At 42.5% G+C, this 1088834-nt stretch overlaps 15 protein-coding genes and 2 long non-coding RNA genes across 21 annotated transcripts; 10 read left to right on the top strand and 7 right to left on the bottom strand.

The window, feature by feature from the left end:
* Positions 1–5197: 5197 nt before the first annotated feature.
* fastkd2 (FAST kinase domains 2) lies at positions 5198–39916 on the top strand. The gene is made up of 12 exons (XM_052018301.1): positions 5198–5292; positions 8956–9751; positions 13349–13452; positions 15610–15718; positions 20561–20684; positions 22831–22970; positions 24077–24252; positions 26206–26369; positions 28280–28501; positions 32329–32416; positions 33859–33973; positions 38021–39916. The coding sequence occupies exons 2-12, from the start codon at positions 9026–9028 to the stop codon at positions 38096–38098; spliced, it is 2046 nt and encodes a 681-aa protein (XP_051874261.1). The 5' UTR covers positions 5198–5292; positions 8956–9025; the 3' UTR covers positions 38099–39916.
* A 2916-nt stretch (positions 39917–42832) lies between these two features.
* Positions 42833–62629, bottom strand: LOC127567753 (carboxypeptidase O-like). The gene is given in 10 exon segments (XM_052010789.1): positions 42833–42966; positions 43712–43933; positions 45737–45760; positions 45763–45820; positions 46889–47091; positions 50945–51035; positions 51130–51240; positions 55133–55237; positions 59157–59176; positions 62608–62629. Coding segments are annotated over 10 exon segments (990 nt in total).
* An 11132-nt stretch (positions 62630–73761) lies between these two features.
* On the bottom strand, positions 73762–93931 carry LOC127567682 (carboxypeptidase O-like). The gene is made up of 10 exons (XM_052010664.1): positions 93852–93931; positions 91538–91608; positions 90293–90327; positions 90101–90202; positions 88876–88980; positions 86271–86381; positions 86004–86094; positions 81767–81969; positions 81112–81196; positions 73762–74027 (listed from the first exon to the last, which is right to left on the bottom strand). Exons 1-10 carry the CDS (start codon positions 93929–93931, stop codon positions 73762–73764), a joined length of 1149 nt encoding a protein of 382 aa, XP_051866624.1.
* A 4954-nt stretch (positions 93932–98885) lies between these two features.
* LOC127567552 (carboxypeptidase O-like) lies at positions 98886–182296 on the top strand. Its single transcript, XM_052010612.1, has 15 exons — positions 98886–98901; positions 100135–100396; positions 114837–114907; positions 116107–116141; positions 116232–116333; positions 118942–119046; positions 120181–120291; positions 120386–120476; positions 124753–124955; positions 126024–126108; positions 127763–127979; positions 155041–155152; positions 156469–156573; positions 161766–161943; positions 182226–182296. The coding sequence occupies exons 1-15, from the start codon at positions 98886–98888 to the stop codon at positions 182294–182296; spliced, it is 1764 nt and encodes a 587-aa protein (XP_051866572.1).
* A 33-nt stretch (positions 182297–182329) lies between these two features.
* On the top strand, positions 182330–211797 carry LOC127567494 (ankyrin repeat and SOCS box protein 18-like). Its single transcript, XM_052010495.1, has 7 exons — positions 182330–182364; positions 183869–184100; positions 191902–192046; positions 199596–199863; positions 205039–205543; positions 208853–208966; positions 211612–211797. Exons 1-7 carry the CDS (start codon positions 182330–182332, stop codon positions 211795–211797), a joined length of 1485 nt encoding a protein of 494 aa, XP_051866455.1.
* Positions 211798–221309: 9512 nt separating this feature from the next.
* gbx2 (gastrulation brain homeobox 2) lies at positions 221310–223186 on the top strand. Its single transcript, XM_052023809.1, has 2 exons — positions 221310–221957; positions 222660–223186. Exons 1-2 carry the CDS (start codon positions 221435–221437, stop codon positions 223184–223186), a joined length of 1050 nt encoding a protein of 349 aa, XP_051879769.1. The 5' UTR covers positions 221310–221434.
* A 23882-nt stretch (positions 223187–247068) lies between these two features.
* On the bottom strand, positions 247069–788011 carry LOC127568304 (arf-GAP with GTPase, ANK repeat and PH domain-containing protein 1-like). Its single transcript, XM_052011908.1, is given in 21 exon segments — positions 247069–249193; positions 253329–253584; positions 320953–321175; positions 322104–322194; positions 324578–324732; positions 328077–328160; positions 368976–369137; positions 396986–397147; positions 415856–415958; positions 415960–416004; positions 416006–416026; positions 430160–430264; positions 462303–462395; positions 465714–465869; positions 466091–466218; positions 500852–500986; positions 504185–504326; positions 506260–506345; positions 535624–535711; positions 569767–569825; positions 787004–788011. Coding segments are annotated over 21 exon segments (2757 nt in total). The 5' UTR covers positions 787230–788011; the 3' UTR covers positions 247069–248956.
* On the bottom strand, positions 611189–612991 carry LOC127568309 (uncharacterized). Its single transcript, XM_052011921.1, has one exon. The coding sequence runs from the start codon at positions 612585–612587 to the stop codon at positions 611331–611333; it is 1257 nt and encodes a 418-aa protein (XP_051867881.1). The 5' UTR covers positions 612588–612991; the 3' UTR covers positions 611189–611330.
* On the top strand, positions 787040–797701 carry LOC127568322 (uncharacterized). Its single transcript, XR_007955994.1, has 3 exons — positions 787040–787157; positions 792169–792257; positions 797639–797701. It is a non-coding gene; the product is annotated as an uncharacterized LOC127568322 (long non-coding RNA).
* A 95065-nt stretch (positions 797702–892766) lies between these two features.
* Positions 892767–916377, top strand: si:ch211-93g23.2 (uncharacterized protein LOC100005086 homolog). Its single transcript, XM_052026504.1, has 6 exons — positions 892767–893108; positions 894992–895152; positions 896581–896794; positions 899024–899124; positions 905399–905536; positions 907785–916377. Exons 1-6 carry the CDS (start codon positions 892998–893000, stop codon positions 907873–907875), a joined length of 816 nt encoding a protein of 271 aa, XP_051882464.1. The 5' UTR covers positions 892767–892997; the 3' UTR covers positions 907876–916377.
* A 4787-nt stretch (positions 916378–921164) lies between these two features.
* On the top strand, positions 921165–927264 carry LOC127585029 (uncharacterized). Its single transcript, XR_007958458.1, has 3 exons — positions 921165–921176; positions 923494–923614; positions 927248–927264. It is a non-coding gene; the product is annotated as an uncharacterized LOC127585029 (long non-coding RNA).
* Positions 927265–937825: 10561 nt separating this feature from the next.
* On the top strand, positions 937826–940407 carry ndufb3 (NADH:ubiquinone oxidoreductase subunit B3). The gene is made up of 2 exons (XM_052016818.1): positions 937826–937982; positions 940115–940407. Exons 1-2 carry the CDS (start codon positions 937870–937872, stop codon positions 940269–940271), a joined length of 270 nt encoding a protein of 89 aa, XP_051872778.1. The 5' UTR covers positions 937826–937869; the 3' UTR covers positions 940272–940407.
* A 2079-nt stretch (positions 940408–942486) lies between these two features.
* On the top strand, positions 942487–963869 carry LOC127570894 (CASP8 and FADD-like apoptosis regulator). Its single transcript, XM_052016804.1, has 10 exons — positions 942487–942819; positions 946204–946640; positions 948418–948523; positions 953154–953289; positions 957023–957132; positions 957613–957700; positions 958432–958520; positions 960505–960583; positions 962039–962546; positions 962990–963869. Exons 2-10 carry the CDS (start codon positions 946339–946341, stop codon positions 963117–963119), a joined length of 1548 nt encoding a protein of 515 aa, XP_051872764.1. The 5' UTR covers positions 942487–942819; positions 946204–946338; the 3' UTR covers positions 963120–963869.
* An 8329-nt stretch (positions 963870–972198) lies between these two features.
* On the top strand, positions 972199–992272 carry LOC127573120 (caspase-8-like). Of its 4 annotated transcripts, none has more exons than XM_052021048.1 (11): positions 972199–972310; positions 972836–973164; positions 973743–973848; positions 979309–979441; positions 980402–980523; positions 982317–982374; positions 987782–987850; positions 989043–989101; positions 990631–990742; positions 990843–991341; positions 991781–992272. In XM_052021048.1, exons 2-11 carry the CDS (start codon positions 972848–972850, stop codon positions 991953–991955), a joined length of 1650 nt encoding a protein of 549 aa, XP_051877008.1. In that variant the 5' UTR covers positions 972199–972310; positions 972836–972847; the 3' UTR covers positions 991956–992272. The 4 variants fall into 4 exon arrangements, with proteins under 4 accessions (XP_051877008.1, XP_051877024.1, XP_051876999.1 ...); XM_052021064.1 differs by having other exon boundaries at positions 972278–972310; positions 973001–973164; XM_052021039.1 differs by lacking the exon at positions 972199–972310 and adding an exon at positions 972336–972730.
* Positions 992273–992277: 5 nt separating this feature from the next.
* On the bottom strand, positions 992278–1015667 carry LOC127567431 (trichohyalin-like). The gene is made up of 15 exons (XM_052010372.1): positions 1015391–1015667; positions 1013761–1013889; positions 1008761–1008829; positions 1006723–1006791; positions 1006538–1006626; positions 1005711–1005762; positions 999961–1000377; positions 998770–998884; positions 997461–997608; positions 996828–997104; positions 996379–996662; positions 995796–996010; positions 995221–995393; positions 994171–994390; positions 992278–993648 (listed from the first exon to the last, which is right to left on the bottom strand). The coding sequence occupies exons 1-15, from the start codon at positions 1015473–1015475 to the stop codon at positions 993489–993491; spliced, it is 2502 nt and encodes an 833-aa protein (XP_051866332.1). The 5' UTR covers positions 1015476–1015667; the 3' UTR covers positions 992278–993488.
* Positions 1015668–1023106: 7439 nt separating this feature from the next.
* LOC127567366 (uncharacterized protein KIAA2012 homolog) lies at positions 1023107–1031358 on the bottom strand. The gene is made up of 5 exons (XM_052010244.1): positions 1031088–1031358; positions 1029667–1029933; positions 1026818–1026983; positions 1024350–1024550; positions 1023107–1023117 (listed from the first exon to the last, which is right to left on the bottom strand). The coding sequence occupies exons 1-5, from the start codon at positions 1031172–1031174 to the stop codon at positions 1023107–1023109; spliced, it is 732 nt and encodes a 243-aa protein (XP_051866204.1). The 5' UTR covers positions 1031175–1031358.
* A 7913-nt stretch (positions 1031359–1039271) lies between these two features.
* Positions 1039272–1082452, bottom strand: cdk15 (cyclin-dependent kinase 15). 2 transcript variants are annotated; one of them, XM_052019824.1, is made up of 15 exons: positions 1082174–1082452; positions 1079097–1079128; positions 1073889–1074038; positions 1073038–1073132; positions 1069235–1069314; positions 1066765–1066859; positions 1063897–1063959; positions 1062596–1062719; positions 1061209–1061329; positions 1060100–1060193; positions 1058774–1058837; positions 1057532–1057580; positions 1049425–1049564; positions 1040704–1040825; positions 1039272–1040132 (listed from the first exon to the last, which is right to left on the bottom strand). In XM_052019824.1, the coding sequence occupies exons 1-14, from the start codon at positions 1082217–1082219 to the stop codon at positions 1040725–1040727; spliced, it is 1254 nt and encodes a 417-aa protein (XP_051875784.1). In that variant the 5' UTR covers positions 1082220–1082452; the 3' UTR covers positions 1039272–1040132; positions 1040704–1040724. The 2 variants fall into 2 exon arrangements, with proteins under 2 accessions (XP_051875784.1, XP_051875794.1); XM_052019834.1 differs by lacking the exons at positions 1039272–1040132; positions 1040704–1040825 and adding an exon at positions 1048744–1048870 and having other exon boundaries at positions 1082174–1082378.
* Positions 1082453–1088834: the final 6382 nt, after the last annotated feature.

Here is a 1088834-nt window from a genome sequence, read left to right as displayed (position 1 = left end):
TCAGTCCTGATGCAGGGTTTCGACCCAAAACATTGACAATCCATTCCCCTCTTCCCCACCCACAGATGCTGCTCAACCCACTGAGTCACTGAGTTCCTCCAGCAGATTGTCTATTGTTCCAGCATCTGCAGTCTCTTGTCTCTCCTGAAATGGGTGGGTTGTCTTACTGGGAAAGGCTGGACAGGCCAGGCTTGTACCTGTTGGAGTTTAGAAGAAAGAGAAGTTACTTAACTGAAACATGTGAAATCTTGAGGGCTTGTGACAAGATAGATGGGAGGGAATGTCCCTTCTTTTGGGGAATCTAGAACTAGGGGATGATACTACTTTTTCCCTCAGAGGATCATGAGCCTTTTGAATTCTCTTCCTTACATAGCAGCAAAACTAAAGTCTTTAAATATTTTTACGGCAGAGGTAGGTAGATTCTTAATAAGCAAGGGGACGAGATGCTATTTCTGGTTGATGGGAACAGAGAGTTGAAGTTACAATTAGATTAGCTAACGATCTGGCAAATGTCAGACCAGCCTTGAGGGTTGAATGGATATTTCTATGACCAACAAATATATTCCTATGTTCTCCATCCTACTCCCATTCTGACTCTTCACCTTTTCCAATGAACCCCAAAGGAACCATAGAACAATACAGCACAATACAGGCCCTTCGGCCCACCATGTTGTGCCGACCTTTAAACCACGCTTAAGATTATCTAACCTCTTCCTCCCACATATCCCCCTATTTTAAATTCCTCCATATGCTTATCTAACAATCTCTTCAACTTGACCAACGTATCTGCCTCCACCACCACCCCGGGCAGCGCATTCCATGCACCAACCACTCTCTGGGTGAAAAACCTCCCTCTGATATCTCCCTTGTACTTCCCACCCATTAGCTTAAAGCCATGCCCTCTTGTACTCAGCGTTGGTGCCCTGGGAAAAAGGCGCTCGCTGTCTACTCTATCTATTCCTCTTACTATTTTGTATACCTCTATCATGTCTCCCCTCATCCTCCTCTCCAAAGAGTAAAGCCCCAGCTCCCTTAGTCTCTCCTCATAATCCATACTCTCTAATCCAGGCAGCATCCTGGTAAATCTCCTCTGCACCCTTTCCAACGCTTCCACATCCTTCCTATAATGAGGCGACCAGAACTGGACACAGTACTCCAAGTGTGGTCTAACCAGAGTTTTGTAGAGCTGAATCATTACCTCGTGGCTCTTAAACTCGATCCCACGACTTATGAAAGCTAGCATCCCATAAGCTTTCTTAACTACCCTATCCACCTGTAAGGCAACTTTCAGGGATCTGTGGATATGAACCCCCAGATCCCTCTGCTCCTCCACGCTACCAAGAATCCTGCCATTAACCTTGTACTCTGCCCTGGAGTTTGTCCTTCCAAAGTGTACCACCTCACACTTCTCCGGATTGAATTCCATCTGCCACTTGTCAGCCCAGCTCTGCATCCTATCAATATCCTTCTGCAAGCTTCGACAGCCCTCCACACTATCCACAACACCACCGACCTTTGTGTCTCCTGCAAACTTGCTAACCCACCCTCCTACCCCCTCATCCAAGTCATTAATAAATATCACGAAAAGTAGAGGTCCCAGAACCAATCCTTGTGGGGCACCACTAGTCACAGCCCTCCAAACTGAATTCTCTCCCTCCACCACAACCCTCTGCTTTCTAAAGGCAAGCCAATTCTGAATCCACACGGCCAAGCCTCCCTGGATCCCTTGCCCTCTGACCTTCTGAAGAAGCCTACCATGTGGAACCTTGTCAAACGCCTTACTAAAATCCATGTAGACCACATCTACTGCACTATCCTCATCAATCTGCCTGGTCACCTCCTCAAAGAACACTATCAGGTTTGTGAGACAGGATCTGCCCTTCACAAAGCCATGCTGGCTGTCCCTAATCAGACCATGATTCTCTAAATGCTCGTAGATCCTATGTCTAAGAATCCTTTCCAACAGCTTGCCCAACACAGACGTAAGGTTCACTGGTCTGTAATTCCCTGGACTATCCCTACTACCTTTTTTGAATAAGGGGACAACATTTGCCACCCTCCAATCCTCTGGTACCATTCCCGTGGACAACGAGGACTCAAAGATCCGAGCCAACAGTTCAGCAATCTCCTCCCTCGCCTCGCGGAGCAGACTGGGGAATATTCCATCAGGCACCTGGGACTTATCTGTCCTAATATTTTCTAACAGCTTCAACACATCCCCTCTCTTGATATCTGCATGCTCTAGAACATTAACCCTACCAACACTGTCCTCAGCGTCATCAAGGCCCCTCTCTTTGGTGAATACTGAAGAGACGTATTCATTGAGGACCTCACCTACTTCCACAGCTTCCAGGCACATCCTCCCACCTTTGTCTCTAATCGGTTCTACCTTTACTCTCGTCATCCTTCTGCTCTTCACGTACGTGAAAAAAGCCTTGGGATTCTCCTTAACCCTACTCGCCAAGGCCTTTTCATGTCCCCTTCTTGCTCTCCTCAGCCCCTTCTTAAGTTCCTTGCTTGCTACTCTATATTCCTCATGAGCCCTATATGATCCTTGCTGCTTACACCTTATGTATGCTGCCTTCTTCTTCCTAACTAGTTGTTCCACCTCTCTTGTCACCCATGGTTCCTTCACCCTGCTATTCTTTCTCTGCCTCACCAGGACAAGTTTATCCCTAACATCCTGCAAGAGATCCCTGAACAACAACCACATCTCCATAGTATATTTTCCTTCAAAAATGTCATCCCAATTTACACTCTCAAGTTCTAGTCTTATAGCCTCATAATTTTCCCTTCCCCAATTAAATATCTTCCCGTCCTCTCTGCTCCTATCCTTATCCATGACAATGCTAAAGGTTAGGGAGCAGTGGTCACTGTCCCCCAAATGCTCACCCACCAAGAGATCTGTCACCTGACCCAGTTCATTACCTAATACTAGATGTAATATGGTATTCCCTCTAGTCGGCCTGTCAACATTCTGTGACAGGAATCCGTCCTGGACACACTTAACAAACTCTGCCCCATCTACACCTTTGGCACTAAGCAGGTGCCAATCAATATTTGGGAAGTTGAAGTCTCCCATGATAACAACCCTGTTATTCTTGCACCTTTCCAAAATCTGCCTCCAAATCTGCTCCTCAGTATCCCTGCTGCTACCGGGGGGCCTATAGAATACTCCCAGTAGAGTAACAGCTCCTTTCTTGTTCATAACTTCCACCCATACTGACTCTAGAGAGGATCCTTCTACATTATCCACCCTTTCTGCAGCTGTAATAGTATCCCTGACCAGTAATGCCACCCCTCCTCCTTTCCCCCCCCCCATCCCTTTTAAAACACTGAAATCCAGGAATATTCAATATCCATTCCTGCCATGGTGACAGCCAAGTCTCTGCAAGAGCCACAATATCATAGTCCCATGTACTTATCCAAGCTCTCAGTTCATCACCCTTATTCCTGATACTTCTTGCATTTAAGTAAATGCACTTTAGCCCATCCACCTTTCTACTTTTATACCCTGTACTCTGCTTCTCCTTCCTCAAAGCCTCTCTACATTTTAGGTCTGACTTTTCCACATTCACTTCTTCTTCTGACCTATCCCTCTGGTTCCCATCCCCCTCGCAAACTAGTTTAAACAGCACCTCATCTTCCCACAAGGAATATTACTACCCTCAGGACTTAACCCTGAATTCAACAATTTCAGAAAATCAGGCTTTCCAGTTTGTATCAGGATTGGTCAGTTATGATGAAAGTTCATTAACCTTTAATGTAATCTCAATTTTTCTCTCTTCATGAATGCTATCTGACCCGCTGAGTATTTATGGTATTCTCTTTTATTTCAGCTTTCCAGCAACTGCTGTTTCGTATGTCACTGTTCTCACGTTGGTTTTTCTCCCCCCATCTTCATTCATCTTTTTGTATTTACATCTCCTTAAAGATCAGCTGTGGTTAGCAAGTCTTGACCACCTTTGCTCAGCCGGCACCACCACCACTTTGTATCATTCAGCCTCTTTTATCTCAGTCCTGTAACAGACATTCCCTTTGTTCTCTCCACCCCTGCCTTTTGTTTTGCACCTCAAAGCATGTTTAATTTTTAACTTCCTCTACTGCTGTTAAAACTGTTTCTCTTTCCACAGTTGCTACCTAATCCACTGAGTATTTCCAGCATTTTCTTCTTTTTTAATTTATAGGCAGCTACTCGGTCTCCCAAACATCCTTCACTATACAACTGGCTATTTCTACCTCAGTCTCTTTCATAAGCCGCCTTTAGTTCAGCATCTTTTTGTATCTCTAGTTAACAAAAATCTATCGATCTCTAATACATAAGCAACAAATGTTCTTGACTGTTTATATGAAACAGTACTTTTCTGATTTCACTCCTGGATGGATTAATTCTAATTTTAAAATTATATGTTTAAAATTATATTACGTTGCAGTTGTACAAGATGTTGGTGAGACTGCACTAGGAAGGTTGTGTGCAGTTTTGGTTGCCCTGTTATAGGAAGTGCATCACTAAACTGGAAAGAGTCCAGAGAAGATTTACGAGGATGCTGTCAAGATTTGAGGGCCTGAGCTATAGGGGAAGGTTGGGCAGGCTAGGACTTTATTCCTCGGAACATAGGAGAGTGAAGGGTGACCTTATAGAGGTGTATAAAATCATTATGGGGTATAAATAGGGTGAATACACACAGTCTTTTTCCCAGGGAAGGGGAATTAAAAACTGGAGGACATACGTTTAAGGTGAGAGGTGAAAGATTTAAAAGGGACCCGAGAATTAACTTCTTCATGTGGAGGGTAGATGGTATATGGAATGAGCTGCCTGAGAAAGTGGTTGAGGCAGGTACAATAACAACATTTAAAAGACATTTGGATAAGTAAATGGATAGGAGGAGTTCAGAGAGATATGAGACAAACGCGGGCAAATGTGACTTAACTTGGTGGGCACCATGGACGAGTTGGGCCGAAGGGACTGTTTCCATGCCGTATTACTCTATGACTCTAATTATAGCAGGGAAAAACACTAACGGAAAAAAGGCAGAAACGAGTCAAGCAAACGCGATGTAAAATAAAACACTACAGTTCGGTTTGGCAACCAGAGCGAGAAGCACTGATACAGAATTGGTGTTTGTTTCACAAGCTCAATAGACGCAACGACGTTCAAAACCTGCGCCAGATCAAACTAATCGTCACTTCCGCCTGTGACGCAATGTGAAACCGTTCCGCGCTTTTAGTGGGTCTTGCGTCATTTTTACGTTCCAGGATGGCGGTGCCCAGAGGACGGCTGGGGCGATGGAGGTGAGGGGTGAGGCGGGTTAGAAGGGGAGGTGATGGGGTGAGGGTGAGGCGGGAGGGAGGCGAGGGGGTGCGAGGGGGGTGGGGGGAAGGGTGAGGGCGAGGTGGGAGGTGGGGTGAGGATGAGAGGGGAGGGGGAGTTTTGAACCCGAGGCCGGGAGGCAGCCGGACCGGTCAACCGGGGTGGAGCGTGAGTGGGTCCTGAGAGGAGCAGGGCCGAGGCGGTGGGCAGAGACCAGTGGAGGAGTCTGCTGAGTGGGTCAGGGTTTGGCCCGAGGTGTCGCCTCCCGCCCAGGGAAGATCTTCGCCCCCGATCGGTGGCCGCAGTCTGCCTCCGTTTCCAAAATGTCACCGTCACCGCGGGTTGGTGGGTTAGGTCAGCCCATCCACTGCCATAAACACGTGTGCACGCCACCACCAGCGGCCTCGCCTCCTCTTAGCCACTCTCTCGGCATCGAGGATGACTTTCCTCCACTTCAGTTCTGAAGGTGGAAGATGCGATTTCATTCAACGTGGGATGGCCGTTGCACCACAGCCACCGTATGGCCTTGGTGGGTGAAGTCGTGATCCAATGGCAGGGACCAAGGTGATTCGAAAATTAGGCCGCGCTACACACGTGGATGCAGACGCACTCTACAGCACAGCGACATGGACCCAACCTTGGGTTTAAGAGGCCCTGCTTTGTTACAAAATTACAACTCCACCCAACTAGTATTAATCCCAACCCAATTTGAGTTGGAGGATTTGTTTTTGATACCCTTCACTCAACCCAAACTCCGATACATAATTCAACGTTTCAGGAACAGCTTCGTCCCCTCCACCATCAGATTTGCGAACGGTCCATGAACCGATGAACACTACCTCATTATTCCTCTTTTGCACTATTTATTTATTTTTGTAATTTATAGTAATTTTTATGTCTTACACTGTACTGCTGCTGCAAAACAACTAATTTTGTGACATATGTCAGTGATAATAAACCTGATTCTGGGAAATGTTTGGAAATATGAATTAGGAACAAAATGCTGGAAATACCAGCCAGGTCAGGCAGCACACAGCAAGCTCTCTCAAACACCAGTGTGCTATGACCAGATGTTGATTTTTTTTTAATTGATGATGTTGATTGAAGGATAACATTGTCCTGGACCCCAGAGAGTATTCTTATGCTGCTCCTTTAAAGGGCTTCAGTGGATTTCTTGCGTCCAGGAGAGTGAATAGACCAGACCCAAGCTGAATGTTCTATCCAAAAGATGGTTTGTCCAATAGCATAACACTCCCTTAATAGAGCATCAGTCTGGACCTTTGTGCCCAAGAATCTCAAGTGGTGATTGCTGGGAACATCTGACTCAAAGTGTTGCCCACTGAGCTACAGCTGACATACCTAAAATAGTAGCTGTTGTCCAGATTTTTTTCTTTTTTTCAGATTATGGGTATGTTTCTAGCAATAACAGCAGTTATCTCCCCCCATCCCCTCCATTCCTACTTACCAGGCCATCCATAACAGGAACTTGATGCCCACAAGGGTAATTTTGAACAGGAATTCTATTGGCATCTGAGGGAAATGAACTTGCAGGGCAGAGGGGATAGAGCAGGGGAATGGGACTGACTCTCAACAGTTGGTACCTCAGAGTGGCTTTCCGGGCCATCTCCATGGTGGGGTATGGGGGCAAGGAGAAGAGAACACAAGCAGACAAAGAATTCATCATCCTCTCCCGCTCGCCCCAGCTCACTTCCCTCTTTGAGTGAGTGTTATGTCTTTGACTTTGTATTGCAGTGTCAGGCCAGTCACTTGGTCTGAACAGTTCCTACAGTACAACCTAAAGGAGCTCACTAACCATGCAACATACCCATCCACTTCCAGCGCACTAGTTTCCAACCTCATTGCCAATAGTTTGAAAATAGATATACATAAATGTAATGAGTACTTACTGGAATGTATAATCTGGAGCTGGCTCAGTCCCTGCAAGTTAACAGGATCTCCATACCATTAGATCATCAGGACAGTGGAAGCAAAATTAACCCCACCTATAATATTGGTTAGACGTGGCCTCTTCTGTTTTTGAATGTCAAGTATTGCAATTCAACATTTATCAAGGTAGTCCCCCTATCTACAACATTTGCTGCAACAGTTCACCAAGACTCTTCTGACAGCGCCTTTCAAATATCTAAGCTGTATCACCTGGAAGGGCAGAGACAGCAGACCCATCAATGATGAGAGTACAGAACATTGAACAGTACAGCACAGGAACAGGCCCTTCAGCCCACGCTGTTGTGTTGAACTAATTAAACAAGTAGTTAAAAGCCTAACTAAACTAGTCCCTTCTGCCTACACAAGTCCATATCCCTCCATTCTCTGCATTATTCATGTGCTTATCTAATATCCTCTTAAATGCCTCTATCGTATTTGCCTCCACCCCTGGCAGCCCATTTCCAGGCACCCACCATTCTCTGTGTAAAAAAAACATGCCCTGTACATCTCCTTGAACTTACCCCCCTCTCACCTTAAATGCATGCCTACTAGTATTAGACAATTCGACTTTGGGGAAAATATACCAGCTGTCTATTTATGTCCCTCATAATTGTATGAACTTCTATCAGGTCTCTCCTCAGCCTCCACCACTCCAGAGAAAACAACCCAAGTTTGTCCAACCTCTCCTCATAGCACATGCCCTCTAATCCAGGCGGCATCCTGGTAAACCTCTTCTGCACTCTCTCCAAAGCCTTCACATCCTTCCTATACTGGGGCAACCAGAATTGAATGCAATACTCCAGATGCAGCCTAACCAGTTTTATAAAGATGCAACATAACTTCCTAACTCAAAGCCTCAGCTAATAAAGGCAAGCATGCCATACGCTGCCTTTACTACCCGCCTCCCCTCCTCGGACTCTGTCTTTACCTCTCGTTGTCTTAGTGAAGCAGCCAGCATAATCAAAGACCCCACCCACCTGGGACATTCTCTCTTCTCTCCTCTTCCGTCGAGTAGAAGATACAGGAGCCTGAGGGCACGTACCACCAGACTTAAGGACAGCTTCTACCCCACTGTGATAAGACTATTGAACAGTTCCCCTATACAATGAGATGGACTATGACCTCACGATCTACCTTGTTGTGACCTTGCACCTTATTGCACTGCACTTTCTCTGTAGCTGTGACACTTTACTCTGTACTGTTATTGTTTTTACCTGTACTACATCAATGCACTCTGTACTGACTCAATGTAACTGCTCTGTGTAATGAATTGACCTGTACGATCGGTTTGTAAGACAAGCTTTTCACTGTACCTCAGTACAAGTGACAATAATAAACCAATACCAATACCTATCAACTTGAGCAGCCACTTTCAGGGAGCTATGGACTTGGACCCCAAGTTTCCTCTGTACATCAACACTGTTAAGGGTCTTGCCATTAACAGTGTACTGTCCCTTTATATTTGATCTCCCAAAGTGCAACACATCACACTTAGCCAGATTAAACTGCATCTGCCATTTCTCCGCCCATATCGGCAACTGATCTATATCCCACTGTATCCTTTGGCGATCCACTACACTATCCACAATGCCACCAGTCTTCATATCATGTGAGAAATTGTGAGGTGATCACTTATAATGCCTTTGAAGTTTCATAACAACTGCGGCATTAACCATGTCTTTTTTTTCTTATAACAGCTTGTAAGGAAGCAGTGTTGCATAGTGCCAGTTGATGTGAGTTGGTTTCAGGCTGTTTGAGTGCCTCAACATGAATGCCCATCCAGCTGGAAGTCAGCTTGTTAGGATTTTGAGACTGTGCAGCTCTTTCTCTCGAGGATATACTGTAACTGGTTATGGAGATTGCAGCACTTTGATCCAAAAAAATGGATTTGTGTCATCGAGGACACAGAATGGCTTCCTTTACCATTTGAAAAATTGTCTGGGTTTAACTTTGTTCCGCTTCCAGTCTTCTGAAAGGATGCCCCACATTCCCAGTGAAGCAGAAGATGTAAATAACCATACCGGAGAAACCAAAGACTCTAGTGTTGTACCCACTCCTTCCATCAGCAGTTCAACAAACACGGCATCCTCCCAATACAGAGGACCGACCACTGAGGGTTCTTCCACAGATTGGAAAAGCATGTCACTAATGGAGAGGAGGCGATCTTGGGAACAATTCTGCGATGAGCTTCAGCAGTGCACCTCTCCCAGCGATGTGTTGGACTTGTACAGGCAGTCCCACGTGACCTGGAAACATATCAGCAACTCCCTGATGACACTGTGGGCAACGACAAAGAGAATGTCAGATGATCAGAAACGTTATGAGCGGAAGCTGATGTTTGAGCACCCAGTCTTTGAGGAGATTTGCCAGCAGGCCTTGAAGGAAGCTCAACTAATGAGCTGTAATGACTTGGTGTACAGCCTCTTCGCTTTGGTAAAAATAGGAGTATCCCAGCATAGCCGTCTTATTCATACACTGCTGAGAGTCTCCCAGGTAAATATGACGGCAGCTTATAATTGACCACTGAACAGAACTGTCGGCCGACTTGTTACAATATCACTTGTGATACAATATCACTTTATTTAAAAAAAATTCTTTCATAACATTTGTAATTTGGTTCCTCTGGTTGACGGAAGTGCAACAGGGGGTGTAAAGGTGGATATTAATTGACTGTAAGTTTCTGAAAATAACATTCCCAAATTTGTAGAGCCTTCCACCCAATTGCCATGCAACAGTAATATTCCAAAACTTGTGAATGATTATAATTAAGGAGAACTTTTAATTTAACTTAACTAATTTGATCAAGTTTCAGTACTAAACAGGGGTGTGCCTTTTATGACTAACAGGTGCCTTTGCTCTTGTACTGGCATTCTTAATCATGTATACATCTTAGAACTGGCTGTGGGTCAGTTGAATTTTTTTCAGGTTGTGATTGATAGATCTTTATTAGGTAGAGGTATTAAAGGATATAGAATAAAGGCAGGTAGGTGGGAATTGAGTAGCCGTGATTCATTTGAATGGTGGAACAGGATTGAATGTTCTCTTCCTAAGTTTTCTGCCTCAGTAAGAAACAGTGTCACAATCTGGGGGGAAATCTGACAGAATCAGAAGCAAAGTAATAGCTCATTTTGCAGAAGGAAGAAGCCTGACAAAGTACCTTGCCTCTGCTCATTTGTCAGATGTCTGATACCAGGTGGCTACTCTGTGAAGCCACAGTGATGATGTGCAGCCCAGATGCTGCAACGTCTTTGCACCCTGGGTAATTCCTGGACAGGGCAGTCTGATGGTGTCCATTTCCTTTCCATGTAACAGCCTACCACACCCGGTGTTACTAGGTGGTCTCCCATCCAAATACTAGCCTGACCTAAGTTTGGCTCTGAGATCAGGTGGGGATCTAGCATTAGCAGACTAGTAGCAGTCAGTCTTTGCAATTCAGATAAGCTGTAATAGTGGTTGATTCAAAGCCAAAGTCAAGTTTATTGTCATATTCACAAGTACGTGTATGCACTGGTGTAATGAAGAACTTACTTGCAGCAGCATCACAGGCACATTGCATCATATAAGCAGCACTCACAAAAAAAACATAAATTAAACATAAATTATGCACAATTTTTTACAAGAAGACACTATTGGAACAAAAAACACAAAGTCCATCGTAGTGCAAGGTGGTCATAGTGTTGCCAAATTGCAGTGATTTGGCATTTTGTCGGTTGGTTCAAGAACCGAATGATTGAAGGGAAGTCACTGTTCTTGAAGCTGGAGGCGTGGGACTTCAGGCTTCTGTACCTCCTGCCCGATGGTGATGGCATGATGTGGCAGGATATGAAATGATAGCATGGCCCGGATGGTGGGGCAGTTGAATTATTTATTAATACCTGTCACAGCTTGTTTCTTTGAGAACTTTAGTGCTATATAGCTCCTTCAGCTCATCTAGAAAGTGATTTTAACATTGACTATTCCAGCTATCATCTTTTACGCAAAGTGTGACTCCAACCAGTGGAAAGTTTTCTCAAGGATTTACAATTACTTCATTTTACTGGGGCTTCTTAATGCCACACTTGGTCAAGTGCTACCTTGATGTAGAGGGCAGCTGCTCTTATCTCACCCCTGGAGGTTGGCCCTTTGGTCCATGTTTGATAGCTGAAGAACACAAGCTGACTATCAATGAGCGAGTTATTGGTGACCAAGTGCTATTTGATATTATTCCCATCACTTTGATGATCGAAAGCAGATGGATCAGGTGGTAATTTGCCTGATTTGGATATTTTCCCTGCTTTTTGCAGAGAAGGCTAATGGCCAACATTCTGTTTCGTTGAACAGATGCCAGTGTTTCAGGCGAACTGAAATCAGAGAGTGGGTGCACTCTGTAGCCCAGGTGCTCCTCAGCACTGCTCCATGTGTGATCTGTTGCCATGAAAGTCTTGGGAACCCAGGAGTCAAAGTTCCCTCCTGACAGCATACCACCTCTGCTGGCTCCATTAGACAGGAAATACTCACCGATGCTGATTGGACATTGAATAAGAGGGTATGAACCTGTGACTTTGACCGCAGCTGGTCATTGCTTTCCATGTCTCTGTATGTGATTCTTGGTCTTGGCAAGGTGTTAGTGAGGAGGGCATGCAAGTGTCCTACCTGCCCCCCAACAATCAATCCTCTGAACACTGAATATAATTCAGACAAATAGGGACAGACTTTAAAATAAATTAGAGCATCAATCTGAGCTTCAAGATAAAGGCCACCACTACCTTGGGAGTACGAGGATTGGCTCACAAATGCCATGTTGTCTGTACTTTAACGAATTAAAAACAAACTAGTGAGAGTGTGACAATGTTTCTGTGTATGGTTTTAGACCGCAAATTGTTTTTCACGGAACAGTGGTCTTCAAAATTGGTAAATTGGCTTATTATTGTCAGATGTACCAAGGTACAGTGAAAAACTTTGTTTTGCATGCCATCCGTACATATCATTTCATTACAACAATGCATTGAGGTAGTACAAGGGAAAACAATAACAGAATGCAGAACAAAGTGTTGCAGCTACAGAGAAAGTGCAGTGCAGGCTGACAATAAGGTACAAGGCTATAACGAGGTAGATCATGAGGTCAAGAGACCATTTTATTGTACTAGGGGACCATTCAATATTCTTATAACAGCAGGATAGAAACTGTCCTTGAGCCTGGTGGTACGTGCTTTCAGGCTTTTGATCTTCTGCCCAATGGGAAGAGGAAGGAGAGAATGTCCGGGGTGGATGGGGTCTTTGATTATGTTAGCTGCTTTACTGAGGCAGTGAGAAGTGTAGACTGGAGGGGAAGCTGGTTTCCATGACGTGCTGAGCTGTATCCACAACCCTCTGCAGTTTCTTGTGGTCATGGATAGGATGCTTTCTATGGCGCATTGATAAAACTTGGTGAGGGTCAAAGGGGACATGCCAAATTTCTTTAGCCTCCTGAGGAAGTAGAAACACTGGTGAGCTTTTTTGACCGTGGGGTCAACTTGGTTGGACCAGGACAGGCTATTGGTGATGTTAACTCCTAGGAACTTGAAGCTTTCAACCCTCTCGACCTCAGCACTGTTGATGTAGTCAGGAGCGTGTGCACCACCCCCCCCTTCTTGAAGTCAATGACCAGCTCTTTTGCTGACATTGATGGAAAGGTTGTTGTCATGACACCATGTCACTAGGCTCTCTATCTCCTTCCTGTATTCCGACTCATCGTTATTTGAGATACGGCCCACTACGGTGGTGTCATCTGCAAACTCATAAATGGAGTTAGAGCAGAATCTGGCCACACAGTTGTGAGTATATAGGGAGTAGAGTAGGGGGCTGAGGACGCAGCCTTCGTGTTGAAATAGAAATTTGACAAATTGGTGTTTGTGATTGAACTATATTTTATTTCCTCTCCCATGCCATGTTAACTAATTGGCCTGTGTGTAATAGTTAAAAAAAATACAATTTTCTGAAACATACCAGTTAAACTCAGGGCTTTTTTATCTGCCACCATTAGTGTTACTACTAGACAGCAAGATGAATTTTAGGCATGTGTGTGACTGCAGAAAACATGCCATGTATTCAATGTGTCTGTGCTGCTTGTAGGAGCGTCTGAATGAGTTTGATGAGCGGGCTCTCTCAGTGCTGTCCAGCTGCTTGAGAACCATGGAGGAGAGTAAGAACGTCATTGCACTGCGGGCAGGTCTGAGGTAAGCTGGTGAAGTGCAAATCTACTCGCTGTAAAAGCATAATAGATTCCTGAGAATCTCCACAACTCAATGCAAATACTAGAATCCAAACACAGCCATGCTGGTATTCCTTTTATTCCTTGGAGTTTTACCGCACTCTTTAGGCCATTCAACCAGTTACACTGGTGTTTACACTCTATATGAGTCCCCTCTCGCCATATCTGTGTATACCTTCCCTTATGTGGTGTTTTTACCAAACTTCCCCTTGAAGGCATCTCTACTGCTTCCCAACTGTTGCAGAGACAGACAGCACAAAAACAGGTCCTTCAGCCCAACTCGTCCATGCTGACCCAGGTGCCGACCTGAGCTAGGCCCATTTGCCTGTGATAGGCCCATATCCCTCGAAACATTTTCTATCTATGTACCTGTCCAAATGTCTTTTAAAAGTTGTAATTGTACTCACCTCTGCCACTTCCTCAGGCAGCTCCTTCCATATACTCACCAACCTCTTTTTTTTAAAAATGCTGCCCTCATGTCCCTTTTAAATCTTTCCCCCTCACCTTAAACCTCTATACTCTCGTTTTAGACGTTTTGGGAAACAGACAGTGACCATCCACCTTATCTATGCTCTTCATGATTTTATAAACGTCCGTAAGGTCACCCCTCAGCTTCCTTGTAAACAGTCCCAGCCTATCCAATTTCTCCTTCTAACTCAAGCCCTCCAGTCTCAGCAACATCCTTGTGAACCTGTCCTGCACCATCGCTAGCTTAATCACATCCTTCCTATAGTATGACAACCAGAACTGCACACAATATTCCAGAGTGTATTCTCACCGGCGTCTTGTACAGATGTAACATGACGTCCCAACTCTTAGTGGGATTCATGTTTCCGCCACTCTCTGGGTAAAGAGGTTTTTCCTAATTTCCTGATTGGATTTAGCAACTTATTTATATTTGTGTCCCCAAGTTTTGAATTTCCCATCGTGAGTTGTACAGCACAGAAACAGACCTTTTGACCCACTGAGTCCAAGCTGACCATCAACCATCCACTTACACTAATCCTACACTAATCTTATTCTCTGCACATTCCCATCAACTTCCCCCAGATTCTACCACTCACCTACACACTAGGGGCAATTTACAGTGGCCACCTAACGTACAAACCCCCATGTCATTGGGATGTGGGAGGGAACTGGAGCACCCGGGGGAGACCCAGGAGGTCCAGGCAGAACCTGCAAACTCCACAGAGATAACACTTGAAGTTAGGATTGAACCCAGTCGTTGGAGCTATGAGGCAGTGGTCCTACTACCTGCTGCACCACTGTGCTGCCCTGGAACATCTTCTCTCTGCCTGTTTGTCAATCATTTTCATAATGTTAAAAATCCATTACCATCACCTCACTGTCACTTTCTTTCACGACATAAGAGCCCCAGGCTCTTCAATTTTTTCCCCCCTAATGGTAATAACATCTCGGTTCTGGTCTCATCCTTCTAATCTGTAATGCCCTTTATCCAGAGTCTGTTTACCTTAATGTATAAATTGGGTGTAATTTAATAATTTAGTGCAATAACGGTTTTAAATGTTGCCTTCTTTTACTGATTCTGAACAAAGTCCATGTTACTCTTTCCTTTGATAATCCTGGATTAAAAATTCTGCTCTGCCACTCCTGTCACACAGTGAGATTGGGAAACTGCACGTTTCTTGCACTCGATTCTGCATCTTCCCCAGGGTAATGGATGGAAAATTCTTGGTACAGGAGTCCAGATCAACCTGACATATAATATGTAGTATAAAAATAGAAAATGCTGGAAACACTCAGCAGATTGGGCAGCATCTGTGGAGAGAGGAACAGAGTTATTGTTTCAAGTCTGACGGAAACTCTGAGACCCATAATGTTAACTGTTTCTCTTTCCACAGATGCTGCCTGCCATGCTGAGTTTTTCTAGCATTTATTGTTTTAATTTCAGATTTCCAGCATTTGCAGTTTTTTTGTTTATCATAACTTCATACAAAGGCCCAGCATGCAGCAGGGAAGTGGCCTGGTAGAATTTATACACCAGTATTTACTTTGCTTGCCTAGATATGTATGCTTCCAAATTGAACCAGCTTCTGAAATGTTAAACTTTCACAACTGTAGAAAGAGAATTGGACATGGTGTTTGTTGTTGTTCCCGGCAGGCTACTTGTAGAACTGCGTATTCCAAACATTAAGACGGTGATGGCCTTGCAGACTATGATGAGATGTATTGGTAAAGAATCCCCACTGCCTCTAAAGAAGAAACTAGAGGTAGGACACTTTTTAATTCTCAGAATGGAGGTGTCACCACTTAAGTCAAGCCTTGTTATCCATCCCTTCCGACTCTTTGAGAAGGTGGTGGTGGAGTCAACCACATCCATATGGCAAATGGATGGGGTGGTAAAGAAAGGGTATGGCATGTTTTTGCCTTCATCAGTCAGGGCATTAAGTATAAAGGTTGGCTAGTCATGTTGCAGCTGTATAAAACTTTGGTGCAGCCGCATTTGGAGTATTGTGTGCAGACCTGATCGCCGCATTACAGGAAGGATGTGGAGGCTTTGGAGAGGGTGCGGAAGAGGATCACCAGGATGTTGCCTGGATTAGAGAGTATTGGCTACAAGGAGCGGTTGGACAAACTTTGGTTGTTTTCTCAGGAGAGTCAGAGGCTGAGGGGCGGCTTGATAGAAGTTTATAAAATTACGAGAGGCATAGATAGGGTAGATAGAGTCTTTTTCCCAGGGTGGAAATGTCAAATACTAGAGGGCATAGGTTTAAGATGAGAGGGGGAAAGTTTAAGAGAGCTTTACAAGGCAAGTTTTTTTTTACACAGAGGGTGATAGATGCCTGGAATGCACTGTCAGAGGAAGTGGTAGAAGCAGATGTGTCAGCAATGTTTAAGAGGCATTTAGACAGGCACATGAACAGGCAGGCGATGGAGAGACGTTGACCATGTGCAGGCAGATGGAATTAGTTAAGATTGGCATCATGGTTGGCACAGACATCATGGGCCGACGGGCCTTTTCCGTGCTGTACTGTTCTGTTCTAAGTCTAAGCCCAAAGTAAACAACAACCGTTCCACAAACAGTATAAATTAACAGTCTGAGAGCACAATGGTCACTTTTACGGAGACGCACTCTTTACTTCGTTACCATCTGTGGGAAAGAGCAGGAGCAAGTCTTTGAAAACCACTTTCCCCCCTGGCCTTCCTCTTCAGTGCATCCAAAAGTCCACTGCCAAGGCACTGACTGGGGTTGGTGACCGTGGCTGTCTATTTCTGTTCCCTTATGGGAGAAGGAAAAGAATGATCAATTTTCAAAAATCTAACAGAGAAAGTAGGTTGTGTTGGGCTAAAGGAGAATCCTTTACGACTCTGCGTAGGGGTGGACGGGAGTTGTGCATCACTTTGTATTTGGTGCCTTCTACAGTGAGCCTTTGGAAGGCACCGTGGAAGGAAATCATGGATGGAATGCTGAAACATTCCTCCAGACTTGCAGCATCTGAATTCTACAAATGGCATTGAAATGCGGAAGGGTTCAGTAAAAGTAGCACTGGTGGTAGCATCCCATTTCACTGGTTCATGTGCTGGGATAACTGATACTGTTATCTTAGTTCAACACATGGCTTGGTAATAGGAGGCAGAAAGTGATGAAAGAGTGTTGCTTTTGTGATTGGAAGCCTGCGACTGACTGTACCACAAGGATTAGTGCTGGGATCCTTGTGGGATATGAATGTAGGAGGTACGATTGGTAGGTTTGCAGATGATGGGAAAATTGGTGGTGTTGGTGATAGTGAGGAAGGTAGGCTTCAGCTACAGGACAATATTGATCAGCTAATAAATTGGATAGAGCAATGGCAGATGGAATTTAATCCTGATAAGTGTGAGGTGCTACATTTGGGGGGTGGGTGGGGGGGTTGCAGAGGGGAGTCTAATAAGGGTAGGAGAAATACCATGAGTGGTGGGTCCTAGAGACTGATGAGGAACAAAGGGACCTTAATGTACAAGTCCAGAGAAATCTAAAGGTGGAAACACAGATAGATAGGGTGGCGAAGAAGGCATGTGGGATGTTTGCTTTTGCTAGCCAGGACGTAGAGTATAAGAGCAGGGAGGTCTTGGTACAATTTTATAATACAGTGGTTAAGCTGGTATATTGTGTGCAATTCTGGTCATCACGCTATAGAATTGCACTGGAAGGGTGCAGAGGAGATTGTTGGCTGGGATGGAGCAGGTCAGTTATGAGGAAAGATTGGATAGGCTGGGTTTGTATTATAGATTCATAGAGTTATATATCATAGAAACAGGCCCTTCGGCCCAACTCGTCCATGCCGACCAAGATGCCTATCTAAGCCAATCCCATTTGGTTCCATTTGGCCCATGTCCCTCTGAACCTTTCCTATCTGTGTACCTGTCCAAATGTCTTTTAAATGTTGTAATTGTACCCTCCTCTACCACCTCCTCTGGCAGCTCGTTCCTTGAACCCACCACACTCTGTGGAAAAGCTTGCCCCTCAGATCCCCTTTAAATCTTTCCCCTCTCACCTTAAACCTATGCCCTATAGTTTTAGACTCCCCTATCCTAGGAAAATGACTGTGACTACTTACCCTATCTATGCCCCTCATTATTTTATAAACCTCTGTAAAGTCATCCCTCAGCCTCCTTCACTCCAGGAAAAAGAGTCCTTGGAGTGGAGGAGACTGAGGGAGGGGACCCGATAACAGTACACAAATTATGAGAGACATAGATAGGATAGGCAGTAAGAAACAATTCCCTGTGGCAGAGCTGTCTAAGACCAGAGGGCATAGGTTTAGGGTGAGCGGTTGAAGGTTTAGAGGGGATCTGGGGAAGAATCTTTTCACTCAGAAGGTGTTTGGGATCTGGAGTGCACACTCTGAGTGGGTGATGGAGGCACAGACTCTCACAACATTTAAGAAGCATCTGGACAAATAGCCATGGCATAGCAGGCTATGAATGAAGTGCTGGTAAATGGGATAAGTTCTTGATAAGTTCACGGACATGGTGGGGCAAAGGGTCTGTTTCTGTGCTGTATGATTGTATGATCTTCCATGCTGATAGGGAGCAGAAGAGGAGGGAAGTGAAGTAACAGTTACAGTTGTCAAACCCCATGTAGTAGGACTCGGCCCTGCCCCTTTGCCTCATTGCATCTTGGATGGTTTGAATTGCACAGTCACCCGAATGACAGCAGGGCAACAAGTCTTAGATCATATCACAGGGGATAGGTGAGATTTATACCCTCATGTTACAGAAAATTTGACTAATAAGTTCAAATGATTTAATTATTTGAAGTGACAATATTTCTCCTGATGGGAAAATAAGCCTAATTGAGGGAAAGTATCAGGAAGCACGGCCTTCACACAGGGTCACAGAAATCTGGAATCTTTCACTGTCATATCCTTCGCTCTCCAAAATATTTGGGGTGTTGGTGGGTTGGGGGGCGGGGAGGGGGGAGGCAGATCAACTGAGAACTTCAAACTGGGATTGGTAGATTTTTGTTGTGTAAAGAACACAAGAAAACAGGAGCAGGAGCAGGCCACTCGGCCCCTCAAGCCTGCCCTGCAACTCAATAAGATCATGGCTGATCTACCCCAGGCCTCAACTCCTCTTCTGTGCCAGTTCTCCATAGCTCTCAATTGCTCTATCTTTCAAATATTTATCTATCTCCACTTTAAATTTATCCAATGACCTGACCTCCACCACCCTCTGGGGCAGAAGATGCCAGAGATGCACTACCCTCTGAGAGAAGAAATTTCTACCCACCTCAGTTTTAAATGACCTGGCGATGAGGAGGTGTACAGGAGTGAGATAGGTCTGCTGGTTGAGTGGTGTTGCAACAACAACCTCGCACTCAATGTCAGTAAGACCAAGGAATTGATTGTGGACTTCAGGAAGGGGAAGTCGGGAGAACATACACCAGTCTTCATTGAGGGATCAGCGGTGGAAAGGGTGAGCAGCTTCAAGTTCCTGGGCATCAGCATCTCAGAGGATCTGTCCTGGGCCCAACACATTTATGCAATCACGAAGAACACCAGTGGCTCTACTTCATTAGGAGTTTGAGGAGATTTGGTATGTCACCAAAGAATCTTGCAAATTTCTATAGATGTGCAGTGGAGAGCATTCTGACTGGCTGCATCACAGCCTGGTATGGAGGCTCCAATGCACAGGATCGAAAGAGGCTGCAGAGGGTTGTAGACTCAGCCAGCTCCATCACAGGCACAACCCTCCCAGCCATAGAGGACATCTTCAAGAGGTGGCGCCTCAAGAAGGCGGCATCCATCATTAAGGACCCTCACCATCCCGGTCGTGCCCTCTTCACGTTACTACCATCGGAGAGGAGGTACAGGAGCCTGAAGACCCACACTCACAATGTTTTAGAAGCAGCTTCTTCCCCTCCTCCATCAGATTTCTGAACAGTCCATGAACCCACGAGAACACTACCTTGTTATTCCTCTTTTGCACTATTTATTTATTTTGTAACTTATAGTAATTTTTATGTCTTGCACTGTACTGCTGCCACAAAACAACAAATTTCCTGACTCTGACTCTGACTCTGATTCCTATCTTGTAGCTACGTCCCCTTGTTTGTGACTCTCCTACTAGTGAAAATATGTCGACATCTATTCTGTCAGGCCCCCTTAGGACCTTCTATGTTTCAATAAGGTCACCCTCATTCTTCTAAACTCCAAGGAATACAGCCCAAACGTCCTAGCCTCCAAGGTATTAAGGAATGTGAAACCAAGATAAGTAAATTGAATTCAGGTCCAGATCAGCTGCAGTCTAACTGAACGGTGATATAGGCTGAAGGAGGTGAGTGTGCTACTACTGTTTTCTGATGTAAACAGATAATTGGACAGTGTTTCAGTGACTGTGATGCAGAGCTTATCAACTGCTTTGTGTGGAGGATGCTACCAATTACAAGATGAATGTTACACTACTCCCACTTGATAGCTCTAAGTGGTGCTTCATCTATCATTGGCAATGACACTACCATTTTAAGGCTTTAGTCAAGTTACAAGGGGACATGTTGATTTATAGTATTAACCAACTTTGATTTAGACTGCTGTGAGATGATTTAAAGACTCTCACTTCCTGTTTCACAGAACAAAGCGCTGTCATTGCTGAATCAATTCACCCTTCCAAACTCTCAGTACATGTTCATCACGTTGGCAGTTATGGGCTACCGCTCGTACCCACTCTTAGAGGCTTGCAGTAACAGGGTTATCGGTAAGTCCACTCACTTTAACAATTCTCAACCTTCTCTTCAAACCCTTTCCAGTCCTGTTCCTCTCCATCTTTGCACTCGCCTACAATCTACAACCTTCCAAGATCTCCGAGTGCCTCCAACCCTGGCCCCTTGATCATCCCCAACTCTCTTTAAATGCCATTCCTGGGCATGGCTTCCGTTGCCTGAGTCCTAAGCCCTGGAATTCCCTCACCACTTCCCTCTTCTCCTGCAAGACTTTTTGTAAAATCTATTCTTTGAACTGAGGTTTTGGTTCCTTGTCCTAAAATCTCCTTGTGTTGCTAGATGACACAGTTTGTGTAATATCTTGGGGCAATTCAATACAATAAGGGCACTTTGCTGCAGTTATTGAATTGCATTTTTCAATAGCCCTCAATCATTCAACAAGAATACTTGTCAATGCCCAAGTTTGGGCATGCTGTAATATCGCAGACCATTCTTTTACTTTTATTTGTACAGCACAGTAACAGGCCCTTACGGTCCATTGAGCTCGCGCCGCCCAATTACACCCATGTTAACCTACTAACCTGTACGTCATTGGAATGTGGGTGGAAACCGGAGCACTGGAGGAAACCCACGCGGACTTGGGGAGAACATACAAACTCCATACAGACAGTGGCGGGAATTGAACCCCAATCGCTGGCGCTGTAATAGCATTACGCTAACCACTATGCTACCGTTCCGCCTTGTTCTGCAATTCCTCCTGTGTACTATCAGCTAACTTTCAGTGATGTTGAGAGATAATTATTAACTAGGACACTAGCCAACCCAACCCTTCTTCAAAATAGTGTTTTCAGGTATACACAGTGAACATGCTTATAGTATTTTCTGGGTATATACCAGTGATTGGGAAGTGGTTGTCTGCATAGTGATTTGGAGCCAACTATGTTGCATTGTCCATGTCTCTTTGTTTCCTGATTATTGAATTGGTGAGTGGATGGGACACCTTTGGCCCTGGATGGAGTATAGGATGGATTTCTCTTCCTCATGCTCAAATCCCTGCCAATACAGCCCTACAATCCTGTGACACCCCTGCAATCCTACACGTCTCTCTATTCATTTGCCCACCATTGTTGGTTGTGCCTTCAGGTGGCCAAGTCCTTAACTCTGCTCCTAAATCTCTCTGTCGCTCCTTAAAAGCTGTTTTTTTTCTTGTCCTAATCTCACTTTATGTGCCACATTGTCAAATCTTGTTTGATAATATTCCCGTGAAGCTTGCCTGGACATACTGTTGTTTTGAAGGCAGTTGTTGCTGAAGTTCACACTGCAGGTTCAGGTTAGGATTTCTGATGTGGTAAGGTGTTTGACACGGGCTGATCATTGAGGTGGGATACAAGGTAAATAAAACGCCAAATGCTGAAAGCGAAAGCACTCATGGGTCAGTAGCATCTTCAGAGGCAAAAAGAAGCAGATTAATGTTTCAGGCCGATGACCATTCATCAGAACTGGACGTTAAGGGATTAACAGCTTTTAAGTAAAATTATAAGTGAGACATAGCACGGAAACAGGTAGTTCAACCCACCAAGTCTATAGCAACGATCAAGCACCTATTTTGTTTTTACACCAGTCCTACTTTTATCCATTTTATTTTCCCTACATTCCTATCAACTCCCCCAGATTTTACCACTCACCTACACACTAGGGGCAATTTACAGCAGCCAGTTAACCTACCAACCCTTGTGTCTTTGGGATATTGGAGGAAACCGGAGCACCCAGAGGAAACCCAAGCAGTGACAGGGAGAACGTGCAAACTCCAAACAGGCAGCGCCAGAGGTCAGAACCGAACCTGGGTCACATTTGGAAAAGTAGAGTTGAGGAGAAGAACAAAAGGGAAGGTCTGTGATAGGATGGAGGGAGGAGAGATAGGCCAAGGAGTGTGTTAGTAAAGTGAGCAGAGGAACCAAAGGTGGGACCAGAGGAAGTGTAGATGGTTCTAACAGAGGGGAGGCAAGCATGAAGGAGCAGAGGAAGTGAGCCAAGCTCTCGTGACATGAGAATATGTCGGAGCAAAGTGGTAGGCATCACGGGTACCGGATTGCTTGACTGTGTAGATCTACTTTAAGAAAAAGAATTTAAGGAACTGTTCAATGTACGTAATACACGTATACAACCATTTAATTCCTGCAGAGAATATTCACGGCGTCCCATTTTGGCGACTTGTGCACCTTTTACAGTCGTGCAAGGACCTCAGTTATCGGAATGCTGCTCTCCTCACTGCTGCAGGCAACCACGTGGCTTCCATGCTGGCTATCTGGGAGGTTAAGCAGGTAAAGCACTTCCTAGAAATGTCTGAAGGGCCTGCCTTTCATAATTGGCTGACGTATTTCTGGGGCTGAGGGGAAAGGAACTAATTGGAAAGTGCTGTCAAAGAGCTGGCATAGGTGTGATGGGCCAAATGGTCTCTTCCTCCGTGATATGATTATTTGCTTGGGCTAGGCTGCAGTGACCATGAATAGGAGGACATCCAGCAGCTGAAAAAGCCAAATTATAAGTAGAGTTGGTGTACACCAGGAGACTGACGGTTCAAGTTGCTTAAAATGTTCGAAGGATTGGCTAGGATAGGTACGGATATCCTTGAGCTGTGCTGTATTAATCTTACAGCCAGGTCATTCAGGGCAAAATTAAGAAGCAAAACACAGGGTAATTGGAATCTGAGACTCTGCTCCAGTGGGTTATGGGCACTGGGATATGTGCGATTTCAAGACTGTCATCCACTGCTCTTTGCTAGCTTTGAGTATGAAGAGATTTGGATCAAATGCTTAAAAAAAAAGGTGGAGGTTAAAAACGGCAGAGTAGATTTGAGGGGTTGAATGACCTGCTGCCATTATGTAACATCTTTTGAAGAATGAACGAGGCCGTAATGTAAAACCTCCCTAGTTTTTTTACGTGGTTTTTACTGAATTGGCAGGTTGTATGGGGGCTCCTTGTGTGGTGTAAACAAATTGGATCAGAATAGGGCCTCCTGTCATTGACAAGTTGCTATGTACTCTTCATCTTGAATTTATACCATGCCTATAACAACTTCGACAAGTGCACAGCCTGTGAAATGCTTCTCTGTTTTGTAGTGGTATATTTTAATATAGAGGAAACGAGCAGTCATTTTCTGCACAGGAAGCTCCCACTTGCAGCAATGTGGTAGTGCCATGTAATCTGTTGTTGGGTGTTTAATGAGAGATGAGTATCCTGAGGGAGTGCAGAAGTCGGCAACAACATGTTGTTAAATCTCAGGTGGACAGAGAGGGTCCTTTGGCTAATCTGTAGAAGAGTCAGTTTGTTCAAAAAGTAGGCAAGCATGTCACTGAAACGTCATTCACAGTGTGATAAGTATGAGAAAGCAAGACCCTTTATTTTACTGTTCTGTTCTCTGTTCCAGCTGATTCTCTTCCTAAAGCTGTTCGCCGATCTCGGTTTCCGTCACATCGAGCTGATGGATGGCTTCGCACAGATGGTGCCGGCAAGATCTGAATCCCTGACTTTTAAGGATATGCTGTCAACTCTTCGTGTTTACTCCCTGTTGAACCATTGCCCAGAAGAGGGGCGAATCGAGCAGTAGGTCTCAGATCCACTGGTGTTTTCTCTGATGTACTCTGGTGCTCTCTGCCCTCTCACAACAACAGCTTGCATATACATGTAGTCCACCTAGTGTTGTCACAAGCCTGACAAAAAGTCACTTAAAAATTTATTACAACAGATGACCAAAGAAGTAATTTAAAGGGTGGACAAGGAGCTTCAGGGAAGCTGCTGGGGCTTTCCTCTTGTCAAATCTGGGTTTCTTATGACCAGTTGGTGGAGATCAATTGTTTTGATTAGGAAACGATTCATAATTACGCTGTCATCTGCCCACCAGGATGTCAAAGGATAAATCTGAAGGCTCTTAATTGATTTAATAAATAGTAGGTATCTGTCCTCTACAGCTGAAGGATGCTGTTAGCTTGAAGAGCTCCTCGTCTTTAGAACCATGCAGAGGTTTAGTAGTTCACAGCACACTTGTTCACACCTCTGAAGTGCGCTTTGAAGATTCGCTTCAGGATTTAAGAATACAATCCAGTGTGACACTCCAGGGCAGTTCAGAAGGATGCAGCAGTGTCGGGCATACTCTCCTTCATGTGAAACTTGAACTGAGGTCCTGTTTACGCTCTTAGGTGAATCTCGAGGATCTCTTGGCGCTATTGTAACAAAAAGAAGAGAGAGTTCCCTGAGAAAAATTGTCCCGTGGACAACAAAGTTTAAAAAAATAGTTACTTAAGACTGACGGGTACAATCCAATTGCCGAGTTGTAAAATCCCTTTCAACAAAGCAAGTAGAGTGATTAAAAGGCGTAGTTAAAATATTTGCAAATTCCCTTATCCCAGTCTCGTGCCGTGGACATCTTGGTTAATGTTGTCTGATTGTACCCTTAATTGCTTCAGTTCCTCAATGCAGTTGAGGTCTTCCCTAAGATGTGGCACATGGAGTAACCTGTCTGTTCCAGCTGGCTTACTAATGTCCTTATAAAGATTCTGCATAACTTCCTTGCTTTTGTGATGTCAGTTTCTGTTTATAAAGCCAACCTTCCCTTATGCCTATGTAGTTGCCTTAGTTTACCCTGCCAACTTTGGAAATGTGTACATGGATGGGATGGTGTTGCAGTGATTAGTGCTGCTGCCTCACTGTTATAACGACCAAGTTCAATCCTTACCTCTGGCACTGTCTGTGCATGTTCTCTCTGTGACCGTGTGGGGTTCCTCCAGATGCTCCCGTTTACTCCTAGATGTACACATTGGTTGGTTAATTGGCTGCTGTAGATTGGCTGTGGTGTAGGTAGGTGGCAGGAGAATCAGAGGAGGTTGATAGGTATGTGAGTGAGGACAGGATAATGATAAGTACTTGAGTGAGTGGGATTGATGGGAGAGCCACATAGACTCGGTGGGCTGAATAGTCTCCTATGCAGTAAGAAATATGCATATGGACATATAACCGCAGGTTTTGCTGGTCCTGCACAAACTTAATAACTGAACATTTTAGTTTAGCTCCTTATTTTTCATGCTTCTCCCCATAAAATTACATCTGCCATATGTCAGCCCATTTCACCAGTCTGCAGATTCTGTCATTGTCCTCACCACTGGGAATTTCCTGTGGTCTCCCAACTTTGAAATGGTATTCTGTTTATCTAAGGAGTTATTGACATATACCTAGAAGGTCTGAGGTTATAAAACCAAATACAGGTATACACCAATGCACTGCTCATCTCTACTCTTTGCTTTCTGACTCTTGGTCATCTATGCATGCAAGCAGTTTCTGCCCTTTTAATGCCATTGACATCAACCTGTTGGGCTATAAATTCAATGTAATGCATAGAAAGTATTTAATAAAGTAAAACACATTTGCTTTGTAAACTTTTAATCAGTCTTTGAGGGAAGCAATTCTGATTCACGGGCTTCTGGTCACTGTGAGCATTGACCCTGGAAATTTGACTGGTTTTGGAAGATTTGGCTTTTTTTGTGACTCTTCCACACCCTGTAGGTTTCTTCAGACTCTCATTGACCTGTTTCAGTCACACTTGTCAAAGTGTTCATCACTGGAGCTGCTCCAAGGAGTTTACTACCTTTGTCTGCTGAGACACTATCCCTCAGCTGCTCTAAACCAACTCTTCCAGGATGATGTCCTGAGCGAGCTCCAGTCTTCAGGTAAGTGGCTGTCACTTATATATTCCCGTAACTCTACTCTGTCCTATCCCTTTGACGGTGTGTTAATTAGGAGCAAGAGTAAACCATTCAGCCCTGTTGGATAATGGCTCATCTATGCATTAAGTCCATCCATCTCTCATAAAGTGCTATTTTAATACAATTTGGTTTGGATCCAATCAATATGTTTGGGAAGTTATCTTATTACTTAGATATAAATGGTTAATGACAGGAGTAAGAAAACTGTTTACACTACTTAAGAAGTAAACACAGTTCTTGCATCCTTTCTGCTGTTGAAGAGCTCTAGTGACAGCAAATAGAAGAGTCTTCAATAGCCATGGACACCACTTGTGACCACAGCTTGAAGGGGAAGTCCGCTAAGTCAATCCAGAGAACAGTTCTTGAGAGAGAACAAACAGTTGTGAACCCTGGCGATAGCAAATGTGAGCGTATCCTTTTTATGACCTTTGGCACAGTTCACAACTCCAGTCTGAAGGAAAAGTCCACTCTGTCAGTGGAAAATCCCGTTGTCTTGAGCAAACAACTATGTCACATGACATATACTTGTCACATGACAAATCACTATGGAAATCAGCTTTAATTAAGCTGTTTACCATATTCCTAGCACATTACTCATTACCACACCAGTGAATTTTACAATGTTAGTTGTAAATATCCCTGAAGATTCATAGAAGTTTTGTACAATATCACTCTTCTGAACCAATTACAAAGTTCTTGCCGCCTTCCACATCTCACTACATCATGTGCCTTGGTTATTTCTATCAAATCTTTTAATTATATTGCACTCCTCAACTAAATCACTGACTAATCTTCTGCATTCAAGAGGATCCAAGCCTGATCCAAGCAGCTGTGCTCGGAGTTTAATCCTCTGAGGTTAGACATTGTTGTAGTGAATCTGTATTGCACCCCAAGAAATAATACTTTACTGAGCTGTGTGTCCAGAATGGAACACAGTACTGTAAACATCGTCCATCCAGACTTCCATACAATTCTAACTCAGCCTGATTTTCTAGGCTCATGTAACAATAGGCTAACATCCCATTAATCTTCGATTTTTTTTGTATTTGCCCACTAGGTTTTAGTGATTTCTCTGTTGGAACCTGTAAATCACTCCTCTCCTCTGCTGATTGTGACTTCTTATGTAAAATCTAGGCCAAAATGGATGACCCCACCTTAAACTCCATCTGCTGCAGTTTTGCCCATTCACTAAGTCCATTAAAGTCCATTTCTAGCTATGTGGTCCTATATACAAAACTTATTGGGCTACATTGCCCATGAAATATCGATCCAGAATGTAATATGCTCCACCATAGAATTTTTTTTTTAAAACTTGCTGCCTATCAAGTTCTTTGTGCACTGATAATTCAATTCCTGGACTTCTGGGCATTTCCATAACGTTGAACAGTATGCATTATTCCTTCAGCTGATCTTAATTAGAGCTTAGTTAATTGAGGGCTGGCTTCTTGTTAAAGGGTGAGGCCGTACATGGCCACTGCTGGAGGAATTTCAGGTATCCGTCATCTTCCTTGAAGATTCATCTTTAAATTTTTGTGGTTACAGAGAACCTGCCCCACTCCCTCTTGACGATCTCCTTTAGTCTGTGCCTCACCACTTCCAGTTGTTTCAGTCCGGTCTCTTCCCTTTCCTCACAACTTCCACCTGATACCCAACCCAGTCCAGCTCCCGACCAACTTCCTTTCCATTCTCCACTGTCTACAGTTGTGGAGCGTGGTCATTTAAGTGCTATTCTATCACGTATGGTACCTTATTCCTGGAGTGTATTAAACTATCCAAGTCAGTGACTTTACAGGTGGAGGTCATTTTTTAGTCCTATTATGATTCTTGCCTTTATTTTGTTATCATTCCTAATTATATCTTCTCTCTCTTTCTAGCCAACCTCAACCGAGAGGCAAACAAGCGAACTCTTCAGTGCATCAAACTGTGTATGGAGTTAGAGAATCCTTCTTTTGCTGTGCCAGAGATTGCCAGGATCGCTGAGCCCTTGCCAGCCAGTTTTGTAGTAAACTCAGCCATGAAGGAGGTGGTGGAAGCCATCTTGGGTGACGGCAGTCCGTACCGCTGGGGGTCGGTGTTGAGAAACGTTCATTTCATAGGTATTTGAAACACAATTGGTTACTCGCTGAGAATTTGATGCCCCTCTCTTGCTAGTCACATTCCCCGTTGCCTAGATTTACTGGGTCCAGATCCCACAGCCAACTTTATTGGCTGGCACCATCTTGGAGATGAGCGATGAGGCCTTGACTGAATGTTGGGGAATTCCATCAAGGAGTTGGGACGCCACCAGGAGATCTCTGGGAGAGCTCAGTTTGGGGCTCCCAGCTTCATGTGAGAGCACTTGCATGCATATATCTTGGGTAAATGCCTCCAATTAGTTGTACAGTATTCAAACAGGCCCTTCAGCCCACCGTCCATGCCGACCATCAGCCACCCATTTATACTAGTCTTACATTAATCCCATTTTATTCTCTCAACATTCCCATCTACTCCCCAGAGTTTCTACCACTCAACAACACACTAGGGGGCAATTCACAGCGGCCAATTAACCAACCGACCCACACGTCTTTGGGATGTGGGAGGAAACTGGAGCACACACGGGAAACTGTTTGGAACTGCGAGCAAAATGACAAAACCCAGGCCAATGCTGAAGAAAGTCACAGAGTAATACAGCACAGAAACAGACCCTTCAGCCCACTGAGTCTCTGCTGACCACCAAGCACCCATTTGCAGTAATCCAGTTTTATTCTCCCCACATTTCCATCAACTAGAATAGATTCTACCACTCACCTACACACCAGGGACAACTTACAGCAGACAATTAACTTACCAACCTGCACAGTTGTGCAACGTGGGAGAAAACCAGAGCACCCAGGGGGAAACCCAAGCAGTGTCAATGAGGACGTGCAAACTCCACACAGACAGAACCTGAGGTCAGGATCAAATCTCGGTCTCTGATGCTGTGAGGGAGCAGCTCTACCAGCTGAGCCACTGTGCTGCCCCTGCACTGGTAATATCAGAGGACATCAGTTTAAGGTCAGAGGAAGAAAGTTTAGGGGAGATGTCAGAGGTAGGTTTTTTACACAGAGAGTGGTGGGTGCCTGGAAAGCACTGCTGGGGGTGATGGTAGAAGCTGATATAGTTGGGATGTTTAAAAGCACATGGATGCAAGAAAAATGGAGTGTTATGGGCTGTGTGGGAGGGAAGGGTTAGATGGATCATAGAGCAGGTTTATATAGGTCAGCACAACGTCCTGGGCCAAAGGGCCTGTACTGTGCTGTATTGTTCAATGTTCTATGTATTTTGCTGAGATGTCAAGATTTTGGAGAGTAGACAGGGGAGATCTATCAGAATGGTACCAGGGTTGTGAGCAGAGAAGTTGGCACATCTCTTTTGCTCAGAAGAGACTGAGGAGAGATTGGACAGTCCTCTTCAAAGCGCTGCTAGAGTTTAAAGGAGCAAATAAGGAGACATTGTCTCCACTGATACGAGCCATAATTAAGGCAACTGGCAATAGAACTGAAAGGGAGGTAAAGAGACTTTTTGTTCCAGTAGCATGATGCTAGAGTCTGCTGCCTGGAGGGTTCAGTGGTAGCCTTCAAAAGGTAGTTGGTTACGTTTGAAAAGGTGGAATTTTCAGGGCGGTGTGGAACGAGGAGGAGCATGGGCCCCAGGGGACTGCCACTGCAGAGAGCCGGCACAGGCACACACTGGGACTGTGGAACACGGGTGTAAAGGCAGGTTTCAGGGGCAGCACAGAGATACCAGGGGATCGGGGGAGGGAGGCACCAATGCAGGCTTTCTTCATGTTGGCTATAGGTCTTGGCGTTGGTGGAAGGGGTTAGAATTCCTCTGACTACCTTCCCTTGTATAGAAGCACAGATATGCAGGACAGAAGTGAGACATTTCGGCTTGTTCTGTCTGAGTGATTCAAAGCTAATCCAGACCCAAGAGACTCCGGATGCTGGAATCTGGAGCAAAAAAGAGCTGCTGGGGGAACTCCACAAGCCTCACCAAATGCAGACGAGGGGAACAGCGCCTCACACTCCGCCTGGGTAGTCTGCAGTCCTACAGCATGAACATTGAATTCTCCAGTTTCAGTGACCCATACCCCATCTGTTCCGATTTCTCTCCTTTGGATTCACCCAGGTCCTTTCACACACGTCCTCCTTTCTATCCCCTCCCAACCCCTTGTAGCCCAGTTTCTTGCCCCTCCTCCACCTTGTTCTGTCTGCCTATCGGCCACACATTCAACCCTCTGGGTCCCCCATCCCCTCCCCTCCTCCTACTGCCCATCTGCCCACCGTCCCTCCCTGATCTGCTTCCCCTCATCACCTTCCTTCCTCATCAGACCCCATCATCTGCAGCCCCTTGTCTCCACCAATCACCTCCCAGCCTCTCTGCCACTTTCTCCATCCTTCCCTCCCCCACCTGGCTCCATCTGCCCATCAGCCCCGCCTCATCTGGATCCACCAATCACTTGCCAGCTCTGCCTCATCCCTCCCCCTCACCTCTTTGTACTTTGTACCTCCCTTTTACACTCTCAGTCCTAATGCAGGGTCTCGACCCGAAATGGCGACCACCCCTTTGCCTCCACAGACGTTGCCTCATCCGCTGAGTTCCTGCAGCAGCTCATTTTTTGCTCCAAAGTTAATCCATTAGCTTGGTGCCTCCTCACAGCCCCACTCCACCAGCATGGTGCTAACCATCTGGTTTCTATTCTGTGCAGGGACCCAGCGTCAGAGTGGACCACACAGTGAGTCTCGAGCCAGAACTACCACAACAGTGAATTTTAGTCAGGTTCACAAATACCTGTGTTTGACCTTAACCGCTGTAAACATGATCCAGGATCGGACATCAACACAGAAGGGAGTGTTGCCAGGCTTAGTACACTTCTGTGTCTGGTTGTAGGTTTTCCAGCCAGACGCAGGCCAAATTGTCCTCGGCTCAGAGTTGATTTGCGTTTGAACAGCATTATTCTGCCACTGTATTAGTGACATTGGTGTTGCTGATCAGATTCACCCCCCGCCCCCCCCCCCCCACATCTCCCTCCATGCTGCCCTTTTACGACTCTCCAACGATGAAACAGCTGACATTTATATAGCACTATAAAATTTCCAAGACAAGTTTGACTCAGTGCCAAGAAAGGAGATATTACAATGGGTGACCCAGAGTTTGTTCTAGGAGGTAGGTTGTAAGCAACATCCTAAAGCAGGAGATGGGCAGAAGGTTAAGGAGGGCAATCCAAAGTTTAGTGTCCACACAGCTGAAGGTACAGACACCTGTGGTGGGCCAGGGAAGATAAGGATGCACAAGAGGCGAGAGCTGGAGGAGTACCTGTTGAATGGCTGGATGGGGATATGGGCACAGTGAGGGAAGAAACACAAGGTTGAAAAAGTTTATAATCCAGATGTTGCCATTCTGGGCGCCATTGTACGTAAGCAAACTTACAGGTGATGGGTGAGCAAAGACAAGTGCAGATAGCCTTATGGGAAGCAGAGTTGTGGAACAGCTCAGTGTTTAGGAGAGTGGAAGGTGAGAGGCCAGCCTGAAGAGCACTGAAGTAGTTCATTGTTGGACGTTATGAAGGCACGTACTGAGACAGCTTTTAACAAGTGTCTAGACGAGCATTTGGATTGCCAGGTGCAGAAGGCTATGGGCTGGAAGATGGGCTAAAAATGGATGGGTGCCAAGTGGTTGGCATGGGTGTTGTGGACCGAATGGCCTCTTTCCATGCTATATGACTGACAGATGAAAGTAGCAGATAATACTACCAGCCTCTGCGCTGGCGCAGGTGATGGAGATGGAGGTGGCACATCACTGGATTATTCAAACCTCATACACATCGGTGGAAGTGAGTTTTTAAAAATATAGAACACATGAGATGATGCAAAATGTAATTTCTATTTTCCATATTCCCTTCAAGATTTTGAAATTGCTTTGGACCAGGAGAGAAAATGTGTGGTACCTCTTCCTCAGGATGATGAGATTATCCAAAGTACCAACATACAGAGGTGAGGGTTATTGTCTTGCAAATGATCCAGCTCATGTTTAGGTTTAAAAGCTTTTCTACTTGAGATAAATCATGCATCAATTATTACAGAAATATTACTTTTGTCATTAATTAGAAGTTTCTAGTTAATTCCTTAAAATTTCCTCAAACAGTTATGTTTTTGCAGATTACCTCCGTAGTTGGTACTTTTGTAGACACTATGTGCAATTGATAAGCACAATAGTTTTCATATTTCTTAATTCCTCTTTCTGGATAACTGCTAATATTAATATATACAAATATTTCTGCAACAGCCAATGAATGAAGGACCTCTGCAGGAAATATTATAAATGCTATAAATGTACAATGAATCTATGATCCTGTACAATATCAGGCGATCTCTCAAGGTAACCTTGAAGAATATTTTATCTCTACTTTCAAACAACGTTACCTTGGAATCAGGTGAGGATGAGTCATGGGCCTTGCCAGGGTCAAGAATCAGTTGGGCCTGACCTTGTTCTGACCCTGAGCAGTGAAGTGGTCTGAGAGTCTGACTTGGTAACTGGTCAATGTTGAGCAACAAACAAGATCCTGGAGGAACTCAGTGGGTCAGGCAGCATCTATGGAGGGAAATCGACAGTCGATGTTTCAGGTCGAGTCTATTCATCTGGACTGAAAGATAGAGGGGAGGTAGCTAGTTTAAAGAAGTGAAGGGAAGGGGTGGTACAAGAGCTGGCAAGCAGTAAGTGAATCCAGGTGAGGAGGGGTGATAGGCAGATGGAGGAGGGAAGAGCGGAAGTAGCGACAGAGGCTGGGAGGTGATAGGTGGGGGCAACAAACGGCTGCAGATGTTGGAAGCTGACAGGAAGGGGATCGTGCACTCAAATAAGAGAGGTGGGGTGAGCTGATGGGAAGAGCTGGGGGAGGGACCCAGTGGAAGGAGTGTATGGGTGCTGGGCAGATGGAGTGGGTGGAGGAGGGGAAAGAAACAGGGAGATGGGGCGGGTTTATGGAGGAACTGGGTAGATCAGGAGGAGAGAGAAAAGGGACAGGGGGGCAGCAGTTATCTGAAAATGGAGAACTCAGTGCCCATGCCATCGGGTTTTAGACGACCCAGACGGAATATGAGGTGCTATTCCTCTAGTTCCTCTCCAGCTTGGGTTTTGCCCAAGAACAGGTAGACCTAACCTTGCACAGGGACTCAGTATGACACATGACCCCCACATCCACAGTAAGCTTGAAACATTACAACATTGGTTACAGTTGTGTTGATATCTATGCCCCTGAAATATCCTGAAAGAAGAAGGAAGATGGATGGGTCTTTATCTTTGTTTAAGAGCAAATGTGAAATAATAGTGGTTTTGAAGTAAGTTTTGTTGCAATGGTGTGGATCTTTCATTTTCTTCTTGTACATAACACAAAAGGAAGATTTCTTGCAATGTAACTGTTACTTGTGTCTTCTAGAGTGGCTGTGCTTTGTGCACCAGTCTCTGCCTTTTGTCTTGGGACAGAGCATCCCAAAGACAAGCTGGCACTGAAGGTTCGGCATCTCAAGGCGCTGGGCTACCATGTAGTATTGGTGAGTGTTTACAATGGCTTCCTTGGTTTGAGAATCCAACCCAGTTGAAATGGTGGTGTTTGGAAAAGAAAACAGTCGGTAGAAATTCAACCTTCTGGTGCTTTGACAGGGAGCAAAATTTCTATTATTGTGCTATTTTATTCTGGATAGGTTTTAGTTTGTTCACTTGTTTCACTTTTATCTAATTAAGTCATCATTGTTTGTGGTCTTTTTCCAATTTCACATCAGTGGTAGAGTCAGAAGAACAAGTAGAGGCCACTTAGCCTTGTCGTTGCTCATTACTGATCTTCATCTTCGCTCCTTCCATCTGCCTCAGTTCCTAAATAAAAATAACAGAAAATGCTGGAACTACTCAGCAGATCTGGCCGCATCTGTGGGAAGAGAAACAGTGTTAATGTTTCCGGTCAAAGACCCTTCGTCAGAACTGTTCTGTTGAGTATTTTCAGCATTTTCTGTTTTTATTTTAGATTTCCACCATCTGTTTTTTATCGGTTTTATGGCCATGGTTCCGTATTCTGTAATGTCTTCACAAGAAAAAGCTATCATAGAATCTGGCAGAGTTCCAGCAGTTTGGAGGGTAGGTAATGTAACCCTACTAACTGATAAAAGGAGGGAGAGAGGAAGCAGAGAATTATACAGTGGTTAGCTTGTCGTCAGTAGTGGGGAAAATGTGTCTATTGTAAGAGATGTAATAGCAGAGCATTTGGAAAACAAAGATTTGACAGGGTCAACCTCAATTTATGAAAGGGAAATCGTGCTTGACAAATCTACTGAACTGTTTGAGGATGTAACCAGCAGAATAGATCAGGGAGAATGAATTAACTGTGGTGTATTTGGACTTTCAGAAGGTCTCCGTTAAGATCCCACAAAAGAGATTAGCATGCAAAAATTAAAGCACATGTGATTGCATAGAGAACTGGTTGGCAGACAAAGAATTAAGGATAAGAGCAAAGGGATCTTTTTCCAAGTGGCAGGCTGAGAGTGGTGGGGGAATCGCAGGGAGCAGTGCTAGGTCCCAAGCTATTCACAAAAATTATTAATGATGTAGATGAAGGAATTAAATGCAATGTCTTTACGTGTGCAGATGACGTGAAGCTGAATGGGAGTGGGAGCTGTGAGGAGGATGCAGAGAGGTTCCAGTGTGAGTTGGGCAGGTTGAATGAGAGGGCAGGTGCAGAATATTGTGGAAATATGTGAGGTCATCCACTTTGATGGCAAAACCTGGAAAGCAGATTACTACCTGAATGGCAATAGATTGGGAAAGGAGGAGACACAGGGAGACCTGGGTATCCTTGTGAATCAGTCACTGAAAGTAGGCATGCAGCGACAGAAGGCGGTTAAGAAAGCAAATGGTATGTTGGCCTTCATAGCCAGAGGATTCGAGTGCAGGATCAGGATTTCTTGCTGCACTTACACAGAGCCTTGGTGAGACCATACCTTGAATACTGTGTGCAGTTTTGGTTTCCCCAAGTCCCTGTATTAACGCTATTGAAGGAGTGCCGCAAAGGTTCACTCAACTGCTCGCTGGGATGTCAGGGCTGATGTATCAAGACAGTTTGAGCTGATTAGGCCCGTGTTTGCTCTGGTTTAGAAGAATGAGAGGAAATCTTCTAGAAACCTACAAAATTCAAAGAGGATGGGACCAACAAGTGAAGAAAGGATGTTCGTGATGGCGGGGGAGTCAATGACTGTCTCAGTCACAGACTAAGGATAAGGGATAAGCCGTGCAGGACTGAAACCTGGAGAAATTTCTTCAGCTGTAGAGTGGGGAACCTGTGGAGTTCTCCCCCACAACAAGTAGTTGAAGCCAATCATTAAATATATTCAAGAAGGAGTTGATATGGTTCTTAGGCCTAAAGCGATCAAATGGAAAGGGGTAGGCCACAGGAACAGGGTTCTGAATTTGGATGATCAGCCATGATTATATGGAATAGCGGAACAGCCTCCAAGGGCCAAATGGCCGACTCCTGCTCTGAACTTCTATGTTTCTGTACCCTTTGTGTCAAGAAGTGCTTCCAACAGTCACAGCGGAATGCCTGTCACTAACTTTAAGTATCAGGTGTAACCATCAGGTGTCAATGGACACGAGGCGGATTCCCTTTTGAATTAATAGCTGTTCGAGGAGTTTCTTTTTGACAATCTCCAGTGGGCCATGATTTCAAGTTACCATAATTCACTCATATGATGTGTGTGATGCTGCTAAGGCCAGCATCTGCTTTGCTGCATTTCCATGAGAAGGTGAAAGGGAGCCTTTTTCTGGTGGTTTGATTCAGCCAAATGACAGAACCCTTTGTGAGGGCAGTTGGGTGTCGACCACATTGGGCATGGGCCTGGAGTTGTGCCAAAGCAAGGATGGCAGGTCTCTTTCCATGAGGTACAGCAGTAAATCTGTTGAGGTTTGTTTTTACAATAGTCAAACAGCTTGATGTCCCCTTTTACATCTACCAGTTTTGTATTTTCAGTTATGTTTGAATTGAATTTTAATCCTGTGTGAAATCGTTCTCGCTGTCCTAAGGATCAAGGACTCTGGACACAACTTTGTAGACCAAAACTAGTTTAATCACAAAGGCAAATGCGGGACAGAATGGATGGGAACAGACACACGCTCACTCACATGCAGGATACCACGAACATGAGAGGGGATCGCAACTGGGGTAAAATACACTCATATACACACACACACACACACACACACACACACACACACACTGATACACACAAGCACACAATAACAATGTACAACTTCAGGATATAACACTTCAATGCCTGTCCCACACTAGCATTGGCCCTTAACGCTCTCTGAGTCTGAGTGAAGCACTCCTGGGGTCGTCAAAGAGGAAGGGTTAGGGGATGCAGCCCTTTTTATGGTGCTAGGAGGCTGGGTGGAGCCTCACTGTTGTGATTTAAACGAACCAGTGGTGTGGGAGTCAAAGACAAAGGTTCCTGCCACAGCCAATGGTCAGGCAGGTTCAGAGACAAAGGGTACTGGTCAGGCAAGTTCAGAGTCAAAAGGTACTCTCACACCTGAGGGGTGGGTGGAGCCACACCTTAATTGACAGTAGTATCACTTCCGATCAGAGGAGCAATGCTGTCCTCCAGTCAGCGGGGGTCATTGTCGTTACTGTCACATGACAGCCATGTGGATTTCTCACAACAATCCTCAAATCATTACTTCAGTGGCTTCCCAATGAAATACTGAGGGAGTGCTGCAGTGTCAAAGGTCCTGTCTTTTGGATGATATTAAACTGACAGCCATCTCCCTTCTCATGTGGCTATAACATATTTTGGGGCATTATCTTCAAGAGCACCAATGGTACTAAACCCCTTGTCTCAACTAATACTTAACCAACGTACATCACTAGATGGTCATCTCATTGCTGTCTCTGGGTATGAATTGGATGCTGTGTTTCCGAATTGAATCAGTGACTACAGTTCAGAAGCATTTACTTGGTGGTAAAGCAGTTTAGTATGTCCTGAAGTTGTGAAAGATGCAACCTAAATCTATATCTTTTTCTCATTTTACTTGTCCAGCCCTCTGATTTACTGTCCTGTAATATGACCACCACATTTGTACATGTGAGAAGGGAGAGGGGGGTGTGTGCACGCAATGCTCACAGTGAACATCTGCACAACTGTTTAAACACACCAAGGCATATTGAAGGAAAATTGCTGGAAACACTCAGCAGGACAAGTAGCATCTGCAGAAGGAGATTAAGAATTAATGTTTCTTGTTTTCTGTTTATATTTCAGATCTTCAGCATCTGCAGTTTTTGATTTTCATTAAAAGGAAAATGTTCTATGATAAATTATTTTTAAGCATCCACTTGCTGATCACTGCCTGAGTTTGGGGCTCAGTATATGTGCGACAGAAGAGGCAAACACGTGTTCTGCCAGAACCTGAGACCCTTTATTGCTGGCAGAACAGATCTTATTTTGCCTTATTCTATTTGTTGGGTGGGGGGGAGGCAGCAGGTGGAGTTGGTTTGACAGCAATTATCTTCCTTTGATATTTTAACTCCTCAGTTTTCCTGTCCTTGCTAATTCCAGGTCTCGGAACATGAGTTTGGAAAGATGTCAGAAGATGAAAGAGTTGAGTTCTTAAAGAGTGCGATCTTTGGAGAATAAAGTCGCCTTTGAGGAGTCACTGAACAATGCACTGGATGCCCATTGTAGGCAAGATGTGGTCAACTGTGTCAGTCAGCCTCTGATGACATTGCACTCTCCAATGAATGAAATTTCGAACTTGAATCAGTGCTGTGTTTATCCTGAGCCCACTGACAATCAGATCAGAATGAAGCAGCATCAGATGAACCCAGACATCTGCTGTAGTGATGATGCTCCAGGTATCATGGCAAGGGATAAGCGTGATGGGCCACCTTCTGCATTACCTTCTTCCCTTATACACAGGAAGGATCTCTCCAATAACCTCTGGTTGGGTAGGACAACTGTGATCACGCATTGTGTCTTCCAGTTGATGGTTTGAGCTCAATTTTATTTTCCCTTGGGTGGCAACCAAAACGTACGTCTTTATTTAGCAACAGTGATGCCAAGAGGAACTACTTCCCTACAGATCCAAAACCCCATGCATATTGAAAATAAGAAGGATAAACAGAAACCTTTGGAAGTACTCAGCAGTTCAGGCGACACTTATGTAGAGAGCAAGGTTTACTCTGTTTCTGTCTCCACAGATACTGCATGACCAGCTGAATATTTCCTGGTTTACTGTTTCCACCCTTCCACCTGTTGGAATGCTACCGTTGGGCTTCACAGGACAGCTACATCTTTGTGTGAATAATGTGGATCAGATCCATATTGACTTGTTTAAAATAAAATGAATGATAAAAGGTAACAAATACACATGTTAACAAGCCAATTGTTACTAAAAAGAAAGATGTTTTCTTCCTCAATAAAATTCCTTTGGTTGCTGTATAATTATTTACCATCAGTTATACATCTCACCTCACCGGCAGCTCTTTGCCAATGAAAGATTTGTCAGTAAATGCCTGTTTTTTTAACTAGTGCCCTTCATGACTTCAAGCTGTTCAAGAGTGCTTTACCACTAAATAACTGTATTTGAAGTCTAGACACTGGTGTGATGTAGTAAAGGCAGCATTCAATGTGATAATGATTAGATAAAGTAGTTTTCAGTGATTGTGTTTGAGGGACAAGTATTGGTTGGGATTGAAGAAAACTCCCTTACTTTTTTGCCATGAGTTCTCTTATATCCATTTGGCAGCAGTTCTGGGTTCACAACTAATCTGGAGATATAGCTCAGGAAATTCAATTCAGGAGAAGGCTGAGAAGTTGACCCAGTAGAGACCTTTAACATTAGCAAGTGTTTGACTAAGTAGACAAAGAGATGATGGCTTATATATATATAAGAGAATCACCAATAGATCCAACAAACTTGGGCAAAAATTCTTTCCCTGTGAGCAGTAAGATTGTAAGACAGATGAATGGTGAGGTTGAGATGAACGTGCAGAAAGCAGCTGGTGGTGATGCTCCCACTGAGGCTGTTCAACCCAATGTGTCCATCAAGCTTTTTCTGTTTTTGTTTGAGGTGATAATGTTAATTAGTTATAGAGTGGGACACCAGCATAAACGAATGTGCTGAAGAACCTGTTCTCTGGCCAACAAGTTCTCTGTGTTAGTGAATCTGCAGTTTCTTTGCTTTTCAAGTTCTTTGTATTGCACCGTGACCTCCTGATGGTGGTGAATTAAGGAGTGTGGTCCTTGCCAAGACTTATACCCAGCTGCTACCATCCAATAGAAAATTGTCCCAACTAGTTGTTCCTCACTTGGGGACAGGCACCAAGATCCAGTTCACTTTTACTGCTTCCCTGCCTTTCCCTGGTGTGCATAGAACCAAAAGCATGGAGTGGGTGGAGGTCTGTTGGACAAGAGCAGCTGGTCGAGGGCAAAAGGGGAGCCAAGAGAGAAACTAGTATCAGGTTAAGTGCTGGGACAAGGGGTCTCTAAGGAGGTTGGTCTGGTGGGCTGGGGAAAGGGAGGGAAGCAGGAGAAGGAGCTGAACACATGATTTCATTCTTGGTGCCAGTTCCAGCTGCTTATGATTAAAGACACAATTAAAAGAAGGGAAGATTAATATTTCCCTACAGTAACGTCTTCCACAATGTCCCAATGCACATAGCAGGAAACAAAATACATTTTGTAATGTTATTATGTAGAAAGCACCCACACAGAGTAGGGATAATGGGTGAGATAATCCATTCTTGGTGATGGTGTTTGAGGAATAACCATGGGCTGGACACTAAGGAGAATTCCTCTAATTTTTATGGTCTTGGTTTAATCTAATTTTTATGGTCTTGGTTTAATGCACCCTCTGAAAGATAGTTCAGTGCTCTCTCTGTTTGGCACTGAGATTATCAACCGAGATTGTGTGCTCAAGTCTCAGGAAGGGGTCATGAACCCATGACCTCCTGATTTAGGGTAGAATGTGTTACCACTGAGCTACAGATGGCCAACATCTTGTACACTTTTCCCACACCATGATAACATTCAGTAACAGGATATAACTTAAAGTCCTGTTTTAGATTGTGCTTCGAAGCTAAGTTTTGTTTGCAGGATTTAATGAGCACCACTGCAAAGTTCCACAACTTTGTGCAGCTGAGGGCTAAATGCTTGTTTAGGCGAGCTTTCTGTCTGAGAACATAAGACAAAATCTAACTTTTGGAAGACCTATGATCCTTAAAGCCTTTGATATTTATCTTGAAACAAAAGAAGTCTTGTCATGCTGGCCTTCACTTAAAATATACCCTGCATTATTCTGTCAGGCGTACACAGCTGACATTGTGTACTATGGAAATATGGTATCCTTCTGTGCATTAAGCAGTGCCAAACATTCAACCCATCAAAGAGTTTGAGTGCATTTTTTCAATGTTTCTCTAATTAATAGTACCTGGAGAAATGTGTAATTCATTCCCATCTGGTTTTGTGTGTCAATTTACGAACATGTGCAGTATCCAGCAGGTAAAGCAAAATACTGATTCAAAGCTGAGTTTAGGAGAGCTGAGACACTCAGATGTAGCTGCTGCTGCTGGTCTGTATGGTTAGTGTGGTCGCTATTACTTTACATAAGGAGGAACTCTTAGCATTTCCTCACAGGGCTTCAGTCAACATTGACTCTTGCCAAACGCAACAAGCCAAAATGGTGATTTAAGTCTTTTAAGGACCTGGAGTTAACAATATTGTACTTCCATTACTTGTGTGAAGACATGATTTAGTTCAACACTTGTATTAGAGGGAACTGTTTCTGTTTGCCTCTATTTCCATGGGAGTCACGGTAAAGGATTTAAATCACCAAAGATTCAAGTGCAGAATGATTTAGTGTTTTGGTCTTCATATGCAAATTTACATGTAATTCAGGATTCTTCCTGTAATGCAGAATATTACAGGAATCTAGTTAATAGAGATGTATGACCCACAGTCTGCAGAATCCAAATGGCTTTTGGTTATTGGCACTGCAGGAATATTATGCCTGCAACGAATGGGCTGAATAATAGAGATAATGTTGGACTAAGATCCTGCTGTCTTTATCTTGTGAAATAAAAATAAGTTGCAGCTGTCCTGGCCTTCCTGTATAGAATGTAATCAGGGACAGGCAGCAGAGATTGCCGTGACCTCCAGTGGGCATTTTGTTCAGGAGATTTATTAATAAACACTGCAAGAGTAAAGTTTTGACCTGTTATAGTTGTGGACCATTAGCCAGGCAGAGAGTCACTTCACCCCTGCAACAAGTGTAAGCTCCTGCATTGTAAAAGAAAATAAGTTGCTTTAACATACAGCCATTTATGACCTCAAGAAATCTTAAAATGCTTCCTGGCCAGTGAAGTATTTTTAAAATACAGTGACTGTTGTTATCTAGGAAATGTGGCAGCCAAACTCCAGATATCAAGGTGTGCAAACAACAATAGGTGATCAGCTAATCTGCTTCAATATTGATTGAGGGATAAATAGGGGCCACTTCAGAGAGGAGAACTTCCCTGCTCTTCATTGGATCTTTAATGCCTGCCCAAGGGAGCAGTCTCTTAATGAAAACTGCACCTGTGACAATGCAGAGCTCTTTCAGTAATGCACTAACAGTGTCAGTAAAGGTCTTGTACTCCAGGCTCTGAAGTGAGACACAAAACCTCTGCCTCAGGAGACAAAATGCTGCTGACCACAGCTAATGGGACATTGAGTTCTCCCTCAGGCTCTAATAGTTGACCCAGCACACACGATGCTGCTATCCTAGATGAAAACATTTTGAGCTCAATGTCAGTCTTCCTTGGCTGATGCTGATCTGAAGAGTATCAAACAGGCAAGAGCAGGAAAGTTGTCAAATTTACTACAAGTTTTACTTGAAATACTTTTTCAAAGAGTGAAGCAATTTGATGAAAAAGTTTTATTATGTTCATAGAGCATCAAGCAGAAACATCAGATCAGGGGCCAAGAAATGGTTCCACATTTATAAAACTAAGAGAGAAAAGAACTCTCATGGTGAGAATTATGAAAGGTTAGTATACGTCAAAGTTGCCTCATTATTTCATTAATTATCTTAATTCTTTAAAAAACACAAGCAAGTTTACAGTAGGCCAAATATTCCGACTGTTTTAGGCCAGACATGCGCTGCTCAAACCAATCTCCATGTAATTCCTTCCACTTACACTGATATTTCTCTTTCTCCCTCATTTGCATACTTAGCTTCCCCTTCAATGCACTCACGTCTCTCACTGACTGGATGTGAAAGCACGTTCCACATTCTCACAACTGTGGCAGTAAGTTTCTCCTGAATTCTCCATCGGATTTATGAGTAACCCACTGATATTTTTGATGTCCTCCAAGAATGGGAACTTTTTCTTACACAGCAATTGTGCTGGGGAAGGTGCAGAGATTTCCGAGGATGTTACCAGGAACGGGAACTTGCAGCTGAGAGGAAAGGTTGGAGAAGCTGGGCTTGCTTCTTTGCAACAGGAGATCAAGGCGAGCATTATCTGAGCCGTGTAAAATCATGAGATGGAATAAAGAAGAACAACCTATTTCTGTTATCAGAGGGATCAAAAACCAGAAGATATGGATTTAAAAGTAATTGGTAGAAGGATCAGAGGGGAGATAAGGAAACCTTTTCCATCCAGAAGGTGGAGGGGGTCTGGAACTCACTACCTGAAAAGGTATCAGAGGCTGCCACTCTCTTTACATTTACACAATACTTGGATATGAGAATGGAGAGCTGTGGCCCGTGGGACGGTGGGATTAGGAAACAGAGCTCTTCTTCATCCAGCACAAACACAAGGGGCCAAATGGCAACCATTGTTGCAAATGGACAGGTTGGACAGCACCTTCCAAATCCACGACCTCGACCAGCTGGAAGGACACGGGACCAAAAGCTTGGGAATACCACCGCCTGGAAGTAGCCCTCATCCTGACTTGGAGATCTATCTCTGTTCCTTCACTGTCGCTGGGTCAAAATCCTGGAACTCCCTCCCTAACAGCTCCAAGATTGCAGTGGTTCAAGGCAGCTCACCACCACCTTCTCAATGGCAGTTAGGGATGGTAATTAAATGCTGCCTCAGCCTGAGAAGCCCACATCCTTTAAATGAATAAAAAAAGTTTATGATTCTACAATTCTATGCCTAGCCTATAATGCCCCTTCACAGCTTCTATAAAGTTATGTCTCATTTTCTCTTTGTTATAATGAATTAACAAAGTACATATTTAATAAACAAGAAGACAGCACACCTGACCACAGCGCCGCAATCCCTGGAGAGGAATTCTGGAAGTGTTTATCATTGATGTACTTGATGATGGTTGTCACGGCTACCATGGTTTCCTCACAGCAGGGCTGGATCTGATCCTCTGGGAGAACAAATTGATACGTCCCATTGTCTCGAAGCTCAAATGTGTAGGAAAAGTTGATCCCAAGATCAGCTGCCCAGTCGCGTGATGTACCAGCTGTGTAATCTAAAAGAGGGAATGTTTAGGCTGTTAGAGCGGTATTTTTCTTAGCTCCCAATCAAAGATGTCACAAGGGCATTTCCTCCCATCCCAGCCCCAGGACATCAATGCAGGAATTCCTCAAAGCACCCAGTGCCCTACCCTGTGTCCAGCTGCTTCATCCTTCAAATTCAAGTTTATTATTGCCGTAGGCATGCATACACAGGGTATAGATGCCATGAAAATTAGCTTTTTGCAGCAGCAGCACAGTACATTACAACACAAGGACAAACATAAATTAACATGAACTTAAATTAGCATAAATTATACATAATTTATGTGTACAAAATAAACATAACGACACTAGTGCACGATCGAGAGAGAGAAGATAAAATATATTCGGAGGTAGTGTTAAGGTCATTCAGGTTGGTTCAAGAATCTGATGGCAGTGGGGAAGAAGCTGTTGTTGAACCTTGAGGTGTGAGTCTTCAGGCTCCTGTAACTCCTGCCTGGAGACTCACACTTCTCCTGAAAAAAAAAACGGAAAATGCTGGAAACACTCATCAGGCCAGCAATGTCTGTGGAGAGAGGAACAGAATCATTTGACCTGCAGGCAATTTGAAAGAGATGTCCAGGAGGCCTCATTACCCTGCTCATTCCCCTTAGGCCCATCGTTGTGTCTGTTTCAGGTCTGCAATTCAAGCAGTTTATGCCCTCATTAGTGTTTTATTTATTTTCGCATCTTTGACTTTCTCTGGCCAAGAGATTATTGGACATTTAGCTGTTATGTTCCAGTAATTCCATGCAGGGGGAATGTCTCAATCTTTTTTTAAAATTTTATTTACAGTGTGGTAACAGGCCCTTCTGGCCCAACGAGTCCACGCCGCCCATTTTAAACCCAAATTAACCTACCTGTACGTCTTTGCAATGTGGGAGGAAACCGGAGCACCCGGAGGAAACCCACGCAGACACAGGAGAACGTACAAACTCCTTACAGACAGCGACAGGAATCGAACCCCGATCACTGGCGCTGTAATAGCGTCGTGCTAACTGCTACACTACCGTGCCGCCCATCTTTTCCTCCATTATTTTATTATTTCCTAATGCCTAATATTATTGTTATGGGTCAAACATCACATCAGGCTAAAACTCACTCTGCTTTGGTGGCCCCACACTGTACTGTTGGGGTTACAACATCTTACTTTATAATATTTGTTATAGTACAACAGTCATAAAGTCCGACAGCATGGAAACAAGTCCTTAGCTCACCGAGTCCACACCAGCTATCAAACGCTCATCTACTTTCATCCTATATTAATCCCATTTTATTCTTCCCACATTTCCATCAGCTCTCCCCAGATTCTACCATTCACCTACACAAAACGATCAATTTCCAGTAGCCAATTAACCAAACTTACCAACTGATAGAATATTTTATCAATACCAGCAATAGTATCCAATTTCCACTAGAGTTTCCTATATGGAATCACTTCAATTCAATCTGAAGTTTTTCTGCAAAGCAAAATGTTAATGCACCCACTCTTAATTGTAGCAACCATATTATTGGAAAACATTTACAACTGAAATTTACAATTCACAATGCTTGACTTGTTCACATTTTCCCAAACCTAATGAAAGGTCATCAATCTGTAACATTAACTCTGTATCTCGCTCCACATCTGCTGCGTGTCCCCAGTATTTTCTGTTTTTATTTCAGATTTCAGTTTTTTATTCAAGTTTTTACCTTCCATTAGGAGAGACTACACAGGAACTATTGGGATATATTTGAGTAAGTGGAAGGGGTAATACAGATGTAATAGTGCAACCCACAAAGAATCCACGAGGTAGGTCCCATTTGTACTTGGTCCCATGCTTCTGCTCCAAAGCAGTGACTGCTTTTTCTGCAACTCGCACCTGGAAAATAACAGAGCAGTGATTCTCACTCTGGAGGACATTGCAGGAAAGAACTTCAGACATCAAAACACTCAATGCATGTCATTTTACCATCTTAATGGAGTTCAAATTAACGGCAGTAATTACGGAATAAATCTCATCCTTTTACTGTCCTTTTGAGCATTAGAGACTTGTCCTCTTTAAATGGAGGTCTCGCTCTCTCTTGCCTTTGGATGTAATCTGCAGTACCCATGACAACCGTCTCCCAAAATCCCACCTCCTTACACTGGGGGCTGCTTGTGCTGAGACTGTTGAGGGAAACTCAGTAACATTATAATAGTGGCCAAGGCTTGTGCACTTGGTGGACGAGCAGAGAATTACAATCTCTTGAGCAGGGCTGTGAAAATTTGGGGACCAGTTAGGAACAGTCTCTGGTCATCGGGGAAGATGTGGGCAGGGGGGAGAGTGATTATGATCAGGAGAGGGAGGGGAAGGCAAGAGCAGTCAGCTGGTTAAGAGACTTCCAGCCAGCAATGCATCATAGGGATTGAGAGTTGATTGACTGAGTGGTGTTGCTGTGAGCTTTGCGCCAGCACAGGGAATGTTGGGAAAGTGATTTTGAAGTAGAACACGTTACATTTCTGCACCGTCTTTCGTGACTGCAGGATGTCCCAAAGTACTTTGCAGCCAATTATATGCAGTTAACCTTGCATTCATTGTAGCAGCCCTTCTGCAGACAGTAAGGTCTCACAAGCACTGATTAGATGTTGTCCATGGGACTCTATTTCAATAGCGCTGGCAGAGACGGTGTCCATGCCAGATGACAGTGGTCCTATAGAGGATACTGTGGGATCTTCCTGAGAGCCAGTGAGGTGGTGAAGCTGCAGCAATGATGAGTTTCCTCCAGTTTCTGTCTGTTGAAGTGAAACAGGCCCTGATTTTGACCTGCGCTGGTGTGGTGTTTAATTATGGAGACAGGTGGGTGTTGTCTGTTCCTGGAAGGCCCCCAGTTTCATCCAATCCCTGGCCTTGTTTATGGAGCTACAGGAATCATTGCTTTGGACCCCAGCACAGGTGATGATGTCTCACCAGTTCCCTGTGGTTGCTGCTTGTTGAGTTGTTGTATCCATTCGGGGTCAGGATCAGCTGACCATAGGAGTGAATGGTCAGGTAGCACAGAATGTCAGGCGCATGGCGACAGAGAAAATCAGCAACCGCCTTGGTCTCAGGTTCAGACTCAGAGGCTGAACCACAGTAAATGTTCGAGCAGCAGTTTCTTGAAGCCCCAATACCTGCAATGATAGAGAAAGATCACAGAATTAAAAGAAGGTGATGGCAAGGAGGTGTACAGAGGGAGCACTCTCTGAGCCCTCCGCGCCATTAACTTCTGCCTGTGCAGTGAGTCTCGGCTCGATACGTATGTAGGACAGGAGAGCCGGGGGAGGGTGCACAATATTTTTCTTTCAGCCCACCCAGGCACGGTGAGGAGTGCGGACTATAAGGACATCGTCAAGTTTATTGTCATGTGCACAAGTTTGGTGAGGTAGAGGTACAATGAAAAACTTGCTTGCAGCAGCATCGCAGGCATGTGGATACAGACAACACACAGAGTATAAATTGTACATACAATTATACCACACAGTGAAAAAAAGACTGTGGAAAAGCAAGACTTTAGTACAAAAAAAAGAAAGACACAATCGAAGAATAGCCAATGGTAGAGCAAGAGGTAGTCTGCTGCTCCATTGCTGAGGTAGGGTTAGGGTCGTGCATCAGAAATAAAAGCAGGAGTCAGCCATTCAGTAAGATCACAGCTCAGCTCTTACCTTAGTGCCACTTTCCTGCACTAACTCCACGTCCTTTGATATTTTTCAGAAGTCTATCAGTCTCTAACTTGAATATACTCAGTGACTGAACTTCCACAACGCTCTTGTATAGAGAATCCCTGAGATTCACTAACCTCTGGGTGAAGAAATTCCTACTCACCTCTGTCCTGAACCCTTTATTTTGAGGCCATGACCCATGGTTCCAGACACCCAGCCAGGAAAACCATCTTCCTTCCATCTCCCCTCAGCTCCATGAGAACTATGTATATTTCAATGTGGTTCTTTCACAATCTAAACTCCAGAGAGCATAAACCCAGTCTCTTAATCTCTCCATATAAAACAATCTACTCATCTGCTGAGCCTTTGCTGCACTCTCTCTGTCACAAGTACATCCTTTATTTGCTAGGGAGATGGATCTGTGCACAATAATCTGGCTGTAGTCTCACCAGAGCTGATACAATTCCAATAAGGCATCTTTACTCTGATACTCAAATCCTCTTAAGTAAAGACCAGCATTAAATTTGCCTTCCTAAATACTTGCTGTATCAGCCTGCTAATTTATAGGGATTACTGTATGTGCAACTGGAATAAGGTGGCACTATTCCTACCCTGAGAACTGAACCAATGCGAACTCTTCATTTTTCTGCCAGTATGGACCTTCAGAATGAGATTTAAGAACTTTGTGCTAACTCCTATTTCAACCCACCATTTATGTCCAAAGGAGGTTCCCTTACATTACATAATGTGAGACCCTTGTGACCCTGCAGATGCTTGCTTAGCACCCACCAGCCTACTTACACACTGTTGACATAAGGTGGAGCAAATGTTCTCTGCCCCAACGTAAGTTAAATGTTTTGCAACCACCGGTTGTCCCAAAGCACCTTACAGCCAAAGAGGTAGTTACTTCCGTAATGTAGAAAATACAGCGACTATGTGCACAGCCAGCCCCCACAATCACTATGACAACAACTGGAGTGAGTAATCTTCATCTTTAGCGATAAAGAATGACAGGTAAATATTGGCTAAAACTGTGGGAAGAACTCGTTGGATTCTCTTCACAGTGATGTAATGGGAGCATTTACATCCACTTTAAATTCGGGCTTGGCAGCTCAACCAAAGATGACACCCCCTAGTATACATCACTCCCTCTTTACTGTACTGGAAACTTGATCCCAAGATAAGGCTAAGTTTAAGCGCTCAAATAGCTGGAATAGGACTTCAACGCAAACCTCAAAGGAAGACTATTCCCAACTGAGACAAGGTTGACTCTGTTAGGGATTATTCTGGAGTTATGAAGTGATGGATAGAATAATTATGGATTAATTAAAATGAGAACCAGTCTTCAGGAAATAAAATCTGTTCACAATTGAAGTCATTGAAACCAATCATTGAGTGTGGGATATTCTGATACTGTACTATTGAAACAATGCAGGGAAGACCATAGATGAATGTTCATGTTAGTTGGTGGTCATTGAAAGCTTCAGGACGAGATCAGGGAAGCCATTAAGTGGCCATCTCCTGTATTTGCACATTGTTAAAGGCATAACCCTGCCACTTAATGCACAGTTCAGGACAGGTCTGTTTTGTTACTTAATATTCTGTCTAGTTGTGTATTCAGGGAGCCACCCTTAACATTTTGACAAAAGGTGTATATTTTGGGTGTCTGGAGTCTGTGCTCAGAAGCTTTCGGAACAGACACCAGTATTGAAAAACATGATGATGCTGGAGGAACTCAGCAGGCCAGACAGCATCCGTGGAGAAAAGCAGGCAGTCAATGCTTCAGGAGGGGGAGTTGAAGTGACTGGCAACAGGGAGAAGTGTGGGAGGGGGAGTTGCTCAGCCTCCTCCACTGCCAGGAGAATTCCAAGCACAAACTGGAGGAACAGCACTTCATTTTCCATCTTGAAACCTTGCAGCCTAACGGCATGAACATTAAGTTCTCCCACTTTAAATAATCATTCCCCCCCCCCCACACCTCCCCTAACCATGCCTCTTTCTTTCTTCCCTTTCCTCGCCTATCTCTCTTTTATCTACACCCCTTTTTTTCTCTCCTTACCTTTGACCCATGCCTCTGTGGATCTGCTCTCCCCTTCTACCCAGCACCTGCCTATCACTATCTCTCACCTGCATCTGCCTATCACCACCCTGTGCCCACCCCGCCTCCCCCCTTTTGTCCACCTATCACTGCTCTGCTTTTCCCTCCTATATATTGGGCTTCCCCTTTTCCCATCTTCAGTCCTGAAGAAGGGTCCTGACCCGAAATGTTGACCGTATGCTTTTCTCCACAGATGCTGCCTGGCCTGCTGAGTTCCTCCAGCATCATTGTGTTTTTCATCTAGATTCCAGCATCTGCAGTCCTTTATTTCTCTAGACACCAGTATTGAATATTCAAAGAGGTTCTGCTAGTTGGGATGTCTCCCAATGTAAATATGTAATTCTGCAAATTTACCTGACTATATTAAAAATGTTAAAGTTAAGTAGGTGATTATAGCCATTGAAACTGTAGTCAATTGTTTATTGTTATCTTTGTGTTTAAACAGTATAAAACATTATGTCAGGAGACTGAGATTCTCTTGGACTCTCTCAATATGATCTGCTGTGCAAATCAAGACTTCTATATCTCCCAGTTACAGCTTCCATGTGGCTCAGTATAGTCCGTCACAACAGCCTCACTACAGGTGTGTAAGTGACTCACTAGGCTCATAAAGAGTAAACTTAGTGGTCAGAGTCCTTTGAAATCTGTCATTACAACTGAACCACCTTGATGTGTTACCATGTCCATTTTAACGCTACGGTACCTGCTGGATACCATCAAGTCTGTTGATTATAAAGTGAGGCGGCTGCTCAGTGAACAACAGGAAAGTAATCAGAGACGCAACAAAACCAATTCACCATGGTGAACAGTGAATGGCGGTGCAAGGGTAAACTTCTGCCCATTCCTTCACTGCCCTTCTAACCCCTTGTGCCATCTCACCCCAAGCCTGCTGCACTGCCCCACACTGGGCCCTGTGCTTCCACTGTCACCACTGACCTCTGTAGAACTGGATGAGCAGACAAACTAGTGGACAGAGCGAAGGTCACTACAGGAAGACGGCTCTGGATAACACTGTGCACACACTGGCAGAAATATTGATGCAGACAGCTGCAGTGGGTGTACAAGAGACGATATGTTTGATCAGTTCAGGAATCTTTGATTGGTAGGAATACAATTGATAGGCAGCCGTCAATTATTTCTATCTTGTATTCCTACCAATCAATGTGACCTTGTAAGTGCTAACTTGTAAATCAGGAGCGATGGGGAGGGTGAGGCAGTTCCTCTTACTGCTCCACTTTGCATCAAAGTTCCTGTTGAGATCGGTTCCAAAGCAGGTGCTGTTGCCGCACGGAGACATGGATTTTCTCCACAGACGGTCCTGGAGACGGAGACAGACATTGAACAGTTCCACAGGCACAGAAATGGTGACTTACACCTGCAGCATGTGACACAGAGTCTGGGATCGTACTTACTGTTGTCCAAGTGTAAATGTAGCCATCGATGTTCAAAACCGGTAGGACGTAGAAGTCAATGTTTTGGAGGAAGCGATCTGTTTTAGGGTCTGCAGTGTAGGTCTCTAATACCTGACACACACAACACAATAACGGGTTAGAGAGAGTGACTGGAGATATTTGTTCAGTAGTTATTTAGGGAACTCACCCTGACCGTAACCACGTTGGACTTACCTTGTGGATACTTAACACTCACACTGAGTTTCACAAGTCATTGCTGAGTACTGACACCATGATAAGCAAACTATTCTCTCAAGACAGATTACGCAGGTTGGAGAACCGTGAAACCCCTCTTTGACCCCTCTGTGCACTGGTGGGAAGCAACAAAGGAGAACGTCAAGAGGTTCTTCATCCACAAAGGTGTTCAGAAAGCAAGACCAACTCCAGACAGACTTGCAGCAACTTCTCCTTCTGCAGTCAGGGTGGGGGGGATAGATGTGAAGGAGGAACTCCGAGAGGTAAAGAACCGGCAAGCCCAGCTCCATGCCTCTGATTCCTCCAAGATCATCTTCCGATCCAGAGTCCACTCCGTGGAGCAGTATGAGACATGCTCATGTTTCTTCTTCCAATAGGTTCACAGGGGGAGCTCTGTGATCCACAACCTTAAGGAAGAGGACAGCTCAGTACCATCCTCGCAGATGGACATATCAAGGATCTGCAGATCCTTCTATGCCGGTCTGTACAATGAAAAGGCGACAGACAGCACAGCCTCCCAGAACTTCCTGTCCTCCGTCACAGAGGTCTTAGATGACAGCAAGTGGGAGAGTCTGAACCAACCACTGACCCTGGAGGGGCTGATTGGCTCCATCCATTCCTTTGATTTGAATAAAACTCCCAGAAGCGACGGCTTACCGGCTGAGTTGTACTTGGCTCGGTGGGACTGGATGGGCCCTGACCTGCTGGAAGTGTACAACGCTATGCTTCTGTCTGGCAGCAGGTCAGAACCAGGAGGAAGGGCATCGTTACCTTCATCTACAAGCAGAAGGGGGAGAGGGAGGACATCAGAAATTGGAAACCCATCTCATTGTTGAATGTGGATTATAAGATCTTGTCCAAGACAATCACCAACAGGGTCAAGTCTCCAGACTCAAGTCTGCTCTGGGACAGGTGAGCCACCCAGACCAAACCTGGCAGGAAGATCTTTGACAGCCTTGTGCTGCTCAGCGACACCATCGGCTATGTGCAGGACAGAGTGGTGGGTGCCTGCCTGGTCAGCTTGGACCAGAAGAAGGCCCTGGCCAGCATATCATACACGTACATGTTGGACATGCTCTCCAAAATTGGCTTTGGGGAGGAAATCAGAAATTGGATCCAGCTGCTCTGCACAGATATCCATAGTGCAGTCCAATTCAATGGGTGGGAGACAGATAGTTTCCCCATCAAGTCTGGAGTCAGGCAGGGTTGTCCACTCTCCCCTGTCCTGTTTGTGTGCTGCATAGAACCCTTTGCTGAGTTCATCAGGAAGGACGAGAGCATAAGAGGGATGACGTTGCCAGGCAGTGGGGGCACACAAGTCAAAACCTCCCTGTACATTTCTGCTCGGATCCATGATCAGTTCGCAGATCGATCAGCATCTGCCACCAGTTCAAGTTGCCATCGGGGGCCAGAGTTAACCACAGGAAGAGCGAGGCCGTGCTCTTCGGAAACTGGCCCGACCGATCCAACATCCCCTTCACCGACAGGTCTGATTACCTGAAGGTGTCGGGGATCTGGTTCAGAGGGGCTGAGGAGTGCAACAAGAATTATTTGGAGCAGATTGGGAAGGTCTAACAGAAGTTTGGACTGTGGGAACAGCGCTCCCTCTCAATAACTGGGAAGAACTTGGTCTTCAGGTGTGAGGTGCTCTTAGGGCTGCTGTACTTGGCGCAGGTTGGCCTGTTCCTCACTCCTCCGGCTTGGAAATCACCTGTGCCGTCTTCCGGTTCATCTGGGGATCCAAGATGGAGCAAATCTGACAAGCCATGATGCACAAGTCCCTGGACAATGGGGGTAAAAGTGTCCCAATGTCGCCCTCATCCTGATGACCACCTTCGTCTGTGGCTGCATCAGGCTGTGTGTGGAACCAAAGTACATGGACACCAAGTGTCACTACGTACCGAGGTTCTACCTGTCCCTGGTGTTGCTAAGGATGGGCCTGGCCCCATTGCCGCACTCACCTGTTCTTCGTGGCAAAGTTCTTCCAAACCAACACCTCTGACCACAAGTCCATCAGGCAGTGGTCAGCATGGAACATCCTGCAGACACTGCAGGAGAAGGACTCAATAGATGCTGTGGGGTGGTTCCCTGAGCAGACTGTCCAGACCATCTGGCAGAATGCCTCATCGCCAGAACTCACCAACAAGCACCAAGACCTCGCTTGGCTGGCGGTGAGAGGGGCCCTCCCAGTCTGATCCTTCATACACGGTCAGAACATCTCTCCCAATGCGCCCTGCCCCCAGGATGACTGCGCTGGTGACGAGGCGGTCGCCCACCTCCTTGTGAGCTGTGGGTTTGCGAAGAGGGTGTGGAGAAAGATGTCAGGGTCCTTGTCACAGTTCATCCCGAGCAGCTGTGTGACAGAGGACTCTCTGATCTACGGGCTGTTCCCAGGGACACACACAGATACAGACATCAACTGCCGTTGGAAGATCATCAACTCGGTGAAGGACGCCCTTTGATCTGCCCAAAACTTGTTGGTCTCCCAGCACTGAGACATCTGTAGGGAAATGCTGCCGACTGGTACATTCCAGTGCTGAGGGATGCACTGAAGCTGGGTCCGGCCAATGCAAGGGCTTGGTGGGGAAGGACCACAGTCCAGTATTATTCCACTTCAGGACATGGAGGGGCTGGGTCGGGTGGGGAAGAACACCCCAGGGATCCACATGAGTGGCTACGGTGTGATGGGTTTTAAAAAAAATAAGTTAACGCTTCTGAATAAATTATCCACGAATGTAAAGGTTTAGCACTGTTTATTCTTGTATATATTTTTTTCTTATTATGAATAGATTTTATTTTGTAATTTAAAATACAAATGGACTGGTCCCCTCCATGGACTCTGTCTACACTTCCCACTGCCTCGGTAAAGCAGCCAGCATAATCAAAGACCCCACCCACCCCGGACATTCTCTCTTCTCCCCGCGCCCACTGAGCAGGATACAAAAGCCTAAAAGCACATACCACCAGGCACAAGGACAGCTTCTATCCTGGTGTTACAGACTATTGAATGGACCTCTTGTACGATAAGATGGACTCTTCACATCACAATCTACTTCATTATGGCCTTTCACCTTACTGTCTGCCTGCACTGCACTTTCTCTGTAACTGTAACATTATACTCTACATTCTGTTAGTGCTCTTCCCTTGTACGACCTCAATGTACTGATGTGATGAAATGATCTGTATGGATGTCATGCAAAACAAAGTTTTCACTCTACCTCAGCAAATGAGACAATAATAAACCAATTTACCAGTCAAGTCTTGTTAATCCATCGGTCCCATCCCTATACACTGACTGGATACTGATCTCCAAGGGTGAAGAATTCACTCCTAGCATTACACTTAGCTCCAGGTTTTTTGAACTTCTTTCATTTACCTTTGTACTGGGTTTCCTCATTATGAAGAGCAGATAATTTACTGAACATAATTTGCACTGGTTTTGCTAATAATGATTTACCTTCTATTTCACAGGTGAATCTAGTGCACTGATTATTTCTCACTCTCTGTACAGAGGAGCGTCCTGATTACCCAACACAGTTTGGTCCAGTTTGAAACCTTAAGCACTCTACTTTCACAACCCTCATCAAGTTTCCAACCACCCCATAAAAAAACTACTTCAATTAGTTGCCCCTACGTTCATCATTATTTTTTCTCTGGCCAGCACCATCTCGACTGACCTCAGAGCCTGGGGGATTTCAATACCGAAATCCTTTGAGAAGTTTGTGACTGGAATGGTTCAAATATGCAGCCCCAGAGAAGAAATATTCACCTCCTTCACAAACCACTGGCAGAAAGCAGGAGAGATCCATTCCCTGGCATGAATTCCGCAATCCATCCAGATAATCTTCTTGGGCTTGTTGGACTTTCTGCTGATCTAGGAAAAAAGTAGAAAGGAAATGAAGAAGGTACCATTAGAGGGTGAAAGTTGTGTGTGTGTGTGTGTGTGTGTGTGTGTGTGTGTGTGTGTGTGTGTGTATTCCTTAAGACTTGGAAGGCATTAAGACATGCAGCTTCTTTTGAGTACACATGTGTACAGGGATCTTTAAGAACTGAGTATGATACATTGTGTGATACATGACCTTGATACATTGTTGTACCAGACACTGCAGTTTAGTTGGGAATTGCTGTCTACAATAAATGATGTTGGTTTTATGCCCACCACCCCCCCCCCCCCCCACCCCTTCTGTCTAATCGCCTATGCTTTCAGTAACACAAAGAAAGCCACAGACACCACACTGGCCTCAAGTTTGGCATATTGTTGCTTGAGGAAGTTGCAGGAACTAATGTGAGGGGAAGGAGAATGGGGTTCTCTAAGCATTAACAGCAGGAGATGAACATGTCAAATACACTGGGGAGCTGAAGAACCACGAGCAGGCTCAGCCATTTGACCTGCAGATAGAACAGGCTAGAATACTCCAGAAGTGGAAAGACACCATCAATGTCCTGGGGAGGACAGGGGACGGAGCAAAACAGTGATACACAAGGAAAGGAAGGCAATATTATAAAAGATGACTTTAGGGCCACAAACTGCACAGATGGTCTCAACAGGGAAATCCTGAAGGGACATTTTAACCTGAGATTTTCAAGACCCACTTGAACAAGCGACCAGAAAAATTGATTAGCAAACAAGTGATCGCTGGCAAAAAGATACGTTTTTAAACATTTCCAGGTTTCCTCTTGGGTGTACACAACACGATTTCCAAATCTGCAGGTGACTCAAAATTTGGAGTGAACTGTGAGGAGGATGGTGATATGTGCAAATGGATGAAATCTAACACTGAGAAATGTGAAGTGTTACATCTTGGTAAGAGGAATAAGACGAGCCAATATAAAGCAGAGAGCACAGTTCCCAAAAGGGAGGCGTGACAGAGATATCCGGTGGTATTTGTGCACAGATCAGCAGAAGGACATGCAGGAATGTGAATTGGAGGATGGTTTCTTTGATTCACCTGTCACTGGACAGGGGCATCAGAGCCCCAGCACTGAGTGGACAGGGAGGGATCCACTGCTAGTGAGGACACATGATGTTCACATTTCTGGAAGAACAAATGTACCTTTGAAGGAGAGTGTATCTCAGAAAATGGTCTGAACCAAGAATTGGTTGAATTTCTAACTGTGGGGGAATATGTAAATTTTTAACCTATTGCATCTTCATATCTATAAATAGTTGATGGTTTGCATGGGTTTATTTACCTTTTAAAGAGGAAGCAGTATGTGTTTTTTGGTGACAGTATACCTTTAAGAATTGAATGTGTCAGATGAAATGACCTTGATATGTTGTACCAGACACTACAGTTTAGTTAGGAGTTACTGTTTTCAGTGAAGTATTTGGGTGTGTATTTCCCCATGTCCAATGGCCTGTGCTTGCAGCAACATGAAGACACCCACAGACACTAACGACATGGAACGTCACCTTCATTTCCCTGCACAGGCAGAGACGACTGTTTGTGGTGAAGGTGTGCATGTCCCAGCTGAAGCTTTCAGGTTTAATGCAGTCGATTTATACTGTCTCAGTGACATCTCAGGGGCCATCAGCATTTGTATCCCATGATTTCACAAGGTCAAATAGCTTCACATGTGACTTAATAGTTTTGGTTGAAGCATTTCTCACTGCACATCACTCTTCTTCTCAGGCAGTCTCTGAGATGGTTTGTTTCCATTCTGTTTTTTTTATTTCTGGTGAAGCCAATGGTCGTACCTTCCAAAACCCAAGTATTCTCCAGTGGTATATAATGGACCTTCTATCCATACTTTACTGTGGTCTGTGTTAACATGAATCATAGGACCAAAACATGAAGATTTCCTTTTGCTTATTGGTGGGGAGGTGGGCAGTCTAGGGCCTAATATTTTTAATCTTTTGGAATCTCAGTCTGAACAACTTATTATCATGTAAAAGAGACCTTAATTGTAAAATGTTTAAAAACAGATAGGGCTATTTTAAATGTTCCAATATGTCCTAATATAATTGCTGCAATGGAACAGTGTTGTAAAGATTGTGAACATTAGGATAAAGGCTGTAAAGCAAATAAGGTTAAGAAGCAAAACTAAGTCAAAAATAATATTAACTGCAAAGAATGTGGTGAAACAGAAATATGTTTAAGCTTGGAGTATGTGAACATCAGGGCAGTAATTTAGACTGTGGTGTTGAAAGCAGGTGAATTGCCTCACACAGAACAAGGACATTAAATCTGGCAGGAACATGCCACCGAAGTATGGTGGCAGCACATGGATTAAGGGATCGAGAAAACAAAGGAGGGACTGAAACATCCAAAGGGCCGTGTCACTGAAGTAAGCATTGTTTGTGACAGAATTCAACAACCGTCGTGTGAGGGTCCCATTCAAGGAGCAGCTGAGTCCACGAGAGAGTAAGCAAGGATGAGAAGGAATGGTCCATCTGCAAGAGAGACTGGTTAGGTAATAAATGAAACATAACATGAAATTTAGCAAGACAGCTCTGCAAACTGGTAGTTAGCGGGTAACCAAAGAGAAAAAGTATGTAAAATATGGGGTCAGAGAGAGAGGTAGAGAGAGTGTGCAGGCAACAGAAGACAGCAGGAGGCAATGGGAACTGCTCCATGATCACTGAGGACAGGTTCCCTTTCAAGGGGGAGATTGTGACCATTGTCTTTATTAAGTATTGCTTCTTCATAATTCATGCAATATACATAATAAATCTGTTGTACTTATAACCAGTATAACTATACCCATGCATATCTCTTGAGCTGATTTATATTAAAATTTTGAAAGTAAAACAAACTACAGAATGGTAAATTGGCAGAGAATAATCCGCATTTTCAGTAATACAAACTGCAGAAGATTCTTATTCCTTCAGTTTGAGTGTCTGATTGGTGGAGGACCTCAGTAGGACTTGTTGGGGCGAAGCTGACAGTGGGAGCTAACGACAGAACAAGTAATGAGGAGTCAGACCAACAGAGACTAGGTACGTTCAGGTAGTACATGGGCCAATTCTGGTAGGTTACACCCAGCAGATGCTGCGTTACCAAGTCCTTGTGGTTTTCCTTTATTTGCTCCATCCAGGAATAGATCTAGTAGTTTGAGAGAAAAACTGTGAAGTGTGTTTTTGAAAACTAAATGTGAAGACACCAAGTTCTTTCTGTTTCTTGTCTGAGTCTCACCTCTGCCATTGGGTGATACTTGGTGTAGCTGTGTGCTCCAATGCTACGAGGCCGTTTACAGACTCTCTGAAACTGATGGTCCAGGTGGTGTTGAATGTTTTCTGTTAAAACCCTGTTTGACCAGAGGAGGACATGTTGGTGCAGTGTGGAACATGAAAGAAAGGATTTAGACCAGACCAGGACCAAGTATGGAAAGAGTGAGGCTAGATCTGGAGAGGTTTGGATGGAACAGAGCTGACAGTTGACACTGAAGTGAAGGATGTATAGATGTCCTGTAGGAACATCCAGTGGTATCCATGATGTCGATGCTGTTCTCCAGCTCCGGAAACTGATTCAGGGGACGGTGAAAGGAGATGGACACTTCCTGTCTCCTGCCCTGCAGGACACATTGTACCCGGGCCACCTCTGTCCGATAGTGCAGGATGGGGTTTGACCCAACGCCCATCCTAGAAACAACATCAAACATCGGAGAGACTCCAGTGATTTGCTCTTGAGAAATGGACACTGGAAAGTGGGGAATGAACAGTACTGGGTGGGGATTCTGCAATCTGGGCAAGTTACAGTGAGAACTTGCCCAGATTGCAGAAGTGTTAGTGTCTGCCCAGGCACAGTGCCACAGGGCCAACATCTGACAAACATTCGACCACTTGCACCTACTTGTATTGAAGGGCCCGTTCCTCCAGTTCACCTCGAACTGTGCCAACTGATGATGCTGGGATTCGAGCGTCAACCTCAACCCAAGGGTGAATTCCCTCTGGTGACTGAGGCCTCCATAAATCAACCTGAACAAAGTAACAGAACATCAGCAAAGTTGATAACAAATCAAATCAAACTCTTCAGTTATCTTCAATCATAAAGAATTAGTTTTTAATCTGAACGTAATCTTCTTGAAGCCTTTCCAAATATTTTCCAAGAACCTTGAGCTATAAGACACTTTTCAAAGTGCAAGAAAGTACCACAAGCAGAAACAAAAACACTAACACCCTTACCTTTTCTCCATTATACGTGACTAATGCAAAAGGTTAGGCATTTGGAGCTCCATCACTACAATGGGCTAAAGCGTCTCTGTCTGTGCTTCACTCTTCACTTCTAATGACCTCGTCCTTTCTTTTATTTGTTTTTCATTGTATCTTCCTCCAACCAAGATCACCGATGATAGCAGTTTCCATTTGCCAATTGTGCCTCTGTGTCTGGGCCAATTGTAAACACGTCACTGGCCAGGGGAAGCACTGGAGGCTCAGCTTTGTATGGTGCTGAGTGGAGACGAGAGCACTTTATCCGGGCTGGCACTTCAGTGCAGGACAGAGGGAGTGCTGCATCGTCACAGGTGTCATCTCTTGGGTGAGAAGTTAAACCAGCTCCCATCTGCCCTCCAAAGAGGGAAACAAAGAACCTTTGTCAGTATTTGATGGTGCACATGGTCGCTCTCCTCAGAGTCCTGGTCAAAGTTTATCCCACCATCACTGACGTGGACGGCCAGATGGTAGTAAATAAATCTGTGACACAAGCAATGGCAGGGCCCAGTACCAGACCACGAGGGTGAGATGAGAACTGTAATTGACCAATGACAAAGGATAAGGCTGCATCAACTGGACTGCACCAGTTACTACACCAAGTTTACTGGAGTGGGCAATGAGTCTTCTGATCCCTGAGCAGATCCCGTGTGCCCAACCCATGAACCCTCAGCAAAGATGTAGCCCCTCTACACCCATCAGTTTCCTTTGATTATTGTCAATCAGGACCCCCTCCTCATTTCAGAACCCACCTTCTCTTGCTCCACCAGTTGTTTCAGAAACTCCACTTGCTTGGAATCCACAGGGAAGATCCGGAGAACCTGGTCCCTGAAATGAGAGAGGCTTCGTTTCACAATTCCAATTTCTCCTTGTATCCTACAGCATTACAACAATTTGTAATAACATCTGAAACACTGGAAATACTCAATGGAACAGACAGCACCTGCAGAGAAAAAAGTGGAGTTAACATTTGTTGGCCAGAAAGAATTAAAATCTGGAAAACATCTATGTAGAATGAGCCATGGAAGCAGACAAACCAAATGCCTTTGTTCTTGCCTTGTGGTCAAAGGAATGGAGGCTGCCATTTTGTGAGACTGTTCTTGTGGCCACCATTTTGTGAACTGTTTTGTGAACTGGTTCTTGCTCAGTGATGGTTTGATCAGAGCAATTGAAAGTGGAAACAATGAGGTCCCTGCTGATGATCAGCTAAACCTGAGATCATTTCCAAATAAGAAGCTGTTTATCTGTTTAGGTAGAAATGGCAGGCTTGTAGAAAGAACAGCCGTCTCCTGAACTAGCCTGAGCTCAGTGTTTGGCTGACCTGGCTGAAGTGGTTTGAACTGGTCTACCTCAGGAAGGACAAAGAAAGTGACATGAGACACAAATCTGGAGAAAGAGCAGTAAAGTAATACTGCTTGTATCCTTTGGCCATATCCAATGAGAAGCTGACACAGGCTAGTCAGATGAGCCTGAGCCAACGAGATTGAAACACAACAATTTGATCTTATAAGAAAGGGGATGGGAATGAAGGGTTTCAGGTTAGAAGCAGCGAAAACTCTGGAGACCAACCATCGCAGAAGTGGGTAACCCCATGTCAGAAACATGGAGATTACATCAGGATCAAGAGGAACGCCCGGCCAGCATAAACTAAAATTCTCGGGTATTACCTTTTCTATTCTTTGACTCTTCAGGGAGGGTCAGGGAAGTCTAGTGGGTGTGCGTAAAGAATTTTAGTTTTTTATGACTTGCATGTTTGTTGTTAACCGAACCAATAAAGATATTTGTCAGTTAATACAGATTCTGTCTGTGCCTAATCAATTATTGTTGTTGCGGATGAATACCTGCGACACATTTTAGACTGATGACTTGTTGTCTAATGCACAAACGCATGTATGCACAGGTGCAGTGAAAAACTTGCAGCAGCATCACAGGCACATAGCATCAGATAAGCAGCAGTCACAAGAATAAATCATAAATTAAACATAAATTATACACAATGTTTACAAGAAAGAACACAATTAGAACAAAGCTCATCAAGTTCAATAAGGTTGTTGATAAGATTCACTTTGACACCAAATATTTTTCCCAAGAATAACTCAGGCACCAACTTATTCCACATTAATTCTGACTGAAACTCCACCCTTCCCAGCTCAGGTCCGCGATTACGAACTGATGAAAGGTCATCAACGTGAAATGTTAACTTTGTTCTTCTCTCTCCACAGCTGCTGCCTAACCTGCTAAAAAAATTCCCTGCATTTACTAGTTTTATTTCAGATTTCCAGCATTTTCACATTTATTGCTTTTCCATTTACATTCAATCTTTGGGGTAGTAAAATGTCTCCTGCTATTTCATGTCCCCTGGTATTTCACAAGAAAGATATCAAACTAAATTTGACACTGGGTCACATTAGAAGATATTGAGGCCAATGAGCAAGGGCTTGGCTGGAGATTTCAAGGATTACTTTAATGAATGGAGAAGGACAGCAAAGTGCGGAGGCTAAGGGAACTAATTGCAAAGCCTAATGACCAGACAGCTGAAATACAGTCTCCAATGTTGGAGCAATTAATTGGGACTCACAGCTGAGCAGAACTGAAGGAACTCAAGGGGTCATAGGACCAGAAGGTATTACAGGCAATGGAGAGAGTTGAAACAAAGGAGCCAATACGGACCCTCTCTGTGTTACAAACACCCTACTTATAGACATCCTGTACATATGAACAAGTTCCCATAAATATTATTAAATTCAAACAAGAACCAGTCTTGAAACAAAAACCTGTTTACCTGTAACCACCCTGCAGTAATCAGAAGATGTTTTCTCTCAAGAACATAAGCTGCCAGTTTCACTGTGGAAGGCCACAAGAGAGTTGCTCTGGAAATTGGCAAGCAATCGTTTTTATTGATACTAGTACAATGATACTCTATTAAACAATGTAGCAGCCACTGGTACTTAAAGCCCATCAAAACCACTCATTGAGGGTGGCACATCCTGATTCTGTACCATTGGAACTGGGCAGGAAGACACAATAAATAAATGTTCATGTTAATTGACCCTCATCAACACCATTCATTCCAATACTTGTGCAGGTATGATTACCGTACTGAGTGATGTTGTGCATTTCCCGACTTCAGGACAAATTGACTTACAGGTATCTGTAAAGTGGAACCTGGTCATAACCAGGGAATGGCAAGTGGTATAGGCGAGTGAACACAACTGTGATGGGATCCAGTAGGAGTTCGGACGCTGCAGGTGAGTGTGAGGCTTACTCAAGTCTACAAATGGTGGAAAATAGAAGAACCGGAGTATTGAAATTTCTCATCCTATATTTACTTGAAAACCTGTCCAGTGTGTGTGTCCCTGCTACCTCCTTCCTCTGCCAGTTCATGTCGAGAGAGAAGATGTTTCACGGCCTCTTTTGATTCAGCCAACCGGAAGTGTGTGATGGGAGCCAGTTGTGAATGTTCCTCACACTTCAACACTCTTCCCTTTGTTAGGGCTTTTGCTTCTGCATCATGTCTTCCCAAAGTGACAGAGCCATTTGATCAGGAGTTGAGTGTTGGAGATCAAACGATCTTACAATAGTCAGTATTATTATTCTGACTAAATCCCCTGATTCCTGCTCCATAACACACAAAACCATTGACTTTATGCTGGAAGGGTTATGACACCAAGGAAATTTTCACTTGTGATGCACCTCTGCTGATTGGTGTCCAATAGCCCAAACTACTGGGCAGAGCTGACACTTGTTAATGGGTTTGTGCATGTCAGTGGATTACTAAAACGATAAATCAGTGTTTGAAATGCAGCTGTTGCTGTTATGTAGAGAACCCACTGTGGACGAGAATCAATTTGAAAGAGGCTGAAGTTCAGCTGCATAGCAGGAGACAGGGAAATTGGTTGGCTTTATCATTGATCCACCAAATTTCCTACCTGTGCCTTCAACTAATGGTGTCTGTGGAAGAATCCCTCCACTGGCAAAACAAACAAACAAGCAATACATTGTATTTTTGGTGATAGTGAGGAAATCTGACTGTATCTGTTCTAACCACCTGAAGGGCAGACAAGACTTTGGTGAAACATCCAGATTTACAAGAATGTTGCTAAGACTCAAGGGGCTGGGTTATAGGGAAAGGCTGGGCAGGCTAAGACTTTATTCCTTGGTAAGTTGGAGACTGAGAGGTGACCTTATGGGGGTGTATAAAATCATGAGGGACATAGATAGGGTGAATGCACCTTTTCCCAGGGAAAGGGAACCAAAAACTAAGGGCATAGGATTAAGTTAATGGGGGAACGATTTAAAAAGAATCTGAGGGCCAACTTCTTCGTGCAGAGTGTTGTGTGTGTATGGAACGAGCTGCCAGAGAAAGCGGTTGAGGCAAGTACAATCAACATTTAAAAGACATTTGGATATGTACATGGATAGAAAGGGTTTGGAGGGATATGGGTCAAATGCGAGCAAATGGAATTTGCTTAAGTGGGCACCTTGGACAGGTTGCGCCAAAGACAAGGAACTCTATGATGTTTTTTAAAGTTATCTCCACCCTTTACTAGTCATCAAATTCTTTGCTAAAATAACAAGAACATTTTATTTACTTACCCACTGTATTGAGTCTTGAAGCTGTTCGTGAACAAGGGAAATATTCCCAAAATTGAGACACATCTCAGCCACCACTTCATGTCATCAGTGAACATATTCCACTGGCAGCTTGTGAAACAGCCACGAAGAGCATTGGCAACTATGAGCTGAGCAGAGCATGTGCAGATAAGTCTAGCTTTAGGTGTGGCCACGTTCCTATCTCTGAGCTCTCAGTTATAAATAACAATAATGAAAGACTACAGTATGGAGTGGAGGAAACACCCTCATTCTCTTGTCGGGAGGGAGCAAAGGAGGTTAATATGGATTGTGAAAGTGTTTGAAGAATGTATTGAAGAAACTGTTTCCACTTGATGAGATGCCAGAGGGCACAGCTTTAAGATAATTAACAACTAGAGAATGGGATGATCAACACCTACTGGGCACATGTCAGGAGTGTGCTGGAATGTTCTCTGTAGCTCCAACAACTCTCACAAAGCTCAACACCATCAAGGACAAAGCAATCTGCTTGTCTGACACCCTATCCACAATCCTAAACATTCATCCTGTCCCCCATTGGTGCACCATGGCTACAGTGTCTGCCAGCTACAAAATGCACACAACATCCTGACTTGGAAATACATCTACAGCACTTCATCTTTGCTGGGTCTAAATCCCAAAACTCTCTGCCCAACAGCACTTCACTGGAAGGACTACAGCGGTTCAAGAAGGCAGATCACCACTAACCTCTCAAAGGCCAGATCACTAAAAATTAATGAATATGAAAAGACTGTGGAATAAACTCCTCGATAGAGTGGCAGTGGGATAACTATGGAAACCCAAGGGAAACAGTTGGATGTGAAAATTGATCTTTGTGAATGGAATGTGGCCACTGGTGTTGCCTGTTTTTACAGCTTAAGAATACATGGGGAAGCATAGAGTGCTGATCTCTGGAGTCAATGTTGGAATCCTTGATGTTTATTAATGGGTAAACTCATCAAAAGTGAAGTCTGCAGATGACAACTTGGAAATGTGAACTGACGCTACGGCAGCCTTGGTGATGCTTTTCAAACTCTTTCCAGCTGCTTTTACACATGTTCTCATTATCATTTCCTGTCCAATTGAAATTCCCCAATTGCCGATTGACTGGAAGAATATCCAGAGCTGATTTCCAAGACAGTCATACCACTGGTATTGGCGGCCAGTGCATGTCCACCTCATTACCTGAGCAACAGTGTTCCCTGGCCTTAAATGAAACAAACCAATGTCAGGAGACAATTCTTTCCTCGAAAAAGTGGACCTTAGGGATGGAACGCCCACTGGAGTCGGAGTTGCTGAACTTCTTCAAGCAAGAGATGGTGCTGTTGCAATTCCTCAGGTGCATAGTCTATGGGGTTAATTTGAACTGCAATTATCCCTTTGTAAGTTGATCTCATCTCTTGTTTAATTGTTTTTTGTGCTTTTCTCTTTTTTTGGCCTCTCCCAGGATCTCAGGCGGCTCCAGCTGGAAAACAGGTTTAGTTCACATTATGGGGCATAAACCAGTCTGTCCCCGTCTGACGTTGGTTGCACGTTTTTGTGAGTGGGTAGAAAAACACGCACTTAAACGTTTAACCATTAACTTTGAAATGAAAGAACATTTTTCCACCACACAGCATTGAAGGATATCAGAAACTTTATTGTAAAGGTATAAGTGCAACCTGATGAAAGAGCATTTAATTGCATCGTAATTTAGCAGCCACGTGAATATATTTATTTCTGTCAATGTGGGCACCTTACTGAAGTTTCCAACCATTTGCATGAAGTAAATCCCACTTGTATCTCTTCCAGTGATATGGATGGAAGACATCAGTTCTTGTGATTTGAAAAAAAGACAGCAAATGCTGGAAACACTCAGTGGGTCAGGCAGCGTCTGTGGAGAGAGAAACACTTGATGCTTCAGGACTGAGACCCTCTGTCAGACTGAGAAAGAGCGAAAATAGGTTAGTGTTCAGTAGCAGAGAAGGTAGGAAAGGGATGGGTCGGACAAGGGGAGCATCTCTGATAGGGTGAGACTAAATGAGTTAATGTAACACTTAGAGCAGCAGTTAGAACTAGATGAAGCTTCTTTGGCTGTGTAATGTGTTGTTAATAGTGAGGCTGTGGGACATGCCCCACAGGCTAGACTATACAAAACTGAGCCAAAATGATGATGGGCAGAAATGGCCAGTTCTGAAACAGACAGAAAGAAAAGGTGAATTCCTAGGATTTGATACCAAGTCTGGAGGCTGCAATGTGCCCCAACCGAGATGAGGTGTTGTCCCTCCAGCTTGTGTTTGGCCGTGTAACAGTGCAGGAGGCCGCAGACAGGGAGGTTAGAGTGGGAGTGGGACTGGGAATTAAAGTGGCAGTGTCTAGAAGCTCAGGGTCCGTCCTGCAGACTAAGGACAGGTGCCCCACAAAGCGACCACCCAGTCCGCATTCGGTTTCTCACTGTAGAGGAAACCACAAAGTGAACACCAAATGCAGTCACCAGATTGGAAGGAGTGAAGGTGAACCACTGCTTCAGCTGGAAAGACCGTTTTGTGTCCCGGGATGGTGAGAAGGGAAGAGGTGAAGAGACATCTCCTGAGTAAGGCAGGGAGTGATTGATTGAAATGGGAGAGTGACCAGAGAGCTACGAAGGGGTCATTCCTTTGAAATGCTGAAAGGGGAGAGGAATATGTATCGGGTGGGGTGGAATCTCATCACTGATGTTCAAGGTAATATATCTCTGAAGACTGTGTCTAGTGAGAGGAGGGATGTTGGGCCAAATCATGCCTTCCTGTAGTCAGTAGATCAGTCGGGAACTGACCACCAACCGTTCCATGCCCAAGATGTCTCGGAAACACCCGAAAGGGCCTTGAGATCAGGTTCTGGGACATTTGACTTTGGAGCCCATCCACCAAAATCATCACCGGGTCCAGCAGTGGGGCACTAGTGCAGGGAGAGAGTCCAGCAGTGGGACACTAGTGCAGGGAGAAAGCCCAGAGTTTGACACCAGGAAGGGCTGATATAAGAATGGTGATCCGTCCATTTGAACAGGTTCTCCAAACTCACGGAACAAGTTCTTGTGTAATTGTTTCTGGATTTGCATGCTGCATTCTGTTAATGCTTTTCCCTTGTACTACCTCGATGTACTGATGTGATGAAATCATCTGTGTGGATGGCATGGAAAACAACATTTTCACTGTACTTCAGTACATGTGACAGCAATAAACCAATTTACCAATTTAATTACCAATTTACTTTAAAATAATAAGAAATAATTACAACTTAATGTTTTAATTACACTTCTCGTTACTTTAAGTTTTTCTTTAAAATTATGTTTATCTACAGTATTCGAATAGTTTTTAAATTCCTCCTGCCCGGCGAAGGGTCAGTGCGTCCGGGCCCCACATCCAGAAGGGGGTCCAGGTGGGACTGCGGGGGGAGTGCTCACACCTTGCGTGGTAAGTGCTGCCTGCTTTGTGGTGATTGACCAATCCTTGTGCCAATCAGTGAGGGCAGTGACTTGCCACAGGCCATTCTCATTGGTTCATGCAATAGAGGGGGCGGCTTGACAGCCCATAATGTGGCAGAGCAGCTCTTCTGTTCCACCCAACTCGCCCTTTCTCCGGAGCTTTGCAAATGTTTCCTCACCACTTCCCTCTTAAACTCTTCTTTATTCCAAAATAAACTTTATTCATCATAAAAAACAAACTATATACAACAATAAAACAGTGCAAACCTTTACATTTGTGTACAGATCAATCATTAGCGTTACCTTTTTATACAAATAACACAGCACCAATGCCACTCGTGTGCCTCCCTGGGGTGATACCCCAATCCTGTATTTACAATATTTAAAGGGCTTTCTTGCCTGACCCTGCCCCTCCCTCTCCAGTGGCAGAAGAATCCTAAACTGTAGTCCTTCCCCACCGAGCCCTTGCGTTGGCTGCACCCAGCTTCAGTGCGTCCCTCAGCACGTATTCCTGCAGCCTGGAATGTGCCAGTCGGCAGCATTCCCCTACGGACATCTCGCAGTGCTGGAAGGCCAATAAGTTTCGGGCAGACCAAAGGGCGTCTTTCACCGAGTTGATGACCTTCCAGCAGCAGTTGATGTCCGTCTCTGTGTGTGTCCCCGGGAACAGGCCATAGATCAGAAAATCCCGTTACACAGCTGCTGGGGATGAACCGTGACAAGGGCCCTTGCATCTTTCACCACACCCTCCTCGCAAACCCACAGCTCACAAAGAGGTGGCCGACCGTCTCGTCCCCAGCGCAGTCCTCCCGGGGGCAACACACACTGGGGCTGATGTTTCGACCATGCAGGAAGGATCTGACTGGGAGGGCTACTCTCACGGCCAGCAGTGTCTGCAGGATGTTCCATGCTGACCACTGCCTGATGGACTTGTGGTCAAAGGTTCTGGTCTGGAAGAACTTTTTTACAAAAGACAGGTAGTGCGGCAACGTTCAGCTGACTGGGGCATTGCACAGCAACGGGGCCAGGCCCATCCTTCGCAACACCAGGGACAGGTAAAACCTCGGTACGTAGTGACACTTGGTGCCCACGTACTTGGGTTCCACACACAGCCTGATGCAGCCACAGACGAAGGTGGTCATCAGGATGAGGGCGACATTGGGGATACTTTTGCCCCCATTGATCAGGGACTTGTGCATCATGGCCTGTCAGATTTGCTCCATCTTGGATCCCCAGATGAACTGGAAGATGGCACGGGTGATTCCCAAGTCAGAGGAGCGAGGAACAGGCCACACCTGTGCCAAGTACAGCAGCCCTGAGAGCGCCTCACACCTGATGACCAAGTTCTTCCCAGTTATTGAGAGGGACTGCTTTTCCCACTGTCTCAGTCTCTGCTTCACCTTCCCAATCCACTCCTGCCAATTTTCGTTGCACGCCCCAGCCCCTCCGAACCAGATCCCCAGCACCTTCAGGTAGTCAGGCCTGACGGTGAAGGGGATGTTGGATCGGTCGGGCCAGTTGCCGAAGACCATGGCCTCGCACTTTGTGCGGTTAACTCTGGCCCCTGATGCCAACTCAAACTGGTCGCAGATGCTGATCGATCTGCGAACTGACCTTGGGTCCGAGCAGAAGATGACGACGTCGTCCATGTACAGGGAGGTTTTCACCTGGGTGACCTCACTGCTTGGCAACGTCACCCCTCTGATGCTCTCGTCCTTCCTGATGGATTCGGCAAGGGTTCTATACAGCACAAGAATAAGACAGGAGAGAGAGGGCAGCCCTGCCTGACTCCAGACTTGATGGGAAAACGATCTGTCTCCCACCTATTGAAATTGGACTGCACTACGGATATCTGTGCAGAGCAGCTGGATCCAATTCCTGATTCCCTCTTCAAAACCCATTTTGGAGAGCACGTCCAACATGTACGTGTGTGATATCCTGTCGAAGGCCTTCTCCTGGTCCAAGCTGACCAAGCAGGTGTTCACCCCTCTGTCCTGCACGTAGGTGATGGTGTCCCTGAGCAGCACGAGGCTGTCAAAAATCTTCCTGCCAGGTACAGCACAGGTTTGGTCTGGGTGGATCACCTGTCCCAGAGCAGATTTGACCCTGTTGGCGATGGCCTAGGACAGGATCTTATAATCCACATTCAACAGTGAGATAGGTCTGCAATTTCTGATGTCCGCCATCTCCCCCTTCTGCTTGTAGATGAGGGTAATGGTGCCCTTCCTCATGGATTCTGACCTGCTGTCAGACAGGAGCATAGCGTTGTACACCTTCCGCATGTCCGGGCCCGTCCAGTCCCACAGAGCCGAGTACAACTCCGCCGGTAAGCCGTCGCTTCCAGGAGTTTTATTTGAATCAAAGGAACAGACGGAGCCAGTCAGCTCCTCCAGGGTCAGTGCTGGTCCAGACTCTCACACTTGCTGTCATCTAAGACCTCCGGGATAGAGGACAGGAAGTTCTGGGAGGCTGTGCTGTCTGTGGCCTTTTTCTCATACAGACTGGCATAGAAGGATCTGCAGATCCTTAATATGTCTGTCTGCGAGGATGTTACTGACCCATCCTCTTCCTTAAGGCTGTGGATGACAGAGCTCCCCCTGTGCACCTTTTGGAAGAAGAAACGTGAGCACGTCTCATCCTGCTCCATGGAGCGGACCCTGGATCAGAAGATGATCTTGGAGAATTCAGAGGCATGGAGCTGGGCTTGCCAGCTCTTTGCCTTTCTGAGTTCCTCCCTCACATCCACCCCCCCGACTGCAGAAGGAGAAGTTGCTGCAGGTCTGTCTGGAGTTGGCACAGTTCCCTCTGACTCTGTCTTGCTTCCTGGACCCTCCTGCGGGTGAAGAACCTCTTGATGTTCTCCTTTGTCACTTCCGACCAGTGCACAGAGGAGTCAAAGAGGGGTTTCACGGTTCTCCAACCTGCATAATCCCTCTTTAGTTCCTCAATGCTCTCTGGGGTCAGCAGCTTGACGTTCAACTTCCACGTCCCCTTGCCTGCCTTCTGGACCCCTGTAGGTGACAGGAGGCCTGAAGGAGACGGTGGTCAGAGAAGAACACCGGCATGACGTCAGTGGATCTTGCCGTGATTGGCTCTGATACGAAGAGGAAGTCGATCCGGGACCAGGTGTGTTGCGGCTGTGCTCCACCTGCAGGGGTGCTGAAGGCGTCGCGCAACTTGGCATCCTTTACCGTTTCCATCAGGAATCTAGATGTGCTGTCCAGTCTGCTGTCGGCACTGCCGGATCGTCCAGCCGCAATATGATGCAGTTGAAGTCCCTGGCCAGAACGCTGCCTCCAGGTGATGCCTTCCAGATTCCACCACACTCTGCCTAAAAATGTTTCTCCTCCTATCATTACTAATTCCCTCCTCCTTTAATTTATACCTGTCACCTCTGGTCCTCTACCCTTCCATCAGGGACAGTCTTCTACTAACCCCTCATTAGTTACATCGTTCTATCAGATCTCTATCTGTGTCCAGTCCTGGTCAAGCATTACATGAAGGTTTTGGAGGCTTTGGAGAGGATGCAGAGGTTCATCAGGATTCTGCCTGGATTGGAGAGTACTAGCAATAATGAGCCCGCTTTCGCTGGAGTGTAGGAGGCGGAGGTGCGACCTGATAGAAGTATATAAAATCATGAGAGGCATAGATATGGTTCACAGTCAGTGTTTTTTCCCAGGGTGAAAATGTCAAGTGGTGGAGGGCATAGGTTTAAGGTGAGAGGGAGAAAGTTTAAAGGAGATTTCTGGTGATAGCTGCCTGGAATGTGCAGCCAGGGGAAGTGATAGAAGGAGATACAAGTGCAACGTTAAAGAAGATTGTAGACAGCCATTGAGCCAGGTGTCTCGTAGCAAAGCGGGTGGATGTTGGCCAGAAAACTGAAAACAGCTGGAGTTCCAGTTAGTCCCACTGATCAAAATTACATTGAGGTGTTACAATGGCATCAGCGCTGGGACAACTATAGGGACTCAGATTCAAAGATCGGAAATACAGCTTTAAAATGTACCTGCAGCTTAAAGTAGGAAAGTGAAGTTACAGCAGAGGAGGATTGTGACACAGCACAAGAAGGCAACAATGAACATGCAGAATCAGTGTGTTATTGGAAAATGTTTTTTCTATATAAATGTGTGGCTTGTGGTTGGAAAAATAGGAAGATCATCTCATTGGGAAAGGGGAAGGAGGTTTCCAGGGATACAAATGTACAGGTCAACAAACATGGATGGCACCGTGACACAGCTGGTAGGACTGCCCCTCCCAGCTCCAGAGACCCAGGTTCAATCCCGACCTCGGGTGCTGTCTGTGTGGAGTTTGCACGTTTTCCCTGTGACTGTGTGGGTTTCCCCCAAGAACTCAGCTTTAGTCCCACATCTCAAATGTGTGCCAGTTGGTAGGTTAATTTGCCAATTAAATCACCCGTCGTGTGTAACTGAGTGGGAAGATCTGGGTGATGTTGATGGGAACGTGGAGAGAGTAAAAAGTAAGATTGGGGTAGGATTGGTGCAAAAAAATGGGTGCTTGTTGGTCAGTGCAGTCGTGGTGGGCCGAAGGGTCTTTTCCACACTGTATCTCCATGACTCTATCTAAATTGGTAAATTGGTTTATTACTGTCACATGTACCGAGGTACAGTGGAAAACCTGTCTTGCGTACCGTCCACACATATCAATTCATTACACAGTGCATTGAAGTAGTATGAGGTATAAAACAATAAAAGGGTGTTATGGTACAGAGAAAGCGCAGTGCAGGTTGACAGTAAGGTGCAAGGTCACAACGAGGTAGATTGTGAGATCAAGAACCCATCTTATCGTATTAGGGAATCAATTAATAGTCTTATATCAGTGGGCTAGAAGCTCTCCTTGAGCTCGGTGGTACGTGCTTTCAGTGGTTCATATGGGAAGTCACAAGGCAAACCCAGGTTGATTTCTAGAGGGATACCTTTGAAAGGGAGGGAAAGCATGGTAAATTTGTACAGAATCATCCTTAAATTATGGACACTAGGTGACCTATTACAGAAAGTCATACAGAGACTAAAGAGAGTGCAAAATTGATTTATTTCATCAGAAAAGATTGAACAGGCTGGGACTCTGTAGTGAAAAACAGACTTGGGGGTGACTTCATGTCTTCATGGTTTTGAATGGATTTGATCAAGAAGATTTCCACATGTCAGCAAGACCGGAATTGGGGGCCGTAGAATAGTCACCAATAATTCCAAAAGGGAATTCTGAAGGAGCGGCTTTAGGGGGAGTGGTTTCAGTGTGGGCACATCATCTTCGAGGGGAGTAGAGAGTCCCACAAGAGGAAAGGAACAGAGTGACGTGTACAGCGGAGGCTCTACTGTACGCCTCCATGAACCAAATGGACTGAATGGCCTGTTTCTGTGCTGCAGATACTTTGTAATTCTTTGCATTTGCCTGTTTTGGGTCCACCGAGCTGTCTTCACTGTCAGTTTTCCCAGGATTCAAGGTTCTTGCCTCAGTTCACCCACAGTGTGAGCGCTGATGTGTCCTCCCAGAATGCATCACCAGCTTCAAAAGGGATGGGAACGGGGAGAAATCAATGGAGAGGGCGCAATTCTATTTGCAAGTTTGCATTCCCAGAACCGCAAATCTTAATCTTCTTAATTTTACAGGAATTTCTAACCAGTCCCTTGTGTTTTTGATACTGTAGATGCTGGAATCTGGAGCAAAAGGCAAGCTGCTGGGTCAACTCAGTGGGTCAAGCAGCAATGTTTTTTATTATTCATTCAAGGGATGTAAGCTTCAAAGGCTGAGCCAGCATTTAATTGCCCATCCCTAATTGCCCTTGAGAAGGTGGTGGTGAGCTGCCTTCTTGAACCGCTGGATTCTTTGATGTGTGGGTAGATGAACAATGTTGTTAGGGAGTCAGTTCCTTGATTTTGACCCAGTGACGATAAGGGAACGGCGATATATTTCCAAGTCAAAATGGTGAGTGGCTTGGAGGGAATCTTTAAATCTATGAACAGTGTCTTGTGTTCTCCTCCCACTCCATTGTCTTGTTTTGCCTCTAATTGCAGTGGACACAGCTTGGTTTTGACCCTCACAAAGTCCAAGCATCCATGGGATGGAACTATCCAGAATTTAACTATCGATGATTCATAGTGCCTTCCCTGGAATTGATTCAAAGTTCTTACGTCATCCCTCTCCTCCCCCAACCTGTCCTTACCCCTGGTTCTAGCAATCACCTTGTGAAGTGTATGTTTAAGAAGCCGCAGACTAGCACACTCGACCACAGGGCTGCAATCCCTGGAGAGGAGTTCTGGAAGTGTTTATCATTGATGTGCTTGATGATGGTTGTCACAGCTACCATGGTTTCCTCACAGCAGGGCTGGATCTGCTCCTCTGGGAGTAGGAAATGATACGTCCCATTGTCTCGAAGCTCAAACAAGTAGGAAAAGTTGATCCCGAGATCAGCTGCCCAGTCGCAAGAGGTGCCAGCAGCATAATCTGTGAAACAGGACAACATTCCAACAGAGTCAAGTGTATCCACATTGTCCTTACCCCCGTGCTAGTCCTTCCAGAGGGACCAGTGCAAGGTTTTCCATTGTTCTTATTTGTCCTCTTTTCTGCTCTTCATCCACTAAAGGTGATAACTCTGAATGTGCCCAATGCTGCCGCACCCAGTCATAGCATGGAAACAGGCCATTTGGCCCATCATGTCCACACTGACCAGTGGGCTCCGATCTGTATTAACAGCAACAAACAATCTGCTGGAGGAATTTGGAATTGGAATTGGAATATTATTGTCACATGTACTGAGGTACAGTGAAAATCTTGACTTGCATACTGTTCATACAGATCAATTCATTACACAGGGATGCTTCTGTACTTCCCTCTGCAACTGGATCCTCGACTTCCTTAGCGGGAGACCACAGTCAGTGCGGATCAGTAACAACATTGCCTCCTCGTTGACTATCAACACGGGTGCATCTCAAGGATGCGTGCTTAGCCCACTGCTCTACTCTCTCTACACTCATGACTGTGTTGCTAGGCACAGCTGAAACACCATCTATAAATTCGCCAATGACACCACTGTTGTTGGCAGAATCTCAGATGGCGATGAGGAGGCGTACAGGAATGAGATAGATCAGCTGGTTAAGTGGTGTTGCAACAACAACTTTGCAATCAACGTCAGCGAGACCAAGGAATTGATTGTGAAATTCAGGAAGGGCAAGTCAGGAGAACACACTATAGTCTTCATTGAGGGGTCAGCGGTGGAAAAAGTGAGCAGCTTCAAGTTCATAGCATCAACATCTCAGAGGACCTATCTTGGGCACAACACATTGATGCAATCACGAAGAAGGCACGTCAGTGGCTCTACTTCATTAGGAGTTTGAGGAGATTTGGTATGTCACCAAAGACTCTTGCAAATTTCGACAGATGTACGGTGGGAAGCATCCTGACTGGTTGCATCACTGCCTGGTATGGAGGCTCCAATGTGCAAGATCAAAAGAGGCTGCAGAGGGTTGTAGACTCAGCCAGCTCCATCACGGGCACAGCCATCCCCACCATCGAGGACATCGTCAAGAGATGCCTCAAGAAGGCACCATCCATCATTAAGGACCCTCACCACCCGGGATATGCCCTCTTAATGTTACTACCATCGGGGAGGAGGTACAGGAGCCTGAAGACCAACACTCAACGTTTCGGGAACAGCTTCTTCCCCTCCGCCATCAAATTTCTGAACGGTCCATGAACCCATGAACACCACCTCGTTATTCCTCTTTTGTACTATTTATTTATTTTAGTAACTTATAGTAATTTTTATGTCTTTATGTCTTGCACTGTACTGCTGCTGCAAAACAACAAATTTCATGACATCTGTCAGTGATAATAAACCTGATTCTGATTCTGGATTCTGATTCAGTGCATTGAGGTAGTACAAGGTAAAACAATAACAGAATGCAGAATAAAGAGTAACAGCTACAGAGAACGTGCAGTGCAGGTACACAACATAGTGCAAGGTCGTAACGAGGTAGATTGGGAGGACAAGAGTTCATCTTGTGGTAACTCAGCAGGTTGAGCACCATCCGGTGGAAAGGGTGAGGAGCTTCAAGTTGCTGAGCGTCAACATCTCAGTGGATCCATCCTGGGCCAACACATTGATGCAACCACAAAAGCACGCCAGTGGCCGTACTTCGTTAGGAGTTTGAGGAGATTCGGTATGTCACCAAAGACTCTCACAAATTTCTATGGATGTACATAGAACATAGAACATACAACAGTACAGCACAATACAGGCCTTTTGGCCCACAATGTTGTGCCGACCTTTAAACCTCGCCTAAGACTACCTAACCCCTTCCTTCCACATATCCCTCTATTTTAAATTCCTCCATATGCCTATCTATATGATCTCTTGAATTTGACCAATGTACCTGCCTCCACCATCGCCCCAGGCAGTGCATTCCATGCCCCGACCACCCTCTGGGTAAAAAACCTTCCTCTGATATCTCCCTTGAACTTCCCACCCATTAGCTTAAAGCCATGCCCTCTTGTATTGAGCATTGGTGCCCTGGGAAAGTGGCACTGGCTGTCCACTCTATCTATTCCTCTTAATATCTTGTACACCTCTATCATGTCTTTTCTCATCCTCCTTCTCTCCAAAGAGTAAAGCCCTAGCTCCCTTAGTCTCTCTAAACCAGGCAGCATCCTGGTAAAACAGTGGGGAGCATTCTGACTGGTTGCATCACAGCCTGGTGTGGAGGCTCCAATGCACAAGATCAGAAGAGGCTGCAGAGGGTCGTAAGCTCAACCAGCTCCATCATGGGCACAACCCTCCCCACCTTCTTAAAAGATGGTGCCAGAACGTGGCCACTCATTGCAAGCTGCTCTCTGCAGATCCACTCGTTACTTATATTATAGTTGTTCTGCTCATTTAAATCTAAATTCTATGTCTCAAAGAATTATTAACAATGTTCTTTTAAACCTTCTTACAGGTCTGGCAATCTTCCGACCTCCAGGAGCAACTGATCTACCGGCCCAACTCCTGGTCCCACATGGGGATGACCAGTGAGACCCAGGACAGGCCTGTCCACATGGAAGCCTGTGCAGGGTGAAGAGCCAACCCCCTACCATCGAGACCCGAATCCCAGACCCCACTGGAGCAACGACGCAGAGACCCAGCGCTGAGCACCTATCGGAGTGAAGACCCGACCAGCAGGAGCTCCCGACGCCGACGGCTGAAGCCCAACCGACCCGGAGGCCTGACCATCAAGAGGCAGCAGGGGCCAAGTCCCGAGGCCCGATCTGACGCAGGGCCTGACCCATGGAGGGAAAGGAGGCCAAGGCCCAAGGCTCGACTCGACATGAGGCCCAACCCACAGAGGCAGCAGGGCCGAGTCCCGAGGCCCAGCCCAATATGGGCCCGACCTGCAGGGACGCCCGATGCCAGGGCCCCTCCAGATCAGAAGCCCGACACTACGGAGCACCCTGGGCCAGGTTCCAATGCTGAGGCTCCCCTAGTCGCCCCCACTTATCTGCTGGGGCAGCCTACTCCTCTTCAGGACCTTCAGATCTGTATGGGAACAACAACTTACCTCACAGGCCAGCTGAATCCACTCCAGGTCTTCCAGGTCTGTCCTTAAGCGGTCACTTGCCTTCCAGTCCAGGTGGTTCCACTCCAGGATTTCCAAGACCGACAAAATGTGGTAAGAGGGCTGGGCTACAGGTGAGGCCAAAACAGCGTGGGTTCAAGATCCCCATCCCCAGCATACTACTGGCTGACGTCCAGGCCACTGAGAACAAATTTAATGAACTAAAGGCGAGACTGACCTACCAAAGAGAACTGAGGGACTGCTGTGTGCTATGTCTCACCGAAACGTGGCTTACACCTGCTTCACCTGACTGCACCATACAACCTGAGGGCTTCTCAATTCACCGGATAGATCATACAATGTCGTCGGGCAAAGTTAGATGTGCAGGGGTCTGCTTCTTAGTCAACACCTTGCGGTGCTCGGATGTGACAGTCCTGGCAAGTTCCTGGTCACCCAGCTTGGAATATCTAACGGTGAAGTGTCGCCCATACTACCTGCCACGGGAGCTCACTTCAACTATCCTGACGGCAGTCTACATCCTACCCCAGACAGACGTGAAGCCTGCACTCAATGTACTCTACTCTGTGGTCAACAGCCTTGTAATGGGATACCCTGAGGCCTCTTCATCATTGCCAGTGAATTCAACCAGGCCAACTCCAGGAGTGTGTTACCAAAATACTACCAGCACGTCTCCTGTCCCACCAGGGGACCAAACACCCTTGACTATTGCTATACAACCACCAAAAACGCCTACCGAGTAACCCCCCCCCTCCCTGCCCACGCATGTTTTGGTAAATCAGACCACCAGGCTGTGCTCCTTCTCCCTACGTACAAACAGAAGCTGAAAAATGAGGATCCAGTACAGAAAGTCATACAGTGCTGGTCAGAGGAAATAGATGAGCTTCTCCGTGACTGCTTTGAGTCAGTGGACTAGTCCATGTCCAAAGACTCAGCTGCCAGCCTAGATGAGGTCGCCACCATCACGGACTTTATCAGCAAGTGTGTTGAGGAATGTGTTTTCAAAGAGGAGAATCCGGGTTCAAAGAGGAGAATCCGGGTGATCCCAAACTGGAAACCATGGATGAACCAGGAGATCCATTCCTTACTGAAGTTGAGGACTGCAGCATTCAAATCAGGTGACCCTGACCTTTACAAGAAATTGAGATACAACCTCCGTAAAGCTATCAGAGATGCCAAGAGACAATACCAGTCCAAAATCGAGTCCCAGACCAGCTGTCAGTTGTGGCAGGGCTTACATGCTATAACGGGCTACAAAACGAAGTCCAGCAGCATAGTCAACAAAAGCGCATCCCTTCCTTATGGGCTTAACTCATTCTATGCACATTTTGAACAGAAGGGGATTGTAATGTCACCATTCACCCCAACAGTCTCCAATGCACCTAAACCTGTGGTCACCATCGAGGATGTAAGATCAGTCTTTTGGAGAGTGAATCTTTGGAAAGCATCTGGCCAGGTGGTGTCCCTGGCTGTGTCCTTAGATCCTTCCTGTACTCCTACTCATCGCTATTTGAGACACGGCCCATTATGGTGATATCATCTGCAAACTTGTGGATGGAGTTAGAGCAGGATCTGGCCACACAGTCATGAGTGTATAGGGAGTAGAGTAGAGGGCTGAGGACGCAGCCTAGTGGCGCACCAGTGTTGAGAATAATCGTGACAGAGGTGTTGCTGCCTATCCTCACTGATTGCGGTCTGTTGGTCAGCTGGGGGGTATTTGCAGACAGTTTTAACCTCTTCGTGCTTCAGTCTGAGGTTCCCACCTGCTTTAAGAAGACTGTTACTATCCTAGTACCTAGGAAAAACAAGGTAACATGCGTTAATGACTACCGCCCGGTGCCTCTGACATCCACCATCAAGAAGTGCTTTGAGAGGCTGGTCATGGCACACATCAACTCCAGCCACCTAGACAACCTCAACCCACTGCAATTCACCTACCACTGAAACAGGTCTATGGCGGATGCCATCTCCCTGGCCCCACATTCATCTCTGGAGCATCTGGACAGTAAAGACACCTATGTTAGACTATTGTTTATTGACTACAGCTCCGTCTTCAATACTATAATTCCAAGCAAACTCATCTCCAAACTCCGAGATCTGGAACTCAACACCTCCCTTTGCAAATGGATCCTTGACTTTCTAACAAACAAACCGCAATCAGTGAGGATAGGCAGCAATACCTCCGGCCCGATTATTCTCAACACTGGTGCCCCACAAGGCTGCGTCCTCAGCCCCCTACTCTACTCCCTGTACACTCATGACTGCGTGGCCAGATTCTGCTCTCACTCCATCTACAAGTTTGCAGATGATGCCACCGTAGTGGGCCGAATCTCAAATAACGATGAGTCGGAGTACAGGTAGGGGATAGAGAGCTTAGTGACATGGTAACATGACAACAATCTTTCCCTCAACGTCAGCAAAACAAAAGAGCTGGTCATTGACTTCAGGAAAGGGGGTGGTGTACATGCTCCTGTCTATATCAATGGTGCTGAGGTCAAGAGGATTGAGAACTTCAAATTCCCAGGAGTGAACATCACCAATAGCCTGTCCTGGTCCAACCACGTTGGTTCCACAGCCAAGAAAGCTCACCAGCACCTCTACTTGCTCATGAGGCTAAAGAAATTTGGCATGTCCTCATCGACCTTCACCAATTTTTATTGATGCACCATAGAAAGCATCCTATCTGGATGCATCGCAGCTTGGTATGGCAACTGCTCTGCCTGGGACCACAAAAAACTGCAGAGAGTCGTGGACGCAGCTCAGCACATCACGGAAACCAGCCTCCCCTCTATGGACTCTGTCTATACCTCACTGCCTCGGTAAAGCAGCCAGCATAATCAAAGGTCCAACCCACCCCAGACATTCTCTCTTTTCCCCTCTCCCATCGGGCAGAAGATACAAAAGCCTGAAAGCATGTACCACCAGGCTCAAGGGCAGCTTCTATCCCACTGTGATAAGACTATTGAATGGTTCCCTTATACGATGAGATGGACTCTTGACCTCACGATCTACCTTGTTATGATCTTGCACCTTATTGTCTACCTGCAATGCTGTAGCTGTGACACTTTACTCTCTACTCTGTTATTGTTTTTACCCTGTACTACCTCAATGCACTCTGTACTAACTCAATGTATCTGCACTGTGTAATGAATTGATCTGTATGAACGGTATGCAAGACAAGTTTTTCCACTGTACCTCGGTACAAGTGACAATAATAAACCAATACCAATATCAATACCAAATTGATGTTGAGGCCGTCAGGTTGGAGACTCCCAAAGCGGAATATGAGGTGTTGTTCCTCCAACCTGCGTCTGGCCTTATGAGGTGTTTTACTCTGATATGAGGAAAAATTTCCTGCAGTCTACCCTATCTATACATCTCTTACCTCAGTCATGTCCCATCTTAACCTTATCCACTGCAGGGAAAACATTCCCAGCCTCTCCATTCACTCTTCACGTCCGTTCTTCACAAGAGCCCAGTCTTTGCCGCTATACTGGGTGTTTGACAATTCGAAGTTGAACAACATAGTTTTGCATCTCTGAGTTCTAATGAAAAGTTCGTTCCTCCACAACGATCTGCCCTGCTGCCGTTACCAACATGTTCTGCCTTTACGTCTCAGTTCACAACAGCAGCAGCAGTTCAAATGTCACCTAAAGGGAGTTCTGCAAATAACGTTCAGAAAGCAAAAAAAAAAAAAAAAAAATCTGCAGCTGAAGATCTGAAGTGAAAGCAGAAAGTGCTGGAGATACTCAGCAGGTCAAGCAGCATCTGTGGAGGGAGAAACAGTTAATGTTTCAGGTTGAAGACCTGATGAATGGTCACCAACCTGAAACGTTAACTCTGTCACTCTCTCTGCCAAGTGTTTCCAGCACTTTCTGTTTTTACTGCAAAGAATGTTACTCATTTCATTTGGGGGAAGCTGTTCAGCAGAAGAATTAAGATCAGGAATATAACCCAAACGTGATAAGAACTAAACTTACAGAGAGTTTGGAATGTGGGACCCACTTTAATCTTTGTCCCGTGCACCTGGTACAAGGCGTCAGCTGCTTTTAATCCAACATTCATCTGGAAAATAGTAAACAGGATAATTACAAAATGTAACGAAATCCTCTGCTAGTATCTTCTTCCTTCTCTATATCACCCATCAGGCTGCCTTTCAATCAAAGGCAAAGGAGGAATGGTTGAACAAGACCCAATCACTCCATGGTTCTTGCAAGCTGAATCCATGAGGACTATTGTGCTATACTTTCACCAAGAGGGTAGTGACTTGTCCCATTTCTAGTGTGAATGATGATGATTGAATAACCATGAGCTAATAGCAGTAACCAGAGCTACGATATGATTAAACATCCCTAATTTTAGATGTATATTGAAGCGAGCCTGATTAGTCTTACTGTATAGTTTCTATTAGTTGTAGTAATTATTCCAACATGATATATGGTGGAGAGGGACTGACATCTGCCTCCAACCTGTAAGTGACCCATTAGGAATTTGGAGTTTATTCACGCTGAATTAAATTCTCATTATTCTTATGGGGGGGTGGATTCTTTTTTTGGAAGATGTTTATTCCAGGCCTTATCTATGGAGCTATAGGAATCTTTGCTTCGGACCCCAGCGCAGGTGACGATGTCTCACCAGTTCCTCATGGTTGCTGCTTGTTGAGTTGGTGTACCCATACGGGGTCAGGATCAGCTGACCGTAGGAGTGAATGGTCAGGTAGCACAGAACGTCAGGCGCATGGCGACGGAGAAAATCAGCAACTGCCTGGGTCTCAGGTTCAGACTCAGAGGCTGAACCGCAGTAAATGTCCAAGCAGCAGTTTCTTGAAGCCCCAACGCCTGTAAGGTAGGTGAAATGAAGAGTTTTAAAGGTAATTGGTAAATTCGTTTATTATTGTCACATGTATCGAGGTACAGTGAAAAACTTTGTTTTGCATATCATCCATCAGATCATTTCAACTCATCAGTGCATTGAGATAGTACAAGGGAAAAAGAATAACGGAATGCAGAATAAAGTGTTACAGCTGCAGAGAAAGGGCAGTGCAGGCAGACAATAAGGTGCAAGGCCATAACGAGGTAGATTGTGAGGTCAAGAGTCCACCTTAACGTACTAGGGGACTGTTCAATAGTCTTTTAACAGCGTGTTAGAAACTGTCCTTGAACCTGGTGAAGCAAGGGAAGCAAGGACAAGATGTGCTCAGAGATATCATCCTTCAAGACTTATTTGATTCTCCATTTCTGACCTCTTATATGTATCCAATTTTCACCAGTGGCGCCCATTGATTCAGCTGCCTATGCTTTGTATTTGGCATCAAAAGAGGATTTGACAGAATCTGATGCTTAGAAGTCCTTGTAAAATCCTAGTAATAGTGTCTCATTGACTGGAGTCAACTCTAGCACAATGAAACTAATGGTGTCAGGAGTTCCTCAGGGTGGCAGTTGCTTCATCAGAGACCTCCACCAACCAACCACCCACCCCGCCCTTTCACAGGGTCAGGAGTGGGAACCTGTGCTGTTGGTTCCATCATCTTCTACCCCATTTGACACTCATCAGATGGGGAAGCACTCTGTGCCTCCCTGCATCTCTCAGGCAACATTCACATTTAGGCTGATAACTGACGAGCAATACCTGTACCTCAGAAATACCAGACAACAACAAGCTCTACTAAGAAAGGCAGCCTGCATGACTCAATATTGAGTTCTCCAACTTTAGATCACTTGCTTTTTCTTCCTGTTTATATCGGGACTGGCCATCTTTCACCAGCCATCCCTTCATGGCCTGTTGGACATACCTCAGTAGGTCAGACTATACATTACCTGGACATGACCACATTAGCAACACATTACACAGACAAGGGAGCTTAATCGCCCCGTAACAACTGCCGATCACAAAAATGATCTTTGTTCCACCCACTGCCCTCTCCCACCTTCTCTGATGTCGAGACTAACCTGTTTCCTTTCTTTCTCAGTTCTGATGAAGGGTCTCTGACCTGAACTGTTAACTGTTACTTTTTCCAAAGATGCTGCCTGACCAGTTTTTCCAGCATTTTTTTGTCTTTATTCCAATGAGAGAAAATTTCCTTTGCCATCGGCTCCTTGTGGTCACCTTTGACCCAACAATTAACCAGATGAAATTTATAAAAACAACTTTAGACACAAGAGACTGCTGATACTGGAACCTCATGCAAAAAACCAAACTACTGGAGAAACTCATTGGGTCAATCATCGTCTGTGGGGGGAGAAGGAATTGTGGACGTTTCGGGTCGAGACCCTGCATCAGTACTGAGGGGGGAGAGGGTAAGTAGCCGGTATAGAGAGGAGAGGGGCCGGGAGGTGATTGGTGGACTGAGGAGGGGTGAGGGATGGTGGGCAGATGGAGCCAGGTGTGGCGGGGGAGGAGTGGGGCTGGGAAGCAGAGGCAGGTGGAAACAACAAGGGAAGAAAAGGCAGACGGAGCAGGGTGGGGGAGGGGAGGGTGAAGGAGGAGACAGAGGCTGGAGGGTGATAAGTGGGGACACGGTGGCTGCAGGTGCTGGGACCTGATAAGCAAGGAAGGTGATAATGGGAACCATTGGGGGAGAGATGAAGGGCAGACAGAACCAGATGGGAGAGGGGATCCGGTGGGTGAAGTGTGTGGGGAGTAGGTGCATGGAACCAGGAGAGGAAGGGGATGAAAATGGGTGGTGGGGAGCTGAAGCGGGAGAATGGGACAGGGAACAAAATAAAGAAAAAAACTGTGGTTGTAAGAGCAGCTCAAAAGCCGGGCATCCTGCAGAGGAAAAATGTACTTCCATTTTTTCACCGCCTGAGGTTAGCCCAAGGTCCTAACAGCTGGTGATATGTCCTTGCACACTGCTACGATGTGACAGGCAAGCTCTGATCGACAGCAACGTGTGAACGACCAGGTATGCTCCTTCTGTGGTCTTCAAGAAGAAAATCTGGCCCAACACAATCTCACCTGCTCAGGCTGGTGCAGTGCGATCTATGGTCCACCTGAGAAATCAGGAAGAACCTCAGTTTAACATCTCGACTAAAAGAATCTACATCAGTGTGCAACGCTCACCTACTGGGGTTAAAGTGGAATTAATATAGATAGTACTGGATGGTCAGTATGGACGTGGTGGGCCGAGGGGCCTGTTTCTGCACTTTATAATTCTACTGCTGTTCTGAGGTGTACGCAGGGGTGGGTGACTTTCCTTCCTACACCTCAAATTCTTTCCATCCTATTACAGATCAGAAGTGTCACTGAGCACTTTCCATTTGTCTGCATGAGTGCAGCTCCGACAAGAATTAAAGTAATTAACAAACAGGAGACAGAGTGATCAACATCTACAAGGTGAGGGTCAGGAGTGTGATTGAATACTCACTACTTGCCTGAATGAGTGCAGCTGCAACAACTCCCAAGAAGCTCCTGGACACCATCCAGGATGAAGTGACCTGTTCAATTCGCACACCTTTGGATAATTGACACTCACCGGCTCCAGTGTTAGTACAATGTGGCTGCAGTGTGCGCTGCCTATAGGTGTAACACCTTGTTCAGGATGTGCAAGCACCTCGTGGGTGGGAGTGCAGAGGAACAGGGGGTTCATGGGGATTCAACAATATCAAGGTAGTTTAGGATGAGAGTTCACAAAAAAAAACTTGGCACGCTGAGCTTGGGGCTGGCAACAATCCCTGCAACAACATCAATTCCTTAAAATGAGTGGCCAGTGAGCTCATCAGGTATTTATGGGGCAATACACAAAAAATGCTGGAGGAACTCAGCAGGTCAGGCAGCATCTATGGAGGGAAATAAACAGTCGACGTTTCAGGCCGAGACCCTTCATCTGGACTGGAAAGGAAGTGGGTTTATGGTGAGTGTTTCACTGAGTATGATCCGCTGAAACATTCAACAGAAAGGTTTGGATCTACAAACTTCAGGATAAAGGTAGTAGGCATCTAGGAAGGGCGATGCTTCCAGGTTCCTCTCCAGTAACACCTCATTCAGACTTGGTTGTTTCTACACTGTTGCTGGGCCATTCCCCCTCAATGCCTACCTGGAGACATTCACCACAGGGACTGCAGCAACTCAGATGTCTTTCTCTGCAACAACTAGGGAGGAACAATGGGTCATGGAGTCATTCAGCACAGAAACAGCCCCTTCGGCCCACCAGGTCTGTGCTGACCTTCAAGCACCCATCCATACTAATTCTATTCGCCTGCACTTGGTCCATAGCCCAGTATGCCTTGATGATTCAAAAGCTCGTTCAGATGCTTCTCAAATGTTGTGAGAGTTCCCTGCCTCCGCCAACCCCTCAGGCAGTGCGTCCCAGATGGCAACCACAATGTGGGTGAAAAAAATCTTCCTCAGATCCCCTTGAAACCTTTTACTCCTCACCTTAAACCTGTGCCCTCCAGTCTTAGAGACATCTGCCTTGGAGAGAGGTTTCTTACTACCTACCCTATCTGTGCCTCGAGGTGTCAGCCGTGCCAACATTGCCCGTACACCATGAATGAACAAGTCTCAACAGTAGACAGACTCTGGATCAATAAATTCACTGACAGCTGCAGTGGGCACAGAAGGGAGAGAGTACAGTTTCCTTGATTCAGGAGTTTATTGGATAGGCACATAGGACAGAGAAAAATAAAGAGAGAGGGAGAGAGAGAGAGAAATAAATAGAGAGAATGAAAGAGAGAGAGAGAAAGAGAGAATGAAAGAGAGAGAGAAAGAGAGAATGAAAGAGAGAGAGAAAGAGAGAATGAAAGAGAGAGAGAGAAAGAGAGAGAGAAAGACAGACAAAGTCAGATGAAGGGATGGTGTGGATAGATCCATAAATCAAAACTGACAATTGAACACCCACAGGGGATGGGGAGGGTGAGGCAGTTCCACTTACTGCACCACTTTGCGTCAAAGTTCCTGTTGAGATCGGTTCCAAAGCAGGTGCTGTTGCCGCACGGAGACATGGATTTTCTCCACAGACGGTCCTGGAGACGGAGAAAGACGTTGAACAGTTCCACAGGCACAGAAATGGTGACTTGCAGCTGCAGCTCGACTGCTGCAATACTTTGGGTCCGCGGTGTTAGAACTGCGAGCAGGAGTTGGCAGTGGAGCCCCCTTTATAACGACGCCGTGTAACAACCGTGTCTGGGATCGTACTTACTGTCGTCCAGGTGTAAACGTAGCCATCGATGTTCAGAACCGGTAGGACGTAGAAGTCAATGTTTTGGAGGAAGCGATCTGTTTTAGGGTCTGCGGTGTAGGTCTCTAATACCTGACACACACAACACAATAACGGGTTAGAGAGAGTGACTGGAGATATTTGATAGCAGGCTATCTTGGTTGTGTTGTGGCTGTATGGTATATGCCTTGCTTAAGCTGGGTTTCAAAAATCAATTTCTCAGGAGTGACATCCTCATAAGGCAAACAAATAATTCACTCAATTTATAATTGCCGAGTCCAGCATGAATTATCTTGCTTTCTTCAATCTGAATCCCACTGTGATTTATCTCCAAGTCTTTGGCTATCACATTTCCACAGGGAGCACCGTGACTTCCCAGCATTTTGGTTATATCTGAACATCGAACATTCTACTTCCAAAGGATTCACCACTGGCGGAAGCTGCAGAGAGTATTGAACTCAGCCCAATACATCACAGGATATCCCTCCCCACCATCGCTAGTATCTGCACAAGGTGCTGCCTCTCAAGAAGGCAACATCTATCATCAAAGATCCCCAGCATCCAGGTCATGCCACCTTCTCACAGCTACCATCAGGCAGGAGGTACAGAAGCCTGAAACTTCTCTGTAACTGTGACATAGAACATAGAACAGTACAACACGGTATGGACCTTCGGCCCACGATATTGCGCAGAACTATATGAACGCCTCCTCCATGATTAATCTAACCCTTCCCTCCTACACAGCTCATAACCCTCCACTTTTCTTACAACCATGTGCCTATCTAAGAGCCTTTTAAATGTCCCTATTGTATCAGCCTCTACCACCACCCCCAACAATGCGTTCCAGGCACCCACCACTCTCTGTGTAAAGAACTTACCTCTGACATCTCCCCTGAACATTTCTCCTCTGCCCTTAAATAGATGTCCTCTGGTACTTGCTATTATCGCCCTGGGGAAAAGGTGCTGGCTGTCCACTCTACCTATGCCCCTTATAATCTTATACACCTCTATCAAGTCGCCTCTCATCCTGCGTCGCTCCAAAGAGAAAAGCCCTAGCTCGCTCAACCTTTCCTCATTAGACATGTTCTCTAATCCAGGCAGCATCCTGGTAAATCTCCTCTGCACCCTCTCTAAAGCTTCCACATCCTTCCTATAATGAGGTGACCAGAACCGAACGCAATACTCCAAGTGTGGTCTAACCAGAGTTATATGGAGCTGCAAAATTACCTCGTGGCTCTTGAACTCAATCCCCCAACTAATGAAGGCCAACACACCAAACGCCTTCTTAATTAACCTATCAACTTGCGTGGCAACTTTCAGGGATCTATGGACTTGGACCTCAAGATCTCTCTGTTCCTCCACACTGCGAAGAATCCTGCCATTAACCTTGTACTCCACCTTCAAGTTCGATCTTCCGAAATGTATCACTTCACACTTTTCCGGATTGAACTCCATTTGCCACTTCTCCGCCCAACTCTGCATCCTGCCTATAATTCTGTTGTACCCTATGACAACCTTCTACACTACCACACCTCCAATCTTCATGTCATCCACAAACTTACCATCCCTCCACTTCCTCATCCAAGTCACTTATAAAAATCACAAAGAGTAGGGGTCCCAGAGCAGATCCCTGCGGAACACTACTGGTCACCGACCTCCTGAACCTCACCTTGGCCTCTGCTCACTTACTCTGCCTCTTCATGCCGAACCCTCTTCAGCCAAAGCCTCAAGGTCCCACTCTTACACTGATCCACTCACACAATGGCCGCTCCATTTTACTCTGCATTCTGTTCTTTTTTACATTGTACTACCTCAATGTACTGTGTAATGAATTGATCTGTATGAACAATATGCAAGACAGGTTTTTCACTGTACCTTGGTACATGTGACAATAATAAACCAATTTACCAATTTATCTGAAGCTCCACACCACCAGGTTCAAGAACAGCTAATTTCCTTCAACCATTTGGTTCTTGAAACAGCTTGCACAACCCTAATCACTACCTCAGTATATCAATACTATGACCACTTTGCACTACGATGGACTTTGTTTTTTTAGTTCTAATTGTGTTTTTGTGTATAATTTTATCTAATTTATGTTGTTAATTTATGTTTTTCTTGTGAATGTTGTGTCTCAGATGCTGTGTGCCTGTGAAGCTGCTGCAAGTAAGTTTTCATTGCACCTCTGCATACATGCACTTGTACACATGACAATAAACTCAACTTTGGCTTTGACTTTTTTGTCATTCTGAGGCTGACTCGTTACTTGTCGTTCAAACTGGTCCAGCCTGTCACCATTTGTTCCTGGAGACTCGATCTCTCCAACATTGAATGCAGCTTCAGGAATGATCCAGGTACCAGAGTAGGGAAGGAATGTGCTCACCTACAACACACACAAATGCTGGAGGAGCACAGCAGGTCAGGAAGCATCTATGGAGAGAAATAAACAGTCGACGTTTCGGGTCAAGACCCTTCACCAGGACTCCCTCCATAGATGCCGCCTGACCTACTGAGTTCCTCCAGTATTTTGTGTGTTGCTCCAGGTTCCAGCATCTGCAGAATCTCTTGTTTCTCTGAATGTGCTCACCTCCTTCACAAACCACTGGCAGAAAGCAGGAGCGATCCACTCCCGGGCATGAATTCCGCAATCCATCCAGATAATCTTCTTGGGCTTGTCGGACGTCCGACCGATCTGTGAAACGAACAATCAGAAATGAAGCCATTTTGGCTCAGTTGTGCCTTGTTGAGGGCGTGACTGGAATCCGAGCAGTCCACAGAAGATTTGAAGAGTGGCAATGGCTCCAATAGTCAGCAGCAAAGAATGTTGCGAGTTTGGTAGCACAACAGAAGTTTATAAATTATGAGAGGCAAAGGTAGGGGAGACAGTCAGAAACTTCTCACAGGGTCAAATATCAAATACTAGAGGGCATCACTCTAAACTGAGAGGGGAAAGTTTAAAGGAGATTTATGAGGCAGATTTTTTTACAAGGAATGGTTGGTGGCTGGAATGTGCTGCCGGGGAGTTGATGGAAACAGATATGATAGAAATGTTTAAGAAGCATTTAGACAGACACATGAACAGGCAGGGAATGAAGGGATATGGACCAAGTGCAGGCAGATGGGATTAGTTTAATTTGAAATCATGGTTAGCACAGACATGGTGGGCTGAAGGGCCGTTCCTGTGCTGCACTGTTGTATGTTCTTCATTCTGAAACTTGTCCTGTCTACAGAGACAAATATCCAGAGAGAAGGGACACAATGGCTGCCTTGTAGACCTTGATTGCTTGGTATCTCGTTGAAGCAGATCTCTCCCTATCTCTAGTCCCTGGGTTAGACACCAGCTTCTCTGCCAATGGTGCTGAAAAGATCAACCTGACAGACTTGTGACTCAATGAACTCCACCACACCAAATTCAAAGTGCATTCCTTCAAACGCAATCATTCTCCATAATGCTGGTGTCAGTTCATCTCCTACCGCCCCCTGAGAGCTGTGTCAAAGTGAAGCAAAGACCAAGAAACAAGCATTTCCTTTCTGTGAAGTGGGGCGCTAGCAGGTGGGAGAGGCAAGATTGGAGAGTGTCTGGAACCTCGTGCCAACGTAGATTGAGTTGAGTCACAACAGAGGTGGGTGGACATCCGTTCTCTGTGAATGCCCCCTTGCTACAATTTCCTCAAAGTCACACCCTTTTAATTCTGATCGGAGGAAGGGGGAGGTAAGGATGCTGCGTGTGACTGAAACTTCTTGTTGCTGATGGAGGGAGGAGATGAGAGAAAAAGGATTCAAAGGAACAGAGTACAACAGAGACTGGGTACGTTCAGGTAGTACATGGGCCGGTTCTGGTAGGTTACACCCAGCAGATGTTGCGTCACCAAGTCCTTGTGGTTTTCCTTTATTTGCTCCATCCAGGAATAGATCTGGCAGTTTGAGAGAAAGACCATGAAGTGTGTTTTTGAAAACTAAATGTGAAGACATCGAGTTCTTTCTGTTTCTTGTCTGAGTCTCACCTCTGCCATTGGGTGATACTTGGTGTAGCTGTGTGCTCCATTGCTACGAGGCAGTTCATGGTCACTCTGAAACTGATGGTCCAGGAGGTCTTGAACATTTTCAGTTAAAACCCTGTTGGACCATTGGAGGACATGTTGGTACAGTGTGGAACATGAGAGAGAGGATTTAGAGCAGACCAGGAGCAGGTATGGAAAGAGTGAGGCTGGATCCGGAGAGGTTTGGATGGAACAGAACTGACAGTTGACACTGAAGTGAAGGACGTATAGACTCAGTCCTGTAGGAACATCCAGTGGTATCCATGATGTCGATGCTGTTCTCCAGCTCCGGAAACTGATTCAGGGGACGGTGAAAGGAGATGGACACTTCCTGTCTCCTGCCCTGCAGGACACATTGTACCCGGGCCACCTCTGTCCGATAGTGCAGGATGGGGTTTGACCCAACGCCCATCCTAGAAACAACATCAAACATCGGAGAGACTCCAGTGATTTGCTCTTGAGAAATGGACACTGGAAAGTGGGGAATGAACAGTACTGGGTGGGGATTCTGCAATCTGGGCAAGTTACAGTGAGAACTTGCCCAGATTGCAGAAGTGTTAGTGTTTGCCCAGGCACAGTGCCACAGGGCCAACATCTGACAAACATTCGACCACTTGCACCTACTTGTATTGAAGGGCCCGTTCCTCCAGTTCACCTCGAACTGTGCCAACTGATGATGCTGGGATTCGAGCGTCAACCTCAACCCAAGGGTGAATTCCCTCTGGTGACTGAGGCCTCCATAAATCAACCTGAACAAAGTAACAGAACATCAGCAAAGTTGATAACAAATCAATTCAAACTCTTCAGTTATCTTCAATCATAAAGAATTAGTTTTTAATCTGAACGTAATCTTCTTGAAGCCTTTCCAAATATTTTCCAAGAACCTTGAGCTATAAGACACTTTTCAAAGTGCAAGAAAGTACCACAAGCAGAAACAAAAACACTAACACCCTTACCTTTTCTCCATTATACGTGACTAATGCAAAAGGTTAGGCATTTGGAGCTCCATCACTACAATGGGCTAAAGCGTCTCTGTCTGTGCTTCACTCTTCACTTCTAATGATCTCGTCCTTTCTTTTATTTGTTTTTCATTGTACCTTCCTCCAACCAAGATCACCGATGATAGCAGTTTCCATTTGCCAATTGTGCCTCTGTGTCTGGGCCAATTGTAAACATGTCACTGGCCAGGGGAAGCACTGGAGGCTCAGCTTTGTATGGTGCTGAGCGGAGACGAGAGCACTTTATCCGGGCTGGCACTTCGGTGCAGGACAGAGGGAGTGCTGCATCGTCACAGGTGTCATCTCTCGGGTGAGAAGTTAAACAAGCCCCAGTCTGCCCCTCCGAAGGCAGTATTTGATGGTGCACAGGGTCACTCTCCTCAGGGTCCTGGTCAATGTTTATCCCACCATCACTGACGTGGACAGCCAGATGGTAGTAAATAAACCTGTGACACAAGTAATGGCAGGGCCCAGTACCAGACCACAAGGGTGAGATGACAACTATGATTGACCAATGACAAAGGATAAGGCTGCATCAACTGGACTGCACCAGTTACTACACCAAGTTTACTAGAGTGGGCAATGAGTCTTCTGATCCCTGAGCAGACCCCATGTGCCCAACCCATGAACCCTCAGCAAAGACGTAGCCCCTCTACGCACATCAGTTTCCTTTGATTATTGTTGATCAGGACCCCCTCCTCATTTCAGAACCCACCTTCTCTTCCTCCACCTGTTGTTTCAGAAACTCCACTTGCTTGGAATCCACAGGGAAGATCCGGAGAACCTGGTCCCTGAAATGAGAGAGGCTTCGTTTCGCTATTCCAAATTGTCCTTGTGCATAATATATGACATAACAACAACTTGCACGTACAAATTTTAAGCAGTAAGATGTCCCTTGGTGGTTCAGTTTTGTTCAACAAGGTTTATGGAAATTTATAAGGTTATGAGAGGCATAGATAGAGTAGAGGGTCAGTGTCTTTTTCCCAGGGTCAAAATGTCTAACACTAGAGGGCATGCATTTAAGGTAAGAGGTGGTGGGTTCAAAGGAGATGTGCCGGGCAAATTCTTTACACAGAGAGTGGTGGGTGCCTGGAATGCACTGTCAGGGTGGTGGTTGAGGTGTTTCAGGGGTTCTCGGACAGGCACATGAATGTGCAGAGAATGGAGGGATATGGACATTGTGTAGGCAGAAGGGATTAGTTTAGTTCAGTGTTTAACTACTAATTTAATTAATTTTGGCAAAACATCATGGGCTGAAGTGCCTTTTCCTGTGCCGTACTGATCTATGACTAAAATTTGACACCGAGGTGGGAGGGAATAATTAATGCGGATAGACAAAATCTCAGTCACAGAGGGAGACTTATAGAACTTCTTAAAGATCTAGTCAGACGGAAAAATTTAGTGAGGAAAGTCCAGAACTTATTCCCCATACTGTCGAGGATGTACAAGTGGCCAGAATTAAAGGAGTGCAGAAATGTTAGAGGAGGTTACAGGAAGAGGCATTTCGTGGATTATGGAGAGATTTGGAAATATGGATGAGCACTTTACAATGGTTATGGTGAAGGAAGAAGGTTAGGAGGCAGGCAGCAGGGTTTGAAATGAGTATTATTTCTCATTGCTGTGAAGGGTACAAGTGAAGGGCCAGCTAGGAGAATATTGGATCCAGCACTGGGGGCTCTCTGGTGGCAGGGAGAATGCTTGGTGTTGAAATGGTTGGAAACCATGGTAATGTGGAATGAGAAGGTTCATCCAATCAAAGTTTGGCCTGGTCAGCAAAGTTGCATCTGTTCTATGCACCCACATGTGTGAACATTACTTTGTTCCGGCACTGAGCTGAAAGACGACACCTCAGCAAGTGGCGCACTGCCTCAGTACTGCAGTGTTAGCTGTGGTTCTGGGATCAACAAACTCAAACGGGAATCTGAACATTATCATTGCCTGGGAAACTTCGCATTGGATATGGATTTATTCTTATACTTTGTTACAATCTTGCTAACTGTGGTGTTATTCTTACTTTTGAGCCAGAAGGTCACGTGTTCAAGGCTCCCTCCAGAGCCATCAAAAGACACCTGGACCCAACAGAGAGGGTGCTGCACTGTCTGCAATGCCTGCTTGTAAGTGAGAAACTATTTCAAAGCCCTGTCTGCTCTCTCAGATTGACATGGAGGATTCTGTGGCAGTATATCAAATAAGAGCAGCGGAGATATCACCTGATGATATTGCTGACTTATCTGGTCTGTCCTGGCCAATATTTACTCTTGATATTATGAACGACATGGTCTGCTCTGGGCAATATTTACCTCTCAATCAATATTACTGATAAACTATTTATCTGGTCATTATCACATTATCAGTCTGTGGAGTTTGCTGTTATCTTGTACTTTAGCGATATTACAGAGAGAATTCATTTTCTGTATAATGCTTCATGATATTCCAAAAAACATTAGATAGATGCAAATCTTTCTTTCTATTAAGAAGTTACTGATAGGTATTATCACTGTAGGAGTAATATTTGAATCACTTACCCATTGTATTGAGTCCGGAAGCTGTGAATGAGCAAGGGAAAGATGTGCAGAATAGAGATGTATGTTGTCCACCACATCATGGTATCAATAAACTGGCACTTTCGCGAAGTGCAGCAAAAGAAGTTGTGAACTATGAGCTGAGTGGAATACTCATCAGGTAAAACTGTTTTCAGCTACATCTGCCCCACGCCCACATTCCTCACCCTCAAATAACCATACTGTAACTTCATTGAGTTATAAACAAAGATAATGACAGGTTAGAAAAAACGCTGACAGTGGTGATTGGAGAAGGTGAACTTGTTCTTCCTAAAGCGGAGATCAGAGGGGAGATGGAATCGGAATTGGAATCAGAATCAGGTTTATTCTCACTGACATATGTCGTGAAATTTGTTGTTTTGCGGTAGCAGTACAGTGCAAGGCATAAAAATTACTATAAGTTACCAAAATATAAATAAATAAAATAGTGCAAAAGAGGAATAATGAGGTAGAGTTCATGGGTTCATGGACTGTTCAGAAATCTGATGGTGGGGGTGGGGGGGAAAGAAGCTGTTCCTGAAACATTGAGTGTGGGTCTTCAGGCTCCTGTACCTCCTCCCCGATGGTAGTAATGAGAAGAGGGCATGTCCCAGATGGTGAAGGTCCTCAATGATGGATGCTGCCTTCTTGAGGCACCACCTCTTGAAGATGTCCTCGATGGTGGGGAGGGTTGTGCCCGTGATGGAGCTGGCTTAGTCTAAAACCCTCTGCAGCCTCTTTTGATCCTGTAAATTAGAGCCTCCAGACCAGGCGATGATGCAACCAGTCAGAATGGACCCACCGTATTTCTATAGAAATTTGCAAGAGATGTTTTCAAAGTTTTGAAGAACTTTCATAGAGCAGATCATTGGCTGAAGGGTCAGTTTCCAGAGGGGACCGATCAAAAATAATTGGCTGAAAGACTTTGGACAAGACAAGGAGAAGTCTTTTACGTTTGGGTGCGCTTTGACTTGGATTGCACTGCCCGAAAGAACAGTGACTTTCAGAGGGGAATTGGAAAGCATCTTGTTGAATTTTTCAAGCTTTGGGAGTCCTGAGGTTGTGGAAAATGGTTTATTATTGCAATTGTTTATTCTTTCTCAACAATTCCCTACGATTGATAACCAGGACAGCTTTGGGAGTCCTGAGGTTGTGGTAAATCATTTATAAATGCAATTGATTATTCCCTTTAATTTACAATTAATAACCAAGACAGTTTTCTGATCTTTGTTATGTTTTGGTCTTATTTTTAAGCTTCTCGGAATACTTCAGACACTGCATTTTAGGTTGATGCTCACTGGAAGTGCTACAGTGACATCTTTCAGATGGGATGTTATAGTCTGCCCTCTAAAGTTTGTTTATAACATCTTGTGGCACCAATCAGAAGGTTGGGGGAGTTACTCTAGTCATTACATCCCAGTCATTATTCATCCTCAGTTAATATCAGCAGCTGATTGATTCATTGTTGCTTATGGGAGGTTGCTGTACACAAACTGGGAATTCATTTCATATATTACAACAGAGGCTACAATTCAAAAGTACTCAGTGGCTGTAAAGAACTTGGGAAATTCTTAAGAAGGTGTTGAAAACTACAACATAAATAAAAGTTTTTCATTCTAATGGAAAAGTACCAAGTTCCCAAATGTCCATTATCCCAACTTTGCTTTGGGATCCAGCGAACATTTTGGGAGTGTGTTGGGGAACAGTGAACCCTGTTGGGTTGTCACTATTTGATGTTGAACTGGCTTTGATGTTGCCATCAAATTTCCCTCCAACCTTCAGACCATGGCAAGTGCCAGGAAACTTGGTTCAAAATATCAACTTGATTTATTGCTTGTGATTATCCAAACAATAAAGTTTTATTTATACGTCTGCCATAAAATACTCTACATAAATAAAGTCATAAAAGTTTGAAAATTGTCCTCTGATGTAACTTTATGTTGTTAGGAAAAGTGCAGAGTGTCTATTTCATGTATCACTTACGGCTCCCTGAAAGAGCAGATAGGGCTTCAGAACAACATCTCACTTAAAAGCAGGCATCTTAGATACAGTGCTCAAGCTGGGGCCCAGCTGATGATCTGGAGACTTGGTGGGCCTTCCTTGTACATATAGCTATTTGTAAAGCCAAGTATTCCACACACTTTCGAAATTGCCTTATTCACTCACCCAGCCACCTCCAAAGGTTTATGATTCTACACCTCGACGACCTTCTCTCCTCCACCTCCTCAATACTGGCACTTGCAGTGCCATCCCACCATCTCCTCATGGGTGCTGGATGTTGCTTGAGTGTCAGAATATACTGACTATGGAGTGAGTGGTCAAACTGGCATAAAATAACAGGCAGGTGGCCATGGGAGGAGATCATCAATAGCCCTGAGCCCTGGAGTTGACCCTGATGCTGAACAACAATGAATATTTAGAGTCATGGAGTCATACAGCATGGAAACAGGCCCTTCAGCCCAACTGGTCCATGCTGACCAAGATATCCATCTGAGCTAGTTCCATTTGCCTGCGTTTGGCCAATATCCCTCTAAACCTTTCCTAGCCATATACCTGTCCAAGTACCTTTTAAATGTTGTTAATGTACCTGCCTCAAACACTTCTTCTGTCAGCTCATTCCATATACTGACCACCTCTGGGTGAAGAAGTTGCCCCTCGTGTTCCCTTTAAATCTTTCCCCTCTCACCTTAAACCTATGCCCTCTAGTTCTTGATTCCCCAACCCTGAGAACAAGACTATGTGCATTGACCCTATCTATGCCCCTCATGATTTTGTTCTCCTCTGTAAGATCACCCCTCATTCTCCTACCATCCAATAAAAAAGTCCAGCCTGCTCAACCTTCCTTCATAACTCAGTCACTTTTGAGTCCTGGCAACACCCTCGTAAATCTCCTCTGCACTCTTTTCAGCTTAATGTCATTTTTCCCATAGCAGGGCGAACAAAACTGAACACAATATTCCAAATGCAGCATCACCAACATCTTGTACGAGCAGCATTTTCTCCAAGCCACAACATCTAGAATAAAAGGCAGGGAGGAAAGGGTTAGCGGAAGGTTGTGCAATCAGCCAAGAAGCAACAAGATGTGTGGAACCTCCAACATACGCAGAACCAAAGTTTTATTCAATAGATTTCATCACAAGGAGACAAACTATGTTGATATCCATTACTGGGAGGGACAAGGCTAGAAGAACCAAGGCTGAGGTGTCTAAGACCAGAGGCCATAGGTTTAAGGTGAAGTGTAAGAGGTCCAGCGGGATCTGGGGAAGAACTCCCTCACCCAGAGGGTGGTTGGAATCTGAACGCACTGCCTGAGAAGATGGTGGACGTAGAGACTGTCACAGCATTTCGGAAGTGTCTGGATGAGCACTTATATCATCAAGGCTTAATAGGCCGCAGACCAAATGCTGGTCAATGGGACTTGATGGTCAGCATGGACATAGTGGGCCGAAGGTCCTGTTTGTGTGCTTTATGACTCTATAAAGGAAGACAGTGAGAAGAAGGCTGGGATATTTAGGTCAGGAATTCCGGAGCCTGGCTGTGGATGTGAAGGCTCAGCCACCGACAGTGAAATGAGGACAGGTCGTGGAACGCTGGAGCAAGAAGACGAGGGTGATCTCAGCTGGTGGTGGGGCAGGTCCCACAGATAGGGAGGGCAGAGACAACGCACTGGTTTCAGATCGACGATAAGCACAGCACACATCGTCTTCCGAGCAGATTGCTGCTGCAACTGTGTCCTGTTGTCCCAGTCTGATTCACTGCTGAGCCGGAGTCAACTGCTGCACTGGCTCCCAGCAAGGTGAGTGAGTCAGGAAGCTCAAGAGGAGCCTGATACAGGTTCACAAAGTCATGAGGGGTATGGATAGGGTAGATAGCAGGAAACTCTTCTCCATAACGGATACCTGGCTGAGTGCAGCTTCAACGACACTCAAGAATCTCGCCACCATAAAGGATGTGGCTGGCGGCTTCCTAGGCACGCTATCCACAACCATTCACTCACTCCACCACCAATGCACAGCAGCAGTTTGTCCCATCTACAGGCTGCACTGCAGCAACTCACCAAGACTCCTTGGACAGCACCTTGCAAACCCATGACCTCTACCAGCTAGAAGGACAAGGACAGCAAAAGCGTGGGAAGTTGCCCTCCAGGCCACACACCATCCTGACTTGGAGATATATCGCCGTTCCTTCACCGTCGCTGGGTCAAAATCCTGGAACTCCCTCCCTCACAGTTCAAAGACTGCAGTGGTTCAAGAAGGCAGCTCACCAACACTTCTCAGATGCAACTAGGCAATTAAATGCTGACTCAGCCTGTTGAGCCCATGTCCCTTGAATGAATATAACAGAGATGTCTGTAATCAGAGGGCATAGGCTTAGGGCAAAGGGTAAGAGAATTATCTTGGTCGAGATGGATTAGTTGGGCTGAAGGGCCTATTTCTGTGCCATATTACTATATGACTCTGAGTATGGAATGGTAATTGATGGTCAGTATGCACATGATGGGCCAAAGGTCCTGTTTCTATGCTGTATGGCTCTAAGACTTTCACTGTGATTCAATCCATGTGTAATTTTTCACAAGTTTACTCTCCATGCCTGTCTGTACATCATGAGCTGCCTCATGAACTTCACTCACAAACTGCCAGGGCAAATGCTGATTGCTGAGTAAAACATTCCCCTCTAGATGGGGCTAGCGCACTGAATTTAAACTGTACTTTTGGCCTCAGCTGTGAAGACAAAAGAGATTCAGGTGCCGAAATCTGGAACAAAAAACAGAACGCAACAAGAACTCAGTGGGTTAGGCAGCATCTGTGGAAGCAAAAGGTGTAAGTCGATGTTTCAGATTGAGACCCTGCATCAGGACTGAAAGGGAAGAGGAAAGGTCGCCCATGTATCGTAGTACTGGGGTGGGGGGGACTGAGGGTGGGATAGAGGCTGGTGCGAGGACAGGTGAAATTGGTACCTCTAAGGCAGCAGGAGCCTCGCATCGGACCAGGCCTCGGGACTCAGCCCCTGCTGCCTCCGATGGTCGGGCCTCCGGGTAGGTCGGGACTTGGGGGTCAGTGTCGGGCACTCCTGCTGGTCAGTACTCCAGTAGGTGCTCAGTGCCGGGTCTCTGCGTCAGCTGCCCCAGTTGGGTCCTGGATTTGGGTCTCGACGGTAGGGGATCGGCTCTTCACCCTGTGCAGGCTTCCACATGGACAGACCTGTCCTGGCCATGGTCTGTCCTCGCTGGCCGTCCCCACGTGGGACCGGGAGTCAGGCCTGTAGATCAGTCACTCCTGGAAGTTGGAAGACTGCTAAGCCTGTAAGAAGGTTTAAAAGAACATTGTTAATAATTCTTAGAGACATAGAATTTAGATTTAAAAGAGCAGAACAATTATAATAGAAGTAACCTTCAGGATTACAGAGAGCAGCTTGCAATAACTGGCCATGGTCTGGCACCATCTTTTAAGAAGGTGGGGAGGGTTGTGCCCGTGATGGAGCTGGCTGAGTCTGCAGTCCTCTGCAGCCTCTTGTGATCTTGTGCATTGGAGGCTCTGTACCAGGCTGTGATGCAACCAGTCAGAATGCTCCCCACCGTACATCTATAGAAATCTGTGAGAGTCTTTGGTGACATACCGAATCTCCTCAAAATCCTAACGAAGTACAGCCACTGGTGTGCCTTCTTCATGATTGCATCAATACTTTGGGCCCAGGATAGATTTTCTGAGATGTTGACACCCAACTACTTGAAGATCCTCACCCTTTCCACCAGATGCTGCTTGACCCGCTGAGTTACGATAAGACGCTCTTGACCTCACAATCTTCCTCGTTATGACTTTGCACTTTATTGTCTACCTGCACTGCACATTCTCTGTAGCTGTTACACTTTATTCTGCATTCTGTTATTGTTTTACCCTGTACTTCCTCAATGCACTGTATAATGAACAGTATGCAAGACAAAATTTTTAAGTATGCCTCGGTACATGTGACAATAATATTCCAATTCCAATTCCAAATTCCTCCAGCAGATTGTTTGTTGCTGTTAATACAGATCGGAGCCCACTGGTCAGTGTGGACATGATGGGCCAAATGGCCTGTTTCCATGCTATGACTGGGTGCGGCAGCATTGGGCACATTCAGAGTTATCACCTTTAGTGGATGAAGAGCAGAAAAGAGGACAAATAAGAACAATGGAAAACCTTGCACTGGTCCCTCTGGAAGGACTAGCACGGGGGTAAGGACAATGTGGATACACTTGACTCTGTTGGAATGTTGTCCTGTTTCACAGATTATGCTGCTGGCACCTCTTGCGACTGGGCAGCTGATCTCGGGATCAACTTTTCCTACTTGTTTGAGCTTCGAGACAATGGGACGTATCATTTCCTACTCCCAGAGGAGCAGATCCAGCCCTGCTGTGAGGAAACCATGGTAGCTGTGACAACCATCATCAAGCACATCAATGATAAACACTTCCAGAACTCCTCTCCAGGGATTGCAGCCCTGTGGTCGAGTGTGCTAGTCTGCGGCTTCTTAAACATACACTTCACAAGGTGATTGCTAGAACCAGGGGTAAGGACAGGTTGGGGGAGGAGAGGGATGACGTAAGAACTTTGAATCAATTCCAGGGAAGGCACTATGAATCATCGATAGTTAAATTCTGGATAGTTCCATCCCATGGATGCTTGGACTTTGTGAGGGTCAAAACCAAGCTGTGTCCACTGCAATTAGAGGCAAAACAAGACAATGGAGTGGGAGGAGAACACAAGACACTGTTCATAGATTTAAAGATTCCCTCCAAGCCACTCACCATTTTGACTTGGAAATATATCGCCGTTCCCTTATCGTCACTGGGTCAAAATCAAGGAACTGACTCCCTAACAACATTGTTCATCTACCCACACATCAAAGAATCCAGCGGTTCAAGAAGGCAGCTCACCACCACCTTCTCAAGGGCAATTAGGGATGGGCAATTAAATGCTGGCTCAGCCTTTGAAGCTTACATCCCTTGAATGAATAATAAAAAACATTGCTGCTTGACCCACTGAGTTGACCCAGCAGCTTGCCTTTTGCTCCAGATTCCAGCATCTACAGTATCAAAAACACAAGGGACTGGTTAGAAATTCCTGTAAAATTAAGAAGATTAAGATTTGCGGTTCTGGGAATGCAAACTTGCAAATAGAATTGCGCCCTCTCCATTGATTTCTCCCCGTTCCCATCCCTTTTGAAGCTGGTGATGCATTCTGGGAGGACACATCAGCGCTCACACTGTGGGTGAACTGAGGCAAGAACCTTGAATCCTGGGAAAACTGACAGTGAAGACAGCTCGGTGGACCCAAAACAGGCAAATGCAAAGAATTACAAAGTATCTGCAGCACAGAAACAGGCCATTCAGTCCATTTGGTTCATGGAGGCGTACAGTAGAGCCTCCGCTGTACACGTCACTCTGTTCCTTTCCTCTTGTGGGACTCTCTACTCCCCTCGAAGATGATGTGCCCACACTGAAACCACTCCCCCTAAAGCCGCTCCTTCAGAATTCCCTTTTGGAATTATTGGTGACTATTCTACGGCCCCCAATTCCGGTCTTGCTGACATGTGGAAATCTTCTTGATCAAATCCATTCAAAACCATGAAGACATGAAGTCACCCCCAAGTCTGTTTTTCACTACAGAGTCCCAGCCTGTTCAATCTTTTCTGATGAAATAAATCAATTTTGCACTCTCTTTAGTCTCTGTATGACTTTCTGTAATAGGTCACCTAGTGTCCATAATTTAAGGATGATTCTGTACAAATTTACCATGCTTTCCCTCCCTTTCAAAGGTATCCCTCTAGAAATCAACCTGGGTTTGCCTTGTGACTTCCCATATGAACCACTGAAAGCACGTACCACCGAGCTCAAGGAGAGCTTCTAGCCCACTGATATAAGACTATTAATTGATTCCCTAATACGATAAGATGGGTTCTTGATCTCACAATCTACCTCGTTGTGACCTTGCACCTTACTGTCAACCTGCACTGCGCTTTCTCTGTACCATAACACCCTTTATTGTTTTATACCTCATACTACTTCAATGCACTGTGTAATGAATTGATATGTGTGGACGGTACGCAAGACAGGTTTTCCACTGTACCTCGGTACATGTGACAGTAATAAACCAATTTACCAATTTAGATAGAGTCATGGAGATACAGTGTGGAAAAGACCCTTCGGCCCACCACGACTGCACTGACCAACAAGCACCCATTTTTTTGCAACCAATCCTACCCCAATCTTACTTTTTACTCTCTCCACGTTCCCATCAACATCACCCAGATCTTCCCACTCAGTTACACACGACGGGTGATTTAATTGGCAAATTAACCTACCAACTGGCACACATTTGAGATGTGGGACTAAAGCTGAGTTCTTGGGGGAAACCCACACAGTCACAGGGAAAACGTGCAAACTCCACACAGACAGCACCCGAGGTCGGGATTGAACCTGGGTCTCTGGAGCTGGGAGGGGCAGTCCTACCAGCTGTGTCACGGTGCCATCCATGTTTGTTGACCTGTACATTTGTATCCCTGGAAACCTCCTTCCCCTTTCCCAATGAGATGATCTTCCTATTTTTCCAACCACAAGCCACACATTTATATAGAAAAAACATTTTCCAATAACACACTGATTCTGCATGTTCATTGTTGCCTTCTTGTGCTGTGTCACAATCCTCCTCTGCTGTAACTTCACTTTCCTACTTTAAGCTGCAGGTACATTTTAAAGCTGTATTTCCGATCTTTGAATCTGAGTCCCTATAGTTGTCCCAGCGCTGATGCCATTGTAACACCTCAATGTAATTTTGATCAGTGGGACTAACTGGAACTCCAGCTGTTTTCAGTTTTCTGGCCAACATCCACCCGCTTTGCTACGAGACACCTGGCTCAATGGCTGTCTACAATCTTCTTTAACGTTGCACTTGTATCTCCTTCTATCACTTCCCCTGGCTGCACATTCCAGGCAGCTATCACCAGAAATCTCCTTTAAACTTTCTCCCTCTCACCTTAAACCTATGCCCTCCACCACTTGACATTTTCACCCTGGGAAAAAACACTGACTGTGAACCATATCTATGCCTCTCATGATTTTATATACTTCTATCAGGTCGCACCTCCGCCTCCTACACTCCAGCGAAAGCGGGCTCATTATTGCTAGTACTCTCCAATCCAGGCAGAATCCTGATGAACCTCTGCATCCTCTCCAAAGCCTCCAAAACCTTCATGTAATGCTTGACCAGGACTGGACACAGATAGAGATCTGATAGAACGATGTAACTAATGAGGGGTTAGTAGAAGACTGTCCCTGATGGAAGGGTAGAGGACCAGAGGTGACAGGTATAAATTAAAGGAGGAGGGAATTAGTAATGATAGGAGGAGAAACATTTTTAGGCAGAGTGTGGTGGAATCTGGAAGGCATCACCTGGAGGCAGCGTTCTGGCCAGGGACTTCAACTGCATCATATTGCGGCTGGACGATCCGGCAGTGCCGACAGCAGACTGGACAGCACATCTAGATTCCTGATGGAAACGGTAAAGGATGCCAAGTTGCGCGACGCCTTCAGCACCCCTGCAGGTGGAGCACAGCCGCAACACACCTGGTCCCGGATCGACTTCCTCTTCGTATCAGAGCCAATCACGGCAAGATCCACTGACGTCATGCCGGTGTTCTTCTCTGACCACCGTCTCCTTCAGGCCTCCTGTCACCTACAGGGGTCCAGAAGGCAGGCAAGGGGACGTGGAAGTTGAACGTCAAGCTGCTGACCCCAGAGAGCATTGAGGAACTAAAGAGGGATTATGCAGGTTGGAGAACCGTGAAACCCTCTTTGACTCCTCTGTGCACTGGTCGGAAGTGACAAAGGAGAACATCAAGAGGTTCTTCACCCGCAGGAGGGTCCAGGAAGCAAGACAGAGTCAGAGGGAACTGTGCCAACTCCAGACAGACCTGCAGCAACTTCTCCTTCTGCAGTCGGGGGGGTGGATGTGAGGGAGGAACTCAGAAAGGCAAAGAGCTGGCAAGCCCAGCTCCATGCCTCTGAATTCTCCAAGATCATCTTCTGATCCAGGGTCCGCTCCATGGAGCAGGATGAGACGTGCTCACGTTTCTTCTTCCAAAAGGTGCACAGGGGGAGCTCTGTCATCCACAGCCTTAAGGAAGAGGATGGGTCAGTAACATCCTCGCAGACAGACATATTAAGGATCTGCAGATCCTTCTATGCCAGTCTGTATGAGAAAAAGGCCACAGACAGCACAGCCTCCCAGAACTTCCTGTCCTCTATCCCGGAGGTCTTAGATGACAGCAAGTGTGGGAGTCTGGACCAGCACTGACCCTGGAGGAGCTGACTGGCTCCGTCTGTTCCTTTGATTCAAATAAAACTCCTGGAAGCGACGGCTTACCGGCGGAGTTGTACTCGGCTCTGTGGGACTGGACGGGCCCGGACATGCGGAAGGTGTACAACGCTATGCTCCTGTCTGACAGCAGGTCAGAATCCATGAGGAAGGGCACCATTACCCTCATCTACAAGCAGAAGGGGGAGATGGCGGACATCAGAAATTGCAGACCTGTCTCACTGTTGAATGTGGATTATAAGATCCTGTCCTAGGCCATCGCCAACAGGGTCAAATCTGCTCTGGGACAGGTGATCCACCCAGACCAAACCTGTGCTGTACCTGGCAGGAAGATTTTTGAACTTAGCCAGGTAAGTCACCATCCCTAAGAAATGTCTCACCTCCTCTTTGTTTTGAGGCCTCTCCATGTTTTTAGTGGCTGACGTCTTTCTTGGGTCAGGCTTCACTCCCTCGTCAGATATGACATCTCCTATGAAGGTCAGTGTCTTCACCCCAAACTCACATTTCTCTTTATTTAATTTCAAATTGACATCCCTTGTCACATCAAGCACTTGTCTCAGTCGAGTATCGTGTTCCTCCTTGGTGGACCCCCAGACGATGATGTCATCCATCATGGTCTCAACACCAGGTATGCCCTCAAAAATCTTGTGGATGGTTTTATGGTAGACTTCTGGTGCGGACAGGATCCCATATGGCAGCTGTAGATAGCAATATCTTCCCTATGGTGTGTTAAAAGTACACAGTCTCGAACTTGCCTCATCAAGCTTCATCTGCCAAAATCCAGACGATGCATCGAGCTTGCTAAACCACTTGGCACCTGAAAACCGGGACATGATCTCCTCCTGTGTTGGCAATTTAAAATGCTCTCTCTTGATAGCTTTATTGAGATCTCTTGGGTCTAGACATATCCGCAATGCTCCATTTTTCTTTTGCACAATGACCAGTAAACTCACCCAATCTGTTGGTTCTTCAATTTTCTGTATGACATTCATTCGTTCCATGCGTTCTAGTTCTTGTTTAAGTTTATCTCTAAGTTGAAACGGAACTTTCCTGCATGCATGGACAACAGGAGCCACTGCCTCATCTATGTGAATTTTGTGTACACCAGGTAAGCATCCGAGCCCCTCAAAGACATCTGCATACTCTTCCATGAGTGTTGTGTGGTCATCTTTGGTATGTGAAGCTACTATGAAAACTCTTTTCACTAGGTTGAGCTTTTCACATGCACTCAGACCTAATATTGGCTGCACTCTCTTTTCTACAGTCAGTAGCTGTGATCTTAAGTGCTGCCTTTTGTGCTTAAAGGTCACCATACAGCCCTCTTTTACTGGAACTTTCTCTCCAGTGTAGCCTGTCACTTTTAACTTCACAGGGTAAATCTTACTCTTTACTGTGAGAGTCTTATAATCATCCATGGATAACAGATTCACCTGAGCTCCGGTGTCAAGCTTGAATGGAATTACTGTCTCATTCACAGTTACTGGAACAATCCATTCTGTTTTACCAGCAGCCACAGTCTGTACAGAATCCACAAAGAATTCCTCCATTTTCTCATCAACTGTGTGCACCTTTCTCTTGTTAGCCCCAGCTTTGCAGCACCTTGCAAAGTGATTCTTCTTCCCACAGCTGTTGCAGGACTTCCCATAAGCAGGGCACATCTTTGGAATGTGTTTACCTCCACACCTGCTGCACTTGCTGTTTGAGCCTTCCTCTTTGATTTGCTGTTGCTTTCGGAAATAGCTTGGGAGCTGCTTCTCTGTTTTCACAGCATGTACTGTTGTGTCTGCTCTGTACAGCTCCTCAGCTAGTGCTCGTGTGGTTTCTGCTGACCTACACATATTCACCGCCTTTTCCAGGGTCAAATCTTTTTCACGCAACAGTCTTTCTCTGAGTCCATTATCTGGAATTCCACAAACTATTCTGTCTTTAACTAGTGAGCTTCTCAAATCTCCAAATTCACAAGACTTACTCAGTGTGTGAAGCTCAGCTACGTATTGGTTGAAGCTAGCACCTTGTTTCTGGTCACAGGAAAAGAATTTATATCTCTCAAATGTGATGTTTTTACTTGGGATAAAATACTCCTCAATTTTTTCTATTAAGGTGCCCAACTCAAAAGCTGCCTCTTCAATTTGAAAGCTGTTATAGATGTCCAAAGCATCTTCGCCAATCATGTGCAGAAAAATAGATACTTTTAATTTTTCATCATTCCTTCCCACTCCGCTAGCATCTAAATATATGTTGAATCGCTGTTTGAAGCGTTTCCAATTATCGGTTAGATTTCCAATTATCGGTTAGATTGGACTTAGCTTATCCATAACGGGAACTCTCGGCCTCTCACCTGAATCTCTCTTGGCAAATCTGGTGACTGCTGAACTGCAGGAACAATGTGCTCCTTCGCCACACTGGCCGGCTTTTTCTCCGTCTTTTTACAGCTTTTCTTTTCTACTCACTGAGTCTCTTTCTCAATTGCACATTTACTTTCCTTGTTCAGACCTCACACCAACTTCTGACTCCATGTTATGTTTGTTCTTCATCACAAGACAAACTTGGCGTGGGTTTAACATCTGAACATTTATTAAAACTACAACAACAGACCGCACAGACTTACAACAGACAGGCTGGCTGGCTTTCCCCCCCCCCCCCCCCCTTTGCAGCCACTTCCTGTTCCCCCATGTGACCCCTTGCTTTACCTGCTGGAAACTGTAGTTCTTTATTATAACTACATAATAACACAGCAAGAACCTTGAATCCCTAGAAAACTGACAGCAAAGATAGCTCGGTGGACCAAAAGCAGACAAATGCAAAGAATTACAAAGTATCTGCAGCACAGAAATAGGCCATTCAGTCTACTTGGTTCATGGAGGCGTACAGTACAGCCTCGGCTGCACACGTCACTCTGTTCCCTTCCTCTTGTGGGACTGTCCTACTCCCCTCGAAGATGATGTGCCCACACTGAAACCACTCCCACTAAAGCTGCTCCTTCAGAATTCCCTTTTGGAATTATCGGTGACTACTCTACGGCCCCCAATTCCAGTCTTGCTGATGTGGAAATCTTCTTGATGATTATCCCATCAAATCCATGACCAGTACATCTGTATTCCTGGAAACCTCCTTTCCCTTTCCCAGTAAGATGATCTCCTTATTTTTCCAACCACAAGCCACACATCTATATAAGAAAAATATTTTCCAGTAACACACTGATTCTGCATGTTCATTGTTGCCTCCTTGTGTTGCGTCACAATCCTCCTCCGCTGTAACTTCACTTTCCTACTTTAAACTGTAGGTAAATTTTAAAGCTGTATTTCCGATCTTTGAATCTGAGTCTCTATAGTTGTCCCAGCACTGATGCCGTTGTAACACCTCTATGTAATTTTGATCAGTGGGACTAACTGGAACTCCAGCTGTTTTCAGTTTTCTGGCCAACGTCCACCCGCTTTGCTACGAGACACCTGGCTCAATGGCTGTCTAAAATCTTCTTTAACGTTGCTCTTGTATCTCCTTCTATCATTTCCCCTGGCTGCACATTCCAGGCACCTACCACCATCCTTGCAATAGAAATCTCCTTCAAACATTCCCCCTCTCACCTTAAACCTATGCCCTCTACTACTTGACATTTCCGCCGTGGGAAAAACACTGACCGTGAACCGTATCTATGCTTCTCATGATTTTATATACTTCCATCAGGTCGCACCTCCGCTTCCTACATTACAGCGAAAACAAGCTCATTATTGCTAATACTCTCCAATCCAGGCAGAATCCTGATGAACCTCTTCTGCATCCTCTCCAAAGCCTCCAAAACCTTCAGGTAATGCTTGACCAGGACTGGACACAGATGGAGATCTGATAGAACGATGTAAATAATGAAGGGTTAGTGAAAGATTGTCCCTGATGGAAGGGTGGAGGACCAGAGGTGGCAGGTATAAATTAAAGGAGGAGAGAATTGGTAATGATAGGAGGAGATGCATTTTTATGCAGAGTGTGGTGGAATCTGGAAGGCATCACCTGGAGGCAGTGTTTAAGAGGGAACTGGTGAGGAAACATTTGAATGGCTCCCGAGAAAGGGAAAGTTGGGTGGAAAAGAAGAGATGCTCTGCCACATGATGGGCTGTCAAACCGTCCCCTCTATTGCATGAACCAATGAGAAGGGCCTGTGGCAAGTCACTGCCCTCAATGATTGGCACAAGGATTGGTTGATTACCACAAAGCAGCCAGCATTCCCCATGCAAAGTGTGAGCATACCCTCGCAGTCCCCCCGGACCCCCTTGTGGACGTGGGCCCGGACGCACTGACCCTTTGCTGGGCAGGAGGAATTTAAAAAGTATTCAAATAGATAAACATAATTTTAAAGAAAAACTTAAAGTAACGAGAAGTGTAATTAAAACATTAACTTGTAATGATTTTTTATTATTTTAAAATAAATGGTCAATTAAATTGGTAAATTGGTTTATTACTGTCACATGTACTGAAGTACAGTGAAAATGTTGTTTTCCATGCCATCCACACAGATCATTTCATCACATCAGTACATCGAGGTAGTACAAGGGAAAAGCAATAACAGAGTGCAGAATGCAAATCCAGAAGCAATTACGCAAGAACTTGTTCTGTGAGTTTGGAGAACCTGTTCAAATGGATGGATCACCATTCTTATACCAACCCTTCCTGGTGTCAAACTCTGGGCTCTCTCCCTGCACCAGTGCCCCACGGCTGGAGCTGGTGATGATTCCGGTTGGTGGGCTTCAAAGTGAAATGTCCCAGAACCTTTCGGGCAGCTGTGTTTCTGAGACATCCTGGGCATGGAACGTTTGGTGGTCACTTCCTGACTGATCTACTGACTACATGAAGGCATGATTTGGCCCAACATCCCCTGTCTCTCTAGACTCAGTCTTTGGAGATATATTACCTTAAACATCAGTGAAGCTCAAAATAAATCACAGGAATGACCATCCCAGGGGTTGAACCAACAGCTCTAATGAGATTCCACCCCACCCGATACATATTCCCCTCCCCTTTCAGCATTTCAAAGGATTGACCCCTTCGTAGCTCCCTGGTCACTCTCCCATTTCAATCAATCACTCCCTGTCTTACTGCACCTTCCGAGCAATCTCAGGAGATGTCTCTTCACCTCTTCCCTTCTCACCATCCCGGGACACAAAACACCTTTCCAGCTGAAGCTGTGGTTCACCTTCACTCCTCCCAATCTGGTGACTGCATTTGGTGTTCACTTTGTGGTTTCCTCTACAGTGAGAAACCGAATGCGGACTGGGTGGTCGCTTTGTGGGGCACCTGTCCTTAGTCTGCAGGACGGACTCTGAGCTTCTGGACACTGCCACTTTAATTCCCAGTCCCACTCCCACTGTAACTTCCCTGTCTGCAGCCTCCTGCACTGTTACACGGCCATACAGAAGCTGGAGAGACAACACCTCATCTCAGTTGGGGCACTTTGCAGCCTCTGGACTTGGTACCAAATCCTAGGACTTCACCTTTTCTTTCCCTCGGTTTCAGAACTGGCCATTTCTGCCCGTCATTGTTTTGGCTCAGTTTTTCTTTTTCTCTCAGTATAGTCCAGCCTGTGGGGCATGTCCCACAGACTCACTATTAACAACACATTACTCAGCCAAAGAAGCTTCATCTAGTTCTAACTGCTGCTCTAAGTGTTACATTAACTCATTTAGTCTCACCCTATCAGAGATGCTCCCCTTGTCCGACCCATCCCTTTCCCACCTTCTCGGCTACTGAACGCTAACCTATTTTCACTCTTTCTCAGTCTGACAGAGGGTCTCAGACCTGAAGCATCAAGTGTTTCTCTCTCCACAGACGCTGCCTGACCCACTGAGTGTTTCCAGCATTTGCTGTTTTTGTTTCAAATCACAAGAACTGATGTCTTCCATCCATATCACTGGAAGAGATACAAGTGGGATTTACTTCATGCAAATGGTTGGAAACTTCAGTAAAGTGCCCACATTGACAGAAATAAATACATTCACGTGGCTGTTAAATTACGATGCAATTAAATGCTCTTTCATCAGGTTGCACTTATACCTTTACAATAAAGTTTCTGATATCCTTCAATGCTGTGTGGTGGAAAAATGTTCTTTCATTTCAAAGTTAATGGTTAAACGTTTAAGTGCGTGTTTTTCTACCCACTCACAAAAACGTGCAACCAACGTCAGACGGGGACAGACTGGTTTATGCCCCATAATGTGAACATAACCTGTTTCCCAGCTGGAGCCGCCTGAGATCCTGGGAGAGGCAAAAAAAAAGAAAAGCACAAAAACCAATTAAAAATTAATCTGTGTGAATCCTCAGGTGGGTAGTCTATGGGGTTAATTTGAACTGATTAACATAACATAGCAATTATCTCAATCTTACCAGCAACAGCACCATCTCTTGTTTGAAGAAGTTCAGCAACTCCGACTCCAGTGGGCGTTCCATCCCTATTTCCATCATTTTTTGGTGATCTGCCTTCTTGAACCACTGTAGTCCTTCCAGTGAAGTGCTGTTGGGCAGAGAGTTTTGGGATTTAGACCCAGCAAAGATGAAGTGCTGTAAATGTATTTCCGAGTCAGGAAGGTGTGTGTATTTTGTAGCTGGCGGACACTGTAGCCGTGGTGCACCAATGGGGGACAGGATGAATGTTTAGGATTGTGGATAGGGTGTCAGACAAGCAGATTGCTTTGTCCTTGATGGTGTTGAGCTTTGTGAGAGTTGTTGGAGCTACAGAGAACATTCCAGCACACTCCTGACATGTGCCCAGTAGGTGTTGATCATCCCATTCTCTATTTGTTAATTATTTTAAAGCTGTGCCCTTTGGCATCGGATGAAGTAGAAGCAGTTTCTCCAATACATTCTTCAAACACTTTCACAATCCGTATCAACCTCCTTTGCTCCCTCCTGTCAAGAGAATAAGGGTGCTTACCCCACTCCATACATCCAAACACATTGTATTCTTTCATTATCGTTATTTATAACTGAGAGCTCAGAGATAGGAACGTGGCCACGCCTAGAGCTAGAATTATCTGCACATGCTCTGCTCAGCTCACAGTTGCCAATGCTCTTTGTGACTGTTTCACAAGCTGCCAGTGGAATATGTTCACTGATGACATGAAGTGGTGGCTGAGATGTGTCTCAATTTTGGGAATATTTCCCTTGTTCACGAACAGCTTCAAGACTCAATACAGTGGGTAAGTAAATAAAATGTTCTTGTTATTTTAGCAAAGAATTTGATGACTAGTAAAGGGTGGAGATAACTTTAAAAAACATCATAGAGTTCCTTGTCTTTGGCGCAACCTGTCCAAGGTGCCCACTTAAGCAAATTCCATTTGCTCGCATTTGACCCATATCCCTCCAAACCCTTTCTATCCATGTACATATCCAAATGTCTTTTAAATGTTGATTGTACTTGCCTCAACCGCTTTCTCTGGCAGCTCGTTCCATACACACACAACACTCTGCACGAAGAAGTTGGCCCTCAGATTCTTTTTAAATCGTTCCCCCATTAACTTAATCCTATGCCCTTAGTTTTTGGTTCCCTTTCCCTGGGAAAAGGTGCATTCACCCTATCTATGTCCCTCATGATTTTATACACCCCCATAAGGTCACCTCTCAGTCTCCAACTTACCAAGGAATAAAGTCTTAGCCTGCCCAGCCTCTCCCTATAACCCAGCCCCTTGAGTCTTAGCAACATTCTCGTAAATCTGGATGTTTCACCAAAGTCTTGTCTGCCCTTCAGGTGGTTAGAACAGATACAGTCAGATTTCCTCACTATCACCAAAAATACAATGTATTGCTTGTTTGTTTGTTTTGCCAGTGGAGGGATTCTTCCACAGACACCATTAGTTGAAGGCACAGGTAGGAAATTTGGTGGATCAATGATAAAGCCAACCAATTTCCCTGTCTCCTGCTATGCAGCTGAACTTCAGCCTCTTTCGAATTGATTCTCGTCCACAGTGGGTTCTCTACATAACAGCAACAGCTGCATTTCAAACACTGATTTATCGTTTTAGTAATCCACTGACATGCACAAACCCATTAACAAGTGTCAGCTCTGCCCAGTAGTTTGGGCTATTGGACACCAATCAGCAGAGGTGCATCACAAGTGAAAATTTCCTTGGTGTCATAACTCTTCTGGCGTAAAGTCGATGGTTTTGTGTGTTATGGAGCAGGAATCAGGGGATTTAGTCAGAATAATAATACTGACTATTGTAAGATCGTTTGATCTCCAACACTCAACTCCTGATCAAATGGCTCTGTCACTTTGGGAAGACATGATGCAGAAGCAAAAGCCCTAACAAAGGGAAGAGTGTTGAAGTGTGAGGAACATTCACAACTGGCTCCCATCACACACTTCCGGTTGGCTGAATCAAAAGAGGCCGTGAAACATCTTCTCTCTCGACATGAACTGGCAGAGGAAGGAGGTAGCAGGGACACACACACTGGACAGGTTTTCAAGTAAATATAGGATGAGAAATTTCAATACTCCGGTTCTTCTATTTTCCACCATTTGTAGACTTGAGTAAGCCTCACACTCACCTGCAGCGTCCGAACTCCTACTGGATCCCATCACAGTTGTGTTCACTCGCCTATACCACTTGCCATTCCCTGGTTATGACCAGGTTCCACTTTACAGATACCTGTAAGTCAATTTGTCCTGAAGTCGGGAAATGCACAACATCACTCAGTACGGTAATCATACCTGCACAAGTATTGGAATGAATGGTGTTGATGAGGGTCAATTAACATGAACATTTATTTATTGTGTCTTCCTGCCCAGTTCCAATGGTACAGAATCAGGATGTGCCACCCTCAGTGAGTGGTTTTGATGGGCTTTAAGTACCAGTGGCTGCTACATTGTTTAATAGAGTATCATTGTACTAGTATCAATAAAAACGATTGCTTGCCAATTTCCAGAGCAACTCTCTTGTGGCCTTCCACAGTGAAACTGGCAGCTTATGTTCTTGAGAGAAAACATCTTCTGATTACTGCAGGGTGGTTACAGGTAAACAGGTTTTTGTTTCAAGACTGGTTCTTGTTTGAACTTAATAATATTTATGGGAACTTGTTCATATGTACAGGATGTCTATAAGTAGGGTGTTTGTAACACAGAGAGGGTCCATATTGGCTCCTTTGTTTCAACTCCCTCCTTTGCCATGTCCCTGTAATACCTTCTGGTCCTATGACCCCTTGAGTTCCTTCAGTTCTGCTCAGCTGTGAGTCCCAATTAATTGCTCCAACATTGGAGACTGTATTTCAGCTGTCTGGTCATTAGGCTTTGCAATTAGTTCCCTTAGCCTCCGCACTTTGCTGTCCTTCTCCATTCATTAAAGTAATCCTTGAAATCTCCAGCCAAGCCCTTGCTCATTGGCCTCAATATCTTCTAATGTGACCCAGTGTCAAATTTAGTTTGATATCTTTCTTGTGAAATACCAGGGGACATGAAATAGCAGGAGACATTTTACTACCTCAAAGATTGAATGTAAATGGAAAAGCAATAAATGTGAAAATGCTGGAAATCTGAAATAAAACTAGTAAATGCAGGGAATTTTTTTAGCAGGTTAGGCAGCAGCTGTGGAGAGAGAAGAACAAAGTTAACATTTCACGTTGATGACCTTTCATCAGTTCGTAATCGCGGACCTGAGCTGGGAAGGGTGGAGTTTCAGTCAGAATTAATGTGGAATAAGTTGGTGCCTGGGTTATTCTCGGGAAAAATATTTGGTGTCAAAGTGAACTTTGGTAAATATCTTATCAAAAACCTTATCGAGCTTGATGAGCTTTGTTCTAATTGTGTTCTTTCTTGTAAACATTATGTATAATTTATGCTTAATTTATGGTTTATTCTTGTGACTGCTGCTTATCCGATGCTATGTGCCTGTGATGCTGCTGCAAGTTTTTCATTTTACATGTATATGACAATAAGCTCGAATTCGACTTTAAAAAGCCATCAGTCTGAAATGTTAACACCACTTTTTTCTGCAGGTGCTGTCTGATCCGTTGAGTATTTCCAGTGTTTCAGATATTATTACAAATTGCTGTAATGCTGTCGGATACAAGGAGAAATTGGAATTGTGAAACGAAGCCTCTCTCGTTTCAGGGACCAGGTTCTCCGGATCTTCCCTGTGGATTCCAAGCAAGTGAAGTTTCTGAAAATACTGGTGGAGCAAGAGAAGGTGGGTTCTGAAATGAGGAGGGGGTCCTGATTGACAATAATCAAAGGAAACTGATGGGTGTAGAGCGGCTACATCTTTGCTGAGGGTCCATGGGTTGGGCACACGGGACCTGCTCAGGGATCAGAAGACTCATTACCTACTCCAGTACATTTGGTGTAGTAACTGGTGCAGTCCAGTTGATGCAGCCTTATCCTTTGTCATTGGTCAATTACAGTTGTCATCTCACCCTCGTGGTCTGGTACTGGGCCCTGCCATTGCTTGTGTCACAGATTTATTTACAGCCATGTGGCTGTCCACGTCAGTGATGGTGGGATAAACGTTGACCAGGACCCTGAGGAGAGCGACCATGTGCACCATCAAATACTGACAAAGGTTCTTTGTTTCCCTCTTCGGAGGGCAGACTGGGGCTGGTTTAACTTCTCACCCAAGAGATGACACCTGTGATGATGCAGCACTCCCTCTGTCCTGCACCGAAGTGCCAGCCCGGATAAAGTGCTCTCGTCTCCGCTCAGCACCATACAAAGCTGAGCCTCCGGTGCTTCCCCTGGCCAGTGACATGTTTACAATTGGCCCAGACACAGAGGCACAATTGGCAAATGGAAACTGCTATCATCGGTGATCTTGGTTGGAGGAAGGTACAATGAAAAACAAATAAAATTAAAGAAAGGACGAAGTCGTTAAAAGTGAAGAGTGAAGCACAGACAGAGACGCTTCAGCCCATTGTAGTGATGGAGCTCCAAATGCCTAACCTTTTCCAATAGTCACGTATAATGGAGAAAAGGTAAGGGTGTTAGTGTTTTTGTTTCTGCTTGTGGCACTTTCTTGCACTTTGAAATGTGTCTTATAGCTCAAGGTTCTTGGAAGATATTTGGAATGACTTCAAGAAAATTATGTTCAGATTAAAAAGTTAATTCTTTATGATTAAAGATAACTGAAGAGTTTGAATTGATTTGTTATCGAGTTTGCTGATGTTCTGTTACTTTGTTCAGGTTGATTTATGGAGGCCTCAGTCACCAGAGGGAATTCACCCTTGGGTTGAGGTTGACGCTCGAATCCCAGCATCATCAGTTGGCACAGTTCGAGGTGAACTGGAGGAACGGGCCCTTCAATACAAGTAGGTGCAAGTGGTCAAATGTTTGTCAGATGTTGGCCCTGTGGCACTGTGCCTGGGCAGACACTAACACTTCTGCAATCGGGGCAAGTTCTCACTGCAACTCCCCAACCAGTACCGTTCACTCCCCAGTTCCCAGTGCCCATTTCTCAAGAGCAAATCACTGGAGTCCCTCTGATGTTTGATATTGTTTCCAGGATGGGCGTTGGGTCAAACACCATCCTGCACTATCGGACAGAGGTGGCCCGGGTACAATGTGTCCTGCAGGGCAGGAGACAGGAAGTGTCCATCTCCTTTCACTGTCCCCTGAATCAGGTTCTGGAGATGGAGAACAGCATCGACATCATGGATACCACTGGATGTTCCTACAGGACTGAATCTATACGTCCTTCACTTCAGTGTCAACTGTCAGCTCTGTTCCATCCAAACCTCTCCAGATCTAGCCTCACTCTTTCCATACTTGATCCTGGTCTGGACTAAATCCTTTCTTTCATGTTCCACACTGCACCAACACGTCCTCCTCTGGTTCAACAGGGTTTTAACAGAAAACGTTCAAGACCACCTGGACCATCAGTTTCAGAGAGTCCGTAAACTGCCTCGTAGCAATGGAGCACACAGCTACACCAAGTATCACCCAATGGCAGAGGTGAGACTCAGACAAGAAACAGAAAGAACTCGATGTCTTCACATTTAGTTTTCAAAAACACACTTCACAGTTTTTCTCTCAAACTACTAGATCTATTCCTGGATGGAGCAAATAAAGGAAAACCACAAGGACTTGGTGACGCAGCATCTGCTGGGTGTAACCTACCAGAATCGGCCCATGTACTACCTGAAGGTACCCAGTGTCTGTTGGTCTGACTCCTCATTACTTGTTCTGTCATTAGCTCCCACTGTCAGCTTCACCCCAACAAGTCCTACTGAGGTCCTCCACCAATCGGACACTCAAACCGAAGGAATAAGAATCTTCTGCAGTTTGTATTACTGAAAATGTGGATTATTCTCTGCCAATTTACCATTCTGTAGTTTGTTTTACTTTCAAAATGTTAATATAAATTAGCTCAAGAGATATGCATGGGTATAGTTATACTGGTTATAAGTACAACAGATTTATTATGTATATTGCATGAATTATGAAGAAGCAATACTTAATAAAGACAATGGTCACAGTCTCCCCCTTGAAAGGGAACCTGTCCTCAGTGATCATGGAGCAGTTCCCATTGCCTCCTGCTGTCTTCTGTTGCCTGCACACTCTCTCTTCCTCTCTCTCTGACCCCATATTTTACATACTTTTTCTCTTTGGTTACCCGCTAACTACCAGTTTGCAGAGCTGTCTTGCTAAATTTCATGTTATGTTTCATTTATTACCCAACCAGTCTCTCTTGCAGATGGACCATTCCTTCTCATCCTTGCTTACTCTCTCGTGGACTCAGCTGCTCCTTGAATGGGACCCTCACACAACGGTTGTTGAATTCTGTCACAAACAATGCTTACTTCAGTGACATGGCCCTTTGGATGTTTCAGTCCCTCCTTTGTTTTCTCGATCCCTTAATCCATGTGCTGCCACCATACTTCGGTGGCATGTTCCTGCCAGATTTAATGTCCTTGTTCTGTGTGAGGCAATTCACCTGCTTTCAACACCACAGTCTAAATTACTGCCCTGATGTTCACATACTCCAAGCTTAAACATATTTCTGTTTCACCACATTCTTTGCAGTTAATATTATTTTTGACTTAGTTTTGCTTCTTAACCTTATTTGCTTTACAGCCTTTATCCTAATGTTCACAATCTTTACAACACTGTTCTATTGCAGCAATTATATTAGGACATATTGGAACATTTAAAATAGCCCTATCTGTTTTTAAACATTTTACAATTAAGGTCTCTTTTACATGATAATAAGTTGTTCAGACTGAGATTCCAAAAGATTAAAAATATTAGGTCCTAGACTGCCCACCTCCCCACCAATAAGCAAAAGGAAATCTTCATGTTTTGGTCCTATGATTCATGTTAACACAGGCCACAGTAAAGTATGGATAGAAGGTCCATTATATACCACTGGAGAATACTTGGGTTTTGGAAGGTACGACCATTGGCTTCACCAGAAATAAAAAAAACAGAATGGAAACAAACCATCTCAGAGACTGCCTGAGAAGAAGAGTGATGTGCAGTGAGAAATGCTTCAACCAAAACTATTAAGTCACTACTTGTCCTTGCGAAATCATGTGATACAAATGCTGATGGCCCCTGAGATGCCACTGAGACAGTACAAATCGACTGCATTAAACCTGAAAGCTTCAGCTGGAACATGCACACCTTCACCACAAACAGTCGTCTCTGCCTGTGCAGGGAAATGAAGGTGACATTCCATGTCGTTAGTGTCTGTGGGTGTCTTCATGTTGCTGCAAGCGTGGGCCATTGGACATGGGGCTCTGATGCCTGTCCAGTGACAGCTGCATCAAAGAAACCATCCTCCAATTCATGTTCCTGCATGTCCTTCTGCTGATTGGTGCACAAGTACTACCGATGCCTCTGTCACGCCTCCCTTTGGGAACTGTGCTCTCTATATCGGTTCTTCTTATTCTCCCTAGCAAAATGTAACATTTCACATTTCACAGCGTTAGATTTCATTCATCTGCGCATATCACCATCCTCCTCACAGTTCACTACATCTCCAAATTTTGTATATCTTTTTGCCAGTGATCACTTGTTTGACAATCAATTTTTCTGGTTGCTTGTTCAAGTGGCTTTTTAACATCTCAGGTTAAAATATCCTTTCAGGATTTCCCTGTTGAGACCTTCTGTGCAGTTTGTGGCCCTAAAGTCATCTTTTATAATATTGCCTTCCTTTCCTTGTGTATTACTGTTTTGCTCTGTCCCCTGTCCTCCCCAGGACATTGATGGTGTCTTTCCACTTCTGGAGTATTCTAACCCATTCTTTCTGCAGGTCTAATGGCTGAGTCTGCTCATGGTTCTTCAGCTCCCCAGTGTATTTGACATGTTCATCTCCTGCTGTTAATGCTTAGAGAACCCCATTCTCCTTCACCTCACATTGGTTCCTGCAACTTCCTCAAGCAACAATATGTCTGTGGTTTTCCTTGTGTTACTGAAAGCACAGGCGATTAGACAGAAGGGGTGGGGGGGGGCGTAAAACCAACATCATTTATTGTAGACAGCAATTCCCAACTAAACTGCAGTGTCTGGTACAAAAATGTATCAAGGTCATGCCACATGGCACACTCAGTTCTTAAACATATGCACACAAAAAAGGCTGCATGTCTTCATGCCTTCCAAGTCTTAAGGAATGTACACACACGCACACACACACACACACACACACACTCGTGTGCGCACACACACACACACGCACGCTCACACACACGCACACACACAACTTTCACCCTCTAATGGTACCTTCTTCATTTCCTTTCTACTTCTTTCCTAGATCAGCAGAAAGTCCAACAAGCCCAAGAAGATTATCTGGATGGATTGCGGAATTCATGCCAGGGAATGGATCTCTCCTGCTTTCTGCCAGTGGTTTGTGAAGGAGGTGAATATTTCTTCTCTGGGGCTGCATATTTGAACCATTCCAGTCACAAACTTCTCAAAGGATTTCAGTATTGAAATCCCCCAGGCTCTGAGGTCAGTCGAGATGGTGCTGGCCAGAGAAAAAAATAATGATGAACGTAGGGGCAACTAATTGAAGTAGTTTTTTATGGGGTGGTTGGAAACTTGATGAGGGTTGTGAAAGTAGAGTGCTTAAGGTTTCAAACTGGACCAAACTGTGTTGGGTAATCAGGATGCTCCTCTGAGAGAAATAATCAGTGCACTAGATTCACCTGTGAAATAGAAGGTAAATCATTATTAGCAAAACCAGTGCAAATTATGTTCAGTAAATTATCTGCTCTTCATAATGAGGAAACCCAGTACAAAGGTAAATGAAAGAAGTTCAAAAAACCTAGAGCTAAGTGTAATGCTAGGAGTGAATTCTTCACCCTTGGAGATCAGTATCCAGTCAGTGTATAGGGATGGGACTGATGGATTAACAAGACTTGACTGGTAAATTGGTTTATTATTGTCTCATTTGCTGAGGTAGGGTGAAAACTTTGTTTTGCATGACATCCATACAGATCATTTCATCACATCAGTACATTGAGGTCGTACAAGGTAAGAGCACTAACAGAATGTAGAGTATAATGTTACAGTTACAGAGAAAGTGCAGTGCAGGCAGACAGTAAGGTGAAAGGCCATAATGGAGTAGATTGTGATGTGAAGAGTCCATCTTGTCGTACAAGAGGTCCATTCAATAGTCTGTAACACCAGGATAGAAGCTGTCCTTGTGCCTGGTGGTATGTGCTTTTAGGCTTTTGTATCCTGCTCAGTGGGCGCGGGGAGAAGAGAGAATGTCCGGGGTGGGTGGGGTCTTTGATTATATTGGCTGCTTTACCGAGGTAGTGGGAAGTGTAGACAGAGTCCATGGAGGTGATCAATAATCTACACCTGAGAGGGTAGTTTGCTTATCATGGTGTCAGTACTCAGCAATGACTTTTGAAACTGAGTGTGAGTGTTAAGTATCCACAAGGTAAGTACAACGTGGTTACGGTCGGGGTGAGTTCCCTAAATAACTACTGAACAAATATCTCCAGTCACTGTCTCTAACCCGTTATTGTGTTGTGTGTGTCAGGTATTAGAGACCTACACTGCAGACCCTAAAACAGATCGCTTCCTCCAAAACATTGACTTCTACGTCCTACCGGTTTTGAACATCGATGGCTACATTTACACTTGGACAACAGTAAGTACGATCCCAGACTCTGTGTCACATGCTGCAGGTATAAGTCACCATTTCTGTGCCTGTGGAACTGTTCAATGTCTGTCTCCGTCTCCAGGACCGTCTGTGGAGAAAATCCATGTCTCCGTGCACCAACAGCACCTGCTTTGGAACCGATCTCAACAGGAACTTTGATGCAAAGTGGAGCAGTAAGAGGAACTGCCTCACCCTCCCCATCGCTCCTGATTTACAAGTTAGCACTTACAAGGTCACATTGACTGGTAGGAATACAAGATAGAAATAATTGACGGCTGCCTATCAATTGTATTCCTACCAATCAAAGATTCCTGAACTGATCAAACATATCGTCTCTTGTACACCCACTGCAGCTGTCTGCATCAATATTTCTGCCAGTGTGTGCACAGTGTTATCCAGAGCCGTCTTCCTGTAGTGACCTTCGCTCTGTCCACTAGTTTGTCTGCTCATCCAGTTCTACAGAGGTCAGTGGTGACAGTGGAAGCACAGGGCCCAGTGTGGGGCAGTGCAGCAGGCTTGGGGTGAGATGGCACAAGGGGTTAGAAGGGCAGTGAAGGAATGGGCAGAGGTTTACCCTTGCACCGCCATTCACTGTTCACCATGGTGAATTGGTTTTGTTGCGTCTCTGATTACTTTCCTGTTGTTCACTGAGCAGCCGCCTCACTTTATAATCAACAGACTTGATGGTATCCAGCAGGTACCGTAGCGTTAAAATGGACATGGTAACACATCAACGTTGTTCAGCTGTAATATCAGATTTCAAAGGACTCTGACCACTAAGTTTACTTTTCATGAGCCTCGTGAGCCAAACTTATCTCAGTTGGCAATATTCTTCCTCTGAGGCTATGCCTTGAAGTCAGAATCAGGTTTATTATCACTGACATATGACGTGAAATTTGTTGGTTTGTGGCAGCAGTACAGTGCGAGACATAAAATCGATAAATCACAAAAATAAATAAATGTGAAAAAAAAGGAATAATGAGGTAGTGTTACACACACAAAATGCTGGAGGAACTCAGCGGGTCAGGCAGCATCTATGGAGGGAAATGAACAGTTGACGTTTCGGGCCAAGATCCTTCATTAGGATTGGAAAGGAAGAGGGCAGAAGCCAGAATAAAAGGATGGAGGGAGGGGGAGGAGCATCAGCTGGTGGGTGATAGGTGAGTCCAGGTGAGAGGGGGGAATATAGGTAGATGGAGGAGGGGGGGAATTGGGAATGATGTGGGAAGCTGGGAGGTGATGGGTGGAAGACGCAAAGGGCTGAACAAGATGGAATCTGACAGGAGAGGACAGTGGACCATGGAATAAAGGGAAGGAGGTGGGGAACCAGAGGGAGGAAGGGGTGGGTGATGGGCAGGTCATGAGGGAGGGGGAGGGGAAAGAGCAGGGGTAAAGGGGCCAGAGGGATAAGGGAAAACAAAAGGGAGGGGATACAGTAGGGAGTGGTTACCGGAAGTTAGAGAAATCGATGCTGATGCCATCAGGTTGGAGACTACCAGGGCAGAATACGAGGTGATGTTCCTCTAATCTGTGTCAAACCTCAACTTGGCAGGAGAGGACGCTGCAGACAGACATGTCATTGTGGGAATGGGAAGTGGAATTAAAATGGCTAACCACCGGGAGATCCTGGCTATGACGATGGAGGGGAAGAAGCTGTTCCTAAATCGTTGAGTATGGGTCTTCAGGCTCCTGTACCTCCTTCCTGATGATAGTAACGAGAAGAAGGCATGTCCTGGATGGTGAGGATCCCATGATGGATGCCACCTTCTTGAAGATGTCCTTGATGGTGGGGAGGGTTGTGCCTGTGATGGAGCTGGCTGAGTCTACAACCCTCTGCAGCCTCTTGCGATCCTGTGCATTGGAGCCTCCATACCAGGCTGTGATGCAGCCAGTCAGAATGCTCTCCACCGTACATTTATAGAAATCTGTAAGAGTCTTTGATGACAAACCGAATCTCCTCAAACCCCAAATGAAGTAGAGCCGCTGGCATGCCTTCTTCGTGATTGCATCAATGTGTTGGGCCCAGGATAGATCCTCCGAGATATTGATGCTCAGGAACTTAAAGCTGCTCACCCCTTCCACCGCTGACCCTTCAATGAGGACTGGTGGGTGTTCACCCAACTTCCCCTTCCTGGAGTCCACAATCAGTTCCTTATTCTTGCTGACGCTGAGTGTGAGGTTGTTGTTGCGACACCACTCAACCAGACATTCCAAATATTTGAGCGCTTAAACTTAGCCTGATCTCTGGATCAACTTTCCAGTACAGAATAGAGGGAGTGCTGTATACTAGGGGGTGTCACCTTCAGTTGAGCTGCCAAGCCAAATTTTAAAATGAATATAAATACTCCCATTATACCACTGTGAAGAGAATCCAATGAGTTTTTCCCACTGTTTCAGCCAACATTTACCTGTCATTCTTTATCGCTAAAGATGAAGATTACTCCAGTCGTTGTCATAGTGATGGTGGGGGCTGGCTGTGCACATGGTCGCTGTATTTCCTACATTACAGAAGTAACTACCTCTTTGGCTGTAAGGTGCTTTGGGACAACCGGTGGTTGCAAAGCACTGAAAGTACTTTAGGACAGAGAACTTTCACTCCACCTTATGTCAACGGTGTGTAAGTAGGCTGGTGGGTGCTAAGCAAGCATCTGTAGGGTCACAAGGGTCTCACGTTATATAATGTAAGGGAGCCTCCTTTGGACATAAACTGTGGGTTGGAATAGGAGTTAGCACAAAGTTCTTAAATCTCATTCTGAAGGTCCATACTGGCAGAAAAATGAAGAGTTCACATCGGTTCAGTTCTCAGGGTAGGAATAGTGCCACCTTATTCCATTTGTATTTACAATGGATTGAGTCAAACTTCATCTGAGCTTCCAGCCAGCAGAACAGGAAAGGGGTAACTAGTGGATGGACATCGAAAAACCAATCAATGAGGTACCACACAAGAGGTGATTCAACAAAATGAGAGCACATGCCATTGGTGTGGATTCAGGATTGGTTAAGGTCAGGAAACAGAGGGGAGCTATGGGTTGAGAGGCAGTGAGATGATACAGGGGTTGGTGCCGGGTCCCCAGCTCTTCACACTGTATATACATGAGTTGGATGAAGGGACCAAGCGTAACGTATCCAAGTTTGCTGAGGATATGAAGCTGGATCGCAGTGTGGGATGTGGGGAGGGTGCAGAAGGGCTTCAGGGGAGAAAGACGGATTAAGTGAAAGGGCAAGGAAGGTGGAATATAATGTGGAAAAATGTAAGATGGTGAAATTCAATGGAAAAAAATAGAAAAGCAGAATATTTTTAAATAGTGAGAAATTGAAAGACATTGGTGTTCACAGGGACCTTGCACAAAATCCCTATAAGTTAGCAGGCTGATACAGCAAGGATTTAGGAAGGCAAATTTAATGCTGGTCCTTACTTAAGAGGATTTGAGTATCGGAGTGAAGATGCCTTATTGGAATTGTATCGGCTCTGGTGAGACTACAGCCGGATTGTTGTGCACAGATCCATCTCCCTAGCGAATAAAGGATGTACTTGTGACAGAGGCAGTGCAGCAAAGGCTCGGCAGATGAGCAGATTGTTTTATATGGAGAGATTAAGAGACTGGGTTTATGCTCTCTGGAGTTTAGATTGTGAAAGAACTGCACTGAAATATACATAGTTCTCATGGAGCTGAGGGGAGATGGGAGGAAGATGTTTTCCCTGGCTGGGTGCCTGGAACCATGGGTCATGGCCTCAAAGTAAAGGGTTCAGGACAGAAGTGAGTAGAAATTTCTTCACCCAGAGGTTAGTGAATCAGAGGGATTCTCTATACAAGAGGGTTGTGGAACTTCAGTCACTGAGTATATTCAAGTTAGACATTGATAGACTTCTGAAAAATATCAAAGGACGTGGAGTTATTGCAGGAAAGTGGCACTAAGGTAAGAGCTGAGCTGTGATCTTACTGAATGGCCGACTCCTGCTTTTATTTCTGATGCATGACCCTAACCCTACCTCAGCAATGGAGCAGCAGACTACCACTTGCTCTACCATTGGCTATTCTTCGATTGTGTCTTTCTTTTTTTTGTACTAAAGTCTTGCTTTTGCACAGTCTTTTTTTCACTGTGTGGTATAGTTGTATGTATAATTTATACTCTGTGTGTTGTCTGTACCCACACGCCTGCGATGCTGCTGAAAGCAAGTTTTTCATTGTACCTCTACCTCACCGAATTTGTGCACAGGACAATGAACTTGATGATGTCCTTATAGTCTGCGCTCCTCACCTTGCCTGGGCAGGCTGAAAGAAAAATATTGTGCACCTCCGGCTGGCTGTCCTGTCCTACATACGTATCGAGCCGAGACTCACTGCACAGGCAGAATTTAATGGTGCGGAGAGCTCAGAGAGTGCTCCCTCTGCACACCTCTTTGCCATCACCTTCTTTTAATTCTGTGATCCTTCTCTATCATTGCAGGTATTGGGGCTTCAAGAAACTGCTGCTCAATCATTTACTGTGGTTCAGCCTCTGAGTCTGAACCTGAGACCAAGGCGGTTGCTGATTTTCTCCGTCGCCATGCGCCTGACATTCTGTGCTACCTGACCATTCACTCCTACGGTCAGCTGATCCTGACCCCGTACGGGTACACCAACTCAACAAGCAGCAACCATGAGGAACTGGTGAGACATCATCACCTGTGCTGGGGTCCAAAGCAATGATTCCTGTAGCTCCATAAAGAAGGCCAGGGATTGGATGAAACTGGGGGCCTTCCAGGAACAGACAACACCCACCTGTCTCCATAATTAAACGCCACACCAGCACAGGTCAAAATCAGGGCCTGTTTCACTTCAACAGACAGAAAGTGGGGGAAACTCATTATTGCTGCAGCTTCACCACCTCACTGGCTCTCAGGAAGATCCCATGGTATCCTCTATAGGACCACTGTAGTCTGGCATGGACTCCATCTCCGCCAGCGCTATTGAAATAGTGTCCCATGAACAACATCTAATCAGTGCTTGTGAGACCTTACTGTCCGCAAAATGGCTGCTATAATGAATGCAATGTTAAAACTGCATAAATTTGGTTGCAAAGTACTTTGGGACATCCTGCAGTCACGAAAGACGTTGCAGAAATGCAACATGTTCTATTTCCAATTACTTTTCCAACATTCCCTGTGCTGGCGCAAAGCTCACACAACACCACTCTGTCAATCAACTCTCAATCCCTGTGATGCATTGCTGGCTGGAAGTCTCTTAACCAGCTGACTGCTGTCTCCTTCCCCTCCCTCTCCTGATCATAATCACTCTCCCCCCTGCCCACCTCTTCCCCGATGACCAAAGACTGTTCTTAACTGGTCCCCAGATTTTCACAGCCCTGCTCAAGGGATTGTAATTCTCTGCTCGTCCACCAAGTGCACAACCCTTGGCCACCATTATAATGTTACTGAGTTTCCCTCAACAGTCTCAGCACTAGCAGCCCCCAGTGTAATGAGGTGGGATTTTGGGAGAAGGATGGCATGTGTACTGCAGATTGCATCTAAAGGCGAGAGAGAGCGAGACCTCCATTTAAAGAGGACAAGTCTCTAATGCTCAAAAGGACAGTAAAAGGATGAAGTTTATTCCATAATTACTGCCGTTAATTTGAACTCCATTAAGATGGTAAAATGACATGCACTGAGTGTTTTGATGTCTGAAGTTCTTTTCTGCAATGTCCTCCAGAGTGAGAATCACTGCTCTGTTATTTTCCAGGTGCAAGTTGCAGAAAAGGCAGCCACTGCATTGGAGCAGAAACATGGGACCAAGTACAAAGTGGGACCTTCCTCGTGGATTCTTTGTAGGTTGCACTATTTACAGAAGATACTGGGGACACGCAACAGATGTGGAGTGAGATACAGAGTTAATGTTTCAGATTGATGACCTTTCATTAAGTTTGGGAAAATGTGAACAAGTCGACCATTGTGAATTGTAAATTTCAATTGTAAATGTTTTCCAATAATATGGTTGCTACAATTAAGAGTGGATGCCTTAACATTTTGCTTTGCAGAAAAACTTCAGATTGAATTGAAGTGATTCTATAAAGGAAACTCTTGTGGAAATTGGATACTATTGCTGGTATTGATAAAATATTCTATCAGTTGGTAGGTTTGGTTAATTGGCTACTGGAAATTGATCGTTTTGTGTAGGTGAATGGTAGAATCTGGGGAGAGCTGATGGGAATGTGGGAAGAATAAAATGGGATTAATATAGGATGAAAGTAGATGAGCGTTTGATAGCTGGTGTGGACTCGGTGAGCTAAGGACTTGTCTCCATGCTGTCGGACTTTATGACTGTTGTACTATAAAAATATTATAAAGTAAGATGTTGTAACTCCAACAGTACAGTGTGGGGCCACCAAAGCAGAGTGAGTTTTAGCCTGATGTGATGTTCGACCCATAACAATAATATTAAGCATTAGGAAAAAATAAAATAATGGAGGAAAAGATTGAGACATTCCCCCTGCATGGAATTACTGGACCATAACAGCTAAATGTCCAATAACCCTGGCCAGAGAAAGTCAAAGATGTGAAAATAAATAAAACACTAATGAGCACATAAGCTGCTTGAATTGCAGACCTGAAACAGATACAACGATGGGCCTAAGGGGAATGAGCAGGGTAATGAGGCCTCCTGGACATCTCTTTCAAATTGCCTGCAGGTCAGTCAGCATCCACAAGTAAATGTTTTGTAAGTAAACCTTGACAGAATGGAAATGATGGACTACAGTAGCTTCATGTCCCAGAAAAAAGGGAAGAAAGGAAGATGGGAAGAAGTCAAGACTCACACCTGGAAACTACATTCACAATGGAAAGAGAAACAGAGTTAAGGTTTTAGGTCTAAATCAGACGAAGGGTCTTCAGCCTGAAACGTTGATTCTGTTCCTCTCTCCACAGACACTGCTGGCCTGATGAGTGTTTCCAGCATTTTCTGTTTTTTTTTCAGGAGAGCAGAAGTGTGAGTCTCCAGGCAGGAGTTACAGGAGCCTGAAGACTCACACCTCAAGGTTCAACAACAGCTTCTTCCCCACTGCCATCAGATTCTTGAACCGACCTGAAAGACCTTAACCCTAGCTCCGAATATATTTTATCTTCTCTTTCTTGATCTTGCACTAGTGTCCTTATGTTTATTTTGTGCACATACAGTAAGTGATGTATAATTTATGCTAAGTTAAGTTTGTTAACTTATGTTTGACCTCATGTTGCAATGTACTGTGCTGCTGCTGCAAAAAGCTAATTTTCATGGCATCTATACCCTGTGTATGCATGCCTATGGCAATAATAAACTTGAATTTGAAGGATGAAGCAGCTGGACACAGAGTAGGGCACTGGGTGCTTTGAGGAACTCCTGCATCAATGTCCTGGGGCTGGGATGGGAGGAAATGCCTTTGTGACATCTTTGATTGGGAGCTAAGAAAAATACCGCTCTAACAGCCTAAACATTCCCTCTTTTAGATTACACAGCTGGTACATCACGCGACTGGGCAGCTGATCTTGGGATCAACTTTTCCTACACATTTGAGCTTCGAGACAATGGGACGTATCAATTCGTTCTCCCAGAGGATCAGATCCAGCCCTGCTGTGAGGAAACCATGGTAGCTGTGACAACCATCATCAAGTACATCAATGATAAACACTTCCAGAATTCCTCTCCAGGGATTGCGGCCCTGTGGTCGGGTGTGCTGTCTTCTTGTTTATTAAATATGTACTTTGTTAATTCATTATAACAAAGAGAAAATTAGATATAACTTTATAGAAGCTGTGAAGGGGCATTATAGGCTAGGCATAGAATTGTAGGATCATAAACTTTTTTTATGAATTTAAAGGATGTGGGCTTCTCAGGCTGAGGCAGCATTTAATTACCATCCCTAACTGCCATTGAGAAGGTGGTGGTGAGCTGCTTTGAATCACTGCAGTCTTTGAGCTGTTAGGGAGGGAGTTCCAGGATTTTGACCCAGCGACAGTGAAGGAACGGAGATATATCTTCAAGTCAGGATGAGGGCTGCTTCCAGGCAGTGGTATTCCCAAGCTTTAGGTCCCGTGTCCTTCCAGCTGGTCGAGGTCGTGGATTTGGAAGGTGCTGTCCAACCTGTCCATTTGCAATAATGGATGCCATTTGGCCCATTGTGTCTGTGCTGGATGAAGAAGAGCTCTGCTTCCTAATCCCACCTTCCAACGGGCCACAGCTCTCCATGCTCATGTCCAAGTACTGTTTAAATGTGAAGAGAGTGGCAGCCTCTGATACCTTTTCAGGTAGTGAGTTCCAGACCCCCTCCACCTTCTGGGTGGAAAAGGTTTCCTTATCTCCCCTCTGATCCTTCTACTTCTACTTTTAAATCCATGTCTTACGGTTTTTGATCCCTCCGCTAACAGAAATAGGTTGTTCTTATTTATTCCGTCTCATGATTTTACACAGCTCAGATTATACTCCCCTTGATCTCCTGTTGCAAAGAAGCAAGGCCAGCTTCTCCAACCTTTCCTCTCAGCTGCAAGTTCCCATTCCTGGTAACATCCTCGGAAATCTCTGCACCTTCCCCAGCACAATTGCTGTGTAAAGAAAATGTTCCTGTTCTTGGAGGACATCAAAATATCAGTGGGTTACTCATAAATCCGATGGAGAATTCGAGAGAAACTTACTGCCACAGAATTGTGAGAACGTGGAACGTGCTTTCACATCCAGTCAGTGAGAGACGTGAGTGCATTGAAGGGGAAGCTAAGTATGCAAATGAGGGAGAAAGAGAAATATCAGTGTAAGTGGAAGGAATTATACAGAGATTGGTTTGAGCAGCACATAAGTCTGGCCTAAAGCAGTTGGAATATTTGGCCTACTGTAAACTTGCGTGTGTTTTTTAAAGAATTAAGATGTTTAATGAAATAATGAGACAACTTTTATATGTACTAACCTTTCATAATTCTCACCATGAGAGTTCTTTTCTCTCTTAATTTTATAAATGTGGAACCATTTCTTGGCCCCTGATCTGATGTTTCTGCTTGATGCTCTATGAACATAATAAAACTCCTTCATCAAATTGCTTCACTCATTGAAAAAATATTTCAAGTAAAACGTAGTAAATTTGACAACCTTCCTGCTCTTGCCTGTTTGATACTCTTCAGATCAACGTCAGCCATGGAGGATTGACATTGAGATCAGAATGTTTTCATCTAGGATAGCAGCATCGTGTGTGCTGGGTCAAATATTAGAGCCTGAGGGAGAACTCAATGTCCCGTTGGCAGCATTTTGTCTCCTGAGGCAGAGGTTTTGAGTCTCACTTCAGAGGGTGGAGTATAAGACCTTTACTGACACTGTTAGTGCATTACTGAAAGAGCTCTGCATTGTCACAGGTGCAGTTTTCATTAAGAGACTGCTCCCTTGGGCAGGCATTAAAGATCCAATGAAGAGCAGGGAAGTTCTCCTCTCTGAAGTGGCCCCTATTTATCCCTCAATCAATATTGAAGCAGACTATCTGATCACATATTGTTGTTTGCACACCTTGATATCTAGAGTTTGGCTGCCACATTTCCTAGATAACAACAGTCATTGTATTTTAAAAATATTTCACTGCCAGGAAGCATTTTAAGATTTCTTGAGGTCATAAATGGCTGTATGTTAAAGCAACTTATTTTCTTTTACAATGCAGGAACTTACACTTGTTTCAGAAGTGAAGTGACTCTCTGCCTGGCTAATGGTCCACAACTATAACAGGTCAAAGCTTTACTCTTGCAGTGTTTATTAATAAATCTCCTGAACAAAATGCCCATTGGAAATCACAGCAATCTCTGCTGCATGTCCCTGTCCCTGATTACATTCTATACAGGAAGGTCAGGACAGCTGTAACTTATTTTTATTTCACAAGATAAAGACAGCAGGATCTTAGTCCAACTTTATCTCTATTATTCAGCCCATCCATTGCAGGCATAATATTCCTGCAGTGCCAATAACCAAAAGCCATTTGGATTCTGCAGACTGTGGGTCATACATCTCTATTAACTAGATTCCTGTAATATTCTGCATTACAGGAAGAATCCTGAATTACATGTAAATTTGCATATGAAGACCAAAACACTAAATCATTCTGCACTTGAATCTTTGGTGATTTAAATCCTTTACCGTGACTCCCATGGAAATAGAGGCAAACAGAAACAGTTCCCTCTAATACAAGTGTTGAACTAAATCATGTCTTCACACAAGTTATGGAAGTACAATATTGTTAACTCCAGGTCCTTAAAAGACTTAAATCACCATTTTGGCTTGTTGCGTTTGGCAAGAGTCAATGTTGACTGAAGCCCTGTGAGGAAATGCTAAGAGTTCCTCCTTATGTAAAGTAATAGCGACCACACTAACCATACAGACCAGCAGCAGCAGCTACATCTGAGTGTCTCAGCTCTCTTAAACTCAGCTTTGAATCAGTATTTTGCTTTACCTGCTGGATACTGCACATGTTCGTAAATTGACGCACAAAACCAGATGGGAATGAATTACACATTTCTCCAGGTACTATTAATTAGAGAAACATTGAAAAAATGCACTCAAACTCTTTGATGGGTTGAATGTTTGGCACTGCTTAATGCACAGAAGGATACCATATTTCCATAGTACACAATGTCAGCTGTGTACGCCTGACAGAATAATGCAGGGTATAGTTTAAGTGAAGGCCAGCATGACAAAACTTCTTTTGTTTCAAGATAAATATCAAAGGCTTTAAGGATCATAGGTCTTCCAAAAGTTAGATTTTGTCTTATGTTCTCAGACAGAAAGCTCGCCTAAACAAGCATTTAGCCCTCAGCTGCACAAAGTTGTGGAACTTTGCAGTGGTGCTCATTAAATCCTGCAAACAAAACTTAGCTTCGAAGCACAATCTAAAACAGGACTTTAAGTTATATCCTGTTACTGAATGTTATCATGGTGTGGGAAAAGTGTACAAGATGTTGGCCATCTGTAGCTCAGTGGTAACACATTCTACCCTCAATCAGGAGATCATAGGTTCATGACTCCTTCCTGAGACTTGACCACGTAATCTCAGCTGATAATCTCAGTGCCAAACAGAGAGAGCACTGAACTATCTTTCAGAGGGTGCATTAAACCAAGACCATAAAAATTAAAGTAGAGGAATTCTCCTTAGTGTCCAGCCCATGGTTATTCCTCAAACACCATCACCAAGAATGGATTATCTCACCCATTATCCCTACTCTGTGTGGGTGCTTTCTACATAATAACATTACAAAATGTATTTTGTTTCCTGCTATGTGCATTGGGACATTGTGGAAGACGTTACTGTAGGGAAATATTAATCTTCCCTTCTTTTAATTGTGTCTTTAATCATAAGCAGCTGGAACTGGCACCAAGAATGAAATCATGTGTTCAGCTCCTTCTCCTGCTTGTCTCCCTTTCCCCAGCCCACCAGACCAACCTCCTTAGAGACCCCTTGTCCCAACACTTAACCTGATACTAGTTTCTCTCTTGGCTACCCTTTTGCCCTCGACCAGCTGCTCTTGTCCACCAGACCTCCACCCACTCCATGTTTTTGGTTCTATGCACACCAGGGAAAGGCAGGGAAGCAGTAAAAGTGAACTGGATCTTGGTGCCTGTCCCCATGTGAGGAACAACTAGTTGGGACAATTTCCTATTGGATGGTAGCAGCTGGGTATAAGTCTTGGCAAGGACCACACTCCTTAATTCACCACCATCAGGAGGTCACGGTGCAATACAAAGAACTTGAAAAGCAAAGAAACTGCAGATTCAATAACACAGAGAACTTGTTGGCCAGAGAACAGGTTCTTCAGCACATTCGTTTATGCTGGTGTCCCACTCTATAACTAATTAACATTATCACCTCAAACAAAAACAGAAAAAGCTTGATGGACACATTGGGTTGAACAGCCTCAGTGGGAGCATCACCACCAGCTGCTTTCTGCATGTTCATCTCAACCTCACCATTCATCTGTCTTACAATCTCACTGCTCACAGGGAAAGAATTTTTGCCCAAGTTTGTTGGATCTATTGGCGATTCTCTTAAATATATGAGCCATCATCTCTTTGTCTACTTAGTCAAACACTTGCTAATGTTAAAGGTCTCTATTGGGTCAACTTCTCAGCCTTCTCCTGAATTGAATTTCCTGAGCTATATCTCCAGATTAATTGTGAACCCAGAACTGCTGCGAAATGGATATAAGAGAAGTCATGGCAAAAGAAAAGTAAGGGAGTTTTCTTCAATCCCAACCAATACTTGTCCCTCAAACACAATCACTGAAAACTACTTTATCTAATCATTATCACATTGAATGCTGCCTTTACTACATCACACCAGTGTCTAGACTTCAAATACAGTTATTTAGTGGTAAAGCACTCTTGAACAGCTTGAAGTCATGAAGGGCACTAGTTAAAAAAAAGGCATTTACTGACAAATCTTTCATTGGCAAAGAGCTGCCGGTGAGGTGAGATGTATAACTGATGGTAAATAATTATACAGCAACCAAAGGAATTTTATTGAGGAAGAAAACATCTTTCTTTTTAGTAACAATTGGCTTGTTAACATGTGTATTTGTTACCTTTTATCATTCATTTTATCTTTAACAAGTCAATATGGATCTGATCCACATTATTCACACAAAGATGTAGCTGTCCTGTGAAGCCCAACGGTAGCATTCCAACAGGTGGAAGGGTGGAAACAGTAAATCAGGAAATATTCAGCTGGTCATGCAGTATCTGTGGAGACAGAAACAGAGTAAACCTTGCTCTCTACATAAGTGTCGCCTGAACTGCTGAGTACTTCCAAAGGTTTCTGTTTATCCTTCTTATTTTCAATATGCATGGGGTTTTGGATCTGTAGGGAAGTAGTTCCTCTTGGCATCACTGTTGCTAAATAAAGACGTACGTTTTGGTTGCCACCCAAGGGAAAATAAAATTGAGCTCAAACCATCAACTGGAAGACACAATGCGTGATCACAGTTGTCCTACCCAACCAGAGGTTATTGGAGAGATCCTTCCTGTGTATAAGGGAAGAAGGTAATGCAGAAGGTGGCCCATCACGCTTATCCCTTGCCATGATACCTGGAGCATCATCACTACAGCAGATGTCTGGGTTCATCTGATGCTGCTTCATTCTGATCTGATTGTCAGTGGGCTCATGATAAACACAACACTGATTCAAGTTAGAGATACCATTCGTTGAAGAGTGCAATGTCATCAGAGGCTGACTGACACAGTTGACCACATCTTGCCTACAATGGGCATCCAGTGCATTGTTCAGTGACTTCTCAAAGGCTACTTCATTCTCCAAAGATCGCACTCTTTAAGAACTCAACTCTTTCATCTTCTGACAGCTTTCCAAACTCATGTTCCGAGACCTGGAATTAGCAAGGACAGGAAAACTAGGAGTTAAAATATCAAAGGAAGATGATTGCTATCAAACCAACACCCCCCCCCCCCACCCCCCAACAAATAGAATAAGGCAAAACAAGATCTGATCTGCCAGCAATAAAGGGTCTCAGGTTGTGGCGGAACATGTGTTTGCCTCTTCTGTCACACATATACTGAGCCCCAAACTCAGGCGGTGATCAGCAAGTGGATGCTTAAAAATAATTTATCATGGAACATTTTCCTTTTCATGAAAATCAAAAACTGCAGATGCTGAAGATCTGAAATATAAACAGAAAACAAGAAACATTAATTCTTAATCTCCTTCTGCAGATGCTACTTGTCCTGCTGAGTGTTTCCAGCAATTTTCCTTCAATATGCCTTGGTGTGCTTAAACAGTTGTGCAGATGTTCACTGTGAGCATTGCGTGCACACACCCCCCACTCCCTTCTCACATGTACAAGTGTAATGGTCATATTACAGGACAGTAAATCAGAGGGCTGGACAAGTAAAATGAGAAAAAGATATAAATTTAAGTTGCATCTTTCACAACTTCAGGACGTACTAAACTGCTTTACCACCAAGTAAATGCTTCTGAACTGTAGTCACTGATTCAATTTCGGAAACACAGCATCCAATTCATACCCAGAGACAGCAATGAGATGACCATCTAGTGATGTACGTTGGTTAAGTATTAGTTGAGACAAGGGGTTTAGTGCCATTGGTGCTCTTGAAGATAGTGCCCCAAAATATGTTATAGCTGCATGAGAAGGGAGATGGATGTCAATTTAATATCATCCAAAAGACAGGACCTTTGACACTGCAGCACTCCCTCAGTATTTCATTGGGAAGCCACCGAAGTAATGATTTGAGGATTAAAATTCAATTCAAACAAATCTGGAAATACAAAGCTGGTCGATGTAAAAGGGGACATCAAGCTGTTTGACCATCATAAAAACAAACTTCAACAGATTTACTGCTGTACCTCATGGAAAGAGACCTGCCATCCTTGCCTTGGCTTTGGCACAACTCCAGGCCCATGCCCAATGTGGTCGACACCCAACTGCCCTCACAAAGGGTTCTGTCATTTGGCTGAATCAAACCTCCAGAAAAAGGCTCCCTTTCACCTTCTCAGGGAAATGCAGCAAAGCAGACGCTGGCCTTAGCAGCATCACACACATGATATGAGTGAGTTATGGTAACTTGAAATCATGGCCCACTGGAGATTGTCAAAAAGAAACTCCTCAAACAACTATTAAACCAAAAGGGTATCCACCTCGTGTCCATTGACACCTGATGGTTACACCTGATACTTAAAGTTAGTGACAGGCATTCTGCTGTGACTGTTGGAAGCACTTCTTGACACAAAGGGTACAGAAACATAGAAGTTCGGAGCAGGAGTCGGCCATTTGGCCCTTGGAGGCTGTTCAGCTATTCCATATAATCGTGCCTGATCATCCAAATTCAGAACCCTGTTCCTGTGGCCTCCCCCTTTCCATTTGATTGCTTTAGGCCTAAGAACCATATCAACTCCTTCTTGAATATATTTAATGATTGGCTTCAACTACTTGTTGTGGGGGAGAACTCCACAGGTTCCCCACTCTACAGCTGAAGAAATTTCTCCAGGTCTCAGTCCTGCACGGCTTATCCCTTATCCTTAGTCTGTGACTGAGACAGTCATTGACTTCCCCGCCATCACGAACATCCTTTCTTCACTTGTTGGTCCCATCCTCTTTGAATTTTGTAGGTTTCTAGAAGATTTCCTCTCATTCTTCTAAACCAGAGCAAACACGGGCCTAATCAACTCAAACTGTCTTGATACATCGGCCCTGACATCCCAGCGAGCAGTTGAGTGAGCCTTTGCGGCACTCCTTCAATAGCATTAATACAGGGACTTGGGGAAACCAAAACTGCACACAGTATTCAAGGTATGGTCTCACCAAGGCTCTGTGTAAGTGCAGCAAGAAATCCTGATCCTGCACTCGAATCCTCTGGCTATGAAGGCCAACATACCATTTGCTTTCTTAACCGCCTTCTGTCGCTGCATGCCTACTTTCAGTGACTGATTCACAAGGATACCCAGGTCTCCCTGTGTCTCCTCCTTTCCCAATCTATTGCCATTCAGGTAGTAATCTGCTTTCCTGGTTTTGCCATCAAAGTGGATGACCTCACATATTTCCACAATATTCTGCACCTGCCCTCTCATTCAACCTGCCCAACTCACGTTGGAACCTCTCTGCATCCTCCTCACAGCTCCCACTCCCATTCAGCTTCACGTCATCTGCACACGTAAAGACATTGCATTTAATTCCTTCATCTACATCATTAATAATTTTTGTGAATAGCTTGGGACCTAGCACTGCTCCCTGCGATTCCCCCACCACTCTCAGCCTGCCACTTGGAAAAAGATCCCTTTGCTCTTATCCTTAATTCTTTGTCTGCCAACCAGTTCTCTATGCAATCACATGTGCTTTAATTTTTGCATGCTAATCTCTTATGTGGGATCTTAACGGAGACCTTCCTAAAATCCAAATACACCACAGTTATTCGTTCTCCCTGATCTATTCTGCTGGTTACATCCTCAAACAGTTCCAGTAGATTTGTCAAGCACGATTTCCCTTTCATAAATCAAGGTTGACCCTGTCAGATCTTTCATTGTTTTCCAAATGCTCTGCTATTACGTCTTTTACAATAGACACATTTTCCCCACTACTGGCGACAAGCTAACCACTGTATAATTCTCTGCTTCCTCTCTCCCTCCTTTTATCAGTTAGTAGGGTTACATTACCTACCCTCCAAACTGCTGGAACTCTTCCAGATTCTATAGAATTTTGGAAAAAGACCAGCGGTGCATCTATCATTTCTATGGCAAGTTGATAGAATCTGGAAGAAGACTGGAAGAAGCAAACATTTAAACACTGAGACTGATAGCTTTTTCTTGTGAAGACATTACAGAATATGGAACCATGGCCGTGAAAGTTAAAAAAAACAGACGGTGAAAATCAAAAATAAAAACAGAAAATGCTGAACATACTCATCAGAACAGTTCTGACGAAGGGTCTTTGACCTGAAACATTAACACTGTTTCTCCTCCCACAGATGCGGCCAGATCTGCTGAGTATTTCCAGCATTTTCTGTTTTTATTTTTATTTTGGAACTGAGGCGCATGGAAGGAGCGAAGATGCAGATCAGTAATGAGCAACGTCAAGACTAAGTGGCCTCTACTTGTTCTTCTGACTCTGCCACTGATGTGAAATTGGAAAAGGACCACAAGCAATGATGACTTAATTAGATAAAAGTGAAACAAGTGAACAAACCAAAACCTATCCAGAAAAAAATAGCACAATAATGGAAATTTTGCTCCCTGTCAAAGCACCAGAAGGTTGAATTTTTACCAATTGTTTTTTTTTCAAACCCGTTTCAACTGGGTTGGATTCTCAAACCAAGGAAGCCATTGTAAACACTCACCAATACTACATGGTAGCTCAGCGCCTTGAAATGCCAAACCTTCAGTGCCAGCTTGTCTTTGGGATGCTCTGTCCCAAGATAAAAGGCAGAGACTGGTGCACAAAGCACAGCCACTCTAGAAGACACAAATAACAGTTACCTTGCAAGAAATCTTCCTTTTGTGTTATGTACAAGAAGAAAATGAAAGATCCACACCATTGCAACAAAACTTACTTCAAAACCACTATTATTTCTCATTTGCTCTTAAACAAAGATAAAGACCCATCCATCTTCTTTCAGGATATTTCAGGGGCATAGATATCAACACAACTGTAACCAATGTTGTAATGTTTCAAGCTTACTGTGGATGTGGGGGTCATGTGTCATACTGGGTCCCTGTGCAAGGATAGGTCTACCTGTTCTTGGTGTTACGGACTCAGTGAAAGTCCCTTTAAGATAGAGAGTGTGTGTGTGTGTGTGTGTGGAGCGTGTTTACGTCAATAGAAGATAAAGGACGTAATGACGTTGTTGAAGAATTCAGAAGAAGAAGAAGAAGAGAGAGAGAGAGACGGGAGAGAGACACCAGCCTGCTTGTTTTCTCTATCGATGGATGAGAAACAATAACTGTGTTTGCTACTGAAATCCATGTATGGAAGTTGGAAGTAATCCGGTGGAGTTCACTTTGTTGCTGACCTGTAGAAGGAAACAGGTATTTATGTGTGGACGACCACGATTCGGATGCTTTTCGGGGTGAGGAAGTCACTACCGAGTAAACACTGGAGTGTCGTTTGGGTTCCATCGTGGAACATTTGGATTTCGTATTTACTCTCCCTATGTTTCTCTACGTCTACGTCTTATCTTCAGACAATGGTGGTTGTTGAAGAAGCCCTTGCTCATGTTTCACCTTATGGCTTGCGGAACTGAACTTTAAGAACCATTCCAGAACTGGGAGTTTTGGACTTTGTCACACACACACACGACGAGTTTAGTTTTGGGGTTAACGTTCGAGGTTTAACATTTTTGAATTCTAACATACTAACATTTTTACTTTTATTTTACGTATTATCATAAGTAGTGATTAATAAAATAGTTTTTAACACTGCATTTTGTTGCTGGTTCGTGACATTGGGCAAAACCCAAGATGGAGAGGAACTAGAGGAATAGCACCTCATATTCCATCTGGGTCGTCTAAAACCCGATGGCATGGGCACCGAGTTCTCCATTTTCAGATAACTGCTGCCCCCCTGTCCCTTTTCTCTCTCCTCCTGATCTACCCAGTTCCTCCATAAACCCGCCCCATCTCCCTGTTTCTTTCCCCTCCTCCACCCACTCCATCTGCCCAGCACCCATACACTCCTTCCACTGGGTCCCTCCCCCAGCTCTTCCCATCAGCTCACCCCACCTCTCTTATTTGAGTGCACGATCCCCTTCCTGTCAGCTTCCAACATCTGCAGCCGTTTGTTGCCCCCACCTATCACCTCCCAGCCTCTGTCGCTACTTCCACTCTTCCCTCTTCCATCTGCCTATCACCCCTCCTCACTTGGATTCACTTACTGCTTGCCAGCTCTTGTACCACCCCTTCCCTTCACTTCTTTAAACTAGCTACCTCCCCTCTATCTTTCAGTCCAGATGAATAGACTCGACCTGAAACATCGACTGTCGATTTCCCTCCATAGATGCTGCCTGACCCACTGAGTTCCTCCAGGATCTTTTTTGTTGCTCAACATTGACCAGTTACCAAGTCAGACTCTCAGACCACTTCACTGCTCAGGGTCAGAACAAGGTCAGGCCCAACTGATTCTTGACCCTGGCAAGGCCCATGACTCATCCTCACCTGATTCCAAGGTAACGTTGTTTGAAAGTAGAGATAAAATATTCTTCAAGGTTACCTTGAGAGATCGCCTGATATTGTACAGGATCATAGATTCATTGTACATTTATAGCATTTATAATATTTCCTGCAGAGGTCCTTCATTCATTGGCTGTTGCAGAATTATTTGTATATATTAATATTAGCAGTTATCCAGAAAGAGGAATTAAGAAATATGAAAACAATTGTGTTTATCAATTGCACATAGTGTCTACAAAAGTACCAACTACCGAGGTAATCTGCAAAAACATGAGTGTTTGAGGAAATTTTAAGGAATTGACTACTAATTAATGACAAACATATTATTTCTGTAATAATTGATGCATGATTAATCTCAAGTAGAAAAGCTTTTAAACCTAAACATGAGCTGGATCAATTAAAGGGTTTGCAAGACAATAACCCTTACCTCTGTATGTTGGTACTGTGGACGATCTCATCATCCTGAGGAAGAGGTACCACACGTTTTCTCTCCTGGTCCAAAGCAATTTCAAAATCTTGAAGGGAATATGGAAAATAGAAATTACATCTTGCATCATCTCATGTGTTCTATATTTTTAAAAACTCACTTCCACCGATGTGTATGAGGTTTGAATAATCCAGTGATGTGCCACCTCCATCTCCATCACCTGCGCCAGCGCAGAGGCTGGCAGTATTATCTGCTACTTTCATCTGTCAGTCATACAGCATGGAAACAGTCCATTCAACCCACAATGCCCATGCCAACCATTTGGCACCCATCCATTTTTAGCCCATCTTCCAGCCCATAGCCTTCTGTGCCTAGCAATCCAAATGCTCGTCTAGACACTTCTTAAACGCTGTCTCAGTACATGCCTTCATAACGTCCAACAATGAACTACTTCAGTGCTCTTCAGGCTGGCCTCTCACCTTCCACTCTCCTAAACACTGAGCTGTTCCACAACTCTGCTTCCCATAAGGCTATCTGCACTTGTCTTTGCTCACCCATCACCTGTAAGTTTGCTTACGTACAATGGCGCCCAGAATGGCAACATCTGGATTATAAACTTTTTCAACCTTGTGTTTCTTCCCTCACTGTGCCCATATCCCCATCTAGCCATACAACAAGTATTCCTCCAGCTCTCGCCTCTTGTGCATCCTTATCTTCCCTGGCCCACCACAGGTGTCTGTACCTTCAGCTGTGTGGACACTAAACTTTGGATTGCCCTCCTTAACCTTCTGCCCATCTCCTGCTTTAGGAAGTTGCTTACAACCTACCTCCTAGAACAAACTCTGGGTCACCCATTGTAATATCTTCTTACTTGGCGCTGAGTCAAATTTGTCTTGGAAATTTTATAGTGCTCTATAAATGTCAGCTGTTTTATTGTTGGAGAGTCGTAAAAGGGCAGCATGGAGGGAGATGTGGGGGTGGGGGGTGAATCTGATCAGCAACACCAATGTCACTAATGTAGTGGCAGAATAATGCTCTTCAAACGCAAATCACCTCTGAGCCGAGGACAATTCGGCCTGCGTCTGGCTGGAAAACCTACAGCCAGACACAGAAGTGTACTAAGCCTGGCAACACTTCCTTCTGTGTTGATGTCCGATCCTGGATCATGTTTACAGCGGTTAAGGTCAAACACAGGTATTTGTGAACCTGACTAAAATTCAATGTTGTGGTAGTTCTGGCTCGAGACTCACTGTGTGGTCCACTCTGACGCTGGCTCCCTGCACAGAATAGAAACCAGATGGTTAGCACCATGCTGGTGGAGTGGGGCTGTGAGGAGGCACCAAGCTAATGGATTAACTTTGGAGCAAAAAATGAGCTGCTGCAGGAACTCAGCGGATGAGGCAACGTCTGTGGAGGCAAAGGGGTGGTCGCCATTTCGGGTCGAGACCCTGCATTAGGACTGAGAGTGTAAAAGGGAGGTACAAAGTACAAAGAGGTGAGGGGGAGGGATGAGGCAGAGCTGGCAAGTGATTGGTGGATCCAGATGAGGCGGGGCTGATGGGCAGATGGAGCCAGGTGGGGGAGGGAAGGATGGAGAAAGCGGCAGAGAGGCTGGGAGGTGATTGGTGGAGACAAGGGGCTGCAGATGATGGGGTCTGATGAGGAAGGAAGGTGATGAGGGGAAGCAGATCAGGGAGGGACGGTGAGCAGATGGGCAGTAGGAGGAGGGGAGGGGATGGGGGACCCAGAGGGTTGAATGTGTGGCTGATAGGCAGACAGAACAAGGTGGAGGAGGGGCAAGAAACTGGGCTACAAGGGGTTGGGAGGGGTTAGAAAGGAGGACGTGTGTGAAAGGACCTGGGTGAATCCAAAGGAGAGAAATCGGAACAGATGGGGTATGGGTCACTGAAACTGGAGAATTCAATGTTCATGCTGTAGGACTGCAGACTACCCAGGCGGAGTGTGAGGCTCTGTTCCCCTCGTCTGCATTTAGTGAGGCCTGTGGAGTTCCCTCAGCAGCTCTTTTTTGCTCCAGATTCCAGCATCCGCAGTCTCTTAGGTCTGGATTAGCTTTGAATCACTCAGACAGAACAAGCCGAAATGTCTCATTTCTGTCCTGCAAATCTGTGCTTCTATACAAGGGAAGGTAGTCAGAGGAATTCTAACCCCTTCCACCAACGCCAAGACCTATAGCCAACATGAAGAAAGCCTGCATTGGTGTCCCACCGATCCCCTGGTATCTCTGTGCTGCCCCTGAAACCTGCCTTTACACCCATGTTCCACAGTCCCAGTGTGTGCCTGTGCTGGCTCTCTGCAGTGGCAGTCCCCTGGGGCCCATGCTCCTCCTCGTTCCACACTGCCCTGAAAATTCCACCTTTTCAAACGTAACCAACTACCTTTTGAAGGCTACCACTGAACCCTCCAGGCAGCAGACTCCAGCATCATGCTACTGGGACAAAAAGTCTCTTTACCTCCCTTTCAGTTCTATTGCCAGTCGCCTTAATTAGGGCTCGTATCAGTGGAGACAATGTCTCCTTATTTGCTCCTTTAAACTCTAGCAGCGCTTTGAAGAGGACTGTCCAATCTCTCCTCAGTCTCTTCTGAGCAAAGGAGATGTGCCAACTTCTCTGCTTACAACCCTGGTACCATTCTGATCGATATCCCCATCTACTCTCCAAAATCTTGACATCTCAGCAAAATACATAGAACATTGAACAATACAGCACAGTACAGGCCCTTTGGCCCACGACGTTGTGCTGACCTATATAAACCTGCTCTATGATCAATCTAACCCTTTCCACCCACACAGCCCATAACCCTCCATTTTTCTTGTATCCATGTGCTTTTAAACATCCCAACTGTATCAGCCTCTACCATCACCCCCGGCAGTGCTTTCCAGGCACCCAACACTCTCTGTGTAAAAAACCTACCTCTGACATCTCCCCTCAACTTTCTTCCTCTAACCCTAAACTGACGTCCTCTGATATTACTAGTGCAGGGGCAGCACAGTGGCTCAGCTGGTAGAGCTGCTCCCTCACAGTACCAGAGACCAAGATTTGACCCTGACCTCAGGTTCTGTCTGCGTGGAGTTTGCACATCCGCACTGACACTGCTTGGGTTTCTCCTCCGGTGCCCCGGTTTTCTCCCACATTGCACAACTGTGCAGGTTGGTAGGTTAATTGTCTGCTGTAAATTGTCCCTGGTGTGTAGGTGAGTGGTAGAATCTATTCTAGTTGATGGAAATGTGGGGAGAATAAAACTGGATTAGTGCAAATGGGTGCTTGGCGGTCAGCAGAGACTCAGTGGGCTGAAGGATCTGTTTCTGTGCTGTATTACTCTGTGACTTTCTTCAGCATTAGCCTGGGTTTTGTCATTTTGCTCGCAGTTCCATACAGTTTCCCGTGGGTGCTCTGGTTAAGAGGCCTACCATTAACTGTATATTTTCTCCTTTCCTTTGACTTCCCACAGTGCAACACCTCACACTTGCCCAGATTAAACAACATCTGCCACTTCTCTGCCCATATCTGTAACTGATCTATAACCTGCTGTATCCTTTCATAGTCCTTCACACCGTCCACAACTCCACCAATCTTGGTGTCATCCACAGACTTGCTAATCCACCCATCTACGTTTTCATCCAAATCATTGATATTTATCACAGACAACAGAGGTCCCAGCACTGATCCTTGTGGAACACCACTGGTCACGGACCTCCAGCCGGAATAACAGCTTCCCACCTCTACTCTCTGTATTCTATGGGCAAACCAGTTCTGAATCCAAACTTGTAATTTACCCTGGATCCCCTGCATCTTTATCTTCTGAATCAACCTACCATGAAGGACCTTGTCAAATGCCTTAGTAAAGTCCATGTACATAACATCCGCTGCCTTATCCTCATCAAGCACCTTTGTCACGTCCTCAAAAAACTCAATCAAATTTGTAAGACATGACCTGCCCCTCACAAAGCTATGCTGACTGTCCCTAAGCAGGCCATGCCTTTCCAAATGCTCATAAATCCTATCCCTCAGTATCCTCTGCAATAGCTTCCCTACCACTGACGTGAGGCTCACTGGCCTATAATTACCTGGATTTCCCTTCTTGAACAAAGGCACAACATTTGCTACTCTCCAGTCCTCTGGGACCTTGCCTGTTGCTAGTGAGGACACAAAGATCTTTGTCAAAGCCCCAGCAATCTCCTCACTTGTTTCTTTCAATATTCTGGGATATATGCCATCAGGGCCTCAGTCAATACTGACACAAAGTTCTCATTTAGTACCTCAGCCACGTGGTCTGACTCCACGCACAAACTCCCTCCCTTATCCTTGAGTGGACCTACCGTCTCCTTACTTATTCTCTTTTTCTTAATATAAGTATAAATTGCCTTGGGATTATCCTTGATCCTGCTCACCAAGGACATTTCATGGCCTCTTTTGGCCTTCCTAATTGTCTGCTTGAGCATTTTCCTGTTACTTTTATATTCCACAAGGGCCCAGTCTGATTTTAGCTTCCTAAACCTTATGTATGCTTCCTTTTTCTTCCTGATGAAGTTTCGGACCTTTCTGGTCATCCAAGGTTCCCTTACCTTACCATCCTTGTCCTTACTGGAGCATGCCGATCCTGAACTCTGATCAGCTGGACTTTAAACAACTCCCACATGTCAAACGTAGACATGTCCAACGTATTCTCAAAATGTTCACCCACTATCAGGTTGGTCACCTGGCCTGGCTCATTTCCCAAGACCAGGTCCAGCTGGCTCCCAGGGCAACAATCCCATCAGTCCCGGTCCCCCTCTCCTTACTTGCTGGCACCACTGCAACATATTCACTCTCACACACGCCCGTTAACTCCCCCTTCATTCTTTTTACCATTAACCTACACTGAGGGGTAACTTACAGCAGCCAGTTAACCTGCCAGTTAACCTGAGTCCTGATGTAGGATCACGAACCCAAAACGTCGACCATCCCTTTGCCTCCACAGTTGCTGCCTGACCCGCTGATTTCCTCCAGCATCTGCCATGTTCTGTGTCTCCAATGAACCTGTTCAGGTGTAAAAACAGGAAATGCTGGAAACGTTCAGCGGGTCAGGCAGCATCTGTGGAGGGAAAAACAGAGTTAATGTTTCAGGTCAATGATATTTCTCCACCTTCCAGGTCAATCATCTTTCTTGACCTTTCTGATGAAATCTCATCGACCTGAAACATTGACTCTGTTTCTCACTCCACAGATGCTGCCTGACTTGCTGAGTACTTCCAACAATGTCTTGTTTTTAATTTGCATTTCCAGCAGCTGAAATATCTTGTTTTTCAAAATGTTCAGGGGCTTTGGTGGTGGGTGAAAATTTGCATGGACAAATGAGCCAGGTGACTTTTGGAGGAGGGGCATTGATAGGGATCAACATCTGCAAACAGAAATCATCAGGTCCTAAAGGACTCAGGCATAATGGGGAAATTCTGAAGGAACTGGTGTCCTGGGCAGAGAAATGGCAGATGCAGTTAAATGTGGTTACGTGTGAAGTGATGTAACAAGGAAAAGAGTGGTGCGACAGTGTTAAAGCGGTAGAAGAGAGGGGTAGCAAGGGTGCGTATCTATCAGTCTATGGAGCTGGCTGGTCAGGTTAATAAGGCAGTTTATAAAGTGTGTGGAATACTTGGCTTCAGAAATCAGTACACATACAAGGAAGTCGTACCGAGTCTCCAGATCATAGGCTAGGCCTCAGCTGTCTATTTCTGAGCACCTCTCTTTAGGAAGGATGTCAAGAGCTTACAGAAGAGACTTACTGGGGACTTCAGTTGTGTGGAGTGGTTGGGCTTGTTCTCCTTAGAGCAGAGAAGCTGAGGGGAGGTGGGAAGGGACTTAAAATTATTGGGGTTTTGACAGAGTAAATTGGGAGAAATTATTTTCAATATGAGTGTCGAGAAGGTAATGTTTTAAAATAATTGATTGATGATTTTCACTGTACATGTGACAATAATAAACCAATTTACTAATTTCACCTGTCCTCCACCTATCCCACGTCCCCTCTCCCCGCCCTAGTACTGCGATATAAGGGCAATCTTTCCTCTTCCCTTTCAGTCCTGATGCAGGGTCTCAACCTGAAACATTAACTTACACCTTTGTTCCCATGATGGGGGTGTTCCCATGTTTTTGTTACCAATGTCCTTTTAGCTGGTAGAGGTGGTGGGTTTGGAAGTTGCTGTCGAAGGAGTGTTGGAGAGTTGCTACAGTGCAGCCTGTAGATGGTACAAACTGCAGCTACTGTGCATCAATGGTGGAGTGAGTGAATGGTTGTGGATGGGGTGCCTAGCAAGCCGCCAGCCACGTCCTGTATGGTGGCGAGGTTCTTGAGTGTTGTTGAAGCTGCACTCATCCAGGCATCTGTTACGGAGTAGAGTTTCCTACTATCTACCCTCTCCATACGCCTCATGACTTTGTGTACCTGTATCAGGCTCCTCTTGAGCTTCCTGACTCACTCACCTTGCTGGGAGCCAGTGCAGCAGTTGACTCCGGCTCAGCAGTGAATCAGACTGGGACAACAGGACACAGTTGCAGCAGCAATCTGCTCGGAAGACGATGTGTGCTGTGCTTATCGTCAATCTGAAACCAGTGTGTTGTCTCTGCCCTCCCTACCTGTGGGACCTGCCCCACCACCAGCTGAGATCACCCTCGTCTTCTTGCTCCAGCGTTCCACGACCTGTCCTCATTTCACTGTCGGTGGCTGAGCCTTCACATCCACAGCCAGGCTCCGGAATTCCTGACCTAAATATCCCAGCCTTCTTCTCACTGTCTTCCTTTATAGAGTCATAAAGCACACAAACAGGACCTTCGGCCCACTATGTCCATGCCGACCATCAAGTCCCATTGACCAGCATTTGGTCTGCGGCCTATTAAGCCTTGATGATATAAGTGCTCATCCAGACACTTCCGAAATGCTGTGACAGTCTCTACGTCCACCATCTTCTCAGGCAGTGCGTTCAGATTCCAACCACCCTCTGGGTGAGGGAGTTCTTCCTCAGATCCCCTCTGGACCTCTTACACTTCACCTTAAACCTATGGCCTCTGGTCTTAGACACCTCAGCCTTGGTTCTTCTAGCCTTGTCCCTCCCAGTAATGGATATCAACATAGTTTGTCTCCTTGTGATGAAATCTATTGAATAAAACTTTGGTTCTGCGTATGTTGGAGGTTCCACACATCTTGTTGCTTCTTGGCTGATTGCACAACCTTCCGCTAACCCTTTCCTCCCTGCCTTTTATTCTAGATGTTGTGGCTTGGAGAAAATGCTGCTCGTACAAGACATTGGTGATGCTGCATTTGGAATATTGTGTTCAGTTTTGTTCGCCCTGCTATGGGAGAAATGACATTAAGCTGGAAAGAGTGCAGAGGAGATTTACAAGGGTGTTGCCAGGACTCAAAAGGGACTGAGTTATGAAGAAAGGTTGAGCAGGTTGGACTTTTTTATTGGATGGTAGGAGAATGAGGGGTGATCTTACAGAGGAGAACAAAATCATGAGGGGCATAGATAGGGTCAATGCACATAGTCTTTTTCCCAGGATTGGGGAATCAAGAACTAGAGGGCATAGGTTTAAAGTGAGAGGGGAAAGATTTAATGGGAACATGAGGGGCAACATTTTCACCCAAAGGGTGGCCATATAGGGACTGAGCTGCTAAAGGAAGTGGTTGAGGCAGGTAGATTAACAACATTTAAAAGGTACTTGTACAGGTATATGGCTAGGAAACATTTAGAAGGATATGGGCCAAACCCAGGCAAATGGGACTGGCTTAGATGGGACTCTTAGTCAGCATGGACCAGTTGGGCTAAAGGGCCTGTTTCCATGTTGTATGACTCTATGGCTCTCAGTATTTATTGTTGTTCAGAGTCAGGTGGAGGAGAGAAGGTTGTCGAGGTGTAGAATCACAAACCTTTGGAGGTGGCTGGGTGGGTGAATAAGGCAATTTCGAAAGTGTGTGGAATACTTGGCTTTACAAATAGCTATATGTACAACGAAGGCCCACCAAGTCTCCAGATCATCAGCTGGGCCCCAGCTTGAGCACTGTATCTAAGATGCCTGCTTTTAAGTGAGATGTTGTTCTGAAGCCCTATCTGCTCTTTCAGGGAGCCGTAAGTGATACATGAAATAGACACTCTGCACTTTTCCTAACAACATAAAGTTACATCAGAGGACAATTTTCAAACTTTTATGACTTTATTTATGTATAGTATTTTATGGCAGATGTGTAAATAAAACTTTATTGTTTGGATAATCACAAGCAATAAATCAAGTTGATATTTTGAACCAAGTTTCCTGGCACTTGAAATGGTCTGAAGGTTGGAGGGAAATTTGATGGCAACATTAAAACCGGTTCAACATCAAATAGTGACGACCCAACGGGGTTCACTGTTCCCCAACACACTCCCAAAATGTTCGCTGGATCCCAAAGCAAAGTTGGGATAATGGACATTTGGGATCTTGGTACTTTTCCATTAGAATGAAAAACTTTTATTTACGTTGTGGTTTTCAACATCTTCTTAAGAACATCCCAAGTTCTTTACAGCCACTGATTACCTTTGAAGTGTAGCCTCTGTTGTAATATATGAAATGAATTCCCAGTCTGTGTACAGCAACCTCCCATAAGCAACAATGAATCAATCAGCTGCTGATATTAACTGAGGGATGAATAATGACTGGGATGTCTAGAGTAACTCCCCCAACCTTCTGATTGGTGCCACAAGATGTTATAAACAAACCTTAGAGGGCAGACTATAACGTCCCATCTGAAAGATGTCACTGTAGCACTTCCAGTGAACATCAACCTAAAATGCAGTGTCTGAAGTATTCCGAGAAGCTTAAAAATAAGACCAAAACATAACAAAGATCAGAAAACTGTCTTGGTTATTAATTGTAAATTAAAGGGAATAATCAATTGCATTTATAAATGATTTACCACAACCTCAGGACTCCCAAAGCTGTCCTGGTTATCAATCGTAGGGAATTGTTAAAAAGGAATAAACAGTTGCAATAATAAACCATTTTCCACAACCTCAGGACTCCCAGAGCTTAAAAAAATTCAACAGGATGTTTTCCAATTCCCCTCTGAAAGTCACTGTTCTTTCAGGCAGTGCAATCCAAGTTAAAGCGCCCCTGAATGTTAAAGACTTCTCCTTGTCCCGTCCACGGTATTTTAACCAATTAGTTTCAATCAGTCCCCTCTGGGGACTGACTCTTCAGCCAACTTAAACAGTTTCTTCTGATCTGCTCTATCAAAGTCCTTCAAAATTTTGAACATATCTGTTCCATCTCCCCCTGACCTTCCCTACTTTTGGAAGAACAAGTTCACCTTCTCCAATCACCACGGTCAGCTTTTTTTTCTAACCTGTCATTATCTTTGTTTACAACTCAATTAAGTTACAATATGATTATTGAGGGTGAGGAATGTGGGTGTGGGGCAGATGTACTGAAAACAGTTTTACCTGATGAGTACTCCACCCGGCTCATAGTTCACAACTTCTTTTGCTGCACTTTGAGGAAGTGCCAGTTTATTGATACCATGACGTGGTGGATAACATACATCTCTATTCTGCACATCTTCCCCTTGCTCATCCACAGCTTCCAGACTCAATACAATGGGTAAGTGATTCAAATATCCATCAGTAACTTCTTAATATAAAGAAAGATTTGCATCTATCTAATGCTTTTTGGAATATCATGAAGCATTGTACAGAAAATGAATTCTCTCTGTAGTACCACTAAAGTACAAGATAACAGCAAGCTCCACAGACTGATAATGTGATAATAACCAGATAAATAGTTTATCAGTAATGTTGATTGAGAGGTAAATATTGCCAAGAGCAGACCATGTTGTTCATTATATCAAGAGTAAATATTGGCCAGGACAGACCACATAAGTCAGCAATATCATCAGGTGATATCTCCGCCGCTCTTCTTTGATATACTACCACAGAATCCTCCATGTCAATCTGAGAGAGCAGACAGGGCTTTGAAATAGCTTCTCACTTACAAGCAGGCATCGCAGACAGTGCAGCACCCTCTCTATTGGGTCCAGGTTTCTTTTGTTGGCTCTGGAGGGAGCCTTGAACACGTGACCTTCTGGCTCAAAAGTAAGAATGACACCACAGTTAGCAAGATTGTAACAAGGTAAGAGAATAAATCCATATCCAATGCAAAGTTTCCCAGGCAATGATAATGTTCAGATTTGGGTAGCATAGCGGTTAGCGCAACACTATTACAGCGCCAGCGATCGGGGTTCGATTCCCGTCGCTGTCTGTAAGGAGTTTGTGCGATCTCCCGTGTCTGCTGGGTTTCCTCCGGGTGTTCCGGTTTCCTCCCACATTCTAAAGACATACAGGTAAGTTAATTTGGGGGTTTAAAATGGGCGGCGTGGACTCGTTGGACCAGAAGGGCCTGTTACCATGCTGTAAATAAAATTTAGAAAAATTTTTTTAAAAATTCCCGTTTGAGCTTGTTGATCACAGAACCATAGCTTTTTTTTAATTTCAAAAATAAACTTTATTCATAATAAAAAGTATATACAAAGGAAGAAACAGTGCAAAAACCTTAGCATTCATGGTCGTTGCATTCAGTAGTGTAAAACTTTAAAGAGGGAAAAAACACACACAAACAAACATAGCACCATTGCCACTTATGTGGCTCCTTGAGGTGATATCCCTTTCATTGTTCGTGGGGACTCCCCACCCAACTCAGCCCCTCCATGTGCGGTAGCAGAAGAAGCTACACTGTGGTCCTTCCCCACAGAGCCTTAGCATTGGCTGCACCGAGCTTCAGTGTGTCTGTCCACATGTACTCCTGCAGCCTGGACTGTGCCAGTCTGCAGCATTCCCTTACAGACATCTCACTCTGCTGGAAGACCAACAAGCTTTGGGTGTCCTTCACTGAATTGATGACCTTCCAGCAGCACATGACGTCTGTCTCAGAGTGTGTCCCCAGGAACAGCCCGTAAATCAGAGGGTCCTCTGTCATGCAGCTGCTCGAGATGAACCGGGACACAGACCTTGCATCCCTCTCCACACCCTGTTAGCAAATCCACAGTCTGCAAAGAGGTGGATGACTGTTCCCTCCGCACCGCAGCCGTCCCAAGGGCAGCGTACATTGGGGGTGATATGTCGTCTGTAGAGGAAAGCTCTGACTGGGAGGGCACCTCTCACCGCCAGCCAAGTGAGGTCTTTGTGCTTGTTGGTCAGATCTGACGATGAGCTGTTCTGCCAGATGGTTTGGACCACTTGCTCTGGGGACAAACCCACAGAATCTATAGTGTCCCTGTACTGCAGTGTCTGAAGTACATCCCGCGCTGACCACTGTCTGATGGACTTGTCGTTAAAGGTGTTTACTTGGAAGAACTCTTCCACAAAGGACAGCTGTTTGGACCATTGCACAGTAAAGGGGTCAGGCCTATCTTCCGCAGCACCAGGGACAGGTAGAACTTCGGCACGTAGTGACACTTGGTACCCACGTAGTTGGGGTCCACACACCGACTGAACCACAGCTAACACTGCAGTACTGAGGCAGTGCGAGACCTGCTGAGGTGTTGTCTTTCAGCTCAATGCTGGAACAAAGTAATGTTCACACATTTGGGTGCATAGAACAGATGCAGCAGGATAATCCCAGTATCCGGCCTTTTTTTTATTTTTTTATTCTTTCCTCAACAAATATCAGCAATAAATATTCCTTCATCTTTGCCACCGAGTGATTTTGCCATGGAGGGAATAGTTTCTCTTGATAATTTGGTACATCAGACACAGAACCAATCATTGGCCCCATCTCCTGGTGTGAGTGACTCCAGAACGGACCGCTACACTTCCCCCATTCGATCCCTGTCCGTGATCCAAGAGGCCGTAGGTTCAAGGTGAGAGGAAAGACTTGAAAGGGATCTGACGGGTAAGTTCTTTTTACACAGATATCTGGAACTCGCTGCCAGAGGTGGTGGTGGAATCAGATACAATGAGAGACATTTAGACAGACACTGAAATAGGTAAGGCATGGAATGATTCCTAACATGGCCTAATGAGATCAGTGCAGATGAGCAACGACAAGGGATCCAATGGCAAGAGCACCGGTTTGGCTACCCACAAAAACTCATCTCCATCTTACACTTGAACCTGGCAACATGTCCTGATATTAACCAATGGATCTACAACAGAACCAATCCCGGTGCAGACCAGTGTCAGACAAGGCTGTGTCCAGTCTTTGCCCGCCTCCATCCCTTCTCAGCGAGGTCTCAGAGCCTTACTACTCTCATCTGCCTAACAGAACTTGTCCTCACCCACAACAAACAGAAAATAATCCTCCTCCCCCATCTGGCTCCGTCTGCTCATCATCCCCCACCTCACCTGGTTCCACCCATCATCTGCCAGCCCCTTCCTCAGCCCTCCCTCTCACGACTTGGCTACCTTCCCTTCACACCCTCAGTCCTGAGGCAGCGTTTCGACTGACCATCCTTTTGCCTCCACAGATGATGCCTGACCCACTGAGTTCCTCCAGCAGTTTGCTTTCTTGCTCCAGGTTCCAGGATCTGCAACCTTTTGTATCTCCAAGGCTGTGTCAATGCCCCAATACTTTCCTCAGTCGTTCACACCACAATGTTACATCCCACCTCCAACAAACCTCTTGCAGGAGTGGAGCTAATCTCTAGAAGTAAATGGGAAATGGTTCATCTTGCATCAACCATGCACCAGAACCAATCTCGCCTGAACCTCAGCAGTAGTGTTGTGTTATACAGACGGGGTTTACATTTGTGCAAGCGAGGAGTCTGAGCACAAAGTAGTCATTGATGCTTTCATTCATTGGTGTCATAATTCATTCTGCATCAAATTGATTGTTTTGTATCTTTTCCATTGCATGGTGCTGACATAAGGTGCAATATCCAATGCTCAGCACTTGACTTACTGGCTCTGCCACTTTGGGAAGATGCAAAGCAGAAACAAAAGATGTCCCAAGGGGAGAGACAAATCAACTCCTCCCTTCCAGTTGGATGAATCAGAAGGGGCCTTGAGTCACCTTTTCTCTGTACGTGAGGGAGGGAGGAGGACACAGGGAAAGGCATAACACAGTTAGTGTGGAGTAAATAAGAATCTGGCCATGGGAGTGCAAAGTGTTTCAGCAGCAGGAGGCAGTGTTGGTCATTGGTTCGATCCTCACCGATGCATTTCTCCAACTAAATTGCTCAGGTGTGTGCCCGAGGCTGAGGCTGTACAATCCCCCGGTGAAGGGAGGACCAATAACCTGACTGCGATGGAGGGCTGCCAAATCCAGCTCCATGTTTTCCTACAGATGTATAAGTTCTGGAATTTACTCACTAAACTTTCCAGTCTGACTAGATCTTTAAGAACTTCCGTAAGTCTCCCTCCTTGATTAAGATTTTATCAACCTACATTAATTACACCCTCTCACCTTGGTGTCAAATTTTAGAACATAGATCAGTGCGGCCCTTTACCCCACGATAAGATAAGATATTTATTTACTGGTCACATGTACATCGAAACACACAGTGAAATGCATCTTGTTGCGTTACTGAGAATGGGCCTGGGTCAGCCCGCAAGTGTCACCACACTTCCGGCAGCAACATAGCATGTCCACAGCTCCTAACCTGTACGTCTTTGAAACGTGGGAGGAAACCGGAGCACCCAGAGGAAACCCACACAGACGTGGGGAGAACGTACAAACTCCTTACAGACAGCAGCTGGAATTGAACCCTGGTCACTGGCGCTGTAATAGTGTTACGGTAACTGCTACACCACTACTGATGTTTTGTCAAAAGTAATTAAACTAGTAATTAAACACTGAACTAAACTAATCCCTTCTGCCTACACAATGTCCATATCCTTCCATTCTCTGCACATTCATGTGCCTGACTGAGAACCTCTGAAACGCCTCAACCACCACCCTGGCAGTGCATTCCAGGCACCCACCACTATCTATGTAAAAAATTTGCCCAGCACATCTCCTTTCAACCCACCCCTCCCCCCTTACCTTAAAATGCCTGCCCGCTAATGTTGGACATTTTCTCCCTGAAAAAAACGATACAAGCTCTCCATCGATGCAGAATCTGCTCGGGGATCAGAAAACTCACTGCCCACTCCAGTGCACTTAGTGTAGTAACTGGTGCAGTCCAGTTGATGCAGCCTTATCCTTTGTCATTGGTCAATCACAGTTCTCATCTCACCTTCGTGGTCTGGTACCAGGCCCTGCCATTGCTTGTGTCACAGATTTATTTACAACCATCTGGCTGTCCATGTCAGTGATGATGGGATAAACGTTGACCAGGACCCTGAGGAGAGTGACCTTGTGCACCATCAAGTACAAACAAAGGTTCTTTGTTTCCATCTTCGGAGGGCAGACTGGGGCTGGTTTAACTTCTCACCCAAGAGATGACCCCTGTGATGATGCAGCACTCCCTCTGTCCTGCACTGAAGTGCCAGCCCAGATAAAGTGCTCTCGTCTCCACTCAGCACCATACAAAGCTGAGCCTCCGGTGCTTCCCCTGGCCAGTGACATGTTTACAATTGGCCAGACACAGAGGCACAATTGGCAAATGGAAACTGCTATCATCGGTGATCTTGGCTGGAGGAAGGTACAATGAAAAACAAATAAAATTAAACAAAAGAGGAAGTAGTTAAAAGTGAAGAGTGAAGCACAGATGGAAACCCTTCTGCCCATTGTAGTTATGGAGGCTCTTTGAAAAAGCTCCAATTGCCTAATCTTTTCCAGTAGTCACGTATAATGGAGAAAAGGTAAGGGTGTTAGCGTTTTTGTTTCTGCTTGTGGCACTTACTTGCACTTTGAAATGTGTCTTATAGCTCAAGGTTCTTGGAAAGTATCTGTAATGGCTTCAAAAAGATTATGTTCAGATTAAGAAGATAACCTTTTATTATTAAAGATAACTGAAGAGCTTGAACTGATTTGATATCGAGTTTGCTGATATTCTGTTACTTTGTTCGGGTTGATTTATGGAGGCCTCAGTCACCAGAGGGAATTCACCCTTGGGTTGAGGTTGACACTCGAATCCCAGCATCAGTAGTTAGCACAGTTCGAGGTGAACTGGAGGAATGGGCCCTTCAATACAAGTAGGTGCAAGTGGTTGAATGTTTGTCAGATGTTGGCCCTGTGGTACTGTGCCTGGGCAGACACTAACACTTCTGCAAACTGGAAAGTTATCACTGCACCTCCCCACCCAGTACTGTTCACTCCCCAGTTCCCAGCGCAAAACACTTGTACAAAACTTGGAGAGAATCCAGTGTTTCTCAAGAGTAGAACACTGGAGTCTCTCCAATGTTTGATATTGTTTCCAGGATGGGCGTTGGGTCAAACCCCATCCTGCACTATCAGACATAGGTGGCCCAGGTACAATGTGTCCTTCAGGGCAGGAGACAGGAAGTGTCCATCTCCTTTCACCGTCCCCTGAATCAGTTTCCGGAGCTGGAGAACAGCATCGACGTCATGGATACCACTGGATGTTCCTACAGGACTGAGTCTATACGTCCTTCACTTCAGTGTCAACTGTCAGTTCTGTTCCATCCAAACCTCTCCAGATCCAGCCTCACTCTTTCCATACCTGCTCCTGGTCTGCTCTAAATCCTCTCTTTCACGTTCCACACTGCACCAACGTGTCCTCCTCTGGTTCAACAGGGTTTTAACAGAAAACATTCAAGACCTCCTGGACCATCAGATTCAGAGAGACCATGAACTGCCTCGTAGCATTGGAGCACACAGCTACACCAAGTATCACCCAATAGCAGAGGTGAGACTCGGACAAGAAACAGAAAGAACTCGATGTCTTCACATTTAGTTTTCAAAAACACACTTCATGGTCTTTCTCTCAAACTGCCAGATCTATTCCTGGATGGAGCAAATAAAGGAAAACCACAAGGACTTGGTGATGCAGCATCTGCTGGGTGTAACCTACCAGAACCGGCCCATGTACTACCTGAACGTACCCAGTCTCTGTTGTACTCTGTTCCTTTGACTCCTTGTTCTCTCATCTCCTCCCTCCATCAGCAACAAGAAGTTTCAGTCACACACAGCATCCTTACCTTCCCCTTCCTCTGATCAGAATTAAAAAGGTGTGACTTTGAGGAAATTGTGGCAAAGGGGTATTCACAGAGAACGGATGTCCACCCACCTCTGTTGCGACTCAACTCAATCTACATTGGCACGAGGTTCCAGACACTCTCCAATCCTGCCTCTCCCACCTGCTAGCGCCCCACTTCACAGAAAGGAAATGCTTGTTTCTTGGTCTTTGCTTCACTTTGACACAGCTCTCAGGGGGCGGTAGGAGATGAACTGACACCAGCATTATGGAGAATGATTGCGTTTGAAGGAATGCACTTTCAATTTGGTGTGGTGGAGTTCATTGAGTCACAAGTCTGTCAGGTTGTTTTTTTTCAGCACCATTGGCAGAGAAGCTGGTGTCTAACCCAGGGGCTAGAGAGAAGAAGAGGTCTGCTTCAACTTGAGATGCCAAACAATCAAGGTCTACAAGGCAGCCATTGTGTCCCTTCTCTCTGGATATTTGTCTCTGTAGACAGAACAAGTTTCAGAATGAAGAACATACAACAGTGCAGCACAGGAACGGCCCTTCAGCCCACCATGTCTGTGCTAACCATGATTTCAAATTAAACTAATCCCATCTGCCTGCACTTGATCCATATCCCTTCATTCCCTGCCTGTTCATGTGTCTGTCTAAATGCTTCTTAAACATTTCTATCATATCTGTTTCCATCAACTCCCCGGCAGCACATTCCAGCCACCAACCATTCCTTGTAAAAAAATCTGCCTCATAAATCTCCTTTAAACTTTCCCCTCTCAGTTTAGAGTGATGCCCTCTAGTATTTGATATTTGACCCCGTGAGAAAGTTTCTGACTGTCTCCCCTACCTTTGCCTCTCATAATTTATAAACTTCTGTTGAGCTACCAAACTTCTAACATTCTTTGCTGCTGACTATCGGAGCCATTGCCACTCTTCAAATCTTCTGTGGACTGCTCAGATTCCAGTCACACCCTTAACAAGCAACAACTGAGCCAAAACGGCTTCACTTCCAATTGTTCACTTCACAGATCGGTTGGACGTCCGACAAGCCCAAGAAGATTATCTGGATGGATTGCGGAATTCATGCCCAGCAGTGGATGGCTCCTGCTTTCTGCCAGTGGTTTGTGAAGAAGGTGAGCACATTCAGAGACATAAGAGATTCTGCAGATGCTGGAACCTGGAGCAACACACAAAATGCTGGAGGAACTCAGCAGGTCAGGCAGCATCTATGGAGGGAGACCCGGTGAAGGGTCTCAACCCGAAACGTCGACTGTTTATTTCTCTCTATAGATGCTGCCTGACCTGCTGTGCTCCTCCAGCATTTGTGTGTGTTGTAGGTGAGCACATTCCTTCCCTACTCTGGTACCTGGATCATTCCTGGAGCTGCATTCAATGTTGGAGAGATCGAGTCTCCAGGAACAGATGGTGACAGGCTGGACCAGGTTGAACGACAAGTAACGAGTCAGCCTCAGAATGACAAAAAAGTCAAAGCCAAAGTCGAGTTTATTATCATGTGTACAAGTGCATGTATGCAGAGGTGCACAGGTGGGACCTGTACAGAGAGGACGGGTTACACCCGAACCAGAAGGGGGCCAATATCCTTGCAGCGAGATTTGCTAGGGTGGTACAAGAGGGTTTAAACTAGTTTGTGAGGGGGAAGGGGACCGGAGGAGTAGGTCAGAGGAAGAAGGGAATGGGGAAAAGTTAGATCAAACAGGTAGAGAGGCTTTGGGGAAGGAGAAGCAGAATACAGGCTGTAAAAGTAGTAAGGTAGGTGGACTGAAGTGTGTTTATTTAAATGCAAGAAGTGTCAGGAATAAGGGGGATGAACTGAGGGCTTGGATAAGTATGGGGGACTATGATATCGTGGCTATTACTGAGACATGGCTGACGTCAGGAGAGGAGTGGATATTGAATATTCCTGGTTTTCGGTGTTTTAAGAGGGATAGGGAAGGGGGGAGAAGAGGTGGAGGGGTGGCGATACTGGTCAGGGACACTGTTACGGCTGTGGAAAAGATGGATGTTGTAGAAGGATCATCTCTAGAGTCCGTATGGGTGGAGTTAAGGAACAAGAAAGGAGCAGTTACTCTACTAGGAGTATTCTATAGGCCCCCCGGTAGCAGTAGAGATATAGAGGAGCAGATTGGCAGGCAGTGTTTGGAGAGAAGCAGAAATAACAGGGTTGTTATAATGGGAGACTTCAACTTCCCAAATATAGACTGGAACCTGTTTAGTGCCAAAGGTTTAGATGGGACAGAATTTGTTAAATGTGTCCAGGAGGGATTCCTGACGCAGTATGTTGACAGGCCGACTAGAGGGAATGCCATGTTAGATCTAGTTTTAGGAAATGGACCGGGACAGGTGAAGGATCTATTGGTGGGTGAGCATTTGGGGGACAGTGACCATTGCTCCATAACCTTTAAAATTGTCATGGACAGGGACAGGTGTAGAGAGGACAAGAGGTTTTTCAATTGGGGAAGGGCTAATTACGAGGCTATAAGGAGAGAACTTGGGAGTGTAAATTGGGATGTCCTTTTTGAAGGAAAATGTACCATGGGGATGTGGTCGATATTCAAGGATCTTATGCAGGATGTTAGGGATAAATATGTCCCGGTGAGGCAGAGAAGGAATGGCAGGGTGAAGGAACCGTGGGTGACGAGAGAGGTGGAACGACTTGTTAGGGAGAAGAAGGTAACATACGTGAGGTATAAGCAGCAAGGTTCAGACAGGGCCCGTGAGGAATATAGGGTAGCGAGAAAGGAACTTAAGAAAGGGCTGAGGAGAGCTAGAAGGGGACATGAAAAGGCTTTGGCTAGTAGGGTTCAGGAAAATCCCAAGGCCTTTTTCAAGTACGTGAAGGGTAGGAGGATGGCTAGGGTGAAGGTAGGTCCGATTAAGGACAAAGGTGGGAGAATTTGCCTGGAGGCGGCGGAAGTGGGAGAAGTTCTCAATGAGTACTTCTCTTCGGTATTCACGAGGGAGAGGGGTCTTGATGATGCAGAAGGGAGTGCTGGTAGGGGTAATGTTCTTGAGGTTGTTGATATCAAGAGAGAGGATGTGTTGAAGTTGTTAAATAATATTAAGACAGATAAATCTCCGGGGCCTGACGGGATTTTCCCCAGGCTGCTTCGAGAGGCTAGGGAGGAGATTGCTGAACCGCTGGTAAGGATCTTTGAGTCCTCGTTGTCTACGGGGGTGGTGCTGGAGGATTGGAGGATTGCGAATGTGGTCCCCTTGTTCAAAAAAGGTAACAGGGATAGGCCAGGGAATTATAGACCGGTGAGTCTCACGTCTGTGGTGGGTAAGCTGTTAGAAAGGATTCTAAGGGATAGGATTTATGAACACCTAGAGAATCATGGACTGATTAGGGACAGCCAGCATGGCTTTGTGAAGGGAAGATCTTGCCTCACAAGCCTGATAGACTTCTTTGAGGAGGTGACCAGGAAGATTGATGAGGGCAGTGTGGTGGATGTGGTTCACATGGATTTTAGTAAGGCATTTGATAAGGTTCCTCATCATAGGCTTCTTCAGAAGGTCAGAGGCCGAGGGATCCAAGGAAGCTTGGCTGTGTGGATTAGGAATTGGCTTGCATGTAGAAAGCAGAGGGTTGTGGTGGAGAGAGTGCCCTCGGATTGGAAGGCAGTGACTAGTGGTGGCCCGCAGGGATCGGTTCTGGGACCTCTACTTTTTGTGATATTTATAGATGACTTAGATGAGGGGGTGGAGAGCTGGGTTAGTAACTTTGCAGATGACACTAAGATAGGCGGTGTTGTGGATAGTGTGGAGGGCTGTCGGAGCTTACAGAGGGATATTGATAGGATGCAGAGCTGGGCTGACAAGTGGCAGATGGAGTTCAATCCGGAGAAGTGTGAGGTGGTACACTTTGGAAGGACAAACTCCAGGGCAGAGTACAGGGTAAACGGCAAGGTACTTGGCAGTGTGGAGGAGCAGAGGGATCTGGGGGTTCATATTCACAGTTCGTTGAAAGTTGCCTCACAGGTGGAAAGAGCAGTTAAGAAGGCCAATGGGAAGTTGGCTTTCATAAGTCGTGGGATTGAGTTTAAGAGCCGCGAGGTTATGATGCAGCTTTACAAAACTCTAGTTAGGCCACATTTAGAGTACTGTGTTCAGTTCTGGTGGCCTCATTATAGGAAGGATGTGGAGGCATTGGAGAGGGTGCAGAGGAGATTTACCAGGATGCTGCCTGGATTGGAGGGTATTGAATATGAGGAGAGGCTTAAGGTGCTAGGGCTTTATTCACTGGAAAGGAGGAGGATGAGAGGAGACATGATAGAGGTATATAAAATATTGAGAGGAATAGATAGAGTAGACAGTCAGCGCCTCCTTCCCAGGGCACCAATGCTCAAGACGAGAGGTCATGGCTTTAAGGTTATGGGTGGGAGGTTCAGGGGAGATGTCAGAGGGAGGTTCTTCACCCAAAGAGTGGTTGGTGCATGGAATGCACTGCCTGGGGTGGTGGTGGAGGCAGATACATTGAACAGGTTCAAGAGCTTGTTGGATAGACATATGGAGGAACGTGAGATAGAGGGATATGCGGGAGGAAGGGGTTAGGTAGTGTGAGGGTGGTCTGATGGACGGCACGACACGGTGGGCCGAAGGGCCTGTTTTGTGCTGTATGGTTCTATGGTTCTATGGTTCTAATGAAAACTTACTTGCAGCAGCTTCACAGGCACAAAGCATCTGAGACACAACATTCACAAGAAAAACATAAATTAACAACATAAATTAGATAAAATTATACAAGAAAACACAATCAGAGCAAAATAAATGTCTATCGTAGCGCAAAGTGGTCATAGTATTGATATGTTGAGGTACTGATTAGGGTTGTGCAAGTTGGTTCAAGAACCGAGTGGTTGCAGTGAAGTAATTGTTCTTGAACCTGGTAGTGTGGAGCTTCAGATAAATTGGTAAATTGGTTGATTATTGTCACATGTACCAAGGTAGAGTGAAAAACTTGTCTTGCATATTGTTCATACAGATCAATTCCTTACACAGTGCACTGAGGTAGTACAAGGTAAAACAAGAACAGAATGCAGAATTAAGTGTTGCAGTTACAGAGAAGCTTCAGGCTTCTGTACCTCCTGCCCGATGGTAGCTGTGAGAAGGTGGCATGAGCTGGATGGTGAGGATCTTTGATGATAGATGTTGCTTTCTTGGGGCAGCACCTAGTGCAGATACTAGTGATGGTGGGGAAGGATGTCCCATGATGTATTGGCTGAGTCCAGTACTCTCTGCAGCTTCCGCCGGTGGTGAATCCTTTTGCAAACAGAATATTCAAGGATTCAGATATAACCAAAATGCTGGGAAGTCACAGTGCTCCCTGTGGAAATGTGGTGGTCAAGGACTTGGAGATAAATCGCAGTGGGATTCAGATTGAAGAAAGCAAGATAAATCGCAGTGGGATTCAGATTGAAGAAAGCAAGATAATTCATGCTGGACTCGGCAATTATAAATTGAGTGAATTATTTGTTTACCTTATGAGGATGTCACTCCTGAGAAATTGATTTTTGAAACCCAGCTTAAGCAAGGTAATTCATGCTGGACTTGGCTATCATAAATTGAGTGAATTTATAATTTACCTATCACCTATCACCAAATTGTGCCCACCCCGCCTCCCCTCTTTTGTCCACCTATCACTGCTCTGCTTTTCCCTCCTATTTATTGGGCTTCCCCTTTTCCTATCTTCAGTCTAAGGGAGCTAGGGCTTTACTCTTTGGAGAGAAGGAGGATGAGAGGAGACATGATAGAGGTATACAAAATATTAAGAGGAATAGATAGAGTAGACAGCCAGCGCCTCTTTGCCAAGGGACCAATGATCAATACAAGAGGCCATTGGCTTTAAAGTAATGGGTGGGAAGTTCAAGGGAGATATCAGAGAGAGGTTTTTTACCCAGGGAGTGGTTGGTGCATGGAATGCACTGCCTGGGGTGGTGGTGGAGGCAGGTACATTGGTCAAATTCAAGAGATTGCTAGATAAGCATATGGAGGAATTTAAAATAGAGAGATATGTGGGAAGAAGGGGGTTAGATAGTCTTAGGCGAGGTTTAAAGGTTGGCACAACATTGTGGGCCGAAGGGCTTGTATTGTGTTGTACTGTTCTATGGTTCTATGATTGAGTCCTGAAGAAGGGTCCTGACTGCTTGCTTTTCTTCACAGATGCTGCCTGACCTGCTGAGCTCCTCCGGTATCTTGTTCTTTTTTTCATCTAGATTCCAGCATCTGCAATCCTTTGTTTCTCTGTTACACGGCGTTGTTATAAAGGGGGCTCCACTGCCAACTCCTGCTCGCAGTTCTAACACCACAGACCCAAAGTATTGCAGCAGCCGAGCTGCAGCTGCAAGTCACCATTTCTGTGCCTGTAGAACTGTTCAACGTCCGCCTCCATCTCCAGGACCGTCTGTGGAGAAAATCCATGTCTCCGTGCGGCAACAGCACCTGCTTTGGAACCGATCTCAACAGGAACTTTGATGCAAAGTGGTGCAGTAAGTGGAACTGCCTCACCCTCCCCATCCCCTGTGGGTGTTCAATTGTCAGTTTTGATTTATGGATCTATCCACACCATCCCTTCGTCTGACTTTGTCTGTCTTTCTCTCTCTCTTTCTCTCTCTTTCTCCCTGTCCTATGTTCCCTTTAAATCATTAACTCCTGAATCGATGAAACTTGCACTGTCTCTTCTGTGCCCACTGCAGCTGTCAGTGAATTTATTGATCCAGAGTCTGTCTACTGTTGAAATTTGTTCATTCATGGTGTACGGGCAATGTTGGCACGGCTGACACCTCGAGGCACAGATAGGGTAGATAGTAAGAAACCTCTCTCCAAGGCAGATGTCTCTAAGACTGGAGGGCACAGGTTTAAGGTGAGGAGTAAAAGGTTTCAAGGGGATCTGAGGAAGATTTTTTTCACCCACATTGTGGTTGCCATCTGGGACGCACTGCCTGAGGGGTTGGCGGAGGCAGGGAACTCTCACAACATTTGAGAAGCATCTGAACGAGCTTTTGAATCATCAAGGCATACTGGGCTATGGTCCAAGTGCTGGTGAATAGAATTAGTATGGATGGGTGCTTGAAGGTCAGCACAGACCTGTGGGCCGAAGGGGCTGTTTTTGTGCTGAATGACTCCATGACCCATTGTTCCTCCCTAGTTGTTGCAGAGAAAGACATCTGAGTTGCTGCAGTCCCTGTGGTGAATGTCTCCAGGTAGGCATTGAGGGGGAATGGCCCAGCAACAGTGTAGAAACAACCAAGTCTGAATGAGGTGTTACTGGAGAGGAACCTGGAAGCATCGCCCTTCCTAGATGCCTACTACCTTTATCCTGAAGTTTGTAGATCCAAACCTTTCTGTTGAATGTTTCAGCGGATCATACTCAGTGAAACACTCACCATAAACCCACTTCCTTTCCAGTCCAGATGAAGGGTCTTGGCCTGAAACGTCGACTGTTTATTTCCCTCCATAGATGCTGCTTGACCTGCTGAGTTCCTCCAGCATTTTTTGTGTATTGCCCCATAAATACCTGATGAGCTCACTGGCCACTCATTTTAAGGAATTGCTGTTGTTGCAGGGATTGTTGCCAGCCCCAAGCTCAGCGTGCCAAGTTTTTTTTTGTGAACTCTAATCCTAAACTACCTTGATATTGTTGAATCCCCATGAACCCCCTGTTCCTCTGCACTCCCACCCACGAGGTGCTTGCACATCCTGAACAAGGTGTTACACCTATAGGCAGCGCACACTGCAGCCACATTGTACTAACACTGGAGCCGGTGAGTGTCAATTATCCAAAGGTGTGCGGATTGAACAGGTCACTTCATCCTTGATGGTGTCCAGGAGCTTCTTGGGAGTTGTTGCAGCTGCACTCATTCAGGCAAGTGGTGAGTATTCAATCACACTCCTGACCCTCGCCTTGTAGATGTTGATCACTCTGTCTCCTGTTTGTTAATTACTTTAATTCTTGTCGGAACTGCACTCATGCAGACAAATGGAAAGTGCTCAGTGACACTTCTGATCTGTAATAGGATGGAAAGAATTTGAGGTGTAGGAAGGAAAGTCACCCACCCCTGCTTACACCTCAGAACAGCAGTAGAATTATAAAGTGCAGAAACAGGCCCCTCGGCCCACCACGTCCATACTGACCATCCAGTACTATCTATATTAATTCCACTTTAACCCCAGTAGGTGAGCGTTGCACACTGATGTAGATTCTTTTAGTCGAGATGTTAAACTGAGGTTCTTCCTGATTTCTCAGGTGGACCATAGATCGCACTGCACCAGCCTAAGCAGGTGAGATTGTGTTGGGCCAGATTTTCTTCTTGAAGACCACAGAAGGAGCATACCTGGTCGTTCACACGTTGCTGTCGATCAGAGCTTGCCTGTCACATCGTAGCAGTGTGCAAGGACATATCACCAGCTGTTAGGACCTTGGGCTAACCTCAGGTGGTGAAAAAATGGAAGTACATTTTTTCTCTGCAGGATGCCCGGCTTTTGAGCTGCTCTTACAACCACAGTTTTTTTTCTTTATTTTGTTCCCTGTCCCATTCTCCCGCTTCAGCTCCCCACCACCCAGTTTCATCCCCTTCCTCTCCTGGTTCCATGCACCTACTCCCCACACACTTCACCCACCGGATCCCCTCCCCCATCTGGTTCTGTCTGCCCTTCATCTCTCCCCCAATGGTTCCCATTATCACCTTCCTTGCTTATCAGGTCCCAGCACCTGCAGCCACCGTGTCCCCACTTATCACCCTCCAGCCTCTGTCTCCTCCTTCACCCTCCCCTCCCCCACCCTGCTCCGTCTGCCTTTTCTTCCCTTGTTGTTTCCACCTGCCTCCGCTTCCCAGCCCCACTCCTCCCCCGCCACACCTGGCTCCATCTGCCCACCATCCCTCACCCCTCCTCAGTCCACCAATCACCTCCCGGCCCCTCTCCTCTCTATACCGGCTACTTACCCTCTCCCCCCTCAGTACTGATGCAGGGTCTCGACCCGAAACGTCCACAATTCCTTCTCCCCCCACAGACGCTGATTGACCCAATGAGTTTCTCCAGTAGTTTGGTTTTTTGCATGAGGTTCCAGTATCAGCAGTCTCTTGTGTCTAAAGTTGTTTTTATAAATTTCATCTGGTTAATTGTTGGGTCAAAGGTGACCACAAGGAGCCGATGGCAAAGGAAATTTTCTCTCATTGGAATAAAGACAAAAAAATGCTGGAAAAACTGGTCAGGCAGCATCTTTGGAAAAAGTAACAGTTAACATTTCAGGTCAGAGACCCTTCATCAGAACTGAGAAAGAAAGGAAACAGGTTAGTCTCGACATCAGAGAAGGTGGGAGAGGGCAGTGGGTGGAACAAAGATCATTTTTGTGATCGGCAGTTGTTACGGGGCGATTAAGCTCCCTTGTCTGTGTAATGTGTTGCTAATGTGGTCATGTCCAGGTAATGTATAGTCTGACCTACTGAGGTATGTCCAACAGGCCATGAAGGGATGGCTGGTGAAAAATGGCCAGTCCCGATATAAACAGAAAGAAAGAGCGAGTGATCTAAAGTTGGAGAACTCAATATTGAGTCACGCAGGCTGCCTTTCTTAGTAGAGCTTGTTGTTGTCTGGTATTTCTGAGGTACAGGTATTGCTCGTCAGTTATCAGCCTAAATGTGAATGTTGCCTGAGAGATGCAGGGAGGCACAGAGTGCTTCCTCATCTGATGAGTGTCAAATGGGGCAGAAGATGATGTAGGAACCAATCAGCCACCTGGAAAAATTCCTTCTACAGTTAATAGCATCAATCAATTATTTTAAAACCTTACCTTCTGGATACCGATATTGAAAATAATTTCTCCCAATTTACTCTGTCAAAACCCCAATAATTTTAAGTCCCTTCCCACCTCTCCTCAGCTTCTCTGCTCTAAGAACAAGCCCAACCACTCCACACAACTGAAGTCCCCAGTAAACCTCTTCTGTAAGCTCTTGACATCCTTCCTAAAGAGAGGCGCTCAGAAATGGACAGCTGAAGCCTCGCCTATGATCTGGAGACTCAGTATGACTTCCTTGTATGTGTACCGATTTCTAAAGCCAAGTATTCCACACACTTTATAAACTGCCTTATTAACCTGAGCAGCCAGCTCCATAGACTGATAGATACGCACCCTTGCTACCCCTCTCTTCTACCGCTTTAATGCCGCAGCACCACTTTTTTCCTTGTTACATCACTTCACACGTAACCACATTTAACTGCATTTGCCATTTCTCTGCCCAGGTCACCAGTTCCTTCAGAAGTTCCCCATTACTCAGCTTGTCATTTGCGTGAGGACCTGGTCCTCTTCTGTTAAATTGCTTACAATTTCAATCCTAACTCTCAGTTTCCTTTCTCCTCCACAAGGCATCTTCCCTCTTCCTTGCCGACTCCACCCACACTTCCAAAAAGTGCAGGGTTTACAGGAAAATCTTTGTCACTGTGCTTGAAACAATTTGATCAGTTGCTTCTGATTATGGACATCTTTTCCCCTTTGCCCAATTTATTCAGACAAAGTTTCTTGAAGGTTTCACCCTAAACTCACATTAGTTTGCCTCCTATCTCCCCTACAAACTCAGCTTCTGCAGCCTCCACACCACCCCCCCCCCCCACACCACCACTCTATTCCCAGAAACTGCCACCCACACCTTCTTGGGTCTGCTGGGACCCAGTGATTTCTGTCTGCAGATATTGACCCCTATTCAATCTGTTATCTATGACCCTCCTCCAAATGTCACCTGGCTCATTTGTCCATACAAACCTTCACCCACCACCAAAGCCCTGAACATTTTGAAAAAACAAGATATTTCAGCTGCTGGAAACGTGAATTAAAAACAAGACATTGCTGGAAGTAGTCAGCAAGTCAGGCAGCATCTGTGGAGTGAGAAACAGAGTCAATGTTTCAGGTCGATGAGATTTCACCAGAAAGGTCAAGAAAGATGACTGACTTGGAAGGTGGCGAAAGATCATTGACCTGAAACATTAACTCTGTTTTTCCCTCCACAGATGCTGCCTGACCTGCTGAGCGTTTCCAGCATTTCCTGTTTGTACACCTGAACAGGTTCATTGGAGACACAAAACACAGCAGATGCTGGAGGAACGCAGCAGGTCAGGCAGCAACTGTGGAGGCAAAGGGATGGTCGACGTCTTGGGTTCGTGATCCTACATCAGGACTCAGGTTAACTGGCAGGTTAACTGGCTGCTGTAAGTTACCCCTCAGTGTAGGCTAATGGTAAAAAGAATGAAGGGGGAGTTAACGGGCGTGTGTGAGAGTGAATATGTTGCAGTGGTGCCAGCAAGTAAGGAGAGGGGGAATGGGACTGACGGGATTGTTGCCCCGGGAGCCAGCTAGACCTGATGGGCCAAATGGCCTTGTGTAAGATATAAGATAATGTGGTACTGAGACTGCAGTTATCACAGGCACCCTGTGTGAATGTGACTGTCACAACCTCTCTCGCCTCATCCTTCCTGACTTGTCAGAGCCTTTGACGTGATTAAGTAGACCAGGCAGGTGGAACTACGCTGGCTCACGTCTGTTCATATAGCCATTGAGTCATAAGAGACGCAGCTCATAAACAGGCCCTTCAGCCCACCGAGTCCACACTGACCATCACCCACCCATTTACACTCATCCTACCCTAACCCATTTTATTCTCCCCACATTCCCATCAGCTGCCCCCAGATTCTACCACTGTCCTACACATCAGCCGCAGTTTACAGTGGCTGATTAACCCACCAATCCACACGTCTTTAGGACGTGGGAGGAAACCAGAGCACGCAAGGGGAACGCATGCAGTCATGGGGAGAACGTGCAAACTCCACACAGACAGCAGCAGGGTTCAGGATCATACCTGGGCCTCTGAAGCTGTGAAGCAGTGGCTCTATCCACTGAGCCACCACCTCTCACTCCTGCGCTCCTCGAGGCCTGAATGGCCTATTCCCGGCCCCCTCCTGTTTCACTGCCACTATCTGAAATTGTGCCATTTTCCACCTGCCTTGGAGAATACAGTGAAGCAGAACAAAGAGGCACAAGACCTGGGTCAACAGGCTGAATGTAGGAAGCTCAGAGGGGAAGCAAGAAAGGAAGCAGGATGGACAAAGAGGGAAAACGGTAACATCAAAGGGAACCCAAATGCCTTCTATCAGCATATAACTAGTGGCTGGAGAGCAAGAGGAAGGAGTTGGAATGATGAGCAATCAATGAAAAGAAAGGGAGAGAAAAGCCAGGAATCTTCATGCCTATTTTGTGCCCAAATTTACTAAGGAAAACATGCCGCCAAAATATCAGTAAAAGGAGGAATGGCAGATATGATGGTTGGGCAAATTGAAAGGCTATCTGTGCTTATAACAGATGTCCCCTGGATTGGGTGGGGAGCTTTCTAGGTTGTCAGGTGCAGCTGAAATTCCTGAGTTTACCGTATTCTTGCAACCCCCCCAGGCCCGGCGTGGAGAACGGCAGATCTTGTGCTCCTGTCCTCACCTCATCCCTCAGTGGTTGACCCTTTATTCTGAGACAGTGACTGCCTGGTTCTGGGTCACTCAGCTGGTGGAATCCTCCCCCCACCTTGTCGAGACCTGTAAGAATTTTAAAAGTTATTTTCGCCCTTCCCTGAACTCTGCCAGGAGATTAGCTGCCCTATTTAGCCGCCTAAATACCCATCAACATAACAGCTCCCTTTCTGGACCTTAGCTGAACTTCGTCCCTCTGTAGAACCATAGTTTTATCTTCAATGGGCTCTACCTTCTTCTTTCATTTTCCTTCCCTCTATCTTCTGCAGCCAGGAATTCGAAGTTCCCATTCCTGTTCATATTCAAGGCCAACCTCCACGGAAGCAACATGTGTTCCCTTAATTGGCAACTTCTGCCTGCAGCTCATCAGATTTATTTGTAACATACCTCAAATTAACATACCTGGATTCTAGCATCCGGCTAGTCACTTTGCTTTAGTCATCCAGCTCTTGCTCTTTCAACAATATCCTTTATTCTCGTTCTTCTTTGAGAGATACAACGTGGTCCACTAGGTCCTTGCCAACTCATCCCTCATTTTTCTTCTCCACACCTTCCCATCAACTTCCCCCCAGATTCTACCCCTCACCTACACACTGGCGGCAATTCACAGCAGCCAATTAAATAATCAACCCACATTACTGGAGCACCCAGAGGAAGTCCACACAGTCACAGGGAGAACGTGCAAACTCCACACAGACAGCACCCGAGGTCAGGATCAAACAAGGGTCTCTGGCGCCATGAGGCAGCAGCTCATCCCGCTGCACCACTGTACCGCCCACTTTATCGATGCAGCTTTTCTTTACTCTCTGTTACTCTGTTCAGTGACCCTGGCCCCAGTTAATTTAAACCCTCCCCAACAACTTTAGTTAACCTCCCTGTGAACACAGCCCCAGCACTGTTCAGGTGGGACCCAAGTAGCTCACCTGCCCCAGAAACAGTCCCAACACCCTTGGAATCTGAAGCTTTCCCTCCAGCAGCACTTCAGCAGCCACTTCTGCTCAACTCGGCTGTCTTGTTGTGTGCTCACTGGCACATGGTACTGGTAATAATCCAGAGGTTATCACACTGCAGTCCTGAGATATAATCGTTTCCTTAATTCCTGCAAGTCTGTCAGCTGGATATCAACCAACATCTTTTTAATATCATTACTTCCATCATGGGTCATGGCTTCTGGCTGTTCCATTCCTCCTCATGGACTACCTCACACCCTCTCACTGAAATCCTTTATCTTTCACTGAAGTCAATGGAAATAAAAATGGGAAGAAACACTAAATGGATTGGACACAGCCCTCATCGAACCCATTGCGTCAAACTCTTGGGCTTTCAGTGCAGTTTCCAAATATAATATAAATTTGCTCATTGGAACTACTTTTATAAAAAGTCATTCCTTTTGAATTATTTCCACTGTCTCTGTCTTTTTTATAAGTGGCCATACTTTTTATAAGTGACTATAACTGAACTATAACCTCGGTGTGTTCTCTTCAATCCCTCTTGGGTGCCATTCTCTGCTGGTCTCTGGTGTGTTCCATTGGCCTTGCTAATTATCGGTAGAAGATGGAATAGCCTTTTCCTGTCCCATTTAACGACACACCCCACACTCTGTATATTATTTTTTTCATTGAGAATTGCCTTGTATTTCCCCCCCCCCCCCCCAACCCCTATAATTTCCCCCAGTGATTTTTCTGACCAATGTCTTCCTCTGGAGAACTTCCTGCTCACATTATCTACAAACCTTCTGGCTGCAGCGCATGCTCATCAGAATCCAATGGAAGTGTAGTGGCCAGTCCCCAAGGAACATTTCATTTTTGACCAGCGGGGTATCTGACATGCACTGAAGATCATCGCTGTGCCTAAGAATCTCTGACGGAACAGTCTGAAAATTCTCAATGTGTTGATTGTAAAGAGTTTGCTTGGCACAGAGTTCACAGTCCTTCTCACTGAGTCGAGCCCCACTTAACCTAAGCGCTGAAAGCTTGGGCCCAAGTCGACAGAAGTAAAGGTTAGGAAACCCCACTACACCCGTTGACCAATACTGCCCGTTCTTCAGTCAGAGGTTAAACAACTGAAGGTTCATAGTACAGGACTCTAATTAGATTCCTGTTGCTTTGTTGCAGGCATGGCCTTTTGTACATGGGGATTGCTGCTTCATTGAGTTGGACTTTGCTGTCTTTAGATCCACTGCTACCTACAGACTTGACGCAACACTTTATGGCCATGTTATTTTCAACAGAAGACTTATGGAGTGGCACAGTGGCACAGCTGGTAGAGCCGCCACCTCACAGCTCCAGAGACTCGGGTTCAATCCTGACCTCGGGTGCTGTATGTGTCCGCACTGACCATCAACCACCCATTTACACCAATCCTACATTGATCCCTCTTTTTATTCTCCCCCACATTCTTGTCAACTCCCCCCAGACGCTGCTACTCACTTAAAAACTAGGGGCAATTTACAGGGGTCAATTAATCTCCCAACTCACACGGCTTTGGGATGTGGGAGGAAACAGGAGTGACCGGAGGAAAACGAGACGCCCACAGGGAGAACATGCAAACTCCACACAGACAGCACCCAATCCAGGTCAGGATTTAACCCAGGTCTCTGGAGCTATGAGGCAGCGGCTCTACCAGCTGTGCCGCCCCGACATGGAAATTAAAAATAATTGCTGGGAATATTCAGCTTGTCGGGCAACATCTGGACAGCAAAAGCAAAGTTAACCACACATGATGCAAACTCCCTCCACAGATGCTGCCTGACCTGCTGGGCATTTGCAGCATTTTCTGTTTTTTTTTTAATTTCAGTTTCCCAATGCCCACAGAATTTTGCTTGACAGTCAGTTATACAGAAATAATTATTCTTCCCTGTGTTGCGCCCGGAACAATTAAAATATCGGACCACTTCAGGGCCTTTTGTATGCAGAAGAACTGAAGAGTGCGAAGCTCAGCCTAAAATTAGCATAAAAGGATTGGGACCAAGTGTGGGCAAATGGGATTAGCAGAGATGGGCAAAAAGGTCGGTATGGACATAGTGGCTAAAGGGCCTGTTTCTGCGTTGTGCAACTGTATGATTCTTTGAAGTGATGTTGGTTTCCCAAGGCATCAAGGAGGTACTCCCTGTTCTTCTTCAAAATAATATGAGGGGTCTTCTACAGAGAGGGTATTGGAGCCTTGATTTAACACCCCAGCTGAAAGATTTCATCTCCAACAGAGCAAGACTCTTCCAGTACTAAGCTGGGAGGCTCGTGAACAAGATCTGAGGTCTTACTTGGAGTTGATAGTGCCACCAGAGAACCACTCAAAGTGGGGTGTCGCTGAGGTTACAACTCTGAGAAGGGGGTCTGGTATCGAAACTGCTTCACTTTAGTCTAACAGGCATGGTAGTTTAGCAGTTAGCATGACACTATTACAGTGCCAGCGACCTGGGTTCAATCCCACTGCTCTCTGTAAGGCATTTGTATGTTCGACCCATGTCTGCATGGGTTTCCTCCAGGTGCTCCGGTTTCCTCCCACATTCCAAAGATGTACGGGTTAGGAAGTTGTGGGCATGCTACGTTGGCGCCAGAAGCATGGCAACACTTGCTGGCTGCGCTCTTGATATTCTTCGCAAAGATACATTTCAGTGTCTTTCGATGTGCATGTGATTAATAAAGAAATCTTATCTTATATGTGCCTTTGTGAGGTTGGAAGGTATTTGGATTACCACCAACCTTAACTGACAAATAATGTAATTAAACTCTAAAAGCAAGACACAGAGGGAGAGTCATGGAGAGATGACGTCTGACCTTCAATGCACTGAGTCCACACTGACCTCAACCACCCATTTACTCTAATCCTACTTTAACCCACTTTATTCTCCCCACATTCCCATCAACTCTCCCCCAGATTCTACCACCCACCTACACACTAGAGGCACTTTATGGTGGCCAATTAACCTACCAACCTGCACGTGTCTGGGAAGCGAGAGGAAACGGGAGCACCCAGGGGAAATTCACGTGGTCACAGGTGGAAGGTGCAAGCTCCGTACAGACAACAGTGGAGGTCAGGATTGAACCTGGGTCGCTGGAGCTGTGAGGTGGCAGTGAAGTCATGCAAAATTAACAGCTGTTATCAAGCTGAACCAGCGGAAAATTGCAAATGGTATGGCATCCAAGTAGTATTCATTCTACACTCACTGTCTGTGAGTGTAATCTAGACTGATTATTAGTCTCCAAAAGCTTAAGACAGACCCTCTACGTTAACCTGTCAGTTTACATCACACAGAAACATCCCAACTAATTCACTTATGCTCCTGATAGTTTTCTTCCCAACCTCATAATCACCCTATCGTAATCACCTCTTATCCTTTTCTCCCTTGTGGCTCTTACCTATCGTTCTCATAAATGCAATTATGTATAATTATACTTATAAATATTTTCCAGCAATTAATCAGGACTAAATACTGTAAGTTTAATTACCTGTTGAAAAACTGCCAATCAAATGCAGACTACAACACTGGATGTCTGTTAAACAGTGAGACAAAATTACTGAAGCCTATAGTGTGGCCACAGTTTTCTGTGAGTAAACTTAGATTTTAACCCATAATGTGTGTCCAATAAACCACAAAGTCAGTACCATGTTGAATGTTACTTTAGAAGCTTGACTGCATTCTGTTAAACAAGTACAGGTTAAGGAAATAAATTTCTCTGCTCCCTGACTTTCAAGGAGCTACTGACTGCCTCTCCACGATGTTATAAGACATTATAAAACTGCCCCGGTATTTGGCGCTCCTTGGTATGAGGCAATGTGTAGAGATGGAAAGGTCGTGGGGTGTCCTTGAGGTTACAGCTCTGAGAGAAGCTCAGGGTTGGGGAGGTTCTGACAGAAAGAGAAATAAGAGAAGGTGGAGAAGGAAGACTACAGCACGGTCTTGAACTAACAGGAAATATCAAACAGGTACAACAGGGTTAGGAGCCCTGCCATCTGACTGAAGTTTGTTGGGTGGGGGTGGGGGGGCAATGTGATAGAGGGAGATTATGATAGAACAAGTAATGAAAGGGAAAGGAGTCAGAAGGACAGAGTGTGACATGCACTGGGTACCTACCTTGAGATGGCCAGTGCTGGGAGGTTACACCCAGTACACGCCGTGGAACAGTATCCTTGTGGTTTCCTTCATTTGTGCCAACCGGGAATAGATTTGGGTCCAGAGAGAGAAACCATGAAATAAATACTTGGAAACTAACTGTGGAAGTAGCTCATTCATTCTGCTTCTTGCTTGAGTCTTACCTCCACCATCGGTTGGTACCTGGTGTAGCTGTGTGCTGCAGGTACTGAGAGGCAGCTCATTGTTGCTCTGCTTCTGGTTGTCCGGGGGATCTTGACTATTTCACAAATCTGCTAGTTTTTTTTCAAGAGGTAACCAAGAGGATTGATGAGGGCAGGGCAGTGGATGTTGTCTAGGGTTCTGTGTGTGCATCTAATAAGAAGGAGTACAGCAGGCAGGTGAGAGGTGAGTCTCAGTGACAGGTGAGTCCAGGTGAGAGGGGAAGGTAGGTGGGTGGGGAAGGGGGGAGATGTAAGAAGCTGAGAGACGATAGGTAGAAGAGGCAAAGGGCTGAAGAAGAAGGAATCCAGCAGGAGAGGACATGGACCATGGAATAAAGAGAAGGAGGTGGGAAATCGATGGACAGGTCATGAGGGCAGGGAAGGAGGAAGAGAAGGGGGGAAGGTTGCCACAGGAATGGACTCACCTATCACCTGCCTGCATGTGCTCCTCCCCCTCCCCCAACCTTCTTATTCTGGCTTTTGCCCTCTTCCTTTCCTGTCCTGATGAAGGATCTTGACCTGAAACTGAAACGTCAACTATTTATTTCCCTCCATAGATGCTGCCTGACCTGCTGAGTTCCTCCAGCACTCTGTGTGTGTGTGTGTGTGTGTGTGTGTGTGTGTGTGTGTGTGTGTGGTGTGTGTGTGTGTGTGTGTGTGTGTGTGTGTATGTGTGTGTGTGTGTGTGTGTGTGTGTGTGTGTTGCTCCAGATTCCAGCATCTGCAGAATCTCTTGTTTCCCTTTTCTTCTCTAATTGCTAATCACTTTCCACAGCACTCAGTGGCAGTTCAACAGCTGTAATTTTTGGAAGCTGCATTTTTGTTTTCTTGCTATTTTGCAACCCCTGAACTCTGTACTGATTTCCAGTTTAGTCAAGACTCTTGAAGCATTTTAATCAACCTCATGGTCTCCCAGATGATATTACTTCGCATAGGTGGCTTGGATAAATCTTTCCAGAGCTGCAGTGTTTGGGATCTGCATCCAAGCTTCAGGTGGATAATCCTTCTCTCCCAGCAGGCAACCCCTTTGACTGCAAGCATGCATTTGTGTGCACGTGCATCTAACATGCCCTCATCCCCAAAGTTTCCTACAGAGAAGTGTGAGACAGTGCATTTAGGATGGGCAAGCAAGGCGAGGGATTGCAACATAAAGAAAAGGTGAGAGAAGTGTAGAGGAGCAGAGGGAGTGCAGATCCACAGATCGTTGAAGGTTGTAAGACAGGTAGATAAGGGGTTAAGGAGTCATGAGATGATTTCCTTTATTATGGCACATGAGGTCGAATGTGCTTATAAATGTGCTTTCTGCTATTATACCCTCAGTGCCGATAATGACACGTATTCTGAATGCCTTCTATACCACATTAGCTACCTTCCACAATACCTGACCCGAAACGTTGACCACCTGCTTTTCTCCACAGATGCTACCTGGCCTGCTGAGTTCCTCCAGCATCATCATGTTTTTCATGCTACCTACTGGTGTCTATGGACACCCACTCCAATTTCTCTCTGTACTGTAACACCTTTTCATACTCCATCATTTATCATGTATCCCTTTGCATAGCAGAGGTTACTGTCTCTTACTTTCTTACTTTTCTTACTTTCTTGGTCTCCCTTCCTTTCTTCTCGCAGAGGCTGGTGAACCTCTGGAAAGCTCTGCCCTGGTGGATGGTGGAAGATGGATCATAAGAAGTATTTAAAGAGGAGATGGATAAATAAAAGGTAGATCGAGGAATAGAAGGTTATGGTGAACTGGCTCAGAAGAGTTGAGGCCAACATAGATCAGCAGTGATCATATTGAATGGCAGAGCAGGCTTGAGAAGCCTGACAACCTACTCCTGCTGCTGTTTCCTTGTGTTTTCTTTTGTACATGCATTATCTATAGGATGTATCAAGTGAAAACAGAAGATCAGATGAGTCTTTACAGCAATTCAGTAATTTCATGGTGAATGTTGCGAACACCAGCCTTTTGTGCCAGATTTTATTTGACTTCCTTAACTGAATTTAAATTCCACAGCCAGCACGGTGGGATCACAGCAGGAGTTCACAAGAAACATTGTGAAAGAACAGTTATTTTGGTCCATGCTGACTGTAAGTAGATCTGTAACCGACAAAAACCAAGAATTCAGGAATACTCAACATGCCAGGCAGCATCTGTGGAGAGAGGGGGAGAGTTAATGCTTCAGGTGGATAAAATGTTTCAGGTTGATTACCTAAAGAGTAAAAAAAAACTGCAGGTGTTGGAAATCTGAAATAAAAACAGACAATGCAGGAAATACTCAGCAGGTCTGACAGCATCTATGGGGAGAGAAACAGAGTTAATGTTTCAGGTTTTCTGTGCAGAAACAACGTTAACTTTTATTGTCCTGCCTTTGGTGCCCATGATATGGTCTCTTGTACATCAGAGCCATCAGACACAGATCGGGGACTGCTTTGTAGAACACCATGCAGTGTGTAAGGCTGGCACTGTGCTCCTCGAGCTTCCTTGAAGAAGTTCTGACCCTGAGTTTATCAGTTTAATTCTCCATCCCACTACCACTCTGACCTCTCCATCGTTAACTGATTGTTTCTTCTGCACTGTTCAACAAGGTGGAAAGTAAGCTAAGGCAACAGCATCTCAGCTTCCAACTCAGCACATTATAGCCCCTGAACTTAACATTGAACTCGACAATTTTGGATATCAGCCTTTCCAATTTGTTTCAGAACAGGCCAGTTTCAATGAAAGTTTAACATTAGCTGCTCCTCCCTCCACAGATGCTGCCCGACCTGTTGAACATTTCCCTGATTTTATGTCAGATTTCCAGTCTTTACTTTTCATTTCCTATCTCACAGCTTCAGCACTTCCTTTTCCCTTGTTTTTTTCTCGCTGTAACCTCCAATGGCCCTGTAGCATGGCAAAATCCTTCCTAATGGAATACTTCCAAATCCTATCAAAAGGGAGCACTTTGTAAACCTTGAGGGGAAATATTTTATTATTTCTACAACACAATTATTACAGAACAATTTAATCACTCTGTAGAATATACCCCCGGATATCGTCATAGTAAAAATTCTGTTAGCATTCGACAATAGTTACTTAGCATTTCAGTTACCTTTATAGCGACATTTTGGGTGGATAGTGAGAAGTAGACTGCATCATACAGAGAGTGAGAGAGAGAAATGAAAACTGGGTAAGGAGGGAGAGATGATAAACATGGGAGAGAGATGGCCTAATTAACCCTACCAACCTGCACGTTATTGGAATTTGGGAGGAAACCGGAGCACCCAGGGGAAACCCACACAGTCACAGGGAGAACGTGCAAACTCCACACAGACAGAACCCGAGGTCAGGATCGAACCTGGGTGCCCAGCGCTGGGCTGTAGTGGCTCTACTAGCTGTGCCACTGTGCCACAGGTAGAAGTATTTCAAAGAAACAGCTGAATCCTAGTCAATGAGCTGGTTGCTGGTTTGTGGGGTTTTGCTGTGTGCACATTGGCTGCTGAGTTGAATAGTAATGCAACAGTCACCATGCTTCAAAACTACATCATCGTTTTGAAGACCACACCCATCCTAATTCAGAAGCAATGCAACAAACACAATACAGGTCTGAGTTGGCTTGCATATCATTCACAGTGCCCTGCCTCTCCCTCCTTCACAACAGATAAATCCCAAGAACCCAGTTAATGGTTCATGAAATTTAGAAAGCATAGCCTATAATTTAAGAAACAACACAGCACAGGCTCATGGTTCCACCTCACTCCACTGCCAAGACAGATACAAAGCCTACTCCAAGGTACATCCATCCCACCAGTGAAAATAAAGGGTGCTGGATTTGTAACAGACAAACGTCAAAAGAACCAGGTGACTGGGTCATTTCAGCACAGCTGTGAGGGAATGCAAGCAAATAGTAGTTATTACTGACACAAAAGCCAAGTTCCAAACTTCCACATCATAAATCACAAGCACTTTCAACTCACTGGCAAGCTCCTGATTTATTTGGTCTGTGCTTCTCCTCAAAGCAGACCCTATCATAAAGACTTATCTTGTCCCCTCCCTCCTGAGTTCCCTCTCGGGATCAAATTCCACAGTTGCTGGGGGTTCTCTTGTAACTCATCCCAGAGGCTATCTTTCATAGCTTAAGGTAGACAGCATGGCATTAATTGTTCAACACGGAGGGCATCCCAGTCTAATTCAAGCCTCTTTGCAGCCAGGCTTCATGTACAAAGGCACTTCCAGATGATACTTTTCACTGTCAGTCCTGGTTAACCCCCTTCCTCCACCTTCCGCTTAAAACAGAGGTCTGTTGTCACATCATAACCACTAACCGTGGCCAAAACCAGCTCAGGCTGGGGATCAAAGGAAGGATGTCTGCCCTATTTTGTTCATGCTGCAGTGCATGATGTCTATTTACCAGTCCGCTTTAGTCAATCCAAAGAGAAATAGGGATGATTTATGCTGCATTAAATTTAAAAGCACAACTTATATCGAAAGGAATCATTAAATGACTCAATAAGAGATAGATCTTTATTAGTCACATGTACATCGAAACACACAGTGAGATACACCTTTGCATAGTGATTTTGGGGGCAGCCCGCAAGTGTCACCATGCTTCCGGCGCCAACATAGCATGCCCATAACTTCCTAACCTGTACGTCTTTGGAATGTGGGAGGAAACTGGAGCACCCGGAGGAAACCCATGCAGACATGGGGAGAACGCACAAACTCCTTACAAAACAGTGGCCGGATTTGAACCCGGGTCCTCTGGCGCTGTAAAGCATTATGGCTAACCACTATGCTACCGTGTCTGCCTATGCTACGTGTGCTCAATATGAGATAAACCAGTTTTTTTTTCCATATATCTAATTTGCAGGATGTAGGCATCAGTGGCAAGACCAGCATTTATTGTTCATCTCTAATTGCCCCTGAGAAGGTGTTGGTGAGCCGTCACCTTGAACGACTCCAGCGACAATATATTTCAAAGTCAGAACAGCGTGTGATCCTCGCCAGGGTGTTATGTACAACAGAATAGTGGAGTATTTGTTAAATGGTGAGATATTGGGAGTATTGATGTTCAAAGGGAGCTCGGTGTGCTCGTACACAAGTCGCTGAAGGACAACATGCAGCTACAGCAAGCGATTCGGAGGGGAAAAAATGTGCAGCCTTTATTATGAAAGGGTTTGATTATAGGACTGAGGAAGTCTTGTATAGGGTCTTGATGAAACTGCACATGAAGTACTGTGCACACTTGTGGTCTCCTTACCTAAGGAAGGATATGTTTGCCATAGAGGGAGTGCAGGGAAGACTCCAGAGATGATGGGGTTGCCGTCTGAGGGAGAAATTGAGCAGACTGGAGTGTATTCTGTAGAGTTTAGGAGGATGAGAGGAGGTCTCATTGAATCTTACATCTGTAAACGGCTTGGCAGGCTGGATGCAGGGAGCTGAGGAACCCAGAACCATGGCCAGAGTTTCATAATAAAGGGCAAGGTGTTCAGGAACGAGACAAGGAGAAAAACTTTTGGCTCAGAGGGTGGTGAATCTTTGGAATTCATTAAGGGATATGGGTATCGTACTGGAAGTACATGATCAGCCATGATCCCGATGAAGGATGGATGAGGTTTGGGGAGGGCCAAGTAGCCAACTCTTGTTCTTATTTCTCATATTCTTTTTGACTTGAAGGGGAACCTGCAGGTGGCAGGTTTTAGTTAAGCCAAATCACTGCGGATAGATAGGAATAAAGGGCCTTCGGCAGGGCAGGGCAGGGCAGATCCTGTACAGCACTGGGGCTTCAGAGCCACACCCATCGATTGCTTTCCAAGCTTTGGAAACAGTTTTTAAATCTCTCTCGGAATCAAAAGCTGTGCAAATCGATTTGACTCAATTTAAAATATACACGATTAAAGAATTTTTAAAAACAGTTAAAAAGACATAAAAACACTTTAAGATGCCAGCAAATTATTTGCTTTATCTTAGTGTTTTTAATGAAGTTAAATAAGTCAACATTTATCTTTGCTGATCTTTTTTCAGTGTCGGTGTCCTCATTCAAATAAATGGGCTCATGGTTGCTACCCCATCTCACCCTAGCATGACGTTTAGGTGCTGGATGCAAAGTATTTGCCACCCCTCTCTTCAGCCCTTAGTGCTTCCACCTCTGGACTCCCATGGTGATCCAAGGGCTACAGAAAGCCAGTGGCTCTCCTTGGAGTTGATGGCTAAAGGTTAGTGTAATGCAGGCCATGATTCTTCCAGTATGTTTATTGTATTCTCTCACACACCATTCCTTTTGCTGCAGTTTTGCATCACTGTGTGGCATATCTCCCTTGGCTAAATTTGAATTGATTCACACACTATGGGGTGCATCACTTCATGAGCAACCAGCACATAACAGCTGGAAGCCACGACAGTACCTGTGCATCCAGTGCAGAGGAGAGAACTTCATGCAGGCTCATCTCTTTGACTTTAAGAATTCCTGACTGCTGCTGCTTAATCAAACATTGAACTAAAAATTCTGAAGGGAAAGCATATCTACAGGTGACAAGATATGTTTCCCATCAAACAGTGTTTTCTCTTAAATCCAGAATTTTTCCTTTGCTATTTTTAACAAAAAGCACTAGGCAGATTAAAAGGCACGATTACAAATCACAAGTTACTTCCTCAACACTCTCTCTCATCTAAAAATCAATTCAAGTATAAAGGTAATATTGGAAAACTGAAACAAATCAGACATCCTAGCAATAAGGTACTGTCATGTGAACTCACAATTAAAGATACTGGTGCACAAGATGTGAATCACGGTGATTTTGCTCATGTGTACATCATGTCAGGACAACTTTTGAGTCAGCAATCACTATCGCTTGGATTTATTTCACTGGTGACAAGCACCCTATGATTACTTCTGTCCTGTATTCTTCAGGGTGATTTCAATTTAGTAGATTACCAAACAGGTCATGTGCTCTTTACCAACAAGCACTTCAATAAGCAAGCCATTGAAAAGCTGATGCTTGTCCTGAGTACCTGTCACCACTGAAATATGCTTTGCTGCCAGCCAATGTGTAAATATAGTCACTGTGAAAGTACCACCACTCGACGTTAGGATTTAAATGCATGCCGCTCATAGTGTTAGCACCAAGATAACTTCTCTTGAAACTTTACAGGAGCTATATTTTGAGAGCTTTTTCCAGGTAGGTGGGGGGAAACAGAAACTGTTTTATGATCTGTATATTTACAGAACGTTCAGGGTTTTTTTTATTGAGCTGTTCTAAAACAATGAATTCAAATCCTTTTCCCAGCTCCTCAACTTAGTGTAATTTAACCAACATTCAAAACCATTCAAACCTGGGTTTCCTTCATTCACGTTACATGAGACTTGTGACAATCCCAAACATGGGACTGCCAATGGAACTGAAAAATGGAAACCTCTTCCTCCACCTTTTCATACTGGCTGTCTCCCCTCTTTCTTTCAGTCCAGAAGAAAGGTCTCGACCCAAAACATCAGCTGTCCATTTCTCTCCACAGATGCTGCCTGACCCCGCTGAGTTCCTCCAGCTCTTTGTGTGTTGCTGACAGTGGAGTGGTTATACTGCACAGGCTGAGGCCAGGTTTGTTGGATGGAGTTTCCGAACAGCATCAACTCTGGACTGACTCCAACACAGTAAAGCTTTTGAGTAAGTGGCTCAGGAATGAAAAATTCCTTTCTTTCTAAGGTAGGAAGCATCCATTATGTAAATGTAATGGATGTGTTTGGGCATGGGTGTAATCAAAGCAGCAAAGTCAATGACAGCATCGACATCTTTACTCTGATGTAAAGTCCAAAGGTATTTCACAGGAACATTATCACACCAAGTTCAACTCTGTGCTACCTGAAGAGATCTTAGGACTGAACACCCATAGGCTGGGCAAGGAAATGTTTTAAGGAGCATCATGAAAGGGAAGAGCTGGGAAAACAGGAATGTTTAGGGAGCTACTTCCCTAAACAGCTGATACTGGAGGTGCCAGTAATGGAGCGATTAAAAACTGGGATTGATGAAGAGACTGCAGTTGAAGGAGTGCAGGACCCTAGAGCAGGAAGATGTTACAGATGTAGGTAGGGCAAGGACACGGAGAGGTTTAATAACGTTTGTTGACAAGTAAGTGACAATGTTAAACACCTGCGCAGCCACTGGAGGGAAGTCTTTGCATTAAATGATCCACCAGCTGGTCCTAGCTTGCTCTGACATTGCTGAGATTTCCATTGCTGATGTATGATATTGGTAGAGATGGGAACGAATGGTAGGCATGAACACCAATGGGCTGAAGGGCCTGTTTCTGTGCTGTGTGGTTCTATGACCTAATTGTGCTCGAACAGTAAAACATTTGAAAGGTTTCGGTCCAGGAAGAAGGTTAAAATCTTTGATGAACTTTACTTTCAGAAGGATGAGAATTTTAAATTGAAGACATTATCAAAGTCAAGCTATATGCTCAAGGGCGGAAGGTCTACAAATATTAATAAGATGTTTCTGTTAGGAACAGGGAAAGAGAACTCTCTACGCAAAAGATGCATTCACTGTGTGTTTCAATGTACATGTGACTAATAGAGATCTTATCTTATTTGAAATATTGCTCAAAGATCGCAGCACATTATGGAAAGAGAACAAGTCTGGGATCCGGAGAGCTGCAGTTAGAGAAGTCACAGAGAGATTCCAGAAGCAGAAGGAGCTGCCGGAGAAGGTGGCAGGGGATTGGGGGGAATAGACTTCCTTCAGAGTTTTTTGTTGGCAGAGCAACAAAGAGCAAAAGGAAGATTTAAATTCTGAAAGCTCTCAGTCGAATGCCGTCGAAGAAAACCAAGAAGGACTGGCAGGGGGGGTCTCACTTTTGTCTTTTACATCCACCAGCCAGGAATAGGCTTCATACAAGTGCTGCTTGTTCTCCTTGAGCAACCGGAAGCCATCAGGGCAAGTTTCTTCTGCGTGCGGAAACATTTTGTGAACAGGTGTTGAGTACTGACTGTCGTTTCAGCTTTCGGACTGCGCTCGGGTCATCAAGCAACATCTGCGGGGAAGACGTGGCTTTACTGGTTCTTGGCTTGACGACTCAAGTTGATGCAAAGCTGGAGTTGGGCGATGGTGGCAGGGGCCAAAGTTGGTCTGGGTAGCAGGTACAGCCTCCAGGCAAGGATGCCTTGCTCTCAGTAATATATCGATATGTCGAGTAATACATATGGCGGCACAGTGGTGCAGCTAGTAAGCTGCTGCCTCACAGCTCTAGAGACACAGATTCAATCCTGACCTCAGGTGCTGTCTGCGTGGGGTTTGCAAGTTGACTACATTTGTGATCCCTTGACCATGTGGGTTTCTCCAGCTTCCTCCAACATCCCAAAAGTGTGTGGGTGGATAGGTTAATTGGCCACTGTTAATTGCCCCTAGAGTGTAGGCGAGTGGTAGAACCTGGAGGGACTTGATGGGAACGTAGGGAGAATAAAATTGGGATCAGTATGCATGGTCAGCATAGATTCAATGCTGTATGACTATGAATCCTGGAATATAAATAGCCACAATGCAAATGTAACCACATTATAATATTTACTGTTCAATCCACATACCATCATACTTTATCCAGCAGCAGACATATTCCTTTCATCAGTAAGCCAGGTTATCCTCTTCCTCACCCAATCCTCTTCTCTCCAACCCAGTTCCAACATCCCTGTTCCAGAGTTTACGTCACCTGACATCCTACCATCTCTCTGCAAACCCAGTTCAAAAGCCTTGTTTTCTCACCTTGAATATTACCGTCACTACTTGGAAGTGTTCAATGAAAATGAATGGAAATTTTTTGTTTAAATTAACCAATGATTTTTCTCTTTGGTTTGTTCTTAACTGCATCTTAGGGATTTCTGTTAAAGATATAGTGTGAATAACAAGAACAATAATTGCATTTCCTTAGCACATCTAACATAGTAATTTGTCCTAGAGCGCTTGACAGGGGAGTTTTACAGCCAATCACAAAGGCAGCATGAGAATAGGTGACTGGAAGCTTGGTCAAGAGGTAGATTTTAAAAGAGTGTCTTCAAGGACAGCAACATGGGGGTGGGGGGGGGGAGGGGAGAGAGAGACCGAGAGGGGGGGGAGAGAGAGAGAGAGAGAGAGAAATTTAGGAAGACAACTTTTGATCTTAGGGACAGTGTGGGTGAATCCCAGGCCACCTGTGAGAGGGAGGGAAGGGCAGAGGAAATTGGGGATGGACATGAGATCAGGATTTAGGAAGCAAAGATATCTTGGAGGGTTGGAGGACTGGAGAATGTTGTAGGGATTTGGAATAAAAAAGGATGAGAATTTTAACATTTTAGGGTTGGGTAAACAAGGTGAAGTGTGAGTTTGGAAGTGAGTTTTGGGTGATTTTAATTGGATGGAATGAAAGTATAATCAATTCAATGTCTTCTCACTTTGGATAAAAATTAATCAAGGATTTTAACCCTGAGCCACAATGGGAGTAACTATAAGTTCAGTGATTCAGTTTCAAACAGAAAGAGCATTACCTCTGGGAATAGGAAGGTCCTGCACAGATTGCTGTTGCCACGTGATACTGTAACCTGAGCTACATGTTCCAAGCCTTCAGCAGCCTCCAAGCTAATCTGAGCAACTCGCTGCCCCCTCTTCTCCCAGCCTCCAACGTCTGATGAACAAGGCTATGCAGAAGATTAAAGCAAAGTGTGACCTGGTTCCTGATCACCCTGTCGCTTCGAAGTTTGTCCGGGACCTGAAGTATGCCCTGGATCAGAAGGACTCAGAAGGGGTGAACTTCCTCCTCCAGCAGCGGGCTCACTGTGCCAATGCCATCATCGAGCTTTCCAATGATGACTGGATGAAAGATCCATCTGCTCAGCTGGACCCTCTCGTCTTGCTCGGTCAGCCTACCACATTTCATTCAAGTTAGACTTTACTTTTGTTAATGGGGCTCTTTTATCAACATCCATTATTTATTAATGTATAGAGCTTGAATTTTTCAGTTTTAACCAAACCCCACCGCCTCACAAAAATTATACAAGGAAAAATCGTTTTTTTTAACATTGATAAAATTCCACGTCAGCAATAGCTACCAACCATGGGGAAATTACACTTTAATTCATTTTGTTGTAATAATATGTGGCTTTCTCAAGCAAACATAGGCCATTGACCAATCCCGTTTGTGTTGCTCAGTCGTGTGACATCAATGATGTCACTTTGAATGTAATGTGATTTGGAATGCGCACATGTTGTCTGAAAGTTTGTACATTGATTGACAATTTTGTTAAACCAAAAAAATACTGGATTTGTGCTGAACTGAGAGAAACAAAAACATCCCTGAATTGAAAAAAAAAACCTCAAGTCCTATTGTTGTCAATCAATCACAAAAATCTCTGGTCATGATGACGTTGCTGTTTGTGGAGCTTGCTGTGGCACAAATTGGCCAAAGTGTTTCTTACAGTATAACAAGGTCTATATTTCAGCAGTACTTCATTGGCTGTAGAATGGCTCCAGGCTGCCGGAGGCTGTGGAAGAAATTATCTCAATGTAAATCTTCTCTTTTTGGCTCTTTTCCATACAGTTCAATTGAAAGAAAGAACCTTGGGACATCAGAAGGAGCTCCAGTAATCATTACCACCAGTTAATCTGTATCACCACTCTTGGTTGAGGAAGGAATATTGGCCAGGAGCCCATGGGGAACTCCTCTGCTCAAGGACACAAGAAAATAGAAGGAGTAAGCCACTCAGCCCCTCACCCTGCCCCACCATTCAATATAATCTCAGCTGATCTACCCCAGGCCTCAACTCCTCCTCTATGCCAGATCCCCATAGCCCTCAATCCACCAATCTTTCAAATATTTATGTACCTCTACCTTAAATACCTCCAGTGATTTGGCCTCCATCACCTACCGAGGCAGAGAATTCCAGAGATTCACCACCCTCTGCAAAAAGAAATTTTTATGCACCACAGTTTTAAATGACCGGCCCCTTATTTCCCCTTGTTTGAGACTTTTCCACTGGTGAAAACACCTTGATACATCTATCCTGTCAGGACCTTTTATGTCAAAATAAAGTCCCCCCTCATTCTTCCAAACTCCAAGAGACAACCTGTTTAGCCTCGCTTGATAAGTCCACCCTGTCATCCCAGGAATTAGCCCAGTGAATCGCCTTTGGACTGCCTCCAATGCTGCTATTGCCTTTTGTTTTAGGTATAGGGGCCAAAACTGTGTGAGATACCCCAGGTGTGGCCTCGCCAACACTCTGCTCTTCCCAAAAATTGTATTGTGGACTACTTAAAGTCCACCTGAGAGGCCAGATGGGGTCTCAGTATAACAGCTCAAGCAGAAGGTGGCATTTCTGAAAATGCACAGTACTCCCTCAAGTATGTAATGAAACGTCAGCCCAGATCTTTGTGTTCAAGGGCTCAGAGCTGGGAATGTCAATCCACAACCTCAGATTGTGAGGCAGAAGTTCTCCCAGTCAACCATGACTTCTAAACCCTCTTTAACCACTATGATGATTTTCTTAAGGGTGGTAATCAGTCTATCTCCATTGCTGATGAATTTGTCAGACATGAAAACAGTTGGACCAGTAAAATGTTTCAGATAATGAAAATGAAGAAATGAATCTGCAACAATGCATCCTCTACAAGCACCCTTGATGTTCTGTCGGGCGATGTCACTGACCATGAGTGCATTTTGCTTCTGTGGATGGTTTGTTGCTATGGCAACACTCGACCTTCTTATCTTCCTTTGGTCTTCCCACAGGATATGCCTGCAAATCATCTTAATCTGCAGAAATTTCCAAAGGTACTACGTAAGAACATAAATAGAAAAAAAAATTGTTTCAACTGCACCCGTAGGGGAATATTAAGAGAGAAGATTAAAAGCTTGGTATTAAGGAGTGTCTTAAAGGAGTATAGAGGCAAGGAGTCTGAGGGAGTGAATCCTAGGGATTGGGACCCAAGCCACTGGAGTAATGAAAGTCAGGGGTGGACAAGATATCACAGTTAGAGGAAGGGAAGAGATCTTGATGGGAAGTTAGAGAGAGAGGGAGAGGTGAGAGGGACCAAGAATGAGAATTATCGAGACACTTCTGGATTGGGAGCCAGGATAGGTCAGTGAGCAGGGGTCTGAGGGTGGAATGGAATGATGCAAGTTGAGATATGGGCAGCAGAGTCTGAGATACTCTCACGTTCATTGGAATCATCAAGGCTTTCTCAATAGCTAGAGGAGTTATTCATCAGCAGTCTCCCAGGGGGTGGGGAAGGAGTGAGAGGGTTTGTTGACTGTGAGGCAGCCCCCAGACAAGAAGCAGGTTACTTTTGTAAAGATTTGCATTGAGCACCCATATCATGAGTGTGTTGCTTGTAAAGAAAAATCCACGTTAAGGATTCCTCTCAGGGAATTTTACCCTGGTCCTCTGCCTCTCCTAGTTCTCCTTAGACCTGTGTCCTGAACAGGCTGGAGTCCTGATGCAAACATGTTGAAAACACACGTAGTCCAGCCTGCTATTTTAAGCCTCTTACAACACTGAAGTCACAGGCTGGAAATATATAGTGCCCTGTTGCCAGGTGCTGGTCAGAACGTTGGAATAGTTTGCATAGAAAAAAACCACACAAACATTCGAATGTGCCAAATCACAGTGAAGTTCAAAGAGCTTGTGACCCCAGCATCTTGTTCCAAGTTTGATTGCACACAAATAAGGTCATAAAGAGATGGAGGTGTCCCACATTTAACCTAGCCCTCTGAGCACCGAGGCCACACATTACTAGGAGTACTCATTTGCAGTCTTTGAGCATTTTGATCCACAGTCCTTCTCCATCGCCCCACCAGCTGCACTGGTACATGTGAGTCCAGCCTCCCTAGGTTGAGGATTAAGAGGGAGGGGAGGGGCTGATGTCTTATTGTAAAGGACAAAAGATGAGCTTCGTTCTGCCACATGCCCTAAAATGTTGCTCAGGAAGGTGCCCTGAGTGGAGATGGTGCCAGAGTTAGCCTGCTGCATCAATCAGATGGAGTTGTGCTTCTGATGACAAGTTTATTTACGGAGCAAACCCAACGGTATCAAGGCAGAGCTGAGCGTTTCAGTTGATAACATTTCATGCTTCAGGAGAAATATAACTTGGTATTGGTATCGGTATTGGTATTGGTTTATTATTGTCACTTGTACAGAGGTACAATGAAAAACTTGTCTTGCATACTGATTGTACAGGTCAATTCATTACACAGTGCAGTTACATTGAGTTAGTACAGAGTGCACTGAGGTACTACAGGTAAAAACAATAACAGTACATGTTTATGGCGCCTATCAGAATGTCCTCCAATGGAGTACTTCTTAAGTGTAGTCACTCTTGCAAATGCAGCAACTTATCTGTACACAGCAAGATCCCACTTTGAGGTAAATGGCCAAGTAATTTGATTTTAGTTACTAGTTGAGAGAGAAGTATTAATTGGAATTCCAGCGATAGCTCCATCGTCTTCTTCAAATAATGCCATTGGATCTTTTACGTTTACAGAGCAAATACAGCAATCAATTGATAGTTCTTCTAAAGATAGCATTCCAACAATGCAACACTCCCAAAGTGCTACCTTAACATTAGATAGACAAGATCTTTATTAGTCACATGTACATCGAAACACATAGTGAAATACATCTTTTTGCGTGGAGTGTTCTGGGGGCAGCCCACAAGCGTCGCCATGCTTCCGGTGCCAATATAGCATGCCCATAACTTCCTAACCCGTATGTCTTTGGAATGTGGAAGGAAACCGGAGCACCCGGAGGAAACCCACACAGACACGTGGAGAACGTACAAACTCCTTGCAGACATGGCTGGATTTGAACCCGGGTCACTGGCACTGTGAAGCATTACGCTAACCGCTACACTACCGTGCCTGCCCACTACACTACCGTGCCTGTTCTGGTACTCAGTTCTGTGGAGTGACATTTATACCTGCCCTCTAAGACAAATATAAAAGAACATAAATGTTCTCCCAGCATCCAAACTGATGATTGATTTTCCTTCAACCAGGGATCTGATTATCAACCTCATCCACGTTGATGGGACCAGGCGGTGTGTGAAATGGAGCTGCCTCAGTTTGCTCTTCGCGTGACTGAAGATTACAGTGTCCCTGGTTGGAGTGAGGAAATCTGGCCATCTGACAGCAACAAGGGTTTGGGTAGAGCAGCTGGTCAAGCAGCAAACACGCTTAGAATGCTTAGGACCGTACAGCACAGCTGTGAACCTTCAAAGGGCATTGGCTTCCAAAGACAATGTGGCAGCTCTCAAGAGTTACCCTGGGCTGGGGAAGCTGTTAGAGCTGTCGGCTACAGTACGTTGAGCTCCCTTAGTGTTTTGGATGGAGCTGACTGTTCAGTCGACATTACTCCTTCCTTTGCATGGAGCGTCAGGACAAACTGGAAATGAACTCCCTTGTTGTGGTGCACAAGCTCACTGACAGGCTTCCCAGTGCCTTTAGCAGTAGGGAAGAAGGCCCAGCAGCCTCCTTTAGCAGCATGAGCCGTTAAGGTGCAGCGCTTCCCCTGCAATAAAACAACAGTAGCCTTCCAGCCTATTGAGACTTGTGGCATCCTCGACTGTGCCCTAATTCCCGCACAGATGCACACAGGTAGATACAACTGCTGGCCCAGGCTCCAAAGTCTGGCTGCTTCCAGTCACTTGCAAGGGTGAGATCAGGTGATGATGCTTCAGGGAGCCTGGTCTCCTCTTCCTCTCGTGGCACAGAATCAGCGAGAGATACCGAGTCTGTGCTGACAATCAACCACCCCTTTACACTAATCCTCCGTTAGCCCCTTTTTTGTTACTCTCATCAACTCCCCCAGATCCTACCACTCACTTACACACCAGGGGTAATTTACAGTGGCCAACTATCCCATCAACCCACAGGGCTTTGGGGTGTGGGAGGAAACCCACTCGGTCACAGGGAGAACGTGCAAACTCCACACACAGACAGCATGCGAGGTCAGGATCGAACCCAAGTCTCTGGCACTGTGAGGCAGGTGCTCTACCGGCTGCGCCACAGTCCTGCCGAGACCTGAAGTGAAAGAAGAAGAGGGTTTGCTTGTGCTGTGGAAGGGAAGGGCAGCGAAAGAGAGAGACAGTGAGTGACAGAGAGAGACAGAGAGAGAAGTGGCTAATGCAAGCTTCTGCATTTGGTTATTAAGAATGTGTAGTGAAGGGGAAAGCAGAATAGAGGAAGAGCATAAGATTTGACACAATGAAGTACTGTGGAATGTCTCACAAGGGGTTGCTAGTTGACTTTGACATGACCAATACTTGCCCACTCTGTCAAATGTACAGGCATACTCCTCCTCCACTATCAGCCTGTGGAATTCAGTTTCACATATCTTCTGCAAGAAAACGTGATGTCAGTGAGAGCCTTGTGAGGTGATTGGTGCCTGGTGCTGGTGGTCAGTGCGTGAGTTGTGGTGAGGATGTGGTATAGTGGTGAGCATGTGAGTATGAAAGAGAGGTGTGGTGCAGTGATAGCTGGCTGTAAGTTTGGTCTCTGTGAGCATAAGGTTCAATTCATACCTTAACAACTTTGGTTCGATCATTGACTTTCTTTCAGTATTGCAACCAATTACCTGGATGCAGTCACACACCCTGTCACTTCTTCCCGTTGTCTCCTAAGCTGATGCTTGTAGAGCTTGCTGGGGGTGAAGGATGTCTGGGAGAACCTTGCCACTCTCTCACCACATCCTTCAGACATCCTTCAATTAAAAACGTTTCTCTGAGGTCTGCTGTGTTCAGTGGTTCCGTTAATGCATTGGTAACCCAGCAGCCTGGATGAGTTCAAATCTCACCATGACAATGGTGGAGTTTAAAAGTAAAACCAGTCATTAGTAATGCTGACTGCAAAACAATCAGCTGTGTGATCATTATTCCTGATTGAATCCCAATTGAAACTGCAAGCTCGTTAAAATACATCAGCCTGAAATGTCTGCTGGTGCTGCATTCCTGTACTGGATGCTGGACTATGTCCCAGGACTGTATCTCAGTGCTATTTATATCCTGGTATTATAGCCAGTACTATATCTAGTCCCTATTTCTGGGTGTTATATCCTAGTATTGTATCTGGGTACTTCATCCAGAGAACATATTGAGTTACTGTCTCTGGGTACAATATCCTGGCAGTAAACCCTTGTACCATATCAAGGTTTCAAATCCATTACTGCATCTGTTACTGCCTCTGAGCACTATACACTGGTAGTATATCCAGCAACCATATCCTGATACTATATCCAGATATTATACCCTTTTACAGTTTCTGGGCATTTTACACTGGTACTATGTCAGGTACTGTATTATGTTATGGTCTCTTAGTACTATGTCCTGGTAATATTTACTGATACTGTATCCAGGTTCTGTATGCAGGTTCTATGTCCTATAACATATATGGGTTCCATTTCCTGATATTACAGCCAAGTAATATCTCCAGTTGTTCTTTCTGGGGACCATACCCTCCTACAATTTCCAGACTACTGATCTGTAGTCCAACATCCCATACTATATCTGGGAATGGTATCCAAAGGTTGTTAAGGCCACTTATCATCTCACCACATCCTTCAGACATCCTTCAATTTCTCTGAGGTCTGCTGTATTCAGTGGTTCCGTTAATGCATTGGTAACCCAGCAGCCTGGATGAGTTCAAATGCCACAATGACAATGATGGAGTTTAAAAGTATCTCACGGGTGCCACCCTGGCTACAGTTTCTTAGCTCTGGAGCTTGATTCTTCTCTCACCCAGTTGCCCCAGAACCAAGTTCAGTGGTTCGGTCAGGCACTATTTTTAGAGCTCTCGAAATCTCTTCCTTTGAAAAATCTAAGCTCTTAACCTGGATAGTTGTTGAATGAGCATTCTGATCTCAGGTCCTCAGACAACACTGACTCTGTCTTTAACCAGCAAGATGCAGACACAAGAGAACTGCAGATGCTGGAATCTGGATCAACAAACAAAGAGCTGGAGGGACTCACTGGGTCAGGCAACATCTGTGGAGGGAAGTGGACGGTTTATGTTTCAGGTCGAGGGCCTTCATCTGGACTGAGTCTCTGAGTCTGAATTCTATCAGCAGAACTTGAGTCCAGATGAGGGGCCTCGACCCAAAATGTTGACTGTCCATTTCCCTCCATCGACGCTGCCTGACCTGCTGAGCTCCTCCAGCGCTCTGTGTGTTTAACCAACAAGGAGCCGCCAGACCACAACCAGGGTTCTGAATACTAATATCACTGGACAGCCCGTCCACAATGGACTGAACTCAAACCACCCAACAGCCCAGTCCACATACTTGAACAGAGGGACTGCCAACAGCAGACCGAACACTTAAAAAGCTTTCAGTAAAATCCACTTGACTGTTGCATGTAAGTGAATGAAACAAGTCATGCACCCATTCCCAGCTCTGCCAATATTGAGATTGTTGCATGACTGTCAAGTATTAATAGCGGCACAATGGATGGTGAGCTCAGTGACACCAGGATATTTATAGCATAACAATAGCCAGTGTCCTTGAGTATATAATAGTGGGGAGCCAGTCAAGGCTAAAATAAACTCCAGACACACTGCTCTTCAGACAATGGACAGAGACCCTGTGCACCGGTCACAGATATTCCTCCACTTTGAACAGAAGCAACACATCATGCCTTCTCACGCCATGAAGCGCCACGGCCCGGAGACATTCTACCGCGCGCTGGTGCTGGGAGACCTGTCGCTGCTCAAGGCTATGGTCAGCGAGTACCACGAAGATGTCAACCTGCTCTTTGACATCTGCCATGACGAAATGGAGTGGCAGACGAAACCCTTGGCGATGGGCGTCTCAGGTATCTGCTGCGCACGGCTCCCTTGGGTTTGGAGTGCTGGACGTAAATGGACAACACTGTGAGGGGAAGGGGAAACTGTTGCCAACCCTGCCACTCGGGCATGACATTGGCATTGTTGATCAGCCACCCATTGTGGAGTCCGCCCAGAATTGAATGGGCAATTGGGGAGGCCAGCTTCACTCTCGTGTGGGAAGTCCCCATGCATTACATTGGCTACACTGCAGTTGGAGTATTGTGGATGTGGTAGCAATGGAGAGAGTACAGAAGCGATTCATCAGGATGTCACCTGAAATGAAGGACTGTGGTTATAAGGAGGGATTGCATAGGCTGAGTTTATTCTCACTGGAACATAGGAGACTGAAGGGTGAACTTACAGAGGTTTATAAAGTTATGAGGGGCTTAGACAGGGTAGCTAGAGTCTTCTTCCCAGGGCAGGGGAGTCTAGAACTAGAAGGCACAGGCTTAAGGTGAGGGGGGAAAATTTAAAGAAGATCTGAGGGGTAAGTTTTTCCCACAGAGCATAGTGGTTATCTGGGCTGCGCTGCCAGAGGAGGTGGTGGGGGCAGGTACAATTACAACATTTAAAAGGAGTTTGGACAGGGACTTGGATAGGAAAAGTGTAGAGGGATATGGGCCTAATGCAAGCAAATACAATTAGCGTCACAGTCTATATGCACGAGGACAGCCGAAAGGACCTACTTGTGTGCTGTATGCTTCTATGATTCTCTGATTGTTTCAATCAGATGTTGAATCTGTGAACTGCAGTCCTTCCTCTCCACAGCCAGAAGGTGCCTAGACTAGTTTTCACTTGAAGAAAAACATGATGATGCTGGAGGAACTCAGCAGGTCAGGCAGCATCCGTGGAGAAAAGCAGGCGGTCAACGTTTCGGGTCAGGACCCTTCTTGAAGAAAGTTGACCGCCTGCTTTCCTCCACGGATGCTGCCTGGCCTGCCGAGTTCCTCCAGCTTCATAGTCTTTTTCATCTAGATTCCAGCATCTGCAGTCCTTTGTTTCTCTAGTTTTCACTTTACTGATGCCACCCCGACTGTGGTTCATCAACTCTGCACCCAGGCACCTTCCTCACTGCGTTCCCCAGCAAAAACTGCAGGGATCAGCTCAGTCCTGTGGTGAGAGATCTTGAAACATTTCAGTAAAAAGTCTGGGGTAGAAAACTCATCCTCAGTTACCTGGTAAACATGCAGCAAAGATTTGTATTCAGCTTCTGATGTTCATTTCCTTGGAAACCAATGTTTGAACGCACCTGGCGATGAGAAAGGCAAGATGTTTCAGTGGAGGCTGGTGGGGAGCAGAGTCACACCTGTATCCTTGCTGATGATTAGTAACAGGAGAACTTGTCTGTGCATGATGGGCTGGACTGTGTTTACCCGTGGCCAGTAGTTTCTGAGCAAAAACCTACTGGGACTGATCAACTTCTGACTGGTCTCAGCACTGAGCACCGTATCCCAGTGATGCATCCAGACACAGCAGACAAGGTTGGTCCTGAGCATAAATCTGCAGCCGTGTGTACTTTCACAGGTAAGTTATGAATCAGGCTTACCTGAGTCCAACAGTGAAGCATAAACACACACAGCTGAGAGCCAGCTGTACTTTGCATCCAACTCTTCTCTTTAAACCAAGGTTGGTTGGTGCATGGATATAGACACCATTAATTTGAATGGGGTCAGTAACCCTGAACTAAAAGGTCAATGCAAGTAAGTGACTTGTATATTTTTTTCTTAATTTTACTTTATCTTCATATTTTTAAATAATTTCTCAAACTTCAAGAGGCTTCAGTACTTCTGATCACTTTTTATTGTATTATTTAAATAGATTTGAACTGTTTCTTTTAAAGTCTTTGATAGAAGCATGAGAAATACTGAATTTAGAAACATTTAGAAATATTGAAAAGGCCTTTGACAGCAGGGAGCTGTCAAAAAGCCATCAAGACAGAGGGGGAGGTGTAGCTTAAGGACCTGCTGCCTAAGGTCTGGGTACTGAAGTAGCCAGACTTGGAGGTCAATCGGTGTGCATGGCTGCAAATGGGCTTGTGTTGCCATGGAATAGTATTTCTAAACATAGTTGGTTGATGGTGAATATAGAAATAGGGATGGCATTTCCATATGTGAGGCAGCCCAGGCACAGGGGCAATAAATATAAGATAATTACTAAGAAATCCAATATGAATTTTAGGAGAATCAGCTGTACCCAGGCAGTGGGAGAACATGGAATTTTATTCTATTGATTGTGGTGGAGCCAAAATACCATTAAGTGAATTTAAGGGAAGTCAGATAATACAGGAGCTAGAAGGGAACAGAATGATAGAACGAGTGATGTGTGGAGCTTTAGTTGACTAGTCTCTGTGCTATACACAGTGGGCTGCTCTTCTCCTCAGGATATCCCAATGTGCTTCACTGCCCGTGAACTACTTCTGAAGTGCAGAAGGAATCTTGAGAGTATTGCAGCTATGTTTGTTCACACCAAACTCCCACAAACAGACATGGGATAAAGACCAGATGCCCTTTCTCACTAATGGTTGAGGGACAGATTCTGTGCAAAACCTTTTTTTATTTCAAAAATGTACTTTATTCATAAAAGTATACACAGGAAATACAATACGATCGGTGCCTATCTCTCCTTATATTCACTGTGGCGTCAAACCAATACAATCTGTTTACAATGCATTAACACCACTATTGTTTCCTCTTTACGTGCCATCACTATTTTAGTACACACCATCAAACACACGTGAAGTGTCTGGTCACATATGCCAATGGGACAGACTGCAGCCCCAAAACAAAACCCAGACATTTCATTATGAAGTGTTAGATTTTAGTAAATGGACTATGCACAGCCCAACAGTACTGTCCAACTTCACTCAAAAAAAAGAATATAATAGAGTATCCCCAGGTTCTAACTTCAATCTTAGACTTTCTTTAAATAGTGTATTTAGGTAAGGGTTAGGTGCTTCTCTGACAATCAGGAAAGTAAGGGGGAAGGTCTTACCTCCTGTTGAATGAGCACTCTGAAACTTTCTGTCTTGTCTGGGATTTTCCCACGTCCTTAATCCTTTCAACTATCCTATCAACTATGCAAAGTTAAAACTGGAGATGATATTATCCAGAAGGTTCTTCAGAAGTCAAGAATGAAGCACCAACCTCATGGTTACTGCCGTTACTTGCTGTTCCCTGCCATTACTTGCTGCTCCCTGCTGTTACATGCTGACACTGCCTGACCTGAACATCTAATGAACATCTAATATACGTAACAGCAGTAACCATAAGATTGGTGTCTCATTCTTGACTTCTGAAGAACCTTCTGGATAACATCAGATCTAACAGAGGGTACAATGAAACAGTTATAACAACAACCTCAAGTACTAGTTAAGAACAATAACACGCAGCTGTATTTTTCACACATAAAAGCTAACATTTATCTGATGTTGAGCCATCATATTCAGTCCTCACGATGGCTTCTGTTCTGTTGTGCAGATAACTCAGAGTTAGTCTGCCCCTTTAAGCAACACTGACATTGCTAACTGTCAAGAAATTATTTCCAAGCAATTACTTTCTGAGCATTTCACTTTTACTAAATGAGTCTGAGCGAACTTCCACTTCATCATAGGACAGTTTAGAAAGGGTTAAATTTGCCTCTCTAATGTTTCCTTTTTATTCGTGTGACAGGACCTTAAGGTGCTGGGTGCATTTCATTGGGGCTTTGTGTGTTCTGTGGCAGGTTCTCAACCTGATACCTGCCCCCTTTCCCACCCACCTGCATCACTGATGGTTCACGATGACCACATGAAGTGTTTAAAGCTATAACCCATACCAACAACAGAAAAAAAACTTTCAAAGCAAAGTACACCATACATGACTCAATGCTAGAACTAGCTGATGATGTCAATGCAGAAATCAAAATATAATCAGCAGGATACTCTGCACCTGAAAAGACAGATTAAAATTAGTCACAGGCCCAACATGATGCCATTTATTCTTTTCTGAAGCCTGTTGTATTTTCAAGTATTGCCTACTTTTATTTCAAGTTTCCAACATTTATTTCTGCAGATATGAAGTGCCAAAGGTAATTTCAGTTACTGCCCTCATGCTTTTGAAGTTCAGTCTGAATACTGTAGAGGGAGCACACAGCACATTGATTCAGCAAAAGTGGAATGGAGCAAATATATGAGCTGTAAATGGGATATGAAGTCACACAGCACAGAAACAGGCCCTTCGGCCCTTTGAGAGTACACCAATCATCAGGCACCCATTTACACTTATCTCATTTTATTCTCCTCACATTCCCATCAACTCCCCCCAGATTCCATCACTCACCTACGCACTGGAGGCAATTTACAACAGCCAATTAACCAACTAACCTGCATGTTTTTTGGGATGTGGAAAGAAACCAGAGCTCCCAGAGGAAACCCACGCTGTCACAGGGAGAACGTGCAAACTCCACACAGACAGCACTGGAGGTCAGGACTGAACCTAGGTCACTGGAGCTGTGAGGAAGCGGCTCTACCAGCTGCACCAAGTGGTGACATCTAATCCTTAATCTGTCAAAGCTACGTTCACTGTCAATAATGCCCAGAGCTGTGTTACAATACTCTTAGATACACCACTGAGCTCAGGCTCCAATACACATCCACTTTGTGATTATCCTATTTCATCGGGTGTGTTGGTTTCCGTGTTTTCTACAGCACATGGTGCCTGCACTTTGGAAGTACTTCACTGGCTGCAAAGCACATTTTAAAATCATAGTCATACAGCTCAGAAACAGGCCCTTCGGCCCACCATGCCAGTGCCAACCTATCTGTACTAATCCCATTAACCAGCACCTGATCCATAGCCTTCCATGCCTTGTTGATTCAAGTGCTTGCCCAGGTGCTTCTTAAATGTTGTGAGAGACTCTGCTTCCAGTATCTTCTCAGCCAGTGCGTTCCAGATTCCAACCACCCTCTGGCTGAAAAAAAGTCTTCCTCAGATCCCTTCTAAACCTTTACCCCTCACTTTAATCTTATGCCCTCTGATCTTAGACAACACTGTCGTGGGGAACAGTGTCTTACTATCTACCTCACCTATGCACCTCATAATTTTGCATACCTCCATCACCAGCACCCCCCCCTCCCGACCCTACTCACTACCACTTCAGTCTCCTCCCCTCCAAGGAAAGTAAACCTAGTCGTTCTTGTCTCTCTTCATAACTGAAGATCTCTCTCCATTCCCAGGCACCATTTTGATCCAAATGGGATCCTATTCCAGGGACAGTCCCTGCCCAGATCCAACCAGAGTGGAAAATACATTAAGCTAGAACTTCTCTTTGGCTCTCACAATATTCTTTCCAATACTATGTTTTTCACGGGCATTTATCTTTTAGTTTGAAAAGCTCTCTTAAACTAGTGCCACCCAGGCTGATTGTGGTTCTTGCATCAACTTTATCAAACAGAGTACTGGCTTTAATCAATCAGCAAAATCTCATTTCCAACAGGCTCCCTGTTCATGTTTAAAGTCTCTGCATATTTGCTAGGTCTCTTATGTTCTCAACAAGAACAAGAATTTTCCTGTATAGTACAACCTAGTGAAACATCCAAGACATGTTTGACTCTGAGCCCCATTAGGATGGCTGACCAATCTTTTGGTTAAAGAGGGAGGTTTTAAGGATGATTCAGGAGAAGAGAGAAGACAAGAGGTGGAATGGTTTAGGAAGGACGGTCCAGGATTTAGGTCCAGGGCAGCTGAAGACTGCCTCCAGTGGTGACGTCATTGAAATCCCCGTCAATGAATAGGCCACAATTGCAGAGATTGTGGAAGGCTGGATGGGGAAAAGTGCTTAAATGTGGAGAAGTTGTCAGAAGATGAAAACCAGTGCCTTCCCCATATCACCGTGACTTGCTGATACACCAGATAATACAAATTGTTTCCATTACCCAATGCAAAAATACATCTTCCTTCCACAATCCACACCATAATAAACTTTACAGCAAGCAGCCTATTGTAGTGTTAAATTACACCATAATTAATTTACTTAAAATTGGCGAGTGCCCTAGGGCTCTACATCATAATAATTAAAAAGTGTTCTTGATAATGAGCTGGAGGATTATTCCAGACAGACATTTACACTAATCCTGGTGTGTTTAATTACCATTAGTGCTCACGATCCCATTTTTATCAGTGAAGCAGCAGATTCTTCCATTCACAAACCTTGCTGTTGAGCCTGATGTTACACAGGAATGGCATAAATGTAACCGTAGAACATGATGTGAACTTCAACATCCAACAGTTGTGGGAACAGTTACTGTTTCACACACAATAGGTGGTGACTGCCCCCTACCACCACGGACCCAGCCCCTCTTCAAGAGGAAAGCAATTGAGGCTGGGGTAGGCATGAGTGGAGGAACCAACGGAAGATTTTGAAACCAAGATTGGAAGATTTTGTCACTAAGGGCACTAAGCACCAAACGTGGCAGATGGAGCTATGGTGCAAGTTAATGGTGGTAGAGGGATTGCATTCCCAACTCAAAGTCAAATTTATTGTCATATGCACAAGTACAAGTGCAATGGAAACCTTACTTGCAGCAGCATCACAGGCAGATAGCATCATATAAGCAGCATTCACAAGAAAAACATGAATTAAACATAAATTATACACAATTTTTCAAGAAAGCACAATTAGAACAAAAAAAAACAAAATCCATTTTAGTGCAATGTGGCCAAGGTGGTCATAGTGTTGCTAAACTGTAGCGATTAGGGTTGGCTCCTGTTGCTCTATACACATTGAATTTGGCAGCTAACGGCCAGTACAGTTGTACAGGTCCGAGGTCGTTCCCCGATCTTTGCAGAGCAGCCCAGAGCCAATCTGGTAGCAAGAGAATGGTGTCATTCGACCTTACAGTAGCGCTGAGATCTTGGAGAGTTGCAAGGCTCAGAGGACGTTATATAATCAAAGAGCCATACAGCACAGAAGCAGGCCTTTCGTCCCACCAAAACCATGCTAACCATGAAGTACCCATCTAAACTAATCCCATTTACCAGCTCTTGGTCCATGTGACCAAGAGGCCAAACAGGGAAAGGAGTTTAACAGTCTGGAGAATGACCTGAACCAGTCACGATAACCTGAATGAATTAATCAGCCAGCTCACATGGAAACATTGCTTTTAATTATGAGATGTGAGCATTGCTTGCAATACCAGCATTTATTGCCTGACCCTAACTGCCCTTGAGAAGATGGGTGGTGAGCTGCCTCCTCGAACTGCTGCAGTCCTTCTGGTGAAGGTACTGCTGTAGGGGAGGGTATTCCAAGATTTAGATCCTGTGATGATGAAGGAACAATGATATTCCTGCACCTCCGGATAGTGTGTGACTTGGTGGGAATTTGAATAAGTCAGTCGAGAGTGCCTGAGAGCCACAACGTACACTTTGGTGAGTGGAACTGGAGAGATCTTAGGACATGGGATAGGAAATGGCAGGGCAGGGACGGTGCATCAGTGTGACAGAGAGTTGGTGGTCCCACATGCAGTGATGTTGACACTCCCACTCTTTCATTTCGCTGCAGGACTCTGGTCTCTGGAGTACAAACGCGAGCTGACCAGCCCCCTGTGCATCGCGGCGAGCCACGGCTACACCGACTGCCTACGGTACCTGCTCCAACACGGAGCCAGGCCCAACCTGATTCCGGGAACCAGGAGCCCCCTGCACATGGCCTGCGCCAATGCCCACACCAACTGCGCAGAACTGCTGCTCGAGTACGGGGCCAACCCCAGGCTGCAGACTGAGGAGGGAATGGCCCCCCTGCACCTCTGCAACACCCCACAGTCCTTCCGGTGAGTGACCACAAGCAGTGCTCAGTAGCCTGTCACCTTACAACATGGAGACACAAAATGGCTCAAAAGGACGTATTCACATGCTTTCACAACCTCTGGACACCCAGAGCTCCCTGTAGTCTTGGGATACTCTTGAGACATGACTCCTGTTGTAAAATAGGAAAGGCAGCAGCCAAAGAGTGCACACCAGATCCCACCAGCAGAAATGAGACAATATAAGCAAAGAAACATAAAAAAATAGTAGGAATAGGCCATTTGGCCCTTCAAACCTGCTGCACCATTAAGCATCCATCCTCACTGACCCTCAGTCTCAATACTCTCTCCCCTTGATGCCTTCTGCATCGAGAAATGTATCTACTGTATCTTCTTCTTAAATATATTCAGTGACTCTACGGCCCTCTGAGGTGGAGAATTCCACTGGTTCACCACCCGCTGAGGAAAGACATTTCTCCTCATCTCAGTCATACATAGACATAGAACACTACAGCACAGTACAGGCTCTTCGGCCCACAATGTTGTGCCAAAATTTTATCCTGCTCTAAGGTCTATCTAACCCTTCCCTCCCACATAGCCCCCCATTTCTCTATCATTCATGTGTCTATCTAAGAGTTTCTTAAATGTCCCTAATGTATCTGCCTCCACAACCTCTGCAGGCAGTGCGTTCCACGCACCCACTACTCTCTGTGTAAAAAACTTACCCCTGACATCCCCCTTATATATTCCTCCAATCACCTTAAAATTATGTCCCCTTGTGTTAGCCATTGTCGCACTGGGAAAAGTCTCTGACTGTCCACTCAGTCGAGGCCTCATCATCTTGTACACCTCTATCAAGTCACCTCTCATCCTCCTTCTCTCCAAAGAGAAAAGCCCGAGCTCACTCAACCTATCCTCATAAGACATGCTCTCCAATCCAGACAACATCCTGGTAAATCTCCTCTGCACCATCTCTAAAGCTTCCACATCCTTTCTATAATGAGGCAAACAGAACTGAACACAGTCCTGAAGCCTTGCCCTGTAACCGGAGACGCTGACGCTTGATTCCAGATACCCCAGCCAGGGGAAAAGTCCTCCCTGTATCCAGCCTGTTGAGCAGTGCCAGAATTATGTCAGTTTCAAAGACAGCCCATCTTGTTCCTCCAAACTCCTGTGAATAGAAGCCTAGTCAACCCACCTCTCCTCATACGATGGTCCTGCCATTCCAGGAATCTGTTTGGTGAACCTCTGTTGCACTCCCTTCATGCAAGTATTTTAGGTAAGGAGAAAGTGTTGCCCCCTGTATAAATGTAGCAAGACCACCTTGCTCCTGTGCTCAAATCCTCTTGCGATGATGACTAACATAGTATTTGCCTTCACTGCCTGATACCTCGGCCTGTATGCTTTCAATGACAGGTGTACAAGAATACTCCGTCTCTTTGTAAATCAACACCTCCTAATTTAACACCATTTAAATAATATGCTGCCTTCCTGTTTTTTCCAACAAAAGTAGATAACTTCACATGTAGCCATGTTATACACACCCACCTTCTACAGCCATGTTTTTGTCCAATCACTCAATCCATCCAAGTCACCTTGCAGCCTCTTTTCATCCTCTTCACCAGCCAGTTTTGAGTCATCGCCAAACTTCATTGTATTACATTCTGTTCCCTCATCCAAATCATTGCTATTGTGTATATCTGAGGCACAAGCACTGATCTCCGCTATACCTTACTAATTACTCCTACTACCCTGAAAATGACCCATTCACTCCATTTCCTGTCTGTCAATCAATCCAATTTTCCATCCATTGCAATACATTACCCCCCTTACCATGCAATTTAGTCTTGGACATTAAAGTTTGGGCCTTCATTAAAGGCTTTTTGAAGATCCAAGTACATTTCTGGTTTTCTACCAATTACAACCTAAAAAACTTCAGTAAGTTTGTCAAATGTGATTTCCCTTCCAGAAATCCGTGTTGACTTCATTAAATCTCATTGACATCTTCTAATGTCCTGTCATCTCATCCTTTACAATAGCCTCCAGCATTTTCCCCACTCCTGGTGTTAAGTTGACCAGTCTATAGTTTCCTGTTTTCTCTCTCCTGGTGTTACATTTCACTCTCCAATCTGCAGAAACTATTCCATAATCCATGAAGTTCTGGAAAGTGATATCCAATGCATCCACGATTTGGTTTAAAAGAATGTGGAGTGATCTTATTGTGAGGAGTTACCTTATTGAAACATGTAATATCCCTGGGGGGGGCTTGAAAGAGTTGACTTTGAGACATCTCCAGGAGTGGGGAAATGTCAAGCGAGGGGCCATAGTTACAAGATTATGGAACAGTCATTTAATACTGAGGGTCTGTAGGAATTTCTTGCACAGGGTGCCAAATCGTTGGAATTCTCTTGCTTGGAAGGTTATGGGGGCTGGATTAGTGGGGGTAATTAAAGAGGGAATAGACAAATGTTTGAAGGATCAGGCAATCAAGGACTATGGGGAACTGGCAGAGAAGAGGAGCTGAGGCCTGGCTTGGATCGGCCACGATCACATTGAATGGTAGCACAGGCTTGAGGGGCTAAGTGGCCTACTCTTACATTTGTATGTTTTTGTCTTCTCCTTTGGCGTTCTGGATGCAGGGCCTGGGGATTTATCGACACTCAACACCAGATAATATTTTGGATGAATCAACACTGGTCAGGAAACTAGGGTAATGTTCCAGCTCCTCTTTCAGAATGTGCCGAGGGAACTTCTCCATGCAGCTGAGAGGCTGACAGTGTCAAGCCCACTTCATCTGTGCTCCAGCCACCACCTTAAACATTCTTTCTTCACGCCACTGTGGTGCAGTGGCTGCGGTGTGTACCGTCTGCAAAGTGCACAGCAATTACCCTCCTGGGTGACCATGGCAGAAGCTCCCAAACCCATGACCTCTACCACCAAGGACCCAGAGCAGCAGGCAGATAGGAGCACCTCCACCTGCAGGTTTCCCTTCAAGTGGTACAGCATCCTGACTAGGAAATCTATCACCGGTCCCTCAGTGTTACTGGGTCCTTCTCATGGAACTCCTTTCAGAGCAGCCCTATGCCAGTACCTTCACCAGCAGGACCGCAGCAGTTCAAGAAAGCCGCTCACTGCCACCTTCTCAAGGGCAATTAAGGATGGGCAATAAAGGCTGGTCTTGCTGGTAATGCTCACACCTTATAATTAAAACCAGTGTCTCCATCAGGCAGGAGATAAAGGGGCCTGAGGGCACGTACCACCAGGCTCAAGGACAGCTTCTATCCCACGGTGATAAGACTATTGAACAGTCCCCTTACACGATGAGATGGACTCTTGACCTCAAAATCTACCTTGTTATGACCTTGCACTTTATTGTCTACCTGCAATGCACTTTCCTGTAGCTGTGACACTTTACTCTGTATTCTGTTATTGTTTTACTCTACGCTACCTCAATGTACTGTGTAATGAATTGATCTGTACGAACAGTATGCAAGACAAGTTTTTCACTGTACCTTGGTACAAGTGACAATAATAAGCCAATGCCAATACCAACGTGAGCTGGCTGATTAATTCATTAGGGTCAATGTGGCAGATTCAGGTCATACTCTGGATTTTAAAGTCCTCGTTGTTGTGCTCCTTTCCCTGTCTGGTCTCCCCCCCCCCCCCCCACCCCCCGCCTCACCGTGTAACATTTTTGCCAGCAGTGATCCCAGCAAATGAATAAATGGAAAAAAAACACAATATTTACTGAGATTTCTTTGTAATGTTATGCATCTATCTACACTGTTTATAATGCACCAGTTATTGGCAAATTGGATAGGCCTCCCTATCCAATCACCTTAGTCATTAATAAATAACGTTAACAGTTGAAGCCCAACACAGCATCGCAGACAGCACTGGTAATATCCTCCCAATTTAAATACCTGCCCACAATCCCTCTACTCTGTTTCTTGCTACTGAACCAGCCCCTAACCATGTCAATAATCTGTGTTCAGTTCCATCAGGTTCAACTTCAGTTAAAAGTTTTTGTGAGAGACTTCATCAAAAATATGCTGAATATTCAGAACTAACATCCACTACTTTGGACACCAGTAGCACACTCTTCCTTTCAATAAAATACTGTCAGATTCTGTGGATTCTAGGTGAGTCATTTTATAAGACGTCTTTCAACTACTTACCAGCCTACAGTGTGGTCATCCTCTGTCTTGGCAATGAACTCTGATCTCTACTGTCAAAATTCTTGTATTACCATGTACTGGCACTAGATGACACCATGTCTCTTACAATCACCAACACACTCCTTGATCATTCATAATCCCAGGCTCAATAAATCACCTTGATTATCGAATCCAACATCTATTGATAATTCAGCCATCTCTGACCCCTTCCCCACATCCGCTCACCTAACCCCAGCTGCCTTCTAGACCTCCCATCCCCACCTCAGCCTTCAATCTGCAACCCTCCCACCTTTCCATCTCTCCTAACCGCAATGGTCCTGACTTCCAACACTTTTTGCTCCAACCCACATACTCCTGTGATCAGCTCAGACTCTCCCCACCTCCAGCATCTCCTACCTCGATCTAGACTGAATGTACCTGCTTCTTCACGGCCTTTCCTGGAGACTTCCTGCCTGATGGACAACCAAGTTGACCAATCAGGTGACTCCTGGTGCAGAACCCAATCCAAATTAATCACTCCTGCCTTGGATGATTGGTCCAATGAGAATAAACCAGCCTGAGTGGAGCAGAAACTAACACAGTGCCTCACCGTAGATGCAGAGAAGGGCTCTTTCGAGGGAATATAGGGAGCCTAAGACTAGATTTCAATCAGCATTGAATGCCAAGACAGCAGGGGAGGAGATTTTGGTTGCACCAAAGCAGACAGGTCCCATGGTGAAAACAGAATGCTTACTCTGCAAAGCAACAGGAGTGAATAACTAATAGTCACACTTAGGATGTATCATTACCAAAAACTTATATTTATGTAGTGATTTTAATAAAATGCCTGATGGTACTTTACAGAGTGACAAATGCACAAGATTTGATACTGAGCCACAAAAGGAGATACAAGAAAAGGTAGATAAAGAGTTAAATTTTTTAGGAGTACCTCAAAGTGGAGTCAGAGTTTTGCTGAGGAAATTTCAGGGTTTAGTTATAATTGAATAGGAGAGTAATGCTTTCCCGGTTTTCTTCCCTTGTCTAGGTGTGCTAAATTACTCCTGAAGTACCGTGCAGATGTCAACCAGTTGACCGAAGAGGATCAGGAGACCCCTTTACATGTGGCGGCCAAACAGGGTCTTCACAGTCATGCCCACCTCTATCTAAGGTACGGGGCCACTGTGGATGCCATGAATGTCCACTGGGTGTCACCACTGAGCAGTGCCTGTGCCAGTGCAGTGGAACTGGAGAAGCAGAAGGATTACCTCCAAGTGTGTAAGCTCCTGATTGCCTACAGCGCCAATGTGAACTCTGTGGACAATGAGAAACGGAGCCCACTGCACAAGGCCTCCAGGAATGCCAGTCTCCAGCTAGTCCAACTGCTGCTGAAGCATGGAGCAGACGTCAACGCCATTGACTACAACGGCGCCTCTCCCTTGGCCAATGCCATACAGACCGCACCCTTTAAGGAAGGGCTTGAGCCCCATCGCACAGTACAAACTTTACTCAATCATGGATCCCACAGGGTGTGGCCAGCGGCCTTTCTGAAGGTAATATTGGTGCTCAGTGTACCAGAGGAAGATGTAACGACATCTACCCAAAAGATGGGTGGCAATCGTGTAGAGTCATAGAGAGATACAGCACAGAAACAGACCCTTTAGCCCACCATGCCGACAATGCACAATCGGAGCTTAAAGTTTTGGAATTATTTTTTTAAAATGCAGATAGAAATATGAAATAAAGACAGAAAGTTTTGCCCATTAAATGCACCTAAAGGGCTGAAGGGTCCATGCCACCATGAGTCTATGCCAACCATCATAATCCTACATTAATCCCATTCTCATCTACGCCCCCCTAGATTCTACCACGCACCTACACACTAATGATAATATAGAGCAACCAATTAACCTACCAACCTGCACATCTTTGGGCTGTGGGAGGAAACTAGAGCACCCAGGGGGAAACCCACGTGGTCACAGAGAGAACGTGCAAACTCCACACAGACAGCGCCGGAGGTCAGGATTGAACCTTGGTCTCTGGCGCTGTGAGGCAGCGGCTCTACCAGCTGCGCCACCGTGCCACCCACGGACGAGTTAAGAAAGTTTTGCCCATTAAATGCACCTTCCCTTAACAGTCAACTTCTCAACAGCAACTTACATTGAAACAGCAGCATTAATGTAATAAAACATCTTAAGGTGATCACTGCAGAATTGTCAAACAGTTGATACAGTCAGAGAGGTGACAAAAAAATTAGAGGGAAGTTTTTAAGAAGAGGGAAAGGTGGAAAAGTGAAGGAGGTTCAGGGGCAGGATCGTACAGTGTATAGAGACAAACCTGGGTTGTATAAGAGAGGTACAAGGATCTGTGGAGCTGAAAGAGATGGGAGGTGATGGAATGAACCAAAAATCAGGATTCAAACCTTAAAGCAATAAATTGGGATCCAATGTAGGGTATGATATAATTGGGACTTGCTGCAAGGATCCAAGCAATAGTGCATTTGTTTCAATTATTTTTCTTTATCAATTATAGGTGTTCTATCTCCATTTTCCCTTACACAAAAGGGCCTGAAACACTGGCCTGGTTATCTGCAATGTAATTAACAAAGTTTGCGAAAGACTCTGTGTTTGGACCTTGATATTCTTTACAGTCACTTTCTGCTTTTTCCAAGTATAGCCCACGCCTGATCATGAATGACCCTCTTGAAAGACGTTCATAGGAGACCTGGTCCAAACAAAAGTAGTGGAGAGACTAGAACCTTGCAGCAGCTCCAGAACACGACTAATGCTGAGGAGCATGCTGCGCAGAGACTGCTGTGGGCCAGTCAATCTTTCATTTAATCATCTAACTTAGCAACAACACTCCCAACCACCCATTCCCTGTCCTGCCCCTGACACTCAACCCTACCAGTGCTACATCCTCAAATAACCCATCAGTAAATCAATGATTATATATTAGAACAAAGTCAGTGGCTGTTAGATGCCTTCAGCATGCCTGATATCAACAGCAGAGAAAGGAAGAATTAACATTTCAATTTCATTATCTTTTAGTGAAACATTACTAACGTTCCACCATTGTCTTGGTTTGCTTTTGTATCTTGCATTTGTATAGCACCTTCTACAATGTATGAATAAGGAGCATGAATGGCCAGCTGGCCCCTGAGGACTGCTCTGCCAGCCATTAAGGTCATGTCTGATCCAAACTTAACCTCAACCCTGCCTTCCCACTATCACTGATAACCTTTCACCCCCTTGTTCACAGAGGATCTATCTAGCTCCTCTTTAAAAATATTCAAAGACTCTCCTTCTACCACACTTTGAGGTAAAGAGTTCTAAAGACTCCCAACCTTCTGAGCGAAAAATATTCACATCATCTCTGCCTTAATTGTCAGCCCTTATTTTCAAACAGTGACCCCAGTTCTAGATTCTCCTACAAGGGGAATCATTGTCTCCACAGCCACCCTGTCGAGACCCCTCTGAATCACATGTTTCAGTCCAGTTCCCTCTCACTCTTCTAAACTCCAGCTAATACAAGCCTAGCCTATCCAATCTTCCCTCCTGGGACAACCCTCCCATTCCGGGTACGGGCAGTCTCCAGGTTATGACAGGGTTCCGTTCCTGAGAACTGTTTGCAATCCGAATTTTTCAGTAAGTGAGAAGTGAACAACAACGGTGAGTGGGAGAGGGTCACAGAAACAGCCATGACAGGAGACCGAGCAGACGCAGGAAGAGCGGCCGCCAGCCAGCCTCACTGACTCGCTGAGTCTGCTCAGCGCTCCCAGCTCTGCTCAGCTCGACCCAGCCTCTGATTGTCGTAGCTCTGGAGTGTGGAGGGAAGGCAGGCAGAACTGCCCCGTTCCCACCCAGCAGAAGATGCCTGCAGCCCCGCAGCAGCCAGCAAATCCATCCCACTGGTCTCCCAGACACTTGCTTGTATGTACGGGCTGTCCATAAGTCAGGCATTCATATCCTGAGGAGGGCCTGTATCACTGTAGTAAATCTTCCCCGAACATTGTAAGGTGTGAGTGGAGGTGTTTGAAATGTATCGATGTGGGGACTGAACAGCAAAGGATACCTGTCTAAGTGATGGACACAATGGGCCGAATTCAAGGTGATAATAGGTAAAAAGTAGTCAATGACCTCCATAGACAGGGCCTGAATACTTGCACACTTCTAGTGCAGTAAAACTCTGATAATCCGGCACACTCAGGGCTTTGGTGGCAGTTTTTCTGCACTATTGCATGTTATTTCCAATTAATACTCCAACACAGTTTTATTTCACATTTATTGTAGATGTTACACAGTGAACCCAGTAAGTTTAAAGGGACCACAGAAAAAGGGGTTCTGGTCAGTTTAAAGGGAGTGTGGGGGATCCAGTGAGCTAAAAGGGAGTGTGGGGAACGGGGTCCCGGTGAGTTGGAAGGGTACGTGGAGACGTCACCTAACGAGCCAGATGCAAAACCATCTGGATTTCTGAATAGTTGGATGGCAGATTATCGGAGTTTTATTGTGTCTGTCATTTGTAAGGCATATGACCAAATAGGGGATTTGAACCATCTGGCTCAGAGACTGCAACACTAGCACTAAGCCAGAGCTCAGCAAAGACAGCATCGGACACAGTAGTATAATATACCATAGTCAAATAGTTGCTCACTCCTCTCCCTCCATCCACAAGGAAATGAATTGTGTATGGTCCCCATGGAAACAGTCTCCAAGAGAAGGGAAGGAAAAGAAACTTCCCTGGTAAAGTCCAATCCCCATAATCTCGCAGATCAACAAAAGTGTGAAGGACAACATATGGATTTGGATCAAAGGGTGGGTTAATTATTTTACAAATCACTCAGGAACTTGTTTCCTTTCCAGGTACTAAAATGTTGTGCTGCTTCTCCCAAAACTGTCGAAGTCTTGTTTAATTCCTATCAACAAATTCAAGTCACGGAGGAGTGGAAGGAAGCCATCCCTGCGGAAATACTTCAGGTATACCATCCTGGTGAAAAGCACAGGAATCTACAGCACAGAATGAGGGAATGCATCCCTTTGTGTCTAAACCAATGGTCTACAAGAATTGTATGCATGCTTTTTAACAAAACAATATTAATCCATAGCATTACCTAGAATTTACAACACTCAAATAGGTCTTCCAACTTTAGCTAAGGCAGTTTAAGGCTCCACATGAGCCTCCCGCACCTTGCTTTATATCAATCATCTACCTTTATTCCTTCTATATTTATCTAAGTTCCCCTTCAATCTTTCCACACGATGTGCTTCAGTAACAGTTCTCCATCTCAGCACTGTTGGAGTAGAGAGGCTTCTGAATACAGCAATGAAATCAATCATCTACCTTTATTCCTTCTATATTTATCTAAGTTCCCCTTCAATCTTTCCACACGATGTGCTTCAGTAACAGTTCTCCATCTCAGCACTGTTGGAGTAGAGAGGCTTCTCCTGAATACAGCAATGAATTCATTGGGGAGTATTTTGTACTTAGAATCATTAGTTTCTGACTACTTATCAAGTCAAAATTCCTCAATGTCTAAGCTCTATCAAGCCCTTTGTAATGTTAAAGACCTCTATCAGGTCCCCTTCTGTTTCCTGGAGAAAGTTGTCCAATGTTTTTTTAGCTGAGCATTATTTGTGTCCCATACTACAACCTCCAGATATATTCCTGGTGATGTCTTGCCTGGTCTCCGACTAACTCCTCTGGTTTAACTTCCCTTACTGCTGTAGAACATATTGACATTGAAATTAGTTATCTGATGTCCACTTGTTATATGTTTGTTGTCCCCATGTAGAGGAGGCAAGCCCAGCTTGCTCCATGCAGCAGCGGAAAGTGATAGACCTGGTTGCTTACCCTTCCCACTCTCCTTCTCTATGTCCCCTCATTGTTTCCCCAAGTAATGTGCAGAATCGTAACTGTTGCAATCAGACTTCTCATTTCACTGTGGTATCAGTTTGAAATTTTTCATTCTCTCTGGCAAGCATCTTTCTCGAGTCATTAAAACAGGTTACCTTGCCCTAGTTGGATGCAAACAGGGAGTATTACAGGTTGCTCTAATGAATAATGATTTGTCTTTGGAATAATGTGATGTTATGGCAATTGTGCTAAAAGTGACCACATTGAATTCACATGGGAGCCTATTCCTGCCACGAAGGGGTGAATTTCATCCACTTGTCTGGACTTGAAGCCTCTTTAAGTGCTGGAGGTCCAAGGATAGTGAGCTAACCACCCCCCTGCCAATGCCCAGAATCCCACACTGAACAATAAAGTGTTACCCCTGTGACATAAATAATTGGGGTTTGATAGTTGCTGAACATCAAACCTGCTGGAATAAAGAAGGATCTCTAGAAGTTGCTCTTACCTGATCCAGGAAGCAGGACAGCCCAAAGGAGTCATAGAGTCATATAACACAGCAACAGGCCCTTCTGCCCACAATGCCCAGGCCAACCATTCTACTTATCTATACTAGTCCCATTTCCCCGTATTTGGTCCATAGGCTTCGATGCCTTGACGATTCAAGATGCTTCTTAAATGTTCTGAGAGCCTCTGCCTCCACCACCTCTCTTGCAGTGCATGTCTGATCCAACTACTCTCTGTGTGAAACATTTCCACCTCAGATCCCCTCCAAACCTTCTGCCTCTCACCTTATACCTGTGCCCTCTTGCCTTAGACACCCCCACCAAGGGAAAAAGATCCTTACTACCTACCCTATCTACTACCCCTCAGCCTCCTCCATTCTAAGGATTCTCCACATAATGGATACATTATATCCCAGGCACCATCCTGGTGAATCTCCTCAGCACCCTCTCCAGCACCATCATTTCCTTCCTATTGTGGTGACAAGAACTGAACACAATACTCCAGGTGTGGTCTATCCAAACTTTTACAAAGTTGTAACATGACATCCCTGCTCTTATACTCTATACCGTAGCCGATGAAGGCAAGCATCACCATATGCTTTCTTCACCATGCTATTTACCTGTGCTGCCACTTTCAGGGATCCGTGAACTTGCCAGGAACTCAGTTGCAGTAATGATTCAAAGTCAAGTTTATTGTCATATGCACAAGTACATATATGCACAGGTGCAATGGAAAACAGCAGCATCACAGGTACATATAAGCAGCATTCACAAGAAAAAAACATAAATTAAACATAAATTATACACAATTTTTACAAGAGAAAAAACACAATTAGAACAAAAGAGAAACAAAGTCCATTTTAGTGCAAAGTGATCAGAATAAATAAATTGGTTTATTATTGTACAGTGAAAAACTTGTCTTGCATGCTGTTCATACAGATCAATTCATTACACAGTGCATTGAGGTAGTACCAGGTAAAACAATGACAGAATACAGAATAAAGTGCTACAGTTACAGAGAGTGGTCATGGTGTGCTAAACTGTAGTGGTGATTAGGGTTTTGCCAGTAATTGGTATTGGTATTGGTATCGGTATTGGTAATTGCCTTTTGATGAGTCTTTTGCTGCCTTTTTTTGGTTATTGAATTCTAATATTACATCTGCAGTAGAGCTAAGCATGGTTTGCCAAGGAACTGAACGACACAAGGCATTGTCACACTGAGTGATGATCTTCAAGGTGAGCACTAACTGTTCTCTACTCTCTAGACGCACCAGCCATTCTACGAGTCCCTCTTTGCCTCAGCCTCTGGTCCCCGCTCCTTGCAACACCTGTGCCGTTTCGCTGCCAGGAAGCTGTTTGGAAACCAGTGCTCTGCCCTCGTTCCCCGGTTACCAATCCCAAAAGGCTTACATGGATACCTACTCCTGGAGCCAGAGGACCTGGTGTATTAATCCCTTGCTCTCATTCTCTCATCTTCTCATTCACTGCAAAGCAAACACTGCAAGAAGCTTGAAGACCATCCGGAGTCTGCATCACTGGAAGAGTTACTTTATCAGAACAGGCTGCTTAGGCTGGGGCCTGTACTCTCTGGACTTTTGAAGATTGTGGGCTGATCACACTTATAATGATTAAAGGAGTAGAAGTGTTGATAGAAAGAAACCATTTCCTCCAGTAGTTGAGTCCAGAATGTTAAAACTAAGCTTCAGGACAAATGTGTGTGGCTAAGGAATCTCCCATACTGATGACAGAACTTAGGTTCTGCTCTGTATCTGGCATGTGGTGATTCGCTGGTCACCTGTTGGTAAAGGGAAACTTTGTGTCACTTTAACAAACGTGAACGCACGGTGTTAAACAACAGTGATATAGTGACATAGGTGGAAATATAAGTCACGTATGTGCACATATGTGAATTGCAGATGTGTGTTTATGAGCAGTCAAAGCATCAACATTGGAAATAATTTCCAAGCATCTTTTTCAAGATGGACTTCCAATTATGGATTTACACATCTAAAGAAACATTGTAATGCCTGATTACAAACACCATAAGATTTCCAATGTATGCTTTGGCTTAGAAAATTTAAAGAAGAATCATATTTTGTTTCCTTGTTTCTGAGCTCCGTTGATCGTTTCGTCGTTGCCCTGAATCTGAAGGATTGTTCTCGCTTCCCAATGGTAATCTTGTCCCAGCTCCTCCGGTTGCTCAGGAGGCCTCAGTGCCGAGTTCTGTGCATCCTGAGGGGGGCGATAGTGCCACAGGATTGGCAATCAAAGCCTGCTGACCATTGGTCAGGTCTCCTGAGGGAGAGCACCTTTGTGAGTGTGGATAACCCCACCAGCGCCATAGTAATCCACAACATTAAAAAGGATATTTGCTACCTTATTTCAGGAACTGGAGAGTACTTTCATTCTTGTCACATTGCAATGACCTGTCCGGATCCCTTGGAACAAGGCAGCATTTCACTACACGTGCAACCTACGCACCACATCGGCAGTGTCTGTCGAGCACTACTTGGTAACAGATAAAAACGGAAAGTGGTTCCAGTTAGATGTAGATATTGAAGGAATTAGAGGATGATGTGTCACATCCACAGATTTCCAATGCAATGTCCCTTCTGTGGAATTCAGACATTATTGACAGCACGTCACGATACAGAAAAGGCCGCGGTTACAATTCCAAACTGCTGCTTCGATCCCCGGTATGTTTAATTCAAGTAAACTTGACTCGCATGATACACAGGGGATGAGGCCAGTCGAGAAACCATGGTCACACTTCCTGACAATAAGAATCTATTCTGCTTTAAGACCCGTGGCAAGTATCCGACCCCCTGCCAAACTGCCACCGGCTCCCCTCTCACGTTTGAAATGACATTCACATCCCCTGTTCGCTGAGTGCATGGCTCAAGAGATCCTCCTTGCCCCTCTTCGCATTTGCTTTGCCATCAATTTTACGTTTTGCCCTTCATGTTCCCCCCCCCCCACCCCGATTTCACGCAGACTCTTCTGGTAAAAGAGCTTATGCACATTCCCCCAAACAAAAGATACACTTTCAAAACATGAAACATTAACAAGACAAAGTGTTTAATTGGTACAGGAACTTGCTAATGATACGAATCGACGGACAGTTTTATATATTTTTTTTAAAATCTATTTTGTCATCACAATCTCGTCTTTCTAATAACATTTAACATATCAAACAAGAGGCAAAACACTTTGTCAATTTAAAATGCATTAGCATTAATGTAACATTCTCGTATTACACAGAATGCAGCAAATTACAAATATTTTGAGAGAGAAATTTTGATGAGAAAAAAGCATATTCTCCTTGAACATTTTATAATGTTATCATAAATCATTAAGACTCCAGTTCATATATTGATGCGTTTGGGGTAATGATTTACAATTTCAAAAGTGTCTGGTATACTATTTGTCTAATGACTGTGCGATTAAATTCACTTTTTAAATGACCCATGACTCATTTCATGGTAATATATCGAGTCTATGTGTTTCAATCCGTCAAATGTAATTGAATAACACTGCATTTAAAATGTCTCAGCCTGATTGTGCCACAGCTTTTAAAAAGGTAATGCTCAACTTGGGAGTTTGTACTATATTCTGCTGAAAACTTGAATTAATTCGCATGTGATATAAATCGACTACCTAGAGTGTGGCGGCGGCGGGGGTGAACCAGTATCGGGAACCAGTAGGGCAATGGCCTTCAGTGCTTGGAGATGGAGGCAGTGGGGAGATGGGGGCAGGGGTGAGGGGAATGATTATGAGCTTGGACCAGCGCTCCCCGCAGGAACGGGACAGCAGGTAATAAGCAATCAATGAACCCATCCTGCACAATGTACTGATTCCTAAACAATGTGTCACTTGGGTCCTCAAACAAAGGCCAGGAGCCCATGATGTATTGCCCTTGGTCTGAAAGTGAAGTCCTTTCCTGATCTCCCCACATTCAACCCCGAATATCACAAGGACAGAACTCTGTCAGACACAATCCTCTGCCCGCCAAAGCCACAACCTCTGCGGAATGGGCATTGTAACGCCCGCATTCGCCCACTTGCCCCGTATAAAAACCACTCTCTTATTTCCAATCTGTCCCTCCAGTTGCATTTTCTTCCTATTGTGGCATCCTTCTCCAACACTCCCACGCCCAGGAGGGGTTGTGGGATTAGCACAGCCCTAGTGCGTGGGCTCAGAGGGAAACTCCGCCGTTTTCCGTTGATGAAAGGTATTTTTTTTAAAGAATTATAAGTAATTTCTGTAAAGGGAAGGAGCCGTCCTAATGAGACCGGAATGCCCACACCTATTGGGGTTCGCGCTCTAATGCATCGGGGGGGGGGGGGGGTGGACATTAGACACTTGCAAGAGGCTGCAGTGTTGGGGGCTTAATGTCTCTGGACGATTATGTGAGTAACGATTCTTCCCCTAAGTAGATCCCTCGGGGTGGAAGGGGACTTGTTTCTACTCCATTTCCGTGGGTTCTGGGGTGACAGATGAGACCAGGGTGGGGACCTTTCCACAGGAGGGTGGGCAGGTAGATTGTTAGCAGTGCACTTCTGTACAACTCACCCCCCCCCCACCCCCAACCCCCCCCCCCCACACACACACACACACACCCCACTCCCCCATTGCAATCCTGAGCAGAAGTCTCTCCGAGCAGTAACAGGTAGGTGGCCGGGGTGGGGTGGGGGTGGGGCGGGGGGTGGGTGGTGGGGGGGAACGACCTGTGATATTAGCCGGCCCCGAAAAGTTTAATCCTGTGGAAATGGAACTCATTTCCCCAGAATCGACCAAGGCCATTCAAAGTGAGAATTAGCAGAAGCGATCTGCAGCTTGTGACAACAATTTTAGAGGGGGCATTTGCGTTTGAGGTTCGTGGTAACTTTTTTCCAGCAATGTCGCCGTGTGTTTTTAACCACATTAGCGCCTCCCAAATTCACTCGATCGAATTATGTGAAAAGCTAAGCCGGAAATATTTACGGTGAAAGTGAAATACATTTGCTGAATAGCGCGCATCATTTAACATCGCCCATCAATTGCAGGATTTCAGCGAGCTGGGAGAAGTTCTTCTGCTCTGTGGCAAAATGGACAATTAGTGGAAGTACTAATGTTTTCAAACTGCTTGTATTTTATGGGATGTTTGATTGATTGGCGTGGATTTTATTCCTCGTTTCATTCCCCCCTCTTTAAAGTTGAATGCAGGACATGTTTTCGCGGGATCCTTTTAGACTATAACAAACGTAATTGTTTTGCAATTCGCTGATTACAGGGGGTCGGCTTTGGAATTTGTTTGATCAAAGCTCAACCTGGTTCTTGCAGATGTTTTGCAGATGTTTAAGTGTGTTGAATTCACAGCAGCGGCACTGTCCTGGGCAACTTTGTTACATTTTAATGACCACTCTAATAGCTTTAGGATTTTTTTTTACAAGTATTATTTTTAAACCTAATAGATCTTTTTTCTTTATAATGCTAGTGTGGACAACTTTATCGCTTATTGCCATGTATTACTAAAGACTTTTAAATGGATGGGTGCACCCATATCATGTATTAAAGTGGAAAACGCTCCTCACTCGGAAGAAAACATCTGCAAACTTGGTGTATGCAGACAGCACATCTGTTCGCAACATCTGTCCCCAGATACACACAGGCACAGCACTCACTTAAGCACCGGTAAAGTATCGGAGTTGTGATTTAAACAGGAATAAATCTAAAAGTAACATCTTGTCCTTCTGTTAAGAAGTCTCTGTACTTTGATCCAATGTAATGCCACTCGATATCATTGAGGGAGAATCATTTTACAATAGTCGACACCCTTCAAACATCGATAAGTGTTATTAAGGACATTTTATTTATTATTTCAAAATCAGAATCAGATTTATTATCACTGACATATGACGTGAAATTTGTTGTTTTGCGGCAGCGGTACAGATTGAGGGATATATTGCCGACAAAAATATACTTTATTCCTAAAAATGCATACCGATAATACAATACAATCAGTTTATGTCTTTGCTTAGAGTCACTATGCCATTAAATCACTTAAGGGAAGGGTCTCGGGTGCTCTGAATTGCGGACTTGATTATAAAAAGATCAGATTGTGGACCAAAGCCGATTACCCCTGGAACCGGAGGCCGAATTGCTGGAAAAGAGATAAGTAAATTGTTTCAACAAGTGTGCGACGCACCATTTTCTTCATTGCATTATAAATGTTTTTTTTGAGGGTGGATCCTGATACCCCATCGTCTCCGGATCCTCGGCATTCCCCAAGATTTCACCTGGCAATTGTCCCTTTTACAGCTATTTGTAGGATTAGCATTGCTCTGATCTTCGAAAACAATGAACTGTAGAAATTAGATAAAGGCAACCCACAATTTCAACACCAGATTAAAGGTTTCAATGGACACATGAAACGCCAGGCTGCCGGCCAACTGTGAGATAAACTGACCTGTCCCACTCTGTGATAATCCACAACTTTTACCGCGGCTGCGTTTGTCAACTCGCTGACGCTCAAAGTTGGACGATTGTTCTAAATAGAGGGTAAAACGCACGGAAACAATTTACTTCTCTTTCCATCTCTTCTCGCTCCCCCACCCCTTATTTTATGGTTTGTTGGTTATGTAATCGCGCCAATTTCTCCCTTAAATCTGAGTCTGCTTGATTTGCAATAATCGATTTAATGACTTCTTCCTCCCAATCGGCAGAGATCGCTAATTAGTTCGACTGTTGAGTTTTCTAATTGACCTGAAACAGGCGAATGGGTCAGTTCGCAATGAAATCTCCAAGGAACGCACCGAAGTCTCCTTAATAATTTTATTTCATAAAAAGAACCTTAAAGCCACAATCTTAATAATAAGACGAGTTTGGGATGTCCTTCAGAGGTCACGGAGGGAGATTGGAACATCGCATCCCTCGCCCTGAAATAAGGACAAGTGGCAGATTCAAGGCGTCCTTTAGAGCAGAGAACGGCTCGATATCTGATCTCGCCGGGGCTCACCCTCCCTTCGGGCTCATCTCTTGTTTTGATTTTTTTCCCCAGTCGTTCTCGCCTTTGAGACATCATCCGCCTGGCCCCAAACCCCCTCCTCTTCCCTATATAGTGTTACAAGCACTCCATCTCCCAAACTACAATTGTCCGTTTGTATCAATCATTAAAGGCGCCTAATTACCCATCCACCACACTCCGTCTTTCCATGGATTCGCTGACGGCCGTCAACAACTTTCGCCGACAGTCGGTTCGTTTACTTCTGGTGAACACGATACATTTTGGAGGAGAGATTCGACTGTATTCATTGGATCAGACAACGTCACTGGCAAGAGGCGTCAGATTAAGGGCTTCTACTCTCTGATTCATTAATAACTTGCAGAAGGGCAATTCGGGTACATAGTGGGAGAGGAAAGTTCTGCTGGGCGAGGAGGAAGGGATAGTTTCAAAGAGCCGGCACAGGCCCGATGGCCCGATTGGCCTTCCGAGTTGGGGGGGGGGGAAAAAAGTCTGTGACTTCTGGGTATATGTGATTGAAAATACACGGTTGCCAATTCCTTCTCACTGTTCAGAAGAGATATTCGGATAAATTACTGAAAATAAGAACAAGCTGCAGAGGTCTACACTGGGTCCGCGCTGGAGTTCTGGCTGATGCGCCCCAACGAAGAAAGACTCGAAACTTTCCTCCAAAGGGACTGAATAAATGAAAGGCCTGATTGTAGATGAAACAATTCCCAGAGTTGGGGAGAGGGCGTTGTCCGAATCGGGGGTGGGATGGCAGCGAGGAAAAAAGAAGCTGAGTTTGCGGTTTTTTTCAAGCTAGCAATTGTTAGAATGGTTAGTGACAAAATAATGAGACGCCATAAGTATACTGTCAAACCCCTGAATCCCACACTTTGACAGACTCGTTCTCCCATTCTGCCTGATCACTCCGTGATCTGAATTACCGAGAGACTCCACCCCTATCATTAGTGGCCTGGTGCCTCGATCACACCCGCTGGATCACCGGCCGGGAGAGAGCGAGCTCTCCCAAGAGAGAGGAGTGAGAGACATTTAGTTTGTGTTCATCTTGAGACTCCGATTCATTATCCGATCGCCCTTCCTGGCTATAAACGCACTGTATTTTGTTTTGAGATAATCCTCCTTCTGCAATTTTCCTGATGTACTTTTCCTACATTTTGACTTTTGGTATTTCAGCCCGGGCTTCAGTTGGCCGCAATGTTTACTTTGTTAATCATAGTTCAATGGGTTCCTGGCTCTGTGAAATTTCTTAAAGTGCAGGACCGAAATCAATAAAACAAGTGACGGAACAGATGGAATTTTTGAAACGTGCTAATTTTGTCCGGCATTTGAAGGAATGTAATCAAATCGAATTTCACGCTGAAAGGGTTTTGATAGCCTGAACTCATTGACGACTTTCTCCCAAGTACATCAGAGTCTGAAGGGTGTCAGTGTGCCGGGGCCGGGGGTGGGGGGTGGGGGGGGGGGGTAAAATTAACTTGCTCTCTTACATCAGAGCCTGCCTTCCCTCCCTCCCTGTCCTTGATAGTCCGACCGTTCTCTGTCTTTCATAATCTTCCTCCCTGCCCGCATTCTCAGCCAAATCCCTCCCATGCCAATCTTGTCTTTTCCAAACTCAGCGAACTTCTATCCATATCTTTTTTAATCCTCACTCTTAACCGTTCCTTTTCTTCTCCAACCTTTTCGATTTTTATTTTTACCATTGGCCGAAAGAGCAGGCCGTGTTTTATTAACACGGCCCTTTTTCATCTTTCACATATTCTCATTTCTTCTGTCTATCTGCGGTCATTTCTCTTCTCGGCAGAACTCGGAACACACGCATTCTTCTCTCTGTCACGTTTATTTTTTTAACAATTCTTAAATCGGGATTAGATTGTGTAAAACTAAATGAGAGCGGGCCTTCATTTGTTTTTTTTACCATTTCTGTGGGATTGTCTGTTTTGCTTTTTAATCCAGGAGTAAATATCTACTTACTCCGGGAGCCCCGGGAGATTCGTATTGTAAAAGAGCAGCCCGTATCGATTTAACGCTATCATGTTAGTGAATAACTCGTTTACATAATTGCCGGGCACTGATTTCAAAGTTGGCCAGCGGCTGATTTAGAACCACATGGAGCCCTTTCTATCTTTCAGTTAAAAACGCAATGAATAAAAGTTTAACTCAGACCTTCAGTGGGCCGCGTCTCGCAAATTACTGTGTCTGATGCCTGTACTTCACACACAACAAGCTCTTTGTAATCCCGATATTCCCGGACACTGGGCCAATTCTTCTCTCCGAGCTCTGCCGACTGACAATTGCTTTCCTCTCCCCTAAATAAAATCATCCCAACACGTTTATTTTTTTCCCAAACGGCCGCCAACAGAGCCGCTATAATGCTATAATGATCGCGACCGGCAGGTTGTAAATAACCGCAATAATAAGGCAGGGCGCTCTCTCCCCATCATCAGAACTGGGGTTAACCTGGGATAAATGCACAACCGGGCGCCAGCAGCTGATTGCCCCTGTGTCCCACTCTGTGTCGTTTTAGGGTCGGAATGAAATGTATCTATCTGAAGCCAAACACAGAGGACTCGGATTTCCATCCTTCACGTATCCTGGACCAGGAGGTGATGGGGTGGTACGGCCATGTCCAAAGGACTCAAAACCGTTCAACACATAGACTGAACTCCTAAGGATCGATGTCATCAGTTCCCAGTAATTTATGGTTATTGTTCACTTAACTCAAACCTGCTGCAAATCCTCTGTGTGTGTGTGTGTGTGTGTGTGTGTGTGTGTGTGTGTGTGTGTGTGTGTGTGTGTGTGTGTGTGTGTGTGTGTGTGTGTGTTTAAACGAGTTTTATGCTTTCGACTTGTTTCTCTGGGACATATGTTATACCACACAAGTATTTAATGAATTAAATATTTGTGTTGTTGTTTTTGAAGCAATTAGATGAGAACAGAAAGGGGATGTGTATGTATCAATCCCCGTCTGGAACCAATCACCCAGCGAGGTTACGTGAGCCGCATGCGCCTCCATCAGGGGGCATGGCGGGAGCTGTAGTTGCATGGCCCTCTGAAGGCCGAAGCGCTACCCGGCCATGGAACTACAATTCCCGAGATGCTGTTCGGCTCCCCCCCCCCCCTCAGCCTTTAATGCCTTCAAGAACTTGTGTACATTTTCATGGAAAGGATGTCGGGATCCAACACATTTGTCACAAAGACTGTGCAGAAGTTTGCTCTGAGACTGTGAATAAATCTCCCCGTCACTTTTGTTTTGGCGTAGATACACTCTGAAATGACTCCAATCAATTGTTGGGAAGAGTGCAAGATCCAATAAGAATAACAAGTCATGGATCTGCTGAAGATAATCAGGGACATGCGAGCATCGTGCATGTACACTTGCCAATGCAGCATCCCCTGGCATATGGGGCAAAGGAGGTTTCAGCGGAAACATGTTTCAAAGAGCTGCCACAGAGAGATGGGACGAGTGGTCTTCCTCGGCGCTCTAACAGTGCATTTAAAAGACATTTGGTCTGCTGTAGCATAGCATTAAATTAAAGTTTACAGTACAATTAAGTGCTTGCATTTTCTGACTAAAGGCGCCGGTTTTCGTTAACGGTACAGAGGCATTAAAAAAAAAGTGTTGGGGTGGGGGGGAGGCGGTTTGCTTGCCGAAGGGGGAGGGAATGAGGCGAATGTCACACAATAAATGCAGCAGCACTGGGGATGCTGCGGTGGGCGGGGCCGCGCAGAGACCCCGCCCCTTCTCCTCCAGCTCCGCCAATCGACGAGGGCGCGGCCGCCCCACGTGACGGAGGGAAGGTTGCAAGTTTCAGGAAAATGTGAATGAGAAAAAGCGGAGCGTAATTTGAAGCTTTGATGGATGTGAGCCCTGGCTGAGAAACCCCCCCCCCCCCCAACCAGAGCCTATTTCACACTCGGATCTGGAAGGAGCCCCCGGATCCCGGAGAGCGATGATATCCAGGGGAAATCGGAGCCTCGGACCATCGGGCAACTGACTTGAGCCTTTGCACCTTGGACTTGCTCAGCTCTTGCCCGTCCTTCTTGTCCAGCCTTACCGTATCTGGCCACCCTTCGCTTGTATGTGCGCCGACTTCAGCCCATTGACTGTGATGCAGCGACCATTGGGAACCGGCACCGCCTTCAGCATTGACTCCCTGATAGGCACTAGTCCTCAGCCCAGTCCCGGCCACTTCGTCTACACCGGCTACCCAATGTTCATGCCCTACAGACCGGTTGTCCTGCCCCCGCCAACCCTTCCACAGCCGTCTCTGCAGCACAACCTCCACGCCGTGCCAAGCCCTCACCACCACCACCAAGTGAGTAACCTGGCCGGCTCTCTCTCCAACGGTTTCTGCACTAGCCTCGGCCAGGGGATGGCCGTCACCACCCTCATGGCCACGTTACCGGGCACCGGCGAAGGCAGCCGCAGTTTCCCGTCTTCGCCCAACCAGGAGCCGGCCAGGAAGTTCATGCAGACTCTGGTGACTCTAGACAAGGCTGAGGGCGGGGTGCAACAGGAGGGAGAAGAAACCAAGGCGTTTCTGTGCAAAGACACCCCGGCTCTGTCTTTTCCGGTGTCTGAAGCCGTGCACGCAGTTATAGGTAAGATAATCGTTGCGTCAAAAAAAATACTGTCACTGGCAATGATCAGGTTAAAATGCACAAAATTGTTAACAGCCGACATTTATTAACAACAACAGCCGCGATGGAAAAGTCTCTGCGCATTCGGAGAGTTCCACTTATTTTAAGTTCAATCCGGTGCATTACAAAACATGCCGACAGCATTCTCCTGTCCTGGGTTCCATCAGTGAAACAGAGGGGCCTTTGAAAAAAAAGTTATACATTGTTATGCGCCACTAACACAAGTTACAGTTGAAAGAGAGCGGACACGCTGTCTCAGAGGTATTTGCAAAATTAAATGGAGATAAGGGATAACTAGCCTTTGGAAACCTTGCATCTTGCCTCACTGTGGTTAAGGCCGTGTTTATTAACATATGAACTAGGATGTGCGCGTTTGAATTGACCCGAACTCTGAAAATTCAGGCAATTATTTTGAACCATTTTATCAGTTTGTCTTTAATTAATTCCAATACATTTTTTAAAAAGTGGTCGCAAATAGCTCTTCATTTAAAAAAGGCAAATGGATAAATGAAAGTGATGAATAACAAAAGAGAGTGTTCTGAACTTTAGAAAAAATTAAGTTTAAATAATTAGTTGTAATCTAATTAGGCGCATGGATTATTGATTAGTTTGAAATTTCAAATTCTGTTGTATTTTTCTCCCTCCCTCTCGCTCTCTCTCCAGGTGCTGTCACGACTAACAGAGCACAAGAAAAAGTAGACTCAAAGGCAGACGAAGACCCCAAAAGCAAAGATGAGAGTTTTTCCATGGACAGTGACCTCGATTACAGTTCTGATGAGAACATCACATCCCAGGCGGCTCACAAGGGAGAGGAGTCCGGCGCGGGCCTGGAGGAACATAACCACCACAACACCACCCCAACGAATACAGCGACCGGCAAAAACCGAAGGAGGAGAACAGCCTTCACCAGCGAACAACTGCTGGAACTGGAGAAGGAATTTCACTGCAAGAAGTATCTGTCGCTGACCGAGAGATCCCAGATCGCTCACGCCCTCAAACTGAGCGAAGTGCAAGTCAAAATCTGGTTTCAGAACAGAAGGGCCAAGTGGAAACGGGTGAAGGCGGGCAACGCCAACTCCAAATCTGGGGAGCCGTCCAGGAATCCCAAAATCGTGGTGCCAATCCCGGTGCACGTCAGTAGGTTTGCGATCAGAAGCCAGCACCAACAATTGGAGCAACCGAGACCTTGAGACAAAACTTTCCAACGAGGCAAGATTAGGGGCAGAGCACACACACACACACACACACACACACACACACACACACACACACACACACACACACACACACACACACACACACAGAGTACACACACACACACACACACACACACACACACACACACAGAAACAAACTAACTTCCTGAGTGAAAACCCGAGACTTACAACAGACAGACCCCTATTTATTATAAATAAATAATTATACTTTGTTTGTATATAAAGAACTGAGAAAATGCATCAGCTCTATACGGTATTTCACTGTTTTGTGGACCAAAACGTGTGCACTGGGAATATCGCGAACTTCTACATTCCTGGAGTGAAAGGGACCGTGATACTAAGACTCACATTTAACCCATCTTTCATTGGTGTTTTGACCACTTTGCATTGTTTCATCATATGCCAAAAGGTAAATTCCGTAAAGTATTGCTATTTAATGTCTTTTTTTATGTTCATGCGGACACTGTCATTGTGATAGATCTTTTTTTTAATATATATTTTTTCGGCGTATTTCGCTTTTCAAATTGCGGTTCATTTTTAAAGGAGGAAAAAAAGACGAGTATGGCTATATAAAAATAATGGTGTTAATTTATTTTACATTTTCTTTTTGGAAAATAATTGTAGCATATTTCTTATAAATGATGAGAATTCTCCAAAAAACATACAAAAAATGCCTTGTGAATAAAACCGAGCGTCGGTTCCATAAAGAATGCAGTCACCGCTTGCAGTTCCTGCTAAGTTTTGCATTACTAAAGGTTAAACATTCGAGGTATATTTTGTGGGGCGGTGACGCTGTGCGGTGGGTGGATTGGTTAACTGGGCATTGTTGTGAGATACTGATTTAATCTGAAATTTTGAAGCTTTAAAAGAAATGTGAACGCCCCGACTCGCGAGAGATAACTTTGCTGATCTCTCGACATCAGAAAGTTTCACCGGAATCACGGGTTGTTAATGTGCCGGCGATGAAATCGATCTGATACGGGTGTGAATTAGCTGCCCAATAACAACGAGCCTCTCCAGTTTAAGTTTGTTAAAAACAAGTTTTTATTTGCCTGCAAGATCACTACGAACTTAAATCACAAAGATTTAACTTTACAGTGCAAACTTTGCAAAGATGCAAATAATTGACAATACTTGAGAACATACTGGCTATCTGAACTATTTTGAAGGGAGGATATTGATTAATACATAATCCATAATTAAGAAACAAATAAATCCAAAGCCCATTCTCTTGGCACCTTTAACTCCTTCCCCGAAAACGTCTCGCTTTCTGAGATAGAGTAAATAAGATAAGAACTAACATACTTTTAAAAGACCAAAGGATATATCAATGGGCCCGATCTGTGTGGAAGGGCAATCGATTTAATCCCCAAACTAAAACCGGAGAGATTTATCAGATGAACATTTCGTACGGCATTGAAATAAAACTCAACGCGAGTGAGAGCCAGTTATAATAATTCCTTCAATTTAAAACTTCATCTGTTTTGTATAACTAATGGGAATTTCATAATAACCTGGGCGAATTATCACAGAGTTTAGCCTGCCGGCGATTTGGTTGAAGGAATTATAACGAGAGTTCAATAATAAACTGCGTCCGAGCCAGTTGTGTGCAGGAAGCCACGTTATGCTGATTTCCAATGCAGTTTAAGGTTCGCACCTTACAGGGAGTTCAGTTCACAAGAGCTGGTGAACGAGGGGGAACGCGTTAACCAAGTGTTGGAACTGGGCCGATATAAATATTCCCTTGGGAAGTTGATTCTTTTCACGTTTTTTTTCAGAGATAAAATATTATCTACAAATCGATCTTATAAAGGACACACAAAAAACTCTGGCGATCACTTGGCAAGGATCCGCCGGTGTTCCTGATGCCCCCTGTAACTAAATCAACCCTTACAGAAGGTCAAAACGATTGATGGCAGATAATTTACCCTGGCTACATATCATCTAATTCCCTCCTACCACAAAAAAACAAAGTCGTCTCTACACCCCTCCCCCAACTCCACCTCCCTCCAAAATGTTAGTGGCGACTGTGACAGTGTTGTATTGTTGCTGACCCTGACCTCAAATAAACGATACACGACAGGATGTAGCGAGTACAAGATAAACAACTGGGCATTTGATCGCTGTCACCATCGCCATCATCAGCGCTTTAATTTGGCTGCCTAATGAGTCAGATCGCAGGGAGAGATAAAAATTGTCAATCGCCATGGCTTTTAATGAATTTTTTTGCAAATTGTAATCAACCCCGAACGTCGCAGCCCAGTGATTAATGGGCCCCAGGAGAGATGGCTAGCACCTCGCTTTTCATTACATCTCATACACGCTGCACTAAATTAACAGCAACTTGTCTGCGCTTAAAATTAAGTCCCAATGATTAATTTTGATGGGGAGTCTAAAGAATAGCTCGTCCTAATAGTTACTGGCCTGCGATGCTTTCTCAAATGAATAGAGCTCCGAGCTGGATATTTCACCTCCCCCTTGAACAACTCGCACATTCACATCCAACAAATCGGGGAGGGGGCGGCGAGAGTCTTTTTTTTGTGTTCAAGTCAGAATTCTGCACAAAAATGCCAACACTTGAGAATGCACCGGATAACTGAACTATTTTGATGGGGGTATAGATTAATATATGATACATAAGTAATAGGCGAGTAAATTCAACACCTATTCCGTTCGCACAGTTAACAGAATATCCTCAGCTCCCCTGATTTTTTTGGGTAATCAATACTTATTTTCTGTGATGGGGGTTAGCATCCGATCACAGAATCATTGGTCAGTTTAAAGGGATTATTAATCTCCATTTATATCACAATTACCTCGTTAACTGGGACTTGGGGGGGGGGACAATAATTAGAGATTGAATATGATATAGAACATTTACCTGCAACCGTGACTTGGGAACTGGAAATGCAAATTCATTCTTCATTCAAATCATATAAGGCTACAGTTTGTGAAATCGTTTTCAGTTCTTGCAATGATCAAAAGCGAGTTCCCAAAACTCCCCTTGTTATTTAATATTTGAAAGTGCTCCTGTTTGTATTGAGAGGGATACTAACGACGATTTAAAATATAGAAGTTAAACAATTTGCATAATCTTAAAGAGGAAAATGCGCTCCATCCTCTGAATATGGAGAAGAAATAGAGTATAGTTAAACCGACATGACAATGCCCAAGAATGCTTGATGTCAGTGGAGAACTTAAAGCTGCGAGCCAATGGCAGACCCTTCAAAGGAAAGCAAGGGCTGGTGTATTTACAGCAGAATTGCCGAGAAGTATATTATCCAAATTTTGGAAGGTGTATCATTTTATCAAGCATGTCGTGCTGTTTGTGTTGACGTTCCCTGGTTTAATAACGCTAGGGATATGATGACTGGAAGCACTGTGTAGTGTCTCTCGTCTTTCTGTCTCTCCCCCCTCCCCCAACAGGAAAGTTGACCCTGCATTTCCCAAATTGTCAAATGGCACAAGGAGCGGAAACTAACTTCAGGGATATTCCTTCTCCAATTAACCAGAACACGACGCTCTTCTCCGGCAACGCACGCATTTCAAAACACCGCCTGCAAAATCGCCGCAGTGTTAGAGCAGCAAAAATGCTTAAATAACACGGCGAAGGTGGTTACAGGATTAATCATTGCAAAGGAATGTCCAAATGCTCCAGGTGATAATATTACACAGTGGACACAACACAGGGAAGAGTTGTTTGATTTTTTAAAAATTATAACTTTCTCAACACGGTCTTAATAATTGGATATCATGTGCAGTCTGATCTTCATTCATTAACAAAACTCTAGAGTTAATTGAAAATGCCCACGCAGTGTGGCCAGGGGTTAATAGAAGATGTCTAGCTCTGACTTGGCATCAGCCGGGTGCGTTGCAAGGGAGTTTTAATATATGTGCGGGTGATATTCACTGTTAAAATGAAGAGAGATAGAACCTAATAAAAACCCATTAGATGGATAATAATGGAGATCTGCTCTTCACCTCACATTGCTTCGCGTCTGCACTGTGCACTAAATGACTGCACTACCCTCGAATGATCATAAAACTGAAGCTGTCTTTCTACATCGAGAGGCTTATCCGAGAGGGACTTGAAAACCACGCGGAACAATGTGATCCTTTGACAAGCTAACTTTACAACTCTTTAAGATGTTGAACTACAAAACCCGCTCACTGTTTAAAGCCCTCGTAGCAAAACGAACTAGTGCTAATTTAAGTGCGGATTCTCTCACCAATTTTTTAAAAAAGATTTGCTTAGCCAGAAGACAGTCGATTTGTAAACCTGGCGTCTGTTAAACCGTAACGTTCAAGGTTTGCAAGGAACAATTCGGAGATAACAGAACGCTCTCCATTTACGCTCGATATCAAGCCGTATTATTTCAATATAGACAAACATGGGCAACACCAGAGCAGATAAGGTCACAGAGAAAGAGGGGAGACAAACAGAACCATTTGTAAAACTCTCCCGGTACCAGGGCGGTTTATTAGGTAGGCTGACGAGCTCATTGTCTGAAGTTATAATCCCTCTTATACCCGAAGTGTAAACACATCAGTTAACTGCTAGTTACTATCTTGGTGTCTGCAGCAAAGGGCACCGCGCCTGAACGGAATATCACCCGCCCAATATTAACAGCTACACGGAATGAGGCGCAAATTAATGTTAAGTTTTTGTTCTATTCAAAAAAAGGTGCAATAATTTCAATTTATTTAATCTGAAATTATTGCATGTTCATAAAGTTGAAGAGCACCGTATGGAGCATTCATGCGGTGCTCTTCAACCTTAGGATGTAAATTGTTGCAGATTCATTTTAGTGGCGCATTACAGCCTAACTTTGGTCTTCATCTCGGTGGAGACGTCATTAATTTCATTCATCCTGAAACACTTCATTTTGGTAGTAAAATACAGAGCCACGTGCAGCTTTAATGCTAATTATTTAGAGAAGGCGGTAAGAAATACAACTTAAGATACAGATACGCAAGTCACGAAATATAACGATGTACATTAACAAAGTAGGAAAGCAAGCTGCACACTGTGGCTTGTTTCTGAAGGGAGGACATTGACAAGCAGAGAGGTTATGTTCAGACCGCACTTAAAGTGTGGCGCACAGTTCCAGCATCCTTATTATCAAAAGGGATAAAGGACACGGAGCTACTGTAAGTGCACTTTAAAGATGATTTAGTTTGTTCGTTCCCGGACGCGCTCGACATTCACTGCCCACCTCCATTTGCCGCCGAACTGGGGAGAAATAGAGAGTCAACAATATCGGTGGGTCTGGAGTCACATCGGCCTAGTAAGGATGGGACATCTCCTTCCCTGGAGGAGATTTTGAACTAGATGGAGGTTTACAACAATCTGGTCTTTTCATGGCTGGAATTGTTGATGTTCGCATTTTGTATCTTAAAAAAAAGGATTTATTTTATCACTTGGATCTAAATTCTTCAGCTGCAGTGGTGGGATTTGAACTCGAGTCTCTGGATCAATAATCCAGAACTCCAGTTACGAGTGCAGTGAGGTAATCAGCACGACTCAGAGGGTGAGCGCTGATCAGGGACCAGCCGAGACCCTCTTCCTCAGAACAGAGGACTTTGTGTGGTGAGGTCTTTAACATAGAGATGTCTCCACCGTGGTGAAGATTAAAGTTAGGCTGTAATGCGCCAACAACTGGCACAAGAAGCAATTGAGATGAGAAGGATAGGCCCATTTAAGGGGAATCTGGATATAAGGGAGAAATGGGTGGTAATGCTGGCTGGGTGAAATGGAACACCAACACTGGCTTGGATCCGAGATCAAGGATCGAAGCCGAGTTTATTGTCAGACGCACAAGCACACGTATGCACGGGTGCAATGGAAAACTTACTTGCAACAGCATCACATGCACGTAGCATCATATAAGCAGCATTTCTCAAGAAAAAACATAAACGTAAATTATACACAATTTTTACAAGAAAACACAATTAGAACAAAAAAAGATCCGTGCGGCCGAGTGGCCTGTTTACATGCTTTACGTAACCAATGGAAATGTCAGGTTGTGCTGAAGCATACGGAGGAGCTAGAGGAGGGGTATGGCGGTCACTGGTGACGCAGGATACCAGTGACTGTTCCTGGATACTACAGCACACACTTTGCCTGTTGCAGATGCCCTCTGTTACAGACAACCAGTGACTGTTTCACTCGCCGTCATTAATGCTCACAGACGCCTTGTGCCTACCCTAATTGTTAAAGATTGAGATTACCTGTGCAGATGACACTGCCTCACTGTGATCCTAATCACCACAGATGTATCTTAACTGTAACACATATTGATTGTTACAGATGCACAGAGTTATAGAGATTGACATTCACAGATGTACACTGCTACGAATATACTGAAGTTATTATTGAATTACACCCAGTGTTTCACTGACTACTACTGATCCGCACAGTTAATGATCACTCTGAATCTGACTCATTCTGAGTGTAACGAATGTACTTTGACACTCATTAGACGCTGAGTGTTACCGATGTACAGTTGTGAATGAACAATGTTATGAAAGGTTACTGACGTGCACACCAACTATTACCGATGTGCAAAAATTGTTACAAATGCAACTTATTTTTACGAGACACTATTCAGGTATACACCGGCTGTTGCGACGGACGCTGACACTCAAATACGCATTCAGCCTGATGTGTACAGATCACACTGTTACAGATGTAAATTATTTTAAATGTGCAGTAGTACAGATAGACATCGACTGGAATAAGTGTACGCTGACTGGTAGAGGCTGACCCTGTCTTGAACAGGTGGGCCCTGATTGGAACAGGTGTACTCTGATTGGAACAGGTGGACCCTGATTGGAACAGGTGTACTCTTGACTGTACAGGTGGGTCCTGATTGGAACAGGTGTACTCTGACTGTGCAGGTGGACCCTGTCTGGAACAGGTGTGCCCTGACTGGTACAGGTGGACCATGACTGTACAGGTGGACACAGGTGTACTCTGACTGGTACAGGTGCGCCCTGACTGGTACAGGTGGACCCTGTCTGGAACAGGTGTACTCTGAATAGAACAGGTGTACTCTGACTGGAACAGGTGTGCCTTGACTGCTACAGGTGTACACCGATTGGAATAGGTGGATTCTGACTGTTCCAAATTGTTTGTTACATGCGGACAATAATTAGTGCAGTGATCGTTCCATGCATACACGGATAGTTATAGGTGCACTATGTTACTGATGTAGGCTGATTGTTAGAAGTGTACAGTGGCTGTAACCGGACACACCGTCGCCCATGGAAACTATTGCATGTGAACACTGATTTTTTAACAGGTGTGCAACGTTACTGATGTGCGCTGACCACAACCCGTTACACTGCCCGCTAATTACCTACACGGCCAGCTACACTAAAGTCACTGTAGCACACTGACAGAAGTAGATGGTGGCCGGTGAAAGATGTGTCCGGACAAGCCTGCGACTTGTGTAACGAAGGTGGAGTGATGGTCTGCAGCCGGCGTTGAGCTGATCGGTCCCGGCTCCCACGGCAGGGGATGGATCACACGCATCGGCCCCTTCACCACCTTCTCAGGGGACTGTGCCCACCGGCCTCAACACGGGGACGTCCCAGCAACAGAATGAGCTGTAACTGTGAAGCACCCACTCCGAAAAGCCCCCTCATGCGGCCAGCTTCTCGTCCGTGGGACTCAGAAGCTGGGCTATGAGGCACACTTTGAATGTGGCCGGCTTCTACAGGAATGCAAAACCTGCAGCACGCACAGGGCTACCGGGTGGTGTCAGAGCTGATCTCTCTCTCCTTTGCTCCCTCGCACCCGATCCCCCCCCCCCCCCCCTCCCGGTAGTACATTGGCCATGGATCACCCTAATCGGTTTTAGGGCACTTGATGCAATCCCGCCGCCTTTGTCTCGTTGACAACACGGCCCTTTGTGATGTGACCGCCACTTGTTTAAGAACCTCCCCCCCCGCCACACCCCCCCCCCCCCCGCTTCTTCTCTAGTTTGTGGCTGCGAGAATGCGAGCCGCTGCCTGAATTACAATGGATAAAGCGAGATTACACTAAACTGATCCCTATTAATAGCTGAGATCAATTTGCATGATGTTCCACGCCCGATCTGCAAACTCACTTTTTGTTTAAAAAAAACCCCTCTGCTTTATTGTTGATTCACTCATTGAGCTTCAGTGAATCGGATCAGGGGCCCCCGGCGTGACGCTTATAAGGGAATGAAGTTCAGGAAGTCTGCAACAGAGTTGCCCCAGTAAATGTTTCCAGCCGCATTGGTAACCGTCGGTACTGACTGCAGAATCTCTGCATGCCCTTTCTGAACACGTTGCAGAGCACAGATGACCGCTACAGCTCTTCAAACATGAACACTTGTTGCAAGTGCCGGGATCTACGGCTGGAGTTACAAAATTAGCACAGCAAGCCCATTAATATACCCTCCGATCCCCGAAGCTCCAAATCCTTTGATACCTCAACCCCGCCCTTAAAGACTCGAACTTCTCAGCATTGGGGGAGAGAGAAATCCCACTGTCTACTGAGCATGGAATCAAAAGGTATTTTCTCGATCTTTCCCAATGCCCGTGTGCTAACTTTAAGACGAGATCCCCTTGTTTTGGGTCGCCTGCTTGGGGCAATAGAACAGGGAACAGCACAGGCCCTTCGGCCCACCATGTCTGTACCGATCATGATGCCACATTAAACTGATCCCACCTGCCCACACCTGATCTGTATCCCCCCATTCACGTCGTGTTCATGTGCCTGCTAAATGCCTCTTAAATGCCACGATTGTTTCTGCTTCCACACTGTTCCTGGCAGCGCATTCCAGGCACCCACCACTCTCTGTGTAAAATACTTACACCGTACATCTCCTTTAAACTTCCCCACCTCACTTTAAAGCTATGCCCTCAAGTATTTGACATTCCCACCCTGGGAAAAAAGACTGTCCACCCTACTTATGCCTCTCATAATTTCATAAACTTCTATTAGGTCGTCCCCTCAGCCTCCAGTGTTCCAGAGAAAACAATCCAAGTTTGTCCAACCTCTCCTTACAGCTCATACCCTCTAATTCAGGCAACATCCTGGTGAACCTCTTCTGCACCCTCTCCAGAGCCTCCACATCCTTCCTATAATGGGGCGACCAGAACTGGACACAATACTCCAAATGTGGTCTAAATGAAGTTTTATACAGCTGCAGCATGATTTCCTGACCCTTATACACAATGCCCCAACCGATGAAGGCAAGCATGCCATATGCCTTCTTACCACCTTATCCACTTGTGTCGCCACTTTCAGGGAGAACGTGTTCCCTGTATAGTTTCTCTGTATCTACCTAATCAAATCACTTTAAACTTTGGATCAGTTTTTCATTATTAAACTGGCTAATTAACCCTTCAAGCTCTGGTGCCCTCACATCAGAAGCTTCCCCCACACTATTCTGAACCTGTGTTGCTGCTAACTCCATGGCGAACCTGATTGACTCCTTGAGGCTAGGTTCATGTATGATGGAATGGAGTCTTTGAGACTGGTTGGAATATGTTGCCTCCCCATTTCTTACCTACAAAGAGCAGTTGCTGTCTCAAGATAGGCAGAGAACTTCAGTGAAAGGTCTCTATGCTTATGGAGCGAGACACTTCCACCCCGTCCCCATTGCAGAAGTGAAAACAGCTGCCACTGCCTTAGAGTTAGAGATAGGTAAGGCAGAGCCTTCAAGGTAGAGATCTGAGTAAGTTCTGGCCTAAAGTTGCACTCCAGATTGTCAAAATTACACCACCCAATCAGATCAACAGAAAGCAAAATTTACCATGGCACTGTTTTGAAGAACAAGGGAGATTCTCCCACAGTGCCCTAGTCCCAAATTTAGACCTTGATATTCAATAACATGAGTTATCTGGACTTACTGGTTTTACTGTTTGTGGGGACTTGCTGTGTGCAGATCAGTTGTCATGTTTTCCACACCACAGTAATGACTTCACTTTAAAAGTCCTTAATTGGGTGTAAAGTAGGCATCCAGCAGTTGTGGAAGGTGTTTTATACATAGTATATATTTCATTTTTCCTCCTGGTCCTCAAATCCAAGAATTGTTCTTTGTGAAGAAAACGCAGCCCTTAATGTTCAGGTGGAGTCAGCCAGAATTAACTTTGAGGTTTCCAAAGCTGTCACCAGGCAACAGCTGAAGCAGGAAGATGGGAACTGGGCCCTATTGAGCAGCACCAGCAGTGGAAGGACCACAGAGCATCAGTCCGTTTATCTTTTCCTGTGGTTGACAAAAGACATGAGGCTTAATGTGAATATACCAATGTCCCTACAGCCTTGAACTCACTCGCCACTAACCCACCACAGGAAACCAAACAGCACTAAACTACAGATAAAAATAAAAACTAATATATAATTAAACTACCCATTAAAACCAATTCTACGTCAACATAAAATCTCCAATAAACCCAATACCATCCCACCACTAATCTGCTAATAAATCAGATACTAACTGAATATTAAAACTACCCCAAAACTTGGAAACAACAGAAACAAATACAAAAAAAGGACTGTAATTAATTATACCAGCATATTACAAATAAAAATACTATACAAACTCACCACTAAATCTGTTAAAACCAGCAACAATTCACAACTCAAAGAAAATTGAAATAACTTCAACATTAATTAACTCATTGTTAAATCACTAATAAAACCCAATACTAACTCTTGATTAAATCACCAGTAAAATCTAGTAGCAATTGACCACCAAGCCTGCAATGAAAACTAATAACAAAGTGAAAAAAAACTAGTATCAACTCAACATTAAATCACCAATAAAAATATATTTTTACATTTTAATAATTACAGCTTAACCAGCAATAAAGAACCAAGAACAACTTAAAAACGTTGGGCCAGATTGTCCTGACAAGTGGAATTTTCAGCATTTCTCTTTGCAATTTACAGAAAACTCAGGACAGAGCCACTGTCTGAACTTTCTTTGGCATTTCTGTGGACAGAACTTGACCCGGCCCCACCATCTGATGCCACTTACACCTGGATGGGCTTGTGCCGGGTAGTGACTAGGTTGGAACCGGTTTTGTTGAGGAAGTTATGTTAGAAGATCAGCTATAGGTTAGTGTGGATTTAGAGGGTCAGTGAGCAGGCACTATTGGTGGAACCATTCAGGACAATTTTTTTCAGGCCTTAGTATTGGGGACATATGCGTAAGTGTATCAGGTAGCAAAGCTGCAGGAAACTTTTAAGCTTCAATGGAACAGAATTTAAAAGTGAAATACAACACAGACATGTTACTGTGCTGCACATTTAGACTTACTAATCTCTGGGTAGGATATTCTCAAACTGCTTCATGAGACTTCAGATACCAAATGAGCACTCATGTACAGTATATCTGATGCACTAAGTGAACTCAGACATGAAAGGCCTGTACACCATTAGCTAACATCACCAGTGAATGAGGTTAGATGTCAAGACTATGCACAGTGAACATGTTGGTACCTTTGTTTATCTTACAAAGTGCAATACATTAGAGCTCTGGAGATCTTCAATCTAGAACTAACATGAGTTCTGAAGACAAGTCTGCTGTGTTTCCCGAGTTATTGCATTCCCAAATAAATATAACAATACAATCATACAATTAAAGTCAAAGTCGAGTTTATTGTCATAGGCATAAGTTTATTATCATATGTCAGGTGCAATGAAGAACTTAGGTGCAGCAACATCACAGGCACATAGCATCAGATAAGTAACATTCACAAGAAAAATATAAATTAAACATAAATTATACACAATGTTTACAAGAAAGGACTCAATTAGAATAAAAATAAACAAAGTCCATTGTAGTGCAAAGTGGTCAAAGTGGTCATAGTGTTGTTACGCCAAGGCAGTGATTAGAGTTGTTCAGGTTGGTTCAAGAACCGAATGGTTGAAGGAAAGTGTCTGTTCTTGAACCTGGTGGTGTGGGACTTCAGGCTCCTTTACCTCTTGCCCAATGGTAGCTGTGAAATGATGGCATGGCCTGGATGGGGAGGATCTTTGGTGATGGATGTTGCTCTTTTGAGGCAGTGCCTCCTGTAGATACTACTGATGGTGGGGAATGAAGTATTGGGCAGAGTCCACTGCTCTCTACAGCTTCTAAAGTTCCTGTGCATTCAAATTGCCGTACCAGACCATGATGCAACCAGTCAGGATACTTTTAACAGTACATCTGTAGAAGTTTGTTAAAGTGTTCAGCGACATGCCGAACTTCCTTAACCTTCCAAGGAAGTAAAGACACTGGCGCGCCTTCCTTGTGATCTATGTGCTGGGCCCAGGACAGGTCATCTGATATGTTAACACCCAGGAATTTAAAGCTGCTGACCCTCTCCACCACCAAACCACCAATGTAGTACCTTTTTGAAATGCATAATGGTTTAGATTCATGGCTTCTTTTTATCTTTTGCTTCTTCTTTTAATAATGTACAATACTATTTGCCTGGTAGATGTCAAGACTCAATTCCAAGTATCATATGTTCCTTTTATTATTAGCCTTTTACCCAATCAGCACAGACCAATGATTGCAACAGTTCCCTCAACTCCAGCCTTATTTCTTTTTGGCTCTCATGCCCATTTATGAATGACTTCTGATTTTTATAATTAATCTGATGAATTGCCACAGTTTTCACCATTAGCTTAACAACAATTTTAATGTTGGCATCCCAAGCCACTCCACAGGACTGTGATCAAAAGAATATTAATGTACATTAACGAGAGGTGACCAAAAGCTTGGTCATAGGGATGAGGAAGAGGGGGAGAGGGGGAAAGATTTAGAGAAGGAATTCCAGAACTTGGGGCTTGGACGACGAAGGTATGGTCACTGGTTGTGAAGCATCAAAATTCCAGGAATACCTCACATACAGTTCAATCGGATGACAAGCATGCAACCAGGGAAGTGCAGTTCCACCCAAGTTGACCTCGGAGGAGAGAAATATGTTTTGGTCAACTGTGTCAAAGCCAGCAGCTAGCTCAAGAAAGACAAGAAAGAAAGACACAGGCATCTGTCAAATCAAGTCAGTAAGATAATAAAACCCAAGCCCTGATGTGTAGTGTGGATGACATGTAGATGTGAGTTAAACTTATGTTTCTGTTGGATGAGGAAGAGGCCAGACTTGCAGTGAAGCCTCTGAATGGAATGAAGAAGCTCATTTAAGAGTTTGTTGAGGCCTTCCCTTCCAACAGAGTGTTGATGGAGGTGAATAACACAACTAGGGAATGCAAGAATGCTCTTAAATATCTCTCTGACTCTCATCTACGTATCAAAATGTTGCTGTTTCAAGTTCCCATTCAGAGACTTGAGCACATAATCAAGACTGATACTGTGGTACTGAGGGAGTGCTGCACTGTCAGAGGAACAGTGCCGTAGATGAGATGTTAAACTGAACCTAAGTCTCAGAAGGACATAGAAAATAGAATCATAGAAACACACAGCACAGAAACAGGCCCCATGGTCTATCGAATCTGTACTTACCATCATGCACCTATTTACACTCATCCTATACTAATCCTATTTGATTCTCCCCACATTCCCATCAATTCCGCCCACTCCAGGTTCTACCCCTCACCGACACACCAGGGGCATTTTACAGCGACCAATTAACCTACCAACTCACATGCCTTTGGCATGTGGGAGGAAACCGGAGCACCTGGAGGAAACCCACAATGTCATAGGGAGAACGTGCAAACTCCACACAGAAGCCACCCAAGGTTAGGATCAAATCCACTCACCGGACCTGTGAGATAGCAGCTCTACTCGTGCCACCTCCATATCCCACAGGTAGGTCTTCCTGGTGCCCTGACCAATATCTACCTCTCGAGCAATGTCAGTAAGAAGCAAACGATCTGGTCATTATCATATAGTTGTTTATGTGATCCTGCAACCCAGACCTCAACAGCAAGTACACTTCAAAAATTAGTTACTAGCTGTAAGGTGCTGAAAGTGCTTTGGGACATCTGGAGCCTGTGAGAAGTAGGATAGAATTAGAAGTTCCTTCCTTTATTCAAATGAGGGACCACTGCAATCAGCAGGGTTGGCCAAGGAAAAAGGAGAGATTGGATAGGTTGGGTTAATTCTCACTGGAACGCAGGAGGCTGAGGGGTGACCTGATGGAGGTTTATAAAATTATGAGGGGCATAGATAGGATGGGCAGTCAGTCTTTTTGCCATGGCAGGAGAGTCACAAACTAGAGGTTTAAGGTGAGAGCGAAGATACTCAATGGAGATCAGAGGGATAAGTTTTTCATACAGAGTATGGTGGTTATCTGGAATGAGCTGTCAGGGGAGGTGGTAGCAGCAGATACAATTACAACTAAAGTTACAAATAAAAAGCGTTTGGACAGGTACTTGGATGGCAAAGAAATAGAGGGATATGGCCTAATGCAGCCAAACAGGATGATCGGAGAGAGGCATCACAGTCGGCACTGTTTCTGTGCTAGGGTTTCTCTGGTGAAATGACCTGTGGACCACACACAGCCCCTGCAATAGGGCAAATGAGCCTACTAAGCTCAACCTTATTTCTTGTTGGTCGTTACTTGGTGTTGTCAGTGTGGAGGCTTGGAAGTAACTGTGGTCAGGACAGTTTTCCCAAATGTGGGACTGGCGTATTACCTGACAGATTATAATGATCAAGAAAGATTAAATGGCCCTAACAGAATTCTTTAAAATGATGAAGGAGTTTGGTAGGGAGGACATGGAGAAGGCGTTTCCGTGTGGGAGGGTCCAGAAATCCAGAGCAAAATATATCTGATAAGGAATTCAGGAATGACTTTGCTCAGAGATTGGTGAGAATGTAGAGGTTGCTATCATAGAGACGTCGAGCATGGAAACAGGCCCTTCAGCCCACCGAGTCCACGCCAACCATCAACCACCCATTTACACTAATCCTACATTCATCCCAGTATTTTTTCTTCTCATATTTTCGTCACTGTCTCATATGACGTATAATTTGTTGTCAACCTGATTCCGATTCTGAACTCCCCCCAGCTTCTACCACTCACCCACATACCACGGGCAATTTATATTGGCTGATTAACCTACTAATCCACATGTCTTTGGGATGCAGAGGGAAACCCATGCAGTCACAGGGAGAACATGAAAACTCCACGCAGACAGCACCCGAGGTCGGGATTGAACCCAGGTGGCTGGAGCTGTGAGGCAGCGGCTCTACCAGGTGCACCACCATGTCGGCCATTTGAGTCCTATTGAGATGAGGTGAACAACATAGATACATTCAAGTGGAGGTCGTATAAGCACATGGGGGAGGAAACAACAGCAGCAAAGTAGGGTAGGAAGAGTTTCATTGCAACCTAAATTCTTTCTGTGCTATAAATTCAGATAATATGATGAAAATCCTAATCCTTGTGTCCCTTGGTGACTTAATGGGAAAGTGCATCTAAAGTTAATATGTAGCCTTTGACAGTCGGTGGTTTGTGAGGCACCTTGTGAAGACAAACAGCATGGGTGCCTCTATTCTGCAACGTTTCCTCTTGTTAATCATATGATCCTTGGAGGATTCCCTCTTTCTTTACTGGGCTGAGAATTCTGTTGGTCTTGTCTGAGGAACACTATGGCTCAGTGATTGATGCTGAGCCGTCAGGATTTCCAAATGGTCAGATAGTGGAAAGCAGATTATCAGACTTTTATGGCAGTGGGGCAGGTTGGTGGGGGCCCAGGAAAAAAAACTTGTAAGGGTGGGGGCTGGGATGGATGACAGAATCTGGTTAGAGAACTTTTTTTAAAATGTAACTAAAAATGTCATTTGAAGAATAATCATCTAATTATACCATCATACAGCACGGACCCCTTATGTCCGCACTGCCTCCGTGACGGCTGTCCAATTAGAGTCATACAGCACAGGAAAAGGCCCTTCAGCCCACCAAGTTGGTGCTGACGATTAAGCACCCATTTAGACTAACCCTATTTTATTCTCCCCGTATTCCTATCAACTTATCTAACTGATTATAACTAAAGCCGGAATTCTTCAGGCTTATCCGCAGAATATACCCTGAAGACCTACTTAAAAATATGTATAATTTAATTTTTTTAACACCTCTGCATTGAAAATATATTGACATCAACCATAAATTTTTGTTTAAGAATGCAGCCATCAAAGCACAGTATTGCACATGGGCGTGCACATGATCAGCTGCATTTGTTCGTGGACAGGTGGTAGAACAGGTTAGCTAAGGTGCAGCAACAGACAGGTATACTGGATTGGTGAAAGTGTGGGCAGCAAGGTGCAGTTTGGAGCATCCAGGTATTATTTATTGACATCTGCAATTTAGTTGCAATTTGCTGTTGAAACTGAAAACTGATGCAATTGCTTATTTTAATGTACTACAAGTACCCAGTTCTGCCAGATAATCACCAAAGAAGCTCACAAAATGAATCAAAGATAAAAAAGGATAATCTTATGTATAAGATCATGCCTTAATAACTAAAAATACACTGGTCCTTTTCCTACTGCTTGTTTTGCCAGTGACCTTAAATCAGAATCCTTTGCTTATCCGGCCTCCTGCAGAGGCAACAGTTTCTGCCGATCTACTTTATCGAAACCCCTGCTATGGAATTATGTTTAATTTTAATTACAAAGGATGGCTCTGACTGCTCAAAATGTCTGAAACGTTACAGGGAGGTTGAGATACGTAAAACCCAATGGTACGTGATTTAGAAGCCTTGCATAGTGGATATTGTCTCTTTCAGTCAACTGAGGGGATGTTAACAGCTCCTGGAGTGTGTCTGCTTGTAATTGATGTAATCCTGTCATTACACTGCTGTCACCTCATGAAATGAACTGATAGTGAGTAGCACCATGGCTCAAAATACACACAAGGGCTTGAGCAACTTGTTGACAAAGACACACAGTACGAGAGTGTGTCTCTGACCCTTTTGAGATACTGTGGCTCCTACTTTCTTCATTATTAGATCAACTTACATCAAATTATAATATAGATGCCTCTAACGTCTTATGATATGTAAATATCTCCAAGTGTTTTACTGATTAAATATGGACCGATTTCACGAGTGTTGCTGAGTTTGCAACTGCCCAGGCACTCAGGTAATTGCCCCATCACAACCATGGCCTGAGTCTCATAGGTGGGGAAGAAGCCTCAAGGGCTCAGGGGATGAGACAATGACAGAGGTGATGGGTCTGGTTCAACCGAAGCTTCCGCTTCAAAGAGCAAAGATTATGGAACCTGGATGTTATGTCATTGAAAGTCAGTAAGAGGTGGGCAGGCTGTTGCTTTCTATAAATTTCACCAGCTCCACCATTGGTGACCATGCCGTTACCTGCCAAGGTCCTAGGCTCTGAAATTCCTCCCTGGCTTTCCACTGCTCTCCTCCTTTGCAATGCTGTTTACAAACCTACCCAGCCTTACGTGGCTTGCTGTCAACTTTTGTCTGATTTAAACACTTTGGGATATTTTACCCTTTTAACTCTTGCTGCAAAGTTCCCAGATTTTTGCTGATGACTGAACTGTCTGCTTAAGCATTGAATACTGATCTCCATCAGATAATCTCCTGCAGCACATCACTGTGACAGTGAGAGAGGCTGCATCAGAACACAAGCCGAGGAGATCGCTGCAGGATCTGTTCAATTATCTTGAGGACTACTCGAACCCCACTCTCCTCCCTCCCTCGAAGACACTAATTTTAAACTGGTTATAGTTCGATACGTTTAATTGGCCTGTTTCTCAAATCTGGCAGGAGTCAATGGCAGACAATTGGGAGAGGAAACTTTAGCCCTAGGGACTGAATCCAACTGTAAAGTGTCCATCCTTTGAGGTCAGATCAGGAATCTCATCCAAAGTTTCTGATATATCTCAACAGTACGTGGACATGTTTTTTTTATTCTGATGGCTTTTCTAACAAAACAGAATTTAAAATGCATTTCTGTAGAGCACTGAAGAATCCAAATAGATGCAAAACACACTCTGCAACTGGAGAGATGCAGGGCAAAACACTTCCAGTGTGCAGTGCAGAGGGAATGCCACAGCACAAGAGGTGCCGTTGTGGGCGAGGTCTTTAAGTGAGGATTCTGTCTGCTCTCTGAGGTGGATGCAAATTAAAAATGTTCTTCTTTATCTCAAGAAGTGCAGCAGAGTTATCCCTGCTGCATGGCCAGTTTTATTCCTTAGTCACCAGAAGATAAAATAATCATGTCATCATCACATTTCTATTGGTGGGAGCTTGCTGTGTACCATTTGACGACAGGGAGTACACAGAAAGTAATTCATTAGTTGTAAATGTGTTGTGACAGCCTCAGGTTGTCAGAAGTGCTGTTCAAATGCAAGTCTTTATTTCTGCTTTCTTGAGGTGAATGGGCCCTACTTTGTTCTAGCAAAAGTTAAATCCAGTATTGGATGTTGTAAAGCAAGGAGTTCAATTGCCCTGGTCATATGTAACTGCATGCATGGTCTGGTCAGGGAAGAAAGGATTAGATAGGAAACTCTTAATTTACAGGCAATCAGATTATCGGCGAGTCTGTGCTGCCCACTGAACAAAAGTCTCAGGAAAGATATTCTGCTATCCCTTTGTGTATCCCAGTGGGACGTGTTATAATAAGGATTCCGGGGAGGTTTCAATGTCTGCTATTGGCATCCTTAGGGTAATCTGATTAACAATAAAATTACCCAATGAGTTATAATTAGAGCCCCGTGGATTTCATGGAAATTTTTGCTAAATTTCACAGACACATCATTCTTCATATATTTCATTTAGTGTCACGGACCGGAGATATGAAGTAAACAATAGCACTTTCTTTGATATCTAATGAGGACAGTAATTATTCTAAACATATATCATTACACTCTTTGTAAACATTAAATACACAGCATCATCATCCACCAAATTGATAATTAAAAACAACAATTTTATCTGTATGTGGAATATATCATGTTTCTTGTTTACGTATTTCTTGGTCACCTATTCAGATCTTTTTTGATGGTATTACTTTTTAATATTTTTGACGATAATGTTATAGTACATAGATTTATATGGAACATACAGCATGGAAACAAGCCAATCTTTTGATAGAGGTTCTACTGTGACAGGATGGATAGTTCATATAAATCTAATTCCTCAGATTTACTGAGGAGCCCACTGACAAAAGAATCACACCGCTAGGTTTGTTACCTGATCTGTGCTGAGTTGCTCGCACTTACTTAAATGGGGAATGGATTTTACTTGGGTTCTTGTAGCCCAGAATTCAAGTGGGATATGGGGAATTCCACAGGAAGGGAGTTCCAGGATTGGGACTTGGAACGATGAAGGGACAGTGATTTAGGTCAATGCCTTGCATTAAATCAATGAAGAACAATAGCAAGAAAACTTTAAAAACCTTGGGCTTCTCTATGTGTTTCAAACTAGACTTAGACAAATTCAAGGACCAGTTCCCTAAATGAAAACCAGAGCATCCAGAGGAATCCCTCACGGTCACAGGGAGAACATGCAAACTCCACGCGGACAGCCCCCAAGGTCAGGAACGATCCCCAGCGGCTCTGCTGGCTGCACCACTGTGCTGCCCTGGGTCAAGTCTTGAACCAAATGCCACCTGATGAACTTTTTGACCTGTGCTCAGAACGAGGTCTGGAGTCACTCACCAAGTTGCTCAGTTTGTAGGAGTGTGTGGCGGGTGGAATAAGTCCAGAAGCATGGAGGACCAGCAGTCACTCATACAACCAACTCCGGGATCTACCCAGGGGACTAAATACCTTCCAAAAGAACCAGGGACAATAAAATATACCTCAGTGTAACTCTCAGTCAATAATAAAAAAAGTTTTGGACAGTGATATATTGCCACCAGGATGCTTATGTGACTTGGAGGTCTGTTTGGAAGTGATGGTGTTGCCATGTGCCTGCTGCCTGTACTCTTCTGAAGGATGGATGCCACCCATGGCTTTGCAAGTGCTATCAAAGAAGACAGCGTGAGCTGCTGCAGTACATTTGGTCCTACTTTTACCTCCAAGTTTTGAATTGCAGCTCAAGTACTTCCCCAAAATGGGTGGATCTGTTGCATTGTAGATGCAGTATTCATGGCATAACAGCTGTACCATAAATACTCAACCAAATTTCCTCCTCATTAGCCTTGACTAACAGTAGCACATACTCACTCCTGTTTCATCTGAACCAGTCAGAGGTGGGACCTGGGACTACTCTGGTCTGCCTGGTTGAACGTATAACATGTAGCCCCGGTCCAAGTACAATGACAGAGCTCCAAGGAGAACAGACCCAATTCCAAACTCTGTGACCCATTCAGGATTCCACTTCTTTATTTAGTTCTTTCTCTCCTCATCCAGCCCTCCTGATATCAGTTCCTGCTCTTGGAAGGGAAGATCAGAGCAAAGGCTATTCTAGATGCAACACTTGCACTGTCCAGGCTCTTGCTGTGCCTACAGTCACTGAACTGTGACCACATTACTGCTGCACTTCTGTTTAGTTGGGCCAGGAAGGCAACCTATGGTAATCACTTGAGTCCATGTTCCTGGACTTTACAGTTTTTTCCACACACCACAGGACCCTATAAACTGGGCGACTTGGCGAGTGACTCTAGAACTTGTTCTGGGCGCAGGCCATTTAATTTCAAGACTTGGCAAAGGGCGTCATGGTGGGGCAGCTGACAGAGCCGCTTCCTCACAGGTTCAGTTCTGACCTCGGGTGCTGACTGCGTGGTGCTTGCACGTTCTCCGTGTGATGTGGGTTTCCACAAGTTTCCACCCACATCCCACAGACATGCGGGTTGGTAGGTTAATTGGCCGCTGTCAATTGCCCTTGGTGTGTAGGTGAGGGGTGGAATCTGGAGGGAGGGAGAGTTGATGGGAATGTGGGGAGAATAAAATGGGATCAGTGTAAATGGGAGGCTGATGGTCAGTGAGGCCTAGGTAGGCCGAAGGGCCTGTTTCCTTGCTGTGTGACACTATGACCCTAAAGGCAAGGTAACAATGGGTGTTCAAATATACTCATTCTGTACCATTATTTAGTTACTTTCAGTAACATTACTCCATTACATTTTTGCAAAACTAAATCCTAATCAAGAGAACTTTCTGTGCTAGCTCTTTCTAATCAGATTATTGGCCTTGCATCTTGGCAGAACGAACTTTAAAGCTTTGTATGTTATCAACACACATGGGGTTACCAGTCATTATTTCCTGATGTCTTAAGTTTTTGGCCACACTTACCATTAGATAGAAAGACATGGGTTTATATCACAGTTCTCACTTCACTAAGCTATAGTTCACTAAGTACTGTACCTCCTGAGCTTTGCAACTGCCAACTTAAGCACAGGAAGCTTCTGCAAACATCAACGAAGAGATGTTGGCTGAGGTGTTAGAACCCAGCCAAGCAATATTTATGCTCTAACACAAAGTAACTACAGGTCCTCCCTGGGTTATTAACGCCCAATTTATGGACACTCCATACATCTGAACAAATCACTGAGGAGACTGACAGGATGGATGGGGATGAATTTGCTGGCTGCTGTGAAGCTGCAGGCATCTTCTGCCGGTGGGGACGAGACATTTCCGCCTGCCTTCTCTCCACACCCCCACCCTGAGCAGCAACAATCAGAAGCTGGGTCGAGCCGAGTAGAGCTGGGAGCGCTGAGCAGACTCACTCGCTGAGTCAGTGAGGCCGGCTGGTGGCTGCTGTTCCTGCGTCTGCTCGCTCTCCTGTCATGGCTGTTTCTGTGACCCTCTCCCACACACTCGTTGTTCCTTTCCCACTTACGAACAGTTCAGGTTATGGACAGAGACACAAGAGATTCTGCAGATGCCGGAATCTGGAGCAATACACAAAAAGTGCTGGAGGAACTCAGCAGGTCAGGCAGCATCCATGGAGGGAAATACACAGTTGACGTTTCAGGGCGAGACCCTTCATCAGGACTGGAAAGGAAGAGGGCAGAAGCCAGAATAAGACGGTGGGGGGAGGGGGAGGAGCACACGCAGGCAGGGGATAGGCATACCTGGAAGAGACTTTGCAGTGGAGCAGTAAAACGGAGACACATGAAATTCTGCAGATGCTGGAATTTGGAGCAATGCACAAAAAGTGCTGGAGGAACTCAGCAGGTCAGGCAGGTTACAAACAGTTCTCAGGAACTAAACCCTGTCGTAACCTGGGGATTGTTTGTATGCATACCATCATGTTTTATGGAACCAATCATTCTGGAAGCAATGTATCAAGAAGTTTTTTTTATTGAAAAGAGACATTTTACAATTACAGAGTTTCGTCTCCTTGCATTACTTTACAGTCTTTAACAGAGTACTGTACAGTTGACCTACAAAATCATAATACATACTGGTATGGTCAATCATAACTCAGCCTAATAAACTCCACTGGTAAAATACAGGCAACATCACACAGCTTTTATTATTACAAACATATAAATAAAGCATCTAGTCATTGCAAAACATGAACTGCCAAAATGAGGTAATATTAAACAAAATCATTCATTCTGATAGTGTCCATGTTGTACTTATTTACACTGAGAAATAACCAACAGCTAACAGCTCCTTACAGATACGTACATTCCAGGTTAGTGTAACAGCAGATAAACTGATTCCAGGTACAGTAAACCCTGGCACAGTTTATAAAGCACGATTAGGAATACGTTTATATTTAGGCTTGGCACTCTTTAGGGCTGGAATCCCTAAACAAACCAGAAACTCAGGGATTACAAAACAGCAATGCTGAGAATATACACCCCAGTACTCCAAAACTTGTAATCCAAATAAGGTGCTTGGATGTTGTTAAAGTGTAAAAATGATTCAATGACCAATAGCCACTGGGAAATATGTTGCTTTGACACACCGTTTCCCTTTTGAGATGTTTTATGGTGGAGTTCTTGGAGTGCTGGACCGATGACTTGGTTTACGTGGCCATGTCACATTTATGAATTGTCGGAACAATGATTGAAGGGGTCAGACTGTTTTGGAAAAAAGAAATGGAAGGGGTTGGGCCAATGGCTCAAAGGACTGGGACAGTTTTTGGACAATGAGTCTGGAGAAGCGTTAGAGCAAGTACTTGGAATTTGGAGTTGCAGAGGAGCAAGGACTCAGAACTCACCTAATGCTTTGGATTTGACACAGAACCTAAAGGGTTGTTCTATCTGTGATGCTTATCCCAGAATATTAACCATTTGGGGGAAAAAAGTGAATTATAGGAAAACTAATTCCCTTGTTTGTTTTATTATACTCAATAAACTTTGGCTGTCAACTTTAATGCAGACGTGGCACCGAGGAGAACTGGATTTAACTCTACACTGAGGCGCTGCTGTACCGAAACCCACACACACTGTTAGCTAATTACATCTAACAAATGTCAATTTTGTGTCCACAAGCGTGCACGGTTGCACTTTGCTGCTGTGCCACGGTAAAGCTTTTGATTGGGACGTTCTGGCTGACTCCAGCCTTCCAGATAATATGGTGTGCACTTCAGGCCAATTTGGATTTGAGTGAACTGTGATCCTCGGGATGTCTGGAGGGTGAACAATTTACAGCCAAAAATCTTGTAGGAGTTTCCCACTGTCTTTCGTTTCAGTTAGAATCCACCAGCAACACTCTATAACACAGTATGATTCGGAACCAACCAACACACACACAATAGCCCCTGCCAGTCCAGTACAGAGTAGGTTGGAAGGACGTGATGTGACATTGTGAGCAGATTTCAGATAGTACTTACTGTGCCAGCAGCTCTTGCCACACCCCTCTTCAGAGTGGGAATTGGAAACAGTGGACCACACCCTTGCACTGCCTCCCACAGCTTCTCTCTCACCATCCCTCTGTGATAAGAAGTGAGGTGAGGGGAGCACAGTGTGCACAAACCAAGATGCTCCAACATTAGAGGTTTGAGTGTCAGGACAAGAAAGCCCTCAGTCAGTGGAAATCTATCCCGCCTAGATGAGAGGAATCACCTAGGGTGGAGGTGGTGGGGTGGGGGAAGAGATGGGGGGAGGAGTGGGTTAGAAGAATTGAAGATGGGAATAAAAGCACAGTATTGTTTTGGCTTGTCAGCAGTTGGGGACCATGGAGCATGTCCTGGAATGTCGGAATGGGGAATTATCCTTGTGTCGAAGCCTGGAATTCCACACAGATCCCAAATGTGGCTCACACCACTGGCAAGGAACCATGCACTGGGAAATCAATGCCAGCCTTCACAAAACAGTGAACTACCAAGCCCGAGTACGTCAGGGGAAAGTATGCCAGTAACTTGCTATTTTCTCTCAGTATTGATTAAAAAGAAACCTCGATCTGTTGGACTTCTGCTGACTAAACACAATAATCCCATAGGCAGAGAACTAATGCAATGAATTGGTACAATACCTCCTATTTGGACAACGCTGGAGTGTAAACATGACTGGAGTTTAAACTGTACATCACTGGCCAAAATCACTCTCACAGTTTGCTCCCATTCACGGACCCCCCAGAAATAGCCAGAACGACACACAGCCAGTAGTGTGACTCGCGGATGCAGCCGGTGTACGGAAATCCGATCCGAGTTTCAAGTAATCCCCTCCCCCCTTCCCACTCCCGAAAAAAGGCTAAGATCTCAATGGAATGAACAATATTATGTACAACATATAAATACTATAGCATCAGAGTTTACATTATATTTACAAACAGGACAGAGAACCATGTTGAAAATACCTCACAGAACAAGGTGGCCAATCTATCCATTTTGGAAAAAGCTACCAATGACAGCACAGGTCAGAAGGGCAGTGATTGTGAGATGAGGCTAACACTGATCAATTCCCTTTCTTTTCTTTTCCAAACGAGCACACTGTACAATGCCTCCAGCCTTCTAATCACACAGGGTTCAGCTCTGCTTCCAGCACAGCGCCTGGCCCTTCGCAACTAGCAATCTCCGTTTACTAAACAGATTGCGTCGTGAAGAGAGGCAAGGCAGGACCCCATCGCCTTTCTTTGAATAGGAAGAGGACTAAAAATTAAATAGACACTAAATTATGACAGTGAATTTAGGAAGGAGGGCTCAGAGGACTAGAAAGAGCATGACTGAGATAATGTGCTGCTTCTGCGAACATTGCAATCACATCCAAGCAGTCATTGAACCGTGCCATGTAACTACCTCCTCAGCTAATATGCTTTCCTCTATGATGACTAATCATGTTCTATTAAACAGTGGTAATGCTGGAAGAACTCAACTATACAAGTGTAATGAAGCCAGTATTCTCCCTGGACAGATTAGCCACAACTGATTTGACACATACCATCATAGGAGCTTCAAACCTGACAAACTCTGTGCTCTCACCTGATTTATGTCAGTGAGGGCCCTTCGTAGAAGAGCTGAATCAACCTGTTTTGGTAGAGGTGAAATGTACTGACAATTAATTGTCAATGCCTGGAGTTCCAATTTTTCCCTTGTCCTCTTCCACAAGTCTGCCCTGTTGACCCAGTTGGGGCACAAGCTTTTAATACAGGTCGTGGCTCCACTGGTTATCTTTTAACTGGGCAATTCCTGATGCTGCTGGATCTTGTTTTTAGTCCACTGCACAGGACCTCATGTCATTTATGTAATGAGCTGATTCACGGCTGCTTGTCTCTTCTCCGTGACCCCCACCCCCTCCTTCAACCCCCATTTTCGTCAGCCCTTCATGGTTTTGCGTTCCTTCAAGAACTAAATCAGGAGTGGAATGAGGTTTCACAGATATGAGGCTGTAAAGGGAGAGGTTCAGTGCTGCTCTCTAAACACTTAAGAGTCCAACGAGCTCTTGCTCAAATGACAGTGGGCAGTTTCGACTCCATTTGCCTGCCCTTGTTGTTGTTGTTGTTGTTGTTGTTGTTTCGGTTGCTGGTCTTGCGGGATAGGTTGGGAGTTGCCAGCAGAATAAAGTGTTCATCGGGGCAGCCGTATTGGAGGAGGGTGTCACTGCACTCCTGACTCATTGCTTGCTTGGCATAGGCCAGTGGAGTGTTTCCGTGAGCGTCGCGCGCCATGACGTCTACTCCATACTGCAGGGTCAAGAAGGAAAGTTAGCACGTAGACTGTAACACCAGAGCAGCCGCTCTAGCCTGGTCCATTCAATTAGATCCTGAGGTTAACTCCACTGCCCTGCCATGGCTCGTCCCCTCCTTCAACGTTCTTACTCAACAAAACCCAACAAAACCCAACCTCAGATTTTCTGTTTTCACCTGACTCTCTCACTCACCGTTCTGTCGCTCCCAGCTTGTTTTGGGCAGCATATTTCAGATTTTTACGGGATGGAGTAGTTCGAACTTTAAGGTACTGTCCCTAAATTAGATCTGGATTGCATTTGCTGCAAAGAGGTTCTTTATTTGGAGCTAGAAATCCCACGTGTCAACGTTGCCTGTTGGGACCTATTGTTCTTTGGGATAATTTTCTTTCCAAGCCTGGGAAGAGTTACAACTTCCCTAGTCTCCCGCACGAAACACTCAGGCCCTCAGGATCTGTCCAGCTCAGGTCTTGCTAATAAATTTTGCAAAATTCCTAATTCTCCACCCAAATCTGGTGATTCAAGTTTCAAACTTCATCTTCCCTTTGATCAATGAAACAAAGTACTGATTTTAGCCACTTACTTGGCCTCCAGTTTAATCATAGCTGCTCTATCACATACTCATTCTCCCATAATCATCCTCTTACTGTTAGTGCAGCAAGCTCATTTAGTGTCGTTTAACTCTTTCTATCACAGGTCCTCCCCAGCTTGTAAATGCCCGACTTATATACAGCCTGGACACACGAGCAAGTGTTTGGGAGAGCAGTGCTATGGATTTGTCAGCTGCTGCAGGGCAGCAGGCACCTTCTGCCGTGTGGTCAACTCTGTTCGTGGCTGCATTTCCAATTTGAGAACTGTCCAGTTTACGAACAGTGCTGAGGAACAGAACTCTGTCGTAACCTGGGGACAACCTGCATTCTCTTCGAGACTCAGAGAATCAAATGGCACAGAAGTTGGCTTTACATCCTGTTATGCCTCTTTGAATAAACTTGTAATTATTCCCATTCTCCCACATCCTACATTCTCCTACCTTCACCATTTTGCAATTCTCTTGAGAATTATCGTTAGATTTGCTTCCAGCATCCAGTCATATCTTAATAACTTGCTGGGGGAAAAGAATGCCTTGTGTACCTGTCTGCTTCTTTCAATCTCCCTCATTGGACTTCCCTCAATTCCTTACCATGGATTTCCACTTTATCAGCTGCTCTATAAATACTCAACGTTTTTCTTTGAAGTATTACATTTGGTCCAGTCTTTCAATGGAAACCAACCTTCAATTTATACTCCCTTTTATTCTTCCGATTTTACTTATATACACATCCCCATCTTTTTAAAAATGAAAGGACAGATTTGAATTTATATGGTGCATTTCACAACTTCAGCATTGGAGTACTTTGGAAGTGCTGTCACTCCTGTTATTGTTCAGGAGTTGTATCTCTTCCATTTAATCTGGGCACGATTCATTTTGTACCTCTTGATTTTTGTGTTTCCAGTGAATACTGTTATTCCTGATACTTCCTTATTCTGAACCAGATTCTATTGCAGTTGCTGCTTCCCAAATGTTCCCTTCATTCTAAAGCAACAGTTTCCACCACATCATGACCTACGAATCAGGTCAGATAGTAACCTGGAGACACAAGAGAGGCTGCTGATGCTCGAATCTAGAGTAAAAAAACAAACTGCTGGAGAAACTCAGCGGGTCAGGAACCATCTGTGATCTTGGCCCGAAACATCGACCATCCCTTTGCCTCCAGGGATACTGCTTGACCCGCAAATAGTACCTTGTTGGAGTAAAGCACTATACTGACCGAGAGGACAGGATGGAACACATTGGAAAAACAGCTCCTGTTGTTAGTGTGACCCGGGTATCTGCACTAACTTAAAATCTCAAGATTACATCCAATGGTGGGAATCCTGCCTCTGCCTAGAAATTTTAAGGCCCAAACTGAACGGCTCTAAGTTAAATGTGTCAAGGAATAGTGTGAGGGAACAGGGTTTTGATTCATAGGACACTGTCAACAGTGCAGAGTGGGGTTCAATTAAACTGATGTCCCAGTGAATACGTAAGCAGAGTTGTACATAGGGTCTTAAGTTAATGCGGGGCGGGGGGAAGTGTTGGGAGTGTTCATGAAGGACAGGTCAAGGTCATCTAGCATAGCAGGAATCTGATGCAACTATGAGTGAAATAAGGTGAGTGGGGGTGAGGAACTGGTTATGGTGGGTAACAGACTGCTGTGTCTCCAAAAGCATCAATCAAGAAATAAACTGGTGGCGATAGGCAACACTATAATCATGGGGGATTGTAATCTTCATAGGGACCAGCAAATCAAATTGACAAAAAGAGCTTGGAGGACAAGTTCATGGAATGACTTCAGGTCAGCTTTCTCCAGCAATCTATGAGGAAACGGGCTACTTTTCACCTTTGTGTAATGAGACAGGGTTAATTGCTAATCCCACAGTATCAAATCCTCCAGGGAGAGTGGTCACAATCTGATAGAACTGTGTGCACAGTTGTAGAGACACTGAACATTGAGATATTAAGGGTTTTAACTTAAATAAGGCCAATTATGCAGGTATGAGGAGTATAATGGATAAGGTAGATTGGGACATTAGATCAAAAGGCTTGTCAGTAGTTAAATAATGGTAAGCATTTAAAGAAATATTTCAAATTCTCAACAAATGTCCATTTTATTGAGTAATATAAAGCCCACAAGAGAAGTGATCCATCTGTGGCTAATTAAGGTTGGTAATGGCATTAGATTAAAAGAAGTTTATAATGCTGTCAAGAAAATTAGTACACCTGAGGCTTGGCTATGTTTTAGGATGCAGCAACAAATGACCAAAATAAAGTGGGGGGGGGGGGGGGGGGGTGGGGAAGATAAATTGGCAGGAAGTATTCAAAAAAGATAGAAATAACAAAATGTAGGTCCCACAGAGGCAGCAGGAAATGGCTGAAGCACTAAACAAATATTTTGTTTCTGCCTTCAGTGCAGAAGGTGCAATAAATGTAGTGAAAATGAGTCAAATGACGAGGAAGTTAAAATAAATTAATATCACAGAGAAAGTACAGGAGAACTATAGCCTGCATTTCAGTGTTCCAAAGGACATGCCCATAGAAACAGCAGATGCAACGGTGATGATCTTCCATCATTTCCACAATGTTTCCAGCAGATCAAACAACAGCAAATGTAACAGCTTTGGTTGAGGAAAGATGGAAAGAATAAAAAGCAGAACCATTGACCAGTTACCCTTACATTTGTTGTTGTCAAAATTCACCTTAAGGACATGGCAACAAGGCATTTGCAACATCATTAGGGAAATTCAGCATAGTTTATGAAAGGGAAATCATGTTTGACAGCCTTACAGAGTTTTTGAGAATGCAACCGGCAGGGTGGATATGAGAGAACCAGTAAATGTGGTGTAGCTGGATTTCCAAAAGGCACTTGCTAAGCTGCTACATTAAAGATTGTTACATAAAATGAGAGTTGGGGGTAAAATATTAGCCTGCATCTTCTTCTTCTTAGGCTACCCCTTAAGATCTCATTTAGAAAAGTGAGCGCAGTTTTGGTCTCTGTATCCAAGGGTTAGTGCACTTTATGAGAATGATTCCCGAGATGAGGAGGTGCTCTTAAGAGAAAATGAGTAAGGCTGACTGATACTCACTGCAGACAACAATAATCACAGAGCAAAACACTGCCATTGCAATCTGAAATAAATACACAAAATGCTGGGAACACTCAGTGAGTCAGGCGGTATCTGTGCGTGGAGAATTAAAGATCATCGATCTGAAAGGCTGTCTCTCTTGGTTGCCTGACCAACCGAGTATCCCCAACATTTTCTGTTTTTAACTCACTGGAAAGGGTAAAGGATTTTGAGAAGAACTGAGAGGTCATATGCTGAAAGGCCGTTTCTTTATCTGGAAGGTCCAGGTCTCGGAAGCATAAGGATGAAGGGCTCACCATTTGGGACTGAGTTGGGAAGGAATTCCTTTACTATGAGAGGAGACAGAGTTAACACCTGAGATCTGAGGCCCTTGGTCAGAAGAGGCTGTAAGGTACTTTGGGACTTTCTGAGCTTGCAAGGTGTGATATAAACATGCCTTTCTTCTCCTATGATGTTTTCCGTAGACTTACCCAGATCAGGAGCTGTGTCAGGACCACATTCCCCTTCCTGCAGGCTAGGTGTAAGGCCGTGCGTCCGTCTCCATCTCCGTAAGTCTCATTTACTTCGTCCTTGGAGCCATGGGCCAGGAGCAGGATGACTGTCCGCAGGTTTTCCTCGACTGTGGCGCGCAGCAGCTGCTGTCCCAGGGGAACATTGGAGCACGGGAGTGGGGCCAGGAAGAGTTTCTGTTCATACTTGGCGCGGATCCAGCGCTCCTTCTCCTCCCTAGGAGATACAGAAAAAAAACGACACATCCTTGTAAAAGTTTCTCCTGGTTATTTACATTAAATTCCAATGATTCAGCATCCCATTGTTCACAAATCCTGACGGTCCAGCCCCTGGCTCACTCATTAATATGGAACATAGAACACTACAGCACAGTTCAGGCCCTTCAGCCCACAATGTTGTGCTGACATTTTATCCTGCTCTAAGATCTATCTAACCCTTCCCTCCCAAATAGCCCCCTATTTTTCTATCATTCATGTGTCTATCTAAGAGTCTCTTAAATGTCCCAGGGGTACAGAGTGCAAGGGATCTGGAGTGTGTGATCAGAGCAAGAGATCCGGAGTGCGCCCAGGCCCAGGTTACAGACCATGGGCCGGAGCTGGAGTTGGGTGCGGAATACCAGAGTTCAGGAACATGGGTTGGGTTGCGGCCGGAGCTGGGTTCCGGAGTGCCTGTGTATTTCCTGCTGCCTTTCAACTCACCAGGCTCACTGGGAAATTTATATTACTGTGTGTAAAAAAAAAAGGAGAAATAAAGATGTGTTTGGGTATTAATAGGAATAAATCTGCTTGTCCTGTACCACTGAAGTCCTGAGGGTGCCGGATTGTGGGGGGTTTACTGTATATGTTTCTCATTAACTCTGCGCTATCTACAAAATGGACCGTGGAACCTACCAAACTTACAGTCTCTGCTACTTGACAGGACAGTAGGTGCATGGGTCACTGCTACATCAAGTAACTTGGAATATTTTCCTGATCTGTCCACATTTTGAACTCCTTATGGCCTGGTGAGAGCATATGCACAAGAAGCATGGTGACAGTTGAAGGAAAAGCCTACTGTCACCTTGACCGGAGCAAATAGAGATGGACTATAAATGTAACACCACATCCCAAGAATAAATTATTTAAAAGAAACACAGAAGAGTGCTTGGATTTGGACAAAGTTAATACTTAACGTTCAATTGCTATTATTTCAAGTTTTACAACGAACAGATTCATTAATATATTTATGGAAAGGACACGTGATTCTTTTCTATGCAACGTTCACTCAATTTGTGTTGTGTCTGTGTAAGTATGTGATTCCGGATTGCCTTCCTCGCAGCTTGCATCAGCCACCACATCCACAGTTCTGCGTCAAACCCACGGCACATCAGTGGGCTGCTGCAGCTGTGTACAGATGACACAAAGCTCAGTGAGGAGAAGTGAACAAGCTTCAGGAGGATACCAGTGGATGGTTGGACTTGTGGCAGTTTAAAGTATGGGGGGAAGAACAAAGAAAGAAAACAGAAGCTAAATTGCTGTCAGGACAGGCAGATCTAGGGTGAATATAAATAAGTTTTTGAAGGTGAAAGGACAAGTAGAAAGTCTGCAAGTAAAAAGATGCATTTGATTTTTGGGTCAATAAGTAGAGGCATGGGTTGTGATGGTAGCAAACTTGTATTTATAAGGCGTCTTTAACTTAACAAAATATTGCATGGTGTTTCTTATGAGAATTATCAAAAGAAATCTGACCCCAAGGAGATTCAAGGGCTGATGATACATTAGCCTTCATTGCAAGAGAATTTGAGTACAAGAGCATGGATGTCTTGCTACATCGGCACAGGGCCTTGGGGAGACCACATCTGGAGTTTTGTGTGCAGTTTTGGTCTCCCTATCTGATTGTTGGTTTGGCCTAATTGGAGAAGAATGGGTTTCACAGAAATAGGACTTGACTGGTGAGAAATGGAGGATGTTCCCGATGGCAGGGGAGTCCAGAACCAGGGATCACGGCCTCAGAATATGGGGTATGCCATTTAGAACCAAGATCAGGATAAACTCCTTCATACAGAGGGTAGCGAACCTGTGGATTTCTCTGCTGCTGAACGCTGTGTCATTAAATATATTCAAGGTGGAGGCAGATATATTTCTTATTGTCAATGGGATCAAGAGAAATGAGGAGAAGGTGGGAACGGGATAGAACAGTGCAGCACAGGAACAGGCCATTCAGCCCACCATGTCTGTGCCAACCACGATGTCAATTTGAACTAATCTCATCTGCCTGCATGTGGTCTATATCCCTCAGTTCCCTGTCTGTTCATGTGCCTGTTTAAATGCCCCTTAAATGTGCTTCCACAACCTCCACCGGCAGCATGTGCCAGGCACCTACCACTCTCTGTGTAAAAAAAACTTGCCTCTTAAATCTCCTTTAAACTTTCCCCCTCTCAGCTTAAATCTATACCCTCGAGTACTTGACATTTCTACCCTGGGAAAAAGGTTCCGAGTGTCTACCCTAGCTATACCTCTCATAATTTTATAAACTTCAGGTCACCCTTCAGCCTCCAACACTTCAGAGAAAACAATCCAGCTTTGAACAAACTCTCCTTATAGCTAATACACTCTAATCCAGGCAGCATCCTGGTGAACCTCTCTGCACCCTCTCCAAATTCTCTACTTCCTTCCTGTAATGGGGCGGCCAGAACTGCACACAACGTGTTCCACTTAAGAAAGGATTGCAAGGATTAATAGATATTGTAGAGGAGATCAGGGGTGACAGACTTAGTATATCAAGAGTCTTGAGAACATTTCTCTTACAGCAGAAAAGGTTGAGAGGAGATTTGTTCAAAATCATGAAGGGTCTTGATAGGGTAAATAAGGAGAGATTGCTTTCTATGCCAGTAGGTTTGGGAAGTAAAGGACACAGATTTAAGGTAACTTGTAACAAGTAGAGCTGACACAAGGGAAGTTCATTATGCAACACGTTATTATGATCTGGAAGGCACTGCCTGAAAGAGAAGCAGTAGCAGTTTTAACAATGAATTACAAAAGGGAATTAGATTAAGAGTTTGAATCATAAAAATGTGCAGGCCTATGGAGGAAAGGAGCAGCAAAATGGACTAACTGGAGCTGGGACAGGCTGATTCGGGGGAGAAGTTTGACTGCGCCCTGAGAGCAGGTCACAAGCCAAAGTCAACACAAGATGCTTCTCACAGAGATATCCTGGTGTCCAATGACTTGACAACAGAAGCTTGCGATTAGGTGATCTGTTTGTACTCTTTGTGCCTGGGAGGGATGTAATGAGAGAAAGAAAATTAAAGAGGATGTTCCAGTTTTTTATCCCTGAGGATCTAGGAAGATTTGCTTTGGGTTTGGAAGGGGTGGAAACTGACTTTGCGGTGACCTTAACAGTTGCATTCCATTTGTCTTCTTGAGCAGAAAGGTTAAAGGGGATTTGTACTCTGAGGATCTGAGGCTGTGTTTACACTCTTATCTGTAATCCAGTCTTGTGTCCACTCTAATCCGAATTAAAATGCAAATGTAAATAGATTAACTGGATTAGCTGTGCACCATTTCCTGGTGGGTTGGAATGACACCCCAGTGACCTTCGATTCACCTGGATTGCCGGCAGCTCTTAAACTTTACAACTCCTTTAGCACCGCCCTGCCCAACACTGTGGCATCATCCTGAACAAAACAGGCCAATCCTTCGTCCTCGGAATGGAATCAGGACCATAAACTGCTTTCATGTCAATGCCTCTGCATTGTGTATATGTGAAAGCGGTGCTGAACCCTCACATTTAGATAATTACATAGAATTTGCAGCTCAAGAACAGGCCATTCAGCCCAGCTAATCTATGCCAGTGTTTTTGCTCCACTGTTCTGCTCCTGTCCCAATTCCTCACCCTATCAATATGTTCTCTTTTACTTTCTTCCTCAACTATTCCTCTTTCCCTTAAATGTATCCACACCAATTACCTCAACTTCCACATTCACATCTCTCTCTGGGCCCAGGATAGTAGATATATTGGTTACCACCCTTCATTCGAAGAAGCCTAGGACTGCATGCAAATAGATGTGTCATCTCCACATGTACCCCACTGAACAGCTTCATCATTGTGTGGCTCTTAACTGGGTTAAGTACTCAGGGTTGTCTTTTCCACAGCTCTTTCAATTTTTCCAGTCGTTACCATGACCAGACAAACTGTTTTACAACTCCTTTAGCACTGTTTTCACACTATGCACAATGCAGAAGCATTGATATGAAAGCAGTTTATGGTCCTGATTCCATTGCCGAGGACGAAGGATTGGCCCTTTGTGTTCAGGATGAGGCCACAGTGTTGGGCAGGGCAGTGCCAAAGGAGTTGTAAAGTTTGAGAGCTGCCGGCAATCCAGGTGAATCTAAGGTCACTGGGGTATCATTCCAACCCACCAGGAAATAGTGCGCAGCTAATCCAGTTTTAGTTTGTTACAAATTGTTAGTCAAGGTACAAATCTGAGCCAGAATATCAGACAGGATTCCCATTCATTTGAGATCACAGGCAGGACCCTGTTTAGGATATCATCTGAAAGGCACACTGTGCAGGTCACCTTCAGTATCACCCCAGAAGGACTGGCCAAGATTTCATGCTTAAGTCTCTTGAGTGGGAATTAACAGAGGGGAGCATACCAAATGACCCAAGGTCCATTGCTAATTTTCTCCATTACGTTTCATTGACTTTGAGAATCTTTTGGAAAATCTTGTGTCATGAGAGGTGCTGTACAAATGCACTCCTTTTCCCTATACTGCTAAAACAGATTTGTCTATCCCAAAGCGCAGGTCTTTTGCATCTCCTGCTCCTTCAGTGGAAAAAGAGTGATGATGCTTCTCAGTGTAAATGCTGAGAGCCAGCAATTCACACCATAGAAGCACCAAAGGTAAAATTTCCCACAGTGACGGTATTGCTCTCCCACTAGATACAAGTATAGAAATGGCTGGTTCTGATTAATTTAAATCTGCTCTCCCTGGGGCCTGCAAAACATTTTTACTGGATTAGGTTTCCTGTTCTTTTTGGTCAATTCCTGTGTTTTCTGAAACAGCTTTGGAGATAACATTAGAAAGGGAAGTCCAGGTACCAATGGTGACCAGGCCTATGGTCTTCTGTCTGTTCCAGCAATGCAGTCACTGACCTCTCATCTTAAATGGAATAAACGACTACCAATATACGACTTTTTGTCTTGGCCTTTGAAATAAAGGGGTGCAGCTTGTGGGCATAAACACTAGTCATAGACTTATACAGCAAAGAAACAGGTCCTTCGGCCCACCATGTCCACGCCGACCTTCTTGCCTATCTACGCTAATCCCATTTGCCTGCAGTAGGTCTGTGTCCTTCTGTACCTTGCCTATTCAAGTGTCTGTCTAAATGTCCCTTAAAAGTAGTAATTGTATCCAATTCCACCAATACCTCTGGCAGCACGTTCCAGATATCAACCACTCTGTATCAAAAAGGTACCCCTCAGATCCCCTTTAAAACTCCTTCCTCTCACCTTAAACCTATGCCCTCTTATTACTAAGCAGTTCATTAAGGTCTCACTGATGCTTCACAATTATAGGAAAGACGTGGCAGTGCAAGGGGGCGGTGGGGTGCAACAATATAACGTGATGCCCACTAGCAGTGCAGGTCTCTTGTACCAGCTATTGCACAGTCAACTGGCCATCGTGCAATCTCGGCAACGTACATTACCCTGCCGATCAAAAGGGAAGCTCACCTTCCCTTCTGGCACATCCCTCAGTAATCAGGGAACGTTGCCTGCTAGAAGATTATTTATCTTAAGAATGGAACGCAGGAGGAAAAACCCAAAGGATGAAAAGCAAATTAAACAATCAAGTTTCGTGGAGAATGAAGGGGTGGGATGTAACACCAGAGCCAACCTGGATCAGACGCCATTACCCAAATACCTTTAGCCATAACTGCTATCAACCTCAGATTTGAACATGGCCTATTGCCCTTCCCTGGCCTTAACAATGTTTTAGGGGATTGAGTTCGATTTCCACCATGCAAAGACATCCTTCCAGCTATCATCGGTCAGTCCAGCTTTAGTTTTAAGGTTAAGTCCCCTTGTCTGCTGCCTCCCACAGAGGAAATTCTTTCTCTCCAGCCACCTTTAATGATCCTAAGCACCTGATTTAGATCGCCCCATAGCCTTCCTCACTTTTGAAATGTGATGAGATTAAAATCACCATTTTAGTGAAGGTGGAAGGTTTGCTAACAAAAGCGCTTCATGACATAGCTTGGAGGCATCTTTGGGGCTGAAGAATGTGAGGCAGTTATCTCAATGTGCAAGGTAAGTTGCATTGGGAATTACTTACTGCTCTTCCCACATTCAACTGGAAAACTACAAGAATATTGAAAATAATACCAATATTTTTCCTCCTAGGGAACGCACATTTTGGGGACAACTTCCTCTGTGAATTTGGATAGAGTTTCAGAGCCTGCATTTACTGCTGGTCCCCAAACTTCTGGCCAGCACAACATTGAAAACTCCCTTTGTTCAAAGCAAACGCATCCATGAGTCTTTTCCCAATTCAAGCCTGTGGCTGTTACAGTTTTACATTTTTTGTTGCTTTAAAATAGAAACTTGAAGCTAAAATATCCCATTTTTCTGTTTTGAAAAGCAGAGTTCTCCCCGTCTCCTGGTTCATATTCATCTCCCAAGCCAGATGACTACAAGACATGATCTTGTCATTTATCATTTTTGCTTCTAGTAGGATCTTACTGTACAAAGATTGCTTTCTGCTTTTCTATATTTCCATATTTTCTTACGACACAGGAGGAGGCTATTTTGGCCCATTGAGTTAATGCTGGCTCACAGAGCAACCCTATTCCTACTTTAATTTTCCCCTGTAATCTATTCTCACAACATTTGCAGCAACTCCCCCCACATTCTACCACTCACTTACATACTAGGAACAATTTACAGCAGCAAATTAACCTGATGACCTAACCTAACCAACTAACCTAAACATCTTTGGGACATGGGAGGAAGCAAGAGCATCCGGAGAAAATCCACGTGGTCACAGAGAGAACGTGCAAACTCCACACAAACAGCCCCTGAGGTCAGGCCTGAACCCAGGTCACTGGACTGATGAGGCAGCAGCTCTACTAGCTGCACTACTGTGTTGCCCTGATTTTCAAACAATGATTAATCTCTGTTTCACAACGTCATTGCAGTTAGATGACAGCTTGTCACTCTGGCATCATCAGGGAGCTGAAAAGGGGAGCTGATGTTACGCATGCAGTTAGCCTCTTGTTTGGTTCTTACTCGGCAATCATCGCACTCCTCATCCTCAGTTGTGTATGAGATTACAGATGTGGCATATAAACTTTGGCTATCACTGCAGACCTTAGAAATGGATTTAGCAAGGAGAAATCTCGGCATTAACTTCCTACAGACTGATTCTACACACTAAAACTATCCCAACATCTCAACCTGGTCTGGTCTTAATGAACAACTATAAGATCAGTCATTGAAACAGATAGGGAAAAGTGCTGGACATACTTAGCAGGTCTGCAGCATGAAATAAAAACACAATAGACTGAGAAGAGAGCTGGCTATTTTGAAATCTGCATACAATGTTACATTCAGCTGGTAAAAACAGAAAATGCTAAGTATAATCCCCAAGAGTTATGGAAAAACTTGTAGTTGATTCTTTTAGTTAACAGAATTTTTACATTTCAAAAATATATTTTATTCATATAAAGTATATAAACAGGAAATGCAATAAAATCAGTACAAGTCTTCCTTTACATTCATTGTGCTATAAAATCAGTACATATTATTTACAAGGCTTCATGCCACTCATGTAATGCAAAGTGCTCTTCTATAGGAATACAGTCAATCTGGCACCAAGGAGGAGAATGGACTGCAGGCTAAATAAATGTTCACTGTTGATGCCTTATCAAACCCCCATTGTGACCTGTTACCAAACACTGTTGATTTACACTCTGGCATTCAATGGACAGGGTGGATTAAGTTTCTGTTATCCAAATATTACAGAGCCCTAATTCTGTCACTAAGATGGGGAGAGGTATCCCTTCCAAAGTGAAATCCAAAATGCATCAATCAGCACTGCAACTCTCTAAATGGCTCAACGAGCTAGCAACAGAGAGTAGGAACAATTCCAGTTCAGTCTCTGCTTGCCTTGGCCTCCTGTAGTTACCAAAAAAACAGTTTTATTGAGTGAGATGTATTCTACACGGAAATAGGTCATTTACAGAATCATGGATTGATGCAGTTCAAATGAGACAGTTAGACAGCATGAAACAGAGTCAAACCCATTGCCACAGCTGTGTAGTTGTATATAGATCAGGTTTGGTAAGGATAGTTGATTTCCTCCTCTGGAGGAGATACGATGGGTATTACAATAATCTAGGTTTCACAGTTATCATTACTGATACTCCTTATTTTTGTGTAATGATAGAATATAGCACAGGAACAGGCCCTTCAGCCCACCATGCCTGGGCTGACCATGATGCCGACCTAACTAGTCCCATCTGCTTGTACATGGTCTGTATCCCTCTACTCCCTGCCTGTTCATGTGTCTGTCTAAATGCCTCTTAAACTTTACTACTGAATCTGCTTCCACTGGCAGTGTGTTCCAGGCGTCCACCACTCTCTGTGTTAAGAAAAAACTTGCATCACAAATCTCCTTTAAACTTTGCTCCTCTCACTTTAAACCTATGCCTTCAGGGTATTTGACATTTCCAACCTGGGAAAAAGGTTCTGACTATCTACTCCATCTAAGCCTCTTGTGATTTTATAAAGCCACTCAGCTTCCGGCGTTCCAGAGAAAACAATCCAAGTTTGTCCAACCTCTCCTTATAGCTAATACTCTCTAATCCAGGTTCACCATCTTGGTGAACCTCTTCTGCATCCTCTCCAAAGCCTCCACCTACCTTCCTAGAGTACAGCAACCAGAACTCCACACAATACTCCAAATGTGACCTAACTAAAGTTTTCTACAGCTGCAACATGACTTCTCGACTTCCACGCTCAAAGCCCCGACCAATGAAGGCAAATGTGCCATATGCTTTCTTTACCACCCTATCCACTTGCATTGCCACTTTCAGGGAGTGCCTCAAGACCTGATCTGGTGGGATCAAGATTCATATCTCTTAATCAATGCCTAAAATCCCTGGATAATTGCCCAGTAATTTAACCTCTCCGCTGCTGATCTAGAATGCATTACTTGAAAGAGCAGTGACAACAGATTCAACAATTGTCAAGATCAAACAGGATGCATATTTTCATTTCTAGGGCTACAGGGAAAGAGCAGAAAAATGGAAATAAGAGCTGGAACAGGCCAAATAGCAGCATCCTGCAACAACAATGCACTTCACTTTGTTCCTTGCCAATTATTTTGGTCTGGAGGATAGAGAAAGAACTTGTTGTAATTTGGGAACAGAAGGGTTAATTCCTTCTGCTTCTCATGAGAAAGACACTCTAGGCTGAGGATAATTCCAGAGCGCTAAATCCTGGAATTTGTTTCCAGGTGTTATTTTCTCTGTGTGGGTTAATCTGATCGCTCTGCTGTGGATGGTGCCTCCTTGCGGAGAGTCTCCTAACCAGAGGTTAACCTGCTTTCACTTGCCTTCTTCCAATCTCTAACCTGACATAGCTGGTTGTGGCAGTGGTTTAATTAAAAGTGTGTCTGCTGGATATCAGCACCACTGCCTTGGCTCATCACACTAACTGTTGTGTGTGACCCAAGAGACCAGACCATTATTTTAGCCCTTTCTTATCTCTATAATAATCAAGAAGAATAAAATCCGCCCCACTCCCTCTGCTCTCAAACCCCCAAAAGAGCCTGTGGTAACCTCTGACACTAACACAGCGTTCGGGAGAAAAGAAAGAAAACAACCCCAACAAAAGTTCACTCACCTTCAGAGTGTTACCATGGCCTGGGTGATTGGCAGGACCACGGTGACACAATGAATGGGCTGGAGAGCCACGTACAACTGGGAGATTTTTCTCTCACTCATTCTGCTTCTCAGGAATGCTGACAGTTCACTGATAGCTTGGTTGGCTCACAATGGTAGTGCGTGGGGTGTAAAATACACATTGAGTTTGCCCTGTTCTTCCTGGCTGTGAGATGACACCTGATACTTTCTACAGCTGCAGATCTTCCTTCCACTGACCATCTCAGGCAGGGGATGAATCAGCATCACCTCTCTCATACTCGGGAAAGAGGCTTGCAAGTTCACCCCCTTGTTTTTACACTCGTCTGCTCTTAATAATAACCTGCCTATGTCAACCGTAAGTCCCATTCACCTCTCCCAACTATACAGCAAAGACCCTAGGTCACTATCATTGGCAAGCTTCATGTTCCCTCTTAGTTCAAATCATGCTTACACCTCTAGGGCAAGCCCTCCCTAAACCTTTAAACATCTTTCTCCTCCCATTAGATGCTCCTTAAAACCTATCATTTTGAATAAACTTAAGATCATTGGTCTTACATGGTTGGGTGTTACATTGTCGGACTCTTTTTAAAAGTGTTACTTAATTGTAGGTTTTTGTTGTGCAATACCTTACTCAACCCCTCCTTGGAACCCATTTTCTACATATTATTGACATAAACCTGCTGTTTTTCAGTCAAAGTAAACAAATTTGGGAAACATGAGGTAGCCAGACCTTGACTAGATTGTGTCATTCCAAATTCTCCCTCGTTGCCTTGAAGTATAGATTCTGATTGCACAGAACCTACAAACTAACGTTGTTCTTCTCTTTTTGAAGACTGATGTTGCACTGTTCAAAATAATGAAATAGTTTGTGTTTCAAAGGGGCACTATTAATTAATTTGCATATAACTTGCTGTGGGGAGTTGCTGCATACTCTTAATTGTTTTCTTTCTGTCTGTCTCCCTCTTTGCCTTTGCTCTTTTACTCTTTGTTTTGCATACTGTCCACTATATCTCAACTCTTTGCACTGATTTTTTCTATCTATCTTCTTTATAACATCCCCTACCCACTTAATGTCCCTCACAGTCGGTCTGTCATTTATTTAATCATAGAGAGATACAAAACAGAAACAGGTCCTTCAGTCCACCGAGTCTGTCACTCCGACTATCAACCTCCCACTTACAATAAACTTACATTAATCCTATATTCTATTTACTCTCCCCACATTATCATCAACTCTCCCCAGGCTCTACCACTCACTTGCACACAAGGGTCAACTGACAGTGGCCAATTAACCTACCAACTTTGGAATGTGGGTAGAAACTGGAGCACCAGCAGGAAACCCATGTGGTGACAGGGAGAACGTGCTAACTCCACACAAAGAGCACCGGAGGTCACGATTGAACCTTGGTCTCTGGCACTGTGAGGCAGTGGCTCTAGCAGCTGCGCCACTGGGCCACCACTGTATTCCTTTGACATTCTTTGCCTTATTTAAAAGACCAAATCACACTCTACCACTTACAGCCAATATTTACTTCAAGGTGGTAAGCACTGGCATTTGATTTACAACCAGAGGGGGTTGAGGGCGTGTGAAAATGGGTGGGCATTGGGGGGAGGCCACCAGGTAACTGCTGCAATGTCCAGAAGGAACGTGATGTTTGGGAGGAAGTGGCTAGGCCATAGCCTGGAGGTACCAAGAAAAAGTGCAATCTGTATGGAGTGACTTACTGATCATTATCAAAGTGAAACAAAGAGAGGGAAGCCACTGTGGATAATTAAATGGGAAGGTATGGGAACTGGCTGACGTCGGTCTTTGTGGATGGTAGAACCATATTTGGGGAGTGGGCTAGAAAATAAAAGTGGAATCAAAAAGTAAATACACTTGTTTTAATAAAGGAGTTGGGACATCATTGCACTGGCACAAGAGTATTATTATATCATACAGGCTGCAGAGCAACCCACACAATCTATTAACAGGTCATGGCTGTGTCTATAAAATGCCTGAACTTTGACCCGACATTGTGCCAATTCTTTCAGCACAATGCACCGAGCGGGCCTGGTGAATCAGAGCAGTGCCCTCCCGCCTCTCCGCTTGCATTCAAACTCAGCGACAGGCTCCTCTCTTTAAAGGAACAGCACAACAGTGCCAGAGTCTTTTAAAGGCAGAGAAAATATAGCGGACCCCCCAACCCGGCCCTTTTATCAGTCTGTACATTGTTTACGGTTTCCTCAGTAACAAGGAACCCCAGTAAAAAATATTCCCCCATAACACGCAGCTTCCACAGAAACATTGCCAGTGAAGCATTCAAATAAATAAATAATAAAGTCAGAATCTCTATCTCCACTGTGGCATTCACAGAGTTGATGATTTTATGCCATAACCTATTCAGCAACTTCCAATTTCAAAATCTGCTTGTAAACTGCGAGTTCTTTGATAGGGAAAAGACTTTACTTGGGAAAAGATGAATGCTTTGGATGGGGTACTCTGCAGGTTGAAGTGCAGTTTTCACCAGGCACTGGTTATCTTGTTAAAGTCAAAAGCGACAGGGCATTCTTTGTTTCAACCCAGAGTGCTGATGACATCACTGAATGATGGGGCAGAGGGTTGACTGACCCTGACGGTGGGAAGAAGGTGTGTTAACTTTGAACTATGTTGCCCCCAATATTAATCTCGCACTTTCACAAACAATTCCAATGCAGCTCATTCTCCTGTTTCCTCCAAGAAATTGCACAGTTCAAACTAAATTATTTCTCCAGAAGAACATGGAGAAAAATAAGAGGATTGTTGATAAGACTCCTTCACTGTCAGACTCCCACCAATAGCATCGCCCTATTGATCCACAACCATGTTCAGCTAATTGTGAGATACAACTTTACTTTTTGAACAGTTAACATCGAAACTTTTTTTTCCCAAGCTCTTCTGTTTAAGGATTACACAGAACATTTCCCATACATAAATTAAACATGGAAAACACGCAGTAATTTCATTCAGGTGTTGTAGTATTTAATAGGGTCTTCTATTTTTTAAATGCCTGAATGAATTAGTGCCTCAGGCCATATAAACGCTACACTGCTTTTCAACAATGATATTATTGCCATAATAATCCTAAATTAGCTCTATACTGTATTTCATTCTAACCTTTACACAGGCTCTTAGCTCATTATAAAGCTGGGCGCAAAGCAATAGCAAATCAATAGCTTTCTGATCAATGATGCTGTAACATCCTTCACAATAACACTAGGCTTGTTTCATTGGTTCAAACCCCATCCTTTAAAGGGGCCACATTTCAGCGTTGCAGTCACCTTGACTCAATGTATCTATCGTGTAAATAGTTGTCATCCTTGTGCTGCTAAGGCCCAGCTCAGAGACCTGCATCTAATTCTTCAAAATAGAGGCTTTAATTTTCCCAGAGGAAGCCTTGTCCCAGGGCCCAGTCATCAGCTGCAGATTGCTTAACTGCTTCCCAACCCTCTAGAGTATCGAGGTTTATATCCCTGTCAGCTAATGAGCTAAAGATCAAATTACTGAAGCATCGAGAATTGGGAAAGTAGGAGGGGGGTGGGGGGGGGGGGGGGGTTGGAGGAAGGCAGGAAGAAAATAAAGCCCAAAGATTAAGCTCGTTTTCTTCTGTCATACACCATTATTCTCTCCTGCAATCTGTTTGCAACAGAGGCCAGAGGAGACAATGGGACAAAGAGATTAAAAAAAACATGTGTGTAGATGAGAGGTGTTACAAAAACGTAAGGGCAAAAAAAACTTGAATTGGCTTCACATCAGAAGGAGAAGGTTGTTTTTTTTGAGCGGCACTATTTATATGGGGTAAGATTAAGACAACGTCAATTCCAATGTGCTTTACTGTCAGGAGTGGCAAGTACAGAATTCCACCCTTGGCTGGTGAACCCCAATCCTGTTTATGCCCAAACCCAACTGGGATACCAGTGTGGGAGCAGTTGAAACCCAGCTACTCAAGTGTTTTAAAATGGCATCAGATAAATTAAATTTTCAGGAAATGGTCAATTCCCTTAACCATGGCTGTCATCACGAGTGTGAAAATTTTCTTCCAGCTCTCCAATTATACCTGGCTGTTCATCCAGTAGACTAATAAATAGTGAGCTTGTATACAAATGATTGCTTACATAGCTGTATATGTATAGCCAGGCTATGACTGTACCACACTCTCAGTTATAAGGTAACAACACATTACACAACCTTAGGATTGAGGGTCTTGCCTGCCTGCATACTCTGAATGTTCAGAGGCTCCCAGGGTTGATTATCCCCAGTGCACTTGCCTACAGCCTTTGCAGAATGGGTGCTTCCAGGGTATTAATTATTCAGTGAGAGAGGTGGTGGAGATGAGGTTGTGCGTGCCAGAGAACTCAAAGCTATGAATGCTACGAATGAGTTGGAGAGCGTGTGATGTGTCACGAATGTAGGTGGGAAGGGATTGGTCCGGGAGGACAGGATAGTGTCCAGGTACGAGGATACGAGCTCTGTGGGGCAAGAGCATGCGGAGACAATAGGTCTGCCAGGACAGTCCTTCTTGTGGATTTTGGGGAGGAGATAGAAGTGGGCAGTCCTAGGTTGCAGGACTATCACATTGGTAGCTGTGGGGGGTGGTGGGGGGGGGGGGGTAGATCTCCTGAGGTGATGAGGTCAGTGATGGTGCGGGAGATAATTTCCTGGTGGTGCTCGGTGGGGTCATGGTTCAGGGGTAGGTAGGAGGAAGTGTCCGAGAGTTGGCGCCTGGTTGGTGAAGATGAGGTTGTGTGTGCCGGAGAACTTAAAGCTATGGAAGAGTTGGAGAGTGTTAATTATTCAGATAGGGACTTGTATCCGAGGTGCACATTATACCAGAGGGTTTTCTAGAGTATGCACTTGTTACTGTGGTTCTAAATGTGCTGAGATGGGAGTAAGTGAAACCTCAGGATGATAAAACCCAAAACTCAAACCCAAATTGTTGCTGTGAGTTCTAAAACCTCTGTTTTCACCCTTCTTCTCAGGAACATAAGTCTGTGACCTTAGTTCACAGTTTCACACCACCACAGTGGCAGACTTGGGCTGCATGCAAGCCCAAGTCTCCTCTCTGGCAGCGGTTACCATTCCCGAATAGGAAACAACTGATTCCTGAAATAGGGAAAATGGTAATATTGCCAGTGTGTTTCAGAGGTAGCAGTTAGCACCTCAGTTAGAAGGTCTGGATTCAAGCCCCCTGTAGAATGCTCAGCACAATGATTGAGATTGGCCAGTGTAGTATTGCAGTGTAGTTTTGGCAGAGACATTGCCTTTCAGATTAGGTACTTTGAAACATCACATTTGCTTGGAAAAATGTCCTGAAATCTTACTTTGAAGATGGCCACTGAAGTTGTTCTTGGTGACCTGGTCAATTTTGTAGTGAATAAACCACCCCTAAATAAAGTTGGTTATTGGCACATGGCACAGCATGACACCACTGATTGTGGGAGTTTGCCCATGTTAGCTTTACTCTAACTCCGACCACACTGCAGAAGCATTAATTGGTTGTAAAATGCCCTGCGGTGTCCTGGGACTGTGAGAAATGCTGCCTAAAGCCCAAAGTTGAGAAAGGGTAATAAATGGGGCATAGTGTTATCACCTATCCTGACTCGGTTGGGAACGTCCCAATCTGCAATTGTCCCAGTCCCAATCTCACCTTGCAGGTCTGCCCCCAGTTCCTTCCAGTGACTCACCTGATGAGGCAGCAGCGAGAAGAGCCGGACCCCCACAGGAGTGAGTGGGTGCAGGATCCCAGAGAATACACTGGGTTAAGCTGGGCAACTGTGCAGGAAGCAGAGTCTTGAAGGGCAGCAAGAGTTTAAAGTGTGCAGGGAGGGATTAGATTGGGTGGGAAAACAATTAAACTCAGAAGCTATTGAGGGAAATGAGGAGCCAACATACGAAGGGCCTTGGAGGATGTTCCCATTATCTGCACTGAGACTCTGGGATGAAGGGGCTGAAAGGGAGCAGGGTGACCACCCATCCCTATTTGGTCAGGACAGCCCCAGTCCCAAGGATCCAGTCCTGAGCAGGTGGGGAACAGCACTTCAGGGAGTGGGAGCAGTGGGCTGGTGTTGTGTGAAAAGGTTCTTTTGGAATCTTAAAGATGGAGGGTTCTGGACACAGGCTTTGGATTTTAAAAATAGTTTAATCACAAAGGCAAGTGCAGGGACAGAATGAATGGGAACAGATGCACACTCACACAAGCACAGGGGACCACGAACGTGAGGGGGGAATCGCAACGAGGATGAGATAAACACACACACACACACACACACACACACACACACACACACAATAAACAAGGTACAGCTTATCAAGGGATAAACACTGCAATGCCTGAATACCTTGACCCAAACAAGCATTGGCTCTAACACTCCCTGGAATCTGAACAAGATGCTCCCAAACCACATGGTGGTGCACACTCTTACCAGTGGTCTCTGCAGTGTTGTCTCACTATTCCTGGGGCAGTCAAGAGAGAGAGAGGGCCAGGGGATTGCAACACTCTTTATAGTGCTGGGAGGCTTGGTGGAGCCTGGCCAGGTGATTTAGACAGGCCAATGGTTTGGAGGTCAAGGACAAGGGTGTCTGCCAAGGTCAATGGTCAGACAGGTTCAGGAACAAAGGTGCTCTCCAAGTCCAGTCTCTATGCCTACACCTGATGGGTGGGGTGGAGCCACACCTTGATTGACAATGGTGTCACTTCCGATCCGAGGAGCAATGTTGTCCTCCGACCAGAGGGGTCAGTGTTGTTACTGTCACATGACAGCCATGTGCTCTCCTACTACAGCTGGGCAAAGAGGTGAGTTGGGGGGGTGGATGTGAGCTGATGTAGAAGGCTGGAGGGGGCACTGTGGGGAGAGAGGGCACAGGATCCATGGTGCACCCTGTCTCAGCAGGAGCTCACCTTCCTCCTGACCGAGCGGCCTGTCTGCCTCACCACCAGGCCAGGCACTGGTGTCACCACTGGTGGAACTTCCCCGCTGTCTGACTCAGAGAGACCACCCACCACCAGGAACCCGGGCGCTGTGTCACACAAGGACCTGCTCCCTGCTCGCCAGCTTCAAACCTCAAGAAAAAAAACCTTTAGTCTGCAAAAAATATATTAGTACTTAAAGCTTAGTGGGTTAGGGTTAGGGTTAAGCTCATGGTGAAGCCTTCGACAAGACCTCTGATGTCTTAAAGCTGTCACATGACCCAGGGCTGGTTAGACCATAGCCCCGTACCACCAGGCTCAAGGACAGCTTCTATCCCACTGTTATAAGACTATTGAACAGTTCCCTAGTACGATAAGATGGACTCTTGACCTCACAATGTACCTCATTATGGCCTTGCACCTTAATGTCTGCACTTTCTCTGTAACTGTAACATTTTATTCTGCACTCTGTTATTGTTTTTCCCTTGTACTTTCTCAATGCACTGATGTGATGAAATGATCTGCATGGATGGCACGCAAGACAAAGTTTTTCACTGTACCTCAGTATATGTGACACTAATTAACCAATTTTTTAAAAATTGGCATATGTCCCACTTTCTCCTTTTGAGCTGGCCCTCCAAATGCTGTGTGATTGGGTGTGAGGTTGTTGTGACTAAATGTCCACTGCCTTCCCTACACATTCCGATTGGAAGGATGGGGTGGAATAAGTGAGATGAACTGGGCAATCAGAGACATCACCAACCATGTACTTTGCCGACTCCTTCTCTCTGCTGGATGGGTGCCTTTATTAGGCATCCTTTAGCTATTAGCTGTTACAAAGTGAGCTTTCCAGTGTAACTGGATTCCCACATACACATTTCCTAAATAAATACTCTTTTGTTAAATTAGAAAATGAATAAAGCAAGATATGCATGAACAGAAATTGACTGATGTGACAGAGAAGTATTTAATGGAGGGACCTCATGTAAGTCCCAAAAGATTACAGGAGATGATTATCCATTAATCTTTCCGTATTCCTATATCGTTGGAGCTTATAATGAGGACAGTGACTCTTCAAAGCGCATTTCTTAATTCTTTCCTTGCATTTTTGCAAGAAAACTCACTAAATCATCAAAGTTTACATAAAATGCTTTGGCCAGAACTGGCTAGACTAACATTCAGAGAACTTTTGGTCAAAGCACAGGGCTTATAGAAAGTAACTAATTAGAAGGATCTTAATGATAGGAATTAATTTATGACAAATTAGTTCAGTTCTGTATTAGCTTTTTTGTAGTTACCCTTTCCGATATTAGTTTATATTCAAAATGTTCAGTTGCTTCCTGCCAGAACTAATTATATGATCTCTTTAATTCTCAACCTGTTTTCCTTAATTGTACTGATACAGCAATGAGCGTAATAGAGTAATATAATAAGCACCTCACAGAATGGCATATACACCAATCATTCATGCCAACTCCTGAAAATAACTGGGCTATATTAAGAGATTACCATAAGCAGCGTTGGGTCAAAAATACTCCCAAATGGGATTTGAACTGCAAATGAAAATAATTTGATATTGAAAGAAAAATTATGATGATGCATCTCCAAAAATCAAGGTACAATATAGATACTGTAGCAAACGTATCTGTGGGTGACAGCAGTGTTAGTTTACCACTAATTGTCTTAAGACTTGCATTGAAAACATTAGGAGCAAAAGCTATGAGTGTTGAAGAAGCATTTGATAAATGGTGAATACACTACCTAACAGTGTTGCCTTAGTCCTTCTTGGACCCAACTGAAGTTGCATATTTTGCAGAGGCATTCAAAATGCATCTTATAATTCCCACTGTCCCTCAGCATTGCTACGAGTAGACAACAGAGGTGTAGAACGTAAAATATAAGGAAATACAGAACCACAGAACAATACAGCACAATACAGGGCCTTTGGCCCACCATGTTGTCTTTAAACCACGCCTAAGACTATCTAACCCCTTCCTCCCACATATCCCCCTATTTTAAATTCCTCCATATGCTTATCTAACTATCTCTTGAACTTGCCCAACGTACCTGCCTTCACCACCACCCCAGGCAGCGCATTCCATGCACCAACCACTCTCTGGGTAAAAAAACCTCCCTCTGATATCTCCCTTGAACTTCCCACCCATTACTTTAAAGCCATGCCCTCTTGTACTGAGCATTGGTGCCCTGGGAAAGAGGCGCTGGCTGTCTACTCTATCTATTCCTCTTAATATTTTGTATACCTCTATCATGTCTCCCCTCATCCTCCTTCTCTCCAAAGAGTAAAGCGCCAGCTCGCTTAGTCTCTCCTCATAATCCATACTCTCCAAACCAGACAGCATCCTGGTAAATCTCCTCTGCACCCTTTCCAACGCTTCCACATCCTTCCTATAATGAGGTGACCAGAACTGGACATAGTACTCCAAGTGTGGTCTAACCAGAGTTTTGTAGAGCTGCATCATTACCTCGCAGCTCTTAAACTCGATCCCATGACCTATGAAAGCTAACATCCCATAAGCTTTCTTAACTACCCTATCCACCTGTGAGGCAACTTTCAGGGATCTGTGGATATGAACCCCCAGATCCCTCTACTCCTCCACACTACCCAGAATCCTGTCATTAACCTTGTACTCCGCCTTGGAGTTTGTCCTTCCAAAGTGTACCACCTCACACTTCTCCGGATTGAACTCCATCTGCCACTTCTCAGCCCAGCTCTGCATTCTACCAATATCCCTCTGCAATCTTTGACAGTCCTCCACACTACCCACAACACCACCGACCTTTGTGTCATCTGCAAACTTGCTAACCCACCCTTCTACCCCCTCATCCAAGTCATTAATAAATATCAAGTTCAGCACCAATGATAAGACTATAATGAAATGTATTAAGATTATAGCTGGGTCTCCTTGAACAGTAGTGGGATCCAAGATATAGGAGCAATATTGAGGTTTTAAACAGGGTGCATCACAGCTTCACTCGAATGATGTAGGGTATTAGAAAATATTATGAGTAATGACTTGAAAATTATGGGCAGTTTTTTTCCACTGGGATAATGCAGATAATTATGTGATATAATTATGTGAGAGTGGGATATGGTCAATAGAACCAGATTGTTTCCAGTGGTTGAAAGTTAGAATGAGGTGCCATAAACACAGATGAAATGCAAGAGATTTAGATCAGTGAGCAAGAGGAAGTTCTTTATATGACAAGTTGTGAGATTGTATAATTGATTTCCATAGTCAACAACGGAGACAAAAAAAGCAGGCCCGGCACTTCTTGAAAGTTAGACGAACTGCATTGCAAGGGTAGAGGTAGATTCTTTATGCAAATGTGAGGGAAAGAACGAGCAAAATAAAATAAACCTTCTTTCGTTTCTGTCTTTCTTTACTGATGAATGATACTAGTATGTACAAAGCAACTTGAATAACTAACAAAATCTGATCAACTGCTTCCTAAAAGCTAACACACAGCAATAATACAATGATGAAAGTTATTCCACCATGCTTTGCACATCCTCGCAAAAGATCATGCACTCACTTGGTTTCTGTAACCAATTATTCTTTTGTTAACTGTTCTACAGTTTGTCCTGCATTATTGTCTATTAAGCACTGGCACCAGTAGTATGACAGGAAGAGATTAACAATGCAGTAGGCACCACTTGGGACCACAATACTAGTGGAAAGGATAAATAGGTCTGCAGATAAGGCTGTAACCTGTGATTATGTTTTGAACACTTTTGCCTAAAGCAAAACTTCTAACACCAGCCTTACATTTACCTACAATTAATTTGAACTCCTGAGTCTTCGTCACTCTCACTGCATAACATATTGTGTCAGATTTTCCAGTCTTGTGACCATTTGAGAAGGTTAGATCTTGCATGTCTCCTCACCAGGCTGAGTAAACCCTTCCCCGTATTTCAAACTCATGGAATGTTAAGAAAAAATACCATTTAACAAACCAGGCAAAATGATATCAAAACCAAGGAATCGGATCAAAGCTCTGCGGTCCCATAACAGTCCCACTGAAGGTGGCTCCAAGGACAACCCTGTCCTCAACAACGGTGGGACCCAGCAGGGCCAAGATCAAGGCTGAAGCTTTTATAACCATGTTCAGCCAGAAGTGCCCAACTGATGATCCATCTTGTCCTCCTGCTGAGATGCTGACCACTACAGAAGCCAGTGTCTGGTCAACTTGATTCACCACATGTTATCAAGCAATGTCTGAGAACACTGGATATAGCAAATACCATGGGACCAAAGAACACCCTAGCTCTAGTCCTGAAGACTTGCTCACAAGAAGTTACTTCTTCAGCTTGTTACAGCTCTAGCATCTACCTAATAATGTGGAAAACTGGCCAGGTGTATCCTGTTCACAAAAAAAAGGGCAAATCCAATTAGGTTAATTACCACCCAATCAGTGTCCTCTCAATCATCAGCAAAGTGGTATCAAGTGGCAATTCCTCACCAATAACCTGCTCATCAATGTCTGTGGTTTGAATTTGACCAGGAGCTCTTGTTTCTAGACCTTATCACAGCCTTGGTCCAAACTTGGAGCAAATAGCTAAATTCCAGAACTGGTGAGAGTGACTGCCCTTGACGTCAAGGTAGCATTTGATCAAATGTGGCATCAAGGCACCCAGGTAAAACTGAAGATAATGAGCATTGAGGGGAAAATGCTCCAGTGACTGGAGTCATAACTTGCACAAAGGAAGATAGGTGGTTGTTGTTGGCGGTCAGTCATTCCAGGCCCAGGAGCTTCTCAGAGTAGAATCCTAGGCCCAATTATCTTCAGCTGCTTCAGCAATGACCTTCCCACCTGCATAAGGTTAGAAGTAGGGATGTTCGCTGATGATTGCAATGCTCAGTTCCATTCACCATACTCAGTGAATGAAACAGCAGCAAGACCTGAACAACATTCAGGCACGGGCTCAAAGTCCTCAAAAGGAATTACTGACCAAGGATGAGATGTAACATAATATTCCAAAATAATAGTTACAAGAGTTAAATTATGAGGGTGGGTTGTATGAATGCCAGTCTAAATGAAGTGTTTAAGATAATTAATGGAATAGCTAGCGTACTCAGAGAGAAGCTATTTCCTCTGTAAGAAAGGTCATAACAATATTATAATGACCATTCAGGGACAGAAGAAGATGTGTTTACAAAATATCTTTCTTCTTCCTCAGTTGAAGATACTCCTCCAATATTGTTGGCAGGCCCTTGGCTTATTTCCCATACTTCTGCTCTCAATCCATCCCCTCCTCGCCCCTAACCATGGCAGCCTTATCCTGTTCTCGCCTTCCCCCTCGCCAGCCGTTCAAATGAGCATTCTCCATCAGTTCTGAATCAAATCTTTCCCTTCCTTTTCAGTATTCTGAAGGGAATGCTCCCTCTGTAGTGTTCTGGTTTACCTCCATCACCAAGAGCAAACTCTCTCCTACCCATGCACCCACAGGAAATGCAACGCTCCTCCTTTTATTTCCACATTGTCCAGAGTCCCAAAGACTGTTTCCAAGTGAAGCAACATTTTTCTTATACTTCTTTCCATTTACTAAACTAATTTTGTTGCTCACAATGGCCTCTCCTCCATGCTGGGGAGACGAAGAGATTCATTGCCCTCTTCTCTCTTAGATATATTTAAGGCGTTGATACATAAACATTTGAAAAATTAAGGAATTGAGGGTTATGGGGAACTGGTACAGAAGAGGAGTTGGGGGCCTGGGGTTGATCATATTGATTGGTGGGGCAGGCTTGAGGAGCCTTGTGGCCTATTCATAGAACATCGAACAGGACAGCGCAGTAACAGGCCCTTCGGCCCAAGATGTTGTGCTGAATTTGTTAATCCCTTCTGTCTGCACACGATCCATATCCCTCCAATTTCTGCATTTTCACGCACCTATCTGAGAGCCTCCTATCTGTCTGCTCCTATTTTCTTGTGTCTAAATGGGGATGGATTACCTTTATGCAGAAATCCTCCATTCAGTTTGGTAGCATGACCCTGAGTTTCCAGTCACTTTGGTTCTCCATTCCACTCTCTCTCCTCAGCTTCCACTCTGCTCCAACGTGTGAGGAACAGCACCTCATTTTTCGAGCAGATACACTACAGCTTGCCAGAATCAACTCATGATTCTGCTTCCCCTACGTACACCTGCTCCAGACCAATCTTTTGTTTCTTTACTTGTCTGATTACCATTTTCTTTTGACTTGCTCCACATTTTTCATAGAATAAGACAGCATGGAAGCAGGCCCTTCAGCCCAATGAGACCATGGCAACCACCAAGCACCTGTTTACACTAATCTTACACTTGTCCCATTTTATTCTCCCCACATTCCCACTCACCTACACACAGGTCAATTTACAGTATACAATTAACCTACCAACCTGTACGTTTGGTAAGTGTAAAATCTGAGTTGTACAAATGGATTTGTGCGTGATTCGTGGTTACTTAGATATTTGCCGTGCTTGAATGAAACTTGCTCTATGCTCCTTGGTTGGTTTTCACCATCTGCACCTCAATAACTGGCGACGCAGAGATATGAAGCGTGGAAACAGGCCCTTTAACCCAGAGTCCCTGCTGACCTATTTACACTAATCCTACATTAATCCCATTTTAATCTTCCCACATTCTTATCCATTCCCTCCCAGATTCTACCACTCACCTACACACCAGGAGGTAATTTATGGCAGCCAATTAACTTATTGCCCTGCAGGTCTTTGGGATGTGGGAGGAAACCGGAGAACCTGGAGGAAACCCACAGGGAAAGTCACAGGGAGAACGTGCAAACTCCACACAGACAGGTCCTGAGGCTAGGATTGAACCCACATCTCTCGCCCTAGGAGTCGGCAGCTCTACTAATTGCACCGCTGTGTCTTTAATCTCTCCTCCATTATCCCCTCCCCCCATACCATTTCCTGCATGTTAAAACTTGTTTTTCCCCAATTCTGATGAGAAAACACTGATGTGAACGTTTAACTCTCTCCACAGATGCTGCCTGACCCACTGAGCATTTCCAAGTTAGAAGATACCCCAAAATATCTCCTCCAAGAAGTTGTTGATCCTGAACGTCAACTTAAAAGTTCTCAAAATGGAAATGGATAGATTATTGTTAAGTGAGGACTTCAGGAACATGGACCCAAGATGGCTGGATGGAGTTAGGAAACAGATCAGTCAGGTATGAGGGGATGAGTAGTCTCCCACTCCCGTGCTCCCTTCTCTTTTGGGTTCAGGAATCAGTCCAGTGGCTCTTTGGTGTTCAGCCGCCAGACCCCCAAGGATCAATGACCAGGATCGGGTGGTAGAAGCTGACAAGTCAAAAGAGGGTCCTGGGGGCTGGAAGGAGTTCTGGCAGCTGAATCACTCTTTGGGGAAAAGAAACTGCAACACTAACCCACCAGCACTTTCAAGAACTATCAGCACCATGTTCTAGAAACCTCTGTCCAAACGAGCAGCCCACATTAAGAACCCTAACCAACCCACAAATATAAATCTGAAATGTCTGCACTATCTTAATTCAGCAGAGATATAGCCAGCTGAAAGTATGTTTTTTCACTTTTAAGGCTGAATATCTGGCATTAAATTTATCCATTAGTTCCCAGGGCAAAGGCTTGATTTATAACTGTTGACCAGACAGGCATGCATTCTAATGTTCCTATCCGTACTCCACCACCTTCTCCAACTATAAGCTACAGAATATCAGTAAAACACATTGTACAACACTTCTCATGTTCAAGCACTTTTTGTAGAGCACCAGAGCACAGAATGAATTACCTGGTGACCCAGGGAGCAGGATGGCACATAGCCGTGCAATTCCCACTGGAAGGAAGAAAAAGCTAGCAGCAAGGAATTTCCCAAGAGCCTTTGTGCCTTGGGCAAAGTGAGAACTGTTCTGGAAGCATAGAAGAGGAGCTGGAAACAATGTGAAGAAAACAGAGAATCCTTCCTCTCTGCAGGGGCAGGGTTCTGAATAAGGCGCAGGAAGTCCTTAGCAGTTGACTGACTTCTCACATGCATGCCTTCCCACCCGAGCTAGGTTGCTAGGAGGAAGCAAAGGCAGCTGGAGATATAGCCCTGTGAACAATCGGCAAGAGATAGTGCACAATGTTACATGGATATTTATTCCTTAATTACTGAAATCGTCCAGATAGCTCACTGCTGTAAATCTCATCTTCACGGGAGCCTCAGGGAAAAAAAACGAAACAAGATTTATGAACAATTGGTTACAACAGAAATAAATATCCCAGCTGCTTCCAATCGATATTGAGAATATTTTCTTCAAACTAGTCAGGTGTTTTATGAGGTATAAAGAATAAGAACTTTAATAGCTGTGCAAAACCAAACCAATGGAGCTAATTGTCCAATTAACCTTCCCACCAAAAATCCAATGCTCAGACTTAAACTATTTCAAATATACTCCCCACCTCCCCCCCAACCCCCCACCTCCCAAAACAATTGTCACCAACATGGTCTTGTAGTAAACAACTGCAATTCATTAAGAAAGCCTGGATTTGTTTAAATTAATTAGCAACCAAAGGCCCTCATGGTACGTCTGTAGAATATTTCATCAAATAGGATTTCCACACACAGTTTCACCACAGCAATCTCTGCATGAATGATCCAATCGAAAGTCCCATCCCACACCTGGTGGCAGTTGTCTGGTTAAAAGTTGAGACGTAGGGCTGGATCATGCTGATGCCTAGCCGGTGGTTCCATGCAGAAGTGTTGGCCAGTTCCAATGCACTTCAGACCAACGGGCATTGGAAGAAAGAGGTTCAGAGGGGATCCGAGAAAGAATTTTTTCACCCAGACAGTGAGTGCAATCTCTTATGCACTGCCTAAGAAGCTGGTGGTGGCAATTACTCTCATAACATTTCAGAAGCATCCAGACGAGCACTTGAACCACCAAGGCATAGAAGGCTATAGATCAAATGGTGTCAAATGGGATTAGTATAGATAGGTACTTGATGGTTAGCATAGACATGTTGGGCCAAGGGGCCTGTTTCTCTGCTGTATGACTCTCTGACTCAGTGCATCTGTGCATGGTAGCACAGAAATCGGAACACACTGGAGGTCAGGTATGGGACCACTTGGCCTCTCCCTGAGCCTCTGAACACATAACCAAGTCTGGGGCAGTTCCACAAGGTACTGACCCAAGGAGCTTGATGTACTTCATATCAGGGCCTTCAGCCAGCAATAGCAACCCCATTAACAAGTTCAGCACAATCTGGCTCAATGAAACAGTCACTCCTTCAGTAACCTCTGTCTGCATTTTCTTCTCATCATGACCCCTCGTCATCTCCTCATGCTTTGAAACAAAAGCAATCCCTTTGTGCCTGAAGTAACAGGAATATTCCTTGCCGGAGAGGCTGGAGCAGGTCATACGTGTGTTTTGCACTGATACACAGAGCCAGATAGACCTGGGACCCAATGAATAAACAAAGCATGGTTAAAAACACTGCTGTCCTAACACCAATTTTCAACTGTACTACCAGATGTCAGTCCGATTTCAAATCTCATTCACGTTCCAGCAGGCAGGGGATAAGTGCCCGAAAGTGGGATGGACTGTCATAGAATTGTACATCACAAGAACAGACCCCATGGCCCACCTCGTCCGTGGCAACCATTTTGCCCATCTACAATAATCCCATTACTCCTCATTCGGAATGTATCCTTCTATACCTTGCCTATTTAAGCATCTGTCTAAATGGCTCTTAAACGTAGTAATTGTATCTGATTCCACCATTTCCTCTGGTGCACATTCCAGATATCACGTTCTGTGTAAAAAAAAACTCACTCTTCAGATCCCCTTTGACACTCCTTTCTCTCACCTTAAGCCTATGCCCTCTTGTTTTTGACATCATGGGCTGAAGGGCCTGTTCCTGTGCTGTACTGTTCTATGCTCTATGTTTTAATACCATCAGGTCAGCCCTCAGCCTCCTTCGCTCCAGGGAAAACAAGCCCAGCCTATCCAATCTCTCCCCATAACTAAAGTCCTCCAATCCAGGCAACGTCCTGGTGAATCTCCTCTGCACCCTCTCTAGCACAACCACATTCTTCTTAGAGTGTGGTGACCGGAACTGGTGTGTGATTGGACATTCAGTTCGATCATTCAGTGCAAAATGGATTTTGCTGTGGTGAAACTGTGCAAAGTTTCTCTTTGTGATGAAACATTCTTCAAAAATAACATGAGGATATGGAATGTTCCTGCAAAGAGCTGGGTCTCCTTGGGTGGTGCAAGGTCCCACCATATTAAGTGCTGGCAATGGGGTTATGGAGAGCATCGCAGGTACTGCACTGGATTTACACATTTAGACTGTAAGAATGCAAGAAACATAAGGGATATAATATCTCACCCCACACAACATATTCTGCTCATGGATTACAGTTATTGTTGATTTCCTGACAGTAAATACAGTGTGTAAATAGATTTGGAAAGGACAACTTGATAATGCTTGTCCTTCTCCCTACCAGTTCTGGTCCCCTGTTCCTCTCCCCCCCGCCCTCCCGCTCCATAGCAGACTCCCAGCTCTCCCCACCGAGCTTTTGCTCATTTCAGTTTATAATTTTCTGTCCTCTATCCAAAGGGCAGAGAAAAGCAGAAGAACGATGGTGTTTTCTGGGTAGATATACAGCCCGAGACAGTGGCACTGTGTTCACCAAGGCCTTCCCTCCAGACGAATACACAGGATTGTGCACAATACAGTGAGAAACAGAATATAAATGTCTAAACCCAGACATTATAATGCATTTCTGACCTCCTTTCCTCGCCCTTGCATGCAAGCTTGATACAGGCATTAATCAAAATAAGTGGACGTGCAGTCGTTTATAGGAAATTAACATTTGCACATGTACACATGGTAATAGGCCAGATGCCGCCCCATTAGGGCCTCATTGCCGTGGCTCACTCATACATTCCATTTTCAGCTGCTTGCATGTATGACAACCCGTAGGCTGCAGCCTTTTCCAGCTGTCACTTTACCCACCTAATCTGGCCAGCAGCTTAAACTCAGGGACTAAGTTACTCAGTTCCACTCGCTTCTTTCCCTGCATCCCTCCATTCCCTATTGAATCATAATTCTGCCAGTTACTTTTTTGAATAATAAGGACACACTTGCCATACGAGGATCATGGACTATTTTGCAACAAAAGCCAATCAATACGAGGTTTCCTTCATTTCTCCTCATTTATTCCTTGTATCTCTCAACTGCACCACCTTCAAAGGATTATGGAGCCTTGCAGCACTGGAGGGACAATTTGGCTGAAGATGCCTATGTTAGCCCTTTGATAAAGCATTACATTTAAATTTAAAGAGAAAAAGACCTACATTTATACAGCGCCTTTCACAAAGTCTGGATAGCCTAAAGCAATTACAACCAATTAAGTACTTTTGATGTGTAATCACCATTGTAACAGCCCCACTTCTCTGATCTTTCCCCACAGCCGTTCAAGTTTGCCCCATTTCAAGTTTTATGTCAGGGTTCGAACATTCACACTCTGTTGAAAACCAAAAAGAAAAAAACTACAGATGTTGGAAATCTAAAATAAAAAAAATAAAAACAGTAAATGCTGGTAATAGTCAGCAGGTCAGGCCACATCGGTGGGAAGAGACAGAGCTAATGTTTCAGGGTGAAGACCCTTCGTCAGAACTGTTACACTCTGTTTGCTATTGCATCTCATATAGCTCTCCCATATGAAAGTTCCTTTCCTTTTTCATAAGCCTCCTTAAAATCTATTCCTTGACCAAACCTTTAGTGGTTTGATACTTCTCCAGCGAGTGCCCGAGGACATTTTACTATGTTAATGACACTCTAAATGCACACTGTTGTGTCTGCACAAAAACATTCCAACCTTCATCCATTCTTATTCCCATTGAGCTCTTTCTATATTTGTTTGAATCATAGAGAGATACAGCACGGAAACAGGTCCTTCAGTCCATGCCAACCATCTAGCACTCAAATTGACATCAATCCTACCCTAACCTGTCTTATTCACCCCCATTCCTATCAACTTACCCACCCACCTGTACATGAGAGGAAATTTACAGTGGCCAATATACCTGCCAACTCGCACATCTTTGGGATGAGGGAGGAAACATGTGGAGGAAACCCACACTATCACAGGGAGAACATGAAAACTCCACACAGACAGCACCAGAGGTTGGGATTGAACCTAGATCCCCTGGAGCTGTGAGGCAGCGGCTCTACCAGCTGTGCCACTGTTTGTGAACTAGTTTAACATTCTTTTCAGGTTTTCATAATCCACTAATTGGAAAGATCCCTGGTAAAATTTCAATCATTCCTTCTTATTTCTAGTGCTAATGGTTAACTTTGTTTTAGTAACTAAAATAGAATAAATACTACTTCATCGATGCCTTATATAGTCACAAACTTCTCAATGGACCTATTTGCACAGTGTAAATGTCCATTATTAATTATTTCTACAGGGACCAGCAATATTTCTGGCACTTGTTCAATAATCTGATCCAAACAACTTGCCTAGTGCATCTTATTTAATTATGTGTTCTTTGCTGTTTAATCATATTTGCTATCACACAATATTAAAAACCTTTCATAAGTTTAATTTCAATGTAAAAGAATGATATCACATTTTTTATTGGCATTTGCACACCTCAAAACATCACAAAAGCTCTGCACCTTTGTTGAAGCAGCAATAGCTAGACCCCACAAATAATAGTGACATGATGACCAAATGAATGAGCGTAACCAGGGTCACACTGGTGGGGATATTGGCCTAGGAGAGGACACTGACATCGTTTGCTTATCCTTTGCAGAGATGCCATTGATGGTATTTTTCCAGTACCTTGAGGTACTTATTGTAGATGGTCCAGGTCTCAGCAGGACAGGGATCACAGCTGCTCGGAAAATCATGAGTTTGCGCCCGGTCTGAGGTCTTAAAAGACCATGGGTTCAAATACCGTTCTCTTTAATTGACCAAAGGGTGCGCTGGTACACTGAAGGTGGCATTCCCTACCCAACATAAAACTCCCAAAGTAGAAACTTTAACCTGAGCTCTGTCACAGGACGAGATTGCCAAGTGGACAGAGGAAAAGGTGAAGAGATGCAACATCTCCATCGACTCTGGCCTTTGGCCCACGGCTGCTCAAAGTGGAGAGGCAGCATTCTGGATGGTATTGAGAAGCTCAAGGCCATGCATCAGGAACATATGGAAGTCCTGTGGAAGCAATGGAAGGAGTCAAGAACTATCTGCCTGCCACCCAATCAACCACCTCCTACCCTGTCTGTGAAGAATCTGTGGTTCCAACATTTGCCCTATCAGCTACCCCAGAACTCACAAAACCGTATGGAAGTCATTCTCAATCCCAAGTTACAGCCTCAGATGAAGAAGGTGATGATCTGCTGTAGTGATGCCTGGTGAGAGACAAATATTGGGCAGGGGAGAACTTGCCACTCCTTCAATGAAATTCTGCCATTGGACCTTCCACACCCAAAGAGCCTGGTTTGACATCTCATCACAAAGATGGCCTGTCCTGACAGTGCAGCCCTCACTCAACTTTGCAATGTAATGCTTGCTTGAATTATGTGCAGAAGTATCTATAGTGGCACTTAGACCCTGGCCTTCGAACTCTGAAGTACGAGTGGTATTTTGGGCACGATGACTGACACACACCAGTTGGGATTCCTCAATGACCCTGAGCCAAGGCGAGAAGGAGAACAAAGTGCCAGCAACAGTCTCAGTCTTGCCTGTGATCCCTTGTTTCCATCACAACCACCTCCTACCCTTGCCTCAAATGTGAAAGAGCACCAGAGCTAATTCCTTATTACATTAGAGTCGGAGTGTTTCTTGTGCACCAGGAGCTACATTCCTTCAAAAGAGGAGGGAAGTATAAGGAGTCTAGGAGTGGACAGAAAGGAGGTACTGGTTAATAGATAAGGGCAGAAGGACATTTTGCAGCTTTGTCCCTACAGAGAGATATGCAGAATGCAGTCAGATGATCAACAACGTGAAAAACATACAAGTGGTAAGAAATGAAAGGAAGTCAGAAGTGGTCTTAAATCAATGAATCTGAGTGCAACACTGTCATTGATATTCTAACTGAAAATCAGAATGGAGCAAAGATATACATATTGGACAACCTGTCACCATAACAAAAATAAAATTTGGTGTTATATTGATAGTCTGCTGAGATGCTACGAACTACTATGGATGTTATGGAGTAGATTTTTCAAGACTGAACTCTCTTGTGGAGTCAATGAGACCAACAAGTTGAAACTGAAGGCTAGCGATCTGATTTACATCAGAAAGGAAGTATACTTATACGGCTCTGGTCACAACCTCAGCAGGGAACAACCAATGAAGTACTGTCATTACTGCAGTGTTAGGAATACCACAGCGAATTTGTACACTGCAAGCTTCCACAGACAATGACAGGATAATGATCAGATAGTTTCTTTAAACAATGGAGACACAAGAGAGACTGCAGATGTTGGAAATCTGGAGCAACACACAAAATGCTGGAGTAACTCAGTGGGTCAGGCAGCACCTATGGAGGGAAATGGACAGTCGACGTTTCTGGCCGAGACCCTCCATCGGGATCAGGACAGTGTGTTGCTCTTTAAACAATGCAGGCTGAGGTATAGAAATTGGCCAGGAAACCAGGAACTTGTTTTCAAAATTGTAACATGGGATCTTTTATGCTCAACTGTAGGGGTGAGGGGGTTTAGTTTAATGCTTCATGGGAAAGGTGGCACAATTTTTCACAATTACACCAGAGCATCAGCTTCGATTCTGGAGTGCAGCATGGACCAAAGGTTTTGTGACTAGTAAGCAAGCGCATTACCTATGCAGCCATGACTGACATTCAGGGGAAGACCAAAGAATTATGAGTGACTGGCCTCCCAGAACGGTGCACTCTTGTATCGGATAGTGAGTCTATTGCATCCTTCCCCACTTCTTGACTGCTCAGCCATACTTACCTAATCATGCTCACTTGAGTGCCTGAGTGCCTTGCTTCACACTGAAAAACACTCTAGGTTTCACAAGCCAGCCATTATTGAGACAACTTCTTCTGTAACACTGCAGCATTGTATTGACCCTTCCTCCATTGGCCTTTCTCATCTCCAAACTTCTTCTAACATCATTGGTTGCCCCATCTCCACCCTCCATTACCCTGGCTAACTCCCACTTCCAAACAGCTGAACTTAAATACTTAATCTATGGACCTTGTCGATGCCTTGCCCCTTTCTCTCCATGTATTACATTCCAAGATTTTCCAATCTTAACACTGCATCCTCTCTATACTGTTAGGAGTCATAAAGTCATACAGCATGGAAACAGAGCCTTTGGCCCAACGAGACCAGGCTGACCATCAAGCACCCACTTACACTATCTCATTTTATTCCCATCAGATCCCCCCCAGATTCTACCAATAACTTGCACATTGGGTCAATTTGCAGTAGCCACTTAACCTACCAACATGCATGACTTTGGGATGTGGGAGGAAACCGGTGCGCCAAGGGGAAATCCACACGGTCATGTGGGAGAACATGCAAACTCCATGCAGACAGCACCAGAAGTTGGGATAGAATCTGGGTCTCTGGCGCTGGGAGGCAGCAGCTCTACCAGCTGTGCCACCATGCTGCCCTGCTTGCTGCACCTTTCAGAGCAGAACATTGATCTCTTACCCTGTGTCGATAACCTTCAGCCCTCCAATTCTGTGCTCTTGTGCACCTACAGTTTACTTTTGTTCTTCTTTACAAAGCTCATTTTTGTCTGGTTAACCTGCTCTAAAATGCCTTTGCATGTCTAACAATCTTAATAGTGCAATATAAATGCAAGCTGTTGTAGTCCCAGCACTAACCTTTTCCTTCTTTCTACCATTCACCCCCTTTAGAACCTTCCTCAAAACCCACCACTTTCGGTAACATTTTTCACAAACCCTCAAGCTCTTCTATACGATGAAAAGGAGAACAAGAAAAATGTATCTTTCAAAAGAGAATTGGACAATTGTTTGAAAGGGAAACTTTTGCAAGGCAATTGGGAGATCATGGGGGCAGTGAGACTAATTGGAAAACTCTTTCAAAGAACCACAAGAGCACAATAGGCTGAATGACCTCCTCCTGTGCTGTATTATATACAAGAAAGATTCCACAATTTTTCTTCCCTTTTCACTTAGGTATTAAATGCATCTGGCCCAATGTTTATTTGGTTTGCACCAAAGTTAACAAAATATCAGACTCAATGCATTAAAAAAATTAAGTGTTGATGTGTGCTCAGTCAAATCAAATTCTTGCTTTTGGTGGGAAGTGGAGCTGAGGAAGAATAAAGAATAAAAGTTTGCTCACACTGAGGGAGAATGCTAGGATGGTCATGCTATTGGTACCTCCACTGACTGAGAAGTAGATTTGTCAGCTTACCACCAGTACAAAAGGTTGAGTTCAAGAAGAAATTTATTTCTCCATGTGTGACATTATTTCACCTGCTCCCGTCCCTTAGAAGAAAGAATCTTTAGAGGGAGCAGTAAGGTTCCAGACATGGACTCGGTGGGCTGAAGGGCCTGCGCTGTATGATTCTACAGCACTAACTCTCCATACTTTAGAGTCATTTGGCATAAAAGGAGGCAGTTCTGCCCATCGGCCTATGCTGGCTTAGAAGTGTCATCTGATTAGTTCCATTTCCTCAAGAAAATACAATTTTCTCCTTTTCACATTTATAGCCCCTTCCCTCTTACAAGTTGCTGCTGAATGTGCCCCCACCAGCCTTTCAGGCAGTGCAGTGTACATTGTATCTCACTGCATGAAAAAATATTGTCATCTATTCCAATTATTTTGAATCGCTGTGCTCTGATTATGGATGCTCCTCTGAGTGGAAATACATTCTTCTTGTTCACTCTACCAAAAACTGTCATAATTCTGAACAATGTAGTGAAGTCTACCCTTAACCTTCTCTGCTTCTCCTGTCTTCCCAGGATTAGCTGTTCCACAGTGTGAAATGAGCAAAATGGTGGCTTTGCTCCCAAGATGAAAATTTTTCTTCTGGTAATAAAACTATGTCTGGCATAGTGACTAATCAACTCCAAGCTGTTACATACATTCTTGGGCCAGACAAATGCCATCATTAAGAATTTATTTTAGTTGTTAGTGTTCAACATGCAGACTGCTGTAATGATAAGAAAAGTGACAACTTCTACCTGCTGAATTTTTTCTTGTACTGTGGACACCTCCTTCCATGTGAACGGAAGGACAGTTTACAGAAAGTGTGGTGGGCACAGGCTGTTTCTGAAAAATGGAAATTGGCAAGTGGAATAGGGAGGTGTAATTTAATGTGGATGTGATTCGGTAATACATTCAGGGAAAAGCGATGGAGATAGAAGGCACACTCAATGGGAGGGCCACAGTGACCAGGAGTTCAAATTCTTGAGGGGCAAGTTTTGACAGATGTAACTGTAAAAGGTGCTAACAGCATTTTGCATTTTACAAACGGGGCATAGGTTATAAAAGTCATAGAGTCACACAGCATACTTGTACACCATGTCCATGTCAACCTTTTTGCCCATCGACTCCAATCGCATTTACCTGCATTAGGTCCATATCCTTCTATGCCTTGCGTATTTACGTGCCTGTATAAATGTCTCTTAAATGTCGTGATTATATCTGCCTCCACCACCTGCTCAGGCAGTGCGTTCCAGATATCAACCACTCTTTTGTGTAAAAAAAACTTTCCCCTCAGAACCTCTTAGAAATCCTTCCTCTCACCTGAAACCTATGCCCTGCTGTTTTGAAGTAAAAGGAGAATATTTATTGGTAAGGCTTTTGTTCAGAGTTCTGTGGGAAATTCTGATTAACCCGTGTGGTAATGGTGACCAAAAACCATCCAGTACTTACAGGAGGATTCAGGGATGAGAAACCATTGTCATGAAAAAAGAGATGAGATATTTGGACTGTTTTATTGGAGTAAAAGACTAAAGACTACAAGTTTTAGGTAGAATGAATAGAAATAAATGAGAGATTTTGAGGGAGTGAATAGGAAAAAAATGTTTTGTCTGATTGATAGGACTGGTGTCATTAATTTAGGATAGTCACGAGGTGAGGAAGGTTAAGGGAAATTTACACAGAAATGGTGCACGGAGTGCTTTGTCGAGGGGACTGGCTGAGGCAGTGACCATTACATCTCTTAAGGGAAATTGGATAAAGATATGAAACAGGAGGAAGCCACAAGACTCTGATGGCCAGGAAATAGGGCTGTGGAATTAGTTCTGGTTCTCACCAGCTAACAGCCAGCACTGAAACAGTGGGCTGCATTCTCTCCTGTGTCTTCCTTAGGTCTTAGCTTTTGCTCACAGCTGTTTTTCCAGCTCTGTGAGTGTATTTTTAATTGAGATCATTTTGGGAGCTTTGCTGGTTTTGTCCAGAAGCTGTTTGCCAGCCTCTCTGTGTTTTGCACATTGCCATTCATGTTGACTGTGAGCACATGCGCTTCTGTGGCCCTCTATGGGAGAAGCAAAGACCAGTTCGTGGCAGAGTGGCGCAGTTAGTGGAGCTGCTGCCTCACTGCACCAGAGACCCAGGTTCAATCCTGACCTGTCTGTGTGGAGTTTGCACGTTTTCCCTGTGACCGCGTGGGTTTCCTCCTGGTGCTCCAGTTTCCTCCCACATCCCAAAGACATGTGGGCTAGTAGGTTGAATGACTGCTGTAAATTGTCCCTAGCGTGTAGGTGAGTGGTAGAATCCAGAGGGAGTTGATGAGAAAGTGAGGAGAATATAAAATGCAATTAATGTAGAATGAGTGCAAATGGGCCATTGATAGTCAGTGCAGGTTCAAGGGCTGAATAGCCTGAGTTGTATTTCTCTATTACTCTATAAATTAATCCTCAACCGAGTTAGAGATCTGCTACTTCTAGCAAAATAAAACACCAATTAGTGCCTAAACCAAACATTCAGTATTAGTAGCAGTTGTCAGAAAGTTGTGGTTTCAACTATCGCTCCCTGCTTGAGCATGAAATCAAGGCTAATAATCTAGTAACAGTGCTGAAAGAGTGCTTCAATGTCAGAGGTACAGTCTTTCAGATGAGAAACTAAACCAAGACCTCATATGCCTTCTCTGATGAAAAAGGGCAGGCATGGTAGTGTAGCGGATAGCGTAACGCTATTACAGCGCCAGCGACCCGGGTTCAATTCCAGCTACTGTCTGTAAGGAGTTTGTACGTTCTCCCTGTGACTGTGTGGGTTTCCTCCGGGTGCCCCAGTTTCCTCCCACATTCCAAAGACATACGGGGTTAGGAAGTTGTGGGCATGCTATGTTGGCGCCGGAAGCATGGTGACACTTGCGGGCTGTCCCCAGAAGACTGCGCAAAAAGATGCATTTCACTGTGTGTTTTATGTACATATGACTAATAAAGATATCTTATCTTATATCCCATGGCACAACTTCAAACAAGGGAAGGGGAATTTCCCCAGGTCCAGGTTAATACTTACCTCCCAAGCAACATCAGTAAAGGCTGATTATTTAGTAATTCATCTCAGAGCTGTTTGAGTGACATTACTGTGCACCCACTGGCTGCCACACTTCCTACAATAGCACAGTGGTTACTCTTTAAAAGCACTTTATTGGCTAGGAAGCTCTTTGTGAAACTGGGAGACTGTGAAAACTACTATAGGAATGCAAATCCTTCTAAATATGAATCAAGTTGTAGTGCCCCATCCACCACATTCCCAGCTGAAATGATCAAACTCAGCAGAGACCAGGGGTTAAACCCGGGACTGATCTGTTTTAGGAGCACACCGACTGGTAAATCAAAACAACCTCTCTTTCAAAGCTTTGCATCTTTGTTGTACTTCGTGGTTACGTTCAGCATTCAAAAATTTAAACAAGTCTCTGTCCAAAGAGCACTTCCTGACCCAGAGGCATCATCTGCGTCTTATTCCTATCGGAACTCCCTAATAACATCAGAGTGCACCTTTTTCCGATGAAACTGTAATGAGAAGCAACTGTCAATCACTGCCCTATTAGCCTGGATGGACTCACTTCCTGAAACAATTTATTGGATTCCCAGCTGCAAGCAAGGCCTGGTCTTTTCAGTCTTTTCTTGGGGCTATTCAAGGGGAGTGTGTGGCATTCTGTTGCTGCTGTGCTCCCTTTGTGTGGACTGTTTGCTCAGAATTCAGCTTCCTGAGTTTGCTGACCTCCCCTTTTCCCGAAACCTGCCAAGTGTTTACCAACCTTTTGCTGTTTGGTTTGTGGGCTGTATGGTAATCACCAGCTGTTCCCATGCACCGAGGAAAAGGAAAAACTCCCTCACCCCACCCTCCACTCCCCACTGCTCTCTGCCCCTCCACCCCCCCAACACCATTTCTTTGAAGGCAACCCAAACAAGCAAGCTTTTAAGGAAATGATCAAGGAAGCCTGAAAGCCTGTATATCATTAAAAGTCACTTGCCAATCACTGTCAAGACAGAATTGGACATAAATTCCTTAAATAGGTTTCAATAATGTCAAAAAAAGGTATTAAAATGAATCTGAAGATACATTCAGATATTGATAGGTCATCTCTTTCTTCCCCGCACCTTCCAGAAAAAGCACCTGTGTTATCGCTGAACAAACTGCTCGGCAGAGGGAACTGTGCTGCAAATCCAAATTCACTGGGAATTTAATTCAATCTTGGACCCCCCTCCCCCCCACCCCCCCCACCGTCCCCCAATCCCCCCCCACCTTGACAGAAGAGTGAATTTAAGGCTTATACAGGGCCAGGAAGGCAGAAAGTTTGATAGGTAGCTATGCTGGAATGTCACTAGGGGACCATAATTCAGTGTTCACACACTAGAGAGGGTTTAAATTTAATAAAAAAAAATCTGATGCCACTCTTATTTAGCAGATAAAATGACAGCCTTGCATTCACAATCACAGCACATCTCAAGGCCCTTCACAGCCAATGAAATATTTTTTGAGAATATAGTTACAAGTTAATGCAGGAACTGCAGCAGCCAATTGGTGCATTACTAATACCTACAAACACCATGAGTAATGACTGTTTTTTTCAGTGATATTAATTAAAGGATATTTATTGTCCAGGATATTGGGCGTATGGGAGAACTTTGTTGCTCTGTATGAAGATGGTGCCATTTACCTCTACCTGAGAAAGCAGATAGGGATTCAGACTAACATCTCCAAAAAACAACTCACTACTTGCTCTGCATTGGGAACGTCAACTGTGCTGGAGCTCAAGTGTCTACACACACTTAGCCAGAAGTGACATTCACAAAATTTGCTAACAAAAAAGGAAGAATGCAAGGACATTGGGCTCTGTTGTGATGCCTTATGCAGTGGAAAATCATGTTGATATGACTGAAATTTCCACCTGAGAATGAACATTGTGGTGATTCAGGGGCAAGTATCCCCACTCCAATCTGCACTTCTTGGGGAGGACTGGGAAAAATGATAAAGAATGGATAATTTAGATTCTTTATAATACAGATCTTAATTGCAAACAATATTCACATCTAATTAATAGCATGCTGTGCAACATTAGTAAATTAAATGTTTCTTTAGTCCTTACCACAGATAAAAGAAACAGGACTTGCAGAAAATTGTATTGTTTAGGATACATTTGTTTTGCATAGCACAACACAATTTCAGCACAGATGTGTTGAAACAAGCAAAGTATATTTTTGACATCAGTCAACTTGTAAAGATCCCACTCTATATGAAGTATGGGACGCCTTATACACACAGTTCGATGACATTCAAAATGGCTGAGGAAATAGGGGCCCCATCACTTGTGCACACAAAGGGCCACATAGAGAAAGTAGGAACCTTTTTTTTAAACAGAGCACAGGATAAACTGCATTTTATCAGACTTTTAAGAATCTCTAATATTTAATCTAGTGTCCAGGCTTGATGATGAACTAGAAAATACTGGTAACAAGCTTTTGACTGCACCTTATACAATAAAATATAGCAAATCTGTAGAGTTACAAGATTTTACTGACAAACCCATTGCAATAAAAAGGCTTCCAACTTACATGTGTTCTCCGATCCATTAAACCCTGGCAAAATGTCATAAGCAGCAATTACAGTGAATTGAGGATGCGAGCAGGATTTTTTAAAAAACTAATATGCCAGATAGTTATCCCCTCCCCCAGCAACATTTAACTCATTACTTTGAACTTTCAGCAAATGTTTTCCTTTGCCTTATATATTTTGACATTTTTATTTCATCAACGTAGTTATTAAAAATAACAACGTCAACAGAATTCTCTATTTGCCAAAAGAATTATTTAGATTTTCTGCTTCCAGGATGAAACATGGAGACTAAATTTGGTCGCTCATTAGAGGCGAATGAGCCAATCATAAGGATATTATTCAGCCATGTAAAAAAAATTATCTGGCTAATTCTATCAGTGAATATTTTACAGATGAATTAGGCCATGGAATCTAATTATTTTTAATGTTCTAACTGTGCTGTCTGTCAAGCCGTGTTTAAGCTACTTAAGATGCGGTGAAGAGGTTTGTTCTTATCAATGGCAGGGCTGATAATAGCAGTGGAATGACAAGTACAATCAGCTAGTTACATTGATCAAACTGATCTCACCCACACTTCATATTCCCCTAACCAGGTTGAATGACTTATCACTGGAATATATTGGGTTAGACAGAATGATTTGCTATCCATGCAGGTGACTGACAACTATTGGGGATTTTGTGACTCCTATTAAACCTCCCCTTGTCACTGGACGGATGTGAGCAGCTTGTGGGACACAGGAGATCAGAGAGCAATGGTCCTCAACAGGAGCTGGGCTGAAAAATAGCAACATGTGACTAATTAATGACCTCTCGATCTCTGCCAGAAGAGTGGAGTCAAGGGTGATTAATTAAATTTGCCAAAGGAGGAAATTACAGTGTTAAGAGCCAAAGTTTGATTGCTCCATAATTAACCAGAGTGCAAATAATATCTGCATCTATAACAAATCAAAATGGAATTAATGGCCTCAATGTTTGGAGCTGTTTTAAATAAGACAGTTTTTACTCAATTCTCTGCAGATGAAAACTAAAATGCTTACATAAATAGATGGGACCACTGGGTCTGTTTCTCACATAGTGGCAGAATAAAGAGTTGGAAATTTAGGGGGATAATAAATTACATTTTTAAAATAAACAAAGAATCAATTGATTTAACTCTTCACCAGATGCAGAGGTTTGCGAGAAATATCAAATGGCATTAACAAGTCCTTTCTCTTATTCTAAAGACAAAAGAGAGTCTAATAATTAAACCCATACAACAAGAAAATTAGAAGTTAGCTGAAGCATTATTTAACTGATTTCCATTGATCATGCCACCCAAAAGTACAAGTCATGGCATGGTAATTAGAGCTAATCATCAGAATGAATGCAGCACAACAGTCACAAAATCACACAACACTGAGATCAAAAGCCAGGGATAATCAGCACAAGTAGAACACCTCAGTTTACTTTGAAACACAGTACATATCTCTACATATAGCTGGTGTAGTTAAATTGAGGGTTGCACTTTATTGTTATTTATCATCACTCAGTGGAGCAAAGCTCCGCTTTAAAAAATGCAGCAACCTGCAAACTCCAGTTATATGTTGGAAGTGTTGAGATTTACCTCAAATCTTTTGCAGAAGTTAGATTAACTATATTTCCATTCAATTTTTAAAAGCAGCCATGACTTCTTATTTTTATATATTGCATGATTCCTGGAAAAGTAAAAAAAAAACTTTCTGGAGAAAACTGTTCAAAAGTCAGAACTCCTTGCCACAATAAAACCTGTATTTATTTATAAACAGTACTCAAACAGTAGGTGAAATGCCAGTATCCTGTGGTTGATGCCAGGGTTCTGCTCCTCTACTGTAAGCTTCACACAAAAGGCATCTTGGTATCTGCCTCATTCCCGACATATATCAAATTAGCTATGATCTTATTAAATGGTGGAATGGGTTGGAAGGGCCAAGTGGCCTGTTCCTGCTGCTAGTTCCCATCTTCGTATAAAAGATTTGAGGTTGCTGTTCTTTGATAATAGTTGTGAACTAAACTCGCCACAGAAATTAAGCCATATCACTCTTAATGATACAACATATGTTAATTATTGCCAGTCTCTCTGATGCTGAAAATTAATCATTGTTCAGTGTGGAACCTCATTCTTTCACCTTTTTATATTTTTGGACTGCTTTAAAAATTACAAAAGTGAAATGTTTCATTTTATTTCTTACCTTATTTTCATGCTTATTTTTACCTCTTCACTCTAACCCTTCCACTTTCTTCATTTTTGTTTCTGTATATGATTTGATATTGAGTTTATCCCAATTAACTCCCCCTCCTTTTTCAGTCTTGCTGCTGTTTATTTCCTTAAATTTCAGCGCCATAAGTCCAATGATGGAATTTAATCCCGACAAGTGTGAGGTGATGCATTTTAGGAAGTCAAGTACGGGTAGGACAGAGACAGTAAATGGTACGGCACTAAGGAATGTTGATGAACAGAGATACCTTGGGGTTCAAGTCCATAGTTCCCTGAAAGTGGCAACTCAGTTGGATAGATAGAGTGGTGAAGAAGGTAAATGGCACGCTTGCCTTCATAAATCAGGACATTTAATATAAAGGGATTGATATTACCTCTGACAGTTGCTTCTGTGCAGGTTATAATCATAGCTTGTGGGATCATTTACAGTGTTCTCCGAAGAGGATAAAGAATCCTTAAGAAAGATGTGCAGTTATGTGGCAACTTTACAACACACTGGTTAGACAAACAATCTGCTGGAAGAACTCAGTGGGCCGACCGCTGAGTTCTTCCAGCAGATTGTGTGTTGCTCTACATTCCAGCATCTGCAGTCTCTTGTATCTCCAGTTAGACTGTACTTTTTATAAGGTATCTTTATTAGTCACATGTACATAGAACACACAGTGAAATGCATCTTTTTGCGTAGTGTTCTGGGGGCAGCCCGCAAGTGTCGCCACGCTTCCGGCGCCAACATAGCATGCCCACAACTTCCTAACCTGTACGTCTTTGGAATGTGGGAGGAAACCAGAGCACCCGGAGGAAACCCATGCAGGCACGGGGAGAACGTACAAACTCCTTACAGACAGTGGCCGGATTTGAACCCGGGTCGCTGGTGCTGTAAAGCATTATGCTAACCACTACACTACCGTGCCTGCCTTGGAGTATTGTGTTCAATTCTGGTCGCCACATTAGAGGAAAGATGCGGATGTGCTGGAGAAAGTGCAGAGGAGATTCATCAAGATGTTGCCTGGATTGGAGAACTTTAGTTATGGGGAGAGATTGATAGGCTGGTTTTCCCTGGAGTGAAGGAGGCTGAGGGGTGAGTTGATAGAAGTATATAAGATTAGAGAGGCATAGAAAAGGTAGATAGCCAAAATCTGTTTACCCCATTGTAGAGGTATCAAAAACAAGAGGGCATAGGACTTACGGTGAGAGAAAGGAGTTTTAAAGGGGATTTGAGGCGAAAGTTCTTTTTTTTACACAGAGAATGGTTGATCTCTGAAACTCACTACCAGGGAGGTGGTGGAATCAGATACAATTACTACGTTTAAGAGGCATTTAAATAGCAAATGGGATCCGTGTAGATGGGCAAAAAGGTTAACATGCACATGGTGGACTGAAGGGCCTGTTTTTGTGCTGTACAGCTCTGAATGGCAGAGACTGTTTGATATCCTGCTGGGGGAAAATCTACTTCTGTGTGCCAAATGGTATAATTGATTATAAATGCCATGATACAATGAATAACTTAACATTTCTCAGGTAGCACAGATAAGGCTGGAATTTTTCTATATCCTTCCATATCCCCTAGTGGTCCCTATGAATCTGCCTTTTTAAACCACTGCAGTCCTGGTGATGAAGGCAGCTTTGTAATGGAGTCCAGAAGGTAGTTCAACAATTTTGACCCACAAAGGTAAAAGAACAGCAATTTATGTCCGAGCCAGGATGATGAGCAATTTGGATAAGATACATTAGTCACATGTACATCAAAACACACAGTGAAATGCATCTTTTGCGTAGTGTCACCACTCTTCCAGCGCCAACACAGCATGCCCACAACTTCCTAAACCGTATGTCTTTGGAATGTGGGAGGAAACCGGAGCACCCGGAGGAAACCCACGCAGACATGGGGAGAACGTACAAACTCCTTACAGACAGTGGCCAGAATCGAACCCAGGTCGCTGACGTTACAATAGCATTACGCTAACCTCTACACTACCATGCCTGCCCATTAGTTATGGAGTCCTAGAGACATACTGCACAGAAATGGGCCCATCAGCCCACCCATCATGCTGACCATCAGTTAGTCCAGAGCTTGGAGGGGAGGGCGTCCCCATGCAACTTTTCTCCTTGTGCTTCTAGAACAGAGGCATCAACTTTTTAGATTTGGATCCCCTCTGCTATAGTCCTTATAATACAATCATTTGAATCAAACGGCACAAAAACAGGGTGACCACTGAGTCCGTGGGCACCAATTTACACTAATCCTATCCTAATCTCATTTTATCCTCCCAGATGATACCACTCACTACACACTAATGGCAATTTACAGTGGCCACTTAACTGACCACCCCCCATGGAGGAAACCCACACGGTCAAGGGGAGAACGTGCAAACTCCACACAGACTGCATCTGAGACCAGGATTGAATCTGGGTCGCAGGAGCTGTGAGGCAGCAGCTCCTGCATCCCTCTCCACAATCTGTGAGGTGCCCCAACTCTCACTCCACACACCACATTCTCCCTGGGAAACCACTCCCTCACATCACCTATGCAATCCAATCAACACCAACTTCACACAATCATGCCCTTCTCTTGCAACCATCTAGCTTTATTTACAAAAATTAAGACGATATAAAATATGGTAAACCTGAAAATACCGCAACATGAAATCTAAAACATGCAAAATTAAATATCTCTGTATAAAAAAAGATCAATTGTTCCCAAAATAGCTGTTCGGAAAACAGAAATGGAAAATCCCTGGAAGCATTCAATCCTCAAACAGCTCATAAATGAGTGACTGTTGGGGAACTACTTCTGACTTGTGTCAATAACAAATCTGAAAAATTTAACACTGGTTACCTCAAATTGGTCTTGGAACCACCTCATGGTCACCTCTGACAACTATGCACCACCAACAGTCCTCTCTATTGCTCCACCCCATCCTCTCTTGGGGAGTTTCCTTCTAGCCTGCAGTCCTCTCTGACCCTCCAATTCTCTTTTCAACTCTTCTTGTGAACTCCCTTCCCCTATAATCCTCTTTCTGAAACTTCCCCCCCCCCCCATGACCCTCTCTCCAATAATCCTGCCCCAATACTTTCTCTGATCCCTTTGCAACTCTCTCTCTGACTTCCAGTTTTCTTGGAGATGGTCACTGTCTGGCATTTAAGTGGGTCTTATTAGACGATATGTTGGGGAAATAGCATTTGTTTTGCTACCACTCCAAAATAGCAACCAGAGGAACAGGAAGCCATTGGTATTCAATGTAAACACAAACCTCTATCGACTAATAGTTAGCATAAGCACAAAATACCTTGGACAACAAGGCACAAGGCAAATAATAAAATGCCCTGGGGTAAATGTCTCAAACAGATCAGAATGTCACCATGTATTCTGAATCTCTCCAAGACAGCAGAGGGATATCGCTCACACAAACCATACGTAAAAGCTAATACACTTACCAGGCTGGATGACTAACTTGATTTTGTTTATAACAGAAGTTACACAGAAGCAGCATTTGTAAAGAGCAAACACAGTGCCTAATTTATGCCAGTAGATCAAGCAACTTATCAAATTATTTCAAGAATCCTAATCCTTTTTATGTCTTAACTAAGGAAAATATAGCTCAACAAGCCCACCTGGACACTTGACTGAAATTTCCTGAGAATAACACATTCATTGTTCTATCTATAATTCAATTAATCTTATGTCAAATGGTATGTGATCTTCAAAACAGAGGGCTGAAGAAATAATAGTTTTGCTGCAGGATTACTACCCGAAGTTAATTTTAAAACCCCTGACAGTGCCTTATTAAAATATAATACAAAAAGATATTATTCAAATATTTCAATGTATAATGAAACCCCAGACCTTTATGTCTTCTTTTTGGAATATGAACTTGTTTTCAGTAAACAGGTGCCAATGTGCTCAGCAATGGAAAGATCTGTGCCTTTGGTGGATGGATGCAAGACAGACCGACTCCACATGGTAATGTCTGCAAGTTATAAATTTTGCCTCTGCCTCTCTTAATGCTGTGGGATAGATACCAACGGTGGTCTGCACTGCTTCTCATATACTGTATGACGTTAAATTTGACTTCTTCTATCCTCTCGTCTTCTTAAATTTGACTTCTTCTATCCAATGTCACTATTCTGTAGAAGATCAGAAGAGTGCTCCCTTTTGACCAACAATTATCCTTCAACCAAGACTACCAAACCAGTTTACTTGGTCATAATCAAATTAGCCTTTGTTGGGATATTGCTGCATACTCTTAGGCAACACAGTGGTGCCGCTAGTAGAGTTGCTTCCTCACAGTGCTGGAGACCTGGGTTCGACCCTGATTTTGGGTGCTGTCTGTGAGGAGTTTGCATATTCTCCTTGTGACTGCGGGTTCCTCCCACCACCCAAAGATGTGGGGTTGATAGGTTACTTGGCCCCTTGTGTGTCAGTGAGTGGTAGAATCTGAGGTGAGTTGATGGGAATGTGGGGAGAATAAAAAAATGGTATTAACGTAGGATTAGTGTGGTTAGTTGTGATTAATGGTGGTTAATGGTCAGTGCGGACTCAGTGGGCTGAAGGGCCTGTTTCTGTGCTGTATCTATGACAGCGACAAATTGGCTGCTGAGTACCATAGTGTACATAGATAATGTGATAGAGGTGTTTAAAATCATAAAGGATTTAGTTGGGGTCAGTATCAAGAAACTATTCCCATAGCTGAAGATTTTGGTTTTCAGTTGGCATAGATTTAAGGTGTTAGGCAACAGAATCAGTCATCTAAAGCAATGAGGAGTTAGAATTTGGACTGCACATCCAATTAGAGTGTTGGATAGAGATGCAATATTAGCTTTCAAAAGGGAATTGGATAAATACCCAAAGGAGAAAGTATTGCAAGAATATGGGAGAAGAAGGGGGTGGGGGAAACAAGGGAGAAGGACTAACTAAACTTTCCTTTGAAAGATCTAACTCAAACTCTACAGGCTTCCTCTGTGTCACATTATTCTGTGGTTCCTTTACAATAATGACTACACCTCAAAATTGGTTACAAGATGCTTTGGGAAGCCCTTGAGTCACGAAGGGCATGAAATAAATACAGGTTTGTTCTTTAAAGTAAATCCTCTAACTTGATTTACTGAAAATATAAGGAAAAATATGCTGGCGTAAAAGTAACAAAGCTTAAAAGTTTTTATATCCCTGAACAGCTATCTTTAGTTTTAATGCCAAACACACATTACTGTAATAATTTCTGTGAGTTAATCTAACAATAATGTCTCGGTTTCAATGTTGCTCTTTTCTTTACTGTTCAACACCATCAAACCATCCAGTTGAAGAAGTGACTCACAAAGAAATCACCACAACTCTCACAATATCATTTAAAGTGTAGTTCCAAGATTCTTGATTTTTATTACTTTGGGACAGATTAGATGTCAGAAACTGCTGCAGACATTGTCACATTGGTTTCCAATCTAATTCAGACCAAGTAGAACAATTCTGTTCACTGAATCCCAAGTCTATCTATATTACACAGAACCAGAACAATAACTCAGATAGCTTTAACCTCAACTATGCTTAGTACTCACACTGATAACCACAAACTCTCACTTAGCTTCAGTTTAGATTCTGGACCATTTACTGCCATGTTTTACCATCATATTCATTTAGTTTCAAAAGCTGGTTTCCACTCACCACACCTTAAGGAAGGCAGAGTTTCATGGATTGGTCCTGGATCAATTAGAGTTAAGAAGCCCAGCATCCTCAACCAACTACAATATTGCAATTGGATGATTAAGGAAACTCCTCACACCGTGTTGCTTGCCTGACAGTCTGCTGAGAGTCTATCTGTTTGCAAACATCAATGTGAAACCCTTCACTGACGCCTTGGTCATATTTAGCTCTGCTTATATATCTGTTAAGCACAATGCTTTACATTATAGAACTGGCCCACTGGTTCTCACAGGGGCTGTCCAACAATTAAAAATAGAATTGCTAGTTAATTACAGTTTTCATTGCATCAAGTAACAATATACTAATAAATTTGTTTTGAATTTAGTTTAATGATTTTAATTCTTAAGTGTTGTTTTCTTACTTGTTTATTTTTTAAAAACATATAACTTTTTTAACGGTTTCACAGACTTTTTATAGTTTTTGAACATTTCAATGTCAGAGACATTCAGAAACATACATGGATTTTTTTAGATATTTGACTTAACCAGTTAACTAAGTTAGGAGATGTGACTTAGGCATCTGACAGAGATTTTTCCCAGTGGTGCCTGTTCCTATAACTTCCCAATGGCATTAGTCGGGCCTTGCCATTGAGGATCTGGGATGGCTTTGGAAAGGGAGTGTTGCCCAGAGAATCCCTACACACGACGTACAGATGAAGGATAGGTCAGCTACCTAAGCTCACAGCTGACTACAAAATCCATTCTTCTTTTGTTTGTTAATACATTGGAATAAAAATATTAAAAATTAATGCATCAATTTGCCTTCTCTTAATCGTACATGTTAACTGTCACTAGCAGACATCCTTAGCCTTTTGACAGAAGTGTAGGAACATGGACCTTTAACACCAGAAGCACATTGTTCTACTGAGTTTTCTGTGAAGCAATCTGGAGAACACTGGCTTGGTTTCAACCTCTCCTATGCTCCTTTCCATTATCTGTTTAAGACCATCAAAAAGTCTGCAGAACTGTGGAGAAAAACCAGAGGTGTGGGACAAACTTGATAGAGGCTGTCCCCAGGTAACTAACAGGTCCTATTTTTACAGACGTCCATGAGTTGATTTTGTCTGTAATTTGGAAAATACACAAAAATCCCCCAATATGGTAACCACACCTCTGCAGTATTTTAATGAATGGCATCCAAAGCACATGAGACTGACTATTGAAGAACAATTACTAAAATTAGAGAGAGAGAGAGGAAACTAGTTCTGCTGTTCATAGGAATGAACGCATGTACGCACATCGGCCTTTTGAATTTAATAATATTATGGGAGCTTATTCGCATGTAGACGTGTCCGTAAGTCGGGCGTTCGTGACCTGGGGACTGCCTGCACTGCTTTCAAAGAGTCAGTGCTGGTCTGGATGGGCTGAATGGCTCCATTCTATGCTGTACAATTTGGTGAATGAGGGGCTTTAGTGAGGGTGATTGCTGAGTAACAACAGGTGGGTATTTTCTACCTGTCTTTAATTCTTTTAGCGAGTTTAGATTGCAGTAGCTAGTGGTTAAAGTAGAAGAAGGTCCTTAATGTAACCAGCACTCCAAAGAGGCATAACCAAGTGCGGGGCCCAAGGGTATGACCCGTCCAATGCTCTTCCTGTAGTTTGTGGGAAATTGGGGAGATTTCCAGTGTCCCTGGTGACCATGTGTGCATGAAGTGTGTCCAGCTGCAGCTCCTCACTGACCACACTGCATAGCACAGCTAGAGCTGTGGATGGACGTAATGTGGAGCATCCGGCATGTTAGAGATGCCAGAGGTGCTGTCTTTTGGATAAGAATGCGAGAGATTTTGTTCTTATCTCTAGTTTAGAACTTGAATCTACTTATCCAGAAATGGTAACGCCTCCACAGAGCTGTGGCTTCCTTCTGCAAAAGATCACATGGCACTGTACAAAGAGCAGGGAAGATCCTTGCAGCACTAAGACCAATACAACTAATGTTGTGACAAACAGATTATCTGGTCATTATCACATTACCATTTATGGGACCTTGCTGTGCACAAATTGGTTGTTATGCTTCCAACATTCCAACAGTGATTACATTTTAAACAAAAACTTAATTGACTGTAAAGTGTGTTGGCATGTCCAGAGGTCGAGAAAGGCACTGCTTAAATGCAATTCTCTGTTTTATTCCAAAATGATTTCACTCCTGAAAAGATTCCATGCAGAGGATAGTGCACAATCCCACAGAGAGAACGTAAAAATTCAAAATGGAAAACACCAACAAATTACGAAGACTGAACCATGCCCACTGACAAGAGATGACGGTAATTTATGGTGAGTTACAATTAGAGGCCCTGTCATTTTTGTGTGCTCATGCCAATTAATTAAATCTGTCAAATGAAAAAACAGTAATGTTCATGTGATAATTAATACAGAGAGAGACAAGTGATCGCAGAGCAGGATAGCAAGCTGCGATGGTCAGGATAATTCCCCCTCCAAGCATTAGCATAGAAAAAAAAGGCAAAATTGCCCCATAATAATTGTCGTTACTCTGATCACTCAAGTAGAAGAGGGTTGATTAAAAAATAAAGTCAAGCCTTACTAGCTTAAATATCCAAGTGCAGAAATGATAAAATTGGAGGAGTTTATTCATACCATTAAGCCTGGGAGAACTTAATTGAAAGAAGAGCCGATGCTGGACCTTGACAAGCAGGAGGTCACTGTAATTGCTGCCGGACATATTTAACATTAAGATAATCAGGCCATTAATTACCCTTTGGATCATTAAATCAGCCAGTTGCAAAATGAAATTTCTGCCTCTATTACTCACTTGAGAGACCACGAGGGGGCTTTTAATTTATCAGCGAGCTCGGCATACAAAAGGGCTTCGGCAATCACAAGCAGTATGCTTGTGCAGTGTACCAATTGGCCATGCTCTCTGCTCAAAGAAAATTAAATAGGTAAAATAACCTCTGTTTTCCACATAAACCTGGGGCTAGGTAAATACAAGGAGAAGGGAAAAAAAACAAAGCCTACATAGGAGCTTAACAGAAGAATAAACATCTGAAGCTGCTCACTACTTAAAATCGTAATAAGGAAATCGTCCCTGATTATCAGTGCTAATTTGGACCCTGCCAGTAGCTTGTTATGCGGGTTTCTGAGTGACATTTAATTAATTCAATTGCCTGTTAATGAGGGAAGTGACATGTGGGGAGCAGATGCCATCCAAATACAGATGAGGTCCTGGTCAGCCAACTGCAGAGGGTCAGTACCTTCCTTCTCTCACCAAAGCACCCATTTAAATCCTGAAATTATGTTCTGACTTATTGTTGAGATGCAAATGGTTCAAATGCTTTTGAAGGAAGCCTTCATTTTAATCTTATTAGCAACTGCCCCCCCCCCCCCCCCGTCCCACCTGAAATTTACTGAAAACATCTTGGTATTTAAATTCTGAACCTTGTGTTCCTATCTCTCTGTGACTTCAGCGCGCCCTACACTGCAGCCTCATGCAGCCCCACAATCTCTGGCTGATTGTCGAATCCTGATTTTCATTGGTCCACCACTTGCGGCCGTCCATTTTCCAAGGCCTGAGCCTCTGAAATTATCAACTTTTCCACCTCTCTCCCCTCCTTTAAGATGTTCGTTGAAACCACCTCTTTGTGGCAGGTTGCTGCAGTTAGTAAGCCGCTGCCTTACAGCACCAGAGACCCAGGTTCGATCCTGACCTCGAGGGCTGTGTGGAGTTTGCACGTTCTCCCTGTGACCATGTAGGTATCCCACGGGTGCTCCAGTTTCATTCCCATGTCCCAAAGATGTATAGGTTGGTAAGTTAATTGGCCGCTGTAAATTGTGTGTAGGTGAGGGGTAGAATCTGGGGGAAGTTGATGGGAATGTGGGGCGAATAAAATGGGATTATGATATATAACTGGTTACTAGATGCTCAGCAGAGACTCAGTGGGCTGAAGGGCCTGTTTCAGAGCTGTATGAATCTATGACCGTAGTAACACTGGGTCGCCCTTCCTGGTAGCTGCTTATGAGCATCGTCCAACATTTTGTTGGACAATGCTCTCATGGAGAGCTATGGGGCAATATACTTCCCTATCTATGCCTCTTATAATAAGTTAGGAGAGGCATAGAGTAGACAGTCAGAATCTTTTTCCCAGTGTAAAAATGTCAAGCATTTAAGGCGAGAGGGGGAAAGTTTAAAGGAGATGTGCGTGGCAAGTTATTTTACACAAAGAGTGGTAGGTACCTGGAATAAGCTTCCAGGGTAAGTGGTAGAAACAGATACAATAGTGATGTTTAAGAAGCTGTTAGATAGACACATGAATATGCAGGAATGGATGGATATGGATCAAGTACAGGCAGAATAGATTTAGTTTAATGCAGTGACACAAAAAATTCTGCAGATGCTGGAATCTGGAGCAATACACAAAAAGTGCTGGAGGAACTCAGCAGGTCAGGCAGCATCCCTGGATGGAAATGAACAGTCGACATTTCGGGCCGAGACCCTTCATTAGGACCGGAAAGGAAGAGGGCAGAAGCCAGAATAAGGTGGTGGGGGGAGGGGGAGGAGCAAACGGGGGGAGGGGGAGGAGCACATGCGGGCAGGGGATAGGTGAGTTCAGGTGATAGGCGAGTCCAGGTGAGGGGGGAAAGTAGATGGGGGAGGGGGAGAAGGTGTAATAAGCTGAGAAGTGATAGGTAGAAGAGGCAGAAGAAGAAGAAATCCGGTAGGAGAGGGGGCAAAGGGCTGAAGAAGAAGGAATCCGGTGCATTGTGTTTGGTGCCGACATGGTGGGCCGTCGGGCCTGCTCCTGTGCTCTACTGTTCTATGTACTATGTTTCAATAAGAAGGCATTATATTCCAAGCTGTTGCTGTAATTGGGTGTGAAAGTACCCCAAGGAGTGGTGGGAACATCCAAGTCCTGACTTCCTCTCCTTGGGTTGTTGCCATGCCTTCTGCAGCCCCCTCTCCTACCGTCTACACCAGGATGCCTGTGCAGCAGACGAACTGTAAATCCAGATGTCTCTCTCTGTGACGGAGGGCATCTGCCTGGCCATCAGTCTACCTGCTCAGTACAAAACTAGCAGCGCAAGAAAAGCTTGGCCAAACACGCTGGGATTTAAAAAGATAACCTTTGCATTTATATTAGCAACTCTCACATCTTCAAGACATCCCAAAGTACTTAACAACCAATTAACCTGTACTGCCCAATGGTAGTTACTGTTTCAATGTAGGACACGTGGCAGTCTACTTGTGCACAGCAAGCTCCCACAAATATGACAAAACACAGGTAATCTGCTTTCTTTGTCTGAGGGAAAAGCACTGGCCAAAACACATGTACATTTGGTACAATGCCAGTGAATCTGTATGGTCCAATGCATACGGGACCTTAAACGATTCATCTGAAAGGCGGCATCTGCAACAGTGCAGTGCTCCGACAGTGTTGCACTGAAACACCAAAGCAGATTTTTGTGTTCAGGTGTCTGGAGATAGGCTTGAACCCATGTGTTCATCACTCTGAGGTGACATTACTAACTTACACTGAGCTACGGTTAGGTTTTGCCGACACATTTAGAAACTTTCTTTAAACAATCTGATAACTCAGAGAGAATATAAAAGAATATCTTCCTGTGTTTATCATTCCCACACTATCCAGCATATTGGCACCACTATAATTAAAATCAGCAATTCCCTCCAGGATGAAACTCAGTTTCCAAAATCATGCTCTCCTATATTTCCTTATGATGTGAAAGGAGGACATTCAGCCCATTAAGTCTATGCCAGCCCTCAGAGCACACCCATCAATCCCATTCCCCCATTTATTTCCCTGTAACATATTCTCTCCCACATGTCCTACAACTCCCTTGAACCTCCCACTATTCACATGCACTGAGGGCAACTCCCAGTGGGCAATTAACCTGACAACCAGCATGTGTTTGCGATTTGGGAAGAAACTAGAACATCCGGGAAAAACCCATGTGGTTTCAGGGAGAACATGCAAGCCCCACAGACACAGCAGTGGAAGCCAGCATTTTTTTTACACAGAGAGTGGTGGGTGCGTGGAACGCCCTGCTGACAGAAGTTGTGGGGGCAGATACATTAGGGATATTTAAGAGACTCTTCGATAGCCACATGAATGATAGAGAAATGGGGGCTACATGGGAGGGAAGGGTTAGATAGATCTTAGAGCAGGATAAAATGTCGGCACAACATCGTGGACTGAAGGGCCTGTACTGTGCTGTAATGTTCTATGTTCTAAACCCGGGTCTTGGGAGCTGAGACAACCTGCTGTGCCCTCTGCTAACCTCTAACACATGGAGGAGCAATAAGACCAACTTCACCTCCTTGCTCCACTTCATATTCCTCATGATCCTGTTTTGGACATCTGTCCCAGAGAGTTGTGGAGGCAGCATCATTGTAAGTATTTAAAAGGAAGGCAGATAAAGGTTTGAAAGATCGGGGTGGGGGGGGGGGGTGGGGGGGAATTGAGGGCTGTGGGGATCTGGCACAGAAGAGGAATTGAGGACTGGGGTAGATCAGCCATGATCATATTTAATGGCAGGGCAGGCTTGAGGGGCCGAGTGGCCTACTTCTGCTCCTACTGTCTTGTGTTCTCAGGATAAAAATCCTGGAATCACTCAATTCATAACGATTTGGGAGGACTTTCACTACACAAATTGTAAAGGTTCAAGGAGGCAGCTCACCGCCAAATTCTCAAGGGCAATTAGGAGCGTGCATTAAATGGTGGCCTGCTACACCTCCCTGAATCTGAGAATTAATAAATGCAAATTGTGTACATTGTCTGTAAGGAGCACCTCAGCATCAGTACAATCTCCTCAGACAGTGCACGGTAGGTAGTGCAGCTGGTAGAGCACTTCAAAGCCTCAAGTTCAATAGTGACTGGTGGTGTTGTCTGTATGGAGTTTGCACCTTCTCCCCGTGACTGAGTGAGTCTTCTCTGGGTGCTCCAGTTTCCTTTCACACCCTAAAGACGTGCGTGGTGGTAGGTTAATTGGCCACTCTAAATTGTCCCCAGTGTGTAGATGAGTGGTAGAATCTGGGGGTGAGCTGATGGGAATGTTGGGAGAATAAAATGTGTTAGGGTAGGATTAGTGTAAAAATTTGTGGTTGATGGTCGGCGCGGACTCGGTGGGTGAAAAGGCCTGTCTCTGTGCATATCTCCCTATGACTCTATGACAGAGAGTGTTCCTGGAAGGTGTACAACTTCCTTTTGGCCTTTTGCTCAAATCAGCTTGAACTTCTGAATGTTAACCTGGATATCTCCCCATGGAAGCAAACAAAATCAAAACAAACAGGAACATAGCACATCTGGGAGCATGTGTCGGAGAAATGAGTTTTGACTACTTGTCAAGCATTCTTTTACCAGAAACAGTGAAGGGATCTTGGCCAGAAAGATACAATGAGAACATTAAACTGTCTCTTTTTCCAGATGCTGACCTGCTGTGTACTTCTGTTTTAATATCAGATTCCCAGATTTTGTTTTATCGCTGGTGTGGTAATTGAACTCACTCACACTGTTTGGACAATTAATTCCTGTGTGCAGACTCCCAATGTCACCAGCACTCAGTAATTAAATGCATTTCAATTTGAAGATGAAAACCATGGCTGTTGACAAATCTTGTAATATTGGAATTTTTCAAATGATTTTACTGAAATATTGTTCTCTACAATATTTTCACATGAGGATGCCCCTTCGATGATTCTCTTTTACTCTGTGAGTGTTAGGAGTGCGCTTGTGTATCACTGTGGAGTACATCAGGCATGTTGGTTCCACCACTTCCACACACCTTAAGCCATGAATCTCACTCCTGTGTCGACTAGTAACATGGAACAGTCAATGATACATTCAGGTGCACCTTTTAAAGGGAGTGATTTGCCCAGACGCTACTAACCTTTGAGTAAATCCAAGCATTTGCTCCATAAACCCTCCACTTTGACTCAATCCTCTCATTTTGGGACATGGATTCGCATCAATTCTTTGACTCCTCCAAACGTTTTTACAAGCACCAATATCATCAAACTCCAAACTCTGGTCTCCCAGGTCCTTTACCAATGCAAGTTACCCTCACCTTTATCTCTCACAAAGACCTCCAAATTACTATCGCTTTTAACAGATTAACCATGAAACTTGCTCACTCGTTTAACATAGCGACACCTAGAGTTTCTGAGCTCTTTGAAGTCAGACACTAACCCTTAGAGTTAGTGTCTCCATTAACTCTGAAACTGAGCCCAGGGATGGTGTTTCCTGTAACTCACTGAACAGAGAGTTCTTTTCACTTTCCCACTTAAAATTCTGTGTTCCTCTCTCCTTTAACATGACCACCAATCCCAAGCAGTACTGTCTCCTTCAACGCTCAAACCTCATTTGTGTAACAACTTGAAAGTCAGTGTTCCCTTTAATTTCATAGGCTGCCCTATAGAATTCAAATCCTTAAACACGGATGTCCAGAGCCCACAATGTTCTTTGCCATCACTAATAATTCCTAGAGTTAATATTGCTAACACAGAAACCCCAAGAGGTAATATCTCAAATACTGCCCCCTGTAGTTACGGTCTTTAACATAACACATTTACCCCTGGAGTTACTGCTCCCTTAAACACACTGACCCCTAGAGGTACTGTCTCCTTTAACATCAGGCAGAGCACTGGAGTTACAGCTGTCTGAAATAATCAGTCACTGGCACAAAGAATAAATTCTTCCTTCAATGTACTGATATGCAAGATTTAATGTCTCCTGTAAGACTTGGGACAGTAACCCCTTGAGTTCTTGCCTTATTTAACATTGACCTCCAGAGCTCTTGCCTTTTAATATCACTGCTACCTAAAGTTGCTGCCTCCTTTAACAGTCCCACTAACCCTTGGAGTTACTGCCTTATTTAGCATCCACATCCTCAGCTGTGATGGAGTGCAGCCCTGTGGTGAAAAAGACAAAGGCTTCCCATTCACAACCACCATCAGACAGAAGGGCCTAGTGCGTGGTCCATCTCAGCATCTTCCTGAGGTCTTCGCCATCACAGAAGCCAGCCTTCAGCCTCTTCGATTCAATCTACATAATAACACAACTTGGCTTGAATACTGATCTCTAAGTTAGTATCACATCCAGGCAGTAATCTGAGAGATCAATATCTCAGTGTTACATGAGACGAACTCTAGAGGCTCTTGCCTCATATAACATTGTCCAAGTTTACAGGAGATAGTAAGTTTTGTGAGTCAGCGCACTGAAGGAGCCTCTTATTCTTTTTGTCAATGAGTGATGGCAGAGAGCTGCCTGCAGCTGCCCATAACAAAGCTTTAGGCCCTGGCAACGTTCCAGCTGTGGTGGCAAAGACCTGTACTCCAGAACTAGCTGCACCTCCAGCCAAGCTGTGCCAGTCCATTTACAACAGCAGTGACCCGACAATGTGGGAAATAGCAGAGGTAGGTTCTGCCTGTAATAAAGCAAGACAAAACCCAACTGACTAATTAGCCAGTCAGAGGCATAGATTCAGTGGACTATCAGAGACTTTTTCTCAGGGCGACAATGGCTAACATGAGGGGACATAATTTTAAGGTGATTGGAGAAAGGTATAAGGGGGATGTCAGGGGTAAGTTTTTTTACACAAAGGGTGGTGGGTGCATGGAACACACTACCCGCAAAGGTTGTGGAGCCAGATACATTAAGGACATTTAAGAAACTCTTAGATAGATACATGAATGATAGGGAAATGGGGGGCTATGTGGGAGGGAAGGGTTAGATAGATCTTAGAGCAGGATAAAATGTTGGCACAACATTGTAGGCCGAAGGGCCTGTACTGTGCTGTAATGTTCTATGTTCTAACTACTGTGGCAGTTTCCTCAAGGAAAATGTTTCGGGCAGGGCAATGCCATCAAGTGCTACTTCCTCACCTGCTCACTGATGGTCAGGTTGGGTTCGGCCGGATCCCAACATTGTTCATCCAAATATTGATAAAATTCCAGAATTCCAAAGACAAGATGTGGGTGACTTTCCTCAATGTAAAGGCACAATTTGATATAGACTGTCATCAAGAAACCCAAGTGAAACTGAGGGCTATGGGAATCAAGGGAAAAATTCTTGCACTGACTGGGGTTATAGCTAGCAGAAAGGAAGATGGTGGGGTTAGAGGAGGCTGCTCACTTGATATTATTCCAGAGAGTTCTGGACCTCTTCAATTGATTTGTCAAGGGCCTTTCCCTCCATCATAAGGTCAAGGACTGGAACTTCCATATGAAAGAAAAAGAGGCTCTTCATTCTTTTGAGTCCATGCCAGCTCACACAACAATCACTTACCTCCACTAATTTTCTCTGTGATCTATTCTCCCCACATTCCTAACAATTCTACCCCCACCAACAACGTGGTAAGTTACAATGGCGAATTAACTTACAAGTCCTTTGCAATGTGGGAGGAAACTGGACCACGTGGTCATGGGGAGAATGTGCAACCGCCAGTACCGGAGGTCAGGATTGAACCCCAGGTCACTGGAGGTGTGAGGCAGCAGCTCCAATGGGTGTGCCGCTGTGCTGCCCAGAACATTGGCTGATGGATCGGGATGTGTTCGATTGCCGTCAATAATCCTCGGGTGATGAAGAGATCCATGCTCACAAGCAGCAAGACTTGTCCAACAAGTAGGCTTGGACTGCGCATTACTCAGTCAAATGTCCTCACCGTCTGTCAAAGGCTATACAGACAAAGAAGTGCGAGGCTTCCCAAGGTGTCAGCAGGTGTTGGCCGACAATCAGCCCACACGATTCAGCCCAACGTTTGCGCCACACATGCAACGATTAGCTCCAAGAACAGAGTGTAAGCACCTGCCCTTGACATTCATCAGATTCTCCCACCATTAATGCCCCAGGATCATCGCTGACCTGGAACTTCACTGGGCCATCCACACGAATCCTGAGGTTGGGTGCTGGGTACACTGCACTGGCTGACGCAGCATCTGATTCCTTGAAGTCTGTCCACCAAGTCAAGATGATGATGGACCACTCTATACTTGCTTGACTAAGTACAGATCTGACATGAGTTGGACATCATTAAGGGTAATTGGCCTGATTGTGACCCATCCACTTCCTGAACATTTACTCCTTCCTTACAGAGGGGTGCCAGTGCAAACCATACACGGAAGACATGGCAGCAGTCATCCAGGCTTCTTTGATATTTCTTCAAAAAGCAAAACCTTTTCCAACTGAAAAAGCTTTGAGGACAGCTCCATTTGCAAGTTCTTCTCCGAGGAGCATGCTGTCCTGACATGGGAATAATCCATTCCTTCACTGTTGCTGGGGCATAATCACAGAGCTCCCTACCCAACAGCAGTGTGGGAAGAACTTCAGCACATGCAGGAAAAACTTCCGCACATGCACTGCAGTCAGCAGTGGCTCAAGAGGATCAAAACTATCTTCACAGCACTGAAGACGTAATTATTGCTAATGCCAGCATTTAATGATGGAATAAATAAAACACTGGCCTCTGGATTTATTGTCATCATTAACATCACAACAAGTCTTACAGTTAGTGCCTGCATTAAATCCCACATATTAATCCCTAGTGTTATCCTCTTCATTTAACGTCACATCCAAAATAACAGGTTTATTTAACATCCCACTGATTTATCTCCTTTAACATCCCACACTGGCTGCTGGGATCACTGTCGCATTTCACATCCCACACTGGCTGCTGGGATCACTGTCGCATTTCACATCCCACACTGGCTGCTGGGATCACTGTCGCATTTCACATCCCACCCCAGCTGCTGGGATCACTGTCGCATTTCACATCTCCTGCTGTCAGAGGATTGGTTGTTCTTAACCACAAATACTGTCCCCTTGGGTTGCCATGTCTTTAATCTTTCACACATTCCTGGAGGTCCTCTCTCTTTTAACAGGACCTGGGCCTGCTTGAGTTACTGGAGTCTTTAACACACTGACCCACAGAGCTGGTCTCCTTTGATATGTCGACACTGACTCCTTATAACTATTTTTTCTATTGTTCCTGCAGTTACTACCCCCTATAATGCTACAAACCCCTATGGTTACCAACACTCCCTACCAATTCTGAGAGCACTGTCCCCTAAAATTCACTCTGGATAACATATTGATGCACAAAGGTAATGTTCCTTTAACATTACCCCTCATATCAATGCTATTGGTGTCCTTTAACATCATACACTGACCTGTATAATAATCTCCATGAAATAGGCAGATACAGAGTGTCTATTTGAACACACCGATCCCTGATTTTACTCTCTCCTGACTCCTGGAATCACTGGAACATCACAAGCTGACCGACGGAGTTCCTAGCTCAGAGTGACCCCTGTGTTACTTGGCAACAAGTTCTGCCACGTGTAGGAAGGTCACGAGGAAGAATGGCGGGGAGAAGACTGTAGGAATGGGGTGGGGGTGAAAATGATATTTGGGGAGAGCACCACAGAGGAGAAGTTTGCAGGGCAATGGGGATAAGGGCAGAAATCTGCAGCGTGGAATGGGCCAGGGAGAAGGCTCAGGTGGAGAGAATGCTTTGTGAGTATTGGAGGGGAGATGAGCAGGGGTTCAGAGAGCAGGTAGGAGCCCAGAAAGATGATGGAGGGAACCGAGGAGGCAAGTATGAGTAAGAAGAATCAGAGGGTGGGGTAGGCAGAGATCCAGCGATGGAAGATATTGGAATGCAGTGCGGAGTATGGTTGATGGAGGTGTGGTGGTTTGAGTGCTATCACTAACTTACAGGTGTTACTTTGAGGACTATCCAGGATAAACCTTTCCCCAGGACCTGCCTGCAAAGGCCCAAGTATGAGCAACAGGGGAACAGCCTTCTCTTCCAGCGTACGGGACCCACGACATTCACAAACCCCAAATAACACGAGACATAACAATCCTGCATAAACACACACATCACATGTACACAGCATCGCTCTACAGATTACAGAAAAGCACAATGCTCCCACAAATTAGTCCAATAAAATTCCGTTGCTTAAAATCGTTTCACTCATCAATAGAATTTCTGAGCAGAAACCTTCTCGACCTTATTGGAACATCTATGATCCAAAGAGGGATTGACAGGGAGACATTGAGATGTTTCCACTACCGGGAGGGTCATGAACAAGGGGACAGAGCTACAAAATAAGGAGCAGGTCTTTTAAAACTGAGGTCCATAGTAAACTTCTTCTTGCAAAGAGTAGCAAACCTCTGGAATTCTCCACCTCACAGGGTTATAGAGGCTGGTTCGCCAGAAATATTTAAATTGGACATAGGTAAATTTTTGAAAGATTGAAGAATTGAGGTTTATGGAGACCTGGCACAGAAGAGGAGCTGAGTTCTGGAGTAGGTCAGCAATGATTATATTGAATTGCGGGGCAGGCTCGAGGGGCTGAGTGGCCTACTCCTGCTCCTGTTTTCTTGTGTTCAAACACAGTGAGCACAAGGCAGGATGCAATGATACCCTGAACTATTGCCGAGCTGCCAGTCCACATGCTGTTACTGCCTGCTGCTCTGTTGGGAGGCTGGGAGGGCAGGAAGAATTCTGCAGAGGGTGTTTGTGACCTTCCTGACGCAGTGGCCTGCTGCCAACCATGAGTTGCTGCCTGAAACCACCATGGAAAAAGCCAGCAGCGCAGAACGTGATGGCTACTGTGACCATCACAGCCACAGAGCATTGGACCTGTTCTGTGGCTGGAGCCCTGACACAAGGCAAACCTCCATGAGCCCCTCTTTACAGAAGCACAACAACTTAAAGCACTGCGCGGCGCCGAGGCGCTGCCCCCTCCTTGTTTGTCCCATCCTGCAGAGCGGACCCTGTAACCACCCTCCCCAGCATGCTGCACACACAGTCACCAGGCACACATCTTCATCGCTTCCTTCTTACAAAACCACACACTAGGCTGGCCCTCCAACCTGACAGCAGGGGTAACTATGATTGACACGGTGCATTGACCTTACCAATGTTTAGGTGCAATGGTTGGGGCCTTGTGATTGTTTGGTTACCTCGGGATATGGTTATCTTGCTTGTCCTGAGTGAGTTCTTCCCCACAGCTGTCCCCGCTGGGCAACAAGATCGATTGATGTTACTCAATACCAGCTGAGAATTAGCAGGAGGTCATACACACATAGAGTGAATCAGCACTCAAACTGGCCTTTCAGCCCTCCAAGTCCATACCAACCATTAAGCACCCATTTTTACACTAATGCTCCCCTAATGCCTTTCCCATAAACTCCACCCAGATTCTACACTCACCTACACACTAGGGGCGATTTACAGCAGCCAGTTAACCTACTGACCCGCATGTCTTTGGGATGTGGGAGAAAACCAGAGCACCCGGGGGAAATCCACATGGTCACAGGGAGAACGTGCGAACTTCACAAAGATGGTGCCGGAAGTCTGGATTGAATCACTTTATGCAAGAGCATGTCACCAGCAGGAGGGATTTTCAAGAAGTAAAAAAATATATTGGTCCAACCCTTCTGGTGGGGACATTTCTTTGGGTCACTATGTCTCTGGCTACTTTCACTGACCATGCTATGTCTCCTTTCAAGGACATTCCAGCCAGGTTTCCTTGGAGAGATCCAGAATGCTGGCCAGAATGAGCAGCATGCCGTTTGTTCTTTGAGGAGAGATTAAGCAGACTAAGGTTGAATTTAGAAGACTGAGAAGTGATCTCATTGAAATGTACAAAATTCTGAAAGGGCTTGACAGGATAGATATGGAGTTAATGCTTCTGCTGGCTGGGTTGTCTAGAACTGGAGGTCACAGAATCAAAATAAGAGGTCAGCCTTTATATACTCATGAAATCAAATCAAATAATCGCCTTAAATACCTTGAGCCTTAATCTTCTGTACTGGAGTTTTTACACTGGGTGGTTGAGAAAGTTTTTCAGATATTTCAAATTTGGATTCAGGTCTGCATCAGTGTTTGTTAGAGGAAGGTTGAGTGTCCAAGATGATGAGAAGGGTATTAACTCCTCAAACATCCAAAGCACTGATCCCTAATGTTACTGACACTCTCACACCTTACCATCCAAACTCGTTAGCTTTTGCTTTAAGTATTCACATTACTTATCCATTATTATGGTTCCCCCAACATTTACAGCACTGGATCTTGGCGTTAGTGTCTCCTGTAAAGAACAGTGAATTACTTTGTTATTGGCATTTCTTCCCCTACCTAATTGCTGGATTAGCCAATGTAATACATATTCAATGCTCTAAAAACAGGAGCCGAACTGTCAGGGAAAATTACTAGAGCTTTAAATAAATAAATTCTGGAACAAGCTCATGTTAATTTTGGCTATATTGATCAAATTTGATCCCTGCTCTCATCAACCCTAGACAAGCAAAGCACAGTATTGAATAGAGGTAGATAAAGGAGAAAAAATGAAAATTTCGCACAATTTGTGCTGAAAGATTTTTGCTCACAAGTAATTAAAAAAAGGTGCTGCGGAGAAGTAATGGCCCTGTATAAAAAGTGGGAAGTCGATAGTCTTTCAGCAGATGCCAGCTTCAATTTGTTACTTTGAGGAAGTTTCAGCCACACTCCGAAGCTTGCTGACAATTGCAGGGAACTATTTAAGCCATTTGCAGGTGACATTAACTGATTAATGGCAGGGAGGGGTTGAGGTGGAGGTGGAAAGGAAGGTCATGGGATCATATTGTAATCGAGACTGTGATACTGAAACTACAGCACAAAGACACTTACCCCATGTTCCATCACATTTCCCAAACTCACCGTCTCCACCATCTAGAAAGGCAAGAATAACAGTTGCAATGGAAACACCATTGCCTTCAAGTCCTCCACCATCACCCCTGCTTGGAAATGTATTGCATTCCTTTATCGCTGCTCAATCAAAATACTGCATTAAAATCCTGGAACTTCCTACCTAACTGCATTATGGGAGCACCTTCACTACACTGTCTGTAGCTACCACCTTTCCAAGGGTCATAGTTGCTGGAATGTCTGCGTTCTAAGAGAAACTAAAATATATCAATAAGTTCTTCCTGGCACCACAGTTGGATGGCTTGACTCCAATGTTAAACTTCTATTTCTTTTTCTCCACTGGGTTTGATCAATATGTAAGCCTGCTGACAAACATCCAGCTGTGGCAAGTAGCCGTGAAGGTCTATGACATGTTTCCTAAATTGCATGAAGCAGGAAGTAAAGTGAAAATCAACAACTCCAAGCATGAACATTAGAAGAGGGGAGTGTTCAGGATTATCTGCGGTGTCCTTCTTCCTGCTCCTCTTTCTCGCCCCACCCGCAGTCACACGGACACCGGGAGAATTGTAGATGAATGAGACATGGACAAAAAAAAAGTTGTGGAAGGAAAGAATCCTATCCGGCAGCAGCTCGTTCCAATGCACATTACAATCATTACAGCACAGCTGAAGTGTAATGAATACCCATAGGAAATGGAGCAGCCACACAGCAAGGTGATATTGCCAGATAATCTGCTGTTTTAATGTTGATTCTGGCAAAAAGACAGGGGCAAATTTCTTGGCTTATCTTCAAGACAATGCCATGGCATCTTTGAGGTCCACTGCGAGGGCAGGCAGGACTTTGGGCTAATGCCACAGTTAAGGGATAGCTGCTTCTCAGTGTGCCACTTCAAGCACTGGATGAAATCTCCAGGGTGTAGTATGAACAGAGAGCATTTGAATGAGAGCTGAGCATGCATTCACCTGAGCAACAGTGGGCATCTCCCTCACTAGAATTGATGAGAGGCTGGACAGTTGGGCCTGGACACCTTGTGGTTTAGAAGAATGAGGGGTGATCTTATCAAACATGCAAGATCCTAATGGGGCTTGACAGGGTAGGCGTTGAGATCATTTCACCAGTGGGAGAGTCACAAACAAGGGAACAGATTACAAAGTTAAGGAGCTGGTTCTTTAAAAGTGAGGTGGGTTGAAATTTCTTCCCTTGGAAGGCACTGAATCTCTGGAATTCTCTTGCCCCGAGGGTGGTGGAGGTCAGATCATTGGATATATTTAAGGTGGAGATCGATAAATATTTGAAAGATCAAGGAACTGAGGATCTGGTACAGAAGAGGAGTTAAGGCCAGCATAAAACAGGCATGATCATATTGAATGGCGGAGCAGGTTTGAGGGGCCTGCTGGCCTACTCCTGCTCCTGTTTTCTTGCGTCCTTTGTCTTGTGTGACTGTTCTTGCATGATTTTCATGCCATAAATGCAAACAACTTGCAAGTGGGAGTCAGATTAGCCAAAATGTCATGAAGTACCAGCAAGGTATAGTACCAGCTGTAAAACTCATTGGCATGGCCACAAAGCCAAATTTCAGGGTGGATTTTTCTCTGTGGATAGAAGACAGACCTGAGAGCAAACTTTCCCAGGGTAGGTAGATATGGGAGACTGATATTCCGAGCAAGGTTTTTACACCCATCTTCCCACACTTTACTGCAAACCAGCCTGTCACCTGCGCACGTCTTCTCAATCTGACCACAATGACTAAAACTTGCTTGCTGTTCGAGACTGCTTATGAATCTCACTTGAAGTGGGATTTACGTAAGTTTGATCGCTGCTGTTTTCTATCACCACTGGGTTGAGTGTAATAAACGCATACATCCATTCTTTTCCTTAAAAATGATTCAAATTCCAGGCCAGTGGTAACCAATCACAGGAAGTGTTGCAGTAACTATATGTGTAATTTCTGCCCATGCTTTTGCAGTTCACAGTATTAAACATTACTACAAAATACTGTTTATAACCATAAAGACAAGGATGTTAAACATGGCTAGGGTAACCCAAACATACCACCTCTTTCATATTGAGATGCACTGGACAAGGCCATGAAGACTGGGCAAGTCTAAGATAGCTCACTTGCTAAATCTCTTCCAAATCTTACACAGGTTACACAGCTGAAAATGGCATTGAATTAAAATTCCATTTTAGCTGTCAGTGAGAAGACATAATTCCCAGCTTCAACTCATTGCAGAGGCTGCACACCTGTGGAACAGTGATGTTTTTCACCATGGGCAACTCCCCACACAGCGCGATAGAGACCCTCGAACAGAGAAGTAATAAGGGGGTTCTCTGCCTGAGATGGTTTGAAGACTTGATGAGTAGAGAGAACCTGCTTCCTTTGGTGAGGAAGTTCAGAACAAGTGGGCATAATTTAAAATTACAAATCTGGAACTCACTCCCTAAAAGCTGGGGGCTGAATTAAAAGTTCAAGATCAGCCATGATCTCATTGAATGTCAGATGAAGCTCAAGGGATCGGAAGGCTTACATTCAGCCATTCAATCCTAGAGTGCCAAGTCCATGTAATTGCAGAAGGTGACAATGAGTGAGATTACATCAAGGGAGGAGGTAGACTGCAGAGGGAATAAGGACACTCTGGAAGTGAAGAGGAAAAGTGCAGGCATGGCGTAATACTTCCAGCTATGCTCTAAATTGCCCAGTATCATGTCAGTTTGATCTGAAACTTTAGGCAGAATCAAATACTGTGGAATTTGTTACCTGGCTCCTAAAAATATTTTTTTCTATAATTGTGAAGGGAAGTGAATTAAACAAAGACACAAGTACTCTCGGGGTAGATTTGGGTGGGGGTCTAAGTGAGTTCCATGAAAACTACATCAAGAATTATTGCCTGCCTTTGAAATGCTGTTTTTTATATGTTAATTTAGAGAAGACCAATAGCCATTAACAGTTGTTCTCAAAACTCAAAAATTAATATAAATATTAGGCATTAAAAATAAACCCATCCAAATGGTAGAAACTGGCTGTTCAAAAGCCGTTTGCCATAAAATGAAAATTGACTGTGACAACATTCATATGCTAAGTGTAAAAGGGCAAAAGGGCAACATGGTGCCTGTTCTCCCTGTAATCATTTGGCGCCCTGGTTTCCTCCCACCGACGTGCGGGTTGGTAGGTTAATTGGCTGCTGTAAAATTGCCTCCAATGTATAAATGAGTGGTAGAATCTGGGGTGAGTTAGTGAGAATATGGGAACAAAAAATGGGATTAAGATAGGATTAGTGTAAATAGGTTGGTGGGAACTCAATGGGTTGAAGGGCCTGTTTCCATGCTGTATCTCTTTATGATTCTAAAAGGGTTGTCTTGACCTGGGATGACAAAAAACATGTGCAAAACTATGCAAGGATACCAAACCTGCCCTGTAGTTTCACTGATTCGAGCTTTCGCTTCTACTTTACACACAGAGTAAGAACTTTGGAGGGAGTGGGAACTGAAGGCTTTAACATGATGACTGTCAGGGCCAGACAATGTATTCAGAAACGGGCTCAGAATTTTACATAACACCATTTTGAGAACAGTGGAAAATATTAAATCAAACAAGGCACTGCTAAAAACTGCATCTTCTTGATTTTGTGTCATTATACAAATAGCAAATAAATTCAGGTACGAGGCTGACCCTGAATGTAATAATTCGACACCACAGCAACTTCCACATTTTGAAGAAAAACAGTGCATGATGCCAGTCTTGTAACTGCATGTATCCAGAAGCTTGATAAACATGGAGACACAAGAGACTGCAGATGCTGGAATCTGCTTGAGAAACATGACTTTAAAACCTTTTTCCAATCTGCAGCACATATTGACACATAGAAAAGCTACATGGTGCTGAGGACCCAAAGAAAGGGAACTGGGAAAATGCCTAAGCCCTAAATAGTGGGAAGCAAGGAGGATAAAGTCATGGAAAGAAATCAGACAGGTAATGGAAATAGGAGGAAGAAGCACACAAAGTGAGGAAAAATTCACAAGTAGAACTAAAGGAAACATATGAATGTAAACATAGGAAATAGGCATGGCAAAGCTCCAAACATTCTTTGTTAAGGCCAAGAGAATAGAAATTTTACTAGTATAACGCATGGCATGTACATTTTTGTTACAATAGTTATACTGTATATTAACAGAAAATGAATACTCTCATCACAAAAGACTTTTGATTTGAAGTAGCTGTCAATGTAAGTGCCTGCATTTGTGTCCATGTGCTTGTGTGCGGATTATTGAGGTAGGATCGTAGTCATGGTTTGGTGTTCGTACCCTCATCCCTGAGATAGAAGATTGTGGGTTGATGCCCCATCCTAGGGATTTAGCACAAGATTATACTGCCATTTCAATACTGAGGGAAAGCTGCATGGGCAGATACATTGACTTTTGGAAGACTTTAAACCAAGGCCCTTCACCCTCAGTTGGACACATGAAATATCCCACAGTGTTACTTGAAGGAGAGTTACCTCCAATTCGATAAAACTTTAATGCAAGTTATGTGTGATATCTTATCAAACACATTTTGAAAATCCAGATATACTACATTCATTGATTCCTCCTTATCTACACTGCTAGATTTGTGAAACATAATTTTCCCTTCATGAAACCCAACACAGAATGGAAACCAAACTTGGTCCCACCAGGTACAATATCACACTCAGTTCTGCTTTTCACATTATTTATTGGAAATAGATTTTACTCAAATCACTTTTACATATTCCAGTTTGAAATACTTAGAAATATTTTTGTATTCAGTGAGTCTGACCAAAATCCTGCTGCAGAAAAGCACTAACCATTCCTCTCTCCCCTGGCCAGCAGACCAGTAGTCTGCACTGTAACAGCCCTCTTGGCACCCTTCACATAGTGAAGTATCCCAAGGCATTTCACACATTTTAAACAAATAAACATTGGCATCAAGCCACTAAATGGGACAATGAGAAGAGGTGACAAAACCTACAGCTTTAACCAAGTGTTTGAAGTAACAATGTACTTGTGGAGGGAGAGGCAGCGAGGTTAAAGGAAGGCAGGTGGTACTACACATGGTGGGACCAGCCAACTGCACACAACAATGGCCTGGAAGAAGATTTCAGCAACTATTTCAATGAATAGGAACATATGCTTTACCTTGTGGAATCTGGCGAGGGCTTGGTGCGTCCCTGAGCACTTCCTTCCCAGATGCCATTAGCCATTTCATTCCCAATGGATGACATCACTCGGATGAGTTCCACAGGCCAATCATCAAGATCGAGAGAGCGGACACGTGACAGGTGGGTGCCGAGATTGCGGTGAATACCTGAACATTCAATGCAGATGAGGGCTCCAAGGTTCAGACTGGCCCAGTCCGGATCTGAAATAAATCAGTTAATTAAATCTTTCTTATTGGAAGTCCCTCTTCATTTGATATACTCGTCCCTTCAGTCAATCTATCCACTCTTGGCATTCCTCTGTTATAATGCTTTTTGTTTGAACATTGGGCTCTGATGACTTCTGCGAGAGTTGTTGCATTAATGTGACAGTACCACATGTATCAGCCAAGGCCCAATCAGTTGTACTCCTTAACCTCTGATTGGTAAGGTTTGAGTTCAAGTCAGCTTTTGTGACTGGATCACCATCATATGATGGGCCTTCTGCCTGGAAAAAAACCCCAGAAAACTGACAGAATCACCTATGGTCCATCACCATAGGTTGCTGTGAAGATTGACTCTGCTGGCTTGAGGCACAGGGGGATGTATCTTGGGATCAACAACAACCTGAAAATTTACCGGAATGCTGCCACGGATGTGGAGAGACAAGAAAAGCTGGGGTTCCTCTCCTTAATTCGGAAAAGGTTAAGGGAGATTTAATAGAGGGATCTACGAAGGAGAAACCATCTCAACAGCCAGAAGGGTCAGCAACATGAGGACACAGATTTAAGGTAATTGGTGAAAAAGTCAGGCGGGGAGATGAGGAGAATTTTGTTTCAAGTCAGTGGTTTGTAACAATGCGCAGCTTGAAAGGGTGGTAGAAGCAGATTCAATAATAACTTTCTATAGGGAACTGAATCTGAAGTTGAGAAAAGGAAACGTTTGTAGGTCTTTGGGGAAAGATCGGGGGGAGTGAGACTAATTGAATTGTTGTTTCAAAGACGTCGCACAGACATGATGAGATGATGGCTGCCTCCTGTGCCTTTTGATTTCATGGTTCTATCCTAGAAATTCTTGCTTGTCTGTTGAAAACTGGCACAGGGATTTAGAAGAGACAGAGTGTTAGAGAGAAAATGCCATTTCATCACTTACTTAGTGCTTCACAGTCCACGCACTGAGAGTTGCCCCGAATATTTCTGATTGACTGAAGGGCAATGGCTTCATTCTGGCTTGTTAATCGTGACTATAAAAGCAAAATAATAAGACAGTGAATAACCCATGAATAAATGTAAACAGGCAGACTCATTATTGATGCTCCTGTGGAGAATTATTAAATATTTAGGCTACCACTTTCCGATGGATAGTTTACCCAATATCATTGCCCTCTGCTTTTCTCAAGGACAACCCTTGTCAAGTGACATTCATTGCTGAAACCAAAGATAGTTCCACCTGTTAAGAATGGGTGAGTTGGGGAGGGGAGGGTTAATGGGTAGATAAGTGGAACCATCAATGGGGCAACTTACACTCTGATTCTTCCCCATCTGTTTGCCCTTTAGGAAGCACTTGGCTTCAAATCAGCGGTTCCCTTGAAGAAAGGACTGACTTCAGAACCTTTAGTAATTATTCACAAAGAAAAACACAAGCACTGAGTCTGGTGCACTGCACCCTGAAACTGAGCCATTAATGAAGCAGCCCACTCAAAATGTAGAATATATTCAGGAGAATGAGACACCCGTAGAATAAATGAAAATAACACATCAACCTTTGCCATTTGGTTCCCTTATAATCCTGATCATCAAACTGTTAAACATTCTCCCATTGAGAACAGACTAAGAAGAAAAGCAGTTGTTGATTCACAACAGAATACATGCTTATCATAATCAAAAAGTTGGGAGAAATATACAACAGCATTTTATAGGTTTTTGTAAGTGGATGAAGTATCTTAGCACAACTTTAGGCAATGATGTCAGGAAGCATTTATTCACACAGAGGGCAGTAGAAATCTGCAGCAATTTCTCCTGAAAGGCTGTGAAGCCTGTGATCTACTGAAGATTTCAAAATTGGGATCAGCAGATTTTTCTTAGATCAGGGTATTAAGGGTCAAGGCAGGTAGGTGGAGCTAAGGTACAGATCAACCAAGATCAAGATGAAGAGCAGAACAGGCCGAAGGGGTTGAATGGCCTTGACCTACTGCTGTGAGCCTATCTAGAAATAACACTGGAGTTTCACGTTCGTGTCCACTATTAACACCGCAATTAATTTTGAGGCTATCAGGTAGCACCTTAGTACCCTAACTGAGTTCTCTACTTCTGAACAACCCACATGAATTATAGACTTCTAAGGTCCATAATTTTGAAATTCACTTCAAACTTACTCAAGAAACTAAGTTTTGCTGGAAATATGAACAAACGGCACAGTAGAATACGGCTGTTAAGAAGACGTATGGTGTGTTGGCCTTCATTAGTTGCAGTATTGAGTTCAAGAGCCGCAAAGTAATGTTGCAGCTCTATAGAACTATGGTTAGACCACACTTGGAGTATTGTGTTCAATTCGGGTTGCCTCATTATGGGAAGGATGTGGAAGCTTTAGAGAAGGTGCAGAGATTTACCAGGATGCTGCCTAGATTGGAGAGCATGTCTCATGAGGATAGGCTGAGCAAGCTAGGGCTTTTCTCTTTGAAGCGATGGAGGATGAGAAGTGACTTGATAGAGGTGTACAAGATGATAAGAGGCATAGATCGAGTGGACTATCAGAGACTTTTTCCCAGGGCGAAAATGGCTAACATGAAGGGGCATAATTTTAAGGTGATTGGAGGGAGGCATCATGGGGATGTCAGAGGTAAGTTTTTTTTACACAGAGAGTAGTGGGTGCGTGGAACACACTGCTGGCAGAGGTGATGGAGGCAGATACATTAGGGACATTTAAGAGACTCTTAGAAAGGCACATGAATGATAGAAAAATGAAGGGCTATGTGGGAGGGAAGGGTTAGATAGAGCTTAGAGCAGGATAAAATGTGAGAACAACATCGTGGGTTGAAGGACCTGTACTATGCTGTAATGTTCTTTGTTCTATGTTCTAAAGCGGGTCGGTGCTGTGGAAAGGCGAGGCTGTTGTAATCCTGACTGGTGTCCTTAATTCACCTTGTAAGCCAATTCAAACTCCTTGTATCATTTTCCACGGAAGCCGCTCTGACTAGATTGTTATATGCAAAACCAAGTTAAGGCTCCAAAAGTCAAGCAACAAAGCAGAGCTTTTCTTTTCCTGCAGTCTCAGTGCCAAGTTTTACACCAGCTTTCACTGTACATTCTGATCTTTTACAGTTTTCCCATTAAGCATTAAGAAGAGACTTTCCTCTCTCCACCCCACCACCCTCCCCCCAATTATAGCTGCACTCCACATTGGAGGTAGCCACACCAAATTCCGTGGTGTTAGAGTTAAAACATAAATGTTTAAATTTAACCAGCCACAAGAAGACTATCTCTTCAATAGAGTGGAATTCCATTTACCTATAATGACCGCAAGTTGTCATTACCACAGAGAAGACATGGAAAGGATTAAAAAAGGAAGCTCTTAAGGTGTATGTTCCATCTGAGCACCAAAGCAGAGAGAGGAGCTTGGGAAAGTACCTTGTTCTTGCTGCTCTCGCATGACTGTAAACTGGCCAAAATCTGACTTTCAATCGCTTGGACCCACGCGTCCCTCTCCTCGTAAGAAGCGGCTTCGAAGTGCCAAGTCTGGCCCGTGAGAGAGACAATTATAAATTCAAAATTCTCTTCTTGCTCTGCAAAGGAAAAAAAAGGAAAGTCTTAACAAGTAGGAAATTAGTGTGGGGGCTGGGTACACCTGCTTGAACCCAAGGTCCCTTTTCATAACTTATTTTGATCTGCTTACTTTTGAGTCACTTCAGACTAGTCAAAGGGGAAATGCAGAGAACTATAGCCAAGTGATGAACTGATCATTAGCAAGGGAGGTTTCAGAGTCAAGCACCCAAAGAGTTAAAGATATCTGCCAACAAGACAGGACTCCACAAATGAAATTTAACCACTGAAATTTTACTGGCTAATGGGTCTAACATGCGTGTATTGGATTATATTGGGATCAGAAGTTAAACGGTTAAAGGGTTCACATTTGGAAACAATTACTGGTAGGAGAAAACTGACCACTGTTTTTTCATCAGCTGTAACAGAGACAACAGATGCATAATTAGGAATTACTGGTATCATTCAGAAAACAGCTTTGAAAAGTTGCCTGGTTTCAAAGGAAGTTCTTTGCAACCTGATAGCTAGCATTAAAGGGCATCAAAAGATTACTCACTCCTGTTTATAATTTTAGAAAAAGTCACACAGCATCTGGACAATCATCTACTGCAAAGAGAGGTAACAAAATTGAGTAAAATTTTGGTAATCAAATGAAGTGCAGTGAGTTTCCCTATTCTATTTCAGGCTTTGTGGGAATTTCTAACTTTTTGTCACAAATATTTAAGACAGAGGCATTGGCAAAGGTGCAAAACGATTACAAGGTTGATACCAGAACTGAGGGAGTATAATTAAGAAAGACCAGACATGCTATACTCTTTTTACTACTGAGTGGTGGCCCAATGAGATTCCATAATGTGGAGAATGTTTCTACTGGAAACAATTTCCACACGGATTAAACTTTAATCCAATAAATGTGAAGTGATGTATTTTGGGAGGTCAAATGCAAAAGGGAATGCAAGAAATAAGAAAATGGGTGGAGTATTGATATACAGAGGGATCTTGGGTTGCAAGTCCATAGCTCCCTGAAAGTGGCAACACAAGTGGAAAGGGTGGTAAAGAAGGCATACAGCATGCTTGCCGTCATCAGTTGGGACATAGAGTATAAAAGTCAAGAGGTCATGTTGCAGCTGTATAAAACTTTAGTTAAGCTACATTTGGAGTATTGTGCGCAGTTCTGGTCACCACACTACAGAATGTATGTGGAGACTTTGGAGGGTGCGGAAGAGGTTCACCAGGATATTGCCTGGATTAGACAATATTAACTATAAGGAGACATTGGATTAACTTGGATTGTTTACTCTGGAGCGTCAGAGGCTGAGGTGCGACATGATAAAAGTATGTTAAATTATGACAGGCATAGATAGGGAGTCAGTCAGTTTTTTCCCCTAGAGTGAAAATGTCAAATACTAGAGGGCATAGGTTTAAGTGTGAGGGGGAATGTTTAAAGGGGATTTACGAGGCAAGTTTTTTTTTACACAGGGAGTGGAAGGTGCCTGGGACATGTTGCCAAGGGAGGTGGTAGAAGCAGATAAGATAGCAACATTTCAAAAGCATTCAGACAAACGCAGTGAACAGGAAGAGAATAGGGTGATACAGACCATGTGCGGGCAGATAGGATTAGTTTAGATTGGCATCATATCTGGTGCGAACTTGTTTGGTCGAAGGGCCTGTTCCTGTGCTGTACTGTTCTATGTTCTGGTCAGGTGGTAGTCCATAATCAGGGGCCATAGTTACTAATAAATCTACCAAGAACCCCAGGAGAAACTACTCTACTTGGTGAGTGGTGAGAATGTGCTATTCTAGTGAGTGGTTGAAGTGAACCTTGAGGAGATGCTATCTAGGCAGGATGAAGTAAAGTACAGCAAGCGATGTTGGTAGTGATGGATTAAACAGTGCGTAAGGAGGTTTACTGGGAAAACACAAACGTTGGCCAAATGCCTATCTCAGTGCTGTTAAATTCTATGTATTCCCATAAAGATGTGGACACATACCACAGGGCAGTGCTTTGGTTAATTACAGGAGGCAACAGGTCTACTTTCAAAATATAAGAGGACCCCATGTGACAGCACTTAAATGTCAGAGCTGTGAAATGTTTCTGCTCAAATGTTATGGAAATTATTAATGCAGGAATTATCAAACCATTTGTAATAAGTAACACTTTTTTTGAACAAAGGACTCTGAGCAAATGCTGGCCTTTGAAATCTTGCTGGGAGCACACAGTTACAATGGGACCTCAAGCACTTGCTGCCAACTCCACAGTTTACGAAACACATTCAATCATTTATTCATACGCCAATTGATAAAATACTTTACAGTGAAATATTTCTAAAGCCAACCTGAATCAATTATTTATAAAGCAACAAAATCCTCAATTTGAAACGCAAGTTTACACACAAAACTACACACTGAGGCCCTCAGGCTCCTTTCAACGTGCTGGAATCTTGCATCTGCAAACCAGAAATTCCAAGGAAAAACAATGACAATCAGGAAATTATTAAACTAAATCTACCGCAGAAGAAGTCTAATAGGAGGGCAAGGTCTTATGATTATCTGATCTAGTTGCTTTCCATTTAAAGTGACAACATTACCCATTACAGCTGACTTACTGGAATGTGACCAGATATACATTCTGTATACCATATACGATTCCAGGACTATGTGTATTAAAGAGCTTTGAAATGGATTTCGGGCAGTTGAATAAATTGACCTCCTGACATTTTGTATAAGGAGAAAACAACCTAATTTATAATTTTCGTGTACAAATGAAAAATTCAATCTTCTATTAAACAAACGTGTGATTGCTGCCTTCGCTGAAAGCATTTCAAGTCAATTTATGAACTTTGACTCAGGTGACCTTCAGCAGTACGGAATAACAGGCATAGACTATAAAGCATTCGCACATGCAAATGACCTAGCATGCACCAGCTCTGGATTGGAGCTCAGCTACAAAGAGCATTACAGGCAATGTTTCGCAAAACAAATTAAATACTGTACTTAAATGTCACAGCACACGATTGTATTTTGCCACAGATCATTACACCTGCTACTTGCACCTTAAACTGCAATAACTTGGAAAATATTACATCGAATGCCAACATGTGCAGAAGTCGGGGTTGGGGGTGGGGTGGGGAGAATGGAAATGGGTTTCTTGAAGTAATTTAAACATCACTATTCTACAGCTAGAGGGAAAGGTCAAAATTTAAGTAAAGAAAGAAGGAACATGTATGACATAAATGAAGCAGTTAAATAAAGCTTAAAAAGAAATACAAACAATATCAAAGCCCACACAAGTAGGCAAGTTATACTCCCAACCAAGCTTTCTGCTGGCTGGTCGGTATTAAGTTTGCGTTCCTCCTTAATTCATTACCTTCTGTGTTGGTGCTTGTGCTGCTGCTGCTGTATATATTTCGCAAGCTACCTACACGGTTTAGTTTCCATGCTTTACGCTTGGCTGCGTCCAGGGAGCAGAGGGAGAGAGACAAAATGGAGAGAGAGAGAGAGAGAGAGAGAGAGGTGTCAAAGTACAGTGAGAAAGTAGGCTACTAGCAGGGGGAGGGAGTGGGGTCTTGCTAAACCTCACACAGCGAGCAGGAGAGAGGGCACTCAATTGCTCTGCTTCTGCTTTCCAAACTCAGGACCCTTGGTTTTCAGAAGTCAGGACTGAAAAAGAGGCTATGCTCAAGCAGTAAATTTTAGTTTGTTGGAACTTTTCAGCCAGTCTCTCCATGTGTTACCAGAAAGTCTGAGCTGAATCATGCAGTCATACCTATAACATGATTTGGATGTTTGAAATAGATCAAAAATAGCAACATTTTTTGTACAGAAAACATTCACAAATTATTTTGCATAAAGTAACAATATCCAACAACTGACAGGTAAATTAAAATAGGACAATTTCAAGTGGATACCAGAAGTCTGAATGATAAATGTTAGAAATACTTAGCAAATCAGACAGCAACTACAGAGAGAGAAACAATGGTAAGGTTTCAGTTTGATGACATTATATCAGAACCAACTTGAAATGTAACCTCTTTTTCTCTCCAAAGATGCCACCTGTTCTGTTGCATATTTCCAACATTTTTTGCTTAAATTCCAATTTTTATTCAATGCATTTGAACGAATGACTAAAAAAATTAAACAAGACATTACGAAATATCACTTTTTCCCTCTTTTTGACTTCAGAGCCAAAGCCTGGTGCAGTGAAGACCCAATGACCATCCATTCACAGCCAAGGCTGGGTCCTATCCCTGACTCCTCACAATTTCTTCTTTTCAAGCATTTAACAGGTTATCTTGAAGGTTACAACAGATTGAAACTCTCTAGTCCAACATTCTGAGGTCTGGCAACTCCCATGGTCCAGCATGTTTTGAACGTGTGGTTCAGATCTGTACTGATTAACTAATTCTAAGATCTAAAATTAACTAAGATCTGTACTAATTTGTAGCTAATTAACAATTAACTTTTGCAATCTCAACCGACGTTTCCGATTTATGGACTTTTTGGGTTACGGACTGTTTTCGGAACCCTTACATTACCCGGTGAGTGTCTGAACTTAAAAGGAACAGTTCTCCTGCTCAGAGGTGATGATGGGGGTGGGGGGGGGGGGTGTTGGGGGGCAACATTTCTGGTCTGGATTCTTTGTGGTCTGGCACCAGTCAGGTCTCAATGGTGTCGGACTGGAGAGTTTCTACCTGTTTTAAATCAGCTTCCACCACTGTTTTAGGAAGTAAATTCCAAACTACTCACTGTGTTAAAAAAGTCCTTTTATCTTTGACTTTTTTGCCAATTATCTTAAATTTGTGCTCTTTGATAACTGACCTACTGCCAGTAAATCAGCTATTGCCTATTCCTCTTTTAAAACAGTTCATAATTCCCCAAAACCTCCTTTCAAGAGAATGACCTAGTTTCTCTAATTTTAGAAAACTAAAGTCCATCATCCCAAGTACCAGGGTGAGTAAATCTAATTGAAGCATAAAAGAGGCCCAACGAAGAAATGAAATGGAAGAAAAGACATACAAATAAATGTAGGGGCAACAGGGTATAATCTTCTATCTTAATTCATTTATAGGCCTTAGCAGTGTTGGAAAGCCCAGTGTTTATTGCCCATCCCTAAAATGTACCTGAGAAGGCGGCGGTGAGCTGCCTTTTTGGGCTGTTGCAGTTCCTCTGGTGAAGGTGATCCCACAATGCTGTTGAAAAGGGATTCAGGCCCAGAGATGATGAAGGACCAGTGATGCATTTTCAAGTCATTGAGCCATAAAGAGAAGGAGCACAGAAATGGGCCCTTCAGTCCACTGAGTCTGCGCTGACCTTCAATGATTTACACTAATCCTACATTTAATCCCACTTTTTATTCTCCCCACATTCACAAGGAAGTTACCCCAGCGTCTTTACTTTCTCGGGAAGTTAAAGTTTTTGCTGGTCACTGAACACTCTAACAAACTTCTACAGATGTACTGTTGAAAGTATCCTGACTGGTTGCATTATGGTCTGGCATGGCAATTCGAATGCGTAGGAACATAAGAAGCTGCAGAGAGTAGTGGACTCAGCCCAATATATCACGGGCACATCCATGGGAGGGATGTGCCCGTGATGTACAACAGGTGTTGATCTACAATAGGCGCTGCCTCAAGAAGGCAACATTAATCATCAAAAAACCCCACCATCCAGGCCACGTCACCTTCTTGCAGCTACCATTGGGCAAGAGGTACAGAAACCTTAAGTCCCACACCACCAGGCACAAGAAGAGCATTCCTGAAGTTCAGTTGGGTCGAATACAGAACCAAAACGTAAAGACTGAACAACAAGGACCATCTCAAAGAGATTACGCTGTGTCGGTGAATACATTAAGTTACAAAGATTGAGCTAATGGAACAAGACTTTGCCAACTACACTTCACTGCAGGGATATGTGGTCATCCACTATGTATCTAAAAGGATAGAACATTTCCTAAATAGTGGCAAATTAGAAGAAGTGAAGGTCCAAACAAACACAGGAGGGTCCATGCATTAGGTCAGTGAAATGTCATGGACGGGCAAAGAACATAATCAAAATTCTGATGGAATTCTGGCCTCTATATCCAGAGGCGTGGAGAACATGGACACAGAAACTCTTGTTGGATCACACTGGGATGCTGCAAACTGTCTGGGCACCGTACCTTAGGAAGGGTGTGTAGAAACAGGAAAATGGGAGCAGTGGTAGGTGATTTGACCTCTGTCATTTAATAGGATCATGGCTGATCCTCCATCTCACTGCCATATCTCCACTCTTCCTAAACCTCATGATGATTTTTGTGCCTTTTTATCTTCTTCTTAAATACATTCAGCAACTTGGCCTCTACAGCCCTCTGTGGTAGAGAATTCTACAGGTTCACATGCATGAATAAGTTTCTCCTCATCCCAGTCTAAATGGCTAACGCCGTGTCACGAAACTGTGACCCCTGGTTCTAGACTGCCCCTGTCAGAGGATTCATCTTCCTCACATCCTGCCTGTTGAGCCCTGTTGAATTTTGGATGTTTCAGATGAGATCTCCTCACATCTTCCAAACTTTAGTGAACATAGGCCTAGTCGACCCAATCTCTCCTTGTATGACTGTTCCGCCATCCAGAAATCAGGCTGCTGAACGTTCGCTGCACTCCCTCGACAGCATATATATCCTTTAGAATCATGAAGTTATACAGCATGGAAACAGGCCATTCAGCCCATCATGTCCATGCTGACCAGTGGGCACCAATCTGAACTAATCCCATCCTCCAGCACTTGGCCCTATGCCTAGGCACTTTAAGTGCTCGTCTAGACACCTTTTATGTAGAGACCAAAACTGCACACAATTCTCCACGTGGTCTCCACGTGCTTCTGTATCCATATCCTCTTGCAGTGAAGATCAAAATACTGTTTGCCTCTGAACTATTCGCTGCGGTCAGCATGTTTGCTTTCAGTAACTGATGTACAAGGACACCCAGATCCCTATGTGTGTCCACATTTTCCAATTTGTCACCATTTAAAAAATATTCTGCCATTTTGTTTTAGAACATAGAACATTATAGCACTGTACAGGCCTTTCGGCCCATGATGTTGTGCCGACATTTTACCTTGCTCTATTATCTATCTAACCCTTCCCTCCCACATAGCCCTCCATTTTTCTATCATTCATGTGGCTTGTTTTCTCCCACCAAAGTGGATAACTCCACATTTATCTGTAAATACTGTATCTGGCATTTTTTGCACATTTACTCAATCTGTTTAAATCACTTTGAATTCTCTCTGCCTTTTCCTCACCACTCACAATCCCACTTAGTTTTGTGTCATCAGCAATCTTGCATTTGGTTCCCTCATCCAAATCATTCAGAGAGTTCCCTGGAAGTGGCAACACAGGTAGACAAGGCAGTGAAGACGGCATTTGGCACGCTTGCCCTCATCTGTCTGGGCAGTGAGTACAAGAATTGGGATGCCATGTTACAATTATACAAGATGTTGGTGAGACTACACCTGGAGTACTGTGTGCAGTTCTGGTTGCCTATGTATAGGAAAGATGTCATTAAGCTGGAAAGGGTACAGAAAAGATTCACAAGGATGTTACTGGGACTGGAGGGCTTGAGTGATAAGCAGAGACTGGATAGGCTGGGGCTTTTTTCCCTGCAGTGTAGGAGGTTGAGTGGTGACCTTATAGAGGTTTACAAAATCATGAGGGGCATAGAAGACTCTAAAACTAGAGGGCATAGGTGGTGGGCATATGGAGTAAGCTGCCAGAGAAAGTGGTAGAAGCGAGTACAACAATAACATTTAAAAGACATTTACACAGGTTCATGGATAGGAAAGGTTTAGAGTGATATGGGCTAAATGTGGGCAAGTGGGACTGGCTCAGGTAGGCACCTTGGGTGGCATGGATGAGTTGGGCCAAGGGGCCTGTTTCTGTGCTGTATAACTCTGTCACTGTAACATACCTTGTGAATGGCTAGCTCCCAAGCTTTGATCCCATACTCACTATTTGCCACCCTCATAAAGACCCATTCATTCCCACTCTCTGTTTCCTTTCTGTCAATTAATTTTCAATCCATGCACATATATGACCCCAAATCCATATCCTTTAACTTTGTGCACTAACTTCTTAGTGCTTTATCAAAGGGACTTTGAAAATCCAAATTCACCAGTAAAGCTGCTACCTCATATCTCCAGTAACCCAGGTTTGATCCTGACATCTAGTGTTGTCTGTGTGGAGTTTGCATGTTCTCCCTGTGACCATGTAGGTTTCCTGAGTCCTCCAGTTTCCTCCCACATCCCAAAGGTGTGCAAGTTAGTAGGTTAATTGGCCACCGCTGTGCCTAATGTGTCGTGAGTGGCAGAATCTGGGAGAAGTGGGTGAGAATGTAGGGAGAATAAAATGCGATTAATGTGGGATTAGTGTAAATGGGTTGGCATGGACTTGGTGGGCTGAAGGGCCTGTTTCTGTGCTATGTTCTCTCCATAAGTAGTTACTCTCCTTGTGTACTTGTTCTCTCCATAAGTAGTTACTCAAAAAACTCCAAGGGAGTATAGTGTAGATTTACCAGAACGACATCTAGACTCAATGGAGAGGGTTGTAAACCCTACACAATAGAATTGCTAGTCCGGCTGCCTTATTGTTTTAGACAGAGGCACTGAAGAGCAGCCAACTACAGCATCTCATACCTCTAAATTTTCCAAGTCTCTGTGTTAACCCATAAATAAACAAGTCAGGAACATGATGGAATACTTGTCTGGATGAATGCAGCCCCAACAACATTCAACAAGCTTGACACCATCCGGGCAAAGAAACCATCTGCAAAATCCTCTGCAGTTATTTGCCTGGGCTACTGTGTCAACACCTCCCAAACCCACAGCCACCAAGGATAAGGGCTTCTGGCACAAGGGAGCACCTCCACTTGCAGGCTTCCCCACAAGTAGCACACCACCCTGACTTGGAAACATATTGCTCTTCCTTCATTGTCACTGGATCCAAATGTTGGAACTCCCTGCCTAGCTCTGTGGGATTTGCCTCACTAGACGTACTGCAGAGGATCAAGAAGGCAGCTCACCAACACCTCTTGAGAGCAATTAGGGATGGGCAATAAATCCTGACCTTATCACTGATGCCCAGATCGTTAAAAAAATGAAATAATTAAAATCACCCAATAACACAGTAGTGTAGCAGTTAGCGTAACACTTTACAGCACCAGCGACCGGGGTTCAATTCCGGCCGTTGTCTGTGAGGAGTTTGTACGTTCTCCCCGTGTCTGCATGGGTTTCCTCCAGGTGCTCCGGTTTCCTCCCACATTCCAAAGACATACGGGTTAGAAAGTTGTGGGCATGCTAGGTTGGCACCGGCAGCATGGTGACACTTGCGGGCTGCCCCCAGAACACTACTGAAAAAGATGTATTTCACTGTGTGTTTCGACGTACATGTGACTAATAAAGATATCTCATCTAAACACAACTGTATTTGTGCCCCCCAATAAATCCATGTTAAACTGGATTAATTTACATTGGCTTCCCAGAGAAAGCTGGCTTAGTTTGTTTTTGCAGGCTGAAGCTGCTTAGATGACACTGAATGATTTGGCCGCTGCTACCAGGGAACATTTGCAGAGCATGTATGACCACATTCTGAGACAAACAAAGCTGGTGCTACTTCCAAACTCCTGTTATAATGGGAATCCAGTAACAATTCCAGCCTGGCAGAGGGAAACGAGGTGGCCTTTCGGTATCAATTTGAAGGTGTTCTTTTAAATAAAAACAAAAAGTATAAAAAATGCTTATTCTGATTGACTGTCAGAATATAATGTCACTCCTATGACATAATGCGTTTTCTTATACTTGGAAATATGTCTTAAATTTTAATCTTTGCATCTGACATGCAACTTTCCTTCTCCACCAGTGTTTTTAGTTCCCCTGCCTATGCAAGTTAATGTGCATTCTAATAAACCTTCCAGAGGATTTGTAAGCACAACAAAAATGGAAGTTCAAGAGTAGAGATTTGCTAATGTACATGAGAGAAATTTATTACATCATTAGAGTCATTGAGAGATACAGCGTGATCCAGCCCTCTAATTCCATGCACCCATTCACACTGATCCAACCTAGCCCATTTTATCCTTGCCACATTCCCATCAACTCTCCCCAGATTCTACCACTCACCTCCACACTGTGGGCAATTTACAACGGCCAATTAACCTACCAACCTGCACATCTTGGGCTGTGGAGGAAACCGTAACAGCCAGAGGAAACCCACATAGTCACAGGGAGAATGTGCAAACTCCACACAGACAGCATCAAAGGTCAGGATCGAACCTGGGTCTCTGGTGCTTTGAGGCAGTGGTTCTACTCGATGCACAACTGTGCCGCCTCATTCTAAAAAGATGTAACAGAGGGTTCTCTACATAGTTGTCACCTCCGAGTCAGAAGGGTGGGATCAAGTACCACTCCAGAGACTTGAGCAAGTAATTCAGTTGCAATAGTGGGGCAGGAGCTACATCAGAATGATACTTGTTCTCAATGGAATTTCTGGACCAGGTTGTCTTATTGTTTGGCAGCCAAGTGAAGGCACTGTAGTGTAGACAAATCAAGCATCCCTCCCCACTGATTTTTCACAGGTACCATCTTTTGGATGAGAGCTTAAACTGAGTTGTCCTCTCAGGTCAATGTAAAAGACCCAAGGGCAAAATAGGGTAGTTATCTCCAATGTCCTGGCTAATAATATCCCAACATCACAAAAATTGATTATCCAGTCATTATCCCATAATGTGTTGTTTGTGGAAACTGTGAATGGAGTTGTTGCTGGGCTTCCTACATTATTACTAGTACAGGTGACCTCAGCAATCCTGAAACAAGGAAGAGCATGGAAACACACAATCCGAGGCTCCCTCTTCTTCAATTTGTCATGTTCCTTCTTGGAGATTATGGCCTTTGGATGGCGGGTAAGGACAGGACAGGACTGGCGATGAAGAAAACTGCCCTTGGCACTGAAAGGACAGGGAAATGGCAGATAGAAAATTGCCCAATGGACAGAGAGCAGAGAGGAGTGCTGAACTATTGTTTTTCAGGCGAGTTGGGAGCATACAAAGGTGGTCCCCAGGTATCGGTATTGGGATCTATCTTTTATATGTATATTAGTGACCTGTTCTTGGGCACATAAGGCATCAGTTCAGTCTTTGCAGGTGGCCCAAATGTAGATGAATGGAAAACAATGAGGTGAGTCAGTAACAGGTTTATGAGGATAGAGACAGCTGAAATGGGCAGAAGCATAGCAGGTGAAATTTAAGGCAGAGATGTCTGAAGCACTTTGTTCTGAAGGATGAAATGAAGAAAGGTAAATGATATGTTGCAATCCTGAAGGGTTACAAGAAGAGAGAGACCTTGGGGCTTTATGTACAGAAATCTTTAAAGGTGGCTGGCTTTGTAAATAGAGTCTGAGAGCCCCAAAGGAAAGAAGGAATCAAAGCATGATATAAATGAAAAGTTCTTGCTGTACCTACAAGAATGCCAGTAATAGTGAGGAAGGCCTAATAAAAATTTGGCTTTCATTGCGTGTAGTTGCCACCAGTAGGAGGTTCATGTTATGGGAACTGACAGCCTATAAGCTCACCCAGAGTGAGTGGCAAGTACAGGAAGCAGTCATGAACAAGGGCATAGAACGGTGGTAGAGGAAATGGTTGCAATGTGGTGCAGGGTGTTTCTAAGGAGGCTTTGGAAATCAGGTATGCAATTGGTAATGGGGAGGTTTAAACAAGCACTATGCTGCAGTGATTAGACACCAATGCCCTCCCTGTCCACCACATCACCTTCCTTCTCACTCCTGCCTCTCCTCCATTAGTATCGTTCCTTTTAAGAAGACATGGATCGTGAAATCAATATAGTGGGGCCAGAACGACCCTGCAATCGAGTCACAAATCAGCATTCAGTGGTGGAAGGAAGCAGTCTGTCCAGGATCGACAGCAAAGAACAGATTTCCCAGAATCTGGCAGGATACTAAGGGTTAAATTATGAGATTACTCAACCACTGGTGCAGCAGTGAAGCATATCTCATTGGCATGGGTAACCCGAGGGTAAGTAATCCAGCCTGGATTCCTGCTAGATAACAGATATACATAATGTGGGTGACTCCAAGACCAGGTTCCTCCCTCCCACCACTGTCATGTTTCAGTGGCATTCATGGTCTCAACTGTATGTGATGAATTTTGACAAAGTGCCAGAGTCTGTGGATTTTCAGCAGAAATTGAAAGCAGAGACTTCCCTTGAACTTGTTGCTTCCCTCAGAAGATAGTTGTCATGGTGGGACAGCAATGAGGCCACATTTTGGAGACTGCAATTGTCCCATAAATGGTCACATATAGAGAAAATAATTTGTAAAAAAAAATGTCCAGAAAGCAACAAGAAATGCGCACTATATTATTTTCTCTTTTATTTTCTGCCTGCCTTTGCAGAGAATGGTTACCACCATTTCATTGGTACTGGCCACCCTGGAGCATCTTGCTGAACTGGCTAATCTTTCAAGCAGGTCTAATCAGCATGCATTGGCAGGTTATTTGATTGTTGGAATATCACAGTCAAGGCTCTTAATAAAACATCCATTTGGAGGAAAAATGGTGACGCAACAGAAATCAACTGATAAGGAATTCTACTTCAGTGCATTGATTCTCTATCTTTCACAGGCCCACAATCTGCTGTATAAACAGGACAACAGCAGCTTTACATGTAGATTCTGAACGCCTCTCATCACCTTTATTATATATGAAAAGTAAATCACTTGCCTCAATTGATGTTTCTGAGAGATGTTGGCCTCCATGTGAGAAACATCCCTTTTATATCTAGTTTTTGCTTTTTCCCTCCATATATCTTTCTACCAATGTATACCATTCTACCTTACTCCATCACTACCTTTGCCATTATGCCTTACTGTAATAATTTATCAAACATTAGAAGCATTACGCAGAGCTTAACCAGAGGTTAAATTATGACACTTTAGGGGTTGAATTGGGATTTAGTTACTTCCTACTATGGCACAGAAGGAGGCTATTTGGCCCATTATGCCTATGCTGGCTCCCAGCAGAGCAAATCCCATCAATCGCATTCCCACTCTGCTTATTTCCCTGTATCCCTGCAACTTATTGCTCACATGCCCATCAACTCCACTTTGAATCTTTTTGCTGCTTATTTACTTTGGGACAACTTATAGTGGCCAATTAACCTACCAGCACCTCTTTGGGATGTGGGAGACAACAGGAGCACCCGAAGGAAACCCATGAGGTCACAGGGAGAACGAGCAAACTCCAAGCCAACAGATCACTAAAAAACCAGCAGGTTGTATTCCTTAGAATTTTGTCGTCTAATGGTGACAAGACCAAAGTTTTTAAAACATAGAGCATAGAACAGTACAGCACAGGAACAGGCCCTTCAGCCCATGATGTCTGTGCCGAACATGATGCCAAGTTACACAAATCCCTTCTGCCTGCACATGATCCATATCCCTCCATTCCCTGCATATTCATGTGTCTATCTAAAAGCTTCCTAAACACCACCACCATATCTGCTTCCATCACTACCCCTGGCAGCCCGTTCCAGGCACCTACCACTCTCTGTGTAAAATAACTTGCCCCGCAGATCTTTAAACTTTCCCCCTTCACCTTAAAGCTATGATCTCTAGCATTTGACATTTCTACCCCGGGAAAAAGATTCTGACTGTCTCCCCTCTCTATGCTTCTCATAATTTAATAATCTTCGATCAGGTCTCCCCTCAATCTCCAATGCTCCAGAGAAAACAATTCAAGTTTGTCCAACCTCTCAGTAACGCTTTACAGCGCCAGCGACCCGGGTTCAAATCCGGTCACTGTCTGTAAGGAGTCTGTACGTTCTCCCCGTCTCTGCGTGGGTTTCCTCTGGGTGCTCCGGTTTCCTCCCACATTCCAAAAGACATACGGGTTAGGAAGTTGTGGGCATGCTATGTTGGCGCTGGAAACGTGGCGACACTTGCGGGCTGCCCCCAGAACACTACGCAAAAAGATGTATTTCACTGTGTGTTTCGATGTACATGTGACTAATAAAGATATCTTACCTTACCGTGTAATCCTGGTAAACCTCTTCTGCACCCTTTCCAAAGCCTCTACGTCCTTCCCGTAATGGGGCAACAGAACTGCACACAATACTCCAAGTGCGGCCTAACCGAAGTTTTATACAGCTGCAACATGACTTCTTGATTCTTATACTCAATGCCCCAAATGATGAAGACAAGCATGCCACGTGCCTTCGTTACCACTGTCTACTTGTGTTGCCGCTTTCAGGGAGCTATAGATAAGGACCCCAAGATCCCTCTGTACATTAATGCTGTTAAAAGGGTCCTGCCATTAAATGTATACTTTCCCCTTACATTTGACTTTCCAAAGTGCAACACCTCACAACTGCCCAGATTAAACTCCATCTGCCATTTCTTCACCCATATCTACAACTGATCTATATCCTACTGTATCTTTTGACAACCTTCTCCACTATCTGTAACAACAAATGAGGTCCCAGCACTGATTCCTGCAAAACACCACCTGTCATGGACCCCCAGCTGGAATATTACCCTTCCACTGCTATCCTCTGTCTACCCAAGCCAATTCTGAATCTAAACTACCAAGTCACCATGGATCCCATGCATCTTAATCTTCTGGATCAAAGGGGAACTAATAAGGGAAACTTTAGTTGATAGAGAAAAATAATTTCATATTCATGTTATATTTTTCATCAATACAAAGGAGTCTACTTCTACTCTCAGAACGATCTCATCAGTCCCTTTCCCCCACTTATTTCCCTGTAATATATTCTCCCTCAATTCCCATTAACACACCAATGATTCTCCCACCTACACTAGGGGTAACTTACAGTAACCAATTAACCTACCAATTATCATGTTTTTGAGATGTGGGAGGAAACTCATGCAGTCACAGGGAGAATGTGTAAACTCCCCACAGGAGGCAAATTAATAAAAGTTTCAGAAGTTTGGACTCTTTTCCGCAAATGACAATCAATCCCAGGTCACTGGTTCATTTCAGATTTGAAGTTGATAGATATCTAGTCAACCAAAGGTAATTAGGATACACAGGCTAGAGAAAAAAAACATGAAGGGGAGAAAATGTGCAGAGTTATGGGGATAAAACTTCCTAATGTGCGTAAGATTATTTGATTTTATGTACAACATGCCCTTTCAAAATCCATGCTGACTGGTCATGATTAGCTCATGTTTCTCCAAGTGCTTAGTAATTTCATCCCATACGACAGAGTCCAGTAGCTTGCCATCACCTTTAGTCAGACTAACTGCCCAAGCCTTTTTTTGAAAAGAGCCTTCACATCTCGCAACGTTCAGGATTAGTTCTCTGGTATGCTTTCCAAAGAGTTCAAACAGTGGAAAAACTCCCTTTATCCAAAACAATACTCTCCATAAACAGTCATGTCGTCATGACCTTTCTGTGTTCCTAATATCCATCTGTCCTCTTCAAAAGGAATGGCACAGTGGCATAGCAGGTAGAGCTGCTGCCTCCCAGCTCCAGTGATCCAGGTTCGATCCTGACCTTGGGCACAGCCTGCTTGTTCTCCCTGTAACCATTTGGCACTCTGGATTCCCCCCAAACTCCAAGACATGCTGGTTGATAGATTAACTGGCCACTGTAAATCATCCTTAGTCAAGGAGGGTGGTGAGAGAATGAAGGCGAAGTTAATGGATAGAAGAGGGAATTAAGTGGGAGAATGGGATTGCTCTGGGATCTAGCATAGACTCAATGGGGTGAATGAAAACAATATAACTGGGCAAAGTACTGATTTAGTATCTCTGCAAATGCTTCAGCTCCATGTCAGTTCCATTCAGTTTTTAAGGGCTACATTTTTACATTAACTATTCTTTCATTACTCTGTTATTTCTCTGCCCTTTGTTCCGAACATATTCCTTATAATCTTTTCTGTCTCTTCTTTATATTTGTCCTGACTCATTTTTATTATCTACTGCACTTGCATTAAATGATGCTATCTCTCATCTCAAATTTGATCTAGTCTTTCCATTTTCCACTGTATTTAAAACCAAATCTTGTCATCATGGAATATTCTCTCTGCTGGTCTATCTTTCAATCATTCATCTCTGTAATGCGTGCTTCTTCAATTTGTCTGCAAGTATCATTGTTAATTTCTTCATTGCCATCTAATGCTCTCCCTGAAATGCAGCCGCTCCCTTTCTATGCAAAGGCGTTGCCTTTGGACATTTTGATCATCTCTTTCCCATGGCTCTCTTTTACAAAATTGGCGTGGTAACATTAAACTGTAGACAACATAGAATGAAAATCAGAAAAAAACTGCAGACACAAAAACACAAGAAGACAGGAGCAGGAGTAGGCCACCAGGCCCCTCAAGCCTGGCCCACGATTCAATATGGTCACGTCTGATCTAATGCGGACCTCAACTCCTCTTCTGTGCCAGTTCCCATATCCCTCAGTTCCCTGATCTTTCAAATATTTATCTGTCTCCGCCTTAAATATATCTAATGATCTGGCCTCCACCACCCTCTGAGGCAGAGAATTCCAGAGATTCATCACCCTTTTAGAGAAGAAATTTCTATCCACCTCAGTTTTAAAAGTCCAGCCCCTGATCTTGTAATTATGTCACCTTGTTCATGACTCTCCCAATAGTGAAAACATGTCAGCATTTACCTTATCAAGCCCCCTTAGGAGCTTATATTTTTGAATAAGGTCACCAGTCATTCTTCTCAACTGTGAGGAATACAGAACCAACCTGTCTAGCCTCTTTCAATAGGATATCCCTGTCATCCCAGGAATTAGCCTGGTGAATCTCCTTTGGATGCTAGAAATATGAAAACAGAAAATGCTGGAAAAACTCAGCAGGTCTAGCAGCATCTATGAAAAGAGAAACTGTAGGTCTAGTCCAGAACAGACTTGTCCTATAATAATATCAAATTGAACACTTGTACTTGACCAAACAATGGTCTCACTTTTTCCTGTGACCTCACTTGCTCTGTATTCACAGTTAGATCTAGACCAGGGCCAATACCTGCATAAAATCTGATGAATGTTGAACAAAATGTTTTCCTCTATTTGCTGGTTTGTATGTATCGGGCCCTAACATTATCTGGTCACTGTCAATCGAATTCTCATCTATGCCTCAACCCTGCACTTAATCAATGAACAGGAAGCACAGCACAAGCAAGAGTTTGCCTGGCAATATCTTCCCCTTCTCCCCACCACACCCTTCCCTTAACCCTCCTCCTAGTTGGACAACTGAGATCGGATGCAGTAAAGCAGGCAAGTCTGGAGTGCGCACCTGGGCCTCTACCCTCTGCACCTCCCTCATCCCCTATGCTGGGCCCAGTGCCACCCATGGGTGCTCTGATAGAAACCCGAATCTACCCGATTCTTGAACACGTACACTTCACCACTGGCATGTGAAGATGATGCAGCACCTCCCTAGACCATGGACCTGTGTGATCGTCATGGTGAAAGCAAGCAAACCAAGCATGTTTTGGAGAATGAGAAATGATGAGAAGAAAGCAGGGAATGAAATAAGGAGATACAAGGTTTCCACATAAGGTGACTGGAACAGCCAATAATGAAAGATTTTTTTCCTGCCAAGCTACCCAGTGATGAGACGCAGCAAAGGGTCTCAGACTCCTGTGTGCGTCGGCCTGCCCTTTGGGTGCTAATTAGCAATGGATTTTCCCTTTTTATACTTCCAGCACACTTCCACTGGTTTCAGACTTCAGCCCCAGCATCTGTTTTGGGGGTGTGTGAAAATAACTTGGCATCTGTGAGCTGCCACATCTGTGGTTCTATGCCATTGCTGGGCCTCAGCACAACACCAGGAAGATATGCTGGGTATTACAATCCAAGGGCAAGAGTTTCAAAGCCTTGCAGCAAATTACCTAATGTTGGTGGAGGTTAAAACCAATGGTAGCTGCTTTACATCTCTTCCAATTGACTTCATTGGAAACAAAAATTAAGAAAGAAGGAAAGAAGTGAAATGGAATGCCGATATGGTACTGCTTGTTTTCACTACTCCACAAAGTTAAGATACACCGTGTTAAGACAAATTATCATTAATGTTCCCATAAATGAAACATACAGTATTATGTGATGTAAAAAGGAAAGGCATCCTGCAGCAAAGAACTGAATCTTTGCTGAATTGCTGTACAGACACATTACAATCAATGGTTCCTTTATCAGCAAAGGGACAGGGTTTAAAATTCCCAGCAGTCCAGATGTCAGACTTCCCAATATTCCCTTTGGACCTTGCATTGATCAGCCTCCATCAGTTTTAAGAGCACTGTGATAACATGCACGGTGGCAGAGACCTGGGCTGACCTAATGAACAATTATCGACGTGTGGGAGAGACCGTATGGAAACCAAAGCATGAGGCTCATTGTAGGACAATTTAAGCACACAGTGAATTAAAGCATTCATTTGCCACTTTTCAGTCCAATTTAAAGCAAGGTGTAATTTGAATCCTTGAATCAACCAATGCAGCATCAAAGCAGGAATCAACAATAACTTCATGTGGCACTTTATAGCAGTGATATGTCTCCTGAAGCTTCACAGGAGCATTCACTGTGAAAAGTTTGATGCTGAGCCAAATAAAGAAATAGCAAGAAAAGTTAGATCAAAAGGGTAGCTTTTAAAAGGAGAATGATAGACAGGTCAGGAAGTTTCAGAGTTCATGAGCCTATCACTTGCTTGTGATTGCCCCCATAAAGAGATAAAGGGGTAAGATAAACTTTGATGGAAAAAATAATCAAATTAAAAAAATGTCAGTCTGAGCTGATGCTGCACTAACAAGTGCAAATCTGAGTTATATCACCATGCTGGGCAGAAACCATATACACATTTAATCACTGGTGGGCAGGTATAAGCACAGCTTACCCTATACATATAGCATATTGCAGCTGTACTCCTCCAGTCTGGGTGAATTAGTGAGAGATTCTTTACAGCATACAGCAACTCAGCAAGAGAACACTGAAGAAACAAGTCTCCAAAATAAAATGCCTACTGAGAATTCCCTCCTCCAATACAGGATACCCAGGGAGAGTGTATTTGTACAATACTGGGTACCCATTTTACATCTTCCGATGCAGAATGCCCATTGAGAGATCAATCCAATTTTAATTCTTTCATTCACAGGACGTGCATCTTGCTGCCAATGCCACCCTTTAGTGCCTATCTCTAATTGCCCCTGAAATAAGGAGGCAGATAAGAGGCTAGTAGGTTGGCAGATCGGGAGTCAAAGATAGGCCAGACTGATCATGGATTTCCTTCCCTGAATGACATTAGTGAAGTAGGTGGGTTTTTACAACCCCCAGTTTAATATATAATGTTACTGTTACCAGCTTTTCTTTTAATTCCAGATTTATTTAATAACTTGAATTTAAATTCCTGAGTTGGCATGGATAGTTTCAAACACATGTCCCTGATTCAATGGTTCAGAACTTGTTCTGGTTAGTGCAATAGTTTAACTACCTTGCCACAGTGGCAGCTGAATACACCTCCAACAGTGGAATCCACCAACATTGCATGTCTGGTGAAACAGATCACAAAATAATCACTAAAAAAGGAGATATTTTCAATATACAACATTATACATCTCTCCACGTGACTTATGTCTTTCTTCCTTGACACCATTTGAGTAAATGCTCAATACCCTCCCAAAAAACCTGACATCCTGTGTTAAGTACAGTGCCCACAATGTTCACCTGGAGGTTAGCCAGTGATTCACAAAGGTTTGCCCTAACTTCCTTGCTTTTTCACTCTGTGTCATAAAGCCAAGGATCTTGTATGTCTTCTGAACAGCGGAGAATTCAGGAGGAACTTCTTTACCCAAACAGCAGTGGGAATGTGGAACTCAAGGACTGGACGAGGTGAATAATAGAGATGTATTTTAGAGGAAGGCTATGTCGATAGGGTTGGAGGAAGTAGAGGGGAAGGAGACACAATGCCAGCAGAGAGAAATAGGGCCAAATGGCCCATTTCTGCACTGCAAATTCTATGTGCAGATCATCCCCAGGTTACGAACGCTTGACTTATGTACAGCCTGTACATATGAGCAAGTGACTGGGATGCCAGCGGGATGGATTTGCCGGCTGCTGCAGACATCTGCTGCCGTGCGGAAACTCTGTTCATGGCAATATCATTGCATCCTGCAGAGAAATCTGAATGGTTGCATTAAACACCCTGGTTTAACAACATGTTTCCCTTGGTTGGCCAATGTTTTTATTTAAATATATTGGTAGGTGGCCACATTTCCGGCTTATGAACTGTTCGGGTTATGAACAGTTCTGAGGAACAGAACCCTGTTGTAATGAGGGGAGTACCTGTAATCTATGCTCTTTACAGTACCCCACTATTGTCTTAATCTAGTATAACATAGTAAAACCATTGGATTAAAGCAGGGACCTTGCAGGTTTCTGCAACTTCATGCCACATCAAGCCGTGCCATTAATGATTTAAGCTCCCAAATGTGACTAGAATATGTCATCTAAAAGCCTCACTGAAAGCAATGTGACTTTAAGATAAATTTGCACAATAGGTCTTCTATAGATTAATAATTGAGTTTGTGATCATTAGAAAATAGGCAATTGCCTAATTTGGGTCAAATAAAAGACAAGCTTTCATTTACAATTTATGTAACTACATAGCTGATATGAACTTCCTGAAATACAGACAAGAGAGTCTTACAGGCAAGAGTTTTAAAGATAAATTTAATGTGCCATGACTTAATCATGCTATTTTTAACCCTTAACAATAATAAATTCAATCTTACATTAGGGAAAAACTATAGAGAACAATATGCAGCCAATTATAAACTTTAAGCTTCCCAGTTTGCACTGATGGATTCTGACTAATGAATATGCATGGTTCATTTGGAACACAGATGACGTTTGAACATCAACAAATGCACTTTAATCGCCTATATATAGGCAATGCTTTGGAGCCATTTTGAAAAGCAACAGGAATGTTCCAGGGCATAGTTTAGCTTACATACGCCAATAAGTGAACTTGTAAAAGGTGTGCTGCTGTTAGGGGATAAAGTTTGTGATCTATGTACAAAGACTGGAAGTATAGCTGGAATAATAAATTAACACTTCATTGTCAAAGAAGAGGATACTGCCCAAATTATAGAAGGGAAGGTAGCGGAGGTAACAGATGGAGTAAAAATTGATGAGGAGAAGAAACTGGAAAGACTGGCTATACTTAAAATAAATGTCATATGGGAAGCATCTGATGTCGGTGGGACACAGGAATGAAGATGGTCACAATTTCAAATCTGCCTTGATACAGGGAGGTACCAGAGAACTGGAGGAACAACAGCCTTGTTCAATAAGGAATGTAAGAACACGCCAGGCAACCTCAGGGTAGTCAGGATATCTTCTGTCAGAAACTATTACCAGTGAAAATGTTAAGAGACACTCGGAGAGGATTTGTTGTTAAAGGGGAGCCAGCACAGATTTGTTAAAGACAAATAGTGTTTGACTAACCTGTCTGAATATTTTGATGAGGTCACGGAGAAAACTGACGAAGGGAATGCAGGGAATGTTGTCCATCTAGCTTTTCAGAAGGCATTTGAAAAAGTCTGTCATGAAAAGCTGTTTGTAAAATTGAAGTCGATGGAAGCTAAGGGTCACCAATAGCATGGATGGGAAAAGTATAAAGCAGAGAGCAGTGGGACACACTTATTTTTCACACCAGAGTTGTTCTCCAGGAGACAAGTGCTGGACCATGTTTTTTTTGTAATATGTACTGAAGTCTTAGAGATGGGTGTGCAGGGTAAAATTTCCAAACTTATGGGTGACACAAAGCCCGGAAGTATGGCAAGCAGTAAGCAGCTTAACAGTGGGGATTCAAGCTGACACTGGTTGGCAGAATGAGCAGACAAATGGTAGATAAAAATTAATACAGAGAACTGTGATGTGGTACATTTTGGCAAAAAGAACAACAAAGTCAATAGAGACCAAATGACACAGTTCTAAAGGGTGTATAGGAACTGGGTGACCTGGATGCACATGTGCAGAAAGCTTTTAAAGAGGCAGGACATTTTGAGTGAGTGGTTAATAAAGGATATGGAATCTTGGGGTTCTTAATTAAAGGCATTCAGTACAGCAACAGAGAAGTTACGATGAATCCGTGTCAAACACCAGTCAGGCCATAAATAGCGTAATACATCCTATTTACCTAACTAGAGAAGAGATGTGAAGGTGTTGGAGAGATTGGACAAATGATTTACTGAAACGGTTTCAGGCAGGAGTGATTTCAATTATTGGGTTAGATCTGGAGAAACCCGGGTTGTTATATTTGGAGCAAAGAAAGCTTAAAGAAGATCTGATAATTGATGTAGAAGATCATGGCTGGTTTAGACAGGGCACACAGACAGTAATGGTTCCCATTTGTGGACAGTACAGGAACTACATACTTTAACGTTTGGGGGAAAGTTAGGAGGTGAGGAAAATCTCTCATGCAGAAAGCAGTTATGACCTGGAGAGTGGTGAAACAGAGTCAATCAATTTCAAAAGGGAATTATATAGGCACTTGAGAAAGAACAATTTACAGATGTATGGGGAAAGAGCAGGAGGGGTGGAACTGACATTGCTCTCCTAGGACTGGGGCAGACTTAATGTAACAACACTAGGATTCGATGTGGACAAGAATATTATCAGAAGTGAAAGGATATAACAATCTGGAAGGACTGAATAGGTCAAGGGTCCTTTCTCCAGAAAAGAGAAGACTGAGGAATCTTCCAATGAATAGCTTTAAGATTATGGACGTTTCACAGGGTTGATGCAGGGAAGATGTTTTTGTCTATGGGAGAGTCTTAAACTAGGGATCATAAACATAAGATAATGACTAATAAATACAATAAAAATTTCAGGACAAGAAGTGGTTAGAATGGGGAACTAGCAACTACAGGGAGCTGTTGAAGTAACAGGAAGGGAAACCAGATGGATTCTTGAGGAAGAACAGCATGAAAGGTCACATCTACAGGGTGGGACGAAGTAGGGTGCTAGGAGGATCATGTGGAGCACAAACCCGTTGTACCGAATGTCCGTTTCCATGCTGTAAATTGTATGTAATTCTAAGCTGGACTTTTGACTTCAAAACATGGTCCAGGACTTTTCTTCTGGCCTTATTTCTCAAATGACAGGAAAACGACCAGGAACTGGCGTAACAACTTTGAAGAGTTTACCGTATAAACCACTACAATGACAGGGGCAATTACAATATTAGGTTTCAAAGAAGCTGTGGATTGAAATTACAAGCCACACTTATCAAAGGTATAATTGTTTAACCTACCAGCAGTGAAGATATCCACAGCAACCTAATTGTTTAAATGCGACTGTCGGGGCCTGGTGCTTTAAATAAAATAAACCCTCCTAAACAATGCTATTGGAAAGTTACTGTAGCAGCTTTCATTACAAACAAATTTCAAAGAATTGCCAAATTGTCAGAAAACATAATTTATTTAGCTGTCGGGTGAAGAGAGGGAAGAGGAAATGGGACGTTGCTAAGTCGGAAAAGCTGTTCCCTTGGATACTCTCCTTTTTCCCCACTGCTTTCCCACACTTGTCAAGCTACAGAGAGGATGATCAATGTTGGGGCCCTAATTAAAGACAAAAGACTTTCTGGTAGCTTGATGCTCTAACTGTTCCTTGATCAGCCTACCATGCTCAGCAAAAGACATTCCCTCTCTGAATAGCTTCTGTTCCCTCCCAAAGTCCATCTGCTCCAGATCTTAAGAACCAACAGTTCATTTTATGGTGTTTGTGGCTGAAGCAATTTTGTATTTTTTAGACTTTTTTTTGTTTCAATTGTTATGTTCCAATTTTATTCCCTCTCGCTTGTACATTTGTTACAGAACAGTCCACAGGCAGCCCCTAAAAAGACTGAAAATGCTGAAAAAACTCAGCAGGTCAGGTGGCATCTGTGGAAAGGGAAACAGTCAACATTTCAGGTTGAGAACCGTACATCAGAACTGGTGAAGGATCTTTGACCTGAAATGTTAACTGTTTCTCTTTCCACAGATGCTGCCAGATGTGCTCAGTTTTCCAGCATTTCTGTTTATTACAGGCAATCTCTGGGTTATGAATGCTCGATACCTGTACATGTGAAAAAGCTCCTATACCATCATTACTTCAAAAGTCCAATGTACATACATACAGTTGTTCCTACGAATGACGGAATTAGTTTCCTCTTTCTCTCCATTATTAGTAATTGTTCTTTCTTATCAGTCTTATGTGCTTTTGATGCCATTCATTACAACACTGTGGAGGTATGGTTATCGCATTGAGTAATTTTTTTCAGACTTAGGAGCAAAATTGGCTTATGGACGTGTAAAAACAGACTCATTCCGTTATCCAGGGATGGCCTCTATTTCAGATTTCCAGCATCTGCAGTTTTATTTTCATTTTCACAGTTACCCCATGGTAACTTGCCAACTCTCCATTCGTCTTGTATGAATGTTGGCAGATTGGTTTACCACATAAGGCATCACCAGCAAGTGCAAAGTTCCTTGCTCTCGGCGCCTTCACTTGCTAATTTATCAGGAGTGGTTGACTGGGCACTGATCTGCAATTGACAGCTGGCCAACTTACCCTCCCTACTCCCTGGCACAAGGGTGCTGACAAGCACCTCGTCTGCCTTTGGGATCAGGAAACAATCGGCTTTCTGGTTTCTATGACTTTGTACCATGTATCCTTTCACCAGTGAAGGATAGGAGCAACAGCGGAGTGTTCAGCCTCACAACCTTGTGCACCCATTCAGTTAGAACATGGCTGATTTGTAACTCTATTTATTGGCCTTGATCCATATAACCTAATACACTTAACCAACAAAAAAAAACTACACATCTTGCATTTGAAAGCTCCTTTGGTTCTAGTACCCGCAGAGTTTTGGGGTTTATAAAACTCTGTGTGAAGAGGTGTGACAATGATTACCCTCTTAAATGGCCAGGCTCAAATGTTAAGGTTACACCCACACTGCTGATTAAAACATGGAGGATATAGTTTAAATCTAACCCTACCAAATCCCTTATAACATTTTAACATGTGTTTCATTAGCCCTCAGTCTCTGAACTCCATGAATACAAGCTAAGATCAAGCACCAATCCTTTATAATTTAATCCTTTGAGCCCCTGCATCATCCTGGTGAACCAGGCCCACGTCATGCTGAGGTGGATTTATCCAGTACCAGGAATGTACACAGGACTAGAGCTCATTTTCTTAAAGGTATACAAGGCTGAGAAGAAAAGTGAACTCGAAACCATTTTGATTATTTGCACCTGCTCGCCGTGCCTTGACCTGTTCTCCTTACCTGGTCTTAAGTCACTCACCGTTCCCTAGATGTGAGGATTGGGAGTCTGCCAATACCAAACTAAGACAAGCTAGCAAGGGATACCTGGGAGAACTCAACACATCCATTTTCATTCTCCCTAACTGCACCTAAGTATGGCAGCACATCCCTTCCTTATGCCTCAATGGTTTGAAGGAATACCCTAAAAACTCTCTCCCAAATGCTAATGGAATCCACTTTAAATGGACTCCTTGTGTGCTAGAGTAGAAACAGAAAGTGCTCAAAACACTCAGGCAAATCAGGCAGTATCTCATAGAGTTATACAGCATGGAAACAGGCCCTTCGGCCCAACTAGTCTATGCCGACCAAGATGCCCATCTAAGCTAGTCCCATCCATTCACGTTTGGCCCATATTCCTCTAAACCCTTCCCATCCATGTACCTGTCCAACTGCCTTTTAGCAGGTCAGGCAGCATCTACGGAAAGAGAAGCTGAGTTAACATTTCAGGCTGGATATTAACTCTGTTTCTCTGTCCACAGATGCTGCCTGACTTGCTGAATGTTTACAGCACTATCTGTTATTATTTCAGATTTCCAGCATCTGCAGTTTTTGGTTTGATTCTCTGTATGCTGCTGATTAGTAAAGTTGTATTCCAAGTCCACTCCCATACAGACCCAGAATAGAATGCAGGGAAATCAATCACACAGATTGGAGAAGATCTAAAATTTGATCCTGGGGTTGTAATTTAACTTTGAAAGCCCTGTTAAAATCTTAGACTAAGTTTGTATTTCTCAAATGTGGAAGATTAAGTGATGCTCTAACAGAGATATTTAAGATGATGAAACAATTTAGCAGAATAGATAGAAATAAACTGGCAGAGTTCAGACCAAGCGACATAACTTTAACATTAGAACAAAGCTCTGATGCTATGTGCCTGTGATGCTGCTGCAAGTAAGTTTTCCATTGCACCTGTGCATACATGTACTTGCACACATGACAATAATCTCGGCTTTGGCTGCTCAGGGAGACACAGTGGTGCTGCTAGTAGAGCAGCTGCCTCACAGCACCAGAGACATGGAGTTCAATCCTGACCCCTGGCACTGGCTATGTGGGGTCTGCATGTTCTTCCTGTGACTACGTGGGTTTGCTCTTTTCCTCTGGGTGCTCTGGTTTCCTCCCACATCCCAAAGATGTGCAGGCTGATAGGTTAATTGACTGCTGTAAATTGCCCCTGGTGTGCAGGTGAGGGGTAGAATCGGGAGGGGGGGGGGCTGATGGGAATGTGGGGAAATAAAGTGGGATTTCTTTCCATCAGATTTCAGAACTGTCCATGAACTCATGAACACTACCTTGTTATCCCTCTTTTGCACTATTTATTTATTTTTGTAATTTATAGTAATTTTTATGTCTTGCACTGTACTGCTGCCACAAAACAACAAATTTCACGACATATATCAATGATAATAAACCTGATTCCGATGTAGGATTGGTGTAAAGGGTGGTTTGTTGATGGTTGGTGCGACTTGGTGGGCTGAAGGGACTGCTTCTTTGCTGTACAACTGTATTGACTCTACGTTCAGGGATGACGTCAATTAGTGCTTCTTCAATACAAATGCTAGCAGGAATCCATGACATTCTCCATAGTTAACTGGTTGGAATGTTGACAACTCCAAAACTGAGATCAATAGATTGCTGTTAGACAAGGGTATTAAGGATTAGGGAACAACAGTAATTAAATGAAAACAAGATACAGGTCAGTTGTAATTGAATTGCATGGTAGAATAAAGGGTTTAAGAGTCTCCTAGTCTCCCATGGTAATAATCTCAATTGGGGCAGCTCCCTCTACAAAGCTGACGGCCCCTTGTTGGAAAGTGAAATATCGGCATCAGTTGAGGATGGATGTACATTGGTCTGTGGGGATTTTCCCCATCTCTAGTCTACAGCCATCTATTGAGACCCACCATCTACTCACCCAAACTAGAAATAGCAGCAGAAGTGCGCTAACATGGTTGTGTGGCACCAGTTAGCAATGTGTAAGTAAATTCAATGAATGGTCTAGAGGGAGGGAGGAAGGTAGGGAGAGAAAACTGGAAGTCTTCACTGTAAGGTTCGTCTAACTCTGCACACTTCAACGCCAAACCCAAATAACATTCCAGCACATCAACTCCAATTTAGATGGTTCTTAATGAGCTGGGTAAGTGGGCTGAGGATTGGCAAATGGAGTTTAATTTGGATAAGTGCAAGGTGTTGCATTTTGGGAAGTCAAATGAGGGTAGGACTTGCACAGTGAATGGTAGGGTCTGGGAAGTGTTATAGAACAGAAAGATCTAGGAGTACAAGTACATGGTTCCCTGGATATGGTGTCACAGGTAGACAGAGTGGCGAAAAAGACTTTGGGAACGCTGGCCTTCATAAGTCAGGAAACTGAGTATAAAAGTTGGGAGGTCATGGTGCAGTTGTACAGGACGCTGGTGAGGCTGCACTTGGAGTATTGTGTTCAGTTTTGGTCCCCCTGCTACAGGAAAGACATTATTAAACTGGAAAGAGTGCAGAAAAAATTTACAAGGATGCTGCCAGGACTTGAGGGACTGAATTTTAGGGAGATGTTGGACAGGCTAGGACTTTTTTCCTTAGAGCATAGGAGACTGAGAGGTGATCTTGTAGAGGTGTATAAAATCATGAAGGGTATAGATAGGGTGAATGCACTCAGTCTTTTTCCCAGAGCTGGGGTATCAAGAACTAGAGGCATAGGTTTAAGGTGAGAGGGGAGAGATTTAAGAGGAACACGAGGGACAACTATTTTACACAAAGGGTGGTATCCATGTGGAATGAGCTGCCAGAGGAAGTGGTTATGGGAGGTACAATAACAACTTTTAAAAGACAATCGGACAGGTACATAGATTGGAAAGGTTTAGATGGCTATGGGCCAAATGCTGGTAAATGGGACTAGCTTGGATGGGACATCTTGGTCGGTATGGATCAGTTGGGCTGAAGGGCCTGTTTCTGTGCTGAATGGCTCTATGACAGGATTGAACCCAGGCTCCTGGAGTTGGGGGTGGGGAGGAGTGGCTCTACTAGCTTCACCACTGCAGCCGGGAAATAAGGCTCACATCTGCATCTCACGTCACATCCACCCTTGTCACAGTGATCTGAGTACAGGGTGGCTGCAGCTTGGAAATAGGCCCATTTACACCAGAAAACTTCAAATGGCAGCTGCAGACAATCTTGAAGATGGCCATTATTGACAACATTTAAGTTACACACATCTTTGACTGAACACGAAGGGGATATGGTCCTTTTAAAAGAGATTTCTCATTATAAAATCTGATTTATGACCAATTAATAAAAAGGACAGAGTTATTTGTGTGACAGATGGACACACAGACACCAAATAATCACAGTAACCTCCTTCTTTATGTTTTATAGCTGCTAACGGGGCCAATAATTGAGTATTGCTGAAAGCGACGGTACTATCTCACGCTAAAGCCTGAAGATCGTGCGGTATTTCATTGGTCTCGCCCCCCAATCAATTCACAAACCACTGAGGGTGAAATGAAAACCATTAGCAAGGCCTTTATATCAGGCAGCTAAGGCATGCTCCTCTGTGCCAGAAATAGATTATGTCAATACACCAGGGGCGTTAGCAGTTCCTGCAAACTCCCTGCACTTTATATTCCATGTCACTGACTCCCTGACAACAGGGAATTTTGAACTTCAGAGTTTTATAATCAACCGAGAGAAAGAAAAAAAAGATCTCTTCTTTCGAAGCCCAAGGCGACCTATTGACTGTTGAGAACAAAATAAAATCAAACTTTACTTGTACATTACACAGCCATTAATGTCAGGATTAAACCAATACTGTTTGTCCTTTTTATAACTCTCTACTGGTTTACTAATGTTCGCAAGTGGCACAATAAATTCAAATTAAAAGGTTAACTCACAAAATTACCAAGATGTCTAAAATATCAAGCACACAAAGGGAAAAATGACTAATTTGCAGTAGTGAACACAAATAAAAAATATAGGATTTGGATAGATATAGGATTTGGATTTATGGAAAAGACAGGTCAGTGCACGTATTTAGTGCTCTGGCCAAAATGCCAGGGAGTGAGATGTAAGGGCACACACAGGAAGATTCTAGCCAAGCCCCCTCCAGTAAATAACCAGGGCCCTCCACATGCTTCAGCCTCATCTGACCGTTGATACGTGTCCACTTTCGATAGTCCTCTTAATGATGTGAGAAATTATGAGGAAAGGACAGATGATCCCTCCACAGTGATAAAGGTACTGGGAGTGGGGAGAAATATTAAGTCTTCAATGGCTCTAATGTTCTTGGAAGTCTGAGAATTTATGAGCCTTGAGGAAAAGCCATAGAATCAGACAAACATATGGCTCAGGAGGAGGCCATTTGGCCCATCTTGTCCATGATGGCCTCGAAAGAGCTATTAACATAAACCCCCTTTTCAACTTTTGACCTGTATCAGAGTCATAGAAACATACATACAGCTCAGCCCACCGTGTCTGCACTGACCCTCACTCATCCACTTAATCCTATTATGTTATTATTCTCCCCAAGATCCCCCCAGACTCTACATTCACTAAGCACCACAGGCAATCTACAAGGGCCAATTAACCTACCAACCTGCATGTCTTTGGGACCCTGCATCACAACTGATGCAGGCTCTCGACCTGAAGCATTGACCATCCCTTTGCCTCCACAGACGCTGCTTGACCCGCTGAGTTCTTCCATCAGTTTATTTTTCGCTCCAGACACCAGCTCAGTTGCTTGTGTCTCCTGTGTGTCTTTGGAATGTGGAAGGAAACCGGGGCACCCGGAGAAAACCCACGCAGTCACAGGGAGAATGTGCAAACTCCACACAGACGGCACCTCAGGTCAGAATTGAACCTGGGTCTCTGGAGCTGTGAGGCGGCGGCTCTACCTGCTGCACATGGTGCTGCCTGTCTTGTATCCTTGTAGATTACAACACATCAATCTCGCTATTTTTAAATGTGGTGAGGTCCTCTGAAATAGCAGGTGAAGGCTAGTTGGCCCCCCATGTCCCCTCTGCTGCTCAATAAGATCATGGCTGATCTTCTGCTTCTGAGCTATTTTACTGTTTAAAACCCCTTATTTTGAGACTGTGGCTGCTGATTCCAAACACCCCAGCCAGGGAAAACATCATCCCAGTAAGAATTTTATGTTTCAATGAGATCACCTCACATTCTTCTAAACTGTCTGCTTAATATCTCTACATGGGCAATTCTCCATCCAGGAATCAACCTGATGAATCATCACTGTATTCCCTCCATCAGAAGTATATCCTTCTCTAAATTAGGAGACATTAACTGTCCACAATATTCCAGGTGTAGTCTCACCAGGAATCCACATAACTGCAATATGACGGCTATACTCTTGTACTTAAATCACTTCTTAATCAAGAACAAAAGAAATAAGAAGAGTAGGCTTTGGTTTCTGCCATTCAATAAGATTGTTTGATTTTCTACCTCAAAACCACTTTCCTCATGCATTCATTTAGCCTGCACGGATTCCCCTTTGCATCCTCCTCACAACTCACACTGGTACCGAGCTTCATATCATCAACAATGGATAAATTATTCTTCATCCCTTCATCCAAATCACACACATGGATTGGGTGCAGTTAGGGCTGCAGCACTGATCCCTGAGCCATTCCACTAGTCAATCCTCCAAACTTACAAACGACTCATTTGATCCTATGCCCTGTTGCTGATCATTAACCAATCCTCTATCCATATTACTTCCAATCCCATGTGGTCTAATTTTGTTTGATAACCTTCTCTGTGGCATCTTACCAAAGGCTGTCTAAAAGTCTGTAGACCACATCCACTGGTTTCGCCGTCTTTATTCTGCTAGTTACAACCTCACAATAATTCTAACTGCTTTATCAAACATGATTTGCTTTTCATATATCCATGGGTGCTCTGTCCAATCATATTACTATTTTCTAACTGGCATGTTATCACTTCCTTAGAAAAGGCTTCTGACATTTTTGACACAGTAGTGCAGCTGGCAGAGCTGCTGCCTCACAGCTCCAGTGACCCAGATTCAATTATGACTCCCTGGTGCTGCCTAGGTGGAGTCTGCATGTTCTCTCTGTGACTGTGTGGATTTCCTCCAGGTGCTCCAGTTTCCTCTCACACTTAGTGGTTGGCATGGACAGGGTGGGCCGAAGGGCCTGTTTCTATGCCGTATGACTCCATGACTCCAATATAATTTCTCCTGTCTCATTCTGTAGGCAATCCACGTTAACCTTTGCTCATCTTTTTACGTATATACAGATGTTTTTACTTTGTCTTAGTATGTATGGAAGCCTTATAGTGCTTCAGGAGCCCTCCATCATTCTTCATCTTAAGAAGTCCCTTGGGGTCAAGGATGACATTTCCTGTGGATTCTGAGGTGGCTGATGAGACAAGTGTGGGACCTACAGCATGGTGGGACAGAAGGTACTTGGCCGCGCAGGTAGATGGGAGGTTGTGCACACCTTATGCCTGCATGTGCTCCTGATAAATGGACTCAAGGATCTCAATACCTTCCCCGATGTTCATTCCCTACTTTGAGCTGTTACATGCCAAGAATTCCTTCAAGTTGGTGGGGATGGAAGGAGGCTTTGAGAACATCTTTGAGTTTCTCTCCCTGTCCACCTGGTAATGTCCTCCTATGACAGGGGTTTGGTGAACAACCTGGCCCTCCCAAAGTAGCAGACTGAGTGCAACTGGAACCTCAGTGCTGCACATGTTGGCCTGTTAGAAGGTGCTAATGCTGGTTTGCTTATACTGTCAGTAGAATTGATGGATTTTGTGGAGATGATTCTGGTAACATCTTCTCGTGCTTTAAGGTGCTTGCTCTAGGTGGCCCTTGCCTCCAAAACATACAGCTAGGTAGATAGAACAGTTGCCACAGACGTCATCATTTGCCAGGTTTGAAGCCTTGTTCGTCAGACACAGTTTTCCTCAGTTGGCCATCAGTTTCGCTGGTGCGTTGAAAGAGACGGTGAACATCACTATCACTTCATAGAGAGGTGGCTCCTGACATATGGGAAGTGGTCCAAGTTTTCCAGGGTCTTGTTGTGGACCTTTATTGTGATGGGGTTGTACAATGGATGTTAAGTGTAAGGCACGTGCTTTCACGTGTTCCAGTGAATGAGTCAGTGATCACTGGGAGCTAAGACTCCGAGCGTGTGCAAGTGCAAGGGTTGTTCGGCCACTGCAGGTCAACAACTAAAGTTGGAATGACCATAGTAGAGACGCCATAGGTTGGACTGTTTCCCCTCTGTCTTGTGGAAACTTGTTGGAGAAGAGGTGCAGCAATACAGTGAGAAAGACTGAGAGATGTGTTTGGGCGATGGCATAGCCTTTCTCAAAGTAGAAACTGTGTCAACAGTTACTTAAGCAAAAGCATAACAAGAATATTAATACTTGTACAAGTACATTTGTCTGGACAGAGCTAAAATGTGTTGTGTTCCTCTACTTTTTATAAATAAAGGTTTCTTGTCAAACTGTGAACAATACAAAAATTGTGTGTGCGTGTGTGTGTGTCTACATTGAATCACTGTAGACCCCTACCCACACTCCTGAAGACTCAAACACACCTCAGATTGCTCTTATAGTAAATATTTTCAATTTAGTCCCTCCACTTTCATTAATTTTCAGGCTACCCTGAAAATTTCAATCAATTAAAAATTATAACCATCCATTTGCAGAATGACTTTGTGCTGCCTACTGCCATCCTGGCTATGTGCCAGTGCGCAGACAAATGCTATCAGTGTTTCTGACTATCACGAGTACAGAAAGGCCATGCATAATTGACTAAAAGATGGGCTAAAACTGTGGCCAATCAGTGTGTGATCAAAACCCGTGGATTATTGAGTGCTACTTGATTACAGAATACATATCCTTTACTCTCCTCCCTTGAACACATCATGAAATCTCTTCAAGGTCCAGAGTGCCATAATACGATCATTACTGTCAAGCAGTATAAAGTGCATACTATGGGTTTCAGGTTAGAGACTCATACTTCACAAGAGTAATTTTCTTTTATTTTACTGTGTTTGAGATTGCAGTCCATTAAAGCAAAGAGGCAAAAGGGCTGTTTAAAGATCATAACAGAGCACAAAAAGCAGAATGTGTGTTCTGGAACAGAGAGCGGATGTAGTTTGATGAGAAATAAAACAATTTTTTTATTTCATTGAGGCTGCGTTAAAACCCTTCAGCAGGAGATGTTGAAACACCTCCACCTAGGTATGAGATGGTGTCCGTCAGCCGAACCAAAAGCAGCTGATACACTTTGGAAAACTCAGCTGCACTTCCTTCTTGAAAGCAAGCAGATTCGTGCCTGAGCTCTTCCCATTCTGGTGCCCTTCTGGCTCCCTGAACCTGGCTCCACACAAGTACAGGGTGAATTGTTTGCTCCACTCTTCTCTACAGTGAGACATTCTACTGATGTTATGCCTGATAATTTCCCCTATGGGTTTGGAACCTGGCCCAATCAAACCAAACATCACATGCAATGCAGAACATAATTTCCTACTCCCTAGAATAGAGAAAAGAAGATTCACTCCCACTAAAACTGCAGCAGTTCCCTGAGCTCTCCTCAGAACTGGCCGATGGGAAGGGAGATGAGAGAGTCATTCTGAGGACTGAAGTAACTGTTTGTTCACACCTTCACTGGAGAATACTGGAGAAAACTGAGAGACCTAAAACTTTTTTTTTGGTTCTCTTGTCACTCTTCTTAAAAAGGCTGGCAACAAATACTTGTAGTATGATGGAATAATTGAATTGTGAAATCATAGAGGTCACCTAACCTCATGGCTCATAGAATCAAGGTGAAAGGGTGCAGAAACAGGCACTTTGGCCCAGCATGTCTAAGCTGACCATTTAGTACTCATTTACATCAATCCAACACGAGCCCACATTCCCATCAACTTCTCTCAGATTCTACCACTGACAATTTACAGTGGCCAATTAATCTACCAACCCGCAGACAGATGTGGGAGGGAACCCATGTCGTCAGGCAAATTCCACACTGGACTGAGAGGCGGCGGCTCTACTAGCTGTGCCACTGTGCTGCCTCCAGCAGAGCAACCCCATTAGTCCTATTCCCCCACTCTTTCCTGACAGCCCTGTGTATTATTTTCTTTCAAGTGCCTGTCCAATTCCCTTTGAAGCTAATTACTAATTCTGTTTCCACAAACCCGACAGGGAGTGAACTCAAAATTATAATCAGTCTTTGCGTAGGGAGGTTTTTCCTCATGTTCTCCTTGCACCTTTTGCCCAAAATTTTAAGTCTGAGCTGCAGGTCCTTGAAGTATCCACTGAAGGGAACAACTTCTCTCTAAATATCCTACTGACACTGTCATGATCTGGAAGTAAAAGAGGCATACCTGCTGCCAGCCCACCTCAAAATTCAATTGCAGTCAGAAGCCCCACCCCGGTTGGGATTCAGGAAACCACATATCTGAATTAATAATCTGGCTATTTGAACAAGATACTAGCATTAGCATTTAAAAGAGCAGATTTGGTAGAGGTATTTACAGCTATGGTGGGTCTGTAGAAGGTGGGTGAAACTACAACACAGAACTACATGAATGTTGAACAAGTCAAGGTAACACGCTCTATCAATAGAGCAAAGCAATCCCGTAACTGGTGCTCTGCACTTCTGGCAGCGGATCATTGAACATTATATGAGCTTCCATGAGTATGCCCAACCTCAATGAGACAGACCACAGCATGTGTGGGCAGAATCCCAGAGTTGAAGTGTTTGCAAACATCCTTAGCTACAAGCTGGCAACCACTACCAACTAGAAGGCTAAGAGCAGCAAGTGCATGAGAACATCAACACTGCAAACCCTCCTCCAAATCATCCTGATGAGGAAATATGTCACAATTCCTGGGTCAAACTCATGGAAATCCCTACCTAACAGTTGTGGGAGTTCCTTCACAGCAGTTTAAAATAGTTGAGAAACAAAGGACTGCAGATGCTGGAATCTAGATGAGCAAAACAACAAGATGCTGGAGGAACTCAGCAGGTCAGGCAGCATCTGTGAGAAAAACAGACGGTCAACGTTCTTTGCTTAGGCTAGAAATCTATGTGAGAGTGACAATGTGGCTATCACATATCAGCGCTAGCCACATTGTCACTCTCAAATTCTATCAAATCGCTGCTATCAAACGATACTCTGCACTCTGGAGAACTTAGTAAGATCTCTATAAAATTATCATGTCTGATGTTGAGAAAGTGCCTCACTTGTGAACTGAACAAATTTAGGGCTGGTAGTTATAAGGTAGTCATCAATAAATTCATACAGTCACAGAGACATACAGCATGGAAACAGGCCCTTGGCCCACTGAGTCCATGTGGATCATCAAGCCTATTTACATTAATTCTACATTAATTCCATTTTTTAAAAATTTTCATCACCTCTCCTTAGATTCAACCACTCGCCTACACACTTGGGACAACTTACAGTGGCCAATTACTCTACCAAAATTGGGATGTGGGAGGAAACTGAAGCACCTGGAGGAAACACGAGTGGTCACAGGGAGAACATGCAGATCCCACCCAGACCTGGTCAGGATTGAACCCGGGTCTCTGGCGATCTGAGGCACCTGCTTTATCAGCTGCACCACTGTGTCACCCCAGTGTACAGTGTATCCCAGTTCAATAAGGAAGTCATAGAAATTTTAGACTGTGGTTAGAATTTGAAAGTTGCTGCCACAAAGTGCAAATGTTTCAGGGGAAACCTTACAAATACACAAGGGAAGAAGAATCATGAAGACTTGCCGATAGGCCTGATGGAACAAAGTGGGAGGAGGCTTACGTGGACCATAAACTCCTGGCAGAAACCTGGTGGGACAGATGGGCTGATTCTCTGCTAGCATTCAACAGCCACATCCCAGAGCTGCTCAAAATTTGGTGACAGGTGGTGATTTCCCTCAGGATCTGAAGTGAAAGGGTTTGTCTTTACGTTGCACCTCCAAAACCTGGGGACCCCTCAACATGCTTTCCAGCCAATTAATTATAATATAGGAGATGCACCAGGTTTGAATTTTCCAGTTTTTATTTTTGGCTGAGTGCAAGAACTTTTTTTTTCAGCTTTTATTAATGTTCAGCAAGTTGGGTACTTCTGATAATTAAAAAAAAGATTTAATCAAGACGCATCAATTTTCAACTCTACAAAGCGCAACTAAATCAAAATGGGTAATAATAACAATTACAATCTAGCTCAAACTTCACCTTAGTTATTTCTTCAATACAATTTTCATTTTCACAATAACATTTTGCTTTTCTGCCCCATTTTGTTCTGTGCTTTTTCTCTTCTGGTCTTTCTTCCCACTGTCACCCAACTGATCAGCAGAGTGGACATCTACTTAGGTACAATTTTTAATTGTACCTAAGCAAATTGAAAAAAAAACAATTTTCCTGGTAGGGAAATTTTCCTTATAGAGATTTGGGAGTGTTTTTAAAAAAAATTTTATTGGGTAAAACCAAAAGAAAATTGAAAGCATGTGACAGACTTGTTGCAAAAGCAAGATCCCACAATCAGCCATATGACAATGACAAGGTGATTTTTTTTCAGTGAAATGAAAATCAAAAAAAATGTAGATGCTGGAAATCTGATATAAAAAGCAGAAAATGTTGGAAACACTCAGCAAGTCAGGAAGTATCTGTGGAAAGAGAAATGATTAATATATGAAGTTAGGAACCCTTTCTCAGAACTGAGAAAGACAGAAGTAGTGAAGGTGTGAGAAAAAGCAGTGAAGGTGGGGAGGGCAATGACAATTTTTCTGATGGGGTGAAATAACGTAGCAGTTAAGGAGTCGCCAAGCTCCGTTGACCTGAAATGTTAATTGTTCCTCTTTCCATAGATGCTGCCTGACCTGCTGAGTGTTTCCAGCATTTTCTTGTTTTATCTTTTACAGTTATGTTAATTGCAAGATAAATACTGAGCAGGATACCTGGCACCAATCACCTGCTCCTCCAAAGAGATCTCTTATATCCACTGGAATGGGCAAGTGGGACGTCAGTTTACAATCTCATTAAACAATGGCACCCCCATCAATCAAGCACTCCCTGAGGAGAATGCTGTGAGTGTCAAGTCTAGATTTCATGCTCAAATCTCTGGAGTAGTACTTGAATCCTGATTCAACGAGTGCTACTAACTGAGCTGAGGCTAATAAGTACACAGGCAAGTGGTATTGGGCATGATGCAAATTTTCAGGGGAGATTTGTTGAAGTGTGAGTTAATAGATGTGGCTGGATCATAGAAATGGAAATGCCCTGTGCATCTAGCCATGCTCTATCAATATAAGAGACAAAGACATGAAGGTGATCCAGTCTCACCTTCATTTTGATGAACACAAAACAAAAAGAGATGTATTCATCAGTTCTCATTAATGTTATTTTATCAGTGATAAGATCCACACATTTAAGGTCTTTGCCAACAAATCTGAATTGACTGACTGAAGGAAGATTTTAAGACTACATGTCATTCCTCCTTGTTAACATAACAGTAGTGCCTATACAATTTAATCAATGCAACTTATGTGGAGTCAAAGAAAGATGCAGCATGGACACAGGCCCTTTGGCCCACCGAGTCCATTCCGACCACCAATCCTCCTAATCCTATATTAATCCTGTTTTTTATTCTCCCCTCAGATTCCACTATTTACCCACACACTAAGGGCAATTTACAACAGCAAATTAACCTCCCAACCCGCACATCTTTGTGACGTAGGAGGAAACCGCAGCACATGGAGGAAACCCACATGGTCACAGGAAGAACGTGCAAACTCCACACAGACAGCACCCAAGGTCAGGATCAAACTCAGGTTGCTGGCGTAGTGAGGCAGCATCTCCATGACTTTTATTAAATCTAACTGTGCGAGAGAATTGGATTACAGGACTGAAGACTTGGTCATAATTCAGAGGTTCTACCAAACTTTTAGGATTATGGAGCAAACTTTTGAGTAATACAGCACGGAACCAGGCCTTTCATCTCTCCAAGTCTGCCCCGAAGATCAACCATTCAGTTTACACCAATGACCCATTTTTATTCTCCCCACAATTCCATCATCTCCCTCCCCAACACCCCCCCCCCAGATTCTACCACTCATCTACATACTAGGGACAATTTACAATAGGCAATTAACCTACTAGCCTCTACCTCCTTTTAATCAGTAGATATGTAGTCCAAGGCACAAGAAGGTGGAATAACTTAGTTCACCATGACAAGAGTCCTGTATTAATCAAAGTTATTATTCCAGGTGTTTCAGTAATTTTATGATTTCAGCCATACAAATCAATGCTGCTTCCTTGCACTATCATTACATAACCATCATTTAATTGCTTCCCTCACTAGTACCACTAAGTATTTAGCAGAAATGTTCAAATCAAAATTGAAAGATTGTGAGTGCTTTTATTTGAGGATAGAAGTCAAATTTTATGAAAATCCTTTGCAAACTGTTCTCAAAGAGGTCAGGTTTTGATACCTGGTTATAACTGATGGATTAGAATGAATCCTATATAAATGGTTTCTTAATGCAAGGCTGTTTAAAATTGCATCAACCATTATGCCAATGAAAAATACTGCACGTTCATTTTTATGAAAAATCCACTTTATTTTCTAAGCAAAGTTTGCAAGGAATCAAGCAAACAGGAATCATACCATTAGTAAGTTCATCCTCCCTTCCTGTAGTTTGGTGTCAAGCTAAGAATGATGTCCCCCTCGCTCGTGAAGGTTCAATAAAGTCTCTTGACCTTCAGTGATTTATGGATTTTAAATATACTAGCTAGACAGTTTATTGAATTTGGATACTCACATGCTCTTAAGGAGGCACGTTGGTTGTGTATTTAGCCTCACGCAGTTGGCAAATTATGAGCTAACAAACAGTCAATTCATTTTGTGGAAGTTATTCCTTTGGTCAACAATTGTCAATGACAAATGTTAACACTGGTGCCACTGAAACAATATTTGCTGCTACGGCTAATACAGTCGTCTACCGGTTGTCACTACAGACTTTGGGATTGAACCTGATGGGCCCTTGGGAATCTGTAACCCTGTCACCAACCATTTACATAAATCAGTGGTTATATATTGCAGAGCCCGGTGAATCAACATTTAATCTGTAATTTATAATGAACCCTACAGCATCGTCTCTGAAAGTGGTTTATTAGTCACTAAAAACAGGGGTTAAAATCAAGAATAGAAACCAGGAAGTCAGTGAGATCCCATGAGAGAGAGAACATGAGACACCGAAATTCCGTACCACTCGTAGAGGGAACACACACTGAATTTGCATACAAGGTAATGGGTAGGAGATGGAATGGGGATATTTGCATCACCACCATGGGTGTACTTTCAGTGCTCATGAAAGCAGAGGAAACAAATCATTCAGGACACTGATTAAACATCATTTCGCAGTGTCTCTGTGTGGTGGTCATCTAAGCAGGTCCTGTTAGGAATCCCTGGTCTGAACCCAGATTATCCAATTCCAGCCAGGGTGCCAATGGAATTAAGTTCAGCTCCCCTTGCTTGATCACAACTTTTGGAAAAGCAACTGTGTGGACTGGCATGGCTGAAAAGTCTGCCTCGATACATAGTCAAAGCATGTGAAAGCTGACCATTCAGACAAGATGCAGAAGGGTAATGAACAGGTCCTAATAGGCACCACCTGCAAGGAAGAGGAAACATCAGGGAAAGATATTTCAAATATTGAATTAAAACAAGCATGCCTAAGAGGCATCTAGGTTACGCATTTTCTACCATTCTTCTTTTGACTGACAAGTCAATTTGTTTTGGTGAAAATCAGGCTACCAAACAGGGTCTGGGTCAAAATAGTTGGTTAGGAAGGAAGGCTATTGATGATGGACAAGGGATGGAATTTGAACTTCTGAGGGCACAGTATGCAGCCATTTTATTCATTGTGCTGATAATCTTTAGGCTAAATCTCACATTAACACAAGCAGAAGAAATCCAGGAGGCTGTGAGAACTAAAAAAAGCCATAAAAGGCCCAAACAAAAATAATAGCTGCAGTAAGAGAATAGGGGAAACAACCCCACGAGGAATAAGATGGCTAAGAGTAAGAAATATCAGAAATATATTAATAGAAAGGAAGGGGTAAATGTGAACGTATGCTCATTAAATGCACTCAAGATTATAATGGTCAATGAGGAAGTGGCAAACTTGCTCATAAATGAGTCCTTGCAACTGCGTTCATAATGATGAAGGAGGAATCAAAAACATTATTTGGGTTTAATATGCTAGAAGGAAAGCACTGGAGAAAATAACGAGACTTAAGATAACCAAATCTTAGCACCTGATAGCTTTCATCCCAAGTCATAACTTTTGAAAAAGGGTCAGATTCATGAATTATCTACTTTGATTGGAAAAAGTCAAATGTCTTATAAGCAAGGAAGGGAAAAAACCCAAGGAACTGCTGTGGGGAAATTATTGAAGTCTATCATCTGGGACAGAGAGATCACTTGGAAAATAATAAATTGATCAAAGAGTGTTATTAATTGCAGGTCATGCCTGACTAATTTCATTACACTCCTAGAGAAGGTCATAGAGTCATACAGCACAGAAACAGGCCTGAGTAAAGAGAACACAATACTGTCAATACAAACTTCCAGATTGCACCTGATAGGTCTCTGCACAGAAGGTTATTAGCAAAAATGAAAGAGTATGGAATCGGAGGTTACTTTGCAACATAGGTTGGTGGTCAGTTGGTCATCTGATAGCTCAATGGAAATTAATAGATTGGCAATGTTAGCAGGATACAGAGAGGAGGAGTAAAATGATGTCCCCAGGGTCTGCACTGGAAAATCTGATTTCACAATTTACATTAATGACTTAAATGAAGGAATAAGGAGCAATATATTCGGGTTTACAAATGGTACTAAATTTTGTAATTGGGAGATGAAGATTACATTGGCAGAATATCAGACTACGAATGTAAAAAATACATAGCACATTTTTCATGATATATCAATAATTAGTGTGGGGAAGTGTGTAGTTATCCCATTTAGATCTGACAAAGATGATGCATAGTATTTTGTCCAAGGGTTTATCTTTTTGAAGTATGTTTCATTCTCAGGATATTCACATTAATTTCTGAGATGTGGTAACTATAGTAACATTTGCAGCAGCCCCCCAAATATAGCAATGAAATTGGTACTTTTGATGTAACAAGCAAAGAGATAAATGCAGGTAAGAACTCCTCAACCAGGGCTGTGGGATATTCAAATGCAGAACCACACTGGAGGATCAATTTAGATTTTGTGCTCAAGTCTACAAAATGGTACCTTGACCCACTATTCTGTGACTTGGAAGCAACAGTGTCACCATATCACACTGCACTGAATGAAAATAATAACTACATATTTCATCTTGCAGCAGCTGGCCAGGATTTTTAGTTCAGTTGGACTTTGGGCACCTTAGTTTTTAACTTTTAAATAATGATTGAATAACTACTCTCAATGAAACCTCTCCACTGAAAGAAATGCTAATGGAGGTTTCAGATATCTGGAACCAATAACGAACTTTAAAAGCCTGTGAGTTAACGATTGATTAGCTGATCTGAGCATGTGTGAAATGGAAATGCAAAAAAAACATGATTTCTTATCAATTTAATATTTTGGGTTATGCCTGCTGATTTAATCTCCTATACTGGTAATTGCAATTTTTATGGTTTAAAGAAAGAGACGATAATTTTTCATTTGTGACTCTTCTAAAGCCTGGACTCTTCAGATTACTTACTTGCAGGTCACGTCCATTTCATCTGCTCCACGGAACAAATGTGGATAGTTAGTCAGCATCTACCAATTTAGGAACCGTCTTGTTGCTGTGTCACTGAGCCCCAAAAAGAAGGTGGCACAGGAAGAACCATTTACTCCTTTTAAAAGCACCAGAGAGCCAGCATTTAAAAAGAGCTGGAGGACTTACAATATCTCTGTTTGCCCATCTCCGCTCAACTGGGAAACGGGTTGTAGAATGTAGACATCATAAATCTCTGATCACAAACAATAACTTTTCCATTTTCTAAAACGTTGGTACATTGATGTGGTATGATGACAGATATATGCCACAAAACTAAAATAGGAAGGTATCACACTTGAAATACATTGCTTTTATTTCCAGAACAGTAAAAGCCTTATTGAGTGAGCCTTTTATGCATGCAGTACTCATAAAGAAAGAAAAATAATTTTGGCCCAATATACTTACATTATGTGGCAACTTCCAATTATATTCTTAAGGCTTTTAGATCCATTGTTCCGTATTGTTGAAAATCAACAATATTTAAAAGTACCAAAATAATGCTTAGATATGCTCCAGAACTGCTCAGTTATCTCATCAGCTATGACACATAACACTAAATTATCTCATCATATAGATGAAATTAACAACATTTTGTCAATCAATGTATCAGATACTTTAGGAATATATCAGGCCCAATGGGCTATGTGAACCTTGTCAGTTTTCATTTGCACCTTTGTCAGTGTTGGGGACTCAGCATTGGGATGTAGCCATGTGGATCACCCAGAGCCAAGAGGCAACAGTTAACTTGTGCCCTCTGCCATCATGTGTAAATTAAGAGCCTTTTTAGAGACAGCTATTTTGTGGTTCTTTCTAAGAACCTCATCTCAAATCCACCTGCTCCTCAGCTGCTGCAAATTTGTGGTGAAGCAAGGTTGAGGAAAGATGGAGCAATGAGCATTTTGAATAAGTCTGTTCAGTTATTTTCACTTTTTTTTATTCCCATCAGGGGATGTATGCATCATTGCTAAGCTCAGCATTTAATGCTACATCCTTAATGTCTCGAGAAGGTGGTGGTGAACAGTTTTCCTTGATCTACTATTGTCCTTGAGGTGAAGGTACTGATATAGTGCTACTGGTAGGGAATTCCTTACTATGATGAAAAGTGTGGTGACCTATTTCCACATCAGAGTGGTGTGTGATTTTGATTTGCAGAGGCAGTGCTGAATAAGTAGACAGGTTTGCCCTGGATGGCATTGAGCATGGCAAAGTAAATGGCAGCAATTTGGAGTATGGGGATTTTCCCAGAAGAAATTATGCCACCCAGCTTGAGGCTATGTGGATTAAGAAGGGTTAATTTTTCAGGATCATGGAATGTGACTATGTTAAAAGTCTTATACTGATGGAAATGCCTGTTGCTAATTATACCATATGTGATCTCTGACAAAACAGAAGTGGAGGTCTCACAACTGTCCAGAAAAGGAACATCGTTATTCAGAGTGGAAAAAAAGTCAATTGGGCTTTTAGCTTATGATCTCTCTGTAGCGTTCTTGTGATGGAAGTTCTAGCATGTAGATAGGGGAAGTGATGGGTTCGAACTCCAAATTATTGACGCACAGTCTCACAAGAACAACAAACACAATGGTAACGTTGAAGTCAGAGCTGACACAAGGAAGGGAGAAAGTCCAGTTTCCCTGCACAAATGCTATGCAGTCAAGACGATTGACAACTGACCTACTATCTGGCGTCTGCCAAGGGGGAAAGTGCAAGAAAAATGTCAACCGATTCACCTGCTCTCCCAAGGGATAAACAGATACCTTCACTCAGACAAAAAAAAAAGACATCTTCAGGAACATACCATGGGATGAGTATTTGAAACAGTAACCTACCAACCTTCCCCAGCAGACAACACTGTCAGTGCCAGTGACCATTAAATTGAACCAATTCTATATAACAGTACCCAAGCAAGCTCACAAACTGCTGCATTGCACTGCAACGGATTTGGGAAGCATTTCAAAATTAAGCACAGGCACATACAAGCAATAAACTAAATGCTCGGGAACCTTGGACTCTTTGCCTTCTTTAAATCAGTGATCTCTGGACAATCTAATTTAATGCCAGTACAGAACAACAACATGTAAACATAGTGAGCTACCTTCTGCTGTGCCCGTGATGCCATCAGCTTTGAAGTTACTGGTGCTCTTCTTCCTGCGATGTTTTTTCCTGTTGGCATGGGGTGAAGGTGGGGGCTCCAGCTTGGGACTGGTGGTGCTTGATATACTGGGGCTTGAACATACAGAGTCTCCCAGGCCAGTATCTTCAACAGAAAAACATGAGAAATGAGATTTTCTTTCAACATTTCCAGTACTTGAATAATACATCCAAACTCCAACATTTAAAATTGGCATGTAAAATATCGGCACCACAAGGAGATGCAGCTTGCGTTCTCTCAACTCTTATACAAATGGGAAAATAAAGAATTGGTTTCTCTGAAAGTCTCTGGGATCAATAAAGATTGGGATTCGCTGTGACCAACTCAGCTGAGACGTATTCCAAAATGTCATATCAAGTGCCTCCGATTGGTCGCTCCCATGCTCCAGCTGTTGCTCACTCTTCACTCCTGTGCAACCCAGCTTCCCCACCCACTGGAGAACAAACTGGGTGCTAAGTGCGTGGCTGGACAAAAAGTCTGTTTGATTGGCATCCAGGCTTAACAGTTTTTTATGTAACTAAGAAGTGCTCAATAAAAATGAAAAGTTTTTTTTATTCATTTCCTGTAGTTTTCTCCCTGGGTTGCTCATTGTAACACCATAACAATTTATTTTCAAGTCCCAAAGCTCAAAGACATTCTTGGAGGCCAGACAAACTGAGAAACATTTGAAAGTTTGGAGCTGATTTATGAGAGCTCCATTTAGACTACAGAACCACTTGAATCTGGTATAATTTTAAGCTTAAAAGATCTTTGCTTTCCACTGTAACCTGCCTGAAGAACAGGGTTATATATGAGTGGGGATATCTTGTATTTGCCTCATTCTGGTATGCAGCTACCACTTTGGGTAGCAACAGAAGTGCTCCCTCTGGTCTAATTACTGCAGTGTGTGGTATTTCACTGTGTGTTTCGATGTACGTGTGACTAATAAAGATATCTTATCTATAAACTTGTGAACTTCACATTAGTTCTTATAATTTGCAAATCTAGAACTCGGAGTTAACAAGAATCTTTCAATAGTTGCTGCATCCAGGTTCTCTGTACTGGCCGAGATCAATGCAGCACACATCATGATAACTTGAAACTAAGACATCGTCTGGTACTAAGTCATGCAGATTCAGAAAAACCCTGGTTTAATCTTTGGTTTCTGTGGTGCCAGTTAAGGTGATATTGTAGGTATCATAGTCCGCCTCAATATTACTTGGTCACTGTTTATCTCTGGTTTGTTATAAAATCGCACCATTATTGATAAATAAAATGTGCTGAAAATATCAATCCCACAAAAAGGAATTCACTATCAATTGCAAAGTGCTGTGTATAAGATAGCACACAGTAATCAGTCTCTAAACTCAGTACTGCTTTGAAACAATTAGAAATCTATGTATTCTTACACACAAAATATGCTATGTTACAAACAAAAGCAAGATATATCAAATCCTTGCAAAAGGCAAGGATTTTACATGTATTTCTGCATTAAAACCTTGAAAATTGCCTTGACAAAAAAAAACACAGACCCACTATTGTGAATTCAGTTTGAAGCTTGCTCATTGGTTAAACTAGCAAAGTTAATTCCAGATAAAGTTTTCATTAGTACACAAGGAAATGCACAACTTATCAGTTAAATTGAAAGGATTACCATATTTTTGCAAAGTAACCCCATCTTCTCCCCCACCATCACAACCTCGACATTCCAAGATTTCCTTTCCGATCTCTACTTTTCCCTTCCTCTTGCTTTTTCACAAGTGGGATACAGTGGGAGAAACTTATTAATCTGGACAATACTTAAGGCAGTATTGTAAAGTAAGTGTTCATCATATGATGTTCTGCATAATTCCCATGGTCTGGAACCATTTTTTTCCCCAACAGCTTTAATGTCACAGTAATCCTTTGGACTACAGTTTGACTCAAGATCACATGAATCATTAGTCAATACAAATCCAACGAATTAAACTCAATGCATGTCAGTAGAAAAGAGTTTTATGCCTGAAGCATCCACGTAATGTACAAATATCTTAAGAAACAGGTTGTAACAATGTTTCTGCAGGAGAATAGGGAGGAGGCTTGTTCAGAATCTTGACATTGAACATATTACTTGGACCCGCAAACCCCTTGCAGGGCATGTCCCCAAATTGTATTATCAAAGAAGGGAGATAGCAAAAAGCTCAAGGTGGCACAGAGACTTGGAAACTCTTGTCAGGAACATGTTTCTGGGTAGAGAGCTGGTTGGTTTCATAGGAGATGGAAAGGAGGAAACTAAAACAAGAGAAAACAACAGGATTCACATTATTTTACATCATAATAACACTTGAAGTTGCTGAAGATAAAATAGCTCCAAGTTGCTATGCATTAATGTGCTCTGGAACAGATTCAATCGTTCATTACTTTCAATTGGGAGCCATGTTCACAGAGAGCAGATAGAAATGGAGATGAAATGTCATTGAAAATCTAATGCAATATTATAGTTCTAGTTCTAATGTTATAGCTCTATTGCCAACTATGTTCCCTTAGAGCAAGCTTCCTGTTAGGATGGAGAGATTGGTGAGTTTAGATTCATAGAACACTTCTGATGTGCCCTCACAGACATTTAGACGCTATTATCTTTATACTGCTACTGATAAAGGAACCTATTTGAATCACAATGCTCTTACATTACACACATTTTTCTTCTTTTACTTGTAACACAGGTCACTCAGCACATCCGATCCATGTTCATTATTAGAGGAGCAATCTCATGATCTCCTCTCTCTACAACAGACAATTAACCTATCAGCATGTTTTTTTGGGATTTGAGAGGAAACCAGTGCAACCGGCAGAAACCCACATGGTCACAAGAGAGAATGTGCAAACTCTGCATAGACAGCACCAAAGATCAGGACTGAATCTGGGTCCCTGGAGCCACAAGCTGACAGCACTGACTGCAACATCACTGTGATGTCCCTAAGACAATCGAGCAACGGCCACTCACCAGGTTTCCGATCCCATGTTAGGGACAGGAATGTGCAATATTCTGTTACACATTTTCTGAAGACAAGTCAACAACTTAAAAATATTAACACCCTTTGCACCCCTTTGCTTCTATTTTTGTTGTCTAACCTGTACTCACTCCTGTGTACTGGTTATTCCATTCATGAACTATTGAAGTCCCTTGATTACGTTAGAGTCACTCCCTTTTCTCTCTATCATTATGTTTCCTCAGGATCAACCCTGACAATTCACACAGAAAATGCATCCTTGTTCACTGGACTCCCAAGCTGCACACTGCTGGGAACTAAAGTGAAAGATTATTTTAAAAAAATTATGACAAGATGATGGTGACTTGGCTATTACTTAGGATGATGTCTCCTCAAAGTATTTTGTTACATTTCTCAGTGAAAGATTACAGTTTTAAAAGAGTCATACAGCACAGACACAGGATCTTCCAAGCCTGAGCTGACCATCAACTGCTCATTTATTTTAATTCCATTTTATTCTCCCCACTAATGATGATTCACAAGGGAATTGTTTTTGGAATCCACTAATCTATAAACTTACGTTCAAAATCTTTACATTTAATTGAAAGTAAAAATTTGTTTTTGTTGGTTTCCTAATATATGTACTGTGAATGGAATAAACCATCAGGAAGGTGTGGTCACCAAGCACAGTCAGTGTCCTGTTGTTCACTGTTTGTAGAGATCGCATAGAAAAGCTGTTTCCATCTGGAAACAGTTGAACAATTGTGTCCCTGATTGTTTTGTTGATCATTATAGTACATTTAAGCTCCAATGGCAATGCAGTCAAATTGCTCCCACTAGAACCCACAAAAAAAATCCACACATGTTGTATTTTGATGCCTCCCCTCCAATTGAAAACATACATTTACTATAGCCCTGAATGACTATCACTCTGTGTAGTATTTGAATGGAGAAATTCCACCCCGAGGGGCTATGTTATAGTCCTCATAGACACTGCTAAGCTCAGGGCTTGGTTTTACAGCTGGAAGCAAGTAATGTGTTGGCACGGAGGCTTGAAGTACATCCCAGGAGTTGCCATGTATGAGCTCCAAGATGTTATCTTTCCATGCAAGATTACTTTTATTACACATTACAGTGATGTACAGCAGGAAAGATTCATGCTTCTTCTAATGGACTGCATTGGTAGGGCTACACAGAACAGATTCATTCATTTTTTTAAAATAACCTGCTACTATTTTGTTAGGGGTATGTTGCCCTTACTGCACTCCCTCGTGGCTCAGTGGCTATGCATTTTCCTCAGAGTCAGAAGTCTTTGGGATCAAATCCTTATTCAGAGACATTATCAAGGAAGCACAGTCCCTTGGATGAACCTGAATTCAATTGGAACTATGCCCATCTTCTGAGGAGGTGACTACAGGACCACCTTGAAAAATTGCAAGGAAGTTCTCAGTATCTTGCCCAACATTTATCCCTCAATAACAAAACAACCACATAATGTGTTGTAGTCACTGTTGCAATATATGAAACAAAGCAGCTTATTTGTTGTTTGTGGAATATTGTTATGTACATATTATCTGCCTCATTTTCCATATTATAACAGTGTCTAACATTCCTAGTTCTTATGGTTCAGTATCGTACCACACTGTATGCAGATGGACTGAAGTCACATCCAGTGCTGGTTTCTCTCCCTTCTCCTCTCCTATCTCCTGCTCCCTTAGCCATATCCAGAACTCCCATGTAGTGGGAATCCAATGACCTTGGCTAGGTACTGCCTTCCTATTGGGTGAAAGTGGGCTGGGGTTGAGCAGTGATTTTTCTCCTCATTTTGAGAAGCCTGCGTCCTCTTACACATGGGAAATGACCACTTTGGTGACATGTGAAGCAGACCCCACCAGAGGAAAATTGGAAAGAGGAAGAAATTGTTAAGAGAATAAAAATCTGAAGTTGCAGTCAACGATTTTAATTTAGGAAGATAGAATGTCTTCTCACTACCCTACCTTCCATTATACTATGCTTGTCTGCATGAAAGACAAACTTGTGGTGTAACTGAAGATAAAAGCACACCAGTGGCATTGCTCTGCCCACAGAGAGGCAGGAATAAGGCAAGTGTAGGTCATTAGGCTCTGCATACCTGCTTCTCATTGTGACCAATCTGATCTTTGGCCTCAGCTCTGCCCTTTCCCCATAACTCTCAATTCCCTTGTAGTGGGAAAGCCTGCCCATCTCAGCCCTGGATCAGCTAAATTGGAAGGATCAGCAATTTCAGCTCTTTGGGGTAGAGAATACCAATGAATAAATTCCCCCTTAACTCAGTCTTATGTGGTTGAACTTATCCCAATACCATGATCTCCTGTTCTAGATTCTCCCCTGAAGGAGAAACATGCTCACAGCACCCACCCTGTCCAATGCCCTCAGAACCTGGTGAGGTCTCCTCTCTTTTCTCCAAACTACGAGTGTGGACCCATTTGGCTTCTCTATCATCATAAGGCAACCCAATCACCCAAGGAACTAATCTATGGCGGAGCTCAGTGTAAAGACAATAACAAAGCTTGCCTATTGGGTCAACTGAGACATCCTTTAACGTGAGCTCTTAAAGTATGGACCCCAAAATCACTCACATGTGGTTCCCAGCCTTACAGGAGAACAAATTTGTTTCAGACCCACGGATACGATCAGAGTAAGAAAGATTTACGCAGCAACCTGCAGTACTCCAGTTACTTGTTCGACTGACCATCCTTTGCTTTCTAACAGGTGGAGCTCCATCAATTTAACTTAGTAACATTGGAAAAGGCAGTAAAGACAGCCTCATTCTGAGACTGTAAATTAGTGTCTCCTCCGTCTCCCTCTAAAGCAACGATCTAACTTGGATTGAATTTAAAATAGGCATCTGCCTTGTATCAATCAAAGTGTGAAAAGGTTGATTGCTACAAGTTATCTAAAAAAAGGGGCAGAAATTAGATGACTACGCCATCATTTTTGCTGCTAAACCAGCTTTGACAGAAGCATTAAAACTCACAGCTTTCATTTCAGAGAGGAGGTCCATTTGCGACCCTTTCAAATATTCAGCATTACATATTAGTTCTTCCCAATCGGGCATCGCTGTTCAGAAAAATATAATAATCTGCAATAGCTGCATTTCGACACTTGAAGTACGAGTTGGGAAAGTGGTTTCACTTTTCACTCTGAAAGCTGACAAGCATGACTAGAGGGTGAATAAAATAACATTCAGTTCACATAAATATCAAGCAGCCTGCCCAAGACTGATGGGACCAGAATGTGTTCTCAGCCATCATTCCCCAGACAGGCCCAAGGACACCCATAACTTATTTTACAATCATTTAGTTTCAGCTGAACTGGAAAAGTGACAACTTATCTCTGCTGACAAGATGCCATCTCAAACCTTACAATTAACTGTACACGATTAACGGTCCGCTCTGTCATTATCTTCTATCATGATCAACTGTGTGTGCAGCCCTCCATGCCAGGAGGCCATTAGGACAATGCAAGTACCCAAATATGTAGTTAGAAACCTGGCTGAAGCAGTAGGCGCCACTCCTGAGCACCTTAGCACAAAATAGACTGTAACAATAAAAACTATTGAATGGGAAGCAGGTGGCGCAGTGAAGTAGCAAACTAGCTCTGCTACCTTTAAGGTGCTGTGGGGATTGAAGCCTCAGCTGGCTTTGAAGACCCTGTGTAAAATCTGCTCGAGCAGCTTCAACCCAATTCCTATTGGCTCTAGGCCAAAGCACAAATCTATTCTCAACTCAGCTGTAATGACACAAAGGCCTCGAGTTTTCACCACTGGCGATCACACTCAGAGAGAGAAATAAGAATTCAGGAAAAAAAATCACACTGGCTGTTCTTTTGAAAGTTGGGACAGATGAGAGGGAGGTTTGATTTGCACTGATTTTGAACTAGCAGGAAACCTTTAACAAACAAAACTACAGCAAACAAGTCGGCAATAACATCAGCAAAAAATAAAAGTAAATTGATCCAAAACATGGAATGAAGAGTTCAACACACCCAACAAGTTCTAGCATGAGGTACTTCATACTGTCATTCAAAGCACTCATTTGTTTAACCCTTGCTTTGGTCACAAAGGTGAAATCATATTAATGATCATAAGATATAGTGGAAAATTTTGGTGCTCTAGGCACTGAACTCTACATTAACCATAGTGATTTACCAGAAGTGAAGTTAGACTAGGACAAGTTCATCTTTGGTAAACTGTACTCTGAAGACAATTCGACAGATAGCAATCCTCGGATCTAATCCTCAGAGTTATCTGTGCAAAATTATTCATAGCATCGCCCAACACTATCATCAGACTTGAAGCTTTTGACTGCTTTAATCTTAACAGTCTGACTGGGATGTGGTAGAACCATCATAATATGTCAACCCACTAGCATTCAACCATTAAAAATGCCTCATTAATGAAAGGTTTTGGAAATGCAACAGACTGCTTTAGGAAATTATGGAGTTCTTGTCGCCTAGATTGCTTCTTTTCATTATAGGCACAAGAGCTACTGTGGAGGGAAATGGACAGTCAATGTTTTGGGTTGAGACCTTTCATTCCAGTCACTGTGTGTTTCGATGTACATGTGACTAATAAAGAAATTTATTTATCTAGGAAGGGTCTCGACTCAAAACGTTGACTACCCATTTTCCTCCACAGATTCTGCCTGACCCGCTGAGTTCCTTTAGCATCTTGTTTTTTGCTCTAGGTTTGAGCATCTGCAGTCTCTTGGGTTTCCACAAGAGCCACTGTGTTTTCTAAGTGTGACATGTGCTGTAAGTCTCAAAGAACCATGTTAAGGCACTAAGCAGGCAGTGGCACAGGTAGCAGAGCTGCAGCTCCAGTGACTCAGGTTTGATTCTGACATCTGGAGCTGTCTTTGTGGAGTTTGCAAATTCTCCCCATGACCGTGTGTATTTCCTCTGGGTGCACTTGTTTCCTCCCACATCTCAAAAATGTGCAGGTTGTTAGGTTAGTTGCCAAGTGTGCAGATGGGTGGCTGAATCTGGGTGGAGTTGATGAGAAGGTACGGAGAATAAAATGGGCGAGGGTAGGATTAATGCAAATGGGTACTTCAGGGTCAGCACAGACTCAGTGGGCTGAAGGGCCCATTTCCATGCTGTATCTCTCTATGATAGACAGATTTCTACTTGAAGGTCTGACCACAATGCCACTCTGTAAAAGTTACAGAAAGTTCCGTACAAAGTCTGACATTCAATGTTCAAAGGTATGATAAAATTTGTGTCAGCATCTGAGGACAGAAGAAGAAACAGTTCAACTTATTTGCCATTTTCTCTCACATTTGTCTTTTGAAGGAACTCTGTGACTGACCCTGTCAACACAAGGTGGTGGGAAAATTATTGATGGTATCTCTTAATTTAGACAACTATCTGTCAAAACAAATAAATGTTATGTATGGGATGCCTTTAAAAGAAGTCAAGGTTGTATTCATGCTATAGCAGTGCTCAATAGTAAATCTGGAACCTTGGCTCTTTGCATTCATTTTATTTTGTACAGTATCAATATATCAACATTGTGCAATTTGCAAAATATACCATTTCATTTTATGGTGCTAAACCTGTGGACAGTGTGGTCTGAGAGTGGATATTTCCTTTGAAGTCTTTACTTCAACAAAAAGATTAAACCTCTCCTAATACAGCTGTGTCATCTACTTGCTGTTCCATCACCACTCCTGATGTAGAGGGTCCATACTGGGAATGTGCTGTTACCGGCAAGGTAATGTTTCATTTTGTCCCAATAATCTCTGTGTGTTGCTCTCCTGGTTGGGACAGAATGGGGAACACAGCATAAGGGAAAAAACTCATGCATCTACATCATTTGGACTACTGGCCTAACTCCAAAGGCAGAATCTACATCTTCCATCTTAGCACATCACGTTACCATTAATTTCTGGTACTTTATTTACAAAGCTGACATGCCACGTGTGTGCACACAACAACAGCACCTTTCATTTAAATAGCATCTTTAATGTAGCAGAAATATTTGGTTTAAAAGAATTTTCAAACCAAAACAAATTGAAACAAAGTCACAGAAGGAATATTAGGTCAGAGGATCAAAGGTTTGGTTGTAGAGATAGGTGTTGAGGAGGAAAAGTGGATTAGGGAGGCACAAAGGTCTTGGGAGGGAATTCTGGATCACGGGGCCTTAGTAGCTGAAGGCCCAGTCATCAATGGCGAAGACATTAAATTCATGGAATTTCATACATTCCGAATTGAAGGAACACAGACACCTTGGAAGGTTACACAGCTGCAGGCAGTTACAGAGACAGGCAGAGTTGAGACCACGGAGAGATGTGAAAATAAGGACAACACTTTCAATATCATGACATTGCATAATGAGGAGCTAGTGTGGGTCAGCATTGGGTAATGGGACTTTGGTAGAAAAAGACCTCAAGGTTACAGAGCACAACAGAGCATATCAATCAGGCGGGCATTAGAGTAAAAGATAATAAAGGCATGTTGTCAGGAGGATATGAGCCAAGTAGTGGCCTGAATCTACCAATACTATTGAAGTGGCAGCCTTAGAAATATCATGAATAGCATAAAGTCAAACTTATCGCACCAAACCTGTGAAAGTCTGGTGCAGTTTCAGACAGCCACCAGGGAGAGAGATGGAGTTCCTAGTACAAAAGGTCTTTGGTCTTCCTAATATTTAATTGGTGGAAATTAATGCGCATTTAATCCTGGCCAAAGAATCTGACATTAAAAAGGACAGTACAGAGGCCAAATTCATTGCCCTCACTGTAAAGGTGGAAACTGACACTGTTGGTTCAGGTGATGCCATCAAGCATAGATAAAAAAACAGGAGAGAACCAAGGATGGATAATTGTGGAATATCTGAGGTAATGAAGCAGCCATCCAAGGGGAAGCCATTACTGATGACTCACTGGCTATGATCTGTGATTGCAGTCCTGTCCAATGCCAACAAGTGGGATACTGTAGGAGATTGGTTTGTAAAAAGGCTGCACGTGCATTGAGAACAAGGAGTGATGAATACCTCTGTCATAATCACCTAGGGAGTCACCAGTGATTTTGATCAAAGACAGAAAAAGGGCAAAAACCTCTTAGGAAGATCCAGATATAGAGTTCCATGTGAGGTGGGCATGAATTTGGGAGGATATAAAACCTTCAAGGGCTTTGGAGACAAAAGGGAGACTGAAGGTGGGATGGTGGCTTGCAAGGACAGAGATAATCAGGATAATGAAGGCAGATTCAAAGAAGATGGAGACAGTAACTGAGGAGAGAGAAACATTAATTTTATCAGCTAACATACAGGCCAGAAAGGAACATTGGATAGAGAGAATAGGAAGTGAATCACTTAGACAAGAGGGCATTAATGGAAAGATGGGAGAGAAACTGCAGAAGAATAAAGGTTTGGGATAGACAAGAGATGAGGAAGAACATTGGAAGTTTAGCCCAGGGGTAAGGCAATCGAAGGAAGTGGTAGAGGCAACAGATTAATCTTGGCAGGAAGAAGTCCATGATTTCCTCGTAATTATTATTAAAGGTGAGGGTGGTAGAGAAAGGAAAGTGTACTTTAACAAAGGGAAAAAAGGTTAGCTTTGCTACAAGGATCCTCAGTTTTGGCCCAGAATTGCTTTATAAAGTATGATCAAATGTTGCAGTGAATAATTAAATCAGTTGTCTCCTAAATCCATCAAAGCCCATGTAATATCGAAATGAGGAGGAAATTCAGTAATTTAAGGAACAGTCCTGGTGAGAAAGAGTGATGGGGATAAGAGTGTCAAAGCTGGAGGCAAGAAGGGGTGTGTGTGTGGTGTGTAGGGTCAAAGGTGAGGCAGTTGAGATAAGATCTTGAAAGTGCAATGAAGGTGCTACGATGATGCCTCTAAATCAGTCTCTGATCAGTGATTATGAGTGATATTGGAAACAAGGGAATGAGAAGCACACACTTAAGCCTCTGGATCATGTGACAATTAAAATCAATATGCCTCCCCGTCAATGAAAAGATTCAAATACTTCACAATGAAAAATGGGGAACTTTTGATCCAATCAAAATCAGGCCATTTCAAGTAACTTGACCTCTCAAGGCTGAAACCTGTAATTTTCAAGCCTTAAAGTTCTTCCTTGCTTCAAATCAAAGACGTCTTCACTGGCACATCGCAGTCAGGTCTGGCTTCAGGCTCTTCCACAATCAGTTCCTTTATCCATATGTTGCAGCTGCACTGATCACTTGTTGAAATACTGCGTCTGTCTATATATAACCATTTCACATTCTGGGACACTATTGGCAGTCGGCAACCATAAATGAGTGAAGGTCACTGTTAACTGACATTAAAAATCTGTAGCAAAAGAATATCTGGAACTCCGGCAATACTTTGTTCATGTCTGCTTTCAAACACTATTCTTTAAAGTAAATCTTGATGAGATGGTTAAAAAAAAACAAACTTGCCAGAGTTATTGAGTCCCCATGATGTCAAAGAGATCAATCGACCTCATTAAATAGACATGGTCATCAATACTACTCACTGGCGGGATGGAGTTACTGAGCTGGACAGATTAAGGGAACTAAATCAACTTCAATAGAGATAGTGACAGAGGCTGCTAGACTGGGGGAAGCTACTGGGCCTGACAGCTCGGGTGGGCTGGATGAGCTTGGCTGGGGATACAGTCAGTAACAGAATACTGCACTGGGAGAAAACTGCTGTCCTGAAGAACTCTAAAATGGGCAGCAGAGAATTTTATGATGTTTTGCACTGAGATGCTCAAGAGAGGTTATAGTAAAACTGAAAAAAGTGAATCTCGAGATAAAACAGGGGTATATGTGAAGAACTTGGTGAAGGAAGTAGCAGATATTTGTAGGGTAATATTGAAAAGTATAGCCTAGGATCAATTCTGGATCTCCATGATTTCTGAATCTACAGGAATGCTTTGGATTCAGAAAACTGTGGCCAATAATAAACAAGGGAGTCTGTCAATTCAGTTATAACCATGGCTTTGCAAAGAAAAGATAAATCTATCCATGGGAACACATCACTGAAATTCAATATAACCCAGTGCCAACCATTTAACACCAGTAAAAGTATCTCAGAGCTATACAATAAATGTTAAGAAAATAATAAAACCTGACAGAAATCGAGGGTTTCAATAATTAGATAAAACCACAAGCTAATTAACCAACTTAAGGGAGGTATTATCTCTTTACGATGTCATTGGTGTTACCTATTTCAGAGGCTTTGATTAGCAAATCAGAAATAAAGGCATTGAGTGGAAACTGGTAACTCTCATGGTAAGCTTTCAATTTTTAAGTGACAGATGCTTTTAATGCTGTTTCAGAAGTGAATTATCTTCCTTTTTCATTTTCACATGTGTGAAATATTGCTTCGTATTGGCAGTGAAATCCGCGATCATCCTGTCCACTGATATCATGTTATTTCTGCATCCTTTTCAAGATGAATTCTTGTTGTTCTAACCTTTATGTCAAGTTACTTACTCTCTTCACAGAATAAGACAGAGCCTTCAAAGCTGCTTGACTTTAAACAAGTGAAATGTAGATGAGACAGTCTGTAGTATTTTGCAATAACCCCAAATTTTTGAAAACTGAGCATAACTTGTGATGCCAATTCATAAGTGTACTGAATAAACAATGAAGAATATTAATGTACAGAAAGGGTACTTTCAAGGGGTGGTTCCTGCCTTCACCACAGCTCCATTTTTAACTTCCTTTTAAACAGCTCAAAGACGTTTCCTACTTGAAGAAAGAAATACATTTACTTTACAGCACAAAACAGGCCATTTGGCTCATCCACTCTAGGCCACTGCTTACTCTCCACATAATCACCCTTCACAGCATATCCTTCAATTCCTTTCTCCCTTGCACGTATCCTGCTTTCCTTAAACGCATCAGCGCTATATATCTCAACTATTCCATTTGCTATCAACTTCCACATTTCAGTCACTCACCTGACTACCATACTGGAATTTATTAGTGATTATCATAGCCTTATGACCTTTAGTTTTGGTTAATCAAAGGTGGAAACACTTTTTTCCATTTTTCCTGACAAATCCATCTGTCAAAATCTAGATTTTAATGAGCAGATTTTCCAGACTATTAGATGTTATTTAATTAATTACCGTAAGACATAAGAGCAGAATTAGGCCATTTGGCCCATTGAGTCTGCTCTGCCAGTAGAAATGTTTGGGTAATGCTCCAATCCACACTTAATTCCCTTTTCCCTACAATGTCACTCAATAGAATAATAATTTTTCTAGTGAGCCCGGTGAGTGGACAGGGAGCACAGGAACCGCAGCCCCAGCGAGTGGGAACACAGAGTAGGAACTGGAGCCCTGGGAAGTGGATAGGGAGCATGGGAAGCAGGGCCCCAGCAGGTGGGAATGTAGAAACACACAAAAAGCTGGAGGTCAGCAGGTCAGGCAGCATCTATGAAGTTACGTACAAAAGGCTGGAGTTGGAATGTAGCCTGTTTACCACATATTGGGTTTTAATTTCAGATTTCCAGAGGATGCAGTTTTTTGATATTCATAAATGGTTCACGATCCTTCACCATGTTCACCTGAATGGAGATTTATAGTTGCAAGAAAGGAAGGTGAGAATGAGGTAAGACTTCTATAATTATTTGTGTTTTTAATGTTTTTAATTGCTTAAGTGCTTTAATAATGTTAAAACATTTTAATTGTTTCTTTTTTTTTGTCACTTTTGAAAACTTCTAAATGTCATGAAGATTCAGATACATTGGAATAAAAACAGCCTTGATAGATTACAATGCTGGGTGAGGATTTTCTCAGCATACATGAGACTTGTTCTACTCTGCCCATGTTATTGATTACATCACTGAATGCCCTTCTGCCATTGAGGCTTGGCATGGCCAGCCACATGTAACCCTTCAGTTTTCCTTTTTCTGGATGTGCCCAAGGTGAGTGCTTGGCCGTTGGGTACCTGGCAGTGAACACGGGCACTGGTCCCAGTCAGTAAAATTCCAGCCCATTTCTGCTTTCAGTAATTCACAGACTCCTAATGGGCTTGGCATTCTAAAGTAAAGCCTAATTTATTGGTGCTAGCATAGTAGTAACATAACTGCTTCAATAACATAAGCAGTACGAACCTATGTCACTTAGAATTTCAATTTATTTAGAAACATCTGAAAATTAAAAACTCTCTGAAGGTGACCATAAAGTGACTGGATTGTCTTTTAGGGAACTTGTACTAACCTAGTCTAACCTTTACTTAATTTAAGTTTAATAACAAGACACTCATATGGCCCACAACAAAATTCACTGACTGGAAAATACTTTGGGATATCCTAAGATTGTGAAAGACACCATTTTGATGCTCAGCTTTTTCTCTTGAACTTGTGATGGGCAATAAATATTTGGCCTTTGGGATACACATGCTCGAAATGAATTTTAAAAAAATAAACGCCAATAAAAGAAGTTGAACAAAATAAAAGGCAGCAGATGAGCTGTCTATACAGTTTAAGACTAATGTAAATTATTGACAGGACTTCTAATTACTGCTGGTGTGCGTTTAAATCAATACTAGACAGGGTTCAGCTGTAAGAGATGTAGTACTTGGGAAACAAGCATAGTTCAATAATAAAAAACATTATTTGTCTATAATGTTCAAAACTAGATGGCAATCATGTGGGACCATACAACTTTAGATATATCAGAATCCTAACTTACATTGCCCTGACAGTACACACAATGTAATAATAGTAAGGACTTCCACTTTGAACAACAAAATCTATACAATCCAACAAATAACAAATGTACAACATTAAGTTTCAGGCAGTAATTGATTTCCAAAGTTTTTCCTGAAGTTTATGACTATGCTAAAGGTATTTTTTTTGTGCTGTCTTGCAGCACCCCACCAGACAACAGTTGGCTGTTACAATGCACTGTATTTGAAGCACTGCTGCTACAGCCATTAGTCATAGAATCACAGAGTTAAACAGCTCAGAAACAGGTCCTTCAGCCAACTCTTCCAAGCTCATTCCACATACCCACCACCCTTGTGCGAAAAACTTGCCCCTTAGATCCCCTTTAAATCTTTCCCCTCTCACCTTAAACCTATGTCCTCTAGTTTTAGACTCCACTACCCTGGGAAAAAAACCGTGACCATCACCTCATCTCTGCCCCTCATGGTTTTATAAACCTCTATAGGTCACCCCCTCAGCCTCCTTCGCTCCAGGAAAAACAACCCCAGCCTATCCAGTTTCTCCTTATAACTCAAGCCCTCCAGTCCAGGCAACATCCTTGTGAATCTTTTCTGCGCCCTTCCGAGCTTAATCACATCCTTCCTACAGCATGGCGATCAGAACTGCACACAATATTCCAAGTGTGGTCTCAGCAACATCTTGTTCAGCTGTAACATGAGATCCTAACCCCTGTACTCATTGCCTCGACCAATGAAGGCAAATGTGCCATAAGCCTTCTTCACCATCCTGTCTAACTGTGCTGCCACTCTCAGGGAGCAATGTAGCAAGGAAGAACCAAACAGACTACAAGGTTTTCTCCTTAGCACAGGGAGGTTATATAACTCTGCTTAATCTCTCCTCTCATGACAAAGCCAGCATCTCAGCAATCAATCTAGTGAACATTTTCTGCACTCCCTCATTTGCTGTTATATCCCTCCTTTGGTAGGGAGACCGGATGTGTACACGATATTTCAGATACAGTGTCACCAGCAGGATGTGTCTGGTCTTGTTCTCAAATCCTGTTGCAAAAAAGGCCAGTTGCTTGCCATCACACAAAACAGGCCATATTGAGTTTTTATGAAAAGACTTACATTTTTAATAGAGACACAAGAGACTGCAGATGCTGAAATCTAGAGCAATGAACAATCTGCTGCAGGAACCCAACAGATCGAGCAGCATCTGTGGGAGGAAAGGAAGGTTCCACCAACCTACTATCCACACATTACACCCACTGGCTCTTCCCCCACCCCACCCCACCCCATCTGGTTCTGCCATCAGCCTCTGCCATCAATCACCTCTGGTCCCTGTCTCACCTCTCCCCTAATGGTTCCCATTATCACCTTTCTTACTTATCACATTCCTGTTGCCTTTGTGTTCCTGCTCATCTTCCTCCAGCCACCGTCTCCACCTTCACCCTCCCCCCTCCTTACTCCACCTGGCTTTTTTATTTTGCCTTACTCCCTTTATCATCCACCTGCTTTTGTCTCCCAACTCCAACCCTCCCCTCTCCTACCTGGCTCGATCTGCCCATCATCCAACTCCACCCCCGCCACCTCTCCCATCCACCAATCACCTACCGGCCCCTGTCTCACCACTCCCCCTCTTCTCTTTATACCAGCTCTCTCCCCTCTTAGTCCTGATGCAGGGTCTCAACCCAAAATGTCCACAATTCCTCCACCCCCCCCACCCCCCCCCCCCAAATGCTACACGACCCACAGAGTTCCTCCAGTAGTTTGTTTGTTAAATTTATAATACACCCTTTCCAGAACTTAGGCCAAACCTAAATAGTTTATAACCTGCATGTCATATGGTTGCTGCTGTAAAGCAGAACACAGGGCAGCTAATTAGCATGCATCAAAATCCTAGTAACAAATTTACAATTAAACTAGTGGTGCTGGTTATAGATTGGTATTGGCCAGGGCCCTAGGCACGATTCACTTCTCTTTTCCTTTTTACAAATATTGCTATGGGGTCTTTAATAAACTTGAGGCAGAAGGAGCTTCAGTTTAAGGTCTCACCTGACAGGTGGCACCTCCAACAGTGCAGCACTCGCTCAATCATTCATTGATTTGTCAGCTTGATTACAGGGTTGGCTCTCCATAGTGGGACTTGAATCCCCGTCCATATGGGTCAGGGGGGAGAGTGCTGTGCAGGGACCCTGGATACTACCTAACATGCACACTGGGGGTGTAATTTTCATTGCCAATAAACTGCTTTGGGATATCCTGAGGGTCTGAAAGGATTACTGGGATATAATTTGAAGTAAAATTGCTTTTTGTGGCAGGTATGGGGAACTGAGGGAACAGATAGATCACCAATTGCACCCAGTGAGGACTACACATCAAGGATGGCCAATGAGGAGTGTGCAAGAGGCTACCGAGATAAGTGGGGAAATGAGATTGATGGGATTGCTTTGAGAACTAGCCTAGACTTGAAGGGCTGATTGGTCTTCTTTATGCCATAAGAAAATATGAAATCAGTGGCTATTACTGTTGAATGAAATATTGCAAGATTTCACATAAATTTGGTTAGAGTGCTTATTTGACAATGAGGTTTTTGCATTGTAGTTTCTATGATTCACAATGACAAAGGAATGGGTATGGAAGATGTGGGACCTTGCACCAGACACATCTCAGGAAGCAATCCATCAGTTCTGGAGATGCTAGCACTGGGCCTGTGGTGAATAACAGACTGAGGAAATTAAATGACAATTTGATCTAATGTAGGAGGAATGATTAGTAAGTTTGCAAATGACACAAAAGTTGGTGGTGTAATGGAGAGTAAGGAAGGTTATCTAAGGCTACAGCAGGATATAGATCAGATGGAACGTTGGCTGGTGGAATTTAATCCCAACAAGTGTGGGGTGATGCACTTTGGAAAGTCAGTAGGACAGATACAGTAAACGATAAGGCCCCAAGAAATGAAGACCAGAGGAATCTTGGGGATCAAGTCCACAGTTCGCTGAAAGCGGCAATACAGGTAGATAGGGTGGCAAAGAAGGCATACGGCATATTTGCCTTTATAGTTCGGGGCACAGAATATAAACATTGGGATGTTACGTTGCAACTTTACAAAATACTGGTTAGATCGCACTTGGAATACTTTATGCACTTCTGGTCACCACACTATATGAAGAATGTGGTTGCACTGGAGAGAGTACAGAGGAGATTCACCAGGATGATGCCTGGATTGGAGGGCTTTAGTTATGGGGAGAGATCAGATAGGCTGGGCGCGTTTTCCCTGGATGACCTGATAGAGGTATATAAAACTATGAGAGGCATAGATAGGGTAGAGAGCCAGAATCATTTTTCCATGGCAGGAGTATCAAGAATAAGAGGGCTTAGGTTTAAGGTGAGAAGGAGTTTTAAAGGGAATCTGAAGGGAAAGTATTTTTTACATAGAGAATGGTTGATAAATGGAACTTACTGCCAAGGGAAGTGGTGGAGTCAGATACAATCACTATGTTTAAGAGACAGGCACTTAAATAGATAAGACATAGAAGGATACGGACCCAATGGAATTAGAGCAAATGGGCATAAAGGTCAGCATTTTCATGGTGGGCCAAAGGGCCCATATGTGTGCTGTGCAACTCTATGACTCTACAACTCTGTAATTGTTTTTGAAATGATACCAGGGACAAGTTATTTCACCAGACTAGAGAAGCTGGGAGTTTTGCCCCAAGGGGAGATGTCTCAATTTGCAAAGAAGTTGTGCTGGAGTAAATAGGAAGAAAATATCTCTACTGGCAGGGGAAGAAAATATCTTTAACCAGAGGAGATACATTTGAGAGAATTGGCAGATGAATCAGAAAGGATATGGGAGTTAACTTTTCTTTTTAAACAGAGAATAGTTATGATCTGGAATGTGCTCCTCGAAAGAGTGGTAAAAGCAATAATATCTTAAAAGGAGCGAAACTTGCAGGGCCAAGGGACAAGAGTGGGCCAGTGGACAAATTGGAAACTTTTTCAATTATGATTGGTCAAAAGGTCAACGTCAGTCCTGTAAGATTCCATGAGTCTGGAGAGCACAGTTGGCTGGCAGTGTTAAGCAGGTTTTCAGAGCAGACCATTGATACACGTTCCTCACCATTGTGTACGGAAAAAAATGATTAAGCAGCCCACTAGTTTGGCATTGCAACACAGCAATGGACACAAGGAGAATCAAGTTAAACTTGCTTCATTAAATCCACATAGACTATCCAATCTAAAATAATGTCAGGTAAATGTGATTGCCAAATGGCACGTTAAATAAGGAGCTCCTGTTGGCAATTCTGTTGGCTCTGAGGTAAGTCTCTAATAGAGGAGGAGGGATTCCAAAGTCAACAGTTGCTTCTCAATGTCCACCAACCTTTATTGTGACTTAGGCCCAGATCAAGTTTTGGAACCAGCATCAGTTCCATCAGCTGCAACATCCACCTAATCAGAATAAAAAGAAAATATTACCACTTATTTCTGGGCACAACACTGGGGATGGCTGCAGGCAAGAGTAAAATCGTCACCTTCATCCATAATCTGCCTCAGAAAGATTTACAGTGAATTCAAAGCTCTGAAGAACAACATTCAGTCCAACAGGTCTATTCCAGTTATTATGTTCTGCACAAATCTTCTACCAAACCATTTCGTTAAATCCTGCCTTTAAAACTCATTTCAACTAATCCTTGCATTCTTTCCTCCCATGTATTTTTTTTTTAACTAGCTTCCTCTTTAAATACATATAGCAATGAGTAAAGGCAACTGAACTTCACCAGTGACTACAGTGCTATGAGCACAATTTACTGCATATGGTGCTATCAGAGACTGGAAATAATAACTAAAGATTAAACTCAATCTCTCTCAGCCTTGCCACACAAGAACAATCCATCATTACTGCTTCATCCAGATCATTAAAGACTAAATGTGACTATAACCATAATGGTTGCAGGAAAATCAACAGACAACTATCACTGGCTATAGTTGTTAAACATTGTACGATGAAATCAAACTGCTTGTTCACTTAGGGACGAAGCAAAATCTCTTTCGGAAATTGTTATAAGTTGATGCGCTCAGTCTGTGTGACACCATTAGCATGATAAACAGTTGAGCGTGTAACAGAGCCCGAGCCTTGGATCGAAGCGACCTGTGATAAATCTACACAAGCAGTTACTGCAGGCAGGCGCCCTGCTCTTGGCCCCATTTTCTCAGTTTAACTAGCACCTCTTACTCCCTTGCTCTGCCTCCTACAGTGCAATTTATCTAATGACACAAGGCACCTCTTTAAATGGCCAACACTCAGGGGACCCCAGTAGCTGGTTAATAAGGACAGTAAAGAGCCCTGGCATACAAAACATATACTAAATTTGGGAGTCTCTCAAAGGCTCCCAGACACTAATGAAGACACAGTACTCCTTTTTTTTAAACTGTGTCAGACTGCCATGAGATCTGAGAAACATTTTCCCTGCTGGTAACTGTTAGTGCTGCTAAATGCTCAAGTTCCTGCCTTAAATTCAACCCACCAATTACTGGGGACACCAACGGCCTGTACACGAACAAGATGCAAAGTACCAACAAAAGAATCAAGCAAAACGATTAACAAATGACCTTAAAAAAAACTGTGTAAATATCCCCTTATCCTTCCCCTTGTCTTCTTTCACCTGTGTTCAATCTAATTCTACACATGAATATCTTTAGGTACATTATTTACATATTATGGAAGCCACTATGTCTGACAATCCCATTTCTGAATGGCATCGGTCATGAGTTGATTTTAAGCAGACATACTGACCCAACAGGAGCACTTTATAGGTCTATTGGAATGGGCAACATTACTCACTGAAATATTAAGGGACTCCTTTTGATCTTGCCTTAGCACTTAGTCCAGACTTCCATTCAAGTTGTACTAAATTGTACAAAATGGAAGTTCTGCGAACAATTTTGTTTACCTTGTGCTTAGAAACCAAGTTGTACACCTACATATATTGGCACTGCTGCTGGTTAATTGTGGTTTGGAAGGTAACAGTATAACTCAGTTCCCACACTGCACTCTATTTGCATTATGCAAGCAGTATGAACGCCCCTTTCTTTTACAGACAGCCTGTTATATCCATGGTTCCCTGAATCATGAACAAATTAAATTGGTTACGGTTGGAGGTTGCAGTGGTGTTGTAACGACCAGAATGTAAATTCATCTGCAGTCAATGAGCTTGATCCACGTTCAATAATTCAGTAACACAAATGTATATTTGTTAAGCAGCTGACACTTTCAATGACTGATAAATGCATTTCCTTTAGAAACATATCACTGGCTTCCCTTCACATTCTTTCCAATTAAACCAAAATGAAAGTATATGCAACATCAATATCTAATTTCTCTTTCAGTTTGATATAAAGCCAGGAAAGTCTTTCCTGTATCAGTAATACATATTTGCCATTCCTTATTTATTGGAATCAATATGGGATCAAGGCACCACAATCATTTCCTCCTCTCCATTGCCCCAGTGCCCATTTCAGGAACAGATTCTCAGCTCAGGTTTCCTTCCCTTGATTGCTAGTCACAAAAAATGTTGTAGAAATTCTTGGAAATTCAAAGAAAATATCAAGAACAATTGGTTCACCACAACTAATCCCTCTGCTTGGGACACAAACCATGATTGCCATGAACAAAATAGCTGAATTCAAGAGGTGTGATATGGGTGACTCGCCTTGACAACCCTTGACCGAGGATGGCGTCATGGAACCCCAGTGAAAGTGGAGTCAGTGAGAATTGAAGGGAAAGCCCTCCACACTGTTCTGGGTTCTGGAGGTTGTTCTCCTCTGAAATGATCTTTGCTGCAGATGTTTCTTAGGGTGGTGTCCTTGGCCCCATCATTTTCAGCTGTTTCATCAACGGCTTTCACTCACTCACAGGTTAGAAGTGGGGATTGTACAATATTCAGTTTGCAACTCAGTGAAAAAATGTGGATTCTCAGTTTCCATTGGGAAAAAACAGAAACGCTGAATACTTTTTGTTAAACAGTGAGAGACTGAGCAATGATTTCGTTCAAAGAGACGTGAATGTCCTTCGACAAAAGTCACTGAAAGCTAACATGCAAGTTCAGCAGGCAACCAGGAAAGCAAATGGTATGTTGGACTTTACTGCAAGAGGATATGAGTACAAGAGCAAAAATTTCTTACTACAATTATATTGGTCCTTGGTGATATCACGTGGAGTACTGAACACAATTTAGGTCACCCCACCAAAAAAAGTATATGCTTGATATAAAAGGTGGGCAAAGAAGATTCACGTCTGGTTCAAGGGATGGGTGTTTTTCATATGAGCAGAGTTCAGTAGGGAAGACCTCGATTCTCTAGATTTTAGAAGAATGTGAGGCAACCTTATTGAAATGTTTCACAGGGCAGGCAGGAGGGGGGGCCTCTAGAACTAAGGGTCACAGTCTGAAGATCTGGGGTAGTTATTTAGGACTGAGGAGGAGAAAATTACTTATTCAGAGAGTGGAGATTCTTTGAAATTCTCAACCCGAGAGGAAGGGTGAAAGTTCAGTCACTGGTGGCATTCAGAAGAGAGATCAGTAGTTTTACTGGATAACAGAGGAACCAAGGGGATCGGGGAGGTGGGGTGGGGTGGGGGAGAAAGACAGGCTAGGAAAAGAATGTTGAGGTAGATCAGCCATGGTCTTGGTGAATGAGGGGATGAATGGCCTACTGCTTACAGTTTTTAATGTCCTAACGTAGTGCACTTTACTGAATGCAGTAAGACCCTAGACAACTCTCAAGCACAATGCTCACTACAGACACAAAAATACCGAGACTACAAAAGTGGGTCAGAGGCTGGGTATACTGCAGTGAAGTCTCTTAGGATCAAGCATGATGGAACATATCCCACGTGCCTAGATTAGTGCAGCTCCCAATCACACTTCAGAGACTCAAACCCCACCTAGGACAAAGTAGCCGGCTTCACTGGCACCAAATCCACCACGCCATTCGTACCCACCAGCAGAGCTGCTCTGTGGCGGCAGTGTGTCCACCTCCACAAAATACTCTGCAATACCTCGGCAATATCTCTGACCTTTGCAATCTGGAAGAAAGGCAGTAAGACCCCTGGGATCACAACTCCCATAGGCTTTCCCTCAACTTGGAAATATATCACTGCTCCTTCATCATGGATGGGTCTAAATGCTGAAACTCCCTCTTCAACAGCACTGCAGGGTACCTTCACTAGAAGGACTGCGATGTTTTGAGGTGGTGGCTAACACCACATTCTCATGAGCAATCAGGAAAGGGTAATATAATTGATGATTATATGCTGCAAATGAGTGCAAAATTGAGCGCTCCAATTACAGCAATGATTCTAAGAGCACAGCACTGATGTTTAGTAGTGATTTTGATCAGCTCTGATATGATGCGGTATTTCTAGTTGCAGGAACTTTGAAACTGGCATAGGTTATTCAGTCACTCATGCTTGCTGTGTTGTTCAGTAAGATCAAAGCTATCACATATCTTTATTCTGTCCCAGTGTCATTTTGATTTTTTCCCCCTACATTGTTCCAAGGGTACCCAACATACGCTGGACAACAGCACCTCATCTTCCAACCGGTCACGTCGTTGCCTTGGGACTCAATACTGAACTCAACAATTTCAGGTAACCATTTTTCTTTACCCTCTCTCCAATGCAGATTGCTGGAGGTTTCAGTTTCAAATGTTCCTTTCATTTCTTCACCAACTATCAGAATTTAAAGTCGTTGCTACCGTGACAACCTTGGTTTGAACCCCATCGCATTCCCTTTGTTTTCTCCACTTCCCCCCTCTCTCTGCTTGTCTTCTCACACCTCCAGTCCTGATGATGGGTTTGTGACCTGAAACATCACCTCCTTTTCTCTCCCCAAGGATGCTACCTGACCTGCTGAGTGTTTCTAGCATTTTAGTTTTGTTATAGATTTCTACCATCTACAGTTTTTTGCTTCTATAATAAATCTTATTATGTTCATACATTTCTCTACATTTCCAGATCTCATCTCCCTTTAAGATACTTGTTAAAACTTTACTCTCTACCTGGACATTTGGTCCTCTGCCATAATATAACTTAGGGCTCTCGGTGTCAAAATTTTGTTTGATAACATTCCTGTCAAGTGCCTTGTGATTAACTATATTAAAGGTACTATATAAATGTTGCTGGTGCTGTCCAAGTACATACAACTTGCAGTTGAGAATCTTTGAGCACTTGGACAAATCAATCCTTGGGAGATTACTACTGTCTACAATAACAATGCACATTGAACTGGGTGAAAATTCACTCACCATTTTTTGATGGTTATGTCCTCCAAGTTTGAGGTAAAATCTTTGTAGCAGGAGAACTGGTATATATAAGTGCATAATGTTCACCAACAAATATCAACCTTGACATAAAACTGGGCTGTTAGTGGAACTGAAACGAAAGACAATGCACTGGAATGTACTCGTAAAGTCATGGCAAGATACAGCACGGAAAGCTGACCCTTTGACCCATCAAGTCAGCATCAATCACCCGTTTACACTAATCCTAAATTAATTCTGTTTTTTACTCACCCACATTCTATTCAGCTTCCCCAGGATTCTACCACTCACTCACACACTAGGGGCAATTTACAGTGGCCAATTAACCTTCCAATCTACCAAATATTTGGGATGTGGGAGGAAACCGGGGTACCCAGAGGAAACCTATACAGTCACAGGAAGAACATGCAGACTTCACACAGACAGCACCCGAGGTCAGGACCGAACCTTGGTCTCTGGCGCTGAGAGACAATAGCCCTACAAGCCACTCCACTTTGCTGCCTGATTCTTCTGAGACTCAGGTTCAGAAATCAGATCCAGCTGTCCCACAGAGGAAACTTTAATCAGTATCAACCTTGTGTAGTACCTGGGTATTGCAGAGGGAGCTTTGCTGTTGTGTTATAATTGAAGTAGCAGAGTGTAAATTGAAAAATCTGACATTTATCTAGATGAGACAGCATAAACAAATGTCTAAAAGGAAAGAAAGTGTTACATGAAAACTGTAACATCCATGATCTTTGAGCATCCCAGAAGAAGCTGATGAAGTACTCGTGACCTGTCACTACTGTGGTGAGGGAAACGTGGCAGCCAATTTACACAGAAGCTCCCACAAACAGATACATGACGATGACCATATGATCTTTTTTTCAGTTATGTTGACTGTGGGATACAATTTGGCTAGGACACGAAGGGAAACGTTTCTAATATCGTTAGAAATAGTGTGCTGGGGTCCTTGGTGTCCACCTGCGAGAAGATATGGGAAAATGAAGCAGACTTAAGTACAGGCTCTGAAATATCTGAGTAAGCAGCTACTTCATGAGAAAGATGTAGTAATTATATCAAAATTAATTATTCATGGTTGCAAAGTCACCAATAGTGTAAATGACATTGGCAGTTGGTAGATATGATGATAGATGATGCTGACCCATCAATAATTCCCCAGCTAAGTTTGAAACAGCATCATCCAGTACAACCTCATCCAGGTAGCTGTCAGACTATAATGAGAGGCATAGACAGGGTAGTCAGTAAAAAATGTTTTCCCATGGCAGAGGTGTCTGTGACCAGGGGGGCCTCGGTTTCCAGTAAGGAGTAGGAGGTTTGGAGAGGATCCAAGGAAGAATTTTTTTAACCCAGAGGGTGGTTGCAATCTGGAATGCAGTGCCTGATGGGGTGGTGGAGGCAGAGACTCTCACAACATTTAAGCAGCAAAAGAACAAGCACTTGAACCAGCAAGGATTGGTGGTCGACAGACCAAGTGCTAGTAAATGGGATTAGTATAGATGGCTGCTTGATGGTCAAAGGGCCTGTTTTTGTGTTGTATGACTATGAAAATTATCTCAGTGGGCCTGGTTGGAGGAAATCCACTGCAAATCACTGATCCTTGATGGAAAATGTACAAGTGTTAACTAATGATGGTATAGGGTCAGGTGATGTCCTCTACAAATACAGGGACCAGACTGGCCTAACACTGACTTCATCTAAATTCATAAAGCTCCAACACAGGTTGTTAACCAGAATAAGCAACATACGATGGGCAAAGCCAAGCAATTCTACAACCAATGACTCAGATCAAAACTCTGCCGTCTTGCCTCATGCAGTGGTGAAGAACGGTGGGCAATGATAGTAGGAGTAAGTGGCACTTATCCACCTATGACCTTCTCAGTACTCGGTTTAGGCTCCACTAGTTTTTCAGCTCTGGATCTCATTACAACCTCTGTCCAGTTGTGAACAAGTGCAGAATCCTGGTGTGAGGTGAGTGTGGTTGCTCCTGAAATCAGGGTCGCATCTAACTATGGCATCAAGCAGCCCTGGAAAAATTAATGTCAATGGAAAAATGCAGAGGAAACTTCCAATGCGGTTACCACACCCAGCACAAAGGAAGATGGCTGTGGTTTTTGGAAGATGATCAGCAGCCTAGGTTATCACTTCGGGGGTTCCTCAGGGCAGCACCCTTAGTCTATTCACCTCCAGCTGCCTCATTAATTCCCATCATAAGTAAGGAATTAAAGCATAGGAGGAAGTCATTCGGCCCACTATGCTGGCTCCTAGTACAATCCCATCAGTCCCATTCCCTCTCTCTTCCCTATCATCCCTGCATATTATTCTCTCTCAAGTATCTATTCCTCTTGAAAGCTTGGATTGAACTGGTGTCTATTACCTGTACAGTGAATTCCAGTTCACAACTAATCTGCATGAAAATGCTGCCTTTCAGCTCCAGTGACCCAAATTCAAACCTGACTTCCAGTACTATCTGTGAGGAGTTTGCATGTCCTCCTTGTGACCACATGGGTTTCCTCCGAGTGCTCCTGTGGTCATCTCAGACGTGTGGGTTAGTAGGTTTATTAGCCCTTGTAAATTGCTCTTAATGTGTTGGTGAGCGGTAGAATCTTCTAGACATTCTCCTTTAGAAAGTTATGTCTTAGTAGATTTACACTCCCAAATACTTGTTTCTGAAATATTAGGAACAATTTCTATTTATTAAAATTGATTGCAGTACTGTGAATTCTGTTACCTCAACTGAGGTCCAATTTATTTGAAATGAGTGTCCCATTGAGAAGGCCATACCCACAGTGATTAAATTACTCTTTGTGTTCATGTTCCATCTGGATACAGGAACCCAGCAAATGTGCATTGATAGTGAAAACCCCAGTTCTGAACCAAGACTGCCAAAATGCTGAGAAATTCAGCGTTTTCTTGGACTCTGATCTCCTGGAAAGTTGTTTAAAAATTCCCAAAGTTTGGAAAAAAAAAGTTTTTTTTCCAAACCTGGGATCTTCATAAATACTCTCATCCCACATTATTACCGGTATTTCTGAGATAGTTAGAAGAACTTTTGAAGCAGATACAATTGTAACATTCACAAAAGGGAGACATACAAAGTGAAAAGTATTTGCAGGGCTGTGAAAATGACCTATTAATTGGATTTATCAAAAAGCCAGCTCAGACTTGACCGGCTGAAAGCTCTCTTTCTCAATTAAGATCCTAATACCGTCCTGTGCTTTACTATTAATTAAACATCGCGGACTGTCAAAAGGCCCTGGCATTTGATCACTTAAAACACTCAATTCTGAAAAAAACAAACCTAGGATACAAAATCATGGGAGGCCTGAACTGATGACTCACAGAAATTCCAAAGCGGCTATAAAATTTGAAGTCAATTAATTAATTAAATCGAGAATAAGGAACTAGTATCAGCAACGGTAAGCACATGTTTACCAAATTATCGTTCAAACACATCTGGTTCATTATTGTCCTATCAGGTGAAGAGCAGAAACAAATAAGGGAGGGATGCTGGGCAGATGGGATCAGTGGGAGGGAGGAGAAGGGGAACAGTGGGGGGGGGGAGGGGATGGGTGAAGGGCACGGATGGAAGAGGTGGGGGATGGGAAAGAAACTGGGTGATGGGGACAGTGGGAGAGGGGATGGAAAGAAGGAGGTGTGTGAGAAGACCCGAGTAGATCGGAAGATGAGAGAAACGGACAGAAGGAGAGCAGGTTACCAGAAACTGGAGAATTCAATGTTCATGCCATTGGGAAATAGGCTACACAGGTGGAATATGAGGTATGAAAGATCTATATTTGGATACTCATATTCACCTGTTTCAGATGTTCTCATAGTAAGATTTAAATTCAGTTTGTGTAATAACTTGTACATACCACATACACAGTTTAAGTAATGCATTCTAGAGCCAAACTCAATAAACCCTAACAGCTGGACTTTGTAACCAACTCTTTTGCTCCCTCTCAGCCAATCACAAACAAGGTGAAGCCGACGGTCTCACTTACCACTGCTGATGCCAGAGTTGGCGATGACTGTGGCTTCGCTCCACTGATCAGCACTGGACACAGAGTAAGAGCGCTGGTGCATGCCCTCAGGGCGGCTGTTGAAGGACACCAGACTGATCCCACTTGCCATCTGTGATGCAGATCCTGTGGGTGTCACATTACCTAAAGGCAGAAAGAAAATGCGACGGGTCATCAAACCATAGAAACGTCACCTGGTGCAGTGGATGACTTCTCACAGATTCCCCACGCTGGAACAAGTACTCCTGTTACCAGTTCATCATCACCCAACGCAAGCTCCTCAGTGTGGGAGTGGATGCAACAACAGAGGTTCTTCACTTATGTAAACTTCAGCTCATCCAAACTTGTCAATTGTCAATTTTTTTTTATACTTCTTCAATTCCGATCTATGGTGCATAACCAGTCTTCAATGCAGGTGTGCCTTCAGCTGCCTTGGGTTCAAGATCTGGGATTGCCTCTTTAAACCTCCCTACCCCTCTCTGCTATTCCAGCACAGTAATTAAACTCTGTCCTAAGTTTTTTGCTACTTGCCCCCAGTTTCCTTTTTATTTGTATAGTCTTGACCACCTCCTTAGCTTTAGCAACGCATTACACAGAGAAAGAAGCTTAAGGTGATATCAACTGCTCCTTAATTGCCACATTGAGTCATCTGGTCTCACCCTATCAGAGATACTCTCTGTGTTCTATCCATCCCTCGAACACATTCTTTGCTACCTAAAACTAACTTGTTTTCTCTCTTTCACCATTCTGACGAAAGTCCCGGACTTAAAACGTTAACTGTTTCTCTCTCCACAGATGTTCCCTGACCTGCTGAGTGTTTCCAGTGTTTTCTGGTTTTTTATGTATAATGAAATGACAGAACAGGGGCTCAGAAACTGGAAACCTAAAGTGACGGAGTGAGTCAGATGTGTCCCAGATGTAGCAAGAAAGAAAGAAAGAGAGTGAACGAGGAGAGAAAGAATGATTCTGGGGAATAAAAACAGGCTGAAACAATTGGTCTGGGATAGTCCTGTTTTTTTTAAGGGAGAGGTAGAAGTGGACTGTTTATGAATTTGGAGGGAAGAGACCCAGGTAAATGAAGTCAGTGAATATCTGGGAAACAATGGGCTGATATTGGTGGCAAGGTCCAGAGTGAAGGATGAGGATGAATCAGACAAGGCAGAGGTCAGTTTGCTGTCTGCAGGTTAAGAACAATGTTGGGGTTGGTGCTGAGTAAATGGAGTGATACAGGTTGGATAGCTGAACTTGAAAACCAAATTGTTAAACTCCTGTGGTAAGCTCTTAGCTTTGTTACATCCATGAAGGTCTTTCAGCTCACTATTAAATCACAGGTTGACTCTTGCCTTTACTCTGTTCTCTTGCTCTTTTTATGTCTCTGGTTCAATCAGGAATAATTACCCTCTTACTCCTCTCCGTTCGCCCATTGTGCGTTTTGGAGGGTATTTTACAACAGCGTGGGCACAACAGACATTCAAACTGTTGCTCTCACAATGCTCACATACATAATATTCCACAGCATGTCTGGAAAGAGCTAAGACTCCGAAAAACATTGCCAATTCTCCTGCCCCATAATCCAGCAGCAAAGTTACTAATCCCAATGCCTCAGTGACAACTCCCGGCTCTCAAGCAAGTTCACTGATCTCAATTTGTTCCTCAGACTCTGTAGCCCTCTGTCCTTATGTTAAAAGTGGTTTAAAAATGCCTCATTAGAAAAAAATTACAAAATAAATAATTTTCAATGCAATCACATACATTTATACACAGAATGTCTACAATGGATGAATCTCCACTTCCCAGACTACTTAATCTAAACTTGTAAATGGCACCTTAATATTTACCAATCCCTAACGGCTGAGCTAAAGGATGGAATAGTTTAAATGACGGCAGGTGTGCCAAACCCTTCACATCCTCTACAAATGGCACCTACACAAGGGAGCACTCTGCTGGTTGGAAATGGATTTTAATTTTGAGTAAACCAGGCAAAGCCAGAAAACCAGCCCCCATCCCTCTTTCAGGGGTCACAAAACTAAAGTAGATGAGTCACGACCACAAACACAGAGAACCAGATTTATCATGCATTCTCCCTCACACGCTGAGTTGGCTTACTGCCCTCTTGTTTTTGGTCAATAGAGTCACAAAATTCACAAGGGTGCTCGGGATTAGCTTGTGGCCTGCTGTCCGAACAATGAACTGATCAAGATCAAACATCACAATCTTATTAAGTTACTCCACTGATTTCCCTCTCTTGGTTACTGAATCAGAGAATTTTTACAGTACAGAAGGAGACCACTCGGCCCATTGAGCCTACACCAGCTCCAAGAATTCCATGCAGTCCCATTCCCCCACTCTTTCCCTATAGTCATGCAAATTATATTCCCTCAAATGATTTTTCAATTCCCTCCTCAAAGTCCTGACATTCTATCTGCACTATCCTCACAGGAAGCTTCACATCGTAACCACTGTCTGCATACTGAGATCTTTGCTCATGTCATCATTGTAAGCTCTTGCCCAAACGTATCACATCTTTCCCCCTCGGACCTTGAACCATCCACTGATGGAAATAGTTCGGTATTGGGTCCAGAAGAATGTAACGCACCCAGGTAAATTTTACAACATCCGATAACTTGTTTTTGCCTTATCAGAACTGGCAATTTTTGTTGCAAGTCATCAATCTGATTTTAGATCATTTTTCTTTTTCATTTTGCTGTTTTCCCCCTCTCCTCCCCATGAGCATACCCTGACCTGCTATCTGCAATACATTACACTTCTTAGTCACCATCTAACTACCCCATTAACAACTCATCCCCACAGTGACCTCAGCTTCATTCTATCACAGATATTCCCTTTGTCCATTCATTCCTCCCCAGCTTCTCTCCAACTTCAAAATAAATTTCTTCTCTCTTTTCTAGTTTTGACAAAGGGTTTTAACAACCTGAAACATTTTCTCTATTTCTCTACCCACAGATGCTGCCTGACCTGCTGAGTGTTTCCAGCATTTAACTGTTTTATGTCAGATTTCCAACATCTGCTTTTTTTAAATTTTCATTGCTCCCAAGAAATTCATTCACAGCTCTCACTGGTGCACAATCTCCTACTTTTAACTATGATCATGAATTCAACATTTTCTACAGCTGCCCAGCATCTACCTTGTCAAGCCCCGTAAGATTCTTATATGTTAAATGCATCAGCTTCTAACCTTCAATGAATAAAGGCCAAAATGGGGTTACGGTCAACAAAGCACATAGATAATTCTACGAAAAGGCAAAGGCGGCTTTAGAAAAACCTGATAAAACTCTTCAAATTTTGTCTCCCTCACCAATGTCTTCTGTACTTCTAAGAAGTACAAAAGACATTGGTGAGGGAGACAAAGCAAGAAACTGTAACATTACACAAAGACAAAAAAAAACGTGTGGAATTTAGGAAAAATTTGAACTTGAAAGCACAGAGACGAGCGGAGAGAAGCAGTATAGGTTAGGTGGATAAGGGTGGGTGGTGTAAGGAGAGGAAATTCACATGAAGCCAAAGCACTGACATCAACACATTGTTTGAATTACCGTGTATTTGTGCTGGGAGTAATTAATGCAGAGACTTGAGCACAATGGTCCAAGCTGACACTCCTGTGCAGTACTGAACGATGTCACTAAGCTGGAAAGGGTGTAGAAAAGATTCACAAGGATGTTGCCGAGACTGCAGGGCTTGAGTTATAAGGAGAGACTGAATAGTCTGGGCCATTTTTCCCTGGAGCTTAGCAGGCTGATGGGTAACCTCATAGAGATTTATAAAATCATGAGAGGCATAGGATTAAGATGAGAGGGGAAAGATTTAAAGGAGATCTGAGGGGCAACTTTTTCCATACAGAAGGTGGTGGGTATACGGAACCACCTGCCAGAGGAAGTGGTAGAGGTGGGTACAATGTCAACGTTTAAGACATTTCGACAGGTACATGGATAGGATATGGGCCAAATGCAGGTAGCTCAGGCGGGCATGGACGAATTAGGCCAAAGGGCCATTTCCTGTGCTATATAACCTTTTGACTCTATGACTGTCAGAAATGTTGTCTTTCAGACAAACATTAGAATCCTCTCATGTTTGGAAATAACTATTTCAAAGGAGCTGTGGAGTTATCCTCAATGCTCGAAACAATATTCATTCCTCAATCGACAAAAGATAATCTTGTCATTGATACTTCTGGGAGCTTACTGTGCACGAATTATCAGTGATGTTTTCTAATTACAACAGCGACAACGCTGTAAAAGTACTTCATTGGGTGAGGAATATCTGAAGATTTTGAAAGGTTCTGGAAATGCAAGTCTGACTTTCTTTATTATGAATAGTTAAGAGGTAAATGGTGGCAGATTCCTGCTGAGCAGATGACAGAGATTTAAAAGAATTAAAGGGAAGATGGAACAAAACGCCTTTACAGTATGGCTAAAATTGGATTGCTGTCAGGCAAACTGCTTCTGAAGCAGAATCTATCACAGCTATTAAAAGGATATTAGAGAGAAAAAAGTTTTTGAAATAGGATCTATAGAAATACTAACCCTGTTCCTCTCTTCACAGATGCTGCCTGACCTGCTGAGTGTTTCCAGCATTTTCTGTTTCTAACTCAAAGCTTTTTAAGTATGAAGCAGAAGAGCAGGATTCAGGAGAGTGGCTCGTGAAGAAAATACTGACAGATTTTGAAGGGCCTGTATACTGTATGTACGTGCTGTAGAATTCTACAAACATCATGACCCTAATTTTAGTGACCTTTTGTGCTTGCATTTTGCAATGTGGGACCCTGTGACATTTGGCAGGAGTCCAATGTTACTCAATTTCTGCTGTTACCAGACCCACCTTCAATGGAACCTGGGTATATTTTGAAGTGCCTTGAAGAAGGTGAGAACTTTGCTACTGTAACCTAACAGTCCTGGCTGATTCTCCACTGCTCAACATGCTCAGTGACAAGAACATCAAACACTCTTTGAATCGAGCTGATTGTCTGCTCCTGGTGAAGAAAAGAAGTAATAAATGGATGATATTTTTTCACACTGCTGTATAAAAGCTGCACTTGCAATTTAAATAATTTTGCTTCAGTCCATGATTCTTAAAAGAAAAAAAAATGATTACAATTATGTAGCACTTTTTAATAACTTCAAGACATTCCAAAACACCTTACAGCCAATATGAAGTATATTTTGATATGTATTATAGATCCATTGTAAAATACGAAACACAGCAACTAGGAAAATGCAAAGCAGCAATATCAATATACACAAATAAGACTGGTTTCAGGAAAATGATCAAAACTAAGAAAAATCCTGTGTTCTATTGTTAAATAATGCCACAGCATCTTTCTTGTCCATCTTAGAGGGCAGATTGGGCCTGAATTTGCCTCATCTGTCTACACAGCACTCCTTCAGTGCTCCACTGAGAATGACAACCTCAATTATGCACTCACTGTTGGAATGGAACTTGAACCCAAATGCTCATGGGTGAGTGTGCTGATAACTTGGCCATTAATGGCAACTTACAGAGAGTAGTTCAGTTGGAATTTAATTGGGTTAAGATATCAAGTTAATGAGAACTTATTTGCAATAAGAGTGACATACTGGAATGATCTGCAGAAATGCAAGTGATTCAGGACCCTCCCAGTTTGCTGTAGATATTACCCCAACTACAAGAGGAGCCTTCTGCTTCCACTGTGCACATGTGCTGGTCCTTCCCCCAACCCTCCACTATAATGAGGGATATATTCTTATTATGACTTGCCAAAGACAGAACTTGTTGGGCTGGAATTTATTCCTCATTTCTCAGCACAAACACACCAGGTTTTGGGTTTGGAGGATCCCAAACTTGGTAGCAGCTCTTTGCTGTTGTTTTGCTGACTGCAGAATCTAGTGAGAGACTGACTGCAAGCTTGTTGCAATTCTCCAGCACAGTTATATATTAGATGCTGCAGGAACAGGGAATCCATTTAGTTCAATGGATAGGGACAGGAAGAAAGCCAAGTATTAGTTAACAAACAGTGAGTTGGAAAAACTCAGCAGGTCACACAGCACATGTGGAGGGAAATGGACAGGCAAAGCTTCGGATCGAGCAAAAGGGTACATTTCCCTCCATAGATGTTGCCTGATCCACCGAGTTCCTCCAGCTTTTTGTTTGTTGGTCCAGATTTCAGCATTTGCAGTCTCTTGCATCTCCAAAAATTAGTTAATTTACATTCTGTGAATTAGTGAGTTAATCTAATGTTTTAAACTATTTTTAACCGTTTTAATTTAAACAAAAGTAATTTATAAAAATGTTTCATTCTTAATATTTTTGCAATGTTTCCGAATGTCAGGAACATTAAATATTCTTGACAGGTTTGACAGCCAGCTAAGCTTGAGGCACAATTTAGGAGGCCACCGGTTCTCAGCCGTTTTGTGGGTGGAGCTTGTTTTGGCTCATATCATCCTATGACTGCATTGCATAATTGCCATTTAGTACTGGATGGCTTTGGGCAGCATGTTGACATTCTGCCAATTCTGACTAGGAAAGTTTGTACTTATCATGCAGTCAGCAGCAAAAGCAGGCTTTAGGTTCTGCCTGATGAGCGACAGACATTGGCTCATTGGGATTAGATCCAACAACCTTGAGCAAAACTATTAGCCAAAGGTGCAAGACAGAGATTTTCATTCACAGTGAAAGAATACCATTCTGTGACACTGTTAGTGGTTCCAATGACGGAAGGACCACACTTTCTAGGAGGCTTCTTAGTTGTGAAGTAAAGTTGCTATGTTTATGAAACTCCAGTTCCAAACTTCATCATTACAACAATGTCAGCGTTTCCTCCTCTCAGCCACCACTTGTGCTATTCAATCTCCACCCAGACACTCTCCCTCCCTATCTTTCTCTACAACTTACTTGTTTCACTTCTAAGTTCTCTCAGTTCCAATGCGAGATCACTGACCTGAAATATTTCTCTCCTCACAGATGCTGCCTCATCTGCTGTGTATTTCCAGAATTTGTATTTTTTATGCCACATGTACCTTCAAATACTATAATACATTATATAGTGTAAATTGCTATCTTGTATCCGGAGGCTACTTAGATACAGGACAGGCTCAAAATTCTACCAACCACTCCCCTTCTTATGGCACTTTCCCATGTAACCTCTTTTACCACTTCCCAACCCACCACCCAGGGACCCAAGCAGCGATTCACTTGCATTTCTTCCAATGTAGTGCATTGCATTCAGTGAAAAGACCAAATGCAGACAGGGTGACGTACTTTGCGAGTACTTCCATTCAGTCTTCATGGTGACCTCGAGCTTCCAGTTGCCTGCAATTTCCAATTCTCCACCCCATTCCCATTCTGATCTATCCGTGTCCTCCTTCACTTTTCCAATGAGGCTCAACGTAAGCTTGAGGAAACAGCACGTCACCTTCACTCTGGGTACGTTGCAGCCTTTGGGACTCAACATCAATTTCAAACAATTCGCAGTACTTCGCTCTTTCTGCACATGCCAGAACTGGCCAGTTCTGCAGTAAGATTATCTGTAACATTAACTCAGGTTTTCTCTCTCCACAGACACTGCGCGATCTGCTGGGTATTTCCAGCATTCTCCTTTTGGCTTCAGGTTTCAGCAAAGCTCAGACCTGCATTTCACAGCTTTAATCTATTCCACTGTTTTGTTCTCTCTCTCTCACCTCTCTCTCACCTCTCTCTCCCTTCTTCTCCAGTAAACAATCGACCAGACGGTTTTATAAACAGCAGAATCACCTGGTCAACCTGGCCTCAGAGTGATATTTCCTTTCCGCACCGTCTGCAATTTTGAACTAACTTGTTTTCCCACTTTCCCAGTTCAACCCTTTCCACGGATGCTGCCCGACCTGATGACTATTCCTAGCAAATTTTGTTTTTATTTCAACGCCTGTGAATTTTTAACAAGCCTAAGTACCCTTCAAAAACATACAATCACTGCCACAAACTGCCACTTGCAATTTGCCTAGATAACATTTGTGTCACATGCAGGATATTTTTGTAAGGAAATGATGTCTGTCATTGGCTGATTCCCTGGGGGTTAAAGGGCAGTTCAGAATACACAAAATATCGCCCTTCCAGCAATAGGAGCACATAAATCCATTCACAGAAAACACTGAGCAAAGTGGAGAGGGTGGGTACTGACAGAGTGAAGCAATAATAGAGAGAAAGGATCAAAACACTGGTGTAATAAGAAAGAGGAATGTAATAAATGGTATGGATCACTACTTTTCCTGTGTTGGGCAAACTAGTAGTGAAAACAACTACTGTTTCCAAGCTCTCCCTTTTATCTGCTCCTATTTCTGTGCATAAAGGCAAACAGTACTAAACTCCACAGGAGGAATGGGGAAAACAGTTGTAATAAGAGGAAAAGCTTGGTCATGTTATGAAAGCACTGTCGGGATTAAAAGACAGTTATTTACTCAGCACCACCTCTACAGCTACTTAAATAAAAGAGACTTTTTTTGGAATAATGCTTTCAGATGTCCAGCCAGTGTTTCCGTAAAACTGTCTTGAGCGAGAACTGAGCAAGAGACAGCCCGTGAGTCAAATCACATGTGTCTTGTTGAGGCACAACCCTCAAACTAGCGGGATCCTTTCCCTTTCTAGCCCGGCAGTTTCAGTCAGATGTTGGAACCAGGCTTCATCTGCTAGCAGCTGTTTACAGTGCCGATCTGTCCGTTATAATGAAATGGCCATTAAACTCACTCTAAAGGTCAGAGAGCAGTGTGTACATGACTGACACTGCACTCAAACACCACTAAGGAACGTGGGACCCTTCTCTCCCTTGAGACCATTTGTTATGACATTTGTGCCTGCTTTATTCACTGTAATGAAAAGCTAGTCTGACCTCTTGATCAAAGAATGCCAAAATACTTGCAGCCAGTTTCTGCAGTAAATTATCTTGAGGTGGAACATACCCCTTTTCACAAGTATATAAACCTGTATTTGCGTCAAATAAAATTAATTTGGGGCAGTGAAGTCTCCAATGTATATTTATAATATCTCCTGAACAGTGACTAGCCGAGTAAAAATAACACTCATTTTTGCCTGTTCCAGGTACAGTGCTGATTTACTCATTTTATTTCTTGTAAAACCTCTTTTCTTTCTTTTCTGGTCAAGCAGTATGAAAGCAGACAGTGAAATCTAAGCAGCTTAACACAAGATCTATGACTGCAAGTCTACAAGACTAAAAATCAGGAAACAGGACACATAACACCAAAGAGAACGCAATCAAAGAAAAATCTAATGCAGTATATATATATTTAACCAGCTTGCATCACCAATGCTAACACACCTCCAGCTAGCTTTTTATTCCTGGTGCAATATTTATATTCACAGCTGAGGGATGAATGAGCAATGATTTAGTTTCATGGCATTGCACTGTAATGAATGTGCAAACATTCTGAAACTACTGGCCCAGAATTTGCTGGGGTAATAATGACAGGGTTAGCACACACAACATGATTAGCGTGAAAGTAACTCGACAATCTGTCGCAAACGGGAGATGACTGCAAGTATTCACAGGCCTGATTTGTGTATATCTGTCATGGCAGCCTGTCCTCAGCTTCCCTTGAAGAACAGGACCAAAAGTCTATTTCCTTTACTGAAGTCACGTAAGGATTGGGAAAGAAATGAGGTAGCGACAGAGAAGAAACGTAGATGAATTAGTGTCTAATAAAATATTTTTGCAAAACTTGAATGAATCTTTCTGCAGAATGTTAGGACCAGTACATTAACAGTATGATGACACTTTCAATGAGATTTTAGTTGCTGCAATCTACTCAACACCTCCAGCCCTGAAAGGGAAGAACTGAAACTGTGTCCTATTCCTGAATACTGTAAATTGTTGAGTTTAAACTGTTTAAAATTTTAATTAGTTTTCTTTTCTTTTCCTCTCTTAATCCAACCCTAGACAATTTTTCTTTTTCTTCTGTACCTCACCACACCAATTCATCTGTGCTCTGCCGCCACTGTTACCCTATTTCTAATCCTTGGCATCACATTGAAGAAGAGCAGGAGAGCTATTGGAGAAGGATGCAAAAGTCATTTGGGTTCTGTGGTTCCCAAGGACCTCAGCAGTCACATTTTCTTGGTGCACTGTTATTCACTCACACTTCCTGCAAGAAGTAATCTTGTGAGTCAGAAGGGAAGGGGAATGCAGCAAGACTCTGTATTCGAACATAATCTGGGCCTCAATGCCTGCATTCATCCTTGCAACAATCTGAAACATGAATCTTAACAGTGTTCACCTTCACTGATGGTATTTAATGGCATCACTGGATGATCACTATCCTCTCCCTCATCCCATTTTATAAAAAGAATACATGATGTATTCAAAGATTCACATACACCTCTTCCAACCTCTCGATGTGGTCTTCTCCACATTAGCAAGACCAAGAGTAGACAAGGTGCCTGTTTTGCAGAACACCTGCGCTCTGTCCACAATGGCCATTCTGAGCTCCCGGTTGTATGTCATTTCAACTCCCCTCCCTGTTCCCACAATGACCTGTCCATCCTCGGCCTCCTCTACTGCCAGGGTGAGGCCAAACACAAATTGGAGGAACAAGCACCTCATATTCCGCCTAAGTAGTCTACAACTCAATGGTATGAATTTTCCAGTTTCAAGTAACCCACAGCCTCTGTGCTCCTTCTGATCCACCCAGCTTCTCTCATCCCCCTTTTCCAACCCCTTCAACAGGCACCCCATCACCCAGTTTTCTTCCCCTCCCTTGCCTGGTTCCACATGCCCATCACCTGCACACTTTACCTGCTGGGTCTCCTATCTCATTCCTCAGCTGGTCCCATCTGCCCCTCATTCCTCCCTTAATCTGGTTCCATTTATCACCTTCCTTACTTATCAGATTCCAGCATCTGCAGCCTCTTGTGTCTCTACTTATCACCTTCCAGCCTCTGTCTCTACCTCCTCCCTCTCTGTGCTCAACCTGGATCCATCTACTCATCACCTCACTCCTCACCTGGATCCAATTATCACCTTCCAGCCCCAGCCTCGCCCCTCCCTCTCTACACTGGCTGCCTTCCCTCTACACTCTCGGTTCTAATGCAGGGTCTCGACCCAAAATGTTGATCATCCCACTGCCTCCACAGATGTTGCCTGACCCGCTAAGTTCTTCCAGCAGTTTGTTTTTTGCTCCAGGTTCCACATCTGCGTTCTCGTATGTGACCTGTATACACCATGTAAGTAAGGAAAAGAATTGGGCAATAATCCATGATTATTAATCCTCTATCACTGCCTTACAACCCCCTCAGTCGACCTTCTGGGATTGGATACAACTGTTAAAACCAATGAATAAATTATTCAGGATTATGCAGAAATCCAAGGTAGAAAAAATATGATCAAATATGAGGTGCTCAATGCAAGCATGATCTACAAGAAGAAATAAGCTCCTCACAATTGGGCACAGATTGATAAGAAGATATCGATTTACTCTACCCATCTGATGGACTGGTTGAACAGGTTAGGTCTGTATTCTAACCTGTAGTATAGAAGAATGAAGGGTGATATTATTAAAACATATAAGATCCTGAGAGGGCTTGATAGGGTAGATGTTTTCACCAGTGGGAGAATCTTGAAACAAAGGGATTTAGTTTAAAGGTAAAGGACTGGTCATTTAAAACAGAGGTACATAGAAATATCTTCCCTCAGGGGGTAGTGAATCTCTGGAATTCTCTATCCCAGAGAGTTGTGGGGGTTGGATCAATAGAAGTAATTTAAGTGGAGGTAGACAAATTTTTGAAAGATTGAGGGATTGTAGGATCTGACGGAGAGAAGTTGTTGAGGCCTTGGGCTGATGGTGAGGGAGGCTTGAGAGTCCTGCTTCTATGTTCTTGTGTTAGAAAGTAATACAGGCTTGCATATATACAGTCATTCACAACTTCAAGATTCATCAAACACTTTACTGCCAATAAAATACATTTAAAGTGCATTCTTTGCTGTTTTGCAAGAAGCGTTGCAGATAATTTATGCATTGCATTATCTCACAAACAACAATCTGATAATGCTAGTACATCTGTTTTTAGGTGGTGTTAACTGAAGGCTTAACATTGGCCAAGCATTGGACCATTATGATTGGTGACAGAAAGTGACTCACAAGTGTTTAATTCTGATGATGATTTAAGGCTTCACCTGTGGAACTCATGACATTATTCCTCCTTTTCGAATAACTCCCCTGCCTTTCTTCAAAGTGATGCTATGGATCTTCTTGAAAAAAGCAAATGAGGGCTTCACTTCATTGATCTATATGAAAAGTGAGACTTCCGCTGGTGCAGTACTCCTTCAGTACTGCACTTGCAATGTCAGCCTGGAGTTCTGTGCTCAAGTCTCTGGAGTAGGACTTAGCACCACAACATTGTGACACACAGGTGAGAGCAATGTGACTGAACCAATGCCGACATGCTTAGCACTCAGATGTGGATCTGTGCATTATTGTAGGAATAAATAGCACTAAGAGGAAAATGGTTGAGAAGCAGGAGCATGGATGACCCTGGCTGGAGAAGCTGAGAAGAGGGTTTACTGATCGGTAACAAGATAGATTTGAAGAACAAGAATTCTGCTGGTCTCATAATTAATGAACATCTCAACAGGATTCATTGGCATTCTGGGACATGAATCACATGCGTTCAGTTACATCGGGGAGAAGGTAGAGTCTGACTGGCAATGTCAGGCAGTGTGAGATGGTAATGTTATTTGAAGATCTGAAAATATACTATGTCAATATTAAAACAAAACTTGTTCCTTCTTTTAGAATGTTGTGGTAGATAATTTCTTCATTCCTTCAACCTACGTTATTATCTCTTGATGTTGTCAGTGAGGCTTCACGTCCCCCTTCCCAACATGACTGAGTATCTGTGGAACTTAGTTGTAGTTGGTTTCCTGTATAGTAATATATGTCAATAACTGGTAATATGCATGAAGCAAAACTCGTTGAAGAACTAAAAAGATTACATATGATGGAAATCTGAAATAAACTCAGAAAATGCAGGAAACATTTAGTTCGTCAAGCAGCATTTGTGGAAAGAAAAACAGAGTTAACAGTTCAGGTCGAAGACCCTTCATTAGAACTGGGAAGATAAAAAAACAAGTTAGTCTTAAATTGCTGGAACATTAGAGGAGAGGTGGAGAGGACAAAGAAAAAGGTGAGGCCAAGAATGCTGTGGGGATAAGCTTCAATCTGAAATGACTTGATCCAGTTTTGCTTGTTGCTTATTACTGGATATTGGATATATGTTACCATATTGGAAAACCAGGAATAACTTAGTAAATTCCACAGAGATACAACTCTTCCTTTAAATTCTGATCAGTTTAACTCTTGTAAATCATTCTTAATTGCAAATCATAATGACTCTTCCTTCAGCTCTTTTTCTGCCAGAGATCAGCTCGGCAATCCACTTAAACTTTGCTAGGGAGGTGGCCTTCCAGTGAACTTGTCTAAAATATCTCCTCCAATTTCAAGCAAATAATTATTTCTGAGCGGTATTGTTCGGAAACCAGTGTTAACAGGTGAAATGTTCAATGAAGAACATTTGGAAATTCTTAAATAAATAATCTATTAAAAATGGATAGCAGAGAGTTGCAGCTGGTAGAGTTGCTCCTCATAGCTCCAGTGACTCAGGCTCAATCTTGATCCTGAGTGATGTCTGTGAGGAGCTTGCACTTTCTCCCTGTAACCATGTGGGTTTCCTCCCACATTCCAATGACATGCGGGTTGGTAGGTTAATTAGCCGCTGTAAATTCCCCCTGTTGTGTCAGTGGAAGGAAAACTTTGGAGGGTGAGGAGGGTAAAGTTGATGGGAGTACGGGGAGAATAAAATGGGTTAGGATAGGATTAGTGTAAAGATGGGAGGGCGATGATTGGCACAGAATGAAGGGGCTATTCCGTGCTGCAGCTCTCTATGACTCTCAAAAGGTGGCACCAAAGGAGATTTCAGCAAGAACAAGCATCTGTGCTACCAGGAGACCACTGGCATCAAACTTTTCCAGGAGGCAGAGGCTAGCACTAAGTGGATCTGCAAAATCGAGTTTGTTATCTGTGCACATAAGCCAGTGATTAGAGGAGTCATGCATGGCTCCAGTCAGTAGCACTCTGGCCCCAGTTAGAAGTTATTACCTTAATATATAGTATTAAGGTAATTGAGAATACTATCAAAGGGAACAATGTATAGGCCAACATGAAGAGCTCAGAGTACGAACTCTAATTTTGGATTTCTTTTACTAAAGTGCTGGAACACGTAGAATGAGCTGAAAAACCTCACTAATGGGTGCCCACTGGTCAGTGTAGCTGTGGTGGGCCAAATGGCCTGTTTCCATGTCATGACTCTTTGCTGCAAACTCGCATGCCACAGCAGAATTCACAGGCAGCCACTGAGCTGTGTCACCCTGGTCAAATGGGGTTAAACTTCACAAGGCCCCTGATGGGAGAGACAAGGAGCACAAGGTGGGGAACCAGAGGTTGGGGAACATCCAGGGGCTGAGTGACTGAAACTGATTTCTGTTTTTTTTACTTTTCATTTCTACACAGAAGAGGTTATGAGCCTTGTTAATGGAATAAGATTTTTTTTTGGTCATTTCATCCAAACATGAACAGTGCATTATTAAAAAATTATGAGAGATGAATTTATGAAAATACATTTTAATATTTTCTTTTGCATCTAAATACTACAGCTTTGACACCATGAACCACAGCAGAAGTAATACAACAATAAAGGGAAAGGATCTCTTTATTGACTGCCAATGAACTGCTCTCCTATACAGGCAATTACTTCCTCATGTCTGTCAGTCAAGGAAAAATGACTGAATCCATTAGATCAAACCTTTGCCACTGCTCATAATGCACCTCTTAGGCCTCATTAATCTGAGTCAGCGGCACACAGCCAGCGGTGCTCAACAAGGCAACGAGTGCCTCCCCCACACCCCACGTGAGTTCTTTCATCTCCGAAAACAGTGCTAATCAAGCTATCCTTATTACCCGACTCACTGTCATGTGAACAGCATTCACTCCTAACTGCTCTCATTACAGTCCCATCTTCAGAGACGTCTGACTGGAAAGAAAGTCTGATCGCATTAATATTCATGACAATAATTAGTATTCTAGGTCACTGAATATTCATGCTATTATTTTGGTTTTATGGGTTGGACAAAGTCCTTACAGTCAGTGCAGAGGGGACTTGTATTTTCTAGCTTTACCAGACCAAAATTCTACAGCAGGAGCACGATCCTTGCTGAGTGGGACCTTTGCGATATGTTACCTAATAACTGGCTGAAAGTTTACATGTTTGAAGTTTACACCTGCTATAAATAAATTTTATCAAATGAAACAAAAAATTAACAAGAAAATTACAATTCTAGTTAAGCTACACTGAACTGAGGTCTGTGTTTTACACTTTTTATTTGCAGGACTGCTATATAGAGATTTAAAGGTTTACCAGCTGTCATAAATACATATAAATAAGTTAATGATGTCCTGGAGGGTTCTGACAGAAATTTATAAGAGGTTAAGAATTAACATAAGTAAGGTAGTTAATAGTCAAAAACACGTCAGCAAATGGCTTTTCTATGCCTACATTTGAGTTGTTTAAAATGATCAAATCCACCGTCTTAAATTGTTTGAGCACAATCAGAATTAAGATATGTTGCAAAGCAAAATATCAGAAACTCGAAGTCAAAAGATGAGAAGAATGGGCTTCAAATCTACAGAACTGTGTATTTCTTTTCCAATATGTCAGATAACTACAGATGACAAGACAGGGAAGAATATTATATTGAGCTACTTTATGATATATCAATTCCAGTCTTCTCCCTTCCTCCTCCGAAGGTGCTCACTCACACTGAGTGATGTATCCATTTCCACAGGCACTGGCTCCAAGCCACTGCCTAGCCCTGAGTGACAATCCTTAATGTGTGAGCCTACCAGTTGTCGGTATCCGACTGGGTTGGTTTATCTGCTTGAACAAAAAATGTAGCTTCCTGAAAAGCAAATATATAGTGAAACTCTAATAATCCAGCATGCATGGGACTCTGATGGTGCCAGATTGGCAGATTTTCTGAACCACTGGATGCTATTTCTATTAATACCTCAACACACTTCTCATTCATTTTTGAAATGTTACATAGAGTGATAAATTTTCCAGTGAACCAAGTGAGATGAAAAGCAGCACAGGAACCAGGGCCCCAGTTGGTTGAAAGGGAGCAGAATAAACATTACCTGGTGAGCCAGATGCTACATCGTTGGGGTTTCCAAATAGTTGGATAGCGGATTATTGGAGTTTTTACTGTAAATATTCAGGTTTCTCATGAAGGGTCTTTGATCTGAAACATTAACTCTGTTTCTCTTCCCACAGATGCGGCCAGACCTGCTGAATATTTCCAGCAGTTTCTATTTTTATTTATGATATCCAAATTGGCTGATTTTTGAAGCACTTCAATTTCCATAAGAGGAATGCTGGCTGATCCACTCATTAGATTCAAGCGTGATGCCTTGTAATTTTAACTCATATGCCTGGCTTTTCTGGCATGAGTTGTACTCCAATTCAATCCTCGCAACACTGCCCAGCAATGCTCAAATTCCATGAATTTATTCTTTTAAATTATTCCCATGGCATATAATATAGGAATTCACCAGTTCTGCTTCAGCAACACCTCTACAACCTGTAACCTCAACCACCTTGGATAAGCGCAGAAGGTACATGGGATCTCATCACTTCAAAGTTGCATATCATTCTGAACTTGTTTGGGTTAAAATCTCAAAGATCTGATTCTGACATGCCTTTTTCACAAATAAAGCAGGATTTCATGGTGTCTCACCTCCACCTTCTCCAGAATAACTTGGGATGACAATAAATACCGACCTTTCCAACAACAACCATATTCTGATACTAACTCCAATAATCTGGCATCCAATTGTTCAGCAATCCTGATGGTCTGGCATCTGGGTCAGAATGCAAGGTGGGGTCCAAAGCACAAGTGGAGTGTGCGATCAGAGCCAGGATCCGGAGCGCAGCTGGGGTCGGGGTTGGGAATACTGGGTTCAGGAATGTGGGTTAGGTTTTCTGTCAGAGTTGGGGTCAAGAGTGCTTGAATATTTCCTGCTTCATTTAACCTCACTGGGTTCACTGGAAAATTTATTATACCACTGTGCAACATGTAAAAATGCAAAATAAAAGTGCGTTTGGGTATTGGGAGTATGATCCGAAAGTCTGGAAAGTCTGCTGGTCTGGCACTACGAACATTCCAAGGGTGCCGAATTACTGGAGTTTTGTATTTCTTTAAAATCCAGTTTGTATCCATTTCTAGAATTCAAATGTTTAAACCTTTTAAGTGGAAGGTTGCATTTAAAAACTATTTCATGTGGTTGTTGGCAGATTCCAGAACAAAACTTGTTCAGTAAATCATATATTTTTGACTCTTAAATCAAAGTCCTCTCTTTGTTTGAGAAAAGTTGAATCCTCCAACAGTTAATAATAAATCAGTGAAGATTATTTTGCATGGATTAAGAGATCCTTCAAATGAAAAGGGGAGTAGATCATATCAGCTGCTCTCTAACTTGCTCTGGGAGAGTGAGTTTCCCCTGTGTATGTTAATCAATCCACGGCAAAGCTACTCAAATTGAGGAAACAAGCTCCATCAATACACCTGTGTCAAGTACAAGTTAAACATGATGGCTGTCAATTTATGGGAGATTATGGGCAACTTTCCTAGCTGCATCCTGACAAATTTGGGTTTTCACCTCTCTCCTCATATCTGGATTATACATACACATTGATGTCTGCTCAGTGCAGGTCAGAGTCCAATTCACTGATCCTACACCACCAAATCCATCTATTCTGATGCATTATAAAAAAAGAATTGTTTGATTCCATTCTTGGGATAAGTGAGGCCACAGTGCAGAGACTCTCACTGAAATGCATTAAATGGTGTAGATAGGAAGTTTATATAAATGCATCAACTATTGTAGCGCTGGGGGAAATTAAAGGCTCAAAGTCAGTGATTAAATCCTCTAATCTGCATTGACAGCTTTGTTAAAGCCCCTTTAAGGGAGTAAATTAAAGTCTATTTGAACTATAAGGATAGGAGGGGGTTGAGTCCCATTTCATTGTCTTAACTTCCATGGAAGAAAACTGATATGGTAAGTACTTTCCTCCTCATTTAATTTTCTAATGTTCATCTAATTGATATAGAAATATGGCAAATGGTATTCTCATAACAGGACAGATACTATAGCTGCTTGAATAGTCATACAGCCTAACAAGGAATGGCAAAATGTTGTAAAGTCATGTAGCACATATACAGACCCTTCAGCCCATCAAGTCTATGCCAACCATCAAACACCCATTGACACCTGCCCTACACTAATCTATCCTCCCCACCTTCCTGTCAACTCCCCCTAGATTCTACCACTCACCCACACACAATGGACAATTTACAGTGGCCAGTTAACCTACCAACTTGCACATCTTTGAGATGTGTGAGGAAACCCACTCAGTCAGAAAGAGAAGGTGCAAGCTCCATACACTCCGGGGAGGTCAGGACTGAACCTGGGTCACTGAAACTGAGAGGCAGCTGCTCTACTAGCTGCACCACTGTGCAGTTCGTGAAGAAACTCAAGGTTGGTTTTGCATGTTAAATGCATCTGCTTGCATCAGGCTGCGAAGGAGCATTTAAAAGATGGTCTTGTTACTACGACTCAAGCAAAAAAAAAACCTCTTTCCTGATTACCCTGTACTGTTACTATCCGATGCTACAATCCAGGATCATTACACAGATACTTGTAAGCTAAATTCTGCTCCCAGTTCAGGAGGTAATTTTCACCGACAGTGCAACGTGTCACTCACCTGCATTCTGTGAAATATGCAAACTGCTCAGGTCTTTGGGCAAACCATTTGCCTTTGGACTGGAAATGGGGGCACAAGCTGAGGTGGCGCGAGGCGGTCGCTTTTCCAGGGACTTTGACGGTAGTCCGAAGAAGGTCGATTTCCTTCCCCGTGGACATTTTGCATGTAATCCTTGACATGAGAAAAGTTAATGTGAAAACGTTAGCATTCAAATGCTCCATTTTTAGAATTACATTTGCAAGTGGATAAAATAGAATGGATAAATGTAAAGTTAATGTGCAATAAACCATTTAGCATTTCAACGAACGGTGACTAAATACAGCAAATGCAAACACCACAGCAACAAAATTCCAATGTCCACATATTTTGTCCGAATCAAGACAATTTTTTTCTAAAATATCATATAAATTTATGAGCTACATATGGATACCTGCAGCTTAAAATAAATCACCTTTTTTGTGTGAATAATTTTATCCTGCTCAAACAGCCTAGGTACTGGCAGAGTTATTTGTCAACATCAAGCCCCAATTACTATAAACAAGGCAGAATCTCAAATTCAAACCATCTCCCCTGGTTTTCATGTGCAAATGCTGTCTCCACAATCAGTTGTGTCATTTGTGTCTCAATACTGATCAGAACAGAAAGATCTTAACAAGACACAAGGGCAATTCAAACCAAAGTACTCAAACAACTCTTAACAAGTCACTGGAGACTACTTGATGCAAGCCTCCACAAGTGTGGTCCTTGCAAACCTCTGCCCCTTAACAGCTTGAAAATAGTAATTGCAAACCTATTTGCATTTATTGGTGTTCATCATACCCAAAAACATAACTGTGAGAGCCTCTGGGCCATTGTTCTGCTTGGAGAGCATCAATAAACGAGGTGACCGGGCGCACAAATCCACCCTCTTTGCTCCTCCGCTGTCGCTTGTTTTTACATTTGACTCCTAATTATGTTTGCATCTATTGCCATCCACTTAATTAGCTGCATTAATGTGATTTCTTTTCACATAGTCAAGCAATTAAGAACTATGATTAAGTTTCATTCAATTAGCCTCAACAAACATGCTAATTGATGCCCCAGATGGAAATGAGGTGCGATGAGGGAAACCTGCTCACGATCCGCGGTTCTGTCACAAAACCACGGCTCTCTGAGCACTGACAGGGAGACAGTTGCTGCACCAACACAGATATCTCCAGAATAACCTCCTGCCACTTTACAGCAGTAAGGAATGTGTCTCTTGTTAATCAACACTGCCATTTTATGGAAAGTTTTTGAGAAGAAAGAATGCAGTGCATTATTAGCTTGAAAACAGAGCACTCCCACATAATTAATATGGGTTAAAGTAGGCAATGATAAACATAAAGAAGAGATGGGAAAAGCAAGTTTCAGACAAATGCAGATTAGCCAAGAGAATCCTTTCCAAAAACTCCACACATCCCATAAGGGAAAGTTTGATTTTAATCAAACTTGTGATTATAAAACATTTGAAGTATTAGAAGCAACTGGAAACAGTGACATGCCTTGATTTTACATCAACATACAAGGATGCTTACTTAGAGGTATCAACCATGCTAACGCAACCTCCTCTAAACTAGGAACTAAAGCTGCAGGCCAACACTGTTCATCAGTTACGGATCTGCAGCAGCAGACCAACACCAATCGCAATATGCTGCAAAGTCAACGAATACCAAGGGAGCAAAAAAACTAACTGCTGGAGGAACTCAGCGGGTCAAGCAGTATCTGTGGAGGCAAAGGGACGGTTGGTGTTTTGGGATTGAGATCCTGCATCAGGAGCTGATGCGGAATCCGATTCGAAATGTCGACCATCCCTTTGTCTCCATAAATGCTGCCCGACCTGCTGAGTTCCTCTAGCAGTTTGATTTTTGCTCTGGATTCCAACATCAGCAGTCTCTTGTGTCTCCAGAATACCAAGGGAGGCTGCTTCAGCTGCATCCTTTGAGTAAATCAGAAACTCGGAGCTTTGTTGTGCTTAAATACAGATGTAAGTCTTGTCTCAGCAGTCCAGTGTTAAGTGGAATAATAGATTTGTACATGCTTTTTTGAGTGTATAAGCACACAAACACCAAATAACACATTTGTTTATATATTGCAACAGAAATTTCGGAATGGGCATCATAATTAATTTAGAAAAGTTTGCAGGTTTTTCTTTTGGAAAGCTTCTCACAAAGGTAACCATCAATTTTGCTGATTTATAGATCAAGATACTTCACAGGTTCATATGATGCTTCACAAAGTTTTCACAGACTTTGTGGGAGTCAGAATTGTAAGCTTTTTCACGTTGCCCTTTACCTCTCAATCCCTGACACAGGGACCCTAAACTGAATTTACACAACACGCTGCCATCAGTACAAACTTTGGCATGCTATCTGATTATCCAGGAATCTAAGCGCTACTAACCCACAGTTTGAACAAAAGATTAACAAAGATTAGTCCATGACAATTTTATATATTGAACAGAATATCAAGCATGTTAGAGGGACATAGAAGGCCTTTCCCTTGGCACAGGAACTGTTGGTGCACATCAGTTTTGAAAGATATGTAATTTTATGATTACAGTCACTAAAATAGATTGAAAAGGTCTCCTACTGCAGACCCCAATACAACATTAGAGGTAACATTCCTGGTACAAAAGCAGATGGGCTTCAGTGGAAATATTTCCTGGTCTGAGCCTTTTACCCACCTGAGAAGGACCCAATGTTCACATCAAAGTAGATTTGAAGGCACTCCTGTTGTACTTATGAAAAACAGACAATCAAAATCAGAATCAGGTCTATTATCACTGACATATGTTGTGAAATTTGTTGTTTTGTGGCAGCAGTTAAGTGCAAGACATAAAAACATAAAAATTACTGTGTTACAAAAATATATAAATAGTGCAAAGAGGAATAACGAGGTAGTGTACATGGATCATTCAGAAATCTGATGATGGAGGATAAGAAGCTGTTTCTGAATCATTGAGTGTGGGTCTTCAGGCTCCTGTACCTCCTCCCCGATGGTAGTAACGTGAAGAGGGCATGTCCCGGGATGGTGAAGATCCTTAATGATGGATGGTGAAGATCCTTAATGATCCTTGAGGCACCGCCTCTTAAAAATGTTCTCAGTGGTGGAGAGGGTTGTGCCCGTGATGATGAAGCTGGCTGAGTCTACAATTCTCTGCAGCCTCCTTCAATCCAACAGCAAAATAAGTGACACAATAATGTTTCTCAGTGATACCGATGATGGTAAACACTGGCTCGGAGACACTGGGAAAACTGCCGAGCTTTTCTTCAGATTTACTGTTGGATCTTCCAGATCCACCTGAGTGTGCAGGCAGGTGCCGGAGTATCTCAGCAGGTGATGTTTGCACATATCCTTTGTGTGGACATGGTGGACCAAACAGCCTGTTCCTGTGCTGAAAGACTTTACGACTAGGATAATTTACAGTCCTGCGGCTTGAGTGCTTCATAACCCCAGTGCACAGAAAAAGTTATTTTCTTTTCCCTTCCTAAATGCTTTTCAGCAAAAAATGTTATTTTTCTCTACTGCAGATAGTGCTGTAATTAAGACGTTTTTACTGTGTTTAACCATCATGCCCATTCATCCCTCAACTGTCATCGCGTAAAACAATTAATTTGGTCATTATCAGGTTGTTGTCTATAGGACCTTGCTGTTCATAAGTTGGTCACTGCTTTTTCTACATTATATCAGTGACAATATTTCAAAAGTCTGCTCCAGGACATTCTGAATGATACTATCTTTTTCCTTAGACTATCCTTCAGGATTGAGGTTGACTTGTTTCCAATCCAGTGCCACGAGCTCTGAGGCAGATGACGATGCCAGTGTGGGACCAGCTGACTGTGCTGCAGGAGACTGTGTAGTTTGGGAGGTAGTGAACTTTATGCTGGGCTTGTGTGTTCACAGTTCTCCAGAATGCTCCATTTTCATATAGAATAGTCAGAGGTGAGAGATTCTGTGTTAGTGGGAACGTCACATCTTTTCAGAAACATCGTCAAAACAGAGAAACTGCAGATGCTGGAATCTGGAGCAACACACAGGATGCTGGAGGAACTCAGCAGGTTAGGCAGCATCTATGGAGGGAAATGGACAGTCGGTGTTTCGGGTTGATGAAGGTGTCTCGACCCAAACCGTCGACTGTCCATTTCCCTCCATAGATGCTACTGGACCCATTGAATTCCTCCAGCATCTTGTGTGTTGTTAAACATCCTCAAAAATTGCCTCTGCCCACCCTTGATTTCTTGCCCTAGTGGAGCTCAGACCAAGAGTCTGTCTCAGAGATCCAGTATTGGGCATGCTCTCCAGAGCCGAACAGTTGTAATCGGAGCTTTGATGCTGGAGATGTTTGGCTTGGGAGAAGACGCTGATGCTGCTTTGCTTATCCTGCCAGCATCATTGAAACCTTCAACATTGACTTTCTTGAGGCAGCAGTTTTGTGTTTGCTGTTGTTTTGGGCCCGGCTGATGAAGAACAAGAGAGTGGATCAGGCGGTGGTCAGTCCAACAGTTATTGGCATTTGCCAAGGCGTGGACATTGCAAACGTCCTTTCACTCTTGCTTAGACAATGACATACGCTAACAGGTACTAGTTCCTGGACCACAGTGTTGCCAAGGCCTGTACTAACGCTAAACTTTCCAGAATAAAAACAGAAAATGTTGGAAATACTCAGCAAGCCAGGCTGCATATGTGGGAAGAGAGAGTTAACGTTTCAGGTCGAAGATCCTTTGTCCCTCTTTTCCCAGTTCTGACGAAGGGTCTTCAACCTGAAACATTTAACTCTGTTTCTCTTCCCACAGATGCGGCCAGACCTGCTGAGTATTTCCAGCATCTGTTTTTATTTTAGATTTCCAGCATCTACAGTTCCTTTGATTTTCTGGCACTCTCTGAGTTTAAAAGAGAAGTGATCTCATTGAAACGTACAAAATTCTTAAGGGCCCTGGACTGGGTAGGTGTTAGAATTGATGTTTCCTCTAGCTGGGGCAACTTGCAGCTGAAAGCACGTGATCTCCCGTGTACTGCGGCCAAGTTTGTTGAGTCCTGGTACATCCCTTACTGCTCGATGAGGGGTTGATGTGTCCACACTCTGGAGAAACGCCATGACTGAATATTATATAAATACATCAGCAAAGTAACCGCCCTCTCATCCTTCCTCGGCTCTGGTGTCGTTACCATCCTCTTTGTCCTACTTTTGATAAAACAGAAATGGCCACATCCCTGCCAGGACCTGATTAGGCTGGTTTCAGTGACATTAGTCTTGGGTTAAATATTTTCCTAAAGACTGGGAAGAATGCTCCTGTTCAGTGTTTAGATGTTTCCTCTGCAGGGGACTCCCTTGGAGTCTACTCTGAAAGATGGACACCTCCGTCAGTGTAACTGCATCAAGTGTCAGGCTAGATTACAGGGTTCGAATCTCTGGAGATGGGCTTGAACTCGTAACTCACTTACACATAGGCCAGAGGATGCTATAAACCAAGCCAAGCTTGCACACTTTAATTCTTATTTAACAACGGTTCCATATCAGGAAACAAGCAAGGGGCGATAGAATCATACAGCATGGGAACTCACGCCAACCAACAAACACCCCTTTTATATTAACCCCATTTATTCTCCCCACATTCCTATCAACTCCCCCCACATTCTACCACCCACTGCACACTGGGGGCAATTTACAGCAGGCAATTAACCTGCCAACCGCACGTCTTTGGGATATGGGAGGAAACCAGAGCACCGGAGGAAACCCACACAGTCACAGGGAGAACATGCAAACTCCCACACAGACATTACCCGAAGTCATGATTGAACCTGGGTCACTGGAGCTGCGAGGGCAACGACTCTACTACCTGCACCACTGTGCCTGCACAAGACAGCTGTGGAAAACCTTCTGAGTCCTGTTTGCAGCTTTAGAAAATCCTGACAACTCATTCTAAAACCTGCCTATCTGGTCCAAAACCAAAACAGCTGGGAGTCCTATTCCTAAATGTATTTTCAAACAATGTATTTTCACCCATCATCTCAGTTTTGTGATTTCCCTAATGTAAGGGAAAATATTCATCAATAATATTTTTATCTCCCGCTCCAGCTTCCTTAATTGTCTGGTAACTGGAATTATGCTTAATATCTAATTGTGTGTAGACCTTGGGGTGTCATTAAACAATTAAACACTCAAATTAGGGAAAGCACTAATTGGGAGGCTAGAACAGTTGATTTGTTCACTCTCATATATGCAGCATATACAAAAGGCTGCTTAGCATTTCTGAGAATTACCTTGTTTTACCTTGAGATATTACCTTGGCTGTACAACACATTGGCCTGGATCTGCAAGGGAACACCAACAAAACTGGCAGAGTTCACCCCATATAACGAACAGCAACTTCAGCATTTGACATGAGATGGGAACCCAAGTCCTGAAGTTGCCGTCACCTGCTGGCGGTGGGCAAGCTGACAATGGTTCGGCATTGGAGCCGAAGAGTTCAGTTGGAGTGGTCCTCGTGATCAACCTATACCTATGTTGCAGACCACTGAGGTCTCCTGTACCTGTTAAGAGGGGCAGCAACCGATCCCTTTCCCTCGGTTTAAATAGAAGGGGGTCAGCTGCAAGACCCTCAGGTAAGTGTTTCTTTTAATGTACACTGACCTTTAGACAGGACTGCAGTTTAAAATTACTCAAATTTTTAGAAACCCTTAATGGATTATTCATTTACATTTTTTAAAAGATGTTTTAATGTGTTTGGAGACCTTCTAAACTGTTTTACAATATTTTAACTTAATGCTTTGTTAAGTGTTTTAACTGATTGCAACTGTTTTTGAAAGTTTTTGTGATTTAAAGCTCTCAGTTTCTGCTGAATCAAGGGCTGTGAGTTCTCAATGGGAAGGCTGCGAAAGGTAAGTTTGGAGTTTTGTTTTCAGAAGTTAAGAGCAAGCTCACTGTTGGCCACAACACCCGGCCATGATATCCTCCACAAAGGAAAGGTTTTAAAGGTCAATGGGAAACAAAAGAGGAATAATTCTAACTGGCTTGCTCTTCCAATGACCTGTACTGAATCGCCTCCTTTGCTCCCTTGATTATTTCTATTTCTCAATAAAATTTCAACTAAAAACCACTGGAATGTCTGTGGCAAATTGAAATGTCTGGAATTACAGAAAGGTAGGTTACATTTAAGATAAACCATTAAAGAGGTTATGACACTTGTTGAAAGATTAGGGCCTACTTTATTTCTGTGACGATGTCAAATGCAATTGATGGTGAGGATCCTGGATTTCTGCAGTGCATACCAGAATCTGCAAATGGAAATTGATGTGCTTGAGGCTGCAAGTATGATTCTGCATTAGAGGCATTTAGACAGACACTTAATAGGCAAGGCATAGAATGCAGTCTGAATGTGGGCAAATGCGACTAGTGTAGATTGGCAAAAAGGTTTGCCATGGACATGGTGGGCTGAAGGGCCTGTTTCTGCACCATACAACCCTGTGCACACTCATGAGCGTGTATGGAATGAAGGCATGAGTGCATCAGAGAGCAGACGGCGGCAACTGAAAATGGGAAAGGATGGAGCTTTTATCAGCCTGCCAGTGATCATGGGGACACATGTGCGTGTGACAATGGCTACAGCTGTAGACAGATGTGTGGCAGTGATTGCAGCTGTGTACAGGTGCTTACATGCCTATGGGGTGCCTTGGGAACAGAATGGGTGTCACTGGATGGTCCCCCTTGTTGGATTCAACTGTTTTAAGTAGTTTTTTTAAACATGTATGGTGTTTAACACACCTCAAGTGGCTGTACAAGGTATGGCCTCTTCTTAGCTTATTGGTTTGCCCATCGGGTGAATATGTGTTTTCTCATTGGTTGATTTTGCCACAGGTATCTAATAGGTTTTCTGATTGGACCACTGTTAGCTAAGGAGTACCTCTTATCTCAGGTATAAAAGGTGTCGTTTTTTGTTAATCACTCTCTTGCTCATTTGCCTCCATCTCTCCCTTGCTTATCTTGTTCTCGTCTCTCTCTCTCTCTTGCTTTTCTTTCTCTCTTGCTTTTCTTTCTCTCTTGCTTGTCTCTCTCTCTCTTACTTATCTTGCTCTCTTGCCTCCATCTCTCTCTTGCTCTCTTCCCCCCGGCCCTAGCTCATTTTTAGTTCCTTTATCCCAGCTCATCTCCTAGTAGTAAAGCTAGTGACATGTGCTCTTTGACTGTTTCTTTGTTTTCAACTTTTCCAATAAAACTTTGTGAAGCACAAAGGTGTTTTCAACTCGTTCCTGGACTCCTGAAAGAACCTGCGGATTCGACAATAACCGGATCCGACACCGTGTTACACACCCTGCTCTATTTTCCTTTCTGTTGATCTTCGCAGTGGAAGTGCCAGGAGGGATAGTCGATCAGCTGACACCCATTCTATGTTCAAAGTCACCTTGAATTTATCTCTGATTGGCTTGAACTGGAGTTCAGGATGAGTTAGTAAGCAGATGTGATGTGGCTGCTCTTGGTTGAAGTGGATGTGGTGTGTGTGTGACTGGAGGTGCAACTCTTTGTATTACAAGGTATTGGGCAACCAATAATTAGAGAAAGATACGAGTCAGCTGTGAAGGTGTTCAAACTCCACTCTGCAGACTTGATAACATGACACTGGGAATCCTGCAGCACTGGAGCTGCTGCTCTACAATGGAGGGGCAGGTGGGGCAAAACTTCTGAATTCACCTGCCCTCTCAAGTGGATGGAAAAAATCCCAGGATTCTATTTTGGAGGAGGTCAGAGGTGGGGGGGGGGGTTCCCAATCCTGACCAATATTTAAACCTCAGAGCCTGAAAAAGTTAATTACTTCACTATTTTGGGGATGTTGTTAGGTAAAACATGCCCATAAGATTTCCCCATTAGAGAAGCGATTATGCTTCAGAAAGTGCCTCATGGTAGTGTAGCGGTTAGCATAACGCTATTACAGCGCCAGCGACCTGGGTTCAATTCCGGCTGCTGTCTGTAAGGAGTTTGTGCGTTCTCCCCGTGCCTGTGTGGGTTTCCTCCGGGTGCTCCAGTTTCCTCCCACATTCCAAAGACGTACAGGTTAGGAAGTTGTGGGCATGCTATGTTGGTGCCGGAAGCATGGTGACACTTGCGGGCTGCCCCCAGAACACTCTACACAAAAGATGCATTTCACTGTATGTTTCGATGTACATGTGACTAATAAAGATATCTTATCGCTTGTAAGGCTCTTGGCCATGAAAGGACCCTCATCTACAGGAGTCGTTCAAAGCAATTGTTTCTCAGCCTAATCCAGTTTACAAGCAAGCAGCACTCTTCTTGGTTTGAACAGGGTTCCCTTTCAACAGGAGTTGTTCAAAGTCTTGTTATTAGTTTGTTATAAGAAGCAAGAAGTTAATTCCAGGTAAGGCACGGTGTGTAGTTGCTCGATCAAGAAGAAAAACAAATGGGCCGTCAGCCGCTTCAGAGCAGCAGCGTACGGAAACGTGCATGGAGGTGTTTCAAGTCTGGCGTTTCCTTCCACAAGCTCGGTTAGCTTCCTGTAGACCGAGAAAACTGCAAAGTAACTCTCACTGGTGGAACATGAAGGCTCTAAATCAGGAGAGATTAGATAGGCTGGGTCTGCTTTGCCTGGAGCAAAGGAGGCAGAGAGGTGACATGATATATAAAATTATGAGGGGTATAGATAGGATAGATAGCCAGAGTCTGTTTCCTGTAATAGGGGTGTCAAAAACGAGAGGGCTCAGGTTCAAGGTGAGTGGAAGGTTTAAAGGGGATCTGATGAGTAAATTTTTTCACACAAAGAGTGGTTGGTATCTGGAATGAGCTGCCAGAGGAGGTGCTGGAGGCAGGAACAGTAACAACAAGCACCTGGACAGGTACTTGAATGAGTTGGGCATAGAGGGATATGGAATTAATGCAGGCAATGGGATCAGACAGGCATGATGGTTGGTATAGATGCGGTAGGCCAAAGGGCCTGTTTCTCTGCTGTACAACTCTATGATGACACAATAAGAGGTATAAAAATACGGCCATGAATTATTGTAGCCAGAAGGCAAGGAACATCGATAGAAAAGGGGCTGCAAAAATGTAAAGACTGCTAGTAAAACAACAGCTGTTTCGGATAGTGAATGGGACCAATTTGCATCCACCTCTGGTGCCCTTCCCCCCCGCCTCACCCAAACTTTTTTTTGTTATTGTCAAGGCAAACAGTTGAATAGATGCAAAACAAGCTACCATGCTGCCAAAAATGTCCAGGATCTCATTGCTTCTGGAGTTCAAAGGCACAACACACAGAGCTCGCAGCCAATGTGAAGCAGCACTAATTTTAAAGGCATAAAATGCTATAAACAGGCCTGGGGGGGCAGACAGTTTTGAAGCTGGTTGCACCTAAATAAGACATGGTTCATTTAATTCGCAGCTTAGCCTAATGTAACAATCAGCTGTGTCTTGCCCAATTTACAGCAGCTACAGAAGCTCAAAAGCAGAGCCTCCAGATTAGTTTTTGATAGACTATATTTCACATTTGACGTGTACATAATCGAAAGAGCAAAACATCCAAGACAAATAAAAATCTGAGCAAAACACAAAATTTCACAGCGTGCTCTGTTTTAGTCACAGGTGCTTCTCCGAGCTGTGTCCCTTGAACACACTACCAGCTGATCCCAACCATCACCAGAAAGAAGCATCATCACAAACTCTGCAAGCACCACCAGCCTAAATTTGGGATTAGGCTGCAAAATTTGAAACAAAAACTATGCTGAAAATCACGCCCTTTCTAAAGGATCAGGTCAAATTATAATTGCTCAACTTTTCTAAGTCTCCCTCTTTGTTCTGGCAGGGATAGCACGATCTCCTTATGGACTTCTGACTAAAAGCAACAACACCATTCCTTGCCGTAACACACCAGAACACTGACCGTCCCAGCTGGACTGAAGAGCACAAAGGCTTCAAGACTAGACATTGCCTCCGTGTTAGGAATTTTAATTCTACATAAAGCCACTTGTTTTCTTTTGAGAGAAAGTTTAAATTCCAGAAATAAAGAGGCATGCAAAAATACAAAGTAGCTACTAGTTTCTATTCATATTTGGAAATTTTCAAAATGATGACACATGCTTCTTACCAGAAACAAAAATAAAGTCTGCATATTCCGGGCATGGAGGTAAAGCCACAGTGAGCATCTTAGTCTGTTTCTGGTCGTCATAAACACCAGCAGTGCAGAAGGACACAGGCAATGCTTTAAATCGTTTACACGAGGAATTCATTGTACATTTTTAAATTTAGAAATTGCTCCAGATGGAGACATCACTTTGACAATCGCCCCCCAGGTTTACTTTAATCATGCTTCATTTCCGTAAAACAAAAATTTAAACATTAGAGAGAGCCGCCAGTAGCATAAATAGCTGCTAAAGAATTAGCTCATTGGTGTCACTGGTTATTGCAATTTTTAAATATAATGATTAAAAGTGCAATGAGAGCACAACAGGGAAAATACTAAACTTCACCAAAAAGAGTCTTTTCTGCAGATCTTATATAAAATCCAACCATCAGTCTAGGCACATGTAGTGCCATGTGCGTACATGCAACCTCTCACATATACACCCAGATGCACCATCTTTCATATTGCTTCAAGTCATGAATTGTGGTTTAACGTATTAATTCAAACAACGCTTTAACTCCTGACTGTTTCATGAATACATGGAATGGTTTTAATGCTCATCATGAGTCCCACCTGATGTAATACTCAGTCATACAGACAAATTGGTTCCAGATTTGAGCACAAAGTGGAATGAGATAAGGGAGAGCTTGAGCTTGGCTTGCTCATTCCAAGTACAAAAGCCTCAAATTCAATTATCAGTTTGCTTGAAGGGCTTCATCTCCACACCCTTGGCCAGAAGAATATCCATTGTTTGAAGTTCTTTCTATCATATGTCCAAATCTTTCCCCTTTAGCCTTTGCTTCTTTGGTCAAGCTTCCTAAAAAACCTTAGTGAAGACTGCAACCATCCTGTTTAATGTCCTGTAAACTTCCATGAGATCCCTTCTCTAATGCATTTCTTCAGAGGAGAGGACCTTGCCTAGTTCCTTGAATCTTTTTTAATGCTGTGAATCAGCTGGAATATGCTAAATTAATTGACAGGGGTGGGGCAATATGATGGATAAAACTATTTAGATTTCTAACTGATATCAAGGGACATCTCAGCTGGGAAATGCAAGCATGTAGAACGAACAAATAGCTAAAGCAAAACTGTAGCGGATTTAGTGATATATCCCATATGAGGTGCACTGACAGTAACATACCCAGGAATCAAAGATAACTGACTAGATATTTGCCTGTTCAAGAGTAAACATCAATCCCAAGCTTTCAAAATGTGCTGAAGACATATTTGGTAGATTGCCAAGCCATACAATGGTGCAATATGCAAGGTCTGACTGCTGGTATATGCTATTTATCTAGCCTTCCAGCAGTGGACTTGGAAATGGGGACAAAAACTACTGGTGGAGTTCTTTCCCCTGGCCCTAATCCAGTGACCTCTGCTGAAAAACAAAAATTAATGAGGTTTAAAAAGGGACCACTTCCTATTGCTTGTTCTGGTTCACTCTCCCATTTCCACCAATCCCTACTCTCCTCAGCTTCTTCCCCTGCACATCACCTGTCTTTTACTTCTTCCTTCCACAACAAGCCTCCATTGTCTGTGGATGACAAACCACACTTTGCCTGCAACATATTGATGGTATGGCTTTGCACAATTTCTCTTTAGTGGGGGCCCTTTTGGGAAGTGGGTTGGTTTAAAACTGAGATGAGGAACATTTGCTTTGGTCAACTCTTGTAGAAGAGAGATTTTCCATTCATATGGTGTCTTCCTGCCCTCGGGAGATCTCCAAGAGTTTTACATGCAATTGAGCTGCTTTTGGAAGCATAATTACTTGTACTTATTTGTACATCCTTCAATTTTGTGTGCTGCATTTGCTCCTCTTCATTAGTTACTGAAAGGCAGATTGGCCGACCCCTTTGTGGAACACCTCTGTTCAGTCCAGAAGCATCCTCTGCAGGTTACGGAAGGGTTCCAATCCTGTGAACTGTTTGTAACCCGAACAGTCTGCAAGTCGGACGTGTGGTCACGAACCGAGTTCCCAAACAGCAGAAGATGCCTGCAACCCTGCAGCAGCCGGCAAATCCATCCCGCCAGTCTCTCAAATGCTCGCTCGTATGAATGGGCTGTACATAAGTCAGGCGTTTGTAAGCCAGGGAGGACCTGTACCTATCAGGCACATGTCACTTTAATTCTCCATCTCACTCCCACTCTGACCTCTCTGTCCTTGGCCTCTCTTCCAACGAAGCTCAACAAAGGCTTGAGGAACAGCTCCTCTTCTTCCAACTAAGCACACTGCATGCCCCCAGAGTCAACAATTTTAGGTCATCAGCACCTCCAGCATTTTTAATTCACACTTCCAGCATTCACTCCACATTCCTTGGTTGATTTCAAACTATTATTCTACATTTTCACCACCTCCAGACAGACCTTTTGCTCCTATCTACCACCATGTACTATCGCCCCTTTATCATTTCATCTCTCCTGCTTTCCACCCTGTCACAGATTTTCTTTCTGCTCCTTTCTCCCTTCATTGTATCTAATAATCTTTTAATCTCTAACAGTTCCCAGATCTGTTGAAAGGACATCAAACTGAAACAGTAACTCTGGATTTTCTGGAAAAGGAGACTGATTTTTTAAATTCAGTTCAGGGTTGTTTTGATTTGAGATTTTCATTTGTTGTTTGGCCAAATCAGGTATTTTCAACTATTAAAAATGCAAAACATGCATCAATTTTCAGTTCTCTCTTCTGTACCTAATTAAATCAAAATTGGTAATAACAACAACCAGAAGCTAATTCAGGTTTTGTCTCAATTATTTTTTTGACAAAATTTCCTTTCATCCAACAGCAAAAATCCTTCCCATTTCTGCCTGCTCTTTTAATCCTGGGGGTTTATTCCCCACTGACCGACAGTACATCCCATAAACAAATAGGAATGAACAGCGTCCTATAGAGTATTCTTAAGGCAAAATGAATGGAAATGTAATCTATCACCCAAATCCTAGGGAATTCATGCAAGTGTTCTTGGGCCATGACCCAACCATCTTCCCCTGACCCTCCCTCCAACATAAATGGAGATAGTCACTGATGACCTCACTATCGAGTTTAATTCACAATTGTTCAGATAATGGAACAGGCCACACTATCAGGCAGCAACATCTGGACATGAGCTGCAAAGTGGAAATACCTATGCCTGTAAAGAACCAGATGAGGTTATGTACTTACATGCAAACTAGGATGATACGTCAAGATACCATTATCACACAGCGTTACATACTTCTTCTTCCACTCTTTGTTTAGCGATTTCCCACTTCTCTTAAGTAGCATTCCCTAAAACAAAGGAAAGAGTAGATTTAAGAAAGTGATTGCATGCGTTTCCCAGGATTGTCCATTTCAACACAAAACAATCTCATCTTCCTCAGTATTACGGCTCTACAATGCATGATACTCTGCAATCAAAAACTTTTTTTTGAACTCTGGAAGTTGAAAGCCTGAATACACCCATTGGACATCATCTGCCCTAGAAATAGCAATGGCATCCAGAATGGCCTGAGCCATTCTCAATGGCTGAACCACTGCACCCCCACTCGATCAACCACTGCTTGTTTCAAATTTATCAGTACATGTTTTCCGACAGCACGGGGAACCCCTACCACACTGCACCAGAGACCCGGGTTCAATCCTGACCTCGGGTGCAGTCTGGGTGGAATTTGCACGTTCTGTGACTACACGGGCTTCCTCCGGGCGCGCTGGTTTCCTCCCACATCACTAAGACATGTGGCTTGGTAGGTTAATTGGCCGCTGTAAATTGCCCCAAGTGTGTGGGTGGGTGGTAGAATCTGGGAGGTGTTGATGAGAATACGAATTGGGATTAACGTAGGATTTGTGTAAATGGGTGGTTGATGTTCAGTGTGGACTTGGTGGGCTGCGGGGCCTGTTTCCATGCTGTATCGTTCTATGACTCTAAAACTTAAATATAAAATGACTTAAGCTCTGGCTCCACAATATATAGGAATATAAAGTACCAGTTACTCTATTTATAGGTTTCCTGGTTTTAACTCTTTGTTTCTTGTATTACGACATAACTTTAAATATTCTAAAATTTATCATATTTAAGACCATGAGGGATTGATTATTCGGTATATTAAAGGACTGGAAACATGAATGCAAATATCAAATGACACTTTCTCATTATAAAATGTGGCAGCAGATACAGACTTTCAAACATTCTCAGCATGTATCCCTAGGATTTCTTTCTGAATAATTTGTAAAGTTATTATTAGTCTATGGAATTTCCTGCTCCTCCATGTAATCTGTTAGTACAAAAGATCTTGGCCCCTTATTTGGTGGAGCCAACACAGTATATTGTGTGCAGAAGGCAAACCCACATTCCTCAACATTCTATTTCGAGAGTGATCCTGTCCAATCGCTGTCCTTCCATAGAATTCTCTATATTTTCCTCAAATCCACACAGGGTGTATGGCTGAATTCCAATGGCCTTTCACCTTTGGGCCCAGAATTCACATCCAGCCCAGCCATTCTGCCCAGGGGTCCTGCAGAGCACATGTAATAACAGTCTCATCCAGATGATAGGTCATCAGCCTGAAACATTAACTTTGCAGCCAAAGATGCAGCCTCACTTCTAACATTTTTGCAAGGTTCTGGTCCACAGTGGAGTCACAGCGTCATAGACAGACACACCCAGCACAGAAACACTCCCTTCAGCCCACCGAGTCCACACTGACCGTCAACCACCCATTAACACTTATTCTAACTGATCTCATTTAGTTCACCCCACATTCCCGTCAACTCCCCCCAGATTCTACCACTCACCTACACACTGGGGATAATATACAGTGACCAATTAATCGACTGACCCACACATCTTTGGGATGTAGGAGGAAACCAGAGCACCCAGAGGAAACCCACACGGTCACAGTGAAAAGGTGCAAACTCCACACAGACAGCACTGGTCACCAGGATCGAACCCGGGTCTCCAGTGCCATGGGGTAGTGGTCCTACCAGCTGTGTCACTGTAATACCCCCAATGGAGTATTCTGTTCCACAGCATTTAAATCCCTTACCTTAATTAACAACAAAATCCACATATACGCCTGTTAACAGAGCACTTTTCTCTCGTTTTTAAAATGTTGACTGTCACCGCAGGAAGTTCCACACACATCACCCTTGTACTTTATCCGTGACGTTCAAAGGTGGAGACTGGTGGGGACAGTGTTAGAAGAATCAGACCTAAAAGAAGGGCATAGAAGGCTGGGATCCAGGATGCACCAAGCGGTCCTCCTGACAGGATGTAGGTTAGATCTGAGGTGCACAAACTAATCCACTGCCAATATAGTGCTTCAAAACCATCACAGATAAGATATCTTTATCAATCACATGTACATGGAAACACAGTGAAATACATCTTTTGCATAGAGTGTTCTGGGGGCAGCCCGCAAGTGTCGCCATGCTTCCTGCGCCAAAATAGCATGCCTACAACTTCCTAACCCGTATGTCTTTGGAATGTGGGAGGAAACCGGAGCACCCAGAGGAAACCCACACAGACACAGGGAGAATGTACAAACTCCTTAAAAACAATGGCCGGAATCAAACCTGGGTCGCTGGCGCTGTAATAGTGTTACGCTAACTGCTGCACTTCCGAGCTATTGAGAAGCACAGGCTATGCTTTAACAAAGGAGACTATGGCTCCCACCATGCACCTGGAGCAGCACTGGAGGAGTGTGACCTGCCTGTCAACACTCCAATATGACCGATGAGTTATTCCAGATCCTAATTGAAGAAAAGCTAAGTTTATGTCGATGTCGGACCTTACATCACCTCACAGTGACCAAAGTGGTTTACAGTCAAAACATCCTCATTTATTTACTGTTATCACATGGTGTGCCTTGCTGTTCAAGTACCACAGTGCTGGAAAAAAAGACTGAATGAGTTGCAAATTTCTCTTTTCAGAATCTCGGGGCCATAGAGAGATACAGTACATCTGGGAAACAGGCCCTTCAACTCACAGAACCTGTGCCCAGCATCAAGCACCCATTTTTACACGAATCCAAGGCAAAACCCATTTTACTTTCCTCACATTCCCATCGACTCCCAGATTCTACCACTCATCCACACACAAGGGGCAATTTATCATAGCCAACCAACCTACCAACCTGCACAGTTTTGGGATGTGGGAGGAAACTGGAGCACCCAGCTGAAACCCGTGCAATCACAGGGAGAACATGCATACTCCACACAAACAGTGCCAGAGGTCAGGACTGAACCCAGGCCACTGGAGCTGAGAGGCAGCGGCCCTACCAGCTGCGCCACTGTGCCACTCATTGCAAAACTTTCCAAAGCACTTTACAGTCAGACCAGCCTAAGCTTTTGCATCTTTTTTCAACCAGAAGTGTTGAGTGTACGGGCTTCTTCTCGAGGTCCTGCTAGCACAGAAACTAGCCTTAACCAGTTCACTCCATATGATGTGAAGAAATGGCAGGAGCACAGGATACAGGAAAGACTGTGGGACCAAACAACACCCCAGCTACTGTACTAAAAATTGTGCTCTGGAACTAGCAGAGCTTTTACGTAAACTATTCATGAATTGGAAACATTTTTTTAGATAGATATTTATTTATTAGTCACATGCACATCAAAACACACAGTGAAATGCGTCTTTTTGCATTACTGAGAATGTGCCGGGGGCAGCCCGCAAGTGTCGCCACTCTTCTGGCGCCAACATAGCATGTCCACAGCTCCTAACCTGTGCGTCTTTGGAATGTGAGAGGAAACCGGAGCACCCGGAGGAAACCCATGCAGACATGGGGAGAACATACAAACTCCTTAAAGACAGCAGCAGGAACTGAACCCGGGTCGCTGGCGCTGTAATAGCGTTAGGTTAACCGCTATTTATAAGGTTGTGAGCCAAATAGGACTGGATCAGGAAGGCACTTTGGTCAGCATGGACGAGTTGGGCTGAAGGGCCTGTCTCCGTGTTGTATAACTCTATGCTCCAAAGCAGTTCCTGGCAGCCACTGACAATGTGGAAGACTGCCAAGGGATGTTACATGCACAAAAAGTAGGACAATCCAATCCAACTAATTATTGCCTAATCAGTATGTTTTCAATCATCTACAAGGCGATTAAGCACAATTACTCATCAATAATCTGTTCACTGATATTTAGCATGCGTTTCATCAGGAACATGTGGCTCAAAGATTGGAATTTCAGAGGTGGGTGGAAGTGAATGTGCTCAAGATCAAGGCCCCATTAGAGCGTGGTATCAAGCTGCCCTGGTAAAGTGGGATTCTCGTGAGGGTAAAGAAACAAACACTCCCTAGGCTGGAATCGTATCTTGCACAAAGGAAGGTGGTTGTTGGAGCCAAGTATCTCTGCCCCAGGACATGACTGCAGGAATTCCTCAGGGCAGCATGCTGCACAAGCTACACATAACAAATTACAAAAATCTGTCTTTGCCAACCAATATTTTATATTTATTCAAGAGATGTGGACTTTGCAGACTGAGCCAGCTTTTAATTGCCCACCCCTAACTGCCCTTGAGAAGGTGGTGGTGAGATGCCTTCTTGAATCACTGCAGTCCTTCAGGTGTGGGTGTATCCACAATGGGAGTTCCAGGATTTTGACCCAGTGACGGTGAAGGAACAGCAATATATCTCCAAGTCAGGATGGTGTGTGGCCTGGAGGGCAACTTCCCATGCTTTTGCTGTCTTTGTCCTTCTAGCTGATAGAGGTTGTGGGTTTGGAAGGTGTTGTATGAGGAGTCTTGGTGAGTTGTTGCAGTGCATCCTGCTGCCAGAAAAAACCATTATTGTAAATGGGTTGGAAAGTAGTACTTTCTTTCCAGTTCTGTGTGCCTATCCATTGACTGCCAACTGCGGCACAGTGATACCACTCTGAATCAAGTTCCCCTCCTGAGTCTTGAGCACACAATATAGACTGACACTTGAGTGCAGCATTGGATTCAAAAGTCTGCAGCAGCAAATTAAATCTGACTACATCTAAAAGGGTCTTTAGAAGCAGCAGCATATTCAGCGAGCAATGACAAAATGAACATGTAACTGCTTCAAGAAGATGGGTGCTGTCTGCAGAAAACTCCGCACCAGTGTAAGCACAAGCAAGCTTGTATTCAGTGACCATTGGTTCCTTTGAATGACCCAATATCCCATCTCATCCAGGCAGATAGAAACGGGTTCTCCAAACATACCTACAGGTGAGCTGATTCTTGTCAGTAAGATGCATGCAACTTCAAGGAATCGCTTACAGATCTCCCACAGGCTTTGTCAGAGGATGATTATCATTACATCATGTTTTGGGCCATATGATGACTACCTTGCTTACCTGAACTGAAGGAACAAGTTTCTGAGCAGTTTTCAAATAAGTGACATTCAGCCCAAAGGCTGCAGGGATCAATCTTGTGTCACAGTGGGATTATTCCTGCTCTAGCCTAATCAAATGTAATTTAGTACACTAGCAGGGGATGTTGGTTATTGTAAGAACGTTGAACCAGGTCAGAATTAATGTGAGCTCCTCGGTGGTTCAGCTGGTAGTTAGATGCAAGTTTAGGAGTTACATATCTGAAATCTCCCAGGTCTGTGACCTGTTCTACCCACTGCTGAACTTCAAATCCTCTATCCACTGACCTGGGGCAGAAACGATGGAAAGGAAAACAAGTAATGAAAGAAGTAAAAAAAAGGCAAGGAAGTGCCAAAAACCGGCCACCTGTAATTTCTTCTTTCACCTAACTAAAAGGGGTCACAGATAAACCAGGCAGGATATTGCTTGGAAAGAAAGACAACCCATAAAACTTGTAAAGTAAGAAGGCAAAGGAAGACTTGCATAACCTTGGGATATTCCCAAAATGGTTTTCATTCAGTGGAGCACTTGGAAAAATTTCTAAAATTTCAGAAACGTAGTAACCAATTTCTTCAGTAAATCCCCACAAGAAGTGCTAGATGAAAACAACCGAGTAATTTGTTTAGTGATGTTGGGTAATGGATAAATGTCAACTATTATTAAAGGAGTGACAGAATCACAGAAAGATAAAAGCCTAGGAGGCCATTTGGCCCAAATAATCCATGTTGGCTCCATGCAAGAGCAGTCCATCTCTGTTCCCATACCTCTGCCAATTTCCTTTCCTTATGAGTATATACTCTGTTCATCTTTGAACACTGTATACAACTCTCAACATCTTTCAATAGTTTCTTCATTGACTGAATGAGTGAGGTCCCTGCTTTAACTCCTTATCCAAAAGTCAGGCCCTTCAACAGTGCAGCGCTCCCTCAGTCCTCCACTGCAGGGTCAACTTCGATTTTTGTGCTCAAGCCTCTGGAGTGGGAAGAAGTTCCAAATTCTGAGACAGGAGCACTGCCCAATGAATCATATTTGACACTGGGAAGTTGAAACAGAACGGCAAGTCTGAATTTTACTTCCCCCTTTTTTTTCCCTCCCCCAGTTTAATCTGCACTGGGAAGGTTAATGGCTAATTCTGCTGTGAGTGGGCACAGGGTGGAAAGTACATCCCACAGTCAGTTTCTAGATTGGTTGTGAATCATCAATTCCCATTATTGTACCCATGGGGAAAAGGCAGAGGCTGAGCCTTAAGTCTACAATACTTAAATAAGCAGAAAACACTTTGTATTAAAACCTTGTATATATAACAAATGTAACTAATATCTGAAATCTATCACTCAGCAATGCACCGTACCCACCAGCAATGATAAAACACTGCTCATAAATTTATATTAAAACTCTGCTCAATAGCAATTATTTACCAACAAAGATTTATTGATTGTGCTTGCCACCAGAGATCTGTGCTAACTGAGCCAATCAGTCAGGGAGGCTGAAGCATGCGGGTGCCAAAGGGCAGTAACTCACACTATCAGGTTAAATCCCTCTGATCATTACTGCAACAGCACAAACAACTGATGATGAGTGGTGTGAACTCTCCCCGGGGACCATCCTTTGCACATGAGGTGGTGTTCAGGCTGCTCCCAGGGAGCTGTGCCCGCCAATTAAAACTCCATCACTTGCCCTTCAGCACCCGAGTTAGTCAACAGTAGGTCTGTGTGCAATGTAATATATTACATATTTATCTAGGAGGAAATAACAAAGACAACACCACCAATAAGGATTCAGATGAAAGGCATGCTGAGGTGGTTTATCATCTGCAACATGGGGGCTGTTATAATTTCTGCTCCAATTCAGCTAATGTTTGGCTGTATTTTATTAACCTACTTTATGATCGATTTCCTCCCTCGTTGCTGTCCTTTCAGGTCTCTCCCATTCCTCTCTCAGGAATGTCTGCTGCCAGGCCACGTGTTTGGTAAACACGATAAGCCTGCCTGTGCTCCCGTTGACCTGATGAAAGTATCACTCCCCCATTCTCCTGACGTCCCCGCCAAAGTGGCTGCATAAGAATTGCATGAGAGCTCCTGAGTTACCCGGGCACAGGGGTCTGCCTCATTCGGGCACAGGCTCCCGGTAGAACTGCTGGAAGCGGCTGCAAGGAATAGTTTCACTTCAGCAACCTAGCGGCACTTGTGCAAGGCAGTGCCAACATGTTGCAATAAAAAATCTATTGGAGGAGCTCAGCAGGTCGAGCAGCATCTGAGGGAGGAGAGGAACTGTCAATGTTTCGGGTCGAAACCCTGCATCAGGACTGAGAGTGGAGAGGCGAGATGGCCGGTATAAAGAGGAGAAGGGGGAGTGGTGAGACAGGAGTCCGAGGTGATTGGTGGACTGAGGAGGGGTTAAGATGGTGGGTCAGGCTTGAGGGGCCGAGTGGCCTACTGCTCCTATTTTTCATGTGCCCCATTCCCCCTCTCCTGGTTTCCTTGTAACTCTTGCCACTTTATTCCCTCTCACAGGCCCATCAACTCCCCTTTTCTTTTGCTACTTACCTACACTAAGGGATAACTTATGGCGGCCAATTAACCCACAACAGAACTTTGGGATGTGGGAGAAAACCAAAGCACCTGGATGCACTCATGTGGTCACAGGAAGAACGTGCAAACTCCGCAGAGACAGCGCTGGAGGTCAGGATTGAACCCGGGCCGTTGGAGCTGAGGCAGCAGTCTGCTCTGTCACCATGCTACTGAAAGGTTCCCTCTTCTCTATTTCAAACTGCAGGTAAGTCTGCCTCACGTCGTGGCTAATATTTATCCCTCTTCGTACATCACCAATTCTGCTGCTGTTTATGGGAACTTGCCATTCACAAATTGACTGCTGTGTCTTGTACATTGACAAACAGTGACAATGCTAAAGACACATGAGCAAAACGCTGGAGATACTGAAATCTGAAAACAAAACTGGAAATACTTAGCAGGTCAGACAAGATTTGTGCTGAGAGAAACAGAGTTAAAGTGTCAGGTCATTAATGCTTTGGTACAATTCTGTTCAAAGCAGCATCGTTAAATGGGTTTCTCTCACCCAGGCACTGTCTGGCCTGCTGAGTAGTTCCAACATGTTCTGCTTTCATTGTATGAATACGAGTCTTAAGTTCTTTATATGTTTTCCCTTATAAATCATGAATATTGTATGCAGTTAGTGAGTGGCCTTGGATTCCTGCTGTGGCAGGGTTTTTGCTGGCCATATTTAAGCTTGTGAAGGCAAATAATGTGCTCACTGGATGACTGAAAACCAGGCTACAAGATTGCTTTTGATTACGTGAGACCGTATGAATGGTATTAAGATTATAATCTACTCTCTAGGTACATCGACTGTGAGAGGAAGGGATGAAAACCTAATTAAAAGCACCGGGCATATACTGAGCACCTTAATTACTTTTAGGGGTCAGAACAAGTTCGATCACTTGTTCTGACATTGCTCACAGTTCTTTTTGCTTTTCTAAAACATTGCAGCCCATTAAGGCCCACCCACTAAGTGAATTGCATTTCTAATATATCACTGAGAATATATTAATTTAAAAACTGAACAAAATTAAATATAGAAGTTTGAAGCACAGCCCTCAAACACCTTGGGTACACATAAAAAGCAACCAAATACTTGGACAGAATGCAGCACTAATCTGATCTGTATTTATGTAAAATAATGAGTTTTCCTTTCTGGTCTGTAATATTAATTGATCTTTAATACTTGAAATGATCTTGAGCACCCATTATAGTTCCACTTTAACTCAGCTTCTTTATATCTATAGTTTCTTTATCAAACTTCATACTCAGTGCTATTAAAGAAACACACAGGCAAAGCAATTTGCTTTCAGCTAGTTGGCCAATGCAGGAAAATAAGCTTTTAATGCACTTGGTGAAGCAAGATTGCAGATGCATTTGTTAACAACAGATTGCTTCACACCTGTGCAAAAGGAAATCTTCATCCATAAAGGCTGTTATGAAGAGAGGCAACCAAGACCTCTTGTAAAATGCGTTTGAAGCACTCAGTGCTGGTATAGAGGTGTAGCAGATTAGAAAGTTCATTCTTTATGCCACGAGCACCTGGAGTGTCAGGTGCAGTTGTACCATAAGCTGTGCCCTCTCTCAGAAGATTGGAGAATGAGGGCTGACCTCCTCATTATTATCCTGTTCATTTCCTCTCTCAGTGCGATGTCCATCTTACAACCTGCTCATCAAAGCAGATACAGCCAGAGCAAGATCCAAGTCCTAATGGGGGGAAGCAATCTTGTTTAAATAAAAACCGAGTTAAAACACTCTACTCTCCACTGGTTAAAAAGGGAACCACTGGTAAGTGTTGCGCCACTCATTGTGATTGACATACTTCAGTCCTAACGACGGTGGTTTGTATGGTTTATTACATTAAAACATGTCTCCCCCGCCTTGTCTCCGCACAACTGGAACTGTCATACTGGGAGATCGTGAAGAATACAAATGTAATGTACCCACAGTTCAGCTAATGGGATTTGACACAGGCTTTAAGTTTAATGAAGAAAGTTGCCAGTAGCAACAAAACTGTCACTGCTTGCGAAGTGCAATTAATAAAGGCTCCGACAACATTACTCCAGACTGCAGCCAGCTATAGGTACCCTTAGTTCAAGCTGTGCTAAATTAGCTGACCAATTTTTCTTAAGTATCTGCACCATTTACAGAGCAATTTATTAATTCTTAGTCTGCCACTGGCACTCAAAAGGATGTAGTTTTGCATCTGAGATGGACATCAGGTGCGACTCATTTCAATGTGTCGTGGTATTTCTGTCAGATAACGAACAGGTTGTCACTCCATCTCCGATTTATAAACATTCAAGAAAAAAACAGTGACTGAAACACAGCCTCATGGCTCCTCATTGACACAAGATGATTAAATCTCACAATTGATCATGGCATATACAGTATTCTAATTGCTCCATAGATTAGGGGACTTGGATGATATAATGGGTCAACAAAATTCTGCTTTCTGGTCTGGAACCTGGAGGCAGATGCAGCCCAGAGGTACAGCCATACCGTCAACACACCCTTGAGTTTAAGATGTTAACCATTCTCAACTGAGCTCCACTGCATAAATGGTCTACAATTTAAACACATGTTTAGGCAAGATCTACACGGTGATCAGCAAGAGCCATGGAAATGACACTCCTTTTCTGGAAATGAGGTTTATGAACACTGTTCGACAGTGAATACTGAAGCCCAGCCTGCATCACACCTGGGTAACAACATCTGGTTTGATAACGTTCCTGTAAATGTCTTTGGGTGTGATATTACATTTAAAGGTGCAATGCAAATGCAACCTGTTGTTGCAAATACAGTGAGGAGTGTGGCTGGAATCCGGAAAATGCTCCCTGAAGAGTTGGTAGAGGCAGAAACTCTCACAACGTTTAAGAAGCATCTTGGCAAGTACTTGAATTGCCAAGGCACAGAAGGATAATGGACCAAAGCCGGGTAAATAGGATTAATGTAGGTAGGTGCATTGGGTGGCATGGACATGGTGGGCCAAAGGGCCTGTTTCTATGACGTACAACTCTGCTGTAAGCCACTCAGTGAAAAAGAATTAAAGGAAAATTCTCCATGAATAGTAAATTAAAAATCCACATTAAGAACTGTAAATAATTGTTATTTCATACACCAGAACACAATCACATCAATCAAATCATCACCTTAAAAGGATATCTCTACAACTTTTATGTTCAATAACACATTTCTACACCTGTGTTTTAACCTGAGGTCCAGTGAGTTTGAGCACCAGTTTGTGAATGATGTACAAGCATGACCAGATCTCTTGGAACACAAACACCCCACAGCTTCTCAAGTTTTTTTTAAAATCTGACTTTCTATTTTTCTACCAAAATACACTTCATATTTCCCTCATTCACCTTTGGCTTGCCCTCTCACCCAGCATTTCCATATTGTGTCATCCCCTGAACTTACCCTACCACCCAACTTTGTATTGTCAGGTTATGTTGGAATATGTTCTCCCTTTTCTGGGCCACTGATATAAACTTTAATTAGCTGAAGCCCACTGTTGTGGTACTTCACTAGTTACAGACTATCAGCCTAGGCAGACACTCCATCGTGGCTCTGAGGGTGCCTTAGGTAGTCAATCTCGCCAAGGTAAACTATCCAAGGTACTGCTTTGGATAAAGCAGTAAAGTTGTGCCCATTTGTCCGAGGACAATATTTATCATTCACTCTTCATTGAAAATCAATCAGTTTCACATTTCTGCTTTTGGGATCTTGCCGTGTACAAATTAGCTGCTGAGCTTCCAAAACTAAATAAATAACTCCACTTGAAAAGAACTTCTTTAGCAGTAAAGTGCTTTGGGATATCCCAAGTCTGTGAAAGGAACTGCATCAGTGCAAATTTCTTTACTTCTAGTAAATCTATTGGCTGGATGGTAAATCACACTAAGTGTGGAACTTGAAGGATTTGCTGCAGAATGTCTCAATGTGTCAGGTCACCTTGCCCTCGGAAGAGAGGCAAGAGGGAACATTCTCTGATGATTGCACAAATTCACAAAACACCAAATAAAATAAACGGGGAAACAGTTGGGAAAGGGCACTGAGGGAAAGAGAATTACTCAAAAATCTGTCACAAGAAGCAGTACTTTTACAAAAAAAAAATTACAGTGTTATTAAGGGAAGCCATTTCCTGCAAATTATCCATTGGATTGCACAGGGACCAACTTCAAAGTACTTCAAAAACACTTTGAAACAAGAGACTTTTAGGTCGTTTTTCTGGCTAATCTTAAAATACAATTTAACCCTTGCATACGTGGCCACCAGCTTGAGGTCTGGTTCAGAATGCTCTGAGGAAGGTCATACTGCACACTGACCCACAAAACAAATCTCATCATTTATGTAATAAAATCAAAGAAAGGCTACTCTACATTGCACGGACTTTTGTGAGTAACTAACCTCTCCTAATTTGTGGATGAAGTTTGTATAGATTTGGCTTGAACTTCTTCCAATATAAGTTAAGGGTAATCCAGGTTGATATATGATTTGATTGGTTAAAGAGAAATCAATTTCTGCATGGGGAAAATATGGAACAACCAGGCTTAACCTTAAAATACTCGCCAGACCGTTCAGAAATGACATCAGGAAACACTCCTTCACACAAATCAAATTGGAAACGCTTTCCCCAAAGCAGCTTCTGAGTTCATCTGACAATTTCAAAATTGAGATTGAAGGATTATTGTTAGATAAGGGTACTAGACAAGGAATTGAGTAGTAAGATGGAGATAAGATACAGATGGGCATGATCTAATTGAATAGAGGCACAGGTAGAACAGGCTGAATGGCATGTTGTGGAGTTCTGGAGCTCTCTGTCATAGCACCTGGTGTATTTGCACCTCCAGTCACTACTAAGATTACCAGTCTGATTTTGATCCACAGTCTAAGGCTGCGCATGTCCAAAGAATTTTAGGAACCACACTTTTCTTTTGGTTTCTTACCTTTTGGTATACTGCAGAACTAACAAGAGTAAGGCTCGGAATACAAAACAGTCAGAAGCATGAGAGGAATGTACAGATAAAATGAGTTATTAATGGATCAATGTAATGTACAAAGAGGAACTGCACAACCAAGAGCTCATATTCCACAAAAGCAAAACAAAAACTGAAGATGCTGGAAATCTGAATTAATAATAGAAACTACTGGAAAAACTCAGCTGGTCAGTCAGCATCTGTGGAAAGAGAAATAGGAATCAACACTTGTATGCCAATGTCCTTACATCAAAACAAATCTCAAGATGCACAGTGGCATGCAAAAGTTTGGGCACCTCTGGTCAAAATTTCTGTTACTGTGAATAGCTAAGCGAGTAAAAGATGACCTGACTTCCAAAAGGCATAAAGTTAAAGATGACACATTTCTTTAATATTTTAAGCAAGTTGGAGAGGTGTCCTTTACATGAAATTCTGCATCCTTTTCTGTCCAAACATACCTTTGCTCATTGCAGCCAAAAAGTTCTATTTTAACTTCATCAGTCCACAGGACTTGTTTCCAAAATGCATCAGGCTTGTTTAGATTTTCCTTTGCAAACTTCTGACGCTGAATTTTGTGGTGAGGACGCAGGAAAGTTTGGAGAAAAAAGGGTGCAGAATTTCATGAAAAGAACACCTCTTCAACAGTTAAGCAAGGGGATGGATTGCTCATGCTTTGGGTTTGTGTTGCAGCCAGTGGCACGGGGAACATTTCACTGGTAGAGGGAAGAATGAATTCAATTAAATACCAGCAAATTCTGGAAGCAAACATCACACCGTCTGTAAAAAAAGCTGAAGATGAAAAGAGGATGGCTTCTACAACAGGATAAAGATCCTAAACACACCTCAAAATCCACAATGGACTACCTCAAGAGGCACAAGCTGAAGGTTTTGCCATGGCCCTCACAGTCCCCCGACCTAAACATCATTGAAAATCTGTGGATAGACCTCGAAAGAGCAGTGCATGCAAGACAGCCCAAGAATCTCACAGAACTAGAAGCCTTTTGCAAGGAAGAATGGGCGAAAATCCCCCAAACAAGAATTGAAAAACTCTTAGCTGGCTGCAGAAAGCGTTTACAAGCTGTGATACTTGCCAAAGGGGGCTGTTACTAAGTACTGACCATGCAGGGTGCCCAAACTTTTGCTTCGGGCCCTTTTTCCTTTTTGTTATTTTGAAACTGTAAAAGCTGGAAGTAAAAAAAGTAATCTTGCTTAAAATATTAAAGAAATGTGTCATCTTTAACTTTATGCCTTTTGGAAATCAGGTCATCTTTTACTCGCTTAGCTATTCACAGTTACAGAAATTTTGACCGGGGTGCCCAAACTTTTGCATGCCACTGTAGAGAAAGGTAGAACTGGAGGAGAAACTGATCTTCCTTTCATCCCTCGTTCTTTTCTCTGCATCTTAGAACTGTTCCATCTAGTATTTCCCAGTTCTGATGAAACATTAACTCTGTTTCTCCCTCCACAGGTGCTGTCTGTCCTGGTGAGTATTTCCATCGTTTTCTGTTTATATTCCAAACTCCTATTCTATTGAATTTAACATTAATTTATCCTTTATTTGCTTGAATTCAGCTTTAGAGATTTAGAAAGAATTCAAAGATATTTTCCAATCATTGAGTATAAAAATCAGGAAGCCATACTGCAGCTGCATAAATGTTTAGGTCGGCCACATTTGGAGTACTGTGTGCAGTTCAGGTAACCGCATTACGGGAAGGATGTGAAGCCTTTGGAGAGGGTGCAGAAAAGGTTCACCTGAATGTTGCCTGGGTTAGACAGTAATAGCTATAAAAAGAGATTGGACAAACTTGGATTGTTTTCTCTGGAACACTGGAGGCTGAGGGGCAACCTGATGGAAGTACAGAAAATTATGAGAGGCATAGGTAGGGTAGATAGAGTCTTTTTCCCAGGGTGGAAGTGTCAAATACTAGACAGCATACCTTTAAAGTGAGAGGGGGAAAGTTTAAAGATGTGCAGAGGCAAGGATTTTTTTACACAGAGAGTGGTAGGTGTCTGGAATGTGCTGCCAGGGGAGGTGGTGGAAGCAGGTACGATAGCAATGTTTAAGAGGCATTGAGACAGGCACATGAACAGGCAGGGAATGGAGGGATATGGACCATGTGCAGGTAGGTGGGAATACTTTAAATTGGCATCATGGTCGGACCAGATATAATGGGCCAAAGGGCCTGTTCCAGTGCTGTACTGTTCTATGTTCACAGGGATTTTATATGCATAAGAGGCCTACACTGGCTACATGTGAGTTAACTGATGAACTATAAGGAAATTGGAGTGAGTGTGAATACAGGTAGCAAAGAAATCAGGTAGGGGCCTTTAAATCCCAACAATCTAAGAAGAAAATGACTGTTTTTGTGGAATGAATACTTTCTCACTTGCTTTCTTTAAAATCTCAGGCAGTAGCCCCTTTTGTCTTGAGCTGTCAGTAGCCAGTCAGTGCCAATGCAGAAAGATGGACAAATAGTGACAGTTCTGCCCTATCACCCAGCTGATCTGTAATAAAGCTTAACGTTACCTCCTATGGCTAATTCATCATCTGACCCCCAGACAGTCACTGTGATTGTAAAGCTCACTCACAACAAGGGAGAACTGACCACAGAATACAGAGAGAAGGTAGAGGCCTTAAGAAGAACAGTGATAAGTGCAACCTGTCAACGCAAGGACAAAGAAGGGCAGGCCCCAGGGAGTGTGGAAAAAGAGGGAAAAAAAATCACTGCAACCAGTTTATCTGATGAGGGTTATGGGTAATTAATTATAAACTCAATTACCCAAACCTTACTTCAGCAGTCTCTATTCATTAAGAGATAAAATGTGAGCAGCAAGTACTTTCTCACAAACAATCAAGAACGCAATCACTTTCGATTTGGTTCTGCCATTTAACCCTCTCAGATTCAAAGCCTGGCATTCAGGTTTGAGGTACAGTTACTGGAACACTACAGGGTAATGTACTCACTACAGCTTTCGCTGCCTTGGCATACAATCCACTGAAGGTTGCCCAGAAGGTCATGGGTTCCACCCCTACTACAGGGACTTCAGTGCACAATCTGGGCAGCTTTCATAAGTGCTTTTTTTTTAGATGAGGGATTCATTCCCTGGCTTCCCAATTGGGTAGGCAGAAAAGGTCCCAAAGCACTTTTCAAAATGTAGAGGTCATGTTTCCAATCCCTAGACCAATCTTTGTCCCTCCACAAAATCATTGAAACTACCTGGTCTTTATCTCATTGCAGTTTATGGGACCTCTGTGTACAAATTGGCTGTAATGCATTTTGGTTTTGAAAGACACTGTGTAAGTGGAAGTTCTTCTTTCTTTACAAAGGGTATGGGTGGCACAGTGGAGCAGCTGATATGGGTGGCACAGCGGAACAGCCAGTAGAGCCACTGTCTCACGATGCCAGAGACTCAGGTTCAATCCTGATCTGCAGTGCTGTCTACGTGGAGTATGAATGTTCTCCCTGTGACCACAGGGGTTTCCCCTGGGTGCTCTGGTTACCTCGCACATTCCAAAGATGTGCAGGTTGGTAGATTAATTGGCCACTGTAAATTGTCCCTGGTGTGTAGGTGGGTGGTAGAATCTGGTGAACAGTAAAATGGATTAGGGTAGGATTCATGCAAAAATGGCACCTGTTGGTTGGCATGGTCTAGGTGGGCTGAATGGCCTGTTTCAGTGCTATATTTCTCTGTACTTTAAAAACTCATCGTCTGCTAACAACCTTTGGGGGAAAGAAACTTGCTCTCTTCACCTCATATGTAACTTCAGACCCATCAATGTAGTTGACTCTGAATTCCTTCTTCAATTAGGCATGGAAATGAATGCTAGTGTTTCCAGTGTCCACATCCCATGGATGAACAAAAATGCATTTTACAAAAACACCATGAAAAAAATGCATGTGCAGGATTTTCATAATTTTTCAAAGTTTATGAATCGCTGTACAAAAATCCAACTTGAAGCAAAATCTATCCAAGGCTGTATAACCTTCGATTCCTTTGTTCATACTGTAAATGGAAAAGATTCCCGCAGTGTACTGAATTAAACACTGGATTTTAAACCTGTTTTTATTTGGTATTTAGTGTAATAAAAATACACCAAAGAAATTTACAGAACAACAAACTAAATCTGACATCATGCCACATAAATTGTCAAGATTGGAAAAATCAAAGACATTGGGTCTTAAGGAGGGTGCAGAAAGAGCAAAAGGTAGAAAGGTTTATCAAAAGAATTCCAGGGCACTTGGGCCTTGGCAGCTGAAGACAAGGCTGTTGATAATGGACACAAGATCCAGAGTTAGAAAGATCCCATGCCAAAGGACTTGTCAGGTTAGAGGAGTTTACAGATTTGGGGTGGGGCAAAGATTTGAAATCAACCATGAGAAATTGAAATTTCAGGTCCTGCTAGGTCAGAAACCACGGTGGATTGCTGAACTCGAGTTGAAGTGAAGGGTAAAAGTCAGGATGCAGACAGCAGGGTTTTGAAGATTTGATTCTTCCTCATCTCGCTTGCCCATTTCAAAAGATCAAAATTAAGTTTGCCAAATATTACTCCTACCCAAACCAGGAGGAGAAGTGAAATAGCAGCCAAGGCATCAGAATAAATAATAACTCCAACTCATGCAAGAGGCTGGTGCAGTTACCTAATCCAGTAAAGAGGTTCATTTGACCATGATGAGTGTGCTTTGAAAGCAGATATCAATGCCAAGATTCATACCACAGTAAAACTCCATTAATCCAGCACCCTTGGGACAACTGTGGTGCCGGATTAGCAGATCTTCTGGATTATTGGATTAATATGCAAAGACACTTTTCCCACTTTTTGTACGGCAGTATAATAAATTTTCCAGTGCACTCGGTGGATTTAAAGGGAGCAGGAAATATACAAGTACTCTGGACCCTGGCTCCCACCACAAACCCACCCAGGTTCAATTTCCAGGATAATTCTGGCAAATTGGGGCTCCAGGCTTCAGATGTTTAGGGTTTAAGGTGGAACAGTTAAACTACACTAAAACAACTACATAAATTAAGAGATTTAAATAAAAAAGGACTTATCAATTGATACTAAAATAATTCAGAGCTTAATCAGCAGCATAAATTTGCACTGTATAATTTACAGTGTGATTAAACTCTAAATTATTTCAGATCAATTTGTTTTTTGGGTCCCCACTCCCTATGTCAAAAGATGAGGCGATGGCTTTGATGTAAGAGCTTAGCTGCAGAATCAACAAAACCTCATATCAACTTGGACATTTTTGAAGGGTTTCCAAATAGCCAAAAAATGAAAGATACTCCGACCTGCCTATCAGCTGAGGAGAGATCGGGTCAGCTGGACCTGTGTTTACGTAGTTGAGAAGAACAAAACGAAATGTACAAAGTTCCTGCAGGGAGCATATTTCCCCTGGATGAGGAGGCTTCTAGACCCAGTCTCAGGAGTTGGGGTAAGTCATTTAGGACTGAGGCGAGGCGACATTTCTTCAGTCAGCTTGGCGAACTGTGCCACAGAAAACAGTGGTGGTCAAAGTTGCTGAATTTAACTTAAGGAGGAGATTGATGGATTTCTCAACATGAAAGGCATCAAGTGATGGGGAGGGACCAGGAGCTTGAGATGGAAGATCAGCCATGGTCCAAATGGCAGAGCAGGCTTGAAGGACCAAGTGGTCTATGTCAACTCCTATTTTTCACTGATTCTATGTCTTATATTTTAAGTACAGTTTGACATTCAATGGGAATACTGGAGCAGTTTGGAGGTTGGGTACCCTGCAACAAGTCATGACTTCCCACTCTCTCCCCATCCTTACAATTCAGCAGTGTCAGCTGCACTCAGGAGACTCGATACCATCCTCGAGAAATTCTTCCAGCTGACAAGCAGCCCCTGCTCTCCATCCACTTCTCCCACCACTGCTGCAGTGTGTACAATTTGCAAGATACACTGCAGCAATGCACCAAAGCTTTATTAGATGTAGCCCTCAAACTTACAATCTCAAATCACCACTCAAGCACATAGGGGCAGCAACGTCTCCAACTTGCCCTGCCATTCACGCCCCATACTAACTTAGATATGCAATGCCTTTCAGCGTTGGATTAAATCCTGGTAGTCCCCATTTGGAAGTATCTAAACCGCACAAACAGCAGCTGTTCAAAGGTCAGCTCACCACTACTTTCTCAAGGGCTACTGTGCAGGGCCAATCAATAAACACCAGCCTCACCAACCAGGTCTACGTCTCAAGAATGAATTCATGAAAGCTCAAAAATAATGTTCAATCTAGCCAAAAAAGGAATAGGTAATAATATTTGTCCCAGTTGCAATAGGGAATGAAGTATCTCAGAGGCAGGCAGCAATGACATCACTCTTCTAATTGCATGTGCCAACACTCAAAAGCTTCATGCAATATTTTCCCTTTGTAATGTTAAAAGGAACTGAAAAAGTTTTAAAATCCCACAAGGCAAATTTTGCCTTCTTTAAATTTCAAACTGGATAGGAAGTATTAAGTAGACACTGGCAACATTAAGATAGTGTTTATGTAATTAAAATCTGACCTGGTGAACGAGCAGACTTCAGGACATCCTTCGTGGCAAGGCATGAAATTACAGCCTGTCAGCTTCTAATGGTAAGATAGTGGAATGAGCTACAGAGTAAATACAGTTGAGAAACTAACATATTTAATACTTACTGTGGGCCAGCCCTATGTGTGACAGTTACAGAAAACCCGTCACAATATTTTAGAGTCTTTAATTCAAGCAATAGAGAAATCAACACAGTATTGTGCTTTCAACTGCCTGCCGTAAAGCTCTGGAATTCCCTCCTTAAATCTCTCTAGGCACACTACCTATCTCCCCTCTTAAAACACAGTGCACATGCCAAATGTACTTTGGTTGGGCTTTAAGTTACTTGTTCCAGTATCTGCACCTGCAAAGGATTCTGTAAAGCGCCAGGGATGTTTTCCAGTGCTGAAGGACTATATAAATGAAAGCTGATGTTGCTGTTGCATGGTCCTGTAATTTACAGGATAGAACCACTATTATATCACCTCCTTGTAGGAAAGTTCCTGTCCTACATTCAACACCAGGATGACACCATATGGAGAATGTTGGACAAAGCGCTGAGTAACATGCTGCAGCATTCCTGAAATGAATACCCCTCAAGCAATTGACTGCTTGAACTGCAGTTCAGCCAGGGTTCAGTAATATCGAGCCCATCTGAGTGAGAAGCCATGACTTTATGTCCTGATGCAGTGACTTGAACATCAATTCTAGCTTGTGCTGCAGTACAACGCGTCAGTCAGAGGTGCCTTCCGCCACCTTTTAGAAGAGAAAAGGAGTTGAGGCTGTAAAAGGTGCTAGGTAAATGCAAACTGCTTCTCACCCACATTCTTCCAATAAATGGCAATTTAGGGTGACACCGTGGCATAACTGGCAGAGCCGCTGCCTTGTGGTGGTGGAGACCCAGATTCAATCCTGACCCCTGGTGACGTCTGTGGAGGTTGCACGTTCTCTCATTGGCTGCATGGGTTTCCCCAAGTGCTCCAGTTTCCTCCCACATCTCAAAGGTGAGTGGATTGGTAGGTTAATTGGTTGCTGTAAATTGTCCCTAGTGTGAAGGGAGTGGTAGAATCTGGGGAGAGTTGATGAGAATGTGGGGAGAATAAAAAATGATACTGATGTAGGATTAATGTAAATGGTTGCTTAATGGTCAGCATGGACTCGATGGGCTTGTTTCTGTGCTGTATCTCTCTATGACTAAATTAGAGTAAAACAGATGCCCAGCAGGAGCACTTCACTTTGTTGAGTAGAAGAATACATACTCATTTCACAAACGCAGAAGACCGTTTTTGAGGCTTGCAGCAACAATCTAAGTACAACATAAGCAAGCTGAATCAATAAACCAATGTGAACAAAGTTCTGCCAGACTTAGCATTGAACCATTTAGGCTCAGATAGTCACAGATCTGTTTGTGCTTTGTTAGTAAATTCAAGAGAGACAGAGAGAAAACTCAACAAGAATATGACCATTAAACTGAATTCTAAATTTTAAACTCGGTCTGGTTTAGGCAGAGATGAAACTAAGGTGGCACAGGCTGGTTGGGTGTATCAGTAAGGTATGTCGCAGATGCAATCAGTGCAAATGGGTTAATTCCACAATGTTAGTGATACGACTGTACCAGCAAGAATTTAAGTTACTTTAACATCTGGATCTAGGTCCAATCTATATGGCATTCATTTCAGGTTTTTAAACTTTGATTGATACTCAATGACAAGTCTATTTTTGTTGAAGGACCAATGGGGAAAGATAACAACTTCACAAATTAGGATTATTGTAATTTTGTCATTGGTAAGAGCAAGCTCCAGACCTACCTACTGCAGTCAACAGTAATCTTCAAAATACTCAGAGATTCATTGCTTTTTTTTTCTCTTTCCCTGTTCTGACAAAGGATCTCGGACCCGAAATGTTAATTCTGTTTAACTGTCCACAGATGCTGAGTGCTTCCAGCATTTTCTGCTTTTATTTCATTGCCTGCAAAGTTTCACTTAAGCCAGGGACATGCCACCAATTTGGTGCCTATGCTGGGAAAGAGCAAATAGGGAAGGGTAAAAAATATTGGTCTTGCCAGCAACACCCAGGATGACGGATGAATTTAAAAAAAATCCTCCATACTTTTGAGATACACATGTTTTGCATTTCTTCTAAGTTTGTGTGCCTCTGGCCACTGACAATCCCAGCTTGCTTAACCCCAGTTTGCGAGGTTGCAGGCCAATCAAATGGGGAGCATCCATCCACCGGGAAAGTGACAAGAATGCATCTTTCCCTCTGACAGCACCAACACCCTTCCCAGCTTCCAAGTTCATTCACTCAACTGGCCTCAGACCATGCAAATTAATTTACAAACATTCTCTGCAAAATGTATGAGTCAGTTTATTGGCAAACACACAAACTGTTTTTTTGATAATTAGCTGTTAATTAGACACACAAAACATCTGCTGGTACAATTTCACCGTGCAAACACAGTCAGTAAACAATGCTCATAAATCTCTGCAAATTTATTAATGACAATACAACTGTAATTGTTTCTGGCTCAGAGGAATTGTAGTACAGCTCTGTTTGTTGTATACAACATATATGCACATGTGTTTTATCTAAATAGCTACGGCAAACAGGAAGAGCTGTCCTGGCTTTGAAGCGGTCCTGTGAAATTTATGGTACGTGTAGAGGTGCTCATCAGTCAGACCCACACACCCAGGCTGTGGGCAAGTGGAACTCCAGCTCCTAAATCTTGTGAGTCCCGACAATAATATAAATGGTTCTAAATGGTTAAGATAATGAATACACATCGTTCAAATTCCCTTCTAATCTCGGGAAGGGTCTATCGGGATTTTGAATACAACAATAACCGTTCCAATCACTCGCCCAAATAACGTGAAGCAAACCCACCATGGGGTAAAGACAAAAAATATTTGGCAGATCAGGCAGCACTTGTGGAAAGAGAATCAGAATGAATGTTTCAGGTTGATGACCCTCAGCTGAAATACTGAATTTGTTTCTTTATCCACAGGTGCTGTCTGCCTCGCTGAGTACTTCTTTCATTTTCATTTTCCAGCATCTGTAGTTTCTTATTGCTTTTAGACACTCCCCCCCACCCCCCCACAATGTGGCATTCATGGGAGACAGGTCAGCCTGCATGCATTCAGAGCTAAATGCCAAGGAAAACACGAGAGCAACCTGTACCATGGGGGATTCTGCTGAAATTTCCTTTCAGTCACCTCTTGTGTTTCACCACTGCGGTAAGTAAATTAGGTTACTGAAGGCACCTTAATTCAATTCCTGCATGATCTAGATGGAGTCCTTTAATACACATTCCTGTCTCAACCAAGCATGAGAGAGCAGCAAGATGTGCTGCCAGGCATGGTCACAGATCTGCTTTAGTAAATTCAAGCAGACTCTCCTCCAAGTTTGTGGCTTCATGTGCTACTCTGGAGACTTCAGGACAAAAAGCTAGGTTGACAGGTTAGTTCAATGCCTGCAGAATTGTTGGAATGCTGCCCTGTTGGAGGACTCAAGCGAATGAAAAAAATCCCAGGCACTATGTGAAGGAGAGCAGGAGAGGTTTGGGCCAATATAATTAAAACAGGTCATCAGGTAATTGCTGTTTGTTATGTTCCTGTTAGCTGCTATGCTTTTCCAGTGACCATACATCAAAAAGTACTTCATCGACTACAAGATGCTTTGTGGTGCCCTGAATCTGTGGGAAGTACTTGTAAATGGAAGTTCTGCATTGGGGAAAGGATAGCTGACCGGGGTGCATGTGCATGTGTGCGTGAATGCTGGGTGGGGTTAAACTGCATTTGTTTCTGATCAAAGTGAACTCCCAGGCTAGTGCAGCAGAGGAAGGCACAGGAATAAATGTGAGTGCAAAATTACTGAGAGAAAACAGTAAACACTCTGGTTACTTTTTGTGATTTGCTCTGCTGCTAAACTAAAACTTATGAAGAACCATGTTGGGGATTTGTGTGATGAGGACTGAGATGGTGGTGAATGAGAGGGTAGTGATTGGTACTGGGCTACTGATTCAGAGATACAAGTTCAAATCCCACTAAGACACCTGGGCATTAAAATTCGAGGAATAAATCTGCAATCTTTAAAAAAAGCTAATCTCAGAAACCATGAGACGACTGGATTGTTGTACAATCCCATTCAGGGAAGGGAATTTGCCCTTTTTGCCCAGTCTGACCTATTTGCGACTCCAGAACCAGCACTGTGGTTGACTCTTCACTGCTTCTCAGTTCACAGACAATTATGGATGGACAATAAATGCTGGCATTGTCTGCTAAGTCTGCGAATAGAGTCCTGTGGAGCTTACTGACAGGTTCTTATGTTTTTTTAAATACTGAAAAATCAAATGATCGATTTAAAATAAATTGCAATCTTTGACTTCGAGCCCCTTGGATTGTTTTCTACACTCAGAGTCTTGTTAAAGCCATTGTTTTACAATTATTTTCTGTCTATAATTATTAAGGAAAGTTAGGAATAAGATAAAGTAATATTTTTCTACACACCCTGATCAGGTAAAGATGTACAATAAAGATCCCTACACTCTGTTCCATGAAATGCTCTCAGGATGGTACCTATGCCGAATTAGGACTGGAAATTCAATCCGGGAAGTCATGCCAAGTCAGAAAGTAATTTACCCCTAACTGCAGAAAATTATTTTCTATTAAAAGAATCACTTCCATTCACTGCACCGACTCGAAGAACCACGCAAATTCAGACAGCAACCTACGAACCCAACGTGCTTAACGTGGCTAGGGAGAGGAGTGTTCCATCCTCATCAGTCTGGGGCAGATTGAACACCAAACTCCTGACTCACTGCAATAACTAGTCCGAAAAGATTTGTTAACTTTAACACAGGGCAAATATAGTCACAGTATGAAATGCATTTTTGTTGATTTCTCCTGCAGCCCCACTGCCCCCACAGAATGCAGGGAAGCAAGAAAGGAAAAGAAATCAGTTTCTATTTCCAAGGATGAGATGAGGGATCCAAGTACATTCAGATATTCTACCCCTATAGTCCTTCTCATGTTCTGAAATTCTAAGCAAGCATACATTGCACATTTCTGGTGTAAAGACACAGTTATCTAATTACTTGGAAAAAAATATTTTGACTGTTATGGGAATATTGAGTACATCACATAAACGACAGCAGAGGGAAAAACAAGTAAGTCAGCCTGAGGGAACTTTCAAATCAATTAATGCTCCAGTTGAGACCCAATTTTATCACTGGCTGCTTGCAGGAGACTGTATCTTTTACATCTGAGTAATGTGCAGGCTTTTAACAGTTCCACGAGCAGTTTTTTTTTTTAAAAAAGGGTTTATTATTCAGTCCTATGGTCGTAAAAGCTTAAGGAGGAGTTTACAGGGGTCACACTTCATCTCTATGTCCGACAAATACCTCAACAATTGCTAATAACCTTGTTACAAGATTTCTCTTAAAGGAAAGCTTTATTCAGAGCAAGAAAAATCCTATTAAAGACACTATTATCGCAACTCCAGTAAAACACACACAATAAGCACTTTAAAAGGCTTGAATTTTTAACACCGACTCCTGACTGCCTTCAGCGACTCTCAGTCTCCTCAAAGCAATGCCATTGAAATAGATTCATGTTCAAATATAGAATCTTGCTCCTGCTGCTTTTGTCTTCCCATCAGTGTCCTAATATTCCCTGTGAAGATACATTAACAATGTAGAGAGACTAATGGGAATTTTAATCGGGGTCCATTTCTTCATACATTTACTTTTTCATTATCAACCGTATAATTTAATTTGATTCACTGCGACTTTTAACAGGGGGAGCCGGTGCAACTTGTAAAACGGAATGGGTTCAAATGCAGCACAAAACCATTCTTTTTTCGAAACCAACTTCTGATAAGTGGCTAACCTCTTTTCAATGCATTTTATTCTCGCAGAACTGTGATTAATATCTGCACTTGTCTAATTTCTGGTACGTTCTTAAACTATAATGAAAAAAGAATTTAATATGCAAAAACGTGAACACACTGCACAATGTGGGTCCCTGCCAGACAGATTAGCAATGAGTCGGGTTCATTCCCCACCAGAGCTGGCACCCAAAGTCTGAGCCTAAAGGGGACGCAGGCAAGCAAAGAGAAGGAAAATTCTGACCACTATTCTGAGCTGAGGACATCAAGCTTAGCTGAGGAATTCTAAACAGCTATACATCTCCATGATACTCCAAACACAAAGTGCTGCAGATGCTGGAAACCTGAAATGAAACCAAAAGGCTCAGCAGGTTGGGCAGCATCTGGTGAGAGGTCATTGGCCCGAAACATTACCTATGTGTCCTTCTCTGCTCATGCTGCCTGACCCACCGAGAAGTTCCATCATTGTTCTGCTGTGCCTAAATGACACTGTGCAGGCATATTGATGTAAATGGCTTGGGAATGTACCCAAGGCATATGGGTACACGTGGAACTATACTCTGAACAGAGTCAGGGCTTTCAGAAAGGAACATAAGAATTTAAAGTGGGTGGAGTCCATTCAGCCCTGCGTGCCTGCCTGCTCTACTATTCAAGAAGATCATGGCTGATCTTCTACCTCGGTGCTGCTTTCCTGAACCAATTCCATCTTCCATGATATGCTCAAGGTGGCACAGTGGTGCAGGAGGCAGGGCCTCTGCTGCATCACTCCTGTGACCCGGGTTCGATCCTGACCTCGGGTGCTGTCTGTGTGGAGCTTGAACGTTCAACCTGTGACTGCGTGGGTTTTCTCTGGGTGCTCCAGTTGCTTCAAAGATGTGCAGGTTGGTTAGTTGATTGGCCACTGTAAATGGCCCCCAACGTGTACTTGAACACACAGAGCAACTGAGCATTCAAAGTTCTCTTGGGTTGAGAATTCTTAAGATTCACCACCCCAAAATTTCTGTCCTTAATGGCCAACGAAGCTAGTAGAAACATCAATTCTGCATCTATCTCATCCAGCTCTGTAAGAACTTTGTATGGTCACTTCTCATTCTTCTAGGTTTAAGAGATTGTGGGCCCAGTCTGCTTAACTCACCCTTTATGGGAATCCCCCATCTCAGAAATTAACCTGGTGAACCTTCGCTGCCTTGCCTTAACCACAAGTATACACATCCTTTGGTAGGGTGACCAGGCCTGTATACATTATTCCAGATGTGGCCTTAACAAGATGTCACTACTCTCATACTCAAATCCACTTGCAATAAAGGGCAACTATTTGCCTTCCTAATTGGTTGTTAACTTTCAGTGATTCATATACAAGGTCACCCAGGTCCCTCTGAGCACCAACACCTTTTGATCTCTCACCATTAAAAAAATACATACCCTTCTGTATTTGAAATGTAAAATAACATATTCTGCATACCACTTATTATATTAAATTTACCTACTGCTTATTTCTTTTATAAGAATTTAAACAGCATGAGTTTAAACAACCCTTGATTCATATGTATTTTTCAATATCTTGCTGGATCTTCCATTGCATTCACTTTCCCTTATCTTCCAAGAATCTGTCAATCTCACTTGTTGAATATATTTAATTATTTCCATTTATAAACTTCTTTAACACATTCCAAGGTACTTCACAGGAGCTTTATCAAACAAAAGATGAATGCCCAGCAACATCAGGAGATAGATATTAAGGCAAATAACCAAAACCTTGAGAGATAAGTTTTTCAACTATGTCTTAGAGGTCAAACGATATGGAAGCAAAGAGGTTTTGGAAGGGAGCTGCAGAGCTGGAAGCGGCCGGCTCATGGTATGACTCCCAAGAGTGGAGTGATTAAATTCAGGGGTGTTTAAGAGGTCAGTACTGGAGGATTTTAAGGTTGTAGGAAATCAGAAAGGTGGAAAGGTGAAGCCATGGGAAGCAGGTAGGTACGAAAACAAGGATGAGAAGTTTAAAATGAAAATGCTCCTTAATCAGAAGACAACATAAACAAATCAGCACGGAAGTCGTAGGAGACAATAACTTGGCAGCTGCAGTCTTCGGGAAAGAGAATCCAAAAAAATTCCTAAAATGACCAATCATGGGAAAACTATTCCATGTAAATTGCAAATCAGTCAGCTATACCTTTACTAACCTCTGTCCTATTTGCTAAGAGATGTAATCTCACCTGAAATTCTTCTGTTTAAATCCACATAGTTAAAACTGTGTGTAGGACTTAGAAAACATTGTCCATTTCAGTTATTCCAGGAAATTGAGGATATCAATGATCTAAACCCTCTTGACAACACATCATATAATAAGCTTAAGGTTTTAAACACTTCAAAAACAATTCCACAATACATGGTAACTTTAATTTCAGATATTAAAATTGTACCTCCCGCAGTCATTGCAGATGCTAATTCCTCTAGCTTGCATAACTGGGAATCTAATGCCAACACTGTTGTTATGGTTGCCACCGTTAAAAAGAACTGTTATCTTGTAACATTAAAAAAAAATGCTTTTCATAAGGACGAAGAAACCTGGAGGAAAAGCCAAGTCCAGCAGTGTAGGCAGCCTGGATTAATCAGTATTAATATTAACACAGCATCCTAGCTACGACAAAACCTGAGAGTGAGAGATTCCCATCAGCGGAGACGCATTCAGCAGTACAATGCAATGAATCCTACATCAAGACAGAGCTGGATTCGCATTGGCACAGAGGCAACTTACAACATCAATCCCTCTGGAAGTGACAACTTTTTGCTTTTTTCTCTGATTTATTCAGATATTTCTCCAGACTCTATCTTTGTAATCCATACTGACAACTAACCCCAACACATCAGCTTCACAACATTCGATTAAAATAACCAACATAAGGTAGTATGATAAAATTAATGCTATCTTTAATTTTCAAAGGGTATTCATTTGGAGACAACAGTTCACCTATATCTACTTCCAATTTAACCTTTGTGTTAAATTATGTCTTGAGGAACGGATTCAGGAACAATTGTTTATGAAAATTTGTAGACACGCATCACTGAAAAGTTGTGTTTATAGTTAGAGTGCAGACAATTTCCTCGATCCAAGAGGAAGTCTCAGAAGGCAATCAGTTACCTGTGTGAGTGGACTGGGAACTCAGGATAAAATAGTGAGACTAACTTCACACGTTGCTACTGTCCATTGGAAGAAGACAACTAAACCGATTCCTGATCGCCCGTAGAGAGAGTGTACGCTCCCTGTTTTATATTGAAGCACTGCTTCCGATGGCAGAAATTTAACACAAAGGGGCATTAGTTGCAGATTAATGCACCAAGCTTCAATAGGTCAATTCAATACGTCATTGTTCAGCCTTTATTGGTATCAGATGGCACATTACAGGGGCATAATCAGACTCTGCTTTGTTTGAAGGGAAGAGGTGAGTGGGAGAAGAGGAAAAAAAGGAACATTCTTAATTCTGTGATGAGTTTTATTTTACAGCTGGGATATTGCTGGGAAAAGGTGCATAATTTTTAAAATGTGTAAATCAGTGAACAGACTTGCAAAAAATTCATTTTATGAATACAATAGGTCCTTGCATTGTACTGAACATTAGCTTTGGACACAGGCAATGACTTGAAAGCAAATATCAGATCCTCTGTGGAATACCAACCTCTAAAAGGCACTGCATCAGTTTGAACACCACCAATTCCCATCCTCACCCTACAATCTGAAACAGTATCATTCAGTGATTTTTTTTTAAAACAGACTTGTGTCCTCCAGGGTGTTTTCTCATAGACTGCATCTACATGCTCTTAAGCAACACGTGGGCCATGACTGCATTAGATAGAAACAATCTTGCTTGCAAGAGAACATTTTAAAAAATTGCATGCTACTAAATGAGTGCTGCTCTTTTTTTTCTGTCATTCACTTCTTCAGTCACTTAATTCGCTGCTCCCATAAACTTGCTGCTAGTCTCTGACGACACTTTCTGTTGGTCTCCTATTCTGCTCCATGCAGCTTTATTCCTGGGATCCTATGCACACTTTCCCACATGTATGACTAGCTCTCTTTACTGCACTAATGAAGTCCTGATGAAGGGTCTTGAACCGAAACGTCAACTGTTTATTTCTCTCCATAGATGCTGCCTGACCCACTGAGCTCCTCCAGTATTTTGTGTGTGTTGCTCCAGATTCCAGCATCAGTAGAATCTCTTGAGTATGCACTAACTCACTCCATTATCTTGTACAAGCTAATGCTGTCTCTCTTCTGTGCAACTCACTTGTGATTCCCCTCCAAGTAACTTGCACCTTTCCATTCCGTGTTTCACTGCTGGTCTTCTTTTCCCTCAACATAGCTCTCACTGGCCTGTCCTACCTTTATGAAGGGTCTTGACCCGAATCGGCAACCGTCCATTTCCTTCTACAGATGCTGCCTGACCTGCTGAGTTCCTCCAGGAGCTTGTTTTATTTTCAGTGGAATTGTACCTGGTAGCTCAGTGGACTGATGTGAAAAGTGAGGACGTTTCTGCAATTGAGGGAGCCCCGGCATTTGTAACTGGGCTGTGAAGCTGTGAAAGCCAATCGCACTGGTAGCCAGACACACACAAACACACACACACATACACACAGCTGTGATCACATAAACAGACTTCCCATCTGCCATCAGCCATTTCCATGTCACCTTCTTTGAGCTCATTTGTACTTCATTAACTGCCATTGACTTAACAAGATTTATGCAAATGAGACCACAGGAACTTGCCAACTCCCACTGCAATCAAGTGATTATGTATGTACAATTCTCCTGCTATGAAAAATTAATAAATGACAAGCCCAGTCAAGACAAAGCGGACACACTTGTGATTCTCCCCCCTCTCCTTTGCTTTTAAAGCATTTTCACACTTTTTCAGAAAACATTAAATTTACGTTACATTGAAATTAATCAAAGTCTTGCACTAATTTATTTGAATGCGGCTGTCAGTTCAGTGAATAAATACTCTAATTAATCAATCTATTGCATTAAACCACAGAAATTTACAATTGAAATAATTAGATAAATAACTGTACAGAGGCTGTGTGACATGTTTCACATCTCAGCTCCATCTATTCATACATTGGAAATGACGCACTACGCTAATTAGTTAGCCCAAAAATCAAAGCTAGCCAATGTGTGGCGCTGGCCCATTAATCTAATATAGATTGTCAAAGAATTTCCTGATAATTAACTGTAAGTGACACTTTCGAAAGGCTGGGGTAATATTTGGCTCACTCTCACAGCTCATATGTGGAAGTCAACATGGGGGATAGGACCAGCATTAACATTGCAACAGAAGTGTAGGACCACAGGAAATTAACATCACATACAGCAATGGGCAGTTGGAGAAGACTGTAAACTAATGTACTGTTATGATGATGATTCTAAACAGTTCAATGTTCCCTGTCGTGGTTAATTGATGTCCTGCACTCCTTAATTAGTTTCACAGGTATCCATTATTCTTTTCCACTATATCTCTCTTGATTACATTCCAGTCTTTTGCCTACTTCCAGGTACAGTAAAATTTGGATAACCCAGTATCCGATTGTTCAAAAATGCTGACATTTTGGCATCTGGCTCAGTCATTCGTCCACAATATGATCCAGAGGTCCAACGTGCGAGAGGGGTGTGCGGACAGAGCTGGACTGCTGCCTTTAAACGAGTTCAATGGGAAATTTATTATTCTACTGTGTAACATGAAAGACAGGTAAAACTGCATGTGGGTATTAATGGGGATAACATAATAGTCCAGAAAATCTGCTATTCCGACATCACCAAAGTCCCAATGGTTCCGGATTATTGGAATGTAACATGAGTAACCCAGTGTTCTCTTTGCTAAAGTGATTGACTTCTGAAATAAATTAAAGCCTTTAACTCATCCTAATTATCCATTATTCTTTGTTCCTCTCAGTTAGAATTCAGCCAAATTCAGTTTGGGATCCGTTATCCTCTGTTCAAACATCTGGAGAAGAGCATGATGCAGAACACAATTTGGTTTATTTTTTATGTAAATTATCCAGCTGTCTGGTGTGCAGGATATAGTTAGGACATTGAGTTAACTACAAAAGTAAGCAATATTGAGAGATGTATAAACTTTAACAGCAATGAATTACCACTGAAAAAAAATCTAAAATTTTAATTTTTAAAAAATCTATCAATTTCATTGTAAAAAAAACAAAACTCTCACTGTGCTTTGTACTTTAGTCAGAGAATAAACTCAGCAAGACTCCACATGCAAAGCCAATATAAACCCAGAATGTCAAACACAACATTCTATTTCATTTTAAAAAAGATTTAAAAAAAGAGGAAATGAATCTTTCCATATAACCAGCATACAATCATAAAAGTACCTCCTTTGCTCAATTGTATGAACAACATTGAGAGAAAGAATGCACATGCAATTGTCGAAAGCAAGTCTCCTCAATCCCAAAAAAGCAAACAATTTACACATTATAAGAATGATGTTCTGCTAAATCCTCTCCAATGGAGATTTGTAAATAAGAGCAAATAGTCAGTGTCCAGGCCATCATTATCTCTGCTAATTGCCTTTGCTTTGGGAATGGAGAAAATTGTGTTCAGATGTCCTCCTGCATCAGCAAACTGGGGCCAAGTCAAACAACATACAAGATCACAAGAATTCTGTATAGTGGTTGGATTCAGGCTCTTGCCTGTTCAGTGCTAATCATGGCACTCTACAAAGCCGGCCTTTGAAACAGCCAAAGCTGGAAGCACTCCATATGCATATAGGGCCTACAGATTTCAGTTAATTAGGCCCAGTTCTTAAAACTTCCCACAGCGTCGTGACCATCTTACTCTAATGATTTTACTTTAGCGCATTTAGGGCCTGGCTAATTGATGTCAAGTGTGTGACTTCTGTGCTAACAAAATGGAAAGCATCAAACAAACAGAGAAATAAGAGGTGAGTTACAGTGTCAAAACTCTGGTGTTCAAAGCTTCTAATTAAAAGGAGCAGTGGGGAGAAGGGAGAAACAGCGCCTTACCTGTTTAATTGGGATGGCTCGGCCACTTCCAATGCTGTCTGCTCTGGTGTCCAGATTTTTCTTCTCTTTGTCTAGATCACTTCCTTTTCGAGACTAGGAGACAGAAAATGCCCCTTGTAATACAGTATGGGTTCAAATACCAAGGAACGTTGTGATTTGAAAGCTCTAGGCTATGAATTTTATCTTTGATTAACACAATTTCAACAGCTTTATTATTCCATCATGAAAACCTTGAACCGCATAAGAGAGAGGGACAGGAATTAAGTCCTTAAATTATTAGCTTAACAAATACTTCTATTTTTAGCTTTCAGAAATTGAAAGGGGGTATTAAACTGAGGCAGTGAGTGAGTAAGCTTTCAATCTCTGCAAAATGTTAAAGCCAAGGAACCAAGTATTATTAAAAGGTGCAACTAACAAAGTGGTGTACGGGTACAGGCAGTATGTTCCTTCAATACATGGTGAGCGCTGTTACTAAGATGATGTTTAAAAGCTTCATAACTTCTTGCAAAGGTTAACACCAATCCAAAAATCCATTTTTCCTGATCAGCTTTACCCACTGCTTGCTTCTGTTTAATAAACTTGGCAAACACTTCCCTGAACGCCCAATGGCTGAAATCTGAATGGTGCAGGGTCCATGCAGTTTGGAACAACTCACACGTTTTCTCGTGCAATTGTCACACCCCGGAACAGGGCAAATCATCACAGGTTGGGGCAGGGCAAACGTGACCAGGGATGGAGGTCCAATCTGAGGAACAAGGCTCTAACTTGGTAACCAAGTTGACAAGAAGGATATGCAACTGTTGCAGGAGGGTGCAGGGACTAGGAAAGGCAGGGCCGGGAGAGGCAAACTGTTCCAAGTTACAGAAATCAATAAAAACTTGGGCTCATGATATTGGGCACATCAATTGTGTATTTGCACTTTAATAAGGCATGAACAGCTGATTGCAGCTTTCTGAAATAGACCACGTTTTTATTACGTTGTCTTTGAGACTTGAAGGATTGGTGGACCGTTGCCATTTATCTATAATGGCAGCCATGCGCACACAGTAAGGGAGTCAGTGTGAGTGACAGTGTCTGTACTAATATACCATTGGAGTAATTGTTCAAACAATAGGTTCTCTTGTTCAACAAACTTTATTCATGAAATTCTTAATTAATCACCTCAACTTCACAACTATGACCCTCAGCAGACCTGCAGCACATCATTTTAGAGTCATTCAGACACAGATGTTCTTTACAGATACACTGGAAGCTCTAAAGGACACAACCTGCCCATTTCCAGAGGCTCAGGTAGAGGCAGGATAAAACTGCATACTTCATGATAATGAGCATAAAATCCTCACCATGAAAAGCCACTTCCTCTGTTTCTTTACTCCACCTGATGCTTTGTTGTGCCTTTCAATTCTATTGTACCACAGTTGATGTTACTTTGCAATGAATTAAATGAGTTTGCCATTCCTTCACCATATCCTGGAGCTCACATAATGGTCAACCCTTTAGGTGCAGTTGACTCCACGGAGGAACAAGCGAAAATAAATTGATCATTCCAGTGTCTGCTTCAAGTTTGAATCTTGTCTTTTTAAATTTTACTTCAATTAGTGAGGGGGATGGGAGGGGGTAATAGATTATTAGTTGAATTCTCCTCCAATCTCAGTACATAACAGAGTAATTCAAGCTACATCAGTGTAAATTAACTACATCGGTTTGTACAATGAATTACGACTTGTGTTAAAGACGGTGAGAGTTTAGGCATGCTGTAATGTGTTAGAACTAAAACATTAACTTTGCTTTTTAAACTACCCAAATTGGATTTGTCAAACTTTCAGTAGATGTTAAATGTTCATTTATATTTTTTCTACAATCTACAATTCTACTATTAAGGACACAGGCTATTTTCAAGATTCACGCTCAAGATCTGAGATTAAGATGTGCAGCAAATATTAATAAAATGGGTCTGTGGGGAAGTGCTGACCGTGTTCTGCTGTTGGAGGCAATGCTAACTGTTCTGCAGCTGAGTGAGGGCACCTGCTGGCAGAAATCCTGTACAGCAACAGTAGCACAAAGCACAGTTTTGTTTGAAGCAAATCTTAAATAAGAACAAAAAATGCTGGGAATACTTATTCAAACTCCTGCGAAAAAAAGACAAAGGTTAAGTTAACATTTTGGATCTATGACCTGCAGCTTCTACTACTTTTAGTTGAACACTTAAGGTAAGCAAACCAGAATGCAACTTCTGGCAATGTTAGCCATGTGTAGTTGGACCAGGAAATCTCTGCAGCCAGGACTGGGCAAATTACTGCTGCACTGATTCACAGGCAAACTTACACAGGCACAAGCAGATTGCTAGAGCAGTGGCAGGTCATTTCACTGTGACGGTATTGTAACCAAGCCATGTGCCCAAACCTAAATAATGAATAGAAACAAGTTTTCACGTGAGGGTTTCTGGTCAGATATTTCAGCTAGTCTGAAAGTAGTCACTTCAATCAAGTGTAGAGTCAGAGAAATTCAGTACAGGACATCCCTGGGTTACAAATGCCCAGCTTATGGATAACTGTATACATGAACTTTAAATTCAAAAGTCTGGCGTATGTACATACATTCGTTCCTATGAATGGCAGAACTCATTTCCTTTCTCTCCACTCTTAGTCATTGTTCTTTCTTATCACTTACATACTTTTGATGCCATTCATTAAATACTGTAAGGCGTGGTTACCATATCCAGTGATGTTTGTGTATTTTCTAACTGACGGATAAAATCAACTTAAAATAGTCTGTAAAAATGGAACCCATTTGTTACTGGGGATGGCCTGTATTTTTCTCATTGTATTCCAGCATCACCAGAACTGTACACGTGTGAACAAACAAATCAGGAGTAGGAGTATGCCAGGTGGCTCCTTGTGTCTGCTGCTCCAACTAATAGGATTGAAGATGATCCAATTGCTGGTTTCACCTATGCATTCCCGTCGACAGATGGTAACCACTGATCCCCTTGCTTATCAGGAATATATCTACCTCTGCCTTAAAACTACTTGAAGACTCTTCCTCTGCCACCCTTTGAGAAAGAGAGTCCCAAAGAGCCCCGAACCTTGAGAGGGAAGAAACTTCCCCTGATCTCTCTTAGATTGGTGACCCATTATTTTTAAAGAGTGAACCTTGTTCCAGATTCTCGCCAAGGTGAAACATCTGCTCCATGTACCCCAAGCCAAGGCCCCTAAGGAGCCCTTCAACTATCAGTTTCCCTGGAAATAATAACTAACTACCAGGAAACAAACCAAGAATGCAATTCACACCCTCTGTGTTATCTGTTCCTACAATAAATAAGAAAGCATTTTGTTTGGTTATCTGGGCACCATTTCACAGCCATTCCATTAATTATTCAAAGCACAGCCATGTATTGAGGCGAATACTCACAGCAAATATATTAGACCGACGCTTGGACTGTTTTCGAACAGGAGTTGGTGTGTTAGCTGTTTGAGGGATGTCGATTCGAAGCTCCTTTTGACTTGTGCTAGGTGTGGAAGGGACAGAAGAGGAGTAATCGCTTAAACTCCCTCCACCGTTACTTGTCTACAATACAGAGAAGAAAGCAATTAAGTAAGTTGTCCAGTATGGTTTAAGTAAGTCCAAGAATTAAGTATGTCCAAGAATTTTGGTGTGATCCCAATTGGATTTAGACCTCAGAGAGGATGCTGATCCCAGCGGAATGGGAATATATGGCTCATCCTGGATTGTTAGTTTCTCTAGATACATTTCCCACCCCTCTCCTGAACCCACACTCAATCACTCACCTGACTGACGTGAACCGCAGAGACTTGTGCAGAGCACACAGAAGAGTGGCTTGGAGAATTGGGCAGAGACTTGCATGGTCCGATGGAGAGTTGCTGCTTCTTCCGTGTAGCTACTATCTTTTGGGCAACTGTTACAAGGAAGGAGGAGAAAAAGACAATAAATATGCTGTGAACATTTCAGATCACTGTCTATGATCAGAGATTAGAACACTATATCCAGGTTGGCTTGCAGGGCAACACTTCGAGAGCAACGAATAGTTGGAGGTGGTGTTGCTTGCACAAGACATGAAACCATTGCATCTCTCTCTCCTTCTCCCCCAAATGCATGCAAAAAGATCCCATGATACAATACAAAGAAAAAGAGGGGTGTACCACACAGACTCTGATCAACAGTTATTCTTCAATTAATGTCAATAAAAATAGATCTTTTGGTCACATCGTTCTTTAGAACACAGAACAGTACAGGAGAGAAACAGGCCCTTCAGCCCACCATGTCTGTGCTGACCATGATGCCAATCTAACTAATCCCATCTGCCTGCACATGGTCTGTATCCCTTCATCCCCTGCCTGTTCATGTGTCTGTCTAAATGCCTCTTAAACATTACTATTGTATCTGCTTCTACCACCTCCCCTGGCAATGTGTTCCAGGCATCTACCACTCTCTGTGTAAAAAAAAACTTACCTCACAAATCTTGAAATATTCCTTCTATCACCTTAAACCTATGCCTTCTAGTATTTAACACTTCCACACTGGGAAAAAGACTCTATCTTCCCTGTCTATTACTCTCATAATTTTATATACTTCTATCAGGTTGCCCCTCAGCCTCCGATGCTCCAGAGAAAAGATTCCAAATTTGTCCAATCTCTCCTTATAACCAACATTCTCCAATCCAGGCAGCATCCTGGTGAACCACTCCTGCACCCTCTCCAAAGCCTCCACTTCCTATAGCATGGCGACCAGAACTTTGTGGGCGCTCTGTGAAAACTGGCCGCTGTGTATCCCACACTGAAGAGTCGAAACATATCAACAAGACCTCTTTGGTTGCAGAGTGCTTTGGCAAATCCTGAGGTTGTGACATGCTATAGAAATAGTGTTCCAAAGATATACTGGTTAGGAAGTTGTGGGCAAGCTATGTTGGCGCCGGAAGCATGGCGACACTTGCGGGCTGCCCCCAGAACACTCCATGCAAAAGATGCATTTCACTTTGTGTGACTAATAAAGAAATCTTATCTCATTGCTCATCAAATACAGTTCTACCTGCTCAGAATGTTTCAAGATTCACTAGAACAAAAGAAAATGAAAGCAAATACGTCTTTGATTGCAACTAACTCTGTAAATATAAGTCATTGCTCTACCCTGGAAGGGACAATTAGTTTACTTGGTAGAATAGCAAAATAGGATAGCATCCGTCGACCCTGTGATTTCTGTCTCGGAGGCCAATGTCAGAACATCTTTCAAGAGGGTGAAACCTCGCAAGGCGTCAGGCCCCGATGGTGTACCTGGCTGGGTACTGAAAACCTGTCTGACCAACTAGCTGGAGTGTTCAAGGGCATATTCGACCTCTCACTGCTGTGGTCTGACGTTCCCACCTGCTTCAAAAGGACAGCAATCATTCTGGTGCCCAAGAAGAGCAGGGTGAGCTGCCTCAACAACTATCACCCAGTAGCACTCAGATCTACTGTGACAAAGTGCTTTGAGAGGTTGGTCATGGCTAGAATTAACTCCTGCCTGAGCAAGGACCTGGTGCTGCTGCAATCTGCCTACCGCTACAACAGGTCTACAGTGGACACAATCTCACTGGCTCTCCTCTCGGCTTTGGAGCACCTAGACAACAGTGTCAGGCTGCTGCTTATTGAATACAGCTCAGTATTCAACACCATCATCCCCCCAGTATTAATCAACAAGCTTCAAAGCCTGGGCTTCCGTACATCCCTCTGCAATTGGATCCTCAACTTCCTTATTGGAAAACCACAGTCAGTACAGATCAGTAACAATATCTCCTCCTCGCTGACAATCAACACAGGTGCACCTCAAGGATGTGTGCATAGCCCACTGCTCTAATCTCTCTATATTCATGACTGTGTGGCTAGGCACAGCTCAAACACCATCTATAAATTCACCGATGACACTACTGTTGTTGGCAGAATCTCAGATGGCAGTGAGGAGGCTGGTTGAGTGGTGTCGCAACACAACCTTACACTCAAGACCAAGGAATTGATTGTGGACTTCAGGAGGGGAAGTCAGGAGAACACACACCAGACCTCATTGAGGGGTCAATGGTGGAAAGGGTGAGCAGCTTCAAGTTCCTAGGTGTCAACATCTCAGAGGATCTATCCTGGGCCCAACACATTGATGCAATCACGAAGAAGGCACGCCAGCGGCTCTACTTTGTTAAGAGTTTGAGGAGATTTGGTATGTCACCAAAGACTCTTGCAAATTTCCATAGATGTACGGTGGAGAGCATTCTGACTGGTTGCATCACAGCCTGGTATGGAGGCTCCACTGCACAGGATCACAAGAGGCTGCAGAGGGTTGTAGACTCAGCCAGCTCCATCATGGGTACAACGGGCACAACCCTCCCCACCATTGAGGACGTCTTCAAGAGCCGGTGCCTCAAGAAGGTGGCATCCTTCACTAAGGATCCTCACATCTGGGACATGCCCCCTTCTCATTACTACCATCAGGGAGGAGGTACAGGAGCCTGAAGACCCACAATCAATGATTCAGGAACAGTTTCTTCCCCTCCACCACCAGATTTCTGAATGGTCCATGAACCCATGAACACTGCTTTGTTATTCCTTTTTTTGCACAATTTATTTTGTAATTTATAGTCATTTCATGTCTTTGCCCTGTACTGCTGCCGCAAAACATTAAATTTCATGACATACAAGTCAGTGATAATAAACCTGATTTTAATTCTGAAGTAAACTGGAAGACAGCTGGATTTTGAATTTAACTGACTCTTGGGTTGGACCTGAAGAACGTTCATGTATCATTGAAGGATACTGAATCACACAGACATCGATTCCCAGAAATGCTTCCACACAGCCGTACACTAACAAGGATGAAGTGCTGTCGGTAGTTAGCCGCTGGTTGGCGAAGTCTGCGCGGATGCTGGACTTCGGGGTTCAGTGCAGGAGCAGGAAGCCATGGAGATATTTTACCACTTCTGATGAGGATCAGATCCTGCACCAGACTGCAGGTGGGATAGACAGAGCTTCACCATTCATTTCGAGGGCTGAGATACTGAGGAATTTGTAAATATAGATCTTTTAAATTGTTTGAGCACTTTTAAGGAGCTTTAAATTGTCAAAGGTTTTAAATGGTTTGTAGTTTAAGAAGCTTGGATGGCATAGTGGCGCAGCTAGTGGAGCCTCTTCTTTATAACGCCAGTGATCTGGATTCCATCCTGACCTCGGGTGCTGTCTGTGTGGAGTTTGCATGTTCTCCCCGTGACTGTGTGGGTTTCTTCTGGTTGCCCCAGTTTCCTTCCACATCCAAAAGATGTGTGGGTTGATAGGTTAACTGGTTCTGTAAATTTCCCCTACCGTGTAGGTGAGTAGTAGAATCAGTGGGCGGGGTGAGGAGAATAAAAAAATGGGATTAATGTGGGACTGGTATAAATAGGTGGTTCATGGCTGTCATGGACTCAGTGGGCCGAAGGGTCTGCTTCTGTGTTATATCCTTCTATGACTCTTAATAATTTTTGATTGACTTGTAATTGTTATAAGTGCCTGAAACATTCTGATCCATTGCCAGTCAGCCACTGACACACTTTGTGGGCGGAGCTCATGTTGTGCAGCCCTCCCCCCCCACCCGCTCGCCTCACCACCCAACCTGATGAGACACAGAAGACCCTTCCACTGTCAGGGCCTTGTGTGAAGCATTGGCTGACTTTGCCTTGCAACTTCCTGCTGAAAGGATTGCCTGAGGGAAGCTTGGATTCACTTTGGATTTAAGCATTAACACATTCCTTAACTCCTGCCTCGTGATAATCGCTTTGGTCCTGTTCTAATATCTGTTTATGTGGCTCGATGTAACAATAGATCCTGTTAAATTTGACATTAAATGCAAATTGTCATTTCCAGAGATTGAATTTGCCCTTCAGAAGGATAGAGTATCCATATTCCAATTATATAGGTTATCCATTCATAGCCCTTAGATTCTTTTTTCACATTTTCTACATTAGAATCAATGGCTTTTTCTGTGCCACACAACCTACAGTTATGGGATACAAAAACAGAAATTGCTGGAAACACTCAGCAGGTCAGGCAGCATCCGTGGAGAAAGAAACGGTTAATATTTCAGGTCATAGACCCTTCATCAGAACTGGGAAAGAGAAAAAGTAATTTTAGGTAGTAAAGAAGGTGGGGGAGGGAGGTTGATGTACAGAATAAAGGGAATTGCTGATAGGGTGACACTGTAATGTGAAGGAGCAGTTAAGGTCAGATTAAGCTTCTTTATGACAAACTTGCTTTAAAACTACCTCGTTTATCTCTCTTTCCCAGTTCTAACGAAGGATCCCAGTCTGAAATGTTCATTGTTTCTTTTTTCACAGATGCTATCTGACCTGCTGAGAACTTCCAGCAATTTCAGTTTCCATTTCAGATTTCCAGCATCTGCAGTTTTTTTTTGATTTTCACTTACAGTTAATGGATTCCCATTCTTAGTTTCACCCAACCTCAACCTAAAGGGTGCACTAAAACCGTCCAACTTTTTTTGATTTCTCAGTTTGTGGAAAAGGCCGAGTCCACACTGCAGCCACACCACTGAAGCTCAGTCCAAAAATCTGATGAATGCAGAAAATTGCAGAACTAAACCATGCTGTCAACTATCAAGGCAGCCTTTGTGTCGACTCTGGGGCTTTTAATACGTGGCAGTTCATCATGTTCATAATAATAGCTATGACTTTTCTCCATTCCAATGATTTCATGCTGAATTAATGGAATCAAAAAGCCAATTTTGACTTCCTTTGAAACAAACTATAAAATATATACTGTATAAGGTCTTTCTATGGGGTGTGGGGAGAATGGAGTGGGCTGGGCAACAGAGGAGAATTGGGAGCAACAAGAGAGTGGAGAGGAACAGTCATTTGGAAGTTTGTATGCAAGTTGTTAGGCATACCCTGCCAAGCTGGGAGTTCTGTTGGGTAACCTTAAATCAAGCAACAAACTGAGCTACAAACTGGCACCACAGTTGCCCATCTTATTTTAGGACAGATTTACATTCCTGTTTTCATGAAAACGTTCAGATTAAACTGCCAGCTAAAAATCTGCTCGCACTCTTTCAAGTTTACCGAGGCAAATCAATTAGTCTCACCATTGATTACAGCTCAGGTCACAGGCAACAAATATTTCAACAGACAACCTCAATACTGTTGTCACTGCAGAATCACTTATTTATTGATCAAACAAAGTTCTCAAGAGAATGTTAAATCCCATTACAAAAGGAACTGAGGAATGACAGGAAGGAGTTTGCTGCTTATTGTTTTCCTAGAGTTGTTGCTGTGATACCTAACTATCTATCATGCCAGAGTTTATTTAACTTTAATAAGCAAAATCCTTCCAGCTCACATTATGTTACAGTCACACCCACTATAACTGGATAGATGCAGCCACGTTCCTGGCATTTATTGCTGAGTGCACACATTATATAATTGAAGCCAGATTTCCTTTATTTTCATTTAACTGGGCAGTCTTCCCGTATCACTGCAATCTTCCCAGGCTGCCACTGGGATCCAGAATCTGTTGGTTGCAGTATGACCCCAGGAATGCTGCTGTTTCAGGAAGCCTGCTGCCTGGTGGCCACTCCCCAACACTACATTTGTTCCTTCCCACCACTGGGAAGCATTTTAGTGCAGTGGCTCTGCAGTCAGCAGGCTGTTTGATGAGGACTTTGCCTGCTGTTTGGGACAGGTTACTGGCCTGCCTGAACTTTAAACGACATAGACTTTTGGCTGGCAAAAGAGTGGGATAGAGAGGTTTAAACTATGCCAGAAATGTTTCTGGAGAGGTTTGGCTGGATTAAACATTTGCTTTCTTCCCACTTTCAACATCAGGAGGATAGAATATATTTCAAGGGAGAGAAAAAGAGATTATTTCTGATCACAGTCAGATGAACAGGCTGATAATGACATCAGATGACGACAGAACATAATCAACAATCCTTTCCAGACCCTTGCTCTTTTGATCAGACACAATTACCACTACCTATTCAGACTTACTTCTATATTATCCATGTTAAAAATCCATCTGAGCCATACCTTTTTAAATGAATGAACTCCTTCAATGCAGCCAACCTAATGGGTCTTCACTGTGACTAACAACCTCACCAATGCAGACACGGGGGCGAGCAGTTCAAAGCAATGTAATGTGTATTTGCCAGCACTGACCGGCTTTTCTACCTGAAAACCTGGTACTGCAGCCGAAGACCAAAGACTGGAGGCCTGAACCGACCTCTCCATGAAACTTAGCATTCCAGTGCCAACTTCCCTTCCCCGTGGCATTTAAAGCTGTCCTGTGAGCCTCACTTCTCTCTTCAAATCTCATCTCTTGCAAGGCACAGTGGGTGATACTCTATTCACTTTATGAGGTGTAGTGTTTTCAAAGTAATAGAGACACAGCATGCAAGGTCCTTCTGCCCACTGACTCTGCACCGACCATCTACCACCCATTTACATTAATCTTACACTAATCTCATTTTATTCTCTCCAAATTCTCATTAACTCCTTGCACATTCTACACTCACCTACACACTAGGGGCAACTTACAATGGCCAATTGACCTACCAACCTGCATGTCTTTGAGAGGTGAGAGGTGAGAGGAAATCAGAGCACCCGGAGGAAACCCACGTGGTCACAGGGAGAACGTGCAAACCCCACTCAGACAGCACCCAAAGTCAGGATTAAACCTGGGTCACTGAAGCTGCAAGGCAGCAGTTTGACTAACTGCACCACTGTGCTGCCCTTACAGCCTGACTCCAACAGCTAACTGCATTGATGTATTTCTCCCATCCTGTTCCCCTTCCCAGTCCTTGGTCATGAATTTCCACTGAGCCACTCCTGCAGAAGTGTAGTGAGAAGCAACGAAAGGCAAGAGGGAAGTGGGTTAGTACTGTACTGCCGAGCTCCATGGGGAGTTCAGTGTCACAGGGAAGGCACCCTGTGAATGGAGCACTGCAATTCAGAGGGCTGGCTCTCCAACTTAAGTTCAGGCCAAACTTTCGAGGAGAAAAGCCTGCTACTACTGCTGTTGAAGATCTGCCCCATTAAAAATAACTTTGATCTCAAAAGAAATACCAATCATTATTCAAGTAAGTCCTCTTCCATTTACTACTTCCCTCAGTCAGTGAACCATTTCTCAATCCACCTAATCAATTCAGAGCCTTGAACTTCTTAACTGTCAAAAGGCTTTACACAATCCAATTATGCTACGAGAGAATCAGGCTCACGTGTATCACAGTTCCAGCAGGTGTGGAAGATGCTGCTCACTGACCGCGCTAATGCTCCCAAGAACACCCAAGTCTTTAAATGCTCACTTGGAATAATCTGTAGAATGCCTCCAACCATCCTTCCCCACGATGGATGTTGCATCAATTCATCCATAACTAAAGTGTTTATGACTTGCTTCTATTTTGAATGTCACATGCAATTTACAGAACAGAAATAGGCTGCTTGGTTCAGCAAGTTTTTGCTTTATACAAGGCCTCCTTTCATCAATCCCATCACCATATCTTTCTTTTTCTTTCTCCACGTACATTGCTTCCTCTTAAATGGGATTACGCCATCTTCCTCAACTACTTGATTTAATTGAGAGTTCCATATTCTCAGGACTCCAAGGTAAACGGATCTCTCCAGAATTTCCCACTGGATTTAGCGATGATTATCTTTCATGATTCCTGGTGTTGAACACTCTCACTTGGCAACATTTTGGAACAACATCAGCTTTCCGTCAATCCTCACAACTTCTATAGGAATACTAGCAGTCAAGGCAACGTCAATTCCCTCTTTAAAACTGAGCTCTAAAAATAACAGGATGCGTGACTCTAGAATGGGGACAAAGATCAGATATCCTGCAGCAATGACCAACAACACCCTCCGACCTCACTACCCCTGAAGACCTTGCTGCCTTGTCACCACCCCCCTGCCTGTGCACTGTGCCACAGGCAGGTTACCCAGTATATATCATTAACATCAATGACATATACTGGAGAGACAACCCACTATTGAAAATTCTAATTGCTCGAGGCAGTTTGTGGAATGGGTGGTGGGTGAGCTGCAATCATGTAGCGGTCAGTGGGTGGGTAGGTGGGCTGTGACAGTGTGGGTGGGTGGTGACAGTGTGGCAGGTGGGGGGTGGGCTGTGACAGTGTGGGGGGTGGTGAGTGGGTGGGTGGGGAGGCCGTGACAGTTTGGGGGGTGGTGAGTGGGTAGGTGGGCTGTGACAGTGTGGCGGGTGGTGAGTGGGTGGTGGGTGGGCTGTGACAGTGTGGGGGGGGGGGGTGGTGGGTGGGCTGTGACAGTGTGGCAGGTGGTGGGTGGGCGAACCACTGCTCAGGAGTTGGCAGTGGGCAGGCTGTGGTCAGGAAAGGGCAGTAGGTGCTCAGGTATGTATTAGGAAAGGAGCATCCATCAAAACAGGGAATGCTGGAAACTTTCACACAGTTTCCATGACAGATTACTACTTAGGCAGAGTCTGGCATATCCATGTTTAGAATTTGCATGCAGTATGAGCTGTTAACATCTGAAGCCTAATTGTACATTGTTTTCTCAAATGGATTGTCACAATTCTTCACATTAGACGATGATCATTTCAAATGGTGTGTTTTTGTTTTGAATTCAGCCCTTTTAAAACTGCGGTTCCCACTTTGGCCTCATCGGCCATCTCAGAATCCGGAGAACTTGCATGGAACTGAGTTATGCCCAGTCCCGAGGGACAACCTGAGGAGGAAGAGCTGGGATTTGGTTACAGAGGCTGCAGGCACAAGACAGAATTAGGGCCACTTCAATGTTTCACACAAGAGGCGCTTCACATACATGCTCAGGCATCAGAAGAGGAGCTTGGTTTAACGTGCTGAATTCTCCTGCTGCAGCCATTCAAGATGATGTAGATTCTATGCTTCCTTACTGGATACCATTAGGTCATTAAGGATCACAAATAACATTCATCATATCAAGCCCTGCTGGAGAGGTGAGGGAATCACAGCTGGAAAAACAAATTCAAATCAATAATATTAATATTGCAGTAATTAATGCTGGACTAATGGACTCTCCCTGATTCCTTCCAGATCTGAGCTGAGCTGGGTTCATACAGGGACACCAATCGGTGGAACCTCATTGAGTTCGGCTCTCCTCCAAACCTCCATTCTGAAAATAGCCCAGCTCTTTTTCTGCCCCACAAGCCAATTTCCATTTTCCAAAAAAAAGTCCGTGAAGGGAGGGCTGAATCATGAAACTGACAACAAAGGGAGAGGCAACTCTCAATACATTATCAAACTGGGGCCAAGTCAACTTCATTAAAGTATGAAGGAAATATGTCAAAACCCACTCTTGAGCAAGGGAATTTCAGCCAGTACTGAGGAAAAGCTACATAGCGCATTGTCAGAAGTGCAGTCTTTTGAACAAGACGTTAAACTAAGGCCCTTTCTGCCTTCTCAGATGAAGATAAAAGATCCTATGGAGTGAGTTGAAGAGCAGGTGCCATCACATTGATCCTGACCAATATTCATTCCTCACCTGCCAAGGAGTATGGTCAGAGAGCAGTTAAAGTTACTCAAATAATAATTCCAAGGCTTAGACTAATATGTTGGACACCACTCAGAACAGCTGGGAAACTTAAATTCAGTTAATTAAATAAATCTGTAATAAAAAAGGCAGCACCATAAAACCACCAGATTGCAGAAAAAAACTCTTCTGGTTTACTTATGTGAGAAGAAAATTTATCGTCCTCATTTGGTCAATAACTGTCACCTGAAGTGAGCTGGAAGCCACTCGGTTGTACCAGCCCACTTAAACAACGTAGAGGAAAAATAAAACCAGCATGGACCTGGGCACGGCGTTCGACACACGCACACAGCCTGGTCAAAGCTGCCATGTACTCTTCACAATATCCATGAATAGAGTAGCTAACCCCCAGATTAGTCAAGGAATAACCTGATTTGGTCAAACTCCGAATCAGGTACCATCACAGACCTCTCCGTCACCATCCCTGCAACATCAGAAACATAGTTCACTAGACCTGGAACCATGGTAACATTACGATGTCTGGAGTTCTGAACAATGACTTCATTCCCCATAAAATCCTGGTACATCAGGTCAAACACGAGACCTCCTGACTACTGCCAAAGTTTCTCCACGTTGAGTATGGTTTGGAAGAAACACAAAGCAGTGGGAGCACAGAATATACACTGGTTAAGGGATTCAATGCCCCATCCCCAACATTATCTGTGGCACCATTACTTACTGAGCAGACACTGTCCTGAAGGACAAAGCTGTGTGACCAGGCAAGTGTCAGGGGCAAAACTAACTTGTACCAGAACACCCTATTGTCCATTACCTCATCGATCATGGCTGCAATGGTGGGGGTGACTCCGTGCCCAGCCCCTTCTCCAATGAGATGCTCTGGTGCAGGGCTGGCACAGATCTGATGGGGCAATTGGCTTTTCTATGATTCTATAATTCTTGGGTGACCAGATCCACACTGAGGACACTCTTCATTAAGTTATACGGCACCGCAACTATGCTAAATATTTTGGAGTCAGAACAAATCTAGTAATGTGGGTAGCAGCAGAACTCTATTCCACCAAAATCTTAATGCACAACATCTCTCTCACTCCACCAATAAGGGAACCGAAAATCAAAAAAACCTGTGGATGCTGGCAACCTAAAATGAAAGCAGAAAATACCGCAAACACGCAGCAGGTCAGGCAGCAGTTGGAGAAAGGAAACAGAGCTAACATTTCAAGTTGGTTTTAAGCTGCAGTGAAGGCGAGGGAGGGATGGATAGGACAAAGGGAATATCACTGGTAGGGTGAGGCCAAGTGATTCCACTCTTTTGGGAGTTGTCTGGTTGATAGATTAATGAGGGCAGTTGGAAAGAAGAAGAGAGCAAAGGAAGGGAGGTGTAAGAGCTGTGGACTGCTGGTGAGAGGTGTTGCTGAGTTCTGAAACAAAAGGAGAATGCTGGAAATGGAATCAAGGGGGCTGTCCCAGATTCACTGCGTGATGGAGTGTGCCAGGCACATTGCAACAGGTACAAAATGGGCTGCAAATAGCAGAGGATAATGTGCAGGTTAGACAGTGGAAGAAAAATACTCTTCCAAACAATCACACAAGTATTGGATTATGTCAAATTTCTGCAGACATGCCACAACCAGTTATAAGAGGGAACTAACGAACTAAAAAGACATCTCTGATGGTTTGGAGACATGGACCATCTCAGGTAGGTATCTTGAAGCACTGGACAAGCACCACCAAAGCCATCTCCGTAAAATCCACTTGTAGGAGACCAACGTCCTCTCTCAAGTCAATATCCCTGCACTGAAGTTCTACTTATAGTCAGCCAGCTCCAATGAGCATGCCGCATTATTCACATGAGCAGACTCCTGAAACTGGCCCTCTACTCCAAGCTTCGTCATGACCAGAGATTGCCAGAAGGACAGAAGAAATGATTGAAGGATGTTTTCAAAGCCGCCTTGAAAAAAATGTAACATCCTTACTAATTCATTGAATATCTGGTCCGTGACTGCTCAAACTGGAGAAAGAGCAAATGGGATGAGTAATTGTGTGGTAGACAATACAAAACGGCAGGTCATTCACCAAGTGGTTGCATCGGAAAACTCGGCGGTGTTGTACATCGGCAGATGGGAATGTTTTCACAGGCCAATAGCATTGCAGAGGAGGGCAAGTTATCCCAACCTGCCCCCTCAGCCACATTCTGCCGGTCTGTGGAAGAGTCCACAGTTCCCACGCTGGCCTCATCAGTCACCTCAGAACCTGAGCAGAAGAAAGCCATCACGGTCCTGGGGGATTGCCTGTGAAGTAGTGACACTTAAAAAAATCATTGATTACTGTATAAAGTATTTTGGAACGTGAGACCATGAAAGGTGGAATGTAAATGCAATTTTTTGCTCCTTTTTTCTTTTCCACAACTACCATCTGTGATCATGAGTGGAATGAAATTCACATGCCATTACCTCCTGGTCAAATGTCATTGGACAACAGCCGCTGCCTCACAGCTCCAGCGACCCGGGTTCAATCCTAACCTCCAGTGCTGTCAGCGCATGGAGCTTGCACGTTGGCCCTGCATGGGGTTCCTCCTTAATTTCAAAGACGTGCAGGTTTATAGGTTAATTGGTCGCTGTAAATTGCCCCTAGTGTGGGGGTGATTGTGGAATCTAGGGAAGTTGATGGGAGTGTGGGGAGAATAAAATGGGATTAGTGGAGGATAAGTGTAAATAGGTGCTTGATGGTCAGCATGGACTTAATGGGCTGAAGGGCTTATTTCCGTGCTGGATAGCCTCTATAACTCTGAAACAGCAAACACGTTTCCCATTATTGTTTACAACACAGAAATCATTCATCAGCCTAATGTCTAAAGTGCCAATGGAGACACGGTCAAGCCCAACAATCCTACTGATATATCTGACTGCCACGCATTCTGCTTACACGAACACAATTACTTGCAGCTCTACTGAATGTGATCACATTCCTTGTAATATTCTGGCCATGGCTGTTGAACAAGCATTGTTTGGGTGGATAAAGAGAAAGACTGGCATCCAGTGAATTGTCCATTCTGCTACCACATCCCAGAAAACAGACTAGCATTGTTCCAATCAAAGAACTGGGATGGTCTGTGCACAACTGTCTGCCAGAGTTTATCCCCACTGAGGCTTCTTTTGGTTAAGGCTGGGAATGTTTGACACATCACCATTAGAATTTGTTTACAAAAATATCTTGCAGAGACTGGCTCAGGGAAAGACATTCCAAGTTTCCATCCCTGTTCTCAAACACTCCACAGTGCTGCTGCCTTCATTGTTTTGCAATGACTTTTCCCATCATTCTGGGAATTATAACAAACAAGATTAGTGGCATCTGCATTTTATTAACTTATTAATTATGAACGGTTACACATACCTCCCCAAAGACTGTTCAACATCTTTCATTTATCCAGACTGTCGCTTCTAATATACCACAGCCAAAGGATTCTACACATAAGCATCGGCTCGGAAATCAATAGCACAGGTCCCAACCACCATAGAGAAACAGGCAGTACTTTAACTTCACCAGGTGTGATATCACAATGCAATCAATTGACCAACTGGAAAATTTAATATATCTGCATTATTGCATATATGTTGAATGATTTTACTGGTTAGAATATTTTGGGATGATGTACTTATTATGTTTTCATAGTCATACAGCATAGAAACAGGCCCTTTGGCCCACCATGTCCATGTGGATCACTGTACTTATCTACACTAGTCCCTATCACCCGTATTTGGTCTGTAGCCTTCTCTACCTTGGACATCAAGTGCTTGTCTAGATGATTCCTAAATACCTGCCTTCACCACCTCTTCAGGCTGTGCATTCCTGATTCCACCCACACTCTGTGTGGAAAATTTCCCCCTCAGATTCCCTCTAAACCTCCTATTCTCACCTTACACCTATGCCCTCTTGTTGTAAACATCCCTATCAAGGGAAAAGATTCTTACGATCAATTCCATCCATGTCCCTAATAATTTTGTATACCCCTATCAGGTCACCCCTCACCATCCTCCTCCACTCCAGGGAAAAGAAAACCAGCCTAGCCAGTTGCCCCATACAACTGAAATGCTCCAATCCAGGCAACGTCCTGGAGAATTATTGCTGCACCCTCTCCAGCACAATCACATCCTTCCTATAGCATGGCTACCAGAATTGCACACAATACTCAAGTATGGCCTAACTGGCATTTTATAAAGTTGTAATATGATGTCCCTGCTCTTATATTTGTTTGCAAACAGAGTATGAAAGAAGGCAGTTTCACAGCATCTTTCTACAGTTTTGGAATGTTGCAAAATACTTTACAAGGATCTTCCTGGTGTATTGTGGGGAATGGCACAGTCTACACACATGAAGGCCCCACAAACTCAACAAGATAATGATGATCAGTTTTAGTGACAGAGAGTTAAGAAATAAATATTGGCCAGGTGATGGTTCCTGACCTCTTCCTCAGAATAATGTTGTGGGATTTTTACAATGCTTTTGAGGGCAAACAGGGACTTCGATCTAAAGCCTTATCTGAAAGATGGAGCTCAAGTTTACCACTGGATTTAAGTGTCAACCTGGATTAACGTGCCCACAGAGGTCTTACTCACAGGACATGGTAAGCCACAGCTGACACCTTAATGTGGCTTAGTGTTGCTTGTACTTCACACCTAAATATTTATTGATGATACCAATCCAGCCTTGAACCTATTATTCTGATTGAATAGTATTGCGCTAAAATATAATGGGATTTACATGTGGTATTTTCCTTTAATTTCAAATGAATTTAATTATAATTGTTTTCATACCTGACCAGTGCAGTAAATGTAACAATCTCATCCATGCTATTGTTCAATATTGAAACACCAAATATTGACCAAGAACAAATGGCACATGTGATCAATACTAAGCAAATCAGTCTGACCTGGGTAAAGTACGGGTATATCATCCCTGACCCTGAATATGCATCTGTTGTGACTCAAACCCAACACCTGTAGTCACGTTCTATTGGGTGGCCAGGTTTGAATCTCATCTGACTTACTGGGAATTCTCAGTACACAACCCCTGTCCTCCAAGCTGAACCTCTTCTTGCAACTTGTAATGTAGTTCTTTCCCTGTTTTAATTGCCTCTCCTCCACTTTCCCTTCCAAATTGGGTTCAACTAGACTGAATAGTATTCTGAGTCTCCTATTCATTAACAATTCAGCAGAAATAATCTTGTTGAGATATTGATCTGGAGCTTTGGAGAAACACTGTGAGTCAATATTTCACGGTGAAGTTCGACTGACCTTCCATAACCTGTTTTTTCAATGCCTGCTTGCTTCACCGAGCAAACTTCTCCATTAAGCTGGGTGGGAAGAGAAGGTAAAGCAGTGGCATATACCATTGCTCTCCATGAATCAATCAAACTGGAACTACCTAAACTGTGGACCATTACCCAAAAGACTTCTGGAAATCTGTGTTGGACAAAGATAGATCTCAACTCCTCTAACCCTGTGGTCTCTGGTAGTACACATGACCCCATGCTCTGCATCTCACCACTGTATGTGGTTGTCAATTTATATGAGAAAGATGCCCACTTCTTCTTCACAATAATTAATGGACTCAGTGGAATGGTCTTCCAGGCCACTTCCACGAAGGTGGTGCTTTGGGAGATCATGTTCTTCACTTTGGGCATACGTACATCTACTGGCTAGGAATTCTATACCTTTGTCAATGCCAGGCCAAAGGGCAAATCCACTAGCCAGTTCCTTTCCAAGAGTTCTGCATGGAGTTTTTCCGTAACTTTTCTTTGCAGTTCTACGGTTTCACTATCCTGCATTCCCACATATCAGCCAGGAAGGGAACATGTCATGTTGTCTTCAATGAAACAATACCACGTTTTCATCTTGCTCATATGACCCAACTCAATGTCAGAGTTCACGCCACCTCTCCTACCTTTGGTCTCTACACCACATTTGCACTAATGCTCTGTGCTGGCCTAAATTCCACCACAACTTTAGAGGCCATCTCTGTAGCTGCAGCTAACTTGCGTAACTGGTCAGATGCTGAATTTTGAGCATTATATAACTCCAAAACATACACTAAAGTTGCAGTGCCGTAACAGATTGGTCAGAGCAATGATAAGAGTTGTTAATCATCTTCCTGACCTCTGATTAGGGACTCCAAACCTACAATTATTAAGATGGTGTTGCGTTGAAATAACTTTGCAGCTTCTACATTCATCTCTTAAGTGGGACAATGATTGTCCTGTAAGGAAGTTTGCAAACATCTGCCCCAATTTCTACTAACAAGATCACCTTGTATTTGCCTATGCTTCCATTGCAAGCATCTTTGCTCTCACCCTCTGTTTCAACAATTTTATTGGCCTGAAGAAACATTCCCATCTTCTGAAGAGCAGCACAGTGGTGCAGTAAGTGGAGCTGCTGCCTCACAGTGCCAGAACCCCGAGTTCAATCCTGACCTTGGGTGCTGTCTGTTTGGAGTTTGCACATTTTCTATGTGACCCCATTAGTGTAGGGTCAATGTGGGTAGGTGCTTGGTGGGGATCGTGGATTCGGTGGGCCAAAGGGCTTATTTCCATGTTGTATGACCCTATCATGTATGACTCTACTTTGTTTTCCAATGTAACCACTCAGTGACTGGCCTGCCATTTGCACTGTCTACCAGTTCAACAGTTACCAGACTTAACCTTTTTCTGCGCTCAATTTTGCACGCCCTGCCGTTTATTCTTTCCTCACGTTAGAGTTGCCACTTCAGGCTTGCTGTGATTAATCGTGAGCCTCACACACTCACCCTGACAATGCAGCCACTCAATGACTTTGTCAGTTTAAATTGCTATCTTCACAACCGTCAAAAGTGCTTGCGCTCAGTGGCTCTTTAATGTCGATAGAAGATCATCACAGAATGTGCAGACGTACACGTTATGTGCAGTTCTCAAAGTATGTTTCTTCAAGGGCTCTTCACAGAGTGCCTCTCTATAAACCATTGTTTCAACCCAAAGCGCAGATAGTCACATGACCTAATCCTTCAACAGGGTGACAAGCCTTAAAATAATGATCATTGTTCACACCCAATGGCTACATAACTGGCTTTCCGGAGTGCAGCCAGAAGCATTTCGCAATGCAACATTAGGAGACAGCTACAAGGAGCCTAACAACCGTCACAAGGAAGGGTGCTGGATTTTTGTGCCCCTTTGACTGACTGGTTCAATGAACACACGTTATTATCCACACGATTGGAGGTTAGGGGTTCTGTATTGCACAAAACATACAGGCACGTTGACATCCTACTTCTAGACCTGTATGTTTGTTGAGAGAAATCCTGCACCTCATATCGAATCTGTAGTTTAAAAAATTCTGTTGCCTACTCTGCTTTGAAACTGCAGGACTGAGCTGTTCACAGACCCTCTCACATTGCACACTCCCTCAGTCCTGCATTTGAGTGTCAGCCAAAATTTTTGTGATTATTAAGCCCCATGAAAAGATTTTAAATGACAGCAATGAAGGTGTCACAGAATAGCATTCAAACCTTGGTGGTTTACTGCATTTCAGAGTCCTTTGACTTTTTCCTCTTACTTGTGAAAATGGGGAACTACCGATCTGTTAGCCTAACGTCAGTGGTAGGGAAATGTTAGCCTAATGTCAGTGGTAGGGAAGTGTTAGCCTAATAGTGAGCTAGGGCTTTTCTCTTTGGAGAGGAGGAGGATGAGAGGTGTCTTGATAGAGGTGTACAAGATGATAAGAGGCATAAATGGAGTGGACAGTCAGAGACTTCTTCCCGGGGTGACAATGGCTAACACGAGGGGGCATAATTTTAAGGTGACTGGAGGAAGCTACAAGAGGGATGTTAGGCTTTTTTTTATATATACACAGAGTGGTGGATGCGTGGAATGCACTGCCAGTAGAGTTGTGGGGGCAGATACATTAGGGACATTTAAGAGACATGAATGATAGAGAAATGGAGGGCTATGTGGGAGGGAAGGGTTCGATAGATATTAGAGCAGGATAAAATGTCAGCACAACATTGTGGGCTGAAGGGTCTGCACTGTGCTGTTATGTTCTACGTTCATGATACGCTCTTGATGCTATTTATCTTGATCATTAAACCAACTATAAAATTAGAATTGCCCCTATTTTAAGCACAATAGCAGCTTCAAGCCCACTGACAATATTGTTAAGGTTTCTAGAAACCAGAATGAATGAGAAGCTCAATAACAAATGCCTTTCAAGCAATTGCTCAACATGCAACTCTCACAGTACAGTGTTATAGAGTGGGTTGAGTGAGACAGATATTTAACACTGTGCATCAATTGTAATAAAATAAAATTATAATTGAGTTTAAAACTGTTAAAATTTGTGACTCAATAACTGGACTCAATGCCCTGAAACTAATGAACAGAAATATCTTCTACTGTCCTACTTGTCATTGTATGTAATAGAATGAGGGGATTGAGCAAGGGATTCTGAACACAGGTGGAATCAGAAGACAGCCTTTCACCTACTCTGATAAAAATCTGTCCTGTTTCATCCCATCCCAGCTTCTGCTTCATAACCTTACAGGTTACTGTATTTCAAGTGCATAATCCAGGTATTCTTTAAATACGATGAGCATTTCTGACTGGACTAATCTTTCAGGCAATGTTCCAATGCTCCACCACTTTCTATGCAAAACTTTTTTCCGATACATCTCTAATCCTTCCATCAGTTGCTTTGAATTTGTGCCCTGTTCAGTCAGGCAGGAGGTACAGAAGTCTAAAGTCCCACACCACCAGGTTCAAGAACAGCTACTTACCTTCAACCATTCGGTTCTTGAACAAACCTGCACTCTAATCACTATGTCAGTATAGCAACACTATGACCACTTTGATCATTTTGCACTACAATGGAATTTGTCATTTTTTTTGTTCTAATTGTGTCTTTTTTTATAAAAATTGTATATAATTTATGTTTTTCTTATGAATGCTGCTTATCTGATGCTATGTGCCTGTGATGCTGTTGCAACTGTGCATACATGTACTTGTGCACACGGTAATAAACTCAACTTTGACTTTTGTTTACTGACCACTGTGCTAAAAGGATTCTGTTGAGTGGAATGGTGGAAAAATCAGTAGGAACTTTTGGTCAATGGTGTTGATTTTTAAACATGGCATTTCGGTTGCTTTTCTCTTTAAGCTTCATTCTAGTGAGCTCAGATCCGGCTGAGATATTCTGCAGACTCCCCAGGCTTACATACAGAGAATGAGCACTTGGTGAACACAAGAAAATAGGAGCAAGAGTAGGCTACCAGGCCCCTCAAACCTGCCCCACTATTCAACATGATCATAGCTGATCCATGCTGGCCTCTTTTGTGCCAGTTCCCCATAACGCTCAATCGTACAAATATTTATCCACCTCCACCTTAAATATATCTAATGACCTGGCCTCCGCCACCCTAGGGGGCAGACAATTCCAGAGACTCACCACCCTCTGAAAGAGATTTCTTTGCACCTCAGTTTTAAATGACCAGCCCCTTATTTTGCAGCTATGTCCCCTTGTGCGAGACTTGCCCAATAGTGAAAACATCCCAACATTCACCCTGTCAAACCCCTTTTGGATCTTATATGTTTGGATGACATCCTTCAGGGTGTGGACCTTGGTGAATTACGTGAGGGAGTTCATGCTAGTGGAGCATTCCCTTGGAACGACACCATCTTCTGGAAACAGAAGGTCAAGCCAGAAAGCTTGAGGAAGAACAAAAATATCCCTGATATTAATTAGTGAAGAACATTGAAAGATATGAATTCACCAGCACATGGTCCACATGCACACTCTTTGGGTGTTTCACAATGCTACTTGACATTAGGGACTGGACAAACATAATGCCCCAGGCCTCTGCAGGTGCCACATATCATTTACTAAATCAGGATTCTGTGCATAAGCTGTAGAGCATGAGATCATGGGATACGAGTACTTAAAAATCTAATAACTACATTCATAGCTTTGTTTGCTTCTTTAAAATAAAAGAAAAAATGCCCACAGGGTGTTATGCAATTAACTGCAAGATTGAGTGATCTAAACATGCCCGTTTTATTTTTCTCATCGTTCATTTTTAAAGTCACAACAATCACTGACGTTTATGCTAATTTAAACATTGCATTGGCTTTTTAGTTCAAAATAGTAAGATGATGTTTGCAAAATTGGCTTTCCATGCTGGGATCGTAGATCTTCCCAGTAAAATATCTTCAGGAAAACCCCGAGAAATGCACACTGCTATGAGTGAACTTTAAATAAATCTGGAACACAGATAGTATCAGGTGCAAAGTCAACTTTCACCTATAACTTAAAACAAGAATGAAGATTCACTGTTGGTAATGCCCTGTTTTAACAGGGAGACCAGAACCACATACACAGCTCCACTCTGAGAAGGACACTGCAAATAGAGAATCCAGAGAGGGAAGCAGTGAAATTCCAGAAGATGTTATCATTTAAAAGGATGTATTAGATATCTAAGCAGGCTTAAAGATGGATTAATCCCCAGGGCCTGATGAGATACATCCCAGGCTGCTATGGGAAGGAAGGAGATTGTTGGGGCCCCAACAGAGATTTTTAAATCTGCGCTGGCCACAGGTGAGGTGCAAGATGACAGTAGGACAGCAAAGTTGGTACCTTTATTCAAGAAGGGCAGCAGGGATAAGCCAGATAATTACAGGCCTGTGAGTATAATGTCAGTGGGAGGGAAGTTATTGGCAAAAATTGAGGGACAGGATTAATTTAAGTTTGGAAAGACAGGGATTAATCAAAGACAGTCAGCATGGCTTTGTTAGGGGAGATCCTGTCCGACCAAATTGACTGAATTTTTCAAAGGTATTGATGAGGACACTGCTGCTAATGCAGTCTACATGGACCTCAGTAGGACCTTTGACAAGGTCCCAGATGAGAAGTTGGTCCAAAAGGTTAGAGCCCATGGGAGCCAAAGCAAGTTGGCAAATCTGATCCAAAATGAGCTTGTAATAGGAGGCAAAGGATGATGGCAGAGGTTTATTTTTATGATTGGAAGACTGTGACCAGCAGTGTGTCACACGAATGGGTGCTGGGACCCTTCCTGTTTGTTATATACATTAGTGATTTGGATATGAATGGAGGCGTTATGATTATTAAATTTGTAGATGACATGAAAATTGGTGGTTTTGCTGATAGTCTTTGGCTACAGGCAACATTGATCAGCTGATGAGTTGATCAGAGGAACGGCAGATGGAATTTAATCCTGAAAAATACAAGGTGACGTATTTTGGGAGGAGATTCACTATGAATGGCAAGTCCTACAAGAAGTCAGGAACAGAGGAACCTATTTTTGTATCATCAGTAATGGTATCCTGCCAATTATCATTACTGATGAAACAAAAATAGGTGGAAGAGCATATTGTGATCAGGATACTGTGATTCTGCAATGAGATATAGATAGATTGAGCGAGTGGGCAAAAGACTGGCAAATGGAATTTAGTGCGGGGAAGTGTAATGTAATGCACCGGTAAGAGAAACCAAAAGACTGATTATCTAAATGGACAAAGACTGTAAGTAAATGAAGTACAGAAGGATCTAGGTACTCTAGTGCACGTATCACAAAGCACCAGCAGGCAGGTTCAACAAATAGTTAAGAAGACAAACAGCGTTTTGGCCTTCATTGTAAAGGGGTTGTAATTTAAAAATCGGGAGGTTTTGTGGAGTTGTACAGGGTGTTGGTCAGGCCTCAACTCCTCGTCTGTGCCATTTCTTCATACCTCCCTATTCCTCAATCTAGCAAATATTTATTGACCTCCACTTCATATACTTCTAATTCCATCACCCGCCGGGACAGAGAATTCCAGAGGTTCACCACTCTCTGCGAGAAGAACTTACTACGTATCTCAGTTTTAAATGACTGGCCCCTTATCTTGTAACTACGTCCCCTTGTTTGAGACTCTCCCACAAGGGAAAACATCTCAACATCCACCCTTTCAAGCTCCCTTAGGGTGTTATATGCTTGAATACGGTTGCCGCTCATTCTTCTAACTCCAAGGAATACAGACACAAACTACTTGGTAGGACAACCCTCTCATCCCAAGAATTAGCCCAGTGAACCTCCCTTTGACTGCCTCCAATGTTACTATATTATTTTAGATAAGGGAACCAAGATCATATTACATAGTGGTGCAGGCCTGATGCCACCTACTGCTCCCATTTTCTTGTGTTCTTGTGTGTTCTGAATTTGGTAGCACCGATAGACAGAGTGGTGCGGAAAGCAAACAGGATACTTGTCTTCATTACTTCATTAGCCAGGGCATAGAATGTATGAGCAGGGAATTTATGACATAACCTTATAAAAACATTAGTCAGGCCACAGTTGTTGTCTGGTGTAAAGTTCCAGTACCACAGTACGAGAAGAACATGATTGCACCTGAAAGGGTACTGAGTCGATTCACCAGGATGCTGCCTGGGATGGGGCGTTTCAGTTATGAGGAGAGAGTGGATTAGTTGTGTTTGTTTTCCTCGGAGTGAAGGAGGCTGAGGGGAGACCTGACTGAAGTATATGCAAGTATGAGGGGCATGGATAGGATAGATGGTAGGAAACTTTCCCCCAAAGCGATGGTATCTAAAACTGGAGGGCATAGGGTTAGGGTAAGTTTTAGGGGAAATCGGAGGAAGAAATTTTCACTCAGAGGGTGGTTGGAATCTGAACACACTGCCTGAGGAGATGGTGGAGGCAGAGACTCCCACTACATTTAAGAAGCATCTGGACAAGCACATGAATCGCCAAGGCACAGAACTCCCGAGTGCTGCAAGTAGGATTAGTAGATCTTACTTACAGCACTCGGTGTGGAGTGGATGGGCCGAAGGGCCTGTTTCTGTGCTGTGTGGCTCTTTGACTTGGTTTAGTTGTTTACTAGCCTCCTTATTCAGGCTACCAAAATGACCAACTTCACATTTCAGGAAGGCAAATTCAGTTTGTCAACTTGTCGGTGCATTCTGCGAGTATGGTTTTATTTATCCCTTCAGCCGTGCTGCCCTCCACTTTAACTATCCCGCCCAATTTGGCAGTATATATAAATTTCAATACAAGATTGTAATCCAACACCGTGGGAATTAGATCTCTCTACACAACAGTGAGGATCATCTTGAGCACTTTATCCATATCATATATCTTGTGCAGTCTGCTGACATGCACTAAATGAGGGATAATTTGAAATTGTTGGTCATCTGTTGTAACCTCTGTGCCACGAATAAAGCATCCTGGACAACACTAATTCAGATGAAGGAAGAAGCAGTTTATCCTGGCGGACAGCGTCATTTTAAATTTTGCATTTATACATTAACAATCAATCATGTTTCAATTATCCATCATAATGTAATTTAGACGTGAGCAAAAATTATTAGTGTAATATTTTCTGACATGTACTTTTTATTCCCAAAACAGAATTGCGCCTCAAGGACTCGGAGAGCAGGGCTTCCTTGCATCAGCCTTATTGGTCATCAGCCCCCATATGGAATCCACTGCTAATGTTGATTATGCTGCTGTCACAAAACATTCATGGGCACATCTGAATAATTACTGAGAACATGAGATAAGAATTGCACCATGCATCTCTCGCCAGTAAGAGTAAGGGAAAGGATAGTTCTAAACACCAGTTAGCTTCAGGATATATTGCCATACTGATGCAGCAAGCCCTGATCAGCACCACTTCTTCACTTTTTGTGGGGAAATGAGGCCACCCCATTGTCTCTGGACAGCTTTCAAAAGGGAAGTAAAAAAACAATCTGCTGGAGGAACTCAGCAGGTTAGGTAGCATCTGTGGAGGGAAATGGACAGTCAATGTTTCGGGTCAAGACTCTTCATCTGGATTGAGTCCCTCTGCAGATGCTGCCTGATCTGCTGAGTTCCTCCAGCAGTTTGTTTTTTGCTCCAGATTCCAGCAGCTACTGTCTCTGCTGCCTTTGTGTTTTCAAAAGGGAAGTTTTGCTTATGAAGGTCCAGTTTATAATGGAGTTAACAGTATTCAGAGCACTCTGTTAAATAGGGAAGGAGTATGATTCAGAAGGCTGCTGTTTAATGGAGAGTGTTGATAATCAGAAGACCCTTGTCATATGGGGAGTTTTACATCTCAAACGGCCACAACTAAATGAGGAGTGCTGTTATTAAACAGGCCCCTTTTAAATGGGGAGAACAATTCATTGGAAGGCTCCTGTTAAATGAGTTCAGAGAACACCTGTTAAGGGATAAGTACCGTCACTGGGCATTGTTAAATGGGAAGTATCTTTGGAAAAGGCCTTCATAAAATGGGTAATATGATTATTGAGACAATCCCTGTTAAGTGAAGAGCATTACTCTCGGAGTCCTTTCTTGCTTCCTTTTACACAATATGACTGCTCTGAAGAAGTTTAATAAACGGATTTCTTGCTTAAAAAAATGTTTTGCTTCTTGTTGCTTACTTTGTTCAAACAATGAATATCCATGACTTCATTGGAGGAATTATTGGGAAAACTCACCCCAGCTCTGACATACTGACATAGAAGGATTAACTGAACAGTAGTATTTTGTATTCATATCGGGCCTTTAAAATAGCAGGTGCTTCAAGAGCAGGATATCAAACAAAATTCAGCACAACACAGGGAGAAAGTGAGAAAATGCTTGCTCAGAAAGACAGATTTTTAGGAGCATCACAAACAGAGAGTCAGGAGAACAAGGAGATACATGGAAGGAATTCCACAGTTTCCAACTGAGGGAGATAAAGGCATAGTAGCACTGTCTGAAGTGTCTTTTTTTTGTTTCTGTCTTTTGTTGGCCCATATCCTTCTAAACCTTTCCTTTCCACGTACGTGTCCAAGTGCCTTTTAAATGTTATTAATAAACCTGCCTCAACCACTTCCTCTGGCAGCTCATTCCATATACTTACCACCTTCTGTGTAAAAAAGGTTGCCCCTCAGGTTCCTAATAAATTTTTCCCCTCTGACCTCTGACCTGTTCTGGATTCTCCAAGCCTGGGAAAAAGACTGAGTGCATTCACCCTATCTATGACCCCCATGATTTTATACACCTCTTGTAACATCACCCCTCATTCTCCTATGCTCAAAGAACCCTTAACCCCTTCCTATAACTCAGTTCCTCAAGACCTGGCAACATCCTTGTAAACCTTTACTGCACTCTTTCCAGTTTAATATCATTTTTTCTATAGCAGGGCGACCAAAACTGAACACAATACTCCAAATGCAGTCTCACCAATATCGTGTACAACTGCAACATAACCTAACTTCTATACTCAATGCCCTGACTGATGAAGGCCAGCGTGCTAAAAGCCTTTTTCACCACCCTGTCTACCTGCGACTCCACTTTCAGGGAACCACATATATGAACTCCAAGGTCCCTCTGTTCTGCTACGCTCCCCAGCGCCCCAGCATTCACTGTGTAAGTCCTACCTTGATTTTACTTTCCAAAATGCAACACTTTATACTTATCTGAATTAAACTCCATTTGCCATTCCTTGGCCCACTTACCCATTTGATCAATATCCTGCAGTAATTCTTGATAACCTTCTTCATTGTCTATAACACCACCTATTTTAATGTCACCCGCAAACTTACTGACCATGCCTTGTACATTCTCATCCAAATTGTTGATATAGATGACAAACAACAATGGGCCCAGCACCGACCCCTGAGGCACACCACTAATCACGGGCCTCCAGTCCGAGAAACAACCTTCCACCATCACCCTCTGCTCCCTACCATGAAGCCCATTGTGAATCCAATTAGCCAGCTCTCCCTGGATCCCATGCAATCTAACCTTCCAGAGCAGCCTACCATGTGGAACCTTATCAAAAGCCTTACTGAAGTCCATATAGACTACGTCTACCTCCCTCCCCTCATCAACCTTCTTGGCTACTTCATCAAAAAAACTCAGTCAAATTTGTAAGACATGATTTCCCATCATAAAGCCATGCTTACCACCCCTAATCAACTCCTGTCTTTTCAAATGCGTGTATACCTTATCCTTCAGAATCTTCTCCAGTAACTTACCTACCACAGTTGTTAGGCTTACTGGTCTATATCTCCCAGGTTTTTCTTTGCAACTCTTCTTAAATAAAGGCACAACATTAGCCACCCTCCAGTCTTCCGGGACCTCACTCATGGCTAACGATGATGCAAGTATCTCAGCCAGGGCTGCCGCAATTTCTTCTCTAGCCTCCCACAGTGTTCTTGGAGAAACCTGGTCAGGCCCCATAGATTTGTCCACCTTCATGAATTTTAAGACATCCAGCACCTCCTCTATTGTAATGCAGACTACCCCCAAGACATCCCAATTAATTTTTCCAGGTTCCCAATTATTCACAAACATCTCCACTTTAGTCCTTGAGGTGCCCTATTCTCTCACTAGTTACTCTTTTCCCCTCAATATATTTAAAAAATCTCTTTGGATTGTCCTTAATCTTTTCTGCCAAAGCTATCTCATGCCCCCCTTTTTCCCTCCTTTGAATATATCTTTGCATCCCCTATACTGGTCCAGAGATTCACTTGATCCCAGCTGCCTGTACCTGTTCCATGCCCCCTTCTTTCTCCTGACCAGGGCCTTAATATCTCGTCATCCAGGTTTCCCTACTCCTGCCAGCCTTGCCCTTCATGTCAACAGGAACATGTAGACCTTGAGCTCTCGTTATCTCACTTTTAAAAGCTTCCCCCTTGCTGGAGGTTCTTTTGCCCACAAACAACCTACTCCAATCAACCTTTGCAAGCTCCTGTCCAATACCGTCAAAATTCACCTTGCCCCAATTCAGAACTTGAATCCGAGGACCAGTTCTGTCCTTTTCCATAATTACTTAAAAACTAATAGAAGAGTAGTCACTGATCTCTAAGTGCTCCCTCACTGTTACCTCAGTCACTTGCCCCACCCTATTACCCAACAGTAGCTTGAGTTTTGCCCTCTCCCGAGTAGGGCCCTCTATATATTGCACAAGGAAACTTTCCTGAACACACTTAACACATTCCACGGCATCTAAGTATGGCAGTCCCAGTCTATGTTAGGAAAGTTAAAATCCCCTACTATGACAACCCTATTATTCTTGCAACTCTCCGCAATCTCCCTGCATATTTGTTCCTCTAAATCTCGTGACTATTTGGGGGCCTTTAGTACAATCCCAACAAGGTGATCATCCCCTTCTTATTTCTCAGCTCCACCCATAATGCCTCACTGGATGATCCCTCAGTAATTTCATCTCTGGCTACTGCTGTGATGTTCCTCTTAGTCAAAAATGCAACTCCCCTTCCTCTCTTTCCTTCACCTCTGTCCTAAAGCACTTGTACCCTGGAATATTTAGCTGCCAGTTCTGTCCCTCCCTTAATTATGTTTCTGTAATGGTTATAATATCCCAATCCCATGTACCTATCCATGCCCTGAGTTCATCTGCCCTACCTGTCAGACCTCTTGCATTGAAAATAAAGCAATTCAAGAGGCACTTCAGAACTCCGAGACACAGAGGGATCTGCATGTTGTGATACATGATTTGCAAAGGTCTAATTTGCACATACAGCAAGTAATTATGAAACCTCTCAAAATGTTATTGATTTTTTACAAAGGGAACTGAACACAAAAGTATGGAAGTTAAGCTTTAGGTTCATGGGATATTGGTGAGCCCACATCTGAAGAACAGTACTGATGGTCTTATTTAAGAAAGGATGTTAAAGTGTTGGAAACTGTTCAGAGAAGTTTGCTAGACCTACAGCTGGAACGGGTGGATAGTTTTATGAGGAAAGATTAAACAGATTCTTGTATCTACTGGAGTGAGAGGTACATAGAAAAGGTAAATGCTATAAACTTGAAAATACACGTACAAGATCCTGAAGGGTCTTCACAGAATGTTTTCTCTATTGGGAGAATCTAGACTGAAGGTACAATGTTTAAAACTGAGAAATCACTCATTTCAGATTGAGGTCTGGTGAAATATTTCCACTCAAACGGTCACATTTGAGAACCTTCTTCCTCAGAGGGCAGCAGAAGATGACTCTGATATTTTTTAAGATGAGTTAGGTAGATTCTTGATAAGCCACACAGGTGGACTGGATCTTTTTGAATGGCAAGCCAGGCTTGGCAGGCTGAGTTGTCTACTCCTTCTCCTAATTTGTATGTCTGCATATTTTAATTGTCTGCAGCATAGACGTCCATTCTATGGGCTCTGGACTCGGCCGGTGACCAATTCCCAGGGAGGATATTCTACTGCATGCGCGGCTCACAGTAGATGTTACACCACCATCTCCTGCCATTGTGGATAGTGCAAATCATGGAGGAAACATGTTGGGGAGCAAATAGAGTCATAGAGCAATACAGCACGGATACAGGTCCTTCGTCCCAACAAGTTCGTGCCGACCACTTCGTCCACCTACCTAGTCCCAATTTCCCGAGCTCTGCCCATATCCCTCCAGGCCCTGCCCCTCCATGTACCCATCCAAGTGCTTCTTAAATAATACTATTGTACCTGCCTCAACCACTTCCTCTGGCAGCTCATTCCATACACTCACCACCGTCTGCATGAAAAAGTTGACCCTCAGGTCCCTTTTAAATCTTTCCTGTCTCACATTAAATCTATGCCCCCTAGCTTTAGACTCCACTACCCTGGGGAAAAGACGATTACCGTCCACCTTATCTAGCCTCTCATAGTTTTAAACACTGCTATAAGGTCGCCCTCATTCTCCTACGTTCCAAGGAATAAAGACCTAGCCTGGCCAACCTCTCCCTATAACTCAGGTCCTCTAGTCCTGGCAACATCCTTGTAAATCTTTTCTGCACTCTTTCCAGTTTAACCACGTCTGTCCTATAACAGGATGACCAAAACCGTGCACAGTACTCCAAGTGCGGCCTCACTGACGACTTATACAGCCAAGGTCAGAAGATAGCAAAGAGGGACAAGGGGCTTGGGGGAAAAAATGAGGGGAGGAGGGGAAAGGGGGAAGAGAGGATGATATCTGGTTTTCGAGGCTCAAATCTTCACCAGCTTTGGAGGGGATTGGGGGTGTGAACCAATCTCCATTGGAAGCCTTACCTGGAGACAGATGGACAACTTGGACTTATTGGCAGCAGCCCAGGTAAGTTGAACTAACATTAAAACCTCCACTTTAGGCCTCCTAAGTATTTCTCCACGTTAATGTCATTTGCCTGCCCTGAATGAACATTATTACATGTATGCAGTGCCAAGCAGAGGCTGTACACTGTACCTGCCCAGCAGCTTCTGTGTCAGTGCATCATGCACATAATCGACAAGTTTGGTCTGTGGCTTTGTGCCCCAACCTGAAAATGTCAAGTATAGAAGTTTGGTAAAGCTCTCTCTCTGGTTCATCAACAGAGGACAGCACACTCCAGATACAAAGTCCTGTTGGGGAATATAGTCAAGGTGAATGCTATAAACCTGAAAGTATATCTTCTGTGAAGGTGGAAAACTATGTAGATAGTTTGCCACCCTCATGGGTTTATTTGGCAGGAATTTACCCTTTCAGATGCTGGAGAATGTATGAAGCATTTCAAATTGCCACAGTAGGTTTCTATGTCTAAAATGTTGGAATAATTCTTATCAATAGATATAAATTGAAATGAGTATATCAGCCACAGATTTCCTCTAGTTCTAGCATTCCACTGAAATAACCATGTTAGACAGTGTGCAGAAACATTTGGACTGACCAGCTTTGACTGCTGATCCACATGCCACTTCCAACATAACTTTACGTACCTTTCCCCTGCACATACTTCAGTTTTCCCTTGAAAATACCTATGGCAACATGCAGTCCCAGATTCCACAGAGAGCATTCTCCTCAGACACTGGATTTGTAACTGATGCTAGCCATTGGACTCCCACACTTTGGAGTCAGAGAGTCATACAGCACCAGAATAGGCCCTTCAGCCCACCTCATCGATGGCGACCATCAAGTACCTATCTATATAATCCCACTTACAGCACTTGTTCTGTAGCCTTCTCGTCCTTGACTTCCAATTGCTTGTCTAGATACTTCTTAGAATTCAATATATCCACCCAGTCGAACCCCTTCATAAATTTTAAAGGTTACTTTAAGATTATTTTCATTTTAATGGTATCTCTTTGAAAAATCCCCAGCCTGTTTAATCTTCCCTGAAAGGAATAACCTTGCTCTTCTGTAACCGTCCCAGTAAATCAACTTGGCACCTTTTGTACATCCTTTTTAAGTCATGAAGATCAGTCAACGACATGAGCAACTAGATGACTGAATCCCTCTACTCCTCCAGCCTATTTGAACTCCTACTTTCAAAGACCAAATTTCAAGTTTATCTAATTCCACCTATCCAGACCTCCATATCGAGATTCATTTGCCGTTTGTACACTGGTTACGCAGGTTTATCCCTTCCCCTGGGCCATCCCACCACGTCAAGGTTGACTCTGGTTCTGTGGGCTCTGAGGGGGAAGATGAGACCAAGGTGAGGCCTGCAGACTCGATGGGTGGTGGGGGGAGAGAGGGGGGGTGGTCCACTGTCTTCAAATGGGCTTCTGCATTCTCCCAAAGGGGCACTGCCTATTCAGTGCCTTCCTAGGTGTTCCTTCTCCATTTTGGTAGGTAACAGGCTATGAATACTTGTGTGTCAGTGGGATGTTACCCATTTTAAAAGAGGCTTCGAGAACATCCTTGAATCGTTTGCACTGTCCTGGACATCTCCTGCCACAACAAGGATCAGAGCAATGTGCCTGGTGCTGGTCTAGTGTTGGGCACATGAACAACATGGTTCTGCCCAACGCTGCCAAATGAGTGTTATTAGGTCTCAACGCTGAGGATGTTGGCCTGGGCGAGCATGTTGATATTGGTTTGTCTATCCTCCCAGTACGTTTGGAGGATTTGGAGACTGCACTGGTGATCTCTCTCCAGTGCTTTGTGGTGTCTGCTGAACATAGTTCATTACTCCGAAGCATTTAGTAGGACAGGGGGGTCACTGCTACACAGCAAACCTTGAGCTTTGAGCTGGGTTCGAGTTCTTCACCTCAGATGGTCAAAGGCTGTGCTGGTGCATTGAAGGTGATGGTAAGTTTCACCATCAACATCTACCCTTGGTGAGAAATGACTCCCAAGATATGGAAAAACAGTGAAGATGTTGTCAGAGGGCGATGTTGTTCAGAGTGGACAGGTCGTAAAGGAGTTTAGCTTTGTGGGAGTTAAGTTGTGAGGGCAGCACAGTGGCACAACTAGTAGAGCTGCTGCCTCACGGCACTAGAGACCCAGGTTCAATTCTGACTTCGGGTGTTGTCTGTATGAAGTTTGCACGTTCTCCCTGTGACAATGTGGGTTTCCTCTGGGTACTCCGGTTTCCTCCCACATCCCAAACACATGCGGGGGAGGTGGGGAGGTGGTTAGTATGTTAATTGGCCACTGCAAATTGCCCCTAGTATGTCGGTGACTGGTACAATCTGGGGGGAGTTTATGAGAATGTGGGATTAATGTAGGATTAGTGTAAATGAGTGGTTGATAGTTGTTTGATAGACATTGTGGACTCAATAGGCCTAAGGACCTGTTCCTGCGCTGTATCTTTCTATGACTCAGTTTTGTCTACATTCTTTCAAACAGGCTTTGGTGAACAAGTCTCCAAATGCAGGTTTAAAAAACATGCTCTACATACTGCAGCTCCATGGATGAGATTAGAGTGACCACAGTTCTATAGACATCAAACAGTCTTTCATCTGTCCCAGAGACTAGCTTCACTCCAGAGGGAAGCTTGCCAGAATACAAGTGTGATGAGGAAGCCTTGCTTGATACCAGTCTATGGAAACGTTGGTTAAGTTTATTATTAGCTACATAACATACATGAGGTGCATTTTCAGATGCATTTCAAAGATCAAGTCTGCTCTTAAAGCTGCCTTGTGTAGCTGGAGTTACTCATTCTGGATTTCCATCTGCCCCCTGCTGTTCCATTGAAGTAATTACAGTTGCATGACCAGCACAAACACCCTGTCCCTCTGCATCACTTGCCACCTTTACATAAAATTCTACCAAGTTATGACTATTGTTTCCTTATGTCTAATGTTCTCTTAATTACCAAATCATCAATTAACTTCTTGTTGCATAATATATGATCTAAAATAGTCTGTCACTCTTTGGTACTTTTTCCATACATCCCATTAATTCATCCTCCACACTATTACTGCTAATGTGGTTTGCCCCGTCTACATTCAGAATGAAACCCCTGTGACTATTGCATTACCCTTGTTACACGCACATTCCCCTTCCTGATTTATACCCTGCCCTGCATCACCACCACTGGTTGGGGGCAGGTGTCCGACTCCCACCGATGGTTTCTGCCCCTTGCTGTTTCTTTGCTCCATACAACCTGATTCAACTTGATTTTCCAAGTTCCTCTCCTGCAGAGGAAATTCACCAGGATGTAGCCTGGATTGAAGGACTTCAATTATATGGAAAGATTGGACAGGCTGGGCTTGTTTTCCCTGGAGTGAAAGAGGCTGAGGGGTGACCTAGAAGTATATAAGATTATGAGAGGCATAGATAGGGCATATAGTCAGAACCTTCTTCCCATGGTAGGGTTGTCAAAAACAAGAGGGCACAAGTTTAAGGAAGGAGTATATGGAATCTGTGTGGCAATATTTTTTTTACACAGAGAGTGGATGATATCTGGAACTCGCTGCCAGAGGAGGTGATGGAATCGGATACAGTTACGACATTAAGAAGAGTCTAGACGACAGGTGAATAGGTAAGGCAGAGCAGGATATGGATCAAATGCAAAAACATGGGATTAGTGTAGATAGGCAAAAAGGTCAGCATCGATGTGGTGGGCTGAACGAAGGACCTGTTTCTGAGCTGCAAAACTCTATAATTCTCGATTGCCTTTATCACACACCTCGCTTTCCACCTTGTCTATCTCACTAAAAGTATCCTGGAATAATAACTTTGCAACTGCATTATGTTTGTTAGACTGTACCCATTATTTCTATTTACATAATTTATTTACCTCGGAACACAGAACAGTACAGCACAGGAACAGGTCCTTCGGCCCACTATGTCTGTGCTGAACACAATGCCAATTTAAATTGCACATCTGCCTGCACATGGTCTGTATCTCTCAGTTGCCAGCCTATTCATGCGCCTGTCTAAGTGCCTCTTAAACATCGCTATCATGTCTGCTTTCACCACCTCCCCTGGCAGCACATTCCAGAAAAATTTGCCTTGTAAATCTCCTTTAAATTTTCTCCCTTTCACCTCAAAGCTATGCTTTCTGGTGTTTGACATTTCCACCCTAGGGAAAAGACTCTGACTGTCTTCCCTATGTATGTCTCTCATCATTTTGTATACCTCTATCAGGTCTCCCGTCAGCCTCTGACGCTCCAGAGAAAACAATCCATGTTTGTCCAACCTCTCCCTATAGCTAACACTGTCTATTCCAGGGAACATCCTGATGAACCTCTTCTGCATCTTCTCCAAAGCCCCCACATCCTTCCTGAAACACAGCAATACTGCAAATGTGGCCGCACCAAAGTTTTGTAAACCTGCAACATGACTTCCAACTTTTATACTCATTGCCCCGACCGATGAAGGCAAGCATGCCGTACGCCTTCTTTACCATCCTATCTATTTGTGTTGCCACCTTCAGGGAACTGTGGACTTGCACCCAAAGAACCCTCTGTGTCTTGCCAACTGAACATGTGCAACATTTTGTTTCTGCACTATTTGCTCTACCCGGACTCTGACTGGAGACATTCCTTTACATTTGTGTGCAGGGATCCTTCCTGTCAGTCTACTCATTTTCCCACTCTGCACTATTGCTTTGTCCTTTCCCTTCAACTCAGAAGTTCACGAGTTCAAGCCCCACTCCCGAGACTTGAGCACATCATCTCAAGTGCAGTAGTAGCTGTGCTGCACTGTTAGATGTACTGCCTTTGGAATACAATGATATTCCCTCAGAATAACGTAAAAGATCCCATGCATTGCTGGGAGTTATTTTTCAACATTCACCTCTTGAACAGTATCACTAAATCTTATACTCTGACTCACTAACATCCCTCAGTGAAGGAAATGTCCATCTGGCCTTCCTGTGACACCAGCTTCATCAACATGGGGGATTCTTAACTACTTGGTTGGAAACGGGTGAATAAATGAGTGGGTGAAATTTCAATGGGCCTGTGGATCCTGGACGGATCTGGCAGTTTGTGAGGTCTCAGGTCTCAAGTCTCAAAGGGAGCCCTGTCGCTGGATGGAAGGCAACTGGGAGGGCAATGCTTCGCCTTGATAGGAAAAGTGCATCACTAAAACACATATCACTTCACATTGTTAAATTAATAGGTGGGGAAAGAGGGCGAGGCGGGGCAGAAGGGGGTAGAGGGAGAGGCAGGTGAGGGGACGGTGGGAGGAGGGGGAGGAGTGGGGGAGGGAGGGGGAGTGGTGGGGGGGAGAGGGGGAGTGATGGAGGGAGGGCGAGTGGGGGAGGGAGAGAGGGAGTGGCAGAGGGGTTGCAGGGAGAAGGGGAAGTGCAGGGAGAAGTGGGAGAGGGGGTGTGGGGAGAAGGGGAGAGGAGGGGGAATATAGAAGGATTTTGATAGGCCCACAGAGAACGAGGATCTGGAAACAAAGCTAGTAAGGAGAGTACGGAGAAATGAGCTGCAGATACGACAACAACAATGCCCAACTACAGGGGAGAGAAACTAAAAGAGTTGAATGAATCCCAAGAGTTATAAGAAAGTGCAGTTTAAAAATAGTGGCAGTGAGCAAAATCATAAAGAATTCAATGGTGTGATGTTATTTTGCAAAGGATATCTGTTTATAATATAATGAATTGTGATTAAAAATAAAGTGGTTTAACTCAGGAGCGTGGAGGTAAAGTCTCCGCTCTGTTGTGGGATTAAAAGTGCCGAGCTTGGGACACAAGGTGAGCACCCTGGACGGGGGTCCCCCTCCACAGCCAAACACACCAGCGATGTGAGCTAACGGGTACTTCCTGATGACCCGGCAGCTATTCTGAAGCCCGTCAGAATTCAGCAAGAGAACAAATGCCTCACCGTCCTGAAAAACACGCTCCACATTCAGGCCATAGGTCGCACACGTCTCGTAGTAAGTGCACCGCTTCAGTTCGTTGGAGAGTTTACGAGCCCTGGAATCATCGATCACCCTTGGATTGGCTGTACTGATGGCATCTGTAGAAGAACAAAATATTGATGGGATATTATACTGAACACTCTCTCGCTGATTAACGTCCCAATCACAGCAGAAAATCACAGGGACATAGATCAGATGGAATGTTGGCAGATGGAACTTAATCCCAACAAAGGTGCGGTGTTGCATTTAGTTAAGTCAAATAGGGGCAAGACCTGTACAGTAAATAATGGGGGACTAAGGAATGTTGATGAACAGAGAGGTTTTGGGGTTCAAATCCATAGTTCCCTGTAAGTGGCAACACAGGTAGAAGGCATACGACCTGTCTGCCTTCGAAAGCCAGGGCATTGAATATAAAAGTTGGGACATCATGTTACAACTTTACAAAACACCGGTAAGACCACTCTTGGAGCACTATGTGCAGTTCTGGTTGCCACTCTGTAGGAAGGATGTGGTTGCCCTGGAGAGAGTGCAGAGGAGATTCACCAGGATGTTGCCTGAATTGGAGGACTTTAGTTATGGGAAGAGATCGGATAGGCTGGGCTCGTTTTCCCTGGAGCGGAGGCGGCTGCAGAGTGACCTGATATATAAAGAAGCATAGATGGGGTAGATGATCAGACACCTCATAGGGGTGTCAAAATCAAGAGGACACGGCTTTAAGGTGAGAGAAGGAGCTTCAAAGGAGATCCGAGGGAAAGTTTTGTTTTTATACAGAGTTCATTGTCGGAGGAGGTGGTGGAATCAAATACAATCACTGCACTTAGGCAGACACTTGAATAGTACAGAAATGTATAGTATTTTATAGGTATTCTAATAGTATAGTATTCTATAGGTATAGGAAGACATGGAACTAATGCAGGAAAATGTGATGAATGTAGATGGGCAAAAAGGTCAGCATGGACGTGGTGGGCAGAAGGGTCTGTTTCTGCGCTGTACAACTTGATGACTATGGATCATCAGAACCTTCTGGCATCGAGGTGATTGACCACGAAACGGACGAGGCTTTAGGCCTCTCAGGGGTTATGGGGGCGGGGGGGGGGGGGGGGGGGTGGTTTAGACAAGCAAAGCAAAGCTGTTATGAGGCAACTGATTTCAACTGAATGGCGTTCTCAGAACAACAACCGGGCAGTTCCATGAGGTGAGAGACAGAAAATGGAGAAAACTGTTAAAAAAAATAGGATCCTTGATGTTAAAAGAGGTGGTGCACAAAAGCAAAAGTTTAGTCACAGAATCATACAGATCAAAAACAGGCCTTTTGGCCCACCGCGTCCATGCTGACCAATACACTCATTCACACTAATCCCATTTACCCACCTTAAATCTGTAGCCTTCAATGCCTTGGTGATTCAAGTGGCTGTTAAATGTGGAAGTATCTGTCTCCACCACCCACTCAAACGGCACATTCCAGCTTCCAACCTCTAAGTGGAAAATTACCCCTCAGATCCTCGCTAAACCTCCTACCTTCATCTTAAACTGATGGCCACTTGTCTTAAAGACCCCACCATGGGAAAAAAGAATTCTTACTATCTCCAGCTACCTGATAATTTTGCATATCTCTTTCAGGTCAACCCCAGCCTCCTCTGGTCCAGGGAACACAATCTCTCCCCATAACTAAAACACTCCAATCCGGGCAACATCCTGGTGAAACGTTTGTGGTAAAACTCAATCAATCACTGGTTAGGTCTCAGCTGAAATATTTATTCTTTTCTCATCACTACACTTCAGGAAGTGCGTCAAATGCTTGAGGGATCAAGACTGTCGATGAAAGACCAGCTTTGTGTAGCTCTCATTAGAACAGAGAAGGCGATGGGAGATACAAAGAGTCACATGAAATTCTGAGTAACCTGATGAGCAAATTGGAGGAAACCTCTTCCATGGCACATTGATAACCGAGTGACCCAGATCTCATGCGACTGGGATGAGAATGATATACGAGATGAGGAAAATGCATTTTACACAGAGGAGTGATCTGGTTCACACAGCCTGAAACAGCAATCAAAACACTTTCAATATATTGTGACACGAGAAACTGCAGATGCTGGAAATCTACAGCAGCACACAAAGGCGTTGGAGGAACTCAGCGGGTCAGGCAGCATCTATGGAGGAAAATGGTCCAGATGAATGGTCTCGACCCGAAACATTGACTGTCGGCTATATTGTTAAATGTATTTGAATGTGTTCACAAATGTAAATATTGGCTGATTCTGAGGAAAGAGCAGAGGAGCGAGACTATAGAACATAGTACAGTACAGCACGGGAACAGGCTCTCTGACCTACAAAATCTGTGCTGACCATTATGCCAATTTAAACTAATCCCATCTGCCTGCACATGGTCTGTATCCTTCCATTCCTGCCTGTTCAGCTAAATGCCTCTTAAATGTTGCTTAAATGTTAAACTTTGATAGCTCTTTCAAAAGAGTAGGCACAACAGCGAAGGGTCTGACAGCCCCGTGCTGTGAGATTCCACAGTTTGATGAAATCATCCTTAAGTCGCAAACCCTGAGAGAACTGTCTTCATGTGAATGAACATTATCAGCCAGCAGAGGGCAGTGGTGTCCATAAAAATGCAGGAACTCAGGCTCATGTAACACTAACTACGAAGTTTAACTAATTAACAAAACAGAAAGGGGCACATATCTACAGTTAGCCAAGTGGACTTTCAAATACATCACAAAGTTCAAGGTTCAAATTCTCCTTTGTCATGACATGCAAAAGACTGCTGCAAACAAGAGAAGGTCAGAGGAAATAAAGAGCCTTGCGGCATGGTGTCAAGATAATAACCTCTCCCTCAATGTCAGCTAAATGAGGAAGCTGGTCACCAACTTCAAGAAGCGGGGTGGAATACACGCCCCTGTCTGTATCAATGGTGCTGAGATGGAGATGGTTGAGAGCTTCAAGTTCCTAGGTGTAAATAACACCAACAGCTTGCCCAGCTTGCCCTGATCCAGCCACATTGACCTATGGTCAAGAAAGCACACCAATGCCTCTACCTCCTCAGAAGGCTAATGAAATTCGGCAGTTCCCCGATGACTCTTACCAATTTTTACAGAAGCACCATAGAAAGAATCCTATCCGGATCCGAACTTACTTTTGCACGTGGCACCAACAAGCTCCAGGGCAACACCTTTACTGGATCCCTGGGTTGGCTATTCAAGTCAAGCAACACAAACAATTCAATATTTCAGTTCTTGTCCATGCAACTTTGCTCAGTGCCATGGAACTCTGCATTATCCTCTCACCTTGCGTTCCAACCAGAACCATGGGGATCTCTGTGGTGCTCCGATAATTAGCCATCCTGGTGTAGTAGTAGTAGACTGCATTGAAGCTGTTCTCATCCTCCAAACTGAAGACAAATATAACAGCATCCACCCACATTGCGAACTGCATGTAAGTCAGATCAATCAATAAGAAATTAGCTGAAACAGATCCAACAATCAATAATTTCCATTCCACTCATTTCACCACTTACCTGCTAACGACTCAGAAGAAAAGGTTTGAAATAAACCCCCCAACTTCATGATTGTATCTTTTAAGATGACCATAATTGAAAATGGCAAAGTTTTCCTCACGAGGCAAAAAAGGTGCGCTTTCCTTTTCTTGCTCTGTGAAGGAATGGCTTTTAAGCCATTAGCGTCTATCTGACAAGTGCAAACTGGCAGTGTTTTAAAACTGACACACAAGGAGGGATAAATCTCAGGTTTCCTCGTACTCTTCAGTCTTCTAGTCTTTCTTTTTAATTGCAGATAAACCACTGTAATATTGATAATGCAGATCAAAAATGGGCTCGGTTTATTTCTCACTGCTTGACCACAACAAATCCCATGAACTTCAAGATGTATTTGGAAATTTGTCATTTAGTTTCAAAATCCTGTATTTAAAGAAATGTCAGAAGTGACATTACCAAGTAAGGGGCACTTCTAACTATGAGCAAAAAACAAACTGCTGGCGTAACTCAGCAGGTCAAGCAGCCTCTGGGAACTGGGGCCTGAAACTGTTGATGTTTCGGGTTGATACCCTACATCGGAACTGAGAGTGAATATAGCCAGTATAAAGAGGTGGAGGTGGGGGGAGGAGTTAGACGGGCCATTATGAGTCTGAATAACTTAGTTGAATATCAATCCTCAGATACCACGGGACCAACTACCTTTTATAGTCCTTTCATTTAATCCACCCAAGTTTGCTGCAAAACAGTTGTTTTAATTAATGCCTAACAGCTGACCATGAATTGGAGTCAGCAGCTCCGGTACTAAGCTGGGAATCCACTGAGGTATTGGTGACCTAAACCACAACCAACCTTTTCTCATGGACTTGCTCATTCATTCACTGTCAGACAAGGTGGTGGTCCTGGTAACAGGAACTCAACTGACACTCACTTATCTTAGTGGCTGCAGGAAATGATGAGCAGTTTCACTTGAACTTCCAAACTAATTCATAACCTTCAGTGTTGACTTGCTGCAACCCGATTTTGAGCTGGCCCAAAGTACCCAGTGTTTTATTGAAAGCTCCTTTACTGACTTAAATGGAAATTGCGCAACAAATGTTTATTAAAAGAAGTCTTCCTATTTCTCTATTTTGGTGCACTCTACATTTATTTGAACCTGCTCAATGGGCCAATCAGTCACCGTGAAGCTCGTGGGCCCTAAAGATAAACGTAATGTGGGGAGAATAAAAAATAGGATCAGCACAAGTGGGTGCTTTATGGTCAGCATGGACTGATTGGCCAAGGGACCTGTTTCCATGCTGTGTGACACTACGAGCTTCCTGTTCTGTGCTGCCCACACCATCTCCAAGAGGTTTAAACAGAAATTGCAGTATGAGGTTATTAAATATGGACTTGGATAGCCAGTCTCGCTACCAAACAGCAAATCGTAAACCTTGGAAGAAAAAAAATCAATAGAAAGTAATCATAAAACAATTAATGTAAATTAACTATGGGAGTGATCAGAGTGTACCAAATGGGTTGTGTTTCAGTGACTGCTAATCTCTGCACCAGAAACATCCTGATCCTCAAAGACAATTAAAGATTAGTAAATCATTAATCATTTCACATAGCGCAGTCGTACAAACTCAAAGTGGATTTAATCTTCATTACAATGTAATTCTTGAATAAACCAATTTAATCCCCTTTAATGGAAAATCCTACATGACCCATCTTCTCACAGAAAAGAACTTCATTAGTTTAAAAATAAAATGGCCTCTGCATTATTTTTAATATAATGCAGTAACACCAGTTCTCATATTAAAAAGCATGCAGAGATACAGATGGTAATTTGCATGATTTTACTGAGAGCTGGTTGCCCATAGCAATACCTACCTGTGCCTCTGGAGGGCCCCCTTCATCCCTGATCAGCAGGAGGTAACTCTGACCATCCACCACAATCTCTTTCTTAAAGCGGCCACCTGTCACAGAAACAATTTACAGTGAAAGGCAGGGCAAGACTAGCAGCAGGCACAGCCAACTGCACACATTAAGGTAGAGGTGAAACCAGCTACAAGACATATTCATACCATGGCTTTGGAGGATGGATTACTGATAACACAGGACAGACAGTTGATAACGACCAGAAACGAGAGACAAGTTGCAGTGAAAAAAGTTTATTTTTTAATATTCAAAAAAAGTAATTGAACATGTTTATGCAGGAGCTCATTCAATATAATGTCTGCATGGCTTCCTACTGTGTGGCCCCTAGATTAGGTCAATGGTTTGGTAAGACTGGCAAAAATAACACCTTAATATTTTTACAAAGCTAGCCAACAAAAGTAGTTAAATTTAATTTACTTATACTGTTCCATATCGCCTCACACTATAATTTAATTATTCCTTCCATCAGTAGAATGCAATCATTTTCAAAACTCATCTTAAAAGGGAGAAAGATTTATTTCTGATCACGGGTGAGCTTGGTATTTGAATTTGCACTGGTTAGAGTCAAAGTAGCAATTATCCTAAGATTACTTAACACCTCCCTAGACTCCTCCATGCAGCCACCCACAGAAAGCATGGCCAAGCACGTGTCCATGTGATGCCACTATCCTGCTTGGCTGAGTCAGAGCAACAAATGGCACACTGGGGAAAACTTTAAGGCATCCCAGAAAGACTTGGTCTGTGGCCCTGTATAAACTACTTAATGCGGGGCTCTACCTCAGGTTTTCTTCCCTGTGCAACCTTCATGGAAAATAAGATATACCCTGTTCAACTTTAAAAACATTCCATTGCTCCAAACCTCTCCATTAACAATGTAATGTCTCTCATGAACCCTAGAGCACATGGCTTAAATTCTTTAACTGAATTGTGACAGTTACAATCTGTGATTGAGATGATGAGCTGTTGCAGAACAAGACTGAAAGCTGGCAATGTCTTCTTTGGCACTGACCTAACTGCCATTAATATCCCCTAACTGTGTTACTAATAGGGAGTTCTGGTGAAATGGTGAATAGCTCCCTATTCAAATCCTAGAGTCATACAGCACAGAAACAGGCCCTTCTGCCCACCAAGACTATGCTGACCATCAAGCACCCATTTACACTAATCCCATTTTACTCTCCCCACACTCATCAACTCCCCCCAGATTCTCCCAATCACCTACACACTGGAGGCAATTTACAGCGGCCAATTAACCTATCATCCTGCACACCTTTGGGAAGGGGCAGGGAACCGGAGCACCTGGAGGAATCCCATGCAATTACAGGGAGAACACGCAAACTCCACACACACACGGCACCTGAGGTCAGGATCAAACCCGGGTCCCTGGTGCTGTGAAGCTGTGACTCTACCAGCTGTGCCACTTGGGCCGCCCTCGAGTAGCTCACCATCACCATCTTCTCAAGAACAACCATGAACTTTCCAGGAACAATGGAACGTCTGCTCCATGCACCCAGTGAACAAAATAAATCCAACAATTTAAGAGTGAATATTAGTAGGGGTAAAACATTTGCACAAGCCTCAACAATAACCTTTCTTTCCCATTTGAATAGAGAACTATTTCTGGATGCACCAGACTGACACAATCACAGTTTCTCAAGCAGGCATGGATCTCCTCCCTCTCAATTACAAACACTTTCCTCCAATGCTTCCATGCTGTTTCTGGGCACGTGAAGCATATGGAATAGCTCTCCAGATTACACACATCCAGTTAGGAAACCACCAAGCCTTTGCAGTCAGGCTGCAATATGGAACTGATAGGCTGAAACAAACAACACTGGGATGAATAGCAACATGGCACGCTACCACCTTGCTTCATCCTTTGCAGAGATGTGGTACTGGAGATTGGAAAAGAAACTCCTGAGGTTAACAACTTCTCTTTATAAAGCTCGTTTAATGCACCAAAATATTGTGAGGTACTAACAGGAAAATTAAACAAAAATTGTCTTTCAGCCACAGGAGCAGATAATGGGACAGACCTTTGGTCAACGAGGCAGATTTTAAAGAATGTGTAAAAGAAGGAAGCAAAGGTTTAGAGAGGGAAGTTAAGAACTCAGGGTTCAGGCAGTTCAAGATAAAGAGACCAATGACAGAACAAATAAATTCAGGGATAATCATGCACAGATATCTCAAAGGGTCATAGGGACACAAGAGATCGAAGATATGTGAAGGGGCAAGACCATGAGGAATTTGGAAAAGAGGACAGTAATTCTAAAATCAAGGCTGTGTTTAACAAAGAATCAGTCAGCGAGATGGTTCAGGTTAGGATACAGGAAGCAGAATTTTGGATGACCCTAAATCTATAGTCAGAAACCTACTGAAATGAACAAGGGTCTCAACAGTGGATGCATTGAGGCAGAGTTGGTATTAGAGATGCTCTGAAACAGGTAGCATTTGGTCAGGTGTACATTGGAGTCAAATATGATAACAAAAGCTGCTCCGTTTCACACAGAGTTGCAGGGTAAAGGATAGAGGTAGTGGTTAAAGCTTTGCAATTGTGAAGGGGACCAAAGGCTGAGGGTTTGGTCTTATGTTCTTAGGGGTTAATGGAAGTTCTGTGAATCCAGTGCTAGATGTCAGCCAAGCAGAGGCCATAGAGAGCGAAGAGGCAGTAGAGAGAGAGAAAAAGAGCTGGGTATTCAAACAATGCCCCTTTCCACTCATCAGAGCCCCAGTTCCCTTGCTCCCTTTAAACTTACCAGGTTCACTGGAAGACTTATCATGCTGCGTAACATCTAAATTAAGTGAATTAAAAGAGTGTTTGGGTATTAATAAAATTAGCAGCCAATAATCCGCTAAGAACAGTCCACCAAGGTCCCGAGCCTACTGGATTTTGGGAGTTCTACTGGATGAGCTATAGAATAAGAAGATGCTAGAAACTTTCAGCAGATCAGGCAGCATCAATGTTTGATTTTCATGATCCATGTAAGATGGGTAAGGACGTGAGAGGCTACAACATATTAGAGGAGTGTGGATAGGCTACAAGGTTGGAGATGGGGCAGTTGTTTGCAAGGATGGAGGAGGCGAGGATTGGATTTTTGAGCAGACGGGTGCTGAAGACAGATCTGAAGGGTGGAGGTGAGCCGCCCTGAAGTGAGAGGATCGTTAACAAGGAAACCAAGATGGGAAGATGCCCAGTCAATAGATTGGTGGAAATAAGATTGAGGGGTGGGTCGAATGGACAAGGTGAGAACAGCAGGGGCAAGAGGAGGCATGACAAAGGAAGCACAGAAGGATGCCAAGCAAACTAATCAGACGGTCTCCGTGTTATGACAAAGGAGCCATGGCCTTTTCACAAGCATTGGAGGTGAGGGTAGAATGGACTTGAGAAACAGCCAGAGCGAGAGAGAAAAATGGTTTTAATGGGGACTATGCTGTCAAAGATGGAGCTGTGGGTGTGACAGAGCACAATGGCAACTGCAGAAATGTTTGATGAATGGAGAAAAGTGCTGGCGCAAAATGAAATGGGAAAGAGCAGTTACCAGGAGCATACAGAGAAACCAGGATTGTTCGAAGAGGAAGGGGATGTGAGTGGAGAGCAGTACAAAGAAATTATCAGAGGAAGATGATGAAAGAACAGTGCTCAAAAAGAACCAGTTCATGAAAGTACTGCACATGAGATGTTAAACCTTAAATTCTTGCTCCGTGCAAATCCTCATTCTGAAAATTCTGATACGTTGTCTTCTGTGGCAGTCGCTTCTTAACTGCCACACATGAAGAAAGCAAGTAGACAATTGCATAAAATTTAGGTGTGCAATTTCTTTTTGCAGAGTATCTGCTGCTTGGAGTGCAAATAGCTAAAATCACTGGCAAGCTTTACTTACATCCATCCCTGGATGCTTGTTTCTGCAGGACTTATGTAACATCAAGAACTTTAACAAGAAAATCACATCTTTCTCTCACCCTCTTCAGAACTCTTCATGCCCTTTCAATACATCTCTTGCTCCATTGATCCTCAGAGTCACACAGCACAGAGAAAGGCCTTTCGGCCGACCATGTCCATGCTGACCATTGAATACCCATCTACACTCATCCCATTTGTCAGCACTTAGCCCCCGTAGCCACCTATGCATTGGCAATTCAAGCGCTCATCGAGATGGTTCTTAAATGTCAGGAGAGTTCCTGCCTCTACACCACCCTCAACCATCTTTTCGATTAAAAACAAACTGTATTTCTATTAAGTACCAATCACACCCTTTAGCCACCAATGAAATACACAGCAACATCCAAAAACTAAACAACGTAAATAATTACTTAATTTGCTTAAAAAAGCAGTTCAATGCTCATTTTTGGAACTGGTTTGGTTAACCTGCCAGTCCTTTTCAAATGGAGTGTGAATGGGGCAAAAACCTCAGCTTAATGTCTTATCCAGCCTTCTGACAATTTAACATTACTTCAATGATGCACTGAAATGTCAGCGAACAAGATATGCTCAGGCCCAAGAATGATCTATTCCCACCAAACTTGAGAGATGCTGTTACAATGCAGCACTACTTTTAAAGGAAAAGCAAATGTAAAATGAAACCATTTCAGTAATCCAATATCTACCAAGCCAGTCTTCAGCAGGCAACAGTACAGCAACATGTAGACTACTGATATCAGTTGGCTTGTTATGACTGAAGCGGTAACAAAGCACTCCCATGACATCTCACCTATTATCCAATAGTGTATCTATAGGGCCTTTAGGAAAATAAAGCTCATCGCACAAATAGATTCTGGCAATGATGGGCCCTGAGCCAGAAAATATGTTATTTTAGGTGACCAAGTTCAGAGATGAGGATGAAGCAAGAGAAATAGGGAGGGGCGAGGAGATAGAGGGAGAGAAAGCAGAAACCTCAGTAGGGTGAAGGGAAAGGGAATGTACAAGTGCCAGACTGCAGGGATCTTGGCTGCTTTCAAGGTTGCAAGAGGTTACAGAGAAGGGCAAGGCCTTACAATGATGCCTGGTGTTCATATCACAAACTATATACTGTCCCAACGTAGCTCAGCCACCTGCAGTTTACACTGATCAAAATTACAGGCTTTAATTTATCCTTGTAATTGACACCAGTTGCACCTGCAAACCCAGTGTTCATCTGCAGAAATGAATCATCTCACACTGTCCATACAAAAATAGGGGCTTTCCTCTCATAGTTCTACTGGTCAGAAAGTAATTCAACAATAAAGGTGACTTCTTGCAATGAGAATGTTTTGTATTTTCTCAGCGGGAAGCAATATTTTTACAGCAGTAAATTGTTCCAAGGTGCCTCGTGTTTGGTGCTTCATCCATGATGAAGTGATGGAAATTTGTGATGCAAGGCCAGAGCTGGAGAGGCAGAGGTCTGAGTGTTTTAGGGATAGAGGAGAAAGAAAGAGGATCGAGATCACTACAGGATTTGGAATTGAAGAATCAGAAGTGCACAATGGGAGCAAATGTAAACACCAAGTATGCACCTTGGAGCGAGCTGGGAAACAGGGTGCAGAGCTTTGGATGGGTTCAGGTTTATGTGAAAGGAGAAGATTAGAATAGCAATTCTTGGAAATAACAAATGGAGGGTTTCAGCATTTGTCAGGCTGAGGCAGGAGTGAAGATGGGCAAGTACAGCAGACAGCCTTTGAGATGGAGAGGATGTAGGAAAGTAATGATCAGTAATGTGCAACCAGGGGAATAGAGCCTACCAATCGCTCAGGTTTTCAGCCTAGTGAGAGAGATGCATTAGACCAACCTGGGGATGGGTTGGCAGGGAAGGGAAAGATCAGCCAGGATCCCCACTCCTGATCAGTTAAGTAATCACTTGGCTGTCAGCATCCCTCGGAACATCAACTCCTCTTTGATTAATGCCTTCGAGGAGAGAGGAAGAAGGTACCAAAATAATCACCTCATGTTCTAGGTTTCAAAGGTGTAAAAGTGTGATGAGGCTTGCACCAGGTAGCATTTGTGGAAAGGAACCAGTTAACATTTTGGCTCTAGGACCCGTTACCATTAGCTGAAGGGTTCCGGCCTGAAATGTCAACTCTGTTCCTCTTTCCACAGATGCTGCCTGACCTCCCGAGTATTTCCAGCATTTGTTGTTTTTTTTTTGAATTCAGATCAACTAATAGCTGGGTCTTAAGTACTTCACCTCTAAACTGTTGTCGAGACTCTTGTCAAATGGACCATTGACCCAAGAGAGCAAAGAGCCCTGGGAGCAAATCCCAGACCCCATCCAGTCAAAGGTTAATGGTAGTTCCAGCAAGATGCAAGTACTGGGTGAATTCTTTAATGACCTTTAATTTATATCTGCTTGTAAAAATAAAATGAGGAAGATGCCATATTGCAGTGAGAAAGGACAATGCATTGTAACAGGAGACAGTGGTGCTTTATAGCAGCTTTGGCAATTCATTGAAATTAAGCATAGAATGACACCTTTGCAACAGAAAACAGGAGAATAGCAAAACACCACTAACGAATCTCTTGCACACATGCCAGAAACAGGGCCAGTGCCCCTGGAGGGGGAGGTGATGCAGATTACGCCTAGCACCATATGTTAGCACCCTCCACACAGGAACAGTGAGTCAGTCGATCAATCTGCCAGAGTGAAATTAGTGCTGACTGCATATCACAACATTGGGCATGAATGCCGAGAGTGAGAAAGGAGAAAGTGAGTTGTGAACACGACCTCCGACTTCAGTAACAGGATTTTAAAAAGCAGAGAATTTGTTTATTCTCAGGGAAAAAAAAGGCTATTTCCAATTAAAAGCACGATTCCTTTAATTCCCAGTGACCTTTGTATTGACTAATTGTTCATTCTCTGGGTGGATTGGCTTCTAATCACTATCCAGTGACCCCCGTGGAAAGCCAGCGTGAGGACATCTGGTGAATTCGTGATCCTTCTTAGCTGTGATGCACTCCATTGCTGGATAATCTGCCAAGATTCAATGCAAAGGCTCACATGAAGTAACTGCGTGGCCTGGAACACAAAGGAATACTGGTGCTTTCAAAAATGTTTGGCAAGAGACACTGGCATATCAGAGTGGGAGAAAAGTGGGGCAGAAGCACTTACCAGACAAACCCTGCATCGAACCTCAGCTCTAAGTAGGCCTGACAGTACATTTAACATCTGTAGATGTAAGATTACACAGAGAAGCTAGGCAAACTGGAGTCTGTCACTTCACAGCAGCAAAGGTTAAGTGGAGAATTAACAGAAGTGCTTAAAGTCAAGAATGATTCCGAGAGATTAAATAGGGAGAATCTACTTCCACCAGAAGTTGAGTTAGCAACCAGAGGGCTGAGGTTTAAGATTAATGGTTGAGTTAGGCAGGAGATTTTATTTTGGTTTGCTGTTTTAATCTGAAAGTGCACTGCCTACTTCTGTGCTGTAAGATTCTATGATATTATTGGGGGACTGCTGCTGTACGTGATCTGAGCTTATTGCGTGATGTCATTATCAGTGGCAGAAGTGTACACTAGAACGGCAGGGTACTTCTGCACTCCTTACTTCATTAGTAACATCATTATCTGCAAGGAGAAAACAGATATTGAAGAAGCTGGAGAAATATCATCACAGAGTCACAGAGTGATACAGCAAGGAAGCAGATCTGCAGCCCACCAAGTCCATGCTGACCTTCAACCACTCATTTACACTAATCCTACATTAACACCATTTTATTCTCCCCACATTCTCATCAATGTCACCCCCTAATTCTACCACTCACTCACACAGTAGGGGTAATTTACAGCAGCCAATTAACCTCCCAACCCACGTCTTTGGGGTGTGGGAGGAAACTGGAGAACCCGGTGAAAACCCACACAGTCACAGGGAGAATGTGCAAACCACACAGACAGCACACGAGGTCAGGATTGAACCCAGGTCTCTGCCGCTGTGAGGCAGTGGCTCTACCTGTTGTGCCACTGGCCTTTATGGGGCCTGGAGCTTTCTCTGATGGCCTTCCCCATGGCTCTGAGTTGGTGAGTTCCATTGGCTTCCAGCCCGACAAGGTCATGATTGCAAAAATCTCATCCTTACTTCAAAACCACTCCCTGCCTCACCATCTGCTTTCACTGCAGCCACCTCCTGTCCTCTTAAACATCTTCACGTTCCTTCGCGCCTCCATCAGATGCTGTCCCTTCATTGTCCCAGATGCCAAATTCTGGAATTTCCTCCCTAAACCTCTCCTCTATTCTTTGTTGCTCCATAAAACCTATTACATCACGGCTTGGCTACCTGTTCTGATCACTGGCTCGGTGGCTCAGTGTCAAAAATGCTCTGGTGAAGCACCCTGGAAAACTGTTACAATACAAGACATTATAGATGTAGGTTCCTGTTGTTCTTTCAAAGACTCGGGTGCTAGCAAAATAGACTCAATTAAAACATGCATTTTAAAACAAATTCATAGAACAATACAGCACAGGAAAAGGCCCTTCGGCCCATGATGTCTGTGCCAACCACGATGCCAATTTTAACTAATCCCATCTGCCTGTACATGATCTACGCACCTCCATTCCCTGTTTGTTCATGTGCCTGGTTAAATGCCTCATAAGCTCTTGCAGAGCCTTATGGTTCCAAGTGAATGAAGCCTCAACTGACAATTTTCACAATTTTTCTCCCAGTTAACACAAAATTTAGGTCTCAACTCAAATGATATCCCACGGGAGGGCTTTATAGTCAGAGGTACCATCTTCTCAATGGGATGTTAAACAAGTCCCCATTTGCTCTCTCCACTGGACATAAACAAAATCTCTCAATGATATTTCCAGGAAGAGTTGGGGAATTCTCTCTGGTATCCTGCCCAAGGTTTATCCCTTAACCAACATACTTAAAACAGATCCTTTGGCCATTATTTAATTGTTTGTACAAAATACCTGCTTATTTTTCTATATTACAAATGATTACATCTCAATGACTAAAAAGTGCCTTGTTATGTCGTGACAGGCAGCAAATGGCAGCCCTTTTTATCTCCTGATTTTCTCTGTTCATTTTCTGCAGGATTTTTAGACACTAGCAGTTTCTCATCACCTCACAAATAGTGAATGTCAGCCAGTTATTTAACAACACATCATCATGACTAACTCTGATCCCATACAAGTGCAAGTTGCAGTGATCAATACTTTCTTGTAAAGATCAATACAAATCAAGAGAAAGAACTTGGGACAAATTTACCACTCCACTGAGATTGATGTAACTACAGTTCAAGCATAACTTGCGCTGATCTTGAATAGGTCAAGGAATGAACAGAGAACCTCAAGGTTGAGAAACATCAGGAACAGAAGACAAACAAGTAAAAGATGGTTTAGTCTCCTCCCTTTTCTATAAAAAAGAGAAAAATCAAATCCAGACCCTGCTGCAGCAATGAAAGTTGGAGGGGGAAGCAAAACAGAGAAAGCTTTCACAATCATTGTGTTGGCAGTACATCCTGTGCCAAGATCAGACACGGTTGTGGAAGTCATTTTTAAGTGAGCATCTAAGGAAAGCCATCATAGGGAAATGAGGAGGAGAGGAAAAGCTTGACATTACACAAGATATCAGCTTGGGAAATAAATTCAGCCCAGTGTTTAAGTGGGTCATGCAGTGGGGGAGACAAAGCTGGACAAGAGTGAAAAGGGATGAGGATCAGATGCTATTTAATAGCTGAACATTTCCGATCAAGATTTTCAGCTAAATTCTACATATTCCTTTTTGCTTTGAATCACTATATCCCTCTATTTTATGCATGTGAAACAAATAGGAAGACTGAATTTTTTTTGTATACAGAAAGGTGTATTTTCCATTTGCTTCAGTGCCTTTATTCTTCATAAAATCTGGACAGTAAATGCCATGAGTTGGTTGGCATAGCAACATTTGAACATTATGCTTCTGAGTGTGTTATAAAAAGCTCAGCACCAACAATCCCATTAAGTAATGATGGATTTTGTTATGGAACAATTAATATGCATGATCTTTTTTGAACAGTTGAAAGTTGCATGGATTTCTCATGGCTTGGTGCCACTCTGTATTCCATCTTATCCAACTTCACAATTCTCCAAGGTATTGGCATGCCTCCAATTGTCTCATTGCACATTCCCAGTTTTCATCACGACTACCGGAGGCCCTGCCTTTGGTTGCTGAAATCCAAAAAATAGAATTCCTCCCTACACCTCTCTCTCTCTCTGTACAATACCCCTTAAACATACCCCTTCAACCAAGCTTTTGATAATCCACCCAAATACCTTAGAGTCATAGAAACATACAGTGCAGAAACAGCCCTTTCAGTCCACCTCATCCTTGCTGACCGTGATGCCCATTTATGCTAATCCCGCAGGACCCCTATCCCTTTATGCCTTCCCTGGTCAAGTTTCTGTCCAAATGTCTTTTAAACATTGTAATTGTATCCACCCATCTGGCAGCCCATTCCAGATAACCACTACCATTGGTGTGGAAAAACTTGCCCCTCAGATCCCTTTTAAATTTCTCCCCTTTCAGCTTGAACCTATGCCCTCTAGCTCTAGACTCACTGGGAAGACTATTATTGCCCTGGGAAAATTATTTTGACTATATTATCTATGCCCCTCATAATTTTTATAAACCTCTATAAGGTCAGCCCTCAGCCTCCTATGATCCAGTGAGAATAAACCTAGCCTATCCAATCTCCCCTTAAGACTACAGCCCTCCATTCCAGGCAACATTCTGGTGAATCTCTTCTGCACTATCCTGGTGAACCCCTTCTTTCACACTTCAGAGTCACATTTTGTTTGCTAACTCTAATGCAATGCTACTTCACTACATGGTGGGTGCTTCAGGAACACAAGTTGTTATTGTCAACTCAGAGATGCTGCAGGCTCTTCTTACTGACTTGGAATCAATAAGTCAGACAAGAAAGACTTTTGTTTCTGATTTTGCTCTGGGTAACAGCGGCCCAAAATGAACCTTTCTACTTCAGAAACGAGCACAAGAAATAAAAAAAAATGAACAAGGGTCAATTTACAAAAAGGTCTGTTATTTTCCCTGACTCAATTAATATACAGACTACCTATTGCAGGGCAAAACTAGATAAGGCAGAAGGGATCTGGGTTTATTACAAAGTCTATTTTGAACAGTTTGGATATGTCGCTAAAAATTCAATTTTTAGTGATTCATCTGCCAAAAACTTTGAGCAATTTCTGAAGTTAAAAATCATTTGGCCTAATTCCTGGATCTCCAGTGTGCACCATTGGGCATTGATTAAGCTGTTTCTACCCAGGATGGTGGAAGCACAACGGTTAGATTTGGGTCAAGTAGGAGAAACCTCCCCCTGGTCTCATGCTCCATTTTTTTAAAAAACATTTCTAATGTTTCCAAACGACTCTTCATGGGCTATGAATCAAGCACTATTATTAATACCGCTAGGTAATGATGCAGATCTACAAAACTCTGGTTAGACCACACTTGGAGTGCTGTGTCCAGTTCTGGTTACCTCATTATAGGAAGGATGTGGAAGCGTTGGAAAGGGTGCAGAGGAGATTTACCAGGATGCTGTCTGGATTGGGGAGTATGGATTATGAGGAGAGACTAAGGGAGCTAGGGCTTTACGCTTTGGAGAGGAGGAGGATGAGGGGAGACATGATAGAGCCGTACAAAATATTAAGAGGAATAGATAGAATAGACAGCCAGTGCCTCTTTCCCAGGGCACCAATGCTCAGTACAAGAGGGCATGGCTTTAAAGTAATGGGTGGGAAGTTCAAGGGAGATATCAGAGGGAGGTTTTTGACCCAGAGAGTGGTTGGTGCATGGAATGCACTGCCTGGGGTAATAACGGAGGCAGATACATTGGTCAAGTTCAAGAGATTGTTAGATAAGCATATGGAGGAATTTAAAATAGGGGGATATGTGGGAGGAAGGGGTTAGATAGTATTAGGCGTGGTTTAAAGGTCGGCACAACATGGTGGGCCAAAGGCCCTGTATTGTGCTGTATTGTTCAATAATGAAGCAAAATAACTGCCCTCTGATGCCACCTGCTGGACTCACAAAGAATGCCTGGCCACTTGCTAATGAACCAGAGCCCTGCTGGCTCCTGGGTACCCCTGCTGTGTCTTTAATTGGTCCCTTCAGGAGCCAGTGGAAATCACTGGAAACAGGGTGGAAACCTGGCTTCTTCGAAGTACCATTGCACCAGCTTGCGATTTGCTATTCAAAAGAAACAGACAAGTATGGACCCTTGACTAGTTACTGATACTATATTTTAGATGATGGGTTTATGATGATTAAATATCATTTTCAGAAGCAGAAGGTGAAACAATTTGTGCATTCATCTAGAAATAAAACAACTTTTGAAGAAAGGTCATGAGCTTCACATCTCCCACTATACATCCTGAGTGCACAACTACGGATCAAATGGTATGAGAGTGGAAAGATGAAAAAAAAGGCAATTCATCTTTGCTCAGAGTTTTAGGCCCGTGTGCACAATGTGCAAGCCTGTTTAATATCTTCTGGCTCACAAGTCCTAGTTAGCATCTCTCCAATCATTGCCAAGGAAATATGCAGAAAGAGCCAGAGGTTCCTTCACTGAGTTGAAGCCAGCATGGTGGGCTGAATGAACTCCAGTGCTGCTGACTGTATACATTTATGACTGGACAAAGCCTGGTGTTCTCCACAGGAATGCTGTCAGCCGAGTAAACCAATCAAGCAGCAAGCTCTCGGTCTAGCAATTATAAACACAAAGAGAAGGATCAAACATCCATACACACTGCTGTAGGACATGTGTCATTGCACATACCACACGTACTGTAACAGAATACCACAAACAGTCTCCACATGGGGAAGAACGTATACTCTGTTTATTTAGCATAACAAAGTAATTTCTGTATACGCTTAGGTAGCAAAGCATACTCTGCAAAATACTTGGTTCCATACAAGGATGAAAATGTAATCCCAAACTTGCATTTTAAAAAATGACAAAATGAACATAAATATTCCTCAATTCACAAGTGCATTTTGAAAAATTTTGAATTAAACAATGGCAGAAATTTTGCTGGGCTTTGCCAGCAGTTCCGTGTAGTTTTGCCAGCACTTATGCTTGAAGGTGTTGGCAAGTTCAGCTACATTCAGCCAGAAATGCTAAGTGGACAATTCATTTTGGCTTGTTCTTGAGATCCCTACCATCACAAAGGCCAGTCTTCAGCCAATTCTATTCACATCCCATCATTTTGAGAAGCGGCTGAGAGCCAGATCATGAACCAGCTGTAGAACAGAAAACCAAACTAGCCAACAGTTACATCACTGGAATTTACCTGACAATGCTGAAAATTGCCCAGGTATGGTCAATTCACAAAATACAGGCCAAGCAATGCAGCTAATTATCACCCAATTAGTCTACTCTCAATCATCACTCTTGGAAGGTGTCAGCAATGGTGCTATCGAACCTGCTCACTGATGCCCAATTTGGGTTCCTCTAGGACCGTTCTGTTCCAGACCTGTCACAGCTATCTCCAACAGTGGGGAGTCTAACCACCTTACTTTGACATTCAATGGTACTACCATCACCAGGTCAACTGTCAACATATTGGTGTGTCACCACCAACCTTAAACTTAATTGGACCAGCTACATCAAAAACATGACTACAACAGCACATCAGAGGATGGACATCCTGTGGTGAGTAACTCACCTCCTGGCACCCCAAGGTCTTTCCACTATAGCAAGGCACGAGACAGGAACATGATGGAATACTCTGTACTTGCCTAGGTAAGTACAGCTCCAACAAGAAGATTGACACCATCCAGGACAAAACAGTTCAACTGGTAACACATCCAGCACCCTAAACATTCATTCCCTACACCACTGCCAAGCACATGGTGGCTGTAGTTTGTGCCAGATGCAAAATATCTTGCACTTACTTGTTGAGGCTGTTCCTCATACCTGTGACCTTCACTACTAAAAGATGAGGGCAGTATGCTGTGGGAACACCATCATTTGTAAGTCCCACACCATCCTGACATGGAAATATATTGCTTTCCTTCCATGTTGTTCAGTTTAAATGCTGGAGCTCCCTCCACTCCGGCACAGTGGGAGTACCCTCACCAGAAGGACTGCAGCAGTTCAAGAAGGTAGATCGTCGCAATCTCCTCCAAGGCAATTAGCGATGGTCAATCAGTGCTGCCTTGCCAGCCACACACAGATCCCAAGAAATGGATAAATAGTATGGGGAGTGATCTGCAAAATCCAAGCAGTTGAGTGCTGGTATCTTCCAGGAGCATGTGACCAGAAAACTCAGTTTCAGATCATTAAGCTCAGTAAAGCCACCCACAACACAACGCAACTCATTTCCAACTTCAGGGAATTCAATGCAAAGGAATTAGTAATGCTTGCTTCTTTGTCATTTCTCAGCATTTGCAACAAAACAGAATAATGCTCCAAAGCACTTTGCAGACACATGACACCAAAACACAAAATGAGATAAGAGAACAAAAGTTTGATCAATATAGTACAAGCTAAGGAAGAGAGAGAGTATGGGTCAGGTTTAAGGAGAGTATTTCAGAGCACAGGGCCTGGACGAGGTAGACTTAGCCAGCAGTGGTGGGATAAAGGATAGAAGAATTCATCAAAAAGTGGAACTGGAGCACAGAGGTCTCAGTAGGTTATAGAGCTGGACTAAGTTAAAGATGTAGGGAGCAGTGAGTCAGTGATTACTGTGATTCTACCATTAGGCAGAATGGGAGAATTAATAGTTTACTGTTATGGTTTGAGGTAAGTTAGAATTTTTTTTACACTTTTACGTCACTGGCAGATTTTGCCCATTTTATTTCAACACTTTACTTCACAACAATGAAGATGAATGGTATTTCACTCTTAGCCCCTCTTTTATTTAATATGAACTTGCTGGATTTGGGAATTAATTGCCAACGAATGCCACTCAAAAGTAGGTCTGGAATTTAAGATGTGGGTCCCTTCTAACAATTGATTAATGAAATTGAATTGTTAAAAGGAAACAATTTGAACTGTTCAATCTCACTTCAAACCGTAATTACTATTAAATATGCCAAATATGTGTTTAAATTTACTCTTTTTTTCTCATTCTCTCTCTCTTTGTAATCCAACTTGATATCTCTGTTTTTACTTCTCTTCTGCTGGCTTTATCTCAGTCCTTTCACATCGTCTTTCTTAAATCTCAGTAGCTAAAGCTGCAGATTGTTGCTACATCTGTTCATTAAGGTTCCATCTGCCCTACTTTTCACTTCAAACTTTTAGCAAGTTACAGTGCAGAAAACCAAATTCTGTTCAACAGCATCCTAACCCAGTCAGTCATAGAACCTGGGAGAATGGCTAAGACACAGAGTTCAGGAAAAATTACAAACAGGGAATGGCATGAGATGCTCCACAGCAATCAAGATCCAGCCAAATAAAGCGATGCCATGAATGACCCTGTCAGGTGATTGAGTTTGATAATACACAGAGAGCACTAATTCCTCCTCAGACTACGACAAGGTTCCATCCCTGTTTGTAACCCAAACAGTTCGTAAATTGGGAACGCGGCCGCCCAACAATATAGTTAAGTAAAAACATCAGCCAACCAAGGGCAACATGTAGTTGAACCAGGGCGTTTAGCTCAACCATTCAGATTTTTCTGCAAGATGCATTGATATTCCACAAACCGCAGCAGCCAGCAAATCCATCCTGCCGGTCTCCCAAATGCTCATTCGGATGTATGGGCTGTTCATGTCAGGTGTTCGTAACCTGGGGAGGACTTAATCTGTATTAATCTTGGGAAATACTCTAACTGCAACATTGCAATCTGTTACTATCTAGCTCCACTTACCATCCAGCCTTAATAGGTTCCAAGACTATGTGGAATAATTAACAATTGTGTTTAATCCAAAAGTTCAGTAAATGTTACTCCTACAGGGAATATCATTGTTACATTGCAGCTGCAAGTGCCGATGGAAACAGTATTTAATAAGGATCATTGGTAGCTCACTGCTGCTCAAAATGGATGATAGTCACCAATATCTGGATTTGTGTTAATGTTGTTACTATAGTAATGGAAATACAGGGCTCTCCAGGTTAAAGATGACCTGATTTATTTAAGGAAATCCAACTTTACACAAATTCTCCCATACATTTTTGAAGCACTTTTCAAGCTAGTAATAATATGTTTGTGGTATTCATTGGATACCGTATATATTTCATTTGTTTAATTATCAGTAGTGTTAGGGTGAATATTCAATGAAATGAAAGAATTATAGCAAGTATATGTAGAGCAACATGATATAGGTTACTATAGGAAACGGACTTAGACAAATCAGCTTATGGACACTTCTCTGAAACTGGACCCTTACATAACCCAGGGACTGTAGGCCCAGACAGACCGATCAGGCTAACCTGAAATGATGACAGCAGGTGTGAGAATACAAAACCCTCCATGTGGTGACCGAGCCAAATACAAAGTGACATAGCAATGCAACTAATGGAGCCGCTGCCTCACAGCTCCAGAGACCTGGGTTCAATCCTGACCTCAGGCACTGACTATAAGGAGTTTGCCCACTCCCCCTATGACTGCATGGGTTTCCTCCGGGTGCTGCACTTTCCTCCCACATCCCAAAGACGTGTAGGTTGATGTGGTGGCTCAGTCAGCGAGTATGTTCAAGAGAGAGATTTTTGATATGATGGGAATCAAACGATATGGGGTTAGTACAGGAAAGTGGTGCTGAGGTAGGAGATAGGCCATGAATTGCTGAACAAATGCGAAAGGTTGAATGACCTGCTCCTGCATCTCTCTCTCAGATTCTTATGTTCATTTCTCCTTCATCAGCACAAGTCCCTCCTTTAAAGGCCAGGGAAGCAAAAGAAAACTCAACATTTAAGGACTTGGATGTAATGCTGTTTTCATTGAGGGTTTGGTAAGAACAAGGAACTATAAACACAAAATAATGACCAATGAAGTGTAATAGCAAATTAAGAAGAAAGTCACCCACACCCACGGAATGGTTGGAATATGCAACCTGGCACAAGGAACTATTGAGGCAAATACATAAAGATGCATTTAAGGAAAAAAAAAGGCAAGCATGCGAAAAAGAAAGAAATAGAATTATAAATTGAAATTATGGAACAAGTATGGTTGGAAGTGGCACATGTAAAGTCTGAACACCACCATAAACCAAGTGGTTCTGTGATGTAACTACTGTCATTCCAAGAAAAGATGCAATGTAATTGATTAAACACATTAGTTAGATCCGTGCAGCTGAGAATTAAGTATCTCTTGATGTTGTGTGAAAGTACTTGAGTTCGGTTACATTTGTTCCAGACAAATATGTTGTTGGCTGCCCAGGCTGCTCTAATCACATTATAAAAGTATCACAGTGCTGTCAGCACCCATTGTCTTTCAGTCTGAACCTCTGGGTGTAAAAAGTAGGAGACTGTGGAATGCTCATGTAAGAATAAAATTTGACAATGCTCTTCATAAGCCTGAATATTGCACTAGAACATCATTGTAAGCAAATGTTCCAGTTAAAGTACAAAGAAGTACAGTTTTTCCTAAAGGTAAAGCTCCAATCAATTCAGATATAATAAGCAACATTCATTGGGGGTGCAAGCATTTGTCTTTTATGGATGATTGTAAACAACGGACTTACATTTATATCACATATTTCAATGCCCCAAGGAACAATGGACCAATCTGATGCAAGTTTTGCAGGGTTACAGAGTGGTCTGACACATGGTGCATGGGTACTAGACTAGATGGATACATGATACACTTTGCCTAGCATACTCTGACACATGGTGCACAGAGTACTGGAATTGTCCAATACTCAGTGGGCAAGGAAGCAGAGTTGTCTGATACACGGTGTACAGGTTACAAGGGGGGTCTGATGCAATGCATGGGTAACTGGATCACTGTGATGCACAACACAACAGGTATTCGGTGTGAAACACGGTAAGTGGGTTTAAAGTCCTTAAGTCACTTCACATGAGGTTATCAAACAAAATTTGGCACCAAGATGTATTGAGACATTTTCAAGTTTGAGTGCCTCAAACTTGGTCACAAAGATTTCTACAAGCTCCTTGCGGGTGGTCAAGTTGGAGGTGACTAAGGAGAGGTTTCTCACTATTTGTGGGAGAGATGCCAGGGAGTTACCCTTGCAATCAAAAATAATCTTGAAGTAGCAGCCACGGGAATTTATATTGCCAAGCCAGATAAGACCGTGGATAGGAAAACCTGTTTTCCACTATACAACAGCTCTTGTACTAGGAGAGGAGACAATGTCACATCCATATTCAGCATGAAAGGGTAATAATTTTAGGAGACCAGTGTATCAAAGGTGGATGTGAAAATATATTTCATGTGGAATGTTGTGGCAAACAGAGGGTTGAATATTTGTCTCTCGTTGACGATGGGTCTGAAAGATTTATCAGTCCCGTACAGAATCGATTTTCACCCTTCCTTGTTTATAAATCAACCATCTCCATCCATCTCTCTCCAGAGTCAAAAGTTAGATGGGTGAGATTTTGAAGGGTTAGTTGCACAGGAAATGGGATCAATTTTTCCAGGGCATACATCAGAAAAATAGTAAGATGGGAAGGAAAAAGACTGTAAGAGCAACCTGTGATTACATGATGTGAATAGGAAGGCAGCAGGAGATGATGACAAGTTCTCCTCAGGGAAGATAATGAATTAGTAACAGGATTAAACTGAAATAAAATGTGCATTTAAGGTGAAATTCAGTCTTGTAGAAGACTGATAAATCCAAAGGATCCATCATCAGTAAGGGACAAATAATCAATCCTCCTACCTATAGTTAAAAGAGGACAAAGCTAAATCATTCCCAAAGTACTTGTAGTGATAGTTACAACAAAATACAAGGTATTCACTTAGTGCCTTAGTCAAAATCTTTGTACCAACTGCAATAAAATCAGAATTGAAGATTATGTTTAACAGGTTAACAATGTGTTGTTGACTACATTTAGTGTTCAGGACGGATTGCTCCAACTTGCATAACATAAAATACTACAGAAACCAAGCTGTAAGAAATATTAATAGTCGTAGAATAATTAATAGTAGAATGACATCAGGTAGCCCTTCTGGTCCAATTCATTTGGGTTGACATAGTAGATTTAATTATCAAAAAAGTGGTACAATGCATAAAAGCTTTTTGAATGGAGAATAGTGCCTTGGAGAGCAACCTCAGTGCTGTCTCCTGTAATCACAGATGACAGCACTGATTGCCAAGGGGCAATTAATTTTTCATAAAGACTTTAATAGACCAGGCTGAAATGGAATGATAGTTTACAGATACCCAATGCCCTCTTTATACTTGGGTTACAGATAATAAATTAACAATGCTAATGTCCAACAATTTTCACTTCTCAAAATCAAATGCTCCCTGGAATGGGTGATTCACTGTTTATAAAGAGAGTAGTACTCTTGATATTTTGTCAACTATGCTGATGTGTTGGATCTTCCTAATGAATATTTTTTGATTGACTCATTTAGTAAACCAGTAGTGTGGAACAATGTGAAACTAAGAAAAAAAATCCCAACACCAGTCCATGCCTCCAGAGAATTACATGATCTGCTTAGGAGTTGTATGACTCATCTCATCATTTGGGTAGGGTGGTGGTGGACAGAATTCAGCAAAAGGTCATAGGCAATGAGTGTATTGTAATTGTAAGACTGGATATAGGTTAAATTAGGACGTTTTAGGGGAGGGTAGAGGGGGGGAGTGGAAGGGAGGGGAGAGGAGAGATCACATGGGAAGTGACTGTTTTGGAAATTCTGGAATTTTACATTTTGTAGACTCTTATGATGGCAGAAGGAATTAATTTGCAGGGAAAATAAAAGACAAAATTGTTGAGGCGGACTTTTACACAAAATGAGAGCAACAGCACATATGTTAAAGATCACAGACAACAACTGGCCTTTGATAAGGTTCTGCATGGTAGGCTGCTGTGGAAAGTTAGATAGCGTGGGATCCAAGAAGAGCTGGCTAATTGGATACACGGTTGGCTTGGTGGTAGGAAGCAGAGGGTGATGGTGGAAGGTTGTTTCTCTGACTGAAGGTCCATGACTAGTGGTGTTCCCTAGGGGCTGGCACTAGGTCCATTGCTATTTGTCATCTACATCAATGATTTGGATGAGAATGTACAAGGTACGGTTAGTAAATTTGCAGATGACACTAAAATAGGTTGTGTCATTGACAGTGAAGATGGTTATTGGATTTCCAGAGGGAACTTGATTAATTGGATAAATGGAATTTAACCCCTCCGCCATCAGATTTCTGTACGGCCCATGAACTCCACCCATTATTCCTCTGTTGCACTATTTATTTTTGTAACATGTAGTAATTTTCATGTCTTGCACTGTACTGCTGCTGCAAAACAACAAATTTCACCGCACATATCAGTGATAATAAACCTGATTCTGATTTTGAGTCAGTGTGAGGTGTTGCATTTTGGGAAGACAAATGAGGGTAGGACTTTCACAGTGAACGGTAGGCCCCTAGGACAGAGGGTCCAAGGAGTACAAGTACATTATTCCATGAAAGTGACATCACAGGTAGACAAGGTGGTAAAGAAGGCATTTGGCACCCTAGCCAAAAGTGAGAGATTGAGCAGGTTGGGACTTTATGCATTGGAGTGTACGTGAATGAGAGGTATCTTATAGGGGTGTACAAAATCATGAGGGGCGTACAAAATCATGAGGGGCATAGATAGAGTGAATGCACACAATCTTTTTCCCAGGGTTGGGGAGTCAATAACTAGAGGACATGGGTTTAGGGTGAGAGGGGAGAATGAACAGGAACCTGAAGAGCAACTTTTTCCACTCAAAGGGCAGTCAGTATATGGAATGAGTTGCCAAAGGAAGTGGTTGAGGCAGGTACATTAACAACATTTAAAAGGCACTTGGACGAGTACACGGATAGGAAAGGTTTAGAGGGATATGAACCAAATGTGAGCAAATGGGACTAGCTTAGATGGGAATCTTGGTTGGTATGGACCAGTTGGACCAAAGGGCTTGCTTCCATGCTGTATGACTCTGACTGCTGCTGGGAAAATAACACTGATGAATGAAAAATCATTCAGTAACGACAGTTTTGTAATCACTCTAACGCATGATTGTCCCATTATAAAAAAAACATGTGGGAAATAAATTTATTTTGTTTCATTGTACAGAAAAAGATGACTTGCATTTTACTTCCCTTTCAGAACATAACTAAGTCCAACACAACCAACAAAATACTTTTGAAATGTAGTCAATAAATGTGGGAGCTAATTGAATACAGCAAACGGCAATGTGAAAATGCCTAAATGAAGTTTGATGCCAGTACTGGGTGAATTATATATATATATTTTGGCAGAAAGTACATCTCTTGCTCTCCTTCAAAGAACATTTTAGACCATTTGAGAGAGTAGTCAATTCACTGGTTTAATATCTTATCTACAAGATAACACCTCTCAATGTGCAGCACTCCCTCAGCTTCGACTTTTGTGCTCAAGATTCTTGTACGGAATGTCTGAAAATTGGGTGAACTATGGCTGAAGACGACTTTGCCTTCCTGTTTATTGTGCATGCCCTCTTTTCTTCAAACTACCCTGGCATGCATCAAAATGCAACCCTACTTTTGAATTTCTGCCCATACAGTTGCCCACCGGTCATAAGGAAACAATTAAGATTTAGAGTTTAGCTTCCATTCACACTTCTTTGTCAAGTATCTTATTTCTGCCAGAACCTGCCTTCCAGGTTGAGAGAAAGGCTGACAATGATAAACAGAGTGAGAATTTGCTATGTTATTGTAGTTGTCTCCTAGTCCCCTGCCATTCAAGAGATTAGGGAGTGTGGGCAAGAATGGGGGATGTGGTGGGGGGTGGGGGTGGGGGTGGGGTGGGGTCAGGCATGGTGTGGAAACCTTGGGCCTTGAACTAAAGCTTCCCCAGAGTCAGACTCCTTCAACCCAAAGAAAAAGCTAATCAGATCAAACAGCTAATTAGTGAATTGGTTCTCTGCAAGTACACTCCAGGTGGTACGATGTTACCATGGCAACTTTATTTGCTGAGTTCATTAGTAAAAAGTACAGATAATTAGTCAAAGAACAGTGGATTGTGGATTGGTAGAGCTGGACTAGCCACACTGAGAACACAAATGCAGACAGTATTTGCCTTCAGAATCAGTATTCTGACAAAAAAAAACATGGATTCTATTATATGAGATGTCTGATGGACAAACAGACTACATGTTCAACACTACATGGATGGGCACACTGAACAATCAGAACTCTACTGTAGAGTGCGGGGACATCTTCCTTCCTGAAGTATAGCTGCTGCCACGATTAAACAGAGCACAATTACCTGCATCCATGTCTGCAAAGAACGGAACAGCCAGTCATGAGTAACAGCACAACAGAAGGCACAAATTTCCATAAGCATTTCCTGCTCTTAAATTGCCTAGTGTATGCCAGTAAGCCAAACACAAATGTTAAGGCAGTGATTTTTACTTTCTCCTGTTGGCACATTTGTGCATAACCTAGTTTGTGTATAACCTAGTGTGTGCAAGCATGCACCTCTAACTGCCTTAAACCTAATACATCAATAAAAAGTTGTAGTTGCTTCCTATTCAGTCATTTAGTTGGCAAACTGCAATTTTGTTTTAAATTAACCATTAGTTTGAAAATCACAAATGTGGCATCATTGTAACTGAGCACGATGCTGAATTAATCTAGCATGGTTTCAAAACAAGAGCTTAGATCCATGTGATTTGAAAACTCCAGACATACAGGAAATATTGGCAGTATTTCACTGATACAAATAGAAATATATAAATGGCATATTATTTAAAATTTTAGCTGCTGTGGATATTTTTTCATTGTTTATATTAAATAAAAAGCTTGGCCTTTATCTGTATTTATAGCTGGTTTAAATAACGAATGGCAATCCATAAAGCCCAAGGGTTCCAAGCATTCATTTCTGCTCTATGCCAAGTCAGCTGTGATAGGGAACTGACCAGGGTGCCTTTGACGTGATCACTTATCCTGTGAGATTTACTGTAAATACAGGGGGGCAGGAGAGGCCAGTGTTCTGAAGTTGACCTGTCAAATCCTAGAATACAACACTGAGACTTCATTCCCAGGACAAGAGCAGAGAAGTGAGCAGCCAGTGCTACTCATTGACCAAACTCACAAACAAGGAGTGGCCATCACAGTACCACACCATTACAACACCTTCAGCAGAATAAAAGAGTAAGGAAGAAAGCTGGCATAAAAAAGTGAATCCTTTCCTCACTTCCCTACTCCCCCAAAGCCAACCAAGGGCAAGTTTTTCTGCAAACTAAAACATGCTAGATTAACTCAGCATCATGCTCTGTTGCAATGATGCCATGTGTCTGAAATGCAGTTCAGTAGCCAAATTAATTTTAACTCCACATCTTACGATTCATTATTACTTGTCCATTACCAGACTAATTAAACATTATTCTCTGGCATAAATAAAATTAGTGTATAAAACTGTAAACATCGGATTGTTATTGTTTGCACAGGAAAATGTTAAAAAATTATGAGGAAAGCTTTCAAAGATGATTGTTAATGGAATGTCTGCCTGGGAAGTACACTGACACTGGAAATAGTCTGCTGACTTAGTTTTTGAAAAAAAGGTGGGTTGAGTGTTCAAACACCAACAGACTGCAATTCAAAAGAACAAGTGGCACGTGTATTCACAACGCTGGATTTTAGCAAGAAGAAGAAATTCAAGAATAACTATGTTACAGTAATGTAGTTCATTTTGGCAGCACACACTAACCAACAAAGAGCAACAATTGTACAATTAAAAGGCAGTTTCAAAGCAGATAGACAAGAGGAGAATAACAGATTATAGAGAATAACAGCACTGTGATTAAGGGTTGGGAGAAAAGAAATAAATAGAACTTCATATTAAAAACAGTAAATGTTATGTTCATACAAAACAAATTAATCAAAAAAGTCTCATTCATTACTCTGAAGATAAAGTCAGAATATAAATTCCTCTATAATTAACAGTTTTTAAAAGGGAAGGAGAGCCAATGCAAGGCAAATACAGAAGTAGGTGTCATTAAACCTCTGTCATTAATGTTTTACTTCTTTTAAAATCTTATTGATGGTGCTGGAAGTTGCATTCTTTTTAATGAACCATGTGTTCTGGGATTATGTAACGAAGTAGTTCTGAGAACACAAAGAACAATCTGCAGAAGGTTGCAGGAACTCAATATGAAAGCCATCATAGATAATTTCAAAATAAACACCTCTCGAATAAGACGTATAAATGAATTGCATGAATCTGAATGGCATCAGTCAAGGTGAGCCCTATTCCAGGCAAATAAGTTAGTTGACTTAAAATTAAGCTCAGTACCATATAAAGTCTCCATGAATACTTAATAATTAATCGTTCCTACATCTCAGTAACCAATGCTAGATACATTGTCACAGGTATCAAGCTCCCACTTTCCTCATTCAATGGGCCATTCTTCATATGTTAGGCTAGCGAGAAAGGGAGAGTAGGCATAAATTGGTCTTTTTCTGTTAGAAAGATGTACAAGCAGTGTGCTTCAGGGATTGGTGCTGGGACCTCAACTTTTCACAATTAATTTAAACTTGGGATAGTTAATGGGGAAGTCTTGGGTATAGTCTACATTACAATAGAGGTGGTGCTGGATATCTTAAAATGTATGAAGGTAGATAAATCTCCAGAGCCTGATCGGGTATATCCAAGAACATTGTGGGAAGCTAGGGAAGAAATTACAGAAGCCCTGGCTGAGGTATATGCATCATCATTAGTGATGGATGAAGTGCTGGAAGACTGGAGGGTGGCTAATGATGTGCCTTTATATAAGAAGGGGTACAGAGAAAACTGAGGAACTGCAGCAACACACACAAAATGCTGGAGAAACTCAGCAGGTCAAGCAGCATCTATGGAGGGAAATAAACAGTCGACGTTTTGGGCCGAGACCCTTCATTGGAACTGGAAAGGAAGAGGGCAGAAGCCAGAATGAGGAAGTCAGGGGAGGGGGATGAGCACAGGCTGACAGGTGACAGGTGAGTCCAGGTGAGATGGGGAAGGCAGGTGTGTGGGGGAGGGGGAAATGAAAGGAAGGAAGTGATGCAAGAAGCTAAGAGGTTCTAAGATGGATAGAAGAGGCAAAGGCTGAAGAAGGAGGAATCCAGTAGGAGAGTACAGTAGTCCATGGAATAAAAGGAAGGAGATGGGGAATAGATGGGCAGGACATGGGGGCAGGGGAGGGGAAGCAGAAGGGGTGGGGGGGCCACAGGAATGAGGGAAGACAAAGGGGAAGGGGGGGGCGGAAGGGGAGGGGTTACCAGAAGTTAGAGAAATCGATGTTCAGGCCATCGACCAGTAGACCAGTAAGCCTAACAGCTTTGGAAGATAAGTTACTAGAGGGGATTCTGAGATAAGATATACATGCATTTGGAAAGACAGAGGTTGATTAGGGATAGTCAGCACGGCTTTGTGCATGGGAGATATGCCTCACAAATTTGATTGTTTATTGAAGAAGTAATCAAGAAGAAGGTCGATGAGGGAAAGGCAGTAGACATAGTCCATATGGACTTCAGTAAGGCCTTTGATAAGGTTCTGCATGGTCGGCTGCTTTGGAAATTTATATTGCATGGGATCCAGAGAGAGTCAACTAATTGGATACACAGTTGGCTTGATGGTAGGAAGCAGAGGGTGATGGTGGAAGGTGGTTTTTCAGACTGGAGGCCCGTGACTAGTGGTGTTCCCCAGGAGTCAATGCTGGGTCCATTGCTATTTGTCATCTATATCAATGATTTAGGTGAGAATGTACAAGGCATGGTTAGTAAGTCTGCAGATGACACTAAAATATATGGTGTTGTAGACAGTGAAGATGGTTATCGGAAATTACAGAGGGATCTTGATCAGTTGGGTAAGTGGGCTGAGGATTGGCAGATGGAGCTTAATTCAGATAAGTGCGAGGTGTTGCATTTTTGGAAGACAAATGAGGGTAGGGCTTGCACAGTGAACAGTAGGGCCCTGAGGAGTGTTGTAGAGCAGAGGGACCTAGGAGTACAAGTACATGGTTCCTTGAAAGTGGCGTCTCAGGTAGACAGGGTGGTGAAGGCAGCTTATGGCAGGCTGGCCTTCGTCAGTCAGTGCATTGCGTGTAGGAGTTGGGATATTATGTTGCAGTTGTACAAGACATAGGTGAGGCTGTATTTGGGATATAGTGTTCAGTTTTGGTCACCCTACTGAAGGAAAGATGCCATTAAGTTGGAAAGAGTGCAGAGGAGGTTTATGAGGATGTTGCCAGGACTTGAAGGACTGAGTTAAGGAGAGAGGTTGAGCAGGCTGGGACTTTATTCATTGGAGTGTAGGAGAATGAGGGGTGATATTACAGAGGGGTATATAAAATCATGAGGGACATAAATAGGGTCAATGCACATAGTCTTTTTCCCAGGGTTGGGGAATCAAGAACTAGAGGACATGGGCTTAGGATTGAGAGGGGAGAGATTTTATAGGAACCTGACAGGCAACTTCTTCACCCAGAAGGTGGTCTGTATATGGAACAAACTGCTAGAGGAAGTGGTTGAAGCAGTTACATTAATGACATTTAAAAGGCACTTGGACAGGTAGATGGATAGGAAAGGCTTAGAGGAATATAGGCCATCACAGGGAAATAGGACTAGCTTAGATGGGAATCTTGGTCGGCATGGACCAGTTGGGCCGAAGGGCCTGTTTCTTATCACTGTGACTAAATGAAATCACCAAAGGCAAGGTTGCTAAATTTATTGAATGTACAAAAGGTGGGTAGCAAAGAAAATCATGAAGAGGACACAAGGAGGCTGAAGAGGGATACAGATAGGTTAGGTAATTGGGCAAAGATCTGGCAAATGGAATATAGTGTGGAAAAATGGTCAACTGTCCATTTTGGAAGGAAAAAATAGAAAGCATATTATCTAAATGGTGAGTGATTTCAGAGCTCTGAGATGCAGAGGGATCTGCATGTTGTAATATACAATTTGCACAAGTCTAATGTACATAATCAGGAAGTACTTACGAAAGCTCTTAAAATGTTACTGTTCGTTGCAAAGGGAAATGAACACAAAAGCAGGGAGGTTATGCTTTAGTTACATGGGATATTGGTGAGACCACATCTGGAGTGCAGTACTGCTGGTCTGATTTAAGAAAGGATGTTAATGTGTTGGAAGCTGTTCAGATAAGTTTACTAGACCTATAACTGGTGGATTATTTTAAATGAGGAAAGACTAAGCTTATATCGGCTGGAGTTTAGAAGAATGAGAGAGGGATTTGATTGAAACGAACAAAATCCTGAGGTGGAATATGAAGAAAATGTTTCATCTTGTGGGAGAATCTACAGCTAAGGCTTAATGTTTAAAAATAAGAGATCACCCATTTCATATGGGGATGAGGCAAAATATTGTGTCTCAAATGGTCTTGAGTCTTCGGAACTTGGAATGGAGTAAATTTTTTTTGAGGCAAGTTAGATAGATTCCTGATAAGCACGGTGGGGTGGGGGAGGGGTGAAATGTTACCAGGGTGGTGTTGAGGTTACACCAGATCAGCCATAGGGTGGCCTATTTCTATTCTCAATTTATTTGTTTGTAGGCGTAGCTTTTTCAGAGTATTGAAGCTTTCAGCAGAGGTTTTCTCCAGTAAATAGTAATTGGAGTGGGAACTTTAATTAGCTATTCCACCGCCAATTTTAGGCTAAAAGACCATAAGTGTTAACTATTCCATGAGAATAGGTTGGGGAATTTGCAACTTTCTTGGCTTACTCATATTTTACAGTGAATATTCATAGAACATAACCACACAGAAGGCTTCTTTATTTAAAAAATAAATAACAGTTACTAATATCACCTTGGCTGATGTCATACATGAAAATTAGTTCCTCCTATCCAAATGCAATGCATTCTGGAGACAACAAGCGCAAAGATAACATATCTAAAATGAGTTAATGATCTCTATTTTAAAACCACATCAATAAGTCATGAGCTAACTATAAATTCCAGCAGCATCAAATTTGAAGTTGATAATAATAAAATAACCACAGCTTAGAAGTGATATAACATCCACAACGTAAGTTATAAAAACTGCCCAGACAATTGTCATTCATAGAAAGAGTGCTACAAATTTCAGTGTGAGCATTTTGTTCATTGGTGCAGCCAATGCTAAGGCTCTGTGGGAAGGACCACAGTGGCAGCTCCTTCCGTTATCACACATGGAGGGGCAGAATTGGGTGAGGAAGCCCCTCGAACAATGAAAGGGGTATCACCTCAGGGAGCCACATGAGGAGCAATGGCGCTATGTTTGCTTGTGTTTTTTCTTTAAAGTTTACATTACTGAATGTAACAATCATGAATGTTAAGGTTTTGTTTTTGCACTGTTTCTTCCTTTGTATATATTTTTATTATGAATAAAGCTTAATTTTTGATATATTAAAAAATGTTTCATTGGATGCGTTGGGCAATGTCCCCGATGAAATGGCTGGTCATACTTTAGTGTAGTGGGAGCTCAGCTAATGTTTGATTGAGTTATGGTCACAAGCTGCCTCCAGCAGTCACATCCAAATGCTGTACAGTGACATTTACAGCACCCTGCATGCAAACTGGTGTAGAGAAAGACAGCCTGCTTTCCTGAAGGGTAAACCTGGCAGAAACATGGATCATAGATTTAAATATTCACCACCAGTTCCATCACCTCCAGGAACTGGGCCGTAAATTTAATACTTCAACTCAAGCTGCAGAAATTGCCCAGATGGTAGCCAACTCCAGGTGGTGATGCAGAGCCAAATACTCCTAGCTTAAATGGGTATTCGTCATGTGCAAGCTTTGATAGGGATTTCTTACAAATGATCGGACCTCAGATGGCATCATGTAGCGCCTTTTCCCTGCTGTTCATTCACATCAGCACAGTGATCAAGAGGGGAAATCCTTGGTTAATTTTCAGCTCTCTATCACACATCATTTCCAGGAACTAATGGTGATTTGTGCAGACTGGTGTAAAGAAGCCAGATCCACAGTGTGAGCTGCTTTCACTCATGAAGTCAGTGCAGAGCATCTTATTGGTGTCCTACACAGAGTAATCCCTGTCCTCTCATCTGTACATTACACCAGCAATAGCTGCTGTGTGATTGTTGCAATACATTCATCAATGTCTAGACTGAAGAGTAGGTGGCTCTGGAAAGTACATCTGAACTCTGGTTTGTCAGGGTCCTTCACTTTTGGTTTGGGTATACTAGATAATAGATCCAATACTAGATACACAACTCAGACGCATCTCCACCCCTGAGTATTTCAGCAGAAATGTCAGTAAAATGTAACCGCTCTTGCTTACCTTCAGGTGACTCCTCCTGCACGTAGGTTCCTGTCAAGTAACGATGCACCAAGGCTGACTTGCCACTGGCTAAATTACCCACAATCCCCTGAAAGGCAAAAGCAACATCAATGAGATCCCATCCCACAGTGGAGGTACCCAACAAAAAGCATCACACCCCTCTGAACACCAAACCTGGGTCACAAATGCCCAACTTATGGACACCCATAGATACAAACAAGTCCCTAAGATACTATTAAATTCAAAAGTCCGACACAGATACATATGTTCCTATGAATGGCAGAACTAGTTTCTCCTGTCCCTCCACTTTTAGTAATTGTTCTTTCTTATCAGTCTTATGTGCTTTTGATGCTATTCATTATAGTACTGTAGAAGTCTGGTTACCGTATCGAGTGATTTTTTTTTGTGCGTTTTCCATCTTATGGACAAAATTGACTTAAGGACTTCTGTAAAAACAGAACCCATTCATTACCTAGAGATGGGCTGTGCATGCAATTATAAACCAGGGCTACTTTCACTTGAAATGCCCCATTTGCACACACAAACTGAAGTAAGATGTCCACTCTGATTAAAGACTTCACTTTGTGGTGTAGTTCTATAGCTTCCAGCAATCTCAATCATACAGCATAGCAAAATTCAGGAACTTATTTGAATCAGCTTTCTTGGCTACTGATATGGTCAAATACTTCGATGCAATTCTACATTACTAACAAAAGAGTACTCAGATTGAGATGGGGGATAACTTGAATAACATCAAGTTATTCAACCACCAGAAAGCAGAAAGAAAGCAATTTAAATGCTGTGTGATAAGCATTTTGGTCAGCACGCATTTAAGGTTACCCAAAATTTTAGTGTCTTTGTAAAGTGTTGCACTGTCAAAAGTCACCTTTCATCTCGAGACGTTATCTGCCTTTTCAGATGAATGTAAACCATTCCACGGCACTATTCTGAAGAACTAGGGAGTTTTCTACAGTGTCCTGGCCAGTAGTTTTCTTTCAACAATAGCCCACAATAAATTACCACAGCATTATCTCAATTTGGATGGCTCAGAGTAAATTGGCTGAGCATTCCTCACATTGTACCACAGACTCCACTTCCACACATTTCATCGACTGAAAAGTACTTCAAGATGTCCTGAGATGATAAAGGGTACTACATAAATGCAAGTTCTTTCCTTTTAAGTGCTCTTTAGAGACACAATCCTGCTGTTGAAAATATTCTGATTTATTTTAAGCCTGCATATATTCCTGTGGCTCCAACATTGTTCAGTACCTGAGGTTCATAGGTCTCAAGGATTAATGACAAAAGGCAAGGGAAGTGGAGGAGATAGACCAAAAAGGCCCACTGTCAGCTCTACAACTGGGGTAACCTACAAATTCAAGAGGAGTTCAGATGGCTTTTCCAGCATTGCCCTCTTAACACCCAAGGTTATGAAAGTGCCTAGTATGAAAATTTCCAGTGGCTATGCAGTTCTGTGCTAAACAGCAGGGAGGTTCAATGTACTGTCCCCCTGCAGAATTTCTTTCCCCCTCCTGCTTTAAATCACCTCTATCCTCTGGCCAAAGAGCGAAAGAAGTCTCCAACACTCATAATCTGTCCCACTGTATTATGGCCAGCAGTGATTTAGCACAATAAAAGGATACAGCTATGCTCCTCCTCTCTATGTAATCATTTAGAGCTTTTCAACCCTGCTGCACCGATATATCCACTGTAAAGTATGAACAATCAGCAGGAATGCACTACCTTCACCTCCCCCCGAGCACACCCCGTCTCCCCAAACAAATACACAGAGAGCAAGAATTTTGGCTGTGGAACAATATAAGGCATCCTGTTAAAGCAAATTTGGCACAAAACATTTCATCAGCAGGATTTACATTTAGTTTTCCTATGCAGCTGAACAAACACCAAACTTCACAATAATACCATTTACAAACTGTATTAGCACATCAGTTGATACAACAGGAACTCTGTTCAGTTGCCGAGGTTCCAAAGCAGGATATTGACATGGCATCTGCCTTTTCTATATTACATATTGCATTGCTAAGCTAAGGATGTCAGGAGGTTGGGTGATGGCCTGCTCCATCAGCCATAAAGCAAGGGCCATGGACTCACGCCAGGACGGTAAACCTTTGTTGATTTTTACTCTGCACTTTCGCAGTCCTCGCCATTGCAATACTGTTGATGGATGCAATGCCTTCCCTCTATTCTGGCAGCCTTTTAACTGCACTGTTTTGTATTTCACCTTTCACTCATAGCAATCATGTGTGCACCCTGCACCCACCCAAATCTGTAATCAATGAACCCATCTCAAAAAGTTGGACCATTTTTTTCTACATCAATTTCTGACAGCTGATTTTGCTGCAATCCCTGTTATTCCACATTTTAATATTTAAAAGACTTTTAAAAAATTCCTTTGTATGTGTCTGCGTGAACTGAAATAAAAAGACTTCTTCCTCTTAATACTGGAATTACACTTTTCAATTTTTTTGATTAATTTTCTAAGTATCCTAATCCTCCCAAATTTCAATCTAATTGAAATGTGATGCTAACTTTTACCACAAACCAAAGCAGTCAATATGAATCTTCACGTTTCAAAGATGAACGCGGTAATTTTAGTAAGGATTCTGTACAACAAGCCTGTGAACTTTCTCCTATGCTCATATCCAATCATCTGATTCCCTCCAAAAACACAAAGATGAGAAGCAGACATCACAAGGAGAAAACAATCAGTTACGAGCCCACAGCAATCACTTCATTTCAATTCCAAGCACTGGTAACACCTCTGCCTTCAGTTTGCAGTAGTGATCAGTGCCAAATTTACAAATTATCATTTATAAAAGAAAACATTTCTCAAGTAATTTGATGCCATAGTTCATGAGTCAGATTAAATGAAGAGAATGCACACAAGGTACCAGCTTATGAAATGTTATAAATGATTGAGTCAAAGAATCTTGGAAACAGGCCCTTCGGCCCATCGGATCTGCATTGACCATCAACCACCCATTTTACACCAATCTGACACTCATCCCATTTTTTTCTCCTCATCAACTCCTCCCAGATTCTACCACTTGCATACACACAAGGGGCAATTTCCAGTGTTTATTTAATCTACCAACCTCCACGTATTTGGGATGGGGAGGAAAATGAAGACCATGCACCCAGAAGAAACTCTCACAGTCACAGGGAAGACATGCAAACTCCACACAGGCAGCACCAGTCATTAGGTCTGAACCGGGGTTGATGGTGTTATGAGGCAACATCTCCACTAGCTGCACCACCATGCCGCCCACTGGGACACATTTAACACAAGAGTTGGAACTTGGCAAGTCAATTTTACAGCAATCCAATATGAGAATAAAAATAAACTGGCAATGTCACAACAGAATTTTCAATTACATTACAATCTCACCCATTGAGGCTGTTAAGGGGCAGAAAGCAAAGAATATGAAAAAAAGGGCCAATTTTGGGTTGGCAGACTGTTAGAAATGGGTACCCGCTGCCATTCACAATTGAAATTAATGATTTGGGTGAAAAGGCAAAGTATAGAGCATCCAAATCTGGTGTATTCAAAGCCAGATGGGAAAGTGAGTTGTAAGGACTATCGAGGCCCAGATATTTCTGATCTGCTCCCCTGGCCTGAAAGCAGCACAGGGCCTTTCTCACTGTCCCTCCACATCCCAGATGCCAGCAGCGTAATCTCAGTGGTGATACAGCCTCAGACGGTGCAATAAAGAGGCCCTGTTCCTGAAATGACGTTGACATTCTATGAGAGATGATAAAATTAGGGGTGGAGTCCTACTGACTATAAAAGCTAGTTGAACTGCGCTGCAGTGTCAGGTGAAGGCTCAGTCATTTCAAACTGAGATGAGAAGAAATTGCTTTCACCACAGATGGTTGTACTGCTTTGGAACTCCCTACCTGCGTGGGCTGTGGGTTCTCATTCGCCATTTATATTCAAGGCTGAATGCAATGGATTTTTTTTATAGTGTGAGAATCGGATGCTGTGGGTGGTGCAGATAGTAGAGCTGCTGCCTCACAGCCCCAGTGACCTGGGTTCAATCCTAACTTTGGTGGGTTTCGTCCGGGAGCTCTGGTTTCCTCCCACATTATAAAGACGCGGAGGTCGGTGGTTTAATTAGCCGCTGTAAATTGCTCCTACTGTGTAGGTGAGGGGTAGAACCCAGAGGGAGTTGATGGGAACGTGCAGAGAATAAAAAGTGAGATTAATGTCTGACTAGTATAAATGAGTGGCTGATGGTCAGCAGGGACTCAGGGGGCCGAAGAAACTGTTTTTGTGCTATATCTCTCTCTGATTCTATATAGGGATCAGGCAAGAAAGCAGTCTTGAGTTCCAGGTTCATTTGCAAACTTACTGAATGGCAGAGGAGGCTTGAGGGTCCAAATGGTTCACTCCTGCTTCCATTTCCTATGTTTTTACACAAGTGAGCTGCAGAATACTGAGCAGTTCAAATACTTAATAAATGGACCGTTTCTATGTGAAACTCTGTCTGTAGAATATCCTGAAACGTCATGCTTTGTTGAACAACATTAAAGTGAGTGGTAAGTGGCATGCCAACCCATAATTACCATTTTACACAGCAACTTCCCTGGTCCTAAAAGACTAATTTTGTATGCGTGGTTTACCTTCCCCAAGACAAAATAAATGGATTTGAAATAATATTTTTTTAATTATGAGTTTCTGCTCCCAGCTAAATCAAATACATTCCAATAATAATTCAGGCTCTGCAAAATGCTAGTTAAAATTTTTGCTCTTTAGTCCTGGTTTACTGACTATGAGAAACTGATTGGTTCTTCAGACAGCTTGATGACATCACTCTTGCTAAACACAAGGAACTTCCCAAAGTTAAAGCCTGTCTGTAGATGATGTTGGAAAAGCAGAGTTCCACAGCACACAGATCACTATGTCTTTGCAGTCACCTTTTAAAAAAAATGCTAGCCATAAATGCTGCAACTTTGTTGTCAAATGCAGAAAGTCGAAGCCAGTATGAAGTTTTCCTTTATTTATTAACGGGATAAGTGTCACTAGCTAGCCTAACTCTTCACACTAATAAGTTGTTACTTCTAGGAAGGTTCTGAAAAGCCGTCTTCGTGAACTGCTGCATTCTCGCAAAGCTAAGTCCAACATCACTTTTTGGAAAGGACTTCCAGGAGTCAGTAATGAAGGAGGAATCACAATATATTTCATGGTGTGCGACTTGCAGGGGAACTTGCATGGGGCAACTTTTCCATGCCCCTTGTCCACTTAGATGGTTCAGACTGCAAAGTGCTGCTGAAGAAGACTTGGCAAGGTGCTGCAATACATCTAGATGGGCTGCCTGCAACCAGGGGTTACAGTCATAGAGGTCAGCCATTGAGAGCAGAATGAGAAACAAAATTCTTCACTCAGAGAGCAGTGACTCTTTGGAATTCACTACTTACGATAATTGTGGTGACTCAATCACTGATGACATTCAAAACTTTTAGATATCAGGAGATCTGTGATTAAGGCAGGAAAATAGCACCAAGGTAAAAGATCAGTCATGATTTTATTGAAGGAGGTACAAAGGGCCAAATGGCCTATTCCTGCTTGTTTATTTTCTTACAGAGTTTAAAGATGTACTATAGAATATTTGTTAAAAACCCACCTTGTAGGCTGAAGTCAACAGAGATGAAAATCTGCTGCCTTTATCGCTTATGTTTGACTCTAGACCCAAAGGAATTTGGTTGCCTCTTAACAACAGAATGCAAAATCACCCAGCAAGCCATATGTTGCACAGAATATAATTATAGGGTGTGAACGTCCATCACCAAGACCACTGACATCTGGTGGAGTGCTCAAGGACAAGGTTGCCAACCTGGCACAGCAGCAAGACATCACTAAGGCAACTGTAGGGATAAACCTAGTTGAATTCAACCTTATCCTCACTGATCTAGTTGTTGCAAGTTCATCAGTCAGTGACAGTACTGCTTAGAGCAGAGGTTTTCAACCTGTGGTCCGCGGGGGCGGGTTGCCAGGGGGTCCGCGAGCAAGCCAAGAAAAAAATGGAAAAGCGACCTGTTACAAAGACATAGCTTACTTGCTTGCTCCAGTTTTCCACTATTCAGAAAATTGGCCATATCTATTCTATCTGTTATAGGCTACAATCTTAGAGACTTAGACGGTGTTCCCTTCTGGTAAGCTGCTGCTTAATATTCGATTTGTGTAGTCAGAGTAGTCGGTAGTGTTCACTACTCACTACTGTTCTGTTGTGCACTGTAGTGTTAGCGAGACTGAGTGACGTTGTTGGTGTGCCTTAATAATATTGCTTACTTACCGTGCATTTACGCCACAGTGACGTCACTGTTAAATGAAAAGTGCGCAAGCGTGTAAATTTTAGATTAGTTTCGATAATTTTGTTTATCAGTAATAGTAATTAAACTGTCCAGCATGTATCGCTGAGTATGGAGAAATTTCTGAAGAGAAAAGCTGACCAGAAACCGGAAGATTCTGATGACGAAGGGGATAAGGGTGACCGAAAGAGAAAACCACACAAGTACCATCCAGAATACATTTCATATGGCTTCATCGCAGTGGGGACAAATGCAGACCAACCTCACTGTGTTGTGTGTTTGCAAACACTGTCCAACGATGCAATGAAACCAGTGAAATTGAAGCGCCATTTTAACAACAGTGCATCCAGATATTGCCAGTAAGCCGAAGGAATATTTTGAGCGGCAAAAGGAGCTGTACCTCAAGCAGAAAGGCAAAATGACAGCCTGCGCCACTGTAAATGAGAAAGCTCTTCACGCATCATATTTGGTAGCATTACGAATAGCACGTTCCAGAAAGCCTCCCACAATTGGAGAAGAGCTTATACTGCCTGCAGCAGTAGATATGTGTGAAGTTGTACTGGGAAAAAAATCCAGTCAAAAACTGAAAGCCATTCCACTGTCTGATAACACAGTAAGCAGAAGAATTGGCGATATGGCGGAAGATATACAGAGCCAGCTGATAGCACGTCTTCAGCAAGTCAGATTTGCGATTCAGCTTGATGGAAGTACTGATGTTGCCAGTGCTGCGCAGTTGTTGGTTTATGTTCAATATTGCTGGGAAGGAGAGGCTTTGGAAGACTTTTTATTTTGCAAGGCGCTCCCAGGGCGTACAACCAGTGAAGAACTTTTCGGTGTGCTTGACACTTTTTTTGTACAATCGGCATTGGCGTGAACACAGTGTATTGGAGTATGCACGGATGGTGCTGCCGCAATGACGGGACGGAAGTAGGGTCTAGTCGCACGAGTGAAAGAAGTAGCTCCACATGTAGCGGCAACCCACTGCATGATTCACCGTGAGGCTTTGTCTGCAAAGGATATGGATGAAAATATTGTGGATGTGTTTTCCACGTGCATTAAAATCGTTAACTTTATCAAAGCCAGGCCACTCAATCATCGTTTGTTTGAAAACATATGCCGTGAAATGGAAGCCGAGCATAAGCATTTGTTGCTCCATATGGAAGTCAGATGGCTGTCACGAGGCCGCGTTGTGCAGCGTGTATATGAATTGCGAGATGAACTGCTCATTTTACTAAATGAGCATAAGGGATCATTGGCACAGTTCTTGACAGATGAGACGTGGGTTGCTGGATTAGCTTATCTTGTGGATATTTTCAACACTTTGAACAGCTTAAATCTATCATTGCAAGGACCTGGCTCAAATGTTCTGAAAACGCATGACAAAATCAATGCCTTCCAGAAAAAAACTCCGTATCTGGAAGGGAAGATGCAAACAAGGCATCTATGATATGTTTCCGTTGCTGGCTGACTTTCTGACAGTGAACGAGACTAAAACAGAGGCCATTGCGAGCACCGTTTTGAACCATATTCAACAGCTGTCACATTATTTCCATGAGTATTTCGGCGACGATGACACGAGCATGTTTGATTGGATTCGAAATCCATTTGAATGCATGCTTACTAATTTAACTGGACGTGAACAAGAAGAATTGGCTGAACTGTCATCTGACAGGACTTTGCGCTTGCAGTTCAACCAAATGTCACTGTTGTCATTCTGGACAGCACACTCCCAGGAGTATCCACTGCTGTCCGGCAAAGTCGTCAATGTTCTGTTACCATTTGCAACCACTTACTTGTGCGAAATAGCATTTTCTGCAGTCACTGCCATGAAAACCAAATACAGATCAAGACTGAATATTGAGGATGACATACGCGTATGTTTGTCGCACATACCATCACGTTTGGACAAACTCTGCAATGCAAAACAGGCACAACCTTCACATCGAACTGAACACTGAAAGACACCGCTGGTAATTATCGGTGATTGAAATAGTCACTATTTCAATAGAGCCTATGTGCAGTAATTTAAGTGTTGTATGCATGAATTATCGATTGTTTGATTTTGTGCGCTTTGGGGGTCCGCCATCTAACAAGGACATGTTCTGGGGGGCCGCAGCATGAAAAAGATTGAAAACCACTGGCTTAGAGTGATCACCAAGCAGACAAAGTTCTGCCTTCATATTAAGTGCACTATTTGTCAGGTTACATATTCTTGTTTAAAACAGCTCTTTGATCACTGTGGTGGACACTGCCAAATTATTTGATCGCAGATGGTAGTGACAAATGTGCCTCAGTGACTCTGGATTTGGATAGGGGAAAATCAGGACAAGATTCTTCCTGTAAATGCATTATGACCCCTGTCAGAAGAACAAACATTAGATGAGGAGCTATGCAAAGATGCACAACTAAAAAACACAGCTGGGCAAAACACATGACAGATTTATCATAAAACTGACATGTCAACTCTGTTTCTCTTTCAAATACTGCCTGACCTGTTTAGTATTTCTGGCATTTTCTTTTGTTTCAGATTTCTAGCATCAGCAGTTTCTTTTTGATCGTCATTGACAAACGAATACTCTGCAACCATACCAAAGGATAAACGATGCTCAGAAAACCATCCTCCACCAAAAAATCATTGCCTCCAGGAAAGGGGGACGGACAAAAGTTGGAAACACCAAACCTATTATAGTTCATTCAACAAAAAATTTTACAATGCATAACTCCTATCTCTGATTTACATTTGTCCTGGTGCACCAAGACTTTAAACTCTCGTTGTTTTTAAATCCTTTCACAGCCACACCATTCCCATCTCTGTAATCGCCTGAAGCATCTACCAGCACCCCTTCCCCCACCCCTCCAATAACTCTACAATCCTTTATTTCCAACCTTTGATTATCCCTGGTTTCCTTCACCCCACCACTGGACACAGCAACCAAGCAATAGTCACTATCCTAATATGTGCTTTTGTGGCTCTGTGTCAATTTTTATCAAACTGTACTCCCACCTTGGAACACTTGAACTAGTTTATTGACACTATATAAACCAATGAGCAAACATTATAGTTTACGTTGGGCGCAATATAAACCAACAGCATCTGGGGATTGTGTGCACAGGGAGAGGGATGGTGATGCACAGTCTGGTCAGATTACTCACAGGGGATCAATATAGTGCAGTATAACAAAGACATTTCAGGCCAGAATTTGTCACTGCACACTTATCTTTCTTCCCACTGTTCTCTTCATTTTACACTGCTGCCTTTAGCTTCCTTGTTATCTACTTACATGTAATCGGAATAGTGAGATTAGTCTTGACTCTCTCCCGCAGAAGGCTTACCACATTCTACAAACCTCCCATAGCAAGATCAGTCCACGAAAATGCTGGAAAGAATAACTGGACTCACCAACGATGCCAGATTCCCTGGGTAACGTTCCAAGGAATTGCTGCAACCTCACGCAGTTAGGAAAATGTTAAGCAGCTGTCAGCAATAAAAAGTATCACCTGCGCATGTATGGGGATACCAAACTTCCCAGCAATGACACTGGGAAATACTGACAGTTACGTGTGGAACTGCTGGCATTTCATGCAAAGTTCAAGCCAGCACCAGTGATGCCTTTCCCCCAACAACTGCTGTAAAGTCATCGGTTGGTCCATTATTTCCAGTGAAGTTACCATCTCAGCACAATGGTGCAAAGCATGCAAAGGAATGTTATACAGTCATCAGAATGGCTGACCTATAGCCTAACAGTGTTGTAATTTATGATCCTCTCCTCTTGCATGTGGGGAAAGGAAATGAAAAGAAAATAGCTGGTCCTGACTCTAACAGGTGACTCTGGGGAATAAATGCCACTAAAATTATCCAGATCGGAGAAGGTAAAAGGTAAAATACAAGAACCTTGACACTGATGTGGACAAGGAGATATAATTTGTGCATGCATTTAGAATTTTCAGAAGATGATGTAATGGAGAAGAATATATAAAAGGATAGTGATAGAGGTAGAATGGGGAAAGTATGGTGTAACAATACTAACTTTAGAATTAATTAAAGGCAATAGCATCCAGACTGAGAGACTTCAGAATGAAAGGTACAATTTTATCTGCACTCAAAATAAGTACCTTTATTGCTGTTATCATGAGAAGTACAGTACATATAACAAGCAAGTAGATGCCCGTGAATTGAGCAAAAAAGACCAGAGCAACTGATCCAAAGACAGATTTCTCAGAGCCAAGCAATTTCCAGAAAAGGTTGTTTATTGGCCTTCCCAAATGCTGCTCTGTTACAGCTATTAGGCGGTATGATTTTGCCTCTTGCACAATCCTACCACTCATTTGTTTCAACAGCTTGACCCACATCCATCACCTTAACGTGGACAGTTGTGGTTTAAATCAGTAGCTTACCACTTTACAGTAAGGTTCACCACACAGGGTTTTTTTTTTGAGATTCAAAGATAAACTTGCATAATTGTCAAAATGCAATTACAAGAAACTAATAGCAAACACCAAATACTCCCCTGCCACTCCAAGAGATGGTAAAAATTATACCCAAAGCTCCCATGCACATTCAATTATCAATTAAAATTATCACTGACAATTTATATTCCAGTCAAGGAATAAAATATGGGGCTTCATGCGATTCCTACAGGTGCAGTGACAGCTGGTGGAGCTGCTGCTTCACAGCCCCAGCAACTAGAGTTGGATCCTGACCTCTGGGGCTGTCTGCGTGGAGCTTGTACGATCTCCCTGTGACTTCATGGGTTTCCTCCGGGTGCTCCAGTTTCCTCCCACATCCTAAAGTCATGTGGCTTGGTAGGTTGACTTATTCACATAAATTGCCCCTGGTGTGCAGGTGAGTGCTAGAATCTGGGAGGAGTTGATAGTAATGCAAGGAGAATAAAATGGGATTCTTGTAAACATTTGCTTGATGATGCAGACTCAAGTGCATCAAAGGGCTTGCTCCTGTGCTATATAATTACTTCAGTTGAGGTTAAAATTGTCTTCCCTGCTTTTATACTCTGTGACTTTATTCATCAACTCTGTGTCTCTGCATGTTTCACTAACCACTCTCTCAAAATCCTTGCCAATTTCAAGGATTTGTGCACACATACACCCACATCCCTCTGCTCTTGCATCCCCTTTAGAGCTGGGCCATTTAGTCTCCGGTTATTCCTTCAGCCAAAATTTATCACTTTACATCGTGTGAAATACTGGTCTCAGCCATTCTGATTGCCAACCCCTGTCCTGATGCAGGGTCTCCTTTCCTCCCACTGATGCTACTTGACCTGCTGAATTCCTCCAGCAGATTCCAGCATCTGAAGTCTCCTGTGTCTCCTTTTCTGCTTGCAATCTATTACCCTCCCTCTCCGGGTTTACTGCAACCCTGAGCTTGGTATCATCCACAAATTGTGAAATTTTGTTCTGTAGACTCATATCCAAGTCACGAATTTGCAAGATCCATGCATAAACTCCCTGGGGAACACCACTGTCTACCAGCTTCATTCCAAGAAAACATTAACCACTACCCTCCATTTTCTGTCCATAAGCAGATTTTTTGTAATCCATCCTGCTACTGATCCTTTCATTCCACACACCTCAGTTTCACTGACCAATCTTTTATGTGGTATTTTGCCAAAAAGCATTTGAAAATTGACATAGACAACATCAACTGCTATCCTTGATCAATCTTACATAGAACACAGAACAGTACACCACAGGAACAGGCCCTTCAGCCCACAATGTCTGTGCCAAACAAGAAGTCAATTTAAACTGCACATATGCCTGCACATGGTCCATATCGCTCCATTTCCTGTCTGTTCATGTGTCTGTCCAAATGCCTCCCAAATCTTCTCTAAATTAAATCTTCTCTGTTAACTTATCAAAAATTTCAATCGGTTCAGTTAAACATGGGTTGTCTTTAACAAATCCATGCTGGCAATCCCTTCTTAACTCAAATATCTCCCTGTGCTGCTTAATTTTTTTCCTGGTCATTTCTAAGTACTTTCCCACCACTGAGATTAAACTGAACAGCCTGCAGATGCCCAACGCCTCCTTAAATCCCTCTCTGAACACAGGTTTCACACATGTCCCATTTTCTAATCCTCTAGTGTTTCCTGTTTATACAGGGAGGGCTGGTAGATTGTAAGATAAGATATTTTTATTAGTCACATGTACATCGAAACACACAGTGAAATACATCTTTTGTGTAGAGTGTTCTGGGGGCAGCCCACTAGTGTCGCCACGCTTCCGGCGCCAACATAGCATGCCCACAACTTCCTAACCCGTATGTCTTTGGAATGTGGGAGGAAACTGGAGCACCCAGAGGAAACCCACGCAGGCACGGGGAGAACACACAAACTCCTTACAGACAGCGGCTGGAATTGAACCTGGGTCACTGGCACTGTAAAGCGTCACGCTAACCGCTACAGGAAGCTCTCCTGCACTTCAAACTCATTTCCATTGGCAACCTAGTGCTCATTCTATCTGTAAGAGGTGACTTATTTACTTTTAGGTATAACCAACCATTATTAATTTTCACCCCACTAATTTTGAACATCTCCAGTTTTACTGAGATTTTGGCAACGTTATTTTCTTAGGTAATAACTAATACAAAGAGTTCATTAAGTACTCTCTGTTTCTATTCACAAATCACCTTTTTTGTCCCTAATTGGTCCATCCTCTCATTACAATATTGTTTGCATGTCTATAAAAGATTCTGGGTTTCCCTTTATGTTATGTGCAATTCTATTCATGTTCTCTCTTATTTTCCTGTTAACTTTCCCTCTCAGTTTGCTGTATTCAGTCAGCCTGGCTCTCTCTTGAATTATTCACCCATCATATGTCATGAACATCTTTAATTTGTTTCATCAATCCACCATTTTTGTCATCTGGGGGCTCTGGCTTTGGTTTCCTTTGTGGGAACATAAGCAGCATGTACTCCATTTAAAGATTTCTGACTGTTGCACTGAAGTTTTATTTCATTGAAGACTGAGATGAGGAGAAACTTATTTACTCAGATCATTTTAATCTTTGGAATTCACCACCCAAGAGGCTAGTAAATGTGCACTTGCTAAGTACATTTAATCCTGAGACCTGTACACTTTTAGATACTAAGGGAATCAGAGCTATGGGGAATAAGTGCACTTACGCTGAAGGAGCTCCTATCTGCTACTTGACTGACAGAGCAAACCTGAGGAACCAGGCGGTCTATTCATGGTTCTATATTTTATGTTCTGCTCACCTGGAAAACACCAACTCCAATAACGTTGAAGAATGAACAATCAGTCTTTTTTCCAGGGTAGGGTAGCGTAAAACTAGAGGGCAAAGATTTAAAGCAAGAGGAGTTTTTCCACACTGAGAGTGGTGGGCATGTGGAATGAGCTGCCAAAGAAAGTGGTAGAGGGGGTTACAACTGCAACTTTTAAAACACATTTGGGCAGGTTCATGGATAGAAAAGGTTCAGAGGAATTTGGGCCAAATGCGGGCAAACAGGATAGTTCAGGTTGGCATAGGCGAAGGACCCGTTTCCGTGCTGTGTAACACAATGCACAAGGGTCCCTCAATACTGCTCTGAAGTGTCAGTTTAGATTTCCATGCTCAAATAAGCTTAACCTCAGAGCCTACTCACACATAGTGGCAAGTCCTATCAACTGAGCCTTGACCTGTTCTCCCTTCCTGGTTAAATACAAACATTCAATACAAATGATATTACCTCACTTGCTTATAGATGCAAATTCAAAATATGTTTATAAATTGGCACAAACTTACAGAATCACTCAATGCCATAAGGAACTGAAGTGTCAAGCTGAGGTTAGAAATTATTGTTGGAATAGCATTGGTAAGCGGCACAATGTTATAAATAACCCAAAGTCATCTGGTGTTAACATTACAGGAAGAAGTAATCATTCAATTCATCAGTACCAATGTCTCACAGCTTGATCACCATATTTAAATATGTAAAATTTCCCTTGATCTCATCAAGGAAGCAATAGAGTTGTTTGAGTAATATAGGTTGAATCTAAATACAGAAGGAAGTACTGCTGTCACCAAATTCGGTACTATTATTAACAAAGCAAAATCCCTTTGACAAATGTGTGGAATTCTGATCAGAGTACTTATTACCTCAATTTTTCATTTGAAGTCATCAGATTTATGCAAAACTATGAATGAAATGATGCACAATTACAGACAATAAGAAACCCTAAAGCATCATCTCGCCTCATCAAATAGTTCAATGCGTGGCTAAAGAGCTGGTGCAGGAGGGAGGGCTTCAGATATGTGGATCATTGGGCTCTCTTTTAGGGCAGGAGGGATCTGCACGGGAGGGATAGATTGGACCTAATCTGGAGGGATATCAATATCCTTGCAGGGAGGTTCGCTCATGCTACTCAGGAGGGTTTAAACTGGAGTGAAAGGAGGGTGGGAACCAGAGCAGCAGGTCAGAAGGTGGATGGATTAATGGGAAGGTAGACATTATGACAAGCAAGTCTGAGTTCTGGTCAGGTTCAGCATGCCCAAGTTACAGTGTGAAGGCCTGAAATAGACCATGCATGGTCCAGATACAACGTATGCCTAACGGCCAAAGTTAGGCTGCGCAGGCTCAAGTTAAGGTGCACGTGCAGCTCCAACATCGGTGGCCTTGTCACCTGTAAAGATGCAATTTTTATTAGCAAATGGGGATTCCAAAACAAACAGAGAAAGTTCCCAGGGATGATTATGAAAGGGAAATGCAAAAAAAAGTGCCCAGTTTTCATTTTCTTTTGATGAAAATAATTGGTGATTGGAGGGGAATAAAGATTGCTTGTTTTCCATTCACAAAGTGTCACAGGGCAATGAAGGGTGAAATAAAACAAAAATGTTGGAAGTGCTTAGTAGATCAGGCAGCATCTGTGGACAAAGAAACAGCTGAGATTTCAGGTCCAGGACCCTTTGTCAGACCTGGGAAAAAGAGAAACAAGGTAATTTTAGGTAGCAGAGAAAGTGGGGGAGGGATTTCTCTGACAGGGTGAGATTAAGATATCTTTATTAGTCACATGTACATCAAAACACACAGTGAAATGCATCTTTTTTGCGTAGAGTGTTCTGAGGGCAGCCCAGATGACCTGATGTGACAAATAATGGGCAGTTAAAATCAGATTAAACTTCTCTGTCTGTGTAATGTGTTGCTAATTGTAAGGCTGTGGTACACGTCAAGTAAGTCAGGTACATGGATAGGAAAGGTTGAGAGGAATATGGGTTAAATGCGGGCAAAAGGGACTAGCTTAGATGAGCATCTTGGTTGGCATGGGTGAGTTGGGCCAAAGGGCCTGTTTCCCTGCTGTATGACTCTAAGAAGGACAGGCAGGGACAGGTTAAGGAACATCCTCCTGACCCATTCCACACTTAAAGCAGAGTTTTCTGTAAATTCACTTTGTACTTTCATTTTGTGTTTGTTTCAGTGCAAGGAGTATTAGAGGTAAGGCAGATGAACTTAGAGCCCAGATCACTACATGGACTATGATGTTGTAGCCATCTGCCATTACAGAAGCATGGTTGCAAGAAGGACAGGACTGGCAGCTCAACGTTCCAGAATTTCGTAATTTCAGACGTGATAGAGAGGGATGGAAAAGAGGTGGAGGAGATGATTTACTAATCAGGGAGAATGTCACAGCTGCACTCAGAGAGGGTCATACTGGGGGGGTTCATCCACTGAGGCAATATGGGTAGAGCTCAAAAGCAGGAAAGGTGCAATCATTCTGATGGGATTATACTATAGGCCTCCCAATAGCCAACAGGAGATAGAGCAACAGATATCTAGGCAGATTATGGAAAGATCTAAAAGCAACAGGGTTGTTGTAGTAAGTGATTTTAACTTACCCAATAGTGACTTTACGTCTAAGCCCAAGAGGCTTAGACGGAGCAGGACTTGTTAGGTGCATTCAAGATGGTTTCTTAAAACATTATGTGGATAGTCCAACTAGAAGAGGGGCTGTGCTGGACCTTGTATTGAGAAACAAGCTGGCCAGGTGACTGACATTTCAGTGTGAGAGCATGTTGGAAACAGTGATCACAATTCCTTAAAATAAGGATAATGGATAAGTCAGGAACTGGGGTAAAGTACTAAATTGGGGCAGGGCAAATTACAGCATTCTTAGGCAGGAGCCTGGGAAAGTAAATTGGGATCAACTGTTATGAGGCAAGTCCACATCTGACATGTGGAAGTCATTTAAAGACCAGCTGTCACAAGTTCAGTATAGGCATGCTCCAGTCAGGAGGAAAGACAAAGATGGTAAAGGTAAGGGAACCTTGGATGACGAGAGAGTTTGTTAATTTAATCAAAAAGAAAAAGGAAGCATATGTAAGGTTTACGAAGCTGAAATTGGACGGGGTCTTTGAGGAATATATAGAAAGCCAGAAAGAACTCAAGCAAGGAATTAACAGGGCCAAAAGGGGACATGAAATATCCTTAGCAAGTAGGATTAAAGAGAATCCCAAAGCATTTTTTACGTACATTAAAAACAAGAGGGTGACTGGGGAGAGGGTAGGACTGCTCAGGGATAAAGGAGGGAATTTAAGCTTGGAGTTAGAGAATGTGGGCGAAGTACTAAACGAGTACTCTGGATTGGTATTTACCAAGGAGAAGGACATGGAGGATAGTGAGATCAGTGCAGGATATTCTAATATGCTAGGCCATTTTGAGATCAAGAAGGTGGTAATGCTGGGTCTCTTGAAGAGCATTGAGGTGGATAAATCCCCAGGGCTAAATGGGATCTAACCCAGGTTATCGAGAGAGGAGACTGCTGGGCTTTGGCGAAGATCTTTGTATCCTTGCTAGCCAAAGGCAAGGTCCTGGAGGACTGGAGAGCAGCCAATGTTGTTCTTTTGGGTTTATCCAGGAAATTATAGGTCGGTAAGCCTCACATCAATGGGAGGAAAGAAATTGGAGAGGATTCTTAGGGATAGGATTTACATTTGGAAGAATATGTGTTAATTAGGGACAGTCAGCGTTGCTTTGTGTGAGGCAGGTCACGTCTTATGAACGATTGAGTTTTTTGAGGAGGGTGACCAACGAGGGTAGGGCAGTGTCGTCTACATGGACTTCAGTAAGACGTTTGACAAGGTCCCTCATGGTAGGTTGATCAGGAAAATTAAGATGCATGGGATCCACAGTGAACTGGTAGTTTGGATTCTGATTTGGCTTGCCCATAGAAGACAGAGGGTAGTAGTGGAAGGGTTATTCTGGCTGGAGGTCTGTGACCAGTGATGTTTGTGATATATATATAAATGACTTGGATGAAAATGTAGATGCCTCAGTTAGTAAGTTGCAGATGACACAAAAATTGGTGGAGTTGTGGTCAGTGAAAAGGTCAAAAGATACAGCAGGATATCGATCAGTTACAGTTATGGGCAAAGAAGTGACATATGGAGTTTAATTTGGACAAGTGTGAGGTGTTGCACTTTGGGAGTTCAAATGTAATGGGAAAATATACAGTTAATGGCAGGACCATTAACAGCATTGAGGTACAGAGAGATCTTGCGTTCCAAGTCCATATCTCCCTGAAAGTGGTAACGCAAGTAGATAGGGTGGTGAAGAAAGTGTATGGCATGCTTGCCTTCATCGCTAGGGGCACAAGGTACAAGATTAAGGAAATCATGTTGTAGTTGTTTAAAACTTTGGTTAGGCCGCACTTGGAGTACTGAGTACAGTTCTGGTTGCCCCGTTATAGGGAGGATTTGGAGGCTTTGGAGAGGGTTCAGAAGAGGTTTACCAGGATGGTGCCTGGATTAGAGGGTATTAGCTATAAATAAAGGTTGGACAAATTTGGATTGTTTTCTCTGGAGTGTCAGAGGCTGAGGGGAGACCTGACAGAAGTTTATAAAATTATGAGAGGCATAGATATATAGAGGGGATATTTGTGTGGAGTTCTGCATAGGCATGTTCCAATGAGACAGGGGAGTCACGAGAGGATACAGGAACCGTGATGCACAAAGGCTATAATAAATCTAGTCAAAAGGAAAAGAAAAGCTTACAAAAGGTACAGAGAGCTAGGTAATGTTAGAGATCTAGAAGAGTATAAGGCTAACAAGAAGGAGCTTAAGGAAATTAGGAGAGCCAGAAGGGGACATAAGAAGGCCTTGGCGAGCAGGATTAAGGAATACCCCAAGGCATTCTACAAGTATGTGAAGAGCAAGAGGATAAGATGCGAAAGAATAGGGCCTATCAAGTGCAGCAGTGGAAAAGTGTATATGGATCCAGAAGAAATAGCAGAGGTACTTAATGAATACATTACATCAGTATTCACTACGGAAAAAGATCTGGGTGATTGTAGTGAGGACTTGCAGCAGGCTGAAAAGCTTGAGCATGTAGATATTAGGAAAGAGGAGGTGCTGAAACTTTTGGACAGCATCAAGTTGGACAAGTCACAGGGACCAGATGAGATGTACCCCAGGCTGCTGTGGGAAGCGAGGGAGGAGATTGCGGAGCCTCTGACAATGACCTTTGCATCATCAATGGGGACGGGAGAGGTTCCAGAAGATTGGAGGGTTGCGGATGTTGTTCCCTTATTCAAGAAAGGGAGTAGAGATAGCCCAGGAAATTATAGACCAGTGAGTCTTACTTCAGTGGTTGGTAAGCTGATGGAGAAGATCCTGAGAGGCAGGATTTATGAACATTTGAAGAGGTATAATATGATTAGGAATAGTCAGCATGGCTTTGTCAAGGGCAGGTCCTGCCTTATGAGCCTGATTGAATTTTTTGAGGATGTGACTAAACACATTGGTGAAGGGAGAGCAAGTAGATGTAGTGTATATGGATTTCAGCAAGGCATTTGATAAGGTACCCCATTGCAAGGCTTATTGAGAAAGTAAGGAGGCATGGGATCCAAGGGGACATTGCAATGTGGATCCAGAACTGGCTGGCCCACAGGAGGCAAAGAGTGGTTGTTGAAGGGTCGTATCCTGCATGAAGGTCAGTGACCAGTGGTGTACCTCAGGGACCTGTTCTTGAACACTTACTCTTTGTGATTTTTGTAAATGACCTGGATGAGGAAGTGGAGGGATGGGTTAAGTAAGTTTGCAGATGACACAAAGGTTGGAGGTGTTGTGGATAGTACAGAGGGCTGTCAGAGGTTACAGCGGGACATAGATAGGATGCAAAGTTGGGCTGAGAAGTGGCAGATGGAGTTCAACCCAGATAAGTGTGAAGTGGTTCATTTTGGTAGGTCAAATATGATGGCAGAATATAGTATTAATGGTAGGACTCTTGGCAGTGTGGAGGATCAGAGGGATCTTGGGGTCCAAGTCCATAGGATGCTCAAAGCAGCTGCACAGGTTGACTCTGTGGTTAAGAAGGCATATGGAGTATTGTCCTTCATCAAACGTGGAATTGAATTTAGGAGCCAAGAGGTATTGTTGCAGCTATATAGGACCCTGGTCAGACCCCCACTTGGAGTACTGTGCTCAGTTCTGGTCACCTCACTACAGGAAGGATGTGGAAGCCATAGAAAGGGTGCAGAGGAGATTTACAAGGATGCTGCCTGGAATGCGGAGCATGCCTTATGAAAGCAGATTGAGGGAACTCAGCCTTTTCTCCTTGGAGCAACGGAGGATGAGGGGGGACCTGATAGAGGTATATAAGATGATGAGAGGCACTGATCGGGTAGATAGTCAGAGGCTTTTCCCCAGGGCTGAAATGGTGGCCACAAGAGGGCACAGGTTTAAGGTGCTGGGGAGTAGGTATAGAGGAGATGTCAGGGGTAAGTTTTTTACTCAGAGAGTGGTGAGTGCATGGAATGGGCTGCCGGCAATGGTGGTGGAGGCGGATACGGTAGGGTCTTTTAAGAGACTTTTGGATAGGTACATGGAGCTGAGAAAAATAGAGGGCTATGGGTAAGCCTAGTAATTTCCAGGGTAGGGACATGTTCGGCACAGCTTTGTGGGCTGAAGGGACTGAATTGTGCTGCGGGTTTTCTATGTTTCTAAATGGTAGACAGCCAGAATCGTTTTCCCCAGGGTAAAAACGCTGAGTACCAGAGGGCATAACTTTAAGGTGAGAGGGGGAAAGTTTAAAGGAGATGCGCAAGGCAAGTCTTTTTTTTTAAAACACAAAGAGTGGTAGGTGCCTGGAATGCGCTGCCAGGGGTGATAGTTGAAGCAGATTACAATAGTAGCTTTTATATAGGCACATGAACATGTAGGGAATAGAGGGATATGGATCATGTGCAGGCAGAAGGGATTAGTTTAATTTGGCATCATGCTCAGCACATACATTGGGGGGGGGGGGGGGGGGGGGGGGCTGAAGGGCCTGTTCCTGTGCTGTACTGTTGTATGTTCTATGTTTTATGTCAAGAGAAACAAAATTATATTTAGCTGCAAAGAATAATGTTGTCATTCCAGCCTTCCCTATCCCACTAAGGAATGGAGATTCAGACCAGTGACAGGCAGATCCTTTTCAGACCTGTTTAGTAAAAAATGGCTTTGTTTCTGAACTTATACAAAAGCAAATCTCCACATTGTTGAAAGAAAACAGATTTTAATCTTACCAAGTAAAACTTACAGTATGCTCAAGCCTAAATTCTCAGAGGAATGACCGATTAAGTGGAGTCCTTCAACCACCATCACAATTCGTGTTATGTTCTGTAAAATGTTCTGTGTAATGTTCTGTGTTGGTCCAAGTTAAACTATAAACCCCATTAAGTCTGGTTTGTTAATAGGATTCATTTGATCAAGGTGACTTTATAATAAAACAGAAGAGATTTCAGTCCATCACATTCTCATCATTTCCTTTCATCCAGTCCATCTTCATGGTGCATTGCTTCAGGAAGGCAAATAGCATCATCAAGGATGCCTGCCACCCTGGCCATACTGTTTTCTCTCTTCTACCTTCTGAGAGAAGGTACAGGAGCTCGAAAGCCTGGATGACCACTCTTAAGAATGGCTTCTTCCCCATTGCTATCAGACTTCTGAACCAATCATCTCTTTCATATCCCCTTCCCGGTAGTGGTGCTACATCCTCAGACTCTTAATTCTACTTCTCTTGGTTACTGTCATTTCAGCATTTCTATTTGCACAACTTCAGATTTCACCACAATCTTTACAGTTCTGTTGTTTTCTGCTCGTCACTATATTGTTACCACATATACTGTTTACTCTGTGAGCTTCACATGAGCAAGGAATTTCATTGTATCCATAAGACCATAAGACAAAGGAGCAGAAGTCGGCCATTCGGCCCATCGAGCCTGCTCCGCATCCTGGTGTATCTGACAATAAACTGATCTGAATCTGGATCTGGCCCTCCATTCTTTACACATTAGTCACTGCTACATTAAAACCACAACCACTTTGAAAAAGATCACCTCTGATTGGTTGGATGCATAATAGAAGCAGAAAGGAACAGTACACTTTACAGTGGCTTTAAGTTTTACTACTGCAATACCCAAATGATCTGGATTCCTTAAAATAAACCACAGGGGAGCAGGCTCAGGCAAAACATACAGGCAAGAAAAAAAAAATCACTCTCAGACTCACAGGCCCTTCTCCCCAACTCGTCCATGCCGACAAATTACTAAAATGAACAACTGACTCCTCAAATCTCATAAAACCAACAAAAGCCAACAGAAACATAATTATATAGGATCTTTAATACACCAAACTGTTCCATGACAATTCACAGGAATACAATCAGAAACCAAGCCATATTAGAATGTGGTAGGACAGATGAAGGAATTGGTTTTACAAGCGTCATACAGAGGAAAGGAAAGGTAGAGTGAGTTCAGGACCTGGAGAGCTGAAGGCAGGCAATGATGAAAGTCATAGAAATAATAGATTCCAAAGAACCCTGTACTGCAGGGATATCGAGAAGTTGCAAAACTGGAGAATGATATAGAACCATTTATTGTACAAAACCATGAATTTGTAAACAAGAATAAGTATTTTACAAAGAGGCTATGCCAAGCCAGGCGCAAGTACATGAGCAAGTACGTCAGCAAGTACAGAGCAGATGGATGAATGGAACTTGCCACTGGTTTGAACATGGCAACATAAATTTAAACAAGTTTAAATATTCTTATTTAGTTAAAATGGAAATCTGCTTTACATTCTTGGCCTGTGGTTCTTCAACCTTTTGAAAGGAAGCCTCATTTATTCACAGTCAATAAAATAAGCACAGGGCCCCAACCCCATAAATGCCCCTGATGTCATGGGCCACTTCTCTTGAGGAATTAGGGCTGATCCAGGGAGTGGGCAAACAGCATTTGTAGTAGTGTACAGAACAGAATCTTTGTTAATTTTTTAATGAATGTTTTAACTAAATTATCTCAATACTACAAAAGCCTCAGGACTCTGCAACCTTAGCTCATCACCATTGACGAGATTGTGTACCCCAGGTTGGGAATCACTATTCTACATCACGGCAAGTGGACTTGATACATTAAATTTCAGAATGCATTTGACAGCCTTCATCTCTATCTTTTTTGTTTAGTCTGCATCTTTTCTTATTAAACTATAGGCCGAATATTGAATTCCTATCGACAAAAAAAATGCTTAATCCTGTCTATACAGTAGAAACTTACTATGAGAAAAAATTAAGGATGAAGAGAAAAATGACCTTAGTGACCCAAATTAAGGTTTTACAAAGGAGAAAGGCAAAGAATATTCAGATAATGGCTGTGACATTTACAATGCCATTAAGTTCAAAATCCAGGGAGCACATTAAATGTTAGAGTTTGCAAGGAAATTAACACTATGACACTTTTTACAAAAGAATAGAGCTGCAGATAAAAGTTACCTGGGACATAATGAAGAGAAATTAGCAACCAGCCTATTTCCAGATGGAAAATTATTCAGTTTTCCACTTATGTCAATGACACACAGCTCTCTTGATCTCTTGTCCAACTGTTTGCTTGCCATTCCATACTGGATGAATAACAATTTACTACAACCGAATATTGGAATGCCAAAACCATTGCTTTGGCCATAACCATAAACTCCATTCACTGGCCACAAGCTCCATACCTCCCAAAGGCAGCTGTTCAAAACTCACAAGACTCTTGATCTTGGTCTCATTCTTAACCTTGAGATAAGCTTCCAACCACATATCCATGCTAGGACCAGGTATTTCCACCTTTGTTATATCACCTGATTCTACCTCTGCCACAGGTTTCTGCTGTTGTAACCCATATCAATATCTTTGTAACATTAAGATAATGATTCCATATTTCACAATCTATGTCCTATAATCTCAAAGACATCACAAAACTCAGTTGCCTGTGTTCTAACTTCCATCTTGCCCAGTGCAGCCACCACACAACTTTTCCTGCTGACTTCTACACTGGCATTCAGTTAAGCAATGTTAAGATTTTAAAATTTTCATTATTTTATTGATGTCTCACCCTTCTCTATCTTGATAATCCGTTCCAGTCCAATAACCCTCTGAGATATCTGCACTTCTATAATTCTGACCATTTGATCATTCCCGAATTTAATCTCTCCACCATGGCTAAACTGCCAAGGTTTAAGATGCTTCCTATCTTTTTGATCACGTCTTATATACCACCTCTGTCCCACTGTGATAAGACTATTGAATGGTTCCCTTATACAATGAGATGGACTATGAGCTCACAATCTACCTTGTTGTGACCTTGCACCTTATTGCACTGCACTTTCTCTGTAGATGTGACACTTTACTCTGTACTGTTATTGTTTTTATCTGTACTCTGTACTAACCCAATGTAACTGCACTGTGTAATGAATTGACCTGTACAATCGGTATGCACGACAAGTTTTTCACTGTACCTCGGTACAAATGACAATAATAAACCAATACCAATACTAATAAAAGGGATTGAGTGTTAGAGTAAATAAACTTGTAGTTGGTATCAATCAGTAAACAACACTTGCTGCACAAAAGGATTTTCCTATTTCTTAAAATTCTTCCACCTTCACAGCTGACATCCCTTAAGTTCTGGGTCATTGCTGTCTCAACTAACTCTCACTGTGGTCACATCTCTAATGCACTGAACTACCTCTCCTCCACAAAGCAATTAGAATAAACATGACAATTACTAAGATTTTTAAGCAGACACTGAATGAAACCTGCCCTGCCGTATATTTGAAATAGAAATGATCTTTCTGATAAAAATCTGAAATTTTGCCTTCATGCCACCAGTAGCAGACTTTTTGTTTACACACACACTGGAAAATAAGTATCATCATATTTATAGTCTGCATAATTTAAAAAAAGCTTTTATTCTATCCAAAAGGTTTACAACACCTGGCCTAAATACTTACCTTTACTCAAGTGTTTTAAATGGACACAGGAGATCATTAATTAACTTTATATTCCATGTATGACATTAGGAAACAGCAAACACCAATACCCACACCCTAAAGTCGGAAACTCTACAAGCATGCAAGGTATTTTCTTAAGTGGCATTCCGGATTCCAATACTCTAACTGCTTGCAAAATGTACAGCAAAAAATGGACTAAAATTAAATTTGATGCAGAACCTGTTCTACAGCACTGAAGACAAAGGTCAAAAGACAAAGAAGTTCTCATAAATGAATAATGCATTAAGATATGGTACATGACAACCTCCTTCTGTTGTTGAATAGTAATACTTCCAGAAATTAACTGAAGTTAGATAAGGTGGATTCCACTTGCACATTATCCGAAATAAAATGTTGGGTCCTGAAGACACATTTTCACTGCTTTATTCATGGTTTCTGTCATGAAATTGTATCTATACATCTTTAAGAAAAAAAATAACAGACCAGAAGTGATGACTGAACTTTGGATGATATTTTTTTTAATTACAAGTGCCAATAGGAACACAAGAACAGGAGTAGGCCATTCAACTCTTGCGATCAGTATTTTAACCCCTGCCTTGGCTCCTTAACATTAATCTTAAAAAATCTACTATTCATGATTTTGAAGATTTCTACTGACCTCCAGTCTCACCACTGCTTTAAGAGAAGAACACCAGATTTCCACAACCAAGAGTGTGAAGAAGTGTTGTCTAAAATCTTACTCTATGTTATGTGATCCTGCCCTTTGTTCTGCACTTCTACCACCAGAAGAAATAATCTCTCTCGATCTCCCTATCCATGCCCTTGATCCACCTAAGCGTACATCTCCACAGATGAATGTAAGCCTTGTCTATGTAATTGTCTTCATAATTCTTTCCTTTTTGGTTCAAGAGTATGGCAAATCTGCCTTGTGTCCTATTCATGTCCAATAATCCATCCTGAGATCAGAAGGTAGTTCTCTCATAGGAGGCAACCAGAACCTTATCTAACTTTAACATATCTTCCACGCCTTTGTATTCCAGCACTAAAGCTCAAATATATGAAAAGCCTACAGAATTATTTCTTGTACTGTCTTTGAGAAATTTCTTTACTTGGCAATAAACTGGTGATACTGAGCTGCAAACGACAGCAACTAATGATTGCATGAAACTAAGAAATAGTACAGAAACACTGTGTTATGGTGTGAACATAGAACAGTACAACACAGGAACAGGACCTTTGGCCCATAACGTCTCTGCCGATTTAAATGAATCCCATCTGCCTGCACATGGTCTACATCCCTCCTCTTCCTGCCTCTTCATGTGTCTGTTTGAATGCCTCTTAAACTTTGCTATCATATCTGCTTCCACCACTACCCTTTGCAGCCTGCTCCAGGCACCTAGCAGTCCGTGTGAAAAAAACACCTCCTTTAAACTTTCCCCCTTCCACCTTAAAGTTAGGCCCTCTATTATTTGACATTTCCACCTTGGATAAAAGACTCTGACCATCTACCCTATCTATGCCTCTCATAATTTTATATACTTGTATCAGATCGCGCCGCCCCTCCCCACCAACCTCCAATGCTCGAGAGAAAATAGTCCAAGTTTGTCCATCCTCTCCTTACAGCTGATACCCTCCAAGCCAGGCAACATCCTGATGAACCTCTTCTGTACCCTCTCCAAAGCCTTCACATCTTTCCTGTAATATTGATGACAAGAACTGCACACAATATTCCAAATGAGACCTAACCAAACTTTATACAGCTGCAGCATGACCTCCCAACTTTTATCCTCAACATCCTGAGCGAAAAAGACAAGTATCAGAATAAGATTTACTATCACTGACATATGATGAGAAATTTGTTTTGCGGCAGCAGTACGGTGCAAAGACATAAAATTACTGTAAATTACAAAATTAAATAGTGCAAAAGAGGAATAACCAGGTAGTATTCATGGCTTCATGGACCGTTCAAAAATCTGATGGTGGAGGGGAAGAAGCTGTTTCTGAATCGTTGAATGTGGGTCTTCAGGCTCCTGTACCTCCTCCCTGATGGCAGTAACGAGAAGAGGGCATATCCCATATGGTGAGGATCCTTAATGATGGATGCCACCTTCTTGAGCCACTGCCTCTTGAAGATATCCTCAATGGTGGGGAGGGTTGTGCCCGTGATGGAGCTAGCTGAGTCTACAATCCTCTGCAGCCTCTTGTAATCCTGTGCATTGGAGTCTCCATAGCAGGCTGTGATGCAGCTAGTCAGAAAGCTTTCCACCGTATATCTATAGAAATTTCTGGGTCTTTGGTGACATACCAAATCTCCTCAAACTCTTAACGAAGTAGAGCCACTAATGTGCCTTCTTCCTGTTTGCATCAATGTGTTGGGCCCAGGATAGATCCTCTGAGATAAAGAAGCCCAGGAACTTGATGCTGCTCACCCTTTCCATCGCTGACCCCTCAATGAGGACTGGTGTGTGTTCTCCCGACTTCCCCTTCCTGAAGTCCACATTCAATTCCTTGGTCTTGCTGACGTTGAGTGCGAGGCTGTTATTGTGACACCACTCAACCAGCCAATCTCGCTTCTGTACGCCTCCTCGTCCACAGTTGCAGAGGCCCAGGCTTTGAAGCTTGGTGATTAGTACTGAGGGGATGATGGTGTTGAACGCTGAGTTGTAGTCAATAAACTCAGCCTGATGTATGTTATGCTGTTGTCTAGGTGCTCCACATCAGAGTGGACAGCCAGCCAGATTGTGTCTGCTGTAGACCTGCTGTGGCGGTAGTATGCCACGCACCTTCTTTACCATCCTTTCTACTTGTGTTGCCACTTCCAGGGAACTGTCGACTTCCACCCCAATATCCCTCTGTACACCAATGCCCCTAATGACCCTGCAATTTACTGCATACTTTCCTCTTGCATTTGACCTCCTAAAGTGCAACACCTCACCCTTTCTGGACTAAACTCCACCTGCCATTTTTATGCCCATATTTCCAACTGGTCTATATCCCGGTGAATACTTTGACAACCTTCCTCACTATCCATAACACCAATTTTTATCACTAATCAGCCTACCTACATTTTTGTCCAAATCATTTATATATTTAAATATATATATATATATATTTGAGCTGCTGTTTCATTTACCATTTGTTTCATTTAAAAGACTGTGACCTGTACAGGGCCAATTTACAAAGAGAGAAATGTGAAGTAAAACACATGGTGTAACTGACTATAAAGTTGTCCATGAGTAAACGCAATAGATTATAAAATGGAATCAGCCACATCATCTATATTTCCTCAATACAAACATTCTCTATCATCTTCTCATTATTGTTCTTTTTCCATAAATTATCTTAACTTCAAATCAGGCTTGCTGGCAAACCACCGACCACCACCTTTCCAATATATTCCAACATATTTCCTGGTCAGTTCTTCACATTCCAGAATCTGTGCCATTCTGTTCTCTCACATACTTTATCTGAAACCATCACTTACAGAAGGCCTATATTTCTCCCGTTCTCATCCATTACATGTGCTCTCCATAATTAGCTCCCTAAATTTCTATTTCTCACTATCATTCTCTTTTCTAAAAGCTTCATTAAAACCTAAATTTTTGACCAAGTGCTTGGTCACCTGTTCAAAGAATTGTAAAACTCCTGTAACAAACTTTGGGACGCCTAACCACACAAAAAGAACCAAACAAATTCAAGATCTTCGCACTCTCAGTGTGCTTGCACAGATCTGCCTATTGACACAAAGCTTTATTGAATACCAATTTTTCTGTTGAATTTTGCAGATTTGCAAGTTTTGACTGGATTGTGGAAAAAGACCAAAGTTATAAAATGCTATGCAACCCCAAACCTGCCCCATCCTCAGCCCACACACCTCGACTATAACAGCTGCTTGTACTTGCAGCTGCATTTCAGAATATTTAACTTCAAGAAACTTTGGTGATCTCTGATAAATTGCTGGTAGATGTTGGCACATGGAGAAGGAACAAAAACAATAAAAGGGATGCAGATAAAAAAAAATGAATTCTCATATCATGCCTTTCACATCCTTTTAAGAGCATCCCAAACCATTTCCAGCCAATGTAATCTACTTGGTGTAAGAAATGCGGCAACGATTAGTGCAGAGCAAGTCCACAAACAACTTGATCTGCGATAAAGACCAAATCATGTACTTTTTCATAAACATTGAAATCACCACCTCAAATCCATAACCCTCTAACTCAGAGGTAAGACTCTTATCCACTGTACCACTGATGAATAGTGAAGGAGACGGCCAAGAGAAAAAAAAATTAGTTTTTTTTAATTCACATAAGATACTAGGTCTCGAGCTTGATAACAGTAGAGAGGTAGGAGGAAGGGGAAGCAAATATTTCAAAACTGCAACAATGCAAGAGACACATTTCTGTGGATACGTTTCCTCATCATTTTCCAAGTGGTATAAGACGTTAATAAAACCTTAATGTACAATAAAACACGAGATTAGCAAATGAGAATAAAGCCATTATGTGCTTAGATAGCATGATAATAAAAGGTTACCTGGTAATCAGCTCTATGCAGTAGAATGTATGTCTAGTGTTAGATGGGAAAAGCCCAATAAGCACTCGTCTTAAATAAGGTTCTGTCTAACAGTGATATCAGCTTCAATGCTTCAGCATGGCAAGTAAACACAAGCTCATGCCAGCTGCAGTCTTTGGAAGTGGTTAGCCAGTAAAACTAAATAGGAGCATGGAGGTGGAATCATTGGTCAAAATTTTGCATTAGAGAAACAAAGTCTCATCACCACGTATGGTGATTTTAGAAAGGTAGAAAAGTAAATTTAAAAATTGTGGGGAAGAAAACTCATTGACTAGTTAAAGTTTGATTTACAAAATTACATCTGAATTTTCTGAAAAGCATCAACTAGCAATAAGAACATACATAGGAGTAGGCCATAAGGCTCTTTAAACCTCCTCTCCTAATCAATAGGATCATGGCTAATCTGATATTTGGCTTCAATCCATTTTCTTGCCCGATTCCAACAATCTTTGATTCGCCTATAGTCCAAAAATCTATCAGTCTGGAAGAATGACTAATTAATGAATCTCTTAGATGGTAAATTCTGACTATTCACATTCCCCTCAAAGGAGGAATTCCTCCTCATCTAACAGCTTCTTTTGAGACTAAACTCCTTCATTCAGGACTCTCCCATCAAGTGAAATGGTTTCACAAAATCCATCCTGTCAAACCCTTTCAGAACCTGGAATGCTTCAAAGAGATAATCTGTCTTTCTACTAATACCCAGAGAGCTTGGGGCCAAGTTGAATCTTACCTCATTGGACAATCTCCTCCCCCCACCCCCACCCCACCCCACCCCTGAAATCAATCTTTTGCTCCATTTCCTTCAAGGCACATACATCCTTCCTTAAATGAGATAATCAAAATTATACATTTTACTCCAGGCTTGGCCTCACCGATGCCCAGCTGAAGCAAAACTTCGTTATTTTTGTGGTGAAAAAAAGCCAACATTCTATTTAGCTTCTTAATTGCTTGCTTACATACACGGTAACTTTTACAGAAGAACACTCAAACCTCTCTGCACACCATCGTTCAACACACATACAGTCTAATTAAGCTGCTTTTCTTTTATTTCCACATAAGTAAATAACTTCACAATTCCTCTCAGTATATTGAATTTGCCACATTTTTGCCTACCGACTTAACCTATTTCCCTCTGCAAACATTTCATGTCCTCACAGCTTACTTTCCTGCCCGGCTTTGCATTAAATTGTCAATGGGTTTGAATATGTTACACTTGGCCCCTTATCTGCCATGAATACACATTATAAACAGCTGAGGGATCAGCACTGATCCCTGAAATTACAACGTGCTAACTCGAAAATGACCCATTTATCTACTATATGATTCCTGCCACCAAACCATTCTGCTAGAAATGCTGATATATTATCCTTAATCCTATCAACCCTGAGCTTGGGCAGTAACCTTTTACACAGACCTTATCAAATGCCTTTCACAAATCTAAACTCAACCCTATTCTGGACTCAATATTAGTCATAGGTACTGCACTGAAACAGGCCCATTGGCCCACTGAGTCTGTGCAACCATCAATCACCCATTTACACTGTCTAGATAGGCTTGATTTCAGATAACTTGATTTCTCTGTCTGTATCAGTCATCCATCTGTGACATTGGCTCAGCTTGCTTTCCCCATCTCCACTACATTGTTTTTTCCTTTTTTCACCTCTGGGAGTGGAAGACACGGCTAACCTGACCTGCTGGACATATCTTTCTGCTCACTCAGTCTTTTAGCTCTGTTCTCACTCTCTAACTGCTCTTATTCACTCACTGACCAGATAACCCCATTTACAGCTTATCCTCATGGTCACCCCAGTTTTACCCGATCTCAACATTCCCTCCCCCACCTTCCCTGCATCTTACCAAGCTTCTTTTGTCTCCTTCCCGGTCCTGATGAAGGTGTCTTGGACCTGAAATGTTAATTATTTCTTTCCCACAGATACAGCCTGACCTGCTGAGTACTGCCAACATTTTCTGTTTTTATTCTAAATACACCTCATCTACCGATTCCCCATTATCCATCCTGCCAGTTTATATTCTCAAAAGATACCAGATTTGTCAGTTTGATTTTCTTATTATCATTATTAATTTCCTGCCCTAGCTCTTAAGGGACCAGCATTAACTTTTTGCATAATTGTAGAACTCCAACGATGTGTTTATATTTTCCTTGCTGGTTTATGTTCTTTCCATCTTCTCCCTCTATCGATGTTTTGTTATTCTTTGCTTTCAAAAATTCTCCCAATTCTCAGGCCTATTAATACCTTTTCTATCAATCTCACACTAACCTTGACTGCATTTAGTTACGAATGGACTATTTTCATGTGGAGTCCTTATTTTTCGATGGAATTTATATTCTCTAAAAATTACGAAATGTTTTTGCCACTGGTTATCTACCACAACATCTTTTAATCTAATTGAACCTGGGCCTCTGGAACTGTGGGGCAGCAGCTCAACCAGTTATGCCACCATGCCCACAATAGCACCAGAGATGCGAGGTCAGGATTGAACCCAGATCTCTGGCACTGTGAGGCAGCAGCTCTACTTGAGCTACCAAACATACCTTTGCTCATTGCGGCCAAGAAGTTCTATTTTAACTTCATCAGTCCACAGGACTTGTTTCCAAAATTGTTTCCAAAATGCATCAGGCTTGTTTAGATGTTCCTTTGCAAACTTCTGATGCTGAATTTTGTGGTGAGGACGCAGGAAAGTTTGGAGAAAAAAGGGTGCAGAATTTCTTGAAAAGAACACCTCTCCAACTGTTAAGCATAGGGGTGGATCGATCATGCTTTGGGCTTGTCTTGCAGCCAGTGGCACGGGGAACATTTCACTGGTAGAGGGAAGAATGAATTCAATTAAATACCAGCAAATTCTGAAAGCAAATATCACACCATCTGTGAAAAAAAAGCTGAAGATGAAGAGGATGGCTTCTACAACAAGATAATGATCCTAAACACACCTCAAAATCCACAATGGACTACCTCAAGAGGCACAAGCTGAAGGTTTTGCCATGGCCCTCACAGTCCCCTGACCTAAACATCATCGAAAATCTGTGGATAGACCTCAAAAGAGCAGTGCATGCAAGACGGCCCAAGAATCTCACAGAACTAGAAGCCTTTTGCAAGGAAGAATGGGTGAAAATCCCCCAAACAAGAAGCAAAAAAGCGTTTACGAGCTGTGATACTTGCCAAAGGGGGTGTTACTAAGTACTGATCATGCAGGGTGCCCAAACTTTTGCTTCGGGCTCTTTTCCTTTTTTGTTATTTTGAAACTGTAAAAGATGCAAACAAAAAAAAGTCATCTTGCTTAAAATATTAAAGAAATGTGTCATCTTTAACTTTATACCTTTTGGAAATCAGATCATCTTTTATTCACTTAGCTATTCACAGTAACAGAAATTTTGACCAGGGGTGCCCAAACTTTTGCATGCCACTGTATATGCTTCAAGTTTTCTCCCACTTTACCTCATCTCACATTGACAGCACATCCTTCTTTTCCTTTCCACCTAATATATCTATCAAGCTTCCCACCTAAATCCAGCTATATAATTTGTCACAACTTATATAATAGGTGCAAACAGACAGAGGTATGATTACAGATAAGGGGAATTCTGTCCTCTCAACACCTGCTATCAGGGGAACAGATATTATTGCAGAATTTGGAGAGGAAGTGACTGCCTGCTCACTCTACATAAAGCTCAGAATGTCTGCAGATAAGATGGCATCTTAGATTCTTCATGACCTTACAAGGGCCAAAGAATAATAATCAGAAATGCAGCAAATAAATGGCTCCATCTCCATTTGCTTCATGTTAATTGAGAGTAGCACTGAAAAGTGTCTAAACTCCTTTTGAATGCTGCATACCTTGGCTTGAAAATAAAGACAAAAGAATCCATTGCAGAATACAGTAGACATGTAAGCAATCACTTTACTAGGGGAAGATGACATTTGAAATGCCTGAACAATATATGTACTGGGAATCGACAGGAGGGGTTCAGATAGAAATTCTGCTGAACAACTCTTGTTGTATAATTAGATCTTCTCTGTTACATACGTAAATAAAAACATTTATGGGTTTTTTTAAACTAGGGTATAAAGAAAACATCTCCATAACCCATTCTTCCTTATTTAGTTAAAAACCACAGGCACATATCAAAACTCTGCCATCACAACTTTAACCACCAACACAAAATCAAATATGGAAAATACCTGCAGTCCCATGTTGAAGCAACAGTTTTAAAGTCAATAATTCACACTATAAAGCCATTCATATTATCAGTTAAATAATCACATCAATTCACTGCACACAGACTGGAAGTATCAAATGGGATAAATACACACTAAAACCTCTCTGATATGAGAATGAGAGCATGCTAGAAACACTTAATGCACCCAACTGTGGCTCAAATTAGAATCAAGTATGGTCAATGAACTCCTCTCAAACCTCAGTAAGCAAATGCAATCCATTATGTCATACATTATTAAACCAAAAGACACGAGAGGTTCAATTTACAGTCTGACCATGAGGGCAATAGAGGCTTGGACTGAGATGGAAGAGAAAGTTAGAATACGTTTCTTTGGTCACTTTCCACAAAGACCATTTAGAATCTGTGCAAACCTTAAGAGTAAGTAAAGGCAGGATTTGGCTTGGCTTTGATGCTCCTAGAGTTAAAAGTTATTCAAGCATGGATATAAAGAGAAGTCTTCCAGCTACTTGTCACCAGGAACAGGACAGTCGACCAACACTCATTGTAATATGCAAAATAAATTCTAAATGGCCATGTTGATTAGGTAGCAATGTTTCTGCGTTTAAAGCTGAACTGGGCTGTAATAGCAGTTAAGGAGATGAGGAAATGAAATAACCTTGGCAAAGGGCAACAGAATAAAAATAGCCAAGTTGAGCTTTCATATCTTTTAAACCTTTGTAGAGAGTAACTCTGTTGGAATCATTCCCAAGAGCTTATTTGAAGGTGCTGGTGACATTACTCACCACTTTGAGTTCTGGCACAGATCGGCTAAGTGTCCACTCTTGGCTGTTCACAAATGCATCTGCAAAACACAAGCCCATAGCCAAAATTAAACTCAATAAGAATGTTTGTAAAAGGCAAAGCAACATTTGGCTGCCCTTTGAAAAGAACAATTTAGAGAGCAAAAACAGAAAGGGACAAGCAACAGTTTACAAAGATTGCTAAATCCTTATCGACATGAGTTAACTAACCCTAATCTTCGCATAACTCATTCACAAAGTTTGGTTTCACCACAGAAAAGCACTGATATTTGTCAGTTTTTAGAATGCAACTAAGTGATTTCAGTTGGCAGAAGTCTGTACTCCATGAAACTGAAATGAACAGAAATCATTTACCTCACAGATTTGCCTACAAGTGTATAGTATAGGATAAGTTTTTCCCCACAACTCCTTACATCCCAATTCTATGCCACATGTTTCTCACTATGAGAAAATCAGTCTGACCACTCTTGAGCATCCCGCTCAAGATCATGATTAAGCTGCTGTTTGCAAGTATTCTGGTACTCAGAATACATTCTTCCACAGGCAAACTTCAGAAACCCCACAAGCCAAAAACATGATCTTACACCCAAACTAATAAAGTATTATAATCCGTGAACAATAATCATTGGATCCAATGATGCAAATGATGTTTTACCAAAAGGAAGACTTGGTTAGTCCCCTGCTTTTTTTCAAATAGTGCCCCGAGACCTTATACAGCACCTAAATGGGCAGATTGGCTGTCAGCTTAACATCTCTTCTGAAAGATGAGCAGCACTGGACAAATTAGTCTAGATTTTATTAAGTCTCTGGAGTGGAATTTGAAACCAAAGGGTGGGAGTGCTACCAATGCTTCTCATAGAATTAATGGAAGTAGCACCAGACACCTTTCTCTTTCTGCAAGATCCGGTCAATAGCTTGGCAGAGTGGAGACTTAGAAACCACTGCAGTGGCACTGAAAACTCAACTGAGACAATCACATCATTCACAATCCAGTGTCAATGTCAAATCAAGACCCATTTCAAAACACAGACTGCTCAACAAACTTCTGTAGCATAATGTCCATAACGGTGAATCTTGGCAACTCTGAAGAGGAAACAAAGACTCTTCCCTTCTTTCTTGGGTTAGCAATCCTCAAAGATCATCTGAGTTTTCTCCAGACAGTCCAGGAATCAACATTGGGCTGGACTGTGCTCCGCCCTGCTCACATCTTGAGCTCATTCCTGTGGTCATACTCACCTTTGCAGTACTGTGGGTCCGATTTAGAGGCCTCATTGCTACAGCTGTCCACAAACTGCAACCAAGCCTCAGGTAGTAGATCCTAAACCCTGCCCTAAACAACCCTGGTGATCCTATCTATCTCTGATGAGCAGAGACATTTAAAAACAATTAAAATAGATTTAAAAATTGCTTAAAAATTGAAATTAAAGATAATTTTACGTTTAAACATTTAACCCAAATAAATTGAAAACATTAATATTAAAGGAGAAAAAACCCAAACCATTTAACTTCACAATCCAGGTTGGCAATCACTTTCAAATGAATGGAGCTGCACTAAATACACCAGCCATTGTTACCATGAAGCTGAGGTGCTGGATATGGTGCATAGGGCCCCTCAGCTCTGGATGACTGAGCTCTGACCCTGGACTCAGTGCCAAGTCCAGTAGCAAAGTGGAAGGCCGGATAGGCCAGCTGAAGAGGAGCACGATCCATGCCATTAACTCCAACAGAGGGCTGAATCTTGCATCACACATTCAATAGGTGATGGCATCTGCCTCTGAAATGGGGACCACAAATTGAACTCTACACAAAGACTCTCTGAACAAATATTAAAAAGATAATTTGCCTAAACAGATGTGAGAAAGATAATTATGTACCCTGTATATATACACTCTTCTATGATTTGAAACAATACCGATCAGATAATGCACTGCAGCCACAACGTGGTAACAGAGATCTCCTACACAATCACTCTGGGCCAGGTGACCATAGCATGGTTGTGAAGGAATTTAAAACGAGAGTGTTTAATTTTTTAAACAATTAAATTTTACATGATTTCATGAAATTATTTTAGAACAAAGTAAGCTATTATTTCTATTGATGAAAAACTAGCAGAAAATCAATACCTTCGCCAAAAATAGCTGACCCCTGTTTTGGTGAAGGGAATGACAAGGTCACATTCTATTACTGAGACATAAAGAATAAAGGAAATGGGTCAATTATGGAGGCTGAAGAAAAAAAACTAATCGTCGACACAATCCTACTCAAAGAGCTTGTTAATGAATGTTTGTCACAAATGGAACCCCAGGGCTACAAATAATGGTCCTTGCTCATACTAGAGATATCATATAGTGCAGGAAACAATTTACAATGGAGAGGAAAAGCATTGCCAGCGAACACGCTTCATTACAAAGCCATTACAGATGGCTGGGGAAATACACGAACCTTCTCAGTGAACCAAGTCAGGTTAGTGTCTGTCTGTGCTCTTTATGTTGCAACTAGCCTGATGTGAGTCAGATTTGAATTTCATCCCGAGACAAAGCTCACTAATCTAAGCACACTCTCGGCAACAGCTGGTCACTTTGCCAGGTTTGAAAGCAACAAACATTTCCAATTACTGTCAGACTGCAGTACAAACTCCCACACTTATATGCTGCCTCATTGAGCAAAAGCAAATTTCTGCTTCTATGTACGACACCCCATATTGGCGTGATATTTCAGTGTGACTCACTTCATGCCAAGACAGGATATCTTCCAACCCTTAATGATATATGCAAAGCTAGGATTAAGTTGCGCAACCACTGTTTTAATGGTGCGGGACATTCTTAAAATGCCAATAATAAATCAGGCAACAATGACGGCTTTCGCCAATGGGCCTGTGATGGCAAGAATCACTTGCAATTATACAACGCCCTTAAAGCACAGCAAAAAAACATCCAAAGCTTTTCAAAGATCCACAAAGAGAAAAAGAATTCTGAGCCAAAGGAAGAGATATTAGGTGAGCTAGTGAAATCTGATTCAAAGAGGTTAGTTTGAAGGAGGGTTTTAAAGAAGGAGAGGCTGAGAATAGGTCCGGGTCCAGGTCCAGGTCCAGGGATGGAATTGAAGAGCTCATGGTGCTGGCAGCTGAAGGTTTAACCTCCTACAGTGCCATAGGATGAAGAGGTGGAGATGGAAAGGGGAAAGCATTGGCAGAACAGACAGGCCAGGAGAGGTTCCAGGTTCAAGTGCATTGTAGAAAAAGGTCACAATGGGATTTATGCAAAAGGACAGGAATAGTACATTTCAGATGTTTTCACTAATCAGGAGTAAAGATCCTGTGGAATTTCAAGTCAGGAGAGTTTTTTTTGAGTCATTTGAGTTGAGATTTAAAGTCAAGAATGGGTAGCTGGCCAGAAAAATTCTGCATTTGTAGAATCTGGAGCTGAGGGAACAGCAAAGACCTTATGGAGCCGATGGAGGCAACTTGATACAGAAAATACAGCTGACCAGGGATGGGCATGGAATCTTTGGCTCAGGAACCATGGCTAACCAGCACTCACAAGTACTTAAACTACATAATGAAAATTAGCAGATGCTAACAGTATTTGAAATTGAATTACAGATCAATGTTAAGATGAAGAACAAATTTGTAGGATTTTATACAACCTTTCACATCCTCATGGTGTCTCAAAGAACATCCTAGTCAATGTGGTACTTTCATTCAGATTATTTTCCTTAACCTCAAGTCAATCCACAGATTGTGCTCTTATATGCCGTCACCAGAGTATAAAATACTGACTACAATTCAAAAAGTACTTGAGGCCTTGGAGCACAACAGGACAGCCCAAGTGCCAGAAAGGAAATATTTAAAAACAAATCTTTGCTTTTACATGATCTATAAGATATTTAATAATCTCTATTTATGCTTAGATTATGAGGCGTTTAGTTTCTTCTTTGTGCATAAATTGGGAAATCATGCTTCAAAACTGCAACTAAACCAGCACAACTTATATCCCCAATATAAATAGTTTGTTCAATCAGAAACACAAAATTCTGCACCAATTATGCAATCCAGCAGAAAAATATAACATTGCATATATTTTCCCCCATCAGGATGTATTCCTCAATGTAACCTAGTGCAATTTTACTAATGCAGTTGAAAATGCAGTTAATTCCTTTATGTTTTACAGAATCTAAGCACCTTAAGAAGAGTGCCCAGTCCTGCAGACTGAGCAGGTTTTACTATAAAAGGCAGCATTTTAATACAACTATTGACATCCAAGACTGCAAGAGTTCATTTCACATTGTACTTATCATTGTACTCCAAGATTATGCAGCCACCAGTAACTTGCTGATTAAAGCCTGTGTGTAAACTTCACTTCACTTTGATTGGATTGTTTCCACATGCAAAACTTGCAACATAGTTAAATGCAAGCTTTGTGGTCACTGGGCACGCATTCAATCTAAATGTTTCACAACAACTTTCTTTCTGAAAAGATGTGTTAAAATCCCAAGCTTTTATTTGGAGCTGGCTGAAACACAAGAGATTTGAAGGTTAGAACATCTGCTTTCGCATGGCCCAAATACAATCTTGAAAAATTGCTAGAACTAGTGCAGAGCAGTGCTGGGTACTAACTGGCACTGTTCTAGCTACATGGCAATGACAGCAAGTCACTGGGCCAAAGAATAACAGGCTAGAACCGTGCATGCCAAACACCATGTTGCACATATAATTCATTACCTGCCAACTGTTGACAGGACAGATATATTCCCAATTCAATAAATAAAGATGCACACACCAAAAAGCACATTTATAGAAGTAGAATTGTAATGCATCTAGACTGAATTCCAAACATGGCCTTAATAGAACTGTTTTTTTAATTATTTGCACTGTAATTTTTTTTTTAAAAATTCCAATCACCAATTCAGAAATAAGCCCAAGTTAGGTATTTTACAAGTGTTCTCATTGGCTCAAGAAGAATAATCTGACAATCCAATAAGTTTTTTTGAAAGTCTGATATCATTCTGAAAGGCCAAGAATAGGGACGATGGAGAAGCTGACGGGGTAGGGAAATAACCACCATTCCTTTTATTTGCATTGAATACAAGAAAGTAGGAGCAGGAGTAGGCCACCAGGCTCATCAAGCCTGCCCTGCCATTCAATACGATCTTGGCTGATCTATGCTGGCCTCTTCTGCGCCAGTTCTCCATAACGCTCAATTCCTCAATCTTTCAAATATTTATCCATCTGCACCATAAATATATCTAATGATCTGGCCTCCAGCACTCTTGCGGGCAGATCCTACATTTGGTGTGTATGGTGTAACCTTCCAATTCAGCATCCTCCATCACGTTTAAAATAGCATTTGATCTTTGTCAAAAACTGAGTTTAAATTCTACTTTTTTTCTCTACGATACCAAGTCAAATATCCATCATCAGACAGAATCCCTGGGCAAGGTTCCCAGGTTGTGTTGCTGTAATCGATTAACAAAGTCCTCAAATGAACAGTAATAATGCAAGATTCTCTGGTCTAATATCCAGTCGGAGCTCAACAAGGCCCAACAGGGCATGAGGTCAGCCAGCAGCACACAACACCCAGCCTTACTGATGACATGTTATGGTCAGTTTGAGAGGGCCCACTGACTCAGTCAAGCTAAAACCAACAAGTTTTACACAAAGGGGATTAAATAACTTCTTTTAAAAAAAATCAAAGGCTTTTAAAACTGCTGCTTTTGGAATAAGAGGTTTTCAGGTATCCATACATTTTTAATTATTATGTTTTTTTCCAAAGCTGTCTACGAAACCATAAAAAATCTTTGTAATGACAATATATTTTTCCACTTGGATTCTTTCCATTTGGAAGATAGGGGATTAGGGGAAGTGGAAGATCCAAGGGAGTGCATCAGGGAGGATTCACATACACAAAGCTTTGAAAATTACTGTTCAAAACTACAGGGTGCATAAACAAAATGAACCAGAGCCAGCCCAATTAAGGGAAATATTGGGTGCCAACTGATCAACATTCTATCCAACCATAAGGACATATTGTATTCATTACACGTGCTATTTCAAAAACTCCAATTAAACCTAAAAACTGAAGTGCAGGAATACAGAAGAGAGAAGTGGTTGCCTCAACTAACTAGTGACATTGTACCTAGCTAAAAATAAACAAGATATGATTATGTGTCAGCCTTTGAAACATTTGCAGTGTTGTTATTCAGGGGAAATTGCATACAGCTCGCCTGCAGACACATAGCCGTTTTCAAAGGCAAGTCATTAATGAGCATGTTACCATGACAACAGTATGGCAAACTCAACACATTCTTCCATCATCACAAACCACACTTCTCACAAACATTCAGGCTGCATCCACAAGGCCCTTCAATCAGGCTGCTGTTTGAAGGATAAGGCACATTCATGTTGCTTTGATGTTGATACAAAGCTTGAGATAAGATTCCATGGCTTTTTTTCATCTGAGGTTCTCGCATCCTGACTGCTGGTGCTGAGTGGGATCTGCTTCCCACCGAGACCAAGCTATACTCATCAGGCATCTACAGGGGTCCAGGGCTGCTTCTCAGCATGGAATCAGCCAAAGGCTTCCTTCAAACTAAGCCAAGCACATGAAGAGGTGCTAATTGAAGTGTCTCTTCAGTTCACCCTATTTATTAATCCGCTACTGTTTAAAACAACCATTAACAGCCTGGATACCATGACAACTACATTTGAATTTCTGATCAACTCTGCTGCAAGCATCATAAAAATCATTAAAACTGAAAGAATCTGAAGCCATGGTCAAAAGATAAAATTGAGAACAAATCCATTTCACTCTGAGGTGTATCAGTCATGGCAAAACATTATGTAACGTGCCTATTATTTTCCAACAGAATTGGTATAACTTCATAAATACTCTCCATCTTACGATGCTTTTATACAAACATTTTATGTCATTTAAGTATGCGACTTTTCCATTATCCTCAAACTAAATGACAAGAGTCATACAACACAGAAATAGACCCTTCCCTACATTCCCATCAACTTCCCCCAAATTCTACCACTCAGTCACACACTAGGCAATTTACAGCAGCCAATTAATCCACGAACCTGCAGTCTTTGGGATGGAGGAGGAAAATGCTACGCTCAGAGGAAACACATGACACTACAAGGAGAATGTGCAAACTCCATTCAGACAGCACCAGAGGTTAGAACTGAACCTGGGTTGTTAAAGCTGCACCACTGCGCCACCCCAATAATTGATCCAAATGGAAGTGTACAGCTTGCTCAGCAAAAGTTGAGGCAAAAATCCAGATTGGAGAGAAGCAAGTGTGACACCACTATTTAAGGAAGGAGGAAAAGAGGAAACAGGGAACTACTGAGCTAGTAGCCTAACGTCAGTGGTAGGGAAAATGCTATAATCTATAAGAATGTAATAACAGGTCACCTTGAAAATCATAGTACTGAGCAGATTTAGCAGGGATTTATGAAAGGAAATAATGTTTGACTAATATATCAGAGGTCCTTGAGGATGTGACTAATAAACTAAATGAAGTAGATATGCTGCTCTATTAGGTCTCAAACAGGCAGTTGATCAACAAGGTTAGAACATATGGAATTTGGGTAATGTTCAAGTATTGACCGAGAAATGGTTAAAGGACAGAAAGCACAAAGTGGAATAAATGGGCCTTTCTGAAGCTGTGTGAAGGGATTGGGGTTTGGGCATTGATATGACTGAGGAGTCCAAGTGTCATTTTTCAAAGTTTGTTCATGATTCAAAATGAGGTCTAAGAGTAGACCTGAGGACAGATAGACCTATACTGATGTCTATTGCATACAGCACAGTTTAGAAATAATGAGGTGATTCCACAAAAATTACTAATTTGTTATAGGGCTCAAAAGGGTGCATACAGGGAGGACACTTTTCCTGGCAGGACTAGGGATCAAAGTCTCAGAATGAGGGTGCTGGCATTTAGGGCGAAGTTGGAGAAGTTCCTTGATGAGTATTGAATCTTCAGAGAACGATGGAGGATTGGTCATTGATTTCATTCAAAACAGAGATGGACAGATCTCCAGATATTAAGGGGCTCGAGGGATAGTGGGATACAGCAGGAAAATTGAGCTGAGGTAGATCAGTCAGGATCCTGATGAATAGCAAAGCAGACTTGAGGGGCCCACTCCTGCTCCTAATTCTTATGTCCTCACCCTGAGATCACCTTCAGAGGCCCAGTCAGACAGCTCATCACCATCTTCACAACATTAGCAATAAATGCCAGCCTTGCAAGTAAGCCCACCATAAATGAAATAAGAATATTGCTGGCCACTGCTTTCAGTTTCTCGAAATTAAGTAATAAAATTCAGACTAAGATGAGAATCAAACTTTTTAGTGATGCTACCTGACAAGGACTATTTGCCTACAATGCTATCAGTTTAGTCCTGTTTTAATTATTGACATTATTTTGATTATACAATTATGTAGTTCAGGTGTGGTACTGAAAAAGTATGCAACACTGGTAAGCAATGGAAGGCGGATATTTTAAAAGATGGTATCCACTGCAGCCATGAGGTGCTGATAGAGGAAGTGAAAGTTTACGGTTTTGGATATGGTCTCACTAGAACAGTTGCTTTGCCTAGCACACAATATTTCAATTAGAGTCCAATTTAATCCTGTATCAGGTCAGCATTATCCTTTTACTTTTCCAGCGCCACCATAAAGCCCCAAAAATTCCTGTGCTTTCCAAATATTTTTCCAGTTATGATAAATTTTTTCATCTTGCTCCCTCTCATTTAAGCAAATTCTAAAAACATACAACCAACACAGCTCCATGTAATACCAAACATATTTCAAATTCAGTTCAGTTAATAAAAGGGGGTGTTAGCATTCCTGATTCAGGAAAATAATGACAGGGAAATAGGATCATCAATAATGCATTCAACATATGTGACATTTAGATAAGTAAAAAATTTTTTTTAAAAACTGTATTTACGGTCCCTTTCAGGACTTTTTCATACAGACAATGAACTGGGTTTTGTTTTGAGGTGCAGTCACTGTTCTAAGGGGGACCTATCTATCACTGGTTTTGTTTAGTTACCTTTTATGTGATATTCAGTATGCATATAATAGTCATGGATTGGTAACACCATTGAGTAAAGATTTAATAGTTACAATTCTCTGTTCTCAAGTGTGTACACTACAAACATTTTTCATAAAACTGCCATGCATATTGATTGCACAGTGATTAAGGGAAAGATTACGTTCACATACAAAGCTTTCTGAAATATGAAGGTTCACATTCAAAGAAATACCAGTCATAGAATCAGTTAATTTATTCCTCTTGGTCTCTGGCATCATCAGGATTGAGGAATGGAGATGGAAAAGGATTGGTAAAGACAGCTTACTCTTAACATGATAGTTTAATCCATTATCAGTTGTTTTCGTTCTAAAGTGTCAATTTTGATTTGCTCATTCACTGACAACTCGATGTTTTGATCTCCAAGTTCTGCTCGGTTATCAATGAAGGTTTCATAGTAACTTCACAGGCAGTTTGGATTTGTCTCCAGTTTGCAAGCAGTGGTTTTTAAACCATCTGGATTATACCTAACCTAAACTAAACTGAAAAAGAGTTTTGAAATAACTGCATTGAGACTGAGCTTCCTGAAAAGCCCTCCAGAAGAACAAGGGAGTTGGAACTGGGCAGAGAGATCAGGTGTATGATAGGCGGAAAAGCAGAGGAAGAGAATAAATCAGCCAAGGGCTTTCATCCAAATTCCATTATTTCATTTTTTGATGCTTATCCCCAGCAAAAATGCAGCCAGTCTTGTTACCACATAACTCAGTTTTGACAAAGGAATACAAAATACAAAACATTTAAATTATTTTGGCACCCTGGTGAGTAATATAGGAACTCCATCAAAATACAATTTACTACATTTTGTTTTTGGGATAAAGAGGTGGAAAGCAGATTCACCTGAAATGTTAATAGTCTGGCTCTGTGAGGCACATGGGAAGGGAAAAAGATGTGTATGTTTAATCCATTTGCTTTTGGCAAACAAAGTCAACAGATGTAACAGGCATTGGAAAATAGTTTTCAGTCTCATCAAGTGTGATGCTGACTTGAAAATAAATCTCCAGGAAGCATAGTTCTATCCTTGCACATTTTAAAACACTGAGTGAAACCAACAGATGAAATGACTTTACAATTATGAATAAAGCTATGCATAGAAGTGTACAATAGATGTCTGTTTGGGCCAATTCAGACAAATCTATTTGGACACACTGTACCAAATAAAACAGCATGAAGCCAAGGACTGAATGGAATTGTCCATGCAATCATGAATGGGAATGTTTCCCACAGTTCCTATCATATTACTTAAGTAGAGACTTCATGACCACATATCAGAGAAAGAATTGCCTTATCTCAAGCTAACACTGCATTAATGGGGATTCTGTGAAAATTCAGCAAAAATTATTGCTCCACTTGCTTTTGTAAATTTCAAAAAAAATATTAAGTTTTAGAAGTTATTGATCACATTAATTTCTATCCATCATGCTGCAAAGATAATTGCAAAAGAAGAAATAGCTGAGGCGACATCAGGTCCTGGTTATTCTTGAGAAATGTGGTGACAAGCAATAGCAATAACTCCGGACTGCAATGGTAGATTCATTCTAAGATAGATAGATAAATAGATATTTATTTATTAGTCACGTGTACATCGAAACATACAGTGAAATGCGCCTTTTTGCATTACTGAGAATGTGCTGGGGGCAGCCCGCAAGTGTTGCCACTCTTCCGGGGCCAACATAGCATGCCCACAGCTCCTAACCTGTACATCTTTGGAATGTGGGTGGAAACCAGAGCACCCAGAGGAAACCCATGCAGACATGGGAAGAACATACAAACTTTTTACAGACAGTGGTGGAATATATACATTGTTAATATTACTCCTTTCTTTTAACATAAACTAACTTTGATTTTGAAGAATGCAACTCAGAACAAGGTTGCATTTCAGCAAAGGAAGGAAGGAACCTGGACAGAGTGTTAGGTACATTGTTTTCTTGCACACATCAAGATAATTTCACGTTTATCCCCAATGGCCAAATCCAAGATGCAAATCAGCACCAAACCCAGGTATTGGTTCACAATCAGACTTCACTGCAAGGTGGGTGACTTGAACTGCAAAGTATCTGCTTGTGCAGCAGCAGACCTCAGAAACTACATTCTCATCTGGATGCCTTTGGCTACGATTCCATCTGAAAGCAGATACAGTCAGTGCTAAACAAGAAAAATCTAATGTAGATTTTAAATTGCTTTATGGAGATGTAGAATGCAACATAATGAACGTCAGTAACAACCAAAACATGTAACTCGACTAGTCTATCTCGTATTTGAGTAACAAGGCAAAACAAAAGGCCACAATATCAGTCACAACCACTGCCAGTTGCCATTGTAACCTCCTCCAAAGATACCAACTTTTTCATGGGCCAGAATTCATGTTTCCTCAGTAAAACACCTTTGCCTTGGAGGGACTGTGGAAATTGGTATGGGAGCATGTGACAGAGAATGTGTACAATATTCTGAGTGTTATCAGCTGGAATATGCAATTACGTCTTTTTAACTCTACAACAGACAATTTAAAAATTCCTGCAATGCAAAGGATTGATTAAAAGCTCATTTTTGTTTTGGAATATTAGCGATGTGCCAATGTTTGATATGAACTATGATGAATCTTTATATTTGTGCAGATAGGGAAACTGCAGCACAGAACAGAGTCCGTTTGCCTTTAATGCTGATGACATCAACACACAAGGGCTTGTCACATCAGCTTTCACAGGCATCACTGAGATCCGCAGGGTCGATGTTCCGTCGGGTCCAGAAAAAATTATTGAGGGACAGCTATGCCTGGGTCAAGTGCTTCATCAACAATAGGCTGGGCATTCAGGTCCAAAAGAATAGCACTTTCTCACTCTAGAGGGGATTTACTTTATACAGAATAATGTCTGTGTTACGAGCCCTAGGCAGAGCTATTCAATGCAGGTTCCTTTTTTATCATTCCAAAATAAAAACAAGCTTTCCTCTGTGTGTTCTGCACTCCAAAGGAGATCAAAGATCTTCCAATGTGACAGGTGGAATGTGCTTTATTTCTTGGAACAACAAAATCTGCTGGAGGAACTCAGCATGTCGAGCAGCATCTGTGGGAGAAAAGGAATTGTCAACGCTTCGTGTTGAAATCCTGCATCATGTCCTGATGCCGGGTGATGCTGGTGCAGGAAATACCACATGATGGGCACTCTGAAGTTGGGACTACTAGCACACTGGAGAAGCAGAACATTTAGCCATCTAACTTGTCTTCTTTCCAGGGTGCCTGAAAAAAGTTTCCACAACAAATGGACAGCAATAACTTTACAACACAGGAGGAACAATATGGACCATCATGCCTCCGCCCGCTCAATGAAAGCTGTTCATTGGTCCCATGGCCCTGCAAACTTGGTTCAAGTACAAAACCTATTGGCTTTTGAAGTGACTACTAGATCTGAATCCATCAACCTAGCAGTCAATTTGCCAATAAATACAGGTGAATCACACTAATTACATATACAACATTAATCATAAACTGCCACTGCTATCCTTTCAACATGCTATTTTGCTCCAGTATGACAGCTTCTTAACTGCAAAAGAACCTGGCATTTGCAAAACACAAAACCAACCACCGTCACAATTAGAACAATATCTTTCAGCTGAAGAACGGCGATGATGGGAAAAGAAAACCTTTCACTCTAGCAAGGAATTATTAGCCTTTAAAAAAATAAATATTCCTTTTAAAGACTATTACTTTAGTGGGATCGAGTCACTTGTTAGGGTAACAAATACAGCTATACAAATATTCTTTGAAATTTTTAAAATAGACCAAGTCTTTGAAGGTTGCCTCACATAAATTATACATGCTGCCATGCTAGTTTTGTGCATTTTTCAGCAGTTTACATTGAAGCTAAGGGCACGAGTTCAACCTCGTGAGTGTAAATGCATCAGACACCAGGAATGTTGCTGGAGCAAAGTATAGAATCATGATGTACAGAATCATAGAGAGAAGGGAAGACAAGTGACTTTTATTGCACACAGTTCTTCACAGCCACATAGCTAGATATTGGGATAATCTCACGAATCATGCATGATGTACACAAAAGAAAATATAAAGAATGAAACACATTTTATATTGAAGTTACTCCAAACAAAGAGAATTCATCAAAACCCTATTTGGTTAAGGCAGATTATTTAAAATGCTACTTCGGGATGTGCTGTTTTACATTATAAAATTAGCAACAACCTCAGTAATTGATGATTCAGGACTAAGTCTGTATTCCAAACCTACCTATTTTTGGACTTCTGTTGGAAGTGGATTTGGAAACAACAGATGTCATTTAATTTGTTTTTTTTAATTTGTTTTCTGTCTGCTCATCATAATGGAAACCATGACAAATAGACTTCAAATCACTGTGACATGAATGAAGCCAAAAGCAGAGGAACTTCATACAAAAAGTCAGGTTTCTGTTAAACAATAAGCAACTAGGAGAAAACTATCCAAATGAAGTTTGAAATGCAGCCACTGCTCTCCACTTCTGTTTCAATGTACAATTAAAGCAAAATTTCCACATAGGTTGGTCATTATTATACCAAGTGGAGCAGGTCTTTTGAGTAGTTGGTGAGCGGAGGATGAAGGAACTTGGTGAGCAAGGTCTTAGTGCTTTTATGATTGCCAAAGAGAACTCACTTTGACATGGAGACTTCAATACTTGTTTAATACAGGTTCTCCATCTAAGAAACTGTTCTACAAAAGGATCATGATGAATTCATCAGGGAATCAACTTTCATTACTGCTACAAAATATTATAATTAATAATAATCCATTCCCATTTATACCATGAACTTATCAAAATTTATCTTTGGAACTGAGCATCAAGCATAGGGGAACCTAACTCCCCATTTCCATAAACACTGCCTCCGTGGAAACCCACCCCTAGTTGTAAACCCAGATGTGCAATTCCTGGGACACTGTTCCAGAGGTGCTACCTGTACCTTCTCATTAACCATATGAGCATGAGCATGAGCATGTTCAGTTCATTCTACAATTTATTTGCTGTTCCCAGAACTTCATTTATAGAGTGCAGGAAGGTTGCTGTGGTGGGAAGGATTTCCCACATCAGCAAAGATCACCTGGGCGAAGATTAAGATTGTGAATAAATTTAGAAACGAAATGCAATTTTGGAAATGGCCATATTTCTCCAAATTGCCATTTTGCTCATAGAACATAAACATGTGTCCAGTCTGTAGCCCTTTTAAATCTGGCAGTTCTAGGTAAGGCAAAAGCTTACTTTACCCAAACTGTCATAACTGACAAGCTGCCTTTACCAACAACCATATTCTAAAAGAATCTGGAAACACTGAAAGGCATCAACTGCTGCCACAGGCAGGGTTCCATTCTCCCTATGAACCGATGCTGACAGGTACTGAACCTGTCCTCCTCTCCCTGCTGAAAGACATTCAGAATCCTGTGAGTTAAACCTCAAAGTGCTTAATTATCAGGATGACTGGTCTTCCAATGTCAGCCTGATTTCTATTTTACTGCAATCTGAAGTTGCTTGCAAAAATAGTTTTTTTTCCCTTCCTATCAACCATAATTTTCATATCAGTTGCAGAAATTTTATTTTGGCTTCTAAATTTAAACCGTTGATATACATTAGGAAAAGCAAGGCACTTTGGACCATGCGCTGAAGAACTAGTATTCTAGTTAATAAGCACTTCAGTATTTGATCCAGCTTTGGATCTAACTTGGCACTTTCTCATGAACGCCATCGGATTTTACTTTTCTGACTACCCTTTGTGAAAAGCTTTGCTAAGATGTGCAGAAAATACATCAAATGTAGTAGGTTCTTCAACCTTTCTTACATCCTTTTAAAACACATTTAAAAGGGCCATTCCTAATCCAATCTAGTAATATTAGGATATAATCTTTGAAAGAGCATGGAACAAGTGAAGAACAAAAATTGATTTGTTAGAAGCAGTAAAAATTGTAAATGCTTAATCTAGAAATGTCAACCAAATCAAATGGGCTCTTTTAGCACAATTAAATTACATGAACATCAAATGAATTAGAAATAGGGTCTAAATAAGTTCTCCAAGTTGTGCAAATTCAAGTAGTGAGGTCCAAGAAGACACAGCTGTTGAACACAATACTGGCTGGCAAACAAGTGCTCTTGACTTTCTAAATTGTTAATTTCCAATTATTCTATAATTCAAGGTTCTTCCACCCCAAACAAAAAAGTTAGTTTAATTACATCATACAATTAGTGGTGATGACAAATGGTAAGGAAAGTCAGAAGAATAAAGATGGATTAGTGGAGAGGAGAAAGAGCTGCTCTTTGAAAATAAATGCACAGAAGAGAAGAAGAATAGAGAAAGGGTTATATACACCAATGCACAAGTTTTCAGAACAGGAGATAAGCAGAAAGACTAGTTGTACAACTTGCTAGAAGTGGGAGGTCAAATTGATAATAGCGAGAGGACAGCGAAAGAGAGGGCAGCAAAAACACATCAAATGCTGGAAATTAGAAATAAAAACAGAAAATGTTGGCTATTCCCAGCAGTTGTGGCAGCATCTCTGGTGACAGAAACAGAGAAACCTCAGTTCTGATGAAAGGTCCTCAATCCAAAACATAAACTCTGTTTGTCTTTCCACTGATGCTGCCCAATCTGCCAAGTATTTCTAATGTTTTCTGTGTTTACTTTATAAAGAGGAATCTGTACAAAAGCTATGTTTATAAGAGAGTTAATAAAATAATAGTTTGGAGCAAGAGCTCCCATTATGATAGGAACTGTGACTTGTTGCATTAAAACACTTTTGACCACTTAAATAATGAAAAGTTATCTCCACAAGTCAATGGCTAGACAACATAAATTTATCACAGGCACCAAAGGAATAGAGATTGGATTTAGGAGAAATGTTAAAAACTGCCAGGGCTGCTAGGATTTGGAAATGATGTACAAGAACAATTGCAAGAGTAGAATCAATAAGAGCTTTAAAAATAATTGAATAACAATGTCTTTTTTTTAAGAGAAGGGTTTATGGAAAAAGTGGGGAAATGGGACCAAATGGATAGCCACTTCCAAGAGCTAACTGAATCAAATGGCTTCCTTCAGTATGAATCAATGTTATCATTAAATGAAATGAAAAACTGTCACTATAATTCTTCAATATGTGCAATTTAAGCAGCAGGGTTAAAGGCAAGTCACTAACCAAACAGAATTAACATGGAAATAATTAAAATCATCTATTATTGTATAGACGTTTTACATGAAATACGGAAATGATTACAATTTGCATTGGTTTCAGAGTTCCCACAATATCTGGAAGGTTCACATACCCTCATTCAACCCAGTAATGCAACAATAAAATGGATTAATAAGAGCAATGATGCAACTTAAAGTATGTTTTCACATTTGGTTTAAAATGTAGTTTTTATTTTTAAAAATTCTACTCAGTATCTAGCAAGAATACTTTGTTCTTAAAATTTGGCCATAATAATTTATATATCTAAGCCAAAATGTCATCAGAAATAATAGCAATTTATGTATTCATAAATTCAGCATTAAACATGATTTCTTTCTTGCAACCTGTTTATTTGTTGCTCTAAGTTCGTAAACTATCTGCTGGAGGAACTCAGCAGGTTGAGCAGCATCTGTGAGGGGGAAAAGGAATTGTTGACGTCAGGTCCTAATGCAGGCTTTCGACCCGAAACCGACAATTCCTTAGACAATTCCCCCGAGACAATGATGCTGCTTGACCCGCTGAGTTCCTCCAGCAAATTGTTTTTTCTCCAGATTCTAGAAGCTGCAGTTTCTTGTGTCTCTAGTTCATGAACTTGCTGTGGTGGGAGCTCAGGGTGAAGGCAGTTTAGCATGAGGGAGCGCAAGGAAGACCGAGCTGAATGCAAGTGAACAAATGTGCAGGTACGTTGAGTAATCAGATGGATGCAGGGGATTTTTATATTTCCCACATTTCCTTACAACACAGAAGGTAGCCATTCATCCACCATCTTTGCCAAATCTCAGAACAATCCTGTTCCCCACAACTTATTCTCTCTCACATGCCCATTTACACCCTCCTGATTCTCCCACCAGCCACCTTTACAATAGGGACAACTTATAGTAGCCAATTATCCTTTGAACCCACACATCTTTGGGATGTGGGAGGAAAGTGGGCCACCCAGGGAAAACCCACGCAGTCACAGGAGAATGTGCAAACTCTATACAGACATGATCAAATCTGGGATGTAGAGCTATGAGGTAGCAGCTCTACCAGCTACAACATTGAGCCGCTGCCAAGAATGCCAAGATCCCATGGCATTATTTCAAAGGAGATCAGGGCAGTTTTTACCAGGCGCTGGCCAATATTTACCTTGCATCACCATTACCCAAAAACAGATTTTTTAAAACATAATCAAAATCCTACTTGCAGGATTCTGTGGAAATTGGCTGCTCTGTTTCCATAGGAAAATAGCATCCACAGTTCAATAGCATTAATGCTTAGGATATCCTCAGGTTGTTAAAGATGTTGGGTAAATGCAAGCCTGTCTTTGAACATTCCCAAGCTGTTTAGCATCAGGAAGATCTTCTACCGTTAAGGCTCATAGCTCCCCCACAAACAATTCTCGCAAAATGGAGCTGGTTAGAACAATACTTCAGAAACAGCATTTATCATTAGCTGAGGAAAAAAAGTTTTCCCCTCATTATTTCCAGAAGAATAATAAACATGCAAAGTTTGGTAAAATCCATATTATTAGTAATTTGTTTATCTAGTTTTCTATGCATTTCTAAGTAGTTGCAACTGCAATTGAAAAATAATTGGCATTTCCATCATTCTCAAAATCTTCTCATGCTTCATATGACCTCTGGCAGAGAGCAAGTGGGCAGGCTCAATGTCAACAGTTTAACATGCTTTTTATTACATGATTGTAGACAATGAATTGTGGTCTTTTCAACAGAGTAAAGTGCATTCATAAAATCTTTTCAGCTGGAAAGATTTCCAAGTAATAGAACCTCAAAGCAATACATAAGTGAGCTACTTTATAGTTCATGTTAAGTAACCAATATCAGTTGATTCTCCAGAGATACATATTAACATAAAACAATTGAGAAACTACATTAACTCAATTAACTAAAAATGTTACCAGGTACAAAGTGAATATATCTACATTTGTACAGCTATCCCTGAGAACTACAGGTTTTATTGTAAAGAACAATTACTATTACAATCTTGAAGAAAACATAACAATTACTACGAAGCCTCAAACAAAATGGAACAGAGTTCCCTGATGCTGGAGACAGTAAACGGAGCATGCTAGTGAATTACAAAGACAAAGGAAGCCACCGTTTTATTCCTCGTTCAGCACAGTTTAATGATCTAAGTTACCAAAACATTTTTACTGTTAATTATTCACCTCTTTGCCCTGAACAAGAACATGAATCAATCAGTTAGAGCTCACCTCATTATTGCCCAATGCTGGAAAGTTCAAATTTGGATCAATGGACAACAGGTGCAGACTCCCTTTGTGCAGGTGTGAACATGACACGTAAGAAATGGATGCAGAAATAGATGCAAGTCTGCTCCCCCAATACAAAAATATCTTGGCTGATTTGCTACCTCAAATCTATTTTCCTGCCTGATCCTGATATTGCTGGATTCCCTTAGTGTCCAAAAATCAAACAATTTTAATCTCCACCATACTCGATAACTGTGTGGTCACAACCCTCTGGAAAAGGGAATTCCAAATCTTTACAATTCTCATCAGCCAACTCTTCACCCCTAATCTATACCTTCCAATTCAAGAATCTCCAGGTACAGGAAGCAGTCTCCCAGTATTTTGTATGTTTCAATGATTCACCATTTTCTCTTAAGTTCACCTGCTGACAAAGTACGGGACCTGGTTTGGAGTGAGTTACGCATAGCAGTCCTGTGCATTAGATTTTCAGACTCCCAGGTTGACTACCTCTATGGCCTGGAGGAGTCTGTGTTCCGCAATTATACTGAATGTAAAGAAGTGAACTTTTCAGAATGTGCGGGATCAGGGTCCTCAAGTTTTCGTTGCACTTCAGCCTTGCACTCCTGATCTTTGGGGACCCAACAAAGGGATGGGGAGGGGGATACATGTTTGAACTGTTCCATGAATCTTCACTGGACTTTATCTGTGCTTGGCCAAGTTTGCCAATCACAGGTCCAGGCAGTGAGGTACATCCATCCCAACTGCTTTCCCCTCTTCCAAGCTGATGTTCATGACTAGATGTCCCCAAAGAGCAAGTGCATTGTGTCCACCCGGCAAAACAGGGATACAAGTCTGTCCTGGAAGAGAAGAATTTTTTTTATACAAGTTCAATGTAAAAGCAAAACACCACTTTTGCAAAGTACTCAGATTGCCCCTGACCTTGCTCATAACATTCAGTCATCATTCATATCCCACAGAAGAGGAGACAACTGAAACAGGGGAACGTGAAATTCTAAAGAGATTATTGAACTCTCCACTGTGTGGTTATCATGTCAACCACATCTGACCACACTCTGCCTACCACGGGAGCTCTGAGCCAGAAGTGGAGGACTTGTTGAGGAGACAAGAATCTTCACAGAACATCTGGTCAAATAGAGTGAAGAGCAGGAAATCACCTGCCCTGATCAGATTGATAGAATTGTACTTCCTTCTCCATTAGAATATAAGACAGTACAGCACTGGACAGGCCATTCAGCCCACAATGTTGTGCCGATCTTGATGCCAACTTATTCTAAATGTCCTTTTCCTGTGAATCATCCATATCCCTCCATTCCCTTCATATTCATGTGTCTATCTAAAAGCCTCTTAAACTCCACCAAACTGCCTGCTTCCACGACTACCCCTGGTAACCCATCCCAGACACCTATCACTCTCCACGTAAAAACTTGCCCCTCATTCTGTTCCATTAAGAAACAGGTAGGTTCCAACAGGGGAAAAAAAACACCAACAACTGAATGGAAACCAGCTGAAGAAGAAATCTGAATCATTTCAGAACCCGTAAGCCATACACTGGCACTCAGCAGGAAATCAAAGACATCACTCATGCCATTGTTGTTAGATGAAGATGCAATGCCTCATTAGACAGGCATTGGAAGACAGGCATTTCACAAGATCACAAGACAAGGGAGCATAAGTAGGCCATTCGGCCCATCGAGTCTGCTCCAAGGAAAAGGGAAAAAAGAAAAAGAAATGAGAAATGGGGGGGGGGGGGGGGGGGGAAAAAAAACTATTCTAATCCCAATTTTCAGTCCTTATCCCCATATCCCTTGATACCCCAACTATTTAGATATCTATCTATCTCTTCCTTAAATGCCTCCAATGATCTGGCCTCCACTGCTGTACCTGGCAAGGAATTCCACAAATTAACCACCCTCTGGCTAAAGAAATTTCCCCTCATCTCTGTTTTGAAACTGTACCCTCTAATTCCAAGATTGTGCCCTCTGGTCCTGGACTCACCCACCAAGGGAAACAGCCTAGCCACATCTACTCTGTCCAGTCCTTTCAACATTTTAAATATCTCTATTCAGTCTTGGGCTGCTCTAAAGACTTTAGTTCCAAATAATCGAGATATCAATATAATTCTGCTCCAACTAAAAACTAGCTTTGGCAAAAGGTCATGGAGCTGTTACCAGTGAAAGCATTATTTTTTTGTTTAAGTGATTGGGGGCAGGGGGCATTGGGAAGGAGGAAATGCTGGGATTCCTGCTCATTGTCAAGGGCAGGAACACGTAATAACAACAGCCCAGATCAAAACACCTGAACGTCAGCCTCTTCTGCTGACCAGAAAAGCAGCAACATTTTCTATTCCTTATCCCACTTAACCTCAGATGCGCTCTCTGATTGACTGCAATGACATTTCCTTTTCTTTCACCATTCTCTATCACCCAGAGTGTGACAAATTAGCGAAAAACTGTGGTGAATTATCGGCAGTTCCATGCCGCTGATTTCACATGCACAAGCTGAAACCAACTCACACCCATTTCATAGGAATTTGTCAAATATAGATTTACTGTATCAGTATGTAATACATTCTAAACTCAGATATTAAAGATAAAAAAATCTGCAAGTCCACTGTTTCAATTAAAACACCCATTATTCCATATATTATGCCTCTTCACCCCTGTGCTCACTGATGTACACTAGCTCCAGATCCAGTAACACTTCAAATTTAAAATCCACAGAAAATCCTTCCATTGCATCAACCCTTCTTTATGTCTGTAATCTTCTTCAGAGTCTTTGTATTCTTACAGTTTTGGCCTTATGCACCCTAATTTCCATTCCCCCACCAGTGGGGACCAATTCCTCAGCCTCTTAGCCACTGTTTCTGAAATTCCTTCCCAAACCAACCCCCACCCCCAGCATTTTTCTGATGCTCCTGGAAAAAACACCTCCATCTGCCTTCATATCTCCTTACTTGGTCAGTGTCAAACTTTGCTTGATAATGCTTTTGTGGAGCATCTTTTTACCACATTAAAACGGCTATACAAATGCAAGTTGTTGTTTTAATAACAAGCTACAAAATGATTCAAGTGTCTACAGTCTTTTTCAAGGATAAACATGCATCACAAGTTTAAAAAAAAAGGCTGCCTGCCACTATTCAACCCATGCAGAGCCATACAAGTACAATACTCCTCAGATTACAAAGAAATACCTTGAGATCTTTCCAAGGATCGCAATGTTTTCTTTCTAAATATTTCTGCTGTGAGCCCTGTGCTGTGTGGAACGCAGTCCAAAAAAAGAATGGAATGTGCAGCATTACAATCCTGTTCCAGTATTTGTCGAGTTTTGTCATTGGCCAGTGACCATTTACACTTAGCCCAGGATTTGAGAGAGCAAAAGGAAACCATCTTCTCTGCTTTGCTCTCCTACATATATTGTCCATTACCTATTAACCATCCAGTGACTTACTGCTGTACTATGTGATTACAGCACAGCATTCAGCTCAGCTGGGCAGATAGCCATGGTAAAGGAAGGAGTCCACAGCTGCTTGCTGTCCAGCACCACACAGGCAGAAGGGTAATAAAGCATCGGTAAACACTGTGGCATATACTCTGACCAAAAACTTGGAAATGCTGCCATCTGCAAGTCCCTCTCTTAACCATGCACTATCCCAACCAAAATTAATCACGGTTCCTTCTGGAACTGCTTACCAAACAGCATGATGGCAGTACCTTCACCCCAGGTACATCTGCATTTCAATGGGACTCACAGGCAGCCTTCACAAGAGCAAAGTAACATTGCCTGAATCTGCACTACTTACACTCTGTAAATCAGTTAAAAATAAAAACACATATACAATGTGTTGTAACAGAATAAGAGGTCACAATGCCCAAATATCAAAGAAAATTGAATAAAACAATACATTTACATTAAAGCATAAAATATTTCTTTGTCCACTAAAATTATACATATGTGGTCCCAAGTATGCTTGTTTTCATCTTCTAATCTAATCAAAGCTCATTGCTTAAAAGCTTCATACCCGATCAAGCTGCATTACACTTGTAGTTATATTTGATACAAACCTGAGAGATTGGGTACAGCAGATATATACAAGGTTTCCATGTGGACTATGAAAACTGAGTTCTCAGACATGAACCTACCTGACCATCTACAATGAAACACCTCCACCCTCCCAGAGTTAACAATCCCCAGGAAGATCAGATTTCTGGTGTCACTGGATGTCTTGTAGATATCATGTCAAAGATCAAAATACACAATGCTTCATTATACTGCAAAACAAATTTGGACCTCAACAAGCAAATCTACTATTTAACTACTGTTCATTATGTCATATTCCTTTTTTTACATATCGAGAATTCTCAGTCCTTTTATATCTTATGCATCTTCTGTACAATGGACCTGGCATTACAAGTTCAATCTGGAAATGACACTGAACACAGCTCCTGCATCTTCTTCCTATATACACTGAAGCCTATTATTAGCTGAATGTGAACATAAAGAATGGTTTATGAATTTAAAGTAAATTATTAAATTTATGGAATAGCAATAGTTAAGAGAATTACCATGTTCCTTTTTAATATTCAAGTATAATTTGCAAAAGTAACAATTTCACTTAGTACAGCTGTTGAGCAGTTATCAGGGACACAAAACTAATTTCAGGATGAGATTACATCTGTGGCTGCTGAGGGAAATAAAGGAAAAAAATTTACTGAGGCCTAGCCATAATCTTTCAAACAGCTATAGATTCAGTGGTGGTGCCCAAGGACTTGTTCAAATGTTACACCTTGTTAAAAGCTGGGTGTAGGGATTACCCAGTTCTGTAACTAAGATCAGAGAGTCAGGGGAGAGATCTGGAAACAATAAACAGGGACAGAATTAGCCAATAATAGACAAGTGTGGATCAATTAGATAATTTTCCTTTAACAAATCCATGGTGGATTTATGTCCAATTAACTTGGAGTTTCTTTTTAATGAAGTAACAGGGAGGGCCAATGAGGGAAATACAATTAATGTGGTATATGTGAACTTCCAAAAGGCATTTGATATGATGTCACGTACTGTGCACAGGCTTGTCATCAAAACTGAAGGCTGTGAATAAAGTTGGCTGCAGCAGCATGGATAGAGAATTTGCTAAATAACAGGAAGCAGAGAGCAGAGATGAAAGGTTATTTTTGGATGTACTGTGGACCCCTCTGAGGATTGATACGAGGATCAGTGATTTTCCTGCTGTTATATTAAAAGAGGGCACAATTTCCAAATGTGCAAGTGACACAAAATTTGGTGCTGCATTGAACCTTGAGATGGACCAGACTTTAAAGAGACATGGAAAGACTGGTAGAATGGCAAGTTGGTTGCAAATAAATTTAATGATGACAGAAGGGAAGTATAATATTTTAATTGGAAAGAATGAGGAAAGGCAGTATAGAGGGCACAATTCTAAAAGAAGGACGAGGTGTGGGATAAATGTGCATAGGATACTAAATGTGACAGGGCAGGTTGAGAAATAGTAGTACAAGGGATCCTTAATAAATATGAGACATTGAATATAAGAACACAGAAGTCATGATGAACCTTATAACACAAGTTCAGCCACAACTGGAATACCCTGAACTGAAATGTCCATTTACCACGCTTTAAAAAGATGCAAAGGCTTTTCAGAGGATGTGGAAGAAGGTTATGAAAATGATTGCATGATGACGGACGTTTTGTGAACACTGTTGAAGCTGGGGGTTCTCCCCCGGAGCAAAGGAATTTGCAAGGAGATCTAACAGAGGTATTTAAAATTACAAAAGATGTACATAGAGTAGGTTGAGAGACATTGTTCTGCTGCAGAGGGGTCAAGAACTGGGGACCTAAAATGAATATGGTTGGCAAAAGAACCAAAAGTGACATGAGAGAATTTTTTTTATATATGGCAAGTAGTTAAGATATGGAATACACTGTAAGGGCCAATAATGGAGGCAAATTCAGTGCTCAAAAGTTATCTGAAATGAAAGAATTTGCTGGGCTATGGGAAGTGGTCAGGGCAGTGGAAATAACTGGATTGTTCTTAGGTAGATCCAGCATGGACTTGACAGGCTACATGGGCCTGCTTCTGAGTCAGAGAGCATACAAGGCACAAGGGGAAGGAATTGTGGAGCACTGCAGCAATGGGGGAGGAACAGATGGCATGGGAAGAACAAGGGCGAGGAGAGAGAGTAAGAGAAAATTAATGAGTATTTTTCTACTCCTGAATATTCACCAGCTCCCAGCCAGTAAGGATCTGCATCAGAAAGTATATAAATGTGCTAAGATACAGAAAAGTGAACTGCCACAACTCCCCAAGAATGGTCAATCAATGATATCACACTGTTAATGGAGCTGATGCTACAAGTGATGCACGAGGCATTGACAGCACATTTAATCCCCCACCCACAGTAAAAAAAAATCGTGAGAAACAAAGGACTGCAGATGCTGGAGGAACTCAGCAGGTCAGGCAGCATCTGTGGAGAAACACAGGTGGTCAGCGTTTCAGGTCAGGACCCTTCTTCAGGACACTGTCAGCACAAGTCCTGAAGTAGGGTCCTGACCCGAAACATTGACCACCTGCTTTTCTCCACAGATGCTGCCTGGCCTGCTGAGTTCCTCCAGCATCATCATGTTTTTCTTCAAAAAACTCATACTTTGCAGAACTTGTGTCACTGTCACAACCTTAACTCAAATGGAAGGTAATGCATCTTCTGAACTATGAGAAAAGTACCATTTTTAATCATAACGTCAAGCTTCAATACCTCAAAGAACTCATTATATTCCAAGTGACTTTATACAAGTTATGCTCTAAATAATAATGTAGAAAGTTCACAAAAACATTGCAGTCTTAACAATTATGTGAATATTATAACTCCACAATTTGAGTTGCAATTTGTTGAAAATCTCATGCAATTTAATTGGCAACATCAGTGTGTTAAGCTTTGTTAGCCGCCATCAGTGCACAACCATAAAACCATAAAGTCTGTGCAGTCATCTTTCAACCTGAGGCCGTCACCTTTTGGGTTTAGAAGATGCACCTAAATATTTAGGTTGTGCACCACTAACACACACACTGAAGACAGCCTCTACAATGTGCTTTTGTCACAACCTTTACTCTCAACTGTTTAATTATCTTGCCTGGTCGACCAGGCTCAAACTGGTTTGATTATTCAAGCGTGTACAAGCATCACAAATTGCTGCAACTGCAGACTTTTCTAACCACAGAACATACACTACACCACAGTGAAGATAGAAATCAAACTAGTGATAACATGGCCTTAAAACAATACTTTCAATGAATGCTCAACTTTCATCCTGAATAATTATTTCAACTCATTGGTACATGCAGTCAAAGATAATAAATATTAGTCTACCAGTTATTATTTTTGGAAAATTGTTTGTGGAAAATATTTTTTCCTTTAAAAATAAACTCCCCCCCAGAAGTAATCATGGAGCCCCATTCTTGGCAAGGAGATAAAAATGCTTCTGACCAAAACTTATGCAATTTCTGAAAGCCAAGAGGCAGGACACTCAAGTCTGTTTAAACACTTGCTTTTGGTCCTAAGATTTGAACCAAAAACCCTCTCTCTGTTGGCTCCAAGAGAATTGTTCAATGTGGAGCCATTTAAATAAAGTAGTTTCTTTGACCCACAACCCAAAATATCCCCCTAATTGCATTCAGTTATAAATTTCAGTAGCTCAGGTTTTAATTTGAATCTAAACTTGTCAGATTGAACTGGAAGGATGTCAGCACCAATTTTCATTCTCTTAAATGAGTATACTTACCAGAAAAAAATTAAACATTTTGAAATGAACATAAGGAGACAGAATAAAAGGACAGCAAGTAATACGAAACAAAATACAGGAAAATAATTGATGTTTGTCTGAAAGAGGGAATTGAGGTAATTATCAGCTTTAGCAGAAAGAAATTAGTTTGGTGGGCAAAAAATTAAAACCTTAAGCAATTACATATATGAAATACTAAAAAGATTTAACAGGAAAAAAAAAGCAAAATATTGCATTTGCTTCAACTCAAACTTAAAATTATTTAGGACCGCTTCCTCAACCAAGCATTCCACTCCAAGGATACTTAAACATTCATTCCATTTTCTCACTTTCACTCCCTTCCCCTCTCTTGTTGATTACATTCCTACATTCGATGGATCATCCTCCACCACTGTAAGACACATCATTCCTTCCTTACAAAATTCCAAGGGGACCATTTCCTCCTCAACACAATGGCCCACTCCAAGCTTACCCAAACACCTTACCCCTCTCCAATAGTGCTCCTATAGACATACACAGGAAATCCCACACCTGCCTTTTCCAATACTCTCTTCAGAACGATCAAGGTCCAAAATTCATCTGCTGGATTAAACAGGTATGACACCAGCTTCCTTCAATTTATAACATTCTGCTCGTTACTCACAACCCCATCTCTCCTGCATTGGAGATTAAGGACACATTGGATGACTGCACCCCCATTCAATCACAAGCTTGATCCAGTGCTGCCAGTCACCTGTCACTTAATTATCTGCCCCAGACCAACTCCGACTCCTCAGCCTCCTGCACTCTTCCAATGAAGTTCGAAGCAAACTTGAGAAGCGGCATCTTATCTTCCAATGAAACACATCATCGTTCAGCCTTCCAAACATAACGTCAAATTCAATGATTTCAGATAATACTCTGCTCTTCCCCTACCTTGTGTTCACCCATACTTTGTTACTTATCCATTATCATTCCCTTTTGCCTTGCATCATCAACCCTTTTGTCATTTAATTGTTCCTGCCTTCCAATATATTGTAGACTTTAATTTTCGTTCCTTCTTCCCCTTGAAACCTGTTTTGCCTCTAGAATTTTCCACTTCTGAATGGTCATTGATCTGAAACATTGTTTCTCTCTCTGCAGATACTGCATGACTGACTGAACAATTTGGATGAATGCACAAAAAAATGATCAGAGCCTTAATCTCTCCATTGCCAATTAGAGATCTCACAGGAATACAAAAGAATTGTAACTATTTTCTCTCTAGCCACAGTTTGAGATTTTAGTTTTAAGCTTCTAGCTTTAAGTTCCTAGCTTTAAATTCCAAACCACAAACCTCTATCAGTTTCCTGAACTCAAACTATTCAATGACAACAAAAGCCACTTAAACCACAAATAGAGAATTTAAACTAAGGATTAAAAGCCAATCACTTCTGAAGAGTCAACCAAAATACAATATCAGAGGGGTACAGAGAAATGAAAGAGGGTAATGGGACCTTCAGGACTGTTCCCCTAGGAACCGACACGGACCTGATGGGCCAAATGTCATCCTCCTGTGCCTTATAGTCTGAAATACAAGATCATAAACACAATCAAACCAATTTGAGGAGGCGGTACAGGAGCCTGAAGACCTACACTCAATGTTTCAGGAACAGCTTCTTCCCCCCCACCATCAGATTTCTGAACAGTCCATGAACACTACCTCATTATTCCTCTTTTGCACTTTTATTTATTTTTGTAACTTACATTAACTTTTTATGTCTTGCACTGTACAGCTGCCACAAAACAACAAATTTCACAACATTTTTCAGTGATAATAAACCCAATTCTGTTTGCCAAAACATTTTAAATATTTTTGCCAGAAAGTTACCCTAATTATCATACCAAGTACAATAACAGCCATCTAAACTTCTCAGGAGAAAAACCTTGAGCTTCATTTTGATAATTTAAAATTGCTATCCACTGTTTCAAGTGCCCTTTTCAATCAAAAATCACAAAAGGGAAACAGTCAACTCAATTGTGTTCTTTTTAAGTATCAGATTACATTACAAAGCCAATCAATTAAAAGAGGTAACAGATCACCATCACTTAATAACACATTCCTGGAGTTATTTGCATTTCAATTTTGACTGGTATTATGCAAGAAATGATAATGATGCTCCCTTTGTAAACAGGAAGATAATGATGTTATTGAAATAGATAGTGCAAAACTGGTCCATTTACCACACTCAATACTCCAGATTAGTGACGCCAATTTTACACAGTGTTATGGATTTTACATTAAAAATGGAAATTTTAAATAAGTTTTTTTTTAAATAAAACTTTCTGCTGCTGTCTTGTGAAGACAATGTCATAGAAAATGGATGAAAGATGGTTAACTAAATGTAAGATTTCATATTTTAAATGACACAGCAGTAGTTGCAGACACCTACTTCTCATGACAGAGAGTTCAGATTGAGAACCAAATTGGCTGACAACCTATTAATCCATCCTATGAGTACAGTACTGAGCATCTCAGGTTATATCATCATCACAGAGGCAGCATATTCACCACCAAAACATGATCTCATCCACTGCCCACGTGTCTCAATGGAATGAAAAAAAACGGTTCTACTACAGCCACTGTGACTTATCAGAATAGTATAAATAAAGTAGAACTCGCTCAGCAAAACATTCATTAACAGACAGCACCAGTACATAACAGATAACTGGCACAACACGAACAACTGCTTTCACATTCTTTAAGGTCTTCACTGTACTTATTTTTTCACAGGATCTAGACATTGCTGGAAATATCAGCATTTGTTGTCCACCCCAAATGGTCCCTGAACCATCATGCAGATTGTTGTGTTTTGAGTCACATACAAGCCAGGCTGTATGAATGGCAGATTTCTTTCCCCAAAAGGATATTAGGGAATCAGATAGTTTTTTTTTAATGAAAATCTGGTAGTTTCATACCATTGCTGTAACTAGCTGTTTTAAAATTTCATATTTATGAAATTACGTGAATTTAAATTCCCCAGCTGCCACAATGGGAATTGAATCCACACCTTTGGATTCATAATCCAGGAATCTGTCATTGTTCCTTAAATCAATGACAAAATCCTTAGTGCTTTGGCTCAGAGTTATTTGCAGTATAGAGGGATACTGGAGCTCGGAGTTGGCAGGTTAGTAATATTCAGTGCCATGTAATCTCTCATTTAAACCCATAGTGGTGGGCTTGTTTATCTACAGATTAAAGAGAAATGTCCTCGTTTGGCAATATTATTTCACTGCAATGTATTTACTTTACCTAACACTATTACAGTAAACATTATTATACAATTGTGAGACTGCTGGCATGAAGGATAGACATCCAGTGAGACCTATACCACAGAAGGAAGCCTGGTCAGTCTCTCCTCATAGATATAATTATGCAGCCCAGACAACCTCTCCTTATATCCCCTCTGCACCCTCTCCAGTGCTGTCACACCATCTCCATAATAGTGAACAGACCTGCACACAATCCACTAGCTCTGGCCCAACTTATGTTGTATACAGTTGTTGAATGGCCTCCCTGCTATTATGTGCCATACCTTGGTCAATAAAGGCAAGTGTACTGCAGCATGCTTTTTGGGCTAGCTTACCCATCTATCACACTGCTTTCAGTGACCAGTTGTCATCCATTCCAACATCCCTCGATTCCCCAATCTTTCTTAGTACGCATCAGTTTTTTGCTGCCTTATTTGTGCTCTCCAAATACATCACGTTACACTGCTCTGGGTTACTTTCTCTGTGCCCACCTAAACAGCCCATTGATACCTTTCATCAAACTAGAATTTTCTTCCTTAATATCAATGCCTCACTTTACTGTCACTTTGATATCAATGGCAAACTTCTTATGCAAGATCCCCGATACTTATGTCTAAGTCATGAATAAACACCACAAAAATGTGTCAGACTGATGTGCAACTTGGAGGGGAACCTGCAGGTCGTGATCTTCCCATTTGCCTTCTGCTGTTGTCTGACCTGTTGGTAAAGGCCGCAGATTAGGAGGTGCAGTCAGAGTAGCCTTGATGAGTATTGCAGAGCATTCTGTAGCTGGTACTGGAAGGAATGAACGCTTGGGGTGAAGAATGGAGTGCCAATTAAGTAGGCTGTTTTATCCTGGTTGGTGTTCAGCTTCCTAAGTGCTGTTGGAGATGCATTGATCCAGATAACTGGAGTGTATTCCATCACTCTCCTTGACTGCACGCTCCTTTCTCATTATGGAGTGGATCAAATTGGCTTCAGTGATGTTGGGGATTTCAGGAAATTGTCAAGACTGAGCACTTTTGAATGAACATGATTGGGAAGGCTTCAAGTTTGTCTTTAGCATTCACATGCTACCTCTTCTCATTAACATTTCAATTGTTCATCACTATTCACAACTGGATATGGAAGGCTTCCATGCAATCCATTGGAGATGTTGGAGTGTTTAGCTCCATCCAACTGTTGCTGCTTAGCAAGCACAGAGCCTCACTGCAACTTCAACACCTTCGCCTGGTGTTGCTCCCAGCATCTCCTTTTGCATTCATCACTGAATCAAGTTTGATATCCTGGGTTAATTTAAATCCTAGATTGAGGGTCAGTGGCACAGCTGGTAGTGCTGCTGTCTTGCAGTTCCAGCAACCCAGGTTCAACCCTGACCTCCAGAGCTACATGTCTGAAGTTTGCACATCTTCTCTGTGACCGTGTAGGTTTCCTCTGTGTGCTCCAATTTCCTCTCACATCTCAAAGACACGCTTGGATGCTGTAAGTTACCCCTAGTTCAGGTGGGTGGTAGAAGGCTCAGGCTTTGTTGATGGGCATGCGAGAGAGAATAAATTGCAGGGAGATAAGAGAAGGAATGTTCTGGAAACCAGCATATATTAATTGACCATAAGACATAGAAGCAGAATTAGGCCATTCGGCCCTTCGAGTCTGCTACACCATTTGATCATGGCCGATTTATTTTTCCTCCTCAACCCCATTCTCGTGCCTTCTCCCCGTAAAACTTTGACACCCTTACTAATCAAGAACCCATCAACCTCTGCTTTAAGTACACCCAATGACTTGGCCTCCACAACCATCTGTGGCAATGAATTCCACAGAGTCACCACCCTCTGGCTAAAGAAATTCCTCCTCATCTTTGTTCTAAAGGGACATCCTCTGATTCTGAGGCTGTGCCCTCTGGTCCTAGACTCTCCCAGTCCTGGAAACATCTTTTCCACATCCACTCCATCCAGGCCTTTCAATATTTGGTAGATTTCAATGAGATCCCCCCTCATTCTCCTGGGTCAAATGGCCTCCTTCTATTTCATAAGGAAATATGGGATATGACAGATCATGACACAACAGTTTTCTGCTGCTGCTACTGGCCAACTGCACCTCATGGATGACCAGTTTTCAGTTGACACACAAGTTCTCAGTCTATCCTATTTGTCATGATTGTAGTATGTAACACGGTGACCTTTGTGTAAAGCAGGACTTTGTATTCACAAGGATTGCACTGTGGTCACTCCTATCCACTGATGAGTCAGTGGATTTATTCCTTGTGTTAATTTGGTCAGTGGATTCATTTCTTGTGTTAACTTAGTCTCTACCTGCCACAGACCAAGTCTTCAAGACTTGACTACCCAGGGTACATTCTGTGCCCTTGCTACTTTCAGTGTTTCTTCCAAACAATGTTCAACATAAGAGTCATAGCATTGTACAGCAGAGAAACAGGCCCTTCAGCCCACCTGTTGTTCTTATCTATACTAACTCCATTTACCTGCATTTGGCCTGTAGCCTTCTCTGGCTTGGCCTATCAAGTACTTCCTTGATGCTTCTCAAATGTTGTGAGTGTATCTGCCTCCACCACCTTCTTGGGCCGCAGATTCCAGATTCCCCCTCATAATTTTCTACATTTCTTTCAGGTCACCCCGCAGCCTCCTTCACTCCAGGGAAAACAAACCCAGCCTCTCCAGTCTCTGATGAACATGAAGGAGGACTGATGCATCAACTGAGGGCAGATGGTAATCAGGAGGATGTTCACTTGACCAAGTTTGCCCTGATGCCGTAAGCCTTCATGGTGCCTGGAATCTAAGTTAAGGACTGACATGACTATTCCCTCCCACCTGCATACTACTGTATCACCAGCTCAGGCAGGACTGAACATACCCAGGGATTGAGATGTATGAGTCTGACACATTTCTTTAAGGAAGGATTCTATGCATATGATTATGCCAGGCTGCTGGCTTGGCTAGGTTATAGAAAAACACTCTCCAGTTAGACACTTAACCCCCAGATACTCATGAGGATTTTGCAAAGTTGATAAAGCTGAAAGTGGCTTTGCCATGTTCAAATTCTGTGTCTAGGTTGATGCCAGTGTTTGGGCTGGTAATATCCTTATTGTGCTTTAACACTGGAGTTATAACTCTGGAATTATACAAGTGGTTTGCTAGATCATTGTAGGGAACCATAATGCTATCACAAAGGTCAGTCCAAGGAAAGAAATCAGGTTTCCTCCCCTGAAAGATGTTACTGAACCAAGTGTTTTTTTTAAAAACAATCCAGCAGTTTGGTAGTCACCCTACCATCAATCGCAATCCTCCAGATTAAATATGTTGTTTTACACATAAAACAAATACATGCAGAGATGTATTTAATTAATGATTTTAAGTCAATTGACAATATTTTATCTTGCTCTCATACCCACTGGCAAGGTTACCTGGACAGTGGTCCACTATGGTATACATTAGATCTCCAGAGCTTCTGAACCAGGGTCACATGCAGAAAGTCACATTTGACTGTTCCTGGAAGGACATGTTAAACACACAAATATTATACACACACAGGAGATATTTGTTTGTGTCCTTGACATGTTTAACAATTAAGTCAGCCTCGAACTCCAGTCCCTTCCTTAAGGATTACCTCAGGAGAAGTTTGATCATTATTGGGCGGTGGGGTAGAATCCTGCAGGCTCCTGTGCACATTCTTGTTCACAAATAATCTTTCATTCTTGATAGTGACCATTTTCATCTATAAATGCATATTAGTTTAACGCCCGGTGGGATCTGCCATATTCCGAGTATCCCAGTGTATCACTCCCATCAGCACAACAATAAGACAAATGATGTAGTCAGATGGCAGTGGTGAGCTGCAGGCTTTCTTCTGACATAAGCAATGATATGAAGGGTATTTTTTGAGAGGTTTTATTTTTGCCTAATGATGTAGATTTTTATCTTTTAAGCTTTCCAAGTAAACAAACACATCTGACAAAACAATGGAGTTTGATGAAGTATAGCACAGCAACTAAAGGAAAGAAGGTGGATGGGCAGCAGGGATGCCTGAAAAGGTGGATACAATGCTGCATTCCAGAGATAGTTCCCTGATAGAGGAAGGGCTGGGTGAGCAACCAGTAATTAAAACTTCCCCTCTTGTCCATTGACAGAGGAAAAAATACACAATCTTTAAAAATTCTGTGCTTTAAAGGCACATTGTTGAAAATAACTAAATATTAAAAGTACATACCTATTTGGCTACACTGGCAGTTTTGTTCCCCATTTTGGGTTACAAAATAAAAATCAATACGATGCGATCAAGTTCCTCAGATTCATTAAATCTGAAACTGACTTAATAACAACATTCACTAAATTTTATGTGGGGAGCTTTCAATCCGGTGTGACAAAGATAAGGTTCTACATATTGAAATCTTTTTTTTCTTCCTTAAACAGCCTACAGTTTTCAATGTGCAGAGGACTGTTGAAAATCAAATCAACAAACCCCTCACCAATCACCACTGAAGGAAAGGGACCATCAGTCTGGAGAGAGCTGAATTAGTGCAAAGATTCCAGTACATTCAATGACTTCAACTGTGCATAAATGTACATTGCAGAAAAAGTTTAATCATTAAAGTTTAATAAAGCATGTAAATTAGACACAGTGGCAACTTAGATGTATGTTTATATTGAACATAAACAGCGTCAGGTGTGTATTTTGCAAGTACACCTTTTTAAGGCAAAAATACATCACTGACACAAAAATACTGCACTTCAGCAAGCTCTCCGTTCTGGTTATTTAATTAAGAGCACTGAAATACATAATCAACACATTCCTCAGATGAAACACTCAAAAACCACTTCTACGATCAACCAGAATGTTTACTAATGTGCAATTACTACTTTATTGGCTAAGCAAAATAAATATTACAATCTAATATTAAACTCCTTACACAATAAATTTGGGGGATTCTACGATATAAGATACTGGCTTGTAATCATGTTATTGCAAATTTGGTAATCTGGCCAAAAATCTACAAATTCAGTCTCTAAAGTAATAATTGCATTAGGAAGACAGAAATATACTAGGTTGATAGTCACCTGGTTTCTGTATTATAACAGGAATCTCCTGCCATTTGCGATGATATAATGGCGAGCAGGCTGCAGTTCAAGGAGAAGAACTAAGCACCTGAGTTGGTAATGGACCCGAAACCAAAAAAAAACACACAAAATGGCCCTGGAGGTTCTGGCTTAACTTTGTTTCTGGGGTAGATGAGTGACAAGTTGAACTGACAAGGGTGTAGTATGGCAGAATTTACCAGGTGGCTTCAAAGACAAGTATCTGTCTATAAAAGCAAGGAGAAATTGGGTGGAAGATTGCCTCTTCTGGGCTGAAAGGGTAGAGGAAGGAATAGGGCAATTTTTTGAAATGTGGGGTTTGGAATGTAGGAGCAACGATTATGAAGATTTAGGGGCAAGTTATAATCTTGAATTTTCCATTAAGAATTGAATGTCACTTTGACTTACCTATTCTTTAAATAAAATTAGAAATAGTCAAGTTCTTCAAACAGTGCATCATTTCTAACTTAAACATTCGTTATTATACAGTGCAGCACGTTCCTATGTACATTACACAACAGCATTACCAAGTTATAGATCTCAGTTTTTAAATTTAAATCACGTGTTGTATTTAGACATTCCAAATGTTAAATTTCACCCGATGTTTTCATGTACATATTATCTTATTCTGACAATATCATTTGCAGTCCAAAGCCATCGCAGTCACTTGTTTTCAGGACTGTACACGACCTTAAAAGCAGCTAGCAAGTTTTTGATCAGGCAACATCTGTAGAGGGAGATGAACAATTGACAATTCGGGTCTGGACTGATGAAAGGTCTCAACCTAAAACAGTTGACTATCCATTTCCCTCCACAGATGCTGCCTGACATGTCAAGTTCCTCCGGTAGCTTGTTTTTTTTTGCTCCAGATTTCAGCACCTGCAATCTCGTGTCTGCAAGTTTTGGATAGTTTTCTAGGTTGTCTTTGGCAAAGAAACTGAATGAACCTGCCACATATCTGTCTACCACAACTAGCCATTCTTGTCACTGAACTTCAAGCAGCTCAGTAAGCTGCTTTCAAAAAATTGTTACCTGGTATCACCAGACCTCCTTGCTAAAATACCTTCGAAAACATCCATCTGCAGACTGTACTTCTCCTTCCATCTTCCCGAAAGCCCCAAAGCAGCCTGGGGTTCAGATCCAGCCACTGGATCTCTTCTGGTACCTCATTCAACCATCCACTCCTCATATTCTGGTCTAGATACTTGATGTCAGCAGAGTATCTGGCAATGGGAATTTATCACATTTGAACTCCATCCAGACCTCATCCACTGTGCATACACAAGTATTTTCCACAACCTGGATCACTCTGGATGTTTTTTTTTGCCTACCCCAGAAGCAGAGCACTTCTGCATATTGAAAACTGAGAACACAAGTCATTAATCTTAATCTGTAGGGTTCAGTTCAACAAAGGATTGTGTTGTGAACAACATAATTAAACATCTTTCACGCAGCTTTTGTTTTAATTACGAAAAAAAAGAAAAATTGCATCATGACAAACTGATACATTTGCTTTACAGATTAGTTCACAGGTCTTCCTTAGGTTACAAATGCCTGATTTATGGACATCCCTTACATACGTACAAGCATTTGGGAGACGAGCAGGTTGGATGGAAATAGATTTGGCAGCTGCTGCGGGGCTGCAGGCATCTTCTGCAAGGTGGGAAGGGGGCATTTCCATGTGCCTCCCCTCCCTTCTCCCCCCCCCACCCACCCCCAGTCACCGAGCTGTGACAATCAGGGGCTGGGTCCAGCCGAGCAGAGCTGGGAGTGCTAAGCAGACTCACTCGCTCACTCATTGAGTCAGTGAGGCCAGCTAGCAGCCACTCTTCACGCACCCGGTCTTCCCCCATCACAGTTCTTTCTGTGATCCTGCCCCGTAAACTATTTTTGTTCATTTCCAACTTATGAACAGTTCTCAGAATGGAACCTGGGGAAGATCTGCAACTGGAATAACATAAAATGTTCTGCCATCAAATTCCAGGTATTATTGTGTGTTCATAGAACACAAATACACAAAGCTAAATAAAACAGAAAATTCTTGAAATTTTCAGGAGTCAGACAGCTTTTGTGCAGAGATGCAGAGAGAAAGAGAGAGAGAGGCAGAGAGAGAGAGAGGCAGAGAGAGAGAGAGGCAGAGAGAGAGAGAGAGGCAGAGAGAGAGAGAGAGGCAGAGAGGCAGAGAGAGAGAGAGAGAGAGAGAGAGAGAGAGAGAGAGGCAGAGAGAGAGAGAGAGAGAGGCAGAGAGAGAGAGAGAGAGAGAGGCAGAGGCAGAGAGAGAGAGGCAGAGGCAGAGAGAGAGGCAGAGGCAGAGAGAGAGGCAGAGGCAGAGAGAGAGGCAGAGGCAGAGAGAGAGAGGCAGAGAGAGAGAGGCAGAGGCAGAGAGAGAGGCAGAGGCAGAGAGGCAGAGAGGCAGAGAGGCAGAGGCAGAGAGGCAGAGGCAGAGAGGCAGAGGCAGAGAGGCAGAGGCAGAGAGGCAGAGGCAGAGAGGCAGAGGCAGAGAGAGAGAGAGATTAACATTTTAGCCAATGGCCTTACACTGATGCACAAAGTTAGACCAGCAGAGATCAGAAATGTGGCAAGAATCATTACTTGTTTAACACCATAATTAAACGTATCCGCCACATTCACTTCAAATTCCCAAACTGATCGGAGTTCTTTCCATCTTTGGCAAAATTATATCAGATTACTTATTATTTTCAGTGAGATATTTGAAATTCCGGCACTTGAGTCTTAAACCTATGTTTGCTTTTTCAGAATAAAGTTGAACTTTAAAATAGAAAGGTGGCATTTTTTTTTCAAATATTCACTGCTATCGGGATCTTTAAAAAGATCCAATTGAGCTTTTTACTTTCCATATTGATGATAATCTTAAAATGATGTGCAATTCTGAAACTTTGTTTTCATGTTCATTTTGTTTGCATCAAGGCAAGGATAGCAGTGCAAAAGAATGGAACATTTCAGAGCACAATTAAATGCATGCGAATTTCCCTTTAATCATTGCCAGCGAAGGGTACTTATTTGGTAGTTCTTGAGCGTCTTAATCAGAAGGCTGTGGTTCAAAATGCATTAGCTGACTTGAATACCTATTTGTCTGAGACTGCAACACAAAATTGAAATTTTAGTTTAATACCTTTCAGACCCTGATCCCAATTTTTCAGGTGGATGTAAAAGATCCCAGGGCACTGTTTGAAGGATCACAGAGTTCTTCAAATCTGACAAATATTCCTTTCTTAACCAGTTCGACCAAAACCAAATCAAATGGGGACCAATCTCATTCTTTGCCACAGAAGGTAATGGAGGCCAAGCTGCTGAATAGATCCAAAGGAGGAGGCAGATAGATTTCCAGACACAAAAGGCATCAAGAGTTACCGGGAAAGAGCAGGAATATAGTACTGAGATAGAACAGCCGATGGTCATCGGAGCAGGCTTGAAGGGCCTAATGGCCTACTCCTGCTCCTATTTTTCTCACGTTTCAATTTGATAATTTTATATAATGCTGTGCATATCTTGACCCATGAATCTGACAACGTAACAACAGTGATGCAATGTAGTGCCCTGAGCACTTTTAAGGCGCTCTATTAATTCAAGTTAATTCTTTTCCCCTAATCTCAGAAAAACCCAGGGGGCCAGATTACTACTTCTCATATGAGGTACTCATATATTTCATTGAGATGTCGATTTGATGCTGAATACAGTGCAGGCCTGTGACATCGTCCAAGTTCAAAGGGAACTAGTGCAAAATGCAAAAGCAAATCCTTTCACGTCTTACAGAGAGGAAACTATGAGTTGAACAGTTTGGGATCTCTTTGAGCCCAGGTCCGAGCAATGAAAAGTAAGATCTTGGCTCATGTCGTGTGCATCCAACATCCAAAAGCTCAGCTGGTTCTACGTCGCAGAAAGCTTTTGCATTAACAAAATCATAGCAATGCGACATATATGGGTATCTACAGATTTAAAAAAACAATTTTACAATGGAGTACTAAGTATCTAATACTTTATATTTTTAAGTTGGAAAGTAGCAAGGGCTCATTCCAGGCTGGTCATGGGAATTATACTATTAATTCACCAGAAAAAAATTATAGCGTTCTCATATTTTGTTCAGATGTCAAAATACAGTGCTTAATACACATTGTACATATTAAATTGAACTCTCAATCATCTTCCCCCATTACACCTACTTCAGTTTTCTTCAAGTGAGGAGCGAAAAGTAAGAAAGGATAATGCATTGGAGACTACCAATAGCTGATAGAGAGGTTTAAACAATTTCTTTTTACTCTCTCATTTAAATAACTTGTTGAAACCAGAACCATCCTTCAAGGAAACTTGTGTAATAAATGTTTGTTAATGCTTGAATTCAAATTCAAAATTCTCAGGGGCAGAACTGAAATCAAACTACATTTACAATTCTTGCCACTCTGCCAACTAATGGATCATTTCCTGTACAAAACAAACCACCAATTTTTTCTCTTTGCTCTCAGATTTTCATTTCAATCCAAGTCACCAAACATCCCACTACCTTTCATCTCCACAGACCCATTACAGAAAAGCATTATCTCTCTTTACAGAGCTCTTCATTTGCCTGCTAAGAAAATAGTACCACAACTGGGATTAAAAATTAAATAATTCTGAACTACATGTCAACAATGATTTTTGTTGCCATGAATTCGTTCATGGAATCTGGACATCACTAGCAATGATGACATTTGTCATCCATCCCTGAACTGAATAGACAGTTCATCATTAACCATAATGCTGAGTCTCAAGTCATATATAACCCAAGTTGGGTAAGGATAACAGATTTCATCCCTGTAAGACATTTGTGAAACTGATGGGATTTCTTTTTTACAAGAATCCAGTAGTGTCAAGGTTACTGTTATTGAGACGAGTCTCTTCTTCGTAAATTCCAGCTAATTTAACTACTTGAAGTTAAATTCTCCAATAGGAAAGGTGGGATTCAAACTGGTGTCTCTGGATCAATGGCCCACAAAACTATTTGCTAGTCCAATAAGCACTACATTGCATACACCTTAAATGAGTCTATCCTTTAAACATTTTTACAGGAGTTCAATGATGGTATTTTATGTTTTCCTATTTAAATCACTTAATGTACATTTTCAGCAATCATATGACTTTGAGGTATCACAAAAATGACATTTCCCACTTTTCAGTTCTAACAAGGGATTTGCCCCTTTGTTACTGCTGATGAAAATGTGATATCAATGTGGGATTTGATTTTTGCCAAGCCAGTACCCTGTGCAAAGTCTCAGTTCTAGTCGCCCCGCTATAGCAAGGACACACTTGCAAAAGAGGGAGTGCAACAAAGGTTTGCCAAAGAGATTGAGCAGACTGGGCCTTTACTCTCCTGAATTTAGATTATTTCATTGAAATGTAGGAAGGCCTTCCAGTGATTGACAGCTGAGATGCAAGGATGACAGTCTCCTGGTTGGGGTGCTCAGAGCCTGGAATCAATCTGACATTAAAGCTTTGAATATTCATGCTGCCTTGAAACTCCAAACAGACCCTGACCTCAATTCCGTTTGACTTTAATCATATGTGATAAAGATCTCAGCCTGGCATAGAAAGCAATACCATTCTCCACCTGATTGTAAATTACTAGTCTTGCTGCAAATCAAATCCCATTTCTGACAGAAGTCTTTGAAAAGTCTCTACCTAATTCTTAAAACTCTATTAGATATCCCATGTGATTGTTATCTACATGCTCACCAACCATCAATGCCACACTATCACACTATTTGCTTTCCTTCAAATATGCAAAATCTGACTAATATTGTGCTGCCAAAACTAATTTATACTTGGTGAATTAAAACACTACCGAGAATAATGTGCAAAATTGAGAGGTGGGGTGGAAGGAATATAAAAAAAATGTTGGGTGAGAAAATGTGTTTTTAGTTTTCAAAATGTGATACCTTTCAAATAACTTTAAAAAAGCTAAAATTTAGTATTAAAATAATTAAATGTATTAAAAGTATTTCTGCTTTATTACAGAATAGAACATGATAAATGTTATTCAATATGAAACAGATGAACAACGTATAGAATTCTCATTCTTCAATTTTGTTCAAATGAATAAAAATTGAACTTTAACACACCAAATTATTAGTCATGTAGCAGAATGCCAGACACTTAAAAAGAAATTACTACTCTTCAAAAGGATGACTTCACAAAATAATTTTCTTCTGCTGGTCACAAAATGCTGCATTTGACATTTTTTCATCCTGTAATTACAAGCTTTCCGGCGTATATCATGTGCACAGAAAGTACCTGCCATCTTAATGTTAATTGAATGTTTTTCCTTTTGCTAAAAAGAAATTGCATAAAATCCATTAGGGATTCACATGGTCAGAGCTAATAGCTATCATACTTCTGTAGAAAACACCTCAGCATCAATCAAATAACAATTATTAAGATCTACACTCCCTTCTCATTGGATTAAATATGGTAGTGCAGATCATGTTTCCCGTATCACTTTTATATTACTGTGAACCCCACCTCCCCCCCCCCCAACAGCAACCATTTGTTAACCTTCTGGTGCTATCAATTTTTAAAGAGATAAAACCATGCAAATATCCAGAACAAATTAACAGAAAATCAGAGCTAAGCACAATCAATTCCATACCGTTTTGAGAAGTATTTTCATCAATGCTCTCACTGCTGGACTGCTCAAGGGTTGACCCACTCTTCTTCTGGCTACAAGGATACCCCCTGGATTTGGAAACAAAATCTCTGTGTGATTTTCCATATGGGCTTGTAACAGGTGTCGAAGTGCCATCGCGTTTTGAGAAAATGCCGCTGAAAAACCTGAAGAGTTTGTGCTCTTGGGAACTGGATCTCACACCACCTGTTACAAAACTGTCCTTTCCCATTTCCCGGTTTCAGAAAGCTTATGAATATCACTATTGTCTAAAGTCCTGTTCTTCCTTTTACCCCTCTCCCACCGCTCTTGCTCAGAGAGTGGATCCGTTTTGTTGAGAACTTCTCCGACATCCAAGGTGTTCCGCTTCTCATTCGTTGAAGATTCCCCACAATACGGCTTTTGGATTTTGAATTCACTTCCAGCTTCCACCCCAGAGAGACAGCTGGAGCTGCCATGATATTTCTCTTTTGATAACGCTTTAAACCTCACCAACTCTCCATTCCAATGCCTGAAACTGAAGCTGAAGCTTCTTCTGAGTAAACTTGGATGTCTTTTGTCCGTTGCTAAAGATAACGGGGGAGTTTGTTTAATAGCATCTACACGAGAAGAATCAGAAGGCAGGTTTGAATCTGCTGCAGGGGCTACTGATAATAAAGCATGCTCTCCTCTTGAAATGAGTTGCTTGGAAAAATCAAGCTCTGAAGGTATTGCCATTAACTCCTTATCCTTTAAAAGGCTTTTCAATGAATTATTTAAATTTCTTTTCGTGGTTGTCTCCGTTTTCCTCAAAGCAGATTTACCGTCTGCTCTCGGTGATTTCCTGGGATAAGGCGCCTCTGCATCGCTGGACTCTGAAGGTGGCGAGAACTCCTTTCCACGAATGGTTTTGGTCAGATCTCCTTGTCCACTTGCTTCGGGGCAAGTCCTACCACCTTGGAAGTCCTTTCCCTGGTTGGGACTCTTCCCCCCTGGAACCTGATCTCTGGATTCAGCCCCTGTTCCCAATCGCTCGGTCCAATTTTTTTTATTCTTCGACTCAACATCCACGGCAGCCAACATGCTGCTGGGTCTGGCTGAAGCACCATCTCTACGCCTCAAGGTAACCAGGTCTTTGGTTGGGGTGCCCTTGAGTTTACAGCTCTGATCGCGGGACTTCCTGGCCACCTTCAGCCTGCCGAGTTCCAGGTGCCCGGTGCTGAAGGTCCGAAAGCTCCGGAGGCTTCCCTGCGCCTCAAACTCGTCCTCGGCTTCGCTACCCTCGGCCGGACACGGGCTCCCTGACCGCTGAGCCCCGCCGGCTTCCGAAGCCCCCTGGTGTCGGGGGGAAGGAGGAGCTCTGCTCCCGCTCTCGGCCGGGGTGGCCTCCCGCTTGACGAGGGTGAGTGAGATGCGATAGACCGTCTTCCTCTGAGGAGTGCCCCTCTTCATCATCTCGGGGTACGGCTCGCTGTCCAGAAGGTACATGGCTCCTCTCCGCCTCCTGGCGATTCAAACAGTGGACCGGGCAAGCTCCCGGGGCGGATCCGAAGTGGGCACAGACCCGCTTCACACAGGGTGCAGCACGGACACGGGCTCAGGTGTGCGGGGAATCCGTGCGGCCGAACTGAATGCCATTAATGCACTCCCTCCCCCGGCATGCAGACGTGCAGTGAGTTCAGTGGTAGACCGCTCGCCTGCGACCGGGAGCGCTGGACAATCAAAGAATATTTCCGGGCTCCCACCGAGCCAAACATCTTCCCAAATGAGCCAAGGAACGACTTGCAATCCGCCAGCCGGCGTGTACAAGCACCGACTCCCGGGGGCGGAGGAAGAAGCAGAGAGAGAGAGAGAGAGAGAGAGAAAGAGAGAGAGAGCGAGTTTCAAACACTGGTCTGGATCTCCTCCTAACCATGGGAATGGACTTTCAAAAGACGTGAAAAGCTTTTGAAAAAAAACAGGGCACTTTAGACCATAAGACACAGGAGCAGAATTAGGCCATTCAGCCCTTCGAGTCTGCTCCACCATTTGATCATGAACGATTTATTTTTCCCCCTCAACCCCGTTCTCGTGCCTTCGCCCCATAACCTTTGACACCCTTACTGATTAAGAACCCACCAACCTCTGCTTTAAGTACACCCAATGACTTGGCCTCCACAGCTGTCTATGACAATGAATTCCACAGATTCACCACCCTCTGGCTAAAGAAATTCCTCCTTATCTTTGTTCTAAAGGGACATCTTCCGATTCTGAGGCTGTGCCCTCTGGTCCTAGACTCTCCCACTACTGGAAACATCTTCTCCACATCCACGCTATGCAGACCTTTCAATATTAGGTAAATTTCAATGAAATCCGCCTCCCCACACCTCCCCTCCCCCCCCCCCCGCCCCCATCATTGTAAACAACAGGCCCACAGCCACCAATTGTTCCTCATATGTTAACCCTTTCATTATCAGTATCATTCTTGTAAACCTCCTCTGGACCCTCTCCAATACCAGCACATCTTTTTATTAAACTTTATTTATACAGCACAGTAACAGGCTCTTCCAATCCAATGAGCCCACACCACCCAATTACACCCATGTTAACCTACTAACCCACACACCTTTGGGACGTGGGAGGAAACCAGAGCACCCGGAGGAAACCCATGCAGTCACGAGGAGAACACATGAACACTTTACAGACAGCGGCTGAATTAAGCCCCAATCGCTGGTGCTGTAATAGCATTACGCTAACCGCTATGTTAGTATACTGCCATCCTTCCTTAAATATGGGGACCAAAGCTGCTCACAATGACATGCTTTAAATCATGTCAACAGCATACTGGTCTACGGTTAACATATTTTGAAAAAAGTAAAATGAAATTTAAGAAATCTACTGATTAAGATTTACCGAAACATTTCCAAATTTCATTGCTTTTTAAGGTTTACCTGACACTAACTTCAACAGAATAATATCCTGCAAAATAGTGCAAAAAGAACATCACAAGCTCCAATCCTGTTGCATGCAATAATGTAGAAAGTGTCAATAAACATCCACTGTTTGCATGATTCTAACAAAAATAAAAATTATGGATAACAATTCTGAGGAAAGGTCCCTGACCCAAAACGTTAGCAGGTTTCTCTTCCCACAGATGCTGCTTGACTAAATTCTTCCAGCATTTTAGTTTTTGTCAAAGTGTCAATTAAGAGCTTTAATGAAATATGCACTTTTTTTTAAACTGATATACCATGAAAATAATTCCAAAAGCCTCAAGAAACTGACACATGACTTCTCATTTTAGTAGCTCCAAACAAAATTTAAATAAAATTCTAGCTCTGTGAGGTTTGTGGTATAGCACAAGCTGAAATCAATCACGGTGGCCTTGGTTTCCATCCCTGTTATTTACCAAGATAGCCGATTTCAGACAGAATCATGGAAGCACTACAATTAAAAACAATCTGTATTTATATGGTAGTTTAAGGCAGTATAACAGCTCAAGTTGCTGTATGTGAGCCTTAAACAAAATTTGATCCTTGAAATAGGGAGGCATAAGAACAGACACCCAAAAATGGAGCAAGGGAATTCCCAGGTTTGGAAGCAGATCAGCTGAAGGCAAATGCCATTGAGGGAGGAATTAAACACAGGATAGAACTGAAGGAGTACAGAAATCCCAGTGGGTTGGACAGGTGGTTACAAAGGTAACAGGGAGCATAACAATGTAGGGATTTGAAACCAGGGATAAACATTTTAAGAATCGAGATGTTGCTGGATTGAGATGCAATGTACGTCAGTGATTGCAGAAATGATGGGTGAAAGATTTGGAGTGAGCGAGCTTCAGATGAACTCAGAGGGTGAATTGGTAGGAGGAATTAGGTGAGGAGAAAATATCAAGAAGAAAAAGTGGGAAAATTTAGGGGATTGGATGCAAAGAAAAAAATGGGGGATGAAAGTAGAAGTGGGTGTGGGGCAATGGGGAGGGAAGGGGAATAGGGGAAATGAGGGGAAGGGAAATTAGGAAGGGTATTGTGATATAAAAAGGTGGAAAGGGAAGAATGGCATAAAATTCAGGAATGGGTGGAAATAGGAGAACAGAGGGTGAGGAAGGGGGAGAAATGACTGGAGGGAGAAAATGAGAGTAAAAAAAATTGAGGAGGGGAATCCGAAAATGGGATAGGGTAGAAAAATGTGGGCTGTGGAGAAAAATAGAGGTACAGGTCGAAAAATGGAGAACAGAGAAAATGATGAGGGAAAATGGGGAGGGGGGGGGAGAGGGAGAAAAGAAAAAACAGCAGGATGAGTAGAAAAACATGAGAAGAACTTGGAAAAGGGGAGAATGCAGGAAAACAAGTGGGATGGGTAAAAGGGGTAGGAAAAAGAGGGAAGACGGATAGGGCAGAAAAGATTTGCACAGGATTGGAAAAGTGGGAGAGGGAGTTAAAACATGTTGGAGGCAGAAAAATGGTGGGGAGAAGGTTGGAAAAATATTGGGTGGTTGTCAGTCAGGAGTGAATTGGAATAGTTAAGTTAGTAAATCAAATGCCCATAGCAACACTTTGGGTAAATAGAAAGATCTTCAGCCTTGGTACTGTGCAGTATATCATAAGTTAGACTAAGACAGTATCAGAGCTGTCGTTGATCTTCACACTATTGAATATCCATTAAATCTTGTACAGAGAAAGAAGTAAGTTTTTGTAAAATGCTTCTCGTCCCTCCCATCATAATTTAACCCATTATGTAAAATATGCTCCAACATGTTTCTCTCCATATATTTACACTGGATATCAACTACTTCCATTACTTTTATAACAGTAACTAGAAGTTCATTATTTCTTTTGTTATTTATGCTACTGTTCATCCAGAACAAATGCAATTTAAATTTACACTTATTCTGCAAACCAAGTTATTCTAAAATTATTTACTCTTGTAGACAAACAGTTCGAACCAATAGAGTAAAAGGATTGAACGCGACACATACTTTAACAGATTTAATATTTTGTTATTAACAATCTCATTACGTTGGAAACAATTTTAAACAAAAATAACCATGATACAATTACATGTGAAACACTGAAAAGCAAATGTTATTGGTATTCCCTTCAAATACAAATTAGCCAATAATAGCTTAATATAACAGTATAATATAATAATTTAATAATATAACTTAATAACAATATAAAATATTGCCAATATATTAAAAAATAAACCGCATTTTTCAAAAAAAGTATCTCCCCAGAACACTAGTCTTTTATTTTTAGATTGGAACTCATTCTATTTATGGAGCTACATTCTTCTCTGGGAATTTCAGCAAAGAGGAAGCCAAACATCTTCATAATTAAAGCCATTTAATACCCCATAAAGATACTTCCCAAGTCGCATATGGTGCTGTAGTGCACTGGGTCACTGAAAGAAAATAAAGGTTAAGTGGGTTAGTTCACTTTTAAGTTACAAAAAGTTCTATTCTTGGTGATGTCATCAAGGGAGATACCACACTACCATTTTAAGGGAAGTAGGAAAAGTGCAGATCATCTTGGATCCCTTTACGTAAGGAAACACATGTAATGAACAAAGATTCTAGGTCCATGCTGAGGAGGCTTGCATCAGCCATAGCAGAAATGCAGGAAACCGCTGTCCATGAAGTATGCGGTTACTTTTTAATAAGTCAAAATCCTAATGTTTGGAAATTGGTAGTCTCTGGATATTTAGTTCCTCATGAGTTAAGCTAATAAGAAAGTAATCAACTTATGACTAATTATTACCATCTCTTGGGAAGTTGGGAAATGTCCAAAGCAAATTCTTCTAAAAATAAAAAAATATACTATGGTATAGGACAAAGCATAATGCAGCTACAATGAAATCAAATCCTTAGCAAGTGACATAGGATTGGAAGATGTAGAATTCTTGTGGGCAGAGTAAGAAACTGCAAAGGTAAAAAGACCCTAATGGGAGTTATATGCAGGCCTCCAAATAGTAGCCAGGATGTGGGGTACAAATTACAACAGGAGATAGAAAGGGAATGCAAGAAGGGCAATGTTATGGTGGTCATGGGGGCTTTCAATATGCAGGTAGATTGGGAAAATCAGGTTGGTACTGGATCCCAAGAGAGGGAATTTGTAGAATGCCTTCGAGATGGCTTTTTAGAGCAACTTGTGGTCAAGCCCACTAGGGAAAAAGCAATTCTGGATTTGGTGAGGGAGCTAAAGGTAAAGGACCCTTAGGAGGCAGTGATCATAATATGATAGAATTCACCCTGCAGTTTGAGAGGGAGAAGTTAAGACTGGATGTGTCAGTATTGCAGTTGAATAAAAGTAACTACAGAGACATGAGAGAAGAGCTGGCAAATGTTGATTGGAAGGGGATCCTAGCAGGGATAATGGTAGAGCAGCAATGGCAGGAGTTTCTGGGAGTAATTCAGATTATTTCATCCCAGAGAAGCAGCAGCATTCTAAAGAGATGACGACGCAACTGTGGCTGACAAGGGAAATCAAAGACAGCATAAAAGCAAGAGAGAGGCCATACAATATTGCAAAAATTAGTGGGAAGCTAGAGGATTGGAAAGCTTTTAAAAACCAACAGAAGGCAACTAAAAAAAGCAATAAGCGGAGAAAAGATGAAATATGAAGGTAAGCTAGCCAATGATCTAAAAGAGGATACCAAAAGTTTTTTCAGATATATAAAGAGTAAAAGAGAGGCAAGAGTGGACATTGAACCGCTGGAAAATGATGCTGGAGAGGTAGTAATGGGGAACAAAGAAATGGCAGATGAACCGAATAAGTATTTTGCACCAGACTTCAATGTGGAAGACACCAGCAACCTGCCAGAAATTTGGGAAAGTCAAGGGGCAGAAGTGAGTGTAGTTGCTATTACTAAGGAGAAGGTGCTTGGGAAGCTGAAAGGTATGAAGGTGGATGTCACCTGGACTGGATAGGCTACATCCCAGGGTTCTGAAAGAGGTAGCTGAAGAGATTGTGGCGGCATTAGTAGTGATCTTTCAAGAATCACTAGAGTCAGGAATAGTGCCGGAGGACTGGAAAATCGTAAATGTCACCCCACTCAACATCTTAGATGATCTACCTTGGGCCCAACACATTGATGCAATCACGAAGGCGGCACGCCAGCAGCTCCATTTCACACAGCAGGCTGCTGAACAAGATAGGAGCCCGTGGTATCACATGAAAGGTACCAGCATAGAAAGAAGATTGGCTGACTGGCAGAAGGCAAAGACTGGGAATAAAGGGGGCCTCTTCTGGTTGACTGCTGGTGACTAGTGGTGTTCCCCAGGGGTCAGTGTTGGGTCCGCTACTTTTCACGTTATATGTTAATGATCTGGATTTCAGAATTGATGGCTTTGTGGCCAAGTTTGTGGATGGTACAAAGATAGGTGGAGGGGCAGGTAGTGTTGAGAAAGCAGGGAGTCTGAAGAAGGACTTGGACAGGTTGGGAGAATGGGTAAAGAAGTGGCAGATGGAATACAGCGTAGGGAAGTGTACAGTAAGGAATAGACTATTTTCTAAACGGGGAGCAAATTCATAAATCGGAGGTGCAAAGGGACGGGAGTCCAGGTGCAGAATTCCCTAAAGGTTAACTTGCAGGTTGAGTCAGTAGTAAGGAAGGCAAATGCAATGTTAGCATTCATTTCAGGAGGACTAGAATATAAAAGCAAGAATGTAATGCTGAGGCTTTATAAGGCATTGGTCAGACCACATTTCAAGTATTGTGAGTAGTCTTGGGCCCCATATACAAGGATGGATGTGCTGGAGTTGGAGAGGGTCCAGAGGAAGTTTACGAGAATGATCTCAGGTATGAAAGGGTTAATGCATGAGGACTGTTTGATGGCTCTGGGCCTGTACTCGCTGAAGATTAGGAGGATGAGGGGGGATCTCATTGAAACCTACCGAATATTAAAAGGCCTGGATAGAGTGGACATGGAGAAGATGTTTCCAGTAGTGGAGGAGTCTAGGACCAGAGGGCACAGCCTCAGAATAAAAGTAGGTCCCTTTAGAATTGAGATGAGGATGAATTTCTTTAGGCAGAGGGTGGTGAATCTGTGGAATAAATTGCCACAGATGGCTGTGGAGGCCAAGTCCTTGGGTATATTTAAAGCAGAGGTTAATAGGTTCTTGATTAGTAAGGGTGTCAAAGGTTTATGGGGAGAAGGCAGGAGAATGGGGTTGAGGGGGGGAAAAAAAGAAAATCAGCCATGATTGAATGGCAGAGCAAACTCAAAGAGCTGAATGGCCTAATTCACCTCCTATGTCTATGGTCTTAAGCTACACAATTGAATTCCGCACAACCTCAAACCAAATCATTGCACTAATACTGTGCGACTATCAAAGCATCACACATGGCTTGTATGATTATTTCTCAACCACATTCCAATCATCCAAGTCCGTGTCCATTGACATTGGCTTTCAGTCCCCAGCATGCCAAATATAACATTCCTATTCTTTTTTTAATCCTCTCAGAATTGTACTCCTTCCTATTTGTAAATTTCTCCAGCACTGCACTACAGCCACTACACTGTTGTTATTCTCTTATGTATTCACCATTGTTAGACAATAAAATGAATTTCTTCTCATTCCCCATTCAAGCATCTACTTCAAACCACATCCTTTAGTCACCCTTTTTTCAATTTCTGGACTCTTCATCACCAATATCCCAGGGATCACCACCGACCAGAAACTCAACTGGACTAGCCACATAAATACTGTGGTGGGAAGAGAAGGTCAGAGGCTGGATATGCTGTGGCTTCCACTTCCTGACACCCCAAGGCCTCTTACAATGCTTTCTATAAAGCACAGGTCAGGAGCATGACAGCATACTCTCCATTGGCTTTGATGAGTTCAACTCCAACAACTCTCAAGAAGCTCAACACTATGCAGTTTGTATCGTCTACAAAATGTATTGCAGTTACTCACCCAGGCTACTTCAACGGCACCTCCCAAACCCACAATCTCTATCACCAACATGGACAAGGACAGCAAGGACATGAAATCACCACCTCCTGCAGGTTTCCTTTCAAAGTGCACACCATCCATATTCAGAGATACGTCACTGGTCCTTCATCAGTGCTGGGTCTAGATCCTGGAACTCCCTACCAAATGCGCTGTGGGACTACCTTCACGAGATGGACCGCAGCAGTTCAAGAAGATAGCACGTACTACCAGAGCAGCACAGTGGTTAGCACTGCTGTTCCATAGTTCCAGAAACTTGGGTCCAAATCTGATCTGGGTGCTACCTGTCTACAGTTTGCATGTTCTCCACATGGGTTTACCCCAGCTCCTCCTGTTTCATCACATATGCCAAAGACATGCAGGTTAATTGGCTGCTGTAAATGACTCCTAGTGCAGGTGGGTGGTAGGAGCATTGGGGAGTTGGGGGGGATGCGGAGAGGAGTTGGGAATGAGGATGCAGATGCAAGAGAGAAAAATGGGATTAGAGTGGATGGGTGTTTGATGGTCAGCACAGATGGAGTAGGCTGAAGAGCCATTACTGTGCTAGATGACCCTATGACAACTTTCTCAAGGGTAAATAGGGATGGCCAATAAATGCTAGCATTGATGGTGACACCCATGTTAGTGGCATAGAATTAAGCTAGCCCCTGGTTTATTCTCACTACAGAATTAATCTGTATATTGAAGAAGCATCAATGTGATCTCTTGCACCAGTCCGATAAGCAGAATTCTGCCATTTATAGGATTTCTACCAGTGTTTGTGTCAATATCTGAAGAGTTCAAACATAACTCCCCCATGCTCTTCCTAGTAGCAACATAAATGTTGTTCACACAGGCTTAGACTTCCTGCAAGTGTTTTCACAGTCTTTTTCATTACTCATCTTTCAAGATCTGGGCATCACTGGCAGTATCTGCCTCCAATTTCGTGCAATTGGTTTGAAATTGTGTGCAAGTGTACCACCACCAAACCTCACATTGGGGCAGTCTATCCATCTTGGAGTCCGCTTGAAGGATGTGGAAATTTCACTCACTTAAGCTTATTAGTTATGAGATTGACAAGAACTTGACAACCAAGGGCCTTGCACTGTTCAGCAGAAGCTTTTCAGCTTCCAGAGACCATCCCAAAAGATAGTAGCATTCTTGTTTGCCACAGGTAAGCTCTCTTGTATCAGACATTATAGGGGGACCATGGCTATACAATGAAAGTTGTAATGACAACTTTTTATATTATCAGCAAATGTTCTTAAAAAATTGAATACAAATTATACAGATTCTAACACAGTGAGGCTTACAAATAGATCACCAGAAACTAAAAATTTCAAGTTTCCCTAATTGAAGCCAAGGCAAATCTTAAAAAAAAATTGAGTCTCTTCCATAGCTGTGACAAACTTGTGTAGTGAATGATGCTGTTCTCTACAATTTTCCGGGATTTATCACACAGTACAATATAGATACCTTTGGAGTGACGGAATAACGTTGCAACTCCGGAAAAAGTTCCTTTGCCGCAAGGCGGATAAGGCGGATCCTTGAGATGTGACAGAGAATAGGAAGACCCCCCCATAACTACAGTCATCCTTTCTTGCAGATAATAATTTTGGCATCCCTTAAGATCCTCTAGCATGCTCTCCTCTTCCCAGATGAGGGCATCAAGGTCATGAACTCACACCTGAGGTACTTCTCTGCCACGACTTCAGACTTCAGTGGGGATTAAGTGTGCTGCTGAGGCCCTGCTGTTTTTCAATTCTTGGACAAGCCCTTTCAACCTCTTGGTGAGCCAAGTATCACTGTGTTGTGGGATGGAGCTAAGGACATTAGCTTCAAAGATTGGGTTTTGTTTGAGATATTCAAAGTAATCTTTCCAGGAGGTGCAGACTGCCTCTCTATCCGTAATAAGCTAACTTCCCTTCTCGGCTCTCAGGAGTCTGGGTCCTTGGGTTTTTGCGCTCTGGATGACCATTTGTTTCCCATCTCAATTGATCTTAAGAAGATGCTGATCAACCAACTTCTTGAACCACAGCAGCCTACAGACTGAAGATGCTCCCCAGATGTTAGTGCACCCATTTAAAAATGTTTCAAAAAATAAACCATCTCAAGATCCATACTTTCAACAAAACATCAGCCATTTAATATCAAACTAGTTATTGTACAGCATTGCCAAACTTTTCCTATTAGTTGTCAACAACATTTACTATTTACAGTTTTCTACTGCAAAAGTGTTTTCAAGAATTATTTCTTTTAGTATCCTAGTGTGTTTTTCTTATGCCGTTCTGTTTTAACAGTGGAGATAGATTTTAGTTTTGGGGCAGATTTGTGCCAGCAGTCACAAACATTAATTCTAAGTGTAGATTTAAAGGATAATTTTTTAAACCCAGTTTGCTGATGGGGCAAATCAGAAATCTAGGCATGTACTGCCTAGAGTATGTATGCCATGGCTCCCTGTTAATATTACTTCTATATTCCTAATGACTAATGTTATCATGAAGAATAATAATTGTTGTTACCGTAGATTATACTGACTATATGTTTATCTTTCTGATTTTCTTCGTCCTAACAGCAGGGCCAAGCTTGCTGTCACCTCACTCCTAGGGCTAGATATTAGATGCCAAATAACAAATATCACACTCCCTCTTAGCCCCACACCTTGGATCAGAGACCAAATCTCTGTCTGTCAGTCAGTCCCACTCCCTGATGCAATGAGCCACCCTCATGAGTAGCTTTCCTTACCTTTTATGGATTATATTTTACAAACACCCTGAAGTTTTTGTTTTGCAATGCATGAAATGTTCCTGCCTATACAACAAAGTAAACTTGACCCCTGCCTCCCACAGAACTCCAGTATCTAGATCCATCTTCTCCAGGAGAGGGGGGTTGGACTGCTTTCTCCCTTATCAAGAGAGACCACAAATGCATAGTTATATTGCAACTTGCCCAGCGTTTCACAGCAACATTAAAAGACACAACTATAAAAGCTCCATTGCAGTGTAAGAATGGACATTCATGAGTGCAATGTTGTTTGTCAAGATTTGAAAAATATACAGAGATACCTTTCAATTGATGCTACATTTACTGAATTTTAATGAAACTCTCACAAAGTAGTTGAGAATTACTTACAAAAACAAGTTCATCAATAAGCCAAGTTGTTTAAAAAGAGAGGGTATACAATCAGTGATGAAGTAATTATCCAAACTAACCATGATATTTGGTGACAGGCTTAATTCTGATTCCTTGCTTTAAGTGATTTATTTTAATGTGATAAAAATAAGTTTTGCAGTGGTGTTGACAACATAACTAATTGAAAACAGCTGGTTTGTTAGTAAGGGTGGCAGGATTCTAATTGGAAAAATATTTTAAATAATTGTTATTAATTTGTATACTTTTATATATTTCAAACACATGACCCATGTTATTTTGAGCCACACTGTCACAACAAAGGATAAAAGAAATAGCATCACAATGCTATGCTTCCCAAAACACAACTATTATTTGGTACTATAATCTTTCAGTGTGTGCCTAAAACACCAATGTTTGCATTAAACACACACAGAGCCAGAAGTACTCACCCATCCTTCCCTCACACAACATTACACTGTGGAATTTTCTGAATAAACATTAATTTCTAATTGTAAAAATATTTGACTAAAACTCCAAAGTATTTACATCAATCTTTAAACTGGCCAGTTACTTTGAAAGTTTGGTATTTACACGGTTCCCTATGCTGATTGAAAGCCAGCATGTTCCATAAACACTAAAACTCTTCAACTATACTGAAGCAGAATCCTTCCTGACTTCTCATTTATCCTTCCTTTCTTTCCACACCATATGTTCTGCAGAGATGCACCCCGCTGACATTATCAGAACATGACAGGTTGTAGGAAAGCATGTTGCCAAGGACCAATGCAAGCAGGAAATAATGTGCATCAGCAATTACGGCACCCGGCCCAACACAAAGAGCTGTGATACTTGGGAGTTGATCTGCAAAGCACAATCCCTCCATAAAGCAAAAAGAATCCCTATATTTATTATTGTTAATCTTACCATATAAAAAATTATGTGCATTCATATATCACCTTTCAAATCACTCTCAGGATGTTCCAAAGTGTTTCATAGCCTATGAATTACCTTTAGCAGCAGGTCACTGTTGTAATGTAGAAAACATAGCAGTCAATTTCCGTGCAGCAAGCTCCCGCAAATATCAATTTGCTATTAATCACATAATAATGGCTTCAAAACTCTGTTGAAAGGTCATCAACCCAAAACTCTTTCTCCCACTACAGATACTGCCTGACTTGCTAAGTATTTTCACCATTTTCTGTTTTACTTCAGATTTCCATCATCCACAATTTTTTGTTTCTCATATCAGTTTCAAAATTTGATTAAGGGAAAAGCACAAAGGATTTTCCTTAAAATACTATTGTGGGATCCTTCACACCTACTTGAAAGAAGTCAGGGTCTTAGGTTAAATCTCTCTTCCAGAAGATGCTACCTCTCAGAGTGCAGCACTCAATCTTCACAAAGCAAGATAATCAGTACTAGTCTTTAATGACAAGCAGATGAATATTTTGAGGTCTTATACAAAATTATAGCCCTTCAGTGGATAAAATTCTTATTTTTCTAATTCAGAAATTAATTTACTAATTACTTTTCTTAAAGTTACCAAATGTTTTCATTTCTGTAAACTGGAACCTTGCCCAAATGTTACTCATGAGAGGTCAGTTTTATCCTACTCAATTTCCAGACTAGTATTGAGTCTTTGAACAGCAATCAGGAAGCAAAGAGTCTTGGTTATTTTAACCCTTCCTAATACAATTGTCCTCAGTGTCCTGGAACAATTCAATCATTGGCCCAGCTTAGTAAACTTACCATGAATTAAACATGGTACATTTTGCTCTATATCCTTCAGTACAACCGAGTACAATGCATCTATCTTCAGGTCATCAAGGGAAATATGCATTAATTATATTGAGATACCATGCAATACAGCTATTGGAACAATCATCCACTCTTACCAACATAGTAATCCTTTAAAAATGAAGTTCCTTCCCCCCCCCCCCCCCCCCCCCACAGATGATGCTCAACCCGCTAAGTTCCTCCAGCAGATCGTTTGCTGGAGTCGGTGGACTCCATCAGGCACGTCACGCCATTTGCACGGCCAAGATCAGACACCTGAAACAAGTACTCTCTTCCCAGATTTGTCATGGGAATAGATAAGCATGCAAACAGAGGAAAAGATTCAAGGATGTGCTCAAAGCCTCCTTTAGAAAATGCAACATCCCTTGGACCATGATCACTCAAAGTGGAGAGGTAGCAGTTGGGATAGTAATGACAACCTCAAGTCCATGCATCACGAGCACTCAGGAGCCTGTGTAAATGCTAGAAGAAAGGCACTCACAAACTACCCAACCATCCACCCCATCAGGCACTTCCTGATCTATCTGTGGAAGAGTCTGCAGGTCCCTCATTGCCCTCATCAGGCACCTCGGAACCCCAAAACCAGAGCAGAAACAGGGGTTATTGATCACAAAGTGCCTGCCTCAAAGACAATATCATTGGCATTTGCCTGACAATGTGGAAAATTACCCAGGTATGTGCTCTTCATAAAAACCATTAAAAATCCAATATGACTAATTACAGTCAGATTAGTCTACTCTCAATCAGCATATTGATGGAAGCCATCATTGAGCATATCAAGTGGTATTTGCTCACCATTGCTCATTTTGATCTTTGCCAAGACCACTAGACTCCAAACCTCATTATTGCCTTGGTCCAAACATGAACCTACGAAGTGAACTCCAGCATTGGTATCCCTGTTTCAGGAGATCTGCGCGGGAGTTTCTCAGAGACTGATCTTGGCTCAACCATCTTCAGCTGCTTCATTTATGACCCTCCTTGCATCATAAAATCAGATGTGGGAGTGTTCACTGATGATTATGGAAATGAACATTGCACTTGCATCTCTTCAGCAAATGAAACTATCCATGCCTGCATGCAGCAAGATCTGAACAATTTTCAGGCATGGACTGATGAGTAGCAATTAAATTTTGCAGAACATAAGTGTCAGGCAATGACCATCTCCAACAAGAGCTAGTCTAACAACCTATGCTTGACATTCAAAGGCACTGTCATCACCAAGACCCCCAGCATCAATGTCCAGGGTCACCACTGACCAGAAACTCAACTGCACCAGCCACATAAATACTCTGGCTACAATAGCAGGTCAGAAGATGGGTATCCTGCAGTGAGCGAGTGAGTGACATCCCAATTTTACACAATCTACAAGGTTCAAATCAGGACTGTGATTGAATACTCTCCACTTTGCTGGATGAATGCAACTCCAACCACACTCAAGCAGCTTGAAAACATCCTATGTACCACTACTGCACAGTGGCTGCAGCCGACAGAACCTCCTAAAACCATGATTCCTACCACCAAGGGCTTCAGGTTCATGCGGACACCACCACCTGCTGGTTCCTCTATACATTGCACACCATTCTGACTTGGAAATGTATCACTGCTCCCTCATCATCCCTGGGTCTAGATTCTGGAACTCCCTACCCAACAGCACTGTATAAGTACCTTTAATCAGGAGTGAGTTCCTTCATCAGAAGAAGGAATGCAGCGGTTCACTACCTTCCCAAGGTGAGTTAGGGATGGGCAATCAATCTTAACTTTGTCAGTGATGCCCAGATCGCTCAAAAATGATTTAAAAAATTATGTTCTGATTGACTGTAGGATTTTAGTTATGTTGAAAGACATTGCCATTATTGAAAATAATTGGTGGTTACACCTGTTCACACCCGAAACAGCTTTCTCCCCCCAATGATGACAATTACACTAATTTGTGGAATATATAAAAGACTGCACTTCTCAACCCTAGATTCACTGATGTCACTCCATCATCATCTGCAGAAGGGTTGAGCATTCAATCCCATAACTGAGATTCAGCTGCACTGCAACTGGAAGTTGGACAAACTGTACAAAAAAAAGCTAAACACACTAAGTGCTGGAGGAACTCAGCAGATCAGGCAGCATCGATGGAGGGAAATAAACAGTCAACATTTTGGGTCGAGACCCTTTATCAGGACTGGAAAGGAAGAGGGCAGAAGCTGGAATAAGAAGGTCAGGGGAGGAGGAGCAGCACAGGCTGGCAGGTGATAGGTGAGTCCAGGTGAGAGGGGAAAGTAGGTAGGTGGGGGAGGGGGGAGATGCAAGAAGCTGAGAGGTGATAGGTAGAAGAGGCAAAGGGCTAGAGGAGGAATCCGATAGGAGAAGGCCACAGGAATGAGGGTAGACAAAGAGGGGGGAGGAGGGAGGGAAAACAACTTTGCCTCCAACTTCCACCCAGCCCTCAAATTTACTTGGTCCATCTAAGACACCTCTCTCTGGATCTCTCTGTCTCCATCTCCGGAGACAAATTAACCACAGACATCTTTTACAAACCCACTGACTCCCACAGTTACCTATTACACCTCTTCCCACCCTGTCATTTGCAAGATGCCTTTCTCCCAGTTCCTCCACCGCATCTGTTCCCATGATGAGGCTTTCCACTCCAGGACATCTGGGATGTCCTCCTTTTTCAATAAACAGGGTTTCCCTTCCACCACCATCAATGCTGCCCTCACACGCATCTCCTCCATTTCCTGCATGTCTGCCTTCACCCCAACCACCCCCCCATCCCCCACCCGACATAACAGGGACAGGGTTCCCCTTGTCCTCACCTACCACCCCATGACATCATTCTCCGCAACTTCCGCCACCTCCAATGGGATCCCACCACCAGGCACATCTCTCTCCACTTTCCACAGGGATTGCTCTCTCCACAACTTCCTTGTCCACTCATCCCTACCCACAGATGACCTTCCCGGCACTGATCCCTGTACCCGCACTAAGTGCTACATCTGCCCCCACACCTCCTCCCTCACCGCCATTCAGGGCCCAGGACAGTTCTTCCAGGTGAGGCAGTGCTTCACTTGTGAATCCGACGGTGTCATTTATTGCACCTGGCACTCCCGACACAGAATGGGTGACCACTTCGTCAAGCACTTTTGCTCCATCCACTGCAAAAGCAAGGATCTCCCGATGGCCAGCCACTTCAATTCTACATCCACTCCCATACCGACATGTCTATCCATGGCCTCCTCTTCCGCCAAGTTGGGGCCAGACACAGGTTGGAGGAACAACAACTCATATTCCGTCTTGGGAGTCTCCAATCTGATGGCCTCAACATCAATTTCTCCAACTTCCAGTAACCCCTCCCCTCTTCTTCCCCCTCCCCCCCCCCGTCTTCCCTCATTCCTGTGGCCCCCCTTCTCTTTCCCCTCCCCTGCCCTCATGACCTGCCCATCTATTCCCCACCTCCTTCCCTTTATTCCATGGTTCACTTCCTTCTCCATCCAGACTCCTCCTTCAGCCCTTTGCCGCTTCTACCTATCACCTCTCAGCTTCTTGCATCTCCCCCCTCCCCCACCCACCAACCTTCCCCTCTCACCTAGTCTCACCTGTCACCTGCCTCCGTGTGCTCCCTCCCCTGCCCCGACCTTCTTATTCTGGCTTCTGCCCTCTTCCTTTCCTGTCCTGATGAAGGGTCTCGACCCAAGACATCGACTGTTTATTTCCCTCATAGATGCTGCCTGACTTGCTGAGTTCCTCCAGCACTTGGTGTATGTTGCTCCAGATTCCATCATCTGCAAAATCTGTTGTGTCTTTAAAAAAAACTGTTTTTTCTCTCCCAAATCCTAGCTTTGCCCAGTTGCAATAAAACTGCAGCAGCTACAACATATACTTATTGCTGGTCTCCAAATTACATTGCCTTTGGACCAATTATGAAATTCATCCAACACAGATTCACATTGAAGTGCCACTTGCAATCTGCTGTAGTACAGGTCGTGCAATATCAGCTCATGGAAAGCAATGGATAGCATTAGCAACTTTCCCCACTTTACACTCTACAATGTTGTATGTACATTAAGACTAGCTGTGTTTTCCAGTGGTTCAAATAAAGTTGTGATGTTTCTCTTCAGTCAAACATCCAGTTTCCTAATGTCTGTAGGAATCCATCAATTTTAGTTCCAAACTTCAGCTTTTAGTCATTACAAACAGGTGCATCTTATGCCCATTGTTTTCAATTTTAGCTTTTATTGTATCCATATTTAAAATGGAAACAACCAGTATAAACTTGTCATCTCACACACGCGCGTGCACATGCACGCACACTCACACAAAATGTCTTGCTTTAAAATGAACACTTGCAGCTAAGCACCTTTGTTTCTGTACCTCCTGGTTTCCAACTCCACTTCCACTGAAGACGACATCTGGTTTACACTCTGAAATACTATTGAACATCTTGGTTAATTTCCAAGTACTGTTTTCAGGAACTGACCAGATAATGTGGCCCTTCAGAGGAAGCAGGGTTAGAAGCTGGGCAAATAATGTTATACCAATTTTTAAGCAATAAATTCTGTTCTTGTATTTATATTTCATTTGTAACATCTAATTCCCATATTTAAATTTAAAATCATCCTTCTGTGCTTACACACACCAACCAGCAATGGTTCTGCTTTACAATTATATTTTACAGCTACAAGGAGATGTAATTACAATTTGAAATCACAAAAGCAGAATATGTTGGAGTATGCAGCAGGTCACACAGTATCTGTGGAGATGTAAAGAGACTACATTTCAAAAGTACCTCATTGGCTATGAAGTGTTGGAGACATCCTGTCTTCCAAGCTTTTTTTCTCTCTATTAGTCTGAGCAATTCTACATTACATTAAAACTGCTATGGAAAAAAAATGTTAATTATCAAAGCAATACCAAAGTTTTAGCTATTTTCCCCAACTTCATTTAGTTACTTACTCCAAAAAAACATCCTATCCAAAAATCCTCTGGCAAAAAAACTACACTGTGCCAAATGATTACAAGAAGATAGATCAAAAATTCTTTATACAATAAAAACTGAAATCCACTTCCTATTTTCCAGAAAACCTTACACAAGCTGTCTCAGACCAGTTATGGGAAGATACCATCTTTCAAATAACATAGGGAGTTCCTAAAGCTTTTGGTTAACTTTATGCCAAAATTGGATTTCTGCAATGTTTCATTCCAAAATTACTACCAGATGATTATGCACAAATACAATTTTCTGTAGATATAATTTACCTTCAATAGTTATTGTAAATTCTATATCTATTTGCATTATTATAAAGGATTAACACAAAAAAAAATACACATTCACTGAACTACTCTAATATTCAGAGATTAGTCCAAACCTGCCTAGGTATACAGATACCGCACTGATGAAATGTTACTTTGCCCTGCAAAATGACTTATTTAAAACATTTTAGACAGACAACACATACCAAATTAAATTGGGGAAACATTCAATTTCAACTATCATTAGAGCGTCTGGTATTCAATACCAGAAAAAGCTCACTTGGCAGCCTTGTTAGCCCTGAGTCAAAAGGTTCTAGATTCAAGACCAACTCCAAAGACTGTGCACAGAAATCTGAGCCGACACCACAGTGCAATTTCGCAGTAGTGCCGCACTGTTGGAGGTGCTGTATTTCAGCTGATATACTTTACAAGGCCCCATCTGTTTTCTTCAGAAGACATAAAAGGTAACAAGACATGATTTTGAACAAGAGTAGTGGAGTTATCACCTTTATCTTAACTAATAGTTATCCCTCCACGAATATTACTGAAATAAATGACTTGGTCATTAGGATCTTGCAAGGACCTTTCTGTGCACAAGTTGGTTTTACGTTTCCTACATTGCAACAGTGACTACACTTCAATAGTACTCCCCTGGTGAGAAGAGCCCTTCAATAAAAAAAACAAATCAACTCTTGTTCAGTTTTCTCATGGTCCTCGTATGCATGACAGGATTTTGTATGTAATGTCACACAAGCATTGTGCACCATCCTACACCAGCAGCCTCCCTGCACCAGCATATCATACACAGGGAAGTGCTGGCAACACTTGGGTCAGAGGTTTTCTGTTTCAACTCAAACATAAGTCTCTCAGCCCAAGTTTGTGCACCTCTGTCTCATGTGGTTGAAGCTTCTCAATTATAACAAGTTATCTTAAGTATCTGCATACAATGTACAGACATACCACCACTCTGCTCGAATACTTAAATAGGCAAGGCACAGAAGGAGACAGTCCTAATGCAGGCAAATAGGATTAATTTAGGTAAGCAAAAAGGTTGGCATGGACATGATTGGCCAAATGGCCTGTTTCTATGCTGTACAACTCTATGACACCCAAAGCAGGCAGCCCAAGAACAGGCATATCCACAACTGCAAATTTACACTGAGATGTCTGATGATAAAAATTTTGAAAAATCAAACCAGCTTCTTATGTGGGGTCAACAAACACCATGGGTCATTCCAAGATGCAGGTTAGATGCTTGCATTCCACAAAGTTTCCATCTCTGCCTTATGGTTTAGGGGAGGATGAAATAAGAGGGAATAATTTCTCTCAATGGCTCCAATATAACCTCCTATAGCTGACACAAAGCAAGAATGACAGAGGGCTTGTGAGCATGTTACCCTCAGTCTGCCATTCGATTCATTCTCGAGCTCAGGAGAGACATAACACAAGATGGAGGGAATTTGCACTTCATATTGCCTTCTCCACTTTCAGAAGGAAAATTTAATTATATAACAATTATTAACTAAATTTTTCACTTGCAACTCATATTCACTAGCATGATTAAAAGACAGCAATATTTCATTTACTTTATAGATAAACAGTGAAAGTAACTGTTTAACAATTTCGCAAAAAACAGCACAACAAAGAAATGGTTCACTACCTACTGGGGGTATATGTAGTGATTAAAAATGCTTTCAAACCTATAAGGAGATTATGTACTTTCAAAAGATGAAATCTGATTGATGCCTACATCTGGTGATTTTCATTCAAAATCTATCAATGGCATGCATTATGAAGAGGATTTCTTGACAGCCACAACATGCTGCAAGAAAAATGGAACACACAAATATCATTCACGGCTTACCCCTGTGAGGTTAAAAAATTTAATAAATGGCTTTTAAGGTTGTGTTTTATAATTTAGTTTAGCCATCATTATCTTTACATGACTTTACTTAGAGCAGTCCATAAAATTGACCTAAGCTACACATTCTCATCATAAAGCAAAACAGAACATCACTAAAGGGTCAACAGTACTTAAATCAGCATGACAAAGAAAAAGTATCAATATGAATCGCTGTTAAGCAAACTATTTGTTCAAATACAATGCACATCAATAATTAGATATTTATCCACAATATATTTTTGGGAAGTCAGAATTATCTTCTTGAAATTAATTTGAAGTCAATTTAGTAGTTTCTGAAATGTTTTAGTCACAAGCTCATTTAGTTTTCCCATGAAAAAAAAATTCAGTTCTTTCAATTACGAAGAACACAGGTGTTAAATATCTGTTGGGGAATGTCCACTGTAATTTGGTCCGAGGTTTTGTGGAAACTCTGAGGAGGAAACATATCGATGCTGTTTCAGTTGTTTCCCTGCTGCTCCCACCAATTACAATGCATTGTTTTCTCGCGCACCTCTTGCCTAATTATCAACTGTGATGTTTTCCATCCTTCTTCACTCATCAACTGCCATTTTATCAGCCACAAAGTCATGGAATTCCGAGATCATTGTGTTGTTAAAGCTATTTCCAAAAGACTGTACTCCACTTTCACCCAAACACATCCCCTAACAACCACCTCTGAAGCCCATAAATGTCAAAATTCTCCATCAATGGCTTTTCAGCATTTCAAATATCCCAGTCTTAAATCTTATAGGCAGTCTTTCTCTTTTGCACACACCTTTGATCTCCCAGCTCCATGATTTTTCTGTTTTATTGACTTTATAGTGGGTGATTCTCTCAATTTATATATATGTAAAACACACACACACACACACACTATATATATGAGAGAGAGCAAGCGAGAGAGAGCACGAGAGAGCGAGATTCTATAGGCACCACCTGCACTCTTTCCACAGTTAAATAAACTCATTTGGCAATTCCATGAATTCACCATCTGACAAGTCTGAAGCTACTCAGCACCCTACATCCATAATTTTTCAAACTTAACGTCAATTATTTGTGGCTTCAGTAGCTCTCTTTTTTCATTTCCTTCATCTCTAATAACTTGCACTGTTGCTTTTCAACTTCACAGGGATCAGAAGAAAACATAAGAGGGACAGGGAGGCAGGGGTGAGGGGAGGGCCAGTGTTATAATCCATCAGATAAATTTTGAGGGGGCATTTGAAAGTTAGAAAAGAAGTGACGAAATGAGAAAGCTTAGGAAGAGAATTAAAAACAAAATCAATATTTTATCCAAGTATTTTGAAAGCAACAGCTGGTGACACAGCAAATTGAATTTTAATAATGAAATAGTTGCAAAAATGAAACAAAGGAAATCATCTGTTTTACATAAATCCCCAAAAACATAGATACTAAAATGTAAACTTTATAGTGTCCCTTTAAAAGAACCCAAGGCTATTGCTGACTAAACATCAGGAAACGCATTTAATTCTATTGAACAAATACATTTTCGATATTTCAGATCTGATTATTAAAAGAATATATTGCTTAAGAGAGTCTGGGGATGAAATGGGAAGGAAAAATCATTTCAATGTGAATAACTGAACTAGGAACATCTCTTTAAGGTGCTGGGGAGTAGGTATAGAGGAGATGTCAGGGGTAAGTTTTTTACTCAGAGAGTGGTGAGTGCATGGAATGGGCTGCCGGCAACAGTGGTGGAGGTGGATACGATAGGGTCTTTTAAGAGACTGTTAGATAGGTACATGGAGCTGAGAAAAATAGAGGGCTATGGGTAAGCCTAGTAATTTCTAGGGTAGGGACATGTTCGGCACAGCTTTGTGGGCCGAAGGGCCTGAATTGTGCTGTAGTTTTTCTATGTTCTATGTTCTTTAAATATGATTGTCTTCCCCCCCTCTTAACAGTTCCAATTAGAATGGTCCAAATGGGGACTGATCATGTCAAATCTCCCAGGCAGAAGGGACACCACAACTCAAATTCTTTACGTACTCATTGCCCTTTTTTTTTTACATTAAGTGAATATCAAATTATCAAATTTGCAACTACTTATAATTAACTCTATACTGCTCTGCACCTTTGTCAGTGGCTGCACTTCAAGTATTTTGTTGGCTGTAAAGTGTTTTGATACTTTCTGAAATGGATATGAAAGATGAAATACAAATGCAAATTATTCCATCACCCTTCTTCTCAAGTCACCAAATGCATCAACTTCAAGTCTTCATCTTTACTTACAAATCCCTAAAGCCATTGTTGCATCATTCATCCAAGTCTGGATTAGTGTATTTTTGACCTATGCTCTCTGGCTTCCCACTTGCTCCCTCCAATGACTGGAAAAAGTTTTCAACAACAGTGACTATCTACTTTGAAATTCTCACCCCAAACCCTTGTGCCAATGGAGCTGAACATACAGAGATGAGCACAACTGACAGCTAATACTCCCAAATGCATTTAGCACTGGGGATCTGAGACAAATTTTTCTCCCAGAGTCGTCAAGAAATAGGCCACTCACTGCAGAGTATCAGCACGGTACCAACCTTACAACTAAATTTATGCCTGTAGGTCAATAGTGATGCCCTCTTGCACAAGTTGCAGATTGGCAATGATAGTTCCACTGATGACCAAGGACGAGTAAGTTAGAGCTGTTTATTAAAGACAGTCAGTGCTAGGACTTGCACAGCATGAATGTCATCTTCCACTTGTCTAGATTTGATCCCAGCCCTGCTGTAGTCTATCATGAACTGTTACTTTCCTGCAGGAGTTTTAAATAGATACAAAAACAGTTGGATATCGGGCCTTGCAACAGGAGAAAGAAATGATGATGCAAAAACAGATATGGTTAGGCCAAAGATACCACCCAGAGAAATTCCAGTATTGATGTTTAATGGTTAATTCTGAAAGTTACAAATTATTTCCTGTGTCAGTTTTGAGAAGATGCTTAAGGAATGTCATCAGGGCACATCCTTTTTTATGTCCAATAAATTCTGCCACTTTAAACAACACAGTAAACCAAATTAGCTTAAAAACTAACAACCAAATGGTGGAGACCTCAGAAGAAGACAGTAGGATCATACAATTTGTGTTTCGACTGAAGAAGTTTCAAATTGTTCAGTTTACCTTCTGTACTCACAAGCTATTCTATTTGATATTTAAAATGAATGTATCCCTCTTTTGTAGTTTTGTTGGATGTGGTGAAGTAAATACACCACATGAATTTTCATTTAATAAACAAGTCAGTTCAACTCTTTTCCAATAATAAATTCAATTAATTGCACTTGTGGATAAATATTTGGAACATAAAAATATGCATGCACTAATTCAATGTACAATATTTTGCACTCTTCTTACACAGAAAAATATAGTTTGAAGATGTGTAGTGTTATAATCTTGCCCTGACATCTTTTCCCATATCTACTCCCAAAAAAAACTTCATAACTAATTTCAAAATACATCAGCATAACTCAGAGCATCTAGTGCATTCAGAATATATTTTTGCACACTACACTGAGTTAATAAAAAAAATTAAAATTGACTTGCTTTAAGCAGAGACAGGATGCAGACCTGAAGGAAAATTCATCTAACAGTCAAAGGAGTTAGAAGTTTTCTAAAATCCTTCCAAGATCAAGAAACACACCTCAAAATGTGGTCTTAGAAGCAAAACCATCCAAAACACAGACAATAATCATAATGAAAAATAGGGTGATTGAGAAATTAATAATTGATGTGTGATTCATCAAAAGATTTTTTTTAAAAAGTAGTTGCAATTGCAATGTTAAGCAATAATCGAATACAAATATTTTTGAATAGTTTAAAAGAAAATACTTTGCCTTTTTAATCTCCAGAGACACTTCCTTAGAAATTCACCCAACCTTCCAAATTAATATAGTGAATTCAGTGATCACAATGTAGCCTCCTCCACATTGGAGAAACCAAAAACAAATCCAGTGACCCTTTTACAGAACACATCCATTCAGTGTACAAGGATGACCCTGAGCTTCCAGTTGTCTGTCACTTTAATTTACCATTCCACTCCAATCTATTGTTGGCCTCGCACTGTTTAATCATGCCCACTGCAAATTCAAGGAAAAGCATCTCATCTTCTTTAGATATCGCTGACTTCTAAATTCTACTTCTGATGAAAAGTTATCAACATGGAATGGTCAATGCTTCTTTTTTCACAGATGCTGCTTAACTTGCTGAATATTTCCAGAACTTTCTATTTTTATTTGAGCCAGCAAACACGTCTAACTGGGCTACATGCAAATTTCAATGGCAAGGAGGAATAAATCATGAACATAATCTGAAGTCTGTTACAGATCATTATTCTTTGCAGGCTGAGATGGTTGGCATATTGTGGACTTCACTCCCACACACTTCCTTTAAGTGGGAGTGTGTGGAGTAGCTGTGTGACTGCATTATAGCGGCAGACTGCTTTTTCCCCAGTTGTGTTTCTCTCAGCCATGAGTCTTGCAAAACCTTGTAACTGATTAGAGTTCTGAGTGGTCTATTCCATCAAACCCAACTGCAATTTGCACCAAGCTACTGGTTACAACCGTGATCAGCACTGAATACTTGGTTAATAGCTCAATCTAAACACCGTGTGCAAGGCATATATTAAGTCATGGGATCTTTGCTTTAATTGCACACTTCAAACTATTAATTAAGAGTCCTAGTAAACATAAATTCTCAACACTGAAAATCATACAAGGTCCTTCATTACTCCACCATTTACCAAGGCCATCACCCCTGCTCCCTTTACAGCCCAACATTTTAAGGACCCAACAAGCAGGATGCTGAGAATCTGTTTGCCTTGGCTGGAATGTTTAGAACTAAGCAGCTTAGTCTCAGGAAAAATAGGCAGCCATTTAGAACTGAGATAAGGAGACATTTGCAAAAGTGAAAGTCAAGATGGGGTACGAATGAAAAAAAAGGGATTTCAAAGTACAAATACACCAATCACTAGAGGTTGCACCATAGTTAGCAAGTTTAATTATATTAAACCTTACTGAACCTTGGTTAGACCACACTTAAAGACTGTGTACAGATTTGGATATTATAAGGATACAGAGGTGTAAGGAGGGTGCAAAGAAAATTCAAAAAAGGATGATAGCAGAAAATGCAGGGGTATACATATCCTGAAAGGGTGAAGTGACTAAGTCTCCTTTCCTTTGAGTAAGGGCAGCTGATGACTCCTGATCGAGTTCTTTTATTTATATATATATATATATATATATATATATATAATATATATAGAGAGAGAGAGAGAGAGAGAGAGAGAGAGAGAGAGAGAGAGAGAGAGAGAGAGAGAGACAGTGAAAGGTTTTGATGAAATGGATACAGAGAGATGTTTCAGTTTATAGGAAAGAGCATGACTTGAGGCCATCAATATAAGGTGGTCATCAAGAAATCAAAGGGAACTTCTTTATCTCGAGGATGGTGTAAATGTTGAATCCTCTACCACAGGAAGCAATTGCAGCAGTTACTATAGATATTTACTACAGACACATTAAAAGGGAGATTGGACAAGCACAAGGGCAAAGGCAATAGAGGATTCCACAGACATAGATTAAGAGAAAGAGAGAAGGGGTTCGGGTGGCACATAAAGCACCAGCATGGACTGGTTGGGCCAAAAGCCATCTTTCTATTGTGTAATTCCACATTTTTTTTAGGCAGAAGGCAGTGAATGTTTGGAAAACTTCATCGGAGACAGTTGTGAATGCTCAGTCCTTGAGGACAAGTTCATTGGATTTTTGGGCACAAACATGAATCAAGAGATATGGGGATCAGATGAGAAAGAGCAACACTAGTCAACAATAAGCCATGATGTTGCCGAAAGGCTCGACAACTATATAAGATATTCCCATTGCTATTCCTTATGTTCTTATTTTGATGAAATATTTGGCATTGTATAATATCTTCACTCTTATTTCATATCCAAACTGGCCTGCCCCATAGTGCTGCCTTTTCCTGGCTTTATTTGAAATTTCCAACATTGACCACATTTTTAAGAATCTCTGTGGACTAATTTGCCCTCCCCATATCCATAAATAAATGCAGAAACATGCACAGATACAGCCTTCATTTCAAATTGAAGCACTGAGCAGGAAAGTTTGACAAAGTAAGTAGTGAAGGAAGGAGATAAGAAAACCCCGTTGAAACATATTCCAACATCATTGAAATCACAAGCAATTTCCTCCTTGCCTTATAAATATTCTTTCATTAAAATGAGGCAATTTTAGTGAATTGTCCACTGATGATTTTCAATTCTCTGTCACACATTCAGGACCCAACAAACAGAAAATGAAACCAACTTTAAAACAAACAAATCACCTTTCAGAGTCCCCAAGAGAAACCATCTTATTTTAATTATTTTGGCAATTTTGGTAGGATTTTGTTTGATATTTGTATGTAACGATGGGGAGGAAGAAAGAATCATCCAATAGAAGACAACAATTTAATATTGGCTATTTGTTCCAACTCAAGTCAAAGATTTCAAGAACAATACAAGTTTGCTCATCACGTCTGACCTTATTTGAAACAAAAAAAGTACACATTCTAAATGTCCATTTTTTCAGTTAAATAAGTATTATGAAAAATGAATTGTTTTCAAGAACCAAGCTTGTCAAAAGAGCAAAATCTGATAAATTGACCTAAAGGAAGTCAGCTTTCTATAATTGGAAATAAATTTCCAGTCTTGGCTTTTGCTGCTTAAAACTAGTGGTTAAACAGTACCAGCTGTCCAGGAAATACCATAACACTTAACATAAGACTGTACGGTGGGAAAAAAGATTCCTGTCCAATTGTTTAGTCACTGTGTGCAGCAGTGATTCTTAACTATCCATGATTCCCGTGTCCTTAACATGCACTTTTCCACTCGGAAATAGATGAATGTCTTCAACACATGGCAATTCTTGGGCCGCATAAGAGGTAGACTGGCAAGGAAAGATCAAAACAGAACAGGAAAGATTGAAGCTCACAAATGACTTGCATGTTTGAGAAACCTGAAATGCAAGTATGCCAGTGGGATAGTAGACAGTCTTCACAATCAGACCATTAAGAGATACACAAAGATCAGAAATTAGTCTTTAGCACTACGTGGTCTGCAATACAGTCAACCTGAGGTTATGAGATCTTGGTTAATCTTACCTTTCTCTTTACAGCTCCAGGGATCTGGATTTGAACCTCACCTTGGGTGTTGTCTTTATGAAGTTTCCACCATGTGTTCCAGCTTGTGATAGCTTAATTGGCCACTAAATTTTCCCTTATTGGGGGTTATAGCAAAAAGAATCAAATGGGAATTGATGGGTATGTGTTACAGAGAACAAGTTGCAGGGGTACACTGAAATATGGACCATGAGAATGGGACTAGTGGCATTGCTCCCCTGGGAGCTGGCATGGATCTACTGGGCTGAATGGCCTCCTACTGTATCTTTATGAGACAAGATCATTTGAACTCTGTGCACTTCCCCAAAAGATTAGCTTAACAAAGCTATTCAGAAAGGAAAATACACTACCTGCAACCCACAGACAAGAAAATTTCAGTTGAACTTGCTAATTTTTGCTAATTTAGCAAATTTCGGCCAAGCTAGTGGCAGACTTTAAGAATGAACTGAGATTAACACCAGACAGCACAAACCATCTCCCCGACTGAGACCCATGGTCAGAGAGAGAACGTAAATTAGTGGTGAGATCCAGGTTGTTCTTTATTGTAATGCCTTGCACAGTTTAATAGCCTGTCTGTACCTGAAGTTCACAAACAGCAACTTGTGGCAGTGCCTTCAATGCACGTAAAACCATCATTCTCAGTTCAATCACAGCAATCATCAAAAGAGGGAGAGAAGAAAAAATTCCTTTCTTTCCCTTTCCATTTCACTCCTGCACTCTTCCAGGCTTTCTGCTACATTAAGCTCTTGATATCTGATGTATTTCCTTTTTGGCCTTTCTTACCCTCAATACACCTCGTCATCCAGAGGACTCTAGATTTAGCATTCCTATCATTTTTCCAAACCCCTCAGATCTCTTCATTATCAAGCTAATCCCATGCCATGCAAAAATTTGAATGCAGGAGGAGGAACAGTCCAATAAGCAATTCCCTCTCACTCATGAATCTACTCGTGAGAAGAAATTACCAACAATTGCTTCAGTTTCTGAATGAAAATTTAGACATTGTGCTCAGTATTAATTAACACAGGATTTCCCTGGTCTTATTTTCTGAATGGAAGCAACATCGACATATCGCACACCTTGTTAAGTAGTAAGTGTCTCTCTATTCATCTTCATTATGTCAAAATACAAAATCATCCACACACCAACACAAAACACTCTAAATTTCTTCCTGATTCACATCAATCTAAATCAGACTCCTTGAATAAAGTGTACTGTATTTAGTTTTAATCTAATCATACACCAATATTTTTTCCTCTGATTAACTCATGTCTTTCTAAATGAAGGTGAATCAAAATTATTTATATGTTCAGGTAAATCAATATTTAGGATTTCACCTCAGTGCCTTATGCTACAGTCAATGTATTCTCTCCCCCAGAACTACAGAATAAACTGTAGCTTTTATGTACAAATATGAGCAAGTTATTCATGCCTTAGATTACTTCTTTGTTCTCTACATTTTTTTTGCAGTTCATACCAAAGAGACAAATCAGACCCTCTCCTTTTCCATTGCATAGAGAATCAGCCAAAAAGGCAGTGATATCAAAAGAAAATTAAGCTCAGCAACATTACCTCCCCATAAACAAAATATTGCAAAGTTACAGCAAGGCTTTTCAACTTCAGATAATTTTTCCCATCTACCTCACTGCAAAGAGTAAGTTGTGCTCATCTATTTCAGGCTAAAACAAAGAAATACTGAAAACATGTGGTGCCTGACTTTCAAACACACTCCATTACCACCCACACATGGCTGCAAGCAAAGAATTTCTAACCAGACTGCTTGCACCAAACAATGCCCTACATTTGCTGAGAAGCATCTTTATAACTGGAAGAAGTAGGGAGAGGGTGATGTGGCAGGAGAAAACCCCAAAAAATTCCTATCCCTTGTTATGAAAGCATCAAAGCAAGTACCACCATTGATCCAGTTCTCATAACTTGCTAACTATAGAAACAGGAAGTTTACTAATAACCTATTGATGAGTTATGGACTCTGAGGAAGCTGTATATATATTTTCTGCCAGAACTGTGCAATTTGTGTACTGCATCAAATTTAAAGTTGTATTCATAACAACCTGCATTTATGTGGCGTTAAACTGTGAAGCAGGCCAAAGGATCTTTAAGGACATAATCAAACAATACAGGTGAACCCTGCGTTACCAGGGGGATGGGGCTACGTTCCTAGAAAACATTCCATTTCACAGTTTTCCACAACATGAAGCCACATCAGCTGATCGTGTGTCAAGAAAAGCGAGTTGGAAAAAATATTTACTTTTTATTTCCCCCAGAATAAATTCCATTAGAGAGAGAATTTTATTCTGTATCTCAAATTTTTGGGTCGTGATTTGTGAATTCTGTAAGAGTAAATTTCCGTAAACTGAACAGCCGTGACACAGTGCCACCTGTAAATAGTACTGTGCTAAAGAAGGGAATATGAAAAATATTGCTATAGCACAGTTGAATGTACTGAGACAATGAATAAAAACCACTCTCACTATTGTTCAGTCCAACGTGTGAAGTCCGGAGTAACAAGCTATTTTTGTTTTTTGTGCTGCACTTATTCACAACAGGGCATAAATAACAAAAGAATCACAACAAAATATTCCTGGGTGGCCTTAAAGTGCTCTCACACTTTAAGGTTATTATAGAAAATAGCTAAATATTTTTTTATTCAGGAAGGTTGGTTTTACAGTGTTTCTTAAAAACAGGGGGCAGAGGAAAGGTTCAGTGAAGAAATCCTTTTATGATCACAGCCTAGACAGCCAAAGGCACAGCTCCTATTGATGAGCAAAGAAATTATACAATAAGAGGTTGAATTAAATGAAGGCAAGAGTTCTAAGGAATGTATAGCTTAACCATATGACTCAGGAGCAGGAGCAGCCCATTTGGCCCCTCAAGTTTGCTCCACCATTTACTATGATCATGGCTAATCTGATGATAACCTCATATTCGCATCCATGTCTCCCCACCATAACTTTTCAGCCCCTTACTGAAAACCTATTGACTGTTGCCTTAGAAAAATTCAAAGACACTGTTTTCACTGCCCTTTGAAGAAGAGTTCCAAAGACTCAAGACACTCTGAGAGAAAGAATTTTTGTTTATCTTGATGGTAAATGGACAACCCCTCTTTTTTTTAAAAAACAGCAACCTCAAGTTTTAGTTTCTCTGACAAGAAAAAATATCCTCTCCACATCCCCTTGGGACACACTCTGTTAGGACCCCTCTCAGTTTTCCAAATGCCAGCAAACATAAGCCTAGACTGTTTTACCTTTCCTCATAAGAAAACTTGCACATTCCAAGTGTTAGTCTTTTAGCACTTTACACAAGAACCTTCTCTGAACTGGTTCCAATGCATTAATATCCTTCTTTAAATAAGGAGACCAATGCTGTACACAGTATTCTAGAGGTGATCTCACCAATGCCTTATAGAACTGAGGTACAAGGATGTAAGAAGTCAGACCAGAATAAGAATTTGAATGCAAAGATATGTATTTCATACCTGGAGTTTCAGAGCTGTAGACTATAGAGGGGAAAACTAAGTAAGGTGGTTACAATTATGAATTCCTGACAAAACAGTGTTTGACAACTACCCCAAAATATCTTTAATAGCAAAGATTTTTTTAAAAATTGGGAATGTGATTCTGTCAGACATTGAAGTTGTAAACACTATGACATTTTTTTCACCAAGAGACAGGCATCAAATTTGGTACAAAAATTGTTTGGGAGATGAAGTATTATGTGCTCAAGAAAACAAATTCAACTGCAAAATATCTACTTCACAGGTGGCAATAACAAAGATTCGCTAGGCCAATGAGTGGGATAAGTTCTGCAGATGTATTAACTCAATTCACAAGAGAAAAAACAAAATACACAATGGTAGGAATCTGAAACTTTTCTACTGCTACGTTTGCAGACACCATCCAGCACTGTCCCTTCAAGAATAATTCCTTTAATATTTCACATGAGGTTACAAGTAAGTACTTTCCCATGTTTGTATCTGCAACTTAAATTCTTTTCCTTTCAGTAAGTGTACACTTACACAAGACCAACAATGGTCTGCAATAAAATGAAGTATTTGGCTCCTGATTACTTCCTGTGGAGTACTGAAGTCATCTTAATACTGTCCAAAGGATTTCATGGGGCTGTTGCTCAAACAGAAAACTAGCAGCTTCATAGATTGCTCTCCCATATTTATCTTGCTTTCTATTCTAAAGAAAGCCCTATGGAGGCCAGGGACCTGAAATTCCCACCACTAAAACAGCAGGAGAATTCAAGTACAAAAGCAAAATAACCCAGATGCTAAAAGTTTTAATGAAAGTGAAGTGCTGGATTTTTTTTATAGCAACTTTCACTTAAGTTACAAATTCAAAGTCATAAAAAGGCCTTTGTACTTTGCCGAACGGGCTGCAAGCCACAAGATACTAGGGAAGGTGGTGCAAAGCTTGGTTAAATCAGTAGGTTTTAAGCAGCAAGTTGAATAAAATGGAACCCCAGGACATGTCTTGACAGTGAGGAATATATTCTAACAGATTAAGAGGCTGAGGAATTAGACAGTTTGTGGCAAGCTACCCAAATAATTTCCATGCAAAACATGGGGAGACTCAGAGATAATTTCTAAAGGACAGTTCAAATTGTATTGAGAAGTTTTCAGAGCTTCTTTCTACCTAGATGGAGGTAAATTGGCTTGGGTGGAAGGTACATTACTCCACATGCCTCAGCTTCTTCGAATCTTCTGTTGAAATCAGAACCAAGTGTGAATAAAAACTTGTGATTGATATTGCATCAGTCCCACTTACTATTTTCCTCAGATACAAACCTCTGATACAAACTGGGCACTCTAGACATGAAAAGGAATTAAAAACTAGATTAGTGGAGGTGGGTGGCACTCTGAGCAGGAACAAGTCATGGGATAAAGCAGTAGCCTGCAAGAGCAGGTTTAGTAATCAGGATAGCCAGGGGCACAGTAAAGGCGGGGAAAGGAATACTTAGTTAAACTGCATTTATTTCAATGCACAAGGATTAACAGGGAAAGCGGATGAACTCATTTCATGGCTTAGCTCTGGGGACTGGGATGTTATAGCCATAACAGAAACATGGCTGAGGGAAGGGCAGGATTGGCAGCTCAATGTTCCAGGATACAGATGCTACAGGTGTGACAGAGGTACAGGTAGGCAAGAAGGGGGTGTGGCCTTTTTGATAAGGGAGGACGTAACAGCAGTGCTTGGAGACGACATCCTTGGAGGATCATCCAGTGAGGCCATATGGGTAGAACCTAGGAACAAGAAGGGGAGGGTCACCCTAGTGGGGCTGTATTATAGAGCCCTCAATAGTTAGTGGGAACTTGAGTAGCAGGTGTGTGGAGAAATTGCTCATAGTTGTAAGAATAACAAGGTTGTATCAGTGGGAGACTTTAATTTCCACGGTATTGACTGGACCACACAGACTGGCCTGGACGGGGTGGAATTTGTGAACTGTGTCCAGGAAAGTTTCCTGAGTCAATATATGGAGGGTGCAATATTGGACCTCCTCTTGGGGAATGAGCCAGGGCAAGTTACAGAGATGGCAGTCAGGGAGCACTTTGCCTCCAGTGACCATAATTCTATTAGTTATAAGATAGTGGTGGGAAGGATAGGTCAGGTCCACAGGTTAGGGTCCTAATCTGTAGCAGAACTAATCTTGAGGGAATTACGCAGGATCTAGCAGAGGTCAATTGGGAGAGCCTGTTTGAAGGGAAAGGAACAAATATCAAGTGGGAGGCTTTCAAGAGTGTGAATATCAAGAGTCCAGGGGCAGAACGTTCCTGTTAGGGTGAAGGGTGAAGGGCAAACCTGGCAAGTTTAGGGAACCCTGGCTGACAAGAGATATTGAGGCTCTGGTCAAGAAAAAGAAAGCATACATTGGGTTTAGGAGGTCAGGGAGGAGCAAATCCCTTGATGACTATAAAAAGATTAAGAATACACTGAAGTGGGAAATCAGGAGGGCAAAGAGAGGGTATGAGATAGATCAGGCAGGTAAGGTTAAGGAAAATCCCAAGAGGTTCTATAGCTATTGTTAAGAGTAAAAGCACAGCTCGGGAGGGAGTAGGTCCCCTTAGAGATCACCAGGGCCACTTACACCTCAAGCAGCAGGAGATGGGTGGGATTTTTCACAAATATTTCTCCTCTGTGTTTACTGAGAAGGAGCTCATGGTTGTTCAAAAGATAAGGGAAACAAGTGGAGATGTTTTGGAGAACATTTATATTACCAGGGAGGAGGTGTTTGCAGCCTTACAGCGCATAAAGGAGGATAAATCCCCAGGGCCTGACCAAGTACATCCTTGGACTTTATGGGAGGCTAGAGAAGAAATTGCAGAGGCCCTTGAGGAGTTGTTTTCTTCGTCGCTAGCCACTGGTGAAGTTCCCAAAGACTGGAAGGTGGCTAACGTCATTCCATTATTTAAGAGTAGCAAGGACAAGCCAGAGAACTACAGGCCAGTCAGCCTGACATCAGTGGTGGAGATGATACTGGAGGGAATTCTGAGGGACAGGATCTACCAGCATTTGGATAGACAGAGTCTGATTAGGAGGAGTCAGCATGGCTTTGTGCATGGAAAGTTGTGTTTGACGAATCTTTTAGAGTTTTTTTTTTGGACAGGTAACCAAAAAGGTAGATGAGGGTAGGGTAGAGGATGTTATCTACATGCACCTTAGTGAGACTTTCGACAAGGTCCCGCATGGTAGGCTGGTCTGGAAGGTTAAGTCCCATGGAATCCAAGCAGAGCTAGTTAGGTGGATTCAAAATTGGCTCAGAGGTAGGAAGCAGAGGGTGATGGTTGAAGGTTGTTTCTTGGAATGGAGATGGGTGACTGGTCGTGTGCTTCAGGGGTCAGTTTTGGGACCCTGGTTATTCTTTATTTATATAAATGATTTGGATGTGAATGCACGAGGCTGGATCAGTAAGTTTGCAGATGACATGAAATTAGGAGATGTTGCTGATAGTCAAGAAGGTTATCGTAGATTACAGGGGATCTTGATCATTCAGGGAAGTGGGCCGAGGAGTGGCAAATGGATTTCAGTACAGATAAGTGTGAGGTAATGCATTTTGGAAAGTCAAACCAGCGTAGGACTTGTACTATGAATGGTAGGGCATGAGGGAGTGTAATAGAACAGAGGGACCTAGGAGTACAAGCGCATAGTTTGTTGAAAGCAGCATCACAGGTAGACAGGGTGGTGAAAAGGACGCTTAGCATGCTGGCCTTCATCAATCAGGCCATTGAGTATAGGAGTTAGGATACTATGTTGCAGTTGTATAAGTCGTTGGTGAGGCCGCACTTCAGAGTACTGTGTACAAGTTTTGGTCAACCTGTTATAGGAAAGACTTGGTTAAACTGAAGAGTGCAGAAAAGATTTACAAGGACGTTGCCAGGACTAGAGGGCCTGTGTTATAGAGAGAGGTTGGTCAGGCTAGGTCTTTATTCCTTGGAACGTAGGAGAATGAGGGGCGACCTTATAAAAGTGTTTAAAATTAGAGGCATGGATAAGGTGAATGGTAACAGTCTTTTGCCCCAGGGTAGGGGAGTCCAAAGCTAGGGGGCATAGATTTAGGGTGAGGGGGAAAGATTTAAAAGGGACCTGAGGGGGAACTCTTTCCATGCAGAAGATGGCAAGTGTATGGAATGAGCTGCTAGAGGAAGTGATTGAGGCAGGTGCAATAGTATAATTTAAGAAGCACTTGGATAGGTACATGGAGGGAAGGGGCCTGGAGGGATATGGGCCGAACACAGGAAATTGGCACTAGATAGGTGAACAACATGGTCCGCATGGACTCGTTGGGCTGAAGGGCCTGCATCCTGGCTGATTTGCTCCATGACTCGATAAGAAATAAGACCTTAACCTTGCACTCCAATCTCTGAGTAAAAACATTAGCCTTATTAATTTCGGCGAGTACAGTTCTACCATTGTATATAACTATGGTATGGTAGCGGTTGGAACAGGTTTGGCAAGGTGGAAAAAAAATACCTGAGATATGCTGAGTAGCGAGGGGAGCAGCGAAGACTGAAGCGGTGGGAAGGCAGTGAGCAGCAGAGAGAAGACAGGACGAAACAGCAAGACTTATATCATTTGTATCCTTAAACATGACTAAAAATATCAGTATCCAGTAATTGATGTTAAGAGAAAACCAACTCTCATGACTATCCCTCAGAAATGGTATGGATTGTAAATCTGTCACTGTGCACAAAAATGTTGGGGACCACTGGTGTGGATTGTGGGCAGCTTTTGAAGGCCAAAGAAAATCTTTGAAGGTAGGAAGCATAATGTTGTAGATTTATTTAAACTTTGCACACAAATCAACAAAACATTTTGTGCAAAATCCTATTAAAGCCCGTTGAAAGGACTGGCAAAACTGAACAATGAAACTGCAACGGAACATAAATCCTCACAAAAGACAGCAAATTACTTCCTCTGGTTGCTTTGGAGATGAACTGAAAAATTTCCTTTAAATTAACTCAGAAGTCCCGCCGTAACACCTAAAAAAAAATTACATGTTGTCATCCAAAGTGGTATGCATTTATGCTTTTATTTGCAAGAAAAATCAAGATCTGTATACAAAAATAAATCACATCTTAAATGATTTTGTTGCATACAGATCTCATCTTCTCTTCAGGGAGGGGCATAAAGTGGTAAGTAAAACTGTAAGAAAAGAATTCTTAGTTAAATATTGGTTAGATGTGTCCTAAAGAAATTTGGCTCCTCTGATAGCTCAGTTAGTAAAGGCCAGGTGGCAGGTAAATAGAAATTCCCAGCCTGAATTACAGATGATCCTGGACAAGAGTAACAAAGAAAAGGTAGTGATTATCCTGCAATTTTATCATAAGTCGCATGTCATACATGTAACAATCCACTGAACATTATATCATGTAGCTTCTCAAATAGCATTAGAACAATCAGATAAAGTTGAAAGGAAGGTTGCTAACATTAGTTTACTACATATAATAGATATACTCAGTGAAAAGCCAGCTGATTCAATTGATACTCATAAATGTCAAGCTTTCCACCCTAAATTTCGGGCTTTCAATGACATCATGTCTTTCACTTCAGAAGGGTCAATCGTTCAACTCCAAATATATTTATTTACAAGCTTAGTTGAAACATCAAACTTTGAGAGTGACTGCATGGCTTTCAAGTATTTCATTGCTTGCCCTGGAGGTTGTGAAAAGCACTTTAGAAATACAGACTGTTGATTGCTTCTTTACAGGGAAACAGCGATATAAAGTTACCCATCCATATTAATGAAATGAAGAAATCATTTGTATACAAGAGATTTCCAATCCGGGCCAGAGGTGGGTGGCAAGCTAGGAACAGGGGAAAGGAATGCAGCCAGAAGCAGGATTGGGAGACCAGCCTCGAGAATGAGTAAGAGTGCAGATGGGTGACTGGGAGTGCCATAGTCCGTGCAGCAGCTCAAGCCATCAACATCATCTGCTCCATACCCCAGCCTGGCCCATGTGAGAAGGCAGGAATGCACAAAGGCACATGTGCCTGAGCCTACCTGTGTGCCTGTGAGTGTGCTCACAGAAGTTTACAAGTTTATCAAACTGTATGTGTGTTGATGTTATGCAGCAGTATCTGGTCTCCAGTCACATTGGATCCCCTTGTCATTGGATCAAGGCATTGCTCTATCAGGTCTGTGTGGTGGCCTATGTGTAACAAGTGCCCCACATTTAAAGACAAAGCCAACTTCATTCCTCAGTATGAGATTCGGGCCCTTGAATGCCAGGACCCTCACGAAACCCCAAACTGACATAAAAATATAAAGTGCTGAAAACACTGAGCAGGTCAGGCAGCATCTGTGGAAACAGAAACAATTAACATTTCAGATCCAGGGCACTGCTTCCATTACATATGAGTGCAGAGGCTGTGACACAGACATTGCCACCGTGACTGAGACATGAAGAGGAGACAGCCAGCTTAAAAACTAGCAAATGGATGGATCCAGAAAACTATCATGTATGTGATCCATGAATTTCTCCTCCTCACAGTTACAGCTAATTTGCTTTGTCCAAGCTACATGTAGATTTAAGACTTCATGATTATGGTATTACTCTTACTAAATACAATCTAACTTCCTGATTTATACTACGCCCTACATTATCACTATAGTTTCAGGGCCTGTAGACAAACCTCACTAACATTTTCTACCATTTCTGCCTGAGCTTCAAGCAAAGATTACAATGAAACAGAAACAGAATGAATAACCATTGACCTCTGAACATTCATATTATGTACTTGTGTGCACAGAGTGTACACATAGCTTGCAGCAGCACTATAGAATTCAAAATGCCCTTAGTCCATAATGTGCTGGAGGCAGTCAATATTCCTACAATCACTAAAACAGCATAATACATAATATGCCAAGACTTGTGTTGTTAAACCTGATAAATTTATATGCAATAAAATAAAAAAACTAATATTCTTTGGACATAATTTCATAAATTCAATAATAAAGCATTTTTTAAAAATCCATGTCCAGGGTGTTTTTTTCCATCTTTAAGACAGAGCCATATTGCTGTGGTTTAAAACAAGTTTTAAACATTTGCTTCATTTAAGGTTAATGGATTGCATTGATGTGCATGTACCATCATGTGGCTGCCAGAGCTATTTAACAAATGAGTGAGGGTACAGCCATGCTTAAGCCATCACAAGAGTGCACACAACAAAACCAAATCTCTCACTTATTGTCTATTAGTGCCTGGGCAGATTTGATAGTTTGCAAAACTCTTTCACCATTTTAAAGATTTTGACTAATGGCAAAAAGGTGATGCAATATGTTTAGGTATAGCAAAATGTTTTTATTTTTCAATAATTTTGACAGGTAAAAATAAAATAATCAATTTTTATCAATATGGTAATCACCACAGGCAGGTGATTGACTATTTGGTGTAACCAAGAGCGTGCTAATAAACATTGTAAACTCTCTTGCTTTGCAGAATCACTACTGCCATTAGCACTCCCCAGAGCAGTTCCCCTCCTCCTTCAAAAGTGCTCTCCCTCTCCAAGGCAACCTCTTCCTCTAGATTCTCCTACCTCCCCATATCAGGAGCAACCTTCCCCCCACCACCACCTCCCCTGTTCCAGAACAGCACCCACCCCCACTGACAATCCAGAGTAACCCCACCTCTCTTTCTCCACTTCATTCCCCCCCACCCCACATCCCAACTCCAACGCTGCCCAATCCACAGCAGCCATCCTACCACGCTCACCATTGTGATTTTGATTAGAATCTAAGTTACAAATTTGAGGCAGTTGTTTTTATTTCTTACTGAATAATATATAGCAGTTGAAGTCCTTTTATTTTTTCCCCCAGCGGCATCATTCATAGATGACTCCTCCTCATCTTCCAAAGCAATCACCACAAAGTAGTGCTTAATTAAAAAATACTGATAAATCAGATAGGAATAGATGACCATGTGGTTAGGTACCAAAGATAAAATGGAAACCCGTGGGAATCAGCTCATGTGATATTTCACGTAGGTTTACTATTCTTCTTTTCTGGTGCAGTCCCTTGAAATCAGTGTTGACTTGCCTCCACTCTAGCTGAGGAATGATTGATGCCTGTATGTCAATTTGTTTAACACAAGGTGGACATTTCACACCACCTATCATGTTATTGTGTGTACACCATTGTGGACACACAACAGTCAGAGAATTTGTACACCATTGTCTTCCAGAAGCAGTAAACTCCACAATGACAGAATAGAACTGGATTTGTTTGACAATATCACATTTTCCAACTAGCAGCGCACTCAGTAGCTTAAAACTACCCTTCAGGCCACAGAGAGAACTCCCAATATGCATCTTTCCTATACATTCTTCAGAATCGGATGTATTATCACTGACTTATATGAAGTGAAATTTGTTGTTTTGCGGCACCAGTACAGTGCAAAGACACAAAATTACTGATAGCTAGATAGATAGCTAGATAGCTAGATAGCTAGAGCGAATAAAAAGGAGTAACAAGGTGGCGTTCATGGACCATTCAGAAATCTGATGGCAGAGGGGAAAGAAGCTGTTCCTGATTCATTGAGTGTGGGTCTTCAGGTTCCTATACCTCGACCCCAATGGCAGTAGCGAGAAGAGGGCATGTCCCAAGTAGTTAGGGTCCTTAGTGATGGATGCTGCCTTTTTGAGGCACTGCCTCTTGAAGATGTCCTTAATGGCGAGGAGCGTTGCGCCCTTAAAAGTTCCCTTGTTCAGGACTACAAATGTAAACAACTAATGTGGTTGGAAAACATGAAAAAGTTGATATGGGGTGTTTTTGTTTAAATTTAATTATCCATGGTATTTATTAGCTGCTCTCTGGAACCACTCCAAAGGAGAGCAGGTGATGCCAAATCTTTAACAAAGCCACATAACCCAAGGCTTTGCAAGGCTTGCTTCCTGGTCAGTACAAAACCAGCAGATGAAAAAAAATCAGTTTTGGACCCTATCAATCAACACTAAAACAGAATAATCTAGTCATTACCATCAAGATTGCAGAAATTGCTCAGTACTATTTGACTGTTTCTTTCATTACAATGGAATGATACTTACAAAGTACTTTATTAGTTTTAACATGGCCTGAGGTTAGTAAAGGTGCCATAACACCAATATTTCTTGATATTATTGGATTTTATGATGGGGATACTGAAGTCTTTCTGGAAACAGGAGCTAAGGTAGGAGAAGTGGTCTTCCTCATTTGTACCCATCTTGTAATCAGAATTAGCCCCTCACCAAGGAGGAAATAACTAGTTTGGGTGAGAGAGAGAAGAGAAGAGCCAGGCAAGACAACAAATCCTAAGTACTATCCAGCTACTTTTTCTAGTATATGCATATTGGATCAGCACATGTTCATGCTGCATACCAATTGAGATTGGAACTGTGATGCTTATTAATCTTATATTATTGTCAAAGAATCTGCCAATGCAAGTTGACTGGATCCTTGATGGGAAATAATCATTTAAAGATAGGTCAGCTGATCAAATTGAAATACTTACCGTACGTGTCCCTCAACGTAGCTCTCTGTGGCCTCCTCCACTGTTCCAATAAGACCCAATGTATGCTTGAGGAACTGCACCTCATTTTCAATATGGGCCTGGTGCAGCTGTTGGGACTCTACCATACTCAACAATTCCAGGTAACTCAATGCTCTGTATCAGAACTTGACAGTTCTGCTGCAAGGTTATTCATTTGTAATATTAACTCAATTTTTCTCTCTCCACTGACACTGCCTGATCTGCCAGGCATTTCCGACATTCTTCTTTTGGCTTCAATTCTCTGCAATAGCTCTGACCTACATTTCAGAGCTTTTACGTGCCCGTTTTGTTCTCTCTCTAAATGCCCTCATTAATCCATCAACCACACAACTTTCTTAAATAGTGCATCACCATGGCAACCTGGACTCAACCAATCACAGATATCCCCTTTGCCCTAACCATCTCTCCCCCACCATCTCTGTAAATTACAACTAACTTGTTTTCTCTTGATCCCTGTTCTAACAGAGAATCTTTCATTTGAAACGTTAACTCTGCTTCTTTTTCCACATATGCTGCCTGGCTTGCTGAGTGCTTCCATTATTTTCTATATTTGTTACATATGGGATAAGAGAGGAAGTGGTCAGGAACCTCACTAAAATTATTGGAGCCTATGAATTAGAACACAGGAGAGTGCAGATGAAATGTCAGTGACCGTGAAATACAAGTCTGTTTCACTCTCCACAAACGCTGAGCACGTCCAGCATTTTATATTTTTATTACATTGAAACAAAATTAACTTCATCCACCTGCCTTAGTTCTGTAACTCCTAACATTTTTTTTTAAAACATAAAATTTCTCAATCTCAGTTTAAACATTTTGTTTAACCCCTAACCTCAACAATTTTTATTTGGAGAGGAATCCCAATTTTCAGCACTGTGTGAATTTGTACTTTTTGACCACCCCTACAAGTCTATTCTAGAGATTCTTTGTTCCGGATTTCCTACCAGCAGAAATTCTCTCTCTCCATCTACTATTTCAGCTCCTTGAATTATATTACACAGAGTCCACACCACAGAAAAAGGCTACAACAGTGGACTCAAATGACCTTTGCCATTGGCTATACTCTACATAGTGCCTTCACCAGCTCTAACCCCAATAGAATATCTTTCATTCCTTCGTGGATTATATAGTTTCTCCTTAAAAGCATCTATACCATTTGCCTCAACTCCTCTTTGTGGTACTAAATCCAACATTCTTACTATCCTTGGTGTTCTGATGAAGGGTCTTTGACCTTAAATGTTAACTGCTTCTCTTTCCAATGGCGCTGTCTGATCTGCTGGGGGGGTTTTTTCCAGCATTTTCTGTTGTATTACTATAGTTCTGGACTTCCCCAAAAGTGAAAACATTTTGTTTATGCTCTGAAGGCCACACATTGTCTTGAAAACTTATATGATCACATCTTCTTCAACAGCAATCATTTCTTCTTTGAATCTTCCAAACAGCTTGGTCCACGTGGCGTGCCTTCAAAATTTAACCCATGGGTTTATTGTAATTAGCAATCTAGGATAAATGTAGAAGCATAGGTGATCACCCAATTGTTTCAAGAAAATAAAAAATTAGATTACACCATTAATCAAACATATTCTGCACCTCATTCAGTATAGAATACACTTAACTCTGAAAGTTCAATACTTCAGAACAGCATAAATACATAATTTCATTTAAATTAAATTTAATACATTCTTCACATCTCTTAAGTGTTCATGTTACATTCATCAAAATGAAGTAGATAACTGGTTCCCAGAACTTAACTGAACCCCTGTCACTAATTGCAAAGACTACAGAACAACTTGGCTCAGGCTTTCTTCCCTGCCTGTAGAGGAAGCTAGACTCACAGCATAGCTGGGACAAGGAACTCACACTGTGAAGATACTTAGGTGGGTGCTCTTACTTTTTATTTCTAGTCAGCATGCCTTTTTAGTTTTTGGATGGATATAAACTAATGGTTATAACAATATTTAATGCAGTTTCTTGAATTCTCACTGCTTACTCACTACTTGTCATATTTCTTGTGGCTTATGTTGATACTACAAATCAATAATATCAAGTGATACCAGAGACATAACTAGAATATGTCAGGCAATACCTGAAGTACCCAACAGGTAACATGAACTATTGTAATATATAATATGGAAACAGGACCAAAGTATGTTTAGCAATAAATATTGGTATGCTGCAGCATGTCAAAGGCAGGCCATTTTGTCTGCATGCCTGCCATCAGACTTCCAAAATAGACATTGCATACTGAGCTCTGTCACCAGGGTGGCAGAGGAAAGGATTCAACGATCTGCTCAAAGCCTTCATTAAGAAATGCAAAATCCCCACCGACTCCTGGGAATCTCTGGCCCTTGACCTTCAGAGTGAAGAAATAGCATTCAGGATGTAAATGAGAATCTCTCTCTCTCTCTCTGGGTTGCATTGAAGAACAAAATAAATAACTTTTTGAAAGTACCCAGAATTTATTGTTTACATCTGCGGTTGAATGACCGCAATTGAGATCTGTGTTGGACTATGCAAACAAAATGAGGAATTATAGTTTACACAAAATGGGCCAATTTCTTGGTTTTTGAATCCAATGAAATTGACTTCAGCAAGATTTCACATTCATAATTCTCATGACCTAGAAGGAAACTATTCAGCCCATTGAGTTTATGCCAACTCTCCAAATAGTCCCATTAATCAGACTCACCCAATTATTTCCCATTAACCTATTCTCACTCACAAGGTCATCAACTTCCCCAATCCTCCAACCACTCATCCATACAAGGGAAAATTTACAGTAGCCATTTAACTCATCAATCCATGCATTTGGGAAGTGGGAGCAGCCAAGAGAACATGCAAACTCCACGTAACAAAAAAAGAAAACAGAAAATCTGTCCATGGACAAAATCTTCATCATAACTCTTCACTGTGCTCATCTCGGATCTCCCCTCAGTGTTAATATGGTTTATAATTCATGACCCAACATGACTGTCACTGCTGGCATAGGTCCCACACTTGCACAGTCTGCAGATGCAAACTTCTGCTCTCATGTGATGCTTGAATTCTCACCTGTCACAAAGCAGAAGTATAACTTTCCCTTTTTCTGGCTTCCAGGGCCTCCTTCTACAACTTTAAAGTAAGTGCCACAGAGAAGGCGCATGCAGCTGTGCTGAAACACAAGATGAAGGTGGACAACTGATCTGAAGTCAGAATGTCATAGCATTAACAGGGAAGGAACAGCTACATTTAATATTGAATTTTACAAAATAAACCACAAAGACTCATTCTGGTTCAAGAATAGTTACATGTAAAAAAAGAGATGGAGGTCTAGATGTGTCCAAGGGATTAATAATAAACAGCATTGAGAAAAAATCTGAATTTACTTTTAGGACAAATATAAGAGTTTCATGTCTCATTTAATCGTTTTGACAATTATTTCATTAGATCCACTGTGGAAGTTAAGTAACTTAGCAGTATATGGGTGAGCATTAGGAGTTTAAATTCATCCTTCAAGTGACAATACTATACTTCAAATCAAGATTACTTTTGCCTTCAGAAGCTACCATTTCTAGCATCAGAAGATGTTCCTCAATAGGTTGGTGATGTTCTGATGACTTCTTGATTATTTCAGGTGTTCAGATCTTAGTGCACAAGAGTAAGGCTGTTTACTTGACAATGCATGGTTATAATCACAGTAGACTTAGATTAATCTGGGCAATTGGGCAAACCCGTGCCTCGAGTAAATAAAATTACACATTTGTGTCATGACATTAAGAACTGAGGCAGAGGTCAATGCAGATACACATTTCAAATAGAATTTGTAACATGGCCTCAGGAGCAGACAGTAACCCCAAGAAATCCTAAAACTCAGCAATAATAAGCTACAGTCACAATTCCACAGCCTAACTGTCCACACCTGGAAGAGGAGGATATCTCAGAGGAGTTCAGAAATGTGGTAATCATGACGATCTTCAAGACAGGAAACAAATTTAACGGTAGTAACTAGAGTGGTCATCCTGCTGTCTGCCAAACAGAAAGTCATTGCCAGGATCCTCCTTAAACATTTCTTCCCCGTGGCCAAAGAGCTGCTCACCTGTTTTACAGCAACTGTTGAGGAATACAATTACATCCCAAGTATCAACATGACTGGCTTCCGTTGACCCTTACTGTTAACTAATCAGTTAATACAAGTCCAAATAGTAACTGCAGTGTAAAGAGTGATCCTGATATTGTCAAACATCATTTTCAAATAGACATTACCATTTAAGACTGCACAAATTAAGGAACATCCCTTCAACAGATGTCAGCAGCTTGCATCAGGTTCTGACATGTGGGCTATCTGTGGCTTCCTGCACACACAAGACCTGCTCTATACTGGGCATGCCAAAGCCTCTCCAGCTCTTCCAGGCAGAAGGTGACCAACAAACATAAAGGAAAGGATGACACAGCAGAGTGGGTGATTAGGAAATGGCAGGGCAGAACATTGATAAAAGGATACTGGCATCAACGTTCTCGTACAATGGAAATGTACATAAACTCATCTTAGTGGCAGAACACTTTATTTAACAGTATGGAAACCAGAATCACCAGTCGTTGAACAGGAAGGAATGCATTTTACCAAATCTCTCTAACATGTTAAAATACTTCTCACACGATCGCTTGTATCAAATACAACAACTCCTTAAAAGCAGCAAGGAAATTAATAACTTGTTACTTTGCTTCTTCAGAATACTGGTTGGGAAGAAATATTGGCCAAGGTTCAATTGACTCAGCTTGAGGCTCATCTGCAAGTTATGGGATTTCTAGACACCTATACTTACTAACATACATTTCCGTTGTTGTCTGATTAAAAAAAAGAGTATACTAATAATTTCAGGAAGCCACCCCCATCAAAAACTATTACCCTTCATTTTAAGCCATACAGAAATGGAGCACTGTCACAATTCTCCCCGCATTACTTGCCTTATGCCATGCAAGATTTTCTTCCCTGTAATAGATGGTCCATTCTACATCCTTGTTTAGAGGATGTTTCGACAAAGATAGACTCCCACATGTATTCATACTAAAAACTGACAATAAAATGCTAACAACTTAGACGTCGTATGGTGCAAAAATGGTATTAGTCCAGTTAGAAATAGTCCATTAAATTATTTAATCGATGTGAAGCTTTTATGAAGAAAATTACAATGAGTCTTAAAATGGTATTTAACCATAGTCCAAAACAAGACATTTCAATCCAGACACAAATTTGTTCTTCACAGATTTGAGAGTCCAGTATTCAAAAGACTATAGATTACATATATCTGCTCAGATTTTGCACAGTGAAGGCTATGAAATTATCAATGTTCACAGCTGTTACCCCATTGAATTGATGCCAATTTTAGATACACAGAATTTCTAAAGCTGCTATGAGCTGATCCAGCACGCCTTTGTGGGTTGCATTGTTTACAGCCATCTCTAATATAATCAGCTAATATCACTGACTGAATGTAAGGTTTTTACAAACCAGTCATCCTTATGGTTTGATACATGAAGTTTGAGGGAGGTTTTAATACTGTTCTATGCTAAAAATTATTCCTTGGCAAACTATCTGCTCTAAAAAATAACTAGTTTTGTGCACATGTATTGTAATTTCCTTACATGATTTCAAAACGCAAAGATTAAAATATTTTATAAACCTTATTCATGATGGTTATTTCAGCTTCTACTCAGTCATGTGTGCATTCAAGTCTATTTTTAACTTGTATAATGTTTAAAAAGTTTAAAGGGGATTCCTGTCTGTGAGAGCTCTCTGTGATTGGGTAGATCATTGCTGCTATATTCCAGGCAATACACAAAAAGTGCCGGAGGAGCTCCGTAGGTCAGGCAGCATCCATGGAGGGAAATGTTGCCTGACCTGCTGAGTTCCTACGGCACTTTTTGTGTATTGCGCTAGATTCCAGCATCTGCAGAATTTCTCGTGTCTCCATTTTGCTATATTCCAGGGATCCGATTGGCTAGATCTGGACGAATGCAGTAAATGGAAAAGGGAAATCACTAGATATTTGAGGAGGAAGTTTTTTTTCCCCCCAGTTTAGCAGGACAGCAGGAAGCACCACCATTTCCTTACACAAAGTTCTGGGCCACTGTACAAAAAATTTCCAACTGGACTAATACTATTTTTGCACCATACATCTAAGTTGTTGGCATTTTTACCAGTCCAAGGTTATTCTGGAACTTAATATCTAATTATGAAAAGAAAAATCTCAGCATCAAATACATTGGTTGGCATGATAAATAAATGTGAAGCAAAAGATAGTACACAGAGCAAATATGTTGGTGAATGTTGCTTTATACACCAACTTCTTCAGTCACAATTTTAATAAAATTTTATGTGAAAACAAGTACAGAACACTATCAAACAAATGTGTAGAAATAAATGGAAATGAAAGTGCTTTAATTCCCATCAATGGCACTTAACATTAAGCTAAGCAATTACTTCGCAAAGAACTCTTGTTATAACTGAAAATTACAGCTGTGGAAAAAGCAGGAAAATAACTTTATCTGAAAAGATCTGCAATTCAATCCTGCTGAGCCATTGGAAGACCATTAGTGGAATGTTGCCAATTGGTCTGGTTTGCTCTGGATTGAATGGTGTAGTTCGTAACATTAATTCCTAGCTTCATAGAATCACAGTAATTTACAACAATTAAGGAGGCAATTCAGCCCATCATTTCCATGCAACCAAATAAATGCTCTCAGTTGAAAGCTCTGCACATTAAGTGCTCATCCACGCACATTTTAAATGTGATAAGGTTTTCCAGCTTCCATCATCTCAATTCCTCTTTGGATGAAAGATGTTTTTCTCCTAATTCCCCTCTAATCCTATGAACAATTCATTTACATCTATGCCTCCTAGTTATTGACATGTGTAAGTGAAGGAGATTCGTTATTGTTCAGCATTCTAGACCTCTCTTATAATCTCTGCTAAATTTCTCCTCAACCTCCTCAGCTCCAAAGAAAACAGTCCTAGGCTCCCTCAAAACTGAATTTCTCCATCCTTGGCAACATCTTCACAGAATCTTTTCTGCCCCCGCCTCCCCATCATGTTAACATAGCCTTCCTGTATCACGATGATCAGCAATGGCCTGCTGCATATTTCATACCTGGTTTTTTTAATTGTTTCCATCATAACCCTTTTTTTAAATTCAGTTTCCTTGAACAATAAAGGCATGTATCCCATACATCTTCTTGACCACCTTATCTTCAAGGAATCTGTGGATAGACACACAGAGTCTTTCTCTTCCTCTACAAGTCTCAGCATGCTATTGTTACAGACTAGGTTACTATTGGTGAATGTCCCTTTAAGATAGGGCAGAGTGTGTGTGTGGTGTGTGTGTGTGTGTGTGTGTGTCTGTGTGAGTGTGTGTGTGTGTGTGTGTGTGTGTGTGTGTGTGTCAACAGAAGATAACGGATGTAATGACGTTGTTGAAGAAGTCAGTCGGAGTCAGTCAGAGAAGAGAGAGAGAAGAGAGAGAGACACCAGCCTGCTAGTTTCTCTATCGATGGATGAGAAACAATAACTGTGTCTGTCACTACAATCCGTGTATGGATTATTTGGAGTAATCTGGTGGAGTCCACTTTGTCGTTAACCTGTGGAGGGAAACGGGTATTTGTGTGGATGGCCACGATTCGGATGCTTTTCAGGGTGAGGAAGTCATTACCGAGTAAACACTGAGGTGTCATTTGGGTTCCATCGTGGAACATTTGGATTTCGTAATTACTCTCTATTTTCTCTCTACATCTACGTCTTATCTTCAGACAACGGTGGTTGTTGAAGAAGCCTTTGCTCATGTTTCACCTTATGGCTTGCTGAACTGAACTTTAAGAACCACTCCTGGACTTGGAGTTTGGGACTTTGCCACACACACATGACGAGTTTAGTTTTGGGGTTTTGGGGTTCGGGTTTAACATTTTACTTCTAACATTCTAACATTTTTACTTTTATTTTTCTTATTATCATAAGTAGTTATTAATAAAGTAATTTTTAAACACTGAATCATGACTCAGTGTGTTTCTTTTGTTGCTGGTTTGTAACACTATTATTTACTGTGTATTTACTTCCTACTTTGGTCCCTCCCAAATGCATTCCCTCATATTTGTCAAATTTGTTTGATCACTTTTGCCCACTAACCTGTTTCACTTATCGTGGACAAACATGCAGCTTTCTTCTTCACTATCAACCACATATCCTCTAACTTCTTAATCTCAGTATCGATATTTAAGCCAAAATTATGGTCAGAGACTATAAAAGGAAGAGATACTGCACTGAGCTCTGTGGAACCCTACAAGCAAACAGCTTTCCAGTCAAACAATATTGAACCATTACCATTTGCTTCCTGCCACTGAACCAACTTTGGATCCAATCTCGCTACCGATTCCCTGTGCCTTTACATCTCTGATCAATCTGCCAGGAGAGATATTGTCAAAGGCCTTGATAAAATTCATGCAGACTATATCAATTACATTGTTACTTCCTCAGAAAATCAAACCATGAGGCTGACACAGCCTTCCATTAAATCCATGCTATCTTTTACTGTAGAAGCATAAACTTACAGCACAGGAGGATGTCATTCAATGCATCCACGGCTATTCAGACAAAAATAAAAGCTACTGAGCCAATTCCAGAGGGTTATGATATGAGTTCCCTGAGCAAACTTGTTAAGTGTCATTGGGGGTTATGCTTCAACCAGCCTTTCACACATGGAATTTGAGACCACCCCACCACCTGATGAGTGGAAAAACCTTTTCCTCTACTCCCACCCAATCCTCCTTATCATCTTAAACCTGTGTCCTCCCTCCCATCTATTGGTTTCTTTGCCGAAGTAGATCCTTCCTATTCAATCTCTCTCAGTTTCAAACATCATTAAATCTCCCTTCGCCTCCTCTTTTCTAAAGAGGACAATCTCGGTCCAGTTAATTTTTCGTCATAATTAAACTTCTCCATCCCTGGCAACACCTTTGTAAATCTTCTCTGACCCCCACCATAACCAGAGCATCCTTGCTATAATCTGGTTACCAGAACTGCATGCAGCAGTCAAATGTGGCCAAACTAATATTCTAATCAAGTCCACCGTAATATCTTATGCCTGTGCCTTGGCTAATAAAATATTCTATGTGTCTTCTTAGTCCAGTGTTCTGCTATCTTACAGGATCTGTGGTTCTGTGCCTTTTTAAAATGGAAATTTATACTTCCCTCAGAAGTTTATTCCAAATTTTTCCAATCTTTGGCAACCTTTAGTCACCTAAGGACTGAAGGGTCATTGTTTGGTGTACTCCTTACTCCCTTTTTAAACAACAGTACCACATTATTAGCCTTCCAATCATTGTCATATAGTTATTAGTACAGAAACAAACAATTCAGCCCAACTCCTCCATGCCGACCAAGATGTATATCTGAGCTGGTCCCATTTGCCTGCATTTGCCCCATATGCCTCTGAAACTTCTCTCCAAATACCTGTCCAAATGTCTTTTAAACATTGTAATTGTACCCACCTCTACAGCTTCCTCTGGCAACTTGTTCCATATACCCACCACCCTCTGTGTGAAAAACTGCACCTCAGGTCCCTTTTAAATCTAAGTCCTCTAGTTTCATTCTCCACCACCCTAGGATAAACACTGTGACCATCCACAATTCCAGTCATCTGGAACTATTCCTTTAAATGAAGAGGTTTGTAATGATCAGAGCCTCTACTATTGTTTCCTTTATTGCTTGTGACATCCTCAAATTCATTTTATCCCAGTCTGACAATTTAACAGCATATAAAGATGCTAAACTCCTTAATTTATTCATGCTTCTGTTTGAAGAACAACCAAATCATCTTTTGTCTCTCCTGTAATGAAAAATCTGTATTCCTGATATTCTAGGAATTCCCCCTCCACCCATTTAAAGTCCTTGATATCCATGTGGAAACATGTACCAGATTTGAACATAATGTTGCCGCTGGGACCTAACCAGTGATTTAGAAGATTTTGCAATACTTCCTTTTGTACCATATCCCTCTGTTTATAATGACAAGCTTTTAAGACTGCTTTCTCATATGACTGTCATCTTCAAATATTTGTCGACATACACCCATATCACTCAACCGTACCCCCACCCCTCTTAGTATCCCTGTTCTTTATCCACCATCTTCTGAAAATCCAGAGCATATCAAAAAGCACAATTAACCATGCTATTCATCAACCATCTCAATACTGTATCGAATAACTCAACCAAGTTAATCAAATATGATAGTAGTTGCAATTAATTAATATTTTTAAACTTATTGTGATCCACTGCCTCTGTTGTTTGTGTCTCACACACACATATATGACAAAAAGAGGTGGGCTGATTAGTAAGTTTGCAGATGACACAAAATTTGCTGAGTTGTGGATAGTGAGGAAGGTTGTCAAAGGATTTGGCAGGATTTAGACCAGTTGGAAATGTGGACAGATAAATGGGCAGATGGAGCTTAATCTTGGTCAAGTGTGAGGTGATGCAATTTGGGAAGTCAAATGCAAGGGGAAAGCGTACAGTAAATGGCAGGACCCTGGAGTATTGATGTACAAAGGGATCTTAGGGTGCAAGTCCATAGCTCCCTGAAAGTGACAACACAGGTGGATAGGGTGGTAAAGAAGGCATGCAACATACTAGCCTTCATCAATCAAATTATTGAGTATAAAAGTCAGGAAGTCATGTTGCAGCTTCATAAAGCTTTGATTAGGCCACATTTGGAGCATCATGTGCAGTTCTGGTTGTCACGTTACTGGAGGGACATGGAGGATTTTGAGAGGGTGTATAAGAGATTCACCAGGATATTGCCTGGATTAGACAGTATTAACTTCTAAGGAGAGGTTGGACAAACTTGGATTGTTTTTCTGGAGTATCAGAGGCCGAGGGCAACCTGAGAGAAGTATATAAAATTGTGAGAAGCATAGACAGGATAGATAGAGTCTTCTTCCCCATGGTGGAGATGTCAAATACTAGAGGGCATTGCTTTAGAGGCAAGGGGGTGGGGCAAGTTTAAAGGAGACTTATGAGGCAGGTTTTTTTTTTACACCACAGAGTCAGAGGTGCCTGGAATGAGCTGCCAGGGGATGAGGTGGAAGCAAATGCAATAGCAACAACTAAGAGATATTTAGACAGCCATGTGTACAGGCAGGGAATGGAGGAATACAGACCATGAGCTGGTTATACACATGGGATTAGTTTGGATTGGCATCAAGTTGGCACAGACATTGTGGGCTGAAGGGCCTGTTCCTGTGCTGTACTGTTCAATGTTCTATGTTCCATGTCATTGGGCTGGAATATATCTATTTACTTCTCTCCTTTTTTTTGAACAGTTGTAATATTTTCAATCCTCCATTGGTCTCACACCACTTCTACACCAGTGGAGGATTGGAAAGATTGTGAGCACAGCATCCATCTCTGCTTATTTCCTTCAGCAAATTAAGATGCATTCCACCCTGATCCAATGACTTCTTCTGCCAACATTTAGTGTACCTTCACCATATTTTTGATCCTATCCTATTTCTTTTACAGTGACATTAACTTCATCATCCTCTTAATGAAGAGAGATACAAGTGTTCATTTAGTACCCAGCCTCACACTCTCTCTACAAGATCTCCTTTTTGGTCTATTTTGATGTAGAATCAATGAGGTAGAAAAGAAATAGTAGGGTAGCAAAGAAGGGTGAGAAAAAAATAAGGATCTATTTGTATTGTGACTGTGCATGTGCACATTCAATACTTAAACCATAAAAAGAAATTGTGCTGTAGTAAATATCTAAGCACAGACCATAGCTCTATTACTTTTATGACTCTAATCATCTGTGGCCTCTAAAACACAATTGAGTCAAAACAGATTTTAGTGGTGATGAGTTCCTGTATTAACAAAAGATATTCCTTTTACTGTTTTGTTGCTCATTAGGACTCCAAACACATGCCCACAATAGCTCAATAAAACTAAAGAAGACCAGCAATGATCAGACCTAATTTTTAAAAACTGGCAAGTACTTAAATGAGGCCATTGGCAACTGACCAACAATCTTCACATATTTTTATTTATTTTGCACCATAGTGTACAGGAAAGTTGCAGTGATCCCAGTGCTTTAATGGAACACAGTGCTCACATCAGTTTCTCACAAGTCTATTTCCTGCCACATAATCCAGGAATAAGCAATTGAAAGTCTACAGCACACAAGGTCACTTCAGGAAACCATTTGAGGGCTGAATTACTATACATATGAAAGGGTATATTGTACTAAGAAATGGACTACCATTTATTTTCTGACACTTCCCATCAATATCAGATATTGTAAATTTGGCTTTTGCCCAATGACATTCCATGGTCTCAACAACATCTGGAGTATTAACAAAATAAAATTTCTCAGTCTAGAAAGAGGAGGGGGTCATGAAGAGAAAATCCAAGAGCAAGAGCAAGAGGAAGCCTACTGGAGAAGTAGTCCTTAAGGGGGCCTTGGAAATCAAGAGTAAATCTCGAATGAAAAGTAAATCCCATGAGGGAGTTGCAGAGTATGGAGGTGGGATGGTTATGAGAAATGTGAAATCAAAAAACAGTGCAAAATCTAGACTGTGCTCAACTGCGCTACTAATTCAGTTAAAATCAGAGGGCTAAAAATATTCTAATGATCGAAACAAGACACATTATTGCAAAGGCAAATGTTCATGTGCAATCCTGTCAAAAATAAACTAATCAATGAAACTGCTGCCAAGTCCCCATCTGCTCCTTACGTAACAGTATTTTTCTCTGTTGTTACAGGGAAATTTGTTACATATATTTCTGCCTATACTAACCCACTAATAGGAATTTCTATAGCACATATTTTTCAGTGAGTTTAAACAAATAAATTTTAAACCTCATTCTTACAAAATCAGCACACCTAACAAGAACTCCAACTTGAAAGACAAACACTTTCAATTTCAATTACACATTTTTAGATTGAAATTTAAGTACATCTCTACCAAAAAACAAATGAAGGGCTACAATTTCAAATGACATTGACTGGAAAATCCAAGTGTATGATGCAAAACCGCCATTGCTTTCTATCACAACTGTGTGAAATAGGCAGCAACTTCTGGTGTCACACATGATAAACATGGAAATGCAGAAGATGACAGTTAGTGGTATCCTACTCCTCACAATTTGTGCCGTGGCAACCTTCACAGTTCAATTTAATCTAATCAATGATTTAATGTGAACTTTAACTTCATGCACTATCTTGCAAAAAAAACAATGAAAAAGTGGAATGAGACGCAACTGAAACTGTTGCACCATACTTAAGTCATAATTATAGCCACACCACCTCTCTGGCCCTGAAAATATTATGCATGTGGTTTAGCATTTCCTCAGAAGGACATTTATTGGATGATATTTAATAGAGCCGTGGAGAGACACAGCACAGAAACAAGCCCTTCTGCCCAGAGTCTGCACCAACCGTCAAGCACCCATTTTCACACTAATCCTACCGTAACCTATTCTCACATTCACTTCAACTCCCACGCAGATTCTACCACTCATCTACACACCAGGGGCAATTTACAATGGCCAAATGACCTACCAACCTGCACAGTTTCAGGATGTGGAAGGAAACTGGAGCACCTGGAGGAAAATCACACTGTCATGGGAAGAATGTGTAAACTAACCACAGACAACACCAGAAGTGAGGTTTGATTCTAAGCTGCTGGAGCTGCAAGGCAGCAGCTCCACCAGTTGTGCCACTGAAATATCCTTCAGCTTCCATCTTAATTCCACATTTATGTACTAATCTACATTTACCTTTCTTTGAAATAACGAAGGGAATTATATTTGTTTGATTGGCTGATCAACCTACTTGACAATTTTGTTTACTGGACTCCACAGATTGTACTAGATCCAAAAACATGTCCAAATTAGGTATCAACAACATTCTGGAACCAGCTAAGTCTTTCTAGATAGCTGAAGGTTTTTTGTTTAAAAAGGTTAGATTCCTTGTCACTAACTGCAAAATTCAGACCACTGTTCACCCCAATGACCTAGATAGACCTTTAAGAACATACCACAATTACAGTCTGCCCTATCCAGGAATCGTCACTCTGGGAGTTAAGGAACCTGGGCATCAGACAGGAGAAAGGACTTGAGAGTCAGGATTAGCGATGACTGTACTGAATGATGGCACTGACTTGAGGAGCTATAAGAATTATAACAGTTTCTATTTCATATGTTTTAATAGGACAAACAAAAAGACTCTGTCCAATTTAAAGAGCTGGGAAGGAGGGTCCAATCATGGTACATTAGCACATACTGTATATGCATCATGCTTAGTACCAATATCCATCTCTTCTAAATTCATTATGTTTGGACAATAATCAAAGCAGATAAAACAGTCAGCTGGACAATGCCAGATCTCTCAAAAGTGAGTACTTGAATTTGTTTAAGTTTCCTGCATTATCACTATCAACAAATAAACACATTTGAATATGCTTGTAAAGGACACTTAAAAAAAAGTAGGTTTCTAGTTTTAAACTAGGAAAGGCAAGTCCTGTTATTTCCTTCTGGGTTCTGCAAAGTATACTGAATGCTTTAATTGTTGAATTATTGGGTACAAAACAAGAAAATAATTGCAAGTAAAACAAGTTTACAATTCTTCATGGCTCCTCAATTAATGCATCAAGGAAATATCAGTATCAAAGAGTCACATGGCTTGGAAACAGGCCCTTCAGCCCAATTTGTCTAGACGTACCATGTTCACCAGCAAGCTAGTTCCATCTGCCAGCATTTGGCCCACAGCCCTCTAAACCTCTCCTATCCATGTACTTATCTAGATGGCTTTTAAATATTGCTAATGTGTCCTCCTCAACCACTATTTCTGACAGCTCAATACAAATATGCATCACCCTTTGCATGAGGAAGCTGCCCCCTGATATCCCTTTGAAATCTCTCGCATCTGATCTTAAATTTATGCCTTCTTGTTTTCAGCAGCCCCCTCCCTGGTGGTTCAACCTCTCTATGTCCCTCATGATCTTATATACCTCTATCGCTTCACCCCTCAAATCTCCTATGTTCCAGGGAATAAAGTCTTAATCTCCACCACTTCTCATATAACTCAGGCCTCCAAGTCCAGGCAACATCCTGGTAAATCTTTTCTGTACTATTTCTAGTTTGGTTACATCTTTCCTATAACATGCTGACCAAAACTGTACACAGTACTCCAAGTGCGGCCTCACCAACGTCTTATATAACTGCAAAATAACTTCCTATCTCCAATACTCAATGCCCCAAATAAAGGCCAGTGTGCCATATGCCTCCCTCATCACCCTGTCTACCTGTGACTCTGCTTTCAGTGAACTATGCACTTGTACTTCTAGGTGCAGGATGTGCAGAACATATCAAGGCTACAAGGAAATAACAAGATGGGACTAACACAGTAGCCCTTTTAAGAAGACAGTAACAAGCAAAAATGGGCTGAATAGCCTCTTTCTGTAAACACTTCATTTCTATGATCATAAATCACAAAGATGATGAAGAAAACAAAAAGCTCATGTGATGATTTTCACTTCCACTCTTTCACTTAACAGCTCGAGTCATTTATCCAGTTGGTTGCGAGAATACCAAGGTAGGTATTATGTACATTCACTTTTATTTAAACAAAACTGTTAGAACATTTTTAATTCACATTATCAGCCATCTTTTCAGCTGATGACAATATAACTCAAGCCAATTTGCACTCCTTCATTAATAGATAAAGACTCTTCTTGCCACTGTTGCCATGGCAGCAGCCTCCAGATACCACCATCATCCATTATTTTTCTAATTATTTCAAATGAAGCATGGATATGCATTTCCTTTTAACATTTGTCTGCATAATGCATGAACACTGATGTAATGAAACACAGCAGAGATACAGACAGCCATAACTTCAGTAACAAGCATCATGCCACATAAAGTAACGTCATATGTGATACCAATGACAAAGATCACGATTAACAATCACATTGGGGCAGTGCCATCTATCTATATATTATTCATACTTCAGCATCATTATGGCTGTCAACTGGGCTAAAGCCAGATTCAGAGAATATAAAACCACAACTGTGTGCGCATATTGACAACACGGTATTATTTTGCCAGTGACAAGAACATTGGAATTGAATTGACAGCATTTCATTAACTACAAGATCTGTCACTCCATGATTTCTGGGTATCCTGCCTACACTCTCCCTATTCCCCTCTGTGTAGGCAGATAAAACCATATTAAAATTCAATGTGCAAACATAGTGCAAAAATAAAACTAGCTTCTGAGAAAAAGCCATCACAAAAATCTGCTACGTTGTCAGCAGGAGGACTTCACATGGTTTCTTTGAATATTTTTACACAAGATTAATTAATTTTTCTTCAGCTCAGATAAATTGAGTCGATTGTATTATGGGCTGTTTCAACGGCTGGCCAAATAGAATCTTATTTCACATCTTTGTATATATTTGAAAAGGAAAACTGCAGGTCTATAGGGAAAACACAAGGCATAGGACTAATTGAACAACTCCTTCGATTAGCAGACATGGTCAAATTGACGCCTTCTCTGCTGTATGATTCTATAATTTTATGTTCCATTTGAGTTTCCCTCAACTTCTCTGCCTCCTGCAAAAGGAAGCCAGTTACATAGCCTTCATTTTGTTACTCTTAATACTGGATAAGAGAATAATACTGTGAAACAGAATCAGACCAATCCATACTTCCAGGCCACAGAAATTTTCAGTGTACACTGTAATAAGAGAGGGTGATTGTCCCAGTTTTATCTTGGATATTTTTTTTGTAGGTACACATCAGTAACCCACCCAGATCCATCCCTCACTTACTTTTGGAGGGTGGGGGGAGGGTAGGGAGGAAATCAAATCCAATGTATTTCTTAAATTTGCAAATTAGAATACCTAGGCCACAGCTGATTTTCAGACATTTTCAATTCTCTTTGTGCCTGGTTGACAAACAATAACTGGTGGGGGAGGGGAAGGGTGGGCAGAGAGGAAAAGAGTGGCAAGAGGACATCAGTGTGAACGAGCAAGTGAAAGCTACAATGAAGCTAGAGAGAAAAAGCTCGAGTTGGATAAGTACATTTATAAAAGCTGAACATGAGAAAGAAGAAAAGTGATCTAATTAAATTGTTCACATGGTGGCAATGAATTTCACAGATTACCAATATATAGTAGCATTAGAAAAAGATTTGAAAGAAAATGTCCAATTTTTTTTGCAAATCATCTAGTATGAAATGTTAAGTATTCCTGTACCTCAAATTATGACAAGCTCGCTCTTAGTGTAAATAAATATTACAGGCATTTTCAGCATTTCCAACAGTCAGCAGGTCAGGCTATGCCAGTTTCCTCCCCCTCCCCACCCACCCACCCCTCCCCCAATGTTATTCCTCAGCACTTGCTGGTTTCTTTGATTGACACACATAAGATATAGACAAGCAGGATCTAATTATACTGTACACAGATAACAAGAGAGCATGGTAAAAAAGAAATCAAAGCAGCAGCAGCCAAGAGCGGCAATGAAAGAAACACCCAGTGCCCAGTAGAATAAATCTATGCTTTTATATTTAGAAATACTATTGAAAGGAACATGGACGATGATCACCTTTGAAATGAAAAGCTCCTGAGATGCTGTGATGAAAAAAAAAATCAGAGAAAATAATGCTCTGCAGTTTTCTTCAACTACCTTTGGGCTGGGGATGAACATTGCAAACTTCTTAAGAGATAAATAGGATGAAGATCCTTATTTTCTGATTCATTTTGCAGGATGTGGGTGTCGCTGGCAAGGGCAGCATTTATTATCTATCCATAATTATCCTTGAGAAGTGGGTGGTGAGCTGTCGCCTTGAACTGCTGCACTGCTTCTGGTAAAGGTACACCCACAGTTATACTGTAAAAGCAGGAGGTACATGGGCCGATTATCCCGTTTTCACTCTAAGACCACCAAAGCTCAAATGAACAGTGCAGCCTCAAGGTTAACCGTGATTATCATCCTTGGTCCTACAAAACATTACTGTGCTTTTTTTTTGAAAAACACAAAAGGAGGAACATGTAATGCGTTCATTCATACCAATGAAACTGACTGCCAACTCAGATAGCTGAGAGCATACCAGGTGCCAAAAGGCTCTGCAAACCAATAGATGTACTAAAATAATCCAACAAAAGTCTACCCAAATATCAATTTACAATAAATTAGAACAATTTAAATTAATGCTTAAAAGAGTGTCAAGAGGGCAAGAACATATAGTGCTGATGTGGCTATGAAATACCATAATTCTTCTTTTGCCTTAGTACAAAACAAAAATCCATCACAATGATCTTAGCTCATTTAAATTACTGAAAGGCAAATGCAAGATTTTGAAATAATGCTTCAATTTATTTAGAAAATACTCCAAAATCAAAGAGGCATTCATTGCATGAATAACTCAAATAGAAATAATGCCAGTCAATTACATTAAAAGGTATGACAGTAGACAAGCAATGGGTGACATTTAATTAGGACAAATTCATCATTTAAACCACAAAACCTAACAAGTGGTTCAACCTCAGCTAGCAAGACAAAGATAATATTTGATCGAAGGAAAAAAGATAATACTGCCCAAAAGAGCAATGAGGATGAGGATTGGGAAAATGTCAGATTCAAAGAATGACCATGAATAAGTGAGGAAAGAAAAAGCAGAAAATCAATCACAATCTAGCAAGGCATCAAACAGACTGTACATTTTTATTGATTTGTATGGAGGAACACATTAAAAAAAAAGTTAACAGGTTCTTACAGACTGAGGCAGTAGAAATGATATTGGGGAATATGTGTATGGAAAAGTTATACAAATATTTGTCTTGCTTCAAAGAAGACAACATTAAAAGTCTCCCTGAAATAGTGAAGGTCCACAGGTTAAGACAGAAATGAAAGAAATCAGTATTAGTTAAAGTACTGGAGAAATGGAACCAAAAGATGATAAAAACTTCAATATCAAATGTCCTGAATCCCAGGGTTTTGAAAGAGGCGTTTCTAGAGATAGTGTATGCATTAGTTATCTTCCAAATTTCCATATTCTCGAACAGTTCCCAGAGGAAAACAGAATAAATGTAACCCCACAACTGAAAAAATAGGGTATAGAGAACACAGGAAACTCAAGCCTAATTTTCCTGAGAAATTGCTAGAACCTGTCATGAAGGAAGTGGCAGCAGGTCATTAACAAGAAGATGATTGGGCAGTGTCTGCACAGATTTATGAAAATAAGATCATATTTATCAAGTATATTGAGTGGTTCTTATAAGTAGTAGGATAAATAAGGGGGGGGGAGCAGCAGATGCAGTTTATTTGGACTTTCGGAAGGCCACACTATTAAACAAAATTAGAGCACATGGGTTGAGGTAATGTACTGAGGATTGGTTAATGGTCGGTAAATGCATTGGAAATTAACTGGTCATTATTGGGTTAAAAGACTTTGATTTGAAGAATCCCACAACAACAGAACTGGGATAGTATGTACATCAATAATTTGTAAGATGGGACCAAGCATAACGTATCAAAGTTTGCTTACGATACAAAGCAAGGTGGCAGTGTGAGAGGTGAGAAAAGTGCATAGAAGTCTCAATAGGATAGTATAAACAGATCAGTGAATGGGCAGATGAAATACAATGTGGAAAAATGTGAATTAGCCAGTTTTGACAGAAAACCCCCCAGAAAAGTAGAGCAAACAGATGAGAAAATGAAAAGTGCTCGTGGTCAGAGGGATCTGGGCATGAATTCTTGCAGGTTAACAAGCAGATATGATAAATCGGGAAGCAAAAGGTATGTTGGTCTTTATTGGTAGAGGATTCGAGTACAAGTCTAACGATGCCATACAAAATTATATAGTGCCCTGGCGGGACGACACCTGGAATATTGTGTACTGGTCTAGTCTCCCTATCTAAGCAGAATTATGCTTGTGATGGAGGACATGCGATGAAGATTTGCCCTACAATTGACTAAAGTTTAGGAGAGGCAATCTCTAAAACATACAAAATTCATGTAATACTTTGTGAAGCAGATGTGAGATGTTTCCTCTGGTTAGGGTGTCTTTAACCAGGCGCAGGTAAAAAAAAGGGTTGGTCAATCCGGACTCAGATGTAAAGAATGTTTTTCTCCTCTTTGAAATCGTTGGAATTCTCTACCCAAGAGGGCTGTGGAGGCTAAATACCTGAGGATTTTCAAGACAGATCACTATATTTTTGGATATTAAGGAATCAAGGGATATGCGGTTAGTATACAGGAAAGTAGTGTTGGGAAAAGTCAGCCATTATGTGATTGAATGGCAGGATCGGTGCAGGGGAGGGGGGGAGGAGGGGGAGGGTCATGGCCTATTCCCTATTCCTCCTTCTGATTCTTATAATCAAGTAAAAATCTCAGGTGGGCCAATGAGGCGAGTTGCTTCTTCAGAATCCTTAAGCTGAAGGTGGGAGAATTCCAAATTATTTTCTGAAATATCATGGGGGTGGAAAAGAGTTTTTCACATCACTGATAGGACTTGTCTGACGATTGTGAATGTAACCCAGGGTGATACATAAATGCAAAGCAAGAAGAGTGCAACATTATCAAAATTGACATCTTTGAGATGAGGCAAAAACTCCTGTCCTGTCAGGAAAATGTAAAAGATCCCATGCCACCTTTTGGAAGGGGATTGTCCTCTCTGGTGTCCTAGGCATTCTTCAACCAATATTACTAAAGCAAATTATTAAAAAGCAAATTATAAGATCATCAGTGAACACCTGTCCATGGGATTTTGCTCTGCAAATTGACTTCATTTCCTATATCACTGGAACAGAGAATACAAAAAAATATCCATTTGGTTGATGTGATTTAGAACATCCCAAAGGCTATGAAAGAAACTATAAAAATGCAAACCTTTCTTTCAGGCTGAATAGCTGTTTAGTTCATCGTCTTTACTTTGCATGTGCACCAGTTTCCTAACTTTCTTACGTTCCCTGTTCTGATGGTGCAGTCTCATTGTGTCCAAGAGCCAAGCGTTGCCCCAAGTGACCAAAGTTCGTTAATGAACCTAAACACCAAGTCGCTACTGGTTTCTGTTGGGATACTGCAGCTCAGATCAACCTCACCCTTATTTGCCAAAAACTTTCTACAATAAAGCACTGACAATTGATCAAAAGAAAACCGTGAACAACTGCCCAGACAAGCCAGAACCAAAGAGGTGAAGTAAAATGAGCTCCCTTAACAAAGAACCAACAAGTACTTGGGACTGAACTAAGCCAGACATGCAGTCTCTTCTGAAAATTTTCAAGGAGCCTCTCAGCTTAATTTCTAGCATTAGGCAAAAATGCACCAAACAATTTTCTATGAGGAACCATGAGTGTGCCATATATAGTATCCTAGAATAACTCCCTAGTCGTTTGATGGGAATACATGCTTAGCCATGGTTAAAAATGTATGGCTTCACTTTCCCTTACCCATTTGTAGTGAATAGATCAACTGCCGAAGGGCCTGAATTGTGCTGTAGGTTTTCTGTTTCTATAGCCTAGTAATTTCTAGGGTAGGGACATGTTCAGCACAGCTTTGTGGGCCGAAGGGCCTGAATTGTGCTGTAGGTTTTCTATGTAACTATGAACATTTTTTCCCACAAGTATGACAGAATGTTATCTATTCCAGTCACTTTCTAATAGGTGCAGCTAAAACAATGCACATTAGAGTTGAAAAACACATCAGTAAGATTCTCTATCTATTAACAGGAAAGTTAGAAAAGCATTTTAAAAATGCATTTATAAGGAAATCAGACAGTACACAAATTTAATGCGAGGCCTGGGTGAGGGTCTTAAAAGAGAAGGATATTCAGTTATCATGTTTAGTTTATTGAACTGTTAGATGCATCTTCCAGGAATCAAAGCAACATTATTCCTATATTTTAACTTGGGGAAATTAGGCAGAAAATGGAAGTGAATGAGGTACTTAGGCAGAAACTATTGGAATGCAGTTGACTGCCAAGCCAAGTTTGTTCTCTGATGACTATCCTTCATAAATATTCTAAGTACTGTAAAATGGTGCCACAGAATACCACAATAATGGGGGATTATGAATTTACTGTTAAGCTTACTAGACACTAGCTAGTCCTACATTTGGAAAGTCTGAATTGCTATATTAACCATAAAGCCCAGCTGCATGATGGTGTCTGTGTGTACAAATAGAAAAGGAATCTCCAAGGACAAAACATGGCAAACACTGAACATCTGGAAAAAGAGAATAATGCAAATAATATTTCAGGTTGATGACCTTTCATCAGTTCCCTGCACACACATTTCAATTTTAATGGGAACCACCCCTATATACTTAATATTAAACAATACCAATGCAACAATAATACATCCTACAACTCTACTGGAGAAAAACTCCAATTTTCCCAAATTGCTACAAATTTTCCTATTTGGCTTAATGATTGCTAATCAATCACTTCCATTCTACAATCAAGTTCAAGTCCTGGTACTAGACAGGACAAACAGAATATGGTAAACAATTCAGATATATTATCTCAAGGAAATACTGAAATTGAAATGAGATTCTTTGAACAAAAAAATACCACTGGTCACTATCGTTAATAAAATTCTCAAATTAGTGCTTTATACTTTAAAACACTGTCTTGTACCTGCATTCAATTACCAAGAGTGAAAGTACTTTCAAAAATAAGCTGCTATCATGTAAAGTTATTGTAAATACTTACATTTAAGCACAGATAGGATACAGTAGCAAAGTTTTGAATAAGGACTTTAAAAAACGTGGAAGATCCAGCTGTCAGAGTAATACAAGTATGGAGTGGAGTGAAGCAGAAGAATGGAAATAAGCAGCCTCCATGATAGGAGCATGTATAGCTTCACAATTTGTGTTCTATTAAGTCACTCAGATTGCAATTGCTTGGATCAAACTGAAAGAAGTGGCAGGGGAAAGAAAACTGAATTACAGGATATGCAGCAGAATTTGTGGCATGGCCCAAAGATAACTTTAGACTTCTCCATGCTTAACTGGAGAAAGTTGTGGCTCATCCATGGCAGGTGTTGAGGATAATGAAGTTTATGTACTGGTGAAGTGAGAATACATGTGTGGCAATGGTAGGCTGATGCAGCAAAATAATTCGCTGCAGGGTGGTGCTCTGGTTACAATCATATAGCTGGGAGTGAGAATAAGATAAGTAAATCCCAGAGCTATACATTACGGAAAAACTGACCAGTGGCACCAACTATGATTTTTCATAATGAGCAATCCCATGGTTTTATAACAAAGCTGACATGCAAACAATTTTACTAACTTAGTAACCACCTGCCCCTCTGAATTACTGCAAAAGAAAACCCATTTCATGAATTACCTGGCAAAATAAACTGTCAAGGCCATTGCCCCCGAGATCTAATTACATGAGCCAGGACTCATAGTTTACATGAATTATTTAGCCAAATCTACTAGATTTAGTTATGCACATATATTACAAACACTAAGTGCATCTGGGTTCCACTCTGATGTTGTGGTGTTGTGCTTAACACACAACAAAAGAGCACATCAAATTAAGATAAACACTGCATAAAGGACACTTCCCTTGACCTACTCCCTCTACCTCTAGCATTAACTGAGGTACATAGCGAGAAACCAGAGTAGGCAAGCTGATTATACATGTTCACAATACAAACGCAACCCAACATTCAATGCAACAGTGCACGTCCGTCCAATGATGACTTATCACAACATTAGATTACAAGTAAAGCCTCCTTATGGAGCTCAGCATTTTTTTTAATAAGAACACTTTTAGCCTGCTTTGAACCCCTTTAGTCTAATGCAGAGCAGAATGATATGTAAACACAGATCTGTTGAAATGGTATCACAGATCACAAACAAAAGAAAAATAGCTCTTTCATACAATGTTGTCAAATCACAATTTAATGCAACCTCATTAAACCACTGACACTTTACAGATTTGTGCAGTTAGCCCCAATTTCTTCAATATACCAAGAGATGCAGATATGAGGCTCAAGATATCTCAAACTCCTGCAAAAGTGGGCATATTTCCAAAAATTCCTGCAATTTTAACAGGAAATTATCCCTATTCAGCCCCATAAAAATTTCCATGTATGGTACCATTTACCAGCCGATGCAAAAAAAATCATGGTCAAGAAATTTCCACATGTAATTGTCTTATAGTATAAACTCCATTATGATGCATTGCATAAATATGCATGATTGTTTATCAGTTTTCACAGTTAAAATGTCAGCTGTCGATAAATAAATTCAATTTGCACATTTACAACATACACTTCTACATATTTTCTTGGATTACAGTAGTTCATGCAAGCAGCAACTCAGCAAAAGACGGAAAATGTTCTTTGGAATTGTAAACAGTCATAAATATCTGAATTGCTTGTTAACATGAGTATAACATATTATTAACATTGTTTTATATACCCATCTTTTTCCAATTAATTTGCATCTGATCACATGAATGAAATTGGTCTTAGATAAAACCTGACTGGCAGCCCCTTTTAACACTGCTAGATTATTTTTCCCCATTGACTGCAACAGAAGTAAATGGAATGATGTATAAAATTAGCTGCTGATTCAGGTTTTTTTTTAAAAAAAGTGACCCAGAATAATTTCATCCCAACATGACATTTTTTTTCCAACTCCAAAAACAGAACACCCATTTTACTGGTAGGTCACGGGACACGGCCACTGCCATAGGCAAACTTTCCTATCTTTAACTAATTGAAAGTGCCACCAGTCTAAAAAATGTGTGTAATTTAGCTCAAAGACTAAGTGAAGTAAAGTTGGGTCAATCAGCAAACAAAAAAGTATGGATTCAGCAAATTAGTATGCCAAAGCAACATCTTTTGAAGATAGCAAACCTTTTATACATGGCAGTTCTCTGGAGACAGAATGGAGTCCATATCCAGATAATCTAAATTGATCAACCTCTCACAGTCCACACACTGCAGCTGTCCCAATTCAGTTAATCTGCCAGTATTAATTTGCTAGCCTGAGGTTTCCCCGGCCATGAAAAAGAGATAAAAGAGTTCTATCCGTCTTGCAATTGGAATAAATTACTTTTAAGCAAATTAACTACTGGTCAGATGAAAAGTGATATGCAAGAGGAGCAAAATCTCATTTCCTACCTTTCAAATAAACTTTAGATAAAAAACCTTCTAAAATGAGGTGTTGTTTTTAATCAGGAAGATCATCATTTTAAATTCTTGAATTTTGCCTTCAGTAATCACATCCCAAAACATTACTTAAATTGAAACATTATTTTGATCAAATGTTAAGAATGTTCAACATTGAGTCAAATACATGATTGAAAAATCTTTAAAGTTTTGCTGAAATGAAAAAAGTTCTTCAAATTTTACTAAAAATACTGAAAAAGACCAGGATTGCAATTGCAGAGACTTACATCAGCACACTTTAAAAGAAGATAAGTTCAACTGCATTAACAGGAAGAAGTTCTATTATAATGGTGCAAATAACTATTATTTTATGATCTGATTGTGCAGTAAGGAGCTCCCAGTCAAGTTGCATACACAAAATCTACAAAATAGAGCTAAAGGTTTATATCTGTAATAATAGGCTGATTAAATAAACCATGGTCAATGTATACAGTACATACTTGCAGAACATGATAAATCTGAATGAGGAAAGCCAATTGGCTTAGATGGGCTCGTATACCCAGGAAGACTGAGCTTTCACATCCTAGTTTGTTTCAGGAATCAATCTTTTTGTTTCAACTCTAGATTCCCATACTGGACACATAAACGTTAAAATAAAATGATTTTGATTGTTGGATTAGGGTCTAAATTGCTATTTAAATTGTTATTTTTCTTGTAGTTTAACTTTTTTTATGCTTGCTTGTATGTTTGTATAATCACCTGTTTGTAAATTTTTAGTAGATTTTTAAGTTTTTGTCTGTAAGCCCGAGATGCCACGGCAGCGTAAATCAAGGCTGTTCTTGTTGTTCCCATCAGAGAAGCCCCCTTAACTAACCAACTTAAAATAGTTTGCAGTACAAAGGTAGAACACGTGGTCTCCAGTCCTTTGTTACTTGCTGTTCCTCACTGCTACGTACTGTTACCTTCTTTTAAACTTGTCTTACTTGCCTATTTTTGCTTAGTGTTACTTGCTGTTTCAAGCTGACACTGCTTGACCTGTACTTTGATGAACAGCTAATAAAATGGCTGTAACCATAGGATTTGCACCTCATTCTTGACCTCCAAAGAACCTTCTGGACAATATCATCTCCAGATCCAACAAATTATCTGACCAACATACCCTTGCAAATTCTAAGCAGATAAGTACCATTCAATGCCTTTGTATCAAATACCCCATTCAAGATTGATGTGTTTATCTGCAAATGTAAAATGGAGTAACAAAAATTGTGCCTGCCTTTAAGTACAATCTATAAATTGGTATTTTCTCAAGTGATTAAAATTAGTTTCAAAATATTGCCACAAAATACACTGCTAAGAATAGGATTAGCCATCCCATTAGGCAACACTGAATATAAAGTAATGCTTAAGTGATGCAGAAGAACCAAAAAAAATTGAGAGGTTGATAATGGGTGGCCCAGTGATAATATCATTTTAAAGTCCAGAGTAGGTAGATACACTCTATTGTGAAGATAGTCACTGTCTGCCATTTTTATGACAGGAATGTTACTTGCCACTTAACCTGTGCCTGGGTACTGAATTTGCAGGCCTTGGTGTTCATTGGCATGGACTATTTCATTTGTGATAAGTTGCAAATAGAATTGAACATGGAGTAATCATCATTAAATATCTCCATTTTTGACCTTTAAATGGAAGGACAGTCATTGGTGAAGCTGCTGAAGATGGTTGGACTGGGGACTTTGCCCCTGAAGCTCAAGTGATATCCTGGGTCTGCGATGACTGACCTGCAACAAACACAACGTTCTTTCTTTGAGGAAGGTAGGATTCCAGCAGTTGGAATGTTTGCCTTTGACACCCAGTGACTTCAGTTCCAACAGGACTCCTTGATGACATACTTTGCTAAAGACTGCTCGGTTTAATGCTCCCTTGATGTCAAGGGGAGTTTCTCTTACCTCACCTCTGGAATTCAGTTCTTTGGGCAACTTTTGGCCAAAAGCTATGACAAGGTCTGGAGTGCTGGTGGTGAAATTCTGAGCACCAACCACCATTATAGTCTTTCGCAGACCACCCCCAAGTTTGGAATATGTAATTAACAGTATTTAAATTTCCCAGCTGCCATGGTCGGAATTGAACTTGTTTCTATATTATTAGTCTAGGCCATTGCATTAGCCACTGTGCAAACGAACAGATTTTATAAAGATAAATAAGGAATATCATTTGAAAGAAATTGATTACTCCGAAGTTTCCAAACAGCCTTATTTTATTAAGAATTATTTACTTTGTGAACCATTTTTCAGAACATACGGAGAAAAGCCAAACTTTGGCACAATACTTCGTTGATCTATCAGCATTTAATGAATCACAGCATTTTCTTAAGGCAGAAAAGAAAAGTGGAATTCAATTCAGTGCTACACTGCAAGCAGAACTAAATTTGTACATAAAAGTGAATAATGGTGACTGTAACACATTTAAATCTAAAATAGATTAAGAAACTTTGGAATACTTGTATTCTATTTTCTTGCTTGTTAGGTGTAGATGTAAAAAATTGATAAAATGTTCCATCACTTCTATAGGTACAGCTGTAGCTCTGATTAAGTTGACGACCTACCATATCAGAAATGCGAGTTCAAAACCATCACAGCAGAGAATTTAATTTCAAATTAATTAAATTACCTGGATTTTTCAAAAACTAGATATGGTTCTAATGCAGGCAAATGTGGTTAGTGTAGCTGAGCAAAAAGATCAGCATGAACATGATGGGTCAAAGGCCCGTTTCTGTGCTGTAAGGTTCTATGACCAAGAAAATACTAGAATTCTGAGAGAAACACAGCATCAGAAAAACTAGGCAAAGGAAATCTGCCATACTTTCCAAGTATGAGTATATGCAACTCTGGATTCACAGCAAAGTGGTCTCTTAACTGCCTACCTGCCCTCTGAAGTGGTCTAACAAGCCATATAGCGATATCTTGACCATTAGATTGAACACCCATCAACTGCTGCAGTGACATTATCAAATCAGTGAAAACAAAAATCACACTTTGGTCCATCTAAAACTTAGTTTAAAGTGCAAGAGAAAACCTGTAGATGCTAAAATATCTGAAAAAAAATGCTATAAATGCTTAACAAGTCAGGTAGCAAATGTGGAGAGAGAAACAAGAGTTAATATTCTGATGAAAAGTCAATGACCCAAAACTTTAACTCCATTCCTTTCACTTCAGGACTTACACCATGAATGGTAGGGCACTAGGGAACGTAATGGAGCAGAGGGACCTAGGAGTACGAGTGCATAGTTTATTGTAAGTGGCATCACAGGTAGACGGGGTGGTGAAAAAAAGCATTTAGCACACTGGCCTTCATCAGTCAGGGCACTGAGCATAGGAGTTGGGACATTATGCTGCAGTTGCATAAGTCATCGGTGAGGCCGCACTTGGAATACCATGTACAGTTCTGATCACCCTGTTATAGGAAAGATATGGTTAAACAGGAAAGATGTGGTTAAACTGGAAAGAATACAGAAAAGATTTGCGAAGATGTTGCTAGGACGAGAGGGCCTGAGTTATAGGGAGGGGTTGGCCAGGCTACGTCTTTATTCCGTGGAACATAGGAGAATGAGGGGTGACCTTATAGAAATGTTTAAAATTATGAGGGGCACAAATAAGGCAGATGGCAAAAGTCTTTTCCCCAGGGTAGCGGAGTCCAAAACTAAGCGCCATAGATTTAGGATGAGAGGGGAAAGATTTAAAAGGGACTTGAGGGGCAACTTTTTCAACTCAGAGGGTGGTGAGTATATGGAACCAGCTGCCAATGAAAGTGGTTGTGGCAGGTGCAATAGTATAATTTAAGAAGCACTTGGATAGGTACATGGAGGAGCAGGGCTTAGAAGGATATGGACTGAACACAGGACATTGGGACCAGCTGGGTTGGCACTGTGGTCGGCATGGACTTATTGTGTCAAAAGGCTTATATTCGTGCTATATTGATCTATGACTCTTTTTGGGTTATACCAGCACTTTCTGCTTAAATTTATAATTTAAGGAATCCAAATGCTGCAGACCAGTGCATTCCAACCTCCATGACTGCAATGCTGAGGGATGCAAGTAAGTTTGGGTAAGGACCTAGAGAGAAAGATACCACCAACAATGGCTCCACATAATTTTTTTTTAATTCACTGGAAGGACAAGCAATCTAATGCCCTCAATGTTCAGCTGGCTCCTTTGCACAGTCCAAATCATTCACATGTCCAATACCAGGCTCTCCAGACTCACTCATCCAAGCACTGTGATGGGAAGGGATTATCAGGCAGGGAAATGCATAAATTCAAGGATGTTCCCAAACCTCTTTGAAAAAAAATGCAATAACCACAGAAACCCTTGGGAATCCCCAACCCATCATCACTCAAAGTAGGGAGGAAGCATTCGGGATGGTATTAAGAAACCCAAGTCTACACTAAAACCCTGAAAAAGGAACACACCACTTCACAATCTACCCACCCACCCATTACATTAGGCAGCTCGTGCTTCATCTGTGGAAGAGTCTACACTGACCCCCTCAATTGTCTCATAACCAACAAAACCAGAGTGGAAGCAAGTCATCCTCAATCCCAAGGAACTGATTAAGCAGCAGCAGCATTAGATGGGGAAGGCCACAATTTAAAGCCCTCCTGCCATTGCACACTGCTGGACACTATTCATCATCTTCTTAGGCCCACACTTAGAATCAAGGATGACTTGCTTCCACTCCGACTGTGTGGGTTCTGAGGTGACCAATGAGGCCAAAGCAGAAAACACAGATTTTTGAACAGTTGGGATAGGTCGTGCTTGATTGAATGAGCAGGTGAATACCTTGCAAGGTGGTGCGCTCCATCCGCTGGTTACAGTGCATTCTGGAGCACAAGTCTTCAGTATCACCGCCAGGGTTTCATTCGGCCACAGGAACCATGCTGTATCCAGTGCTCCCAGCCATTCCTTGATATCACTGGAATGAATCCAATTGACCAGATTCTATAAATGTGGGGATCTCGAAAGGAAGCCGATATATGTCATCATATTGACATTGCTGGCTGGACGTGGCTGCGTGTGCTTCAGCCTCATCTTTGGCACACTCATGCTGGGGGTCACCATCAATGAGGAGAAACGTTCTTGAAGCGTCATCCTCCCATTGTTTAATTGTCTACCGCCATTCAAGTCAAGACTGCAGAGTCCCTATTGATTGTGGGATCAGGAAGCTCTATCTTGCTATTCACATTGGTTAGTATGAACTTATTCCTGTATTGCAGCTTCACCAGGCTGGAATCTCATTTTCTTTTTTTTAATCAAGTGTGCCAGTGCTGCTCCCAGTATGCTCCTCTTCACTGAACCAGGGTTTATCCCCTTGCTACTGGAGTAGTCAAAGGCTTTGTACGCTGTAGCAAGCAACAACTCCTGACAAACCAAAGCCTTTCCAGGATGATGAAACAATGCTCTCCATTTTCCTGGATGAGTGCAGCTCCAACAATACTTAAAAGGTGTTCAACATCATCCAGGATAGAGCACATATTTGACTGGCACCCCATCCTCAACCCAAAATATTCATTCATTCCACCACCAATTCACCATGGCTGAAGTATATGCCATGCAAGGCAGTTACTTTCCCCAAGTCTAAGTCACTTCAACAGCACCTCCTAAACTTGCAACTTCTACTTCCAAAGACAAAAGGCATATGAGAAAGCCACCACCTATAGGATCCACTGCCACCCAAGTCATCGAGTTCAAAATACGTCACAGTTCATTCATTGACCTAAATCCTGGAACTTCCGACCCCACAACACTGTGGAAGCACCTTCACCAGGAGTGCAATGTTCAAGGTGGCAGCTCACTTCCTTCTTCAAGGGTATTTGGGTATAGACAATAATTGCTGGTCTTGTATTATGTAATGGCCACATCCAAAAAAAAACACAAGTGACTGGTTTACTAGATCTTATATTATAGAAAAGAATGAGCATGTGCAGTGTACTCCAAGAGCTTCAATAATCTTATATTTTATGACAATATAATTTTACATCTCACTGGCACCACCTTGTGGAACTCATATCAAATAGCCAAAGACAATGATAGTTTCTCGATGTGTATCACCTGCTCATGAGCTAAGTTGTAGGGCATTTAAACAAGGAATTACCACCATACTTTATTCTACCCTTGAAAGTTCCATTATTCGTCGTGGATTTTTTTTCCAAAGAAAGCATAATGATAGGAAAGGAGGAGAGGCTTTCCAGCCTCTCAAGCCACCATTCAGCTGGATATAATTTATCTGTACTCTTTTTTTTCCCATTCACTGTTCTTGGCAATCTATAGCCTAACACCATTGTGTGGCAAAAATCTCCCAGATCTTGAAGGCTTGAGTTATGAGGACAGAATGGATAGACTGGGACTGTTTTCCCTGGAACAAAGGAGACAGAGAGGTTACCTTATAGAGGTTTATAAAATCATAAGGGGCATAGATAAAGATGGACTCAGCAGGTCAGGCTGCATCTTTGTAGACCAGAAAGGTTGAAATCTTTTACAGATGCTGCCTGACTTGCTGTGTTTTACTAGCATTTTCTGTTTTTATTTCAGACTTCCAACATCTGCAATTTTCTTGATTTTCATTTACTATCAGTGATCAATGTCTTTTGAATTAGACGTTTACCCAAAGTACATTCTACCCTCCCCAGGTAGATGAAAACTAGTGGTTTCTGGCCTTTGTTAAACTATTAAGAAACAGCCAATTACATATGCAATCGCTGTCTATGGAACCTTGCTGTGAGAATTAGCAACAACTTTTATTGTTGTCCTATATTATAACTAAGGCTGCATGTCAAAAGTGAATTGGCTCTTAAGCACATTGGGTCTAAGGAGTTCTAAGAACATTTTATAAAAACATTCTATGTATTTTATTTAAGACCCAATACACAGAACAAATAGATTCAAAATGAATTGAAGAAGCACAAATCTTCAGCAGAGGATAGAACACCAAGGTCTGCTTTTAGATTTCTAGGTCAAAAATTATTGGTCAGTTTGGTGGGTAATGTATAGCACTTTAAAACAAGAGAAAGGAAAATCTCAAGGAAAGTTTGTTAGGTAATACACAAACAATCATTCTTACTTTAAAAATAGCCCAAAATTCACATCAATTTTAACAATAAACAACCGTACACAGAATCTTTGGTTTTATTATACATGTATGGAGTACAAAGGCATGAAATTGCGCTAAATCTTGTAAATAACTAGTTAGGCCAATTCTTGACATTACACTTTACAAAGGATGTCATGGCTACAGAGTAAAGACTTACCAGCTTGATACTAAGAAAGTGGAATTTAGTAATTGAAAGAAACCGGCGACATTGAGATTAGAACAGAGTTTTTCAAGTTCAAGAAAGATTTTTAATCAAGTTAACAGGGAGAAGTTATTGCCAAAGTTTGTTTCTAACACAAGATCTGTAAGCAGACATCATGGACTTGAGACAAATCGGCACAAGAACCAGTAAGACAATGAGAATGTTCAAAGAAATTGGATAAGCTGACACAGACATATTGAGCTGAAAATGAAAATAATAAAAAACTGAAGATGCTGGAAATTGAAAATTAAAATAGAAAATGCTGGAAAAACTTAACAGATCAGGCAGCATCTGAGGAAAGGGAAAGAGTCAGATCAGCAATGCAAACCCAGAACTTTGACTCTCTTTTCATAGATGTTGTCTGATCTGTTGAGTTTTTCCAGCATCTTCTGTTTTTATGTTGAGCTGAAAATCCTCCTCCTGGTGTTGTATAATTCTGTAAAACAACCACTACAGACACTAAGTGCAGTATATCAAATCTGTCAATCTGTTCAGCAACTGCATCTCAATAACCAAACACACATTTTTGAAATTTGGAAGTGAACTAGGTACTTGTGTGCCAAAAAAAAGCATAATTCAAATACCTACCCAACAAAACATAACCGGATACTTAGTAGTTTATATAACAAAATATGAATCTTGAAACATTATAGATGAAAATTTTAAAAATACTTGCATTCAACATTTGATCAAAAATTTGAAATATACATTGTGGTTGTAAAGGAAGTAACATGGCCAGGAAATTGTTGTTCATAACTATGTACCACAAGGTAGAAAAACAATTCATTCAACACAAATCACTCACTAATGTCAATAAATTTACTGCCCTGCTACACTGCAGCACAAATTCCCACAAAACAGCATAACCAAAGGAAATTACACCTCACAATGACATCAAAAGTAGTTTTTGGAAATTCATTAGTTGATTAAAAAATGAGCCCTGAACAGATATGACAAAAATACTGAAACCCTCCCCCCAAGCTTGAGACATTTTTAAAAGTAATTCGCATTGGGAATCAAAGAACTGTACAGAAAGACTGTAAACAGTAACAAGAGAGATCTGCAAAGGAACAGGATTAGGTCATTCAAATCTGCATTAGGGTCCTTGAAGTGGCATTTTTAGTTACCATGAGGGACCGGGAAGCAATGTGGTAAATGAATTTTTCATGTTACCACTTAAACGATACACAAATCCTTGATGCAAGAACTCATATCACACCAGTCAATAAATTAATGGAGCTCATACTGCGTCAACCTCTGGATTTCCCAATGGTAAATTGAAACCTTTGATGAGTAGGTAGAGAGGAAAGCAATGCCTTCTATTCTCAGGGGAACAGAGCTCCCTTCAGGCAACTGAAGAAAAGTCATTTGGAAGAGAATTCTGATGAAGTCAATACAGTACATTGCTCCCATGACATGAATGCACTGCTGGAAGTAGTTTAATGATGTGACTAGAGCTGTCAAAGACAGACCACTCGGCTTTATCCCTCCTGCAAGACATTCTGCATAATTTGCATTATTATAAACCACATTAAAAGTTTTCCTTGGAGATTAATCAGAGTTCAAGTTTTCACAATGATAAACATGCTAATAGATAGTTTGTTCAAAGTCCTATTTAAACAGCTCATCAAATTTTAATCATCTTGTACCATAAGCAAGGTTTAGCAATGATCTGTTCTGAAAGGAGGAGGTTTAGTCAATAATTAAAGTTGTTAAAAATCTTAAAAACAAACACAGGATAACCTGCATAGTTTTGTACTAGATATTCCAGGTTCAACAATAAACACCTAGTAAAAGAGGACTGAAAGTCAAGCAATATATAGCTACATTTCTGAAGTCAGATTTTTGAAAAATCTACATTAGCAATGCACAACTCTACTTTCTTTGCAGAGAAAGCCAAATCAACAATCCAAAGTTCTACCAAGGGCCATACATGCAAATGCACAAATCAGAGTTCCCAACAGGTCCTCATCATTGTTATTCCAACGACATCTGATGTTGGACTTCTCATAACCAATCTCCAGTAGTTTCCCCATCACTTGCACTAGGGCACCAAACCCTTGCCAATTTAGACCTGGCACAGTTTCAGTAACTCCTTTCATTTCAATGGAGAGTACCAGCCACAAGGGAGAGAAGCAAGTTTCAGCTAATTTTTTTTTGTAACTCAGGATTTTAAAATGAATTGAAAAATCTTATATTTTTGTTAAATCTTCAAATAATTCAAATTAGCAATTCAAGTCTAATTGGTATAATTTATAGCTTTATATCATTTTTTGTGGATTGCTAGTATCACAAATATTCACAAACATTGCCACTTTGAGAGTTTTGACAATTGGGATGCCCAAGGACACAGCTTGACCAGCTGTCTGTGGATGTTTAAGCCAGAAATCAGGAGGCAGCTTTGAGCAGTTGCTCCAGCTAGGAGAGGGTTGGGGAGCACACACAACTTGCCACTCACGAAGACAGGCTAGATGGAAACATCCTGTTGGTCAGATATGGCACAGAAGTCATATGTTGTGCACCAAGGGTGAATATGAAGTCAGCCATTTGCACAGGTATCCTTTTCCTTTATAACACCCAGCCCTGCTTGGGCTAGACAAAAGGTGGTCACCATGTAGTAAGATGCAACTTAACCCCAACATTCAATTGCTTGTATGCTTCTGTCTCAGCTCGACTGATTTTGATAATCTTTTGCAATCTGTGGCATGTGGAGACTGTGAAAGAATTTGGCATACAAAAAAAATATCTAAAATCGTAAAAATTGCATAAATAAATGGAGAGTAATCTACTGGTACACATGCTAACACTCTGTGCTTAAAACTTGTTCCTAACATGGTCTGAGAAAGCATCTTATCTGGAATACCAACTCATGACATTTTATAGCTTTTAATTTCTTGGAAGTTCTATTTGAGATTATTTATTTTCTTCAGAATGCTAAACACCAGGACCTCATGAGAATGCAAAAGTGCAGCGTTGAAAAGAATTAACAAGATAGCATTCTCTTACATATCGTGCAGTGTGTGCTTTCTTGAACTAATAGGAAATATCAATTCTAGATCCATATAAACCATTCAAAAAGACAAAATTCTGGCCAGATGTGGCAGTGTTCAACCCCATCCTTAAAAGAGACTAACGATTGCAGATGAATACTGATCAAAAACAAACAATCCTAAATTATCCAGCAAATGTGAGCTGCATGCTGCGGTCCTGAACCATACAAGTCAGTCACTCATAAGAATTGTCCAGGACTATTGCAAGTTAGCTGGTCTCAGCTGACAGGAACAAGGAAAATACAAATATTCTCAGTACCTTTGGGCTAGATCAGGATTTTAAATAAATCAACCAAAATTCATGCCTGGAATGTAAACTTGAGAATATAATTTGTGATGACATAGGTTATGAACAGTAAGCGACTTGGCTGACACATTAATAATCGACAGTCAGAGAAGGTGCAAAAGTGTTAACAGAATGCCTATAAAAGCAAACCTTAGCAGATTTTGTAAACCATTGGAGAGGACAGAAGGAAAATAAATCATTAAAACACTTTTTAAAACATAATATTTCTTGAGAGGAAGGACAATATTAACGAGTCCATTCATGATGGACTTTGTTGTGAACTTTACTACTCCATGTAAACTAGCCTGTATTACGTCATGTCTGTCAAGTGGGGGCAGCATTAAAACACTGTTAGATCAGTAAACTGCAGCAAGAACTAGTAGCAGTTTGACAAGATTCACTGGAAAAAATATCAAAATCTTGGTCCATCTCAGAAGGCTGACATTAATGTACAGATGAAGGTGACTGATAGTCTGATCAACTGTAAAAGTGGATACAAGAACAGAAAAGGCTGGAAACATTCAACAGACCAGGTAGCATTTTGGAAAAGCTCATGAATGTTTAAAGTCAAGACACAAGAGGGTCTGCGGATGCTGGAAATCTGGAGCAACAATCATCTGCAGTTGACCCGCTGAGTTCCTCTGGCATTGTGTTGCTGAACATTTAAAGACAATCCTTTATCAGAACACTTCTGTGTATATAAACCTTGTTTCTTGAACAGAATATTAACAAAAACCAAAGACATTTACAGCACAAAAGGAGACTATTATTGACCATCAAGTCAATGCTGTCTGAAGTCTTTCCAAACAAATCCTACTTTCCAGATCTTGGCCTTTAGTCTTGTGGATAACGGCACTTAAAGCATTCAGACAGGAGCTGTGGTAAGGCAACTTCATCATCACTTAAGTCAAAGAAATGGTGTGTGGAACTCTCCTCAGAGGAGACATAATGCACAAAATGCCCCACTCCAACTTATCAGGGACTTCAATTGCATCATCGATGTGGACGGGACTGACATATAATTGGACACTTTCTCCAAATTCCTGATTGAAACAGTAAAAGAGGTCAAGCTGTGCAAAATCTTCAGCAACCTTCCAAATAGAATACTATGGTAATACACCTGATTAAGAGCAGACAGATCATTCCAGTATCACACTTTGCCTTCGAGTCCCCAATACTCTCTATCAAACCCACCAATACAATGCCAGTGTTCTTCTCTCACAGGAAGACCATACTGGAAAAGACAAGGCTGGCAAATGGATATAGAAGCTGAACACAAAACATATGACCCCAGAAAACAATGAGGAACTTGAAGAATTACACAGACTGGGGAACAGTGAAATCTTTCTTCCATTTCTTGATGCACCAGCGAAAAGCAATCAAGGGGAATATCATTAGTTTCATTATCCACAAAGGTGTTCAGAAAGCTCGTGGGAAGCATGTCAACTCTAAAAAAGCAGAATTAATTCCTACTACAGTGATGGAGGTGGATATCAAGGAGAGCCAAGAGATTAAACAGCCAGTAAGCCTTAATTTTTGCCTCAAAGTCCTGCAAGATCATTCTCCTAATCAGAATTCACTCTGTGTAACAGGTTATGATGAACTTGCGTCTGCTTCTAAAATGTGCACAGAGGAAACACTGTGATCAGTACTTTTAAGGGGATGGCTCAGTAATATGTTCATAGCCTGACAAATCCTTCTATGATATGATGGCCACAGACAGGACAAACTTCCAGAATGCCCTATTCTTTGGCTCAGTGATTTTGGATGATGGCAATTGGAAGAGTCTGAACAACACATCAACTCTAGAGATGCAAGAGGTTGCAGATATTGGAACCTGGAGCAACAAACAAAGCACTGGAGGAACTCAGCAGGTCAGGCAGCATCTATGGAAGGAAATAGACAGTCGATGTTTCAGGTCAAGGCCCTTCATTTGGGCTGAAATTGAGGAGATACCCAGTATGAGAAGGTGGAGGGAAGGGGTGGAGCAAGAGCTGGAAGGTGATTGGTTGATCCAGGTAAGGGGGGGTGGGGCTACATCAACTCTAGATGAGCTGACAAGATCCATCTATCCTTCAAACATGGAGAAGCAATGGATTGCTAGCTGAACTCTACTTAGTTTTGTGGGACTGGATTGGCCAGTCCCTGCTGGAATTGTAAGCACTATGCTTCAACTTATAACATGTCAGAATTCATGAGAAAAAGAATAATCATCCTCAGCTGCAAAACAAAAGAGTGGAGGGGGAAGAAATTGGAAATTGGTGACCCATCTCACGCTTAAGATGAATTACAAGATTCTCTCCAGGGTCATCACCAATTCAGGCAAGACTCCTGAGTCTAGTAATTAAGCGATCCAGACCATACCCAGCAGAAAGTTCTCTGACAGCCTTGCACTGCTCAGGAATATGATCATCTACGTGCAGGGCATTTGCTCAGTCAGCTTGGACTAGGTGAATCCCTTTGACAAAATGTTACACACATACCCAGAAACATTGAAAATGGGAGTAGGTCATTTGGCACTTCCTGCCTGCTCCACCATTCAATCTGATCAAGGGCAATCATCCAAATTCAGCACCTTGCTGCTGCCTTCTCTCCATTTCCTGTGATCTATTTAGCCATTAGAACAACATCCAACTCCTTGAATATATTCAATGATTTGACCTCATTGTATTCCGCAGTAAAGAATACCATTCTATGGGTGAAGAAATTTCTCCTCATCTTGGTCCTAAATGACTTAATCCATATGTTTAGGCTGCAAATCCTAGTCTGGACTTTCCAACTATCAGGAACATCCTTCTTGCAATTAGTCTGTCCAGTCCAAGTAGGATTTTATTGATTTTGGTGAGGTCCCCAATCATTTATCTAAACTCTGGCAAATAAGCCCAATCTTCCAATCTCTCTTCACTCATCAGTCCTACCATCCAGAAATCAGTCTATTGAACTTTTGCTGCATTCACTCCATAGCATGAACATCGTTCCTCAGATGAAGCACCTTGCTGAGGTGAAGCAAAAACTCTTGAGTTTATGAGAGCAGCTCTCCCTCCTGATTGTAGGAAACAACTCAGATTTTAAACTAATGTTACATTATATCAGCATGATATCAGTACTGTGAATGCCAACATATGTACTATATGTTTGCAATACGGGGAGAAAACATTTTACTTCCCAGCCATCCAGAGTGAGCTATAGTACAAGGACTTCTATCCAGAGAATTAGTTCTTAGCTTCTCAATGGAACTTAATCAGCTCTCCCACTGTGCATTGACATTCATTTGCAGAGAGGTATTAATTTCTAATGAACAATCTTTACATTTAATTGTCAATGCATAGTGGATATTTACTATATTGGATATTTTCTATAAAACACATTGTGATCAGTATCAATATTTAGTAATGAGCAACAAACAAAACTTCCCACTTCACAAGCAGGCTACATTTATCACTCAACCAAAACAAAAGATAAAACTGAAATTATTTGGTCATTATTACAACACTATTTATGGGAGCTTGCTGTGCACAAATTAGTTGTTGAATTTCCTACTTATACCTGTGTCTAATTCATTCAAAGTGGCAGGGCAGTTTGAGAAAGTTTATTTTTCTAAAACGCACAGGGGATCCTGGGCTTTATAAGCAGAAACATTGAGTACAAGATCAAGGACTTCATGATGAACCTTCAAAAGAAAAACACTGGTTTGGCTGCAACTGAAGCATGTGTCAAATTCTGGGCACCACACTTATGGAAAGTTGTAAAGGCTTTCAAGAGGATCCAGTAGAATTTTAGCCAAATAATTCCAAAGTTGAGAGACTTTGGTTACGTGGATTGACTGGAGAGGTGGGGGCTGTTTCTCCAAGGAACGAAGGGGTTTGGGAGAGGATCTGAGGGAGTTATTTAAAAATATGGTGAGCCCATACTGAAACTGTTCCTGTTGGCAGAGGAATCAAGAACTAGGGTACAAAGAGCGAAGTGGATTGGCAAGAACCAAAAACGATATCAGGAAAAATTTTCTTATGCAGCGAGAGGTTAGGGTCTGGATTGCAATGCCATGGGTGGAAGTGGAGACAAATTCAGTTGTAGCCTTCAAAATCGAGCTGAATAAGATTCTGAAAGGAGGAATCTGCAGGCCTATAGAAAGAGGGTGGGGGACAGAAAATAGATTGCTCTTAAATACAACCAGTATGGACGTGATGGGCTAAATGGCCTCCTGTCATAGTACAACTATTCTGTGATTCATTAGGCATGACATTGGTCATGTAGCTCCTGAAAATCATGTAGCTCACTGAAAAATAATGGTTTTGTTACTAGGGACAAGAAAATGAGAGTTTTTGATTTTCAAGAATTCTGTGGAACACTGACAGAATTCTGTGTGTCTGGATACCAGAAATTGTAGCTAAATAACAGATGTACTTCTTGTGAAGCCTACAAATAGTTGATTTTCTTGTTGACCAAATCAAAAGATTTTGTTCATATTCTACAAGGTTACCTAGTCAGAATTATTAACTAGTTAGGGCCCTGCTGTTAGATGGTGGTATAACTTCTTCTGAATATATGAAAAATATTGGCTGAAATATTTCAAGTTGATGCTCAGTATTTCAGAGATGGAGCAGGAACTGATCAGCTTTCTGAGGCAAAACAGAAAACTCAGCAGGTCAGGCAGCATCTGTAGAGACTGAAACAGAGTTAATGTTCCAGGTTAGTGACCCTTTCTTAGAGCTGAGAAAATTCTGAAGACATTCAAAACTTCAAATATCAATAGCAGGAAGACCAAAGGTCAAAATGTGCACAGCAGAAAGAGATACTTTAAGTACATCGTTCAACTGCAAATAAAGCAGATACGATATTTATAATCTCACTTTCTCATTTGGTAATTTTATGAGAGATTAGGAATTAAAAATTAATTTAATTCCATTACGTGTGCTATCCTCACACAAAAAGCCAAATTCCAAATGTACTCAGCCTGGCTCTGGAATCTAAGATATGGAGAAGTCAGTAAACCATGCGTTATAAAAGGTAATCAATATATCAAATGTCATCAGAGCACCAAGAGCTCCACAGATTGCTGAAGGAAATAACAATGTCAAAAAAAATCTGTTTAAAGAAGTTGCTAAAATACTGAGCCAAAACAAAGGAAACATTAAATGCACGTTCAAATAAATGAAAGAGCAATCCTGGGAATCAAAGGTAGTGGGCTACACCAACAATGGCCCATAAACTGACCGAGTTCACCAAAAGCCCATTCTCAAAGAACAAACTTATTCAGAGCTGGTGTCTGGGCAGGCAGTAATAAACTGGAAAGCCAGCTCCCAGTTGTCTGGGGAGACCTAGTGCAGTATATGGCCTGCTCCTAAAAAAAACCCTTTGAGACCCAGTTAAGCCCTGGCCCTAGCCTTATCTACCATCAAGGACATTGAATTTGTGAATGTTTCTGAACACTAAATCATTAAAAATTAGTAAAGCTAAGAAACAATTAATTAAATCACATTTAAATTAATGTATAAATGGAAATTATCACATTATTGCACTTATATCCATCAGTGTTCCTTCCAACTGAAATAAATAGGCTGTTGAATCTGCAACCAGTGGGTAGATCTTCCAATGTGTGATGGAAAATCTGCAGAATTCTTCCCAGTCCAGCCCCTTGCACCTCAAACACCATTAGACTCCAAGAGGAGTCCAGTGCCCAAGCCCAATTGCCTCAGAATCAGCATCAGCTGAGTGGATATTTGGGCATTCCACCTTCACTCAGGAATCTGAAACTTTCACCCAGCTTTGAGTTAATGCTGTCAGAAGATTCAGACCATTAGTAGCCAGGAAACAGCTGAGGTTACATTGGAGGCCATTGCCATTCTTCCGAAGTGCACAGAAACTATTAGAGATTCTGTTTGTGGCTTTAGGAAGTTGAATATCATAACTCAATGAACTAAAATTCATTGCAGATTAATTAGCACGAAATGTCTCTCCATTCAATATAAATTGGGCATTATTGGCAAATAAGGAAGGGGAGCAAAAAAATACTACATACTCAGTTAGCAATAAACTGTTTAATCTCTCATCGTCAAAACATCAAAGGTTATTTCACAACATAATTATTGGTAAATATTGATAAATGTACTAAAGATCATCACTGAACAACTGTGCCAGACACATAAATATTGTGGCTATAACAGCAGATCAGAAAGTAGGTACCTGTGGTAAATGACTCACCTCTTTACTTCTAAAGCCTTTTCTTAATTCACTCACAGAATGTGGTCAAAGTGGCATTTACTACTCATCTCCATAGCTTGAAATTTTCAGGTTTATTTTTGGTTCACTTCAAGGCTTTTTAATTGGTACCTACCTAAGTAATTTAATTTCAGTTATTAAAACCTTCTGACAAGAGATGCATCAACTTTATAAATGTTGAATGTGTTGAAAACTTTTCACAGCACTATTATTAAAGACAGGGGATTGCATGCTGGCATAATTTCTTCTCAATTATTGCAGTGAAAAGATACTAGTAGCAGAGGTTCAAAAATACACAGGGTCCATATAAATAGATCTTTCAAGCATCAGGGATAGATATAGAAAATAAAGGAATGCTGGAAGCATTTTATCTAGGGACCAGGCATACAAGAGAATAGAGGCTCTACTATTAATATAAAATCTCAGTTCTACCAGACATTCTGTACTGTGAACAGTTCTGGGACTATACCTGGAGGATATACTGGCTTTGAAAGGAGAATATTTATTTACTAGAAAGATACTGATTCTCAAAGCTTTAAACTATAAAGAGGAATTATGCAAAATGAGATTGCATACCCAAGAAATTAAGGAATAATTTAGCAGCAGAGAAAAAAAAGAGTGCAAGCAGACCATCCAGTCCTATAGGTCTGTAATATTTTCTTCTTGACATTAAGGGGAATTGATAGACTAGACAATGAGAAATTAGTTCCACTAATTAGGAAATACAGAACTATGGGCAAGGTCTAAAAATTATAACTAAATCTTTCAGGAGTAAAATTTAGAAACATATATATGCAAAGGGAAATTAAAGTTTGAAATTCTTTTCCAAAAATGGCAATTGGTATTTAAAGCTCTTAATTTTAAATCTGAGCTTAATAGACTTCAATTGGTGAAAGATACATATAATATGCTCCCCCTTGCTGCCTAGCTCTCAAGGTTTGAAAAACCTGTAACATACAACATTGGTCCCCTTATTTAAGGAAAGATATATCATCATCAGAGGTGGTTTAGAGAAGGTTCATTCAGAGTATCCCAGGTATGGAGGGATTGTCTTAAAAGAAAAGGTTGAACAAGTTGGATCTATACTCATTGCAGTTTAGAAGAATTTAAGGTGCTCATATTGAAAGATTAAAATAAAATTCTGAGGGAGTTTGAGAAAGTAAATGCTAAGAGATTGTTTCCTCTCACATGAAGAGTCAAGGACCATATGGCTTGGTCTCAGAATATGGGGCCACCCACTTAAAACTGAGATAAGGAAGAATTTCTGCTCTCAAAATGGGCAAGTCTTTGGACTCATTCATGAAACATATGGAGACCGAATATACTCAAAGCTGAGATAGATTTTTAAATCAGTAAGAGAATCAAAGGTTACAAGAATAGACCAGGAAAGTGAAGTTGGTTTTCTGAATGCCAGAACAGGCTCAAGAGGCCAAACATCCTACTTCTGTTCCTATTTCTTATGGCCTTAAATCCTGACATATGGTCTGTGGACATTGGTAAAGTAGACATGTACCATAAGCCTTCGCTTTGGTGGCAGCCAGTGCAGAGATGCTAGTCCACCAGAGAGAAATTCAGCCCGATGCCACCCAAAGCATCACAGCAGTCCAAATGCAGTCCCAGTTAATGACACAACCCATAGCTTAGGGAGACTTATTCACATTTTTGCCAGGGTAGAAGTCACATATACCCAGCCGTCCCATCTGCCTTTTGGCCCCTTCAAAGAATTCCCACTAGGTAAACTGGTACTGCTGATTTTAAAGTATTTTTTGGTTCAAGACAAATCACCAATGTAAATGATGCAAAGGCTCAAGGATCTAAATGACCAATGTTTCAACAAGACTGTTTCTCTTTCCACATTCAGCTAGCTCTACTATAATGTGATAATTGCGATCCTAAGAAACCTCACGTTATAGAAAATCACGATGTAAAAATAATTGTGTTAATGGGGAAAAGGGAGTTGGGGCTAGAGACTTTCAGACTTTCAACAGCAAAGATATTTTCCCCACAGGATTTTCAAAAATAAAGGTGTTTGAAATAGCTCTAAGTTTTTTCTGTTACTGCAGACTAAATAGTCAGAGCTGGATATTACATTGTTTAATAAAGTATCTTTGCACAAGCATCAATAAAAGTGATTGTCAATTTCCAATGGCCTCCTGTGGTGAAACTAGAAGCCTGTGTTCTTGGCGTCTTATTACCGCAGGGAGGTTACATGGAAACTTTTTTTCCCCCAAAACATTGTTTTTCCCCAAGACAGCTTATTTTCCGCTTGTTAATTTCCAAAGAAACTCTTAAGTGGTTCTCTAGTTCCCGATCGAAATAGTTTTATAACCAATTGGGCCTGTGTAATACCAATAATGTTCCCTAATTCATCAATCCTGTTATATCCAATTCATTTTACAGAAACATACGTTATAGTAGCTTGTATGTTGGCTAACCTGCCAAGTATTTCCTGCATTTATGTTCCAACAGGTTTCTGTATAGACCTATCAAGAGTACTGCATGCAGGAGTGGACACTGCAGGTCAAGGAGGATAAAGGTATTTGGTTTTGGAGAGACCGCACCTCAGATTCCACAAAAGGACACTGGGATCAAAGGGTTAAATATAGGAATTGACTTTTTAAAACCAGACTTGCATATGTGGAGGATAAAGGATTAATCCAATTGAGGTGATTGAAAATTTTAATGGAAAAGAGAAAAGCAATTTTTTTTCTGAAGGGCGAGTCTGGAACAAGGGCATAAATTTGGCGAGGTCAGAAATCATTTCTTCACTTGAAGGACAGTGGAATCTGTAAATTCCTCCCACGGGATGACTAGCTTTCAATTGACAAATTCAAAACTAAGAATGGTGGAAAAGTGTATAAGAGTTATAAAACCAGGGCAGGTGGTTGGAGTTGAAATACAGTTTTGTAATTATCTAAGTGGCAGAATAGCGAGTTACTGTGCTTTCCCCAAAAGAAAGAGCAAAGCCACATTGCAAGTTGTTGCTCTCCAAATTCCAGTGGGCTCCATGGCTTTTTAAGTCAAGATTTCGTCACTGCTTCAAATATCTTATGTGGCTGGTGCCAAACTTTGTTCAATGTACTTCTATAAAGCACTTTTTTTTCTACAGAGGTGTTGCATAAATATATTGTTGCACCATTTTTGCTTCCAAGAACACACGGGCTGTCTTACTTATTTTCCCTCTAAAGCAATACAAAAAATTAAAATTAACTATAATTGAGATCAATTTTAAACATTTTGATGACGAGGTCAATAACTCACCTTTACAGACACCATTGTTATCGATTAGGATGTGAAGCATCCTTTTTTGAATTCCGACTTACCGCCGTAATATTCTCTCTGCTCAAATACTCAAATTTCAGCTGTCTTTCGTACTTCCGATCTTCTCATTTGTCACTAAAACCTCTGATTATATATTACTATGGAAGGTGATATTCCTTCCAGCTATAATTTTATCGGGAAAGTCAGAATAAATGACTGGAAAGTTCACAAAAGTCATAGTTTCATGTCAAAATAAACATAAGAAACATAGATATGCAGCAGTTGTCCTGGAAAACTTTTAATTTTCCCCCAGTAAAAAGCTAACTATTTTCTGCTCTCACTCTCTCTTGGTCCAGATAGTTAAATATAAGACTTAGAAATCTTCAAACCTGCATTCGGCAAATTCACGGCCAATTCTCAGCCTCAGGGATACAATCCCACATGATCCCCACGTTCTTGAATTCTGAGTTCAAATCACCATCAATTACAACCTCAAATGTAAACTACAATTTGACACCCACAATACTTTAGGGGAGAGATTCCTAACATTTGAGCCCTAAATGACAATACATTATCCTCGGACAATGTTTTCTCGCTCTTGATTCTTAAATAAGAAAGAAGCAACAGTCAATATTTCTTATTTCAATCCCCCCAGAATTTTAGATATTTTGATGAGATTACTTCTAATTCTATAAAAGTACAGACAGCAGAGCCCACCTCTCCTCATAAGACAACCCCATAATGCCAGGACTATCCTACCGTTGTGCTGCGCTACCACTTTGTCAAATATATCCTTCTTTGTCAATGGAGACCAACTGAACAAAGTAATCCTGTTGTGATCTCACTGAACTCTGTATGAATGCAACAAGACTTCCTTCTACTCAACCACACCTTGCAATGAAATTCAACATATTTGCCTTCCAAATTTCTTGCTGAAACTGCATATTGTTTTTCAGATATCAGTGTTCTTTGACTTTTTTTTAAGTTTTTGCTTTTTCCTACACTGTACCTCACTCTTCTTTAAATGTATTTTTTCAAGATCTGGGCATTACTGGCAAGGGCAGCATTTATTACCCATACCTAATTGCCCTTGCCAATTCAAAGCAAATCACATTGGTAAATCCAGAGTCACATACAGACCAGAACAGGTAAGGATAGATTTCCACCAAGAGCCAAACCTCAGCAAAGGCAGACACCAGTGATGAAATTAACCACCACCTTCAATATGCCAGCAAAGCCTTGAGTAAATTGAGGAAAAGTGTGTTTGAAGATCTAGATCTCAGACCTGGCGTAAAAATCATGGTCTTACCGGGCAGCAGTGACCTTTGCCGTTGATTACCTGCAACAGGCACCTCGGCACAAGAAAGATACTGACAATGCTGTCTGTGCAAAATCCTCTAAATTCACTGGAAACACAAATGAACCAATGTTAGTGTACTCTTCCAGAACAACATCCCCAACAAGGCCCTAATTACACTCAGTCAGTTCTGTCGGGCAGGCCACATAATTCACGTCTAATATCAGGCTCCTAAAGAGAGATATTCTATTCCAAGCTCTGTCACAGTAAGAGATTACCAGGTGGACACGAGAAATGATTCAAGGATGATTTAGGCCACACCAACTGCTAGAAATTTCTGGCCAGTAGCCTCTCAAAGTAGAGAGGGTGCATTTGGGATAGTATTAGGAACCTTGAGTCTTTGCATCAGGAACACAACGAAGCTTGTATGAACAGTAGAAGGAGTGCACCACATGACAAACTACCCACCCTCCCCAAGGCTTCTACATTGGCCTCTATAGTCACCTCAGAACCCACAAAACCAGAGTGAAGCATCTTCAATCCTAAAAGACTGCCAGAGAAGACCAAGAAGAATCCAGATTCTGGATTACTAGTCCAATAACTTAACCTTTGCACCACTGTAGGGATCGCAGAAAAATTAACATCCATTGCCATCTTCATGCTCATTCACTTAATGTCTAATTTGATCATTCCAATGATTAGGAGAGTATTTGCATCCTGATCATTGGAACAGTCAAAAATCACAATCTGTCTTTACATGGAATCAGTGCCTGCAAACCTACATCCAAACATTCGGTACATTGCAGCATCAAGTTACTGCAAATGCTAATTCCCCAATACTAATGCCAATTGAAGAGAAAGTTTCTTCAACTAGTAGATTGTCTTGCATTCTTTAAAAATTGATTGTTCTTGTGTTCTTGGCAATGGCTGCCTTCAGCACAAGGCTGGTGATTCCTAGACAAGGAAACCAAGTACAAATGACTCTTCCCTCTTTGCCTACTTATTTGAGTACACGTGTTCTCCACTGGGAACATCCCATAGCAGCATATACAAGCCTGAAACCGGTGGAGAGAATACACGTGCCATTTTTCTATGGCTTTTCCCACTACAGAGGACAACAGAACCACTGTTTCTCATATTTTAAATTTTACATTTTAATCATTCCCTATAATTCTTTGATTGTCAAGTCTCCATGGACAAAAAGACAGATGCCTTTAAGCTTGCATACAGTATCAGTGAGTATATTTCCTAACTATTATTTTCTCTCTAATTAAGTGAGCCAGCTGTTTTTTAAATGAACCCTTCCATCAGCAAGATTAGCCAAGCCAACTTTCCTGCTTACATGCAGTAATCTGAAAAAAAACATTTTTGATAAAGGTTCATCAGGCTTGCACAATTTGTTCCCAAATTCAAGCGCTCCAGATACATATTAGCACCCACAGAATTCACTGGTCAGTGCTTGAGAGAATGCCCTCTCTAACATCAGAACTCTGGGGGAAAAAAATACTGAGTGGGAGTTAAATGAACAAGAAAGTCTTTTAGGCAAAGATGCCACACAATAGGTTCCATTTTAAACCAGCTGCATTGCTTTCTCAGCCAGTTTTTTACTATAAGAAGATAGGCCTGAGAAAAAGCTATCTATCTCATTCATTTCTTTAGCTCTTTGTTATGATCTCCAGCCTTGGCACCAAGCCTGTAAGCCTAAGGGGACGGTTTGTCCTTGGGAGGCCCACAAACCCCAATCTATTTTACATAAAGTTATGCAATCAATAAAGTGGGAGATGGGTGACAACTTTTGACACTTGAAAGGAACAAAGCACACTCAAGTATTGCTTCACGCAAGGAAGAGTTGAACTAAAAAGGTTGATAAACTTCTTTTGAATTTACAAGCAGAGAACCATTAAACTATAAATAGTGGGTATAAATACCGATGTAAAGCAGCAAATTCAATGATAATGGCATATGACATTGTACTAAGTTCATAAGCAGCTCACAGACAGTGCTTAAGGTTAGAGAACTCAATTTTTTTATTGTATAGGTTTTAAGAGTCAATTTTACACAACACTCAGCTCAATGAATAAATAGTTCTATTATTAATAATCAAAATTTATTTGCCACGTTCATTGGCAGCATTTGGGGAAGCTGAAGATAGAGTCAGAGAATCATGCAACACTGAAAAAGGCCCTTCTGCTCACCAAGTCCATCCCGACTTTTTGCCCATCTAAACCAATCCCATTTGCCTTCAGTAGGACTGTATTCATGTCTTGCCTATTTGAGTGTCCGTCTAGATGCTTCTCAAAAGTGATAAATGTATCTGATTCCACCACTTCCTCTTGCAGCACATTGCAGATATCAACCACTGAGTAAAAAAAATCTTGCCCCTCAGATCCCCTTTAAAAAATCCTTCCTGTCAGCTTAAATTTATGCCCTCTTGTTTTTGATACCCCTAACCGTGGGGAAAAGATTGACTATTTACCCTGTCTCAATCTCATATACTTCCTTTTATAAGGTCACCCCTCAGCCTCCTTTGACCATCAGAAATACCCTTTAAGATGGACCAAGCAGTCCAAACAGGTCAGCACCTCCTATCAGCATGGCTGCACATCATCTCTCTGTCCACTCTCTGATCTTGATGGTCTGCTCTGTCAGCTCCATGACTGCAGCAGTGACACTATGCAGCAAGAAGAGCTGCTTAAAATGTTTCTTTGAGAGCCTGGGTTTCTCTTAAAGGCCAACACCAGAATGTGAATTGCTTCTCTCTGGTGGTCAAATCAATAAAAATCTAAACAAATAGTTAAAATAACTATCAATTATGTCTGTCAAAATCATTAAAAAATAAAAACGCAATTCTGAGTAGCCAGATTTTGTGGCAGAATACAAATCACAGCAGAACTCCAGTCAGCTTGAATGGAAAACAGCCATTCTTTTGACAGGCTGATTTCCTCTTATTTGCACACAATTAAACTAGCAAAATGATGTTAAATATTAAATTATGCATCATTTGTTACTGTCCTCCTGTGAGAATATCACTCTCAAATGAAGACATGCAGTCTGAACCATAGGTCATTGAGAAAGTGTAGCACGAATAATTCACTTTGAGTCATTCAGCATCAATCAACTGTGTCACCGAACAACTTTCCCAATTCTAAAAAATTACCTTAAACATCAGTCACGTTGTACATCAACTCCTGCAAGAAGCTGCAGTTTAAATATGATGGGTTTAAACTTTGACTGGATTGCAACCATTATTTTTATAATTCCAATAATAGCCCCCAACAGAAGAATACAAGATGACATCTCGGTAAAAGGGTTTGTGCGGAAACCCAACAACTGCCAGCAGAAAATGGAGTAATCAGATTACCATGTTAATTATTGTACAAACACAGCAGAATGCAACATTAAATGGAACAAAGCCATAATAATTAGAAGAAATTTTGACATTTTCCCACTTTGCCTCAAGTTTCAATAATCAGTAACGGTGGTTTTTCTTTTTTCATTTATTCATTTTTGTGGATGGAGACCTCGCTGGCTAGACTATCACCTAATGACCAACCTCTTGAGATGGTAGTGATAGTGAAGTCATGTCACCTTGGAACCACTGCAGTCTCCCTATTGCTTTTGAGTAGGGAGTTCCAAAACACAGACAATGAAAATAGTGAAACAAGTCAGAATGATGTGAAACTTGGAGAGAAGCCAACAAGTCGTAGTGTTCCCATGTACTTGCTACTCTTTGCCTTCTTGATGATGCCGTCCACGGGCAGGTGCTGCTGTCAGAGTAGTCAAGATGAGTAAATGACGTGCACTTTATTTGTGATACATATCCAAAGCCAGAGTGGTCCAATCGAAGAAATGATAGCACGGTAGCATAGCGGTTAGCGCGACACTATTACAGTGCCAGCGATCGGGGTTCGATTACCGTTGCTGTCTGTAAGGAGTTTATACATTCTCCTGTGTCTGCATGGGTTTCCTCCGGGTGCTCCGTCCGGTTTCCTCCCACATTGCAAAGACGTACGGGTAGGTTAATTTGGGTGTAAAATGGGTGGCACTGACTCATTGGGCTGGAAGGGCCTGTTACCACGCTGTAAATAAAATCTTAAATCTTAAAATCTTAAGATGGTGAATAGGGTGCCAATCAGCTGCTTGAATGTTGTTTAATCTACACTCATTCAGGTTAGAGGTGCAAATGTTAGTTGCCAATTATCAGCCCCTGCCTGAATGTTATCTAGGTCTTTCTATACACAGACATAAATGATTACTTTGCTGAATAGCTGCAAACGGAATTAAACATTGCATAGTCATCAGCAAACATCTCTACTTCTGAAGAAACACAGATACTAGAGGAACTCAGTGGGTCAGGCAGCATCTACAAAGAGGGCCGTCGGCATTTCAGGTCAAGACCGTTCATCTGGTTGAACATTGTTGAGGGTGCTGCCCCATGCCCCTGCCTCCCCCACCACCACAATCATGGAGTATGGGAATATTCTTGAAGCTTCCTCTTCTCGTTTGTTGTTTACTTGTCCACTGCCCTTCATGAGGAGTATGTGACAGGATTGTAAATTGTAGGTTGTATCTGCTGTTTGTGGGATAGATTGGCTCTGTCGATTGCATGCTGGTTAGAACACTTTCATTTCTATGTTGAAGCTTGAAGTTACATTTTGACTTGCTCCTCTTCTAATCATTCCCTTCGGCCCTCTTAAAACCAAAGGTGATAAACGAGTTTGAAAAGAGAGAGATTGAAGGATAGGCCATGCTATGAGGTTACAAATTGAGGTGGCATACTCTTCTGTTATTTCTAAAAGTCCACAGTATCTCATGGATGCTCAGTTTTGGAGTTGCCAGATCAGTTCTGAATCCAATCCATTTTATAGTATTTTATAACACAGTGCACGGTCCCATCAGTATGTCTCCACAAGAACCATGCTGTGATCACCTCTACAAAAGTTGTCATGGACTGAGCATCTGCAACAGGTAGATTGGCAAGGTGAGACCAAGAGTATCTATCACCAGAGTACACTCAGTACTTCCTCCAAGGTGCTCAATATGGAGGAACTTTGTTTCATCAACTGAGGTTAGGGTTAGGGTGGCAATCAGGACTAGGTTTCCTTACTCATTTTGATCTGATAACATGAGACTTTATGGGGTCTGAAGTTAATGTTGAGAACTCCCAGGGCTAATCCCTCCCACCTATGCATCACCCTTTCTGGTGGGTTTGTCCTGTCTGCAAAACAGGACATATGCTAGAACTGTAACAAAGTAATCTGTCACATCGTTTATACAATTCTGTGAGAACAACTATGTTTGGCTAGTCTGTGATATATTCATGCCAAATCTTGTTGACAGATCCAAAATCACCATTGTTCAGCCATTCAAAATGAACCAAGGCCCAGACAGGTACACACATGCAAGGAAATGGGGAAATTCAGGTCTTAATGAAAGATTTGGAGGTTGCATCTATCAGTTTGCCCAACCATTGGCCCACACATGGAGTAATCTAAACACATAATTATTTAAAAATATAGTATTTCTTTTACTTACTTAAATTTTAATAGTTCTAAAAATAAAATCACTGAAACGGTGTTTCAATTCAGAATAAAAAAAAATTTCATTTACGTAGCACTGAAAATGGATTGCATCATGCCACTAAATTTCTAAGCCACAGTTTATAAAGTCACATTAACTTTATTTGTTATATTGTTTAATGAAAAATAATTTGCCAATAGCTATTGTTATAAAGGTGCTGTTGACCTCAAACTTCTGAGCAACCAGAACTTGAACAAGTACACAGAAATTGCAGCCAGAACTGGTCTATTTTAGCCAGAAGCAAATTCATTGACATAAAAAGTGATTGATGACTACTTTCAGAAGCCTGCCAAATTTAACCATGTAAATGACCAGTCTCTTGCACTTCGAATGGAGACAGCACCAATATTAAAACAAATCTACAAAAACCGACTGATGTTGGAAATCTAACAGAAAAACAACAGGTCTGGCAACACCTGTGGAAAGAGAGTCAGAGTTAACGTTCCAGGTTATCTGACAAAGGGTCTTGGACCAGAAACGTCTCAATTTCTCTTTCCACAGAGATTGTCTAAGCTGTTGAGAGTTTCCAGCATTTTCTGTTTCTATTCCAATGTAAAAGCAGTATGTTATAAAGGATAAAACAACCCTCCAACTCTAACTGAAGAAGCAACACAAAAGGATAAGTCTACTTGACCTCATCCTCACTTTGTTCGTCTGAGACATCAGCTAAATTGGTAAACTCATAACATTAATTAGGGCTTAGTTCTTGTTTTGCATAGTTCAATACCAGATTCCAAGGTAAGAATCCTTGTACATTTATTTGAAGAAACAGTTTGCGTACATATTTTAAATAAGGCTGAACCAATGAAATTTTAAGTATATTTTAAATGGGCATGTAAGAGGTAGAGTTTTACAAGGATATTGCAATAATGAGTTCTGCTTCACATTGTGCTTTTCCCTTGCACTAACCCGTTCACATTTTCAAGTTTATCTCTTTCACCTCCTCCAGTTCCAGAAGCAAAGCTCCAAAGACCAACTTTAAATTTAAATTTTGGAAATGGGTTTTTTTTAAACTTCTGAATACTTCAGGGGAGGCACTTGAAAGTGATTCTTAAGTTAAAGCTCTCTATCAAGGAGATAATATTTTGTTGTACACATTGGCAGCGAGCAGAATGTAAGCAGAGAGAAAAAAAATCGGAATTTTATGCATTTGCTCATAAACAAAGTAATAAAAGTTGTAGCAAAACCTTGAAAACAGAATGGCCCTCTCATATCTGCTCTCTGTTAGGAGGATAGCATATAATAGCATTAGAGATAACCCACTAAAGTCAGGATCACACAAGATGTCATTTGCAACTTTATTACAGAAGGCCTATTAGTTAAATTGAAGGAATTCTAAGTGGAAGCTACAGGAGAGATAAATCAAAGGGAAAGTGTGAAGTTTGGGGTTGGGGGGGGGGGCAGGGCACAATGATAGTAGTGATCAGCAAGAATGGACCATTCAGAAGGGGTTAATCTTTACAGATTTAAAAGAAAGGAGTAGAACCTGGAGAGGGGAGAGAGAATGAAACTTCTGAAATGAAATAATCGAAAGCTAGAGAACTAAAGCCAAAGTAGAAAGCTTTCTTTTTCCCTCATCTTTCCCAATCACTTGGAACTGCATCTGCACTCTCCCATTTGTACACAGGAATTCTCACTGGGTTTCCGCCGGGTGCTCCGGTTTCCTCCCACATTCCAAAGACGTACGGGTAGGTTAATTTGGGGTTTAAAATGGGCGGCGCAGACTCTTTGGGCCAGAAGGGGCTGTTACCACGCTGTAAATAATTTTTTTTTAATTTTTTAAAATTTAAAATTTTAAAAAATTTAGTTTAAATTTTAAATTTAATTTAATAACAGTGACAGCGGAAAGTCAGGAATATTATCCCTTTTGTTCAAATAGGAAGAGAATTTGGGAAGGGGGAGTCCAGAATAGAAAATTATGCCAATCATTTCAGCTGCAGGAAGAATGTACTGAGTTGTAATAAAATGGACAAAGAAAATTTCTCACTCACTGTGATGAACAGTCATTATTGAACTAGATAGTAAGCGTCTGATTAAAGTATTTAATGCTCCTACACCAATGCTCTGAATTTAGTTCTGATGATTACAATCTGGTAATAAACGACACAAAACAAGAACTGAACCCTCATTAAGATTATTAGCTTACTACCTTAGTTGATTCCTCAGAGAAACCACACAGGGAGCAAGGCATCTGAGGAATACATTTACAAATATGCAATTTTCCAATTTGACAGGCATCAGTTTTGATTCAATAAAAACATTCTCTTAGTCTTTCAGTTATGGGTTCAAGCATCACTCCAAAATTTCATAATCTACAATATTTGCCTTCATCAACAGTGAAATCCTTAAAGTCTTAAAAGGAGCCATATAAATAATTTTAAAAGTTATAATAATTGTAGAAACAAGGTTTACTTGATAAAATCAGTACAACTGCCAACAGCAACAGTGGAAACTCTGAAAGCACGTAGTGAACAAGTTACTTTATCACTTTAAATTCAGAAATCACATATTGCAAAATAAATGTTCGATTATCTTTGCGCTAGCTTCCCAAGGCTTCCAATCCCTCAATGCTCCAAATATAAACTCCTTGGATGACAAATAAGTAAGCTTGCAATCTAAATGGAAAACAATATTAATTCTTTCTTGTAAAAGTAGACTGACAAAAAGGATTGTGGGTCCATTGAGGGTAGGTGCAAGCAAATCTATAATGGGCAAAAGGAAATAGCAAAATAAAGCAGAAATAGCAAGAAATGCTCAACAGGTCAGGCACCATCCACAGAGAGTTAAAGAGTTAATATTTCAGGTTGATGACCTTTCAGAGAAAAAGATAACTGGTTGAATGGTACTTTGCATATGTCACCTACATTAAGGGGAAGAAAATTATTAAGAGAAAAAGGTCTTTTAGAAAATGATGAGACTTCAGATCAAAAAGTTTCCAAGAAGTAATATTTTTCTCAAAAACATGGGGAGAATAAAAGACAGATGTTTTAGTCATAATTGTTGTAGCTATCTAGATTCGAGATATGGGCTTATGAATTGTTAAACTGCAATGTCACTCCATTAATTACAAAAAAAATGAAAGGAAGAAGTGATCAATAAACTACGGACTTGTCAGCTTAACATCAATTTAGTTTCAGTTACCAAATCTGTCATTAACCTCAGGGTAACTGAGCACAAATATCAAATGACTTGAGAAAGCAAGATCACATATCTCTAACGTAGGTGAATGTTTCAAGGAGGTCACTAGAAATGGATAATGACACATAGACCTCCTAATAATATTCTAGAAAGAACATAGGTTAGAATTGACTAGGAAATAGAAGACAGAGGCAGAGGTTAGGGTCAAGATATATAACAAGTAAACTTCCCCATAAATCTGTACCAACAGACTGCAATCATTGAGGATAGGCAGCAACACCTCCAGCACAATTATTCTCAACACTGATGCCCCACAAGACTGCGTCCTCAGCCCTCTACTCCATTACCTATATACTCATGACTGCATGGCCAGATTTTGCTCTAAGTTTGCAGATGATACCACCATAGTGGGCTGCATCTCAAATAACGACGAGTCAGAGTACAGGAAGGAGATAGACAGCTTAGTGACATGATGTCATGACAACAACCTTTTCCTCGATGTCAGCAAAACAAAAGAGCTGGTCATTGACTTCAGGAAAGGGGACGGTGCATATGCACCTGTCTACATCAATGGTGCTGAGGTCGAGAGGGTTGAGAGCTTCAAGTTCCTAGGAGTGAACATCACCAACAGCCTGTCCTGATCAAATCACGTAGAGGCCATGGCCAAGAAAGCTCACCAGTGCCTTTACTTCCTCAAGAGGCTAAAGAAATTTGGCATGTCCCCTTTGACACTTACCAACTTTTATTGAGGCACCATAGAAAGCATCCTATCTGGATGCATCACGGCTTGGTATGGCAACTACTCTGCCCAGGACAGCAAGAAACTGCAGAGGGTGGTGGACACAGCCCAGCACATCACAGAAACCAGCCTCCCCTCCATGGACTCTGTCTATACCTCTTGCTGCCTTGGTAAAGCAGCCAGTGAAATCAAAGACCCCACCCACCTGGGTCATTCTCTGTTCTCCCTTCTCCCATCAGGTACAAGATACAGGAGCCTGAGGGCACATACCACCAGGCTCAAGGACAGCTTCTATCCCACTGTTATAAGACTATTGAATGGTTCCCTTATATGATGAGATGGACTCTTGGCCTCACAATCTACCTTGTTATGACCTTGTACCTTATTGTCTACCTGCACTGCACTGCACTTCCTCTGTAGCTATGACACTTTACTCTGTATTCTTTTATTGTTTTTACCCTGTACTACCTCAATGCATTGTGTAATGAATTGATCTGTAGGAATGGCATGCGAGACAAGTTTTTCACTGCACCTCAGTATAAGTGACAATAATAAACCAATTCGAGCACTAGGAGTCGCGGAACAGCAGAGACTTACATGTCCATGTGCAAAATCCATCAAGATAATACAACAATACAAAAGACTAATGGAATGTGGGCCTTTATCTTGAGGGCAAATACAAAAGTGAGGATTCATCTTCATTTGTTCAAAGCCGTGGTCAGATCATGGAGCGTGGATTTCAAGAGCATAAAGAGCTTTATAGCCTCCTTCTGTACTACAAATATCTAAATTTTTATAATTCTGTATAGGAAGCCCAAACTTCAGTCAAAATATATTGTGTAGCTTCAACAATGCTTAAAGGATTAAATCATGAGAACCAGTTACATAAAATTAGTTTGCTTTCGGATGTGTCTGGAAATTTGACAAGTGATTTGATCAAGGTTTTTAAAATAATAAAGGGACTTGACAGGAGAAAGAAATTAACTCCTCTAGCAGTAACTAAGAAAGCAGACTCTTAGAATTAGGTTGGTTTGAAGTGAAGTCCGCAACAATTTTTCCCAAACTGTATTGGAAATTTGGAGCTCTGTTCCAATAGCTTTAGGAGCTCAATCAATTGAAATTTTCAAGACTGAAATCAATAGGTATTTCTTTGTGAAGGCTACTGAAGGATATAAAGAAACAGTGGGTAAAAAGTCAACAGAAAGAACTGCTATGATCTAACAATGGTAAATCAAGCTGGAGAGGTAAATGATCTTCCTTCCCCCTATGATATTTTACCCACACAGAATGAAGTCATGCCCAAATGGTCCAAAATAAGATAAACCAGGAAAAAGGCTACATCATTTGCTCACTAAAAAAAAAGCCTGTATTATCTGAATCCACATGGCTTAGCAATGTTCGGTAATATCGACAAAGATTCCGGCTGCACTGATGTACAACACCACCATTCAAGATCTAAATTAGGACTGCACAAAAGGTAAAAGGACAAATTAACAACCTAGTTCTTGTGTTTTCATTAAGCTCCTATAGTCTTGCCTTTTCACCCCCAAAATTTGTGCGAATAAAAATGAATGGATTATACTTGAAGATTCTATTGGTCTTTAATAGTCTAAGAAATTGTTCTTGTAGATGTAATAAATTATAGTATCAGCTTTGTTGTGCTTAGACCAAGAGCAAAGTACAAGTACTGCTGTGATTAGGTTAACAAATCAAGTGCCACCACTCAGTAACGCAAATGTGTTTATGGCAGCGTCCTCCAGAATAACATTTTGAGTATCATATCAAATAAATCTTAATGTATGAAAACAAAAAAAATGACTGAAGGTTCATTGTTAAAATGTGCAAACGAAGAAATCACTACAAATACACTATTTACAAGCCCAAAAAGTGATACCAAAACTGTACCAAAAAATAAATATAAATTGCTTCATGCACATGTATATTTAGGAAACTGCAGGTGATTCCTTGCATCCTCAACATTTCTCCTCAAAAATTAATCTAATTAACGGAAAGGTCAGAGCCTCTGTACCTATCAACCATTTTTTGCAATACAAACCTTCGCAAACAGCACTATTCACATGCCTACTTTTGGAGAGCACAAAAGCATCTATCAAGCTAGATTCCTGCAGTCATGTGCCTTTTATGGACTCTGAATGGCTGATTAGACTTTGGGAATAGTAAGTCTACACACTGCCATGAAGATCTCCAGCAGAGGCTGAATGCATGTTTTGTCCTTGATCATCCAGCTGCTAGCAAATGCTCAGCTCATTTTTGGGAACAGAATGTGAATTATTGCTGTTGCAATACAAAACCCTTACTTGCCTTCCCTTCCCATTTCTCACTGCCATTTGGAAGTTTGAGAAATAGTTTTATTTTCTCACTTAGGTAACAAATAGAATAACTATTTCCTTCTGCAGGAGCAACCACATTAATCACAAAATCTAAACACAGTATCTTACTTTGTTATCATCTACGCCCTGTGGAAATAAAAGATGCTTAACAAAAAACTAACAGAAAAGATGAAGGAAACCAGCAGGCAAGGGCTGTCCTCTTAGCATGCAGGATTACTTTCTATATACGTATATATGGAACAAAGTCAGCTGATTATTTGACTGGAAGGAGGGTGGGGAAGGAGAGCCAATTCCTGCTATACTTAAGAATTAACGTACAAGTACAAAGTGAAACAGTCAAGTATAGCTCACTCAATTCTAAATCTTTGTGCCTGGATTAGGGAGAGGAAATAAGAACTTCTGCAAAATCCTAGTCCTTGTTCACAATCTGGTGATGTCTGCTGCAAAGAGAATGTTGATCTTGTTGTAGTTTGTGACTTTTAAATGCCACTTACAAGAACCGTAGAACAATACATCACAATACAGGCCCTTCGGCCCACCATGTTGTGCCGACCTTTAAACCACACCTAATACTATCTAACCCCTTCCTCCCACATATCCCCCCCATTTTAAATTCCTCCATATGCTTATCTAACAAGCTCTTGAACTTGACCAACATATCTGCGTCCACCACTACCCCAGGCAGTGCATTCCGTGCACCAACCACTCTCTGGGTCAAAAACCTCACTCTGATATCTCCCTTGAACTTCCCACCCATTATTTTAAAGCCATACCCTCTTGTATTGAGCATTGGTGCCCTGGGAAAGAGGCGCTGGCTGTCTAGATAGAGTAGATATTCCTCTTAATATTTTGTATACCTCTATCATGTCTTCCCTCATCCTTCTTCTCTCCAAAGCGTAAAGCCATAGCTCCCTTAGTCTCTCCTCATAATCCATACTCTCCAATCCAGGCAGCATCCTGGTAAATCTCCTCTGCACCCTTTCCAACACTTCCACATCCTTCCTATAATGAGGCGACCAGAACTGGACACAGCACTCCAAGTGTGGTCTAACCAGAGTTTTGCTGAGCTGCATCATTACCTTGCGGTATTAATAATTAATAATAGTGCTTGATTCATAGCCCATAAAGAGTCATTTGGAAACGTTAGAAACTTTTTTTTTTAAAATGGAGCATAAGACTGGGGGGAGGTTTCTCCCACTTGACCCAAATCTAACCGTTGTGCTTCCGCCATCCTGGGTAGAAACAGCTTAATCAACGCCCAGTGGTGCATACTGGAGATCCAGGAATTAGGCCAAATGATTTTTAACTTCAGAAATTGCTCAAAATTTTTGGCAGATGAATCACTAAAAATTGAATTTGTAGTGACATCAATAAGAAAGCATCTAACTGTGCATCACGGTAGTCTCCAACCTGATGGCCTCAATATTGATTTCTCTAACTACCCTCTTCCCCCCCCTTTGTTTTCCCTCATTTCTGTTGCCCCCTCACCACTTCTCGTTCCCCTCCCCCACCCTCATCACATGCCCATCTATTCCCCATAGTCTACTGTCCTTTCCTACTGGATTCCTTCTTCAGCTCCTTGCCTCTTCTACTTATCACCTCTCAGCTTCTTACATCACTCCCTTTCATCCCCCCTCCCCCAACCTTCCCCCTCTCACCTGGACCCACCTATCACCTGCCAGCATGTGCTCCTCCCCCTCCCCCCACCTTCTTTTTAAATTTTTAAAATTTTTTTAAAATTTTATTTACAGCGTGGTGACAGGTCCTTCCGGCCCAACGAGTCCGTGCCGCCCGTTTTAAACCCAAATTAACCTACCCGTATATCTTTGCAATGTGGGAGGAAACTGGAGCACCCGGAGGAAACCCATGCAGGCACGGGAGAACGTACAAACACCTTACAGACAGCGACGGGAATTGAACCCTGATAGCTGGCGCTGTAATTATTATGGCTTCTGCCCTCTTCCTTTCCAGTCTTGATGAAGGATCTCAACCCGAAACATAGACTGTTTATTTCCGTCCATAGATGCTGCCTGATCTGCTAAGTTCCTCCAGCATTTTGTGCGTGCTTACAGTATTGCTCAAGCACCATCAACCTGGATTAGCAGCTCAATTCTCAAAGTGGGATTTAAACCCATGGTTTTCCAACTAGGACGACAGAGCGTTTCCAATACTGAATGCAGTCCTTTCAAAGTGTCACCCCAAGGACTACGTTTCCATTGCAGCAAATAACCTCTCTCATTCTCTGGTTAGAAAGATTAGAAATCTGCTGACATCACAGTTCTTCAAGGAATGACTCTGATCACTCAAGTCTTTCGAATAACCGTCAACAATTTTTTTGTTTTCTACTTGCACAGTGATTGATAACTATCTGCAAATTAATACAGGTGCTTCAATTTTACTACTAGCTGCTTTTTTTAAAAAAAACTATCCCTGGTTAATGTCATGACTGATTGCCAAAAGGTTTGCTTCCTTTGCTAAGCCTAAGCAATGTTCAAATATGTTTGTGGCACTTTACTACATAGTATATTCAAATTTATACTGAAAGAAAAGCAGCATTTCTTTAGATTATTAACAGCAGTATAGCTTTAGATATACATGATCAATAAACTTACTATATTAATATTAACAGCAGTATAGCTTTAGATATACATGATCAATAAACTTACTGACAAGGAAAAGGGATAGGGAACGACAAGTGGGAGCCTAAACAGAATGGTAACAGGAATCTAGAATACTTGGTTTGCAGACAGGCAGACTGGCATCAGATTGCCCCTGATTATCGAAGCAGAACCAATGGGATCATCAACACAAATAGTAAATATACAATGCAAGACAGCAGCAGCGCACCAGTTACAGAAATCACCATACAATTAAAAAAAACAGAAAGAATGAAAGATACAAAATCAGCAGCTACAAACTCATTCCAAATCTTCACACTTTCTAGTTTCCAATTCAGTGGTAAAGGATAAGTTTCACGACCACCGGTTAATTATGGAAACATGAACAGCTTCAAAGTAAAGACTTCAAGGAATGGATGGCTCAGTAACATGTCAGATTGTACCATCAGGAGTCACAACTTTCTTCAGAGTGACTAGTAGGCAGAAGTTATGCCACAGCTACACATAAATCTGTGAATATTAATAAGAACATAAGAAGTGGGAACAGGAGTTGGCCATCTGTTCCTTTGAGTCTGTTCATACCATTTATTGAGATTATGGCTGATCTTCTACCTCACCCGCCTTTCCCTACAATATTCCCATTGTTGTGGCTGACAAAACTGAGTCACACAGAAGCCGTAACTAGGAAATAACAAAGTCTTTAATCACACAGTAGATCTACTGGAGAGAAAGAATATAGCTGAAAAGCATTGGAGCGAGAGGTGGGAGATATCAAAAGAGGCGAGTCTCTGTGCTTTGTGTTCAGTTTCAGTGAGCAGGAGCTGGGACTTGGAGGGAGCTTTTATTTTATTTTGTCATTATCATTCATTCGTCTTCAGTTCAGGAGGCTACAGTGGGCGGAGGCTAAGGTGAGGTTCAAGCAAGGTCTTTGTTTTTCCTCTTACTCCACAGTAGAGCAGTGAAATAGCAGTCAGGGCAGTGGTATGCTCCTCTTGTAGGATGTGGGAAATCAGGGAGACCTCCAGTGTTCCTGATGACTACACCTGCAAGAAGTGCATTGGCTGCAGCTCCTTACTGACTGTTAGGGAACTGGAGCTGGAGCTGGATATACTCCAGATCTCTGCGGAGATGACAGACAGGAGTTACAGGGAGGCAGTCACACCTAGGTTGCAGGATGCAGGTAGCTGGGTGATTGTCAGGAGAGGGAAAGGGGATAGACTGTCAGTGCAGGGCACCCTGTGGTTGTTCCCCTCAATAAAGTTCCTGGGAGTGAACATCACCAACAGCCTGTCCTGGTCAAATCACGTAGATGCCATGGCCCAGAAAGCTCACCAGCACCTCTACTTTCTCAGGAGGCTAAAGAAATTCGGTTTGTCCCCTTTGACTCTCACCAACTTTTATCGATGCAGCATAGAAACCATCCTATCTGAATGTATCTCGGCTTGGTAAGGCAACTGCTCTGCCCAGGACCGCAAGAAACTGCAGAGGGTGGTGGACATAGCCCAGCGCATCACAGACCAGCCTCCCCTCCTTGGACTCCATCTTTACCTCTCACTGTCTTGATGAAGCAGCCAGCATAGTCAAAGACCCCACCCACCCAGGTCATTCTCTCTTCTCTCCTCTTCCATTGAGTAGAAGATACAGGAGCCTGAGGGCACAAACCACCAGACTTAAGGACAGCTTCTACCCCACTATGATAAGACTATTGAATGGTTCCCTTATACAGTGAGATGGACTCTGACCTTACGATCTACCTTGTTGTGACCTTGCACCTTATTGCACTGCACTTTCTCTGTAGCTGTGACACTTTACTCTGTACTGTTATTGTTTTTACCTGTACTACCTCAATGCACTCTGTACTAACCCAATGTAACTGCACTGTGTCATGAATTGATCTAGGAAAACTAAATGGGCTAAAGACTGATAAGTCTCCCAGACCAGATGAGGTGCATCCCCGGGTTCTCAAGGAGGTGGCTTTAGAGATAGCGGAGGCATTGGTGATAATTTTCCAGGAATCGATAGACTCCGGCATGGTTCCAGAGGACTGGAGGGTCGCAAATGTAGTTCCGCTGTATAAGAAAGGTGGGAGGCAGCATAAAGGAAATTACAGACCTATTAGTGTGAAGTCAGTGGTGGGAAAGTTATTGGAATCGATCCTCAAGGATGAGGTTATGGAATACCTAGAGGTGCAAGGCAAGATAGGTCCTAGCCAACATGGTTTTGTGAAGGGAAGATCCTGCCTGACCAACCTATTGGAGTTTGTTTTGAAGAAATCACAGGTAGGGTGGATAAGGGAGAGGCTGTAGCTGTTGTGTATTTAGACTTTCAAAAGGCCTTCGACAAGGTGCCGCATAAGAGACTGATTAATAATATGAGAGGTCATGGAATTACAGGTAGGATAACAGAATGGGTGGAGCATTGGCTGGTTGGCAGGAAGCAAAGGGTGGGAATAAAAGGATCTTGTTCTGGTTGGCTACCGGTTACTAGTGGTATTCCACAGGGGTCGGTGTTGGGGCTGCTTCTTTTTACCTTGTACATTAACGATTTGGATGATGGACTAAATGGTTTTGTGGCTAAGTTTGCGGATGACACCAAGATAGGTGGAGGAGTAGAGAGTATTGAGGAGACAGGAAGGTTGCAGAGAGACCTAGATAGTTTAGGAGAATGGGCAAGGAAATGGCAGATGAGATTCAATGTTGAGAAATGTGCAGTTGTACACTTTGGAAACAGAAATAAATGGGCAGATTATTATCTAGAAGGAGAGAAAATTCAAAGTACAGTAGTACAAAGGGACTTGGGGTACTCGTTCAGGATACCTTAAAGGTTAACCACCAGGTCGGATCAGTGGTAAAGAAAGCGAATGCTATGTTGGCATTCATTTCGAGAGGTATAACGTATAAAAGTAAGGAAGTGTTGATGAGGCTCTACGGGGCACTAGTGAGGCCTCATTTGGAATATTGTGCGCCGTTTTGGGCCCCACATCTTAGGAAGGATGTGTTGACGTTGGAGAGGGTTCAGAGGAGATTTCCGAGGATGATTCCAGGAATGAAAGGGCTTACGTACGAGGAGCGTTTGTCGGCTCTTGGACTGTACTCGCTGGAATACAGAAGAATGAGAGGGGACCTCATAGCGACATTTAAAATATTGATAGGAAAGGACAGAGTAAATGTGGCTAGGCTGTCTCCCTTGGTGGGTGAGTCCAGGACCAGGGGGCACAATCTTAGAATTAGAGGGTACAGTTTCAAAACAGAGATGAGGAAAAATTTCTTTAGCCAGAGGGTGGTGAATTTGTGGAACTCCTTGCCATGTACAGCAGTGGAGGCCAGATCAGTGGGGGCGTTCAAGGAGGAGATAGATAGATATCTAAATAGTCAGGACATCAAGGGATATGGGGATAAGGCCGGTAATTGGGATTAGAATAGTTTTTTTTTCTTCTTCTTCCCCCATTCCCCATTTCTCATTTCTATTTCCCTTTCCTTGGAGCAGACTCGATGGGCCGAATGGCCTGCTTCTGCTCCCTTGTCTTGTGATATGGGGATAAGGCCAGAAATTGGGGTTAGAATAGTGTGTTGTTTCCACCACCCCCCCCCCCCAATTTCTCATTTCTTCGGAGCAGACTCGATGGGCTGAATGGCCTACTTCTGCTCCCGTCTTGTGATCTTGTGTGATCAGCATGCAAGACAAGTTCTTCACTGTACCTCAGTACGTGACAATAATAAACCAATACCAATATCATTATAGATACTGTTATAAGGGGAAGGTGGAAACTACCTACTGAGTCTGGCTCCGTGGCACAGAAGGGAAGGGGGGGTGGGGGGGGGGGGGGTGGGTGGGAAAGAGGAGTGCAGTAATGGTAGGGGATTCATTGGTTGGGGAATAGATAGGAGATTCTGTGGGCGAGAGCGAGGCACCCGGGTGGTATGTTGCCTCCCAAGTGCCAGGGTCAGAGACGTCTCAGATTGAGTCCACAGCGTTCTAAAGGGGGAGGGCAAGCAGCCAGAAGTTGTGGTCCACATGAGTACCAATGACATAGGCAGGAAGGTTGACAAGGTCCTGCAAAGTGAGTTCAGGGAGTTAGGCGCTAAGTTAAAAGACAGGACCTCCAGGGTGATGATCTCAGGATTGCTACCTATACCACATGCTAGTGAGGCAAGAAATAGGAAGATAGTCCAGTTTAACATGTGGCTAGGGATATGGTGCAGCAGTGAGGGCTTCAGATTTTTGGATCACTGGGCTCTCTTCCAGGGCAGGTGGGACCTGTACAAATGGGATGGTTTGCACCTGAACTACAGAGGGACCAATACTCTTGTGGGAAGATTAGCTAGTGCTGATCAGGGGGGTTTAAACTAAAGTTGCAGGGGGGTGAGAACCAGAGTTACAGGGCAGCAAATGGAGTGGCTGTGGGGAAAGTGGACATTAAGCCTACAAGCAGAGACAGAAATCGACAGGTTGATGAGCATGGTGGGACTAATGCGTCTATTTCAATGCAAAGAGTACAGGAAGTCCCCGACTTACGAACACCCGTACTTACAAACCGACCTTCATGGTCGGTTCGTAAGCGGGCCCGGCCCCCGATCCTACCATGGCGGCGGTACACCTTCTTTGGCCCAACCCAGGGCCAAGTGCATATGTGCAGCCGCGATCTCTGGCCCAAGTGCGCATGCGCAGACACTGTTCCGAGTTACATACAAAATCGGGTTACGAACAGTCTCAAATACGGAACTCGTTCATAACCCGGGGGCTTCCTGTATTGTAGATAAGGCAGATGAACTTAATAGCATGGATTGGCATGAGGATTTATGATGTTGCAGCTATTAGTGAGACTTGGTTGCAGGAGGGGCAGGACTGGCAGCTTTATGTTCCAGGGTTCCGATGTTTCGGACATGATCAAGACGGAGGCATTAAAAAGGGGGCAGGGGTGGCATTACTCATCAGGGAAAATGTCACGGCAGTGCTCAGAGAGGAGATACTGGAGGGCTTGTCCACTGAACTAATATGGGTGGAATTCAGGAATAACAAAGGGATGACCACGTTAATGGGACTATGTTATAGACCTCCCAACAGTCAGCAGGATTTAGAGGAAGAAATTTGTAGAGAGATAGCAGACCGTTGCAAAGAAAACAAGATTGTGATAGTAGGTGATTTTAACTTTCCACATATTGACTGGGACTCCCATACTGTAAAGGGATTGGTTGGGATACAGTTTGTCAAATGTGTTCAAGAAAGTTTCCTCAACCAATATTTAGAGGTCCCAACTAGAGAGAGCACGATACTGGATCCCCTCATTGGGAATGAGACACGGCAGGTGACAGAAGTGTGTGTAGGGAAACACTTTGGATCATAATTCGATTAGTTTCACGATAATTGTGAAGGAGGATAGTTGAGATTCTAAATTGGAGTAAGGCCAATTTTGATGGCATCAGAAGGGATCTGGCAGGCGTGGATTGGGATAGACTGTTTCCCAACAAAGAGGTTGCTTGGTAAGTGAGCAGCTTTCAAAAGTGAAATACTGAGAGTACTGAATCTGTATGTTCCTGTTAGAATAAAAGGAAAGGCTAACAGGTTTAGGGAACCTTGGTAATCGAGGGATATTGAGGTCCTAGTAAAGAAAAAGGAGGTGCATATCAGGTATAGACAGTTAGGATCAAATGAGGTGCTTGAGTATAAGAAATGCAAGAGAACACACAAAAGAGAAATCAGGAGGGCAAAATGAGGTTGCTCTGGCAGACAAAGTGGAAAAAGAATCCAAAGGGTTTCAATAGCTGTACTAAGAGCAAAAGGGCAGCCAAGGACAAAATTGGTCCCCTTGAAGATCAGCAAGGTCATCTATGCATGGAGCCAAAAGAGATGGGGGAGATCTTAAATTATTTTTTTTGCATCCATATTTGCTCTGGAGGCAAACACTGAGACTATAGAACTGAGGCAAAAGAGTAGTGAGATCATGGAACATGTCCGGATTACGGAAGACCAAGGTGCTGGCTGTCTTGAGGTGAATAAATTCCCTGGGCCAGACAAGGTGTCCCCTTGGACCTTGTGGGAAATTGCAGGGGCCTTAGCAGAGATATTTAAAATGGGTGAGGTGCTGGAGGACAGCTAATGCTGTTCTGTTGTTCAAGAAAGGCTCTAAGAATAAGCCGGAAAATTACAGGCCAATGAACCTGACGTCAGTCGTGGGTAAATTATTGGAAAGTGTTCTAAGGGACAGGATATAAGTATTTGGATAGACAGGAACTGATTAGGGATAGTCAACATGGCTTTGTGTGTGGTAGGTCGCATCTAACCAACTTTACAAGAGTTGTTTGAAGAGGTTACCAAGAGGTCGACGAGGGAAAGGTGGTGGACGTTGTCTACATAGACTTTAGCAAGGCCTTTGACAATGCCCTGCATGGGACACTGCTCCGGAAGGTTAAGTCACTTGACATTCAGGATGATGTAGCCAATTAGAATCAACATTGGCTTAGCAGGAGGAGCCAGAAAATGTTACTAAATGGTTCTCTCTCTGACTGGAGGCCTATGACTAGTGGTACGCCGCAGGGATCGGTGCTAGGTCTGTTGTTGTTTATCATCTATATTAATGATTTAGATGATAATGTGGTAAACTGGATCAGCAAATTTGCAGATGACACCAAGATTGGGGGCACAGTGGACAGCAAAGGCTATCAAAGCTTGCAGTGTGATCTTGACCAGCTAGGCAAGTGAGCTGAAAAATGGCAGGGGAATTTAATACAGGCAAGTGTGAGGTGTTGCACTTTGGGAGGACAAACCAGAGTACGACTTGCACAGTGAATAGTCGGGCTCTGAGGTGTGCAGTAGAACAAAGGGACCTGGTGATACAGATCCATAGTTCCTTAAAAATGGCGTCACAGATAGTCGTAAAGAGAGCTTTTGGCACATTGGCCTTCATAAATCAGGGCAATGAGTACAGGAGTTGGGATGTTACGTTGAAGTTGTACGAGATGTTGGTGAGGTCGAATTTGGAGTATTGTGTACAGTTCTGGTCACCTACTTACAGGAAAGATATCAATAAGCTTGAAAGAGTGCAGAGAAAATTTACAAGGATGTTGCCGGGACTTGATGACCTGAATTATAGGGAAGGTTGAATGGGTGAGGACTTTATTCCCTGAAGTGCAGGAGAATGAGGGGAAATCTTATGAAGGTATACAAAATTATGAGGGGTATAGATAGGGGACAAAGCCTGTATGCATTCACCCTAAGGTTGGGTGAGACTAGAATTAGAGGACATAGGTTTAGGATGAAAGGTGAAATATATAAGGGAATCTGAAGGGGAACTTCTTCACTCAGAGGGTGGTGCGAGTGTGGAACGAGCTGCCAGCAGAAGTGGCAGATGCAGGTTCAGTAGTAACATTTAAGAGAGGTTTGGATAGGTACATGGGTGGGAGGGTGCAGGTAGATGGGACTAGGCAGAAGATCTGGTTGGCATGGACGAGATGGATTGAAGGGCGTGCTTCTGTGCTGTAGTACTCTATGACTCTAGCTCTCCTCACACGTTTTATACTTTATGAACACAAAGCCAACAATAAACAAACAATAGAGCTTCAATGGATATAATCACCTACTTAACTTTAACATTTTGAATGTAGACAGGTAACTGTGCTGAATTACATATTTACAATGGGAGCACATCCTAACTAGCAGAACCCCTTTGAATATTCACATATTATTTGCTAGTCCAAGAGTTTCTAATCACAAACTCCAGACACCCAAAATATACCTCTTTTGTTACAGTGTTGAGGGACGGCTCCATGAATATACAACTAGCCAGAATATTAAATGACAAAACAGACATGCCCTGAACTGTGCATTAACTGGCAGGGATACACCTCTAATGATGCGTTAACACAGCAGATGGCTACTTAATGCCTTCCCTGATCTCATCCTGAAGTTTTCAATGAGCACCAATTAACATGAACATTCATCTATTGTCTTCCCCTGCATAGTTTCAAATGGTACAGAATCGCCATGGCCAACACCCAATGATTAGTTTTAATAGTCTTAAAGAATCAATTAAAGTTAAATTGTGAACCGGTTTTATTTCCCCAAAGACTGGTTCTGCATCCTCTCGTGTCCTCATTCTAATTAATATCTGCTATCCATAATTTCATAACTCCAGAGTAATCCCTAACACACATACCCCTCAATTACCTTAATATCCAGAAATCTGTTTCAGATTTGAATAAACTTAATGATGGAGCTTCCACAACCTTAGTGAAGAAATTCCTCCTCATCCTAGCCCCAATGGCCTACCTTTTATTCTGAGACTGTAATCTCTCATTCTTGACTCCTCAGCCCGTGGAAACATCCTCCTTGCATTCACCTTGTCAACACTTGACAGGATTTTGTACTTTTCAACATAATTACTTCTAATTCTTCTAAATTTTAGAGAATAGAGACAATCTACTCAATCTCTCCTCACACAGCAAACTTGCCATCCCACAAACTAGTTGGTGAATTGCATTCACTCAATGGAAAACATCTTTTTTATATATATATACATATATATACATACACATATACATATATATATACATATATATATATATATACATATATATATACATATACATATATATATACATATATATATACATATATATATATATATATATATATATATATATATATATATATATATATATATACACACACACACACACACACACACACACACACCAGACTAAAATTATAGTCTGATTATCAGACTAAAATTATAGTAGAGTCTTGCCAAGGCTCTACATAATTGTACCAAGGCAATTTTACTCTTGTAAAGGAGGACATGCCATTTGTCTTTCTAATCACTTGCTTCACCTGCATGGCAGCTTTCAGTGACAAGTGGACAAGGACCCACAAGTCCCTTTGAACATCAACATTTCTCAATCTGTCACTAATTTAAAAAAACTCTACTCTTCTATTGTGCACCAAAGTGATGGCCTTGCATATTCCCACATTCTATTCCATCTTCACATTCATTCAGTTGTCCAGCTTTGGATTCTAGTTATCGGTTAGCGTAAAGCTATTACAGCACCAGAGACCCGGGTTCAATCCCGGCCACTGTCTGTAAGGAGTTTGTATATTCTCCCTGTGACTGCATGGGTTTCCCCCGGGTGCTCCGGTTTTCTCCCACATTCCAAAGACGTACGGGTTGGGATGTTGTGGGCATGCTATGTTGGTGCTGGAAGCGTGGCGACATTTGCGGGCTGCCCCCCAGCACATGCTACACAAAGAAACATTTCACTGTTTTGATGTACCTGTGACTAGTAAAGAGAATATTACTTTAAAAAAATCTTTCCAATAATGTAAAGTGTCCAGTGCACAGTGATGTTAAATGACAAGCAACCAGCAAGACCTTGGACATAGTTTGTGATGGAATATTGTTCTCTAGGGCCTCACACAAGAGGTGCTCCTCTCCTAATCACTTTAATCTTTCCATGCCAATGTTTTCATTATTGAAAATTTCTAGATTGCTTCTAAAAATACTCAATGAAATGATGGCGTTTTCCTTTCTATCTTACTTTAAAAAATAATTTTATTAAGGAGTCTCAATCTTCACTTAAAGGTATCAAATTTCATATACAAACCCAACATAATATTCTCAATTACCCAGAACAAGAAATGAAATACAAATTATAAGATTTTTTTTCCTGGTCGTACTCTGAGGTGCTGGCTATTACGAGGAAAATTATCCACCTTTTGACATCAGAAATTGACTTAAAAAGCAGTCTGTCTGTGACCTAATCTTGTTCTGCTTGCTCAGAAAGTAAACTGTAATCATATTATAATTCCACAGCAGGTTTAGTTGGCGAGAAATGATTTCTCAATAACCTGCAGCCTGCTCTCAGTTCCACCCAGTGTATGAAAAATAAATATACCTGATAGCAAATACAATATGAATGAGTTTAAGCAAAGTGAAACTGTGTTGCTGCATAATACATGTATACTCAGAATAACTGTCAGTCATCTGCAGAACATCTGTATCTAATGCTTGCATTTTACATGCATTTCTCCACTTGGTCAGTTTCTGAAGACGTGCAAAACAAGATTATGGCATTCTTGCTGTGGGAGCATTAATTAGATGTACTGAATCAATTTACAATAATGGTCTGTGTGTGTATGCAGATGTCAGTTCACCAAATTACTGTAAATAAAATGGCGGTCTGAAAAAAATGTTTTTGCAGTGCTCTGCTCACCAGAAGGTTTGGCAAGCAAAATGTACAATCCCTAGGGTGTTAACTAGAAAGAGATGAAAAGGATTCAGTGATTTTCAAAGAATATTGCCGATAGTCTCCAGCTCAAAGTATGGAAACATAAGACAACTGCACACACATACAACATTAAATGCAAGATGAACTACTCAAAATCAGTGTTTTTATTTTATTTGGAATCCACACAAGAAACATAGCAAACACCCAACAGCACCCTCCTACTATTTATGTTTAAATCCAGAGAGATTTAGTCTGTTGTCATCTCAGCTAAAATAATGCATAAAATTCACACTATGCACCAAAAATCAACAATGCAACCCCAAAGGAGCTGATGGTGTGACTTTGGGACTGAGGATCAGAACATTACAGCAAAAGGCTCTGCTAACTTAATATGTTTATTCTTGGCCAATTTATGTTCCAGAGTGCGAGTTGAATGAAATACTTTGTTAAAAAAATGGCATATAGCAGCTTTGTTTATAGAAAGAGCATCAGCTTCACTGCAGCAATATAATCCTTGATACTGGAGCAACAGACTGTCATCTTTTCTGGCAAGGTTGAATTAAGCACTTCACCTGCCAATGGACGTCAATATGGTTTTGACAATTAGTGGATTTTTTTTAAAATCAGATCTTTTCTAGTTATTGGCAAAGATTAGAAATAAGGTTTTTTTAAAGTTGACTTTTTCTACAATGTACATGATAAAAAACCAGAATGGAAAAGAGGAAGGTGTGGTAAAGCAGTACCTCAATACATTAGCCATCTTTAATGAAGTGATGGACAATATCACACCTGCACCTGGGTCAAACTACAAAAATGAAATGAACTAAAATTTCTAAATATTTTTTCAGACCTTTACAAATTGAAAAATTACAGGAAACAAAGAATTTACATAATGCCTCAAATATCCTCAAAATGTCGTAAAGGATTTCACAGACAAAGATAACTTCCCAACTGAAGTCCACGATCTAACAAAGTTGAGCACGAATCAGCAACAAAAGAAACACACCATGTATAAGTGTTAAAACTATTGTTTTAAATAACTACTTATGATAATAAGAAAAATAAAAGTATAAATGTTAGAACGTTAGAAGTAAAAATGTTAGATCTTAAACATTAACCCCAAAAACTAAACTCGAAGTGTGTGTGTGGCAAATTCCCAAACTCCAAGTCCAGGAGTAGTTTTCAAAGTTCAGTTCAGCAAGCCGCAAGGTAAAACGTGAGCAAAGGCTTCTTCAACAACCACCGTTGACTGAAGACAAAACATAGAGAGAAAATAGAGGGTAATTACGAAATCCAAATGTTCCACGATGGAACCCACATGACACCTCAGTGTCTATTCAGCAGTGCTTACTCCACCACTTTGTTCCGAAGCATCTGCCACCCCAAAAGGCATTCGAATCGTGGTCATCCACACAAATACCTGTTTCCTTCTACAGGTTAACGACAAAGTGGACTCCACCGCTTTATTCCAAAAATCCATACGTGGATTGTAGTGACGGACACAGTTACTGTTTTTCATCCATCGGTAGAGACTAGCAGGCTGGTGTCTCTCTCTCTCCTCTTCTGACTGACTCCAACTGCCTGCTTCAAAAACATCATTATGTCCTTATCTTCTGTTGTCATAACCACGCCACACACACACACATCACTGTGCTCGATCTTAAAGGGACATTCACCAATAGTAACCTAATCTGTAGCACAACACAAACGACCAGACGATCTGTTCTGGCAACTTGGGCTGAGGGACAGATGTTGATTCAGATACTTCTCTCAAGACAATGGTGGATTTAGCACTTCAATATGGAATCTTTTACTTCCACCTGAACACCTAGGCAAACCCTGGTTTGATGGATGACATGCCCTTCAGTATAGCAATGATGTAATAGGCCAAATGATGCGCTCAAGATAATAATTTCCCTGCTGAGTGGGCAAGACGTGGTTTCAGGTTAAACCCTTGAGCACGTGAGCTAACTTTAGTGATGTATACACAAGAAATGTTATACCAATGACAAGTGAAACTACTCAGGTAGATAAATAAGATCTTAACACATTATCTAACCAAACAATAGCAGAAGTATTCCCAGTATCAGAGCCAATATATACCTCTCAATGAACACAACCAAAATAAGCCATGTCATGGTTCATATTTTTACAATTTTATGCCCACCACATTAGCATACAAAGGAATAATTTTCTAAATTGAGGCTGGCACAGATCCTTTCATTTTGTCAAAGAATGTGGTAAATAACTAACTTTCTGGCTGCAAATGTTTTCAAATTGAGGACATGAAAAGGATTAAATAAATGAGAGCTTTTTTTATTAAATCGTGGACTAGGAATGAAACCCAGAATTCAAGAGTCAGGAGCCCTATCACAGGAACACATTAACACGTGAATTATCAGAGAAATAAAGGACTGCAGATGCTGGAATCTAGATAAAAAATACTGTGAAGCTGCAGGAACTCAGCAGGCCAGGCAGCACCTGTGGAGAAAAGCAGACAGTCAACGTTTCAGGGCAGGGCCCTTCTTCAAGACTGAAAACAGGAAAAGGGGAAGTCCAATATATAGGAGGGAAAAGCAGAGCAGTGATGGATGGACAAAAGAGGGGAGGTGGGGTGGGCACAGGGAGGTGATAGGTAGATGCATGCAAGAGATAGTGATAGGCAGGTGTGGGGGAGGGGAGCAGAGAACAGATCCACCGGGGGATGGGTAAAAGGTAAGAAGAGAGAAGGGAAGAAAAAGGGGGCTAGGAAAGGGAGAAAGAGAAGAGAAGCAGCATGGTGGAGGGAGGGGGAGTGGGGATTACCTAAAGTGGGAGAATTCAATATTCATGCTGTTAGGCTTCAAGGTTCCAAGATGGAAAATGAGGTGCTGTTCCTCCAGTTTGCACTTGGAATTCTCCTGGCAGTGGAGGAGGCTGAGAACTGTCATATCAGTGATAGGTGGAGAGGGGGAGTTGAAGTGACTGGCAACAGGAATTTATCAGTTTATTATGGTGTTGCTGTGAAATACAGCTTGCAACGTAGAGGTTCAAGGCCATCAGATGTTTCACTGTTATTCCTTCAAGCAGTTTGACAATTAAAAAAAAGTACCATCAGAATATCACATTCATTTCAAATACGTTGCATCCTCCAACACAATAATAATCAAATCAAATGTACTACACTGGTAACAAGAAGCTACAATATCACTTATGTGCTACACATCTGGGCAACAGACACAACAGCCACATTATTGGAAGAGAAGGTTAAAAATGATGTTCCTGCTTTCAAGAAAGCTGAGTAAAACTAAAATAGAACACAAAATGCTGGAACACTCTGTGGGCCATGCAGGGATTGAGAGAAAACCTCACTTTAACTCATTCCTTCTCCACAACAGGAAATATGACCTGCTGAATATTTCCAGCATTTATATTTAATTTCAATTTTCCAGCAACTGCAGTATTTTGCATTTTGGAGCCTAGTAAGGTTGTTCAAGTCATCACAATTAGTAACTAGCTAACAACTTCTTAGAATAATTCTATGTTGTTCTTGAAATCTGATGCAAATCAGCATTAAAGTTGTTAATTCCAACCCCTGCTGTGAGATTACGAGGTGCTTTTGACATAAATTGGCAAAATCAACTGCTCCAAGATAGACTCAACTAAGAAGATTATTGTTATGTAATTAAATCTTTAGGTGAAATATTGTAATTAAGGCTGAAATGTTGAATTAATTCTTCTTACACATGAACTACTTATTTTATGGATGTTTTACTCAACCAAGCAGGAAGCATCATTACGGGAAGAGCAAAACCACTTAACCATTGGTTGTTGTATTCATTGTTAAACTTTTCAAGCTAATCAGGTACAATCACATCAAAAATTACATTTCATCAACTCCCACCCTTTCCCCGTCACCAGAAATTCAGCTCTAAAAACAATCAACCTCAGTAATCTCAGTTCAAAAGAGAAACATGCTCAAGATATTTTTCCTTTGCTTTTATTGTTAAATGAGCACATATATAAACACTAGGAAACACATATTCAAATACTAGGATAAGGACAAAAATAACTCTAATGATACTGCAATCTTGATTCAAAACTTATTGGTAAAGTCTAATAATTTATCAAGATTCAATGTTCAGACTCAATTGAAGAATAGCTATTTGTGTAGACTGTCAGAAGATTCCTCCCAGCATGGAGGGAGAAGGCTTAAAAGAGATTTAATCATCAACAGGAAACAGTGCAATCATCACTCCTCCTGGTACAATTCAGTTAAAATATTTGTGACATTTAAAAATGTATTCTTTCATTTGAGATGTTACATATAAATTACAAAACAATAAATTCAACACTTATTTCCTTGCACACGATTTTTTTAATTGTCCTTTATCATTGAAAAAAATATTATATTGGTTTGATTTTCTATTCGTAGTCAACTTCAGAGACAAATCTGTAGCAGATTATAGAGATAGAGAGAATGCAGAATCATGGAGGGATGTGAACACAAGGACAAAAATGTTCATTAAAATGTGAAAGAATATACAGGGAGCTAAGGCAAGTCTGAGGAGGCAGAAGTTTTGGGTGAACAAAACCTCTGGAATCTGGAAGTAACATAATGCATAGGGGTATCAGCAGTCAACAGACTGAAATAGGGGCAAAGACCATCAATATAGCAAAGTGGAAACAGGCTGTCTTGGCAAAAAAGATATCAACCATACTATAATAGGCTAGATGATTGCCTATTGCAGGAAAGGATTAATAAATAAAGGACACATTGCCCCTTGATCTTGGGTAGAGCAAGGTACAAAATCAAAGCTGAGAGCAAGTTATCTGACATCTTTAGTTGCAAAAACACAATTTTGTCCCCCATAATTCCACCCCTCACCTCATGCTAGCATTCCCTTACATCACCATGCCCCTCACAGAGATTTTATATGCATCACCTCCTTCAATCAGGATTGTGAATGAGCGTGTTCTACCCTAAAATCACAAATAATGCCACAGGAATGGTCAAATTTGTTCCTGTTCTGGCTTCCAGGTCACTCTTAGAGAAGGTAACAATGCCTCATGTCATAGCTGATATCCTCTCCATCGCCAAGACCACTTACATACAGATAATAATGACTTGCATTTACATAACCTTTCAAAACTTCCATTCATGTTAAAGTACTTTATTAGCCAAAGAAGCATTGTTTGAAGTACACTCCCCACTATAATACAGGCTACATAGTAGGCAATTTGCACTGAGCCAACACTCACAAAAACAATATGGTGATGAAGGATAATCTTTTTTCTGATGTAGATCGAGAGATAAATGTTGGGCAGGTACTAGGATCAGTCACTACTATTCTCCCGTGGCATTTTTCCCCCCAATTTCTACTTCCAATCTCTTCAGTTTTGCTGTAGAGGATATAGGTCAATGTATGTTTAAACAAATGACATTACAAATTAGTAACAGTATTTTTTTAAAAGCTCATTGCTTTTTTTTAAAATACAAATAGCTTACAATCTTACCATTCACTTACTAGTTTGCAACAGATTTGCAGCACATTTATTTTGAAGGATACAAGCATTTTTAATCGTGTTCTTTTTTCCCATATGTGGTATATCCAGTGTGTGTGTGGGTGTGCGCATGCGCATTCAGCTTTCTGCTTTAATTCTGCAGCAGTACCAAATAAAACGGGAAGTAGAGAAATTGAGCAACCATGAACTTATAACCACTGCCATCCTTTCCTTTCCACAGCTACTCACTAGACAATGTTACCTTGCCACTGACTCTACCCCTCCAACTTCTGACCATTGATTTCAATATCTTGTTTGCTCCTGAGCTCTGACCACTAATCATCTTCATCACTGAGGTCATTCACTTCTAACTCTATGAAATTGCTTGTTTCTATCCCCATCTCATACTCCCTTTCACGCTTCTGTTAATCACCAAATGGGACTAGCTCAGGCAGGCAACTTGGTCAGCTTTGACAAGCTGGGCCAAGGGCCTGTTTCCATGTTGTATAACTCTATGACTTGACCCAAACACTCCATCTCTTCTGGCTAGCCTCCCATTTTCCACCTCCCATAAACCTGAGGCTTCCTATATCCTATCTACAACAAGTCATGTTCACCCTTTGCCCCTGTGCTCACTGACTTACATTGCCTCCTGTTACAGAAATGCCTCTGTGTTCAAATACTGATCCTTGGTTCATCTGTGGAGGTCACCACCTCTTGGGCAGATGGAGTTCAATCCGGAGAAATGTACAAAATTGGACACTTTGGAAGGACAAACTCCAAGGTGGAGTACGAGGTTAATGGCAGGATTCTGGGTAGTGTGGAGGAGCAGAGGGATCTGGGTGTTCATATCCACAGATCACTGGAAGTTGCCTCACAGGTGGATAGGGTAGTTATGAACGCTAACATTTCATAAGCTTAAGTCGTGGGATCAAGTTTAAGAGCCGCGAGGTAATGATGCAGCTCTACAAAACTCTGGTTAGACCACACTTGGAGTACTGTGTCCAGTTCTGGTCGCCTCATTATAGGAAGGATGTGGAAGCGTTGGAAAGGGTGCAGAGGAGATTTACCAGGATGCTGCCTGGTTTAGAGAGTATGCATTATGAGGAGAGACTAAGGGAGCTAGGGCTTTACTCTTTGGAGAGGAGGAGGATGAGGGGAGACATGATAGAGGTATACAAAATATTAAGACAGCCAGTGCCTCTTTCCCAGGGCACCAATGCTCAGTACAAGAGGGCATGGCTTTAAAGTAATGGGTGGGAAGTTCAAGGGAGATACCAGAGGGAGGTTTTTTGACCCAGAGAGTGGTAGGTGCATGGAATGCACTGCCTGGGGTAATGGTGGAGGCAGGTACTTTGGTCAAATTCAAGAGATTGTTAGATAAGCATATGGAGGAATTTAAAATAGGGGGATATGTGGGAGGAAGGGGTTAGATAGTCTTAGGCGTGGTTTAAAGGATGGTACAGCATGGTGGGCCAAAGGGCCTGTATTGTTCTATGGTATTCTATTCTAATGTTGGTAATATTTTCCAACACTTTCCCCCACCGCAAAGAATTGAACAATCAACATTACCGTAAAAAAAATTAACATTGTTTTCAGAATATTAGGAAAAACAAAGTAAGTAATAATTTCTGATCTTGTAAAGCCTCAAAACCTTGAGTAATGAACCACTGTAGCATTTCTAGATCATTTGGTCACCAAAGGATTAAAAAAAATTCAAAGTTTATAATGCAAGTTTTAGCAGACTATCCACCACTAATAAGTATTTTCATTATTTGCTCATTTAAATTTTCTGCTTGAATTAATGAACTGCACATGCTGCAGCAGATTTATGAAGCATTTTAAGCACTGCAGCTATCAATGGAAGATTCCAGATCGTATGGCAGTAGCCACAGGTCACAGATACAAGTGTCCTCTTCCTAATTATAAACTGCACAAATAAGTTAAAAATGGAGAGCATACCAATATACTCCATCTTTAAATGATCCATACTTCCCAAAGTAAAATCAGGCTTAGGACAAGTTTGTACGTTCTCCCCGTGTCTGCGTGGGTTTCCTCCGGGTGCTCCGGTTTCCTCCCACATTCCAAAGATGTACAGGCTAGGAAGTTGTGGGCATGCTATGTTGGCACTGGAAGCATGGCGACACTTGTGGGCTGCACACCAGAACACTACACAAAAAATGCGTTTCACTGTGTGTTTCGATGTACATGTGACTAATAGAGATCTTATCTTATCTAATCATGTAAATAATATTAAGGCTTGCATTTATTCCACACCTTGGACAACTCAAGTCACTTCAAAGGAAGGTCAACAACCAAAAGTTGACTTTGAGTCACATGAGATATATGATAGATAGACGCAGCCTTGTGGGGCACCAGTGTTGAGAATAATCATGCCGGAGGTATTGCCGCCTATCCTCATTGATTGTGGTCTGTTGGTTAGAAAGTCAAGGATCCAGTTACAGAGGGAGGTGTTGAGTCCTAGGTCTCAGAGTTTGGTGGCAAGTTTGCTTGGGATTATTGTATTGAAGGCAGAGCTGTAGTCAATATAGACTAACGTAAGTGTCTTTACTGTCCAGATGCTCCAGAGCTGAGTGTAGGGCCTTGGTTTATTACTGTCACATACACTGAAATACAGTGAAAAGTTTTTGTTTGCATGCCATCCAGTTTTAGAGGGAAGGTTCACTTTGCAATCCTGAAAATGGAGGAGAGGGAAAGAGAATGGGAAGATGTATTTGATGGCAGTAGATTACCCATCTGTTAAATACAGGGGTAGATTGGGTGGATGGTGGGGAAAGAAAGGAGCAATTATGAATGTTGGGGAGAGTTAAGGGTTAGGGTGGTGGTTAGGGCAGACAGATGTGAAATGAGACAAATATACTAAGGACCAAATAATATAAACGTATTATTATTTTAACCTTAAAAATACAACATTACCAATCCAACAAGAAATAGCATTTGACCAAGAGTGGCATCAAAGAATCCTGATTAAACTGATTATCAGGCATCAAGGGGGAAAACACTCCAGTGGATGAAGTCATACCTCACACAAGGAAGTTGACTGCAGCCATTATAAATCAATCATTCTGACCCAAGTATGTTACAGCAAGATTACCTCAGGGCAAATTCTGAAGCCCAACCATTTTCAACTGCTTCATCAATGAACTTTGTGCCACCATACCAGCAAGACTCTAGATATTCGCTGATAATTGCACCATGTTCAATTCCATCTGCAACTCCTTTTCAAAATGAAGCAGTGTATGTTTGCATACTACAAGACTAAACAACATTCAAACATAAGAGTTATTAGTGCTACAAAGGTGAGGTAATGTTGCTGCGGACCTGTGATTGAACATCCTGTGTGAAATGACAAGACAAACATAATTCAACATACTTTTTTTAAATTCTTAAAAAGTCCAGATGAGAAAAATCAGGAGGGCATTCTGGAATTAGAGAATAGAATGCTTTGCCACAGAAAGTAGTTACAACTAAAAATCATTGTCTTTTGGGAATGAAGAAACATTTAAAGCAGGTTCATGGAAGAGTGTCAAACGCGCGCTTTGAGAGTACTGAAACAGTTAGGTCTAGAGGGTACAAAGACAAGGTTTCAGCAGCAGATGAGCTGGGAGATATCTCATAAGTAGAAATGGGTAGCATCACTGTACAAAAACAAATCTGTTGAAAGTAAATGTTTAAGGAATGAGCCAAAAATTATATTTAATTAGATAAATTTGGGAAGAGTTGACTTTCTTACGGCCCTTTTTGATTTCCATCTTTCTATTGATGGTCTAACCAATATGTTCACATGAAATGCAAAGTGACTAAAACATCTGGAACTTCTTGGCAGCAGTTTCTTTTCATCTTTCAGAACAAAGTGCAATAACATCCTGGGTTTAATGTACAAAGTCACAAAAAGTAATAAAGAATCAGTGACCTCATCAATAAACAGAAGCCAGCTAACTTTTCTGTTGCTTTCTTCATGCACTGATGCATTTAGAGTGAGTTACAGTCAGTAATAAAATTGAATGGCTCTTAGGTCATAAACCATAAGAAATAATTCAGCTGGTTAATATTATTAATCATAACCAGAAATAAAGGATATATCCCTCCATTACTTCATTTAATACATATGCAATGCATCATTTATACAGTTTCCTTAGGTCACTGGATCTGGCCTTTGAGATGTACCAGTTTTTAAAAAATCACATTATGTCATGGTTTTTACTAAATAAAATCATTTTACACATTTCGTTGGATGCAAAGATAATGACATGCTGCATCACAAGTTCATGCAACAGAGTCTGGCCTCCAGTCACCTTGGATCTCCTTAACCCTAGGCCAAGATCAAGCTCTCAAACACTGTCTTGCAGTGGGGGCACAATGGCCACCCAATGTTAAAAGAAATCATGTTCAGGTATTTTCCACTCCTCAAAATGAAGTGCAAGGCCAAGGACATTAGGACTTTTACAAATAGCCTGAAGAGCAATAGAATGAACATTACACTGTTATCACAGCCTAGAATCTCAGACACCTTGACATTGACACGCCCTGAGTGAGACAACAGCGAGCAGATGAAGACCAAGTCAAAGAACAAAGGGGGAGATAGACCACCTTCAGGCAGGGCAAACCAGAAAAGAAATGCCATACTCAGGGGGTTAGTCTCATCATTGCAAATGAGTTAGCACAGTGCATTTGTGACTTTCCCTGTAGAATTAAAACATCCTTTTGCATGGTCTAACGCAAAACCAGCACAATCTTGAAAGCAATGAGGAATTCTATTCCAAATTTGACCAACTCCTGGCCCAAGTCTCAACAGGAGACATGCTAATCCTCCCTGGTGACTTTAATCCCAGAGTCATCAAGACAATCCTCTGAAATGGTGTGGTTGGCAAGGGAGTAGGAAAAACTAACTCCCACTATCGGCCTCCTGATCAAAAACTTGGAATATGATTTTGTCTGAACCAATATCATTTTGTCAGAGAGAGACAAGTGCAAGGTCTTATAAAAGCAACCTCAATGTAAACATTGGCACCAAGCAGACTTAGTCATTGTTCAAGTAAGGAATCACCAGGACATCTGGATCACACACACACACACCATGATAGCCGGTCTTAGAGCATTCACCACCTAATCCCGTCATCTCCATCCATCTAGACCCTAAACAGTGGCAGCAGAAACGTAGCCACAGCAAAATCAATGATGAAGGTGTCAAGGATCCCAAAAGCAGGCTCTACTCTTGCAGTGCCTCAAAGGCAGCCTGATGACTCCCAACCAACAGAGACTACAGTGTTCACCATAATTAGCACTTGTGAAAAGATAACACTTTTCTACCAGAAAACACTGAGACTAGTTTGATAATAAAGACCAGAGAAACCAAGAGCCAACTAATCACAAATCCAAAAAATTTTTAGATAGAAGCACCACCACACCTGAAGGATGAAAACATATCCACGGGCACCAAAGGCCGGAGTCCAACAAAAAAAATCTCCTGACCTCATGAATACATAATGGGTGAAGAGAGCACAGAAGATCAAGCAACTAGTCCATGACCATGACATGCATGGCTCCTACGGGCCAAATACACAGAACCCATACTGGTGAGGACCAAGAACACAGCTCATCAAGGACAGAGAATCAGTCAGTATTTGCTGAAAGGAGCACTTTGAAGATCTCTTCCACCACGGTTCTGCAGGGGCAGAGAAAATGCTCATTGAAATACTAAAGCACAGCAAAGTAGTACTCTTGGCAGAAAGTCATCACCTCGTTGCCAACATTTAGGAGAAAGAGAACATGTTAGAGGATCCCAGAAATACAGCAATTATTACCATTTTCAAGAAAAAAAGATAAATCCAACTATGTTACAGAGGGGCCTCGCTGCTGCAACAGAGAAACTCATGACTCAATATTGAAATTGATAACTTCAGGTAGAAAGCCAGATGAAGGGTCTCGACCCCAAACGTCAACTGTCCATTTCCCTCTGCAAATGCTTCCTGACCCGCTAAGTTATTCCAGCGGTTTGTTTTTGGCTCCCGATTCCAATATCTCAGTCTCTTGTCTCTCCGCCTCTGGTATGGAACCTATCCCAGTGCAGGCTAGGATATAGTAAGGATATACCATTGCATCAACTCTCTCCTTCTGCACCTCATCCCCAACAAGCACCCTGCAGGAATGGAATGATAAACTGTTCAACTTTCATTGCAGAACAAAGATCACCCAAGCTTGGCCCGCAGACAAAGCTTACCTATGGATACCAAGGTCCAGGTCATCACTGATTTCTTTGCTGAAGCATACAAGAGGATGGGCCTATACAAAAGGTAAAAAACATCCACCGACCTGCCCCTTCTGCACAAAACTGCCTCCACAACAATCAAGATCCACAATGAGACTCCAGAAAACATGGATCATTTTACATGTCAAAGGAGCCACCCCACAGCAATTGCAGACACTGGTGGAAAATCCACTACCATTTCAAGTCCCCCAGTTCAGGGTCTGGCTAACAAAAGAAGAACACCTTAAGGTTAAGACCTTAAGCCAGCAGTAAATTAATGGTCCAAGGAGCATTGTGATTTCTGCTCCCTACAGCAGGCACCTCAAAACACTCAAGAATGGCAACCACTGATGCCTCCACAACATCCTTCAAATCCTTGGTCGATATCCCCAGTATCGAGCATCTGATCATGCCAAAACACATTTGGTTGACAGGGCATGTTATCCACATCTCCAGACAGATGGAACACGTTCCAGGCAGTTGCAAAGCCTCTTTGAAAAAATGCAACATCCTCACTAATTCATGGGAATTTCTGGTATGTGACCTCTGAAAACAGAGAAGGCACAGAGCACCTAAGTCTTATTACAAGCACACATAGGCCATAGATAAATTGAGGATGAAGTGCATACATCCCAAACCCACCCAGCCATCCTATCAAGCATGACTTGCTCCACATGTGGGAGAACTTGCTGATCCCACACAAGTCTCAACAGTCATCTCAAAGCCCAGTGGAAGTTATCCATAATGAAAGAAAACATCCCAGAAGAAGATAAGCTATGTTACATTTTTTTAAAATATACTTAACTAAACAATGATTAAGCCGAGTACCAATGACAAATGATGACATTGAATAAGATGATAAATCATAGGAAGATTGCAGTGCCATCTTATTGCTAGATCATGGACATCTTCAGAGGCTTCTGAAGTAAGTGATACAGAACATTGAGATTCATGGTTTCAACCCATATTCACGTCAATTTCATTCAGATAGACCTTGGTGTTAAGACTTAAGATTTATCCTCCCCACATATCAGTGCTAAAACTCGCCAAACTCATCATAATTAAAACAAACAAATGGGCCAGTAGGAACAAAAAGGCTAATACTTAAATACTGATTTACACAATCTCAGCCTGCTCCAGAGGATGTGAGAGCCAAAGTACTTGCAAAGTGTTTATGATCTTACTATTGACAACACTTGCAGCCAAATTTGAGAAAGACAAGGTCACACAAAAAGCACATGTTATTTATTCATTTATTACATGTTTCATTGCTCTTCTTTGATGGATAGCTATGAGCCAGGAAACTAGAGGGAATACCCCTGCTCTTCTTCAAAGGAATAACATGGGATCTTTTAAGTCCATGTAGAGCCTTGATTTAATATCTAATCTGAAAGATGATACTTCCAAAAGTACAGCACTATCAGTACTTGCTGGATAAAGCCAAATAAATGCTAAGAATGAAAAAAGGAGCTAAACAATAGACAATGTGCCAATATGCATTCTCTGCAAAGGCATGTTTCTTCCCAATTACTAATTAGGAGAAAGTGTCATTTAATTATAATTTAAACCACCCTTTTAATGACTGAGGCAGCCACGTTAATCACAAATGAGATCTTGGAAGAGGTATTGAGAGTTTACTTATATAGGCCAATCCTTCCAAACAAATTGGACAGCTGCCCATATAGGCTGCTTTCTGCTTGATCAGCATCATCCAAAATAATTAAAGCCACACATTACCGAGAATCCTTCAAAGAAACCAAGATTTTTACCGAAGGAATTGAAGGATCTCAATCCAAGGGCTCTGATAGAATACTGGTGTGCCATAGACAATTTCCTCTACTGTACAGGGTGTCAACTACTCTACATATTGAAATCTACCTGTGTGCTGCAGTGTCTTCAACAAAATGTGGCATTCATAACTCCAAACTAGGGACTGGAAAGTTGTAAAGCAACTCCAAAAGTAACAAAAATTGCAAAAACGTGTTCAAAAATTAACAGTGAAATCCTGTATTGACTATTAATGAATTGACTTGAGAAATCCAAAAGCACAGTAATTAACTATGAAGATATAAGGTTATGATTTTGCATTTCAACTAAGATTTTATATATATCAGAAAATGTAGGATATACTGTACTCAGCTGTTCAATTGCACACAAAGACTCAATGACTTTTCATTGAAATCTTTTTTTAAACTATTGTAATAACACTAAAAATTAAACAAGGAAGCCTTCTTTTTGAAATACAGGCAAGTACACCAACAACCAACCCCCAACACATTTCCTTAACAGTGGACAGACACTTCTTAGTCCACTTAAAAGTAAATCAGCCAGTCAAGCTTGAGCTCAGCACCACCTTGATTTTGGCCTACTCCACTTCTAAAGTGGATGGATCAGAAGAATGAAAGGGGATCTTATAGAAACATATAACATTATGGAAGGGATAGATAAGATAGAGGCAGAAAGATTGTTTCCACCAGTAGGTGAGACTAGAACCAGGGGACATAGCCTCAAGATTCAGAGGAATAGATTTAGGACGGAGATGAGGAGAAACTGCTTTTCCCAGAGAGTAGTGAATCTGTGGAATTCTCTGCAGTTGAGGCTACCTCATTAGATATATTTAAGAGGCAATTAGATTGTGTTTTGCATAGTAGGGGAATTAAGGGTTCTGGGGAAAAGGCAGGGAGGTGGATCCGAGTCCATGGCTAGATCAGCCATGAACTTATTGAATAGCAGAGCAGACTCGACAGGCCAGATGGCCTACTCCTGCTCCTATTTCTTATGTTCTTATGATCCATTTCAGATGCATTTTTTAACTTCAGCTCTGGAGTTCCTTCCCTAAAACTATCATGACTTTCTACAGCACATTTCTCTTTTCAGATGTATAAAAAAAAGATTAATTCACAGATATCTTTGGAAGGTTAACCTGAAACTCAGTCGAAATAGATGCATTAAAAAAAACTGGGAGAATGGAATAAATTCCTTGCAGGTACTAAGTGGCAGGAAGGATAATCAAGGCACTATGGAATCAGTGTATATTGGTTGCTTCCCTTCTGTGGTTGGTGGGAGAAAAGTAAACATCTTCTTTTCTTCCTTCTGTGGTGTGATGCAAGGCTAAGATGGGTAAGAATGTGAAACGTGGAAGATTGCATCCTACAATGCAAATATTAAAATAACAGTTACTACTTCTCATGCACATATTCATTTACTGAGGTAGATAAAAGGTACTCCTTTGTATAAACATGCTTGGAATTTCAAGTCAAATATCTCTTTTACGTATCAAAGGCCTGCGTATAGTTCATTTACTTAACCAATGAATGGAACTGCAAGGAATTCAAAGGAACAGCAGACAAGAATAGATGCAAGGAAAGAGAGCAAAGAGAAAGGAAGTGTTATTCTTGCCAATATCATTAAGAGTATGCAATGCTGCACTTTCATTGAAAAGAAAATAAATAAATGCTGAAACTCTATCATTCTTGTAATAACTGTTCTCCTTCCCTAGAAATCAGTCAACTGTCTTTAGTCAAGTAAAGGAGATTCCACAAAATTAAGTTTGAAATTCTCAATAAATATTACTATTTCCTGCTACTGAAAAACTAGCAATTAACAATATTACTCCTGATATAGTACAATGTGATGTATTGATAACTTGCTCAGATCAGAGTTACACTTCTTATATTGTTGTAGAAGTGACTACACTTGGTGCCGTTTCCATTCCCTATTATGAGCAAGTCTTCACTGGCAACCAAACCAATAGATACTACAGGATTAAAAGGAAGGATAATACAAATAAGCAGGATACAATACTAGATGGAAAAACAAATGAGAACAAAATGGTTAAATTAATTACAAATTTACCATTTATTGCCACATGCCTCTCAGAATGGTCTCAGAAGTCCAACATGTTAAAGACTTGGGAGTGCATACTACAGTCATAACTGAGTCAAGATATGATAACCAAACAAATCTGCAAAGAAGAAACATCTTAACTGCACGTACCATAATTTCTGAGTTCACTGATGGCTCAATGACTTAAGATTTTTCTGCTCTTCCATACTGTGCTTTGCTACTTTACCTTGCCTTACATAGTAGAAAAATCCTAAAAATAGCCTCACTACTTTAAATAAAGGATAAGAGCATTAGAAAGGTTTTCAATCCTGATCATTCTCCAGCATCTTTACTAGATCAGTTTGTGCAATGACAAAAATCGAAGTAATAATTGGAAAGAAACTAGAGCACCCAATATCCATTAACAAAATTCAAAATGCAGCTACTTTTGAGAAATTCTTCTGAAGAATTTTTCTAAGCAAAAAACACCATCTCACTTGTAAATGTTCTCAATTATCAAAATAGAAATTTTAAAATCTGTTTTCAATTACATCAGCTAGAAATACAATAGCTTATCTTGTGGGAAGTTACTTTTTAATTTTTTTTACAGAGACCCAATTCCCAATGGTGTTGCAATATTCACGTTATAACTGGAGGCAGCGGTCAGAAGGGGATAGGATTGCAATATTGACTGCAGTTTACAACAGAACCCAAATACCATAGCTTATGCTTTCACATACCTGTAAAAAGAAAGCCTTGCAGTTATATGATATCTTTCATGGGTTCTAGTGGGAACAAAAACTTTCACCCAAGAAAATATTTTGAAGTGTCTTCCTTAATACAAGGTAAGAAACCTCACAGCCAATTTGAACATAGCAAGTTTCCACATATAGCATGTGATAATGACTAGATAATCTATTTTTCTTGTATTAATTGAAGAGGAAATAATTGCCAGGAAATTGAAATAATTCAAAATTATAAAACTGCAGATGTTGTAAAGTCAAAATAAAAACAAGGTGCTGAAAATACTCAGAAGGTCAGGCAACATTCTGATGAAGGGTCATTGACCTGTGACATTAACTGTTTCTCCCTCTGCAGAATACTGCCTGGTCTGCTGACTACTTGCAGCACATTCTGTTTATTACTGGGAATAACTCTCAGGTTCCTCTACAAAATGGTGCTATGGGATCCCTTACTTCCACTTGAGAGAACAGACAAGACTTCAGTTTCACACCTCATCTGAACAACATTTGCAATACTCCCTCTTCTGCACTGAAGTTTCACCCTAATTTTTGTGCTCTGATCTCCAGAGTTGGACTTGAACCTGCAATATTCTGACTCAAATGTTAGGACCATACACACTGAATCATGGTTGACATTTAGATGAATGCAGTTCAAACCATTCAATCTGGATATTGGATTCCAACAATGACAATGGAGATCAAAAAAAGCTTGCAAAGAAATAGAACTGAGTGGCATTGGCATGCATGTGAAGTTGACCTCATCTCTGTAGACATTGCCAAGGGGCACATGTAGGGGAAAATGCATGTAATTCTTAAATACCAGTTTAAGAAAATTTGCAACAGCAAATGAAAGAACATTTTTGGCAGCTGTTCAAATGGTGGAGGATTTGCTAAATCTCACTGAGGGAAGCCTGTTTACATACAAGGCTTGATTCTGTTCAAAGCTGAAACTCAGCTCCAAGTTCTCCTTCTACAACCTGCTTTTATGGAATATTGCATTAAAAAAAATGTATACCTGGTCCATAGCACTGTGGAGTTGCAAGTAGTGCTGCTGTCTCACAACTCCAGCAACCTGGGTTCAATCCAGACCTCCAGACCAGTCCATGAGACGTTTGCCTATTCTCCCGTGGCCACCAGTCTCTCCTCTGGGTATTTCAGTTTTCTCCCATATCCCCAATAAGTGCTGGTTTTTAGGTCCACTGTAAATTGCTTCTGGTGTTGATGGTTCATTGGAAAATTAACAGGCATATGTGAGGGTAAAGCATACAGGGAAATAAATGTTAACAAAGACCTGATAGGCCAAATGGCCATCTTCTGTTGTAAGAAATATGAAAAACCAGTGATGCTGCCAAACTCTGCAGCACCTTATAAGTTCATTGAATAACTGTCAGTTTTTGACTTATTGCTTTCTTAATTAACATATTGTATGTCAACTGGGTTCTGTAAACTAGTGAAATGAATTAGAGGCTGCCAGTATGTTAGTTTATGCCCCTTAAAGACATGTTTGAAAATGACTGGCTTGGAAGGATCATTAAGAGCTTCCTGTTTAGCAAAATTACACACAAAAAAAAACAAAGAACAGCAAATAAAGTAGGTTTTCACAACTGGAGTAACTTACATTTTTAAAATATTCCTCATATAGGAGACCGTCACCAAAGAGGTCAAACTATCAGCTGGAAGGATGGGAAAGAAAAGAGAGCACTGAAGAGAGCAAAGCTGCAGATGAAAAGACAGGCTCTTTTATTTCTGTAGAAATACTCAATACTAGGGAAGTCTGCAAATAGCATATGGTCAAAATGGGTAGCCATAAATGAAAAATAACCACTTAGATGAGGTACTGGCTCATTATTATTTGGCCCTGTATTAATTAACAAAGATGTATACTTGGTGTAAATGTCAAAAATAGTTTTGAATGAAGATGGTACATGGTTTTACTTGGATAATTAAATTTAATCTTTCCTCTTGCCCTTCCTGCACCAAAATTGATTTTTAACAATTTTAGGTCTCAATCCAAAACTCCAATTTTGCTTCTTTTCTGAAACCATTTTATGTCACATCACCAAATTCTTTGCACCATTATCCCTTCTGTCACTCAGTCATTCCTGCAGTCCATCTTCGTTCTTTTGCTGTAATCCATTCCATTGCTCAACACTTGCTTGAAAGATGTTCTTCATCAGCATCTTTCAAGTCTGATGAAATGGCATTGCACATAAATGCTTCTTTCCAAAGGTTGTCTGGCCTGCTAAGTGTTTCCAGCATTTTGGGTTATAATTTGAGATTTTTTTGCCTTGCAGCTACAGTTACTAATTTACAAAGAGCTCACACTGAACTGAGAGGCACACATTCCACAAAAAAAAGCAACAGATAATTATCTCTGTCATGACATGAAAGAACAAGAATCTTTATCACGGCTACCCTATGACCCAATTATGCAGAATCAATTCACCACTGTATACAGTGCTCTAATGAAAATACACAAAGTAATGTAGAACCTTGGGTCACATGCAATGAAGTCCAAGTGCCACCTGCCATAAATTACCTCATAAAAAGGTCCACCAGGAAATGGATTAGTGCATCTTATATGACTGCTTGACACAGAATATATAAAAATCACTGACAAAGTCACGTCTGTTTCTGAAAGTTGCTGCTCAAGCCAGACAGAAATTGAACAGCTTGCAAGGCTGCCAGCTGGTCTTGTTAATGGTTGCATTCATTGCACCAAATTAACACTTGGAAATCCCAGAATCAAACCGTTAATTTGCCTTTTTTTGAAGGCATTATGTTGTTACACTGCAATGTTGCTATTCTAATTTGTGACCAGTTGATTTACTTTTGGAGAAAATGCAACTGACTTGAACATACTGGCATTACCATTTGCAATTTAATTTCCTCTACTCGCCTCTCCCATTGTAATTCATCAAAATCGCATTAATCCTTTATTTTTTCTTGAGCACCAGCCATCTCATTATTTATAACTTCACCCATATGATCCCCACAATCCCTAATCACTAAAGAAAAATGCTGGAATACTCAGCAGGTGAATTAAACAAAGTTAACTCTGGAATGGTGGAAGGAAAAGAATGAAAAAGATTTGTTTGGCAATGCTGGAATTGATTTGTTCACTACTGAGGCCGAAGGTTTGGGAACAAAAAAGGACAAGGGAAACCACATCTTGGCTCTGAAGACCCACACTCAACGTTTCAGGAACAGCTTCTTCCCCTTAGCAGATTTCTGAATGGTCCATGAACTCTAGCTTGTTATTCACAATTTTATTTATTTATTGATAACTTTAGTAAATTTTTATGTCTTGCACTGTACTGCCACCACAAAACAACAAATTTCACAATGTCAAGTGATAATAAACATGACTCTGAAGGGCAATCCCTTGCCCAACAACTGAATGGGGAATTGTTGAGATTAAAAGAAATAAAAACCTGAAAATATAGCATTAGTCTTATTTTTAAAATCTTTTATTACAAACTATCAATGCAAGTGTTTCCTTGTAGTTAATCTCATTTATCGTAAAAATATAAAATTGAGAGGACCAGAATTCATCATAAAGCCTAAACAATAAAGCACTTTGTGTGATGAGCTTCCAACCTAATAGCTGCAGCACAGTTTATCAAAGTTCAAACAAGGTTAACAAGTAAAAGAGAAAATGCTCAAAATACTCAACCGGTCCTCCAGAGAGAAACAGCGCTAACATTTCATATCCATGTTCTTTCAATGGTTGTGATGAAAGGTCAATAATCTGAAATATTAAGACCACTTCTCTCTCTGCAGTTGCTGAGTATTTCCAATATTTTCTGTTTTATTTCAGATTTTCAGAATCTACAGTATTTTGCTTTTGCAGGAGGGTTTTTAAATATATATTGATTATTCCCTGCCTTGTACCCAGTAAAAGTATTTCCAGTATGAATCCAAAATGATCCATGCCAATTCATTATTATATTTTTAATCTGTGATTCCATTCAGATAATTATATATTAGGCAGTACTACACTTATATGGAACTCCTGTAAAATAATCCCTTCAGACATGTTAGAGGGAAAAGAAAGGAATCTTGAGCCAAGGTGCATCAAAGGGTTTTGCTTTAAAGAATACTTTAAAGGCAGAAGAGATCTGCGTCATAGCTAAGAGATTAGCGCCTGATAGATTGCAGAGGTACAAAAAAACAAATGGAGATTCACAATGTCTTAAGCTTGCTGCAGAAAGCCATCACGGAAAGCACAGTGCAAACCCCAGTCCATTTTAGAGTGGGCAGATGTCACAGATGACAGGAGTAGTAACTGTGACTGTAACATATTAGTTTCGACATTATTGCAGATTAGTTGTGTGTTGCAACAGATTAGGCTTGACGTGATTTGTTTTTTTTTAGGGAATTCAGAGTGTGTATGGGGTGGATGCTTTCCTGGGAAGCTGCCAACACAGATGTACAATAGAATCTATTGTTAGAGATGCTCTAGCTGTGATCAATTAATTAAGAATAGAATCAAGTGAAGATAGCCTAAAGGAATGGACAGGAGATGTGCACTGCAGGTTTGTGTGACGGAGTGTCAAAAGCTATAGTGAGGTCAAGAAGATACAAATAGTGAACATAAACTCAAGCCAGTCAAAGAATATCTCTGTACCTTGGTGGAAACCATTTGTTGCTTTTAAAGGGATAAAATTTAAATCTTTCCCAGTACCTGCACATGAAGTTACCAAAACCTTTGCCACTGTGCAAGTCAATTTTTTTTTAAAAATCCCAAGGTATTGAAGAGCAGAGGATTCTCTTGCATCATGGCCAATAAAATTCCATCAACCAAAATGAGTAAAAATTAACTAGTCATTCACCAGATTCCCATTTATAGAACACTTGTGCACTAAATGATTATTGTCTATTTAACAATGATTGATTTATTGGTTTATTATTGTCACTTGTACCGAGGTACAGTGAAAAGCTTGTCTTACAAACCGATCGTACAGGTCAATTCATTACACAGTGCAGTTACATTGAATTAGTACAGAGTGCATTGATGTAGTACAGGTAAAAACAATAACAGTACAAAGTGTCACAGCTACAGAGAAAGTGCAGTGCAATAAGGTGCAAGGTCACAACAAGGGAGATCGTGAGGTCATACATCTCATTGTATAAAGGAACCGTTCAAAAGTCTTATCACAGTGGGGTAGAAGCTGTCCTTAAGTCTGGTGGTACGTGCCCTCAGGCTCCTGTATCTTCTACCCGATGGAAGAGGAGAGAAAAGAGAATGTCCCGGGTGGGTGGGGTCTTTGATTATGCTGGCTGCTACACCAAGACAACGAGAGGTAAAGACAGAGTCCAAGGAGGGGAGGCAGGTGTCCGTGATGCGCTGGGCTGTGTCCACAACTCTCTGAAGCTTCTTGCGGTCCTGGGCAGAGCAATTGCCGTACCAAGCCGTGATACATCCAGATAGGATGCTTTCTATGGTGCATCGGTAAAAGTTAAATGAGTGGTTCAAATTAATTGATTTATCATTATTGCACTGACTTTAAACTATTGATTTGTGATATGGTGCAATATTCCTCCAAAGTAATAAGAATTTGGATAAGATGTTATCGTGGCTATATTTATTCAAAATGCAAAAAGGTTTCCAAAGTAGTTTGATTCATTGTCAACCTTGTATTTTAAACTAATTCACACACTCCTTCATTTGAATAAAAGGTTTTAGCCCAAAAAAAATCTAGCAAAATTGCTTCAGCACACAACTATAACATATTCGCAGCATAATTTATAAAAGTACATTTTAAATAACACAAAATGTCCAGTGATTCACTCATAGTTAACCAATGAACATGCTGCTATTCTGCACGAGTGAAATATGCACTTCACATAAGTTAACTGCTGTCATCAAACATTTATTTGAACAGCAATCCATATGTCAGAAGGTCACCCCATACCAGTAGGCCATCTAAAAAAAAGATGAAAAACTGCATTATCCAAGCTGATTTGCTCGCTGAGCAAGCATCTTGTACATTCTAGCCACAGAAACCTGGACCAGGTATATTTAACTACACAGCACATTGCAAATGAAGTCCCTGATGACAACGAATAGCTAACAGCAGCAGTTTGACCAAAATCCATAGCCATGGTCTAAAGGACAAAATATTCCACTGCATTTCAAAATATTTTGGAGCCTTTATATTGCTGAAGCTGTGCTGGCTGTACTATTATAATACAAATTTCTACTTATGTTCATATGTGGGCCAGTCTGAAAGATAAAGAAATCATCAAAACACTATTATATAGAGAGTATGTTCATCAATATGGCATCTCTGCACCATCTCCAAATTATTACAGGACAACAAAAGGCCTCTGAAAGATAGCATTCAAGGTATAAAGCAACTTACATCAACTGTATGACTATGACATATTACTGTTAACATGAATACAATACTGCATCACATTAGATAGCCAAGACTTCAACTCAGCTGACATTGATCATTTTTACTCTTTAAAAGATATGTGCACAATTTTCTTCTGGCTGAGCACATTGCCCATAAAACTAAAATTTCATTCAGCAATTCAATGAACCATTAACGAGAAATGGCAAAACCTGGTTAAACCAATGCAGCTATAGAGCAGCACCTCTAGAGTAAAAATAAATCAATAAAAGCCTTCTGGTTCTGCAAGAAAACAATAATGCACATAAAACTTTGTCTCTTCTGCTAACCAAATCATTTTTTCCTCTCACAAAAACCTCTAAAATTAAATCGTTTTATCCTTTTGTTTATAAAGTTCATCAAAACTTTAAAATAATCTAAGCATTGCATCGAGATCAGAATAAAAACTTTTCTAAAGCTTTAGGTTACATTATTTTCAGGAAGCACTAAAGAACTAGTTTTGAATCATAGATTTGGTACATTGCACAGCAGGATCCCACTAAATGAAATCTGATGATGAGCAGGACACTAGAACCCTCCAATTCTCTTTGGTGAATCAATTTAGAGCGGGAAGTGGAAGCAACAAAAAAAAATCTCAAACTATCCTATATAATTCACAAAGGATGCTGGTAAAGTAGATCTTGTAAGATTTCCAGATATCTTATGGTCTCCCAGCTCCACTGAATGGAGGTATCCTGCAAACCAGTCATCCAATCTGCATTTGGGTTCTCCATTGTATAGGAGGCCAGAAAACGAATAGCAAATTTGCCTGTCTCTTTAATTCTCCATCTCACTCCCACTCTGACCTGTCTTTGGCTTCTTACACTATTCCAGCCAAGCCCAATACAAGTTTAAGGAACATTGTCTCACCTTCTTTACATCAGTAACATGCCTAGTCAGGAACGAGAATATAACAAGTCTTTAAATTACATAGTGCTTGGTCAAATAGCTATTGTGACTTCAGCCCAACCTTAAAGTTAAAATTCAAAACTTCAGCAAGAGTTGATCCCAAGTTGTTGCTCACTAACTTGAAATGTCAGTAATAATGGGTTGCAATGATGGATTGTAATGCAAAAACCACTTTAAATGCCACAAAACCAAAATGGGTCATGGGTACAATACAATTTGCACAAGTTATAGTATGGGAAAGATTGAACAGCAGCTGAGATTACTGAATATAAATAAATGGGCCTGGCTAAAATAAAATGAATTATATGCCCCATAGAAAAACAAACACTGCCAGCCCTCAGAAAAGACTTTAAACCAATGCCTTGTCTACCTCTTCCCGTCATTCAAGCAAACTTTACATAAATATCTCAGCCCAAATCAAAAATTAATTTCTTTTGCATTCTGGCCAAACTCCCCCCCCCCTCAATTAATATCACCAAAAAAATTAATTAGTCATTCTTTTCAATGCTGTATTATGTTGATAGCACCAAACAGATATTTTTTAAAAACATAAGAATCCATTAATTTCAGAAGTATTCTGTCATGTTATAAACTTTGCTCCAGTGAGATAATGTGTTAATTAAAACATAACTCTCATTACAAAACATTTCTTGTCGCTCTGCTATTCTTGGGTATTCCAGACACAGCAATTATTTTCACCTTGTCGGTGTCCGTACATGGTGTGTTACAAAAATATCACCCATTTTCATTGGGAAGATATATTTTTGTAATTACAATTAATTTGTCTTGTACATAAAATGATGCCCACAGCTGAATTGTTAATTATGGCAGGTAATACCCAAAAACATTGTCATGCATGAATAATAAATTTTATTTCATTTATGTATACCATTATTAAATAGCATCCCTCCATTAATTACTGACTAATTGAGAGATTTCTGTAAACCAGCTGCTTAAATCTAATAGGAAAATGAGAGAAAAATCAAATTCTGCTTTTATCATCTGTTAAATTCTCAATACTGCTTAAATTTCAGGCATCACATAGTCCAATTCCCACCCAACTTTATCTTATCGCCAATCAGCATAACCTTATTCTAGATTCCCTTTAAAAATATCTATTCTCCTTGCCTCAGCTAGTCACTAAATTGTTTTTGAGTCTGCAAAGAGGTGGGTAATTGTCTCATCCTCATCACAACCACCTTGAGGACAGTGTGCATTGGGAGTGAGACTCCGATTGTGTAGGAAGGATCAGATGGGGACAGCCTCTTTCATTGCCAGTCAAGTGACGTTTTGGTGCTTGTTGGTGAATTCTGGCTACGAGACATCCTGCCAAATGTTTTTGACAGTATCCTCAAGAAACCATCCCATAGAATCCACCATGCTCTTCTCTCGCAACGGCTGCAGGGCGTTCTGTGCTGGCCATTGCCCGAAGGACTTGCAGTTAAAGATGTTTTTCTGAAGGAACTTTTCTACAAAGGACTGGTAGTGCAGCAAAATCCAACTGAATGGAATATTGCGCAGTTATGAGGCCAGGCCCATCTTTTGCAACAATGGGGACAGGTAAAACCTCAGCACATAGTTACACTTAGCATTCACGTACTTCAGTTCTACACAGAGCTGGGTGCAGCCACAGAGGTCTGGAAAAGGGTGAAGTGGTCCTTGTTGAGGTTCATCCCAAAAAGCTGCATAAGAGAGGACTCTCTGATCTATGGGCTGTTCCCAGGGATGGACAATGATTCAAACATCAAGTGCTGCTGGAAGATCATTAATTTGGTGAAAGATGCACTAAATTCCAGTACGATAAGATGTCCATAAGTGAATGCTGCCAACTGACACCTTCCAGGGATGCACTGAAGCATGGTGCAGCCAATGCAAAGGCTTAGTGAAGAAGGACTGCAATCCAAGGTCCTGGATCCTGTGTAACAGCCCTGCAAACATGTGAAGGTTGCATTGTCCAAAGGAGGCTACATGAGTGGCATTAGCGCTTAGATCGATGTGATGACAATCCAGAATGGATTGATGTGATGACACTATAAATGTATAATCTGGACAACACTTTGTACATCAAGAAAGCCATATACTGTTTTGTATTTCACATGTATGTAATAAAGCTTATTTTTGACATTTAAATAAGTTGTTTTTGAGTAGTTGATGGTGATGGTTTGCCACCAATCTACATGGGGGATTCCACAAACAAAGTAAATGAAGTCTTGGTTGAGTTCTAGAGGAGTAAATGTGGGCCATTACACACTGGGAACTCTCCTTATAGGATAGAGGGTTTTGCTACTTGGAGGATAGCAAGAATGGGGTGTATTAAAGATACAATATAAACAAAAGCTGTTGTTGTTTTTGGGTGGGTATTCAAGAACCCTTTGATTCTCCTGAATCCCCTGCTGGTTCAATGATCATCTTTTATTTCTGACCCATTGTTTGAATATCACACATGGAAATATTTTCAAGAATTACTTACATTAACAATGTCTTTAAATTTTATAATAGTCCCAAAAGACACCTCAGGAGATGTATGGAGACAAAAAATGCTGATGCTGAGCAAAGAGATTATATTCAAGAGCAAGTAACTAAATAATAGCTAACAAAACTGTTATTCTTTACATTCCACACATCACTATTAGTTCAGTGTCCTCACCAAGTAGCAAATCTATTAACTGTTCTAATAAATAAAATGTAAAACAAAAAGACTGGAATAAAAGCAGAATTCAATCTGATCAATTGAATGTTCCTGCTATAATCCAATATTTCCTTGCTCTTTTAACCTCTCACCTTCTTAAATCATTCTACTCCCTGCATACATTTGGAGATGTTAATGAAACACACCCACAATAAGGAGTCCTGCAAAGCCAGATTCAAACCCGACACAATCCTACCCAAAACCTTAATCTGTGGGAATGCTGGCTGATTGTCTGAATGCACCCATTCAAAGCATGCAAACATCACAAAGTTTCATTTGTACAGGAACAGCACTTGCACTGGAATTTGAGGTGTGTTACTGATGGCAGTGGAAATAAACTTACTTGGTTAAATTAAATTTCAGAACATCAGCTGCAGTATTGAAACAACTGTGCATACTCAACCTTTCACTGCTACAATTGGCCGCAATTCCAGTTTCTTGTCCTTTGCCTTATCAGAGGTCAACCAGAGAACAGTGAACCATAGCAGTCATTTCTAATTCCAATTATATTCTCAAGAACAGTCCACCTCAAGAGTTGAACTTCATGAAACTGTAGGTGTAATACAAATTCAGAACAACAAGTGGTGCTTCCCACAGCTCACATGATTGCCCAGTCAAACAGCATGCACAAGTACAAATAAACAGGCGTGTCTCAAGCTGCCACTTCAGAATTCTCCTCCTCATCCCTTTCAACTCTTTCCTTCGAGACCTATCTACGCATCCTCAATAAACTTAGACTAATCTCCTTTTATTTAGTGTCTTTGATTACACCACAAAACACCAGGATGCTGTCCACATTACAGCAGAAAAGTTTAATATGTTGTGGAAAAACAATCAGATTTAAGTAATGATAATAAATCAGGAAATGCAAGTTTTATCACAAACCTTGGGACATTTTATCAAACAGCAATGCTCTTTTGAGAAGTAATGAACAACAAATATGCCGAGTTACATCACATACAGCGGAGCAAAACAAAGTATTTCAATCTATTTTGTATGGCAAGAGCTTTTCTTTTAAAACCACTCAAGGTCACTTTCTGCATTGTTCAAAATAATCCTTCACCTTTGAAACCCTGCAGTAGTGCCTACAAACTGCCACTTATCACTGAACGTACAGTACAGCTGTATCCCTTAATACAATACTGTATAGCAAGAATAAAATTTACAGCACCATGGTCTACAGGTGGTTATGGAGCAATTCTTCACATTTAGTCTTGTCTTTTCCTCGGGGGAGCAATAAAGGACAAAGCAAAGAACGGCAGTTCCTGCACAGCATTACAGCTTTACATCCAGTTGAAAAAGGAAATCATTTCTCACAGAAAAAAGGTTTGATTAGGTTTAAATATTTTCAGTTTATTAGGAACAACTAGGCAACATGGTGAGGTGTGATGAAACAAAAGTCACCACACAAACAATTCACTTAATATAAAGGTAAACATTTGCAAATTTGACAAATTTGTGAAAATATTAGATTTTTAAAAATAACACAATACTGAGAAATATAGTAAAACTGGGTGAGATTTACAAAATAGCAATTTAACAAAAAAAAACAAAATCTCCTTAGCTCTCCTTTTCAATGTTGAATTCTGAAAATAAAACATAATACTAAGCTGACAAGGCTAAGCTTGGTTAGTAATTATTCACCTGGACAGTAAATGAAACAAAATGCCTAAGAGCTGTAGCCTTCATAGAGTCATACAACACGGAAATAGGCCCTTCGCCCCAACTGGTTCATGCTAACCAAGATTCCCATCTAAGCTAGTCCCATTTGCCCACTTCCCTCAAAACCTTTCCTATCCATGTAAATGTCCAAATACCTTTTAAGTGTTCTTAATGTACCTACCTCAACCACTGTCTCTGGTAGCTCATTCCATATACTGACCACCCTCTGGGTGAAAAAGTTGCCCCTCATGTCCCTATTAAACCTCTCCCCTTAAACATGTGCCCTCCAGTTCTGGATTCCCCAACCCTGGGAAAAAGACTGTGCACATTAACCCTATCTATGCCTCTAAATGATCACTTCTCATTCTCCTACACGCCAATGAAAAAAATCCCAACCTGAGCAACCTCTCTCCATAACTCAGTCCCTCAAGTCTCAGCAACATCCTCATAAATCTCCTCTGCACTCTTTCCAGCTTATTGGCATCTTTCCTATAGCAGGGTGACCAAAACTGAACACAATTCCAAGTGCGGTCTCACCAATGTCTTGTACAACTGCAACATAACATCCCAACTTCTATACTCAATGCCCTAACTGAAGGCCAGCGTGCTTTCTTCTTCACCACCCTGCTGCCTACCTGCGACGCCACTTTCAGGGAGCCATGTACTTCTATTCCTTGATTCCCCTGTTCTACAATACAGGGCCCTAACTGTTGACTGTGAATTTCCTACCCTGATTTGCCTTCCCAAAATGCAAATACCTCACAATTATCCACATTAAACTCCATTTGCCATTTCTCAGCCCACTTACTCAGCTGATCAAGATCCCTCTGAAAATCCTGATGACCATCTTCACCTCTATGACACCACCTATGTTAGTGTTATCTGCAAACATACCAATCACGCCTTGTACATTCTTATACAAATCATTGATATAGATGACAAATAGCAATGGGCCTGGGGAACACCACTAGTCATGGGCCTCCAGTCCATAAAAAACAATCTTTCACCATCAGCCTCTGCTTCCTACCATCAGACCAATCGTGTATTCAATTAGCCAGCTCTCCCTGGATCGCAAGCGATCTAACTTTCCATAGCAGCCTACCATGCTGAACCTTACTGAAGTGCATATAGACTGTGTCTACTGCCCAGCCCTCACTGACCTTCTTGGTTACTTCTTCAAAAAAACTCAAATCAAATTCTCAAGGCATGATCTTCTCCAGCCCTAGAGTGTAGAGCAGATGACCCTACATGGCTTTCTCCAGAAATCCATGTGAGAAATGGCCGACAGACAGCTGTGTCTAGGGGTCCAACATTCTGGATGATGTACTAAAGATCTGCACTCCAGAATCAGCCATGCACCTACTGTGAGGGTCCAACGCAGTTAAAACACAAGCAGAACAAATCCAATCTATCCAGTCTTCTCTCAAACATCAGCAAAGTGACAGAAAAAGAGAAGTCAACAGTGTCAAAATTGGCATTTAGTCACAAACTAATGTGCCCACAAATCCTCAGTTTAGTTTGGCCAGCACCACTCATTTCCAGACATCAAATATAACCTTGGTTAAATAAGGACCAAAAAGAGCTGCATTAGTTAGATAAGTAAATAGTCTTGATAAAACAATGGCACTTGTCCAAGTGGGGTTCAAGTAGTCCTAGAAAAACTGAGGTCAATGGGCATCCAGGGGAAAACATCCCAAGGTTGGTGATCATCTCTTGCACAACTGAAGATGGCAGTAATTGTTGAAGGACAACCATCTCAGGCTCAGGATGTCACTGCAGGAGTTCCTAGGGGCAATGTCTTAGGCTCTACTATCTTCAGCTACTTCATCAATGATCCTCCTTCAATCATCAAATGTGGGGATAGTTGCTGATGACAGCACAATTCCATTCAGAATCTATCAACAAGTTAAGCAATTCATGCCTCCAATGCAGCAAGACCTTAATGCAATAATAACATCCAGGTATGGGCTAAGTGGCAAGTAGCAGTCATGCCACAGAAGTGCAGACAATGACGTTAGTCAGCAAGTGAGATGTAAACACCTACCCGAACACATGTAATGGCATCATCATCACTAGATTCTCTGCTATCAACATGCTGGGGGTCACCACAGACCACAAATATAACTGGACCAGACACAAATAATGCAGCTACATAAACTGGTCAGAAGCCAGATGGCCTGCAATGAGTGACCAATCCCTAGACTCCCTATAGGCTTTCCACCATGTACAAGATCTATATCAGGATGGGCCACAATTCTCTTCACTTGGCAGTATCAACAGTAACAAGAATCACAATGTCATCCAGTTTCCAATCCAAAACAAAGCTTAATTGAGACCCCATCCAGCACCTCAAATATTCACAAGCATACTGTGACTTCAGCATATACAATCTACACAAAGTCTTGCCGTTATTCACATAAACTATTTCAACAACACCTCGACCAGAGAGGACAAGGGCAGTAAAACCTATGGGAACATCACCATCTGCAGGTTGACCTCCAAGTTGCACATCATCCTAACTTGGAAATATATTGCCGTTCTTTTATTATCTCTATGTCTAAATCCTCGAACTCCTGACCCAACAACAGTGTAGGTGTGCCATCACTGGAAGGACTGCAGCTAGTCAAGAAAGCAGTTCTTAAAGGCAACTTGGGACATGCAAAAAATGGTGGCTTTCAGGATCCTGAGGGCACATACCACCAGGCTCAAAGACAGCTTCTATCCCACTATGATAAGACTATTTAACTGTTCCCTTATATGATGAGATGGACTCTTGATCTCACAATCTACCTTGTTATGACCTTGCACCTTACTGTCTACCTGCACTGCACTTCCTCTGTAGCTGTGACACTTGACTCTGTATTCTGTTACTGTTTTTACCCTGTACTACCTCAATGCACTGTGTAATGAATTGAACTGGATGAACGGTATGCAAGACAACTTTTTCACTGTATCTCGGTACAAGTGACAATAATAAACCAATACCAACATCTATACCTTTAAGTTAATAAACTAATAAATAAACATAATGCTCCACCACCCTCTCCATTGAGAGGCTGCCCTTTGACTGCTACAGTCATATGCAGCTTTGAAAATCTGAATCCTAATAGCTAATAATGAACAAATACACTGCATTACATGGTACTTAGCCAAATTCAATCTCAATCAAGCCAGCAGCAAGTACAGAGAAAATAAAAGATGATCTTTGCTCCCCATCATAAAAGAGTGACTTTCATCATGTGCATGAGCAGACTCCGGACACAGCATGCTCAAATATGATGGCCTCTGTAGTAAACAAAAAGACCACTGAAGTTCAAATGAAAAAACAGATTACTGTTTATACTAATGGATACAATAATGGAATGGTAAAATTGTTCATAGGCAAGAGTCCATCTATTAAAAGGGGGATTATTTTCTACTGAATCTACATAAACCTACATAATTAAAGATAAACAAATGGACATTTAGCAGCAACTCCTTATTACTAATGAGCTAGAACTGCTAGTTCAAGGCTGAGTTATTTTTTAGGCATGCCCAAACTCCAATACAGTACATTGTATTCTTATTAATAATAAAAGACAGGAAAAGTTTATTTTGCCTCACATAGCTGCCTTCAATGCTTAAAAAAACCATCACTGTTCACATAGGTAGTCCCTAATTCTTTCTCAATGCTCAAGATATTGATTTTTGAAATTACTAATGTGAGAAGCTCAGTCACCTAGGTGGGCAGCCCATTTCCAAATATTCACTAATTTCTGTTGGAAACAACAATATTTTCACATCTCATTTTTCTTTTCTGCAATTTCATCTGATTTCCCTTCGACATTCTTGGCTCCAAAATACTTTCGAATGATTCAACTAATCAATACTTTTAAAGATCATAATGGAATAAGACACCATCTTGGTCTTCCCCAGTATAAACTAATTCAGCTTCAGTATTCTCTCTATAGAACTCATCTCTCTAATGTCGGTATCACATAGCAAGTTTTTAATTAATTTTGTAACGCCATAAAATCCTATCCGGAATATGGTGATCATAACAGCAGGTGGCCAATGTGCTGTACAAGTTCATTCAACATGCTTTTCTATTAAATCTACTATATATCCCCAAGATTCCTTATACAGGAGACTAGAACCTTATAGTGCCATGTGCAAAGAGGAGTCTGATGTAAAACAAACATTTTGAAATTGTCAGCAACGAATTGCGGGCATTTTACAGACTGAAGGAGGGTCAACAAAGAATTCAGTAATTGCATACATTTCTCCCTTGTTTTTTTTTAAACTTACCCTTTTTCTATCTTTGTTTGTTCCATCTTGAAGGTATTGCTTCCCCACTGGTTTGTTTCAATGGATGTCTGCCGCCATCCTGGACTCGTACATAAAAAGCGCCAGAGAAATGAGCATCTGCTGACAATTTGTCTCCAAAGGGCATCACAGCCATTTCTTTACTTAAATTCCATGTATGGCACTTCAGGGAAGTTGGGATAGGGCAAGGGAAATCAAGAGCTTGTAATAAATAGTATCCCAAAGTCAGGGACACCAAGGTAAACTGTACTGCCCTGCTCCCAACTGCGACCATAATTCAGCACAGACAGGAGACCAAAGCAGGAACTCTCCTGATCTGTATGATGAACCTACTGACTGTACAAAATAGCACAGAATACAAGAACAGATAGTAAAAGTTTTTATAATCAAATAAAGCGGAAAAGGGTGGCTAAAGTGAACGTAGGTCCCTTGGAAGTTGAGAAGGGGGAATTAATATTGGGTAATATGGAAATGGCTGAGGCCTTGAACGACCATTTTGTGTCAGTCTTCATGATGGAGGACATGTCTAACATGCCAAAGAGAGATGTTATGGATGTGACGGGAGGCGAGGACCTCAATACAATCACTGTTACTAAAGAGGTAGTGCTGAGCAAACTAGTGGGCCTGAAGGTAGACAAGTCCCCTGGTTCTGATGGGATGCATCCCAGGGTACTGAAAAAAATGGTGGAAATTATAGCAGACATACTTGTGATAATTTACCAAAATTCTCTGGACTCTGGGCAGGTCCTGGCAGACTGGAAGACAGCAAATGTCACGCCACTGTTTAAAAAAGGATGTAGGCAAAAGGGAAGTAACTATAGGTCAGCTAGCTTAACGTCTGTAGTCAGGAAAATGCTTGAAGCTATCATTAACGACGAAATATTGAAACATCCAGATAGAAATGGTACCATCAGGCAGACACAGCATGGATTCAAACTTATTGAAGCTCTTTGAGGATGTAATGAGCGCAGTAGATAGAGGGGAACAGGCGGATGTTGTATACTTGGATTTCCAGAAGGCATTCGATAAGGCGCCGCGTAAAAGACTTATCCATAAGGTAAAGATGCATGGAGTTGGGGGCAAGGTATTAGCATTGGTTAAGCAATAGAAGGCAGAGAGTTGGGATAAATGCGTGTTTCTCTGGTTGGCAATCAGTGGTGAGCTGGGTGCCACAGGGGTTGGTGCTGGGCCCGCAACTGTTCACAATATACATTAACGATTTGGAAGAGGGGACTGAGTGTAGCGTATCCAAGTTTGCTGATGACACTAAATTGAGTGGAAAAGCAAATTGTGCAGAAGATGCGGAGAGTCTGCAGAGAGAGATAGAAAGGTTAAGTGAGTGGGCAAGGGTCTGGCAGATGAAGTACAATGTTGGTAAATGCATGGTCATCCATTTTGGAAAGAAAAGTAGAAGATCAGATTATTATTTAAATGGTGAAAGATTGCAGCATGCTGTTGTGCAGAGGGACTTGGGAGTGCTTGTGCATGAATTGCAAAAGATTGGTTTGCAAGTGCAACAGGTTATCAAGAAGGCAAATGTAATGCTGGCCTTCACTGCAAGAGGGATTGAATTTAAGAGCAGGGCGGTTATGTTGTAACTGTACAGGGTACTGGTGAGACCACACCTGGAGTACTGTGTGCAGTTCTGGTCTCCTTACTTGAGGAAGGATATACTGGCTTTGGAGGTGGTGCAGAGGTGGTTCACCGGGTAGATTCCAGGGATGAAGGGGTTAGCCTTCGAGGAGAGGTCAAGTCGCCCGGCACTATATTCACTGGAATTCAGAAGAATGAGAAGGGATTTTATAGAAGCAGATAAAATTATGAAAGGGATAGATAAGGTAGAGGCAGGAAAGTTATTTCTAATGGAAGGAGAGACTAGAACTAGGGGACATAGCCTCAAGATGCAGGGGAATAGATTTAGGATGGAGATGAGGAGAAACTGCAGTGAATCTGTGGAACCAGGGAAGCAGTAGAGGCTACCTCATTAAATATATTTAAAATACAGATAGATTTTTTTTTACATAGTTCAGGGAATTAAGGCTTATGGGGAAAAGGCAGGTAGGTGAATCTGAGTCCATGGCCAGATCAGCCATGATCTTAGTGAATGGCAGAGCAGGCTTGATGGGCCAGATGGCCTACTCCTGCTCCTATTTCTTCTGTTCTGATGTTCTTATTCAGTATCTGAAACATGACAAATCTTTATTATACAAGATTAAAAACCAATTTGTGAGTTTACATCTTCAAGGTAACCTAAGTTATCAATGTATGTAAAACAACAAAATTAGCATCAGGGCTTCAGTTAAATGTCACTTTCTACTGGAAATAATTTGCAAAAATGGTATTTACATTAAATAAACCAAATGATTAGATTGTACAAGTGACAGGGTGGGAACATTCAGATATACTTAGTTTTAGAAAAGGGACAGGGCTTAACAGATGCCAGGGGTTGAATGGTTAAGTCATTCAATTAGATTATGGATGATATGTATCTCAGTCAGTTTACCAACCTTTGCTCCATATCCTTGATGATCTTACACAAAAAAAACTTCAGTCTTGAAAATTCAAATTGCCAAGCATCCACAAGCTACTAAAAAAAAGAAATTTAGATATTTCCACCACCCTTACTGTGCAAAAGCACTTCCTAATTACACTTTCAAATATATTTTGGCAATACTAACTGCAACAGTCTTGTGATAGAAGAAAAAAACAGCCAATAAAATTATATCTGAAGCCCTAACCAAATACACTGGTCTTCAGTGATTATATCAAGAAGATTGAATTAATCACTGCTCCGCAGGAAAAGTTAAAGGAGCTTTAATCTTGCCCTTTTGTTTTAGAACGGCCACCTGATAAATTCAAAACATCAAGTTATTTTAAGCACATTTCAGGAAATCCTTCAGTGGCAATAGCCAAGTACTTTAAAACAGAAAAACACAACAACAAAAAAAATCAAACTTAAGGGCCAAGAACTTAAGCATAAGAGCTTATAGATTAATAACATTTTCAAGCCTGAGAGTTTTCAATAACTCTCAGTATTCATCCAATTCACCCCTTTCCTCAACTCCATGTCTTGCACTGTACCGCTGCCACAAAACAACAAATTTCATGACATATGTCAGTGGTAATAAACCCGATTCTGATTCTCTGTTCCACGACTGGTGGGTCACAACTTCAGCTGTCTGGGATAAAATACTGGAAATTTGCCTTTTTCTTATGCTTCAATACCAGATCTGGTGAGAAAGTGTTAGAGTGAAGCCTGTTGAAGTGCAGTGCAAATCAGATAGCAACTTTCTGATATCCATGTTCAAGTCTGAATACTGTAAGCATTTATGAGAAGTTGCTTACAATTTACTCTGTAATACCAGTGAGCCATAGCCTTGTTATCATTCTTAACTAAAATCAAGGCCAATAAATTTTCATCCTTAACTCCTCTAAAAACCTGTATGGAGAGCATCAGTAGGTTTTGTACCAAGGGAGACACCTCTGCTGCTTTGTGGGATGTCATTAATTGATGCAAGTTTTCTCAGTGATGGCGAAAACAATTAATGATGTACGTATCTGAGAACTCCTCTGTGCAATCACAGTCCTGTGGATTGTATTTAGATGAATGACACAAGTAAACTCCAAGTGCAGTGAGTGCTATCTGAATTAATCTTCAATATCATAGCATTAAGTGAAAGCAGGTAGCCTTTCTTTAAAGCTTGCACATAGCACTTTCAAGTAACAGGAAGAAATATTAAGCAACAGCTGATATTCAAACAGTGGATGGAAGGAAGGAAGAAATGAGAAAAATTCAATACAAAGCAAAAGTTTTAATTTATCAGAAACACTAAAGATGATTAAAAACAGCTTTGCAAGCTACAGCCAAAGTTAGAAGGATAAGAGAGATGACAGTAAAAACAGCCCATATTCCCATCAACCTACTAAGATAACCACTGTCAATTTGTAAGGGGCACTACAGCAGCTCCACAATCACTTCCAGCATTTAGTACAGGAGCACAAGTACAGGAAAACTGCCGATGGGTGGAAGTAGATTTAAGATACATTATCTTAACCAATTTAGTTAAATGCATTTCAGTGTATGATTTAGAGAAAAACATGCCATGCAATTTAAATTTTAAGTTACAAAGCATTCCCAGAGGAAAAGGCTTACATTTTTACACGTCCAAATTCCTGAACCAAATATCTAAGCTACGCATTTGTTCAATGAAATCCACCTCGATCATTACAGGGAAACAAAAAATATTATGCAACCTGAATCTTATTATTTCACATTTTATCCATCCATCACAATGCTACAATGAAAAACAAACCATAATGGTTAACGTATAAAGACAATCCCCCCCACCCACCAATTTGAACGAGAGAAATGGAAGGCAAGTACAGAATCTGAAAAATCATACATTCCCACAGTTATTAATGCCAATATTATGCTCAACTGGAAAGGCAGCTCTTATTTACAACTATGAACATTTGAGCATGAAACATGGTTGAAATGGGAATTGCAAGCAGCAAGGTGAAAAAATACAAAAATAGATGCTTACAAGTTGGATAAGCATTTCCTCTCAGCTGCTGAATTATTTCAGTCAACTTCAGATGTGTGTTCTGCGTTTTTTCCCTATTTGTCCTTTTGTAGGTTCAATGCAAAATAATAAAGATTTTACAACAGAGAATAGAAAATGACAATGAAATATACTCTGCAACCAAATTCACTATCAACCCCATGGTGTCAATAATAACCCTACCACATTTTTCCACAGACTGACAACAGTTTTCCTCACATATCTTGTGGAACAGACAGCATGGCTACACACCTGCCTCTCATTATACTGCCAGGCATCAAATGCATCACTCAGCTACACACGTGCAACACAGTACATTTTCATTAAAAATAAATACATGGTGGCATGGTAGGCAAAATGAAAATAGATACTTTAGCATGAAGAAAAGCATTTGTTCTGTCAGTTATAGAAGTCCACAAACAACATCACTTTCTCAGTTAGAGGGAATTTTAAAAAGCTTAATGCAAAAATCTATTTGGGGTGACAGAGGCTTTACCTGACCTGGATAACCTAGAAATAATCATGTTAAATATACTTTTGCATAACTATATCACGGTAAATTTTACTTTAACGATAATCATGTAGCAGTCATGTGGTTCTGAATTATGTTTTGTACCACTTGTATTAACATTTTCCTATTGACTGAAATTAAATATGTAATATACATTTTGCTATAATGATTAACTACACAACTTCTACAACTTCCTTTTCTGTATCTCATATTATCCTAACTCAGGTAGAGTCAACCGACAGAATCAATACTACCATTAGTCCTGGGAGCAAAATACTCAGCATATGGCTCAAAGAATTGCATAAATGTAACATTCAGGCCAACCTACCAATCAAAGAACACTCAGTGTGAAAAACTGCTCATTATCCAGTGGCATTGTTCCAGGTCCACCACACGTGAGGTTACTGGACGAAGACAACACTGAATCAACTTACTTGGCAACACTGCAATGACAGATTAGACAAATGCTCTCTCCCATTTTTATTTGGGATAAAGCAAATGCAGGCCATCAAATTGGAAAGCAATTTCTTTGCTAAAAGAGGAAAGTTGGCAGAGAAAGGAAAAAAGCCATCCAAACTTTCACCTGCAGAGACCACACATTCCTGTATCTTGTTGCAGACTGAAAATGCCTGAAAAATGTACAAGAGCAAATATCTGTACCCCTGCCAGAAAGCCAAAGTCGTACACCCCCTTCCCACATATACCAACATGTATCCAGCCCTAGCTGGAACTCCCTTTCCTCAACAACCAAAAACACATGATTTATAAACAATGCCTGACTTTGCTAAGATCTATTAACTGAACCATCAATAATTAAAGTTCAATTGCTCTTGCTTCATTCGTTGAAAGGTGTACAACAACAATTACTGCCAATTATACACTTTCATAGATCTGATCATTGTACACAAGACACAATACTTGTGGGGGGGGAAATGGGCAAATGCATTGATAATACAGCAGCTCATGTCACAACACTGAAAATGCACCAAGCCACAGAATATATCTTGTGCCAGTAAAGCAAGCTCCTCACCACAATTATTGCCAGCCCAAATGGCACCCAGAGACAAATCATTTATTGCAGCTTGCCATATCCAAAATGACACCCACCCAATTAAAAACTAAATTCAGAATACTTCCCATTCAAAGTTAATATTCCAATTAAAATAAGTCATTCTATATAAATTAAAAGTCATCATATGATTAGAAAAGAAACCCCTGTCAGCTTAACATAGCACAAAAAGATGTTACTTCAATGAGCTTGGGAATGCTGTCTATTTCAAATTCATTTCCCTCTGCTTTCCCTTTCTTTAATGCAGAATTAAAGAACAAATTCAGTAAATCTTTAAAACTGTAAATATGCTGGAGTAGATTGTTTTCTGTCCTCAGGGTAAGATTAAGTATGTCATCTTTTCGTTTGGGAGGCTATGACCAGTGGCATGCCACAGGGATCGATTCTAGGGCCAATGCTCTTAACAATCTATATTAGTGACTGTGATGAGAAGATTAAGAGCAATATCTCCAAAACCTGCTGACGATTCAAAACTAAGTGGCAGTTTGAGCTTTGAGGATACAGAGAGCATTCGGGGATAAAGACAGGTAAAATGAATATACAGAACATTGCAAATCATCCATCCTTCTCCTATCAGTATTGAAAATCATATGGGAATAAATTTTCTTAAATCTCTCTTCAGGATAAATTAGTAATCAGATAAGATTACACTGAATAATATCCTCCCTATGATGATCCTGAGCTCGTAGGCGGTGGGAGCCAAAAAGACTACTGCATTGCAATTTTACTTTTCCAATCACCCACCCTTTGATCCCAATTCTTCACCAGAAATTTTAGTTTGTTACTTTTCCTCAAAGATTACATATCTTGAAAAATAATGAGTTCAAGAAGCATAAAACAGAAACAAGATTTTAACTTTTGGGTGAGGTGATCAAACCATTACAAATAACAGAAGGGAAAAGTAAAATCTTTATTCTCACCTTTTCCAAATCAATGTGGATAGCTGTATAAATCTCCCGCCCCACAATATTGAAATTAATACATCTGGTATAAATCAATGATGTTAATTCATGGAATTACATTTCATTTTTAAAGCTAATCCACAGAATTCACTCCTGTCTTTATCATTCTGGAACTATCAGGTCACCCCGAACAGTGAGATATTAAACCAAACTCACTGTTACCTATCACTAATGTTTCCCTTTGTAGCAGAAAGAATGTAGTGGCAACCACAAGCTACATTCAGCAACCAAAGTTAGGTAGTATATTAAACACATAGGCAATTAATTTGCACTGTTAACTATCTAACAAAGGAAATCATAATTCTTAAGCTAGATCTTTCAAAAAAAATGTTGCAATAGTACATTACACCGTCCCCCACCCCACAAAAACCTTATCAATGAGCAAAACTATGAGATCAACATAATGTGCAGTTACACTAGAATTTTTTAAAATCTCTTGAACATTAAATTTAGCAAGTACAACATGAAGTCGTCAAAATTCATTGACTTGCTATGAAATGCACTGATCAACATAATGGGCCAGATTTCACTGTCAAAATTACAGCAACACAGATTTGTCTTTTTTTTTAATGTAAACAGCACAGCAATGTCAAACAGCTTTTAAATGCCAACATCCAAAATTATTGGACAGAAAAAAATCATTACGGCTCACCATTGAAATAATTTAATCTCTCATGAAATTGATGCACTCATGCAGTAGGTACGAAATAAAATTACCAAAGTCAAGTGCGAGAACCCTCTGAGCAGTGTCATAGTTATTAATTACTACCATTCAACCACAAGAGTCCCAAAATACTTCACTCTTTCAAGACTTCTGTAACAAGTGCTCTGATATTTTAAAAATACAACTTTAACCTAACTTTTTTTTGTATCCAATTGCATTTTGCATTCATTCACTTTAATTTGCTTGTCTACTCATTTCATTGTCCTCCCATCTGATTGGTGGGTATTCACAGTTACCTGCTCTGTTTCCATCACTGCAACACACTTCCCTTGGGCTTTCAGCAATGTTCCACTGGGGTTTTTACAAGGGCAAATCTAACTAACTGATATGTGCCATTAGATGTTCTATTAATGAAAAATTTGGAGAATCAATCAAGACCAATTTTTCCACTGTAATTCTACAATATAGGAGCTGGTTGGCATATACGTCTCAGCAATCAGATCTCTACTAAAAACATTTCACTTTCTCTGCCTCCAGCAACTAAGTGTTAGCCAGCAACTAATATATGCAGCCTGCATTGGCACCAATTGCTCATGAAGCCACTGCTTTGCTCTGGCTGAAAAACAGAAAACTTGGAAACCCTGTTCTCCAATACCCGTTGACCCTTTTAAAAGCAGAATATTGCACAGGCTAATAGTCACAATAAGATGATCTAAACAATGCTAAGAGACCATACTTTTCAAAATAGGAGCAAAGTGTCAGTGTTCTATGAAAGTCTGTCGAATCTGCAGCCTCCAATGTGATAATCCAGCTCTGAAATCTGAGATGATCACTTGTTTGTGCTTACATTTCTTAATTGCTGGTTTCTTCTGTTCAAACTTTCAGAACCTGAAGGTTTGAAACAGCTGTTTCATAGTAACAGTTCCTTCGTTAGCAACAAAACTGAAATCAGAAGATGTATTGTCAGCAAATCCCCAAAAAAAAATGAAAGGGAACACTGAGCTAAACTTTATATGTATATAACTCAGAGTAAGCACCCAGGTGGTCATAATGAGAACAGTTTAGCAGATTGTTCTGAGCCACATTAAACACCCTGCTAAAGCAGCTATAAAATATTGAATATATTGTATAGTAAACCAATTTTTCTACATAGAATATGAGCAGCAACAGTTCACAAGTTACAGAATTCTCCACAATATACAATTCTCTTTCAGCCAATCTCTCCCAAAACACTTTACTGCATGATAAATTATCCATATGGTGAAGCATTGCTGACATTGGTGGACTGTGACCTTTCCTTCTCCTAACACACACATTCACACCTGTTCAATTGCCGTACATCAAAATTCTATTTAGAATCTTTGAAGTTGGTCCCACTTAAAATCTTTAAATTGGCCCACTTAAGGTAATTGGTTTATTATTGTCACATGCCCCTACATAGAGTGAAAAACTTTGATTTGCATTGTCATCCATACAAATCATTTCATCACTTCAGTACATTGAGTTAGTACAAAGGGAAAAGAAATAACAGAATGCAGAGTATAGTGTTACAGTTATAGAGAAAGTGCAGAGCAGGTAGACAATAAGGTGCAAGGTCCATGATGAGGTAGATTGTGAGGTCAAGAGTTCATCTTTATCATACAAGAGGTCTATTCAAGAGTCTTATAACAGTGGGATAGAAGCCGTCTTTGAGCCTGGTGGTGCGTGTTTTCAAGCTTTTGTTACTTCTGCCCAATTGAAAGTGGGAGAAGAGATAATAATGTCCGGGTCTTTGATTATGTTGGCTGCTTTCCCAAGGCAGCGGGAAGTGTAGACAGAGTCCATGGAGGAGAGGCTCATTTTCATGATGGACTGAACCGTGTCCACAACTCTGCAATTTCTTGCAATCTTGAGCAGAACAATTGCCATACCAAGCTGTGATACAGCCAAATAGGATGCTTTCTGTGGTGTATCTATAAAAATTGATGAGGGTCAATGGGGACATGCCAAATTTCCTTAGCCTTCTGAAGAAGCAGAGGCACTGGTGAGCTTTCTTGACCGCAGCATCAACATGGTTGGATGAGGACAAGCTATTGGCAATCTTTACACCCAGGGACTTTAAGCTCTCAACCATCTTCACCTCAGCACCATTTATGGATACAGGGGCATGTGATGTATCCCCCTTCCTGAAGTCAATGACCAGCTCTTTTGTTTTGCTGACATTGAAGGAAAGGTTGTTGTCATGACACCATACCACTAGGTTCTTGATCTCCGTCCTGTACTCCATCTCATCACTATTTGAGATTTGGCCCACTACGATGGTGTCACCTGCAAACTTGTAAATGGAGCTAGAGCAGAATTTAGGACACAGTAGTGAGTGTACAGGGAGTAAAGTAGGGGTCTGAGGATGCAGCCCTGTGGGGCACCATTGTTGAGAATAATTGTGGTGGAGGTGTTACTGCCTATCCTTAACTATTATGGTCTGTTGGTCAAGAAGTCAAGGATCCAGTTGCAAAGGGAGGTGCAAAGTCCTAGGTCTAGGGGTTTGGAGACAAGTTTGTTTGGAATTATGATATTGAAAGTGGAAATGCAGTCAATAAATAGGAGTCTGACGTGGGTGTCTTTGTTATTCAGATGCTCCAGAGATAAGTGTAGGGCCAGGGAGAAGACATCTGCCGTGGACTTGATTCGGCGGTAGGCAAAGCCACTAGGTGATAAGTCATTAAGGCACGTTACCTCATTTTTCTTTGGCACTGGAATGATAGTGGTCTTCTTAAAGCAGATGGGAAACGCAGATTGGAGAGGGTAAGTGTCTGCAAATACTCCTGACAACTGATCCTTGCAGAACATGGCCGGAGTCTCCATCTGAGCCAGACGCATTCCACAGCTTCAGTCTCCGGAAGACTGGTCTGACATCTGCAACGATGACTGTGGGTACAAGTGCGTTGGAGTCATTTCATTGCCTTTCTGTTCAAAACGTATATAAAATGCATTGAGCTCATCTGGGAGGGGTGCATTGTTATCAGCGATATTGCCCAACTTAGTTTTGTAACCTGTTATAGCATGCAAGCCCAGCCACAATGGATGCCTGGTCCGGGACTCAATTTTGGACTGGTGTTGTCTCTTGGCATCCCTGATAGCTTTAAAAAGATCGTACCTTGATTTCCTGTATTGGTCAGGGTCACCCGATTTGAACACCGCAGACACGGTTGGGTACACAGTCCTCTACGTATTTGCTGATGAAGTCCAGTGACATAATCATTTAGATTTGCCACTGAGTCCTTGAATATGGAGCAGTCTACCAACTCAAAGCAGTCACACAGAAGCTCATCTATTTCCAATATGGCATCCAATTTCAAATAAAAGTAGTGGAAAATTTCAATGACTGGAGGTGAAGAATCAGCATTTACACACTTGAACAGCAAAGTAAAAATAAATCCAAAGTCTGAAAATAACAATGGGGATGATTCACAGCATGTCAAAATACATAAATAACATCACTATTACCCTCTGCCTTAATGTATGAAGTCTGGTTACAGTTAGAAAGAGAGTTAGCAAAATTTGTTTCCCCAAGAAGTTAAATCAGGCAATTAGGTCTCAAGTTACTCTCTTGCTATTACAAGGCACATTTCAACAAACTATAGTCAGCTATTCCTCTTTGGATGTTCAGGGCATGCCCTAACATAACTTGGTAGATGCAGTGTGAGTCAGTTACAAGCCTATCAAACAGATGCATTTAAACTCCAACAGCTGTAACATAGATCTCTCATTCTTGTCCGTACAGGTGGATTCTGACAACTTGTTTGGCTCAAAAATGTTATGGTTGGATACGAATTTCTACAAACAACAGTTAAAACAAAAAGCCGTAAGGATTTTCAAAGTAGAGGCTTAGACAGAGTACAAGTGACTCTTGTCAGAAATGATGATTAGGAAACCAGACAACAACCATCCTATACAAAAGACATATGAAGAGCTAGAGACATCGTTACACATGACTAAGGTCACATGTAGATCAGAAATTATATAATTACACAGTGTTCAAAACACTAAAGCAACAGCAGTTACCACATTGATTAAAAAAAACCATAATGATTCAGATCCCACAGATGACTTCTTTAATTAGACCCATGCATTCATCGTGAGACTTGCAATTAAGGCACAAGTATTAAAATAATTAACAAAAAGCACCAAATGAACATCATTCAATATTATTGTTACTCACTTTTTACTGGGTTCCAATATATGCTAATGGCATCCATGTTTGTTTCAAATTTATAAAATAAAATCTTACACCTTTACTTCAATGTGACTGTAGAGTATCTGTACTCCATGTATCTGTGTGATCATACTGTAATCCTTGTTAAACAAGAGAACCATATATGATGTGCCTGCTTTGCAGCCATATCACAAACTCAACAGGTAAATTGTTTAAATATGCTGCCTTGTAAATAAACCATAATGTGCGTGCATATATACACATGTAGGTGGGTGTACACAATAGCACAAGGAATAGGAGGCCACTCAGCCCCTCATGCTTGCTCCACCATTCAATGACACCACTACAACTTTCCTGTACGAATCCCATATCCCCTGATTCCAAATATCCAAAAGTCTATCCATCTGTCTTGAATATACTCAGCAAACAAGTATCCACAGCCCTCTTGGTCAGAGAATTCCAAAGATTTACCACCCTCTTCTTTTCACCTATGTCCTGAATGGTCCACCTTTTATTTTGAGACTGTGACCCCCCACCCCCCCGCCCCAGTTCTAGATATCAAGATATCACAGCCAGGAGAAGCATCAACCCTGCAATAATTCTGTATGTTTCAATGAATTTTACTCCTCATTCTTCCAAACTCTGAGTTTATGCCCAATCTGCTTAACCTCTCCTCATATGTCAAACCTGTTACCTATCAAACCTGGTTGTCCTTTGCTACCATCTACAGTCAATAAAGGTAGGGAGAAGACTCGTGAACAATATCCTAGATGCTGTCTCACCAGAGCCATATATAATAAGTGCAAAACATATTTATTCTTGTACTCAAATTCTCTTACAATATAGCCCAACAAATTGACTACCTTCCCAAAAGCTTGCTGTACCTATCAGTTACATTTCAGTGACACATGTTCAAGGACACCCAAGTCTCTTGGAACAGAAACACCTTTCAATTACTCACCATTTTAAAAATACACCACTTTTCTTTTTGTTTCCCTACCAATGTGGAGGACACCAATATTTTCCAAATTATGTTCCATTCTACCAAAAACCTTGCCCACTACTTACCAGATTCCAGCATTGGTAGCCCTTTCTGTTCTTGCTTATCTCCCTCCAGCGGTTGTCTCCAACCTTCACACTTCCATCCCTGCACCTCGCTCCATCTGCCTTTCATTTATTTCCTCTGTCTGCTTCCATTATCATTCACCTGCTACAGTCCCTTTCCAACTCCTTTTTCTTCCCCTCCCCTCCCTTACCTGGTGCAACCTGCCTGTTATCTTTCACCCCTCCTCACTCCACCAATCATCTTGGACTCCTGTCTCACCAATCCCCTTCCCCTCTTTATACTGGCCATCTCACTTCTCGACTCAGTTCTGATGCAAGGCTTCAGCCCAAAGCGTCAACAATTCCTTTCCTCGCACAGATGCCGCTCGACCACCACCCCGAGTTCCTCCAGCAGATTGTTTGTCGCTGTGGATATATACTTGACCCAGTCACTCTCAGATAAAGATTGAAAACAACTCAAGTCCCAGCACTGATTCCTGCAGAAGCCTGCTGGTCACAATTTCCTACCCGAAAATAATTAATTTTTTTCTTATTGTGTTTTCTGTCCATTATCCAGTCCTCAATCCACATTAATATATTACCCACAATACTGTGTGCTCCAATTTTGTTCAGCAATCTCTTCTGTAGCACCTTATCAAATCTGTTCTGGAAGTCCAAATACACAATGTGATTCCTTATTATTTACAGCCTCAAAAAAAGAAAGAGTCTAACAGGTATGTCAAACACTATTTCCTTTTCACAAATCCATATTGATCTGCTCAATCCAATTATTTTCCAAGTGCCCTGTTGCCAATTCGTTAATAGTAGATTTCAGTACTTTCCCTACTACTGAAAGGCAAACTGGTCCATAATTCCATTTTCTTTCTCCCTTCATTCTGAAATAGTGGAGTTCCATTTGCTATCTACCAATCTGCTGGAGCCATTTAAGTAACTAGGGAATTTTGGAAAGTGATTATCAGCACATCCATTATTGCCACAGTTGCATCTTTCAAAATCCCAGGATGCAAGTCATAAGGTCCTGCAGAATTCTCACCATTCAGTCCCTTTCATTATCCCTATACAAACCTGTGAAGACAGAAACAAAATTTCCCTATTCCCCAATGTAACGTCTTCCATTTCAGTCAAGGGACCCACAAACTTTATCTGAGCAATAAACAATCTTTTCAAGGAACTCAGCAGGTCAAGCAGCATCTGTGGGAGGAAAGGAATTGTTGATGTTCCCAGTCGAAGCCCTGCATCAGGCCAGAATGGAGAAGTGAGATGATCTGTATAAAGTGGAGAAGGGGAGTGGTGAGAAAGGAGTCCAAAAGAGATTGGTGGACTGAGAAGGAGCAGAAAAAGACAGCCAAATTGTGCCAGGTCAAGGAGGGGAACGGAGAGGTGGAGGAGTTGGGAGACATTGGCAGATGAGTGAGAAATGGAGGCAAAGAAAAGGCGGGGGGGGGGGGGGGATGGTATATTGAGAGGCAGATGGAGCGAGATGGGGGAAGGGGTGTGTAATGGTTGAAGACAGCTGCTGGAGGGCCATTGACCTAAAACTTTCTCATTTTTTTCTTACTACAGTGTTGCATTCACCCCCAACAAACTCTAAGAAATGCAGCTTTTCTTCAGAAGTAAAGAAAAACTGTTCAACCCATGGCAACTGTGGTCCAGAATCAAAGTCACCTCAGTAGTCAAATTAAAGTATGCAGATGATGCCAGTGTTTGTGCAAGCTTGGAGGCTGAACTCTAAGATTTTGTTCCCTTGTTTAATGAAGCATATGAGCAGAGGGCCTTACACTCAACATCCCCAAGAATAAAGGTCCTCTAGCACCTGCCCCAACTGCACCACACCACCTTCTGAAATTAAAGATTCTGGGAATTATAAGGCACTTCCTGTAACTTGGGAGACACCTCTTGGCAAAGGCAGACATAAAATGATGAAATTCACTGTTATCTTCGATGAGCCAGCAAAGCCTTCATTCAATTGAGGAAGGTGGTATTTGAAGATAAAGACCTCAATCTGGCACAAAATACATGGTCTACCAAGCAGCATTGAATCCGTGTCATCCTACACACTTCTGAGATGTGGACCACCTACGGCAGATATCTCCATTGAAAAATAGCACCGTCTCCCCCAAGGTCCTCCAAAGTTACTGAAAGGAAAAGCGAACCAACAAGAGCATTCTGTCCCAGGCCAACATCCAAAGCATTGTGGTCATAGTTACTCTCAGTCAGCTACTTTCAACAGGCCACATCATTCACATCCCTAGGACCAGACTCCCAAAATAGAACTCGAGTAGATTATCTAACAGAGAAAAAGATTCAAGGGTGTACTCAAAGCTTTTTTGAAGAACTGCAACATTCCCAGCAATTCCTTGGAATCTATGCCCATCTCCCATCCAAAGTGAAGGAACATTTAGGATGATATTGCAAATTGTGGCCATGCATCAAATGTGCACAGAAGTTTTGCATAAACAGTGGAAGGAGTGCACCACCTCACAAATTACCTGCCCTGTCAGCCACCAACTACCCCACCTGGAGGAAACCCACACAGTCACAGGGAGAATGTGCAAACTCCACACAGACAGCATTCAAAGTCAGGATTGAACCCAGTTCTCTGGTGCTGTGAGACAGCAGTTCTATCAGTTGCACCACTGTGACGCCCAATCCATTGAGCAGACAAAACCCAACATTCAAGGTTGCATCTTATTAGGCACGGTAGCGTAGCAGTTAGCGTAATGCTATTACAGCACCAGCAACCCATGTTCAATTCCGGCCACCGTCTGTAAGGAGTTTGTACGTTCTCCCCATGTCTGCATGGGTTTCCTCCCACATCCCAAAGACATACGGGTTAGGAAGTTGAGGGCATGCTATGTTGGTGCCGGAAGTGTGGCAATACTTGCAGGCTGCCCCCAGAACACTCTACGCAAAAGATGCATTTCACTATGTGTTTCAATGTACATATGACTAATAAAGATACTGTATCTTATCTAAAATTGCTGCATCAGTGAAAATGACATCCAAGACTGCTGGAGAATTTCTTCCACTACAAACGACTACAGTTCCCAGAGCTAAATCTATAAATCCAGCGTCCAAAACCTACTGCTGACACCAGTTTAGTCAATTACTTTCTTCACAATAGAAAAGTATTTCAGTGCCAAAAGATGGGTCATATTTTGACAGCCCACAGGTCCAAGGCTAAGACAAGCAACTAAAGCAACTTTAGCGGCCATCCAAAACGACAACGAAAAGGAAAGCTTTGTAACTTGAAAGATTGTTTTAAAAAAAAGGGACCAGGATCGTGCAGTATCTGTGCCACAAACAGCATCGGCAGTAAACAGACAGGTTTTCAACGAACAGCATTTGTTAACAACCAGTGAACTGACATGCAAACTGATTACTGTAGAAGGTTCATTCATGAATCAAGTCACTCACTCCGGCAAGTTCACCCACATACCATTGACAGAAAGCACCATCACACTGCAAATCTGGTGAGAGCTTACAAGCATTAGTCAAATAGAGTCCACAGTGCAACACAACCATCCCCCTTCCCACTCTCTGACATTGAGCAGTCTGCCCTCAACAGAATCCTCACCTTTGTACCCCTGAGCCTACACCTCAACGAGTTCTGGGCCCGACATGATGTCAAGCTCTTCTGCCATCGCTTCCATGTCCATTTCTTTGGCAAGGAATCTTCATACACACACTTATAACCCCTTCTCACACCTCCAACACTCTTTCCTCTTGCACACCCCCTTCTGGCCTTTTACCCTCCCTTGACCTTTTTGTTTACAATTGCCAACGCAACATCAACAGCCTCAATTTCTCAACCCCCCTCACCCACTCCAACCTCTCCCCCTTTAACACAGCACTTCACTTAAACCTACAGAGAAGGTACCATGGTGGTCTGGCAGACTGACTTGTATCTTGCAGAGACTAGATAGCAGTTCTTGAGACACCTCCTCATGCCCTTCCCTGGACAACAACCCCACAATGCCTCTATCATCGACCTTTCCTCTCCTCTCCCCTGCCCCCATCCAACTCCATCTGCCCCCAAAAAAATTTCCGTTCCTGCATCCACCTATCACCCACCTACCTTCTCCAAACTCCCCCCTCACCTTCCCCACCTTGCTCCATCTGCCCATCACCCCCCACCCCACCTGGTTCCACCTATCACCTACCAACCCATCTCACCCCTACCTTTCATTTCTACATACTGGCTATCTTCCCTCTATATTTTTAGTCCTGATGCAAGGTCTCAACCCGAAACAACCATCCCTCCACAGATGCTGCCTAACACACTGAGTTACTCCAGCAGTTTGTTTTCTGCTCCAGATTCCAGCATCTGCAGTCTCTTGAGTCTCCACAACGATATAGCTACTCATCATTGCAGCAAACTATGAAAACAGGCCAGTTTTAAGTTGTCTCAGCCAGTCTTTCCCATTAACCCAAACTGGAAGTACATTTTCCAATGATAATGCTTCAAAGTCACCCCTTGACAAATTTTTGGAAAGACACTAAACTCACGTAACAGGTACAATGCACAATTCACATAGATAAGATGGCAAGCCAGCCTTTGGCAAGCTCAGACCAGTCCCACATACTGTAAAGAGTCAAGATGAGAAGGAATTGGATAAGATGGAATAAAATGGTGTGTTTGTGAAAACAAAACAGACTGATTCAGCCTTGTCAATGGTGACTGTTCCTAGGCAGACAAAACTCTGCAACTGTGGAGACTACAAAGTCCCATTGGATCAAGGTGTACATGACAAACAATATCCACTACCCAATTTACAAGACTTGTACATGGAGTTAGCAAGATCAAAAGGATTCAGAAAATTGGACCTCTCCAAAGCCTATGCACAAGTAAACATCGTCAAAGTACCTGACCAACAAACTCAAGGGCTCTGCTCATACTTTAGGTTTTCTGATGGAGTTAAGTCTTTTCCCCAAGATTTTCCAGGCCACAATGGGTAAAATCTGAGTAGTGAATCACTGCTTTTGCAATGAAGATGGTCTGTTGATTGCCACAAGCACACAAGATGAAAACCTTCTTATTTTGGAGAGAGTGCTTAGATTACATGAGCACAAGGTGAAACTGAAGTGAAGCAAATGAATGCTTTGCATTAAACAGTAATGAACTTTTGTTTGAAAATGGATGCCAATGACCCACAACCAATTAAGGAAAATGTAGAAGCCGCCACCAATGTGCCGAAGACTTGGTTGGGCAAGATAAATTAATTGCATTCATTTCTCACATTCAAAAGTAGTGAGCACAATTACACACAAATTGATAAGGAAGTTGATGAGTACTTTCAAATGCAGTCACTGGAAATCATATGTAAGACTTCAAGACTGTCCACTCTTCCCATTGAAAGAATGGACATAAACTGGCCAGTGTACAGATCATAACTACCTCAAAAGGGGTGTCATGTGAGCAAAAGTGCATTAAGTGGAGGCATAGTGATTTATTACCCAATACTTTAGGAGAAAGATTTTGACCACAGGAATGAACAACTTTAAAGCATTTGCAAGCAGGTTTGTTTTCTGGTCATATTTAGACAGTGACCTTTAAGCAAATGCAGTATTTGCCAAAATTGTGGAAATGAGCCACTAAACACAGCTTTTCAGTCATGGTCAGGGCTCTCTGGACCTTTCCAGAGTACATCCAAATTATGAGCAGGTTAGGCCACTCGGCATCTTAACTACTCTGCCATTTAATAAGATTACAACTAATCTGATTGCAACCCCAGCTTCACATTCCCTTGTCTATCCACAGTGAAGTTTCACCTTCTTGCTAATCAAATATGGATCTACCTCCACCTTAAAAATAATCTTCTTTCATCATTGAGGAAGAGATCCAAAGATTCACAAAACTCAGGGGAAAAAAATTCACCTCACCTACCTTTAATAAGCAACCCCTTATTTTTAAAATAAGGGTCCTACTTCTAGTTTCTCACACGAGAAGAAATCGCCTCTCTGCATCCACCCAGTCAAGGCTGCTCAGAATCAGTAGAAGTAGGTCTGCTATATTGTATTTTCATAATGTGAATTGGTTACAAAGCGATTGATGGACTAGGGAGCACTATTTGCATTACGCAGGCTGCACTGGTTTTAGCACAATCAGGAAAACCTGCTTAAAACTGTACTTTGGAGGCAATTATAGTGTGCTCTGCTATAAGGCAACTTTCAATCATGCTAGGTTTCTTAGGAACATAACTATCATGTTATAGCAGAACTACCTGCACATGAAGACTTGTAAAACAGAAATTATTTTCTGGTTTGTGGAAGGAGGTCATCTCTGAACATGACCCTCAGTTCCAATCTACTCTGGTGACGAATTTTATGAAATGAATGGTATCAAATACCATTATCCGGCTTCAAATGGAGCAACCAAGAGATCAGTTAAAACAGTTAAGGAAGCTTTCAAGAAACGATTTCAAAGCTCAGCATAAAACATCACCTGATTAAGTATGAAACAACTCCTCACACTATCATAGGGTATACACCTCCAGAACTCTCACTGAAGAGAAGACTGAAAATGCACTTAAGCCAGGTTTAATCAGATTTGGAGATAACAGCAGTAAAGTCAAACACATCACTGTAAGATGAGTTAAAAAGAACACAGCTTCAAGCAAAATGAACATTTTTATGTTCCAAGTCCACCATACACCTTGGAGTCACACAAGCACAGATTTGCAGAATCAAGAGATATTTGGTTAAAAATTGGTAACAAAAATTGGAGTTGGAATCGATTTATTATTGTCACTTGTACCAAAGCACAGTGAAAAACTTGTCTTGCATACAGTTCATACAGATCAATTCATTACACAGTGCATTGAGGTAGTACAAGGTAAAAAAATAACAGAACACAGAGTAAAGTGTAACAGCTACAGGGAAAGTACAGTGCAGGTAGACAATAAGGCGCAAAGTCATAATGAGGTAGATTGTGAGGTCAAAAGTCCATCTTATCGTACTAGGGAACCGTTCTAACCATACGAGGGATAGAAGCTGTCCTTGACCCTGGTGGTACCTGCTTTCAGGCTTTTGTATTTTCTGCCTGGGAGAGGGGAGAAGAGAGAATGTCCGGGATGGATGGGGTCTTTGATCCTGCTGGCTGCTTTACAAGGCAGTGAGAAGTATAGACAGAATCCACAGAGGGGAGGCTGGTTTCCGTGATGTGCTGAACTGTGTTCACAACTCTGCAGTTTCTTTCAGTCCCGGGCAGAGCAGTTACCATACCAAGCCGTAATGCATCCAGATAGGATGCTTTCTATGGTGCATCGATAAAAGTTGGTGAGAGTCAAAGGGGACAAACCGAATTTCTTTAGTCTCCTGAGGAAGTAGAGGCGATGGTGCATCGATAAAAGTTGCTGAGTGTCAAGTGGGACATACCAAATTCTTTTGTGTTCAGTTAGATCAAATCAAGTGTTCATGTGGATCAAATGATCTCTACTAAAGATAAACTAATGCTAAATAGTGAACCACTTGACCATGAAGTTAGATCCAGTGCAAACTTCAAAAGCGAAGAGCCAAATCCAAGCAGGTCTGGCAAAGAAACAGAATCTTTCAGTTCAAATCTAATGCCAAACATTCATATGATTGATTCAACCACAAAAACCTGTGGAGATCAGGATGACTCCAAAACTAACTACTGAACAAGACTGACGGCTATTGTTCATTAAGTGTGTATATCGATAAGTTATTTGCAACCCACTGCTGCAAATGTAAAAGGGATAGATAAAAATACTTTCTGCTTTAAAAGAAGTGAAGCTGTGTAGCATATTTTAAAGCATGAAGGTGGAGCTCCCTATGGATATGTACATATAGGTGGTCTCCAGGTGACATAAAAGGTTCCATTCCTGAGAACTGCCCATAAGCAGATACTCTATGTCAGAAACACCCATTTTCTACTGTATCACTCTGTATACACTTGCTATAAATCTTTCATTTCATTGAATAATCAACCTAACACTACCCATAATTAAATTAATGGAATATTTATTGTTTTCAGTCATTAATGAATACAATGAAACATATTATTGGCTTGAAAAGTGGTAAAGATGTATGGGAGAATTTGCGTTAAGTTGGATTTCCATTAAGTCAGTTCATTAATAACCCGGGGAGCCCGTGTACTGTGACCCTGACTGCACAGGTAGTCATGTAGTTCGGCTACTCTGCAGCAATGTAACGTCATTGACTGTCTCAAATATACAGCCGGTTCCCTTAAAGTCTCAAATGCAAATTGTTTAAGTGCATTGCCATGCAAACGTATCACTACGTGCGTCTTAATGCCTTTGTGAAGAGATTAGAATATAGAACAGTACAGTATAGGAACAGGCTCATCAGCCCATGATGTTGTGCCAAACTAATTAAACTAGTAATTAAATGCCTAACTGAGGTCTCCCCTCAAGCCTCCACCACTCCAGAGAAAACAACCCAAGTTTGTCCAACCTCTCCTTATAGCATGTGCCCTCTAATCCCAGCAATATCCTTTTCCGCACCTTCTCCAAAGTCTCTACATCCTTCCTGTAATGGGGTGACCAGAATTGAATGCAATACTCCAGGTGCGGCCTAACCAGAGTTTTATAAAGCTGCAACGTAACTTCCTGACTCTTGAACTCAATGCCTCGACAAGCATGCCATATGCTCTCCTTACCCATCACTTTTAGGGAGCTATGGACTTGGACCCCAAGACCCCTCTGTACATCAACGTTGTTAAGGGTCCTGCCATTAACAGTGTACTGTCCCTTCACATTTTCCAAAGTGCAATACCTCACACTTGGCCAGATTAAGCTCCATCTGCCATTTCTCTGCCCATATATGTAACTGATCTTCTACACTATCCACAACACCACCAACCTTTGTATCATCTGTGAACTTATTAACCCACCCATCCACATTTTCATCCAAGTCACTTATATATCATTAAAATGACTAACACCGAAAATCCATTTGAGTGGAATCAAACTGTAACCATGTAATGTTCTAAAGCACACCGAGTCACTAATTTTTATTACCCAAAGCAAAACATTGACAGCAGTTATAAACTGTGCCTTTCCATGTTAAGATCTTTGGAACTTAGACAAAGCAAATTGATAGATTCTTACTGTAAATATAAGTACTTTAGTATGGTCCACTTGGCTCTCTTTAGCCCACAATAAATTTCAGTTGAAAACTTGCACTGTAATGTCTCAGAAGTCAACATTTTTCAGTGCTTTTTTTGGTTTATTAATTTCTGCTGTTGAATGTCAATTATAAAAATCTACATTGAAAATTCTGCTCTCTTAGGTAGCTGACATCATCATACAAAAATTAAGGCAAAAGCTCAAGCAGCTTGTTAATGTACTTTGAAAACCATTATAACCAGGTGTCAGTGGAAAGTTTTCTTTAATCTTAACGAGAAGCATTTTCAGGTGACATTTCCAGTTTATCATAACACTTGTAATTCTGTAAACTAAAACTACACAAATAAATTGAAATTATGTAAAGACCCAATTCACAGTGATGAAACTTTTAGTTCAGAATAGAGCAAAAGATCAGAATTTTGACCTGCAAACTTTTGCTGTTTATGTGCCTCTACGTATAGAGCATACATTTTTTAAGTTATGATCATAAGCTTTCAAACTACACCAAGGAGCCAATTTCAGAGCAGTTCATCCTAGTGCCTTGCTCAATGAGAAAGATTTCGATAATAATCTTGTTGTTTTGGGTGCTGGAGGAATAAACATAACATGATAGAATTCTTCATTAAAATGGAAAGTGAAGTAGTTCAATCTAAAACTAGGATTCTAAATTTAAAGGAAGGAAACTATAAAGGTATGAGGAGTGAGATGACAATGACAAATTGGGAAATTCATTGAAAAAGACACAAGTGGTATGCAATGGCTAACATTTAAGGAACAGATAAAAGAACTACAAAACACAAAAGAAAAAGTAACCCAACCACGACTTACAAATATAGCAAGGGTAGTATTAAATCCTTAATTAGAAGGGAATGTATAGAATTGCCTGAAGTAGCAGGCCTGAGGATTGAGGGCACCAGGATTCAGCATAAAAGAACCAAAAATTTGATTGAGAGGAAAAATAAAATTACAGAAGAAAACTTGTAGGGAATATAAGAGACTGTAAAAAGTTCTACAAGTATGCAAAAAGATTGGTGAAGATTAATATAGATACTTATATTCAGAAACAGGAGAATTTATAATGAGGAATAAAGAAATGGTAAAGTAATAAAACAAATAATTTGTTTTCACAGAAGAGGCCACAAATAATTCCCAGAAATGCCCAGGAATCAAGAAGGGAGGAATTAAAGATAATTAGTATTAGGTTTTAAAAAAAAGTGCTGGAGAAATGAATGCTAATAAATCCACAGGACTTGATATCTGCATCCCAGAAATACTAAAAGAGATAGCCATGGCAATTCAGGATATTTTGATTGTCAACTTCCAAACATCTGCAGATCTTGGGACAATTCCTACAGATTTGAGGATAGCAAATATAATGCTACTATTTAAAAAAAGGAGAGGAAACAGACTGGTCTGTCCAATATCAGTGATTGGTAAAATGCCAGAGTCTATTATAAAAGGATGTGATAACTACATACTGAAAAAATAAATGCAACAGTAGACAAAGTCGGCATGAATTTATGAAAGGGAAATTGTGTTTGACAAAGTTACTGAAATTTGAAGAAATAACTAGTAGAACAGATAAGGAAGATCTAGTTGATGTTGTGCATTTGGATTTTCAGAAAGCCTTTGATAATATCCCACATGAGGTAGTGGTGCAATATTAAACCATATGGGATTGTGGGTAATACACTGACATGGACTGAAAATTGGTTAACAGGAAACAGTAGGAATAAATGGGACTACTTGGGGTCGCAGGCAGGAGTTAGTAGAGTTATACAGGGATCAGTGCTGGAGCTCCAGCTATTCCCACTAACTTTGGCCTCTATACCAAAAAAAAGGATATATCTGATATTGAGGGAGTGCAGTGAAGATGCACCTGATTGATTCCAGAGATGGCAGGACTGTTGTAGGAGGAGAAATTTGGGCCACTAGACCTGCATACACTAGAGTTTAGAAGAGTAAGAAGGGACCTCATTGAGACATACAACATTCTGTCAAAGCTATCCACTCTGGAGGCAGGCAGGATTCCTCTTGCTTGAAGATTCAGAACAAGTAGATACAGTCTCAGGATATAGAACAAGATGTTTAGGACTGCGTTGAGAAGAAATTTCTTCACTCAAATTGCAGTGAACCAGTGACCCTGTGCAGTTCTCCATCACAAAAAGCAGAGGAAGCTAAGTATTTGAGGAGTGTGTAGATAGATTTCTAGACTCAAAGAGCATCAAGGTGTACAGAGAGAGAGTGGGAATATGGTTTTAAGAAATAAATTCAGCCATGATCATATTGAATGATGGAATAGGTCTGAAGAGCTAAATGGCCTTTTTTCCTATTTCTAATCTTTTTATGTAACAGAGAACAAATTATGACTGACTACCTGATCCTACGCAACTCTGAAAACATGGGATGTTCAGTTCTCATAAGCTAGCTACTTAGAAATACAGGAATACAATTATCCATTCAGTCTCTCAAGCCTGCTCCAATATTGTATAAGATCATATTCAATCTGTACCTTATTTACTCTGGTTAACAGTTCTTTACTCCATTATCCCTTTGTACCCGAGTTTATTGATTTTGGATCTTGAAATTTTTAACTATCACGGAAGCAGATTCCAGATTTGCACTACCTTGTACTTCATAACATGACCAAGGTTCACTTCTTAGATTTATGCCCATTGGATAATGGATTCTACCACTAAAAGAAATTTTATATAAACACTCTTCATCACTTCAAACACTGATTTGATATTCCTTTGAAATTCAGGTAATTGAGTCACTTATGCAACCATCCCACATTACTTGCACCTTTAAGCCACACTATAATCTGATGATCTATGCTGCAGTCCTTCTACAAACAATAAATTTTTCCTGATGTCTATTGTTCCAAAATTGAACTCAATGCTCTTGATGGGCTTGATTAATACTCTATAAAATTGAACTATACCGTCATCATCTTTGTATTCCTACCCCTTCAATGTGAACTCCAACAACCCATTTGACTTTGTACAAGCTATCAATGATTTCTACATGTTGGCAGCTAACTTTGTACCTCAACTACTGCAAGAATCTCATAAATTGGGTTGATCTTATACTATTACTACTACTCAAAATGAGAGCAGTAAAGAATGAAAAGGAACCATGTGTCTCATCAAAACTCATTCTTCTTCCAACCAATGTTGCCTTCATGTTATTTCATTGCACTTCAAGCAACTGCAATATTTCTGCTACATTCATTTTACTAACAGGATATACCAAATAAACACCATTCAATAATGTCAATGTTCTCTGGCTCCATTTCTTTGATCTACTTCAGATCAGCTGACCCTGCATTCAACTTCAGTTTAAGTATGCTTTGATGACATCACTTCAAGCTAACTTCTTTCCATATCATAAATCCTCACTAATCTTGTTTCACAATTCAATCCCTTTGCAATTAGCATCAGTGATTCTGCTTTAAGAGTCTTTGTGACAGGAGTGCTGCTTTGGTCCCTTTTGCATCTTCCGGGTCAAAGGTGAATACAAATTTTCAAAACTACTGCCAGAGTGGAAATTGCTGACAAAATAATTGGAATTGATAATAAATGGAAAGAAATCATGTTGTTGATTCTGCAAAAATTGGATTGCGAACTTAATTAGCTGCGCTATCAAGGGCAAATGCAAAGCACAGCACATCTCAAATGGATAGTTACAGACCCTTCTCCAGAGGCCAATCACAAACCAATTAAAAGGTGTACACAGGTCTGACAATGGGGGGGCGGGTCCAAGGGTAAATCACTTTCCAAACACACATATATTCAGAAACACAAACTAGAAACAAATCAGTAGAGTTTAAACATGTTGCACATCACTGAGTAGTATTTATCAATGCAAAATACTTCAACATACTTGTCACTCAAAAAAATATGGATCTCTCTCCCATTTCCATATATAGCTGTCCAGTGAAAAAATTGTGGACCAGCTTAAATATCTGAGCAGCAGCTTCTCTAATGCTAGCCTACCAATCATAGAAACTGCCTCCAGAATAATAAAGCCACCCAAGGCTTAGTCTACTCCAGCAAAAAAAATCTTCAACCAACACAACAATTGTTCCTTCATCTACAAAGCAGCTTCACATAAACAATGGCTCAAGGTAGTGGCACACCACCACCTCCTCAAAAGCAATTAGGGATCAGCAACAAAGGTGAAAAAGTAAAAGAAAAGCATGCACTTCCTCAGTTTGATAATGAATATTTTTACCAGTAAAGAACTATGAACACTTCAAGTACAAAAACAACCATTGAGGAATATTGCTGAAAATTAAACTAAGTGTATCAAGCAAGTAATCATGTCCAAAGCCTCCAAAACAAATCTTGCATAGAGAGCTGGGGCAGGCAGAAGGGTCATCTGCACTAGCACTTCAAAGAGAAATTGAAGAGTAGTGCTTGAGGGTCATCACCAATCTGAAGGATTTAATGAAAGTAGCTCAAAATGCAAATCAATAGAAACCTTTGACAAAATCAGCACAACAATTTTAAGCCAGAATGACAAAAAAAATCATTAGGATGCAAGTGAAAGGCAATACAGAGCTACAGCATCTGACACCACAGTTACAGACCTACTTTGCCAGTATTGCACTAACTACATGTCAGAATCCCAGACCTAACCAGTATAACATCAAAGGTCTTCAAGGTTTCACATATCACACAGATTGTACAGGAAAAATTACAAATCATCAAGGAACAGGAAAGTTTTCTATGCACAGGTGAGAGGGGCCTGCCTTTCTGAGCACAGTTGTTGTTGAAATATTATTCCTTCAGAAAAGCAAAAAGAAAAAGTAGTACACTCCCACTGGTAGATAGCTCAGATATCCCTTCTGTGCAAGAGATTGAATACAATACTTTTTTGCAGAAAATAACTGCAGAGGCAGGTTTACCTGAAATTTTCTGAGCTACAGAGATAAAATATGCTCCCGTTACCATAAAATCCAGGTACATTCACCTCATTCTTTATTTTTCCTCTCACACCTCAATAAAATACATTTCATTTTCCTCTATTGCTTGTAAAAAGTTCAAGTACTCTCCATCTAGTCAACTGCTTGAGTTTGAAACTGCTTTTCCAGTAACCATTGCTTACAAACATAAAAATGAAAATATCTTTGTTAAAACTGATTAGTCTTAATAGATGAGCCCTTAGTTTTGAGAATTGAAAATACATCGGGCAACAATGCTCCTCTCAGCCTGACTAGCAATCATTCATTTCAGGGCTAAATGTATCAGTATAACATATGAACATAAGAAATAGGAACAAGAAGCAGCCATTCAGTCCCTCATGCCTCCTCCACCGCTCTTAAGTTCTGAGTGGATCTGTTGCTTCAGCACCACTTGCCTGCACTAACTCCGACATCCCACAATTTCCTTGGTGTCAGTCACTGAATATATTCCAGGCAGAATCTATCAATCTCTGCCTTGAATATATTCAAAGACCAATCCTCCCACATCCCTCTTGGGTAGAGAATTTGAAAGATTCACCATCATTTAGGTGAAGCAATTTCTCCTCATCTGAACTGCTGACTCCTTATTCCGAATCTGTGACCCCTGGCCCAGGGAAAACATCAATGCCAAATCTATCCTGTTGAGCAGTGTTATTATTTTGTATGTTTAAATGAGATCACCAATCATTCTCCTAAACTCAAGAAAGTACAGGCCAGGACTGCTTAATCTCTGGTCATCCCAGAAATCATTCTCGTAAATTCATCAGAAAGTAATTGAGTGACAGATAAGACCATGCTGCAGTTATTAGCGAGCTTAGCTTTATGATCCGTATAGAGATATTTACATTGTAACAAAACTCTTCCATCCCAACAAAAATGTACTCCAGCACGTCATACCAAAGTGCTTTGTACTCTTAATGCAATATTATCTCAATTCCACTTTCATGTATTAAATTTCCTCCTGAGCTGTGTTATTTAACTAAATAGGGCAGCACTGTAGCGTAGCGGTTAGTGTAACTATTACAGTGCCAGCAGTCAGGGTTCAATTCCCGCTGCTGTCTGTAAGGAGTTTGTGCGTTCTCCCCGTGACTGCGTGGGTTTCCCCTGGGTGCTCTGGTTTCCTCCCACACTCCAAAGACATACAGGTTAGTAGGTTAACATGAGTGTAATTGGGCAACGTGGGCTCGTTAGGCTGGAAGGGCCTGCTACCGTGATCAATAATATAAAACTTTATTTATGCAGCAATCAATTTTAGTGCAAGAATGATAATTTTCAATTTCACAACATACAAGTCAGTGATAATAAACCTGATTCTATACTTCAAAAGCATTGGATTGCCTGCCATAAAAATGCACAAGCATGATGGAAGGAAGGATTTGCCACTTTTGATTTTTTTTAAATTAAGCAAGTGTCAGCCAGCATGTGTTGCCTATCTCTAATTGTTCTTCAGCAGGGTGGTGGTCACCTGCTTTTCTTGAATGACTGCAATCCATTTGAAGGTAAATCTGTACTGCTGGTACACATTTCCTGAATTAGGATCCATTGAAAATGAAGGAATAGTGAAATAATTTTCAGGTTAGAACCTGCCTGACTGAAGGAGAACTTCCAGGTTGTAATGTTTTTGCATGTCTCGTGCCCTTATCCTTCTAGACAACAGAGGTCACAGGTGAGCAAAAGCAGCTCTCAAAAATTCCTGACACAATGAAAGAGGTGAATGGAGTGCCAATCCAAAGGTTGTTTTGTCCCAGATGGCAAGTTCTTTGCACGTTGCTAATGCTAAATTCATCCAGGCAAGTGGAGGGCATTCCTTTACACTTTTGATGGTGGAAAAGCTTTGAGGAATCAAGAGGTGACCCATTTATCACTGCCACAGGCAGCAGTCTATTCTCATAGCCACAGCATTCATATGGCATGTCCAGTTAAGCTTTGGGTCAAGATTAGCAACCAGGATTTAAAGTGCGTGTTCTAGCAATAGTAATGTTGTTGAAATGTCAAGGGGAAGCAGTGAAGATTGTCTTGCTGGAGATGGTCAGTAAGTGGCATAAACATCAATTCCCATTAATCACTTCATGGACGAATCTTGTACAACTCTTTGCTACATGCAGAAACTGCCTCAGCTAACACAACTTGTTCTGAACACCATAAACATCCCCACTTCTGTCTTAGATGCTGCACCTAAAGTTATTTGGCCTGAAAAACACCTGCCGCAATGTCCTGGTGATGAGATGGCTGATTTCCAAAAACACAATCAATTTCCTTCGTGCAAGGTTTAACTCCTGCCACTGCAGAGTATTCTACTCGCCCATCACTTCCTCATTTTTGATTCCTTCTGTACCTTATTATTCTAAGAAATCTAGCTTGAAAAATTTGTATCAGCTTTGTTCCAAATGCCTGGAAGGTATTCTTACCTTCAGTTTAAACAGGGACATTAAAACAGAAAGTCAAAATCATCAATTACCTGCATAGAAGTTAAAACGGTCAATAAAACAAAAGTCACAAGTGGCTAATATGATCACATACAATATTACACAAAGCTCATGTACTGATTAATGCTAGAATGAATTGAAGTCACAAGTTCAATTAACTGGCTTGGAACAGTTATAAAGCACAAAGGGATATAACATTTTCAAATTATATCCAGCCATTAAGAGATAATTTATACCAGTACACCAAGGTCACTTTTAGTACATAATTCCATAGTTGGTTTCCAGTTCCATTCATATCCTGATGCTGGACGACATAATAAAATTTGGCGCAAGGAAAATTCAGCAAATGGACAGACAGGAAACTCCCAGACACCATATCTTAACAAGGAAAATTCCCTCTGCAGTTTCATTTTCACACCTCCATAAACTTAAGTGCTGATTGCTATATTGGCTCCCCATATACACTTTAACACTACAATGCATTACATAAGAGAGCCTAACAAAAGTCTGCAAAATCTAAAGGTCCCCTGAATGAGTTAAATCATCTCAGGCAGGTTTCAGTCACAGTTTGTTTCCTCTTCAATTGCATATGGCTGTCTTGTTAGTTAAAATTTGAACTGCTGTTTTGGTAACCTGTTATCAATCTTTACATAGTGATAAACCATCCTAGTGCATTTTTAGTTTCAGAAATCAAAGGAAATGGATTTGCAAACATACCATTCACTCATTGTGCCCATGATAGTGTGCACAATAACATTTTAATTCAACCAGTTTGTTTCACTTGCTCAAGTCAAATCTTTATTTAATCTTTTGCAACAACAATGTAATAAAATTATTGCAAAAGATTAAATAAAATTCATCAATTTAAGGACCTTACTTCATGTTTTTTCTCTTTTTGGTTTAATTCACAGATTATAATGGGTACCATTTTATTGTTCGGATGCAATTTGAACAAAATTGAAAAATAAAATTAATCATTAACATTATCAGAAAAATAAAAAATTCAACATAAAATGAAGCAGCAACAGATGGGCTCAAATGACACAGCTTCCTTCTGGATACACTGGTGCATGCATGACATTTAATCAGTACAATTCTGACCATGGCTTTGAACAAAAACTTGCCTCATTCACTAACAAACTACTTCATAAAAATAGATACCACATAACAATTATTAAAAAGGTAAACTAGCAAAGTTTTTTAAAAAAATACTATGAATTTACAATCACATAAATGTTGCATGCAGTAAATTGGAAACCCTAACTGTAACAGGCCTCAAATTAAGAGATGCAACAATCTACTCATTATGCATGGCCAGTTGAAGTACTGAATCAAACTGACTTATAATGCCACGCCAAATAAAACTATTTTCTTCACAAGCTTTTAAAATTTTGAATGTAATGGTATTATTGATGACTGAAAAATTGGTTATACAACAGCCCATAGGCAAGTTGAAAAATATACTTAAAAGTTCTTGACAGTCATCCATTTTCTCGTTAGTTCTCACCTTTTACAGTATTCTTCTCTCCTCCCCTGCCAACAATTCATTAGTGTTTTTTTTTGCGTGTCCATTAACCATCATCCCTGCCCTAGACCCTGCATACTCCTCACCTTCGATGCTGATGACATGCTCCCTGATCTGGTTCTGCAGGATGGGGTCCTCGATTCTCTCCAGCAGGTCATAGATAGAGTAGATGTTGGGATGGACGCTCTCGAATCGCTGGATCTCGGCTCGGATGGCCGCGGAGTTGGCCAGCTGCTGCTGGTAATTCATCATTTCACCGAAACCCAAGGGCGGCTGGGTGAGAGGAGGAGGGGTAGGGAAACGATCACACATACAGGGACACAGAGTGAGGTAGACAGGGTCACATAAACAGGGGAGGAGGGGAAGGGTTGGGGAAACACCAAACTACAACACAATCTCTCCCCACCATCCACCACCTCGCACGCACTCTCCTCCGCCAACAGTTCCACAGTCTCGGCACAGGCTCCAGCGAGAATCCGCTCCATAAGCCGCCGCTCTGCCCGTGTTTTCTGCCCCACTCCCTAGGCTGCGGGTGCCTGTATGCAGCGGCGGCTCAGGCTCTCTCTCTCTCGCTCGCTTGCTTCACATCGCGCTGTAGTCTCCCAGTACGGTACGGATCAGTCCGGGCTCACAACACGACTGTTTTTTTTTAAAACAGTTTCTAGTTTCCCGCAATGGCCCGTATTCGGCGTACTCACTAGAAGCCCGGCTCTCCCGCTCAAACCCCGTCCCGCTCACACTCGCACTTGATCCCGACTCGCCGCAGCTGCCGCACCAGCCCCGTGACGTCACGGATCCAGCTCTGGCTCAATTCGGATTTGCCCAGCACAGCCCTCAACCGGGCAAAGTGGGCCTAGCACAGCTCCAACCGGACAAAGTCAGTCCAGCAAAACAGCCGACGGCCAAAATCAGACCAGCACAATACTAACCCAGGAGGACAATGTCAGCCCGGAATAATCAGTCCATTCAGGCAAATTCTGACCAACACAGTTCCAGGAGAGTCTCAAAGTTCCAGTTGTGCAATATCAGCCCAATACCCAGCACATGTCGGTAACGTCTCGGCAGCTCAGATTCTGCTCGATCCCAGCCGGACAATGATAATCCCGATGTAAACCCAGCCAGGAAATGTCTGAACAGCGCAGTCTCAGTAGAGATACCTTTCCCCAGCAGAGTTCTAACACATGCCCAGCAAAGCAATATCAACACCAGCAGAGTTATAACCGGGCAATGTCATCCCAGCACAGAATACTCTGAGTGAGCAGAGTAGTTTATGATTATCTTTATGAACGAAAAAAATCATATTTAACCAACCTACTGGAGTTCTTTGAGGATGCGTCCAATTGAATATATAAGGGGGAAACCAGTAGGTGTGTTTTTTTGAATTTTCAGGTAGTTTTCAATAAGGTCTCATACAGGAGATTGATATCCAGGGTTAGACCATTTTGATTTTGGGGATAATATTGATGTGCATTGAGAAATAGTTATCAAGTAGAAATCAAAGACTGGAAATAAACTGATCTTTGAGGGATCAGTGCTTGTGACCAGCTATTCATGAGGTACCTCTGAGGGGACCAAATATCATATTTCCAAGTTTGCTGATGATACAAAACAATTGTGAGTAGGGAAGAGGATAGAGAGTGGTCAAAAACATGGCAGATGTGATATAGTATGGAAAAATGCAAAGTTATCCACTTTGGTGCACAAAATAGAAAAGAAAAGTATTTTTAAATGGAAAGAGATTGGGTAATTTTGATGCTCAACAGTATCCAAGTGTCATATACACTGAAAGCCAATGTGCAGTTGCAGCAAAGGATCAAGAAGGCAAATAGTACGTTGGTCTTTATTATGAGAGGATTTGAATACAGGTGTCAAAACACGTTACTTTAATTACCTTGGACCTTGGTGAGACCACCCTCAAGAGTACTGAGTTTCACCTTGGTCTCCTTACCTTTAGAAGGACACAATTACTATACAGGAAATGCAGTGAAGATTCACTAGACTGGTTCCAGGGAATGATGAGTTTGTCACATGAGGAGTGATCAAGTAGGCTAGGCCTGCATTCTGGAGACTGTAGATGCTGGAATCTGGAGCAAGAAACAAACTGCTGGAGGAACTCAGTGGGGCAAACAGCAGCTGTGGAAGAAAATAAATTGCTGATGTTTCAGATTGAGACTCTGTATCAGGACTGAGCATAAAGAAAAGAGGGGGAGAGGTGAGAAAGGGGCAAGTAGGTGAAAGGTGGATCAAGGAGGGGTAAGGAATGATGGGCAGAAGGAGTCAGGTCAGGGTGTGTGGGTGGGGTGGGGTGGAGTTGAAAGACAAAGGCAGGTGGGTTATAGGTGGAAACAGACAAGGGAAAAAAAAGCAGATGGAGCCTGGTGAAGGGGGGGTGGGGGGTGAAGGGGGGGTGAAGATGGAGACAGAAGCTACCAAGGTGATAAGTGGGGGCACAAAGGCTACAAATGCTGGAATCTGATAAACAAGGAAGGTGATAATGGGAACCATTAGGGGAGAGACGAAGGGCAGATGGAACCAGATGGGGGAGGGGATCCAGTGGGTGAAGTGTGTGAGTAGTAGGTGCATGGAACTAGGAGGGAGAGGAGGACCAAAATGAGTGGTGGGGAGCTGGGAGGAGGGGGTAATGGTGAAGGGAACAAAAAAATGGGAGGGCTGGATTGGATGGAGAGGGAGGGGAAATACAGGAGATGAGAGTTATCTGAAATTTGAAAATTCAATATTCACACCAGTGAGTTGGATACTACCCAGGCAGAATACGAGGTGTCACAAAAAATTCTGCAGATGCTGGAATCTGGAGCAATACACAAAAAGTGCTGGAGGAACTCAGCAGGTCAGGCAGCATCCATGAAGGGAAATAAACTGTTGGTGTTTCGGGCCGAGACCCTTCATCAAGACTGGAAAGGAAGAGGGCAGGTCAGAAATAAGAAGCTGGGGGAGGGTGAGGAGCACACGCAGGCAGGGGATAGGTGAGTATGGTGATAGGCAAGTCCAGGGGAGAGGGATGGTTAGATGGGTGGGGGAGATGGAAAAAATGTAATAAGCTGAGAGGTGATAGGTAGAAGAGGCAAAGGGCTGGAGAAGGAGGAATCTGGTAGGACAGGCCAGTGGACCATGGAATAAAGGATGGAGGAGGGGAGGAGAGGAGATGGGCAGGTCATCAAGGCAGGAGAAGGGAGCCACAAAAATAAGGGAAGACAAAGGAGTGGGGTGGGTGGGAGGAGGGGAGAAAAAGAAAGGGTGGGGTTACTGGAAGTTAGAGAAATTGACGTTGAGGCCATCAGGCTGGAGACTCCCAAGGCAGAATATGAGGTGTTGTTCCTCCAACCTGCATCTGGCCTCAGCATGGCAGTAGAGGAGGCCATGGATAGACATGTCAGTATGGGAGTGGGATTGAAGTGGGTGGCCACTGGGAGGTCCTGGCTGTTGCAGCAGACGGAGCGAAAGTGCTCGACGAAGCATTTGTTTTAGTTTGTTTTGGGCCTCACCCTGGCAATGGAGAAGGCCGAGGACAGACAGATCGGTGTGGGAATGGGAAGGGAAAGGGAGTTGAAATGGCATGCAATCAGGAGCTCAAGGTGGCTATTGCAGAACAGAGTGCAGGTGCTCTGCAAACCGTTCACCCACGCTTGGTCTTGCTGATGTAGAGGAGGCCACATTGGGAACACCAAATGAAGTAGACGAGGTTGGAGGAGGTTCACGTCCCTGGATAGCGAGGGAAGAGGTATGGGAACAAATATTGCACCTCCTGCTGTTGTTTTTTTTTTGCCACAGGAAAAGCATTCAAGGAAATAAAAAACATGTTTGGTCAACCCAAGTGAAGGCAACAGTCACCCCAGTATCATCCAATTCAGACAATATTATGAACGGCACTGCCAAAGAAATGGCAATGCAATAATATTTGATCATCATTCTCAATCCAGCTAACTACTGCAGGCCAATACATTCCCAGTGAAGCAGTCTTTGTTCATCCAACACATTATCCAGGTAACCCATAGTTTAATAAAGGCAGGAGAAAGAAAACCATGAACTGGAGAGTAATTGGGTAAATGCAGAATCTATTATGAAGAAAGTACTGGCAAAGCACAGAGAAAATAACAGTAGGATTCAGCAGTGTCAGCATGATTTAGGGTAGGGAAATCATGTTTGAGACTCAGAGAACAGATATTTGGGGAACTAGTAGATGTGCCGTATTCTGACTTTCAGAAGGTCTTTGAGGTGCCATGCAAAAGTATTAAAATAAAATGTGAACACATGGGATTGGGATACTGTAATAGCATATATTGTGGATTGGTTAATGACAGAAAACAGATTAGGAATAAATGGATAATTTTTGGGCTTGGAAACTGTAACAAATGAGATGTCGCAGGGACTGCTGATGGGGTTCAGCTGTTCGCATTTAATACCAACTATTTGGATAAGAGAGCCAAGTGTAATAGAACGTAGAACAGTACAGCACAGGAACAGGCCCTTTGACCAACAACATTGTGCCGAACTAATTAAACTAGTAATTAAATGCCTAACTAAACTAATCCCTTCGGCCTACACAATGTCCATATCCCTCCATTCTCTGCACATTCATAAGCCTAAGAGCCTCTTGACACCTCTATCGTATTTGCCTGCACCAGACCCCCAGCAGCACCTTTTAGTCCCACACATCTTTGAACCTACCCCCTCTCACATTAAGTGAATGCCCTCTAGTATTAGAAATTTTGACCCTGGGAAAAAGACTCTACTCTCTCTATGCCTCTCATAATCTTATAAACTTCTATCAGGTCTCCCCTTAGCCTCTGCCAGTCCAGAGAAAACAACCCAACTTTGTCCAACCTCTCCTTATAGCACATGCCCTCTAATCCAGGCAGCATCCTGGTAAACCTCTTCTGCACCCTCTCCAAAGCCTCCACATCCTTCTGACAAAGGAGTGACCAGAATTGAATGTAATACTCCAAATGCGGCCCAACTAGAGTTTTATAAAGCTACAACATAACTACCCAATTCTTGAACTCAGTGCCTTGACTAATAAAGGCAAGCATGCTAAACACCTTCTTTACCACCATATCAGCCTGTGCAGCCACTTTCAGGGAGATATGGACTTAGACCCCAAGATCCCTCTTTACATTAACACTGTTAATGATTTTGCCATTAACAGCGTACTTTTCCTCTACATCAGATCTCCCAAAGTGCAACACCTCACATTTGGCCAGATTAAACTCCATCTGCCATTTCTCTGCTACAGCGCCAGCGATCGGGGTTCGATTCCTGTTGCTGTCTGTAAGGAGTTTGTGCAGGTGCTCTGGTTTCCTTCCACATTCCAAAGACGTACAGGTAGGTTAATTTGGGTTTAAAATGGGTGGCACGGACTCGTTGGGCCGGAAGGGCCTGTTACCACGCTATAAGTAAAATTTAATTTAAATTTAATTTAATTTTAAAAAATTTAATTTGCAACTGATCTATATCCCACTGTATTCTTTGGCAATCTTTTACACTATCCACAACACCACCAGTCTTCATATCGTCTGCAAATTTATGAAGCCACGCATCTACATTTTCATCCAGGTCCTTTATATATTTTCACAAACAGTAGAGGTCACAGTACGGATCCCTGCAGAACACCACTAGTCACAGACCTCCAGCCAGAATAAGTCCCATCGACCACTACTCTCTGTCTTCTCTTGGCAAGCCAGTTCTGAATCCAATCAGCCAATTCACCATGGATCCCATGGATCTTAATCTTCTGGATGAGCCTCCCATGAGGGACCTTGTCAAACACCTTACTAAAATCCATGTAGACAACATCCACAGCTCTACCTTCATCAATCACCTTCATCAGCTCCTCAAAAAACTCAAGTTAGTAGGACATGACTTGCCCAGCACAAAGCCATGCTGATTGTCCCTAATTAGGCCGTTTTCTAATTGGTCATAAATCCTATCCCTAAGAATCCTCTCCAGTAGCTTCCCTGCTACTGACATAAGACTCATCAGTCTATAGTTTGTAGGATTATCCCTATTTCCCTTTTTGAATAATGGAATAACATGAAGATCTTGGTCAAGGCTCCAGAGATCTCATCTCTTGGCTCTCAACAACCTGGGGTATATCAATCCAGCCCTGGCCCTGGCGACTTATCCACCTTAATGTTCTTTAAGAGGCCCAACACTACCTCCTTCTTTATCTCAAAATGCCCTGGCATATTAGCACTCACCACACTGATCTCCCTATCTTCCACATCTTTCTCCTTGGTAAATACTGAAGTATTTATTTAGGACCTCTCCCATATTCTCCGCCTTCAAGCATGTTCCGTCCTTTATCTCTGAGTGGTCCTACCCTCTCTCTAGTTATCCCTTTGCTCTTGATGTATAGAATGCCTAAGGATTCTCTTTAATCCTACTTGCCAAGGACTTATCACGGCCCCTCCTGGCTCTCCTAATTCCCTTTGAGTTCTTTTCTAGCTTCTTTATAATCCTCAAGGGCTCCATTCGATTTTAGCTTCCTAAACCTTACATACGCTTCCTTTTTCTTCTTGACTAAATTCATCACCTCTCTGGTCATCCAAGGTTCCCTTACCTTGCCATCCTTGTCCTTTCTTCTTCCTGGAACATATCTGTCCTGTGCTCTGTGCAGTTGGCCTTTAAACACCCTCCACATGTCAGATGTGGACTTGCCAATAAACAGCTGTTCCCAATTAACTCTCCCTAGTTCCTGCCTAAAACTCTCATAATTTGCCCACCCCAATTTAATACTCTCTCACAAGTTCCATGCTGATCCTTACCTATAGCTTTCTTAAAACTTAAGGAGTTGTGATCACTGTTCCCTTACTGTTCTCCCACTGAAAGGTCAGTCACCTGGCCAGGCTCATTTCCCCAATACCAGGTCCAGTATAGCCACTCCTCTTGTTGGACTATCTACATACTGATTTAAGAAACCCTCTTGGATGCACCTATTAAATTCTGCCCTGTCTAAAACACTTGCAGTAAGGAGGTCCCAGTCTATATTAGGGAAGTTGAAGTCACCCATAACAACAACCCTGTTGTTTTATTTATACACCTTTCCCAAATCCTCCTGCATATCTGTTCCTCAATGTCCCAGTGACTATTGGGGGGGGGGGGGGGGTGTGTAGTAAAATCCCATCAGATTAATTGCACCTTTCTTATTTTTGAGTTCTACCCATATAGACTTAGTGGATGAGCCCTCAGTTATGTCATCTCTGAGTGATATTGTCCCTGATTAATAGTGCAATTTCCCCGTGCCCCTTTACCTCCTTCTCTAAAATACTGAAGCTCTGGAACATTAAGCATCCAGTCTAATCCCTCTCAAACAAATCTCTGTAATGGCCATTACATCATAGTTCCATGTGCTAATCCATGCTCTAAGTTCACCATCCTTACCCCTAATATTACTAGCATTAAAATAAACACAGTTTAACCCGTCTGACCCATCATGTCTATTACCTGGCTCCTGCCTGGTCTTCCTTAGAGACTTACTGGTCATGACATCTACCTCCCTCTCAAACCCTCCACTTTCTGATCTGGAGCTCTGGTTCCCAAGTTTGTAGATCATACAAAACTGGTTGACAATGTGGGTTGTGAGGACCATGCAAAAGGCTGCAAAGAGAAATGGACATTCTCAGTCAATGGTAAGGACCTGGCAGAGGGAACACAATGTAGAAAAATGTGAGATGATGCATGTTGGGTCAAAAAAAATTGAAAAGTTGACTACTTGTCCAATGATTAGGAATTGATAGATATTGGCATTCAACAGAACTTGGATGTACTTGTACACAAATCATTAAAAATTAACATGCAGGGGAGCAACCAAATAGGAAAGCAAATGATATATTGGCCTTCATTGCAAAAGGGTTTGAGCACTAGAGTAGTCTTAATGCAATTATATAGGGCTCGAGTAGGACCATATCTGGAATCCTGTGTACTGTTTGGGTCTCCCTAAGGAAGATACACTTGCAATTGGGGGATTACAACAGATGTTCACCAGATTGATCCCTGGGATGGAAGGATTGTTCTATGAGGAGAGGTTAACCAAGCTGGAAACAGAGGTGATCTCATTGAAACATACAAAATTCTTACAAGACTTGGCTGATTATATGTAGGAACAATGTTCTGACTGGATGACTACAACGAAGAGTCTCTGTCTCAAAATAAGGGGTGGACCATTCAAGACTGAGATGATGAGAAATTTTCTTCACCGCATGGTGGTGCATATTTGGATTGTGGAAGCTCAATTGCTGAGTAAATTAAGACAGAGATTAGATTTTTCTTTATTCAAAGAATTGAGCAAAGCAGGGTGAATGCATGAAAGTGGCACTGAGGTAAAAGATCATCCATGATCTTACTGAATGGCGGAGGAGGCATGAGGAGCCATATGGCCTACTTCAACTTCTATTTCACATGTTCTTAAACAGGCACATTGGGTGTGAAAACATATTCGGCTAATGTTATTAAAGCAAGGGATTTCCAGCCCAATAAAACCCCAGCTGCGTAATGTCATTTCAATATACTTTCATCCAGACAAAATCAACTCAGACAATATCTTCCAGTACAACCCAATACAAGCGAAGCCAGTCCAGTGCAGTTTACCAGATAATGCCAGATCAGCAGAGTCACCATCGAAGCAATTCAGCCAAACCTGACAATTTTCAAGGCAGCATCACTTAACCAGACAACCAAAGTTCAAAAAACCCCCCCAACTAAGCAATGTCAATTCAGCACAGCCAGGAAATTGTCCAGGCAATTTGTGTCCAACCAAACAACACCCTAGCTGAACAACGTCAGCCTTAAAGTACCAATCTGACCATTCAATGCCAAGCATGTATAATTAATGCTAGCTAAGCAAATCAGCACAGCACAACCACCTAGTAAGGCAATGCCATCGCATATAACAAATTTATCAACATACAACTCTGGAAGTCATCCCAATAATGTTAAACACTGATAGCCATCCATTCAAGTGAATTTAGCCAGATATAATTAATGAACAGTCAGTGTCATGTGGTTTACACCAGCCAAAAAGAAAATCAGCCAGGCACACCCTGCTTATCGTCAGCCTAACCAAACAATTGCAATCCAATCAGGTTTGCAACAACAGTCCAGTGAAATATTGACATTCTTGTAATGTATTCAGTACAACTCACCCATATTGTACATGTATTGTAAGCTGGATAGTGGTAGCTTTTCAAATAAAAAAGAAAATGCTAGGTCAGCCAGCTTCTGTGGGAGATAAACAGTTAATGTTTCAGGCAACTGATCTTTTATCAGAAATGAGAGAAAGTGGAGATAAAACAAGTTTTTAGGTGCAAAGAAATGGAGGAGGAGGAGGAAGGGACAAAAAGGCCTGTGAAAGGGTTAGAGGCGGACAGATTAAATGACAAAAGGGATAATAGCCCAAAGCAAGCAAAGATAGTAATGTCAGCTTTTCATCCAATCAGCATAACAACAAAGAAACGGGAATAACCATTCAGCTTTTTGAGCTTTATTGGAACAAGGTCGATCTCTACCTCAATAATATATAACTGCCTTTTCTCAATATCTAACAATTAATTTTATCTTTGAAATTTTCAATTGACTATCCATAGCGATGTTCAAATTTCCACTGTCCTTTATGTACACTGCTGAATTCCAGTGTCAATTAAAAACTTTGATTTCTCCCCTCCTCCCTGCCCCCCAGCACTGACATTTTAAACTTAAATTTATGCACCCTGTTCTCATAATTTCTTCTTTTAGCCAATCCCTTGGGATCAAGGGTAATTTTCACTCCAGTTTTTATGTTTTCTAAGGTGGCTAATGAGGCCAATGTGGGAACCACAGGCTACTCCACAGATGGTACAGAAGGTGCCAGAGTGGGTTGGTGGATAGTTTAAAGTGCTGTCCTGCTTTCACCACTTACATAAGGGTTTCTGTGAGCTCCTGGTACATTGCCTCAGATTCTCAATGCCATCCTGAATGTTTCTCCACTTTGAGCAGTCATGAGCCAGAAATTCCCAGAGTGCTGATGATGTTGCATTACTCCAAGGAGGCTTTTGAGCACATCCTTGATCTTTTCCTGTCTGCCTGGTAATTCTTTTTGTGATAGAACTTGAAGTAGAGTGTGTGTTTCGGGAGTCTGGTGTCAGGCATGCAAATGACATGACCAGCTGACTGTAAACAAAGCTTCAAAGCATAGGATGTTGGGCTGGGAGAAAACACTGACATTGTTTGCATATCCTTTCAGTAAATTTAGAGAGTTTTATGGAGTTGGTATTGGTAATACTTTTCCAGTGCCTCAATATGCCTGCCGTAGGTGGTCCAGTTGTCAGAAGTATAAAGGAGGGCAGGAATCATTGCTGCTAGTCGACCAGTTTTGTGCCAGGTCTGAGATCTTGACCTTCAAATACTCTTTTCAGTGCTCGCACACTGAAGCCAGTGGCGAATTTTATCATTCATGTCATTGCCAAGAGATGGCTCCTGAATATGAGGATTAAATAGACCAGAGTCTTGTTGTGATCCTTTATTGTTGGAGGGCACTCTGGTGCTGGAGGCAGGTTAGAAAAGGACTTTTGTCTTGTGGATATTGAGTACAAGACCCATCCTCTCAAAAGCTTCAGTTGAATGAGTTGATGGTTTGAAGCTTAGCCTCTGAGCACCGCAAGTGCAAGCATCGTCATAACTCTATTAAAACTGATATAATTCTGGCATATTTATGCTCTGTACTCTTTTAGCCCAGTACATCTGTATTGAGGTGTGGTGTCCAAAAATGAATGTTGTACCCCCGGTGAAGACTGGCCAAAGGTCTGTGCAGCTGAAGCCATAATTCTTCTCCAGTGTATTCCACCCTTCCGACAATAAAGCCAACATTTCGTGATTCTCTTTGATATCATTTTGTATGTTTCCACGAGCTTTTAAATGATTCCTCTACATGCAAGCCTTAATTTGTTCCCCCCCCCCCCACACCTCAGCCAATTTTCTAGCCTCTCTCTATAAAAGCAGATTCTTGTTTCTAAAAAGATAAAAGGTAGAGGACCTCAGTTCTTCCATTTGATTTGTATATGTCACAATTTTTGGCCTTTTCAATTAGCCAATCAACATACTTCTTCTATCTGATCAATTTAATGTACTTCCAAACTCTGTCCTATGCAAAAGTAAAATCACAACAGGCACAGTAGCGTAGTGGTTAGCATAACACTATTACAGTACCATAGACCCAGGTTCAATTCTGGCCACTGTAAGGAGTTTGTACATTCTCCATGTGTCTGTGTGGGTTTCCTCTGGGTGCTCCGGTTTCCTCCCACATTCCAAAGACATACGGGTTAGGAAGTTGTGGGCATGCTATGTTGACGCCAGAAGTGTAGCGACACTTGCAGGCTGCCCCCAGAACACTCAACACAAAAGGTACATTTCACTGTGTGTTTTGACGTACATGTGACTAATAAAGATACTGTATCTTATCTTAGTTCTTCCTCCACATTTGAGTGTTCATGTGGAAGAATCATCAAAGAACAATGGGAACATATCAAACATTATCAAAGAAAATTCAAGAAAAGATGAAGTAAAAAGCAAAAGCCAAATACATGGAGAAGAACATGTGTGACATGTTGATCAGCTAACATTCCCCAAATGTAAAAAAACAAATTGCTGGAGGAACTCCACAGGTCGAGCAGCATCTGTGGAAGGAAAGGAATTATCAACATTTTGGGTTGAGACCCAGCATCAGTCCTGTTTTTTGCTCCAAATAACAGCATCTGCAGTATGGCTGATGAAAACATTCCCTAAATTCTAGGTTTAGATAACCTCTTTTTAGAACCTTATTCAATGCCTTCTGAAAGTCTCTATGGGAAACATACACAGAAACTCCCTTATCCTCTGATGACCTTATCAAAACATTCAACTAGTTTATGCTCAAAAACAAACGGTGGTAGGATGGAAAAAACAAAATGGGGGTGATGACAAAAGAGACTGAATAAACAATTGGATGAGAGGGCTGCAGAAATAAAGTGTTAATGGAGACACAAGAGACTGAAGATGGTGGAACCTGGGAAACCTGGAGTGAAATAAAAACAAACTGCTGCAGGAACTCAGTGGGTCGAGCAGCACCTATGGTGGTGGGTGGGAGGGGGGAAGGAAGGAATTGTTGATGTTTCAGGTCAAGATTCTGCATCAGGACTGAGCTCAGAATGGGACTTAAGAATTCAAATGGTCTGTGGTTCTGCATTTACCTTTCCTGACAACAACAATTTCCACATTTAGCATATTTAATATTACATAAACATCTCAAAGTGCTTCAGAATCAGGTTTATTATCACTGACTTATGTGACATGAAATGTTGTTTTTCGGCAGCAGTACAGTGCAAAGACATAAAATGACTATAAATTGCAAAATAAATAGTGCAAAAGGAATAACGAGGTAGTGTTCATGGACCATTAAGAAATCTGATGGCGGGGGGAAGAAGCTGAGTGAATCATTGAGTGTGGGTCTTCAGGCTCCTGTACCTCATCCAAGATAGTAGTAATGAGATGAGGGCATGTCTCAGATGTGAGGGTCCTTAGTGATGGATGCCACCTTCTTGAGGCACCGCCTCTTGAAGAAGTCCTTGATGGTGGGGAGGGTTGTGCCCGTGATGGAGCTGGCTGAGTCTACAACCCTCTGCAACCTCTCGCGATCCTGTGCATCAGAACCTCCATACCAGGCTGTGATGCAACCAGTCACAATGCTCTCAACTGTACATCTACAGAAATTTGCAAGTCTTTGGCAACATACCAAACCTCCTCAAACTCCTCACAAAGTAGAGCCGCTGATGTGCCTTCTTTGTGATTGCATCAATGTGTTGGGCCCAGGACCTCCGAGATGTTGACGCCCAGGACCTTGAAGCCACTCACCCTTTTCACTGCTGACCTCTCAATGAGGACTGAAGTGTGTTCTCCCAACTTCCCCTTCCCGGTCTTCCTGAATTCCTTGGTCTTGCTGACGTTGAGTGTGAGGTTGTTGTTGCGACACTACTCAACCAGCCGACCTATCTCACTCCTCCACGTCACCATCTGAGATTTTACAAACAACAGTGGTGTAATCTGCGAATTTATAGTTGGAATTTGAGCTGTGCTTAGTCACACAGTCATGAGTGTAGAGAGAGTAGAGCAGTGGGCTAAGCACACATCCTTGAGATGCCCTGTATTTATTGTCAGCAAGATGTTATTACCAATCCATACTGACTGATCTCCCGATAAGGAAGTCGAGGATCCAGTTACAGTACAGAGACCCAAGTTTTGAAGCTTGGTGATTAATACCGATGGGATGATGGTGTTGAACACTGAGCTGTAATCAATAAACAGCAGCCTAGCACATCTTTTGCTGTTGTCTAGGTGCTCCAAAGCAGAATAGAGAGCCAATGAGGTTGATCACTGTAGACCTGATGCAGTAGTGGGCGAATTGCAGTGGGTCCAGGTCCTAAGATTATGTCTCTAACTTCGCACAGAATAGCTTTTTGCTCTCACATTGAACCATTTATATTATTATGGCAGTTGACAGAAATATTGGTAAGGTGGAGGTTGTAAGGAGAAACAAAGGAGGAAAATGAAGTGAAGAGGCAGAGAGCCATGGAAGAAATTTCAAAAATATTCAATATTTAAATAACAGGATGGCATTTAGAATTTTCCAGTCCAAAGGTAAAATTTCATATCTAATTTTGGAAAAGTATAACTAACACACCAGCAATTTCCTCATTTACTATTTTTAAAAGCAACTTCTTCTCTGCACCAGACTCTAATCCATCCAACATCAACAGCTCAATAAGCACACAACTCTTACCCAGCATTAAAATCCTTAAAAAAACAACTTATCTTAACATAGTGCATGTAACATTGTGGAACATTCCAAGAACTGTACAGGAATATTATAAACCAAATTTGACATGTTATATTAGGACAGAAAGATGGGTTATAAGGGGAATATCAATGGAGAAAGAAAGTTAAGACAGAAGGACTTAGCAAAGGAATTCCATTGTTTGTCCTTATCTACAATGATGGAACAATTAAAGTTGAGGACAGAACTGAAGGAGCATGCAATGCTGGAGGATTGAAAGACTGGATAAATTCAGAACTTGGAGGCAATGGCTATTCAACTGATTTGAAAATTTCAGGAGAATTTTCAAATCAAGAACCCAAAGTAGGCCAATGAAAAAAAAGTTTATGATTGATCAGAACTTGCTGCATACAAGAACATTTTGAATGACCTCCAGTTTTCATAGGGTAGAATCTGGGATGCTACAGGCCAGGGGTGACTTGGATTAGTCTAGAATTAAAAGCATGAATAAGGGATTTTTGTGAGTGAATGAGCTGAGGTAGAGTTGGAATTGGGGGAGGCAACAGTGTGAAAATAGCTTGAATGCTGGCACAGGTGCTCATCACATTTGTTTATTTGAGGGATGAATTCAGTGGCTGAGGAATGGGGACCAAATACAATGACCTTGTTCTTCACAATATTTATTTCTGATCATCCAGAGCTGATACAGCACAAGCATTCTGACAAGTTAGAGACAATGGTTGAGCTAAGCGAGGTGCCAAAGAATGCATGGCTGTTTTCATTGTACTTGCCCAACCTCTTTCCAACCCTGCCTTTTTGTCCAATTCTAGTCCCTTCCCCTTCATTAACCTCACTCGACTTAAGCGACTAGTCCAACTGCTTCTCATCCAGCTTCAGCCTCTCACCCGAAAGCATCCATCCCAAATCTAACCCTTCACCCAATTTTACCCTCATCCCTAACATACCCTCACCAGCTCTAACCCCTCACTCAATACAAGCCTCTTCCCCAACTCCACACTATTTCTCCCCAACACCAATCTAATGCCCGTCACCTTTTCTCCAATCACCCTCTCAATAACTAGCTTTTCTCTCAACTGAACCCATTCACTCAACTCCAGCATATTCCTCCACAACCAACTCTATGCAATTGCCCAAAACCCCACACCAAACTCTAGCCTCTTGTCTAACAGCATCCTCACTCCCAATAACTTCTTATCCAACAGCACTCACACCCAACTGCTTCTCACCCAACTCCACCCTCTCAACAAACACCAGCTTCTTCCCCTACACCAGCTCTTCTTGCCCAAACTCATTACAACACCTGCATTTTCCCTCAATACTGGTCCCCTTGTCCAACCCCAGCTTCTTTCCTGAAAACTAACCTCCTTGTCCAATGCCAGCTTCTTCCACAACCAAACCTCCTTGTCCAATACAGTCATCATCTGCCTCCAATCCTTTGCCCAATGTTTCTGAGCCTGCTGCACCTCCTCCCTAAATATCCTTTTCACCAACACTAGTTTATTCCTCAATTCCACCCCTCACCCAGCTCCACCCTTCCCACCCAACAGTATTTCACTCAACTCCTACCTCTTAATCAACACAGACTTCTTCGCCAGCTCCACTCAATCAATTTCACTGTCTTCCATAACACTTTGTCCAACACCACCTCCCCATCCAACTATTTCCCCTTGCCTAGCCCCGACCCCTCACTCAACAGTTCTCACCCAATTTTATCCTCTTCTCCAATACCACAAGAAAATAGGAGCAGAAGGCCACCAGGTCCCTCAAGCCTGTCCTACCATTCAATATAATGATGGTTGATCTTTGCTGACCTCAGCTCCTCTTCTGTACCAGTTCCCCATAACACTGAATCTTTCAAATATTAATCTATCTCCACCTTAAACATACCTAATGATCTGGCCTCCACCCCTTTAGGGACAGAAAAGTACAGTGATTCACTACTCTTGAGACAAGAAATTTCTACACGCCTCAGTTTTAAATGACAGGCCCCTTATTTTTCTGGCTCTGTCTTATTATTGTGACTCTATACCAGTAAAATAACTCAAGATCTACCCCAAGCCCTCTTAGGATCATATATGTTGAATAAGGTCATGCTTATTCTTCCAAACTCCAAGGAATACAAACCCAAACTGTCTAGCCTCTCTTGATAAGATAATCACCCTCTGAAAAAACAGCAGCTTCTACTGTAATATACTATTCCTCAATCAACTCCAACACCCCACCAACTCCACACTTGTGTTTAATATCCTCTCACTCAATACTCTCATGCCCAATATTTTCTCATCCAACCCCACCTACATGCTGAACACATCTTTCATCCAACTAAATCCTTTTGTCCAAACTCCAAATCTTTGCCCAACTCACTCTGTCCAAATTTCACTATTCTCAACAAACACCCAGGTTCTTACCCAATGTCACTCTTTCACTTAACTCCACACTCTTACCCAACTCTACACTATCAATAGATAGTGGCCTCTCCCCAACACCAAACCTCTTGTCCAATTCCAGCTTCTCCTCAGTTAAACTCCCTTATCCATTTGCAAGTCCATGCCCAAACCCACCCTCTCACTCAACAGCTTTTCACCCAGACAACCTCTTCCAACATCAGCTTCTTGCCAATTCCTCACCCATTCCACCCCACCTAACTGCTACCCTCACCTAACTTCATTCCACCACCCAAATCCCTCACTTTGGCCCAATACGGTCTCACCCATTTCTGTTCCCAACATCAGCTTTTTCCCCTACACCACCCAATCCTTGTGCCCACAAGCTTCTCAGCCAATGTAAGTTTCTTCTCTAAACCATCCCTTTACACAACACCAGCTTCATCTCCAAATAAAATATCTCAACCAACACCAGCCTCTTCCCAATAGCTACATGCCAAAATCCACACTCATTGCCAACTCCTCACTTCCAGCCAACTCCAGCCTCCCATGAAACAATAATGGAACATCTTTAGCAACCTCTCAAGCAGCCTCAGCTCCAATTCTAAACCAGTCTCACACGCAGCTCTAGGATATCACTGAAGATCAAACTGCCACCCAACACTTACCACGCGTCCAATACCAGGCTGCACATCAGAATCTCACTCAACAACCCTCTCACCTCATGCCAACCTGACTCGAACTTCTCTCTCAACAGCAGCCCCTCGCTCTGTTCTGTCGGTCCAGAACCTGTGAAGCCTGCAAGCCGCCGCCACTCACAGCCATTCAGATTGACGACGAGCCGCAACCACTGACAGTTAACTGCAAGCGCCTCCGCTCTTTGAAGGGATTTTGTGCGGGCGTTTCGGAGCGTGGGCCCAGGGCTGCTGGGAGTTGTAGTGTGACCACGGGTGCTCGCCGCACGGCTTAGCTCCAACGCGCGGTCAGCAAGACTACAAATAGGGGAGCATGCGCAGCCTGGGCACTTTTAAACCACGACAGTTATGGCACGTGCGAAGCGCTGGAAATTCCGCGGGTTCAGGATGAGCATCGTGCTGTGGGACGCACAAGATCTCAGAGACTGGCGTTGCCTTCGAGAGGATCTGATTCAGTTCTTTAAAGTAACTTGATATATAAATGGTGAAATTGGATAGGTGGATTCTGGAAGCAAGGAAAGTGGATGTGTGCAGTTTATTTCCGAGGAGCATGATCAACCTGTTGTCATTCTGGCGGCAGTATTGAAGACTGGCTCCTGAAGGCCAGGTGAACATCATACATTTCTGTAAAACTGCATTCAGTGGAAGGATGGAGGTAAGATTTTAAAATATTATCAATGGGTCGGCGCTTCTTGTTTGCTCACTTTAGTCAGAGATCGAACAAAAACGTTTATCAGTTTCCAGCTTGGGTATGAGTTGCAGTGATCATTCCTCGGGAGGTGGTGGGCTTGGGATGGGGGTTGGGAGTGAGAATATAATTAGGACAAAAATGTAGAGCGGCAAAAAAGAATCCCGAATTGCTTAAGAATTCGCTTCCGGAAGCCGTTCCGTAAGGCAAATTTTATGTAAACTGATGTCTCTAAAACCATATACATGTTTGGTTTATACTTTGACAGTAGGATGTTCCTTTCCTATCAACATGCAGTATACTGCAATAAAATTTTTTAAAATGGATTAAATAGACTGTGGAAATAAAAGCTAATGGAATAATTAGAAAATAATTTAACATTAACCTTTCGTGCCTTAATCCTTAGTGTTGACTTGTTTGTATGAAGGGGTAGTTATGGTGGTGGAATGCTGGCTAATTAATCGGGTGAAGGGAAGACGAGCAAGATGAAGCTGGAGATGGTTATCTTGGTGCTGCAAAAGTTATAGTTGCTGGTGGCCTTAGCCTTCAGCAATGAACCTGTCCAGGGAGGACCACACTGCAGCCTTTCTTTTTATATCAAAGATAGCCTTATTGCAAACACACCATCTTGGATGATCCTACTGACCTTGGGGAACCTGGTGGTCTTGGCGTTCATTTCTTCAAGGCATTACAGTCCTGCATGGAAGTTCCTTAATGCCTTGGCCAAGTCCTTCACAGTGAATCTTTCTGGTGATTCTACCTCGGGTGAATCATATGCTTGGGTCTCTTCAGCAATCTTTTGAGTTACCAACTCCATTAAATCCTCCATCATTGACTCCTGAGAGTGGTGTTTAAGTAACATTTATACATCATTCAACTTCCACCTAAAGCTTGACAGCTTTATTGGCTACTTCACCAACACTTCACCTCAAAACCCTAGGAACCATGTACAAACAGAGGGCACATATTATTACAAATTTTATTCATATTTGTTGCTTTGTCCAGACTGCTGCAATGTTCTTGACAGTCTCATAGGTATTGCGCCCCTTTCAAAATCCCTTCAAAGTGTTCCCATTCTTTCCTTCCATAGCTTTAATAACTTGAGCAAATAACCAGAGGAGCCAACACACTTGATCACCGCTACACCACCATTAAGAACACTTACCATGCCATCCTGTGCCCGCACTTTGGCAAGTCTGATCACCTGGCTGTACTATTCCCAACATATAGGCAGAGACTGAAGACCTCAGCACCAGTGATGAGGACTGCGAAGGTATGGTCAAGGGAGATGAAGGAGCGTTTACAGGACTGCTTTGAATCGGTGGACTGGACCATATTCAGGGATTCATCATTGGATCTGAATGAATATGCCACGGCCATCACTGACTTCATCAAGACCTGCATGGATGAATGTGTGCCATTGAGAACATACCAAGTTTTCCCAAACCAGAAGTCCTGGATGAACCAGAAGATTCGCAGCCTGCTGAGGGCTAGATCTGTGGCGTCCAAGACCGGTGATCCAGAGCCCTACAAGAAGTCCAGACACGACCTATGGAAGGCCATCGTGAGAGCGAAAAGGCAATTCATTGTGAAGTTAGACACAGTCAGATGCACGACAGCTGTGGCAGGGTTTGCATGCCATTACTTCCATTAAGGCGAAACCTAACAGCATAAATGGCAGTGATGCCTCACTTCCTGATGAGCTCAACACTTCTTACGTACACTTTGAAAGAGAGAATAACACTACCCCTGTGCAAGTCCCCAGCATCTGACGACCCTGTGATCCCTGTCATGGAGGCCGACGTCAGAAAATCTTCCAAGAGGGTGAACCCTCGCAAAGCGTCAGGCCCCGACAGTGTACCTGGCAGGGTACTGAAAATATGTGCCGACCAACTCACTGGAGTGTTCAAGGACATCTTCAACCTCTCACTGCTGCAGTCAGAGGTTCCCACCTGCTTCTAAAGGGCATCAATCAAACCAGTGCCCCAGAAGAGCAGGGTGAGCTGCCTCAACAACTATCACCCGGTAGCACTCGGATCTACTGTGATGAAGTGCTTTGAGTGGTTGGTCATGACTAGAATTGAATCCTGCCAGAGCAAGGACCCGGACCTGCTGCAGTTTGCCTACCACTACAACAGGTCTACAGCGGACGCAATCTCACTGGCTCGCCACACGAATTTGGAGCACCTAGACAACAGCAAAACGTATGTCAGGCTGCTGTTTATTGATTACAACTTGGCTTTCAACATCATCATCCCCTCAGTACTAATCAACAAGCTTCAAAACCTGGGCCTCTGTATCCCCTTCTGCAACTGGATCCTCAACTTCCTTATTGAGAGACCACAGTCAGTGCAGATTGGTAGTAACGTCTCCCAGCTGACAATCAACACAGGCACACCTCAAGGATGTGTGCTTAGCCCATTGCTCTACTCTCTCTATACTCATGACTGTGTGGCTAGGCACAGCTCAAACGCTATCTATAAATTTGCCGATGACACCATGTTGTTGGCAGAATCTCAGATGGTGATGAGGAGGCGTACAGGAGTGAGATAGATTGGCTGGTTGAGTGCTGTCGCAAAAGCAACCTCGCACTCATTGTCAGCAAGACCAAGGAATTGATTGTGGACTTCAGAAAGGGGAAGTCAGGAGAACACACACTAGTCTTCACTGAGGGGTCAGCATTGGAAAGGATGTGCAACTTCAAGTTCCTGGGCGTCAACATCTCAGAGGATCTATCCTGGGCCCAACACATTGATGCAATCATAAAGAAGGCACATCAGCGGCTCTACTTTGTTAGGAGTTTGAGGAGATTTGGTATGTCACCAAAGACTTGCAAATTTCTACAGATGTACGGTGGAGAGCATTCTGATTGGTCACATCACCACCTGGTATGGAGGCTCCAATATGCGGGATCAAAAGAGGTTGCAGAGCGTTGTAGACCCAGCCAGTTCCATCACGGGCACAACCGTCCCTGCCATAGAGGACATCTTCAAGAGGTGGTGCCTCAAGAAGGCGGCATCCATCACTAAGGATCCTCACCATCTGGGACACCTTCTTCATGCTACTACCATCGGGGAGGAGGTACATCGGGAAGAAGATCAACACTTAATGTTTCAGGAACAGCTGAAACAGCTTCCCCTCCACCATCGGATTTTTGAATGGTCCATGAACCCATGAACACTACCTTGAATTCCTCTTTTGCACTATTTATTTATTTTTGTAACTTATAGTAATTTTTATGTCTTTGTCTTGCACTGTACTGCTGCCACAAAACAACAAATTTCACGTCATATAAGACAATGATAATAAATCTGATTCTGAAATTCCCTGTGCAGGTAATAGGCCTTAAAGGTTGCAATAACTCCTTTATCCATCTTGTGCAACAGTGAGTTTGTGGTTGGTGACATGTATGCAGTCTGAACCTTAACGACCAGATGATAATCATCTAAATATACAGAATGTCAATGGGCATTGTCAAGAATCAGCAGGATTTAGAAGGATATTTGCCTTGGCAATATTTCTTCAACTGAGGGATTGAGTGGTGTCAAAATCAGGCCTTGAATATGACAATGGTAATCGAGGCCTTCTGGTGAGACACCCATTCAGTGGAGAAAGAGCATGTACTAATCCCTTTCAATACCTGGGGAATTTCAGCATGGAATACTGGAAGGAATCAATCTGCAGTCCCAAACTACATTTCCTCCCAGCAACATAATGAGACAATTCTTGGCAACTTTAAAACTCGTAATGCATGTGCAATATGCTATTTTCTTTCAAAGTAAAGCAGTTTCATCAAAATTAAACACTTGCTCAAGCAAATAACTCCACTCATAAACGATTTCAGCTAATTATTTTGGAAATTCCTTGGCTGCCTTATCAGTACTAGCAACGTCATCACTCACTTTCATGTCATGCAAATTTGAAACCACCCATGACTTCCCTCTGTTTCATTTTTTCTTAGCTTTCAAGTCTTCATAAAAAACTTTCAGCTTCTGTATTATTACACGGCTAAGCATCGTACACACACCAGTGATATGATGCTCTATCCACATAATTTCCCTTAAAAGATGTTGTTATAGTGCCAGAGTGTTGCAACACTTTTAAGGGAGACCGGGAGAGTGTTATAGGTTCTGTAACAGCAAATTATTAATTTTGATTTGCTTCCTAATGGTCAAAAATGGGCCTGAAATTGGTGAGTATAGTTAAGGGAATTTTGCCAGATGCCAACTTAGTAAATGGGTTTACAGGAACCATTTGAAGCAAGCTCTTATAACATCCAGCTGCATTGTAAATGTCTTAATGTTGGTGATCTCAGAGGTTTATTCCCCAGCAACTGCTAAATCTGGTGCAGCAAACATTTCTGTAACTTAGTTACTTTTTTATTCTCGTTATAATTAAAACTATAATTAAGTCAAGTTCATTTGTGGCCCCAAATTTTCCACTGTAAATAAACTCAGTAATTGAGTTACTGTAGGCAGGACAATTTGCCAAGACAACAATAACATTATAATTCTTTGTTTGCTTATCAGTTTGTAATCTATTGTATGCAAGATATCTAAAATAAAACAATTCAAATTTGACCATTATTCTCCCCTCGATTTACCTGGTTTTACATAGTAATATCAAGCAGTAGTTTTCTATGATCTTATTTAATGGGCATTGGGAAAAACTAATTTGCATCATAATATTATCAAAATTTGAGCAGAGAGCAAGCAATGCATTCACAACCTCACACTCAAATGAAATAGAGATGAAAATGTCTATCAACATTGTGCAACAACTCTGGGATTAGCACTTGATCCATTGGCACAATTTGTGATTAATGATTATCAGTGTTTACTATTACAGGGATGTCATTGTTGAGATTTTTGTGGCAATTTTGCCTGCTTCAATATATGTTGAATGTCGATATTTCATTCTAGGTCAGTTTGGATTTCAAATTAAAATATTGTATTTGCCATTTGGCCAGATATAATAGACACCAAAGGTTATTTTGCACATTTTGTGAAGTAAAATGATGTCATGATATTTTTGGACATTTTCATGATTACATAGAATCAAATTGTGAGCTAAAGAAAGCAGCTTGGAAGAATGGTTACTATAATACACAAGACCATGATTCTCTTCAGTCATGATATTTATCATGGCTTTGTGGGTGCATTCTCACCTCTGAGTCAGAAGGTTGTGGTTCCATATTCCATTTCAAAAATTTGGTGCAGAACTCAAGGTTGAACTTAACTCCTAATGAGGGAGTTCTATGTTGTCAGATGTGCCATCTTCTAAATGATATGCTAAACAAAGTTCCTGCCCTCTCAGACTGATACTTATGAACAGAAGAAATAAAAGCAGGAGCAAGCCTTTTGGCCCTTTTCCCCGACTCTTCCATTCAGTAAGACCATGGCTGATCTTTTACTTTAGTACCATTTTCCTACACTATTGCAAATAAAATTTGGTTTCTTTAATATCCAAAAATCTGCCAATTTCTTTCTTAAATATATAAACCAACAGAGCTTACACAGAGAATTTTGTCAAAAATTTCTCATCTGAGTCCTAAATCCCTACCCCTTATGCCGAGGTTGTGGCACCTGGTTGCAAATCACCACAGTTAGGATAACATCATCCCTGCACCTAACCTGTCAAGGCCAATAGGTATTTTGTATGTTTCAGTGAAACCACATCTCATTCTTCAAAATTCTTTAAAGAAAAGGCCCAATCAGTTTAATCTCTCCTTTTAGGACAATTTCCTCATCTCAGGACTCAATCAAATGAACCTTCATTGCTCTTCTTCCATCACAAGTATATTCTTTCTCCGATAGGGAGACCAAACCTGTTCATAATATTCTGGTTGTAGTCTCACTAGGTCCATATATAAATGCAGTCAGGCAACTTTATATGTACTGTATATGCATATTCTCTTATAAAGGCCAACATACCATTACCTTCCTAACTGCTCACTGTACCTGCAAGTTAATTTTCAGTGATGCATGTAAAGACTACCAAGTCTCTTTGAACACAAACATTTTTCAATTTCTCACCATTTAAAAGATACTGTTTTCCTATTTTTTCTATTAAAGTGAGAACCTTGCATTTTTCCACATATTCTACATATTATGCATGGCACGGTAGTGTAGCGGCTAGTGCAATGCTATTACAGCGCCAGCGATCGGGGTTGGATTCCCGTCGCTGTCTGTAAGGAGTTTGTACGTTCTCCCGTGTCTGTGTGGGTTTCCGCCAGGTGCTCCGGTTTCCTCCCATGTTCCAAAGACATACGGGTAGGTTAATTTGGGATTTAAAATGGGTGGCGCAGACTCATTGGGCCGGAAGGGCCTGTTACCTCGCTGTAAATAAATTTTAAAAATTTTTTTAAAAAGTTATATCCTTGCCCATTCACTTACTACTTCTATTTCCCATTGAAAGCCTTTCTGTATCCTCTTCATGACTGTATCATTATATTACACATTGTCTCCTCATCCAAATCATTGTCAATAGTTAGGGCCCAAGCACTAATCCCTCATTTCCCTTTCAATAATCATGTTATTTTCCAAGTGCTTTTCAACCATTTCCTCAATAATAGATTCTAGCAGTTTTTCCTGCTACTGATGTCAGGCGAACCGGTCTGTGGTTTCACATTTTCTTTCTCTTTCTTAAATGGTGAGGTTAGATTTTCTACCTTCCAATTTATGAGAATTATTCTAGAATGTCATTATTACACAGCTTTATGGGAGCTTGCTATGTACAAATTGGCTATTGCACTGCCTCCATTACAACCGTGGTTACACTTCAGAAATATTTCATTGGCTATTAAGCACGTTGAAGTTATTTAAGGCCACAAAACAGTTACGTAATTGCAATTCTTCCTTATTTTTCATGCCAAGTTGCAAATATTTTTTTGAAAAATGGAACATTTATGTCAATTGTATGATGAAAGACGATAAGAATGAAAATATTTTTCCTCTGGATGGATGAAGTTACAAGCTGTCTGCATTTCAGGTTAGGAAATAAGAATGTCTGCTATGGGTTCTCAGTTTATTACTTCCTTGCTCTCTAAGTTAGATGACATTTCCATACAGTTCCCTGTCTGGGGTTAGGATTGTGTTTATGTATATATAACTTTCCAACTGGGATGATTGCTTATCCTGTAATTACCAACCTCAGAATATTACTTCTTTCATAAATATTGTTATCAGACAAAAATTTTCAGTAGAAAAGGTCTATATAGAACTATTGAAACTAGTCATGAATCAGAATATAAATTCAAACATGAGAAATGGCTAAATAAAGAACTGAGCTTCTACCAGCATCTTTGATTTCCATGGAATGGGTAAACATTCTGCCAGTGACCATTACACTATTTCTCATATACAATTTGCTATATTCATTTAAAAATAAAATTCTTATTTTTTTAAATGAATATAGCACCTTTCATGATTTCAGAATTGTGCAGCTAGTTAACTATATGGAGACATGATTGTAATATAGCATATGTGCAGCCAATTTCACACAGCAATATGATAATCACCAGATAGTCTGTTTTAGTGGGATTGACTGAGGGTTAAATATGAACCAGTACATCAGAAAGATCTGTTCTCCTTAAATAGTGTATCAGCTTTCTTACATTCATCTGAAAGAGAAGAAGAGCCTTGGGTTCATGTCTCATTTAAAGTATGGCACCCCTGATATTGCAGCACACCTCAGTTCTACATTGGAGCAGCTGTTTAGATACTGTGCTTGGAATAATGCTTGAACCCACATTTTTTTTGACACAGGCCATACCCTATTGGCTACAACTAACACCTGAATGGAATATCATAATACAATCAGAATTAGTTGTGTTGCTATGTAACAGCACTACAAAGCATCCTGCAGTTCAAAAAAACTAGCTCACTATCAACTCCTCCAGTCTCTTTCTCAACCACCTCCTCCCTGTGACTGAACACTGCTCCTCAGATTACAGTGTGGATTCCTCTAAAGCCACCTACACTCCAGCCACTACACAGCCTTTTTTTTCCCCAGACTCAATAAAACCATTGACCCGGAGAGGGACTGTGGAACATTCTCTTAAAATTCAGCTGCCCAGAGAAATTCATCTCCACCTTATGTTTGTTACATGACAGCACGCAAGCCATGATTCTAATAACTAAGCTAATCTCAATGAAGACTGGAATTAAACAAGGGTGCGTCTTTGCCCAAGCACTTTTTTCAATCTTTCTCACTGCAGTACTGCACCCCACTTTCAGCAAGCTTGTCACTGGACTGGAGCTGATCCACAGGACTAATGGAAAACTGCTCAACATATAGTACCTATACTCCAGAACTAATATTGTTCCAACCTCATGATTGTGCTGCAATATGCAGATGGGGCTTGTATCTGCATGCTTTCAGAGGCTGTGCTCCAAGTTTACATTGACTCATTCACTGAAGTATACAAGGGTATGGGCCCCTGCTGTGCAATATTTCTCTGACAATAAAGGCTCATGGCAAACCCTTGGAAAATATGGACCATCTGTCATATCTCAGGACCAACTCCTCAGTGAAGGAAAACATTGAAGGTAATGACAAATTATCATCATCAATGCTCCAGCTCAGCCTTTGGAAAATTGAGAAAAAGAGTGTTTGAAAATCAAAATCTCAAACCTGGCAGAAAATTTATAGAGTGATTTCTCCCTTTTTTTATGCTTCTAAGATCTGGACTACCTACAGCAGACACCTCGTAGGCACTGAAAAACGCCTCCAGTACCATCTCTGCAGAATCTTCTATATCTGTTTGAAGAAAGTTTAGCAAGCTGACTTTTATCAGTTAGGGCATTGAGTATAGGAGTTGGGACATTATGTTGCAGTTGTATAAGTCATTGGTGAGGCGACACTTGGAGTACTGTGTACAGTTTTGGTCATACATTTATGAGGATGTTAGCAGGACTAGAGGGCCTGAATTATAGGGAGAGGTTGGCCAGGCTAGGTCTTTATTCATTGGAATGTAGGAGAATGAGGGTGGCCTTATTAGAAGTGTTTAAAATTATAAGAGGCATTGATAAAGTGGATTGTAAGAGTCTTTTCCCCAAGTTAGGGGAGTCCAAAACTAGGTGGCATTGATTTAGGGTGAGAAGGGAAAGATTTAAAAGTGACCTGAGGGGCAACTTTTTCATGCAGAGGGTGGTGAGTATATGGAATGAGCTGCCAGAGGAAGTGGTTGAGGCAGGTACAATAGTATAATTTAGGAAGCACTTGGATAGGTATATGGAGGGGCGGGGCTTAGAGGGATATGGGCCAAATGCAGGAAATTGGGACTAGCTGAGTGGACAACGTGGTCGGCATGGACTAGTTGGGCCGAAGTGCCTGTATCTGTGCTGTGTTATTTTGTGACTCAATGAATAAACAAACCAATGCCAGCATCCTTGCCCAGGCCAACATTCCCAGCCTTGATGCTGGGGATGTTGGGCAAGTCACATCATCACACCATGTGTAAGTCCACCCTCAGACATCCAAAATTGGCACTCTATTCTGAGCTCTGTCACAGAAACAGATTACCAGGTAGAAAGTGGAAATGATAAGTATATTCTCAAAGTCTGCTTGTAAACATGCAATATCCACAAGATCCTGGGAATAACTGGACATGACCTCTGACTGGAGAAGGAGTGTTAACCATGCATTAATGGTTAAAAAAAATACACATCACCACACAAACTACCCACTCACCCATCCCCTCAGACACCTCTTGCTCCATCTATGAAAGAATCTGCAGGTTCCTATATTGCCTCAGAGGGGAAGCAAGTCATCCTTGACCCTAAGTGACTGCCTAAGAAGAAGACAATCAGGGATGGTGTTACGGACTCAGTGAAAGTCCCTTTAAGATAGAGAGTGTGTGTGTATGTGTGTGTGGGGCGTGCTTACGTCAATAGAAGATAAAGGACGTAATGACGTTGTTGGAGAAGTCAGAAGAAGAAGAAGGAGAGAGAGAGAAGGGAGAGAGACACCAGCCTGCTTGTTTTCTCTATCGATGGATGAGAAACAATAACTGTGTTTGCCACTGAAATCCATGTATGGAAGTTGGAAGTAATCCAGTGGAGTTCACTTTGTTGCTGACCTGTAGAAGGAAACAGGTATTTGTGTGTGGACGACCACGGTTCGGATGCTTTTCGGGGTGAGGAAGTCACTACCGAGTAAACACTGAAGTGTCGTTTGGGTTCCATCGTGGAACATTTGGATTTCGTATGTACTCTCTCTATGTTTTTCTACATCTACATCTTATCTTCAGACAACGGTGGTTGTTGAAGAAGCCCTTGCTCATGTTTCACCTTATGGCTTGCGGAACTGAACTTTAAGAACCATTCCGGAACTGGGAGTTTTGGACTTTGTCACACACACACACGAAGAGTTTAGTTTTGGGGTTAACGTTCGAGGTTTAACATTTTTGAATTCTAACATACTAACATTTTTACTTTTATTTTACGTATTATCATAAGTAGTGATTAATAAAATAGTTTTTAACACTGAATCATGCTCAGTGTGTTTCTTTTGCTGCTGGTTCGTGCGAGAGGTCCCGGGTTCAAATCCCGGACGAGCCCCCAATTTTGTCACGAACCAGCAGCAAAAGAAACACACTGAGCATGATTCAGTGTTAAAAACTATTTTATTAATCACTACTTATGATAATACGTAAAATAAAAGTAAAAATGTTAGTATGTTAGAATTCAAAAATGTTAAACCTCGAACGTTAACCCCAAAACTAAACTCTTCGTGTGTGTGTGTGACAAAGTCCAAAACTCCCAGTTCCGGAATGGTTCTTAAAGTTCAGTTCCGCAAGCCATAAGGTGAAACATGAGCAAGGGCTTCTTCAACAACCACCGTTGTCTGAAGATAAGATGTAGATGTAGAAAAACATAGAGAGAGTACATACGAAATCCAAATGTTCCACGATGGAACCCAAACGACACTTCAGTGTTTACTCGGTAGTGACTTCCTCACCCCGAAAAGCATCCGAACCGTGGTCATCCACACACAAATACCTGTTTCCTTCTACAGGTCAGCAACAAAGTGAACTCCACTGGATTACTTCCAACTTCCATACATGGATTTCAGTGGCAAACACAGTTATTGTTTCTCATCCATCGATAGAGAAAACAAGCAGGCTGGTGTCTCTCTCCCTTCTCTCTCTCTCCTTCTTCTTCTTCTGACTTCTCCAACAACGTCATTACGTCCTTTATCTTCTATTGACGTAAGCACGCCCCACACACACATAAACACACACTCTCTATCTTAAAGGGACTTTCACTGAGTCCGTAACAATGGGCAATAAACATTTGCCTGTACCCCACGTATGAATAAAGAAAACTGCCCCAAAATAAGTTCATGTTTGGGTTATGTGAAACCCTTCTTGAACCAAGGTACTGAAGCCAATCATAACTAGCACCCCAACTAAAACTAGCACGATGCCAGAATTGATCCAGGAAATAATTGAAACAGTGGCTGAATTCAGATTTGTTTTTTTTTCCTGAAATGAAAGAGCTGGCTAGAGCTTATGAAGGTTAGATGTATTCTTAAGAAACCCTATGGCTTCTGTGAGACATCAAGAGAACAATAATTCTCTGTTCTATTGGGCTCCTGTGCAGAGGTTTCCAGGATAATGCTTCAAATTCAAAGCTGGAAAACAATATAAATTCAAACTGAAGTTACTGAATGACCCTGAAAGCCTGTGCAACTGAGCTGGATGTATGAAAAAAATTATTGAGAACTACACAGTTGATTTAACCTGCATCACAGTAACCGTGTGCATCTTCAAATTTCAAAGTGATAAAGCTGAGAGGAGGAATAGGAAAGACTATTGTTTAGTTTGTGAATGAGTCATAAGTGGGAACAACTTGTGAAAGATGAGTAAAAGAATTCTGCAAAACCACATTTGATACCAGTGAATAAAGTGGCTGTGGATGAATTTGATTCATATAAACTCCCTCTAAGTGGAAATTATAGTGAACCGAATAATCATACCTTAGCCATGACAGTATGTCTAATCTTTTTTTTGGTAATGTAGCATGGCTGCTAGTGATGCAACTGTTCAGAATAGGGATAAAGGATAAATTCCTAGTTAACCTGTTTAATCACCAAATTGAATAAAAGCAGGACTTTTGGTTGGTTATTCACTTATATTATTATCCTTTATAAACTAATTGCAAGTCTGATTAAATTGAAAAACAAGAATTCCAAACCATTTTGTTCGCTACTGTTATGATAGTAGCCTGTGGCACTTTACAAAATTGATCTAATGGCTATCAGTCAAAAAACTCATTGGTAACAGAATCTTCTGAATTCTGGATTATCTAAAATGGAAGAGTAACATTTTACAGGGTCAGCTACAGATATCTAAATCACATTAAACCTGTATCTTTAGATTTTTTATAAATTTGAATGGAAATTTAATTCCAATTTCCCAGTTACCTTTAATCTCAAAGATCCAAACCCATGTTCTCATTCCTCTCTCCATCGTTATGCCCTCCTCTTCTCCAGGAAGGAAAGATTACTGTTGATGTTGATCCATGGGAAATCTTAATACCAGTTGAAATGCTCATTTTGCATTAGACCAGACATTGAGCAAAAGGAAAAATTGGAATAGATAAAAATATAATTTAGACAGATTATTGTGACTGGATAGAGATTGTTTGGACAGGAGGAGATTGTTTAAGAAGAAGTGTTTGACATAGATATGGATGAGATGGCAATTGTTGGGAAGATTAATGGAGCTGGGATCTTTAGACTAAGGATTGTTGAAACTGTTAAGGAATTTTTGGAGCAGGAGTTGATAGGATTGGAGAATATTTGGAGTGTTTGGATTAGAACTTGTTGTTCAGGACAGGGACTGTTCGGGCTGGGTTCCTCACTGTAGGGATACTAAAACTGGAAATTTTGAGAGGAGGATTATTAGGATAGGGAAGCAGAGGTCAGACAGGATTATTGGGATTGTGATGTTAATACAGGGTGGTTGGAACTGGGAATGTTAGGATCTGGCACCAAATGTCAGTGGAGGGCAAAGATTGTTGCGACTGCAATTGGTGGTAGAAAGACTGGTGAGCCGTGATTTTTCTTAAACCGGGTAGGGACTGTTGTGGCAGGGATTTTTGGGACATAGATTGCTGTGAATGGGGTTGGAAAAACTGGGATTATTATGACTGGAATTGCTGTGAGGGTGAGTATTAGAAAAGGGGTTGCTGGGAAGGGTTCCTGGCCAGGGAATTTTGGAGCAGAAATTGATGGGATGGAATTGCTCTTCAAAAAGAATAATTGAATGAGTATGCGTGACTGAGAAGTTAAAATCAGATGAAGATTTTTGGGACCCAAATTATTACAAAAGGGCTAATTATGTTCTTAAGACCAAGATTGCCAGCCTCCTGAACTACAGCCATCCTTATCTACTGACACCCCACCACCTTCACTGCCCATTCACTGCTGGAAACATCCTCAGTCCTAGACAGCGCATTTTGCTTTGCGCATTCCATATTGCCAAAGACACTAAAGCGGCATGATTTGTTATGGGGCAATTTCTAGACCTATGTTTTAAGGGGATTGTACTGTTTATTATGAATGTGAGAGATAGGTAGAAGTGAATGCTACTGTGCACTTATGAAACAATGTTTTCCACAGAATATTAAGAGGTGCAGCAGAAAGCAAATTATATCTTTGGCATGACTGCTTAAGACTGACATGGATTGTTATATCTGAAGAGTTAGAAATGATTTGCACTGTGCATGCCTTCCTCTGACAAGAAGCAGACCACCTGTTTAGTTGCTCATTGTCACAATCAAATCTCCTAGTAATGTATTTTCACTAGCAAGAGTGATTAAACTAGAATCTCTGTTCTAAATACAAGTGATATGATTAAACTATTAGAACACCTGAATTTACATTCAGAAAAAACGTTTCATTGATAATCTTTCTTTTTAAAAAGAATGACGGGATGCGGAGAGAGCTTTTTGTAAGGCTAAGCTGAATGTCCATGTGGATATAGACCAGGAATGGTTTTGATTGAGTGAGCTGATGAGCATGTGATAACGGGTAAATTTATGCTGCGTTGCATAAGGCAATTAGGAGGGATAAACGTTAGGAGGAATAGCATCAAATTATTTAAATTCTGAAGAAATTGGGAGTTTAAAACTTACTTATTCTACGCTTGCTATCTGATCAATCTAAAATCATCTCTAAGCAGTTGTGTTTAATAAATGTAAATATATAGCAGCGATAACCACTTTGTCCCTGTGATTATTTGTGCTTCTCTAACTTCACTGCCCAAGGGACTACCACAACTGCAAATATTGTTCACTTTTTCACATTTTTGATGTTAAAAAGAATTGAGTTACTGGTATGATGGCATCCGTCTTATCGCTGCAATGAGCACTTTCCAAGGAGGTTGCAAATTTATTAGTAATTATGCAAATATATAAATAAAGGTTTATATCCTTTACATTGTTAGTCTTGTCAAATTAACAGGCTTTTTCTTTTGCCCCCAACCTGTTAGAATTTTCTGCTTTTCTTAAGTTTGTCTCTGTTGAGTATTTGATCACCTGAGGATCCAATCTAGCCTGAAATTTTTTTATTGATGAATCTTGTCCACTATAAGGTCTTCACCTCAAATGTCTTGTTTCATCAGTGACCTTCCTTTCACTATCAGGTCAGGTGATTACACAATATTCAATTCTATTTGCAACCTTTTCTTCTAGCCAAATCATTTGTGTGGATGATCCAGTTGAGTTTCTGGTCAGTAGGGACACTCAGCAGATTAATAATTGGAAACTTATTTATTGCTTTTGCCATTGAAAGTCATGGGTAGATGATTAGATTCTCTCTCGTTGGATATGATAACTGTCAGGCACAAACATTGCCACTTATCAGTCCAAGCTTAAATGTTTGCTGGGTGTTACTACATGCAGTCATGATATACTATTCACCAAGACTACTCCAACTGCACCCCTCACACTTGCAACCATTACAACCAAGAAGCACAAGGGCAGCTGGTGCACCAACTACCTGCAATTCCCCTTCAATTCACGCACCATGCCTTATGAGGAAATAAATCATTGTTCCTTCATTATCACTGAGTTTAAATCCTGGATTCCCTACCCTACACTAGAAGGACTGCAGGAATTTAAGAAGGTGGCTCAAGATCACTTTCCCAAGGATGGACAATAAATGCTGATCTTACTAGTGAAAATCACATCCTGAAAAATGAATAAATAAATAAAGTAGGAAATTGCAGAGTCTACCTGCACATAGCAAGGTTTCAAAGTAGCATTAAAACTTTACCAGGCATCCTTGACTGAGGGAAGAATATTAGCAAGGATATCGAAAAGAACTGCTCAGCCTAAATTTAGCATCTCATTGAAAAGTGGCAACAGTACAGCACCCACAATTTTAGCACTTAATATTCTGGAGTGGGTCTCACCACTTACTGAGACAAAAAGAGTGATACCATCTAACCCCTTCCTAAAGGTGAATTACTGAAGATCTTCCATCTATATAGATCTAGTGAATAACACACAGTAGCACCCCTAATGGCACAATAACCACTTTCTCTATGCTAATTAGTTGCCTGTTGAAACTACTGAAGTCAGAGCTGACAGGCATTGGTGAGTAGAATCTGAGTGGTTATGCTGGAATTGGATTCCAAAGATTTACATGGCTTTGACATCCTGTGCTGTGTAAATTTGCAAGTATATAACAGCCAAAATATTACAATATGTTGCTCTAATTTTTTCAATGCTACACAAATGAAAACCAGTTGCAACATTTCTATGATGGAAATTTGACCAGACCCTTGCTGCTCAAATCACACTTGTATGGATCACCAAGTTTTTGCAATGGAGATGCTTGTAATGATATTGTTTCTTATTTTTGCCCAGAGAAATTAGTTCATGTGCTTCCAAACAGAATCATTTTTATTCTCTTGTTTTTGATCTATCATGTACTAAACTTTACAGATTTTGATTCTGAGGATTTTTTTCTGGATCATTTTACACTAACTCAGTGCCAACTTACAGATTTTAGTCAGAAAAATGAGGCACCTGACATGAAGTGTCACAATCTAGTCATCATAATTAAGCCAGTGATCATTATTTTCTGGGTTGGAAAAGCATATAATGATTATAGCACAGAAGGAAATCATTTGGCCCATCTAGTCTTTATAGGCTTCCAGTAGAGCAATCCTATCAGTCTGATTCCCCTACTTTTAACCCATATGTTTGTTTAGTTCCCTTTTGAAGGCACTCCTTTTTTTCTGTCAGGGAATTCCAAATCATAACTATTCTCTGCATAAAGAAGTTTTTCCTCATAACTTCATTGAATCTTTTGCCCCAACTCTTAAACCTATTATGCCCTGGCCTTTGAACTATTCAATAATATTTCTTTCTACTCACCCTATATAAATAAGTCAGAACCTTGTTCCCCTCTATCACATGGCTTCTGAAACTTGTATGCTCCAAAGAGAACAATTCCAGCTTTTCCACTCTAACATTACAGCTGAAATTCCTTGTCCCTAGAACCTTTTTAGTAAATATTTTCTGCATCTTCTTATATCCACAGCTGGAGAGATAGTATAGCAACCAGACTTTTACATAAGAACATAAGAAATAGAAGCAGGCGAGGCCATCTAGCCTGTTGAGCCTGCTCTGCCATTCAACAAGATCATGGCTGATCTGGCCATGGACTCAGATCCACCTACCTGCCTTTTTCCCATAACCTTTAATTCCCCTCCTATGCAAAAATCTATCCAACTGTGTCTCAAGTATATTTAATAAGGTAGCCTCTACTGCTTCCCTGGGCAGAGAATTCCACAGAATCACTACTCTCTGGGAAAAGCAGTTCCTCCTCATCTCCAAACCAAATCTATTCCCCTGAATCTTGAGGCTACGTCCCCTAGTTCTAGTCTCACCTACCAGTGGAAACAGCCATCCTGCCTCTATCTTATCTATCCCTTTCATAATTTTATATGTTTCTATAAGATCCCCTCTTATTCTTCTGAATTCTAGTCCCAGGCACCGCAGTCTCTCCTCATAGGCTAACCCCTCATCTCCGGAATCAACTGGTGAACCTACTCTGCACCACCTCCAAAGCCAGTATCTCTTTCCTCAAGTAAGGAGACCAGAACTGCACACAGTACTCCAGGTGTGGCCTCACCAGTACCCTGTACAGTTGCAGCGTAACCTCCCTGCTCTTAAATTCAATCCCTCTAGCAATGAAGGCCAACATTCCATTTGCCTTCTTGATAACCTGCTGCACCTGCAAACCAACCTTTTGCGATTTATGCACAAGCACTCCTAAGTCCCTCTGCACAACAGCATGCTGCAATCTTTCACCATTTAAATAATCTGATCTTCTATTTTTCCTTCCAAAGTGGATGGCCTCACATTTACCAACATTGTACTCCATCTGCCTGTCCCTTGCCTACTCACTTAACCTATCTATATCTCTCTGCAAACTCTCCGCATCCTCTGCACAATTTGATTTTCCACTCAATTTAGTGTCATCAGCAAACTTAGATACACTACACTCGGTCCCCTCTTCCAAATCATTAATGTATATCATGAACAGTTGCGGGCCCAGCACCAACCCCTGCGGCACCCTGCTCACCACTGATAACAACAACACGTTTATCTTTTATAAATGGCATACACCCATTTATCTGATGTTAAGGAAGATGACCAGAAGCTGGCTAAAATGGTAAGTTTTATGAACCATCTTCAGTGAATGAAGAGAAGTAAAAAGACAAAGAAGTTTAAATAGCAAATTCCAGACTTTAGGATCTTGGCAACCTAAGTCATGCCCACCAATAGTGGTGTGATTAAAAGCAGGGATGATGAAATAACCTGAGTTGAAGAAACACAGATATCCTGGAGTTGGAGGTGATTACAGAGTGTAGCAAAGCCATGGAGAAATATACAAATAAGAAAATTTTACAATTGAGGCACTACTTAACTGGGAGCCAAGGTAGGTCTGCAAAAACAGGGATGATGGGTGAAGAGACGAGATTCTCTGGAGTAGCAGGAGACAAAACTTTTCAACAAATTTTCAGAGATGAGAAAATTTGCTGCTTTGTCAATACTTTGAAAGGAAATTTCAAGTATAAAGACACAGCTTCTTCACAACAGGATTGAGACAAATTCTCTCTTTTGATTTCAACTAAAATATTGAAATTTTCTTGGCTGTAGCACAGTGTAACCATGTAGCAGCTTCTTTTACATCTGATTTACATAATGATTGAAGTGTAGGCATTAGCACCATATTTCTTACTGTTTTCTCCAGTTTAAATACAGATTGCAAATTATCAGATCGTAAATTATCACAACAGATTCCTATTCCTCCAGCAAACTTATGGATCAGTCTTTATCCAAAACAATCCAAACACCTCTATTAGGGAATGGACATTTTTACCTACCATTCCTATTATATAACCTTTACTCCCATTCTACATGGATGCTCCCAGTAAATTTCAATTAGGGAGCCTGACACCTTTCCCATGCCTTCCCAACAATAGTGTAGTGCAGAGGAAGTTCTGTCTTCAGCTTCACTTTATACCTGTCTGATATAAACAGTCAGGCCACTGTTTATCGATTACAGCTCGGCATTCAACATCTTCATTCCCTCAGTGTTAATGACCAAGCTTCAAAACCTGGACCTCTGTACCTCCCTCTGGAACTGGATCCTTGACTTCCTTATAGGGAGACCACAGTCAGTGCGGATTAGTAGTAACATCTCCTCACTGACTATCAACACAGGTGCACCATAAAGATACGTGCTAAGCCCACTGCTCTGCTCTCTCTATATTCATGACTGTGTGGCTAAGCACAGCTCAAACACCATCTATAAATTTGCCAATAACACCACTGTTGTTGGCAGAATCTTAGATGGCAATGGGGAGGTTTACAGGAGTGAGATAGATCGGCTCATTGAGTGGTGTTGCAGCAACAACCTGGCACTCGACATCACCAAGACCAAGGAACTGTTTGTGGACTTCAGGAAGGGGAAGTCGGGAGAACACACCAGTCCCCATTGAAGGGTCAGCTGTGGAAAGGATGAGCAGCTTCAAGTTCCTGGGCATCAACATCTCAGAGGATCTATCCTGGGCCCAACACATTGATGCAATCACCAAGAAAGCACACCAGTGGCTCTACTTCGTTAGGAATTTGAGGAGGTTTGTTATGTCAGCAAAGACTCTTACAAATTTCTATAGATGTACGGTGGAGAGCTTTCTGATGGTTACCACAGTTTGGTATGGAGGCTCCAATGCACAGTTTCACAAGAGGCTGCAGAGGATTATAGACTCAGCCAGCTCCATCACGCGTACAACCCTCCCCACCATCGAGGACATCTTCAAGAAGTGGTGCCTCAAGAAGGCAGTATCCATCATTAAGGACCCTCCATTAAGGAAATACTCTTTCCTTACACCATCTGGGACATGCCCTCTTCTTGTTACTACCATCAGGGAGGAAGTACAGGAGCCTGAAGACCCAAAATCAATGATTCAGGAACAGCTTCTTCCCCTCTGCCATCAGATTTCTGAACAATCCATGAAGTCATGAACACCACCTCATTATTCCTTTTTTTTGCACTATTTATATATTTTTGTAATTCATAAATTTTTAAGTCTTTGCATTTGTACTGCTGCCGCAAAGCAACAAATTTCACGTAATATGTCACGTCATATGATAATAAATCTGATTCTGATTCTGGAACCTCGGTTGTAAAGTGTGTCCACTACTAAAAGGTAGTTTTGTGGAGAGACACTAATGCCCAATTTTTAAATGAAAAGTTTAGGCAATCTCATTACTTTAACTGATACCACTAAATACAAATCTGAATGGTTATGATTTTTATGGCATCAAAATAACATTTGATAAAGTATCACATGAAAGTACATAATGAATATCATTTTTCATAGAAGCTGTTCCCTTTTGAGGATGGTTCAAAAAACAGGTAACAAAGTTAGATTTGAGCAATAAGTACAAGACGGCTGTGAGGAAAATCTTTTTTATGAAGAGGATAGTTACAAACTGGCATCTATTACCTTTAGGGTAGTGGAAATCGAATCATTACCTTTGAAAGGGATTTAAATCTTTAAAAAACTTTATTTATACAGCACAGTAACAGGCCCTCACGGCCCAACGAGTCCGTGCCGCCCATTTAAACCCATGTTAACCTACCCGTACGTCTTTGGATAGACACTTGAGAGAAAATAATTTTCAGAGCAGGTGGGAAAGAGTAGAAGAATAGAACTGGCAAGATTACTAAGAGCTGGCATTATTATAATGTACTGAAAGGCCTCCTACTGCTTCTATGATTCTGTGAATCTCGTACCTTATCACAAATGCTATCTTTTCCAATTAGTTTTGAGAGCTCTTCCTGCCTCTAAAATTTCCATATAATGGAAATGGGCGGCACAGTGATTCTACAGGTAATGCAGCTGTCTCTCAAATCCAGTTTCGTATATTCATTTCCGACTTCCAGTGCTGTCTGGGTGGCTGTATGTTCTCCTTGTGACCTCATGAGTCTTCCCTGGTGCCCTGGTTTCCTCCCATATCCCAGAGACATACAAATTGGCAAGTTCATTGGCTGCTATAAATTACCTCTGATGTAAGTGGCTAGTGAGACAGTCAAGGAGTTGTTAATGGGCATGTGTGAGATAAGAGGTTGCAGGGAAGTAAGTGAGGAAGCAGGATTGATGGGATTGCTTTGAGAGTTGGCACAGATCTGATGGACTGAATGACTTTCTGTGTCATCAGGAAATATAAAAAAAATGAAATACATCAAGTCATTAGTTCTGCTTAGGAAACAATCACACAGAACCAAAGGATAGGTTTTGGTGACAAGACATAAATGCCACATTGTATGGAACCTCTGTCCTCTATTTTAACATTCAATATGTTGGGAGAAGTTCAAGAATTTGAAAAAGGGGCATTGAAAAACTTTTAAAATGGGAATTATATCGCCAACTTGGGGCTGGTGTTATGAAATATACCTGCTTGCAGAGGAAGGAAATGATTAACAGATTTAAATTAGTCTTCAGCTATGTGAATAGTAGCCGAATTTAAGTCCAACTTGTCCTGGGAAGGGAACTCTAATAGCAAAAGGAAAGTGGGAATTGCCAGCTCCAGAAGATAAGTGCCTTTTACAGCATGCCTTGGGGGTGACAAAGCAAGAATGGTCCACTCCACAAGGAAGCCTCTGTTCTCCCCTCTATCAGTTTCAACTTTTACCTCCACTTCCTGTGCTGGCCAATTTTCCTCCTACAAGCCCAGATCTCTTGTTCCCTCTCTCCTCCTGATCATCAGGGACCATCCCCAAGATGATCCCCCTTCAATCACTTCATCTCTCTTGAATATTAGAACCCACAAGTCTGAGAAATTTTAGCAATAACAAGCATGATTATCATGGATTTACCACAGAATATTATTACAAACATATCACTTGAAGTGTTTTATATAAATTATATTGCCATCCAAAGCATTCTTCACTAAGAAGAGTCAGTAGCTTGGTGCTAACTCTGATTTTGCATTGTAAGATTCAGTTCAGTAGTCAAATTGGGAAGACAAAATTGGTTGAAAATTTCATTTTAAAAGAAGTTAAAGTGAACATTAATGTCTGAGTTTCTTATTTAAAATGGTCATTTACATTCCCATAATTTAAGCTTGGACTGGAGCAGTCTAAGAATTGGGGATAAATGAGATTAGCATTCATTTCAAACTTCTGCTCAAGTAACATCCAAAAAGAGAATGATAGGGATCCGGGAAGGACAGTATAATCACATTACTGGAGAAGATTTTGTTTTATTAATTTATAGGATTTGAATATCTTTAGCAAGATATATATTTTTGACTCTCTAATTGTCCCTTAAATCCCATTTCAGAGGGCAGTTTAGAGATCTTTATGGGACCATACTTATGGGTCAATGTTAAAAAAAAATGGGATTGGTATTGTCCCAGATTTTGTAAGAATATTTCAGCAAAGTTGTCCACAATCATTAAATAACGCTACAGTTTCCTCTTTTTTGAAAGTGTGCATGAAAATGTGAATATGGATAAAAACTACTATCAGTGCTTAGCCACCGTGCAGTAGGCTTCCCCATGATGCTGGACTGCTTAGGGTGGGGTATAAGAAGTTTTTCACCGGATGTTTACATTATGGATTTGCTGAAAAATTTTGTGCCAGGGTAGAGGGGGTACAACTGGAGCAACACACAAAATGCTGGAGGAACTCAGCAGGTCAGGCAGCATCGATAGAGGGAAATGGACAGTTGATGTTTCAGTTTGAGACCCATCATCAGGACTGGAAAGAAAGAGGGGAGAAGCCAGTATAAAAAGGGTGGGGGGAGGGGATTGGAGCAAGAGCTGGCGGGTGACAAATGGATCCAGGTGAGGGGGGAAAATGGGCAGGTGTGGGAGAGGGACAGTGGGAATGATGTACGTAGCTTGGAGGTGATTGGTAGAAGTGACAAAAGGCTGAAGAAGATGGAATCTGATAGGAGGGGACAGTGGACCATGGAATAAAGGGAAGGAGGTGAGGAGGGGAACTGAAGGGAGGAATGTGTGGGTGATGGGCAGCTCGAGAGGTCAGGGGAGGGGAAAGAGAAGGGGTGATGGGCCTGGTGCGATAAGGAAAAACAAAGGGGGTACAGAGGGGGATGGTTACCAGTAGTTAGAGAAATTGATGGTCATACTGTCAGGTTGGAGACTACCAAGGTGGAATATAAGGTGCTGTTCCTCTAATCTGCATCTAGCCTCACTTGGCAGTAGAGGAGGCCGTGGACAGACATGTCAGTGTGGGAATGGGAAGTGGAATTAAAATGGCTGGCCACCAGGAGATCCTGCCTGTTGCAGTGGACAGAGCAAAGGTACTCAACGGATACAGCCATAAGTTAACCAGCTGTCACTTTTCCCCCCCTTTTTTGTGGTCAGGGCTTGTTTTGGCTGCTGCCCTTATGATGCAGAAGGCACTTTTGCAGCCTAGGGCCATACCACCAAGGAATATGCGAGCAGTTTCCGGAATTTTTGCCAGGGAAGATCACCACAGGTGAATATGGATTACTTTTAACCAATGACAATATCAGGGCTTGTCATTGACTTGAAAGCCCAATGAGTTTTATGTCACTGATAGAGAACCAAGAATTCATTTTACATCTCTAGATATTTGTTATTTCTATTTGCTTCACGTCATTGTAAACTAACCTAGCTGCATGGTAAATGACTGCTTACTGGTACTCTGGTTAGTGTGCAGTTTATAAAATGGTCGAATAATTCAGCACACTAAGATTCAATTCAGCACAGAGAGCCAGTGGTAGCTTTTTGAACAAGCTCTCTAGTTCTTTTTTTTACCTCCTATTTCTCACTCTTCAAATATTTATCCAGTTTCCTTTGTTAAATTAATATTGAATCTGCTTATATTTCCCTTCCAGCAATGCATTCCAGATAATAAAGGCTTGATGCGTAAAACATTTCTTATGCTCCATTTTTCTGCTGATTGCCATAAATGTCTTTCCTCTGGTTATTCAACTTTTGACACTGGAAATATTTACTCCATCAAAATCATTTGGAATTTTGAACATCACTATTAAAATTTCTGATCTGTACTAAATAGAATAACCTCCATTCTTCAGGTCTTAACAAGTAACTAAAACTTTTCACCTCTGCTGTTATTCGTGTATTTTCTTCTGCACCCTCTTTACGGCCTTGACATCCTTCCTAAAGTGCAATGTCAAGAATTGACCACAGTATTCTAACAGAGATCTATAAAGATTTTGCATAACTTCCTAGCTTTTGTATTCCGTGCCTCCTATCTACAAAGTCAAGGATCCATTTTTTTTAACATCCATCTTAACTTGTACCAAAGGTGACAATCCGGGTGTTTCTAGACTGGAAACCATGGATGAACCAAGAGATCCACTCCCTATTGAAGTCTAGGACTGCAGCATTCAAATCAGTTCACCCTGACCTTTACAAGAATTCAAAATGTGACCTCCATAAAGCTATCAGAGATGCTAAGAGGTAATACCAGTCCAAAATCAAGTCAGGCTAAAAAACGAAGTCGGGCAGCATCGCCAATAACAGCGCATCCTTTCCCTATGAGCTTAACGCATTCTATGCACGTTTTGAATTCAAGGGGATTGGTGTGTCACCACCCACCCCGGCAGCTTCCAATGCACCTGAAACTATAGTCACCGTTGCGAACGTAAGATCAGTCTTCTGGAGAGTGAACTCATGGAAAGCATCTGGCCTGGATGGTGTCCCTGGCCGTGTCCTTGGGTCCTGTGCAGATCAGCTGGCAGGGGTATTTGCAGACATTTTTAACCTCTCCCTGCGTCAGTCTGAGGTTCCCACCTGCTTTAAGAAGACCACTATCGTCCCAGTACCTAAGAAAAACAAGGTAACATGCCTTAATGACTACCACCCAGTAGCTCTAACATCTACCAACATGAAGTGCTTTGAGAGGCTGGTCATTGCACGCATTAACTCCAGCCTCCCAGAAAACCTTAACCCACTGCAATCCATCTACCGCCGAAACAGGTCTATGGCGGATGCCATCTCCCCGGCCTTACACTCATCTCTGGAGCATCTGGACAGAAAGCACGTACCACCAGGCTCAAGGACAGCTTCCATCCCACTGTTATAAGACTATTGAATGGTTCCCTAGTACAATAACGTGGACTCTTTACCTCACAATCTACCTTGTTATGACCTTGCACCTTTTTGTCTACCTGCACTTTCTCTGTAGCTGTGACACTTTATTCTGCATTTTCTATTATTTTACCTTGTACTATCTCAATGCACTGTGTAATGAATTGATCTGTATGAACAGTATGCAAGACAAGTCTTTCACTGTACCTCAGTACAAGTGGCAATAAACCAATTCCAATTGCCCTGCCACCTTTCAAAAGATGTGAAAATACACCTACAACTCTCACTGCTCATGCACCCATTTGAAAGTTTTGCTATTTAATAATATCACTTTTCTTCATTACCACATGAATCACTTAACACTTGCACATTAAATTTGATCTGCCATGTGTCTGCCCACCTAAACACTTTGTATAGACCCTCCTGGTCTGTTGTCATTCTCCTCATTGTTTATTACATTTCTAAGATTCATTCCATCTGAAAGTTTATGCTGTTTACATGTAAACCCACGCTGTGCACATCTTTGCATCATTATGCATGTGCTCTTTCAACTTACAAAAGGTCAAAACAGATTTTATGTAGTAAATTGGGTAACTCTGAAACAGGCATGACGTTCATGACGCCTGATCAGTCCACACATAATTGACCTGATCCAAAATGTACTAAATTTGTACTACATATCATCATGACTGGCACATTAAAGTTACCCCATGCAAACTAAGGTTGGCCTGCACCTGGCTACATCAGGCAGTGGAAGTCACTATGCAAATGATTTTGACTTGCCAAAAGTATCATGACACAACAGGGTTCTGTGGATTTCTGGGTACATGGAGAGAAAGATGTGCCTTTTCTACAGAGGGGGAGGAGTCCCACCAGGCACAAACCCAAAAGGTTTAGAATGAAGGCTGTGCAAGTCCTGACAGCCTAAATGCAGTGCCACAAGACATTCAATGTTCTTACACACACAGTCAGCATCAGAAAATGCAAGTTGCCACCATGTCTCACCAATTGTAGCGCTAACCTCAGACATTGCACAGTGAACCATAAACCACAGTCATCCACCAACAGTTGCTACTAATTAGGACTTGTACCTCATGTTTTTATGTTCCAACCACACATACGTAGCAATGTTATAAGCATCAAATTAACTGAATACAGCTTAAACACAGTGCCAGCTATTTAGGCCTGGCAGGTGTATCACCCAAATGCATTACACAATTCCCACTGGCATATATCTTCCTCTTGCAGGAGAAGATGGCAGATGACAGGGACAGTAGCATGAGACAGCAAGGTGCAGACATGGTAGTATTAACTTACTGCAATGGAGATAAGAATCCAAGACCAGCAGCAGATTAAAGTGATAGATGATAGATGCCTAATCCTCCTTCACACATCCCACCTCCTTCTTATCCCACAATACTTCCTGGTTTTACAAGCTGTGGATGGTGTGAACTACCCCTCCTCCCTGTGCCTGCGCCAAACCTACAACCTCCAGTCCTCTATCCATAATCCCCACGCCACAATCTTACCCTTATGCTTTCTTTATCAAGTTAGTCTAGAACTGTGATGCAACTAGACAATATTAGAAGAATCTGATGAAGATGCACAGTCACCCAGTTTAACATTTGTGGCTAAGTTACTGATGCCAAATAGAATTAAAAGTTAGCAAAGGCAAGCAATCAACACACAATGGGTCACTCTGCATGATTGGTTTGCAGTCAGGCAAGGGCAAAAGGATGGCACAGATCCCAACTGGCCAGAGATGAGTCTGCACATGAGCTCTACTGCAGTGGTTTCAGATGAGGGCATTGGTGAGACAGATGACAGGAGAAGACTGTTGGGAGTGCCCAGTTGGTTAAAAAATTTTCATATAATATTAAGGATCAAACCTTGTAGAGGCCTCTGTGCAGAGCTTGGATCCTTTCCAGAATTTAAATGCTGGGCAACACCATTAACTCACCTATGACTCAGCATCATGCCAGGTCTAAAGACCAATGCCTCATCTTCTATTGCAACATAAGCAAAAGCCATCCAATGGCAGCTTGCTGCTTTGGAAGCTAACACTGCCATTAGGCAAGCTCAGCTTTCAGCCATGCATGCTCAGATTGCCACTATCATAGCTAAAGGTTGTCACAGCGGTCCACCAATCTGCACCCCAAAAAATACTAAGACTGATGAGGCACCCCGTCCCCCTGAGCAAAGAGTCTGGCTTCATAAAGCACAAAACTGCTGAACTTGCTCAGGATGACAGGAATCATTATCTTACAACTCTCATTCTGCAGTCTACCAATGCCAGTGCTACTGCCCATCATCCAGCCAGCTCAGGTTACTGCCTTTCATGCACAGAGGGTGCAGCCTAAGGCTGGGGTGATGTAAATGTAGTCATCACTCTTGGAATAGAGAGCATCTGTGATCCCCCTTGTGCAGCAAGGGATAGCAAACTATGGATCCAGATGACAGAAGCTCAATATATCAAGGTTATTCCCAGAGCACATGGCATATTTCACTGACCATGTTAGTGAAGAACAAACATTTCATACATGGTTACTTATGGAGATTTATGAAGGACAATTATTCCCTGAAGATCCCGAGTGGATTTGGCCTCCTACCAAGAGCCCTATTTCCGTTTTTTCTCTCTTTTAGCAGCTTCTGTATGCTCTCTGGATATTCTCACTGTAGTGCTACACTCTCATTTTTGGGAGCAACTGGTTAGTACAGAAGCCTTGGATTCAAGCCAAGCTTCTGCAACATCTGGCCTTTTAGCAACTTCAAAGATATTTAGAAAACACCAAACCATTATTCAATCTAAACAACAGCCAGTAGAATTAAAGCAGTAACTTACATACAAGTAGATGGTGATTCTATTAAATAGCACAGGCAGGGTATCTTTCCTGTTACACAAAGCATATTCAGCTTTGCAGGGTTAACACATGGCATTAATCTGAAATGTTGATCTCCAGTTTCACAGTGACAACGTCATTGCAAAATCCTGACCTGTCTACTTTGATTTCTTCTGAAGTGCATTAGTGCCACACATTCATTCCCTTACCAATGTGGCAGCAAGGGATAGAAAACTATGGATCCAGCCTGACAGAAGCTCAATATATCAAGGTTATTCCCAGAGCACATGGCATATTTCACTGAGGACTTTGTTATTGAAGAACAAACATCTCATACATGGTTTCATTTGGCTAACATCACTCCCAAATAACAGGTGTTACCCAGTCCAACTTTGCAGCCAAATGCCAAACTTAGGCCCCAGTCCTACAGACAAAAGACCCACCTGCTGGTGAAATGTGGGCCCATCACCACTAATATATCCAACTAGTTCTGACATAGTCAGAAGACCTGGACTCTTGGTTGATGGTGGCCTTAGAGAAGTAGAGTCGTTGTATTGAATGTTTTCCTACAAAGCTGTTAAATAGGGAACTCCAGGATTTTCACTCATCAACAATGGGTGACATGGTGGTGTAGTTAGTAGAACTCCCACCTCAAACTCCAGTGGCCTGGGTTCAGTCCAGACCTTGGGTGCTGTCTGTGTGGAGTTTGCATGTTTTCTTTGTCAGCGCATGGGTTTCCCCTGGGTGCTCTGGTTTCCTCCAGAGATATGCAGGTTGTAGGTTAATTGCCCACTGTAAATTATTCCTAGTGTATAGGTTGGTGGTGGAATCAGCGGGAAGTGATCAGAATGTGGGGAGAATAGGATAGAGGCAGAATTAGTAGAGAATAAGGGTTTCTCTGTCAATCGATATAGGCTTAATGGGCCAAAGTGGCCTTTTTCTACGTAATAAGAGAATATGGAATGATAAAATGTGGCAATTTGTCCAAGTGCATAAATATTATAATACACTAATATTTTTGTCTCACATTATAGAACAGTGATGCTCAACTCTTCTTTCAGCAAAGGACAGATTGACAACGTGAAAATCTTTTGAGGGCCACTCATACAAAAGAGAAGACTCAAACCTCCTGAAAGGTCTTCACTGCTGTCGTTCCATGTGAGCTCCAATGTTAGACTCCTCATGAACTGGTAGAATGTCAGTTTCCTTCAGCTTCAACAGCAGTTACACTTGGAAATCTGGATACTAAACATATGTCAGGTTAGATGTAGCTTGGCAACTTCTTTCATTTCAATGGATGGTAACAACTCCAAGAGATTGATGCAAATTTCAGGTCAATTAGATTTTTTGAATTAATTGAGTTAACAAATGTTTGTAAGTATATTTAATTTGTTAAGTGTTTTCTAGTGCCATAGTTACTTAAAACTTTAAATTTAAAATGTTTAAATAATTTTTCTTAATTTGATTATTTTTGATAGTTTTTGATTACTCTGGAATGTTTGTGAATATCAGCAACTTTCACAGATATTCATGGCATACTGATCACCAGTACTGACTGGGCACATGGCTTAGTGGACTTATTAAAGTTCCAGAGGACCCCATTGATTAGAATAGAGATTCAGGAATCTGTCCAGAGCACTAAAAAACATGAAGGTCACTATCAACCATAGGCACTCATGCTGGGATTGCAACCATCCAGAAAGTGCTGCAAGTAACTGTGGGTATGGGAAGCTTGTTGCTCAATGAGTAAATAGGTTACTCCTCAATGAGGCAGGCCGGAAAGAACCATGCCAGGAACTGGATTAGATCCAGGAGCTGTAAAGCATGCATCACAGTTATAGAATGTTAGAACACAGTCATTCAATTCTGATACTTTCCTGTCAAGAACCACTTAGTGTAATCCCAGTCTCTTGTCAGATCTCACTATCTTTTAATGTTGCTGTTTTTCAAGCAACTAATCCCCTCAGGCCTCTGCACTGCCATTAAGTTAATCAAATACTTGCCTCACAATTCTTTCTCCATTAGATTACAGAATTATCATTTGCAAATATTATTAATGTTCCATCTTGTCAGCAAATGATATAAATCAAAAAAACTCCAAATTCCTTTATGATAATATAGAATTATGGCCTTTTTGGAATGTAAGAAACCTTCTCTATCAAATCATGTTGCTGTGCAAACTGGTTAATCTGTAACATCATTATCTTGAAGGCCATTTTGTCTTCAGGTGAATTGGATTCATGTTCTCTTCCTCATCACTGGACTTCTGAGGATGCTGAAAGGTAAGCTCCCCAGAGATAGAGTGCAAGCACAAATGCAAGCAGTTTAGTTGTGCAAGTCCAACAGACCAATGCCCAATCTAAATGCATCATCAGCATTCCCACATTTTAAATCACCAGAGTACACAGCTGGTCTTGCATCAGCTTCTGCCCTGAATACTTAGAAATAATGGATAGGCACTGCACAGCTAAATGATATAGAACAGAATTAAACCTGTTTCTGCCGGATGTTTTTTTCTTGTGGCTTGCCCGAACCTTGGCAACAAGCCTTTTTCCCATCTCTGTTCCTCATTGGCTCCATATTGAAACAAAAGAAACAGAGAAAGGGAGTTCTATTTGAATCTGTTTTTAAAATTATTTTTCAGGGTAAATTAAGGTAATGAGATCTCTTTGTTTGCTGATCCTTTTGGAAGTCATCTTTTCATACTTGATGGATCACAGTGTTCAGTTTCCTTTGTTGATGAGGATATTTCCCTGCTTCTTGTGGCCCGATACAGATAAAATCTCCAAACATATTTTCAGTCAGCTTTTTTATATTTGTTTTTGAGCTCCAGCTGGTAATTTCTACTTTGTACACAGCCAACATCCATTTAACGTTGCAGCTAAAATCCATTTTGTGCCTCAGCAAGTGACCATTTTACATCAGATACTTCAGAGCATATTCCAGATTATTGCAAAATTACTGACAGTTTGAAATATCCCAGGAAATGATCCTGTGCTAATTCATGTTAAGGCAGGGGATCTGACCACTAAATATCAGTACTGCTGGGAGTTATTCCTCACTTCCTCGTGTGGTATGATTACTCAAATGAGCAGTCATCAAGCTGCAAGTTTATAGACCTAAATATCCTGGTGCATGAGGTTGAGAGTTGGTGGGAGTTGCTTTACTCTCAGGGGTACAACAAGGCCACCATTTTCTGAAATGAAGTATAATTTTAGGGTTGGTGGAAATCCACAGCAGGGGGGAGTCACTCTAAACCTTGACCCATTGCAGAAAGAAATTCCATGATCTCAATCATTTTGTCAAGGTTATTGCTGTGGGTTGCATTTACCATCTGATTACTGCAAGCTCACAGTCTTCTCATGCACAAACAAACTCAAATGTAGGGTTGCAGCTAAAGAAGCCCATGCTAGTAATGAGCTTAGATAATTCAAAGTTTGTACCGAAATCACGCTTTCTGCTGATGTGATTTATAAGTTACTATTCAGTCATGGGTGACTCCAAGATAAACTTTGTAATCTTTGATTTTGAAAAGGGGATCACTTGAGATGAGAGTGAGTTAACAATTAGTGCTGGTACTGCAGAGATAGAGAACACTTACAGGTATTTGTACTGAGATGTAATTTTTTGGTAGCACTCTGATGTCAGTCTCCATGTCATCAACTGCAAATACCACTTTTGAAAAGTTAAGGTACAATTATCAGCTTTGACAAACTTTTGTGAGCCTGTTTGCACAGACCTTTGATGTACATGTTGTAAATGAAAAGTGCTGGTACTGATCTCTGAGGGACACTGTTGGTTGGATGACTCCCAGAACCAGAAAGATTGACCAGTTGGGACTGTAGTGTAGCGGTTAACATAACGCTATAACAGCGCCAGCGACCCAGGTTCAATTCCGCGCTGTCTGTAAGGAGTGTGTACATCCTCCCCATGTCTTCGTGGGTTTCCTCCAGGTGCTCCAGTTTCCTCCCACATTCCAAAGACATACAGGTTAGGAGCTGTGGACGTGCTATGTTGGCGCCAGAAGAGTGGCGACACTTGTGGGCTGCCCCCAGCACATTCTCAGTAATGCAAAAAGATGCATTTCACTGTGTGTTTCGATGTACTTGTGACTAATAAATAATATCTTATCTTATTAGATGCATTCTAAAAGATTAACCACACCATAGTAGTATGACTATCAAATAGTCTAATGTGCCCATATTCCAGATATTTTCATCATAGAATAGAATGACAGTGTCACATTCTGATGTTAAATCATTGAAAAAAATTACTGACTCCAGGAGCAAATAGTGGAATGCAGTGATGTGGCAGGTAAGCTGACCAAAAAAATTTTGATCTCATAATTATAGAGCAGTTTATATTCAGGGGTTAGTAGCCCTTGTGATTCATGAAGAGCCTTAGGCTCAAATAACAAACCCCAAGCACAACAGGAGTACAAATCTATACTTATACATCGTCTGCTGGTCTCCAGTAAGGGAAAGAGGTGAAGAGTAGAGTGCATCAGTGTGTAGGTGAGTGAAAGAATCTGGGGGGGGGTTAATGAGAATGTAGAAAGAATAAAAATAAAATTAATGTCGGATTAGTGTAAATAGGTGGCTGATGGTTGGTGTGGACTCGTTGGGCAAAGGGCCTGGTTCAGTGCTGTATGATTCCATAATGCAACAGTGAGCTCCAGACTATGTTCTAGGGCATAGATTACATGCTACCGCCTGGAAGGATGCAGATGCTTGGAAGGTCAGATTGAAAGTGATTGTATCCTTGACAGGCAGAACAGTCCAAGTATGGGCATGTAGCTGGAACTCTGGCTGCAGAAGGAGATAATACACAGTCATCATTGACTGAAAATATTTGCCCTGAAAACATTGCTCCTTGGAGTGCTGAAGTTGGAAGCTTTGTTCCCTGTTAAGGCTTGTGTGATAATTTAGTGGTTGGAGCTCTTCTTCTTCTTCTCCCTTAATGCTTCTTCCACTTGCTCAGAGCACCTAGCACTGAAGAACCTTGGCAAGAACATAAGAAGTAATAGAAAAAGGTCTTTTGACCCCTGGAGCTTTTTCTGGCATTCATTAAGAAAATCATTCTCCACCTCAATGCCATTTTCCTGCCTTATTTCCATGTCTCTTTCGATTCCTGTAGTATCCAGCTATCTATTTGTCTCAGTTTTGAATTCAATCAATGATTCTGCTTCGACAGCCCTCCAGAATAAACAATTCCAAAGATTCACCACCCTTCCAGTGAAGAAAATTTCTCCTCATTTCAGTGTTAAATCAGCTACTCATTTTAAAACTGTGACTTCTAGTTCTGGACACCTCAGCTAGGGAGACATCCTTCTTATATCGACTGTGTCAAGCCCTCTGAGAATTTTGTACATTTCAGTCTCAATATTCTAAACTCTGAAGATTACAGGCCGAGCCTTCTCAATCTCTCCTCAGTTGCCATCCCAGAGACCAGTCTGGTGAATCTTCTCTGCATTTCCCTAAAACAAATACATTGCCTTTAAGTCATGAAGACCGAAATTGTACACAGTGTTCCAGGTGTGGTTTTGCCAAGGCCCTCGACAAAGAGATAATAATTGGAGAAGTAACTTTAGTACTTACTAAAAATTGATTTGCCAACACTGTTATGGACCAAGAAAGCTTCCAATTTCAAATAAAATGACTCCCCAACAAAGATAAAATGGAATGATCCTTCTTTAAATATTGCAGCTGTGTGCACAAGGCACGGTAACAAGCTGGTTTCGTGTGAGTGGAAACAAAGTCCAGATGAAGGGTTTTGAAATGTCAGCTGACCATTTCCCTCTACAGATACTGCCTGACTCGCTAAATTCCTCCAGCAGATTGCTTTTTTGCTCCAGATTCCAGTATCTTCAGTCTCTTGTGTCTCCAAATTCAATTGCACAATGCACAAAACCATTGTGCAACATGATAGAATTTCTAATACCCCATCTCTTAGTTTGTGATTGCCAGTACATGTCTTATCATATTATCACTTTAAAAGTTGGTCTGACATATAATTGCAGACTCCAAATATAAAACAACTGTAAAATCACTCAACATTTCATTAGTCATTTTAGTATCTTGAAAGAAAAATTCAAGTGGCTCTTTTTTGGCTTCTGACACATTACTGGAGTACAGTCATACAATCAGTTTTTGTTGTACTTGGTAGCTTGCACCTCCAGGGTAATCTTATAAGGCTCTGTTGCCAGCAGGGGAAGGTCAGGATCACCCCACCAGCCTCTGCATCCAACACATTATCCTCCACCTTTTCCGTCATCTCCAATGCCATCCCACCACCAGTCACATCTTCCCCTCTTTCCCCCCTTTCTGCTTTCCACAAGGACCGTTCTCTTCATCCATCCCCACCTAGCCCTCCCCATCCTCTGGCACTTTCCCCTGCAACCATAGGAGGTGTAATATCTGTCCCTTCACCTTCCCCATCACCACCATCCAGGGACCTAAACAACTTTCCAGGTAAGGCAGAGGTTCACCTGGACCTCTTCCAACCTGGTCTATTGCATTCTCTACTCACAATATGGCCACCTCTGCATCGGTGAGACCAAACGTAGAGTATCTGACCATTTTGCAGAGCACCTGCACTCTGTCCGCAGCGGCCATCTCAAGCTTCTGGTTGCATGTTCTCTTAACCCTACTTCCCACTCCCACACTGACCTGCCTCTCCATAGCCTTCTCCATTGCTACAGAGAGGTAAAACACAAATTAGAAGAACATCATCTCATATTCTACTTGGGTAGCTTACAACCCAATGGAATGGTCATTCAATTTTCCAATTTCAGGTCACCCACATCCCTGGTGCTCTCCTCCCACATGCACTCATCTAGTTCTCTTCTGCCTTTGTGTATCCATCTCTACCCCTCCTCTACCTGGTTCCATCTACACATCAACCCCTCCGCATCTGATTCCACCTATGACCTACTAGCCTCAATCCTCCTCCTTCCCTTAATTTTTACCCTTATATACTGCCAGTCTTTCCTGTTCCTTCTCAATCCTGATGCAGGGTCTCAACCCAAAAGGCAACTTATACCTTTTGCCACCACAGTGGGCTCTAGAAAAATGCACAATATCTACTAACGCACTCAGTAATAATCAGCCAATCTCACAAGTACATGGATCTGCGGATATTAAGTCAGGGGATAGCAAGGCCTTAGTAGAAACCTGACTCAGGAGTCTGAAGCTGCATCAATACAGTTCTGGATGACACAAGTGTACAGAGAGCTGCTCTGCCAGCACAGAATATTGTTATGCAGGAGCAGAGCAATGCAGACTGTCAGCTGAGAGCAACTGTGCATGAGGAATTCCTTCCTATAGACATGGGTCTTGAGGCTTTAAAAGCAGCCATGCACCATGATATCTGCCCAGTTCCCTGAGGATCTAAGTCAGTTGAGCAGGAACATATTGAACTCCATCAAGATGTTGGCATTTCTCCTCCATGTATCTCCCAGTCAGCAAATCCAAACTATGCCCAGTCCTAGTGAACAGAGCAGTTTAAAGCTGGTCCTTTCAAAGATGTAGACATTAGTCAGAATCCAATGTGGCCATCTAATATTGAAACAGATCAGCCAATCCGTGAGGATGGCTGCAACTACAGAGTGGGCACAGTGTTAGTTAAAGACTTATTAAACCCACACATAAGGCTCTGAGTAGAAGTCAGTTTAATTTTTGGGATGTCTCCTTTCCTTTAAACTTTTGCAATGTAAGTAATAAATTTGGTGAATTGGAAAAATAGCTGCCTCAATATATTTCCATGTGAAAAGTGAAAGAGCACTTCATGAGCAGCTTACACATCGAATCAGGTTGTGAGAAGAACTCAGAAAGAGAGAAAACACTTTCAATCACCTGAGGAGATATTTAAATTGTCAAGTGCATTATTTTGAATGAAACACAGAAATCATCAAAGAAATTACACTTTCAACATACTGAGCAAAAAGTAGATGCACTTGCATTTCATTGTTAATTGTAGGGGAGAATCTTCAGGAATTCTGCAAAATCTCATGGTCCTTTCCCTTTCCTTTCTCAATTACTTGAGTGATATCTGAACTAATTTTACCTACACCATATTGCACTGTCTGACAAAGCCAATAATACAACTTTCACTGTTCAAGGTGAGACTTCATTTCTGGCTGTGGGCAACACATAGACTTTGACAATGATATGCAGTGTCTTAAATGCTCATCATTGCAACAATTTCTAAACACTGGTGATAACATAAATGAACAGGTTGCATTAAGAATACATCTAGTCAATGCATTTCATTTGAAAGCAGTCGATTATATATATCATATAAGAAGTAATGAGATTACTCCTGTTGGAGCTCACTTTACTTTGAACGTTATTTCTATGAAAGGTGATTGTTAATGACAAAGTAAAATCCTTGGATCTCAGAAACCAAATAAACACTTGTGAAGATCTCAGATAATATTTCAGGATGGCTGCCAATGACTAGTAGAGTTCCGCAGCGGGTAGAGTTGGGACCACAACTTTTCACTTTATACGTTAATGATCTGGATGAAGGACTGAATGCATTGTGGCCATTGTTGCAGACAGTACCAAGATAGGTACATAAACTGGTAGTGTTGCAGAAGCAGGGAGCCTGCAGAAGGACTTGGACAGGTTAGGAGAGTGGGCAAAGAAGTTGCAGATGAAATACAGCATAGGGAAGTGTGGGGTTATGCACCTTGGTAGGAAGAACAAAGGTGTAGACTATTTTCTAAATGAGGAAAGAATTCAGAAATTGGAGGTGCAAAGGCACTTGGGAGTCCTAGTTCAGGATTCCCTTAAGGTTAACCTTCAAGATGAGTTGGTAGTAAGGGAGGCAAATGCAATGTGTTAGCATTCATTTTGAGCGGACTAGAATATAAGAGCAAGGATGTACTGCTGAGGCTTTATAAGGCATTGGTCAGACCGCATTTGGAATATTGTGAGCAATTTTGGGCCCTGTATCTCAGGAAAGATGGAGCGGCCCTGGAGAGGGTCCAGAGGAGGTTCACAAGAATGATCCTGGAAATGAAAGGCTTAACATATGAGGAACATTTGATGGAGTTCAGAAGGATGAGGAGGGATCTCATTGAAACCTGCAGAATACTGAAAGGCCTGGATAGAGTGGAAGTGGAGAGGATGTTTCCATTTGTAGGAGAGTCTAGGATCCCAGGGCACAGTCTCAGAATAAAGGAATGTCCCTTTAAAATTGAGGGGAAGAGGAATTTCTTCAGCTGGAGAGTGGTGAATCTGTGGAAATCATTGCCATAGAGGGCTGTGGAAGCCAAGTCATTGGGTGTATTTAAGGAAGAGATTGATAAGTTCTTGATTGGCAAGGGAGTTAAGGGTTACGGGGAGAAGGTGGGAGAATGGATTTGAGAAAAAAAATCAGCCACGATTGAATGGCCTAATTCTGCTCCTATATCTTATGGTCTATAATTAGATAATTGCATTGTAGTGGTTATGGCAGTATTGTAGCCTATGGTGCAATATTGTAAGTACATTATCAGAAATATGTTAGTACTGTACCTGAGACTTTACAGAAGGGATTGAAGATTTTATGGCTGATTACTTGGAGCCAAAATGTACCATAACACACTGACAGCTGGACACCAAGTCCATCAGGAACTGCTGGCTAGTTGCAGTCCATCTGCCAGAATGGTCCAGACTTCTGCACCATGGCACTGCAGACAATGAGTATGGAACACAATTGAAGTTAGATGTGTGCACGTTTGACTTCATACTCTGCCCTTACACTGACCATTGAGTTCAGAGGAATTTCCTAAATTGCTAATACACTTTGTATCTAGCCCCTCATCTTTAATGCTTGACATATCAGGCACATATAGCAGAGCCCCATTCATTTGAACAAGGCCACTGAAAAAAAACATTTGGGAAAGGTTTGTTATTTATTTTATATGAATATATGTTTATGTCTTAATCACCAATAGCAATTTCATGTGCTTTTAAATAAATTTAAAAATTATATTTTTTTGTTTGTTATTTGTTTTAATTCAACTCCTTTCAATTTTTTCAAATATCTCCTCTCAGTAGGCTGTAAAGGTGCTCCATGGGCAAAGCCTTATTTCCCACTGCCTGCAGCTTGTGGCCTGCTGTGCCTTATGCAACAATCAAGGCAACAATGCAGTTAACATGCAGGTGGGACCACAAGGCACAGGCTCAGATCACCACAATCCACCCAAATGTGTGAATGTAGCAGCTGGGGTTGTGCACAGAGAAATATAAATGTGGAGATGAAATTTGATTATGTTCTACAAGGCAATGTTTTTATAACAGTAAGGTGTGTGACAATAAGATAGATTTTAATTGAAAGGTGAAGGGCTATAGATACTGGAAAGCTGAGATAAAAACCAAAAATGATGGAAGCATTCAGAAGGTCTGGTAGCAACCAAGGAGAGGGAAACTGAATTAACTTTTCAGGTCAATGACCTTTCATTATGTAAATATTAATATCAAGGTTAGTGCTGACATCTTGTTCAGGTTAACTCAAATTAAGGATTATGCCAGAAGACAAGTGTGTAATAATCATGGAGCTACTGGATCATTGCAAAAGAACCACCTGATTCACCAATGTCCTTCAAAGAAAGAAATCTGTTCTCCTTGAAAATCAAAGAAATTGCATTTGCTGGCAATGTAAAACATAAACAGATAAAGCTGGAACTACTCAACAGATTAGGTTGCATCTGTTGGAAGAGAAGCAGAATCAACATTTCAGGTTGGAGACCTTTTGTCAAAACTGAAGAGGAGATAAAAGAAACTTGTAGAGCTGCGGGGAAGGGAGAGGGATGTTTCTGAAAGGGTAAAACCAGGAAGACCATGGGGACAAACTGTAAGCAAGGTTATCTGGTCAATGAATGAATGGAAGTAATTAAAGGGTGAGAACATTGACAAAATAACTGATCAGAGACATCTCCCACACTCCCTGCAGCTTTAATTGTAACATTTTATTATATATTCTGTTACTGCTTTTCCCTTGTACTACCTCGATGTACTGATGCAATGAAATGATCTGTCTGGGTGGCATGCAAAATAAAATTTTTCACTGTACCTTGGTATATGTGACAATAATAATAAACCAATACAAGTTCCTTTTATCTCCTTTTCAGTTCTGATGAAGGCTCTCTGACCTGAAATGTTGACTCTGTTTCTCATCCCAGAGATGCAGCCTGACCGGCTGAGTATTTCAAACATTTTCTGTTTTGTTTTAAATCTGCTGTCCTTATTTGGTCTAGGCGATATGTGTGCCAAACCCATCAAATGGTTGACTCTTCACTACTTCCTTAGTTTAGGGTTAATCAGGGTGACAATAAATGTTGGCATTTCATGTGCTGTTCACATTCTGTGATGAATACTCTTTTTTTAATTGTGATAAAATACGGTTTAAAAAATATCCAGTTTGGAAACAAATAATAACCAAATGAACAGAAGGGAAAATGGCTCTCAACCATTTATTTTTATATTCTCCCCACCACCACCACCACTAGCTGTTTTCCTTTATCTTCTGTCAAGTTCACTTTCTCTCTGGGACTCCTGCACCTGGCTTTTTTTTCTATGGAGTATGCCAGCTCATACCTTTGACAGAAATTTGGCTTATGTGAGTACTTTGCTCACACACTCCATCTGGAATCAATTTGTATTGCACTGCTTTAAGTCTGGGCTGTATATTTTTTGGAAAATTTTAGTGTACTTCAAAGATGTCAGCAATGAAGAATGAAACACTTTCTGAGTTTCTGTGCCCAGTGAGTGCATCGGATATTCCTGGATCAGGTACAGTGCAGGTCAAATGAAATGTTTAGTTCACTTTAAATCATCCTGTGAAAGATGAATTATAGGAAGCAAGATGCAGAGCAAAGGTTCCTTTTCACTGGCCTAGCCAAATATCTTAATTCCAACCTCAGAAGATTTCAGTCCCATATTTGTGTGCAACTCTGCATTTCTAGTACCAATCTTGGTGATTGAGTTTATCGTATATTGCCAAAATAGAATTATGCTATAGACATGTACATACCAGAAAATGTGATACTGCTAAAAATAATTTCATGTCAGCATCAAGTCAGAATAGGGAAAAAGCTCATTTTGTTCAGCATTGGATTCAGTTCTTTTGAAACATCAAATGGGTAAGAAAATGGATGGGGTGAGTAAATGAGTCACTGAGGAAGAGAGATCTTGAAGAGGTCCCAAAGAGGAAGAATCCAGTCCCCACAATGAGTTAGCGGGTCTATGAGATTTACTGATCTTATGCCCTTGATTTGCATTCCTGCTATAAGTATACCATTGTGGATATTGAGTTTGGTTATGATGCCAATCACTGTCAAATAGTACCATTTGAAACATAAGTGGATAATGCCATGAGAAGTTGTTAGAGGGAATAGTTTACAGGAAAATAAATGGGGGAATGGAACTGATGGGATTGCTATGAGGGCTGGCATAAACCCAGTGGGCCAAATGATCTCCTTCTCTGTTGTAAGGAAATATGAAAAAAACAAAATATGAAAAATATTATGAAAAGGCAGAGAGCAAATATGCATTCCAGAGAAGTTATCATGTCAGAAGATTGATGTCTAAAATTAGGAGTGCTCAGTTGCTACAATTGAGGCCTCAGTTAATATCATATGACTACTCCAGTATCTTACTTAAAGCATCTTATTAGGCTTTGTCAACTACTAACTTTGGAAGTGAATCCTACAGACTCATGTTTCTGTGACCCATTATTTCATAATCTCCAGTGACTGTAGACAGTCTCCTTCTACACCCCATCCTTTCACAACTTTTCTCAATACCTGTTGTATAAATGAAAAAGCCACAACTTCTTTTCATTGTGGATTTCTTTAAAATAGGCAGTTCTCTAGTGAATCTGAATTGTCCTCACCCTTAAACTTCAACACCCTTCTGCTGTGTTAAACCCCAAAACTGCATAGGGTACTCCAACACTGAATTCTATTAGTTTCTTTTATTGTTTTGTTTGCAACCTGTTGTCTTTAGTGTTGTGTGAAGCAAATCAGTTCTTCAATAGCATAAAGTCTACGTTCATTCACTATGTAATCATTAATGTTATTCCTTTTACCATGATGCATCTCTAAACACTTCTTGACATTATTGAACGCCATCTACCACAATTTAGCCCATTCCCTTCTCTCTTACCTGTAACTCATCACAATTTCCTTCAATAATCCAAAGCACTAATTATCGTGAAAAATTAAAAATCTGTTTTGGAGTCCTGCAAAGATTAGCATCACTATTTCTGGAGCGATTTCCCACACATTGATATATACAATGACAACAGAATAGAATCAATTATCCACATCAACCAGTCATTTTTTTCTCTAAATGTGGTTTATATGAATTTGTACAAGTATACAATAAGATAATAAAATAAAACTGATGAAATTCAAAGTAAATTATTGCTCTGGGTAAAAGAGTGATGGTAGAAGATAGTAGGACTAGTGAATATGCAGTTATATTGGAAGGAAGTAGTTGTGAAAGTCAGTGCCTATATTAATATTGTGAAAGTCATTCATTATATTAATTAACAACTTAGATAACACAGCATAGTCATGTATCCAGGTTTGTCAATTGCGCAGTGATTTGTGGGAAGGAAAGTAGTGTGGATGGGAACATAAAATGACACAGAGACATTGTTAGCTTACGTGAGTAGGCAAAATTTCTGGAAGATGATTCAGTGCAGGTACACATCAGGCCATCCAACTTGGACCAAAAAGGCTTAGATCCAGGTATTTTTATTAAGGTAAAATGATAGGGATAGTGAGTGTACAGGGAGATTTATGTAGTCCATGTAGCTGGATCATTAAAATGTAGTCATCTGGTATTAAAAGAAAATCAATAAGTCTAATGGAATGTCATCCTATACATCTAGCTAATTCGAATTTAATTTGGAGGAAGTTTCCCCTCAGCTATACTAAGGCCTGCTTAAATTACATCTGAAGTACAGTGTACGATTCTGAGTCTTTCACTTTAGAAATAATCTAGGGAGGATAAATTATACAGCACAAACTTACCAGAATGTTATGAGAGCTGCAAAGGCTAAATGAAGAAGCAAAATAACAACTGTTTTTATACCACAGAATACTATAGATCATAGAACATAGAAGAGTACAGCACAGTATGGGACCTTCAGCCCATGATGTTGTGTCAACCTATATAGACCTACTCTATGATCAATCTAACCCTTCCCTCCAACACAGCCCATAACCCTCCATTTTTCTTACATCCATGTGCCTATCTAAATGTCTCTATTGTATCAGCCTCTACCACCACCCCTGGCAGTGCGTTCCAGGCACCCACCACCTTCTGTGTAAAAAAACCTACATCTGACATCTCCCCTAAACTTTCCTCCTCTGATCTTAAAACTGACATTCTCTGGTATTGGCCATTGCCACCCTGGGGAAAAGATGCTGGATGTCCACTCTATCTGTGCCCCTCATAATCTTATACAGCTCTATCAAGTCACCTCTCATCCTGCATCGCTCCAAAAAGAGAAAAGCCCTAGCTTGCTTACCTTTCTTCATAAGACATGTCCTCTAATCCAGGCAACATCCTGGTAAATCTCCTTTGCACACTCTCTAAAGCTTCCACATCTTTCCCGTAATGAAGTGACCGAAACTGAACACAATATGTGTGGTGTAACCAGCGTTTTATAGAGCTTCAACATTACCTTGAGGCTCTTGAACTCAATCCCCCGACTAATGAAGGCCAACACACCATACACCTTCTTAACCACCCTGTCAACTTAGGTGGCAACTTTGAGGGATCTGTGGACTTGGACCCCAGGATCCCTCTATTCCTTCACACTGCTAAGAATCCTGCTATTAACCTTGTACTCCACCTTCAAATTCGATCTTCCAAAGTGTATTACTTCGTACTTTTCCGGATTGAACTCCATCTGCCACTTCTCTGCCCAGCTCTGCATCCTGTCTATATCCCATTGTAACCTACGACAACCTTCTATGCTATCCACAACACCTCCAACCTTCATGTCATCTGAAAGCTTACTAACCCATCCCTCCACTTCCTCATCCAAGTCACTAATAAAAATCACAAAGAGCAGGGATCCTAGGACAGATCCTTGAAGAACACCACTAGTCACTGACCTTCAGGCAAAATACTCTCCGTCTATTACCACCCTCTGCCATCTGTGGGAAAGCCAATTCCGAATCTACACAGCCAAGTCTCCATGGATCCCATGCCACATTTGGTGATTTTATTGAGGTTTATAGAATTTTAAAGGGAATTCAGAGGACATTCATTGCATAGATAAGTTTTCTTCTGCAGGTGAGGTGACCAGGACAAAGGGATGGAACCTTAAAATCAGAGTCAGGCCTTTAAAGGGAAAATTAGGGAACATTTTTTGCACATGGTGGATGATTGAAAAATGGAAGCCTCCCATAAAATACAGTAAGTGCTATCTCAATCTATCATTTAAGCCTAAGATTTTGCAAGCATATTGTGAGATAAGAACCAAGGCTAGGGGTGAACACATAACAACCACGATCTCGAAGACTGAAAGGCAGAATGGTCTCCAGTTGTTCTTATCTTTCTCTGTGTTTAGATCATGGCTAATTGGTATCTTAAGCACATCAACAATCTTGGTTCTATTTTCCTTTTACAAAAATGTCCATCTCAGTTCTGAAATTTTCAATTATCCCAACCTCAACAGCTTTTTAAGGGAGAGAGTTTCAGATTCATCACTACTTTTTCTGTAAAGAAGTGCTTCTTGTCATCACCTCTGAATGACCAAACTTTAGTTTTAAAATACCTCTTTTTTAACATTCTTAGTAATGCAGAAAGACACATTTCAGTGTGTGTTTCGATGTACATGTGACTAATAAATACCTTATCTTATGAGGAATCAATTTCCCTGCATTTATCCTATAATCATAAAGATTTCAGTCAGATCACTGCATGTATACTCAAGGGTATACTGTGCCCCCTCCAAGGTCAATATATCTTTTCTGAGGAGCAGTGCTCAGGACTACTCCAGGCATTCAGGTGTAATCTAACCAAGCACTAGCCAATAATCCTTGGAGTAATGACATAAGCACTATTTACACTATTGTCTAGAGTTCTCACAGCTGTCCCACCAATGTTACACTGATAATAGGAAGAATCCCAATGGAGATTCATGATTTATGCATTCAGGATTTAAACACAATTAAAGCTTCGACTTCTAAAAGTAGATCTTTCCCTTGACAGAATTAGAAAAGATAACACATGAATAATTCAAATTACTTTAATAAATATTTCAGCATGTCAACCATGTCTCTGAATATTCCATGCAAAACTTTAATTTCACAATCTGCAGAATGTTTGTGGCATATGGCACCTGTTTTTATTTTGAATATTGCAAAGGACATTCAGTACTCTCAGGGTTAACTTGCAGGATTAATGTGAAACAAATCCCATCTGCTGCAAGTCACCTGTCAAATTTTATTCTGGCAGTTGATTCTTGGCATTATTTTTAACTGACATCAATAAAAATGTGGATATTCTGAGCTGAAGTCTGTATTTACCTATGTGTAAACTTTCTGATGTGCAGTTCTCCAATATCAGTTCAGCAAAACAATAATGTCACGTGACCTAATTTGGCGTCTCATTGTCTTACAAAGCCACTTTATTTAATCCCAAAGGTTTTTGCTGGTTTACTTTAAAATTATTTATTGTTCATTTGGAGGCCTTCCTTATTTTAAGACTCATCTCAAACTCCATGAGAAAGAGAGGGCAAACATTTAAAAGATATCTGTCACAGTCTCAGCATATCCCAAAGTATTTTACAGCCAATGAAGTACATCTGAAGTGTGGTCACTGTTACAATGTCGGAAATCCAGCAGTCATTTGGTACAGGAAGGTCTCACTAACAACAATATCATAATAACCAAAGATCAATTTTTAGTGATATTGTTTGAGAAATAAAAATTGGTCACAACACAGAATCACATAATGGTTACAGCACAGAAGAAAGCCATTTGAACTGTTAACTTCATTTCAGCTTTATGTAAGAGCAGTCCAGCTGGTCCCACTCCTCGTATCCCTGCAAATTCCTCCTTCGCAAATACCTACCCACCTAACTTTCAAATGCTGCAATAAAGTCTGTCTCCACCATTACTCCAGCAGTTCATTCTAGACCCTAACCACTGGCTGCATAGAAAATGTTTTCCTCATGTCCCATTTGATTCAGTGAGTATAAGTATTGTACACACCATGGAGCGAGCATAAAGGTTGCAGATCTATGATAAATTAGCTGATCTTGGTTAGGGTACTGTGCACCATATTATAGTAGGGCTATGGAACTACTGGTGAAAATCCGAAAAGGATTTTCAAGAATGGGATGTAAACAAAGGTTAAAACTATCAGGAAAAACTAAAAGCTGATACTTATTTTTTAAAAAGGCAAGACTGAAGTCATTAACCTGACTGAAGTCATTAAAATTCATGAAGGAGTTTAATACCATGGAAGGAGAGATGTTTTCCCTTTTGGGAGAATTCCAACACGAGGGGTTACACTACCAATAAGTCTGAATGAAATTCAGGAGAAACTATTTAATTATAACCTGCTGTGATTCAATGGATAATCAGCAGCAGTGGCCACTCTGCTGTATAATATAGTGGAATACATGAGTCATGAATAAACGAAATTCAGTTAGTTATTATCTATTGAACCACCTCTGGCAATGGAACTTGCTTATGGACAGGAATGTATTCAATGACTTAGAAATCCTACCTATTCCATCAGCTGTTTGGAGATTGAACATTTGCATTACCCATCAGGAAAGGTTGGTACCTTCTAGACAGAATTGAAAGGAAAGTATCTTTCTGTCTATGTTGGCTGTGTGCCTCAATCTAACTTCTGAAAAACTTGTGGTTTCACTGTAATTACTCAAGAGAAAGGGGAAGTATTTCACACAGGAAAGCCACAGAAACTCACTGAATTCTTCAACTCTTTCCTGTGATACTCAGTCAAACCTCTTCGTTTGGAACACAGATCAACTGCATCTGCTGTTAATTGACACACAGATTCTTAGTCAATCTTCCCTTCAAGTCTGGCCATAGTGTTGGAAGTGTACATGTAAAGTTTGTAGAAATTATTGTAGATTTCATTTTTTTGAGGTTAAAGCCGATCATTTCATCACATCTGGTGATCTTTGGCTTGTTTATTGAACTAGCACTGCTATGTCTAATCTCTGTAAATTATGTGCAGAAGAGAGGAGGCAAGACCAGACAGCAGTGAGTACCTGTGATGGTTATTTGCTTAGTATCAGACAGTAAATTGTGTAAATAGGTGCAGAGGCTTGGAAATTCATTTGCACATTTCCAATAATATGGTGTTGTGCAACTGAAGAAGGCTTAACCTGGAGCAGAGCAGAATTATGTCCATTTTTGTGCCTCATAGAGCCAAGTGGGAAATTCACTCCAACTTTCTAGTGAGCTTTTCAGGAGCACTAGAAACATTTTTCTAGTGTAAATAGAGATCTTTACAAATAGTGTCAATAATGTCCAAAATTTGTCTCCAGCTTGATTTTCAACCACACTGATCTGAAAAATGACTATTTATTTACTAACAGGCAACCAATTAATATTATTACCCCTAAGGTTTAAAGGGCCAACTCTCCAGCTACATTCTCTACCCTCATTGAAATCTGCAACCTCAAATGCAGACTTATACAAAAACCCAGACTACTTTGCTAGTGGAGGTCAAGGCCACAGTCATTCTCAGCTTCCTATCCTCAGAATCATTCCAGACTGTTGCTGCTGACCTCTGCCATATCTCATGGTTTTCTGCTCAGTGCTGCATTAGGGGGATGAAGGGGGGTGGGGTCACCCAAGCTCCACTTTCAAAGAAAGAAGACTTCAAGTACTTCTTCATTCCACAGGAGTAGGCATGAGGATTTGGTTTAATTTCAGGCTTCCTCAGAATGTAGACTTTCATAGACTGCACTCATGTCATATTCTTTCTGAGACCCCCCTTACAATCTCCTGCCAGGAGCACGTGTTTGTAGCCCTGCAGTGCGTCCATAGATCCTTTGTTCAAAAACTACCTTCTACAACTAATGTTTTTCACCAGTCTGTCCAAGCCCTTCTAACTCCTTGGTGCAATCTCTCTCCCATCATGGCACCATCTCTTTAAGCAACATCACTTTCCAATAGCTGGAAGAGTGTCTTATGTTTTGTCCTTTTAATGGCTGGCAGCCAAGGTTGCAGCTATGAGGCTAAGTGCTGGCAGCTGTGAAATCTTGAATAGATCAATAAAGCATCATGAGCTGAAACTGACATGTCACAGCATTACATAAGGAAATCTGATAATGCTGTACTGTGACCATCACAATTGAAGATTGTGATCTTCATTGGACTTATAAAAGCAGCAGAAGGAAACACTTAGTGCTGTTTTAATGTCATTTCGAGAACAGAAAATTGCAAAAGGACATTGAAAGATTGTGAATGGGCAATATTGTGCAGATGGAGTTCAGTGTAGCGAAATATGAGATCATGAACTATGAAGACAAAAGGATTATTTTCTGAATGCTTAGAAGCAGAAAGATTTAGACGTCCAAAAAAAATACAAACAGCTATTGAAAGCATACAAAAGAAAGAATTAAAATAACTAATGGAATGTTGGCATTTGTCTCAAGAGAACTGGATTACAAATTTGAGAAAGCTACATTATAGTTTTTTAAAGGGGTTAAAGCCCATGTGGAACACTGTGTTCAGTTCTTATATCAAGAAGAGCCTTGGAGGGGTGCAGTGCCGATTCACTGGAATAAAACCAAGGTTAAGAAGGTTAAATTGAGGATGCATTTCAATGACTCGGCTTGTGTTCCCCCAAGTAAAGAGAAGTGAGAGGGCAATTGAGGTGTTCAAGATGATTAAAGCATTTAATAGGGGAGAGGGGGATGTTTGAAGCCTTGTCCAAACAGACATGACATTAAAATTAGAATTTGGTCAATCTGGAGTGATGTCAAAAAGTGGTACTTTATTCTATAATTCCTCTGAAGTAAACTGCTAAGACTGGAGGTCATTTGAACATTTTCAGACTAAATAGGTAAGTGTATGTTAAGCAATGGGATCAAGGAATATGGGCCCAAGAGGAGTTAATGAAATTAAGATACACATTAACCATGAGCAAACTGATTGATGGATTGATGAGAACAATTTTCTGTTCTCAAACTGACTAAATTAATACTCTCCTCCTATTCCTACAATTAGTATTTCATTGACTGGCGTTGCAGATCGGAATCTTTAGTGTGATGAAGACGTAAAATCATCACTATGGGTAGATTTATGTGTGAAAAGTGCAACATTCCCATCCAACTCTGCACAGATCAACATAAATAGGACATATCAGCACAAGCTGGCAGAGAAGCATGCATCTCCTCCAGTTTGGAAATGATGCTCTCCAGGCTCTGCACAACATCCTAAACAAATTTCCCCTAGCTCCTCCTCCTCCTCCTGACTTTGTGGCTGAGTTTGGGGTAGATTTTCCTCTCAAGAATAATAAAGACCCAAAAAAGTATGACCAAGCTGAATGTATGATCCTTGGTGAAAAATTGACAGCTGACAAATAGGCACAGCAGGAGAGTTGGATGGGAACATCAAGCTCATGGGTCTTTCTATAATCCTATCAGTGGGCACTCTGGGTACGTGAGTCATATTACTCCCTTCAGTGCTGGAACTCTACCAGCTCTTTTATTAAGGAGAATGGAACAGTGCCTAAGCACTTGTGTTTCAATAATTTCTGAGTTCCCTCTCTGTTGTTAAGGCTGATTGGGGCTTCACATTGCAATGAAAAATGGCATTGCACATTGCTTTAGTGCATTTCACAAGAGCCTGCACACTTACTACATTTATAATTACCATTGAATCATTGACACTTGAATGTTTGATCAGAAGAGTTTTAATTTCAATGAAAATGAAAAATGTGGATTAAAATGAAACATTACATTGATGAAAATATTTAAAAATACATCTTAATACTTCCCCTTTCTTAGTGCCTTGCAGCTTCTCTTTGATGGTCAACTTCTGGGTTGCAGTATTGCCCATGTAGTTGCTGTCATGGTGCTGGAATGCTGCCCTCTTCCCTGTGCAGATATCCATGGTGGATGCTTATGATAAACTCCTTCCTTGGAAGAGCTGACTTCTGACTATGGTATTCCACCATGTGTGGCTATAGGTAAGGATAGCTATAAGTGGAGCACAGGCAAGGGCATTGTCTGAGAGTCAATGATGGGAGGAGAAAAGACATCCTGAGGGAGGACAGGATGATCAAGCTTCACAAAGCTATGGGACTCTTATGTGGTGTGACCTGCTTCTATACCCTTTCCAAACATAGGAATACAGCAATTTGGTCCTAAAGGCAGCAATATTTTCTTGGGAATCATCTGCCTTTTCATACAATACAGTAATCTCCTGGGTGGCATCTGTCTGTTCAAGAAAAGCAATTTGCTCTCGGTTGGCATTTCCCTGATTTCACATCAGGGATCTGCTCCCAGGTGACAACAGAACTCTGTTGAGAGTAGTCTGAGTTTCCAAAAAAACGTTTGAATGGCCTCCACCTGATCTTCCATGGAAGCTGAAACCTGATCCATCAGCCACCATGATGCAGACATATCAGCACAAGCTGGCAGAGAAGCATGCATCTCCTCCAGTTTGGAAATGATGCTCTCCAGGCTCTGCACAACATCCTAAACAAATTTCCCCTAGCTGCTCCTCCTTCTGACTTTGTCGTTGAGTTTGGGGTCGATTTTCCTGTCAAGAATAATAAAGACCCAAAAAGCATGGCCAAGCTGAATGTATGATCCTTGGTGAAAAATTGACAACTGACAAGAGCTTCAGTAAGGAAGGGTAAGATGACAAAGCATCTTAAGAAAACTGTATACCATGGAGAATCAGTGCATTCTCTGTGGTTCCGTGGGCATAGGGCTCGTCTGCTCAGGTGAGGGAGTGAGTATGTATTTGTGTGTGTGTGTGTGTTTGCGTGCGTGTGTGTGTTTTGGGGGAAGGGGTAGTTCTGTCTAATTGCGTGTAAGCGAGGGAGTGTCCTTGTGGGGGTGACTGTCTGCCTAACTCTCAGTGAGGGAGTGAATATAGGTATATATGTCTGACTACCTCTGAGGAAGGGAATGTGTGTGTGTGTGAGAGAGAGACTGACTTTGTCTGGGTGTGTGTGTGTGGATGGGTACAGATCTCTGAAGGGTCTGAGTGTTGCAACTGAAGACAGGAGATTTGAGGTGCAGTTCAAAGTGTTGGAACTCACATCTTGATGCATCTGGAAATAGACACTAAATCCCCATTGGGAAGTTTTGTCTTATGAAACTTTAGTAATACTGTTACACTACGATTGTGATCAAACACTGCAATCCTAATCAGAGAATGAGAGGCGATCTCTTTGAAACTTACTATATTCGTACAGGCTTCTACAGGATGGATATTTCCCTTACCTGAGAATTCTTAAAACAGGGGTCACAGTTTCAGAATAAGGAATAGGCCATTTGGGACTGAGATGAGGAGAAATTTCTTCAGTAAGAGGATGTGGAATCTTTGCAATTATCTCCCTTAAATGGTTATGTTTTTGAGTTTATTCTAAACAGATTGATAAATTTTTAGATATTTAGGAAATCGAGAGATATGATGAGAGTGCAGAAAAATGGAGCTGAAGGAGAAGATCAGCCATAATTTTGATGAATGACAGAGCAGGCTTGAAGAGCTAGATGGCCTACTCCCAACTCTTATGTTTTTGATGGAAAGCATTGGGATTCACAGAGACCAGATCTGCATGCGCATCTGCAGCTTGAGGAAGTTCAGCTCCAAGTTGATGAGTTTTGGATACCATAATGCATCAGTGAGGGATAAAGTTACCGGGACACTTTGTTCCAGGAGACAGCACAGTGCTCAGATTAAGCATTATAGAATTGGTCAGTCTAGAGTGACAGGAGAGTATGAGTAAGAATGAGGTGGGTTTGTGAATCTGGAAGGTTTCATTCACTCTGTGCGGATCTGAGCAGACTGCTGGGTTGATGAGCAAATTGACCACAGCACCATGGTACAAGGACTGTTCATGTTGTGGAGTGAAAACAAGTGTAGTAGCAACAGGGGAGAGTATAATTAGGGGAATAGATACTGAACTCTGCAGCCAAAAACGCAAGTCGCCACGGCTGTGCTGCCTGTGTGGTGCCAGTGTTGACATATCCTCAGAGCTAGAGAATAGTTAGATTGCCAGGGAAAAGATCCAGTTGTTGTGGTCCACGGGAGAACCAGTGACACAGATAGGACAAAGAAGGAAGTCCTGCTGATGGAATGTGAGCAGCCAGGGTCCAAAGTAGCATGCACAACCAACCACAAGAGTAATAATCTTTGGATTACCATGTGATCCATATCCACATTAGTATAGGATAAATAAGATCAGATAATTGAATACCTGGCTCAGACATTGGTCTGAGTTTCAATTCATGGGGTACTGACACCAGTGTTGGGGAAAGAGGGAGCTGTTCTATTAGTACAGGCCTCACTAGTGTCTGAGTAAATCAAATAACTGGAGCTGTAGATAAAAGGGTTCTGGTGAGGGAAAACTTAGAAAGTTAAAGAGAAAGGACAAAGTAATACTGCAGGATAGCAAAATGGGTAATGATAATCAGAGTCTATTCAGATGGAACCATGCATATAAACATAAGAATGTAATTCTAATTAGAGTCAGAGTGGGGAAAAAATGGTAACAAAACAAAAGTGAAGATTTTTTATGATGCCCAGAAAGTACTTAGCAAAGTCCCTTTCTATGGCACTGATTGATATGGTTCCTAACATTCTTAATGTACAGGTCCTTACTAGGTTACAAGTGCCTGGCTTATGTACAGTCCATATGTTTGGGAGACTGGTGGATGGATTTGCCAGCTGCAGGCATCTTCTGCCGTGTGGAAACTCAGTTTGCGGCAATATCATTGCATCTTGCAAAGAAATCTGAATGGTTGAATGCGAAAGTTGCACTTGGTTGGCCTATATTTATTTAAATATTTTGCCGGGCAGCCCCATTTCCGACTTGCAAACTGTTTGAGTTATGAACAGTTCTCAGGAACAGAACCCTATTGTAACCTGGGGAAGACTTGTTGTGAATTCCACATCCTATCTATTCTCTGAGTATAAATTGTTTAACCTCACATGTCCCTTGTACCTTTTGTCCACAATTTTAGACTTGTGTACCATTGGCCTTGAACCATTTGTCACTGGGATCAGATTCTCTTTATTTATTCTATCTAAATAAGTCATAACCAAGTACACCTCTCGACTTTCTATGCTCCAAGGAGTACAACCACAAATTCTCCATTGTAACTTTACAGCCAAAATCTTTCATCTCTGTAATTATTCTCGTGAATCTTTTCTGTACACTATCTAGAAGCTTCACGTCCTCCTAAAATGGGGTGACCAGAATTGAATGCAGTGCTCTGCTTGTGGCCCAGCCAATGGTTTATACAGTTCCAACATATCTTTACCTTTATTTATGAATTCCAGGATCCTATATATTTTAGTAACCATTTTCTCAACAGTCCCAACCACTGTCAAGGATTTACACACATGTGCAACAGGTCCCTTTTCCATGCACTGCACTTAGAACTGTGCCTTTTATGCTATATTGTTCTCCCTTACTCCTCCTGCCAAAGTGTTTCATGTCACACTTGTCTTTATTAAATTTGACCTGTAATTTTTCTGTCCATTCAGCCAACCTGTCTATGTCTTAATGCAATCAACTTTCTCAGTGTTCACCACACTTCCAAGCATCATGTCATCTGCAGATTTGGTTATTTTACCCTGCACACCCATGCCTAAGTCATTAATATTTAATCAAAGCACCACTGTCTACCATCCCCAAAATGAAATAAAACATTTACAGATCCCGTCTGCTTTTTGCCTTCAAGCTAATTTCCTTTCCATGTTCCTAATGATCCTCTTATTCCTTGCATCTTAATTTTTCTAACCAGCTTTTTGCTTCCTAATACTCCAGCAGGGATTAGCATGGCTGAACTGAGTAGCATTGCCTTAATTAAGCAATAAATTAATTTCTAGACCCAGATCTCTCAACCTGTGGAAAATGACTCAACTAAGTGCCAAAGATTACTTTGAATTTCAGAATCTATTCTTGGCCCACAGAAATTTTGCACTATCACAGGCCCATTTGATTTTTAAGTACCAAGATGGGAAGATTGCAGACATGTAATTAAATTATATGTGATTCATTAGTAATGAAGGTGAATTCAAACTCTGAAGCTTCACTCTCCATTGAAACTAAGATGTATGACTTATAGTTGTGCTTAAGATGAGTATATTATTATCTATTTGGTGCTTCACTTACGGTACCTTGGTAACTCAGCATTATAGAGAAGCCCTCCTTTGTAAATAATCATTGGTCTATCTGACTAAGAGTACTTCATACAGCAATTTATGGAAGATTAATGGCCTGTGCTAATGGCCAGAAATATGTGATAGGTTGTGATTCAATTTCTACTTCCCAAACACACACAGTCTCCATGCTGACCATACACAAAAACATCAAAACGTACACACTTTTATAAAATAGGAAAGCATGTATGTACTTCCCGGTGTAAGAAATCTGCAGAAATGATTATTTGAAACTCCTAAAGCTGAATATTATAACCCATGATTGCAGAAATGAATGAAATTAAAGAATTTTAACTCTTGAGATTATCAACATGATAAATTTTGCTGAAAAGTTGTTTTAGTAGATTGTGTGTTGGATAGTGAAGTGTTATATTTTTGTAATAAATGTGAAATGAACTAATATTCCAAGGTAAACATTTAGCTTATTCACTTGCCTTGCTTGTGATTTCACGGGTATATCATCCTGGTGGTGTAATGATTAATGAAGGAACATAGGTCAACCATCTGCAGAGCACCTTACACACATCAATAATTTCATATCACCACTGAGTGCCCTTTCAGTTGGTGAGATGCGGCCTTGAATTCAATGTGCTACCCAGCAGGGAAGTACTGCATGATCAGGAGAAGCTTCTGCTAATAATGTACACAGCAAAATCCCAGGCTGAGTGCCAAGAATCGACCATTAGTCTGCATGTCACACGGAGTGATGAGTGGAATGTTGCTTGCACAGGGCGACACAAGTACACCTGCAAACATTGCCACAATGCCATACTATCATAAATTTCCCCCAATTTTTTATATCCAAGAATAAATCATTTTATCATTCATACATAATAATCAATTCATAGACTGTTTTAGCAAATTATAGTTGGATACAATACTTCCTTCAGTACGGGTCAGAGGTGTCAGTAGAAACACATCTTTAACATTGTGCTAACATTCCTACTAACCGATGCATTTTAACCAAGGTGGCTGAGTATGGGGGCGGTGGCAGTTACTGGAGAGTAGGCCCTTCATTCACTTATCTAGAAGTATCAGCCAGTATGTTCCGAAAGGAGGCAAGGAAATACAAAGAGAGAAACTTACCATAAACTTTGATTAAAAAATAAGATGCTTATTTGTTACTAAAGATAAAACTTTGGTGATTGGATTGTGTCTGAGAAGAGTTGTAACAAACAGATTGTTTACAGAAGACAGCACGATGGCCACATCTCCAAAATTTGACCTGACATTTCAGTGCAGAGATTTCAGTTGGGAGGTGCCATTTTTTGAATGAGCAGTAGTATATGAAAGGTGAAGATCAGGAGGCCAGGGAGGAGCATTGAAATACACAGAATTTCATTAATTATCTTCAGAAATATAGCTAATTTATCATCCGGCATGAGAATCTACCAGAAGACATATTCTAGCTTGGCAGCATATTCTCCAACATTTTCTCAAAGGCTTGTGCAACTTCTACAAAATCAGTACCTTCTAGTCTGTTCCACTGAAACTGAAAGAAGGAGTGGGAAGAGAAATGGTCTACTTAATAATATTCAAAATGGGTGAGTGGGTTGGGGATTTAATAGCTTAGAAAACCATCTTCAAAGCTGATCCTTTAATTTGAATCAATTAATTCAAAAATGTAAGTTTTGTGTACATAGATAAGTCGCCGGGACCGGATGAGATGTACCCCAGTTTGCTGTGGGAGGTGAGGCAGGAGATTGCGGAGCCTCTGACGATGATCTTTGTGTCGTCCATGGAGACGGGAGAGGTTCCGGAAGATTGGAGGGTTGCGGATGTTGTTCCCTTATTCAAGAAGGGGAGTAGGGATAGCCCAGGAAATTCTAGACCGGTGAGTCTTACCTCAGTGGTTGGTAAGCTGATGGAGAAGATCCTGAGAGGCAGGATTTATGAACATTTGGAGAGGTATAATATGATTAGGAATAGTCAGCATGGCTTTGTTAAGGGCAGGTCCTGCCTTACGAGCCTGATTGAATTTTTTGAGGATGTGACTAAGCACATCGATGAAGGGAGAGCAATAGATGTAGTGTATATGGACTTCAGCAAGGTGTTTGACAAGGTACCCCATGCGAGGCTTATGGAGAAGGTGAGGAGACATGGGATCCAAGGAGACATTGCAGTGTGGATCCGGAACTGGCTGGCCCACAGAAGGCAAAGAGTGGTTGTTGAAGGGTCGTATTCTGAGGGGAGGTCGGTGACCAGTGGTGTACCTCAGGGATCTGTACTGGGACCCTTACTATGTGTGATTTTTATAAACGACCTGGATGAGGAAGTGGAGGGGTGGGTTAGTAAGTTTGCGGATGACACGAAGGTTGGGGGTGTTGTGGATAGTTTGGAGGGCTGTCAGAGGTTACAGAAGGACATAGATAGGATGCAGAGTTGGGCTGAGAAGTGGCAGATGCAGTTCAACCTAGATAAGTGTGAAGTGGTTCATTTTCGTAGGTCAAATATGTTGGCAGAATATAGTCTTAATGGTAGGACTCTTGGCAGTGTGGAGGATCAGAGAGATCTTGGGGTCCGAGTCCATAGGACGCTCAAAGCAGCTGCGTCGGTTGACTCTGTGGTTAAGAAGGCATATGGTGTATTGTCCTTCATCAATCAGGGAATTGAATTTAGGAGCCGTGAGGTATTGTTGCAGCTATATACATCCCTGGTCAGACCCCACTTGGAGTATTGTGCTCAGTTCTGGTCGCCTCACTACAGGAAAGATGTGGAAGCCATAGAGAGGGTGCAGAGGAGATTTACAAGGATGCTGCCTGGAATGCGGAGCATGCCTTATGAAAGCAGGTTGAGGGAACTCGGCCTTTTCTCCTTGGAGAGACAGAGGATGAGGGGGGACCTGATTGAGGTGTATAAGATGATGAGAGGTATTGATAGGGTAGATAGTCAGAGGCTTTTTCCCAGGGCTGAATTGGTGGCCACAAGAGGACACAGGTTTAAGGTGCTGGGGAGTAGATATAGAGGAGATGTCAGGGGTAAATTTTTAATCAGAGAGTGGTGAGTGCGTGGAATGGGCTGCCAGAAACGTTGGTGGAGGCTGATACGATAGGGTTTTTCAAGAGACTGTTAGATAGGTATATGGAGCTGAGTAAAATAGAGGGCTATGGGTAAGCCTAGTAATTTCTAGGGTAGGGACGTGTTCAGCACAGCTTTGTGGGCCGAAGGGCCTGAATTGTGCTGTAATTGTTCTATGTTCTCTGTTCTAAGTATAGTCATTGAGTTCTTAATCATGGACTTTTCCATACACATGAGGCATGAGGAGCACAAACATTGTGCAGTTTATTCAAGGTCTTGTCACAGATTGTCTGTGGACCTTTCAGTGAATATTAGAAGATAGAACATAGAAAAACTACAGCACAATTCAGGCCCTTCGGCCCACAAAGCTGTGCCGAACATGTCCCTACCCTAGAAATTACTGGGCTTACCCATAGCCCTCTATTTTACTCAGCTCCATGTACCTATCTAACAGTCTCTTGAAAGACTTGAATATTGTTGCAGTTCAGGGAGTAGCTTGTCACATGACAATGTCCTGAAAGAAACAGTTATTGTTCAGAAGGAATATTACCAACACTGCGATGTAAAACTTTACTGAGATCTACAGGCTGCTGAGGAAGCAGAATATGAACAAAGAACATTGTATGATAGAGTCCAGAACGCACAATATCACACACATTAAATGCAGCTTCTTCCTCTGTTGGTACAATTATAAGAAATGATGTCAGAAAGAGATTTCTGAACAATGGTCGCAATTTTCACAGCTGTGCAATGGTTATAGATTGGCTGGGACACAGCAGGAAGCTAGTCATTTTTAGACTGCAGGAATGAGCTGAAAGATTTTGTCCAAGTTGAGAACAGCTATTTTTTATATAGAGCTGCAGGAGCAGAATATCAACCTGACTCTTGCACAAGAAAGAAAGACTTAGAGTTATAAAGTAACTTTCACTACACCAGAAATACACAAATAGTTTACAACCAATTTGTAGGGAAGATGAGAATGACTGGCCTTGAGCCAAAATGCATTTGATTGACTGTGGCCTCAAGGAGCTCCTGTGAAATTAAAATCAAAGAGCATCAAGGGGAAAACACTCCAGTGACTGGAATCATATCTCCCATAAAAGGAAGTTTTTTGTGGTTGATCAAAGTCAACCTTCCCAGCCCTACTACATTGCTGTACAAATATCTTCAGCTGCTTCATCAAAAACCTTCTTTGGAGAAATGCTCACTGATACTTATACGATTTTTAATTCCATTTGCAATTCCTCAGAAAATGCTGCATGTAGCATGGGCTGCTTCAAACCTGGGCTAAGTGGCAATTTGTGTCATATGAGAGAGTGAATGTCTTCCACAAGAAAGAGTCTATTCACCTACCTTTGACAATTCATTGGTCTCACAATCACTGTTCTGCACAATCAAAATCCCGGGGTCAGCATTGACCAGAAACTCAATTAGACCAGCCGCATAAATACTGTGGCTAAAGAACAGGTCTGAGGCTGGATATCCTATGCTGACTAACTCACCCTCCTGACAGAGACTTACACAACAGCTACAGCATATGGCCCATCTTGTCTGTTCTGGCTCAATGTAGAAGCAATCCAACCGGTTCCATTCCGCTGTGCTTGCCACCATCTACAAGTCAGGAGAATGATGTGATACCACTTGCGTGGATGAGTCCAGCTCCAACAGCATTCAAAAAGCTCAAAGCCACCCATATCAAGTGCAGCCTGATTGATTGGCATCTTATCCACCACCTTCAACATTCATATCCTCGACTACCATTGCTCTGAGGCTGGAGTATTGCAGTTACTTGCCTGGGATATTCCAACAGCATCTCCCAAGCTTATGATCTCAACCAGCTAGAAGGACAAGGGCATCAAGAGCATGGGAGCATGACCATCTGCATGTTCCCTTCCAAGTCTCAGCTATCCTTACTTGGAAATACAATTCTATTCTTTTTGCATCACTGGGTCCAAATGGTGGAAGTCCCTACTGAACGCCGTCAGGCACATCCTGCCCCATCTGTGGAAGAGTTTGCACTTTCCACATTAACTACCTCAGGACCCACCAAGCCTGAGTGGATACAAGTTATCTTTGATCCCAAGGCAGTGCCTAAGAAGAAAAAAAGTACACCTTCACCAGAACACTGAAGCAGTTCAAGAATGTGGCTCACCCCATCTTCTCAAGGGCAATTAGGGGTGGGCAGTACTTGCAGATCTTTCCAGTGTGCTCACATGCCAAATAAACACAGTTACCATTTTCTAACAGCAAGGCACAGAAAATAGGAATTAAGTTGTGAGTAAATAATGGCCTGAAGAGATTTTTGGGAAAGGGCTTGTTCAGAGTATGAAGTGAACCCAGGGAAGTCTTGTAATATAGCTTCAAAAAAATGAGTTTTTCATGAGTTTTCAGTAACAATTACTGATATTTACTTTGCTGAATATTTGCTATTTTTATGCTGCACATATATAATATTACTTCTTAACATACCTGCAGTGACTTGATTTGGTGTCAGGTCTAACTTTGGAACAATGGCAGAATTACTAAAAAGAAATTCAAGCTTGTCAATCATTTGTCAATATGGCAAAATACCCTGGGACTAGATGATTCAGGAAGGGACTTTGAGCATCAATCACAAGAGAAGTGAGTTACAAGCTGCATTTCATGTTTCAGCTTTGCTGTCTCTCTCATTCTGTCATTAAGAATAATAGAAACCCCTGTCTTTGATATCTCTGGTACAAAACAGAAGCAAGAAACAAAGTGCAGTCAAACTGGATTTTATTGGATACAATTAATGTGATTATTTTGATTCATTTTATAAACTGCTTAAGTGGCTGTCTGATAAAAGACTGCTTCTACAAGAAATACAAATTAGGAAATGGGCTGTTGAAAATTTGATTATGTCGTGATCTCATTCAGCCTACACCTGGCCAAGAGCTGGCTTGCAGGCAGAGAGACAAAAAATGGATTAGGGTGCTATTGTCTTGTGCTTGGGGAGTGGTTTTCTATGAAACATTGGATAGAATATCCAGCAGACACATGGAGATTAGTCAAAATAAGCAGATGTGTCCCATATTAGTGTGTTTTAATTTGTAGTCTGATCCTCTCTAATATATGTAGTATTGCATATTGTTAAATGAATACTGGATAGCTGTGAAAGAGTACTAATCCTGTGTTAGTCTTTGACAAAGTATTCTCCGGAAATGAAAACAATTATTTGCTGTACCAGTTTGAGTGTTTATTGGCACATCATGTCAATTCTTAGCAATACTTGGTTACTTGTCCCAACTTTGAAATGTTAAGTTTGCCAAATAACTTCCTGTTTATTTTCGGCTTAACTGAAACATATTATCCAATTATTTAGTTTATTGATGTCTTGGAAGGATTTTGAAGTCACTGTGTTAGAAGTAGTTGAGCTATTGGGAGGGTTTGACTCAGGTGACTAACAGTGTTGAGTTTAGAAGGAGACTATAGAACAAGTTTGTGGACCTGTTGGCTGATGTTGCAATGCAATTTCTGGAAATTGATGCAGATATAGGATTGTAAGCAAAAAAAAATGTAATAGTCTCTAAAAAGGACAGATCAAAGCAGACATGAGAGCTCATTATTCTAAAATTGAAAACAAGCAATCCAAAGGAGTATGGTAAGTTAATGATAAAATGCCAGGAGAGAATTGGAAGTGTTTTCTCCCCGTTTTGGTAATAGTTACACTTAGGAAAAGATGTGTCTTCCATATGGAGCCTCTTGTGGAAACAACATTAGAAATCTCCTGACCACTGTTGATAACTTCTGATCTGGACAACATCCATCCTCCCCATCCTGACCCACTCCCTCAATCCCTCATCCTCTTCCTGACTTCTTTCCTGGCCTGGTCTATCTTTTTCATTCCTGCCTCTTCTTCTCTGCTTCCTCTTCCCCTCCCCATTTCTGGACTTTAATTCTGACCCCATTCTTAATCTCCTCTCATTCATTGACAAGTGAATGAGTGCAGACCACTACTTACTGTTTAACTCAATAACTACATTGGCTTTGGTCTGGCATAAGATCTGCTGGTAATTAGAGAAAGAGACTACGGTATTCCTTTCTCAACCATTTTCACAGTGAAAGTTCAGCAGCATGAGGTGTGTGATCAAGGTTGAACTTGCAGAGTTATCCCAGAAACCATCAAACCATTCCCCTGACAGACCTCACTCCAATCCACCCCTCAGAAAAATTCCTGTGCGGTAACAAGAGGAATGTTCATATATTCTTAAGGTTGTTCCCCTAAAAAGATTTTTTAAACAATTAAGTAAAATGAAAAAAGTTTCCAATTCATCCTCCTACTCCTTCAAGGCATATTGGTTCCTTGTTGAAATTTCTGGTGTCACAATTAATGTCTTACATACAGATGAAAGGCTTTTCTTTAACTTGAATTCAACATTTTAAAATCAAGTAGGCCAGGAACTCTCCCATTAATCCTGTCCTGTTTGTAGTTAGCAGAAAATTTGAGGCAATAATTATAAGGGTGGCCAATCCATTAACAGCTAGTTATTGAGGTAACAAAAGGGTAGAGAAGCACCGGCACCCAGGAGAGTTACACCAATGTCTGGTGGGGACGGAAGAGCGGGCAAGTTTGGAGGGAAAGGCACCAGCAGCTGCTTGCTATTGGCCTTGTATCATTGGCAGAAGGAAGCATTGAAAAATGGGGATAATTGAGCTGGATTTTAAAACAGAAATCATTCAAATAGTACAACTTTAACTGTTTAAGATTTTAGTTTAATCTGTTTTTAGACATCTGTTGTGCAGCTAAAAGTTTAGCTTCTGTTCTTTAATCATAAACACATCCCTAGATCATACATATTTCATCATGAATTTTAACATAATGCAGAAGTCTCTAGTGACTTGCTTAAAATTCACTGTTTCCATTATTGGATTCTGTGAAAACTACAATCAAAGACTAGTTATTCCACTGTTAGATTTAATTATCACAAATATTACCTGATTCAAATATCTTACAACAAAACATAGACAGCAACCATGATAACAACATGTGCAGCCGTTTAGGAATATTCCAAATAGGCTGAGTATTATAAGAATGGACAGCTCTGAACGTAGCAAAAAATTGTGCCATCAGTGAGACATTTGCTTCAGTGTTCTGATACAGAGAACAGTTCTCCTATCTGCTGCCCCAGAGGCACTAACTCCTGCTGAAATGGATCACTGTGACCATCATGGAGAATATTTATTTGATGTGGGCTCTTCCTAGAAAGGAAACAAATTCAGACAGGAAAAGATGACCAAAAATATATTTACTGCAGCAACAACTTGCATTTTTGTAGCATCTCTTACATAGTAAAATATCATAAGATGAAAATAATACAGTAATCATAGAGCATTTATCATTTTGTTCCAGTCATAAACTCAGGTTGTGGAATTTTGAACTCAAGCATCAGCAAAATTACACGCTTGTACTATTGCAAGTAGCATTATGTCTCCTTAAAATAAGCATGTGATTTATATTTCTCTATTATTGTAGTAGGAAATGCCCCCTTCACTTGTAAAACTATTAACTTGAACAGACCTTTTTCTCTTTTTTTATTCATACCTTTTATGTTTTCAGTATTAATCATCTATTAAGACTTGCAATCCTATGGTGCACTTCACAGCCTCAGGATGTTTCCATGATATACAGCAGCAGATGAAATAATTTTTGAAGTTTAGGCACTGTTGTCCATAATAAATCCTCTCAGGATACTTCTGTACTGTGGGATCAAATACAATAGTATGTGAATAGCACCAGTGATTGACTCCACACTTGTATACTTTTCACAATAAGAATCCCTCAGCAAGCTACTGTCTTTCCCCTCTGCACTTGCTCCTCCCCTCTTTGTAGAAACAATTGAACATCATCATGTTTGGTACTTTTTGGTAATTTTGTTTTTACAGATGGACTGGTCACTTGTACAATTGTGCAATATAAGCAATAATTTTAAAAAGAACAAAGGCTGCATCCAGTTTAATCATCCAATGATTGAGCTGGAACACAACCTCAGACATGCAGCAGTTCAATTGTCAGTTACTTCTGATACCTAAGAATACTGTATACAGAAAAAGTGTCTCCACATAACTTGGGTCCAGTAAATTATTAATGTGAATTCTATTATTCAAACACATAACTTTATATGCCCTTTTTGTAGAGACATCAAATACCAGAAGGAATTAAATTTCAGTATCATCCATGTACTTAGCAGTGAAAAACAGTGAATTCACAACCAGCACTGATGCAAAATCTTTTTAAAGAAGCTAGATGTATTGGAAAAGCTTTACTAAAGGTGCTAAACTATCTGAGCCACTAATTAGCAAAACTAAAGTAATCAATCTGACAGAAAGAATGAGTGGAGAGTTCACTGTACTTGGATTCTGTTTGCCAGGGCATTGCAACCAACACAACCAGATTAAAATAATTATTTGCATTTACTCAGTACTTTCCCAACCTCAGGATGTCTCAGAGAGCCCTTCAACCAATTATGTAATTTTTGTGGAGTCATTTTTATAGGTTAGGAGACATGGCAACCAATTTTAGCACAGCAAGTAACAGGAACAACAGTGAAATGATGACTGGATAATCTGTTTCTAGATGTTGGGATTGAGGGATAAGAAGGAAGTTAGGAGAGCCAGAAGGGGCCATGAGAAGGCCTTGGCGGGCAGGATTAAGGAAAACCCCAAGGCATTCTACAAGTATGTGAAGAGCAAGAGGATAAGATGTGAAAGAATAGGACCTATCAAGTGTAACAGTGGGAAAGTGTGTATGGATCAGGAGGAAATAGCAGAGGTACTTAATAAATACTTTACTTCAGTATTCACTGTGGAGAAGGATCTTGGTGATTATAGTGATGACTTGCAGCAGACTGAAAAGCTTGAGCATGTAGATATTAAGAAAGAGGATGTGCTGGATCTTTTGGGAAGCATCAAGTTGGATAAATCGCCAGACCAGATGAGATGTCCCCCAGGCTACTGTGGGAGGCAAGGGAGGAGATTGCTGAACCTCTGGTGATGATCTTTGCATCATCAATGGGGATGGGAGAGGTTCCAGAGGATTGGAGGGTTGCGGATGTTGTTCCTTTATTCAAGGAAGGGAGTAGAGATAGCCCAGGAAATTATAGACCAGTGAGTCTTACTTCAGTGAGAGGCAGGATTTATGAACATTTGGAGAGGTATAATATGATTAGAAATAGCCAGCATGGCTTTATCAAGGGCAGGTCCTGCCTTACGAGCCTGATCTGAATTTTTTTGAGGATGTGACTAAACACATCGATGAAGGAAGAGCAGTAGATGTAATGTATATGGATTTCAGCAAGGCATTTGATAAAGTGCCCCATGCAAAGCTTATTGAGAAAGTAAGGAGACATGGGATCCAAGGGGACATTGTTTTGTGGATCCAGAACTGGCTGGCCCACAAAAGGCAAAGAGTGGGTGTTGACAGGTCATATTCTGCATGGAGGTCAGTGACCAGTGGTGTGCCTCAGAGATCTTTCTGGGACCCTTACTCTTCGTGATTTTTACAAATGACCTGGATGAGGAAATGGAGGGATGGGTTAGTAAGTTTGCTGATGACACAAAGGTTGGAGATGTTGTGAATAGTGTGGAGGGCTGTCAGAGGTTACAACGGGACATAGATAGGATGCAAAACTGGGCTGAGAAGTGGCAGATGGAGTTCAACCCAGATAAGTGTGAAGTGGTTCATTTTGGTAGATCAAATATGATGGCAGAATATAGTATTAATGGTAAGACTCTTGTCAGTGTGGACGATCAGAGGGATCTTTGGGTCTGGGTCCATATGACACTCAAAGCAGCTGCACAGGTTGACTCTGTGGTTAAGAAGGCATACGGTATATTGTTCCTCATCAATCATGGAATTGAATTTAGGAACTGAGAGGTAATGTTGCAGCTATATAGGACCCTGGTCAGACCCCACTTGGAGTACTGTGCTCAGTTCTGGTCACCTCACTATAGAAAGGATGTGGAAGCCATAGAAAGGGTGGCAGAAGAGATTTACAAGGATGTTGCCTGGATTGGGGAGCATGCCTTATGAAAACAGGTTGAGGGAACTCGGCCTTTTCTCCTTGGAGCAACGGAGGATGAGAGGTGACCTGATAGAGGTGTATAAGATGATAAGAGGCATTGATCGTGTGGATAATCAGAGACTTTTTCCCAGGGCTGAAGTGGTTGCCACAAGAGAACACAGGTTTAAGGTGCTGGGGAGTAGGTACAGAGGAGATCTCAGGGGTAAGTTTTTTTTATTCAGAGAGTGGTGAGTGCATGGAATGGGCTGCCAGCAACAGTAGTGGAGGCAGATACGATAAGGTCTCTTAAGAGACTTTTGGATAGGTACATGGAGCTTAGGAAAATAGGGGGCTATAGGTAAGCCTAGTAATTTCTAAGGTAGGGACATGTTCAGCATAATTTTGTGGGCCGAAGGGCCTGTATTGTGCTGCAGGTTTTCTATATTTTTATGGGCCAGGCCTGGTTTTCATCAGAAAGATAGCACCTCTTACATAACTGCACTGGATTGCTGGCTTGGATTATGGCATAAAGAGGTACGCAGGCACTGATGAGAGCTAGGAGACACAAGAGATTGCAGATGCTGGAATAACACACAAAAAGATGGAGGAACTCAGCAGGTCAGGCAGCATCTATGGAGGGAAATGGACAGTCACCATTTCAGGTTGACACCCTCCAACTAGACTACAGTTGACATTTTGGCTCAAGACCTTTCATCTGATGAGAGCTATGTTAGCTCCAGTCAATCATTTTACTACTGGATATTTGCCTGGTGCTGTGCTTGGCAGAAAAATGTTATCCTTTCCTGTGCTCTTCTAATTAATGGCCTTGTATTGTGTTTTCTTTGATTTTCACACAAATGCTTTTGATAAATTAACTTAAAGACATGCTTTATTTATCAGGGCCATTATCAGGGGACATTTCTTGCAGCAAATATATGTAATAGCTTTTATTCATGAATATAAATGAATGCCTACTTCTATCAGCTGTAAGGAGATTATTAAGCAAATGCACAAGGAAGAAATAGTTTCACTAAGGAAGTTATTCATCAAATATTCCATTGATTAAGTACTTAGTGAGGTTGCTAATCCCTCTTCTCCATTGCCACAATCAGCATTTCTAAGCTTGTTAGCAGTATCAAGATTGAATTGTCTGTGTTGGAATGGTGGTTGAGTGGTATGCAGCTAAGCAACTTGTACTGCTGGGTATTAGAAGATTGTCAAACAGCCTTATTTCAAAAGAGGAAAGCAAGCATTGAGGTGATGTATGCACATTGGAGTCAGATTGCTGAAAAAGAATTGCCAAAACATTAATTTCTTTAATTCAATGTTTTAGTAAATTGTACCAACTATTTATCCTTTTCATGTGTAACAGAGTAGTCATAGTTACATGTCAAATTATACCAGTATATTGTGACTAGCTTAAATCAGAAAAATTCAGATCAAATCTTTAGAAAAAGTGATTCTGACTTCTTCAGTTCTTCTCCTTTAATGCTTATTCTCCATAAATCAAGCAGTGGGGTTACTTGAAAGTTCAAAGTCATGTTTAATGAGCTAAAAAAAACCACAGTAAGGAATTAAAATTGACTTGGAAACACAAGTCACTGCAAATGCTGGAATCTGGAGCAAAAAACAAGCTGCTGGAGAAACTCAGCATCTGTGGAAGCAGAGGGATGTTCAACATTTCAGGTCAGGACCCTGCAACAGGACAGAGTGTAGAGAGGAGATGGCCTCTATGAAGATGTGAGAGGGAGGGGTGAGGCAGGAACAGGTAGATTTTAGATGGAACCAGGTGAGGAGGAGATGATGAGCAGATGGATGATGAGCTAGATGGGGGTGAGGGAGGAGTGGAGTCAGGAGAGAGTGGCTGGTGGGTGATAGGTAGAGACATAAGCAAAGAGGAAAGAAAGGCAGATGGAGCCAGGTGGAGGGAGGGGAGTGGGGAAGTAGAGACAAAGACTGGAAACAAGAGACTGCAGATGCTGGAATCTGATAAATAAGGAATCTGATGTGGCCAAATGTAAAGTAGAATACCTCATTCTGCCTGGTTTGTCTATAACCCAATGGTATGACCACTTGATTTTCCAACTTTAGGAAACCCACACTCCTTGTGGTCCTCTCTCTCCTTTTGTCCCCCTCCCCCTGCTGATTCCATCAGCCTACCACCAACACACTACACTTTCTGGTTCTCCTATCCCTTCCCGAGCTGGACCTATCTGCCCTTCATCCCCCCCAATCTGGTTCGACTTGTCACCTTACTTACTCAGTTGATGCTGTTGACTTTAGTTTCATCCAGGTTGCTTGATGCCACACTCAGACTTGATGTCAAGGGCAATTGTTCTCTCCTCAGTTTGATCTGTGTTTTTGCCAAAACTTTAATGAGTCCTGCAACTGAGTGGTCCTGTCAAAACCCCCTTTAATCTTCATAAGCAGGTTATTGAAGGTTAGAGGGCTTAATGACATTGTCAATGGCACCTTTTATCACATTGCTGATGACTGAGAGTTGACTGATTGGATGGTAATTAGCCAAATTCTATTGATTCTGTTTTTGTGAACAGAACATAACTTGTCAATTTTCCAAATTGTCAGGTGGATGTCATTCAGATAAGATTTCTTTATTAATCACACGTACATAGAAACAGTGAAACACATCTTTTGCATAGTGTTCTGGGGGCAGCCTGCAAGTGTTACCATACTTCCGGCACCAACAGTGTGCCCACAACTTCCTAACCCATACGTCTTTGGGATGTGGGAGGAAACCCATGCAGATATGGGGAGAATGTACAAACTCCTTACAGACAGCAGCTGGACTTGAACCTGGGTTGCTGACACAGTAATAGCATTATGAAAACCACTATACTACCATGCCTGCACATTACTGTACTAGAACAGCTTGTTTAGAGGTCCACCTGGTTCTAGAGTTCAGATCTTCAGTATTAGAGATCAGCAGGGCTGCCCATGTCTGGAGCCACAGGAGATGGGTGGGATCTTTAATGAATATTTCTCTTCAGTGTTTATTGAGAAAATCATGGTTGCTCAAGAGATAAGGGAAACAAGTGGAGATGTTTTGGAGAACCAGGGAGGAGGTATTTGCAGCCTTACAGCACATTAAAGTGAATAAATCCCCAGAGCCTGCCCAAGTGCATCCTCAGACTTTGTGGGCGGCTAGAGAAGAAATTGCAGAGGCCCTTGCAGAGATACTTGCTTCATCATTAGCCACTGGTGAAGTTCCCGAAGACTAGAAGATGGCTAATGTTGTTCCATTGTTTAATAAGGGTAGCAAGGACAAGTCAGGGAACTACAGGCCTGTCAGCCTGATAGTGGTTGGGAAGTTACTGGAGCAATTCTGAGGGACAGGATTTACCAGCATTGGGATAGACAGAGCGAGATTAGGAGGAGTCAGCATGGTTTATGCATGGAAAGTCATGCTGGACAAATCTGGTTTTTTTTTTGGAAGAGATGAACAAGAGGACAGATAAGGGTAGGGCAGGGCAGTGGATGTTGTCTATTTGGACTTCAGCAAGGCCTTCAACAAGGTCCCGCATGGCAGGCTGATCTGGAAGGTTAGCTCCCATGGAATCTGGGGAGAGCTAGTTAGGTGGATTCAAAATTGGCTTGGAGGTAGGAAGCAGAGGGTGATGGTTGTTTCTCAGAATGGAGGCCAGTGATTAGTAGTGTGCCACAGGGGTCAGTGTTGGGACTCTTGTTATTCACTATTTATACAAATGATTTGGATGCAAATGCACAAGGCTTGATCAGTAAGTTTGTAGATGACAAAATTAGGTGTTGATAGTGAAGGTTATTGTAGATTACAGGGGATCTTGATCAGTTAGGGAAGTGGGTTGAGAAGTGGCAAATGGATTTCAATACAGATAAGTGTGAGGTGGTGCATTTTGGAAAGTCAAACCAGTTTCAGACTTATACTATGAATGGTAGGGCACTAAATATTGTAATGGAACAAAGGGACATAGGAGTACAAATGCATATGATGTCACAGGCAGACAGGTGGTGAAAAAGGCATTTAGCATGCTGGCCTTCATCAGTCAGGGCACTGAGTATAGGAGTTGGGACACTATGTTGCAGTTGTACAAGTCATTGGTGAGGTCACATTTGGGGTAAACAGGATGTGGTTAAACTGGAAAGAGTGCAGAGAAGGCTTACAGGGATGTTGCCAGGACTAGGGGGCCTGAATTATAGGGAGAGATTGGCTAGGTCTTTATTCCTTGGAATGCAAGAGAATGAGGGGCAACCTTATAGAAATGTTTAAAATTATGAGAGGCAGATAAGGTGGATGGTAAGTCTTTTCCCCAGAGCAAGGGAGCCCAAAACTAGGGGCATAGATTTAGGGTGAGAGGGGAAAGATTTAAAAGGGACCTGAGGGGCAACTTTTTCCACACAGACAGTGATGAGCATATGGAATGAGCTGCCAGAGGAAGTGGTTGAGGCAGGTATAATAGTATCATTTAAGAAGCACTTGGATAGGTACATGGGGAGGTGGGGCTTGGAGGGATATGGGCTGAACACAGTAAATTGGGATGAGTTGGGTGGATGCCAATGGACAGGTTGGTCCAAAGGGCCTGTATCTGTGCTGTATTGCTCTATGACTCTACTACAGCCTGGATGTTTTTTTTGCCCCTGCTCTAAACCATTTCTTGATATCTTGGGGAATGAACTGAATTAACTGAAAACTGGCTTCTGCAATGATGGGAATTTCAGGGGGAGACCATGATGGATCATCTACCACTACACTGCCATCATGTCTGTGGGTGTTTTCTTCCTTGTATTTTTACAAAAACAGTTTGCCCCAGATTCCAACATTTAAGGTTAAGATTGTACGACTCAATCACTTCTGATACCCTCCTTACCAGCAAGTGAACATGGCTGGTGCCTGGTATCATCTGATCTGCACAAGTTATCCTAATTTACAGTATGAATAAGATATTTGCATGAAGAATAATCTTGGTGGGGTAATTTTAAAAGTATCCCTCAGACTCAAAGCAATCATGGACAGGCCAAGACAAATCACTAGCACTAAGGTTGCTTTGTTGGGAGTAAAATCAAACCCCAGCTGACATAATACTAATGCTGGTACCTCCTGAAGGCTTCCAACTGATCTAGTTAGAAACAGAGCCACTCAATTTCTGTCACACTAACACAAAATTTAATCTGAGGCTTTTAGGAAAGCTAGAAAACTGCAGGGAATGTCTTCCATCCCCTCTGAAAGGTACCACAAAATAACTATTAAATTCTATTTGCCACTCACCACATTTGATACCAGCAGCAGCCCATGGATGGAGTGATGCTGACAGCATGATTAGTGTATCACATCTGTCACAGCTTTTACTGGAAATGTTGGCATAATGTGAAATGTTTTCAGGATTTCACTCTGGCCACAATTTCTAGAGTTCAAAGGAAAAGGAAAGTGGTTCATTCACTTTTCAGGAACTAGGTATTGTGGGCATGTTCATTCCTTTCCCTTGAGAAAGTGGTGGTGAGATATCCACTTGTATCACTGCACCCCTTCTAAGTATTACCCCATTTGGAATGGAAATTCCAGAATTTAGATCCAACAGCAAAGAAGAAATTGCAATAAATGTCCAAGTCAGGATGGTGTATGACTTAGAGGGGAATGCATTTGGAGGTGAATGCACTAGCTGGGATAGTGGTGAACCCAGATTAAAAAGTGTTTGGAAGGGAGCTGAATAAGCATCTGAGGGGAAAATTCATAGGGCTATGGGGAAAGGACAGGGTGGATTGCTTTTGCCTAGAGCCTGAATGATGTGGTGCCCATTGAAATCAGGATAGCTGCAAAATCTTTACATGCTTCTGAATGAAGCTATATTGTCAATACAGACTTCACTGAGAACATTACCAACTCCACGAGAAAAACTAGTTCTTTTGCCAATCACCTTCATTTTATAGCCACTAGTTCTTCACCCCTCTGCTACTGGGTCTAATTTCTAACAATTCTGTCTTTACCCTTTGAATTTAAATCCCTCAGATCGTCACAGGACCTTTGCAAAAACCATAGAACACCTCTATCAAGTCACCTCTCATCCTCCTCCTCTCCAAAGAGAAAAGCCCTAGCTCATTCAACCTATCCTCATAAGAAATGCTCTCCAATCCAGGTAACATCTGGTAAGTCTCCTCTGCACCCTCTAAGCTTCCACATCCTTCCTATAATGAGGCAACCAGAACTGAACACAATACTCCAAGTGTGGTCTGACCAGAGTTCTAGAGTTGCAACATCACTTCACAGCTCTTGAATTCAATACCCCAACTAATGAAGACCAACACTCCATATGCCTTCTTAACAACTCTATCAACTTGCATGGCAACTTTGAGGGATCTATGGATGTGGACCCCAAGATCCACCTGTTCCTCCACACTGCTAAGAGTCCTACCATTAACCTTGTATTCTGCCTTTGAATTCAATCTCCTGGAGTGTATCACTCCACTTACAGACTCAGTGAATGTCGTGTGCGTCAATAGAAGATAAAGGACATAATGACGTTGAAGAAGTCAGAAGAAAGGAGAGAGAGAGAGAGAGAAGGGAGAGAGACACCAGCCTGCTAGTTTTCTCTATCGAAGGATGAGAAACAATAACTGTCTGCCACAGAAATCCATGTATGGAAATTGGAAGTAATCTGGTGGAGTTCACTTTGTTGCTGACCTGTAGAAGGAAACAGGTATTTGTGTGTGGACAACCATGATTCGGATGCTTTTCGGGGTGAGGAAGTCACTACCGAGTAAACACTGGAGTGTCGTTTGGGTTCCATCGTGGAACATTTGGATTTCGTATTTACTGTTTTTCTACATCTTATCTTCTGACAACGGTGGTTGTTGAAGAAGCCCTTGCTCATGTTTCACCTTATGGCTTGCGGAACTTGACTGACTACCTGACCGACTCACAAAGAGTTTAGTTTTAGGGGTTAATGTTCAAGGTTTAACATTTGAATTCTAACATACTAACATTTTTACTTTTATTTTATGTATCATTAGTGATTAATAAAATAGTTTTTAAACACTGAATCATGCTCAGTGTGTTTTTGTTGCTGGTTCGTGACACCACACTTAGCCACATTGACTTCCATCTGCCACTTCTCAGCCCTGATCTGCATTCTATTAATATCCTGTTTAATCTACAGCAACCTTCTACACTATCCACTACACCAACCTTTATCATCAGCAGACTTGCTAACCCACCCTTCCACATCCTCATCCAAGTCATTTATATATACATTAAAAAAATCACAAAGAGCAGGGGTCCCAGAACAGACCCTGCAAAACACCACTGGTCACCAACCTCCAGGCAGAATATGCTCCATCTACCACAACCTTGTTTATGGGCAAGCCAATTCTGAATCCACACAGCCAAGTTTCCCTGGATCCCATGCCTCTTGACTTTCTGGATAAGACTTCCATGAGGAACCTTATCAAATGCCTTACTAAAATCCATGTACACCACATCCACTGCTCTACCTTCATCAATGTGCTTTGTCACATCCTCATGAGGCACAACCTGCCCCTCAAAGCCATGCTCACTGTCCCTAATCAGCCTGTGCTTCTCTAAATGCCCATAAATCCTGTCTAAGAATCTTCTCCAGTAATTTGCCCACCACTGAAGAAAGACTCACTGGTCTGTAATTCCCAGGGTGATCCCTACTTCCTTTTTAAAAAAGGAACATTTACCACCCTCTAATCATCTGGCACCACTCCTGTGGCCAGTGAGGATGCAAAGATTGTCACCAAAGGCACAGCAATCTGTTCCCTAGCTTTCTGTAATAACTTTGGATATATCCCATCCAGCCCCAGTGACTTATCCTAATGTTTTTCAATAGTTTCAGCACATCTTCTTTCCTCACATCAACATGCCCTAGCATATCAGTCTGTCATACACCATCCTCAAACATCAAGGTCTCTCACTGGTTAATACTAAAGGAAAGTGTCATTAAGGACTTCCCCTACCTCTTCCAACTCCAGACATGTTTCCTCTTTTATCCCTGATCAGTCCTACCCTCACTCTAGTCATCCTCTTATTCTTCATACATGTAGAACACCTTGGGGGTTTTTCTTGATCCTACTCGCCAAGGCCTTCTCATGCCCCCTTCTAGCTCTCCTAAGTCCATTCTTAAGCTCCCTCCTGGCTACCTCGTAACTCTCCAGAGCCCTGTCTGATCCATGCTTTCAAATCATAGGTAAGCTTCTTCCTCTTGACAAAATATTCTATATCTCGTGTCAACCACAGTTCTTTCATTCTACATCCTTACCCTGCCCCATTAGGACAAACTTATCCAGAGCCCCATACAAGTATTCCATAAACAACCTCCACATTTCTGCTGTGCACTTCCCCAAGAACATCTGTTCCCAATTTCCTGCCTAATGCATCAATTCCCTCTCCCCCAGTTAAATACTTCCCCATACTGTCTGCTCCTATCCCTCTCCAAGGCTATGGTAAAGGAGAAGGAGTTACAGTCACTATCTCTAAAATGCTCCTCCACCAAGAGATCTGAAACCTGATCAGGCTCATTGCCTAGTACCAGGTCCAGTATGGCCTCTCCTCCAGTTGGCCTGTCCACATACTATCAGGAATCCCTCCTGTCCACAGGAAACAAACTCCGTCCCTTCTATCCCCTTTACACTAAAGGAGGTGCCAATCAATATTAGGGAAGGTGAAATCATCCATGACAACAACCCTGTTATTTTTGCACCTCTCCAAAATCTACCTCCTGATCTGCTCCTCAGCATCTCTGCTGCTGTTGGGGGAAGTCTGTAGAATACTCCCAATAGAGTGATTGCTCCCTTTCTCTTTCTGACTTCCACCCACACTGACTCAGTGGACAATTCCTCCAGGACATCCTCCCTTTCTACAGCTGTGGTACTGTACCTGATCAGCAAAGTCACTCCCCCACCTCTTACTTTTGGACCAGTCCCTTTTGAAACACCCAAGCCCTGGAATATCCGGCAGCCATTCCTACCCTTGCGACAGTCAAGTCTCTGTAATGGCAACAATGTCATAGTTCCATGTACTTACCTATGCTCTATGTTCATCAGCCTTTTTCCTGATACTTCTCACATTAAAGTAGACACTTCAGCCCTTACAACTGACTATCCTTCCACAGTCTTTCTACACTATCTTATTTGTACAGTAAGTGAACCAAGCTCTGACTTATCACTCTGGTTCCCATCCCCCTGCCAAACTAGTTTAAACCCTCCCCAACAGTTCTTGCAAACCTGCCTGCAAGAATATTGGTCCCCCCTAGTTCAGGTGTAACCCATCCCTTTTGTACACGGGATACCTTCCCCAGAAGTGATCCCAATGACCAATAAATCTGAAACCCTGCCCCCACTCCTCAGCCACACATTCATCTGCTAAATCATCCCATTCTTACCCTCACTGGCTCATGGCACAGGCAGCAAACTGGAGATTACTACCCTTGAGGGTTCTGGTTTTCAGCTTCCTGCTTAACTCCCTATATTCCCTCTTCAGGACCTCATCTCTTTTCCTACTTATGTCATTGGTACCAATATGTACCAGGACCTCTGGCTGTTCACCCTCCCCCTTCAGAATGCAGTGAACCCAACCCAGGACATCCCTGACACCAGGGAGGCAACATACCATCCAGGAGTCTATCACATCCACAGGATCTCCTGTCTGCCCCCCCCCTTACTATGGAAGCCCCTATCACTACCACTCTCTTCTTCTCCCCTTTCCCTTCTGTACCACACAACCAGGCTCAGTGCCAGAGACCTGGTCACTGCAGCTTTACTCTGGTAGGCAGTCCCCCTCAACAGTATTCAAAGCAGTATACCTGTTATCGAGAGGAACAGCCACATGGGTGCTCTGCCCTCTCTGCCTATTTTCCATCCTTCTCCTGACAGTCACACAGCTACCCACCTCCTGCAGCTTTGGAGTGACTGCCTCCCTGTAGCTCTTGTCTATGAACTCCTCATTATCCCATAGGAGCCAAAGGTCATCCAGCTGCAGCTCCAGTTCCCTACCACAGTCTGTAAGGAGCTACAACTGGATGCACCTCATGCAGATGTAGTTATCAGGGAGACTGGATCCACATCTCCCAGAACTCCCGCATCTCACAAGCTGAACACACCACTAACCCTGGAGCTATTCTCACTACTCTGCACTACAGGGAACACCAAATCAAAGAAAGAAAAAAAAACTAACTCACCAGAGACTTACCTTCACCTCTTCTCACCAAAGCCTCAGCTCCCCACTCCAACACTGACCCACTCCTCTTGAACCAAAGCTTCAGCTCCCCGCCCACACAATAGCCACTCCTCTTGAACCAAAGCTTCAGCTCCCCGCCCACACAATAGCCACTCCTCTTGAACCAAAGCTTCAGCTCCCCGCCCACACAATAGCCACTCCTCTTGAACCAAAACTTCAGCTCCCCGCCCACACAATAGCCACTCCTCTTGAACCAAAACTTCAGCTCCCCACCCACACAATGGCCACTCCACTTATACTTGCCTGACCTTTATTTGCTGCTGTTAATAAGCCAATCAGCAGGTAACAATTTGCAAATGTGCCTCATTTAGACTCTTGCAAGGTGAAACTCACAAGCTCAAGCACAGAGCTCTTTTTAAAGGTCCCGCTCCAAATCTGGCTCCAACTCCCAACTCTGCAAGTGAAACTCACAAGCTCAGGCACAGAGACTCACCTCTTTTCAAAGGTCCTGCTGCAAATCTTGATCCAACTCTCGACTTAAAAATATGTGCAAGGTGTGAATTAAAAAATGCTGGCTTATATATTTCAAGCTATCCTTTGACACAACATTTAACCATGGCTTGGTCCTTGGCAACTGACTCTGTGGGCTAAATGGCTTCCTTTCATGCTGTAACCATTCTGTGATTCTGATTTTCTATCTGTTTGGACTTAAAGCAGTTTCCACTTTTGGACATGACCCCTGGTGTAATATTTCCAGTTCTTGATTTCAAATCTAGTTCACCACTCTGTATCAACAGCATTATTTCATTAATATGCACGCAAGATCTTGTATGTACCATGTGTCAGGGACACCACACTTTCCAGGACAGACTAGAACAAGTTATTTTTATTAGCCTGACCAATTCTTCCATCACTAGTACACTGTAAAATGCACTGCAGCATTTCACCTTGACTTTTTTGACATCACCTTTAAACTTGCAACCTGTTATAGTTTGAAGGATATGGAATCAAGTGCATGCAACACCCTCAAATTCTTTAAATCACACACCATCCTGATTAGGACATGTATCCTTGGTGCCCATGTCACAAATTGTTAGGGGTGGAAGGTAGGTTGGTAAGGTAACTAAAAAAGCAAGTGTTACTTAGGTTTATAAACAGAGGAACAGAACATGAAAGCAAAGAAATTATGCTAGAACTTTATATAACACTGGTTTGGCCTCAAGTGGAGTTTGTGAATAATTCTGGCACCATTCTTTTGGAAAGATGAAAATGTCTTTGGAAGGATTCAGATGAGGTTTACCAAAATATCTCCACAGGTGCTACCTGATCTGCTGAGTATCTCAAGCATTCGCTGTTTTTATTACCAGGGTATGATTAGAGATGATGGACTGTGCATTTGAGGAGAGCACAGATAAGATTAAGAGATGCCCTCATAGGGTTTTTCAAGATGATGAAATGTTTAGAAAGACAGTGAAATTGGATCTATTGTAAGAGGCCAAAGCTTTAAAATCATTGGCACAAGAGTCAAAGAACAAATGAGAATATTTTTCAATAAGGAAATTGCTGAAATCTGGAACAGTGTTGGAAATAATTCCTGAAATAATTTTAAAAGGAATTTGGACAGGGATTTGAGGGTGAAGAATTTGCAGAATTATGTACAAAGAACTGGGTGTTGAATTAAGCATGACTGCTCTTTTGCTGTCCGTTTCTGTGAATCTCATTGTCACAGGTTCTAAATGCAGTCACCCCCTGCCTGACAATTCCCTGAGAACACCATAAGCACACAGATGGCAAGATTTCAAGGGGATGGATCTTCACCACATTCTCAAAGCTTCTAGAAATGGCCAAAATATTTTGGATTTGCCAGCAAAGTCCACCTACCGAGAGCAACCAGAAAATAGTAAATCACACACCTCAATGTGAATGCAAGGCAAAAAATGTATGACTTCATTTTATGCTGACTCTTTATGGTTGGAGGAGATAGATCCATCTCCATCTCTCTCTCTCTCTCTCTCTCTCTTCCCCCCCTCCACACACACACACACACACACACACACACACACACACACACACACACACACACACACACACACACACACACACACACACACACACACACACACACACACACACCCTTACCATCGGTTCTGCTCTAATAGAACTGAATATTTCCAGTCGTATATTATTAACAAAACAAGTCATATGTCCCAAGCAGTTTATTGACCTGATTTGTTTAGGGCCCGAATTTTGGCCCTGTTCCACAGAAACCCTTCAAAATTTGTTCTTTTTATTATTTCTATAGTTCATTCTAATGAAGTTAGGACATAGATCAAGAAAGAAGTATAAATACCAATGGTGAAAATCTTTTTCATGTTAACCAGTCAACTGCAAACCTTTAAGCACTTTTCCATTCTCTGCTCTTTGCATAGTTAGGATCTGAAATGATACATTGAATGATTAACAAGCAAACACAACTGTTTAAAAATTCATCCCTGATTAGTGGCTCTAAACATTGCCGTGTAGTAGTGTCAGCACAATGAATTCTGCCTCTGAATTTCACAGATAGTATACAATGCACTGAAACTACCACACTGACAAGGCATGAATTTCTAAGCAATTATCTCTCACTACCTATTTTAGCAGTGGTGTTAACTTGTTTTAAAGAAAAGGTTAATGTCTGCTCTAAAAGAGTAGAGAGATGCATTCCATATCAATGGGTTGGATATTGTATTGGAAATGTGGCAGTCAGTTTGCACAAAATAAAAGTGTTGCTTGAAATCTCAGTCCAGGAAAAAAAACATTGATTAGGCAATGTTGGTTATATTCTATTATTTTCAATATTCATGCTGTACCACATTATCCTATTACTGTCATATAAGTGAGAGGAAAAGCATTTGTTGATGATATTACTACAAGAGCAATAGTTAAATTATTCTTTGATTTCTTCCTGGGATATTTGTGGCTCTCATGAGCCAATCTTAATTGCATTAAGAATTTATTACATTGTGAGGGACTGGAGTTACATATGGGTTACCCCATCCAAGGGTTCCCAACTCTGAAAGATGCCAATGAACTAACTGAGTTTTTGAAGATAATCTGACAGCTTTCATTCTATTGCTCACCTTTAAATTACAACAACAACTTCCATTTATATGATAACTGACATAATAAAACATCAGAAGGCACTCAGGCACATTACAGGTGTCAAATCAAACCACACTCCCTGCCGTTGAGGACATCTTCAAGAAGGCGGCATCCATCATTAAGGATCTTTACCACCTGAGACATACCCTCTTTGTGTTACTACCATCGGGGAGGAGATACAGGAGCCTGAAGACCCACACTCAACATTTTAGGAACAGCTTCTTCCCCTCCGCCATCAGGTTTTTGAACAGTCCATGAACCCATGAACACCTCGTTATTCCTCTTTTGAACTTTTTTTTTGTAACTTTTAGTAATTTTTAATGTCTTGCACTGTACTGTTGCCACAAAACAACAAATTTCATGACATATGTCAGTGATAATAAACCTGATTCTGATTTGATATCAAGTCACAGGGAGGGATATTAGGACAGATGACAAAAACTAAAATAAAGTGGCTATAGTTAATGGTACATTGAATGTTCTGATCCTTGACTTGATCCACTGTTGATTGAGCTAATGTTGAGTTTAGTCTGTGCTAGCTAGTTAATTATGTGAAGGATAGATTAAGTCTGGCACTACTTTAAAATCTCAAATCAGACCAGCTTTGGAAAGTACTGCAGCCCCAGGCCATCACTACAAGAGTTCGAAACAGTCAGTTCCTTGGACCAGCCATCTTCAGCTTATTCATCAATGAATTTCTCTCTGTTATGGGGTCAGATGTGGGAATATTCGCTGATGGATCCAGAATATTCAGTGCTGTCCTGAGATAATAAAGTAGTCCAAGTCCACTTGCCACAAGACCTAGACAGCATTCACAAATCAACTGATAGACAGAACATTGATACCACACAAGTGCCAGGCAATGACTATCTGCAGTAAGAGAGAGAGACCACCCATCTCCCATGACATTCAGTGGCATTACCATCATTGAGCCCACTGTTAACATCTTGAGAGGCACTAATGACCAGAAGCTTAACTCAACCAGCCATATACTGTGGCTGCAAATGTGGGTCAGAGATTGGATATCCTGCAGGGAGTGACTCATCTCTTGTCTCTCAAAAGCCTTTCCAACATCTGTAAGACACACCAGAAATGTGATGAAATGCTCATCTGGGAAAGCACAGCTCCAACAACATTCCTTCCCAGAACACAGCAATAAGAATAAAACCAGAAGGACCACATGCTAGCAGACTCAGAATTAGATTCAACAAGACAAAGACACACTCACTCAATATGCTCTTCAAAGTCACCCTCACTAACATTTAGGGTTAGTACTAGTAAATACCCTCAAATGCAGGTCAAATAACAGCCCACTACAGCCATAATTGGAGAATTAAAACTTTCATCCTATAGATTATTCTACCATCATACCAGAAGACCCACTGTATCACTGGCAAGGCATATGCACAAAATATTGTGGCACATCGTTGTATAGTTGGGAAAGAGTGTCTGTGGACACAACAAAATGTCATCAGCATAGGTGTGGAAACTAAAGCTATTAAGGAACAAGATGCAAGTGAAAACTAAGAAGGGCCAAGGATGTGCTGGTTGGTCAAGATTATCCCTAGTTTAGGTGGGTGAGAGGAGAATCGAGGTGAGAGTATGTTACAGGAAAATAAATCAAGAAATGGTACTGATGGGGTAGAGCTGGCATTGACTCAATTGGCTGCATGTCCCCCCCGTCTCTGTCATAAGGAAATATGAAAGAGACCATCACAAAGCCATCAAAAACAAAATCTTCAGGTTATGCAGAGTATTGGATTTTCAAGAAAAAAAATGCTGAAAAACTGTCCAAGAGATTTCGCTCAAAGGTTCATGGGTTCTGATCAGAATAAAATATTAATTATTATATCATGCTGCCTCTGCCTTGACTGAACATTCAGTTCAGGTATAAAGTGGGTGAGATGCAGAATCACTTATGTTATTCAAGTGGTTCTAAGCACACCTCTTTTAAACTGGGGATGAATTTCTGATGATACTTGATGAGAAATCAGGACTTAGGGCTTGATTCAAGACAATACAAGGATTTTGAAGTGGTAAAGTCAATATTACAATATGTTGTGGACCTTTATTGTTGGATGGTGATGTTATACAGCAGGGGTAGATAGGTAAAACACCTTTGTTTGTGCATTTAACTGCAAGGCCCATTCTCTCATTTCTCAGTGCTCAGCCTCCAAGCACACACTTGCACAGGTGTCATCTGCATACTGAAGTCCAACCACTGGGATTGGTGTGACCAATGTTCTGTGGAGGCAACACAGGTTGAACAGATTCTCATTGGTCCTGGAAGTTAGATCCACTCCAGCTTGGAGCATTACAAGGAGAAGGACTGAATAAACTGTCAGGGCAATGTTGCCACCATAGTTGACACCAATCTGAATATGCAGTTAAATTCTTTCTTGTTGGGGATGATTATTGTCCAGCACTTGTACAGCACAGATTACGCACCACTTTTCACACAATGTTTGAATGGTATTCAGGTCTTGCAGGATGAGGACACCGAATGTTTTTTTTCCTAAGGAGTTGTAAATGGAACTGAATACAGTGCAACAGCAAACATCCACAATTTTGACCTTATGATGAAGAAAATGTTATTGATAAAACAGCTGAATATGATTGAGCATAGGACATTGCCCTGAGGAACTCTTTCAGCAATGTCCTGGTTCTGAAATAATCAGCCTCCAACAACAACAACTATCTCTTTTTATGCAATGTCTGACTCCTGCAAGTAGAGGACTCTGGGCAAGTTCAATATACTCTGAAGCAGAAATGCTAGCTTTCAGCTTATCCTCCAGTTCAGAGATTTTCCCATACAATCTAATCAATTCGAAAGTAGCCTCCATTAAATCAAAACTTCAATTTCAAAACAGGTACTTGAAATCCAGCCCAACAAGAAAGGAATAGATGGGGCAGCTGGGTCTTTGTCTTGAATTCGGCCTTGAACCACAGTTCGGACTAGAAAAAGGTTCTTTGGCCCATTGTGACTCTGCAGGGTTCTTCCTGAAGTAAGCCAGAATTATTGCATTGCCGTGCACGCCTCAGTTGCATTCTTTTCCGCTTTGATTCTGCTTTGCATATATATTCTTTCAAAAGATACAGTGGTCAGTGCCTCAACATTCACTTTCAAACATTACTCTAAATCTCTGTTCTCACTCCCTTGCCAACTATTTTGAAATAGTCTTTTCCTCTTCGCAGTATTCAAAACCTTTAAGAAGCTCCACTTTGTATCTCTATTTACTATCCTCTGATGCGCAATACTGTTTGAAATGAGCCGATTAGTCAATGTTTCCAGAAGTGTTGAAGAGGGGACAGTTAAATATTTATATAATGATGTCGATAGCTGCCACCCTGATAACAATCTGAACAAAAGGCAGGATGGTGGTATCGGGTGCAGGTGACCACAAACCCTTTAATGGCCTCATGCTGTGCACCTACAGATGGGGAGATCAATGTTGGTGGCCTACAGAGCCCCCTGGTGTCTGATTTTAAATCATCAGAGATTAAAGACTGACAAATTTCTCCAGCTTTCCAACCAGTTCTACATATTATTCTGCGTACATTGCATATTAAGTTGGTTTAGCCACCTGAAACATGCAGATGCTTTAGAAGCCCAACAGATGTCTCCTGTGAAAAACAGCAGCAGATAGAGAGTCAGCATTAGCAGGGGAGTTACTTGCCAATCTCTGACTAGCCTCACAGATAATCTTGTCTGGGGAGGAGAGTACAACCCTACATCCCTTGGTCATTTTGTCATTAGCTGAAGGGTGTACACACGGTAAGTTAACCTTCTTCCCCATTACCCTCACAGATATAAATAGGTTCAGCTGTTGTTGGTGACTGCTCTGTTAACTTGCATTAGACCAGCTGTAAATTTGATTCAAGCTATCATGGGGGGGAAGAGGGGGTAGGGGAGAGGTGCAGACATACTGAAAACAAAATTATATTCTTAATTTCTTTTTCATAATTTGAAATTTTACTGATTTCATGCCACCATTATTAAATGATAGATTGGTAAAGAACAGATCAGATTAGACACAGCCACCTCAGATTGCAATTCGACACACACTTTTTTTAACAATTAATATTACATGTATTTATCAGTAGCTTTGGAGGATCTCACAACCCCTACAGGAAGAGACTTTGAAAGTCAATTTAATGTTCTGGTCAATAATTCAGAAGGGATAGTTGTAGCAGTAATTTACAGGTTGATCGCTAAATTTATTGTAATAATGCTACCACAAAAAGTCTTTGCAAAGATAATTCCCTTGCAAATTTATTTGGACAGGCAGATAGGCTGACAGGCAGACAGGTAAATAGCTAACCCAGTTTAAAATTCAGTTTGCTTCTCCCATTTCCTCAGCACTAAGCAGCTAACAAAACCAATCAGGAGATTTTCAGCTCAGAGTTTCTCCGGTGAAGGTCTTGAATTGGAGATACTGCATATCATTATTGTTGCTCACATCACTTTCCTGCCATTCAACAAATGCCACCAGAGTGCCTTGCATGTAAATACGTAATGTTAATTAATACCGTTATTTTCCTGTAATTATTTCAAACATACAGGATTTGTTTATACACATATCAAATTAAAAGGTGCTTTGCAGGGATCAACCATCTCATTAGCTGGGTGTGTGTGTGTGTGTGTGTGTGTGTGTGTGTGTGTGTGTGTGTGTGTGTGTGTGTGTGTGTGTGTGTGTGTGTGTGTGTGTGTGTTGTGTATTTTATGAACTGGAGTGTTTCTGTAGCTGCCTAATTTCTGGTTCCTTGCCACACAGCTCCATGTTTGAACAAGGGACCCTTATCACTGTTCTCCAGTTCAAGGAATGTACAAGGTATTGCAACATTACCACCTTGCCGACTATAGACAGAAGAATAACATATTTTCCTGACTGATGCTGAAGTAAATTTTCACTTAATGTTAGCAGGGCAATGGATTCAGTCTAAGCGGCACCAGAACTACTCATATAGTCATAAAGCAGGGAAACAAGCCCTCAACAACAACAACTCAACAAACACATGCCAGTCATCAAGCACCCATTTATGTTAATCCCACACTAATCCCATTTTATTCTCCCCACACGTACATCAACTCCTGAAGATTCTACCACTCACTGACACACTGAAGGAAATTTACAGTGGCCACTTAAGCTACCAACCAGTACATCTGTGGGAGGAAACGCAAGCACATGGAGGAAACCCATGCAGTCACAGGAAGAACATGCAAACTCCACACAGACAGTGCCAAAGGCCAGAATTAAACCCAGATTGCTGGAACTAAGGCAACAGCTCTACCAGCTGTGTCACTATGCTACCCAGAACAGAGCAAAATAAATATTGTGTTAATGTCTGAAAAACATTTGTACTTCCGAGGGTTTAAACACTTTGATGTTGAAACATTGCGTTTAAGTTATATTTGGAATCAAAATGGGAGTGTGATGACAATACACTCAGAATACTGATTGTACTTTTGTTTCTGAACCTCAGGAAGGATAAACTTGCCTCAGACATGGAGCTACAAAGGTGAGCTAGATTATTCTGGGTTGCATGTATGGAGAGCTTAAATTAACCTTTAGCTTGTAAGAATGAGAGGCAATTTCATTAAAATTCTAATGAGAGGGTTAGGCAGCTTCGAAACCAAGAGGCTGTTTTTCCTGGCAGGATAACAGGTCAGCTATGAGGAGAAATTTCATTACTCACAAGATTGTGAGTCTTTGGAATTCTGTATCCCAGCAGGTTGTAGCTGCCCAGTCGGTAAGTCTGCTCAAGGCCAAGATTGATAGTTTTTTGGGCACTTGGGAAATCAAGGGTTATGGGGATTATACAGGAAAGTGGACGTGGTAGGGGATCAGGCATGATATTGAATGTCAGAACAGGCTTGAGAGGCCATATGGCTTCCTCCTTCTATTCATGTTCTTGTGTTAACACACCCAACCTCCAGCTGCTATTCTACCACAGGGATTCCTCATCAACTAAATGTTGAACATCTCCTTTCATTGTGGTAGGAGGACCTGTGTCAAGAAATATGCAATGTTCCCATTAGCCAAATCTAATCCCAATCAATACCGATGCATCCATTGTTTTTCATTTACTTATGTGCTTGAAGGTTATTTGGCATTACACTAATTCTCAGCTTCTGAAGTACATAAGAGTTAAACAGGGTCCTGGGATACAGAGTTAAATTGTGCATAGAAAGAGACACATAGCAGGGACCGCACCTCCCTGTCCTCCGTTCAATTAAATTTTCCCTAAATAACTTCATCTAACTTTTCACAGTTGCTTGATTAGAGCCCATCCCTCTGAAACTCCAAGTCCGAACTGAAGTTGTGCAACTGTGGTGATTGTCGTCACACTTCCAAAAATATTTAAATGTATCTTTTCTTTGGTGTGGAGATAACATTTATATCGGGCTGTTAACATAATAAAAGGCTGCAAGGCATTTCACAAGAATGTTATCAGATAAAAACTGCAACATAAGGCGGTGTTAGGTGAACAACAGCTCGGTCAAAGAGGTAGCAATTAAGGAGGATAAATGAGGAAAGTGGGGGGAGGTTCAGGGAGGGAATTATCATGCATAGAGACTCGGCAAATGGGGTAGTAATTAATATTGGGGATCCTCAAGAGACCTGAACCAGACTGGGTTTCAAAAGACACACTCGCCCTTCCCCCTCTTTTTTTCACTTACCTAACAATAGGCTTCAATTATATATCTGTTTCTTGTGCAATGATGTCACTTGCCTAAAGAATAAAACACTAGTAAATTGATTGTATTTCTCCTCTGAACCACAGTGACCTACATGCATTTTGTTATTAAAAAGCATGCTGTCCTGTTGCTGAAAGCCAAATCAGCAGTTCGAAGACTGTACATTGGTTCTGTAAATGTTTTTGTACTGTGCTCTGGTTCTATGCTCTGCAGTTTAGAAGTCTAATGGTTCTTGAGGCATTCATTTAAGATTCTGCCTTCTCCTCAAAAAGTCCACAAAGTAATCAACATTTGTCAAAAGTGCTACAAAGGAAAAATTCTTTTGTGTAAGACAGTTGAAGTTAAGAATTTAAGCAGTAGATGTGATTAGATTTTCCAAAATTTAAAATTTTGTTCTTGTTTTGAAAACCTTGGTCTTGCCTTTCCCTAACTCTGCATTCTCCTCCAGCCCATGAATCATCAAGATACACCTATTCCTCCAATTCTGGCCTCTTGGGCATCCTCGGTTTTAATCACTACACTGTTAGCAGCTGTGCCTCAAGCTGTCAAAGATTCAATGATGTGAAATCCTCTCTCTAATTCTCCCCAGCGCATGCTTCTCCTTTAAAACACTTCTTAAAGATTCAGGGCCAAAAATTCTTCCATATAATTCAAACAAAACCCAGGAGAGGTCAAATGATATATAAATTCACTTCATATCCTTTCAGATATCCATGCTGAATATAACACATGAATGAATGGATCCTTGCTCCAACTACTGTAAGAGATCGCCCCAACATCTCTGTATTTCCTGATTACTTTGACAAGGATTTCTCCATTCCTCTGATAAATCAGTGGTTCCTAGAGGAGAAGACTCTTGCTACCATTTTCAAGGCTCTTTGTATGAGGCACCCTAGTGGGTTTCCTGGCCACCCTGGGGAAACAGGCCTCCCTCTTGCTGCATATTACATTGACAAGCATTTCTATATCTCTTCAATATTTCTTCCAAAACTTTGTTCTGTTGAAATCCAGAGTTTTGTACACATTTTTCAGGTGTCGTTGCATTCATTGGGAAAATTGTCTCCTCATTTTTTAGCTGAATGTTTGTGTTTACACACAGAATAACCTCCACAGTTTCCAAAAGGACCACACTCAAATCAACCCTTAAAGGCACACTCTCCATGGCAGCCACTCAGCAGCAACACTTGCTGCCATGGGCGAGAGAAAAGCTGCAGGAGAGAGGGCTAGGGATACACTGATTTTTTTGAAAAGATGTAGAAAACCTTGTCAATGCAGCAAGAGGGAGGCCTATTTCCCAGGGTGGCCAGGAGACCTGCTGGGGTGCCTCATATGAAGAGCCTTGAAAGTGGTGGCAGGAGTTTTCTCCTCCAGGAACCACTGGTTTCTTGGAGGGATGGAGAAATCCTTGTCAAAGTCATCAGGTAATACAGAGATGTTGGCGCAATCTCTTACAGTAACTGAAGCAAGGATAAGATAAGATTTCTTTATTAGTCACATGCACATCGAAACACACAATGAAATGCATCTTTTGCGTAGAATGCTCTGGGGGCAGACCACAAGTGTCGCCACGCATCCGGCGCCAACATAGCATGCCCACAACTTCCTAACCCGTACATCTTTGGAATGTGGGAGGAAACTGGAGCACCCGGAGGAAACCCACGCAGACACGGGGAGAACCTACAAACTCCTTACAGACAGTGGCCAGAATTGAACCCGGGTCACTGGCGCTGTAATAGTGTTACATTAACCGCTACACTACTGTGCCTCATTCAGCATGTATATCTGAAGGGATGTGATGGGAATTTATTTATCATCTGGCCTCTCCTGGTTCATTTGTTCACCAGAGGCACAAACACAAGACCTCATGGCAACAAACCGCGCCCCCCCCCCCGCACCCAGTACAAACACTGGCATCTGTTAGATTGTAACATCGTCCGAGTGAGGGACCATAAAGATGCCTCCATTGACTTTGTCATGAAGGCACCAACATCTGTTGGACTGACACTACCAAATTGCTCTATTATCTTCATCAACTTGGCCCTAAAATATCACCATCAATAGCAGCATTGCCACAGGAAGATCAATGCAAGCCATGATCCTGACTGAAAGGTCTGCAACGGAGCCAATTTGTGACTTTCATCTCCACACTGAGAGCAGTGCAGGAACGAAAACATGGTTGATGGTCTTCCCGCAGAACATCACATGTTTCATCAGTAACAGCTTTGGAAAACATGAGCCTGTGAAAACATTCCTCTTCAGGAAGAATATAGGGCCGAATGGCCTATCCAGTGCTGTACTATTCTATGTTCTATGTTAATACCATCTCTCTGAAGCCTCTCTGGTAGGAAGATTTTTGCTAATTCTTTGCCTCCTTCCCCTGGGTGTCTGGCCCACTTTGAGTGGCTAGCCATAATGACACCTCAGAAATGAAGTGCGGTCACCACTGACCCACCCATTGAGTGATAAATGCAGGAGCTAAATACTGGAGAAAGCACTCCCTGTTAATTCTAACATACTCTGTGGACTTGTTTGAGCACACAACATCAACTTCTGAAAATGCTCAAGCAACACACACAAAATGCTGGAGGAGCTCAGCAGGTCTGGCAGCATCTATGGAGGGAAATGAACAGTTGATGTTTCGGGCCGAGACCCTTCATCAGGACTGGAAGGGAAGAGGGCAGGAGACGGAATAAAGAGGAAGGGGGAAGAGCACCCCTCTCCCCCACCGCTCCCCCTGCTGAGTTCCTCCAGTATTTTGTGTGCGTTGCTCCAGATTTCCAGCATCTGCAGTCTCTCTTGTGTCTCTGAAAATGCCCAGTTAGATGTCCCCATTTCAGCAATGTGCTCTTTACAAAAAAAACCCCAAAGGCCGCAATAGCCTGCTGCAGGTTCTACTGAGACTGTCCCATGAATGTCATGGTGTGAAGCTATCTATCCGCTCTATGTCAGCACAGGCAGAAAGGGCACTGATGTCAAATGATGTCAGGTAAACATCACTAGCACAAAAGTGCCCAGTGCAGTTTTGCGATTTTTAACTAGAAATGACCCCCAATGCTACCCATTTGGGGTAAAGTTAAAACAGGATCACATAGTATCCAAAACAAAATGGGTGCTGCACAAATTACCTTCTGGGCATATTATTTTGAATTCTAATAATGTTTCCCTACAAGTGTTGTGAATCGATTTTATTGGTGTAAGGCTTTGAACTTAAGGAGATGAACACAACTTCATCTATTCTCAATGCCATCCACTGGCACAAAGAAACATCAAGGAAACCTTGAAATGGAAAACAATAGGCTAGATGGTCTAATCTGCCTATAGGCAGTAAATGCTTGTATCACTTTTGTTTCTGGTTGGAAGGTGGCCACCAGCAGAATGCCTTAGCAACCGCCAAGTTGCTGACCTTATGACCACCTGCTAGCCAGTGAAGAAAATAGTTTCTGGTCCTCCACTATGCTGTTAGGAACTGGATCTTCCAACCCTCACCTCGTGAGTGGCCTCCCATCCCAGCCGTCCAGACTGCAAAGAATTTCAGGAGGACTAAGACTACTAAGTGATAGAAGGTCTCAGACTGAGGGGTTGGGGGAGGGGGGGCTTGGGGAGGTTTTGTGGTTCTCTTTGCCTGATTTTGGGATCCCTGGTCGGAACTTGTCTAAGTTGGTTTCAGCAGACACTGTTCACTTGTCAGGTAGTTTGAGTGGGAAAAAAAAAGATCCATCGGTTGGGTCCTCAAGTTATAGAATAAATAAGGTGGTGAAGAGGGCATTCTGACCTTAATCAGGTTGAGGGGGATTCCAGCCTTAGAGATTTAAGGGACTTCCTCCACCTGTCTCAGCTGTACGTCAACACCCACGGCTACAAAACCATTTCTATTCAATTATTTTAATCAGCTTCATACCCAAGAAAGTATCATGATAAGTTACATGATCAAGTAATAACCCTTGCAGTAGGTGTTGCAGGTGTCTTCCTTGTTTATAATGTAGTTGTTGAATTTGGTACATGAGAACATTCACTTCACTTAATTCTCTATAAAACGGTTTGACGTAGACCAAGGTTCTTTAAAAGTGCTTTATCATTTCAAGTCTTTCTGTGTACTTCTCTCTCACATTCCTAGCTTGCTGTGCCTTGGTACTAATGGCCTCAACAAGACTGGCCTTAGCCAGCTGAAACACCCTTTTGATAAACTCAGCAAACTGGCAATAATTTCCACAGGCGTCATTCTTGAGTTTAGACTTTTCTATTAATGATTACCCCATGTTGCTCTCTTCAGTTGCATGCTGGTGTGTATGCAGACATCAGGGAAATGAAGGAACCAACAGGCTGGAGAGCTCAGGTCCCGCCTCAGAGACTGATTAGCTTTTCACTAACGATCCAATAGTGAGAAGAGTGACTAAGAAATATAAACAGAAAATGCTGGAAATGCTCAGAAGTGTATGTGGAAAGAGAAATAGAGTTAACGTTTCAAGTGGAAGATCTTTCATCAGAATGGGGAATTAAACAAGCCAGCTGGAGAAGGATTCGGTTGCTTTATTCCACACAAACATGGCCACGCATTTTTTTGAGGAGAAGGAACATGCTACTCTGTATCAGAAATACAGACCCTTTGCATCTACTGAAATTAACGACCTCATCCTCAAGTACCTGGAGAAAAAGGTGAGAGAAGTAAACAAACATAGCAGACAGATGCCAGGAAATAAGATTACCATCTGACCACCGCAGTAAAAGGAAATAACTTTGAGTTCTGAGTTTTTACACACTAACAGAAGCCACAATCAATCTGGGACCATTTTTATCTGGATTTCTAAGTATGTGAATAGTTGGGCATCAATTTGTGTGAGTGTATGAAGCTGGTAGATGTTGAAGTCAAGAGTTAAAGCAATATTAAAGGTTTCCTCATGTTCACGCTGCTCCATCGGTTGCACTTTGAGCTGTGGGTCATGCCTTGTTACCCATGAGAGATCAGACTTTGTAGTTTACTCTTACAGATGGTGCACATAACTTTGTACCAAGGCATGAGGGGCAGATAATTAACTTTGTCATGAAAATAAAGTGAGACATTCTGAATTCTCCTAAAGGAACAGTACACTTTGAATGGCTCTACTATAAAGAATATCTAATTTTATAATTCCGTCATCGACATTTGACAATAGGCACCTATAATTTAAGACATGGGGAATGAACTGGTGGTTTGGATGATTGGAAAAATTCAACTTTGAGAGGTCAGAGCAAGATCTAGCATAAAACTTTACCACTTCATCAGTTGAGAGTGGCTGCTTTAGCTTCTGTGCCTCTCATTCTATTGACCAACTGCCCCCTAAAGTGGGGAAAGAGCCAACAATTTGGCCTTCAGCCGGTCACCAGTAAGTAACCTGTAGTGGAATGGGCTTTAGAATCTTATGGTGCCATCTTGTGGCTGAAAGGTGGAGTGGAAGAGACCCAGAAGTCTAAGAGGCACAGAGGAGAACTTTCATTGATTGACTTTAAAGGGACTTTGCCTTGTCCTCCATACGGCTTATTGAGTTGGATACCCACTCAATATTCTCAAAATGCCATTGGGTCCTAATGATATCAAAGAGGTCTGATTTTCAAATACAACTCTAAATACAACTCTAACATTCTCACATTTAATCATTTCACCACTGGCAGCCGTATTTTCAGCTATCAAGGGTCTTTGTTTCATAATTTACTTTACAAATCTCTGCACCAATCTAATTCTCTTTCCTCCTTTAAGATGTTCTTAGGAACCTACCTGTCCTAATAGGATCCTGGCCTTCATACATGGAGGCATAAATGCAGAAACCTATATGTAATGTTAGGCACATATAAAATATTGGTTAGGCAACAACTGGAATATTGTGTCCTGTTGGGATAGTCACAATGGTTCTCCTCATCGAAAAGGTTGAGAGGAAATTTGATTTTCCTTTCCAGTTCTGACAAAGGCTCTTCATCCTGAAACATTAATCATGTTTTTCTCTCCACAGATGCTGCCTAACCTATTGAGCATTTCCAGCATTTCCTGTTTTTATTTCAGATCTCCAGTGTGTGCAGTTTCATTTGGAGTACAAGATCATGATGAGTTTAGATCAATATTTTGACAAGAAACTGCTCCTAATCATGGATGGTTCAAAGATAGGGGACATAAATTTAAAGTGTGCTCTGCTGTACCTCTGAAACCATCTCTAGCTCTACAACCTCTAGGATATCTATATTTTCCAGTTCTAGCCTCTTCAGCATCATTGATTGTCGTCATTTTACCACTGTCAGAATTGCCTTCTGCTCACCAAACTATAAGCTCTGATGACATCTCAAAACTTCTCTACCTCTTTACTCTTCATACAATCTATCTCTCTTTCCAAATAGCTCCTTATATGGGTTAGTCTTTTTCCTGACAACACTGCTATGAAATACTTTGTGAAGTCATACGTTAAAGACACTACCAGTTATATATTGAGCACCTATAATAATTGGACATATTATTGAGTATAGATTTGCAGCAGAGTGGAAAGTGTTTGACTGAAATGTGTTTCCCTTTGCAGAAGGGGAAACCATTCAGCCTTGCAGTGGATGTGGGTTGTGGCTCAGGCCAGAGTTCCAGGGGACTGGCTCCTTTCTTTGACAAAGTGGTTGGAATTGATGTGAGTGAAGCTCAGATTGAAGAGGCCAAGAAGATGCGTGGACTTGATAATGTTTCGCATAGGTAATTACTTGATACACACGTGTTGAAAATTGTTGATTTAAACTGAAATTCCCCAAAGGCCATTGAGAGTGCAAACTGTAATGGAGGAGTGAACACTGCAAAACAGATGCAACGTCTGGTTGTATTGAGTTGATTATTGCAGCTAAAGAAGTAATACTCTTGGCCTCACAGACCATGTAACGTTAAGGGATTAGTTTGGGGGGGCAAGAAAGAGGGAAATTGTTTATCTCCTCCCTCAACATCCACTGGCTACTGGCAAATCTCACCCTTTTGGCCCCAGGATCTATCACTCTCTGCCCTTGCATAGTACCTATCCCCTAATAAGCCTTCTTTTATTTTTCTGATTCTGATCTCCTTATAAGTGGAGATGAGGTTGTTTGTTTTTAAAAGTCATTGTAACTTTTTGAGGTGCTGCTTGTGCTTCTTAGGGCTTATTTTATTCAGAGGTCACTTACTTGGGCTTTATTGTAATAGCTGGCTTCAACACACAGTAAAATGGTTATAGGAGTAAGGTGAAGGACAATGCTGCTCCAATTAATCAGCTGCACTGCCATCCATTTGAACATTTTGAATTATGAACCGAGCAGAGGTACTGGAAACGTGCAGGTCGCAGTTTGTGGTGGTGGCTCAAAGCCATTTTATGGGCAAGTTGCCCATTTTCAGCTTCTTTTAACTGGAATGCTACTTATTTTTCTTGCAAAACCTGCCAAAGCTGTCCTCTGCAATCCCGCCAGATACACCCTTGTGTGCAGAAGTTTTCTGCCCTTCCTCCACCAGCCAGCTGTTCCTGCTCTCCTCTTCCTCCTCCCTCTTGTTATATTCCATCAAAGCACTGGGTTATGCCAAAGGATGTGGGTTAACATACGAATGGAGATTCCCAGCTCAGCCCCAGCTACAGCACATCCCGTGGTATTGAAAGAATGCAATGTCTTCACTCCAGTGAATAAATACAGCTCTGTCCCAACTCAAATCACTGGCAAACCTACAGATCATTGATTCCCTTTATATTGCACAGTTGTGGGTTTTCTCCATATTGTTAAATGTGAGGAATCCATGCATAATTAACACATGGGTTTAATTGGATCCTAGTGGCCAGTTTGGCAGGGCTGGAGTCAATCTATGTTGTATAATATGGCACCAACTGCCTGCTCTGCATACTTCCAGTATGAGTACATATGCTACCAGGATTAACAATTTGCCAGATAGCATAAGCTGCACTAAAATTGTGCACTTTCGTCCATTTTGTAAATGAATTGTAAATTAACCTTTGCAGAGCCAAAACCTTGAAGCTACCCAACCTAATTTTGTAGCCAATTAATTTTTGCCAATAAACATTTCTTCATATTTGGAATCCAAGTAGAACACTTCCATAGAAACCTCCAGGATATTGAAATATTGTGTCTCTGTACATATCTTTGCACCCTACAGACAGGGTGTGGCAGAGAAGCTGGATTTCAAGGATGCTTCTGTTGACCTGGTGACAGCAGCAGCAGCAGCACATTGGTTTGATATGGAGAAGTTTATGAAGGAGGTTGACAGGGTTCTAAAACCGAAAGGCTGCGTGGCTCTCCACTGCTACCAACTTCCATTTGCCATACATTATAACAACTGCTCCGAGCATCTGACTCAGATTATGGAAGAGGTAAGAAGTCAACTGGTATTGCAACTAAAACAGGCAAGTGTCTGTGTATCTTGAAATTCTTCGAAAGCTTTTAAGGAGTGAATGATGTAGTGGTCAGATCTATTTCTCTTTCACATCTGGGTCTGAGTCTGAATCTTAAATTTCCAAACAGACAGAATGCTTTACCCCTCGGCATTGTGTAAAATTGATCTTTTTTCAATAAGTATTAAAGTAGTTGTGTTGATATTGTGAACGCACTTGATTAGGTTTGCAAACATTGTATTCTGATAACAAGGGACAGGTTCAACATAAGAAATAGGAGTGGGTGTAAACCAAATGACCCCTCGAACCTAGTCCACCATACAATAAGATCATGGCTGATCCAATATTGGCTTCAAGTCCACTTTCCTGCTCTCCACCCAGACTCAAATATAGTTCAAATGTCTGTCATTCTCCACTGTAAACGTATTCAAAGTCTCTGCCAGCACAGCTCACTGGGTTAGAGAACTCTAAAGACTTATGACTCCCTGAGAGAAGAATTTCCTCCTCATCTGCATCTGAAATGGGTTACTCTTTATTCTGAAAATATGACCCCCAGTTCTATTTTACCCACTGGAGAATAAATCCTCTCAGCACTGTGTTGTCAATCTCCCTCAAAATCTTGTGTGTCATCATCAGCTTTCATTCGTCTAAACTGCAATGGTTATAATTTCCTCCCCTCTTCATACATTAACTTCGTCATCCTAGGAATCAACCTAGTGAATCTTTTCTGCACAGCCTCCATTGCAAGCTCCTTAAATATTGGGCCTCAAATTGTATGCAGTACTCCAGGTACAGTCCCACCAGTGCCTTGTAAAGTTGGATCAAAACTTCTTTACTTCTATATTCAATATCTCTCACAAAAAAAAGCAAGCATTCTGTTACCCTTCCTAATTATTTGCTGTACCTGCATTCTAACGTTGTTCCAAGTACCAGGACCTCCACCCAGATCCCTTTTTACCAGAATATCTTATAAACTCATTCCTTTTTTCAAAATAAAAATAAAATTGCTTTTTCATTTCTTTCTTCTAAGAAGGATAACCACGCATGTTCCCATCTTATGCTCCATCTACCATCTTCTTATCCACTCACTAAACTTATTTATGTCCCTTTGCTAACTTTCTGTAACCTCCCCAAAACTTGCTAACCTATCTTTGTATCATCAGAAAACTTGGTTACAGTACATTCACTTCCCTCATGCATATCATTGATTGATCGTAAATATTTAAGGTCCCAGCACTGATCCCTGTGACTTCCCACTAGTTACTGATCCAAAAATCATACATTTATCCCAATTCTGTTTTTCATGAGTTATCCAATCCCCTGTCTGTGCCAGTATGTTACCCCAACCCCATGCACTTTATCTTGTGCAGTTACCTTTTATGTGACACCTTATCAAATACCTTTTGGAAACTCAATACACTACATCTATTGGTGTCCCTTTATCCATCTTGTTTTTGTTACATCCCCAAAGAATTCCAGCAAATATTTCAAACACTGTTTCCCTTTCATGAAATCATGTTGACTCTGCTTGATTGTCTTATGATTTTCTAAATGTCCTGCTCTTACCTCCTTAATCATTAATAATGATGATAATTAATGTTTACCTCAGTGTTGGAAATCAGTTTTTGATGATATCTGTAGACAAAGGGATGAATGCTAATTTTCATTTTGTCCACATATCATCCCTGGTTTATGAACACTTGACTTTTGGACACCCCTACATACAAACAAGCTCCCACAATCTTATTAAATTCAAAAGTCTGACACATGTTCATTACTACGAATGACAGAACTAGTTTCCTCTCTCTCCCCACTTTTATTTATTGTTCTTTATTGTTAGACTTATGTGATTTTGATACCATTCATTACAATACTGTGAAGGTATGTTTACCATGGTCAGTGATTTTTGTGCATTTTCAGACATAGGGACAAAATGGATATCTGTAAAAATGGAACCCATTCATAACTTGGGTACGCCTTGTGCTCTTTTAGAAATTCACTGAACACATGGCCTTATTGTAAAACTAACAAATAGACTCTGTTTGTTTTGTTTAAACTAAATTCCAGAAATCCTTCAGTCACATTTTTGCTACAGATTTCAAAATATGGGGTATGCTTTCTTGTCTCCAGGGGTTAAAGTAGTTATTAGTTTGACAATCGTTATTGACTGATACCGTGCATAATTTTTCTCACCTCAAATATTTGCAGATGTTCAAGACACTTGTACCCTATGAGAGTGAAAGAAGACAGATTGTTCGGAATAAATACAAAGAAATATTTGAAGCTATCACATTCTTTGACAAAGAGAGGTTAGACCAGATAATACTGAAAATTTCTTGAACTATGTCTTAAAAAAACCACAAGAGAGGAATCTTGACATTATTCCCAAATGGCCAAGCTCTCACTTTAAGATTATGACCCCTTGTTCTGGACTAACCCACAAGAGGAAGCAATTTCTCTTGATCCTCTTTCAGTCTGTTTAATCATGTTCAGCATTTTAATTAAAGAAGGAAAACAGAAAGCAGATAGCTATAGGCCACTTTGCCTAACATCTGTCATTGGCAAAATACTGGACTGCATTGTTCCAGAGGTAATAGCAGTGCAGAGTCAGTATGGTTTTCTGAAAATCATGTTTGGCAAAGCTGCTGGAGTTCTTTGAGGATGTAACAAATAGGGTCGATAACAGAAACCAATGGATGTCGTGTATTTAGATTTCCAGATGGCTTTTAGTATGGTGCTGCCTATAAAATAACTGCACAAGGTAAAAGGGCACAGGATTGGGAGTAATATAGCAACATGAATAAGGGATTGGCTAAATAACAGAAAATAGAGTCAGTTTAAATGAGTCAATTAGCAATTTAGTGGGGTACCACAGGGATCAATGCTAGGACCTCAGCTATTAATGACTGGAAGGAAAGGACTGAGTACACCTTAGCCAAGTTTACTGATGATGCATCGAAAGGTGAATTAGCAAGTTGTGAGTAGGACACAGATTCTGCAAGGAGATATATTTGGATTAAGTGAGTGGGCAAGAAATTTGGCATATGGAATGTCACATGGGAAAATTGAGATTATCCACTTCAGAGGGAGGAATGAACAAGCAAATTATTATTTAAATGGAACGAGTCCACAAAATGTTGCAGTATAAGGGAGCCTGAGGGTCCTGGTATTTGAAACAGAAAATGTAGAAGGATGAAGGGAAAGTGTATGAGATACAGGTACCAAACAGTTCAGAGGGTAGGACAAAGACCTTTATTGGAATAATTAAGTCTAGAGATAGCAATCGATACTGATGTTCACCATACAGAAGCTTTGCTTAAGTTAGCACCTGCTACTGAGACCAGTTTGAAGCCCCTCCTTTCCTGATATGGCATTCTATGAGTGGGCTAGAGGTGGGATAATATCTCAGAGGATCTGCTTCTGGTTATATCCTCGTGTAAGAAGCTGTCCTGCAGAATAAATAAAGATAATTATGAATAGAAGAACTTTTCAAACTTTATCTGGGCTGATTGGCATTGGATTTTAATTTTCTTTTGTCCCTCTCCTGAGAGATTGCCAGCTGTAGGTGGATGGGCACTATCCATATGGTAATACACAAAAAGTGCTGGAGGAACTCAGCAGGTCAGGCAGCATCCACGGAGGGAAATAAGCATTTCCCTCTGTGGATGCCTTTGGGCCGAGACCCTTGAAGTATTGTGTATTGCTACAGATTCCAGCATCTGCAGAATTTCTTGTGTCTCCACTATCCATATGGTGATGCACCAGGGAATCAGAGCTACATTAAGCCAGCTGTGTGGATAAAAAGATCTTTTCCTGTCCATGATTTTCACCTGCTCTTTTTCCAGTACGGTAAAACTGGATAATCCAGTACCCTCAGGACTTTGGTGTGCCAGACTAGCAGATTTTCTACGCTTTTAGATGTTATTCCTATTAATAGTTCAGCACACTTCAATTTAATTTTTTTTATATGTTACACAGTAGTGTAATAAATTTTTTAGTGATCCTGGTGAGTTTAAAGGGAGAGGGATATAGAGCCCAGTGAGTTTCAAATTGTTAAAACAAGCTGAGCTGAGTCAAAACAAGCACTCCAAACCCTGGCTCCTGTTGCAAACCTACTCACGTTCCAGTGTTTCCAACCTTGACACTGGCCATACATTTGGCCCATAAGCCAGACTGGCTCTGGCTCCACATCCTGGTCACATTTCACACCCCTGGTTCACACTGCAGACTAATGAGTGAGCCAGATTCAGAACCATCGGGATTTCCAAGCATTCGAATACTGTGTTATTGGAGTTTTACTGTAAATTGCATTTAAATGAGTCAGGGCTGACACCAGAGGAGATAGGTTATCCTGCCAATGGTAAAAACAAGTCGGTGCTTGAAGTCCCCAAGAACAAAGTCATTCAGGAGAGAGGCTGTGGGCAGAAACGAGACATGATAACTTGGGGAACTTCAGGATATGGCTCATTGGCAATGGCAGCAAACATTTTTTATGAGGTAAGGGGGTTGTAACTGGGTGAATGTCAAATGGAGGAGAATGCATCAGAGGTAGAATAAGGTGAGATATGGTGAAAAGGTCAAAAGCACCGCTGGCACAGTGCAAGTGGTGGAAGTAGGGAATTTCAGTAAGGAGGAAGATTCAACTTTCGTTCAAAGGTGGAATATCGCTCCAATCATCTACAGTAAGGTCATGGTTGGAAAGAGGCCTGTACACCAGAAATAGATGCTCTGCAGCACAATGCAAAGGATTTGTGATCAATCAGGGACTATTGTGAATGAGGTAAACAGAACAGGAAGAAGATTGGCAAAATTAGATCCCCACAAAGCAGCGAGATTGCAAAGGTACTGCTGTAGCATAATTATCAGGAGTTTAAAGATAGAATCCTAATTGAAATTCTAGGATATACAAAGTCAAATGCATACACAGATACTACCAGAAGTGTGAGAGGAACAAGTGCCTTGGTGAATTCTTTGGGGAATACCAAGAGAGGTCCAGAAGAGCATGGCTGTAGGCTTGTCTATTGGGGATTCAGGCTTGGAAGAACAGCAGCAGAGCTGGAGGTCAGAGTTATGATGGGTTGGGGGGAGTCGGTTAAGGACAATGGGAGGAGAAGGTTTAACTGTGCAATAGGAAGGGGAGGTGTCAGAAGTGGAGGTTTGGAGGAGAATGAGAAGGAAACAAAGAGATAGAAATAATAAACTTGATTTAGAGTGGCTGCTAGAACATGCACACAATTAGATACAATTTTCAGACTGGAAAGGCATGGCTGTGATCAAAAGAAACACCAGCAGCCTTGTTATGCATCTAACGGTGGTATCTCAAGAGTTCTATATCTAATTGACACAAGATTAGCCCACAGGGGTAAACCTTCACAGGGTCAACAAACCCACATATCACAAGCTCCCCACAAACCAAAGCTGCTAAGTGCCAACAAGTTATCCTCTTTTTGAAACTGTTGCTGGTTTTCTGGGTAAAAGCTTCAGTCCCTGGTCATTGTTCACATCCTGATGGCTTATTGAGAAAAGGCTCAGTCACCAGTTTGTAATGATTCCCTGAAGGTTTACTGCGTGTATGTCTTGATATGCTGATCACACATTTTAGTTTCTTCAGTCCTTATGGGAGGTATTTGGATATTATATATATATAATATCTGATATATATATATATATATATATATATATATATATATATATATATACACATACACACACACTCCTATTCATTCATTCATTCATTCATTCATTCATTCATTCATTTATTTATTTATTTATTTATTTATACTAAGGCTAACATTGAGATAGGGATGTAAGTAAAGGGAAAATTGGACCTAAGACCTACCAGTAAATACAAGAGTTCAAAGATCTAATTTCTGCTTATGAAATTCAATATTAGGAATAATTCACAGGATTGTACATTTTTATGATAGTCTTAAACTTAATTGTAAAATCTTTATTTTTAAAGCAGCAATGTCATCTGCTGTCATTTTGTTCAAACCAGGGTTTGACTCTATCAGAAAATAGCAACACTGGATTGCTAAAGGCTATTTCCACACTGCAATGTGATTTCCTCTTTTATTTTTGTTTTATATACAATTTGGGAAATATCGTTATTCTGTGAAAATTGTATAGTTCACACTATTCAATCAGTTATGGTATATGCTAACACATAGCATCTGGCATAGTCTGCATCCAGCAAGACCTTGACAACATTCAGGCATGAGCAAATATGTGGCAAGTAACATTTGTGCTGCTAAGGTGCAAGGCAATGACTCTCAGACGAGATAGTCTAACCACTTACCTTGATACTCATTCAATGATTTGACCATTGCAGAGACCTTCATGATCAACCTCCATGATCAATCGCCTGGGGATTGACATTGACCACAAATTCAGTGGGATAGTTACATAAATAATGTGGCTGCAACAGCCAGTTAGAGGCTGACTATCCTGTGGCAAGTGGCACCCCAAGACCTTTCCACAGGGTAATGGAAGATTGCTTCCTTTCACTGGGATCAACTGCAGATGGCCATGATGAATGACCACACACAGCCCTGGAACTGGAAGGTCCAGATGGTGACTGCACCTTTTTGGGCCATGAACTGCAGGGCCATGGTGGCTGGGTGTAGAGGGCATTGCTAGAGCACCAATGGTAGAAGTCCTGAGAGAGGACTGTGCTTTCTTGCTCCACGACGTCGTTGGAACTTCCCAGCACCAAGAATACAATAACTATGAGCTTCAGATCATACATTTGCCATTTGCCTTCAAAACCAGATGGCCTGGTCAGCTCCTGCATGATATCAGTCTGCTCCTGGAAACTTGATGTCAATTGATATCAGTCATCAGATGCATGGTGTTGAGTCTCTAATTATTTGAGCCAAGCATTAAGATGTCACATCTCCTGTTTAGAAGCAATTCAATCTGTAGACACTGGATTTTAAAAACACCTTTAGATCTGTGACAGTAGAGGCCAGTTTATTTCAAGATTTAACATCTATTTGTTCACTATTACTGTATTTGTTCAACATATTGAAATAATATACTAAATGAATCAATCTGTTGAATTATTTATTGAACCCAAAGTACATAATGAATTAATACAAGTATTAAATCAGCAGTTTGAAACATTGGTCTAATATTTCTGCTTAAAAAGCCAGCTGTTCTGTATGGAATTACAGACATTCAACTCTGTAACTGTATGGAGCTTCAGAATTCCTGTACAAGCAGGCATGAACGTGAAGTCCTGAATCCCTCACAGGTGATCCCCACTGTCAAAACCCCTGTGCTCCAATCCTGCATGGGATACAGCAGTGGAGTGTGTACTCCAGTGGCTCCCCAGGATTTATTCTGGGATATGTTCAATCAATTTTTGAATATTTATATATGTCCATATGCGTTTAATCTTTGTGGCAGCTGGTTCACCCTGGGGGATGTCACTGAATTGGCTCATGAAGTATTTCAGTGGACTCAGTGATCAGCAAAGCCCTGGGCTACTCAGAGCTCTGCTGAATCCATTCTTTATGTTAGGTTGTGCCAGGGACCTTCTCCAAGTAAAAGTGGTTTTAGCGAGTAGGTAACTGGTGACTGTGGGCAATGAGTAGCTGTGCAGAAATTCTAGGTCAAGATACAAAATTCACCAATGTACTAAACCGATGTGTTCAACCATTTCTTACTGAACAACAAGCTGAACCAATACAAGTATTGAACCAGCTGCATTTAAATAACAAAGTTCAAAGGTTATTGAAGACAACAGAGGAAATATGAACTGGAAACAGGTAGGTGGGGATAGGATTGGATGGAGATGGTTAATGCGGGAGAGTAAGTTTTTTGCTAAGAACCTCTTTTTCCTTTTCGAGAAGGCACAAATTTCAAAATTAAGTATGTTAAGAGAGGTGTCAAAATATGTAGACAACATCAAAATAATTGTAGAAGACCCAATGAAACTGAAGGAAGAAATTGATGAGATGGGAAAATGGACCAAGACATGGCAGATAGAATTCAGTGTCATTAAACATAATGTACTTTAATTTACTAAATTAACAGCATTAACTCACTGTGCATGGCAGAGGGATCAGTGGTTTGATAGAACAGAGGTATCTGGAAAACAGTTTCACAAGACATTAAAAGCAAGATCTCAGGTTGCTAATGCTTTAAAAAGAAGTACAAATTCTGTCTAGCACAAGATGTAATATATTGTAGCGGTTGCTACCGCGGAATAAAACAAGACTCTACTCGGAGGATTGCCAAACAGAACTGGTTTATTTTCCCGCCTTGTGTGGGCCCTTTAAGGGAGAAAAACTCTCGCCCAAAAAAACCGGCAATGACGTAAGTCCTACGTCATCAGGACTTTCCCGCGCGCGGGTTCTCCCCGTCGCTCGGAAAGACGAGGCCCGCCGCCATCTTGGGCCTCGTCGCTCCGACGCCGCGCGACCCGACTGCCGAGCCGGTTTGCCCGACTAGACGGTGAGTCGCCACAATATGTTATTTAAATATATTAACTCCCATCTCTGTGCAGATGCTATCCAGCATGCTGGGTTTTCACATTTTCTGGTTTTGTATTTGAAATCTGCTTTTTCTTTTTCACAGAGTTGATAATATTCTAATCAAGCAAGAAGTATCTATCTCATGGGCCATGGGTTTTATTGAATCCTTATCTTACTACCAAACATTCCTGAAGAAAGATCCAGAAGCAGCTAAATCCTTACTTGAAAGAACAGAGCAAAAGTAAGAACAATAATTGATGTGAAAAGTTAGTTTATCAAGTCTGGGGTCAAGTGAAAGCTGAATAAAAGCAACAACCTGGTGTTGGTTAGGCTGTTGGAAGAAAGTAACTAGAATGATATCAGGATCCTGGCATCATTGGCAAAGCCAGACTCCAACCACTTTCATTGGCAGAAGGATCAAAATTCAGTGGATGCCGAAATAAGGCAACAGGCAAAGTTGATATGATCTAAAATGCACTCCCTGAAAACATGGTGGAAGAATGTTTGATTGTGTCTTACAAAAAGAAATTTGATGTACTTGATGGGATTAAAATTTCAGGTCAATAGGGAAAGAAATGAGAAATGGAACTGACTGTATTGCCCTAAAGCTGATGGGCTCAGTGTCCCGAATGGACTCCTCTATTTTAAGGATTCCCTGATACTGCAGGCATTGTTATTCTCCATTGAAGTCAATAGCCAGGGCAACTACAACAGAAGATTTTTAACTTATTCTATAAAAAGGTTTTATTCCAATAAGCTAATGCTGTGATGTTCCAAGATATGAATAATTCTTTTCTTCCCCTGTCGATCTTATTGAATATTGGAAGCAAACATTACACAATGTCTTAGTCTACATTCCTTTATCAAGGACTTTTCGATGCCTTTATCCCTTCCCTTTTCACAATACAAAAGTAGAGCAAAGCTCACTGAGAAAGCCATCTCCCCAAAATAAATCTGCCCTTGCAGAGTTGATGAAAAATTGCAGCAAACCTTCAAAGTCAGTTATCCCCTTTATTTCACAAGGTTTGAATAATAGGAATTTATGCTGCAATTCTTCAGGGCTTCAGTGAGACCACACCTGGGGCCTCTACATCTTTTTGCTCTATTTACAAAAACATAAGTGCTTTAAAGAGGATACCTTGGATGAGAAGGCAGAGAGATTGAATAAGATGGCTCTCCACTATATGGAGTTTAGAAGAATGAAAGGTGATCTCATTCATATGTACAAATGTTTCATGGGGTTTGACAAAGGAGATGTGGTGTTGATATTTTCCCTGGCTGGTGTGTCTTGAGCCCAAGGTTCACAGTCTCAAATTAAAGGGTCAGCCATTCAAGGCAGATGAGAAGACAGTTCACTCAGAGGGTAGTGAATCTGTGGAATTCTTTATCCGAGAGAGATCTGGAGGGTCATACATTGAGTATATTTGAAACAGAGATAAATAGATATTTAAATATTAAGGAGTCAAAGGATATGGAGCTAGTGAAGGAAAGTGGCACTGGGGTAAAAGATGAGCCATAATCATATTGAATGGCTGAGTAGGCATGAGGAGCTTACTGCTTCTATTTCCTATGCTTATGTTCCGAATCTTTGGAATTCTGTATGGATGCTGGATAATGAACATTCAAATCTTAAACAGATTTGTGGGATAATATGGAATTAAGGAAGAACCGGGCAAAAAGTGAAAGTCAGCCATCATTTTGGCAAATGGCAGAGAGGCTCAAGGCTCTTCTAGCCTCCTACTCTCAATTCTTGGTGCAGGTCTTGCTGGAGAGGGTCATCACACCATGAGTAATGCAAGACATTTTACTGCACACTTCAGCTCAAATGTAATTTGTACCATGAGTTGCTAGAAATGTAATCTGATAACAGTTTCGTGGGGCAATCAGGGAATTCAATGAATATTGAGACCAACAGTGTAGGTAAGACTTAAGAAAGAAGGAAATTAGGTTTAAAAAAAAAGTAACAGAGTCAACTTAGGTATAGAACTCGTAAAAAAGACAGGGAAAAGGAATATTCCACTAAATGAGAGAGAAAAGGAACAGTAAGGAAACCTTTAAACAGATTCTTCAGGAACAACAATTAACCTCATGGAGTATTTGTTGCTATTCTGGATCAGAGCTGTTAGAACTCTTAATTGACTGGCTTAACTTTCTGTGCTGAGTTCAATGATTATTTATGTGCCACTGCAGTAAGCCTCATAACTACTGGAGACTGAGGGAAAGATTCCATTTGTACAAATTAAACAATGGAATGATGTAAATAAATCAACTAGCAGGTCTGGCCTATGTCTGAATGTCCTGCATTTGATGGGCAATTTGTTCCTTTCAAACAGGCCATATTGTTAACACATTTTTTAGCATAATCTGGCATCCATTGTCCCTATTGCACCAGGTGCTGGAAGTGTTTTACCATACACTTCGATGTGTTCACATATTACATGATGTGTAACGGATATCCAACTCATTAGACTTTGATTTGTATTTTTCAGACTTCTGAAAGCTATGGGAGTTTCTTCGGGTGATACTGTGGTGGAAATCAGAATGAATTCTTTCTGTCTGCTGGCCAGCAAACCAGAGTGAGAGCCACAAACGTGGATTTGCTGTTCTCAGGCCATTCGTGTCAAAAGATAATCCCAGTTCCCTTGAACATTTCACAAACAAGCCTTGGTAGATCCTAGTGTGAGCACAGACAACATTCACGATGCATTAAATGGATATGGGAAGAAATCAAAGTGGGGGTGATGTTCATCTTCAGCACAAGGCACAAACAGGCAATATTGGATCGATCAACTGTCACAAATTCCAGCTCATTCACTTGTCCATTGCGAAGGAAGAAGAAAGGAGTTTCAACTCCCCCAAGTGTTAAGATTTTGGTGTGACACATACTGCATATTTCTGGTTCTTTACAAAGGCCAAGTGGCTTGCAATTCAAGGTACATTTGTGAACAGATACAGTATAAGACAGGGTTTTCCAATCTGTTAGGATTTTGTTGTAATTTTAACTACCCACTGAGGAAGGGCACTCCACAGTCCCAGTGGAAATGCCGCAGGTTAGGAGGAGAGCTGGAGGGCACGCCAGAACCTAGCAAGGAGGCTTAATCTTGGTTGCTCCAAGATTCCCGCACCTGCCACAAAATCCTCCAATAAAATAACCCAATATGCAATCAAAATCTATCCATGAGCCTCTTTCTGGATGTTTCTATTTGTGGAATATTCAGCCCATGAGAATTATGCAGATTGGCAATATGCACCCCCCCACCCCCCCAATCATACCTATTGCCCTCCCCCTTTCCTGCATGTTTGCCTCTTCTCTCCCTGCTTGATTTTTTCCATCACCCACACCTCTCAATCCTCACACAAATCTCAACTTCACCTTCTCGCCCCACCTCATCCTTGACCTTCTTCCACACTATCCAATCCCCATTTTGACCTTGTTAGAAGGGAACATGTGGTGCAATTTGACAGTTGGTTGATCCCAAGCCGTTGATCTTTTCACCCTGCCAAATTTGAACATTACCCCATATATGTTATTTCACAATTCACAGAATTTGAAGTTGAAAGCTGATTGTATTCACCTTGATACTTAATGCTCTTTCGCTGTTAAATGACTGACATGTTCAGGAATCAAAACAGGAATCAAAACTTCAAAAAAATGATTATGCTGCTCTTAAGAGAATGCTCTCTGCACATGCCTGATACATATTTATGTTCTGTAATTTGATCTTTTATTGTATAATTTATAATTTGAGAGTTTTTGTTCTTATAGCAGTTGAGTGGACTTTGTTTTCTGTGGCTTCCTTTCTGTCCTCCCATCACCATTACCTCATTTGATTTAAACCCATTGCTTGAACCTTTGACTGGATGATTTGCTACATTGCCTTTTATGAATAGACACATCAATGATTGAACCAGGCTCTTAAAGGATCAGAAGGCAATTATTCTCTCAAGCCTGTTAGATCACAGCATGCCTGTACTTTAACCCCATTTACCCATCTTTGCCTTTATCCTGTGATACACTAACCCAGAGATCTCCAACCCAAGTAGTAAGAGCCATTTTTTCACACTTATATTTGATCATAGGTGCAGTGTATTGAGAGCTTCAATGTATGTTATCTCCGTTTCCCAGGACAGAGAACTAGTATTTTCTAGATCAGGGACACATAGCAATCTTTTCAGGGAAGGCCAAATTTACAATCCAAACCACTTCTAAGGCCCACTCATATTTTAGCTGTGCATAACCAGCTACTAATAATTTTACTCATGCTTAGGGCCACAAATGCCACAGTTCCTCTAACTCCATGTAGTCACTGCTCCAGTCACTGAACTCGCACTGTTCTCTTTGCCACATCTACAGCGCTCCTCTCTACTCAACCTATGATTTCCTCATCTCCCATAAAAGAGAAACTGCTGAAAATGATTATTAAGTCAGATAGTATCAGTGGGGAGAGAAACAGTCAACTTCTCAGGTTGATTAGAAATTTCAATTTAGGTTTCTCCTAGTTAAAAAAAGGAGTGAGGTTCCTGTAATAAACACTCAGAGTGACTCCTGCGGACTGAACAGAGGTGCTCTGCAAAACATTAATTGATTCTGTGTTTGGTTTCTCCATTGTGAACACCAAATGCAGTACACTATACTGAAAGAACTTCAGTTGAATCACTGCTTCATCTGGAAAGACTGTTAGGGTCCCTGGCTGGTGGGGAGGGAAGAGGAGAAAAGACAGGTGTTGCAACTCCTGTGGTTGTATGGGAAAGTGCCATCAGATGGCGAGTGATTGGTGGGAACGACCATGACTGATTGTGATCTAATTCTAACTGTTATTACTGCTGTTACATTAACTCATTTGGTGTCACCTATTGGAGATATTCTCTTTGTTCGTCTCATTTCTCCTCCACCTTCTCTGCTACTGAAAGCTAACTTGGTTTCTCTCTTTCCCAGTTCTGATGAAGGGTCCTGGACTTGAAATGTTGACTGTTTCTCTTTCCACAGATGCTGTCTGACCTGCTGAGTGTTTCCAGCAATTTCCACCAGTGCTGTCCCCATTGTTATAGTGTGGCAGACCTTTTCCCACAACTACTACATCCCAGCGTTTTAAAATGATAGACCTGTGCCCAGAACTCCAATACCTGTGTTATATAGTGGTCGACCTGTGTCCACCAGTACAGTACATCTGCATCTAGAGCTGAATAAGGACTTGGATCTGTATTTGAGTCCAGCTTGGGCTATGAGTCTCTATTCCCTGGGTATCACTGCTCTGGTCCTTGATTCCAGGCCTAATTAACAGATCAAGGTAATTTTGTGTAGCCTTCTCAAATGCTAGCCACTCTAGAAAGTTACACTTTAAGCAGATTTTAGAAATTCAGCACATTGAAACATTACAAATATTTTCTTTTTAAATTTGGTATGTAAAATAATTTTAGATCACTTCTACAAACTGTGACCTGCTATGAAATTATATAAGTGAAGGTCGTGGTAACGAGTTCATTTTGCATTGAAGCTAAGATATACTTAATGAGAAAAGGTCATTTAGAGAATTGACCTGGAGGTGTATTGAGAGCAGAATTGGTGCAGTGAACTGATATTCCACAGGAAACCTAGAAATTCATTTGGTGGTAGTCTAACTCAGCCGCTTTATCATAGTTTCCCTTCCATCTTTCTGTTGCCCCACTGCCTCTAGTCAGTACATCAGATCCTGCCTTCTGTCCCACTGACCAAGTTCACACCTGGATAGGGTCAGGTAACAGGATGCTAACATCTTCCAAAACCCAGAGGATTGCAGCTGAAAGCAGGCAGGCAGGAACTGAGCATTTCTCTCCAGCTGTTCTGAAGCCACAGGGCTGGACAACCTTGGAGCAGCGGAAGGGGAGAGGTAAAACATTGCAGTTGTGCGTGAGTATTCATGCATGTATTTGAACAAATGGTCTGTCCTGCAGTTTCTGTTCTTTCATATAATCACAGATTTTATTTGCTTGTATCACTTTCCAGTTTTTCCCATTCTTAGGTGCTGGGTGGCAAGATGCCTTTCAATTTGCTTGATATACAGGAAAACATGAATTATAGAACATAAAACATTACACCGCAGTACAGACCCTTCAGCCCACGATGTTGTGTCGACATTTTATCCTGCTCTAAGATCTATCTAACCCTTCTCTCCCACATAGCCCTCCATTTTTCTATCATTCATGTGGCTATCTAAGAGTCTCTGAAATGTCCCTACTGTATATGCCCCCACAACCTCTGCCGGCAGTGTGTTCCACACACCCACCACTCTCTATGTAAAATAACTTACCTCTGACATCCCCCTTATACCTTCCTCCAATCACCTTAAAATTAGGCCCCCTCATGTTAGCCATTTTCACCCTGGGAAAAAGTCGCTGATTGTCCACTCGATCTATGCCTCTTATCATCTTGTACACCTCTGTCAAGTCACCTCTCATCCTCCTCCTCTCCAAAGAGAAAAGCCCTAGCTCACTCAACCTATCCTCATAAGACATGCTCTCCAATCCAAGCAGCATCCTGGTAAATCTCCTCTGCACCCTCTCTAAAGCTTCCACATCCTTCCTATAATGAGACAACCAGAACTGAACACAATACTCCAAGTGTGGTCTAACCAGGGTTCTCTAGAGCTGCAACATTACCTCATGGCTCTTGAGCTCAATACCCCGGCCAATGAAGGCCAACACACCATACGCCTTCTTAACAACCCTATCAACCTGTGCGGCAATCTTGAGGGATCTATGGACGTGGACCCCAACATCCCTCTGTTCCTCCACACTGCTAAGAATCCTGCTATTAACCTTGTATTCTGCCTTCAAATTCGATCTTCCAAAGTGTATCATTTCACACTTTTCTGGGTTGAACTCTATCTGCCACTTCTCAGCCCAGGTCTGCATCCTATCAATGTCCTGTTGTAATCTACAGCAACCTTCTACACTATCCACAACACCACCAACCTTCGTGTCATCAGCAAACTTGCTAACCCACCCTTCCACATCCTCATCCAAGTCATTTATAAAAATCACAAAGAGCAGCGGTCCCAGACCAGATCCCTGTGGAACACCACTGGTCACCGACCTCCAGACAGAGTATGCTCCGTCTACCACCACCCTCTGTCTTCAATGGGCGAGCCAATTCTGAATCCACACAGTCAAGTTTCCGTGGATCTCATGCCTCCTAACTTTCTGAATGAGCCTTCCATGAGGAACCTTGTCAAACGCCTTACTAAAATCCATGTACACCACATCCACTGCTCTACCTTCATCAATGTGCTTTGTCACATCCACAAAGAATTCAATCAGGCTCATGAGGCACGACCTGCCCCTCACAAAGCCATGCTTACTGTTCCTAATCAGGCTATGCTTCTCCAAATGGCCATAAATCCTGTCTCTGAGAATCTTCTCCAGTAATTTGCCCACCACTGAAGTAAGACTCACTGGTCTGTAATTCCCAGGGTTATCCCTACTCCCTTTCTTAAACAAAGGAACAACATTTGCCACCCTCCACTCATCTGGCACCACTCCTGTGGCCAATGAGGACGCAAAGATCATCACCAAAGGTGCAGCAACCTATTCCCTCATTTCCCATAATAACCTTGGATATATCCCGTCTGGCCCCAATGACTTATCTATCCTAATGCTTTTCAGAAGTTCCAGCACATCCTCTTTCCTCATGTCGACATGCCCTAGCTTATCAGCCTGTTGTATGCCATCCTCATAAATGTCAAGGTCTCTCTCACTAGTGAATACTGAAGCAAAGTATTCATTAAAATAACCTCCCCTATATTTATCCCTGATCGGTCCTACCCTCACTCTAGTCATTGTCCTATTCTTCACATACGTGTAGAACGCCTTGGGGTTTTCCTTGATCCTACTCGCCAAGGCCTTCTCATGCCCCCTTCTAGTTCTCCTAAGTCCATTCTTAAGCTCCCTCCTGGCTACCTTGTAACTCTCCAGAGCCCTGTCTGATCCATGCTTTCTAAACCTTAGGTAAGCTTCTTTCTTCCTCTTGACAAGATGTCCTACATCTTTTGTCAACCACAGTTCCATCACTCTACCATCCTTACCCTGCCTCAATGGGACAAACCTGTCCAGAAGCCCATGCAAATGCTCCCTAAACAACCTCCACATTTTGCTGTGCACTTCCCCAAGAACATCTGTTCCTAATTTACGCTCCCAAGTTCCTGCCTGATGCATCATAATTCCCCCTCCCCCAATTAAATACTTTCCCGTATCATCTGCTCCTATCCCTCTCTGGTAAAGGTCAAGGAGTTATGGTCACTGTCTCCAAAATGCTCTCCCACCAAGAGATCTGAAACCTGATCAGGCTCATTGTCTAGTACCAGGTCCAGTACGGCCTCTCCTCCAGTCAGCCTGTCCACATACTGTGCCAGGAGTCCTTTCTGGACACACCTAACAAACACTGTCCCATCTATCCTCTTTACACTAAGGAGGTGCCAATCAATATTAGGGAAGTTGAAATCACCTATGACAACAACCCTGTTACTTTTGCACCTCTCCAAAATCTGCCTCCCGATCTGCTCCTCAGTGTCTCTGCTGCTATTGGGGGGTCTGTAGAATACTCCCAATAGAGTGATCGCTCCCTTCCTGTTTCTAACTTCCACCCACACTGACTCAGTGGACAATCCCTCCAGGACATCCTCCTTTTCTACAGCTGTGATACTGTCCCTGATCAGCAAAGTGAGTTCCACAACTTCTTTTACCTCCACCCTGTCACTTTTGAAACATCTGAACCCTGGAATATCCAGCAGCCATTCCTGCCCTTGTGACAGCCAAGTCTCTGTAATGGCCACCACGTCGTAGTTCCATGTACTTACCCATGCTCTAAGTTCATCAGCCTTGTTCCTGATACTTCTTGCATTAAAGTAGACACACTTCAGCCCATCCAACTGACTGCAATTTTGCCCTTTCAACTGCCCATCCTTCCTCACAGTCTTTCTATACCCACTGCATCTACTTGTACACTAAATGCACCAACCTCTGACCTATCACTCTGGTTCCCATCCCCCTGCCGAACTAGTTTAAACCCTCTCCAACAGCTCCAGTAAACCTGCCCACAAGAATATTGGTTCCCCCTCCTGTTCAGGTGTAACCCATTCCTTTTGTACAGGTTGTACCTTCCCCAGAAGAGATCCCAATGATCCACAAATCTGAAACCCTTCCCCCTGCACCAACTCCTCAGCCACGCATTCATCTGCCAATTCAACCTATTCTTACCTTCACTGGTGCGTGGCACAGGCAGCAATCCGAAGATTACTACCTTTGAGGCCCTGCTTTTCAGCTACCTATCTAGCTCCCTATATTCCCTCTTCAGGACCTTATCTCTTTTCCTACCTATGTCGTTGGTACCAATATGTACCACGACCTCTGGCTGTTCGCCCTCCCCCTTCAGAATGCTGTGGACCTGATCAGAGATATCCCTAACCCTGGTATCCAGGAGGCAACATACCATGTGGGAGTCTCTTTCACGGCTACAGAATCTCCTGTCTGCACCCCTCCCCCTTACTATTGAATCCCCTATCACTACCATTCTCCTCTTCTCCCCCTTCTTCTGTGCCACACAATCAGGCTCAGTGCCACAGACCTGGGCACTGCGGCTTTCCTCTGGTAGCTCATCCCCTCAACAGTATCCAAAGCGGTATACCTGTTATTGATGGTATAGATGGGGTTACATGAAGAAGGATGTGTGGTTACTCATGTAGATCTTAAACACTGGATCTGTTAAATACAACTTCATTAGGAAATTATGCGTCTGGCTGCTTCCATTGACCCAGCAGAATGTTCTGCCCCATCTTGTGATGTTCTTTCATTCTTGTGTCAAGGAAGCAACACAATGTGTCCCACATATCAGTAGTTGCAGAAATGCCTTTGGGTTTCCTGACTACCCCCACAACCACTGCATTTCTGTACCTTGTATTGCCTTCCTCTGTAGTACGTTATGCTGCAGCATTGTTGGTTCACTCTGTACACATTCCTGGATGATCCCTGCATTGTGTTCTCTTTCTACAAGCTGGACTCCACAATTGCACTGAACTATCCCTTGTTGCAGAAAACTTGATCCAGGAAATTTTCAGTCTACCATATGGTGTGCAATGTCTCCTGCCACTCATTAAGTTTAACTGCAGCATCCTGAAGTTGTAACTAGCAGTTATCAGGTTTATTCCTCTCCACATTATTAAATAAAAACTTATTTATTTAATAAGTTACCTAGAGCCTAGCACTGTTCTCAGGAGAGCACTTAAAAAAAAACCTTGAGCATATTTTCTACTCAAACAAGCCTGATAACTTCTTACTGCCTGATGGCATTTCATGTGCTAAAGTTTCAAGAATGCACTTCATGCAGAATTTACAATTAAGTGTTCTCATGTTCACGTATGAATTAGGATCTGAACCTCTATCTTGACAACAATGCAGTATAATAAAACTTACAACCCATTTGCAATCTTCAATCACCATTTATTCTGCAGTCCATCCTTGAATTCTGAATTCCCAACTTATGGATTCCCGGAGATACGAACAAGCTCCCACAATATTATTAAATTCAAAAGTCCGACATATGTACGTATGTTGCTCCTATATATGGCAGAACTAGTTTCCTCACTCCACTTTCAGTAATTGTTCTTTCTTTTCAGTCTTTGGTGCTATTCATTACAACACTATGGATGGATGGTTACCATATCGAGTGATTTTTCTACAGTGTCCAACAAAATTGACATAAGGATGTCTGTAAAAATGGAATCCATTCGTAATGCAGGAACAGGCTGTACATTGGAAGTCTGTTGATTTGAGAGTCAGTATCAATTAGAAAGAAAGTGGGATCACTCACTCCTTTTTTCCTGATAGTCTTCAATATGCATTTAATTATGACAGATTGTACAATGGCTACTTGCACCAATTGAATGAGATGGGAATATTGACCAGCAACTGAGGACTAGAAATTAGGGGGCTCCAATTTTGATTTTCTGCCCTGCATCGCAGGAACCACGTTAATTAACATCAGAAGCCGTTTGCTGCTGAAACTTTCATTCGTTATGTTCAGCCTATTCCAGATTTCTTTAGCTGGCTTTCCATTCTCAACCCATCATAAGCTCAAGCTCATCTAAAACTCTGCTGGTCCAGAACCATGAATGGACATCAATGGTTAATTATTGCCAGCATGCCAATAAATTACATTGTTCATGTGCGGATATTTAAAGGTGTGCAGGTTTAATTGATTGGTCTTTCATGCTGTAAGACCCTTAATTGTGTAACTTCGATTATAGTAAGACAGGTTCAACTGCTCGTTGCTACAAGAACATGATACTTGTACTCCTAGGACCTCTTCTACAACACTCCTCAGGTCCCTACCATTCACTGTGAAAGTCCTACCCTCATTTGTCTTCCCAAAATGCAACACCTCGTACTTATCTGAATTAAACTCTATCTGCCATTCCTCGGCCCACTTACCCAGCTGATCAAGATCCCTCTGTAATTCCCGATAACCATCTTCACTGTCTACAACATCACTTATTTTAGTGTCATCTGCAAACTTACTAACCATGCCTTGTACATTCTCATCCAAATCATTGATATAGATGACAATTAGCAATGAGCCTAGCAGCAACCCCTGGAAAACACCACTAGTGATTAGTCACTAGTCAGTGGTTGTTTTTTGGCCTCCAGTCCATAAAACAATCTTCCACCATCACCCTCTGCTTCCTACCATCAAGCCAATTGTGTATCCAATTAGCCAGCTCTCCCTGGATCCCATGTGATCTAACTTTCCATAGCAGCCTACCATGTGGTGCCTTATCAAAGGCCTTACTGAAGTCCATTTAGACTATGTTTACTGCCCTGCCCTCATCAACCTTCTTGGTTACTCAATCAAATTCATGAGACATGATCTCCTACCCACAAAGCCTTGCTGACTATCCCTAATCAACCCCTGTCTTTCCAAATGCACGTATTCCTCAGAATCCCCTCCAGTAACTTCCCTACCACAGATGTTGGGCTTACTAGTCTATAGTTCCCAAGTTTTTCTTTGTAGCCCTTGTTAAATACAGGCACAATATCAGCCACCCTCCAGTCTTACGACACTTCACCCACCACTAATGATAATGTATTTTTCTCATCCAGGGCTCTCACAATTTCTTCTCTAGCTTCCCACAATGTTCTTGGGTATACCTGATCAGGCCCTGGAGACTTATCTACCTTCATACACCTTATGACATCCAGCACCTCCTCTACTCCCCAAGACATCCTCATTAACTATCTCCAGTTTTGAAGTCTTCATAACTTTCTCCATGGTAAAAACAGAGGAGAAAGTTATGAAGACTTCAGAACTTCTCCTGCGGCTCCACACATAGATGTCCACTTTGGTCTTTGAGGGGCCTTATTCTCTCCCTAATTACTATACATAAAATCTCTTTGGATTCTCCTTAATCTTCTCTGCCAAAGCTATCTCATGCCCCCCTTTTGCCCTTCTGATTTCCCTCTCCTACTGCATCCCCTGTACTCCTCCAAAGATTCACTTGATCCCAGCTGCTTGTATCTGCCTCCTTTTTCCTGGCCAGACCCTCAATATACCTCATCAAGTTCTCAGAACATGAAACAGATTATGCCTACATGTCGCAAGATGGGACAATGTTTAAGCACGAGCAGATAAGTGGTAAGTCACATATGCACCACAGAAGTGCCAGCCAATCAACATCTCCAAGAGAGACTCTAACCCACTACCTTCGACTTTCAATGGCATTACCATTGCTGAATGTTCCATTATCAACATCCTGGGGGATCACCATTGACCAGAAACTCATCTGGTCCAGCTACATAAGGTAGGGTGTCCTGTGATAAGTGAATCTCCTCCTGACATCCCAAAACCTCTAGTCAGGAGCATGTCTAGAGGAGTGCAGTTTCAACAATAATCAAGATGCTCCACCAGAACAAGGCTGCTCACTTGATTGGCACTCTATCCATCCACTACTTGTAAATATTCATTAATTCCACCAGCTACCATGGTTGCAGAGTGTAGTATCTGTAGAATGCACTGCAGTTACTCACCTAGGCTACAATGACTGCACCTCCCACATCAGCAAGCTGTATCACCAAGAAGGACAAGGAACATGGGAATACCATCATCTGCAAGTCCCCTTTGGAGAGCCTTCATTATCCCGAAGCACTCCACTGAATAACACTGTCTTAGTACCTTCATCAGAAGTTCAAGAAAGGCACCTCAGAACATTTAGGGATGAGCAATAAATGCTGGTCATGCCAACATTGCCCACATCCTGAAAGATGAATTTTAAAAAACATATTTGTGTGTCTTGAGTAATGCTCTCACCTGCAGTGATACTCCCATCTTTGAGTCATTCTTCCATCCCCTGTGTAATCCTGTGAATTCCCACTCACCTCTGCGTAGTGCTCTCAATTCTGGTTATTATTTTTGTGCATTACTTCTGGGTAAGTTTCAAATTACTGGATGATAATTAAACTTCTAGCAGGTAATGCAATAAGGGATTGATAAGAGATGGTCAGAGTGTCAGCTTGTTAGGACAACTTTAATTGTGCAAATCTTATTCCTGTGATGTAGTTAGGGCCACATTTAGAATCTGAAACAGCTGCTTTCAAAGGGATTGTCACTCCCCAAACCTAGAAACTGGTCCAAAAATCTCCAGAAGGAGCAAGAATGCCCCTCGTTAAAATACAACAAGATAACTTGGATCCCAGAGCATATTCTTATCCTTGTTCCCACTTAAGGGTCTAAATGCAGGCCTACTGAATATAAGAACCACTGTTACCAAATTTGCTTGGACCTATTTTTTCATGTGACTTCTCTCCTCCAATTCCCCCAGACAGACATCATAACCTTTCTCCCCATCTCCAACAAACAAACGAGAATAAAAGATAACACATTTTGCTTAATGTTCAACAATATTTCTCCTAGGTTGCTTGCAGAACTGTCTATGAGACCTATTACTCCTGGTAAGAATATGACATAACTCCTCAGGCACCAAACTGGTGAGGGACATTCAGAGTATGAAGCCCAGGTCCTTGTGATAGCTGCAGACATATCACTTCCGAAGCAAGAAAACAATCAGTTCTCAATTTAAAAATGTCTACTAAGCTAAATCTCTTTAATAGGTCCTTTTGTTGTAAAACTATAATGTAGTAAAGATGTGTGTTAATTTTGCTTATCACAGAGACTGCAGTGCATAACCATATTAATTAGGCCGTGGGTTCTTGACCTTGTTGTGGCTCCAGTTAAGGACTCTGGTTTCTATCATCTCCAGAAATTTGATCTCAACTAAAGCTGTCAGGCATAGGATTAGTGACCACGTTTTGCTGTGGGAGTTAGGGGTGGGGGTGGGGGTGGGGTTGAGGTTTGTGGTGAAGAAATGAATGTACCAGAGACATAACCTGCCCTGTGGACAACACTCAACAGGTCGGACAAGTGCTAACTAGAGTTATTAATCCTCTAGGATAACCCGAGTGTCTCCAGATGTCTAATTCCAGGACATGCCTGTGAGTTAACCCAGGAGAAAAATCAGAGGCCATTAAGAAAATAGCATTTCTATTTTTCAAACAAAATATCTTCAAACATTTTGGTTTACTAGTTTTAAAAACATCAGAGATGGAGAAAACAAGCTGATTAATCAACTGTCAAGAACCATCCAATTGGGTACTGAAGACTCTGCTTTCCATTTGGGCACAGGAAGGAGCACTGCAAGGGTGTCCATGGTGGGTGGTCAATGATTGGATCGTGGGACCATTGTGGTTGGTGTTAGGGGGTCGTGTGCTGTCACCTCCAGCAATATGTCCTGTCACCATTAACATAAGGCCCAGATCCATGTTTCAAGCAGGGAATCATTTTAAATCTGTAGTTGTACATACACTGATAGAGTTATACAGCACGGAAAGAGGCCCTTTGGCCCAGCTAGTCTCTGCCGACAATGTTGCCCACCAGAGCTAGTCCCATTTGCTTGTGTTTGGCCCATATCCCTCCAAATCATTCCTATCCATGTACCTGTCTAAATGCCTTTTTAATGTTATAATTGTACCTGCCTCTACCACTTCCTCTGGCAGCTCATTCCACATATCCACCACCCTCTGTGTAAAAAAGTTGTCCCCCAGGTCCCCTTTAAATTTTTCCCCTTTCACCTTAAACCTATGCCCTCTAGTTTTAGACTCCCTTACCCTGGGAAAAAGACTGCAACCATCCACCTTATCTATGTCCCTAATGATTTTATAAACCTCTATAAAATCACCCCTCAGCCTCTAGGTATAAAAAAGCCTCAGCCTATCCAGTCTCTCCTTATAACTCAAGCCCTCCTGTCCTGTAAATGTGCCGTGGAACGTGGAACTACTGACACAGACACTGCTGGGGAGAAGGGGATAAGAGCTTTATCTTTGACTGAAATGTGTTTCCCTTTACAGAAGGGGAAGCCATTCAGCCTTCAGTGGATGTGGGTTGTGGCTCAGGCCAGAGTTCCAGGAGACTGGCTCCTTTCTTTGATGAAATGGTTGGAATTGATGTGAGTGAAGCTCAGATTGAAGAGGCCAAGAAGATGTGTACAGTTGATAACGACTTACAGGTAACTGTACTAATCTTGGGATTTTGCAGAGTATAGAAGTTGAAGTGCCTTGAAACCTTGTTGAGTGAAAACAATTTGAGTTCTCGGAATTACTTAAGAGATTTTATATTTATAGAGATCTAGTGCAATAAAGCTGACAACCATGATAGATTTTAATATTGCTAAATCTGTGATAACAGGTATGTTGAATCTTGAATGGACAGTCAATGAATTTTCATCAGCAAAGTTGAACAAGGATATGAATGATTCAAGCATCCAGTCAAACTGTCACCATTAACAGTAATCAAATAATGTCAGGTAAGTTATGGTGATTTGATTACAATTTAAGATAGTTATTTTAATCCTCTATAATTCATTATCATTAAACATGATGGACCAGAAAAGCTTATTGGTCCGTCCCATGCACTAATGTGTGGTGTGTTATTATGTGGACTACCCACCTCACCTGAAACCAAGCAGTCAAACCAAAACAGATATGGATATTCCTCTTTGAATTCCCTCTATCATAAATTTTTCCTCGTTAGATTGGGAAACCAGACAATATTCCAGGTGTGGTCTCTCATCAGTACCACGTATGATTTCAGTAAGATGTCTTTATTCTTCTGATCAAATCCTCTCTCAACAAAGGCACAATATATTGCTTGCCTTCCCGATTGGTTGTTTCACCTGCAAATTAACACAGTAAATTGTATACAAGGATACTTAAATCCCTTAGAACATCAACATCATTCAATCTTTCACCATTGAAAAAATACCCCACTTTTCTATTTTTATCTATAAAAGTTTCATTTGCCTTGTCCTTGTGCATTCCATTTAACCCAACTATATCCTCTGCATCCTCCTCACAACTCCCACTACTGCCCAGCTGGTATCACATCAAATGTGGATGTATTACAATTGATGCCCTCATCCAAACCATTGATGTAGATTGCAAACAGCATCAATCCCTATGGCACCCCACTTGTCGTAGCTCCCCGACTAAGAAATGACCCATTAATTCCTACTCTATTCTCTATGTGTTCATCAATTCTCAGTCCACACCACTGTGCTCTCATTTTGTTTAATATCCACTTGACTGGTACCATACCAAAGACCTGAAAGTCCAAATACACCACACCCACTACTTTCCCATTATCTATTCAGATAGTTACAGCTCAAAAAACTCTAATTTCAGATTTGTCAAGCATGATTTCCTTTAATAAAGCCAGGTTGGCTCTGTCTAGTCCCATTGTTTTAGGTCCCTGCTTACCATGTCCTTAAATTAGATTCTCACATTTTTGCAACAACAATATCAGGTTAAGTGGTCTGTAGTTCCTTATTTTCTCTGTTCCTCCTTTCATAAACATTGACTTACATTTTCTAACTTCCAGTCTATGGGAAAGATTTTAGACTCTGTAGAATTTTGGAAGATGACAACCAGTGCATCGATTTCTAGTGCCACGACCTCTTTCAAAACCTTGCGATGCAGATCACTGCGTCCTGGGAACTTATTGCTTTTTGATCCCATTAATTTCACCAATTTTTCAATCAATACTAATTTCTTTCAGTACCACAGACTCCCAAGATCCTTTATTCTCCACTGTTTCTTGGAGGGTTTCTGTATCTTCTTCCATGCAGACATGTTTGTTTAATTTCTCTGCCATTTTCTTATTTCCTCACTTAATTTCTCTTGTCTGAGTCTACCAGGGACCCATATTAACCTTTGCTAACTAATTTTCTTTCTTAGACATCTGTAAAAGCTTTTACAGTTTGTTTGTTATGTTTCTCTAAACTCATATTCTGCTTCCTCATTAATGTCTTGGTCCTGCTTTGCTGAATTCTGGAATTTCCCTAACCTTCAAGTTTATTGCTCTTTTGGGCTACATTTCAAGCCGTTTGCTTTGATCTAATACAATCTGTGGTTGGACTATTTTTCCTATTAGCTTTTATGTCTTATAGGTCTTATGTAAATTATGTATTGATTCTTTAAGTGACAGCCATTGCTTGTCCACTGTTATACCTTTTAATGTAAGTTCTCAATCCACCACAGAAACTCACTTCTCATACTTTCTGTTTTGCTTGGCTATAAGACCGTGGTTTTGGATTGAACTAAATCACTTTCAATCATATTATGATCACTCTCCCATTAAGGCCCTTAACTACATAGTTATTAATTTACCCTTTCTCACTGAACAACATTGCAGCATTTCCTATTTACTGCATTTGAGACTCAGCTTATTCTCAGACTTTTGATAGGAATTTAAACTCACAATCCCCTAGCAAGTGTGCTATCAATGATTATAACTGGAGGCTTATTAGGCTCATTAATTTCTCCTCAAACAGTAAATTGTTATCAGCGTTGCAGAGATATAAATATGTAAGAACATTTTCTTCTATGTTCATTTATTACAGTTATTAATTAATTGGTTTCTTTGGATCTAATCCATCTGGGATTTTTTGAAATGTATTGAACAATTCATTCTAGACTGCTGGATCATTAATTGATTCAAACACAGGAGAATATCCACCCACATAATAATTTTAGTAATTCCCCAATCATACTAACTGCCCAATAGGCCACTTTCACTCTTCAGGGTGGTTGTTTGTTTAAAAGACTTTTGCAATTTCATTACAGGTAATAGAGGACAACTGTGCAGAACTCTGCTGATGGTCTGAGGCCCAATATAGCTGAAACTAGATATACGGCTACTCTTGATTCAGAAAGATATTTCACGGTGAAGGATAATTAAGACCAAGTACGTTTATGGTCAGTATCAGTCCCATTATAAGTTCAACCACCAGTTGCAGTAACAGATTCCAGATTTATCAAATGATGTGTCCTTTTTTCTGTCTGTAATTTGTGTTAAAATTCCTCCATTACCTCCTTGTATCCAACTTTGTAATCTATATCATGTCTATGTTCATCCAAGATCTCTGTGCTCCTTTAATTCTGGCAGCATCATCACCCCTAAATTTAATTTCTCTATCATTGGCTTAATGCTAAATGCTAAAGCTCTGGAAATCTCTCCCTAGCTATCTTTATCTTTCCTTCCTTGTTTAGAATGCTCCTAAAGATTACCTCTTTGACCAAACTGTAGGCTATTTATCCAAACATTTTCTCATGTGGCTTGATGCCAAATTTTGTTTCCAAATCTCCCTATAAAGAGCCTTGGCAGGTTTTAATATGTTAATGCCTCTATACAGATGCAAGTTGTTGTTATGTAACTGCATTCCACAGCAGCACATGCATCTGATTCGAACCTTCCAATAGAGGCCACAGTGTAAGTGTATGCCAGACAAAATGACACTGCTGCAATAAAGCTGATTCCAAAGAGATAAAAGAAAAATGATCTTTTTTGCTACTTCCCTTCGTTACCACAGCTTACATGTTGATTTGCTTAATCAAGCTACACGTTGGCAGTGATAAAGCATATTTAAAGTTGAGTCAACACGGGAGATTGCATTCACTCCCCTGTAACCTACAACTTGGAACCTTAAACTATTTTTTAATAAGAAGGTGATTTCTCTTTGTGAGCAGTATATATTTCTATTTCTATATCCCTTGTACAACAGGTTCCAAAGACAGAGATTTCCCCAGAATACTTCATTACTTTTATCACAAAAGTGCCTGCCCAGGCAATGGAAGAAAGAGCAGGTGTTTGTTAATAAGCAGGATTTCTTTAAAAACCTCTGCCCATTGGATTTTCTGATTGTTGACGTTGGGAGGAAAGGCAAAACTCCCAAGTCCAACAAAGCCAATTCCTTAGGGAGTACCACAAAGCTGTGCAGCCCAGGGACCTGACTGTGCAATACCAGCTGTGCAGTGTCGCAGTGGAAGCTATTTGTGAAGTGGTTATATCTGAGCTTTCTGAAGCTTAGAAATTTCTTTGCTACATTTTGTTGGTGTTAAAATATTCTCGTGTGTCACTCACTCAAACGTTATTTTTAAAAGTCCACAAATAGCACAATATTCAATTGTGAGATTCTCAGAACAGCATTGTCAATTTTCCCCGTGTGAAGCCTCTGCTGTGTCAGTTTCAGCAGGTGCTATTGTTTTGATCTGTCACAAGTCTGTGCAGCTGCCAGCATTTAGTATAACAACTACAACCTCATCAGCCAGCCCTTCAAGATACACGTCACAGTATAAGCACTGGGGAGTGTTACTGCTTAATGAATGAATGCTGCGGTGATGAAAGGTGAATGGGAGAGTGGTATGAGGGGGTTGGAGAGACCAGGTGAACTGCAAAATAACAGCATGTTCTTTGTACAAGGGGGCCACAGACGCCCTCCAAAGATACTGCAGGGTGGTCTCTGTAAAGAGAATACCATATATGTCCTTATGACTGTCCTTACCCCCTCTGCCTGCTCCCATGGGTTCCAAGAAAAGTAGAATGAAGTCTTCTCTTCTTTTGGAGTTTAACTAACTCCCCAATGCAGCAATGAGCAGCTGACTATGAGATGTGTAGTCTGTGTGCAGTTTTGGGCCCCTTATCTTAGGAAGGATGTACTGATGTAGAAGAGGGTTCAGAGAAGATTCACGAGGATGATTCCCAGAATGAAAGGGCTTACATACGATGAGCGTTTGTCGGCTCTTGGACTGTACTCACTGGAGTTCAGAAGAATGAGAGGGGACCTCATAGAAACATTTCGATTGTTGAAAGGACTGGACAGAGTAGATGTGGTTAAGCTGTTTCCTTTGGTGGGTGAGTCCAGGACTAGAGGGCACTGTCTTAGAATTAGAGGGTACCCGTTTAGAACAGAAATGAGGAGAAATTTCTTTAGCCAGAGGGTCGTGGATTTATGGAATTCTTTGCCACATACAACTGTGGAGGCCTGATCATTGCGGGCATTTAAGGAGGAGATTGATAGGTATCTAATTAGTCAAGGTGTCAAGGGATATGGGGATAAGGCCGGAAATTGGGGCTAGATAGGAATAGTTTAGTTTAGCTCATGGAGCAGACTCGATGGGCCGAATGGCCTACTTCTGCTCCTTTCTCTTGTGATCTTGTGAGATCAGCACCATGAGGGTCGTTGAAAATAACTGTAATTGGGACATCTGTGGGCAGAGCCGACCAGGCACCTGTGTAAAACTGTATTTGAGCTTAAAGGAGGCCACAGGAAGACAAAATATATAGTTGTATGTTGGTACATTAAACAGCTTCTTCAGCAGTCTCACAGGATTGAGGATGTCTTCCTTCCACTCTGGTTCTGAATTAATGGATGAGGCCAGTCTTGAACTCTCCACACAGATGGAGGGGCCTGACATGACAAGGGGTGGGGGGAGGGGATGGGTGTCAGCTGAGGCAATGTACTCCATCTCTTTCCTCCATTTACACTGGGCTTCTGCATGTTCCCAACACATGGACTTGAAGTGCCCTCTCTCCACTTTGAGGAGTCATGCCAGGAACTCCCAAGAGTCTATGGGAATGTTGTATGTTTTCATATAGGTTTTGAGAACATCCTTGAATCTTTTCCTCTGTCCTCCTGGTAATCTCTGCCCATCTCAGAGCATGGATTTGCATGTCTGCTCTGTGAATTTGGTGTTGGTCACACGAATGGCTAGGAAATCCAGCAGCTACTTAGAGCAAATATAGCGTGTTCCTTGATTGGAAGCTCTATCGTGCCTCAAGGGAAAAGACGCTGAGGTTTAGTGGAAATCCCATGACCTAATGAAGAAATGGTGGGTGGAAAGAGCACTTCAACTCACTGACAGCCATACCATGTGTAGGGTCTTCAGTGCTGTCAGGGCCATCTATGGCCCAAACACCCAAAGACCAACCCCACTGACAGTCAAGAATGGAGGTGAACTTGTAAAGCTCAAAGAGGCAGGTCAGCACCCACTAAAAGGAGTACTTGTTACCACTCTTGACCAACAAGAAGTCAAAAAAGCAAAATAGCTACTCAATAAATAGGCCTTGGGAGCAGACATTATACTTGCTTAAGTTCTAAGTCTTGCCAGTGAGGAACTTAAGTCATAAATCCACAACCTTAACATCTGCATCTTTTAAGATGGCTCAAGCATTGGTTGTTTTTGTGAGTAAATAAATTGCTTGTCTTTTTTTCAGACCACTGAGATTGAAAATCATGCCAGAGAAAAATTTTGGGCATTGCACCTTTTTTGCTGTTATTAGGTTAGTTTTATATCAAAAAACTGCTGACGCAATCGAAACTCATGCTAAAAAATTTCCAGACAATGCTTAGACTCCCAGTAATGTGTGCAGTATTTGCTCTACTCTGAGTTTAGCTGACTTTCATATGCACAATTGTGCAAAGAAATTTCTAGGCCATTTCTTTCACGATAAGGATTAATTGTCATCATGTTTGAACATACTAGAAGTTAGATGTATGTGCAGTTTTTCAATTCTTTCAGTTGTACATTCTGTTTTTAGATGCTGATGTTGCTCGGGTTACATGAGAACAAAAGAGCAAAACTGGTACTGAATGGACACCGGGAGATACTTGATGCCATCACTTTCTCTGACAAGGAGAGGTAAATGTGTAATGCATGCAACAATTTTAATGCCAACTTCCAGAAAAGATTAATATGAAATTACATGGTTCCTCAGTCTTGCACCTTGGTCCCAGGCGAATGGGAAGGTGAAGGATTACTGACGCATTTAGCATTAGCAATGTTGTGTTACCTCAAATAGTAATTGGATATTCCTGCCCTTTAATCTCAGTTATTACAACACAGAAGGAGACATTCAGCCCCTTGGGTCTATGCCAGCTCCCAACAAAACAATCCCATTAATCTTGTTCTCTCTGCTTATTTCCCTGCAGCCCTGCAGCTTATTCTCCCTCACATGCCCCAAAACTATTTTTCAATCCCTTTGCCATTTACCAACACCAAGGAGAAATTTACAGTAGTCTATTAACACGCTGTTAGGGATGTGGGAGAAAACCAGAGTACCCAGTAGAAGCCCACACAAGCACAGGGAGAATGTGCAAACTCCACACAGTCAACAACCAGGTCAGAATCGAGCTTCAGTCCCTGGACCCTGTGAGGCAGCCGCGGTAACCACTGCACCTCTGTGCTACCATTGTGAGGCCTACCGCCATCTTCCACCAGCTGATTCCTGGGAATGGCAATAAAAGGGGACGTGAGAGAGAATGAGGGTGAACTTGAGTACGCACGAGATGGATGACCAGTCCACTGGCAATAAACAGTTTTCCACAAAACATTCCTACCATTTTTCCAAGGTACAGATTACGAGGGAAGAAAGTTTAAGGTCCTTTGATGAGTAACCATGTCAATCATTTAAGATTGCGGGGAATCAGAGTTTGGGTGTGCATGCATAAACCTTACTCTGGGTGAATACACATTGGCCTGAGTTTGGGACCTGGGTACTTGTGTAGGCATGTGTTCCAGTTTACATACAGAAGCTTGAATTTGGGTAAGCACCAGCAATGTGAGGACTGTGTGTGTGCACCCAAATTAGGCTCAAGTGATTCAGAGTTTTCTCCAAAGTCAGTGGAGACTCAGTAACTCCAAGCCAGACTCAGGTACACCAATAAGAGAGGAGGATGAGCAGGCAGGTACCAACTGTCCTCCCTGAATTACAATTGGGCAAATATCAGTTTCCCAACAGCTGTAATGGTAAGTAAACTGTTAACTTCAATGCAGAACTTAGATTCACTGTAGGACTGAAAAGAAAAAAACAGGGAAATGATTAACTCAACTCTTGAGATCATGTGATGGCATTACATAGTGTTTGGTTATGTGACATCTTATCATTAATGTTAGGGATAGTTTGGGTGGGGGCTATGTCTTTTGTGCTGGGTTGGTATCTCTGTGTGCTGAAGTTAGTTTGTATGCTTGTTTTAGTTGGGCTGTGGTCTTTATTTTGCTTCTGCACTCGGGTTCTTTTGCTTAAAATGAGATTGCTGCGCTTTGATCTGGAATCATGTGCTGGGACAGTGATTTGTTCCTGAGATTGCCTTGGGCCTGTTTTGCCCTTCCTTGAAGAATTCCATTGTTCCCAGAAATACCCACTATGTCGCTCCAAGGTTAAGTTTCAATTAATTCATAGTTTAGCTGGGAGCTAGCAGTACTGAACTGCAAAATCCTGTGCCATTGTGTCTTTTGGGTATCGCAACTCAATATTGGTCTAGGATTTGGTCCTTGTAGATCATTTACCTGGGTCAGAAAAATATGAGACAAAGTCCTTTTTGTGTTATATTCTATGGAGCAACTGATGTCCCATTTAAATACAGAACGTCCTGCCAAATATAGCACTGCTAGTAAGCCTACTTCTTTCTTCAGACCCTGCTCCCCGCCTCCACGAAACCCACCCCTTCAGAAATAGCTAAGCACCACTGGAAACAGAAAAGGATATGGAGCCACTCAACATCCTGACTATAATTACGAAGTCTTCAGCTCCAGAACAAGTCCTATGTCAGGGCAAGCTGTCCAATGCAGCTACAACACCTAGATAGGGATAATTTTAGGTTAGCTCATGGAGCAGACTTGAAGGGCCGAATGGCCTACTTCTGCTCCTTTGTCTTGTGATCTTGTGATCACAACCAGTCAAAAGGAATACGGCTATGATTGTTGAAGGCAAGGACCACCACAGGAGTTCCTCAGGGCCTTGTCCTTGGCCCAGCCATATTCAGTTGCTTTCTCCCATCCTATCAGAGGAGGAGCTGTTTGCTGGTCATTGCAGGTGTTTAATTTCATTCCTAACTCCAGAAGATGAAGCTGCTCACACCTGCAGGTAACAAGATATCGGCAGTGTTCAGGCATGGACTGAAATGGCCAATATGAAAATTTGTGTAAGTATGCAATTCTCTCTCTCTTGAGTAACAGTGTTCAGAAGAGTTTCCAACACATTGTGTCATAGATCAAAAGAGATTTTTAAGAGGTACTTAAGATTTTTGATAACTAAATTTAACTGATTTTGCTGAACATTAATAAAAAGGAGAAAAAAAGTGACAAACAACAATTGCCAAAAAATTAATCCTTATATATTCAACTCACAAAACCCTTCCTTTCAGACATTACCATGGACACCTCCATTGGACTCCTGGGTATGGCATATTCCCTTGGTAAGACCAGAGATGGCAGGACAGTGCTATCATTCTTGGGTGTTCTCAATGTTGATTCTGGGCCCTATGAAGTCCAATGGAACGTCAACCATAGGCAAGCAAACATCCCACTGACTACCTCTTAGCTTATGAATAAAGCATTGAATACCACTTAAAGGAAGCATTGATAATTATAAAACAACTGAATCTGCAAGTCCTAAGAGAAGTATGTCAAACAATCCCTAAGCTTGCTCCCCCATGTGAAATGATGAAGGCTAATCTTCTATATCAACTCATTTCCCACTTAATCTCCATATTCCAGGATTCCAAACTTCTATCAATCTCAGCCTCGAACCTGATCAAAAGCTGAGCACTCACAACCCTCTGAGGTGGTGAATTCCAAAGGTTCACAACCCTGAGTGAAGAAATTCCTCTTGATCTCAGTCCTAAATTTCCATCCCCCTATCCTGAACCTATCCCACTAGTTTTAGACTCTCCAGTCAAGGGAAACAATTTCTCAATATCTATCAAAAAGCCCCTTCATTTTTTGTTATATTCCAATCAATTTACCTGCCATTCTTCTAAATTTTGGAGAACACAAGTTAGTGTGGCAAAACTGTTTTATGATGAAGATGTGATTAAAAATTTTAATTACCCTGAGGATCAAGCCCAAACATTCGGAAAGGTCCTTAATGCTATCGTGACTGCACACCAGTGAGTCTCTCATAAAGCCCAGTAGCAGACTACCATCTTTTCATTTCCCAGGAATTACTTTGAGAAGTCTACCCACTGAATCTTTGATTAGACCTGGTACAGGTTCAATGACTCCATTCAACGGTGAGGTACTCTGGGAGATAGAGTGTGGATTCAGGTAATTTACTTATTTCTGAATTAATTTAATTATAATTATTAGCTTAGCTGTATTTAATTATTGTTTTGCTTTAATTTTAAATTTTTGAAATGTTTATTTTTTAAATAATATAATTCAAAAGGGTAATTATGACTAAAAAAGTAAAATTAAGTTTCATTTATTTTCTAACATTGTAAATGACAGACATTCACATTCAAGTTCTACTGATAACTTTGACAGTTGATAAATCTAGGGCATACTTAGCTGAATGTCAAAGCATTTCTGAGGCAGAGAAGGTCATTTACAAGGAAGACTTTGTACTTTGCAGAGCTTCACCAATCAGGAGCTGGCTTTTGGATCACGTTCCAGGTAAGCAAGATTAGGGGAGTGGTGAGCACAAGCAGCTTGCAGCTCACTCTGGTGGACTGAATGGAAACATTCTGAGAGCTGGATATGCTGTATTATTAATTGTGTTACAATTAATATAGGTGTATTTGACTGGATATCCTTTTCATCTCAGGCATCAATCTAGAGAACCTTTGTTGCTTGCAAGCCAGGTATATCTCTCACATGGTAAGGAGAGCAAAAGTGTACTCCAGGTGTGGTTTTAGCAAAGCCCTGTGTAACTGTCCTTTATCTGTACTCCAAGCCCCCTTACAATCAAGCCAATGTGCCATTTATCTTTCTCATTGCTAGCTGCCCTGCACACTAACTTTCTGTGATTCACATACAAGGACACAGAAACTTCTCTGATCAATATTTAGTAATTGTTCTGTCTCTGAAAAATATTCCACTTTTCTGTTTTCACATTTACTCACAGTAATCCCTATTTGCCACTTTCTTGGCCACATAGTTAACCTCTCCACATCTCTGTGCATTCTCTTTGTGTTCACCTCCCAACCTTTGCACCTGGCTTTGCATCATCAGCAAAATTGGAATCATTACAAGTGGCCCCTTCATTTATGCCAATAATGTAGGTAGCTGAGACCTAAGAATTGCTTTTTTTCCCTCTGTTTTCTATCTGTTAATCAATCCTAAGATGTTAGCTCGGATGTTAGCCATATTCCTCCAAGTCCTTATCTGGTGTGACAAGATGCCTTCAATGTTCTAAGCAAGAGTGGCTCAGTAACTCCAACTTTATCATGTTAAAACATAGACTGGGTTTTTAGTAGGTGGTGAGAGAAATAGAATGAGGAGAAACCTACTTGTCCTCAACAATTTACCTGTCCCAGAATTTTTTTTAGTTTATACATATCTTGGGATTTGGGCAGCTTTGGCAAGGCTGGCAATTATTGCTCATCCCAGTTTCCCTTGAGAAAGTGGTAGGGAGCGGGCAGCGGAGTGAGAGGGAGCAGAGTGATTGGGCTTTGGCTCAATAGGCTTAGGCCGTAAAGGGGCGAGGTGAGGTAGGTGATTTGAGGAAAGGAAGTAGAATGAATGCGGTTTTCTGTGCTCGGTGTCAGATGTGGGAGGTCCTGGAGTCTCCCAGCCTCCAGGAAGACCACATCTACACCTGGTGTGTCAAGCTGCAGCTCCTGAGGGACCGTGTTAGGGAACTGGAGATGCAGCTCAATGACCTTCGTATGGTCAGAGAGAATGAGGAGATGATAGAAAGGAGTTATAGGTAGGTGGTCACACCGGGGCCATGGGAGTCAGGCAAGTGGGTCACAGTCAGGAGGGGGAAGGGGAAGAGTCAGGTACTAGAGAGTACCCCTGTGGCTGTACCTCTTGACAATAAGTACTCCTGCTTGAGTACTGTTGGGGGAGATAGCCTACCTGGGGGAAGCGACAGTGGCAGTGCCTCTGGCGCAGAGTCCGGCCCTGTGGCTCAGAAGGGTAGGGAAGGAGAGAGGAGGGCAGTAGTGATAGGGGACTCTATAGTTAGGGGGTCAGACAGGCAATTCTGTGGACGCAGGAAGGAAACTCGGATGGTAGTTTGCCTCCCAGGTGCCAGGGTTCGGGATGTTTCCGATCGCGTCCAAGATATCCTGCAGAGGGAGGGAGAACAGCCAGAGGTCGTGGTACATATTGGTACCAACGACATGGGTAGGAAAAGGGATGAGGGCCTGAAAAAAGACTATAGGGAGTTAGGAAGGAAGTTGAGAAGCAGGACCGCAAAGGTAGCAATTTCAGGATTACTGCCTGTGCCACGTGACAGTAAGTATAGGAATAGAATGAGGAGGAGGTTAAATGCGTGGCTGAGGGATTGGAGTGAGGGGCAGGGATTCAGATTTCTAGATCACTGGGGCCTCTTTTGGGGCAGGTATGACCTGTACAAAAAGGACGGGTTGCACTTGAATCCCAAGGGGACCAATATCCTGGCGGGGAGGTTTGCTAAGGCTCCTGGGGAGAGTTTAAACTAGAATTGTTGGGGGGTGGGATCTGAACTGGAGAGACTGGGGAAGAGGTGTTTGGCTCTCAAATAGAGAAAGCTTGTAGTCGGTACGAGAGGGAGGATAGGCAGGTGATAGAGAAGGGATGTGCTCAGACCAACAGTTTGAGATGCGTCTATTTTAACGCAAGGAGTATTATGAACAAGGCAGATGAGCTTAGAGCTTGGATAAATACTTGGAGCTATGATGTGGTAACCATTACAGAGACTTGGATGGCTCAGGGACAGGAATGGTTACTTCAAGTACCAGGTTTTAAATGTTTGAGAAAGGACAGGGAGGGAGGAAAAAGAGGCGGGGGAGTGGCACTGTTGATCAGAGATAGTGTCGCAGCTGCAGAAAAGGTGGACGTCATGGAGGGACTGTCTACGGAGTCTCTGTGAGTGGAGGTTAGGAACAGGAAAGGGTCAATAACATTACTGGGTGTTTTTTATAGGCTGCCCAATAGTAACAGGGATATCGAGGAGCAGATAGGGAAGCAGATCCTAGAAAGGTGTGATAATAAGAGTTGTTGTGATGGGAGATTTTAATTTCCCAAATATCGATTGGCATCTCCCTACAGTGAGGTGTTTAGATGGGGTGGAGTTTGTTAAGTGTGTTCAGGAAGGATTCTTGACACAAAATGTAGATAAGCCTACAAGAGGAGAGGCTGTGCTTGATTTGGTATTGGGAAATGAACCTGGTCAGGTGTCAGATCTGTCAGTGGGAGAGCATTTTGGAGATAGTGATCATAATTCTATCTCCTTTACGATAGCATTAGAGAGAGATAGGAACAGACAGACTAGAAAGGCGTTTAGTTGGAGTAAAGGAAATTATGAGGCTCTCAGGCAGGAAATTGGAAGCTTAAATTGGGAACAAATGTTCTCAGGAAAAAGTATGGAAGAAATGTGGCAAATATTCAGGGGATATTTGTGTGGAGTTCTGCATGGGCATGTTCCAATGAGACTGAGGGAAGATACGATAGGAATCAGGAACCGTGGTGTACAAAGGCTATAATAAATCTAGTCAAAAGGAAAAGAAAAGCTTACAAAAGGTTCAGAGAGCTAGGTAATGTTAGAGACCTGGAAGAGTATAAGGCTAACAGGAAGGAGCTTAAGAAGGAAATTAGGAGAGCCAGAAGGGGACATGAGAAGGCTTTGGCAGGAAGGATTAAGGAAAACCCCAAGGCATTCTACAAGTATGTGAAGAGCAAGAGGATAAGATGCGAAAGAATAGGGCCTATCAAGTGCAGCAGTGGAAAAGTGTGTATGGATCCGGAAGAAATAGCGGAGGTACTTAATGAATACATTACATCAGTATTCACTACGGAAAAAGATCTGGGTGATTGTAGTGAGGACTTGCAGCAGGCTGAAAAGTTTGAGCATGTAGATATTAAGAAAGAGGAGGTGCTGGAAATTTGGAAAGCATCAAGTTGGATAAGTCGCCGGGTCTGGATGAGATGTACCCCAGGCTGCTGTGGGAGGCGAGGGAGGAGATTGCGGAACCTCTGACGATGATCTTTGTATCAACAATGGAGATGGGAGAGGTTCCAGAGGATTGGAGGGTTGCAGATGTTGTTCCCTTATTCAAGAAAGGGAGTACAGATAGCCCAGGAAATTATAGACCAGTGGGCCTTACTTCAATGGATGGTAAGCTGATGGAGAAGATCCTGAGAGGCAGGATTTATGAACATTTGGAGTGGTATAATATGATTAGGAATAGTCAGCATGGCTTTGTCAAGGGTAGGTCCTGCCTTACGAGCCTGATTGAATTTTTTGAGGATGTGACTAAACACATCGATGAAGGGAGAGCAGTAGATGTGGCGTATATGGATTTCAGCAAGGCGTTTGATAAGGTACCCCATTGCAAGGCTTATTGAGAAAGTAAGGAGGCATGGGATTCAAGGGGACATTGCAATGTGGATCCAGAACTGGCTGGCCCACAGAAGGCGAGGAGTGGTTGTTGGAAGGGTCATATTCTGCATGGAGGTCGGTGACCAGTGGTTTACCTCAGGGATCTGTTCTGGGACCCTTACTCTGATTTTTATAGACGACCTGGATGAGGAAGTGGAGGGATGGGTTAGTAAGTTTGCGGATGATACAGAGGTTGGGGGTGTTGTGGATAGTATGGAGGGCTGTCAGAGGTTACATCGGGACATAGATGGGATGCAAAGCTGGGCTGAGAAGTGGCAGATGGAGTTCAACCCAGATAAGTGTGAAGTGGTTCATTTTGGTAGATCAAATATGATGGCAGAATATAGTATTAATGGTAAGACCCTTGGCAGTGTGGAGGATCAGAAGGATCTTTGGGTCCAGGTCCATAGGACACTCAAAGCAGCTGCACAGGTTGACTCTGTGGTTAAGAAGGCATATGGAGTATTGTCCTTCATCAAACGTGGAATTGAATTTAGGAGCCGAGAGGTAATGCTGCAGCTAATATAAGACCCTGGTCAGACCCCACTTGGAATACTGTGCTCAGTTCTGGTCACCTCACTACAGGAAGGATGTGGAAGTCATAGAAAGAGTGCAGCGGAGATTTACAAGGATGCTGCCTGGATTACTGAGCATGCCTTACGAAAGCAGGTTGAGGGAACTCGGCCTTTTCTCCTTGGAGCGACGGAGGATGGGGGGGGGGGGGGTTGGGGTCCTGATAGAGGTATATAAGATGATGAGAAGCATTGATCGGGTAGATAATCAGAGGCTTTTTCCCAGGGCTGAAATGGTTGCCACAAGAGGACACAGGTTTAAGGTGCTGGGGAGTAGGTATAGAGGAGATGTCAGGGGTAAGTTTTTTACTCAGAGAGTGGTGAGTGTGTGGAATGGGCTACCGGCAACAGTGGTGGAGGTGGATATGATAGGGTCTTTTAAGAGACTTTTGAATAGGTACATGGAGCTGAGAAAAATAGCTTATCGGTAAGCCTAGTAATGTCTAAGGTTGGGACATGTTCGGCACAGCTTTGTGGGCCGAAGGGCCTGAATTGCGCTGTAGGTTTTCTATGTTTCTATTGAATTGGAGTAGTCCTTCAGAAGCTCCCACAATCCTGTTGAACATCAAGGGTAGGTAGTTAGACTTGGTCATTGCCTTGCACTTTTTTAGTGTAGATATTACTTGTCACTTATGCCAAATGTTATCTCGGTCTTGTTGCATGCATTATTTAATTTGCATTATTGGATTATTTAATGTGTTGAGGAGTTGCAAGTAACATTGAAATATTGTGCATCATCAGCAACCATCCCAGCTTCTGACCTTATAATGGAGCAAAGGTTATTGATAAAACAGTTGAAGATACCTGGTCCTAAGGTACTTCTGCAGTGATGTTCTGGAGCTGGGATAATTGACTTCCAATCACACCCCCATTATGACTCCATCCATTAGAGTATTTTCTCCTGATGTCCATTGACTTCAGTTTTACCAAGGCTCCTTGATACTACTTGGTCAAATATTGCCTTGGTGTCAAGGACAGTCACTCTCACCTCATCTCTGGAATTCAGCTCTTTGGTTCATGTTTGGACCAAGACTGTGATGAGTTCTGAAGCCCAGTGATAGTGGAGAAATCCAAACAGGGCGTCAGTGAGCAGGTTATTGGTAAATACCACTTGATAGCAACATTTAAACATTATCCCTTGACATTCATCTGCCATTGTTGAAAAATACACTATTAATATCCTGCATGTCCCCATTAACCAGAAACATTGCTAATCCAGCCACACAAATCTACATTTACAACAGCAAGTCAGAGGTTGGATATTATGTAGTAAGTGATTTCTCTCCTGATCTCCTAAAGTCTTTCCATGTTTCTATGTATGTGTGATGGAATATTTTGTATTTGGCGAGAAAAATGAAAATCCAAAAACAGTTCAAAAATCCTCAACAAAGCAGGCCACTTGATTAGTATCCTTTCTATAAACCTCCATCATTGGATGAAGTGTCAACCATCGACAAAGCTGCTCTGTGCTAACTTGCCAAGGCTTCTTCGACAGCACCTCACAAACACTACTTCCTGGAAGGTCAAGAGCAGTAGACATACAGAAATACGACCAACCCTCTTATTTGGAAATACGTCATCATTCCTTCATTGCTGCTTCACTAAAATCCTGGAATGTTCCATCTAATTGCAAACTGGAAGTACCTTCGACATTCAGAATGCAGTTCTTTATCGGCACTTCTCAAAGATAATTAAGAATATGCTATAAAGGCTAAAGTGTGTAAGAATCACTTTTGGTATTTACAATAATAGAGCATATCGTACTAGGGAATGCACAACACTGGACATGACATTTCACCATTCCCTACCCCTATATGCTAAACTGACCCGTTCCCATTTCCTAACCCACATGCATCCCAAAGGCTTTACCTCATGTTAATTCCCTGACAAAATTCCCTCATTTCCATGTCGCATTCCACTCCCTCCCGTTTTCCAAATCCCATTCCTATTTATTGTCCCATCCCATTGATTGTTATTCACTCAATCCCTTTGCAATAATCCAATTCCTGGCAGATGATCCAATAATCCAATTTCTTGCAGAATCCCAGTTCCTTTCACAACTCCACTCCTGCAAGTCAGTCTCAATGTCTGTCTCCTCCCAAAATGGTTCTTCACTCAATCCCAATCCCTCCTATTTCCAACCACTTCTCAACCGCAGGCTCTTCCCATTCCCGCAGCACCACCGCCAAAGCCACTCGGCCACGCACGCGCAGTGAGCGGGGGGGCGGGGACTTCCGCCGCTCTTGTGCGTGGTGCTTCCGGTTCAGTCGGAGGACGCGGAGGATGGGGCGCGGAGCCGAGCTGCCCGACTTCAGGAGTTGGAGCCCGCGGGGCACCCCGCTGGAGGACGTGCAGGAGAGGCTGGCGCGGCGGGGCCTGCGCGACCCCTGGGCCCGGTGAGAGGAGGACGGCGGAGTGGGGGTGGGGAGGATCATCTGCCTATTTCTGACAGTAGTGGAGGGATAACTATAACCCTCCCCCCCCCCACACACACACACTCTTCAGAAACAGCCCATCAGCTTGTTTTGAGAGGGCAGAACAAATGCCATCTGAAACAAGACATTGCCAACCATTCAGTTCGGCAATGATAAATCACCTTAGATTATTCTCGGGTATCAGGACAGTTTAGAGTTTTGTGAGAATACCACAGCAATTGTGTGTTTGTATGTAATCCCAGTAACGATCCCAGCATGTTCCTTTGCTCAGGAACATGGTAGTGTCTGGGTTACTATTTTTCGCTCTCTGCTTCTGATTTATCATTCTTGTGAGCAGGGACCGGTTTATGAGCGTGCGGCTGACCAGCAGCTACATTGTTATCTATGCCCAGATGCCAGAACCAGTGATTGCACTGAGAGAGCCTATCCCAGTGCCCGAACACTTCCTGTCTCCTTCCCTTGGAAGGAAGACCATCTGGGAGGGTCTGGAGCTGGTCTGTGCCTGCATAAATGAGGCATGAGTGGGCAAACAAGGGAATGAAACAAATATTACGCTAGGTCAGATCCTGTCTGGAGCACAGTTGTGGACGTGCTGTGACCATAGAGAGTGTTGAACACACATACAGCAGAATGACACCAGAATTAAAAGGGTGAATTGTTCCATGTTTTGATTCTCCTCCAATTGTGATCAGCCAGTCAGTAGTGACCTCCCAGTAAATCATAATCAGAAAAACTATAGATGTTGGAAGTCTGAAGTAAAAACAGAAAATACTAGAAACTCAACAGCTCTGGCAGTGTCAATGGAAAGGGAAACTGCATTAATGTTTCAGTCAAAGACCCTTTGTCAAAATTGGGGATGAAATAAAATGTTAGTTTTAAACTCCAGTAAAAGCCGGGAGCAGTGGATCAGAAAAAGGAAGGGTTTTTGATAATATGAGGCCAGGGTATTAATAGGCCATCTGATTTTAGGATAGTGAGAGGGAATGTAAACAAAGGTATGTGTGAAAGCTGGGAAATGTAGATCAATTCGGATGGAAACTCCCAGTGGATTAAATAGTGTTAACAAAGAGATACTAACTTGGGCAGTCAGTAGTAATTCCCCAGGTTTTATTTCCACAGATGGATGACCTACATTAGAAATAATCAGTTGTGGTGCAAGCAAAAAATGAATTACCCTAAACTGCTGAATTTGATATCAGATCTGGAAGGCTGCAATATGCAACACTTGTCCTTTTACCTATTCCCTTCATTCTATCCAGGAACCAAACCAGATGAAGCAGTGATTAATTTGCACTTCTTCCACTATATTCAGTGTTCACAGTGGGATCTTCTCGACATTGAAGAAGCCAAATGCAGATGCAGTATCACTTTGTGGAGTGCATTTATTCAGTCTTCTATATGCCTCTCACTTTAATTCTCTGTCCTACTCCCATTCTGACCTATCTGCCTATAGCCTCCTGCACTGTTATAATGAAGCTCTCAACTGTTTCAATATCAAATTCAACATTTTCAGGGAAGAAGTGTTGTGTTTGTATCAGAACTGGCCTGATCTGCTGTTGACTATTCATCTGTAATTTTTGCTCAAATTTTCCCTCTTCCTGACATGGTAGGCATTTCGGGCAGGTCTGATATGGTGTATTCTCTCTCTCACCCTCATTAACCTATCAACTAGGTGGCCTCATCAACAGATTATCCCCACATCAACTCTGACCTCAGCCTGTCAGAGATGTTCTCTTTGTCCCATCCATCCCTCTCCGCAACTTAAAACTAATTTATTTTTTCTTTTTCTTCATAGTTCTGAAACACTAACTCTGATTCTATTTCCACGTTTGCTGTCAGACTTATTGATTGTTTCCAGCATTTTCTGTGCTTTTGTGGTAGTGCTTTATCTCCTGTTGAAGGTGTCAGCTATCTTTTGTCACAAACAGAGCAGTCCCATTGGCAACTTAGTATTGGTAATTAAGTTAATTTAGCATTGGTAATTAAGATTTCAATTGGTATTGGAACCAAGTGATACTTTTCTGGGTATGTGACCATGTGATGGAGCTGTGCCCAGGACTGACTATTTTCTATGTTGCCTTGTATCTTTGCAGCAACGAGGCGTGGCGGTTCAGTGGAGGCTTTGCTAAACCAATCACTTTCAGCAATGTTTTCTTTCGTGGCTTCAAGTGGGGATTTGCAGCATTTGTTGTGGCATTGGGTGTCGAATATGCACTATCAGATCCAAAGAAGAATGGAGGACATCATTAGAAAATGAACTCTTAAAATCAAGGAAGCTTCCTGGAATTTGTGGTATCTCCCCAACTTTCCTCAGTTGGTGGACAGTAACTAGCATTTGAAATGAGAATTAAACTTCCATTTAAAAATAAAACAATCTACCGAGTCACCAACTGTGCTCTTGGATATTTCTCTTCTGCTTTTTATCCATTGATTTTCTGTCATGTTGCGTACCCTCCTGAAGCTGGGGATTGGTTTCACTCTTCAGTACCTGTTCCATGTGGTTATTGTTTAACCTTAGGTAATAGTGGCATTAATTCTAGGCTCCTGCAAGTACCCTATCCTTGGCCCTCTTATTTCGCATCCACATGGTGCCTTGCAGAGATATCATCGGGGAATGTCAGATTCCACAAGTATGCAAAGAGTACCTAGCTCTCATTACCATTTTACTGGCAATACCACACATTTGTCTTAGTCATCCACTGTCCTGTCAAATTGTCAATGTTGTTATTGAACAAGTCATAATTTCCCTTGTGGCAACTGAAATCAATATCTTATATCCTCATGACTTGTTCCATTCCAAGTAAAAGTTAGGGTCAGGCTGTATGGGATTATTTGAAACTAAGGTTCTATTTGACCTTCAACTGAGCTTTTGGCCCATCATGTTAAATCTGGCCAAAAATGGATTTGAGCTTAATCTGCAGAACTGGGAAGTGGGATCCAAGGGGTTCCACTTTGCTATCCAAGGGGTCATCCAGGTATTTATTAAACACGGTGAAGGTTTCTGCCTTCACCACCCAATTGAGAGTGAGTTCCCAACCCCACTACTTGTTAATTGAAATAACTTTTTCTCAACACTTCTCTAATTCCTTTCATCAACTAACTTGAATCTGTGCCTCTTAATTACCCACCTCTCTAATAAGGGAAATAGATCCTTACTTTTTACTCTATCTCATAATTTTATACCCTTCAATTAAATTTCCCTTCAATCTTTGTTCCAGGGGAACAAACTCAGCTTTATCAGTCTCTCCTCATAAATGTAATTCTGCACTCCTGATAGCTTCATAAATCTCTGCATTCTCTTCAATGCAATGGCATCTTTTCTCTAATATAATGAGAAGGGTATGAGGTAGTCAGGTTATGGATGAATTTATTGTATACAGTTCTGGCAAGAACTCCCTGCTCTTTTATTTTATGCCTTGGCTGATAAAGGCAACTATGCTTTGTGCTACCTTGAGAAAGAGAAAGCTGTTGGTTGGGCTGGACGCAGTGAACCTGAGAGATGAGGAGTGAGCTGGGGTGGAATGGGTACCTGGCAGACAAGAGGGTTGGGGTGGCTTGGGGGTCAGATGTACTTTTGCTGGTGATGGTAGTAGGGGTGGCAGATGGAGAAGTGGATTAACTGAGAGTGGGGGTTGCAGACAGGGGCACCCTTCCTGCATGTATTATCCACGACACAGGATGACCGAAGCTCCCATAGGATGTAGGATATGTAGTCCACACCACACCACGTCTCCATTCAGTACAAGAACTTATTAAAGAGTAAAGTACCAGAACAGGATTGATTTCCCTCAATACACCCAATTTCCCCAATTGCCAAAATTCTGTTTTGTACTCTGTAGGAGCAGTACTCTGTGGTACTGGATTTTGTGCTGTTTTAACATTTTTTTGTTGGGAATCTGGGCATCAATGGCAAGGTCAGCAATTCAAAGTCAGTCATATTGGTGGGTCTGGAATCTGGTGGAATCAGATATGGACCAGACCAGGTAAGGATAGCAGATCTTCCTAAAGGACATTAGTGAACAAGATGGATTTTTACAATGTGGTCATCATTACTAGGAATAGCTGGGTTGTTACATCACATCATTAAATGTATTTCAATTCCACAGCTACCATGGTGGAATTATTCATCCAGTTACAACCATTGTGCCACCACCAGACCCCGGAACATAAACAACAGAAGCAGGAGATATTTGAAAAACCCTGAGCTTCGTTCTTTGTAGGAGTATTCTGTTGAACTGGGCTCTGTGCTACATACCATGGCGTTTAATATTGCACAAAGCCCTGCCTAGTATAGGAAGCATAGGAGTGGCATTAAAAGGGGAAAATTAGGAAAGCATTGAGAGGGTACATAAAAAATACCGGAAAGTAAAATCAGAAAGTCCAAAGATGTCTTATATCTGCACAGCTTGCAACCCTGTAGTAAAAGAGTTAACTATGGCCGGTGGAGGATATGTAAGAAGTTGTAAATGAATAGCCAGACCCAACCAACGCCTTGTTTAGAGGGCAGCAGAGGCTAGGGCAGCAGAGGCTGGGTCAGTATCGGCCCCAGGCGCAGCCCGGCCAAGCCGCTTCCGGTTTCCCTTTCGTTTTCGTTTGCAGCGAGGATCGATCCCAAGCGGCGCGATTCCGGTCGGTGAGATCCGGGGCGTCTCGTTGGTTCCAGTTGTCGAGGCGGAACAGCACCAAGCTGCGTGGGCGCAGGCCCGAGGCACGCCCGGGCATTGGCCGCTGCTGAGTGAGCGGAGGTGGCGCCGAGGCGACGGCTGGATCAGTCAGGGGAGCGGCAGGCCCCAGGCCGGTAGGGCCGCACGGACTTGGGTGGTGCTTTTTCCCGGGGTTAGCCTGATTAAAGGAGTTGCCTCCTCTAGTGGGGAAGACCTGAGGCCGTGTGTCTGTTCCCGGCCTGAAATGTGAACTGTTTTTCTCTCCACAGATGCTGCCTGACGTGCTTTGGTTCAGATTTCCAACTTGCATAGTTTCCCCCCCTCCCCACCTCCAAACACTTGGATCTTAGCAAAGATTCAAGGGGCCGAACAGCCTCCACCATTCTCCATTAACACATCTGGGAAGATGAAACCACCAGAATATAAAAACTAGGAAGATTTATGTTATTATGCCATGGTCTTATGCCAAGGCTATTGACTCTTCAATTTATTGATCTATTTTTCGCTGTTATAAATAGCACGCCACCCACTACATGTAGAAGGACATTGTAGGAAAATAACCTGTAAGGGCATTTGGCCCAGCCTTCGTGATTTGTGAAATTTCACTTCACAAGACTTTTTACAGCATCATATCACTTTTGTAAATCTTGGATTGGGTCCATTTACAAGAGGAGTGTGTTCCTGGAGAACATTTTGTCCAGTGAGATTTCCTAAATTGATAAGGCTGGGGCAAATCCATTTATGTTTTCTTTTCCCGCAGTGTCTTTATACAGACGATGAGAGGTGCGCTATTTGTTATACCATAGTGAAAAAATGTAAATCAAAGGCACATACCCCAAAGAGTTACTGATATTATAACTAAAAAAAATTGAACACTTATAAATCAAGGAATACTTCTTCCCCCTGACATTGACTCTATGCCTCTCCCTGGCAAGGATATGAGGCTGAATCTGCACCAGATGTTTGGTTTCACACCTGTGGATTTCCTGAGTATAGTTTAGTGTTGGTAAAGGACTTGTATTATTTCTATTAAAAACCCAACACAACTTAATTCCTTTTTATAGATGTTACACAGTATTACACAGGCCATCCCCGGTTACAGATGCTGACCTTACAGACAGCCCTGCATACGAGCAAGCTCCCATTATATTAAATTCAGAAGTCTGACATATGTACATATGTTTGTTCCTATATATGATAATTCATATATTATTGTCACATGTACTGAGATATAGTGAAAAACTGTTTTGCATGCCATCCATACCGATCATTCCAAACACGAGTACACTGAGGTAGTACAAAGGGAAAAGCAATAACAGAATGCAGAATATAGTGTTGCAGTTACAGAGAAAGTGCAGTGCAGATTGACAATAAACTGCCAGGATCACGACGAGGTAGATTCAGAGATTAAAAGTTCAACTTTAATGTACAAGAGGCCCATTCAGTTGTCTTATAATAGCGGGATAGAAGCTGTCATTGAGCCTGGTGGTGCATGTTTTCAAGCTTTTCTTTCTTCTGCCCAACACAAGGGGAGTGAAGAGAGAATGACCAGGGTGGGAGTGGTCTTAGATTATTTTGGCTGCTTTCCTGCAGCAGGTAGTGTAGACAGAGTCAAAGCAGGGGAGGCTGGTTTCTGTAACTGTTCAGGCTGTATCCACAACTCTCTGCACTTTATTGCGGTCTTGGGCAGAGCAGTTACCTTAACAAACTGTGATGCGTCCAGATAAGATGCTTTCCGTGATGCATCTGTAAGAATTGGTGAGAGTCAATGGGGACGTGCCAAATTTCCTTCGCCTCCTGAGGAAGTGGAGGTGCTGGTGTGCTTTCTTGGCTATGGTGTCTACGTGATTGGACCAGGACAAGCTATTGGTGATATTTACACCTAGGAATTTGAAGCTCTCAACCATCTTCACCTCAGTACCATATGTACAGGGGCATGTACCCTGCCCCACTTCCTGAAGTCAATGACCAACTCTTTTGTTTTGCTGACATTGGGGGAAAGGTTGTTGTCTTGACACCATGCCACTAGGCTCTCAATCTCTCTCCTGTACTCCAATTTGTCATTGTTTAAGATCTGGCCCACTACAGTAGTGTTATCTGCAAGCTTGTTGATGGAGTTAGAGTAGAATCTGGCCAGACAGCCCTCTCTTCCCCCACGTACAGTGGTTATTCTTTATAGTCAGTCTTATGTGCTTTTGATGGTGTTCATTGCAATACTGTGGCGGTCAGATTACCATATCAAGTGATTTTTGTGTATTTTCTGACATATGGACAAAATTGACTTATGGACAGCTGTAAAAAAAACAAACCCCTTCATTACCCAGAGATGGCAGGCACGGTAGTGTAGCGGTTAGCGTAATGCTATTACAATGCCAGTAACCCGGGTTCAAATCCCGCCGCTGTCTGTAAAGAGTTTGTACGTTCTCCCCATATCTGTGTGGGTTTCCTCCGGGTGCTCCGGTTTCCTCCCACATTCCAAAGGACGTACGGGTTAGGAAGTTGTGGGTATGCTATGTTGGCACCAGAAGCGTGGCGACATTTGCGGGCTGCCCCAGAACACTCTATGCAAAATATTCATTTCACAGTGGGTTTTGATGTACATGTGACTAATAAAGATATCTAGTAAAATTTTTCCAGTGAACCCAGTGAGTTTAAAGGGAGCATGGGAAATGGGACATTGATGAGTTTGAAGGGAGAGCAGGAACACTTGGTGAGCCAGATGCCGAACTACTGGAATTTCCAAACAATGGGATAACAGATTATCGCAGTTTTAAATGGGTGGGGAATACAAGGTGGAACTAGAGGGATAGGTCCAGGAGGTGGCTGAATATACAAAACTAGAGACTCTTCAGATTTGAACTGGAATCTTAGAAATATGGAAATTGCTGGGGCTCTGGTGATGCTTTTTTCTCTGGGGAATTCCAGTTGAACTATTACGCCGCAGGACAAATAAAGTCCCTAGAGATGTTCATTGTTCTTGAATCTCTAGTGCACTATTGTGACAAGAATAATATTGTCGAAAAGAAATGAGAATTCTTATGAGGCTTAATGAGATACATGCAAGATTAATGTTTCACTTGGATGGGGTGTCTAGAGACCAGGGTTATAGTTTCATAACAAGAGATCAACCGTTCTCAGAGATGAGAAGAAATTTCTTTACCCGTTGGCCATTATCTTTGGAATTCTGTACCCAAGAGGGCTGTGGAGGCTTAGTCACTGAGTGTAGTCAACAGAGACACCAATATATTTTTAGAGAGAAAGGGAATCTGGGCTTAGTGCAGGAAAGTGGTGCTGAGATAAAGGATCTTAAAGAATGGCTCAGCAGGCACAAAGGGCTGAATGGTTTATTCCTGCTTCCTTAACTTGTGTTGTTATGATTGCAACCAGCAGAGCAAGCGCAGCTTTAAAATAAAATTACACATTTTTCTATCATTTCTGGAATCAGTCACAGAAATATTAGGATGTCTCAGTAAATAAGGATGTGTGGTTGGTTAATCTGTATTCACTTCCCTGTTCAGGTCTCCGTCTGAGTTTTATTGGCTGCAAAAGAGAAGTTGGTAGCGTCAGGAGGAATAAGATCACACCACGAGAATATCCCTTGAGAGAATATTAGCTTCTGAGAAGCCGTCGGGAAGCTTGCTCCACTTTCTGCAATGTTTAATCAACGTGATAAGGAGATCAGAAGACAGGCCATGGGAATAGCTGCTGAACTATCCCAAGAGGAAAGTGCTATCATTGTGTTTTTGTGCACGGATTTTGTCAAAGGCTACTCGGTAATCGGGGAAGTGAAAGAACTGTTTGAGATTCTGAGCAAGCAGAACCTGCTGAAGCTCGACCTTCTAACTGAGCTGCTTTTTCGGATAAGGAGACTTGATATCCTGAGAAAAATGAAGGTAGACACGATCAGTTTGGAGAATAATTTGAGAGCTGGTAAAGGATACGTGACTTCATACAGGTAAAGCTACGTAACAACAGATGAGCAATAGAAATAGGAGCAGGAGTAGGCCACTCAGCCCCTCCTGTATGCTCTGCCATTCAGCAAGATCATGGCTGATCTTTTATCTCAGCACCACTTTCCTACACTGACCCCAAATCCCTTCAATCCCTTAAATCCAAAAACCTATAGCTATCAGTCTTGAATGTACTTAGTACTCAGTGACTGAGCCTCCACAACCCCTTGGGTTGGGAATTCACAAATTTCTTCTCATCTCTGACCTAGTGGCTTCCTGTTATTCTGAGGCTGAGATCCTTGGTTTTTGGTACCCCAACCAACAGAAACATTGTCCCATATCCACCCTGCTGTGCCCTAAAAGAATTTTGTATGTTTCAATGAGATCACTTCTCTTTCTCCTAAACTTTTAAGAGTATAGGCCCTGTCTTCATGATCTCTCTTCATAGGATAATACTCCCAGGAATCAATCTGGTGACTTCTATTACAAGTATATCCTTCCTTAGCTAGAGAGACCAGACCTGTACACTACTCCAGATGCCTCTTACCAGACCCCTTTTCTGATTTCAGTAAGATGACACCAAGGCCTTTCAATCTCTCATTATTTAAAGTGCATTAAAGAAGTCCTTTTGCTGTAAGCCATGCATTGATTCATTAAATCTTGGCCATTGCTCATTCACTGTTTATGTCTTTTAATGCATTTTCCCATAGCTAATGCACCTCATACCAGTGTAGTTTCGTAAACCACAGTATCCCCAGCTGTGCCTCCAACTTAACAGAGAATCTGGGTACATCTATTTCTTCTCCTGGGTAGACAGCAAATGGCATTATGTTGTTAGCTGTACTGAGCAGTCAGAATCGATGTTGTGAAGGGAGCGGAGAGCAACTCTGTCTTAGCCAAGCAGTCAGGGGAAGGCACGGTGCCCGTATTGGTCAATTACTGAACAGTTACAGCATAGAAGGAAGCCATTGTGTCTACCAGCTAAAAACAATCCAACTAAATTCATACCCACCACACCCTCTCCCTACCTTTATGTTTGGTCATTGTTGCATTAGATCAGGAATGTTTCAAGAATTCAAAAGAGTAATGGACACTTGGACCAATCTGAATGTAGGAATATCAATTTATTCATGTAAGTAATGCAACAGAAGGAAACATTCAGCTCCTTGAGACTGTTCTGCCTTCAGTTAGATCCTGTCTAAACCAATATATGTCCCATTTAGTCACCTTTAATCCATATTTCTGAGAACTTCATTTAATGAAACTCCATCAGTCTCTCAAAGTTCCAGTGCAGCATTTAGGGGCTGGCAGTTGTGGATTTCCATGACCCTGTATCTGAAGAAGTGCATTCTGACAAACGCTCCTCAACAGCATAGCTCCAATCCTGGACTCTCCTACCAGAGAAAATTGTTTCTCTCCACCTGCATTACCCATACCTTAATCATCTTAAACAGCTCAATTTCTAATTGAGAGTCTGGACTGTGCAACCTATCCTTATAATTTAACCCCTTTGGCCCCAGTATTCAAATGAATCTGTGCTGCAACCCCACAAGGTGGTTCCATGGTCTGTGTGCCTGAGGTTTCATCAACATGATGTGCAGCTGTAAGATGACATCAATCCCTGTGTAATTTAGTCCCTTAATATAAAGGGCATTACTAGTGTTATAGCTATTCCAGATGCCCTGTCCAATGGTCCTTTAGAGTACTTTAGAGCAATGCCCCAGAATAATAGAGCATTGGTTTATTGGGAAACCAGCTGATAATTTGCAATCCTTAACACAGGCAGCTGCTGGTGGACATCAGTGAAAACCTCTCGCAAGAAGATTTGAGATCTGTCTTATTTTTATTGAGTTGTCAAATTCCAAAAGGCCGCCTGGAAACAGTGAAGGTAATTGCTTTGTCCCTGGCCTGTCTGTGCATGAGCTGTGGCTGTGAAGTAGATGATGATTATGTGTAAAGTTATCCATCTGCAATCAAATGCTGTAAACTGCAACTTAGTTTCATTAGCCCAGCAATTTTTCTTGCATGATAGGGGGGGGGAACTGCACCCCAACAGCATTTTATCACCGTCTTCAGTCACATCCCAGATGAGTTTCAATCGTTGTCATTTACCGTCTGAATGAATATGACAGTAGATTGCTGAACAGCTAGATTGCAGGGACTTCATTTACAACAATAAACCAGATTGGTGCGCAGAATGGAAAACACTTTAATTGATCAACAAGATTCCTGTTGCACTCTGAAAACACACCTCGCCAACAATAGCTGGATTAACTTTATGAGAAAGCTCCCTCTCTCCTCCTCCTAGACTCTGCTGAATTTCTAAACATATCCTGAGCCAGAAGGCCATTCTAGAGACATGTCCTTTCTGACAATTCCTGTTCTTTTGGTCTTCTTGTTTTCACCCCTCCTTGCTTTTGCTTTGCCTCTATCACCAGACTGCACCAGGTGTATTGTGAACCCGGAGTAGAGGCAGAATCAGACTAATTTTTGCTGGGTCCAAAGGGGATTAGAGTGTTTAGCACTCGGGTACAGATAGAATCAGGTTTCATCATTGGCTTCCGTTAAGATTAGACTGGTCATCCTCCAGAAACTGTTCAACAGGCAGGGGAGGACTGGTATCGGTATATTCAACACGTGAGATGATCTGGGATCAGATTACTCTTCACCCAGTCACAGTCTTGGTCAGACTTTTCTAAACCTGGGAACATTCTAGGATCAAACTCTCCTGAACCTGGGAATGCTCTAAGAGCTGATTGCTCAAAAACCAGGAACACCTCAGAAGCAGATTGTCCCAAGCCTGGGATCAGATGCCTCAAGCATGGATCCAGTTGGAATTATAGCCTCCTGAACCCAGCATAGATTGTGATCAGATTTATGATACTAGGCCATTTATGGGCTTAGAAGACTCTCCTAACCCACAGATGTTCAGGGATCAGAGTCTTCTAAGTCCTGGAAGAGGCTGGACCAGACTGTCCTAATCACAGTAATCTCTAAGATCAGAGCTCCTAATGGCCTGGACTCAAATTGTTCAAAACTAGGAAACAGACCAAGGTCAAAAAGCCTGGATACAGTTTGGTCTGGGAGTAGACTGGAGACAGATGGCTCACCAATGAATACAGGCCAGCTTGGACTGTTTCAGAAGCTGGATGGTTTTACTGAGTCAATACATATCAGTCTGTTTCTGGTGATAAGAGCATTCAGAGCAGTAGTAGTCCTTTTGGATTCTCAAGCATGTTCCACCATTCAGGAAGATCTTGGCTTATCCAACCTTGGCCTCAGCACCTCTTTCCTGCTCTCTCCCCATACCGCTTGACTCTCTTATTATCCAAATATCTGCTGATCCCTGCCTCCACCTCTTTTGAGTTCCGTAAATTCACAATTCCAGAGATTCTGCCTCATCCCAGTTTGAAATGGACAATCCCTTATGCTGAAACTATGCCCTCTTGATCTAGGTACCTCCATCGGGGAAAGCACCTTCTCAGCATTTACCCTGTCAACCCTCCTCAGAATCTTGTATGTTTTAATAAGATTATTTCTTGTTGTTCTGTACTCTGACAATTATATGCTGAATCTGCTCAACCTCTCTTCATACACTAACACTTTCATCCCAGGAATTAACTTGTTCCACTTTCTCTGCACCACCTCCAATACAAGCACATCCTTCTTAAATATGGAGACTTAAAACTGTAAGCAGTACTCCAGCTGCAGTCCCACTAATACCCTGGAAAGCTGCAGCATACCTTACCTATTTTTATACTCCAGATCCCTTGCCGTAAAGGCCAACATTCCATTAGCCTTCCTAAAAACTTCTTGTGTTTCATGTACAAGGACTCCCAACTCCCTTTATTTCACAACATTTTACAGTCTTGTTACTTTAAATAATTTGCTTTCTCATTCTCCCTTCTCAAAGCAGATAACTTCACATTCCCCAGTGCATCTGCCAACATCTCGCCCACTCATTTAACCTGTCTATAGTAAACTGATAACCCACTATCCAACTACTTAGAAATCCCAGTGGTTCAGCAACTGGATCACCAGGTGACCTTTACACTTTCCATTCACCCGGGTCCTGTTTCCCACAGTCCCTTTCACTCCCCGGTTCCCAAGATCTCGTGCTCCCTTCCTACTCCCCAAAGCCCTGGATCCAGCACTCCCTTCCAACTCCCTGGGCCCCAGTTCCGGCCCTCCCAAGTACTCCTTGAGGCTCCGGTTCCAGCAATCCTGATCATTCCACGGGGCCCTGGTTACGTGTTTACTTTCAATTCACCTGGCTCTGTGGCTGCCCTCCCTTGAAACTTAACTGGTTCTGTTACCCAGGCTTCCTTTTGAGTTGCCAGGTGTATTGCAGGACAGGTCCTCCTGGGTTACAAACTCCCGACTTATGGATACCCATAGAAATGAGGGAGCATTTGGAAGACTGGCAAGATGGATGAGGATAGATTTGCTGGCTGCTGCAGGGCTACATGCATCTTCTGCCAGATGGGAAAAGGGCCATTCCGCGTGCCTTCTCACCTGTTATTTGGCACCTTATCAAGTGCCTTTTGGAAATCAAAATACAGCATATCTATTTATCCAATCCCTGTTTGTTACATCCTCAAAGCACTCTAGAAAGTTAATCAATTTCTCTTTCATGAAGCCATATTTACTCTCCTTAATTGTTTTATAGAGTTCATGGAGTCATAGAGCATGGAAGCAGGCCCTTCAGCCCAACTGGTCCATGCCAACCAAGATGGCCCATCCAAGCTAGTCCCATTTGCCAGCATTTGGTCCATAACCTTCTAAACCTTTCCAATCCATGTGCCTGTCTAACTGTCTTTTAAAAGTTGTTATTCTAGCTGCCTGAACCACTTCCTCTGGCAGCTCATTCCACATTGATACCACACTTTGTGTAAAAAAAAAGTTGTTCCTCAAGTTTCTATTAAATCTTCTCCCCCTCACCTTAAACCTATGTCCTCCATTTCTCGATTCCCTAACTCTGGGGAAAAAGACAGTGCATTCACCCTATCTATACCCGTCATGATTTTATACACCTCTATAAGATCACCTTTCAGTCTCCTATGCTCCAAGGAATAAAGTCCTAGCCTGTCCAACCTCTCCCTATAACTCAGTTGTTCAAGTCCTGGCAACATCCTTGTAAATCTTTTATGCACTCTTTCCAGTTTAATAACAACTTTCCTGTAGCAAATCAACTAAAACTGAACACAATATTCTAAGTGCGGCCTCACCAGCATCCTGTACAACTGCACCATGACCTCCCAACTTTTATACTCAATGCCCTGACCTATAAAGGCCAGCATGCGAAAAGCCTTCTTCACCACCCTGTTTACCTGTGACTCCACTTTCAGTGAACCATGTACTTGTGCTCCAAGGTTCATCCTTAGGGATGACACAACACTTCTCAGGGCCCTGCCATTCACTGTGAAGAGTCCTACCTGGATTTGACTTTCCAAAGTGCAATACTTCACACTAATCCAAATTAAACTCCATTTGCCATTCCTCAGCCCACTTATTCAGCTGATCAAGATCCCACTGCAATTTTTGATAATCTTCTTCATTGTCCACTATACCACCTATTTTAGTGTCATCTGCAAACTAAACAACCATGCCCTGTACATTCTTATCCAAATCGTTGATATAGATGACAAACAACAATGGACCCGGCTCCGACCCCTGAGGCACATGACCAGACACAGGCCTCCAGTCCGAGAAACAACCTTCCGCCTCATCCTCTGCTTTTTACCATCAAGCCAATTGTGTATCCAATTAGACAGCTCTCCCTGGATTCCATGTGATCTAAACTTCCACAGCAGCCTACCGTGTGGAACCTTATCAAAGGCCTTACTAAAGTCCATATAAACCACATCTACCACCCTGCCGTCATCAACCTTCTTAGTCACCTCATCAAAAAACTCAATCAAGTTCATAAGATGTGATCTCCCATGCACAAAGCCACGCTAACTACCACTAATCAACCCATCTTTCTAGATGTACATACACCTTATCCCTCAGAATCCTCTCCAGTAACTTGCCTACCACAGATGACAGACTTACTGGCCTATACTTCCAAGGTTTGTAGTTTTCTAAATCGTATAGTTAAATCTTATAGTTTTCTAAATGCTGTTACCTCATCAATAAAGGACTACAGCATTTTCCCAATGATGCATTTAGATTTATTGACCTATAGTTTCTTGCTTTCAGTCTCCTTTCTTTCCTGAAGACTGGCATCAAATCTGTGATGTTCCAATCCTCTGGGGCTCCAGGGATTAGGAAGGGATTTTAGTTGGATTACAATCAATGCATCCACCGTCACTACAGTCACTTCTTTTACGATCCTTTAGCCCCATTAGTTTGCCTAATACTCTTTTCGAGTCGTAGGGATTGTTTAAAGTTCCTCCCTCCTTGATGATTACCTGTTAATACTGGGGAGTGATATTAGGTTGGCATTTTCATAGGATCTGCTAGTTGAGTGTTGGGAGCTGGTCATGAGCTAATGGAGATTTCTTTTTTCCTGCCAGACTTTCTTAGATTTAGTTGTTGAACTGGAGAAATGTGGCAAAATTGATGAGAATAATTTGGCTGTGGTGGAAGATTGCCTGACCAGTATTCGGAGAATCGATCTGATGAAGAAAATCTCAAAATACAAGCAAATGGGTGAGTGCAAATAAATACTGGGGCAATGCAGGGGTAAGGGTGAGTGTAAACACGCAGTGGGGAATGGGAAAATTTTAAGTGCCAGGAAGAAGTACACTGGGGAGGGGGGATCCTGTGAAAACCAGGGAATACTGTGAAAAACTGGACAAACGCTTGAGAATAAACAGTGGGGAGTTGACAAGGTGGGAAAAATATAAACAAGGTAGTTGTTAACCTGGGAACAGATCAGACTCTTCACAGACGTAGACCGACATTCACAGATGTAGACTGGATTTGACCGTTCATCAGATTGCATGGGATTGTTACTGAATCTGGATGCATTACTCAGTCAATATTTATCAGTCCGCTTGTGGTGATCTTGGGTTGGGATTTTGATCAGTTCACTTGCAAACTTCTGAGTTAATGGAAACTAGCCACTCAGGAGTCAGCAGAACACCATTGGGAGAATAAAGACTCAATTTTGGGAAAACACTGAATGGGAGAGAGGGACTGGGTTAGATTGATTTTTTTGGGGGGGAGGATTCATAGAATAATCAATGTGTTATGTTGGATTCATAGAATCGTAGAATCATAGAACAGTACAGCACAATACAGGCCCTTCGACCCACAATATTGTGCCGACCTTTAAATCTCACCTAAGGCTATCTAACCCCTTCCTACCACATATCCCTCTATTTTAAATTCCTCCATATGCTTATCTAGCAATCTCTTGAATTTGACCAATGTACCTGCCTCCACCACCACCTCAGGCAGCGCATTCCACGCCCCAACCACCCTCTGGGTAAAAAAACCTTCCTCTGATATCTCCCTTGAACTTCCCACCCATTACTTTAAAGCCATGCCCTCTTGTATTGAGCATTGGTGCCCTGGGAAAGAGGCGCTGGCTGTCTACTCTTATCTATTCCTCTTAGTATTTTGTACACTTCTATCACGTCTCCTCTCATCCTCCTTCTCTCCAAAGAGTAAAGCCCTAGCTCCCTTAGTCTCTCCTCATAATGCAGACTCTCTAAACCAGGCAGCATCCTGGTAAATCTCCTCTGCACCCTTTCCAACGCTTCCACATCCTTCCTATAATGAGGCGACCAGAACTGGACACAGTACTCTAAGTGTGGCCTAACCAGAGTTTTGTAGAGCTGCATCATTACCTCACGGCTCTTTTAAACTTGATCCCACGACTTATGAGTGCTAACATCCCATAAACTTTCTTAACTACCCTATCCACCTGTGAGGCAACTTTCAGGGATCTGTGGAAATGATCCCCCAGATCCCTCTGCTCCTCCACACTACCCAGAATCCTGCCATTAACTTTGTACTCCACCTTGGAGTTTGTCCTTCCAAAGTGTACCACCTCACACTTCTCCGGATTGAACTCCATCTGCCAGTTCTCAGCCCAGCTCTGCATCCTATCAATGTCCCTCTGCAATCTTCGATAATCCTCTACACTATCTCCAACACCACCAACCTTTGTGTCGTCTGCAAACTTGCCAACCCACCCTTCTACCCCCTCATCTAAGTCATTAATAAAAATCGCTAAAAGCAGAGGTCCCAGAACCGATCCTTGTGGGACACCGCTTGTCACAGCCCTCCAATCTGAATGCACTCCCTCCACCACAACCCTCTGCTTTCTACAGGCAAGCCAATTCTGAATCCACACAACCAAGCTTCCCTGGATCCCATGCCCTCTGACCTTCTGAAGAAGCCTGCCATGTGGAACCTTGTCAAATGCCTTACTAAAATCCATGTAGACCACATCTACTGCACTATCCTCATCAATCTGCCTGGTCACCTCCTCAAAGAACACTATCAGGTTTGTGAGACAGGATCTGCCCTTCACAAAGCCATGCTGGCTGTCCCTAATCAGACCATGATTCTCTAAATGCTCGTAGATCCTATGTCTAAGAATCCTTTCCAACAGCTTGCCCAACACAGACGTAAGGCTCACTGGTCTATAATTCCCTGGACTATCCCTACTACCTTTTTTGAATAAGGGGACAACATTTGCCACCCTCCATTCCTCCGGTACCATTCCCATGGACAACGAGGACTCAAAGATCCTAGCCAACGGTTCAGCAATCTCCTCCCTCGCCTCTCCGAGCAGCCTAGGGAATATTCCGTCAGGCCCTGGGGACTTATCTGTCCTAATATTTTATAACAGCTCCAACACATCCTCTCTCTTGATATCCACATGCTCTGGAACATTAACCTTATCAACACTGTCCTCAGCGTCATCAAGGCCCCTCTCCTTGGTGAATACTGAAGAGAAGTATTCATTGAGGACCTCACCCACTTCCACAGCTTCAGGCACATCTTCCCACCTTTGTCTCTAATCAGTCCTACCTTTACTCTCGTCAGCCTTCTGCTCTTCACATAAGTGAAAAATGCCATGGGGTTTTCCTTAACTTTACTCGCCAAGGCCTTTTCACGTCCCCTTCTTGCTCTCTTCAGCCTCTTCTTAAATTCCTTCCTTGCTACTCTATATTCCTCAAGAGCCCTGTCTGATCCTTGCTGCCTACACGTTATGTATGTTGCCTTCTTCCTCCTAACTAGATGTTCCACCTCTCTTGTCACCCATGGTTGCTTCACCCTGCCATTCTTCCTCTGCCTCACCAGGACAAATTTATCCCTAACATCCTGCAAGAGATCCCTGAACAATGACCACATCTCCATAGTACATTTCCTTTCAAAAATGTGATCCCAATTACACTTGCAAGTTCTAGCCTCATAATTTGCCCTTCTCCATTTAAATATCTTACTGTCCTCTTTGCTCCTATCCTTGTCCATGACAATGCTAAAGGTTAGAGAGCGGTGATCACTGTGCCCCAAATGCTCACCCACTGAGAGATCTGTCACCTGACCCGGTTCATTACCTAATACTAGATCTAATATGGCATTCCCTCAAGTCAGCCTGTCAACATACTGTGACAGGAATCCGTCCTGGACACACTTTACAAACTCTGCCCCGTCTAAACCCTTTGGTACTAAGCAGGTGCCAATCAATTAAAGGGAGTTATAATTTGTGGCAATGATTAGATTGGTTAAAATAAGTTACAGGTAATGATGGTGATATATGTTTCTGCGGTATTCATTGTGGGCCGAAGGGCCTGTTCCTGCTCTGTACTGTTCTATTCAAGGCAGTTATAGGGTTCTGCAGGGGTTCTATTGGCTGTAGGTGACTGTATCACCTGTGACTTGGCACTCTCATCCCTGTGTTTGACATCTGTGGGTTCAAGTCCCACTCATCCGGGCCCCAGTTCCCATTCTCCCTTTCCTCACACCGGGGCCCCGGTTTCCATGCTCCTTTTCAATTTACCTGGTTCGCTGGAAAATTTATTATCACACTGTGTAACATCTAAACGTGTTGAGGTATTAAGCGAAGTAACATCCAATAGTCTGGAAACATTGTCATTCTGGCACCACTAAAGTCCTGAGCATGCTGGATTATCATATTTGGCTATTGTATATAGGATCTCCGTGTATACACTCAGAGGTTATGATTCGTGCATTAAAACGGTGGCTAGATTTCAACAAACTTCGTTGGCTGCAGGTATGGAAGGGCTGTATGGATGAATGTGTTCATGCTCATATAGCTCAGAGCAAGCTGCAGGTTTTTGTAGGGTGTGTATTTGTTCAGGATAGTTGCAGGTAACTGCAGGGATTGTGTAAATTGGAGCAACTTGCAGCAAATCATGATGTTAATGACAATATTGTAATCTCTGTCCCCTCTCTATCTTAGGTGAATGTGTTCATTCTGCAAGAAGATCTGATGCCTATCAGAACGTTATTCCCGTTTCTATTCCCCGGCAGGAGTGTGGATTTGGTCCGGAGCACATTGAACAAAATTGGGTCGGAATCTCTGAAAAGACTTGAAAATATTTATAAAATATTGTATTTTTTTTTTACTTTGGCTCCCCAGCTCTGCCCTTTCCCCTTTCCATGTTTTGCAGCTGGCATGGCTTTGATAATTTTGCATGTCCGGACTGGGGCTGACTGGAATTAGTGGTGTGGCTGTGTTTAGTTACTGAGGTTCTGTGTGGTTAACAAGAGTTCAGTCCCCTGCCATTGATTCTATCCCCCTCCCTGCTAACTGTCTGAATCTGAACCAGACTGTTCACAGCAGTGTCATATTTAATCCAACGATGATCTGTGTTACAAATCTACGCTTTCATTGTCTATTTCCTTCTCATCAACATTACCCAACTGTGCTCCTGGCTCGTCTATCTCTAGATGTGATTATTCTAATAATCCCTCCCTTCCAAAATCTTGAGGTTTCCTGAGACTGCCTGTTTTAACTCTTTATTGCTGTTGTTTTCTTTCATCTTCCAGGTGATAAGCAGTGTGCAGCCTGTGATTACAAACCAGTTATTGAGACAGCATGTTCACTCAAATTGCCCAGGGGTATCAGTGGCCGTGTGTAAGTAACAATTGCTAAATATGGATGTTAAACTCTGTACCTGGTGTAGGGGAGCTTCTTATATCTGCTGAGTTAAACCATTCCATGTCTAACAGTTGCATGTGTGCATGTCATACTTCGGACATTCAGTGATCAATGGGCTGGCAGTGAGTGTAGGGGACGTGTATTTATTGATTGTAGTGAGTCTGTGAATTCATTGTCAAAATCAGTGTTTAAAGCAAAGATCATGTTGGCATAGATTTGATAGAAGCTAAAGGAAGGGTGAGCAAAAGGGATAAGGGAGTGGGGTGAGCTTAGGAAACTGCTTGAGAGGTGGCTAAATGCCAGTGGGGACTGTTAGAAAGAATCATCTGTTACCTTGTGTTTCTTCTGGACCAGTGCAGTGGTTTAAGAGAGTAACGAAAGAAATGCAGCAGGATTCTCAGGACCTGAACGAGGGCAGAGTGTGTGAGGTTCCAGCTGGGGCCCCAGATCACAGTCAGAATGGAAGTGCAATCTTGCTTGGCCTTCGCCTGGCAGATTTTGATGGTGCACTAAGAATTGGGGCTAATGTGTTCAGGCAATGCCACCTCTCACCATGAGAATACATTCTTCTCTCCCAAATCATGGCTTAGATTTATTCCTTGTTATTGTTAAATGCTTCTTCATTTGGATGTCGAAGCTGAATGTAAATGTTCAGTTACAGTTTGTGACGAACTGCCTCACTCAACCTGCCTGTTTTTCCTCTGCAGCTGAAGAGCACAGAGAGACAACACTGAGCAGTCCCATGCCCGAGTCAGCTCAGGCCACTGCTCCAGGAACAAGCTGCGCCGTACAGCAGGTAGCAATAGGCGCACGTCGTGTGCTGGAGCTGGAATGGTGTCACAGTGTGGCAAGGGGAAAGAACATGAATTTGAATGGGGAAAGGGGAGTTTCACACATGTGGGATGTGGGTGCAAATGTTCTCACCTCAGTGAAAGTTCCGACAGCCAGAGATGGCTATCTCACAGCGGGGAAGCGGCATTTGGTCACGTGCCGTGGGAGATGGGGCTGGGACACTCTTTAGGTGATTGCTGCTCAGGCTGGTTACATATGAAGGAACGCTCAGGGGAAGTTGCACGTATTGGGGAATGCTTGTTATTGGAGGGGTCAAACACAATGGGGTACTTGAAGGAGAGGGACAAGGATAGGAAGGGACTGCACACACTAGGGAGCTGTTGAGAGCAGGGTTGGGAGTGTCACCCAATGGTGGTCACTCTTGCAGGGATCCAGGGATTGCTGCAAGTGGGAGAAATGTTGAGCTCAGGGTGGAGGAGGTGATCACCTGCTGAAGAGAGTCACAGAGTCACTTGGCCTGGATACAGGCCATTCAGTCCACCAAGTCCATGCCAATCATCAAGCACCATTTACACTGATCCTACATTAATCCCGCTTTTTATTCTCCCCACATTCCCATCAACTCTCCCCAGATTCTACCACTCACCTGCACTCTCGGGGCAATTAACTTACCAACTCACATGTCTGGGATGTGGGAGGAACCCATACGGTCACAGGGAGAACATGCAAACTCCATACGGACAGCACTGGAGATCAGGATTGAACCTGGATCCCTGATGCTGTGAGGCAGTGGCTCTACCAGCTGAAATATTGGCCAATGTGGGGTTTACACGTGCACATCATGATTACAAGAAAGGAAATATGCAACGCTGGCACTATTGGAGAACAGCCTATTGGGTGATCTCCTTCCCATCAAAACTGTCGAGGGCCTCGCATGCTTGGACCCTTGAATGGTATGGGTAGGGTGGCTGGTGCTTTGAACATGAGCCCCAGCAAGCTTTAGCCCCTCTGAGAGAGGTGGGGAAACAGGTTTGTATTTTCCCCATCCCAGTTCCGCTTCCCTCATCACCGAGGGAACTTAGTGAAGGCCAGTAACTCTCCTCAACAGATGCTTGGAGACTGAAGAGACATTTTGTGATAGCAGTTTAGGGTCTACATCACACCAAATAGCTCATATATATCACCTGATTGAACTCAGTGAAAAAAAAATACCCTTGAAGTCCTAAAGAGATTTATAGCCAGTGAATTGTATTCATTAGTGTAATGTAGGAAAGGTGACAAGCTCCCACAAGTGCAGTGTAATAGACCTGATAATCCTTTTATCAATGACATTGAGGAATAAATATTGGCCAATGCACTGAGGAAGACTCTTCTGCCCTCCTTCAAAATGGTGTCGTTCATCAAAGGGAGTAGACAGGCTTCAATTCAGCATCTCTGAGCAAAGGTACTTCAAACACTGAGCACGTTCTTACCACTTACTTGTGTGTGGCTGAGATTTTTGTCTCAAGACTTTCAAGTAGGACTTAAACCCATTAAACCAACACTGATGGAGTCAATTCTGTGCTGCAGGTAATTAAATCCAATTCCCTTCGCAGTTTGTTACCCGGTGCAGCATTCCAGTGCTTACTCTAAGTCACAGTGGCTGCTGTCATCACACATTGTCCTGCAGGTGGAAACTGTGAGTCAGAAGATCGAGGGTTCAAATAGCAGTCTGAGGACTTGTGCACAGACATGGGCTGACATTTCTGAAGTACTGAAGGAGTGCTGCGAAGTTAGAGCTGCTGTCTTTCAGTGGACAGAGTAAATGGAGACTATTTCTTCCCTCTGGGTCACTGGCTCATGGCCGATTGGGAGAACAACAAAGGACCACCCATTCTGGGACAAGTGAACATTAATCCCTTTCCCAACACCACTAGAGCAGATTATCAGATTTAAAGCACTGTGCTAAATGCAAGTTTTTTATTATAATGCTGTTCTTTATGTTACAGAATATACTGGGGACTTACAAGATGCAGAGTAACTCCACTGGCCTTTGTTTAATCATTGATTGTATTGGAACCGATGCAGGTGAGTGCTCTGAGCTGCACTCTATGTAGTGAGTACTGACCCTTCTTAGTGCATCCACCCAGTTTTCTGTGCATGAACCCCATGTAGCTGATTGTTAACTCCCTTCATTAACTGATCATTAACCCTCCTCCACTTGAAATGCAATAACCTGCCACAATTTTCTGTATATTAACACTGGCCCCCACCCACCCACCCTTTCCCTGTTTGCTCTCCATTGTCTCATCATTCCCTGTGTGTTACTCCCTTTAGTCAAATGTACATTTGATCACCTTCATCTGTTATGTATTTAACCCTCTCCCCAACTCCCCTGTGCATTGCATACTGTATATTAACCCAGCCCCCAACCACTCATTCTGTCCCTCAGTTCTCCATGTTGCTGCGCACACCTTGTTCGCAGTGCATCAGGACTTACACATTATTAAATCCCACCATGTTCCCAAGTTTTAAAATCTTCTCCTTCACCATGATATGTACTGCGTAGGTAGATGCTATGGCCAAGAAAGCACATCAGTGTTTCCACTTCATCAGAAGCCTAAGGAAATTTGGCATGTCCCTGTTGACCCTCACCAATTCTTACAGATGCACCATGGAAGTCATCCTATCCGGATGCATCACAGCTTGGTATGGCAACTGCTCTGCCCAATACCGCAAGAAATTGCAGAGAGTTGTGGATACAGCCCAACCTATCATGAAAACCAGCCTCCCCTCCATTGACTCTGTCAATACTTCCTGCTGCCTCAGAAAAGCAGTCAACATAATCAAAGACCCCTCCTACTCCAGTCATTCTCTCCTCCCCCAATTCCATCAGGCAGAAGATGCACCACCAGACTCAAGAACAGCTACTATCCCACTGCTCTAAGACTTTTGAACGGACCTCTTGTACATTAAAGAAGAACTCTTGATCTCTTAATCTACCTCGTCATGGCCTTTGCACCTTATTTTTCTACCTGCACTGCACTTTCTCTGTAACTGTGACACTATATTCTGCATTCTGCTATTGTTTTTCCTTTTGTACTACCTTGATGTACTTATGTATGGAATAATCTGTCTGGATGGCATGCAAACAAAAGCTTTTCACTGTATCTCAGTACATGTGACAATAATAAACCAATTACCAATTGTATATTTCCCCTGATTCACAAGTAGATGTCACAGTGGATCAAATCCCTCTCTTTTACTACTTATTATTCTTCCACTTTCATTTAATAACACTCCCTTCCATATGTAATGAACCTCAGCCAATTAACTCCCCTTGTTCACTGTGCATTAAACTCCTCCCTCACACTGTACATTAGTCCATTAACACCAATCTCCCGCTTTCTTTCCCTTCACTGCTCCCTCCACGTTCCTTGTGTATTGACCTCTCCACCGCCCTCTTTCCCTATTTAGCTGCCCCCACACCTCTCTTCCTCACGTATTGACTGTGTTGCCCATGCACCCGGTTTGTTCCTCCAGATCTGTTGAAGAAGACATTTGAGGCCCTGCATTTCCATGTCCTCCTCCACCTCTATGTCGAGCTGAACGAGATGGAAAAGATTTTGAAGGAAACATCAGAACGGGATGACCTGGCCACTTTTGACTGCTTTGTTTGTTGCATTGTCAGCCGTGGGACACGGGATTGCATCCTTGCGGTTGATGGGACTAGCCCTGGACTTTACTTTGAGCAAATCCAGCGCTATTTCAAAGGGCAGCAGTGCCGCCCCCTTCTGGGCAAACCCAGGCTCTTCTTTGTTCAGGACTTCCTCATGGCTACGGCAGACAGCGAATTGGAGATAGCTGGTGCCCAGAGTAATGGAGACCCAATTCAAGTTGATGGCAATGACTGGGAGGAAATAGTTCCTCAGGAAGCAGATATTCTGTGGTGTTGCTGCCAGGTCTCTCAGAGCCTGCTTCACCAGGCACCTCAACAACCATCCTCCTTCATGTGCACTCTGTCAAAGTATCTGCGAAAATATCAACACAAGTAAGTACTGGAGGTGCAAGTACGTCATGTGAGTCCTGAGCCAGGTGTGGGTTCACCAGGTATGGCCCGAGCTTTGGGTTCACCAGTCTTAGAGTTCCACCAGTATGGTGAAGGTGGGGCTGTTTTAAAAAAAAAGAAATTGCCGGAAATATTCAACAGATCAGGTAGCATCTGTGGAGAGAGAAATAGTTTCAGGTCAGTGACCTTTCTTCTGAGTTAGGAAGAATGGTTACTCAGTTAATCATGGTTACTCAGGATTTAACAGGTACCCTTGGTAAATCTGAAACCCAGTGGTTACTGCAGATAGACTTTGAGAAATTTGTGCAGAGTCGCAGTCTGTGCTGGGGGCATTTGCAGAGTCGCTGTCTGCGCTGGGGGCATTTGTGAGGTGTTTTTGTGTTTTACCAGAATCTGTGATTGACTTTTTCCCACACTGTCTCTAGATCGGATTTGATTTCGATACTAACAGAAGTGAATAGGAAGACGATGTTCAGAAATGAGCAACTGAGCCAACTGCAGCCCACGCCTCTCATCCTGCGACACACCCTGAGGAAGAAGCTCATCTTTCCCTGACTGCCATCACAAATCCACGCATCACTCTGTACTCTGCGTTAGGAAGTAGATGAAGCACTCATGACCGGTGATGAAAACCTGTTGACAGTCCGTTAGCAGATCAGTCTTTCCAACTTGTCTTGAAGCAGTGATACCTAGGTATTTAGTTCAAGAGGGGTGAGGCACGTCCTCATGTTGGGGAGAGGTACTGGTGTCACTGTGGGCTCTCAGCCAAATAAGAGTGGTCCCAGCCAGTGAGGTATGCACGAGAGTGAAGGGGCACCTAGACCATCATGAAGATCTGAATTGCTAGGGGAGGGGATCTAGGTGGAGGAAGTGGGCTTAGGCTCAGAGGCTGGCACAGTGGAGCACCTGGTAGAGCTCTGGTGCTGTCTCATGTGGCATTTGCACATTCTCCCTTTGACCAGGTGGGTTTCCTCCCACATCCCAAAGATGTGTGGGTTGGTAGGTTGATAAGCCACTCTGAATTGCTCCTAGTGTGTACGTGAGTGGTAGAATCTGGCAGGGAGTTGATGAGTATGTGGGTGGACGTTATAAGGAAAATATTGGGAAAATGATGCACGGAAGGTTATAGGAAAAATTAGTGTGGGAATGGGAATGTGCTGTGAACCAGAATAGACTCAGTGGATTGAATGGCTGCCTCCTATGTCATAAGGTCATCCTATGCACACCTTTAATTTTTGCTACATCATAAACTTAATGCTTTCTTCTCAATCAACATTTGAATAAAATCTCTTATCATTTGTCTTTATGCAGTTTTGCAATAGTTGCTGTCACACTGTACTTTTCTGTTTCAGCCTGAAATCTGGAGAACTGAGCACAACATTGGGCTCTGGTAACTGCAGATGAGGCTGCATGTTCAATTCAGTGTGGCTGTTTTGCAGAAAGAAATTAGAGCATTATGTAAGAACTTCCTTTAGAACTGGGAGCAGGAGTAGAACAGACAGCTCCTCAAGTCCACTGCTGCTCAGTAAGAGCTTGAAGTTCTTCTGCCTCAGCTCCATTTTCCACCTTCTGGCCTGCCCACCTATTTCCACCAGAGTATGTTGGTGGCACAGCAGTTAGCTTACCAGACTAGTAACCTAGAGGACCAGGCTAACCAGAAACAGGAGTTTATATCCCACTGAGGCAGATGTGGAATTGAAATTCAGTTAATTATTTGGAATCTGAAAAAAAAGCTAACAGATCTTAATTCTGATGACCATGATATTTCCAGAAACTCACTGGTGTTCTTCAGGGGAAGAAATCTTCCATCCTTATCCAGTCTAGCCTATTTTTGACTCTAGACCCTCAGCCATGTGGTTGACTCTTAACTGTTCTCTGAAATGGCTGAGCAAGTCGCTCAATACTATCTACTTTAAGGGGAGCAAAGATTAAATTGGCTGGTTCAACTGCTTCAACCTGGGCACTGAATTCAAACACAGTAAAGTAGCTCCCAACCCCGTCAACTTTGCAAAGTCCTCCTCACAAACATCTCGGGACTGGTGTCTAAGTTGGGAGAGCTGTCCCACCAACTAATCAAGCAACAGATGATCTGGTCCAACTCACAGAATCATATAGACAATGTACCGATGATTCCATTACAAATCCTAGATGTGTCCTGTCCCACCAGCGGGACAGGACAACTGGAGGGCAGGAAGAGAGCGGGATGAAGCAGCCCTAAGAGTCCTTAATGATGACTCTGACCCTCATGATGTCTTAATGCATCAGGTCAAGCATGGATTAGGAAACCTCTTCCTGATTTCTACCTACCATCCTCCTTCAACTGATGAATCAGTGCTCTTCCATGTTGAACAACACTTGGAAGAAGTACTGTAAGTAGCAAGGACACAGAATATGCCCTGGGTGGGGACTTCAATGTCCATTGCCAAGAGTGGCTTGGTAGCACCACTACTGACTGTCCGGAAGGACATAGCTGCCAGGCTGAATTTGTGGCAGGTAGAGAGTGAATCCATATGTGGGATAAACCCACTCAACGTCTTCCTCACCAGTCTGTCTGCAGTGGATACATCTATCCATGACACCATCAGCACTATGCAGACAAATTTCTGTCTTTACATGAAGAACACACTCACCATATTGCATACACAATCACAGCCAGTAACTTATACCCCATGTGCAGTCAAGCCACGTGACTAACCTTGATCCAATGAGGAACACTGAAGGGCATGCCCAGAGCAGCACCAGGAATAGCTGAAAAAGAGGTGCCAGCCCAATGAAGCTGCAACACGTTAGTGCTCAGTGTGCAATAGGCAGAGCTGTGCAATCTCACAGCCAACAGGTAAGGACAAAGCTGCAGTCTTGTCATAAATGGTGGGACAATTAAACACCAAATGGATTCAGAAGATCTTGGATTATCCTCACTCTCAGCGACAGCGGGGTTCATCAGTCACAACCACATTCAGCCACAAGTGCAGGGTGAATGATCTATCATGGCTTCTTCCTGACAATCCTAGCATTACAGAAACTGATCTTCAGCCAATTCGATTCTTTCCCAGTATTATCAAGAAAAGGCTGAGATACTGGATGCGGTGTAAAATACAGAATCCTAGCTGTGGTACCGAAGACTTAAGCTCCAGATCTAACAAACTGTACAAGTGCTGTTACAACAATGGTACCTACCCAAGCATTTGGTAAATTGCCCGGGCATGTCCTGTTCACAAGAGGCAGGACACATCCAATCTGGCTCATTACTGCCCAATCTGTCTACTCTGAATCATCATCAGCAGAGTGCCGATAGATGTTATTGATGGTGCTCTCAAGCAGTGCTGACTCACCAGTGATCTGCTCACTGATGTTCTGAATTTTGTCAGGTTCTGTTTTTATTTCTGCTGAAAATGGTTTTTTGAAGACACTGCCCTAAGGAACCCCCAAAGTAATGTCCAGCTGCTGGGATGATTGACATCCAACAGCCACAACCATCTTTCCATGTGTGAGGTTTATCCCCAGTCACTGGAGGGTTTCCCCTGATTCCAATTGACTTCAGTTTTTCTTCTGGTACCTCACTCTGTCAAATGATGTCTCACCTCACTTCATCCTCTCCCAGCAGGAACAACGAGTCCATTGACTCCACTCCTTTTAACATTCCTGAACTTCTCTCTCTCACACTCCACCACCACCACCACCCACAACATTTCCTCAGGCATATCTCTCTCTCTCTACACTGCCTGGATCTCTCCTGCGCTCCCTCCAAGCACCCTCACATGCTGTCTCTGTCATTTACACTGCATCCAGTACCTCAGCCTTTTCTTGACATCACATTGGAATGCACTGGTTCAAGACCAGTCTCCGTGATGCCGGGGATCTCCAGAAGAAACTGTAATGGCACCACACTTGGCACTTGCAGGTGAAGATGCTTGCAATTGTTGGGCTCCTTCTGTATTCTTCATTGAACCAGGGTCAATCTCCTGGCCCGATTGTAGTGGTACAGTGAGGAAAACGCCAGGCCATGAGGTTACAGGTCATGGTGGTGAACATTTCTGTTGCTGCTGATGGTCTACAGCACCTCATGGATGCCCAGGTTTGAGCTGCCAGATATGTTGTGAGTCTATCCCATGCAGCATGTTTGTAGTGACACACAATATAATTAAGGGTGAGCTTGGTGTGAAGGTGGGATTTTGTCTCCATGAGGATTGTGTGCTAGTCACTTCTACCAATACTGTCATGAACAGATGCAGCTGCCACAAGTTGATTAGTGAGGACAGAGCCAAACGGGTTTAGAATTCATGTTGGTTCACCCACTACCTGCTCCAGTCTGGCAGCGCAAGGAGACGTGATCACTTTGATCTGAGGTGGTGCTACCATCCATGCCCTTGCTGTTTCCAACATGGAGGTGCACTGATTAAAGAAGTAGGGGTGATAATCTGGAGGTCTCCCTGCTCACCTTTGACCTGATGCCATGAGATTTCACAAAGTCTGGAATCAATGTTGAAGAAACCAAGGGTTACCCCTAACTGCCTGTGTATTTCTGTCTTGCCAATAGAATTATATTATGATAGAGGAGTCTTTCACATTGTCTGTAATGTCTATGAGTATGGCTGTGTCAGGCTGTTGCTTTGTCAATCTGTGGGACAGCTCACCCAATTTACAGAACAGCTGTCAGATTTTTGAGAGGAGGAATCTGCAAATTCAGTTCGGTTGGGAGCAACTAATTTGGTGCCTAGGTCAATGCCATGTGGTTTGCCCAGTTCTATTCTTTCTCTGATTGAATAGAATGATACAACTGAAAAGCTTGCATATCACTTCAAAGGGCATTTAAGAAATATTCACCCTTTGTTGTATTTGGAACCAGGGAAGTGTATGATTTACATTGTTGGAAGCTACAACCCTGCTCCTCAAAGTGAAATGTTTAATCAGCATGGACATTGATATATGTGCCATATAAGGAGAGACTGAATAGAATGGTGTTGTATCCTTTAGAGACAACAAGAATGAGAGAAGATCTAATTGAAACTTACAAGATTCTTAAAGGGCTCAACAGGCTCGATGCAGGGAGGATGTATCCCCTGGCTGAGGAGTTCAGGACTAGGGGGCTGAGTCTCAGAACAAGGGGTGGACTGTTCAGGGCTGAGATGAGGAGAAAATTCTTCACTCAGAGGGTGGTGAACCTTTGGAATTCTCTACGTTGGTGAGTTGTGAAGGCTTAGTCTTCGTGTCATTCAAAGCAGAGATTGATAGATTTCTGGGCATTGAGGGAATCAAGGGATAGAGAGATAGTACTGGAAAATGGGACCGAGGTGGAAGATCAGCTGTGATCTTAATGAATGGATGGCCGACTCTTGTTCTGAGTGGTGCAATGCTTCCTGTAGGGCACTTCACTGTTGATTGGGATCTCAGTGATAATGCATTTGGCTTTCAGGGGATCGTGAGTAATTTAGCCAGTGGCAAGTCAGCCTTGGTGCATCGTTACTTGACAGGAACCTATGTGCAGGAGGAGTCACCTGAAGGTAAGCAAGAGCGGTTACATTTTACTGACATAGTTCTGTTGAAATACTCAGGGGTGGAGATGTGCCTGTGTTGGGTATCGAGTATTGGTACCCAAACCAAAACCAAAGGATCCTGACAAACCAGAGTTCAGATGTACTTTCCAGAGCCACCTACTCATCAGTCTAGATGTTGATAAATGTATTGCAACAACCACACAGCAGCTATTGCTGGTGTAATGTACAGATGAGTGGACAGGGATTACTCTGTGTAAGACACTAATAAGATGACAGTTATTCCCCACTGACTTCATGTGTGAAAGTAGCCCCCACTGTGGATCCAGCCTCTTTACACCAGTTTGCACAAATCACCATTGGTTTGCTGAAATGATGTGTGATAGCCGAAAATTAACCAAGGATTTCCCCTTTTGATCACTGTTATAAAGTGAATGAACAGCAGGAAGAGGCGCTACGTGATGCCATCTGAGGTCCGACCATTTGTAAGATTTCACTGTCAAAGCTTGCACATGATGAATGCCCATTTAAACTAGGAGTATCTGGCTCTGCATCACCACTTAGAGTTGGCTACCATCTGGGCAATTTTTGCAGCTCGAGCTGAAGTAATAAATTTGTGACCCAGTTCCAGGAGGCTGATGGTTCTGGTGTGAAATGTTAGGTAAGTTGGGTTAGGTAAGTTGTGGGCATGCTATGTTGGCGCCAGAAGCGTGGCAACACTTGCGGGCTGCCCCCAGCACATTCTACACAAAAGATGCATTTCACTGCGTGCTTCAACGTATGTGTGACTAATAAATAAATAATAATTATTATTATGTCACAGTACAGCATTTGGGCGTGGCTGCTGGAGGCAGCCTGTGACAATAACTTGACCAAACATTAAGTGAGCTCCCATCAAAGTGTGACCATCCTTTTCATCAGAGCATTGCTGAACACATCCAGTGAACAAAGTGCTCACATTGAAGTTTTTTGGGTTGTCGTCTTTCAACATTCATTGGGTAGATCCACTCAAAGTATAACTGAGTCAAGAAAGGTTCAAAACCCCAACCTAGTCCAGTGCAGAGTTAGCTAATTTCCAATAGAACGGTTATCACTGTACCTTCAACTTACCCGGTGTCCCTCAAGACAGAATTTGCATCTTTTTGTGTATTGCGTACAGTTTTGGTCTCCATGCCTATAAAAGGATATTCCTGCTATAGAAGTGAAGTGGAGAATTGGGATGGTGGATCCATCATATTGGGGCAATGCTCATGCTTCTTCTTCCGAAAGGTTCACAGGGGGAACTCTGTGATCCACAGCCTTAAGGAGGAGGATGGCTCAGTAACATCTTCACAGACAGACATACTGAGGATCTGCAGATCCTTCTATGCCAGGATGTGTGACAGTAAGACCACAGATAGCACAGCCTCCCAAAACATCCTGTCCTCTATCATGGAGGTGCTAGACAACAGTAAGCACGAGGGTCTGGGTCAGCCACTGTCCCTGGAGGAGCTGACTGGCTCCATCCATTTCCTTGGCACGAAATGGCTTTCTGGCAGAGTTATACTTGGCTCTGTGGGACTGGATGGGCCTGGACCGGCTGGAAGTGTACAACACTGTGCTTCTGGTGGCAGAATGTCAGACTCCATGAGGAAGGGCATTATTACCCTCACTGAGAAGCAGAAGGGGGAGAAGGAGGACATCAGGAACTGGAGACCCATTTCACTGTTGAATGTGGACCATAAGGTCCTGTCCAAGCCCATCGCAACCGGGTCAAGTCTGCTCTGGGACAGGTGATCCACCTGGACCAAACCTGTGCTGTACCTGGCAGGAAAATCTCTGACAGCCTTGTGCTGCTCAGGGATACCATTGCCTATGTGCAGGACAGAGGGGTGGGTGCCTGCCTGGTCAGCTTGGACCAGGAGAAGGCCTTCGACAGGATATCATACACGTACATGTTGGACATGGTCTCCAAAATGGGTTTTGGGGAGGAAATCAGAAATTGGATCCAACTGCTCTACACAGATATCTGTAGTGCAGTCCAAATCAATGGGTGGGAGACAGATAGTTTCCCCATCAAGTCTGGAGTCAGGCAGGGTTGTCTACTCTCCCCTGTCTTGTTTGTGTGCTGCATAGAACCCTTTGCTGAGTCCATCAGGAAGGACGAGAGCATAGATGGGATGACGTTGCCAGGCAGTGGGGGCACACAAGTCAAAACCTCCCTGTACATGGACAATGTCACCATCTTCTGCTCGGATCCATGATCAGTTCGCAGATCGATCAGCATCTGCGACCAGTTTGAGTTGCCATCGGGGGCCAGAGTTAACCACAGGAAGAGCGAGGCCGTGCTCTTCGGAAACTGGCCCGACTGATCCAACATCCCCTTCACTGTCAGGTCTGACTACCTGAAGGTGTCGGGGATCTGGTTCGGAGGAGCTGAGGCGTGTAACAAGAATTGGTTGGAGCGGATCGGGAAGGTAAAACAAAAATTGGGTTGTGGAAATAGTGTCCTCTGTCAATAACTGGGAAGAACTTGGTCTTCAGGTGTGATGTGCTCTCAGGGCTGCTGTACTTGGCGCAGGTGTGGCCTGTTCCTCGCTCCACTGCCTCGGCAATCACTCGAGCCGTCTTTCAGCTTATCTGGGGATCCAAGATGAAGCAAGTCCAACAGGTCGTGCTGCATAAGTCCCCTGAAAATAGGGGCAAAGTGCACCCATTGTTGCCCTCATCCTGATGACCACCTTTGTGTGTTTGGCTCCAAGTACGTGGGCACCATGTGTCACTACATGCTGAGGTTCTAACTGTCCCTGGTGCTGCGGAAGATAGGCCTGGCCCCTCTACTGCGCAACGCCCCAATCAGCTGGATATTACCACACTACCTGTCCTTTGTGGAAGAGTTCTTCCAAGTAAACACCTTTGACCACAAGTCCATCAGACAGTGGTCAGCGTGGGATGTACTTCAGACACAGCGGGACAGGGACACTATGGATTCTGTGGGTTTGTTCCTGGAGCAAACGGTCCAAACCATCTGGCTGAATGCCTCTTTGCCAGATCTGACCGACAAGCACAAAGGCCTTGCTTGGCTGGCGGTGAGAGGTGCCCTCACAGTCAGAGCTTTCCTCTACGGACGACATGGCCCTCCCAATGTACGCTGCCTTCTATGGGCTGTTCTTGGGGACACACACCGAGACAGACATCAAATGCTGCTGGAAGGTCATCAGCTCGGTGAAGGATGCCCTTTGGTCTGCCCAAATCTTATTGGTCTTCCAGCACAGTGAGTTGACTGAAAGGGAATGCTGCAGACTGGCACAGTCCAGGCTGCAGGAGTACATGCTGAGGGACACACTGAAGCTCAGTGCAGCCAATGCTAAGGCTCTGTGGGGAAGGACCACTTGTAGCTCCTTCCGCTACTGCACATGGAGGGGCCGAGTAGGGTGGGGAAGCCCCTCGAACAATGAAAGAGGTATCATCTCAGTGAGCCACGTGAGAGGCAAAGGTGCTATGTTTGTGAGTTCTTTTTCTCCTTACGTTTTACACTACTGAATGTAACAACCATGAATGTTAAGCTTTTGTACTTTGCAATGTTTTGTTCATTTGTATGTATTTTTATTATTATGAATAAAGTTTATGAAATAAAAAAATAGAAGCAGGCCTCCATTCTCTGGAGTTTCAAAGAATGTGAACTGACCAAACTCTTAGAGGGCTGGATTGGGTAGATGCAGGAGGGGTGTATCCCCCTGCTGAGGAATCGAAAACCAGTGGTCTCAGAATAGCCAAATGGGATTGAAAAGAGGAGAAATTCCTTCACTTAGACTGTGGGGAATATTTGAAATTCTCTATCCTGGGGTGCTGTGAAAACTTAGTCATTGGGTTCATACAAATCAGAGGTAGATTAATTTTCTGGACACCAGGAGAAACACGGGATCTGGGAATAGGTGTCTGAGGTAGAATTCAACCACAGTCTTGTTGGATGGGGTGGATTCGAGGGGCTGAATGGCCTGTCTATCCTCCTCGTTCTTCAGTTTGCGCCTTAATGTGTGGGGCTGCGCTGCAGTGGGAAGGGAAAGAGTGAGAGGTCTGCGCGGTGGGCGGGGACTGTGGGGGCGGGGCCTGAGCGGTGGGCGGGGTCTGCGCGGCGCTGCGGGGGCGGGGTCTGCGCGGTGGGCGAGGTCTGCGCGGCGCTGCGGCGGGGCGGGGGGGGAATTCCGACACCGGGCTATATAATGACTCAGCTGGTTGGTGCTGATCTGACGGCTTTTCCGCGTTCGCCAGGAGGTGAGGCCTCATCGACTCCCGGCTCTGGAGCTGGGTGAACTGAGGCCCGTCTCCGGATCCCGGGGCTGCGGACGGCATCAGTGTCCCGCAGCGAGGCTCCGTAACCCGAATTTGTGCCGCGAAATGGGACGCGAGAGGGGGAAAAGTCAGGGGTCCTCATTCCTGGCAACAGTCCAGTGACCCCTGGGTGGGTTAGAGAGTGGGTACAGTCAGAATTCCTGCTCCTGGTTACGGTCCAGTGACCGTTGAGAGAAAACAGTCTGGGTTCCTGCACCTGATTACATTTCATGGACCCTTGGGTGGGTTAGAGAGAGGGAAGAGTCAGGGGTCTTACTCCTGGTTACAGTCCAGTGCCCCCCAGGTTACGTGAGGAACGAGTGAGGGAAGATCTGCCTTGGGAAACAATGATTCATGAGACAAGTACGGACAGGAAGTGTTGACTGGGGCAGGACTGAATGGGACGGGACTGGTGTGTTTGCAGTTGGGAATTTACAGGCATTGTGAACTTGATCTCACCCTTTACAGGTCTTCGGTGGGATGGATTCTGATAGGTTTCAGTTGAATAAACTTCTGAATGACATCAGTGAGAACCTGGGCTCTGATGAACTGAAAGCCATGAAATTCCTTTGCCGAGATTTGTTGAGCAATAACCAGCTTGATAAGGCCGATTCTGGGCTTCGTCTCTTCCAGTTTCTGCAGGAGAATGGCTTCCTTCGTGTGAATGACACTTTTATTGTTGCTGAGCTGCTGTACCGGACCAAACAGTTCTGGCTCCTAAAGAGGATGAAATGTGACAGAGAAAAGGTCTGCAAAGAACTGATGTGTCCAGGAAAGCCCTGGGTCTCATCCTACAGGTGAGCAAAGGCTTGTGCAGTGTGGCCAAACCCACAAAACCTGCTCTCTCTTCCGAATGTTCACCCTAGGAGACTGGGAAATGCTGGAGCAACCTTGGTTGTGTGGGTCTCATGCTCCGCTGGGTCCCAGTAGAGCTGCTGGTTATAAACCCAGCAGTAATTGCCATGAAAATGTTTAATGGTTCAGTACATCAAGCGCATTGCTTCAAATCTAAGCATTGCAGTAATTGATCTGGCACTGGGGAGAGGAAGCATTGCTTCTGACTCGTGTACCTGTTCAATAACTACTTGACTGGATATTTAAAGAGAGTTTTGATTTTTATCTAACCAGTGCTGTTCCTGACTTGGGAGTGTTTCATTGTAGCAACATAGAGGAAACTTGATTTTGCAATTAATCTCATCTGTACCCATCCTATGAGCATTTGGCTGGGCATTTTGAATGTTATGAAAAGCTTTATAAAATGTTATTCAAATTCTTCAGTAGATGCTGCTTTGGAAGGAGTGGAGAGGATTCTATTCTATTCTGCTTGCTCCTCATTTCTAATCTGACAAATATTTCATAATACTTCTAATTGCAGACAGCTCTTGTTTGAGGTATCAGAGGACATTACTATGAAGGATTTGGAGACTGTAAAACACTTCTTATATCAGTACTTGTCCAAGTCCAAGCTGGAGAGCATCAAGGTGCGTACAATGGCTGTGCCATATCTTCTATCCAACACACGTTGATCTGTGATTTCTTTCTCTAACAGAAGAGGTCTTTTAGCCTGCTGCTCCTCTGCCTCCGAGAGACAATTCCTTCACCTCATTCCCCTTGCCCTTTCATCAGACCTATTTTTACTTTCAGAAGACACACTTATCTGCTTCCCTTTTAAATGCAGTGATGGACTCTGCTTCCTTACTGTTTCTATGGGCCTCTTGTGCTCACGGCCTTCTGGAGATAAAAATATTCCTATAATATTCCCTCTTGATCTTTCGGTTAAATTAATGCTGTCTGATTATTGCCTCTTCCAAACAGAGGACACTGTTCTTGCCTGATGTACACGATAATAAGAATTAGCACCAGTTCATCATCTCTCCTCATAACCCAATGCCTTTCCTTTCTGGAATTGGTTCAATGAATCTTTCTAAATTGGCAGTGACAGAGGAGATCGGTTAGCTAGTAGGGAGGATTGTGAAAGCATTCTGGATGACATGTATAAGGGTGTGGGCACACAAGTTGCACACAGTTTAATTTGAAATGCAAGGTAATTTTTTGGAGGTAAAGTGAGGAATAGGAGTCCACACTAAACAGAACGTCTCTGAAAGATGTGCATGAACAGAGGACTACAAGAGCATAAACATATTTCGGTGAAGGAGCAGAAAGACAAACCTTAAAAATGACATCAAATTAAGATTTTGAAATAGTGAATGACAGTACAAGAGATAAGAACTAATGATAAATTTACACACATCATTGTCCAGGCCACCATTTTATACTGTGTGATGTTTTTGGCACTATATTATAAGAAAAACATTAACATACATGTAGGTTTGCAGCTTAGACTCAACTGGTGATACCAGGTCTGTTAATCTATGCTTCTGAGGAGGGATGTGAGACACTGAAGCAAAGGTTAAGAGGGGATCTAACTAAGTTTTTTTTCCCCCAAAATTATGTTGTTTTTAAGTGGTCAGGGAGTTGGTGACAAAGTGCTACCAAGTTACAACTGCATCTCAGAGTGAGGTGAGAGATTAGGAGACATTTATTTGAGGAAAGGTCTGTTGGAGTATGGACAAACTAACCCCAGGAAGTAACACACAAAAAGTGCTGGAGGAACTCAGCAGGTCAGGCAGCATCTATGGAGAGAAATAAACAGTCGACATTTTGGGACGAGACCCTTCATCAGGACTGGAAAGGAAGAGGGCAGAAGCCAGAATAAGAAGATCAGGGGAGGGGGAGGCGCACAAACAGGCTGGTGATAGGTGAGTCCAGGTAAAGGGGGAAGGTAGGAGGGTGGGGAAAGGGGGAGATGTAAGAAGCTGAGAGGCAATAGGTAGAAGAGGCAAAGGGCTGAAGAAGGAGGAATCTGGTAGGAGAGGGCAGTGGACCATGGAATAAGGGGAAGGAGGTGGGGAATAGATGGGCAGGTCAAGAGGGTGGGGGAAGGGGAAAGAGAAGGGGGGGCCACAGGAATGAGGGAAGACTAAGTGGGGGGGAGGGAGGGAAAAAAGGTGGGGGAGAAGAGGGGGTGGTTTACTGGAAGTTAGAGAAATCGATGTTGAGACCGTCAGGTTGGAGACTCCCAAGGTGGAACATGAGGTGTTGTTCCTCCAACCTGCGTCTGGCCTCAACGTGGCAGTAGAGGAGGCCGTGGATAGACATGTCAGTATGGGAGTGGGATGTGGAATTGCATTGGATGGCCACTGGGAGATCCTTGCCTTTGCGGTGGACGAAGCAAAGGTGCTCAACGAAGTGGTCGCCCGATCTGCGTCGGGTCTCACTGATGTCGAGGAAGCTGCACCAGATGCAATAAATGACACTGTCGGATTCACAGGTGAAGCGCTGCCTCACCTGGAAGGACCGTCTAGGGCTTTGAATGGTGCCATAGACAACCCCAGGGAATAATCAGATCCACCATGATATTATTGAATGGCTCAGCAGCCTTGAACGGTCTACTCCTGCTCCTAATTATAAGCTTGTATGTCTGGGATGAACATACCACATCTGATCTCTGGGCACAGGTTTCCTAAAAGTTGCAGTTGAAAGTATTCATCCTAATGCTCAGCCCTTCTTATCTGTGAAATCACCTGCAGTGATACAACTCCCTCCACCCAAAACTCCACTTCCTTTTACATCTCTCGTTTCAGCATGTCTTCAGCTGCTTGGAACTGCTCTTCTTTCCTCTCCACCTCCTGTTTTTCTTTGCCAGAATCCAGCAATGGATCAAACTTTCAGTCATACTTCTTACTAGCTCCACCTTTCTTCCGGTATTCATTTTCCTTCAATTTCTAAAGTGCCTTGTGAAAACTTTTGAAGTGCTATACAAATGAAAGTCATTGCCATCGTCATCCTAAAGTTAACAGACTCCACTCTGTGTTACTCTGTACAGCAAGATCAATAATGTCTGTTCGCATGGGAAGACATCCCTAGTATTTCACAGGAGTGTAAATAAACAAGTCTGATACCAAGCTAATTAAGGACATGTTTGGACAGATCAAAGAGGCAAGTTATAAGCAGTTTCCTAAAGGAGGAGGAAAAGGTAGAGAGGCAGAGAACTTTTGTTTGGGATGTTGGGGTGGCTGGGGGAGTTCGAGAGCTTCGAGCCACCAAAGTTGAGGCAATTGGACAGGCTAGGGAGCTACAGGCCAGTGAGCCTTGCATCAGTGGTGGGATTCTGAGGGGCAGGATTTATTTGCATTTGGAAAGGCAAGGACTGATTAGAGAGAGTCAGGATGGCTTTGTACTTGGGAGATAGTGTTTCACAAATTTGAGTTGTTTTGAGGAGGTGAGCAAAAGGATTGAGAAGGGCAGGGCAGTGGATGTTGTCCACATGGACTTTAGCAAGGCCGTTGACAAGGTCTTGCATGGTAGGTCCAGAAGGTGAGATCATATGGGATCCAGGATGAGATAGCAAACTGGATACATAATTGAATTGGTGGTAGGAGGCAGAGGGTGGTAATGGAAGGTTGCTTTTCAGATTAGAGACCTGTGACCAGTGGTGTGCTGCAGGGATCAGTGCTGGGTCCCCCATTGGTTGTCAAATATGTTAATGATTTGGAAGAGGATGTAGGCAGCATGATTAGTAAATTTGCAGATGAGACCAAAATTGGTGGTGTGGTGGACAGGGAAGAAGGTTGTCTAAGGTTACAACAGGATCTAGATCAACTGGGAATGTTGGCAAGGGAATGGCTGATAGAATTTAACTCAGACAAGTGTGAAGTGATACAGTTTGGGAAGTTAAACCAGGCCAGGACATACTTGAAGAATGGCAAGGTCCTGGGGAATGTTATTAAACAGCCAGACCTTAGGGTATCAGGTACAGGTACATAATATCCTGAAAGTGGTGACACAGAGACAAAGTGGTGAAGGTATGCTTGCCTTCACTGGCTGAGGCATTGAGTATAGGAGTTGGTACATTATGTTACAGTTGTACAAATTGTTGGTTAGGCTGCACTTGAAGAATTGTATACAGTTGTGGTTGCCATACTGTGATTAAACTAGAGAGGGTGCAGAAAAGATTCATGAGGATTTTGCCAGGACTGGAGAGCTCAAGGAGAGACTGGATTGGCTGGGACTGTTTTCCCTGAAGCGAAGGAGTCTGAGGGGTGACCACATAGAGATTTATAAAATCATGAGGGACATGGATAAGGTTGATGGTCAGTGTTTTTCCCAGGTAGTGGAGTCTAAAACTGGAGGGCATATGTTTAAGGTGAGAGGGGAAAGATTTAAAGGGGATCTGAGGGGCAAGTTCTACACACAGGGTTGGTGAGTATATAGGGGAAGTGGTAGAGGTGGGTACAAACACAACATGTAAAAGCCATTTGGACAGGTACATGTTTCGGAAAAGTTTAGAAATATGAGCTAAACATGGGCAAATGGGACTAGCTCGGGTAGGCACCTTGGTTGGCATGGACAAGTTGGGCTGAAGGGCCTGGTTCTGTGCTGCACAAGCTACATGAACATACAGAATTGAACTGGATGCACAAGGACCTGGATTGGAAGGGTGCAGATATTCTGCAGGGTTATAGGGCCAGAAGAGATTACAAAGGTAGAGCTGGAAATGATAAAACTGAGACATTAACTGGGAGCCAAAGACTCTGTGTGTGAGATCTGAATTATCTTAAGGGGATAATTAAGGGGCTGGAAATCTGAAATAAATACAGAAAATGCTGAAGGCCCTCAGCAGTTCAAGCAGCTCCTGTGGAAAGAAAAAAACAGGTCAGGAAAAATTGAGATGTCGGGAGTTAGGGATAGATAGATGTCGACAGGGTAAGAGGCCAGAGGTAAAGGTCCAGGGAGTTTTAGATTTGGGAGAAGGATCCACAGTCTGAGCTGAAGACTCTTGGCCAAAGAAATGGTCAGGGAGGTGGTTCCTGCAGTTCTGCAACATATTCTCTCTCTTGACCCTGTTCTCTTCCCACAGATGCTGCCTGACCTGAGTGTTTCCAGCATTTTCTGGTTTTATTATGGTGCACAGATGTTCACCTTGTAATTATTAATCACAAAAATCTAAAAAGCCCTAAGGGGTTGTTTATCTCTCAGGAAGTGGGGTGGGAATAGGACCCTACTAGACATTCTCTGCTGGTTCTGGGTTGTTGTGAGTTATTCTTCAAAATAAGATTTGTAGCATTTTAACTACAGGAGTGACATAGTGACCTGACAGTTAGAGCTGCTACCTCAGCTCAAGGACCCAGCGTCCATCCTGACCTCGGGTGCTGTTTTTGGGGGGTTTGCACGTTTTCCCATGAGCACTTGGGTTACCGCCAGGAGCTCCAGTTTCTTCTTGCATCCTAAAGACGTACCTCTTGGTTAATTGGCTGCAGTAAATTACCCCTAATGTAGGTAGGTGGGAAAAGAATCAAAGGGAAGTTGAAGGGCCTTTGTGAGGGCTCAAGGAAATGGAGAAGAAGGGGGAATGGGACTGCTCTGTTGTGAGCTGACATAGGAGTGATGAGCTAAATGGCCTCTAGTAAACATGCTACCTTGGCTGTCTCATCTAGTGGTCACTTTTCTAACTTCAGCATTATCTGCGCCTTTATTCGAATTCTTTAACAATGTCTGGTTTTATAGTTCGTGATAAACTTTTCTTTCAATTGGTGCAGACATTAATGAATTTATCTAAGGTTTCCCAACAATCCTGTGGGGATGGGTCTTCCTTCACCTTTGTTGTTCATGCATCAGTACATCCACATTTAATTTTACAAGTAGAGAGCAAACTCTCGCTTGTGCCCTTGTGAAGAGTAATCTGCAGCAAACTGTTTCATCTACATGCCCTCCCAAAACCCTTCTCCTGCAAAGGGAGAATTGCTAGTGAGATCTGCCATTGTATTAAATTACTGAACACATTCAATGTCGAGACATTATTACCAAGAGAAGTCAGCAGCATTTTCATCTGATTAACCCTGGCTGAAGGATTGTTGTGTAAGCTGAGGCTTCTTCCACAGACAATGCTGGATGCCCTCATTGAAATGGAGAAGGAAGGATTGCTGGAGGAATCTGACACAAGGCTACTGGAGGACATCTGCAAACAGCTTGGAGAGGACTTGGTGGCAAAGTTTGCACATTACCGAAGGGAAGGTAATGACCATCCACCTCAGCCCTGTCCCTACTGGGAAAAGCAGAAGGAATGGTTGGTGAAAGAGTCTTGAAGAATTGTAATACAAATGACAATGTCCTGATTCACCACTGTTTCACAGATGAAGCTGCCTTTATACCCATTGATAGGGTGATGATTTCAGTGAGACCACTCAGTGTTGGACTCCTGAACCTCTCCTTCCTGTTTGTGCCCAGAGTTAGAACACCATCAGGGAATTCTGGTGCTCTCCATTCCCAGTGTGGCAGAGGATCCTGAGGAAGTGGATGGTGAGCAGAGTCAAGGCAGTGGGTCAGTTAGAGAGCAGGACATTGGACAGCAGATGGTAGGGCTTGGTGTGATGCAGAAGGCAGCAGGAGCAGGACACTGCTGGTATGCAGCACACACTGCAGGTGGTATGTGCACTGGGGGCAGTAAGGAATCGGTGGAAAGCTTGTGGTGGGCAGATGATGTGTTACTGGGTGCTGGGCAGCTGGCAGGAGCAAGGCGGCAGGTAGTGTGTGGGGGACAGCAGCCATTGGGTTGTCCAGTGGCAAGTAGTGACAGTAGGCAGCAGGCAGGTCACTAGGTGACAGGTACTCTAGGTAGTGGGCAACAAACGGTGATGAGAAGCGTGGTGTGGATGGTGGCAGCAGGCTGTGGGTGCTAGATGCTGCGCAGGATATCCAGATGCCAGATAGCCGACTGATTCTTCATGTGAAACGGGTAAGAATGGAGATCCAGTGACGTCTCGGGGCACGTTAGGTGCCCCTGCCCTGTTTGTTCATCGTTGTCCTGGGTTTCAGGCTATTTCTCCTGTGCTTGCATGGCTTCCAGTTTAGAAGTTAGTGGCTGCTGACCTGAACCAGCACCTGCCAGGCCTGCCCCAATTCCAGCTGGGCCATTTACACCAAAACCCCAACACCCTGTAGTTTTGTTGTTCACTTGTTCCTTTGTTAATTTAGGAAGGGGGCAGGGTGAGGAATCTGTTCTGGTGAATCCAGTTCCTGAGACTAATTTTCCTGGGACCCCAGATGCACAAGATGCACAGTTCAAAGCCGTGCCTTCACTGGAGTTGCTGTCTGCTGTAAGTACCTAATCTGTTGTGTGTCCTTGAGTATGTTCTCGTGCCTGTGGACCTTGCAATAGGAGCAGCAAGTGTCCAATGAGATCATGGATTACCTCTTTCTTGTCACACAATCTCTTAAAGCCTTTTGTTGACAAAAACCTCCCAGCCTTGGTTTAATAGCTAAAGAGAGGTCCAAACTTCAGCCTCCCTATTTGCATAGAAGTGCTTCCTAAATTTAATCTTGAAGGCTTGGTTCTAAATTTCATCCTGGACTCTCCAACTGGCAGAACCAGGGTATAGAGAAAGAAAAAGTATTTCCCATTGCATCTTTAAAAAATACATATTACTCAAATCGCCCCATAACCACCTCACTTTCAGAGAGTACAAACCTGGTTTGTGTAATCTCTTCTGGCAATTTATCATTCTGGTAAATTTGTAGCACATTGATCCAAGACCAGTATCTCCTTTCTGAGGTGTAGCGTGTAGAACTGCAGTACTCTAGTTGTTGGCTTGCTATGTCTTTAGCATAACTTTGTACTTTATGTTCATGCCCTTGAGATTTAAAGGCTGGTTTTCCATTTTGATTATTTTCTGTCCCTTTCTTTGGCATTTTGACAACTTTGTCTCTGTAGACCACTGCTGCGCTTAGCTTTTCACCATTGTGTTGTGTCATTTTAAGTCAAAATTGGATGAATTGACATATGCCATTATTTTATTGATTTGATGCTTCTATCTACTCAGTTTTTGGAGCCATCAATCTTTGGGACAGAGAGAAACTTGATTTCATGTCTCATTTAAATGGTGACGGTTTGGGACTTCAGTCGAGGGATTCATCACATACTGTCAATTTGAGAACCTGCCCACTTTCCCCACTAGAACATAAAGTACAGCACAGGAACAGGCCCTTCGGCCACAATGTTGTGCCGAACCAACTAAGATAATGACGCCTCATTAAACTAATCCCATCTGCTTGCACGTGGTCCATATCCCTCCATTCTCTGCATATTCACGTGCCTATCCAAGAACCTCTTAAACACGCCTATCGTATGTGCCTCCACCACCACCCCTCTCCAGGCACCCACCACTCTCTGTGCTTTAAACAAAAAAACTTCCTTCACACGTCTCCTTTAAATTTTCCCCCTCTCACCTTAAATGCATGCCCTCTAGTATTAGACATTTTGACCCTGGGGAAGAAAATACTTTCACTGTACCCTAACTATGCCTTTAATGATTTTATAAACTTCTATCAGGTCTCTCCTTAGCCTCTGCTCCTCCAGAGTAAACAACCTGAGTATGTCCAACCTCTCCTTATAGGACCTGCCCCTTAATCCAGGCTGCATCCTCATAAACCTCTTCTGCACCCTCTCCAAAGCCTCCACATCCTATAATGAGGCAACCAGAAGTGAATGCAATATTCCAGATGTGGCCTAACCAGAGTTTTATAAAGCTGCAACATAATTTCCCGACTCTTGAGCTCAAAGCCTTGACGAATAAAGGCAAGCATGCCATACACCTTCTCTGAGTCTGTCTCCAACTGCTCACAGTTTCCTAATCAGGTCAATGAGTTGCCTTCCAATTGATGCACTTCAACTATAGCTAACAATCTTATGGAGAGTTGTACTAAATTCTTTCTGAAGTATCGAAGCTGAAAACTGGGCGCCCGAGTGCTCTGAAGGAGATGGTGCGTCATACTGTTCCCTGCCCTTTGTTCCTTCACTCACTGACTATTCATCCAGTGGTTCTGGTGTGTCTTTTAGATCTGACACAAATCCTAGCATCAAACATCAATCCTGTCTTTCTCTTCAATGCAGGGACTGACAGGATCTTCCTTGTCAATGGGACTCCAGAATTCATTTTCACAACCTTCTGGTGCGTAAACTTAAATTTCTGGGATTCATTTAATAGTTTGGAAGCTTTTGTCTATTCTCCAATTGGATCAAATCAGTCTGAAGTATCCAGCCTGTTGATAAGAATGTTAGAATCTAATAACTGGTGGTTACAGGTATGTTATTATGTACCAGTGGGGTTCAGTATTCATGAGTCCAAGGCTGTTGGTGTATAACGTTGGTGACTACTGGTTTGACTATATCACACTGAGGCGTGGTACTGATGAGGACAGGTTTGTTCCAGTATAGTATGGGTTATGGACTCTCGACATAACACCGGGATATAGTCCCGAAAGATAAAGATTTGCCATTGTGTAAAGCAGATTACTGGTGAGTACCGGACTATCACTATATTCGTATCACTATATCAGCAGTAATCAGCTATATTACTGCTGGGAACGTGACTGTCAACTGCATATCACCAGTTAATGTACTGGACTGTTTCAGTGTTGCTCCCTGTACTGGTACAGAACCCAAAAACTTCACTGTCTTTGCTACCAGTTTCTATGCTGCTCTCACTTTCACAGGGTCCATGGATCAGTCTTCCCTTTATGGACGTATACTTTATACAGTGGCAGACCTGTACCCAGGCAATAATGAACGCAAGCCTTATAGTGACTGTTCTATATTCACTACTGCCATGCCCCAATACAAGTTTGCAACAGACTACATCCAGTTTCACATTCTATTCTTAAAAAGTGACATTATTTCCAACAATATTACACCTGTGTTATACAGTGTGTGTCAAAATCCATTATAAGCCAACCAACTCCCATAGCTACCTCAACTATACCTCCCACTGTGTCCGATAAGGTTTCCATTCCATTTTCCCATTTTTCTGTCTCCATCATAACAGCTTGGCTGATGAGATTTCCACAGTGCCTATAAGATTTTGTTTGTCTTGTTTCTTAACTGCAGCTTCCCCTTTACAATGGTTGATAAATTCTCAACTGCATTTCCTCTATTTTCTTCAGTCACCCCCTTCTCCCAAACAGAACAAGAATGGGTTTGCCCTTGCCCTCACCTCCCACCTCACCAGCCTTCTCAACCAATGGATTACCCTCTGGACTCAAGGGGTTTCCACCACAAGACACTTTTCATTCAGCATTCTGAAGGGACTGTTCCCTCCATGATCCCTGATCCAGCTCCCTGATTACAGTCCCTATCCCACTATCCGGGGACATTAAGTCTTTCCAAGTGAAGCAGCGATTCAGTTGCTCTTCTTCCAATTGCATTCAGTGTTTACAACGTGGTCTCCTCTACATTGGAGAAACTACAGGCAGATTGCAAGATCGCTTTGTGGAATGCCTGTGTTCATCTGCAGGGCAACCTCCAGCTTCCATATTCCTGTCCATTTAACTCTGTCTTTAGCCTCCAACATTACTCCAACATCAGCTTAAGGAACAGCATTTCATCTTTCATCTTGGGATTCCATATTGAATTCAACAATTCCATGGAACCTCTCTATTTTTCTCTCTCCATAGATGTGGCTGTACCTTTCTGTTTCAATTTATTTCTCTTTTTTTTCCTCTTGTCTCAAAGTGCAGGTTCTTAATGTAGTTGTATCTTGATAACTTTGGTCTGCATCCAATCACAGACCTGAATTGTGTGATACAGATTTATTTTTTAATTGTATTGCGGTATAGAACCAACTGACAAAAGTGCACAACACAGAAAGCATTAGTGGCTGGGACAGATCTGTCATTGTATAGCATTCATTTATGGTAATTATGACCACCAGTCTGGTACTGTGTCATACTAGTATTGTACCAGGGAATATGGTTCCATAACACTGGGATACAACATTGGCAGGTTCAGGTCTGTTTTATAATAAGGGGACTGTACAAGAAGGTACAGGTCAGTTGCCACGTGCTAGTCAGAATGGGAAGACCAGAATGGTTAGGATGGATATGTGGCTTGAGCAGGAGGGAGGTTTTCAAATTCCAGGGGCATTGGAACCAGTTCTGGGGGAGGTGGGACCAGTACAAACCAGGTGGTCTACACCTGGGCAGGACTGGGATCAATGTCTGAGGGGGATTGTTTGCTACTGCTGTTGGGGAGAGTTTAAACTAATACGGCAGGGAGATGGGAATCCGTGCAGAAAGACTAAGGGAAGCAAAGGAGAGACCATAGCAAAAGTTAGAGAAGAGAAAAGTAAGAGTGGAGTCCAGAAAAGTCACATTGCAAAGGACACAAAGATTACTGGATTCTAAAAGGACAGTGAGTGTAAGGACACTTTATCTGAATGCCTGTAGTATTCGAAACAGTCAGTGAACTTGTGGCACCAATCAGTACAAAGGGGTATGATCTAGTGGCCATCACAGAAACGTGGTTGCAGGGTGGAGATGAGTGGGGATTAAATATCCAAGGGTATCAGGTAATATGGAAGAATAAGCGGGAAGGTAAGGGAGGTGGGGTAGCGCTCTTAATTGAGGATGAGATCAGGACAATAGTGAGAGACTATTATAAGATCTAAGCAGAATGTTGAATCCATCTGGGTAGAGATTAGGAATAATAAAGGGAACAAAGTCACTGGTGGGAGTTGTCTATTGGTCACCAAATAATAACATTACAGTGGCACAGGCGATAAACCAAGAAATATTTGATGCATGTAAGAATGGAATGGCAGTTGTCATGGGGGACTTAAACTTCCACATAGATTGGGTGAATCAAGTTGGTTGAAGCAGTCTCGAGGAGGACTTGATGGAATGCATCCATAATGGCTTTCTTGAACAGCGTGTCAGTGAACCTACAAGGGAAAATGCTATCTTAGATCTGGTCCTGTGCAATAAGACAGGTAAAATTAATGATCTTGTAGTGAGGGATCCTCTTGGAAAGACTGATCATAGTATGATTGAATTTCTCATACAAATGGAGGGTGCAATAGTTCGATCTAAAACCAGTGTATTATGCCTAAACATGGAGACTATGGCAGGATGAGGGAGGAGTTGGCTAGCGTAGACTGGGAACACAGGCTATATGGAGGAACAGTGGAAGACTTTGAAAGAGATTTTTCACGGTGCTCAACAAAAGTATATTCCAGTTAAATGCAAGGACAGTAAGGATGGGGAGAGGCAGCCTTGGAAAACTAAGGAAATAAAAGAAGGCATCAAGCTAAAAGCTCATGCATACAAAGTCGCCAAGAGTAGTAGGAAACTGATAAATTGGGAAAACTTTAAAAAACAACAAAGAACCACTAAGCAAGCAATAAGGAAAGGGAGGATAGTTTATGAAGTAAAGTAGTACAAAATACAAGAACAGATAGTAAAAGCTTTTATAATTAGAGCGGAAAAGGGTGGCTAAAGTGAACGCAGGTCATTTGGAAGATGAGAAGGGGGAATTAATATTGGGTAATGCGGAAATGACCGAGGCCTTGAACGACTGTTTTGTGTCTGTCCTCATAGTGGAAGACGTGTCTAATGTGCCAAAGAGAGACATTATGGATGCAATGGGAGGTGAGGACCTCAATACAATCGCTAAAGAGGTAGTGCTGAGCAAACTAGTGGGCCTAAAGGTAGCCAAGTCCCCTGGTCCTGATGGGATGCATCCCAGGGTACTGAAGGAAATGGTGGAAGTTATAATAGGGACGTTTGTGATAATTTAGTGAAATTGTCTGGATTCTGGGCAGGTCCCAGCAGATTGGAAGACAGCGAATGTCACGCCACTGTTTCTTTTTAAAAAAAAGAATGTAGGGAAAAGGCAGGTAACTATAGGCCTGTTAGCTTAACGTCTGTAGTCAGGAAAATAGTTGAAGCTATCATTAAGGAAGAAATAGCAAGACATCTGGATAGAAGTGGTTTCATCAGGCAGACACAACATGGATTCAGGAAGGGAAGGTCCTGTTTGACAAACATACAGGAGTTCTTTGAGGATATAATGAGCGCAGTGGATAGAGGGGAACAGGTGAATGTCGTATACTTGGATTTCCAGAAGGCGTTCGATAAGGTGTGCCTAGAAGACTTGTCCATAAGATGATGCATGGAGTTGGGGGTAATGTTTTAGCATAGGTAGAGGGTTGGTTAACCAATAGCAGGCAGAGAGTTAGGATAAGTGGGTGTTTCTCTGGTTGGCAATCAGTGGTGAGAGGGGTGCTGCGGGGGTCAGTGCTGGGCCCACAACTGTTCATGATATACATTCTCTATTTGGAAGAGGGGACAGAGTGTAGCGTATCTAAGTTTGCTGATGACACCAAATCGAGTGGAAAAGCAAATTGCACAGAGGATATGGAGAGTCTGCAGAGAGATATAGATAGGTTAATTGAGTGGGCAAGGGTTAGGCAGATGGAGTACAATGTTGGTAAATACAAGGTCATTCATCTTGGAAGGAAAAATAGATCAGATTATTATTTAAATGGTGAAAGACTGCAACATGCTGTTGTGCAGAGGGACTTAGGAGTTCTTGTGCATGAATCGCAAAAAGTTGGTTTGCAGGTGCAACAGGTTATCAAGAAGGCAAGTGAAATGTTGGCCTTCATTGCTAGAGGGATTGAATTTAAGAACTGGGAAGTTATGCTGCAACTGTACAGGGTCCTGGTGAGGCTGCACCTAGAGTACTGTGTGCAGTTCTGGTCTCCTTACTTGAGGAAAGATACACTGGCTTTGGAGGTGGTGCAGAGGGGATTCACCAGGTTGATTCGGGAGATGAGGGGGTTAGCCTATGAGGAGAGATTAAGTCGCCTTAGGACTATACTCGCTGGAATTCAGAAGAGAGGGGATCTTATAGAGATATAAAATTATGAAAGGGATAGATAAGATAGAGGAAGGAAAGTTGTTTCTACTGGTAAATGAGACATATCCTCAAGATTTGGGGGAATAGATTTAGGACGGAGATGAGGAGGAACTTCTTTTCCCAGAGAGTAGTGAATCTGTGGAATTCTCTGCCCAGGGAAGCAGTAGAGGCTACTCGTTAAATATATTTAAGACACAGTTAGATTTTTGCATAGTAGGGGAATTAAGGGTTTTGGGGAAAAGGCAGATAGGTGAAGCTGAGTCCACGGCCAGATCAGCCATGATCTTATTGAATAGCAGAGCAGGCTTGACAGGCCAGATGGCCTACTCCTCATCTTCCTGACTTGTTATGTTCTAATTCTGCGCTACGTTACTGAAGGTCAAAAAACAACAGATACTGGAAATCTGAACATTAACTGATTCTTTTCTCATAGATGCTGCCTAACTTGCTGAATGTTTCCAGTATTTTCTGTTTTGTGCATATGGGATTCTCTGAATGCGTACATATTTGTTTTAGAGTGTAGCTGTCATTGTCTACATGTAGCAGTTCATTTTCTGTGCACAGGAAGCTGAAAGTCACAACAGGTTCTCAGGGAGCTGACTGCAGCAGTCTAGGATGCAGAGTTTGCTTCTCATTTTTGTTGTTTTATGTTCATATCACAGCCTCTCAAGATCAGCAAGTGCCTGTACAAGATGCCAGTATCAGCTCTGCCATGATTACTGAGAGTCAAGGTAACCAGCTACATCTGGAGAGGAAAAGAGTGACTGAAGAGGAATGAAGGAAGAGTGTAGAGTTAGATGGTCAGAGTGAGGAGAGCAAATGAGAAATGGGGGAGAGAGAGGCACTTAAGTAGTGAGCAAGAAATGTGTTACAGTGCATTAACTATGACTTCCATTTTAAAATAAAAGTCAAGACACTCCGTTAAATAACAGAAGAATCACCTGGATCGAGGAAGCTGTTTGGGAATGTGAAAGGAATCAGTCAGGGAGTATCTGGAGGGGCAGCTTCTGATTTGTGAAAGCCCACCTGGGTTTGAGAAGATCACACGTGTCCAGTGAGTTGCAGATCTGATGATTGAGAACAAGGCAGTGGATGGCATCGGCCTGGTTTAATACAGCACCATACTGAAGTCTGATTTACAGGTTCTAGGTTGGATGCAGCAGTATTTGTGCAGAACAGTATCATCCAAACGTCAGAGCTCCAGAGGTTAAATTACAGGGAGAGATTGTGATGCGGTACTTGATTAAGGTTTTTAGGATTTTGGAAGTGCATAGAAACTCTTCAATTGAAAGGACATGTGATCAGAGCCAGAGAGAAATGAGGAAACACTTCTTTATACAAAGCAATGGTAGATATGTGGAACCCTCTCCCACAAATTCTGTACATGCCAAGCTAACAACTTAAAATCTAAGTGAAAGATATTTTCTAGCCAGAGGTATTAAGTAACATGGAGTCAAGCTGGCGGATGGATACAGGTTTCAATTCAAACAGGATAGAATTGAATACTGAAACAGCATGATGAGTTAGAGAAGTATGTGGTTATTTCCATGCAAAGGATAGTATGTGGGGAGGTGTGGAGGAATCAGATGGTCAGTGGGTGTTGACAAGGTGCTGGAACATTTTCTGATTGCTCCTTTAGATCAGGATGCAGTGCACCACAAAGGGATGTAAAGAATTTATTGTTTTGGAGAATTTGGATCCAGGCAAGTTCCAGTTGAGTGCAAATTTAAAGGGAGCAATTTAAGTTGTTGCTTGTAAATAGGGTTTTAATAATCTCTTTGCCAAAAGTTTGCATGACGACAACTTATCTTCCACCATAAAAGAGTTGTGTGGGTGAATACCCAGGTCTCTGGTCACTGTAACACCAGGCCATTTATATTGCAGTTGTATTTACAGATGATCTGCCTGTTTGTGCTTTTGCAGATCTGGGGGAGCTGGATAGCAACATTTCCCACAACATTGGGCTGACTTCTGACTCTCAGGTGAGAACAGGTTACTTATTGTTTGCCAAATTTCTATTTTGTTAACTATTTCCTGCTTTGTGTGTCTTCAAATCTTTCAGCTGGATCTTGGCGATTAAAAATAATGATGGAATATTGGCCTTAATCAGTAGTAGACAGGAATTCATAAGGGTGGAAATTATTGGGGCAAAGTTTATTGTTAAAGATTAAATTTAAATAGCTGCAACATTGCTGCTGCTTGTACTTGTACAGAACTTGAAAATTTCATTACCTTCACCGCCAATTTCTATCCTCACTGCCACATGACATATTTCTGACTGTTTTCTTCCGCTTCCTGACTTCTCTATCTCCACCTCGGAGAATAGGGTAATAATTCATGTCCATTTCAGTACACCGACTCCCATAGATATCTGGATTACATCTCCTCCCACTCTGCTTCCTGTATGGACTCCGTCCCATTCTCCCAGTTTGTCCTTCGCTGCATCTGGTCTGAGATGAGACTGCACATCTGTACCTTTGTCAATGAAAACCACCATGGCTCCCCTTTCCCTAGTCAACAGAGGTCTTTACCATATCTCGTCTGCTTTCAGCTTCTATCCTCCCAGCCAGAACAAGGAAAGGATCCTTTGACTTCACCTTCCACCCCACCAGCTTCCAAATTGGCAGATCATCCTCCAGAATTTCCACCACCTTCAATGAGATGCCACTGTTCAAAACAACTTCCTCCCCTCCTCTTTCAGTATTACAAAGAGACTGTTCCCTCCCAGCTCCCTGGTCCATTTTTCCAGCTCCAACAACCACTCCCCTTTTCACAGTACTTTCCTTTTTATCACTTGCCCATTTATCTCTTCCAACTATGCAGGGACTCGAACAGTCCTTCCAAGTGAAGCAGCAATTCACTTGCACTTATTCCATTTTAGTGTCCTGTACTTGCTGCTCAGTGTGGTCGCCTTTACATTGGAAAAGCCAAACACAGGTCAGGTGACCTCTCTACCAAACACCTCCATTCAGTCTGCAGACTGATCTCCAATTTCTAGTCACCAGACACTTTAATTATCCATCCCACTTTCACACTGACCTTTGATCGCCTGTGTCGCTCCAATGATCTCAGCTTGTGTCTGGGCGTTTACAGCACTCAGGACTGAATATTGCATTCACCTGTTTCATATAAACAACTTGATTTTTTTTCCCCACAGAGGTAGCTTTACCTTTCTGTTTCAATTTGTTGATTTATCATTCTTTTCTATGTAAGATTTTTTTAAAATAATTATTCCCTTGGCAACTTTGGCCTGTGCCCGACCAGACATTCCCTCTCCTTTCTCCACCTCTCTCCCTCTATGCAATTTGAAATTTGCTTGTTTCTTACTTTTCCCATTCTGATGAGGGATCCTTGATCTGAAGAATCATCTGTTTCTCTCCGTGCAGATAGTCTAGAATAAGGGGGAAATTGACTTAATACAATAAATAGGAAAAACCTTAGAATTTAGAACGAGGTTGTTCCGGGTGACCGGGTGATGTAGTAGAAATTTCATGATCTTATTTGTCTGAAGGAGATACTTAGCCGCTATAAAATGGAGAGCAACCCTAGGGGCTACTGTGTCATAATCAACAACAGTACCTTCCAAAACATGCCACCACGCAGAGGAACCGACAGGGATGCAGGTAATGACTGGAATCCCCACCTGATCCTCCAACCTTTGTAGATCTGTCTGGGTAAGTGGGGCCATAGTCTCACCACTGACATTGGTCTGTGTCCCCGCAGAGCGGCTGACGCAGGTTTTCACCTGGCTGGGGTTCATAGTGAAAATAGAGGAAAACCTTTCTGCTGCGGAGATGAAGAAGAAGATGGGTGAGTACCGTCAGGAGGACCACAGGGCCTTCGACTGTTTCGTCTGCTGCATTCTGACTCACGGCGAGAGGGGAGTCATGTGCGGCACAGACGACAAGCAGGTCTCCATCCGCGACATTACCTCGTGCTTCTCGGCTTCGCAGTGCCCTTCGCTCCAGCAGAAGCCCAAGGTCTTCTTCATCCAGGCGTGCCAGGGCACGGAAAAACAAGAGGGCATCACAGTGGAGGAGGACAGCGTCCTCTCGAAGCTGGAGGAGGATGCAGTCAGGGCCACTCGCGCCACCATTCCTGATGAGGCAGACTTCCTGTTGGGCATGGCGACAGTGGAGGGATACGTCTCCTTTCGGCACATCATGGAGGGCACCTGGTACATTCAGTCACTCTGCGAAAACCTGGAGAAACACTGCCCCAGGTATTCCACCCTACGCCTGGGCTGAGACACGGGTGGGTGGTGGGGTGCGGAGGAGAGTGGAGCCAGGGACGAAGAGGAGTGGAGACGTGGGTAAGCAAAGGGAGGGACACTAGGGAGACCAGGCCATTGCAAGGAAGGGGGCAAGGCACAAGAGGGGGAGCTGGGCAATCAGAGAGTGGGAGTAGGGAGAATGGGGTCAGGGTGAGAGTGGGTGAGGGAAGGTTAGTTGTATAGGTTAGAACGGAGAATATGTGCAGAGAGGTAGGGGCGGAGGGTGAGGGGGTTGGGCAGATACTGTATTAGGACGGTCATTCTGAGATGCCCCAGGCCCAAGCTGTCGACCACTTCTGTTGCTGGACCTGGCCTCTGTACGATGTGAGCGACTGTATTGATTGGAGCAATTTCACCTGATGGGACTGTCTCTCTATTTCCACTCCAGCCAGGACCTCCTGAGCATTCTGACCAACGTCAACAACGACGTAAGTGAGAAGAAGGACAAGAATTTCAAGACCCAAATGCCGCAGCCAAGCTACACCCTCAGGAAGAAACTTTACTTCCCAGTGGCAAAAAGCTTTGCCGATTTCATGAATTCCTCACCGTGTTTCCGCATCTGATGCTCCCGACAGTTCCCGGAGTTGCTGAAGGTTCTGGGGATGTCGGGTATGCAGAGGAGAATCAGGTGTGTTGGAGTGTTTGGAGTCTGGGATCCGGGGGTGCTAAGTGGTCGGGGGAGAATGTACAGAGGATCCGTGTGAGTCCCTGCCTGAGGGACCCTCCACTTTGATGTGAAAGTGGTCCATCAGGCTGGACTCTGGGTGTCTCTGCTGTGAATTGTGTTAGCACTTCACATGCCTTCCAGAGACATTTTTTATATATAATTGTACTTGGTAATTTTTTTTAGAAAATACTTTATATTTTGTAAGAAATAAAAAAAAATTGAGGTTTAGAGACTGGTGTTGCTTCTACAGTAACAGTTTTGCTTCTTGCTGTCCCTCACTATCGCCCTCCCAGCCTCCAGTGCTGACGCGCCCAGTGGCCCTTCCTCATCTGCTGGCACAGGTGAGTGTGTATGGGTCACCTGACCTGTTAGCAGCAACATAACCAGGTTCAGACCAAACCCATCGACCAGCCCCTTCGCCTCCATAGATGATGCTCGACCTGCAGTTTTTTTGTTTTGCTTCATATTCCAGCATCTGCAGTCTTTTGTGTCTCCAGTACAACCAGGTTGTTCTGCTACTCTCCTCTACTGTACCATGGCATTGTCTTGTAGATTTTTTTCTTTAATTTCTCCTATAAGGGGACCGAAAACACCCTCTCCTTTCAAGTATTGCAATTTGTTCATGGCTCCAGCAACCCGGGTTCGATCCCGACCTCTGCTGATGTCCATGTAGAATTCACACATTATCCCTGTGACTTTGATTTCCCCTGGATTCTCCCATTTTCCTCCCACACCCCAAAGACATTCTGGTTGTTAGCTTAATTGGTGATAGGGGAATCAGGATAATGTTAATGGGAATATTTGGGAGAATTGGGTACAGGGAACTAAATGGGAGAGAGGGACTGGGCATCTCTTTGGCAGCCAACATAGAATTGATGGGCTGTGTGGTCTTCCAGGTGGTAAGGCAATATGAGAGATGGCTTGGGCACACATTGACACAAGGGGTATGGAAGAGACTGAGGGATCTTGAATGGTGAATGTGGAGAGGATATTTCTTCTTGGGGAGGATCTGGGATGAAACATCACTATTTAAAAAGGTCACCTATTTAAGGCAGAGATGAGGTGTTTTTTTTTGCTCTGAGGTCCTTTTGTGTCTTGGAATATTTTTAAGGCAAAGAGATGGAAGGTTACTTTGGTTTGACGGGAATGTGGAGTTGAAGATGTAATCAGATTAGCCACGATCCTATTAAAGGACAGAACAGATTTGAGGAGTGGATTGGCCTCCTGTTGTTTACGTAACATTGTATGTGCTTGTGGACGTGTGTGTGCTTCACTTATGTGTGAGTGTTTATTTCTGGGTGTTCACATGTGCACCTTTATGAAGAAAAGCTTTTTTATTTTTAATCAGTCCATCCTTGACAGGTGAAACTGTTCGAGTCTCGCGTTCCCAGCAGAGAACCACAGCAGTGATGTCGGGTTGTGTCCTCACTCACTCAGTCTCCACTGATGTTTCCAGAGCCAGAATCTCCATCAGTTCAAAGTAAGAGAAGACCCAAGGCCTTGTGACATTCTGCCCCTGCTCCAGTTCCATGAGTTCCAGCAGCAAGCCTCCGTGCAACATGAGGCCCTGTCCCATCAGCCCCTTCTGCCTGCAGGGAGACAGTGGACTGTCAGCAACAAGGAGAGGGAGAAAGAATTGAGTGGAACAGGGATGTGGAACAGTTGATGGGTGGGGTGGGGAATGAGAATACACTAGGGCCTACGGAGGCAGTGCTGTGTGTGCAGATTTTTGTACACGGTGCTGTGTGTCTAGTCTGTCTAAGAGGGGCTGCCAATGTGGGTCTAGTCAGTGTACCCATTACTGTGTATATGAGTCCAGCTTGTGTATCTGGCATATGGGTCTAGTTTGTGTACATGATGCTGTGTGTATGTGGGTCTAGGCTGGGTATGTGGTACCATATATACAGGTGCAGCCCATGTATATGGCATCATGTATGTTTAGGGGTCTCATTTGTGTAAGTGGTATTACCTGTGTGGGTTGAGTTTGTATGTCGTACCATGTGTATCTGGGTCTAGTCTGTGTACTTGATGCCGTGTGTGTATATGGGACATCTGTATATTTGATGCCATCTGTATGTGGGGCTAATGGGTGTACACGGCCTGTCACTCACCGCAGAAAGGACACTGCTTCCCGCCGCGCCGCCTCGAGCAGCAACCTGTTCCTCTCCCCCTCTTTTTGCCGGCGCTCCTCCAGCTGCTGCCTCATTTGCTCTTCTCTGATCTGCTTCAGTCTCAGGTACTCCTGACGCTGAGGTTCGTCCATCTCACTCAAGAGCCGCCGCTCCTCTTCCCGTTGCTCCTGGTGCAGCCTTTCCAGACGCGCTTTCTCGTCTGTGGGTGAAACAGGCCACTCACACATGGGAGACACAAGAAACTGCAGATGCTGGAATCTGGGGCAACACAGATGGTGCTGGAGGAACTCGGGGGGGGGGGTCAAGCAGCACCCTTCAGTCTCTCCACTTCTCTCCATAGATGGTCCCTGACCTGCTGAGTTCCTCCAGTACCATCTATGTTGCTCCACTTACACATTGTGCACCCTCCAGACCATGTCACTTTTCTGGGTGTAGATACCTGAAGGGATTGAAGTCCCCTCCCCATGTGCCTGGGTGGTGCAGGGTAGCTGGTTATCAGTGGAGCGATCCAACAGGTGGGTTTCAGCAGGAGGTGGACAGGTTAAGTGAAGGGGAGTGGATGTGGTTGATGGAATTTAATGTGAAGCCATCCACTTGCATAGTTAAAAAAAAATCAAAATGCTTTTTAAGGAGTGACAGATTGAAAGGTGTTGGGGCCTTTGTCACTGAAGGTTAACATGCAGACTATCAGTCCATTCCAACAGGATATGAGCACATATGAGACTGAGAGTGTCCCTGATGAGCCCACATTGGTATTAATATCTGGCCTCTCTATCTGTCATATGCACATCCTTCTTCAGAGGAAGTTGGCTGATCTGGTTAACCTTTATTGATGATCAAACTGAACAGCCATTTCCTGTCTCTTAGTTCTTCAGACTTGCTTATTTTCAACACAAAGGGCACAAGGACACAACCCATCACCAAGGCTTGTGTCAACTAGCCCAAACATTCCCACCACCTCCCTCCACCCTCTTTGCTCTGTCCAGACCCCTAGCCCCCCCACTTCTCCTCTCCATCCCTCCTCCATACTTGCTCTCTCTGCCAGGATCCTCTCCTTGGCCTGCTGCATTTCTTGGAATTTCCTTCGATAGTCTTCCTGTTGTTTCTGCCGCCGTTCACGGTCCCGCTGCTCTCCTTTCTGTTGTTGCTGCTCATCGTCCTCCTGCTCTGGTGCTCCGTGGTCCTGCTGCTGTCTCTTGAACCTGGCAACCACGTCCAGACTGTTATCAAGACGGTGTCTCGATTTACATTGGTCAATTAACTTCCAACCGCTCGCCCTCGAGATGCGGGAGAATACTTCAGGTACCAAGTCAGGATCAGACCCGGGTTACTGGGACTATGAGACCTTGGCTCTAGGAATGACAGAACAGGCACAATGAAGGAGCCTGAACTGGAGTGGGGGAAGTGTTCTATCTGCACCCCACAGGCCAGAAATCTCCTACCTCTGCCAGCAGTGCAGTAAAGACCAGTTGGTCTTCCCCTTCCTCACTATCCCTGCCGTGTGTGTGGGGGGCGGGCGGGGCTTTCCTTGTCCTTGTATTTTTCCTGTATGAAGCAGGGGGCACCAATAACACTAACCTATACCCTCCACCATTTCCTGCTACCTTGTCTCTTCCCTCCTCCTCCGCTCTTCATCTAATTCCCGCTGGATTTGTCGCTCAACCGCCTGGCGCCTCCGCTCGCTGGGATCCAGTTGCTTGTCTTCATCCTCTGACTCATCATCGGGCCACTGGCCTACTTCCAGCCTCTTGCTGTCCAGCTGCCTGGGGCGCTTTGACTCTGATGCTGATGTCGCACCTTTCGGCCACTCTCTGCTTTCCTGATGGACACAGGCAGTTAGTGTGGAACTTGAGGGAGGGAGGGAAGGATGGAGGGTAGGAGGGATGGAGGGAGGGGCAGTGGGTGGAAGGACGAGTTCAGTGTTGGATGGGATGCTGTACATCATGGTTCCAGCAGCAGATGCCCATTTTCCACTATAATCACATCGACAAACAGATTATTTGCCCGTGACCCTTCCTCCGATCTCTGTTGCAACCAAGTGGGTCAGAGACTGGGTAGTTTTCCAATTAACGAGGAAGGCTGCAACAGACCCTTTACCCCCACTGTGTCCTTTCCCTTGAGCTGCTGACTGCAAATCCCCAGATGTGCCCAACTTCCACTCTGAAACATTTCATCTGCATCACTTACTTCCAGTTGCCCTCTGCTCCTTGCTCCATCTTTCCCCGAGCCCCTGGCTCTGACGTCAGTGTAGCTGGAGGTCGGGCCTGGCCCAGCTGCGCTTGCCAGCCCTGCGGTCGGAGTGCTCCCGCTGCTGGGGGAATGCAGCCCACGCGTCTCCGAGCCCATCTGGGTGATGATATCCTCCTCCATCTCGTCCTCTCTCATTGCCTTCCTCCGCTGCTGGGACACTTCCTTCTGCTGTTTCCCTGGCGGCAGGTACTGGTGCTGGGCTCTCTTCTCCCTGGGTCTTCCTGAAGGAATTAAGGGTAGAGCTTAATTGCCACCAAATTTCATTCACCGTGTGGCTGAAGTACCTGAGGGAATCGTCACCCGGACACAGGGCTGTGGAGTATCTGCCTAGTGTGGGTGTGACCCCACCAGAAGTGCCCGGTGCCATCCTTGCCCAGACTGCTCACCTACGACAAACTCGGCACGTCCATTGCTCTTGTTTCTCTCCTTGTTCCCTCCCGGTGCCCGGTTTGGCCTCAGGGCCCTCCCCAACTCCGATAGATCGTTTGCTGCCAGTCTCCTATGTGACTGCCGTGTGCCCTCTTGTTCCGATGGTGAGTTCTCCCCTGGTACCAGGATGGATCCTGTCGACTCTTCCCCACTGCTGGGCACCCAGTCACCATCCCCGATACTTGGGTCTTGGTTGGGACTTCTCCTTCCTTTCCTTTTGCTTTTATGTTTTTTCTGTGAAGAGAAAACAATTCCACAATGTTTTCAAAAAGAACTTCCATGTTGTCCTTTGGCCACCATTGCAATCCCAGGAGCCAACCTGACCAAAATTCATGGGCACAAACCCTAAACCTGGGGCCCTGTCCAGCACACATTTTTAATGCCCCTGGATTGTCTACCTGAGCAGGAAGCTGATCTTTAATTCATGGAGACCCTGGGATGATCCAGGACATCCCTGAGGGAAACCTGTCTTTAAGCTCCCAGGCTGGCCGCCCCAACCTGCTTCCAAGCCACAGCCTGCAGGCAGTCCAGGACTACCTTGGCTCAGGCTACCATTTTGACCTTGATGGAGAGGATTTTGTCCAACTCACTGCCTTGATCCTGGTTCTTCCCTCGATTAGTTCACGCCACGGCTCGGCCTCCCAGTCTTCAACATCAGTCTCGGAGTCGTCTTCGGCTACAAAGCCGTCCTTCTGAAGCTTCCTCCTCCGGCTGGCTTTGGGAAGGCATCCATTCTCACTGCACAGAATAGAGCGTGGTCCACAGTTATACACCTGGGGAGACAAAACTAGCAGGGGTGTCTGGCCATTTATTCCACCGACTACCTCCATCACACTTTGCTTGACTGGGAAGTCTTGATGGCAGCACAACAAGAGGGTCATCACTTCATGTCAGCAGTGGAAGCCATTGTGACCATCACAGACCCAACACAAGGCTGGGAGATGAAGATGGGTGGCCTGTACAGTCAGCAGGTGTGGGGCCATTAACAGGTTAATTCCTTGGAATAGTGGCTAGTTTGTTTTGGCACGCCGTGTTCCTGAGTGCTCTACCCTCTATAATATACAGTGAGTGAGTACAGGAGAATCTAAAGACACCGAGGAGGTCATCCAGCTGGTGTTGGGCCTTTGGTATCGGCATCCAATTGATCCCATTTTCCTGTAACCCAGCAATTAATTCAAGTACAATTTGAAAGTTACTATCAAATCTGCTTCCATTACACTTCCAGCCATTGCATTCTACATTACCTAGATACAGATGTAGAACATACAGGAGCCTGAGGGCACGTACCACCAGACTTAAGGACAGCTTCTACCCCACTGTGATAAGACTATTGAATGGTTCCCTTATACAATGAGATGGACTATGACCTCACGATCTACCTTGTTGTGACCTTGCACCTTATTGCACTGCACTTTCTCTGTAGCTGTGACACTTTACTCTGTTACTGTTTTTACCTGTACTACATCAATGCACTTTGTACTAACTGTACTAACTCAATGTAACTGCACTGTGTAATGAATTGACCCGTACGATTGGTTTGTAAGACAAGCTTTTCACTGTACCTCGGTACAAGTGACAATAATAAATCAATACCAATTACCATAAATCACTGTATAAACAGATCTTCCCAGAGATGCTTTTACCTTAAGTCTATGCCCTCTGGTATGGGTCTTCATGCCAGCAGAGAAGCTTCTACCCCCATAAACCCTCCGTCAATGAATGTAACTTCAATCAAAGTTACACAGGATCCATCCATGTGCTGCTATTTCTCTCTCTGAGCTGGGGCACAGGTCAGAAGGTTGGGTAGCAGAGACAAGTGGAAAGGGAGCTAAAGAGGGAGGGGTGGCCCACACTTTCTGAGGCCCATCCTAAGTAAAGGGAGACTGCAGTGACACTCACACTTCACGGTGGCTGGACGGTGACCCCAGCTCCTCAGCTGCATCCAAGATCCCGTGTTCTGACTGGGACCAGCCTGCCAGGGAAGAGCCAGCAGCAGATCTCCTGTAGGTGGAAGCTGTGAACAGAGAATAGCAGCAGCTGTGAGAAAGATATGTCTGTCAGGAATTCAGTGGCTCCCCAGGATAAGGTTACAGGTAGCCCAGAGTGAGCTCCGTGCAGTCAGTTAAAGTAATTAAGTAAGGCTCTGTCCCTTACTCCTCCAACACACAGTCGCAGGGTGGGTAAGTGTTCCATGTATGTACGGAACATGAGAGTTTGCAGCCCGTTTGAATATTTGAAGGGACTGTCCCTCAAGTTCTGGATATACTTCAGCCCCACTTTCCTGATCTTTTTTGGGTGGGGGGAGGGGCAAGTGATTTGGGGGACCTCCTCGTTGGTCTGCTCCGTGGTCTGGCCAAGATGGCTCTTCACAGGTCCAGGCAGCAGGCTGCTGGGAATTCCTCCCAAACCAACCTCCTACTCCTCTTCCGACGATATGTCTAGACCCGGATGTCCCTGGAGAGGGAGTGTGCGGTCACTCTCTGGAGGTTTTCCAGGACCGGTGGGCACCACCACATGGAGTGCATCCTGGGCATGGATGACTGTGCTTTACTTTGAGAACTATGTAAATATTCTGAGGAACATAACGTAAATATGTAAATAAACCTCTTTTAAAAAAAATGGTAAAGAACAGTAAAACTCTCTCTGCATTGATCCATCAAATGTCAACAGCCAGGCCCTTACTATGCTTAGAGTATTATAAATTAAGAATCATAAGTTTTGCATTTAAGCCTTATCCATCAGGAATAGCACTCTTTAGGGAGTGCTATTCCTGATGGATAAAGCGGTTTCGGAGACGATGAGTTGAAGCGGTTTTCATTAGAATTGGGACAACAGTAGGGTTACTGTAACATTACTAACCCTTGGGATGTTGAAAAGAATTGAACATATGGAGACTGAAGACAGAATTTTTCCCTCGGAAGATTTAAGCTCCAGGAAGGGAAGAGTTGTTTTTATTGGGTCATGATAGGGAGACTTCAGTGTTCTTTGATTCTTTAAATCACTGTTTGACAAAAGTCATCCCCGAGACAAGAGGCTCACTTGGTCTAACTCCTGATCCAACCTTGGGTGTTGGTCTGGTCAAACTCTTACCATGTGTGGTTTGTCTGGTGCCCTGAGCTCGCTCCCTCTCATGTACTGAGTCGTATTCAGTGCCGTGACGGGTACGCCCAGGTGGATATGATCGATGCAGATTTCCATCTTCCCCCAGTGTCATCTCCTCTATGTCATCAGGGGCTTGTCGCTGTCGGCGGCGGACCGTTGCCTCACCCTTGGCCCTTCTGTCGCTGTTGACTGTTGCCTCACCCCTGGCCCTTCTGTCGCTGTTGACCATTTCCTCACCCTTGGCCCTTCTGTCGCTGTTGACCTTTGCCTCACCCTTGGCCCTTGTGTCGCTGTTGACCATTGCCTCACCCTTGGCCCTTCTGTCGCTGTTGACCTTCGCTCTTCTCTTGGCCCTTCTGTCGCTGTTGACCTTTGCTCCTCTGGCTGAGTCACTCACCGGTCCTCCTGTCAATTTAAGACTCGTTAGGTGCTGGCAGATCAAAGGCACAAGCTACCTGTTTAAACTCTGACCTAACACGTTACTGTGGCAAGCTTCTCTGCAACCACCATCAATGGTGTTTAAAGGGAATTTGAAGTTTTCTCAGTTGATAATAAAATAGGTTTAAATAGTGGAATTACCCAAACATCCCTTAAGACAATTCAGTCAGCATTGCCCAACATGCAGATGATGAACAACCAGGTACATTGAACATGGATGAACATAGAACAGTACAGCACACGAACAGACCCTTCTGCCCACGAGGTTTGTGCTGACCATGATGCCAATTTGAACTAATCCCATCCGCCTGCACATGGTCCATATCCCTCAATTTTCTGCCTGTTCTTGTGTCTGTATAAATGCCTCTTAAGTGTTGCTATTGTATTCCACCATCTTCCCTGGAGGTGTGTTCCAGGTACCTACCACTCTCTCTGAAAACTATTTGCCTTGTAAATCTCCTTGAACCATTACCCCCACCCCACCCCCCTCAACCGCACTCAAACACACACCTTAAAGCTATGCACCTTATAATTTGACATTTCCACCATGGCAAAAAGACTGACTGTCTACCCTATCTATGCCTCTCATAATTTTATATACCTCTATCAGGGCTCCCCTCAGCCTCTGATGCTCCAGAAAAAACAATCCAAATTTGTCCAACCTCTCCTTATAGCTAATGCTCTCTTTTCCAGGCAACATCCTGGTGAACCTCTTCTGCATCCTCTCCAAAGTCTCCACACCTTTCCTGTAATATAACAATGAGAATTGCACACAATACTCCAAACGTGGCCTAATCAAAGGTTAGGTTAAGCTGCAACATGACTTGCCAACTTTTATACTCACTGCCCCAATTGATGAAGGCAGGTATGCTACACCTTTTTGTTTTAACCACCCCATCTACCCGTGTTGCCACTTTCAGGGAGCTATGGACTTATTCCCCAAGATCCTTCTGTGCATCAATGCTCCTAAGGGTCCTGCCATCTACTGTATACTTTCCTCTTACATTTGACATCATATTTGTCTGGATTAAACTCCAATATGCCATTTCTCTATCCATATTTTCAACTGATCCATATCCTGCTGAATCCTTTGGCAACTTTCCTCGCCATCCACAATTCTGCTAAATTTTTTGTTGTCTGCAAACTTACTAATCAGCGAACTGACATTTTCATCCAAATCATTTATACAGTGGCATGCAAAAGTTTGGGCACCCCTCGTCAAAATTTCTGTTGCTGTGAATAGCTAAGCGAGTAAAAGATGACCTGATTTCCAAAAGGCATAAAGTTAAAGATGACACATTTCTTTAATATTTTAAGCAAGATTACTTTTTATTTCCATCTTTTACAGTTTTAAAATAACAAAAAAGGAAAAAGGCCCGAAGCAAAAGTTTGGGCACCCTGCATGGTCAGTACTTAGTAACACCTCCTTTGGCAAGTATCACAGCTTGTAAGCACTTTCTGCAGCCAGCTAAGAGTCTTTCAATTCTTGTTTGTGGCATCTTCGCCCATTCTTCCTTGCAAAAGGCTTCTAGTTCTGTGAGGTTCTTGGGCCGCCTTGCATGCACTGCTCTTTTGAGGTAGATCCACAGATTTTCGATGATGGTTAGGTCGGGGGTCTGTGAGGGCCATGGCAAAACCTTCAGCTCGTGCCTCTTGAGGTAGTCCATTGTGGATTTTGAGGTGTGTTTAGGACCGTTATCCTGTTGTAGAAGCTATCGTCTTTTCATCTTCAGCTTTTTTTTTTACAGATGATGTGCTGTTTGCTTCCAGAATTTGCTGGTATTTAATTGAATTAATTCTTCCCTCTACCAGTGAAATGTTCTCCGTGCCACTGGCTGCAACACAAGTCCAAAGCATGATCGACCCACCCCCGTGCTTAACAGTTGGAGAGGTGTTCTTTTCATGAAATTCTGCACCCTTTTTTCTCCAAACTTTCCTGTGTCCTCACCACAAAATTCAGCGTCAGAAATTTGCAAAGGAACATCTAAACAAGCCTGATGCATTTTGGAAACAATTTTGGAAACAAGTCCTGTGGACTGATGACGTTAAAATAGAACTTTTTGGCCACAATGAGCAAAGGTGCAGAATTTCATGAAAAGAACACCTCTCCAACTGTTAAGCACGGGGGTGGATCGATCATGCTTTGGGCTTGTGTTGCAGCCAGTGGCACATGGAACATTTCACTGGTAGAGGGAAGAATGAATTCGATTAAATACCAGCAAATTCTGGAAGCAAACATCACACTGTCTGTAAAAAAGCTGAAGATGAAAAGAGGATGGCTTCTACGACAGGATAAGGATCCTAAACACATCTCAAAATCCACAATGGACTACCTTAAGAGGCACAAGCTGAAGGTTTTGCCATGGCCCTCACAGACCCCCGACCTAACCATCATCGAAAATCTGTGGATAGACCTCAAAAGAGCAGTGCATGCAAGACGGCCCAAGAATCTCACAGAACTAGAAGCCTTTTTCAAGGAAGAATGGGCGAAGATGCCACAAACAAGAATTGAAAGACTCTTAGATGTCTACAGAAAGCGTTTACAAGCTGTGATACTTGCCAAAGGGGGTGTTACTAAGTACTGACCATGCAGGGTGCCCAAACTTTTGCTTCGGGCCCTTTTCCTTTTTTGTTATTTTGAAACTGTAAAAGATAGAAATAAAAAAGTAATCTTGCTTAAAATATTAAAGAAAATGTGTCATCTTTAACTTTATACCTTTTGGAAATCGGGTCATCTTTTATTCGCTTAGCTATTCACAGTAACAGAAATTTTGACCAGGGGTGCCCAAACGTTTGCATGCCACTGTGTATATGTGTGTGTGTGTGTGTGTGTAGATCCCTCTGGTTAGAATAACACCCCTTCTCCACTACCCTCTGTCTGCTATGGCCAAGCCAATTTTGAATCCAATCTACCAAGTCACTGTGGATCCTAAATCTTCTGAATCAGCCTACAATGAGGAACCTTGACAAATGCTTTACTAAAGTAAACAGAGGGTCAGCGCTTGGCTCTTTCAGCTCACTTGCTACTTACTGCATAGCTCTGTCATTTTTTAAGTCAGTGGTAGGGCCAACTACATCAATGCACTCTGTACTAACTCAATGTAACTGCACTGTGTAATGAATTGACCTATACGATCAGTATACAAGACAAGTTTTTCACTGTACCTTGTACAAGTGACAATAATAAACCAATACCAATAACAATGTTGGCACTCCAAGGGCTGGGGAGAAGGTTCCTTCCAGGAACAGTGCTGGCCTCCCAGCCCCTCAGAGTAGGTTGACCAATGTAAGGGTCATCAATGTGACTAGAGACTGAATGACCTCTACCTTCTAGAAGCCAAACATTGGCTCTCAGACACCTCTTCTTACCTCCCACTGGACCATGAACCCACCACTGAACATCAGAATGTTGTCTCCCAGTCACCCAGCTCATTTCTTTAGGAGACTATTCTTCCACAGCCTTCCTTGTCAACTCTACCAATCTCGACCAACCAGCCCCCTTTTCACACCACTTTCCTATGCAATGAGGGAGATGCAACACTAGCCCTTTTACCACCATCCAGATACCAAAACATTCCTTCCAGATGAAGCAGTAATTCAAATGCACTTCTTAAAATGGTGTATTGTCCTCTATATTGGAGAAAACAAACCCAGATTGAATAACTGTTTTGCAGAACACCTTTGTTCAGTCCATACAGACTACCCTGAACTTCCAGTCACCTGTCACCTTTATGCTCTGTCCCATTCCCGCTCTGTCCCATTCCCACTCTGACCTCTCAGTCTTCGACTCCCTACACTGCTTCAACACAAACTCAAGGAACAACATCTCATCTTCCATCCGGGCACATCACAAACTGTTGGAAGAACTCAGCAGGTCAGGCAGCATCTATGGTGGGAAATGGACAGTTGACATTTTAGGTCGAGACCCTTCATCTAGACTGAAAGAGTAGAGAGGAGATGGCCAATATAAAGAGAGGTGAAGAGAAGAGGTGGGGCAAGAGCTAGCAAGTGATAGGTGAGTCCAGGTGAGGAGGGGTGATAGGCAGATGGAGGAGGGAGGAATGGAAGTAGCGACAGAGGCTGGGAGGTGATAGGTGGGGGCAACAACGGGCTGCTGATCATGGGATCTGATAGGAAAGGGAGCATGGAACCAAATGAGGGAGGTGGGATGGGCAGATGGGAACAGTGGGGGAAGGGAACCAGTGTGGGTGATGGGTAGAGTAGGGGAGGGGAAAGAAGCAGGGTGATGGGGGGCTGGGGTTTGAGTGTGTGTAGGAGGAACTGGGGAGATCAGGAGACGAGAGAAAAGGGTGAGAAGGGAGCAGTATACCCAAAATGGAGAATTCAATGTTCATGCGGTGAGATTATAGGCTACCCAGGCAGAATATGAGCTGCAGTTTGCGTTTGGCCTCACCCTGGCAGTGGAGGAGGCTGAGGACAGACAGGGTGGTGTGGGAATGGGGAGGGGAATTAAAATGGCTTGGGACAGCTCTTTGGACTCAATACCAAAAAACAACAAATTCAGGTAAACACTCTCCTTTTGCTTTTTCACTGTGCCTAGATAGTACTTAAGCTAATTGTTACCTTGGTCTGGACCCCATCACTGATATTTCCACAGTTATCTCCATCTACCACCCTCTCTGCAACTAAAAATACACTTATTTCCTCACTTTTCCAGTTCTGATGAAAGGTCCCCGACCTGAAACGTCAACTCTGTTTCTCTTCCAATGAGCTGCTGCATGCTTCCAAAATTTTCTATTTTTGTTTTGGATTTCCTGCATCAGCAGCTTTTTTCCTACAACATTTCCTGGCCTTGTTTCTTTCTGCATCTGCAGAAATCATTGTACAGCACGATGTTTTCAATTTCTCCAACTTCCTAAATTCCTTGTCTCCAAATTCTCAGCTCACCTTGTTGGCTTCATCTCCCCTATCGCAATCTGAGACACTTTCAGTAGAATTAGGAGTTCAGACCCCGGAAAACCTACCTTTGGCCCTCGCATATCTCAGTCTAACTCACACTGACTGTAAACCCAGGAAATTTGCTGGTATACTTTCCAATATTTCTGTCTAACTCACTCCAAATGCTAGCCCAGAAAACCCACTGGTACACCTCCATACGTCAGTCTAACTCACAGCAAGTGACAGTCCAGGAAACTTGCTAGAATACTTTCCACATTTCCCAAGAAACTCTCAGTTCAACTCATCCCAAAGTAAACATCTCTCCAGTGCACCTCATGTATATGTAGGGTTGGACTGGACCAGACTGCAGTCAAGTAGCTGCATGGTAGTGTGCTCCTTACCAGAGGAGGTCCCGTCAAGCTGAGTCTGTCTCTTGCGTCCTTGTCTCAGAGCCTAAAAAGAGATCAGAAATCGAATGAGGTACAAAGGGCATTCAATGTACAGGTGTGCTCCATCATAGGCACAATCCTCCCCACCATCGAGAACATCTTCAAGAGCTGGTGCTTCAAGAAGGCGGCATCCATCATTAATGACCCTCACCATCCAAGACGAACCCTCTTCTCATTACTACTATCAGGGAGGAGGTACAGGAGCCTGAAGACCAACACTCAACAATTCAGGAATGAGCTTCTTCCCCTCTGCCATCAGATTTCTGAACGATCCATGAACACTACCTCATTACCTTTTTTTTGCACTATTATTGTAATTTATAGATTTTTATGTCTTTGCACTATACTGCTGCCACAAAACAAAAACATTTCACGTCATATGTCAGTGATAATAAATTTGGTTCTGATTCTGAGAACTGGGAAGGGCAGGGACAGTACAGATTTGGTAGAGAGTAAAGCACTCTCTATATTGTTCCACCAAACAGGCACAGCACGAGTTAGAGAGAGCAAAGCTCCCCCTTTATAATAAAGCCCCTTCTTGAATGAGCTGAGCTACGTTAAAATGACATTTTTTTTCCCCATTACTCAACTTCTATGCAAATTTGAAGCTGTTTGGAAGTCAGTGCCTTTTGGGACAGGACTTTACCCAGAAGGCTCCTGAGCTGTCACTGATGTATGTGCTTTGGGTGAAGAACACTGTTTCCTCCTAAACTCTGCTCAGTGCATCCAGTAAAGTGGAATTATACCCTGGCTTCCAGAATACCGGAATTGGCACTAACCTTCCGTGCTCGTCTTTGTTCCGAGGTGAGTTGGGTTGGCGTTTGGGATTGACTGGAGTCTCCATCAATCTCACAAAGAATGTCATCATCTGCAACAGAAGAACAGATCTGATCATCTCAGAGGCTGCACCAGCTGAAAACTCCCAATACTGTCAAGCTTTTAACGGACAGGTAGAATCACAAACCATCTGAACTAGACCAGATGTCCTCTTCTTGGCAGGAACTTCTTGCTGCAGAGTCAGTTTGTGATCCCCCTAAACGGACAAACAGAATTACAGAATCATACGGCAAGGTGCCTCTCATTCACCCAACATTCCTGAGAAGAACAGAAAATACTGGAAACATTCCGCAGGTCAGTCATCATCTGTGTCACTCTTTGCAAGAGCTATCTAATTACTTCTGCTCCCCATCTCTTTCCCCCAGACCTGCAACACGTTCTTTTTGAAGCATTGACCAAATTCCCATTTGAAGGCTATCAGTGAATCTGTTTCCACCATCCTCTCAGACAGCAAATTCCTGATCATTACAACTCTCTGTGTAAACACATTTCCGTGCATCTAACCTGAGATATGCTGATTTTACTTTGTTAAATAAATTAGAAATGTTTTCCTTTCTCCGTCACTGGAGTTTCATTGTGCAGTGACCTGAACTGAGTAGACATGCCGACAGGTTTACAATGTTTTCCTGCTGAGGTTAGGCAGTTAATTGGGAAACAGTCCGGGATATGTCCCAGTGTGAGTGAGCCTCTGACTTGCACGGAATACAGAACAGGTTGCGATAACTAACCTGGAGAAGTTGGTGTGTTTGGGATTTCTTTAAGTCATTTAAGAATTTTACATATGATTACTTATATCAGAACAAGATAATGGAGCAAACACCTTTCCAAATCACTAAATGTCAGGAGTTTAAGGCAAAGGAATCTAAGCAGAGGATGGCATTGTTGTTTATTTTGTCTTCTTATTTTGCACACATGCAATTTATGCTAATTTAAATTTGTTTGTCCTTGTCTTCTAATGTCCAGTGCTGCTTCTGCAAAGAGCTGATTTTCATGGCATTTATACCCTGTGTATGTAAGCCCATGACAATAAACTTGAACTTGAACAAATGTTGCCCTAGAAGTCACTGGACAGTGACAAGGGGCAGAAACCTTGGTTGATTCCTACTCTCTCTAATCCAGGGGTCATTGGACGTTGACCATGGGCAGGAACCCTGGCCGATTCTACTCTCTCTAATCTAAGGTTTACTGGGCAGGGATCCAACATGGAAGATTGGGGGTCAAGCCTCAGTTCAGAAGCCTGAAAACCTGATGTAAACTGACACTCCAGTGCCACAGTATTGGAAATGCCACCTTCTGGATTAGACGTTAAATCATGATCCCACATGCCTTCTTTATTTGATGTTAAAGATCCCATGGTGTTAGTCAAAGAAGACCAGGGCTATTATCTTTGGGTCTTGGCAAATATTTACCCCTCAATCAACATCACTAGAAATAGATCATCAGCCTCATTCATGTTTGTGGGATCTCGCTGTGTGCTACTTACCTGCCATGTTTCCTGAGTGACAACACTTCAAAATTACTTACTTGCCTCCAGGCTGCTTTGGCACATGCTGGAAGTGTGACAGGCACAATAGAAAAGTAAGTTTGCTCTTGAAGATTAAACTGTAGCAGGCTGAATGGGAGGGATTCAGTCATTTGCAGTTTCCAACTTCAGGGTATAAAGCCATCCTTCAGATACTGGAATATTACTTCAGTGCAAAGGTGTAGCATTCTGCAAATTGGAGCAGAGATGAGCCAGTATCCAGTGAAACAGAGTGGGGATGGACTCCATGGGTTGGGTGTGGATAATTGGCAGCACAGTCGCAGGTCTGGATCCTCTGTATCTTGGGTACCCAATCATAGGAAAGCTAATCTGCCCCCAAGTAAGCAACAAAGAGGATCCCAGGTATCAGCAACTTCAGGACCCTTTACCTTGAAAGGGGGTAAGTTTGAGATAACCCAAATGATCATAGATTATAAATGAAGAATTTAGGAAAACATTTTTTCATTGTGTAATGCAGGTAAGACACTGAAGTACTGATTGGCTCAATTTTTTTGCATTTTGCTGGACTGATTTATTACTGAGCACCTTTTCTCCTAGTGCAGTAGATACTTCTGTCATCAGACCTTGATCTAGTCTTTGCCTGAGGTGTTAGCCAGTTTTGTTTGTTTGTTCACTAACTCACCTTCCATCCGCTGCTTTGTAATTGATCGATCCTTCTTACCATCGAAACCATACACGAGGGGCTTGCTTCCTGTAAAATTGAAGCCACCCACAGTTAGTACAGATGTACTAATCTGAGAAACCTGCTTCTGCAACAGTCCAGATCCAGAGTTCCAGCTGTGACAACTGGCTACCTGTTCCTGGGTTTCCAGGATTAGAATCAGGATTAAGCATTCAAACTAATGAAAGCAGGAAGTGCAGGAGAACAGTTGGCAGGTAGGTGAAAGGAAACTGGAGAGAAGGGATTGGGAGTGAGAGTGAAACCCAAACACTGACAGGATCAGCATTAGTTGTGTAGCTAAGCACAGCTCCAATGCCGTCTTCAAATTCACCGACAATACTACTGTTGTTGGACAAATCACAGATGGTGATGAGTCAGTTTACCAGAGTGAGATAGGACACCTGCTTGAGTGCTGCCGCAACACCAATCTCTCGCTCAGCGTCAGCAAAACTAAAGAGCTGATAGTTGACTCCAGGAAGGGGAAGGAGAAAGAACACGTACCAATTTACATTGGGGGATCGGCGGTTGAGAGAGTCAGCAGCTTTAAATTCCTGGGCATTAACATGTCAGATGACTTGTCCTGGGCCCTGCATATAGATGCAATCATAAGGAAAGCATGCCAGTGTCTTTATTTTCTTAGGAGGTTAAGGAGGTTCGGCTTGTCACCAAACACTCTAACAAACTTCTACAGATGTAACTGTCCTGACTGGTTGCATCATGGTCTGGTACGGCAATTTGAATGCGCAGGAATGCAAGAAGCTGCAGAGAGTAGTGGACTCTGCCCAATACATCACTCCCCACCATCGGTAGTATCCATAGGAGCCACTGCCTCAAGAAGGCAACATCCCATCATCAAAGATCATCCTACCATCCAGGCCATGCCATCTTCTCGCAGCTACCATCGAGCAGGAGGTACAGAAGCCTGAAATCCCACACCACCAGGTTCAAGAACAGCTACTTCCAACCCCTTCAGCCACTCAGTTCTTGGACCAACCGGCACAACCCTAATCACTACAGTCTAGCAACACTATGACCACTTTGCACTAAAATGGACTTTGTTTTTTTTTATCTAATTGTATTCTTTCTGGTAAAATTGTGTATAATTTATGTTTAATTGATGTTTTTTTGTGAATGCTGCTTATATGATGCTATATGCCTGTGATGCTGCTGCAAGTAAGTTTTTCATTGCACTTGTGCATTTGACAATAACCTCGACTTTGACCATCTGGAGGTTCAGGAGTCAAGGCCCAGCTGTCAACATCCTGTCACCAACATCTGGTCTACATGGCAGAGAGTAAGTGCACGGGGACTTTGGGAGAGTGGGTGGGGAGAATGAGGAGGTGAGGGGTGGGAATGATATACAGGGGGTGGCAGAGATGGAGAGAAGGAGTGGGGAAAAGAGGAACAGTGGGTTGGACAAAATGGTAGGAGAAGGGGCAGTGGTCGGTGACAGAGAGTGATGACCAGAGAGGGTGACAGAGACAGGAGGCTGAGCAGAGAGAGAGAGAGGATTGAGAGATGGGCTGAGGGAGCAGAGTGTCAGTGGTGACTGTGATTTACTGTCACCACTGTCAGGACTCCACACTAAATGTGCTAGTGCTCATATTCTGCTGATTTACTTTAATCATCTGGTCAAAGTTATGTAACTCATTTTTGATGCACGATTTATATTATTGTTATATATTATTTGCTTTTCAATTCATAACCAAATTTCTTAAACGTTAGTAAGCTCCTTCTGTACGAGATGAAAATGTGGTTGGCAGACATGGAACAATACAGAAAATGTTGGAAGCACTCAGCAGGTCAGGTAACATCTGTTGAGAGGGAAAGATCAATGTTTCAGGTCAAGGATCCTCACCAGACCTGGGAAACTGAGTCATAAACTGAAGAGATGGGGAGGAGTGAAGGGAACAGAGGGGATATCTGTGACAGGTTGCAGGCCAAAGTTGTCAAGGTAACAATTACTTTAGACACTGGCAGTTGGAGGCCAAAGAAACAAGAGGGGTGAACTGAAACTGAAATACCCAGCAATATCTGTAGTTAGATTAAAAAAAAAGATGTTTTTCTGAAATTGTTAGATGCAATATTGAGTCCCAAGGGTTGAGCTTGCATTGGGCATCGCCGCACCAATGAAGGAGGTCAGAGTGGGAGTGAGGCGGAGAATTAAAGTGACAGGAGATTGAAAGTTTAGAGTTGTCCTTGAGGTATTCTGCGAAGTGCCAGGATGCCATAGCATGAGAACTGAATGCAAGTCACTAGATTGGAAGTGGTGCAAGTGAATTGCTGCTTCACCTGGATGTAGTATCTGGGAACCTGAATGTTGGAGAGAAAAAGATAGAAGGGCAAGTGTTGCAGCTCCTGCGTTTCCCGAGAAGAGGAATGGTTGGTAGAGATGGAAGAACAAATCAGGGGGTTGTGGAAAGTAAGGTTCCTTTGCAATGCTGAGAGTGTGGAATCTGTGATGGTGGAATCCTATTGAAGGTGGAGGAAATTACAGATGTTGTCCTGTTGAATTTGGAGGCTGGTGGGGTGGGGGTGGGGAGGCGAGGTGAGGGCAGTAGGACATGCAGGAAATAAAGTTCAAGAGTCCTGTTAACTGTGGCAGAGGGGAAGGCACAGTTAAAGAAAAAGGAAGACACCTCAGAGGCATTGATGAGGAAAGTCTCATCTTCAGAACAGATAGAATGGAGACAGAGAAACCAGGAGAATGGAATGGAGCTCTTTCTGGAAGCAAAGTGAGAAGAGGTGTACTCAAGATAACTGTGTTAGTTGGTGGACATACAGTGGCATGCAAAAGTTTGGGCACCCCTGGTCAAAATTTCTGTTACTGTGAATAGCTAAGTGGGTAAAAGATGACCTGATTTCCAAAAGGCATAAAGTTAAAGATGACACATTTCTTTAATATTTTAAGCAAGATTACTTTTTTATTTCCATCTTTTACAGTTTCAAAATAACAAAAAAGGAAAAGGGCCCGAAGCAAAAGTTTGGGCACCCTGCATGGTCAGTACTTAGTAACACCCCTTTTGGCAAGTATCACAGCTTGTAAATGCTTTCTGTAGACAGCGAAGAGTCTTTCAATTCTTCTTTGGGGGGTTTTCACCCATTCTTCCTTGCAAAAGGCTTCTAGTTCTGTGAGATTCTTGGGCCGTCTTGCATGCACTGCTCTTTTGAGGTCTATCCACAGATTTTCGATGATGTTTAGGTCGGGGGACTGTGAGGGCCATGGCAAAACCTTCAGCTTGTGCCTCTTGAGGTAGTCCATTGTGGATTTTGAGGTGTATTTAAGATTGTTATCCTGTTGTAGAAGCCATCCTCTTTTCATCTTCAGCTTTTTTTTCACAGACGGTGTGATGTTTTCTCCCAGCATTTGTTGGTATTTAATTGAATTCATTCTTCTCTCTGCCAGTGAAATGTTCCCCGCGCCACTGGCTGCAACACAAGCCCAAAGCATGATCGATCTACCCCCGTGCTTAACAGTTGGAGAGGTGTTCTCCAAACATACCTTTGCTCATTGCAGCCAAGAAGTTCTATTTTAACTTCATCAGTCCACAGGACTTGTTTCCAAAATTGTTTCCAAAATGCATCAGGCTTGTTTAGATGTTCCTTTGAAAACTTCTGACATTGAATTTTGTGGTGAGGACACAGGAAAGTTTGGAGAAAAAAGGGTGCAGAATTTCATGAAAAGAACACCTCTCCAACTGTTAAGCACGAGGGTGGATCGATCATGCTTTGGGCTTGTGTTGCAGCCAGTGGCACGGGGAACATTTCACTGGTAGAGGGAAGAATTAATTCAATTAAATACCAGCAAATTCTGGAAGCAAACATCACACCGTCTGCATAAAAGCTGAAGATGAAAAGAGGATGGCTTCTACAACAGGATAACAATCCTAAACACACCTCAAAATCCACAAGCTGAAGGTTTTGCCATGGCCCTCACAGTCCCCCGACCTAAACATCATCGAAAATCTGTGGATAGACCTCAAAAGAGCAGTGCATGCAAGACGGCCCAAGAGTCTCACAGAACTAGAAGCCTTTTGCAAGGAAAAATGGGCGAAAATCCCACAAACAAGAATTGAAAGACTCTTAGCTGGCTACAGAAAGCGTTTACAAGCTGTCATACTTGCCAAAGGGGGTGTTACTAAGTACTGACCATGCAGGGTGCCCAAACTTTTGCTTCGGGCCCTTTTCCTTTTTTGTTATTTTGAAACTGTAAAAGATGGAAATAAAAGGTAATCTTGCTTAAAATATTAGAGAAATATGTCATCTTTAACTTTATGCCTTTTGGAAATCAGGTCATCTTTTACTCACTTAGCTATTCACAGCAACAGAAATTTTGACCAGGGGTGCCCAAACTTTTGCATGCCACTGTATATGGATATTAGCCACTAGTCTAAGCCCCAACAGAGAGAGAGAGATGTCAAGAAGGGGAAGAGTCAGATGTGGACCCTGTGAAAGTTGAGAACAGGGAATAAATTGGCAGCATGGGTAATGATTTTTTTGACCTGTGTACAAGCGCAGGAAGCAGCACTGATACTGTTATCAATGTAATGGAAAAATTGCTGAGGGAGGGGGCCTGAAGAGGACTGAAACAAGGACCGCTTCACATATCCAACACAGGTATGGGCTTGGCTCAGACCCGTGTAGGTTTCCAGGCTCCACCTTTGGCTTGGAGAAAATGAGTGGAGTTGAAGGAGAAGTTGTTTAAGGATGAATTCAGCCAGGCAAATGAGGGTGGTGGTGGAAGGGAACAGGTTGGGTTCTATCCGAGGAACAAGCCAAAGACCCCCAGACCAGAAGCAGTGAAAGGTATCAGAGTTGTCATGAACGTAAGGGACTAGGCAAGGGAAAAAGAATAGAATCAAGGTATGAAGACATAAGTTCTGTAGGCAAGAAGAAAATGACACAAGAAGCACAGAGACCACCCAACATTTCCATACCTTTGCTCCACAAGAGTGACTAACCTTTTGGATGAGAGGAGCAGCCTGGAAAGCTGCCACTGGGACCTTGAACAGAGTCCAGCAGGGAGAGTCGTACTATCTCACCATCAGGAGCCATGAGAAGGCTACCCACCGAGATATCTTTGTGAACCTCTAGAGAAAGAAAGAGGAGACTGATCACAATCAACACACCTTAACAGCTTTAAATAACCAGTAAAAAGGACAGTGTGACATCGGGGATTAGAGACACATCAAGACCAAAATGACATTGGGGACACCATAGCCATTTTTAACATCAGAACAATTCCATATGACTGGACGGTTTCAGTAATACACAGTGTTAGGAGGGACATTAGTAGAAGCTGCTAAGAGGCATTGATAAGTTAAATGAGTGGGCAAAATGGTAACAATTGTAATTTACCCAGATGTCAAGCTCTTGGAACCTACAAAAGATTTTCTTGGGCAGAAGAGGCAAGGAACCAATTCTGAGCAGAGAGACTTGGAATATAGAAAAAAAAGTTAAAACACCAATGGATTTTTTTTCTTTTACTGCAAAAGGATTGAAATACAAATCAGGGGAAGTAAGATTAAATTTCCAAAGCTCTGGTTATGAGGAGGTGTAGGATTAATAAACTATAACTGTATTGATATCTTAAGACGGATGAGAATTATGGCTGCTCGAAATACTGATTTAAAAAGTGTCCTTCAGGCCAGAACAGCCACACCACTGCTTATCTGGGCTGGGTGCTGTGTGGTAATTGCTGTGTCTGGAACTTAATTGGATTCCCATTATGCTTGACTATGGAGATGATGGTCAATCTTAACGGGAAATGGGAAGGCTGTCTCAAACAATGAAGGTGATACCTGCCTTTGTCTCACCCGATTGCAAAATGATTAGCTGAACCTGTGGTGTGAGGCTGCTCTTTGTCCATCTGCAGTAGCCCTTTGTTCATTTCCTGCTCAACCAAGAACTCCGGCACCTGACTCATTAAAGTGTGCGTGACAATACCTGTATAAATCTCTGTCTACCCCTTTGTACTGAGAGAACTCGGGAAGCGACTCTTAGTGAGTGCTGAAGAGAATTCTCCTAGCGGTGCACTGCTAATAAAGGTATTTGTTCGAATCGACCTCGTGGCACTGTGTTATTTACAGCGGACGGATAGGGAAATTGATTTCAGGACGACAGTTAGACCCTGTTCTTTAGTTCTGTACAACATAGCTAAGGAACGATATATTGGTCTTGTAGAACATGCACTCAAGATTCAACTGGATAATTTTTGGACTTGGAAGGTTAAGTTATGAGGTCAGATTGCACAGATAGAAAAGATTAAAGGATGTTGATGATGATTAAAGGGGGAGAATAGAACAAGAAGATGTAACGATGAAATTATGACAAATCCAATCAGGGCAGGTGCCTGAAAACATTCCTTCACACAAAGGGCAGTGGGAATCTGAAACACTGTTAAAACTACTGCTGAGGCTGCAAGTCATTAGAAAATGTTAAAACTGAGATGGATAAAGTTTTGTTGGCCAAGGGCATTGAACTGTGTTGAAGGCAGATAGATGAACAGGTAAACGGTTGGAATAGTATGAAGGGCTGCACACTCTCCTGTTCCAGTGCTTCTTCCCTTTATGTACTGGAGTCCAGGCTTACCCCTCAGTTTCTCCGGCACAGTGCCTCGAACAATTCCCAGAGCTGAAGTCTTAGTTCTACGGGCTTTGCGTCTAAAGCACGCCATGCTGCTTTGCTTTCCTGGACCCTTTGTACCTTGAATTGGAGGCAGCAACTGGAGGACTGGTCCTCCTTTCAGGCTCTGAACAACACTCTCTACGTGGGAGAAGAGGGAGGATATGAAAATCAGCCTTTACAGTGCAATCAAAAACCAGTCCATAAATTATCGCACGTTTAAAGTGTCAAGGGATAGGTTTGAAACCTGTCCATCTTGTTCATTTGCCACACCTTACAATTTTAACCTGAACTTCCAAGCTACTGAGGACAGCATTCACCTGTGATACCCTCTAAATAGGAAGGTTGCTCCTCAGTGAAATTCAGGGACTGGTTACTAGTTTAATATTGTGCCTGAACCAGGGTAAGCCAAAATATTCAGAGGCTAAAGAACCCCAAAGTGACAGATGCAAGTTTATCATCAAGCTCCACACTGGGGAAGGGTCTCCACACAGAGCTCCACACTGGGGCAGGCAGAGGCTCCTCACAGAGCTCCATACTGGGGCAGAGAGAGGCTCCTCACAGAGCTCCATACTGGGGCAGAGAAGCTCCTCACAGAGCTCCACACTGGCACAGGAGAAAGCTCCTCACAGAGCTCCACACTGGGGCAGGCAGAGGCTCCTCGCAGAGTTCCACATTGGCACAGGGGAAGGCTCCTCACAGAGCTCCACACTGGGGCAGGCAGAGGCTCCTCACAGAGCTCCACACTTGGTAATGAATCGGTGTCTCACCTTCCAACAGAATGTCATCTTCTTCCAACTTTTTCTCCACAAAACCAACTGTCCTTTCCTCGGTCTTGCTTGGGGCAGATATCTGTGGTAAAAATCCATTCTCTTGCCCATCCAGGCCAGACCTCATCTCTGTGCCGATGAGACACTTCACACTGAGCTGATCCGCCTCATCCACTCCTTCCACTTTGGGAAGTTCTACGCTAATAGGACATTGCAGCTTTTCTTTGTGTTCTTAAAGGCAATATGACATAAAGAGAAACACACTGAAACTAGAGTGCAAAGGAGACCATTCAGCTTGTCGCACCTCTGTCAGTACTACCTGGAGATCCTCTCTCCCTGTTCTTTCCTAATAACCACTTGTGTTCTTCTAGGAGAGGTTGAGTTGATGATGCAGTGATCGAATTGCCGTGGGGTTAGAGTTGATGTTGGGGTGATGAGTGGGGCAGAGAGCTAGAGGGAGCAAAAGTTAAGATGGGACTGAAAGGTAAAAAATACTCCAGGGGATTGATGGGGCAGGAGGTTGAGGTGAGGCAAGGATTGGGATGGGGAATGGGAAAAGGGTTTGGGATGGGACAGGAGATTTGATGTGTGGGTTGTTGATGGACTGGAGGATGGGATGGGTGGCAGTCAAAATGGGACCTTTGAAATGAGGCAGAGGCTATTGTGGTGGGGGGGGTGGTTTGATGGCAGTGATTGGGATTTGGACTGGTTTGGAATGGGGCAGAGGTTTCAATGGAGGAGGTTGGGGTGGAGGCGATGGTAGGGTTTGAGCTAGGGAGTAGATTGAAATAGGGTGAGGGGCTTGGATGGGTAGTGGTTGAAATGGGAAGGTTAAGATGGGCCAGGTGAGGTAGGGTGAAGTTGAGAAAGAGGAATTTTTTCATTCAGAGAGTGGTAGGGATTTGAAACGTAACTGCCTGAAAGGGTGGTAGAGGCTGAAGTACTCATTGCATCAGTGCTTTATGTTTACCAGAAGTGATGAACTGCAGGATTACCAACCCATGGAGGTGAGCACGGGTTGGGGTTTTGGATGGACAGGGGTTGAGGCCAGTGGCTGGGATGCCACTAATATGGTTGCTGTCTCCCACATTCTGGATACATCACTTGCTCCTCTACCTGTTACCTCATCATGGACATCTTCTTCATTCTGATTTTGATGGTCGCCATCCGTCAGTGGGGGCAGAACCAATTGCTGCTCGAATTGTGCTGCTTCTGGTTTTGCCCTGCCCCCTCGCCAGCCAGCATGTCGAGCTGCTGCTACAGGACGTCTCCTCGGTACTGGCAGTTTCGGCAACTCTAGCTGGAACACATCAAAAAACACTTATTGGTCAAAGTACCAGGCACAGGAAGGGAAGCAAATCCATGCACATAATCTGTGAACAGACCAACACACGCACCACAAAAGGACTACACACGCACCGCAACAGGACTACACCCATGAACAAGACAACTTACCCAGTCCACATGCCAACACATGCAATCAACAGGACTACACAGATACCATAACAAAACAACACACATGGATAATAGGCTAATATACCAATGCATGTAATTTAACACACACACTCAATCAGCACACTCTTCAATAGACTAACGTATATATTCCATCAACGCACCCTACCAACAGGCCAACAAATTTACTGCTTCAACTGACATATCCCCCCAACGCACTCCATCAAGAGACCAACATTTGCAGTCCATCTGCTAGTCAATGTACACAGCCAATTAACTGGCCAATGCATGCATTCCTTCAACAGCCCATCACATGAACTTTTTAGTGGCCATCACATGAATTCACTTCTAAGGCCAACACATGCACTCTCTCTTCAGGTCTTTTGATAGAGTGTTTTGATAGGCTGTTGAAGCTTATGTTGGCCTGTTTTTGGAGTGTACATCTTGGCTAGTTAATGGAGTGCTGGAACTTGTTTAATGAAGGAGTCCGTGAGTTGGCCAGGTGTATACCTTCTCCTGTGGATGCAGTGCAAATATTGGCCTGTTAATAGAGTGCACTGATAGAGCACAAACACAACTCCTGTCCTCCTTCGATGGGCCAATTCCCACTTTCCTTCGACAGGAGAAGGTATGCAGCTGGCTAACTCACTGACTCCTTCATTAAACAAGTTCCATCCCTCCATTAACTGGTCAAAATGCACGCTCTAGCAACAGGCCAACATTAGCTTCAACAATCCATCAAAACAGTCTATCAACAGGCCTATGCTAATGCTCCATCCACAGGCCAAAGTACACATCTGATCAACAGATCAACTCACAGTTTCTTACAATAGGACAACTCTCACTCTTGCAGTAAGCCAACTCAAACACTCTATTAACAGGGCAACACACTCCTTCATCAGGTTACATTAACACATTTTATCAACAGATCAGCACACTCACACCTACACATGCCCCATCCACAGGTCTACACATGCACTCTGTCAATGTACTTCTTCAACACATACACTCCATTAACTGAACAACACATGCTGTCCTTCAACAAGCTTGACGCACACATTTCATTAACTGGCCTACACTCATCCTCTGTCAACAGATGAAATTAATACAGATGGGCGGAGTGACAATATATAACTTGAACACCAAGTGTGTAGCACATAGCAAGAGGGGTTTAAAACATGTTGCTGTGAGCAGAACTGAAGGATTCACACCTATCTATCCTGTACATCTCATGTGTCTCAGTATCTTGTCCTTCATATTTACAGCAAATAGAGAGTTAGACAGACCCACTTGTTTCTGCCTGATTCTGTAAAGTCTGTGTTTGTCCAAGTGTCAACTATAGTGCAAGTGGTGAAAAGCAACTTCTATCTGGTAATATAATGCTTCATGTTCACCTCAGTGTTAAAGGGAAGGATTCACTCCCAGTCTGGTGTTGTACAGACTGATGTCTCAGTATTTCACTAACTTCCAGTCCTGCAACAAGGCTTCAACTCACTACTGAGAATCAGAGCTTAGATTGATCCCTGAGAAAAGCTAACACTCAGTCACATACTTCTGCATGGACCAGCTGTTGTGAGACAAGGATGAATTTATCTTGTGTCTCTTGATCAATCCAGAATTACTAAAGACCTGGAACATTGTGAATGGATCACAAGAAATTCATAGTTGATCCGAAAGACATCCTACCTCTCTGTTATTTCCTTCTTCAATGGGCCACACTCCTGCTTCAGTCTCTGATGAGATGGGTGGAAGCTGCAATCGTCCACCCTTAAAATCAACAGGTTCCAATGGTTGTCTTGAGCTATACTGATGACTGGGTCTGCTTTTCACTAGGACAAGAGGGGAAGTAATTTCAAATATCAGAGGAGATATCAGGTCACTGTAGAAATGGGAGCTCAGGACATTGGACACAGGACAGGACACTGCAGATGTGAGAGGAGAGGTGACTGAAAATGTAAAAGCAGAGGTTATTGTACACATGAGAGGGCAGGCCTTTGTAGATGTGACAAGGCAACAATGAACAGTCAAACTCATGAAAAGTAGAGGTCCACGGTCACCCCTGGAGATGGCTACTCAACATTCACCCTGCTTTCCATCTTGCGACTACTGGTAACTTCAGATTTACTAAAGGTTAAATGATGGGATGGGACGCCACAGCAAGACAATGGTAAACACCCCCAGGAGAGGAGGTTACTCTGGACATTTACCCATTCCACACTGTGTGCCTCAGTCTTCCACTGTGTACATTTCCCCTTGCAGTATATATGAGGCTCAGTGCATCTTAACGTATTGAGTGTACCTCATGGTATGACTTTCAATGCACTGTCATACCTGCCATTACTGTTAGTTGGGAATTGACTGACTTCAGTGAGATGCTTTGTTGATGTTCCATGCCGTCATTTGCCACATTATTTAGCAGCTAAAGAGCCCACAGCCACTGTTGCTGCTTGGAATAGCAGGACAGTCAGAAAGAGTGAAGTTAGTTGAGAACAATGTTCCCTGGGTAGAGCAGCGAGGATACACTACAAATGGGAGGGTAGGTCACAGGAGTGCAAAAGGTGGGAAGGCTGCAATTCACCCGAGTGTAAAAGGCGGGAGGCCTTGGCAGAGAGGCACCTGGTCTCAGAATGCCCAATCAAGATGGCCCCATCTAATAATTCAAGTCAAGTCGAGTTTATTGTCATATGCACAAATATGGTGAGGTACAGGTACAATGAAAAACTTGCTTGCATCACAGGCACATAGGTTCAGACAACACATAGAACATAAGTTTTAGATAAATCATGCAAGACAGAGAAGGAACCAAGAAAGAACACAGGATAGGGCTTAATGCACAGAGGTACAAGTCCTAGGAGTAACTAACTGCCAGCAAAGATAAGAGTCCAATCTGCCTTGGGTGCAAGGGGGCATGGGTATGGATATGAGTATGGCTGGAATACCATACCTCTAGTAGAATCAGATATCAGGGAAATGGGGACAAGGATATTGAATGCCATTTATTGAACAACTGAACAAGGTGAAATAGATAGTACATTTAAGATTGTCTTATTGATTGAGAAGGCAATGATACGTGGACTGATATGCACATGCATTAAAACTGTATCATCAGTCTGTCAAAATTCAGGATGAGTATTAGATGTATCTGGTCCAACTTCCTTTAAGGCTGAGCAAAATGTGTTGGATACAATGCAGCTGGACTTGCCGAGCTGTGTGGAAGGTGAACTATTGGGTTGTCAGTGGAGAATGGGTCCAGCTCTCTATCATAGCCATAGGTCAGGAACATCCACCCGTGATCATGGGCTCAGATTCAATAATGGATCTCAATACAATGTATAATTGCAGATACTGCAGGAGCTGACAAGTCTTATTAACATATGATAAGTTTAACATTTGACATTTAGGTAAATGTGTAATACAACATAGTTGCACATGGTTATTGATGCAATTATTTTAAGGTAACAGTTATAGTACAAGATGCAAGGTCAGAAATATATGGTATATTTGGAGAAGTGATCCTCTTGAACTGCTAGAGCTTTGAGTGGATACTACTGAGTAGTTACGACTTATGAATGAAGAGTTTTGGAATGAAACTCGTTAAGTGTATGTTTGATTAGATTTATCAGTATATATATGTATCTCTGCACATAATTTATTATATAGTTTCATAACTACAAATAGTTAACTGATGGTATAATTTTCGCACTTAAATAGTTGACAGCTTGTGTGGCTTCTTTTATTAACGGGTAGCAGTGTAGTGAATGAGGGTTAGTGTACTTTAAAGAACTGAATATTACCAAGTGGTAATACTTTTGATATATTATTGCACCAGCCACTGCTGTTATAACAGAGATGGAAAAGGACCTTCTTTGGTAACTCTGTCTTTGTTCTCTGCTTTATTAAACAGCAACCACAAAGAGCTACAAACACTCCATTTGTAGTCCAATTATTCATTTGTGTACCTCAGTCACAGTCCATAGCGGATGCCATCTCCCTGGCCCTACACTCATCTCTGGAACATCTGGATAACAAAGAAACCTATGTCAGACTCCTAGTTATTGTCTCAAGCTTCACCTTCAACACCATCATTCCAAACAAATTCATCTCCAAGTTCCTAGATCTAGGACTCTGCACCCCCCTCTGCAACTGCATCCTTGACTTCCTGATCAACAGACCGTAATCAGATGGGTAACAACACCTACTCCATGATTATTCTCAACACTGGTTCATGCAAGGCTGCTTCCTCAGCCCTTTACTATACTCCCTATACACTCATGATTGTGTGGCCAAATTCAGCTCTAACTCCATTTATACTTTTGCAGATGATACCACCATAATGGGTTGGATCTCAAACAATGCTGAGAAGGAGAACAACCTTTCTCTCAATGTCAGCAAAACGAAGGAGATAATCATTGATTTCAGGAAGCAGGGCAGAGTACACGCCACTATCTATATCAATGGTGCTGAGGTGGAGCTGATTGAGAGCTTCAACATCCGAGGGGTAAATATACCAACACTTTGTCCTGGTCCAGCCATGCAGATACTGTAGCTAAGAAAGCACACCAACGCCTCTACTTCTCAGAGGGTCAAGGGAATTTGACATTTCCCCGATGACTCTTATCAATTTTTACAGATGCACCATAGAAAACATCATATATGGATGCATCACAGCTTTGTACAGCGACTGCTCTACCCAATACTGCAAGAAACTGCAGAGCATTGTGGACCCAGCCCAGTCCATCACACAAACCTGCCTTCCCTCCATTGACTCCATCTACACTTCCCGCTGCCTCAGGAAAGTAATTTACATAATCAAGGACCCCTTCCACCCCAGTCATTCTCTCTTCTCCCCTCTCCCATCAGGCAGAAGATATAACAGCTTGAAAGCACGTACCACCAGATTCAAGGACAGCTTCTATCCCACTGTTATCAGAATCTTGAATGGACCTCTCATACTTTAAAAGAACTCTTGATCTCCCAATCTACCTCATTGTGGCCTGTGCACTTTATTTGTCTACCTGCACTGCACTCTCTGCAGCTACAACTTTTATATTCTGCATGCTGTTTTTTTTTTCCCACTGACTCATTGTAATTACGTACAGGATGATCTGTCTGAATGGTATGCAAATCAAAAGCTTTTCACTGTACCTTGCTACATGTAACAATAATGAACCAATACCAGTACCACATAGTTCAGTGGCTCCTACCCTGGGTACCTCAGTTCCTTTGCCCTGTCCCTGTCAATGAACAGATCACCAGTATTGTAATAATTTCCCAGACACAGAAACCTTTTTAATGACACTTACCACATAAGCCTCTTCTCGACCCAGCCATTGACCCCCCATAATAAGTCACATTGGATTTCTGACTGAAGAGTTGAGAGGAATCGATCACTGGCCGACCCAGAGTGCTGCACCTCTGCCCATGACCCTTCCCTCTGGCTGTCTGGTCTTTGATCAGGGAGCTACGTGGAGGCTACGGGAGAAGAGATCAGATTGAGGATCAAAGGTCATCACAGAAACATAGTGAGCTGGAGCGGGAGTGGGCAATGGGAATGTGCTGGATTGTCAGGATCACTAGGAATGATTGGACCTAGTAGGAATGGAATACAAACAATTGGAAAGAGTCAGATCTCTCATGTTCTTTGCCTGGTTCAGGTTTCCTTCCTCGCCTTTAAGAGTCATAGAGTCATATAGCATGGAAACAGGCCAGCAGGTTTACACCTACCACCAAGCACCCATTTACACTATTCCCATTTTATTCTCCCCACATTCCCATCAACTCCTTCCAGATTCTACTACTCACCTATGCACAAAGGGCAACTTACAGTGGCCGATTAACCTTCCATCATGCTGCACGTCTCTCTGGGGGTGGGGGGGGGGGGAAGAGGGAGGGAGGGAACTGGAGCACCAGGGGGAAACCCATGCAGTCACACGGAGAACATATAAAGTCTATACTTACCACCAGGTCGCCGGAGCTGTGAGGCAGCAGCTCTACCAGCTCTGCCATCGTGCCTCCTAACTATGCTACTTGGTGATAATCTGTCATTAGGATTACTGATGTCACAGGGACATTCAAGGAACAGGCCTGAGCTGAAAACAAATGGAAGGACGGAAGGATTTAAATGGAGGGACCAGAGGGGAAGCACAAAAATTGCATGTGGGACCAGTTGATGAGTACAAAAGAGAAACAAACAGAGCAAAGGATATTAGTTGTACGAGTGAGGCAGCAGAAGGATATGAGAGGGACAATAAGATGCAAAATGGATGGAAGAAGTTCAACAGAGGAGATAACCTCTGCAAACATCTATCAGATATCTTGGGTGCTTTTTACCTGTTCAGGTTCTTCTTTATCCAGTTCCCGATCACTGGGTGGCAGAGCAATCAGAAGATAAACACCAGACTCTTGCAATGCCGCACACTCCACTTCACTCTCCCTCTTCAACTGCCTCTCACCCTCTCCTGACCTGCAGCTGTCAGGCTGTAATCCTCCTTCCTCAACATGGGAGATGGGGCAAGATTCACCTTAGTGAGGAAATAAAACACTTAGTTTTGTTTGAAATTTGGAGTTCTTTTTAAATTTCCCATGGATTCCAAAAGCATGTGCAGGACATCCCTTGGAGTGATGCATCCACATCTGCAGTTAAACTTTGGGCAATGTGATTAAAGACACAGACTAACTCGAGCATGGCGATGAAGTTTCATTACCTGCATCAAGACCATGCTCTTCCCCATTCTCCTCCTCCTCCTCCTCTTCCAAATCTGGCCAGTTCTGGTAGTGGGGAGAAAAGGGAAGGCAGGGAAGGACTTGATATGGTCTGGGCACCTCAGAAAGGTCACATTTAGTCTGATGGAGAAGGAGTGAGTTCAGGGAAATTCCTCTCAGTAAGCTCAGGTCACGGATACAACCTGTGGAGATAAAAGAAATTTCTATTGAAGTTAGAGCTATAAAACAGAAAATAACAGGTCATGTTCAGTGCATATTAACCAATTCAACACCCCTTCATTACACACAGAGACAGCATACCCCATCCAGCTCCACACCATTGCACTGTACTCAATCCAATTCCCCATTACACACAGCCACACTATACCCTGTCCATCCTTAAACATAGAGACACTGAACCACACCAACTTAACACTATAGCACAAATGGCCATAATATCAAATCTAAGTACTTGTCTTTAAGCACAGAGTCACTCTACCCCTTCCAATTCCCCATCAATATAAACAGGGACATTGTAATACATCCAAATTCCCACACTTAAAGATACACGGTACTCAGTCCATCTGTCCTCCATTACAAACAAGGACATTGTAGCCCACTTAGCTCCCTACAATTATACACAAAGGAAATGCACCTCATCCAATTCTCAGCCATCTCACACTGAGACACTGTACCCCATCCAAATCCTTCCCATTACACACACACACACAGACACTATGTTCCAATCAACTCTGCAACCTGAAATACCCCATCTGACTCCCCACCATTACATAAAGAAACCAGATAACCTATCTATCTCCCATCATTATGCACACAGACGCTGTAACCTAAATAAGTCTCCATCCTGAAAACAGAGACAATGAACTAAGGAGGTTTGTCATATATATAAATGATTTGGATGAAAATGTGGTCTGGTAGGTGAGTAAGCTTGCAGATGACACAAAGATTGGTGGTGTTATGGATTGCTTAGAAGATTGCCAAAGGATACAGCAGGATATAGATCAGTTGCAGATATGGGCAGAGAAGTGGCAGATGGAGCTTAATCCAGGAAAGTGTGAGGTGCTGCACTTTGGGAGATCCAACATAAAGGGAGCACATAGTTAATGGCAGGATCTTTAACAACTTTGATGAACAGAGGGATCTTGGGGTCCAAGTCCATAGCTCCCTGAAAGTGGCCACACAGGTTGATAGAGTGGTAAAGAAGGCGTATGGCATGGTTGCCTTCATTAGTCAAGGCATTGTTCAAGAGCCAGGACGTCATGTTACAGCTTTCTAAAACTCTGGTTAGGCCACATTTAGAGTATTGCATTCAATTCTGGTCGCCTCATTATAGGAAGGGAGTGGAGGCTTTGGAGAGGATGCAGAGGAGGTTTACTAGGGTGCTGCCTCGTTTGGAGGACATGTGCCATGAGGAGAGGTTGGACAAGCTGTTTTCTCTAGAGCGGCAGAGGCTCAGGGGAGATTTGATAGAAGTTTATAAAATTATGCGAGGCATAGATAGACAGCTATCTTTTTCCCTGGAATGAAATGTCTAGTACTAGAGGGCGTGTATTTAAGGTGAGAGGGGGAAGTACAAAGGAGATGTGCAAGGCAAGTTTTTATTGTACATACAGAGTGGTGGAGGACCAGGGGTGGTGATAGGGGCTGATAGCATTGGAGCGGTTAAGAGACACTTAGAAAGGCACATGAATGTGCAGAGAAGGGAGGGATATGGGTCAATGTGCAGGGATTAGATTAATTAGGAGTCTTTGGTTAATTAGTTTGGGTCTGTCCTGTGCTGTACAGTTCTATTTCTATGAACCCCAACCAACTTTCCACCATCATATACAGAGATCCTGTATCCCACCACCTCCCCACCATAGCACACAGAATCTCTGTACCCCATCCAAATCTCATCCTTTCATCCACTTGTCCTCTGTCATTTTCCTATTGTTTTTCAAGTTTTTATCTCCCTTATCAGCTTGTGATGTCTGTGGAAATACTGCACTCTGTAATTTTTTTGCTGCATTGAACGGTTGACAAGGATCACTGGCCTCATGCTCTTTAAACTATAATGGAATTTCCTCACATTTCTGCCCCTGCTGTGGGAGTTGGCAGTGAGGATTAAAGAACTGTTAGCATTTGTCCCCAGCAGGAACAACAATGATTCATTAGATGGATCATGTTTTGCACTATTTGTGGTCAGGTTACACACCAATGGGATCAGCAGCCCTTAAATGCTAACTGGAGTGCATCCTGACAGCCCACAAAATGTCCTCAGCAACATCTGCTGCCTGAACTTCACTGAGAGGAGAGAAATCCTCATCAGGAAGAGATCTACCCAAGACTGTGAGAAGGATTCAGAACCACCTCTCGGGGGTAATTGCCCTGACTTTGGTCCACTACACAGAGTGGTTGACCTCCTTTGCTGGTGCTCTGATTCCACAAGTACAGAGTGGACCTGACTAACCTGAGCCTTGCAGCCGGTGCAGGAGGCTAGGGTCGCAGGTCTCAGTCAAGCAGGTGAGGTACCTCTTCGCTGAGTAACCAGGACGGATTTTGCGGTTCCCTGGGCGATTCTTGTGCCCAATGAGGAAGTGTAGATAAGGTTCTATTTGGTTTCGACTTGAACCATTCTGGGAGGAGAAAAAAAATTCCTTTAACCAAACTGTTCACAGAGGGGAGAGTTGGGTGTTTGTTAGTGGAGGGTGTTGGGTGTGCGATCTTTGGGTCACATTAAAAAAAAAGTTCCACATATTATGAAAAATCAAAGTATCAAGGGGCCCAAACTGCTCATCCCTTTCTAATAATCAACTCTACCTCCTCAAGTTCACAACATATCTCGCAGTTCCACCGATCCACCTCACCATTTCTCTTCATCCTACCTGGGTGCAGGGTAAGGTACAACAAGAGCTTTGGGTTGGAAGGTGAAGAAGCTCATAGGGGGAGGGTGGGGAGCAGCATTGGATGGGAAGGTGGAGAAGAGCAGAGGAGATTGGTGGTAAGGTCAGCATTCATATCCTTTAAAGTACTTTCCCAATCCAACGTAGCCAACTCACATTTCACACCTTCATTGTTCGCTTTTAGATTTAAGATCATGTTTTGGCATCTAACTGCCTTTCAATATTAATTTAAAACTAGATTTAATTATGATCATTCTTCCCTAAAAGGTCCCTTAACCACCAGATGATGAATTAATCCTTTCCCATTCCACCATATTAGATCTAAAATCCCCTGTTTCCAAGTTGGTTCCTCACACATTCATCTGGAAAACCATTTTGTACACACTCCATGAATTTCTCCTTCATACTTCTGGTTGATTTGGTTGCCTTGGCCTCTACGTAGATTAAAGTCCCTCATAATTACTGCATACCCTCATTACATAAGTTTCTAATTTTCTGATTTTTCCCACGCCATATGAATGGACCTACGGACAGCTCTAATATCCCTTAGTTTGACCTGTTTCTGCTTCTTAATTTTTCTGAACTAAGATCTTTTCCCTTTACTTCCTTTATATCAGGGCTACCCCTCTTGCTTTTGCATTTAGCCAATCTGTTCTAAAAGTATCCTGGAATATTCAACTCCCAACCTTGCATCCACAATGGTGAGTGGATCATACCCAATTGTCTTTTTTACCTTTAGCTCCTCTATCTTGTTACAAAAGTTGCTTGCATTCAGATGAGCCAGCGATTTTGTCTTATTTACAATGTTTCCCTACTCTTAGTCTAATAGGAAATATGCTGTCATGTTGGTATGTTCTGTTCCCTTCCTGACAGACTGTGGTTATCATGTCCCATTTTGTCACCCTACACTATTGGTCTGACATAGAGTCAGAGAGCACCGAAACAGGCCCTTCAGCCCAACTCGTCCATGCTGACCAAGGTGCCCATCTCAGCTAGACCCATTTGCCCATGTTTGACCCATATCCCTCTAAACCTTTCCAATCCATGTACCTGTCCAACTGTCTTTTAAAAGTTGTTATTGTAACTGCCTCAACCACTCCCTCTGGCAGCTCATTCCACATAGATACCACCCTTTGTGTGAAAAATTTTCCCCTCTGGTTCTTACTAAATCTTTCCCCTCTCACCTTAAACCTATGCAGTCCAGTTCTTGATTCCCTAATCATGGGAAAAAGACTGTGCACATTCACCCTATCTATGCCTCTCAAGATTTTATACACCTCTATAAGATCAGCCCTCAGACTCCTACTGTCCAAGAAAAAAGACTTAGCCTGCCCAACCTCTCTCTATAATTTAGTCCCTCAAGGCCTGGCAACATCCTTGTAAACCTCTTCTGCACTCTTTCCAGCTTAATGGCTTCTTTCCAACAGCAGGGTGTCCAAAACTGAACACAATACTCCAAGTGCAGCCTCATCAATGTCTTCCACAACTGCAACATAACTTCCCAACTCATATATTCAAGGCCCTGACTGATGTAGGCCAGTGAGCCAAAAGCCGCCTTCTCCACCCTGTCTACCTGTGATGCCACTTTCAGGGAACTATGTACTTGTACTCCTAGGTCCCTCTGTTCTACAACACTCCCCAGGGCCCTACCATTCACTGTGAAAGTCCTACCCTGATTTGACTTCCCAAAAGGCAACACCTTGCACTTATCTGAATTAAACTCCATTTGCCATTTCGGCACACTTACTCAGCTGATCTCACTATTTAGCTTACCTATAGTCCTGGTTATTCAATTCACTAGGACACTAGTCTCAATCTCATTCAATGAAATCCTACCCTATGGAATAGCTCCCTCTATCCCAGATAAAAACAGAAAACACTGGAAATACTCAGTAGGTCAGATAACATCTGTGAAGGGAGAAGCAGAGTTAATGTTTCATATCAATGATGTTTCATTAACATTTTATGCTTTTATTTCAGGTTTCCAGCATAGTTTTACTTTTCCTCCCTCTGCCTTGTACTTGTGCCAAAGATGGTTCCAGAACCAACTAGATCTGTCTAATCAATTACCCAACATCCAGATCTGAATGATCTCGTGCTTAAGCCTGTCTCAATCTGTCTGTTCCACTGCTTAACCACCCTTGATTTGCCTGATTCTCTGTCCAATCCACTGCCTAACCTGCCAGACCTGTCTAACCCACTGCCTAACTTGTCCAGCAATGGTTGGCTGCCTAGCTCATCTAAATGTCCTAAATCTCCATGATAAGCCGTGCCTGGAATTGGCTGATCTGCTCTGTAATCCATCACTGTCTAGCCGTGGCTGAATCAGTGGCTAACTCATGTAGATAAGGGTGATTCCGTGAACGACCCATCTAAGTGCAGATGATCCTGTCCCCACTGATACTGTCATACCCACCTCTTTCCGTCCATATGCAAGGACAGCCCTGGCCAGATCACTCAGGGTGCTGAGTCGAAGCCGAGTTGCCTGCCTCCATTTTGCTCCATACTGCCGCTGCCATGTTCGCAAAGCCAAGTCCTCGGAGTAGAGAACCAGGGCTCCTCTTCGCGTGCTGAAGGTTTTTGGAACTGCTGAGTTGTGGTAATCATGTACGAAGTCTTTGGAATTGTACAGCTTGAGGGAGATACAGTCAGTATTCCTCCAAGACCTCCAGTTAAAATAATCCTAGAACAGCAGGCAAACAAGTAAAAACAATAGAATGCAATCCCAGGATAACAGAGGGTCCATTTGGAGCTGATATTAGAGATTGGGAGTATTCCAATGCAGTTGACTAACTTGTTCACACTGGAATTCATCAATATGTCATTTGGCACAAAGGAGGTCTTTCAGCTATCCATTTGGCTTCAAATCCCTGCTCTTCCCCTGTAGCCTGGGAACATTTCCCCCTTCGAGCATTGATCTCACACTGTTTTGTAGATTACTATTGTTTGCTTCCAGGGCCCCTTCAGGCAGTGCATTCCAGATCATTAACAACTTGCCACATCAAAAAAAATATTCCTCACCCTCTCAGGTTCTTTTGCATTTATTCTAAATCTGCATTCACCTGCAAGCGGAAATAGTTTTTCTCTGTTTCATAAAACTCCTCTCCCTATTGCACATCATCCCTCGCCTGCTTATGCGATCCTGATGCAGCCTGTGGCTCAGAACCAGCTCCCAGATGTACCCAATGGCCTGAAGCCTCTGGAGAGCCAGACTGATCCTCACCCCCTCTGGTTCTATCCTGAACCCACTCTTGACTATCCCTGAACCACTCCATTCCCCTCTTCCTCTAGCCTGTCCCTTAAGCCACTTATTTCCTGACACACTTCTACTGCCGCTCACTCCTATACATCTCTGCCTGGTCCCATTCTCAGAGGGGTATCAATTCTGTCAGTGTCCTATTCCTGGGTGGGACCATCCTGCCCGAGAAAGGATTTGCTCTTTTTGTTACTGAATAACAGTGGCTCTCAGATGACGAAGGGGATCACAACCTTAACACAAATATTAGGACCTACTGAAGTACCTAGGTTCAAGGAAGGTTATTAGATGGTGGTGTCACCAGAGGCCCACCTCAAGCCACACCTTCAAGGTCCATGGCTGGGAAGAGAGATACAGACTGGAGCTCCCTGCATTTTTGGGGTTTCTCATACAACCTCACAGTGCGTTCACTAATGCAAGTCCGTCTCTCTGTCATCTCTGCCCCTGAACTGCAGGAAGGTTGTGGTCTATCTCTCTGGATGGCATCTTATCTCCTGCCCATTCTCACTTATAGCAGATATGTACAGATGACCTACAGATACTCGACCCACTGGACAGCAGATCCCACTCGCTCGCCTCACCTGCGCTTCAAAATAAACGTCCAGGCGTTCGTGCTCCCTGTTCACCAGTTCTCCATAGCCTCGGCTCAGTAAGGACAAATTCCACATCCTGATTCCACTGCCTGTTCTTTTTCTCTCCTCTCCAGATTGGCTCACTCCGTAAATTCTCTTAGAAAGAGCAGAGGTGCCAGAATCCTGCTGGAATAGAATCCCAGTTGATCCCTGGTCCTGGGGGAATAGAATCCCATTTAGATCCCTAATTTCAGAATAACAGATCCCTCTGGGATTCCAAACCCTGGCAGATTCTGCATCCAAGTGGGACAAATCCCAGAGGATCCTGAGTTCCAAATCGTAGTGAGTCCTAAATTCTGATGGAACTATGGTCCCACATCCCGGAGTATACCGATTTCCAGTAGCAGGTGTGAACTGAGGGCCTGTTTGCTGGAGCTGTCCTTGCTGACAGCCTGCTGTCTCTCTCTGTGTTAGTTGGTTGCCTTGGAGGCAGAAAGGCGTAGCTGGCAGAGAACAAACAATACAGAGACGCACTAAAAGCCAGCCAACATTCCTTTCTGTGCCGACCATAGGAAAAAAATCTGATTCCAAATGGATTTATTCACATCCTCCCTGCCCTTTAATTAAAGTCTTTCAAAGAAAGATTCTCTGTAGTTGGGCTCTGTCTGATGAGCTTCTGTTCTGCAGCTTACTTCACTAAACATTGCCAATAGAGGCAGGACCCAGACCATTGCAGAAGAGTCCCAATCATAACTGGGCCAAAATCCTGATGAGATCCTGATCATACCCTCCGAACACCTTGCTGGTGACATCATTGAGAATGATTTATACTGCCCTGAAAGTTTGTCATCTGATCCTAACTAGGTCCTTATACTTGGAGCAAAAACAAACTGCTGGAGGAAATCAGTGGGTCAAGCATCTGTGGAAGGAAATGGACAGTCGACATTTCTGGTTGAGATCCTTCACCTGGACTGAAACATTGACTGTCCATTTCTCTCCACAGATGCTGCCTGACCCGTTGAATTCTTTCAGCAGTTTGTATTTTTGGTTCCGGATTCCAGCAACTGCAGTCTCTTGCGTCTCCTGCATCCTAATATTTTCGGTATTACAAATCCCTGTAGTTCCCTTCTTTCTGTTTCCCTCCTTTTTTGAATAAAAGAGTCACATTTGCTATTTTTCAATCAAATGGAGCTACTCCAAATCTAGGGAATTTTGGAAAATTAGAACCAGTACATCTTCTGTCTCATTATCTACTTCTTTTAGGACTCTAGGACAACTCTGGAGGACCTAGAAACTTGTCAGCCTGAGCTGACATTAATTTATTCCCTACCACTTCCCTGGTGTTTGCAATTTTCGAGTTCCTTCCAATTCCTGATTTACAGTTATTTTTGGGAAATTACCCGTGTCCTCCAAAGTGAAGACTGATGCAAAATATCTATTTAATTTTTTTTGCTATCTCCTTAATTCCCAGATTCACTTTCTTTTGGACCGAGAATCACTTAGTTAACTCTTTTAAAAAAAAATCCATAGAAACTGTTTTTATATTTTTGGCCAGCTTTAACTCATATATTCTAATTCCTCTTTATTAATCTTTTAGCCATTCTTTGTTTTCTATAACCTGTCCAATCCTCTGACCTGCCCTTCCCCTTTGCACAATGATATGCTTTTTTCCAATTTGGTATTATCTTTCATTTTTTCAATATAACCCTGAATGATGTGTCCGCCGCTTGTTTTTTTTCCTTACTGGATCATTTCCATTCTGTGTATTCTGAAAAAATCCCCTTAGATGTGTGCTACTGCATCTAAGCTGACTGAGCTGACTGATCGATTAACTTAATATTTTTTGAGAGAGACAAAGACAGAGAGAGAAGAATACATCTAGTAATTTCATTTAATGAGTACCGAGTACCCTGAAAGGATACATTATCTTTTCATCACCTTAATTTAAGATTTAATTGTAGATGGATATTTTATTTCAGATACTTTTATTCATATATTTTAAGTGTTTTATTTTTTGAGCAAAATTCTTGAGCTCTGAAATACAACCAGAACTTTTATATTGAAACTAATAGGAAATACTTTCAGATTTACACATTTTCACTTAAGAAAACATTTTCCCAGAATGTAAGCCTTTCATAAATTGAGGGACACTTGTATTTAGTTCCATGTGTTTTGATTTGAATGCTACATGCACACAGACAGCAGTAGTTCTGTCCTCTTATTACTTGTGCAATTTCTAGTCTTATCTGCTGATTTATCATACTCTCTATCCTCTCCTGAAACAATCTGTTTATCATTTCCCATAGCCACATCGTCCTCCCTAACCTTGCTCTACTCTTTGACTTAACACTATTTCGTTTAGGCTCCTCACTGCTTCCTAGTTATGTGACTTGCTGGAACACGAATACCTGGAAGGCTGAGGGGTAGTTTGTCCCAGAGGCCACCCACTTCTTCACACTTCACCCAATGAGAAGCCACCCTTTTTTCCTCAACCCCCACCCAATCAGAGGCCACCCCTTTCCTCATCTTCCACCCTATCAGAGGCCGCTCCTTTCATCACCCTCCATCCAATTAGAGACCAGTCCTTTCATCACCCTCCATCCAATCAAAGGCCACTGCTTTAACTGTCCTCTACTTACAGGTCTTCTTCTTTGTTGTCCTTCACTTTGCCCTTTGTTTTTCCCATCTGCCAAAACTTACTGGCTTAGAAATTAGATTACATAGTATTATTTAAGTTAGCACTATCTGATTGAAAAAGTACTTAATGCAGAATGAAATTTGGTGACAATAATTTCTATGTCATTCTGTTTCATTCCAGAAATTCAACCTGGCACTTCCTGACGTGCATTGCCCTGTATATTTCACATAGTTTCCACATCAGGTGCATATCAAATTGCATCATTCCCCATTGCTGAGCACTCCCAAGCCAATTAAGTCTTTGTAGTTCAGGCTTGTAACCCTTATATCCTTTTGGAACTGAGGGAGGGGCATAGTCAGACAATGTTAGAAAGTAGAAACAAGCTGGTTTAGTGAAGATACCCCCAGTGTGTAGTCCAATGAAAGAGAATGCAATAATCCTGGGTAATATAATTTTTGACAAATCGTATTTCTTGTCTCATTAGCACCCATTTTATATTGCATCATCATCCTGCCTGTCATTAATTTCAACTTCTTATCACCAGCCTTCCCTTTTACCAACCATACCACCAAACCTCCCTTTTGTCACCCTCTACCTTTCATGGGCCTTCTCTCTCTTCACCCATTATCCACCACCATGTGACAGACATTTTTTTTTGTCATCAATCTATATTCCTTCCCTTGCATTGCTGTTCAGCCTATCACAAGCTTTCCCTTTTAACACTAACCCTCTATGGGTCTTGCCTTTTGCCAACCATCAACCTATCATAGGCTTTACCTTTGAGCCCGCACCACCCTATCAAAGGCAACCCCTTCTGTTTCCTCATCCCTTCCCTCCCCTGACTCCACAACCTTTCCCCAAAAAGCAAAATAACTGCAAATGCTTGAAATAATAACAGAAAATGCTGGAAATATTTGGCAGCTCAGGCAGCATCTGTGGGTAGGTAGGGTGAGACAGTTAATGTTCATCAGAACTGGGAAAATTTGTGGAGAAAGGAGAGAGGTGGAGAGAACAAAAGGAATATCTGTAAAAGGGGGAGGCTAAGAGATTTCGAATGACACAAGTGGTGGTGGTGTGGGATGAAAGTGGTCACGGCTTGTTATTCACATGTAATCCTCCAAGTAGGCACATAACAATTTCAGATAATCATCCTTTTCAGTTTGTGTCAGAACAAGTTATGTCTGATGAAAGCTCATTCATTCAGAATATTAATGCAGTTTCTTTCACCACACTTACTGCCCAACTTGCTGAGTATCTCCAGAATTGTTTTTACTTTATGCTTTCCTTCCTTCATAGACTTGCTTAAGTATTGTTGTAGAAATTACTGTAGATTGTATAACACTATTTATACCAACACAATGTGATTGAAAATGTACTCACCACAGAATGAAATGCAGTAGCAACCATTTCCAGGTCATCCCGTTTCACTCTAGAAACTCAACCAGTCGCCCACTGTCTCTGATCATGCTTGTGGGTCCGATGGGGTTTCCACTGCAGATGCGGATCAAATTCCATCAGTCCCCATCCAATGCTGCTTTTGGCCCATCGTTGGGCATTGAGAGGACAACCAGGTCTTTGCAGTGTGGTGATGGATTCCAATCTCACTCAAGCATGTTCCATACTGAACCATTTATCCTTCAGGTCTTACCCATACACAGTACTGATCTCTCACCCATTAATATATCCCCACCTACCCACCTCAGGCCAGCAAACCAATGAAGGCCCAAATCTCCACATCAACCCACCCCTTACTTACCTGATAACCCCAGGTCCACAACCATCATTCCTCTATTCCCCCGACACACATTCAGTCTTACCAATGAAACTTTTTCATTATTAAGAAAGTCCAATGTCCGTTCAGTTGCACTTGTGGCCTTTGGCATCACTTAAGGGCTATAGCTGAAACAGCTACATTATGGCAGATCAGAATCTCTGGGCTGTTATATAGAACTTCTACCAGCTTTGATGAAAGATCATAAGCCTGAACCATTATTTCTACTTCAACAGATGCCATCCGATATTTTGAACATTTGAACTCTCAAACCTTTTCTGTTTACATTCTTGTGAAAAGTGTGAGGTTAACAAAAGTAATTGTAAGATGTTAACAAATGTGAATCCCTTGTTGGCAAAGAGCGAAAATTATAACTGGGTTGTTGTAAATGACAGGTAGGTTAAACATGTATTTTAATGTGCCTTCACAATGGAACAACATAAAAGAAATTGAGGGAAAAAAGTGGTCCAATGCAAATGAGAAAATTTATGTATGTGAAAGAAAAGGAATTGGAGAAATTAGTGGGACGAAATGGTGACGATATCTATCACATGTGATGGCAACGTCCTCTGGTTTTAAAAGAGTTGAATGAAGAGATACTGGATGCATTTATTTTGATCCTTCAGAATTCCCATGGTTATAGAACACTTGCTCTGGCTTAGAAAGTGGAAAATCTAACACTACCTTTCAGGAAAGGAGGAGGAGAAGCAGTCAAGAAAATATTAGAAATATTAGAAATGCAATATATTTAGCAGATTCCCCACAATTTAATGAAAAGGATATCATGCTTCACAAAGTACTGGAGTCATTTGATAGTGGAACCAGCAGAGCAGATCAAGGGGAACTGATGGACATCATTTACTTGCATTTTCAGAAGCATTCGACAAGGCTTTTGCATGAGGTCAGGGCTCATGGGATTGTAACACTGTAATCACCATGGATCAAGGGTCAGCTGACAGGCAGAAAACTGAGAGTTGGAATAAACAAGTCATCTCCAGATTCTCAGCCTGTAACCATAGCAGCCATGAGGGTTAGTGCTCGGGCCTCAGCTATTTACATTCTATTTTAATGGCTTTAGTGAAATGACTAATACATTTCCAAATTTACTCGTACAAATCCACAAAAAGAATGCAAATAGACTGCAAATTGATACAAACAGATTAAGCACAGCATAGGATCATGGAGTTGTTACAGCACAGAAGTCAGCCATTTAGCCTGTGCTGGTTCTTTTTAAGAGCATTCTAGTTAGTGTCAGTCTCTTGCACAATCTCTGCAGTACTGCAGTTTTCTTTTTAGAAATCCACGACCGAGTTTGCTCCCAGCATCTCTCGGACAGTGAATTCAAGATCACAACTACTTGCTGCGTGAAAATGTTTCTCCTCATGGCTCCCAGTCGAGTGTTCACCATGATCATGCGTGTATTCAAAACTGAGCTGAAGCAGGAGACTGAACCAACAGCAGAGCTCAAGACACCCGTTATTGCATTAGGAAGGATACTTGTTTGTTAGGCTTTGATTACAAGGGGGTTGGAGTATAAGAATTAATTTAATTGCAATTATAAAGGGCTTTAGGAAGACCATGCCTGGAATACTGAGTACACCTTGTCTCCGTATTTGAAGGAGGATATGCTACCTAAATTCAATCACATAATTGTGCATTATTTGAATGAATATTTACCATCAGTCACATCACCCCTTGACCTGCTTAGCCATCCAACAATATCTGATCTTCTACCTCAACACCATGTTCCTGCCCTATCCCACATCTTTTTATCCCAGGGCTACAATGGAAGGCAAAGGAAGAGTCTTCTGGGGATCTGGCTGAGATCTTTAAATCTTTGCTGGCCACAAGTGAGATACCAGATGACTGAAGGACGGCAAATGTGGTCCTCCTTCTCAATGAGGGCATTGGGGAAAAGCCTAGTAATTATAGACCTGTGAGCCTAACATCAGTAGTAGGGATATCATTGGAAAAAAAATTCTAATTGACATGATTAATAATCACTTGGGAAGGCAGGGACTAATCAGAGAAAGGCAGCATGGCTTTGTCACAAGGGCAGATCTTGTCTGACCAAACTGGTTGAATATTTTGAAGAGGTAACAAAGTGTATTAATGAGGGCAGTGCAGTAGATGTGGTTTACATGGACTTCAGTAAGGCCTTTCATAGGGTCCCACATGGGAAACTGGCCCAAAAGATTAGGGCTCATAGCATCCAGGGCAGGTTAGTAAATTGGATCCAACGTTGGCTTGACAATAGGAATCAGAGGGTGATTGGATGCCTATGACTAGTGGTGTTCCACAGGGATTAATGCCAGGACCCTTGCTGTTTGCAATATAAGTAAGTGATTAGGACATGGAGGCATGATCAGTAAGTTCGTAGATGACATGAAGCTTGGTGAAGTTGATAGTGTGGAGGCTACAGGGTGATATTGATGTATTGGTGAAATGGGTTGAGAAATGGCAAATGCAGTTTAATGCTGAGAAATGTGAGATGATGCATTTTGGGAGTACTAATGAGACTAGGAGTCACACTATGAATGGTAGGGTCCCAAAGAATATTAAGGAACAGAGGAACCTTGGTATATATCCAAAGGTCCTTGAAGGTGGCAGTGCAGGTAGATAACGTGGTTAAGAAGGCATATGAGATACTGGTCTTCATTAGTTGGGGCCTTGAAAACAAGAGCAGGGAGGTTACGCTCCAACCTTATAAAACATTAGTCAGATCTCAGCTGGAGAACTGTATGCAGTTCTGGTCACCACACTATAGGAAGGATGTGATAGCACTAGAGGTTAACCAGAATGTTGCCTGGGATGGAATGTTTCAGTTATGAGGAGAGACTGGAGAGGCTGGGTCTGTTTTCTCTGGAGTGGGGCAAGTCATGTCTTACTAATTTGATTGAGTTTTTTGAGGTGACAAAGGTGATTGATGAGGGTAGAGCTGTGGATGTTGTCTGCATGGAACAGAGTCAGGAACAGAGTAGGTCATTTAGCCTCTTCAGCTCATTTCACTATCAATAGCACAGCCGATATGTTACCTTCCTCTACATACTTGTCTCCATATCCCTTAATAAAAATTTATCAACTTCAGATTTAACTTTAACAATTGACTGATCATTATTGCTGTCTGTGTGAGCAAGTTCCTTGTTTCTACCATCCCCACTTAGGTGTTTCCTAATTTCACAGTTAAAAAGCCATGCCCCGGTCCTGAATTCTCCAACCAATAGAAATTGTTTCTATCTATGAACCAAGTTACTGAACTTCACCATGAAAACAGTGACCAAATCAGCACTTAGCATCATAAATTCTATGCCCGGTTTGTGTAATCTCTCCTCATAATTTAACCCTTGGAGTCCAAATCTATACTACGCTCCCCTTGTCTAATATATTCACTCCAAGGTGTGGTACTGGAACTCCTCATAGTACTCTGAGTGTGGTCTAACCATGAGTTTCCATGACTACAGCACAACTGCTATCCTCTTGCTATCTAGAAGACTTGGGGTACAAGCCAAATTCAAGCTCTTCCAATATGGAGTGACAATCTCCACACAATGCAACTCAAAAGGCCCACCTTGGATCTTGTGACAGTTTGTTGTTCAGTTTAATCTCCCACAGATACCTCAGTGGGATACGAGATCCAAGGATGTCAGCTAACCTCCTCACCTTATTCAGATATACTTTTTTTTTTACACGCAAAGCTGGATGTTGAATAATGTAATCAAATCCACCATGATGGGCATCATTCACATTTCTTGTTCACAAAGACAGTTCTTAAAGTCACCAGAAGGACATGTAGCTCAATTTTAATCTCCATAGACTGGACCCATATATGAAGGTGACATCTCTCCTACCAAAGCACAACGACAGCTGCCATTCACGTGCTCTATGGACCATAAAATTAATACATTTTTAAAAATGATATTTATGACACAAGCTCCTCAGAGGGAACAGCTCTTCAGAGTGAAAAATGACAACCATCTGAATTTCTGCCAATCAACACTACACCAATAGAACAGGTACAGCATGGATTAGATAAAGAATAAAGCACCCTCTACACAGTTCGATCAAACATTCTTAGTGCAGGGTACAGCATACGTTAGATACGGAGCAAGTACCCTTTTACTGTCCTATCAAATTCAGGGCAGTAGTGCACAAGTTAGGTACAGAGTAAAGCTCCCTCTACATTGTTATATCAAGCATTCCCAGGGTAGGCACAGGATGGGTCAGGTACAGACTTTACCTGCCTTTACACAGTCCCATCAAACATTCACAGGACAGGCACAAGAGTAAGGTAACAGAGTGAACCACCCTTTGCATTGTCCCTTCAAGCATTTCCAGGATGGATTGACCTACATTGGATGTATAATGAAGTTCCTTTACAGCGTCCCATCAAACACTCCTGGGGCAGAAATGAAACACCCCACCCCTCCCCGCTGCTTTATATTGTCCCATTAAACAGTGCAAATTTAGCACAGGTTTGATCCACAGTAAAGCTCTTTCTATACTGTCCCATCAAACACTTCCTGGCAACGCAGCGTAGAAGTCAGTCCACTATGAGCTGAGGAGGATGAGGCCAGGATACAGGGGATCTTCAGTCTCTTGATGGTCTGCATGGTGGAATGTAGATATCTCACACAAAAAAATCAATCTGCAAAGTAAAGAGCTGAGGATTACAGAAGTGAAATTGGTGCTGGATCTGCCTCATGGACTATCAGTATCAATATGAAGAGATAAGCAGTGCCTGCTGGACAAACACAGGTTGTCTAAATTGTACCAGCAGGGTGTACAAGGTGAGATATTGAGCACAGAGGACATGTCAGAATTCAGAATCTGCAGTAGCGGCTGGGAAAAAAGAGTAAAGAACATGCTGAAAGGTAGGGATAGGGTAAGTGGATTTTGGGGTGGGATATACTGCAAGTTGTACAACCTATGTAGAGGGGCAGCAGGGGATAAGATATAGAACAGACAGTACAGGCTGGGATACAAAACAGGCAGAACACTGGGATGTAGTCCAAGTTGTGATGAAGAAAGGCAATACTGTGTGGGACATCAAAGGGCTGTACAGGGTGAAATGGAGGGACTATACAGTGTGGGACATGGAGGGAATGTACTGAATAAGAATCAGAGTCAGTAGAAGGTGGTGTATAGAGGAGGTCTACCAGGTGAGACACAGAGGTGATGTATATGATGCAATTTAAAATGAATACATGGTTCCCTACCTGGACCTTTCATTTTCCACATCAGGCAAGAATTGATGTGCACTTGTCCTTTCGAAAGGGGTGGAAAGCATTCCGCGCTTCAGGCTCTAACCGAACTCCAGCTACACTAAAGATGGAAGCCACTGCAAGAGGAATAAATGTATTGGTCAGCAGAACAAACAGTGATGAAGAGCCTCCACTCTGACTGGAACATGTGTGTGTGGATCTGAATATGGGTTAATGGTGCTTACACCCCTCAGGAGAGACAGGCTGCCAATAACATACATTAATCAGCTGAAGTAATACTGACTCTATTTACACTTCCCGCTGCCTCGAAAACACAACCAACATAATCAAGGACCCCTCCCACCCCAGTCATTCTCTCTTCTCCCCTCTCCTGTCAGGGAGATGTTGTAAAAGCTTGAAAGCATGTACTACCAGACTCAAGGACAGCTTCTATCCCACTGTTACCAGATTCTTTAATGGACCTCTCATGCACTAAAGATGCACTCTTGATTTCCCAATCTACCTTGTCATAGCCCTTGCACTTTATTCGTTTACCCACACTGCATTTTCTCTGTAGCTGCTACACTTAATTCTGTATACTACATTCTGTTTGTTTTACTATCTTGATGTACTTATGGTATGGCATAATCTACCTGGATGGCAGGCAAGCAAAAATTTTTCCACTGTATCTCGGTACACTTGACAATAATGAATAAACTGAATTGAATTAAACTGTGTCCATGGTCTTCCCGAGCTTTTTAAACATCACCAGTGAGGGCAAGATGCGTGCATAAGTGGTAACTGAAGAGACCAAACCAAGCTCAGCAAAATGCTGCAATAAAGAGCTTGATTTTACTTTTCGAATGTACTGGGAGCAAGAGACTAGGCCAAAGGGGTTTGACGGACCCAGTGGCATGCAAGAAACTGGGAATTAACTGCAGAACACTACTGATGGGTTGTGTAACCCAGCTACTGCAACATCATATTAGGTCCAGATTTCCTGAGTGCCTGGTGAGTAACAAGGACCCAACGTGCGTTAATTACAATCCTAGCCTGTATATAAATGAATATCCCAAACCCTGCAATTTGATGGATTTGGGACCACACAAAGAAACTGGCAGAACGGAGCCCGATGTTCAAAGGCTGCACCTTGTTTCAGTGGCTTTCCCTGCACATGATGCTGGTGGGTGCAAGAACCCACAGGAGATGCTCCCAGCTGTCCCACCCTCAGTGAAACTGAAGGGGCACAGCTGGGGGCTGCCCATAGGGTCAGCAGAAGGAAAATGGAGCCACAGTTGTGCATTCAACAGTGAAAGTGGTTTAATGACTTAAGCAGAAGAGGACAGGCGTGATCATTGACCTGCACCCCAATGCGGGCTGCCCCCAGAACACTCTTCGCAAAAGATGTATTTCACTGTGTGTTTCTATATATGTGTGACTAGTAAAGAGATATTATTATTATTATATGTGTGTTTTACCTCCAAACTCCAAGCGCTGCCTTTCAATCACGTTCCATCACATCACACCTCATGTTACAGGTCCCTCCTCCCACCACTCGGTCCTTGCTCTTCCTCACATCCCCACCTGTCCAGTCACTACTGCCACTTACCCTCACCTTTGTCCACTGTCACACCGTTCCCTGTCAGTCTCCTTCTTTCTTATTGCAGTTAGAGCAGTGGGAATGGCAGTCAGGGTAATGGTATGCTCCTCTTGCAGGATGTGGGAAATCAAGGAGACCTCCAGTGTCCCTGATGTCTACATCTGCGAGAAGTGCATCAAATGCTCTCCATCATCCATTGAACACATCCATCGCTCTCACTGATGTCTCTTCCTTTCACTCCTATAAGAAGAGCCAACAGAACACAAGGGAGAGGCAGAGAACCAGATGTGGCCCTCCAGCAATTTTGTGGCCTACTGCTGTAGAGGAGGCAGCTCTGGGCACCAGCATGCATGCTGATGGGTACTTCCCAGCTACCTGGTCACTGTACTAAATATCAGCAGCCACACAGCACAGTCACGTGTTCACTCAATATTTGCAGAAGGTGAAATTTGACCGTGTGTAATAATAACAATTCTTACCTTTAAAGTTCTAATTTATGCCTCTAATCTCCCAAATGACCTTCAGGCATGTGACAGGAACGGATCCAGATTACAACTGCTCAGAGGAGGTCACCCCCTCTGGTCACAGGCATGCAGACTTTGCACAGGCAGATATTCATTTGTCAAAGAAAGCTGTGCTTGAATCTGGTCACCCACGTAATGCAAGTGAGCAAGAGCAAAGGTCAAAGACAGGCACAGATGCTGTACCTCTGGGAACTGCTGAGGAACAGGATGCTTCTGGAATAGCAGGAAAGAACATGTGATGTATCAGCAACTATTGCTTGAAGAGAGACGGGAGTTGTTGGCCCCAAGCATGAGTGGCATAACGTTGCAGGCCTTTATCCAAAGTCGTCTGAGTGTGTAGGGTTCAAACTCAGCAATGAACTCAGAATTCAAGCCTTCACCAAGAACTAAGAATGTTATCTTAATTAGGTTGCATGGTACCCAAACCTCGACTGTTCAGAAACCTACTGATCTGCAGCAAAGCGTTCTCTGGCTTACTGTTAGTAAGGGAGTGCAGGAGGGACACGAGGGGTTTTGGTGTTGGTTTTGAGAATGTAGGGCTTCAAAGTTCTTCACCTCATTTGCTCAATTGTTACTCACTTGCTGCCTCTTGTCCCCATCGCTATTCACCAGTTTGAAACCATCTATGAGAGGACTCTCATGGGGTCCAAAATTCATGAGACATTCCACTCATAGCATCAGCCATCAGTGCAGGGATCTGAGCAACCTGTCTCCACCTCTCCTTCAACCGGAGGCATTCTCAGACCCCAGCATTGGCAGCCCTTTGTGTTCCTGCTCATCTCCCTCCAGCAGCTGTATCCAATCTTCACACTCACCTTCCCCCACCTTGCTCCATCTGTCTCTCCATATTTTTTCCTCTCTCTCTTTGTCTGCCTCCATCTGTCATTCACTTGCCTGTCTCCCAACTCCACCCCTGCTCCCCTCCCCCACCTGGCACAACCTGTCAGTCATCTTACACCGCTCCTCAGTCTACCAATCACCTCGGACTCCTTTCTCAACACTCCCCTTCTCCTCTTTATACTGGCCATCTCGCCTTTCCACTCTCATTCCTGATGCAGGTTTTTGACCCGAAACGTTGACAATTCCTTTCCTCCCACAGATGCTGCTCGACCCGCTGAGTTCCTCCAGCAGATTGTTTATTGCTCCAGATTCCAGCATCTGCAGTCTCTAGTGCCTCTACTGCTCTTGAGACTTTGAAGATTTTGTCAAACACGTCAGGATGAGTGGCACAATAATCCAGGACCAGCATGCTCTTTAGAAACCTGAGGCTGGATGGTAGAGAAGGCATCAACAGAGAGGAAAATGCCTAAAGGGCTCTTGCAAAGGGCTTAAAGTAAGAACAAAGTACGGAGCTCAGGTCCTTCTTGGCCAAACTGGTAGAGGAGGAGTAGGACAAAGAAAAGGAAGGAGATAGCAACATTACACCACCAGCTGCCAGGGACATCCTTATTAATGCAAGACTCGCTCCATGTTGCGCCAGTGGACCTATGTCACGACAGATGCAATGGTCATTCTCCACCCTGCCACTCTCACTGACACAAGGACGTCCGCCGAACAACTAACCACTGCTTGCACAATGACCAAAGGGGACCCATCAATTCACATCTCAGCATTCACCATCAAGCAAGTTAGGTGATTGCCACACAGAACCCAGGAATAGACTGGAAACGGAAAGTGGCTAAAAATGTTACTGCTTGTACAACTAAAACAAATAATGGAACATTATCCCAGCCATCTGTGTAATGACAGATCTTCATCCTTCCTTTCCACCATTCCTGAACATTGCTTCCTCCAGCAGAGGAAGAGGTAGACATTTGACTCCAGTTCCAACCACTGAGATGCTGTTGGCTGACATCCCCTGGGCATTGAAGCCAGCGAGGGCCCTCCTAAAGACTGTTCCAGCTGCACTTGTGCAGAGACAAACTCACTCACCGGAACGCGGAGAAATGACTGTTGGGGTTTGGAGGAGGTGACAGGAACTAAAATTCTTTAAGTGAAGTCCCAAATTCAACAGATGGAGTGTACAGTGTCCTCAGGAAAAGTTAGAGGTGGAGGGGCCTGCTTCCCAATCAACTCCTGATGGTGCTCGGACGTGATGGTCCTGGAGAGTTCACTGTAGCTATCCTGACGGCAGTCTACATCCCACCCGCAGCATATGTGAAGCCTGCACTCAATGAACTCTACTCCGTGGTCAACAGCTTTGAAACAGGATACCCTCAGGCCCTCTTCATCATTGCCGGTGACTTCAACCAGACCAACTTCAAGAGTATGTTACCAAAATACTACCAGCATGTCTCCTTTCCCACCAGGGGCCCAAACACCCTTGATCATTGCTATACAACTATCAAAGACACCTACCAAGTCACCCCCCCACGCATGTTTTGGTAAACCAGACCACCAGGCTGTGCTCCTTCTCCCTACATACACACAAAAGATGAAAAGTGAGGATCCAGTACAGAAAGTCATACAGTGCAGGTCCGAGGAAGTAGGTGAGCTTCTACGTGACTGCTTTGAGTCAGTGGAACTGGTCCATGTTCAAAGACTCAGCTGCCAGCCTAGATGAGGATGTCGCTACCATCACGGACTTTAACAGAAAGTGTGTTGAGGACTGTGTACCAAAGAAGACAATCTGGTGTTCCCAAACCAGAAACCATGTATGAACCAGGAAATCCACTCCCTACTGAAGTCCAGGACTGTGGCGTTCAAATCAGATGACCCTGACCTATACAAGAAATCAAGATATGACCTCCATAAAGCTATCAGGGATGCCAAGAGACAATACCAGCCCAAAATCAAGTCCCAGACCAGCTGTCAGTTGTGGCAGGGCTTATGTGCCATAACGGGCTACAAAATGAAGTCAGGCAGCATAGTCAACAACAGTGCATCCCTTCATGATGAGCTTAACGCATTCTATGCACATTTTGAACAGAAGAGGATTGGAATGTCACCACCCACCCCGACAGCCTCCAATGCACCCAAACCCACAGTCACTGTTGAAGACTGGTCTTCCAGAGAGTGAACCTGTAGAAAGCACCTGGCCCGGATGTGTTCCTGGCCGTGTCCTTAGATCCTGCGCAGACCAGCTGGTGGTGGTATTTGGAGACATTTTTAACCTCTCCCTGCTTCAATCTGAGTTTCCACCTGCTTTAAGAAGATCACTATCATCCTGTACCCAAGAAAAACAAGGTAACGTGCCTTAATGACTACTACCCGGTGGCTCTGACATCCACCATCATAAAGTGCTTTGAGAGGCTGGTCATGGCACGCATTAACTCCAGCCTCCTAAAGAACCTCGACCCACTGCAATTTGCCTACCACTGAAACAGGTCTATGGCGGATGCCATCTCCCTGGCCCTACACTCATCTCTGGAGCACCTGGACAGTAAAGGCACCTACATTAGACTATTGTTTATTGAATACAGCTCTGCCTTCAATACTATAATTCCAAGCAAACTCATCTCCAAACTCCTAGACCTGGGACTCAACACCTCCCTTTGCAAATGGATCCTTGACTTCCTGACCAACAGACTACAATCAGTGAAGATAGGCAGCAACACCTCCAGCATGATTATTGTCAACACTGGTGCCCTACAAGGCTGTGTCCTCAGACTCCTACACTACTCCCTATACACTCACGATGGCCAGATTCTGCTCTAAATCCACCTACAAGTTTGCAGATGATTCTACCGTAGCGGGCCAAATCTCAAATAACAATGAGTCAGAGTACAGGAAGGAGATAGAGAGCTTAGTAACATGATGTCATGACAACTTTTCCCTCAATGTCAGCAAAACAAAAGAGCTGGTCATTGACTTCAGGAAGGGGGGGCGGTGCACATGCTCCTGTCTATATCAATGGTGCTGAGGTCGAGAGCTTCAAGTTCCTAGGAGTGAACATCACCAATAGCCTGTCCTGGTCCAACCAGTAGATGCCACAGCCAAGAAAGCTCACTAGCATCTCTACTTCCTCAGGAGGCTAAAGAAATTTGGCATGTCCCCATTGACCCTCACAAATTTTTATCGATGCACCATAGAAAGCATCCTATCTGGATGCATCACGGCTTGGTATGGAAACTGCTCTGCCCAGGACTGCAAGAAACTGCAGAGAGTTGTGGACACAGCTCAGCACATCACAAAAAACAGCCTCTTCACCCCCCATGGACTCTGTCTATACTTCCCATTGCCTCGGTAAAGCAGCCAGCAGAATCAAAGACCCACCCACCCCAGACATTCTCTCTTCTCCCCTCTGCCATCGGGCAGAAGATACAAAAGCCTGAAAGCACACACCACCAAGCTCAAGAACAGCTTCTATCCTGCTGTTAAGAGACTATTGAACTGTTCCCTAGTACGTTAAGAAGGTCTCTTGACCTCACAGTCTACCTCGTTATGGCCTTGTACCTTATTGTCTACCTGCACTGCACTTTCCCTGTAATTGTAACACTTTATTCTGCATTCTGTTATTGTTTTACCTTGTACTACCTCAATCCTCGGTACATGTGACAATAATAAACCAATTTACCAAATTCCATATTCCCTTCTACTATTACGCCTCTCTGTGCTCTTTTGTTCCTCATTGCTATTGGTGTTCAGGAGAGCTTTAAGGTGCGGATGAACATGGCATTACAAGGCCAAGCAAAGGTAGCTGTCATTCTATTGAAGGCAACACACATACAAGCATCAAGAGTAGTTAGGACCATAGCCAAGGAGCGAATGGGTTCCCGTGAGTGGAGTGTTGAATGTTCCACAGAGCTGGCCATTCTATCCATGGGAGAATGTATGACAGCAAAACTGTGCAATGTGAATACAATGCTTGAAACAGACTCCTCCATTTTCTCTGCAGGTATCATCAATGTGCTTGAAAGACCATTCTCTGCTGCTGCCCAAAGAGTATATCGACTGTGTCCAGACGAGCAGAGCTTGGAAATGATGTCTCCTCCACTGCAGACTCTCCCTTGTACCAACTCCACCATCTGCTCCCACTCACTTGTGAAACATTGGTCACCAGGTGAAGACTCAGCCAGCCCTCTGACTGGTCCCAATGACACAAGAGTGTCTGAGCTGGTGCATGGTCTGCACAAGTCTTGCTACAGTGCTCCTGAGGAACTGTCAGCAACTCCCACCGGCTGCACACTTGAAGGCTCTGGAAGAGAGAGAAGAGGTGAATTAGTCCTGACAAGGGAAGAATATGTTGTACTATTCTGTAGATGATCATATTTCACTCACTGTTGAAATAAAGTCAATGTGACTGAATGTTGCTTGATGTGTGCATCGCTAATAAATAATTGTATCATCAGCCTGGAGTTCCCCACCATCCTGCCTCTGACTAGGCAGGCTGAGGTTCCACTGATCTCCAGTATCCCCTCCTACACTTGTAGGCTGTGGATGGTCGCAGGGCCACCTCCAGCTCTCAGCATCTCCCTGATGTTGTGTTCTCCAGCTGCAAGGGAAGAGACAAGAAATGTAAAGTAATTGATCAGCTAATTGATGGAGACTGTTTTGTAATGGTGTGTTGAAAGGCAAGGCATGAAAATGACAGCAATGAATGGAGAAGTGGGGATGTGATTAACTCCATGGATAAAGGGAGATGGGTGTAAAATAAGTGGTTTGAGGAACACACGATGGAAGAAGCATCAAAACGCAGAGGGCGTTGTAGTGATAAGGACAGCAGAGTGTAGGTGATTGTGGAAGTGCACTCACCCTTCCTGCCTGGTAAGGCCATTGAACCACTTCCTGTGCTGCTCGTAGGAGCAGAGCACTAAGCACCTGCTGCTGACCTCAGTGGGAACTTCTTCTTAGTTTCTGCCCCGGCTCCTTTCTCTCGTTGTTGGGAATGGCACATCCCTCCACTCATTATAGCTCTGGCAGCACACCAGGGAAGGAATCAATAAACTGGGTGCAGCCTTTCAACACTTCAAGTGCATCCTGCAACTTGCTCTTCTCTTGATCCCAGCTCCAAACCCTATCACTGGATTGGGTATTTTGGAATTGGAGCCGAGATTGTATCAAGGGGCCCCTCATCACCACCGCTGCTGTGGAATAGATGGGAAACCTGAAACTAAAACTACAATGAGTTAGAGAGGTTGATGGGCCAAACAGGTTTCTGACACGATCCTGAACTGACCATACCCCCACCTTTCGCTGCCATTCCTAGCAAGTTTCCATATCAATGAAGAAGCCACTGTTAATGCAAATGATCTGGTACAGGCACCCTGAATAGTAATGACAGCTGGAATGGCACTGAGGCTGACACACACTGGCACTACATGCAATGGATAACACACTAACTCTCCGTCACACCATGACAGTGACCCGAACGTCCCCACCTACCTGTAACGTTAATTGCACAGTGCTGTCTTTCACTTATTCTTGGTTAGTGACCTACTGTTATGAATTACTTACTATTTATATGATTATTGCCCAATGTTATTATAATTGTCCTGCTATTTTTTTGAGCAATTGAATGCTTGCGTGACAGGTCACGATAGTGTGACAGCTTCCTTCGCTGCTCACATCTTCACTGTCACCCTTCCTGTTCCTTGTTACTCAGCAGTCTAGCAAATCTACGTAGTTGGTGTGAAACCGACAGGTTTAGCACAGGAATTAATGTGTACGTACTGTCAGGGAGCTGGAACAGCGCAGGGGGCAGAGTGCTGAAGTACTGGTGTGCAAGGGCATCCTCTGCAGAACTCCTGTCCCGTGGATAGCACTGGAGGAGCTGCGAAGTTAGGCTCTCTGCTCGTGGAACCAGACCCAATCTGAAGAAGGGAACACACAGCCCTTTGATGGATCCAACACAGCATTGATGCATAATCAGCACTCACCCAAACTATTAATTGTGTTTAATATACTGCCCTTAACACAGAAAGTCATCTCGGGCCACTTCACAGGAGATATCCAGGCCAAAAGCAACCCTGAGGCACATGAAGAGATATTGGAACAGGCGAGCAAAGGCTGCATACAACAGGTTAGTTTAAAGGAGCTTCCAGAAGTAGACAGTTTGACGGAAGAAACTCTGCAGCTTAAGATTCAGGTGGGCAGAGAGGGAAAGGTGAGAGAAATGAAAGAGACAAAACAAGGTACGATTGAGAGAAAGGAAAAGAGAAAAGAGGAAAAAAAGAGATCAAGAAAAATAAAGAACTAGGAGGAAGACAGAGTTGGAAATACAGTCAGATGGAGGTAATTATTCCAAGTCTGTCACTTGTTCCTATAAGGTTTTTGTGGGAATAAAGGAACTCCCTTCCTTTGAACTTGTAGCAATCCCACATAACCATATTTTATATCCAGAAGTGAAACACTGCAGATGCTGGAAATCTGAAATAAAACAAAGCACTGGAAATACTCAGATCAGATAGGTTCTGTGGAGGTAGGAACAGGGTTAATGTTTATGGTTAATGCGCAAGGGTCATTGGCCTGTAACATTAACTCTGTTTCTTTCTCCACAGATTCTGGCTGACCCATTGACCATTCATCAAGTTTCTGTTTTATGATGTGATTATATTGTGACTTTAATGCAAGAGATGTGGTCTCAAGTCTAACCTTTACATTGCCATTTTTCCTGCTGACAGTGGCACTGCTGTTGATTGGGGAACCCAACGCCATCCTGCCTAGCAAACCCACCATCCCAGGAAAGAGTCTGATGAACCTTCCTCGCGCCCCCTCTCTGGTAAGTACATCCTTTCTTAAGTAAGGAGACAAAAAACTGCATACAATACTTGTTACAATATCACCTAGGACCTATATGTTACAGTAAGACATCACTATTCCTGCACTTAAATCCTCTTGTATCAAAGGGCAACATACTATTTGGTTTCCTAATTGCTCACTGCATCTGCTTTTTAGCTTTCAGTGATTTGTATACAAGGACATCCAAATCCCTTTGATATCAACATTTTTCAATCTGTTACCATTTAAAACAAATACTCTGTTTTTCTATTTCATGCACTGAATTGAATAACCTCACATTTTTCCCTATCATATTCAATTTGCTCCTAGTTGCCCACTCACCGAGCCTGTCTGTATCCCCTCAAAACCTCTTTACATCCTTCCACTTACCAACAACCCCACCTAGTTTAAATATTGTCAGCAAACTTGCAAATATGACATTTGGCCCCTCAGCCAAGTTGTTGATATGGATTATGAGTCGCTGGGACCCAACCAACTATCTGTCCAGTGACCACTAGTTATAAACAACCAACCCAAGAAAGACCTGTTCATTCTCACTGTTCGCAATCTGTCTGTAGACCAATTCTCAATTAACGGCAGTATGTTGTTCAAAATTTCATGAGTTGCAACCTTATTCAGCAACCTCCTATGTGGGGCCTTATCGAAAGCCTTCTGACAATCCAAGTGTACCACATCCACTGGCTTCACCTTATTTACTCTACCAATCACATCTTAAAAGGATTCCAATACATTGGTCAATCATGATTTTCCCTCCTCTCTTAAATAGTCACATTTGCTACCCTCAAATCTGCAGCAAGTCTTCCAGAGAATCCGTGGAAATCTGGAAGCTGACAACCAAAGGATCCACCATCTCTGTAGCAATCTCTTTCAAAACTCTGGGAAGTAGATTGTTGGATACCTACTATTTATTGTCTTCCAGTTTTACCAACTTCTCCAGTACTTTTTTTAAATTAATATTAATTTCCTTTCTCACTAGCTTCTGGTTCTCTAGCATTTCTTGCAGATTTTTTAATGACTTCTTCCATGAGAAAAGACACAAAGTGTTTGTTTAATTTTCTGCCTTTTCCTTATTCATTATAAATTCCCTCATCCCAGACTGAAATGAAGGGGCTACCAGGGCAATTCTGTTTATGGTCTCAGGAAGGAGTTGCAATGGGTTGCACAGATTTGGGAATGGCGTTGAAAGTCAAGGAGAAATTTCCAGAGATGATGTTGTCTGAGGGAGGCGAGAGAGGGTCAGAAACCTGTTGCTGGTGCCTGGGATGGTAGGCTTGCCATATGAGATCAAGAAGTCTGGGGCTGCATTCTCCCAGGTGTAGAAAAATGAGAGCTGATCTCACTGAAATGCAAATTCTCACAGGGCTTGACAGGGTAGATGCAAGGAGCATGTTTTCCTTGGGTGAGAAGTCTAGAACACAGTCTCAGAATAAGGGCTAGGCCAGTAAGAACTGAGGCGAGGAGTGATTTCTTCACACAGAGGGTGGTGAATATTTGAAATTCTCTTATCTGGAAGGCTTGGTCATTGAGTTTATTCAAAACAGAGATTGGTAAATTTCTGTATATTAAGGGAATTAGGGGATATGGGGATTGTGCAGACAACGGAGGCAGAAGATCAGCCATCTTCTTGCTCAGTGGTGGAGTGGGTTCAAAGGGCCAGATGGCCCACTCCTGATCCTAATTTTGTCCCTCCTCATCCTTCTCTTTTCCAAAGAAAACAACTCTAGCTTATCCAATCTATCCTCATAGTAAGAATCTTTCAGTCCTGAGAAGTCCCATAAATCTCCACTGAACCTTCTCAGCAAATTCACAATTTTCCTGTAATACGGCAATCAGAACGGCATATAACACTCAAGCTGTTGCCAAATAGCTGTGTACAAAATTCTGGCAGAGCTTCCCTGTTCTTACGTTTTATCCTCAGCTAATAAAATTTGGGATGCTCTTTTAACCACCTTATTGACACATCCTGCTTCTTTTAAGTATCTGTAGCTGTATACTTCATGGTCTCTTTGTTCCCCCAGACTTCGCATCTTCCTCCCATTTACCGTATATTCCCTTGCCTTGTTGCACCTCCCCAGATGCATTACTCTCACTTCTCTGGATTAAATTTTATCTGTCATTCTTCTGCCCAATTGACCAGGCCATTTTTAGGTTCATGTAGTTCTTTCCCTCTCACAGAGAAATAAGCATGGAAACAGACCCTTCAGCATAAAGTCCACACAGACCAACAGGACCCATTTTTACACTAATCCCACACAAAATCATTTTAATCTCCTCACACTCGCATCATTTCTGCCCATTCCAGATTCTACCACTCATCTGCACACTAGGAACAACTTACAGTGGCCAATTAACCTATCAACCCACAGGTTTTTGGGATGATTCTTACTGTCAACCACATAGGCAATTTTTCTATCATAGAACAAAGAACAATACAGCACAAGAACAGGCCCTCATTCAATAAACTTCTCTACATTCCTAAATTTACGTAAATTTAAGTCTAAATTATTAATACAAATAATAAAAAGGAAGGGATTGAATATTAAGTCCTGTGGAACCCCACTGGTAACAGCCTTCCAGTCACAAAAACTCCTCCAACCAATACCCTTTGCTTCCTGTCACTGAGCCAACTTTAGATCCAATTTGCCACTCTCCCTTGGATCCCTTGGGATTTTACTTTATTGAGCAGTCTGGCATGCAAAACCTTACTGAAATTCATGCAGCCTACATCAAATGTACAGCCTTATCCTTGTCATATTCTCAAAAAATTAGATCAAGTTAATCAGATAAGATCTTCCCTAACAAATCCATGCTGACTGTCCCTGATTAATCCATGTGGTTCTAAATGAGCATTCATACTGTCCCCAAGGGTAGATTCCAACAATTTGCTCACGACTGCAGTTAAACTAAATGGCCTGCTATTACCCAGTTTATCACATCTTCCATTTGTAAACAATGGCACAATGTTAGCAATTCTCCAATCCTCTTGGTACCACTTCTCTAGCCAAGGAGGATTGAAGAATGACGGTCAAAGCCCTGCAATTTTATCTCTTGCTTCTTTTAACAGCCTGGGATTTATTTTATCTGGGCACAGCAATTATTTCCAAAGATGCTAAACCTTAAATGCTTCCTTTTGCACTCTTCTTATCATGTTCAGTATTTCACACACTTCTTCCTTAACTATAACATTTTCATTTTCTCCTTCCTTTGTGAAGATTGCTGGAAAATATTCCATTAGAGCCTAACAGATATGATCCGCCTCTATTTATAGATTGCTTTTTCAGTTCCTGCAGGCCTTCTAATTTTATTTCTACTCTATCAACATTCCTCCAGAATTTCTGCTGTATTAAGTTCTCGGTACCTGACATAGGCTTTGCATGTTTCACCTCACTCTGCCTTCTATGGTCTTGTGATGCTAGACTTGGCAGCCTCACTCTGTTGCTTTGAGGGAACACGTCCACCCAGAATGTCTTTAATCCCCTTCTCAAATGCTCCAAAACAGATTTGTCATTAAAAAGTTGGATCCAATCCACTTTATCTCAGTCACTTCTTAGCCTATTAAGATTGGCCTTACTCAAATTTAAATCCTTTATTCCTATTCCTTCACTCTGCTGAACACAACAAGAATGCTTTTCCACCAGGTGATCTTCATCCCCTAAATGGAAATCCAGAATTGTGTCCCTGTCTCTTATTGTATTTGCTAATGTACTGGCTTAAAACTTCTCCTGAATGCAAAGTAGGAATTCTATACCTTTCACGCTAACCGTATCCTAGTTAACATTTTGTGGTTAAGGTTACCATTGTATATTTTTGCATGTAAAGAATTTGTCTATAACCTTGTTCTATCATGTTTGGAGCTCTAACATACATTCTCAGGAGTGTTATTGGCCCTTTTTTTCTCGTTCAACCCATTGAATGATCCTCCCAATTAATTATCCCTTCCATCCTCTCCCAGGATGGTCTGAGAAACGCTATTACAGCGCCATTGACCCCGGTTCAATTCTGGCCGCTGTCTGTGAGGAGTTTGTATGTTCTCCCTGTGTCTGCGTGGGTTTCCTCCAGGTGCTCCGGTTTCCTCCACATTTCAAAGACGTATGGGTTAGAAAGTTGTGGGCATGCGATGTTGACGCCGGAAGTGTGGCGACACTTGCGGACTGCCCTAGAACACTCTATGCAAAAGATGCATTTCACTGTGTGTATTGATGTACATGTGACTAATAAAGAAATCTTAATCTTAAATGGAGGCCAAGGCAGTTTCCACCCAATGCCCTCCTCTACATTAATGGAACAATTACTTAGTTCATCAAACCAAAAGGTATAACTGTAGGAACATGCCTGAATCATTCCTATGCCAAGAACACTGTTCCAAACATATTTGCCTTTGTTTGCCTCTTTTCCCAGGACATTGATGACTGCAGCAGTGCTGCTTTCTGCCCTCATCCCGTTAAGAAAAAGCATAATTCAAATTTTAAAAAAAACCTTGGGGTGCTGGAAATTTAAAACAACAACAGAAAATGCTGGAAAATCTCAGCACATCAGGTAGCATCTATGGAAAGAGAAACAGTTAACGCTTCAGGTTGAAGACCCTTTCTGAGAACTGAGAAAGAGAAAATGTTGGTTAAAGTAACAGAGAAACTGGTGGGGAGCAATAGATGGAAATACAGGGCATGTTTGTAATAGGGTGAAAAAATGTAGCCACTAAATTACAGAAAAGAAGCTTAACTTCCCATTTCATGGCTACATTATTTCACTCCATTACAGACATTCCCTTTGTTCCACCCACTGCCCTCCCTCACCTTCTCTGCTCCCTAGACTAATTTACTCCGTCTCTTTATCAGTTCTAATTACAGTTATCAACCTGAAATGTTAACTGCTTCTCCTTCCACAGATGCTGCCTGACCTGCTGAGTTTTTCCAGCATTTTGTTTTTATTGAGATCATAATCAACTTTCACACCAATTTCCACCTTTCACATGGTCCACCTCTGACTTTTTCCTTCCTGAATATACCCATCTTTATTTCTGGAGATAGGCTAATAACCAATAGCTACTGTAAGCCCACTTAAACTCTCACATCTACCTAGCTACACTTCCTCAAACCTCATTCCCAGTAAGGAGTCTATTCCATTTTTCCATTTTCTCCACTGCATTACATATGATGATGTTACCTTCCACACCAGTGCTTCTGATGACATTTACCCTTTCTCTTAAGTGAGGCATAAAAGGTAAAGAATTCCTACTTTGCATTCAGGAGAAGTCTTAAGCCAGTACATAGCAAATACAACAAGAGACAGGGACACAATCCTGGATTTACATTTAGGGAACGAAGGTCACCAGGTGGAAAAGCATTCTTGTGTGATTATGGTGTTCAGCAGCGTTAAGGAATAGGAATAAAGGATCTAAATTTGGGTAAGGCCAAGAGTGGGCGGGGCTCTTAATCTTTCATTCCCTGCACTTCTCCCAATTCTTCTCCTCCCCTCCTTCTCCCCAGAAAACATCCTTCATTCTGCCAGCTTTCACCTATCCAGCCTCCATATATCCTCTTCCATTTCCACATGCTCCAGCATTGAATGCATCCTTGCCTGAATCCCTTCCCCTTTCAGCATTCTGATAGGACCATTCCCTATGACATCCTGGCTCACTCTCGAATTACCCAATACCCCTTCCATCCCACACCAACGTGCAAGGCGAAGTAGAAATGCAACATCTTCCTTTTTGCCTTCTCTGCTTCTATTATCCAAACATTCCTTCCACATGAAACAGCAAGTCACTCATACTGTCAATTGAGTATATACAGACATTGCTACTCACAATCTTATCTCTTCCACACTGGGGAGATGAAAACAACAGGTTATGTGACTGCTTTGTGGATTGCCTCAATTCAGTACACAGTATACTGTACCTCCGGGCTTCATCATCCTTTAATTTTAACTCTGCATCCCCTCCCACTTCTGACCTCTGTCCTTCATCTCCTACAAGGTATCAATGAAGCTCAACAGGGGTTCAAGGAAAAGCACTCTTTCTTTCAAATAAGCACATTACTGCCTAACCAACTCAACATTAATTTCAAAGGTTTCATCAATCATTCAATCGGACACCAGCCCTCAGTTGGGATATAAATGTGAATAAAGTCTAGGCCAGTCTTAGTCCAATCTTGCTCTATTTGGGCATCTTGGATCACTGCTGAGATGCAAATGTCTAGACTTTCAACAAGAAGATCAGAGGAAGGAGGAAAAGAAGCATCTAATGGGTGTTATACTCTGCAGGGTCTGGGATTTTTCCAAGAAGTCTCATCCTGACTCTTAGTGACATTCTCCAGAGATGAAGTCCATCAGATACTAACACCAAACTGTGTAGACATCAGTTAGGTCATCTCCCTCAAGGTATCCCCTCAGGTATGAACATTCAAATCTCCCACTTTAAGTAATCCCACACCCCTTCCCCACAAACCCACCCCCCATGCTTCTTCTCTTCGTCCCTTTCCAAGCCTCTCTTTTTTTCTACCCCTTTTCTTTCCTTTCTCTCCTTACCTTTGACCCATCCCCCGGTGGATCTGCTCGCCCCCTCCTCACCCTCACACCACTATCTCTTACCTGCATCTACCTATCACTACCTTGTGCCCACCCCACCTCCCCTCTTTTGTCCACCTATCACTGCTCTGCTTTTCCCTCCTATATATTGGGCTTCCCTTTTCCTATTTTCAGTCCTAAAGAAAGGTCCTGACCGAAACGTTGACTGTCTGCTTTTCTCCACGGATGCTGCCTGGCCTGCTGAGTTTCTCCAGCATCATAGTGTTTTTCATCTAGATTCCAGCATCTGCAGTCCTTTATTTCTCTAAAGTAAGAGAGGGGTCTAGAGCAAGTGCAGAATTTTCAATTGTCCTTTCTGCTTTAACCCAAGAGCAGATAAAACTAGAACAGTGTGAAGGGCTTAAAGTGAGAGCTGGGAGAGGTGTGGAGAACCTCAAGGGGCATTATTTCTCGTTACACTGGCTTGGGACTACTCCTTCACAACACACTATAGCTCACATCAAAGAGCACTTACCTTTTCCAAATGTGGCCAAGTTTCTGAGGTGGGTGTGGTAAAAAGTGCTCTGTGCAGAGATAAGAGTGAGACTTCATCATTAGTACACCCCCCAAAAGGGAGGCTATTCACATGTAAACCTTCATATACTACCACCGCATACCCCTCCTCAGAGGACTCCACACAGAATCTCCCACACACATGCCCTTAAATGTGCCTACACATAGATCCTCATTTCCAGTCTGAACCCAAAATAGCATCCCCATTCTGTACTATGCCACAGAATTCCCCATTACCAATGCATAATGTCCAAATTGAATATATACCAACCCCTGATATCAACTGCAGACTAACTCTAATATCACCGCAAAGTGACTCCAAAAGATCTCCCCCGGTCAAAAGCTATACATCTCCCTCGATGGAATTCAAACTTCACACCCAAATTGACCCAAATACAGCACCTTTAGTCTGATCTCAAAACAAGTTGCCAAGGCTGACCCTGATGCATTACCAATGGATTGACGCCAAAACATCACGTCCAGACTGACCCTGATACATCACCTTTTGACTGACCCCAATATAACACACCAAAGCCGATGATATATCATTACCCAAACCAACCCCAATAGATCATGCTCCAGAATGGCCCCATGACAGCACTCCGTCTGACCCCATACATCCTCAGATAGATCCCATACACCTTCAGATAGACCAAAATGCATCTCACTTATCTGACTCCCAATTATTCACCTCCCAGACTATCCCCTATAAAGCATTCTCCAAAAACCGTTGCTGATGCATCACTCCCCAGACTGATCCCGTAAAGCCCTCTCAGAATGACACCACTATATTTCTTCCTGCTCCCACGTGGTTGTCCTCAATACACAGTCTTTCAGATCGACATTAGTGCAAACCACCCAGACAGACCCTGAAACGTCCACTCCCAGTCAGCCTGATACATCCCTGCCCCCTAGACGGAACCCAATGCATCATGCCCTCCCAACTGACCCCTATAGATCGTCATCTACCTGACTTTCGTACCTCCTCTCCAACAGAACCTTCCGACGATATGTCATTGACCTGAACCATTAGCTCTGACTCTCCCTTTCTCCACAGACACTGCCTGACCTGCTCAGTATTTCTAAACTTCCTGTTTTTATAACTCCAATATACTATTCCAGAGTGACCCAACACTCTCCTGCCAACCTCCCCACCCCCTCATTCGACTGACCATGAACTGACAGGTGATTTTGGGACATGCACCTGTTCTGTAGTTTGGGAGGGCTGTGACTCCAGGCCAACTCTCCTCTGTGGGAACACCCAAGACCTGCAAACAGAGAATCCATGGTCAACATTAGAGCAGAGCACATGCTCCGCCTACTGCCATCTCACACCATTTACACCCACACCCAAGTTTTTATGCCAACAATCAAGCTACAAGGGGTCGCCACAGTCATGGTCTCACTTCCCTGTGCTCAGTGTACACAAGGCCTGAAGGAGAGTCTCTTACCCTTCTGCTCATAAAGTCATACGGCATAGAAACAGGGCCTTCGGCCCAACTCATCCATGTCGACCCGGGTGCCTACCTGATATAGTTCCATTTGTCTGCACTTGGACCATATCCCTCTAAACCTTTCCTATCCATGTACCTGTCCAAATGTCTTTTAAACATTGTAACTGTACCCACCTCTACCGCTTCCTCCGACAACTCCATCCATATGCCCATCATCCTCTGTGTGAAAACCTTGCCTCTCAGATCCCCTTTAAATATTTCCCCTCTCACCTTGAACCTATACCCTCTTTAGACTCCCCTACCCTGGGAAAAAAGACTGTGGCAAACCATCTGATTTGTCCCCTTCATGATTTTATAAACTTCCAAAAGATTACCTCTCAGCCTCCTCCACTCCAGGGAAGACAATCTGGCCTATCCACTCGCTCTTTATAACTCAAGCCTTCCAACCCCAGCAACATCCTTGTGAATCTTTTCTGCACCCTCTCTAGCTTCATCACATCTTTCCTAGAGCTAGGTGACCAGAGCGGCACACGGTACCCCAACTGCAATCTCACCAATGTCAGCTGTAACATGACACCCAATTCTTGCACTCAGTGCCTCGTCCAGTGAAGGCAAGCATGCCAAATGCCTTCTTCACCCCCGTCTAACTGTGTTGCCACTTTCAGAGAACAATGTACTTGTACCCCGAGGTCTCTCTGTTCTACAACACTCCTCAGAGCTCTGATGAATTTCAGGGGAGTGTTGTAGAACAGAGAGACCTAGGACTTTCTGGTGCCTAGATTTTCTTGTGGAGCCAGATGGCTGTTTCCTGTGCACATGCAAATCATGGTCAAGTGACACCACCATGGCCCTTGACACCACCGTGTCCCCTGCACCCAGGGTAACACAGCCGGATGGCAAAATAAAGTGAACCTCAAGAAAAGGAAAACTTTACCACCCCTCCCTTATCCATTGCTACCCCAGGAGCCGAAGGCATTCCATGTGGACAGTAACTTCCTCCCTCAGACTGAGCTGGGTTCAAACTCCCATTGCAGAGAGGGGTCTTCTCACTGTGACATCAAAGCCCATTTACTTACTGCCCAGATTCTCTGGAGCTGCTCCGTGATATCAGACACACCAGGGAAAGCCGGAGAACCTTCTATCATCTCAACGAATATACAGCCAGCGCCCCTACAGAGGACAAGGCAGGACAAGTCTCTGTAATATTCATCACCTAATGACAGTAAGTATACAGCAGCTGACCCAGTCACTCACTTGTGACCAAGACCAACACATCAGAAGGCCCAAGATTCACACCTCTTCTCTCGACCAAACTCTAGAATTAGCTTCAGTGTTCCTGGAAGGACAGCCACCTCAACTTCCTCCCCCAACTAAATCTTATCCTGCAACACCCACCTGGCTTGGGTAATGTTTTCCTTGAGCTGCAAGTAGTCATTGTCCTGATTTGCAAATGGAAAATTACCATATAGACCAAACAGCTGTGGTGGTGGGCGACTGGGGAGGGGAGAGGAGGGTGGCTGCAGGGATGCAGTCAGGGGACAGTGGGCAGCCAAGCACTGCTTCAGGAAAGAGCAGAAACCACCCCCAAGTGGTAGCACTCCAACAGGAGGCTGGGGGAGGGCTGATGTTATTGAAGTTATGAATTCCCTCATAAAATGGGAAACAAACCAATGGTAAGGCAACAGGTTCCACGAGAAGATGGGCTTAGACTGTGAAGATGCTGTTTCCTACCTCAGACTTTTGCACAAACTAGCTCTGTGTTGTTTTGAGTGTAGCAGATTAAACAGGGACCTGATTCAGGTGTTTAAGATCATCAAAGGATTTGAACGAGTAACTGGGGAGAAACTCTGGTGGGGGGTGCCCAGAACGGGAGGGCATAATGTTAAACCCGGACCTAAGCTGTTCGGAGATGAAGTCAGAGACCCCTCATTCATACAAAGAATGCAGAAAATCCGAAAGGGATTAAGGGTTAGGGAACCAGGGTAGAAAATATAGACCAGTAATGATCGAATAGAACGACTGAATATACTGCTGTTCCACAAGTAACTGCTAGTGAGTGGACTTTGCTTCCAATGACTCCCACCCCACCCTCCAGGAAGTGCATGGTTTCTGATCTGACTCTAGCATTCCGTAGCCCTCCGAGTAGCTGGAGCCTATGCCCAGAATGCAAATTCGACGTTCTCACCATACATCCAGGCCGGTGGAATAATCTGTGGCCCCTAGAAGAACATCTGGAGGACGGTACCACAGGGTCACCACCTGTGAGGAATATGTCTGACTGGGCACAGACTTTGCTCTCGCCAATCCTGTGATCAAAATAAAGAAGAACAGGCTGAGACGGAGGTTGGCTGGCACTGATGCCTATAAGAACGGAGATGATGGAGTGGTGAGATTGCTAGTTTCAATTGTCCTTGGAAGAAACAAAAACAGCAAACATTCAGCAGGTCAGGCGGTATCTGTGGAGAAAGAAACAGAGTTAATGTTTCAAGTCAATGATCCTTCATCAGAAATAAGAAAAGATAAACAAGAACAGTTTTAAGATGCAGCAAAGGTGATGAAGGAAGGAGAGAACAAAAAGACCGGAGGTAGGATGAAAGACAGGAGAGGCTAAATGACAAAAAGTGTGATAGTTGATGGTAAATAGGAAGCAGAAAGGTTAGTCTGGAGGAGGTGTAAATGCAAAATACTTATCTGAAATTATCAGGGGAAAGTGGAGTGAAATAAGAAAATATTGAAAATGCTTATTATCTGAAATCATTCAATGTTGAGCCCAGAAGACCCTGGTTGGAAGATGAGGTGCTATTGTTCAAGCTCACCAGAAAGCTGAAGGAGGCAGGTTTCTCTCTCCATCGATGCTGCCTGACCTGCTGAGCATTTCCAGAACTTTCTGTCTTTCATTTCTGATTTCCAACTGTATTTTTGTACTTGAAACAAATAGTTGGATTTACAAGGTCCCTTTCACAATCTCAGGATATCCTGAACTGCTATAGAGCCAATAAAGTACATTGGAAGCATTCTCACAGTTCCAGTGCAGGAGTTGTAACAGGCTGTTTGCCCACGACAAGCTCCCAGAAACAATAACGTGCTAAGTTCCAGATAAACTGGTTTAATGAAATTAAATTAGTAAGACAAAAGAGAAACCAACCAACCCTTAACCCAAGACATCACCTTCTCTTTCAGGAAATACTTCCATGATTATTTTACGTACACAAATGAACAGTCCCATGATCTGAAGTTTCACTTGAACAATGACACCTCCAAAATTGCAGCACTTTCCCAGTAATGAATGAGAGCATCAGATGATACTTGAAACGCACAATCTTTTGGGTCAGTCAACTGAGCCTCAACCAGCACTTGGGATTTAACATGAACAAAGCTAATGGGAGGGGCACAAAGGCCCAGAAATTGGTTTGGTGACACTCTGAGAATACACTGATCTCCAGAGGATAGAATGGAGAAAACAACTCATTGACTCCTCTCTGGATCCCATCCTTCTGGTTCACTAACTCTCAATGAAAGCCCATCCCTCCAGCACGTTAATTTGCTACCACTAAGGGTATGTGCATACTGACCAAAATCCGCAAGCTTGAGTTCTCCAACGCAGCTGATGAGCAGGTTCTGTGGTTTGAGGTCGCGGTGCAGGATGTGGCAGCGATGGATGTATGCCAGGCCGCGCAGCAGCTGAAAGAGAAAGAGCTGGAAGAGAAGAAGAGCTGCTTTGAACACAGGAAGCAGTGGACTACCAGAGCTGCTCACACTCAGAGCTAAGGTCAGCCTGCAGAGTGGCCAGAAAATGGAGTAACAGTCAATGGAGGAACAGTCACATCTGGGCTGAGCAGATCGTCAGTGACAAGAACATATTTTACTAGACATCCTTTTTTGTTGATCATTCTCAGGAGAACCATACTAGCATTGCAACAAAAGCTGACAATTGCTAGCAAACTTCAGAAAATGGTGCCAGGATGGGGAGGCACAGGGACACAGCCAACAGAACCGCTGCCACACAGCTCCAGAGACCCAGGTTCAATCCTGACCTCTGATCTTATCTGTGTGGAGTTTGCACAGACCATGTGGGTTTCCACCTGGCGCTCTGGTTTCCTCCCACATCCCAAAGATGTGCAGGTTGGTAGGTTAATTGGCCATTGTAAATTACCCTGGGATATAGATGAGTGGTAGAATCCTCGTGTATAGGTGAATGGTAGAACCTGGGGGGGTGGTGGGTTGATGTAAAATATGGAGCATAGAATGGGATTAGTATAGGATTGACATAATGGGGGCTTGAGGGTCAGCACAGACTTAATGGGCCAAAAGGCCTACTTCCATGCTATATGATTCTATGACATTTCCCAATGAACTGTAAGCGATGATGCAACTGAGCACTTTAGGAGGAAGTTGGTATCCAATCAGATACGAGTGGGAAGGGACCACACATAGGCCAGTCAGGCCTAGGATTTCCTTCCCTAAACAAATATGTGAACTGTCAGGCATTTACAACAATAATTTAAGGGATAAAAGTATTCAAGGAGGTAAATGAAGCGTTGGCCTTCAACCTCAGAGACTATGAAAGCAGAAGGAGGTTGCTCCTCAGAACCACCAACAGACTCCATCGGGGCGAGTGCATTCACCTTTGGGTACTGCACCTCAGGGAGGATAAACCAGCCGGGGGGGAGTTGCAGCTCAGGGACACCGGAAGGACAGTGAAGGGAAACCAGAAACAGCAGAGGCAGAGAGTGACCAGCATGAATAGAGGGACAGAGCGTGATCAGCTCCAACTGATCCTAGACACCGCCCAACACCAGCTGATCCCAGACAGTGTTGGAATGATTAACAGCTGTGGTAAAACAGGGGCCTGGGATTCCTGAACCCCTCTTACCTTAACATTGTGTGTGTGTAGCCCTCCTGGATGCTGGGTCATGTACTGGGCAAGGTCTGTTTGCTGAAGGGAACAAGACATGGAACATCAGGAACCAAAAGGAAAACAGGCCTCTCAGTTAGAATATTGCTGCACAATAACTGCCACTGACTCCAAATGTTACTGAGCAAATCCTTAATCATGCTGCTAAATACTGGTGACATATTACTGAAATAGGTTCCACAAATATGCTTCCCTGTTGTCCAATTGCTTAGCAATATTCCAACAGTTTCCCAACTGTAGGTGATATTAACTTCAATATTTTCTACTTCCGTCACCTCACCTATATAAGTTGTCAGCCTCTGTGGAGCAATTTTATACAAATTCTGCCAAGAACGTTAAGCTGCAAACTCCAACTCTCTTGTCTTTTCAATAAAACCTGCCCACTCAATGCCAACGTTGTATTCAACTCCACATTTCCCTTTAATGTCACACTTGTCCTTCCACAAGTCACTTCCTTGTGCACTGTGACATGCTCCCATCTCACCCTAAGGGTTGGGTTGATTGCTCTAAGACAACCTTGATACAGTTCCCACTTGATTCCCCATTCTCACTTGTGACAAACTGCAACTAACCCTATCCACCCAATATTCACAGAGTCCACACCACTCATGGGGTCCTCTGTTGCTCCTTAGGGTCAATTTCAACATCCTTATCAATCTCTGTGTGGTCTCAGCCTTAACTTGGAAATCCCCATTCATAGGCACAGATCAGCTGTTGGTTCCACTCACTCTGGGTTAAATAAAATTCCTCTGCCTCATCCATCCCCATGAGTAGCACCACTGTGCAGCAATTAGTACTCCTGCTGCATGACTCCATGCCGCAGTCCTAACCTTGGATGCCATCTGCATGGAGTCTGCACACTCTCCTCGTGGCTGTGTGCGTCCACCACCTGCTCCAGTTCCCTTCCACATCCCAAATATGTCCAGGAAGGTTGATTGGCTCCTGTAAATTAGTAAGTGGTTAAAGAACAAAAAAGGGAGTTGATGAACATGGGAGGGTATAAGCTACAGGAAAATAAGGAGAGGGAAAATGGGACAGATGGCTTGTTCTGCTGGGAGCCAGCATGGACTCAATGGACCAAATAGCCCTCTTCTGTGTTAAAGTAAGGAGCGTAAAAGGAATGACATCAAGCAAAAAAGTGATACAGCTACACAGAGAGAGATTAGGATGGATAAACAGAGACTTAGCTGAGAGGTTATAGAGCCTCTTAAAGAAGGACTTAGAGAGAGACTGAGTGATCAGGGAGGGATTCCAGAGCTCAGGAAAAAGAAAAACTTGGCTGCCAAAGGCCAGGATAAGAGTGGCAGAGGACACAAGGATTGGAAAATTGTGTGTGATGAGAAATCACGCAAAGCAGCAAAGCCACTGTGACACAAAGGTCCAGAAAATTCCTGCAAGGGGTAAAATCTCTTTCACTTTCTCCAAGATGATTTGCAACATCTGCAGTCAACGCTGTCCTGCAAAATCCAGTACTGCTGCTGTATGGCTCCAGTGACCCAGGGTCAATCCAGTGCTGTCTGTGTGGAGTTTGCACATTCTCCCTGTGACAATGGGGTTTTCCCCCATGTGTTCTGGTTTCCTCCCACATCCCAAAGATGTGCTGGTGCTTTATATTGGCAACTGTAAGTTACCTCCAGTGTAGGTAGTTGATGGAAGTAGTAGGGATCTGATCAACATGCCAGAGAGAAAATAGGTTACAGGGAAACGTGGGGAAATGGGTCTGAAGAAATGCACTGAGAGCTGTCATAGACTTAATGGGCCAAATAGCCTCCACTTGTGTTGTGATGAAATATGACAGATTTGACAAAAGATAGGGGGCTTGCGTTAGAACTGCCTCTGACAGGAGATTTCAACTCTGCCGCAATGACAGTTAGGGAAAAGAGCCATTTTCAAAGAAGGAATTTAATAACTGGATGGTTGGAATACCGGAGAACATTGGGAATGTTCATTCCCAAATAGAGGAGCACCAAAAATTGGGAATGGTCAATATGTCAAAGGTGGGAAAACTTGTATGCTGAAAGAGATGGAGGTGCTTGCAGTGAGCTTGGAACTCACTGTGTGGTGGTGGGACACCATGGAGAGATTTGAAAACAACTTAGGCAATGATAAAACAGAGCCAAAGTGGTTCCGTATAACGCGAGGCGAGTCAAGATGCAGAGAGCAACAGTCAGCAATCTGTGCACCATTTCCAACCCAATGTTAATTCGAGTTGATGTACAGATTGCCCACTGAATGAATTGCTGCTGGCCCTGTCTTGCCTGTGCTGAACTCAAAACTCATTATGTTCTCCTCAAGAACTCTTGCATCCTTTAATTTTGTTTTCTTGGGCATGGTGGTTTCCAGTCACTCCCTTTGCAGGTGTCGCTTCAATTCCTTACATTCTGGAATTCCACCCCTAAAGCTCTCTGCCTCGCCACCTTCAGGACAGCACTCCTCAAAGCCTAGCTCTTTTCCCAAGCCCTTGGCCACAAGCCCTGATATCTCTATATATGGCTTGATGTCCAACTCATCTGCTCACAGCTCTCGGAAAGCACTGGCCACAAATTACAATGTTGAAGGTGCTATACGAATTCAAATTGCTGTTAGCTCACAACATCAAAATTCCCTCACCCCCCTCAATTTCTGTTCAAACAGCTGGCTTTGAAATATGAAGCTTGGGGTCACTTACTCTTTAAAGACCAAATTACTCTTCCCAACCTTCCTGACATGAATCCATTTTCATTAGTGCTTCTGAATATTCTGAGTCTTGGTATTTGATTTCCACTCAGGAGCTGTGTTTGGTTAAATATACAGCTCACTTTTATGCTTCTGTGTGGATTCACTCACCACATATTCAAAGACGAAGGTCAGATTCTCCTGTGTGTGGATAATGTCATGCAGGAGCACAATATTGCTGTGCTTCAAGCCCTTCAGAAGGGATGCTGGAAACAAGAGAGAAGTATCCTTAGACCAGGTTTGACAGGAAAAGGTACAATTTAGGGCAAACAGACCATTCTGTTTCCACCCAATACCCTAAGTGACCAGTCACATCACTGTAATGACTTACTCCCTATTTAATTCACTTACTGACCCACTTCCTTGCCAGACTAATTTAGCATAGATATAATACATCCTAACTGCATAATCCTCCACTGGAGTGACACAAAATACATCACTCCAGTCACAATGATTATAATACACCCACACTCTATATCTTGAGGGCATTGTGGGATTGGCAGACTCTTCCACAGATGGGACAGGAGGTGCCCGATTAGAGGACAGGGGGTGGGGTGCACGCAGGTGGGTAATTTGGAAAGTGGTGTGTTCCTTTTCCACTTAAACAGGGCTGACGTGCACTTTCAATGTATGGCCTCAAGATTCTCAATGCCATCCCAAATGCTTCTTCTCCACTTTGAGCAGTCATGGGCCACAGATCTCCAGGAGTCACTGGGAACGTTACATTTCTTCAAGGAGGCTTTGAGCTCATCCTTCAATCTTTTCCTCTATCTGCTTGTAATCTCTTCCCAGGACAGAGCTCAGATGTCTGTTTTGGGGGTTTGGTGTCTGGCATGCAAGACACAAGAGATTGCAGATGCTGGAACCCAGAGCAAAGAATCTCTGGAGGGAAATGGACAGATGACATTTCAGGTTAAGACCATTCATCTGGAATTAAAGGGTATAGAGGAGTATAAATAGTTGAGGGTCTTTACACTGGCTATCTCCCCTCTACTCTTTCAGTCCAGATGAAGGGTTTCGACCCGAAACGTCGACTATTTCCCTCCACAGATGCATGTAAACAACATGGTCTGCGCAAAGCAACCAAATGAGTGTAACTAAGGCCTCAATGCTGGGAATGTGGAGAGGGCACTGACTTTGTTTTGCCTTCAACTGAGTAATTGAATTTGGAGGACATTGTGGAATCAGTACAGGTGATACTTTTGCAGTGCATTGATGGTAGTCCAGGTCTCAAAAACATATGGGAGATTAGGGATCACAACTGCCTGAAAGACCAGACCATGAGTCTGATGCCAGGGCTTGTCTTGATCTTCAAACACCCTCTTCCTCAATTGGCCAAGGGCTGTGCTGGCACATCGAAGGCGATGGCGAACCTCATTATTGATATCTGCCTTTGCCGAGAGGTGGCTTCTGAGTCATAGAAGTGGTCCACATTTGCCAGGGTCTTTACAGGGGCAGATTAGTAGAGGATATTTACCTTGCAAATGTTGAGTGGGCCAATCACTTCAATGAACAAGTCAATGATGGCCTGAAGCTCGGCCACCAAGTGTGTGCAAGCGCAACAGCCGTTGTAGCTTGACTACTGAGTTTCAGGTAACCTTACTTCTGTAGAGTAGTTGCCCTAGATTGAACAGTTTCTCAATCGTTCTGAAAATTAGCTCCACTCCCATAGAAAGTTTGTTGGAGGTGAGGTACAACATTGAGATGAGAAAGATTGGAAAAAGTGTTTGGGCAATGCTGCAGCCTTGTTTAAAGGCTGGTCTTCACTGAGATTGGCTCTCTTGTAGACTAATTGGTATGTATCATAGCTTGTAGACCATCATGGACCAAATGTGAACTGGAAACAAACTTCTATGAAAAGCCAAATATGAGGAGGGTGTTCCACAGTAACCCCCAGTCCCCCCAACCAATGAGATCAAAGGCTTTAGTAAGGCTGATAAATGCTTTATATTGTGGCTGATGCTACTCCCCAGTACATTTTTTTTGACTCGTCACACATCGAAGGTCATGTCCATTGTGTCTCTGACAGGTAGAATTCCACCCTGGCCATTAGGAAGAGGCCTCATCAACCAGCTCAGAACAAACAAAACCAGAGTGTACGCAAGTCATTTGCAATCTCGAGGAATGTCTCAGATGAAGTTAACTCTGCACCAACCCTCATAGGAGTGATTTGTGGTTACAACCTACCCTGAAGTCTATATAATCCCCTACTGGAGAGAGTTGAAGTACTTAATAACACAGGAGGCACAAGAGACTGCAGATGCTGGAATCTGGAGCAACAAACAATATGCTGGAGGAACTCAGCGGATCAAGCAGCATCTGTGGGAGGAAAGGAATTGTCGACGTTTCGGATTGAAACCCTGCATCAAGACAGATGGAGGGTTTCGACCCAAAATGTCAAAAATATCTTTCCTCCCACAGGTGCTGCTTAACCTGCTGAGTTCCTCCAGCAGATTGTTTGTTACTTAATAACACATGCTTACTCCACTAGAATGACTTAACATATAACACCCTCAGCCCATCTGGTTTCCTCACTGGAGTTCTTTACAGATATAGTAAAAGAGTCTTACACTGTACCTACCCTCACGGATTGCAGTAAAAGGAACTCCTTCTTCTTCCTGCATCTTAATCACCTTCAAGGCGACAAGATTGCCATTTATCCTGTGTAGAAGAAGATGATGATTAACTCTATTTCTATTCATTGTTAAGTTAATATAATTTCTGATTCCATCTCTGCAATGTCCCACAGCACCCTCCCCAACACTGTAGTAACTGGAATTACAGAGAAAATTAGTCAGTTATTAACAGTAGAGATATCCAGTTAATGTGGTAGTACTTAGGGATATACATTCACCTGGATCCTGGAAAAAAATTGCAGGTTTTCAAATAGCTTTTTTAACCAGCTGAACAGATGGGCAAGAACTTAAGATTTAACGTTCCAGTTAAGCAAATGAGGAAATTGTCAGTGTACTATTGAAAGACCAGAGGTCAGCAAACTGAATTCATGAATACACAATTTGACAGGTTTCAGATTACAACCCATTCAAAATTCAGAAATGCTAACGTTTATGATCCTTAGGTTTCATTATATTTTATCTGGAGGCATCATAAAATTGTTCAGTTACTGTTGATAGAATTATTAAAAATGTGGCCAAGGATATTCTCCATGTCTCAAAAAATATCTAATGGTGTCTGTCTGCCAAAATTAAAGATGAGGGTCTCTGAAATTCCTTAATAAGAGTTCCAGATTCCAGCTGCCACGGTTAGGAAATTAAAAGTTTTAAGAAATCTAATGACCTTGATATCATAGCACCTTTTAAATCCATTAACATTTATGTCAGTCTAACAGATTTAAAGTAATTAGCAAAATGATTAGGAGAAAAACAGAAATTAGTGCGTTGGAACAAAATTAGTGACTGTTCAGAAATACATGGGTTCATCACAGATGAACAGCACAGGCAATTTAAAGCTGAGTCATGCTTTAACATTTAAAGAGAATGTAGTGGAAATGATGTATATGACCTTTCCAGAGGCACTTAATAAGAAGACTCACAAGAGGCTCATCTTCAGAGTTCAAACATGAATTGACAAGTGGTTGTCAAGAAACAGAATTAAAATCATTGGGGGGAAGCGGGTTCATATTGGGCGAGCAATGAAAACAGAATGTACCAGAATTAGTTATGGATAAGGATAGGTCTGGTCCTCGAGTTGAGGTTCTAAATTGGAGAAAAGCCAATTTTGTGAAAATGAGAAAGGATCTAGGAAGAGTGGATTGAGATAAGTTGTTTTCTGGCAAGGATGTGTTCAGTAAGTGGAAGGCCTTCACAGGTGAAATTTTAAGAGTGCAGAGCTTGCATGTTCCTGCCAGGATTAAAGGCAAAGTTAACAGGCATAGGGAACCTTGGTTTTCAAGGGATATTGGCGATCTGGTTAAGAAAAAGAGAGAGGTGTATAGCAGGTATAGACAACTAGGAACAAATGAGGTACTTGAAGAGTATAGAAAATGTAAGAAAATACTAAAGAAGGAACTCAGGAAGGCAAAAAGACATGAGGTTGCTTTGGCATATAATGTGAAGGTAAACCCAAAGGGTTTCTACAAGTATATTAAGAGTAAAAGGATAGTAAGGGACAAAATTGGTCCCCTAGAAGATCAGAGTGGTCATCTATGTGTGGAGCCTCAGGAGATGGGGGAGATCTTAAACAGTCTTTTTGCATCAGTATTTGCTCAGGAAACTGGCATAGGGGATATGGAAGGAAGCAGTAGTGTCATGGGACATATAGAGATTAAAGAGGAGGAGGTGCTTGCTGCCTTACAGTGAATAAAGGTAGATAAATCCCCTGGGCCTGACAAGATATTTCCTCGGACCTTGAGAGAGACTAGTGTAGAAATTGCAGGGGCCCTGGCAGATATATTTAAAATGTCCTTAGCCACGGGTACGTTGCTGGAGGACTGGAGGGTAGCTCATGTTGTTCCATTGTTTAAAAAAGGCTCTAAAAGTAAACCAGGTAATTACAGGCCGGTGAGCCTGACATCAGTAGTAGGCAAATTATTGAAAGGTGTTCTGAGAGATCGGATGTACAAGTATTTGGACAACCAAGGGCTGATTAGGGATAGTCAGCATGGCTTTGAGTGTGGTAGGTCGTGTTTAACAAATCTTGTAGAGTTTTTCGAGGAGGTTACCAAGAAAGTAGATGAAGGAAAGGCTGTGGATGTTGTCTACATGGACTTTAGTAAGGCCTTTGACAAGGTCCCACAAGAGGTTAGTTCGGAAGGTTCAGACACTAGGTATCCATGGAGAGGTTGTAAACTGGATTCGAAATTGGCTGTATGGGAGAAGACAAGAGAGTGGTAGTGGATGATTGTTTCTCAGACTGGAGGCCTGTGACTAGTGGTGTGCCTCAGGGATCTGTGCTGGGACCATTGTTGTTTGTTGTCTATATCAATGATCTAGATGATAATGTGGTAAATTGGATCAGCAAGTTTGCTGATGATACTAAGATTGGAGGCGTTGTGGACAGTGAGGAAGGCTTTCAAAGCTTGCAGAGGGATCTGGACCAAATGGAAAAATGGGCCAGAAAATGGCAGATGGAATTTAATGCAGACAACTGTAAGGTGTTGCATTTTGGAAGGACAAATCAAGGTAGGACACCCACAGTAAATGGTAGGACACTGAGGAGTGCGGAGGAACAAAGGGATCTGGGAGTTCAGATACATAATTCCCTGAAAGTGGCGTCACAGGTAGACAGGATTGTAAAGAAGGCTTTTGGCATCCTGGCATTCATAAATCAAAGTATTGAGTATAGGAGTTGGGATGTTATGGTGAAGTTGTATAAGACATTGGTGAGAACAAATTTGGAGTATTGTGTGCAGTTCTGGTCACCTAACTATAGGAAGGATATCAGTAAGATTGAAAGAGTTCAGAGAAGATTTACTAGAATGTTGTCAGGTCTTCAGGAGTTGAGTTACAGGGAAAGATTGAACAGGTTAGGACTTTATTCCTTGGAGCCTAGAAGAATGAGGGGAGACTTGACAGGGGTTTACAAAATTATGAGGGGTATAGACAGAGTAAATGTGAGTAGGCTCTTTCCACCTAGATTAGGAGAGATAAGTACGAGAGGACATGGCTTTAGGTTGAAAGGGGAAAGGTTTAGGGGGAACTTCTTCACTCAGAGTGGTGTGAGTGTGGAACAGGCTGCCATCTGACATGGTAAATGCGGGCTTACTCTTAAGTTTTAAGAATAAATTGGACAGATACATTAACGGGAGAGGTGTGGAGGGTTATGGACTGGGCACAGGTCAATGGGACTAGCGGAATAAAGTTTCGGCACAGACTAGAAGGGCCGAATGGCCTGTTTTCTGTGCTGTAGTGTTCTATGGATTCCATGAAATGGATTTGGGCATAAAGAAAATAATCAAAAATTAACTTAGAACATGATAGCACATAGATGACTTGCAAAACACTGAGACTAATGGAATGGGCAGCTAGGAAACAGATCCAGTTTAATATACTTGCTCAGGAAAATGTGGAAGAAGAGACAACGAAGCTTGTGAATTATAAGAGACCAGGATGATGCCACGTATAGGAGGAGACCTGGGATACTGAAGCTGCTTCTACAAGAGCCAAGAAATGCAAGAAATTTAGTGGGGGACAGACTTTGTGTTCTGGGGGCTAGAGAAAGGGTGTCCTTGGACTCTGATCCCTTAACCCACTCCCCCTCTTCCTGAAGTTTCCTCCTCTTTGCTGCCCCTCTTCCAGTGGAACGCAGGTAAATGTTCTTGATTTTGACCAACACCACCTTGGATATTGTCTCCCAACATATTTGAAAGAGCTTCTGTGCTGGTGGACTAATCCTTAGTAGAGAATCGAAGCCTTGAGAACAAACCTGCTGATCCCCTTGTACACCGTGGAATAAGATCCTTCCCCCAGTTTTTCTAGGTTTAGGTAGGAGGCTGCTGTTCCAAATCGTAGGCCACTTCGCTGGAAAAAAAGAAACCAATATCACACTTTCCTTTAAAGTAAGACTTGTAAGTTTATACGACCTTTTGTGAATTCAAGGTACCCCTAAATCACTTTACAGCCAATGAAGTACTTTTGAAGAGCAGTCATTACTGTAATGTAGGAAGGGAGGAAGCTAATCTATACAATGCAAGACCCCATGATGAGCAATTGACTTGATAGTTTGGTTGAGGGATGTCAGGGCGTCACTGCTCTTCCAGAAAGGTAAATGGGGCTTCCATTTAACATCTCATCCAAAAAAAGGGCACCTCTGACAGCGCAGCATTTCCTCAGTGCCGCACTGGAGTGCAGCCAGGATTACATGCTCAAGTCTCTGGAGTAGGACTTGAGCCCACAACCTTCTGATTCAGAGACAAGATTGCAACCCACTGAGCCATGGCTGTCACTGTGAATATTACAGAAAAGGCTAAGGGAGCTGTGGAGGATACCTAAATAACATAAGATGGTAAGTGGACAGAGTGGAGCAGGTGGGATCGAGAGCCTGTTGTACATTGGGGAAGGGGGTTATGCTTCAGGTTGGCAAAGGAGTGCTGCCTACAGGTTGAGAGAGACAAGGCTGACATACTATTTGGAGGAAGGTCAGTTGTACAGGTTGGAGGAGGGTCGGGGGGAAGGGGCTGTTACATGGATTGGAGGGACTGTCACACAGATAGGTGGCAGGATTGTCAAAGGGTTTGGAGGGTCTGTCATACAGAGGTTAGCGTTGATGCAGTGTACCCATTGGTGACCCTGTGTGTAGTTCTTGCACCCTATCGGAATGCTGTTGCTGCGGTTCCTGTGCCCAGTGGGTTTCCGGGCCTGCAGCGTGTGGTACAGGCGGGGCTCGCAGACAAACGGACTTCTTGGCGACTCAGCGACCTCAGTCAGCTGCAAAAAGAGAAAACAGCATTAGTATTGAGACCGTGCCGAGGTGAATGCTGAATAAACATCACCCCTGTATTAAAGCTTGAATCTATGGGCCCAGTCTGCTGACCTTTCCCCTGGGCATTTGCAATATCACATGATCTCCAGTACCATCACAGCTTTCTTGCCTTTACGGTTTGGCTCAGGTAGTAGCGTACTGCCTCCGACTCAGAAAATTGTGGATTCAGTGCATATCCCAGGCGCAGACATGGACGAGAATATCCCCAGGCCCAGAACATAACAAGGTCCTGTTATTAAGGACACTGGTATCCTAATCGCATAGTGTGGGTGGGACCGAGCATTCAGGGCAGGTTATCTCAACTTTCAGTGTCAGCAGGACCTGTGTAGTGCAGGATTGTCCCAGTTCCCCTGCAGTGAGCAACAACTGTTTGGACTCTGGAGTATGTGTAAATAATCATGACATCATTTTTATGTAATTGATCATGTCTCTTATCACTGTTCATTTATGCACAGTCTAAGGAGAATCTTGTGTAAAACAGTCAGATGCTTTAGAACACTTTGCTTTTTTATTATTCTGCACATAATTGCACTGAAAGCATACAAGGTACAAACACTGTACTGGTGATGAGAAGGATGGAAGAAGATTTGTAGTAGTAAAGTTGAAGACATTGTTTTGGCCAGGTGAGTAATCTTGACAATTTCAATTTGGAGACAGAAGCTATCAGAATCCAGTACAGGGACTAAAAAAAATTGTGTTTGGGAATCATCAAGTTAAACCTTGCAGCACTAAAGTGAGAACAGTGCAAGATGGTAGTGCAGACACAAGCAGGCTCACTCACAGGGAGCCTTGAACTTAATGACAGCCCTTTCATTCTTCTGTCAGATGGATGGAAGTATTTTTCAGGACAAACAATATCACTGAAATTGAAGGTAAAAGTATTGTGTTACCTTCTCAAAATGAAACCATACAAGGACACAAAACAAAACATTTATTTAATAGTCATCGGTTCTGGTGCTGAAGCCTCGTTAGCATAGCTCCTCATGTCACATGATCTGAAAGAGATTTCATCATCATTTCATTTTGATGAAATGATGGCGATATTACACATATCACTTTAATGAAGCGCTCTCAGGGATTGGAGAATATGACAAAGCCTGTCACCACAGGTCAGACAAGACCATTAGTGATTATTTAGCAGTGTTAGAGAATTTGGCACTTTCCTGAACCAAGCACTGCAGGACAAGTTTGTGCACAGTTTCACAAACAGATAATTTGAATCTAGGTTAATGAAGACACAATATTTAATACATGGGAGAATGGGACTAATAGATTGGTTCTGAGGGTCAACATAAAGCAGATGGGCCAAAATCATCTCCTTCTGAGCCCTGAAGAAATAAGTTTATGAATGTTTGAACACTCACATAAAACAGCCACATTGGGATTTTTATAAACTGTATCCATCAAAGAATTTCACCCGCACATAGTCTCAGTGTCAGTGAGCTACGTGGATATAGAGCAGTAACCACAGAGGGAGCCCCAACATTCAGCCCGACTCATACAAATATGGATCCGAATCTGTGTGCTGAATTGTCCAGTGCCAAGATTGGACCTTTTTCACACAACTGCACAATTGAACACAGATAAAGAAAGCCAACCCCACTTAACAATCAAGTATTTTATACTTAAATGAAACAACCTCCTAGTGTGAAGTCATCACCCAAAATGCCTCAATCCACCATAGAGACAAGGTGTGAATGTTTAACATGATCCATGCAACCAAGATGATGTTTTGATCCTAATTGTCACAAAGCAAAATCTCTGGAAACTTTGAGGGTCAGGAAACTTCCCAAATACATGATGCTAACGTGCAGACGAGTGAATGTACATGGTGCAGGATGGTTTATTGGTACTTGAGGGTGGGTGCAAATGGTCTACCACTGTTGATAAGACTGGAAAATCTAAGAGCATTACTGAACTCTTCTTAGTAATGGTCAAATATTATGCCAGATATCTGCCTGACCTCACAACAGTGTTGACATTTCTGTACTGGCCAGAAAGGAAGAATGAACTATGAAGTGGAGAGAGGAAGAGAAGTTCTGTTTTCTCTGCAAGAAAAGTATCAGAAGTGAGTCCCCATCAGCACATTACCTGTGCATTGAAGATTGCATGTGATGCCTCCAATTATACTTTTCTATCAGGTACACTAACAACGAGCAAGGATAGCTATGCCCAGATAGATAAGACAACATTGGCAATCAAGATCCCAGTTTTTGTTTGATAGACCATTCATGTTGGTCACTGACCACAAACCTTCAATGGCATTCTTGAACTCAAAACTTCAATGGCCACAATGATTGTCTCAAAATGCATAGAGATGGCTGTTTTCCTCAGCCAATTATAATTATAATATTGAATATAGAAAATACAACATAAACCTTACAAACAACAAAAGATGATTTTCCTGTAACAGTCGTGGAGGTAGTGAGAAGGACCTAGAATGTGAGTATACTTTGACCAATCTGGATCCACGTTTAGAAGAAAACATAATGCTTTTCCATCACAGATATTGTGAGTTGTCCACAAAATAGGGCTGCAACAAATGGGGCCAGAGTTGTTGTACTTACAGACTGCATAGTAGAACAATGGAGAACTACACTCAGAGCACTGGCCCCTGTTAACATAAAGGCAGTTGTTTGTAACTTTGCTCATTGGCCCAAGACAGGTATTTGAAAGAGTTTCCCTGCGAGTGTACAGTTGCTAAGATTCCAGATCACAGGCTTCAAGAACACCATTCCAAGTGCGAGAGTGACCTCAAGGCCCACTCCAGCATGTTCACAGAGTACATAGGCAGCTTTCTGGTGTTGGTAGACAGCCAATTAAAAATGGTTTGTGGTAAAAAGGTCACGCTGCCCCACCAAACACACGTGAGAAAAACTCACATTCCCACATGAAATCTCCTGAGACTATAATTTTGATCTTTCTAAATAAACAGCTTATGGAACGAAATAAGAATAAACATCACATCTCCTCATCATCCTCAAGCAAAAAACATTGGGAGGCCAGTGCAGATAGTTAAAAGGAGGCTAAGGAAGCAAGTTGTGAACAACACATTAAATATTATTACAAGTTTTGACTCTCAATTTTTCTTTCACAATTAGATTGATGCCTTGGTTCATTCCAGAGGACACTGTTGCTGACACTGATGCACACAAGACATAGGATGCACCTGAGTCTGGTTCAGCCAAATCTAGAAGGTGGACGAAAGCCAATTGAAATAAAGCAAACATTAAGACACATACTTTAAAGGGAAGAAGTTTGTTTTAAGTTTGAATAAACTCCAGAGTGAGTCCTACAATGGCTTAAAGAGCTGACAAACAATTACTGAGCAGAGTCAAGAAGTGATACCTTCTATAAATCCAGAGATTAGCACAAGCAACATTGATTTTTATAATGGTCAAAGAGAATCCCAAGACTCATGAATCAGTTAAACTTGCTAAACTAAATTCACTTCTCTTTTGTTTATTGTGAGGGGCAGTGTATTCGTGTAAATAAGTGCAATTTCATTTACGGCATGTTTTTCATTGTGTATTTGTACGCAGTCTACGAAGAACCTCAAATGAACCAGACATACTTTTCAGAGTTCTTCATGTTTCCTTCATATTACACTGTATGATACTGGACAAAGAACTAAAAAGGGTACAGATACCATTACCAAGCAATTAAATCAATCAATTCACATCCAGGGTCTGCAACCATCCCTCTCTTTTTGGAAAAATTCCTGTTTTGTAGTCACAGTTTATGAAGATTGTGCCCAGGAAATGTGAACACCCCAACCCCCATGCTGCAAACATTAATCACTGATGGGAAAATAACAAAGGCACACAAAGTACCAAAACACAAATCTAATCTGATTGCAGTCATTGTTTTAAATTGAAAAGTTAAACCCACTAATTCTGTTGTTCCGAATTTTGTTTTTTTGCTGCACTACTTCAAAGGCTGTGGCTACTTCTTAATCCTAGTTTGCACTTGTTTTTCATTCTTTGAGACTGAGGGACTTTTTACACAGGGTTGGTAGAAGGAACAACACATAAACAGCTCATGCAGCCTCCCATTTAATAATCTGCATAATCCTTTATTCTCTTTCCTCTTCTCTGTTTATTCCTCCCCTTCACCTCACTCGCACTTTACTCATTACAGGTGAAAGCCCATTGCTATCTGGTAGATATTACCTCAAAGGAAGCTTTCCTTGCATTCTGGAGGCTCTCCAGCCTGGACTCTGGTCTTCGACAGCAGCAGATTCCTACCCACTGGGACATTGTCTTTCACAGCAGAGTCCCTTTGCTGCTCGATTTCAGACCATCACTGCTTGTCTCAGTCACAAGGCCCAGTCCTGTGACCTGTTACAACAGGCCTCTTTCATGGAGGAATGCCGGCAACTCTAAAACAAAACACACAGCTCTCTCTGTGTGCTGGGACCAACCCAAACATTGCACAGGCCTTCAGGATGAGCAGGGATTCTGGAATCTGTTCCATGTTTAGCTAAATCCAAATAAGAGGCTGTGAATGGGGTAAGGGGAGATGGAACTCAGTACAGAGAGAGGAAAAGACAGTGACACAGGCAGAGAGAGGAGAGAGAGAGAGAGAGAGGAGAGAGAGAGAGACACACATGGAAAAGGAATGTAACTGGCATGACTTCTTGAATTTTGCATATATGTAATTGAAGACCTCCAGTGAGCTGGAGCAGGAACCCAGAAGACAGTGGCTGGAGGCCAGAAGGGAGGTGAAGAGGGTCAGGTATAGACAGGTCTGAAAAGGGAGTGAGGTGCTGGCAGCAACGAGAAGGTAAAGCCCCAAAGGGAGGGGTTACAGCACAGTGTGGAGAGTTCCAACAGCTGGGCTCCTGAAATCCTCTCTTCTACCAAAGGATTTCCTCCTCCCCCCACCCCCCCCCCCCCGCCCGTGACACTCCAGCTCCAACTATCTGCTCTGGGGCCAGCCAGTAGGCAGCAACCTTGCCAGATGTATCCACCATCTAGAAACAAGATATCTGGGACTTTTACCTCTTTATATCCAGGATGCCGGTGTGTCAGACCTGTTGAGAATAAATTACAGAGTGAATTCTCTGAAAAGAGTGCTCAAAAACAACGAATGGTTAGCTGTTCAATGAAAGCAGAATTAAAATGAAAGCACAAACGGGAGAATTTTGTTGTATGTACATCAAACTCTGTACAACAGGCCAAAAATATTCTAGCATTACCAACTGCAGGACTTCAACAAACTAAACCTTGGTGATATGTTCAAGACTGGGTGGGAACCAGAAACAGGAGGTCAGGATTCAAGACAAAGGGAACTGGGAGATTATTACTTTTACACTGTGCAAGCTGGTGATCCAATGAGAACTGTGAGGTTACTTTGGGACAACTGAACTGATATGTAAGGGGCAGGGAACTGTGGGGTTTGCTTTCAGGGCTGATCAATCGTTCCACAGATGTCAATACTCCCCTTGAAACCCATTCGTCTGGCAGATTAGCCACCACCTGCCCCTCCAGCCCCACCCCTACCCCACACTAACATCCCACCACACCACTGAGGCCCAACCTTCTGCTAGATTAATTCCTCCTGCTCACAAAACTGAAGCTCATCACTCTAGTCAGATTAATCCTATTTCCTATCACACATGCACACACAATTGAAATCTATCCCACTTGTAAAATAACTCCCTCATTCAAGCTCATTCTTTGTAGATTAATTTATCATTTTAAGCAAAGAATTATTCCTGGATATTTGTGCTGTTTTTCTTTTGACAGCTTTCTCAGCTTTGCTCAAATACTATTGGTTTAATTCACGGTACTATTCTGAGCACTCTTCCCTATCCCATTAAATAATTTATCACCTTTAGAGAGCTTCTACCTGACCCATTGTCTGCTCACTACAGAAACAGTACTTTTCTAACCTCCCTATTAATTTGCTTTATGCTGGGATCAGCAAAGATTTTTTATGGAGCAGGGCCCTAATGAAATCTGTACTATCCAATACAAAAGTTCCCACATCACCTGTGGAGCCTGTAAATATATTGTCTGCCTAGGTCTCCAAGTACTTGATTTTTCAAGCATGACTGATACTGAAGAATCTGCCATAGCTCTGAACTTTTATTTACAAAGCACAAGCTCTTAGCATTAACCAACTCAACACAATGAAGTATTTCTGCTCTCCTGATAAATTGCAAAAATTGCCCACGTTAAGAGTGAAGTGGAAATGTACGTTCATCCCACGAAATGCAGAGTTTGCCACGGCAACCATCTTCATCTCCATGGCAATCTTCCTTATTCTGCTGCATACAGTTTTTGTCCCAAGCCCCTTTAATTGGCACAAAGCTATCTTGTTTGCTCTGGTATTCATGTGAGCCAGAACATGTCATTATTTATGTATGGTTGCTCAAACCTAGGCATGTATGATTACTATGGTGGCTCAGCTGGTAAAAGTAATCCCCAGAAGCAACCTAAAGTCTCTCCCCACACAAACAGAGAAGCTGACACTCCGAGCTGGGTTTTCCAGCTTCCATTTCCCTCCTCCATCAACGTGATCCTCACAGTGAGATTGCCAATGCTTCACCCAAGGTGCCAAAGACCCACTTAAGTAGAGGGTCTCTAAAAGTCAGCCAACTCTTTTACCATGGAGTCTTGTGCAGGTTATGGCAGAATGGGGAATCCAGGGTTGTTAAGACTTTCATTTCTGCATTAAAGGTGGAGCTCGGCAGTGCAGCACTCCTTCAATACTGCTGCTAAGGCATGAGGTCAGCTTGCATTGACTAAAAGTGAGTAGATTACCAAAGATCATGAACTGTCTTAATTGAAGTTTTTAAGGTAATCAAAATGCCTCTTCACACAAAAGGCACTGGAAATCTAAAACCCCCTTCCCTAAAAGACAAATGAAAATTTATAGAGGTCAATTGATTTTTGTGGGTTAAGGAAGCCAAGAGTTATGGAAAAAAAACAGCCACTTCTCATTTCTCGAGGGACATTCCCTCCTAAACCCAATGCAACCCTCTGTTGACCAGCTACCTGACAACTGTAACACACTCAGTTGCTGGTGCCTGACTCTCATTGTGCTTACCAACACAAGTTAGATTCACAGTCCTGACGATTAATATTAAACCTCAACATAAACTGATCCCAGGCAAGAGAGGGAAAATACTAATAACATGAAATCATTCTTGTAGCACACCTTAAATTTGACAGCAAGGTTTCTTTCTGTTCCCCTTTTTCCTGATGCCCTCTCCCACTGCTATGAGTCACTTTTGGGATGAAGGAGTTGCTGGCATGGCCAGCGTCTGTTGCCCATTATCACTACCTGGACAACTTGTTGGTAAATCTTGAACAGTTTCTGAAGGATTTGAATGGATTTAATGGCCACTTCAGAGGACAACCAAAAGCCAACCAGGTTTGTTTAGGAATAAAGTCACATTTTGACCATACTAAATAGCAAGCTTCTTTCCCTAAAGGATGTTTGACAACCTCCAGCATTTAACAACAATCTAATTTGAATTTGCATTCTCTGCATTGTTAATCCAGCAGTACTCCACCACGCCAGTTAATCCACCACTCCACTCGTGTTTTTTGGCGCCATTTTGCTGCTCTGGAAACTGCTCCCTGTGAGACCATTCACCCAACCACCCAACCCATTCTCATTCTGCGCGCACACACACACATTCCAGATTGAACTGCAAGGATTGGGAGCGAGGGTTGGGGATCAGTTCCACGCCGGTTGGCGAAGGCAGCCTCAGTCATCGGATTAGGCTGCTCCTTCAGGCTGATAATTTTCGTCTGAGGCTCATATCACTTTATTTCGGTAACAACCACCAACCTACTCTCTGGAATTCCTCCATCCCGCCCCCCCCCCCACCGGCTGGACAACAATCAATTCTTCTCCTGCCCGCAAGAGAGGGAAGCGAACAGTCCGTCCTTGACCTCGAAGGGTTAACTGTGATTTGTGCTGGGAGTTTCAAGAGCGGGAATATTTCGGAGCCCGGCTAAAATTGCGGGGACGGGCCTGTACCGTGGCCTGCGGCAGATGTTTGGGTCCGGGAGGTGGGGGTGGTCTCCGCCCGCATCATGTTTCCTGTCCGTTCAATGCTCACCTAACCGAGTCAGAGTCTCTGATGCAGCCTGCCTGAGGTTCTTCATCCCAACGACGCTGCCGGATCTGATTCATTGACTCGGCACAATGTCTGCCCCCAACATCCACAGCAACCCGGAGACGGCAGCCACCCTATGCCGGCAGCTGCAGCCTCGGAACGGGACAGAGGATCCGCTGCACAGCGCTGATGTTGTCGGCCCAATGTGTGTGTGCTCGCAATAACTATCCCTCCCTCCCGGGCACAGGAGAAAATGCAGCTCTCCTCAGCATCTATTACCACACAGGCAAACTGATGCTGACACAGAATTTAAACAGAGAAACTAAACTAACCCCAACACACAGTCAAATTAAATCTAGTGCAAAACTAATCTCAGTTCCCAACCTAATCCCAGCTCACAGGCAAATTAAATCTCGTGCTAAACAAACATCAGCAACCAAACTAACCCCGGTATACAAGCAAATTAATCCCAGTGCTCGAAGTAACACCAGCACACATTTAAATTCATCTCTGCACACAAACTAATAGAACAGGTAAACTAACCCAGCAGACGAACGGAACAGGCAAAAACTACAACATATAAACTACGTGCATCATACAACACAACCCCTTTTACAAGGTAACTCCATAGAAAAAATCTCAGCAAGTAAGCAAACCCCAACACAGAGAGGGTGTAAACTAAATCCAAAAGACTGTCAAATTAAGCCTAGTGCTCAGACTAAACTCTGCACAAAAAATTAGCCTTAGAACACAGATCAAACCAAGCACAGAAACTAACATTAGTACACAGGTTCATCCCCAAACATAGACCTACATTTTTACATAGATGCTCTCATGCTAGAGAAGTCTGGCACAGGTGGCATGGATTTTATTAGCCATATCAACCCGTGCCTCATCTTGTGCAAGGTCTGATTCCAGTCATTGGACTATTTTCTATTGAATCCCATTAACTTCAATTTTAGCAGGAAACTTTGATGTCACATTTAGCCAAACTAGCTAAAATTCATGCTTCGGGTGTATGTGGAAGCCCTTGTACCACAGCAAAAGGAGCACACCACCTCAAACCACCCCATCAGCACTCCAGCCCCATCTGTGGAACTGGTCCATGGTTTATTTATCGGCTTTATGGGGCTACCTCAGAATCCACAAAGTTGGAGTGGAAGTGAAACTGCCCAAGAGGAAAATGTACGACTGGAATCAGACCTTGCACAAGGTGAGACACGGGCTGATGTGGCTAGTAAAATTCATGCCACCTGTGCCGACTTCTCCAGCATGAGAGCATCTAATCACTTAGTTTGGCATTCAGTGGGCATTCCGATGGCTGAGCACCCCCCCCCCCCCCCCCCCCCCCCCCCCCACCCTTCGATCACTATTGACTAAAAAACTCAGCTGGACTGGAAACATCAATAAAGTGGCTACAAGAGCAGGTCTGAGACTGGGATGATTGATTTCAAACATCCATAACAATTTTCTTTCATTAATAAGTGGAAAAATACTGAGTGAATGGAGTTTTTGGAATTCCACATTATATGAAAGCACATTTGGTTGTTTGCCCAGGCATTTCTTAATTTGCAAATACATATTTTAGTGTCTTCTGGACGTATTAAGTTCTGTTTATGTGTGTGTTTGTTTTAAAAATAGTTGAATCATTTTGATTTTGAAGTGATTTGAAATGTGAGAATGTCTTATGAGCTCGGTCCTCTTTGTAAAACAGCAAAATTATTTGTTCCTCATTCCATGGATTAATGTTTCCAAATTTTAAGAATATGAAAATGTCACATTTTCATTGGTTTTAAATTCTGTGACAAGCTGAAAGGAATAAGAGAAAGGCTCCATTTCTTTCCAAAGTTGTAAGTTACAGGACATAAGGACAAAGAATCTTCATAGCCTGTGTAAGGTTGCAGAGTCCTCAAGCAATAATTCCAAGCAAGCTTGTCACCAAACTCCAAGACCTAGGGCTCAACACCTCCCTCTGTAACTGGATCCTTGACTTTCTAACAAACAGACCGCAATCAGTGAGGATAGGCAGCAATACCTCCGGCACTATTATTCTCAACACTGGTGCCCCACAAGGCTGCTTCCTCAGCCCTCTACTCTACTCCCTATACGCTCACAACTGTGTGGCCAGATTCTGCTCTAACTCCATCTACAAGTTTGCAGATGATACCACTGTTGTAGACCATATCTCAAACAGCGATGAGTCAGAGTACAGGAAGGAGATAGAGAGCTTAGTGGCATGGTGTCATGACAACAACCTTTCCCTCAATGTCAACAAAACTAAAGAGCTGGTCATTGACTTCAGGAAAGGGGGCGGTGTACATGCACCTGTCTACATCAATGGTGCTGAGGTCAAGAGGGTTGACAGCTTCAAGTTCCTGGGAGTGAACATCACCAACAGCCTGTCCTGGTCAAATCACGTAGATGCCACGGCCAAGAAAGCTCACCAGTGCCTCTACTTCCTCAGAAGGCTAAAGAAGTTCGGTTTGTCCCCTTTGACTCTCACCAACTTTTACCGATGCACCATAGAAAGCATCCTATCTGGATGTACCACGGCTTGGTACAGCAACTGCTCTGCCCAAGACCGCAAGAAGCTGCAGAGTTGCGGACACAGCCCAGCGCATCACAGACACCAGCCTCCCCTCCTTGGACTCTGTCTTTACCTCTCATTGTCTTGGTGTAGCAGCCAACATAATCAAAGACCCCACCCACCCGGGACATTCTCTCTTCTCTCCTCTTCCATGGGGTAGAAAATACAGGAGCCTGAGTGCACATACCACCAGACTTAAGGACAGCTTCTACCCCGCTGTGATAAGACTATTGAACAGTTCCCTTATACAATGAGATGGACTATGACCTCTTGATCTACCTTGTTGTGACCTTGCACCTTATTGCACTGCACTTCCGCTGTAACTGTGACACTTTGTACTGTTATTGTTTTTACCTGTACTACATCAATGCACTCTGTATTAACTCAATGTAACTGTACTGTGTGATGAATTGACCTGTACGATCGGTTTGTAAGACAAGCTTTTCACTGTACCTTGGTACAAGTGACAATAATAAACCAATACAATACCAATACCAAGCAGTGTGAAGCTCTGCCCTCTTCTTTTTACCTCTAGCACAAAATGCCAGAAGTTTTATTGAAGTGACAATTGATATTCTTTGGTTATATTTGATATTTTTATGGCTACTAGGCTTGAAGAAACTTAAAGGCACTGGAAGTAAGAACATGAAGTCAAAGTTGAGTTTATTGTCATATGCACAAATACGCACAGGTGCAATGAAAAACTTATTTGCAGCAGTATCACAGGCACATAGCATCATATAAGCAGCATTCACAAGAAAAACATGAATTAAACATAGATTATACACAATTTTTACAGGAAAGAAGACAACCAGAACAAAAAAACAAAGTCCATTTTAGTGCAAAGTGGTCATAGTGTTGCTAAACTGTAGTGATTAGGGTTTTGCTGGTTGGTTCAAGAACCAAATGGTTGAAGGGAAGTGGCTGTTCTTGAAGCTGGTGGTGTGGGACTTCAGGCTTCTGTACCTCCTGCCCAATGGTAGCTGCGAAAAGATGGTAATGGCCCAGATGGTGGGTATCTTTGATGATGATGTCACTTACTGAGCTTTTCTTTCTCCTTTTCCCCCCTCTTTCCTTTATTTCTTATTGCGTTTAGTCGATAAAATATTGATCACAAACAAAGTCAGAAAAAAATTGTAAGTACCTGATTTCTGCAAAGGTCTTGTGTAAATTTGTAAGATTTCTGAAAGTCGGCAATAGACAAGAGACTATCATTAATCTAACATCTGTAGTTTTAAACTTTCCAACTATTGAATGATTCAAATTAGCCTTTCTGGACATTTGAAGTGATTTTGTTTCGACTATTTTTTTGATTTGAGGGAAAATGTGTGTGTTTCAGTACTTAACATAGAATTTATATCTCCCTGCAGATAAATTAATCCCTTGTGGTTTTAAGCAGATTTTTTTGAATACATTTCTAGAACCACATGATGCAGAGCCAGAAGTCCAGCATTTTTAAGAATTTAAGAACATTGTTTCAGACATTGAATGGCACAGCATAGTGATGAGTTAGAGTTAACATTTCACTTATCAGAAGTCTGGACAAAACCTGTTCAAGGACGTTTTTTACTTTTCAAGACACAAGGAGAAATTTACCTCAGGTCTAAGAGAATGATCAAATCCTACTCTTAAAAAGTGCACCCCAGGGTTTTGCCACCAAAGAATAAAGTTTTAATTGGGGAAATAAAAATTGAACATTGTGTTTGACAATCTAAATCTAAAATGGGTATCTTTCAGAAATAATGTATTATTCCCAAATTTATCCTCTCGTTTTGGCACAATATTTGATAAATAATGAAAAGGGGCCAAATGGAAATGTTTAACCTGAGTTTTCTACCATTAATAATACATGAGACAGGAAAGTTTTTTTCAGGGCTTCTGAACAAAGCGAAAGAATAATTTCCATTGTATATTCCAAATATAAAATTGTACTATTGGTTGACATCTGGCATCATGATGCTAGGTGACTGAAAGATACACAAGACCATCCATAAAGATATCCTAGTTTAAGTCGGGAAAAGTATAATTAAGAACATTTGATTAATTATTGTCTCTTGGAGAACTTTGTGTACTTATCTATGACCATGTCTAAAGATTGATATTTGTAAGTTTGATCACTAGCTGAGCCACTAAAAAATAGAGGGCGATGCAAAAATCCTTCTACAGAATAGTCATACAGAATGGAAGCAGGCCCTTCAGCCCAACTCATTCTTTATCTTTTTGGCAAGAGCACCTTAAAGCCAAAGAACAGTTTATATTTAATGTTGTGTCACATTATACTGGGAAACTGCTTTGAGTGTGCAAATATGATTAATTGCTATGCATACACATTTACTGCACAACAGAACACCAGGAGGCACTCAGGAGACAACTCCTGCTGGACCACAATGAGTCAACAAATTTGCTGTGGATCTAAAGTCACACATACTGGTTAATGATTGCAGACTTCCCTCCCTGAAGAACATCGGAGAACAAGAGGTTTGCAATAATTGTTCCTGGAATGGATACAACTTTATAAAAGGTTGATGAATCTTGTATATGCATATTTTAAAAGTGGCATTACGATACATACAAATTGGGGCAGAAATTGGCCACTTGACCACATAAGCCTACTCCACCATTTATATTTCATATATTTCCTAGAATAGACAAGGCCATTCAACCAATCGATTCTATGCCAGCTCTCAAAACAATCCCATCAATCTTCAATCCCTCCCCCCCACCCCCCACACCACCATCACCACTTATTTCCCAATAACCAATTCTCTCTCACATGCCCTTTGATTCTCATACCCACCCACCCAGGGATAACTTACAATTGCCAACCTACCAGCACAGCTGGGACGTGGGGGGAAACCGGAACGCCCAGAGGGAACACAGGTGTTCACAGGGCAAATGTGCAAACTCCACACAGTCAGCAGCAGAACTGAATGCAGGTTGCTGGAGGGATGAAGCAGCAGCACCACCCACTGCGCCACTGTAATAACATCATGGCTGATCTGATTGTAATCAGTTTCCTGTGTAACTGAAGTAACATTTCATTCCCTCCGTAACCACGAATCTAACTACCCCTGCCTTAATAACATTCAGTGAATCTGGTTCCACCACCCTTTGAGAAAGGGAGCTTCAAAGGCAACCTTCTGAGAGAAAAATATTCACCTGAGTTGGCAAACCCCTTATTTTTAAACAGTGACTTTCTTTTACCTTGTTTTGTCTGCATACACTGTTTGAGGCACTTACTTAAGATATTAAAGAATCAAGCAAATAACTGAGCTGCAGCAAGGTACCGAGGGGTTGGTTTGGGAAGTCAGTAAGAGAGAATTGTAAGAAAGAACTTAGCCTACTGTGACTAAATTCTAACTTTATCATGGCTCAAATATGCTATTTGAAATGATGGTTGCTGTGATTTATCTGTTAAGCAGTGGAGGATTTTAGCTGTATCATTTTGCCCTGAAGTGCACAAGATAAAGTTATGTAGAAAGGGCAGAGTACAGAAGAACCTGACACAAGCTTGGAAGGGTATATCTTCTGGCAAACTTTCCAGCGGAGGGTTCCCTCAGTCCACATGGTAGAGCTGGTTTTTTAGGGTCAGCAGCCTAAGACGGGGAGGAGTTCACAAGAAGCCCACTTTGCTTACCTGGTCCACAAAATGGCCGGAAGGAAAGGTGTCATTAAGTCATAGGGGGGCAGGTCAGCCAAGACCTGTTGACAAGTTCTGGGTTTGCCCATTTTGAGGAGACTGCAGGTTGGCGGGCTGACCCTTCAGCTTTCACATGACTAGCTTGGTTCAGCACTTGAGTTCCCTTCTGTGTGGGAATAAACGTTTGCCCGGGTAAATCAAGGAAAGGGTTTATTTAAATTGCTTAGGGTCATGGAAGCTGAAGACTTAAGCAACATGAAATAAGGCAAAGCAGCCAGCGAATGCAAATATGTTCCCCCAGAGTTATGAGTGAAAAGGAAATATGAGCAGCTTCTGTTTTTTTGCAAAATAGATCAAACTCTTAATCTGAATGTTCTCCATTTATGTTCTTTAGATGTACCTAATTATCATGCAATATTCTGACACATTCTCATAGA

This window comes from Pristis pectinata, chromosome 1 (assembly GCF_009764475.1).
Source record: "Pristis pectinata isolate sPriPec2 chromosome 1, sPriPec2.1.pri, whole genome shotgun sequence".
In the NCBI taxonomy this organism is placed as follows: domain Eukaryota; kingdom Metazoa; phylum Chordata; class Chondrichthyes; order Rhinopristiformes; family Pristidae; genus Pristis; species Pristis pectinata.
The sequence above is the reverse complement of the archived record's forward strand: the minus strand, read 5'-3'. Positions and strand labels throughout refer to the sequence as shown.

Bases quoted from the DNA above. Each gene is read 5' to 3' on its own strand.
- fastkd2 (XM_052018301.1), top strand. From the start codon at position 9,026: ATGAATGCCCATCCAGCTGGAAGTCAGCTTGTTAGGATTTTGAGACTG. The intron at 24,253-26,205 runs GTAGGTCTCAGA...CACACCCTGTAG, and splicing joins GAAGAGGGGCGAATCGAGCA to GTTTCTTCAGACTCTCATTG. The intron at 32,417-33,858 runs GTGAGGGTTATT...TGTGTCTTCTAG, and splicing joins CAAAGTACCAACATACAGAG to AGTGGCTGTGCTTTGTGCAC.
- LOC127567682 (XM_052010664.1), bottom strand. From the start codon at position 93,931: ATGATGTGGTGGACAACATACATCTCTATTCTGCACATCTTTCCCTTG. The intron at 90,328-91,537 runs GCTGAGCCTCCA...GTAGCAATGGAG, and splicing joins TCCGCTCAGCACCATACAAA to CACACAGCTACACCAAGTAT. The intron at 81,970-86,003 runs GTAAGTGGAACT...CCTACCTTACAG, and splicing joins CTTTGACGCAAAGTGGTGCA to GCGTTGGGGCTTCAAGAAAC.
- LOC127567552 (XM_052010612.1), top strand. The intron at 127,980-155,040 runs GTCGGGTGTGCT...CTGGTTCAACAG, and splicing joins CCAGGGATTGCGGCCCTGTG to GGTTTTAACAGAAAACATTC. The intron at 155,153-156,468 runs GTGAGACTCGGA...TTCACTTCACAG, and splicing joins AGTATCACCCAATAGCAGAG to ATCGGTTGGACGTCCGACAA.
- LOC127567494 (XM_052010495.1), top strand. From the start codon at position 182,330: ATGGTGGCAGGGGCCAAAGTTGGTCTGGGTAGCAG. The intron at 182,365-183,868 runs GTACAGCCTCCA...CTCTTCTCCCAG, and splicing joins AAAGTTGGTCTGGGTAGCAG to CCTCCAACGTCTGATGAACA. The intron at 184,101-191,901 runs GTCTTGCTCGGT...CACGGCCCGGAG, and splicing joins CTGCTCAGCTGGACCCTCTC to ACATTCTACCGCGCGCTGGT.
- gbx2 (XM_052023809.1), top strand. From the start codon at position 221,435: ATGTGCGCCGACTTCAGCCCATTGACTGTGATGCAGCGACCATTGGGA. The intron at 221,958-222,659 runs GTAAGATAATCG...CTCTCTCTCCAG, and splicing joins AGCCGTGCACGCAGTTATAG to GTGCTGTCACGACTAACAGA.
- LOC127568309 (XM_052011921.1), bottom strand. From the start codon at position 612,587: ATGTACCTTCTGGACAGCGAGCCGTACCCCGAGATGATGAAGAGGGGC.
- si:ch211-93g23.2 (XM_052026504.1), top strand. From the start codon at position 892,998: ATGGCCACGCATTTTTTTGAGGAGAAGGAACATGCTACTCTGTATCAG. The intron at 895,153-896,580 runs GTAATTACTTGA...TGCACCCTACAG, and splicing joins CTTGATAATGTTTCGCATAG to ACAGGGTGTGGCAGAGAAGC. The intron at 896,795-899,023 runs GTAAGAAGTCAA...AAATATTTGCAG, and splicing joins TGACTCAGATTATGGAAGAG to ATGTTCAAGACACTTGTACC.
- ndufb3 (XM_052016818.1), top strand. From the start codon at position 937,870: ATGGGGCGCGGAGCCGAGCTGCCCGACTTCAGGAGTTGGAGCCCGCGG. The intron at 937,983-940,114 runs GTGAGAGGAGGA...GTATCTTTGCAG, and splicing joins CTGCGCGACCCCTGGGCCCG to CAACGAGGCGTGGCGGTTCA.
- LOC127570894 (XM_052016804.1), top strand. From the start codon at position 946,339: ATGTTTAATCAACGTGATAAGGAGATCAGAAGACAGGCCATGGGAATA. The intron at 957,701-958,431 runs GTAAGTAACAAT...TTTCCTCTGCAG, and splicing joins AGGGGTATCAGTGGCCGTGT to CTGAAGAGCACAGAGAGACA. The intron at 962,547-962,989 runs GTAAGTACTGGA...CACTGTCTCTAG, and splicing joins CTGCGAAAATATCAACACAA to ATCGGATTTGATTTCGATAC.
- LOC127573120 (XM_052021039.1), top strand. The intron at 989,102-990,630 runs GTGAGAACAGGT...ATTTGTCTGAAG, and splicing joins GGCTGACTTCTGACTCTCAG to GAGATACTTAGCCGCTATAA. The intron at 991,342-991,780 runs GTATTCCACCCT...TTTCCACTCCAG, and splicing joins CTGGAGAAACACTGCCCCAG to CCAGGACCTCCTGAGCATTC.
- LOC127567431 (XM_052010372.1), bottom strand. From the start codon at position 1,015,475: ATGGCGTGCTTTAGACGCAAAGCCCGTAGAACTAAGACTTCAGCTCTG. The intron at 1,005,763-1,006,537 runs GTTAGTGCCAAT...ATCTCTTTTTAG, and splicing joins AACAAAGACGAGCACGGAAG to GCTCTGAGACAAGGACGCAA. The intron at 1,000,378-1,005,710 runs GTAAGGAGCACA...TTAAATTGACAG, and splicing joins GCTTGACGGGACCTCCTCTG to GAGGACCGGTGAGTGACTCA.
- LOC127567366 (XM_052010244.1), bottom strand. From the start codon at position 1,031,174: ATGTGGAATTTGTCCTTACTGAGCCGAGGCTATGGAGAACTGGTGAAC. The intron at 1,029,934-1,031,087 runs GTGAGGCGAGCG...CTGCTGTTCTAG, and splicing joins ACGTTTATTTTGAAGCGCAG to GATTATTTTAACTGGAGGTC. The intron at 1,024,551-1,026,817 runs GTTAGTCAGGTC...TTATCTCCACAG, and splicing joins GCACCGGCTGCAAGGCTCAG to GTTGTATCCGTGACCTGAGC.
- cdk15 (XM_052019824.1), bottom strand. From the start codon at position 1,082,219: ATGAAGAACCTCAGGCAGGCTGCATCAGAGACTCTGACTCGGTTAG. The intron at 1,049,565-1,057,531 runs GTAAGTGCTCTT...TCCCTTCTTCAG, and splicing joins CTTGGCCACATTTGGAAAAG to ATTGGGTCTGGTTCCACGAG. The intron at 1,040,826-1,049,424 runs GTACGTACACAT...TTCCTCTTGCAG, and splicing joins GCTGTTCCAGCTCCCTGACA to TGGCTTCCATCTTTAGTGTA.